General features: G+C 45.8%; 2 protein-coding genes and 1 long non-coding RNA gene across 5 annotated transcripts; 2 read left to right on the top strand and 1 right to left on the bottom strand.

Moving 5' to 3' along the window:
* Positions 1–250,830: 250,830 nt before the first annotated feature.
* LOC138284690 (3-galactosyl-N-acetylglucosaminide 4-alpha-L-fucosyltransferase FUT3-like) lies at positions 250,831–326,125 on the top strand. Of its 2 annotated transcripts, none has more exons than XM_069223765.1 (2): positions 250,831–250,907; positions 324,058–326,125. In XM_069223765.1, exon 2 carries the CDS (start codon positions 324,066–324,068, stop codon positions 325,122–325,124), a length of 1,059 nt encoding a protein of 352 aa, XP_069079866.1. In that variant the 5' UTR covers positions 250,831–250,907; positions 324,058–324,065; the 3' UTR covers positions 325,125–326,125. The 2 variants fall into 2 exon arrangements, with proteins under 2 accessions (XP_069079866.1, XP_069079867.1); XM_069223766.1 differs by lacking the exon at positions 250,831–250,907 and adding an exon at positions 323,097–323,352.
* A 59,427-nt stretch (positions 326,126–385,552) lies between these two features.
* VWCE (von Willebrand factor C and EGF domains) lies at positions 385,553–810,080 on the bottom strand. Of its 2 annotated transcripts, XM_069223762.1 has the most exons (27): positions 809,577–810,080; positions 734,194–734,294; positions 731,370–731,459; positions 729,799–729,855; positions 726,368–726,484; positions 640,832–640,987; positions 636,602–636,727; positions 621,972–622,088; positions 621,705–621,827; positions 565,476–565,604; positions 540,377–540,511; positions 536,577–537,595; positions 530,256–530,346; positions 528,722–528,804; positions 524,809–524,896; positions 522,358–522,443; positions 472,567–472,684; positions 451,936–452,021; positions 450,357–450,453; positions 431,300–431,382; positions 430,864–430,954; positions 419,100–419,182; positions 418,259–418,349; positions 403,931–404,013; positions 402,818–402,923; positions 398,862–401,557; positions 385,553–390,665 (listed from the first exon to the last, which is right to left on the bottom strand). In XM_069223762.1, the coding sequence occupies exons 1-26, from the start codon at positions 809,684–809,686 to the stop codon at positions 400,251–400,253; spliced, it is 4,773 nt and encodes a 1,590-aa protein (XP_069079863.1). In that variant the 5' UTR covers positions 809,687–810,080; the 3' UTR covers positions 385,553–390,665; positions 398,862–400,250. The 2 variants fall into 2 exon arrangements, with proteins under 2 accessions (XP_069079863.1, XP_069079864.1); XM_069223763.1 differs by lacking the exon at positions 640,832–640,987.
* Positions 810,081–810,415: 335 nt separating this feature from the next.
* On the top strand, positions 810,416–1,048,804 carry LOC138284689 (uncharacterized). Its single transcript, XR_011201443.1, has 3 exons — positions 810,416–810,490; positions 1,046,865–1,046,924; positions 1,048,128–1,048,804. It is a non-coding gene; the product is annotated as an uncharacterized lncRNA (long non-coding RNA).
* The last annotated feature ends 104,629 nt before the right edge of the window (positions 1,048,805–1,153,433 follow it).

Here is a 1,153,433-nt window from a genome sequence, read left to right as displayed (position 1 = left end):
CATGCCAATGCTAATCTGGTGTTAGATAAGGATTCTCACTAATGAAAATCTGCTAATAGGGAATAATGCTTTATGGATTTCTTTGCTGAATCTAAATGTATGTGATCCCATTTGTTCAATTGTTCTTGTTATTAATTTGCACCGTATCCTTAGAATGTTTACTAGTTCCAGCTTTGATTAGATTATGTTTTTCCATCGCTTTGGACCGCCAGTGTTGTTTCTGTATGTGTCCCACTTGATTATGAGGTTAATTCACATGACTTTGTTAATATAGGGAAATATTATTTTTTTACTTTTACTAAAGGTGTGGTTATTCATGACTGTAAGGTCGTGGTGTGTGACAATTACTGACTCTATTGATTACTAATTTTATTGATTATTGTTGATTATTGATATTGTGTATTGGTTATTGATTATTAATCTGCATATACTGGAGTTAATGTGGGATCATCTTAATTATGAGTCAAAAGGTTCATCGACCTATTCGCACCCTCTTGTAAGTTTACCTATTAACGTCAGACGTGCTAGCGGTGATGGTAGCAGAGGTGATGGTTAGTCTCCTTAAGAGCCCATCAAAGACGTCCAGAGATAGTAACAGAGGTCATGGTTAGACTCCGTAAGAGCCCATCATAGACATCCATTACAGAGTAACAGGTGTTACCAGAGATGGTAACAGAGTTAATGGTTCATCTCCCTAAGAGCTTGTTGTAGGTGTTCCCAGAGATGGCGGTAGCTTGATGATTTGGTCCTTCGAGGGTTCATTATTACTGAGATTTGGATTTACTTTTATGAGACAAATTGCAGAGATGATAGGGGAACATTTTCCCTAAGTCAAGAATCTTTCCCAGAATCTCTGAGCTTGCTAATGGTTATTTGAGGATTTTCTCTGCGTTCTAGTGAAAGTGTGAATAAAGTAGGTTGCGCTTGCACAGCTTATGCAAATTGCAAGTGAATTGTGAGGTTTGTGAGGGCTTAGGGAGTTTGCGTACTCCAAATGAAGTTGTAGAAGGAGTGTGCGTACTCTGCAGTGTGAGAGTAGGGAAGTCGTCGAACTTCACATGTGGGTGGTGCTTTGTTCTCAAAACAATTTTCCACGTGGTTGTTGATGTGCGGACCCTGCATGGTCTAAGACTCCGGAGAATATTGAAAACTGTATGAGACACTTGGGTTTTCTGTTGTAATTTTTCTGGTTTAATAGGTCAATCGGGCATGGTCGACAAGTCAGAATGTGAGTCAAAGGGAGTGAAAGAAAATTTCCACTGAGATCTGGCGAGTCTTATGTGCACCAGGACAGACCGACTGATCAGTTGAGAGTAAGTTTTGCGGGTCGAATTTAGGTTGCAAATCTGGGAGACTGAGAAAGAAGGAGTAGCTGTAAGTGCAGGAAGAGCCGTCAGTGAAAAATCCGTAAAGTTTCGGAAGCAATTGTTTTACCTTTCCTGTAGTAAACCAGCAGATTTGGTTTTTGGTTTTTTGATCAGTGCTCGCAATGTTTGCATTAGGTATGTGTGAGTCGAAGTTTGGGAGGGCAAACCGCAAGGCTTTGTCAGCCGTAGTATGTGAGTGTGACATAATTGGAGCTGCGCTGGGATAGGTCAGTTAGTGAGAAGGGTTACGCATAGATTGGCAGCCGTCCGTGACAGGCAATTGGTTGAGAAAGTAGTTGAAGGGAATTCTGGGATTAAAAGGCACTTCCTGATTTGATTTTGAATAACAAAAAGGTTGAAAAGAGGACATTTTTCAAAGCTTTAAAAAGTGCTTTAAGGGGAGGTATGTATATTACCACGAGTATAGGCGAAATTACACCGCTAGAAGGTACACCAGCTTACATTGTAATGAAAGAGACGGGTGTCACGCCATGTCTTTGTCTAAAGCATTTGTGCAAAGTGACAGAGAAGGCTGGGAACTAAGTATTTCCTACAAATGAGACTTTAAATTTGAGGGGTTTGGAGCATTTAAGGATGGTGCTATATGAATCGATGCCCCTTCCGAAACCAGCACAGTTTGAGGCATTAGCGATTTGGGAGCTAGTAGCCAGACAGCACAAGCAACAGAAATTCGAGAGGAGGATGAGAAAGGCAGAAAAGACTTTAACAGAGACTAGGTGGGACAGTGATCAGAGAGTTTGGAGAATGGAGACTTTGCACCGAATTAAAGCCCATATTTATACTTTTTTAGTGCCGCATTTGAGCCGCTTTTTTACGCAAAATCGGCGCAAACTTATAAAATACAATGGCATTTTGTAAGTTTGCGCCGATTTTGCATCACAAAGCAGCGCAGATGCGCCACTAAAAAAGTATAAATATGGGCCTGAGTTGTGTCCGGCAATTACGCAGGACAAGGAGAAGGAAGGAAGGAAAGTTTCTAGAAAGACTAGCAGAAGTCCATCCAATAGTAGGGAGGCTAGAAAGTCTTCAACAGTGGAGGAGGAATCAGATGATGATGAGTTTATTTCACAGTTATTGAGAAATCGCCCACCACCATATGCAGAACATGAGAGGGGTCCGAGCACCAGTGCTGATCCGACAGCTCCGGCACAGGTTAACGGAACAATGAGTCCAATGCAAGTTGATGCTAGCCTGACACAGACTATGATGCAGAGTGGTCTTAATGTGCCTACTACTCCTGTAGTGCAAAATCAGGTGCAACCGCCACAGGTTCAGAGAATTTACCCTGATGTGCCCATTAAGGAAACAACTTCTAATTTAATGGTGCCTACGAAACAGATTTACCCGAGACTGATGTTGGTTCAGACTGAACCAACTCCACTTCTACTGCCCCAAGTGCAGCCGCAGGTAATGCCAAGATTCACTCCCGTAACAGGGTCACAGTCAGATATGCCTTCAATGATGAATCAGAACATTGGAGTTACTCTTCCACAGAGCGTAAGTGCCAGACCAACCCCAGATGCTATATCGCTACCTATCACTGTTGGTCCAGCCGTACCCCTATTTGCACAGAAGAAACCTACTATAATTGAACAGGGTGCCATGTCACAAAATATAATGAGGAGAGGACATAATAACAATGCTCGAGTAGTCTCTCCTGTGGGACAGACTTTTGACGGATCAAGATCATTGTTAGACCTCACTCCATTTGTAGCACTTCCATATACTATGGTAGGGTCAAACGTTATCCAGAGTTTGAAATTATTGACACCGCAGACCCAGAATGCAGTTGCACAGCAGGTGCCACCAGTCCAAGCCAGTAACATTTTGTTGTGAGGTTTGACAGCTCAGCAGTTGACTGAATGGTTAGACAAGCTGAATACCCAGCAGAATGCTCCTAAGGGAGAGGAGTGTTTGAAGTTTGCTAGGCTAAGCATTGAAGCGGGTGAACTCATTGAGGGACCTATGGGTGTGAACAGGTTAGAACCCTACACAGAGGCAGAGTTTAGATATTTGTGCCCGAAGATTACAAGGGAAGTGAGCAATGTGCATCAGAAACTAGCAGACCTGGCAGAGAAGTACGTCGTAGAAGTAGAGAAAACAAAGCATTTGAAGAGGAGTTACAGATTAGATTTTGAGGCTAAAGATTTTGAACACATGAGATCTGCCGGAATGAAGGCACACCTTAAGGAATTGCTTCAAAGTGCCCAGACCTGGGGAGCATTAGACACATGGGAAGGCAGATGGGTAAAGAAAAGAGACAAGAGGAAAAGGGATTCTGTGGAGCTGACTGCAAATGTGCAGCAGGATTAAGATCCGCTGAACATTTTATCAATGAGAGAGATTCCAAGTGGGAATTTATTTTATTCATGTCCCTTGGAGTAGAAGTGAAATTCTATCATTTACAAATGATTATCCAAAATTGAGAGAGAAGTGTCAGAGTCACCAGATCCTCGGGGTCTGTGCACGCTCCTAACACTTCCACCACAAGACAGCTCCAATACTCTGATTAGATTTGTCATAGAGTCTAAGAAAGTCCAAGTGTGGAAAAGGGGATTAACAGCTGGGAAGGAGACCTTTAGGAAGCAAAAGGTTAAAACACACAACATCAAAAATAACATCTCATGAAATCAATACTATGTTATGACTCTACGCATTGTCATTCGGAAAACATGAACAACCTAAGAATAGTCTTAAAAATGACTAGACTTTTAGATGACTGAATACCTGTGGGGGAAACCAAGAGAGGTTAGATAAAACTTTCAGATTCAAGTACTTTCTTTAGCATGAAAATCAGAAAACAGTCTGAGTAATTTCTGAACCATCATATGAATCTTATTTTAAGAATACATATCAGGAACACACAGCATTACATCTAGAACTCTGGTCTTTTTGTGTTCTCTCAAAACATTGGAAAGTGAATTGTGCACATTGCAGGTTTTCATATAAGTATTAAACACCATAGAAGGATTGTGCACCATGAATACACAACGTAGATTCAAGGAATAAATCACGCAACTTGTGAACTCGAATACTACCAAGTAAATGCCTTAGAATGGTAGCGCACAGTAAATAACATTAATTAAGCACGAGGAAAGAATTGTGCGTCTTGCCGATTCGAATACCACCATGTAACTGCTTAAATATTTTAGCACAATAAATAACATGAATTAAACACGAGGAAGGAATCGCGCGTCTTGCCGATTCGAATGCCACCATGTAACTGCCAAGGAATGGTAGCGCACAATGAATTTCATGAATTAAAACCCGAGAAAGGAATCACGCGTCTTGTCGATTCGAATGCCACTATGTAACTGCCAAGGAATGGTAGCGCACAATGAATATCAAAGGTTAAGTCACTAGGAAACGAATTGCGCGTCTTGCCGATTCGAACGCCACCATGAAACTGCCAAGGAATTGTAGCGTAAAATGAATATCATGAATTAATCACAAGGAAAGAATCGCGCGTCTTGCCGATTCGAATGCCACCATGAAACTGCCAAGGAAATGGTAGCGCACAATGAATATCATGAATTACGCACAAGGAAAGAATTACGCTTCTTGGCGATTCGAATGCCACCATGAAACTGCCAAGGAACTGGTAGCGCAATAAATATCATGAATTACGCACAAGGAAAGAATTGTGCGTCTTGCCTATTCGAATGCCACCATGAAACTGTCAAGGAAATGGTAGTGCACAATGAATATCATGAATTACGCACAAGGAAAGAATCGTGCGTCTTGCTGATTCGAACACCACCATCAAACTGCCAAGGAATGGTAGCGTACAATGAATATCATGAATTAATCACAAAGAAAGAATTGCGCGTCTTGCCGATTCGAATGCCAGCATGCAAATGCCATGAAAAGTCCAAACGCACATTCACACGTGCAAAAGCAAATTGTTTAGCATGAAGAATTAGGCCCAAGAATTCGAGCATCCTCGATTACGGGGTCGGGGGCCTAGCCCAACCTCCGCCTTACCGCCCTGAATAAGGATCACCACTGTAGTATGAAGGGCAGAGGCCTGGAAAATCAAGGTAGGCCTCTGGAACAGGAGCTCAGGAAGTTGCTGCTGCTCTGCACCGGGACATCTGAATAGAGAGTACGTGGTGCTGGGCTTGCTCCCTTTTATAGAGTCCTGGCCCAGCCCATAACCACACGCTGCAGGGAAAGCTTTTAGAAGGCCCTGGAAAGGGACCGCTCCCTGACTCACTCTGAAAGCCTGCAGCAATACATTGCAAATTAACAGTATTTATAAGCACCTTAAGAATGAGTCTTCAGGATTGAATTCTGCAATGCAAAAGGTTAAACAATAACATATCTGCACAATGCATAAATTACATTATCTTGAGAGTGTTGGGTTTTTGTATTCTAGTCTCCCGTAGCCCGCGCACTGTCCTGTGTTGACAAGAAGCCAGTAGAGTGGTATCAGCAGACAGACAGGTTTGTGAAAGTGCCTGTCGGAGGATTTGAACACGTTGCTAGAAACAGTGGTTCCAGCTGATCTGTGGATTGAATGTAAGAGGAGTGTAGATAGGTCAACAAGCGAACCAGAGAGAGACAAGAATGCAGGTGCACAATCTCCTGAGGTAATGAAATATTACTATGAGGTGATTGAATTTTTGAAAACGAGAATCTCGCCCAAAAATATTGATTGGCAGAAGATTGAGAGAACAGCTCAGGAATCAAAGGAGTTGATACATGTGTATTATGAGAGGTTGTTGCAGGCGTTCAAACATTATAGTGGTACAGAGACGATTGAGGCGAAAGACATGATTCATTTTGTGTTCAGATTTGTGGAAGGGTTAATACCTGAAATTAGCCAGATGATTAAGAGTCATTTGATTTGCTGGCAAGCAAAGCCGATTGATGAAGTGTTGCAGTATGGAAAGTACTGTAGTGATGAGATTGAGTTGAAGCAGAGAAAGCTGAAAGAGAAGGCGATGGTGATGCAGATTAAAGTGGCTCAAACAGGTATGCAAGGGAATTTTCCACAACAGTTACCTCAGCAGCAGCAGGGAAATATGATGTTTCAGCCCCAGATGAGTGGTAGAGGTCAGGGAGGTAATGTAAATCGTGGTCCAGACTTGGGTACTGAATTGGTTTGGAATGATGTGCAGGGTATGAAGAAATTATTACCATGTCACGTTTGTGGAGCTGTTGGACATTGGAAACTGGAGTGTCTGATGATGGTGCAGGAAGGTGTCGTTCAGCAAAGTAATGACATCAATTCATTCCAGAACATGAGAGGGCCAAGAGTGAGCAGAGAAGTGTGGCACAATGGTTAGAGCGGCAGACCCGGATGCAAAGATCTGGCCCAGGTCCTAATCAAAACGTTCAACATAATGTGAATCAAGGGCATAATTTTCAACCCATGCAGCAGGTGTAAATGCCACATGTACAAATGACACAGTAATTAGTAGCCAATGCAACAGCAGGTTCCCATGGTACCTAGACAGCAAATTCAAATACCTCAAGCCTGAATGGAACAGCAACAGATGATGCTTTCTCAACAGGTCACAGGTCAGAGGCTTAACTAAAGTAATAACACAGTGCACCAATTCCCGTTACACAGTGAGAATGGAATAAATGATGATTGGATGAGTGAAATTTTGGATGAGGAGCCATGTGTGCTTGCAACTTCCTAAGAAGTTGATCAGAGAGGTCCATATGTGAAGGGAAAGGTTATGGGCCACAGAGTTTCATTCTTGGTTGACACGGGAGCTACACGGTCTACAGAGAGAAGTGCAGAAGTTCCAAACCTGCCCCTTTCAGGGTAAACAGTTCAGATTGTAGGAGTAGCAAATCAGTATTTAACCAACCCAATTACGAAACCAGTTCAGGATAAAATTGGAAACTTTTAGGGATTGCACAAATTTGTAGTCTGCGATTCAAGTCTGGTATCCCAACTGGGAAGAGACTTGCTGTGTAAAACAAGATGATCGATTACTTGTTCGTTGATGGAATTGAGATTTAGACGTGTAGTGATAATGAAGATGACCAAACCCCAGACATAGAAGGGGAAACTACAAATGAGGAGTACTCTCTTATTGAATTTTTACCGATGTTCACAGTGAAGGAGCTTCATCCTGATCTGCAGGGAACGGTTAAGGAGAAAGTGTGGGATTTGCCAGGAAAAGAAGCAGGTCTGATAAAGGGAGGTGAGCCAGTTAAGGTTACTGTGAAACAGAATGCAGTTTTTCCTTACACAGTGCCACATGCCACAAGATGTCCTTACGAAGAGCGCCCAGATCATTGCCGACTTTGTAAAGCAAGCGGTTTTGAAGGAAATATTAAGCAGTCCATGTAATTCACTGATTATGGGTTTGCAAAAGCCCTGTGGGAAAGTTCGAATTGTCCAGGTTTTGAGAAAAATAAATGAGATTGTGGTCAAATGTTGTCCCGTAGTACCAAATCCAACTGTGATAATGTTTCAGATTCCATGTGATGCTGAGTGGTTCACTGTTATTGATTTGCTGCAAGCCTTCTTTTCTGGGCCTCTTCATGAGGACAGACAATTTCTCTTTTGTTTCAAATTTCTGGATCAAGTTTATCGTTGGTGCAGAATTCCTCAAGGGTTTTCAGAGTCACCTTCCATATTCAATTAGATCTTGAAAAATAATTTAGAGTCATTTGAATTGCCTTTCCAATTGACCTTGGTGCAGTCCATCGATGACTTGCTGATTGTGTCTAAAACAAAAGACGAGTGCAAGTATGATATGATTGCCTTACTGAACCATTTGGGAAAGAATGGTCACAAACTGTCTCCGCTTAACTTGCAATACTGTAAAAAAGTCATGAAATACTTGCGTCAACAGATTGATAAAGGATCAAGAAAGATATCCAGAGAAAGGATTACAGCCATATTGCAGATAAATCCCCCTACCACACAAAGAGATGCCAGGATGTTTTTAGGGATGGTAGGCTGCTGTCGCCAATGGATTCCAAATGTTTCAGTCATTTTGAGACCACTGGAGAAGCTTACTCATAAGGAAGTCACTGATCCTATAGTGTTAGACCAGGCTGGAATGAAAGTGTTCACCGAACTGAGAGAGAGTCTGTGCAAGGCTTCAGCTTTGGGTATGCCTGACTACACGAAACCTTTCACATTGTTTGTCATGAGCGTGATGCATGTGTTTTGTCTGTCTTGACACAGGTCATGGCGGTGTGCACCGCCCAGTAGCATATTATAAAGCTACTTTGGACCCAGTTGCAGCAGCCTTACCAGGTTGTTTGCACGCAGTTGCTACAGTTGGCCAAAGCCTTACAGTGTCAAGGCATTGTGATGGGACATCCCCTGACTATCATGGTCCCTCACTCTATTGAGATTCTACTTACAAGGACGAAAACCTAATATTTGACTGGGGGGAGGTTGACCAGATATAAAACGAGTATTCTAGGATCACCAAATTTGTCATTGAAAAGATGTACAGTGCTGAACCCGGCAACCTTACTCCCAAATAAAAATGTTGAAATTGAAAAGATAGAAGATGTTGAACATAATTGTCTTGAAGTAAATGACTTGTTCACAAAACCAAGACCTAACATTAGAGATACCTGATTGGAAGAGAATGACCAAATTATCTTTGTTGATGGTTCCTGTCTGAGAAACAATGCAGGGACATTGAGAGCAGGATATGCCATGTGCACAATTACTGGTACTTTGGAAGCTTCTTGGCTTCGAGGTGTATATTCTGCCCAAGTAGCGGAACTAGTATCTCTTACTAGAGCATGCCATGTTTCTGCTCAGCTGAAAGTTACAATCTATATGGATAGCCAGTATGGATTTGGAATAGTCCAGGATTTTAGCCAATTGTGGTCATAGAGAGGTTTCATGACCTCTCGTTCACCAGTGAGAAATGGTGAAAGGATTAAAGAACTGTTACATGCTATTCAAATGCTTGAAAAGATTGCTGTGGTGAAGTGCACATCTGAAGTCGCAGGACTTTGTATCATTAAGAAATGGATATACAGTTTAAGTCGCAAGGTTTTGCACATTGAACTGTATATCGTTTAAAGGTAAGTGGGAACTGTTACCCAAAGAAGACGAAACAGGTCTAAGTTTTGCATTGAAAGTAATTGACACCTTAGAGGAATTGAAAATGTTGCAGAATAATGCTGACAGGGAGGAAAAACGTTCATGGAGCAAAATGAAATGTGTGCAAAGACAAAATGGATTGTGGGTTTCAGAAGAGGGTCAATTGGTTTTGCCAAATAGTCTGTTGTCTAAGATGGCTCGGTATTATCATTATCAAGCACATGTTGGGAGGGATGCCATGATTCGGTTGTTCAAACATGATTGGTTCAACCCCAGGTTTAGACATGTTGCAGAAGCAGTTTGCCAGAATTCTGTCATTTGCCAACAATTGAATGCGGGGAAAGGGACAGTAGTTAATTTGAGCCACATTGGAAGAGCAGGAGGTCTATTCAGCAGAATGCAGATGGATTTCTTTGAGATGCCTGTGAGTGGAGGTTTGAAATATGTGTTGGTGATTGTTTGCATTTTTAGTCACTGGATTGAAACTTAACCTACACAAAGAAATGATGGACTCACAGTAGCAAAACTACTGCTTAGGGAACTGGTACCGCGTTTTGGGTTTCCGATCTCTTTAGAATCAGATAGGGGAAGTCACTTCAACAATGAAGTAATTAAATTAATGTGTGCAGTATTGAACATTGAGCAGAAGTTGCATTGTAGTCACCGCCCGGAAGCATCAGGATTAGTGGAGCAGATGAATGGTACCTTGAAGTCAAGAGTTGCAAAGATGTGTGCGTCCACAAATTTGAAATGGCCTTTAGTTTTGATGTCAATGAGAAACACACCCGACAGGAAGACACAATTGTTGCCGCTTGAGATCCTTATGGGCCGAGTCATGAGGTTGCCAGCGGTGCCTGCAAATGCACCTGTCAACATTACAAATGATATGGTTTTGGACTACTGCAAAGGTCTGGCTGACCTGGTTTGCTCTTTCTCTCAACAGGTGGAAGCCACCACTGTGCCACCGATCCATGACCCAGGGCACAACCTGAGAGCCGGAGACTGGGTTGTGGTCCAGAAACACTTGAGGAAAACGTGTTTGGAGCCTCATTGGAAAGGACCATTTCAGGTAGTTCTGACAACTACCACAGCTGTGAAGTGCTTTGGAATTCCGAATTGGATCCACCCCAGTCACACGAAGAAAGTGGCATGTCCACTGGATCATGAGGAACAAGAGTTGTTGAGAGTGCCAACAACAGCAAAACATGTCTCAGGGCCGGAAAGAGAACAAAGAGGAACTGAGACCCGATCTGAGCCTGTTGAGGACGGTTCAGTCACTCCTGTGAGAGACAAAGGAGAAGACATCCAGAAGGCTGACAGAGAGCCTGTCTCAATTGAGGCAGCAGGAGAGCCTAGTCAGAGGAGGGCTTTCCCAGAAGCAGACGATCAGACAAACAGAGCAATTACCAGACCCAGAGGGGAAAGGAGTTGAGGTGGATCAAAGTCACCGTCATCTCACTCCTCCTCAACCTGTTGCAGGTCCGTCAAGAGAAAACACCACAGAAAAAGGGTAAGTTTCAAGTTCGACTCTTAAGAGAACACTGATAAAAGGTCCACTGAAAGGAGATAAGTGGCCAGAGTTGCAAGGAAAAGGAAATAAAGTGGTTGTTGAGACAACAATCAAGGAGGAATTAAATACAACAAGGAAAGAAGATCTAAGTAAGGGAGAATTGCATGGTGATCGAAAGTTGAAGAGAAAGAGAATAGTAAGTCGGAGATACGCAGGTCCGGAATGGGCGTATGCAACTACAGGTGAATGGCAGCAAGAATTTTTGTATTTTCGTTTTGATAGAGACATTCTGGGTCAGTATTTTGGCACTTGAAGGAAGCTGATGAACTAAACTGTTGAAACAATCTGAGAGGAATTTTTTTGCAAAAGATACTATTGAAAGTAACTGGAAGAGACATTGATAACCTGATTTGGCTTTTTAAACCTGATTTTGACAAGCTGCTCACCAATTTTGACATGGGATACTGGAAGTGAGACTGAAAGCTGTAAATAACTGCTGAAGGAAGAGTTGTTTTTGATTTTTGTTGCAGTTTTTCTAACTTTTTCTTCTGCTTTCTGATTCTTTACAGATCATGAGTAACATTCGCCATCAGGGTCGGAATATTAGGCGCTGTAAATATATGAGTATTGGTTTGGCGATTGTTTGTGGGAAATTGTTTGTGGTATTGATTGTGTATATGTCCGTTCTTGATAAGAGTGAAGCCAACCATACTTCTGCTTTTGAGACAACTCCTGTACTAACGGCAATAGAGAGGTTCAGGTTAGATGAGAAGTATTTACATGAGGATACTAATGCGCAAGGAGAACTTTCTTCTAATGTCTTCTATCACTTGTTGAGTGAGTATGTTGAGACGATGGATGTAAGGAATTGTTATGTGTGTACGCAGATTCCTTCATCAGTTGAGGAAGGAGTTAGTACCATAGTTTGCCTGTAAAATATGGAATAAGTTGTGTCTGTTACTAACAAGATAATATAACCAGGAGTACATTCAGTACTTTTACTCCACTTATGACATGGTGTTTTCGTTTGTCCCTATAATTAGGTATTTGATTAGAGTAGCTGAAGATAATGACATAGTATTAGTTAGAGGTTTCTTTGAACCTACATTGATGTTTGGCACAGCTTATGTTCACAGGAATAATCTGACATGCTTGCTTACACCTTTAGAGAAAAGCTTCTTAGATCACACAGATGACAGGAGAAAGGCATTGAAGGAGAAGTTAGAAAAAGGCTTAGAGAAAATGACTTACAGGAATGATTATGCTTATAGTGCCATTAAAACACAAGGGAGATTAGATTTAGATGTGCAACAGGTAGGGAAACATTGTATAAGGGCCTAAATCACACACTGACACTTTATTTGTGGGAATGAGTGAATGTAGACGTGTTTTTGTTTCATAGTAAATGGGTGTTTCTGTTGAATGGACAGAACCTAGCTATTCCTGGGATTTATTACATCTGTGGTCTAAATGCTTATTACTGTCTTCCAAAAGGATGATATGGGACATGATATGTGAGGATAGTTTGTCCCAAAGATTTATCAAATGGATGATTTGAAGAAGTTTCTAAAAGTGACTGAATTACATCATATGAGACAGAGGAGAGAGTCTCCTTCTGGTATGGTGGGAGATATATTTGGAGCAATGAATCCTTCAGTGGGAGTTATTCTGAATTTGATAAAGATTCTAAAGCTGTCTACTATTGTGGATAACATGCTGACAAAATATTCAGGAGCTATGACTCTTCAGAATAGTCTTGCTTTAGACATTCTTATTGCAAAGGATGGCGGAGTTTGTAGAATGATTAATTCTAGGCATTGCGGCTTGCATATTCCTAACAATAGTAAAGAAATTTGAGACTAAGGGCCAGATGTAGCAAAAGAAAATTTTGTGAGTTGCAAATTTCGAGTCAGACCGCCTCACAATTTGCAACTCGCAGAATTGTATGCAGAAACGTGTCTCAGACACCTTCTGTGACTCGCTATGGGGTCGCAAAGACCCACATCACGAATATTAATGAGGTGGGTCGCATTTTGCGACCCCATAGCGAGTCCATGCATTCACAGTGATGTTGGCCAGCTGAAGACAGCAGACCTCCACGTCTGTGACTGCTTTTTTAATAAAGCTGTTTTTTTTTTTAATTGCAGCCCGTTTTCCTTAAAAAACAAGTTGCAATACAAACAAATAATGAAACCATTTGGTTTCATTTTTTCAGAGTAGGCAGTGGTCCATTGGAGCACTGCCTGCTCAGAAAAATTATTTTTAGCAACATTCACAAAGGGGAAGGGGTCCCATGGGGACCCCTTCCCGTTTGCGAATGAGTTACCACCCACTTCAAGTGGGTGTTAACTGCGATTTCCTCTGCGACCGCTTTCGCGGTCACAAAGCAATTCTGCATCGCGGTGCGAGTCACAAATAGGAAGGGAACACCCCTTTCTATTTGCGAGTCGGATTCACATTTTGCGAGTCGGTACCGACTTGCAAAATGTGAATCAGCATCACGATGGCCATTTTGCATGGTGCAAACTGCGTTTTTCGCAGTTTGCGACATGCAAACCGGTTCCTACATCTGGCCTTTAATTACTAATCTGACTAATGAAAGTGCCGATCTAAAAGAATTGAAAGAACCAGGGGGCATATTTATACTCTGTTTGCGCCGAATGTGCGTCAAAAATTTTGACGCACATTCAGCGCAAACGTTGCCCCATATTTAAACCCTGACGCCCGAGCCGGCGCACAAGGAAAATGGCGCTATGTGCGTCAGTCTCTGGAAGCGGCACCCCGCCCTGCGTTAATGACATGCAGGGTAGGCGTTCCCGTCCAAAAACCGACACACACAGCGGTGCGCCGTATTTATGCTTCCGGGCAAAAATTACTCCCGCGCGGCAGGCGGCGCAAAAAAATTACGCAAAGCACGAATATCGTGAAATTTTAACGCCTGGGTCAGGGCAGACGTTAAAATGGGGCAAACACACCTGTACTTAATCAGAACACACAGAACAAACAACAGAGCAGCAGAGCAGCAGAGCAGCAACAGGGAGACATGGAGGTGCTTTTTCTTCAGCGTGCACGTAGACGCAGAGCCCTGCAGCAACAACAGCAGCTACAACAACAACAGTAGGGACCCCAAAGACAGCGCAGAAGGCAGGAGAGGATATTCCGCCCAAGAACAACCCTGCATGGCCTCAGGGAACGAGACATCATCCAGAGGTACCGGTTGAACTGGCAGGCCATTCAGCAGCTGCTGACAAATATTGAACAGCAGTTGGCCCCCACTTTAGTGACTCCCCGCACTATCCCAACAGAAACAAAGCTGCTTGCCGTACTTCACCTGCTGGCAAGTGGCTCGTTTCAGACAACTGGTGCCCTGGTTGGTGGAATATCACAACCATCTTTCTCCGCATTCCTGCCTAAAGTACTGGATGCCATCATTCGCCTGACACCCCGCCACATCTGCTTCCCTAACACACTGCAGATGCAGCAGGAAACTAAACAGGGGTTCTACGCCATCAGTGGCTTCCCGCACGTCCTTGGTGCAATTGACTGCACACACGTACACCTAGTGCCACCTGCTGCGAGTGAACACCTCTACCGCAACAGGAAGCACACACATTCAATCAACGTGCAGGCCATAGTCGATCACCAAGGACTGATCAGCAACATTGTGGCTAAATATCCTGGGAGTGTACATGACGCATTCATCTTCCGTCACTGCACCATCAACCAACACTTCCAGGATGGACGGTATGGCAATGGACTACTTGTTGGTAAGGACAAAAAACAAAGTCATATACACACTGCTCAGAAACCCTCTAGGATAAACAACACATACACCACAATAGCAACACCTAGCCAGGAACACACTGAGGTACTCACATCACTAGCCATGTTTCACAAGTCACCATTGAACCTCTCACACATTGGAATTTACTCTACAGCTTAGTGTGAAGACATTAATGACTGTGGTTGCCTAAATGTCACCTTGCAAATTGGAAGTCTCACAATAACCTGTACACTAATACAATGCATAAGTTTAAAGGTATGGGATGGCCTGGGTATGTTCATATGAACGTTTCTAATACACTTTCATGTTTCAACTCTACATGGAACTATCATCACACCCCCAGTGAGGACACACGGACACCTGTATCACAAGTCACAATGCAAGGGAGGGCACACTGTACTGGAGAAACCAATACATCCTGCTGACAAACAGTTAGCCAACAAACACTTGCTCAGCCAAGGAAAAAAAATCAATGCAAAAGTTTTCACCAACAACCATAGGTTGTCACATTAGTACATAAAATAGTCACAGACAACACAACACAACTACTGCCATCAAAGATACGTACAACAGTGCCTCCTACATCTAATTGATACCATTCTGTGTTTCTCTTTCAGCTGATCAGGGGTATGGCATCCAGCCTTGGATAATGACACCATATGGGAACCCAAATACTGCTACTGAGCGGGCATACAATGACGCCCACAAGAGGACACGCAGCATTGTGGAGCGGACCTTTGGGATCCTAAAGTCAAGGTTCCGCTGCCTTGACATAACTAGCGGTAGCCTACTCTATTCCCCAGAGATGGTCTGTAAGATCATACTCACTTGTGCCATATTACACAATATTTGTGTTAAAAGGAATATTCCCCTTCTTGACCTGGACCCAGACATGCCTGAGGATGACGAAGAGGAGGATGCTGGCCTGCAACAGGAGGGGGAACAACCTAACACGGCAGCAGGAGTGCGTAGGTGCCAACAGCTTGTCAATAATTTTTTTTCTTAATTTAATATAATAACTTGTATTCCACACTTGTAAATAAACACAGATAACCAACACCACATCATGCTTTGGCCTATGCATTTCTGACCACCTTTAGTTTGAAATTGCTGAAGAAGAATGTCGTCTCATTGAGCAATAATGCTATAACAGTCATCACACCAAAAATTAACATCACAAATGTATGCACAGAGGGTAGGATGTGACATGATACATTACCATACACAGAGCCCAACAGGAGTACAAATGTGGCAATTACACATGCCGGATCCAAACACCTGAAACAGTCTCTCATCCAGCCCAAAATTTGAGATCATTTGAAAGTCACATCACACGTGTTCAGAGACAGGGTGGGACCATCCATGTGTACGTGACCATGTCATCAATGGCTTCTCTCAAGTGTGTGATATGAGCAATACACAATTGGAACAACATCAGCTGCCACTAACTCAGGAGGAGACCTTGAAGTCACAGTGACAACATACACCCAGACAGGTGATAGTGGATCCACATTCCAACACTCATGTACACATATGTCATACAATCAACCTAATATTTGAAAATAGACCATCACAGTTGTGTCCCAGTTTGAACCTAGAAGGAAGAATGTAACAAGCCACTAAACCAGTTTATGCAGAAAGGGACACAGACAACAACAAAAATATTCTCATTATCACATCGGGAACGCTGAGAGTCTTGCAAACATAGTCCTTGGAAAATGGTATGCAAGGTTGCTCCAATTCATCATTACAGCAAACGTCAAATGGGCTAATGAGATGAATGAATGGTCAACAGTCATTCATACCATATGGCCTTACATTAGCCTGCTGCTGCAGGTTTGCCATGATATAATAAATATACTCCATGGATACAGTAGCTATTCTGGATGGTCAAATCCTAGGGTGCTGGGGCGTAAGTCCACCTCTACCGCCCCCAAAACATACAAGAATCTTGTACTTGTGAACTAAACACATGCATAAGGCACATGTGTGGGCTACATGTCAAAAGTCCAACACAAATCTGAAACACAAAATCCTAATGGGACATGGTTAGCCCCATAAAAACTGTAAGTGACTATTGCACTCCCTGTTAGGACTACAGATAAAAGCATCACCATCGTAATTGTGGACACATTTTGGAGAAGGAATACATCATGGTATCCCATCCATCATTTCAAAATAGCCATCAGCAATTACCCCAAATATGTTGACAAATATGGTCAATACATTAGTTAACGTATCCAAAACATGACAGTGTGAATGCCTTCTATACATACAACAACGGACATGTGTCATATCCAAACACAAATGTGTATCACATAGCACTGTTTGACCATGACAAATCACCTTTCCAAAGTTAAAAACATGAAGACATAAGGAAAAATTTGCTCCAAATTCTACGCATACAGCATGGGCGTCATAATTTGTTCACGTACATGAGTGCACAGAATGCAGAGTCAAATAGAAATGTATCCAAAAGTGTCACATATTTACCCATCAAAGTATAATTTACATCATAATTTTTTTTGACTCAGCATCATGTGCACTACTGTACGTGGAAAAAAATGACGCCCATGATGTATGCGTGGTAAAATTGGCGCTACATGGACAATATGTTGGTCATCTCATGTACATTAAAATTTATTAATATTCATATCATATTTTTTGACTCAGCATCATGTGCACTACTGTACGTGGAAAAAAATGACGCCCATGATGTATGCGTGGTAAAATTGACGCTACATGGACAATATGTTGGTCATCTCATGTACATTAAAATTTATTAATATTCATATCATATTTTTTGACTCAGCATCATGTGCACTACTGTACGTGGAAAAAAATGACGCCCATGATGTATGCGTGGTAAAATTGACGCAACATGGACAATATGTGGGTCATCTCATGTACATTAAAAATTATTAATATTCATATCATATTTTTTGACTCGGCATCATGTGCAATGTAATGCGTCAAAAAAAAATGACGCACAAATGTGTATGCGTGAAAATATGACGCATAACGGGAAAATAAAAACGGCTGCCATTTTATGCAGGAAGTGATGTAATAGGATATCCTGTTTACAAAATCTGTACTGGGAGTTAACTTTCACTTTCACTTTGCAGTCTCAGATTTATCTAGACTGTGTGGTTGTGTGAAAGGTGTTGTCCTGTGTTTTACTGCTTTAGTGTCCTGTGTCCCTTGTATTTGTCTTTTTGTCAATCTATTCTTGTTGTATAACATAGTCTCAGTCTGTTTAGTCTTGTTTTGTCTATTCCTGTGATTGTTTGTATTGTCTGTGGGAGTCTGTTGTGGGTAGCATAGTTTGGGGGGTTAGTTGGCCTATTTTTCTCCTTTTTCATTTTCTTTCACACCTCTACCTTTCCCCATTTCCCACTTTTACTTTCTTATTTCATTTGTCCATTTTGCTAGCTGTCAATATGTCAGGTAGGCCTCGCCTGTCCAGGATGGGTGAAGATGAATTGGGGGGGTTCATATGGCTAGTTAGCCATTTCCTCCCACTGATGCTGGAGGCTGGGGGCCGTGTGATACAGGGGTATCACACGGAGGCTAGAAAAATCCAGTGGGAGAAGGTGCGCCATCACCTGGTCCGGGTCTACGGGAGCATGCGAAATGTCCATCAATTGAAGCACCGCTGGGCAGATCTGATCACCAGGGAACAGGACCTGCTGGACCACCTGGGACTCAGGATTGGTGGCCATGTTGGTGAGTACAAATCAATTACATGGGAATAATAGAAATCTGTGTGGGAACATGTGATGATTGTTAGCCAATCTGCTAAATAAGTAGCTGACTGTGTGTAATGCTAGGGAAACCTAGGCCCATGTTTATACACATATATCCCCATTTTTGCAACACATTTTCACGCAATAACAGCAGCAAATTGCAACATCTATCTGTATTTTGCTAATTAGCCCCCTCTCTGCGTCACAAAATGATGCAAATGATGCGCTACAAAGGTATCCATATGTGCCCTAATGTGTATTTGTTGCAGAATGTGTATGAAGACCAATGCTACCAGTCCGATGGCTCATTTTTGCAACACATACCAGATGGCTATAGCTGTATGTAATGTAGTGTTGCATTTGTGTCAGACAAGCAACATGTGAACGGCTCTATTTGTACTCTAGTGGTCATAATGGCCAGTGAGTAAGTCATGTAGAAACAACATACCTACATATGTAGACGCCATAGCTAGACAGAAAATTAGAAACACATGATGATGCTATACATGTGTGTTGCCTTCACGTCACATGACGTTAGTTATGTTGTCCACACTTATGTCACATGTGTGTGTGGTTGCTGTGTGTTGAACATGTCCACCTAGCCTGTTTGATTGTGAGTGGTCATGCAGTCCTCATGGAACCAGTTTTGGAATGTCTCTCTGGGATGCACATGCTGAGATGTATGGATAACATTATTGTTGGGGCATACTAATGGAGGGTTAACTTGGACGACACATGACTGTCCTGGCCACTGCATGTGTGTAGTAGGGTGTGTCACTGTAGCAGGAGACTCATCCAATGATAATGTTGAATACAAAGTCATCCATGCAGTATGAGCATGTGGGAAAGTCTATCATTACCATGTCATATTCACACAGTGTCATTGTAACTGAAATTATTTGTCAGTTCACCCAGTCTGAGTATATTCTTCCTTTCATGCTTTACAGGTGGACCAGCCCCGTACACCGTGGGAGAGGTGGCACATTTTGACGACCCCGATACCTACAGTGAGTGTCGCCTGAGTGCTATTTTCATTGTTTGGTAATGAAGCATGATGGATTACTGTGTGTTCAAGAGAATTCATGATTTGATGCGCTCGCCGTTCATTGGCATTGTTGTTTTAGTGTGATATCAAATAGGACTTATGTTTCTGTAAAGCAATACCTAGCCATCTCTCAGATTGAGGGGCTGTAGGTCATTCCAGTTGTGTGGCAATGGGGAATGGGATGACTCATTTGGAATACACTGGCCAATGTTATACTTGGTCAGGGACTTGCCATGAACTGAGTCTGCATATCAGACTGACAGTCTCCCAGATAGCTTAGGCACATGGCTCTGATGACAAGTGCTTCTTCCTAGTTGAGGATGGACTGTGTACACTGTAGGTCGGATCTTCCGGGGGCATGTACTTCCACAAGGTGAACTAGAAGTGTGTGTGACTTGAGTGCAATGGCCTAGGTGTTCTGTCGAATCATGAGAATGGGTGTTCTACCTCCTCTGTGTGTGTTGTAAAACATGCCTCACTGATAGTATGTCATGTTGGCCTAAGTCATATCATTTTGACATGTGTGGACCTGGGATGTGACAATGTTTTGCTGACTACAACATGTTGCTATCCCTTCATAGGTGTTGTGTGTGAAGGCACATACTTGTTGAACTTTCTATACACTCCTGGGTGTGCATTGAACATGGGATTGTTGGTTGTTCTTCCCACACCACCCACAAAGACTGGGATGTTACTGTGAAACAGGGTACCTAGGACTGTAGCAACCAGTATGTTACACGTACTTGACACCTTTTGTGACTTGAGTTAGTACCTAGGGCCAGATGTAGCAAACTGTGTACACGTTGCAAATGGCATAAATTTCTGTTTGTGAGTTGCAAACGTCTGTTTCCTATTCCGAAATGTATTTGGTGCTCATGAACATATTAGCTAAATGCTTTTCAAAATGCAAAATATAAAGGAGTTTTCCAGACCTACTTGCAACTCACAGTGGTAGGCAATCCCATTTGCAACCGAGTACGTGGTTGCAAAGTGAGTCGCAGTTATCATCCACTTGAAGTGGATGGTAACCCACTTGCTAACTGGAAGGGGTCCCCATTGTAACCCTTCACCTTTGTGAGTGGACCAAAATAATCCTGTACAAAACAGCCAGTGGTCTAAGGGACCACTAATTACCGTGAAATATTCCAAGATTGAAGTTGTTGTGATTTTTTACTCATTGCAGCTCATTTTCCTTTCAGGTAAACGGCCTACACTTGGGGATAAATAACCTGCTTTATTTAAAAGCAGTCACGTCCATGGAGGTCTGCTGTTCCCAGCAGGCCTCCATCCCCGTGAGTGCCCATAGTCGCTAAGGTGGCGCAACTTGGAACCCACATCATTGATGTTCATGAGGTGGGTCTTAGCGACCCCATAGCGACTCGCAGACGGTGTCAGAGACACCGTTCTGCATTGCAAATTGCTAGTTGCATTTTCCAAATTCCTACATCTGGCCCCTAGTGTTGACATTTGATTCCGGCCCATGGGTTCAATCTTAGCACACAACTAATTCCAAATGCCATTGAGTGAGGAGTGTGATTGTTATCACATAGAATGACATATGTAGTGAAGTCAGTATGCAGAAGAGGTGCTGCCATGATGTCAAATGCCTTAGGTATGATTTGGATGAGTAGTTTAGGGTGATGCCATCCATCATGTAGAGACATGGATATGATAGGTGTGATATGCCCTTATGTATGCATGTTTCACATGTACTTCCTCTGAGCCTTTCCGTGAACTATGTTGTGACAATTGCTGCAACCAATACATTTCTAGTAATGGACAAATGACCCATTGTGGTATTCTACCCAATGCAAATCCAAAGCTAAATATTTGCCTTTTCTCTTCACAGCTGCAAACCTGAGTGCCGCAGATCGCAACCATTTTGAGCGCTGTGCGATGAGATACAGGCACATCCTGCAGGTGCAGTGTGGGTATCGGAGGATGGCCCGCAAGTACCATTCAGATCGGGCCTCCGGGGCGTGGTGGGCCACACCACAGGCTCCCCCTACAGTGCCACCAACAACCACCGACAGCACATCCACCAGGTCTGCCCAAGTGGACCCAGCAACGGACCAAGCATCTTCCTCCAGACCTGGACCCAGCCGTGTGGTGGTAGCAGGACTGTCCCGTGGCCACACAACTCCTGCCACAACATCCACCTCCGCCGGCACGCAAACCAGCGCAGACCCTCCTGTCGACCCAGCTGCCTTCCTGGCATTGTCCTGAAAATTGGACAAGTTGGTTAAAAAGGTGGACAACCTGAGGGAGGACATGAGTTATGAGAAAAAGAAGGTCCACTCCATCAGGCGCACACTATTGAGGGCAAATCTGTAGTACTTTTGCCCTCCTGAACTTTTACCCCTCCCCTCTCACCTCTTTCCTATTTTAGACTGTTAGTTGGGTTTTGGGGGTTAGTTATAGGATAAGTATAGGTAATTAGCTTAGTTAGTGTTAGGGAAGAGGGTGGGGGGTCCTTATTCTTTCTATCTTATATTTTTGTGTGGGTGGGTGGGTGTTGGGCAATGTTGGGATTCCTGTTTAAAAAAAATAAAAAGAAAAAAACAAATTATTAAAAAAATATTACCAAAAAAATATATGTTTGTTTAGGATAGTATAGTATGTGTGTAGGTTAGTAAGTGTTGTCCTGCATGTGTCTTATCTCATAATGGTGGGTGGGGGGTTGATGTTTAGATTGTTTCGTTACATGTGTAGAGTAAGTTTAGCTTAGGTTAGTTAGGGACAGTTGTGGATTAGTAGTAGTCAGGTTAGATTAGTGTAGGTTTACCTTTCCCTTAGTTGCCTCTTTTATTACTTCATTGAAATAAACATTTAGTTAACCCTTTACATGATGCGTTAGGTGCTACATTATCATGGCCTTGACATCAGTGTAGCAGAATGTTTTAGTATGACATTTGTGTCCTATGCTCGCTATCCCCAGGATATTGAGGTTTAACATGCCAGCTACCCGTGTGCTAACTTGGTAAGTATCCACCATGTGGGAGACCCACCATTGGTAGTGTGCATTGATCATCAAGGTTTTGGGTTGGCATGTATCCTACTTCACAAAGAGTGCTTCCAGACTTGTTATTGTGGGTAAATAGATAGGTCGGACAGCAGTGTGAAGTTCAGGGAGATCTTTGTAGATGAGGAATTGTTCACACTCTTGTCTTGTTGCTGTCATTGCTGACCTACATCATGTGTGTACTGATTCAGCATGACTTTCCTTCATGGAAGTATACTCCGTAAGGGTGATTGATGCAGTGTAATTTGTTAATGATTCCTTACATTTTACAGTATTATTTCTTATTTAAGTATTGCATGGTGCCTACATTTCTCAGCCACCATTAGTTGTCTAGAATAGCTATAGATGGTGCATCATTCTGTCCAACACAGCATGATTGTGTGTGCTTAGTCCCTTCATCAGTTATTTTCCTCAGTATAGTAAGGCTATGATGCATTCCTGGCCACTGCACAGATGTTTCAGTATACATGAAATCAGGACAGTAGTATAGAGAATCGACATGGTTGTCACACAGCCACTTTGGAGTTATGTACTGCACAGTTGGAGTGTGAAATGACACAGAGACACAATAGGTGTGCAAGTGATATTTATTTATAGGTGCAAAATGTCCATTCACAATGTTAGCTGAGTCCGTTCTGGTGCATTCTTACATGGTGATCCTACAGACGGGGTGTGGATGATGCTCCTGACATGCTGGGGTGATGTCACAGATAGTGCAGAGGAACATGAATTGGCAAATAGTAGGAGAGAGACACTCACTGGCAATGGGGACAAGTCATACAGTGGATTGCCAAACAGTCATTGAGTGTAGTTGTAGTGAGACTGGCATTTGTCAAAACGTAGGACCTTGGTCAGAGTAGGCCATGGTGCAGGGACTAGGGCTTCCGGGTACTCTTGCATGTGAATGTTATCTGTTCCATGTCTTCTTCTTCTGATGTATGTGTTGCCTGGTGTGTCCTTGTTTTTGTTGGTTGTGAAGGGGCAACACACACCTCAGTGTTAGAAGACATGGAGGCAGACATCCCAGGGGCTGCTCCCTGTCGAGTTATGAAGGGCAGTACTGCAGCAAGGAGGGCCTGCTGGTTTTTCAGAATGGCAGCCACATCACGATGGTAGGCAGCCAGGTCGGCCCTGAGGGGTTCTATGTTGCATTCGTGCACACGTTGACTGGCTTGCAGTTGGAGTTGTTGTGTCAACTGGATGACAGCTGTGCAGATTTCCTTCTGTGTTTTTAAAAGTTCCTCCAACAGTGATGTTCGGGCTGCATTGCAGCTGCCTGATCAGCAGTTGACAACATGCACGAACGCACCCCCCTCAAGGCTGGCTGCCATAGTTTGCATCCCCACCCGCACCTCCTTGGCCAGCTCCCGCTGGACCCCAACGACAGTTCTTTCAAAGCTGGTGCCAGTGTTGTCAGAGTCCTCAGCTGTGTTGGAGCTGGCAGGTCTTACAATTGGGGTGGCGGGTGGTTCTCCTGTGGTGGCTGCTTCTTCTGTGCTCCTCCTTGTGACTGAAGGTGGGGTTTGAAGGCTTTCAAGGACCATTTGAATGGTCTCTTGTGTGAGGTTTATGGGCTCGTCATCCATGTCATCAGGGAACTCATGGACAGGCATATCGGCAGGAGATCCGTGTTCCTCTGCAATGAAACAGGGTACAATTAGTGTGTCTGTGTTGTGACAATTTTGCACTAAGATACAAGCCTTGGTATGCCTTAACTTTGTGCTCTGTGTTTGTCTTGGTATCTGCTGTCCGTCATAGGGCATTGTTGTAGGCCTATGGCCCACCTGTGTGTCACATGTATGATATGGAGCTATCAGATATGTCTGCCAGATCGCCTCTAGGTGTTGCTTTGTAATTATTTAGGAATAGGCGTCTTTTGGTCCTACTCCTCCCTCGGTGTTTAACTATTGTTATGGAGGGACATTTTGTTGGGTGGGCTCTCATTATCCTACATGTGATTACTGGCTTTCTAGGCAGCAGGATAGCTAATGGTGTGGGGGACTAAGTCTGACCCACTTGTAAATAACTCTGTCACCCTGATATTTCATTTTGCTCAGACTAACTAGCAGTGCCTCTGGTCTCCCACATCAAAGGAATGTTTAGACATCCGAGCGCATGACATCTTTGGAACTTCTCAGGCAAGTCGTGGTCACTCAGAACCTACACTATTATGTCTTTTCCGGTATGTTACCATACACAAATGACAAAGACAGTATTTGTTTAATATGAGGTTTCATTGTACAACTGACTTGTAGAAATTTAGGTGTGAGCCACAATAACCCAAACAATACACACTGTTAGAATTGAAATAGTCCGCAGGAGAGTAATACATTAGTACACAGCTATCATGGTGCCTAACAGTTTCTACTCTCCCTCTGCTTGTTCTATGTATAGCACAGCATGTTAAGTTTGGAGCTTGCCTGTCTGAATCACAGGGGAGACATCATCCCTCATATCAGAGGAATGGGCTGTGATCTGGTTGTGCATCAGCAGCAAGGCAGGCAGCATCTAGTTGTGTTTCTCTGTTTGGAAACTCCCTCTTGCATATCTTGGGACAAGGAAGTGATTTTATAAGTCATATGTCATCGTGATGACAAAGTTTCCCTACGCAGGAATGCCAAACCTTAACCCCTACCACATCTATCAGCAACATACCAGACTGTATCCTTGACTGAGGCACAGAGTGAATATGTTCTGGCAAACTCCAGTGCAGAAGTAGGCAAAACAGTGTGATTTGACTAATTGACAACACCTTAGGACTGGCTATTTGCTAAATTAACTGATAGGAAGGGCAATGAGAATCATTTAGTGCAAAGTGCTCTGAGGCTCTTAGATGTGAGCAAATGAGTATAAGTACATTCAGGGTAAGATGCACAAAGGCCTCCAGCCTGAGGCTAATGCGCAAAGTATACGTTGCACTTGCCACAATACACTTTGACTGACTGTGGGTGTTGTGACTGCCCTGCCAGCACACTTGCCTCTCAGGCCCTGCCCCATACACTTTTTATTCACATTGCATGAACTGTACATGTTACGTGGCATTACTTATGCATGTCAATGTTAGGATGTGGTATGGATGTAAACATTGTTGATGTTTGAAGATGATGTTGGGTCATGTGTGTCTTACTGGATTGGCCTGTTTATCATATGAATGTCCTATTTGTTTGTCAGACTTTGCAGGTGTGTTTCAGTGACCAGTTGCCTGTGTCCCCTCCTCAATGTTGTTGTCTGAGCAGTATGACATTAGTGATGTAGCCTTGTTAGCCAGGCACGTGAGGGACCGTGACGTATGCAGCATGTGTGTGTCGTTAGTGCTGTGTGGCTCCTATTGCTGTTTACTTAGGCTTATGTATGTGTCAGGTAGGGACATTCGGCATTTGAGTGTACTGGTGCCTTTGTCTTATTTCTATGACTAGTTGCGGATGTCATCCTCACCCCCTAATTTAGGTATGTATGTTCCATGGGGAGGTTCCTGCCATTTGGTACTATAGCTGCACAGAGATGAGAGGTGTTATTGTCAACTGTTGTGGCAGTTACATTGCAGTTGTTTTGCCTACTGCATTACTGATAGGGACCTAGTTGATGTAGGATAGATTTTGCAATACAAGTGCCTGGATGTGGATTTGAGGTAGTGGCCTTCCCACCTGTCGCTGCTTTCCCTTGGCTCTATTGTTGTCATTACAGGATGTCCCCATGGGACTGTTGTTGTTGCTGTATTTTGTCGTGCCCCAGCTTCGGTCTGTGCTGGGCATGCCCCCCTGCCGTGCCCCTTTACCCATGCCACTTCATATATGTGCTGACTTACATGCATTGTGTAGTAGGTATCCCCCCCCTGCTTACAGTCCCCATTATTGCATTATAATTCCCCATGCGACTTACCCTGCATGTGCGTTGTGTTGTGGTAGTCTGCGCTGTCCAGTCCTTGAATCCCTGTGACGATCTCCTCCGGGATGACGGCTGCAACCATCTCCTCCATGTGGTCCAGGGCCTCCTGTTGTGCTGGACTCCCCCCTCCAGTCTGCATTGCTGCCTTCCTGTTCCTGGCCATTTTCTCTTTTGTCCTACGTTTGCAGTCATGCCAGCGTTTCTTACACTCAGTGACTGTGCGGCGTTCTTCAGCCACACTGTTGATCTTGTCCACTATTTGTTTCCATATGGCCTCTCTCCTACTGAGTGGCAATTTAGAGGAGATGAAAAGTTGGTGCTGGTGTTCCGTCACCTCTTTCACCAGGATTTCCTGCTCCTCTTCACTGAAGCGGCACTTTCTTTTTTTTTAAACAAATTCCTGGTTCCTGTATGGATCCTCCTGGCTGGTTCCTGGTCTGCTCTCATCCTCCTGGGGTCTGTTGTGGCATTTGGGATCCATTTTGGGTCTCCTCTGCTGACAGGGCAGTTTTTGCGCAAAAATGTAACGCAATAGCGTGAAGAAAACCAGCGCTTTCCGAATTGCGCTGTCGTAAATCGACCCACAGTGATGTGCGTCGCCTTTACGTTGGTTTCCTTTACGACAGACCGACGCTGTGTGCGTCACAAAATAATGACTCCCACCTGTTGGTTGCGCCGCCGTACGTCAAAGTATAAATTTGACGCCCGCACGGCGCTTCAAAATGGCATTAGACGGCGCTAATTTTTTTGACGCAAAACTGCGTTGGCGCAGTTTTGCGTCAAAAAGTATAAATATGGCCCCTGGTGTTTGGAAAAAGATTTGCAAAGGTCTTGCTTGAGTGGGAAATTGGCTCAGCAACATTTGGAATGGGATTCTATTAAAAATATTGCAGGGATATTAATTGGAATATGGGGATTGTGTATATTATGCAAAATAATTAAATTGAAGAGGTCAAAGAATAATCAGAGGAGGAAAGAAAAGAAAAGGGAAAAATTGTACAGGGAAAATTCAAAAAGGGAACAACGGTATGAAGGGATCGAATTGACAGAATTTTAGCTGATGCTAAAATTTGTAGGTGGTAGTTAGTGTGATGACATATTTAGTCATCAGAGGAGGGATTGCTAGCGCAGGTGTTTGAAAAAAATCATTAATGAGTGTTCATGTATTCTGAGCAATGGATTTGTGTAGAAAATATAATAACGTAGAAAAGTAATGCATACATTTGAAAATGTGATTACGATGAGTGACTGCCAGTGTTCATGAAGTGTACTTATTAATAGTTTAATGCTGTGAAATGTGGAGCATATGTTTGACTTATGTAGTAATATATCATATTTAAGGTTTTGTAATATGTATTCGTTTTATTAATTGTAGGCCTTAACTTAGCGAAGGTCTTGCCCTAGTTGCCCGGCCTCATGTCAAGCTGTATTTCTAAACGTTTAATAAATAGCTGTCTTAGAGAGTTAAACTGTAATTTTCCATTGTATTGTGTAAATGTGCTCACAGCTGAGAATCTTTTCTCATGAGAACAGACTGCTAGAAGATGCTGTTCTTGCTAAATGTAACGTTATGTATGTAATGTGTGTAAGACTGACTTTATCAGGAGGAGAAAAATGGAAACACTGACTGGAGTAGAAGCTGCAACAATATTGTTACCTGACGAGCCGAATGATGAGGACATTGCAGGAAAACCAATCAGCGACATGTGAACGGAGTAATGGTAGAATTCATAGATTTGGAGTTTTAGTTTTATTGGACAAAGTGTGAACATGCGATCCCTTGACCAATTGGGATTTGGGAAATAGTTTTAGTGAATTTAACTTAAGGAGACTGCAGTGAGAAGAAACCAGCATTTAGCATTTACCCTTTACCATTTGCCATGAGCCCATAATTGCCCGTTTTCCGTCTTGACAAGAGACATGCTTAACTTTACTGCTTAAAGACTTTGCGTTTTCTGAACTTTGATGCTGAATCCTGATGCCTTACTGATCGATTGATGTCCTGATGATGAAGACTATCTTGTCTTGCCGATCCAATTGAGGAGAGGTATTAATTATACCTATGTGTCTGTTATGCATATTTGCTTTTTCTTTCTAGGTACCAACCACGCTGTTTTGCGAGAGCCTTAGTTAGATGTTTTTCCAAATTCGTGTTACTAAATTGTTTTTCATGAAGCCCAACATGCTCATGCTAATCTGGTATTAGATAAGGATTCTCACTAATGAAAATCTGCTAATAGGGAATAATACTTGATGAATTTCTTTGCTTAATCTAAATGTATGTGATCCCACTTGTGCAATTGTTCTTGTTATTAATTTGCACTGTAACCTTAGATTGTGTACTAGTTCCAACTTTGGTTAGATTATGTTTTTCCGTTGCTTTGGACCACCACTGTTGTTTCTGTATGTGTATCATTTGATTTTGAGGTTAATTCACATTACTTTGGCATTGTTAATATAGGGAAATAAATATTATAACTTTTACTAAAGGTGTGGTTACTTATGAGTTAAAGGTCATGGTGTGTGATAATTACTGACTCTATCAATTATTGATGTTAATGATTACTGATATTGTGTACTGGGTATTGATTATTGATCTGCATATACTAGAGTTATGGTGGGATCATCTTAATTACGAGTCAAAAGGTTAATCGACCTTTTCGCGTCCCCTTGTAGGTTTACTTATTAAGGTCAGATGCGCTAACAGTATTGAGGGCAGGACTAAAGTGTGGGGTAAAATATACATCATCTAGGGTTTCACATGAAAATGCAGACTGCCCCTAGCCGTTCTACGTGGGGAAGATCGAAAGGCCAGAGTATTAGCAGGTGAATGAACCTCCATGCACTTTAGAACTGGCACCAGCCAGGAGGATGGGTTACCCCCAGGTGCAATAAGTATTCTCAACTACTTCCTTCTTTGTTCTGACCACTTCAAAGGCAGTTTGTTGTATCCTTAGCAGGATGAAGGGTGGAGAAGTTATGCCCTTGCCACCTTTCTGGAATTTCACTCACCTGCCGCAACAGCAGGGGTGGAGGGGACAACAAGCAGAACCCAAATAACATTATGGCATAGACCAATGTGTTTTCCTTGTCGCAGCTGCTGCTATATGCAACTTACAAGCCAGTCCACTGTAACTGCAAGCTCAGCCTAGGTGGAAAGGTGCCACCAAGGAACACCAGACATACAATAAGTCAGAATGACACAACCAAAAGCACATGGCAGAAATGATGGGCAAGGAATATATTATCAGCAGTGAATGTTCAGCTGTAAGGACAAGCATAGAAAGGGGGTGCTATAGCTGTAGGGTAGCCCTGTTCACAGTGAAGGTTACTAAAGTTTGAAGTGAAGATTACTGAAGTACAGCCCCTGGAAGTGGGAGGCCACCCAAAGCACCTGACTGCCTGAAACACCGCTACTGGAAGTGGACTGCCACCCATCATGCCTGATTGCCTGAAAACAAAACAAACAGAGCGTATGCTTACGGGTGACTGTTGAAGCACAGCTACCTGGTGTGCCTGTATGACTGAGGCACTGCTTCAGGAAGCAGGCGGCCACTTTGCAAGCCTGATAAGCATAATTATCAATGTAGAAACATGGCCACACGAAGTGAAGGGGCACTCGGTGTGCCTGATTGAGGGACAGCTAACAAACAGTGATGGTCACCAGACATACCTTGAAAACTAAAGGTGTATGAATTTGTCAGTTTGAAGCCTATGGCCCTCATTAGGACCTTGGCAGTGGTGCAATAGTGGCGGTAGTACCGCCAACTGGCTAGCAGTACATACTATGACATTGGCGGTTTGGCAAAAGCCAAACCGCCAATGTAACACACTGACCGCCACGGCGGTAACAACCGCCGGGCTGGAGACTTAAGTCTCCAGCCCGGCGGACATCACTAGGCCGCCCACAGTAACATGTCCCCGCCTACTGCCATGGTGTCCGTGGTTTTTGTACCGTCATGAAAACAATGGAGGTAGGCACTATCAGTGTCAGGGAATTCCATCCCTGGCACTGATAGGGGTCTCCCCTGCCCCCTCCCCCTCCCCAGAGTTCTCCCCCACCCTCCCCCCTCCCCATTCCGTTCCCCCCAACATATACACACATACACACATGTACATACACACGCATACACACACGCATACCCACATTCACCCACGCATGCATACATTCATTCACACACACCGCAACACTCACTATCATACATATTATCACACATGCATTCACACATTACAACATACACGCACATTCACATTCATTCATGTGCACAGCAATCACACCTGCATACAAGCACACAAACACACACACCCCCACACACACAGACAACACCCCCTCTCCTGTCGTAACACCCGACTTACCTGCTTGCAGGGGGTCCTCCAGCAGGAGATGGGACGCAGCGCTGCTACCAGCAGCAGTGTCCGCAGCGGAACATCGCCAGGCCATATAATGTGTCATGATTCAGTCGGCGGCATTCTTCTGGCGTGGCGCTGCTGCTGGCAGCAGCGCCACCTTACTGCCATCTGCCGTCATGACCGTACCCGGAATTCCGCCAGCCTTCTGGTGGAATTCCGGCTATGGTCATATTATGGTGGATGGTTGGTAGCCACGCCGATGGTATTTTGGTGGCCGTCGCCGTCGCCGTGGCGGTAGGCGGCATTTACTGCCAATGTTATAATGAGGACCCATGACCAAAATCTGTTTGGTTTTCCATGAACGAATGAGCGCCATTCCCATATGGTCACAACTCCAGGGACACACTTGTTAGGCCTGATTGGGTGAAGCAAGGGATGACACTGGTACAGTAGTCAGCTGGTAGAGCGGGGAATGCCAAGCAAGGAAAGTTCTTGGAATGGAAATATTACAGAGCTATTTTCTATATAAATGAAAAGTGAAACGGACTGAAAGGTTCATTTGTAAATGAAAGTACCCAATAAACTGCAGCCTTTACTTTTCCAAACAAATAGATGTGGGTGGGCCTCGGCCTCATTCTACCATGGCTTAGTATTTCGGCCAGCAACGGCTCCTCCGTAATGGCAAAGGGGTATTGCACCCCCTGCTCAAAGCCAGCAGATAAAAAGTAAAATGATAATGAACAATTTTATTATCCAGCAGATGAACAATAAAATGAAAATAAACAATTTTATTTTAATTTTACTTTTCACCACCGCAATGCAAGTCAAGGCTGTGGCCTGGCCGGGCCACCTTTTTGAACAGCGGCAGGGAGGTGGAGTGGTGGGCACTTGTAAGTGCGCATGCCAGCTTGGCCTGCTGTCTTAGAACATCCAAACAGACATGCAAACATATATTTATCCATCCCAACTGTGTTGCACAGTTGAGTGGAGAAAAGGCCAATGCTCTCTGTCCCTGAGCGAGCGTCAAACCAGCCTGCTCAGGCCAATCCCAACACTTCTCTCATGCTTACTAATATTATGAGAGCAGCGTCTGGATTTGGTGGGGACTCTGGGAGCCTGTATTGGATGGCCCATGGACTTCTGGGAGCAAAGGCACACCGGGATGGTCAGCAGCATCAGCTGCAGGTAAGTCCCTTCTTTTATTATTATTATTCACCCACCCCTCACCCCTGCCCCACCACTTTTTATTTGCTGTAGCTGTCACTGATTTTTCCTCTCTCAGACATCAATCAAGCTATAGGGGAATCGTTTTTTGCTTCCCCTTAATGGGTGAGATGCAGCCCGAGCAATTGCTAGTGACTGAGATTAAATAAAGCATTCCATCCATCACCTGTTGTTGTTATAGTTGACTCCCTAACTGTGGCAGGTATACCCAGACCTAGGTCTCATGCTCACTTTGCCACTGGAAACAAGCTATACCTGGCTAATGACCTCTTATCAAGGTAAAACCGGTCCTAGGTATAGTTTGGGAAGGACTGTTCTCGTTGGAGCAGGGACAAGACTGAATAGCACATAGATGAGATAGCGTGGTGGGTGAAACACAATGGACTGGAATGCAGCCCAAGCGACTGGCAGTGGCTGAGATTAAGTTAGGCATTTCAGTCATCACCTTGTATTTGATCCAAATAATGCTCCAGCAGACAACCTCTCTTCTCCTAACCCCATCCTCACATTCTGTTTTCTTTGTGAATTTTGATAGCAACGGTACTGAGAAGTGTTGGTAATGTCCCACTAAAAGTTAATCAGTCCTGCTCATCCGTTGAGGCTGTCCTAGTAAAACATGTCATTCTTGCTAGGAAGACCTGCATCCGTCCCACAGAGGGTGTGGCACTGTTACTGTGAATTGCCCATGCTGCCCCAATTAAAACACAGCAGCCTTGCTGTGCAGTGCTCCTTCAAGCAAAAACACAGCCCTATTGTGAAGTGTGGTACTCCTTTTTATGCGTTAAAAGGAATTATGAGAATTCATGGGTCCACCCATTAAAATGTAAAAAAGGGTTATCCGCACTCAAAATTAATTTAATCTCAAAGCTGAAAGTATACAGCCCGACCACACTAGGGGCAAAAGTGCTGCCCATTGAATTTCCAAACAACTGCAGGAAGAGGGTCCAATCAAATTAAAAAAGTTTCTGGTTAAAGCTAAGTAGATATAATTTGGACACAAGTTTTTAGAATAATTCACAGAAGCAAGACAAGGGCTCTAATAGTGAGACAATCCCAGACACAATCGGACGACTCTGGCGGGAATCCTGTTCTTATGTATTTTTGGAAGTGGCTAAAAATATGGGGTTATACGATTGTTTGTGAAAATAAGTTTCACTTCCTTTTAGAGATTGTCCCATTGGATTTAGCGTCATCTATCATCTCCTTAATCACTAGTTTGAGTTCAGATGTGGAATCAGTCATAAGGATTTTGTAATTCTTTTGGTCTTTTGCCAGCACTCAATGTTATAGTCCTCCACATCTTGTATAACTATCCCTCCCCCTTTGTCAGCTGGTTTTATAATGATCCTCCTGTTAGCTCACAATGAAGGTGGAACGTGTCAAACTGGGCAGTTGGTACACAATTCAGCCCTTTGTTCAGTACCTGAAGTTGTGTGTCAGTTAATGCAACTAAAGACAAATTAAATACTATGTTGTGTTCCTGATGGTTCCTGTTTGTGCTAGTGTCAATATACTCCTCATGTGTACCCACTTCTGGTTGTCCTCCCAATGGACCTGGATGCCTTTGTTTTCCTTTCCCATTGCTAGCCATTCTCTCCCTAAAAAAGGGAATCTCGGTTAAGGAGGGAACCTTTGTGGTGGTCCTTGATAGAAAGGAGTTTCCCAACTAAAAACTTGAGGTGGTTGTTGCGGTAAAAAGAATGTTGAATGGGAACCAGATCTTGAGAAGGGGTACAGTCTTGCCATGTTTGTGCCCAAGGCCTCTTTGTTTCCCTCTAGTTTTGGCTCCACTACTCCGCCTATCTGACTCTGATGATTTACTGTCTGTGGAGTCTGTCACAATATTTCTGTCTCTTGTTTGGTATGTATAGTTTGGTACAGAATACTGGTATGCTTTGCCAAAGAAAAAATGTTACAAATCTTTCTGAAATTTTTGTATTTTGGATTGGGTCAGGAAATCTTTGTGTTCCATCATTTCCTTGTTTATTTCATCAAATTTTCTCTTGTATTTCATGACTGCGGTCTTAACTGGTTCTCTGTGATCTAGATTTCTATCAGCATTGCCTTTGAGAGTCGCTTTGCCGTCTTTATTATCAGTATTAATCAGTCTCTAGTACAATTCCAGGCTATCTGTGCCCAATCCTTCCTAAAAGCTGCATCTTCCAAAAAGATCCTAGGAGCATTAGTCACTAGCAGTCCTCGTGGGGTGGAGTTGGATCTTAAATATTCTGTCATTATAACCCCATGGAGTATCGTTCTGATGCAATTGCGCTTTTGTTCTGCCAGTGTTTCCCAATCCTTTGTTTGTGGTACTATTTGTGCCACATTAATGTCTGATAACAAGGGTGAACTAGACATTATCTGGTTTACATCCTCCTCAGTAAATGTTAATCTTTCATTTTCTGCCAGGTGTCTAAAAAATGGTGGTTGTATCCACCCTCAGTACTCAATTTATCTTATTAATTTGAGAGACCTGTATCTTGACTCTCACAGCTAAGCTCTGCTTTTAACACATATCAATAACAGGAGAGGAAGAGGAAAGTGGGCTCACTCCACCTCCCAAATATATCAGAACAATCACAAAAAGAGAGTCTGCTACCTATATCCTATAACAACCATTGATCAGATGAACCGGAGGCTCCAATTTAGTTTTCAGAACAACCCTCACCCACTAACACCAGTGAGTGTCATGCTTCATCATAGGGTTCCCACCCAAGAGGTCTAGTGCATCTGGGTGTGCTTCGACACCTCATTTACAGTGGAACATGTTCTTAAAGTTTAGGGATCTTCATAGATGTAGAGTTTGTTCTTATAAAAACTAAGTAGGAATCCCCGATTCATCTGATCAATAGTTGTCATGGGATATACAGGCTTTCTCTTTATGATTGTTCATGAAAAGATTAACACAACTTTTTGAGTTAATTAAGCAAGCCAACAACCCTCCCTCCATCACCCCATTTAGTGCATCTGAAATCCTATGCAATACCTCTGCAGAGTTCTGTGATAAAGAAATAAAATACATTAACATCTAACTTCCTGCCAAACTCGACAACATAGTGGGGGAGAAACTGCCTTGCAAGGTAATGCAGCCATGGTTGTCTGTCTCAGAGTCAGACGTACTACTAACTCTTTCAAAGGTGAATCTCTCTAACAATCTATACAATGCCATTCTGGGCTCCACCAGCAACTCCCTAGCTAAATGTCTCCTCCCATTTGGACAACCCTGTTTAACTTATTCTGAGATCAGGGCTCATTCTCAGACTGTCTTAAAAGGGGTCAAATGTCTCCTCTCTTAAAAAAACAATCACTGGACCTTGGTGAGTTTAAATACGTGCATCCAGTATCCACCCTGACTCTCCTAGGCTATGGGACTGAAGGTTGTGTAGCCCCCCCACCTATCATCCCATATCCTGGCCAACAAACACATGAATCCCTTAAATCTGGATTCCATCAGGGCCACTGTACTGCGGCTGCAATTGTGCAGAATGTGGACAACGCCTTCCGTATTCTCGACTCTGGTAACTCATGCCTACTTGTGCTCCTTGACTTCTCCACTGTGCTTAGCACAGTTAGTCATCAGGATTTGTTAGAAACCCTGCACCATTGAATGGGTATTGATGGTCTGGTTCTTAAATGGTTCAACTCATAACTAACAAACTGTTCTTAAATAGTAACTACTGGGGAAGCCATCTCAGAACCAGAAAGCCTGCAACAAGGGGTACCTCAAGTTTAGATTTTCTCCCCAACCCACTTCAACCTCTACTTCGAATCCTTCTGCACAGTTCTCAGGAACGCAGGAGTCTCCTTTCACCTGTGCACGAACAACACCCAAATCTGCCTGAAGGTATCAAGCCCAGAATACCTTACCTGCCTACCCAACTTCCTAAATAAAATTCAAGCTTGGATGGCAAACAACTGGCTCAAACTAAACCCAGTGTAAACAGAATTTCTCATCCTTCCAAATAAAGCTAAGTCTTTGATCCAAGACTGGATGGAACACCTCCTAGACAGCCACCCCTCCATAACTCTGAATGCAAAATATCTCAGATATCATAACTTCCAGATATCCTATCTGCCAAAATCTAAATACCATAGAAAGGAATGATATTTAGATTTCAGTGGATGGAATATCTGCCACCACTGTGACAGAGAAACCCCTCTATTGAGATCCGAACCAAGCCCTAAGAGTGTCCGGTTCCAGCAAAGGCTGCTTTTGACACTCAGGAAATTCATCCAAGCTCAAGCCCTTAAATCTGTTGTTCTGGTGTTCGTTCTGTCCATGCTTGACTACAGAGTCATACTCCCTTCAGGCACCTCCAAAGTCCACCTACTCCCACTCAGAGATGTCCTACATGCGACAACACACATCATAACAGGACACATGAAATCCAATCACATCTCCCCATTCTTTGCTCCCTTCAGTGGTTGCCTATAGAGGCGAAGGTTCAATTTATTGCAAGTGTCGACCGAGATTCAAAAAATGCTCAATTTGACCTCCTTGAAACCCCCCCACCACTTTCAAGCATGAGCGTTTCATGAACCAATCCTTCCATGGAAGTGCCACAAGAATCTGGAGCTCCCTTCACCTGATCACATGCCATGTCACTTTTAAAAGTAATAACTCCAAAATCTCCTTTTTAACCAGCACTTTGCATACACCGCTCCCACCTCCTCAAGCTCCCCCCAGTCACGGAACAAATCTTAACCTATCAAACTATTGATGATTTTACCTGGTACTATACCACCTGCTTTTTTTCTAATTTTTTGGTATCAAATTATGTGGAGCACTCTGCAACCTGAGAGTGGCTAATTCAGCGTTTGCTCAATTTTTAATGTACTTGTATATTAACTAATTATTATTGATATGTTCTGGCATATGGCTCCAATGCCTCCGGCTCATGTCTGTGCTTTTCAAATTGTCTAAAGAAATAAAATTACAAATCAATAAAACACAGTCTTTTAAGGGCCAAATCTAGTGATTCTTCACACAGCGCAGGGCAACAGTTTGTCTTGCAGTGTTGCTTGAAATGTGTTGTGTTGCCCCTTCGTGTCATTTCAGGGGGGTTAACTAGTAGGTTTGCACAGTACTGTGTTGATATTGCCAGAGCCATCCAACACAGCACGTTTGCATGATGCAGCGTATGATACTGTGACACTGTGCTTGCAAACAGGTCTTGCGTGGCTTTGCCTTGCGAAGCTCAAAATGACGCATACCTACATAATTTAGCTGGAAACACCCATGAAATGGCACAACCATTGTGGCTGCATAATAGCTCGTTTTTGGAAATTGCGTGTCACTTTCTCATCTTGCTGGGTGGAAGTTGGTGGTGTTTGAGCTTGGAGAAATTGTGGATCGTGTACCTTGCAATAATTGTTTCCCTTGTGCAAACCTGTATCTTTAATTAACGTCTATGTGTATTTTGTTCATTTAAAAGTTGTGTTTTGAGTGTATTAAGTGTTTGTCTGTTTGGGATTTAATTAGGTTATTGTAGTTCAGGGGTATTAAGTGGTGTGTTTGGGGCTTTTGATTGTATTTTTATATTTTTATATTTAGTATTGTAGGTTAAGGTATGTCTGGTAAGGGGAGTGTCACTACTTTTGATGAGAAGGAGGTGGGTGCCATGATAAGGCTAGCTATGCACTACCTCCCTTGTATGCTTTGAGCTGTAGGGAGAGTGAGCCTGGTGTAGGCTGTGACAGTGGGACTCACACGGGGGAAACATATCTACAAGCACTTGTTTTCTGTGACATTGGTGGAGCGGACAGTCCATCAACTTCAGTACCAATGGGCTAATGTTGTCTCAAGGGAGGCCGACTTACTAGATCCTCTTGGCCTTGAGGTTGCTGGCCTTATTGATACATATGTGCTTCTTGGCAATTTTATAATGATTTATCTACTTGTTTTTTTGGTAATGTGGAATTTTAAGTGAAGCTACATTCCTGGTTAAAGAAAAATTAAGGCCCTCATTACGACCCTGGCGGTCGGTGGAGAAGTGGCGGTAATACCGCCAACAGGTCGGTGGACAAAAAAATGGAATTATGTCCATGGCGATTACTGCCATGGACAACTGCCACTTCTCCACTCCGACCGCCAGGGTGGTGATGACCGCTGGGCTGGAGACTCCGGTCTCCACTCTGGCAGCCGTCACCAGGCGGCTGGCGGTATCACGTCCCTGCATACCTCCATGGATTTCGTAGGGTTTTGTATCGCCATGAAAGCCATGCCGGTAGGCACTGATTGGGGTCTCCCCCACCCATTCTCCCCCACCCGAGTCCTCCCCCACACTCCTGACCCCCTACCAACCCCAAAGGTGGTAGTACCCCACTCCCCACACCCCCACATCAACACACTCCCCACCACCACCACACATACCCGCACACATACTAACAGACATTCCAACAGACACACACAGTCATACACGCACACAGACATACAGACATACATGCACACATACTCACAGACAAACATACAGACAGATACACACACATTTCCAAACACACAACACCCCCCCGCATGCATACACGCACTCACACACCCCCTCTACACACTCACCCCCTTCCCCTAACGGATGATCACCTTACCTGTTCCGGTGATCCTCCGGGAGGGGATGGGATCCATGGGGGCTGCTCCGCCGCCAGCATCCCGTCACCAGAACACCGCCACACCGAATCATGGGACGTGATTTGGTGGGCGGTGTTCTGATGACTTGGCGGTGGAGCTGCCTCCACTTCCCCGCCGACCGCCAGTATGGCTGCTGGCAGCTTTCCGTCTGAAAAAGGACGGAGGGCTGCCAGCAGTCATAATACGCTGCGCGGAAAACCGTCTGCACTGGTGGTCTTCAGCGAGGCGGTACCTCAGCGGTCTTTCCAAAAGACTGCCAAGGACGAAATGAGGCCCTAAGTCACTTGAGAGATTTTGAAACCCACTCCAGTAAGTGCAAACTTACTAACAAAAATTCTGTGCAAAGGACCCTGCTGATAATGTACAGTAGTACACAATGAAAAAGCAAACTAGATGTGGTCCGCTGAGTGAAAATGTGAGTGGAAATGTCATACCACCATAAAAATAAAAATCAATTCATATCTTTACATAATTCGTTCAGCTTTTTCCCTGTGTGGAGTATGGCAAGATGCATGGCTCCCATCAAACATAGTGCAAGGATCTCACCACTACAATCATGAAAAGCCGAATAATATTCTGTGCTACACATAATTGTGCTCTGTATTATGGGAAAAAGCCATAATATATATTGGACGATGAAAGTCTAATATACAATATATATTAGGCCCATATTTATACTTTTTTAGCGCTGCATTTGCGTCATTTTTTGACGCAAGAGTGGCGCAAACTTGCAAAATACAATTGTAATTTGTAAGCTTGCGCAGTTTTTGCGTCAAAAACCGGCACAAATGCAGCGCTAAAAAAGTATAAATATGGGCATTCGTTTTTAATGTCCCTTTTCCATTGACTTTATTTTCCAGCTGTTCATAGAACAACATAGATTTAAAAAAACATAATTTCAAATCCGTGAGCAAAAGGGCTTTGGAGGCATGCGGTGTACCATGCAGAAACCATCTGGCGTCATCATGACATAAATGGATTAATATTGGGTTTATGTGTTGTTGACTGATAACATAATAAGAAACTGCCCCAACATCATACAGCAGCAAGATTAATCACATGTCAGACATATGACTGATATGTGAGAATGGGGTTATTTAGTAGAGTTTGTCCTAATATGGCTTCCATATTCATGTACAATAGTCGTATCACTAATGTAGTTATGAAATGTGTAGGTCATTCTGATATGTTGTGAATCAGATTTTTTCTTGTTATTTTGTATGATCTGTATAACTATATTAAATGTGTACTGTGGATAAATATTTCATTTACTTTTAAATATTTCAGGTGGACTCCAACCATTTCCTGAGGCAGAAATTGCAATTTTTCAGATTCAACATCTGAAGGTATGTGCCAGTACTTCACACATGAGAAATTAACAGTATATCACTTAGTGGACGGGTTCATCAGACACATAGACATCCGATTTTAATGCCTTTGTGAAACCTGTATAAATGTAAACATGTAGAGTGCATTAAGAAAAGTTTTCCTTTATATATATAATAATGTCTCTGAAATTACTTCCCATGACCACATCAACATTGGCATAAATTTGGCTACCACTAACACAGGCACCATGGCAGCATGCTTCACAATTTTATGTGTAAGTCATATCTCTACATATTTGCTCAAAGTGACTAACTCCTGCCCACATCATTCATTGTATTCATGTTGGTATTGGTAGGTGTGCTACCTATAGCCTGTAAAAGGGATCATGTATACTCAAAGCACACAGTTATTTGGCAACATCACAGTACACTGCGGATGTTGTATATGTCTAGTAAGGACCCTGAAAAGCTACCACTTACTAACCACATAATGCACACCATCCTGGGTGGATGCATGTGCAGTCCCAGGCTTTGACAAAGTAAGTCCTGTGCAAGGTTCGCTTAAAAGTAAACATTGTATATCACTTCTAAATCAAGTTCAATCGTCACTAACCCACACGAAAAGACTTGACATGGCTCTCTGCCTTACAATACATATAGGGCCAGATGTAGGAAGTCTTTTGCGCCTCTCAAACGGCGAAAAACGCAGTTTGCGAGGCGTAAAAGGCCAAACTTGCGGTACCGACTCGCAATTTGAGGCTGCGACTCGCAAATAGGAAGGGGTGTTCCCTTCCTATTTGCGACCGCATGCAGAGTTGGTTTGTGACCACGAATGTGGTCGCAAACCAACTCGCAGTTACCATCCACTTGAAGTGGATGGTAACTCATTCGCAAAAGGGAAGGGGTCCCCATGGGACCCCTTCCCCTTTGTGAATGCCCAAAAAAATATTTTTTCAGAGCAGGCAGTGGTCCCATGGACCACTGCCTACTCTGAAAAAACCGAAACCAAATGGTTTCGGAATTTTTTCTTTTTGCAGCTCATTTTCCTTTAAGGAAAACGGGCTGCAAATAGAAAAAAAAAAAACTGCTTTATTCAAAAAGCAGTCACAGACATGGTGGTGTGCTGTCTCCAGCAGGCCACCATTCCTGTGAGTGCCTAGACTCGCTATGGGGTCGCAAACTGCGACCCACCTCATTAATATGCATGAGGTGGGTCTTTGCGACCCCATAGCGAGTCGTAGAAGGTGTCTGAGACACCTTTCTGCATCTCGTATTGCGAGTTGCAATTTGCGATTCACTATGACTCGCAAATTGCAAGTCGCAATTTCATACCTACCCACATCTGGCCCATAATGATTTGCTTCTTGGCATTATCCACCTGCAGGGGGCTGTTTCTCAAAAACAATGAAAGATATGTCTGATTGACAGCCATGGCATTATAGTGCACACAGCTAAAAAGCATACATGACAACTGTAAGCACTGTCCTTGCCTTTTACAAACGTCTTCTCTTAGGCTTACACATTACTTAGCAGTGACGTAAGAAAAGCACCCGCAGCATCCATGGTGCGAGGGAGGGAGGGAGACTGAGCTCCAAGGGGCCCCCTCAGCAAAACTGGTAGGATGGTGGGCCAGAGAGGAGGGGGCCCCTCCATGTACTTTGCATGGGGGGCCCATCAAGCTTCGTTACATTGTTGTTATCTATATGTGGCAGCTACAGAGATCATGAAGTGAACTTGGGCAAAATTTAAGCTGAAGGCTACCGTTACCATCCAGCACAGCAAAATGCTTCTGTGTTGCATTACAGCTAGAGAGCAGGAATTAGGTTAAAATACAAAATATTGAATCTTATATATTGTCTCCCAGTGTAGTGCCTCTTTGTGCTGCCCAGCGCCAACCAAGGCAGTCTAGAGCCATAGTGGAAGTATTACAGCCTGCATTATGTTTGTGAAGGAAGAGATGCCTCTATTATCGATTACCAAACAGTTGCTCCATGCACCTATTTGTATGTGTACAGTAGAATGCTGCACAAATGGAAATATGTTGCAACTAACATGCATATATACATTCCACCTCCTCACAACTGGGCCTGGGAGGCCCAAAAATCTGACAAATGAACTGGTCACTAGAACTTCAACAATCTGGAATTTTATGACATTCCTATTGGAAGTTGCATGGTAACACCTATACTCCACCCATTAAATGCTGAGTTTAGGCTGTGCTATGCAAGGCTGGGATATGTGCAGCCTTAAATAAATCTGAGTGTACCTCAACCACCATGAGCCAATTAAGGTGACTTTATTTGTGCTAGTCATTATGAGTTAAGTACTGGCGTTGCTTTTCATGCCCTTGCTTGATGCAATCACTATCTGATTTTTTTGTGTACCTGGTCCCTACTTTATCTAGAGAAACCCCAACATGATAAGTTAAGAATGTATTGTACATTATTTGTTATACCTACGTGTGCTGCACTGCTATCATGATAATGGCAGTGAATGCAGCAAGTATTGGTCTATCATCAGTAATCGGTGTGTGGGCAAAGTGGGTGTTAGAAATTGGGTTACTGTTTGACTCGGGTGTGAGCCCTGGTCAAGCGGCAACCACAATCCTGCTCAGGGTAAGGCACAGCCAACCCTCAAATTAACCTGTGCTCAATCCCCTGGCAACTTGGCACACAGCAGTCAAGCTTAACTTAGAGGCAATGTGAAAAGTATTTGTGAAGCCCTTCAAACAGTAAAGCAGTGAAAACACCAAACAAAAAGATCCCACACCAGGTTAGAAGAATAGAGCTTAATTTATTAAATAAGACAAGACTAAAATAACAAAAATCCAATTTGTGGACTGGAGATACTGCTCAGATTTGTTACACTTCAGCCCACTTCCAATGCTCAGGGACCGGAGTGGCACCACCTGGCAGGGTAGCCTTGCAGATGGCAGAGTCCAGGTGCAAATACAAGGTAGTTGGCATGTTATGTCAGTGAGGCTTCAGTTCAGGAGGCCAGCCAACTAGCCCTTCGAGTCACTATGGGTTCTGTGTTCAAGAGATGCATGCCCAATCCTTTTAACCCAGGCAAGAGGGTAGCAGGCCAGCGCAGCAAAGCAGGAGTCCAGCAGAGTGGCAGTCCCTCAGCAGCACAACAGTCCTTCTTCCTGGCAGAGTATCCAGAAATGTATTGAAGTGTTGGTGTATGAGGTCCTTCTTTTTTACACAGTTGTGCTTTTGAATTTGGGATATGCTTCCAGAAGCATGCTTTTGATGAGCACAGATGGCCTGCCTTCCCTGCCCTGGCTCAAGACTAACTACAGGGGGTATGCAACCCTTTGTGTGAAGACAGGACACAGCCTATTGAAGTGTAAGTGGAGCTGTGCCCAGCTCCTCCCTCCCACCTTGCCAGTGATGGCCCATCCAGTTACACTTAAGCTCCCATTGTGTGTGGCTGTCTAGGATGAATACACAAAGCCCAACTGCCAACTATACCCAGTCATGCAACCAGAAACAGGCTGCAGGCACCAAATTGCTTAGGCAAGAAAATGCCAATTTTCTAAAAATTGCATTTTCAGACTGGCATTTCTAAATCCAACTTCCCCATAAGTTATGATTTTAAATAGGGATTCCAGAGAGACCAAACTTGAATAGTTATCTCTTACCATTTGGAAATTGCACTTATAAAATGTAATAAGGTAACTCCAATGTTATCTTATGGGAGATGTACATCTTGCAGTAGTGAAAAATGAGTGTAAGAGATTTTCACTACCAGAACATGTAAAAACCTAAAATGATATGCCCACGTTTTTAAGCACACTGCCCTCTGGGCTGTCCACGGCCTACCTTAGGGATGACTTATATTTATTGAAAAGGAAGTTTTCAGCCTGGCAAAATGTTTATTGTGCCAGGCAGACATGGCAGGTTAAACGTGCACAGATAGGCTATGCAACAGCAGGGCTGAGGCTGTGTAAAGGCCTAGTTAATTGGGTGGCTCAATCAGTACTGCAAGCCCACTAGTAACATTGAACGTACAGGAATTGGGAACATGTAGTACACTTTACTAGGGATTATATATGCCAGTTGGGTACAGCCTGTGTTACCGTGGTTTAAGGAAAGAGCACAATCACTTTAGCACTGGTTAGCTGGTAAAGAATGCAGAGTACTGAGGCTGCCAAAAAACAAAGTCTGAAAAAAACAGGGGGTCTGAAGGCAAAACATTAGGGGGGAAACCAACCATGCCAAGGGAACCAGGTCTAACAGTGGCATAAAGCACACACATGCATAAGACATTTCTTGATCAAGATGTATGTACAGAGCTATGTCATGATCATTGTTAGAAATGGTAGAGGCAGCATTGTTAGTGGAATTCTGTGATCTAACATGTTAATTGTTCAGGCACTAGCAAAGAGATGCGGTTTATCTTTAGCACTAAATAATCTTTAAGTGATCATGCCATACAAAACAGGCAATGCATGTGTTAACAAGAAGGTATGAAGAGTAATAATTTGAAACCTTATTTATTGTATGAGCACTGCATAATTTTGCATTTCTAGCTTCTTGATGTGTAGCAAAACTGAGTGGAGAGGCTGAAAAAGTAAGAAGCATTCAAGGCAAGATATGAGTGCCTTTAGAAAATGGCTCGTTGGATTCTCAAAATGGGGAAAATTTATGAAGAGGACAAAGGTCAAGGGCCAGTGCAACTTCCCCTAACCAGCCTTCAACCTCCACAGGATCAGTCACACCGCATATGATTAGGAACACCAGCTCCAACCAGCAGCTTCTCATCTAACACCAAAAGGTACTAAGGTAACCAGCAAGGGATTTCCACTAAAGAGGATGCTAAGGAAGAGCCAACAATGTTTGCATACTCTCTGTGTTCAAAGAAAGAAACTCAATAAATATATGCTGGACAAAAGTTAGACTCCTGCATGGTTGCCAGCAAGCCCTTTATGTCATTATCCAGAAATAAGTCCCTACTCACTCTCTCTCATTTGCCTACCCTTCTTATGTGCATATAGGAATACGTTTTTCATATAGGTTTAGGTGTAGTTAGTTAATAGTAAGTTAGATATGTATTAGTTATATAGCTAAGATAGTGGGGGAGCTAATGTTAGATGTAGTATATACGTATAGTAATAAATGTATAGATCAGTGGTTCCTAATCTTTTGACATCAGTGGACTCCTACTTTATCATTACTGGAACCCAGGGGGCCCCACTGAATAAAAATTTGAATGCGGGGACCCCCCAATGAGTCCTTACTGAAAGCTGGGGACCTAGGCCCTCATTATGAACATGGCGGTCTGTTCCGCTCCGCCGGCAGTGGTGGTAGAAACCGACAACAGAGGAGTGGTCCGGACCACCAAATAATGATCCAAATGAAACACACGCATCCCGCGAACCACCCACCCCCAGGAGAGGAGTCCTGCCAACGACGGCAGAGTCCGTCCACAGGCCACCGGAAAGGCCCAACCCGCCCATCAAATAATGAACCACCATTCCTCCGCCAGTTCCGGGGTGGGAACCACCACCACACAAAGCCAGACGGAAATTAACCAAATATAAGGAACCACGCACCGGAGTCCCACAGAACGCAAAGCGGCAGCTATGAATAGAGAGCTGCAGATCATGCCAGTCCTGCTCCTTGCCATATACCTACACGACCGAGACCGCCGACGAAGACGACGACGGTGAGTACCGCAACCTACAACACAAGGGAGGAAAGGGCACAGTTACATACCTACTTACTCCACCCATCCGGCAACGCCCCCCCAACCCTTCCCAGCAGCACAAGTCATACACCCCACAGCAAGAGGCACTTACCCAACACAAGGCTAATGTAACATGACCATAGTATCTTCAAAAAGCCCCACACCTATAAAAAAGTAAAACACATCACCAGGGTTTAACGGCGTGCAGCCCAAACACAGGCCACACAGAAAATTTAATAAGAAGCTCACTGAGCCAAACAGTGCAAACAGGGACAATGGCCAGTCCGTAATATCCCAATTGTCATGGGCCACAACGGGCCCTACCTGACTCCCACAAGTGCTGGGTACTCCACATTATGGGGCACCATATGGGGATCCAGGCACCTCACGGAAGGGGGCAGGGGGCGGAGGGGGTGGGGATTTTTGACGGGGTGGGCCTTTGACTTTCTTGTGGAGGGTGGAGGGGGGGTGGGCTTCTCATTTGTAGGGGGTGGGGGCTGTTTGGATCGGGTGGAGCAGGATGGCCTAAGTGCTGTCCAGGCCTTCTTCTCTGGGGAAGGGGCACAGGAATGTGAAGGGTGGACCGGGGTGGGCTGTGATGTGGAAGGTGCGAAGGGCAAGGAGGTGGGCACGTTTGGGGACAAGACGGGGTGGGCCAGTGGGTTGGAAGAGGTCAGCATGGGAGAGGAAACGTTTCTGGGGAGCAATTGGGGTGGGCGTGGATAAGGGCGTGGGAGTAGAGCAGAGGTAGTGGATGTATGGCGTGTAGGGGTGTGTGTAGTAGGTGCGGTGACTGCTCAGTATGCTGTGGTGTGGTGGATGTCTGATGGGTGGGTGCTTTGGTGCGTTTTTGTGTCTTGGGAGGTGGGGGGTGGACACAGTGGGAGAAGACAGACAGCTAGTGTGGATGAATGTTGTGTGTGTGTCTGCAAGTATGGTGAGTGTGCTGCATGTGTCAACTACAGTAGAGATGGTGAGTGCAGGTGTGGTGTATGGGGTGCATGTATGGGTGTCTGCTATTGTGGTGAGTGCAGGAAGAGGAGCAGTAACAATGAGTGACGGTTCAGTGCATGAGGGTGTGGATGTAGAGGGGACAGACAGGGGGGCGGAAGAGGTGGGCACACTAGGGGAAGTGGACGTTGTTGTGTGTGCAGGTGTCTGTTGGCTGTGTGAATGCTTGTGGTGGGATGTGTGGTGCTTGTGTTTAGAAGTGTGCTTCTTGTGTGTTGATGTGCCTGTCAGCCTTCTGAATGTGTGCTTTGGACTGGTGAAGGGAGTTGTCTCTGCCTCGGAGGATCCGTGGGCTGCCTCTTCCCCACGTCCCGGGCCTCAGCTCCTTCGCCTGATGTTGATGCTGTACCAAACCAACACAAGATAACAGGAATGGGGAGACAAAACAGGAGAGACACTTGTAAATAGCTGAATGCAGGTACAGAATGGCCAGGCATACACCCACCCTGCAAAACACACCCAACAGGCAGCACCGTACACTATGCTATTGGCCATGCCCCTGACTACTGACCAGAATACTGCTCTACACTCATCCCCTGAAATACTTTAGGAGCAGAAGTAGGTGAAACCTGACACGGGCACCCCTGCACCTTTTGGGGATCATGAAGTAGATGGACACCAGTCAAATTCCCTGCCTCTAAGCAGCATGAGCCCTATTGCACACCCAGGCATCTTTCCAGACCAAAGTATGGTCAATGAGTACTCACCCCCTTGTGACTGCTGTGCAGCCTTCGAGCGCCCATCTAGGTCTGGGTACGCCACCACCAGGATCTGTCACATGAGGGAGGTCAGAGCCCGACGAGCACCCTGTCCACGTTGGGAGGACTTCCCCAGCTGGGCTTCACTGATGTTTCACGCCCAGCGCCGCAGGTCCTCCCACCTCTTTCGACAGTGAGTGCTCCACCGGTTGTAGACCCCCAGGGTCTGCAACTCCTTGGCGATGGCATGCCAATGTTCCCTCTTCTGGTGGGCGCTGACCTAGAAGGGCGACACAGAAATGGAACACAGAGGTCAGGCACTTGCACGATAGGTACAGCTGGCTATTCGTCCACTATGGGACGGACAGTATGCTCAGACATACAGGACAGCCGCACGCAGCATGCCATGCACCATGGCCCATGCAGGCTCAGAGGTGCACACATAGATCCAATCAACACCTTCCATTACACACACAGTGCCCTCCAAACCCAGACTCACCTGTACCTCTGGCCGTCCGTACAGTTTTGCGTACAGGGACAGGACCCCGGCCACTAGCTTCTCCAGTTCTTCCCTTTCCCCTGCACCACGTGGCACATACACAGCCAGAGGCAGGACACAGCAGTACACAGAGTGGAGTACCTGTCCGCACGAGATCAAGGAGCCAAGTAAGCAAACGAACGTGCATATGTTCCGTGGCGGTATGCACCATCACTGCCGGCGGCAATCGTGATACGCCAGGTTTCCGCATTGGCATCAATGTTAGCCAATGAGGGTGCGAACAGCGGTCAACACCGCCTTACGCTGTGACATCAACCGCTAGCGGTATGAGGTCACTTTCACAATGAAGGGGCAGATCTACAGTGGGCAGACATTTTGCCATCACCTAAGCATCTAGAATTTCCTACTACTCACAGTGCAGGCCCTACTAGCCACATGAATCACCTAGGCCTCTGCCCAGTCCGCATAGTAGCACACATTAATTACTCTGTTCCCACCTTGTGATGTACATGTATATCTGTCGGGTTGCAGTTATTGTCGAGACACTACAATGAACAATGCAGTGCACAAATAATGAGAAGTGTGCCTATGGATGTGTCTTCATGACTCCTTTTTGTAACCCCTCATAGGTACCGACCCTTGTGGCGAGGAAGGGCACCATCGGTGTACAGACGACTTGTGGATATGGGGACCATGGTGGAGCATCAGATCATGATCAATTACAGACTCACACATGCAACTATTCAGGATCTTTGTGCATTACTGGATCCTGCACTAACTGCGGGAAATCGTAATCAGCATGCCATTCCAACTGAGGTGCAGGTGCTCTCCACACTCCATTTCCTGGCCACAGGCTCATTTCAAGTGACAGTGGGCATGGGTGCTGGTTTTTCACAGCCAATGTTCAGCATGGTACTGACAAGATTTCTGAATGCATTTGTACAATATCTGCAATCCTATGTGCGGTTTCCCCAAAGTACTGACCTCCCTGCCATCAAGTCTAAACCGGCCTGTGTGACTAAGGGACATAACAATGACAAGTATGTATCGCACCATTTTGTAGGTGATTCTGGCTATCCAAACTTGCGTTGGCTCCTGACACCAGTGAGGAATCCCAGGATGGATGCAGAGAGGAATTACAATGAGGCCCATGGACGTACTAGGAGGGTAATAGAGCGAACTATAGGTCTCCTGAAGGCTAGATTCCAGTGTCTACATATCTTTGGGGGTTCCCTGGCCTATGGGTCTGATAAGGTGTGTAGAATAGTGGCAGTCTGCGTGGCAGTGAGACATTCTATCCCCCTCCTGGAGGTGGAAGGTGCGATAGGTCCTGATCAGCTAGCTCAGAGAGGTGAGGAGAGTGATGGTGATGATGAGGAAGGGGGAGATGTAAATTCCAGGAACCAACTGATACAACTCTACTTCCAATAACTGTGTGGGAGTTAAGCCTGTCATTGATGTTAGTGACTAATACTCTCAGTGTGCTCTGTCATATAGGGGGGGTTGGTCAGGATAGGCGATACATGGTCCACCTCTGCATGGTAGTGACTGAAAATATATGCATTCCCTCCTTGCCACCATTTGGGCACACAGGACTACCATCATGCACAAATTGACCATAAAGTTGTTCTCTGTCACTTGCATCCATACTCCACTTTGTTCACAATTTAAGACAGGGGACAATGTTACAGGTGTGAAATGTATTTTATTGGTAGAAGTGAGTGAATTGTGCTATATACAGTGATGGGAGTCGTAAGGGTTGAGGGTCTTCAATACCAATTTGGTGGCAGCCTTGTTGGATGGTATTGATGGGTCCATTTTGTTGAACAGTACTTCAAATTGTGTTGTTGGTGAATGGGTGGGATGGTTGCTTTGCATTAGTAGTCAATTGTTGGAGGGGGCCTTGTTCTTAGCTGGGTTTCCAGTGCCATATCTTGGCCTAAGAGTACGTTTGGGCGCATGCTGTGGAGCTTCTTGGAGTGGCATGGTTGGCCCTTGGGTTTCCTGGGAGTGTATTTCCTGGGATGTTTCTGCTGCGTGGGCCATCTGATACTGGTTGTCCAGTGCTGTTGTGGGGGCCTCTTGTCTGGTGTGGGTGTCTGACTGTTTTTTGACCAACTGCAGCAGTGCTCCAGCTATGGTGGCCATTGTGGCATTGTGTTCTTGTCACTGCTCCATGGCCTGTTGGTGTTGTTCCTGCTGCATCCTCTGACTTTGCTCCAGGGTGGACACAATCTGTACCAACCTGTCCTGGGCTGCTGCATCCATCGTGTGGCCTCCCCCCTGGCCCACTGGGACCCTTGAACTAGCCTTAGTCCCCTGTGCCTGTGTCCCCTGCACAGGTCTGGACGTGCCACTTGTACTGGGGCCCTCGCCTTCCTCCATGCTGGGAGTGGGAGACTGTGGCCTCTGTAGCTGTGTTCCACCAGTCTGTGACCTGGGTACACTGGTGTGGGTACGCCTGCCCTGGGCTGCTGGTCTTGACTGGGTGTTAGGGGTGACAGTGGTTTCCTGGGTGGGGCTGCTGCATGGTGATAATCCAGGACTGTGTGAGGGGCCTGCCTGCTCATCAGTGTCCAGGGATCCTTCGCCAAGGTCTTGTGAGGTGCCTCTGTCTCCCTGGGGGGCAGTGGCACTCCTTGTCCTGTCCGTTAGGGTTGCATGGGTGGTGGTGCCTGTTGGGGGTCATAGACATGTCTGTTACATATGCATGTAGGTTTGAGGTGTACAGGACTGTGCTATTTTGTGCTGATGTTACTTTCTGTGGCCTTCCAGGGTGCCTTTGTGAGGTTGGCATTGCATTTAGCGCCAGTGGTGAGGTTGCATTGTGGTGGGGGGTATTGTTCCATTGTGGGTACGAGCAGGGGAGGGTGGCTGTGCACAGCAGGAGTGATGTGGGGCTGTTAGTGGGTTGTAGGTCATGCAGGGGAGGGTGGATGTTGTGGGTAATGGCTGGGTGGGGTGTAGGTCCAGGTGGGAGTGGGTGGGGTGGTGCATGCAGTGCAGCTGTGGAGTATATTGGGTAATTGTAGATAACTTACCCAAGTCCATTCCTCCAGTGAGTCCAGTGAGTCCCTCTGGATGCAGGATGGCGAGTACCTTTTCCTCCCAGTCGGTGTAGTCAGGTGGTGTTGGTGGCGGTCCTCCACCAGTCTTCTGCACTGCGATGTGATGCCTAGATGCCATAGCCCTGACCTTCCCCCGCAGGTCGTTCCATCTCTTGCGGATGTCGTCCCTGGTGCGTGGATGGTGTCCCACTGCATTCACCCTGTTCACAATGGTCTGCCACAGCTCCATTTTCCCGGCGATGGGTGTGTGCTGCACCTCGGCCCCGAATATTTGTGGCTCCACCTTCATGATCTTGTCCACCATGGTCCTTAACTCCCTTTCGGTAAAGCGTGGATTTTTGGGGGGGACATGGTGAGTGTGGTGGATGGCGCCGGGACTGGGGATGAGATAAGGGTGCTCTTCTGTGGGTTGATGTGCATCTCCTGTATGCTGGCGTACGCTGTCTGGCTCTGGTGCTCTCCATCTTCTTGTCCTGGTTTCATTGCAAGGGATTGTGGGGTGTGTCTGGGGGTGTTTTATGGGGTTATCGATGTGTGTCAGCTGTCCAATGTGTGCACTAGTTGTTGTTGAGTCCACTTGTCGCCCGTGGCTGTCGCAGCCACCAATGGTCGTCCGGCCTCCACTGTCCGCCGAGGTGATTTGTGCATCATTATTTGGAGGGAGGGGATGTGGGTGTGCTTGGCGGTGGCGGGGTGGGGTGGGCCGGGATTCCTGCTGACAAAGTCATGGCGGGAAGTGGTGGTCTGGGAATTTTTGGCGGGGTTTGGTTTTTTGATCATTATATGGCAGGTTTGCATTCACCGCCAACGGCAGCATTCTGTTCACCACCTGCACCGCGGTCGGCAGTCTTTCCCGCCATGTTCATAATGACTGCCCTAATCTATTAATATTAGTTCGTTTTCTAAGCAGTTGAGGACCCCCTAAGGAGAGTTTGCTGACCCCCAGGGGTACCCAGACCACAGGTTGGGAACCACTGGTTTAGATGATTTTGTTGAGATTGATGTGTAGATAGTAGTACGTGTAAGTGTTGTCAATGTTGATGTATATTAAGGGGGCTGGGGTTGATGTTTATGATGTGTTGATTTCAATATAGATAAGTAGTTATAAGTTGGTGTGTAGGGAGTATAGGGCAGAATTTAGATATAGGAGATACATTATAGTTAGTTAGCAAATATATATTGTGCTGTGTTTTAAAAAAATAATGTATTTAGTTAATTGAGTGCTTGAAACGTTTTTATGGTTGAGTGCACAATAATAGTAAGATGTCTACTGGTAAGACAAGGATGTAGTTGTGGTAGCTTTTAAATTGCAACACTACATGATTTTTGCAAATACTTATTTTTAGTAAAGTCACACATAGGACATGTGTCCATATTCTTAGCACTTTTACACAACACAGCCATGCTATCTAGCAGGGTTGTGTGAAAGGTAGAGGGGCAGATAGATTTGTATATTGTATACAATGGAGCTTTTGTACTTTCTCCTTGCACTGGCACACTGTGTGTTGGCTAGTGCCAATGTAGGCAATCTTTGATCCTTGTACTAGAGGGTGGGAAGTTGCAGACATTATTATTTGTACTGATAAAGGTATAGATTTCTGCAAACACACGATTATTTGACCTCTTATTATCTTGCTATGTATGGTTCACACTGCTACACATGTGGCTACAGGGATGAGAGTTAAAACAGTGTCTATGGTTCCTTGTTAGGCCACGCTGGTAATGGCATGCTGTTGTGAATTTTCATGGATACTAACTCTAAAAATATACAGTTAGCCAGTAATTTATGTAGGCCAAATCATGTGAAGGCCCATGCAGTACACATGGACTGGCTCCGAAATAACTTTGTGATATAATACAACACAACTTTGCCAATTCTAGTTTCTTTTGCAAAAGAAACTACCAAAGCCCACCCAAAACAAGCCATGAGGCTCAGATTACATGGTCATGAAGGATATCTATTGGCCCTCCTTTGCCTTGCACACCGCAAATTAAACACTCCAACATCCTAAATTTGCCACCCTAATTGAAACGTGTTTACCATACTTGAGATGCTCCAGAAGTGGATGACAACATTTCACATGTTTATGTGTAATCGATGGAGAGTAAATAACTGTTACTATATATCACAAATGGAGGGAGAAGAACTCACACATTAATAATTCAATACATTCAACTTGAGAAAAGGGGGCCAATATCCCACAAAGAGTCAAGAGTCAGAGTTACACAAATTAACTATTTTTAAGCAAAAATGTCATGGAATAAATGTGCATAAAACGTTAATTCTTTATTTCTTGCTTGAAGTTTTGAAATAGGCACAATGACATGACCAAGGCGTTTCATCCACAAACAATAGACGTCTTCTTCAGAAAACATACACAACAAGACTTAAGCCACATACAATACATAAACTAAATGCAAATTATATAAGTATCACGTGCACACAAAAAAGTGTCACGGACAGCAATAGATTTAAACAACATGTAATAAACAATATATAAATAATTCTTAATAAAATTTGGGAAACAACCCAAACACAAACAACCTTAGTGTACATAATTCTCCTTGATAGTATCACATGTATGTTCATGAATTCATGTATCTAAACTTTAGATTTAGATTAAGATTAGATTAAGAATAATTAGATTAAGAATCTACTACAGTTTCTTCAGACTACCCGGATTATCTAAAGCATTTGCCAATGATTACAGAATTACATAGTTGGACATTACTTATTACAAATATCAAGTAGTAACTCTGAAAGAAAAGGCCATTTCAAGTATGCCCCAATGGTAGGTAAAATGGACTCATGAAGTAAAATTAAAATGTATGGCAAAGGAATTTATTTCTACAGTATGCCTGTAGCTGTTATATAGCTAACCACAGTTGATACCTGTTACCATATAGTCAGTACACAGCCTTCTTAGGCACGTCTTGGAAGTGTACTTAATTTGCTGATCCACAAATCTATACAATATGACGGATAATTACCATCACAGCTGGACAGTAACAAAGTCATTGTGTAATTGTGACAAAAATGTAGTGTTGTATATATTTGCTTCTCCATCCCATACCAAAATTGTATTCCTCGTTTGAAGGTTATGGCTGGTAGGTACCTACAGTGGTTAACATATCCTATGGAGCTGCAAGGAGGGGTGTGTGTACAATATAAATCTCAGGCCAAGCATCAGCGTCTATGCAGCAGATAAAGTGCAGCCATAACGAAGCTCATGGTTGAACAATGTGGCTCAAATGACAGAACCAACAGATATACTAGCACAACTAGTGATGATTACATATGTAAATTGTAGTCTGATTGATACTTATATAGTACCAGATGTTGATGTGACCTGACACACGTCTACACAGCCTTTATATGGCTGCATCATTGGTTCTATGCTAGTCTAATAACTATCAATTTTGTAAAGGTTTAACAGCATGAAATCGTAGAAGGTGAAATTGCACAATTGTACATAGAAAATATACTCTACCACTCTTTTCCTCTTATTTACATTTTATTTGGATGGCTATTGTTGAGCATGACACAGATGCCCCTCCTGAAATAGGCCTTCGTTGAGATATATCTCCATGAATGAATGATAGACTTCCAGTAATTATAAGCAATTCGTTTTTAGGAGGAAAGTCAAACAAACAAAAACAAATATGAACTTAAATGATCCAAAATTTATAATATACACAACTAAATGGTGACCTTCTGAACATTAGCATTAGGGAACAAGGATGCTTCATGACCAGAACAGTGGAACAGAATACACTACATCACACTAACACAGGACTGCAACTAAATGAAAAGAAGATGTGTCATGACAAACACATGACTAAGGGCCAGATGTATCAAGCTCCCGGTTTGCATTTCTTAAATAGCGAATTTTAAGAAATCGCTATTTAAGAAATGCAAAATGGGATGTATGAAAATTGCAATCGCTGTTACCGAATCGCAATTATAGAATGGGACTCCATTCATCCCTATGGGCCTGAAGGCCAATAGGTGCAAATGTTTTTGCATTTCCCTATTTGCGAATTCCAGTTAGGAATTCACAAATTAGGTAATGCAAACCCCAGGGTGCTGGGGATGTACCCAAAAAAATATTTGCAGACATGTGAAGCACATACATGTCCTAGGGGCATGTGTGCCATACATGTCATTTTTTAAAAATGCATTTGTAATGCATTTTTAAAAATTGCACATGCATACCACCAAATTGGATTTGGTGGTAATTGCATTTCCTAAATGCCCAATTTGCATTTAGGAAATGCTTGATAGATGTGCTTTGGAAATCACAAATAAGAATTCCCTATTTCCTATCTAGAGAATCACAATTTGAGAATCTCTAAATGGGGTCGCAATTTTAAGGAATAGCTATTTTTGCGATTCCTTAAAATTACACAGCGAATGCCTTTCATACATCTGGAAAGGCATTTTTGCATTCGCAAACATCTGAATTTTGCGATTCGCACCGTTTGCGAATGCAAAATTGCTTAATACATCTGGCCCTAAGTGATTAACAGGCCAAAAGGTACTCACTAGTGTATGCATCTTGCCATTCTGGGTCTGAACGGGTGAACACTACATCTTCATCCTCTGATGATTGTGCAGGCTCCTGTGGTTGTGGCTGCCTGACGATTGGGGGCTATGGTGCAATTGTGGAGGATGGCTCATATGCACAATCATCAGAGGTTGAAGATGTATGACTAATTTATCAAGAACATTAGTGAGTGCCACGAAAGCTGCATGGTATTCCTTGGCAAGGGGGTGCTGGTTTTACAATACAACAATGATGTTGCTGCTGATGGCACTTGTTGTTGCAAAGAAGAGTTCAACTTGGCTTCCATTTTATTTCCTAAACCCTCCAGTCTATGATACAAAGACTAGATGGAAGTATTGATGGCGCTTAGCTCTGTGACAATATCACTGGTGCTTAATGTAGAAAGCAGTTGTTGGTTGATTTTCTGCATCATACCACCAGCAATATCAGCTAAGGAAACATCAATCCCATAGATCCAAGAATGATTGTCTTCTGCCTCTGCCAACCCCTTATTGAAGCTGAGGTAACACAGGACTCCTAGAGTGCCCGATAATTTCTCCATTCCCAATTTGACTTATTTCATCATACCCTGCTGTACTCCTATACCTCTCCTTTGCAAGTTGACTTGCAGATCCTCAGGATCCACTCAATGGATATGTTGAGCAACTGTATGTGAAGCAGCCTTGATCGGTTAACTTGGAGGCCCAACAATGTCTCCTTCCTTTGCTTGGAGGTTGGAGGACAACAATCAATAGTGTCAAAAAGAAGATGACTTCATCCACGGGGTGCAGGTAGGAATCAAGGTCAAGTTCATTATCATGGACAGGCTATTGTACAGGAGAGATTGGTACTTCCTTTGCAAAAACTGTAGATAATGTTAGCATTCCACTGAGTTTATATTTGATACTGTTCTTCATAGGTATATTGTTACAGACAATGTGTTCACTTCCTCTCACACTGGAAAGTTACAGGTATAATTAGATACACAGCATTGTGGGCTGATTGTATTGTAGTCCAAAGTCATCACTATTTACAGGAGCTGTTCTTTACCATCCTAATATGTTAATATGATGTGAGAAATTGGGGTGTTGAATGACTGGGAGTGAGCCCTGGTCAAGCAACCACCACAATCCCAGATTTTCTCAAAAAGTCACTACATTAACCTGTGCTTAATCCTGGTTATCTCGGCAGAAAAAAACATTCAGGCTTAACTTAGATGCAATGTGTGATGCATTTATGCAACACACAAACCCAAGAAAAAGCCCAACCCAATCTAGAAAAACTAAGTAAATTTCAATAAAATATTTGGCACTAAAACAACAACATTTAAATCAGTACACCTGGAGTTATGATTTTTTTAAGTTTAAGGTTCAAAATAGTACCTAAAAGATAAACGTGCCAACCATGGACATCTGGTCATGCAAGACCCAGTCAAAGTCAAAAGGTAAGGTAGACTGTGAAAGAGAGTGGTTCAGATACAAGATTACAGATACAAGTGGATTCGATCCAGTCAGCACTTACCTTTGGACTTTGAAAATTTTGAAAGAAAAACATCTGAAAAGGTAGACGTTCAGTGAGGCAAGGCTGTAGGAGTATCCGAGGGGGAAGCATTGTCATTGATGGCCATGGAGTGAAGCAGCAGTGAAGATTTTTACCTTTGGACCCAGTCATCGGAATAGAAGTTGAAAATCTCCAGCGGGATGGAGCATAAGGCTGTAGCTGAACACAGTTCCAAGTAGTCAGATACCTATTTGGCAAAGGACTGCTGAAACGGATTTGCTGCTGTGGAGGAAAACGTTGCAGGAGAAGTGGTGAAGTTAACCTGACCATCGATGCGCCTCAGGTGGATTGGCTAACAGGTTAGTCCCAGTCTCCTCCTGGTTTTCAGAGCACATTTTGGCCAAATCTTGTCTAAGTCCTCAGTTTTGGAAAAAGATCATCTGGGCACCTTTAGCACTACAACCAAGGGTCCATGCCTTGGTGGTAGGTACACATTTTACTAAGGCAAATTCCAGGGGTGACTCCTCTGCAATGGCAGAGGAGCTGTAGTGTGGTCAGTTTTACGTATATTTTGCGCATTAGCTTCAGGCTTTAGGCCTCTGTGCACTTTGCCCTAAATAAATTTTATTCATTTGCTAACAGCTTAGAGCCTCTGTGCACTTTACTCTAAATGCTTTCTATTAGGCTTTGTACTGTTATTTTACAGAATAGCCAGTTCTACGGTGTTGTTTTTTATTCATATCACACTGTTTTGCCTACTTCAGCACTGGAGTTCTTCATAACATATTCACTCTGTGCTTCAGTCAAGGATACAGTCTGGTACATTGCCGATAGACGTGGTAGGAGTTTAGACTTGCCATTCCTGCGTAGGGACATTTTGTGATCACGACGACATGTTAGTTATAAAATCACTTCCTTGTCCCAATACATGCAAGAGGGAGATTCCGATCAGGGAACCACAACTAGACGCTGACTGCCTCGTTGCAGATGCTGAACCAGATCACAGGCCTTTGCTCAGGTATGAGTGTGTCCGTCTCCCTAGTGATACAGAAAGGCAAGCTAGAAGCTTAACATGCTGTGCTCTAAATAGAACAAGCAGAGGGAGAGTAGAAACGGTTAGGAATTATGATAGCTTTATTCTTATGTTTTACTCTCCTAGTTACTATATCAATCCTACTATGTTGTATTGTTCTGGTTATTGCGGCTCACGCCTTAATATCTAAAATACAGTTGTTTTATTAAAACATTATATAAAACTTATACTGTCTTTGTCATTTGTATATGAGACCATATTGTGAATGAGAGAGTTGGTTTGGATCTGAGTGACCACGACTTCCCTGAGAAGTTCCAAAGATGTCATGCGCTCGGCTGCCCAATCATCTCTTCCCCGTGGGAGAAATGAGGCACTGCTAGTTAGCCGGAGCAACAACCGGATTTAGGGTGACAGAGTTCCTTACACGTGGGTCAGACTCAGTCCCCCACACCGTTATCGATCCTGCTGCCTAGAAATCCAGTAGTCTCATTTAGGATAATGAAAGCCCACGCGACATGGCGCCGCCAACGTTTGGTCTGGCTCTAATGTTTGGGTCCGACTGACTCTCTCGGTCTCGTATATATTTTGACTCCTCGGTTCCGTATGCGGAGACGTCCGTGGAGCTGAGGGTTTCCGCCACCACAGGTTAGGTACATCCTATTACTTAGTGGTTGGTTGTTCAAGCTTGAACTTTGAAAGGAAAAACCCCGATATTGGTGTGCCTTCTCTGTCCTAGAGCTATTTTTGTTATACTAATGGCGAATCCAGTTGTAGTAAATATACCGCTTAATATGCGATTTCCGCTCACGGGTCATCTGATAGCACATGGACTGACGGTCCAGGGGGGTCCGGTCACTTTTGTGGTGGACGCCCATGCAGCCTATAGAACAGAACTTTTTTATTCTTGGGTCGTATTTCCAGCAGCTGATGGGGGTACAAATACTTTTCACGAATATACTGTTGCGAATGTCCCTGGACAATACAGGGCTTATGCATACTTAGAAATACCTTTATCTTATCAAGAACACCATAATTGGCTTGATGGCGCCCTCCCACACTCAGTAACACCATTAAGGTTAGGTCCGTTAAGTAATGATGGTCCGACCTGGCCTTTATTGGCTACATATACACCATATCCTGGAGTGGCAAATGTGGCAGTGGCTGAAGTGCGTCGTTTATATATGGAATTAACTGCAACGTACAAACGATTAGTTCAGTTTGTGATGCAGACATTAAATACTAATGCAGCGCGTGCTGCTCCAGCACACCCACATGCGGTGGTACCGGGAATCAATCCGGCCACTGTACACTCAGTTATGGGCAAAGTACCGGCTAAACGTGAGGAGACTCCATTTTGGCTGGCGCAAAAAATTAATACGCTGGAAGCAGTATTTCCCCATACGGGACCTCAGGATAAGCATAGAATTTTGACGATGTGTTTGCCGTATGGGATGGTTCCTACGGTGGATCTTTGTAATACTTGGGGCACGGTGTTTGCCGCACTATATACTACAGCACACGGTACACCGACTTTGGCTAATTTGCCGGAGGTGCTTAAACAAATTCAGGATGAATATGGGGCTGCCCCTGCCTTGGATTTAGGCATGCAATTGATGGGTAATTTTGATGCGGTTTCTTCTATTATTTTGAGTAATCTCAAGGGGGAGGCTGTAGCACTAGCAGTGCGAATGCGTCTTCGGGACGTTCCGCAGATTAATAAGGAGCGGGAACTTCCGAGAATAATAGCTGAAACATAGTGTAGTATTGGTCGTGATAGCCTAGGGGCTCGACCGCAGAAACCACAATTGCAGGGTAAAAATAATAAGGATAATTCTAAGCAACAGCAACCTGAGGGTGCAAAAAAACGCTGGGACAAGAAACAGCAAACACCTAAGAAAGATGGTGGGCAGTCTCCGCAACCAGAGACCCCACAAAATAAGTATAATCTCAGGAATAGGGATACTTTGAAGACGCCTGATAGATATCAATATACTGATACACGCCAATCTCGTTCCTTTCAGGACTCCTCGGAGAAAAGAAGTGAGAGAGGTGGGCGGTCAGAGCGGAGGACGGAGTACGTGAAACGAGACAGGATTCACAACGCTCAGCGGAGGTTTCTATTAAACAAGAAGAGAAACCACTGCAACAAAAACAGCAATTTAAAAAGAAGAAAGTGGCAGCAGTCTCAGTTAGACATGCCGCTCAAGAAGAGAGTTTTCTTGACGAACAAGACATGGGCGTTAGCGCTGTTAGACAGCGCGGCAGAGGTCACAATGGTTCGCCGGAGTCTTCTAGAGCATCTGGAGGCGAAAGCAACTGATGACTTCATACAAGTCGAGACGGCGGATATGCGAGTCTCTGATCCTGATCAAGTATATCTTGTGACTCTACGATTAGAAGGGGACATTGACCGCATTGTACACGCCATCTTTTGGGACCATGTGGGGAAATCATATGATGTCCTGTTGGCCGAACAAGATTGGCCACCTGACTTTGTTCGCGACTGTCCAGTTGGGGAGGAGGTTATTGCGCCTTCCTTTTCACCACTTGTTCCGAGAGAACTAGCGGAGTCCTATAGTAAGTCATGGGCTGTAGCACAAGCCCCCGCCCTATATAGAAATAATGTGGGGTGGGATAAACAATCACCTTATCATGTCATTCCAATTAAGGGCGAACCTCAGCCACAGCCGCAATATCCTATTAAATTTGAAGCAAGGGCATCGGTTAGGAAAATTATAACACAATTGGAGTACCAAGGTGTGATTGAGCCTTGTGTCTCGCCGATGAATAATCCCTTATTTCCGGTTGCTAAACCGGACCATTCCTCTAGGATAGTGGTGGATTACAGACATTTGAATAGTCATACACGCACATATGCCATACAGAATTCACATAGCGCTGCGCTTATGTATAATATAGTGCGTAAAAAATACAAAACAACCTTGGATATCTCGAATGGATTCTTCTGCCAGAATATAGCACCCGAAAGTCGGGACTATACCAGTTTCAGTGCGTTTGGCTCTCAGAAAAAGTTTTGTCGTTTACCTCAGGGGTATAAGAATAGCCCAGGACTGTTTTCGGCTCGTGTGACTGAACTTCTACACGAGTTGGACCCTGAGGCGTTATCATATGTTGATGACATTTATTTGACGGACGATGAGATTCTACAACATCTCAGACGCGTATCGCGCATTGTTGTGGGTTTTGCTGATATTGGCTATAAGTTTAATTTTAAGAAATCGAAGATTGCCTTCCTCAGTGTTATTTTCCTGGGATATGAGTTATCGAGTGAGGGCAAGAGCCTGGCGCCTCATTTTTTGGAGAAATGTGCTTTATTGCAGCCTCCTAATACGGTTCGGAAGCTCCAGTCATTATTGGGGTTTCTGAATTTTGGCAGAACTTACATTCCTGAATATGCTACACGTGTAAAACCTTTATATGAAATGATTCGCCCGAATTTTTCAAGTAGATTTTGGACGATTGAGCATACACACATACTGCGAGAGTTCCAGAATGATCTCTTAGCGGTTAAACACTTACACACACGGGACAATAAAACTCATTTGGTCATCAGGGTGATTCCTGGGGCTGTGGGATTTACGTATGTCACCTTTAATGAAGGGGAGACAGTCCCGATAGCATACAAGTCCCACTTGTATTCTGCTGCAGAACAATGTTTTGCACAGACTGAGAAAGTTCTCACTGCAGTACAGATGGCTGTGATCAAAGAAAGACCGCTAGCCCAGGGCCAACGCATTATTGTCGTTTCCCCGATTCCGGCCTTAGAGGCTGTTACAAAAGCGAGTGTTCCTAATTCGAAAGCTTTACACCCGCGGTGGATACAATGGGCTACGTCTTTGACGGCCACTGATGTGGATTACATATTTGACCCTTAGCTGCAGACTCAAGAATTTCTTCAATATGAAATAGAGTACCCAGTTCCTGCTGGCACATTGCCTATTGACCATTATGAAGTGGTCATGTATACCGATGGCTCTGCGCAACCAGCGGTTGGGACTAAACAACAGTATTCTGCTGCATGTGCGGTGGTGAGCGGGACTATGGAGGGGGAAGTCTTCTGCCCCCGACATACTTATACTAAAACCTTGGGAGATTGCACGGCGCAGCTGGCTGAGCTCAAAGCTCTTTTGTTGGCGTTGGAGCATGCAGAGCCGGCGATATTGACCTTGCTGGTCTGTGACTCCTACTACTGTGTGCAGTCCTTCAATGAATATCTGCACTATTGGAAAATGAATGGGTTCAGAGATTCTAAAGGCAACACCATTAAACATAAATTGTTGTGGGGTAAGGTTGCGGGTCTGAAAGAAACGCTTCCTAAAGTCCATGTTGTACATACACTTGGACACCAGATGATCTTGCGATTGTTCCACAGTCAACGATTAATATCGATTCTTTTGATCAAGTTGCTGTACGTTCTACTGATGTTTCTGAACATGTGATTTATAGCGTACCTAGGAGAGAGCCTCCATCTGCTTCTTTGTTCACTGTTGCACCTTTTGCAAGAACTGCCTCTGGCTGCTTCAACGACGCGGATGCGGCTGTATCCAGCTCTTCGTCTTCGCTGTCTGCAATCTGAGGTCCACGTAAGCTACTCAGTTGGCTTAAACGTACATATTTTGTTATTCCTTGGAACTATTTGTGGCTTTTTATGGCTGTAATGACTTTTTTTTATGGTTGGGATTTGTGGTTACTTTTTTTCTAGTAATACATGGTCATTTTCTTCCTGATCGATCAGACATTGAGCACGTGGAGACTGTGTTGAGACCACATTTTTCGTCTCATATGGTTCGAAGAGACTTATCCAATGTGAACATTTCTGCAATACCAATTCCGGATGGGATCCGGATGGGATTGTGTGGGATAAAGTAATGTTTGATATATATGGTCCCACTGAATTGATTCAAATACCGTATGTCCTTAAGTTATCAATGAATGATATTGTTATTCCAGGCATTGTTTCTGATGATTGGGATGTGAAGACGGTAGATTCTATGCTAAAAGATTTGCAATATTATACTGTCTATGACGATGAAGATGCTTACCAATTTAGAGATAATCATGGTGATATGTTTTGCTACAACTATTATAGACACCACTTTATTCACAAAGCAAGTAGCCCTAAGTCCATCTTTAATTATGTACAATGGGAACATTGCTCGACTCCTCCACAAGGGAGTTCGAAAACGTATAATGATAAATTTGCATATTTTTCTGGGCATGATCAGCGAAATGCTAAGTCTTACTATTTTAAAGTGGCACCGTATTCTAATAAGCAAATTTTGTTGACCGATACTAAATTACTATATTCAAATTCGTTTGTATCTAAACTTTCGGTCGAAGGATATGAATACTGGTTGAAGACTGTTGACTTGAAAAGTGTTTGGGGTACGAAAAATTGGCAGATGCAAGGCAGGGATACATTATTTCGAGCATGCATTATCCCTGTGCAAATGATTTTCCTCAATGACACAGTACAACAGACTAGTTGTTTGGGCTTGGCGTCGATTAGAGAATTGACTTTGCCTAGTATACCTGTCCCTTCTAAATTAAATAACTGGCAGCACTATGTGAATGCTACTTTTAGTGAATTTACGCATTGGGTCCAGAATGGTACGCTTAACGCTTCATCGCTACATCCGGGCGGGTGGTTATTGTGGCCTGTAGACACTAATCAGTGTCATCAACGTTTTGTTACCTCTTCTGGGGGGTTCAGGACTAGTAGGGCAGACCTTCGTTACATTTCACCAGAAGATGCTGATATAATAACTACATACAGTGTGGGGAAACTTTGTCAACAATGGTTGAAGTACTCCACGCTGGGTGCAGTTAAGTCACACCTCAAGTTACTGTCTAATGGTACTGATTTACAAGATTTCTTATCAGGTCCCAAGGTGCCCCGGAGAAAAATGTTCTTATACGAAGTGTATTATGAGTTTTGGAAACTTTCCCAGCAGGAGGCTGCAGCCCGGTTAAGACAGATTGATCAAGAAAATCTGCTGCAGACTTTGTCTGTTGTTGATAATGGCATGCATACCCTTTCTGACCGTGTTTACACGATTGACAGCATTGTCTCTTCTGCTATTGACATTATAAAATCAGACATGTCTTCTTTATATCATGGGCAGAGTCAGACACGATCTATCATGCAGCTGGGTTGGACTCTTCACACCTTGAAGGCGGGTCGCGTTCCATGGCAGCACATTCGTGCCAGAGAGATCTTTATCTCCTTTAATTTAACTCGTCAACAACAATTGATGGCTAAGAGGAAAGCGACGTATGTTATGTTAAATATTGAAAAATTGGAGAAACTGCCTTTCACAGTGGCTGAGATTCCGTCAGCTGAGTGGTTGATTCATGGGGTTATTAATTTGCCTATCTCCACTCTGCAATTTACTTCTTGTTTGAAGCACATTCCGGTGGGTAGATATGAACTATTGGGTGACAGTTACATACACGAGGTGTAGGAGCTTCCTTTTCAGTACAGATGTGTTAATGGTTTGCGGGAGGTTTTTCTTAGCGGTAGCGAATGCGAAGCTTCTGTTAGCCATTCCATGGTTTGTAAACAGCTGTCCTTGCACGGAGCGTGTAACGCTTCGATTGCTAACTTAGCTTGTTATCTGAAGGGAGTTCCAGTCCCGGTAATTAAAAACACTTTCCAGGTGCTTTCTAACAGCAGTTACATTGTTCTTAACACCGAACGCTGCTGTGGCATGCGTGCCGGAATAGTTTACGTCGTTGTCGTCAACAAGGCCGTTACGTGCTGCGGGAATGTGTTGTTTCCCCCTACTGAATTTAGGGAGGTAGCGGACATCTGCCCTCATATTGCTACTTCCAAGGTTGATTTCGACAAGTTGAGTCGGCTGAAAGCTTTATTGTTTCAAAAGCATGTGGCCCTTACATCTGCTAGCGAGACCTACGCACTTCAAGTGGCAAGGTCATCGGCGGAGATACAGTCACTTTTGAATACTAACTTTCCGAGTCACTTCGGTGAACTTGTGGGACGTATATTTAATGCATCCAGCACTGCTGGTATTGCTCACTTTTTCAAAGCCGTTGGTGTTGGTTTCGTTCACACCTTCTCTTCCATATTCGGTTTGATACCTTCGGCTATACACTCTATTTTCGGAAGCATTTTTGTGGGTTTCCCAATTACTTTGGCTTTATTGGCTGGAGTTTTGCTGTTGTTACTATTTTTTCGCAATGGCTGTCCCGCTGCGACGAGATCCTATATTGCTGCTCCCGTCAGCCCAGCTGTGTCGTGAACGCATGATGCAGCGTTTTGGAGCTACACTCCTGGCTCATTTGGAGTTTGACTGGTCTTTGTCATTCAGGCCGGTTTTGGATTGTGTGCAACCCGTGTTTCGATGCCTTTGGTGCTCGTTTGAACATGCACTGGCTTTCTGTCTCTCACTGCAGCGCTCTCCAGTGGTCGATCTTGATCTGTTGATGTTCCCGATTAGGGCTCATTCCCAGACTTGTGCACTACGGTTGCGTTTGCTTCGTGAAGCGGATTATGAGATTCCCTTCCTGGAGGAAGATGGTTTTGTCTCTTTCCTTGGCACTACACGGGGTGCCGCCCTAAATGGTTTTGGGGCTTTGGAACACACCTGCTCCATGGTACTTTGTGGCGTGGATCTTCCGATATTGACATATCTTGAAGTGGAGGAGCTTCTACGTTCTATTGCTTCTGTCTGACAATTGGATTTTTTTTCTCTCTCCCGACTAAATTGACACTATATTGCAATTCGCTCTATCGTCACGTTTCCTAAATTTATGACTTTGTTGTCTTCTCATCTTGTCGAAATGTTGTGTTTAAATTTAGGTCATGTTTTTTATGTTATTAGAACCACTTGCTTCCGACAAGGGGAGGGTGTAGTGTGGTCAGTTTTACGTATATTTTGCGCATTAGCTTCAGGCTTTAGGCCTCTGTGCACTTTGCCCTAAATATATTTTATTCATTTGCTAACAGCTTAGAGCCTCTGTGCACTTTACTCTAAATGCTTTCTATTAGGCTTCGTCCTGTTATTTTACAGAATAGCCAGTTCTACGGTGTTGTTTTTTATTCATATCACACTGTTTTGCCTACTTCAGCACTGGAGTTCTTCATAACATATTCACTCTGTGCTTCCGTCAAGGATACAGTCTGGTACATTGCCGATAGACGTGGTAGGAGTTTAGACTTGCCATTCCTGCGTAGGGACATTTTGTGATCACGATGACATGTTAGTTATAAAATCACTTCCTTGTCCCAAGACATGCAAGAGGGAGATTCCGACCAGGGAACCACAACTAGACGCTGACTGCCTCGTTGCAGATGCTGAACCAGATCACAGGCCTTTGCTCAGGTATGAGTGTGTCCGTCTCCCTAGTGATACAGAAAGGCAAGCTAGAAGCTTAACATGCTGTGCTCTAAATAGAACAAGCAGAGGGAGAGTAGAAACGGTTAGGAATTATGATAGCTTTATTCTTATGTTTTACTCTCCTGGTTACTATATCAATCCTACTATGTTGTATTGTTCTGGTTATTGCGGCTCACGCCTTAATATCTAAAATACAGTCGTTTTATTAAAACATTATATAAAACTTATACTGTCTTTGTCATTTGTATATGAGACCATATTGTGAATGAGAGAGTTGGTTTGGATCTGAGTGACCACGACTTCCCTGAGAAGTTCCAAAGATGTCATGCGCTCGGCTGCCCAATCATCTCTTCCCCGTGGGAGAAATGAGGCACTGCTAGTTAGCCGGAGCAACAACCGGATTTAGGGTGACAGAGTTCCTTACACGTGGGTCAGACTCAGTCCCCCACACCATTATCGATCCTGCTGCCTAGAAATCCAGTAGTCTCATTTAGGATAATGAGAGCCCACGCGACAGAGCGTTGCCCCTCTAGATAAGAACCAGCAGCAGAAAAAATACAACCATACTTCATTGTTGTTTTATTTTTCTACTGCTGGCTCAGCCAGCATGTGAAGGGAGGAGCAGGGCTGGGTCATGGGAGACGGAATTGAGTGCACTAAGTGTGCATGTGTGTTTGGCAGGCACTCTTAAGCCGGCCAAACACACATGTGCATTTCAGTTTCTTCAATCCGGCTGTGATGAACAGCCGGGCTGGAGAAACTGCACAGATCCAAGGGCAGTGTCTAAGCGGCAGTCCAAGCCGCTCAGACCAATTCTGATGAAGTTTTAATGCTAGATTTAGCATGAGAGCAGCACCAGGATTGCTTGGGAACCTGTGCTGCTGTCCCAGAACAGCAGAGGAGCATAAACCATCAACCCAGACTCTGAGCTGATGGGTCAGGTCTCCTATTTCCTGATCATATAAGCAATATGGAGTTCCTCCTCCCCTGGGAATCCAATGGAGGTAAACTAGAGGGCTGGCAGCCTCTTTGGCAAAATTCCGAATGGCTTCTTTGATGGAGATCTGCAGAGAAGCTGCATGGGCAGCTCCATCTACATTTGATAAGCATCACAGAGTGATGCAAGGACTTACTATAGATTAGGAGTGGAGGTCAAACGTTCTATCTGATGTGATGCAACAGTGAAACCAGTTTTGATTTGTTTTGAATAAATAATGATTTTTCTTTGCACAAAACTGTACAGTTGACATGGTCTTATTGACTTGGGTAAATCTCAATCTGTAAATAAGGAAAGTAAAAGGTGTGAGGGGATAACTTACCGGTACACCAAGTCCTACTCTTTTGCTTCCATTAATTATTCCATCCCTTCCATACTATGGTTTCAAGCCAACTTTAGGATGTGCGCTTGGTAAATAAACAGGAAGTAAGAAGGGTGGGAGGGTCTTTTAACTTCTAGATGGTGTGTGTCTGAGAAGCAGGGAGGTCTCAATCTGTAAATAATGGATGCAATTACTGGTAAGTAATCAGAGCAATACTCCTTCCCTCCATCGTATGGAGGACTTACTCTAGCATGCAGTGCATTCTGTACAACTCAGAATCTTTCAGCATATCATTCGATCAAAGTATTACAGGTTGTGGTGGTGCAAGAATGGTGCCCTTCATGGGGTCTCAAGTTGTTGATAGCTTGTCTAGGGCATAGATCATTCTTCCTTATATAAAGTTGCTTCATATATGTATGACAGAAACTTGGCTTTCAGCAAGCAGTTTAGTGGACATGGGTCCCTTCTCACTTAATTCAGAACAACAACTCTCTTTGACCCCCTTAATGACTCTCTTTTGGACCATAGGTCCTTCTGTTCATTGTTTTGATCAGATTTGGCCTGTGACCTGTGGGATCCCCTCCTATGTAGGGTATCTGGGGTCAACCCCACATGTTCTCTAGAGCCTGTTCCTCAAGTTCTTAAGATGCACATGTCACTTTCCCAGGACAGGAAGCCAGTCTGTGAAGTTGTAACAGAGCAGAAAATGCTAACTACTGGTCTTACTTTTCCCATCACTGTCCTGACAGAAAGTGCTCTGAGAAAGTGATTCCCGAGAAATACTAACTTTAAGAGCTTTGCCTCTCAGAGGGATAGCACTTCCACAGCCATGCTCTTCTCTCCACACTTTAGCGTTGAAGGGAATATTTCATCAAGTGCTGTGTTGCCACAGACATGAGCTCTGGTCAGTTACAGAATTAAAATGGAGACTTTTAGGCTGGCTACAAGTTGTCGGAATCGTCTTTATCAATCCACCACTCAATACTGGCTTTTGCGTGGCAAAGAGCCAGCCTGTAGGACATGTTCTCTCAACGGGAATCCAGTTCTTTGCAAGTTAATGAATCAACACAGTGTATTTTAGCAATGTGAATAGCTAAGTATTTCGATACTTTTCACATGTTCAAATGAGGATCATTGAACACCTTGAAGCTACAAAGAAGGAACTCGTTCTTATAAAGAAGGGTCTTACAAAGAAGGGTTTTCTGTTGCCTGAACAAACTTCACTAGGGAGAGATGGAAGCACGGATCCCTCGCGTTGCACTGCTTGCTCTTTCTGCAGCATTTCACACCATCCGACAATCCAGATTTTTTACTTTATTTATTCTGCATGTATTTATTTTTCTTCATACAATGCTAAACCATACCCTCCGAACGGTGTCAGTGTGCTTGTTGGTGCTGCATATATTTTATGTGTGTCACTGCCCTGTGTTGTGTACTTCAGAACACAAATGTCCCCCACTTCTCTCCTCCTCATATCACTCTAGTAATAATTTCTACGCCTAATTGCATTTCTTCCCTGGTAGTGAAATCTCCAAGCAATCAGCAAGAAGGACAGTCCCCATGGAAACTAATTACACACAATCAATATTTAATCACAGCCCAGCCTTGGCAAAGCCAATAGGTTTCGCCTTTGTTTTTTCTTTTTATCTAACTGGATTACAAAAGATCAGGAACATGTTATAATGATGTTTGTTTTAAGTTTGATTAACTTTGAATAGTTGTTTATGTTGTTGTTTGTTAATTCAACATACATCACAACATAAACAACTATTAACGGTTTATCAAATTTAAACAAACATTGTTATAACATTTCTTCCAATATTTATAATCCAATTAGATAGTAAAATAGAATGCAAAAGAAAAAACAAAGGTGAAACCTATTGGCTTTGCCAATGCTTATTAATTTACAGCATTCCAACCTCAGTGAGCGGTATGTCTGCCTTGGGCTATACCTCCTACCCCCTCTGACAGAAGTGGCACACAAAGGACAAATGTAAAAGTCACCTGCCATTTATTGTGTTCCTAATGTGCCGTAGAAGGGAACAGTTCCCTTAGGACCAGGGGCAGGGTATAGTAGTTGTGTGTTTTGGTGGCATTTCAATATATGTGCGCAATCAACTGGGCTTTACAGACACTATCTTGGACCAATTAAAATGTGTGTTCATTATATTGAAACTTACTACATCAGATGAGCAAAACAGCCCACTTAGCTCTTTGGTGCTTGCAAACATTTATATAAAACCCAATGAGGATAATAAAAGGAAGATGACAGAACATTTAATTGACACCTTGAATCCTTTAAGATCTGACAACTTAAATTCTATTTAGTTACTGACAAGTGACTACGGTACTAACCTGCTTTTGATAATGAATTAGCAGGAATGGCTTCATAATGAAGACAAGTTTTTTGAAAATACAACCACTAAGTGTATCTCTATCCACCAGAATCTCAAAGCTCTGCACTACACTAAGATCTGTCTTGAATACCCTAGATTTGCGTTCTCTGAATGACAGGACCATCACTGACCAAGATGCTGCATATATGCACATGTCTCACCAAACATTGGCACCACTTGACTACTAGTGGGTAACGACTCAGCATTTGCACTGTGCCTCAAATTTCAAAATTGATTATACTCTAATAAGTGGTCAAGCCATTTTGTCTTGTTCTCTCCCTCTGAACCCCACCCCTTTGCATAAAGAAATCATGTTGGGACATCAGTTGGATCTGGAATCCTGCAGAAAGATCCGGTGGGCTGGCGGATCAAGTGTCAATATGATCATGCAAATACACGCATGACTAATGGCCTCGGATAAAAAATCTCCAAGTCTAATTGAAGTTTTGTTAAAGTTGCTGCTAGGTCTTCAGACTCTTTGCTGCTATCATTCGCACTCTCCAAAGAGCCAAGATCTCTTATTGCTAAAATGACACTTAAATAGAAGCATAAGGGCAGTGAGCAATGATACAGCAAATACTTTCTTCAAACAGGAGCTAAAAAACCTTCGCAAATATTATAGACATCACATGTATGAAGAAAAACAGTGGGCACAGGATGTACAGTGGGAGGTTGTTTTGCAGGCAATAAAAGCTAAAGCTTCTAAAAGGTTTTGGCTCATGATTAACAATCTGTCAGAGAGCCAAAAAAGACAATTAATAAACTTCTCAGCACTTGGATGGTTTGAATACATTTCCTTGTGGCATGTTGACCCTCTTACCTTTCTGCCTGTGCCAACGAATAACGAAGATATGACAAGAGCGCGTGCCTCTGACGTAATCTTGAACATAATTACAGAGGATTTGGTTGTGAATACCTGAGCTACAACGCGCTGGGCAGGTGCACTTCGCCCAAATGAGCTCCTAGCTAGTATTTTCAGGGCAGCAAAAACAGAATGGTCAACTTGGCTGACCCCTCTATTTAGTGATTGTCTAACTAGAAAGCAGGTATCGGTGAGTTGGCCTAGTTCCCTCTTAATTATAATACATCAGAGGGGGCTCCTTTGATAAACCAGAAAAAGTCTGCCTCATTGCCCTCCTTGGTGTGAAGAGAAAGTGCTTTGCAAAAATCCTGAACAAAGAACTTGAGGAATGGGCATATAATAAAACAAAATCATCCCAGCCACACAAACAGGTTTTTAAAAGGGCAACGGGAAGTCAATCTATTATGGATAACCCTCACAAATTAACCGCTCTACAAAAAAAGGGTGCAGGTCCCATTTTCAAAGCATTTATTGATTTTGCCTCTTCTTTCAATAAAGTGGGCAAAGGCTTGCTCTGGGGCAAATTATCAGCTTGGGGTATTGCACCACATTTCTTGACTGCCATCATGAGTTTTAACTCAGATACAGGGTGAAAGTGAAGTTTCCAACAAATAGTCTACATCAGTGAAAAGCTATACAAATAGAGGCCTAAAGAAGGGCTACATTTTAGCCCTTTTACTTTTGAACCTGTGCTTAGCTTATTTGAATGACCATCTAAGCTTAGCCAAGACTTTTCCACACAAAAGTGCAGGCAGCAATTTACAGTTATTGCACTATGCCGATGAAACTACTTTAGTGGATAAAACAGCATTAATGTTACAAACATTTCTGAACAGCCTGGAAGATTACTGCAAAATTAAGTTCAACATCAATATAGCAAAAAAGAAAATTCTAGTTTTTGGAAAAAGAAACATCAAACACGGAGCGTTGCTCATACGTGGTGAGAAAGTGAAAAGTGTCTAAAATCAAATATCTTGGGTTATAGCTGAATGTTTGAGGCCTTCCATAAGAGCAATTTGAGGCACTGACAATAATGACAAATGCTCTTATTTTTGCCTTCCAGCGCCTCCTTAAAAATCTTTCAGGTCCAGATCTCTCTGCAATTAGCAAAGTTATTGTCTGTAAACTCATGTCCACTCTCACATATGGCTCTTTTGTTTGCAAAAAGCTCCTATCAAGCTGGTTAAATTTGGTGGAATGCCAATATTACAGGCGTGTATTTAATCTACCTACTTCTATGGTGCAGACACGGATTTGTCCAGATTATGTGCTTTATACGTGTTTTCTTTCTCTTTGTGCCAAGCTACCATCATCTGAGCCAGGGTCCATCATGAAGCTTCTGTGGAGCATTATTCAAGATGAAACTTCAGAAATGCACAATTTTACCAGGTTATGATAGATCGGCTAGCAGCCAAAGACTGCCTTACCACCGAAAAAAATAATCCTGATGACAAAAGCCAGGTTATTGTCAGCTCAAGATACTTTACAAGCCATACACTGAAAAAAACACCCTCACGGACTTATATCACCAGTGGACTTTCCCGTCATACCTATTGTACCCATCGAAACTTCACGTCAAGACAATACTCCAGCTGCGGCTTGTCTTGATCCCTCTGAAAAAGTACAAATATGGGCATTTAACAGGATGTTACGAAGGAAGACGTGTCAATTGACTATAAGATGTTTAAAATTTGTGAAGGCAGCTACAGTGATGATGTTGAACGCCACAGCATTGTGGAGCTAGTGGGTCTCTCAAAGTGTTTTTAGAAGTGTTTATATCGACTAAATTGAGCAACCGTCTTGTACTGTGCTGTCACGGTGTCTACCCTATTAATTTTGGTATCGGAAATTATTGCTTATTCTTATAGACATTGACATGTATTGCACTGAACTACACAAGCACTTTAAACACTTTGAGAAAATGCTTGTACATATTGTGACTTTGATGCAATTGTTTATGGTCCTCGAGAAGCCATGAATTGTCTCCATGCACCTAATTTGCACAGCAACCTTTTGCGTATGAAACAGTAAGTCTCATTACATTGATCTGTTGACCTGTAGGTGCGAGCTTTAAACAGAATAGTATTTGCACTTTAACTGATTGTGATGTGAGATGTTAGTTTTTAATACGATTTGATGCCACAATACAATAAGGCCATGAATTTGTAAGTATACTTACTACTGCGCGCTATATATATATATATATATATATATATATATATTAGTGTTTTAGGCATTGCTATCCATCTGCAAATCTTTAGTCATTCATGATTCGTAGTCTGCTTTTGTGTGCATTGTACATGCTAACGTAGACTGAATTTGATGGCAAAAAAAACTTGTACTACAACTATCGATCAGAGTCTGGCTGCACGCTTGATTTTTAGGGGAGTTTCTTTAACATCATGCTTTTCACAATTCATTTTGCACTAGCTGGCTGTCACTGCTGTGACACATTTTAACATAACTGTATCTCGGTTCTTATTTTTTCTCTGTTCTTTCTTATTGTATAATGAATGTATGACTTGCAATGGTTTTAATTAAGCGATCAAAAAATCAATAAACTGAAATCATCAACACAAAGCTATATCATCTGGGACAGGAATGTCACGTGTATGATTGCAATACTTTGTATAAACGTTAAAGATATACGTGTGTGGAGTCATTTTCACACACGATGGAACCTCGTGAGTCCTCGGGGCATGTGGCCTGCTCTCGGTACTGCCCACATATATATAGGCATAAAGAGCAATTTTGAGGGTGGGGCAAAACATTTGTCCTCTGCTCTGCCCACATGCGTTAGACAAATGAAACTGATACCCCAGTGCCACAGCCATCATGCATAAAATAGGAATACCCGATTTACACATTGAACAATATTCATACGTGGGTTTATGCAGACACCCTTCTTCCCAAATATATAACCGGAAATGTAGTTCAACACAGTCTATCTGTTTTCTTATATTTCTTTCGTTTTTTGCTGACAAATTCAGACACAGACAGAGCTGGACATCTCTTTACAAAGGTAAGTTTCTAACTTGACAGAAACGAGTGCTAAATTGTGTAGGGGGTGTATGAGTGGGGAATACTGGGAAAGGCTGGTCCACAACTGCTACGCAAGCAAACTCCTCTGTATAAACATCTAACAGTTATTAGTCACTCCGATGATTTAGACGTTTTATGAGTTCTCTTAAACAGGGGAGGTGAGCTTGTTCCTGTAATAGCCTGGTTTAAGATTAAAGGCTCAAGCAGAAAGCTTTGCCCAGGAGTTTTGGTGATCTTGAAAGAAGGGGCGGTAAATGCATAGGGGTAAATGCATGGAACTGTCTTCCACCATGCAGACAGTGGGCAAAACCGGAACCAAAAACAGAAGGGCCGAGGAAATGCATAGGAGTAATGTTCATTTGATAACAAAGACAGAGCTAGAGGCTAAATAGAACCGATGGCTTTATAGGAGAACAAGCCTTATAAATGTGAAATGTGGTCCTTATCTATCATCAGGATCTCTGTATTCGTGTAGGTGGTTCTCCTTCTTTCTGAGTTTCCAAGAATTCTCCTAATGAAGACCTGGAGCGGTATTACAGATAGGGTGCACTTTTTCTGTTTGTGCCAAGGTGCACCTTTAAATAGGTGCGCCTTGTGCAAACAGGGAAAATGTGCCCTACTATGTTGAATGCATTGCCTTCAAGTGAATAAGGAACAGCTGTTTCAAAGCCCTCCCTGCTTCACTGTTTCAAAGCCGCTCCGTGTTTCAGTGTTTTAAAGCCACTCCCTGTTTCACTGTGCAGCTATCAACCCGCCTGCACTTTCAGAAGGGATTAGAGATCCCCTTGCTGGTGGGTGCAGTGAATGACTGCACCTGCCTGCTAGGGGAAGTCAGCCCCTCCCTAGAGGGCTGCCATCACAGGGCACACTGACAGTGCGCATCCTTTTTGTGGCACACTTGCAGTGCGCCTTTTGACAGCTTCTTTACCTCTCTGCCCACATCCATAACAAAGGTAGATGCAAAGGTAAAGATATTCCCTCACTTGCATGGGGCCACGACCCCATGCAAATGGGGGAATAGCCTCTTGTGATAGCGCTGGTGCTATATGTGTGCCAATGCTGTCTGTATTACAGAAGGGCCCTCACTAGCATCTGCTGCCCCTTGGATAATACCAAAGTGACCTAAGTGAGCTCAAAGTAGTAGCCAGAGGTTACTTTATATAATAAGGCCCCTGGTGGACAATGAAAAACTAGGAATACTGTAGATAATACCAGGACCCAGCCTTCATGACATCTGTTGTTGTTAACTCCTAAAATACTCTAACTCACTTGCAGTAAGTCTATGAGATGCAGTAGTTTGACTTTAACAGTTAGGGTGTTGGAGGTGTGGGCTTGTTGGATCACTGTAGATTTTGCCCAAAGATTCCTCTCAATCGAGCTCATGGTCTTCGAGGTACTCCAGTCTCAGGATCCCATCCTCCTTACTTGGATTCTGCTTTGACTTCTATTATCAGTTTCCTGCTCATACAAAGGGGCCACAACATCATTCCCAGAAGATGTTCTTAACGTGTGGAGTTATAAGAAGTACCCTGAGAAGGTAAACAAGTAGTACATAACCACATAGGGGCATTGTAGAAATAATTGCTGCCCTAGACAAAAAGATAATTTCCAGCTCTGCTTCGATAGAAGAGACAACATTTGATTATGAAATAAGCAATATGACACTCCTTCTGCCGGCATCCGAGCGGCTAAATGGTTTGAACTAGATCTACCACTGTTTGCATGGGGCAAGTGGTAGCATTAACGATTAAAGTTCTTTTAACCCTTCTATGCGCTATGCATGGTCAAAGTGTCAGAACAGGGTGAATAAGTGTTGTGTATCTAAACAAGAAATTATTTGTTAGTTACTCAAGTGAGGATCAGTGACTTGAACTCTTTCACTGGAATGCTCTATGTGACAGGATATCTGACTTCTAAGGAGTTACAATTTAAGGTGTGTAATAACATGTTACAGTACTTTTAAGTCGGTCTACTGTATAGCTTGTATCTGGTTACAGTACCCCAGTATGTCTGGCTGAGACATCCAAATTACTATAATAAATATGGAGAAGTTCAATAATTAAGCATTCCAAAGCTGTGTGTACTATGTTCTATTATTACTCTGAACTATAACTATGTACATTCTTTCAGTTTAAGAATGTGGGATCAGTTGAAACTTGAAAGACATTACCGTATTTATACTTTTTTTGCGCCGCATTTGCGTCGTTTTTTGACGCAAAAACGGCGCAAACTTGCAAAATACCATTGTATTTTGTAGGTTTGCGCCGTGTTGCGTCAAAAAGCGGCGCAAATGCGGCGCTAAAAAAAGTATAAATACGGGTCTAATTTTCCTCGGTGCAAGGTAATACTTTGGATAGATTGTCGCACTAGGTCTGAATTTTCAGAACATAACAGAACAAGTCATTATTATTTATAACAACAGTAATTACCTGTGACACTCATTAAAATTCCATCCAATTCAACGTGTATCTAGGTCAGTGCCTGCTGCCAGGGCCAGCAGCCAAGTGAAAGGCAGGTCAGGTCACGAAGCATAAATGAAGCAGCCGTTTAAAGCAACGAAAACTGAATGTTGCTTTTCTTTCTTCTGCTCTATTATAATAGTTTACAAAGCCAAGCAGAGAGAATATGTTTATTTTTTTGCACTCTTTAGAAAGAGAAAAGCTAGAATCTTTCTGCATGTTTCTACGCATTCCGAGCTAATGAGGTTTAAAAAAATAAAATCCGACTTGTTTTGAACTGTTTCTAGTATCTGTTTGTAAAAAGTATCTGACAGATTTTGATGCTTAGTTTTGCCCTAGAGGTTTTATTTTTATTCTTTATGTTTGCATATACGCTCGCTCTTTCATGCCAAGGTTTTAAGTGGTTTGTTGTGAAAGGTGATGGTATGACCATGTATTATACGGTATGTAGTATGCCGTGCCGATCATGATAAGGTTATTGCAAATCACCTTGGAGTGCCATAATCTTACAAAATAACTTGGCCTTGTTCCTTTTCTATGGTTATCAAACTCCTTGGTGACTTACAATATCTTTAAGATGTACAGCAGGTGGTACTTTATCTCTAATGCTTTGCCTGGGTTGGACATTGAGCCACTCCTGTGTGATTACAATTATTGAAGGTTGGCTTTTAATATACCTTGATAGTTTGCTGGAGTGCCACACATTTTGGTATTCAATTCATTTAATATTTAATTGAGAGTTGAACCCCTGGAATCGTAAACACGCATTGCCCAATCAACCATTATTTCTTCCCTGCTATTACATCTGAAGTATGTGACACAGGATCTCTCTTTGAGAGCGCTTCTGTCTGGTTTGCTAAAGACATCTTGAGGACTTTCAGAAAGGTGACCTAGGAATTCATTCTGCTCCTTAATTACCATTGGCCGTGAAGTTTGTAACTCACATGTTCTGGCTTTCTTTTTCATGGCTTTATTTGCTTTGGGCTTTCCAAGTTCAGTTTGTCCACCAGTATTTACTGTATCCTTACACAAACTCCCTTTCTGTAAATAGGCCTTTAAATCATCTTCTTATCTTGTCACATTTCCCTGTATTCAAAGGCCAAGGCCAAATGTCATGTGCTGTCTTCTGAGGGCACTTGTTTAGTTTTCTTTGTCTGACTTCAAAGTGAGAGGATTTATGTGACAATCTTGCTTGGTACAAGGGTACAAAGGAGATTGTTTCTAGCACACAACAACATTTAAATGAACTGTGCAAGTATTTTGGAATATATCAGAATTAGTAACATAACAAAACACTTTTTTTTATTTCTGAAGTGTGTTGGAAGTGTGTTGGAAACAAATACTTGATCAACACAAATCATAACTCTGGGTGATGCAATTTCCACATGTTTTCGTTTGTGCACTATATAGTTTTATTAGTAAAACTATATGTCTGTTCACATGTAATGGTCATTTCAATTGATAGTATGTTGTCTGTATCGCAGTGTGCTACCATAACATGCATACTCTGCTCTACGTCACTCCACTGTGCTCTGCATCACTCCACACCACTGCAGTCTACTCTGTACCCCTCTACTTTACACCACTCCACGCCACTGCTCTCAGCACCACTCCATTCTATGCTACTGCACTCTATGCCACTTCACGCTATGCCTCTCCACTCTACCCTGTACTCTACCCTGTACCCCTCTACTCTTTATTAAAGAACTCTTTGTCATTCTACACCACTACATTCTTAACCTCTGCACTCTACACCACTCCACTCTAGACCATACTAATCTACTCTGCACAACTCCACTGTACCTCACTGTATTGTATTCTAGTCTACAACACTGCACTTTACACTACTGAACTCTGTCAATGCATTCTACGCCAATACACTTTACTCTGTAACACTCAACTCTATGCCCCTGAACTCAACACCAATCCACTGTATGCAACACCAATCTATTCTGGGCCATTAAACTCTATGCCACTCTACGCAACTGCAATCTACCGTGCACCACTCCACTCTACACCACTTCCCTTCACTCTGGAACAATCTACTCTATGCCACTGCACTCTATGCCACTCTACTGCGCTTTGTGCCACTCCATTCTATGTCACTGCACTATACTCTTAACCACTGCACTCTATGTCCCTGCACTCAGTGCCAATGCACTCTATTCTACATCCCTGCACTCTATGCCAGTGCACTCTAATCTTCATTGCTGTACTTTATACCACTGTTCTCTACGCCACTCTACTCCACAACACCTCACTGTACACCAATGCTCTCTATGCCACTCTTCTTCACAACACTGCACTCTCCACCACTGAACACTACTCCACTCCATTCTGCACTACTCCACTCTCTGCCACTGCACTCTACGGCACTATACTATACTCTGCACCATTCTATGGTACTCTACTCTGCCTCACTCTACGCCACTGCACAGTATGCCACTTGACTCTTTTCTGCACTTTAAGCAACTGCACACCACTTGATTCTATTCTATGCCACTGCCTTCTGCATCACTTAACCCTACCCCACTGTACTCTATGCAACTCTACTCTCTGCCACTGCACTCTGTGCCACTCTACTCTGCAGCACTCTACTCTGTGCCACTGTACTCTGCGCCACTGCAGTCTGCTATGCACCACTCTAATCCACGCCACTGCAGTCTACAACACTGCACTGTATCCAGCTGAATTCAATAATACTGCACTCAATGCAACTGCACCCTTCCCCACTATAGTCTGCAACACTCTACGCCAGTGCATTCTACAACAGTCTACTCTACTCTATGCCACTCCAGTGTGTGCCACACTACGTGACTCCACACTATGCCTCCCCAATATGACACTTTCTGCCACTCCACTCTACAACACTCTACTCAACTCTTCTCCACTCATCTCTACGACACTCCACGCAACTCTCCTCTACGCCACTACCTTCTAGCCATGCTGAACGGCAGCCATGCTGGTCTACAACATGACTAAAACACAATGGCAAAGCCAATAGCTCTTGCATAGGCGAGACCAATAGGCTTGGTCAATGCTTGCTTCTGGTGGTATTTTGCCCTCAGTGAAGGAGTTTTGTAAGGATGTTCTGTGACTCTTCCTAACAGTGTACATGGATACTCATAATCAATCCTAAACTTCCTGGTTGCCAATCAATCGTAATTAACTGTAGTTGTGTCTGTCCTTCCTACTGTCAAGCTTCAGCGAGCAAAAGGGATTTCATCTTGCTAAGCCTCCTATTTTTGGATCTTGGTGACTCACGTATGGTCCTATAATAATAAGGTTCGTCTCTCACCAACGTGTATCACTCAATAGAATGATTAGATCTACCTGCTCAAGCCATGAGACCTGGGGGTAAATAAAAGCTATCTTTGGATTCTCTGATTAGTAAAAGTTCTTAAGAGTACCTTGCAGGACCTAAGCCCTAGCACGCTTCTCATTTCCTTCACAGTTTTTAACTGACGCACACATTCAAGCACATTCAAAATGATAGCTATGGTAATGATTCACAAAGTCCAACCTAAGATTTCTTGGCCTGCTTCTAATTAAAGATCACTGTAGCAACACGTCCGAAGGATATCTAGATGTGGTGTTTGCACAGATGGTTCATTGCAGAAACTGGCATGGTAAGGAAAGAGATGCTGTTTTCTGTAAATTTCCAAAATGTCTGTCCTGGGAAGCTGACTATATAGTGCTGTAGCATCTTACCTAGTCTTCATGCTGACTTTCTACCAGGTGATGGAAGGCATATTGCAGACGGATGAGCCTTAATACAGTATTAACTCTTTTTTTAAAACTACCTTGTTCACAGTAAGACACCAGAATCAAGTACTTTCCCATCCCACACTCTATTCCTCTCCTCCCCCCATGCCCAAGACAAGTCACAACTAGAGAGGAAGTCAACATCACACATTTTTATTAAGTGGTTCCAAGTATTCTCTGCATTTCAATTATAACATAAGCTGGTGCACCCGCGTAAGTCTTCTTCCCACCTCGGAATCAGAAACCACAAGCGCCCTAATGAGTCAACATACCTTAACCTCACTAGAGGTCGACTAGATCTTTCGACTTGGAAAAAAGTGTAGTAGTCAGATTCTTTTAATCATATAAATCAGTTACCTAAAACCATAAACAATTCTGGACACAATGAACAATTTATCACTAAATTAAACTTCAAACTGAATAACATTTTAAAGGTTTAGTACAATCCCAAAATCAATGTAACGTATATGGTGTGCAAAACGAAGTTGTAAACACACATGAAAGCCATAGGCTAACCGAAACATCTAAAGAGAGTCAACCTAGTAAACATCAATACTGTTAAACACTTCAAAATAATAATATAGATTAGCAACAATACAATATGCACATTAGTATCAGATTTCAAAGTAGATGATGGGGACATCAGTAAATCATCAAAATACAATTTTAACAACTTCATATTTCAGGGCTGGTCTATTCCTATCACTAACAGAAATTCAGACTTGCATGTGTGGGAACGGGCTAACACATGGAGGCAAAAGTATAAAGGAACACAATAAAAACAATTTGGAAAAATCATCTAACTAGGGTTACTTTCTATAAAAATATGCTGATGTAATTAGCTAAGCTGAAAAGGAAAAAGAGAAACCACATTTAGGTAAACCTCTCCTCATGGGACAGCAGATGAATACTTCATCAGCTAGAATGGTCACTTTCTTCCGTCAGTTGACAGCACAAGACAATGCAGAACACGGGCTGCACATGGGACAAGTCAGCAGTTCAGAATTAGTTGGGCATATTAATACTGAACAGCATAAATAAATGGGGCATATAAGACTAAGAGGAAACTCATCAGGTGACTTGGAGAAAATAGAAGGTGAAACCAGCAGACTTAAGACAGGAACAGATGGACTCTGGCAAAGTTCTAGACAGACTCAAGACTGGAGTACACTCGCACAAACTAACTTCAAGTTTTCCAAAGTTGCTCACTAATTAGAAATATTCATGATGTGTTGATTGGTCCTTCAGGTGGACATATCCTTACGTACAAGATTCAGCGTCCAATGGCTGCCGGTGGCACCATCAAGTTTGGCACTATTCTGGATTTTCTAAACAAAAGTGCATTGTTATTTCAACGATTTCACACAGTTCTGACAAAACATGACATTTTCTAGTCGTTTGCAACATCATATCCTCTTTCACGGTACATAAAATAAACTAATACTGTCTTGTTTGACAGCTAGAACAAATATTGTTACATAGTTAGTACTAAAACATGTTCTTCGCCTTCAACACAATAGGACATTCAATATTACGTCAACAACCTAGGGAAAAGAATTCAGGTTAGAGGGAACAGAATAAGCAAATCATTTTCAATTACTGCTGCAAAATGAATCTTTCATGCCTAGTCAAGCTAAAGACGTAATAGACATTAATATGATGAATACATGAATAACAATTATTGCACACCTAACAATTTAAATGAAATAAGTAAAGCAATAATTTGATTGTAAAGATTATTTACGACATGTCAGAGCAATTTTTAAATGTGCATTTATTTTTCTGCACACATGTAACTCACATTAATTAAATTCATTTAAATCAATATAAGTGCGATTAACTCATGTTCATTTAATAACTTCATTCTAATATCCATCGTAATAAAACACTCTTAACTTCGATTCATATTATTGCTTCATTTAATATAAAGGCAAAAAAATCTTTCATGTTAAAATGTAATGTCTAAATGCTAATGGCAGCAACACCACCATAATTCAAACATGCAGACAGAAACATAACAATGTATTTCTTTAAAAGAAAGGTTCTTTTATAGTCTCTAAGACAGCCCTGAACCACAGACATATGGTGACAAAAGTAAGATTCATCTTTTTCTATGAACTTGAATTATGAAAAAAACATAACTGTGAAAAAGGTATCATTTTTCATTCTCGCCATTCACAGTGTTTTGGGCTGCTATCCCTTTCAGTTTCTCGGAGGAGGAAATGTATTATTTTCTTAAACCACATCACTTTAGTCATAAAATGTGTTCTGTTTTCAACTTTAGTTTTGCTTTTTGGTTACAGTGAAGTGCTGCTGTCTGGCCAAGGTTCAACTTAGGCAGCCCAAATGTTGTAAACATGAGCTGCTGACAAATGTATAAGCTATAAGAAAGTGATGTAAAAATGTTAACCTAGGGCTTAGGGCCCGATTTAGATGTAGGCAGTATGCATACTCCATTGCAACGGCGACAGAGTGTGATTACCGCCACCATTATGGTCCGCCTGCCAAATTTAAAAGAGAGTGGACCATATTCTGACCATGGTGAAAACAACTCTGTCTCTGCTGTGACCAAACTACTCCGACAGATGCGGAAAAGGCATTCAATAGGGTCTATTGGGGCTTCTTGTCAAATGCATTGGAATGACATAGATTAGGTACTAAATTTGACATTTTATATCCATTCTTTATTCCTCACTATGTTCTTCGGTTATAACAAATGGTACTGGATCTCCTTTTTTCCCTCTTAAAAGGGGTACACCTCAGGAATGCCCACTATCTCCTTTACAATTTATTTTGGCTCTCAACCCTTTTCTATAACAGTTAAAAACTTCTGAACAATTTAACATGTAAAATTAATAATACACACATCACATTCATGGTATATGCTGATAATATTATTTTGTTTATGTCTCACCCTGACACTTCTCTTCCAGCATTCCTGCAAGAGCTCAACATATATTCTGATGTATCTGGCTATAAACCTAATACAGACAAAACAGTGGTCTTGCCACTTAATGCTCATTGTACTGGCTCTGTATTCCTTGATGCGATTGTGATTTCTAATTATCTTAGGGCAGATGGTATTGATAAACTTTTAAGAACATCTGTTCCACCTGGACTCAAAAGACCTATTGAGACTTTGTGAGAACCTGATCTTGGTGTTGTTTGGCCAACATTTATGGGATAGAATATGGTATAAGATACATTTATTTGCACACACTTCATGCCTCACACAGACCTTATATTTCTTTAATAATAGACTTTTCTACACTCCTGTATGCCTTTACAAACTCAAACTTACACAAAATGACAATTGTTTATGCTGCCACACTCAGCAGGGTACTGACTTTCACATGTTTTTTTCTCATCCATCCCTATCTACTTTTTGGTCCTCAATATGGTCTTGCATTTCTTCAATTACCCTGATCTCCCTTCAATGTCATATGAATTACTTTTGTGGGTGGCATACACGAAATTTGGAGTTCATTCAAACCTCTTGGGAAACTGGTGGACCTCTTGCTTTCTATAGCAATTTCTATTCTTACTTCAAACTGGAAATCTTCAGAGAACATTACTTTCAAACAGTGGTGGAATTCTGTATGTTATCATCATAGACATGACAGCTACAGGGTTGATTCAAAAGGAACTTTCTTCAAATGGCTTCAGCTATGGTTGCCATTAAGTAACTATCTCTCACGCACTGCAAAGGAAATTGATTTTTCTCCTCCTTTTTAAAATGTCAATATATTTCCTATTTTTCTTCTTATATATACTTAACTCATCTTATATTCGCTGTAACTATTGTCTGTTACCTTTTTGTCTACCTGGCTATCACTTGATTCTCTTTTCAATCCCTATAGCTCTTCTCCTTATCCCTTTAACTTTCTTCTTTCTTTATTCAAACTTGGAGTCTTTGATATTATATTGCTGTATGTGCCTAATTCATTTACATGTTTAATATGAATTTATAAATACAATATTCTTTATTCATATATATACACAACTGCATATATCTGCTCTGGCAATTTTAAGTTAATGTTCTTGTGTTTGACTCAATTAAAAACGTCTTTAAAAAAAAAAGATGTCCAAAAACACATCACCATGCTCAGGTGAGCTAGGTTTCTATCTATTTGGTTATATACTTTTAGCCTCCCTCGACCTAAGGAATATAACAAAATTATTTTTTTTCTTATCAGAAGTCATGTCGTCATCTTCATCAATAGTGGCAATGTAGTTTATAAAGTATTCTTGCCATTCTTCCAATTTCATACATGGCTTGCCAGAAACCAGAATGAAAGCTTGTGGTGAAGAGTGGTTCAATGTGTTTGTAGTTGCTGTGTCAACAATATATCAAAATAATAAATTAAAAATTTACCTCTAATCCTTGTACAATGTCAGTTGAAATATCCCCACAATGACAGATTATTGTCCGAAATATAACTGTAATTTTGAACTAACACGGCCACAGGAATAAAACAATCATGCAATCTAAAGTTGAGTGGCCCAGTCCAAAATGGCATTTGCATAGAGTTGCATGCGTTGTGTGAGTGCACACGATGTCCAATGTCATGACTTGAAATCCAGAGTTCAGTGGCCCAAACCAAAATGGCTGTACCTTGCGTGCAATTGTGTGTGTACGCACAGCGTGCAACGTGTAATGACGTGCAGGGCTGACGGGCATTGATGAGGCTCACGCAACTGCAAGCTAAGTGATGGAGTGACGTGCAGCGTTGAAGAATCCTAAGGAGGCTCATGCAAGCTGCATGAGCTTACTGGTCAGCAACATAGCGCACACGTATGACAGTTACAGTCTATGTGTAACTCCTGTGATAACTTTAAGGATGGTTACCCTAGATGATATTGTAGTTCAGAATTAACCACTTGGTGTCCAGAGAAGTGTAGGTAGATGAAATTCCACCACACCTTTGTTCACGAAGCATCAGCATACCAACAACAAGGCAAAACATAAATCCTTTAGTCCAGCAATGAGTTACAGTGCAAGGACATCTCATCGCCAAATCTGTAATAATGAATCCACACCAGTAGTTTCATTTCTTGTAAATCCTGGCACCATACACAGGAACACCAAGGCCATATTCATACTTTTTTAGCACTGCATTTGCGTCATTTTTTGATGCAAAATCAGCGCAAACTTGCAAAACACAATCGTATTTTGTGAGTTTGTACCGTTTTTGTGTCAAAATGCGGTGCAAATGCGGCGCTAAAAATGTATAAATATGGGCCCAAGCGACCAAACTACTCCCAGCTGTTCCACTTTTCAACTGCCCAACCTCCCTTCACCTTTCCATTACCTCATAAACAACAGATTCCAAGGATTGTAAAGGCAATGTACATGCTCAATCCACAAAAACAATGGGCAACAGCATGCTGTTGGTAGCTTTCATCATCTTTATTTCTTTCTATAATGCTTCTCAATAACCCCAAAGCTGCGCTTTCCTCTTTTCCTTCCCTCTCTTTACTGCTTTTCCTTCACTCCTTATGGTGCTCTTTTTTCCCCCTGTCGTGACCTTTAAAAGGCCCTGCCTACATATGCATCATAATAGAAGGACCATCAGGCCGTTTGGTCTGAACACAAATGTGGATAGGAATGGGTTGGTCACATTTTAGTCAGAGCCCTACACAAGATTTGATAGGTAGATGATTTGCACAAATTTCCATGGCCTGGATCTATGGAACATCCCGTAGCTTCACCTGCTTCTTCCCTGGGCTGTGGCTAATGAGAGAGTGAAGGCAAAGCTGACAGGACATTTTTATGTCCAGTTCAGTATGTGTGGCACCCTCAGCACACTTCTCTCCTCACTGGACAAATTCAAGCACTATTGGCTGTGCACATTTTCAATGCCACTTCTGGTTACTACCTACACTCTCCAGCCCCCAGCACTTAATTTGTAATAGAATGAGTGTTGTTGTCCAAAGCTCTGCTTAGAATCCCAGGTCCCTGCAGATTGAATCAAAGGTTGGTGTGCCAAATGTCAAGGCTTTATAGTCTTGAGTCTACCTCATGCCCCTTTAGTACACTACTAGACACTCCCTGCCCCTTTTTTCTCACTCATACCAGTTCATGCTTTCCCTGTTTCTGACGTTTTGTCCATCTTGCTCTATCTTTCCTTGTTCGTTTTTCTCTCTTTTCCTCCCTGTAGATGTCTTAAGCAGAAAACTAAGTGCTGATCCCAAATAACGAGTGACAGTGGCCCCTACTGACAACCACTGTCTCAATTTAAGCACTCCCAGGTACTGAAACTTCAGTTTGCCATTCCATAACAAGACTGACGGACTGTCGGTCCCATCCTTCCACAGCTTCTTCTGCGCTCAAGTATTTATCCTTTTCTGCCTCAAACCATACATCTTTAGGGTCTGATTCCCCGACCTCACAATCAGCACTGCTAATCAGGTGCCAAGAACAGCATCAAGCAAAAAGAGCACTGTGATAACAGCAGATCGACAGGCTGTTCTGGCAACTTTATTTGTGTGCTGCTTACATTTCATTCAGATTATTTCATGTGCATAGATCAGCAGAGCAAACCACTGCAGGCTTTTCATGTTGGCCCATCCTTCGGAATCTCAAAGAGACAGTGTTAAAGCATCTGTCCCTATTTGGTCTTTGAATATTAATTTATAAGGGGACGCGTTAGAGGTTTTATGGACCTTTTGACTGCACTTATAGTGATTCCCACCATGAATCCCAAGTTCAATGCAATTAAATCAACAACATCAATAAAAAACATCAAATACCTGTGGAGTCATAAATCTTCACACACCATGACCCATTTGTCCATGAATAACCACACCTTTAAGTAAAAGTTAGATAGTTTATTTCCCTATATTAACAATGCTAATACCATGTAAATTAATCTCAAATCCAACTGGTAAACCACAAGAACAACACTGGTTGACCAAATCTTTTAAAGAATCTCAATTTATCTAGTGCATTGATTACTAAGCATTCAAGAGTCGCAGTACAAACCAAAAGTAAGAACAATTGCGTAATGGAAATAGCATACATCTAGGTTCAGCAAGTGAAAAACTTCAATTATTTGTTAATAGCAATTTTGTTAACATCACTGGGTCTCCCTAACTAACCTTCCCATTAGAATAGCATGTTTGGGCTTCATGCAAAACAATTTTGGCCAACATAAACTTGGAAAACATCTAATATCAAAATAGAGATTGGTACCTAGAAACAAAACAACATCCTACAATAAGAACAATAGCATTTTGTTATACCTTTCCTCAGTATGGATCAACAAGCTGCGATTATCTTCGTCAGTTGGGCATCAGTTCAGTCAACGTCAGCAATGGGCAGAGAAAGGGGAATGGTTCAGAAACAGGGACTCTAGGCTATCCAAACCACTTAAGAAGCGATATCTCAGGGCTCAGCATTCAGCATTTAAAGTTTGGCAATAAAGTAAAAGATAGAAATAAATCATCTGGAACTGTTCAGCTCCTCAGACAGAATAGAAAAAGCTCCTCTCTCCTCTGTGCATTTGGGCTAAGTTAAAATCGCCTAAAGAACTTCCCACATTACCATTGTTTAAAGAATCGTACGTTTAGCATTAGTCCAATAAGGATAAAACTTCAAATCTAAGATATAACTAAACTGTCTTTCAAATGTCGATGAATGGCTCCTCTTCACCTGTTCCCATCATCCGGCTCGTCAGATAACATTTTTGTATCCTGGGAACATCGCTGTCTCACGCATCAAACTATACAGTGTAACTATTACTAATGCAAGATATCCTAGCAAGCAACTCTCATGACAAAGTTAAAGACATCTGCTAAATGTTTGGTCAACGCAGAGTGAACAATAAATGTTTAGTTTTTCTGGATATACATTCCCACGATTTTATTAAACAGTGCAGTTTAACATGAGGCTGTGCAGACTAGGCCCAAACCTTGCTAATTTAAGGCCTATAATTAATTAATCAAACACAGAATACAAAATCAATAGTATAACACACTATTACAATAGCCTAAACTTGGACACTTCAATTATTAAAAATAAGCGTTTAATAATGACACTTCGTAATTTAATGGCGACCACTCAAGTGGGCACCTTTTCCAAATCGCACCTTATTTTCTAAGTTAGTCAATTTCTATGCAGATTCATAATCCAAAATACATGAAATTCATTAGTAAGTAAATTATGCATTTACAATCCCTCCTCTGATGACTAAATATGTCATCACACTTTATATCTTCCCACGCAAATTTTTGTTTACCTAAAGTTTGTCCTCCCTATAACTTTTATTTCTTCTTTCCCTTTTCGAATTTTCCCTGAACAGAACAATCTTTTCATTTTAACTGCTTCCTCTGCTGATCATTTTTCAATGCTCTAATTATACAAATCACAATAATCAATTTGACTTGTATTAGTTTCAATATTATCCCTTTTCCTAGGTTGCCAAGTCAACTCCCCACGGAAGCAAAACCTTTGCCAACATTTTCCCAAACTCCTGGCTCTTTCAGCTCTTTCAAATCAGCTTTATCATTAGTCAAATTGTTAATAAGGCTTATCATTTCTTTACTATTGTTAGGTATTTACAAGCAACAATGCTGTGGATTCAGCATTTCACAAGCTCCGCCCTCCTTTGCTAGAAGGATGTCTAACGCAAGGCGGTTCTGAAGAGTCATAGATCTTACTGCAGCCATTTCTGTATCCATTAGGATCATGGCTCCTGAAAATTTTTTCAACATGTTATCCACAATAGTAGACAACTTTCACATTTTGAAAGAATTTACACTGAAGGAATTATTGCTCCAAATATGTCTCCAATAATGCCAGAGTAAGATTCTTGCTTTTGTCTAACATGATGTAATTCAGTCAATTTGGGTATCCCACTCCAGTTCTCAAGTTGATAAATCTTTGGGAAACATATCCACAAGTAACATGTGCCATAGCATCCTCTAGGAAGATGGTAATATCCATTTGGTCCATAGATGTAATAAACTCCTGGAATTGCTGGGTCTTGTCCATTCAACATGACAGTCCATTTACTCTTAAACAAAAACAGTTGCCTACATTCACTCATTCCCACAAACAAACTGTCAGTTCTAGATTAGGCCTATGTACACAAAGCTTTCCTACATGTTGTACATCTAAAGCTAACCTCCCTTGTGTCTGTATGTCACTAAATGCATGATCATTTCTAAATATTCTTTTCCCTAAGCACCTTTCCTAATTTCTCCTTAAATGCTTTTCTTCTGTCATCTGTCTGATCTAGAAAATTATTTTCTATAGGTGTTATCTCAAAAGTCATTTCCGGTTACTTTCAATAGTCTCTCTTATGCACTTTTCTTAGGTTTACAGTTTTCAAAGTTCAGTTCATTGATCTTCTTCACGTGCCAAAATATTGACCTGGAATGTTTCTATCAAAACAAAAATACAAAAATTCACTCTGTCATTCACTTGTCGTTGCATATGCCCATTCAGGACCTGCGAACCTTTGTTGGAGTGTGACCTTTAAAAAATTAATATTAACATGATAAGTTTGCAAACTTATGTATAATGAAGCTGCATAGAAAATGTGTTACAATAATACTAATGCACGCGTTTGAAATGTGCCCGCGGGGAGTGGCCATCAATGTATAAGGTGACTAATGAAATTGACTAAAATGAATTAATACTGTATACATGTATGATTTTGTATTAGCACTAAGAATTATGCATTAAGGTTTGCTAAATTACTCACTAGGCGTTAGTTAGCAAAGGGTTCGGGCCTAGCTGCTTGTTCTCATATTAACCGTGTTTTCTAATGTGCAATGTGCTGTCTTCCTGAAGGACATGAAGCTGTACTTTTCCAGAAGCTAGAGATGTGTGTGTAACCGTAGTAAATTATTTCTCCTGAGACACGACTTGCTCAAGGAGACATTCTTGCCGAATGCAACAGTGTAATTCGAAACAGGTACAAGGTCGCCTAAACCAAGGGAAGACAATGGAACTACTGACTGGAGTGACTAGTGTAACTTTTCCTACCTGACAATCTACCCGTTGAAGACGTCAATCACAGGAGCCAATAAACTGCATGGGAACTGTCTTAGGTGAAAATTCTAGTAAGGTGAGCGGCGGATTATTGGACAGAGATAACGGTGCACCAAATATTGCCCAATTGGAAATAAGAAACTTGTTCGACAAGTTTAAAATAACGGCGTGACACAAGGAGAAATCAGCCATTCTTAGCCGTCCTCACGGCCACTTTGATGCTGTTACTTATCCTTGCTCTTGAAGAGACTTTGGGGGTCCTTACAACCCTGGCGGTCAAAGTCCGCCAGGGCTGTTTTGGCGATTGCACTGCCAACAGGCTGGCGGTGCAGTCTTGTGTATTTTGATGCCACCGTCGCACTGCCGGGGCCGGCGGTTTCCTGCCACATTTGTCCCGGCAGGGATAATCCTGCAGGGCAGTGCTACCCAGGGGATTACGAGTCCCCGACCGCCAGCCTTTTCCTGGTGGTTTGAACCACCAGGAAAAGGCTGTCAGTACCGGAAGTCGCGGGGTCCCTGGGGGACCCTGCACTGCCCATGCCAAGGGGCCCCCTGTCAGGGCCCCATCCAGCTTTTCACTGTCTGCATGGGCGGCCGCCCAGTGGTCAGATCTTGGCGGGCGGCTGAAGCCAGCCACCAAGGTCATAATGAGTGCTTTTGTCTTTAGCTGTTTGATGCCCTAATCCATCCTTACCTTACCCCTTGTCCGAGACGCACTTCTCCTCCTTATGAGGGACGAGCCCTTTTGCTATACCTTGCTGAGCCTTACCTGCTTATCCTGGCTGATGGCGAATCGACTGCTGTCCTGAGGACGAAGACTGTCACTGTATGCTGCCCCATTTTGATGGGTAATTGTCTCATGATAAATTGTGTTTGTCTGTTTGCCTTTTCTTTCTAGGTACCAACTGCTCTTTTGATAGAGGCCATAGTTTAGATGTTTTCTAAATTCATGTTATTAAATAGTTTTGCAGGAAGACCAACATGCTGATGCTAATTAGAGGTTAGTTAAGGAATTCACTAAATCGGGTGCAAATAGACAAATGACTGAATCTTTGCTTTGTTGAATAATATACTAGTGATACTCTGCTAAAGTTTGATTCATGTTGAGTTCGTGTTTTGTTCCAACGTTCATGATCTTTGCATTGATAAAGTCTTATTCCAGTTGCCATATTGTAGTTTTGTTGAAGTGCTTATTAGTATTGAGACTAATGAATATGCTAGTAGGTTGCAACTAATAGGGAATAAATATCCATAATCTTACTAGATTTGTGTGGTTATTCAATGGCCGAAAAGTCATGGTATGTTCTATTCTATCTGTGAATGATTAGTGTCATTGATTGGTTATTGTGAATATTGATTTGATTATTGATCTATCAGATGGGATGTGTAGGAAAGTCCTCCTTTTTGCCCTGGTCACCCCCACACTTTTTGGACAGGTACTGGTGGTTACTGACTCTTGGCTGTGCCCTGGGTACTGCTTACCAGTCCCAGGGCCAGTCCTCTGTGTAAAATGGATATGCAAATAAGGCTAATTATAATTGGCTAAGTTTACCTACCTATAAGTCCCTAGTATATGGTAGGGCATGTAGGTTTAGGGACCACAGCATAGGTGGTGCACACCTAGGTGCACTGCTGAGGTGCCCAATGTCATTTTAAAGGCAGGCCTGCATTGCTGGCTGCTTTTAAATTAAAGTTATATGCAAATTCGACTTTGGAATTAAAAGTAGTTCCAAAGTCTTAAACTACCTTATTTTTACATATAAGTCACCCCTAAGGTGTGCCCTATGTGCCCCTAGGGCTGGGTGCCATGTAACTATAAGCAGGGACTTTATAAAAATAGATTTATAAACCCTGGTGAGGTAAAAACAGCCAAATTTGTTTTTCCCTCATTGTAGTAAATGGCCTTCATAGGCTAGAATGGGGAGAATTTGTTTTAAATTTTAAAGTCTCCTTAAAAGATGCATACCAAGAATTTGGTATCAAATTAATTGTTGTAATAAATCCCACAACTTCCAGTTGTTGGATTTAATATAACTTGTTCAGGTAAAGAGTTTTAGACTTTATCTAAAAAGTTGCCAATTTCAGCCCTGCATTGTTTTTGCTGCTGTGCTCTGATTGGCCAGCCTGTAGCAGCTTAGCCAAGCTGCCTTGATGAGGTGTGAAGTGGCCTGGCTTCACACAAAGGAATGTGCCTGTGGGAGGGAATCTCCCCTCAGCAGATGGTGAGGCAGGAAGGGGGAGGGCTGCCAAACTGGTCTTCAAAGGCAGAGAAGGACATTTGGAGCAACCAGCAACACCCCCACATCCTGCAACCCCAGACAACTAGGTGCCCCCTTGATTAGATTAGGAGAGGGCAGGAGAGGGGTGTGTTTATGATTTTTAGCCACACCAGTGGGTGGGCTCAGCCAGATGTAACCTCCAAAAATCAGATTCAGCTATGTTGGATTTTTAGAGAATGTTGCCTTCTAGGATGGATTTTTGCCACACTTCCCAGGAAGTGGTCATCACAGGGGGACGACCCTGTACCTGATTGGAGATCCAGGACCCCCCTGCTTTTCACCCAGGAGCAAGGATAAAACTGGCAGACCTGCACCCACACCTCAGATCCCCATCAGATTTCAACAAGAAAAGAACTAAAGGAGAAGAAGGACTGCCCTGCTGGACCCCTGGCCTGCACCTGGAACCTGCACTCAGAAGGACTGCACCAGCTGCACACTTGGGCTTCACCACAAGAAGGACTTTGCCTGGCTTCAACTGGTTCAAGGAGGGACTCCCTGCTTGCTACAGGTGAAAAATTGCTATCCAGAGTCCCCTGCACCAACTCCTGAAAAAAGTGACCAGCTGACCACTGTCCAGTGGCCAAAAAGGAGTTCGCGCCAGGTGCATTCTGGGAGTTGAAGTCCGCACCCCCCAAGGACCATCTCAGAACTTCTGGACCCTTGGGGTGAGCTGTGGACCCCAAAAGAACCTTAAAAGAACATCTGGGTGAAGCCCCAGAAGTTTGGAGAAGATTTGAGAATTTTTGTAAAAAAGCTCCAGAGAGGGACCGACCCGCCGTGGAAATTCTAGCCGGCTTGCCTCAACCGCGACCCGGCCTGACTTGGTGGTTCGTCCCGGTAAAGAAAAATCTCAGAAAAAGAGACTAAGTCCGAAGGTAAAAAGTTGACCGGGACCTCCCAGCCATCGTATCCGAGAAGGGCTCCACGGACGTCGGATCAAGATCCAGGTTTGCCCCGGTCGAAGGATTTTCACCTCGAAAAAACGACTAAGTCCGAAGGTAAAAATCTCCACCGAGGAATACAGCATCGCGTATCCGGACCAGGGCTCCAGGAGGTCGGATTCGACTGGCAGGTTCGTCCCGCTGAAGAAAATCTTCAAAATAAAGACTAAGTCAGAAGGTAACTTTTTAACCGAGGCCTCCCGCGACCTGTAGCCGAGCAGGGCTCCATCGCGGTCGGCCTGAAACTTTGACTTTGCCCCGGTCGAGGTGCAACCAGATGACCCGATTGGCGCTTTTTGTTTCTAAGCGCTAGAAAAATAATAATTATTTAAAAATTCATATCTCCGGTTCCCCTTATCCGATTTTATTCGTTTTTGTGTCATTTTAAAGATAAAAATATAAACTGTTTTTATAAATTGGTTTTGGATTTTTAAACTGTTTCCTGTGTTTTATTTAATTACTGTTTTGTGATATTTGAATGCTTTACACACTGGGCCTCATTATGACCCTGGCGGTAGAGAACCGCCAGGGCCAACGGGGGCGGGAGCACCGCCGACAGGCCGGCGGTGCACCCTTGGGCATTCTGACCGCGGCGCTTTGGCCGCGGTCAGAAAGGGAAAACCGGCGGTCTCCCGCCGGTTTTCCACTGCCCCTAAGAATCCTCCAAGGCGGCGCAGCTCGCTGCGCCGCCGAGGGGATTCTGACAATCCTTCCCGCCATCCTGTTCCTGGCGGCTCGCCCGCCAGGAACAAGATGGCGGTAAGGATTGTCGTGGGGCCCCTGGGGGCCCCTGCAGTGCCCATGCCAATGGCATGGGCACTGCAGGGGCCCCCGTAAGAGGGCCCCGCTAGTATTTCACTGTCTGCACCCGTCGCACCTTCCCACTCCGCCGGCTCGATTACGAGCCGGCATCCTCGTGGGAAGGGAGTTTTTCCCTGGGCTGGCGGGCGGTCTTTTGGAGACCGCCCGCCAGCCCAGGGAAAAACTCATAATACCCTCCGCGGTCTTTTGACCGCGGAGCGGTATTATGGAGGGCTGAATCAGAATGAGGGCCACTGTCTCCTAAGTTAAGCCTTGACGCTCGTTGCCAAGCTACCAAGGGTTGAGCTGGGGTTAATTTACTGAGACCTAACTGGACCTAAGTGGAGGTTAGTGGCTTGTTGCTAGGTGTAGGTACCTACCTGCCCTTACCAATAACCCATTTTCCAACAGGATGTTAAATAGATATCTCGTCCTGAGGAGTCTCCAATCAAGGTCAAAAGGTTCATTGGCCTAAAACGAGTCCCCTTGTATGAAAAATTATCAAAGCTGGGACGCGTCAACACCTTCGATTTGCAATTATCTTTCTTTTTAATCTTTGAGCTCCATTTAATTTTCCATCACTCAAATCTTCTCTTTTTGTGGTGTCTATTTCTTCCTCAATTGTTTTCACTGTGATTGCTTCTTTCCTCTTTGGCTGTGATTTCGTCCACTTATCTCCTTTCAGTTGACCTTTCGTCAATGCTCTTTTCAGTGCTGGACTTGCAACTTTTCTTTGTTCTGCAGGATTTTCTCTCGACGTACCTGCAACTGATTCAGGAGTCACACCATTTTGGCTTTGATCTTCCTCAACTCCTTCCCCCTCGAGGTCTGTAGTTTGCTCTGTCTGTCTTTCAAGACCATCTGCTTCTGAGAGCCCTCCTTTGACCAGACTGTCCTGCTATCTCAGTTGAGGTTGTTTCCCTGTCACTGTCCTGTAGGTCCTCCACTTTGTCTCTCACAGAAGTGGTTGCACTGCTTTCAGTGTGAGTCTCTGATTCTCCTTCTCCCTTCTTCAATTCTGGAGTTGGTCAGGACGTTACTTGTCCTCTCAACAACCCTTCTTCATCATCCAAAGGACACAGTACTTTCCGAGTATGGCTGGCATGGATCCAGTTCGGAACTCCACAGCTTTAGTAGTAATCACTACTACTTGGTAAGGGCCTCTCCACGAGGCTCTAAACAAGTCTTCCTCATGTGCTTTCTGATCACAACCCAATCTTGCTCTCTCAGGTTGTGGCTTTGATCTTGAGCCGGTTTCAGTGTGGTGGCTTCCACCTGATGAGAGAAAGAGAGAACCACATCAGCCAGATCTTTGCAGTAATCCAACACCATATGATCTGTCATGTTCACAAGAGCATTGGCAGGAACCGCAGACAACCTCATTGTTCTGCCCATGAGGATTTCATGCGCGGACAATCCTGTTTTCCTGTTGGGTGTGTTTCTCATAGTCATCAGAACTAACAGCAGTGCCTCGGGCCATTTCAGATTCGTGGATGCACAATTTTCACCATTCCTGATTTCAAAGTACCATTCAGCTGCTCCACAAGTCCTGAGGCTTCAGGGCGATAACTACAATGCAAATTCTACTCAATGTTTAAAGCTGAACATAGTAATTTAATTACCTCATTGTTGAAGTGACTTCCCCTGTCTTATTCTAAAGAGACCTGGTGTCAGTTCCCTAAGCAGTAACTTCATTACTGTGAGGCTGTCATTTCTTCCTGTAGGGTAAGCTTCAATCCAATGGCTAAAGATACAAACAATCACGACACATATCTCAATCCACCACATACAGGCATTTCAATGAAATCCATCTGCATTCTGTTAAATTGACCTCCTCCTTATCCAACATGGCTCAAATTAACCACTGTCTCTTTACCCATGTTCATTTGCTGACTAACGATGCATCAATGGCAAACTGCTTCGGCAACCTGTCTAAACTTTGGATTGAACCAAGATTGTTTAAAAGTACAAACCATGGCATCTCTCCCAACATGTGCTTGATCATAATAATATTTAGCCATTTGAGTCAACAAACTATTATGCGTAACCACTTGGCCCTTCCCCAGACACCCAGATGTCATCTTCACGTTAAACACGTTTTTCTCCTCTTTGTCAACATTATCCTGTAACGCTTTCAATTTTTCCAAGGTATCTATAACATGTAATGCATAATTTGGGCATATTTCCTCTTCTTCAGATAACAATTTCCATTTATCTTTGAACGATATACAGTTTAATACGCAAAAGCTTGCAACTCGATCCGCATATCCATTTCCCATTGGCACAAATCTTGGCACAAATCTTGTGATTTCAGGTGTGCACTGCATCTCACCACAGCAATCTTTTCAGGCATTTGAATAGCTTGTAACAACAAATGGATTCTTTCACCATTTCTAACTGGTGAACCAGAAGAGGTCAGTAAACCTCTCTGTGAACACAGCTGGCCAAAGTCATGGACTATTCCAAATCCGTACTGACTGTCAGAATAAATGGTAACTTTAAACTGGCAGAAACGTGGCATGCTCTAGTAAGGGCTACAGATTCAGCCTCCTGTGCAGAATACACTCCTCAAAGCCAGGACGCTTTGAGTATTCCAGAAATAGTGCTCACAGCATATCCTGCTCTCAGTGTTCCCATGCAGTCTCTTAAACAGGAACCATAAACAAAAATAATTTGGTCATTTTCTCCCAATCAAGTTTCTTGAATGTCAGGTCACGGTTTTGTGCTCAAATCAGTTATTTACAGACAGTCATGTTCTACTTCTTTCAATTTGTCAATTTCAATGTTTTCTTTTGGAAGTGAGGTTGCTGGGTTAAGCACTGTACACCATTTTAACAATACATTTGGGAACCCAGGATGATAGTCTCATTACAGGTCAGCTGGGGATTAGTTAAGTGCTGAGTCTTGGTTCTGGTGAGTAAAACGTCGATGGCGTGAGGGACCATGACATTTAAAGGATGTCCCATCACAATGCTTTTACTCTGAGTGAGGCTCAGTCCAACCGCAGCAACTATACGCAGACAACAAGACTGCTGCAACTGGGTCCAAAGTAGCTGAAAAATATACTAATGGGCAGTTTACACCACCATGGAATCGAGTCAGAACAGACAAAGAACATGCATCACGCTGATGACAAAACAACATGAAGGGTTTTGTGTAGTCAGGCATTCCCAAAGTCGGAACTTTGCACAGACTTTCTCTCAACTCAGTAATGGCTTTCATACAGGCCTGGTCTAACACTAGGGGATCAGTAACTTCTTTGTATGTCAGTTTCTGCAATGGCTTTGAAATGACTGAAAAGTTGGGAATCCACTGGCAACAATAGCTCACCATTCCCAAAAACATCCTGACATCTCTCTGGGTTGCTGGAGGATTCATCTGCGATATGGCTGCGACCCCTTCTCTGGATATTTTCTGGTTCCCTTCTCAATCCAGGTGACCCAAGTATTTCACTTCTTTCTGACAGTACTGTAATTTAGCTGGGGACACTTTGGCCCTCGTTATGAACACGGCGGTCCGTTCTGGGCCACCGTCGGTAAAAACCGCCAACAGAGGAGCAGGCCGGACTGCCAAATAATGAACCAAACGAAAGACAGGCATCCCGAAAACCACTCACCACCAGCAGAGGAGTGCCGACAACGATGGCAGAGTCTGCCCACAGGCCTACGGAAAGGCCCAACCCGCCCATCAAATAATGAACCACCAGTCCGCCGTCAGTTCTGGGGCTGGAACCACCCCCACGCAAAGCCAGGCGGAAATGAAACACTCACTGGAGGCCCTCGCAACATGGCGAAGCAGACATGGATAGAGAGCTGCAGATCATGCCAGCCCTGCTCCTTGCCATATACCTCCACGACCGAGACCACTGACGAAGACGACGACGGTAAGTACTGCAACCTACGAAACAAGGGAGGAAAGGGCACAGTCACATACCCACCCACTCCACCCACCCTGCACCCCCCCCAACCCTTCCCAGCAGCACAAGTCATACACCCCACAGCAAAAGGTACTTACCCGACACAAGGCAAATCCAACTTGACCATAGTACATACAAATGTCCCACACCCATAAACAATGAAACGAAAGACCAGGGTACAAAAGTGTGCCACCAAAACACAGGCCACACAGATATATTTAATGAAAGCTCACAGAGCCAAATAGTCCAAACAGAGCCAATGGCCAGTCCGTACGTCTACAAGTGCCATGGGCCACAATGGACCAAACCTGACTTCCAAAAGTGCACAGTACTCCACCTAATGGGGCAACAAAGGGGCATGCAGGCACCTCACGGAACGGGGGCAAGGGGTGGTGGGGTGGGGATTTGCGATGGGGTGGGCCTTGGACTTTTGTTTGGAAGGTGGAGGGGGGGTGGGCTTGTCCTTTGAAGGGGGGTGTTTTGAGCTGGTGGAGCCAGATGGACTAGGCTCTGCCCGGGCCTTTTTTTCTCTGGGGAAGGAGCAAGGGAATGTGAAGGATGGACAGGAGTGGGCTGTGAAGTGAAAGTAGTGGAAAGGGCAAGGAGGTGAGCACGCTTGGGGACAAGACAGGGTGGGCCAGTGGGTTGGAAGAGGTCAGCATGGGAGGGGAAAGGTTTCTTCAGGAGCAATTGGGGTGGTCCTGGATGAGGGCGTGGGAGTGGAGGCAGAGGCAGTGGATGTATGTGGTGTAGGGGTGCCTGTAGTGGGTGCAGGTGACTGGACAGCATGCTGTGGTGTGGTGGATGTGTGATGGGTGGGTGTCTTGGTGCGTTTGTGTGTTTTTGGAGAAGGGGCGTGGACACAGTGGGAGAAGACAGGCAGTGAGGGGGGACGGAATGGCCAGGGAAACCGGCTGCCATCCAAGAGGAGGCCAGAGCCTGAAAAGATCTCTGTAGGGCAGACACAGCACTGTGAATGCCATCCAGACAGGCATTTGTCTGCTGCACCTCTGATGCTAGCCCCTGGATGGCATTGACATTGTTGTCTGCCCTACAGAGATGGTTCTCAGGAGGTCAATAGCCTCCTCTGTGAGGGCAGCAGGGCTGACTGGGGCAGGGGAGGAGGTGCCTGGGGCGAAGGAGACACCCACCTTTCTGGGTGAGCGGGCACGGGCAACTTGATGGGGAGCGGCGGTGATGGAATGGGGGGGTGGCGGAAGATGTCACTGTAGTGGTGTGGCCACTAGGGTCTGCCACCACCAGGGAGCCCCCATCGGAGGAGGTATCGGAGTCCCTACCTCCAGTGGTAGTTGCCTCCCCCGTGGAACTCCCCTCGCCCTCCCACCCACTGGTCCCCTGGGCATCGGATGTCTCTGCCTCCGTGGGCCGTTGCTTTCCCACTTGCCGGTGTCTCAGCTCCCTCGGCAGATGTTGATGCTGTACCAAACTAACACAAGAGAACAGGGATGGGGAGACAAAACAAGAGAGACAATTGTAAATAGCTGAATGGAAGTACATAATGGCCAGACATACACCCACCCAGAAGACACACCCAACAGGCAGCACCGTTCACTATGCCCATGGCCATGCACCTGACTACTGACCAGATTACTGCTCCACACCCATCCCCTGGACTACCTAAAGAGGCGACGTGTGGGAGACCTGATAAAGACACCCCTACACCCTTTGGGGACCATCATGTACATGGACACCAGTCAGAGTCCCTGCCTCTAAGCAGCATGAACCCTAATACACACACAGACATCCTTCCAGATTGAAGTTTGTGACATGAGTACTCACCCCCTTGTGACTGCTGTGCAGCCTTCAAGCGCCCATCCAGGTCTGGGTACGCCACCGCCAGGATATGTCTCATGAGGGGGGTCAGTGCCCGACAGGCACCCCTTCCACGTTGGGAGGACTTCCCCAGCTGGGCTTCACAGATCTTACGTGCCCAGCGCCGCAGGTCCTCCCACCTCTTTCTGCAGTGGGTGCTCCGTCGGTTGTAGACCCCCAGGGTCAGCACCTCCTTGGCGATAACATGCCAAGGTGCCCTCTTCTGGTGGGCGCTGACCTAAATGGGTGATATGTCATGTCTCTGTCAATCTATTCTCCATTCCCACTCTGACTCTTCCCAAATCCATTCTACTACTTTCATCTCCTAAATAACTCTGCCTAAGCTCTTCCCTCCGCTTCCACATCTAACTCACCAAACTTCACTCTATTACTATGACCTCCCAAACAACCCTACTAAATTCACCCTCATTTAACTCACCCTGCTACTATGATCTCACTAACCCTTCCACAGACTCTTCCCTCCTCCATCCCCCTTTACTCATCCCCAACCTTTGGGATGAGTAAATGAGGGATATAATCCCAATTAACACTTCTGGATTTCTTTCCTCCTCCACCCCTCCATTACTCCAGTCAATCTAACAAACTCTCATATCCGCGGCTCAAATTAACTCATAATAATACTAAAACTGTACACATATTTCCCAATACTAATCCATCACTAATTCTTGTTGGGTTCCGGAGTAGCGTGCTATTCGCCGAAAAGCGCTTCAACGCCTCGTCAGGGGTAGTAAGCGCTATATAAATAATATTACAATACAATACAATACACAGATATGGAACACAGAGGTCAGGCACTTGCAAAATTGGCATAGCTGGCTAATTGTCCACTATAGGATGGACAGTACTCTCAGACTTACGGGCCATACGCACGCAGCATGCCAAGCACCACAGCCCATGCAGGCTCAGAGGTGCACACATATGTCCATTACACCCAAACAGTGTCCCCCAAACCCAGGCTCACCTGTACCTCTGGCCGTCTGTAGAGTTTTGCGTACAGGGGCAGGACCCCATCCACTAGCCTCTCCAGTTCCTGCTGGGTGAAGGCTGGGGCCCTTCCCCCTGCAACAGAAGCCACATCCATTGCCACAGCAGTGCACACAGTGGAGTATCTGTCCGCACAAGATCAGGGAATCAAGTGAATAATAGATGATGAAATTGCGTACGTACCGCGCAGTGTGCACCGTCACCGCCGGCGGCGATCATGATACGCCAGGATTACCCATTGACATCCCAAACAACCCTACTAAATTCACCCTCATTTAACTCACCCTGCTACTATGATCTCACTAACCCTTCCACAGACTCTTCCCTCCTCCATCCCCCTTTACTCATCCCCAACCTTTGGGATGAGTAAATGAGGGATATAATCCCAATTAACACTTCTGGATTTCTTTCCTCCTCCACCCCTCCATTACTCCAGTCAATCTAACAAACTCTCATATCCGCGGCTCAAATTAACTCATAATAATACTAAAACTGTACACATATTTCCCAATACTAATCCATCACTAATTCTTGTTGGGTTCCGGAGTAGCGTGCTATTCGCCGAAAAGCGCTTCAACGCCTCGTCAGGGGTAGTAAGCGCTATATAAATAATATTACAATACAATACAATACACAGATATGGAACACAGAGGTCAGGCACTTGCAAAATTGGCATAGCTGGCTAATTGTCCACTATAGGATGGACAGTACTCTCAGACTTACGGGCCATACGCACGCAGCATGCCAAGCACCACAGCCCATGCAGGCTCAGAGGTGCACACATATGTCCATTACACCCAAACAGTGTCCCCCAAACCCAGGCTCACCTGTACCTCTGGCCGTCTGTAGAGTTTTGCGTACAGGGGCAGGACCCCATCCACTAGCCTCTCCAGTTCCTGCTGGGTGAAGGCTGGGGCCCTTCCCCCTGCAACAGAAGCCACATCCATTGCCACAGCAGTGCACACAGTGGAGTATCTGTCCGCACAAGATCAGGGAATCAAGTGAATAATAGATGATGAAATTGCGTACGTACCGCGCAGTGTGCACCGTCACCGCCGGCGGCGATCATGATACGCCAGGATTACCCATTGACATCCATGTTAACCAATGACCCTGCGAACGGCAGTAAACACCACCTTACGCGGTGATGTCAACTGCTAGCCGCATGAGGTCACTTCCACAACGAAAGGCCTGGTTTACAGTGGGCAGACATTTTGGCAGCAACTACGCATCTATAAATTAAAATTTGCACAATGCAGGCCCTACTATGTTGAGTCACTACAATGAACTATGCAGTGCACAAATGATGACAATGTGTGCCTATGTATGTGTGTTCATCACACCTTTTTGATACCCCTCGTAAGTACCAACCCTTGTGGCGAGGAAAAGCACCATCGGTGTACAGACCACTTGTGGATATGAGGACCATGGTGGAGCGTTAGATCATAATCAATTACAGACTCACACGAGCAACAATTCAGGAATTTTGTGCTTTACTGGATCCTGCACTAACTCTGGGAAAACGTAATCAGCATGCCATCCCCACTGAAGTGCAGGTGCTCTCCGCACTCCATTTCCTGGCCACGGGCTTATTTCAAGTGACATCAGGCATGGGTGCTGGAATTTCACAGCCAATGTTCAGCATGGTACTCACAAGATTTCTAAATGCATTTCTACTATACCTGCAGTCCTATGTGAGGTTTCCCCAAAGTACTGACCTCCCTGCCATCAAGTCTGACTTCTATGCCTTTGCCAACATACCCGTGTTATAGGTGCCATTGATGGCACCCACATACCGAACATCCCCCCAAGAGTCAGTGAAGAGGTGCACAGAAACAGAAAGAACTTTCACTCCATGAACATCCACTTGGTATGTACTGCAGACCAGTACATCTCACATGTGAATGCCATGTTCCCAGGTTCAGTCCACGATTCCTTTGTGTTGAGGAACAGTAGTGTGCCACAGAGGATGGAACAACTCCAAGAGGACAGAGGGTGGATCATAGGTAAGTGTGTCTGTCACTAATTGACACATAGCAGACAGCCAGGCTGTCTGACTAAGGGGCTTAACCATGACGACTATGTATTGCACCTTTTTCTAGGTGATTCTGGCTATCCAAACTTGTGTTGGCTCCTGACACCAGTGAGGAATCCCAGGACGAATGCAGAGAGGAATTACAATGAGGCCCATGGACATACTAGGAGGGTGATAGAGTGCACAATAGGTCTCCTGAAGGCTAGATTTTGTTGTCTACATATCTCTGGGGTTCCCTGGCCTATGGGCCTGAAAAGGTGTATAGAATATTGGTGGCATGCTGCACAACGTGGCAGTGAGACATTCTGTCCCCCTCTTGGAGGTGGAGGCTGCTGCATGTCCTGACCAGCTACCTCAGAGATGGGCGGAGAGTGATGGTGATGATGAGGAAGGGGAAGGGGAAGATGTCAATTCCAGGACCCAATTGGTACAACTCTACTTCCAGTAACTGTGTGAGACTTTGGGCTGACATTGGGGTTTGTGACACATACTGTCAGAGTGCTCAGTCATATGGGGGGGTTGATAATGATAGGTGACACACGGTCCAGTTCTGCATGGTACAGATTGATATTTTCTGCATTTACTTAGGGCCCACATTTGGGCACACAGGGCTTCCTTCATGCACAGATTTGACAATAAAGTAGTTATCAGCCAGTTGCATCCATACTTCACTTTATTCACAATTTAACACAGGGGACAGTGTTACAGGTGTGATTTGTGTTTTATTGGTTGCAGGGAGTGAATAATGCTATTTACAGTGATGGCAAGTCATAAGGGGTGGGTGTCCTCAAAACCAACATGGTGGCAGTCTTGTTGGTAGTAATGATGGGTCCATCTTTTCTTACATTAGTTCATATTGCCTCTTAGCAATCTGTGGTGGCTGATTGAGTGGGATGGTTGCTGTGCAGATTGTTGCTGAGCTACTTTGAAGGGGGCCTTGTTCTTTGCTGGGGTTCCAGTGCCATATCTTGGCCTGAGGGTCCGTTTGGGTGTCTTTTGGTGGTGTTCATGCTTCATCCTCTGACTGTGCTCCAGGGTGGACACAGACTGTGCCAACCTGTCATGGGTATGATGGTAGCCCCCCAATCCCTCTGGTATCACATCCTGGGCATCCATCCTGTGACCTCCCCCCTGGCCCACTGACACCCTTGCACTTGCCCTAGCCCCCTGTGCCTGTGTCCCTTGCACAGGTCTGGCAGTACCACTTGTACTGGGGCCCTCGCCTTCTTCCATGTTGGGAGTGGGAGACTGGGGCCTTTGTACCTGTGTTCCACCAGTCTGTGGCCTGGATACACTGGTGTGGGGACGCTTGCCCTGGGCTGCTGGTCTTGACTGGGTGGTACAGGTGACAGTGGTTTCCTGGGTGTGGCTGCTGCATGGTGACAGTCCAGGACTGTTTTAGAAACAAGAAGGTGGCTGTGTAATAGGCTCGCTCATCCAAATCTAGGTCGGTAAAGTCCACTAAAGCAAATGCTGTATACTAGTCCTCTGAGGACTCCAGCGGGGCCAAATCTAGTGAACAAACTGCCACCAAGAATGCAACGGTGTCCATTGAAAATCAAAAGACACACTAATGTATAATAATATACACATTATGGCACACCATAATAGTCCATAATATTTAGATCATTGTAAACAAGAATTCAATGCAAATATAAGATTGTAGTCCTTGGGCCATTCTTCTAATAGTTATATGAAGAGGAACAACATCATAAGTCCAAATGTGTAATCTCCGTGGTTCTTTAATGATCCTTGAAGTAGTTCATGAGGACGACAAATAACATCAGTCCATAAAAGCACCTTCAACACGTGTTTCGTCAACAAGACTTTTTCAAGTCTGTAAGATGGAATTGCACAACTTAAACATATATATTCCAAATTATGTATGAACATCATGAACAAGAAACATAAGTTTTAAAGAAACCACAAACCCTAGAGACCACTACGAGAAACCTCAAGCATATAGTTCCTGAGTATGTAATAGATTAAGGAAATACTATATGACAACAAACAAGTATAAGTACCTGATGGTGTATCATGACATTAATAACAGCAGAAAGCACCCGTGACCATAAATCCAAAAATTTATGTGGAAAGTTCCAAAAGGAAAGAAAGGCCAACGCCAAAACCAAAGTCACCCTAAGTGCACAGGATTAGAAATGGTGTGAAAAAGAAAAAAGTATAAAGAGAGTAGACTAGTGAAGAAACATACCTCAAAATCAGACATAAACTGAATGTGCTATGGAAACATATAGCCGCAATGTCGTTATCAAGCCAAAAATTGAAATATGCCTCTGATGTAAATGTTGTGTATGATATTATTATTGATACTCCCTCTTGAAGCATACACAAATACCAACTGGCCATGATAAGCCTAAAGGATGTAAAGAAATATTATATAAATTAGGAGCCAAAAACAATAAGAATAGAAACTTATTATATCCCACAAAAGAACACACAAATAAATATGGACGACCCCCGCCGATAGATACGCTAGGGAAATCCCCAAGTATACACCCATAATGGGAGAAAAACGGAAATAGAAGAAAAACACGAAGCCCTCCAAACGGCGCCGGCAGAAAATTAACTGTGATAAAGTAAAATCCCCATAGAAACATTATGTCATAAGACTTGCACCCAAAAAAAGATAAATTATACATTGCAATGGTGGTCCTCATAAAGGATGCCACTCAAAGGGAAACATGTAAATTAAAAAGTGTATGCGAGCAAAAAACTGCAAAATAAGAAAACATTTCTTGTTATCATCAGAAACGATACTTCATTTGAAAAAATGTAAGAAAAAACGCACAAATGAGAGTGAAAAGACTAACAGTTACAGTGTGTATACTGCATGAACTACTAAATGCACTCCAAATGAAAAACATAGGGGCACCAAAATTAAAAACTATGGCTCTTATTTATACTTTTTATGCACCACATTTGCGTCATTTTTTGACGCAAAAGTGGCACAAACTTACAAAATACAATTGTATTTTTGGAAGTTTATGCCGCTTTTGCGTCAAAAAAGTATGCAAATGCAGCGCTAAAAAAGTCTGCGCTAAAAAAGGTCTATGTCTTACCAGACCATTTCAAATGTTCTGCTTCTGTGTCTGAAACATACTGAAAGGGCGCCGCTATTTTCTAGCCCTTATATATAAAAAAAAGGGGCATGAACATAGAAAGAGGACTATGTGCCATGATTGATAAAACGAAGTGCTGACATGGAACCAGAAACATTCCCCTGCGGGCTTGCTATGAACAAACAAGAAAGTGCCAGCATAAAAAAAGTGTGTCAATATGGTGAAAATAGACACACAGTGAGTAATGCATGCACACATATAGACAAAAGAAAGAGAGAGAAAGATATTTAAGAAAAATAAGTGAAAAGAAAGAATAGATCTATTAATGTGAACACGTTTGATAAACTAAAATTTAAACCATGTAGCACCTGAGACAGATAATCACAATAACGACAAGTAGTAGTGTAAATAATAACATTCTATTGAATGAAATAAAAATCGAAACATTTAAACATGTAGATTTAGAAATCCATTGAGACAGTAAGCAATTAGTGTAACTGTTAAGGCATATTTTGCTAAAGAGAGGACCAATAGATGCCTAGGTCAAATAATACATATATTCAAAGTATAAACTCTAGTAGTATAAATGATGAGAGTCTAATAAAAACGATAAATAGGAAGAAAATAAAACACCTTAATATTGTGATTTCTTTATACTGTAGTCACTTAGGGCCAGATGTAGGTACAAAAAAATTAGCGACTCGCAATTTGCGAGCATGTGCGACTCGCAATTTGCGTGTCGCTAACAGGAATGCAGGTACAATTTGCGGGGACAAATTGCGACTTGCACCCGGAGTCGCACCGCAGATAGCGAGTCCGCTGTCTGCGAGGTCGCTTTTTGCGACCGCGCAAAAAACGGACTTGCAATTTGCGAGTGGGTGTCGCAAATTGTGATTTTCATGAAAATGTATTGCAGGTGCTGCAGAACACTCCAGAAACCACTCCAGAACACTCTGGAAACACTTCCTGGCACATGATGATGACATCACAGCCAGGAAGTTTACAAATACACCTGGGAGGAGGGAGGACCACACCCTTTTTAACTGCTGCACAGCTAACAGAGCAACAGCAACCATGGCTGACACTCCCAGAAAGAGGAAATTGAAATTTGCTGAGAAGGAGCTGGAGGTGCTCACAGAGGAATGCTGTCAGCACCATGATGAGCCATTTGGGAAGGCAGCCCTCAATGTGCCAGACTCTACCAAAAAAGAATTTGGCAGGAAATACAGGAAAAGGTGAACTCCCTGGGGGTCAGCCACAGGAGTGTCGATGAGATAAAGAAGAGGTGGTATGACCTCCGCTCCCGGACCAAGGAGAGGGTGGCAGAAAGGCTCTGGGAGATGAGAGGCACAGGAGGGGGACCATATTCCATACCACCACCCACACCCCTGGAGGACAGGGTGTAGGAGACCCTGGAGCAGGAGTCTGTAACAGGATTCGGAGACCTCTACACCTCTGAGCCCAGAACATCAACCGGTGAGTACCATGTGATATGCCTGTACCCCATCAATGCCATACCCCCAACCACCATGTACACAGGGGCATGCACAACCAAGATAGCTCAATTTCAGAGTAGCAGATACCAGCATGATGCATTATAGGAAATGTAGTCAAGTAGGCAGTTAATAGGCACATTTTTATTAGGAAGTGTGCAACAGATAGTAGACACTGACAGTCTTTTCCCCATGTCCCACAGGTCTCCCACAAGACCCCACCACCAGCCACAGCAGCCAGGTGCCAACGGTCAGCCAGCCCCATGAGGAAACTACAGGAGCAGCCACCACTCCCACCTGCACCACCAACACCATCCCCTCTATGACAACACCCGCTGCAACAGCCAGGAGTGCCACAGCACATCTCACAGGGCATCCATCGCTGCGCAGGCGACACAGGATGAGGAGAGCAGGGCTGCAGGCAGAGTCAGGGCGTCCGTCCACCACACTGACAGAGGCCCAACTGCTACGTGGTCAGTGCCTGCAAAATCAAATGTTAGGGCGGATTAGTGGGGTTCTGCACCGCTTTGTAAGGAGCAATGAAAACAGCATGCAGCAGCTCCATGCACAACTGGACGTAATAGGCAACAACACTGGTGACTTAGCCCTGTCCATGCGTGAACTGGTGGCTGGCCTGCTTACACAGAGCGAGGGTGCGCAGCGCAGGGACCGCCAGCTGCTCCAAAGGCTGGACAGGATGGCCTCCTCAATTTGCAGACTGGCAGTGAACACTACTGGGCTGTCAAGAAGAACAGTCGGCCTCCAGGTGGAAATGGGCCACTTTGCAGGTGATGTGGCAAGGGGCCTGGGCCGGATCACCCATGTGATCGACCTCATGGAGGCACGGCATGTGTCCAGGGGTACAGGGGACACCCCACAAGACAGCGAGGAGGGCTCCACTGTGAGCAGTGTCTCTGCTGGTGACACCTGGGTGCTCCGGAGTGGGAGTACGAGGCAGAGCACTGCTGAGCAACCTGGGACCAGCCAGGCTGGCAGAGGCCGCCGTAGGCAATAAACTAAACACTGTCCCTGATGTTGGGGCACATGAAGGCAATGTGCCCCATGCCAGGTTGGCTTTCTGAAGTCCCTGAACAGTTTTTCATTGTAAATAGTTCAATTTCTGCACATATTAAATAATTTTGTTGTTCCACTTAACAAATGGAGTGTTTGGTCAATAGGTGAGTATGGTAGAAGTTGGCACGTACCTTCCAAAGTATTGTGTTGCGATGTGTTCCCATCTCAGTCTGCCTTGATTTACGATGCTCCTATCCCCATGATGGCGATGTGGTTGCTCTTGCTCTTCATCCTCTGAATCCGGGTCTGCAGGGGTGAGAGGTAGCCCACGTCAGGTGGCAATGTTGTGCAGGATAGCGCATGCGACAACTATTTTGAATGCCGTTATGGGGGTATACTGGAGGGCACCTCCACTTCGGTGGAGGCATCTGAACCGTGCTTTCAGCAATCCAAAGGAGCGTTCAATCAGGTTCCTGGTCCTCTTATGTGCACTGTTGTATCGCCTCTCACATTCATTGCTGGGTGTTAAGTACGGAGTCATTATCCATGGCCGTAGTACATATGCACTGTCACCTGTTGGGCACAAACAGTACACTGTTAGAAAGTCCTGGTTGGTGTGCACATTGATCTGTGTGCATGTCTACAAGGTGTATGCAGCTCTACCTAGGAGGTATCCGTCTCCAAACTCCCCACGTTCCAGGCGTTGGAGTATCCCACTGTGCCTAAAAATGTAGGAGTCATGAGTACTGCCTGGAAATTTCACTACAATGTCAGTGATGACATAATGGGTGTCACAAACAACCTGAATATTGAGTGAGTGTGTACACTTTCTGTTGCGGAACAGATATTCCAGGTTTGCAGGAGGGCATATTTGAATATGTGTCCCATCTACACACCCTATGACATGGGGAAAGTTGGCAATCCGGTAAAAGTCCAGCTTGGTACTGTTAATTTCTGCCTCATTCCTGGGTAGGTATATGTATTGGGACATGTGTGTGAGTAAGGCATCTAGGAATGCCCTGAGGAACCTTGATAGTGCACTTTGGGATACCCCACCTGCCACAGCAATGACCCCCTGATAGCTTCCCGAGGCCAAGAGGTGCAGTGAGCATAGCACTTGCACATGCATAGGGATGGCGCAGCCGCGCAGCGTCTGGCGTTCTAGCTGTGGTTCGAGTAATTCAATTAATTCCCGTATAGCTGAGCTGCTAAGTCTGTATTTATCATAGATTTCTTCCTCAGTTTGCTGGAAAAGAGTCTGCCTTGTTCTGTAAATCTTCTCCTGTCTCTGGCTCCGCCTCCTCCTCTGCTGGGCTGCGTGGGCTCTCCTCCTCACTGCTATCAGGTATATCTCCGCCATCTTGAGTAACCCAGATGCCTTCTGGGTCTCCTTTTATACTTTGGTAATGATTACCACCTGCTCTGAGTTAGTGGTAAATGGGACATGCAAAATGGGTTTTTTGCGACTAGTCGCAATTTGCGAGTTGCAATTGCATATGGTTTGCGACTCGCAAATTGCGACTTCCTATTTGCGGGTCGCAAAATGGGGTCGCAAATTTTGCGAGTCAGTAACGGCTCACATCGCTTTTTGCGAGTCGGAAATGAGATTTTTGCATCCCATTTCCAATTTTGCGGAGTCGCAAATAGCGATTTGGGCCATTTGCGACTCGCAAACGTTTGCTACATCTGGCCCTAAGTGTTATAGAAAAACATGTAAGTCCTTAGTGATGTTGAGCCCTTCTTCCACCGCTCTCAATTTCAAAATCCATTAACTTTCCATGCATCTTAGCATCAGAGTCTTATTAACCCCATGAGGACAGATTCCCAACGTATCAATCCCATGTACCTGGATACCCAAGATCTCTCTTTGTTCATGTACGGAGTTGAAATGAGCTGCAAAAGGATACTCAGAATTGTAGTTTCTGATAAACCTGATATGCTCCTGGATCCTTTCCTTAAACGCACTAATAGTACTACCAACGTAAATAAGTTTGCAAGTACATATTATGCAGTATTCAATATGCTTAGTATTACAATTCATGAATTGCGAAATCGTAAATGGACTCTGTGAGGGGCCTGCCTGCTCATCAGTGTCCAGGGATCCTTCACTAGTGTCCTGTGAGGTGTCTCTGTCTCCCTGGGGGGCACTGGCACTCCTTGTCCCGTCCGTTAGGGTGGCATGGGTGGTGGTGCCTGTTGGGGGACATAGACATGTCTGTTATAGCTGCATGAACGTTTGAGGTAAACAGGACTGGAATATTTTGTGCTTGGGTTACTTTCAGTGGCCTTTTAGGGTACCTTTGTGAGGTTGACACTGCATTTAGCATTGACTGAGGGGTTGCATTGTGGTGGGTGTGTCGTTCCATTGTGGGTACTTGCAGGGGTAGGTGACTGTGCACAGGGGGAGGGATGTGGGCCTGTTAGTGGGTTTGTGGTCATGCAGGGGGGTGGATTTAGTGGCTGATGCCTCAGTGGGATAGTGGTCCTGGTGGGCGTGGGTGGGGTGGTGCATTCATTACAGGTATGGTGTATATTGGGTATATGTTGATGACTTACCCGAGTCCATTCCTCCAGTGAGTCCAGTGAGTCCCTCAGGGTGCAGGATGGCCAGTACCTTTTCCTCCCAGTCTGTGTATTCTGGTGGTGTTGGTGGCGGTCCTCCCCCAGTCTTCTGGACTGCAATGTGGTGCCTTGATGCCATGCCCCTGACCTTCCCCCGCAGGTCATCTCTTCCGGATGTCGTCCCGGGTGCATGGATGGTGTCCCACTGCATTGACCCTGTTCACAATGGTTTGCCATAGCTCCATCTTCCTTACGATTGGTGTGTGCTGCACCTCGGCCCCTAATATTTGTGGCTCCACCTTCAGGATCTCGCCCACCATGGTCCTTAACTCCTTTCTGTGAAGCGTGGATGTTTGGGGGGTGACATGGTGAGTGTGGTGAATGGTGTCAGGGCTGGGAACGCGGTGAGGGTGCTCTTCAGTGGGTCGATGTGCGTCTTGTGTATGCTGGCGTTCGGTGTCTGCCTCTGGTGCTCTCCGTCTTCTTGGCCTAGTTTTGTTGCAAAGGATTGTAGGGTATGTCTAGGGGTGTTTTTTTGGGGTTATGGATGTGTGTCAGGTGTGTGGATTACACGCTTATCCAATGTGTGCACTTCCTGCTGTTAAGTCCACTTGCTGCCCGTGGCGGTCAGAGCCGCCAATGGTCGTCCGGTCTCCACTGTCCGCCAAGGTGATTTGTGCATAAATATTTTGAGGGTGGGATGTGGGTGTGCTCGGCGGTGGCGGGGTCTGGGATTCCCACCGACAGGGCGGGGAGTGGTGGTCTAGTGATTTTTGCAGGGGTTGAGATTTTCGTTCATTATATGGCAGGTTTCCATTCACCGCCAACGACGGTCTTCTGTTCACTGCCGCCACGGCGGTAGGCGGTGTTTCCCACTGTGTTTATAATGACCGCCTTTATGTCTATTCTTCCCTAAGTGATTCGGTAAGGCAATAGTATCATACTTGCATGCTTCTCGTCTTTGATGAAATTAACAAATCATCAATGTACTGAATTAACGTCGATTGGAAAGGCATTTCCAATGACTCCAGGTTATTTTTCAGGATCTGGTTGAAAATGGACGGTGACTCTGAAAACTCTTGAGGAATTATGTACTAACAGCAGACTCGGTCCAATTATTTAAAACAGAAAAGGAATTGACTATCCTCATGAAGAGGTACCAAAAAGAATGCTCTCTTATCACGTTAGGGTTTGTGTGAATTCAATTTGAAAAACACAGCATGTGGAAAATCACAGCTCATCTGCAATGTCTCAACTGCAATGTCTGACTCCACGTTAAAGCCAATAGGCAGCTAACCTAAATACCAAATATAGGGGGTTATTACAACTTTGGAGGAGGTGTTAATCCGTCCCAAATATGACGGATATACCACCAGCCGTATTACGAGTTCCATAGGATATAATAGACTTGTAATACGGCTGCTGGTGTATCCGTCACTTTACCGTCACTTTTGGGACGGATTGACACCTCCTCCAAAGTTGTAATAACCCCCATGATGTCTAATGCCACGTTAAAGCCAATAGGCAGATAAACTGAATACAGAATGTAATGTCTAATGCCACGTTAAAGCCAATAGGCAGCTAAACTGAATACAGAATGTAATGTGCTACTGGTGAACATTGAACAACTAATATGCGCAGTGGTGAAACATAAAGTAATTGTTCAAACACAATTAATGGCATAACACCTCTCATTCTCGGTCTTCTCATATTTGGAAAATAATTGATTTAGCCTGTTTGCTGAACAACACCTTCCTGTACTAACATCGGACAATCCCATCTCCAATGCTTCTTAAGGGAGCTAACCATGAGGTTCTCTTGTCGGCCAATCTATGCTCCTCTTGCACTTGACCTATAAATCTGCTGGAACCACTATTTCCAACAGGGAGTTCCTCCCATCGGCATTTGGCGAGTTTCATGAACCTATCTGTTTGCTGGTACCACTCTACTGGCTTCTCTCTCAATCTGGGGTAATCATTTGTAAATGACAGAATGTCATTTACGCTCCAGGAGACAAGGACAACATTTCATCCAGGATTCTCTCTCATTGGTAGAATTTTCAATGGATCCTCAACTTGCTGCACATTTGATGTGAGATTCACAGAATCCCTTTTCCTCTTGTTTCTTTTCTTTGCCCATCTGCCTTCCCATTTATCCAATGCTCCCCATGTTTGAATGCTCTGAATTAATTCCCTAACGTGAATTTTCATTCCCGGGACTCTCACGCTTTCAAAATCATTTGAGTCAAAATATCACCTGTAACTCCTCAAGTGCTTTGTTTTCTCGATCTCTACGTCATGTTGCTCTGCTAAGTCTGCTAATTTGTGATGTACTATTTCTGCTGTACTATTTATTCTACTATTACCGTGCGTGGATTGTGACCTATGTATGATCTCACCTCATTATTTGGAGGAGTCCTAAAATGACTGCATAGCTCAACAAAGCAAACCACTGCAGGCTTTTTATGTTGGCCCAGGCTCTGGTATCTTAAAGAGACAGTCAATGATAGAGCACAGATCAGCGGCTGCTACTGTGGCGCACAACCACCCCTCCCCACAAGCCCGACATTAGGCTATCTCGCAAAATCCCACCTGCAGCTTAAACGAGAGGACATCGCAGCATGTCTCAGTTCTGCTCATTCAGTGAAATTCACTGAGAGGCGGTAATGAGGAACTCACAAGGGCCTTGGGAACTGGGGAGGACTCCATGATACAGGTTACTTCAGGAACTGGGCCAGCGGCTGGATTATTCCTGAATGCCACCACACACATGAACTGGTAAGTGCTCAGTTTAGTAAACAGAGCAAAACAGTCCTACCTAGGTTAAGCATGACGTTTCAAAAAATTGAGGTCCACGTGCTGAGCGCAGCACTTTTTCTGAGATTGGGGCTTGGTTTTTTCACCTGTGCTCATTTTTCTGAACCAGCACTTCTTTCTTCTTATCAGCCTTTAACCCAGAGCAAGAGAGAGGACAATGTTAAAGGATGAAAGTAGGAGGAGGAAGAGAAAGACAGAAAATTATACAAACATTGAAAGCAGTGATGAAAAAGGATCTAAAGGATTGAGATAAATTGGAAGGGATCGCTTGGTAGTCGATGAAAGAGCTTTGCAGTGGAATCAGGACTATGCAGCCTTGGTATTCGCCACCCCAACCTTTAATATTGCAGGCTACAGGCTTCTGATAAAAACGCTGAGCCCAGCACTTATTCTTTTACCAGTGAAGACCTGTCTGAGTCACTGGATAGTTATAAGGGCATGCCATTAGAAAATGCACTAAGCACCTACACTACAGAGTAAGTAAGGACTAGGTGTGTGATGCATTTTGTTTGAGCAGCCATGCTTTCTCATCCTTATTAGCTGCAGGAAATGCAAGTTTTGGGCATTTTTTACACCACTCATGATGGACTGGGCAGGAGCATCTCCTACGGGAGAGAAGGAGATAAGATTTGTGCTTCTTAGGAGCAGGTCTACACTAGTGCTCAGCTGTCAATGGCACACATACAATTCACTGTGTCAGGGCACAAGTCCTATAAAGAAGTGAGGGAACTAACCAAATTGGGCAGTATTCAAATAACATCATTGTTTGTGACATCACAGCGCATTACATCATGGTGCGTGACTGCACGTGGCATGAATGGAAGTGATATCACAGTAAGTGACTTCACAGCCCAGGACATCAGATCATAGTATGTCTATCATGAGTATATTTGAGAGCATTAAGAGATTTAACAAATTAGATTTTGTGACAGGGTTGTACCAAAAAAGTGACACAAGCCAGATGGAAATCTAGGCCTCAACTTATACATTTATTTTTTACAAACTCTGACACAACGACATTTAAACAAGGAGAAACATGGCAGTAAATCTGTTCTGCCTAATTAATTGCAAAGTCTGCATTTTAAAATATATTTTGGGTTTAAGGCACCTACTGCAGAGATGTTTGTGTGGTCAGTAAATCTCAGAGAATAATAATAATGGTAAGAGAACTCATTTGCTGGAGAGATCTGTGTTTTATCTAGTCCCAGCTGTGAATCAACGTAGGATGAGGAATAATGTGTCTCTGCAAGCCACATCATGTAACATGCAGATGACAGATTTTTAATTAATGTTGTTAGGTAAGTGGGTTACTGCATTTAACACAGAGGTCTTTTTGTTACTTCTAGTTCATAATTTGTATTCCTTCTAACATAGTACAATGGGGTGTGAAGGAAGTGTTACTCCTACTCCTTTTAACTCTTACTGCCTCTTGCAGGGCCACTGGAATTAAACAATTGTGATGCTGCATTTTTTACATAATCATGGATTTGCTGCAATTGGCAAATAGTCCATCACCTGCTGCATAGTTTGCAGATTTTAGCAAATAAATGGTGTTTCTAGCTCAACAGATCACAAGTTACTAATAACAAATGTGTCAATGTGTGTTGCTGTGCAAAGGTTGACTGTTTACCTTTCAGTTGCATATTGTTAGCCCCATGGGCAGGGTGCAGTGTATTTAAAAGGTAGGACATGCACTGGTGTGTTTTACATGTCCTGATAGTAAACACTGCTAAATTCAGTTTTCATTATTGCAAGGCCTACCTCTTTCAACATAAATTTCCATTGGTAGCAAATAGAGAAATGGAGTTTGGGGTCCCTGAACTCACAATTTAAAAATCACATATTTTGGTGAAGTTGGATTTCAAACTGTAAATATGAAAATGCCACTTTTAGAAAGCGGGCATTTTCTTGCTTAACAATTCTTTGCCTCTGCCTGGCTGTGGAGTACACATCTGGGTCAGGATGAAAGTTGGGCTATTTGTGAATTCACTCTAGACAATCACTCAGAGGGAGCTGATGTGTGCCTTGCTAACCCTGATGGGTCTTCCTGACCTAGAGTGGAGGGAGAAGCTGACACTTGCACTTGAATAGGGTAATGCCTGTCCTTACACAAAGCAATCTCCAGCCCCCTGGAGTGTATCTGGGACCAGGGCAGGAAAGGCAGGGTCTTGTGCAGTACAAACACTTTTCTTACTTTTTGCTTACTTCAAAGGCAGAAATGAGTACAAGTATTGGACCTCTGAGACCACAACTTCCGAACACTTTTGGACTGAGGATATTCTGCCAAGAAGAAGAGCAGGATGCTGTAGGAGGAACTGCCATACAGCCTGTCGCTTTGTTGTGCTGGCCTGCTGCTTCTGTCCTGGGAGTGAAAGGACTGGACTTTGCTTTCTACAACCTGCTTTCCAAGGTTCTCCAAGGGTTTGAACTGAGCTTGCCTCCTGTTAATAAGTCTCAGGGATACCAAAGACTTCATCTGCTAGTGCCTGAATTCTTCTGCTCAGAGTCCTGACTTGCCAAGTGAAGCCAAATCTAGTCCCCTGGCCCTTGGAAGTGGAAACTGGTGTCTTGAGGCAGAAAATTCACACATCGAATTCAGCAGCTGCAGATTCAACGTATCTCCTGCTTCAGCGGGGATACATCTTTGCAGTATGTCTGAATTTTCCATGTATCACCCCTAGGTGTCATTTTCTTTATTGATGCTGCACCGCAGTAAGGATTCCACGTATCACCTTTCCTGCAAGGAGAAGAATCAACTCATCACCTGTCTGGCTAGAAAATAATTGACGCATTGGTTGCTTTTCTGATGCATCAAGTCCCTTGTGGCCTGCATTGTCTTTGTTTTTGGAGCATCCAAGTTACTGTATGGCATAACGATACAATCACTGATTCTTCGCGAGTGAGGGTCCCTACTCGGACAGGGTGAAAACTGACTGCCAACTAGAGACCTAATTTCTAACACATATTGATGTATTTGAGTGACAGACTAGTACTAATAAAATGACACATTTGTCAAGACAGAGTTAAGATGTGTAAATACTGTATTAAAAACTAATCAACTGATACTGTCACAAAATGTGCCATATTATACAGCATAATTTGCATTTTCTTGCCATGTTATTTAGTTATCCCTGCTGCATACTTTAGTCCTTCATTGGTACTTAGTTCCAGTGGCCCTGGTCTTATGAAACACATCCTGTATATTGATTTACACACTAATGATTTATTGTCAATGTATTATGTATACATGTGATGTAAAGTGCTCTGACCCCTTGCTTTGGAATGACTAGGGCTGTAACAGAAATAAAACAAAATAGTAGTATTTAAATTGTTGTTTGTGTAAATATTTGGACAGACCAACACATCTGGCATTATTGCAATGGATGAATATGTCTAATATACCGGGACAAACAAAAGTCAAAAGCATGCCTGCCTTAAGTACATGTGAAGTGATAACAACCTGTGTGCCTTTGTTTCCCCTCCATTGCATTTGCATCTAGGAGTGAGGCTCCAGACAGCGCCCAGCTATGATACTGGAACAAAAGGAGGGCTGAAAGCCACATAAGAATGGCCTGATAGCCCCTTAAATTCAGCCTTTGTTTTGGGCCCATTTGGAATTAATCATCTGTGTGCACCAGCCCCAAGAACGAGGCCTGCAAAAAGACAAACAGCACTAACCAAGCAACCCTATAAAATCTCTGAAAAAAAAGGTGATTGGTGGGTGGGGGAAAAAAGCAACTGTTGCTCCCCGTTGTCAGCCACCAGGTCACTAAAAACCTATTGGCAAGGAGGCTAAAAAGAGCCTCATATATAAATGTATTGGGCCCCAATACAACATGGAAGCGCAATCAAATTTGCCTGGTACTTTCCCCAAAACACCCCAGGGGAAGACCTCACTGTGGTCTGTTGCTCCCCAACCCCCATTAGGAAATAGAGGCACAGACAAAACACTGACCACCCTGTAAGTGGAGCAAAGGCCACTTTACTGAAACAGGTGCACATTAATAGCTCACTCCTAAGCCAAATGTCTTACAAAACTACCACCTCACTAACAATCAATTTACTAACCAAAAACCTACTTCTACTGTCCCACCCACAATACCTCACCCCGCAAGTATCTCCTTATTAGTGAAGTTCCTTTCAACATTTCCAACTTTAACTTACTCCTCCAGTCTAATATTGCAAGTATTACCTTCAAGCAACTAAAAACTATAAGCAAATAAAATTCCCTGTGTTTCACTATTGGCAATGCTACTCCAACTTCTGAAACCTCACAAAAAATCTTTCCAGGCCACCGCCACCCAGAAAAAGGCTCTCAACTGACTTTTCCTGCCCCCCACCCCATCTCTCGTTGACTTCCCCTGGTCTTCCAGTTCATCTATGGATATTTAATGCCTTCCCCACTAGCTCTTTCAGCTCCAATAGTTACAACTTCGTTACTACCCTGGAAAGATGCATACCATCACTCTGAAAGAAATCAACATTGTTGTAATGGATGTCTAAGTGGCAAATGCGGCCAAAACCCATTTCCCTGAGGAAACAACTCATCTCCCTGTTAATCTCCTGCACACCTATCCACTGTGAGTGGTTCACTGTGCCACTCCACTGCCTGTGTGGCATGAACTCCATCCAGATCATGAAACAACCAGACCACTGAGCCTTCGACTGCCTTAAATCCTACTTCATGGCCCTCATTAATACCACTCCCTTCTCCAAAACAAGATAATTTCCCCCTAAATGGGGAATCAACAGTTCCGGGCATCTTCCTCCCACCAGCACACTGTGCAAGTAACTGATAAGCTCACACCATCTCATTCCTCCTTTACCCCGCAAGGTTACTGAAAAAAGGAGCCAGTCAAATCCCAAGTTGGTCATTGATAATCAACCAATTTGATGAAGGAATGTCCTACCATCCAGATAGATACCTCCTCCCTCTGCCAGACCTGCAACTGAACCTGGAGCAAAAACAGCAGTAAATATTCACACAAAATCCCTGGTGCACTACCTTCCCCCTAGAAGCGCAAACATATCTCTGTAAAGCAATCTGAAGACCAGCACCCAAGCCTCATCATATTGTCCTGTGCCCAATCGCAAATTCCAGCCTTGGTCGCAGCGCCAATCTGGAATGAATGAGTCCCATACTCAGCCAGGGAGAACCCCAACTACAACAAGCACCTTTCGCAAAACAGAAGGGAGCTGAAAAGCATAAACTCTAGCCCCCAACTGCTGCTGAAAAACTACCCCGTGGAAACTCCGCGCTGTGCAGCCCACTTGTCATCCCAAGCTACCGGACAGAACCCTGGCGCCGAGATTGCCTGTAACACTATGGCCCTCATTACGACCCTGGTGGATGGGGGAGAAGTGGTGGTAAAAACATGGAATTATGACCATGGCGGTTACCACCATAGTCATCCACCACTTCTCCACTGGGCTGGAGACTTCGGGCTCCAGCCCGGCGGCCGTCATCAGACCGCCGGCGGTATCAGGACCCTGCATACCGCCATGGATTTTGGGTGGTTTGGAACCGCCACGAAATCCATGGCGGTACGCACTATCGGTGCCAGGGAATTCCTGGCACTGATAGGGGTCTCTCCCACCCGAGTCCTTCCCCACACTCCTGCCCCTCTGCCACCCCCCAAAGGTGGAAGGACCCCCCTCCCCACCCACACCCCCAACATGCACATACACACACCCCCTACCCACCCCAACATGCACATACACACACCCCTACACGCACACATACACTACAACACATACCCGCACACATACAAACAGACATGCACACAGACCGACCCGCACACAGTTCCCATACACACAACACCCCGCATACATAACGCACTCACTCACCTCCTCTTCATACTCACACGCACACCGCACACACCCATGCATGCACACAACACACAAAAAAAAAACGCCCCCCTCCCCTAACGGACGTTCAACTTACCTTGTCCGTTGACCCTCCAGGAGGGGACGGGATCCATGGGGACTGCTCCGCCACCAGCTCCCCGTCACCAGAACACCGCCACACCGAATCATGGGACGTGATTCGGTGGGCGGTGTTCTGATGACGGGCAGTGGAGGTGGAGCAGCCTCCACTTTCCAGCCGACCGCCAGTATGGCTGCTGGCGGCTCTCCGTCTGAAAAAGGATGGAGGTCTGCCAGCATTCATAATACGCTGCAAGGAAAACCACCTGCACTGGTGCTCTTGAGCACGGCGGTACCTCGGCAGTCTTTAAAAAAGACCACCGAGGTCGAAATAAGGGCCTATGTTCTTCCCTTGTGCCTTCTGATCTGTTTTGGAGCTGTGCAGCCACATGACCAACCAATCCTCACTCCTTGAGACATCCTCCCACATCACTTCTCCCTTGCCTCTACATCCCAGCAACTCCGACACTCGAAAAGCTTAAAAAAACATCCAAACCATTAACATGGAGAATACGCATACCTCTTTGCCCCCCTGCATATTAATGGCAAGTGCCACAGCATCGGACTGAGCAGAATCAAAGAAAGTGACCTCCACTGTCACCTCAAACAACTTTGCTTCCTTGGCCAGCGCTCAAGCATACTTTGCCCCAGTTCCCCAGCTGACGGAGCATAGCTCCACAACAGTCTTCCCATAAAGGCAATACTTGCCAGCTTTCCTACAATAGTCATGCATGAAAGCCCCTTCTCTCTCAAGTCCAGGATAAACGGAACCAAATTCTCTGTCCTTCACCACCATGCCTGTTTGGCCATGCCAAGAACTCTGTCCAAGCCTGCCTATAAGCTCTCCTGGTCGACTCGGCAAGGGACCCTACAACCAATTGCACCTCACTTTGTTGCCCACTGACCACAGTTCCACTGGTATAGGTGTCTTGTATCTGTCTGCTTCCTTGGCCAGCCCACAGACCCTCTCCCACTAAAATGTGACAAAGCATCCACAGTGTCATTTTCCACCCTGGGAATATGCTGTGCCCTGAAAGAGATATCGTGCGGTAGGCAACCCAACACAAAAACATGCAGCAACTTCGTCACCTGCATGTCCTGACCTACTGTCTGTTCACCACCTGTACTATGGCCATGTTGTCCACCCAGAACAGTACCTTCCAGTGTGTCAACTCTACACCCCACAGCGTGGTTGCCACCACCAACAGAAAGAGCTCCAGAAATGTAATGCTTCTACCTCCTGCCTTCCTCTGCACTGACCATTCCTCCACACACCACCAACCCTGCCAGAACAAACCGAAGCCCAGACCCTCAGCCACATCAGAAAATATATGAACGTCCCACTCAAGATCATTCTGCCGGACCAATGGAATTTCAATGAAAGAATTCAAGAAGAAAGACCACATCCTGAGATCCCCCTTGAAACCAGCCAATAACCGTAAGTGATGGTGTGGCAATGTACCCCCTGTGATAGCCATACCTCACTTCCTATAGAATGACTTCCCTACCCTGTCCACCATGCAAGCAAAATGGAGGTGACTCAACAAGATCTGCACCGCCCTCACCTTCACCTTTTCCTTGGCCAATATATTTGTCAATAAAACTAGCAGAGCGTCCTTTTTGTCCTGTGGGAGCCTCGCCGCCATTTACACTGCATCCAATTCAATGTCCAAAAAGGACAAGGCCATGCATGCACCTATTGTTTTCTCAGGGTTGAGTGGAACACCCATGTGTGAGAAAAGACCTCTTTTTGACATGGTTAGCTACCACTGTCTGCCTGATGTATGATGTAGACTGTTGTGATGTTTTGGCACAATTGGATACACCCTCAGCTACCACTATAAGTCCCTAGTAAAAGGGTACTTAGGTACCCAGGGCATGGGGTAATTTAAGTAGGCCCCTGAGGGCAGCTGCACGGATTGTGGCACCCTCTAGGGCCATGCATCTAGATGAACCCAGCACTGCCATTGCAGGCTGGGTGGCCTGGTGCAAACCTAAAACACAAACTCGACATGGCACACTGCCTTTGTGCCCTGTCCACCATACATTCCATTTACTACAGGTAAAACACCCCTCTCGCAGGCCTAACAGCCCTAATGCAGGGTGCACCATATTATATGTGAGAGCATATCTGCATGAGTAATATGCCCCCACTGTGTCCTTCCCAACACCTGGGACATAGTGGGTGAGCAGAGCAGCCATTTTAATACATGTGCTGGACACTGGTCAATACAAGTTTCCCAGCTACATGATGGCCACTCTGAACTAAGAATGATAAATCCAAACTGGTACCAGTATTAGGTTTATCCCTAAATCTACCCAGCGGTCACCTTAGAGGTGCCCCCTGTGACAGCTACCTACCCTGGCATGGTTTCAGACTGGTTCTATCCAGCCTGCCACCCCCAGAGACCCAAACTACAAACCCTGGGAAGAGCCCTGTCTCTCTGAACTGTAGAACAATGCCCTTCTTCAGTGGAGGTGTTAACAGCCTGTCCCGCTGAAATGTGCACTGCCATGGCGGCGTGCTTCAAAGGGCTTATTGCCTTTGAAACTCGAACCCCAGGCCTGCTGCTAGCAGCAGATGGTCAACTTCTTTAAAAAAAAAACACTTTTAGTGGGAGCAAAAGCAGGAAATCACACAAAGAGTAGAGGGAGTGGCCCCACCTGGCATGCACCAGCCCTAAGGTGTTGCCAGCAAGGTGGACACTCCATTTCATTTTCCTCCATCTTAGATAGAAGGAATATAGCCAATCAGGGATAGGGAAGTGACCTTTCCCACAGGAAGTGGTCACTGTAGTGGGTGTAGCCACCCATAGGTAGATAATCAGATTTGAAGGACAGAAAGAAGACCAGCACCAAGAATATCCAAGGCATGAGAACTGTGGACTTGCTGTACAAAGAAAATGCGCCAAACCCTGCCTGCTGCACCCAAGTCCTGACAATCGCAGCTGAGGAGCTGCTGGACAACTGGACTGGAAAGAACCACAGAAGACCTCTAGGCTTTGCCAGTCATCCAAGAACTCCCTCCAGAGTGGAGGTACCACTCTACAACAAGAAGAAACCAGCAACCCAGTGAAGGTCACTTCACTGACCAGCGACTAACTCCTGAACCAGAAGATGCAGCCAAACCCAACAAGACACCTGAAAAACAATCCCGTCTGGGGCTGAAGAAGGACCAGGAGGAAGCCTCAGTTGAGGGACTTCAGGAATACTCCAGACCTTCCACAGAAGTGCCCCTGTTGTCCTGCAAACAACACTTGAACTGACTTACCTCCAGATCCAAAGGACATCTTTGTGCACAGCTCCTGGCTCTCCAATTTGTTCTGCACCCAGCAGCCCTGTGCCCTGCAATGAGGAACCTGCTGTGCCCTAAGAGTCTGTCACCCCTTGTGACCTTGACACTCCAAGGGGACCCCAAGGAACCACTTATAAACTTACCTGCACAGACATTTTCCAAGTGATCTCCGGCAGTGGGCCTACACAACCTCCAGAGACTTTTCCCTGCTGCCCGCCGGAAACGGGAGCTGCCTCAAATTCTCCAGCTGGCATAGTGTGCCCACAGATGACCTCGGCCAGCCTGCAAAAGAAGATTTTGGTAAAGCAAATGTGTGATTTTCTATGTATTTTTAAAGGTGACTTCCTATTGATTCCTATGATGCGTAATTACGCACAAAAATACTATTTTTATTATTTCCATATCTCCAAAAGTATTTAACCAATTTTGATAATCTTGGTCTTAAAAATTATATAAAGATCTGAAGTATTTTATATATAAATATGTATTGAGTTATTCCTTCGAATGTGTGAGCTGCATGATTGATACTGTGAGTACAACAAATGCTTTGCACTTCTCCAAGATTGGCCTAACTGCTCGACCAAGATGCCATAGCAAATAGAGCATTAAGTGATCTAGTTTTTACCACTGTAAACCAATGTGTGGTTGCCTGAACCCCCACCACAGCGTGCCTAGCTTTGCATACTAGGAGAGAGCCAGCCTCCTATACCAGGTTACCCAGGAGCTCCTGAAAACTTACCAATACATGCTGGCACCCTGTCAAGCTGGGTGCCCCCACAAAATAAGTCATCCAAGTAATGTGTCACCAGTTTATGGCCCGTATGCCATGTAAAAAGCCACTGAATAAACAAACTGAAGCACTCAAAAAGGACACATGACAAAGAACATCCCATAGACAGGGCCTTGTCCATATACCATTTTCCTTCAACTTGTATACCTAAATGTTGAAAGTCATCCAGATGTACTGGAAGCAGCCAAAAAGCTGACTTCACATCACATTTCGCCATCGGTGCCCTGTGTCCTGCTGCCTCCACCAATGATATGGCCACGTCCACAGAGGAATATGACACCAAAACTGTTTCCTCTGGAACAAAATCATTCACCAACCCGCCTTTGCACCACGAAAAGCAATGGCTTAGTTGAAACTGCCCCGCTCCCTTTTGGGTACCACACCTATAGGTGACACAATCAAGTTCTCCATTGGCCAATCCTAGAATGGGTCTGCCATTCTCCCTTCTGTAATTTCTGTATCAAGCTTTTCCTGTTCTGCATTTTCTGTTCTTACGCAGTGCACAAATTATCTGCGTACCTCCGAACCCGGGGCCCTCATACCCCAGGCAAAAACCCCTTCTGAAAATCGGTAAACTTCTTACAATAGACACTGGCCTATATTAGAAATGCTGCCATCCAATTTTCTATTGTTAAAGGGACTAGTCCTCTTGGCCAGCTAGTGTTCCTCCTCTTTTGACCCCTCCTTTGAACACACTTCCCTATGGAGATGTTTATGCACCACCACATTTTCTCCTTTCCAAACTTTCTCTTTCTTCACCAACATTAGGTGTGCCCCCAAACGCTTGTCTCATGTATGGGAGTCATTTAACCATAAGCTCATTCCTTTCTTGCCCATCCTCTTTGCCACCTGCTATCACCATGCCCTGTGTACAAGACTCCCCTACGTTGTATTATTTTTCCCTTTTGTCCTCCTGTCTTAACCCTCCCCTTACTGCCCCTTTAGCAGCAATGTTGGCTGGTGAGTCTGTACCCACACCAATGCCAGCCTCATACTTACCTCTTTAGAGATCCGCCCTCCCACTGTTGCACCCAGCATTCAAGTCCGTGATTATCAACAGTGGGCCCATGCCTGCCTTGATGTCCTTACTTGGCTCCAAGGTCAATGTCCATGCCAGTGCTTGCTGCCTCACCAGTTGCCTCCTTGTTTCCAGTTTTCTCCCCATCTCACACCTTGCCTTCTTCAATGCTATCCTCCTCAAAATCTAACATCAACACTCCCATGGTGTCCTCTGGCCTGGCCCATGTCAGGTCACCCATTTCATAATGTCCGTCATCGTAAGTCTCTCCTGAACCATGGGCCAGCATCCAGTGTCCAGGGGGTCGCATTAACCCTACCATACCTGTATGCGTCCTTCCATCATTCTGAATGTGCCAGATATTACCCTAGACCTACCTACTGTTGGAGCCAACAAGGTTGTTCTTGACCTACAGCCATAAGCTCTGATCCCCAGCAGATGTACAGCAAACCGCTTTGGGCCCAGCTATCTCTTCACCTCGGTGCCTGCAAGCCGCACCAATCTCTCCCAAGTCTGGAAAACAGCAACGCTCCTCAACCTGCAAAAAAATGGATAGGACTAATATGCTGACACCCGTCACCCCTAGTCTGCTGCGCAAAGGTGCCCAAGACCATCTGCCCCACCCATCTCTCCCCTCCTCCCAGCTTTTGGATATCTCGCCCGAGGGCCTGGACCCCTACATGGAGCCCATTCCCCTCTGCCCCCTGGTTGTCTATCTCTGCGTCCTCTTCCTCCCCACTCCAATCAAGCATGTCTGCAATGAGAGTGGAAGATGACCCCTACGGTGCTGTGTGGCCCTTCACCTTTTCCTGGCCAGCTGCAACCCCCGTGCTCGCCTGTCACTGACATTGTACAAAGCTGGCCTGATGTGTGGTGGGTACCTAAGGTACTTACACCTATTACCAGGTCCAGGTATCCCCTCTTAGTGAAGTGTGGGCAGTGTCTAGAAGCCAGGCTCTCTAGAGGTAGCTGTGGATGAGCAACCAAGGCTTAGCTAGGAGACATGCAAAGCTCATGCAAAACCACTGTAGTCACACAGCACTTACACTCATGAAAGAAAACATTCAGTTGTACAAAAGTAAAGATACTTTATTTCTGGTCACACAACACCACAAAGTACTAGAAGGGCAACCCTCCAATAGGAGGTAAGTAATACACTAATTATATACACTAGTTAACAGCAGTAGGCATAGAAAAGGTTAGAAAACAGTGCAAATGTAGTTAACCAATAGTGACCCTAGGGGGAGCCCAAACCATATGCTAAAAAATGGAATGCGAACACAGGACCCCCACCTAGGTAAGTGGAATGTGTAGAGGGGAGCTGGAAGTACTAGAACACCACAGAGGTAAGTAACACAGTACACCCACCCAGCGACCAGGAAAGCAGAAGTAAATCACTGGAATTTCCCCAAACCACCCAAAAGGAAGGAAAAGAAGAAAAGAAGACAGACATGACTGCAAGAAACCAGTGGTGAATTCCTGGAGTGGAAGACCTGTGGAGAGAGGGGACCAAGTCCAAAAGTCACAGTGGAGTCCAGGATGAGTAGGAGCTACTACCCACCCAGCTGTACTTGCAGGAGTTGGTCAACGGTAATGAACATCAGGTCAGCACTGCAGTTCTGGAGCAGGATAAGAGTTCCTGAGGGATGCAGAAGTTGTCCCATGCTGGAGTGAAGATTGCAGATGGGTGTTGGTGCAGGAATTCCATCAACAAGACTTCGTAAATGCAAATATGCAGTTAGTGGAAAAGTAGAGCTGCCGGGGACCAGCAAGGCCCAGGAGGACTCAAGCAGGGGGAGTCAGAGGGGATCCTCAGCGAAACAGAGTGCCCACAGTAGCAAAGGCAGCACCCACAGGAGTCCCACAGGACGGGGACACAGAAGTTGCAGAAGGAGCCCAAGCAGCACTACAGAAAAGGATCCCACACCGCAGGAGAACCACACAGAGGTCTGTGCGTCACAGGAAGGAGTGCTAGGGACTGGAGCTACACATCACTCGAAGATCCCTTGGAGGGGAGCCAAACATGCCTTGGCAGCTGCGTAAGATGCAGTGCATGGGGGTACTGTCCTGCCTTGGAAGGCAAGGGCTTACCTTTACCAAAATTAGAGAACTGTCAGAGAGGGCCAAGAGGACTACTCTGGACCACCACCCGTAATGCAGGATCCACGCAGCTCAAGATCAGGGGAGATCCACGCAGCCGATCGTCATTGCAACAGGTGTCTGCGGATGCAGGTAGTGACTCCTTCTCTTCAAGGGAGATCCCTTCTTTCTTCTAGTGCAGACTAAAGACACGCCACCCTCAGTGGATGCACAGCCGGTAGGAATGGTGCAGTTGCTGGCAGGAGACCTGGAAACAATGTTGCAGAAGAGTCCTTTTTCTTGGAGGCAGATTTTCGGGTCCTGGAGGGTCCAGTTGCAGTTCTGGAGGCCAGAAGTCGAATTGAAAGTTGCAGAGGAATCCTGCTGGAATCTTGCAAACCGAATCTTAGGACCCACCCAAAAGAGAAATCCTAGATAGCCCTAAAAGTGTGATTGATCACCTAGCCAGGTAAGCACCTATCAGGAGGGGGCTCTGACATCACTCGCAAGGCCTGGCCACTCAGATGCTCCCAGAGTTCCCTGCCAACCTTGGAAACAAGATGGCAAAACCCAGGGACCCTTTTGAGGAGCTCTGAACACCACTCCTGAGGTGGGGATAGACAGGAGAGTGGTCATTCCTCTTTCCATTGTCTAGTTTCATGCCAGAGCAGGGACTGGGAGTCCCTCAACTGGTGTGGAGGGGTTCATGCATGGAGGGCACCAGATGTGCCCTTCAAAGCATACCAGTGGCTTTGGGAGGCTACCCATCCCAAGCCAGTCACACCTATTTCCAAAGGGAGAGGGTGTTACTTCCCTCTCCCAAAGGAGATCCTTTGTTCTGCTTTCCTGGGCTTGATTAGATGAAGCAGCAGGAGTGCAGAAACTTGTCTGAGGGGTGGCAGCATCTTAGGCTGCCTGGAAAACCTTGTAAGACTGGTGGTAGCAAGGAGCCCCCAGAGCACATGGAATCATACTTCCAATACTTGTAACAGTATTGGGGTATGATTCCGACATGTTTGATACCAAACATGCCCAGGTTCGGAGTTACCATCATGTAGCTGGACATAGTCAATGGCATCCCCGCACTCACGAAGTCCAGGAAAATGGAACTGGAGTTCATGGGGGCACCTCTGCTAATGTAGGGGTGCCCTCACACACAGGTACCTGCACCCTGCCCTCTGGGCTGAGAGGGGCTACTATAGGGGTGACTTACAGTGACCTGGTGCAGTGACCTGTAGTGAAAACACAGACTGCAATGGCAGACCTGTTGAACCTTTTGCATGGGCTCCCTATGGGTGGCAGAATAACTGCTGCAGTCCATAGTGATTCCCTGTTACCCCAATGACCTGGGTACCTGGGTAACATATACTAGGGACTTAGGGCCAGATGTATCAAAGGGTTTTACCCATTCTGTGTCTATGGGAAAATGCGTTGGTACATATGGCCCTTAGTATGACAAATGTGGGAAGAAGAAGGTACAATTACAAACATTTACAGGAGAGAGCATAACCACTGGGTTCCTGGTTAGCAGGATCCCAGTGGACACAGTCAAACACTCTGATAACAGGCAGAAAATGGGGTAACCATGCCAAGAAAGAGGGCACTTTCCTACAGAAGTAGACTCACCCTCCCGGGCCACCCCAGTGCCACCATCTGTCCAGCACTCTTGTATGCCCAGTGGAGCCCTCTTAAGCCAATCCCAGTGCCCCAACCAGAGATCTTTGCCCAGCCTTGATGTCCCCACTTCACAGGCCTGTTCTATATCCTCCTGATGGGCCCCTTGATTTTTGGGGTCCCTGGAAATTGCCCAAGGGTTCCTGAGCCACTCACCCCACTTCCTCTCTTACCAAGATTTAATGGGCCCATGAGAGGCACTACAATGGTCTCCCGCTCATTTATCATGTGCACGCCACCTTGAGGCTCATTTCCTGCCTCCTGTTCAACTAATGTCCCAGATGCAGGGGAGGAGCTGCAGCAGCTTCCTGCTGAACTGTTGCCTTGACGCGGTTCTGTACATGTGCCTAGAGCATGCACGGGCCACTTCACTCCCTGGAGGGAGAACGCATCTGTGTTCACAGTGGACACCTCCCTTACTGTTGCTGCCCTGGTTTTGCCAACCCACCCTGCAGCAGGCTGCGGGGATGCCGGGGCACGTACCTCTGTTTTCTCTGGCCGCCCGTCACCACATTACCACCCCTCCAGTGCAGTGTGAGAAGCCCAAAATGAGCCCCATAAATAGATGTATTGGGCTACGTTGGGTGCTGATGGAGCCTAAGTGCAAAATGACAGGGAATGGCAGTCAAATTTGACTGCACCTTTTCCCAGAAAAACCTGAGGGGCAGAACTCACTGCATCTGGCTACCCCAAAGACTCCATTCCCTGTTTCTGTCTCTCTTTTTACTTTGTCTTCTTCCTTTTTAGTCCCTCTTGCACATAGGCATTCTCATACGCAAGCACTAATCTCATGCATTTCTCATTCCTCCATGAATGTACATATTTCTCTCCCTCCCCTCTTTCTTCTCCTTTACATCTCTCTCTCTCTTTATCTCCGACATAACCCCCGTAAATCTGGGTATAATTTTCTCTGCTGCGCCTCATTGTCTCTTAACTCTCATTTATATTTCACCCTCTTCCTAGTTCCCTAACTTCATTTTCAGGGTTGAGCAAGCAGAGCGCTCTGTCGCTGTTGTTATATCTCTACGGGCTTGTAATTATGCCCATCACTTTGGTTGGTTCGGGGGCTTGCCTTTTAAAATGTACTTGATTTGATAAGTGAAAGGCATGCACACGTCATGCATTTTCTGATGTCTAGCACTCCTCCTGGGTAGCCACCAACTACTGAAAACATATGAGGCTCCATGTTTTCCATATGGTTTCTGGACTACTTTTTCTCTTTGTTTCATAGTCAGCGTGATCTCGCTGGGGTGTAGTCACATGCTTCGCATGACATCAGCCATGTTATATAGATATTTTCACTTTTGCCAGTAACATGGAAGTAGTATGTAGGGATACTTATCCTCATCAACTGGAGTAACAGTTGTCCCGCCCCCTCGGAAATTATTTCACATCCGTTACCGGGACTTCTGGTGCCCCTGAGAGCCCGCCCCAGAACTGTCATAGGTGTAGGGGTGTCACGTGGGTTGTGACATCATGGGGTCACGTGTTAGTCATGTGCCAGGGTCCTAGCCCCTCTGTCTAGCTCTATGGGCTGCATAAAATGGGGGCCCTGCTGGTGTGCACCCTGTTTCTGCACCTAAGAGTACATGTCTGGACATGTCAGACATTCAGGACCAAGTGGCTGCTTGGGTGCCTCCTCACAGAGCGGAGCATTGGGAATGTAAGGCCAAACCTCCACACTGCTGGCTAATTCAAAAAGAGGGGCTGGGCAAATGTTGCAAAGGTTAGTGGTTAGTGTTATGTGTGACCCATAAATGTATCAGAGCTATCAAGGAGAGCATGTGACCGATATGTGATGTAGAGGAGTACACCCTTTTTGAACCATTGAATACATATAAGAAGCCAGCTAGAGCCATGTGCCAAACTGGAACCATAGCTGATATAGGTTCATAGGTTGTCAATGCATTATGAAAAGCCGCCTCCTCAGGGGCCCAGAACACTATCAATCAATCAATCAATCAAGGAATTTGTAAAGCACATTACTCACCCGTGAGGTTCTCAAGGTGCTGGGGAGGGGTTGCCGGGGACACTGCTACTGCTCGAACAGCCAAGTCTTGAAAAGTCTCCTGAAGGTAAGGAGGTCCTTGGTCTGACGCAGGTGGGTGGGAAGTCTGTTTCACGTCTTCGCGGCTAAGTGCGAGAATGATCTGCTGCCGGTTGTAGTTCTGTGAATGCGTGGGACGGTTGTGAGGGTGAGGTCGGTGGAATGGAGCTGTCGGGTAGGGGTGTAGAGGGAGAGCCGTCTGTTGAGGTATTCAGGTCCAGTGCTGTGCAGTGCTTTGTGAGCGTGGGTAAGGAGTTTGAAGGTGATTCTCTTGTTTACGGGGAGCCAGTGCAGATTTCTCAGGTGGCCTGGGATGTGGCAGTGGGGGGTATGTCCAGGATGAGGCGTGCAGAGGTGTTCTGGATACGTTGCAGCCTTTTCTGGAGTTCGCCCGTGGTTCCTGCATAGAGGGCATTGTCGTAGTCCAGTTTGCTGCTTACGAGGGCTTGGTTGACTCTTCTTCTGGTTTCTGTGAGGATCCATTTGTAGATCTTTCAGAGCATGCAGAGGGTGTTGAAGCAGGAGGAGGAGATGGTGATGACTTGCTGGGTCATGGATAGTGAGGAGTCCAGGATGAATCCTAAGTTGCAAGCGTGGTCGGTGGGAGTTGGAGCGGATCTGAGGGTGGCAGGCCACCATGAGCCATCCCATGCGGAGGGGGTGGAGCCAAAGATGAGGACCTCAGTCTTGTCGCAATTGAGTTTGAGGCAGCTGTTTTTCATCCATTCTGCGATGGCCTTCATTCCTTCGTGGAGGTTGGTCTTGGTGGAGTCCTTGGTGAGGGAGAGAATCAGCTGGGTGTCGTGAGAGTATGAGATGATGTTGAGGTTGTGAGATCAGGAGATGTTAGTGAGCGGAGCCATGTACATGTTGAAGAGGGTCGGGCTGAGGGACGAACCCTGGGGTACACCGCAGATGATTTTGGTAGCTTCATAGCAGAATGGAAGGAGGTGGACTCTCTGAGTTCTGCATGTGAGAAAGGAGGTGACCCATTCCAGGGCTCTCTCTCACAATCCTGCATTGCTGAGGTGTGTCCGTAGGGTATGGTGGCAGATGGTGTCGAACGCGGCTGAGAGGTCTAGGAGGATGAGCGCCGCGGTTTCTCCGCTGTCCAGTATGGTTCTGATGTCGTCTGTGGCGGCAATGAGGGCAGTTTCGGTGCTATGGTTGCTGCGGAATCTGGATTGGGGAGGGTCCAGAGTGCTGTTCTCCTCGATGAAGCAGGTCAGTTGTCTGTTGACAACCTTCTCGATGACTTTAGCCAGGAAGGGGAGCAGGGAGATAGGCCGGGAGTTCTTGAGGTCCTTTGGGTGTGCCTTGGGTCTTTTGATGAGGGCATTGATCACTGCATCTTTTCAGCTCTCCAGGAAGGTGGCGGACTCAAAGGAGCTGTTGATGATCTTCTGGAGTTGGGGTGCGATGAAGGAGCTTGCTTTGTTGAGGATGTGGTGAGGGCAGGGGTCAGATGGTGAGCCGGAGTGGATGGTGTTCATGATTTTGATGGTGTTGTTGTCGTTGATGGGGGTCCAGGAGAGCAGGAGACTGGTCGGTGGTGAGTCTGTGGTGTTGGTGGTTGCCAGGGGGGTCTGAGTGCTGAAGCTGTTGTGGATGTCTGCAATCTTGCAGTGGAAGTAGGAGGCTAGGGAGTCGCAGAGGTTTTCTGATGGGGGAATGTCGTTGGCATTGAAGCTGGGGTTGAAGAGTTCCTTTACGATGTTGAAGAGCTCCTTGTGGCTGTGTGCGTTGCTGTTAATGCGTTCTTTGAAGGCGGTTCTCTTGGCGGTTCAGATGAGTTGGTGGTGTCTGCGGATGGCGTGTGATTGTCCAGTGTATGATTATGGCTCCACTTCTTTTCGAGTCTTCAGCATGTCTGCTTAGATTCGTGGAGGTCGGCGGTAAACCAGAAGGCCTTTCTGTTGGTGCATCTGTTGGAGGGATTTTTGATTGGGGTGAGAGTGTTGGTACAAATGCCGATCCATTGCCTGAAGTTGCGGGCAGCTGTGTCAGTGTCGGTGGTGTCGATGGATGGGTTCCAGGAGAGGGCAGTGATTAGTTGGTCTTCGGTGACCTTGTTCCATCTGCGGTGGGGAATCCTTTGTGGGTGATGGTGTGTTCTGGGTTTCTTGAAGGAGAAGTGGATGCAGCAGTGATCTGTCCAGTGGAGTTCGGTGGTGTGGCTGAAGGAGACGTGTTTGCTGGCGGAGAAAATAGGGTCGAGTATGTGTCCTGCGGAGTGGGTTGGTGTCGTGACGAGCTGTTTGAGGCCGAGGTTGGAGAGGTTGTCGAGCACGGTGGTGGTGTTGTAGTCGTTGATGTTCTTGAGGTGGAAATATAAATCCTCAAGGAGTATGTAGTCAGTAGATGCAAGAGCGTGCGTCCTGATGATGTCGGTGATGGAGTTGCTGAACTACTGTCAGGGGTTGAGGGTCTGTAGACGAGGGTCCTTCTGAAGGTGGTGTTTGGGTCGGTGTGGATCTGGAAGTGCAAGTGTTCGGCAGTGCTGAGGGTGTCTTCGGCGCTGGTCGTGATCCTGAGGGTGTTCTTGTGGGCGATGCCTCCTCCTGGTTTGTTGGAGCGGTCCCTGCGGGTGATCTTGTAGCCGTCCGGGATGGCTATGGTGATGTCAGGTGCTGAGGAGGGGTTTGTCCAGGTATGGTCAGGAACGCAACGTCTGGGGAAGCTGAGTCGATAAGATTCCATAGTTCTACTGCGTGTTTGTGGACGGAGCGGGTGTTGACAAGGATACATTTGAGATGGTTGCGTCCTGCCTTGGTGGGTGGGTCACTGGTGTGGAGGCTGGTGAAGGTGCAATTCCGGCAGGAGAAGGATCTTCAGGTGATCTGCGGGGAGGCTTGAAGGTAGGCGGGAGAGCACCTAGTGTTAAGGGTGTGGAGGGTGGTGGGATCATAACGAACTGGGCGCGATCCAGGCGCGGTTGGGCACAGACGGGCTTGCGCCAGCAGCCGCCATTAAGTAGGGAGGGGAGGAGGACAGCACATCTGGGAGGTGGGAGCAGGGGCAAAAATGGCACAAAAAAAGCAGGCAGGCCCCAGGGGCAGCAGCAGTGGGGGAGAGAGAGAGGCGGGAGGGCGAGAGTGAGAGAGAGAGTGGAGAGAAAAGCAGAAGTGAAGCAAGTGCAGAAAAACGTAAAGTGCAAAAGTGAAAGAAGCAAGTCAAAAAGGGCACACAGGAGAGCGAATGGCAGCAGGACCACAGGGGGCAGACAGAGAGAGAGAGAGAGAGCACACGAAGAGAGGAGTCGAGAAAAAGGAGGAGAGAGGCAGCCTAGCAGGAAAGCAGAGCTCTCCCACTAGACACCAGGGATGAGGTGAAAGCAGAAGCCTGCAGGTGGAGAAGGGCCTCGAACTCCTGACAGGGGTCAGGAGTTCAGAGGAGCCAGGGATGAGAGCTCTACTTACCAGGTGGAGCCACGGGAGGCAGAGCAGTTCACTGACCAAGTCAGTGGTATTGCTCCAAAAGATATTATCGTACCCTAACACCTTTGGTGCTGGATGAGAATGCACAGCTGGTGGCCCCTAAAGATGGGGGTTCCGACGTTACCGGATTTCAAGACGAACTTTGCCAACGGATCGAAAAGCTCAGCCTCCAGGATTTGCCGCAACTGATATCCCCTATTAAGGTGAATAGCAGTGCCAGCGATGCTTCAAAAGACAAATCAAGTGATGGAATCAACTTAATCGACACAGAAGATGATGAAGAAGGTATAGCACCACCAAATTTGCCAATCTATGAAGATATGGGTTTTCAGGAGAACCCTGATCCTGAAGCTGTCATCCTCAAAAAGAGAAGCATTATAGCGGTCTGCGCCAAAGGTTAACAATGTAAATTTGTACTGCTTATGCTGTTCAATACAGTCTGAAAGTATTAAATGTGAGAACAAAGGGCCGCGTAAGAAATGTGTTTGCACCTACAATAGCACAGATTTAGAAAAGGAAACTCCAGGCATACACTATGACTCCATATGGCCTGTTAAAGGTTTTGCAGCGACTGTTGTGAATACGTGTTAAACATAACTACTATAACCTCTGTTATGGGCATAAAATTAACAAACTACAGCAGGGGGCTCACGAGTGTCTATACGAGTCGTACACAGCAAGAACAATTCAACACATATGTGGCAGCGTAGACACGCACGGCATATAAGTTGTTAAGGGTTGTGTAAGGGTTGTTTGTTGTGAAGAAATATGCCCACGCTGATATGATTAAAGTCTTGGCAGCAGCGATCAATGAGATCTGATACGCAAGCAAGCCCTGCTCAAAGCTCGAATGTATGCAGGGGATGTGTACCTATTTTGACAAAAGATTGATAGAAAGGGTCATAGAAAGACGAATATGTGACATTTATTATAAAAATAGAAGAATGGGGTCTTTAGCCCCACAGCGGTTGTACTAAAAAGAAAACAAAGGTCGAGGGTAGCGGGCCATAACTGTGTTATTTAACGCTACATACTTACTCACTTTTAAGACGAGAATCAGAGTGTTGCGGTGCAAGATGTCTATGAGTTACACCCTGGATACATATGCATTGCCAGAATGGTATATGTGCTGCTTAAAGAAAGAATAGCTGAAATACACCCTGTAACTATGCAGTATCTGAACATTTCTGAGCTGAACAATAGGGCTGTGTGACATTCCTGAATGTATAAACAGATGGTATATCAATACACGGATGCGTACAGCGGATAAATACTGGAGTGTGTACAAACAGTGTAAGCGAGAGTTAGGACTTTTGCCGACGACAGCGTTACGCACAGCTTTGGAGCGTCTGACTGATGATTATTTCACAAATAAGAGTTCTGTATTGTCAGGCCCAGAACTATACAAGCTTATGAATTCTGTCAGTATCCTGAGTATACAAAGTTATAGGCGGGCTGAGAAGGAAGTTGTGTATAGAGTTATCGAGTGTATATCTATAAAAATAGCAAAACTGGTGACGCTGAGCTCTGAGTAGCGATGGGGTCCTGGTAATGTATGTAACGTGTCATACTATGTACGCCTAATGAAAAGTCAACATATTGTACGGCAATGCCTCCCATAAGACCAATAACTAGAAACGAAACTGTAAAGTATGTTGTGTTCATGCTGTGCTAATATTCTTTATTTTTAATAAAATGGTCTCACACAAAGCAGTTGTCTTTCATTTTAAGGATTGTAACAGCTGATAACACGTCCAGTGACAAGGGGGTTAAAGAAGTTTTATTATGATACAATGGGTGTCAGTAGCTACGGGGGTACTGAAGTACTGTTTAGAAGGGCTCTAGTTAAAAATGAGCTGGTAAACAGAGCCCAGGTGAAGACGTGGTTATCAGGGAAAGAGGCGCATTCACTCCATAAACCAGCCCGGAAACGGATTAAAAGAAGGTCTACAAATGTTAACGCTCAAATAGATTATCAGTGGCAGACGAACATAATAATTCTTCAATATTTAGCAAAACACAATAATGGTGCTCGATATATATTAGCGGTCATCAATGTCTTATCTAAGTATGCATACACAGAAGCCTTATTCAATAAAATTGGGAGCAGTGTGACCAATGCCTTTAAAGCCATCTTTAGGAAAGGACGAACAACTCAGAAACTACAAACAGATGCTGGAAAAGAGTTTTGAAACCGAACATTTCAGAAATTACTAAAACTGCACTATGGTAAACGTTTTGGAATGCACCCTGAGGTAAAAGGCCGTTATAGAACGTTTGAACAGAACCTTAAAATCTAAGATGTGGAGATATTTTACAGCTTATAACACTTACCGATACGTGGATGTTGTACAGGCTTTTATAGACATTTATAATGCCCCTTACCACAGAACCATCAAAATAGCACCCGTAAATGTAACATCAGATAACTCGTTAAAGATGTGGAGAACGGTGTACGGGAACTGCATCGCCACCAGTGTAAAGAAGCCACTTTTAAAAGAAGGTGACCATGTTAGGGTTTCAAAATTAAAAGGGGTCTTTACGAAGGGTTACCAACAGACTTTTAGTGACAAGATATTTATAGTGGCAAGTGTGAAGCTTAAAGAGGATGTATATATTTAAAGGCTGAAGGAATACGATGGGGAAAAGGTATTGGGTATCTTTTACAAGGAGGAGCAACAGAAGGTACCTAATGACCCACACAGGGTGTAGGGGGTTGAAAACATTCTGAAAAGGAAAGGTAGCAGCGCTAACCTCAAGGTTTTTATCAAATGGCGGGGTGGCCCGAGAAATGTAACAGTTGGGAACTGGCCAGTTCTGTGCAGGTTGTGTGAGTACGACGGGGGTCGTTGCAGACATGGAGATGGATACAGCCCCATTTTATATCACACTGCCGTCCAACGCCTCAAAGGACATGTTCCCTGACAATACAGTTTCCAATTATACAGTAAACTTGGCTAAACCCATAGACCTGAAAGATGATTGGGAGGTAGCCTTAACAGAAATCCAGTACCCCAGAACGTGGAATACATTTTCAATGTACAAAGTCTTATTTAATATAAAGTGTTCTCAGGAAACTATGACCATCTGTACGGGGTTTCCTCAATTAGCCATCTGTGGCATTGGTGGTTGTAGCCATCAACAAAACCATAGCCAACACGGAGTCCTGTGCGAATATGCAGTTAGTGTTAGATAACGCTAGATGGAAGTTGCTTCTTGAAGCTCCAAACAGCGAGGCTGTGTTTAACTGTTAGGGTAAATTAAAAAGGGTTTTAGGAACAGTGCAGCATATCAGTCATGTAGACCTGGACCATTCATGCCCCGACATTAATGGTGGTTTCTATACACTCTACGTCTATAGCAATATCGTAGCATCCCAGAGGATAGGGATAGTTATTTACCATTGCTGAGAAGGGACCAGGTAAAGAGTGAAAATAACACAGTGTTTAATAGCCAATACAACAAACCAGACTAAGGCCCTCATTATGACATTAGCGGTAAATTCCACTTACCACCATGCTGACTCCCGCCAACATACCACCGCCGTGGCGGATACCATATTAGAACACCCACACACCAATCCGTCACTATACAGCCACACACACAAATCCGCCAGCCCAAAGTTCAATGATAAACTGGCGGTAGCAAAACCCACACCGTTACACCAACAGAACAACGCCCACAACATTTTGACCCACGAATCACCATGGCGGACATTCAATGGCGGTAAACCATTGGCGGTATATACCGCCACGCTCAAAATACACACACACATACAAAACAACACCACATTGGACAATTCAAACTACACACACCTGACACACATACACACACCCACACACTCACACCACTATAAAACACACACCCACATTACCCACAACCCTTTAAGAATACAAACAATTGCCAACAGAGAGAGACAGCAAGACCACTCACACAACCAGAGCCACAGACCACCATCACCTATACAACACCCACGCACCTTACATCACACACCCCAACACATCACCCTACACACCCTCACCCGCACCCACACCACTCACACTACACCCATGGCACCACAACGACACCCCAGATTCTCTGAGGAGGAGCCAAGGGTCATGGTGGAGGAGATCCTCTGGGTAGAGCCGCAGCTATTTGGATCACAGGTGCAGCAGATATCCATTGCTAGGAAGATGGAGCTATGGCAGAGGATCGTGGACACGGTCAACACCATGGGACAGCACCCCAGAACAAGGGATGACGTCAGGAAGAGGTAGAACGACCTACGGGGGAAGGTACCTTCCATTGCAGCCAGACACCAACTTGTAGTACAGAGGACCTGCGGTGTACCCCCACCTCCTCCCCCACAACTAACAACATGGGAGGAACAAGTCTTTTCAATCATGTATCCTGAGGGCCTGGCAGGAGTAGGAGGAGGACTGGACTCTGGTACATCAACTCTATACCACTACTATCAACCCCTTACCTGCATGCCATCACATACCCCGCAAATGTTCCCTGTGATCCAGGCAGAAGCCAAAGACTATTGACAAAACCCCACCAGGAAATAAGACTCCCCTGAATGTCACCCCTGTGTCCCACTCTGTCACCTTGTCCACCTTGAACTGCCATTGCTCCCCTTTCTATGCCCCCCTGGATTATGCACCGGTGCTACAAATAGACTGGACTCTCACCTGGACTTTCCTCCATCATCCCCCCAGCCCATTGCACTTCCCCCTTTTCGTCAGAGCATTGCAATAAACACACTTTGAAAAAAATTAAAAAGTATGGAGTATGTCAAATGATTTAAGTATGTTTTCATTTAACAAGGTTTAAACATTGCAATTCAACTGTACAGTAATTTTTACAAAGGAAAGACGTGTAGTTGGCTGCAGTGAACACACCAGGAGCAATAGTGGGGCACCAACATCTGCAAAAAGACATGCAAAAGGGTACAGTGAGTGGGCATAGAAATAGGAATTCGCAGCCTGCCAGTGACAATGTCAAACATTAAACTGTCAATGAAATGTGAAATAACACTGTCTTACCTGTGTGTCATTGGAAGTATTGATGAATCACTGCACTTCTGTTGTACTCATCCTCATCCTCTGCCTCCTCATCTTCACTGTCCACAGGGTCCACTGCTGCCACATGGCCATCTCCAGCCTCCTCCTCCTGCAGAAAAGGCACATGGCATCTCAAGGCAAGATTGTGCGACATACAGCATGCCACAATGATCTGGCAGACCTTCTTGGGTGAGTAGCACAGGGATCCACCTGTCAGATGGAGGCACCAAAACCTGGCCTTCAGGAGGCCAAAGGTTTGTTCAATAATCCTTCTAGTTTGCCCATGCGCCTCATTAAAACATTCTTCTGCCCTTGTCCTGGCATTCCTCACAGGGGTCAATAGTCATGATAGGTTTGGGTAACCTGAGTCACCTGCAAATATCGAGGGACAACTCTTTGCCACACACTGACCCTTATGGCTCACACCATACACCAATGTCCACTGGGTGGGTACCATGGCTCACCTATTAGCCACACGCTGTGCCTCTGGATTTGAGCCATCACATTTGGGATGCTGCTATTCCTTAAAAGCATCATGCACTGAGCCTGGATACTTAGCATTGACATGGGAGATGTACTGGTCCGCCAGGCACACCATCTACACATTCATCAAGTGAAAACCTTTTGGATTTCTGAAGACCTGTTCATTTTGCCGGGGGGGTGACAAATGCAATATGTGTCCCATCAATCGCCTCAATGATGTTGGGGATATGTCCCATTGCATAGACGTCAGCCTTCACTGTGGCCAAATCCTCCACCTGGGGGAAAACAATGTAGCTGCACATGTGTTTAATCAGGGCAGACAACACTCTGGTCAGCACTATTAAGAACATTGGCTGTGACATTCCTGCTGCCAAGCCCACTGTCACTTGGAAAGACCCAGTTGCCACGAATTGGAGCACTGATAGCACTTGCACAAGAGGGGGGATCCCAGTGGGGTGACGGATAGCAGATATCAGGCCAGACTCCAATTGGGTACACAGCTCTGTGATTGTGTCCCTGTCAAGTCTGTAGTTGAGGATGATATTCCTGTTCATCTGCAGCGGTTACATCCTATGGGGCAAAAGAGTGAGCTGTTGGTCATAATCTGTACATTGTAACCACTACTGTTCAATGCATACTGTGATTTTTACAATTTAGTGGTGGCATATGTCCAGAATGTGAAATTGTGAACTGTGAAGCAGTTAGGATCCATGAACTGCCCCACCCCCTGGAATGGCACCCACCTGTCCTGTATGGAGGGACAGGTGGAAGTGAGGTAATTCCGCACACGTTGTGCGCTGTTGCGGGAGGCAGTCGGAAACCGCCGTGCAACTCCTCATTGGTTATAATTGGGCCCCATGGGTTACAGTGGCCAATGGTGATCTACGGCAGCGGTGACAGTATTCACCGCCTCCAGACCAACAGGTGAGTACACTGTGAGTACGATGCATGGGGTGTGAATGCACAAAGTGGTGTTTGTGTGAAGGCCTTGTGTGGGGGGGTTGGTGGATGGCCCCTGGGCAGAGTACAGCATGTATGCTGGGTCATGTCTGTGCAAGTGGGGTTGGGAAGGGGTATGGTGGGCCATGAGTGTAACAGGCAGGACGATCTGACTAATACCTTTCCCTGTGTATATTTCCTCTGTAGGTCAGCGTCCATCAAAAGAAAGGGTATATGGCATGCCATCGCCAAGGATGTGCAGACCCTGGGGGTCTACGGCAGGCAGAGCACCCACTGTCGGAAACGGTGGGAGGTCCTGAGATGCTGGACACAGAGGACGGCAAATGCCCACCTGGGGATGGGGTGCCCATTGAACCCTGACCCCCCTGATGGCCCTCATACTGGCGGTGGCTTATCTGGAGCTGGATGGATGCTTGAGAGCATCACAGCAGAAACAAGGGAGTGAGTACAGTGCCCATCATTCCTTCATGTGCCTGGTGGGGGTGGTATCCGGGTGGGGGATCTGTGCCTGTGGGTGCCCCTAGGCCAGGCCTGACACTGCAGAGTAGGTTCCATATTGGGCCGAGTTCTGATGTGAAATTCCTCAAACCTAGCTAGAAGGCATCCACGACTGGGCTGGGGTGTGTGGGTGCCAGGTATGCTGCAGTTGGCGGCATATGCCCCTCCCCATGCCCTGGTGACTAGCATTGTAACTGGTAGTGCATTGCCTAGTGCTTAGGGCTGTTCCCTGTGTGTGAGTGAGTTGTGTACACCAACTGTGGTGCCGCCATTGACTAAGTGTATCGTTTGTCTCTTCCCCCCTTCCTTGTTTTGTCACCCTGTCCTTATGTGCATTAGCATCATCTGGCAGAGGAGCAAAGGCTCCGGTGACGGAGGGAGATGCATCCCACATGGTCCAGGAGGCAGAGTCCACCGACGGTGAGGGCACCGGTGGGACGGAGGGCAAGGGGAGCACTAAGGCAGAGACTGGAGGGGACAGTTCGGACATGGATACCTCCTCCGATGGAAGCTCCCTGGTGGTGGTGGACACCTCTGTGCCCACCCCAGCTACAGGTACAGCCACCACTCCGTACCAGCACTGACCTCCCAGCAGCCCCTCAGCAAGTTGCCCATGCTCGCTCACCCAGGAAGGTGGGCATCTCCTTCGCCTCAGGCACCTCAGACCCTGTCCCAGTTAGCCCTGCTGCCCTGAGTGAGGAGGCTATTGACCACCTGCGATCCATCTCTGTTGGGCAGGCAACCATTGTGAATGCCATCCAGGGGCTGGCAGCCCAAATGCAACAGTCCAATGCATTTCTGGAGGGCATTCACACTGGCTTAGCGGCCCAACAGAAAGCTATCCAGGCTCTGGCATCCTCTCTGATGGCAGCCATTGTCCCTGTTTTTACCCTCCCCCCTCCAACTTCCTCTACCCAATTCCATTCCCCTCAGCCGCAACCTATCCCAAGCACACAGGCAGAAGAGCATGCACCCAAGACAGCACACAAGAGTGGCACAGGCAAACACAAGCACCACACTTCATCCCACAGGCACTCACACAAACACCATCCAGATGCAGACATACCAACATCCACTGCCTCCGCTGTGGCCCCCTCCTCCTCGTCCTCCACCTCCCTCCCAGTTGCATCTACACTCACACCTGCATGCCATACATCCTCACCCACTACCTCCATCACCAGCACACCTATCAGAACACACACCTCACTGGCAGTCACCACCCCAGTATCCTTGAACAAGTCCCCTGTGTCCTCTCCTACTGTGTCTGTGCCCCCTCCTCCCAACGTACACAAACGCAAGCACTCAGACACCCAACAGCCATCCACCTCACAACAGTATCCAGCCCATGCACCTGCACCCAAACACATCAGACAGACACCTCCTACAGCCACTCCCTCTTCCTCCACTCCCAAACCTTCTCCCTCTTCCCACCCCAATGTCATTAAGAAGCTTTTCCTCTCAACCCATCCTCCCCAGAATGAAGCTCACTGGGCACGATGCCCCCTCCAGAACCAGTGGAGAAGCCACCCACTCACCCCACCCCCCCCAAGATGAAGCTCACTGGGCACGATGCCTCTTCCAAAACCAGTGGAGAAGCCATCCACTCACCCCATCCTCCCCAGGATGAAGCTCACTGGGCACAATGCCCTCTCCAGAACCAGTGGAGAAGCCATCCACTTGAGAGACTGTGGTTTTGCACTCCCCAGGATGAAGAGCACAGGGCATGTTGCCCCCTCCAGAACCAGTGGGCAAGACACCCACTCGAGAGACTGTGGCCTTGCACTCCCCAGGCAGAGTGATGGGTATTTTGCCCCCGCCAGAGCCAGTGGGCAAGTCACCCACTCGAGAGACTGTGGCCTTGCACTTCCCAGGAGAGAGTAATGGGCATGTTGCCCCCTCCAGGGTAAGAGGGCAAGTCACCCACTCAAGAACCTGTGGCCTTGAACTCCCCAGGAGAGAGTAATGGGCATGTTGCCCCCTCCAGGACCAGCGGCGTTGGTCCATCTGCCAGCTGAGGTGCCCCCTCATTCCCCGTCCCCCTGTGGTGCCTGCCTATTTTCTGACTAATGCCCCTGCAGTGTTCTCTCCGTGTTGTTGGTGGAGTCAAATGGGGCCTTGGACTTTGTAATGTGGCCCAGTGGCCCACAAACATTGAGGTCTGGGCAGTGTCCCTTCATTTGTAAATATGCATATACTTTTTGATTTGGATGCACGTATTGCTACTATATTTATGTTATTAAACTCACTTTGATCTATTGGTGTTGTCCTTGCATTATTACTGAGGGGTCCGGGATAAATATGTTATGTTACTGCATCTGCTTGTGTGCATGGTGGTGGGGGTGGAGGTGTTACGTGCTGCATGTGTGTGTCACTCTCCTTTTCCTCCCTCCCTCCCATGTGTGCTAGGCTGCTGTACTCACCGTGGTCGTCTTCGCCATCGTTGGTGTTCGTGGTGGAGCAGGAGGTAAAATAACATTGGGAATATGTGCAGCTTGGGCTCCATGGTGGCGTGGTTCTTCCCTGAGTCTCCACATGTGAGTCCTTTGACTTCTGAGATGTGTTTGCGCCAGGCTTTTGATGTCGTGGGTACCTCCCCGGAAAAGGTGGAGGATTGGACTGTCATAATACAGTGGGCAGAACATCGGCTTCTGCCTGGCAGTAGGCGGTTACCGCCATAGTGCCTGTTGATTCCGCCCTGGCAGTCGGTGTATTAAAGTGGCTGTCTGTCTGAGCTCTTTCCGCCATGGTCATAATTTAGTGGTCTTTACCGCCAGCCTGTTGGCAGTATTACCGCCACTTTATCACAAACCGCCATGGTTGTAATGAGGGCCATAGTATCAATTTCTAAAAAACATTTTGACCCCATAACGATCATGATCTACGACGATGAGGTTGAGACAGTGTCCTATAAATATGGGAAAGTTATTGTTAAGCTTCATTTAAGACCGCATCGCGAAAGGACTATTAACAAGTCATCATGGTGATTATGAAAACATAAGGCAACCTCATCTATGTATAGAGATTATTACAGAAACAAGGCTGGATATGAGCCCTGCCACCATACTTTCAAGGAGTCCCGGTTATGTACGGGTCAGGGGGTTTCTTCCATAGTTTGTTTAGAAGAGCAATGCCGTTCTTGAGAAGAGGCTATGAAATTGCAAAACCACACGTCATACTGGCTGCTACGAACATTGTGCAGGACATTGTGGGTTCTGTGATGTCTGCGGTTGTTGAATGTATGAATAAACAACCCCAAGAAGGAGGGGGGTTGGTGTACACGTCACACACACACATGTTAAAAGGAATCACAGTGTTTCAAAATTCAGGGGTCGGCCTGCTCCATATAAAAAAAGACGCTGATCTTAAAAAAGCGCTCACAAATGAAGATCCGTAAGTCAGAAGAGAGCTACGAAGAAGAAGAAGAGAAGGGGCGCTAATGTAAGTATATATTTTTTTTAAACTGAACACTCTGCAAACATGACCTTCATACATTGAGCATCGGTGAATGCGCTAAATCGGAGATAGGCCTGTTTTCTCTAAAACCCACGTAGACTAGCATCGAAAACAGTTTTTTCATGGAGGTATCACCTCCAGCTGCTTTAACGCATTTGGCGCCGATAGAGTTTGATGTGTCAGGGTCCACGGATATGTATCTGGATTTCAACAATACGCTGCTACACCTCATCTGTAAAATTGTAAGTTCCAACATAGCGAACTATGCTAAAGTGGCGACGATTGCTTATCCCATGGCAACCATGTTTACTCAGATGGACATCACCCTCGGGGATCGACTTATCATGCAGAGTGATAACATGTATGCGTATAGGGCATACATTAAGAGTATTCTGAATTACACAAGTGATGTCCTGGACGCTCAGCTTTCAGCAGGGCTCTTCTGCAAAGATACTTATGGTAATTTCGAAGCTACGGCATTGGATTGTCTCATTTTATCAGGGAATATCTAGGTCTGGTGTTGATAACTGGAAAATATCTGAGGGACTCAGGAGCCATCGTATCAAGAGAAGGGTATGGGGCTGGTTACATCCTTTTCGCTTTTGATCTGATGCCCATCATGGAAGACAGTGATCATTATAATCTGATACAAAACGGAAGGTTACAGCGTTTGACAGTTCAGCAGCTTTACCGGAGCATGGCTTCTGTATAAAACATATTTTCAAGTATATAAATAAAGCTGATGTTAGGGTTAAGTATAACAAGATGCGGGTGCAGGGTCCTCCAGGCAATCTCTGTGGAGAGCAGTGTATATATTTTATTACTAAAATGTCTGAGGGTATGACGTTTAGAAATATTCTAAATTTGTATTGAATGATCTAGTAAACAATGATAGTATTGTGAAATATGTAAAGGAAAACACGCGGGCTACCCTGTGCTCTGTTCAAACAGTATATGCCATTTGTAAAAAGTGTAAGGCCTTGTAATGCATACGTATGTACATGTAACGTTAAATGTCTACAATAAAAGAATTTAAGCTCAATACCGGCCTATACAGTTTTATTCAGCCGCCAAGACACACATTAAAAAACAAAATGTTAAAATATGACAAAAGAGTAATGAAATGGTTAAAAAGTGTTTATTGCACATAATTTTAGTACACACAATAAGTATCCAAACATAGAAATTAAAGTAAATGCTGAAAGAAAAGCAATCAATATATTAACGTTTGTAAAACTATACACACAGACATTGTAAAACAAAATACAGAGGATCACAAGTATCACACCTGTAACCATGATTTATTTTTTTGACAATGACTTTTTAGCCGGCGAAGGTAGGGGTTAGTTGGGGGATGGACGTTGGTTTCAAAACAAGTACTGATGTTGTTCTTGGGGGGCTGTAAGAAGGATCTTTCAAACTTGCCTGTAGAAACTGGTCCCAACCTGTAGGCACTTTCTGAAGCAGTAGGGCTTTGGGGTGTGTGAAACATTTGATTAGATCGAACATATGCGACCCAGCAACTGGTTGGCCTTTGCAGAGGAATTCACCTGGTTTATTCCAAGAGGTTAGATCTTTAGAAGCAGCCATGGTACTTAGTAACATTTGAGCTGCACCTCTGAACCTCTGATTTACATTTTTAATTGTTTTTCAACAAAGAAGTCTGTGGGCGTACATGTAAGGTTTTATATAAAGGCTGGGTTGTGATTTCCCACCGTTTTGTGGCCCACACTATGCTCGGCTGATGTACAACAATTGTTTTATTATTTTCATGGGTGTCGGACATAGCGTATTCATTCACCAGGTCCTTAAGACTGTCAAAATTGATTTTTACTGTATTGTTAACATTTAAGGTGATGACTTTGACTTTAATACATACAGTATTGTTTGAGGTTTTATACGAATAGGTTTTAGGACCTGATGAGGTGAATTCCACTATGTGTTCGCCCTATTGTAGTTCGCTGCTCAAATCCCCTAGATAATCGCCTAAAGGTGGGTCTTTATCACCTACTTTCCTCACAAATATAACAGAATCCATATCATGATACAGACACCTGTCATGCAGTTTATCTAACACTCTGTAAAGCTCTAAACGGGCATGAGCAGTTGTGAAACATGCTACGAAGATGTTTATATTGCTACACGTTGTGGGGTACTCTTTAGTGTACTTCCAACACAGAGCGGCTGTCTCATCATTGATAAGCTTGCAAAAAGGGGCAAAAAGGTACTTAAACAACCCATCAGGATCTGTTATTATGGTCGTGTTTGACAAGTTTGTACACTGTGCAAATTTCCCCCATAACGAGTTTAGGCAGAGTTTGGCTAACTGGCGGAGGGCAGGGTTGACCTCAATCAATTCGGGTCTCAAGCGTAGTAGTCATCTATGTACTTTTGTTTAGAGGCCTCATCAACACACCACTCTGGAAACCCTGTTTGTCTCTTAGAAACAGGTTGATATAGTTAGAAAAGAGCTGTGTTGTTGTCCTTTCAAAGTGCCATATTTCCACTATTTCATCAAACATGTATCCTTTCTCTAGAGCCTTTTGTACCTTAATGCTACACCATGTCCCGGTCAGCATCATGTGCTCTTCACTGTGACTACACATGCTAGTCTCTATTTTCAGCGTATGCACGGCATAGTGGGAGCACCAGCTTACCACTGACTTTGTACGGTAGTACCGGGAAGTGAAGACAGCGGGTTAGCTAGATTTGGCATTTAATGAGCTCAAAGTATTTGCCAATGGGCTTAAAGTCCCGGTATATGATGGTTGGGTGCCCTACAGGGTATAAATTCTGCTTGTTCACAAATGGATACAGACTTCTGAAGTCATAGTAGTGTATTTTCTCACCCGTGCCCCCGCTCAGTACAGCGGTATAGGATTTATACGCCTCCCAAATAAGGCATCGCAGGGTTCCATAGGCTCTAGTAACTGGCGACTCTTAATGAAAGACACAAGCTCAACATTTGTTGTTAACATATCTAACCAATAATGCTCCCAAAGGGTTCTCATGACAAAGCCACGACTTTCAACATATTGCACCTTCATCAGAGTGCGACGGTGTAGGTGCTCAAACTTGGTGCCCAACAGCCTGTTAACCTCATGGGATTTATAACAACGAGGACAACCGTGATAAAAACACCCATTGTATTCAAAGGCGGTTGGCACGCCAATAATTATGGCATAACCGTCAAGATAATAAGGGGCATATTTATACTCTGTTTGAACCGAATTAGTGTAATTATTTTTTACTCTAATTCGGTGCAAAAATAACTCCATATTTATACTTTGGTGCTAGACCCCTCTAGCGCAACATTTATGGAATTAAAGTCATTTTTTGAAAGTGGAGACCTACATTGCCTTAATGAGATGCAAGGTAGGCGTTCCTGTGCAAAAAATGACTCTATGGACTTAACGCCATATTTAGGGCCATATTTATACTCTGCGGCATATTTATACTCTGTTTGCACCAAATTAGCGTAATTTCTTTTACTCTAATTCGGTGCAAATCTAACTCCATATTTATACTTTGGTGCTAGACCCGTCTCACACCAAGGCCCTGATTTATACTTTTTTTGCGCCGCATTAACGTCATTTTTTGAAGCAAAAGTGGCGCAAACTCACAAAATATTGGCCCTTAGTTATACTTTTTGCTGCAAAACTGCACGAACTCAGTTTTGCACCAAAAAGTTTAGCACCGGCTTGCACCATTTTTGTGCACCAGCAGGGCACCATATTTATGGAATGGTGCAAGCCGGTGCAAAGGGTAGGCTAGAGTAAAAAAAAATGACTTTAGTCGGGTGGGGCTGGCAGTATAGAAGAAGAGGGTTTAGCACCAAAAAATGACTTTAGGCAGGTTAGAGTAAAAAAAAAAATGACTCTAACCAGATTAGCGTCATTTTGTGGTGCTAAACCTACCATGTCACATGACTCCTGCCTTAGAAAAGGCAGGAGTCTTGCCCACCACCCCAATGGCCAGCACAGAGGACAGGGGTCCCCTGGGCATGGCCATTGCACCCTGTGCCATGTATGGGGGCCTGTTTCAGGGGCCCCTATGGCACTTAAAAAATTAAATGCAATCTTACCTGGGATGGGGTCCCCAATCCTCCGCAGTCCCTCTGGTGTGGGTGGGGGTGCCCCTGGGGCCTGGGGAGGGCACCTGTGGGCTTATTCCATGGTGTTCCACCATGGAAATAGGCCCACAGGTCCGCTAAAGCCTGAACAGGCATTAAAAAATGTGGCAAAGCAAGCTGTGCCCCATTTTTTGACCCCTCCTCCCTCCCTTGCACCATTTTTGCATGAGAGTATAAATATGGTGTTAAGGCCATAGAGTCATTTTTTTCACGGGAACGCCTACCTTGCATCTCATTAAGGCAAGGTAGGTTTCCACTTCCAAAAAATGACTTTAACTCCATCAATTTGGCGCTAGACGGGTCTAGCACCAAAGTATAACTATGGAGTTAGTTTTGAACTGAATTAGAGTAAAAAAACAAAGGACGCTAATTCAGTGCAAACAGAGTATAAATATGCCCCTTAGCGTAAAAAAATGATGCTAATCTGGTCAGAATCATTTATTTTGACTCAAACCTGCCTACTGTCATTTTTTTTTAAGCTAGCCTACCCTTTGCACTGGCTTGCACCATTCTATAAATATGGTGCCCAGATGGTGCTAAAAAATGGTGCATGCCGGTGCAAATCTTTTTGGTGCAAAACTGCGTTAGTGCAGTTTTGCACCAAAAAGTATAAATAAGCCCCTAAGTCCTATAGCGGTATTCACCACCCTGTAATGCATGCTGAGTGGCTATGTTTTCTATGTCCGAGATATAAATGAGCCACTGGATTGAGGGGGTCGAATAGCGCTTCTGTTTACCATTATACCGGTCTGGCAGTACTAGGGCTATGCTGTACGGTTTCAAAAACATGTGTTTGTAGATGGACATACACATGGAAGCCAGAGTGATATTCTGGAAGGGGTCTATATATTCTACAGTCTTTGTCATCTGAGGCGTGTTGGGCTTCAAAACCTTCACCTTTTTGGTCATCTCAACCACTACATCTTTGAAAAGGTTGTAGACTTTTTGCAAGATCATCACATCGGCCTGGCAGTATGCTTTCAACTCAGTTTGAAAATGAAAGTTATTTTCACGGTTTTCACCATTGTTGAAAGCTCTCTTTTTCAGCAGGTATCACATACTCAATACCGTAGCTGGAGTGTGGAGGCATGGGACCCTCATAATTCTGGTTGGCCCATGTGTTAAATAAAGGGGGGAAATAACCTTTACAACCTGTAAAACCGAAGACTTTGGGTAATTCACTTAATTTCATGGGTAGAAAAGTTAAAGTATCAATTAACCTTATTTGAAAAGGCACCGTTGTTAACAGCACCAATTTGGAGCCCTGGGTTATGACTTCTACAGCCATCTTTTTACTAATCATGGTCTGTAGCATAAAGAAGGAGTCGTACGCTTTAGAGTTATGAGGCAGCATTGAATACCCTTTGAATTTAGGCTGCATGAAAGTGTTGAGGGAGTCACTCAAGCACGTGGCCATTCAAACTCCCAGTTGTCATCGGAAGTTAGATAATGAGCATAAATATAACTAGGCTGGTGTACCCTGTCTCCTATGTACACTCTATATCAAACACTATATAGTTTTCAGTTTTGGTCTGAGGGAGCCCTTTAACCATGTAACACTTGTGCTCTGTCCCCACCTGAAAATACACCTTACACCTGGGACATTTCATGCCTTCACATTTGTTTTAGGTTTGCAATGCTTGTCATCATTTTGGGTCCAGTTCTGGGTAGTCCTCGGGCACACATCTGTTTTAGGTTTGCATTGCTTGTCTTCTGGCTATTTCAAATCTTTTTTAAATTTCCTGGTCACTTTATACTTTGACATCTGCTGAACACCTTTGAGCCCATGCCTGGGAACTCTTAGGGCTACATCTGTTTTAGGTTTGCATTGCTTGTCTTCCGGCTATTTCAAAACGTTTTTTAAATTGCCTGGTCACTTTATACTTTGACATCTGCTTAACACCCTGAAGTCCTAGTCCTGGGTATTTTGGAGCAAGCATATGTTTCAGGTTTACATTTCTAAGTTGATTGTCTGGCTCTAACAAAAGCAACATTTGCCCTGCCCCTCTTTTTGGATTAGCCAGCAATGTGGAGGTTTGGCTTTACATTCCCAATGCTCTGCCCTGTGAGGAGGTACCGAAACAGCCACTTGGTCCTGAATGTCTGAGATGTCCAGATTTGTACTCTTGGGTACAGAAATAGGGTGCACACCAGCAGGGACCCCATTTTACATAGCAAATCGACCAAGACACAGGGGCTAGGTTCCTGGCACCTGACTAACACATAAGCCAAGATGTCACAAACCATGTAACACCCCAACACCTATGTCAGTTCCGGGACGGGCTCCCAGGGGCACCGGAAGTCCCAGTAACAGATGTGACATAATTTCCGAGGGGGTAGGGCAACTGTCACTTTCCAGTTGATGAGGAAAGGTATCCCTACATACTACTCATGGATAATTGCACTTTTGCAAATATGTTTCACTGCAAGCTAACATTTGTTTCCTTTTGTGTGTTTGCTTTGCGCTCATAGCGGCCATCGGCTTGCTTATGCAAAACTTTTACTTTTCAGTTTATGTGGCAAGAAACGTCTGGTTAGTTATGTAAAACTGTTTTACTTTTCATTTTCCATTTATATGGCAAGAAAAATCTGGTTAGGAGTTTATAATGCTGATAGCTCTAAATCAAGCAAAAGTGAGACCCATTGCATTGCAAATGCTTGTTATCCTCTTATATATGTTCTTTCCCTGACATCACCATTTAACATTTAACGTTTCTTCTCGGTCTGCCCTCCTCTTTTTATTCCTCTTGCCAGTACATTCCTTGACTCTCACTCCTATTTTGAACACTTCTGTCACCTTCATTGTACTCAGCTATCTTTTATTCCATACCTTATAAAAGAAGAGTTACCTGTTGCAGCACCCTTCCCCACCCTTCTCTTCCTGTTCAGTCTAGTACAGGTTTGCTTGCTAGGGTGACCACCTCTGTGTAGCTCTCTCTATGCAGCTCTCCATTTGTTGAATGTTATCACACTGTAAATGTTTTGCCTTGTGTTACCACTGCTATTAAATGTGGCCTGTACTGCTCTGATCAGTGAGGCTGCTTCACAAGGAGTGTGCCTCCTACCCCTGCCACAAAAAGAATTCCTGCAGTCCTTTTATTGCTGTAGGAGCTGGCTATCTATGTAGTGTACGTATGTATGGTGACACTATGCAGATAGTGTAGGCAACCCTTATTGGTTTGCAGGAGATGAAATAATAATTCCAAATGCTCTCCTTTGTGGTAGTGTGGGCGAGCAGTTTAGGCTTTTTCGGAGGGCAGTGCTAAGCAGTTGTTAAACACTTAGAGTCAATAAATGAGACACACACTCAAGAAGAAACTTTAGACCAATTTAGAAATTAATATACATTTTAGCCTATTTTAGATACCAAGATCTTCAAGACCAGGTAAGTACTTTTCACAATACTTATTTCAACACTTAGCAGAATTGAGGCAAGAGCATCAAATGCGGTAATGTTATCCTATGGAGAAAACATATACTGCACAGGGTCACTTGCAATCTACTTTTAGGACTGCTCTTCTGGACTTAAGGTGAGAAGGGGCCAAGGTTCTTAGAACCACCAGCAGTTTCAAGTTACCTTCCCTAGTGTGTCTGGGTGCAGAAGTACTCCTAACGGTGGTAGCCTTGGATGCTACGCGTTAAAGTCAGTGGGAGCAGGACCTGGAAGAAAAAGGCTGCAAGTGGGGACTAGATGACCAATCCTGCTGAACCCAATGAAGGGCTAGGGTCTTGAGGGTCTCTGGGACCAGGGGGCAGTGTCAGTTGGCTTGGACTCAGGCTGTGGGGCTCGAGTGCAGAGGTGTTTTGTCCGGCGGATCTCTGGCGTGAAAGCGTTTCACTTCTTGGGGTTGAATTAGTGATGGGGCAAAACAAGACTGCAGGGACACTCTCGGTGCTTGCCTCGGTGGTGGTGATGCAGCTCATCGGTAGGTCAGTCTTGGCAGCTCTGTTGTCCTACCTGGACACTTAACAAGCTTTGATGCTTGTAACTGGCCAGTTTACACTGGGCATTGGTGCAGGGCAGATCCTGACAAGCTCATGGTCTCCAAGACAGGGTAGATTAACAGGGCTGCTTTCCTGGACACTTGGGATCCTCTTCTTGAGGATATGTTCCCTCTGTGGACCCGATGGTCAGCAAAACAGAGAATTGGCCATTCTCGGTTGGTGCCTGCAGGTGCAGGGAAGTGGCTTCTCCACACCAAGGGAGATGGTGACTTGGGAGGGGGTACAAAGTACTGGCAGTCCTCCAAGGCTCTACGCAGATGCTAGTCCACAGTTCCTGCGTCTTCAGGTCATCTTTGTCCTTCTTCTCTAGGTAGTCAAGCAAATCTGAAGTCCTGGTGTCAAGGGGCCACCTAAATACTCAATTTAGAGGCATTTAGGGGAGTGCAGGGTAGGAGCCAATGGGCTACTTACCCTTGGGGTGACTACACCCCCTGTTATGGCCATTTCCTGTGAGGAGTGGGCATAAGACTGTCCTAGAATTCCTAGTTCCACCAAAAACAAGAGGTGGAACCCTTCCTTTGTGGAGCACATCAGACCGCCTACCTTAGGGGTGTGACTAGCCTGGTTGTGCAACACACCTACTTGCATAGCTAATTTCTCATCTGTCTTGATGCCAAATGGGCCTCAGGGCAGAGGGTGGCATCTCCTAGGTCTGGGGGAAGCGGGCGTTGCATATTAAAAGCGGCAGTGACTTTGAAGTCCCTTGTCTTGGTATGCAGGTTTACTAGCCAACCTGCTGGAGGAGATTATATTATCTTCCCCCGGAGTAGGCATTGTTTCTAACCTCTGAGAGTGCTGGCCCTCACTTCCAGGGAGTCAGAAATGTGTTTGTGGTGGCAGGCTGGTTGATAGCAGTTAGCCAGCACACTATAGGACTAGTATGTTTTCAGGGGGCACCTCTAAGGTGCCCTCTGGGTGCTTTTCATAATAAATCCAATATCCAATACTGTAATCGGTATGGATTTATTAAGATGAGATGTTTGATAACAAACACCATGGGTTCCAGTGAAGTATTTCAAAAGAATTTACAACAATAAAACAGTGGGGCTCATGATGATACACACAGGATGTGAAGAGGAAACCAAGAACAAGTCTGGTGCAGTATTTACCAGACGTGGTATTATCTGCCCATTTGAGAAGTACATATCAAAATGAGGGATAACATGGTAATAATACCTTTTTTCCTGTCTGAGCTCAAACCTCAGCATACTGTAGTATTTCTCCACACAATTTCGGCCAGGTTGTATATAACAACATTTGCTCTTGGAAAAAGTGTGGTATTTTCGCACATGTTGAATCTTGACCAAAGCACCTGCTAGTGCAGGAGATTTAATAAAAATATTAATGAGTATTCATGTATTCTGAGTCATAAATTTGCATAGATGTATTAACCTAGAAAATAGTGCACACATTTGAAAATGTGATCACGATGAGTGGCCGCCAATGTTCACGAAGTGTAATTATTAATGGCTTATTAATGTGAAATGTTGAACATACGTTTGATTAATGTAGTAATGGGTCATATTAAGGGTTATGCATTATGTATTAGTTTATTAATTGAAAGCCTTAACTGAGCGGAGGTCTTGGCCTAGTTGCATGGCCTCATGTCAAGCTGTATTTCTAAACCAATTAATAAAATGGCTGTCTTAGAGAATTAAACTGTGATTTTGCACATTACATTTGCACTGTACTGTCTAAATGTGCTCATAGCTAAAAGTCTTTCTCATGAAAACTGCTTGCTAGAAGATGCTGTTCTTGCTAAATGTAACATTATGAGTGTAATGTGTATAAGACTGACTTTCTCAGGAGAAGAACAATAGAGACACTGACTGGTGTATAAGCTGCAACAACATTGTTCCCTGACAAGCTGGATAATGAGGACATTACAAGAGAAGCCAATTAGTGACATGTGAACGGAGTACTAGTAGAAGTAAAGATTTGATGTTTTAGTTTTTATTGGACAAAGTGTGAACATGCGACCCCTTGACCAATAGGGACTTGGGAAGTAGTTTCAGGGAATTTAACTTAACAGGACTGCACTAAGAAGAAACCAGCATTGCGCATTTTGCCACTCTCCATTCTTCCCATTCTTCTTGAGGGTTTACCTCTATTCTTTCGGGTTGCTTAAAGATTTTGCGTTTTCTAAACTTTGATGCTGAATCCTCATGGCTTGCTGACCGAACTGATGTCCTGATGACGAAGATTATGTTAGCCTGCCGACCCAATTGAGGAGAGGTATTCTTGTTTGTTATGCCTATTTGCCTTTTCTTTCTAGGTACCAACCTCACTGTTTTGAAAGAGCCATAGTTAGATGTTTTCCAAATTTGTGTTTACTAAGTTGTTTTGCATGAAGCCCAACATGCTGGTGCTACTCTGATGTTAGCTATGAATCCTCACTAATGATAATTGCTTTATGAATTAACGTCTGATGTCTTTTCTTTGCTGAATCTAAATGCATGTGATTTCCCTTGCACAATTATTCTTGTTATTGGTTTGCACTGTAGCTTTAGAATGTGTAGTAGTTCAACCTTTGATTAGATTGCATTTCTCCCGCAGGTTTGGACAGCCAGTGATGTTTCTGTATGTGTATCATTTGATTTGAGATTATTTTACGTGACATTAGCATTGTTAACATAGGGAAATAAATATTCTAACTTTTACAAAAAGGTGTGGTTATTCATGACTGAAAAGTCATAGTGTGTGACTATTACTGTCTCCATTGATTACTAATGGTATTTATTATCATTGATTATTGAAATCATTGATTGATTTTTGAATATTGATCTGCCTGTACTGTGTCTATGGTGGGAACATCTTAATTGCGAGTCAAAAGGTTCATCGACCTATTTGTGTCCCCTTGTAAGTTTACTTATTAAGGTCAGACGTGCTAACAGAGACGGTAGCATTGGATGGTTTGTCTCCTTAGCCCCTTCTGTGCCACGGACGTAATGGTTACGTCCCACAGCACAGTACTCGTGTGCCGAGGACGTAACCATTACGTCCTGGGCACAGAGCTCAGAGGGAGTGTTAGCGCTCCCTCTGTGGTCTTCCCTCCCACCCCCTCCAAGGCAGGGATGGAAGGGAAGCCCCTTCCACCCCCGACACACCTCCCGACCCCACCACCCCCGTGACATCAGCGCGCGATTGTGCGCAGACCTCACAGATGCCACCTCCCATCGTGCTGGAAGCATTTCTCTTCTGATCATGTGATTGGGGCCCGAGAGGCTTCAAAGGGAAGGAAAGGAATTTCCTTCCCTTTGAAGTCTCTCAGAGGATTTCAAAAGCCGGATTGTAAAGCAATCCGGCTTTTGAAATGCCCACTAGACACCAGGGATTCATTTATGAAATGGAAATTGGCATGAAGAGAGTGACCCCTTGGGCAAGGGTTGCTCCCCAGCGGGGCAGTTTTTTCAAGGCCTTTTCTGGCCCCTCCCCCCCCCGGAGCAGAAACCTCTAGGCGCCAGGGATAATTTTTTTTGTTTGTTTTTGTTTTTTAGAGAGGGTTCGCTCCCCTAGGGGGGAAATTATATTTAGGCCAGATTGGCCTATTTTTAGGAGGCCAATCTGTCCCCAAGGGGGGCAGAAACCACTAGACACCAGGAAATTTTTTTTAAGGCAAATTTCGCGCAAGGGGAGCGACCCCTTGGGCAAGGGTCACTCCCGGGGGGGGGGGGATTTATTTTAGGCCATTTCTGCACCCCGGGGGCAGATCGGCCTATTGTTGTGAGGCCGATCTGCCCCCGGGCGGGCAGAAACCTCTAGGCTCCAGGGCAATTTTTTTTTTTGTTGTTTGTTTTTTTGTTTGTTTTTTTAGAGATGGGGAGCGACCTGTTAGGCAAGGGTTGCACCCCTAGGGGGGAAATTATATTTAGGCCATTTCTGCCCCCATTGGGGGGCAGATTGGCCTATTTTTATGAGTCCAATCTGCCCCCAAGGGGGGCAGAAACCACTAGACACCAGGGAGGTTTTTTTTAACGCAAATTTCACACAATGGGAGCGACCCCTTAGGCAAGGGTCACTCCGGGGGGAGGCAAATTTATTTTAGGCCATATCTGCCCCCCTGAGGGCAGATCGGCCTATTGTTGTTAGGCCGATCTGCCCTCGGCAGGACAGAGACCTCTAGGCACTAGGGATAAAAAAAAAATCTTTCTTAGAGATGGGGAGCGACCCCTTAGGTAAGGGTCGCTCCCCTGGGGGGCAAATTGTATTTAGCCCATTTTTGTTAGGCCAATCTGCCCCCAGGGGGGGGGCAGAAATGTCTTGGCACCAGGGAAACATTTTTTTGTGGTTTTTTTTGTTTGTTTGTTTTTTAGAGTTGGGGACTGACTCTTTAGGCAAGGGTAGCTCCCCTCAGGGGCCAATTATATTTAGACCATTTCTGCCCCCCTTGGGGGCAGATTGGCCGATTTTTGTTAGGTCAATCTGCCCCCAAGGGGGGCAGAAACCACTAGGCACCGGGGACTGGTGTGTGTGTGTAGGCTTGTGTTTTCTTTAGTTAGGGGGGCAGCCCCTTGGGTAAGGGTCACTCCCCATGGGGGCACATTACTGTTGGCATGGGCCTAATTTTGGAAGGCCCATCTGTCCCCAAGGGGGGGGGGGTAGAAAGCCCACCAGAGACCAGGGAAGTTTTTTGTTTTCCAAAATTAGAGGGTGGGGGTATGGCCATACTCCCACCCCAAATAAATGGGGCCAAAGTTGTTCTGCCCACCAGTGGGCAGATGGGGCAATTACCCCTGATCCACACCCTGGGGGGCAGAAAGTCTACTAGATGCCAGGAAATAAAAAAAAATAAAAAAAATAATAATTTTGGGGTGGTGGCTACTAACCAGTATGGGCCTGGTTATGCCCCCACCCCAACTGGAGGGAGTAACAGTCTTTCAGCTCTCCCGCACTCTAAAACATCTTATCCCACAGCAAGCAAGAAGACATTTGATTATTTTGGGTTTTGGTTTTACATTTGGCCCATGAGAGCTTGGCTAACTCTCAAAATCGTCCCACTTGGAAATGTGAGGGCTGCACTTTATGGACTTTGTGACACTGCCATGTAGAAAAGTCCACAAGACCTAGACACATCTGAAAACTAAACATCTGGGTGATTCCAGGGTGGTGTGTTTCACATGCACCCTGCACCATTTTCGTACCCACAATGCCCTGCAAACCTCCAACTTGGCTGGAAATCACACATTTTACCAACATTTTTGTGATGGAACCTTCCGGAATCTGCAGGAATCCACAAAATTCCTACCACCCAGCATTGTCTCATCTATACCGATAAACATTCTGCTGCACTTGTCAGCCTAAAAATTTTTTTTTTGCAAACTGCCCTTTTGGACCCCCCTTTGGTTCCCCCTAAATATTGACATGTTTGGCTCTTCCCTTTTACAAACACTTGGCCCTCCTACACAAATGAGGTATAATATTTACCGGGAGACTGAGGGGAACGTTGAGTGGTATGAAATTTGTCCCAGTGTGGTAATCCCACACAGAAATGTTGGAATTTTTTTATTTTTTAGCTAAATTTGAGGTTTGCTGAGGATTTTGGGTAAGAAAACAATAGGGGATCTACGCAAGTCACACCTCCCTGGAATCCCTCGGGTGTCTAGTTTTCAGAAATGTCTGGGTTTGGTAGGTTTCCCTAGATGGCTGCTCAGCCCAGGACCAAAAGCACAGGTGCCCCCGCAAAAACAGGTAGTTTTGTTTTTGATAATTGTGATGTGTCCAGATAGTGTTTTGGGGCATTTGTTTTCGCGGGCAGTAGGCCTACCCACAAAAGTGAGGTACCATTTTTATCGGGAGACTTGGGGGAAAGCTGGGTGGGAGGAAATTTGTGGCTCCTCTCTGATTCCAGAACTTTCTGTCACCGAAATGAGAGGAAAAAGTGTTTTTGGGCCAGATTTTGAGGTTTGCAAAGGATTCTGGTTAACAGAATCTGGTCAGAGCCCTACATACAAGTCACCCCATCTTGGATTCCCCTAGGTGTCTAGTTTTCAAAACTGTGCAGGTTTGCTAGGTTTCCCTAAGTGCCGGTTGAGCTAGAGGCCAAAATCCACACCTAGGCACTTTGCAAAAAACAGCTCTGTTTTCTTTGTGAAAATGTGATGTGTCCACATTGTGTTTTGGGGCATTTCCTTTCACGGGCGCTAGGCCTACCCCCACAAGTGAGGTTCCATTTTTTGGGGGAGACATAGGGGAATACAGAATAGCAAAACAAGTGTTATTGCCCCTTGTCTTTCTCCACATTTTTTCCTTCCAAATGTAAGACAGTGTGTAAAAAAGACTTCTATTTGAGAAATGCCCTGTTAGTATGGGCACACTGAAAATCAGAGATGTGCAAATAACCACTGCTTCTCAACACCTTATCATATGGCTATTTTGGAAATACAAAGGTTTTCTTGATACCTATTTTTTACTTTTTATATTTCAGCAAATGAATTGCTGTATTCCCGGTATAAAATGAAAACCCATTGCAAGGTGCAGCTCATTTATTGGCTCTAGTTACCTAGGGTTCTTGATGAACCTACAAGCCCTTTATATCCCCGCAACCAGAAGAGTCCAGCAGACGTAACACTATATATCTTTAAAAAATCTGACGTTGCAGGAAAAAGTTACAGAGTAAAATGTGGAGAGAAATGGCTGTTTTTTTCACCTCAATTTCAATATTTTTTTATTTCAGCTGTTATTGTCTGTAGGAAACACTTGTAGGATCTACACAAATGACCCCTTGCTGAATTCAGAATTTTAGCTACTTTTCAGAAATGTTTAGCTGTCTGGAATCCAGCATTGGGTTCTCACCCGTTTCGGCAACTAACTGGAAGGAGGCTTAAAGCACAAAAAATAGTAAAAATGGGGTATGTCCCAGTAAAATGTCAAAATTGTGTTGAAAAATGAGGTTTTCTACTTCAAGTCTGCCTGTTCCTGAAAGCTGAGAAGATGGTGATCTTACCACCGCAAACCCTTTGTTGATGCCCTTTTCAGGGAAAAAAACACGAAAACCTGCAGCCCTTTTTCCCCATTTTTTTTTTTTTAAACGAACGTTTTGCTGTATTTTGGCTACTTCCTTGGTCTCCTTCAGGGGAACCCACAAAGTCTGGGTACCTCTAGAATCTCTAGGATGTTGGAAATTAAGGACGCAAATTTGGCGTGGGTAGCTTATGTGAACAAAAAGTTATGAGGGCCTAATCGAGAACTGCCCCAAATAGCCAAAAACAGGCTCAGCACAGGAGGGGAAAAGGCCTGGCAGCGAAGGGGTTAAGAGCCCATCACAGACTTCCGGTACAGAATAACAGGTATTCACAGAGATAGTGACAGCTTGACGGTTCGTCTCCCTAAGAGCCCATCATAAGTGTTCACAGAGACGGTAGCAGAAAGACATAAAGATCAACGGAGATGGTAGTAGCTTGATGATTTGGTCTTCTGAGAGTTCATTATTACTGAGATTTGGATTTTATTTTTCAATGATGCTAATTGGAGAGAAAATGTTCACCTAAGTCCAGAAATGACTTTCCCAGAATCTTATACCTTGTCAATGGTTGTTGAGGTTGTAGAAGGAATGTGCGTACTCCGCAGTGTGAGAGTAGGGAAGTCATTGAACTTCACATGTGTGCGGCGCTTTGTGCTAAAAAATTGTCCAAGTGGTTGTTGATGTATGTATATTGAAAAGTGTACGAGACACTTGGTTTTATGTTGTAATTTGTCTGGTTTAGTAGGTCGATCCGGCGTGATCAACAAGTCCGAGTATGAGTCAAAGGGAGTGAAAGAGAATTTTTCGACTGAGATCTGACAAGTCCTATGTGCACCAGGACAGACCCACTGATCAGTTGAGATTAAAATTTGCGGGTCGAATTATGCTTGTGAATTAGGGAAACTGAGAAAGAAGGAGTAGCTTTTAGAGTGAGTTGTCAGTGAAAAATCAGTAAAATTTCTGAAGCGATTGTGTTACCTTTCCTGTAGTGAACCAGCAGATTTGGTTTTTGATTTTAGGTTAGTGCTTGCAATTTTTGCATTAGTTTTGTGTGAATCGAAGTTTGGGAGGACAAGTTGCAAGACTTTATCAGTCACAGTATGTGTGAGTGTGATGTCATTGGAGCAGTGCTGGTGATAGGTTGGTTAAGTGAGAAGGGTCGCGCACGGATTGACAGCCATCCGTGAGAGCCAATTGGTTGAGAAGGTGGGTGAAGAGAACCCTGGGATTAAAAAGTCACTTCCTGATTTGATTCTGAATAACATGAAGGTCGAAAAGATTAACATTTTTCAAAGCTTTAAAGAGGGCTTTAAGGGGAGATATGTACATTACAACAACTATAGGCGAAGCTACACTGTCAGAAGGTACACCAGCTTACATTGTAATGGAAGAGAAGGTGTCGCGCCACGTCTTTGGCTAAAGCAATGGTGTAAAGTGACAGAGAAAGATGTGAGTTTAGCAGTTCTTGCTAACAGAATGATCAATTTGAGAGTTTTAGAGCATTTAAGGATGGTGCTATATGAATCAAAGCCTCTGGTAGCTAGTAGCCAGACAGCAACAGCAGTAGAAATTCAAGAGGAGAATGAGAAAAGCAGAAAACACATTAGCAGAGGCAGGCTAGGTGGGACAGTGCTCAGAGAGTTTAGAGAAATGAGACTTTGCATGAAGCTAAGTTGTTTTCAGCGATTACGCAGGACAATAAGAAAGAAGAAAAGAAAGCTACTAAAAAGACTAACGGAAACCTGTCCGAAAGTAGGTAGGCTAGAAAGTCTTCAACAGTGGAGGAAGAATCAGATGATGATGAGTTCTATTTACAGTTATTGAGAAATGGTCCACCACCATATGCAGCACATGAGAGTGGTCCGAGCACCAGTGCTGATCTTTCAGCTCCGACACAGGTTAACAGGACAGTGAGTCTGGTGCAGGTTGTCACTGGCCTGACACAGAATCTGATGCAGGATAGTCTTAACACGCTTACTACTTCAGTAGTACAAAATCAGGTGCAACCGCCACAGGCCCAGAGAATTTACTCTGATGTACCGATTATAGAAACAGCCACAAACTTAATGGTGCCTACGGAACAGGTTCTCCCAAGGCCGATGTTGGTTCAGATAGAACCAACTCCGCTTTTACTGCCCCAAGTGCAGCCACAAGTTATGCTAAGATTCACTCCAGTAACCTGGACACAGTCAGCTATGTCTTCAATGATGAATCAGAGCATGGGAGTTACTCTCCCACAGAACTTAAGTACCAGACCAACCCCAGATGCTATATCTCTACCTAGTACTTTTGGTCTGGCCATACCCCTATTTGCTCAGCAGAAACCTAGTGTATGTGAACTGGGTGTCATGCCACAGAATGCAATGGGGGGAGGACATAACGAAAATACTTGAGTAGCCTCTCCCGTGGAACAGACATTTGACGGATCAAGATCACTGCTAGACCTTAGTCCATTCGGAGCATTTGCATTCTATGGCCTTATTCCATTCTATGATAGGGTTGAACATTAGCCAGAGCTTAAAATTGCTGACACCGCAGACCCCAAATACAGTTACACAGCAGGTGCCACCAGTACAGGCCAGAAACATTTTGTTGCAAAGTTTAACAGCTCAGAAGTTGACTGAATGGTTAGACAAGCTGAATACCCCACAGAGTGCTCCTAAGGGAGAGGAGTATCTGAACTACGCTAGGCTAAGCATGGAAGCCGGGGAGCTCCTTGTGGGAACTGTGGGTGTGAACAAGTTAGAATCTTACACAGAAGCAGAATTGAGATACCTATGCCCGAAGGTTACAAGGGAAGGGATTAATGTGCATCAGAAGCTAGCAGACCTGGCATAGAAGTACAGCATAGAAATAGAGAAAACAAAGCATTTGAAGAGGAGTTACAGATTAGATTTTGAGACTAAAGATTTTGAACACATGAGATCTGCTGGAATAAAGCCACACCTTAGGGAATTACTTCAAAGTTCCCAGACCTGGGGAGCATTAGACAAGTGGGAAGGCAGATGGGTAAAGAAAGGAGATACGAGAAAAAGGGATTATGTGGAGTTGACTGCAAATGAGCAGCAAGACCAAGATCCAGTGAAGCTTTTACCAATGAGAGAGTTTCCAGGAGGGAATTTTATTTATATCCCTTGGAGCAAGAATGACTTTCTATCATTTACAAATGATTATCCAAAATTTAGGGAGAAGCCAGTAGAGTGGTACCAGCAGACAGACAGGTTAGTAAAACTTGTAAAGTGACTGTGGGAGGACTTGAAAACCTTATTATCGATAGTGTTCCCAGCCGATCTGTGGATAGAATGTAAGAGGAGTATAGATTGGCCAACAAGCGAACCAGAGAAAGATTAAAATACCAGGTGCACCGTCTCCCGAGGTAATGAAATATTACTATAAGGTGATTGAATTTTTGAAAGCAAGAATTTCACCTAAGAATATTGATTGGCAGAGAATTGACAGGACAGCTCAGGAAGCAAAGGAGTTGATACATGAGTATTATGAGAGATTGCTACAGGCGTTCAAGCATTACAGTGGTACAGAGACAATTGTGGCGAAAGATATGACTCATTTTGTGTTCAGATTTGTGGAAGGATTGAGGCCTGAAATTAGCCAGATGATTAAGAGTCATTTGGTTTGCTGGTAAGCAAAGTCAATTCATGGGGTGCTGCAGTATGCCAAGTACTGTAGCGATAAAATTGAGTTGAAGCAGAGAAAGCTGAAATAAAAGGTGATGGTGATGGTGGTGCAGAATAAAGCTGCACAGACAGGCCTGCAGGGAAATTTTCTACAGCAGCTTCCACAGCAGCAGCAGGGAAACCTGGTATTTCAGCCCCAGGTGAGAAGTCGAGGTCACGTAGGCAATGTGAATCGTGGTCCAGATTTAGGTACTGTATTGGTTCAGAATGATGTACAGGGAATGAAGAAATTGTTGCCTTATCACATTTGCGGAGCTGTTGGACATTGGAAACAGGAGTGTCCGATGATGGTGCAGAAGGGTTTTGTTCAGCAAAGTAATTATGTCAATTCATTCAACAATATGAGAGGACAAAGGATGAGAGGTCCTAATCCAAATTTTCTAAATAATGTGAATCAAATGCAGAACTTTCAACCAATGCACGAAGTGCAAATGCAATGTGTGCAAATGACACAGTCACTGTCAGTGCAGCAGCAGGTTCCCAAGGTACTTAGACAGCAAATTCAAATACCCCAAGCCCCAATGGAACAGCAGCAAATAATGCTTTCTCAACAGGTCACAGGTCAGAAGCTTAACTAAAGTAATAACACAGTACACCAATTCCTGTTACACAGTGAGAACGGAATAAATGATGATTGGGGGAGCGAAAGTTCAGATGAGGAGCCATGTGTGCTTGCGACCTCCTTAGAAGTAGATCAGAGAGGTTCCTATGTGTAGGGAAAAGTCATGGGTCCGAGTTTCATTCTTGGTTGACACAGGAGCTACGCACTCTACAGTGAGAAGTGCAGAAGTTCCAAACTTGCCCCTTTCAGGTAAGACAGTTCAGATTGTAGGGATAGCGAATCAGTAGTTAACCAACCCGATTACAGACCAAGTTCAGGCTAAAATTGGCAACCTCCAGGGATTGCACAAATTTGTAGTCTGTGATTCAAGTCCAGTATCCCTACTGGGAAGAGACTTGCTGTGTAAAACGAAATGCTTGATCACTTGTTCAAATGATGAACTTGAGATTACGATGAATAGTGATGATGAAGATGACCAAACCCCAGAGATAGAGTATGAGTCTACAAATGAGGAATATCCTTTGATTGAATGTTTCCCAAGTTCACGGTGAAGGAGCTTCATCCTGATTTGCAGGGAACAGTTAAGGAGAAGGTGTGGGATCTGACAGGGAAAGAGATAGGTCTGATAAAGGGAGCTGAGCCAGTTAAAGTTACCATGAAGTCGAATGCAGTTTTTCCTCAAATTCCACAGTACCACATGCCACAGGATGTCCTTATGAAGGTTGTCCAAATGATTGCAGACTTTGTGAAACAAGGGGTTCTGAAGATAGTGTTGAGTAGCCCATGTAATTCACTGATAATGGGTTTGCAAAAGCCTGGTGGGAAAATTCAAATTGTCCAGGATTTGAGAAAAATAAATGACATTGTGGTCAAATGTTGTCCCCTTGGTGCCAAATCCAGCTGTGATAATGTTTCAGATTCCATGTGATGCTGAGTGGTTCACTGTCATTGATTTGTCGCAAGCCTTCTTTTCTGTGCCTCTTCATGAGGACAGCCATTTTCTCTTTTGTTTCAAATTTCTGGATCAAGTTTATTGTTGGGTCACCTTCCATTTTCAATCAGATATTGAAAAAGAAGTTGGAGTCATTGGAGTTGCCTTTCCAATCGATCTTGGTACAGTACATTGATGACTTGCTGATTGCGTTCAAAACAAGGGAAGAGTGCATGTATGACACGATTGCCTTACTGAACCATTTGGGGAAGAATGGTCATAAAGTGTCTCCGCTTAAATTGCAATAATGTCAGAAAGAAGTGTAATACTTGGGTCACCAGATTGAGAAGGTATCGAGAAAGATATCCAGAGAAAGGGTTACAACCATATTGCAGATGAATCCCCCAACCACACAGAGAGATGTCAGGATGTTTCTAGGGATGGTAGTCGATTGTTTCCAATGGATTCCCAATTTTTCAGTCATTTTGAGACCATTGCAGAAGCTGACTCACAAGGAAGTCACTGGTCCCATAGTGTTAGACCAGACTGGAATGAAAGTGTTCACTGAATTGAGAGAGATTCTGTGGAAGGCTCCAGCTTTTGGTAGGCCTGACTAAACAAAACCTTTCATATTGTTTTGTCATGAGCGTGATGCATTTTCTTTGGCGGTCTTGACGCAGGTCCATGGAGGTGTAAACCACCCAGTAGCATATTTTTCAGCTACTTTGGACCCAGTTGCAGCAGCCTTACCAGATTGTTTGCGTTGAGTTGCAGCTGTTGGACAGAGCCTTACAGTGTGAGGGCATTGCAATGGGATACCCCTTGACTATAAGTGTCCCTCACTCTATTGAGATCCGACTTACAAGACGAAAACCCAATATTAGACTGGTGCAAGATTGATATGAAACGAGTATTCTAGGGTCACTAAATGTGTCATTCAAAAGATGTACAGTGCTGAACTCGGCAACCTTACTTCCAAATGAAAGTGTTAAAATTGTAAAATTGGAAGACATTGAGCATGATTGTCTTGAAGTAACTGACTTGTGCACAAAACCAAGACCTGACATTAGAGATACTTGATTGGAAGGGAATGCCCAAATTATCTTTGTTGATGGTTCTTGTCTAAGAGACAATACAGGGACACTGAGAGCAAGACATGCTGTGTGCACAGTTACTGATATTCTGGAAGCTTCATGGCTTTGAGGAGTGTTTTCAGCCCAAATAGCGGAACTCGTAGCCCTTACTAGAGCGTGCCATGTTTCAGCTCAGCTGAAAGTTACTATCTATACAGATAGCCAGTATGGATTTGGAATAGTCCATGATCTTGGCCAGTTGTGGCCATAGAGAGGTTTCATGACCTCTTCTGGTTCACCAGCGAGAAATTGTAAGAGTATTAAAGAACGTTTGCATGCTATTCAAATGCCTGAACAGATTGCTGTGGTGAAATGCAGTGCACATCTAAAGTCACAGGACTTCTTGTCATTGGGGAATGGATATGCGATCAAGTTGCAAGGTTTTGCGCATTGAACTGTATATCATTCAAAGATAAGTGGAAAGTGTACCTGAAGAAGACGAAACATGTCCAATTTTTGCACTGAAAGTAATTGATACCTTGGAAGAATTGAAAATGTTGCAGAATAACGTTGACAGGGAGGAAAAACGTTCATGGAGTAAAATTAAATGTGTGTAAAGACAAGATGAATTGTGGGTTTCAGAAGTGGGTCAGTTGGTTTTGTCTAAGAGTCTGTTGTCTCAAATGCCTAGGTGTTATCATGGTCAAGTACATGCTGGGAGGGATGCCATGATTCGTTTGTTCAAGCAGTGTTGGGTTTGCCATTGTTGCGTCATTTGCCAGCAAATGAACGCAGGGAAAGGGACAGTGGTTAATTTGAGCCACATTGGAAGAGGGGAGGTCCATTCAGCAGAATGCAGATGGATCTTATTGAGATGCCTGTGTGTGGAGGTTTGAGATATGTGTTGGTGATTGTGTGCATTTTTAGTCACTTGATTGAAGCTTACCCTACATGAAGAAATGACAGTCTCCCAGTGAGGAAACTACTGCTTAGGGAACTGATACCACATTTTGGGTTTCTGATCTCTTTAGAATCAGACAGAGGAAGTCACTTCAACAATGAAGTAATTAAATTACTGTGTGCAGCATTGAACATTGAGCAGAAGTTGCATTGTAGTTACCGTCCTGAAGCATCAGGACTAGTGGAACAAATGAATGGTACCTTGAAGTCAAGCTTCAAAGATGCAAAGATGCGTGCGTCTATGAATCTGAAATGGTACGATGCACTGCCTTTAGTTCTGATGACAATGAGAAACACACCCGACAGGAAGACAGGAGTGTTGCCGCATGAGATCCTTATGGGCCGAGCCATGAGGTTGCCAGCGGTGCCTGCAAATGCACTTGTCAACATTACAGATGATTAAGTGTTGGACTACTGCAAGGGTATGGCTGATGTTATTCACTCTTTCACCCCTGCTGTTGGAGGCCACCACACTGCCACCGATCCATGACCCAGGGCACAAACTGAGAGCCAGTGACTGGGTTGTGGTCCAGAAACATGTGAGGAAAACGTATTTGGAGGCTTGTTTGAAAGGGCCTTTTCAGGAAAGTTCTGACAACTACCACTGCTGTGAAGTGTGCCGGAGTTCCGTACTGGATCCATGCCAGCCACACAAAGAAAGTGGCATGTCCTCTGGTAAATTAAAATGAGTTGGTGGGAGCACCGACAACAATAGGACCAGTCTCAGGACCGGAAAGAGAATAAAGGGGAACTGAGACCAGATCTGAGCCCGTTGAGGACGGTTTAGTCACTCCTGTGAGAGACGAATGAGAGGACCTCCAGGAGGGTGACGGGGAGCCTATCTCAATTGAGGCAGCAGGAGAGCCTAGTCAGAGGAGGGCTTTACCAGAAGCAGATGATTTTGAGAGACAAACAGCGCAATTGTCAGACCCCGAAGGGGAAGGAGTTGAGGTGGATCGAAGTCACTCTGATCTGACTGCTGCTGAACCAGTTGCAGGTCCGCCAAGAGAAAACACCATAGAACAAGGAGATGCTTCAAGTTCAACACTGAAAGGAACATTGACCAAAGGTCCACTGAAAGGAGATAGTTGGCCAGAGTCACAAGAAAAGAGAAAGGAAGTGGTTGTTGTAACAACAATTGAATAAGAAGTAGCTACAACAAGGAGAGATGATCTAAGTGAAGGAGAACTGAATAGTGATTGAAAATTGAAGAGAAAGAGAATAGCAAGTCAAAGATACTCAGGTCCTGAAGGGGCACAAGCAACTACAAGTGAATGGCAGTAAGACTTTTTGTCTTTTTGTTTTGATAGAGACATTCCGGGTCAATATTTTGTTACATGGACGAAGCTGATGAACTGAACTGTTGACACATTCTGGGAAAGTTTTTTAGGAAAAAGACAGTTGAAAGTAACCGGAAAAGACTTTGATAACCCGATTTGACTTTTTGAAACCTGATTTTGACAAGCTTCTTACCGATTTTTGACAAAAGGGATCCTGGAAGAAAGACTGAGAGCTGTAAATAACTGATGAAAGAATAATTTGTTTTGTTTTTGATTTGTTGCAGTTTTTCTAAATTTTCTCTTCTGCTTTCTGATTCTTTACAGATCATGCATGACATTAGCCTGCAGGGTATGAATGATAGGCGCTGTAAATATATGAGTATTGGTTTGGCGATTGTATGTGGGATATTGTTTGTGGTATTGATTATGGGTATGACTGTTCTTGATAAGAGCAAAGGCAACCATACTTCTGCTTTCGAGACAACTACTGTACTAACCGCAATAGAGAAGTTTAGGGTAGATGAGAAGTATTTGCATGAGGGTACTAAGGCGCAGGGAGAACTTTCTTCTAATGTCTTCTATTGCGTGTTGAGTGAGTATGTTGAGACAATGGATGCGAGGAATTGTTAGGTGTGTACGCAGATTCCTTAATCAGTTGAAAAAGGAGTTACTTATCATAGTCTGCATCTAATGTAGGGAATAAGTTGTAGTCTGCTACTAACAAGATTCTATAACTAGGAGTGCATTCAGTTTTTCTATTCCAATTATGACATGGTGTTTTAATTTGTCTCTATAATTAGGCATTTGAGTAGGGTAGCTAAGGATAATCAAATAGTATTAGTTAGGGGTTTCTTTGAACCTATATTAACATTTGCACAGCTTACACTCACAGGAATAACCTGACCTGCTTGCTTACACCTTTAGAGAAGAGCTTTTTAGATCACACAGATGACAGGAGAAAGGCAATGAAGGAGAAGTTTGAAAAAGGCTTAGAGAAAACGACTTACAAGCATGATTATGCTCATAGTGCAATTAAAACACAAGGGAAATTAGCTCTAGATGTGCAACATGTAGGGAAACTTTGTATATATAGGCCTAAATCACGCACTGATACTTTATGGGAACCAGTGAATGTAGACATGTGTTTTTGTTTCAGAGAAAATTGACATTTATGTTGAATTGGCAGGACCCAGCTATTCCTGGGATATATTACATCTGTGGGCCAAATGCTTATTACTGTCTTCCAAGATGATGGTATGGGACATGTTATTTGGGAATAGTTTTCTCAAAGATTTTTTAAATGGATGACTTAAAGAAGTTTCCAAAAGTGACTGAATTACAACATATGAGACAGAGGAGGGATTCTCCTTCTGGTATAGTGGGAGATATACTTGGAGCAATGATTCCTTCAGTGGGAGTTGTTCTGAATTTGATAAAGATTCAGAAGTGGTCTACTATTGTGGATAACATGCTGACAAACTTTTCAGAAGTCATACTCCCGATAGATACTGAATTAGCTCCTAAAACAGCTATGACTCTTCCAAATCACCTTGCTTTAGACATTCTTTTAGCAAAGGATGGCAGAGTTTTGAAGGATGATTAATTTTAGGCATTGTAGTTTGTTCATTCCTAATAATAGTTAAGAAATTAGAGGCTTCCTTACTAACCTGCCTAATGAAAGTGCTGATTTGAAAGAATTGAAAGAACCAGGTGTTTGGGAGAAAGTTGGCAAAGGTTTTGCTTCAGTGAGAAATTGGCTCACCAACATTCGGAATGGGATCTTATTGAAAACTATACAGGGGATATTGATTGTTGTGGGCTGCCTAATTGGAATATAGGGAATATGTAAATTGTGTAAAAGGATTAAACAGAAGAAGTAAAAGAATGATCATAGGTGGGAAGAAAAGAAAAGGGAAACATTGTTTAGGGAAAATTTTAAAAGGGAACAAAAGTATGAAGGGATTGAAATGACAAAATTTTTGCTGATGCGAAAATTTGTGACTGATAATTTAGTATGATGACACTTTTAGTCAAAAGAGGATGTATTCTGAGTAATAGATTTGCGTAGATGTACTAACCTAGAAAATAATGTATGCATTTGAAAATGTGATCACGATAAGTGTCTGCCAATGTTCACAAAGTGTACTTATTAAAATGAAATGTTGAGCATATGTTTGATTAATGTAGTATTGTGTCATATTGAGGGTTATGCATTATGTATTAGTTTATTAATTGAAAGCCTTAACTTAGCAGAGATCTTGGCCTTCTTGCATAGCCTCATGTCAAGCTGTATTTCTAAACCGATTAATAAAATGGCTGTCTTAGAGAATTAAACTGTGATTTTCCACTGTACTGTCTAAATGTGTTCGTACCTCAAAGTCTTTTTCATGAGAACCGCTTGCTAGAAGATGTTGTTCTTGCTAAATATAACATTATGAGTGTAATGTGTGTAAGACTGACTTTCTCAGGAGAAGAATAGGGGCACTGACTGGAGTAAAAGCTTCAACAAAATTGTTACCTCACAAGCCGGACGATGAGGACATTACAAGAGAAGCCAATCAGCGACATGTGAACGGAATACTAGTAGAAGTATAGATTTGATGTTTTAGTTTTACTGGACAAAGTGTGAGCATGCGATCCCTAGACCAATAGGGACTTGGGAAGTCGTTGTAGGGAATTTAACAGGACTGCACAGAGAAGAAACCAGCATTGCACATTTTGCCACTTGCCACTCGCCATTCTCCCCATTCTTCTAGAGGGTTTACCTCTATTTTTTCGAGTTGCTTAAAGACTTTGCATTTCCTGAACTTTGATGCTGAATCCTGATGCCTTGCTGACCGAACTGTTGTCCTGATTGCAAGGACTATCTTAGCTTGCCGATCCAATTGAGGAGCGGTATTGTTTTAACCATGTGTTTATTATGCCTATTTGCTTTTTCTTTCTAGGGACCAACCACACTGTTTTGATAGAGCCATAGTTAGATGTTTTCCAGATTTGTGTTTACTAAATTGTTTTGCCTCAAGCCCATCATGCTGATGCTAATCTGATGTTAGATAAGGATCCTCACAAGTGAGAATTTGCTTTAGGGGTTAACGTCTGATGTCTTTTCTTTGCTGAATATAAATGTATTTGATACCGTTTGCGCAGTTATTCTTGTTATTGATTTGCACTGTGACTTTAGAATGTGTAGCAGTTCAAGGTTTGATTATATTGCATTTCTTTCACAGGTTTGGACAGCCAGTAATGTTTCTGTAAGTGTATCATTTGATTTTGAGATTATTTTACGTGACATTAGCATTGTTAATATAAGGAAATAAATATTCTAACTTTTACTAAAAGGTGTGGTTATTTATGACTGAAAAGTCATGGTGTGTGACAATTACTGACTCCATTGATTACTAATGCTATTGATAATCATTGATTATTGGGATTATTGATTGATTATTGATTATTGATCTGTCTGTACTAGATCTATGGTGGGAACATCTTAATTGCGGGTTAAAAAGTTTCATCTACCTATTTGCGTCCCCTTGTAAGTTTACTTATTAAGGTCAGACGTGCTAACACACCCATTTCAGGGTAGTAATCTACAATTCCTGTTTTACACATATAATTGTTAAAGTGCTTCAAATTGCACTACTGGGTCTCACACTACACCATCTCTTCCACTAAATGGATGTTCTCATTAATTGCAGTTGCTCTTTAAGTAGCATTTGGATTTTTCACAATACTTTGGCCCATATTTATACTTTTTGACACAAATCAGTGTCAGGGCAGATTTGCGTCAAAAAGTTTAACGCCGGCTAACGCCATTCTAACGCGCCAGCCGGGCGCCTTATTTATGGAATGACGTTAGCCGGCGCTGCAGCCTGGTTTGCATCAAAATAAATGACTCAAACAGGGCAGTGGAGGCAAAGGAAAGACTGGGGGTTGTGCGTTAAAAAATGGTACAAGTCAGGTTAGAGTCAAAAATACTGGCTCCAACTGACTTGGGACATTTTTTGACGCAAAACTCCCATGGAAATCACTCCTTTCTTAGCAAAGACAGGAGTCATGCCCCATTGCCCAATGGCCATGCCCAGGGGACTTGGGTCCCCTGGGCATGGCCATTGGGCACAGTGGCATGTAGGGGGGCCCAAGTTAGGCAGCCCCTATGCCACTTAAAAATTTTTTAAAAATACTTACCTCCACTCACCATGGATGGGTCCCCCCATCCCTGGGAGTCCTCCATGGGTGGGCTAGGGTGGCGGGGGTGTCCCTGGATGCAGGGAAGGGCACCTGTGGACTGCTTCCATGGTATCCCAGCATGGAAAAGAGCCCACAGGTCGCTTAACGCCTGTCCTGACCCAGACGTTAATTTTTGACACAAATCGGGATTTAAGTCATTTTCCGGCTCCGCCTCCCAGCCGTGCACCATTTTTGCCCAGTTGGATAAATATGGCGCACGAATGTTTAAGTCATTTTTTTTATGGGAACGCCTACCTTGCACGTCATTAACGCTAGGCGGTTTCACTCATCCAGAAAATGACGTACACTGAGAAATTTTGACATTAGCGTGGTCTAACCTCAAAGTATAAATATGGTCTTAGTTTTGTGCCGAATTTGCGTAAAAAAATATTACGCAAGTCCGGTCAAGCAGAGTATAAATATGTCCATTTGTCTTTAGCAAACCCTACTCTCAAAACTGTTCCAGCACCACTTTGTGAATATACTCCACTCTTTCAAGTGGGTTGTATTTGCGGTCTGTACATCAGTGCCCTTGTATTTTGTGTATTGTGGTTTCTTCCTTTCTGGTTTTTAACGTCCTGGTTGTAAACAGAGGTGGGTAAAGCCGGTTAGACTTGCTATGCCATTTTACTTATGGTTGTTTTTTAGGCAGTGAACGTTTGTTTCTACACAACTTCAACAACAGTAAGAAGAGAAAAGGTGGCTGCCCACACTGACATGAAATACGGAGACAAGAGAGTCTTGTTTTCCAGTCAGTGAAATTCTTTTTGTTGCTGCTCCTATTTTGTTCTGTTTCGCTGCCCTTAATTTATTGCTATTTTCTGTTGTCACTGATTCCTTTGTTTTCCTTTTGTCATGTTTTTTTTTTATCAAGCTTTTCATTGGGCAGCACACAGGAGTAGAGGAGTAACCACATCATTGTGTTGAGACTTGGCTAACTATTTGGTGTCTCTGCCCATCACATAAGTTTGCTAACATTTATTGCTTGTATTTTTTTGACGTTTTGAGTGTATTTGCCTATTGAATCATATCTAAAAAAAAGTATTATCCGCACTGTTCTTGATGTTTTGTTATTGTCAGTCAATTATACTTGGGCAACAGACGCCAAGGAGGACGACAGCTTTATGGCCTTTGTTAGCATTACTTCTATTCTTTTTAACCCCTTGCCGGCCACGGACGTCATGGTTACGTCCGTGGCTGCGCCTCTCAGGCACCACGGACGTAACTATTATGTCCGGTTACCAGCATTTGGGGGAAGCACTAGCCCTCCCCCGAGGGCCACCCACCCAGGTCAGGGCTGGAAGGGGACCACTACTCCTTCCGCCCCCGACTCCCCCAGTGACATCTGATGACGTCAGCATGCAATAGCAAGCTGACCTCATCAGAGGTCACCTCCCATTGCGCTGGCGCGGAAGAGAAATGCAAAAGCATTTCTCTTGCACTTGCGAGGATGGGGCTGGCAGAGGCATGAAAAGAAAGGAAAGGCCTTTCCTTTCCTTTCATGTCTGTGCAAGCATTTCTGCTGCCCGATCGCGATGCGATCGGGCAGCAGAAATGCCCACTAGACCCCAGGGATTTTTTTTTGTGTGAAATGGACATGAGGGGAGCGGCCCTTTGGGCAAGGGCTGCTCCCCAGGAGGGCAAATAATTGTTAGGCCTTTTCTGCCCCCTCTGGGGGCAGAAAACCCCTGGACAACAGGGCTAATTATTTATTTTTTTATGTGTGGGGAGTGACCCCTTGGGCAAAGGTCGCTACCTGGGGGGCCAAATTGTTTTTAGGACATTTCTGCCCCCCCCCCCCAGAGGCAGAAACCATTAGACACCAGGGATTTTTTTTTTAAACAATCCTTACGCATAAGGGAAGCGGCCCCTTGGGCAAGGGCCGCCTTCCGGGTGGGGGGCAAAATATTTTTACGCCATTTCTGCCACCATGGGGGCAGAAAACCCCAGACACCAGGGACTCATTTTTTTTGTTTACTCTATGTTTTTATGTATGGGGAGCGACCCCTTAGGCAAGGGTTGCTCCTCTGGGGGACAAATTGTATTTAGGCCTATTTCGGCCTATTTTTGTTAGGCCAATCTGCTCCCAAGGGGGGCAGAAACCACTAGACACCAGGGATTAGTGTGTGTGTATGTGTGTGTTTTGTTTGGGGGGCTGCCCGTTGGGCAAGGGTCGCTCCCCATGGGGACACATTACTGTTGGCCATATCTGCCCCCCTTGGGGGCAGATGGGCCTATTTTTGGTAGGCCCATCTGCTCCCAAGGGGGGCAGAAATCCCACCAGAGACCAGGGAAGATTTTTTTTTTCAAAATAAGAGGGCCATACTCCCACCCCAAATAAATGGGGACAAAGCTGTTCTGCCCACCAGTGGGCAGATGGGGCTATTACCCCCAATCCACACCTGGAGACGGCAGAAAGCCTACTAGATGCAATGGAATTAAAACCAAAACAAAATAAATAGTGGGGTGGTGGCTACCAACCAGTATGGGCCTGCTTATGCCCCACCCCAACTGTAGGGGGTAGCAGTCTTTCAGCTCTCCCCCGCACACTAAAACATCTTATCCCACAGCAAGCAAGAGGACAGTTGATTACTTGGGTTTTGGTTTTACATTTGGGCCATGAGAGTTTGGTAACTCTCAAAATCGTCCCACTTGGAATGGTGAGGGCTGCACTTTTTTTACTTTGGGACGCTGCCCTGTAGAAAAATCCAAAAGACCCAAACACATCTGAAATCTGGTTGATTCCAGGGTGGTGTGTTTCACATGCACCCTGCACCATTTTCTTACCCACAATGCCCTGCAAACCTCCCACTTTGCTGGAAATCACACATTTTCCCCACATTTTTGTGATTGAACCTTCCGGAATCTGCAGGAATCCACAAAATTCCTACCACCCAACATTGCCTCATCTATACCGATACAAATTCTGCTTCACTTGTCAGCCTAAAAATGTTTTTTTTCAAACTGCCCTTTTGGACCCGCTTTTGGCCACCCTCAATTTCGACATGTTTTTGGCTATTCCTTTTCACAGGCACTTGGCCCACCCATACAAGTGAGGTATAAATTTTACCGGGAGACTGAGGGGAACGTTGGGTGGTAGGAAATTTGTCCCAGTGCGGTGATCCCACATAGACATGTGGGAAAAAAGTGATTTTTGGAGCTAAAATTTGAGGTTTGCTGAGGATTCTGGGTACAAAAACATTGCAGGATCCACGCAAGTCACACCTCCCTGGACTCCCTGGACTCCCTTGAGTGTCTAGTTTTCAGAAATGTCTGGGTTTGGTAGGTCCTAGGCTGCTGAGCCCAGGACCAAAAACACAGGTCCCCCTCCCAAAAAAAAAACCAGGTAGGTTGTTTTGATAATTTTGATGTGTCCATATAGTGTTTTAGGGCATTTCCTTTCGCGAGCACTAGGCCTAACCACACAAGTGAGGTACCATTTTTATTGGGAGACTTGGGGGAATGCTGGGTGGAAGGAAATTTGTGGCTCCTCTCAGATTCCAGCACGTTCTGTCACCGAAATGAGAGGAAAAAGTGTTTTGGGCCAAATTTTGAGGTTTGCAAAGGATTCTGGGTAACAGAACTTGGTCAGAGCCCCACAAGTTACCCCATCTTGGATTCCCCTAGGCGTCTAGTTTTTAAAAATGCACAGGGTTGCTAGGTTTCCCTAGGTGCCGGCTGAGCTAGAGGCCAAAATCCACATCTAGGCAATTTGCAAAAAACAGCTCTGTTTTCTGTGGGAAAATGTGATGTGTCCATGTTGTGTTTTGGGGCATTTCCTGTCATGGGCGCTAGACCTACCCACACAAGTGAGGTACCATTGTTATCGAGAGACTTGGGGAAACGCTGAGTGGAAGGAAATTTGTGACTCCTCTCAGATTCCAGAACTTTCCGTCACAGAAATTAGAGGAAAAAGTGTTTTTTTGCCAACGTTTGAGGTTTGCAAAGAATTCTGGGCAACAGAACCTGGTCAGAGCCCCACAAGTCACCCCATCTTGGATTCCCCTCTAGTTTTCAAAAGTGTGCATGTTTGGTAGGTTTCCCTAGGTGCTGGCTGAGCTATAGGCCAAAATGTACAGCTAGGCACTTTGAAAAAAACATGTCAGATTTCAATGTAAAAATGTGATGTGTCCATGTTGTGTTTCCTGTCGCAAGCATTAGGCCTACCCACACAAGTGAGGTACCATTTTTATCGGGAGACTTGGGGGAACACAGAATAGCAAAACAAGTGTTGTTGCCCCTTGTCTTTCTCCAATTTCTTTCCTTCCAAATGTAAGACAGTGTGTAAAAAAGACTTCTATTTGAGAACTGCCCTGTAACTCATATGCTAGTATGGGCACCCCGGAATTCAGACTTGGGCAAATAACCACTGCTTCTCATCACCTTATTGTGTGCCAATTTTGGAAATACAAAGGTTTTCTTGATACATATTTTTCACTTTTTATCTTTCAGCAAATAAATTGCTGTATACCCGGTATAGAATGAAAACCCATTGCAAGGTGCAGCTCATTTATTGGCTCTGGGTACCCTAGGGTTCTTGATGAACCTACAAGCCCCATATATCCCCGCAACCAGAAGAGTCCAGCAGACGTAATGGTATATTGCTTTCAAAAATCTGATATTGCAGGAAAAAGTTACAGAGTAAAACGTGGAGAAAAATGGCTGTTTTTGTACCTCAATTTCAATACTTTTATATTTCAGTTGTTATTTTCTGTAGGAAACACTTGTAGGATCTACACAAATTACCCCTTGCTGACTTCAGGATTTTGTCTACTGTTCGGATATGTTTAGCTTTCTGGGATCCAGCATTGGTTTCACACCCATTTCTGTCACTAAGTGGAAGGAGGCTGAAAGCAAAAAAAAATAGTAAAAATGGGGTATGTCCCGGTAAAATGCCAAAAGTGTGTTGAAAAATTGAGTTTTCTGATTCAAGTCTGCCTGTTCATGAAAGTTGGGAAGATGGTGATTTTAGCACCGCAAACCCTTGTTGATGCCATTTTCAGGGGAAAAAAACCACAAGCCTTCTTCTGCAGTCCTTTTTTCCCATTTTTTTTTAAAACAAATGTTTTGCTGTATTTTGGCAAATTTCTCGGTCTGTTTCATGGGAACCCACAAGGTCTGGTACCTCTAAAATCCCTAGGATGTTGGAAAAAAGGACACAAATTTGGCGTGGGTAGCTTATGTGGACAAAAAGTTATGAGAGCCTAAGCGCAAACTGCCCCAAAAGCCAAAAAAAGGCTTGGCACCAGAGGGGGAAAAGGCCTGGCAGCAAAGGGGTTAAGCATCAAAATCTGCCTGAAATAGATTATATTGTTTTGCTGCCCTCCCTTTGTATTGGTTTGCCGAAGGCCAGAAAAGTTCACTGGAGGTGTTAAATTCAGGCTGTGTTAATACTCAGGTATCCCTGTGTCGCCTTCAATTGCTCAGGGACATAACTGTCGGTCAACTCTTGACACTTCCGATTTTATAGGGTGCCTGGAGTTTGCCTATCCTCCCACACTCTGTCTACATTTACCCAGCACTACCCCAAACTTGAAAGTGAATAACCACAAACTGTGTTTTTGGGTCTACCCTGTCAGACAGCACAGATAATATGGTTGCAAAAGTATATTAAGGGCTGATCAATAACTTACAGTGGGCTTAAAGCTGGCCCATTGCATAATATTTTGTCGTTTTCATTTCATTACTTCCTATTCAATGAATTTTCTTGTCCATCTTATTTCGTCTCGTGTTTTTCCCTCCCCTAGAGATACTTTCCTCTTAGCTTGGCTCACTTGGGTCCTTCCACTGCTCATTTTAGGCAACTACCGCATGGGTTTGGAATTGTTTTCCAACTTTCTCTCCTGCTCCCTTGTATACTCCCGTCAAATGCCCACCCCATGCACTCCATGTTTCTCTCTTGTATACTTATCCTCCCCATGCCGTTCTCTGTATTGTTCTCTCCCTCATGTGCCTCTTTCCATGCTCTGTGTTCTTTGCTGCTGCCGCTAGCTCTCTCATGTGTTTCTCCATCTACCCCCACGCACAGTTCCTCACTCCATCAAATGCTTCTTTCCCGCTGCTATGTTGCTTTCTCCCTTGTGCACAGCTTTTCTGTCGCCACCTCCTGCTCTTCCTTTCCGCACTCTTCCCATTAGATAATTTTATTGTTTTGTTCTTTCCAGCAAATAAATATCTATTTACTGATGAAAGCGGCGTTCACCCTCTTGGACCAGTAAATAAAAACTGAAGCAAACGGTGCAGCAGCGTTTCAGCGGTGATCGTGTTATTGCACCTTTTTCTCAATCAATGCTGCTCAGCATCGTGAAAAAGCATTATGGTTCTTCTCCCCAGCACCGCAGAGCATCGCCAAAAGGCATTGGCAAAGGCAGCAAGTTCCAGAGGAGAGACCTAATGGCCTTGCCAGTACTTGTTTCGAATATGAACATAATTCCGTATTCTTTCACAAAACAAATAAGGGTGATCTCAAGAATAGTGTATGAGGAACCTATTTTGTTAGTTTCAGGTGCAATCAGACTTTTAATTTTTTGCTTGCAAACTTCAGAAATTCAAAAACCCGATTAATGGGCAAAGGTTTGATGTTTTATGTGTTTTTTATGCTATTTGTATTCAGTGGAGAGGTGCATGTCCTTCAAAAAGTATTTGTAAAAGTGAGTGTGTGTGTGTCTGCCCACAACTAGGAGCAGCTGAGACCTTTTAGGCAGAAGTGTTAAGGTAATTTACAGTAGTATTCTGTATTCTGAGTCATAATCTTCCTCAACACAGTCCTTACAACACGATCTTTAGTCTCACTGAGATAAAGAATTCACCTGTACAAGAAAAAAATGTTTTATTTCCTCCCAATATGGTTATCACCACGGTTGTGCCCCATAAAGCCGGGGCCAACCCTATACGCATCCTGATAACCAAGTTAAACAAACCAAACACAATTTGTACTTTTCTAAAGAACAAAAATAGTCTTAGAGGGTGGGAAAGGAGCCTAAATGGGACTGTGATGAGGAAGACTATGATGCTTACCGGTAAGTATTCCAAGCATTACCCGTCCGTCTTCCTCGTCACAGTCCTTAGATACAAACGTATACCCAAGGTCAAGTAAAACTTGTTAAATACCATAAAGGAACCATCAAATTTTGCAACCCAGTGAAATTGTATTGAAACATCCAAATACTGTACATCAGACAATACAGCTGTGTCAAAAGAGGAAGAAATAACCTGTAAAGGGAAATTAAAGACTTGAGAGAGACCCAAGTTGCCACTGCACAAATGTCTTTAAGGGAGGGCCCCCTTAAAAGCTGCCTGAAAAAATACATACTCCTAGTAGATCCATCCAGAGCTGAAGTTGGTAATGGATTAGCAACTTTCAAATAGGCCAAATAAATAACCACTTTGATCCTTGTACTAGAAATTGAAATGCAAGGTCCATAACCCTTATTAGCCAACCCGAATGTAACAAGTAAAGAATACACCTCACCGAAAGAAGTGGTGTCCTAAAAAACATGAGACAGGGCTTTGTGGAGATCTATGCTATGCCATGAGACCTTCTGCTCTGAAAAAGGAGAAGGGAACAACACAAGAAGAAAATCTTGAGTGAGGTGATACAAGAAGTCACTTTTAGTTAAAAAAGCAGGTTCAGATCTCAAGACCACCTTATCCTCAACTAATCTAATATATGCCTTTTAGGAAAGGAGGGCCCCAAATTACCCTAGTCCAAGGCCTGAGTAAATGGCTACTAAGAAAAAAACGCTACATAATGAATTTTAAAGAAATTGAATGCAATGGCTCAAAGGGACTCTCCGGGATGACATTAGGCACCAGACAAAGATCCCTGGAAGGGACAGGAGAATTCAAAACAGGCCTACTCAGAAGAAGAAGAGCAGCTCAGACTTCAAAGGGGAAAATGGAAGACACTCCAATGGCGTTGATGGCTGCTCATTACATGCTTAAGGTAGACCATCTAAACCCAAAGGAAAATGTCCCTAAGGAACTTAAGAACATTCCAACCTTCTGAGGAGTAAGGATGAAAATTCCTAGAGAAACACCAGGAGTTGAAATGCCCCCATTGCCTTTGATATAACTTTTAGATGTCAAGCCTACTAGTGTTCTAAACAGACAGGGCAACTCATCAGAACACCTCAAAGAGACCAACCTTAACCAGGCCTTGAAAAATCATAAAAATGTAACTAGAACTGGAGGTCGAGTAACTTGAATATCTGCTCGATCTACCTGAAATGTACAGAGTCACCTTTTTCCTCTCACATATGAGAGCACCTTCAAATAGGTGAGGTTAGCATTTCTGCTGTACAACAAAACCTCTTTCTTTTGTTTGGTCATATAGACTAAGGCCCTCATTCTGACCTTGGCGGGCGGCGGAGGCCGCCCGCCAAAGTCCCGCCGTCAGGTTACCGTTCCGCGGTCGAAAGACCGCGGCGGTAATTCTGACTTTCCCGCTGGGCTGGCGGGCGGTCGCCTTCAGACCGCCAGCCAGCCCAGCGGGAAAGAGGCTTCCACGATGAAGCCGGCTCGGAATCGAGCCGGCGGAGTGGAAGCTGTGCGACGGGTGCAGTTGCACCCGTCGCGTATTTCACTGTCTGCGCAGCAGACAGTGAAATACATGTAGGGGCCCTCTTACGGGGGCCCCTGCAATGCCCATGCCAGTGGCATGGGCACTGCAGGGGCCCCCAGGGGCCCCGCGACCCCCCCTACCGCCATCCGGATCCCGGCGGTCCGACCGCCGGGATCTGGATGGCGGTAGGGGGGGTCGGAATCCCCGCGGCGGTGCAGCAAGCTGCGCCGCCGCGGAGGATTCAATGGGGCGGCGGTACACTGGCGGGACCCCGCCAGTGGTGCCGGTCCGACCGCGGCTTTACCGCCGCGGTCGGAATCCCCATTGGAGCACCGCCGGCCTGTCGGCGGTGCTCCCGCGGTGCTCCGCCCTGGCGGTCAAAGACCGCCAGGGTCAGAATGACCACCTAAATGTTTTCTCCATGTAAAGAAGGAATCTAGATGACATATAGGGGACATATGATCCATGACTTGCCTCTTAGTTTATTAATAACATTGCCATCAGGACAGGAGTGTTTCTCAGTTTATGTAACACCCACTTATAATAAATATTTCACTAAAGCATGATGTGGCAGCACACTGTCATTTACAGACAGTAAATTTCCAAGAAATGTCCTAACACCATTCCACTAACTTGCAGCTTTACTGATAATACTATGGCCCACATTACGACATTGGCGGTAAATGCCACTTACCGCCATGCTGAAGGCCGTCAACTTACCGCCACACTGGCGAATATCCATTCACCATATTATGACACACACGCCAATCCGACAGAATATAGCCACATACACCAATCCGCCAGACCAAAGGTCAGTGATAAACTGGCGGTCCCAAACCCACACATTTACGCCATCAGAACATTGGCCATCACATTATGACCCACGAATCACCACAGCGGACATTCAATGGCAGTAAACCATTGCCGGTACATACCGCTAGGCTCAGAATGGACACCCCCAGACAAAACAACACCACATTGGCCAATACCAAAGACACACACCTGACACCCATACACACAACACACCCACACCACTATAAAACACACACCCACATTACCCACAACCCTTTACAAATACAAATCATTGCCACCAGACACCAAGACCACTGCAACAACTAGACTCACACACCACTAACACCCATATACCCCTCACACACTCCACTTCACACACCCCAACACATTACCCAACACACCTTCAGAAACACACATCACATAACACCCATGGCACCACAAAGGCACCCCTGTTTCACTGAGAAGGAGTTAAGGGTCATGGTGGAGAAAATCATCAGGTAGAGCCACAGCTCTTTGGTGCACAGGTGAAGCAGATATCAATAGCAAGGAAGATGGAGCTATGGCGGAGAATCGTGGACATGGTCAATGCCATGGGACAGCACCCAAGAACAAGGGATGACATCAGGAAGAGGTGCAATGACATGGGGGTAAGATATGCATCCTGAGGGCCTGGCCTGAGTTAGAGGAGGCCTAGACACTGGTAAGTCAACTTTTAACAATTATCACCCCTCATACATGCATGCCATCACACACCCTCACCCTCACTCCTATCACTCCACTCCACCCCACACACTCCATCATCACAGCAAACTAATCCCAATGCCAAGGCCTGCATGCTGTATCAATGCATGGACACCCCTCCGACCCTTGAATGGACACTCATCACTAAAGCATTCATAGCATGGGGGAAACTAACAATCCCACAATATACCAACATACACAAGCAAAAGCTGGCAGGGGAACAATAACCATAGAGGGGAATCTACAGAAGTACAAATGTAAGACACCTGAAGCATAATACATCATTTACATCCCTACAGGTACCCCAGCTAATGTCACTAGAGAGGAGGTGCCACCGCTATCCAGTCCCCCAACAGAAGAGGCCCACAGTGATGGCAGTAACTCTGAACTTCTGGATCTGGACAATCTACTTGGCCCATCAGGGACCACTTGACTGTTGGTCACCCAAGCCCACTCATAGACCACCACAGAGCCTCCCCCATCTGGAACCAACATAACAGCACCCACCCAGCTTACCCACACCTATGTCCCCAGGACACGTCAATCAGCAGTGTGCCCACCTGTACAGGTACCCCAGGCCACACCCCGCACACAAGACAATCAGGGACCTGGGGTCAGTGGCAGTGAGCACACCATTCAGGGGACAGAGGCAGAGGCCAACAGGGACACTGGGAGGACTGCTGTTTGTCAGGGGGAGGACAGGACCAGGGAACCTACTCTCCAGGAGGCACTCTCTGAGATCCTGGGAGCTGACCAACATTCCCAGGACACGATGGGCCAGATCCTCAGGAGAACAGGTGGCTGCAGGATGGACAGTATCAGGGGATCAGGGAGGACTTGCAGGCCATCAACAACACCCTGATCTCCATAGCAGGGTTGCTGGGAGACATGGCCAACATTATGAGGGAGGCAGTGTCACACCAGTGGGCCCCTACCACTAGCCAATCATCTGAATTGCCCTCCACTTCTGCTGCCGCTAGTGGCTAGGAGGCCCTGCCACAGGAACAACAGGCCACCAGCACCCATTCCCCTGCAGAAGGTGAACCACCCCGCAAACGTTCCCTGTGACCCAGACAGAAGCCAGAGACACTTGCCAAGACCACCGCCAGGAAATGAGACTCTCCTGATTGTCCCCCTTGTGTCCCACTCAGTCACCTTGTCCTCCTTGAACTGCCATTGCTCCCTTGCCTATGTCCCCATGGACAATGCACCTGTGCTACAAACAGACTGGAACCAGTGGAAGCTGGCAGCCAAACACTGCCACCACCACCACCTGAGGTGCCTGCCTATTTGACAATTGATGCCCCTGCAGTGTTCTATCCGGATTGGTACAGGATTCGAGTGGGGCCTTGGACTGTGCCCTGTGGCCATGTGGGCCCTGTGAACTATGAACTGGGCAGTGTCTCTTTTTTTATACATGTGTACAGAACTGTTTAATGAACACATCGAATTTTTCATTTTATTGTTAGACTGATTAGAATCATCCTTGTAAATTCCCTTTGCCTTTGCATTATTCTGCAGATTTTCGTGGTCAAATTGTTTTTGTAATGCATATGGTTGTGTGTATGGCGTGTGTATGTCAGGTGTGTGTAGTGCGTGTTTGTGTCACTCTCATTTTCCTCCCACCCTCCCTTGTGTGCTAGGCGTCTGTGTTCACCGTCGTCGTCTTCGCCGGTGTTGGTGTTTCAGGTGGAGCATCACATAGAAGATCATCGGAAAGACTTGTAGTTCTGGTTCCACGGTGGTGGGGTTCTTCCCTGTGTCTCCAATGGTGAATCCTTTTGCTTCTGTGATGTATTTCCACCAGCCTTTTGATGGCAATGGTACCGCCCCAGAAAAGGTGGCGGTTTCGTGTGTCAAAATATGGTGGGCGGTACTTTGTCTTCCGCCTGGCTGTAGGTGGCTACTGCCATGGTACTGTTGTTTCCGCCCTGGCGGTCGGTGTGGTACATTGGCTATCTATCGGAGATATCACAAACCACCAAGCAAAGTGTTGTGATTTCTTTTCATCGCTTAAAAAAATCATCACACAGAAGTACAAAAATGGGCTTTCACAACTACTGAAATATATTTTGAAATGTTTGCACACACAACATTTAATAGCAAGTCAGAGAGTTCACCTTACACAGTACTGGAACTCTGCAGTCAGAGGGAAAATAATTGTAAGACAAACTGACTTTTTACCTCTCTCTGAACACAGAGCTAATGTGACAAGATCACAAGATTTAAAGGCATCTTTACTGCTCCTGCACTTTCTTACTGAACAAAACAATTGTTTTCTGTCAACTCACCAGAGTAAGTCCTAAAAATAGCTGGACCTGGGGAGTGAGTGAGTAGAATTTTCAAGGCCTGCTTTAACCTTTCATCTCCAGACCCAAAGGGGCAGAGGTTGGATAGCTATCATTGACAACTGTGGGACCTCAGAGGGGAGGGAGAAGTTGAAAAATCTCAAGAAGGCTATTAAGCCAGCTGGGGAACCAAGATTGATTGCACATTTACAGGGCTACCAGAAGAACTCCCAATCAGCCTGTATTTTTGTAGCACCATGCTCAACATGGCAAAAGAAAAGGCATAAAGAAGACCTCTGTGCCACAGGAAACGTATTGCATGTTCTGCCTTTACACCTGGGGATGAAGAAGAAAGCATAAGCTTCTCATCCTCCACTGAATCTCTTAAAGCAAACGGGGGCAAAGAGACAGATGCACAGAAGTTGGGAATACATAGCTGAACCTATCTGCAAGCACAGATTAGCAAATCATCTGCCTCTAAGAGCAGAAGCTGACCTTGAGAATATAAATTATGCACAAGACGAGCCTACGTTTTCATTAACACTCACTGGCTGAGGCTAGGTTGAAGGAAAGCACACAGGACTGATAGTGCCATCCCATTACAAAGAAAATATTGTAAACCTTTGTGAGTCTAGATGTATGGGTACATCAAGATAAGCATCCAGCAAATCCAAGGAGGCCAGAAACATTCCTGGGGTTTCCAGACTAATAAGGTTCTGAAGCATCACTATTATGAACATCTGGTAAGGAATAGAGGCACCTTCTTTGAAATGATGGGTTGAAAGTCCCCTGAAGCATCTAAGATTAAAAATATCAAAGAATAGCATTGCTGTTCTTCTTCTTTAGGAACCTGAATTACTGTCCTCTTTGTGAGTAAGTTCTAGATTCTGTGAGAAGTCCCTGACAATGGATTGGGCACCAGACAATAGGAGTTGCACAGAAGATAGCCTCTGGTCCTGTCCGGAAGTCAATTTTGTTGTCTTTCGGTATCAACATTAGGCCCAAGCATACTTCATTGTTCAATGGCAGACATTTGAGAATTTTTGCAGTCTTCCTCACAACTTTATTGCATAGTCAGGACTTTGGAGCAGGAGAAGGCACTGAAGAGCCTCGCTGGAGCCAGGGTTTATCATTGAAGAGGGTCGCCACACACTCTTCTTCGAAATCACTGGCTGGATCCTTCAGAAGATAAAGGACTGAAGGCTTGATGGATGCCAAAACCCCTTCCTTGGGAGGGAGGACAAATAGGTTCCAACAGCTTGTGATTTTCAACTGCCTTTTTAAAAAGCGCCTAACGGTGAGATAAAAAAAACTAATTCCCATTGAGGCAAAGGTAGATCAGCATCACCCTCTGGGAGTTGTCAGCCTTCCATGATCTCATCCAAAGATGTCTTCTTGAAGAAATGGCAGATCTCAAGGCTGCTGCAAATAGACTATTAAAGGAGAAGTCAAACAAAAGCCCAACTTATTGTTCTCTTAAAGAGAGCCTGGCTGCACGATCATCATCCTGTTGGAGCTTCTGTTCCAAAGTATGAAACTTCTGAAGAAACACTGCACTTTATAAGTACTGTAGGTCCCAGCTCTTAGAAATTAGAAGCAGTGTAGGCCTTCTTGATAGCACCCTCTACCTTCTTATCAGTTGCATTTGAAGGTGCACAATCCTCTGAAATCATAGTTCCAATGGTAGAGAGGCCAGCTTCAATCAACCTTTATTGCAGCTGAAAACAAACTTCTCTTGAAATTCCTCTAGCTGGTCACTCTTAGGAAGAAATCTGGGATAAGAGGGTTTTTTGATATCCCCAGATTCTCTATACAACAGGCCCCTGATAGCCTTATGAACTGGTAAGGAGACAGGCTCCAAACACCTGTACAGGATTAAAAAAATATTCATCATCAGTTTGTATGGATGGTTCAGGCAAGGACAAATTTGCACACAAGTTCTTGATTAAAATGCATCAATTCAGATCCTTGAACATATCTGCCTCTTTAACCATCTTCCTCCTTCTCAGAAACCTCTGTATTTGGATCTTGGGGGAGGTGACCTTTTATCGTTTTTTGAGGGAGAAAGGCCTACTCTGGCTTTGGAAGCAACGTCGGCTGCCATATTAATCATGAATGGCAGTAAATCCAGTGGCTGCTGCTCAGGAACTCAATTAGCACCCCATAGGGAACTGAGAAGTTTCTGCCCAAGAAGACTCAGCCTCCAAGAGCTTCCTTTTAGTAGGGTAGTTCTGTAATGTTAGGCACAGAAAGAACTAGTGCTTCAGAGGAGGAAAGGCAATAAATATGAGAAACACAGAGCACCCTCTGACATTTCCTGAGCATTATAATTAAATAGCAATGGGCCACAATCATTTGGGAAGTCTTGTGGGACCACTGACATGTTGGAACCAGAAAAACGGTTCCATAAATGAAAGAATAAATATTAGGCATGTACACTGTGGTTCCCCCTAATCACCAAGCGGGCGAAGGTGGCATATAGAGGCCACAATAAATTTGAATTAACAACAAACATATGGACCTTAATTAAAGATACATGCGCTCAAGCTAACATTACATCAGCACTAAAAGGATGCAGAGGAAAACTACTAGAGCAGACCTATCTGAAACCTGGAAGCACAGAAAGAAAGTATTTAAGAAAGAGGAAATGTAAAAAATGTGAGAAACATATAATAACCTCTCAGAATGCCCACAGACATTTCCTGGGTACTATTTCTATACAAACGGGCCGCAATAGTACTGGAATTCTTATGGGACTGCCACCATGTTGGAACCAGGCTACGTGGTCCCACAAATGAAATAGTAAACATTAGGCACATACAATGCGGTGCGCCCTAATCACCAAGCAGATGATGGGTGCACATAAAGGCCAAATTAATACTGAAGTAAAGACAAACAAATGAACCTTAAATAGAGATACAGGCACTCAATCTAAAATTACATTAAAACTAGAGGGACGCAGGCCTGTTTGCACCCTGGAGGAACAAAACCCATGAAATATATTATAAATAAATACAATCATTTCAAAACAACAGTATTTATCTTATATAGGTGTTCTACCCTACAGAAAATGACATGGGACCTCATTACAAACCTGGCGGTCAAAGACCGCCAGGGCTGTTTTGGAGGTTGTACCGCCAACAGGCTGGCTGTGCAAATTCGCATATTAGGACCGCGCCGGAAGCGCTCCAGTCGCACCACCGGGACCGGCGGTTTTCCGCCACGGTGATCCCAGCGGTTTTCCGCCGCGGTAGTCCCATTGGTCTTAATCCTCCAGGCCAGCGCTGCCTGTAGTGCTGCCCATGGGATTACGAGTCCCCTTTCCGCCAGCCCTTCCATGGCAGTAGGAACAGCAGACAGTGGAAAGCGCGACAGGTGTAACTGCACCCATCGCACGGCTGCAACACTGCCGGCTCCATTTGGAACCGGCTCCCATGTTGCGCCCCACATCCCTGCTGGGGCGGCAGGAATTTCATAACGGGCTCCAAGGGATTGCGGCCGCATTGGCTGCCATACAGCGGTTACAACTTGGCGGGCGGCAAGTGACTTAACCTTTGATATTCATTTGTGATACCATTCCTTGGAAGTTACATGGTGGCATTCGAATCGGCAAGACGTGTGATTCCTTTCTCGTGTTTTAATTCATGATATTCATTGCGCGCTACCCTTCCTTGGCAGTTACATGGTGGCATTCGAATCGGCAAGACGCGCGATTCCTTCCTCATGTTTAATTCATGTTATTCATTGTGCGCTACCATTTTTTGGCAGTTACATGGTGGTATTCGAATCGGCAAGACGCGCGATTCTTTCCTCTTGCTTAATCAATGTTATTTACTGTGCGCTACCATTCTAAGGCATTTACTTGGTAGTATTCGAGTTGACAAGTCGTGTGATTTATTCCTTGAATCTACGTTGTGTATTCATGGTGCACAATCCTTCTATGGTGTTTAATACTTATATGAAAACCTGCAATGTGCACAATTCACTTTCCAATGTTTTGAGAGAACACAAAAAGACCAGAGTTCTAGATGTAATGCTGTGTGTTCCTGATATGTATTCTTAAAATAAGATTCATATGATGGTTCAGAAATTACTCAGATTGTTTCCTGATGCTCATGTTAAAGAAAGTACTTGAATCTGAAAGTTTTATCTAACCTCTCTTGCTTTCCCCCACAGGCATTCAGTCATCTAAAAGTCTAGTCATTTTAAGACTATTCTTAGGTTGTTCATGTTTTCCGAATGACGATGCGTAGAGTCATAGCATAGTACTGATTTCATGAGATGTTATTTTGATGTTGTGTGTTTTAACCTTTTGCTTCCTACAGGTCTCCTTCCCAGCTGTTCCCTTCCTAATACCCTTTTCCCCACTTGGACTCTCTTAGACTCTGTGATAAATCTAATCAGAGTATTGGAGCTGTCTTGTGGTGGAAGTGTTGGGAGCGTGCACAGACCCCGAGGATATGGTGACTCTGACATGTATGTCGGAAGAGCGATTGCCACTTACCTGTGAAATACTTACATTTTTGTGAAAAGGCATCCTTGGTAAAGGCATATGAGTGAGAAAGACTTTTGTTGTCAAGGCTTTCATTCTTAAGACGTAGTCGTTGTTAAAACTTCGTAGTTAAGGCATTTTGTTGTTAAGACTTTGGCCCTCATTATGACCTAGGTGGTAAATGCCACCTACTGCCATGGCGACATCCTCCAAAAGACCATCGCCGTGGCTTCCTACCGTCCACCATATTATGACCGTAGCTGGACACAGGATACGGCCTGGCGATGTTCTGCTGGCAGCAGCGCCACGTCCCATCTCCTGCCGGAGGACCCCCTGCAAGCAGTCAAGTAGGGTGCTCCGACAGGGGAGAGGGGTGGGGGTGTTGTGTGTGTGTGTGGGGGTGTGTGTGACTGTTTTTGTGTGCGTTCATGCAGGTGTGAGGCGTGTGGAATGGCTGTGTGCATGAATGGGCTCTGTTGTGTGAATGCGTGTGTGCTAGGATGTATGTCAGTGTGTGTTGATGTATGTGTGTATGAATGTTGGGGGGTCGGGAGAAGGGTGAGAAGGGAGGACTCTGGGGGGAGAGAGGAGAGGTGGAGACCCCTGTCAGTGCCAGGGAAATATTTCCCTGGCACTGACAGTGCCTACCACCATGGTTTTTGTGGCGGTAAGATTGCCACAGAAACCATGGTGGTAGGCGGGGTCATAATCCCGAGGGTGGGACTGTGACGGCCGCCTGGCTGGAGACCGAAGTCTCCAGCCCGGCGGCTGTTACCGCCCTGGCGCACAGAGTGCCAAACTGCCAGTGTCATAGTTTTGGGAAAGGTACCGCCAGCCTGTTGACAGTACCTTTCTCCAAAATAACGCCATCCGCCAAGGTCATAATGAGGGCCTTTTGTGGTTAAAGATGTTTCTCTATTTAACTTGCCTACAAGTCACTATTATGTAGTACAAAATGTACCCATGTATGTGAACAATGCCCTGTTAAATAAAGCCTTTTAACAGGTAAAAAGCTTTTTAATATTAATATGTCGCCCCATGTGGGCCTTGTAGCCCAAAGGTTAGTGTGCGACATGCTTAAAAGTGGGACATATAGAAATGTAAGGTTGACATTTCCTTACAGTAACAAGCACCCAAACTGTATGCCACTTCTGGACGACAGCACATATTGTGCTATCCACTATAGTGTCAGTGCCAACATGGCTTCAGGACTACCATTGTAGCTTGACTGTAAAAGTATAAAACATGAACAACGCCCTGTTAAAATAAACCCTTTCAACAGGTAAAAATCTTTCTTTTAATATTATTAAGTCACCCCCATGTAGGCCTTGTTGCCCGAAAGGTACAGTGCATCATGCCTAAAAGCGGGACATGAAGTGGGACATGTAGAAATCTAAAGTTAACATGTCCTTACAGTAACAACCACCCAAAAGGTACTTTCATTGTAGGAAGGCTGGCCATAGAGAAACAGCGGGAGCTACATTGAATAGTAATACTTTATCTAAGGAACGGGACCAGCTTGAAAAATGATTGAAAGACTATTTTTGTTAGTTATTAAAAATCCAATTTAATGGTGAATTATGATTTTCAATAAACAATAAGGATAAGTAACTTTTAGAAAGTTCCCCTTTTCAAACCTGAACTATCAGATGGCTAAGAAGCATACTTCCCTGCCAGGTCTCAGCCCGTGATCAGCCTTAAATAGGTGTGAAATGTTACAATCAACACTGCTACCTGATTATCAGGTAGATAAGGGGTTTTTGTGTGTGAATCTGTATTTATACAGAGGCATATATGCATGCATGTGTGCATGTATACGTGTGTATGCTGTGCTGTATGGCTGTATGGTTGGCTGGAGCTCGAGGGTAGGGGAATGGTTAAGGGAGCATCAGCATAATAGTAGCATTGTCATACAAAGGCTCTCATTGACGTGATGATGTTGGCCCCTCCCCTGGTGTAATGGTGATGCTTCCATGTTGTGACACTCCTTGATATAAAAGTGGCCCACCCCTAGAATATTTTTATAATTGCCACTTACAAAGCACACAATCTTCTATTAGCATGTGTTGGACCTGGTCCTTTCAGCCAGTTCACCCCAGATTTTTGTCTTCCTCTCTGTGCTAAACCCATTTTTGTTGGCTTTTAGGACTCTGTGCACTTTACCCCTGCTAGTTAGTTCCAAGGCACTTGTGCTTTCTTCTTTAACATGATAATATTAGCCTACACCTCATGGCCACAAATAAATTGCTTGTAAATCCCAAGTAAATGGTACTACATGTACCCGGGGCCTGTAATATAAATGTTACTAGTGGGCAGCAATATGAAGTGTGCCACCAACTAAAGTAGCCTTTTAAAATATGTCTTGGGCCAGACAACACAGACTGAAGTGTAGTTTTGAACTACCCTTTCGTCCTGGCAAAATAAAACTTTTTTCAGGCCTAAATCTACCTTTTTAGTACTTAGAAGGCATCCCTAAGGTATGCCCTAAAGTCTCAAAGGGCATGATCCATGGTATTTAAAAGTAGGACATGTAAGTTTTACATGTCCTGATAATGAACATTTTCTTAAGTTGTTTTCCACTGTTGTAAGGCCTATCTCTCCTATGGACTGACACTGGATTGCCTTATTACATTTCATAAGTGCTAACGTCAGATTGGGGGTAGATAGATATATGCTGTTTACAACCAAATGGATTGTAATTTAATATACTTTTAATGGTGAGGTCTGAACGTTGGCATTTTCTTGCCTGAACCAACTATGTCTTTCTGTAAGTGTCCTGGGTCACATGATTGTGAATGGCTCTGTCTTTGTGGTTTGTGTATTGCTTCCAGACAATGAGATAAAGAAAACCTAGATGTGAAGGAAGAGGATCTTCCTGACAAGATGGCAGGGAAGTTGTACCCTGCCCTGATTAAATGTCAAAGGTCACTGCCCACAGTGCACACAAAGGAACATGAATCCTAGCCTGCTCAGCCTTTTGTCCCCTAAACAATTTGGATCCAGGACAGGGGTAGATGATGAACTGACCAGAACCACTTTCGTGGGTAGGTCAGGAGTTTCCCCCACACAAAGGCTGGCACCAAATATAAATAAAGGACCATCAGGACCAGTCATCAGAACATTCCTGGACGTGTGAAAGATTCAGAAGAAGGTCTGCCCTAGTGCCAGAAGGTCTTCCCTGCATCTTAAAGGACTGATGATGTCTGAATAAGGAAAATGTACCTGCTTGCCTAGATCCCGGGCTAACCAAAGTGACTCCAAGGGTCAGTTGACTGGCCTTCTGTTTCAGCTACATGGACACAACAAACTTCTAGAGGACTCTTCTTCTTCCCAACTGACTAAACCCTACTGGACCTGACTTGGTTCCCTGCGCTGGCCTCTGCTGGTGGGAATTCTGATCCCTAAGGGGTGGCCCCAGGTCCTGGACCCTTGGCTGGGGTCATAATGTAATCTTCTAGGAGCTACTGAAGGTTTCACCAGAAATTATGCATTGTGATGCAATCCGTCACAGTACCTTGCATCGCCACACCTTGCAGCTCTTGATTGGTGGCTTCACCTAAGCTGACAGCACAACAGAACCTGACACAGGCCCTCATATCACAGCACCTCGCAGCTCCTGATCGACGGCTTCAGCAGAACCGACACTGCACACTCAGAACGATGCAGGACCTCACATCACAGCACCAAGGAGAAAAAAGGTACAACTCCCGTCAGGCAGAACTTGGTTCTATATTTGGCTCACACACTATTGCCGTCAGCCTGAACTTGGGGCTTTGTCCCAGTCTACCATAACCAGATACCCGGAGTTGGCACTTCTTCTTCTTAGCACTATTATCACTTAAAACTGTAAAAATTCAGTATCTCCAGTGCTACCGATTGGGATTTTGACATTCTGGTATCATTTTATTTATTACAAATTACTCTATTTTTTTAATTGGTTTGAGATTTTTCTTGTGTTGTGTTTTCACTTTGTTATTGTTTGAAAGCTGCATGAATAGTTTATTTTACAAAAAAAAAAGGGAAATTTAAGATTACATAGACCAAGGGAATATGCTATTTTAAAGAAAGGAACAACAGTCCTTACAAAAAGCATAATTAATCTCAAATCAATGAATTTACTTCTGAAACAATGTCAAAATTACATAATTTTTTAAAAAAACAACATATTTTTAGATAATTCTAAATGTTGGGCTGTGCCAAGGAGAGTTTTTATGTTTTTTCTTCAGGCAATTTCCAAGAGGCATTTATAAACAATATTCCCTTTATGTCACACTACACAAAATCACAAACCAGCCCTATCATGTTACACATACAATACAGGGACAGTGTGAGGGGTCGAAAACGTTTCGATCCTCTTACAATGTAAGGATCATCATTAGGACATTTCAAATTAAATGCCCAAGATTCAGCTTATATAAGAAACATAGGCAGAAATAAAAGGACAAGAAGAAGCCAAAAAAAAGAAAAAAAGATTTAAAAAAAGACAAAATTGGTTAATAGGTACCAGAAATTGGAAACATGACCCAAATAATATCACTAGTCCTTGCAAAAAATAGAGCAGAGATGCCCATGAACTTCTTTTCCAAGTCAGTATGATAAAAGCTAGTGCAGCATTTTAATAATAATACATATTAAAAACTGAGCATGTCATCACATGGAATGGCTTATCATGACTCACCGACCGAGGTGAAATACCTCAGGTCATATTATGATCAAGTACAATAAAGCATATACTGAGGCAGCACAAGGTCAAATAGAACTGGCTCACATATCCCAGCAACATATATCATTAGTGAGAAAAAAAAATGGAAAAATAAAACACGATACCTGTATAAAAGGTGGCAATGAGCAACAAAAGCATGTGAATGATATGCCGATCTGAAAAATACAAAATTACATATCCTTGTAATAAAGGGCCAAGCCCAGAGTATTGCAATCCGGATATGCCAATGAGAATGACCTACCTCATGAAAAATATCAGATGCCGCCCAAATAGGCTATTAAAGAAGGTTGGGCCAGGGAGTTTGCATCCGTGTGTCCTAGAGCACATGAGGTTTGGGAGACAGCCTTTCTAGTCTCTGCAGCAAACTATTATGCTTATTCCTGCTGACGAATAAACCCATTATAGGAACAACGCGTTCTAACGAGGGGAATACATTGCTACAAAAAAGGTCGCCTACTTAAGGCCCAGGGTAAGCTGTACTCAAGACTGGATTTCATCAAAGCTGCATGGCGTGCCTGCAGAGCAAAACACTAATACACGGGCTGGAGTCGAGTCAGGGGCGGACGATTGTAAATGGAATTACGTCTGAACAAAAACCACTGGAGTAAACAGCGAACAATGGATTGCGAGTCTCACCAGGACCGCATCCAGGGCTGCAAAGCTGGAAGGCGCGGGAAAAACTAGTGTTCCTAAAATTAGTCGCTTCACTGTGTGAGGGACCAAAGGTTGAGATGATATAAAGAAAGGACTGAGAAGCATCGAGACCGGCAAGATGTCATTGCAGCACACCAATGGAAAGCATGCCATAAGGGAGATCCACAATAAATATTGTCAAGTGGTGGCAATGCTCGAGTTAGAGCTATTGCGTTGTAAATTTCTAACTGGAACTTTCTTGCCACACAAACTGAAAATAAAAAGTAAAACAGTTGACATAAGCAAGCCAATACAAAGCGCCGCAGTGAGCGCTAAGGATAGAGACAAAAGGAAAAAGAAGTTCGCTCGCAGTCAAAGTTATAGGCAATAGTGAAATTATCCATGTAACAAGGTCGATGCCCAAGGCGCTAACAAAACCTCCCTAAGGAGGGACAAACATAAAGCAGTTACCAACAAAAAAAAAGGATTTTTGAAAGACAAACCCATGAACAAGTGATAGTGATGAGCGTGCGGTGGGTTTCATTAAAAGCCCAGATACATACAAACACGTCGGAAAAACAGCGCTTGCACACTGCTATGCTCGACCTAAAAATGGTCAAAAATGGTATACCCAATGAACTGGTGAAAAGGAGAACTATAATAGTGAAATAAATTGTAAAAAATAAAAGCAAAAATGTTTCACAAAAAGGTAAAAATGATAAATTACCAGTGAAAGGTTAGAATTATATCCCCTAAACCATACCAATCATGAATACACATGTAACCACCTGCCTATTAATATTCCACATTGCACATTAAGGGGTCATCAAGGACCCACATAAATGACATACACAGTAACTAAGAAAAACGCCTAAAGATGATTTTAGTCCAAATCATGGAGGAAACTCTTCCTTTATATTTAGTCATATGTACTGACTATACTGTGAAACTCTATTCACAGAGGGTATGCATGATAGGAGGGAGGTCTAGGCTTCCAATTTATTCTATCCAGTGTGAATACTGACTGTACGAGCAAGCATTTTCAATTCCTCCCTGTTAAGAATGGACAAGATATTTCTATTTCACACTGGCTGGATGACAACAGTAATAACTTGCCAGCATAGTTTATGTTCGCTCTGATTATGCTGCACAAAATGTCACATGACCTTACACCTGAGGTGACTCCTGTTTCTGCATATTCTGCCACATATTTTTTGTGCAGTTTGCCCAATGTATACTAGATGACATGGCCATGTTAGCGCGTCAGTCCTTATTTGGTCTTCTAATTTTAGTTTATAAGGTGGCGCATTATAAAGTCGATAGACCTTTTGAGTATGCTCGGAGTGATTCCACTATAAATCCTTAGTTCAATGCAAATATATCATCATAATCAATAAACCTCAACAAATCTATCTCAGTACTCAACAATCTTAATGCACCATGATCTATTCAGCCGTGAATAACCACACCTTTAGTAAAAGTTAAAATGTTTATTTTACTATATTAACAATGCTAATGTCACGTAAATCAATCTCAAAACCAAATAGTATACATACACCAAAAACACCGGTTGACCAAATCTTCTAAAGAATCTCAATATAGCTAAAGCATTTACTTTTAGGCATTCAAAAATCACAGTTCAAATCAATAGCAAGAATAACTGTGCATTAGAAATGACATACATCTTGATTCAGCAAATGAACAACATCAATTCCTTTTAGTAATAATGAATTAGCATTTTCTGTGTCTCCCTAACTAACCTTCCGATTGGAATAGCAAGTTTGCACTTCATGCAGAACAATTTAGTCAAAGTTAATTTGGAAAACATCTAATGATGGCTATAACAAATAAGAGTTGGTACCTAGAAACAAAGAACAAATCTATAACCAAGACAATAACATTTTGTTATACCTCTCCTCAATATGGATCGGCAAGCTGCGATTTTCTTGATCAGTTGGACATCCATCTGGTCATCTTCAGCGAAAGGGCAATGAAAGGGATTTGCTCAGCCACAGGGGAGTCTAAGCAATCTGAACCATTTATGAAGCAAGCTCTAACAGACAGCATCAATCATTTAGCCATTAAGCTATAGAATTAAAGTTAGAAAATAAAATCATCAGGAACTGGTCAGCTCCTCAAACAGAACCTCTAGAGGGAAAATCAGAATAGAAAAGCCCTCCCTTCTCTCTGTGCAGTCGGGCTAAGTTAAAATCTCCTAAAGAACTTCCCACATTGTAATTGGTCAGAAAAACGTACGTTCACAGTTAATCCAATAGAAATTAAACCCCAAATCTAAGATATAACTAAACTGTCTTTCGCGCGTTGATGATTGGCTCCTCTTCTCCTGTTCCCATCGTCCAGCTCGTCAGGTAACATTCTTGTATTAATTTGTAGTCCAGTCTGTGCATGCATCCATTGTTGGTACCGGGGAACATCGTTGTCTCATGCATCAAGTTAACATTGTAACAAATACTGATAGAAGACTGTCTAGCAAGCAGTTCTCAAAGGAAAGTTAAAGACATCTGCTAAACGCTTGGTCAACCCAGTGTGAAAAATAAATGTATTAAATCTTCTGGACATACATTCCCATGATTTTATTTAGACATTGCAGTTTAACATGAGGCTGTGCATACTAGGCCCAAACCTCGCTAACTTAAGGCCTACGATTAATGAGCAAATACATCTTGTCAAATCATTAATGTAACATACTACTACAAATTTCTCTACTCACATACTTTGAATAATGATTAATATGCATTTATTAAAAAGCATTATCTATTCAATGATGGCCACTCAATTGGGCACATTTTCCAAGTCGCACATTATTTTCATTATTAGTCTAATTCTATGCAAATTAATAACTCATAGTATATAACATTTTTAGTAACAAATTCAGCGTTCGCAATCCTTCCTCAGATGACTAAATATGTCATCACTCTTTACATCATCCAAATTTTTGTTCACCTAAAATTTGCTCTTCCTAAAATTTGTATTTCTTCTATCCCTTTTTGAATTTTCCCTAAACAATCTTTCCATTTTAATTTCTTCCCTCCTCTGATAATTTTTCAATTTCCTCATTTTAATCCCATGATACAATTTATAAATTCCCCATGTTCCCATTACACAAAACACAATAATCAATATTACTTGTATTATTTTCAAAATTATCCCTTTCCCTATGTTGCCAAGCCAATTTCCCACAGAAGCAAAACCTTTGCCAACCTTTTCCCAAACTCCAGGTTCTTTTAGCTCATTCAAATCAGTGCTCTCATTAGTTTAGTTAGATTGTTAATTAAGCCTCTAATCTCTTTACTATTATTAGTATAAACGTGCAACAATGTTGTGAGTTTAACATTTTACAAACTCTGCCCTCCTTTGCTAAAAGCATGTCTAACGCAAGGCGGATCTGAAGAGTCATAGATCTTACCGCAGCCATTTCTGTATCCAATAGGATCCTGGCTCCCGAACATTTAGCCAGCATGTTATCCACAATAGTAAACAACTTACGAATTTTGACTGAATTTAGAATAATTCCCACTGAAGGGATCCTTGCTCCAAAAATATCTTCCACTGTTCCAGAATAAGATTCTCGCCTTTGTCTATCATGATGTAATTCTGTCATTTTAGGTACTTTATTCAGGTTCTCAAGCTGAAAAATCTTTGGTAAAACTATCCCCAAATAACATGTGCCATACCATCCTCTTGGAAGATAGTAATACTCATTTGGTCCACAGATGTAATAAACTCCTGGAATTGCTGGGTCTTTAACATAAAAGTCCATTTAGTCTGAATCAGAAACACATGTCTATCTTCACACTTGCCCACAAACAACGTGTCAGTTCTAGATTTAGGCCTATATACACAAAGCTTCCCTATGTGGTGAGTATCTGAAGCTAGTTTCCCTTGCGAATTTATTTAGCTTAATGCACAATCATTTCTAAATGTTCTTTTCTCTAAGCCTTTCTCTAATCTCTGTTTTAATGCCTTTCTCCTGTCATCTGTCTGATCTAAGAAACTCTTTTCTATAGGTGTCAGCAAGCATGTGAGATTATTTCTGTGTGCAAAAGCTGTGCCAAATGTCATTGTAGGTCCGAAGAATCCTCTCACTAATTCTATATTATTTTCTTTAGCTACTCTACTTAGATACTTAAATATAGGGACAAACGAAAGCACAATATCATGGTTTGAGCAGAAATACTGAATGTATTCCTGGTTACAGAATCTTGTTAGTAAAAGACTACAACTTATTCCATAAGTAAGAGAAAAACTATGGTAAGTAACTCCTTCCTCTACTGATGAAACAATCTACGTGCACACATAACATTCCCTTACGTTCTTCTTCTCAACATATTCACGTAATAGGCGTTAGAAAACTTTGTATCTAATTCTGAAAGTGTAGTAGTTCTTTTTAAAGCAGTGGTATGGTTGGCCACAATCTTGTCAAGAAAATTCATATTCACAATCAGTATCAAACACCCTATCATATACATAATCGCCAAACCAATTACGTATTTACAGCACCAATTGTTCCTAAACTGCTGATTGTGGTTACTCATGCTCTGTAAAAAATCAGAAAGTAGAAGGGGAAAACCTATAGCTATGCAGCAAAAATTAGAACAGAAATCCTCTTTAGCAGTTATTTACAGCTTTCAGTCTTTCTTCCATGACCCTTTTGTCAAAATAGGTAGCTTTTCAAAATCGGTTTAGCAGCTTGTCAAATCAGACTATGTGGTGGATTTTAGCCTGAATAAAGGGTCACCAGACGGCTGTGGGTTTACGGTGGTTGTTTTTATTTCCTTATATGCTCTCAGAGTGTCCCAAAACTGTCCTTGTTTCTCCCAATCAACGTCCTCTTCGGAATTACTGAATTGGATTTGTTTCTCTTTATTCTTGTGTCCTTTACTGGGCAGAGGGTGCAACCAGGATCCCCTTCTCGACTTTCAGCAGTCTCCTCCGATGAAGAACGTGAGAAAACAAAAGAACCAGGCTCAGGTAAGTACTACAAGACCTGGGGTTATGGGTAGGGAAACAGGTAGGTGCTGGTGGGGACAGAGGTCTTCACCACTTTATCTGTATGAAAATAAAATAACCTTTTGCAGTTCTGCCGTGCCCGAGTGACTTCAAAGGGTGCCCTTCTCCGAAAACTCTGAATTGCCTCCTTATAAGCTGGTGTCCCAACTTCCCCATTCACCTGCCTTCCCCTCCCTTTTGATCCCTGTGTCTCTATTCCAAAGAGACCGTACCTTGTCTAGCCATGCTCCTCCAGGAGCGTGGCGTGGCTGTAGGGGCCGAACTCCTCCTCCATTGGCTTTCCAGCCTGCCCTAGATGTCGTCCCACCTTCCTCCTTGTGGCCGGCTTCCTTGGGCACCTCTTCTTCCTTCTTCTTGGTTCCTGCGTTCTCTCCATTGCGTGTCCCCGGTTCTCCTGTCTTAGGTCCAGCGACTTCTCTCTTCTCTCTCTGCCCATTGTCTCTCTTCCCCTTTGCTTCTGGCTCTTCTTATGGGTCGCCCGGCCCCGGAAGCATTACTCGTTTCCGGTGTTTCGCCCCTCTACGGTTCCCCCCGGGTATCAACGATGATCATTCTGCCACGCTGAGTTGCCAGACCACGACGTAGCCAGAGTCTCACCGCTACAGGCTATTTCAAAAATCTCTTCTGATTACTTTCAGTTGTCTCTTTTCCTTTTCTCAGTTTGCAACTTTACAACAGGTCAGTTCATTGACCTTCTTCACGTGCCAATATTGACCTGGGATTTCTCGATCAAAACAAAAAGACAAATATTCACTCTGCCATTCACTTGTCATTGCAGGACCTGGGTACCTTCTATTTGTAATTTGCTTTTTTTTCAATCTTGGATCTCCATTTAACTCTCCATCACTTGTCTTCTTTTCTTGTTGTGTCTATTTTATCCACTATTGTCACTGTAATTTCTTCTTTCCCCTTTGCTTGTGATTTTCAGCCACTTATCTCCTTTCTGTGGACCCTTTGTTAATGCTCTTTTCAGTGTTGAGCTTGTAACTTCTCTTGGTTCTGCAGTACTTTCTCTTCATGTACCTGCTACTGGCTCAGAAGGAGTCAGATCATTTTGGCTTTGATCTTCCTCAACTCCTTCCCTCTCGGGATCTGTTATTTGCTCTGTTTGTCTTTTAAGATCGTCTGCTTCTGGAAGAGCCCTCCTCTGACTAGACTCTCCTGTTACCTGGTTTACTGTCACTCTGCTGTATGTGTTCCACTTCGACTCTCACAGGAGTTTTTGAACAGCTTTCAGTTTGCTCAAATTCAGTCTCTGATTCCTCTGCTCCTCCATCCCATTTTAGAGTTGGTCTGGGAGATGTTGATACTCTCAACAACTCTTCTTCATCAGCCAAAGGGCACAGTACTTTCTGTGTATGGCTGGCATTGATCCAATTTGGAATTTCAGCTCACTTCACAGCTGTAGTAGTAACCAGTACTACTGATATGGGTCTTTCCACTGAGGCTCCAAGCAAGTCTTCCTCACGTGTTTTCTGATCACAACCCAGTCTCCTGCTCTCAGATTGTGGCTTTGATCTTGAGATAGGTGCAGTGTGGTGGTTTCCACCTGATGAGAGAAGAGCGAACCACATCAGCCAGGCCTTTTAGTAGTCCAACACCATATCATCTGTTATGTTGACAAAAGCATTTGCAAGAACCACTTGCAATCTCATTGTTCCTGTTAGGTGTGTTTCTCATACTCATCTGAACTAACAGTAGTGTGTCTAGCCATTTCAAATTGGTGGATGCACACATTTTCACAATTATTGATTTCAAGGTACCATTCATCTGCTCAACAAGTCCTGAGGCTTTAAGGCGGTAGCTACAATCCAACTTCTGCTCAATGTTTAAAGCTGCACATAGCAATGTGATTACTTCATTGTTGAAGTGGCTTCCCCTCTCTGATTCTAAAGAGACCGAAAACCATGTAATTTTTTCATGTGGGGTAAGCTTCAATCCAGTGACTAAAGTTGCAAACAACCACCAGCACATATCTCAATCCTCCCCCCAAAGGCATCTGAAGAAATCCATCTGCATTCTGCTAAATGGACCTCCCACTCTTCCAATGTGGCTCATATTGACCACAGTCCCTTTACCCATGTTCATCTGCTGACAGATGATGCAACTTTGACAAATTGCTTCAGCAACCTGCCTAATTTTTGGATTAAACCAGTACTGCTTAAAATTACAAATCATGGCATTGCTTCCAACATGTACTTGACCATGGTCAAGCCATATCTAGCCAATTGATTCAATAAATATGAATTGTTCGGTAAGACCACTTGTCCCTCTTCTGATACCCATACGTCATCCTCATGCTGAACACATTTTGAATGTAGCCAATTTCTCTTTTCTTCCCTGTCAACATTCTCTTGAAGCGCTTTTAATTATTCCAATGTGTCAATTACATGCGACACATAACCAGCACAATCTTCCTCCTCAGGTAAGAATTCCCATTTGTCTTTGAACAATATACAGTTCAATGTGCGAAACCTTGTGACTTGATCCGCATATCCATTTCCCATTGGCACACAATCTTGTGATTTCAGGTGTGCACTGCATTTCACCACAGCAGTCTTTTCAGGCAGTTGTATAGCTTGCAGCAAATCATGGATTCTTTCACCATTTCTAACTGGAGAACCAGAAGAGACCAGGGAACCTCTCTGTGACCATAGCTGGCCAAAGTCATGGACTATTCCAAATCCTTACTGACTATCCGTATATATATGGTAACTTTAAGCTGTGCAGAAGCATGGCATGCTTTGGTAAGAGCCACTAATTCAGCCACTTGTGTAAAATACACTCCTCAAAGCCAGGATGCCTCGAGTATACCTGAAATTGTGCACACAGCATATCTTACTCTCAATGTTCCCCTGTTATCTCTTAAACAGGAACCATCAACAAAAACAATTTGGTCTTTTTCTTCCAATCAGGTATCTCAAATATCAGGTCTCGGTTTTATGCATAGATCAGTCACCTCCAGACAGTCATGTTCAACTTCTTTCAATTTGTCAACTTCAATATCCTCTTTTGGAAGCAACACTGCTGGGTTAAGCACTGTACACCTTTTCAAAGTAATGTTAGGAGAACCCAGGATGACAGTTTCATACCACGTCAGCCTGGCATTCGTCAGGTACTGTGTCTTAGATCAGGTAAGCAAAACGTCTATTGAGTGAGGGACCATAACAGTTAAAGGATGTCCCATCACAATGCTCTCAGTCTGAGTGAAGCTCAATCCAACAGCGGCAACAGTTCACAGACAGCCTGGTAAAGCTGCTGCAACTGGGTCCAAAGTAGCTGAAAAATATGCTACTGGGTGGTTTACACCACCAGGGACTTGAGTCAGAACAGACATAGAACATGCATCACGCCATGACAAAACAACATGAGGGGTTTTGTGTAATCAGGCATTCCCAAAGCAAGGGCTTTGCACAAACTCTCTCTAAATTCAGTAAAGGCTTTTGTACAGGCTTGATCTAACACTAAGAGATCAGTAACTTCTTTATGAGTTAGCTTCTGCAATGGCTTTGAAATGATTGAAAAGTTGGGAATCCATTGGGGACAATATCTCACCATCCCCAAAAACATTCTGACATCTCTCTGTGTAGCGGGGGATTCATCTGCGGTATGGCTACAACCCTCTCTCTGGAAATCCTTCTAGCTCCCTTTTCAATTTGGTGTCCCCAGTATTTCACTTCTTTCTGACAGTACTGTAATTTCTCTGGGGACACTTTATGTTAATTCTCCCCTAAATGATTCAATAAGGCAGTAGTATAATATTTACATGCTTCCTTTGTCTTTGATGCAACCAATAGATTGTCAATGTACTGGACCAATGTCGACTGGAAAGGCATTTCTAATGACTCCAAATTATTTTTCAGGATCTGGTTAAAAATGGACGGTTTCCCTGGAAGTTCTTGAGGGATTCTGCACCAACAGTAGACTCGGTTCAAAAATTTGAAACAGAAAATAAATTGACTATCCTAATGAAGAGGTATGGAAAAGAATACTTGTGACAGGTCTACTACGGTGAACCATTCAGCATCGCATGGGATCTGAAACAATATCACTGCTGGATTTGGCACTATGGGACAATACTTAGGCCCTCATTACAACCCTGGCGGTAATACCGCCAACAGGCCGGCGGTAAAAAAAATGGAATCACAACCATGGCGGAAACCGCCAACACAGACATTCCGACCGCCGCGGCGTTAGCAACAAACACCGCGGCTGTAACCGGCAACAGACAGGCGGAAGACGCTATTACAAGGCACAAATCAGCCAGATTTTCCAGGGCAGTACAAACACCATCAAAAGCACTGAGGAAACAGTACTTCGCACGGAAACCACTCATCTCACGACACCCAACGAGGAACCAGGACGCCATGGAGCCCGAGTTACAGGTCCTGCCCATGTTGGCCTACCTCCTCACCTACCAGGCACATCAAAGATGCCGGCGATGACCACGGTGAGTACTGCACCTAGCACACAGGGGAGGGGGGAGGAAAAAGAGAGTGACACACACACGCAATATGCAACACCCCCACCCCCACCCTCACCCACAACACCATAAATACAAACACATGCATCAACATAACATTTACACCCCGTCACCCCATGGAAGAACGCAAGGACCAAATGAAATGATTTAAATGAGTGTAATAATTGAAATTTCAGATAGGCCAAGATAACTTAAAATCATGAGTATATACAAATATTTACAGCAAGTACACAAGTCCGTATACTGTTCCATTAAATGTCCACGGACCAGTCATCCCAAGAAGCATGGGCGCGGCCCACACATGACACCTGCCTCAAAACTGAGAGAACACTGCAGGGGCATCAGGTAAAAAAAACCACAGGCACCTCAGGGGGAAGGGGGGCACCTCAGCTGGATTATGGGACGACGCCACTGTTCCTCAAGGGGGCTCCATGCCCACTGCTCGATCCTGGCGAGTGCAAAGCCACAGTCTCTCAAGTGGGTGGTTTGCCTACTGCTTGGTCTTGGGGAGTGCAAAGCCACAGTCTCTCAAGTGGGTGGTTTGTCCACTGCTTGCTCCTGGGGAGTGCAACGCCACAGTCTCTCAAGTGGGTGGTTTGCCCACTGCTTGGTCCTGGGGAGTGCAAATCCACAGTCTCTCAAGTGGGTGGTTTGCCCACTGCTAGGTACTGGGGAGTGCAAAGCCAAAGTCTCTTATGTGGGTGGCTTCTTCCTCTGGTTCTGGAGAGGGCTTTGTGCCCAGAGTGCTTCATCCTGCCAAGGACTGGGTGAGTGGGTGCTGTTCTCCACTAGTTCTGGAGGGGGCTTTGTGCCCAGAATGCTTCTTCCAGCCAAGGACTGGGTGAATGGATGCTATTCTCCACTAGTTCTGGAGGAGGCTTTGTGCCCAGAGTGCTTCATCCTGCCAAGGACGGGGTAGTGGATGCTGTTCTCCACTGGTTCTGGAGGGGGCTTTGTGCCCAGAGTGCTTCATCCTGCCAAGGACTGGGGTAGTGGATGCTGTTCTCCACTGGTTCTGGAGGGGGCTTTGTGCCCAGGGTGCTTCATCCTGCCAAGGACTGGGTGAGTGGATGTTGTTCTCCTCTGGCTCTGGAGGGGGCTTTGTGCCCAGTGATGCATCACCTGGGGTTTGGCAGTTCCCATTCCCTCACCTGGGTGTCTGAGCCACAAGATTTCCAGGGAACAGGTAGCATGATACTCCATGGAGGCAGAGCCACACTCCACCCTGCGGCAACTTCGCATGCCAACTGCTGATAGTGCCCGTGCTGGTTGTGGTGCCTCATGTAGTGTGTGCAGGGTCCAGGACGTCTTCTGCAGCCTCAGATGGCTGCCCTCTGGGGATGCTGCTGATGTCCGCTGTAGTGGCTGGGCATGCCGCCGGGCAGGTGACGGTGGCAGCGGCAGTGTTTGCAGCGGAGATGCTGCCGGTGGTTCAGGTGTCTGCACTTGTGGAGGGAGCCACCAGGCCGTCTCCTGCAGTCTCGGAAGGGTGCCCACTGGGGATGATGCTGGTGACTGTAGTAGAGGCAGCAGATGTGCAGGTGGCGGTGCAGGTGGCGGTGCAGGTGGCGGTAGTTGCGGAGGTGGCCACCGCTGTACAGGTTGCTGGTCTGTCTTGCAGAAGGGGTGACACCAGTCCCTCACCCGGAGGCTCCGTGCCCTGAGCTGACTTCCCTTTGCCCTTGTGTCCCTTCCCTACCTTGGAAGTCGCTGCTGGGACCTTGGCACTGTCCTCCTTTGTTCTGGAAGAGGCCTTGCTGGGTGGTTGGTGCGGCTTTTCTCTTCGCCATGCGGGCCCCTTCTTTACCTTGGCAGGTGGTCGAATAGGGTGGTCCTTGGCCTCACTAGGTGGCACACTGGCGGCCCTGATGGGTGCAGCCTTTGATGTTCCTGAACTACCAGGGACCACACTGGATGAGGATTTTGTGGCTGAGGTGCTGGGCTGGGATCTGGACATCCTGGCCCTAGGGGAAGGACGGGGGGAGGTGTAGGGAAGAGGTCAATGGAAGCTAGGAAAAGTTTTTTAGACACACTGGGACGGGAAGATGGAGGGGTTTTGGGAGTGGAGGAAGAGCAGTGGTTATAGGAGGTATACATCTGCTGAGTTTGGGTGAAGGTGCATGGGCTGGAGGCTGTTGTGAGGTGGATGGCTGTTGAGTGTGTGTGTGCCGGCGTTTGTGTACTTTGGGAGGATGGCTCACAGACACACTGGAAGAGGACAGAGGGGACGTGTGCGTGGTGGTGGGGTGGTGATTGCACGTGAGCGGTGTGTGGTGATGGGCGTGCTGGTGATGGAGGCAGTGGATGAGGATGTGGTACATGCAGGTGTGAGTGGAGAGGAGACAGGGAGGAAGGTGGAGGATGTGGAGGAGGGGGACACAGTGGAGGCAGTGGATGTTGGTGTGTCTGCATGGGGATGGTGCTTTTGTGAGTGCCTGTGGGATGTCTGGTGCTTATGTTTGCCTGAGCCACTTTTGTATGTTTATGAGTGTGCATGCTGGTCTGATGGTGTGCTTGGGATAGGCTGAGGTAGAGGGGATTGGCTCGGGGAAGTGGAGGTTGGAGGGGGGAGGCTGGACACAGGGACAATGGCTGCCATCAGTGCTGAGGCCAGAGCCTAAAATGCTCTCTGTTGGGCCGCCACGCCAAAATGAATGCCCCCGAGGTATGCATTTGTTTGTTGCAAATGTCTCTCTGCACCCTGGATGGCATTCAAAATGGTTGACTGCCCAACAGTGATGGATCTCAGGAGGTCAATAGCCTCCTCACTGAGGGCTGCAGGGCTGACTGGGGCAGGGCATGAGGTGCCTGGGGCGAAGGAGATGCCCACCCTGCTGGGTGAGCGGGCACGGGAAACACGCTGAGGGGCTGCTGGGAGGGCAGGGGTGGCGGCTGTACCTGTTGTTGCGGTGGGCACAGAGGGGCCCGCCACCGCAAGGGAGCTCCCATCAGAGGAGGAGTCGCTGTCGCTGGTGTCCCCTCCTGTCCCTGTCGTGGAGCTCCCCTCACCCTCCGTCCCACTGGTGGCTTCAGACTCCGTACATTCACCCTCCTCAGCCATGTGGGTTGCAGCTCCCTCCTGCTCTGGTGCCACTGCTCCTACGCCAGATGATGCTAATGCACACAAGGACAGAGTGACAAAACAAAAAGGGGGGGGGGAGGGCAGAGGATACACATGGTCAATGCCAGCAACAACAACACCTTTGGCAGACACAACACACAGGGAGCAGCCCCATGCACTAGACCATGCACTAACAGTTATTAGGAAAATCACCTGCCCTTGGGGGACGATGACTAAGCCCATTTGCTGCACACCTGGAACCCACAGGAGCCTGAGTAGGTGTAGATGGACACTACCACTATTGGGGTTGAAGTGCCACAGAGCCTACCTAACAAGGGACCTACACTAGCAAGTTCACCCTGGCCTAGGGGAACCCACAGCCCACTTCCCCCAACCAGACACCTCGTAAAGCGTGCAGAGTCAGCTGAATGAGACTGTACTCACCCCCTTGTGGCTGCTGGGATGCCCTCAAGCGCCCATTTAACTCCGGATATGCCACCACCACGATCTGGAACATCAGGGGGCTCATGGTGCGACAGGCACCCCTTCCACGTTGGGAGGCCATCCCCAGCTGGGCCTCCGCCGTCTGCTTGCTCCAGCGGCGCAGGTCCTTCCATCTCTTGCGGCAGTGGGTGCTCCGTCTCTGATAGACCCCAGGGTCCTCACTTCCTTGGCGATGGCACGCCATGTACCTTTCTTCTGGTGGGTGCTGACCTACAAGAAAGGTAAAGTAAGAATGGATTTTACTCCCCCGTCCGGTTATTCTTACTCATTGGCCCCAACTTCCCACCCATGCCCTGGAACACATACACTGACCATCCTCACATGCAGGCCACAGCCCCCCTCATCTATCTTCCATCCACGCCACTCCATGCATTAATGTCCCATCCACCATGTACACAGTGTACTCATCTGTTTGTCTTGAGGACCGTAGAGTAGCGTGTACTGGGGGAGGACCCCATCAACCAGGTTGTCCAACTCCTCCGCGGTGAAGGCAGGGGCCCTTTCCTCAGACACTGTAGCCATTGTTGCTTCCAGACTCAGGTCACAACAGCACTTGCAGTGTAGGTCCTCTACTGTTGAAGGTCAGGTATCAAGTGAGTGAAGAGATAGAAAATGGTGGTCACGTCCGCGGCAGTGCTTACCGTCACCACCGCCGTACATCGTCATTGGCTCCTGGAACCCATAGGGCCCAATGATAGCCAATGCTGAATTGCGCAGTGGTCTTCGACCCCCTATCGAGATGCTGCACAATGCCAGCGCAGTTACCTCATTTCCCCTTGTCCCTCCTTACAGGTCAGGCAGCCGCCATTTCAGGAGGGCACATGGCAGGGCACCTAACTGCGTCACAGCACTTTTGGGCAGGAATACGGACAGACAGCACCATACACTGATTAAATCACAATAGTGCAAAACACCCTTGTGTAACCTATGTGGTATAGGACCCTCTGCTCACCTTTCTCCTCCACAGGGCACGTCCGGTGGGGCAGATGATGAGATGTGTCATCCTCCGGTGTACAGACCCCTGGTGGACCTGTCGACAATGGAAGACAGACACATCATTATCACCTACAGACTTGATCGAGCCACAATCCATGAACTGTGTGCCCAGTTGGAGCCAGACCTGATGTCAGCTATCTGCCATTCCCCCTCTAGTGCAGGTCCTGTCAGTGCTCCATTTCCTGGCCAGTGGTTCCTTTCAAACAACAGAGGTCATGGCATCAGGGATGTCTCAGCCAATGTTCTCTAACGTGTTGTCCAGAGTGTTGTCTGCCCTGCTGAAACACATGCGCAGCTGCATCGCTTTCCCCCAGGTGGAGGATTTGCCTACAGTGAAAGGTGATTTCTATGCCCTGGGACATATCCCCAACATCATTGGTACCATTGATGGTACACATGTGGTATTTGTCCCACCCCGCAGGGATGAACAGGTGTACAGAAACCGCAAAAGCTACCATTCCATGAATGTGCAGATGGTGTGTTTGGCAGACCAGTACATCTCCCATGTGAATGCCAAGTATCCTGGCTCATTGCATGACACTTACATTTTGAGGAATAGCAGCATCCCTTATGTGACGGGCCAAATCCAGAGGCACCGTGTGTGGCTAATAGGTGAGCCCAAGGTCCCCACACAGTTTGAATAGGTGTCTGGATATGGGAGAGTCCCTAAGGGTTTGTGTATGTCTAACATATACCCCCTCAATATTTGCAGGTGACTCTGGTTACCCCAACCTGTCATGGCTACTGACCCCAGTGAGGAATCCCAGGACAAGGGCGGAGGAACGCTACAATGAGGCACATGGGCGTACAAGGAGGATTATAGAGCGTACTTTTGGTCTCCTGAAGGTTAGGTTCCGGTGCCTCCATCTGACAGGAGGCTCCCTATACTACTCACCGAAGAAGGTGTGCCAGATCATCGTGGCATGCTGTATATTGCACAACCTGGCTTTGTGACGCCAGGTGCCTTTTCTGCAGGAGGATGGGCCTGATGTTGGTCTTGTGGCAGCTGTGGAGCCTGTGGACAGTGAAGAAGATATTGACAACCGAAACAACATCACCATGCATGACTTCCAGTGAGACACAGGTAAGAGATTGGCACTGCTCCTCTCATATCAGACTGATGCGGGACATTGCATGATTCTGCCTTTTTACCTTTGTGTATGGACCCTGACAGTTCACTTTGGCTTTGCTTTTCACAGATCTGGGTACCACATTCTGCCTTCTGCTATGTTTACTGCTGCCCAACAACTGTCATACATTGGTATGTGCAAATGAACATTGACATTGATATTTTTCAGACGGGTTGTAATAACACATTTGTGAAAGTACAGACTGACTCCAGATTGTTTTGTGATTCAAGGCTGTTTACTTAAGTGCTAATCAGTGGAGGGTGATGTACAATGGGCTGGGGTGATGGTGGAGGAATGTCCATGGTAGAGTCCAGTCTCTTTGTATCACAGGTGCATTGTCCAGGGGGGCATAGGAAGTGGAGCAATGGCAGTTCAAGGTGGTCAGGGTGACATAGTGGGACAGAAGGGTGACAATCAGGAGAGTCTTATTTCCTGGTGGGGGTCTTGGCAATGTTCTCTGTCTTGTGCCTGGATCCCAGGGACCGTTTGCGGGTGGTTCTCCATCTGCAGGGGGTGTGGTTGGTCACCTTGATCCAGGTGTGCAGAGCTGCTGTCGTCACTGTGGGCCTTTTCTGTGGGGGGACTGGATATGGCTGGCACCTCCTGTACGGTGACGTTGGGTAGGGGTCCTGTTGGGGTGAAAACACACAGTTATTGTATCTGTGTGTGCCATCCTGTGCAATTTGTGTGTTTCCCTCTACTCCAGTGCTTGCATTATTGCCTTGGCCCTTGTGTGAGTGGTGATTTTGTGGCTTGGGTGAGTCTCTCTACTGAACATGCGTTGGTGATGGGTGGCCATGCAGGTCTGTGATGGGTGTCCATGCATTGGTGTTACATGCAGGGCTTGGTATTGGGATGTGTGGGTTGTGCTAGTGGGGTATCTGTGAGGTGTTGGGGTGATGGGTGTGAGGGTAGGGGTAGGAGTTTGTGATGGCATGAAGGTAGTGTGGGGGGATAATGTAGGAAAGATTTGCCTTACCAGAGTACAGTCCTCCTGCTACTCCTGCGAGGCCCTCAGGATATATGATCGCCAAGACTTGCTCCTCCCATGTTGTTTGTTGTGGGGGAGGAGGTGGGGGTCCACCGCCAGTCCTCTGTACGGCTACCTGGTGTCTGGATACCACAGAACACACCTTCCCCCATAGATCGTTCCACCTCTTCCTGATGTCATCCCATGTTCTTGGATGCTGTACCACTGCGTTGACTGTGTCGACAATTCTCTGCCATAGCTCCATCTTCCTTGCAATGGATGTCTGCTGCACCTGTGATCCGAATAGCTGTGGCTCTACCCGGATGATTTCCTCCACCATGACCCTGAGCTCCTCCTCAGAAAACCTGGGGTGTCTTTGAGGAGCCATAATGTGGTGTGGGTGACGTGTGAGGTGAAGTTTGTTTTGCTGTGTGATGTGTTGTGTTGGGGTGTGTTCTTTGAGGTGCGTGGATGTTGTATGAGTTATGGTGTTGTATGCCTGTGGATGCTGGTGTTGTGTTTGCTATTCTCTCTCTCTCTGCTTCTTCCAAAAATGTCATTGTAAGGGGTTGTGGGTAATGTGGGTGTGCGTTTTATAGTGGTGTGGGTATGTGTGTGTGGTGTGTGTATGTGTATCAGGTGTGTGTATTTAGAATTGTCCGATTTGGTTGTGTTTTGTAAATTTGTGTGTATTTTGAGCGCGCCGGGTGGACCGCCAATGGTTTACCGCGGTTGAATGACCGCCGCATTGATTCGTGGGTCGTGATACTGTGGACGTATTCCTGTTGGCGTGACAGTGTAGGCTTTGTTATTGCCAGTTTATCACCCATAGCCCACTTCCCCCACCCAGACACCTCGTAAAGCGTGCAGAGTCAGCTGAATGAGACTGTACTCACCCCCTTGTGGCTGCTGGGATGCCCTCAAGCACCCATTTAACTCCGGATATGCCACCACCACGATCTGGAACATCAGGGGGCTCATGGTGCGACGGGCACCCCTTCCACGTTGGGAGGCCATCCCCAGCTGGGCCTCCGCCGTCTGCTTGCTCCAGCGGCGCAGGTCCTTCCATCTCTTGCGGCAGTGGGTGCCTGGTCTCTGATAGACCCCAGGGTCCTCACTTCCTTGGCGATGGCACGCCATGTACCTTTCTTCTGGTGGGTGCTGACCTACAAGAAAGGTAAATTAAGAATGGATTTTACTCCCCCGTCCGGTTATTCTTACTCATTGGCCCCAACTTCCCACCCATGCCCTGAAACACATACACTGACCATCCTCACATGCAGGCCACAGCCCCCCACATCTATCTTCCATCCACGCCACTCCATGCATTAATGTCCCATCCACCATGTACACAGTGTACTCATCTGTTTGTCTTGAGGACCGTAGAGTAGCGTGTACTGGGGGAGGACCCCATCAACCAGGTTGTCCAACTCCTCCGCGGTGAAGGCAGGGCTCTTTCCTCAGACACTGTAGCCATTGTTGCTTCCAGACTCAGGTCAGAACAGCACTTGCAGTGTAGGTCCTCTCCTGTTGAAGGTCAGGTATCAAGTGAGTGAAGAGATAGAAAATGGTGGTCACGTCCGCGGCAGTGCTTACCGTCACCACCGGCGTACATCGTCATTGGCTCCTGGAAACCATAGGGCCCAATGATAGCCAATGCTGAATTGCGCAGTGGTCTTCGACCCCTTATCGAGATGCTGCACAATGCCAGCGCAGTTACCTCATTTCCCCTTGTCCCTCCTTACAGGTCAGGCAGCCGCCATTTCAGGAGGGCACATGGCAGGGCACCTAACTGTGTCACAGCACTTTTGGGCAGGAATACGGACAGACAGCACCATACACCGGTTAAATCACAATAGTGCAAAACACCCTTGTGCAACCTATGTGGTATAGGACCCTCTGCTCACCTTCCTCCTCCATAGGGCACGTCTGGTGGGGCAGATGATGAGATGTGTCATCCTCCGGTGTACAGACCCCTGGTGGACCTGTCGACAATGGAAGACAGACACATCATTATCACCTACCCACTTGATCGAGCCACAATCCATGAACTGTGTGCCCAGTTGGAGCCAGACCTGATGTCAGCTATCTGCCATTCCCCCTCTAGTGCAGGTCCTGTCAGTGCTCCATTTCCTGGCCAGTGGTTCCTTTCAAACAACAGTGGTCATGGCATCATGGATGTCTCAGCCAATGTTCTCTAACGTGTTGTCCAGAGTGTTGTCTGCCCTGCTGAAACATATGCGCAGCTGCATCGCTTTCCCCCAGGTGGAGGATTTGCCCACAGTGAAAGGTGATTTCTATGCCCTGGGTCATATCCCCAACATCATTGGTACCATTGATGGTACACATTTGGTATTTGTCCCAACCCGCAGGGATGAACAGGTGTACAGAAACCGCAAAAGCTACCATTCCATGAATGTGCAGATGGTGTGTTTGGCAGACCAGTACATCTCCCATGTGAATGCCAAGTATCCTGGCTCAGTGCATGACACTTACATTTTGAGGAATAGCAGCATCCCTTATGTTACAGGCCAAATCCAGAGGCACCGTGTGTGGCTAATAGGTGAGCCCAAGGTCCCCACACAGTTTGAATAGGTGTCTGGATATGGGAGAGTCCCTAAGGGTTTGTGTATGTCTAACATATACCCCCTCGATATTTGCAGGCGACTCTGGTTACCCCAACCTGTCATGGCTACTGACCCCAGTGAGGAATCCCAGGACAAGGGCAGAGGAACGCTACAATGAGGCACATGGGCGTACAAGGAGGATTATAGAGTGTACTTTTGGTCTCCTGAAGGTTAGGTTCCGGTGCCTCCATCTGACAGGAGGCTCCCTATACTACTCACCGAAGAAGGTGTGCCAGATCATCGTGGCATGCTGTATATTGCACAACCTTGGTTTGTGACGCCAGGTGCCTTTTCTGCAGGAGGATGGGCCTGATGTTGGTCTTGTGGCAGCTGTGGAGCCTGTGGACAGTGAAGAAGATATTGACAACCGAAACAACATCACCATGCATGACTTCCAGTGAGACACAGGTAAGAGACTGGCACTGCTCCTCTCATATCAGACTGATGCGGGACATTGCATGATTCTGCCTTTTTACCTCTGTGTATGGACCCTGACAGTTCACTTTGGCTTTGCTTTTCACAGATCTGGGTACCACATTCTGCCTTCTGCTATGTTTACTGCTGCCCAACAACTGTCATACATTGGTATGTGCAAATGAACATTGACATTGATATTTTTCAGACAGGTTGTAATAACACATTTGTGAAAGTACAGACTGACTCCAGATTGTTTTGTGATTCAAGGCTGTTTACTTAAGTGCTAATCAGTGGAGGGTGATGTACAATGGGCTGGGGTGATGGTGGAGGAATGTCCATGGTAGAGTCCAGTCTCTTTGTATCACAGGTGCATTGTCCAGGGGGGCATAGGAAGTGGAGCAATGGCAGTTCAAGGTGGTCAGGGTGACATAGTGGGACAGAAGGGTGACAATCAGGAGAGTCTTATTTCCTGGTGGGGGTCTTGGCAATGTTCTCTGTCTTGTGCCTGGATCCCAGGGACCGTTTGCGGGTGGTTCTCCATCTGCAGGGGGTGTGGCTGGTCACCTTGATCCAGGTGTGCAGAGCTGCTGTCGTCACTGTGGGCCTTTTCTGTGGGGGGACTGGATATGGCTGGCACCTCCTGTACGGTGACGTTGGGTAGGGGTCCTGTTGGGGTGAAAACGCACAGTTATTGTATCTGTGTGTGCCATCCTGTGCAATTTGTGTGTTTCCAACTACTCCTGTGCTTGCATTATTGCCTTGGCCATTGTATGAGTGGTGATTTTGTGGCTTGGGTGAGTCTCTCTACTGAACATGCGTTGGTGATGGGTGGCCATGCAGGTCTGGGATGGGTGTCCATGCATTGGTGTTACATGCAGGGCTTGGTATTGGGATGTGTGGGTTGTGCTAGTGGGGTATCTGTGAGGTGTTGGGGTGATGGGTGTGAGGGTAGGGGTAGGAGTTTGTGATGGCAGGAAGGTAGGGTGGGGGGATAATGTAGGAAAGATTTGCCTTACCAGAGTACAGTCCTCCTGCTACTCCTGCGAGGCCCTCAGGATATATGATCGCCAAGACTTGCTCCTCCCATGTTGTTTGTTGTGGGGGAGGAGGTGGTGGTCCACCGCCAGTCCTCTGTACGGCTACCTGGTGTCTGGATACCACAGAACACACCTTCCCCCATAGATCGTTCCACCTCTTCCTGATGTCATCCCATGTTCTTGGATGCTGTACCACTGCGTTGACTGTGTTGACAATTCTCTGCCATAGCTCCATCTTCCTTGCAATGGATGTCTGCTGCACCTGTGATCCGAATAGCTGTGGCTCTACCCGGATGATTTCCTCCACCATGACCCTGAGCTCCTCCTCAGAAAACCTGGGGTGTCTTTGAGGTGCCATAATGTGGTGTGGGTGACATGTGAGGTGAAGTTTGTTTTGCTGTGTGATGTGTTGTGTTGGAGTGTGTTCTTTGAGGTGCGTGGATGTTGTATGAGTGATGGTGTTGTGTGCCTGTGGATGCTGGTGTTGTGTTTGCTATTCTCTCTCTCTCTGCTTCTTCCAAAAATGTCATTGTAAGGGGTTGTGGGTAATGTGGGTATGCGTTTTATAGTGGTGTGGGTATGTGTGTGTGGTGTATGTATGTGTATCAGGTGTGTGTATTTAGAATTGTCCAATTTGGTTGTGTTTTGTAAATTTGTGTGTATTTTGAGCGCGCCGGGTGTACCGCCAATGGTTTACCGCGGTTGAATGACCACTGCATTGATTCGTGGGTCGTGATACTGTGGACGTATTCCTGTTGGCGTGACAGTGTAGGCTTTGCTATTGCCAGTTTATCACTGACTATCAGAACGGCGGTAAGCAGGATTTACTGCCAGGATAGTAATGAGGGCCTTAATCACAATATCATTTACTTTCCTCAAATCCCAAACCCATTATCGATGAATTACATAGGATGCTCAGCACTTCTTTTAGAACACCTTGGTCTATGAATCCTGCAATGATAAGAGCAATCCACTCAATTGTGTCCTGTGTCATGTGGTATTGTGGTATCTGGGGAAAAATCACCTTTGGCTTGATTGGGACCTTAACTGGTTCAACTCCTTTGATTAAACCAATGTCTTTTCCTGCAAAATCCTACACTTTCATTTTAACTCTTCACTGTAAGTCAGATGGAAGATCTCTCACTGTGATAACTGGAAAGAAACTGATCACAGGGTAATCCTCATTTACCATATCACAATCTGTTTCTGCAGGCAAGTCATCCTCATCATCACTGTTTGTCTGGATGGCAATTCCATCTTTTTAAGCAAGTCATCGAACACCTAGTTTTGCATAGCAAATCTCTCCATAGTAAGAATAGTGGGCTTGAATCACAAACTACAAATTTTTGTAACCATTTAAAATTGCCAATTTTAACCTGGACTGGTTCTGTAATTGAATTGGTTAAATACTGATTGGTAACTCCTACAATTAGTACTGTCTTTCCTGAAAGGGGTAGATTTGGAACGTCTGCAGTCCTCACTGTAGGGTGTGTAGCTCCCGTGTCGACAAAAAATGAGACTTTGATACCATAAATTTTCTCTTTACATATGGCCCTTTCTGATCTACCTCTAATGAAGCTGCGAACACACATTGCTCTTTATCTGAACTCTCACTCATTCAATCATCATTCGCTTCATCCTCACTGTGTAATGGGAATTGGTGTACTGGGTTATTACTCTGGTTAAACCTTTGATCCATGACCTGCTGAGGAAGCTTCAGCTGCTGCTGTTCCATTGGAGCTTGAGGTATTTGACTTTGTTGCCTAGATACCATTTGCACTTGAGGTTGTATTTGCTCAGACTGGGGCATTTGACAACATGGCATTTGCACTTGTTGCATGGGTTGAAAACTCTGCATCGGATTCACATTATTTTTGAAGTTTGGATTTTGACCTCTTATTCTTGGTCCTCCCATATTTGGGAAAGAATTGATTTTGTTCATTTGCTGAACAACACCTTCCTGACCTAACATCGGACACTCCCGTTTCCAATGTCCAGGGCCTCTGCAAGCGTGACATGATAACAATCTTGCATATTCCTTGCATATCATTCTGAACAACAACTGTACCCAAATCTGGACCCCGATTCATATTTCCAATTCCACCTCCACATTCGCCTGGTTCTGCAACCACATGTTTCTTTGCTGCTGCTGTGGAAAACTTCTCTGCATTCCTGATAGTGCCGCTTTTATCTGCATCGCCATTGTCTTTTCTTTCAACATTCTCTGTTTCAACTCAATCTCATCACTACAGTACTTTGCATTCTGAAATACTTCATCAATCGGCTTTGCTTGCCAACAAATCAAATTACTTTTAATCATCTGGCTAATTTCAGGTCTCAATCCTTCAACAAATCTGAACACAAAAGGAATCATGTCTTTCGGCTCAATTGTCTCTGTACCACTGTAATGTTTAAATGCCTGCAACAGTCTCTCATAGTATGCAAGCATTGGCTCCTTGCCCTCCTGAGCTGTCCTGCCTATTATCTGCCAATCAATATTCTTCGGCAAAATTCTCGTTTTCAAAAATTCACTCACCTTATAGTAATATTTCATTACGTCGGGAGATGGTGCACCTGTTGCTGGATCTCTCTGAGGTTCTCTTGTCGCCCAATCTTCACTCCTTTTACCCTTGACCCATAAGTCTGCTGGAACCACTATTTCTAACAGGGTGTTCAAATCTTCCCACAGGCATTTTGTGACTTTTACAAACCAATCTGTTTGCTGGTACCATTCCACTGGCTCAGCCTGGGATAATCATTTGTAAATGACAGAATGTCACTTCTGCTCCAAAGGACATGGAAAAAATTATTTGACCTGCTGTACACTTGCAGTAGGATTCCCGGAGTCGCTTTTCCTCTTGTGTCTTTTCTTCACCCAGCTGTTTTCCCACTTGTCTAATGCTCTCCATGTTTGTATGCTATGAACCAGTTCTCTAATGTGAATTTTAATTCCCGGTATCCTCATGTTCTCAAAATCCTTTGAATCAAACGCCTACCTGTAGCTCCCCTTTAAGTGCTTTGTTTTCTCAATTTCTACATCATGTTTTCCTACCAAATCTGCTAATTTCTGATGTACTATTCCTGCTATATTGGTAACCAGTTTGCATAAAGTAACGCAGCTCATCTTCTCTGTATGAGTCAATTCTGTCTAACCCCATCATTCCTTCAATCAAGTCGTCTGCTTCTATTCTAAGCCTGGTCAAATTCAGGGCACGTCCTCCACTGGAATCAGCTTGGGTGCTACTCAGCTTCTCCAACCATTCAGTTAACTGCTTAGCTGTCAAACCTTGTAATGAAATGTTACTATTACTTACCCCTGGCCCTTGGTGCAACGTTAGGCTCGGGGTTTCTGGTGTCACCACGCTTGTATAAGGACATGTCTTGAATCTCCCATGACTATTTAGAGGAGTCCTAAAAGAGCCTAAATTAATTAACGGACCTGTTCCATCAAATGTTGGTCTCATGGGAGTCATCGTTCTTACGTTTTCATTAAGTCTCTCCTTCTATGCTCGGATTCAGGATTTTCTGCTCACTATTCCTGTTATTTCCCTGTGTGAATAATGGTATGACTGGACCTATGGTAACTGGTACTGACACTGCATCTGGTTTTGATCTAACATTTGACTCTCTTGGGTACATTACTCCTGCATTCTGATTTATCGATGGGGACATCTCTGTCTGTGATCAGGTTATTGGGGTGTAACTTGGGATTGTCTGTGCTTTCATTGGGGGCATCACATTTGGTGTGGACTCTATCTGGATCAAAGTCAGCTTCTAATATAGTTGTTCTGTTGGCACCACTAAGTGTCTTGCAGTATCTACAATAGGCACATCTGGGTAAATTCTCAGTATGTCAATCGGCGGCATAGGTCTTTGAATCACAGACGTATCTGAAATACTATGGCTAACTGGTATCTGGCTCTTTGTAGATTCAATTGATATTGGAGCTGCAGGGCCTACACTAGTACTTGAACCTTTCTCATGTCCTGCATATGGTGGGGGACGATTTCTCAGTAACTGCAAAATAAACTCATCATCATCTGACTCTTCTTCGCAAGTCAAAGACTTTCTAGCCTCTGTTGATCTCTGCTCTCTTTTCCTCAGAAGTACTCTTTCTAGCCTCATTCCCGGTCTCCTGTGTAATTGCAGGAAACAATTTAATTCCCTGTAAAGTCTCAGTTCTCCCAAATTTTTGCTCACTATCTTGCCTCAGCTTAAGTGTTCTCATCTTTTCTCATTCTTCTCTCAAACCTCAGTTGCTGTTGCTGTCTGGCTACTAGTTCCCAAATGGCTAAAACTTCGAACTATGCGTGTCTCGGATGAGGTTTCAAATCAGACAGTACTCTCCTCAAATTCTCCAAAATGCTAAAAATAAATGTTTTATGGGCAAGGAACACTAAACTCCAGTCTCTCTCTGTTTTTTTGCACCATTGTTTCAGCCAAAGACATGGTACAGCACTTTGTTCTTCAAAAACAATATAGGCGGGTGCACCTTCTGGCGATGTAATTCCTCCTATTCTAGTTGGAATAAATGTATCTCCCCTTAGGGCACTCTTTAATGCTTTAAAGAATTCATTTTCAGTAAATTGTACTACTTTCAATTGAATCAGGAAGTGACTTTCAATCCCAAAATCCTTTTCGACTGCCTTTACAACCAATGACGCTTCATGGTTGCCCATCAATCCGTTTGCGACCTTTCTCAGTAACCGACCAATCCCAGCACGGCTCCAATGATGTCACACTCACACGTACAGCAGCTGGCAAAGCTCTTCGGCTTTCGCTCCTAAACTCAGATCCGCACAAAGTAATTGCAAATATGATGAGCATTAAGTAAAAACCAATAAACAAACTTGTCTGCTTACTACAAGTAGGTATCACAATCACTTCAGAAACCTTACTGATTTTTCACTGTGGCATTTTGCGCTAACAGATATTCCTTCTATCTCAGTTTCCCTGACTCACAAGCAAAATTCGACCAGCAAATTTCACTCTCAACTGATCATTGGATCCTCTTGGTGCACATAGGACTCACCAAATGTCAGTCGAAAACCTATCACTCACTTTAACACACACTCTCGACTTTGTCAACCATGCCTGATTGACCTATTAAATAGACAAATTACAACATAAACCAAGTGACTCATACACTTACTCAATACTCCGGAGTCTTAGACCACGCAGGGTCCTTATACCAACAACCACATGGGCAATTTTGAGCACAAAGCTCCACACACATGTGAAGTTCGACGACTTCCCTGATCTCACACTTCGGAGTATGCAAATTCCTTAGACAACTTCATTTGGAGTACGCAGACTCCCTAAATCCTCACAAACATCACAATTCACCTCTGATTTCCTTAAGCTGTGAAAGCGCAAAACCTATTTCATTCACACTGTCACTGGAATGCCGAGAACATCTTCAAACAAGCATTGGCAAACTCCAAGGTTTTGGGAAAGTCATGGTAGGTTCTTTAGGAGACATTTTCTTTCCCCTCTGTATCATTGAATCTGAAAATCTTAACCTTTACCAAGCTCCTCTTACTCCTTAATATGGATATGCAAGCTGGGATTTTCTTCGTCAGTTGGACATCCGTGTGGTCATCTTCAGCGGCTAAAGGACTATAAAAAGAAATGGCTCAGACACAGGGGAGTCTAAGCAATCTGAACCATTTATGAAGCAATCTCTAAGGAACAGCATCAATCATTTAGCCATTAAGCTTTAGAATTAAAGTTAGAAAACAAAATCATCAGGAACTGTTCAGCTCCTTAAACAGAACCTCTACGGGTAAAATCAGAATAGAAAAGCCCTCCCTCCTCTCTGTGCAGTCGGGCTAAGATAACTCTCCTAAAGAACTTCCCACATCGTAATTGGACAGAAAATTGTAGGTTCACAGTTAATCTAATAGAATTTAAACCCCAAATCTAAGATATTACTAAACTGTCTTTCACACGTCGATGATTGGCTCCTCTTCTCCTGCTCTTATCGTCCGGCTCATCGGGTAACATTTTTGTATCCATTTGTACTCCAGTCAGTGCATCCATTGTTGGTTCCTATGAACATCACTGTCTCAGGCATCAAGTTAACATTGTAACAAATACTAATACAAGAAATTCTAGCAAGCATTTCTCATGAGAAAGTTAAAGACATCTGCTAAACGCTTGGTCAACCCAGTGTGAAAAGTAAATGTATTAAATCTTCTGGACATACATTCCCATGTTTTGTTTCAGACATTGCAGTTTAACATGAGGATGTGCAAAGTAGGCCCAAACCTCGCTAACTTAAGGACTACAATTAATAAGCAAATACATCTTGTGAAATCATTAACATAACATACTACTACAAATTTCTCTACACATATACTTTGAATAATAATTAATATGTTTTAATTTATTAAAAAGCATTACGTATTATTATGACGGCCACTCAAGTGGGCACATTTTCCAAGTCACACATTATTTTTGGTCTAATTCTATGCAAATTCATGACTTTTAGTATATAAAATTATTGGTAACAAATTCAGCGTTCACAGAAACATGATGGCATAAATCGCATTGCTGACATTACAGTTGCAAAATTGTTTGAAAGTAATCTTCCCATTCTTGTAACTACATTCTTTAGATTCAGTAGTAAAGGCACATACACTACAATGGCCACACTTAAAATGGGAAGAAGAAGAGGCCTCTGAAAGCCTGATATGTCACTGTTATGTCACTCAAACAGAAGGTCACCCAACTGACCCTTTGAGTCACTCTGCGTAGCCTGGAATCAAGGCAAGCAGATCCAATTTTTCCTTCTTCATACATCAAGGTAGTAATTTCAAGAAGCAGAGCAGTCCTTCTCTCAGTAGGACAGTCCTTCTTCTGAATGTTCCAAATGTCCAGGAATGTTCTGATGAGTGGTTCTGAATGTCTTATTCTTATTATTGGTGCTAGCCTTTGTGTGTGAGAAACGCCTGACAGTGCTAGGGACCGTTGTTCATTTAAAATAGCATGAATACTTCACACACTGCTTCTAAGATAAACCTGACTGCTTTTGTGCCAAGATAACATAGGGTTAAGCATAGGTTAATTTATGACAATCTGTGGTTCACTTTGACAAGGATTGTTTATTATTTGAGCAGAGCTTACACTCCTCTCAATTAATACCCAAATTTCTTACAGTATGTCGTTGGATGCTTGTGGTACTGGGTAGTAGACTTTGCAAACAGTTCTGATATTTCCATCGCAGATCAGAATCTGATTTGGCTTGTGAAAATCTGTTATCAGTAACATGAATGGGCATTTTTTATAGGGAGACTGTATCAACCTAAAAATTTGTTGGTGTATGTCAGGAGGTGTACCGTTTGCCTGGCAGATGTTTTTGTGTGTGGTAGCTTGTGTTGTTCAGTGCCATATAAGCCAACTAATGGCTTTTGGAATGTGTAGGATGTATACAACTACATTTCCCATAAAATGTGCCTCAATAGGTTTGGAGATGGAGACTTTAATCCTGGGATGAGGTTATTACCTTTGCTCTCATTCGCAAACGCAAGGCACCTCTTTTTCAAAACCGGATTTGCAATTGCCTAATTAAAATAAATGCACTGAAACCAAGTAAAAACATAAGTAGAATTGTCTAGACTTGGAGGAGGCGGAGCTTGGTTTGAACCAAGATGGCCGCTCCCTGATGCAGCTCTGAGCTTTGTCAGGCCATCCTACCCCATCCAGCTTCTCCTGAGGCGTTGACATCTACCCACAGTGAATGACTGTGAATCTGGCACTTCTGAGCTGGCATGCCTCTGACGCTATACCGGGCAGTACTGGGCCTCCAGAGGGACGGCAAACCACGCACATTCTTGGCCCTAGTCACTACTATCTCCCTCCTTCCTGAGGCTCAACCACTGGACTGCACCTAACTTTGTCGCAGCCCCCAGGCCACTGGCTACTGGACGGCTATTAGACAAGGCTGCCCCTGATGCTGCAAAGAGTACTACTGGGCCTTGATTGACTACCCCACCTAAAGGAGTGGTCTCTGGACCACCGTTGGCCGCACTGTGGCCCCTTGGGCACTAGAGGCATGGCCATGGGATGGCCCACATTGGCCCTTCGATACGGTGGCCGGATGTTGAGGCCCGCCTGAGAGGCCTGTCCCTTGTACACAGCATGGTGTTGTCATAGGACTCTTCTTGTAGTTACAAGGCTGCTGAATTTTGGGTGGCAGCACCAGTGAGCATGGGGGACTGAGTCTGATCCCACACCATGTGACAACTGTCAGCCTAACTTTTCTGTCTAGCTAGCAGCACCTCATCAGTACCAGAGGTATGAATGATTTGTGACAGCTTATCACATGACACTCTGATTCCTCAGGGAAGTTGTGGTAGAACAGATAGTACCCCTTTCTGTCAGTTATACAAGTCTCATACATGCAAAGACAACAGAAGCAGGATCTTGGTTCCACAGGTTTCCTCAATGCAACTACGTTCTATAATGCATGAGTTCTATAAAGGCATGAATTGTGATTATGAGGATAATGAAACACAACACTATTACAGCATTGACCAGGAAAGTGAAACACAGGCAGATTACCACCACTATATGTCACCATAGTGTAGCTACTATGCCTACCTACACTACTAGGTTTCTACATGAGAGCAAACAGAAGTGGTAGCCCTAATACATCCATCTAGTCCAAGGAAGGAAGCCCAATGCCCATACTTGTGTTCAGGGATGAAGAAGAGGACTCTTAGGGGGTCATTCTGACCCTGGCGGTAAAATCCGCCAGGGCCAACGACCGCGGGAGCACCGCCAACAGGCTGGCGGTGCTCCCATGGGCATTCTGCCCACGGCGGTTCAGCCGCGGTCAGAAACGGAAAACCGGCGGTGTACCGCCGGTTTCGCGCTGCCCTGGGGAATCGTCCATGGCGGCACAGCTTGCTGCGCCGCCATGGGGATTCCGACCCCCTTACCGCCATCCTGTTCCTGGCGGTTTTGGCCGCCAGGAACAGGATGGCGGTAACAGGTGTCGTGGGGCCCCTGGGGGCCCCTGCAGTGCCCATGCCAATGGCATGGGCACTGCAGGGGCCCCCGTAACAGGGCCCCACCAAGATTTTCAGTGTCTGCCACGCAGACACTGAAAATCACGATGGGTGCAACTGCACCCGTCGCACCCCTTCCACACCGCCGGCTCCATTCGGAGCCGGCATCCTCATGGAAGGGTGTTTCCCGCTGGGCTGGCGGGCGGCCTTCTGGCGGTCGCCCGCCAGCCCAGCGGGAAACTCAGAATTACCGCGGCGGTCTTCTGACCGCGTAGCGGTATTCTGCCGGCGGGACTTTGGCGGGTGGCCTCCGCCGCCCGTCAAAGTCATAATGACCCCCTTAGTCTGCTGGGAGTCCTCCCAAGTAGACAAAGAGCAAGCAAAAAGTTTCAGCAGAAACTGCGACGACGTGCAGCTTAGGGTGGCAGGCTGGCTGAAAGGTCACTTTCACCTTAGTTTGGGCAGAATGTTATTTTACAATAAAACATGTTGTTGTACTGAGAAGTGCCCTGACGGGATTATGCGTTTTTTCTATGTAAGTTAGACATTGCCGTCAATACCCGGGAAACTATTGTGTGCAGCCTTGGATTAAGCACAGGAGGAGATGTCCCGCAGAGAATTGAATAACAAAATTCTGCATAGGACAGCAGATAAAAATAATAAAACATTGCCACTAAAAATGAAGCCTTGCTAAACTAATAAGAGAAATAAAATGGAAGTGACTAGGTAAGAGGGTGCAGGCCTCAAGCCCAAGCTCAAATTAATGTGCCTACATAAACGCTAAAATAACCTCACAACAGTATATTTATGGCCTGACACCCCCAGGGAGAGCAAAAGGGGATGGGGGGTGCCCTGGTCTGGATTTATTCTCCAGAGAACCAGAACTCAGTGTTGGTATGGCAATCTGACTATAGCGATCCCTCTTTAGCACGTCATCATAGGGGTGAGCAGAAACAGGTTGGCTGGGCATGGCCGGAGTATCTGAAACCATTGTGGGCCAACCAGCAATCAAAGGGTGAGTGCTTCCTTCCTGGACAAGGAAGCCCCCTCACTTTATCACCCTTTTGCCTCTGCATTGCCTCTGCTGAGATTAGTATGTTGATGTCTTCTGGGGGTGGGATACTTCCCACTACTGCTTCTTTACAGACCCAGCCTCGACCGCACCATCACTACCTTCACTTACTATCACTGTGAGGTTGCCTTGTCCACCACTTGCTGCCTCCCAACTCAGGGACCTGGTAATGCATAACAACAACCTATCACTGAGAGCTGCATCTTTTGGCTCCCCTGGTCATCTTTTGCTGGCAGACTAAGGCACTATGGCATGCACCTGGATGGTTGACTGATCTGGTAGCCCATTGTGGAAGGCCCGGACCAGCTCGGACCTCCCTCATTACATTCCAGATGGCCTGCCCACTGGGGCTGCTCTCTATATTCCACGGTGGGACACTTTTCCATCCTCCTCTCCTGAACAAGAAAATAATACGCTAGGCCTCTAGCCATTATGGCCTACCTGATATCCATGCTACCTGACTTCCTTCATTTGCACCTCACGGAGGTTCTCAAAGAGCAGTAGGCACATCTCATCCATTCACACAACACTTCTGACACAACACTCCCTACCCCATCATTGCCTGTGTATTGCACCAACAGCACACTTGGGTGAACCTGCAGGCAGCCAGAAAGGAATTGGAACTTCTTTTTACTTGCAGTAACAGGTTCTCGGTTCTGCAGACGAGTCAGCAGTGAGAGATTGCCCAGTGCAAAGATTCTTAGCACTTAGACCTGGGATGAAATGTTGCAGTCCAAAGTATGTACTGCTGAACTCAGCGAGGATGAAAGTGACTGTTGATGGGCGGACCTGTGCATTCTCTGATCCTGGAGACTTGGAAATATTTTTGGATTTGCTGGGGTAGACCCCATTGGACATGTTGTATCAACCCCTAAAGATGCCAAGATGACTCACCTCCTATTATGGAAACATCCCCAGCATCAATCGAGGCACCTGCAAGAGTGCAGAGGCTCCAGAAAGAATCAGACAGAGCCGGGCTCCATCAGGTGGTGGGAGCAATCCATAAGGACAGAGAATGAGATAAATCATGCTTCCCATTGACGACCATGTTGAGGGATGAGAAAGTGCTTGTGAAGGACTGAATGTATCCTTTTATGTTTTCTTTGCATGAGATAAATACTTACTGCTTTGAAACTTTGCTTGAATGTGACTGCTGATTGTCACTTTTTAGGTTCGGGCGGATTCCTCACCGTGGATACTTCTTCCCTATGGATCCTCTATCTTGCTGGCTGAGCTGAGCGGGCTCTTTAAATTACCACTTGTTACCTTTGACAGTCACTTCGTTCCCCTGGGCCCTTCACCACCATCATTGGTGCAGGGTGAAGCCCATTCCTTGGTTTTGTGTCCCAGAGACAGAGACACAGGGTACATAATTTGTCTTCACCTTGGCTTGGTTCTTTCACCTTATATCTAGCAGGGTCTCCCCTGCCAGCTATACACCAGACTGCCCTTGCTGCCCCAGTGACCCGACTGCCTGCTTCCGTGCTTGTTTCGTACATCACCTGCAAAATATAGGGCAACTACGACAGACACTGTCTTACAATAGTAGTCGAGGTGTCCTCTGGCTAGGTCCCTCTCGGCACAAGTACAAGCTCGATACCAAAAGTTATTGATTCCTTTTCCTTCCCCTGTTTGTGTCTTTCCCTTCTTTCCCTTCTTTCTCTCCCTTCTCTCCCTTTGCCCATTTTCTCTTATACTCTGTTTGCCTTTCCAGCACCTGCCCTTGGTAGGGTTACCTCACTACCAGTGATTATAAACCTCTCCTTGTCAGTGGCCCTTGAAATGTCATACACACTCTTACCAGGCAGTTGGGGTGGTTTTTGGCTGAGCCCCGCTCATCACAGGTACAAGCTCAAGGCCAAAATGTATTGGCTCTTTTTCCTTCCTTTGTATTTGCCTCTCCTTTCTTTCCCCTCCTTACCTCCCTTTGCCCATTTTTCACCTATAGTCTGTTTGCCTCTGCTACACATGCCTTTGGTAGGCTTGCCTCACTACTGGTACTTATAAACCTCCTGCCATCAGCAGCTTTGAGAATGTCAATGCCCTTGACCATAGTGTCCCTAAATTTGTATGGTCTTACTCACTGTGTTAAGTACAAGAAAGCCCTGCACTACCTACACACTAAAGAAACAGACATTGCCTTACTGTAGGAGGTAGCCTTGTCCCCTGAGGAATCCCCTCAACTAGAGTGAGAATGGGTAGGCAGGGTCTTCAGTTCCAGAGGGACTGTTGATGATAATGGGGAGCCCTGCACTGCAGTGTGCTCTTTAAAAAAGTTCAGGGTAGCTTTACTGGTAAGGTGGAACTTGGCCTGCCACATGCTCTGGACATGGACGGATGTAGAGGGCAGTTGAGTGTTCACAAAGCTACGCATACTAGAACCCTCTGTAGTGGTGCAGTCGATTTATGCCCTAATTACTTATTAGACCCATATTCTGGCACACTTTAACTGGTTGCTGCTTGCATTTGGGAGGACGCCAGTTCTGCTGTTAGGGGACTTGAGCCTGGCCCCAAACCTAACCCTCGACAGGTCTGGCGGAGTGAATGGCCAACATAAGCGTGATCAGCCTTTGCTCAGAGATCTTTTTGGTGACCATGCCCTCTGTGACAGCTGGTGCCTGCACCACTTATTTAACAGAGAATTTGTCATGTCCCCACAGGACTCAGTTCCACATAGACTACTTTTTATTACTCAGAGGTCTCCTCTCTCAGGTGTCACACTGCGATATTTTAGAGGGAGGCATTACCAACCACTGCCAGATTCCCCTCCGTCTAGACCTGGGGATTACTCACCCACCCCTAATTTGGTGATGGATCAGAGTCTTTGCATACAGGGATCTGGAGAGTAAGGAGCAGCTCTGGAATCACCTCTTCACTTCTTTTATGGTCACCACAGGCTCTATAGACTCCCGAAGGGTCTTATGGGCAGTGTGCAAGACAACATTGATGGGAAAACTTATCTGGGACTCTGAACTGACGAAGGACAAATCTAAGACAGTCCTCAAGACCCTGGAGACTGAAATATGAAGTCTTGCAGCCCAGTATACTCCAGATCCCATGCAAGCTTTGTGGACCCAATTAGAGTGGACAAAAATACAGTTGAACTCCTTTTGTACAGCAAAGGCCAAGAAGCCACTGGTCAAACTCTGCTGGGACCATAACCAAAAAGTTGGAAGATTACTGACTGCCCAACGACAGCAGCAAGAATCCCAGCTGACCATTCCAGCTATTCAGGATGCTGCAGAACAAATACTGGTACACCCTAGGTGCACTGTGGCCCAATTTGAAGCCTGCTATGTAGCCTGTACTGTTCAGAACTGGAGGCCGCTCCTTACTGAATTGGACAATTCCATGCTACTTTACACCTCCTGACCTCGAACAAGAAGGGCCAGTGGTCCTTGAGGTGGAATGTATGAAAGAAGAGGTGGCTGATGCTGTCTCAGGGCTTTCCACCTGTACATCTATTGGGAAGGATTGGTTTCCTAACAAGTTTTTATAAAACATTCAAGAAAGCTCTGGTGCCCCACCTCACCAAGACCTTTAATGAAGCAATGGAAACTGGATCAATGGAAGCCATATCCAATTGGGCAGTAATCATTATTTTCTCGAAGAACAATAAAGAACCTTTCGACTGCACTATTTAGTGCCCAATCACCCTTATCAATGTTGATCCTAAACTGATGGCTGAGATTCCAGAGACCCATTTGGGGAGGGTGATCCCGCAGCTGATCCACGAATCCAAGGTGTACTTTTTACCGGGGCATAGCTCCAGTAATCACCTATGGGTGCCAGCACATCTCTCATGAATTACAAAGAATGAGGCAACAGAGATGGTGGCATTCTCGTTGGATGCTGAAAACGTGTTCAACCGAGTTGAATGGCCATATCTTTTCCAGGTCATGTCCTTGGGGAAGGATTTAATCCTGAAAGTTATGAGTCTCTTTCTTCCAGAGTGTGCTGCAGTGGAATCATCTCCAATGTGATTCTGTTTGGTCATGGTACTTGACAGGGCTGCTGTCTCTCCATGCTCCTCTTCCGTTTGAGGAATGAGCCCCTGTTGACCTCTATGTACAGCATGGATCGCAAGGGGTGGACAGTGTCCCTAGGGAAGTCAGAGAGATTAAGATCATGCTCTACATGGGTGACATCCTATCCTTATGTCCCAACTGAGATTCTCATTGGTGGCGGTCATTTCCATTATCAAACTTTTCAGCAGTATCCAGCTGCAAGGTTACCTAGATGAAAATCAAAGCCCTCCTGTAGACTGGGGCTACCAAACCCATGTGCATTCATGGATACAATATGACTTGGGTACCAAATGGGCTCTGCTACCTCGGCATTCAGCTCAACAGAGGCCTGTGCTGCAGGGTTGAGAAGACTCTTACTCCACCAATGGAACAAATGTGACAGGTTTCCTTAAGTGGTCTCACCTTGACCTGCCCTTGTGGGGGAGAGTGCAAACGGTGAAAATGATTGTGGGTCCATGCTTTCAATATATCATTGGCATGCTGCCTCTTTGAGCACCCAAGACACTCCTGACGCTTATTGAGGTCGAAATCTGGTCCTATATTTGGGTCTGACACAAGCCGTGTCTCTGAGCTTTATGACTCTGGGCTGACACAACAGCAGGAGGCCTCTGGTTTGCTCACCTTACCTCCTGTGGCCTGGTCCTCTCCCAGGTCATGTCTCATCTGTGCCTCCACCTGAACATTCTACTCTGGACCACCTGGAACAATGCCTCATCTCATCTACTGCTAAGCTGTTGCGTCTGTAGTTCTCGGCCAAGAACAAGCTAGACGCCTCAAACCCAGCCAGAGTATCATCAGCTTGGTCTTGACGGGAAGTACATTGCTTCCTAGGAGCATCTCCCTACTTGCACCAGACCGTCCCTTTCTAGTCCAATTCCACCCTCCATGTTGGTGGGCATTTGTTTTACTTAGTGACCTGGAATGAGTGTGGTATAGAGCATCTCGCCCAAGTCCTGATCAGTGGTAGACTCAAACCCTTCAACTTCTTGCAGACAGAATACAGTCTACGGAGTCCTGGTGTTATTGTCAATTGACTTGCTAGCTCTGTGCTGTACATGGGTCGTGGCTCACAGAGCTGGCACTGCCCCTCTTGCTCCAGTATCTCTGGGCCTTAAGTGAGTATAGAGGGCTGGTGCCTGGCCTCTATGTGGTCCTCATCAAAGGAAAACACTCTCTCCCATCCCTCACAGCCACAGGACTCTGACAGCACACTCTTCTGGTGAAAGCCTACGCCACTAGGACTGAATATTGCTCATGACAATGATAGGACCCTCTGAGAAGCTCAGTTGATGTTCCTGCAACACTGGAATTCGACCTCCTGGAATCTGTACATGGCAAAATATCTACCCCGTAATCTCTGCTGGCTGTGTAGGGAATCTGCCTGTGACTACACCTCATCATGTGGGTCAGCCTGGCTATTGAACCCTACAGGTTACTGGTCTGGGCTCACTTAAACACTACAGTGCTATCCTGATCACTCCTTCATCCCATCTTGCCTTCCCTCACGATTTCTCAGACCTGCCTGACATAGCTTCACATTACCATAGGTGGCTGGCCACCTCACTCGCCATAGCCAAGTTGTGTGTCCTATGACACTAGTGCCAGCCCATTCTCCTCTCACTCACTCAATGGCTACTTGAACTGTATCACACAGCAGGCTATGAGAAACCTGTGCATAAGTAAAATGATCAATCACACAACTTTGAAACCGTCTGGGGCCCGTTTGTGACAGGTATTACAATATTTCTTGACAGACTCCCTAGGGTGTTGTACGGCCAGATATGTCGCAATAGGGGAAAGAGCATGGGGTTGCGCTGCCTGGGGGAAGACCAACTGACTCTGGGGGGTGGGAGGAAGCACCCGCCACGGTGGGTGCTTGTATGCATCCATCCCTCACCTTTGCACCTCCCCACTCTATCCCAGTTCCACCCCTAATCCCCTTCCGCTGCAGTACCATTTTTGCTCACTGGGAGGGCATGATTACAGAGGCAAGATTCTCTATGCAGTGTAGACTTAATTATTCTTTATCTGCAGTGGCTTGTGCTGCTTTATTAGGGTGCAGGCTTCCAGGCAGCGCAGCAGTCTGATTTGCTGAAGACATTTTGGGGACATTCAGAAAGTTGATCTAGGAATGCATTCTGCCTGTTGCTTACCATGAGCGGTTTATAGGAAAAAGGAATGCAGATTACTCTCCCCTTTGATCCTGCTCATGCCCCTCTTGTGCTCCATTACAAGGCTGCAACATAACCCTTCAATAGCACATCATGTAACATGTGGATGATAGATTTTCATTTTAGATAAGTGGATTACCCCTTTTGACACAGAGATTCTTTTGCTACTTCCAATTAATAAATTGTAGTCCTTCTAATATAGCACAGTGAGCTATGAAGAACATGAGACTCCTACACTTGTTAACCCTCACTGTTTTATGCAACAAAATTCTTGTACATCGATTTACATTCTTACATGATTTATTTGTCAATTTATAGTATGTATGTTACGTAAAGCTTTTTGATACCCTGCACTAGAATGAGTAGCGCTATAAAGAAATAAAAAAGTGGTATTTATATTGTTATTTCTGTAAGTACTTGGACAGCCCACCAAATCTGACGTTCTTACAATGCATGCATTTCTCATACAAACAGGGACTGAACAATGTCAAAAGCATGCCTCTCTTAACCACCTGTGAAGTGATAAGCCTGTGAACCTTTCTTTCCCCTCCCTTCCATTTGCATGTAAGTGTGAACCACCAGACCGCACCCAGCTAGAATCAGATTGGAACAAAAGGAAGCCTGATGACTCCTTAGGTTTGGCCCTTATATTTGGCCCGGCTGGATGTGAAAATAAATTGAAAAGCCCCCTCTCCAACTGCATGTTGCTGCTTAGAATGAAAGCAGACAACAGAACAGGTGCTACTGAACGTGTCCCTTGTCTGAAAATTACACCAGTACATGTTCAGGATAGGCAAAAAGACAATGTTGCCCTTCACAAACAACACCTTTTCTAAGCACCTGAAACCCACTCTACCTTCCATATCCGTGGAACACACACTTCCAGGATCTTACTTTATTTTCAAACAGCAAGTACAATGACACAGGACAATAAGAAACTTTAAACCTACACTAATGCTTCATGTTATATTTTAAACAAACAAACAAAAACAAAAAATAAACAAAAAGAACACAATTCCTTTACTTGCACTGCAAAATACCACACATTGCCTACACCAGAACACCACAACTTGTCGCCCTGCTTTGGGGCACAAACACCAACAACACATCTCTCTCTCTCTTTATCAGTCATTCTGAACTACACTTACCAGACTGAACATTACATTTATGCAGTAGCTACAGTGGCACCATGCCCAACACAAAAACAATCAACATAAACCACAACTTCTTTTCCCCCATCTACATATTCTTCTTCTGTCCCCAGACTCACCTTTCCCATCCCCACTCCCCCATGCTTTTATAAAGTCTTAACTTCCATTAAGGCAGCGGGTCTACTGTCTCCAGGTTGGTAATTTCATTCCTTTGTGCATTTACATGACAGTAATTCCAACCGTGAAACTGAACATATGAAAATATAAAACAGGCAGTTTCCATTCGCAGTAGTTCCCAGTAATTCTTTAAGGTGTGGTAACTCCTGAAACCTTCAGCCACACACAGCCCAGGCTTTGAAGGACAATCAGGGCAGTACATCCGACTCTCCCTCCAGATACCTCTTTGGGCACAGACTCTACATGTCATAGTGGGCAAGTCTTTTTTGGAAGTGGGAGGAATGTGATTATGAAAGTGGCGATCTTTCAATCTAGCCTCATCCTCCACCACTGCTTCTCTAGGAACTCTTGCCTGTTCCACCACAATAAGGCTCTCTATCACTGACTCCTGAAATTTAACAAATTTCATCCTTGACTCAGGGGAACAATCCTTGAACACAATAAAAGCATTAACAGTTGCTAAATGAAACAAATGGATGGCCAACTTGTCATACCACACGTAAGACTTATGAACAGCAGTGTAAGGTTCCAACCTCTGATCCACTCTTTCAACACCACCCATGTGCTTATTGTAGTCCAAAATACACACAGGTTTGCGCACTTCCCAGCCTGACCCCAAACAGTCACAGGGGAAGTACGCTCATCATTGATGGTAGTAAGCATGAACGCATCCCTCCTGTCTGCAAATGTCAGAGCTAGCAGCTCATTATTATGCAAGGCACTGCACTGTCCCCTCCGAAGTTTTTACAGACAAGCTTCCTTGGGTAGCCTTTCCGGTTAGAATGGATTGTGCCACAAGCAACAGTGTCCACTCTGAACAATTCCTTGAACAACTGCACTCCAGTGTAGCAGTTATCTACATACAAATGGTGACCTTTGTTAAACAGTTGTCTACCAAGTTCCCACACAATTTTCTCACTAACTCCAAAAGTGGGTGGACAACCAGGGGGGTCAATACTGGAATCCCTACCCGTGTAGACCCAGAAATTATACACTTATCCTGTACTATTTTCAGACAACATATACATCTTAATTCCATACCTTGCCCTCTTGAACAGGACCGAAGACTCACCTACAGATCTTTCTTTCCCTGGAACATAGACCTCTGAAAACCAAACTACAAAATGATCAAGGGCAGGCTTAATCTTAAAACAATGGTCGTAATCAGGGTGATCTTGTGGCAAGGCTAAAGCATTGTCAACAAAATGCAGCATCCTAAGAAGAAGCAAATACTGGATACGAGTCATGGTTGCAGGATATATAGCCGTTGACATCAAGGGACTAGTAGACCAATACGAATCCAGTGACGGCTTCCGTATCAACCCTATTAAAAAAGTCAAACCCAAGAACTTTTTTAACTCTTCCAGATTTGTGGGAAACTACTGGGTAAATCTAGACTGAGGCCTACGTCTGGCAGCATTGTCCCTCAAATACAGCTCCCCATACAAATTAGTCTGCTTAACAATCTCTTCAAAAAATACATTGTCCATAAACAACTGAAAGAAATTAACAGGCAAAATGTTTTCTGTATTCACTCTACACCCTGGGGGATCAGCAAAGACAGGCAACTCTGGCTGCTCCATGTTTAGGGTAACACAGAGTTCAGGTCTTTCAATAGGAAGCCTTTCAGCCCCATGCTGCTACACTATTGGCACATCAGTGTCCTCCTCTAAAACAGGCCCTTCATCTGCACTGAGAGTGGCAACACAGAGCTCAGGTCTTTCAATGGGAAGCCTTTCAGCCCCAGGCTGCTACACTATTGGCACATCAGTGTCCTCCTCTAAAACAGGCCCTTCATCTGCACTGAGAGTGGCTTCCTCGTCGGAAGATTCCTCTCCGACAGAAAGTTCACTGCCAGAATCTCTCACTTCCTCCTCACTCTTCAGACGCAGAGTCAGTCTGATAATCATGACCAGAAGACGACTCAAAAAGCATACCAAGAACCTGCCGAGCTGTCACTCTGCAGCTAGCCATGATCCTTTCTAAGAAGTGTAACTTGACAAATACACCAACAATAACCAGCAATGTCTAAAATAAGTAATAAACAAAGTGTGGCTTTATCACAAAGAGTTATGTACTCAAAAACTATACTACTCACTTGCCTGAAAAAGCTAGACTCACCAGCAACTACTCTACACAGACACAGCAATCACCAATGATATCCCACTAAAAAGAAAAAAGAAAAGCAAATTAGACATGACAGTACAATTATAATTGTGCACAAATCTGATGACAATTTCACACAAAATCCTGCATTTAGTACACCACCTACAAACATGTCATTCATGCATGGCAACAATTCTCTTTTGGAGTAAATTGTTTTTCCTTACCTAAAACATGCAACATGCAAACTGCAGGTCAACCACTGCCAAAACCTTAAGGAGCCACAGCAAAGGAAGCAAAAGCTTTGAGCTAGAAGAAAAAGAGAAATAAACTGTTATAGTCACAAATGCAAATACTTCACCAGATGACAAACACCCCGCCACCAAACATTTAGAAATTTTCCCTGGTGTCTAGTGGTTTCTGCCCCCCTTGGGGGTAGATGGGCCTACAAAATAGGCTGGAGGCAGAAATGGCCAACAGTTGTGTGTCCCCCCATGGGGGGGTGACCCTTCCCAAGGAGCCGCCCCCCCACACAAAAAAAACAAAACTTTAAAAAATCCCTGGTGTCTTGGTGGCTTAGATGGGCGTAAAAACAACAGGCCTATCTGCCCCCAAGGGGGGCAGAAATGACCATCAGTAATGTGCCCCGTTTGGGGGGTGACCCTTGCCAAAGGAGCCACACCCCCACACAAAAACACACACACACACAAGATCCCTGGTGTCTGAGTGGATTCTGCCCCCTTGGGGGCAGATGGGCCTAACAATAATAGGCCGATATGCCCCCAAGGGGGACAGAAATGGCGTGCAACAATATGGCCCCCTAAGAGGAGTGACCCTTGCCCAAGGGGTCCCACCTAACAAACAAAAAACACACAAACAATCCCTGGTATCTAGCGGGTTTCAACCCCTCGGGCCAGAATGGCCAATCTAGTCCCGGGGGGCTGAAAATACTTTGCCCACAGGGAAGCGACCCTTGCCGCAGGGGTCGCTGCCCTAAAATAAAAAAATAACAAATCCTGGTGCATAGTTGGTTTCGACCCCCTCCTCCACCCTGGATGGCAGATCAGCCAAACAAATGGCCGATCTAGCCCCCGGGGGGGCCAAAACACTGATCGATAATTGCCCCCAGGGAGCGACCCTTGCCTAAAGGGGTCGTTCCCCCAAAAAAGATCAGCCACAATTGTGGAGCAAGAATCCATTGAAAACAGGCACAGGGGGAAAGGAAAAACTCTTTCCTTTCCCCCCTGTGTCTGTTTTCCCCACAACCCCCCCCAGGAGAAGGACTCACTCAAAGGCATCCTCTTTCCAAACACGCTGGAAGCAATTGGCTTCCTGCGCGTCCCCAGCAGCATTTGATGATGTCAAAGATCGCCAAGGGGGGTTGGGGTGGAAGGGGAAGTGATTCCCCTTCCATTCCTGACTTGAGGGTGTGGGTGGGAGGCCCATGGGGTTTGCAGGATGAGCTGGTCTCGTCCTCGGCACACGTCAACCGTGGCTGAAGGCGAAACCAACTCATCCGAGACTCCCGAGGGGTTAAAAATATATGCTCCTTCAGGCCTTGCCTTTCAGTAATGAAATCACATAAGCAACACATAGAGGTGTCTTGCTTTTTATTACTTTTCCAGCCCTACCCTATGACACATTACGTAGTGTACCTTGATTACATTACATGCACTACATTCAATAACACCTTATGCCAGAAACAAGATTAATGTACAATAATTATTTGCTGTTCCACAATATTATTCAGGCTGCATATTTAATTAATACCACTGCAACTCAGGACACACTACCTCTACGACAAAGAACATTTTCATTAAAAACTATTTGACCGATTTGCATTATCACCTGTAAACTATGCCAATGTGTTCTTACGAAACAACAACAAATCCTCGTCCGTAATATTGCATAACACTTTAGAAGATGTCTCTTTTTCCCATACCTACCTTTTGGACACACACTTATATATCAATTTTTCTATGGACATATTGAAATGAGTGCTTCAGTTTTTTTTTTTTTACAGGACAGAAGGATACCATTTCCTCCATCTGTATGCCACTGTGCCTTATGGCACGGCTCTCTACACCAATTTACCCTACATCTCTACACTCTATTCCACTCTACACCACTGCTCTCTACAACACTACTTGGCAACACTGCCATATACGCCTTTCAACTCTCCGCCACTCTACTCTGCACCACTCTACTCTGCGCCACTCTTCACTGCTCCACTGTACTCCATGTAAGTGTACTCTGTGTCTCTTAACCACTCTACTCTATGCCACTCTATTCTAGTGCAATCTACTCTATTTTACTCTACATCTCTGTACTCTGAACTGCACCAGTATACTCTATACCAATGCACTCTACTTTATCATTCACCACTGTACTATTCCACTGGATTCTACACCACTCCCGTCTATGCCACTCCTCTTTACTCGGCACCACTCCTTTGCCTTCAGCGCATTCTATGCTACTAATCTATGATACTCCGCTGCGTACCCTGCACCACTCCACTCTACCCTACACCACTACACCCAACGCCACTTCACTCTATTCTGAAACATTCTAGCCTACACCACTGCACTCTCCGCCACTCTACTCTATGCTGCTCCACTCTACACCATTCTACTCTACGCCACTGCGCTCTACACCAGTCTACTATCAAGACAAGTCAAGTCAAAAGGAATGTTTATTTAGACCTTGGTCCTTAAGCAACATAAAACTACAAGAGAATTAGTCCTCATAAAAACATGTATACAATTAAAATGTTCTCATATAATTCATAAATAACACAATCGTCATAATAAATATATAGAAATCTTACCCCAAACTTACATAGCAAACACTGCCATTTCTTGTAAAAAAAGAAATCCAATTTACATAAAGGCAGACTTCTAATCATCTAATAAAAGCCTTTTAATGGCAACCATAAATTTCCATAAGGCACATTCAGGTAACACATACCTGTTACAGAAATGCCGCTGCTTGCCCATGGTTACCAATGCCGTACTTTGAAGAGAGCAGCCTTAAGATAGTTTTCCGAAGGGTCTGAACTTTTAAACAAATCCAAAAGAAAATATAAACTACCACCTTTAATACTCAAGCCACAGGTACATTTACCAGATACGTCCATAATCGCAATTTTTACCTAGTTACTGCTCTAACACGGATAGATACCGGTTCTCAGCCTTACCAATTCTGATCTGAACCTACAGTTAGATAGTGAATCCACATAAGGCAACTCCTCATTTTGCCATGAGTTGTACATGAACTAGAATGAAAACTTCCCCTTTAAATACTACGTATCATGTTTTCTGGCCATATTCTTCATTAAGACACAGACCTCACTCCGATCACAGCGGCATAGGGTGCTAACACTGGCCTTAGGGACACATCACCATTTTCTCTATTAAAGTTTTTCAGACAACTTACAGATGCTAAGGCTCTCGCTTTGAGAGATTTGATATGATCATTACACAATAAATGCTTCTCAACCATACTCCTTGGTACTTATAATACCGTCCACCTGATATACCTCCGTAAAATAATTGTTGCCCAGAGACTTAAATTTTTTGCATTATCAGCGAAGCAATTTAGCCTGGGTAGACATTGCTGATCATGGCTGATTTTTTTCTGGACGGCATTTTTAAAAATGGCAGATGTGTTGCAGTGATGATGTAATCTTTCAGGAATCACAAGACCTATATACTTTCTTTCATTTATTGATATTTTGAAACATTTGCTCCATAATCAAACACCATCTATTAATAAAACCTTTAAAAACATAATAGAAAACAGATAAAACAGCAATAAATATCTATAAAAGCCCATATACCAAAATCAATCAAGGGAATAAAATCACAAGGGGGGCATTCACAGGCTGCCTTTATATAGGTTTGAACACTTTACTTCTGATTATCCATACTGCATATAAAAATTTGGAGACAGCCACTACCACAATCAAGATTTCTTACTACAACAGCATCCCCTCCCTGGGTGACCTCGGGCTTGTTCCAAAATTTTCCTAGACCCACATCAAGCCAGGTTTTTTTAGCACCATTAACCAACCCACTCCACCTACCCTGTTGCCCACAATAACATCCCTCAAACCCTCATTAAGATGGCACAGTTCCTCAGTACTCCACACTTGGATCCAATACAACAAGGATTTTAGCAAGAGCATGGTCTCTAATTCATGGATTCCTAGATCTAAACACAGCAGAACAAATGGGGTGCCCTTTCCCAATGCTAATAGACCCCTACAGAAGTTATTTTCTCCTGTACACAAGGGACTACTGTAGTGTTGGAATAACCACATAGTTCTGCCCCATAAAGTGCCCCCCCCCTGGGTTGCACCTCATAAACTTCTACTGCTGGATGGGCGGGAAACCAGGCCAATTATTTTGCAAATTTTTGCATGGTACCTGTCCGCTGTTACACAATAAGGGTATTTTTAGTTACGTTTAGTAGTCAAGCTCCTGCACCCTTTTGAGTGCCTCGCCAGCAAACCTAAGAACTCATTTTATCCTGCCTTTCTAAAAAAACACCATATATGTGGTCTTGATGATGTTAATTTCAAGGCCAAAATCTCTGCAAAACTGGTTGAAACTATCTACCAAATTCTGTACCCTCCCCTCCAGGTTTTGGACAACAACAATATGTCTGCATAGAGGTATGCTGGTATTTTTTCTCCTGAACCTATATACTTCATTTTGGTGTCGTAACATAGGTTTTGGGGGTCAAGTATACATATAGCGACAGAAAATAGCTCCTCAGTGCAACCCATCCGCCATTTTCCACAACGAGGGCTATAATAGAGGAAGAAGAGACATATGTAGAAATGAAACAAATAATAATGATTCTTAATCCTTTTATGTATACACTAGACAATGTTTATGATCTGAATATGGGAAAAAAATAATGTTTATAATTCCTGTTTTAGACACATTTTCATAATTCACTTAATTTACTTGTTTTAGCAATCGCTGATGGTACAATAGCAGAATATTGAACATCTAAGAGGAGCATATTGACAGGGACATCTTTTTGTAGCACACTTTTTTGCAAGAACGTATACGTGTAAGTTCAATGGGTAGAGGGTTTAGAAATGTCGTAGGTTTTAGCACCACATCAATATCTTCCCAACCAAATTGACATAGATCTTTTTCTACATATGCATGTTAGAAAACATTTACACATCCTCTCATCGGTTAAAATTTAATGTGTCTAGGCACTGAATATGACGTTGATGAAAGGCAGAACTGATCTCTTGAACTCACTGTCCCGAAGATCGTCAAATGCATGACAAAACTCATTTTTCACATACGCACAAGGTATATTTCTATGTTTTTAAAGTCACATTCTTCTTCTATCTCAGCAAATCCTTTTAGAAACTTCACAGGTTCATCAGTTAAAGCTCCAAGCTTTGTTCCAATTTTGCTCATAGTATCATCACCCATAAGAATATGTGCCTTGATAGGAACGATGGGCATCTGTGGGTCAAGTTTCTTGTACAGAACATGAAGTGGGATTAAGTGTCTTTTCTCGTCTGTCCCGTAACGTATCAATAACTCTGACACTCCTTGACTTATGAACATTGCAACAAATCTAAGTAGCACAATAATAACATCTGTGTCATTTGATAGTACAAGGACTCTATTGAGACCATTTCGAACAGCCTACTCAACATGTGACACAACACGAAGGTCAGCTTCCTCCAATTTGCAGTTAAGTTCTTGAACAATATGGCCCATACCTTTTGACCATATTTCTGAAGGCACCGTCCCCTCATTTACAGTCATTTCACTTGCAATAATTGGAAATTCAGTGTTCACTGAAGCATCAGCAATGTTTTTGTGAGTTAACATCTCCAAGTTCATCGTGTTCGATGTTGATGATCAGAATTTATCAAGTTGCACAGATTAAGGTGTCAAATTTTTTATGCAGGCAAGGTCAATTGTTCCACTTGTAGACATTCGTCTGATTATCTCACATTCTTTGACAGATAGTTCAAGATAACTGTCAAAGAAAATGTGCGGTTCTTGCTAGGTACACACTGACTTTGATATATGTAGAACAGTTTGAACAACCTCTCCCACGTTTTGCATGAATGAAATCTTGACCATTTTCAATTGTGACATATAGTCCACAGCAACAGCAGTTTCCTATGAGGACACCTTTTTTAACGAAATTCTTCAGGTGAAAGTGTTTTTTTCTACCTCTTGACGAGTTTGTGCGTCCCTAGTTTGGATGCAGCAACTCCATCAACTAATGCTTTAGTTGGAAAAAGATCATGCAACAGAATGTCCTTGGTAAATTCACCCCTTTCTTTTGCTACATCCAATTTTCTATGTGCTTACAAAAGTTTTTTTTTAACCTGCTTTGTAGTGGCTGGTTGGACGAAACTCTTGCTATGGCAGATAAAGCTTGGACATAGCTTTAGTGATTATGTCAAACAGTTTTTTCGCTTTCAATACAAATCTCTCCTGCTTCAGTTCAGTATATAGTTTCTATACATGTTGCAGGACATCTAGTTATCCACATATTTTTGGCCATGAAGTTATATAGCCGCACAGGCTCAGCCATTTCAAAGGGGTTTCCTTGCTGCTGCATGAAATGAAGAAGGCTGTCAACGTGTTTATTAAAATCTTCCCCTCCCTTTCCCTCAAGTTCATGGTGAGGAACAGTTTCATGATGATCCATAAAAATTTGAATTTGTCATCTCTCTGAAAACATTGAAATAGAAAGGACTTCATGGTAAACTAGCTGCCACTGAGCAACATATACACTTTTACGTGTCTGACCAAAAATTCCCTTGGAGCTTTTCTGTGATCTCTGGATCGTCTGTTCCAGTTTCATATCTGGAGCAATATTGAAGCTTCCCTCACTGTCTTTCATCACAAAATGTCTTTGGATTCTTTGACAAACTCTACAAATTTAGGGGCATATTTAGGAAAAGTAGCACACACAGTGCAGCTACACTTTCCTTGCACCCCTTAGTGCCCCCATAACGCCACCATGTGTGCGCCATATTTAAAATACGACACACCATGGCGGTAATTAGGGGACTAGCATCAGAATTTTTTATGCTAGTCTGGTGCTTTGCAGGATTAGCGTAAAAAATTTTGACGCTAATACTGTAAAGCACCCAGAGGCCCATGATAACCAATGGAAGCCTCCTTTTAATTCCTTTTCTGAGCAGGCGTTAAAAGTGCCGAAAAAAATGGTGCAAGGAAATCTCTTAGCCTCGTTGTGCATTATGTCTTTTGAATGAAGTGCACCCTGTGCCTTGTCACTTCTGAGATAAGATATGAAAAACCTAATTTGTCATTCTTGTTCCAGAAAGCATTCCAGCACATTTTTTCTATAGTCTCAGATATGATCAGCATACCTTTTAATGAATTAACAGAATGAGTTCCGTTCAAAACAGACTGGACTGTTTTGCTTGCAAAGATTTCAACCTCAATAAGTGCATCGTCTATGTCACATCCACTTAGATAACTTCCTGCACTCTGCAACGCAATTTTTGGCTTGTGGAAAATGACCATCATTGTATAAAGATCATCAAAATCTACTGGTTTGCTCATAACAATGACAGTTACAATACGGAAAACACCTTCATCACAGAAAATTGGCAGTATAGGCTAGTCTTCAAGCTGAGCATTCATAGTTTGGATATTTTGTAGAGCTGAGTGTACTGTTGCATAGTTTGTGACTAGAGACTAGAGATGATATTACTGGTAAAACGTAACCCTCTTCAGTGGGACTTTTCTTCATCCTTCAGTCTGGAACGAATAAGCGATTTAATAATAATCAGCTTTGCGGACTGCAGCATCAGGTAGAAGAAATATGTCCTCAGCCACTTTGAAACTTTCTGGTAGGCTGGGACGTATTGATGGCTTGTAGTGATTTTGCACATGTTGGCAAGGCAGTTGGGTTACAAGTTTTCAGCTTCATTTGTTAATGCCTACAGCTGACACAGCTTGTTTTCTGGCAGCTATTTCATTGGTACAGACTTGAAAAAGCACCATGGTAGTATCATGTGTGCTGGATGTTCCAAAGAAGAGCTGTCATCAAAATCAAAATTAGAGCAGTAATCGTAAATCCAATCCTGGTAAGGTGACTTGGAAGTGATTGCTGTCAATTTCACAATTTTTACACAATGAGCTGCTAATAAGTTCCTGCTCCATACTATGTCATTATAACTCGTTGATCCACCATTTCTATTCATTGAGTGATTAGCTCTCTACTTTTGCACTTGTCATAGATTGTGTGGGCAGTCATCATGTGTAGCAGAGTTTTCTTTTTGCCTTGATGTAATTCATGGAACATGATTTGGAAAAGACAATACATTCGCACAACATAAGCCTGTTGGTTCATGGGATTGTTTTCCACTTCTTCACTTATATCTTCAAAGCCATCATCAGCTTATGTTCTGAGCTCAAGAACTTCAGTTTGTAACAGTTTTGCTTTGCTGATATTAACAATGATGTAAAAAAAAAAGTTAAGACAACATCAGCCATTCTTGTTGCTTCCCATGATCTGCGCAGCTCTGGGGCATCACATCATTTGTCATTAATTCCAAAATCTAAATCTTTCAGGTCATTTCTTAAAATGGTTCCTGTTGATTTTACTGTATACTCTGATCGTATTTTGGCAGCAAGAGCTTCAGGAGTCAAATCAGCGGAGAACACCATAAGTGGCTCATTCTTTTTGTTAGACTGACAAAAACTGATTCTTTAATTGTACATTCTCACGAGAAAAATCTTAATGTCATTATTATGGATCTATTCAGTTTCATTAATGTTGACCATTATTTATCTGATCTCACTGAGTGTGAACCTGTAGCCAGCATTCAAGAGTGGCTTTAAAACTTAATTTGCTTTTTCAAAGAGTGCAAATCTAACTGAAGGCTGGCAGTTGAGATGCTGCTGGGAGCTCATTGTACATTCATATTTTTGAATGTATGCATGCATGCAGTTTGAGTAGGCATACACATCCAATGCAAATATATTCACCTTGCTATTTAGATCTGCTACTGAGCTGAAAACTTCATCTTGGAAGAAACTAGCTGCAGATAAATACATGTTTGCCCTTTGAGACTCACATACTCTGTACTTTGGTCTTTCCTTAATACCTTTGGCCCTTATTCTGGCTAACCCACAGATAACACACTGAAGATCCTCTGCTTTCTGATCAGTTGTTAAAGGTGGGCGAGGGGTAATTGTTGATCTTCTAGGTGGATAGGCACTGGGTTTGATTGTCGTCGCTTTTTCAGAAGACTTGGATTCTTATTGTGATTCACTGGTTTCTGATATTTTTTTTACAAATTTTCTTAGGCTTTTTCCATTGTTACGACTTGTAGCACTTGTTGTTACAATGAAAAAATATTTAATCCTCTTTCCCATCAGTTTCAATCTTGTGTGAACTTCTTTTTGCTGCATTTCTGCAGTATCTCAAACACACTTCTGTCCAGCTGCAATTGATGTTAGCTTTTCTTTTGGATTAATTTGGCATATGACACATTTTCCTTTGTTGAAGGAGTCCTCAGATTTTGTAGTTAGCAACACTCTGTCAGGAGGTAAAGATCCTCTGCTGCCACCTGCTTCACTCATGTTTACAAATTTGAATCAACTGAAAACTTGAAACAAAAACAATATTAAAATAAATTAACAATGTGATGGCTAAAACACATCAATATAAAGACATCATTTTGAAAAATGGCAGAATGGTTCCTCTGAGGAGTTATTTTCTGTCTGCATAAGACTACTTGACCCCAAAACCTATGTTTTGACACCAACATGAAATATATAGGTCTCATGGTTCCTGAAATATTACCTGATCACTGCAACACATTTTACATCTTCCTTTTTTAAACATTTTTTAAAATGTCATCCAGAAAAAATCAGCCCGGGTTAGCAATGTCTACCCAAGCTAATTGTTTTCTGTAATGATAGAAAAACACAAACGAAAAATGAAAATCTATGGACAACAATTTTATTATGGAGGTATATCAAGAGGCCACGACTATTATAATTATTAACAGATTCTAATTTTGGTGATCATAAACACCACCCAAAATGTACAGCTTTTTGGCCAAATCCCATCTCCTTAGTCTTCTCCGAGGTTACCACTAGCTTTTTACAGTCTTCTCTAAACCACTGCACTCTACCCAATATACTCTACACCACTTTATTCAAAACCAATGCACTGTACACTACTGCACTCTCTGCCAACTACTCTGTATCACCTCACTCTGTGCCACTATATTCTACTCTGTAACACTTTACACCACTGCACTCTACACCACTGAAGACTATGCCACTCTACAGCATTGTGATCTATGTCACTGCACTCTATGCCACTCTATTCTACTCAGCACCACTGTACTGTATGTCACTGCTCTCTACAGAACTCTTCTCTGCAACACTCTACACCACTGCTGGCTATGCCAATGCACTCTATGCCGAAGCCCTTTGTACCACTGCAGTCCACTCTACTCTACTCTGCTAGACTGCACTCTCCCCCACTGACCTCTATCCTACTCTGCACCACTGCACTCTGTGGCACTGCACTCTACTCTGCACCACTGCACTCCATGTCACTGCACTCTGCACCACTCTACTCTACTCCTGTGCACTCTATCCTGCACCAAACCACTTTATCCTGCACCACTTCACTCTACTCTGAAACAATCTACTCTATACAACTGCACTCTACACCTCAGCACTCTATGTCACTACACTCTGCACCATTCCACTCTGCACCATTGCACTCTTCACCACTCCAATTTATGCTGCACCACTCCACTCTACTCTGAACCACTCTACTCTGCACTAGTATTCTATGCCACTCTACCTAGTCTAGGCCACAACATTCTGCACCAATACACTCTACACCATTTTACTCAAACGCAATGCACTCTAAGCTGCTATGATCTATGCCAATCTACTCTGCACCACTGTACTTTACACCACTTCAACCCAGGCCCCTCTCTCTATTAAACTCTACTCCACTCTATGCCACTACGTTCTAATCCACTCTATGGCACTCTTCGACACTATTCTACTCTACGAGCTCTAGTCAACTTCCTTTATGCCACTCCATGCCACTTTACTCCACTCTTTTCCATGACCCATTACCTCATTCTAATATTCCACTCTACACCTCTCCAGTACTCCACTCTACACCATTTCACTTCATGCCACTCTAAGCCACTACTGTCTGACACTCTATGCCACTCTATTCTATGAAACTCTACTCCAATCTGACACTCTACACCACTCATCTATACAACACTCTACTTAGCTCTACGCCTTTCCACTCTACAACACACTACTCATTCCATGCCACTCCACAACACTATGCCACTGCACTCCATGCCACTCTATGACACTCCACTCCATGCATCTCAACTATACGTTACACCACTCCACGCCTCTCTACGCCACTCCATAACACTCCACTCTACACCATGACACTTTACTTTACGACACTCCACTCCATGCCCCTCTCCTTTACTCCACTTTTAGCCAAATAAAACCTATTGGCTTTGCCAATGCTTGTATTGCTCTGATCTGATGTTGATTCCTCATATAAAATCACCCCCTGGAGTTTCCTGCTGTGTCTTGTTACATTTTCTGCATTCCTCCTAAAGTGTGCCTCTGAAGGCGGTCTTGATTCTTTCCAGGGCATGGTATCTTTTTTGGTAAAACTAAATAAAGAAATGTTGCAAAAACACAATTGTATAGACTTCAAAATTCAATATGTGATCAACTAATTTGAAGAACTTAAATCGTAAGATTGACAAGTAAAGCTTATAAAACAAATTTCAGTTTTTCTTCATAACCATTATGTTAACAAAACAGAAAAAACATATCACAAGAACGTCTTGAAGCCACAATCCACATTAAGCTTTTTAAAAGCGCGCCAGTGCGTCATTGCGCATGGTGAAAGGAAATCGTTGCCTAGACTTCAGAAAAGTTGGAGCTAAGATAAAATGGGCGAAAAGGCAAGTTGCACGTGGAATGAATGAGCTTCCAGTCCTGGGCTCCATTATAGAGTAAATAGCCGCTCTTTACAGAAAATCCCCACCTATGCAGAGCTATCTGAATCTCACTCCTGGGGCACAGACTGGCTGCTCTGAATGTGACTTCTGACACATGGCAGGGGCTGGCAGACTAGATATAATACCTGGGGAAATGTATGGGATGCCTGTCTGAATCTCACATCTGAGACGTGGCACAGACTGGCTGACTGGATCTTAGTTGTGGTTTTGCCGTAGATCGGGCATCTTCGTATCTTGTGGAGAATGGGAAGGACAAGGTAGGCAGCGTCGAACCACACCCCAGGAGAGTGCCACAGGTTGGAAGCACAAATGTCGCCCTTCAGGGGGATGGCAATGACAGGCAGCTCTACATCTCATCCACGCAGGGAGCCAAAGACATAAACGCTTGAATTGTACTCCTACGGAATGGCACGGAGTGCCTGCCATGGTGAGCTACAGTTGCAAACGATATACAGCGTGCAATCCATACTATCCGGTTAATTAGTGACATCAGTTCAAATGTAATGCTTATGGCCCACACTAATACTAAGATCATAACACTCAGCAATTCATACAGGCTACATCATAACTCCCTTGCACTGCTTAGTCCTCTTACACTAACAGGATACATAGCTCCTACAGGTCCCAGTACTGTACCAGTACATAAAACAGTCATCAGCAACTGGCCAGTCATGAAACAATTGAAGAGCTCTGGCACATGCTATGTACCAGTCAGGGGTTTCCCATACTCCACCACTGCTTATCCCAACCCGCCACATAGCATGACCGCTATTAAACATCTCACAATGACATTCCTAGCATATCTCCACACCACTTTTCTTTCAAACATGCTTACTAATTAGCATAAAGGTTAATAAGAATAGCATATTGGACATTCCATCAAAGTAATTAGCTCAGTAGGCTGTGATCGTAAGAAATACCATCGAGAGACTTACAGAGCTGCTCAAAGCTGCCATCCTCCTGAAAGCCATGAACTGTGCACCTCTCTCACACACCTCTCCATTCCCCACACTGCTAAGTGCTGTGTCCTATAACACATTCACCGCATCTCGGTGGTCATCACTCAGGACTTGGAAATACTTCCCACACAGGATCAAAAAACAAAGACAACTCTCTTCCAACTACACACCCACATGGTGTAGCGTAGTACCCAAGTAGGCAACAGCAGCGGTTCCTCTGTAATAAATGTATTTTATTGCCATTTTATTTTTGATGCTTTTTGCCAGGAGACAGCGTGCGAGAGCAGGACATGGCCAGTGTGTCACTGCTGCCAATGACTGGCAGCAGCGAGGAGTGGCCACTTCAGTTTGAAGTGCACATGCAGGTTTGGCCAGCTACCCTGCTATGGCCAAACCGACAAGCGGAATTCAAACCTCTCCAACCGGGCTGTCTTGGATAGCTCGGTTGGAGAGCAGGTACAGGCATGCTGTGCCTTATGGAGCGTGGAGCAGGCCCTTTCCAGCGAATCAAGATGCTTTTTTTCATGCTGCTTAACAGCATGAAAACAGCGCTTTGATTGGATGAGAGAGTTGGCTCTGGGCTTCACACTCGGAGGATGTTCTGCAGAACATCGAGTAAAGCAAGTTTTTTCTTTAGATTTATGTTATGTGTAGCTTTTTGTGTGCGTTTTTCGTGCCCCTCCAATTTAATTTGCTACCAACCGCCACTGGTAGGCAAATGCTTCAGTGCCCCACATTTGAGTACTAAGTGCTATATGAATGTTGCAGTTCAATACAACCTCACTCCTCGTGGGAGGGACGGGCTAGCTTTTCTCGAATTTCATTAATTGACTTTAACCCAAACTGGTTGTCAATAAGCCCACTGTTGTTACATATTTTAAAAGTACGTGGCTAAATATCTTTCATATCGTGTCACAACCTTGTCTTTTTAATCTGACTCATGGGAATTGGCCACCTGCAACCTCCCAGTCCCATTCATAGGCATGCAGCATATGCTGGCAATTCTGATACTCGCTTCTCGAGGATGCCCAAAGTTAGGGACCAGAGTGTCTCTCATGGCACTGACTGCCACCCCTGACCGTCACAGTCTGGGGATTGAACAGACTGCCAGACCCGCCTGCTGAATCTGGAGGATGGCAACTCTGAGTGCAACATTTGCAGCATGGCAGAGTGGCAGCTCTGAATTTTACTCTTACATGATAACACTTTTGAGCACTCCATAGTGTCACTCTTGAAAGGTGACACGGGCTGACAGCCTCGAGTTTCTGTCTCAGAATACTGCAGACTGGCAACTCAGATAGCACGGGCACATAGACCTTAGTCTCTCTCAGATGATGGTCAAAGCCTGCCAGTGTGGAGTACAGCTCTTGGAGAATGGCATATGCGGGCAGCCCTAGGTTTCACCAAAGGATTAGCACAGAATGTCAGCCCTCGGTTTCACTCAATGATTGGCACAGAATGGCAGCCCTGAGTGCTCTCAGAGCATGGAACACACTGGCAGTCCTGAGTGCCTCTCAGAGGATGGCACAGTCTGGCAGCCCTGAGTGCCTCTTAGCTGGTGGCATGGACTGGGAGCCCAAGTGTGCCTCTCAGAGTATGGCACAGACTTGCGGACCTGGGTGCCCCTTAAAAAGATGGCACAGAATAGCAGACCTGAGTGCCTTTTGGGTGATTGCATAGATTGGCAGCCCTCACTGCCTCTCAGGTGGTGGCACAGACTGGCAGCCAGGGTTAGATTGGGGCCACAATTAGGCCCGGGCAGTCAAACAAAAGTGGCCCACATTCCCAGATCGCAACCTTTCGCAAAACACTGTTTAGTTAGGAGCATGGACCTAATGTTCATAAACATTTGCGGTACTAAAAGTATTTGAAACCTTATAGGGCCTGTGACTTTTGTCAAGACTGGAAACAAAATTATTCCACATTATTCTCTTCGGTGTTCTTGGAATAGTTCTCACCCTGAGATTCCCTGAGAGTCCTCTTCATCCTTAGGCCTTTTACGCTCACCCCTGGCTTTTAGATATGTGCAGTACTTTTACACTACTTAAGAGAGGTCCTGTAGTGAAACTGGCAAAAGGTGCATCGTTATTTTTTTTAACCTGCAGGTAACATCATGCTTAAGTTCTAACAAATGGAATGATGCTAGTGTATAAATACAAAAACAATATGCAGTGTCACTTTCCTCACACTTTTATATAGCATAAACTTGACACAGGAGTGTTGGGGAGCTTTACAAGAGCACCAGATAACAACACAGAAGGTCAGATTAATTTCTTTGGAGGCTCAGGTGAATTATGTGATTTGCCCAGGATCACAGGATGCTGAGCTGATGCTGGGACTTAAACATGGTTTCTCAGTTTCAAAGTCTGCTAAGGCCACAACCTCTCTCTGTTGACTGCAGGAGGATATGGGCCAGGCAAAGAAGAACAGCAGAAACTAATTTACCCCACCATGTTCTATGGAGGAGAGGGGACAAAAATCAACTGCAGAGTTACTTCTCTGCCTCTTACCAACCCCCACTGCCCAACTCTCAGGTCCTCTCCCCTGCCCCAGTCCTCTGCAAAACAAGTGGTAACTGCTTACCATTGGGAGCTCTGTCACACCTGGAGCGAGTCAGCGGGGGCATGGTGTGACAGCTGGGGCAGCCCATTGTCATTCTTCCTATGACAATTAGCCGGCTGCCCTGACATCATTTGATGGGGAAAGGTTCTGTATTTATATTTAATAAAAGCTAATATAAGAGGCTTTCACTTTGTGCACTTGGTGGCGCCTGAGAGGGCCAAAGCTGGTTGCACTGGTTAACAGACACAAAAACGGGCCCATTAACTGACCTCAGGCACAGGCCCATCGGCCGATGCCCATTGCCCGCCTTGCCAATCCGAGGCTGCTGGGAGCCCTGAGTGCCTTGGAGTATTTCACATACTGGCAGCTCTGAGTGCCTCTCAGATTATGTCACTTGCTGACAGTACTAAAGCCCTTTGAATCCTGAATTGTCCCTGAGCCGGTAAGACCAGGAGGTTACTTCCCTTTGTGTGAACGGTTGCCACTAGTAACTAGGATACTCTTAAAAGGAGCAGGCGAGCGAGCGAGAGTTTCACTCGACAGAGACGCTCCCTGTTCGTGTCTTCACAGCAGCACAGCAGGACGCAGGTATGTTCTGGCTCAGCGGGATCCTCAATATGGGAACAGGGCCAAAGGGCCATTATAAGGTCCATTGGGGCGCGGTTAGCAAAGACTTCTGGGTTAAGGCCCCCATCTCCTATATCGATGGAATGAAGATGGTCCCCAGCAAAGTAACCTGCTTGTTTGAGGAGTAAAAGACAGATATCACTTGGGGAGCAGAGGGCCCCTTACCCCTCCCAGGCCCGGTGCCTCTGCGCTACAGACTGCAGCTAGACGCTAGGCACTTAGCAGACGTGAGAGAAAGACTTAAACAGAGTCTCAAAAGTGAAAGAGCTGGGAGAAGACGGAGCATCAGATCTTTATCGAGTACTTTTGTCTGAGTCTTTGCGCTTCTTCTGCTGTTAAGGCTTGTTCCACAGCGCCTAGACAGCTCTGCTGTCCCAGGCATGTGCTTGTAAGTTCTACAGAATCGGGTAGAGAGCTGTGCAGGCTCGACCTAGGCCCATATTTATACTCTCTTTGCCCCGCTTTTGCGCCCACTTTTTGACGCAAAAGCGGCGCAAACTTACAAAATACAATTGTATTTTGTAAGTTTGCGCCGCTTTTGCGTCAAAACATGACGCAAATGCGGCGCTAAAAAAGTATAAATACGGGATAGTCTTATATGTTCTGCAGCGCCCGGCGGATATCTCTGCTGTCTGAGACCTGGACTTGTACATTTTGTGCAAGAGAGAGAGCTCTGCGTTGCCAAAGCCTATACTGCTTCTGTCAAAAGCAAGTATCAGTAAGATTAGTGCGACCTAGCAAATAGCTGTGCTGTGCCATCTGAAACCAAAGCCTGTCTCTCTTAAGGGACAGCTCTGCTTTATATTAAGACCTGAGCTTACTTCCCGACCCTGCACATGCGCACGCAGAGAAACCTTAATTCTAGCTCTGTTGTTCAAAAGCTACGGCCTAGAACCTCGCTGTGTAAACCTAGCTCTGCTCTTTTGTGCTAACCAAGGTAAGGAAAGTACGAGTAGCCATAGAGATTGCTCTCTTATGCGAATATGTGAAATGTGAGCTTTTGCCCGAAGGTTCGTGTCTTCTGACGGACAGCCCTAATGTATTACGTCAAATCTCAAACCTATTTGCATATTTAACTTAAGCATGCAGAAGCAAATAGGATTTTTAAAAAGAGCAAAACGTTTTTTTCTATTCTTTTGTTCTTTTTAAATGCAAATTTTGGACTCATAAAAGCTATTTCTTATTTTACATGAAGGTTTTTAGTGTGATTTATCAGGAGGGGTGGAGCAGGTATGGTACATGGCAAGAAGACCATTGTCTAGGTTTGTGAAAAAAAAAAAACATTTCTGGGGGTTTACAGACTCGTTATTTAATACCACTTTAGCCCTATGAAACTGTCCGACGTTTAATTCTTTAAAGGCAGCAGTAAGGGTCAGATGTAGCAAAGGTTTTTCCCATTCTGTGTCTATGGGAAAAAGTGTTCGTACATATGGCCCTAAATCCCTTGCCAGGATCCAAATGGGTGGGAGCACAGCCTCTGCCTCCTTCCCCAAAGTGGCTTCTCGTAACCATTTTGGAAGTGGTTGCAAAGGCTGTACTTCCTTGAAAGGGGCTTACTTCTGACCTTTTCAGAAGTAGAACGTGGTTAGCAAGTTCATTTTGATTTAATGGTTTCTTTTTTTGCGTGCAAAAATATGTTTGCATATTTTCACATGCAAAATGGGAGTCACAAACGTTTTCCTCGAGTACTCCTGGAATATTGTGGCAGGTTTCCAGGTGCAAGCCGGAAAACATTTGAGAATTGCAAATTGGCAATCAGAACCGATGCGGTTTCTAACTTCTCTGGAGAATCAGACCCAGGGCCCATGGGTGTGTGTATACTGTTGGACCCGAATGCTATGCGAGTCATGGGCGCCTGGACCTTTATGTTATTTGACATCGCATTGCATCCTTCGGTTTTCTCTCTTTTTTTCTTTTGCAGTTTTTATATGGCACGAGCTCTTTACACGAGCACCAGTTACATTACACAATAACACATTTATTCATTTGAAACACCACTTTAAAATCATTGGTTAGTTCTTCTTTATAGCCATAACAGTGATAACATAGTGGTCAGTATCAATACTTGACTTTGAGTGCCATTTTCCATCATCTCAGCAAAATCTCACTACAGGGGAGGACTGGGCTATAGGGAAATGTTGGTCCTGGCGCTTTTAGCGGGGTCATCCCAAACTTCTTGCCTTCTTTCTCCTATTTTTTCTGACCTGTTTTTGTTGGCTTTAGGACTCTGGGTACTTTACCACTGTTGACCATTGCTAACGTGCAAGTGCCCTCTGTCTAAATGGTATTGGTGATTGGTTTATCCATGATTGGCTTATTTGATTTACTAAGAAGTCCCTAGTATAATGTACCATGTGTGCTCAGGGCCTGTAAATCAAATGCTACTAGTGGGCCTGCAGCACTGATTGTGCCACCCACATGAGAAGCCCTGTAAACATGGCTCAGACCTGCCACTGCAGCATCTGTGTGTGCAATTGTTACCTGCCATTTCGACCTGGCAAGTGCACCAACTTGCCAGGCCCAAACCTTCCCATTTATTACATGTAGGTCACTCCTAAGGTAGGCCCAAGGCAGCCCAATGGGTAGGGTGTAGTGTATTTGAAAACTAGGACATGTACTAGTGTGTTTTACATGTCCTGATTGTGAAATACTGCTAAATTTGTTTTTCATTATTGCAAGACCTATCTCTCCCATAGGGTAACATGGGGATTGTCTTGAAATATCTTTTAAGTGCAATTTCCCATTGTGCGAAGATAGAGATATGGAGTTTGGGGTCTCTGAACTCACAATTTAAAAATACATCTTTTGGTGAAGTTGATTTTTAAATTGTAAGTTTGTGAATGGCAATTTTATGAAATTGGCCATTTTCTTGCTTAACCATTCTGTGCCTCTGCCTGTAGAATACACATCTGGGTCAGGATGACAGTTGGGCTGCTTGTAAATTTACTCTAGACAGTCACACAAAGGGTGCTGAGATGTGCCCTACATATCCTGATGGGTCTTCCTGGGCTAGAGTAGTGGGAGGAGATGACACTTGCAGCTGAATAGGGCTGTGCCTGTCCTTGCACAAAGTGTCACAATCTGAATGGTTCTTACCGCTATTATCTGTCAACCTCGAGGTACCACCTGGTCTCTTGCTGGTTCTGGACTGACCAAGGTAAGGGCGACCCTTTCCAGTAGCCACGGTGCTGCTGATAGAGTAACACCAGGCAGACTGTGACCTCCAGAAGGAGTCCCAGAGGAAAAAAAAACAATCCTAGAAAAAACCTCAGAAGCAAGGAACTCCTGAAAAAGAAGCAAGAAAAAAGAGAAGCATAATATGAACTAGAAACAGCAAATAATCACTGGATACAGGAGCGAGGAGCACCACCAGAATGAAAGCATTTGCAACGCAAGGAACAGAAGACCAACTGTGCTTATATATTGACAAACAGGAAGTGACATGCAGGAAGTTCTGAAGACACCATCTTGAATTGGGAAAAGCCACATGAGAGTGAATGGAAAAATAGCCATGGTGTAAAAGAGGAAGCAAAGCATGCAGGGAAGAAAACACAGACTCTGAAGAGGAAGAAGAAAAGATGGCTAAGAGAGAAATCATAAAGAAAGAGAAAACAAGAAAAAAGACAGAAAAAATAGGTAAGAGAGATTATAAGGGCAAAAGGTGGGTGCAGTGCGAAGCAGCACCCAAAGAAAGATGTGCCGGTTGCGCTGTGGACCGAAAAATAGGCAGCGGCCCAAAACGCGGCTCAAAACGTGGGCTGCGGCAGAAACACCCATCCAGGACATGGACCGCCAATCTGACCGCGGTCCGCAAGTGGGGCACTGCAAGTCGTCACAGCGTCACAGTAGGTCTCCTTTCCGAAGCCCCAAGCTTGTCCGGAAAATGCTGAAAAAAGGTACGGACCAATCGAGGAGCATGGACAGAGGAGGCATCTTCCCACGAACAGTCACTAATGGTATAGCCTTTCAAGCGAAAGAAAAACTGGAGACGATTCCAAAAAATGCGTGAATCGCGTATCTCCTGTACTTCATACTCAGGATGACCATCAACCAAAAGAGGAGGAGGACCATGGGCAGTTCTCTGGTAGGTATCTGGAACAAAAGGCTTGAATTGGGATACGTGAAAAACAGGATGCACTTTCCAAGTCAATGGCAGACGAAGTCGAACAGAGACTGGATTAATCACATCCAAAACTCGAAAAGGCCCATAGTAACGAGGTTTGAACTTGTTCTGAGATAAGTGAAAAGGCAGAAATTTAGAAGAAAGCCAGACCTTGTCCCCGGGATGAAAAGATGGAGTAGTATTACGCCGAGCATCAGCCGCCTTCTTCATATATCATTTTGTGGCCAAGAGATTGGCACGTATCAGGTTCTGGACCTGATGGAGATGACGAGCAAATGAGGTAACTGCAGGCACAGGGGAGTCCTTAGGAGTGACATTAGGAAAAGCAGTAGAGTGAAAGCCATAAGTGCAAAAGAAAGGTGTAGACTTAGTTGCACTATGGACTGTATTGTTATAAGAAAACTCAGCCAATGATAGGTAAGAAGACCAATTATTTTGAGTTGCATACAAAAACAGCACAAATATTGCTGGAGTCCTTGGTTTAGGCGTTCTGTTTGACCATTGGTCTGCAGATGGAAGCCGAAAGATTGGGCCACATCAATATGTGAAAATTTACAAAACTCTCTCCAAAAGCAGGATACATATTGAGGTTCCCGATCAGAAATAATTACTTGAGGAAGACCATATAATCGAAATATATGTTGTATAAAGGCTTGACTAATTTCTTTAGCGGTGGGTAATTTCTTGAGGGCTGAAAAATGAGCCATCTTAGTAAAGGAGTCTACTATAACCATTATGACCTGATAACTCGCAGAAGATGGCAAAGAACATATAAAATCTGTGGTTAATGTATGCCATGGAATGGATGGTATTGGAAAGGGCATCAATAGACCTGCTGGCTTAGTCTGAGGTGTTTTAATTTGAGCACACACTGGGCAAGATCTTACATATGTTTCGGCATCAGACTTTAACGTGGGCCACCAAAAAGAGCGAAGGAGTAGTTCCTGTGTGTTCTTAATTCCACGATGTCCAGCAATAGGAGAGTCATGACACATTGGCAAAGCTTCTGTCTGTACTTTCTTAGTGGGCAAAAATATGGTGTTTTTATGAAAGTAATATTCCTGATGCTTCTGTAAGTGGGATAGATAAAAAATTGGATGTTCAAAGTTATCATCGTCTTGTTTTTGAAGTAACATGCCTTCAATGGCTCGATCTGAATTGTCCGTGACCACAATACATTTTTTAGTAGTGTCAGGATGACAGAGTATCGGGGCTTGGGTAAAGGCACGCTTTAGAGTCTGAAAAGCCTTTTCTGCTTCTTCTGTCCAAATGAAGCCCTTCTTTAGGCCTTCTTTTTTGATGGTCTGGGTTATACATCCTTGTTGTTGGGCAAAGTCCTTTGCAAATTGCCTATAGAAATTGGACAACCCTAAGAAGCACTGTGTTTCTTTGACAGAAGTAGGAGAAGGCCAATCTAATATGGCTTGTACCTTTTCTGGGTCCATGGCGATTCCAACTGGATTGATATGAAAACCTAGAAATTGAACTTTGGTCATGTTAAACTCACACTTCTCCGGTTTACAGTAGAAATTATTTTGTAGGAGTCTTTCCAAAACTTGAAGAACATGTTTAGTGTGTTGTTCGGGACTACAAGAATATATTAGAATGTCATCTAGATAGACTACGACACTCTGGTTCAAAAGATCAGAGAAAACTAAATCCACAATTCTTTGGAAGATGGAAGGTGCCTTGGTAAGACCAAAAGGCATGACACGATATTCAAAGAGGCCCAACGGGGTACAAAAATCAGTCTTCCATTCCACCTTCCTTAATTCGTAAGAGATGATAGGCACCCCTTAGGTCTAGCTTAGTGAATATTGTAGCTCCTTGGACTGCTTCCAAAACATCCTTAACAAGGAGTAAGGGATACCTATCCTTAATGGTAATCTTATTTAACTCTCAAAAGTCTATACAGGGGGGAGATCTTTAGTCTTCATAGGTACAAAGAAAAGAGGAGCCCCAGCAGGTGATGAAGAGGGAGCAATCAATCCACTTTGTAGATTTTCCTCTATGTATTCCTTGAGTACCTTCTTTTCCTGTTCTGATAGGGAATACATTCTTCCAAATGGGACCACTTCCCCAGGTATCAAAGGAATAGAGCAGTCATAGTCCCTATGAGGAGGCAAAATGGGTCTTTGAGGTTTCTGGAATACGTCAGAGTACCCCTGATAGCATCTGGGTACCCCTTGAATCACATTATTAGTACTGCTTGCTTCGTTAAAGGAAAATATGGACCCTTTTGAGAACAATAGGAGGCAGTAGAATAGCAATGCAACTGACAAAAGTGAGATGAAAGTGATATAGTCTGTGTCACCCAGTTTATATATGAATTGTGTCTTGCCAGCCAAGGAATACCCCAAATCATATTATGGTTAGGGGAAGATATCAGGTCAAAGGCCACATGTTCCTTAGGTCTTCTGAATTGCAGGCAAAGGTTGGGTGTGGTATCAACCACTGGTCCAGAAGTTAGAGGAGAGCCATCTACCATTTGGACATGTTCTGGGATGTCTTTAGGAACACAAGGTATTCCTTTTTCTTTAGCCCTTTAGCGAAGCAGCACCCAAAGAAAGATGTACTGGTCGCGCTGTGGTCCCAAAAACAGGCAGCGGCCCGAAACACGGCTCAAAACACGGCCCGCCGAAGAAACGTCTGTCCAGGACACGGGCCACCAATCTGACCTCAGTCCGCAAGTGGGGCTCCGCAGGTCCTTGCGGCATCACACAAAGCAGTCCCTAACCCCCTGGAGTTTGTCTGGGGCCAGGGCAGGAAAGGCAGGGTCTTGTGAACTACAAAGACTTTCCTTTGCAGTTTGCCTACCTCAAAGGCAGAAATGAATATAAGTATTGGACCTCTGAGACCACAACTTTAGAATATTTCTGAACAGAGGATATTCTGCCAGGAAGAAGAGCTAAATGCCGTAGTGGGGACTGCCACTCTGCCTGCTGCTTTGCTGTGCTGGCCTGCTGCTTGCTGCTTCTGTCCTAGGACTGAAAGGGCTAGACTTTGCTTTCTGTATCTTGCGTCCAAAGGTTCTAAAAAGGGCCTGGAGCGAGCTTGCCTCCTGTTAATAAGTCTCACGGACATCAAAGACTTCGTCTGCCAGCACATGAGCTCTCTTGCTGAGAGTCCTAACTCGCCAAGTGGTGCCAAATACAATTCCTGGGCCCTTGGGAGTGAGTTTTGGGGTTACCCAGAAGAAACCAAGTACATCGATTCCAGAGTGACTGCAGAACTGACTCTGCTGTCCCACTCCACGCCGGTGCCTGCACTGGAGCTATGGTCCCCGCTTAGTTCAATGACCACGACCAATGCCGCCAGCCCGACGCTGCTGCAGCGCCTCTGAAGTCCAACCACAGCATGAGTCCTGAGGGCAGTGTCACTGACATCCATGACACTCAACTCCGCTGCAGCACCTGTGTAATCATGACACTGCGAAGTCGACGCCTCGAGTCTAGGCCAGCTGGATTCATCAACCTCACCGGATCACAAGGAACCAATGCCTTGCCACCAACACCGCTTCACCTCCCCTTCAACCCTAAGGAACCAATGCATCACCTCCCCTGCCTAGCAGTAAGGAATTGACACCGTGCCTCCCTGGTAGCAGTAGGGAACACGTGCTCCAGCAATGCCTCACCTTCCTGACTCTGTGCAATGTCTTTGTTTCCTAGTTTTCCAAAGGTACTGTACCTGGGGCCCTGACAACTCGGTGACCGGCTTGCACTCTCTCCCGAGTAACGTCGGACTGTTGGGGACAACTCCATCAAGACATCGTGATAGTTATTGTGTTTCTAAGCACTTTACTGAGATTTAATGTTTAAAAAATTGTATCTTTGCTTGTGTATGTTGGATTTTTGTCATTTTGGTCTTGTTTTACTCAGATTGATATTGGCCTTTGTCTAAACTGGTATGGAGTAGTTTTGTGGTGTTTTCACTGTGTTACTCTGTGTGAGTGTGTGTGGTTGTGAGTGTGTGTGTGTGTGTGTGTACAAATACTTTACCCATTGCTTCTGATATAAGCCTGACTGCTCCTGCAAAGCTACCAAAGAGGTGAGCAGGAGTGATCTTATCTCTGTGACTCCCTTAGCCTGACTTGCGTGAGGGTCCCTACTTGGACAGGGTGCAAACCACTGCCAACTCAACACACCATTTCTAACAGGCAATCAGGTAGCAACTGACAGGCTGGTCTGAAACGTTAGTGTGGATGTTTTATGGCCGTTTGTGTGCCTGTTTTATGGTCTGCTGGGCCGTTTTGAGGTGACAGCCTACCAGACAGCACAGTTGTCAGCTACACAAAAGACATCTTCTGGAGCTTCAGAAAGTTGACCTGGGAATGCATTCTGTTGTTGCTTGCCATTGTCTTTGTGGTTTGCAACTCACGTTCCCTGGCTTTTATTTGCTGGTTTGTTTGCTTGAGGCTGTACAGCTTGAGTTCATACCTTCCCATGCAATTGAAGTGTTCACTGTATTGTTCCACAAGCTTCTTTTCTGTTGACAGGCCTTTAAATCTTGTTCTTATCTCGTCAGGTTTGTTGGCATTCGTGTGCTTTCTGTAAAAAGGCCTGTAAATCCTGTTCTTATCTCCACACATTTGCAGTGCATTCAAAGACCGAGGTCAAGTGCCAGCTGCTGTCTTCCAAGGGGCTTGTTTACATGGATTCTGCTAATTGAATTTTTAGTCTCCAGTTTCAAATTCTTTGACATTTACAGTATGGTTTAAAATGTCAATTGTACATTTAGCCAGTTTATATATATACACTTTATTGTTCTGTTAATATTAGATCATTTTCTAATCAGTCACGGACCCCTGAGGAGGCTTCGAAGACCCCATAGGTCCCCAGACCACAGGTTGGGAACCACTGCACTGCCCTATCTGTAATCTGAAATAAATACATTGTGCAAAGATGTGACGAGCCAAAACAGGAAAAAAGGAGTATTGCCTTCAAGAGACACTGGTGATGCACATGTAGCATACTCTTTCCAGCTGTAACTCATCCATTGCACTGAGCATTATAAAATACCTTATAGTATGAAACAAGCATTAGCAAAGCAAATAGGTCTCACCTATGTGAGATCTATTGGCTTTGCCAATGTTTCTTAGCCATGTTCCAGCATGGCTGAAATTAAGGAAAAAAAGCTCTATAGCAGAGCCAGTGTTGACCACGTCATAGCAATTTTGTTTTACACTTTGAGCCATGCTGCACTGAAGCCAGCTCTGTTGTAAAATATGGCAAAAACAATTTGACAAAGCAGATTGATCTCGCATAGGTGAGACCTATAGGCTTTGCCAATGCTTGTTTAGTTTGAACCCACCAGAGAGTTGCGCTGTCTGGTTTGCTAAAGACATCTTGGGGACATTCAGAGAGCTTCCGTCAAAATGCATTATGTCCGTTGTTTTCCATTGGTTTTGTGGTTTGTAACTCACATTTTCTGGCTTTCTATTTGCTGACTTTATTTGTTTTAGGCTATCCAGGCTGAGTTTTTCACTCCCAAGGAGCAAAGACTTTTCACACTGTTAGAAATGGGGTCTTTTTTTTGGCAGTCAGGTTACCCCCTGACCAAGCAAGGACCCTCACTCTAGTCTAGGTAAAAGAGAATCACCCTCAGCTAACCCCTGCTAACCCCCTTGGTAGCTTGGCACAAGCAGTAGGCTTAACTTCAGAGTGCTAGGTGTGAAGTATTTGTACCAACACACACAGTAACTTAATGAAAACACTACAAAATGACACAACACAGGTTTAGAAAAATAGAGAATATTTATCTAAACAAAACAAGATGAAAACGACAAAAATCCACAATACACAAGTCAAGTTATCAATTAAAAAGCAAAAAGAGTCTTCATGTAGTTTCAAACACACACTAACATTGTTAGCATGAAAATGTACCTTGGGTGCGTCAAACATAACCTTGCACGGACGAGTGTGCGACAAAAAGGGCCTGTGATGCATCGATTTCACTCACGAGCGAGACTTTGCGTTGTTTCTCCTTTCGTCGGGTCGGGCCCGTCGTTTCTTCTCTTCGCAGGAGAGCGATGCATCGATCCGTTAGCATTCTCAGGTCCGGGCAGGCCCTGCATTGTTTTTACACGCCCAGCGGTGATTATGTCGGAAATCCAGCCACCCGATGATCCGAAAACCACACAGCGCGGGTTGCGATCTCACCAGTCTCCGTCAGCGATGCTGCACATCATTTCTCCAGCTCCGTGCATCGATTCTTTGGTTGCGTTGCAGGCGAGCGTCGATTTTCAGCCGCGAAGCCGGTGGTGCGTCATTTCTTCAGCCGCAGATCGGAGTCGCGTTGATCTTTATCCCGCACGGTGTTCTGTGTGATATAAGCAAGAAAATGCTCACTTTCTAAAAGTGGCATTTTCAAACACACAATCTTAAAATCAACTTTACTACAAGATGTATTTTTACATTGTGAGCACAGAGACCCCAAACTCCACATGTCCATCCTCTCCCAAAGGGAATCTACACTTTAATCAGATTTAAAGGTAGTCCCCATGTTCACCTATGAGAGGGACAGACCTTGCAACAGTGAAAAACGAATTTAGCAATATTTCACTATCAAGACATATAAAACACATTATTGTATGTCCTACCTTAACCATAGACTGCACCCTGCCCTTGGGGCTACCTAGGGCCTACCTTTGGGGTGCCTTACGTGTAAGAAAAGGGAAGGTTTAGGCCTGGCAAGTGGGTACACTTGCCAAGTCGAATTTACAGTTCAAACTGCACATACAGACACTGCAGTGGCAGGTCTGAGACATGATTACAGAGCTACGTATGTGGGTGGCACAACCAGTGCTGCAGGCCCACTAGTAGCATTTGGTTTACAGGCCCTGGGCACCTCTAGTACGCTGTATTAGGGACTTACTAATAAGTCAAATATGCCAATCATGGATAAGCCAATTACATGCACAGGAGCACTTGCACTTTAGCACTGGTTAGCAGTGGTAAAGTGCCCAGAGTAAGAAAAACAGCAAAATCAGAGTCCAGCACACATCAACAACCTGGGAAACAGAGGCAAAAAGTTAAGGGAGACCACGCCAAGGATGAAAAGTCTAACACACACCAACTCCCCTCGTATTCATCCATGAGTGCTGTTTTCTGTAAGTAAGCCTGTAAATCTTGCTCTTATCTTGTCACATTTGCTGTGCATTCAAAGACAAAGGTCAAATGTCAGGCTCTGTCTTCTGAGGGAGCCTGCTGTTTACTTTTCTTTCTCTGACTTCAAAGTCCTAGAATTTATGTGACAATCTTACTAAATGCTGAAGGAACAAAAGTTTTTTTTATAGCACACAACAACATATAAATGAACAGGTCAAGTATTTCAGAAAACATCAGAATTAGAAAAGCCCAAATGAAGCACATTTTTTGTTAATTCTGAAGCGTGTTGGAAACAAATACTTTATTATGATCAAAAGAAATCAGTGCACGAAGTGATGACATTTCCACGCATTATCCTTTGTGACCTGTATAGCTTTATTAGTAAAGCTGTATGTATGTCAAATGTAGTAGACATTTCAATTGAAAATGTTTTGTCTGTAACATCAGAGTGCTACCACAATATGGCCCAGATTTATGTTTGCGCTGAATTAGCGTCACCCCTACCCACACCAGAGGGGGACCACAGGATGGGGGACCCCATCCCAGGTAAGTAGGGTAAGTAGAGGTAAGTATATATTTTTTTCAAAGTGCCATTGGGGGCCCTGAAATGGGCCCCACTACATGGCACTGGGTGCACTGGCCATGCCCAGGGAACCCTTGTCCCCCATGCTGGCCTTTGGGGTGGAGGGCATAACTCCTGTTTCTAAGACAGGAGACATGTGGTATGGATGGTTTTGCATCAAGTAATAACGCTTGGCTGGTTATTTTACTCTAACCAGCTTAATGTCATTTTTTGGTGCAAAACCCCCTTCTCCCATACCGCCACCCCCACCGGCTAATGTCATTTTCCATGACGCTAGCTCGCCCTTTGTGCCGGATTGCGCCATTCCATTAATTTGGCGCCCGACTGGTGTCTCAGAATGGCACATGCCGGTGCTATACTTTTCGACACAAAACTGCGCAAAGGTAATTCTGCGTCAAAAAGTATAAATATGGGCCTAGGTATACTCCTCTCTATACTACTCTACTCTACTCTGCCCCACTCCACATCACTGCACTCTACTTTGCACTAGTCTACATTACACCACTCCACCCCACTGCACTCTACTCCACTCTGCACCGCTCCACTCCACTCTATGCCAGTACACTCTACGTCAATGCACTTTACTTTTTAACACTCAACTCTACACCCCTGAACTCTAGGTCAATCTACTGTATGCCTCTCCAATCTACTCTGCAACACTGCACTCTATGCCACTGCACTCTACCCTGCACAACTCCACTTCACTTTATTCTACCCTAAAACAATCTACTCTATGCCACTGCACTCTGCACTACTGCACTCTACACCACTCTACTATACTCTGTGACACTCCACTCTATGCCACTGCACATTATGCCACTCTACTGTAAACCCCTGCACCCTACTCCACTGTACTCCATACTAATGCACTGTACACACCTGCGCTTAATGCCATTACACTCTATGCCAATGCACTCACCCCACCCTACACCACTGCACTCTGTGACACTATACTCTGCAACACTGCACTCTCTGCCACTGAACTCTATGCCACTCTACTCTTCATTACTTCACTCTATGCCATTGCACTCTACACCACTCTATTCTGCATCACTGCACTCTATGCCACTGCACTCTGCATCACTCCACTCTACACCACTGCACTCTACTCCACTTCACTCTGTGCCACTGTACACCACAGCACTCTCTGCCACTCTACTCTATGCCACTGCACCCTACTCTACTGCACCCCAAGCCACTGTACTCTGCACCACTCCACTTTACACCACTCCACCCCACGCACTCCACTCTGCACCACTCCACTCTGTCACTTCACTTCACACCTCTCTACTCTCTTTTGCACCACTCTACTCTATGACATCGCACTCTACACCACTCTACTCTACACCACTGCACTATTTGGCAGTGCACTCTACATCACTCCAGTCTAGGCCACTGCGATGTAAGCTGCACTTCTCCACTCCATGGCACTCCACTCAATGCCACTCTGCAACACTGCACTCTAAGCAACTGCACTCAATGCCAGTACATTCTGTACCAATGCACTTTACTTTGTAACACTCAACACTATGCCACTGCACTCTAGGCCAATCCACTGTACCCCTCTCTAATCTACTCTGCACCACTGAGCTCGATGCCACTGCACTCTACACCACTTTACTTTATGCCATTACACTTCAATCTTATGCACTCAACTGCACCACTCCACTTTACTTTATTCTACTCTGAAACAATATACTCAATGCCACTGTACTTCACTCTGCGTCACTCCACTCTATGCCACTGCACTATGCGCCACTCTACTCTTAATCCCCGCACTCTGCACCAATGCACTCTATCACTGCACTCAATGCCGCTGCACTCTACTCTGCATCACTGTACTCTGTTCAACTGCACTCTACGTACCTCTACTCCACTGCACTCTGACACACTACTCAGCAACACTGCACTTTCAGTTACTACACTCTACGTCACTCTACTGTACTCTGCACCACTCACCACTCCACTGTATGCCACTGCACTCTACATGACTGTACTCTAAACCCCTCCAATCTACACCAACACACTCTATGCCAATGCACTGAACACACCAGCACTCTACACCAATGCATTCTACTTCAGTGCACTCTTCCCCTCTCTACACCACTGTGCTCTATGACACTCTACTCTGCAACACTGCACTCTCCACCACTGAACTCTGTGTCACTCTACTCTGCACTATTGCACTCTATGCCACTCTACTCTACATCATTGCACTCTACACTACTGCACTCTGCATCACTTCCCTCTACACCACTCCTCTCTGCACCACTCGAGACCACTGCACTCTCTGCCACTCTACTCTATGCCACTGCCCTCAATGCCATTCTACTCTGCACCACCCCACTCTTCACCACTGCACTCTATTATGCACCACTCTAATCTGTACCACTGCGTTTTACAATGCTGTGCTGTATGGGACTTAGGGCCATATGTACTAACACATTTTCCCATTGACACAGAATGGGAAAAACCCTTTGCTACATCTAGCCCCTAGTTCTATGTTACTGCACTCTGCACCACTGCACTCTGCCTCACTATACTCTGCAACACTCTATGCCAACGCACTCTACACCAGTCCACTCTACACCACTCCACACTACTGAACTCTACTCTGCTCTGCCGCACCACTGTATTCAATGCCACTGCATTCTATGCCACTCTACTCAGCACTACTCTAAAACAATGACTCAATGCCAATGTACTCTAAACTACTGTACTCCACTCTGCACCACTGCACTCTATGCCACTGCACTCTACTATGCATCAATATAACCAATGCCACTACATTCTATGATGCTGCATTGTATGCCACTGAATTCTATGCTGCTGTATTCCATGCCACTGCACTCTACACCACTGTACTATGAAACACTCTACACCAATGCACTCTACACTAGTCCACTCTATTCTAAACCACTCCAATGTACACCACTCGATAAAACTCCACTCTTTGCAACCCCAATACACTTCCTGGCACTCTTCTCTACACCACTAACATTTAGCCATGCAATGTACAAGATGGGTAAAGCACCTTGACAAAGCTGATAGCTCTTGCATAGGCAAGAGCTATGCAGAACACTTTGAAAGAGGAAAACACTAGGAGAAATAAAGATATTTTGCCTTTTTGCGCCTGTACTGGGAAGACATACAATTTTGATGCATTCCTAGGTTTGTAAATCTGGGGATGTGCCAAAATACATCTGTAGATGCATGGGAACTCAAACTTTCCACCAATGTAACACCTTCCAGGCGCAGGGTAACACAAGGCAGCAACTTGAGCTGCCTTGTGTTATTCCAGATTTACCAGGCCATGGATGGCCACACAAGGTGCCCTGACATGGCTTGGTAAATCTGACTTAAGGACTGTGTTGCTCTTGTGACTCAAGGGCAACACAATCCTTTGATAAATCCGGGCCTCAGTGAGGCCACTTTACTTCATGTCAGCATCAGGACACCATGTTTCCTGCCCCTGGCTTTCAGTCTATGAATTATATTATCAGGAATGTTAAATGTAAGCAAACAAACACCTCAAGTCCCAGAATGCATTAGGTTACTAAATGAAAGCCCATAGCTTGAAACATGGAGTCCTGCCAATGTGAAGCAAGGTGGCAACTCTAAAGATCCTTTACAAAAGAGTCCCTAGAGGCCCAGCCGTTTGCAGTGTGCACTACAGTGTAAAATGTTCTGCTTTATTTGAAGCCTTTGTCAATAAAGCATGAGGAGCACTGATCATGTGTGCTGTAGCATTCGACTAGTCAATGATGAGCAAATCTGTCCCTCTATCGCTACATTCACACTAGGTTTGACATATAACTGGAGGTTCACATGCAGGGTATCACGTAGTGCTACTTCAACATGTCATCCATCTGACAATTCTAAAAAGCAGAATACTTTTGTGATGTGTAATAGCCACTGCTACTAACAACCCCTCAAAGCTTCAAGACGGGCACCACCGGGTTAATATAGTGAACAATCCTGGTCTGTCAGGCACACAGTCACTGGGTGCATTGTACAACAAGCATTTGCAATACAATGGGTCTCGCGTTTGTTCCAGGAAGAGCTATTGGCGTTGTAAATTCCTAACTGGATGTTTCTAGCCATATAAATTGAAAATGAAAAGTAAAACAGTTGACATAAGCGAGCCGATTCAAAGCGCACAGCTGCCATGAGCATGAGAGCGAAGGAGAGACACAAAAGGAAAAAGAAGTTTGCTCACAGTCAAATGTATCAACAAACGTGGAATTATCCATGTCCAAGGCGGTAACAAAACTGCCCCAAGGAGGAACAAACATAAAGCAATTACCAATGATAGCAAAGGATTTTTGAAATGCAGGCCCAGGAACAAATTAAAGTGATGGGCATGTGGTAGGCATGGTTAAAAGGCCTTAAGACTTACAACAGGTCAAAGTGCTTGGGCACTCAACCTAAAAAAAGTGTTGTCTTTAGTACAGAAGGGTTGTCCTATCTGCACCAGTGGCGTAACGAAACTCGAGGAGGGCCTCCTTGCAAAGTACTGGGAGGGTACCCCCACCCACCTGGACCCAGTCAGGGACCTGACGTGTGTGCACAGTGTACTGTGCTGAGGGGGCCCACTGGATCTCGGGCCCCCCTGCACCTCGAGGGCCTTTGTTACGACACTGATCTGCACAGAAGATCCACAACAATGAAAAGCAAACCAGACGTTTTAAACCACTTTTCGGAGGGACTGGCTACATTTACAGAAGGGATGGGGACTTACCTGCAGGTAGATGCAGTGGACGGCTGCTCCCCTCTGTTGAGGGGATATATGGAGCTCTTTAGGCGGGTTCCCAGAACCTTTGCACCCCTTCCCACAAAGAGCTGTTGAGTGGGGTCTAATGTGCGTGACTTCTTCCTGTCTTGTTGGCTGTGTGCCCATTAGTAATAAAGCCAGGAATAAGGGAAAAGGTGTTCACTTAAGGCATCATATACAAAGATTTGGCATACGATAGCTCCACAAGTATTTTTGCTGCACTGCTCTACGCCACATAGAAAGGAGAGGAATGCTTCATATCTACAAGATACCGTGCATTCCTGTCCTTCCAGCCAACGCACTAGTTGGTGCCTAGTGCCAACACAGGCGCCCTTGAATCATGTTGCAAGGGTGTCTGCATTGTTGGCTGGATTGTTTCTGTGCAGGAAGGGATACCTTCCCGCACAAAAACAGTCCATAGAGGTGTTTTCCTTGTTCAATATGTGCAGCAGAATGCAGCACACATGGAAAGACAAAAAAAGGAAGCGAAATGAAAACATTTCTCCTCTTTACGCCTGTCTTAGGAGGTGAAAGATTTTGGCACTTCCCCAGTTTACAGGCTCTTGTAAATCTGGCCAGCGTCAAAATCCATAGGTGTTGCATGGGAACACCCACTGCAATGCCTATGATGCAGAGTAAGGCAATGTAGTGCTTTGCGTGTCTTGTCTTACTTTGTATCTAAGAGGCCATGCAAAGCCATGCAGGGTGGCCTTGCGTTTCCTCATAGATATGATTGAGAAGCCTGCGCCACTGGAGAGTCTAAAAAAGTGACGCTACTGCAGCACATGCCTCTTGTAAATGAGGCCCTCTGGCCCATATTTACAAGAAAATAACCCCTGGTGTGGCGTACGAATCTGGCATATTCCAAGGTTTACTAAACGTTGTACACCTGGGAATGCATCAGATTCCATGGGTTTTGTGTAAGAATACCCACAGCAGCACCCATGGAATGCCTCTTTCACAAAGAGTTATGCGTGAAAGGGGGCCATATTTACTAGGCCAAGAAAGCCACACAAGGTGGCTTTACGTGGCCTTGTAAATATGTGCGGATACATTGTAACACCAGCGCGCCAGAAAAGTGTAGCTCTGGCGGCGTTATTGTGCCGCAGGGGCGTTATAAATATGCCCCTCAGTTCCTTGATGCCCCGCTTCCATGAAAATGAAAAAACAAACTTCAAGACTGCGCCAGTGTAGCATAAGCACCCTTGTACTGTACATAACTGAAAGCAGCCCTTATAGAGGGAAATGGGGGCACGTTGTCTGAAACGAATTGCTCTAGCAGTCCTAGCTACAAAGACCTGCGACATCTAAGCTTGTTCATCAGATAAACTGGTGCTGAGGCTATGCTTCACCTTTTGTCTCCTTCAAGATTTTATTGCCTTTTTGTTATGTTTTCTAGTACTCCAGCTGCTGCCTAACTATTAACATTTTGCTGCATTTTTAATTTGCAGTGTCTGTCCTTTGCCTGTAATTAAGTTGCCTTTTGTTCTTTATGTTTGCTGTGTAGTCGGATAATAGAGCAGATTTAGTGGCAAGAAGACCGACCCGAAACACACACCAGATTATCGACTGGATCTCTCAAAACTTGGGGCCAGATTTACAAGAAAGTGGCACAACAGCTGTGATGCACCACTTTTCTTGCACTCCATATGCCCCCTAATGATCCCATGTGTGCACTGTATTTACAATACAGCGCACTACGGCACACATTAGGACAATAGTGTCAGAATTTATGATGCTATTGTGGTACTTTGTAGGACTAGTGCCATAAATCGTGGCAACAATCCTGCAAAGTAAAGTGAGGCCCATTAAAAGTAATGGGCACGTAATTTCAGCGCCTGCTCTGAGCAGGAGTTAAAAATGATGCTAAAAATGGCACAGTAAAATGTTGCAAATTTCACTGTGCCATTTTTTACGGGCCTCCCTGTGGCGGAACGCTGCCTTGCATACATTATGCCTGGTGTAGGCTTAATGTGGCACAAGGGGTTACAAAGTGGTGCAATGCTAGAATTACACTACCTTGTAAATCTGGCTATAGAGAATGGCTTCTTCACACCACAGTAGCATTTAAAAAAAATGATTCTGTTGTGGTGTTAAGAGGTGCAAGGGCCTTATAAATCTGGTCCTTGGTCTTTCTTCCCATTGAGAGTGTGTGGGTTAAATTCCCTGCTACACACTTTGCTCATTTTATTTAGCACTGTAACTTTCTACTCTGGTTTATTCTTCTTTTGTTGTAATGCCCTCGCTTTGGCCAATTAACTGGTATAATTTCATATGAAAAGTTCCTTTCTACAGCTCAGATTTACCATGATTACATAGAGACAAATTTAACATGAAAGCAAGTGATCCAGCAATGTCTTTTCCTTGTCTTTCTAGCTTCCAAAAATCTTTTTAGGGGTCCCGAGGGGCAACAAGAAACACATTCACTTACTTAATTTAAAGATAGTGTAACCAACCCATTTGGTTACACACTAAGGACCATATTTATACTGTGTTTGCGCCGAATTTGCGTCAAAATGTTTGACGCAAATTCGGCCCAAACCTAATGCCATATTTATACTTTGACGCCCGACCCAGCGAATGTCAAAATTCAGCAGTGTGCGCCATTTTCTGGATGCATGAAACCGCCTTCCGTTAATGACATGCAAGGTAGGCGTTCCCATCCAAAAAATAACTTTAAGGCATGTGCGCCTTATTTATACTCCTGCGTCATTTTGACGCACAGGAGAAGGCGACGTTTTTTTACGCCTCGGCCAGGGCAGGCGTTAAGGGACCTGTGGGCTCACTTCCATGGTCTCTGACCATGGAAGCATTCCAGAGGTGCCCGTCCCTGCCCCCAGAGACACCCCCTGCCACCCTCGCCCACCCCTGGAGGACACCCATGGATGGGGGGACCCATCCCAGGTAAGTACAGGTAAGTTTTTTTTTTTTTTTGAAGTGGCATAGGAGGGCCTAATTTGGCCCCCCTACATGCCACTGTGCCCAATGGCCATGCCCAGGGGACAGGAGTCCCCTGGGCATGGCCATTGGGCAAAGGGGCATGACTCCTGTCTTTGCTAAGAGTCATTTCAATGGGGGTTGTGTGTCAAAAAATGGTGCAAGTCCGGTTTGAGACATGATTTTTGCCTCAAACCTGACTTGCACCATTTTTTGACGCACAACCCCCATTTTCCCTACGCCGCGCTGCCTGGTTTGAGTCTTTTTTTTAAACTCAGGCCAGTCCGCAGTGCCGGCTAACGTCATACCTTAAATAAGGCGCCTAGGAATGGCGTTAGCTGGCGGTAACCTTTTTGACGCAAACCAGGGCCGGCGCTGGTCTGCGTCAAAAAAGTATAAATATGGGGCGAAGTGTCTTAGGGGCATATTTATACTCCGTTTACACCGAATGTGCCTCAAAAAATTTTACGCACATCCGGTGCAAACCGTGCACCATATTTAAACTGTGACGGCCGTGGCCGCATGCGTCGAAATCCCGGTGTGTGCGTCGTTTTTTGGAGGCGGGAATCCCCCTTGCGTTAATCATATGCAAGGTAGGCGTTCCCGTCCAAAAAATGACTCAAATGGCGTGTGTTGTATTTATGCCTCCGGGCAAAAATGACGCATGGCCGAGATGCGGACTCGGAAAAATGTAACGCCTGGGTCAGGGCAGGCGTTAAAATGGGGCAAACACACCTGTATTTAATCAGAACACACAGAGGCAACAGCAGAGCAGCAAAAGGGAGACATAGAGGTGCTACTCATATTGCATGCACGTAGACGGAGAGCACAGCAATAACAACAGCAGCTACCACAACACCAGCAGGGACCCCAGAGGCAGCGCAGAAGGCAGGAGAGGATATTCCGCACCAGAACAACTCTTCATGGCCTCAGAGAACATGACATCACCCAGAGGTACAGGCTGAACTGGCAAGCCATTCAGCACCTGCTGCGCAACATAGAGCCACAGTTGGCATCCATCTTGCTAACACCCCACACCATCCCAACACAAACCAAGCTGCTTGCTGTACTCCACATGCTGGCAAGTGGCTCTTTCCAAACAACTGGTGCCCTGGTTTCCAGAATCTCACAGCCATCATTCTCTGCCTTTTTGCCCAAAGTACTGGATGCCATCATCAGACTCACACCCCACCACATCTGCTTCCCTAACACACTGCAGAAGCAGCAGGAAACAAAACAGGGGTTCTATCTCATTAGTGGCTTCCCACATGTCCTTGGTGCAATCGACTGCGCCAGGTACGCCTTGTGCCACCTGCTGCAACTGAACACCTCTACCGCAACAGGAAGCACACACATTCCATCAATGTGCAGGACATTGTCGATCACCAAGGAATGATCATCAGCATTGTGGCTAAATATCCTGGGAGCACCATCAATCAACACTTCCAGGATGGACGGTATGGCAATGGACTACTTGTTGGTAAGTACAAAAACCTACTAATATACACACTGCACAGCAACCCTCTAGGACACACAACACATACACCACAACACCAACATGTTGACAAGAACACACTGAGGTTGTGACATCGCTAGCCATGTTTCATTAGTCACCATTGAACCTGTCACACATCTGAAAATACTGTGCAGCCTAATGTTAAGACGTCTATGATCACAACGTTTTGAGTGGGTTGCCTAAATGTCAACTTGCAAATAGTAAGCATCTCAATCATGTTTACATCAATCCATTGCATAAGTCTAAAGGTATGGGATGTACATGGTACATTGACATGAATGTGTTAACAAAACTGTCAAATGTTACCTCTGTATGGCACTATCATCTCACCCCCAATGAAGACACAGGGACACCTGTATCACAAGTCACAGTGCAAGGGAGGGCACACTGTGCTGCAAATCCCAAAACATACTGCTTACAACCAGTCAGCAGCCAAACACTCATTCAGCCAAGGAAACAACACAATGCAGATGGTACATCCTACAAGCCTAGGATGCAACACAATAACACAAAAGAGTCACAGACAACACAAGACAACTACTGCCATGCAAGCTGATATAAATGGGCCAAGCTACATCAAAATGATCCCATTCACTTTGTCTTTCAGCTGATCAGGGGAATGGGATCCAGCCATGGATCATGACACCTGTTGGCAACCCAAGTACTGCAGCAGAGCGTGCCTACTATGACGCACAAAGGAGGACACACAGCATAGTCGAGAGGACCTTCGGCATCCTCAAGTCGAGATTCAGATGCCTCAACATCACTGGTGGTAGCCTCCTATATTCCCCTGAAATGGTCTGTAAGATCATCCTAACATGTGCCATCCTGCACAACATTTGCATAAGAAAGAACATTCCCCTCATGGACCCAGATCCACACATGCCTGAAGAGGAGGAAGAGGAGGATGGTGGCCTGCAACATGAGGGGGAACAACAAAACACGGGCGCTGGATTGCGCAGGCGCCAACATATCGTTAACAATTTATTTTAAATATAATCACCATCACCACTTAACCCCTTCGTCGCCATGGACGTAATGGTTACGTCCATGGCAGTGCCCGTGTGGCTCAGCTTCCAGCGCGATCAGAAGAGAAATGCTTTGCATTTCTCTTCCGATCACGTGGGAGAGGCCGAGAGAGGCTTCAAAGGGAAGGAAAGTTATTTTCTTCCCTTTGAAGTCTCTCTCTGCGTTTTGGCAGCCGGATTGAAAGCAATCCAGCTGTCAAAACGGCCACTTAGACAACAGGGGGCAAATTATATTTAGGCCATTTCTGCCCCCCATGGAGGCAGATTGGCCTATTTTTATGAGGCCAATCTGCCCCCAAGGGGGACAGAAACCACTAGACACCAGGGAGTTTTTTTTTTTTTGTTCGTGAATTTCACATAAGGGGAGCGACCCCTTAGGCAAGGGTCGCTCCCCTGGGGGGCACATTTCTTTTAGGCCATTTCTGCCTATTTAATTAGGCTTTGGGGGCAGATCAGCTGATTTTAGGTCAATCTGCCCCCAAGGGGGGCAGAAACCACAAGGCACCAGGGATCTTTTTTTTTGCGCCAATGTCACGCAAGGGGAGCGACCTTGTAGACAAGGATCGCTCCCCGGGGCGGGGGGGTGGGGGACAAATTTATTTTAGGCCATTTCTGCCCCCCCTGGGGCCAGATCGGCCTATTGTTATTAGGCCGATCTGCCCCCAGGGGGGGCAGAAACCTCTAGGCGCCAGGGAATTTTTTTTTTTTTTTTTTTTTTAGAGATGAGGAGCGACCCCTTAGGCAAAGGTCGCTCCCCTGGAGGGGCAAATTGTATTTAGGCCATTTCTGCCCGCTTTGGGGGCAGATCGGCTGATCGGCCGATTTTAGGTCAATCTGCCCCCAAGGGGGGCAGAAATTACAAGGCACCAGGGATTTTTTTTTTTGCGCCAATGTCACGCAAGGGGGGGGATGGAGGCGGCACATTTATTTTAGGCCCTTTCTGCCCCCCCGGGGGCAGATCGGCCTATTGTTATTAGGGGGGCAGAAACCTCTAGGCGCCAGGGCAATTTTTTTGTTTTTTTTTGTTTGTTTGTTTGTTTTTTTAGAGATGGGGAGCGACCCCTTAGGCAAGGGTCGCTCCCCTGGAGGGGCAAATTGTATTTAGGCCATTTCTGCCCGCTTCGGGGCAGATTGGCTGATTTTAGGTCACCAGGGATCTTTTTTTTTTGCACTGTCACTCAAGTGGAGTGACCTTGTAGGCAAGGGTTGCTCCCCGGGGGGAGGGGGGGGGGATTTATTTTAGGCTATTTCTGCTAAAAAAAAAATTGTGTTTTTTTTTTTTTTTTTTTTTAGAGATGGGGAGCGACCCCTTAGGCAAGGGTCACTCCCCTGGAGGGGCAAATTGGATTTAGACCATTTCTGCCCACCTTGGGGGCAAATCGGCCGATTTTAGGCGAATCTGCCCCCAAGAGGGGCAGAAACCACTAGGCACCGGGGATCTTTTTTTTTTGCGCCGTCACTCAAGGGGAGCGACCTTATAGGCAAGGGTCGATCCCCGGGGGGGGCAAATTTATTTTAGGCCATTTCTGCCCCCCCTCGGGCCGGCTGAGCTGGAGGCCAAAATCCACAGGTAGGCACTTTGCAAAAAACACCTCTGTTTTCTGTGAAAAAATGTGATGTGTCCACGTTGTGTTTTGGGCCATTTCCTTTCGTGGGCGCTAGGCCCACCCACACAAGTGAGGTACCATTTTTATCAAGAGACTTGGGGGAACACTGGGTGGAAGGACATTTGTGACTCCTCTCAGATTCCAGAACTTTCTGTCATCGAAATGTGAGGAAAATGTGTTTTTTTAGCCAAATTTTGAGGTTTGCAAAGGATTCTGGGTAACAGAACCTGGTCAGAGCCCCACAATTCACCCCATCCTGGGTTCCCCTAGGTCTCTAGATTTCAAAAATGCACAGATTTGGTAAAAAACACCTCTGTTTTCAATAAAAAAAAAATGGGATGTGTCCACGTTGTGTTTTGGGCCATTTCCTTTCGTGGGCGCTAGGCATACCCACACAAGTGAGGTACCATTTTTATCGGGAGACTTGGGGGAACGCTGGGTGGAAGGAAATTTGTGGCTCCTCTCAGATTCCAGAACTTTCTGTCACCGAAATGTGAGGAAAATGTGTTTTTGTAGCCAAATTGTGAGTTTTGCAAAGGATTCTGGGTAACAGACCTGGTAAGACTCTCACAAGTCACCCCATCTTGGATTCCCCTGGGTCTCTAGTTTTCAAAAATGCACAGGTTTGGTAGGTTTCCCTAGGTGCCAGCTGAGCTAGGGGCCAAAATCTACAGGTAGGCACTTTGCAAAAAACACCTCTGTTTTCGGTAAAAAATGGGATGTGTCCACGTTGGGTTTTGGGCCATTTCCTTTCATGGGCGCTAGGCCTACCCACACAAGTGAGGTATCATTTCTATCGGGAGACTTGGGGGAACGCTGAGTGGAAGGAAATTTGTGGCTCCTCTCAGATTACAGAACTTTCTGTCACCGAAATGTAAGGAAAATGTGTTTTTTTAGCCAAATTTTGAGGTTTGCAAAGGATTCTGGGTAACAGAACCTGGTCAGAGCCCCACAAGTCACCCCATCTTGGATTCCCCTAGGTCTCTAGTTTTCAAAAATGCACAGGTTTGGTAGGTTTCCCTAGGTGCCGGCTGAGCTAGAGGCCAAAATCTACAGGTAGGCACTTTGCAAAAAACACCTTTGTTTTCTGTAAAAAAATGGGATGTGTCCACGTTGTGTTTTGGAGCATTTCCTGTCGCGGGCGCTAGGCCTACCCACACAAGTGAGGTATAATTTTTATCGGGAGACTTGGGGGAACATAGAATAGCAAAACAAGTGTTATTGCCCCTTGTCTTTCTCTGCATTTTTTACTTCCAAATATAAGAGAGTGTGTAAAAAAGACGTCTATTTGAGAAATGCCCTGCAGTTCACATACTAGTATGGGCACCCCGGAATTCAGAGATGTGCAAATAACCACTGCTCCTCAACACCTTATCTTGTGCCCATTTTGGAAATACAAAGGTTTGCTTGATAGCTATTTTTTACTCTTTATATTTCAGCAAATGAATTGCTGTATACCCGGTATAGAATGAAAGCCCACTGCAGGGTGCAGGTCATTTATTGGCTCTGGGTACCTAGAGTTCTTGATGAACCTACAAGCCCTATACTGTATATCCCCGCAACCAGAAGAGTCCTGCAGACGTAACGGTATATTGCTTTAAAAAATCTGACATTGCAGGAAAAAGTTACAGAGTAAAACTTAGGGAAAAATTGCAGATTTTTTCACCTCAATTTCAATATTTTGTTTTTTCAGTTGTTATTTTCTGTAGGAAACCCTTGTAGGATCTACACAAATTACCCCTTTCTGAATTCAGAATTTTGTCTACTTTTCAGAAATGTTTCGGTTTCTGGGATCCAGCATTGGTTTCATGCCCATTTCTGTCACTGACTGGAAGGAGGCTGAAAGCACAAAAAATCGTAAAAACGGGGTATGTCCCAGTAAAATTTCAAAATTGTGTTGAAAAATTGGGTTTTCTGATTCAAGTCTGCCTGTTCCTGAAAGCCGGGAAGCTGATGATTTTAGCACCACAACCCCTTTGTTGATGCCGTTTTCAGGGAAAAATCCACAAGCCTTCTTCTGCAGCCCTTTTTCCCATTTTTTTTAAAAAAACGAAATTTTCACTGTATTTTGTCTAATTTCTTGGTCTTCTTCAGGGGAACCCACAAAGTCTGGGTGCCTCTAGAATCCCTAGGATATTGGAAAAAAAGGACGCAAATTTGGCATGGGTAGCTTATGTGGACAAAAAGTTATGAGGGCCTAAGCGCAAACTGCCCCAAATAGCCAAAAAAAGGCTTGCCACCTGAGGGGGAAAAGGCCTGGCAGCGAAGGGGTTATGAACTAATGTAAATAAACACCGATAATCATCACCAGATCATGGTCTGGCTAATCATTTGTGCACACCTTTAGTTCAAACTATCAGAAGAAGAGTGTTGCCTCATGGAGCATTGCTGATATACCGATCAGGACACAGAAAATCCCAGAACAATAGTGATGCGTATCATACAACGGTCACATACACACACACTGTAAATGACTGAGATCCTCTACATTTAAGCTTTGAAGGGCAATAGCAGAGGACCACACCTATTACACACATAAATGTTGGAAACATGGTTCATCGCAGCATATGGCACACAACTAAGACACCATCACTCAATAAGGGGAAAACAAGCCTCATACATCAGGCAGTTGATGTGCTTTTGCTTCAGTAACAGGATTGTATGACCAGACCCTTGACAGCAGTAAGTCCAACTACATACAATCTTTGCAACGACTATCTGTGACTAGAGTTCCATATAAGCAGAACATAGACAGCACAAGTGCCACACATATGACAAGCATTGCGCACATGACATTCCATGTACATGTCAGCCCATTTCCCAACTCCTGACACACGCATGCACCTGGTCACAACCCACCTGTCTGAAGAGGTCCCTGGAATACGAATATGTGTACCCCGATATTCCCTCCCCTACACAAACAGACTAACAAGAGTAATCCATTGTGCTACACCCTTTTCTATGGTATACCATTGTCATAGTACTATCTGACAGCATGGACGGCAGCTCAATTAATACACTGGCTTGGAGTTTCTAAGCCCTGTTGTCACCTGTAGATTGCTTCCCGTGTGAAAGGTACTGTTGGCCATTAGATTGCAAATCTCATCTACAGGACTTGTGAGAAACTGATGCAGCCCACACCTGTGATCACCTCCATGCACACCACCCATTTTAACATGCACTTCCCCTGCTGATGCCTCGAACAGCAATGAAGTTGACATTTTGACAAATACACCGTTAAGCATTGCTACTAATGAAGCCGTGTAACACAGCCCCTGGGTTCATGTGTGACCTTCAAAAACACAGGACATACACAGTTTGACATGTCAACTGTCTAGTTCTCCCTCCGACCAGTCTTAGTCAGACCACTGATCATGTAACTTGTGAAATTGCTGGATCCTGATTGACCCTGCATCCTGTCAGTCTGACTGGCACCTGTCTGTGGGTCACCCTAAAGATTCCCTGTGGCTACATATGTATCACACTTGCTTTACAAAACCTCTCATTCCTCAGAGGGTATTTTGTCATGTGCGTCATCAATGCATACTCAAATACATTGTATATCATCATCTGCCTTTTATTTGTACCATATTTGTTACATTGTCCTTGAATAGCAAAATCATGGCCCATGCCTTGTCTGGGTCTCATTAATGTACGAACGACAAAGTGTGACAGTGTACCTGGGCCATAGCCTGGGATTGTGTACGTGGCCTCCAGCAGAACCAGCAACCTCAGATAATGTCCATAAAAAGTCTACACATGTTAGGACCCTGACAGTTCACACGCTGAATTACATTGTACACAACATATTGATGGGCCGTGTGTGGTGAATAGCTGCGAAAATAATCAGCACAGAGGCTCTGATGTTCCCAGATGCAGTGGGAATTACAGAGGCCAACCTGTGTACAAATGTTGTAATGACACCTGCCGGAACATGACACCTGAGACATTATTTCACTCAGCACACCAAGGTTGCCCTGTTGACAGTCTCTTTACACGTCTTCAGTGACAGGGTGGGACCATCCCCATGTAGGTTCGCATGTCCTCATTGACTTTACTCACATTGATCTCCGACGGATACTCAGTAGATACAGGAATAGCTGCCACTGACTCATGATGAGACCTGGACGTAACAGTGACAACATACACCTCACAAAATGTATACAGGATCCACATTGGTCCACACACAATGAACAAGACACCTCTGTGCAATTGATCACTGGAAATTTGTGGACACGGGCTGCCTCGTATGCTGGTCCACCACAGCCACTGGAGAGTTGTGGCTCAGTTATATGACCTCAACTGTGGCGTCATAATACATTTCAGGTTCACCTTTGGCTGTCAGGGACAATTACATGGTACCCACTTCGTCAATGCATTTGCCTGACTCACTGTGAGATTCACCAACAAGTGCCTAGGAAGCAGGTACCAAAAATCTAGGACCATAGGATGGTGAAATTGTGGACAATTGACATGACCAAGTTTCCATCTATCTAGTGCATGCTTTTCCATTTGTGGTGTCTACGTTACCCAAAACCATGGGAGGGCACACAACGGATGTTGCTATGTGTATAACTAACACATGTCCTATCTCATTTCCACATTGACTTGTATCTATGGTATGGACACATTGACTACACATTCAATTAGCATATGTTCAAGAATGCATCTTGTGATGCACACACACTGGGTCAACAACTACATTAGGGGCCACTGCACACACATTGAGCCATAGGCATTGAGGTATTGTACCCATGTATGTCACCTTGCTATCCTCTCCTGATGGCAAACATGGCCAAATTGTGCAAGACATATATGTAGGCCACACATATGGTCATCTAGTGCGTCAGCCAACCGTCAGACTCCAGTTAAGGAAGTAGTGGTGCATTGTCTGCTGCAGCATGATGTCTCACATATGAACATACACCATCAATCACCAAAGTGGTTTCAAGCAGCCTATCCCAGTTGTGTCCCAAATGTAACCTTACATGAAGATTGAAACATGCCACAAAACCAGTTAATGCACTAAAATATCGTTATACGTCATTTTTTCACGCATACAGCTTGTGCGTCATATTTTTCCACGCACAGGAGTGAAAATTATGCTGCATCCAAATAATTGTAACCACAAATTACTATTATTTGGAAGCAGCATAATTTAGACTCCTGTGCGTCGAAAAATATGACGCTCAAGCTGCATGTGTGAAAAAATGACGCATAATGATAAAAACTGCAGCCATTTTATGCAGGATGTGATGTAATAGGATATCCTGTTTACTGATTATGTACAGTGGGTGTACTTTCACTTTCACTTTGCAGTCTGTGATTCTTCTAGACTGTGTGGCTGTGTTCAGAGTGTTGTCCAGTGATCTTGTGCTTTTGTGTCCTGTGTGCTATCTTACTTGTTGGTTTGTGAAATAAATATTGTTGTTTTATACTGTCTGAGTGTGTTTTGTTGACATTTGTCCAGTATAGTAGTGTTTTGTTGTTTGTTGGAGTCTGTTGTGGGTAGTGCAAGTTTGGGGATAGTTGGGCTCTTTTAGTTGTTAAGTTTACTTTTTTTTTTGTACTCCTACTTTCCCCATTTTCTCCTTTCTTCTTTTTTTCTCACCTATTCCCCTTTTCTGTGCTGAGATGTCAGGTAGGCGATGTCTTGGCAGGATGGGTGAGGAGGTGTTGGGGGGGTGTTTATATGGCTGGTGTGCCATTTCCTCCCACTCATGATCGAGGCAGGGTGATACAGGGGTATCACACTGAGGCGCGAAAAGTCAGGTGGGGAAAGGTGCTGCACCACTTGCTGCGCGTGTATGGGAGCCAGAGGAATGACCACCAGCTGAAGCCCCGCTGGGCTGACCTCATCTCCAGGGAGCAAGATCTGCTGGACCACCTGAGAATACTGATTGGTGGCCCTGTTGGTGAGTACAGATCATGTAAATGTGCACAATCAAAAGCTCTATAGTGACATCAGATGATTGGTACAATATCTGCCAGCTAAGTTGCTGACTGTGTGTAATGCAGCAGAAACATACTGGGTAATTGATGCACTATGTGAAGCATCACAAATGCTAGCTGTCAGGCAGAACATGCTCTGCAAAGTTACAGGATACTTTTTGCTTAATGTCATTTAGTGCTGCCTTTGTGTCAGACAACAAAACAAAAGATGAGCCTATCATGTCTCTACAGGTCACATTTGCCAGTGAAGTATAGATGTACTAAAATAATAGCAAATTTTGTTGACGCAATGGCTAGACTGACTTTGGAAACACAACATGATGCAGAAAATTAGTGCTGCTTTCACGTCAATTGAAGATAGCAATGTGGCCCAGACATATGTCTCATGTGTGTCTGGTGAGTGTGTAAGGAAAGCGTTCACGGAAGTTCTATGATTGTTAGGGATTATTGTGCTCCTTCATCTTTTTGGATACATGTCAGATCTGGATTAGAAAACATTGGGAAAAGGTGTAAGGTGCCCTCAGCTAACATCTTAGACTGGTATTTGGAGTTTGTTGTGCCACATTCCGAGTAGGGATGGCAGTCCAAAGGTATGCACAAGGGTTCATATATCTAGGTTTGGTGCAAATCACCATTGCTGGGCCACATCAAATGAAGAAACTGTAACAACAAGAGGGCTTACAAAAGTCCCTGCCCCTCTGTACATTGTACCTATATGTCATAAATGTGTCATGGCCACATAGGCTGTTTGACAGGTAATGCAGTCCTCAAGTAACCAGCCTTTGGATGTCTCTCTTGGATGCACATGATGAGATGATTACACCATACACCATTATTATTTCTGCTCACTAATGAAGGGGCATGTTTGCCACCACATGATAGTCTGGGCCACTGCATGTGTGTAGATATGTGTGTAACTGTCACACGAGACCCATGTTATGTACATGTTGGCCGTGATATATCCGATGCTGTATAATCATGTCTGAATGGCTTTCATTAATTGTGCCAGCTTACCCATTGTATTTGTCTTTGAAATTGTTGGTCAGTGCACAGATTCTGAGCACATTTTTCCTTCCATGCTTTACAGGTGGACCAGCACCCTACATTGTGGGAGAGGTGGCTCGATTTGAGGACCCCGACCACTACAGTAAGTGTTGATATGTCTATTATGTGTTGTGTTTGCTGGTGATGTGTGATGGACTCCTGTGAGTTGAACACATAGCAAGGTGTGATGCGCTGGCCAATCATTTGTCTAGTTCCATGAGTGGGTTTTCAGTTCTTAGAAAATTTTGAGTTGACCAATGCGGATCCAATTGTGTTATCTAGGGATTGTAATCCATTCCTGTAGGGCCCGCAATGAGGACTGGGGTGAGTCATGTGGCTAACACTTGTATCAATAAGAGTCGCACTGGAACTCATCTCAGATTGAGTCTGCATGTCAGACTCACATTCTCCCAGATTGGTACTGCAAATTGCTTTCCAAAAGACTTCAGCTTCCCTATTCACCAATGTATGTATTAAACTGTAGGTTGAACTTTCTGGCAGCATGTACTTCCACATGTAGTACTACAAGTATGTGGAACTTGAGTGCAATGGCCTAGGTGTGCATGCAAATCATGATCATGGGTGTTCTTGCTACTCTGTGTCTGTTGAAAGGCATGCCTTACTGGAAGTATATGATGTGGACCAAGGTCTGCATTTCCTGACATGTGTGGCGCTAGGACTAGTCAAGGGTTTGCAGACTCCTAATTGTTGATAGACCTTACCTGTGGTGTGTGTGTGTGGAGCCAAACATGTGTTGAGCTTTCTATACTCTCCTAGGTGTGCATGTTGTTTGGAATTGTTTGTTGTTTCTCCACCCCCCCCCCAAACACAGGCATGGGTTTGTGAATAGGGTACCTAGGACTGATGCTACCAGTATGTTACACATACATGTGAATAAGTGAATGTTTGGTCAGAACCTACTATACACACTCAGGTATGGCACATGAGTACTGTACTAGCAAGTCCAATTACAACTTGCAGACCATGTGGCTTTAGTTTTTTATCACATACACTGACATATGTAGCCCAGGCATTGGCGAGGATGTGCAGCATGATTGTTAGCTGACAAATGTCAGAACTCAGATGACAAGTTAATGCCAGTTGTTACCCATCTTGTAGGTTTTGGATGTGCTATGGGTGAGATGACCTTTGTAGGCAGGCCTGCCATGTACTTCCTCAGAGACATTCAATGATCTGTATGGTGATATGAGCTGTTACAAGTGCAATAGATCTATTGTCCGATTGACCGCTTGTGCCATTTCACACAATGCAGTTCCTATGGTAAATTGTTGGCCTTTGTCTTCACAGCTGCAAACATGACACCCGTCCAGGTCCATGAGTTCCACAGGCGGGCCATGAGGTACAAACATATACTGCAGGTACAGTCGGGTTCAGGAGGATGGCCCGTAGATACCATAAGGAACGGGCCTCCGGAGCATGGTGGGCTTCACCACAGGGTGGCGCCACTTTGCCCACCACAGCCACCACCAGCACAGCCACCGGTTGTACCCAGGTGCCCCCACCCACACCGGGGACTGTTGTCCCTACGTCTGCTGTACTTCCAGGCCCCAGCATTGCAACAGCTGCAGGGCAGCCCACTGGCCTTGGCTCCACACGCGCACAGACCTCCTCCGCCGGTACACAGACAGCCCCAGCACCAACATTTGACCCTGCATCATTCCAGGAACTGGACCAGAAGATGGACCGAGTCTTGCGTAAGATAAGCAATCTAAGCCGGGATGTTCGCCACATTAACAGGCGTGTGAAGTCGATAGAGCGGACCCTCCGGAGGGCCAACCTCTAGACTTTGGTGTAAATTGACATGATTCACTCCCATCCCTCCTCTTTCCTTGTTCTCATACTTAGTGGGCTTAGGGGGATTAGTGTTAGGTTAGTATAGGCTGTTAGTTTAGTTAGTGTTAGTGGGTAGGGGGTGGGGGGTTATTCTTCTTTTTTTACTTATTAGGTGTGTATGGGGGTCTATGTTGGGGTTCTTGTGTGTTTAATAAAAAACAAAATACAAAAAAAACACAAAACAAATAATAAAAATTAAAAAAATTAAAAAATGTATTTGTTTAGGATAGTATAGTATGTGTGTAGGTTAGTATGTGTTGTCCTCCATGGGTCCCGTCTCATAATGGGGGGTTGATGTTTAGAACAATTTGTTACATGTGATAAGTACGTTTAGCTTAGGTTAGTTAGGGACAGTTGTGGGTAATGAGTAGTCTGGGTAGATTAGGGTAGGTAAGACTTTTCCCTCAGTTTCCTCTTCTGTGATTACGTTTTAATAAATATACAGTTAACCCTTTACAGTATGTGTTAAATGCTACTTGATCATGGCCTTGGCATTAGTGTACATGAATTTTGTTCTATTATATTTGTGTCCTATGCTACAAACAAATCCAAACTGAGCTGTAAGATTGGCAGCTACCCCAGAGCTACCTTGCAAAGATTCCACTATTCATTGCAACCAACAATCACAGTTAACATGGATCCCAACTGGTTTATGTCGATTAGTATGTTTTCTACGTCACAAACAGTGCTTCCACACTTGGTATTGGGGGAACAGTTTTGGGTCTGCAGTGTGATGTTCAAGGACACCCTTATAAGATGAGTTCTCGTAAGCACTCTTGTCTTCTTGTCTTCATTACTCACATAGATCATCTGTGACACTGTTCAGCATGATTACCTATTTTGATGTAAACTCAGACAGCTTAATTCATGTAGTGTTTTGTAGTGTTTGCCTAGATTTGTGTGCACTGTTATATGTGTTAGTATTGCATGATGACAATATTTAGCTGCCACTATTTGATGACTTAGATATCCCGTGAGGAAGCATTATTCTGTCCAACACAGCATGATGGTGTGTGGTTTCTCACTTCATCAGATATTACCCTCAGGAAGGGCAGAGTATGATGCAATCCTGGCCACTGTGCAGATTTTTCGGACTACATGATATCAGGACAGTTGTATTGACAAGCTACATGATTTGACAGTAGGAACATTTCAGTTATCTACTGCACAGTTGATGTGTCACATTACCCAGAGACAGATTTGTTGTGTAAGTGCTATTTATTGAAAAGTGCTGTAGTGCTATATGTACATTGTCCATGATTGTGAGTCCATTCTAGTGACATCTTACATTGTGATTCTACACAAGGGGTTAAGGTAATGCTTCTGACATGCTGGGGTGATGTTTCAGACTGTGCAGAGGGACAGGATTTGCCAATGAGTAAGAGAGAGACAATCACTGGGCAGGCTGACAAGATATATAGAGGTTAACAGAACAGTCATTGAGTAGAGTTGTTGTAAGACTGGCATTTTACAAAACGTAGGACCTTGGTAATAGTTGGCCATGTGGCAGGGACTAGTGCTTCCGGGTACTCTTCCGTGTGATTGTGATCTGTTCCATGTCTTCTTTTTCTGATGTATGTGTTGCCTCCTCTGTCCTTGTTGGTGGTGGTTGTGAAGGGGCAACACACACCTCAGTGTTAGGAGACGTGGAGTCAGATATCCCAGTCACTGCTACCTGTGAAGGTATTAAGGGCAGTACTGCTGCAAGGAGGATCTGGTGATTCTTAAGAATAGCAGCCACATCACGATGGTAGGCAGCCAGGTCGGCCCTGACGGGTTCAATGTTGCATTCGTGCACGCGTTGACAGGATTGCTGTTGTAGGTGTTGGGTCAACTGTATTACGGCTGTGCTGATTTCCTTCTGGGTTTTTTGCTGTTTCTGCAAGATAGATGTTAGCGCTTGCATAGCTGCTGCCTGATCTGCAGATGTCATCATGCACAAACGCACCCCCTCAAGGCTGGCTGGCATAGTTTGCATCCCCACCCGCACCTCCTTGGCCAGCTCCCGCTGTACTCCGACTACAGTTCTCTCAAAGCTGGTGCCCGTGTTGTCTGAGTCCTCAGCTGTATTCGAGCTGGCAGGTCTTACAATTGGGCTGGTGGGTGGGTCCTCTGTGATGGCTGCTTGTTCTGTGCTCCTCCTTGTGACTGAAGGTGGGGTGTGGAGGGTTCCAAGGACCTCTTGGATGGTCTCCTGGGGAATGTTTGTCAGCTTGTCATCCATGTCATCAGGGTATTCTGGGACAGGCATATCCGCAGGTGATCCATCTTCCTCTGCAATGAAATGGGGTACAATTAGTAGGTCTGTGTAGTGGCATTAGTGATGTGACATGCCTGCCTTGTGATGAATTCACATTGTGATCTTGTTTCGTGTTCATTGCTCCAGTCTTTCAGATGGACATTCTCCCAGGCCTATGGCCCACCTGCATGTCACATGTATAGTATTAGGTTATTGGACTTTTCTGCATCATCTCCTCTAGTATTGTTTTAGGCCAAATAGTGATTTGCCATCTTCTTGTCCTACTCAACCCTCCGTCTACATCCATTCTCATGGTGAGGCCTATCACTGGCTGTTGGTGTTCTGATGGCACTGGCAGCACACTTAACAATCTGGACCTGCCCCAGTCTCTGATCTTTCACATCCACTTAAATGTAGTTGACATGTGGCATATCCTATGCATAGCATTGTTATGGCACGATATGGGTGTTGGCATTGGTAATGTGTACAGCTGATGTTGGGAATGTGTGGTACATTGGATTGCCCTGATAATCGTAGCAGTGTCCTATTTCCTGCTCTGACTGTGCAGGTGTATTTCAGTGACCAGTTACATGTGTCCTCCCCCTCAATGCTGTTGTCTGAGCAGTATGACATTTGGGATGTTACATTGTGACCCAGGCACAGGATGGACGCTGACATATGCAGCATGGGTATGTCCTTAGTGCTGTGTAGCTCCTATTTTTGTTGACATTGGCTGATGTTAGCGACAACTATGGCCATTAACATTTGACAGTACTGGGGCCTTTGTCTTTTTTCAGGGGATTACTGGAGCTGTCATCCTCAACCCTGTAATTTAGGTGTATATGATCCATGGGGAAGTTACTGGCATTGGCTACTTGAGCTGCACACAGAGCGGAGGTGGTAGTGGCAACTGTTGTCGCAGTTACATTCCAGTTGTCAGTATGGCTAGAGGTTGTTAATAGGGCCCTAGTTAATGTAGGGGGTATGGTGGCTGACTTGTGCCGGGATATCAGTTTGACGTTGTGCCCTTCCCTCCTGGCGTGGCTTTCCCTTTGCTCCATGGTTGGCATGGCAGCATGCCCCCATGGGAATGTTGTTGGTGTAGTGTAATGGTGTGCCCCAGCTTCTGTCTGTGCAGCCCATGCCCCCATGCCATCCCCCTTTGCCCATGCCACTCCATTTATATGATGACTTCCATGGATTATGTGGTCAGTATCCCCCCCCCAGTTATAGTTGACATTAGTGCATGTTAATTCCTCATGCAACTTACCCTGCATGTGCGTTGTCTCCTGGTAATCTGTGCTGTCCTGTCCTTGAATCCCTGTGACGATCTCCTCAGGGATGATGACTGCGACCATCTCCTACATGTGGTTCAGGGGCTCCTGGTGTGCTGGACTCCCACCTCCAGTCTGCAGTGCTGCCTTCCTGTTCCTGGCCATTTTTTCCTTGGTCCTGCGCTTGCAGTCATGCCAGCGTTTCTTGCACTTGATGACTGTTCTGCGTACTTCTGCCACACTGTTGATCTTGTTGACAATTTGTTGCCATATATCCTCTCTCCTACTAATAGGTAATTTTGAGGTGAAAAACAGTTTGTGCTGGTGTTCCGTCACCTCTTTAACCAGAATTTCCTGCTCCTCTGCACTGAAGCAACACTTTATTTTCTTCTTAAAGGTGTCCTGGTTCTTGTGTGGGTCCTCCTGGCTGGTTCCTGGTCTGTGGTCATCTTCCTGGGGGCTGTAGGGGCCTCTGGGATCCAATTTGTCTCTCCTCTACAGAAATAGCTGTGTTTGCGGCGAATTTTGGCGCAATTGCGTCAAAACACCACATATACGGTGTGCGGAGTCATAAAGCAAGTTACGTCTCGTTTGCGTTGTTTTGCTTTACGACTTGGCGCAGCGGTGTGCATTAAAAAAAATGACTCACACCTGTGATTTGCGCCGCCGTGCGTCAAAGTATAAATTTGATGCCCGCATGGTGCACAGATATGGCGTTAGCCCGCGGTAAAAATTTCAACGCAAAACTGCGCCGGCGCAGTTTTGCGTCAAAAAGTATAAATACGGGCCTTATTTTCTCATATTATTCCTTATATTTTGGTTAATGACCATTTGCAAAATACTGTCAGTCGTGCAAAGCACACAGGTAAATGTTTTATTCAAATACATTATTTTTCATGCATTTACAGTAAATAAACGTGGAACTACTTGTTTAAAAATGTCATATTTTATTCAGAAGTGTGTGCTGTGCTAATGTAACGCAAGAAGAGTGCCTGTCAGGCTGAGCAAAGGTCAGCCTGACGGTCACTCCTCATTTTCAGGTCAGGAAGCAGCAGCTAGACGTGCTAAATGCGCAGGCTCCTGGCTGCCTGAGATGAACTTTACTGGGCTCAGAATGTCACAGCTCCTGTGGTCAATTAGTGACACATTGTCACAGATTGGGGGGACGTCAGCAGTCTCATTGACCCCATTCCAATATGTGATGAGGTTGGGACTGATGCCTTTGGTCAGCCAATGAGGGAAGGCAGCAGTCCCAGCCCTTCTGGGACCTCCAAGGGTTGGGACTGCTGACTTTCCTCACTAGCTGGAGGGAAGTCAGCAGTCATAACCCTCCTGGGACCTCTGAGGCAGAGCTGCAGGCAAGTCTGATATATTTTTTTAATTAATGTTTGGTGCGAGCACGCGTGTATGAATGAATGGGTATAAGTGAGTGAGTTTGTGTGTATCTGTGTCCTGTCTGCTCCCTCCCTCCTAAAATTACTTGTCGTCGCTGATGTTTTGGTATTTCTAAAGCGTCAATCCAGCTGCGTAGCAATTAGCTGCTGCTACTGTTGCTAGCTGCTGCATAGTTGATCTATTTCACAAAACCTAATGCATAGTGTCCCTGTCTCCAGGAGTTGATCCCGGTTTTTTCAAAATGTGCTATGTGGTGCCCCTTATGTCAAAAATTACCTCCATTTTGCTGGGGTCAACAGTTTACCATGGTTGCCTTCCATATTCCAAGGGTGCCCTCATATGCTAAAAATTGCATATGATGTGATAGTGCCATAATATTTCTATTATTGCTAGCCCCTGGTGACGCATATGCCAAATATTACCTCTTGTATGTCAGGGCCACTATTTTGTCATGATTTCCCCATTTCCATATGCCTTGGTTGTCCTCCCTTATGCTATGAATTGTCACCATTGTGCCAGCACCAACATGTTTCCACAGGCGCCCCCTATGCAAAGGATTTCTTCCAGTATGCAGAACCAGCATTAGTCCATGAGTTCTGTATGCCAAGAATTGCCTTCAGCATGGCAGCACCAGTATTTTGCTATGGGTGTCCCATAGGCCAAGTATACCTTCTGGTATGACATTGGCAATATTTTGTCACAGGTGCCTGTAATGCTAAGAAATGCGCTGAGTATGCCAGCACAAGCATTTTGTCCTGGGTGTCTCTATCAAACCAAGAATTACCTTCAGCATACCAGGGCCAATGGCAGACTCGCAAGCCTACAACTACATTCTAAATCACATTCACTTACATTCACTGACTCACATCTCATTCTCACTGTCACTCATTCATTCTTATTTGAGTATTTTTAATTGATATTATGCATAAACATACATGTTACAGCATAATAATGTCAACAAATCATTAAATGGTTAATCTTGCATTACCATTTAAATTACAACAGTATGATTCATACAATCTGCGCAATGCACTGAACGGATTCCCTTGGGAGACAGCACTTCTCAGAAAGGGGCGGGTGGATAGGTGGGTGGTAAAGTGAGGAAAAGGGTACATATATTCAAAGTAAAGTTAAAGGTTGTTGCAGAAGTACATTTTCCTATGCCATAAGCTTTGGTCACAAAAGTAAGCTGCTCACGGTATTAGGATCAGGCAATCATGAGTGGTCCTTCTCCAGAGCATGGGCTAACCTCGATAAGGGCTGGCAGGAGGACATACCCAGGTCCCACTCATGTTCTGAGAAAATGCCCCCAAATGTCCTGAAATGTGTGTAGCTGATCATTAAGTTAATGTGTGAGTTTCTAGTGGGCTGCAGCAGGGTCCATAAAATCCATCCACTTGTCATGGGTCATTGCTACTGTTGTTTTTCATTTCTAGGGAATGCAGATTGTTTTGTGATCGCTATGGCCAATGATAGCCAGAATCGCACATGGGAATTCAAGGTAGGGTCATGGATGATCGCCAGCTCTGGAACTTCCACCATTTCTTGTAAAGAGCTCCAGATCTGCTGCCTAGAGACCTGCAGTCTTAAACATTACCATAGCAAGTGCACAGTATCGCCCAACTCCCTATGACACCTTCAGCAGAGAAATGTCTAGACATTTTAGCTTGGTGCAGTTTATAGGGGGACCAGTGATAGTCCTGCAGTATTTTGAAATTGCTAAAATTAAGGCGGGTTTCCCTGAGGTTATTGTTCAAGGAAATTAAGTCTAACCATTCCTTATTGGAAAAAGTTCCTTGTAGTCATGTTTGCCACCTCCGTTTGAGAAGTTGTTGTATGGGTTTCGATAATTGGTTCATGATTCGGAGATCATGTATTCCAGCTATCAATTTTTTATATTGCCCCCATTTCAACAAATAATTGTGCAGTGAGGAGGAAGGCAGTGGTTGAGGTACTTTGGATAGCTTGTGCAGGATGCAGTGTCTCAGTCGTAGGGATTGCCAACATTGTCAGAGTTCTAAGGCAAGGTTTGGGAATGATTTTAGAGTGCCTGCTCAATATATTGACCAAGAGTGTGGATTCCCTTGGTGATTCACTTTTTCTACAAAAGTGGTTTGTTGTCTATCCGTAAGGCTGTGTTCTTCCAGATTGGGGCGTCAGTATGCAAAAGTCCCTCCTCCTAAAGGGTTTTGTGTGTTTTTAACCATATCTGGAATGTCTCTTGTGTGATGGGATTTTTGGGATCAATTATAAATCTGGTGCCTTTGTAGAGGGTAATCTCGGGGTGGTCAGAACCCAAATGTATTTCCTGATTGGATCATCTATAGATTTCAGAATGGGAGTCTATACTGCTGTCTTATCCAGGTGTCTGGTTGACACCTGTTCGGTATAAGTCAATAAGGACGCTCAATGAAGGACCACACACAAATTATAAATACAATTTAGCTTTACTAGAATTGCAGGTAAAATGTAAGCATTTAGCACATTAACAATAGTAGAATAAGAATAGCAATGAAAAGCATCTATTTATATATATATAGGCAAAGAATTAATTGACAGATATGTTTTGATTAACTGTATACTAAAATGTATTGCACTACGATATTCAGGAATACTTCAAATAAGCTTTGATTTACTGCACACCAAAATGCATGTTTCAATTACTGCAGCAGGCTCTCACTACGATGTTCAGGAGGCAATATATAAACAAACTAAATACTTCTGATAAGCTTTGATTTACTGCACACCTAAATGCATGTTTCAGTTATTGCAGCAGTTCACACTAATAGGTTTAGAAAGCAAAATAAAAATGAGCTGAATACTTCAGGTTATAAACACAGTGCAGGCATAAATAATCAGTCATAATAATAGAGAAGAGAAACAAAGGTGTTTTATCCTTGTGTGGAAACTTAACTTAATCCACGACATGCTGGGGAGCCCTCTACCGCCTGCTTGGACCTCTCTCCCCCTCAAGCACCACGAGCAAACAGGGAGGCAGCGCTGGGCCATGGCAGCTTCCACAATTCCATCTGCGAGCTTCCAAATCCCTCACACACAGTTCAGTGCTTAAATAACTCGAAGCTTGGATTCTATCTCATTCTGGCATTTTCTAGCTAATGGTATCAGTACTTGGCTGCTCTGCTCTGCTCCAGCCTTTGTTTACATTCCATCTTCTCCCTGTACTCTCGTTTTCAAGGTTGAGACGGAGTCTTCTACACAAACAAGCGTGACAATAATATCATGAACCTTTCTACGATGTTTGGAAGGGGGTTTCAACAGGCATTACGCTCATCTACACTGCTCAAGCTAATTAACCCTTCGCGTTACTATGTCTTCCGCATCTTTTCCTAACACTGCACACTCCACCCCTTAGATGAGCGTGATGCATGTTGAAACAGATATAATTTACTTTGACATTCCGCTAGATAGGTTGCTACTAATACTGGTCAACTTTATTCTAAGCGCTTGCATCTTTAGTATGAAAACTGCTTTGTGCATACATATAGTCTACATAGTATAGTCATTAGCGTAACACAAACAATCAATAACCAAATTAGCTGTTGTAACAATATAGTTAGCGTCTTTATAGCTCCTAGTGCCCAGCCTAAGAAGATGTCATACCAATGATGCTCAGTTATTTGCTGGATGCATGAAGCAGTGTGCATAAGCTGTTTAGTGTTTATGGTCATCAGTATGGCTGTATCCTTGGTGTATTTAGCTACCATATCAAGTTTAGCAAAGGTAACTTGTGCGTAGTGCCGGATTGCCTCTTATCTGGGTAGCTTAACAACAAGCGAGATGTTCCACTCTAACTGCGCACGCATTTGCGTCTGTAATGTGGTTGTGGTGAACTTGGTTGGTACAAGATGTGAGTGCTTATGTCAACAATGCTGGTAATATTGCGCGTACACATTACTTGCTTTCCGGTGGTTTGTATAAATCCGTTAATAAGTAAGGGATGATTAGTAATGTAACATATACTCTCTGTTCCTATTTGATATAAGTCTGTGCCATTAATAGTATAAGGTAACCATTCACATTCTCCTGGTATTGTGTGGAGACATTGGTCTAGCGCCCGTCCAGTGTGGGTACATACCCACCCCTTAGACCAATCTGCACATCTAGTGGGATCTACGGTGTGATTTGTTTGATTAATCAATTTTTTGTCAGTGTGAGGTATCCACCATTCTTCACCTATTACTACAGGGAGCAATATAAAGGGGCACCATATTTCAGGGGGAAGATTACTTCTAGCTATATCAAAATGAGCATAACACATCTCTCCCTCACAATAAAATTGTATACGCTTTACCCATATTTCCTCAGGCAAATGCAATTATTGTCTCCAATATTCACCTTGAAGCTGTCCCCATTCCGCTTTGAAGTCTACATACTGTTGATTAACAATACTTTGCCATAGTATGCACTGAATTCCTTTGGACATTGTTTGGGTGCTTTGAAAGCTTTTTCCAATTTGTTCATAAGTGAAATTATGCCATTGCCAATCACGATACAACCCACGCAGGACTTTCCATACTTCTTGTGAGTGTGTAGGCCCCCATTGAGAAATTACTTTTATGGCCTCTCCTGTACTATATCCTGTAGAAGATAGCTTGTTCCTAATGGCTTCAACATCAAAATAATTCAGGGCCCCTACCCCGATTCCGGTGGCCCCAGCTATCAAGGACCCTAGATCTCTTCTATTGCGTAACTTTAGCAAGGGCCATAACTGTGGTATCCATGGTGCACACAATAGATCATACTTTGAGACATTCCCCTTGACAAAATTTATCTGTAACACAATACGATTAATTATGCTTGCATGCAGAACTTGCTTACATCCTATTCTATATCGCATTATAGAAACGTTGCTTAAGTTGTTAACCATGTGTCTTTCGGTTATATAAAACATGAAGGCTGGTATTCTATTGTTCATTGTAACAACCACCATGTGTCCTGGTATCACAATATTTACATATCATGTTTAGCATATAATTCAAAGCCTGTACTGTTGCTGGCGTCCCCTGCAACTCGTTTAGTCCGTTGGCATGTCGGATTTGCTGTCCAGTTACCTTCCAGGTCACAGCTTTGGCAGCCATCCACTTGCCTCCAGGTACCTCCACATTGCAAAGTAAAACATTTCCCTGGTCATCAGTTATGTTAGCTGCTTGAGGTGCACAAGTGACATGACGGACTATATTCGGTCGGACTCATACACTTTTTCCGGTTATAATCATGAACCACGTCATCGATGCAGATGTCATCATTTACGACCGTGGGGTAAGTCTCACTGCAAGTACAAACACAGGTACATTTGAGTTCTTTAAAAGTATAATATACGTACTCCCCACCCCTTGACTCAATAGCTCTCCTGCCTCTGGCTTTTTTTTCCTGGATGGTTCACCCATACTTTCCTTCCTTTGCTTCCAAATCCTTCCTCACCTCTCTGGGTGTTATCGGGGGCAGATCTTTCTTCAATGTGAGGGGTGTACGCTTGTTCACAAATCACTTGTGCAAGTCTATCATGTGCTGATAACTTTTTTAGCTGTTCTTTCAACAATCCGTTATATCTCTGAATCATGCCTACAGCTTGTGGATAATAACTAAGGTGCACAATCCACCAAATTCCCTGTTCCTGCGCCCAGCCCTGCACTGTTTTCCCTGAAAAGTGTGTGCCCCTATCTGTTTGGATCTCATCATGTGCCCCATAATGTTTTATCAGGTAGTTTAGCCCTCGCAAAGTGGACTTTTGGTCTGCAGACTTACAGGGCATACCCAACATAAGGCCAGAGTAGGTGTCTACCATGGTCAATACGTAGCTTTTTCCTCCTTCCTTTGGTAGCGGCCCGATATAGTCCAAATGCCACACTGTAGTAGCTGCAGTTCCTTTTCTGATATGGCCGCTAGGCTTCTTTTGCAAGGGCATTTGTCTAATCCGGTTGTATGTGGGGTACTCCTTTACTGCTTTTTGCACTTGTTCTTTAGTGGCTGGAATTTGTCGTAGCTGTGCCCATGCATAAGTGACATTCTCTCCTGGATGTCCGGATGTTGCATGGGCCCTGTTTGCTAAAGCAGCTTCAGCTTCCTCCTTGATGACCACCGTTCGTGTTTTGGCCATCTGATCTACGGTGTTGTCGAATAGAGATGGATGTGAGGTATCCAATGGGCAATGGGCGTCCACATGTCCCACATAGATTTGACATTTGTGCCCTTTCTCCCACATCTCTTTCCATAGCTGCTCGCCTCCCGAAATGGGGGTGCCTTTAATTTTCCATCCATCCTTGCGCCAAGTCTGGGCCCAGCTTGCTAGTCCTTGGTAAGTGGGCCGACTGTCAGTGTGCACAAATGTTTTCTCTCTGATGGGGGCTGGTTCGATCACTGCTGCTACCCCCTGCAAGTTCTGCAAGCTGGCTTGATTCATTATCCCCTTCGCGCAGCAACATAGTTTCTGTAGCAGGCTGGAATGCAACTATTTGCCTTTGTCTTTTTTCTTGATAGTACCGGGCGGTACCATTTTGCCGTTCTTCTTCGGTGAGTTGTTCAAAAGACGGGGCTGTTTTAAATGGTGACTCCATCTCAGATGGCTCTGGTGAGGGGACAATTGCTTGTAAGTCCACTGCCCCCAGCATATCTTCTTGTAACTTCGATACTCCTGCTGGCCCCGGTTTTCCCCTCTGCTGCAGATACCATTTCCACTTCACGATGGCAAACTCCTGCACTCTGCCTACTTTATTGCCAACCCCTCATTTTTTTTTTCCTGCCTCTGCCATAGGCTCCACATCACTACATCATCTACATCATCCTGTACTATCATTTCCAGCTCAAACGGGTCTCCTTCTGTGATGGGACCTAACGTAAAAGGATTCTGTAATGCATCTTTCGCTCCAGTGTCCCACAACCTCACCAACAATTTAAACAAAGGCTCTGCAGGCATCTGCCTAAACATACGGGTTCTCTGCAACAATTCACTCTGCGTATAATCTCTTACCAAACAAGAATTCTGTATTTGCCCGCCATTCGCTCCCTTTTAACCTTCAATTTGACCTACACGTCCTTCTCCACTTTCAACTCCACCTAGTTCTGTTACACGTACTTCCACCTCATCCTCCCAAGTATGTGGATCCCAATTTTATTTGCGTACCAATGCCCTCACTTGCACAGTTAAGGATATTTTAGGCTTCTACCTACTCTTCTGTTTGCGTATCAGTGCCCTCACTTGCACAGTTGAGGGCATTTTAGGCTTCTGCCTACTCTTCTGTCTGCGTATCAGTGCCCTCACTTGCACAGTTAAGGGCATTTTAGGCTTCTGCCTACTCTTCTGTTTGCGTATCAGTGCCCTCACTTGCACAGTTGAGGGCATTTTAGGCTTCTGCCTACTCTTCTGTTTTGCTACTCGTACTGCTAATGCGGTGCACCTTGCCTCCATTTGATCACCCCGAGTCACTGCACTTTCTATTGTCTCTTTCATAAGTAACTGCCTTTCCTGCAAGGCTGCAACCTCATCCCGCAGTTTTATTATCTCTGCATCGTGTGTTAATGTTTTCCTGTATTCTGTACGGAGCGCAGACAGGTAAAGCCATCCCACTTGCCCTGCTGCTTTCAGCTCCAGCTTTGCCCCTCTTAGCTTTACACTCTCAACCGCATCTTCCACTAAGAGAGGAGTCACTTTCTCATCTAACCACCGGCGCTGCCCACCGGTTCAGGAGTCCTGCCACACCAGAGAACGGGTCAGTTGCTAACCACCCGGGAATTGATCTGGCTTCTGCCCCATGCTGCCTTCCGCTCTCTGCCTCACTTTTCTTACGTCCCCAAAGAGGCATTATTGACTTATACCCCACTCCTGGTACCAAATGTCTTATCCAGGTGTCTGGTTGACACCTGTTCGGTATAATTCAATAAGGACGCTCAATGAAGGACCACACGCAAATTATAAATACAATTTAGCTTTACTAGAATTGCAGATAAAATGTAAGCATTTAGCACATTAACAATAGTAGAATAAGAATAGCAATGAAAAGCATCTATTTATATATATATATATATATATATATATATATATATATATATATATATATATATATATATATATATATAGGCAAAGAATTCATTGACAGATATGTTTTGATTAACTGTATACTAAAATGCATTGCACTACGATATTCAGGAATACTTCAAATAAGCTTTGATTTACTGCACACCAAAATGCATGTTTCAATTACTGCAGCAGGCTCTCACTACGATGTTCAGGAGGCAATATATAAACAAACTAAATACTTCTGATAAGCTTTGATTTACTGCACACCTAAATGCATGTTTCAGTTATTGCAGCAGTTCACACTAATAGGTTTAGAAAGCAAAATAAAAACGAGCTGAATACTTCAGGTTATAAACACAGTGCAGGCATAAATAATCAGTCATAATAATAGAGCAGAGAAACAAAGGTGTTTTATCCCTGTGTGGAAACTTAACTTAATCCACGACATGCTGGGGAGCCCTCTACCGCCTGCTTGGACCTCTCTCCCCCTCAAGCACCACGAGCAAACAGGGAGGCAGCGCTGGGCCATGGCAGCTTCCACAATTCCATCTGCGAGCTTCCAAATCCCTCACACACAGTTCAGTGCTTAAATAACTCGAAGCTTGGATTCTATCTCATTCTGGCATTTTCTAGCTAATGTTATCAGTACTTGGCTGCTCTGCTCTGCTCCAGCCTTTGTTTACATTCCATCTTCTCCCTGTACTCTCGTTTTCAAGGTTGAGATGGAGTCTTCTACACAAACAAGCGTGAAAATAATATCATGAACCTTTCCACGATGTTTGGGAGGGGGTTTCAACAGGCATTACGCTCATCTACACTGCTCAAGCTAATTAACCCTTCGCGTTACAATGTCTTCCGCATCTTTCCCTAATACTGCACATGCTGTAAGAAACCAAATAGGCAATTGAACGTGGGGGCCTCCACCATCTCATTAATTCTCATTCACATGACTTACTCATCCATTCTCACTTACTTGCTTACACCCAATCTTACTTTAACACACTCATTCATTATCACACATTTGTGCTCACTTCCACTCACTTTTACTTTTACTACCTCAATGTCACTTATTTTCACTGACTCTGCCCATTAATCGTCACTCACTCACAGTTACGCTCACTGTCACTCACCAACACCCATTCTCACTCACACTCGTTCTCAGGTATTCATTGTCCTTCGCCCCCTCCTCCTTAGCAGTAGTCTCTCTTTTACTCACTCATTGATTATCACTCACTCTAGATCACTCAAACTCATTTACTAATGTTTAATTTCACTCATTCTTACTCACTACCTGTCACCCACTCTCCCTCACTTTCATTTACATGCATATGTTCACACATACAGACACATTTAGTCACAAACACACGCTCTCCCTTATTGCACACAACATACTTTTAAAGCAATTTTATATTACTTATCTCAGCTACCAGAGAAGGTCAATGCTTTGTTTTTTTCATTACACCAGTAGTGAATCATTGTTTATTCTGTAATAGTGTATTACAAATGGCCAGAAAAACAGGTAGCTGGAGCACTGAGGCCCTTAAGAATAAGCTGCTTCTATGTTCTTGGCACTTATTTTTCCCGGTTTGAGGTTTGTGGCAATTTTTTTTTTCAAATCTTTTTATTGAACATGTTGAGATTTGTCAGATCAGACGGCCACCCAAGTGGGCGGGCATATACATACATATATATTTATTCATACAGTAAAACAATAAAACAAACATGGGAATACGGTGTGGGAGTGTGTCAAAGAACTGTGCCACAGCAGTAGCAATCACTGTGGTTATGTTTCGTGGATGGTGGTAAGATTGAACCCTTCTCTAATTAAGGGACATGTGGATGCATTTATTTATGTATATAAGCATGCATACATTGGGTACTCATTGGTGCCCCATTTTTTATCATTAAACATGGTGAGGGAATGTGTCAGTCGGGGGATATTCTAGTCTTGGCATGGCCAACACCTTTTACGGGGGGGGGCAATGTCATAAATAGTGACCCGTATGTATGGCGTCTGCTTCTGCCCCTTACAGCGTGGCAAGTAAGACATGTGGGTGATTCCTATCAGGGTACAGTCAACCCGAGGATAGGGGGGAATCATTTGACTGTCTAATATCATGTGGTATATACGCAATTCAAGGTGGGTGGGTATCATTTTTGGCCTCAATGGTAACAATAAAAGCGTCCCAAATTTCAGACCCTCCCAAAGCTAATCCTCTGTATTGTAGCTGATGTAGTGTGTGCGCCTCTGCGTAGTAGCATTGTAACCAATTGTTGTATCCCGGAGTATGTGGAGACTTCCAGTGAGTCGCTATTAGGCACTTAAACACCAAACAGGCCAAATCGATAAACCTGTGTAACTGTTTATCCCCTTTAGCACACCAGCGCAGGCCTAGCAGGCATGATTCTGGTTCCATATGTAGCATATATTCTGTAATATCGGCTATGGTGTCAGTGATGCGTTGCCATGCTGTGACTAGTGGGGGACACGCCCATACCATGTGGCAAATATCTGCTGATGGGCGTGCACATTTAGGACACAACAGGTCCGAGCCTGGGTATATTTGTTTTATGCAGGCTGGAGACAAATAGGAGTGATGCACGTAATTGAACTGAGTGTAGCGAAGTCTGGTATTGCGAGAAACATTTTTGACAGCGGACAATGCTGCCGTCCAAGCGTTTTGGGACAAGGGAGAGGGGAGCACCTCATCTCATCGGGCTTTGGCACGCATCAGTTTGGGGCATACCTGAGCTAATAATGTTGAGTATAATCTTGAGATTGCACCCCTCGTGTTTCCAATCGAGAGGATCAGTATGAGTAATTGTGATTCTTGTGGTTAAGCGCTACCCTGTTCCCACGTGGCTCCCAACAAGTGTTTGATTGCGCAGTATGTGATGAAAGCGCCGGCCTGAATCCTCACTGTCATCATAAGTTCATCGAAGGACCTCAGTGTAGAGCTTACATAGAGCTCACCTGAGTTTGCAAGGCCCGCTTCGCGCCACAGAGATACGTTGTGATGCTTTATCAGAGTTTGGGCCCTAGGCAACTGAGTCCATGGGAGCATAGGAGAATATGGCATTGGGGCGCCTCTGCCATGGACATATCGCTGCCAGCACAACTTGGCAGCTTCTAGTAAAACGGAGCTATGAGGTGGATGGTGTGAACCGTCCAGCAGCCAAGTGAGCAGCGAGAGCGGTGCCAGCATCTCTATTATCGCTGTATGTTCCGCTGAAGGGGTCTCACCGAGCCATAAGGCCGGCCATTGCAATTGGGCTGCGGCATAATACAATTCGAAATTGGGCATGCCCAGTCCTCCTTTCAACTGTGGGTATTGCGCTGTGGACAGCGCCACTCTGCGTCTGTCCCTGCCTCATATTAAGTCAGCCATTATTGATTGAAAGGCCTTGAAAAAAGAGTGAGGCAGGGTGATCAGGAGCGCTGTAAAATAGTATAGAAATCTCGGGAGGATGAGCATTTTTGCGATGGCCATCCGCCCCATAGGTGACAGAGGGAGAGCCACCCAAAATAGTAAAGAGCCTCGAACTGAGCGAAGAACCCTGTCTGTGTTGCCCTCTCTGAGGTCATCTATGGAGTGATATATCTGTATGCCCAAATACTTAAAAGTAGAGTGGCACCACAGTAGTTGATAATTTGGAAGAACCGAGCGGAGCTCCGCTGGTACAGGAGAAAGAGGAAAGATGCAAGATTTAGACCAGTTGACCCGTAGGCCAGAAATGGTTGCAAAGGTGTCAAGTGTTTCCATTACCCCGACCATGGAAGTAGTATGATCACGCAAATATACCAGAGCGTCATCCGCATACAGAGAGATAATATGATATGTAATAAGTTCCGGGATGCCCCATGTAGGTGCCCGCATACGCAGCTTGGCTGCTAGTGGTTCCATGGCTACTGCAAAGAGTAGGGGAGACAGCGAACACCCCTGTCTGGTGCCTCTACATAGTGGGAAGGACTCAGAGATAACTTGCCCTGTTGTCACGCGGGCCAATGGCTTATCATACAGACCCATATTTATACTTTTTTGTGCCGCTTTTGCGTCATTTTTTGACGCAAAAGCAGCGCAAACTTACAAAATACAATTGTATTTTGTAAGTTTGCGCCGCTTTTACGTCAATAAAGCGCCGCAAATGTGGTGCTAAAAAAGTATAAATATGGGCCACAGTGTCTTAATCCATTGAATCTATCCAGCCCCAAATCCCATCACTTCTAGCGTGCCGATACGAAAGTCCCAGCTCAGCGTATCAAACGCCTTTTCTATATCCAGGGACAGGGCCACCGCATTGGTGGGGGACTCATAGTTGGCGCTGTGTATTATACAAAGTAATTTTCTAATATTTAGGAAGGTATTTCTGCCAGGTATAAACCCTGATTGATCCTCATGAACCAAATGCGGCAAAAAGGGAAGGAGTCTGTTGGCTAAAATTTTCCCCAGCAACTTGCAGTCTGTGTTGAGCAAGGAGAGGGGGCTGTATGATCGTACGTCTAGGGTGTCGCGGCCAGGCTTTGGGAGCACAACTATAAGAGCCTCGTTCATCGAGTCAGGTAATTGTGTCCTATCATGTGCCTCATTGAACACTTGAAGCAGTGGCTGTAGGAGGTGATCAGTTTGAGATGTCAGATATTCCACTGGTAGGCCGTCTGAACCAGGTGCTTTGTTGCGGGCCATCTGTGATAGCGCTAAGCAGATTCCTCTGTACGAATTGGACCATATAACGCGTCAGCCTGCTCAGGCTGTAAGCGTGTCCGAGGAGCGGACACTGAAAAATCTGCCTTCTGCATTGCGGGTGGAGGAGGAATGGATGAGTATAGGGACCAATAGTGATTGTAAAAAGCATCATTGATTTCTACCTGTGAATTTACTATCCGCCCTGAAATTAACCGGATTGCTCCTATGGGCGAGGGTTGAGAGGACTGTTAGACAAGCCAGGCCAGTAAGCGGCCTGCCCTATCTCCCTCTGCATATTTACGTGTCATATAGTGTCGATAATCATGTTTGCTCAATCTGGTATACTCTTCTCTGTGACTTGCCCTCAGTGACTGTAGCTCCTCTACTGTCATCTCGTTGCTTGCCACTGCGGTCTCCACCTCGCGCAGCCGGGACTCCAGACCCGCAATCTCCCTTATCAACACCCGTCGGACCCCCACCGAGGCAGCCATACAGTGTCCCCCACCACCACCTTGTGGGTGTCCCATTCAATTGCACAGTTAGAGACTGTGTTATCATTTATAGAGAAGTAAGTGGATAGACACTGGGCAAGTTCAGCACAAAAGGGGGGGGTCAGATAGTGCTTCCACCTGCAGGTGCCACGTAGAGATCCATGTGCGTGGCTTACCCCAACCCAGTACAGCACATAGAGGGCTATGGTCTGCTATAGTGCGAGCCAGGTAGCCCGACGCATGGATCTTTTGTATTACAGCCGGCGATGTGAGAATCATGTCCATCCTGGTATGTAGAGCGTGGACGGGGGAGTAAAAGGAATATTCGTGCTGTGACGGATGTCTCAGTCGCCAAACATCACATAGACTGTTTGCGACTTCCATGTAGCCAGCTCGCGTGAGATACAAAGGCTCGGGGCAGTCGGAAGTGGTGGAAAGGACCTATCCATGTGAATGTCCATGACACAGTAAAAGTCTCCACCCCAGATGCTATCTACTGCTGGATCGTGGAGCAGTCCGGTTGATAATGTGTGTAAAAAAACTGGTTGATTAGTATTGGGAGCATACAGCGCCACTAGTGCCAGTGGCGCACCATCCAGGCTTCCCTCCACTACCACATATCTGCCATCAGGAACAATCTGTGTGCAAGTGACCACATAGGGCACCCCCAGAGCGATTCAGATCGCTACCCCATGAGCAAAAGATGAGGATACCGTGCCTAACAATTGCCCCTTCCAATTTGTCCGAGTTTTATCCAGAGTGGCGTCCGACAGGTGTGTTTCCTGAAGCATGGCAAAATGTACCTGGTGATGTTTTAAGTAGGCGTGTATGCGCTGTCGCCTGCGCGGATTCGCCATCCCCCTTACATTCCATGTAAACACGTTATATCTTGGAGTATGCGATTGTCGTTGCACAGTCATAGAAATACGGGAAGGTAGAATGGTGGGGGAGCGCAGGGATCCCAGCCCATGATGACCATAAGGAGTACCCGGAGCATCCTACCCCAGCTATGTTCGCCCCCGAGAGCCCACAGCGTACTCACCACTCACTAGGATAAGTGTAATGTGTGGCATGGACGTAGCAGTCCCATGTAAAAACAGAGGGATAACCCCATTGAAGAAAAATAAGAGAAATAACAACAGTAATAAACAGTAGCACTGAGGCCCATATTTATACTTTTATTTTGTACGTTTGCGCCGATTTTACGTCAAAAAACTACGCAAATGCGGCACTAACAAAGTATAAATATTGTATTTTTTATGTTTGCGCCGATTTTGCGTCAAAAAACGACGCAAATGCGGCGCTAACAAAGTATAAATATGGGCCTGAGTGTGCAAAAACAAAACAATTCCTGCTAGCAGGCATAAGGTCGAACAGGTCCATATGGAATGGGGCGCGGGTGATGTAGGCCAGCTTTAAAGGTGCACATTCCCAGCCCTGCGGATGGACTTACTCAACTCACCTTACAGTGTGCCAACAGGGGAGGCCCAAGGGCGTTCACCACGCTCCACACACCTCATCTCTGTCAGATCTCCAATGGTACCTCCGACCAGCCGCGTGGAAGGCCCAGGGACTCAGTACATACACAGTCAGCTAAAATAAGTGCAGGTCAAATGTCACCTGCCGAACGCGGGGTGAGAAGCGGACCTGGGAGGGAGTCTGCAGAGTCAGAATGGGTTTCATGCTCAGGTTTGCTATCACCTTGCTCTAATGTCTCCGCTGGATGATCGGCCACAAATCGCGTCACCTCGCGTAGTAGACGGGAGCGCTGCTCCACAGTTGACTTGATCTTTGAGCGCGGCCGGCATCTGCATTTCTCCTTGGGGGACAACCAACCCTCCTCTGAGTTTTCCAAGTGTGCAAACCGGGCAAGACCCTTGGCGTGAAGCCAGGTCCAGGCATCATCTGATGAGGTGAAGATATGCACCGTGGGCCCGTCCTGTACACGTAGTTTGGCGGGGAACAAGAGCGCATATTTGAAGTTATGTTCACGAAGGCTCTGGTAGAAGGAACTACGTTTCTTCTGGACTTCCGCGGTGAAGTCTGGATCAGCTGTGATTGATGCATTCTCAAATTGCTGCGGTCCCAACTTGCGAAACAATTGAAGTATGAGGTCTCTGTCCCAATAATTGAGTAACTTGGCTATTATGGGACAAGGATGTGCTCCCGTCGGTGTTGGTATGCCCGGGACTCTGTGAGCTTGTTCAATCGAAAAGAATTTCGGGATTTTGTCCCGTAAAACAGTCTCTGCCAGCCATTTTTCTACAAACAGTTTGGCACTAGGGCCCTCAGCTCTCTCTGGGAATCCCACCAGGTGGATATTGTTCCGTCTTGATCTACCTTCGGCATTATCAGCTCTGCGCTTCAACCCATCCACCTCTGTCGACAGACGTAGTACCTTTTCTTGTAGTGTTTGGGCCGTTGGGACCAACCCAAAAAGGTCCTTCTCCGCGTCCGAGACCCGGTCTGCCAACACGTGTTGGTCGGCCCTGAGTAGTCTGACATCCACCACTACTTCTCCGATCTTTGATTCCAAGGTGGTCTTGGTTTCCACAATGGCCTTCAACACTTTCTAAAACTGCGAATTATGGTTGCACAAAGTGAGCTCCATCTGCCGCAACGCCTGGATAGTCTTATCCTGCTCCTTAGTTGGGGCGTCTGGAGCGTCCATAGCCCCCGAGGGTGCTTTCGCCATCTTTGGCTTGCCCATTTGGCCCCCACAGCAGTGAAAGAGGCTGCCAGGGGAGAGCCTTCTGATCAAAACCGCCCGGATTGTATCCCTTCAGATCAATAACTTGGGAAAGAGATCATCCGCGCTCAGGTTTTTAACTGATCACCCACAATAGTAACAGGTTTCCGCATCCATGTACCTACACTTTATTCCACTTGGTATCTACTCGGCAGGTGGTGGTAAATGCAAACCACAGGATGTAGAGCACAACTGCCCCTGCGGGGGCGAATGGCACACCCAGCACTTTTTCTGCTGCTCCCCTTACGTTAGAGGCAAACTTTGCCCGCAATGGTAACAGATGTTGCTTACCTCCTTGTAGGGCCAGGTAACACAGTAGACCGGGGCCACACTTGTTCAGGCCAGGGACCCGGCCACTTCGTAGCTTTTATCTAATCCTGTGTCTTGTGGTGCGATAATGTAGCGCAGCACCTCTTCGCTATTAGTTTCTTCCTTACAGCGGGTTTACAGCGGCACCCAGGAGGGAACGCACCAATCTACGGGCCCCCAGGACCGATGGCACCGGAGCAGCACGGCCTGATGTGCGCCGCCGACCAGCCGCTCGTGGTGCGCGCGGCACGCTCAACCCCGTCCATGAACCGGACGGTGTCACAGGACTCCTGCATCCAAGCCGAGCGGCGCGGGGCAGCCGGAGCCCGCCCTCGGCCTCCGCACCATCGGGTAGGCACCTCAACTCACGAAGGCTCGTGGCCGCGCCTCAGGCCTCAACTCCGCCCGGTCCGATTCGGGCTAAGTGCCCCTCCACTCAGCCTCCTTAAGCGTCCACGCGGCCGATCACAGCCAAGGCACCCCCAGCGGCCCCAGGTCAGCGGGGAGACATGCGATCCGCCAACATGGATCGGGGATCGCTTATTAGCAGGAGATTTTGTTCGGCTGGGATCGGAGCTGCAGATTATGCTGCCTCTCCGGTCGCCATCTTGGCCACGCCCCCTTGAGGTTTGTGGCCATGTGTAATGTAGACAGTGCACGAGGTCATAAATGTGACCCACTCGCAATCCCTAAATGCTTTCCATGTCTCCTTCTGTCTGGGCTGAATCCACAGAAGTATATGTGCTGATTGATGGGTCTCCGTTTGGAATGGATCAGGCATGAAAGGATCATGCAGTGACCAAGCAGTATTTGATTGGAGGAGCCCCATAAAAATGAACTATGCAAGAGAGCTGATTGGACAGTTCTAGTGGTAAATATTGGGCAGCCTGACCAGTACTTTGTTCTAGGATCATCTTTAGCCCACATGTGAGCTGCACACTTGTGTAGCAAAGAGATTTGAGTTCCAGGGGTAACACTCTACATCTGGCTGTTGTCCTTAAAAAGTGAGACAAACACTTGGATTCAAGAACTATTTAATACAGACCTATTCTTATGAGAAAATCTAGGGTCATATTTATGCAACATGGTGCAAGAGTGACACAAACGTTAAATGAGATTTATGATCCCACACAAAGCCACTTTGTGTAATGTAACACAGTACAGATTGCTGTGTTACATTACTCTGCGCCAGGGATGTGTTTCCACGGATGTTACGTAGGTTTTCCCACACAACATCAATGGATTTTGACCAATTCCCAGATTCACAAGAACTTGTAAACCTGGGAATACTCTAAAAAGAAACTTCTCCTTGTTTTTTCCTTTTTCCTCTTTCTATGTGTGCTGCATTCTGCAGTACATGTAGAAAGACGAGAAAGCCTCTCAGGATTGTCTTTGTCCTGGAAGGTATCTCTTCCTGAACAAAAACACTCATGCATGCTACACAGGCACCCTTGCACCATGGTGCAAGGGTGCCTGCATTCGCTTTAGGCTGCCAAAAAGGGCATCCGCTCAGGGGGAAAGGACAGAAATGTGCCGTATTGGACATTCCTTGCCTTTCCCTGTGACGTAGGGCAGCGCAGCAAGGTGACTTGCTGTGCTGTCCTGTGCCACAAAGGCCATAAAAATGGGCCCTATTGTTTAGCGCTGAGGTGCTATAGCAACATTTAGACTCAGATCTGGCTAGGAAGGGGGTAAATAGATCTGGTTCTTTACTAACCTTTATTTTGTGTGTAGTGAAAGGAGCTGGGTTCTGGTTGCAGTATTCCCACCCCCCACACTTTTTGCCTGGTTTTAGATGCAACTTCCACTGAAGTGCACTGGGTTCCTGCTAAGCAGGCCCCCAGTGCCAGTGTTCCACCCTGAAGCAAGACACCAGGGGCCTGATTTATGACAAGATTGTGCCGCCTATGCATCATTTTTTGATGCAAAAGCAGCACAAATTGACAAAATACAATTATATTTTTTTAAATTTGCACCACTTTTACCTCAAAAAATGACAGAAAGGCAGTGCAAACTTTCCATAAATCAGGCCCCCGATCACTTGACCCCCAAGTGACCAGGCCCTTCAGCTCCTATAAATCTCTAGTAAATGGTACCCCTGGTATCTAACAAATGGATACTGAAGAGGGCCCCTCAGAGCTGTAGCACCACTCAGAGCTGTAGCACCACTTGTGCCACTCTGAGGGACCCAGCACCAACCTTATGCTGACTACCATTGCAGACTGCCTCACAGCGTGTGTGCCTTGTCCCCTAAACATTGCATGCAATATATGTCTAGCTGGCCTTACAGTCCTAAGGCAGGGTGCATTATATTACATGTGAAGGCATATTTGCATGTGCAGATATGCCTCTGCTATGTCTTTGTCGATTTTCAGACATAGTAAGTGCCCAAGAAATGTGAATCCTGGGATTTTTGGTATCAAACATCTCAGAATAATAATCCTTCACTGATCCCAGTGATGGATTTATTAACAAATGCACACAAATGGCACCTTAAGGGGGCCCCCTGAAAACTACTAGTGTGTTGACTGACTGGTCCTCACCATTTCAGCCACCACAGGCACATTTCTGGAATCCCAAGGTGAGAGCCAGTGCTCTTGAGGGCTTGAGACAAAAACATGCCCTGGCCAGAGGTGTGACCTCCTCTCCCAGGCAGGATGGACATTCCAAGGTGGGGAGTTTCAAAGGCCTTGCTGCCTTTGTAATGCGACCCAGTTCTCTCCAAATGGCAGAGATGACCAACCCTCCTGCCTGACCCCACTTGTGGCTGCAGCACAGGTGGGAAAATTAGTTAAATTAGGACGAGTGCCCACTTCATACCAGTCCCGCCCATAAGGTGGATGAACTGAAGTGTACACCACTTTTCAAATTCCTCCATCTTGTTTGGAAAGAGTTAGGCCTCTAGGGTTAGGGCTATGCCCATTTCCCAGCTGAAGAGGTCATAAGAAGGCTGTAGTCACCCCAAAGGTGGTCAGCCCATTGGCTACTGCTTGGCACTCCCTGTAATGCCCCTAAAGTGACTATTTAGGTGCCAGCCCTGAACCCTAGAACTCAGATTTCGACAACCTAAGAAGACCTGGACAAAAAAGAGGTGCACTCGCAGAAGAAGAAAAGAAGAAGCAGCCTACTTTGACCCAACCCCTCCGGCCTGCCTGCATAAGAATCCTGAACAAAAAAAGCCAACTTGTCCAGCCTCCAATAAAGACTCAAGTCTCCCGTGGACAGTGGACAGTGGACTTGCCCTGCAAGAAGAAAACTCCAGAGAAAAGACTTCAGCTACTGGACCCCAGAAACCCGACACTGGAAGTAACCACTGCACCCGATGTCCACGACCCGAGGTGAAGCCAACTGATGGTGGCAACATGGGTCCCCAGCTGCCCAGAGACTGAGTCCAGTGTGGTCTCACCCATCTTGGACTTTACTGAGACACCTGCAGCCCGAACACACAAGCTTCATCTCCTACAGGCTTGTGAAGAGAGAAAATCTGTCAGCTTCAGCAACCACTGCACCAGTGACCCCCCCTGCTGAGCTGGGTCATTGGTGCCAACAATGTCCCCCAGCTCCTAAGAGCTCAAGTACACCCTGGATCCACCACTGCTAGCCTCCTCCACTACACCTGCAGCCTCAAATTACAGGATCCCCTACTGCAAGTTCTCCTGGATGTGAAAACGCGATGCCTAAGGACACCCCCACATCCGTTGCCCCTGGGAACAGGAGAAGAGGACCAAAGGTGCACCTATGTCCCTGAGCACCCCAAGTCTACTACCTACTTTTTTGTTGGCCCTGACTAGCTGTCTAGCCAGAGCCAGAGCCTGAAGCCTGACTTCAGCCTATCTTCACGAGCACCAAACTCCCATAGGTAACAATTGGGCACCCAAAATCGTACTGCACCTCTGCCCCCGGCTACCCCAGTATCACTCGGTGTAACCTATTGGTGTGGTTCCAATCAGTGCCATTATTTACCTTAACTCCCTGAGATTCACTTTGCAAGTCGTGGTTAAACCTGTGCTTGCTGAACATTGTTTTCCTCTTTAGGATAACATTTAGAGAACTCTGAAAAATGCACTGAGTGATCTGAAACTGCAACGTCTTTATGCTTAAAAGTCTACTTACCTGAATAAGAAGTTCTTGGGATTGAAATATATATAAAAATAAATTTTACTTTTCTAAATTGGTCCCTGATTTATTCTTTGAGTGTGTATCATTTTCCTCTGTGAGTACAGCAAATGCTTAGCACTACCCTCTGATAAACCTATCTGCTCGCCCACACTATCACACATAGGCCCATATTTATACTTTTTTAGCGCCGCATTTGCATCATTTTTTGACGCAAAAGCAGCGCAAACTTACAAAATACAATTGTATTTTGTAAGTTTGCGCCGATTTTGCATAAAAAAATGGCGCAAATGCGGCGCATAGAGTATTAGTCATATCTACTTTTGCATCTGTAATACTAATTGGGGATCCACTGGACTCTCTGCACAGTGAACTTTATTTTAGTGCACTATATAGAGAGCCAGCTTACTACATGTAGCATTCGTATTCACTTTTATCTGTAATAAAGGACTTTTCTTTTCATTATAAACTAAAGCACTGCTAGAAGCAATACTTATTCTGAGCTGGTAGTTGCTGGTAGGCACCACCTGAACCAATGTTAGGTGGTGTGGACACTGTATATTTGTCTCACACATAGCTGTCCTGATTATGAAATATTAAAAGAAAACTGGTACAAATGGTTCTGTTATTCTACTGGCTATAATAAATTGCCAACAGCCTTGTACCATCTTCTGACAGAATCACAACTACAGCATAAAAAATAGTCATAGTTTTAGACACAAAATACTAACAACTAAACATTTATAGGAAACTAACTATATTGTGACCTAAATGGTATAGTGGTTCATTGCATTAAGTGTCCGGATGTTAGTCATAATCAAGACACTTCCTCGATCACAATAGAAGGTGTCTATGAATCAGTGTTACTCTCCAGTGGTGGAAATGGGTGGAGGCCTCGTAAGAAACCTATTGTACTTTTTTCTTGCAAATCAAGCACTGGATGGAATGGCAACCTTATTGAGGTATATAACTGTGCTTCATTGTGTCCTGTGCGCCGTGCTCACACCAAGGGGGTCATTCTGACCCCGGCGGTCAAGGACCGCCGGGGCCGGGGTCGGCGGGAGCACCGCCAACAGGCTGGCGGTGCTCCGCAGGGCATTCTGACCACGGCGGTACAGCCGCAGCCAGAAACGGAAAGTCGGCGGTGTACCGCTGACTTTCCGCTGCCCATGGGAATCCTCCATGGCGATTCCGACCCCCTCACCGCCATCCTGTTCCTGGCGGTTTCGACCGCCAGGAACAGGATGGCGGTAAGGGGTGTCGTGGGGCCCCTGGGGGCCCCTGCAGTGCCCATGCCAATGGGCCAATGGCATGGGCACTGCAGGGGCCCCCGTAAGAGGGCCCCACTTTGAATTTCAGTGTCTGCTCAGCAGACACTGAAATTCGCGACGGGTGCTACTGCACCCGTCGCACACCTTCCACTCCGCCGGCTCCATTCGGAGCCGGCTTCATCATGGAAGGGTGTTTCCCACTGGGCTGGCGGGCGGCCTTTTGGCGGTCGCCCGCCAGCCCAGTGGGAAACCCAGAATGACCGCCCCGCGGTACGGTCTTCTGGCGGTCCCAGCCAGGCGGGGTCAGAATGACCCCCCAAGTGTCTAGTTACCACTAAGGCCCATATTTATACTTTTTGTGTGCCGCATTTGCATCCTTTTTTTTAGGCAAAAGCGGTGCAAAATTACAAAATACAATTATATTTTGTACGTTTGTGCCGCTGTTCTGCAAAAAATGACGCAAATGAGTCGCAAAAAAAGTATAAATATGGGGCCAAAGAGTCAAGTGCTAAAGGGCCAAATTCAATTTGGAGTTCAGTTATACTGGACACCAGTAGTTAGCAATTCCAATAGAGGCCAATAAACTATGACTTCTCAGAGACTCCAGCAACCAAACTGCACAGTGCAAAACCAACCATACCTTTATGCATCAAGGACTACACCTTTATAGGCCAAGCAGTGCAATTTAAAAAACAAGCCAGCTCCAAATGAAAGCTGGTAAAGAGAACCAAGAGGAAACATTATTTACCTTCAGTAACACTATGGGGGTTATTCCAACTTTGGAGGAGTGTTAATCCGTCCCAAAAGTGACGGTAAAGTGACGGATATACCACCAGCCGTATTACGAGTTCCATAGGATATAATGGACTCGTAATACGGCTGGTGGTAAATCCGTCACTTTTCCGTCACTTTTGGGACGGATTAACACCTCCTCCAAAGTTGGAATAACCCCCTATATGTACTTGCAGATTCATGAACTTGTGAATCCACAAGATACCCCATTGAATCCAGAAACTCTTGCAATAGCGCCCCAGGGCTGACAGGCACATTAACTGTGCTCTTTTCCATTCCCTCAGAGATGTATACAAGACTGATAGAGATTGACAGTATGATGATGGTGTACACACAGAACTAACTTGGATCCTTGTTAACAAAATATGCAAGGCCATTCATAAGAATGTGAAGACTAGTGGGTCAGTGGAGAATTTGCAGAAATGCAGAATATCCACCAGTAGGGCTTCTACTAAACTAAAGTAACTTTTTTTTTCTGATGGATACTTCCATCCACAGTTTTCTCACTTGTGAATTAGTACAAAAACATTTGCTCCAAGGAGGTGGGTCTGAGAAGACAGTCACACCAACAGGTTTTGTAGCACAGACCTGGCAATATGACCATCGCTGTGGACTCTGGAGCCTTAGTAGTAGTGAATGGTGAAAGTGTAAATTGAAGCTCACATTACAGCCAGGCATGCGAGAAATTAGTCTCTTTCTAGCATAGTTACCCCCACTTTTGGCCTGTTTGTGAGTGTCTGCCAGTGTGTTTTTACTGTGTCACTGGGATCCTGCTAGGTGCTCATAGATAAAAAAAACAATATGTCAGTGTGTTTTGCCTGTCTCACTGGGATCCTGATAGCCAGGGCCCAGTGCTCATAGGTTGTGGCCTAATGTGTGTTGTCAGTAGTGCTTGACTGTGCCAATGAGGCTCTGCTAGCCAGAAAGTCAGTGCTTATGCTCTCTCTGCTTTTAAATTTGTCACTGTAGGTTACTGACTTCATATACCAATTTCAATTGGCACACTGAACCCCCCTTATAAGTCCCTAGTATATGGTACCTAGGTACCCAGGGCATCCGGGTTCCAGGAGATCCTTATGGGCTGCAGCATTTCTTTTGCCCCCCATAATGAGCTCAGTCAAACCCTTCCACAGGCCTACCATTGCAGCCTGGGTGAAATAGTGCACACACTATTTCACAGCCATTTTCACTGCACTTAAGTAACTTATAAGTCACCTATATGTCTAAACCTTCACTTGTTGAAGGTTAGGTGCAAAGTTACTAAGTGTGAGGGTACCCTTGCACTAGCAAAGTTGCCCCCACATAGTTCAGGGCCATTTCCCGGGACTTTGTGAGTGCAGGGACGCCATTATATGCATGCACTACATATAGTTCAATACCTATATGTAGCTTCACAATGGTAACTCTGAATATGGCCATGTAAGGTGTCTAAGATCATGGAACTGTCCCCCCATTCCAAATCTGGTATTGGGGAGCTGATTCCATGCATCCTGGGGGCTCCACTATGGACCCCCAATACTGCCAAACCAGCTCGCTGAGGCTTGCACTGCAGCTACAGCTGCTGCCACCTCACAGACAGGGTTCTACCCTCTTGGGGTCTGGGCAGCTCAGTCCCAGGAAGGCAGAAGAAAGCATTTCATTTGGGAGCAGGGTGTTACACCCTCTCCCTTTGGTGTTACAGGCTGGGGAGAGGTAGCCTCCCCCAGCCTCTGGAAATGCTTTGAAGGGCACAGATGGCGCCCTCCTTGCATAAGCCAGTCTACACCGGTTCAGGGACCCCTTGCCCCCTGCTCTGGTGTGAAACTAGACAAAGGAAAGGGGAGTGACCACTCCCCTGTCCATCACCCCACTAGGGGTGGTGCCCACAGCTCCTCCAGTGAGTCCCAGACTTCAGCCATCTTGCTTTGCAAGGTTTGGGGGCACTCTGGAGTGCTCTAGGTGGCCAGTGCCAGCAGGTGGCGTTAGAGACCCCTCCTGATAGGTCCTTACCGGATAAGGTAGCCAATCCCCCTCTCAGGGCTAATTAGGGTCTCTCCCGTGTGTTCTCTTCAGATTCTACTTGCAAGTTTTTGGCAGGAATCCTCTGCAACTACTACTTCATCCTCCAACCTTGGATCAACCACAGCCTGCTCCAGGAACTGCTGTAACAGCAACAAAGTATCCACAAGGGATACTTTTCTTCTGCAACTTGAGCTCCAGCCAGCAACTGCAACAGTTTCCATGGTGTGCACGCTCTGAGGACTCCCTGTCTTCACCCTGCACCAGAAGGACTGAAGAAATCTCCAGTGGGTTGACAAAGTCACTTCCCTGCTGAAGCAGGCACCTTCAAAGTTGATGACTGGTTCTCTTAGACTCCTCTCCTGGTGACGAGCGTGCTCCTTGGAACACAGAGGGTGGACCCCAATGGCACAGACTGTCCTGAGGTCCTGCTGTCCCAATTTGAAGGAGGTAAGACCTTGCCTTCCCCCAGAACGACAGTACCCCTGTGCAATGCGTCTTCTTCACCTACTGAGGCCTCTGTGCACTATTTGCTAAATTCCTTTGTGCACAGCCTGGCCCAGGTCCCCAGCACTCTATCCTGTGATGCTTCAATTCGCTGAGTTGTTCTCTGGCGGCGCGGGACCTTACCTTGTAGTGCTGCACCAACAGCATTTTGCACTTCCTTTTATCCCCGTGTCCTGGGACTCCCGTGGGTGCTATCTGGTGTTCTGAAGGCTCTCTGAAGTGCTGAGAGCCCCCTCTTCCTCCTCACACAGAGTTGAGGCCCCCAGGTCCCTCCTGGGTCCAGATAGCACCTATCTGATGCAAAACACAACTTTGCGGGAACTAAGGCTTGTTGGAGGAATCCAGTGCCAAAACTCACCTGCGTCCAACTTCACGATGTGGGACATCCAGTGCATCATGCAGGAACACGCTGACATCTTCCTTTGGTGCATTTGTGCAGTCTTTGTCCAACCTGGGACTTTTCTTTTGCACCCTCTTCCAGGTTGGCAGGGACTCCTATCCTTCCTGGAACTTCTTTCGACTTCTGGCCTTGGTATCCTTTCCTTGAAGGTCTTCAGGTCCAGGAATCCACCATTTGTTGTTTGCAGACTTGGTTGGTTCTTGCAATGACTCTGATCACAAGGTGTAGTGTGTCCTAAGGAAACTTGCAGTACATTACTCCTGCTTTTCTGGGCTCTGGGGTGGGGTAATTTACTTACCTTTACTGTATTCTTACTCTCCCAGCTATTCTGCACACACTACACTTGTCTAGGGGGGAATTTGTGATTTGCATTCCACTTTCGTAGTATATGGTTTGTGTTGCCCCTAGACCTATTTTCTCCCATTCCATTCTATAGCATTTCCTATTGTTTGCACTATCCTATGTCTAATTACTTACCTTATTTGGTGTCTAGTGTATATATTGTGTATAATACTTACCTCCAGAAGGAGTATTGCCTCTAAGATATTTTTGGTACTGTGTCAGCCAAATAAACTACCTTTATTTTGGATAACACTGTGTAACTATAAGTGGTATTGCAGGAGCTTTGCATGTCTCCTAGTTCAGCCTAAGCTGCTCTGCTATAGCTACCTCTATCAGCCTAGGTTGCTAGAACACTACTACATTTCACTAATAAGGGATAACTGGAGCTGGTGTAAGGTGTAGGTACCCAAGGTACCCACTATAAACCAGGCCAGCCTCCTACAAGGTAGATTTCCAGAACGTAAGCATGCCTGAACAACACTGAAAAATCAGTTTGATGGTATGCACCTTGGTGCAATTGTCTCCTTGGCAAGGCGATAGCATAACTTAGAGCATAGGGCAATCCAGCAGGAAATTATCAATTCTGGACCGCCTTGCGCTTCCTGGTTCCAGTAAAGCCAAAAGTTGATCATCAACATTATGGTCCCGATACCTGTCAAAGTTAATGCTCAGGAACCAACAAGATTTTAAGTGATGCAGCTTCTCCTCCTCCTTCTTGGTAGGATGCAGGAGGCAAAGAACATCAGCAAGGTAATTAAGGGGCAGATTTACGAGCCCCTTGCGCCTCCTTGTGCCACATTAGCATCATTTTTTTTTATGCTAATGTGGCCCAACAAGACCAAAATCGCCTCACCAAACATACAAAGTAGCGCAATGCATGCACTGCGCCATTTTGTAACCCTTTGCGCTACATTATGCCTGTGCCAGGCATAATGTATGCAAAGGGGAGTTTCCCCATTAGGGGGGCTGAACAAATGGTGCAAAAAAATCTAAGATTTCTTTGCGTATTTTTTTCCGGCACTTATAACCCTTGCTCAGATCAGAGGTTAAAAGTAGGCACACCATTGTTTACAATGGGCCTCAGGAGCTTTGCAAAATTAGCGTCAACATTTTTGATGCAATTCCTGCAAAGGTTGTTCCCTAACTTCTGCCATGGTGTTCCGTATCTTAGATACAGCACACACATGGTGGCATTAGGGAGGCACTAAGGGGCACAAGAAAAGTGGCGCTGCACCCACTTTTCTTAAATCTGGCCCTAATTGTCTTCCGGAAAATGGGGTATTCACCTTAGGTAGAAAGGACATTCTCAACTGAAACACTAGCATGCCTGTAAAGAATAAGGTCAACTGAAAAGGGAAGGAAAGGACCCACAACTGACTTATGCAATTAGGATTGGCAACAGACATAAGAACTACCATCTTCAGTGTAAGAAGCTTCAATAAATAATTGTACATGGGCTCAGATGGTGAATACATCGAAAAAATAAGTGGAGGCCTCGTAAGAAACTTTGTGGGCAGCTGGGGTTCCACTGGGGAATGATGAATAGAGAAGGTGGGACACAGATGGCCATTTAAAAAGTGAGGGCTGATCCAGGAAACAATGGAAAGCTGACAAGTCAGATGGGTAACATTTCACAGTGTCCATGGAAAGTCTTGCACAGCCGAAGAAAATACAGTCCATAAAATAATCATGTCCTGACTGGATCAACTTTATTCTATGCTCAACATGAAGAAGTGTTATCAAAAACCATAATAGACAAATTTTGTGACAGTACAGTAAACAGCAAGGATGAATTCCACCACCTTCCTGAGTAAATCAAAGGCACTTAATTGCCACATTTATTCTCAAAGCATTGGGATACAGGTGATTAATATTCCAGTGGAGATTTGTTCCTTACAAGAGGTTGCTCTGAACAAAAGAAGAAGAGGACAAACGGGGAGATAGAGCAATCTTGAATACCACACTCTTACAGCCGAGCCCTGAACAGGCAAGATCTACTGCACATAATCTTACTCATTATTGCTCTTAACCTGAATGATAAATCGAATGCGTGTAAATGGAGACTACAGTTTATCTCAAGAGAAATGCATTCCCAGAGTCCCTTGCAATAGAAACTGCAAAACAGCAGACACTGAGCATTCTCTGGGGCATGCCCAAGGGACCAAAGATCGACTGCAACAGATGTTGTGGTCGGCAAGATGACGCCTGCTCAGTATGTCTGCCTTGACATTCAGAGAGCCTGCATAGTGGCCCACGCACAGCCAGACATTGTAAGCTGTGGTTCAGTGTCCCAACCCAGAACTTTGAGACATATGGGCTAAGAGAGCACACTCCTATGTTTGTTTATGTACCACACAGCAGTGTAATGTCCATGATTTAAATTAAACACCCAACTCCAGACAGGGGGTGGAAAATCTTTGAATACCAACTGAATCAAAATAAAATGATGGACTGTTTGGAGTGTTTGAAAAGTTTCAGCAACTTTTGTACTACCAACTGAATCACCCAGAATTTTAGCAGACTGATTTGACACCTGTGCTCTACAGGAGAACACAGACCACAAATCTCCATAGCATTTCCACCTATGGGACAAAACATCTGTCATCGCTGTGACCACTGCCAGCAGAGGACAGAATGGCATGCTGCAAATCAGATGAGCCTGCAGGCCACAGGATTCCCTTGGAGAAATAGGAACCTTTTCCATAACGACTGGGCTAAAACAGATACCAGTATAGGTCTAGCATATGCCCGTGATGTGCTTAACAATCAGAATGCACTAAGTCAGGCATCCTCGCAGCTATAAGAATAATAGCAGAAATAAGACCAATCAACCAAAACATTAGCCATATGAAAGTAAGTGTAAAATAGCTCAGGATAGTATCAAGAATCATTAATGCCATAACCCATATCACTCCCTTAGGTGAAGCAAGCTTGCTGTATGTGCAACATTGACACTATATCATACACTTCATAGGTAGCCAGGTTCAGATTAACAATCAAACACAGATAGATGGGTAAGCCCTACTGCAAACGCTGGTGAATCTGTATATAACTGTTCAGAGAAAACCAGGGGCCTCATCTCCAAGGAAACGACCCAGCATGGTGCTGCAAGCCAGCTTGCTGCACCACGCTGTATCATTTTGAAAGTGCAGGGATGTGTCGTATTTATAGAAAATTGATGCATTGCTGTACTTTCCTTTGCTCTGGCACACAAACTGTTGCCTAGCACCAACACAGGAACCCTTGGACTATGATGCAAGGGTGCCTGCGCTGCAGGGATGATTGTTTTCCTCTTTATATATGTGCTGCAGACTGTAGCACACATAGAAAGAGTAAACAATGAGGAGAAATAATGTTATTTTTCCCCATTGTGCCATTTAGTGCCACCTGAGGAGGCATAAGAATCTGATGCATTCCTAGCCTTGTAAATCTGGGAATGTATCACATTTCATCAGATTGCACGGGTGTTGCCTGGGAACACCCACAGCAACATCCATGGAATGCCCCTTTCATGCAGTGGTATACGTGAAAGGGGATCATATTTACAAGGCATAAAAAGCACACAAAGTGGCTTTGCATGGCCTTGTAAATATGGGCCGGCACACTGCACCACTGGAGCCAAAATAAAATTGACACAGTGTGCCACTAGGTCCTTGTAAATGACCCCCAAAGTTTCTCCAGATACTTAACTTATTTTACATTACTGGCACCCTAATATAGACAGTCTTTACTTGTATCGAACCCTTCATTGTCACCAAACCTACAGTGAGAAATGAAGTGGATATGAATAGAAAAGTGGATACTGTAAACAATTTTTCTTTATGAAGAGTATGGAAACAGTTACAGTGAAATACATCACAGGGCATTAAAACAAACACAGTGTGCACTCTGTGCAAAACCTGTCCAAAAAGCAACTATTCACCTTAAATACCCAGGGTCTGAAGGTGCTAAAGGTCATACTAAATCCACCCTTCATACTGTGGTGAAAACGTTACAGATGGTCAGTCTTCTGAAGCTAATCAAGTAGATTTACATAGGTTAGTACCTGGTGTACACAAGCTTTTATATAATGTAGAAATTGCTGTGCTGAGAATACTCTGTTTAAAAACTCTAGACTGCTTTCAATACTTATAGTCTGATTCAGAGTTTGGTGAATGGGGTTACTCGATCACAAACATGAAGGGTATTCCGTCCACCTTATTACAATCCCAATATATCCTATGACCTATGGCAGTGACCTCAAACACTGTGGAAACTGTTCTGGTTGAATATTGTTGCTCAAAATCATGTTTAGAGACTAAGGGCCACATGTACAAAGCATTTTTCTAGTCACACGAATTGGCCCGTTAGCGACTAGAAAAATGCTTTTTGGGATGTACAAAGCCCAAACTGCGATTCGGTATTAGGAAGGGGCGTGTCCAGAGCGTCCCTTCCTAATACCGAATCTAATGGTATGTATGATTGTTTTGTGACAGTGAATCGCAGTTAGCACCAAATTTTGTGAATGCATGCCAAAACGTTTTTTAAGAGCAGGCAGTGGTCCCTCGGAGCACTGCCTACTCTTAAAAACTGAAACTGAAACTTTCATTTTTTTCTTTTTAAACGCAGCCTGTTTTCCTTTAAGGAAAATGGGCTGTGTTTTTTAAAAAAAAGATTGCTTTATTTAAAAGCAATCACAGACATGGTGGTCTGCTGACACCAGCAGGCCACCATCTCTGTTATTTTTGCGATTCCTGGTGGGTCGCAAATTGCGACATACCTCATTAATATTAATGAGGCAGGTCTATTTGCGACCCACAGTGAATTGCAAAAGAAACTCAGTGGAGTTTCTTACAATTGGAATTGAGATTTCCTAATTGCGATTCACATGGAATCGCAATTAGGGAATCGCAATTCCAAATATTCGTACATGTGGCCCTAAGGGGCATATTTATGAAATAATGACAAAGCTCAGAGCAGCAAGTCATCTGTAAAGGGCAGGAAAGGGCAAGAATATGCTGTCCTTAACAATATATGGTGTATTCCTGTCATTTCCCAGCACTGGCTCACAATAAGCTGCCTAGCACCAGCTCAGACACTCTTGCACCATGCTGCAAGGGTGCCTGCTTTGTAGGCAGGATTGTTTTTGTATAGGAAGGAGAACCTTTGTTCACAAAAACAATCCCCTGTGGCATTTGTCTCTTTCTGTGTGTGCTGCACAGTCTCACCCTCAGCCATTCTTGCTTGTATCATTCATTTTAACCATCATGCTCTGGGGATTTGAGTCTAAAACACATCAAATCTCACACCTTGAGCACTCTGCTTCAGAGTGCAGGACACAGAGAAGAAGGAAAAAAATAGTACAACTAAACATATTTCTCCTTGTTACGCCTCACTTAGGGAGGTGTAGCAGTTTTGGTGCATTCCTAGGTCTACCACTTATGGTAAATCTGGGAATGTGTCAAAATCCATGGTTGTACTGTGAGAATGCCTCTCTAGTGCACAGTACTCAATGCTGTGATTTGTACTGTGTTGCGTTACTCTAGATTTATCAAGCCGTGTAAAAGATCTGCACTTGTCAAAATACTTCATGATGGAGATCGCAAGACGACTGTTAAACCCATTGGCATGGTTTCCCTGCCTTCTGACCCCCTGATTTTGATCCTGTGCTGAATTTCGTTATTGCTGGCTTCAGGACTCTGGGCACTTTACCACTAATAACCAGAGGTAAAGGGAAAGTGCTGGCTGCCTAAATTGTATTGGTGATTGGTTTATCCATGATTGGCATATTTGACTTACTAATAAGTCCCTAGTACCGTGCACAGTGTGTTCCCAGGGCCTGTAAATGCTACCAGTGGGCCTGCAGCAGTGATTGTGCCACTCACAAGAGTAGCCCTGTAAACATGTCTCAGACCTGCCACTACAGCGTCTGTATGTGCAATTTTAAACTGCCATGTCGACCTGGCAAGTGCACCCACTTGCCAGGCCTAAACCTTCCCTTTTATTACTTGTAAGTCAAAATAGGCCCAAAGTAGTCCCATTGTCAGGGTGTAGTGTGTTTAAAAGGTAGGACATGTACTGGTGTGTTTTATGTGTTCTGATAGTGAAATACTGCTATATTCAGTTTTCTCTATTGCAAGGCCTTTCTCTCCCATCGGGTAACATGGCCATTGCCTTGAAATAACTTTTAAGTGTAATTTCCTATTTGGAGCAGATAGAGATCTGGAGTTTGGGGTCTCTGAGATCTCAATTTAAAGATACATCTTTTGGTGAAGTTGTTTTTTGAATTGTGAGTTTGAAAATGGCACTTTTAGAAAATGGGCATTTTCTTGCTTACCCATTCTGTGCCTCTTCCTGTCCGTGGAATACACTTCTGGGTCAGGATGGCAGTTGGGCTGTTTGTGAATTTACTCTAAACAGTCACACAAAGGGACCTGAGGTGTGCCCTGCACATCCTGATGGGTCTTCCTGAGCCCGAGTGGCGGGAGGAGCTGACACTTGTACCTGGAAAGGGCTCTGCCTGTGCTTACACAAAGCAGTCTCCATCTCCCTCAAGTGTGTCTGGGGCCAGGGCAGGGAAAAGCAGGGTTGTGTGCACTGCAAAGACTTCTCTTTGAAGTTTGTCTACTTCTAAGACAGAAATGGGTATGAGTAACTGGACCTCTGACCCCACATACTTAGAACACTTCTTGACTGAGAACATTTTGCCAGGAAGAAGAGTCGGATGCTGTGGGAGGGACTTCCACTCTGCCTGTTGCTTTGTTGTGCTGGCCTGGTGCTTGCTGTTTCTACCCTGGGAGTGAAAGGATTGGACTTTGCTTACTATATCCTGTTTTCCAAGGTTCTCCAGGGGCTTGAACTGAGCTTGCCTCCTGTTAAGAAGTCACAGGGACATCAAAGACTTTAGCTGCCAGTCCCTGGGCTCTTCTGCTGAGAGTCCTGACTTGCCAAGTGGTGCCAACTGCAGTCCCTGGGCCCTTGGAAGTGTATTTTGGTCACCTGAAGGGAAAAATCCATGCACTGACTCACTGTGGCTGAAATATCGATGCAGGGCCTGTCTCACAGCTGGAGACTTGACACAGCACCGGTCTCGCAGATGCAGAATCGACACAGCACCTGTTTCACCACAGTTCCACGAACATAGCACTTCTGGATTTTCCACGCATTGTCCTTGGGCATCAATTCTTCATCGACCCAGCACCACAGTAAGGAACCAAGGCCACGTGTCTGGAAATCATTGCATCACCTTTCCCGTGAGGAAAGAATTGATGCATTACCTCCTGTGTCAGTAAGGAACCGATGCATCACATCTCCAGCGAGGAAAGAATTGAATCACTTCCCCTGCATAGTAAGGAACCAACGCATTGCTTTTCTTTTTCAGAAACTCACCTCACCTTTGGGTTGCATCATCTTTCTTTTTGACACATCCCAGGTACTTTGTGTTAAAAATATACAACCATTGATTTCTATGGATTAAAACCCATCTAAACTTTTAAAAAGTGATATCTTTACTTGTGTATATTGGATTTTTGTTGTCTTTGGCTTGTTTTACTCAGATAAATATTGCCCATTTTTCTAAACTAGTTTGGAGGCCTTTTGTAGTGTTTTTAATGTGTTACTTTGTGTGTGTGTGTGTGTGGGTGGGTGTGGGTGTGTGTACAAATACTTTACACATTGCCTCTGAGATAACCCTGCCTGCCCAGGTACCAGGGGGTTGAGCAGGGGTTATCTTAGGTGTCTGACTCCCTTACCCCAGCTAGAGTGATGATCCCTACTTGGACAGGGTGCAACCCAGCGGTGGCTCCTCCACTAAGGTGGAGAAGTGTCGCCCCACTGCTCTGAGCAGTGCAAAAAAGGAAAAATAAAATGATAATAACACAATGTTATTATCATTTTATTTTTTAATGATGAGCCAGGTTAGGGTGGGGTGGGGCTGGGCTGTGTCACAGGGAGGAGGAGTGGTATGTGCACTGTAAGTGCGTAAGACGGTTTGGCCAGCCAAACAGACATGCGCACTTAACATTTCTCCACCTTGCTGTATTGCACAGCTGGGTGGAGAACATGCACAGGCTCCCACTCCCTGTGTGAGCACCGAACCAGGCTGCTCAGACCAGTCATTACGCTGCTCTCAGGCTGGTGGCAGCAGCGTTGTGATTGACTATGGGGAGTCTGTGAACCTGTGTGCTGCCAGGAAGAGAAGAAGACAGAGGAGAGGTGGCGACCGTTCACAGGTAAGTGAACTTTTATTTTATTTATTTGTTTATTTTTTTAATCGAGGCCCACCCTACCATTACTTTTCCATAGCGGCCCCACTGTTGCAAAGCACTGCCAACTGGAGGCCCCATTTCTATCAAGGGGGCAATAGTAGAGTTCTGTGGATGTCTGATAAGTGGGCACTGGTAGGCATCAAAAGAGGTACAGTGTAAGACATGTAAATGGTTGGAAACAGGAATATCGCCACTGTACGCGGCAGGTAGAATTTTTTTTATTTTCGCTCTCTTCATGTCTAGCAGGACGTTCGTGTGTATTACACCTTATCAGAATAGATCCCCATTAAGAAAACTCTGTAAAGGTCTCAAAGCCTAAAAGGGTACTGTGTATTATCCTTTACAATAAAGCTACTAAGAATAGTTACTTTTTGAAAAAAACTATCCCAAACTACTACTTTCCCCCATACAATTTTTATTAGACCTGGCCTGAGAACAGATTTATCTTTTTAATCCAGCCTAATTTTTTCCCCTAAAAATAATAATACAAATACACTCAGAAGAAGCTTTCCATCAGCCCTCTTAATTCGATGTTCTGCTTGAGTGACATTCACATTCTGCTTCCCTTACCACAGCACGCAGCATCAGACAGTGGGTCAGCCCACTTTAACCAGTGTCTCTGTTCCCTGTGAGTGATGGCATTTTGTTTGTACAAGTGCACTTTCGCAAGATTTGGAGTGGGAGAGTCCTCTAAACCCCCCTCCTTGTTTCGCCAACGCGGGCGCGGGAATGTGACTACACAACAGGGCAAGAGTGAGATGCTTTTTCATTTGTGAAAATACACCCGTCCCTGATTTCTCACAGTGCAAAATAGGAAATGCAAAGGCTACAGGCCTCGAATTCCTGGACCTTACACACACACACACATGCGCGCGCACCAAGCCTCGGCAAAGCAAACGGGTAGGGTTTTGGAGCTATTAGCTTTGTCACTGCAGTCTACTGAAGCTGTGCGGCGCCTGGAAAAAGTAAAAAGCCTTGTGGGCTAGGGTTTGCAATTCCCAGTATCACGTCTGTCCCAGTTTGGTGATCTCAGGTATGACTGCAGCCCTGTTCTTCTAGAAATGTGTTTATTGCTGACAATGGAAGAGGGTAGAATAGACCTCAGGGCTTCTCTCCCCTTTTGTGTATTTAAGTAGTAGGGTATTGCGACACTGGAGATGGAGCCACATGAGTGCAATATTTAACCTCAAATTCTTACTATATGCTAAAACCACTGGGACATGGTAAACTCGATTCCAACGGTAGTCTGAGAGACACATAGAGTGGACACAAAGTGGACTAGTCTAGGCCGACATGTTATGCAGACTCTTTCGAATCAGTGCAAGTAATGAGTGCAATGCTACAATGTACACAAAATTAACTACTTATGTTGGGTACGGAGACAGGTGTATAAAATGTACTAAACATATGTACAGTAAATTGTGTCAATGTGAACGATATACTTAGTTCAAATAACTTTACTAGTGTACTGTGTAACGGTGCACATGCTCTGAATTTATACTGAGTTAGTTGAAATGTTATTATTGGAATTATCTAACCTACAATTGTTTATGTCATGTCTGCAGCAGTAACATTATCAATGATGCCATTGGTGATGACATGTGATCTCATCATTGAGATGCAGGAATTAGTCTTTATCAATTTGTTTCTATTCCATATTGTATAATACGTCCTTGCAAATTACTTTTTGTAACCTTCCGTTTCTCACCCTCCTTTCTACTTCTTTTCGCTTTTGCAGCATACGACATGGTTTGCTTTACAAGAACATTGCCTTGCCAGAGATTACACATTTGGATCTTTTTCCTAATTCTCATCACTCTTGCTCTGATCTTCTACATACAGATGTTATGGGATCGTACAACTGGAGTTCTATGCCCCATTCTAGACACCACAGTCTCATCGGTGCAGCCCCCTTTGATCATTCTGCTCTGGACTTTTCCTTTCGGAGGGCAGTTCCCCCTCAATCAGTGTGCGGAGCGTTTTGGCCACACGGGTTGCTTCTACACATCTGACCGAAGGTTTTACAAAAATGCTGACGCCGTTATCATGCACCACTGGGATATCATGTACAATATAAATAGTTTGCCCAAAGAACCAAGGCCACACAATCAACGATGGATCTGGTTCAATTTAGAGCCTCCAAGCAAGATTTCCAATATAAACATGCTAGAGAACCTGATAAATATCAGTATGACGTTCAGACGTGATTCAGATATCTTCACCCCATACGGATGGACTTTATTGACCAGTAAGCCTCAGAACTTTAGCATTCCAGTCAAGTCCAAGCTAGTGGCATGGGCGACTTCTAACTGGGACCCAAAAATCCGAAGAGTCCACTATTATGAGGAGCTAAAGAAACACCTGCATGTGGATGTATTTGGACCAGGTCATCAGCCACTCAGTAGAGGCGTACAAACTTCGGTCTTCTCCCAGTACAAATTCTATCTTGCTTTTGAAAACTCTGAAAATCAGGATTACATCACTGAGAAGTTTTGGAATAATGCACTGTTGTCAGGGACAGTGCCTGTTGTTTTAGGCCCTACCCGTGAGAACTATGAACTCTTTGTTCCCGGTGAAGCCTTCATCCATGTGGATGATTTCCCCAGTGCCAAGGCGCTGGCTGAATACCTTCTGGCACTGGATAAGGATGATAAGAAATACCAGAGTTATTTTACTTGGAGATATCGATATGAAGTGGTGGGAGTCTCGAGCTGGCCAATGCACTACTGCAAGGCATGCAGTTACCTAAATCAGCCCCCAACCTACAGGACTATTCCTAGTGTGGCCAAGTGGTTTACATCATAAGGAGATGTATAAAACTAGAAATAAAAAAGAACACAGCAGAGAAAGCAGAGCACAGACAGGAAGAAGGAAATGTGTCAGATGCAAAGCCACAAGCAGAGGGAGAGAAGGGGGCAGAGCCAAAGAAAGGGTGGGAGGTAGAAGGAAATAGGGAGGGATCCATGAGTAAAAGGAAGCTTTGACAATTAGCAACTGGGGGTAATATCCAGAGAACATCAAAATGGGAGGGAAAGAGTGCCTGAGAGAAAGAGTACTTTTAAAAACAACATAGATGACTTGAATCTGACTGGCAAACAAACCACCACAATAGAGACAAAGGCACAAAGAAGTCACTGATAGGCAGTGCTTAATCTGATGCGGTAGAGGCAGGTGGGGACCATTTGCACTAATTTTTGGTGGCCGGCACTTATTTTCCCTCATCAGACTTTCATCCAGACCAAGAGAGAGACATACACGAAAAGGGGAAAGAAAGTGGAAGAAAAAGACAGAACAACAATTTCAAAGGGAGAAAGTGGGAATGAAAAAAGATCTGCAAGAGCGAGATAAAGGGGCAGTGAGTATCTGGAGCTAAAGGCACGGGGCTCCGCAAAACTGTAGGCCCTGGCACTTATTGGTTATAAATTAAGCACTGCTAAGATGCAAGTAAGGTTGGGTGGAAACTGAAGAAAGAGTTACAGAAGGTAGGGAAGAAAACAAGGATTTACTACCTTCATAACCGTAAGCTGCAATCCCATCCAAGACCTCCTCCTGCACACTAAAAGACAATCCCTTGATATTTGTTCTTCCACCTGTTTCTAGACTGACATTGCTTGGTCACCCTGTACTGTGCCATCTACTGTTGAATCACTGTTGCATGCATCGATTTTACCTGTTAGTTATATCTCCATTCAATGTGCCCCGATTCCCAAGTACTACTTAGATTTTTTTTTATTGTAGGTGACTACAATGTATTTTGATGCAGGATTCAAAACCATGTATGGAATAAAGTCTGTGATTAACTGTAAGTGTTTTATGAATTATTCTAAAATACTAAACTCAATGCCCTGCTCTCAACTGGGGTTTCCTTTCGAATTACAGTAGCACTGCCATCCAAAAGTATGTCAAATGTCTTCCCTACAAAGGCTCCCTTTGCCACTACCACTGACATGTTTACTCAGAACTTTGTGTGTGGACATCTTGGTAGGACTACAAAGACTTATGAACTATAGTTACAATTAGAACGCAATGCAATTCAACAGCTTAGTAAGTTAGTGGATCTGTGATTAATTAACGGAAGATGAGTACATTAATGTATACTTCTATTCACACCCATAACACAGAACATATATTTGTAATGGCAGCATAATGCAGGATACAGCATTTTAGTTCTCCTGATCAGGCAGACATGACTGCCTAAAGAATTATGACTCTGATGTATGAATAATTGGTCGCAAATGTAGTTTTACCACCACTACAATACAGAATTACACAAACCAACCGATGTACTAATATGTCAGATTGTAGTAGGTTGTAATCCGACCTCTACCTCACAAATATTAATGAGGTGGGTTGCAAACTGCAACTCACTAAGATTGGAGTCAGGGATGGTGTCCTCCTGGGGTGAGAAGACCACTGTGTCCGTGATCTCTTTTAAATAAAACAAACTTTTTTAAATGCAACTCTTCCTTTAAAGGAAACAAGTCTAAGCTTACAAAGAAAAGCTTTTTTGTTTGAGACTTGGCAGTGGTCCTGTGCCCTTGGGACCCAACACCAGCCATCCCAAATCCACTTCCCTTTTGTAAATAGGTTACCATCTCCTTTGAGATGACAGTAACTTTCCTCTGTTTTGTGAACAGATTTTGATTGCAAAACATTGATACATAGCATAATTATTTGAAATTTTGAAAGGATGCCTAAGACACTCTCCTTCCAGATACAAAATCCATTTGCAATCCCATTTGATGAGTCGGAAATGTTTTTGGGACTAGTACCTATGAAAAAGCATTCTTATAGTCTTAACACCAAATTTCAGCATTTGCCACCACAATGATTAGTACTTCAGGCCCTAAGATCAATGAAAAAGGGTGCTGATGCAAATAAACCTGTGAAGACTATTCCTCTTGATGTTAGCCTGGCACCAGTTATTGGTTGGGCAACAACCACAATCCTTGTCAGAGTGAACCACAAAAGTCACTAAATTAACCCATGCTTAACCCTCCAATAGCTTGCCACAAAAGCAGTCAGGTTTACCTTACAGGCATTTTGTAAAGTATTTATGCAGCACACAAACAGTAATATAGTGAAAACACAGCACAAGAAAAGTCCCAAAATTGTAATGAATAAAATGTGCTGCCAAAACAACAAGAATTCAGTTAGTAGAACCAGAGATATTCAATGTTAAAGTTTTAGGTAGGTATGGGGCCTAAAAGCACAAAGCGCCACTCGCAGTCATCTGGTTGTGTTAGACCGGGGTTAGGGGAAAGTCACAAGTTCAGGCTGACCACAGTGAAGAGTGGGCAGGATATAGGGACAAGGTTAAAATTACCTTCTCAAAATCTGGCACAAAGAGTCCAGAACTACAGGATATCTCCTTTTCTTGCAGAGGATTGCACTCTGATGCCAGCTAAGGGTTCAGGACCAGGGGGGGGGGCACTTCTTAGAGATCAGTAACTCACTGTACAGAGGCCAGCAGGACTCAGACAGGGCCATTTGCAGATCCAGTTGCAGGTCCAGGCAGGTCCAGTTGCAGCAGGTCAACTGGGCTGTTGCTGGGAGGCCATTGAAACTTGGTGTGTCCCTGTAGCTCAGAACAGAAGGTCAGCCAACTGACCCTTGAAGTCACTCAGGTAGCCTTGGATGAAGGTCCAGTCCTCCTTCACAGCGGGTAGGACAGGCATCAAGCAGCAGGCCAGTCCTCTGGGAAACAAGGTGGTCCTTCTTCCGTAATGTCCACAGGTCCTGGAGGGTACTGAAGAGTGGCTCAGGAGGTCCAATATTTATACCCAATGCTATACTTTGAAGTAGGGGAATTTTCTAAGCTACCCCCACATTTGGTTGTGGAAAGTGTTCCATTCCCCTGCCAAGGCTCAAAGAAGATTGGGGTCACAAAAAACTTGGTATTAGATTTGTTTTGTATGCTGGATTCAAGACCTTTGAAATGTAAGTGGGCGAATGAACAGCTACGCCCCACCCAGCCTGGCCGGACGGCTCATCCTGCTCACACCTAAGCCCTATGAAACAGTGTCTGGGCCCAATTGGGTCCAATGCACAATCTTACTAGGGTAGCCATTAACAGACCCAGACAGCTGGAATCTCCTAGAAAACCTTAGAAGAATTTGGGCAGGTAAATGCCAACTTTCAGAAAGTGGCATGTTTGAAATTGTAATCCGACTGTACTATTAAATTTCATTTTAGCCCAAACATGACATTTCTACCTGCTCCCAATAAAAATATAACACTTTTTGAATGTTATGAGGTAACTCAATGTTATCCAATCATCGGGATAAGCCTTACAGTACTGTTAATCAAATTTAGGAGTTTTTCACTATCAGGGCATGCAAATCCTATAAGCGCATGCCCTACCTAAATATAATGCAGCCTGCCCTATGAGCATGTAGGCCCTACATTAAGAGTGACTTAAGATCAGGGCCACTGGAATTATGCTATTCTGCAACCACAGTGATTTTCGCATAATTGTAGATTTGCCGGATTTGCCATATAATCCATCATGTACTGTGCAATCTGCAGATTGTAACACAAAAAATATTTCTCGCTCAAGAGGTGCAAAAGTTACTTAAAATGCAGCAGCACAAGTAACGCGCAGTGGAAGACCTTTTGCAAAGCTGGACTGGTCACCTTTCTGTTGCTTCTTGCTATATTTGGGTGTTAAACTGGTACTGATAAGGTGCAACCAATGCCCAGACAGTGTTATCTAATTCAACGAGCATTTGCAATGCAGTGGGTCTCGCGTTTGCTAGAGTTAGAGCTATTAGCGTTTTAAACTCCTAACCGGACTTTTCTTGACACTTAAACTGAAAATGAAAAGCTTTGCATGCTCGCCTCTAAAAATGACAAAATAATGAAGTAATACTATTAAAAGATGTGTTGCATTATGTTGCATAGTTTGTCTTTTCTTGCTGCATAATTTGGTCAATCCCGCTGCATAATTTTGCCCTCAACTGTCGCATAATTCCAGTGGCCCTGTTTAACATTAAAATGGAAGGTTTAGGCCTGGCAGAAGGTTTATTTTGCCATGTCGAACTGGCAGTTAAAAACAGCACTAGAGGCTGAGACATGCTTTGAAGTGATACTTTAGTGGGTGATAGAATAAGTGCAGCATGCCCCTAGTAGCATTTAATTAATAGGCCCTGGGTGCATATAGTACCTTATACTATGGACTTATAAGTAAATTATATGTGCCAGTCAGGTTTTAGAGAGAGAGAGAGAGCACAAGCACTTGGTACTGGTTAGCAGTGGTAAAGTGCACAGGGTCCTGATGCCTCCAATAACAAAAGAAAAACAGGAAGAGTAAATGCATAAAGTTTAGGGGTGAGCCTGCGGGAAGGGCCACACCTGAAAGTTGCCTTGGAACAGTGAATCACATTTTCACTTGGAAAAAGACAGCCTCTGAAGTAGTTTCATTTTATAGCTGACACATATTGGCTTAAAGTTCTCCTCCTTAAACAATAACTTACCAGTGTTTGGTTGTGTCCAGGGCATTCAGTATCTTCACTCTTTTGTTTCAGTCTCAAGGATTGTATGCATACTTATGGTTTCCTGTGGGAGTGTATGAAATCTCTTGGTTTTTGTGACTGCAAAGAGAACCAGGTCACCCCCACTTGAGGAACTCTGTAGGCTTATGTTTAACAAGTTGGCTACAAAATGGGTTCAAACCAGGAGACATGAAACAGTTCTTCTTCCTCAAACACCCTCAAAAACGGTACTTCGATGGGAAAAATTAGACTTTAAGGCAAATTTGCAGTTGAGATTATACTGATTAGATGTGACAGATAAACAGAGTGTTCCAGGCTCAGGCCAGTCCTTCTGTCCCCTTCCACCCCTCTTTTTTGTCTGGCACCTGTGAGGAATTTCAACAGCCTTTTCATATTGGTATATAAGAGGAATGCTTGAAAGCTAGTTTTTGGGGGACTGGTTTATGTGTAGCTACACCTCCAGCCATAGCAGTACAGGAAGATGACACAGCAATGGAGAGTGGTACAAGAGGGTGAGAGCAGTGGCACAATGCAAAATAATGCATCCCCCCAACCCCCCCGGGCCTTGGGACGAATGGGCTTCATGAAGCCCTTGGGGATTCCTGAAAGGTTCCTGAAAGGTTGCCTTCCCCACCTAAGCAGGAGGGGCTGCAGGAGCCTGTGCTCCTGGGTGGAAGGCTCTAGAAAGGATGCAGGATGGATTAAGGCATATTTTCAAAGAAAGGGAGCACACTGCCTAGACTCCAGCAACAAAGTATGACCCCAAAGCCACATGGTAAATGCAGTTGAATTCATAGTCCATTCAAAAAGCAATAAAGTCTTTCACTTCCGTAGGTGCAGCAAGTGCTGTATATCCCTGTACACGTGTTTCTGGGTTTAGCCCGTCATCAGCAGGGAGCAGCATGGTATAGGGGCTTGCTTGAGATGCTGCCAAACGTCTTCTTGGGTTAAAGTTCCACTCATGGCGCACAGGTGCCTCCTAAGGCTCGTCAGCCGTGGCTCAAGAGAACCGTCAATAAGACAATTTCAAAGAAAGGGAGCACACTGCCTACACTCCAGCAATAAAGTATGACCCCAAAGCATCATGGTAAATGCAGTTGAATTCATAGTCCATTCAAAAAGTAATAAAGTCCTTCAACTCCATGAGTGCAGCAAGTGCTGTATATCCCTGTGCACGTGTTTCTGGGTTTAGCCTGTCATCAGCAGGGAGCAGCATGCTATAGGGACTTGCTTGAGATGCTGTCAAATGTCTTCTCGGGTTAAAGTACCACTCATGGTGCACAGGTGCCTCCCAAGGCTCGTCATCCGTGGCTCAAGGGAGCCGTCAATAAGACCATTTCAAAGAAAGGGAGCACACTTCCTACACTTCAGCAACAAAGTACGACCCCAAAACATCGTGGTAAATACAGTCGAATTTATAGACGATTCAAAAAGTAATAAAGTCTTTCACCTCCATAGGTGCAGCAAGTGCTGTATGTCCCTGCACACCTGTTTCTGGGTTTAGCCCGTCATCAGCAGGGAGCAGCATGGTATAGGGGCTTTCTTGAGATGCCGCCAAATGTCTTCTCGGGTTTAAGTATCACTCATGGTGCACAGGTGCCTCCCAAGGCTCGTCAGCCGTGGCTCAAGGAAGCCATCAATAAGACAGTTTCAAAGAAAGGGAGCACACTGCCTACACTCCAGCAACAAAGTATGACCCCAAAGCATCATAGTAAATGCAGTCAAATTCGTAGTCCATTTAAAAAGTATTAAAGTCTTTCACCTCCGTAAGTGCAGCAAGTGCTGCACTGTGCTGTGGGAGAAGGATAGGGCAGGAGAGCGCCATATTTACAGAAATGTGGCACTCTCCACACCGATCCTTAGCACCCGCTCAAAAATTTGCTGCAGTGTGCCACACCCACACCTTTGCACCATAGTGTAAGGGTGTCTGCGTGAGTCTAGCATAGGTTTTGTAATGGCAGCTTACCCTTCCAGTACAAAACACAATGCTTAGACTAAGGGCATTCTTACAAGACTTGCAGTCTGAAGACCGCCAGCCTTGCGGGTGTGGTCCGCCCACGGCGGCGGTGGCAGTCCAACAAGGTGGGTGGCAGACCCGCTAACTTGTTGCAGACCCTGCCAAGATCAGAGATCCTGTCGGGCTAACGGCAGTCCCGGTTGTAATCAGCCAGGGCAGCGCTGAACTCAGTGCCGCCCTGCTGATTACACCCTTGTTCTCCACCAGCCTTTTCATGGTGGATCCACTGCCATGAAAAGGCTGGTGGAGAACAAGTACAGGGGACCACAGGGGGGCCCCTACACATCCCCTCTGCTCAGCACCCAGCATTTCCACTGGCTCTAGTATGAGCTGGTGCCAATGCTGCCACACCTTTGCCACTGGTCAGCCCAGTGGGAAAGTTGTAATGGTGCCAGTGGGGAGGTGCCACACCGCGGCGACCTCCCTGTCGGGAGTCTTGCAGATGGATGTTTCCGTCTGGCAAACTCATAATCATCCCCTAAGTTTAAAACTTTTCCCACTTTGTATGTTTGCTGTCCAGTGCAGCACACATGCAAAGTCAGATAGGAAAGCAGAAATAAAAGCATTTATTTGCGAAAGCCCATAGTTGGAATGGGCACTATTTTTGATGCAAAACCCTGTTTCCAATTTTTAGTAAATACAGTTTTGTGTCAAAAACCGTGCGTGGTTGCAATGGGAACTTTAAAAGGTTTATTAACAGAACTCAAACACCAACTTTAACATAGACAGGTTTTACACCATGCTTGTTGTTAGAAATGGAGTCTCTAGCTGGCAGTCGGTTTGCACCTCGTCCAAGGAGGGACCCTCCCACTAGTAAGGATAAGGGAGATACCCGCTCAGATATCCCCTACTCACCCCTTTATAGCTTGGCACGAGTAGTCAGGCTTATCTCAGAAGCAATGTGTAAAACATTTGCACATAACACACAGTAATAAATGAAAACACGAAGGGGGCGTGGCCAAAATGGTGAAGTAGACGGATGTGTCTTTCGGAGCTCTGCCACCCATGCCCAGAAACAGCAGAGCGGCAGGCCCGGCCCCCTCCAGTGGAGCGGTCTTGAGCGGCGGAGGACGAGGGTAGTGTCTGGGGGCCGGCCGGTGCGCCCTGAGAGTCCGCGGGCGAGCCCCCAGGCCGGACCTGTTTGGGTGGCGGTGGCGGCAGAAGGGCCGTGTGCGGCTGCAGCTAGCGGCCGGGCCTCCGGCCACGAGGAAGGTGAGGGGGCGGACGGCTGGGTTCCGGCCCAATGGCGGAGGCGACCACGGGCTGCAGCCCCTAACTGAGGTGGTGAGCGGGGGCCTGCAGTGATATTGGGCCGAGGGGCAGAGGGAAGGCGCACGCGGCCGGTGTGCGGCCTAGGCCCTCGGCCCAGAGAGACTCGCGATTATTACTGGTGCTGCCCAGTGAGGCCCTGGGGGGCTGGTAGCGCGGCGTGAGGCTGCTCTGCCGCCTCCCGATGTGACGAGTGGGTGGCCTGTCAGGCACATTACGATGGCGGCCTAAAGGTGGTCGGCGGGACTGTTCGGCCCGCGGCCCTGAGAAGACTCGGGAGCCCGGGAGTGATCAGCGGCGTCCCCGGAGAGGCGAGACGTGGCAAGTGCTCCTCCAGACGCGGTTTGCCGTAGATCAAGGCAGCCTCAGAGGAGTGCAGGTGTCACTGTGATCGGCGTTGGGAGCTCGGTGGGACGGCTCGGCCCGCGGTGAGGGGACGGAGAGTTGGCAGAACGGGAATACCCGTGGGGATAATGGCAGAGGCCGTGTGGGCACTGAGAAGGTGGTGATGGCATCTACTAAGCCTAAGAGGGACCAGTCGGTCCGAGAGATGCTAACTAGATCACATCCGTCGCAGAGCAAACAGGCTGAGGCCGCAGCTTCGACGCGGGGGCCCGACCAGCTGGGCGAAATGGAGGCTGATGGGGAGGCCCCAGATAAAATGAGTTTCCTTACCTCTTTGTTCGATTCGTTGCGGGTGGATTTGAAGGATCTTCGAAGAGACATCTCCCAGGAGGTGCGAGATCTGCGCTCGGATGTTACCTCTCTGGGGGGAAAGAGTGTCCAGCATAGGGAACAATGAGATCTCCAGAGGGGAGGAAGTCGAGCAACTCCAACAGGAGATACTCCGTTTGCGTGAGCAGCAGGAGCAGCTGCAGATCGTGACTGAAGACTTAGAAAATCGCTCTAGGCGCCATAACATACGCATCAGGGGCGTTCCGCAGGGGGCTGAAGGAGATGACTCCAGAGAGTTTGTTACAGCTTTGTTTAGTTCCCTCCTGAGAGCCCACCGGCGATCCTTCTGGACCGGGTCCATAGAGCAGGCCGGGGGTTGCCGGGGCGCACCCCCCTGATATTTTAGCATGCATCCCTAATTTTCTGGTTAAAGAAGCTATACTCCAGAGGGCGCGGAACCTGCCGCAGATCCAGCTTCGGGGGCACAACTTGCAGTTTTATCAGGACCTCTCCGTGTTGACATTCCAGAGGGGCAGAGAGTTTAAACCTATCACGGATCACCTCTGGGCGGCTTCCACGTCCTATACCTTGGGTCATCCCTTTCGACTCGTGTTCCGATGGGGCGATCAGCTGAGACAGGTGAAGACGGTCAAGGAGGCCCGTCGGGTTCTGGGGCTAGAAGAATCGGAGCAGCGGACCGGATCCCCTGGGGGGGGCCCTGATGGGCACCGACCAGGATGGCGGCGCAAGGAGAAGAAGCGGAGGCCGTCGCAGGCATCATCCAAAGAACGGGCACGGGAGAGACAGGCAGTTTTGAACAGTGTCGCTGGCCTATAGACCCTGATGTTTGCTGCTGGTGGGGGAGATGCCCATGGGCCGTCCGGCAGAGGTGATGTGGACTGGGGCGGAGCCTGGGTGGCGGGGCTTCTGGGAGTCAGGAGTGAGCCCGGCGGTGTGTGCCCGACTTCGGTTTGGAGCTCTTCCTCAATGTGGATGTTTCACAGAGGACTCGATTGTTGGTTGATCTGCACCTGTTGTGCCTTTTTGTTTTGTTATCTTGTACCCCCTTTACAGGATACCTGATGTTTACTGAAGATTACTATGGGATCCCCTGTCTGCCTTAACCAGGGCTGCTCCCGCTCCTGGCTTCATAGTGGAGCCTGGCTGTTGGGGCTCTTCATCCCCCTCCCTGGGTCTGAGTTTTAAATGTATTATTCTCAATGTTCGAGGCCTTAATAATCCTTCGAAGAGGCTGGTGGTCCTGTCCTTCTTGGAGCGCTCTGGGAGTCAGGTCTGTTTGTTGCAGGAAACACATTTGTTGGCAGCGGATACTCATCGCATGCGCTCAAGGTGGTTTCCCCAGCAGTACTGGTCATCCGCTTCCATGAAGCAGAGTGGTGTGGCAATCTTGTTTTCGAGGTCCTTCCATGGAGAGGTTGTTGCTAAGATCCATGAGGTCAGGGGTAGATATTTGGCTCTGAAAATCCGTATAGAATCTTTTCACTTCACACTCGCCAATATATACGCACCGAACACTCAACAAGAAAGTTTCATTAAGCAGGTGCTCTCCCCGACGTTTACGACCTCGGATAGGGCCTTTCTTGTGGGTGAGGACTTCAACATTGTTCGGGACAACGATTTAGATAGATCAGGGCATAGGTATGGGCAGACTGGAGCTCTAACCTCGGCAGAGCTACAGTGGCTACTGATTGTGATTTGGAGGATGTCAGGCGGGCAGCCCATCCGGGTATACAAGACTACTTGTTTTACTCGGCAGCGTCTAAAACCTATGCGCGCATAGATTAGTTCCTGGCCACTTCGGAGTTCTGCGCTCGGGTTCAGGAGACGTAGATTGAGCCGAGGGCCTTGGCGGATCAAGCCCCTATAACTGTGACAGCCCGCATGGATACCGGTCCCGCACGGGGTCCCGGATGGCCCTTTCGGGACATGATGCTGCAGTCTCGGAAGGTGGCGGACTCTTTACGCCAATCGATCAGGCACTATCTTGAACAGCATGACACTGGATTGATTGGCGTGGGAACTTTGTGGGAGGCGCTTAAAGTGGTCCTGCACGGGAAGGTAATCTGCCTCTCGGCTAGAGAAAACAAGGCCCGAAGGGATAAACGAGAGGCCCTGGAGCGGAGAGTAGAGGCACTGGAGCGTTCCCATAAGCATACAGGAGCTCCCAGAGTCTGGAGGGAACTGGAGAAGACACGCTTGCAATTGAAGAGATTGGACTGAGATAGGGCGGAGTTTGCTTTGGTGCACCTTAAGCACAAGTACTATGTTGAGGGTGATAGATGCGGAGGCTTTTGGCTCAGAGGTTGAGGGCCCAGAGACAAGCTACTGCGGTGCGTATGGTGCATTCCTCCTCGCGGGGGAGGTGCACACGGATGTGCAGATCACTGCAGCCTTTGCTGATTTTTACTGGGAACTCTATATGGAGGACCCGGCTATTGACGGCGATCCCTCCTCCTACCTTTCTGACTGCGCAATCACGCCACTTAGGAAGCAGGATGCGGCTCCCCTCGATGAGCGTATTCGGTTGGAGGAGGTGATATCGGTGATCTCACGCATAAAGGTTGGGAAGTCGCCTGGCCCGGACGGTTTCACTCTGCTTTTCTATAAAACTTTCTGTTCGGAGCTTGCCCCAGTACTTACCCGGCTGTTCAATTCTTTTACAGAGACTAAAACTCTTGTTCCTAGTATGCTTGACGCTATTATCAGGGTCATCCCTAAGCCTGGGAAGAACCCGGAGGACTGTGGATCTTACCGGCCCATTTCGCTCCTTAATATCGATGCCAAGCTGTTTACGGGCGTGTTATCGCAGCGCCTAAACCCGTACATGCCCGGGCTCGTTGACCCGGATCAGGCAGGTTTCATACCCCATCGACAGTGTGGAGACAATACGAAGCGGATTTTACATCTGATAGATAAGACACACAGGTCTCATAGGGAGGCACTCCTTCTTACTATCAACGCAGAGAAGGCATTCGATAGAGTGCATTGGCCGTACCTCTTCCGAGTGCTGGAGGTTTTTGGTATGGGGCCGACACTCCTGACCTGGATCAGGTGTGTTTACAGCAGGCCTAGTGTGGTAGAACGCGTTAATGGAAAGGTCTCTTTGCCGTTCCCCATAGGAAGAGGAATGAGGCAGGGGTGCCCCTTTCCTCGCTTCTGTTTGCTCTCTATATGGAAGCCTTGGCACAAAGACTTCGAGCTGCCCCTCATATTACGGGCATTAAGTTTGGGGGTGACCACCACCTTATTAGTCTGTACGCAGGCGATGTGATTCTCGCGCTAGCAGAGCCCATGGTTTCACTTCCAGTGCTTGTGGATGCTTTGGATGCATTTGGCGCGGTCTCTGGGTTCAAACCGAACGAGCAGAAGTCGCAGATCTTGAATCTGTCGGTTCCACCGGATCATGAGACAGAGCTGCGCTCCAGGTTTCCCTTTATATGGGCGTCACCCCACATCCCGTATCTGGGTATTGTTCTAGCAAAGACAGCGGCAAAGACAGCCCGACTGAATTATACGGCCCTTTCTAGGGAGCTACTCAGGGACTTAGAGACATGGAGGAAGCATAAACTATCGTGGTTCGGTAGGATTGCTGCAGTTAAAATTACTGTTTTGCCACGTGTACTCTATCTGTTTCAGACGCTTCCTCTCACTCCACCACCTAACACGCTAGCTACGCTTCAGGTGGCGATTTTGAAGTTTATCTGGGACCGGAGGCCCGCGCGGATATCTCGTCACATTCTATATCGCCCCAAGCTGGAGGGGGGGTTGGCAGTGTCCTATCTGTTAAAGTATTACCAGGTGGCACAGATATGTTTTCTGGTGGAGTGGAGACGCCCGTTGACGGAAAACCATTGGTGTTTTATGGATCAGGCGGTGGCTGGGTCCCATGTCTGGAGGGAGCCTTGGTTACGGCGTTGACACAGAGCAACGGGTCTCTACTGCCCTCCTATCACGGGGTGACCCTTGGGGTGTGGGATGCGGTGGCGCTCAGATGCGGCTTGACGACCTTCCCTTCCCCCATGACACCGATATGCGCAAACCCAGAGTTTGCTCCTGGCTTGCGTTCTGAGGGCTTTCAGCGGCTACATGCGAAGGGTTGCAGAAGGGTTGGGTGCCTATTTGATAAAGATGGTATTGTTCCCTTTAACCAGCTCCGGGAGACTTATGGCTTAACAGAAGCAGATAGATTGTCTTATTATCAGGTCCGGCATTGGTTCCTGCAGCCAACAGTGAAGCCCCTAGTTGCTAGAACGCGTTTACACCATTCGAGAAGTGGCTCGCAGGGAAGACAGATGATAAGCGGTTGGTATCAGAAATGTATGTACATCTTCTGAGGGCCCTACCCTTTGCCAAGACGAGGGGGCAAAAGCGCTGGGAGAGGGAAATAGAAAGAGAATTGACAGAGGAGGAGTGGGAGGGAATCTACTTCTGGGTGCACCACACAGCCCACCATATCCCGGGGGTTGAAACAGCCTATAAGATCGCTACTTCTCGGTATTATACCCCTGCGAGGATTCGTGAATGGGTCTCCACTAGGTCTGGGATCTGCTGAAGGGGTTGTGGGAATACGGGCATGCTCATTCACCTGCTGTGGCACTGCACGAAGCTGACGAGATACTGGAATTGCATTTTGGATGGGAATGATAGAGTATTCTCCACAGAGATCCCAAGGTTCCCGACGCACATCATTATGGGTTTATCTAACCCACTCACCTTTCCCCTTTGCTCTTTGAGGGGTCGTCAGATTGCCCTTGCCCTCAATGCGGCACATCAGGTGATTCTTGGGCTGTGGGGCATGGACGGGGTCCCGAGCTATACCTCCGGGCTTTATGTATGGTATATTTTGGCAATGGAGAAGCTAACTTTAGCGGCTAATCAGAGGGCAGATGAAATAGCTGAGCTGTGGAGACCCTTTATTCAGATTCTATCAGCTGAATGTAACGAACTCTCATGCCCTGTGTACCTAAAGGTATTGAGGTTGCTTGGAACTGACTGATCGGGGTGCAGGTAGCAGGGCATGGGGGGGTGTTAGACGAGTGACTCTACTGGCCGGGAAGTGGGGTCCGGGTGGGCTCAGGATGAACTATGGCTGAGCATTGCTGTGAGGGGTTATGTTGCCTTATTTGTTAACGTTGTATGTGATTTTTCCTTCTGTTCTTTCTTTTTCTCTGGTTTCTTGATGCGGGAGGGACGGGCATGTATTTAGCTGTGGCTGTACAGCCTTTTTCAATGGAGCTACTTTCTAGGGCTCGTTGACGGAAGATGTCATACGCTGCAGGCCCGAGAGGTTGTAGGCGTATAGCTGTGTAATGTGTTTCTTGCATCCTAAACAAACAATAAATAGATTTGATCCATAAATGAAAACACCACAAAAGGGCACCAAACCAGTTTTAGAAAAATAGCCAATATTTATCTATGTAAAACAAGACCAAATACGATAATAATCCAACATACAATAATAAACATTTAAATTCTGCAAGATTTACTCAAAAATACAATTCCTTGAAGTCGATAGCCCCACCTGGGGCTATCACAGCATCATGATCAAGAAAACCAACAGTTCAGGCCAGCCACGGCGTCGTGGGCCATCTATGGTGTCAGGAAGACCTGCAAACAGTGAGCTCTGGAGAGTGGCGTCGCTGGTGTCGTGGTGTCAGTTCCAGAGTTGGCGCAGGGGTCATCGGGCCCTTGAAGTCACATGACTTGTGGATCGAACTCCGGGCTAATGAAGTCAGGAGCGCTGGCGCGGATGGCGTCATCGCTGCGGTGTGCAGTGGGATGATGCGACATGCGGTGCCCACAGGTCACAGTGGTGCAAACAGCAGCTCGGGGGGGGTCGTCCAGCGGTGTCAGTGAGACCAGGGCTGCGGTGTGAAGCGGGGCGGTGTGACATGCGGTGTCACTATGTCACGGTGCAGGCACCGCCATTGTCGTTGCTGAAGCACTGTTGTCGGTAGGCCCAAGCCAGTGGTGCAGGATGGGACGGTGCTTCGTGACCCTCACAAGCGATGTCTACAGCCCACAGTGCAGGCGGGGATGCCTGGTGACGACACTGGAGTCAATGGTGCTGACGTCAGTGGGCTGGAGCTGCAGTGCGGGACAGGATGGTGCTTCATGTACATCACAAGCGGTGTCCACAGGCCACGGTGCAGGCAGCAGTGCTGGTGTCAGCAGAAGTGGCCTTGTTGGGGATGCCCATGCTGAAGTGCGGGGCCCACAGGTCGCAGTGCGAGCAGTGGCTCGGTGAAGTCGTCCGATGACAGCGTCGGTAAGACCACGGTCGTGGTGCGAAGCGAGGCAGTGCGACTCCTTGTGGTGTTGGCAGGTCACAGTGCAGGCCAGCAGCTTTGTTGTCGGTGTTGCAGTGGTTTCTCCTCTTGCACAGCACAAAACACTGCAGGTCGAGGAAACTGAAGTTTTTGGTGTCCCTGAGACTTCCAACAGGAGGCAAGCTCCACTCAAGCCCTTGGAGAACTTTGTGAAGCAGGACACACAGCAAAGTACACCCTTTGCACTCTTTTCAGGCAGAAGCAGCAACTGCAGCCCAGTCCAGCAAAGCAACACAGCAAAGGGACAGTACTCCTCCTCCAGCACTTCAGCTCTTCTCCTTGGCAGAGGTTCTTCTGGATTCCAGAAAGATTCTATAAGTCTGGGGTTTTGGGTCCTCTTCTTCTACCCCTTTCTGCCTTTAAAGTTCGCAAACTTCAAAGCAAAGTCTCAAGTGTTTTCAAGATCCTTCCTTGTCCAGGCTCCAGATACCCACCACGGAGTTGGAGACTGCATTTTGTGAGAGCAGGCACGGTCCTTTCAGGTGCAAGCGACTACTCCTCCCTCTGTTCTAGTTCAGATGGCTCATTAAGACATGCAGGCTACACCCCAGCTCCCTTTCTGTCACTCACTGTCTAGAGGAGATCTGTGAACAGTCCAACTGTCAAACTGACCCAGACGGGGAATCCACAAACAGGAAGAGTCACAGAATGGTTTAAGCAAGAAAATGCCTACTTTGTAAAAGTAGCATTTTCAAACTCACAATCTAGAAACCAACTTCACTAAAAGATGTATTTTTAAATTGTGAGTTCAGGGACCCCAAACTCCATATTTCTATCTGCCCCCAAAGGGAATAAGCGCTTTAAAGTTATTTAAAGGCAGCCCCATGTTAACCTATGAGGGAGGTATGCCTTGCAACAGTGAAACACGAAGTTGATAGTATTTCACTGTTAGGACATGTAAAACACACCAGTACATGGCCTACCTTTTAAATACACTGCACTCTTCTCATGGGGCTACCTGGGGCCTACCTTAGAGGGTGCTTTACATGTACCAAAAGGAAAGGTTTGGGCCTGGCAAATGGGTACACTTGCCAGGTCGAAATGGCAGTTTAAAACTGCACACACAGACACTGCAGTGGCAGGTCTGAGCCATGTTTCCAGGGCTACTTATGTGGGTGGCACAATGAGTGCTGCAGGCCCACAGGTAGCATTTGATTTACAGGCCCTGGGCACTTCTAGGGTACTTTACTAGGGACTTACCAGTAAATCAAATATGCCAATCATGGATAAACCAATCAACAGTACAACCATACAGGCTGAGGGCCACAACCCTCTTTTACCCTAACAACTTTCAGGCTGAACAAAGGACAAACTCACAGACACTCTTCTTCTTCAGGTCAGTCAGCCAGGAGCAAGACATGCAATAAATGCACATGTGCTTGGATGCCTGAGCTAAACTTTGGCAGGCTGAGGAATGCACAGCTCTGTGGGCATGACCTCCTCCGCTTGGCAAAAGTGCCTTGAGGTCCTCCCCCTCATGACAAGGGAGAGCATCGCTGATAGCCCCGGACCTGGGGGCCTCAGTTTTAAGCCCAGAAGTGCCCAGGGCCAGTTAGTGACATGCCACAGAGTGGGGTGGGATGAGCATTTTCACTGACCATATCCCACTCTGTTACAAGTGAGAGACTGCTGCCTTTGATCATTGGCTGACCTACATAGTAATGAATCAAAGGTTGCACTGGGACATAGAGTACTGAGCCCAATAGCCATCTTCAAAGCCAATCCTAGGCTAACTGTGTGCTGTCAACCATGATGATGTCCATACTGTTACAGTGAGGTATCTGATCAGTCACGGGGGCCAAGTGAAAGGGCTAGGCAGTGTCATGTTAAATACTGTGTATGGGGGAGAGTAGCCTGTAGTAGGTGAAATGTGTGAAGTCCATTTATAATAAAGTTCAAAATCAGGTGAGACAAAGCCTCCCTGCTTGTAGGGAAATGTCAGTGCCTTCCAGCAGACCCTAGGTTGCTTGACTGCCCAGGTCAGGGTGATTATCTGGAGCTTCCTTATCTTGAAAAATGTATGGTTCAGGGGGATGAAGATATTATAAAACAAATATATCACTGGCAGAGGGAGGTGATTTCATTTGCCAAACTGTGTTTCTATCTTTGCCATGGTCACCCCATAATGTTTGGCTTTTACTGACCCACACTGCAAGATATTTAACTGATGTTAAACACCAGGTGAGAGGAGAACCAAGCATAGGGACCTGTGTGCTGGATACATTAAAATTGTGGAGGTGAATTACGAGTGATAAGGCACTCCTTCCCTCATAAATAAAAGCTGCAAATTATCTAGCTGTACACGGTGCCAAATACTAGGGTTGCACCCTCCAATCTCCCCAATAAAGTAACACAACGTTACCTCTAACCTAACAGAAGGTATTCGCACACATGTACATATTGTGAGAAATTACATACAAAGTTGGTAGATAGTAACATATATTATTACATCAAAATTCAACATAATCACAACAAAGGTTATATTGTATCAAAATTAAACAGATCTTTAGTACAAATATTAAATTCTAAGGATTAGTTATCCCTTAGTCCAAATTTCCGCACTGAGATATTAATTGCTTCACAGTTTCATATTTGAATCCCAAAAGAAAAAATTATAAATGTCCATATGTGGTCCACTCCATCAAAAGAATATGGAAAATTATGTCCGTCCCGTCGTCAACACGTGTTTCATCCCGGGAGTACCCCTGGATTTCGTCAGGACCTCCTAAAACAATATTTACATATACTCTCTTTTAGTATATCTTGTAATTATAATCATAATAACATGAATCCAACTATGTATGCAGTGGGAACCCAACTGTATTACATAATTTGTTCAATATATCCCTATTTATGTGTCCTTTACAATATAACACCCTTATGTGAGCAGACTAATGTATTACAATCACTACCACTTCTGTGAGCAGGCAATTTTTCAAAAGTGACACCATTTTAGTGACAGTTATCCTCCTCCTACACTGGCACTCCCTAAAACCTACATATAAACTCAACCCATGCAGCAACCCTACCTTTCAAGAGGGCTCCACTCGTTAAATTAATAATGTGTCCCTTGTTCTCTATTTGGCTTTTATATAAACTTCTGTTAAAAAAAGGTTGGAAATTAGTTTTTAGACTCTCCATTGAATTCACAGTAATTATAATCTTAAATTTTAGCCATCCTACATCTTACTGCTATTACGTATCTTTAAAATGCCATAGGAATCAATTTTCAAAAGTCAAGCGAGTGCGCTCTCGGTATACGTGCGTCTCTGCATATATCAAAGCCGAAACTCTTCGGCTATCAATGCTTTATACTGATATTCGTAGCGCTGAAAATAGAAGACGGACGACGACTTAAGAGCGTCCGTGTGTTCCCTATAATAAAAATAGACGGCGGACTCCGTAAGTCAGAAAATTTAAACTAGCTAGATTCTTACTATCAGGGTTCCCGCCTCTTAAATTAGGAACCTCAGTCATGGTTTCTGTTTATATTATGGTCGATTCAACGGAAAGATTCTCCACATATGCTGAAAATATAATAGTGTAGAGACAATATGTTAATGTCCCTATTTTCAACTTCCATCTCTCTGATTTTAATCATCTTTTGGATCGCAATATTCTTTAACCTAAAAGGACCTGCACCTTTACTATATTTATCATATTTCGAAGGGCCAAAAAACAATATAGTATAGCCCAATCTATATCTATCCATGTAACCCTTAGTGTACTAACATCCCAGTAATATTTATTAACTCTAAGTTCGTTTGCATCCCAATTTTAATAGTACATTACCGGATAGGTAGAATTAGAGTAAAAATTAGAATAGAAAGTAGCCCACCCAACATTAAATGTAATTGATCTCTAAATGTGACTTACGTGTCTCCTAGAAAATACTCAATTTCATAGTCAGTATTAAGACCCTGTTCTACAGCCCTTAGTCTCAAAATCCAATATGACTCCTTTCTCCTAAGGGCTAGTTCCCTGTTTCCACCATGGGGGTTCACTATACATTGATCAAAGCCAAAAAATGTAAATGTTTTGTATTCAGCCTGTGCATTACAAACCTTCATATGAGATGCTATGGGATAACGATCATCCTCCAGATTAATTGCCCTCCAGTGTTCAGAAATTCTGACCTTTAGCGGACGTATTGTACTACCCACATATATCTTGTCACATTTACATATAATCATATATATCACAAACTTCGTATTGCAGTCTATATGTGACTTAATATGCATTGGGTTGCCATTATAATCAACAAATTCATACTTGGGCTGCCATGCCCATTTACATACTGTACATGAACCACATTTGAAAAAACCTAAACTACGTTTCCCAAGCCAATCTAACTTCTTCCTCTCCAATGGATAGCTTGGACTCAGTATATTATTGAGGGTATTGCCCCTTCTGAATACAACATCGGGTCTGTTACCAATATATTTCTTAAGTATACCATCCTGAGTTGGATGCTGTGCTGGATAGTAGCAACACAGAAGTTGCCTCGGTCCAATTAATTGCAATTCCAGACAGACCCTTAAGTAGTTTGAATTCCCCAATGAGAGCGCTTAGATTTTGGGTACGATTATGCAGATGTAGAGTGTTGTCTCTGCATACAGGGATACTATGAGATGCAGAGAAGGGTTTACACCACTGTTTGCATGCAGTTGTAGGACTGCACGTGCCAGGGGGCGCCTGGTGCCAATGCATACAGCAAAGGGGAAAGCAGCCAGCCCGATCGAGTCCCTCTCCCTAAGGGAATGGTATTTGAGAGTGGGCCATTTAAATTAAACCTGGCAGTGGATTCCCTGTATCATAGTCGGACCCAGTGTATGAAGCTTGTTTTTAAGCTCATTTTGTTTAAGACAGCAAATAGGAAATTCCACTTTAAGGAGTCAAAAGCTTTCATGGCATCCAAAAGGACAGCCTCAGTGTACACTTCTAGGCTCCACTGATGTATCAGGGCAAATAGGGATCTAAGGTTACTAGCGGTGGAGCTGCCTGGGATAAATGCTGCCCAGAAGGTCCGGAAGGATTAAATCTGATAACCACAGAAGCAGCCTATTTGCTACTAACTTTAGCTAAGATGTTACCATTTATATTAAGGAGGGGCATTGGCCCATATAAATCACATTGTGTTGGAGATTTACCGGGCTTTAAGAGTATTATAAGTATAATTTCTCTAAATGAGACAGGATGGATGCTCTTATTATATACTGAGTAGTGAGCAGCTGTAAATAAGCCTTGTAAAACTCTACAGGAATCGATCCTTCCCAGACGTCTTACATGTTGGTATCCAGAAATAATGGTTGTGACCTTCTCGAGGGTGATGGGTGCATCTAGAAACTCCTAGTGAGCTCTGCCCAGCTAAGCCTGCAATGTGATTAAAATATGAAGAGTAGTCTATGTAAGATATATACAGTTGGGATATATACAACCCAGAGTAGTAGGTAACAAATTAGTATATGATTAGCTTCATCCATTGCACTAGCATTGTCCCCTTCAAGTTGAATCATGCCCTGAGTTGCCTGCAAGAGGTGCACTAAAGTGGTGAAGGTCGTGCTTGGCCTTTCTACCTCTCTGTATAACCGCACCCTAGTGTTTGTGCCAATGTTTCACCTCCAATCTTAGTGAATTGAATGTATACGAATAATATGTTGCTAGTGCTCTATAGCTATCATGTTTTGAAGCAAGTTGTGAAACCATGAACAAGGTCCATGTCTATTTTGTGTTAGCCTAAGTATGAAAGTATGTGCCTGGCTTTGCAAGGGTTATTTAGGCCCCCTCATGGTCTATGTGAAGAAATATATGAGTGCCGTTCCTTCATTTCTCTTAGTCATGAGATGCAGAAATTACCTGATTGTGTTTGTGAGCTGTATTTTATCTCTAAAATATAGTCTCCCATATAAGTTGTAACCAGTACATGTATTATATGGACACTGTATAGTGACCTCCCAATACTCCACTCGCTTCCCACACTAGCCACCCCAGCGTTTCACTATCCTCCTGATAACGAAATCGAACTAGCATGAACAAGACTTCAATATCCCCTCAAACTTAAGAAATAGCTATTTTTCTTTAGGAGGAGGAGCCTAGAGTGCTAACCAACCAGCAAGGGGGTGTTTGCTGCATAAGTGTTCAATGATGGACAGCATCAGGCTTATGAGGGTCAGCAGCTATACATAATCTCAGTATTTCTCCTCTGCACCCTCAGAAAGGCCTGAGAGCATATTTAGTTATTTGGGGATAATTTTACTAAGGTGTTGCGTTCTTGCATGGCTCAAGTCATCCACCCATGTGTTTTGGCGCAAGGCCAGATTTATGTAGACTTGTAAACCTAGGTTTTTGCCAAAATGGTGTGCCAACCCGACAGAGGAATAACAAGGAGAAATATCTTTATTTCTCCTTGATACTTCCTTTTTACAAGTGTGCTGCATTGTGCAGCACACATAGGAGAAATATGCCTCTAAAGATTGTTTTTGTGCAGGGATGTGTCTCATCAAGCACAAAACAATCCTGCCCGTAACACAGAAACCCTTGTGCGATAGTGCCAGGGTGAAGCATTGGCAGAAGGCAGCACAGAGTGCGCCAGAGCAAAGGGATAGCAGTAAATATGGAGCACTTCTGCTCTCTCTCTTTCATGCAGTGCTGCGCAGCAAGTTGCCTTGCTGTGTTTCTCTGAGTGAAAGAATGCTACATCTGCCCTGTGGTGTACTAGCAGCAGTTAATTTTTCCTACACTGCAAGTCGATATCCACATCTGCAGTACAAGGCAAGCATACGGGAGACCCTGCAGCCTAGAGGGGCCAGTCGCCACCAACCTGACATTAGCAATAATCTTACCTTCTTTCCTTCCTCCTACTATGTTTTTATTGCAGTTGGGACAGTAAAACAGTAGTCTAATGACTATTGTCTTGGTGCATGTGAAGTCAGTACACCAGTCATCCTCACTCTCTACAACTTAATTCTATATCACACAGGCCCACATCCGGTGTCTGCGGGTCCATAGAAGAATCAGTTGCAGTGACAGATAGGTTTTCCTTCACAAATGGAGTGGCACTTTGTGATGCCAGAAACATGGGGCTTATTTCGATGGGTGATTTTTAGGTGCATTGGGCAGAGTATTGTGTACTGTGTACCAGGCTGTCGCCACTTGTGTGCCATTCATACAGCCAAAGAATTTTTTTACCCTTGCATGATAGTGTTTGCTTCTCTCAGGCCACTTGAAGCACAGTGTCAGAATCCCTAAAATTGAAGAGCCTTCCAATGATAGGACATCGGTCAGCACCATGTGGAGTCCTAGGCCATGGGGATTGATGAACTTGCTCCATCACAAAAAGAGGAGAAAAACTGTCCACCCCAAACAGGGACTGGAGGAGAGCTTCAACATAATCTGTCATGTTTTTTGTAGTTGTAGGCTCTAGAATGCCCACCAGCAGCAGGACATTTCGCCTGGACCGGGTCTCCAGGTCCTTGTTCTTTGCTTTTATCATGTTAAGTACTTTGGCCATATCCAGCAGAATTTTGTGATTTCCTACAGAAAATCTTCAGGGGGCTGAGATGTGTATTACCACAGTGCTGAGTCTCCTTTCTTGATTGTATGTTGTAGTCAGCATCTTGTCCACTGTTGAAGTGAGCATGTCCAGCTTGTTCGATTGATGTTAGGGTCTTTTACATGTGAAGCAAAAATTTCAGCATAGTTGAAGGTCACTTTCCATGTTCTAGATTGATTCAAGGATGAAGCCCTCATGATGCACCTCAATGGGAGCCTAGCCAGCTTAGAATCGCCTTTTCAAATTGTTGCCTGTCAGGACTGACCCTTGCTATTACATTGCGCAGAGACTGTCATGGTACCGCCCCTTACCTTTACGCTCTGCACCCATTTCTTTGTGGCTTTCCTCCTAGACAAAGACTCCTTTTATCGAGTCTCTAATAAATTGGCAACCATCCCCCAGGTTATTATAAGCCCTGTTGAGACCATGATATCCTCATATAGAGTTGAAAGGCTGTCGACACATGAAAGGTCAGACCTTTGTGTTACACTTCTCACATAGAGCAATCACCCATGTGACCATTTATCTGTAAACATTTGTGGCTTTTTAATGTACAATATACCAACCATTTTGTGATACTTGGACCATCTTCTTGTTTTGGTTTTGATCTTCTTCACTTAGGGTACACTTACCAATATCTCACTCTTTTACAATTTAAGAAGTATTTTTTTCCTTTGGTATAAATGAATAAACAAGTTGCCTACAACTCATGACTGATACTGGTTGCTTTACCAATACCAATGACAGATTTGTTCCAAATAGAATGTATACTGCTTTGATGGTAACGTTCTAATATTGATTTATTCAAATGTTGATTGTTCTACTTCATTCTTTATTATTCTAAATGAGTTTCATATGAACACTTATGTATGTTACAGGGTCAGTCATGTGCATCTGAGCTTGTTGCAGTCCAAAAGCAATGATCAGCTACGTAACTATAGCCCCCTAGGCAGTACAGCAGTTGAGTACATATAATGTATTTTTAGATGCTTCTGGGTGATATGTTTTGGGCTCAATATAGGGAGTTTGCTCTATATCACATTTCCGATCTTCCTGGTGTCACTCAGTATTCAGCCAAGATGTGGGGAATGTCATATAGTACCCAGAAAGAATTAGCCATATTGGCCACCATACAGTGTTGTCCCAAAACAGTTTGGCAGATAGCTTAATAAATCAGGAATTACACACAACTAGCATACCTATGTAGATCTCCTCAAGTTGAATATTGGTCCCCGGTCCTCCCAGGCATTCCCCATGAAATGACAACACCGTTATGCATTGACGAGCCCAGTGACGGGCTACGATTTCAAAGTCTTTAAGCTCTTGTGGGCCGCTATGTGGACACTGGGATTCAGGAGCGGGCAAACCCCAAGCCCACTTTTACAGAGACTCATGCAGGCCACCTTGACCCTGTTTACTCATCACCATCTATCTGCTGCAGACAAACGGCCCAGCAGGTGTTCATCTGTTGGGCTCAGCAGCATAGGCCAGGAACCCGATCTGCAAACATGCCTCGCCATAAGAAGCCGTTTCTCCTTTGCCACCTGTACCAAGCGAAGCCCTGGTCAATGAAACCACATTGCATTTTTTTCACTCAATTCCCTCTTCACTCATCAACGATCTCTGTAAACTTGTCACATCCCTCTGAACCAAAATTGTGATCTCATCACTAATCCATCCTCCATCCCAGACTGTTTGAGAATTGGACAAGTGACACCGCTCCTGAACAAAACAGGCGTGGCTCTGACAGATCTCAACAATTTTTGTTCAGTGTCAAACGTCCCACTTCTTGCAAAACTACTGGAAAAATTGACACATACCCAACTGTGTCAGCACATTGAACAGTTCAACTTACTAGACAAGTTCCAATCAGGTTTTAGAACGAGTTACAGAACAGAAACAGCCATCCTACACATTAATGACGATGCACTTAAATTCCTGCACCAAAACGACTCCTGCCTGTTCATCTTCCTAGATCTGTCATTGGCATTCAACCTGGTCAACCGTAGCAGCCTGTTAGAGCTACTAGAATGCAGAAGAGTGTTATCTGAAAACGTCCTCAAATGGTTCTCCTCTTTCCTACAAAATCATTCACAACTATTCAAACTGGTGTCTAACTATCTAATGTGTCCCAGGTTACTCTTGTGAATCCCTAAAGGATGCATCATCTCTCCCACACTTTTCAACTTGTATATGAGATCGCTGACACATCATAAAAACTGCTGGCCAGATTTAGAAAATGACTGGGTTGCCCTTACGTTATGCAAGGTGGCAAAAGAGTAACACAATCCTTAAGTCCTATTTACTAAGCCCCACAAGGCAAACTTCCATGGCCCTGCATTGCTTAGTAAATCTGGGATAACGCAAGGCAGTGCAAATTGCTAGGAATGCATTATATGGGCAGAGCGTGGGTGCTCCAGTGCATCTACACATGTATTCTAGTGCATTACAAGATTTACCAAGACTGGTAAACCTGGGAAGGTGTCCAAATTGTACACCTTTCTGATAGAGGCGCAATGAGGAGTACTTTTATATCTCCTCATTGCTTACTCTTTTTAACTGTGCTGCATTGTGCAGCAAACTTACGAACAGGCTTTACAGTTATGGTGCAATCCTGCCCTCTCCATTTGATGCAGCACAGAAACTTTCCTTTCTGTGCTGTTTCAAATAATGTTAAATATGCCCCTCAATTCCTACTCATCTGTCCACCCACTGGTCCCTCTCCAGACAAGAATGGATCAGCCAGCTAAACACTCTCAATTACAAACCAGCCAAAATTGAATCAACAAAATCCCTTGGGATAATCCTGGATAAGAACCTTAACATGCAAGCAAGTATCAGGGCATACACAGTGCATGTCACCAAAAATACCTCTTCAAAAAGGTGAAACCATTCATCTTGCCATCAGATTTCAAGCACATGAGCAGTCGCTAGTCGTATTCAGAATGGACATGGTAGCGCAACGTTAATGGTATTACCCAATTCTCAATTTAAACCATTCACGGTGACCCTCAAAGCTAACTAACTGGTAACAGGAACAAGATGTTTCAACCAGATCATAACCTCTCTAGAAACTCTCCATAGGCTTCTATTCGAAGCAATGATCCAGATGAAAATATTGTGCATGAACGCAAAAAGCCCGGCACCATGACAAACACTGGTACCTTGCACAGAAGCTCTCTATGTAGTACTAGTTGCCACCTGCTGGAACCTCTGAGATTTTGAAAAAAAACTACACTTGCACCTTCACCAGATCTGCCGTCAGAATTTGATCCAACTCACTGACTTTCACGTTCAAGAAAGAGGTCGAAATGATCTTGTTAAACAGATTCATAACATAAGTATTTGAGCCAAGGGGACTTTGGTATGGTCTGACACCAGAGCGCCATCTCGACATGATCCAGTTGTCACTAGTCGTGATGTCATGCTGCCTGGAGAATGGCCACAAGAAAGTGAACTTTATGTTTTTGTGTACTTCTGTCTGCTGCATGATATTATATTATTCATGTAACGGGTTTTGGTTCCTTTGAACAAGGATATAATAACCTTGGATCATGTCATGCTTTATAAAACTCTCTAAATAAATTAATAAATAAGATAGCAGTTTAGTGGTCGCCTAGGATCTGGAAGCCATGTTATATCCAAAAACGACCATCCCATCACCACTTGTTCTATAAGGATCCAAAGCTTACCAGTTTCTAACAAAGACCATTCAGTCAATAATCTCAGCTGCGTTGCTTATTAATATAGTTTAAAGTTTGGCATTTTACTTTAGTATTTATAACCCAATTCATAGCCTGTTGTGGGTTGCTATAGCACATTTTCAGGCAAGTAGCATGCTACACCACAGAGATCCATATGGTGTTTTCGGTGATCCTATGTGCAAAGTATTTTGGTTTCATAGTAACCAGAGAGGTGCTTGTACCTTGTCTTTGGGCGCAGAGCCTAGCAGTGTGATAGAGGAGCAGGTATAATAGACAAGGTTGTTAACTCTAATTGTAATTAGCTGGCAGGTTGTAATTTACTCTGTCTGCCCCATGCAATGTTTCATGGTTTCTGTTATATTAGAGGAAAAGGATAGAGGCATGCATCTACTTGGATGGTCTGTGGTATAGGTAATGCAATTGGGTAGGGACAGGGACACTACTAAAACATGGAGGTAGCTAGAAATGCACCAACCTAGCTATAGGGCAGCCAGACAGCTGTTTGTGTACTCCAAAAAAGGGAGAACCAGAATAGGCCCAGTAATTGATATGACAACAAGTGCACTGCAGAAATACTGTCAAATGAGTCAAATGATGCCAAATGAGCAAAGGTGAGAGTAGGCAACATGAGCTTTAGCATCTTTTTCAAGCTAGAGATTCTGATCTCCCCTGCCGGGTCCCTTCCCACTCTCCCCTAGCCCATTCGTTCCGGTCTTACCCCTATCAAAAGACCTTTGTTAGCACACCTGACCTTATTTGGTTTCCTATCATTAGTTTATAAGGGGACGCGTTAGAGCTTCAATTAACCTTTCAACTGCACTTAGAGTAGTTCCCACCATAAGGCTTAGTTTCAATGACAATCAATAACAATACCAATCAATAACATCAATAATGTTGGGAGTCGGTAATTTCCACACACCATGACCCCCTTGGCCATGAATAACCCCACCTTTACGTAAAAGTTAGAATGTTTATTTCCCTACAGTAACAATGCTAACATCACGTAACTTAATCTCAAAATCAAATGATACACATACAGAAACAATACTGGTTGACCGAATCTTCTAAAGAACCTCAATCTAATCACAGCGTGGATCGCTACACATACTAGAGTTGCAGTACAAATCAATAGTAAGAATAACTGCGCAATGGAAATAGCATACATTTAAATCAAGCAAAGACAAGACATCAAGGGCCATATTTATAGGCCCCTAGCGCCACAGGAGTGTCACTTTTTGTGACGCTCCTGTGGCACTAAGAACAGCGCTGGATTTACAAGGTGGCGTTAAGCCACTTTTTGTGGCTTAACGCCACCTTGTAAATACAACCCCTTCCCATGCAGCACTGTGTGTGGAACGGGCGTACAATGGTGCAAGGATGCCTGCATAGGTGCTGGCAGCTAAATTTAGTGCTAGTGCTGAAGGAAACGCAGGGGTGCACCGTATTCCCTTAAATACAGCACATCCCGGGGTTTCTGAAGTGATGCAGCACGGTGCTGCCAATTTTGGCCCAGCACAGCTCTGCGCCATTTTCCTTTATATCTGGCCCCAGCTGTTGTTAGTATTTAGCAAAATTCATCAGTGAGACTCCTAACTAACCTTCTGATTAGAATGGCATGTTTGGGGTTCATGCAAAACAATTTAGTTAACACAAATTTGGAAAAAGATCTAATTATGGATCTTATCAAATACCCTTCTTCTGGTGGGCGCTGACCTAGAGGAATGGTGCAGGGGAAAAGGAAATGACTTACCTGTCCGGACCGTCATACTCATTGCCCTCCAGTTCCCACCCTTGCCCTGACGCACATACACTCCCCATCCACACTTGCAGGCCTCAGCCCCCCCATGTATCTTCCATCCACACCAATCAAAACAGGCATTGCCCATGTAGCATGCTCACAGTGTACTCACCTGTTTGTTTGGAGGACCGTGCAGTTGCGTGTACTGGGGGAGGACCCCATCCACTAGTTTCTTCGACTCCTCTGAAGTGAAGGCAGGGGCCCTTTCCCCAGACACATGAGCCATCGTCACTTCCAGACACAGGTCACAGCATCACTTGCAGTGCAGGTACTCTCCTGTTGAAGGTCAGGTATCAAGTGAGTGAACAGACAGAAAATGGCCGTCACCGCCGGCGTACATCGTCATTGGCTCCTGGGACCCATAGGGCCCAATGTTAACCAATGCAGAATTGCGCCGCGGTCTTCGACCGCCCACCTCGACAGTGTAGAACGCCAGCGCAGTTACCTCATATCTCCTTGTCTCACCTTACAGGTCAGGCAGCCGCCATTTCAGGAGGCCACATGGGATGGATGTTAACTGTGTCACACCTATCTAGGCCGGAAATATAGACAGATACCGGAACATTGCGGATTAATAACGTTTCTGCAAATAACACATTGTGATACCTCAGTGTTGGATGACTCTCTGATCGCTGTTCTCCTCCATAGGGCACGTCCGCTGGGGCAGGTGATGAGATGGCGGCATCCTCCGGTGTACAGACCCCTGGTGGACCTGTTGACAATGGAAGAGAGACACATCCTAGTCACATAGAGACTTGATCGTGCAACAATCCAGAAACTGTGTGCCCAGTTGGAGCCGGACCTGATGTCAGCTATCTACCATCCCACAGAAGTCCCCCTTCTAGTGCAGGTCCTGTCTGTACTCCATTTCCTGGCCAGTGGATCTTTTCAAACAACAGTGGCTATGGCATCAGGGATGTCCCAGCCAATGTTCTCTAACGTGTTGTCTGCCCTGCTGAAACACATGCGCAGCTACATCGTTTTCCCTCAGGTGGAGGATTTGCCCACAGTGAAAGGTGACTTTTATGCCCTGGGACATATCCCCAACATCATTGGTACCATTGATGGTACACATGTGCCATTTGTACCCCACCCCACGCCGGAATGAACAGGTGTACAGAAACCGGAAGAGCTACAATTCTATGAATGTGCAGATGGTGTGTTTGGCAGACCAGTACATCTCCCATGTGAATGCCAAGTATCCTGGCTCAGTCCATGATGCTTACATTTTCAGGAATAGCAGCATCCCTTATGTGATGGGGCAACTCCAGAGGCACCGTGTGTGGCTAATAGGTGGGCCTAAAGTCCCCACACAGTTTCATTTGCTGTCTGGGTATGGGGCTGTCCCTAAGGGTTAGTGTGTGTCTAACAGTTGTCCCTCGACATTTGCAGGTGACTCTGGTTACCCCAACCTGTCATGGCTACTGACCCCAGTGAGGAATCCCAGGACAAGGGCAAAGGAACGCTACAATGAGGCACATGGGCGAACTAGGAGGGTGATTGAACGCAGATTCAGATTCCCGTGCCTCCATCTGACAGGTGGCTCCCTATACTACTCACCGAAGAAGGTGTGCCAGATAATCGTGGCCTGCTGTATGCTGCACAACCTGCCTTTGCGACGCCAGGTGCCTTTTCTGCAGGAGGATGGGCCAGATGGTGGTCTTGTGGCAGCTGTGGAGCCTGTGGACAGTGAAGAAGAGGAGGCGGAAGAAGAAGATATCAACATCTGAAACAACATCATCATGTAGTGAGACACAGGTAAGAAGATGTCACTGCTTCCCACATCTCATAATATTGTTGGAACTAGCATAAGTCTGTCATTTTCATTTAGTATATTGCCCCTGACTTGTCACTTTGACTTTCCATTTCACAGATCTGGGTCCCACTTTGTGCCCTCTGCTATGTTTACTGCTGGCCTACAGCTGTGTTACATTGGTATGTGAACAAGTAAATTGACATTGCTATATTCCATAGTTATTGCAATTACACATTTGTGAAAGCACAGAGACTGACTCCAGATTGTTTTGTGATTGAAGTGTGTTTATTCCTGTGCTAATAAGTGGAGGGGGTTGTAAAATGGGCTGGGGGGATGGTGAAGGAATGTCCATGGCAGAGACCAGTCTATTTGTTTCACAGGTGCATTGTCCAAAGGGGCATAGGAAGTGGAGAAATTGCAGTTTAAAGATGGACAGGGTGACATAGAGGGACATAAGGGTGACATTCAGGGGGGTCTCATTTCCTGTTGAGGGTCTTGGCAATGTTCTCTGTCTTGTTCCTGGATCTCAGGGACCGTTTGCGGGGTGGTTCTCCATCTGCAGGGGGTGGGGTGCTGGTGTCCTGTTGTTCCTGTGGCAGTGCCTCCTGTACACTAGCGCCGGCGGAGGTGGAGGGCTGTTCATCGTCCAGGTTAGTGTCAGGGGCCCCTTGTTGTGCCACTGTGTCCCTCTTGGTGTTGAGAAGGTCTGCAAGCACCCCTGCAATGGTGACCAGGGTAGTGTTATTGGACTTCAAGCCATCCCGGATCCCCAGGTACTGTTCCTCCTGCAGCCGCTGGGTCTCCTGAAACTTGGCCAGTACTGTTGCCCTCGTCTCCTGGGAATGATGGTAAGCTCCCATGATGTTGGAGAGTGCCTCGTGGAGTGTCGGTTCCCTGGGCCTGTCCTCCCCCTGTTGCACAGCAGTCTTCCCAGTTTCCCTGTTATGCTGTGCCTCTGTCCCCTACCCCGTGTGCCCACTGCCACTGCCCCCAGGTCCCTGATTTTTTTGGGTTGGTGGGTTTGCCTGGGTTCCCTGTAGTGGTGGACACACTGCTGATTGACATGTCCAGGGGACAGAGGGATGGGCCCACTGGGTGGGTGCTGTGCTGGTGTTTCCTGAGGGGGGAGGCTCTGTGGTGGCTTGTGACAGTGTCAGGGGAACCGACTGTCCCGAGGTCCCAGATGGGCCGAGCTGGTCATCTTGATCCAGGTGTGCAGAGCTGCTGTCATCACTGTGGGCCTCTTCTGTGGGGGGACTGGATACGTCTAGCACCTCCTGTCCGGTGACGTTGGGTAGGGGTCCTGTTGGGGTGCAAATGCATAATTATTGTATCTGTGTGTGCCATTGTGTGCAATGGGTGGTTGACCCTCTACTCCAGTGCTTGCATTATTGGCTTGGTCCTTGTGTGATTGTTGATTTTGGAGCATGAGTGAGTCTCTGTACTGGACATGCTTGGGTGATGGGTGTCTATGCATTGGTATTACATGCAGGGCTTGGTTTTGGGATGTGTGGGTTGTGTTGTTGGGGTATCTGTGGGTTGTTGGCGTGATGGGTGTGAGGGTAAGGGTAAGGGTGGGAGTATGTGATGGCATGCAGGTGGGGTGGTGGATAAGGTAGTAAAGATTTGACTTACCAGAGTCCAGTCCTCCTGCTACTCCAGCGAGGCCCTCAGGATGCAGTATTGCTAAGACTTGCTCCTCCCATGTTGTTAGTTGTGTGGGAGGAGGTGGGGGTCCCCTGCCAGTCCCCTGTCACGCAATCTGGTGTCTGGAGACCACGGAATGCACCTTCTCCTGTAGGTTGTTCCACCTCTTTCTGATGTCATCCCGTGTTCTTGGATGCTGTCCCACTGTGTTGACCCTGTCGACAATTCTGCGCCATAGCTCCATCTTCCTTGCAATGGACATCTGCTGCACCTGTGATCCGAATAGCTGTGGCTCTACCCAGACGATTTCCTCCACCATGACCCTGAGCTCCTCCTCAGAAAACCTGGGGTGTCGTGGAGCTGCCATGATGTGGTGTGGGTGATGTGTGAGGTGGTGTCTGTTGTGATGTGTGAGGGTGTGTGTTGGTGTGTGTTGTTTGAGGTGCGTGGATGTTGTGTAAGTGATGGTGTTGTGTGTCTGTGGATTTTGGTGTTGTTTTAGGTAGTGCCTCTCTCTGGCCTTCTTTCAAATTTCTGTTAGTAAGGGTTTGTGGGTAATGTGGGTGTGTGTTTTATAGTGTTGTGGGTGTGTGGATGTGGTGTGTGTATGTGTATCAGGTATGTGTATTTTGAATTGGCCAATGTGGTTGTCTTTTGTATATGTGTGTGTATTTTGAGCGCGACTGTGTGTACTGCCAATGGATTAAGGCATTTGAAAGACCGCTGCGTTGATTTGTGGGTCATGATAGTGTGGGCGTATTCTTGTTGGCGTGACGGTGTCAGCTTTGTTATCGCCAGTTTATCACTGACCTTTGGTGTGGCGGACTTGTGTGGGTTTCTGTATTGTGGCAGAATTCCACAGCCGCAATGGTTTGTTGCCAGTCTTCTGCACAGCGGTAAGCGGGATTTACCGCCATGGTTGTAATGAGGGCCATTGTCTTATACCTGTTCTCAATATGGTTCAGCAAGCTGTGACAGTCTTCATCAATAGGACATCAGTTCGGTCAGCAAGGTGGCAGGATTCAGCATCAAAGTTCAGAAAAAGCTAAATCCCTTCATGCAGTTCAGAAAAGAATAGCTAAACTCTCAAGGAAGAATGGGGAGAATGGCATCTCTCCTCTCAGTGCAGTCCAGCTAAGTTAAATTTCCTAAAACTACTTCCCACATCCTTATTGGTCAAAGAATAGCATGTTTGCATTTAGTCCAATTAAAACAAAACCCCAAATCTACAAGTTTCACTAGTACACGGTTCACATGTTGATGATTGCCTCCTCTTCTCCTGTTCCCATCGTTTGGCTTGTCAGGTATCAATATTGTTGCAGCTTATACTCCAGTCAGTGCATCCATTGTTTTCTCTTGGGAAGGTCAGTCTTACACATACTACGTCACACAATGTATCCTAGCTAGTACAGCATCTTCTTGCAAGCACTTCTCATGAGAAAGGATTTCAGCCACGAGCACTTGGTCAGCACAGTGGAAAATCACAATTTAACTCTCTAAGCAGCCATTTCATAAGTCGCCTAAGAAATACTGCTTGACATGAGGACGTGCAACTAGGCCCAAGACCTCGCTAAGTTAAGGCCTATGACTAATAAAGCTAATAAATAATAAATAACCCTTAATATGACATATTACTACATTACTCAAACGTAAACGCAACATTTCACATTAATAGGCTGTAAATAAGTTCACTTTGTGAACACTGCCAGTCACTCAGGTGGAAGCAACTTCAAATGCGTGCATTATTTTTCTCTATGTTAATTCATTTTCTATGCAAACACTCAGAATACATGAATATTCATTAGTATAATTCAGTGTTAACAATCCCTCCTCTGATGACTAAGGGGGTGATTCTGACCGCGGCGGACGGCGGTCGCCGCCCGCCAAGCGGTTCCCGCCGAAAGACCGCTTTGCGGTCAAAAGACCGCAACGGTCATTCTGGCTTTCCCACTGGGCTGGCGGGCGACTGCCGAAAGTCCGCCCGCCAGCCCAGCGGGAAACACCCTTCCCACAAGGACGTCGGCGGAGTGGGAAGGTGCGACGGGTTCAGTTGCACCCGTCGCGAATTTCAGTGTCTGCAAAGCAGACACTGAAATTCTTCGTGGGGCCCTCTTACGGGGGCCCCGCGGCACCCCCTACCGCCATCCTGTTCCTGGCGGGAGATCTGCCAGGAACCGGATGGCGGTAGGGGGTGTCATAATCCCCATGGCGGCGGAGCGCGCTCCGCCGCCATGGAGGATTCTCAAGGGCAGCGGGAAGTCGCGGTACACCGCCGACTTTCCGTTTCTGGCCGCGGCTGAACCGCCGCGGTCAGAATGCCCAGCGGTGCACCGCCAGCCTGTTGGCGGTGCTATCGCCGACCTCCGCCATGGCGGTAGTTACCGCCAGGGTCAGAATGACCCCCTAAATGTGTCATCACACCTACATCTTCTCACACACATTTTCTGCTTCAGCTAAAATTCTGTCACCTATCTCCCCCTTAGTCTTCGTTCCCTCTTTGGATTTTCTCTAAACAAATTTTGCATTTTCATTTCTTTCCTCCTCTAATCATTTTTCATTTTCTTCAATTTGATCCTCCTACCCAATTTACATATTCCTCATGCTCCAATTATGTCAATCATAATATTCAACATCCCTTGTATAATTTTCAATAGTATCCCTTTCCCAATTTCGCTGAGCCAATTTCCCACTGAAACATATCCTTTGCCAACTTTCTCCCAAGCACCTGGTTCTTTCAATTCTTTTAAATCAGTACTTTCATTAGTCAGGTTAGTAAGTAAGCTTCTAATTTCTAGGCTTTTATCAGGAAAATATGAGCAACAATGCCTTGAATTAAGCATTTTGCAAACTCCGCCATCTTTTGCTAAAAGAATGTCTAACGCAAAGCAGTTCTGAAGAGTCATAGATCATTCTGCAGTCAATTCTGTATCTATTAGGTTCATGGCTCCTGAAAAATTTGTCAGCATGTTATCCACAATACTAGACAACTTTAGAAACTTTATAGAATTCGGAACAACTCCTACTGAACGAATCATTGCTCCAAATATATCTCCCACTACACCATAAGGAGACTCTCTCTTTTCCCTAATGTGATGCAATTCAGTCATTTTCAGAAATCTTTTCAAGTCATCAAGTTGGAATATCTTTGGGAAAACTATCCCCAAATAACATGTGCCATACCATCCTCTTGGAAGACGGTAATAAGCATTAGGTCCACTAATGTAATATATACCAGGAATTGCTGGATCCTGTCCATTCAACATAAATGTCTACTTACTCTGAAACAAAAACACGTCTTCATTCACTCGTTCCCACAAATAAAGTGTCAGTGCAAGATTTAGGCCTGTATACACAAAGCTTTTCTATGTGCACATCTAAAGCTAATTTCCCTTGTGCTTTTATTTCACTAAAAGAATAATAATTTCTAAAAGTCCTTTTCTCTAAGACCTTATCTATTTTCTTCTTTAATGCCTTTCTCCTGTCATCTGTCTGATCTAGGAAGCTCTTTTCTAACGGTGTAAGCAACCATGTCAGGTTATTTTTGTGTGCATATGCTGTGCCAAAAGTTAATGTAGGCTCAAAAAAACCTCTCCCTTATGCTATGTCATTGTTCTTAGCTATTCTAATCAGGTATCTAATTATGGGGACAAATGAAAACACAACATCATGGTTGGAATAGAAATATTGGATGTGCTCCTGGTTATAGAATCTTTTTAGTAACAGACTACAACTTATCCCATACGTAAGGGGCAAACTATGATAGGTAACTCCTTCTTCGACTAATGAAGGAATCTGCGTACACACAACAACTCCTCGTATTCATCATCTCAACATACTCAATCAATAGGCGATAGAAGATATTAGAAGAAAGTTCCCCTTGTGCATTGTCTACTTGTAAATACTTCTCATTTAACCTAAACTTCTCTATCTTTGTTAGTGCATTAGTTGTCTCTAAAGCTGAAGTATAGTTGGCTTTACTCTTGTCAAGAACAGTCATACCCACAATCAATATCACGCACAATATCACACACACAATTGCCAAACCAGTACTCATGTATTTACAGCACCTGTTCTTCCTACCCTGCTGGCTAACGTTACTCATGATCTGTAAAGAATAAGAAAGTAGAGGAGAAAAATGTATAACTATGCAGCTAAACTCAAAGACAAAATATTTGTTCTTTTTTTTCAGCAGTTACTTATAGCTTTCAGTCTCACTTCCAGGATCCTTTGTCAAAAATCGGTTTAGGAGCTTGTCAAATCAGGTTATCTTTGTCAAATCAGGTTTTCAAAAAAGGTATTTTCTGGTTCCCTTCAACCATCTCTTTTCCTTTGCACATTTTTCTCAAATTTGTCTCAACAGTTCAGTTCATTAGTTTCCTTAAAGTACCAAAAAATTGACCTAGAATGTCTCGATCAAAACAAAAAGACAAAAATTATCTTTGCTATTCACTTGTTGTTGCATACGCCCATTCAGGACCTGCGTACCTTCGAATTGCTGTTCTCCTTCTTTTCAACTTTCGATCTCCATTCAATTCTCCTCCACTCAGGTCTTCTCTCCTTGTCGTATCTACTTCTTCCTCGATTGTTGTTACAGCAACTACTTCCTTTCTCTTTGGTTGTGACTCCGGCCACTTATCTCCTTTCAGTGGACCCTTGGTCAATGCTCTTTTCAGTGTTGAACTTGAAACTTCTTCTTGCTCTGCAGGATTTTCTCTTGACGGACCTACAACTGGTTCAGGAGGAGTCAGACCACTTTTCTTTGATCCGCCTCAACTCCTTCCCCCTCGGATAACAAAGAAAACCGTGGCTGTGTGTGAGAGGTGCGAACTTCCAAAGGCTGTTTTTTAGTGAAAGACACGGTTCATGAAGGCAAAGTCTCTTCTTGGAGAGAAGGAGTGCTCAAGTGGTTAGACACCCAGCCACAGGGTGTATAAAGCTGTCGCCCCGGAGGGGTCCCAGTCCATGTATAAGATGAGAGAACCACGGCACATCACAAGATCATAGTGTGAAACATTTAATATTTTGTAGTATTCCAGGAAAAACAGATATCCCGATTCAATAGAATACACTCATAATTTTGCTTGTAGATTAGTTCCATAGTAGTATCAAAACAGCCGACACGTGTTTCTTCATCCTTGACTTTTTCAAGGCTCGTTCAAAAAATGGAAAGGTTGAATGAGTGGTGGAAGTCCCATGTTCCGACAAGTAAGTAAGTTCAATCAGTTGTGGCAGAATAATAGAAGAAGTCACATGACCATGATAAGCCTGCAGCCGAACTGTAAGTCGTTTCGATCGGGTGCCATGTATTAACTATGGGTCTGGCGTTTGCTCTGTTTGTCTCTCAAAATAATCTACTTCTGGGAGAGCCCTCCTCTGACTAAACTCTCCTGCTGCCTCAATTGAGATTGGCTAACTGTCACTCTCCTGGAAGTCTTCTCCTTTGTCTCTCACACGAGTGACTGAACCATTCTCAACTTGATCAGATCCGGTCTCAGTTCCTCTTTCTTTTGTTTCTGGTTCTGAGGCTTGTCTGGTCTTTGTTGGTACTCTCAACAACTCCTCTTCATCATCCAAAGGACATGCCACTTTTCTTGTGTGGCTGGCGTGGATCCAGTTCGGAACTCCAGCGCACTTCACAGCTGTGTTTAGTGATCAGAACTACCTGGAAAGGTCCTTTCCAGCAAGCTTCCAAACACGTCTTCCTCATGTGTTTCCGGACCACAACCCAATCACCAGCTCTCAGGTTGTCTCCTTGATCTTGGATCTGTGGCAGCGTGGTGGCTTCCACCTGCTGAGAGAAAGAGCAAACCACATCCGCCAGACCTTTGCGGTAGTCCAACACCTTATCATCTGTTATGTTCACAAGAGCATTTTCAGGAACTACTGGCAACTTCATTGCTCTGCCCATGAGGATCTCATGCGGTGACAATCCTGTCTTCCTGCCGGGTGTGTTTCTCTTTGTCATCAAAACTAAAGGCAGTGTGTCTGGCCATTTCAGATTCGTGGTCGCACACATTTTTGCCATTCTTGATTTTAAGGTACCATTCATCTGTTCCACTAGTCCTGACGCTTCAGGGCAGTAAATACAATGCAACTTCTGCTTAATGTCTAATGCTGCACATAGTAATTTAATTATTTCATTGTTGAAGTGACTTCCCCTGTCTGATTCTAAAGAGATTGGAAAACTAAAACGTGGTATCAGTTCCCTAAGCAGTAGTTTCGCTACTGTGAGGCTAACGTATCTTCGTGTAGGGTACGCTTCAATCCAGTGCCTAAAAGATGCAGACAATCACCAACACATATCTCAATCCTCCACACACAGGCATCTCAATAAAATCCATTTGCATTCTGCTGAATGGACTTCCTGATCCTTCAATGTGGCTCAAATTGACCACTGTCCCTTTCCCTGCATTCATTTATTGACAAATGACCCAACAATGGCAAACTGTTTCAGCAACTTGTAAAAACCTTGGATTGAACCAATTGTGTTTGACGAAAAGAAACTAATCATGGCATCCTTCCCAACATGTCCTTGACCATGATAAAACCTAGCCATTTGAGAAAACAAACTGTTCGCAAAACCAATTGGCCTTCTTCTGAATCCCACAATTCATCCTGTCGCCGTACGCATTTCATTTTGACCCATGATCCTTTTTCCACCCTGTCAACATTATTCTGCAATGTTCTCAATTCTTCCAATTTATCTATTACATGCAATGCAAAACTTGGACATGTTTCATCTTCTTCAGGTAACAATTCCCACTTATCTTGGAATTATATACAGTTCAATGTGCAAAATCTTGCTACTTGATCTGCATATCCATTTCCCATTAACACAAATCTTGTGATTTCAGATGTGCACTGTATTTTACCACAGCAGTCTTTTCAGGCATTTTGATAGCTTGCAACAACTCTTAAATTCTCTCAGCATTTCTCACTGGTGAACCAGAAGAGGTCAGGAAACCTCTTTGTGACCACAACTGGCCAAGTCATGGACTATTCCAATTCCATACTGGCTATCCGTATAGATGGTAACTTTAAGCTGAGCAGAAACATGGCACACTCTAGTAAGGGCAACCAGTTCTGCTACTTGTGCAGGATATACTCTTCAAAGCCAGGATGCTTCCAGTATACCGGAAATTGTGCACATAGCATATCCTGCTCTTAGTACTCCTGTATTGTCTCTTAGACAGGAACCATCAACAAAGATCATTTTGGCATTTTCTTCCAATCGGGTGTCTCTAATATCAGGTTTCAGTTTTGTGCACAGATCAGCTACTTCAAGACAATCATGCTCAATGTCTTCCAACTTTTCAATTTGAAAATTTTCATTTGGGAGTAAGGTTGCCGGGTTAAGCACTGTACATTTTTTCAATGACACGTTAGGTAACCCTAGGATACTCGTCCCATAGCGAGTCAATCTGGCAACTGTCAGGTACTGTGTCTTGGTCGTTGTAAGTAATACTTCAATTGAGAGAGGGACCATAATTGTTAATGGGTGTCCCATCACAATGCCTTCACACTGTGCAAGGCTCTGTCCAACCGCTACAACTGTGTGCATACAGCATAGTAAAGCTGCTGCAACTGGGTCCAAAGTGACTGAAAAATATGCTACTGGGCGGTTTACACCTCCATAGACCTGCATCAAGACAGACAAAGAACATGCATCACGCTCATGACAAAACAACGTGAAAGACTTGGTGTAGTCAGGCATACCCAAAGCTGGAGCTTTGAACAGACTCTCTCTCAATTCAGAAAACGCTTTCATACATGTCTGATCAAAAACTAGGGGATCAGTGACCTCTTTGTGGGTCAGCTTCTGCAAGTGCTTGGAAATGACTGAAAAATTGGGGATCCATTGGCGACAGTAGCCTACCATCCCTAAAAACATCCAGACATATCTCTGCAATATGGCTGTAACCATTTCTCTCGATATTTTCCTAGTTCCCTTCTCAATCTGGTGACCCATGTATTTCACTTCTTTCTGACAGTATTGTAATTTAAGTGGAGTCACTTTATGACCATTCTTTCCCAAATGGTTCAGTAAGGCAATTGTGTCATACTTGCACTCTTCCTTTGTTTTGGATGCAATCAACAAATCATAAATGTACTGTACCAATGTCGAATGGAAAGGCAATTCCAATGATTCTTTTTCAATATATCATTGAATATGGAAGGTGATTCTGAAAACCCTGGTGGAATTCTACACCAACAGTAAACTAGATCCACCAATGTGAAAGAAAAGAGAAATTGACTATCCCCATGAAGAGGCACTGGAAAGAAGGCTTGTGACAAGTCTATGAAGGTGAGCCATTCAGCATCACATGGAATCTGATACAGAATCACGGCTGGATTTCGCACCACGGGCACCATTTTATGAGAATGTCATTTATTTTTCTCAGGTCCTGAACAATTCGAACTTTCCCACAGGGCTTTTTCAGACCCATTATAGGTGAATTACATGGGTTGCTCAACACCTCTTTGAAGACCCCTTGGTTTACAAATTCTGCAATTATGTGAGCAACCTTCATAAGAATGTCCTGTGGCATGTGGTACTAGGGAATCTGAGGGAAAATGTAGATTTTCCTAGTATTATGACGGAAAGTCTTAATTTTATTAAAGACACAGAGGCGAGTATTATGCGTTTCTTTTCTTACTTTAATTAAATAGCAGCACAATTCCCAGAAGGCTAACAACAACAGCCAATGGGAATGAAAACGTAGTCATAATAGTGTACACCAATCACATGCATAGTAAGGTATTATGACATCACTTGACTGCGAACAGCCCTCTTTTCTTGCGAGAGAGTCAATTAACATTAAACAATGGAACTATAGAGAACAAAATAAGAATTGCCATAATAAACGACAAGACATCAGAACAAAAGTTCAAAATCCAAGGTAACCAAGGCGGATCCCGGTAGATTACTCCCGTGGGAAGACCGGCTTTGAACGGAGCCATGGAAGTTTGCAGAGAAGAAATCCAGGCCGAAGGAGGAGACTTAAGTGGCAGATTGAGTGATGGCCAATGGTGCTAGAATAAAGGGTGGGAAAGAAAACAAGGTTAATGAAAGAGGAGGGATAATACTTGCCTCCGTGTCTTTAATAAAATTAAGACTTTCCGTCATAATACAAGGAAAATCTACATTTTATGGCAAGACCGGAGGCTCCTATTATGCGAGTTTAAAGCATATTAGTTATATTCAGAGAAAAATTTTCAATAGGTTTACAATAAAAAACTTTGAATACGTTGTCATTAGACCAGTCTGCAGATTTAAGAATGTCTTCTAAACGGGAGCCTGTCCAGAACGCTTTAGAAGCCATTGCCCCTCTGGAAGAGTGAGCCCCAAACATAGAAGTATCTATGCCCGCCAAAGACATCAACCAACGAACCCACCGGGCCAGAGTAGCGGCCGAAACGGGAGAGTGAGGTGTCCTGAATGAAATTAATAATTGGGAATGAGAAGAGGATCTTAAATCTGCAGTCTTTGATTCATACACTTTCAAACATTGTCCCACACATAGTTTGGGATAGTCAGGAAAATAAGGATAAAAAACTGAGGATAAATTAGTTTTAGTTCGACGAACCACAGTGAACATGACCACAGAAGGAGTAAATTGACGGTTAGATATATCTAGAGCTCTAACATCTGCAAGACGTTTAATAGAAACAAGACACAATAGCATGGTTAATTTTGCAGATAACATTTTTAGAGAAAGCATGACATTATCAGGCCAAGACAATAGAAATTTCAAAACAATAGAAACATCCCATAAACGACTGTATTTAGGTAAAGGAGGATTAGAAAACTTTACTCCCTTTAGTAAGCGGCAGATCAAAGGATGTTCTCCCACAGGTTTCCCATTCAACAGGGAATGATTGGCCGAAATAGCTGATCTATAAAGATTGATAGTACGGAAGGCTTTGCCTTTACTGGCTTCGGTTGCTAGAAAATTGAGAATAAAAATCAAATCCGCTGAAAAGGGATCAATTTGTTTTCCCAAACACCAGCTGTTCCAAATAGACCAGGCTGATGAATAAGCCTTTTTTGTACCTGGGGCCCAAGACTGAGAGATATATCGGGAAGCTTCTGCTGAAATGCTTGGGATAATTTGGGATTGCCCGAGACTTTCCATGCCGAGAGGGTGAGCACATTGTCCAATATCAGAGGATGAGAAAGCCCTAGCGGGTTGAGCAATAGGTTCGGGAAGGAAGGAATCAGGACCGGGAAGTCTATTGATAATTCTAAAAGCGCTGGGAACCAAGTTTGAGACTGCCAAAAGGGGGTTATGAGAATTATAGTGGCTAGTTGGCGCCTGAGATGGGCCAGCACCCTGCTGATCATGAGGAAAGGGGGAAATGCATAATTGAGGGAAGGGGACCAGTCCTGTAAGAAAGCATCTGATGCTACAGCTAATGGATCTGGCCGCCAGCTGTAAAATAGAGGAAGCTGGGAATTGAGACGTGAAGCAAAAAGATCTATTACTAGGGGACCCCATTTGTTTTGAATGAGTTGGAAAATTGAAATATGGAGTTTCCAGTCGCTTGAATCTCGCAGATGACGAGAGTGCCAATCCGCCACTGAATTGAGAGACCCCAGAAGATATTCTGCATGAACCGAAATGTGGTTTAAAAGGCAGAATTCACAAAACCCCTTGGCTAATTCCGTCAGAGGTTTGGATTTTGTGCCTCCAAGATAATTGATATAGCGGACAGCTGATATGTTGTCCATCCTGAGGAGCATGGCACAGCTCACTCTGTTTTTTGCAAGGCTTCTGATTGCAAAGGAGCCGGCAAGCATCTCTAAACAATTGATATGCATTTTGGACTCCTCTAACGACCATGTGCCTCCAGTTGAGATTGGTCCACATCGGGCCCCCCATCCTGATTGGCTTGCATCTGATTCTAATACTAGATCGGGGGCTGATGCAAAGATAGTCCTTCCGTTCCAAGCATCTAAATGGTCTATCCACCATTGAAGCTCTGTGCGAGAATCGGCGTCTAGTGGAATGATATCTGCGTACGAGAGACCCTTCCTTAGGTGACAGATTTTCAACCTCTGAAGGGCCCTGTAATGGAGAGGACCTGGAAATATAGCTTGAATTGAAGATGAGAGTAGACCCACAATTCGTGCTAACGTTCTTAGGGATATCTGAGAACTGCGAAGGACTTGTAGAATTTCCGATTTTATAGTTTTGATCTTTGCTGAAGGGAGTCTGAGGGTGGCCGAAATTGAATCTATTTGAAATCCTAAGAATTCTATAACTTGAGATGGAATTAGAATGGATTTTTCTCTGTTTATGATGAAGCCTAGTTCCGATAGCAGGGAACGCGTGAGGGATAGGTGAGAGAGGAGGGACTGAGGGGACTGACTCATTATTAAAATATCGTCGAGATAAATGATGAGTCTGACGCCTTGCGCCCTGAGAAAAGCTACCACAGGTTTCATGAGTTTGGTGAAGCACCAGGGGGCTGATGAGAGACCGAAGGGTAGAGAGGTAAAATGAAAAAACTGGTTTAACCACTGAAATTGGAGAAACTTTCTGAAATGAGAATGGATTGGAACCACTAGATACGCATCTTGAAGATCCAGTCGAACCATCCAATCCCGTTGCAGAAGAGTATCTCTGAGATGGAGAATAGTTTCCATCTTGAAATGATGGTAAACTACAAAATGGTTGAAATACTTTAGGTTTATCACAGGACGCATCTTCTTGTTTTTCTTTTGAACCAGAAATATTGAGCTGGTAAAACCTGTTGGATCGGGAAGAATAGGAACAATGGCTTGTTTTTGCAATAGAGATTGCACTTCCGAAGTTATGAGAGAAACCATGTCTGAGGAGAAACGAGGAAGAGGGGGTAACTGAGTCTGAATAGGACTTGTGTAAAGTTCTCTGGAATAACCCTGAATAGTGTTGAGAATCCACGGGTCTGCCGTGATTTGTGACCACTTTGGAAGGAAAAAACGGAGACGTCCTCCTAAGGGAATGGAAGAAAAAACATGACTTACTTGGTTAGGAAGAGGGTCTGGAGTTCCTGAAGCCTCTGGAGCGGAAACCCCTGCTTCTTTGGGGATAAAACTGTGGTCTATATTCCTGGTAGGATGCGTTATGATAACCTCTGGAACCTTGGTTGTGGTATGCACGGCCGGCAAAGCGGTTCCTTCCTCTGCCAGCCCTTGCAAAAACACGCTGTGAAAACACCTTTTTCATCGATTGTTGAGCCTTGTCCAATGAAGTAAAGGTTGTCACATACTTGCTTAGCTCTTTGATGAAGGACTCTCCAAACAGAGCACCATCCGTTTGAGAGTTGGATTGGACAGTCGCCAAATTGACTAACTTAGAGTCAAGTTTTAAAAGAAGACCCTTGCGTCTTTCGTGTGTAAGGGCGGAATTCGCATTCCCTAAAAGGCAAAAGGTACGTTGAACCCATAAAGAGAGTTCTTCAGGATCAATGAAGGAACCATCTATTCTGGCCGCTTCCGCAATGTCAAAAATACGGGTTAGCGGTCCCATAACATCCAGCAATTTGTCTTGGCAAGAGGCCCACGCTTTATCCACCCCTTTGCGTGGATCCTTGCCTATTTTGGTAAAATATGATAAAAGAGGTTGGTCAATAGCGGGAGTAGCGGATAAATTACGGGACAGGGAAGGGCGAGGGCACTCAGATTTCAATTTCGCCCTGGTTTGTTTGTCCAAGGGGCAATTGATTTTTGCAGAAACATATTGTGCCACATGGTCTGCGGGAACCCACTCAGTGGAGTTGGGGTGAAGTATATTGGAAGGGTCAAACATCGGGAAACCCTCAGGGTCCAGGAGCGTGGAGGTTTGAAGAGAGGACAACTTGGTCTTTTTGGGAGGCGGGGGAGAAAAAGTATTATCATCTGCGTCATTCGAGACACTGGTATCGGAGTCCAGATCCGACAAATCGTCATCCATATCAGGGGTGGATGAAATCATCAAAGGAGGAATAATATTCTTTACTTTAGATTTATGTTTTAAATTTAGTTTCCCAATGTCCACATTTTTATACTCCTTGGTGGGAGCCTTTTGAGGAACCGCGTCCTCTGCCGCATGTGAGGAAACCTCACTTCTCTTTTGCGCCAATTTTTTTGATTTTTTAGGATTTTTACTAGAGGAAAGGCGCTGACTGCATTCCCCCGCAGCCTGGGCCGACATGGTCCTAGAAATCATATCAGAAAATGAGTGTTCTAGGTTCTTAGAATTTTTTTGTATGGAGGAAGAAACTGCCTGTTGGACAGAGGATTTGATGAAGGCAGAGAGTTCCTGCCTAATATCCTCTACTTCATGTGAGGGGGAATTATCCGCATTCATAGTGATAAAGGAACTGGGCAGAGAGGAGTTAAAATTAGGGAAAACACAGCTACAAGGGAAGCAGAAGGATTAAGAGGCCGGAACGTCCAGCCAATAATGGGAAAGAAAAACACTTAAAATTCCTGAGAAGCAAAGAACCACGCGTCTAAAATAGTATATGAGCCTCAGGGGAGCAGCTCTTGGCAGAGCGCCCGGTATTTCCTCAAGCGCGAGCAGAATAACTGCCGCCTGAGGAAAGAGCCGGGTTCCTGGCCAGAGAGCGCGCGGGCGCCGCGCGCTAAGCAAACGGCCGAAATTGCAGCGCGCGAGCCGGGAAGCGCTCCGAATAATGCGGCAACCTGGCGTCTATGAAATACGAGGCAATAACGTTAAACCAACGCGTAATGAAAGCGCAATAAGGAAAACAATTAAAAGTTAACCATAAAGCTTAATAACAATAACCCCACAGCATTACAACAGACAAATATGAGGAGAAAGATAAAAGGGTACTTATCTTGACTGCGAGCAGCAAGAAAAGAGGGCTGTTCGCAGTCAAGTGATGTCATAATACCTTACTATGCATGTGATTGGTGTACACTATTATGACTATGTTTTCATTCCCATTGGCTGTTGTTGTTAGCCTTCTGGGAATTGTAGTATGTTTTCTTGACTGCTGCTATTTAATTAAAGTAAGAAAAGAAACGCATAATAGGAGCCTCCGGTCTTGCCATAAAATTGCGTTCGGCTTTACAGGAATTTTAACTGGCTCAACTCCCTTTATCAGACCAATCTCATTCCCTGTCAAATCCCGCACTCTCTCTTTAACCATTCCATGTAAATGAGGAAGCTCCTTCACTGTGAATATTGGAAAGAAATCAATCAGGGGGTACTACTCATTTATAGTCTCACACTCTGTCTCTGGAGCTGGGTCATCCTCATCATCACTGTTTGTCTGTATCTCAATTCCATTGTTTGAGAAAGTAATCAAGCACCTGGTCTTACTCAGCAAGTCTCTTTCCAATAGGGATCCCGGACTTGAATCACAGACTATGAATTTGTGTAATCTTTTAAAGTTGCCAATTTTAATCTGAACTGGTTCTGTAATTGGGTTAGTCAAATACTGATTCGCTACTCCTACAATCTGGACTGTCTTTCCTGAAAGGGGGACGTTTGGGACTTCGGCAGTTCTCACTGTAGAGTGTGTAATTCCTGTGTCAACCAAGAATGAAACTCTGTGTTTCCCTTCACATATGGGCCTTTCTGATCTACTTCTAAGGAAGCTGCAAGCACACATTCCTCTTCATCTGAACTCTCGCTCACCCAATCATCGTTTATTCCATTATCACTGTGTAATGGGAATTGGTGTACTGTGTTATTACTTTTGGTTACACTTCTGTGACCTGTTGAGGAAGCATTACCTGCTGCTGTTCCATTGGGGCTTGAGGTATATGAGGTATATGAATTTGCTGTCTAGGTACCATTTGAACCTGCTGTTACATTGGCTGCAACGGTGTAATTTGTACACGTGGCATTTGCACCTGCTGCATGGGTTGAACATTTTGCATTTGATTCACATTGTTATGTAAATTTGGATTATGACCTCTCATTCTCGGCCCTCTCATGTTTTGGAACAAATTCATGTCACCTGTTTGCTGAACAACACCTTCATGTACCATCATCGGACACTCCCACTTCCAATGTCCGACCACTCGGCAAGCGTGACAAGGCAACAATCTCTTCATTCCCTGCACATCATTCTGAACCACTACAGTACCCAAATCGGGACTACGGTTTCCATTACCTGCGGAACCGCTACCTCTCATCTGATTCTGAAATACCACATTTCCCAGTTGCTAATGTTGCTGCTGCTGTGGACAGTTTCCCTGCATCCCTATTTGTGCCACTTTAATCTGCATCACCATCGCCTTTTTTTTCAGCTTTCTCTGCTTCAACTTAGTCTCGTCACTACAGTACTTGTCATACTGCAATCCCTCCTCAATCAGCTTCGCTTGCCAGCATACCAAATGACTCTTAATCATCTGGCTAATTTCAGGTCTCAATCCTTCCACAAATCTGAACACAAAATGAATCATGTCTTACCGCTCAATTGTCTCCTTACCACTGTAATGCTTAAACGCCTGCAAAAATCCCTCATAATACGCATGTATTGACTCTTTTGCTTCCTGAGCTGTCCTGTCTATTCTCTGCGAGGTAATGTTTTTGGGCAAAATTATCGTTTTCAAATATTCAGTCACTTTGTAATAACATTTCATTATCTCAGGAGATGGCGCACCTGTAGCCAAATCTCTCTCTGGTTCTTTTGTCAGCCAATCTATACTCCTCTTGCACTCAATCCACAAATGAGCTGGAACTACTATCTCTAAAAGAGAGGTCAAATCTTCCCACATGCATTTTGCGAGTTTTACGAACCTGTCTGTCTGCTGGTACCATTCTACTGGCTTCTCTCTCAACCTAGGATAGTCATTTGTGAAGGACAGAATGTCACTTCTCCTCCAAGGGACATGAATGAAATTTCCTCCTGGAATCTCTCTCATTGATAAAATTTTCACTGGATCCTTACTTTGCTTCACATTTGCAGTAAGATCAGCAGAATCCCTTTTCCGTTTATCCCTCTTCTTTACCGATCTGCCTTCCCATTTGTTTAATGCATCCCGTGTTTGGACTCTTTGGAGCAACTTCCCAAGGTGTAACTTCATTCCTGCAGATCTCATGTGTTCAAAGTCTTTTGTGTCAAAATCTAACCTGTAACTCCTTTTCAAATGCTTTTTTTTCTCTTTTTCTATGCCGTACTTCTCTGCCAGGTCTGCTAGCCTTTGATGTACATTGCTCACTTCCCTCATAATTTTTGGGCATAGGTATCTCAATTTTGTTTCTGTGTAGGATTCTAGTCTGTTCACACCCATAGTTCAATTAGCTCACTGGCTTTCATGCCTAGTCTCGTATAGTTCAAGTACTCCTGTCCCTTAGGAGCACTCTGCGAGGTATTCAGCTTGTCTAACCATTCAGTCAATTGTTGGGCAGTCAAACCATGCAGTGAAATGTTGCTGGCCTGGGCATGTGGCGTCGGTTGCACAACTACCTCTGGATACTGTGGTGTCAGTAATTTCAGACTCTGACTAGCATTCGACCCTATGACAGTACCCTGAGGAACTCCGAATGGACTAAGGTCTAGCAATGATCTCGATCCGTCAAAGGTCTGTCCCGTAGGAGACTGCTCAGCTTTCTCATAAAGTCCTCCCCTCGTTGCATTGTGACTCAAGACTCCCTGTCCATTAGTACTGTTATTCTCCTCTGCAAACAAAGGTACAATTGTACCAGTGGTGACAGGTACAGATACAGCATCTGGACTTGGTCTGACATTCAAGTTCTGTGGGTGCATAATTCCCGTATTCTGGCTCATCAGTGCAGGCATATCTGACTGTGTCCCTATTATTAGAGTGTACTTTGGCATAGCTTGTGACAGCACTTGAGGCAGGAAAAGTGGACTTGGCCCTGTTTGAACCAATGTTGGTTTGGGAAAATCTGTCCTGTAGGCACTATTACGTTTGTGGCAGTTTCCACAATGGGTACATTAGGGTAAATTCTTGGAACATTTGACTGTGGCATCTGTGTTTGTGCTACTTAAGTAAAAGGTGCATCAAGACTGCTCTGCATTTGGCTCCGTTTCAAGCTAGGATTAATCTGCACTGGACTTGTCACATTAACCTGTGTCAGAGCTGAAGGATTTACACTAGTGCTACAGACCACTCTCTTGTGCTGCCTATGGTGGGGGACGATTTCTCAATAACTGCAAAATAAACTCATCGTCTGACTCTTCCTCAAGTGTGAGAGATTACCTAGACTCTTTTGGTCTCCGCTCCCTAGTCTCAGAAGGGCTTCTATTTGTTTTTCTGGTGGCTTTTCTTCCTTCTCTCTTGCCGTCCTGTGTAATCGCTGGAAACAACTTAATTCCCTGAAAAGTCTCAGTTCTCCAAAACCTCTGATCACTGCCCCATCTAGGCTCTGCTAGTGTCATTTCTGCCTTTCTCATTGTCCTCTCAAATTTCTGTTGCTGTCTGGCTACTAATTCCCAGATTGCTAATGCCCCAAACTGTGCTGGTTTCAGAGGGGGTTTCAGATCATACAGCACCCTCCTCAGATTCTCTAAGCTCCTCAAATTAAATGTTACGTGGGCAAGAAACGCTAAACTCCCATCTTTCTCTGTCACTTTGCACCATTGTTTCAGCCAAAGTCATGGCTTCAATTACAATGTAAGCTGGTTTACCTTCTGGCGGTGCAATATCCCCTATGCTCGTTGTAACGTATCTCCCCTTAGAGCACTCTTTAAAGCTTTGAAAACTTTCATTTCTGCAACCTTTATGTTATTCTAAATCAAATCAGGAAGTGACTTTGAATCCCAGAATTCTGTTCACCCACCTTCTCAACCAATTGCGCTTCACGGTCGTCTACCAATCCGTGCGCGACCCTTCTCACTAACAAACCTATCCCAGTGCGGCTCCAATTATGTCACATTCACACGTACCGCAGCTGACAAAGTCTTGCAGCTTGTACTCCCAAACTCAGATTCACATGAAACTAAAGCAAAATTATTGCGAGCATTAAACAAACTCAAAACCCAATTTGTCCGTTTACTACACGTAATGTAACACAATCACTTCAGAAACTTTACAGATTTTTCACTGATGGCGTTTCACTCTAACAGTATCTCCATCTTTCTCGGTTTCCCTGATTTGCAAGCAAAAATTGACCGTCAAATTTCACTCTCAACTGATCAGTGGGTCTGTCCTGGTGCACATAGGACTCTCCAAATCTCAGTCGAAAATTCTTTCACACTTTGACTCATACCCTGACTTGTCGACCACGCCCGATTGACCTATTAAACCAGACAAATTGCAACAAAAACCAAGTGTCTCATACACTTTTCAATATATTCTGGAGTCTTAGACCATGTAGGGTCCGTATACCAACAACCACGTGGCCAATGTTTGAGCACAAAGCGTCACACACGTGTGAAGTTCGACGACTTCCCTACTCTCACACTTCGGAGTACGCACACTTCTTCAACAACATCATTTGGAGTACGCAAACTCCCTAACTCTCACAAACATCACAATACACCTGCTTTTTGCATAAGCTCTGCAAGAGCAAAACCTACTTCATTCACACTGTCAGTAGAACGCTGAGAACAATCATTGGCGAGCTCCAAGGTCCTGGGAAAGTCATTTTAAGTACTTAGTGGCACATTTTCTTTCCACTTTGTATCATCCAATCTGAAAAATCCAAACTTTTCACCAATTTCATCAAATCCACGAATTACATTGCTGTTTGTAAGAGACTAACCTTTACCCCACTACCATCTCTGGGAACACCTGTTATCTTTCACTTACTGTCTCTGGGACCAAATACTCTACTAACTCTTTCTGGGCTGTATGACAGTCTCTTAAGGAGACAAACCAAGTAGCGGGCCTTTATGATGGGCTATAAAGGAGACAAACCATCCTCTGCTACCATCTCTGTTAGCGTGTCAGACCTTATTAAGTAAACTTACGCGTATAGGCAGATTGACCTTTTGACTGCGCTTTGATTAGGCGCCGCCATGTAATCCCATGCCAATACAAATCAAAAACAATAACAATCAATAACATCAACAATCAATAGGAGTCAGTAATTTTCACACACTGTGACCTCGCGGCCATGAATAACCACATCTTTATGTAAATGTTTATTTCTATATTTTTAACAATGCTAATGTCACACAACAGTCTCAAAAACAACTGCTAAACATACAGAAACAATACTGGCTGCCTGAAACTCCTAAATAATCACAATCTAATCAAAGCTTGAGCCACTACACATTCTAAGGTTACAGTACAAATTAATAGCAAGAATAACTGCGCAAATGAAATGAAATACATATAGCTTCAGCAAAGAAAAGACATCAACTGTTATTACATGTAGAGAACATCATCAGTGAATACCCTAACTAATATCAGATTAGAATAGCATGTTTGGACTTCATGCAAAACAATTTAGTCAACACAAATTTGGAAAAACATCTAACTATGGCTCTATCAAAAACAGCGGTTGGTACCTAGGGACAAAAGCAAATAGACATAACAATCAGTGACATTATCTTATACCTGTCCTCAATATAGTTCAGCGGGCTGTGACAGTCTTCGTCAATAGGACATCAGTTCGGTCAGCAAAGCATAGGACTCCGCATCAAAGTTCAGAAAAATCAAAGTCTCTTCATGTAGTTCGGAAAAGAAGAGCTAAACTCTGAAGAAAGAATGAGGAGAATGGCCTCCCTCCTCTCGGTGCAGTCCAGCTAAGTTAAATTTCCTAAAACTAGTTCCCACGTCCTTATTGGTCAAAGGATCGCATGTTTGCATTTAGTCCAATGAAAACAAACCCCAAAATCTACAAGTTTCAATAGTACACAGTTCACATGTCTATGATTGCCTCCTCTTCTCCTGTTCCCATTGTTTGGCATGTCAGGTATCAATATTGTTACAGCTTATACTCCAGTCAGTGCATCCATTTTCTTCTTTTGGGAAGGTCAGTCTTACACATACTACATTATACAATGTATCCTAGCTAGTAAAACATCTTCTAGCAAGCAGTTCTCATGAGAAAGGATTTCAGCTACGAGCACTTGGTCAGCACAGTGGAAAATCACAATTTAATTCTCCAAGCAGCCATTTTATAAGTCATCGCCTAAGAAATACAGCTTGACATGATTCAGTGCAACTAGGCCCAAGACTTTGATACGTTAAGGCCTACGATTAATAAAGCTAATACATAATACATAACCCTTAACATGACATATTACTACATTAATCAAACATAAGCTCAACATTTCACACTAATGGGCTATTAATAAGTACACTTCATGAACACTGGTGGCCACTCAAGTTAGCGCCACTTCAAATGTGTGCATTATTTTTCTCTATGTTAATCCATTTTCTATGCAAGTTCAACACTCAGAATACATGAATATTCATTAGTAGAATTCAGCGTTAACAAAGTAACTAGAGAATTATGGCCAACCTGTATCTGTCTCTGTGTTGGTCCAACTGATATCGGGGCTGTAGGAGCTACACTGGTGCTTGAGCTTCTCTCATATGCTGCATATGGCGGGGGAGATTTCTTAATAACTGTAAAATGAATTCATCATCATCTGACTCTTCATCGAATGTCAAAGACTTTCTAGATCCTGTGGATTTCTGCTCTGTGTCATTAGGAGGATAAGAATTCCTATTTCTAGTGCTCTTTCTAGCTCCGTTCTCATTCTCCTGTGTAATTGCAGGAAACAACTTCATTCCCTGTAAAGTCTTGGTTCTCCAAAATCTCTGATCGCTGTCCCATCTAGCCTCCGCTAGTTCTTTTCTGACTTTCTCATTCTCCTCTCAAATTTCTGTTTCTGTTGTTGTTTAGCTACTGATTCCATGATTGCCAATGCCTCAAACAGTGCTGGTCTCGGAGGAGGTTTCAAATCATATAGAACCCTCCTCAAATTCTCTAAGCTCCTCAAATTAAATGTTCCATGGGCAGAAAATGGTAAACTCCCATTTTGTTTGTCACTTTGCACCATTATTTCAACCAAAGACATGGCACAGCACCCTTCTCTTCGAATACAATATAAGCAGGTGTACCTTCTGGCGGTGCAATGTCTCCTATACTTTTTGTAATCTACATATCTCCCTGTAGGGCACTCTTTAAAGCTTTGCAAAATTTCCTTTCTGTGACTTTTATGTTATTCTAAATCAAATCAGGAAGTGACTTTTAATCGTAAAATCCTTTTCTCCAACTTTCTCAATCAATTGCGCTTCACGGTTGTCCGCCAATCCGTGCATGACTCTTCTAACTATCTACCCATCCCAGGTAAGTACAGATAATTTGAGGTAATTGCAAAAATGGGTCTGTACATCCCAAATTGCATTTTGCATGTCGCAAACGGCCCGATTCACTGTTTGCGACGTGCAAACTGCTTCATACATGTGGCCCTTGGTCTCTACCTGGCTGAGAATCACAGCCAGGTGGAGAGTTCTAAGGGGCACATTTACAAGAAAGTGGCACATCATTGATGATGTACCACCTTTCTTGCAGCCCCCTACCAGCACCTAACAACACCATGGTTGCGTCGTATTTACAATGCAATCAAATTGTTTTGCAGGACATAAGCAGCAGACAGCGGGCCAACGCAGCAGAGCAAACAGCAAAGTGGCAGTCCCTCCTACAGCAGCAGCAGGCCAACAAAGCAGAGCAATAAGCAAAGTGGCAGTCCCTCTTACAACAGCAGCAGTAGGTCACCACAGCACTGTAGTTGCAGAGTAGCAGTCCCTCCTGATCTGGTGGGTTTTGGGGTCCAGTGTTTATACTTTGGTGCCCTGGTTCTGGAATGTGAGAGATGCTTCCAGAGGCAGTCCTTTGAAATGTACAGATACCCTTCCTTCCCTATACAGGCTCCAAGCTGGCTGGAGTGACAATACTAGGTTATTAAACCCTATTATGGGTGGACAGGACAAGTCTATTTAGGTCTAAGTCAGACAGTGCTAAGCTCCGGCCCACAACAAGTCAGTTAATGGCCAATTAGGGCCCATCAAGTCACAACAAATCTCCCAGGGTGTGGCTGTCTAGAGAGAATACATAGAGCCCTGCTGTCACCCACCTAGATGTGTATTCAGAGGCAGGCAGAGGCAGAGGCAGGCAGAGGCACAGAATGATTAAAATAAGAAAATACCAGCTTACTAAAAGTGGCATTTTCAGACTTACAATTTAATATCCGACTTTACCATAAGTTGTGATTTTAAATTGTGAGTCCCTAGATGCCAAACTCCACATCTTTTCTCAATTGGGAGTTACACCTAAAAGATGGTTTAAGGTAATCCCAATGCTATCTTATGGGAGAGATAGGTCTTGCAATTGTGAAAATAAAATTTAGAGGTTTTTCACTACATGGACATGTTAACAGGGGCGGCTGCTGGCAGTAAGAGCTGATGGGGCAGGTGTGGAGTGGTGGGGACAAATAATAATAAAAATAAAAAAAGAATACCTGCTACGTCGTGTCACCTCGCCTCCATGGCTCCTGCCACGTCAGTGCTTTTGCCTTCCTCCCCTCCCCACCCAATCTAGATGCTTCTTTCATGCTGTTACACAGCATGAAAGAAGTGCCAGGATTGGCCTGAGTGGGCTGAAATGTTGCTCAGGAAGGGAGTGGAAGCCTACACTTGGGGCTACATGTACGAAATACAGGTTTTGCGACTTGAAAATTGCGAGTCAGAGCAACTCGCAATTTGCGAGTTGCAAAACCTTATGTACAACAGTGTCAATGACACTCTTCCTGATTCGCAAGGGAGTCGCAAATGACCTACCTCATGAATATTCATGAGGTAGGTCGCAATTTGCGACCCCATTGGGAATGGCCGCCCTCACAGGGATGTTGGCCTGCTGGAGAGAGCAGACCACCATGTCTGTGACTGCTTTTTCAATAAAGCTGTTTTTTTTTTAAAAATGCAGCCCGTTTTCCTTAAAGGAAAACAAGATGCATTTCAAAAACAGAAAATGAAAACTTTTCTTTTAATTTGTTCAGTGCAGGCCTACAGACCCACTGCCTGCTCTGAAAAAATATTTTCGCTGCCATTCACAAAGGGGAAGGGGTCCCATGGGGAACCCTTTCCTTTTGTGAATGGATTTCATTCCCCTTCCTAATTGCGGCTCACAAACCCTTTTTGCGATTCGGTAAATAGAATACCAAATTGCAAAAATGGGTCTGTACATCCCAAATTGCATTTTGCATGTCGCAAACGGGCCGATTCACTGTTTGCGACGTGCAAACTGCTTCATACATGTGGCCCTTGGTCTCTACCTGGCTGAGAAACACAGCCAGGTGGAGAGTTCTAAGGGGTACATTTACAAGAAAGTGGCACATCATTGATGATGTGCCACCTTCCTTGCGGCCCCCGACCAGCACCTAACAACACCATGGTTGCGTCGTATTTACAATACAATCACATTTGTTTACGCTAGTGTGGAGCTTTGCTACACTAGCATCAAACATTTGGACACTACTGCAGCAAAGCACAGGGAGGCCCATTGAATATAATGGGTGTGTCATTTTAACGCCTGCTCTGAGCAGGCTTTAAAAATGATGGAAAAATGGCCCATTGAAATGTATATTTCACTGCACCATTTGTTTGGGCCTCCCTGCACCGGAACGCCCCTCTTGCATAAATTATGCCTGACACAGGCAAAATGTGGTGTAAGGGGTTACTAAGTGTGAATATAGCACAGCAGAGAAGCCACCTTAGTGCACCCTTAGTGTCAAAAAATGACGCTATGGCGTGGTAAGGTGACACAAGGAGCTTGTAAATATGCCCCTAAGGTCACATGTCAGTTTGGCTGGCCTCAGACGGACGGCCAAACCAACATGCACACTCTGAGTGCACCTAGCACTCCTTCCCTCCACCCTCGGAAAATATCAGCCCCAGCCTTAAGCAGAAAAATGAAATAATAAAAATGGTTTTATTATTATTTTATTTTTCTGCTTCCCTGCTTCCTCCGTTCAGCAGGTGGCAATGCTCCTCCGACATAGCGGAGGGGCAGCCCCTCCATGTTAGACATAAAAGTTCATGTCCAACTCTTTAAATACACTGCATCCTGCCCTTGCGGCTAACTAGGGTCTACCTTAGGGGTGACTTACATGTAATAAAAAGGAAGGTGTAGTCCTGGCAAGTGGGTGCACTTGCCAGGTTGAAATGGCAGTTTAAAACTGCACACACAGCCATGTAGTGGCAGGCTTGAGTCATGTTTAAAGTGCTACCGTAGTGGGTGTCACACTCAGTGCTGCAGGCCCACTAGCAGCATTTGATTTACAGGCCTTGGGCACATGTAGTGCACTTTACTCAGATTTATAAGTACATTAAATATGCCAATTGTGTTTAAGCCAATGTTTCAATGTTTAGAGTAGACAGTACATGCACTTTAGCACGGTTTGTCAGTGGTAAAGTGCCCAGAGTCCTAAAACCAACAAAAACAGAGTTAGAAAAATAGGAGGAGAAAGCCAAAAGTTTGAGGATGACCCTGCAAAAAGGGCCATTTCCAACACAGCCCCCTTTTGCTTAAAGCCATGGTAGTCTAATCAATCCGTTGATGAACTTCCCTTCTTAAGGCAATAGAACTTGGACAATGGCCCACTACTGCAGGGTACTTGCCAGTTCTATACCACTCTGAACTCAGTTGGATCCCTGTTTTCTCAGAGTGGGGGACAACAGCCCCAGATGCCTTGCATCTTCTCTCCACTTCCCTTCCCACCAGTTCTGTAGTGTTATTCTGACATTGGTCCTTCATCCCAGGGTATGTACCCTGAGGCTGACCAGGAGACAAGGGTGGGCTCTCCCTCACCTACCTGCTCCCTCTGGGGTCCTGTACCCTCTGCTTGGGAGTGGTACCCCCAGTAACCAAAACTGTTGGAGCACTTATGACAGCCATCCCTCCTACCCGTTCAGGGGTGATATCCTGCAATTGGTCCTCCAGCCCAGGTTTTGTACTCTTAGGCTGAACCTGTGCCTGGCAAGCCAGGACTTCCAGGGCAGTACAACTACCCCTGCAAAGGAAAGACACTCTGCATGTGTTATGCAAGAGTCTACCTGGGGCCAGTCCCCAGCCATCTGTCCCTGTGACAGTGCCTAGTGCCCGCCCAGACCAGAAGTGGCCTCACCAGGGTAAGTCTTAGGGTGCTCTGACCTCTGAACTGACCCACTGGTCCTCCCACTGTGGATGGTTTCCACCTTCTGCCTCGCCGTCTTGGTTTCCGCACCTTCCTCAGTGGAGTTGTAATGCCAGAAACCTGCCCAGGTGGGGTGCTTGTGCAGCCACCCCCCAAGTTATCCTGACAATGTGGGCTTCCCATCAGTGGATGGGCTCCTGGTAAAGACCAGGTTCCCTGCTTGTGCTCACTCTATAGAGAAATCCAAACCCTGGGGCTGAAACAGATCACTCTGGGCCTTTGCTCACTCCCACCCCTTCCCCGACTCTTGGAAAGGACATGGGACCCTCCCCCCTAATATCCTGGGACCTGTCTATGTCACTGTGACCCTTCCTCTCACTTTGATGGGGAAAATCTGAGCCACCCCCCTTAGGATCGCTCCCCAGTGCCATCCCAGACATTTTGGTACTCACCCACAGGCCTCCCTTGCAAGCTCCCTGGGGGTCAGTGAACTTAAAATCCATGAGACGTTGGTGGCTCTGGAAAACAGTGACTGAACATGTGCTCTCTAGCAACCATATTGTACACCCCCTTAAATGTGTTTACCATATTATCCTTCACTCAACCATCCAGTGCTCTGCAAAAGTGACCCACAAGATCCCTCCAGGACTGGTGAGGCAGCTTACTACTTGCCCCTGATTCTCAACCTGCACTCTTCTGGGGTGAAACCATACCTCTTGACAAGAGTCTCCTTCATGGTGGGATCCCTCAGCCTGTCTCTCTCATCTAGGACCAGTAGAGCATCCCTCCCTCTCATCACCAGGCATATGCCTCCATAGGCATCCCCATAATATTCCTCAGGTATTTTGTGCGCTACTAGAGTGACCTCAGACATCTCAAACCACCTATGTCCTCCTCCAGCACAGCACTGAAGTTTCAGAGTAGCAGTCCCTCCTGATGTAATGGGCTTTGGGGTCCAGTGTTTTTTTACTTTGGTGCCCTGGTTCTGGGTGGTGAGAGACGCTTCCAGAGACAGGCCTTTTAAATGTACAGATATCCTGCCTCCCCTGTCCAGGCTCCAAGCTGGCTGGAGTGACAATACAGGGTGGTTAAGCCCTATTGTGGGTGGACAGGACAAATCTATTTAAGTCTCAGTGAGGCAGTGCTAAGCTCCGCCGCCCATCAAGTCAGTTATTGGCCTATTAGACCCGTTTAAGGTCCAACCACTCACACCTTCTCTCCCATTGTGTGTAGCAGTCAATGCACAGAGCCCTGCTGTCACCCAAACCAGATGTTTACTCTGAGGCAGAATGGTTAAAGTAAGAAAATTCCAACTATCTAGAAGTGGCATTTTCAGACTTACAATTCAAAATCCAACTTGTGATTTAAAATTGTGAGTCCAGAGACACCAAACTCCACATTTCTATCTTTTCAAGTTGGGAGTTACACTTAGAAGATGTTTTAAGGTAATCCCAATGTTATCCTAAGGGAGAGATAGGCCTTGCAATAGTGAAAAATGAATGTTGCAGTTTTTCGCTACCTGGACATGTCAAACTTTAAAATACATGTCCAACTCTTTAAATACACTGCAGCTTGCAATTGGGGCTAACTAGCACCTACCTTAGGCAATGAGGTCGGTCTCACATTTGTGAAAGTTTGAGCTCTTGGAACTGAAAATGGCATTTTTAAACTTTTTTCTTTGTATGCAGTGGACTCATGATATTTGCATAGCGCTATTGCCATTTGTATGATCTTGCGGCGCTGGAGGACGAGAAATAGGAAATGGGTTATAAGGGAGGCGAGATAGAAGTAATATGCTGGCTGAGGAAAGAAAAAAGCAACAGCATCCTGGGAAAAGCAAACACTAACTTTCTAATATGCTGGCTGAAAAAACCTGCAACATTCACTGTTCTAATGTGCACAAAGCAGGAAATGGGTGCAATACCACAGGCTGTCACTAGGTGTCCCTTGGGACCTGTTTTGGCCACATAAGATAATGCACCCTGCAATCTTGAATTTAACACATCCCCAATTGACTTTCGGGAGTTGTGCTAGAAAATGAAGCGCAGTGCCCATTTTGCGAAAAGTTTTATGCTTTTATGCTTTGCATTCAGGTAATGACGGACGGGAGACAAGTGTAATATGATGGCTGAAAAAAAACATAAGTCACAATATCCTGGAAAAAGCAAATACTCATAGAGAATGCAAGATTAAGTAAAGCACGTGAAATGTAAGCAGGCAAGCAGGCATAACATAGTTACGTTAACACTTTTATGTTTAGAATAGGCTGGATGTAAAAAACCTGCAACATTTACTGTTCTAATGCACACCAAGCAGGAAAAGGGTGCAGTTCAACATGTCGTCACTAGGTGTCCCTTGGGATCTCTTTTTGGCCACCTAAGCTACTGCACCCTGCAATGCAAGAGCCTGCTGAGCTGGCATAACTATTAAAGATGCAAGAAAAGGCTGTCAGATTGTTGTCAGAAATAATTTTTCCACTTCACAAGGAAAATGTTAAAAGACAAATTAAATAAATGTGGCCATGAACTACAATACGGAGGATGAAAAATCAAAGAGGTTGGTGCAGTTAAATGAGTGCAGCATCATTGAACACAAAACATGCACAACTAAAAGACCACAAACAATACTGACAGAGTGCAGCATCATCGAGATAGTCCACATGGAATTGAATAAGGGCGACTTCATTGAGCTATCAACAGGCAGGACTATCCGATTGTGACATCAAAGAGTGATCAACAGTCGTGACTATCCGATTGCGGCATCATTCATCAACCTCCATTAGCTCACAAGGAAGCTTTGTGACAAGAGTTCACACACATTCTTCACTCTGTTATTGTCAAAGGAGGATAGAGGTAGAGTTGGAGAATGGCCCGCTCTTGACAGAGCTGGCCAGCGGCAGGGAGCTGCTGGCCACTTTCAAGGCTTAGGAGCTGGGGGAAGACAGAACTTTCAAGGACCTGATGCACTACATCCTGTACTGGCACAGTAAGGAGTGGTCCGATGTCACCCGGGCCCTAGGATGACGGGCCCAACCTGGTGGAGGAGATCCTACAGAGTAATATGCTGGCTGGAAAAAACAAACACTCATAGAGAATGCAAGATTAACTAAAGCATGTGAAATGTGAGCTGGAACAACATGGTTATGTTTAGTCTTTTGCACTCATAATATGCTGGCTGTAAAAAACCTGCAACGTTTACTGTTCTAATGTGCATGAAGCAGGGAAAGGGCGCACTATCACAGGCACTAGGTGTCCCTTGGGACCTGTTTTGGCCACATAAGGGACTGCACCCTTCAATCTTGAATGAAACACACCCCCAATGACTTCCAGGTGCAGTGCTGAAAAATGAAGAACAGTGCCCGTTTTGAGAAAGGTTACACGCTGGTTATGAGAGAGGGGAGACAAGAGTAATATGCTTTTTGAAAAGAAAATAAGTATTAGATTGCGCTACATGAAACTTCACGTAGTCATATAAAGCAATCTTACGATAGAGGTTGCGCTATATGAAACTTCAGGTCCTCATGTAAAGCTCTCAGACAGCACAAAGAAACAGTGGCATGCCCAAAACAAGGAAGAGGAAAAAACAACATACCGGCATGCGGCGTGAAACGGCGAAGCTAAAGAAAGAGTAATAAACCTGGCCGATGGTGCAATAATCCATGTTACAGGGTCAGTCTCCAAGGCGGTAACAAAGCAGCCTCAAGGCGGGGCAAACGTGAAGCATTCACCTACAAACTCAAGGGAATGTTGATAGGTAGGCCAAGGAACAAATGAAAGTGATGGGTGTGAGATGGGCGTGTTGCAAGCCCATAGATGTAGATTACAACATGTTGAGAGACAGCTTTTGTGTGCTACCTAGGCTCGACCTAAAAAGGAAGGTTTGGGCCTGGCAAGTGAGTGCCCTTGCCAGGTCAAAATGGACGTTTTAAACTGCACATACAGGGCATGCAGTGGCAGGCCTGAGTCATGTTTAAAGTGCTACAGTAGTGGGTAACACTAGTGCTGCAGGCCCACTAGTAGCATTTAATGTACATGCTCTGAACACATGTAGTGCACTTTACTAGGGACTTACAAGAAAATTTAAATATGCCAATTGTGGTTGAGCGAATGTTACCATGTTTAGAGGAGAGAGCACATGCACTATAGCACTGTTTAGCAGTAATAAAGTGCCCAGAGTTCTAAAAACCAGCAAAATAGGGTCTGAAAAATAGGAGGAGGTAGGCAAAACGTTTGGAGGTGGTGCTGCAGAAAAGGCCATTTCCAATACAGTTGATGTATCTGTGCTGAAGAAAACGAAGACTGTCCATGAACTAAATAAATTCAGAAAGCTCACAACGATCTATGCTGAGATAGATAAAACATGGGAGTTTAGGAACTGTTGTTCACATCCATGGAGTCCATTTCCCCAAACCTTTAATGAGGGATGGCATTCTCAAAAGTCACCTCTTAAGTGCCGATTTAAATATCATGATTAAACGTTTTGGGTGGTTTTATAAAATCAAGACAATAATGCATTTTCAAAAATAATATGCAGAATTTATGTGTAGGCTTTAATAAAAAATAGTATGCATTTAAATGCAAAAATTGCACTAGCCCACAATATTTACTTGTATTAGGCCTAAGTAACAAAAGTAACATTGCCTGACAAACTGACATTAGAAAATGCTTAATAAGCACAAAATGTGTATTTCCTGACCTTCCTATGGACATGCTTCCACTAATGAATAATAATTGAATAGAATGTTTTTATCTAACTCTGCAAATGTTTCTACTTACACAAGGACCACTGTCAGTTAATAGACTTGTTATTAAGAAGGATAGATATGAGAGTTCACACATGGGAAAATATTTTTGAACAAGAGAATGAATCATGCAAAGAAAAAATAAAAACATTTAGTTGATAAGAGATGGTTGTGGTCATGGATGATGCCATCTAAAGTATTGTGTTCCTCATGAGAAGATGAGGAGTGATCCTGTTCCCATGAGGACATCAAAAGATGATTGGCTGCTTGGAGAAAGAAGACACCATGAACTATTAGTTTGAAAATATGTGATGTTTATAATAGTGCATGTTGCTAGAGTAGGCTACTATACCATTCCATTCTATCCGAGATCATTCCATCCTATTGCCTTGTTGCACTGAGACTCTTCTGAGTTTCTTGAACCTCTCTTTATGAGAAGTTCTGCTTTTATTGGCTTATCATTTACTTAGCTGATATTCCAAGGCTAAAGCTTTATGATTATGATTTCTCTCTCATAAGCAGGAAACTCTTTATGGGATTCCAACTGACACCTTCTTATTCCCAATTCCAGAACAGAGATTCTTTCCTTCGTGAAAAGTGCTTAATGCATTTATTTGGTTTCTTGATTATTGATAAAACTAAATATTGATTGATGAACTTATATACTGGTTCTAATAAAGGTGAATTACTAACGATTTGATTAATAGGACTTTTGAACTCATACCTAACTCTCATTATTGACCAAAAGTAAAATGGAATATGTGATGCCTTTATACAGCTCCTGATTAATCAAATCCATGTCAAATATCCAGAGACCTAAAAGAGATTGCAATAAGGATTTCTCCACAATGAGGTAGTAACATTTCTCTTAAAACAATAATTTAACTGAAATATCTGCTCCAGCGATGTGTTCCTGCGTGCATAGAACGTTCTCTTCATCGTGTGTGGACACCTCATTGAACCCAATGAAAACAAATCTCTACAATAAAGAGAGAGGTTTCCCAATGGGCCTTTTCATGATTGATGTATTCAAATTCCCTAACCCCTGCTGTGGCCTGAGAGTAATTTTTTTGACTATATCTGCAACACTTAATTTCCCTCCTTTTTATCCAATACAAAGAGAATGACTCTTCTCCTGGCAACAAAGCGCATACTTTTGCCAACTCCTGTGATTTTAGCAGCAGCCTCATCATTGGTTGGGCCAATAACTGAATGACTGATTTTCACATGCAAAATGTAATAAGCCCCATAACTTTAGACACAATCACTTATTCACATTACTTCTAAAATAAATTGCTCAGGTTCTACCGTTCATGGTCCATGATGTGAAACAGAAACCCAGAGGACACACAGGCTCTGTAACACACTTTATACATACTTTCACATTAAATTATTAGTCATTTTAAAATAAAAATGTAGCAGCACATGATTTACATGGTTGACATTTTGATTTATAGTAATAGTTCTTGGATTTCTTTGCCATAATTTAAGTGAGAAACACCAAGTAGAGTCCTTCAGTAAAACATACAAAATATCACAAAATATTTTAAATCATTCAAACAATAGTAGGCTAAAGGCAAAAAGAATACCAGAATCACACGTGTAGTAATATCTATGATTGGTTATGAGTCTCATTGGCTTCCTGATGTTTCTGCCATATTCTAAATACAACACATAATTTGTGCACCAGAACGATACTCCAGAAAAAATGATTATTCGCTTTGCATTGAAGTGGTTAAACCCAGTCTGTGATGTGTCTACGGACACTAGCCTTTATCCTATTTTACATACACAGAGAAACGGTTCAGATCTTCATATGCTCCTCAGGACAGAGCTACACATTCAATTATCTCCAGGTACAGAAAGAATATCTTTTGGTGTCCTTAAAGGTAACATGATGTTCATCTGCATTTAGAGATAGACGTGGATTCCCCTGTGTTCTAGACTGGTCTGTCTTTTGTGCTCCTCAATCTGGTATCAGCTATCATCTATGTGACTTGTGTTGAAGTTGACAGGCTTGGATTCATTGACAGGCATGGATGCTCTTAATGTTCACAATGACAGGCCAGTTTCCATTGTCTTCCCAATCAAGCCTGGATCATATCATTGTCCCAAAATAATCTGTACACCTTTTTTGACTCTGAGATTGGCCGACACCACAGTTCAGTAGACAAGTCCACAGCACCTTCTGTTCCAAAACATATGTACATTCACATAGCCAAGATTCAAGCTCTTTTTGTGCCTACATCGACAAGCCAGGCTCTTAATCTCCTTTGACATATTGCTTCTTTGTGATGCTCCTACCCTATCATTCACAGGACATGCAAGGATCCTTTTCTTTCCCCAAATACAGACTTGATCTTTTGTGACATAAGAATAGTTCAGATGCCCCTGTGACCCCGGAGATGTCAGGACCTTTTTATGTCTCTATTTCCAAGAAAAGGCCATGGGTTTGTTCTTGTATCATCACAGACAGAGCTAAAATGTTTCACTACACTAGGATCCAGTCTTTTCCTAAAACGAAGTGAGATTCCCCTACTTTTGCTGAAGAATAGCTTGTTTCCTATTGGTTTTCAAGACATATCTGAGGCCCATTTACTCACTGGACACAGGTCTACATTTATATGTTTTGCAAGAGCAAAACCTGGATGTTCATATGATTGGGAAAATCTGAATTTTTGTATGAGTCAAGATGCAGGCTTGGGTAATACTATTTCACTGGAGGAGAAACTGAATTGAATTCATGTGCATTTCCAGGGTCGGGCTTTGATCAGCTTGTGAGACTGAATGCTTGTATCTCTCTCAGAGATATGCCTGGATCAATTAGATTTTTTAGGTACAGAATCAGTCCCCGGTGTCCCTGAAGGCATGCCTGTACATCCGTAAATCTATGGACATTGATTGCCTCTTGCTCCCCTCGGATGAGACCATGATGTTTGTGTACCTGGGGGAAGGGATGTCTTGTCCCTGTTGTGTGCCCCGAGACAGGTTAGTACGTATCTCTCGGTGCTAAATAAACAGTTTTGAATGGCATCCCATTAACAGACTGTGACTTAATTGTGGAATGCTCTGTCCAAGTCTGAAAATCTGATCCAATGTGGATCTACTGAGAAAGTTTATGATGAACAGGAGCATATGCTCCAATGCCAACAATGTTTTAATGTGAAATAGAACAAGATGTTATTGTCTAGGATCATAATAACGCCCTTCCCAGACATGGCTATAGGGTTTGCCTTCTCTGTATTCACTGCGTAGGGATGATTTGTTAATGAAACATCTAGATTTGATGCAATGATAGCTATTAGCCTATCAATAAATATCGCCATTGTTATCCCTTTCACAGTCAGATAATGGCAGACAATCCCTTTTAGCATTGTCTTAGCAGTTTTTTGACGTTTGATCAAATCTGTCTTTTTTATTTTACACTTTCCCTAAGATGTATCTTTGGATTCTAAATACCTCTGTTGCTTTATGATGGTTTGTTAAGAACTAATGTTCAGTGGCTCTTTCTGACAGTGAAGTGACACATGCAGTGCCGGGTGAGATTCCACTAACCAACTTCTGTAAGCCTTTGCTAGAAAAGTAAAGAAGATATGGCTAAGTCTGATCATACAATCATTCCAAAATATCGGTAATACTTCTTCAAACTTTTCAAAACCGTTTCCAGAAAACTGTGGTAATTACCTGTGCTTTCTGAAATGAAATATTTCACACTCTTCCTTGACTGAAGAGCAAGTTCTTTAAAGGGGACTATTCAATTTCAATCCTCTAAAGTCTGTATCAGTGACAGCTTGGCAACCTCTATATCCAGCCATAAGCACAGCAACTCCCAGGCCTGTGTAGGCTTCCTAAAGCATGTCAACAGCTAGAAGCAGTGCCTCCCAAGGACCTGGTTTGTGTGTAACAAAAATAATATTAGTGAAACGTCTTCCCAGCTGGAACATATGTTTGTTTCTATTGCCATGAGTCATGCCCTAATTATCAACAGCACATTTTGCCAGTAATACCTGAGCAACAGCAGCCTTTAATAGGAATCCAGCATTCCCAGAGAAGAATGGCCTGTACAGGAGGTGTGGTGTATATCAGGCTGGTAATAAATGAGCAACATGTCCACCCCAGACTCTCTCAACTCTTTGTAAAGTTTGATGACTGATATCTGATCCTTTATGGAAGGAAACATTCGTCAGCTTCAGCAGTCTGCAAGACAATTAGAAAACTATGTACAGTTTGATCACTGGTATCTGCTCCTTTATGGAAGGAAACATTCTTCAGCTTCAGCAGTCTGCAAGATAATTAGAATACTGTCAGTGAGGGAAAAATCATTATAGTCTAATTTGTAGAACAGCCAATATAACTACATTCATTCTTTATTTGTAAGATCCAGTGCACAACTCTAGCCCTAAAGTCATAAGGCTGGAAAATAATTCATCTGTATCTCAGAAGGTAACAAGTTATTTTCATTCTGGGTAGTAGGAATAAGCTACCAGTAAATTGTATGGTTACACGCCCTAAAAAGTGTGCAAAGATGAAAATCTTAGCAACAGCTGCGAGCTCCTTTATGAAATGCAAATTAGGGGTCAATAAATGACATAAACATGCACTTTTAAAATGACTTTGAAAGAACCTTGATGGTTTTTTTTTTGCCACTAATTAGAGCTTATGTTGTTAAATCACATACGAATGCTGTACTATTTTGCTTTAGGACAGATCAACCAGCAATCTATCGACCTGCTTCTGCTTATATTTGGCCTGTATGAGCTCTTCTAACGAGTAAAGCTAATATAGTCATAGGGGTTAAAGAAAATAGTACTCCAATTTCTTATCTATATGTGCATTTTAAGTAAATATAGTGAGTTCTAGGACTTTAATCTTGTCCTAATAATTTTAAGATTTTATTAGATGATAATATGTATTTCTTTTTGGTACGTATGGTTGCGGGGTAATATTCGTTTATTTTTTTAACTATGGTGTGGCTTAGGCTGACTTCAATAAATAAAATATAATTTCAAAGACATAAACATGTCTGTCATGTGTGCAATGTCTGTCATGTGTGCTACAGGGATAATTGGAATTTCATCATGTTGGCACAGCAGGATCAGTGTCAGACATTTTATTGCTAAAACACTGGGAGGTATTTGTGTTTCAGCTGTCCCCTTGTTGACTGCATGGACCACTGCCTGGTTATCTGACCACAGTGCGATCTTCATCTGTTTTTGGAGAGGCCTGCCCTAGCCAATTTGTGCGCCATTCCTTGGCTCACTACTTATTGTTCAGTATCGCCCCAAAACCCAGGCTGCCAGATGCATCTGTGATTAGCTCTAGCTTTTTCGCTGTTTCCCAGCCTTCTCTCCAAAGGAGGGTCCTGTTAAAGTCTCCCAGAAATGTTAGCCACAATTGTAGGTCCTGTTTCACCCCGACCCTACACTGTGTGGTTGTGCTTTTTCTGGAGCTCCCTTATCAAATGTATAAGTCACATAGTCAATACTCTTCCTGCTGGGATGACTCTGGTTGCAAAATTCAGCTTACCGGTGATCTCACGTAGCTTCCCAAGGGTGGCCTTCTGCTTCCCCAGTAGCTTTTGTATGTCCTCCCTCAAGTCCTGCACTTTGTCCTGGGACATGCTGGATGTGCTTGCTCTTGAGTCCAGCTCTATGCCTGTGAATACCAACTTTGTAGTTGGACTCACTGCCTTCTCCTCTGCTAGCTGCACCAATAGTTCTGCTGCTAAGGTTTGGAATGCCCTTAATTATTCCCTGCCTTATAGCCTGTCTGGCTTTCCTACAAACAGAAAGTTGTCCAAGTAGTGCAGTTTTCCACCCCTTGTATGTCGCCTGTGTAAGGATCGCTCTAAGACGGTGCTGAAGCGCTCGAAATAGGCACATGAAAGGGGGACCTCATGGGCAGGGCTTTGTTGAAATTTGTGTCCCCTTCAAATTTGAAACCCAGGAGGTAGTAGCTGTCTGGATGCACTGGGAGTAGCCTTAAAATAGAGTCCAGGTCTGCTTTAGCCATCAAGGTGCCTCACCCCATTGAGCGCACTATTTCCACTGCATTCTCTACTGATGCATAACCCACAGCTCATTCTTCAGAGGATATTCCATTGTTCACTGACTATCCTTCAGTGAATGAAAGGTGGTGGATGAGCCTAAATTGCCCCTGCTCCTTCTTGGGCACTAGTCCAAGAGGTGAGATGGCCAGGCCCGAGGTGGTCCTCTTTCTTTAAGGGGTCTTCCACCCTTCCTAACTCCCTATCCTTGTTGATTTTTTTCCTTCCTTTGTTATGGGTGCTCGCTTGGCGAGCAGAGGTTCTCTGATTATTTGCAAGAGGCACTCCCTTTGGATGGGATCCTAAAGCCTTGTTCATAGCCTTCACATAGTAATTTAGCTTCCTCTTTGTTATCGTATTCATTGGCTAGCTGTTTGAACCTATATGTATTTATGGGTGACTTAGCCAACTTCATCCTTCCCGCTGACCAGGCTTTGTGCTTGCTATAACTACTACTTCTTTTCTTTTTCCATCTTATGACTGGCTCCCCTGTTCCTTTTGCACTTTGTTTCTGGGTGTCCTGCCCCACATGTGGAGCACACATGGCTGACTTTGCATGTCGCCCCGAGGTGCACTTATCTTTGTCATATTTAAAACATATGGATAATGCACTTTTCTTTGGCTGGACTCCCTTCTATGTTGTGTAGAGTGGCTGATTGTAGTAGGGCTTCCGTTTTTTGTGTTTCTCCCTCTGATAGCACCCATGAAATGGCTGCTTGCTTTTCCCAGACCAGCTCTTGGCCTCCCTTGCAATCATCATCTTATGCATGTACCCTGCCATGTCTTTGTCATCCCATTGCATATCTGGGTGAGCCTGCATTTTTAGCCTGAAACCTTTACCATATCTAGCCATGCATCCCCCACAGTTTGCCTCTATGCCTCATGTATCCTTGATTTATATAGCGAAAGGTCCTTTGCACAGAATGAGAACTTCTCTATGATGAGTCAGGCCATGATCCTAAATGCATCTAGCCAATTCACCTCTTTTCCTATCCTATGCCTTTCTCATTTCTCTTCTTCTTTTGTATCCACTGTTGTCAGGTTTAGGCCCTCTACCTGTGTATCAAGTTGTGAAAATATGTCAATGAATTCCCTGCGCCAAATGCACTCTTTGACTTATTTTGCTGGTAAACCTGGTGGCTCTGGTGATCATACACGCCCTTCCTAGGCGGCTTCTTTTGTAGGCTTCTAGGGCCATCCCTTCAGTGGTTGCGCTGGCCTACCTCTGGCCTTTGGTCCTTATCTCTGTGCCCCATACATGTGTGGGCAATGCTTTCACGCTTGTTGTTGTCGAGTCATCCTCTATCCTATCTGGCAATGGGAATACCCCACTGTGTGCCACTGCCTGTTGTGCTGGAGCCCTCATGCTTGTGGAGTCCTGTGTAACCTTGGTTTCCTTGAGTGATTCCACCCCGCTCCCACCTTACGGGACAATGTCACATTTATTCGCAAACTGAAATGGTGCAAATGACTTTAAGCACTTTTGTACTATTGCGCTGATTTTCTCATCAATATTCACCTTCGTCCCACTTACCAAGTGCTGGTACACCCATAGCCAACGCTGCATCTCCTGCATCCTTTTTGTCCCTTGTCTGCTGCTTCTGCTCACGTTCAACTGCCATTTCTTTGGCTCTTGTATGGCTTCTGTCTCCTCCTGTGTGAGTTCTGTGCTGGCCTCGTTGCTGGGCACTTTGTGCTCCACCCACTCACTTGCTCCTTTCCCCTGATTTGCCTCAGGAGCCAATCCTTATTCTGCGTTGCTGCTGCTTCCTTTACTGCCTTCAATATCTTCTCTAGGTCGGCTTGCTGGCTGGTACGTTGGCCCTCCATGCTCAATATGACTTCAACTCTGTCTTGTCGATCTGCTCAGGTCGTGCCACCCTTGTGGATGGTCTCCTTCTGACCTGCATTCTTTTCATTTGACCAATCGGGTTGTGGCACCATCACAGGCTGTTTCTAATTGTTGTACAGCAGTGTCTCTTCACCCTTGCAGGCTGTCCCCATTGGTCACTGCTTTATTTGCCCTACAGCTGGGTCACGTCATCCTTGCAGGCTGTCCCCAACTATCACTGTCTTAATTGTCCTACAGCTGGGTCAGATCACCCTTGTGAGTTGTCCCCAACTGTCAATGTTTTACTTGTCCTATGGCTGGGTCACATCACCCATGTGGGCTGTCCCAAACAATTCTGCTTTTAGATTGTCCTACAGCTGGGTCACGTCGCCCTGGTGGGCTGTCCCCAACCTTCTCTGCTTTAGCTGTCCTTCAGCTGGGTCGCGTCACCCTTGCGGGTTGTGCTCAACCATTTCTGCTTTAGCTGTCCTTCAGATGTGTTGCGTCTCATTTGCGGGTGGACTTCTAACTGTCTTTGTTTTACTTTCTGTGCAGCTAGATCGCACCACCCTTGTGGGCTGTCCGCAAATGTTAATTGTGTGTCAACTCATGGTGCCTGTTAATCTTTTAAGCCAGTCACCCCATTTGAAAAATGACATATATGTCTTATTTATTTATTTGTTAGTGCGATGGCTGGATCAGCAGCTTATCCTGAGGTAGCTGTGGGTAGCCTGCTGGACTTTGTGGCTGCACAGTAAAAAGAAGTGGTACTCGCACAGGCTCTCGTACCCCCACAGCTCAGCTGCCAAAACTCTCAGCTTGCTCTCCATGCATGGTGTGCAGCACGGGCATGTCTTGCAGTCTGCCTGGCTCCTTACTGGTTTCGCTTTCAGCTCAGGCTGCTGCTTTCTGCACCCCTAATGGTTAACAGGCTGCAGGGGAGTGGCTCTCTTTGGGCAGGGACTCTCCTCCTCTCTTGTCTCACTGCCGGGCTCACCTGTTAGCTGCTCCAGCTGCTGCTCCCTTCCTCTACAGTCATCCTCCGCATCTGTGGCTTTCGCCGCATCCTCTGCTGGGCTTCATTTGGGTGTGATCCTGGTTTGCGGAGGTGGTTGCTGTATTCCTCTCATGATTATGGCCTGGGCCTCTACATCTGGGCTCCTCCAATCCTGGGTTGCGGTGGTAATTACTGCACTTCTCCTATTATTATGGCCTGGGCCACAGTGCCACAACTGGGCTCCTCCGATCTTCGATTTAGTCCACAGCGGTGCTGTAAAGTATTGCGGACCTCTAACCCTCCTGTGATGGCAGCTGGGCTCCTCCAAATCCTGCCTGAAGCCACAGCAGTAGGGTCCCTTACGGCTGGTTACTGCACCTCTCTCCCACTGGGATGCTTGGGCCACAGCAGTGAATTTTGCTCCTTTGATGAACCGAGCAGAGGTGGAATTGCTGTGCCACGACGGTGAAGGCTTCAGGTAGGTCGTTTCTTTGTTATTTCTTGGACGATGCCTGGCCGACCTGGTGAAAGAAGGGGTTCTGGCCAGGTCAGCCCCTTTTTATGACCCCTGTGAACCCTGAGGGTGTGGGGGTGAAATTCAGAATCAATACAGGATCTCCTATTGGCCCAGGGATTGGCACCCTTTCTTGTTTGTGAGGTCCCCCTATCCCACCCCTCACTTTCCGCCCTTGCAACAGAAAGGAGGTTGGGGTGCCACTTCCTGTTGGCACCTTTCTGCGTACCTAAACTCCTTATCTTGGCGCACTTATCTCCCGGATCTTAATGGAATTTCTGCTCTGACCCTTTTAGCCCCCTTCGGGGCGGGTCTTCACCCTAACTCAGCTGGGACACTAGAGGCAGACTGTTGGATTTTGAGTTCTCTGTTTCACAGTCACACGATGTTGATGTTACTCTCTAAAATGAAACGCTTGTTCTCCCCAACTGAGCATCTTTCATCTGTTCACTGAGTACACTTATTACCATCACATATTATGTAGCTCTGCTACAGTAGTATGTACTGCTGTTTATGCTAATTCGGATAGAGGACTCCAACTGGACTGTTGGAGGGATGCAGCCTAGCTCTGTCCCTCATCCTACAAAATTCCAACCTTGATGCCCTGCCCAATGTCCTGCCTTGCACCGCTGCTGTTACATGGTTTCATCAGCTGCACGGCACAAGTGCCACCCCTGTAAAATGTATTATTTCACCCTCCAATATACTTACTAAGTGGACCAATGTCATGGTTGGCACACTAAATCAGTCTTGGCATTTTAATTGAGAGAATATTGCATGCTGCCATTTTCAGCCTAGAGCAAAACTACAAATCCCAGAATGGATCTTGCTTTTTGCTGAAAAGGTTAGGCTGGTGGACTGGTTAATCACGCATGACACACGGCCACCTGGCAATTCAATTCAACCTTTCCAAAATTCTTTACTCCGCTGACCTCGAATTGGGGCACTGTGCACATTCTTGACATGACTTATATAAGTGCCCCAAATCAAGATCAGTGGACTAATAGCTATTGGAAACAGTGATGGGGAGAGCTACAGTTGGCTGGTGGGCACATACTTGAATAACAGTTCAAACAGTCCTACCTATTTAGCCAAAATATTATACAATCTGCTAATTGTGCTTTCTAATTGTCAGCATAGGCTGAAACCTTCAACATTCTTTGAATTGCCACGTTATTGAAAATGCCATGGGCCAGTGGCAATATTCATATACTACTGGAGCTGTAGCTGCTAAGTGACTCTATGATCTATACTGAGTATGACATGTCCATCTGATTCTCACATATTTGTCAAAACCACATTACATTCTAAAAGCTAGGCTTCTGCTAACAACAGGTGCATATGGGCTAAAATGTCCCAAATTGAACCATGCTGTTTTTTGAAATGTTAGCACTGACGGAATCTGATGCATTCCCAGATTTATAAGTCTGGGAATGCATCAGATTCCTACGCCACCTCAAGGGTGGCATTAAAGTGGTGCATCTGGGAGAAATAACATTATTTCTCCCTGTTAAGTTCTCTTTCTATGGGCATCATTTACTATGTTTAGGTGCAGTGCAGGCCATAAGCCTTTTTGCTATGCCACCCTTCGTAAAAAAAAAAAAAAAGGAAGGAATGCGCTGTATCTATTAGATATGGCGCATTCCATTTCCTTGTCCCCTGCCCTGGTGCAGAAATTGCTACCTAGCACCAACGCAGGCACCCGTGCATGATGGTGCAAGGGTGCCTGCATAGCAGGAATTATTTTTTTTTGTGCAGGAAGAGACACTGTCCTACACATAAATAATAATTAATGGCTTTTTCCTCTTTCTATGTGTACTGCTGAGAAAAAAGGGGTAGAAATAATGTTATTTTTCTCCGTTGTGCCACTTTAACGCCACCCCTGAGGTGGCGCAGGAATCTGATGCATTCCCAGACTTGTAAATCTGGGAATGCATCCGATTCTGTTGGATTACATAGGTGTTGCTGTGGGAACACCCACAACAACACCCAGGAAACGCATCTTTCACATAGTGTTATACATGAAAGGGGTTCATATTTTCAAGGCTATGAAAGCCAAGCAGGGTGGCTTTGTGTGGCTTTGTAAATATGGCCCGGCTCACTACACCACTGGAGCATAAAAAAGAAAAGACACTCCGGTGGTGCAGTGTGCTGCTAGGGCCTTGTGAATGAGGCCGTATGTGTGCTACATTTTTTGACTGTGTGCAGTTGGGGGTTGGCCATAGGGCCTTGTCCTGGGGGCCGCATCCCCCAGGGCCACTCATTAAAATTAAGGTAAGGAGGCCGTGTGGCCCCCCTTCCCAAGCCTTATTAGGCACTGAGGACCCCATCTCCCAGGATCTTTTTTGTATTAAAGGGAAGGGGAGCTATGTGGTCCCCGTCCCCAAGCCTTGTTACGCTCTGGGGACCCCATCCTCTAGAGCCACTCATTATATTTAAAGCAGTTATAGTTATAGTTCTTTCAACTATTTAAAACTCACGCCCTAAGGTAACTATAACTCGCGCCCTCACCATGCACAGCTAATTACTCTACATATTATATCATCCATGATATATTCTTTCATATTGTCACTGCAACATTTGCCATAACATTATTGATGAGACAACTGTGCATGGCAAGGGCGCGAGTTATAGTTACCTTAGGGTGTGAGTTTTTGTTACTTGAAAGAACTCTAATGATAACTGCTGAATTTATATGATATTGTATGAATAAATTCCGAACCTAACTATAATGTCCCTGTAACCTATGTTTTTTCATAAATATATGACAGTTTGAAGGTGTTATTATTAGAGTAGGCAGTGACTAACTTGACAAAACACTGATTAACCCTTAAAAGATTCCATTTGAAAATAGCTATTACGTAGCTAAACAGCTGAAGCCATAAAAGAGAGTCTTTGGAATACGGAATAACGTGGCTAACCTAGAATTACTGGGTCTTTATCAGTAATTATGGAGCTTGAACAGTTAGCAGGCTCGTCTGAGGTTATGAACAACTCAGATTGGGGTCCAAAGTCATCAAGGAAGAAACCACTGATTTGATATTTGCTTCTTCATTATATAAGAATGGAAGAAACCCAGACACCACTTACCTTGAAGTTAGGAGGAAACCACAGGTCTGAGCACTGAAGCCTGGAACAGAGAGGTTCAGCCTTGTGGAACTTGGAAAGGGCAATCTAGTGGAACTTGGAGGCAGTTGGGAGAAGAATGAAAAATTACATTAAAGGATACATAGAAAGGAGCGTAGGTAAAACAATGTAAATGAACAGAGTGATGAAGTAATATATCTCTGTGAAAGAAGACAATAATCTAACCTGGACAGATAAAGGGAATATTTACCTAAGGAGGCTTAGCAAAGAGTGTATCCAGGGGAGTAAGGTTATCAAAGAGGAAGCAGGCAATGAAACCAGAAATGAGAGTAAAAGATAGTGGAATGCAGAAAGAGAAAGGGGGAAATTATACATGGTGGCGGGGGAGGAGTCTGGATAGTAGTAGGAAATAATGGACTTTTGAGAATAGGGGTTCTTTTAGAGCTTAACGAAAGGTCTCACATAATGGAGACTGCAGAGAGGGTGGTAATATAGCCCAGAGAGGGGAAAGAGTTTGATGTAGCTTTCATTAATATTTATAATAATAAAGCATGAACCAGCGAGGCATGGAGAAAAGGCATAAAAATCAACTGCAAAAATGAAATGCACAGTGGTGTATCTGAGAGTTGAGGAATATAGGGGGTGAGGAGAAAACGAAGTAAATAAACATGAGAAGTTGGGAAACAATAAAATAAGGAGAGTGTCAAAGTAAAAGTACAAGAGAAAGAGAAGACAGAAAGAGAGCGATAAAAAAAGAGAGTGAGAAATAGTGACAAATCTTTAGTAGATAGAGTAACTAATGCAGCCTGACGAAAGGGGAATATTGGATGCTGTAGAGGAAGGAGTGGAGTAATAGAAGCTGGAGAGAGAAAGGATGAATCGAATACTGGGACCGTCTAACAGAATAGTGGAGCCATAGACTTCTGCATTCTTGGAATTAAAATACAGAAATAAGGAACATTGTAAACAAAGGAGCTGAATTGCAAACAGGAGTATTGTAGTGAAAGGAAGCCTGAGTTCTGAGTAGTGAAAAGTATGAATATGTTTCTTATACTGGTCAATACTCCTTTGTTTCCTTTGTGACAGATGATTTCTGCCATCCAAATAACCATTGTAATAATCCAAGCTCATGTTCCTTGAATTAAGGCTCTGCAGTTGTGTGGTTGTGGCACATTGCTGATGATTACTGGTAAATACTTAACATTGTGAAACGTTTTTTAAAAATGTATCATATTCTTCCTGATGGCTGAGCATTAAATGTTGAGCCTCTACATTGTTAGAAAATAGAGTGACAAAACTTGGTATGTGACAGAAAGACCATGTTGTTTCCTCTTGGAGCTGACCCTAAACTTGATGCAAGAGATTAAGGATAATGCTAGTGATACTGAGAAATTATCCAGAGGGGCGCCCCCGCCTCTGCATTTTCTGATCACTCTGTAACACTAAGTGCTTGTGACTCCTTTCCAAAGCAGCCACAGGAGGGCCTATTTTCTCATCAGGTTCCTCCATGGCATGCAGGGTCCTTGAGCTTTGCAAGCTGGTTAACGATGTCCCTATTGGTGGAAGAGATGAATCAAATACCAGAGTATTGAAGGTAGGTGGTACACCTATCAAAGGGAGTAGGGAATGTCCAACAGCGTTTGTGGGGGGAATGCAATCACTACAGACCTTTGTAGGTGAAAAAGGTCCCAAAACTCCTGTAACTGTGCCAGAGGCATCAAGAAGTGCTGCTGAGGGAAGAAGAGGATCGTGTGCATGTGTTTGAGGCATCAACGTTTCTAGGACTGATGTCAAGGAAAAGGAGGAGCTAAGGAACTCATCTTGGAGAACTGAGGGGCTTCTCACTGTAGGAGACAATGAGTGTTTGGGGATAGCAGCAGTAGAAAGAGCATAGTAAGGTCCTGCACTTATGGTCCGAGAGGGGACAATCAGCCTTGTGTGAGGTACAGATGGATCAAGTAATTGCATAGGAAGCATAAAGATTTCTGGGGAGGAAAGAGGGAGAACAGAGATCTCTTTCTTAGAAAACATAGAATACATAAGGGTGGTTATAAGACTCGAAGGTGCTGCAGGAGAAGCAGTACTAGCAATGGATGTGAAATGATCTGCTGTAGAAATGGAATAAGGTTCTGTGGTAGGAATTGGAGGAAGTTTCCCCAAACGGAAAAGGCTCATTGTGGAAATTCCATTTGTGGGAGTCACTCTAGGCATATAAGTTATTTTCGAGCTGATAGGTTGCATGATAGGAACTTGGGGTACAGTTGGAGCCATTGTAGGACATGAAGAGGTCACTTCAATTCCTGACAAGAATGTAGATGCTGTTAGGTAAGTGGGGCCTAACACAGTGCTGTTTAACACATGTGTGAACATCTCCCAGGTGCCCATCCCAACTGTAGCAGAAAAGGTGGAGTGCTGTTCAGAAATGGTGAGATGTTCATCTGGTAAGCCAAAGATATTTTGAGAAAAAAGGATGTTTTGTTTGTTAGCTGGCAGTTTATCTAATTTTCCCAGTGGTCGACTCTTCCGTCGTAAAATGAGTTTGCGTAGCTTGGATTGTTCCTTCGGATAAGTAGCAGGAGTGAGAGCATTGACAGCTTTGACCAGTTGGTTGGTTACTCCTCTGGGATTTCGGAAATACTTCATTGGTTCCATTTCTTCAAAATGGGATAGAATGTGGCTATCCAAAGGTAACTCGTCATCTGAAAGAAAAATCAGTGATCAAACATCATGAGAGCACTTTTAAAGAGAAAGAATAGATAAAGCGAAATATAGTGCTTTATAGACATCCACTTCTGATCCTTGAACCCCAGGCTCTATTGTTATTTCTGGCTGTCCTCTCACCCAAAGGGTCATCTAGTTCTCTTAGTTATTCTAATTCTGTCTTGCTCCTTCCGACCTCATACCAGGTGTTCTCTCTACCTAAGGATTGCATAGTAAGAATATACACTCCTTCCACTCATGCTGTTGTATCAGTTTTCCTTATCCCTTTGCATGTATCCCTCTTCCTGTAATATTTTAATCATCTCATTCCTCTTACCAAACTAACATTTATTCTGCCTCAACACTCCCCCTATCTCTTGTCACTCAGTCATCCTCTTATCTGTTGTCTTCAGCCTTCACTTCTTCCACTCCTTTTCTAGCAATGCTCACACCATATCCTTCAATGATACACTGTTAGTCAGTCCTTTGATGGTCTTTGGCCCCTTAAGCTCTGCTGACATCCCTTGTTTCTCAACCCTTTCAATATTTCCAGTACCTGTAAGCATTCTGACACATTCTGTCTCCGTAATCCTTTCATCCACCCATGTACCTATATCAATTTATCACCACCCGCCCGCTGCCCTTAGCTCCTCTCCTTCTACCCTGGTGGTCATCTATTATTTACTCAACCCTAATTAGTCATCCGTATTTTGTTTAACTTTCCTATTATCTCCTATCCGTCAACCCTTTGTTTTTATTTCCTTGAGGAGTATTTGTTTATTGTGAGTTTTAAAATATACAATAAACTTTCCTGGTTACAGTACACAATATCAGTCTTCTACAATATGTTATCAACCTTCTTATTGCCAACTGATCATTTCACTTTTATGCTTTTTCCCTCGCACATCAAATTATACATTTATTACACCAACAAATATTTGTAATTGAGCACTGGTCCTTGTATTTATATCCGCTCATGCTTCCATTTATTTTGCATGCTGTGTTTCCAACTGTGGTGCACTCAGCTTCATTCTCATGTGTCTTTTCCTTCACTGTACTTGCATTACCTGCAGACGCATTTCTAAAATCTACCATGATGCCTTTTTCCTCAAGCCTTTTTCTGAAGTCTGTTCACCATCGATGTAGCATGACCACCATTTCCACTGCTGTCTAAGTTGTGACTGCAGACGCAGCCCTGAATGAGAGGGGAAGTGGCTGCCAGGAGTGCTAATTTTACATTCTTAAATATAGTTACATACCTTCTGGACAGACCGGACAGCATGTTCCAGCTGCATGTACAGGTGGCTGCTCACAGACAAGCAAAGGACACGAATCCCCTCTCCAGTCACAGTGCACATTTCCTGCCTGTGGTGAAAAATATAGGATTACATCAAAGCTCAGAACATATGGATGTCAGAGTACATCCGTGGTTCACTTCTGATATTCTCTCCTTGAACCACACACTAGAACCGTCAGAGAGAGAGAGGACCATAGCAACATTTTGTGGATCCGGATCCCTCTCTGAATGTGGCATAGCCTTATTTAGGGGCAACCAGAAGGCATGAATCAAGATCCTTAATTGGTGTGAATCACTGACCTTCAGTGGCTTGATTCATGAGCCATCAGCACAGCTACACTAAGAAATAATAGCTTAATCCAGGGTGAATTGTGTCCTCCGCAAGGTTCAGTTAAGGGTCATTAGTAAATGTTAATCATATATCTAACAGAGATTGTGAATGAGGAGCCCTGGTGATGTGAATTATAAGCCTAAATTGTTGTGAATCAGGAGCACTCAAAGTGGGCAAAAAAGAAGCCATTAGATTTCTTGAAGCCAGAAGTGAAAATAAATTAGTTGCACTCATTGAATGTTACTTAATGGGGACCTTAGTCAAAGCAAATCAGGGGCTCTGTATCTGTATATTAGAGGCAGGAAGTGGGAGTGACTCTTCTACAGCTGTGAATCAAAGACTCACTGCAAATGTCAATAAGAGTCTTCCATGTAAGGAATCAGAAGTCCCAAGAGGGTAAATCATTGGCCCTGAATAAGTGTGAATCTGTAGTCCTTAGTAGCTGGGAGTAATGGTCATTGACACATGCAAAACATGTGTGCTCATACTTGTGAATCATGAATCCTAAGTAGTTGTGAATTAGTGTCCCTAATCCAGGTATACAATGGCTTTTAAGATTGATGTAATGCAGTGGTTCTCATGATGTATAGTGTTTTAAATGTTCAACCATCAATGGGTGAATTATGGTCACTTACTCAATGTGAATGAAGAAACCCTGATGCTTCAATGAGACTGCTGCTTTTTAAGTATGGATATTGGTATTGTCTATCTAGTTGGACAGGTTTATGTTTAAAGCATACCTACCTCACAGTAGCACAGGATGCATGGGTCTGCCTTTGATACATAGTAGCCTCCATCTTCTAGGACCTGATCCTCGTACAGACACTCTGTCCACAAAGAAGACAAACGTTCAGTGAGGATCAACTGTGCTTAGCATCATGATCACAAGGATTTGTAATCATTTACTAAAAACTGCAAACTTTATATTAGTTTGCAATCATTCATAAGCCCTGTTAACAGGTAAACATTCTGAAGATCTGTAAGAAGTAGTGAACTGCAAAGGTTCTATACAACTACAATCTATATTCTTAAATTTTGCAATCCTTCCTCAGATATGTAATCATCTTTTAGATCTGTAGACATTTTTCAGCTAGAGCTAGTTATTTACTTCCAAAAGTGTTCTGGCAGTGCAGTAAATACAATACATATGCATGTGCTATACATTATTATACTAGCGGTTAGGTACACAATTGCATCTATTTTTTAAAGTACTTGGTGTGACTGGAGTGGAAAGTGCCATAATTAGAGCCTCCTTGAACATCTATTGAAAACCTTCAATGCCCCATGATCTGGTGCTACACTCTAATTCCTTTCTATGAAAAGGTCATTTCTCAAAAGCTTAACCTCTTATCAAGACATCTATTTATTTCCTAGAGAATCTAGAAGTATCCCATTTGAATTTAAACTGATGGCAAACTGCAAAACGTCTATTACAGGTAGTCTAACATTCTATCATTGTTCCATTTCCTCTGCACGGAGTACCGAGTAGTACCTCCCTTGTGAGAGAGTTAGATTAAATGTTCACGGATTCTTACGTAAATCACTATGCACTGTTTGCCCATACGTGTGCATTATGTCTTATTTTTGGAAAATGAAAGTATTAGTTGTAAATATATTGACTACAGATCCACACCAAATCATTCTTTCACTATTGCCTATAACTGTGGCATGATGTACCCTTCCACTGAAAGAGTGCTCCACAGGCATCCTGGTACCTGTTTCTTTATTGATTGATACCATATATGGATGCATTTCTCAATATACACTGCCAAATCTTATTTGATGACTGCTTCACTTTTGGCTGCAATTCAGCTGCTCTGGTCCATTATTGTGTTTTTTCTAACTTCTAGCTATGCAAATTATATTCAATTGCTCATCTGTTTGATGATGATAAATGTTCAACTCAGTAGTGGTTCAAAGAGTGTCTTGTTCCTATTGCCGCTTGGATTGGTAGAAGCCTATTGTAGCTTAACAACAACAAGACTGTAGTCTTGAACCTCTGAGGTCCTCTGTTTGTTGGCCACACATTTGGCAGGCTCCAGAAATTGTATCATCCTCATTTCTGATTTCCCTTGTTTGAAAATTGGTTATTGTTTTTTACTGTACCCTTTCCTCTGTTAATTATATTAACAAGTTTTTTTCAGTTTACTTTCTTTGATTCAAGTTTTTTATTAAAATGAGTACAATCCTTCCCATGCACTGCCATAAAACAGAAGTGCAGATTGTTATTCTTCCTGCCTGGAAAAGAGGAGCTCCATACATCTTGGCCTGCCTATTTTCATGGTAGCTAAACATCAAATCGCCCAAAGGACTGCAACTTGTTTGGTTTTAGGCTAGCATTAGGCTAGCGTTGACTTCTAGAGTCAAAATGTATTTTGCTCAGGATCCTATGTATCTGTCACCACGAGAATCGTCAAACAGGTTTTGTGCTCTTGCAGTCTCAGTACAGAAGTGTGGAGATGCCTGAATTCAGACAGACCCGCCAACGAAGCTCTTACTCTTGTGCAATATTGAGAAGAAACACTGCCTTGAACCCCACTAATTGATACTCACACAAACAGATAATTTATCAGAATTAGATTTTTATATGTTAATCTAATATGAATTATAATTACACCTCTTATGATAGATAAATTAGCAATCATGATTGTTGTAAAAAATAAGAAAGTATAGAGCCTAATCATTATTCATCACACAATCCTAAGAAAATACTTTAATGTTCCTATTGGTCTTACAGCATCATACTTTTATGTAATTTATTACAGAGCCATGTAATGCCCCACTTAGTGCCTTCTCAGTTAAGTGCCCAAGTGGACAGGTTGTTCACCAGTTTCAGGTTTCTCTCTCTGCCCTGCCTTAATTGGGAACAGTGTATACACTTTTCTCCTCACAATACTTGTATGAGGCTGCCGGGAACCCACTCACTTGGAACATCAGTGTTGCGATATCCAGCTCAATACAATGCCTTTCCTTCGAAGCGTCTGTAAGTTTTAGCATGCTTTATTTTTAAACCCCCTTTGGAAAGGTCACACTGCAGAAACCAAGAATTAGGATAGTGCAAAGAAATAACATGTTTTTGCTTTTCAGAGTGAAGAACTCTGAGAAGTGCATGGGGCAATTTTGTACACACAACAACAAAACATTGTTCTGCCTCTTGTACAAATGGAGCAAGACTCTCTCATTCCTTTTAAGGACTTTGTTTCAGTCCTGATGTTAAGTTAACACGCTCGAAACACAAATATGGCCCATGTAAACAAATATTAAGGCCTGAAATATGTGTCAGCAATATAGCACACACAGGAGACTGTAACATGCCACACTTTGGCACATCTCTGTACTTTCCAGGCTCTAAAGTATTTGTTGTCAGCTTAAACATAGCCAGAACAAACTCTGTGGTCAGTAGTGAACAATGAACTCAATATCTACCTATACAAATAGTAATGTAGCCCGAAATGTTAGAGATGTTCATGATCTGTATAATCCTGCAATTGTGTGGCTGAATTAGAAAGGTTCTCCTGTTCCAGTAAAAATATTTTAAGAAGTAGACGTTAACCATTACAGTATCTCTTATGAAAACTGACGGGCAATAATCCACAGTCCCTCCTTGCTCAATGTATCAGAGCCATATTTACATTTGATTTTGCCTCCTACCTAGTAAGAGGAGATTTTAGAATCAATCTTAAAATTTATCGGTGAGGAAAGGTTGGTACCTGAAAAACGATGAATGCAGGTAAATTAGTTTCCTTTACAGCATACATCTGTTATAAATCAGATATGCTTTGCATAGGCACAAGCAGTACCATTTCGAAGTGGCAGTTTATAGGTTGCAATAGTCCTGAAAACCCCTGAAACCAGGTTTCTCCTAGTGGTACCTTCTCTAAGTGACTAAAATATGTTTTCTTTTCCTTATCTCTTTTAAGATAATACTTCTGCCACATAGAAATGCTGTAAATAACAGATGTTGTATTGCCCAGTATAATACTCAATGTACTTACCTCTGAAGGATAGAAAGTTGAGTTTGTCAACCTGGGGTTCAAACTCAAGACCTTTGGTTCACAGCATTTAACAGAAGCAGCAGATATTCTGTGCAATGCGTCAAATTACTGTCTATATTATTGTCAATACTTTGTAGGTATTCTCAGTGTCTGTGTTTTTTGAAGAAAATGTTTACTTCAGTGGCTCAGTTGACATGTAAATGTAGTAGATATTAGCATGAAGAGACCCTGTGATTGTGCTTGTGTGCTCACATTCGTGTACACACTTGAGGCATCACTTTACTGGGAAATTGTCGAGATGGAGATAATCATGCATGCCTTCTGATCTCAGGTAGGCTGCCACTACTAATACAAATTCCTAATGTGAATACATTATTTAATGATTCTCTGCCATGTTTTTTCACTAAGGACCTTGCTCACATGGTGAACTTTTTTGCCCACTTTATAGGCCTAAGACCTTTGGATTTTACTAAAAACATATTTATAATACACTTTCGTATAGCGACTTCCAGACAGCCCTATTCATCCATTGGTCTTTTCACCTGACATTCACGTTTTGCTTCTGCCCACTGCAGCACACAGTTTGTGCCAGTGGGTCAGCCCACTTTAGCCACTGGGTCCTTTTTCTATGAGTGACAGCATTCTGTCAAAACATAAAATCGCCCATAGATGATGAAGATCATAAATATTTGTAAAGCACACTGTTACTCTACGATTGTGTCCTGGAGCTAAGAGGAAACAACTGTAGAACGATGAGAGTTAAGACATATTGGGGGTCATTATGACCTTGGCGGGCGGCATCAGCCGCCCGCCAAGATCTGACCGCCGTGCGGCCGCCAATGCAGCCGCCCCCCCGCCACGGCCATTTGGAGATCCCCGCTGGGCCGGCGGGCGGAAAACTGGTTTCCGCCCGCCGGCCCAGCGGGGATCACGGCAGCAAATGGAGCCGGCGGTGTTGCGGTCGTGCGACGGGTGAGGTTGCACCCGTCGCGCTTTTCACTGTCTGCATAGCAGACAGTGAAAAGCTGCATGGGGCCCCCAGGGGCCCCACGACTCCCCGTTCCGCCAGCCTTTTCCTGGCGGTGCAAACCACCAGAAAAAGGCTGCACATCGGGGACTCTTAATCCCCTGGGCTGCGCTGCAAGCAGCGCTGCCCAGACAAATTATCACCGCCGGGGCTAAAGTGGCGGAATACCGCCGGCCCCGGCGGTGCGACGGTCGTAATACACCTGGAATCACCACCAGCCTGTTGGCGGTGCTTCCGTCATTTTAGCCCTGGCGGGCTCTCGTACCGCCAGGGTCAAAATGACCCCCATAGTCTAGGATATATATTTGTCTTGAGGGACTTGTGGAAAGTTAAAAAGATGGCCTGATCAACGAGTGAAAGGGGCAGGCTGTTCCAGGATTTTATACCAAAGTATCAAAAGGTGAGGCTACGTTTCAGCTAGAAAAGAGTAGTTAGTAGAAGAGCTCCAAAAAAGCAAACAGTGCAGGAAGATTATTAGTGGCACAGCATGTGAAGGAAATAAGAAGAATCATTGCCATAGGGCAGAGGATCTTAAAGAGGCGGTTGTATGTAATTTTATAGAAAAAGGATTTCACAGAATATCATTACTGAGAAACCATCTAACCTAAATTGTTTAATGTAATGTTGCCAGCTTAATGGCATTTACCATTTCTTAGAAACCAATTCAAAGAATGCCTTTTTCTGATATTGGCTTTTGCATGCTTATTTTTAAGGTGTGAATGCAACGGTTGCAGGGCTTCCTTACATTTTTGTTGGAGGTATTTATTTCAGTCCTATACCTCAGGGAACATCACTTTGGATTTATATATTTTATATTGTCAGACAATTACTTCAGATTAATTTAATTCACTGTCCACTCACCACCTCTAAGCACCATTGATCACTGACCCTGTCACAATCCATGCTCCTTAAAAGCCCTTCACCAGGCCAAAATTACACCCATCCCCGACTCTTAAACTCCATTACCCCAGCTCTAAAAGACAGTTTTACTTCTAAACTTCTCCAAAATAAAAACACCTACTTTACCCCAATCCCTGACACTTAACCTTCACCCATTCCTGAACCTTCAAAATTCCTTTCAATGTCTTAACCTCACCTATCCCTTAAAACCCTTCACCACAATTGCATGATGCAAAAATGCACCCCAGCCTCATCACTCTTAAACTCCATCCATCCTGAACCTTTAAATAAAATGACCATCCCTAAACACCACCCATCCCTGACCCCAAAGACTCCTTCACCACCCCTAAATGCCACCAATACCAGACCCCTAAAATCCCTCATCACCCTTAAACTCCACCCTCCACTGACACCAAAACACCTGTTTCTACAGCCAAACTCCACTCATCGCTGAGCCCTTAAACCCCTCACAACCCTAACCTCCACCCATTACTGAACAGTAAAACTCTTTCTGGCCATAAACTCCACCCATCCCTAACCCCCAAACCCCTCAGCACCCCTAAACTCCACACCTTCCTGAGTCCTTAAAATCCTTTGCCACTCATAAACTCTATCCATCCCTCAACCCTAAAAACCCTTCACAGCCTTAAAGTCTGCCCATCAGTGAGCCTTAAAAACATCTCAATACTCCTACACTCCACCCATTTTTTAAACCTAAACAATTCTCACCACCCTTAAATTCCACTCATTTGTGAATCCTAAAAAACACCCATCACCCCTAAACTCTACCTTTTCCTTATCCGTAAAGCCCTGCACACACCTAAACTACTCCTAGCCCGAACCCTAAAACTTCTTTCTACACCAGAACTCACCCATCACTGACCCCTAAAAAACCCTCATCAACCCTAAAGGATGTGGGCGGGATCAGAGGGGCACAACGTGCCCATACGTTTTTGATTTATAAAAAAAGCATTCCCCTACTTCGTAAAAAGACAACCGTCCTGGGACGGTTAATTCCAATAGCTTAAATGCTTCAGCTGAAATATTGTTCAGTGAGTCCCCTGTGTAGTGAAACCAAAGCTGGGCAGGCAGCTATATAAGTCTTCCTGCCAGGGTGCCTGCTTACCTGAAAGAATTGCAAATGTGCGCTACGAGTAAATCTGCAAATGTAAAGGATGCTTGGAACCTGTATTGGTTTTAATTGATTGAATCCCTCAAAGCTTTGTGATGGCAAAGACTTATTCTTTTTGAGTGGTAGTGCAAAGAGTAAAGAACTGAGCTGTGAAGTGCATGCTTTTAATTGTAAGTGTACTTATATAACACTTTCTACCCCTACAGGTGTTGAGGGGACTGTAATGTAAAGAAATTGCATTACATATAGTCTGGTATTAAACTATTACTTGAATCTATATTTTGGAAGGACCCCTTTATCTTTAACATTTTTGCGCATTTTGTAGCAGTCTATCTATACTGTGTGTAATGCAAGCTTAAACAAATGACTTACATATTCACAGGGCTCTCTGTCACAGGCTGTGACCTCATAGCACAGTTCACTATTTTACACTGCACCAACCAAGATTTAATTCTTTCTGGTTACACGCAGACCTCTGCAGTGCATTAAGTAAGAGAGGTTACACCCACCGAATAACAACTTTTAAAATTTATTTTTTATTTAATCTGCATGTTCTTTTATATGTAGCTGCCTGATGGTAAAAGAAAAGGAAAATGTCACTTACCCAGTGTACATCTGTTCGTGGCATTAGTCGCTGCAGATTCACATGCTGTGCACAGTCCGCCGTCTGGTGTTGGGCTCGGAGTGTTACAAGTTGTTTTTCTTCGAAGAAGTCTTTTCGAGTCACGAGACCGAGGGACTCCTCCCACTTCGGTTCCATTGCGCATGGGCGTCGACTCCATCTTAGATTGTTTTCCCCGCAGAGGGTGAGGTAGGAGTTGTGTATGCTAGTAATAGTGCCCATGCAATGGAATGAATACGTATGTACCAAATGAAGGTTAAAGTAATATATTTACAAATGTACAAATGTTGAAGATATACTTACAAACGGCTAAAGGCTCCCGGGGAGGCGGGTGGGTGCATGTGAATCTGCAGCGACTAATGCCACGAACAGATGTACACTGGGTAAGTGACATTTTCTGTTCGGTGGCATGTGTAGCTGCAGATACACATGCTGTGCATAGACTAGTAAGCAGTTATCTCCCCAAAAGCGGTGGTTCAGCCTGTAGGAGTGGAAGTAGTTTGAAATAAAGTTCTTAGTACGGCTTGCCCTACTGTGGCTTGTTGTGCAGATAACACATCTACACAGTAGTGTTTAGTAAATGTATGAGGCGTAGACCATGTTGCTGCCTTACATATTTCGTTCATTGGAATATTTCCTAGAAAGGCCATAGTAGCTCCTTTCTTTCTGGTTGAGTGTGCCTTTGGTGTAATAGGCAGCTCTCTCTTTGCTTTAAGATAGCAGGTTTGGATGCACCTAACTATCCATCTGGCAATACCTTGTTTTGAAATTGGATTTCCTGTATGAGGTTTTTGAAAGGCAATAAAAAGTTGTTTTGTCTTTCTAATTACTTTTGTTCTGTCAATGTAGTACATTAGTGCTCTTTTGATGTCTAATGTATGTAGTGCTCTTTCAGGTATTGAATTTGGCTGTGGGAAGAACACTGGTAATTCTACTGTTTGATTTAAGTGGAACGGTGAGATAACCTTTGGTAAGAATTTTGGATTTGTTCTTAGAACTACTTTATTCTTGTGTATTTGAATAAATGGTTCTTGTATGGTAAACGCCTGTATTTCACTTACTCTTCTTAGAGATGTGATGGCAATGAGAAATGCAACTTTCCACGTTAAGTATTGCATTTCACAAGAATGCATGGGTTCGAAAGGTGGACCCATGAGCCTTGTTAAGACAATGTTGAGGTTCCATGAAGGAACAGGTGGTGTCCTTGGTGGTATAATTCTCTTTAGGCCTTCCATAAATGCTTTAATGACTGGTATTCTAAAAAGGGAAGTTGAATGAGTAATCTGCAGGTAAGCAGATATTGCGGCGAGATGTATCTTTATGGAAGAGAAAGCTAGATTGAACTTTTGCAAATGTAGTAAATATCCTACTACATCTTTTGGAGACGCATGCAATGGATGAATTTGATCATTATGGCAGTAATAAACAAATCTTTTCCATTTACTTGCATAGCAGTGTCTAGTGGAAGGTTTTCTAGCTTGTTTTATGACCTCCATACATTCTTGTGTGAGGTCTAAGTGTCCAAATTCTAGGATTTCAGGAGCCAAATTGCTAGATTCAGTGATGCTGGGTTTGGATGCCTGATCTGTTGTTTGTGTTGTGTTAACAGATCTGGTCTGTTGGGTAGTTTGACATGAGGTACTACTGATAGGTCTAGTAGTGTCGTATACCAAGGTTGTCTTGCCCATGTTGGTGCTATTAGTATGAGTTTGAGTTTGTTTTGACTCAATCTGTTTACTAGATATGGAAGGAGAGGGAGAGGGGGAAAAGCGTACGCAAATATCCCTGACCAATTCATCCATAGAGCATTGCCTTGGGAGTACCTGTGTGGGTACCTGGATGCGAAGTTTTGGCATTTTGCGTTTTCTTTTGTTGCAAATAGATCTATTTGAGGTGTTCCCCAAATTTGAAAGTAAGTGTTCAGTATTTGGGGGTGAATTTCCCATTCGTGGATTTGTTGGTGATCCCGAGAGAGATTGTCTGCTAGTTGGTTCTGGATCCCGGGAATAAATTGTGCTATTAGGCGAATGTGATTGTGAATTGTCCAATGCCATATTTTTTGTGTTAGGAGACACAACTGTGTCGAGTGTGTCCCCCCCTGTTTGTTTAAACAATACATTGTCGTCATGTTGTCTGTTTTGATAAGAATGTATTTGTGGGTTATCATGGGTTGGAATGCTTTCAACGCTAGAAATACTGCTAACAGTTCTAAGTGATTTATGGGAAACTTTCTTTGATGTATGTCCCATTGTCCTTGAATGCTGTGTTGATTGAGGTGTGCTCCCCACCCTGTCATGGAAGCATCCGTTGTTATGACGTATGTTGGCACTGGGTCTTGGAAAGGCCGCCCTTTGTTTAAATTTGTACTGTTCCACCATAGAAGCGAGATGTATGTTTGGCGGTCTATCAACACCAGATCTAGAAGTTGACCCTGTGCCTGTGACCATTGTGATGCTAGGCACTGTTGTAAGGGCCGCATGTGCAACCTTGCGTATGGGACAATGGCTATGCATGAAGACATCATGCCTAGGAGTTTTAATACTATTTTTGCTTGTATCTTTTGTGTTGGATACATGGCCTGTATTAACTTGTGAAATGTTTGAACCCTTTGTGGACTTGGAGTGGCTATCCCTTTTGTTGTGTTGATTGTCGCTCCTAAGTATTGCTGTGTTTGACACGGCAAAAGGTGTGACTTTGCATAGTTGATGGAGAAACCCAGCTTGTGAAGGATTTGTATAACATAATTTGTGTGATGTGAACACTTTGTTAGCGTGTTGGTCTTGATTAACCAATCGTCTAAGTAAGGGAACACGTGTATTTGCTGCCTTCTGATATGTGCAGCTACTACTGCTAGGCATTTTGTAAAGACTCTTGGCGCAGTTGTTATTCCAAATGGCAACACTTTGAATTGGTAATGTATTCCCTTGAATACGAACCTTAGGTATTTCCTGTGCGAAGGATGTATCGGTATATGGAAATACGCATCTTTTAGATCTAATGTTGTCATGTAGTCTTGCTGTTTGAGCAGTGGGATTACGTCTTGTAATGTGACCATGTGAAAGTGGTCTGATTCGATGTAGGTGTTTAGTGTTCTGAGATCTAGTATTGGTCTTAGAGTTTTGTCTTTTTTTGGTATTAGAAAGTACAGTGAGTAAACTCCTGTGTTCTTTTGTTGACGTGGTACTAGTTCTATTGCGTCCTTTTGCAGTAATGCTTGAACTTCTAGTCCTAGAAGGTCTATATGCTGTTTTGACATATTGTGTGTTTTTGGTGGGACGTTTGGAGGGAGTTGGAGAAATTCTATGCAATAACCATGTTGGATAATTGCTAAGACCCAAGTGTCTGTTGTTATTTCCTCCCAAGATTTGTAGAACTGGCTTAGTCTTCCCCCCACTGGTGTTGTGTGAAGGGGTTGTGTGACTTGTGAGTCACTGTTTATTTTGAGGGCTTTTGGGACCTTGAAATTTTCCCCGGTTTCTTGGGAATTGGCCCCCTCTGCATTGTCCCCGAAAACCTCCCCTTTGGTATTGTCCCTGGTAGGTAGGTGGTCTTGTTTGTGAGGTGCTGGTTTCTGTGGGTTGACCTCGAAACCCTCCCCTAAAAGTTGTTTTACGAAATGTGCCAAATGTGCCTCTGCCCTGCGGGGAGTAGAGTGCGCCCATGGCTTTGACTGTATCGGTGTCCTTTTTTAATTTTTCAATTGCAGTGTCGACCTCCGGCCCAAACAATTGCTGTTCATTAAACGGCATATTGAGCACAGCCTGTTGTATTTCGGGTTTGAACCCAGATGTGCGCAGCCATGCGTGCCTCCTTATCGTGACTGCAGTATTTATTGTCCTTGCAGCTGTATCCGCTGCATCCATGGAAGACCGTATCTGATTGTTCGAGATACTTTGTCCCTCTTCCACCACCTGTTGCGCTCGTTTTTGTAACTCTTTGGGGAGGTGTTCGATGAGATGTTGCATCTCATCCCAATGAGCCCTGTCGTATCTCGCCAGGAGGGCTTGCGAGTTGGCGATGCGCCACTGATTTGCCGCTTGTGCTGCAACCCTTTTTCCTGCTGCATCAAATTTGCGGCTCTCCTTGTCCGGAGGTGGTGCGTCGCCTGATGTATGCGAGTTGGCTCTCTTACGAGCTGCCCCCACAACTACAGAGTCTGGTGTCAGTTGTGATGTAATAAAAGCAAGGTCTGTGGGTGGAGCCTTGTATTTTTTCTCCACCCTTGGAGTTATGGCTCTGCTTTTAACTGGCTCCTGAAATATCTGTTTCGAGTGCCTTAGCATTCCTGGAAGCATGGGAAGGCTTTGATAATGGCTATGGGTGGAGGACAGGGCGTTAAAGAGGAAGTCATCCTCAATAGGCTCCGAATGTAGCGAGACATTATGGAATTCGGCTGCCCTAGCTACCACCTGTGCATATGAGGTACTGTCCTCAGGTGGTGACGGTTTAGTTGGGTACGACTCCGGGCTATTGTCCGATACAGGAGCGTCGTAGAGGTCCCATGCATCCGGATCATCTTGGCTCATTGTGGTATGAGCTGGTGAGTGTGTTAATGGTGGAGTTGGTGCCGGTGATGCATGAGTTGATGGTGGTGGAGAGGGTGGTGGAGTTACCTTCTTTACCACCTTTGCTTGCGGTTGCTTGTCTCCTTGCTGGAAGTCAAGTTTCCTTTTCCGTTTGATTGGGGGAAGAGTGCTAATCTTCCCTGTATCCTTATGAATAAAGATCCGCTTTTGCGTGTGATCTGGCTCTATTGTTTGTAATTCCTCCTCAAATCTGTGTTTTTTTAGTTGAGAGGACAGTCCCTGTTCCTCTGAGTAGGAACCATTTTTCGGTTCGGTTGCCGGGTGTTTCGGCACCGAAACCGTGTCTCTGGATTTTTTCGGCTCCGACAAGATCTTTTTTCCTTTCGGTGTCGTGCCCTCTCGGTGCCGACCAACTTCGGTGCCGCTGTGTCGGTGCCGAATTTTTTCTGCGTCACTCTCTCGGTCCCGAGATTGCTGCGTGCCTGTGTCTCGACCGGAGTCGGATGACTTCGACAGCAGCTCGCCCTTTTTCGGTGCCAATGGAGGGTCACCTACTTTCCGGGTTAAGCCATGGCTTGTTGGCGGTGGCGTCCCCTGGGCTTTGTCAGTCTTTTCGTGTGATTTTTGTTTCGACGTCTTACTCACGGTTGGGTGTTCTTCGACGTCGAATTCTTCGGAATCCGACTCGTGGATGGAGAAAGTTTCTTCTTCCTCCCCCTCGAACCGTTGTTGTCCTATCGGCGTGGACGCCATCTGCAACCTCCTGGCTCTTCAGTCTCTGAGCGTTTTTCTCGACTGAAACGCGCGACAGGCTTTGCATGTATCCTCCTTGTGCTCGGGGGACAGGCACAAGTTACAGACCAAATGTTGATCCGTATAAGGATATTTATTATGGCATTTAGGACAGAATCGGAACGGGGTCCGTTCCATCAGTCTCGATGTTGCACGCAGTCGGGCCGACCAGGCCCCGACGGATGATCGAAATTACCCCGAAGGGCTACCGGAGCTCTTCAAGATTCAGTGTCGATTGGTTCTAACTAACCCGATACCGAACGAAACAATACCGAAGAATTTTTCCGCGATTCTGACTAACTTTCCGACCCGAAACACGGAGCGGAAAGGAACACGTCCGAACCCGACGGCGGAAAGAAAACAATCTAAGATGGAGTCGACGCCCATGCGCAATGGAACCGAAGTGGGAGGAGTCCCTCGGTCTCGTGACTCGAAAAGACTTCTTCGAAGAAAAACAACTTGTAACACTCCGAGCCCAACACCAGACGGCGGACTGTGCACAGCATGTGTATCTGCAGCTACACATGCCACCGAACATTAACTTACAGAATATTTTGTTTTTTTAGCCACACGTTTGGCCTCGACCCCACACTCACTGAACCCGCCCCCTCTGAATGTAGCATCATAGTTCCCATACTTTTTAATGCATTTTGACCTCTGTCTTTGCGGATAGTTCTGAGTTTACAATCACATTAGTTTGTATGGACAGAATAATGCCCCTTTGAAGCCCAAGGATTTGCCAGATGGTAAAAAAAAAGCTTGAACCGCATCAAAAGCAACCTCCCACGACCACATATTTAGGGCGATGTTCACTCTCTTGAACAAAATCTGAAATCTAGAAGAACCGTTCTGTGATTTTCAGTAGTTCTGATGGCAAATTGATTTTGCTTTAAAACTATTAAACAATACGCTTGTGAACTGTGTGAAGTAAAGACTCCCTTCTGCCCAGCTAAGATACTTCATAATGTCTGGGGAACATGTTCTGTTTTACATTTCCCAAATCCAAGTGAGATGTGTACAGTCAAAGTTGGCCTCCTGTATTTAAGGAAATCCTATTTATGTGCGAAGATGTGTCTGTTGACCTGTGTTACTTGGGAATAAAAAGTTTTGCAGAAGGTTTCATGAATACGTGTTCATTGAAATACTCAGGAGGACTGGGGTCAGAACTACATCACCCAGGGATGCTGCAGACAACATACTCTCTGCTTGATGCAGGAGGGGTATGCAGTGACTCTCTTACTTCCAGCACAACGCCTAGAAGGCATATGTGAGCTATATGTTCTGTGGATACAGTGAACATGTTACAATCTTGAGTGCTGAAATGATCATAAACTCAAGCTCTTATCATGTCAGAAGATGTAGGGAAGAGTGAACCTAATCACAAGACAGAATGGAGAATAAGGGAAAAGAAAAAGCAGATCAATGGTCACTTAAGATTTGTTTATAGTCCAGAGCAACTTTTTAGGCAACCTGAGAAAGGATAGAATGTGTCTTATTTACTGACATAGCATTGCTCTCCCAATAATAGAAAATGTAAGGTTAGGGTTCAAAAAGAAGTGGTGTTTGTTGAGTGGCATATTAAGGGTACATATTAATCAGCAGCAATGGTGCTTTATGTGTGAAGTCTGAAAATACAAAAACATCTGTGGAATGAAGAAGCAAAGGAGGGCAGCATGGGTTGTCTCAGTGGTGAAAAGGTAAAGATCAGGGAAAATTGTATGAAGAAATATATCATGGGGCCAGAAAATGCAGGACACAGTGTAAGAATGAAGAAAGAGTCTTTGGTGATGCAAGTAAGTGCAACCAGAGTAACAAAAGAAAAAGTAACATACTTGTTACTATAGTTTTCCATCTTAATACTATTCTAGATTCATTCTGTGCATAAGGAAACCTTCTAGTGTTTAAGTTTAGAATAGTATCTTAAAGAAGGTGGACTATATGATTCATGATAAAGCTGACTGAAAGCTCACAACTCCACACCGTCATCTTCAGACTCTGTCCACCAGAAAACAGAAGAACAGGAAAAGAGGCCTGACCGATGGAGTGGATGAAAAGCAAGCTTTGATCAATACATATACCTGAGCAGGTGGCACAGCATTCTCCTGGAGGGGTGTAGGGCTCCGAGCAAGACACCTGGCATGTTATTTCTTCACAGTTCACTTCACCACTCTGAGGGAGAAAAACAGTACCCAATGAGTGCTGTGATAGGTTATAAGGGAGATGTAAGAACAAGGGTATATGAAAATGGAGAGGAGGAGAAGAAAGTGGCAAGCATAAGACAGAGAGAAGGCAGGAAAGACTGATGGGGAAGAAGTTAAATTGATAAGGGGAGTGAATAGGAAGATTTATGAAAGGGAGAAGAGATGGGGGTGTGTGAAGGGAGAGAGGAGTGTTAGAAGGAGACAAGGATAGCGTAAAGAAGGAGAGGGAAATGTATCAATGGAGAACTGTGGTGCAGAATGCTTGTGCACAGGAAGGAAAGAGTGTAAGAATGAAAGAGAGGTGAAACCTAAAAAATAGAGCAGACACCTGCTTAGTAAAAAAAAAAGAGGGACATGGTATAACAATTGAGTAGAGCAGAGGAAAGATGGATTATAATGAAACAAGAGGTGAATGTATTAAGCAGAGAGCAATAGTAAGGCTATATCAATAATGGAAAAGGAAGGAAGTTAGAATATGGTAAAGATAATAAGGGCTGACAATGGGAAAGAGATTTCTTTCTTTCTCTGCGGAATACTCAATATAGTGCTGTATGCTGAGCAAGAGGATCTCTTTGTCCCTTCATAATACCTCACCTCCCATTTGTTTCTCATGCAGCCTGCCTCTTTCCAGCCATCGATTTCTCTGCTTCCCACTCTTTCCTCCTACCATCAAGTCTCAAATTAATTTATGTTTATGGACCTTCACTGATCCACTTACCTGGCAGGTACACTGTGTGCAGGGCTCTTTCTCCATCAGGAAGGCTTGTCCATCCAGGACCTTTCTCCCTTCGTATGTACAGTCTGCAGAAGGAGAAAGAAGAGGTTACAGAGGCTAGAATGGGCCTAAGTATTCAACAAATAATATGGGAGGTGGTTTCTGTGTTTTTGTGTCACGCTGAGTTCACCCTATTCTATTTTGATGCACCTTTTTGACAAGGCCCTGATACAACTCTTTCTTATTTTTCTTCTCACATGAATAGAGAGATGCTTCTGAACCCTCTGACTCTTTTTCTTTTAATTTGGGTGCACACAGTGTACCTGCCAGGTAATTTAGGTGACGAGGAAGACCACCTTGATCTCTCCTCCAATCCTTGCCTAACATTTGGCACTGTCCCTTTCACCATGTTACTGCTTTCTGTGTTGGATAAGACATCAAATAACACAAAGGACGTGCTGGTTTAGGACAGTACCACCACAGAAAGGTCACTGTTTGGACCAAATATCACTTTTTTTTTATAGCGGGATACAGAAATATTGGAAAAAATATTGTGATAGAAAAATAATCTGATGCAAAAATATTGTTGTCAAGAATACCATTTTTTAGGTAAGTAATATTGTTATTAAGAATATTGTTGTAAAAAATAAAGTTTTCAATAATGTAGTTGTAAAGAATGTTATTCTTTAAATATTTTAACGTATTCAGTTAATATGTTCATTTTATGTGTTATTATTGTTTATATAATTGTTCATTCATTAAAATAGTTTATCATTTTAAGTGATTCTGAATTTTTTATTTAATTGTTAACAGTAATTTATAGTGTTGTAGTGGGGTGTTTGGGTTTGTAGCGGGATAGGGTAGGAAGGTAATTGGTAACTATTGATGAATTATTATTTTTAAGAAAGTATTGATATTAATTATGTATATTATGTAATAGCCCTTTAGTTAATTATATTTTAGGTGAGGTTTGCTTTGTAGGGGAATAGGGTGAAAAGTTACTTAGGTAATAATTAATTAACGATTTATTTCTAATAGATTATTACTTATTTGATTGATTATTAGTTGTTTAAATTGTGTAAACTTCATATATTGTAGTTACGTTTTAGGTGTGCACTACCAGGTTTGTATTGCTATGGGGTGGGAATTTATGTTTTAGGTGTGGACTACCAGGTCTGTATGGTTATAGGGTAGAAAGTTAATGAAGTAATTATTAGTTAATAATTAAATTATTATGAGTCATTATGAATTATGTACATTATGTAATACTGATTTTTGTTTGTTATAATTAATTGTTGGTTACTAGGTTTGTAGGGGTATATAGTGAGAAGTTAATTAAGTAATATTAAAAAAATGATAATTAATGCATACATAAATATTTTCTGACTAATAATTATGTAACTTGTGTAATAATTATATATATTTCTTATATTTTAGGTTTGGGCTGATGAATTTGTAGGGTTGTTGAGTGGGAAGTTAATTAAATAATTATTCATTTACAATGAATTAATAGTTGTAAGTTTTTTAATTGATCGTTACTTATGCAAATTGTTTTTTACTTTTTATTTTAGTTATATTTTAGGTGTGGGTTGCTAGGCTTCCAGGAGTATAGTATGGCAAGTAAATTAGGTAATAATTGAATAACTGTTATTTTTAATTGAAAATTCATTATTACATTGTTTATGAATTTTGTTAATTGGTTGATTGTTTTTCATTTTGTTATAGATATCTATCTATCTATCTACTATCTATCTATCTATCTATCTATCTATCTATCTATCTATCTATCTATCTATCTATCTATCTATCTATCTATCTATCTATCTATACAGATAGATAGATAGATAGATAGATAGATAGATAGATAGATAGATAGATAGATAGATAGATAGATAGATAGATAGATAGATAGATAGATAGATAGATAGATAGATAGATAGATATATGGAAAATGTCACTTACCCAGTGTACATCTGTTCGTGGCATGAGTCGCTGCAGATTCACATGCTTTGCACATCCCGCCATCTAGTGTTGGGCTCGGAGTGTTACAAGTTGTTTTTCTTCAAAGAAGTCTTTTCGAGTCACGAGTTCGAGGGACTCCTCCCATTTCTGCTCCATTGCGCATGGGCGTCGACTCCATCTTAGATTGTTTTCCCCGTAGAGGGTGAGGTAGGAGTTGTGTATTATAGTAATAGTGCCCATGCAATGGAGTGAATATGTATGTACATAATGTAGTTTAAAGTGATATATTTACAAATTTACAAATGTTCAAGATCAACTTCGAAACAGCTACAGGCTCCCGGGGAGGCAGGTGGGCGCATGTGAATATTCAGCGACTCATGCCACGAACAGATGTACACTGGGTAAGTGACATTTTCCATTCGATGGCATGTGTAGCTGCAGATACACATGCTTTGCATAGACTAGTAAGCAGTTATCTCTCCAAAAGCGGTGGTTCAGCCTGTAGGAGTTGAAGTTGTTTGAAACAATGTCCGTAGTACTGCTTGGCCTACTGTGGCTTGTTGTGCAGTTAACACATCCACGCAGTAGTGTTTGGTAAACGTATGAGGCGTAGACCATGTGGCTGCCTTACATATTTCAGTCATTGGAATATTTCCTAGAAAGGCCATGGTAGCACCCTTCTTTCTAGTGGAGTGTGCCTTTGGTGTAATAGGCAGTTCTCTTTTTGCTTTTGAGATAAAAAGTTTGAATACATTTAACAATCCATCTAGCAATGCCTCGTTTTGAAATTGGATTTCCTGTATGAGGTTTTTGGAAAGCAATAAATAATTGTTTTGTTTTCCGAATTTGTTTTGTTCTGTCAATGTAGTACATTAATGCTCTTTTGATATCTAATGTATGTAGTGCTCTTTCAGCTACAGAATCTGGCTATGGGAAGAACACTGGTAGTTCTACTGTTTGATTCAAGTGGAAAGGTGATATGACTTTTGGTAAGAATTTAGGATTTGTTCGTAAGACTACTTTATGCTTGTGTATCTGAATAAATGGTTCTTGTATGGTAAATGCCTGTATCTCACTTACTCTTCTTAGAGATGTGATAGCAATTAGAAATGCAACTTTCCATGTTAAGTATTGCATTTCACATAAGTGCATAGGTTCGAAAGGTGGACCCATGAATCATGTTAGGACAATATTGAGGTTCCACGAAGGAACTGGTGGTGTTCTTGGTGGTGTAATTCTCTTTAGGCCTTCCATAAACGCTTTTATGACTGGTATCCTAAATAATGAAGTTGAGTGCGTAATTTGCAGATAAGCTGAAATTGCGGTAAAATGTATTTTAATGGATGAAAAAGCTAGCTTTGACTTTTGCAAATGTAGTAAGTAGCTTACAATATCTTTAGCAGATGCGTGTAATGGCTGGATTTGATTATTATGGCAATAATAAACAAATCTTTTCCACTTATTTGCATAGCAATGTCTAGTGGTTGGTTTCCTAGCTTGTTTAATGACCTCCATACATTCCTGTGTAAGGTCTAAGTGTCCGAATTCTAAGACTTCAGGAGCCAAATTGCTAGATTCAGCGATGCTGGATTTGGGTGTCTGATCTGTTGTTTGTGTTGAGTTAACAGATCTGGTCTGTTTGGTAGTTTGACATGAGGCACTACTGAGAGGTCTAGTAGTGTTGTGTACCAAGGTTGTCTTGCCCAAGTTGGTGCTATTAGTATGCGTTTGAGTTTGTTTTGACTAATTTTTTTTACCAGAAATGGAAGGAGTGGGAGAGGGGGAAAAGCGTATGCAAATATCCCTGACCAACTCATCCATAACGCATTGCCCTGAGACTGATCCTGTGGGTATCTGGATGCGAAGGTTTGGCATTTTGCATTTTCTTTTGTTGCAAATAGGTCTATTTGTGGTGTTCCCCATCTTTGGAAGTAAGTGTTTAGTATTTGGGGGTGAATCTCCCATTTGTGGATCTGTTGGTGATCCCGAGAGAGATTGTCTACTAACTGATTCTGAATCCCTGGAATAAACTGTGCTATTCGGCGAATGTGGTTGTGAATCGCCCAATGCCATATTCTCTGTGCTAGGAGACACAACTGTGTCGAGTGTGTTCCTCCCTGTTTGTTCAGATAATACATCGTTGTCATGTTGTCTGTTTTGACAAGAATGTGCTTGTGGCTTATTATGGGTTGAAATGCTTTCAACGCTAGAAATACTGCCAGTAGTTCTAAGTGTTTTATGTGAAACTGTCTTTGGTGAGTGTCCCATTGTCCCTGGATCCTGTGTTGATTGAGGTGTGCTCCCCACCCTATCATTGAGGCATCTGTAGTTATTACATATTGAGGCACTGGGTCTTGGAAAGGCCGCCCTTGGTTTAAATTTATATTGTTCCACCATAGAAGCGAGGTGTATGTTTGGCGGTCTATCAACACTAGATCTAGAAGTTGACCCTGTGCCTGTGACCATTGTGATGCTAGGCACTGTTGTAAGGGCCGCATGTGTAATCTGGCGTTTGGGACAATGGCTATGCATGAGGACATCATGCCTAGTAGTTTCATCACCATCTTGACCTGTATCTTTTGTTTTGGATACATGGCCTGTATTACATTGTGAAATGCTTGTACCCTTTGTGGACTTGGAGTGGCAATCCCTTTTGTTGTGTTGATTGTCGCCCCTAAGTATTGCTGTGTCTGACACGGCTGAAGGTGTGACTTTGTGTAGTTGATTGAGAAACCTAGTTTGTGGAGGGTTTCTATGACGTACTTTGTGTGTTGTGAACACCGTTCTAGCGTGTTGGTTTTGATTAACCAATCGTCTAGGCACGGGAACACATGTATTTGCTGCCTTCTGATATGTGCAGCTACCACTGCCAGGCATTTTGTGAAAACTCTTGGCGCAGTTGTTATTCCGAATGGCAACACCTTGAATTAGTAATGTACCCCTTGGAATACAAACCTTAAGCACTTTCTGTGTGAAGGATGTATCGGTATATGGAAATATGCATCCTTTAGGTCTAGTGTTGCCATGTAGTCTCGTTGTTTGAGCAGTGGGATTACGTCCTGTAATGTCACCATGTGAAAGTGATCTGATTTGATGTAGGTATTTAATGTTCTGAGATCTAATATAGGTCTTAGAGTCTTGTCTTTTTTGGGTATGAGAAAGTACAGAGAGTAAACTCCTGTTCCTTTCTGTTGAATTGGTACTAATTCTATTGCTCCTTTTTGTAGCAGTGCTTGAACCTCTAGTCCTAGAAGGTCCATGTGTTGTTTTGACATATTGTGTGTTTTCGGTGGGACGTTTGGAGGGAATTTTAGAAATTCTATGCAATAACCATGCTGGATAATTGCTAGGACCCAAGTGTCTGTTGTTATTTCCTCCCAATGTTTGTAAAATTCGGTTAGTCTCCCCCCCACAGGTGTTATGTGTTGGGGATTTGTGACGTGGAAGTCACTGCTCGTTTTGAGGAGTTTTGGGACTTTGGTACTTCCCTCTACTCTTTTGGAATTGTCCCCCTCTATATTGTCCCCGAAAACTTCCCCGCTGATACTGGCTCTGATAAGTGGGCCTTGTTTGTGAGGTTGTGGGTTCCGTAATTTGTCCTCGAAACCCCCCTCTAAACTGTGTTTTGCAAAATGTGCCTCTGCTCTGTGGGGAGTAGAGTGCGCCCATGGCTTTGGCCGTATCAGTGTCTTTTTTAAGTTTTTCGATAGCAGTGTCCACCTCCGGCCCTAACAACTGCTGTCCGTTAAAAGGCATATTCAGCACGGCTTGTTGTATTTCTGGCTTGAATCCTGACGTTCGCAACCATGCGTGTCTCCTTATGGTTACTGCTGTATTTACTGTCCTAGCAGCTGTATCTGCTGCATCCATTGCTGACCGTATCTGATTATTTGAGATACTTTGTCCTTCCTCCACCACTTGTTGTGCCCTTTTTTGAAACTCTTTGGGTAAGTGTTCAATGAAATGCTGCATTTCATCCCAATGAGCCCTGTCATATCTTGCCAGCAGTGCCTGTGAATTGGCAATGCGCCATTGGTTGGCTGCTTGTGCTGCAACCCTTTTCCCTGCAGCGTCGAACTTACGACTCTCCTTGTCTGGAGGTGGTGCGTCTCCCGAGGTGTGAGAGTTTGCTCTATTGCGAGCAGCCCCTACTACCACAGAGTCTGGTGTTAATTGCTGCGTAATATATACAGGGTCTGTTGGCGGTGGCTTGTACTTTTTCTCCACCCTTGGAGTAATGGCCCTGCCCTTCACGGGCTCCTGAAACACTTGTTTTGAGTGTTTTAGCATTCCAGGTAGCATAGGTAAACTTTGGTATTGGCTATGAGTGGAGGACAGTGTGTTTAACAAAAAGTCATCCTCAATAGGTTCTGCGTGCAAGGTGACATTATGAAATGCTGCTGCTCTTGACACCACCTGTGTGTAGGCTGTACTGTCCTCAGGTGGCGACGGCCTCGCTGGGTAACAGTCTGGGCTGTTATCTGACACTGGCGCATCATAAAGATCCCATGCGTCGGGATCATCCTGACTCATTCCAGTATGAGTTGGGGATTGCATCAGTGGTGGAGTGGCTACCGGTGATGTGTGCGTTGATGGTGGTGGAGACGGTGGCGGAGTTGTTTGTCTTGCCACCTTTGCCTGTGGCTGCTTGTCCTTTTCTTGAAAGGCAAGTCTTCTTTTCATCCTAATTGGTGGAAGTGTACTTATCTTCCCTGTGTCCTTTTGGATGTGGAGCCTTCTCTGAGTGTAGTCTGGCTCCATTGACTCTAGTTCCTGTCCGAACTTATGTCCTTGCATTTGGGAGGACAGTCCCTGTTCCTCTGTGTAGGAACCTGATTTCGGTTCCGAGGCTGGATGTTTCGGAATGGAAACCTTTTCGGTAGCCTTTTTCGGCTCCGACGACACTTTCTTTACTTTCGGCGTCCCGGTCTCTCTGTGCCGACTTGACTCAGTGTCGCTCTCTTGGTGCCGAACTTGCTCGGACCTGCTGTCTCAGGGTCGAGGTTGCTGTGTGCCGGTATCTCGACCTTAGTCGGATGACTTCGACACATGCGTGCCTTTTTTGGTGCCGATGATCGGTCACCTATTTTTCTGGTTAAGCCATGACCTGTTGGCGGTGGCGTCCCCTGGGCTTTTGTGGTCTTCTTGTGAGTTTTGTGTGTCGACGTCTTACTCACGGTTTTAGGCGTCTCTTCGGGATCGAGCTCATCCGAGTCCGACTCCTGGATGGAGAATGTTTCTTCTTCCTCCTCGAAGTGTCTTTGTCCGGTCGGCGCCGACACCATTTGCAGTCTTCTTGCTCTTCAGTCTCTTAATGTCTTCCTCGACCAAAACGCTTGACAGGCTTCACAAGTATCTTCTCTGTGTTCTGGAGACAAACACAAGTTACAGACAAGATGCTGATCTGTATAAGGATACTTGTTGTGACATTTGGGGCAGAAGCAGAATGGGGTCCGTTCCATCAGCCTTGAAGAGACACGTGGTCGGGACGACCAGGCCACGACGGGGGATCGAAAAAACCCCGAAGGGCCACCGGAGCTCTTCCAAATATCGGTGTCGATCTGTTGTAACTAACCCGATATCGAACGCAAACAATACCGTCGAATTTTCCGAGATTCTAACTATCTTTCCGAACCGAAACGTGGAGCGAAAAGGAACACGTCCGAACCCGATGGCGGAAAGAAAACAATCTAAGATGGAGTCGACGCCCATGCGCAATGGAGCCGAAATGGGAGGAGTCCCTCGAACTCGTGACTCGAAAAGACTTCTTCAAAGAAAAACAACTTGTAACACTCCGAGCCCAACACTAGATGGCAGGATGTGCAAAGCATGTGTATCTGCAGCTACACATGCCATCGAATATATAAATATATATATGTATGCTAAGTAATAATATTTATATTAAGAGTTTTATACATTTCCTAAAGTAATATGACTATGCAAATATAATGTATTAGAAGTGAAGTAGTTTATGTACTGTTGCTTAGATTGGAGTGGGAATAGAAAATCTTACCACTCTGAAACTTCAAAACTTTTTCTACTGTTGCACAGACCAGAGTGGGTATAGTAAATCTTACTCCTCCGAAGTCTAATGCTTTCCCTACTGTTGCTTAGGCTGGAGCAGGATTAGTAATTCTAACCCCTCCAAAGTCCTAATCTTACCCTACGGTTGCACAGACTGGAGTGGGAATAGTCAATGTTACCCCTCCAAAGTCCAATGCTTTCCCTACTGTTGCACAGACTGGAGTGGGAACAGTAAATTTAACCCCTCAGAAGTCCAATTCTTTCCTTAATGTCGCACAGAATGAATAATATAGTTAACCCCACTGAAGTTCTACACTTTCTTTACTGTTGCATAAACTGGAGTGGATATGTATCATTCCCAGACTCAAATACATTTCCTAATATTGTTCAAATATATTTATTATTGAGATTTGTTTATAATTTTAATTTTATAGCATTTGTTTATATTTTTATCCATTAGTACATTTTTATAATATTTTTGTAAATGTCTTTTTTGTTTTTTATTTTAGGTGTTTTCCTCTTTCTACGTGTGCTGCAGAATGCAGCACATGTACCAACGGGAAAAAACAGGGAGAAATAAAGAGATTTCTCCCCATTGTGTCACTCTTACGCTACCCCTGAGGTGGCATAGAAATCTGACGCATTCTCAGACCTGTAAATCTGGGAATGTGTCAGATTCCTTCGGGTTCCATGGGTGTTGTGTGGTAACACCTCAAGCAACACCAATAGAATGCCCCTTTCACGCAGTTATGTGTGAAAGGAGTCCATATTTACAAGGCCAAGAAAAGCCATGCAAGATGACTTTGCCTGGCCTTGTAAATATTGGCTGGCACACTGCATCACCGTAGAGTAAAACAAATGACACTCCGGTGGCGCAGTGTGCCGCTAGGGCCTCGTAAATGAGGCCCTATGTTCTTGTATGTTTTTAATAACATTAGTGTGAAATGATATTTTTTTCGATATTTTTGTACTTGTCATAAGGATAGGGAAACACTTTTTTTGTAAATTATATTTTTGGCACAACATTTTAATTGCATGATATTGTTGGTTCTGATATTATGTCAGTGATTCAACGGTGCTGTGGCCAATATAAACACACTTTTTATTCTACCAACGAAATCCTCTTCTTGCCAACTCCTCACATTTTCTACACACTCTCCCTGTATTATTTACTTCTGACATTTTCAGCTTTTAAATCTTTGAACTGTCATTGACTCTTCTGCAATTAGACTCCACAGCAATGGGACATCAGATTGTGAATTGAAACCTAAATGTGACTCTTTTCTTGAGGTAGGGAGTAGGGGCCAGTACAGCAAAACAGCACAATGTCAATTTTACCCTTTTCCTACTCCACCTGAAAATTTGAACTACACAAGGGAAGGACAATAGCCTTAAAATTCATTTTTTTCAGCAGGTAGACTGGACAAGGGTATGGAAGTTTGTAAATGAGTTCCCAAAATCAGAAGGACAATTCACAAAGATTAGCAGATGTGTAAGTATAACTTACTCCTGCAGTACTCCTGGCTTACTCAAGAATTTCAGGAGTACTCCTGAAGGAAAGTTTGTTTTTGTCTGATGTTTAAGATCAAGTTGTTGGAGTTTTGATGAGTATGAAACTCAAACTGATAGACGTTAATATGGTCCTTTAGTTCCAGGTGGAATGGGAAATGGGATGGTTTATATTTCTAGGTGGATCTCCACCATACAGTAAAGGCCTGGAAATTCACTGTACTTTGGTAGAGATTAAAGGTAAATTTTCAACCTTTTCAGGGCATGATGGAGGTGTTTCTGTTTGTAGTGGGGTTTACCTTGTGGCACGCATTTACTATTTGTGTGATGAAGGGAAGAGGAGTAGAAGTCCCTGTCTTACAAAGTAATAATAGGTAGATAGATGACCTCTAACCAATCAGTTTTCAGGTCAGAGAACTCCAAAGTCTTTCCTCAACAAATGTGCCCATAAACAGAATGACTTCATGCAACTGTATTTGCTACAAGTGAGCTCTGTACAAGGTGAAAAAATAAAACCACCTGGCATGCAGCTGCAGCAACTTAAGTATCCAGTGCTCTGGCCTTAAGTATATTAGATTATAGGCCATCCATCTACCATTCGTTGTTGAAGGATTTGTTCTTGGGCTGCCTATTGCAGGGCATTGGTCACACGTCTTTATTTTTTACCTAGATTCTCTGATGGAGAATATCTCAAAGGAGGTTCTATTTAAGGAACAATTGAGGAAGGTAAATTGTGAGTGTTGCTCATATTCCTTGAAAAGTAAACAAAACCTTACACTAATTAGGTTTGGAAGTGTGTGCTAATTTCGCTATAGAGGTTGATGAGATTATGGTTGAAACAAGACAGGAGGGAGTAGCCTGAAAATCTGAGAGAAATGCAGACTGGGACGGTGGCCCGATAATAGGTGATCACACCTTGAGCATGCATAATTCAGGTGTTATTCACCCAGATACAAAAAATAATACTTTGGGATGACCAGCATGTGCCTGGACAGTTTTAGGGAGTAAATGGGAAGGAAGTGTATTTGTTTTGTGAAGATATGCAACCAACTTGCACATACAGCCAGGTCACATAGTACCCTGAATCCAACATGGATATTTTTCCAGCCACCATTTTGGAGCGGAGTGTTATAGAGTATCTTGGGGCTGAACCTGCTGTATGTTGAACAGCGTACCTCATCCACAGTAGAGACACACATGCATGTCTGGGTATAATGGGAAGCCACATAGCAGCATACAACATAATCTAGGAAAAAGAGTGAGAGGATTGCGCACTCCTCCATTTTGGACAGAAATAACAATAAACACCAGAGGCCAGGTTGCTGCATTGCTTAGGACATGGGGTGAAAAGATAGTTGCCTAAGCAGCTACCTTTGAAATATAAGAGCAAATAGACTACCCCTTGAATATAGAATAGCAGTAAAACTCACTGCTAAATTTAAAGAATCATAGAGACATCTGAGTACATGAGAGCACGGACACTTTTTGATGTGTTAAGGATATCATATAGACTTACTTTGAACGTACAGTAGAAGTGACATGCAATCATGTCCATGACAGCAAGCAGAATGAGCCATATGTATAAGACAGCATCAAAACGCACCCCAGGAAACACTGTTCCAGTGAGAAGTAATACTGCACTACAGGATGAAATGTAGATTCACACATGCACAGAAGACTATCTTGAGACTTATAACCATATTTAGGGGTTGACTGCCATTAATTCCCTTAGGTCCTTTCTCCACCACCAGAGTGGTGACCCGCTTACCTTATTGAAAGTTTGCCCATCTTTGGCAGGACATTATTGCTGAAAGTGTTCTTGTTGAGGTGGCGAGAGCACTTCCATAAAAAATGCCTGGCATATTACACCACTATAACATTAGCAGTCCATCTTGTAAGAATTGTTTTGGTTTTCCAAAAGCAAACATAAAAATTGGAGGGGGACTGTTTCTATGACCTAATGAACAAATGCCCCAATGGGCAGTGAATTTTCTCTCTGCTCATAGTTTTTTCTTGCTGTAGACCTCCGAGGCCATGGCAAAGACAAAACCTAGACACAAAAATTCAGTGTCTAATAGCCCACTCTAAATATGGAAGGCTTTAAGGCACATTATGGCTGATGGCAGATTGTTCTGCCTTGCAAATACCTAACTAGACCCTTTATTCCTAAATACAGGGCAAAAGTCAAAGTTATAAGGCAGATGTAAATTGCTCTATATTTTAAAGACTGCATGGATTCCTACACATGAAATAGGCTTACAGAGACACTTACCTCTGCATATAGGACAGCACTCGCCCTCTGCATGGAATGGGTATGTGCAGCTGACTGTGCACTCACGAGGTGAACATGCAACAGAGCCAAACTGTAGCAACAAGAAAATAGAAGGGAAGAAGGTAAATTTTGCAGCTAGCTTAGAAAAACATACATTACCCACAGCAGTGGGACAATTCTCACACGGTAGCCCAAGAACCCATAGTGGTCACCTCATGGAAGAATCTGATGACATAACTATGCACATTCATTGCTCTGACCTTGAACAAGGTCAACTATAAAAACGTGGCCCAACCATAAATATTTCCCTTAACTAAAGCAAAAAATATATAACTACAACTCTCAAAAGATGCCAGTATTGCTTTGACTGAAAGGCTTGCAATGCTATAATTTACTTCTACCTTCAGGAAGAGACAATATGAGCATGCCTACTTACCAGGCAGATGCAGGTCAAGCAGGAGTCGGAAGGTGATGGAAAGCTCTCATTGTTCTGGACAACTATGCGACCATAAGAGCAGCCTGAAGGAAAGACAAGAAAGAAGTAGATCATGGGTGCTCAAGTCTAGGTCACCTATCATGATCTACACAGCCCGAGCCCATGGCAAATACTAAAACAATATGTAGCTCAGTCACCATTTGAGCAGCAAGCGACAAGATCTAGGGGTAAGAACTGATATGTTCTTGTCACAGTCTCACTATTCAACAGTACCAGAACCAAACAATAAATACTGCTATTGTGCAATCTTTTTCTGTAGGTAAGGGCCAGTAATATATAGACTAATCATTTGACTGCCTCTCTCCACATTTCCAATGTCCTTGTGTCAGTGTGGCAGCACCTACCACTGATAAATACTTGAGCATAAATTAACTAAACTTGAATCATTTGCAGTCGTTGACAAAAGTGCAGGCCAGCGATCATTCACTTTTCTATTCATTTGTGTTGCGCGTAGATCTGAAAATGTAGGGACTTGCATACAAAATTTGTGCAGAAAGGGCTGGTCTTGTGAACAACATACTGATTCTGTATTTATATTTCAAGTCTGGATACATAAGCATGACTTGGTGGCTGGTATAGCCCACTACGGCAGGCTATTAGGACATCCCATTGTTATAAGGCAGAATGCTCTAATTAGTGGCACAAGGGCTACAAGGAGTCCGAGGGGGTTGAAATCCCCTTGGGCTCCATGAGGCCTTTGTTCACAGCAACAGCTGTGAAAGGTAAACATTGGAATGTTGATGCTCCAGGAGTCTACTAGACATTAGAAGTCCGGATCACTCCAATTTCTTCAATGGAATACTAAAAACATTCCAGTGTTGTAATTTGTAACTATATGTTTGCCTGGTATTTGCCAAATGCTAGGCATTATTTGGGAAATTGGTACAGATTTTGTAGAGGTTACTATACATATATATATCTCTTGGTTCCGGAAAAACGGGAAAAGAAAGATTACACAGTAAGACGTATAACAACTTTTAACTCAAATTCTGGTGAGGTCAGGGGAATTTTGAAACAATATTGGCATCTTATTAAAGCGGATAAAGTGATAGGCCCTCTGATGAGTCCCTTTCCAAGGATCACATATAGAAGGAGTAGTTCCTTGTGTGATATATTAGTATACAGTCACATGAGTAAGAAGGGCAATGGGGGATTTCTTAAATAGAAAGGTTTATACAGATGTGCAAATTGTAAGGCTTGCAAATATAGTATGAATCGTAAGACATATAAATTACCCACGGGGGAGGAGAGGAGGATTGATAAGTTTATTCATTGTAACTCTGACTTTACAATATATGTTATTGTATGTCCGTGTAATTTATGGTATGTTGGCAGTACAATCTTTCCTGTCAAAAAACGCATCTTGGAACATTGGCGGGCTATAAAAAATAATGATGCAAATTATCCGATAGTGAGACATTGTAAACGGGAGCATGATGGACAGGTTGATGAAATTGTATTTTCTGGAATTGACAAGGTATTGCTGTTGCCAAGAGGAGGAGACAGGGAACGAATCCTTAGAAGGATGGAATCGGAATATATAATCAGACTTAATAGTAGAACCCCCGTGGGGTTTGAATCAGGATGAAGAACTTTATGTACATGTGGGATAATGAGACACTTATAATTTGTTGTCCCCTCCCTTCCCCCGTTTCCCCTACCTCACCCTGCAACCACCCCCTTTTCTTCCGATAGAAATGTTGCAATGTTAATCACTGGTGGTAATATTGATCTAACGCTCAATGATGTGGCTCACACCTCTGAATTGGTTAAGTCTATAAATACTGTAGGTAGTAAAAGAAAATGGAGGAATGAAAGAATGAGTTAATTTGGCATTAATGGAGAAAACAAAAGTTTCTGTATTTAGTTGGGGAAGAGGGATGATTGTTTATGATAAGAAGAATATATTATTTAAATTGGAAAGGGTAGCATAATTAGTTTTCTGGTATGAATAAATAAAAAAGAAGAATTGTAAGAGGGAAATGAGAGTAATAATGTATTGATGAATTCAATGAATTTAATGAGTTTAAGTTATAAACATATCGTATTAGTGTGAAAATTTTGTTTATGTTTATTAAATGAACAGGATATAGGGTTGTGGGGTGATAGAGCCTGTTTGTCAAACTGGTCAATGTGGGCTATGAATAAGACCGACATGGTTGAAACGCGGCAGCCCTGAACTTTGAAATGGTTTTGCTGGGTAGTCATATACTAAACAAAAATGATGGACTTGAAATGAAGTCTGGAGTGCCGGCATTTTCCTTCGACGTAACGTGGAGAGGGAAGTTTGGTGAATATATACGGATCCTGCACCTGGAGCTGTGCACCAACCTCGCTGGCGGTAGCAGTCAGCTGTAGCAGGACGCTTTGTGGAATATATACATATATATATATATATGCATGGAAAATGTCACTTACCCAGTGTACATCTGTTCGTGGCATGTTCCGCTGCAGATTCACATGCTATGCATAGGTCCTGCCATCTAGTGTTGGGCTCGGAGTGTTACAAGTTGTTTTTCTTTAAAGAAGTCTTTTCGAGTCACGGGATCAAGTGACTCCTCCTCTTCGGCTCCATTGCGCATGGGCATCAACTCCATCTTAGATTGTTTTCCCGCCGAGGGTAAGGTAGGAGTGATAGAGTGTAAAGAAAAAAGATGTCTATGCAAATGGAATAGAGATATATATACATATGTACAAATGAATGTGTAACTTCTACGGCTACAGGCTAGGAGGCGGGAGGGCGCATGTGAATCTGCAGCGAAACATGCCACGAACAGATGTACACTGGTAAAGTGACATTTTCCGTTCGATGGCATGTGTAGCTGCAGATACACATGCTATGCATAGACTACAAAGCAGTTTTCCTCCCATAAGCGGTGGTCAGCCTGTAGGAGTTGAAGTTGTTTGGAATAGTATTCTTAGTACAGCCTGTCCTACTGTGGCTTGTTGTGTTGCTAACACATCTATACAGTAATGCTTCATAAATGTACGGGGTGTTAACCAAGTGGCTGCTTTACAGATTTCTGCCATTGGTATATTTCCTAAAAATGCCATTGTTGCTCCTTTCTTCCTGGTGGAATGTGCCTTTTCCATTTGTTTGCATAGCACTGTCTGGTAGTGGGTTTTCTTGCTTGTTTAATTACTTCCATACATTCTGGTGGAAGATGTAGATATCCAAACTCTAGGACTTCAGGAGCCAGATTGCTAGATTGAGTATTGCTGGATTTGGATGACTGATTAGTTTGTTTTGTGTCAACAGATCCGGCCTGTTTGGCAGCTTGGTGTGTGGTACTAGTGATAGGTTTAACAATGTCATGTACCATGGTTGACGTGCCCAAGTTGGCGCTATCAGTATGAGTTTGAGTTTCTTTTGACACAGTTTGTTGACCAGAAATGGAATGAGCGGGAGAGGGGAAAAAGCGTAAGCAAATATCCCTGACCAGTTGATCCATAGAGCATTGCCCTTGGATCAACTGGTGTGGGTACCTGGATGCGAAGTTTTGGCATTTTGCGCTCTGGCTGGTGGCGAATAGATCTATGTCTGGTGTTTCCCATTGGTGAAAGTACTTGTGAAGTACCTGGGGGAGAATTTCCCACTCGTGTGTTTGCTGATGATCCCAGCTGAGAACATTTGCTAATTGATTGTGGATCCCTGGCATGTACTGTGCTACAGGGTGAATGTTATTGTGAATTGCCCAATGCCAAATATTTTGTGCTAAAAGACAAAGTTGTGATGAGTGGGTCCCTCCCTGTTTGTTTAGGTAGTATATTGTAGTCTTGTAGTCATGTTGTCTGTTTTGATGAGAATGTGTTTGTGAAGGAGAAGAGGTTGAAAGGCTTTGAGTGCTAGAAATACAGCTAGCAATTCTGAGTGGTTTATGTTTGTTGTTTATGTTTGTTGTCCCATTGTCCCTGAATGTTGTGATTGTTGAGGTGTGCTCCCCATCCAACCATTGATGCATCTGTTGTAAGTGTGGGTTGAGGCACAGGGTCTTGAAATGGCCGCCCTTTGTTTAAATTTGTGGAATTCCACCACTGAAGTGAGATGTGTGTTTGGCGGTCTATCAATACTAGATCTTGAAGTTGACCATGTGCCTGTGACCATTGTTTGGCAAGGCACTGTTGTAAGGGCCGCATGTTTAGTCTTGCATTGGGGACAATGGCGATGCATGATGCCATCATGCCCAACAGTTTCATGACAAACTTGGCGGTGTACTGTTGGTTTGGCTGGATTTGTGATAATATATAGTGGAATGATTGTACCCTTTGTGGACTTAGGCTTGCAAGTGCTGTTTGGGTATTTAACGTGGCTCCTAAATACTGTTGAACCAGCGCTGGTTGTAAGTGAGATTTTTGGTAGTTTATTGAGAACCCTAGTGTGTGTAGGGTGTGTATTACATAACGTGTATGATGTTGACACTGTGTCTGACTGTTGGATTTTATTAGCTATTCGTCGAGATATGGAAAGACATGGATATGTTGCATTCTTATGTAGGCTGCGACTACGGCAAGGCAATTTGTAAATACCCTGGGAGCTGTTGTTATCCCGAAAGGTAACACCTTGAACTGGTAATGTTTTCCTTGTATTACGAACCTGAGATATCTTCTGTGCGCTGGATGGATAGGTATGTGAAAATACGCATCTTTGAGATCCAGTGTTGCCATAAAATCTTGTTGTTGTAACAGTGGGACTACATCCTGTAGTGTTACCATGTGAAAGTGTTCTGATAGGATGTAGAGATTGAGAGTTCTGAGATCTAGTATTGGTCTCAATGTTCCGTCTTTTTTGGGAATGAGGAAATACAGGGAGTAAGCCCCCGTTCCTATTTGATGATGTGGTACAAGCTCTAAGGCTTGTTTGAATAATAGTGATTGTGCCTCTGCTGGCAACATTGAAATGTGTTGGGAGGAGAGTTTGTGTGGTTTTGGAGGTATATCTGGAGGCATTTGTGAGAATTCTATGCAGTAACCATGTTGGATAATGGATAAGACCCAATTGTCTGTTGTGATGGGTAGCCAATGTGTGTGGAACTTTTGCAGTCTTTCTCCCACAGGGGAAGTGTGGTGAGGGAAGATATGGAGCAAGTCACTGCTTTGTGTGTGTGGTTTGCTTTGAGGGCTGATATTTTCACCTAATTCTGGGAAATTGGCCCCTGCAGGTTCCTCAAAACCTCCCTCTTTGGAACTGTGGCTGGTAAGACGGTTTCGATTGTGAGGTAGATGCCTCAGATGTTTGGGCTCTAAAACCTCCCCTATATTGAGGCTTTCGAAATGAGCCTCTGTACTGGGTTGAGTAAAGGGCTCCCATAGCTTTAGCAGTGTCAGCGTCCTTTTTCATTTTTTCAATGGCTGTATCAACCTGTGTGCCAAACAGCTGTTTTTCATTAAATGGCATCTTAAGGACAGCTTGCTGGATTTCGGGTTTAAAGCCTGACGACCGAAGCCATGCATGTCTTCTAATGGTGACTACTGTATTGATTGTTCTTGCGGTTGTGTCTGCGGAGTGTAAAGCTGACCTGATTTGATTATTTGTAATAGCCTGCCCTTCCTCGACTATTTGCTGGGCTCTTTTCTGTTGATCCTTGGGGAGATGCTGGATGATATCTTTCAACTCGTCCCAGTGGGCCCTTTTGTACCTAGCGATTAGCGCTTGGGAATTGGCTATTCTCCATTGATTAGCCGCTTGTGATGCTACTCTTTTGCAGGCAGCATCGAATTTCCTGCTTTATCTGGTGGCGGTGCATCACCAGACGACTGTAAGTTAGCCCTTTTTCTTGCTGCGCTGACCACTGCGGAATCTGGAGGTAGCTGTTGGGTAATAAAAGCTGGGTCAGAAGGAGGCGGCTTATATTTCTTTTCTACCCTAGGAATGATTGCCCTTGCCTTAACTAGTTTCTGAAAGATCTGATGTGCATGTTTTAGCATGCCAGGAAGCATGGGTAGAGACTGGTGTGAGTTGAGGGCAATTTATTAAATAGAAAATCATCCTCAAGAGGTTCTGTGTGCATGGCTATGTTATGGTATGACGCTACCCTAGCTATAACCTGAGTGTATGAGGTGCTATCCTCTGGGGGTGATGGCTTTGACGGATAGCATTCTGGACTATTGTCAGAAATGGGATCATCGTAAAGGTCCCATGGGTCGACATCATCTTGGTGTGACTCTGCAGAGTGTACTGGAGACTGCGCAGTGGGGGTAAAAGGTGGAGAGACAGTTAGTTGAGGAGAATGAGGAGGAGACTGGTGAGGTGAGAACTGAGGAGGTGGAGATTTTAGTCTGGGTTTTGCCACTTTTGCAGGTGGCTGGTCAGTGTCAAAATGTCCTTGAAAGGCCAGCTTCCTCTTTGTTTTTAGAGGAGGTGCAGCGAGGATCTTGCCAGTGTCTTTATGAATTTGAATTCTGGCCTGTTTTTCATCAAATTCCTCCATTTCCGTAAGTTCCTCCGCAAATCTATGGCTTTCTTTCAGTTATTTGGAAAGTCCATGCTCCTCTGTATATATTGGTCTTTTCGGCTCCAAAGCCGGTTTCCTCGGGATTGAAAAGCCTGGAGTAGACGTTGGCCTTGGCTCCGAGAAGGATTTTCGAGGCTTCGACTCGATGGGTCAGTGCCTGACTATTTCGGAGCCTGTGCTTCGGCTCTAGTCCAAAGGCTTCGGTGGCGTGGCCTTTCTCGGTGCCGAAGTTGTTGCTTGGTCACCAGCAGTCTTTTTATGGGTGGAGCCATGGCCTTCTGGCAGTGGCATCCCTGAGGCCTTGTGTTTGGGCTTGGATGTGACAGGAGCAGGCGTACTCATGTGCTGTCCTGCCGTGATTGGTCTGTCATCGTCGGACTCGTGCTCGGAGTCGGACCCACAAACGGAGACTGCGGTGTGCATAATCTCCTCCTCTTCTACGTCGAGACGTTCAGTGCTTCTCGACGCCATTTCCAACCTTCGCGCTCTTCGGTCTCATAGAGTCTTCTTCGAGCAGAAGGATCTGCAGGCCTTGCAAGTATCCTCTCGGTGGTCTGGAGATAGACACAGGTTACAGACAAGATGTTGGTCCGTATAAGGGAACTTGGAGTGGCACCGAGGGCAGAAACGAAACGGGGTTCGGTCCGTGAGGCTTCGATGAGGCTTTGGTCGGGCCAACCAGGCCCGAGTTGGGCACGGGTGCCCCGAAGGGCAAGTAGAGAGCTGTATCCTCTGGTACCGAAGTGTCGATGATAGATGGTACGCGATCGAAACAATACCGTCAAATTTATAGAGTTTATAGTACTTTTCCGACTCGAACTACCGGCGCGAAAAGAAACACGTCCGAATCCAATGGCGGAAAGAAAACAATCTAAGATGGAGTTGATGCCCATGCGCAATGGAGCCGAAGAGGAGGAGTCACTTGTTCCCGTGACTTGAAAAGACTTCTTCGAAGAAAAACAACTTGTAACACTCCGAGCCCAACACTAGATGGCAGGAACTATGCATAGCATGTGTATCTGCAGCTACACATGCCATCGAACATATATATATATATATATATGTATATTTATATATATATATATATATATATATATATATATATATATATATATATAAATATCATGAAAGCCATTTGATTTAGACAAGATTTTAATTGAAACATAACACATTAGAGGATATGGTTAGAACCCCAGGAATAGGTGAATGATTAATGGAGGAACCTTTCTGCTGTTGTTCCAGTGCAAGACTGTAACACAACTACGACAAATAATATCTGGAAGAAGACACAAATCAAGACTATAGTTAGTAATAGTTAGTTACTGATTTTTGATCCCCAAACGAATCTGCACATATGGGATTCCCTATTGTGCGACCCTAAAATTCAAATAGAGCAGAAAAAAATGAAGTATTTCCTAGAGAAAGAAGCCAGTGGGCTCCATCTCTTGATACATTCCCATCTAAGGAACACTAGGGTTCAATAAATGCATTAACTAAATATATTGGAAAACAAATTGCATAACAGCTAAGGTAACTAAGATCTTAGTGTTAAACAAACTATATGGGGACCGATGTACACGCTCAACTACTGGGGGTTAAGAGGGGACAATTTCACCGGTGTCCAAAAATGCAGCTGCTGAGCATGAGCATCATTTCAAAATGCTATTGTACAATATTGGTCTCATAGTGGTACGCATGAGCTTTGCTAAAAAGCGGTGGTAACTATGGCGCTGTACAGTGGTGGGGCAGCATAATACAAATACTACGGCCTTCCTCTCTACCGCTGGGTTGCACAAGTGATTTTTGAACAGCAAGATTAGCTGTGAAAGTTTGGGAGCAATAAATAGGTCGCATTACAGAGTCATTATTTATATTTTCTGCTTTGACTCCTCTACCAAAAGTAATCAAAACACTAGTCACAGCCAGGAGGCTCATTGCAGGGCCAAGAATGACCAACACTTGGTGTTGATGATACAGACAACATGAAACACTGAGTAACTGTGATATGGTACATGTGTGTTTTTCGGTAATGTGTGATGTGACTACAAGTTCAACCCCACATGTTTAAAGTCAGAAATACATGAAAAAGATGATGCAAGTTGACTCCCACAAGGACATAACAAACCTGTCAACAGTAGCTAATGCTGAATGCATCAATTCTTTTACAGGCCAAATGGACCATCTTTCTGGACACATCAGCAGGCAAGGTGTACCCCTTTTCTATCTTTCCATCACACAAATTATTGAACTGACAGACTAAGGCCCTCATTACAACCCTGGCGGTAAATCCCACTTACTGCCGTGCTGAGGGCTGCCAAGATACTGTGCCCGCGGCGGTAATCCGCCAAGGGTATTACGACCCACACAGAAAATAACGCCACAATACAGACACTCACACAAGTCCGCCAGATCAAAGGTCAGTGATAACCTGGCGAAAGCAAAACACACACCATCACGCCAACAGGAATACACCGACAGTATCAAGACCCACGAATCAACACGGCGCCCTTTCAACCGTGGTAATCCATTGGTGGTACACACCGCCGCGCTCAAAATATACACACACGTACAAAACTACACTACATTCGACAATTCAAAAAAACACACACCTAACACACATACACACACCACACCAACAGACTCACACCACTATAAAACACACACCCACACTACCCACAACCCCTTACAACAACAAAAAAGAGAAAAGCACAGAGAGACAAGCAAAGAGCACACACTAAATCAGAGGCACAAAACACCATCACTAATACACCATCCAAGTACATCACAATATACACCCCAACACACCACCCCACACATCTCCTCACACATATCAGTCACACCACATCCATGGCACCCCCAGGTTTTCTGAGGAGGAGCTAAGGGTCATGGTGGAGGAAATCATCCGGGTAGAACCACGGCTATTCGGATCACAGGTGCAGCAGACGTCCATTGCAAGGAAGATGGAGCTATGGCGGGGAATTGTCGAAGGGTCAATGCTGTGGGACAGCATCCAAGAACCAGGGATAACATCAGGAAGAGGTGGAACGACCTACGGGGGATGGTGCTTTCTGTGGTTTCAAGACACCAAATTGCTGTACAGAGGACTGGCGGTGGACCCCACCTCCTCCCCCACAACTAACAGCATGGGAGGAGCAAGTCTTGGCGATCATGCATCCTGAGGGCCTCGCAGGAGTAGCAGGAGTACTGGACACTGGTAAGTCAGCTTTTTACTACTTTCCCCCCCCCCACCTGCATGTCATCACATACCCCCACCTGTACCCTCGCTCCCATCATCCCATCACCTCACATATACCCCACCATTACAACCCACACATCCCAAAACCAAGCCCTGCATGCAACAGCAATGCATGGACACCTATCACAGCCCTGAATGGACACCCATCACCACAGCATGCCCAGTAGAAAGACTCACCCAGCCCACACAATCAGCAATCACACAAGGCAAAGGCGATAGGCAAAGCACAATTATACAAGGGAAACACACCCATTGCACAAGATGGCAATCACAGATACAATAACAATGCATTTGCATCCCAACAGGACCCCTACCAACGTCACTAGAGAGGAAGTGCAACCAACATCCAGTCCCCCCACAGAAGAGGCCCACAGTGATGACTGCAGCTCTGCACGCCTGGATCACAATGACCAACCTGGCCCATCATGGATGTCGGGACAGTTGGTTTCCCTGCCACAGTCCCAAACCACCACAGAGCCTCCCCCTCAGGAAACACCAGCACAGCACTCACCCAGCGGGCCCATACCTCTGCCCCAGGGCACGTCAATCAGCAGTGTATCTACCACTACAGGGACCCCAGGCAACCCCACTAACACAGGACAATCAGGGACCTGGGGTCAGTGGCAGTGGGCACACGGTTCAGGGGACAGAGGCACAGGACAACAGGGAAGCTGGGAGGACTGCTGTGCAACAGGGGGAGGACAGGCCCAGGGAACCAACCCTCCACGAGGCACTCTCCAACATCATGGGAGCATACCACCATTCCCAGGAGACCATGGGTACGGTACTGGTTAAGTTACAGGAGACCTAACGGCTGCAGGAGGGACAGTACCTGGGGATCAGGGAGGACCTCACAAAAATCTACACCATCCTGGTCACCATAGCAGGGGCGCTGGCTGGCCTGGACAAGACCATGAGGGAAGCAGTGGCACAACAAAGGGCCCCTGACACTAGCCTAACCAAGAAACAGCCTTCCACCTCCGCCAGCGTTAGTGGACAGGAGGCCCTGCCACAGGACCAACAGGCCACCAGCACCCCACCCCCTGCAGAAGGAGAGCCACCCCGCAAACGGTTCCTGCAATCCAGGCAGAAGACAGAGAACATTGCCAAGACACCCGCCAGGAAATAGGACTCTCCTGATTGTCACCCTTCTGTCCCACTCTGTCACCCTGTCCACCTTGAGCTGCCATTACTCTCCTTCCTAGGCCCCACTGGACAATGCACCTGTGATACCAAGAGACTGGACTCTACCATGGACCTTCTTCCACCATCACCCCAGCCCCTTGCACGTACCCCCATACTATTTAGCACAAAAAATAAACACCATTGAAATATAAACCATACTGGAGTCAGTGTAATGATTGGAAAGATGTATTCTTACTACATTCTCAAAGCATTGCAACATCTATGTTCATTGAATTATACCAATGTATGACAGTTGGTGACCAGCAGTACACATAGCAGGAGCCAGAATGGGGTACACAGAGCTGAAAAAAGGAAATCCAAAGGGAACAGTCAGTGGCCATAGACAGAGGGTAAGAGGCTGCCATGTACAATGTCCAAAAGTATACTGAAATGTGAAGAGGAGTTACAGTCTCTTACCTGTGTGTCACTGGAAGTACAGCTGTATAATGTTTGTTCTGTTGTCCACATCTTCTTCATCTGCCTCCTCTTCCTCACGGTCCACAGGCTCCACCGCTGCCACAAGACCATCACCAGGCTCATCCTCCAGCAGAAAAGGCACCTGGCATCTCAAGGCCAGGTTATGCAACATACAGCATGCCACGAAGATCTGGCACACCTTCTTGGGTGATTAGTACAGGGATCCCCCTGTCAGATGGAGGCACCGGAACCTGGCCTTCAGGAGGCCGAAGGTCCTCTCAATAATCCTCCTTGTTCGCCCATGTGCCTCATTGTAACGTTCCCCTGCCCTTGTCCTGGGATTCCTCATTGGGGTCAGTAGCCATGAGAGGTTGGGGTAACCAGAATCACCTGTAAATATTGAGGGACAACTGTTACACACACACTAACCCTTAGGGACAACCCCATACCCAGCCACCTACTTATATTGTGTGGGGACCTTGGCCTCACCTATTAGCCACACCCAGTGCCTCTGAAGTTGGCCCATCACATAGGGGATGCTGCTATTCCTCAAGATATAGGCGTCATGCAGAGAGCCAGGATATATAGCATTCACATGGGAGATGTACTGGTCCGCCAAACACACCAATTGCACATTCATCGAATGATAGCTTTTTCTATTCCTGTACACCTGTTCATTTCTGGGGGGGGAGGACAAATGCTACATGTGTACCATCAATGGCACTAACGATGTATGTCCCAGGGCATAGGAGTCAGCTTTCACTGTGGCCAAATCCTCCACCTGGGGTAAGACGATGTAGCTGCGCATGTGTTCAGCAGGGCAGACAACACTCTATTCAACACGTTGGAGAACATTGGCTGAGACGTCCCTGATGCCATGGCCACTGTTGTTTGAAAGGAGCCACTAAAAAGGAAATAGAGCACTGAGAGGACCTGCACTAGAGGGGGATTCCTGTGGGCTGGCAGATAGCTGCCATCAGGTCTGGCTCCAATTGGGCACACAGTTCTTGGATTGTGGCACCATCAAGTCTGTATGTGATGATAATGTGTCTGTCCTCCATTGTCGACAGGTCCACCAGGGGTCTGTACACCGGAGGATGCCACCATCTCATCATCTGCCTCAGCGGTTGTAGCCAATGGAGGAGAACGGTCAGCAGAAGGTCATTTACCACAAAGATAGCACAACTGTGTTTGAATTAATGTCACAGAAGCAGTGTGTGAATTCAAGAGTCACTGCGCTGGTGTTGTGCTGCGTCGCGGTGGTTATCATTGGGCCCTATGGGTCCCAGGAGCCAATGGCGATGTACGCCAGCGGTGACAGTACGCACCGCCGAGGATGTCACTACCATTTTCTAGCTTTTCACTCACTTGCTGCCTGACCATCAACAGGAGAGGACCTACACTGCAAATGCTGCTGTGACCTGAGTCTGGAAGCGACAATGGCTCGAGTGTCTGGGGAAAGGGCCCCTGCCTTCACTGCGGAGGAGTTGGAGAAACTGGTGGATGGGGTCCTCCCCAGTACACGTTACTCTACGGTCTTCCAGACAAACAGGTGAGTACCATATGACCATGATGCGTGAGCAATGCCAGTTTGGAGTGATGTGGATGTTAGCCACATGTTGTGGGGTGCTAAGGCGTCCTGGCGTGAATGCTGCATAAGAAGTGGTCACTGTATGTGCGTCAGGGCATGGGTGGGACCTGGTGGGCAATGAGTATGACGGTCCGGATGGGTGAGTAATTACATTTTCTGCTGTCTTTTCCCTCTAGGTCAGCGCCCACCAGAAAAAGGGTATTTGGCGTGCCATCGCCAAGGAGGTGCGGACTCTGGGGGTCTATCACAGGCAGAGCACCCACTGCCACAAGAGATGGGAGGACCTGCGCCGCTGGACCAAGAAGACGGCGGAGGCCCATCTGGGGCTGGCCTCCCAACGTGGAAGGGGTGCCCCTCGCACCATGACCCCCCTGATGTTCCGCATTCTGGGGGTGGCCTATCCGGAGTTGGATGGGCACTTGAGGGCATCACAGCAGCGACAAGGGGGCGAGTACAGTTTCAAAAAGCTGACTTTGCACGCTTTAGGAATTAGCTGGGTGGGGGATGTGGGCTGTGGGTGCCCCTAGGCCAGGGCGATCATGGCAGGGTAGGTCCCTTGTCTGCAGGCTCTGAAGTACCCATAACACAATGGTACAAGTGGCCAACTACTACTGGGCAGGGTCCTGTGGGTGTCATGTGTGCAGATGCTGGTGTTAGGCATTGTACCCCATGGGCTGGTGACTACCTTAGTGAGTGGCTGGGCATGGTATAGTGCATAGGGCAGCTCAGTGTGTGTTGTGTAATGTACGCCAACGGTAGTGGTGTTGCTGGTAATGACCATGTGTATCCTCTGTCTATCCCCCCTTCTTGTTTTGTCACTCTGTCCTTGTGTGCATTAGCATCACCTGGCAGTGGAGCAGAGGCACCGGCGACGGAGTGAGCTGCATCCCACGTGGCCCATGAGGGTGAATCAACTGAGGGTGAAGGCACCAGTGGGACGGAGGGCGAGGGGAGCTCCACAACGGGGACAGGAGGGAATACCAGTGACAGCGACTCCTCCTCCGATGGAAGCTCCCTGGAGGTCCACATCTGTGACCACAACAACAACAGGTACAGCCGCCACCCCCCCACCACCACCGCCCTCCCAGCAGCCCCTCAGCATGTTTCCCGGGCCCGCTCACCCAGGAGGGTGGGCATCTCCTTCGCCCCAGGCACTTCAGGCCCTGCCTCAGTCAGCCCTGCTGCCCTCAGTGAGGAGGCTATTGACCTCCTGAGATCCCTCACTGTTGGGCAGACAACCATTCTGAAAGCCAACCAGGGTGTCGAGAGGTATTTGCAACAAACAAATGCATACCTGGAGGGCATTCATTCTGGCGTGGCAGCCCAACAGAGAGAATTTCAGGCTCTGGCCTCAGCACTGATGGCAGCCACTGTTGTTGTCCAGCCTCCCCCCTCCAACCTCCACTACCCAGACCCAGACCCAATCCCCTCTACCTCACCCTATCCCAAGCACACCTTCAGACCAGCATGCACATACATCAACACACAATGTGGCTCAGGAAAACATAAGCACCACACATCATCACACAGGCACTCACACAAGCACCATAACCATGCACACATACCAACATCCACTTCCTCCACTGTCCCCCTCCTCATCTTCATCTACCTTCCTCCCACTAGCATCTCCACTCACACCTGCATGCACTACGTCATCAGCCACTGCCTCCATCACCAGCACCCACATCACAACACACCCCTCATGAGCAATCACCACCCCCACAACCATGCACACGTCCCGTGTCCTCTCCCAGTGTGTCTGTGAGCCCTCCTCCCAAAGTACACAAATGAAGGCACACACCCACTCAACAGCCATCCACCTCGCAACAACCTCCAGCCCATGCACCTTCACCCAAACTCAGAAGACATACACCTCCTACAACCAATACCTCTTCCTCCACTCCCACACATCCTCCATCTTCCTGTCCCAGTGTGTCAAAAAACGGTTTCCTGGCTAACGTTGACCTCTTCCCTACGCCTCCCACCGTCCTTCCCCTAGGGCCAGGATGTCTAGATCCCAGGCCAGCACCTCAGCCACCAAGTAGGCATCCGCTGTGGTCCCTGCAAGTCTGAGAGGATCGAAGGGGGCACCCCGTCAGGGCTGGCAGTGTGCCACCTACTGATGCTAAAGACCACCTGATTCCGCCACCTGCCAAGGTTAAGAAGGGGACGGCATGCAGCACGGACAAAATGCACCACCCACCCAGCTAGGTCTCATCTAAAACAAAAGATGACAGTGCCTGCCAAGGTCCCAGCAGCATCTACCAAGGTGAGGATGGGACACAAAAGCAAGGGCAAGTCACTTCAGGGCTCAGAGCCTCCTGGTGAGGGACTGGTGACCACCATTTGTCCTGGCAGGCCAGGAACATTGTACCACGGTAAGCACCGCCGCAATGACCACCACCTGCACCACCACCTGCACCGCCATCTGCACCGCCCCCTGCACTGCTGCTGCCACAACAACAGTCACCAGCATCATACCCAGTGGGCAGCTGTCCAAGGCTGCTGGAGACGGCCTGGTGTCTCCCTCCACTACTACAAGCACCTGCACCACGGGCAGCACCAGCAGCATCTCTGCCGCAGACACCGCCGCAGGCACTGCCACCTGCACCGCCATGTGCACCGCCACATGCCCAGCCGGTGCCACCACATCAAACATCAGCAGCATCCCCAGTGGGCAGCCGTCCGAGGATGCAGGAGACGTCCTGTACCCTGCACACACCACTTGAGGCACCAGCACTGGCACTACCAGCAGTTTGCAGCCTAAGTCGCTGCAGGATGAAGTGTGGCTTTGCCTCCATGGAGTATCATGCTACCTGTTCCCTGCACATCTTGTGCCTCAGACACCAAGGTGAGGGAATTGGGACTGCCTCACCACAGGTGCAGCTTCACTGGGCACAATGCCACCTTTAGAACCAGTGGAGAGATGCATCCACTCACCCAATCCTTGGCAGGATGAAGCAGACTGGGCACAAGGTCCCCTCCAGAACCAATGGAGAGATGCATCCACTCACCCAATCCTTAGCAGGATGAAGCAGACTGGGCACAAGGCCCCCTCCAGAACCAGTTGAGAGTTGCATCCACTCACCCAATTCTTTGCAGGATGAATCAGACTGTACACAAGGCCCCCTCCAGAACCAGTGGAGAGATGCATCCACTCACCCAATCCTTGGCAGGATGAAGCAGACTGGACACAAGGCCCCCTCCAGAACCAGTGGAGAGATGCATCCACTCACCCAGTTCTTGGCAGGATGAAGCAGACTGGGCACAAGGCCCCCTCTAGAACCAGTGGAGAGATGCATCACCTCACCCAATCCTTGGCAGGATGAAGCAGACTGGGCACAAGGCCCCCTCCAGAACCAGTGAAACATGTCACCCCCTTGAGAGACTATGACTTTGCACTTCCCAGGACCAAGCAGTGGGCAAACCATCCACTTGAGAGACTTGAGAGACTGTGGCTTTGCACTCCCCAGGACCAAGCAGTGGGCAAACCTCCCACTTGAGAGACTGTGGCTTTGCACTCCCTAGGTCATTGCTGTGGGCATGTTGCCCTCTCGAGGGGCAGTGGCGTAGTACCATCTTCCGGCTGAGGTGCCCACCCTACTCTTCCCCCTGAGGTGCTTGTGTTTTTTCGACCAGATGACCCTGCAGTGTTCTCTCTGTTTTGAGGCAGGAGTCAAGTGTGGGCTTCGCCCATGATTTTTTGGGCCACTGGTCCACGGACATTTACAAAGGACAGTGTACGGCCTTCTGTACATATTGTAAATATTTGTATATACTATTTTTTCATATTCAAAGTTATATCTGCATGTTCCAAAATATCACTGATTGAACTCAATTCCTTTTGTCCTTGCGTTCTTCCAGGGGGTAACAGGGTGTATCTGTAATGTTGGATGTGTTAGTGCGTATGGTGTTGTAGGTGAGGTTGGGGGGTGGGGGTGTTGCATGTTGCGTGTGTGTGTGTGTCACTCTCTTTTTCCTCCCCCCTCCCCTGTGTGCTAGGTGCAGTACTCACCTTCGGCGTCGCCGCCGCATTCTTTCAAATCCTTGGTGTATTAGTAGATACACAAACATGGGGAGGACCTGCAGTTCGAGCTCCATGGCGTCCTGGTTCTTCGTTGAGTGTCGAAAGGTGAGTGGTTCCCCTTCAGTGTACTGTTTCCGCTGTGCTTTTGATGTTGTTGGTACCGCCCCGGAAAAGCTGGCGGATTGGCCTCTCATGATACAGTGGGCAGTACATTGTCTTCCGCCTGTCTGTTGGCGGTGACCGCTGGGGTGTTTGTTGCTAACGCCCTGGCTTTCAGAGTGTTAAAATGTCTGTCTATGATGGTGGTTTGCGCCGTGGTCATGATCCCATTTTTTGGGCCGCCAGCCTGCTGGCGGTATTTACTGCCGCTTTATCTCCGACCTCCAGGGTTGTAATGAGGGCCTAAATCAACAGGTGTGTTTAACTAATAGGCAATCGTTTTTCTCTTTTCTAACAAATGACTGGGACCAAAATGAGCCTTCCACAGAGGGCAGAAACATGTTAAAGAATTAAACTGGGGGTCTACATTGAACACTGCTTCTATCACAATAGAGGGAGTAATTACAACCTAAATATTTTCCACTACCCCTTACACGTTGTTGCCCCGGTCCTGCTCTGTGAATAGCAGCACATTATTATCTCTTCCTCAGGGCCGCAGGACGAGCCCACCATGTGGAACTAACTGTGTGTTAGAGAAGTAAGGAGGGTCAGCTACCCTTGATTCGCCTGATATGAGTTCCCTGATTATAGAGGGTTTCCAGGGCATCCGTTATATCTGCCAGATATTGTGGTATTACCTACTATGCCTGACATATTATCGCTATGTATGCTTTCTTTCCCTCCCCCATTTGTACTATATACTCAAACATACGTGCCTTCCATGATGCACAGCACAAAGCAGAGGTCGAGTGGTAAGTATTAGCTGCCTACCGTAAGATTTGTACTGGAGGCATACCGGTTCCATTCCAAATTCATTTGTGTAGAAAAACTCAGCAGGTCCTACACATTGCATGTAATACACATGCAGTTCATCTTTTCTTGTTTGTTGTTACGAATCGATCATATTTGCCTTTATTTGCACCATCATCAAGTAGGCATTAGTTCTTGACACAAAGCCCGGTCCTGCTATTTTAGTAGATTAACTCATTACATGTTTGGCAGTCTTAACTCTGGCTCACTAAACTAGCAGAGAGGATGTCATTGCCATGGCGGTGGCGTCCCCCCACCCTATTACAAGGTTTTCGTTGGCCTGACCTAGCTGACCAGTGGAAACCTTGAAATAGAGTGTTCCCACTAGTCAGACCAGTGGGAACAGTGCTACGAGATAGCACTCTGCTCCCTTAAAGGAGCAGAGTGCTATCTTGTAGCACAGAGAGGTTCAACCAGCACCCTCGGAGTGCGCTTCATAATGAGGCCCTATGTTTTGTGTCAAAACTGTGTGTTTCCTCTGAACTATCCCATGAAGGCTCACAATACTGCACAAAGCATTCTTGGCGCTATGAAAAGGTCACCACCTTCAGGGCTGGATAGTAAGAGCATGTATCACTTTACAGCCTTATGAATTACACTAGCACTGGAACAAAGCCCTAAAAAGACTGGACCAAAGGATGTTGTATATGTTTTGAGCTTCATTGTTGTGTTTGTCTGCAGATTATTTTTGGCACTATGAAAATAGCGAAAATGATGTGTAATTCTAAAAATATGTTTTATTCATAACAGTAATGCTTTTAATTAATCGCGATCAGTAAAATATTAATTAGGGTATTGTGCTTTGAATACATTACCGTGACTTTTCATGCATCATTCTAGAAACTAAAATGCAGTTAAATGTTTTAAGTGAAAAGCATTCACATCCAAAAAACTGTACATGGAAGGCCAGAAACTTTTAATATATTTGCATAGTCTAATTGTGATGCTTTTTAAAACTTTGTCAATCTATGTTTTTTCAGACGTGTGAGAGACTGTTGTGTGCTTAACTCTTGGTAGCTGTTCCCCAGCACCCGTGGCGATGCAAAACATGGATGATAACCCCAACGTTTGCTGGCTGAGTTTGCCTGAAGTTGGATTACCTGCTGAGCAGTCTGGGCAGCACTGGCCTGGTATTAGAATTGGATGTGGACAGGTTTCCACGCAGTCCGTTCTCTTACAAACCACAGAACTGTCTGCCTGAAACCAAAATAGATTAGAGGTGTATGATACAATCAAATCACCAGCCACCATTAATACCAATCCTTAGTGACAACACTCTCTATCTTCTTGAAGTCACTCATGATTCCTTAACACCTCACCTACGAACAGGTCTCCTGTGATCTTTGAGAGACCAAGGGCCAGATGTATGAATCTGGCCCATTGCGATTCGGTAATTGCGATTTTTAAGAAATCACAATTACCGACTCGCAAAGGGCCATGTATCACGTTTGTGATTCAGTAATTGCGATTTCTTAAACATCGCAAATGCAATTACCAAATCGCAAATTGCGATACTGGCCCCATTCGCAGATATGGGCCTGTTGGCCCATAGCTGCGAATTTTTTGCATTTTTTGCATTTCGCAAATTGCGATTTCTGAAACAGAAATCGCAATTTGTGAAAAGTAAAGGGCCAGGGTGCTGGGGGCCTAAGGCCCCCTCTCCTGCACCCCATTTTTTTTCACATGTAAAGTACACACATGCCAAAAGGGCATGTGTGCTTTAAATTTCAAATATAAAAATGCAGTTTTACTGCATTTTTTAATTTTGCACCAGGTTACCACCTGGTTGCAGGTCATGGTATTTTGCACTTGCAAAATACCATTCTGCGAAAAATCGCAATTTGCGATTATTTGGAGAATTGCTTTGCGACCTGGATTTTGCGAATCGCAAATTGCGTTTTGCAAAATCCAGGTCGCAACACAGAAAATCGCAACTTTTGCGATTTTCGGTTTTTGGTCTGCGAATGCAGTTGATGAATTGCAGACCCCGATTTTGCACTCGCAAACGGCCTATTTCGCTGTTTGCGAGTGCAAAATCACATGATACATCTGGCCCCAAGACTCATATAAGGCCTCAACCCATGACATAACGGTGTTAGTTACTCCACAGGCTCCTGAGCTTGTTTTCAGCCCAGAGCCTCAACAGAGTTTATTTCTTAATTCCCTTCAATTTCGAAGTTGATCTGGAAGACTCACAGACTGGGCTTCATTATAAACCTACTTTTCACAGCCACTGTCAAAGTGCTACAATTCTTAGCACGCTGTCTCTCTGGAGCTCCCTTCTATGACCTTTCATTAGGGAATCACTTGCCTCAGTATTATGCTCCAGTACAATGTTCCGTATGTGAAGTTTCTGTTATTGTTTTACCTTGTTTCCTTTGTCTTCATCACTCTAAATTTTTTAAACATCATTTGTTTGAACTTCATCTGTAGACTACATTTCACTAGTTCTGCCTGTTAGTCCCATGCACTATGGCAGGCATTAATATCACATATTTTGAAGTAATTTCTAGGGTGCTATTGGCACTTTTGATAGCAGTCTCTAACTGTCAAACGAGGGGGCACTGTTCCCCACATATTGATTCTGCCGTGAATAGGGGGGCCCAGTCAAAATCTCTAACTCTTTACAGAATAGTTACTACACAAATTTATCTGGTTTAGAAGGACCTAGTAACTCACCTGACAGACACAGATTTCACAGGGATCTCCAGGGGACCAGATCTGCCCAATAGGAAATTCGATGCCATTGTCATCAACAGGACATCCTGGAAAGGAAAAGAACTGTGAATATGGTTCTTAGTTGACTGTTCTCTCACTGGAGATTGCATCATGTTATAGTAGTGTTCGCACGTCAGACTTCAATAAGTAAACTTACAAGGGAGAAATTAATAGGCCGATGGACCTTTTGACTTGCTTCGAGGTTTTCTCACCATATATCCCGTCAGTAATTTCCACTCACCATGACCTTGCGATCATGAATAACCACACCTTTATGTAAAAGTTAGAATGTTTATTTCACTATATTAACAATGCTAATGTCACGTAACTTAATTTCAAGATCATATGATAAACTTACAGAAACAATACTGGCTGTCCAAAGCGGCGAAAGAATCACAATCGAAACAAAGCTTGAGCTACTACACATTCTAAAGTTATAGTACAAATTAATAGCAAGAATAACTACGCAAATGATATGACGTGCATTTAGATTCAGTAAAGAAAATACATCAACTGTTATTACATGTAGCAAACTTTATTAGTGAGAACCCTAACCAGCACCAGATTAGAATTAGCATGCTTGGGCTTCATGCAAAACAATTTAGTCACGCAAATTTGGAAAAACATCTAACTATGGCTTTATCAAAACAGCGGTTGGTACCTAGAAACAAAAGCAAATAGACATAGCAATCAATAACAGTGACAGTATACCTGTCCTTAATATGGATCATCAAGCTGTAACAGTCTTCGTCATCAGGACATCAGTCTGATCAGCACTGCATCAGGCATCAAAGTTCAGAATAAGCAATGTCTCTCAAAGCAGTTCGAAAGAATATAGCTAATGACCTAACTCCCAAGAAAAATGGGGAGAAAAATGGCAAATCTCCTCTCAGTGAAGCCTGGCTAAGTTAGATTTCCAAAAACTACTTCCCATATCCTAATTGTTCAAGGAATCACATGTTCACACTTTGTCCAATTAAACTAAACCCTCAAATCTACATTTTTACTAGTACATGGTTTGCATGTCGACAATTGGTTCCTCTTCTCCTGCTCTTGTAATTCGGCTTGTCAGGTATACTGTTGCAGCTTATACTCCAGTCAGTGCATCCATTTTCTTCTCCTGGGAAGGTCAGTCTTACACACATGACATTAGCATTGTTTCACTAGCAAGTACAGCATCTTCTAGCAAGAAGTTTCTCATGCGAAAGAACTTCAGCTACGAGCACATGGTCAGTACAGTGAAAAAATTAAATTTAATTCTCTAAGCATCCATCTTATAAAATGCCTAAGAAATGCAGGTTGACATGAGGCTGTGCAACTAGGCCAAGACCTTGCTAAGTTAAGGTCAATGATTAATAAAAGCTAATACATAATGCATAACCTTTAATATGACAAATTACTACATTAATCAAACATAAGCTCAACATTTCACCTTAATAAGCCATTAATAAGTAAAGTTTGTGAACACTGGTGGCCACACTGGTGGGTGTATCATCAAATGTGTGCATTAATTTTCTCTGCATTAATTCATTTTCTATGCAAACTCAACACAATAATGACAACTACAAGAGTTGATGGAAACAGCCTAGAATAACATTTAACATTTAGAGGCTTTAATATAATGATGATGTTGTGCAGACAAATTTAACAATGTTATTGCATGGTTCTTGAGAAGGAACAAAAGTGGCATTTGACGCATCATATGAATCGACTGAAAGAAATAGTCGGTCATGCACTTTGTCGTTCTGATTTTGTGGTGCCAATAGACTGAAGTGGCATTACCAATAGCGTTTGATTAGATTATCAATTGATATTTGTAATTTATTTACCCATCATAGAATTTGCTCCACTTGCCTCCATATAATAAGGGACTTCTATGCTGTATATCACAAGGTTTTGTTAGTGTATATTCTGGACTTGGGAGTTCATTTTCACACAGCTCCAGGACATGTACTTTCCTATGATTCCATCAAGTGGATGAAGGTAACAATGGGATTCAAAGTGAACTCTTGAAAGGCGAGCCAGTGTAAGACAAAGTGATGTTTTGTACATTTCTTCAGTGACTGTGCTCCTCAAGTGTTTGTGCTTTTGAAATTGGTAAAGAGAGGTTATCCAAAAGGAAATGAAATATGGATGGATCAGATGATTTCTTTGAATAGCTATCAGCTCAGTGCATTCACATTATCTTCCAGACAAAATCTAAACTGTTCCCAATTTTATGTGTGACCTATGTTACCTTTTCACCCACTCAGAAAGATAAGATGTGCTCTTATAAGTCTGATATGAGAGTAACGAGAGAGCTTTGTGTCATGCTTGCCCCTTCCTGCACAAAAACAATCCTGCAAGCAACACAGTCACCTTTGCGTTGAAGCTAGGCCTCCCATTGAGTGCAAGCACAGAGGGAAGGAGAAGGAATGCACTGTAAGCCTTAATACGGCACATACCTGCTATTTCTCAGTGATGCAGTGCAACACAGCAAGGTGACTTGCTAGACTGCTCTGCAGCACTTTGCCATACATTTGACCCTAAGTTTCCCAAACATGGTGCCTGCAATACGTCAGACAATGCCGTCCATATGCAGCAACAGCATTTGATCACCCCTTGTTTTCCATGATGGGAAAAAGCTAGAGATAAAGTTATTTTTTACAAACACACGGCATCCTTAACTAGGGCTATTAGCACTAATACATTTTGAAGAAATTCATGGGAGAAGCTAAGCACTCAGAATAGAAGGTAAGAAAGAAAAAGGAGAGAGGGAAAGAAAAGGGAAGGAATCATTTAGCGAAAGGAGAAGACGAAGGAACACATAAAAAGGAGAGAAGTGAAAAGAAAGGGAAAAGTAGAAAGAAAGAATGGAATTAGAAAAATAGGATAATGCGAGAATGAAAGAAGTAAAGGAGGGAAAGGTGAGAGAGGAAGAAGAAATTGGAGAGGAGAAAAGGGAGAGGAGAGTAGAGGAGAACCTTGAGAAAAGGAAAGGAGACAAGGGATGGCGAGAAGATATGGAAACAAGAAGAGGTGAAGGGAAAACAAGTAGTGAATGAAAGTGAAAACAGAAGAACAAAAAGAGGTAAAAAGGAGAGAACGAGAAATGGGTACAAGACAAGAAAAGAAGAAAATTAGTGAAGGAAAGAAGAAAAGAGAATGAGAAAATGACACAATGAAAGAAGAAATAGAATGAAAGAAAGGAGGAAGATGGGGCAAGATGTAAATGAGAGAAAGAAGAGAATGAAATGAGATAAAGGTGAGAAGGAAAGGAGACAACACAAAGAAGGAAAGGAGGAAAAATATAGGAGAAATGGAAAATGGAAAGAATGAAAGGAGAAAATTTTGAAAGTAAGATAGAATGAGAAATAGTAGGGAGAAAAAAGATGAAGAGAAGGAAAGGAGAAAAAACAAGAGAATGAGAAGAAGAAGGAAAGAAAAAAGGACAGGAGAGAATGAAAGGAAAAAATAGAGAGAATGTACTATAGGAGAGCAGGAAGGAGAGAAGGAAAAGCCATAGAGCTCCGCAATATAAAAATCTAGTACACAGCACATAAAGCTATAAAAGTGTTTGGGGTGGTCATTGCAGTGCTTAAGTTGTAACTAAAAATGTGCCAGTGCCGAAAGCCCTACTCATAAACATGCGGCTGCTGCAATTAAATGTGCCAACATGGAATACTGAGGGAGCGTAATCCTGGAGCCATACCGTGCCTCTTCAATCCATTTAAAGCCACTTTCTCCCCTTTCAGCTCACTCTTGCTGCTTTCTCCCATTGTGACGCCTTTTCGTTTTTCTCTTCCTTTGTCTTTTCCATTTGTTTCTTTTGTTCGCAGTAAATGCCTGATGCAGAAAAATAAGTGCCGGCCCTCAAAAATAACGGCTGGTGCTCTGCACCAGAAACAAAAAGCACAAATTAAGCACTGAGTCATTGCCTAACATCAGAAGGTGATTTAACCTTCTGTTTTGTGCATTATGGTTATAACTAACCTGTTTTACTATACATAAAGAAATATCAGGTTATTCACACAAGTGATGTGTCTTAAAATAGAATACAAATGTTCTAAACGTCTATCATTTTTGCCTGTTTGGCTTTGCCACCTAGGGCCAGCTTCAGGGCAGTGAGACCAGTGCAGCTGCATCCGGCACCGGCCCTTGGGAGTGCTATGTGTAGAAATAGCGTGTTTAAATGCGCTGCCTACAGAGTTTCATGCTTGTCCAGCAGTATTCAGATAACAGTAAAAATGTCAAGATACCTTTGGTGATTAATGTTTCTGCTAGAAGGAGATCAGAGATTTTTCTAGTGGCAGTTTTGACTCATCAAAAGGTAGTGCAGAGGATTAATATGATTGCTGTAAAGAACGTGTACCATGCAGATTACAGAGCTGTATTTTATGTGAATGGCTCAGTGAGTTACTGCTTTTGTCAAAGAGATCCTTTTGTAACTTGCAGTTCATAAATTACTATGCTAATTGTTGGAAAATGGGTTATTGGTGAGGGCAGGTAAGTACCTACATTTAGCAATAGGCCACTAACCTCCACTTAGGTCCAGTTAGGTCTCAATAAATTAAACCCAGCTCAACCCTTGGTAGCTTGGCAATGAGCGACAAGGCTTAACTTAGGAGACAAAGCGTAAAGCATTCAAATATCACTAAACAACAGTAATTAAATAAAACACAGGAAACAGTTTTTTTAGTTTTAAAATGACACCAAAACTGATATAATCGGATAAAGGGAACCAGAGATATGATTTTTTAAAGAATTAATGCTTTTCAGTGCTTAGAAATGAATAGTGCCAATCTGGTCATCCGGTCGCACCTCGACCGGGGCAAAGTCAGAGTTTGAGGCCAACCGCAGGAGGAGGCCTCGGTCAAAAGTTTACCTTTGGACTTAGTCGTTTTTCTGGAGAATTTCTTCAGCGGGACCAAGTCGCCAGTGCAATCCGACCTCCTGGAACTCTTCCTCGGATACGCTTGGCGGTAGCCCTCGGTGAAGATTTTTACTTTCACTTAGTCGTTTTTTTTAGATGCAAATCCTTCGACCAGGGCAAACCTGAATCTTGATCCAACGTCCCTTGAGCCCTCTTTCGATACACTGCCTAGAGGTCCCGGTCAACTTCCTACTTTTGGACCTAGTCACTTTTTCAGAGATTTTCTTCACTGGGATGAACCTGCAAGTCAGGCCGGGTCGCGGTTGAGGCAAGCCGGTTAGAGTTGCTGCGGCGGGTCAGTCCCTTGATGGAGCTTTTTTCCAAAAGTTCTCCAAGCTTCTTCAAACTTCTGGATCTTCTTCTAGATGTTCCTTTAAGGTTCTTTTGAGGTCCACAGCTCATCCCAAGGTTCCAGAGGCTCTGAGATGTTCCTTGAGGGTGTGGTCTACAACTCCCAGAATGCACCTGGGGCAAACTCCTTTTTGGCCACTGGACGGTGGTCAGCTGGTCAATTTCTTCAGGAGTTGGTGCAGGGGACTCTGGTTAGCAAGTTTTCACCTGTAGCGAACAGGAATCCCACCTTGAACCAGTTAAAGTCAGGCAAAGTCCTTCTGTGCAGCTGGTGCAGTCCTCCAGAGTGCAGTGTCCAGGTGCAGGTCAGGGGTCCAGCAGGGCAGTTTTTCTTTTTCTGTAGTTCTTCCTTGTTGGAATCTAGTAGGGATCTGAGGTGGGGGTGCAGGTATGCCAGTTTTATCCTTGCTCCTGGGTGAAAAACAGGGGTCTCTTGGGTCTCCAATCAGGTGCAGGGTCCTTCCCCCCTGTGATGACCATTTCCTGGGAAGTGTGGCAGAAATCAATTCCAGGGAGCAACATTCCTCTTGGCTGAAACTGATTTTTGGAGGTTACATCTGGCAGAGCTCACCCACTGGTGTGGCTAAAAATCTTAAACACACCTGTCTCCTGCCCTCTCCTAATCTAATCAAGGGGCCACCTAATTGTCTGGTTTTGCAGTATGTGAGGGAGGTGCTGGGGTGCTTCAAATGTCCTTCCCTGCCTTTGAAGACCAGTTTGGCAGCCCTCCCCTTTGCTGCTTCTACATCTGCTGAGGGAAGATCTCCTCCCCCAGGCACATCTCTTTGTGTTGAGCCAGGCCACTTCACACCTCATAAAGGCAGCCTGGCCAGGCTGCCAGAGGCTGGCCAATCAGAGCAAAGCAGCAAAAACACTGCAGTTGGCAACTTTTCAGGTCAAGTTTAAATCTCGTTACCTGAACAAGTTATATTAAATCCAACAACTGGAAGTTGTGGGGTTTATTATAACAATTAATTTGATACCAAATTTGAGGTATCTGTTACTTACAGGGACTTTTAAAATTAAAGTAAAGTCTCCCCATTCTAGCCTATGGAGGCCATTCACTACAATGAGAGAAAAACTAATTTGGCTGTTTCACCTCACCAGGGCTTATAAAACTATTTTTATAAGGTCCCTACTATAGTTACATGGCACCCAGCCCAAGGGGCACATAGTGCACACCTTAGGGGTGACATATGTAAAAATAAGGTAGTTTAAGACTTCGGAACCACTTTTAATCCCAAAGTCGAATTTGCATGTAACTTTATTTTAAAAGAAGCCAGCAAGGCAGGCCTTCCTTTAAAATGACACTGGGCACCTCCACACTGCAGCTATGGGGGCACCACCTATGCTGGAGTCCCTAAACCTGCATGCCCTACCATATACTAGGGACTTATGGATAGGTTAACTTAGCCAATTATAATTAGTCTAATTATAGCATTAGCATACTCATTTTATACAGAGCACAGGACCTCGGAGTGGTAGGCAGTACCCAGGGTACCGTCAGAGTCAGGAAAACACCAGAAAAAAGTAAAAAATGGGGGCAAAAAGTCAGGGAGCCTCTGCAATCAGCCCTGTTTTCCCACACTAATCTAGCACAGTGAGCTATGAACCTTCATCAAAGAGTGGCAGGCAAACTGCATGGTACAGATTAGAAAGTTATGCTATTTTTCCAGTCTTTCATTGTCCTAATGTTGCTAAAAAGTGTTTGTTAGGGTAGAAATGCATTCTTATTAGTAAAGCCAACCCCAACAATATGTTTTAAATCCTGAGTTTGTGCTTCTCTAGAAGTATATACTGCCTACCAGCATGGATGACGTGATTAATACACCTTATAGTGCTCATTGTCTAATGTAACATTGTCTATAGACTGAATTCCATATGTATGATTCTTTGTCTCCATATAATGTGGGTGTGATGTAAAGTGCACTGACTCCCTACACTGGTATGAGTAGAGCTATAAACAAATACAATACAAAAACTATTCTTTTAGTCCAATCCTACGTCACTTACAATCATAAAAAAAAGGCATTCCAAAATGTTGCTTAGTTTCAGAATGCCAGCTTGGGTTTTTATATTTGTTGTGACATCTATAGCCAAAAGGCCCCTTTAATTGCTATATATCAATCAGTACATGAAGGTGAAAAACACTGAAACTGGTTGTATGTCAGAATATCGTCACCGAAAATTGCTGTCTGACAGAAAGATTGTGTCCTAAATATCATTTACAAAAATCATTCTGATGAGCTAATATTTTTGTAACCAATGTTTAGGGCACAATATTTGTGTCAGATGATATTTTGGTTATATCATTCTGAAATTGTATTGCAATAAAATTGAGGACTGTAAACATTGACTCTATTTTTAAAACTGTTATAAATGGGCAACAAAATGACAGTGTAGCATTACTTCAATATAATTTATAATTTTATAATAATAGTAGGTCCTTTTTAAGTCAAGCTTAACAACCAAGGGTCTACCAGACCTTAAGTAATAAATAAAAAAAGAGCTTTAAGAAGCACTACTGGCTCTACTAATGTTTATCCACTGAGGACAGTATTTAATTGAGTAGACATTTTGTGTTTCTCTCCAGTACTGCAACAGTAATCCTCTGCACATGAGCCTGTAGCTTCAAGGGAGATTGACATGGAGAGGAAGGACACACAAACACTTTATCAGATCAGCCGCATTGAACCTAGTGATCGATGGGGGAATTATAGGTGTCACAACCAGATTCTCTCATATCTTGTCCCGATCCATTATCTGGTGACTCCTCCCCTAGGCTGCCATGCTCAAGCCCACCCACAGGTCTGTTGCAACTGAACGCCAATATGATGCCATGCCACTAAGCTGTTTTTCTCCTGCTCATCACTGTGTCAGACCTCCTGCCCTCTGACCTGTGTCAGTCCACTTGCCTCCTGCTGGGACTGACCTTTGTGGACGTGAAGCCTGTGCCATGCTATGTTGTGTTGGTGTGTGTAACCGTGTAAGTGTGTGGCCGTGTAGCTGCGAAACAGTGAAGTGGGTTTTGAACCAGGCAAAAAGGATGAAGTTCTTGTGCTGCAATGGTTGTTTTTTGCGGGGGGTGCTATTTTTGGCATTTTGACCCTGATGAGCCGGCCTACCTCCATATTGTCACTGCTCATTGTGTTCTGTACCGCCGTTGTTGCGCTCAATTCATCCAGGGAGCCAAGTGAGTTTAAAAGTGTGCAGCAGGGCAGTGGTAGCCAGTGGGCTCATGTGCTTGATAGGGGCTGGGTTCCAAGAAAAAATGAGCAGCCTTCCCTTGTGCCCCTTTGAGCACCTCTGAAGCCTCTATAGCCTTTGAAGCCCCTGTAATGCCATTTGAGCCTGTGGTAGACCCAGATTCAGTACTTGGTACTTGTGGATGGTTACCAAGCCTGGCAGTCTGAGGTCTCCGCTGGAAGGACTGAGCTGGAAAACTCAAGCGGTGCCAGGAATAAGGGACTGCTTTTCTGTGCTCTCATTTTTTTACCAGATTTGGGACCTGTGACCTTTGGGTGGAGGTGGTGGCAACCTGCCACTACTTGCTTCAGCTAGTGGGATTGGAGTAAGGGGTGGGGCAGCTTTGATTACCATTTGAAGTAGCATTTGAATCACATGCCCCATTTGCACTGGCACCCGCCATGCAAATGGACTTGTAAACATTTCCAGTTCTCACTACGAACCTCGGCGCTTAATTCTTAAAGAGTTCTCATATCGTTTGTGCACCTTTGCTCCCACTAACAATGGGTAATAAGAAAGCTATGGGCCCAAATCCCACAGCTTTCTCCTAAAACTACCTCAATTGACATGATGCTACAAATAGTGATGAGGGTGATTTCTTTGGAAATCGAGATTACTGAAAGGAGACTTTCCTTGGGTGAGGGCTACTTGCCTGTGGCTGCACCAAGCATGAGCAACTCCCCCCTGGTCTTTGTTTCTCCTGTTTCTCGTGTGGTACCTCTGGTGGAACCTCCAGTCTTGAATAGGGACATCGCCCCATCTGTACCCATGCCTCCAGTCACCTGCTATGTCACGTTGAACAATGGGGGATGCTCAAAGTCAACCCTGGCTACCAAGAGGCCCAGGTGGCAGGCCTAGGCCATGATCAACCAGACTAACAAACCGCTTATTGATGTTTCTGAAGATCCCTCTACCTCATCAAGAGCCTCTGACCATGTGACATTTTCCACTCCGGCATTGAAGCGTAGGAGCTAGCCCTTAATTGTGGGCTACTCACTTAATGAAGGACTGTCTCCTCACATTCAGAAATATACTGTCTACAGAGCTTTCACCAATTCTTTTCTGCCTGCATGCAATCAAACAGGGGTTAAGGGATATGAGGCAAGCCTAGTCATATAACCCTCTGGCCACCAGTCCAGCCCAAAGGGTAGGTCTGTCATCTTGTCCGTCCTTTGCAAACTGCCAGCCTATCAGACTGGCCCGTGAGTTTTGCTCTGACAGTCTGCATGACAGTGAACAACCAACAGCCTGCCACATCCTCCCCACATGCCACTCAATACAAGTCCCACAATATGACACTAGAAAGTGTGATAACCAAAAACCACAAGAGGTACTCCCGAGCAGCAGCGGCAACAAGGGCAGGCAGCAGGGAAGATTTCTCCCAGCTAGAAATCCAAAACCTGTACAAGAGGCATGCCATGATCACCTCCCAAAATCTTCCTGCCCATATGTGGAAGTACTCTCTTGGGTTCCCCATTTGCATAAAGGTCAGAGGGAGGCCTCTGGCGAGCTCACCAGTAAAGTTTTGAATTGGTTAGTTCTTCAATCAATCAATCAATCAAGTAATTTATAGAGCGCGCTACTCACCCGTCAGGGTCTCAAGGCGCTGGGGGGGGGGAACTACTGATCCATGTTTTGAGGCATTTCCTGAATGTCAGGAGGTCCTGGGTCTGGCGTAGGTGGAGCGGTAGGGAGTTCCAGTTCTTGGCGGCGATGTGAGAGAAGGGTCTTCCTCCGGCAGTGGTGCGGCGGATGCAGGGGATGGAGGCGTGGGCGAGGCTGGTGGAGTGGAGATGGCAGGTGGGAGTGTGGAAGGTGAGTCTGTTGTTGAGGTAGGCCGGGCCAGTGTTGTGAATGGCTTTGTGTGCGTGGGTGAGGAGTTTGAAGGTGATCCTCTTCGTTACGGGTAGCCAGTGTAGGTCTCTGAGGCAGGATGAGATGTGGTCACGGTGTGGGACGTCGAAGATGAGGCGGGTAGATGCGTTTTGGATTCGTTGCATTTTCATTTGGAGTTTGCCCGTGGTTCCCGCAGAGAGTGCGTTTCCGTAGTCTAGTCGACTGCTGATAAGAGCGTGGGTGACTGTTTTCCTGGTTTCAATGGGAATCCATTTGAAGATCTTGCGGAGTATGTGGAGGGTGTTGTAGAAGGAAGAGGAGATTGCAGTGACCTGCTGAGTCATGCTGAGTGCTGACTCCAGGATGAATCCTAGGTTTCGTGCTTGAGTGGTGGGTGTGGGTGCGGTTCCTAGGGATGTAGGCCACCAAGAGTCATTCCAAGCTGCGAGGTCGGTGCTGAAGATGAGGATCTCTGCTTTGTCAGTGTTTAACTTGAGGCGGCTTGGTTCCCACCAGTTGGCGATTGCATGAAGTCCATTGTGGAGGTTGTTTTTTGCGGTTGCAGGGTCTTTCGTGAGGGAGAGGATCAGCTGGGTGTCGTCTGCGTAGGATACTATGTTGATGTAGTGGGTTCATGCGATGTTGGCGAGTGGGGCCATATAGACGTTGAAGAGTGTTGGGCTGAGGGAGGATCCTTGTGGGATGCCACAGATGGTCTTTGAGGCTTCGGACAAAAAGGCGGAAGGCGGACTCTCTGGGTTCTGCCGGAGAGGACTGAAGAGATCCAGTCAAGAGCCTTGCCGCAGATCCCGGCATTGTGGAGGCTTGTGTGAAGGGTATGGTGACAAACGGTGTCGAAGGTTGCGGAGAGGTCCAGGAGGATGAGCGCTGTGGTTTCGCCTTCGTTGAGCGTGGTCCTGATGTCATCTGTAGCAGCGATGAGTGCGGTCTCAGTGCTGTGGTTCTTGCAGAATCTGGATTGGAAGGTGTTGAGCGCCTTGTTTTCTTCCAGGAAGCGAGATAGTTGGCTGTTCACAATTTTCTCGATGACCATTGTTGGGAAGGGGAGGAGGGAGATGGGCCGGTAGTTCTTGTGGTCATCTGGGTCTGCTTTGGGTTTCTTCAACAGGGCGTTGACATCGGCGTGTTTCCAGCTCTCCGGGAAGGTGGCTGTCTCGAAGGAGCTGTTTATGATGGCGCGGAGGTGGGGGGCAATTATATTGCTGGCTTTATTGAAGATATGGTGTGGGAAGGGGTCAGAGGGGGAGCCGGAGTGGATGGAGGCCATGGTGTTGACGGTGTCTTCATTGTTGACGTGGGTCCAGGTGCATAGGAGGTTGGTGTTGCTTGGTGCGTTGGGGTCGTGGGTGTCTGTGGTTGGCTGGTGGGTCTGGGGGTTGAAGCTGTTGTGGATGTTTTCGATCTTTCGATGGAGATAGGTGGCGAGGGAGCTGCAGAGCTCCTGTGATGGCGGGGGTTCGTTGGAGCAGGGTCTGGGGTTGGAGAGCTCTTTGATGATGCCGAAGAACTCTTTGCAGTTGTGAGCGTTGGTGTCTATGCGGCTTTTGTAGTAGGTTCTTTTGATGGTGCGGATCAGCTGGTGATGTTTGCGGATGGCAGTCTTGAGGGCGATGTGGTTGGATACGGTAGGTTCATGGCACCAGGTTTTCTCAATTCTTTTGCATTCCCATTTGGAGGCCGGTAGGTTGGGGTTGAACCAGCTCGCCTTGGTTCTGTAGTGGATGTCTGAGGGTTGTTTGAGTGGCACGAGGGTGTTGGCGCAGTCGTCTATCCATTGATGCAGGTTGGTGGCGGCTGTGTTGGAGTCTGGGATCCTAGGAGGTGGGGCCTGGGCGAGGGTGGAGGCCAGCTGTTCTGACAAGATTTTGCTCCAGTAGCAGTGGTGGGGTTGTGTAGGGTGGTGGTGAATGACTGGCTTCTGGAAGGAAAAATAGATACAGCGATGGTCGGACCAGTGGAGTTCAGTGGTGTGGCTGAAGGAGACGTGGCTGCTGGCTGAGAAGATGGGGTTGAGTGTGTGGCCTGCGGTGTGAGTGGGCAACGTGACAAATTGCTTAAGGCCGAGGTTGTCGAGGTTGTCGAGCAGGTTGGTGGTGTTGATATCGTTGTTGTTTTCTAAGTGAAAGTTCAGGTCGCCGAGGAGGATGTAGTCTGTTGAGGCGAGGGCTTGGGCGCTGATGATGTCGGCGATGGCGTCGCAGAAGTGAGGTCGGGGCCCGGGGGTCTGTGGACCAGCGTTCCTCTGAGGGTGGTGTTGGCGTTTACTTGAATTTTTAAATGGAGGTGCTCGGCGGGGTTGAGGGTGTTGTGGGTGCTGGTTGAGACTCTGATGGTGCTTTTGTGGACTATGGCGATTCCTCCTCCTGGTTTGTTGGTGCGGGTTCTTCTTGTGAATTTGTAGCCTTCAGGGATGGCTATGGCTATGTCTGGTTCCGAGTTCATCCAGGTTTCGGTGAGGAAAGCAACGTCAGGTGATGATGAGGTCAGTAGGTCCCAGAGTTCGATTGCGTGTTTGTGGAAGGAGCGGGTGTTGAGGAGAATGCAGCTGTGGTGGTTGTCGCTGGGTCTGTTGCTGTGCTTGGTAGTTAGGGTGCAGGTGAAGCTGCAGGCTCTGCGGGAGAAGGGTCCCTTGGTGTGCTTCGGAGTGGACTGGAAGCAGACGGAGGAGCGTACTGGATTGAGGGCATGGAGGTCACTGGCTGTGTAGTGGTGTCTGGTGGTGCGGGGCCCAGTGGGCCAGGGGGACTGGCGCTGGGTGCGGTCCAGGCATGGACGGGCGCAGGTGGGCTTGCTCTGGCGCGCCTCTGGCGTGCCAGCAGTGCTCCCGCTGCACACGGCCCCCATTAAGAAGGAGAGGTGGGAGGGAGGAGCAGCTGGGAGGCGGGAGGGAAGAGCAAATGGGGGCGCGAGGTGGGCGGGCCGCTAGGACACAGCGGCGGAAGGCAGAAACGGCTCAGGAGAGCCGAAAACGGAGCACAAGGTGCACAGGGCACAAAGGGGCAAAAAATGGCACAGAAGAGGTACAAGCAAGAATAAAAGGCACAATAAAGTAAAAAGCACAGAAAATAAGGCACAATACTAGGAACACTTACCAGAGCAGCCCACTAGACACCAGGGATGAGGCGCAGGTGGGTGCCTGCGGGTGGTGGAGGGCCTCGAACACGCAACAGAAGCGTGGGCGGGGTGAAGGACATGGGCACAACTTGGTGGAGCTGCGCGCGTGGGGAGCAAGCTCTAGACCCTAAAAGCAGGTCAGAGGTTCTTCATAGGGACTTCCATCTCTATCAAGCAAGCAATGTCTTCTAGATCGTAGAGTGGGATGATTAGGCTCAGGACAGGTGGATCATCCCAGGGACTGTCTTTCAGTTAACTTTAGGTCACCCTACTTGGTGGAGAGACTGCTTTTAGGTCACCTTAGTCAGAGGGTGGTTCATTCAACATTGAACTGCTGCCGTTAGGAAAATTCAACAAACCACACCTCCTCAGTAGATCAGGTGGCCCTGTTCAACCCCACACCACTTATGCATTTAGCTAGGGCCACTACCCCAACAATCCTGTTGGTGTAGGGGGTGTATTTGGCTTTCCCGTCTCCAATCACTTCCACACCTTGGCAGGAGTTGACTGACAAACTTTCTCCCCGGCCCGATCTAACAGATGCCCTGTCAATCATTCATGGAGGAGGTGGGGGATGTAGATAAGATATGGAGTTGGATATTACCAGGGCACAGGTAGTGTCAACATCTACCTGGGGCTTGGGCCCCCTAACCCACTTTCAACTGGGCTGCAGGTCAATTAAGGCTACAGGAATGCCTCTCCTCAAACATATTCTGTGTCAATGGGGAGCACTACCTTGACAACCCTGCAACAGATTGTTTCTCAAATACAAGGGTAACTAATCATCCTGATCCCACAGTCTAGAATTTACAAGACCAACAGACACCAGCGTCTTATGATAATGAGCGGGTCTCCTATACCATGGCATTACCCCAACCCAACTATCCTGTGGTTAGGGGCTAGAGACCTTGGCACATTTCCTCAAATTATACATAATCCAGCTATCCTGCACCCCCATTAAAATTGCTCTCCTGGAACACTGCTGGGCTTACTTCCAAACTAGACTCCCCCAATTGGGCACAGTTAATCAACACCATTGACCTTTGTCTTTTCCAGGAGAGCTGGTGTATTAAGCCAGTACATTAAATGGGTTATACCAACTATAGCAAAGCTGCTACAACCATGGACAAGGGCAGGCCTTTAGGGAGAGTTGTCAACCTGGGTCAGTACAGTGGTCATCTGTAAGGTGGAGGAAATTCCAATCACCACTCCTTATGTTTTCTGTGTTTCCCTGACATTTCCTCATGTTACCTTTTATATTTCCAATCTATATCTCAAGGCCGGGGCACACAATTGAAATTCACCAATTTTAGAATCACTAAACACACATATGGCCTCTGCCCCAGTTGGTGCCTGGAAAATTATGGGAGGGGACTTTATTTGTCAATTCGAACCATTAGACAGTAATATTTAGGTAGTCACCCAGGAAGAAAATAAAACCTAGTGCATACCCCCGCTGACCATCTCCCCTATCAAAAGTTGGTACCCCCTGGCATTACAAATTAACACCTTTATCATGAATCAGGGCTTGCATGAAGCCAGTGGTAGAACTACCGCTGATTAGGAGGGTAAGCATACTTTCAACCACACCGCCCCAAAGTACCAGTCTCATTGATTATAACTTGGTGGATGTGAGGGTCTGGTCACATCTTGTGGATATGGTGGTATTGATAAGGAAGGATAGTAATCACAATGCCTTAGTTTTCAATGTAGTGTTCCCCTCCTGTGGGGGGGCCTTGGACCTCTAAAAGAAACTAGGGAAAACTTCACCACCATCCATAGTATCATGATCGAGGGGCTTAAGAAGCTCTTTTATGTTGAAACCAAAAGGGCTGCTGAGAGGAATATCTCCTTCTTGGTACAACTAAACTTGTAAGAGTGCCAGACTAGCCCTGATGCTTGCAACATGAGGAGTGCAATAAATAACCAGTGGGTGACTTAACAATAAAGCTATCAACCAAGCAAAAAGGGAGTGGGAGGTTGAGAAGTGGGAAGGCCTGTTGGAAGCAGCACAACAATGCGACCAGCATGTCTTCTGGAACATTGTCTGTACCAGCTCCCAAGAGGTTTATTGCCCAATTGAAACCTCTGTTCCAGCAGTGGAATGGTTCACCCACTTCCCTAGCCTTTACTCTACAATTGTAGTAAATAATATCCATATGACTGATTTTAGCAGTGTCAATACTGGTACCAGAGCAGTAGAGAGAGAGAGAATGGGAGGAGACCCCCTTTATTATAACCCAGGAGGTGAGATCAGCGATTCTTAAGATCATTGCCAACAAAACTCCAGGCCCTGACAAAATCCCTGGTGACTTGTTTCCAAGCAAAGTTGACGCATGGAGTTCATAATTGTCGCTTCTTTTCAATGCCATCTTAAAGGGGGCACCCATTCCTCCAACTTGACAGAGGCAGAAATGATTCCAAGATACAAAAAGGGCCCCCATACACTGCCTTCCAACTACAGACCAATAAGCCAGCTAGACGGCTTGCAAAAGTTGTTTAGCAGAATTCTTTTGGAAAGGGTTCAAGACTGGATTGCTTCAGAAGACATTCTCACTCCTTCACAGACACGCTTTTGGGCTTGCACTGTGGACCAGTCCTTCTGCCTCCAACTCTCTTCTTTAGGAAACTGTGACCCCCGGGTTTGGCTGGCTATATATATAGAGTATTTGTGGACCTCCGATTGGCTTTCCACCAGGTCCCCAGACCTCTGCTCTGGCAAGTGCTGTCAGACATGGGTGTCACCACTTTTCTTTTGGTCATAATAATAAGGCTGCATGTACACAACTATGCACAGGTGAGATGTGGCTTACTGGGTGAGATGACAGAGATATTACCAGTCACTAGAGGGTTAGGTAGGGTTGTATCCTTGCCCCCACTCTTTTGGCCCTTTATGGCAACGGGCTAGTAGCTTATCTGACCCAACGTAAGGGCAATATCCCAAGCCTGGCAAGCACAAGGGTTTGCGCCCTCTCTCTCACACTCTGCTACTTTTTAAGTCCCCTATAGGGTTGCAGACGATCTTGGATAGTTTTGACATCTTTTGTAGTAGGCGGTGGTATGAAATAAATGTGGCAAAAACAAAATATATGGTTTTAAATCCCTGCTGTTCTGCCAGATCCAATCCTAGCCTCAAAGGTGCGCCCCTGGAGCGAGTACACACCTTTGAGTATTTTGAGCTGATTCTTAAAGAGCAGCTCTACTGGCGTAACCACATCGCCAGGTGTAGGCTGAAATTAGAGCAACATAACAGGGGGTTGGTCAAATGCAATGTAGATCCCAATTTCATCCAATTCTACCAGTGTTACAAATTTACAAACAGCACGCTCAAGGTGCTGTCCTTTATGGTGTAGAGCTGTGGAACCACAAGGAATCTGTGGCGTTAACAATAGCGGAAAATTGTTTTTTGTGCAAAATGTTAAACCTCACCATTAGCACCCCTTTTCTCCCCCTTAAACTTGATACGGGGATGAGGTTAATTTCCGAAGGTATAGGCATCAGATCAAGCCTTTATTGTATACGGATTGGGCCACACTTGAGCTTCTTTCCTATCACCAGGGGTTGGAAGAGATCCTGGGCCTTTCTGGCTCCAGCAATATACTGTGGATCAAGTATGTCAGAGAAACCCACATAAAGTCAGTCAATGGGATACTGTGGAATGAGCCGTCATCAGCCCCTTCTATTAGTAAGATAACCATCAAGGGGAACTTTGGCCAGTATAGACAAAGCCTATTGCAGGCACAAACCTCCTTTGGGCCTCTGACCAATGCCTTCCTCTTAGTGAAGGATGCCTTCTGGGAAGAGCAGTTTCAGGACAAGATCGAACCTGCAGCTTCCCGGAAACTCTACCTTCAATTCCCCTATGGGACATTACATCTTTCTTTTTTTACCCATAGGTGGGATCGGACAGGCAATCCAGCCAGGTGGGCTTGCCCCTCTTGTGGGCATATCAAGGAAACAGAGGAGCATGCCCTGTTCTTCTGCCCAGCCTATTCGAAAAGGAAGAAGAAGGTGGTTAGTCCAGCTGTGCTGGAATTTGGGAGTTAGGAAATACACTGAGGCACTCTGACTACTGAAATATGGCATGAGGCAAAATGTTGTCTTGATGATGTCTGCAATCAATGATGAGGATTAGCCAAACTATGGGGGTCATTCTGACCCTGGCGGTCTATGACCGCCAGGGTCGCGGATGACGGAAGCACCGCCAACAGGCTGGCAGTGCTTCATGGCCCATTCTGCTTCCGCGGTCAGAAAACCGGGGGTGGCGGTTTCCCGCCGGTTTTCCCCCGGCTGGCCAAAAGCGCCGCCATGGGGATTCTGACCCCCTTCCCGCCAGCCTGTTTCTGGTGGTTTTCACCGCATGGGCAGTGCAGGGGCCCCCTAACAGGGCCCCAGCCTGCTTTTCACTGTCTGCCTAGCAGACAGTGAAATACGCGACTGGTGCAACTGCACCCGTCGCACACCTGCAACACCGCCGGCTCCATTCGGAGCCGGCTTCAGTGTTGCAGGCCGCCTTCCCGCTGGGCCGGCGGGCGCTAACAATGTTAGCGCCCGCCAGCCCAGCGGGAAGGTCGGAATGGCCCCAGCGGTCTTTCGACCGCGGAGCGGCCATATGGCGGTTCCCGCCAGGCGGGCGGCGACCGCCGCCCGCCGGGGTCAGAATGACCCCCTATGTGTCTATTAAATACTGCCTCTGTTTCTCAAGAGGCTGGGTGTCCCAACTGATCCTGCCCTTAAGGTAGCACTTGCACTTTATCACCCTTGGCAATAATGTCAACATATTTATGTTTTTGTATGTTTTAATGTGACTCAAAAAAGGATCGGCTGTACCGAATAAATAAAAAAAATTAACACCTTTATTGATGGTAACCATTCGTTTGAATTATATAGTAGTACCTGCACATTACTGCGGAAGAAGGGAAAAACAAAAAAGCGTCACAAAGGGAGAAAGTAGAAAGCTGCAAGAGTGAGCTGAAGGGGCAGGGAGTGGCTTTACGTGGATTGAAGAGGCCCAAGATAGCTTCAGGATTACACCGCCTCAGCAGTATTCCGTGTTCCCACATTTAATTGCAGCAGCCGCATTTTTAAGAGGAGAGCTTTGGGCACTGGCACGTTTTTATTTAAAAATTAAGTTCTGGTTTTACCCTGTATGTCTGTTATATGTTAGTTTGTGGCTCTCAGACGAAATAAAGGTTATGATGATGATGATGGTGTTTCTAATGAAAAAGAGTGCTTCATGCCTTGTGAGAAACTTTGAACTCCGGGCAGCAAGACTGAGTTGTTTATGGTGACTAGCCAATGATCAAGGCTTATAGACTCGATCTATTTTTTTCAAACGTTATGACTAAGACCTTAGGCCTGATGTATTTTCTGTCAAAGTAAATATATAAAGCCAAAGGGCATTTAAGGGTGGGTTACAACATAGTTTAAAAACTCGTAAACATTTTATTAACATGGAATCTCATATATTACCTTTGTGCACAATGGTTTTCATGTTGGGTACCTCCTCTGACAAACCCTGGGGCAACGCGATTTAGCCAATGATAATTCCTGTGCTAAATAATAATATATGATATACAAAACTTTAATGTTGGTGTAACGTTTGCATGTGTGTTTGTGTGTCTCTATGTCTGTCTGTGGGTATTTGTGTGTACATATTCCTTCTGATAAAGATAGAGACTGAGTGAGGTAAATCTGAGACTGCTTGGTTAAAACTAAACAATACAAAACAAGCTATAGAAATGCAGATAAGAAGCCACTCTAGAAAATAAAGTGGCTGATTCACAAAAGCATTTTGGGGCATATTTATACTCCGTTTGCGCCGAATTAGCGTCGTTTTTTTCGACGCAAAACTAACGCCATATTTATACTTTGGCGCTAAACGCGTCTAGCGCCAAAGTATGAGTAAAGAGCGTCATTTTTTAGCGTGAACGCCTTCCTTGCGTTAATGAGATGCAAGGTAGGCGTTCCCGTCCAAAAAAATGACTGCGCCGCAAATGCGTCGTATTTATACTCCCGGGCAAAAATCACGCCCGGGAGTTGGCGGGGCAGAAAACCCCGCATTTGCGCCACTTTTTAACGCCTGGGTCAGGGCAGGCGTTAAGGGACCTGTGGGCTCAAAATGAGCCCACAGCTGCCCTCCCATGCCCCCAGGGACCCCCCCTGCCACCCTTGCCCACCCCAGGAGGACACCCAAGGATGGAGGGACCCACCCCAGGGACATTCAGGTAAGTTCAGGTAAATATAAATTTTTATTTTTTTATTATTTTTTTTGGCATGGGGGGGCCTGATTTGTGCCCCCCTACATGCCACAATGCCCAATGACCATGCCCAGGGGACAGAAGTCCCCTGGGCATGGCCATTGGGCAAGGGGGCATGACTCCTGTCTTTACTAAGACAGGAGTCATGTAAATGGCGTCTGGGCGTCGTTTAAAATGGCGCAAATCGGGTTAAGACGATTTTTTTGCGTCAACCTGACTTGCGCCATTTTTAAGACGCCCTAACGTCATTTTTCCCTACGCCGGCGCTGCCTGGTGTACGTGGTTTTTTTCCACGCACACCAGGCAGCGCCGGTCTGCTTGCGCCGGCTAACGCCATTCAATAAATACGGCGCCCGCATGGCGCTTCAGAATGGCGTTAGCCGGCGCCAAAATCTTTGACGCTAAACTGCGTTAGCGCAGTTTAGCGTCAAAAAGTATAAATACGGGCCTTTATGAGCACAGGAAGTAATACTACAGGAGGACTCCTCTTCGTACTTTTATATTCCTTTGTGACTCCATCCCTAAAACGTCCCTCTCCCTATTAATAAAATTGCAAAGAGTGCCCATTTATTTTTATTTGTACTTATTGTATATGACTATTCCTTAATTATTTCAATGTTAGATGTTTTGGGTCCAGTTTACAAAGAGATGGCAAAGGAGTTAAAAGAGTGCTACAGGAGTACTACTCCATGTATGCCAAAATGCCTTTTGATCCATACCATGTGTTTTTTTCTTATAGTGAAAAAAAGAAGGGCAATCAAATTTAGAGGAATGTGGGGACACCTGAACACTCCCTCTTTAACCAGCTCTCCAATAATAATTCATGGTCAAACTATGTTTAAGGGATCTTACCTGTCACAGTTTGGAACTCCTGGCATCTGAAGCAGCACTGCCCAGGCTCCAGCAGCCAATCCTCCCTGGGACAATCCAATGTAGGGCAGGGAGCAAAAAAACATTCCACTTCACCGTTCTCATAGGGGACACAATAAAGAAATAATCATAAATAATGATCCTGTGATGGAATAGTTACCAACATCAACCTCTCCCACTGATTTTCAAGCCTGATGCCTCTATAAGGACGAGATTGAATTTGAAAAATACATTACATACCCGAAACGTGTGGAAATATTTCCTGCAGAGGCTGCACTTGCAGAATGAAAAACAAGCCTCAACATTTAGAAACGTGTTACCCACCTTCAAAATCATGTTGCAGCTTGACTCACAGTTTCACACGGTGTGCAAACTTCCTCCATGCTTCCTTATAGCTCACACATGGTTCTCAAATTGAAGAATGCGCTTATCAGACCACATTCCCGAATTGCACACCCCACATACTTGGCAACAATCTGTGGCCGAAAGAGAGAAGATTTTTCGAATTTCCAAAGCATTTTTTAACATGGTGGTGACTTGGCTGGAAATTAAATCACATGACATTTGCCCCATCAATGACGTCATAGAAAAAATACTGAAATGGAGTCTAGATAATAGGAATGATGACGTGCTTTCTTAGCCAAATGAGATCATGAGAAACGAATAAACTGAGATAAGAATGGTTTTGAGCATTGGAACCACCTCACTGACTCATCATCTGTTCTTAAGAAAACGGAACAGTGTAGTGATTTCAGTTCCTATTGGCAGTTGGTGACTGTTACAAAAGATAAAGGCATGAAATACACACCTCGAAATATGGCTTTTCACTTCAGTTGTTCAAAGATGTTCGTAAAGGACCACAGCACCTGAAGGCAGTCATAAAATATCACATTTCATGGGGTGCAAAGCTAGGTGACAGTTCGAGATTCACCTGCCCCAGGAAAAGTTTAAGAAAATAGGGCATTTCTAGCACAGGAGTCCCTAAAAGTGCCTCAAAAGCTAGAGGTGAAAAGTTTACTACTGTGACAAGTAAAGAGATTTACATTTCAATATATCGCCATTGCATACCATGGATGTCTACAATTTTCCAAGTGTTGTCGTCATTACGGTGGGTAAGGTCCACTTTATCCTCCTATTCACACGTTGAATATGCCAAGAACTATCAGTGCTATAACAAGGCCAGTAGCATACCAGGTTTGGGCACCATAATATGCCTAAAGCTCACAACACACCAAACAACTTTACTATTGTGTGATAGCTAACCGTTCCTTTTTTATTTTATTTTTTTTAAAGAAAGGGAACCGCACGGAGACAGATCACCACATTTAAAAACATAATCCCGTTAAAAGTGACAAGTAGGTCTAGCTAAGATTCCAGTACATAAACCCGCACCTGTCCTAGGTCATGTCATAACTCTTATAAAAAAATATCCATTATCTATGTCCACTGCAAGATGTAGAGAGCCACCAGGACTCTCCTTTGATTTGTATTCAGTTCCGCGTGGCCGGATGGCACACGGAACCGAGGTTATGTAATAAAGCACAGGGCTGCGCTGACGCAGTTTTCCCTGAACTCATGACCGAGTGCACGTTTATTCATTATCGTCGGGCCTTAGGTGTGGCCCTCCGACATGTTACAGTGTCGACGAGCGGGATACTGACAACCCTGCGTCGCAGCCAGGTTCAGAGGAAGCTGACGAACAGCCCTGTCACTGGAAACCAACCAGACAAGTACAGCGACAGTACGCCCTGCTGAGAAGGCAAGAAGCGCGCCGTGTCCTGATCCGTGAGGCGCGCCCCGCCTCCCTGCCGATGGGGGGGCCCGCGGAGAGAGAGACTCGCTCTAGTCTCTCCGCGGGTCTTTTCGGGATAACAGGAAGTGGCGCAGGTGCGCCAGGATTGGGGGACAGGTAAGTAGGGGTGGGTTTTAAGGAGGGGATTAAAGGGGGTGGAGGGGTGGGGTCGGCCTCTTTCCAGGCCGACCAGAGAGGGAGGAAGGGTTTGAAGGGATAGACATCGAGGCTCAGGCCAGGTTAGTTAGCAGTGTGTGGGGTTTTTTTTTGTCGCATGTGGTCTTCCCCGAAGGCTGGTGGGTTTTTGCAGACGGGAGGCGGGCGGGCCTGGGGCTCCCCTGGCCGCGCATAGGAAGGCGCGTGGGTGGGTCCCGGGAGTTTCTCTTTGAAACGCAGGACTCAGCCGCGCCCCCGGGTGCTTTCTCTGCAGACGCGGGGGCGTTCCCGGCCCCGGCAAGGAGGTGAGGAAATAGTATATCGACAGGCACGAAGGCCTGTCTTCAATTAGACGCGGCGCCCAATGCGGGCGCCCGAGCGGAGGCATAAAAGGTCGCGTGGCGGACGCGCGCGGCGCCGGGGGCGTTAATACCCCCCTTTCCGACAGATTGGAAAGATTTAACGACATTAGACGCCGGCTGGCACTCAACGACACGCACGTGTTCCACAATAAGGCCTAGGCCGATAGGGCCTCATAGAGCACAGCGCCTGGGCGGGCCCTGGGTACATTTAGGAAACTCGAGACACATGGCCCACAGAGCGAATAACACGGGTAGCGGGTGCACGGGCTAGAACACAGGGACTGGGGCCACAAAAGTAGGCCAAAAAAATATATTTTTTTTACAAGTTTCAAATAAGGAGCTGTATAGGTTGGGGCAGTTAGGGAACATGGCTAACATTCACGATGCAGAGGCTGTCAGGGCAGCGCTCCGGGTACTGGGGGAGGCCGGAAGGGCGGACTTGCTTAGGCCAGGGGTATTAGATCAGGTCTGGGTGGGCATGACACGCCCTACGCGGGCCGCATCAAGCGGCGTAGCGGCGGCAATCGCAGCATGCGACTCGCAGGACTCGGAGGGGGACAAAGATGAAGTCCCAGTGAGGCAAGAACAGTTCATAGAGGTACGGCCAGAGACCCCTAGCACATTTAGCCCACTAATGTTTGGAGGGGAGACGCAGGGCACACAGGACCCCGTCACAGGTGAGACAGGAACGGGTTGCGCAGGCCCGCCAAGCGGGGGGGCCACAGACAGAGTGGGGGATGGCATGACAGGACCAGCCCTTGGGCAACAAGGGGACGGGACCGAGCAGCCAGTGCTGGGGCCCAGTGGGATACAGACCCCATTGGATCTGTCATGCCCCAGGAGCAGGATTACCTTACCCATGGGTCGCGGGTCACCACCCAAAAAAAGAGGAAAATACATAGGGAGACCCAGAGGAGGGGCAGGCCGGGCCAAACCTGTACCACGCCAGGCGAAGTTACCTAAGCACCAAGCCAGGGATGAGGCCTTCGTGGGGGGGCTGCTTGGACCCGCCACCCAGACAACATGGGGCCAGACAGAAACAGGGGACCTGGAAGCCAGAATTCGCGAGCAGCGCAGGGCAGTGGTGGAAACGGAGGCCAGGTGGGCACATTTATGCAAGGACAGGGAGGAGTTGGGGAGGCGGCACAAGGATAACAAAAAGGTCAGAGAAGTCACGGACATGAGGGGGGTACAGACAGCAAGGGCCGGAGCAGGTAGTTGGGTCTGGATACCACAGGCAGGAGAAGGTAGGGTTCAGGAGGCTGGTGCGGCCGAAGGGCAGGTTGGCTTGGGAAGCCCCAGTGGTTCAAGCGGCCATGTGGGGAAAGGTAGCACAATGTCAACGTCAGAGGTTGGCAAGAAAAAGGGAGCACCAACGGGGCGCAACACGGCCCAAGCGCGTTGGAATGAAGCAATAGAGGGGTCTACTGCGGCCTTCTCTACACCGAGGGAACGGGGACATCAACAGGTTGGCGGACGCCATGTGGGGCTAAATACGACAGAACCACCGATAACCAAATCTCAAGGGTATATGGAAAGCAAACGAGGTGGGGAAGAAGAAGATGAGTTGGAATTGGACTACGATGAAGAGGAGGGAGATTGGGAAGATGGTGAATTGCGTGATGAGGATGTGAGCGGGGTCAAGAAAGGGGGGGGCGGGGGCGCAAGTGCGGCGCAACCCCTGCCTCTGCTTTTTTGTTTCAGGACGACGTCATGGGCGAAGGGCCGTCAAGTGTCAGGCTAACAAGGCCACGTGGCGGAATGACACGGCGAACACCGCGTTATGTGGACGAACCAATTGGAGGTAAGAGGAGATGGTGGTCAGTCTGGGGTGACGGGGGATTAACTAGCAAGGTGACGCACACGAGCAAATCAATAGGTGTGGGAGATGGGTCAGTATTAGACAATCCGGGGGAGGTCATAGCACAGAAAGGCGACATAAACAAGGGCAAAGAGACGGCATCCACCAGTACCATAACAGTGGTTAGCCCGCCCACAGGGGAGGGCAAGAATGCAGAGGATAAAGAAGGGGGAGCTCACAAGAAGCGCCTTCCGTACATGGGGTTGGCCATGCCTTTAGGGTCACATGTTGCGGAAAAAACCAAGGCAAGAATATGGAAACACGAATACGTGGATGTTTTCAAACTATTGCATAGGGACATACAGGCCAAGGAAGGCTCCAAGGAAGAGGAGTGGGAGTTAGCACGCAAGCCTAGGGTTCCCATTACCATGGACAATTGGACGTCCGCATTTTTGATTTTCGCCAGTATATACTGCGAAAAATACCCAGACCGGGCCATTGCGCTATTCAAGTACATGGATATCATTAGAAAGGCTCAGATGCATTTTGGGGGTTTTGCATGGCTAAGTTATGACGAGGAGTTTAGGGCCCGGGTGAGCATCAACCCCGAGAAACCATGGGGGGATGTAGATCGAGATTTATGGATGCAATGGATGGCATCAGCACAGGCAGCGGCATCCACTCATACGGCGAGCGGATTGCCGGTAACATATAAGCCCTTTCATGCGCGCCCGCCTTGGGAGGGGCGGGACATACTACAAAAACGCAGGTGGGTAACACAGGGGCTTGCTGGAATTTCAACAAGGGCTTCTGTTCAAGGGCTCAGTGTAGGTTCAAACATGACTGCTCCAAGTGCGGGGGTCGTCATCCAGTCATACAATGTTTCTCCCTCAACAGCCCAGCTGAACAATGGAGGGCGACAAGACGGAGAGGCTCACAAGGTGCTCCTGCGCCAAAAGGGGCCTACGCCAGTTAGATTAGAAGTTTTGCTGCCATGGCTGCACAGGTACCCGGACAAAAATAGGGCCAGACAATTGGAATGGGGTTTTCGAGAAGGTTTTAGGGTAGGTTATCAAGGTCCTCGGCAGAGGCGATGGGCAGACAATTTACGGTCTGCAAAAGAACAGCCGCAGGTAATACGCGACAAAATAGACAAAGAGGTGGCACTTGGGAGAATAGCAGGTCCATTCCTTGACTGGCCAACGGATCATTTGATGATATCCCCACTAGGGGTGGTACCCAAGAAAGCGCCAGGCGAATTCCGGCTCATACATCATCTGTCATGGCCTGAGGGGGCCTCGGTAAATGATTTTATTGCGCAGGAAGATACCAAGGTTATTTATGCGTCAGTGGATGATGCAGTGAAATTAGTATTGAGGTGCGGGTTAAAAGCGGAAATGGCGAAATGAGATATACAGTCTGCTTTCCGTCTGTTACCAATTCATCCAGCGGATTTCGACCTTCTAGGCATGCAGTTAGATGGAGCCATATATGTGGACAGGGTTCTACCTATGGGCTGCGCGATATCATGCGCGCTATTCTAAACTTTCAGTACCTTCCTGCAGTGGGTTTTTGTGAAAACAAGTGGCCACAAAGCAGTGACACACTATCTGGATGATTTTCTGTTTATAGGGGAAGCGGCATCTGGGGCATGTGGGCTGGCCTTGGCAGCCTTTCAGAGGCTAATGAAGCAGACAGGAGTGCCATTGGCACCGGAAAAGACAGAGGGCCCGCTGTCAATCATGACCTTTTTGGGCATAGAGCTAGATGCGGAGCGAATGGTGGCAAGACTGCCAGCATCAAAAGTGAAGGAAATCCTAGAATGCCTAGCAGCTGTGCGAACTCTGCACAAAATGGAGTTACGGACTGCACAAAAACTACTTGGCTATCTCAATTTTGCATGTAGAGTAGTGAGGGGAGGACGTACTTTTTGTAGAAGACTCGGACTGTCCATGTCAGGGGCGGTGTTACCTCACCATAGGATAAGAGTTTCTTTGTCTCTGAGGGAGGACATAAAGGTATGGGAAATGTTCCTGAAGAAGTTTAATGGGGTACCAATGTCTTTTGGAGAGGTGGACACAGTATGGCAAGTTCAAATATTTTCAGACGCAGCAGGCGTGTCGGGTTTTGGCATTTACTGGGACGGGAGGTGGTGCGCAGAGACATGGCCCCTTGTTACGGCAATTTATGCTGCAATGTTTATCTCTCAATGTTATCTTTAAAGCTGCACACATACCAGGGGCATACAACGAGATTGCAGACTCCCTATCTCGTTCACAGTGGCGGCAATTTCGCAACCTAGCGCCAGGAGCAGAGCAGTTCAAGACTACGGTCCCGGCAGACATTTGGGAGTGGGGGGCATGATGATCTCAGGGCTAGTGGAGATGTCTTTGGCAGTCTCTACGCGGCGAAGTTACAGGCTGGCATGGTTGGATTTTCAATCTTTTGAAGAGTTTGAGGGCAATTTCTGGGCTCAGGGGTCTGAGCGTTTGGAAGCACGGGCCTTACGCTTTGTGCTGTATTTGATCAAGGAAGGGCTATCCCCGGCCACGATAGGCGGGAAATTAGCAGGTGTCTCATTTTATGGGAAGCTTTTCTTTGGTACGGATCCAGCACGGAATGATTTATTGGGGAAAATGTTGAAAGGATGGGGCAGGGTTAGGGCCGGGGAGGGAAGTAAGGCAAGAGAGCCCATTACCTTTGGGATACTGAAAGAACTTTTGCATGTTTTGCCAGTATGTTGCACGGACGAACACGAAGTAGGACTCTTTAGGTTGTGTATGGTTTGGATGTTTTTCGGGGCATTTAGGGTATCTGAATTGTTGGGCATAGGCAAGGACTGCGGTGTGAAGGGAAGGGAGATCTGCATGCATCAAGGGAGATTGGGCATATGGCTCAGGAAGTCCAAGACGGACCAGTTAGGAAAAGGGAAGTGGGTATGGTTGGAGAAAGGAGGTGATGATCTAGCATGCCCAGTGAAAGAGTGGATGGTTTTCAAACAAAAGTGGGGAAGGGCGGGGGAAGCAGGGGTGTTTGTGCATGCATCAGGGAAGAAGCTCACTAGCTATCAGTTGCTGCAGGTTTTGAGGATGGCTTTGGGCCGGATTGGGCGGCAAGCGGGGGATTTTGGAACGCACTCCTTTAGGATTGGGGCAGCAACAGCAGCAGCTCATTTAGGATGGGATTGGGTTAAGATTAAAGCAATAGGTAGATGGAAATCCAGATGCTGCGAGCACAATGTTAGGCCCTAATGAAATACAGGTTGGGTGGGGGGGCGGTTAGAAGTGTATCACAGTTGTTATAGTGTTTTTTCTTTACAGGGTGCGTGGCCGGACCGAGGAACGACAAGACAGTGACTTGGCTGGTCGGCCATTCATTCGTACATTGGGCGGCAAAATTCGCTGAAAAACATATTTACGGCAGATCAATGGGACTGCCCAGCAGACACCACGAAGTGCGTTGGTGGGGAAAGAGCGGAATGAGGTGGGGGAGTTTACTCCCATTTATCACAGGGAATTTGCTGCAGTGGGGATGCCCGGATTTGTTGCTAATACACTTGGGAGAAAATGACTTGGTGAGGCAATCAGGGCTCACATTGATACAATTTATGCAGAAAGATTTGGAGCTATTGAAGCGGAAACTGTGCGGGACATGTCTGGTATGGACAGAGTTTATACCCAGGCGGGTTTGGAGAGGGGCAATCAATCACAGAGCCATTGAACGGGCTCGGAAAAAGTTGAATAGGGCAATGAGGGTATTTTGCTGGGCCCAAGGGATTAAGGTGCTGAGGCACGAGGATATTAAGGAGCAAGAGGGGACATTATTCACAGATGATGGAGTACATTTATCGCAATTGGGAAATGCGTATTATTTGATGGGTTTGAGCCTGATGCTAGAGAATTTATGGGGGGAGGATCTGTGGATTAGGAAATGAGAAGGAATCAGTGCGGCAAACGGGGGTTTGCCGGGTGGGGCAGAAAAACGCCACATGGGTTTTCCTGGGTGGCAGGAAATGGGGGAGGGGGAGAGCCAGATGCGGGCTTGTTCCCCCCTTCCAAGGGGAAAAATGAGGTGAAGGATCAGAATGGGGGGGATGATTGTTTACAAACAAGGTGCGCATGGAAGGAATAGGGGAGTGTCTAGGGGAGGGGATTTGAAGAGAGCTATTAGAAGAGAAGGAAGGGCATAAGGAAGCTTTAAGTTAAAAGTTGGGCGAGAGGGATTTCATACAGTTCAAAGTTGTTGATGTTTATGCTAAATCCTGTCCTAAATAAATGACCTTTTGTACTAGGAATAAGTGTCCATGTATGTTTGTCCCGATGGGGGGCCCGCGGAGAGAGAGACTCGCTCTAGTCTCTCCGCGGGTCTTTTCGGGATAACAGGAAGTGGCGCAGGTGCACCAGTATTGGGGGACAGGTAAGTAGGGGTGGGTTTTAAGGAGGGGATAAAAGGGGGTGGAGGTGTGGGGTCGGCCTCTTTCCAGGCCGACCAGAGAGGGAGGAAGGGTTTGACCACCCACCCACCCTGCACAGAAGGTAGGCAGCAAAGAGAGGGTTGTTAAGGGTAAGGAGGGTTTAGGTAGGTAGGGTTAGGTTTGACGTCAGTTAATACAGGTACGTTGCACAAGGGTTGGCAGGAAATGGGGGAGGGGGGAGAGCCAGATGCGGGCTTGTTCCCCCCTTCCAAGGGGAAAAATGAGGTGAAGGATCAGAATGGGGGGGAGGATTGTTTACAAACAAGGAGGGCATGGAAGGAATAGGGGAGTGTCTAGGGGAGGGGATTTGAAGAGAGCTATTAGAAGAGAAGGAAGGGCATAAGGAAGCTTTAAGTTAAAAGTTGGGCGAGAGGGATTTCATACAGTTCAAAGTTGTTGATGTTTATGCTAAATCCTGTCCTAAATAAATGACCTTTTGCACTAGAAATAAGTGTCAATGTATGTTTGTCCCAAAGAACAAAATCTCCGACCGTGCCCCAGAGACCTGCAAGTTTGTACCGCGGCTTGAAAGGCGCACGCACACGATGGAAAAGGAAAGGCTGCAAGAGGACTCACCCCAGCACTGCATCTAAGGCAGCCCTCGCACCGGAGGCCCAGCAGCACCACGTGGGGGCTGTGCGCGGATCAACACACGCGCACACCCCAGCCTCCAGGCAGCGCGCTGCTCGGGCTGTGCTCCCTAGGGAGGGGAACACAGCACAGGAGCCAGAGGGGCAGGAGCCCCAGTCAAGTAAGAAGGGCAGAGTGCCCTGAAAGAAAAAAATAGAGAAGAAATAATTAAAGGAAACACATTCCTAAATAACAGGGGGGCAAAGAAAGGAAGAGAAAAAAAAAAGGGGAAAAGTGGACAGTAAGAATCAATTTTCCTAAATAACAGGGGGCAAAGAAATAAAAAAAAAGGGGAAAAGAAAAGTGGACATTAAGAATCAAGTACAGCCACAAAGAAAAAATAAAAAATAATAATAAGAAGAGTATATATACATATTGACAAAAGAAGAACACGTGTGGAAGAGAAAAAAAAAATATTTAAATAAAAAGAGATACCACTACAATAAGAATAAGAACATTCTGAGTGCCCCACCGCAGGAAAAACGCCAGTTGCCCATGCAAGCAGGCGCCAGTGCTCACTCTTCCGTAACGGCGCTGCCTCCATTCAGCCAACTGATGGACCCGGCCACTGCCTCACCAAGGTGGTGCCTATGGCTAAACCGATTAGAAAATTATTTCTGCGCCACCAGAGAGACAGATGGAGCGGTGCGCAGATCTCTCATGCTGCTCATGGGAGGAGAGGAGCTGCAAGAGTTATTTGATGCACTCCTGAACACTGCCGATAGGTCGGATTTCAATGTGGCAGTGGAAGCTCTGAACAAGCACTTTGACCCACAACTAAATTCAGACTTTGAGCGTTTCAAACTCCGACAGGCTCAGCAAACGGACACTGAGTCAATGGACATGTTCTACGCACGACTAAGGAAGCTAGCAAGCTCGTGTGCAGGCCTTAACCAACAAGAGGAGATCAGAACACAGATTATTCAAGGATGCCAATCAAATGCACCAAGGAAGCTCATCCTACGCCAACAAGGTATGCCCCTCGACAACATTTTGGTGTTAGCGCGTTCACACGAGCTATCAGCGGTGAGAGCGGATTCCATGGCGGCGGTAAGGGGACAATCACTGGCAGCTGCGGCAACCGCACACCCAGTCCAAGTGAAAGAAGAGCAGGTAGATGCCATCCAAACTCGGCAACCCTCAGGACAAAAGGTGAATTTTGGCAGACAGAACGCACGGACCTGCAGAAGCTGCGGATATGATCACAAACCACCAATGGTGTGCCCAGCGAAAGGGAAAACATGTGACAAGTGGGGAAAAGATAACCACTTTGCGAGAGTGTGTAGGTCAGGAAGAGGCTGGCAAGGAATTAAAAAAGGAAGGGACACCAAGGTTAGAAGCGTGACCAAAGAGACTGATGAGTCTGTTGAGACCACAGCGCCAAGAACTCCAGTCTTCGAAGAGGATGAAGACGAAGACATTTTTGTGATCTCGTTCACCGGGGGGGGGAGGCAACAGAAAAAGCGACGCCACCCATGAGCAATATCCAGATCAATGGAAAATCGGCGAGGGTGCTCATAGATACAGGAGGATCTTTGAATGTGATGGATGAGACTCTGTTCAGGCAGTTAACCCCTGCACCATCGTTTGCCCCAACTACCACCAGAATTTACAACTATGGGGGCAGAGAGCCACTTCCTCTAAAGGGCACGGTGGAGGTGGCAGTGTCCAGTGGGCAGGTGTCAACACTGGCAAGGTTTTACGTGGTGGCTGGAGATCGAGGCACTCTGTTGGGGTGCCACACCGCGGAAGAGCTAGAATTAGATTTTTTTTCCACAACAAATATATGACTCCCACGCTGAACACTTGGTTAACGAATTCCCACAGCTCTTTAAAGGACTGGGGCGGCTCAAAGGCAAAAGTGTCAAGTTACACATAGATCACAGAGTTACGCCTGTTGCATTTCAGACACCGACGCGTTCCGTTTCATTTGCGACCAGCCGTGGAAAAAGAACCTCAGCTGCTTGAAGACCAGGGAGTGATCGAGAAGGTAGAAGGACCCACACCGTGGGTGTCACCGTTGGTAATAGCGCTAAATCCCAAGAAACCTGGCACCATCCGTCTGTGTGTTGATATGCGCCTCCCCAATAAGGCCATCAAAAGAGAGTGGCACATAACGCCTACGATGGATGATATCATAGCGGATCTGAATGGTGCACAGTGGTTCTCGAAATTGGACCTCAATGCCGGGTATCATCAGCTGGAGCTGGAACCTGGCAGTAGGAATATCACTAATTTTTCAGCGCACGTGGGGCTTTGGCGATATAAGAGACTGAGCTTTGGGGTATCTTCGGCCGCCGAGGTGTTCCAAAATGTGATTAGAGAGACGCTCTCAGGGCTGCAAGGGGTGATCAATTTGAGTGATGATATCCTCATCTACTCCAAAACCTGAGAAGAACATCATCAACACCTCAGGGCTACACTACAGAGGTTATCAGAGGCAGGGTTGACACTCCACAACAACAAGTGTGTGTTCTATCAGACGTCAGTTGAGTTCTTTGGATATGTTTTTTCAAAAGATGGTCTACAAGTGGACCCTCGTAAAGCGGATGCCATCCGTCAAGCGCTGATTCCGAAGAACACCACAGAAGTTAAGAGCTTCCTGGGCATGGCAACATATTGTGGAAGGTTTATTCCGCAACTTGCGACTATGGCAGAACCCCTCCGACAGCTTACAAAGACTGGGCATCTGTGGGAATGGAGCCCCATGGCGGACAAGGCGTTTGCTGACATCAAGACAGCGCTGCTAGATAAATCAACAATGGCTTACTTTAACCTTCACCGATGTACTGAGGTGGTGGTAGATGCAAGTCCAGTAGGGCTAGGCGCTGTTCTTCTACAGGAGCAAAACCCGCAGGAGTGGGTTCCGGTTACATACGCTAGCAGAGCATTGTCGTCGGTAGAAACACGATATACCCAGATAGAATGAGAGGCTTTGGCAATTCGGTGGGCGTGTAAACATTTTCACTTGTATCTGTATGGTCAAGAATTCCAAGTGGTGACTGATCACAAGCCTTTAGTCACACTGTTTGCCGGGTGCCCTCGCTTGGCACCCGCGCGAATAGAGCGATGGACTGTTTTGCTGCAACCCTACCGGTTTACTGTCATCTATCGGCTGGGAGTAAACAACCCGGCAGACTACTTGTCTCGCCACCCCTCTCCATTCACGACCGATGACTCTAAAGGGAAAGACGAGGAGAGCACGGAGGTGTTTGTCAATATGGTGGTGCAATCGACTTGTCCCAAAGCCCTGAGTGTAAGAGACATTGTGGACGCCACCAAGGTGGATACGGCACTCAACCAGGTCAAAGAAGCACTTGATCACAGAAAATGGAAGCTCTTCCTGGAAAAGACTAAAGTGGCCAATCATGAATATAAAGCAGCAATGCAAGGGATGTGGAGGGTGCGAGATGAGTTGTCCACGGATGGGCAAGGATTGGTCCTGCGAGGAAGAAGAATTGTGCTGCCTCAGAGTTTGTGGACCAAAGTAGTGGAGCTAGCACATCACGGCCATCAAGGCGCTGCAAAGACCAAGGCAAGATTGAGGGCAAAGGTGTGGTTCCCAGGCATGGACAGTCAGGTGGATGAATTGGTGGGAAAATGCCATTCCTGTGTAATCACATCAGGGGAACCACCTTGTTGTCCAGTAGTCATTGAGCCGGCTAGCTTGAGGCCATGGACAAAAGTGAGTATGGACTTTGGGAGCTTTCCGGGCAGGCGGCTCACCGTCGTCCTCATTGACTCTTGCACAAAGTTCCCCGTTGTTGATGTTGTGTCGTCCACGGCATTTGAAAATGTGAGGCCGGTACTTCAGAAGGCGTTGCCATGTTTGGCCTCCCTGACGAAGTCAGAACAGACAATGGCCCACCGTTCCATGGACAGGAGTTTAGGTCTTACCTATAAGGGTTAGCTATACATCATCACAAGGTTATGCCCTATTGGCCGTAGGCTAATGGGGATGTCCAAAGGTTTATGCGAACTCTAACCCGAGCCCTCAGAATAGGTGTTGAACAAAGAGGAGACAGTGAGAAATGTCTACAAGAATTTCTGAGTGCTTATCATCAGACCCCTCATAGTACTACAGGGTGTGCCCCGGCCGCCCTGATGTTTAAAGTTCCCCCTCGGGATTGCATCCCGGCTGGTCCTCAATGGACATCACCCAAGCTGGATGTTGAAGCCACTCAGCAGCGCAGAGAACGTACCAATCAAAAGGCCACTGAGCGACGGCGAGGTCGATACAGGGACTTTCAGGAAGGGGACAAGGTAGTAGTGAAGAATCGCCGGCCAGGAGGGAAATTCCAGACTCCATTAGAGCCCGAACCCTGGCAGGTCGTAAGTGTGAGAGGTGCCATGGTGACAGCTGCACCCCCACCCCCCGCCCCCACCCCGACTCCCTCCCCTACACCCCCCACCTCCCCTGCCACCCCCTAAAGGTGGCAGGGCCCCACCCGACCCCCAACATCACATATCTCACACACACGACACGCATGCAGGCACCACCATCACACATACACGCACACACACCAACATACATGTCTACATCCACACACTCAGTCAGACACGCACACCCATATACAGACATACACGCACACATCCATACAGACATACATACAGACATACACACACTCATTCCCAACACATGCAACACACCCGCAAGCATACACGCACTCACACCCCCCTCTACATACACAGACGCACACCCCCATGCACCCACACAGCACACAACGTCCCCCCACCCTCCTCCCCTAATGGACGATCGACTTACCTTGCCCGTCGATCCTCCGGGAGGGGACGGGAGCCATGGGGGGTGCTCCGCCGACACCACACCGCCAACAGAACACCGCAGCGCCGAATCATTGGATGTGATTCAGTGGGTGGTGTTCTGTTGGCGTGGCGGTGGAGGTGGAGCAACCCCCACTTCCCCGCCGCCCGCCAGTATGGCTGTTGGCGGCTCTCCATCGTAAAAAGGACGGTGAGCAGCCAACAGTCATAATACGCCGAGCGGCAAACCGCCACTACTGGCGGTCTTACGCACAGTGGTCCCTCAGCAATCTTGGTAAAAGACCGCCGAGGTTGTAATGACCCCCTTTGTCTGTACGCTGGGTTCCTAGGGGCCAACACAGGTTCATCGTTGCTTTCCCACCGACTTGGTCCCATCCCTGGGACGTTGTATCCTTTTATTCTGTTTGGTATTTTGTCTGCATATATCTCATCATTGCATTTTGTTTTTTTTGTCTGTTTTCTCTTCTCTTCTGTGTGAAGTAAAACATGGGAGGGATGTAGAGAGCCACCCGGACTCTCCTTTCATTTGTATTCAGTTCCGCGTGTCCGGATGGCACGCGGAACCGAGGTTATGTAATAAAGCACAGGGCTGCGCTGAGGCAGTTTTCCCTGAACTCATAACCGAGTGCACGTTTATTCATTATCGTCGGGCCTTAGGTGTGGCCCTCCGACATGTTACACAAAGTTCAAGTTGAATATCCCACTACATCAGTGTTAGATTACCAATGCCACCAATTCACCATCCCCTTCAGCTATCACAAGACTATATAACAGATGAACTTGGTTCCAAATTCTTAAGCCAGTCCCAAACGGCGACCAGATCTTTCTGCCCTTTTTGAGCGCCTCTCATGACATAAATTGCTTTCTCCAAATTAAAATTCACCAAGAGCCAGGGAAACCAATGCTGAGAGGCAGGGGGTCCTTATCGAGCCAACTCAATGATCTACAGAGTCGGGCCACCCCCACAGCCATAAAAATAAATTTCTGTGCATCAGCTGGAACCCTGTCATCTCCAGTTCCCAGGATGATAAGAAGTGGAGTTAGCTCGATTTTAAGATTGAGGCTAACAACCAAAAAACTTAGCGATCCCCCCCAAAAGGAATCAAGGCCCCTGAAACTTCCAAACATGCGAGCAGCATCCGCTTTTAAATAATGGCACCAAGGACATGTAATACCTTCTGTCCTACCCCAGATCGCAATTTCCCAAGGTGTATACTATAAATCAAAAATTGATTTACAATGCTGTGCCTCTAAATTAACAGAAGTGAAAACCATTTGCCCTAATTCCAAAGAGACCAAAAAGGCCCAATCCGAAACCCTGCGAACATCTTGTCACTTCTCACAATATTTACAAATATCTTCCAGTTTATATGAGCTCAGTATACCATAGAGCTGACTGATTATACTAGCCTCACCATACACCAACTGGTCTACCATCGTGCACCTCTGGAAACCGTTGGCCCCGCCCACCTTACAACTCAAATAGTCTCTGATTTGTAAATACTTGAAGAAATCTTTGCTGAGGATCACAAACTTGTCTTGTAGTGCTGCAAAAAAGACAATACCTTTAGCAGAGAAAAAGTCCCCCAGACTCTTATTGCCATGGGCTATCCAGTTAGTCACCAGATGCCTCTGAAAATGTCTGGCAAATATAAATTATCCTGGATTGCTACATAATAGTGGAGTCACCCAATGCCCAGTTTCTTACAAATCTGAGTCCAAACATTATAAGCCCCATGAAGCACCTTAAATCGAACTTTCTTGAAGTAGTAAGGCTCCAGTAGTCTCAGCAGGCTACCCCTGGAGGTGTTCCCAAGCATCAAGGGTATTAACTGTTTGTCTCCCGCACCACTAAATAGGGGCCCCAAATATTGAACAGCGGCGGCCCAATAATATAATTTAAAATCTGGAACTGCCCATCCCCTTCTCCCTCTGGGCAAAGTTAAATATATTTCAGAGCTCTTCTGGGATTAGCATACTCCAAGATGAACCATGTAGCCAGTCTGTTCATGGACAAGAACCAGCAGTTCATGATCTCAATAGGGATGATCCAAAAAAGAAGAGAAAGCAGTAAAATAATTTTAATAGTACTACACCTTCCCATAATCACGAAATGAAGATTATTCAACCCAGTTAGGTCCCTACTGGCCTTTGTCAAAAATGGACAAAATTCCCCTCAACCAGCCTGTCCTGGTCTATTTACCCGGTCGTCTTGTAGCCAAACTAAATGATTGCAAACTACCTGAGTCTTGTCTTGATTGAGACTGTAGCCAGAAAACGGACAAATAATTTGTGCTACCTCATCTATCTGGGTGAGAGCTTCCATCGGGTTAGGAGAACTATGGCAACATTGTCCACATGCGCAAGAACTTTGGTATTCCGACCATGCCAATGCATGGGGATTATCCAAGGGGCATCTGCAATTTTACGAATGAAGGGATCAATATATAGTGCTAATAGGAGTGGGGAACAGGTGCATCCCTACCTGGTACCTCTTGAAATCCAGTTTATATTGGACTGCCCTCCATGTATTACCACCCTAGCTCTTGGTTTCTGATACAGGGCCTGCATGGCCTTGATGTCACTCGACCCGATCCTGTACCGCCCTAAACATACTAAAGCTAGGCCCAGCTAACCTTATCAAACGCCTTTTCTGCATAGAGTAAAATTAAGGCCATTTGTATTCCTGCCACTGATACTAAATCAATACACTCCGAGATTGGGGCATGGATCATGCTTGTGGAGGAACGCATTGTGGTGTTGGAGCAAGATGTTGGTGGGCTATATGGTGATTAAAACAGCAAAAGTCACAGGTTTCAGATGTAATGTGGAAGGTGGAGGACTTTGAAAACCGGCAACGCCAGAATAACCCACGGTTTCTTGGTTTGGCAGAAGGTATTGAAGGAATAAGTCCAGCAGGCCTAATCCACCCAAAGTCACAGGTAGCTTTAGAGTGAAAATAGCTACCTGACGTCTCTCCAGTGACAGATGTAGCATTGCATTGGCGTAGAGTGCAGTGGTTTAGAGTGCAGTAACACAGAGCGGCATGGGGCAGAGTACAGTGGCATAGAGTGCAGTGGAGTTGAGTGGAGTACAATAGTGGCAGAAAGTTCAGCAGTGCAGAGTGGTGGTTTGGCATAGAGTGCAGAGTAGACTCGAGTGGCATAGAGTGCAGTGGTGTAGAGTGGAGTTATGAAGTGTAGAGTGATATAGAGTGTATTGGTGCAGAACGCAGTAGTACAGAGTACAGTGATGTGCAGTATAGTGGCAGTGAGTGCAGTGTTGCAGAGTAGAGTGTCATAAGAGTAGTGTAAAGTGGAGTGGTACAGCGAGGGTGCAGCGTAGGGTGCAGTGGTGTGGAGTGGTGCAGAGTAGAGAGTAGACTGGAGTATGCATGGTGTGGTAACAACGCGTTTTTGATTGAAATGACCATTACATTTGCACAGTCATACAGTTTTTGAAATAAAACTATACAGCACACAGGCAATGCTGTGCGGAAATTGCATCACCTAATGTAATGATTTGTTTTAATCATATAAAGGCATTTTATTTTCAGCTCAGTTCAGAATTAACAAAAATGTGCTTCATTTGTACTCCTAATTCTGATATATTCGGAAATCCTTGCACAGTTTATTTAAATGTTGTCTTGTGATAGAAAAAACCTCTTTACTACCCCCCATATACAGCAAGATTGTCAGATAAATCCTCTCACTTTGAAGTCAGAGAAATAAAAGTAAACACTAAGGTGGTCATTCTGACCCTGGCGGTCTTTGACCGCCAGGGCGGAGGACCGCGGGAGCACCGCCGACAGGCCGGCGGTGCTCCAATGGGGATTCCGACCGCGGCGGTAAAGCCGCGGTCGGACCGGCACCACTGGCGGGGTCCCGCCAGTGTACCGCGGCCCCATTGAATCCTCCGCGGCGGCGCAGCTTGCTGCACCGCCGCGGGGATTCCGACCCCCCCTACCGCCATCCAGATCCCGGCGGTCGGACCGCCGAGATCCGGATGGCGGTAGGGGGGGGTCGCGGGGCCCCTGGGGGCCCCTGCAGTGCCCATGCCACTGGCATGGGCATTGCAGGGGCCCCCGTAAGAGGGCCCCTACATGTATTTCACTGTCTGCTGCGCAGACAGTGAAATACGCGACGGGTGCAACTGCACCCGTCGCACAGCTTCCACTCCGCCGGCTCGATTCCGAGCCGGCTTCATCGTGGAAGCCTCTTTCCCGCTGGGCTGGCTGGCGGTCTGAAGGCGACCGCCCGCCAGCCCAGCGGGAAAGTCAGAATTACCGCCGCGGTCTTTCGACCGCGGAACGGTAACCTGACGGCGGGACTTTGGCGGGCGGCCTCCGCCGCCCGCCAAGGTCAGAATGAGGGCCTAAGTTCCCACCAAAGACAGAGGCTGATATTTGACCTTGTTCTTTGAATGCACCTGAAATGTGATGAGATAAGAACAAGATTTACAGGCCTGTTTACAGAAAGGGAGAACTCAGAAAGATACTGTAAATAAGGTTTGGGCAAGGGAATGGACAAACTCGAGTTGGACAGCCTAAAACAAATAAAGCCAGCAAATTGAAAGCAACGAAATGTGAGTTACAGACCACAAAGCCAACGGCAAGCAATGGGCAGAATGCATTCCCATGGAAGCTCTATGAATGTACTTAAAGCACCAGTTGTGGGCTACTTTGTCGGGAAAGTCAAGTATACTAGTCCATTCCTTTTCTTGAACAAGTTTGGCCACATCAATCACCCATGTAGTATGACGAGAAGACCTGGAGTGGTCTCCGTGTTACAGGAAAGGTCTGTACAGCCATCTGATTCGTTTGCCACCAGTCCCTATGGTGTAGAGCTTCTGGCACACCTCATGAGGGTTAATGCTAGGTGGCAGAAATTAAATAGGGCATTTAATGATTGTTTAAGGTGGATTCAAGTAAGGAGTTGACCAGGGTGAAGATGGTAGTCTGCCACAAGGGATTGGAAATTTAGTAGCTCGCCGTCCAGAAACAAATCTCCCAATTTTAAGACACTTGCAGCATGCCACTGACGAAGTTGTTCGAGTGGGAAGGCCTAGCAAAGGTAGGACAGGAGCACAGGGTTTCTTAATGTCAGTGAGTTTACAGGTTCTAGCAAGGCAAGAGAAAGCTGTGCATGATAACCCTGGATTGTGTTCTATAGAATGGTCAGTAGCAAACAATGAGCAGTAAAGTAAGCCCTTCTTAAAAGTCTTTAGAGATAAACCCCATCTCTTGCAGGGGGGCAGCCAGACAGCCAGGGAGAGACCCACTGGACCTGTGCAGCAAAATAATAGCGTTATTAGTCCAGCAGGCCTAATCCACCCAAAGTCACAGGTAGCTTTAGAGTGAAAATAGCTACCTGACGTCTCTCCAGTGACCAAATCAGATGTGTGCTGTGTCTGAAGAAGGAATGAAGGACGAGTAGGGGAAGGTTTGCAAAATAATACTATCATTGGGGTAGCACACCATCTTCACTGGTGCCATGTGGCCCACTACAGAAAGCAGAAGAGAAGACCAAAAGGCAATCTGGGCCCGGAGGGACCATGACGCTCTGCCGAGATTTCCATCCTGCAGATCAGTGGGGAAATGGTAGCTATTAATCACTAGTTATTGAAAGGCAACTGGTGTCCAGTTCAATCTGAGATCTAATTGTACAGGGAGTGCAGAATTATTAGGCAAGTTGTATTTTTGAGGATTAATATTATTATTGAACAACAACCATGTTCTCAATGAACCCAAAAAACTCATTAATATCAAAGCTGAATATTTTTGGAAGTAGTTTTTAGTTTGTTTTTAGTTTTAGCTATGTTAGGGGGATATCTGTGTGTGCAGGTGACTATTACTGTGCATAATTATTAGGCAACTTAACAAAAAACAATATATACCCATTTCAATTATTTATTATTACCAGTGAAACCAATATAACATCTCAACATTCACAAATATACATTTCTGACATTCAAAAACAAAACAAAAACAAATCAGTGACCAATATAGCCACCTTTCTTTGCAAGGACACTCAAAAGCCTGCCATCCATGGATTCTGTCAGTGTTTTGATCTGTTCACCATCAACATTGCGTGCAGCAGCAACCACAACCTCCCAGACACTGTTCAGAGAGGTGTACTGTTTTCCCTCCTTGTAAATCTCACATTTGATGATGGACCACAGGTTCTCAATGGGGTTCAGATCACGTGAACAAGGAGGCCATGTCATTAGATTTCCTTCTTTTATACCCTTTCTTGCCAGCCACGCTGTGGAGTACTTGGACGCGTGTGATGGAGCATTGTCCTGCATGAAAACCATGTTTTTCTTGAAGGATGCAGACTTCTTCCTGTACCACTGCTTGAAGAAGGTGTCTTCCAGGAACTGGCAGTAGGACTGGGAGTTGAGCTTGACTCCATCCTCAACCCGAAAAGGCCCCACAAGCTCATCTTTGATGATACCAGCCCAAACCAGTACTCCACCTTCACCTTGCTGGCGTCTGAGTCGGACTGGAGCTCTCTGCCCTTTACCAATCCAGCCACGGGCCCATCCATCTGGCCCATCAAGACTCACTCTCATTTCATCAGTCCATAAAACCTTAGAAAAATCAGTCTTGAGATATTTCTTGGCCCAGTCTTGACGTTTCAGCTTGTGTGTCTTGTTCAGTGGTGGTCGTCTTTCAGCCTTTCTTACCTTGGCCATGTCTCTGAGTATTGCACACCTTGTGCTTTTGGGCACTCCAGTGATGTTGCAGCTCTGAAATATGGCCAAACTGGTGGCAAGTGGCATCGTGGCAGCTGCACGCTTGACTTTTCTCAGTTCATGGGCAGTTATTTTGCGCCTTGGTTTTTCCACACGCTTCTTGCGACCCTGTTGACTATTTTGAATGAAACGCTTGATTGTTCGATGATCACGCTTCAGAAGCTTTGGAATTTTAAGAGTGCTGCATCCCTCTGCAAGATATCTCACTATTTTTGACTTTTCTGAGCCTGTCAAGTCCTTCTTTTGACCCATTTTGCCAAAGGAAAGGAAGTTGCCTAATAACTATGCACACCTGATATAGGGTGTTGATGTCATTAGACCACACCCCTTCTCATTACAGAGATGCACATCACCTAATATGCTTAATTGGTAGTAGGCTTTCGAGCCTATACAGCTTGGAGTAAGACAACATGCATAAAGAGGATGATGTGGTCAAAATACTCATTTGCCTAATAATTCTGCACTCCCTGTATATAAAGGGGAAAACAGTACCATATGTTAAAGAAACACCAATTACATTTTAAAATCTTTCTCATGTTCTTACATTTTGTTTGTGTGATATACATCCCAAATATTTTGAAGATTCTATATGTACTTGAAACTTAGCGATAACCCAGATAACTGGTTTGGCTTTTGCTCAATTGCAAAACTATTTTAAGACATGGACAGAGTGGGCAATTGCCTTGGACAACCTTGCAAGTGGTCTGGCCCCTGCTCACCCTTCACCCTGCGGACCTTGCGGACCATTGCACCAGAAGAGTTTGCCAGGGTAGGCTGGCGCTGCTTGTCTAACTACTTGACAGTTCCTCTTCTGTTTCTCTTCTATCTGACAGACAACTCCCCAAGCACTCAATACCTTCCAATAGTCTTGGTGAACCCATCTTGTCTGATTTTAGGAATTATCCCACCTTGTTCTTCCTCTTCCTTATTTATCCAGTTCTTAGCAACAACCCTTTGAATCAGCTGCCATGGATCTCCCATTTGATCTCAATTTCATCCTCCTCTTTTATTATCTTTGATTGGTAGTCTGGGCTCACAGTTCTGAGACAACTGTAGAGTCCCAGGCATACACTCTAGTGCTGTGAGACTACAGACAAGTTGTGGGTACCCCACATCCTGACATTAGGTGTGAGACTCATTACATTTTTTTAGGTTGAAAGTCCATTGGAGGTTGAGGTGAGCCAGATGGTTTTGTTCAACCTGTTTAAACTGGGATAAGGTTAATTACCTTAATGTTTACCAAACTGTTTGCCAGGGGTTTTAAAATATTTAGAAACATAATCAAAATGTTGCTGTTTTTTCTCTCCAACTCTCTTAGTTGTGTCTGTAAAACTGACGTTTGTTTTTGAATGTTTGTCCTGAATCTTGACACTTTGGGCCTGATTCTAACTTTGGAGGACGGTGTTAAACCATCCCAAAAGTGGCGGATATACCACCTACCGTATTACGAGTCCATTATATCCTATGGAACTCGTAATACGGTAGGTGGTATATCCGCCACTTTTGGGACGGTTTAACACCGTCCTCCAAAGTTAGAATCAGACCCTTTGTCCTGAATTTTGACCCTTTGTCCTGAATTTTTTACAGTCCTGTCCAGAATTTGCCTCAATGCCAGGTGGTCACCCTACTTACCAACCACATCAAAGGACAGACTCACCACCACTGCACAGCCTAGCCATCCAGCAAAGCAAGCCCAGAAATCCTTCAGAGAATGGCAACAGCTGCAACCGCGTCAACAATCCTCTTCTGCAGACCCTGCCGAGCCCGGTAGGAGCCAGTCTGGATCGCAAGGGAGGCGGAGGAGGCAGAATGCCCCCCTAGATGTCACCATAACAGAGTGCTGTGCATGCGATTTAGTTGGCAATTAAATTATTGTCCGATTGCTTTTTTAGTTTGCTTTTCCCCTTCTGCCTACAGCTATCTTATTGCGTGGTACAGACGGTGGTGACTGCCCCAGCAAACAAGGCAGCAGCAGCAGAGGAGAACTACTTCTTCCAAACAGAGTGGGGAGGAGAGCGTCGCTGACGGTGTATTAGCAGATCGCCATCTTGCCAGCACTTTCACAATGGGTAGTAGTTCCTGATGTAATTAGCACTCCACCTAACACTGAACAAGTTGAAAAAAATCCTGCCTGTGTTCATTTTTTCACAATTGGACAAAAAATATATTATTCACAATTGTCTTTGGCGTGCATATTGACCAACTTAGCTAGGTTTGGACCGTGAGTCAAGATAGACTGGCAGTTTACTTTATACCCCTCTCGACTGAGGTCACCCAGCACCCCCATTCCTAGGGTCGTCTCTGGGTAGTGCATGACAACAAGCAAAGCAAACACATGGCGATTGAGAGAAATGCATGAATGAATGAATGAATTAATTAATTAATTTGAATTTATAGAGCACAACTGTCACTCAGCGGGGTTTTCCTGATGCTAAAAAAAAGCAGATGCAGCAATAGCAAACTTACATGAATAAAGAAAAGAAATTAGGCTCTCATTACGACCATGGTGGTCGGTGATAAAGTGGCAATAATACCGCCAACAGGTTGGCAGTAAGTACCGCCAAATTATGACCATGGTGGTGATATCTCACATAGACAGCCAATGTATCGCACTGACCGCCACAGCAGAAACAACAGTCATCACAGCAGTAGCCACCTACAGCCAGGCGGAAGACAAAGTACCGCCCACCATATTAAGACACATCACTCCGCCACCTTTTCTGGGGCGGTACCAACGCCATCAAAAGCCTGGTGGAAACACATTACAGAAGAGAAAGGACTCACCTTCAGAGACACAGGGAAGAACAATGCCGCCATGGAACCCGAACTGCAAGTTTTCCCGATGATCTTCTACGTTATGCTCCACCTGGAACACTAACTCCGGTAAAGACGACGACGGTGAGTATAGCCATCTAGCACATAAGGGAGGGTGGGAGGAAAAAGAGAGTGACATACACATGCACAACACACACCCCCCCCACACACACACACACACAACATACACACAACCATATGCATAACAAAAACAATTTGACCACGGAAATCTGCAGAATAATACTAAGGCAACAGAAATTTACGAAAATGATTGTAATCAGTCCAACAATAAATTCAACACTCTGATTTACACATTAAACAGATCTGTACATGTGTATTAAAAAGGGACACTGCCCAGTCCACAGTTCACACGGCCCACATGGCCACAGGGCAAAGTCCAAGACCCCATTTGAATCCTGTCCCAATCCGGAGAGAACACTGCAGGGGCATCAATTGGCAAATAGGCAGGCAACTCAGTGGGAGAGGGGGGTACCTCAACCGGATGTGGAAACAAGCCCACTGGTTCTGGAGGGGGCAACATGCCCATTGCATGGTCCTGGGGAGTGCAAGGCCACAGTATCTGGAGTGGGTGACTTGCCCACTGGTTCTGGAGGGGGCAACATGCCCTGTGCTTCCTGGGGAGTGCAAGGCCACAGTCTCTCAGGTGGGTGACTTGCCCACTGGTTCTGGAGAGGGCAATCCGCACAGCAGCCCTTGGTGGCTGGTCTATATGACATCCGCTGACGGTGACAGCTGCACTGTGGTTATGGTTTTGGGAGGCTCCTGCTCAGCCCCTGCACCCTCCGATGGCTGCACTGTGGTGGTGGTTGTGGGAGGCTCCAGCTCAGCCCCTGCACCCTCCGATGGCTGCACTGTGGTGGTGGTTGTGGGTGGCTCCTGCTCATCCCCTGCACCCTCCGATGGCTGCACAACCACAGTTGGCGGTGGGGGATCTGTGGCAGCTGGTGGTGGTGTGGGTGTATGGCTGTCAGCTTCCGCTGGCGTAGGTTGCCTCCTCTTTACCTGCTCATGGGTTGGAGGTCCCTTATCCTTCCTGGCACTGGTGGATGGGCTCTTCCCCCCTCTACCCGCTGGTGCAGACTCCTTCCCCTTCTTTGCAGCAAGTGCAGGCTCCTTCCCCTTCTTTCCAGCTGATGCAGGCTCCTTCCCCTACTTTCCAGTTGGTGCTGGCTCCTTCCCCTTTTTGCAGCTAGTGCAGACTCCTTCCCCTTTTTTTCAGCTGGTGCAGGCTCCTTCCTCTTCTTCGCAGCTGCTGCAGGCTCCTTCCCATTCAGTATTGTTGGCCTGGAATCCTTTCCACCACGAGTAGGTGGTGCTACCACCGGGCCCGTGGAATGTTCGGCTGAGGTACTTGGCTGGGTCCTTGCTACCCTGCCCATACGTGCAGGACGGGGGTGGAGGGTCAATCTGGGAAAGGAAAAGCCTTTTAGGGACACTGAGGCGGGAAGAGGGAGGAGTAATGAGTGTGGAGGACGAGGGAGTTGTTGTTGGAGGTGTTTGTCTGCTGGATTTGGGTACAGGTGCATGGGCTGTTTGCTGTTGTGAAGTGGATGGCTGTTGGGCGTCTGAGTGCTTTGTTTGTGTACTTGAGGAGGGGGGACAAACACGGTGAGAGAGGACACAGGGGACGTGTGCATGGATGTTGTGGAGGTGTCTGCCAGTGAGGTGTGTGTTCTGCTTGGTGTGGTGATGATGCTGGTAGTGGATATTTATGTAGTGCATGCAGGTGTGAGTGTGGACGGAACTGGGTGGGAGGTGAAGGAAGAGGAGGGGGAGACAGTGGAGATAGTGGATGTTGATGTGTCTGCAAATGAATGTTGTTTGTGTGCGTGCCTGTGGGATGAAGTGTGGTGCTTGTGTTTGCCTGTGACACTCTTGGGTGTTGTCTTGGGTGCATGCTCATCTGCTTGTGTGTTTGGGATGGGTTGGGGTTGAGGAGAATGGGACTGGGAAGTGGAAGTTGGAGGGGGGATGGTTGAAACAGGGACAATAGCTGCCATCAGAGAGGAGGCCAGAGCCTGAATCGATTTTTGTTGGGCCGCCACTCCATCGTGAATGCCCTCCAGGAATGCATTAGATTGCTGCATCTGGGCTGCCAGACCCTGGAAGGCATTCACAATGGTTGTTTGCCCTTCAGAGATGAATCTCAGGAGGTCAATAGCCTCCTCACTCAGGGCAGCAGGGCTCAATGGGGCAGGGCCTGAAGTGCCTGGGACAAAGGAGATGCCCACCTTCCTGGGAGAGCGGGCACAGGCAACTTGCTGAGGGGCTATGGGGAGGGTGGTGCGAGTACAGGGGGTGGCGGCTGTATCTGCTGCTGTGGTGGTCACAGAGGCCACCACCAGGGAGCTCCCATCGGAAGAGGTATCTGAGTCTGTATTATCTCCTCCAGTCTCCGCCGTGGTGCTCCCCGCCCTCTGTCCCACTGGTGCCCTCAGCGTCGGTGGACTCCCTCTGTCGCCGGTGCCTCTGCTACTCCACCAGATTATGCTAATGCACATAAGGACAGGATGACAAAACAAGAAAGGGGGGAGAGAGACAAAGGATACACTGGGTCAATGTCTGCACCAACACCACCGTTGGCGTAAACAGCACCGTCACATACAGGGAACAGGCCTACACTCTATGCATGGCACTACCAGTGAAATGGCTACTCAACAATGAATGAGAAGGGGTACACACCACCAACTGCAGCACACCTGGGACCCATGCAGCCCTGACCAGTAGTGAATACTAACAAGCTAGGTAATCAGTATTTCACAATCAAACCCTTAGTCACTAGAGGACCTACGCTGCTACGTCTGGCCTGGCCTAGGGGCACCCACTGACACACAACCACCACCCAGATACCACCCCTCCAGCCTTGAGTTTCAATGATAGCCACTGTACTCACCCCCTTGTGGCTGCTGTGATGCCCTCAAGAGCCCATCCAGCTTAGGGTAGGCCACTGCCAGTATGTGGGCTATTAGGGGGGTCAGGGTCCGACTGGCACCCCTTCCTTGTTGGGAGGCCATCCCCAGCTGGGCCTCTGAGGACTTCTGTGACAAGCGTCTCAGGTCCTCCAACCGTTTCTGACAGTGGTGTCGTAGTTTGGACTCTTGCTCTAGGCAAGACTGCTGGTTAAAGGATAACAGTACTTTTGCTTGTAGGCGACTATGCCTATCCTACAACAAGTCGCAACTGTTGTCCCAACCTTATTGGCTCACTAGCAGCACCTCACCAGAAACACAATAGTAAAAGGTTATTTGTGGCAGCCTGTACGCATGGACTCGAGAATAAGACATCTCAGGGAGTGTTTTGGTTAAACGGAGATTACCCCTTTCTCACAGATATATCATGTCTCATGCAAACACAGGCAATAACAAAGAAGCAGTGACGTTTCAATTGTTTTTATTTAACACAACTGCAGTTTGCAATATGTTGCATGGGCTGCAATGATTAGGATAATGAATAATGCAAGAAACAGAATTGAGAAGATGAGAGTTGTTATTACAAAGACCCCCACCATCTTGCAATACATGTAAAAGACATACAAGGTGTAATATGGCCTAATACCCTAATGTGATAGGCCTAACCTCCTTCCTAAAGGAGAGCTCGGTTTGTTAAACCTAATCTGCCAATGCGATGTCCATGAGAGGAGCCCCCAAACCTCGTTACCTTGGAATGAGGTCGCTATCTCAGACTCTGCAGGGACATGAAGACTGGGTCAGCGTCAAGATGATGCGCAGCATCGATATCAGCGATGGTGGCGATGCCCTCTGGTGAGAATCCCTCTGATTATCTGTCTAAAGTGCGATGTATTTATACAGACCTACCAGGACCCCTGACGTAGGTGTGTTTCCAAACAATAGATAACAGACATGCTTGGGACGGCAATTATTGTAAACAATCCCTCTAAAGTATGTAGAGGGAAAATCCATAAGTGTGAACACCTACTGTTTGTTTGTCTTTTTTGCTTAATCTTGACGCCTTAGCGCAGTGGCCCCTGATAATGCAAAGCATAACAAGTGGCCTAACTATAAACAAGGCAGCCATCTTAGAAGAATTAAATAATTAAATGGGCTAAGACAGAGCAAGCTAAGTAGGTTAAAAGTCTGTAGGTGACGGGGGCACGAGTCTGCAAGCCAGATGCTAAGCTAACTCCTGTTATCCCATTAAAACAAACTAGGATTCACTACAATGGGTGCTCCACCTGCCATAGGCCCCCAGGGTCCACACGTCCTCTTCTTTTGATGGGCGCTGACCTGCAGAGGTAATACAGACAGGAGAACACCATTAGACAAACAGTCCAGCCAGTAACACAAATGGCCCACCATACCCACTTCCTTCACCATTGGCACACACATAGCCCAGCATACAAAGGCCCATATTGCTACTTTTTTAGCGCCGCATTTGCGCCACTGTTTGACGCAAAAACGGGCAAACTTACAAAATACAATTGTATTTTGCAAGTTTGCGCCTCTTTTGCAGAAAAAAATTACTCAAATGCGGCGCAAAAAAAGTATAAATATGGGCCAAAGTGTACATCGCCAAGAGGACATCCACCCACCCCCCTTACACGAGGCCTTCACATACACATCTCCATGCATTCATGCCACATGCATCGTGCCCACAGTGTATTCACCTGTTGGTCTGGAGGCCCACACAGCAGTCCTACTGTGATAGGACCCCATCCACCAGTCGCTCCAACTCCTTAGAAGTGAAGGCTGGGGCCCTTTCCCCGGTCACATGGGCCCTGGTAGGTTCTAGACACCGGTCACAGCAGCACATTCAGTGTAGGTCCTCTCCTATGGAAGGTCAGGAAACAAGTGAGGAATCTGATAGAAAATGGCGGTCACATCCGCAGCAGTGCATACCGTCACAGGTGGCGTAGATCACCATTGGCCACTGTACCCCATAGGGCCCCATTATAACCAATGAGGAATTGCACAGTGGTTCACGACCGCCACGGTGCACAACGTCAGCGGCATTACCTCACTTCCACCTGTCCCTCCACACAGGACAGGCAGATGCCATTTTAGAGGGGGTGGACAGGCCTATGGATTAATGCTGAATTACAGGATAAATAGACACATACTTCACAGATTACACTGTCCCATTACATGTTTGCACATTGCGGACTGCTGTTGTGGCTCCATTGTTCAGTTTGTGACAGCCTCCTCACCATTTTGTCCCTTAGATACCTACTGCTGCGGATGAATAGGAGATGGAGACATACCCCCGTGTACAGACCCCTGGTGGACTTGGCTACACTGGCACATAATACTCACCTATAGACTGAACAGGGCCACAATCACAGAGCTGTGTGCCCAATTGGAGCCTGACCTGATATCTGCTATCCGTCACCCCACTGGGATCCCCCCTCTTGTGAAAGTGCTATCAGTTCTCTATTTCCTGGCAACTGGTTCTTTCCAAGTGACAGTGGGCTTGGCAGCAGGAATGTCACAGCCAATGTTCTCAAATGTGCTAACAAGAGTGTTGTCTGCCCTGATAAACCACATGTGCAGCTACATTGTATTCCCCCAGGTTGAGGATTTGGCCACTGTAAAGGCCGGATTCTACGCAATGGGACATATCCCCAATATAACTGGTGCAATTGATGGTACACATATTGCATTTGTTCCCCCCACCCCCGCCAGAATGAAAGGTGTTCAGGAATCGTAAGAGTTTCCACTCCATGAATATGCAGATGGTGTGCTTGGCAGACCAGTACATCTCTCAAGTCAATGCTAAGTATTCTGGGTCAGTGCATGATGCCTCTGTCCTGAGGAATAGCAGCATCCCAAATGTGATGGCCCAACTACAGAGGCACAGGGTGTGGCTAATAGGTGAGACCTGGTTCCCACCCAGTATATGTTGGTGTATGCCTAGGGTGTGGGCCATATAGGATAGTGTGTGGCTAAATGTTGTCCCTCAATATTTTCAGGAGACTCTGGTTACCCAAACCTAACATGGCTGCTGATCCCTGTGAGGAATGCCAGGACAAGGGCAGAAGAATGTTATAATGAGGCAAATGGGCGAACCAGAAGGATCATTGAAAATACCTTTGGCCTCCTGAAGGCCAGGTTCTGGTGCCTCCATCTAACAGGTGGATCCCTGTGCTGCCAGGTATTAGTGGTATGCTGCATGTTGCACAACCCGGCCCTCAGACAATATGTGCCTTTTCTGCATGAGAAGGAGACTGGAGATGCCCCTGTGGCAGAAGTGACCCTGAGGACAGTGAGGATGAGGAGGCAAAGGATAAGGATGTGGACCACAGAACATCTGTGATACGTCAGTACTTCCAATGACACACAGGTGAGACAATGCAACTTTACATTTCTATGACTTTGGTATTCTGTGTGGCATTGGCATGCTGGCATTTCCCACTTCTTTACCTACTTACTGTCACCTCTGGATATTCATTTTACAGATGTTGGTGATTTGACAAATTCTCCTGGTGTGATCACAACAGCCAGCTACAGGTCATCAATTCTATGCTCATTCTAAGTACAGTTCATTTGCATTGGTTGTAGCTGTTTCAATCAATACATATTTGAAATACGTGAAATACTCAAAGCCGATTTTTATCCAAGGGTGTTTACTGTAGTCTGTTTGTAGCACAAGTGCATTGTCCATGGGGACACAGGAAAGGGAGCAATGGCAGTTCAAAATGGGCAAGGTGACTTAGTGGGACTCAAGGGGGGCAATCGTGAAAGTCTCATTTCCTGGCTGTGGTCCCGGCAAGTGGCTCTGGCTTCGGTCTGGTTCACAGGGAACATTTGCGGGGTGGTTCACCTTCTGCAGGGGGAGGGGTGCTGGTGGCCTGTTGGTCCTGTGGCGGCGCGTTCTTGGCCACAAGTGGCAGCGGAAGTGGAGGGCTGTTCAGATGACTGGCTAGTGGTAGGGGCCCGCTGGTGTGACACTGCCTCCCTTATAATGTTGGCCATGTCTGCCAGCACCCCTGCTATGGAGATTAAGGTGTTGTTGATGGCCTGCAAGTCCTCCCTAATCCTTTGATACTGTCCCTCCTGAAGCCGCCTGTTCTCCTGCACATTGTCTAGGATCTGGCCCATCGTGTCCTGGGAATGTTGATAGGCTCCCAGGAACTTGGCGAGTGCCTCCTGGAGAGTTGGTTCCTTGGTCCTGTCCTCCCCCTGGTGAATGGCAGTCCTGCCAATGTCCCTGTTGGCCTGTGCCTCTGTCCCCTGAACGGTGTGCCCACTGCCACTGACCCCACGTACCTGATTGTCTTGTGTGCAAGGTGTGTCCTGGGGTCCCTGTACAGGTGGGCACACTGCTGATTGACGTGTCCTGGGGACAGAGGTTTGCGGACACTGGGTGGAAGCTGTGGTGTTGGTTCGTGATGGGGGAGGCTCTGTGGTGATCTGTGACTGGGCTTGGGTGACCGACTGTCCATTGGCCCCTTATGGGCCAGGTAGATCGTCCAGATCCTGAAGTCCAGAGTTACTGTCATCACTATGGGCCTCTTCTGTTGGGGGACTGGATAGTGATGGCACCTCCTCTCCAGTGGCATTGGCTGGGGTACCTGTGGGGATGTAAATGATGTATTATGCTTCATGTGTATGACATTTGTCCATCCCTGGCTTCCACTCTATGGTTGTTGTTGCCCTGACAGCTTTTATTTGTGTATATTGGTGTATGGTGGGATTGTTAGTTTCCCTATGCTGTGCATGCTTTAGTGATGTGTGTCCATTCAGGGCTGTGAGGGGTGTCATTGCATTGGTACAGCATGCAGGGCTTGGCATTGGGATTAGTGTGATGTGATGGGGGAATGTGTGGGATGGAGTGGAGTGATGGGAGTCAGGGTGAGGGTGTGTGATGGCATGCAGGTATGGGGGGGTGATATTTGTTGAAAGTTGACTTACCCGAGTCCTGTCCTCCTCCAACTTTGGCCAGGCCTCAGGATGCAGTATTGCCAAGACTTGTTCCTCCCATGCTGTGAGTTGTGAAAGAGGAGGTGGGGGGCCACCGCCAGTCCTCTGTATAGCGAGCTAGTGTCTTGCTGCTATGAAACGTACCTTTCCCGTATGTCATTCCACCTCTTCCTGATGTCATCCCTTGTTCTGGGGTGCTGTACCTCGGCGTTGACCCTGTCCACGATTCTCCGCCATATCTCCATCTTCCTTGCTATTGATATCTGCTGCACCTGTGCTCCAAATAGTTGTGACTCTACCCTGACAATTTCCTCCACCATGACCCCTAACTCCTCCTCAGTGAAACGGGGGTGCCTTTGTGGTGTTATGTGATGAGTGTTGGTGAGGGTGCGTTGGGGAAATATGTTGGGGTGTGTGATGTGGAGTGCATGAGGGGTGTATGGGTGTAAGTGGTATGTGGGTCTAGTTTTCGCAGTGGTCTTGGTGTCAGTCTCGTGCCAATGATTTGTATTCGTAAAGGGTTGTGGGTACGGTGGGTGTATGTTTTATAGTGGTGTGGGTGTGGTGTGTGTATGATTGTCTGGTGTGTGTTGTTTAAATTGTTCAATGTGGTGTTGTTTTGTATGTGGGTGTCCATTGTGAGCACGGCGGTATGTACCACCAATGGTTTACCGTTGTCGAATGTCCGCTGTGGTGATTCGTTGGTCATAATGTGATGGGCGTTGTTCTGTTGGCGTAACGGTGTGGGTTTTGAGTCTGCCAGTTTATAACTGACCTTTGGTCTGGCGGATTTGTGTATGTGGCTGAATTCTGTCAGGTTGGTGTGTGTGTCATAATATGGTGTATGGATATCCGCCACTGCGGCCGTAAGTTGGCGGCCGTCAGTGTGGCGGTAAGTGGAATTTACCACCAGTGTCATAATGAGGGCCTTAGTGTTGAAGACTTTCTGAATAGACAATGGTTGTCGATCCGGCATAGCAGTAGAGAAAGCAAGATTGAAGACCTAGCTGCCTGCTAACAGAACGTGTGTTTACCAGTATTGGATCATCTAGTGATGATTTGTTTTTCTCTAAGGTACGTGCTAGAAGGGTAAAAAGGGACTTTTTAATGGTAGAAGACCCTTGGTGGGAGGACAGAGGGGATTTCATCTAGGTATGCTAATTGGGTGCTAACCAGGTGATGGATACCTAAATTACAAGTGCCAAGGGGGTAAAGTGCTGTTAATCACATCTGGTAAAAACCATCTCTTCCGAAGTTTGGAATTTATGTCCAATAAGCTGCCCCTATGCTGAGTGTTTGGAAATAATTATAATATTGGATTTTGTGTGGTATATGGTAAATACAGCACTCTCTTCCCCTTTTGAATTCAGGCAGTTATGGTATGCTGAAATGTAGAAAAGGAGGCAGACTTTATTGCACACAGTAATTACTGTTAGTACTAAAGTCCTCACACTCAAAATTCCACCCACTGCACAAAGATTTGCAAAGGGGTTGGAAATCTCTGTCCCACACATAAGAGCACATTTGTGGGGATCACAAAATGATCTATCCACTGAACAGCGAAGGACTCATCAAGAGGGCCCCGGTGTCCAGTGTGATAATTATCTCACACAATAAAATCCAATACTGAGATGTTCGAATTATATTGTGTGCAATAATTATCACCTGTTACAAATTTTACCTGCACTGCTGCTTGGTGCACCAATATCAGCATATTTTGGTATTTTTCAAGCAATACATTTTAGGAGGTTTGGCAGGTTTAATCTAGTGAAATTTATCTGGGGAATGCGGGTGTTATCACACCAAGCCTTTACTGGCTGCAAGAAAGCCCCCTCAACCAGTGACGGCTGGTGATTTTAATAGGGGGAGCTAATGGGACACACATGCACATATACACACTCAGGGCCAGCTTTCGCACTGGTGGCGCCATGTGCAACAGTCTTTTTTAGCACCCCTTCACCCCATGAACACCTCCTTGGATTCACTCACAAATACCCGACAAATGTGCCCCTCATCTCTCCATGGCCCCCCTTTCACATACATTCATAGTTTTAAAGGGCTTGTAACGGCTGTCCTTACTGATCCACTCAGCTATCCACATAAAGTATAGTCCTTTTTTTGCAGCAGGCATATTAACCCTCTGTGCTACTTTATGGAGTCTCAAAGCTGCTGTTACACAAAACTCCCATATTTCTCCCTAACAGGAACATTAATCACAAGGGGTATCTTGACATTTTAATTGCTTCTTGAAGGCTGGACACGCAAGGAACTTTTCATCAGGTGCTTTTAAATCATATGTTTAATAAGTTATTGCTAAACACTGTGTCCCCCCCTAGCGTCAGCGCCTCCCAATTCAGGTCAGCACCCAGTGCGACCGCACCGCACTGCTCGCACTGCCCTAAATTTGGCCCTGTACGCACTCACCTACACCATGCATTCACGCCCAAACACACACAGACAAACACACACACAGACATTAATTTGCAACACTCACTCCCAAATACACATACACACACATGCGCGCATGCAGCAAACATTGGAAAAAAGCACACTTACCTGCTCAGCTCTTCCTTGGGGGCCCCAGGATGGTTGGAGCTGCTGCCTTCTCTCATTTGCAGTCCCTACTTTCTTACAGAGTGGGATGGGGTCAGTGAAAGTTGCTAACCACACCCCACTCAAAGACGAGCTGGCACTTATTGACACTTGGCCCTGGGCACTTCAGGGCTTAAAACTGAAGTGCCCAGGTCTGAGGCAAGTCTTTGTCAGGCTGAAGAGGTCTTGTCCACAGGAGCTGTGACATCTTCATCCCAGCCAGGAGCATGTGCATTTAGCACCTGTCTAGTTCCTGGCTAACCTGACCTGAAAATAAAGTATGTCTGTCAGGCTGACCTTTGCTTCCACTCTACCTGCTGGGCAAAAGGTGAGGGGGCCTAGCCCCTCCACCGGTCAGGATGGGCTGTTGCTTCCCTCAACTCTTATTTCCAATCTGTGCAGTAAGAAACATTACTACACAGATCGGAATTATATAGGGCACTCGTAATGAGGCTGCTGAGGGGGATGAACATGAAAGTCTGACACACACACACTCACTGATTGTAAACTATGCAAACTATGCATTAAGCCTACCCAATGCAGTCTGTCAACTTTGTTGAGCCCGAGGGGCCATATTACGCATAGCCAGTGCTATCAGTTTTACAGAATTGGCAGCACAAGATTTTGCGTCTCCATCTGTAATACCATTGTGCCCATGGTGTGCAAAAAGCAGGCGCACATGACCATTATGCCCCCGGGGCACACTGTAATATTATGACACCTGATGTCTTTTCCTGTACTAGTACACCTGTTCCTTCTGATGAGCACGATATGTTTTCACTTACTGCAGGCATGATTATAAAGAGCACAACTCCTCAGACATGCTGTGGTTCTAGTAAGCGGGTGAGGCGACTTATTTTGCAGTAGGGTAGCAGCTGGCAATGTGAAACTAAGTAACCCCACCTCCTTACAGCACAATTGGCACCAGGATGAGAAAGGCAGATCAACTGAGAGCCTCAGCCTGGGGCAGTCTTGCTTTGAATGATGTGCGCTGATCTTGAGTCCAGAGACGTGTTCTTATGTAGGGTGCTTGCCAAAAAAAGTAGGACTTATACAAAATTGGTAGTCATTAGAAAGGGCAAAATAGTAAACTACAGACTAAATTAATATGGTTGGCAAGTATGGACCAAACATAGGCCCTCATTACAACCCTGGCGGTCGGTGATAAAGCGGCAGTAATACCGCCAACAGGCCAGCGGTAAAAAAATGTTTTATTTTGACCAGGGCGGAAACCGGCAACACAGACAACCACTTTAACACTCCGACCGCCACAGTGGTAGCAACAAACACCGTGGCGGGAACCGCCAACAGCCCGGTGGAAGACAATGTATCGCCCACTGTATTATGAGAGGCCAATCTGCCACCTTTTCCATTGCGGTACCAATGCCATCAAAAACACGGCGGAAACAGTATACAGAAGGGAAAGGACTCACCTCTCGACACTCAAGGAAGAACCACGATGCCATGGAGCCCGAGTTGCACATATTTCCCATGCTGGTCTACCTCCTCCTACACCAAGAACACGAACGGCGGCAAAGACGACCACAGTGGGTACCACACCTAGCACACAAGGGAGGGGGGAGGAAAAAGAGAGTGACACACACACAAGCAACATGCAACACCCCCACCCCCAATACCATACACACAAACGGATGCAACAACATTACATATCCACTCCGTAACCCTCAGGAATAACGCAAGGACAAAAGGAATTGAGTAAACTGAGAGTAATATAAAAAATGTAGATAAATACGTCCTTAAAGCACAAAACAGTATGTACAATATATACTAATGGAGTGTCAATGCCCACTCCAAAATGTCCGTGGCCCACAGGGCCATAACAGATAGGCCAAGGCCACAATTGACTCATGCCTCAATACGGAGAGAACACCGCTCCTCAGCCAGAAGATGGTACAATACCACTGCTCCTGGAGGGTGCTACATGCCCTCTGTGATGTCCTGGGGAGTGCAACACCACAGTCTCTCAAGTGGGTGCTTTGCCTACTGCTTGCTTCTGGGGAGTGCAAGGCCACAGTTTCTCTAGTGGGTTTTTTGCCCACTGTTGGGTCCTGGGGAGTGCAAAGCCACAGTCTCTCAAGTGGATGCCTTCTTCCGCTGGTTCTGGAGGGGGCCTTGTGCCCAGTGTGCTTCATCCTGGCAAACAGGGGGGTGAGTGGATGCCTTCTCCCACTGGTTCTGGAGGGGGCCTTGTGCCCAGTGTGCTTCATCCTGCCAAGGAGGGGGTGAGGGGATGCCTTCTTCCACTGGTTCTGGAGGGGGCCTTGTGCCCAGTGTGCTTCATCCTGCCAAGGAGGGGGTGAGGGGATGCCTTCTTCCACTGGTTCTGGAGGGGGCCTTGTGCCCAGTGTGCTTCATCCTGCCAAGGAGGGGGTGAGTGGATGCCTTCTTCCACTGGTTCTGGAGGGGGCCCTGTGCCCTGTGATGCAGATCCTGGATGGTGCAAGGTTACAGTCTCTCATCTGAGTGTCACACCTACAGTTGTTGCAGGGGCCAGGACGCACTACAGCCCATTTAGTCACGACTACACACTGCTCGCCGGCGGTGACAGCTGCTCAGTGGTGGCAGGTGGCGGGGCTGGAGTGGTGGGGGGAGGCTCCAGCCCTTCCCCTGCAGCCTCAGACAGCTGCCCTCTGGGGCTGCTGGCAGTGGTGCAAGTGTGGTGCTGGCAGCGGTGCAGGTGGCGGTGCAGGTGGAGGTGCTGTCAGTGGTGGAGGGAGGCTCCAGCCCTTCCCCTGCAGCCTCGGACGGCTGCCCACTGGGGCTGCTGCTGGCAGTGGTGCAGGTGGCAGTGCAGGTAGCAGTGCAGGTGGCGGTGCTGGTGCAGGTGGTGTTGCAGGTGGCGGTGCTGTCAGTGGTGGCGGGGAGTCTCCAGCCCTTCCCCTGCAGCCTCGGATGGCTGCCCATTGGGGCTGCTGCTTCTGGCAGTGGTGCTGCTGGCAGTGGTGCAGGTGGCGGTGCTGTCAGTGGTGGGGGGGAGGCTCCAGTCCTTCCCCTTCAACCTCAGACGGCTGAAGTGCCATGGCTGGTGTTGTTTGTCCAGATGCTGCTCCAGCCCCAGACACCAGATCCATCCTGCCTGCGGCGTCTGTTCCTTTAATATTGGCCTTGGCATGCGTTGTTCCCTTCCTACCCTTGGCAGCTGGTGGTGCCTCCTTGCTTCTGCCAGCTGGTGTTCCCTTCCTGCCCTTGCTAGCTGGTGGTGCCTCCTTGCTGCTGACAGCTGGTGGTGCCTCCTTGCCCTTGCTAGCAGGTGGTGCCTCCTTGCCCTTGCTAGCTGGTGGTGCCTCCTTGCCCTTGCTAGCAGGTGGTGCCTCCTTGCCCTTGCTAGCTGGTGGTGCCTCCTTGCCCTTGCTGGCCGGTGGTGCATCCTTCCCCTTGCTGGCTGGTGTTCCCTTCCTGCCCTTGCTAGCTGGCGGCCCCCTCTTTCCCTTGGCAGGTGGTGCAGGCACACTGCCAGTGCTGAAGGGTGCCTCCTTGGAGACTCTCACACATGCAGTAGCTGCAGAAACTACAGTGGCCGTTGACTGGGTGGCTGAGGTGCTGGCCTGGGTTCTGCCCACTGTGGCCCAAAGTGAAGGACGGGGGGGCAAGGAATAGGTCAAGGGTGGAGAGGAAAAGCATTTTAGGGACACTGGGGCTGGAAGAGGGTGAAGGTTTGGGAGTGGAGGAAGAGGGAGTGGTTGTAGGAGGTGTCTGTCTGCTGTGTTTGGGTGCAGGTGCATGGGCTGGATGCTGTCGTGTGGTGGATGGCTGTTGGGTGTCTGAGTGCTTGCGTTTGTGTACTTTGGGAGGCGGGGGCACAGACACAGTGGGAGAGGACACATGGTACATGTGCATGGATATGGGGGAGGTGACTGCCAGTGAGGGGTGTGTAGTGATAGGCATACTAGTGATGGAGGTATTGGATGAGGATGTAGTGCATGCAGGTGTGAGTGGAGATGCTACTGGGAGGGAGGTGGACAACAAGGAAGAGGGGGACACAGTGGAGGCAGTGGATGTTGGCGTGTCTGCATCTGGATGGTGCTTGTGTGAGTGCCGGTGGGATGAAGTGTGGTGCTTGTGTTTGCCTGAGCCACTTCTGTGTGTTGATTTGGGTACATGCAGGTATGAAGGTGTGCTTGGGATAGGCTGGGGTTGAGGGGAATGGGACTGGGTAGAGGGAGTTGGAGGTGGGATGCTAAAGACAGGGACAATGGCTGCCATCAGTGAGTTGGCCAGAGCCTGGAATGATCTCTGTTGGGCCGCCCCACCAGAGTGAATGCCCTCCAGGAATGCATTTGTTTATTGTAAATGCCCTGCTAGACCCTGGATGGCATTCAGTATGATTGACTGCCTAACAGAGAGGGATCTCAGGAGGTCAATAGCCTCCTCACTCGGGCAGCAGGGCTAAATGGGCCAGGGCCTGAGGTGCCTGGGGTGAAGGAGATGTCCACCCTCCTGGGTGAGCGGCCCTGGAAACTCGCTGAGGGGCTGCTGGGAGGGCAGTGCTGGTACGTGGGGTGGCAGCTGTACCTGTAGTTGAGGTGGGCACAGAGGTGTCCACCACCGCCAGGGAGCTTCCATCGGAGGAGGTGTCGCTGTAGGAACTGTCCCCTCCAGCCTCTGTCGTGGTCCTCCCCTCGCCCTCCGTCCCACTGGTGCCCTCACCGTTGGTGGATTCGGCCTCCAGGCGCATGTGGGATGCACCTCCCTCCGTTGCCCGTCCCTCTGCTCCTCCGCCAGATAATGCTAATGCACACAAGGACAGGGTGACAAAACAAAAAGACGGGGGGAGAGACGAAGGATACACTTGGTCAATGCCAGCAACAACACTACCGTTGGTGTACACAACTCACAGGGAACAGCCTTAAGCACTAGGCCATGCAATACCAGTTAAAATGCTAGTCACCAGGCCATGGGGTACAATGCTTAACGCCATTAGCTGCCCACCTGAAACCCGCAGGACCCTGCCCAGTAGTAGATGCCCACTAACATTATTGGGCTTGGAGTGCATCTGAACTTGTCCATCATGGAACCTACCCTGCCATGTTCGCTCTGGCCTAGGGGCACCCACAGACCTACATCCCCTACCCAGGTAACACCTCAACGTGTGCAACTTCATGATTCTGAATCTGTACTCACCCCCTTGTGGCTGCTGTGATGCCTTCAAGTGCCCATCCAACTCCGGGTAGGCCATCGCCAGGATGTGGAACATCAGGGGGGTCAGGGTACGACAGGCACCCCTTCCTCGTTGGGAGGCCATCCCCAGCTGGGCCTCCACCGTCTTCCTTGCCGAGCGGCACAGGTCCTCCCAGTGTTTTCAATAGTGGGTGCTCCACCTGTCAAAGACCCCCAGGGTCCGCACCTCCTCGGTGATGGCACGCCAAATACCCTTTTTCTGATGGGCGCTGACCTGCAGAAAATGATACATAAGAAAAGGTATTAGTCATACCGTCCGGACTGTTACACTCATGGCCCACCATATCCCTCCCATCCCCTTACGCACAGACATTGCCCACCAAATATGCAGCACTCTGCCCAGGACCCCTCAGCCCAGCCCCCTACATGAGGCTTACACACACAGCACTCCATACATTCATGCCCCACGCATTGTGGTCACAGTGTACTCACCTGTTTGTCTGGAGGACTATAAAGTAAAGGGTACTAGGGTAGGACCCCATCCACTAGTCTCTCCAACTCCTCGGAAATGCAGGCAGGGGCCCTTTCCCCAGACACTCGAGCCATGGTTGCTTCCAGACACAGGTCACAGCAGCACTTGCAGTGTAGGTCCTCTCCTGTTGAAGGTCAGGTAGAAAGTGAGTGAACAGATAGAAAATGGTGGTCATGTCTGCGGCGGTGCATACCGTTACCACCAGCGAACATCGTTATTGGCTCCTGGAACCCTTAGGCCCCAATGATAACTAATGATGTGTTGCACGGCGGTCATCGACTGCTTCCCATAATGGCACACAACGTCAGCAGAATTACCTCATTTCCACTTGTCCCTCCTCACAGGTCAGGCCGCCATTTCAGGGGGTAACAGGCCATGGCACCTAACTGTGTCACAGCAGACATAGGCACATCAACATACCTACACGTTCACATACTGTTTCTGTAAAAAAATGCAAGGCATATTAATCTGAGTTTGAATATGACCATCTGCTCTCCGTTTTTCACCCTAGAGTTCAACCGCCGAGGATGAATAAGAAATGGAGACATACCCCCATGCACAGACCCCTGGTGGACCTGGTGGCAATGGAGGACAGGTACATTATCCTAACCTACAGACTTGATAGGGCCACAATCCATGAGCTGTGTGCACAATTGGAGCAACTCTGGTTACCCCAACCCCTCATGGCTACTGACCCCAGTGAGGAATGCCTGGGCAAGGGCAGAGGAATGTTACAATGAGGTACATGGGCAAACTAGGAGGATCATTGGGTGCACCTTTGGCCTCCTGAAGGCAAGATTCTGGTGCTTCCATCTGACAGGTGAATCCCTGTGCTACTCACCCAAGAAGGTGTGCCAGATCATCGTTGCATGTTGCATGTTGCACAACCTGGCCTTGAGACGCCAAGTGCCTTTTCTGCAGGAGGATGAGGCTGGGATGGTCGTGTGGCAGCGGTGGAGCCTGTGGACAGTGATGAAGAGGAAGAGGAAGAGGATGTGGACAACAGAACAACTATAATTCAACAGTACTTCCAGTGACACACAGGTAAGACACTGTAATTTCACCTTCCATTGCAGTTTTGTGTTGGACATTGTACATGGCAGCCTGATTTTCCAAATTCTATGGCCACTTACTGTACTTGTGCAATGGGCTGGGTTGAAGATGGAAGAATGTCCAGGATAGAGTCCTGTCTATTGGTATCACAGATGCATTGTCCAAGGGCGTATAGGGAGTGGGGCAATGGCAGTTCAAGGTGGACAGGGTGACATAGTGGGACACAAGAGTGACAATCAGGGGAGTCTTATTTCCTGGCGGGGGTCTTGGCAATGTTCTCTGGCTTCTGCCTAGATCGCAGAGACCTTTTGTGTGGTGGTTCTCCTTCTGCAGGGGTAGGGGTGTTGGTGGCCTTTGGTCCTGTGGCAGGGCCTCCTGGCCACTAGCGTCAGCAGAGGTGGAGGGCTGTTCATCGGCGTGGCTAGAGTCATGGGCCCGTTGGTGTGCCACTGCCTCCCTCGAAGGTGTTGCCCATGTCTTCCAGCACCCCTGCAATGGTGACCAGAGTGGTGTGGATGTCCCTCAGGTCCTCCCTGATCCCCAGGTACTGTCCCTCCTTCAGCCGCTGGGTGTCCTGCAACTTGGCCAGTATCTGGCCAATGATCTCCTGGGAATGGTGGTATGCTCCCAGGATGTTAGTGAGTGCCTCGTGGAGAGTCGGTTCCCTGGGCCTGTCCTCCCCCTGTCGCACAGCAGTCTTCCCAGCTTCCCTGTTGTCCTGTGCCTCTGTCCCCTGAACCGTGTGCCCACTGACCCCAGGTCCCTGATCGTCCGGTGTTTGCGGGGTTGCCTGGGGTCCCTGTAGTGGTGGACACACTGATGATTGACGTGTCCTGGGGACAGAGAGATGGGCCAACTGGGGGGGTGCTGTGGTGGTATTTCCTGAGGGGGGAGGCTCTGTGGTGGTATGGGACTGTGCCTGGGTCACCTACTATCCAGAGGTCCCTGATGGGCCAAGTTGGTCATCCTGATCCAGGCGTGCAGAGCTGCTGTCATCACTGTGGGCCTCTTTAGGGGGGACTGGATGTTGCTGGCACCTCCTCTCCGGTGACGTTGAGTGGGGGACCTGTGGGGATGTAAATGCAGTGTTATTGTTTCTGTATGTGACATCTTGTGCATGGGTATGTTCCCCTCTATGGTTGTTATTACCAAGGCAGCTTTGGCTTGTGGAGTTGTGATTTGGTTGGCTAAGTGATTGTCACTAGTGTGCATGCTCTGGTTATGGGGGTTCATGCAGGTCTGTGATGAGGGTCCATGCATTGGTGTTGCATGCAGGGCTTGGTACTGGGATGGGTGGGTTGTGATGGTGGGGTAGATGTGAGGTGGGGGAGTGATGGGGGTGAGGGTAGGGGTGGGAGTTTGTGATGGCATGCAGGTAGGGGGGTGAAAGTAGTATAGATTTGACTTACCAGAGTCCAGTCCTCCTGCTACTCCTGCCAGGCCCTCAGGATGCATGATTGCCAAGACTTGCTCCTCCCATGTTGTTAGTTGTGAGGAAACGAGGTGGGGGTCCACCACCAGTCCTCTGTACAGCTATCTGGTGTCTTGCTACTACAGAACACCCCTTCCCCCGTAGGTCATTCCACCTCTTCCTGATGTCATCCCTTGTTCTAGGGTGCTGTCCAACAGCGTTGACCCTGTCCACGACTCTCCGCCTTAGCTCCACCTTCCTAGCAATGGACGTCTGCTGCACCTGTGATCCGAATAGCTGTGGCTCTACCCAGATGATCTCCTCCACCATGACTCTTAGCTCCTCCTCTGAGAACCTGGGGTGTCTTTGTGGTGCCATGGGTGTAGTGTGAGTGGTGTGTGTGAGTGTGTGGGGGGTGATGTGCTGGGTGTGTGCTGTGAGGTGCGTGGATGGTGTATGGGTGATGGTGTCCTGTGGTTCTGATTCTGTGGGTGCTCCTGGCGTGTCTCTCTCTCTCTCTCTCTCTGTTGTAACATGTTTGTAGTGGTAAAGGGTTGTGGGTAATGTGGGTGGGTGTGTGTTTTATAGTGTTGTGGGTGTGTGGTGTGTGTATGTGTGTCATGTGTGTGTAGTTTGAATTGTCCAATGTGGTGTTGTTTTGTATGTGTGTCTGTATTTTGAGTGCGGCGGTATGTAACGCCAATGGTTTACCACGGTTGAATGTCTGCCGCGGTGATTCGTGGGTCATAATGTTGTGGGTGTATTTCTGTTGGCGTAACGGTGTGGGTTTTGGTACCGCCAGTTTATCACTGACCTTTGGTGTGGTGGACTTGTGTGTGTGTTGGTATAGTGGTGGATTTCTATGTGTGGGTCATAATACGTGTAGCGGTAAACAGCTGCGGTCGCAGTATGTTGGCGGCAGTCAGCATGGCGGTAAGCGGCACTTACCGCTAATGTCATAATGAGGGCCATAGTTTTCTGATGATGAAGCACAGTAACCAAAACCCGCAATTTGTGCATTAGACAACAGCAACGTGGCCCCTGATTTTGCACGTGTAAAATGTACCCACCTGTGTAAAGTTAAGAGAAGCCAGGAGACTGACCGTGCCTATTGGAGAAGCATATGGGACACCTATCACAGCCACTCTACAAGTGGCTATTATCAGCCCTGAACGTAATTATGAAAAGACAATGAATCCCTTTTTTCAGATACAGATAATATTCACGTCTCTGCAGGATCTCAAGAAAATGGTTTCTCTACAAAGAAACAGGGCCATTCAATGAACAGCAAGGGCCACATCAAGATTGCCCAGGAATCCAATACAATAATTATCTCACACTGTATTTACCTTGCTAATATCACTGCCTGGTCTGTATTTACCTGGCTAATATCACCGTCATTTGAACCACATCTATACTGAAAGAAATGACCAGTTTTCAGCAATATTGAGGAATTTATATAAATTTGCTCCATAACACGAAGACAATATCATTACAGAGATGGGTATCTGCATTTAACTGTATTCACTAACTCATAGGACAGTAGATGTTAGGCGAAGAGCAGATTTGACGAGCACTAACACAGCAATTATAGCATTTATTGGAAACATCAAAAGCTCATCTATTTTACGTTGTAACAATGGTTAAGCCAGAGAAAAAGCTGCAACAGGATACACAATATTAAGAAATGTAGTTACTACTACTCCAAATATATGCCTGCCTCAACGAGTGAGAAAATATGGCTGAACAGTTCACGCAAACTTTGTGGAGCTATAATAGCTTCATGTAACAAAAGACAAGTTATTTACTTGTAACAGTAGTTATGGAGGTTCACTGATATTGATTAGCATGCAATCTCCCAGCCTCAAGTGAAGGAGAAGCAAACAAGGATTCATTTCCATGCATCATTACTAATACATTTGTTACTATATGTTACCTCACAGTTTATTCAATGTTACTACAAAAACAAAATTTGTAGAGGGCATTTTGAGTCAAGATATTTAGTACACACCTGCGGATTTTGTGATGCCCACATATAAAGTTTCATGAAAAGCAAGATGATATCGTGAGCTCATCTAGTAGATAATGGATTTAAGCACTGCATGAAAGTTCATAATGTTTTCCTTTTGTAAATTGCGAAACCCAGTATTCATAAAACAATGAATTGGATAATGAAAAAACCTTGAATAAATGAGGCTGTTACATGAACCAGCCGTCAGCCGATCACCGACACAATATCAGAATCAACAATATTGTGTAACATAAATATTATGGCAAAAATATTGTTTCCAAAAATTCTACGTCCCTTTCCTATTGAAGGCAATCACAAAACAATAGGAAATATCTAGTTTTAGAGTAATATTGTTAAAAAAATACAAGAATATTGTGTCTATATATCTATATATCCTTTATATCTAGTTTAAAATAGTAAATCTTAAATATTTTAAAGTATACTATTAGTATAAAGTTAATTAAATAAATCTGACTAATATTTAATACTATGTATAAATGTATACTTATATAAACACACGTACATATGTGTGCATGTTTATAATTATATTATATATACAATGTAACACTATTATTACAAATATAATTTACATGAATTACTTTTTGTTTCATTCTTTAAATGTACTACTATAAAAAGCAAATGAGCAAATTTTATATGTATTTTGGCGAGCAAATTTAGAGTGTCGCTGGTGTTGCAGGGTGCTCCTTACTAGAGCAGCTCTCCACCTAAAATTGGGAACTTCCCAGAGTTCTCCTTTGTTTTTTGCACATGTATATATATATATATATATATATACATATATATATATATATATATATTTATATATATATAGAACGCTGTGACACTCTCTGAATAGACGTGCACTCTGCAAATCTCCTCATTCACTCATAAATTCACAGCGAACAGTATTAGAGGAAGTGGATGTATGCAGCAATCTTTAGCAGCAGAGGTGGGCAAGTAAAATAACCTTTTAGCAGACGTGGAAGGCGAATGGAACTGAGTCCTTCAGAAGAGGTGAATACTTGATGTAGTGTCAAACAGGTAAATGTATTCATACAAAAGCTTAGAACATAGATACATGGAGTAACCATAAGGAAAGATAATCAGCATATAAAGCATCCTCTGGCAGAGATACATATTATAATGAGGCGTTCCAATGAGAGGTGCAAGCGGTGATGTATGCATTTAACAGTGTCCAGTGGAGGTGCAAGAATTGTGAAATAGCCTTTAGAAAAGTGTAGGAAAGCACCCTTTTTGCCATGGGTAGCCCCACTTTTTGCCTGGTATCTGATGTAATTTCGACCAAAAGTGCACTGGGTTCCTGCTAACTAGGTCCCAAGTGCCAGATGTTTTCCCCTAAAACTGCACAGTTGTTTCCCCCAATTGGCAAAATCTATTACATTCTCTTTAAGTCCCTAAAACGTTACCCCTGGTACCTAGGGCCTGGGGTACTAAAGAGCATCCCTAAGGGCTGCAGCACATATTGTGCCACTCTAAGGGACCCCTCACCAAGCATAGGGCAGGCTCTCAGTGCAGGCAGCTGTGTGTCTTGGTGCAGACAAAAGTGAAAACACGACATGGAACAAAGCCTGTGTGCCATGTCTCCTAACACTGCATGTAAGTCACCACTCTAGCAGGCCTTACAACCTTAAGACAGGGTGCATTATATTACATGCGAGGGCATATCTGCATGAGCAGATATGCCTGTGCTATGACTTTGTTGATTGAGACATAGTAAGCGACCAGCAAAGCCATTTTAAAAACATTTGCAGGACACTGGCCACTATGAGTTCCCCAGCTACGTGCTGGCTTCACTGAAGATAGGGATGATTGGTGCCAAACATGTTGTATTGGTGAACCCACATTGATGCCAGTGTTGGATTCACCAATACATGCACCTAGAGAGCACCTTAGAAGTGTTCCCTGAAAACCTATCAACCGCTATTGTGTTAACTGACTGGTCCTAATCAGTTCAACCACCTTAGCCATTTTTCTGACCCCCCAAGGTGACAGCCAGTGCTCTCGGGGTCCAGAGACAAACATCTGCACTGTGCGGCGGTGCTGACACTTCCTCCAGGCAGGATGGACATTCCAGGAAGGGAAGCTTCAGAGGTCCAGCCACCTTTGTAATGCGACCCAGTTCTCTCCAAATGGCAGAGATTACCAATTCCCTGTCCTGACCCCACTTTTGGTGGCAAGACAGGTGAGAAAATCATGCGGATTAGTATGTGTGCCCACTTCATGCCAGTCTCATCCCTAAGGTGGAGGAGCTGAAGTGAACACTACTTTTTAAATTCCTTCATCTTGGTTTGGAAGAAATTAGGTCAATAGGGTTAGGGTTATGCCCACTTCCCAACAGAAGTGGTCATAGAAAGGATGTAGTCACTCTAAAGGTGGGCAAACCATTGACTGCCACTTGGCACTCCCTGTAACGCTTCTAAATTGAGTATTTAGGTGGCACCCCTGAACTCCAGAACTCAGAACCTGATGACCTTAGAAGAAAAGGGCAATGAGGAGATGCACCCTCAGAAGAGGAGAAGAAGAAGAAGCAGCTTCACTGCACTCCTCGATGAACTCTGCACCAGAAAATGCCTTGCGCTGCAGCTGATCCTTCAGAAACCTTGGAAGACTGCCTGTCTTTGATGAAGACTCAAGTTTCCTCTGAGCAGCACACCTGCTTTCCAACAAACTTTAAGGCAAGGACTCTGCAGCCTTTCGAACTGCAAAGACCAGACACCTGAAGTCACCACTGCACTCATCATCACTGCCCCGATTGGGAGTGGACCTCCGGTGCCAGCAGGGTGCCCCAGCTGTCCAGAGTCCAACTTCATCATGGTATCACCTCTCCTGGATTCCCTGAAAACATCAGTAACCTCTGCATACAGGCCCCCTCTCCCGCTGCCTCTGACGTGAGAGAAACTCAGCACCTAATGCAGCCGCTGCACCCATCACCGCCCGGTGGGTTGAAGTGGACTTCTGATGTAAACTATGTCCCCCAGCTCTCCAGAGCTCAAGTCCACTATGGTTTCCCCACTCTAGGACTCCATGAGGACGCATGCAGCCTCAGACCACAGGACCCTCCAAAGCGCGAGTGCTTCTGGACAAGGAAACCTGACGCCAAAGGACACCCCTGCATCCATCACCCTTGGGCCATGGTGAAGAGGAGCAAAGGTGCACCTACATCCCTGAATACCTCATGTTTGCAACTTACCTGTTGATTGTCTCCAACTGCCCCCCTAGCCAGAGTCTGCAGAGTAAATTCATGGGTACCAATCCCCATTGAAATACATTGGGTACCCAATGCCATACTGCACCCCTGTACCAAGATTGGTCCTGTGAGTTGTCATGAAGTGCTTGTTTGCTGAATGTGTTTTCCTTCCATAGGCTGACATTGAAGAACTATGACATTGCACTGTGTCTTATTTATGGCCTCTGTGAGTACAACAAAGGCTTAGCACTATCCCCTGAAGTACTATCCTCAAGTACCACAAAAATACAGCATTAGTCCTATCTACTTTTGCCTCTGTAAACCAATTGGGGATCCACTGGACTTTCTGCACAGTGTACTTCTTTTCTGTACACCATATAGAGAACCAGCTTCCTACAGAGAGGTCCTGTGCGCACAGAACAATCTCACAAGAACAAGCTGAGCAGATGTTGCATGTGCAGTGTACAGCTTCAAGCAGTGTTCATACTTAGAACATTCATTTCAACATAGCTGGTGGGTCCACAGGAGTGTATTAACAGAAGGTGTTTATGTGTAGAACTAGCAGAGGGGGCAAGTGCATAGGTCAGCTTTAAGCAGAGGTAACAATCTCCTTGGTTAGCCTTTAGCAGATATTGTGGGTGCATAGAACACTGTTTTGAAGGGAGCAACCTCCACCCGAGTAGGCACATGTATGGATTAGTCTGAAGCAGCAAAGGTATATTCATCAAAAATCCTGCTATAGTGAGCATAGATGCTTACGGCATCTGCCATAAGAAGTGGTGGATCATAGAACTGTCTCTAACAGAAGCAGTAGGACACAGAAAAGCCTCTTGCAAGAGGTAGGGATCCATAGTACATATTCTAGTAGATGGAAGTGGTCACACTAAGTAGTGGTGCAAGAGCTTGAGATGCAGGAAACAGTCTCCAGCAGATGTGGTGGATGCTAGGAATAGAATATTGCAGTGGTGGATGCATAGGATGGCCTCAGAGATGGTAGAAGCTTGTAACAATCATCATTTGAATTGGTGGAAGCATAGGCAATTTTCAGAAATGTTTGGGCTTTCATGAAAAAAACTGCTGTGACAGACACTACCTTAGTAGTGCTCAATAGGTGACAGGTCTGAGATCCTGTTGCGTTTACTTAACTACATTCCCTGGAAATACAATGGCCCATATTTATACTTTTTGACGCACAACTGCGCCAACGCAGTTGTGCGTCAAAAATTTTAACGCCGGCTATCACCATTCCAAAGCGCCATGCGTGCGCCTTATTTATTGAATGACGTTAGCCGGCGCTGCGGACTGGTATGCGTAAAAAAAAATGACTCACACCAGGCAGCGCCGGCGTAGGGGAAAATGAAGCTTGGGCGTCAAAAAATGGGGCAAGTCAGGTCTGAGGCAAAATTTTGGCCTCAACCCGATTTACGCCATTTTTTTTGACGCCCAACCCCCATTGAAATGACTCCTGTCTTAGCAAAGACAGGAGTCATGCCCCCTTGCCCAATGGCCATGCACAGGGGCCTTCTGTCCCCTGGGCATGGTCATTGGGCATAGTGGCATGTAGGGGGGCACAAATCAGGCCCCCCTATGCCACAAAACAAATACGAAAAAAGACTTACCTGAACTTACCTCAACTTCCCTGGGATGGGTCGCTCCATCCTTGGGTGTCCTCCTGAGGTGGGCAAGGGTGGCAGGGGGTGTCCCTGGGGGCATGGGAGGGCACCTCTGGGCTCCTTCTGAGCCCACAGGTACCTTAACGCCTGCCCTGACCCAGGCGTTAAAAAACGGCGCCCATCAGGCTGGGTGCCGTTTTTTAAGGCCTGCCCCCTCCTGTGCATCAAAAATGACATCACAGTATAAATAAGGCGCACAGGCCTTAAAGTCATTTTTTGGAAGGGAACGCCGACCTTGCATATAATTAACGCAAGGCAGGTTCCCCCTTCCAAAAAATGGCACACATGATGGAACTTTGACGCCCGCTGCGTCGGATGTCAAAGTATAAATATGGGGCAGGGTTTGCGCCGAATGTGCGTCAAAAATTTTGACGCACATTCGGCGCAAACAGAGTATAAATATGCCCCTTGGAGACTTAATTAAACAGTCCGACTTTAATTAATTTCTATATTCATAAAACGAGAGAGTCATTGAAAGTAGAATGAGGGAAAGGAAGGTGACAGAAACATAAATGGATAATGGTGAAAGGGAAAAAGGTGTATAAAGATTGGATGGAGAAAATAGTGATGGGCTATTTAACAAAGTGAAATAAACTGGGTAATGTAAAAGGTGCATATTGGGTCAGGATAATTACTCTTTGTGACGAGCCATGATAGCTACTCATAATGTAAACAATTATAAGACTTACCCGGCATATACAGGAGGAGCACTTATCCCCATCCCTGCTGAATTCTGCACCATGGGGAAATGTCTCACCATGGAAAAAGCATTCAGCTGTAAAAAAAAAAAAAAAAAAAGGAAACATATATAATGAACTGCCCATGGAACAAAGATCGTCAGGTGACCAAATAAGAACAGCAATTAAGAACCCAGGTCAAAGACATCATAAGCACACTCTGAGGCAAGAGTTCCACTGCTCATCAAAGCTATGTTACATGATTGCTGGATCAAACATGCCTAACACTTCTCATAAGGTGGAAATCAAGTGCACACCAAAACTAAAATTCTGTGATTGGCCTCATTAAAGTCAATATTCGAGTAAGTGAAACATTGAGTGCCCCCTCCCACTGTCAGGTCAGTAAGGAAAGACAAGGAGCTGTAAAGATTGGCTTTATAGGAAAATAGTTCATATAAACCCATCAAGATAGAAATGTCTCCGAAATACAGATATCCCATCCATTTCATGGACACATATGGCATATATTCACAGAGAAATGATCACAGTATCAACTACAGAGAGACAATGTTTCTGACACATAATTTATTTTTTTAATTTATTTATTTTGAGGTTTTTATACAGACTTACAAAGTCAAAGTGCTGCACAATGAGTGTGATGAAACACGTGCAATAGCATTATCCTCACATGCATTTATAAGACTACATAAAACAAAAACATTATAGCATCTTAAAAAAGAATGATTAAAGTTTCATATGTCTTCTGATGATCTTATAGGTTGTAAGGAGGTAAGAAGGCATTAAGAGAACTTCAGGGAGCTATCAAGTTTTTTTTTACACCCAAGCGTTTAGTTAGCTAGTGTTCTTTCAAGTGTCATTTGAACGTAAAGAGAGAAGGGATCTCTGTTATCTGATCTGGAATTTTCTATCAGACTGCTGGGGTGACGAAGTGGATTTTGGTGTAATAAAATGTGTGTTAAACATTATGTATATTCTTCACAAAAACAAAACTTCTAAGCTTGGCAAAACTGCATTATTCTGCATTTAACTAACTAGGCCCGACCAGACTATTCATTGCATTTCTATTTATTTTTCATTTGTGTTTAGGTGCTGTTTAGGGACGCGTTGCCTCATACATTCTTGAGGCTGATCCTGGGTAGGTGCTTTGGGCCATATGTACCAACGCATTTTCCCATAGACACAGAATGGGTAAAACCCTTTGATACATCTGGCCCTTTATCTCTTTCATCACAGATAACAGAAATACAGGTAGGAGTCTCATTACCTGAGAAAGCCATGGTATGTGTGGTCTGTTTATTCAACATTGGGGTGGCTAACCTGGGGATCCCTTTGCTCGTGCCACCATAGATCATGAGCTTTTTGGCAAAGCATTGGGAAGAATCTCTAAGTGTGAATAATTGTGGGTCTGAAAAGCTATTTTAAAAGAACACCTTTCTTGAAGGGGATTAAGGGCCAGATGTAGGAAGTCGTTTGCATGGTGCAAACTGCGAAAATCGCAGTTTGCGCCATGCAAACAGCCTTCTGCGATGCACATTCACAATTTGCGAGTTGGTACCGACTTGCAAATTGTGAATGCGACTCGCAAATAGGAAGGGGTGTTCCCTTCCTATTTGCGACTCGCATCGCAATGCAGAATTGCTTTGTGACCGCGAATGCAGTCGCAAAGCAATTCGCAGTTACCACCAGTGTCACACTGGTGGTAACTCATTCGCAAAAGGGAAGGGGTCCCTCATGGGACCCCTTCCCCTTTGTGAATGTGGGCAAAAAGGTTTTTTCAGAGCAGGCAGTGGTCCAATGGACCACTGCCTACACTGGAAAAACTAAACCAAATGGTTTCGTTATTTTTTTTATTTTGCAACTCGTTTTCCTTTAAGGAAAACGGGCTGCAAAATTAAAAAAAAAACTGCTTTATTGAAAAAGCAGTCACAGACATGGAGGTCTGCTGACTTCAGCAGGCCACCATCCCTGTGAGTGCAGGGACTCGCTATGGGGTCGCAAAATGCGACCCACCTCATTAATATTTATGAGGCGGGTCTTTGCGACCCCATAGCGAGTCGCAGACGGTGTCTGAGACTCCGTTCTGCATCCAAATTTGCGATTCGGATATTGCGAGTCGCACCAACTCGCAATTTCCGAATCGCAAATTTGGACCTTGCTACATCTGGCCCTGTATTCTGAAAAAAAACATAACAGTGATATGATTGAACTTCTACTTGTTTGTGGTTGAAAAATGTTCTCCTAGGAAAGAACCCTCACATTGCACAAAACATCAATCTCTTTCACCACAGCACACAAATAAGCAGCATGTCCACAAATATGGGCTCACAAGGGTAATGGTACTTGTACGCGCATGATCATCACCCCTAGATGTCAAGATGCGTCTTACACTTAAACTCAATAGCTTCATATTTGTCATCCAAATAAAAGACTGGAGTCACCAACCTGGGCAGCGAAGGCAGCAATCTGACATGACAGGGTTTTGGCATGTGATGTCAGGGCAGTCTGGGTTGATGCATGTCACATTTCCAGCCTGTGGGAACAAATCAGAAGGGCTCAGAGTGACCTTCATTTAAATGTGTGTTAAACTAGCCACATGTTTTTGACCCAATTCAGATATACAGGGGACCATATGAACATTCAGAAAGTCTTTGTACAGATCTAAATGTCTATGGTATTCTGAGTTAAGGATTCATAAGAACATGGTCTCAGAATACCATATTCTGAATGTTCTATATGACACTTTTGTCATCAGGACTTTTCAGAAACCACACATGGCCAGGAAGAGTGAGGGAAGTTAGAAGTAGAGTAGCTCAAAAGTGGAACACAATATTTCTCATCTATAATTTGAAAAGGTCAACTTGGGTGACTACATAAAAAAGGAAAATGTTACTTACCCTGCAAGCATCTGCTTGTGGCATGTAGTGCTGTAGATACACATGCTGTGCATACTCCTACAATCTAGTGTTGGGCTCAGATGTGTGCAAGTTGTTTTTCTTCAAAAAAGTATTTTAAAGTCACGAGGTGCAGGGACTCCAGCTATTGCTGGTAATGCACATGGGTTTTTTCTCCATTGTTAGATTGTTTTTTTCCCGCACAAAGGGTGAGAATGTAGATGGAGCATAGCAACACATAAAAGATGACCATGCACAGGAAAGATTAAGGTTGAAAGTTAAGAAAGTTTGCAACACCTTAAGGCATCCGGAAAGGAGGGTGGGCACATGTGTACCTACCATGTGCAGATGCTCACAGGGTAAATATAATTTTCTGTTCATGGCATGTGAAGCTGTAGATAGTCTGTAAAGCAGACCTCCCGGAAGCGGTGGCTAACCTGAGGATGTTGCAGAAACTTGGAAAAGTGCGCGAAAGACAGCTACTTAAAAAACAGGTGGCAGTTGTCTCCTGATGTAAGGAGAGTCAGAGGAGGGAGCTTCAAAATTCTTGTCCACCCTTGGTATGATGACAGGCACCTTAATCGGCTCCTTGGAAATGTGAGTGGCTGACTTCAGAATCCTCTGAGGCATCATAAAGAAGTGCATGGACTTTTGTGTGGAAGTCATCCTCATCAGGCTGCATATGAATCTCGACTTTATGGATAACAGTACCACGTGATACACAGTTGTATCATCTGGAGGGGAAGATTTAGCAGGATACAGGTCCAGATCTGTCGCCTGGAAGATCCATAGTATAATCATACCATGGATCATCATGTGGTTGAGTGTCATAAGGTGCATCAAAAGGGTCAAGGGGAGATCTTTGGCTATCCCCCCCACCCTTAAACCCTGAAGCAGGGGAACCCTGAGAAAACTCTGGTGGAGGGTCCACTGGTAGTAGTGGGGAGACTGGGCATTGGTGTGGTGAAGAGGGCCGGGAAGGTGGGGATCAAATACGAGGTGGAGGTGGTGGTGGCAATGATGTGCAATGATGTGCTCTTATCATAGTGTCAAGGTGTTATATCCAAAGGTGAAGAAATGGTCTCTTCAAAAGTCAATGTCCTCTATGAAAGGAGGGAGTCTATGGCCTGAGAAACAAGTTTAGGCAATTTTCGCCTAGTTCCAAGCTGAATATTAATTTGCTGCTGCCTGGCATTGAGTTCATCTTGTAGCCACTGGAAGATAGGTTGCTCCTGATCCTCGGAGGTGATGTAGGATGGTGCTCAGGGCGTATCTTGGAGCCAAACTTCAAGAGGTGTACTCCCATCAGGTCCAACTCAGTATCTCAGTGCCATGGCTGCGTGGCAGTGGCAGATTGGAGGCCTCATGGCTGACCTGTGAGCTTGATGCTTGACGCTCTCATTAATGATGCTCAGATTCCAAATTGTGTTGGGAGAGGCGGGACAGCTCTACTTACTGCGACTGTCTTGATAGAAGGACACTGGGTGGGTGGAGGCTTGTCGACATCAGACGCAGAGTCATATTGCAGCTCCAAATGTTTAATCTCTGCCCTGGAAGCCTGCAGCTCTTGCTTGGCCTTGCTATCCTCTCCTCAGAACAGGTCCAGTGTGTCATCCTGAATGTCAGTGTACCATGGATGCTGACATAAGGCAGTAATCCCGACAGTATTGAAGTGTCTTTTTATTTTGTGAAGGCTGAGTAAGAGCCCACCTGATAGTCTGGGGACAGACAAAGGTTGCAAACCTGATGTTGGGATGTCTGGGGCACTTTGCTTGACACTTTGGGCAGTATCGAAATGAAGTCCTTTCCATTGTGAGCGCATTCTCCAAAGTTGAGGAATGGCAGGAGGCCTGAAGTGGCCAGGCCCAGTAAGGAAATGTAGTTGACCATAGAAGCAAAGGAGAGACAACTTAAATGCTAGAATCCGACGAAGATGCACTGTTTCTTCAACCCACAAGGCAGGTAGAACCAGAGGTCAAAAGAACATGTCTGAACCTGATGGCGGAGAAAAAACAATCTAACAATGAAGCCAATGCCCATGCGCATTACCAGCAGAAAGCGAAGTCACAGTACCTCAGGACTCAAAAAGACTTATTTGAATTAAAACAACTCACACACATCAGAGCCCAACACTACATGGCAAGAGTATGCACAGCATGTTTATCTACAGCTACACATGCCCCAAACACTTGGTTTCTGGATCGACAGCCACTCAGTGTGAGTTGAAGTGATACCTCTAATGACAGATTTGAAATCAATCATTTAGAGAGTGGTTGTTCTTGGTAAAATGTGTAAAGAGTTTTGTGGTCTATACCTGATGTGTTAAGCTAGCCCTCTTCACTCTTCACTCACATTACCACCACTACCAATTAAGAAAATCCACAAAAGTATTTGGTGTGCCTCTGTGGAAACACTGATGGTCAAATAGAGGGACTACCAGAGGCCATTACATGCCTTTCTTTCACTCTTGTAAAATAGGTATGTTATTACTGTTATTCCTAGGCCTTGAAGCAGAAAAAAATAGTATGGTGGCAGAATAAAATAGTATGGTGGTCCAAAATACACCAAGTGGCAGAGGTAGTGGAAATCACATCACTTGGCCTTTGTATGTTGCTGCCCAACAGTCTTTCTTACTTGATTACATTGTATTAGTAGTTTCTACCCCTGACAACAACAATTTGACAGACAAATCATTTTTGAAGATTCCAAGCCTTGAGTTCTCATCTCTTTTCAAATGACTAAAACATTCTGACCATCTCAAGACTCTCCAAAGCTTCCATTGCCCTGAGATATTTTTTTGAGTGGCTTCCCATCTGCTGAGTGTCTTCCCATATGCAGAGTGAATTGTTTCCCTTTAACTTGTCTGATACTATTGCCTTTGTTTCTCTGACTCAAGATGATCCTCTACTTCACCTGAGATGCTACATAGAGGTCTGGTTTCTCCTGTCCAATCCCATCATCTTTCTAATTCCCTGAGATGTTCTAAGCCATCGACTCCCCTAAAATATCCTGCCTTCTTCTTTCATGAGATCTCCCATAATTTCCTTACCATTAGGACTGTCACCTGAGATTACCTTACTCTGTAATACCCAGAAGTCCTTGGTCAAAGATATCCCATCCTTGCTGGTACTATCTCTTAATCTGCATATGGGAAGATATCCAATCTCCTGCTTTGCTCTAATGTGCCCTTCTTTTTTTAAGTATTTCCTCTTTGCTTTTGATTCCTACTCTTAAAGACCTTGAAACGCAGGATGAGGGGTTGAGCTCCCAGACTCAGTATCCTTCTTTGCTAACCCTTGTAAGGTGACCACTACTGATTTTGAGAAGTAAACAGCTCATTTTGTATGAATTCACTTTTTTCATCCCTTCTAAAAATTAAGTGCATTAATCATATTTTAAAGGGGCTCTCCAAATTGCCCATTTTTTCAGAATTGTAAAGCAGGAGTAAACTCACAGGTACTTACAATGCAGATGCAGACTATACAGTCATCAACAGTGGGTGGAAAAACATCCCCTTCGGTTCTTTCAATGCCTTCAAACAAACAGCCTGTAAGAGAGGCAAGGGATGAACAAGAAAAATCTCACATTGATGCTAAAAGTGGGACCTAAACTATATACTGACTTGTATGAAGCACATCTATGGCCTCAATACGTCTCCAGATACAGATGACCTAACCGTAACAGCAACTGGGATAGCTCTTACATAGCATTTTCCTCTTCACCTACTGGTTATTATGGGCATCTGAGCTTCATGTTCTACACCTAATCCAACTTGCAGCTTCCAGTCTCATAGCTGACCAAGATGCTTTGACAATATCACAACGTTGCTAGTTATACTAGCTAGGCACATCGTAGACAAAATACACCACTGACCAAGACATCCACACAATAAAACAGAAAAAGTTTCAAATAAAATGACCACATGCTGCAAACACCACTAAACTAGAAACGCCATCTTATTGATATTAGCTATGTCAAAGCACTGACTGAAGCTCTCTTTGATTTAATTTGATTTGATTGTAAAATTTCTATAGCACAAATACCCAAAGGGCGTCTTGGAGCCAGCTTAATACTAAGACCTTCAACCTCGAACCAGCTTAAATAGCTGAAAGGGGAGCCAAAAATAACCAGGTTTTTCGTAACTTGCGAAAAAAAAGAAAATTATCCTGGCATTTCAAAGAAAAAGATAGATCATTCCACAATTTACCTGCGGAATGTACAAAACTACAACCGCCCCAAGTCATCTTCTTTATCCTTGAGACAATCACAGATCTGGCGTTGGCAGATCGCAATCTCCTTTTAGGTGAGTACCACTGAAATGTACTCTTAAAATATTGTGGTCCCACTCCGTGTAGTGTTTTATGAGCTGGCCATAATGCTTTAAAGACAATCCTTTTTCTGACAAGGAGCAAATGGAGCTCCACCAAAGCAGCAGATAAGGCCTTACATTTGTGAATTTTCTTGATCAAAGGACAAGCTGTTTTCTGTAGCATCTGAAGCGTGTTTAACGGTCTCTGGTTAATGCCTAAATAAAAGGCATTGCAGTAATCAAGCCTAGACAAAACTACTACACTACAAAACTACAAGATACTTTTGACCTGTGTGACCCTCACCTCTAGATCTCTCTTTCACATACAGTATACATGTCAGGCCAACAATCATCTCAAAAACAATTTGGTATACACCTCTTTATACACCCCCTCAATCAACTATTAGGCATCATGCGCCAATCACTGCAAATTCATTTGAACTGATTTATGCACAAACACCACCAATATGCCCAACCTGCCTCCGCATACTACTGTCATAATTGTTAGTCAAGAATTCAATTTCCTGTGTTGAAAGAAATGCCTTATTGAAACCAATGCGATATAGTAACCTGAATAAACAAAATAATACATATTATAAATAACTCCGATGTGCCTGAAAATTAAAAACATTGAATTGTGATAGTGGATATGCTGCTATGGAACAAAAAATAAGAAGAGTAACACTGACCTTCACACGAGGGACAGCATTCATCCGGCATTGGAACAGGGTGGGAGCAGGGTACACTGCAGGTCACATTGTCGCACAACACAATGCCAGCCTGCAAATTACATTTCAGTAGAGAGATATGTTTGTCTCTGTTCACTCTAAGATAATACACTATAATCTGAGAAACTACGTAGTAAATACAATATCTGAATAAAAAAATGGCATGTAGGTCATTATTTTAACACCAAAGGTGACCATCAAAGTTCTAACTAAGCTATATCATTGTTCCACTTTCCACAATGAAGACAAAATGGATGTTATTTTGAGTATTGTGAAATTTAAATTGTCTGGCTTTTACATCCAAATATACCCTCACAGAAAAAAAAACATCAAGGCAGCAGGTCCATCATGACAATTTGGGTAGGGGTTCTGACTATTGAAACAGGAATAACCAGTATGAAAATGATCATGACCAGAATATTAAAACCCAAAATATAGACAGGTAAGTATGTGTTGATATTCTACACTAAACGCCATACATATGAACCTCCATATATATGTACCTATACATAGTCACAAAAAAAAACAAAGGTTACAGGGACGCTACAGTTAGACTTACATTTTAAGCATACAAAACCGTTGAAATTCAACTGATATAGTTAATTATCTCAAGTAACTATAGCTCATGCCCTAAGGTAACTATAACTAGCACCTCGCCATACAGCAATATGCTGTAAAACGAAGATTGGTTGCTGTCATCAGTCATTTGAGATGTCATCAGTGATGTCATAAATGATATCATAGGACATCGCATGAGTAATGTCATATTCACTGTCATAAGCAGTGCAAGGCGGGGGAGCAAGTTATAGTTAGTGCTGCTAACTATAACTGCTTATTTTCTGTGTATTTTTTGTTCAAAACGTTAACGCTGTCATTGAGAAATTTATCTAGCTATAGCGTTACTTGAACCTTTGTTTTTTTCTGTGAATTACTAAGGTTTTTTTTAAACGAACACAAATACTTTTATTACATGTAACTATAACGTTACTTTAAACTTTGTTTTTTTTCAGTGAATTTCTAGTTTTTTTTTTTAAAGTAATTTAATTTGTTATTTACTGCTAATCTATAATAGAGTAGTGAATAAAACACTATTTTGTGATGGCTCTCACAAGACGCTTGCGAAAGCTGGATGCATAATCCCCTACGTGGACTCTGAGGGGCTGTACTTTCTGTTGGGCTTTCGTGAACTGTAGAATTCTGAACAAAATATAACATTACACATAGTCTTTAAGGTACAAAAATAAATTGAATACTATAGAAGACATAAAGGAAGTATTATTTTTACGGTTTTGCAAGACACCCATGAGACACTCTTGCAAGATGCCCAGGAAAGGAAGCATACCTTAAGGAAATATTCTGATTGGTTCATATGAATTGCTTCATTTAGAAGAAGTAAATTCCATCCTTGTTGGTTTATTTCACCACTGGACTTGGTAGGAGTAGACATATTTAGCTTACTCTCCTTTCCTGTATGGCTTGGAAGAGACAGATGCCTTCATCCGATTCTGATGAACAGCCGGCCCACCCCAGACACCTGAGCCACCTAATGAATCATTGGTGTGGCAATTTTGTTAAATGAGGCCAGATTCCAAGAAGGTTTGTGCAAAGTATGTCACCTGTAAACTTTGCAGCAAGGAGTTTAGCTGGGGAAGCAGAAATAAACAATTTAGCATGAGTACCACAGGCATATGAAGACACCTGAGTTCTATACATCAGCTAAGGCTTGTACCGGCAGAGTTGGCTCATGCTGCGGAGCTAGACAACACTACAGGGGCTTCAACATCATTTGCTCCAGGAGATACTGTGCTTGCACATGTTATAAGTGTACAGGTAAACAGTATCCCTGCTTTTTTGAATCAAGACCTATTTTGCTGCCTGTGCAAGAAGTAAATTTTTTCTTCAGAGACAAGCAGATCTGCCCAGGATGAGCTTGCCCAATAGTACAATTGACCCCTAAGCTGTAGTTTCTTTTCTGAACACTTTTTCGTAAATGTTCCTCCTTTTGTTTTTTAAGGAGATGCTGTTGGTGTTTGTTTCACATCTCATGTTGTATGTTTTTGTTCTACCCTATTAAAAATAATATAATTACCAAAAACTATTAAAAATGTTTGAAAACACAACAAAAATGTTTATAGTTGTTGAAAACTGTTAACAAAAATAGATCTTTTCTGTGAGGCTTTAAACTCTTGTGGGAGTGAAAGGATGCCACGAGTTTCACGAGAGCAAGCACTCTAATTGGCTTGTTGTTGGAATGTTTGAAATGAAATGGTGGCAAGCTGGTCCCCTCAGTTTAGAGAGGAGGTGTGTAAGGAATAAATACTATAAAGAAAATAAATATCCATTGTTTTTAACTAATTTTTATGATGTATGGGGACTCTCATGAGATCGTGAATAGTAAAAAGAGATAGATAAGTTCCCATTATACTCTGTTAGTAAGAAAGCATATTGTGGTCATGGTTTTTGAGAGGAAGTGTTTAAGAGATAAATATTGTGATGAGTAGATGGTTAATTCCTATTTTCCCCAAAAAAGTTACAATCTTGCAAGACTCTCTGGGGAACAGTTGAAAGGAGTATGTGCTTTTTGAATAGACTGTAATATGCACAATTATTTTAAAAAAGTGTTACGATCTAGCAAGACTCTTGCGAGAGCTGGCAAAATTTACAGTCGAGAGCAAGCATTTAGATATATATATATCCTATACAGAAGGAACATTTGTTTGTTTGCTAATAACTTCGGTCCTGTTTGATGAATCTTCAAGAAACTTTATATATATGTGCACACACACATACATATATATTTTTTTTCACTGGAAAAAACCAAAGGTTAGAAGGACGTTATAGCTAGATTCTGAATTTACATGCACAAATCATAGAAATTCAGCCTTTATAGTTGGAGTTATTTAGCCCGCCATGCACAGTTTTCTCATTAATAATTTGTTTTGCAAATGTTTCAGTCATAATATCAATGACGCCATAGAAGATGTCATGAATTATGTAATATGTGAGGTAATTAGCTGTGCAAGGTAAGGGTGCAAGTCATAGTTACCTTAAGGCACATGTTATAGTTACTTGGAATAACTCTAACTATAACATCAGAATATCTATGGTTTTGTGTGTGTAAGTTCAGAATCTAACTATAATGTCCCTCTAACCTTTCTTTTTAAGTGAATTTCTAAGGATTTTTAAATTCTAATTCCTAATTATAACGTCTTTGCAACTTTTTGTTTTTCTGTGAATATTGCTGTGTTTTTTTAGCAGGGTGCTAACAGTAGGGCCCGGTGTGCAGCTAGGTCTGTGGCCAACCCCCCCACCAGGTATGCTAGGAGGGATTAAGGTTTAATTTCTGTGAATTGAGCACTGGTGCCAGGATGCATCTTGGCTTGCTTAGTTATCCAAGAAGAGGCCACAGTTTTGTGCAGTTTTGTGCATAATGTCTACCCAATTTACTTTCTACTGCCTAATTAGTAAGTGCTACATCATTGAACAAATGTATAGTTTATATTCCACAGGGCAGCTGTGTAATGGACCACGAGGTAATGTCTCCAGTGAAATTGCATGTCTGTAAATTTGGCAATATGATTGTTCCTCCAGCATCTTCATACAAAAATATGCAATAACTTGCACCCTCATGTAGAGAAGACAACTAGACTACAAACAGTTAAATCTCCAAAGAACAAGGGTACTTCCACTTAATTATATGCAATAAGTGCTTCTTGCGTTTGGTGGAGATGTGCTTATATTCCTCTGCATCACAAATGCATTTCTAAAACCAGCTGGAAATGTGCTCCGGGGGCGTTTTAGTAAGATGTCCATCACCGTGGAACAATGTGGGAAGACGCTGCATAACACTAGCATATGTGGCAGAGCCAAACGGGTGGTGCTTCTAGCTCATTTTACATACTTGTAGTAGTTAAAAGTGAGAACGACGATCTCTGGCCTCAACAGCAGATTAAAAGAAATAACCCACTCATTACAGTGACTACATAAGAATATTGCTCTAAGGAGTGCCAAAAGTCTCCTTGGGACCATGGTCGAAGCCTCAAAACCCCTGCGGTCCCTGCCAGCTTCCCACCTCCAGCCGGAGCTGGCATTTTCCCCACATGCAGGGAGTCAGCCCTGGCGGATAGCGGTATCCACAGACATTAATGGCACTAGAAGACTACTGACTTTGCATGGGCTGGCCCAGGAAGGTGGGGTTACCCGGGGCTTATATGCTCCAGGAGGAGTGCCTCACAGCCCCTTTCTCACTCTATTTACCTGGGGAGTTGGTGGCCGCCAGGGGCCCTACAGGAGCATTAAGAGTGGTCCACACAGCCCCCTACAATTCATTATTTGAGCTCTGCCTCGTCCCAGCCAGGGGAGGGGGAACCGTATGCCCCCCTCCAATTATCATATTAAGCCCCAAGGAGATGGTGCTCCCTGGGGCTCTAAAGAGACCATGGCGGTGCAAGCCCACCTCCAATATTTTAATAAAGCTCACAGACTGAGCAGGGGGGCAGCTTATACCCCCCTACACATTTTTTCATTTATGCAATTCTCACAGGACCTGGTCCACCCAGCAGCTAATCTTTAAACAAGCACAGGATACCATGCTTGGGTTTTGTTTTCTTTCAGTTTTGCCGCAGATCCTCTGTGATGTCACAGCAAAAACCTTCAAAAAATGCTTTTTTGCTCTGGTCAGCTCCTTGGGGGAAACCAGCACCAGGGATAGGGGGTCAGGGCATTCCCACCCTGTCCCTTTTTCTGTTTTTTACTTTATGTTTGAGACTCAGCTTAGTGTGAGTACCAAAATAGTTGCCAACACTTCCTCGTTGAATCAGATATCAGTAAGGGAACCGTTGAATCCGTGTAGGATTCACCTCCTTAAATAGCTATATTTTGTTTTCCTATATTAATAACTCTAAAACTACTCAATGGATTTACACCAAATCAAAAAAAGGGTTATTTCTGAATCAAGAGCTATGTTTCTGTCAAATCTGATGTCATTCCATCCAGCGGATCGGGCTGTAGTCGAGTCTAAATATTTCATGGAGAAAACACATTGTAGGACCCACCCTTTCTCAGCCTCCTGCTTAACGAATCACCCCAAAACTTTCACGACGCAGCTAAAGTGAGTGGTGTACTAATTTAGGAAATTATGTGAAGATTTGTCATACCACGCAAAAGTTATTGTCATAACAAAAACCGCTAGCTCCTAGCGTCTAACTAACCAACTGCCAGGTTTTTTTATACATAAATACACACATATATATATATATATATATATATATATATATATATATATATATATATATATATATATATACATATATATATGTATATATATATATATATATATATGGAAAATGTCACTTACCCAGTGTACATCTGTTCGTGGCATGAGACGCTGCAGATTCACATCAATGGAGCCGAAATGGGAGCAGTCCCTCGATCTCGTGACTCGAAAAGACTTCGAAGAAAAACAACTTGTAACACTCTGAGCCCAACACTTGATGGCGGGATATGCACAGCATGTGTATCTGCAGCTACACATGCCATTGAACATATATATATATATATATATATATATATATATACACATACACACACTCACACACAAAGCATATAAAACAGTAAAACAGTATATCCATGCCTCCCTCTGTGCAGTTACCTCCTCAATATCTTGGGTTTCAATATTTAGGTCACAAGATTGTGACCACTCTGTAGTACATCTCCATTATTTCAAACTGCAATTGACAAGCCAGCATGTCAAACTTGTTCTCACTATTTTATTCTTGAAGATAGACCCCCAAAACAGAAGTTCATCCTTAGGGCCATCATAATTAACTTTCTCCATGTGTTGTAACTTGCCTCTCTGTGTGAAGAGAGCATGTAAGATCTGTTTTTTTCATGAGCACCATGGCATAGATGCAGTTTCCTGAATTGGCAGTCCCCCTGATGTTATTTCCTCTAGTATCAGGTCTGACGCAAACTTTTTCCCAGTCGCAGAGCTGGCTACACCTCAATCACTGGAAATCACTGTATTTCCTCATTCTCTAAATGATTGTGGAGAACAGAGATGACAGTGGACAGAACATGTACTCATTTTTGTTGGTGTCTCATTACAACCCTCATCTTATTCAGATCATAGAAATAAGCTGAATTTGTTTGAAATCCAGTATCTTTGTTTGAAAATATTTTATGTTACCCATTCTCTTATATGACGCATACAACACATCAAAGTAATTTAATCATAGCTCAGTTTTAGAAAAGTAAATATAGACGTAAGAATTACCCACCTACCTGGCAGGTACAGTGTAAACATCCAGCCTCAGTCCAAAGGCTTCCATCTACATGTAGTACCTCTTGATGCAAACAAGATGTGGGAGGAGGTGCTGAGGAGTCCAGTTGTGTTCCAGGACTCAAAAGATTGATTGGTGAGTCAAGAGGAGGTTGAAGAAAGGTTGGCTGTGATGAATCACCACTCAGTGCAATTTGAGAGATTTTGGAGGCCTTCTGTGCTAGTGGTGGATATACTGTGTTACTAAGTGGTGCCAAGTGAGTCATAGTTGTGGGTGCTGTAGGTGAGGGCATGGTCGTGAAAGGTGCCACAGTAGAATAGGTTGTAGGCACTGCCACTGAGGATGTGGCAGTGAATGGTGCTGCCTGAGTGTGGACTATATGTGTTGTTGTTGAGACTGTGGATATGAGAGTTGTCAAAAGAGGGCCAGTGTTGGTCATAATGTGCACAGTGTTGACAGGTGTCAATGGAGATTTGATTGTATGTGTGGGAGATGAAGGCTCTGTGGAATGTGTTGTTGTTGCAAACTGGGTTGTAGATGTTGCTGGTAAAGGTGTCAGAGGTAAGACAGTGGTGGAAAGAGTTAGACTTATATACTTTGTTGAAGGTGTGGGTGGCGCAGATATGGACGTAAAGGAAGTAGAGAGGAATGGATACAAGTTAGACTTATTTATGTGCACACTTTGTGAGTGTGTGGTAGTAAATTGGCTCACTGGCAGATTGGTCTTTGGTGCCACTGGTGTTGGGGTACTGACTGTAGCTATTTGCAGTGAGAACTTGGAGGTAAGTGGAACTGAGGAGGTTAGAGGGGAAGAGTGAGAGGGGGATTTTGGCAATGATGCTATCTGGGGTGGTTGTACAGTTCCAGGAGAGGGGAAGAAGTATTGTGAAGGAGGGGAACTTGGCGTCACTTGGGGTAGAGTCATAAACGCTTGGGGGTAAGGAGGCAGAAATGTTGTGGGCAAGGCATCCTTGTGTGAACTGAACATGAGAGAGAGTGTGGCCCCCAAATCAGTCAGTTCTAGAAAAAAATGAGAATAACTTTGTTACTAATGTAGCAAACACCAGGGCTATAGTCATGTGCAAAAACTAATTTTCACTCTCATTGTTCCTATATTTAGGAAGCATTCCTCTAAAATTAAATCAGGCAGCCATGTCAAGTATACCTCTAACTATTAAGAGGTGTTGATGAACAATAACTACTCAAAGTACTTCATATTCTCCATCATAAATGACTCTCTCAATGTTGCTTTAGTCAAGACACTTTTCTAAACCCCCTGTCTACTTCCAAGAGGTCAGCTTCTACCCTGCACTTCTAAGCATGCTTTAGAGCCAGACAGCCCATCTGCCTAACACCTTATCTCTTCCTCCTTTTTATTTCAAAGACTATGAAGCCCTTTCAAAGCCTACCACCTCTAGAATCCCATGGCTCTTTACTCATCTAGAATTCAAATATCTTTCTCTGACGTTTGTCGCTGGTTTCATTCTCTACTGTTGATGACCGTTGACCTTCTGATCTCTATACTGCTTCCGAAAAGTGGAAAAAAGAATCTGAAGAGGGTGCCCACCTGCTGAGGCATTATGTCCTTATATTCGATATTGAAGAGGGTTATCTGACTGGTCACCACCAAAAGAGAAAAAAACAAGAAAAGGAGGCAATGTTTCTGCAACTGTCCTTTAGATGTCAGAATAATGCATATAAAGCGAACCTAGAACAAGTTCACAGTACAAATCAGACAGCGTGTAAGCAGCTCCCGGACCAGCGGTCACTAACAAATCACAAATAAACAAATAGGAATACGATTTTGAAATATACAAAACTGCCTTAGAATTTTGGCAGTTTTACTGACTTTAGTAAAGTATTACCAATGTATATATGTATACTACAATCCTGAATAGGTCATGGAGCTGCAACCAACAATTGTGCAGGGCACAGTTTGGTATGTGAATTAGAGCCAGGCTATATTTGCCTGCTGACTCAAGTAAACAACACTACTTGTTACTGTATTGCATTAGGATAGGGAGGACGTAACCATAGCTTCTGGGGATAGTGAAAATATGGAGGGCCAGATTTACAAATTGCATCAGGTTTGCATTACTTTTATAACACAGACTTGACGCAAAATACTTTTCAGGATTTACTAACCAACGCAAATTGGTATTTGCATTGGTTTGCAACGAAAAGTAATGCGAACCGGCGCAATGCACTGCTTTGTGTTACTCTGGGTCAAATGGGAATTCCATGGGTGCTACATGGTCGTTCCTAAGTAACCACCAATGGTTTTTGATGCAAAACCCTAGCTATCAAAAACAGAAGACGGGGTTTGAACCAAAAATGAATGCCACTTGATGGCAGCTGTTAAAAAGGATAATTGCTTTTAATTTCTCTTTTTTCCACTTTGTGTGTACTGCACAGTACATCACATATGCAAAGTAGGAAAAGTTTTAAAGTTTAAAAAGTTTTCAAGTTAATCTAAGCATGGTATTTTGGTATCCTTCCAATACAAAACTAATGCTAGACTCATGCAGACACCTTTGCACTATAGTACAGAGATGTATGTGTTTGCTAGGCTACATGATTCTGTGCCAACGCTGGGGAAAGGCCAAGAAAGTGCCATATTTCTGCACATATGGTGCTTTCCTGCTCTCGGCTTGTCATACAATGCAGCATAGCAACTTTGGGAACTGTGCTGCGTTTTGTGACAGGTTCGTATATCTGGGCTTTAGTGGGCATCTTTGCTTGTCACCATCTTTGCTTCCCCTCACCAACTTTGTACTCACTTTCCACATCCTGGAAAACAAATCCAGTATCTCAGTCAGATGTTGGATAGCTGACAAAGGGCCAAACTGGTTGAATGGGGTGGTATTCATAGTATTTGCTTGCCCACCCAAAATGGATGCCTTGCTGTCAAATGGACTTTCTGAACGTATTGCTTCTAAGCATCCTGGTACAAACAAAAGACTTTGGATCCCCTGATTCGCAAAAATAGACACCATTATCAGGACAGTGAATTCCTGATAAGGCCATCTCTACTGAGTTCTAATAACCCCTTCATGCTGACCAATGCATTGGTGCCACGGATTGAGGTTGTTTTCAAGCAGGCATTTACTAATAAACAAAGTTTGAGTGTGATGTCTTTGTTACGCATTTCTGAAAAGGTCTGTCATCCTCTCACACAATCACAATGATTGTTTACTTAGCAAAGTCCTATTTCGCAAAGCCAATTCTCGATAGATAACCCAACATGTTACTCTAAAAACCCACACACATATTAATCTCAGTTAGCCGAATGAGTATTTCGAGGTCAATAATGCGAGCACAACTGAGCTGTACAGCTGCAATAATAGTGCCACGAGTGCCTTGAGAATTAGACATAAAAGTGACGTTATTCTTATTTTTGTTGTATTTGTGTATTATTATTTACAATAGCAGAAGTAGTAACAGTAATATCTATGTGTAGTAGTATTAGCATTAGTAATACTATTGTCATCGCTAATAATAATTTTGTTATAACTATTGTAATTGTTTCAATATTACTCTTATTATCCCCTTTTCAATTGCTTAAATTAATCATTTTGTCAATATTGACCTATTTTTAGTGGTAGGATTAGTAATATGAGTAGTATTATCAGTATTGGTTATTGTTATTATTATTACATGTTCACAAACACAGTACCAATAAGGAGGAAGCAACAGAAGAATGCCGATGTGCAGCTGCAACCAGGATGAGTAGAAAGAGCTGGTTGTCAAACTGCAGATGCTGGAAGTCTACAACCATAAAGATGGCAGGCACTCACATACCTTCACAGGAGTGCCCATCTGATGCCAGCTGGTATCCCTGGTGGCAGGAGCAGCGGTAGCTACCGAAGGTGTTTGTGCACAAATGCCGGCATGGAGATGTTGTGTGATCAAAAGACAAGGAGCACTCGTCCACATCTGGGGAAGAGGAAAACCCAGCAGTATGTAGGGTTAGTTTTTATTCCGCAGAAAAATGAAACGGGCAAAGAGCCCCTTTTGTCAGGTATTTTCAACCTGGTTGTGACTTATAGTTTCCACACAAACATCCGGTAATCTGAACAGCTGTAAAACACCCTTTATTGTCTAAAATCCCCCAAAAATGTTTCAGAGATGTGACCAGCAGGAACATGGCTGGAGAAAGGACTTTGTACTCACCAAAAAAGTCACAGTTAGTACCCTCTCCTCATGCAAAAAGTCATTTTCGTAAGCATAGCTAGAACTTGTAAACACAGTAGAAGAATAGAGAGAATCTAAATATAATTGCTGACCTAAAGTAGCAATCCATCATAACTGCTGCTACCGCATCAGAAAAATAAATGGCATCAGGAAAGGGTGGTAGAGTGGAGTGTCTGAGCTCTGCACTCCACAATCAACCAACAGACACAATAATTTCAATGTCCAGCTTATTTTCTAAGAAAAATAAAGTACTTTTCATAATACAGCAGTACTAAATAATACACAATCCAAAAATAACAATGACCCCGACTGATTGCATATTTTCAAAAGTTGTGCATGATTATTTGAAAAGCAAAGCAAAGACGTCTGATGTACAAATGTAATATCTTAGGGTGAGCTGAAAAAAACTAAGAAAACACGCTGTTACCCAAAGTATTATATGTGGGAGCCAAAAGGGTGAGGCTCACAATAGGTGTTATTTACGGAAATGGTTGGAGTACACATTTTAAAGCTGTAAGCAAGCAATAACTCAAGTAGTTTTCAAGAGTCAATTTTCAGATTAAGCTAGATTTTACAGTAACCTTTTACTCTTCCACAGCAGGTCTAAAATGTGGTACAGGCAAAACGGTAATATGTCATACGAAGAAATTAACACCCAACAGGTCACAATTGACTTTTTTCAAGATTGACATAAAAGATCTGTTCACATAAAAATAAAGTAGCCTTCTTGCAAAGGTGCCTGCAGTAATGGTTCTAGCTATTTTTTGGTGTCCAAGTAATCCATCTAGGAAGGAAAATACAAATTAAATGAGCAGACAAGTTGAACCAAAAAGGGTAATATCAATGAGGGAGATGCAAACGTATTTGACCTCCTAGGAAACGGATGGTTCCTCTAAAAGTGAGGGGTGGTATGAATGAGACTGATATCCAGTACAAAGATGTTGTAGTTGTATGTGGATCAGTAGACAGTAGAATATGTAGCTATGATAAGTCAATACAAACATTAGCGGAACCACTAAAGGGTAATGTGAATGGACAATAAATGGCACTACAGCCAATGATCCCTGTTGCAAGTCTCTTCTGGGTGACTCTTCTCTGGTTGCCTACCCATCTTAATAATCAGGTAAAGTATGAGTCAGGCTGAGGTGCAATCTTTTTACCATAGCCAAATGTGCATGCAGTTCATGATTGCCCTCAAAATGTACCCCTGTACTGTGCAACAGGTGAGTGATTGTCTGTTTCAACCTCTTTTCAGGCAGTTTTGGTGGCACCCCATGCTCCTGTGAGTGGGGCCATGGTGAACAAGGATATCCCCAGGTCACTAGGCAGACCACGCAATGGTAGCATTGATCTGCACTCCTTCATGGCGCAGTCCTGCAATACAGCAGTTCTATTGCAGGTGTAGCCCAAGCCCCAACTACAGTGGTGTCCATAGCCGGTAAAGATGTCAAGGGTGCAGATGGGCAAACAACTGTAGATGCAGCGTGGTCATGGCTGATGTGAAGATCGTGAAAGGTGTGGACTAGCTCAGGCCAATGGCAGTTGAAGCCCAGATCATCACACCAAATGATGATCACAGCAAATGTAACCCTGAATGGGCCAAAGGAAGTTGTGGCCTGATTGGCCTAAAAATGATCAGGGAAGAGGAAGAGCCAATTAGATCAAAGGCAGTTGCAGCCCTGATGAGGTGAAACAATGATGGTAGATGCAGCCACAATTGAGCCAAAGGAATTTGCAGCCCTGTGTGGCAAAAACGCAAATCAGGGCACAGGCAGCCCTGATTGACCCAAAGATACAGCAGCGTGCAATGGTCCTTGCCAGAGGCCAGTGGTGAGACCAGGAAGACCCTTTGAAAGGCAGGCCACTACTAGCTTTCTCTCAGGTACTCAGCTCTCTGGATGTCTCTAAGTCCCATGGTACATAATGTGTCTCTGTCCCCCTGACAGTCTTTCCCGCAGTAGGGTCAGCCAGACTCCTTTTCTTTCTAGCAGACAGGTAGGCTTCCAAACACTTCAACTTCAGGCAGCTCCTTATTACCTCTAGCAGGAAGTATAGACTTCAGGTGACTTTCTCTGCTTGGAAGAGCAGTCCTCACCCTCCATTTTGTGCTATGCTAGGTCAGGGGCAACCAAAATGGATCTCATTGGCTTCAGTACTCAGAATAACTCACACACATGCAGCCTATTACTACACAAATGTTGAATGCACAATGCATGTACACACATTCGACATACGCACAGAGTGGTGGCACATGGTTCTGGTCATACAAATAACAGCAGAACTTTATGGAAGTGAGGCCAGTAGGCTCCACTCTCAGGGACACAGATAAAAACATAAAGTCACTCAATCAATCCATCCAAAACATAGGGGGTTATTCTAACTTTGGAGGAGTGTTAATCCGTCCCAAAAGTGACGGTAAAGTGACGGATATACCACCGGCCGTATTACGAGTTCCATAGGATATAATGGACTCGTAATACGGCTGGTGGTAAATCCGTCACTTTTCCGTCACTTTTGGGACGGATTAACACCTCCTCCAAAGTTAGAATAACCCCCTTAGTCTGCTCCCACCACTGCTTTATGCACTAAACCCAGGTCGGGAACAGAAGTCCTCTCTTCATAATGAGGGCACGCTTGGTGCGCCCCTCCATGTCACAGGACAGATGCAGGACCTCACATGGTCAAGGAAAGCCCTATGTCTCTGTGCACACACTTAGATTAACACAACCTCAGGGTAAAAAGAGACAGGATACCACATATGCATGCAGTCAGGTATTCAGAGTAGAAGATACAGCTGTATACAATGCTGGGGGTATTCATGTCCTTTTATTAACACCATAACGGCATTGACATTCCTCCATTCCTTTTTAACTATTAATGTCCTTGATTGAAGATACTCAATATAAACATATGGTAGTATGAGTGAGAACCAAACAAACCTCTGTAATCTCATCCCATCATACACTTGAAAGTATATGGGTCAAGACAGTCACAGATTAGATTTGAATTCCCAGCAAAAGCTGTCTTAAATCAAATGGTTCAAGACTGTATACATAGCAAGAAGAGGAGGCTCTCTTTGCAATCAGCCCTCAGTAGACCAAAAGGCAGGAGGCTCCTGTACAATGGTGGGTTCCTGCATAGTTATGGGCAAGATATTCCTTTAAAATTTGCATTTGTAATTCTTTTTTTTAAATGTTTTTTATAATTGTTTTCATATATAATCAGCGAGTGTAACAACATTTTGTGTATTCCTGACGTAATACATCAACTATAACGATCACAGATTAACAATAGCCCCTTAATTCTCTCCACCCCACCCCCTTGTCAGTATTTTGCAGTGAGAATTCCTCTTCTCTGACCTGTATTGTGTTTATATTGTGTGACTTGCTGTCCCATCCTCTCTGGTCTATCGAGCTCCCTTTCATCTCATTTGAGTTGTCGTGGCTTCATCTCATCTACTGTCCCACATTCTAACAGCACAGTTGGTTCCACTATTGAGCTATCCCATTTCCCAGTTCCCCCATATCTTCTCGTATTTTTTTCATTGTCTCTATCTCTGTATATTTCTTTTTCCAGTATGCGGCATCTATCCGTACCCTCTCTCCGTTCATCGTGGCTTGGTGCTGTTCCCGATCTCCATCTCCTAGCTTTGTCCCTTTTTGCAATCCTAAGTTAATCAGTAATTTTTGATATCTTGTTTGTTCAGTGTGGCCCCATACCCCCAGTATCACTGACTCCGGCGTCATTTCCATGCTAGTCTCTGTCACACGCTCCAGGGTTCCCCTCACTTCCTCCCAGAACTTGACAGCCCCGGGGTAGGTCCACAGCGTGTGATAACATGTTTCCTCTCTCCCGCATCCCCGTAGACATTTGTTGTTTGCTGCTCTCCCTATCTTAAAGAGCAGAGATCTTGTATAGTATACTCTGTGTAGTATTTTAATTTGTATTAGTTTGAGGGATGCTGGAATATCCACTTCTGCCGGAAAGATCAGAGCCTCCACCCAGTCCTCCTCTTCTAAACCTTAACAGTCTCTTTTTTCATCGTTCCCATAGAGTAGACAAAGGGGTTTGTGATATTAATTTCTTTTGTATCCTCCCCTCTAAGAGTCTCATTTCTAATAGGGCGTGTTCCTGTGTCTCTTCTTCTATGGGAATACTGTGTTTCAGAGCTGCCTGAAGGCGGGCTTATTGTAGCCATTGTATATCTGACATTTAGTATTCATTTTGAAGATGTGAGAAGGGTGCCACCCCGTTTGTGTCCCATATGTCAGCTAAATATGTTATCCCAATGTTATCCCAGCCTTTATAGCCCTTTAGGGAATTTATCTTGGGTAGCCTGTTCCCTTCCCATAAAGGTGTTTTAGGAGTCAGACGTGTGGCCCATCCCATCTCTTTAGTAAGTTGGCCAACGGTTTATTATGCTAAATTGTGTCGCCTCATAGTATTTCCGGATATTTGGCAGGGCAATACCCCCTCATATTTTGGTCTTAGTAAAGTGCGCAGTTTGATTCTGGGTTGCCCCCCTGACCATAGTAGTGTTCGTAGAAGGGAGTCTGCCTGGTGAAAGAATGTTTCTGGAATTGGGTATGGGGAATGGTGTAGAATATATAGGAAGTGAGGTAATGCTACCATCTTAAAGAGTGCTGCCCTTCCCATCAATGAGATCGGTAGGGTTTGCCAATGCCTAGTCTCCATCTCGAATCTCTGCAGTAGGGGTTGGAGATTAGTGGTGTAATGTAGGTGGGGTTTGCCTGATATCCAAATTCCGAGGTATTTGAATTTCTCCAATTCCACTCTAACTGGTAACATTGTATGCTTTTCAATCTCCCATATCTCCACGGGAAACAGGAATGATTTACCCCAGTTTATACTGAATCCTGACACCTTCCTGAATGTTCGAAAAATTTCTCCCAGACGACCCATTGAGGATGGCGTCTGAGTGAGATACAATAGTATATCGTCCGCGTAGAGCGAAAACTGATCCTCCTCATCACTATTTGTTGGCCATCCTCTTATCGACGGATCTGTCCTTATCCAGTCAGCTAGCCCTTCGATCGCCAATGCAAATAACGTCAGCGATAGTGGACACCTAGTCCTTCTGTGAAGGTCAAATTCCTGTGATGTGTATCCGTTTACCCTCATTTTTGCTGTTGGTCTTTTGTATAGTAGCTCTACCCATTTCCTAAATCTGGGGCCAAATCGCATCTAAGCCATCATGCCAAACATATATTTCCACTCTACCGAGTCAAATACTTTATTGGCATCTAAGGAGAGGATTGCTCTTCCTTTAGTCAAGTGTGTTATTAGGGCTAAATTATTATGGAGCCTTCGGAGATTTATGGCTGTAGAGTGTCCCAGGATAAACCCCATTTGGTCCAGGTGGACCAGGGTCACCATCACCCCGCTCCGTCTGATTGCCAACGTATTCGCCAGTATTTTGGCATCAACGTTTAATAACGACATTGGGCGGTAAGAATCCCCTCTATCTCTGGGTTTGTTTGGGTAGTAGGATGATCGTCGCTGTTCTCATGTCGGGTAGAAGTTCCCCAATTTCAACAGCATGATGCAATGAAGCAAGCAGGTGAGTTATCTGTCCTTTCCTGAGTTTCTGAAAAAACTCTACGGGAAGTCCATTAGGCCCCAACAATTTCCCTTTCTGTAGTAGACCCAATGCTGCCAACATTTCTTCCTCAGTGATCTCCTCCTCGAGATACGCTGTTTGTTGCGGGGATAGACATGTCATGGGGCAATAGTTTAGGAAGCTATCCATTTCTGCCTCTGGAATTATTATGCAGGATTTGTAAAAGTCCTTCATTTCCTTAGGGTCCCTAATTAGTTTCCCTTCAGCTGTCCAAATTTCCCTTATGTGGGAATCACTTTGTTCCTTCCTTCCCAACCATGCCAACAGTTTACCTGCTTTATTTCCAGCTTCATATAGCCTTTCGCTTTGTAGTAGGTATTGTTGACATACCTCCTCCTGAGTTACTATATTGTATTCCTCTCTTGTTTGATTCATCTGTTTTTTAATATCTTGTGTCGGGTGTGTTGCATATCTCTGTTCCAATGCTATGAGTTCAGTTTCTAGTGTTACCAGTCTTTTCTCTCTGTGCCACCTTTCTCCTATTTCTCTCGCTATTATCTCCCCTGAAGTGAAGTAGCACTGAGTGACTTGCTGTAGGTCCTCCACCACCTTCGTGTTTTGTAATCGCCATGTTTGCATGCGCCATTCTTTTCCTGGTGTAAGGGGGCCCAGAGACACAGTCATCTGTAGCGGGGCATGGTCGCTAATTCCACTAGTCCGATAGTCTATCATTTTAATTCACAGCAGCATGTCCGCCTTGGTCAGAAATTAGTCCAGTCGAGAGTGCATATCATTGATGGCTGAATAGTAGGAGTACCCTTTTTCTTGCCCATGTAGAAACTTCCATGCATCACATAAGCCCATCGCCTGTGTAAAGCCGTCCAGTTTCCCCCTATTGGGACATCCTGTCCTTGATATACTAGCCTTGTCCAACTCCATATTCATCACCATGTTTGAATCGCCTCCCAATAAGATCGATGCTGGTGGTGTTGTTGTGAGTATTGTACCTATTTTTTGGAGTATCCATCCTTGCGGGGGTAGATATACATTAACTAGTAGTATAGGCATATTTTTATATGTCCCCAGAACTGCTATAGAACAGCTGTGCGAGTCTGCCCATGTACGTGTAGGATGGAATTGGAGGCCTTACAGCCGTTGCAGTGTATTTACCTGTTTATTCTGTTTTCATTGCTGTGCATGGGGGTATATGGCGGGTGAGCCGTTCTGTCTCTGGGTTTTGTGATCTCCCTTATCAGGACAGTCCCATCTCCTCCCCAGTGCCTCCGAGCTCTGGGTGTTCTCTCATCCCCTCTCTGTGTTTCTGGGTGTGCCTGATTCTGTCTCTTCTTGCCTCTGGATTTGCTTCCCTCCCGGAAACGTTCCAGAGTCCTCAGGGTCTTTGTTAACCGGGCCGTGTGGCCCCCTGCATGCCCTTTTTAAATTGTCTCCAGGAGGGGGGGAGAGGTTCATTCAATTATTTCTGCTTTTTGGTGGTCCTACTGCTTAGTCGTCTTTTCCTCCCCCCGCAGATCCCTGGGGCCCATTCCTCGCACTCTGAGGCATAAGGAGGAGGAAAAGACAATGGCGGCCACTCCGTCCCTCTGCTCCCAGACTCACTGCCCTGTCCCTGGGCTGTCGGTGTGCTTCTGATTCCTCCCAGGTCTCCCGATCCGCTTGACAGGAAAGGGGGGAGCTCTCTATAGGTCTTCGCCACCACGTGGTTGTCGCTTCTTGTTTCGCTGAGTCCCCCGATCCCCAGGGGGGCCTGGATCTCTTTCGTGGGGTCGGAACAGCACCTCAACAGGATATTTGCCCTTCAAACCAGGGACAGCAATCGGAGCTCCGGACTACGCATCCGACTCCATTGCTGACTTGGCCACGCCCCCTTGTAATTCTTTTTCAATGTGGGTGGTGGGTAGGAGTGAGTCTGTTAAGCAGTTCATATTATTTCCTGTCCTGAGCTCATAATTTAAGAAAGGTCTCTTTGATTCTTGGTGTGTTTCAGCAGAAGGAAGTATTCCTGAATTTTAAAATGTTGCGTAGCTTCTGGTCATGTAATTATCTTCTTACACTGAGACAACTGTGATAAAACTCTTGTGTTGTAAGAAAAAGTTATTTGCTGCCTCTCTGGTTGGGTTTGGCCTATGTAGATGATCTACAGTTAAGGCAAAGAAAAACGCCTTCCACCAAAAGCAATGATTGATATGCATAGGTGGTAACAAAAAGAGAAACTTCAAACAGAAAATATCATACAAATCAACTTACATACATCCAACACATCACAGATTCGCAACATAGTTGGCGATCACCATGACCACAGCAGCCCTTCATGATATGTCGTGTCACATTCAACAGACCACACACTACAACACTCTTAACATTCACAGTGGGGTTTTATGTTATCTAACAATGCTAATCACCAAGAAGCAACATACAAAGTCTCTGTGACCAGGCAATGACCATGTCTACAGTCCTTGAAGATGTCTAAGCAATTAACAAAGACCTTATAGACTTACCTTCGAAATACCAAAGTCATACACCAACAGTTAAATAAACAAGTAGTAGCCATCTATCAAATATAATGACCAGAACCCAATACCTGGTACTCATCATCACAAGCTGAATTAGATCCACGTCTTTGATGGCAACCCCAGAACCATAAAGAAAGTCCAAAGATTGTGGAATGTCCTATGAGGTCATACCAATTGCAAATTATGTGCTATATGCATTCCAATAACTTAACATAAGCCTTCTGTTCTGGTCCATTCCTTTTTACATCAGTTGAGATCCAAATCAGGTGGTGTCAATACATCTAATATTACATTGGCCTCCTGAGATGAAACAGCACTTTTGGTCAGCTTGAATGGGATGGTGGATGGTACTGCTTTATTGATGATATAGGTCTTGATGAGGATGATGATGCAGGCCTGTAGGAAAATAAATTAAGGATTTGATATCTTTATGTTGGACAGTCATTTCGACTATTAATTGGTTGAGATTTTGTCAAGGACCCGACGCAAAGAAGGCCATTCTAGTTTCCTTATCGACTGCCTCCCAGTAGTTGTAGTGCCACCCTGCACTTTAATACACATGTGAAGGGTGTTTAAGTGTCTTCTTAAGAGGGTCAATCAATCAATCAATCAATCAGGAATTTGTAAAGCGCACTACTCACTCGTGAGGGTTTCAAGGTGCTGAGGGGGGGAGAAGTGGGGGGTGCTGTTACTGCTCGAACAGCCAGATCTTGAGAAGTTTCCTGAAGGTAAGGAGGTCTTTGGTCTGGCGCAGGTGGATGGGAAGAGTGTTCCACGTTTTGGCGGCGAGGTGCTAGAATGATCTATGGCCGGTTGTAGTTCTGCAGACGCGTGGGACAGTTGCAAAGGTGAGGTCGGCAGAGCAGAGATGCAGGATCGAGGTGTAGAAGGAGAGTCATCTTTTGAGGTATTCTGGGCAGGTCTTGTGCAGTGTTTTGTGAGCGTGGGTGAGGAGTTTGAGGGTGATTCTTTTGTTGACTGGGAGCCAGTGCAGGTTTTTCAGGTGGTCTGTGATGTGGCAGTGGCAGGGAATGTCCAGGATGAGGCGTGGTGAGGCGTTCTAGGTGCATTTCATCCTCTTCTGGAGTTTGGCCATGGTTCCTGCATAGAGGGCATTGCCGTAGTCCAGCTTGCTGCCTATGAGGGCTTGGGTGACTGTTCTTCAGTCCTAGTTAGGAAAAAGCCACTAGGGCAAAACACCTCCTTGGCCATCTTGATTGTAGATATTAGGCAAAACTAAGTTGATAAGCAAGGCACTATAATCACCCTGAAACAAAGTTGAGAAGTAGCCATGCATACGTATTTCTGTAAGGCCAAATCTATGAGAAAACATTATGGAAAAAAGCAAACAATCTGCGCTGAAAATGAACAGCAATGGGCAATGAGGATGTCGAAAAATCAAGAAACAAATGTTTTGGAAAGCATTCCTCTCAAGCTCAACACGGGAATTATATAACAGGAAGAACGGTAAAGACCATCTTAGTTTGGGGGTTTCAGACAGCAAACACTGGAGACACAACCATATCGGGGAGGCATAGATATAAAGTAAGATCCTCCTATTCTTTCACAAACATTTTATCTTCAAATATCAAATAATGGGCTGTGAAGGAAAATGTCGTCAACTATTGTAATTCTTCATTTCTCCACTAGTGTCTCCTGTAGTAAGTGCATTGTACGACGAATGAAAGGGATTCAATCAGCCAGAACACTGATACCAGCATAGTGGAGTGAAGAAAAAACTCCCATGGCAGGCTGAGCACATGTACCATAGATGTGCTGTCTTCACCGAGTACAACGTAAGGCCAAAGAAACATGCTACCGCTGTTGAGTTCTACTCTAACTCCTGCTCCAAGATGTAATAGACTTCTGTTTCAAGTACTTTTTACCTGCCCTATATGATCTTCTGCAGCCATTTCAGTTTGTTATATGAAACAATCTTGTATAATCTGGAGAAAGCCGAAGCACTCAGTGAAACTGCTGAAATCAGGAAAACCACCATATATTCCTTAGATGTGGGTATTTTTAGATTATTTAATTAAACTGAAGCGCTGTTTGACTTGTTACTTGCAAGTTAGATTTGTTCCCAAATGTTGTAGAAGGAATCTGTTAAATACTGGGTAACCTTTTCGTAACTTGTAGTGCTGGAATTTCACATGTTCTGTATAATTATGCCATCTAGTGTTAGGGACAGGCATTTGCAATTTGTGTGTGTTACAATAATTTTTCACTCACAAAGTTACTTGTAATCTCTCCCTTAGCCCGCAATGCAAGAGGGCAAAGACTCCACCTGAGACTGTTTTTCCCCCAGTGGGTGAATAATGATAGTGGAATATACTGAAGGAGCACATAATGTACTGTGCATTGTGAAGTTATACCTGTAAAAAAATTGTGGATCACTGTTCACTACGGGGGTGGAGGGGGGTCACATGTGAAACTACAGCACTACAAGATACAAACAGATGGTCAGAGGGTATGTAACATTTTCCATTCATATCATTAATGGATGTAGGTACCATGATCTGCACAGACTGTAAAGCGGTTCCTCCTAGACATAGTGGCTGGCGAGCAGGTGATGCAGATGTTTGGACGAATGGCCAGATTTAGAGTTTGGTGGATGAATTACTCCATCAAAAATGTGACAGGTATTCCACCTGCCTTAGTACAAGTGCATTATCTCCTATTGGATATGTAATAAGGAGGAAGGGATATCTATCATATTGTGATGGAGTAACATGTTCATCAAACACTAAATCAGGTTTAAAATTCTTAAACTGTTTGGCCACCTAAGGATTCCTGAGGGCCAAAGAGTTGTGCTTGCTGAATGTGTGACGTGTTCACCATGTATCAGTTCTACAGATGTTTGCAATGGAAATATTCCCTAAAAAGGCCATGGTGCTGGATTTCTTTTGACCGATGTGTGCTCTTGTCAATGTAATGAACGTGCTGTTAGCTTTAGAATAGAGTGTTTGAATGCATGTAACTATTTGCCTGTTTAGCCCACCATTTGAAATAGAGTCCCTTATGTGGAGTTTCCAAATGTAACAACGAGGTGTTTTGTTTTTTTAGATGAATTCAGCTCAGTTAATATAATAAATTAACACTCATTTAACATGAAGTGTATGCAATGCCCTCTCTGTACAGACTCTAGGTTTCCAACGAAGATGGGTAATTCAATTTTCTGGTTAACATCGGAAGGTGAAACCACCTTTGGGAGAAATGTTTTCTCCAAGCTATCCTATCCTTGTACATTTGAGCAAAAGGTTCATCTACTGTCAATGCTTGTACCTCAGTGATTCTTGTCAGTGAGGTTATAGCTCCCAAATAGTCTACTTTCCAAGGGAATAACTGCATGCTGCAGTGAAATGGCGCAAACGAGGTACCATGGATCCTGTCAGAACTCTATATATATTCCAGACTGGCACAGCAGCTAAATGTACATAGACATGTATGTCAACCCTACTTTCTCCAAACATTACAAATAGCAGACCATATTCTGAACTGATTCTTTCAGAGGGTCTGTCTGTTGCCCTAAACAGTCGAGGACAAATCCTTTCCACCATGAAGCACTGAAAGCATGCCTGTTGGGTTTACACATCTCCTGCAGAATCTGCATAACCTCCTCTCCATATTAAGGTGAACAGCCTCTAGGATGGTAGGTGTCAGACTGCTAGATTCAACTGACTGGGTCTGTCTGAGCTGACCCTGATGCTGGGCAAGACGTTTGGTCTGAGTGATGGCTTCTCTTGGTGATGTACCAACATTTTTAGCAGCATGGAATGCCATGGCTGTCTCACCCAAATTGGTGCTGCAAGAATAAAGGTCATTGGTACTTGCCACTTTTCCTCACTATATATGGGAATAGAGGTAGTAGAGGAAAAATGTAGGTAAATATCCTTTACCAGATCATCCATAGTTTATTGCTCAAAAACTGTGGATGTAGGAACCTGGAAAGAATGTTTTGACATGGTGCATTCTGCGGTATGGCGATCAACTTGATTGTGGGAGTGCCCCATTTTAGGAAGAGCTTGGGGATTTATTTCCTATTTTTGGGGTTGTTGATGTGTCCTATTGAACACATCCACAAAATCATGGTCTACGTCTGGGAGATGGTCCACTAATAGCAGAATGTTATTTCCAGTGGCCCTATGACTAATCTGGGTTAAAGCTGACAGTAGGGATAAACAACTTCTCCCGTACTTCTGGAGTACATTGCTGTCATGTTATCTGTCTTTAATGAGAACACATTTGTCTCATTTGAGTGACGATTGTATCACTGGGATGTACCCAGGCAATTGAGGCAACATTCCTTTTGTTCTTCAGTCCAGGTTCAATGAATATATGGGTGAGATGTGTTCCCCAATCGATGAGTGAGGCATCCATGATAATGGACGTCTGTGTAACTGGATTAGGAAAAGGCATGACCACCAAGTTCATTTTATTCCACAAATATCCGGGGTTCTAGGCCCTACAGACACTGAGTCTTCCACTGACCACCCCATGTGAACACTGTCGCTCTAAATAGTGCACACGTGTAATCTCGCATACAGCACTATTGTTATCCATGATGCCCAATACCCAACTGTTTTATTTATGGCCTCACTGTGACAGCAGGTGATGTCTGAAAAACAGGAGAGCACTCGTTGCAATGTCATCTCTGGCTCTTGCTTTGGGGGGGCTTTTTCCATGACGGAGTTTAGAAAAGTTCGTAGAAAATGCTGAATCTGCTGTGGCATGAGATGCAACATTTGATATTGATTGTATAACCTAGCCTGTGTCACAGAGAAACAATTGTTCCAATGTACGGTAGGAGCAGTGGTGTAAACAAATATGAGGAGGCCCCCTGAAATATATACTGAAGGGGCCAACCACACTCACGTCAGTAAGGGCTGAGGGGCCCCCTCCAGTGTGGGTAGGCCAAGAGACCCCCTTACTCTGCGGGAACTGAAGGGGCCCCTGTTACACCCCTGTTTAGGAATTGTTGTGCTGATGTTGGGACCTGTAGGGTGGTGCATGGAGGAGTTGCAGGGAGCTGTGAGGAGGAGGAAGGGAGGAGGCCCTGCAAACTCAAGTAAGCACTGCAACCTCCAAAACAGTATACGACCTTCGACCCACAGAAGTAACCAAGGTGCACGTCCCGCAGCCCCTTCAGCTACACTGAGGCTCTCTTCCTCTTACCTTCTCAACCCCCTTCGTCCCACCCGACCATTGCAGTGCCGCCATTTAGCTGTGCTGTGCGTCTTGCCCCTCTGGAAAAGCTTGTTGCCTCTCACCTCGGTGCCCCCCTCATATCTCAGAGACGAAGTGAGTGGAGTTAGGTTGGGTGCCCAGTGGTAGTGGGGTTGGGCCTGACTTAGCGCCAGAGTTGTTGTTGGTCAGCTGGCAGTCAGCTGACTGGTTTACTCGGTTGTCTGGCTGATGGGTATGTGGGGTGAAGAGGAGGAGGGGGCTGTTGGGGTGGTGCTGGGAGTGTCATCTGGCAGCCCAGGTGCAGCTTGTGGCTGTTAGCCTGGAGGTTGCACAAATCAATGGTGCTTTCTCTTGTATCAGTGCATGGCGCTTTCCCTACACTGGACGCCTGATGTTGAAACTGCTGAACTATGTAAATCTCACTGAACTTTGCTGAACTCTGGTGTATCACGAAGTATGAATGGTGAATGCCGGACTGAGGCTGTTAATCTGTCTGGCCTTACAGGAAAGTAAGATCGAATCTATGGAACATCACTAGAAACCGCATTGTGTGCCATAGCCAGCACTGGCATGTGGACTAGCTGGGATTAGCTAGCGGGTTGTGGCTTTATTTATTTAGCATTGGCACAACACCACTTTGTTATCAGCCTGTCTTTCTTGTTAGGTGTTTGTAGACTTCAAGTGGCTTGTCCCTCCTTTTCATGCGTTTGGAGTTAAAATTACTTTGAGGAAACTTTGATCTGGGTGTTTGATTAGTGAATCTAATACAGCTAATAATTTATTGAAACTTAAAAAATGTATTTGTTGCAGGAAGTTCCAGTTGTCCTATTTGAAGTTCTATCTTTTCATCACAATCTTTTTATTAATAAGTGACAAGGAAAGAATGCCAATGGATACTGGAAGGGCTCTAGCTGTCAGCCTTCTATCAGGCCCACTCCCCTCACAATGTACTGATATGTGCGAGGGAGCTCAAGCTGGTCGAATCTCTCCTGCCATATTAAAATCTGACCCACTGTGTTCTGGCTCATCAGAAGGGGGAGTTATTTTAAGGGTGTCTAACCTTGGCAGTAATCAAGAGATGGGCTCTGTGGAGCTGGAGGCCGTAATGTCTGATCTTCCGCAGAATAGTCACTCTGAATTCTTCCTCATAAATGGCTTGCACAACAATGAGGAGCTGGACTTAAGAGGGATCCAGGGTGATCCTTTGGACTGCCTACCCGGCCAATATGTCTACCATGCTCCACTAAATTCACCTGGCTGGCAACTGGGCCCTCTGCTTAGGCACATGCTGAGAAGCCCAATACGTCAAATATACCTTGCTTGGTGGTGGTGCTATTAATGGTAAGAATTGGTAGAGGGAAGCATGTTTGAAATAATTTACCACTTCGAGAGCGGGCGAGTTGGGTCAGGCCTTGCAATGATTACCCAGCCACCCATTTCTGCCTGCATTATATTCTAGCACTCCCTCTCTGAGGCATTCCTCGGTCTTGTTGAACTCAACAAATTCATTGAACTCCATGAACTCAATGAATGTATTACATTGTGATTCTGTTGTGTTTACAGGCTCACAAGAAACTGCATAGCAGTCTAAAATGGATGAGGAGGGCGGGGGGAAGGCTTCATCTGAAATCATGTTCTGCATTGAGAAAGTGTTGCCGTCTATCTCATCTTTGTTGAAGAGATCGGTTTCTAATTCTGATCATGTGTTGAATGTGCTGTCCTCTGTGATTTTTGGGGTACAACACCGTACTACCTCGGGTTGGAGTCATTCGCAAGGTCAAAAAGGTAAAAGAGCTGAAATTGCAGGCTACCCAAGTTAACAAAGTGGTCCATGGGGGGGGGGGGTAAAAAGAAACTGGCACGCAGGTGGGCAAGCCCTGCAGGGCTGGGGTGTCACTCCCAAAAGCAGTTAGCAAATTGTGTAGAAAATTGCAGGAGGATGGGATGTGTTCATTAAAATATATATTTCAGAGATGTGATCAGGAAGAAGCAAAAGCACAGCGGTTGGGGAAAACTTTACCTATCAGATTTTTACTAAAGCAGCCTCTTTTGGTGGTGTTCCACCCCCTCCCTCTCGCTCAGATGTTGCCTCTTACTCAGCGCCTGTTAATGGGGCCCCCAGGGGGTGGTGGCTGACCTTGGTAAAATCCCCAAAGGGAAAAAGGAAAGAGAAATGACACATAATGAAATGCAAGCCTAAAAAGCTAAGGTTTGCAAGTTTTCTTGTTCAGCCTGCTCCTTTGGAGTCTCCCAGGAACTTGGAAAGGCTGAATGATGCCCTTCTTAACCTGAACTCTATGCCCTATGAGCCAGAATTTCCTACCCACTTGTGTTTTTTCTAATAGGCAGATAGAGTTTGGCTTAATTCTGTCAGGAACTTGGGGTCTGCTCTTACTGAAGGGGAGATCACTGTTGAGATTAATGATGGCTTAAATAGGACACAGGAGGATGATGAGAATGGGTTGGTTGGTGGACATGACGGTCTACGAGCCAAAGTAATATGTAGGGGTTTCCAAGAGGTGAGACAGGATTCAGTGCTGCCCCCTCTGGTCTCCCCTCCAGAGAACATGCCATCTGTACACAAAAATGGCTCTAGGACCTCTTACTGGGGAGGCACAACCTTTTTTTCCCCCACAAATGAGTTCCTTTGCTGGCCTTCAGACAATCTCTGTAAATCCGTAGAGGGCGAAGAAGGCTAGAGTTCAATTTCAAATATGTTGGATTTTGTATCTTTGTTTGATGGGGAATTCGGTCCTTTGAATAGACTATTTATTTTGCATTCGCTGTGGGAAATTAAGGCTTTGAAGTTGATTACATGTAAAGATATTGACACTGTCTATATAAATCCATCTGCAACTTACCTGAGTTCGAGAAACATTTTGTTCTAAATCATGTTGTCATTTATTTTAGAGAACTCTGATTATTTAAGGATGAGATGGGTTGATGTGTTCTGTGCAGAACCCTGTAAAGAGTTCAAATGTGACAGCCCAAGGTGGAATTCTCAGGGCTTCATGCAGGACATGTACTCTCAGGGATCTGTTAACCTGAAAGATATTACCGTCTCTGCAGGGAAAGATACAGAGAGGAGACTAATAAGCATTGTGGGAATGGAGGCTCTGAGTGGTTTGACTCCCCGGAGGGAAGATGAATCTTCTAATTGGAATTGGGTCGTTGGCACACTGAATGGGGCTAGAAACAATGCAAAGCATTCGGTGTTGTGGAGGTAGCCCTCTGGGCATCTTAGAATCTTGTAACATTGCTGGCTTAGATCAACCCAGTATAAAATTGAATTATGCAGTGCATCTTAAGACATTAATTATATGTTTGTAGGAAACATGGGTCTGTAATGATTTCTCAGTTGATAATTATATAGTTTACTCCTGTGGGGCCACACCCTCCATTGAAGGTCATGCCAGTGGAGGCATTGCAATTTTCCTTCAAAATAATATAAATTGTAATCCAAAGGTATTTGTACATCTGTTAGACCTGACAGCCTAAAGGTGGCCTTCCCCCAACTTTTCCCTGCCTCTCTCCATTTTGCTGGTTTAGGACCCTGCACACTTTACCACTGCTGAGCAGGGATAACATACTTGTGCTCTATCCCCTACATGTGGTAACATTAGTTTATTCTCAATTGGTGTGTTTAATTTAGCTACAAGTCCCTAGTAAAGTGCACTTGATGAGCCTAGGGCCTGTAAATTAAGTTCTACTAGTGGCCTGTAGCAATGATTGTGCCACCCACATAAGTAGCCCCTTAACCATGTCTCAGGTCTGCCATTGCAAGGCCTGTGTGTGCAGTTTCACTACCACTTCGGCTCGGCATTTAAAACTACTTGTTAAGCCTTAAATGCCCCTTTTCGTACATATAAGTCACCCCTAAGGTAGACCCTAGGCATCCAATAGGGCATGGTGCTATGTAAGTAAAAGGCAGGATGTGTACTGATAAGTTTTACATGTCCTGGTACTACAAAAAGTCCCAAAGCCATTTTTCACTACTGTGAAGCCTACTCCTCTCATAGGCCAGCATTAGAAATTCCCTTACATGCCTTTAAGTGGTAAAGAGAAATCCTAATTACTGGTGAAGCTGGATTCTACATTACTATTTTAGAAATGCCACTTTTAGAAAGTAGGCATTTCTGTGCACTTACTGCTCTCTGTGCCTTACAGTCCGTCTCCAATCCACGTTTGGTCTATCCTGGTCGACAGCTCCCCTTGTGCATTCCATCCAGACAGCCATAAACACAGGACACTCAGCTACATCTGCATTCATCTGCACAGGGATGGATCTTCCTGGGTGAGAAGGGTGGAGGGGCTCTCCCTTACACTTCAAAGACCAGTGGCCTGCCCTCACACAAACTACTGATAACCTCCCACAGGGCTCCTGGCAGACAGGTTTAAGTTCAAAAGGGGTGCACTTCAAAACCACTCTTAGAAATCTCCCCCCCCCCTTCAAAGGCACTTAGAGGTATTTATACTGGGTCTGTGACCCCACCAAACCAGACACTTCTGGACCTACAACTGGATTCTGTCACAGGGACTGCATGGCTGCCCAAAGGACTCGTCTGGACTGCTTTGCTGGAAGGACTGCTGGGCTGCTTGTTGCCCTGCTGCCTGCTGGTCCCTGACTCTGTTGGAAGGACTCTGCTTTCCCCCACTAGTGCTCACCAAGGGCTTGGATTGAGCTTGCCTCCTGTTCTGAAGTCTCATGGCTATCAAAGATTTCACAAAAGAGAAGAAAATCCAGCATTTCGGAAAATTGATGCAATGCCTTCAGAATTCGATAACATGCCTGCCAGATTGACGCAGTGCCTATCTTGTGACTGAAGAATCGCTGCATCGACTGCCGGATCGACGAAATGTCTGTTTCCTCTTCACAGCGCATTCTGGATTTTCCACGCATCGTCCCAGGGTGTCAAAATAGCCCCGCATCTAAGTGAGGAACCAAGGCTGTGCTCCTGGAAACCAACTCATCACCTTACCACGTGGAAAGAAACAATACATCGTCTTCACCACACTGGAGAAAACAATTCATTACTTTACTTCCTGACACATCTCCTCCACTGCAGCCGTCTGCTTCCTTATTCTTGACATCAGGTACTGTGTGTTAAAAGGATACAGCCACTGATTCTTAAGGATTGAGACTCATTTAAATGTTTACAAAATGATAACTTGGCTTGTGCATATTGCATTGTGTCCTTTTGGTCTTATTTTATTCAGATAAATATTACCTATTTTCCTAAGCTGCTGTGGAGTACTTTTTGTGGTGTTTTCACTGTGTTACTCAATGAGTTATTGCATAAATACTTTACACTTTGCCTCCTTAAGTTAAGCCTGCCTGCCCAGCTACCCACAGGTGAGCACATGATAATCTAGGTTGTGTCCTCTGACTAGGATTGTGGTCCCTACTTTGACAGGGTGCATTACCTCTGCCAACTAGAGACCCAATTCAAACAGCATCCCTCTAACTTAGGCCTCTGCCTAAAATTATCAACAATTAAATAGTGTGGTGGACTATCACCCTTTTTGCTTGCAAACGTTTACATCCCCCCTGGTAACGTAAAGGATTCTTTAGTAAGTTCTATCCTTTCTTTGTTCATAATAATAGTAATAAGGAATGTCCTTTGATAATAATCGTAGGTAATTTTAATGCTAAGGTGTCTAATTCAGCTTGTTTGGCTTTTAGTAATTCTGAAATGAATGAGGCTTTGGATATTCCTGATGTGGTCTTATCAGAAACAATTAGAGTAGATATGATATGAGAAGTATTTGAGATCAAATGAACTTGTGTTTCGGAATGTCAGATGTCCCGAGATTCTTCTGCCTCTTACGCATTTTATTTTCCTAGAGGAAAGTCCTTAATTGATTATATGGTGGTATCCTACCAAATCTCTCAGTTGCTGATTCTGCGGACTGGTTTGAGGGATCATAGTAATCTTTCTGTGTCTGTTGATTTAGATTTCATGGCCCTTGATGATTGGAATTTTCTGAAGGACACAGCTGAATATAATAAAACAAATGGGTGCACCTTTTGGTCTCATGATAGTATGAAGCTTGTGGGACAGAATCTGAAAATTGCAAGCTTGGGGCCCTCTGATCTGTCTCCTAGTGATCCTATCTCCTGGTTTGAAAAGCAGTTGGCCCTCTTCCGAACCCTGGGGAGTAAAGAAAGTGTCAATCAATCAAACCTGTTTGTAAGGTCTCCTGGGCTGTGAAAAAGGTAAATCAAGAAATAAATTGCCCTGTGAGGCCAAAATATAAGCTTTTTGTGTCTTCTAGACAGAAAGAAATTAACCACCTTAAACAGAAGAGAATGACATTGAATGTTGTGGAACGTAGGAAGGAGGAGAGCAAGAAACAGATCAATATGAGGGAAGCAGCCATGTCATATAACCCTTGTAAATTCTAGCCCTTAATAACTAAACGTTGTGATTCTAGAATCACAGCCCAGGCTATTTTGATTTCATGCAACGTCTGGACACAGTAAATTACAGATCTGTATGCAAGTAACTCAAGTAACTGCGATCAGCATGTTTATAGTACTATAGATGATATGGAGTTATTTGGTCTGTCCTCTTGTAAGGACATTGAGGGATTTATTAAAGGTGCTCGAACTTCACGTGCTACGGGTCCTGACGAATTTTCGATTGCTCTCATTAAACAAGATTCGTCTATATGGGCTACTTTTAATGTCTCTTTTTTCATAATTTTTCAGCATTGCTATTAGTCGTGTGATATTCCATCTTCCTGGAAGGGTGGTGTTATGGTATACCTATCTAAAAATGTCCTAAGGCCTCTCATGCCAATTATAGTCAATTTGACCTTCTTGATGCAACAGCCAAATTATTTGCTAAAAGTTTACTTTCTCATCTTCAAGATTGGGTATTTGGCAATAACCTTATTCCAACTGAACAGATGGGTTTTCAAAAGAACTGTGTTACTCTTGATAACATTCTGCTGTTCAAACGTTGATAGAAAAGTACCCCAAGAGTAGGGGAATGCCTATGTATTGTGTTGTTATTGATTTCTCCACAGCGTTGGACAGGGTAGACCTAAGGACACTCTGGAGACAATTATCTGCATTAAATTGCTCTAGGACTTTTGCACGAGTTGTCCTCGTTTTGATTGTTATGAGCACTTGTATTATTCTGCTTTTTTGCACTTTATATCAGAGCACTGTATTTTGTAATTTGCACATTATTAAGAAGCAATGTTGAGCACTTTATGGAATTTTATTATTGTACAGATTTTTAAATGTGTTCTACTTGATTTTGTATTTAAATTGCGGTAGTGATGATGCTTTTTAGATGTTCTGTTGTTATTGTGAATTTTTTATGTGGACCTTGATTGAGAGCCAAAACATAAATCAAATAAAATTGGAAATTACAACTGAAGTTGTCAGCTGATGCTCTTTACCAGCCAATCATCTAGGGAAACACATAAATAGCATTTCTGGGCAGGTGTGCAGCCACCAACACTAGACATTTGGTGAACATCCTTCTGAGCGCTTGTACCCCAAAGACAAACACTTTGAATTTGTAGTGTTGTCCACTTACCACAAAGCACAGAAAGCGGTGGTGAGCTGGATGAATGGGGATATGGAAGTATGCATCCTTCATGTCTAGGGGAGCAATGTGGTACCCTTTGCGGAACAGTGGGATGCCGACTTACTGTGTAGTTATCTTTAAGTGCTCTGATACCATGTACCAGCTGAGGGGCCTGAGATCTAGTACTGGCCAGAGAGCCCCATTCCCTTCAGGGATAAGGAAGTCGAGGGAGTAGACTTTCTGACTCTGTTGGTGAGAGGGTACCAGTACTATGGTGCGTGTCGTCTCAAGCACTTTCAATTTCTCCTGCAATAGCAATGGATGGCCTTGACTCATTGCCTGGTGACATAGTGGCATTTGGTGTCATGGTGTGGAACTCTAAGCCATACCTCTGCTGTACCACTGAGAGCACCCTTTTGACAGACATTATTTCCTAACTCTGTGAGAGGAGAAACCTTAATCTTCCCCCAACTGGTGTTGTGTGGTCAGGCAAATCACTGTTTGAGGGTGCAGTCACCCCTGTCAGAGCCGCCTCTCGCCATTCCCACAGGACTTGGGACCCTGCATGTCCTGAAAGAACTGCTGTTGTTATTCCTGATGTAGGTAGGATTTGATGATTTGAAAACCACCTCTTGCGTCCCGTCTATGTAAAGCAGACCTAGGTGTTTGTGCGTGCAGAGCACCTATGGCCTTGGCAGTTTCAGAGTACTTTTGAATTTTCTCCAGATTGGAATCAGCTTTAGGGTTGAACAGATGCTCCTCTTTAAAGGAACACATTTAAGTGATGCTGCACCTCCATCCTAAAGTCTGTTGCCTATAACCTGGCATGGCCTATGAGGCAGACACTGGTGTTCACTTCCCTGGAGGCAATGTCTGCAGAGTACATGCTGCACCTGCACCTGATAGTTGCATTAAAGATTACCATCCCTTCCATTACCCCTTTTGCAGCAGTTGTCAGGGAGGTGTTTTATCAACTCCTTCATCTCCTCTCAGTGAAGGTGACTGTACCTGAAAAGCAGTCCAATTTAATTGTCGATTCTCCACTATGTTGCTGTACCCACAGCCACCCACCATTTATCTGTTTTTTGATTGAACACACATTTTCATAGCCTTCATATATCTTGTATAACATTGATCAATCATATCTATGTTACATCACACATATTGTTCAATACGTAAAAAGTAATAACATTTCATTGTATTACGTAGTCTTTTCATTCTACTCTCAACCATCGTAAATCATTTTGCTTCAGCCTCTAACAATTACTACACAGCATTCAGTGAATTACTTATCTACTTAACAAAGCAAAACATACAGCACCCGGACAGAAAACACCTTGAAGCAATGAATGTTGTATTCCTCAATCATTATGCAGAATTGGGGGAGGCAGCAATGTATACAGCATTGTCATTTCTTCATACACATTATACCTCAATTTAAATGTAAATCATATCACCGCACTAAATATCGACCCTTCAGTGTACAAGGTATTCTATGCAAGCACGTAATATTTAATAATCTTTATATGACATAAAGTACATTTGAAACCTTATGGCAGTGGTTATAATGATACAAAGACGGACGATTTAAAAATCAACCAAGTGCAATTTTTACAAATGCTTATGCTGCTTTTAACTCGGGTTGGGGGGGGGGGGCTGATCCTCAAAGGAGCTTATGTGTTTTCAGGTAATCCGCCATAACAGCCAAATGCACCATGAATGTAAGTAACACCCTCTGTTTATGGGTCAAGTTGTGCGCCATGAGAATTCAAGGTCATTCATTATCATTTTTTATATCCCATTGTAGGTGCACCGAGAGTTAATCCCAGTGAAACGCTCCCATAAATTGTTGCCTTCCCTGTCATTCCTTCTTATGGAGCACTGGCTTTCGACCAAAGCCCAGTGGTTGACTGCACCGCACCATTTAGCAGCAGAGAAGGAAGCAGCACTTTTCCATCGCCCATGTCACTGCTGTATCAATTTTGTTTCTCTTCTTGTCTGGAGGAGAAGCAGCCCAATTGCCTGTGCTGAGCCATACTCCTTGAAGTATGTGCCAATAGAGAGTATGATGGTACCTGCATCTGATGTAAATTGGATTACGTGGGGTCACCTTATAATTTTTTCTTGACCCATGGGGTGACCTATTGGACTTTGACTAGGTCTTTAAAGTGTTCTGTGGCAATTTTCATCCTGCTATTCTGCATGGAAGGTACTATACTAATTCATCCATCCTAGAAAGGTTTTCAACTAAGAAATTGTCCTTCTCTTCCTCTATATGTAGATTTACCTTGTAGTGCCACTCTGTCCATTGTATAACTGCATGGTAGGTAATGGTGTCATCCGGTGGAAAGGTCTTAATGCAATGGGGCTCAATGCCTGTCATTCATGGTATGAATCCTAAGGGTCGTTAAGGCTCCCTTTTCCAGAATCAGAGTGATCTGAATGGAAAGAGGACAGTGGTGACTGAGGAGGTGGCAGAGTGCGAGGCTGAGGCAGAACTGGTGGTGTGTGAGGTTGAGGAAGTTCTGATGGTGCTGCTATTGTGTGTGCGACCTAGGGGTAGAAGGTCCTGGAAGGGGACTGGTACCTTTGTAGGAACCCTTCTTGGAGTGCAAAATGTGGAGCTCAGAGCTCTTCGAAATCTGCTACTTAAATGTGAGCCTTCTTTTCTTTGGCACTTAAAGTCAGTTAGGCTAGTCCTGCCTAGGTGGCGAATCTAAGATTTTGCCATTTAGGGGTAGATGAAAATCTCGACAGTGAGGAGGGTCTTGCCGAAGTCTAATTTTGGTGTCAATGTGTGTTTCGGCATCAAGCACGGGGTTGGCTTCGGAGTCAGCTTTGAAGCCAATTTTGACTTGGAAAGGGTTTTTTCAGAAGCTAGGAATCGAGCGGGTGTTGATGCTTACTGTCTCTCACCAGAGGCTTTCCTGGCACCGTACAGGTCTTTTGGAGTTGAGAGGCCCTCAGAGCCTTGAACTAGACTGGGGGGTTAGAGCCCATTTTGGCTTGCCTCAGGGTTCATTGGGAGTGGTACTGGGTTTACAAAGTCAGTCCCAGAACAACTCATCCTCTGAGGACTATGGTAGGATAGTGGATTTAGGGGTTATTTTTGTCCTTGGACACTGGTATGGGCAAAACAAATAATTCTTCCTGTTCCTTTGCATATGAAGCGTTGGAGGATAGCACATGTGGGCTCTGTTCCCCTGTGGAGGATGGAAGCCTAAAGGCCTTGATGTCACATACTGCTGAATCGAGTCATTGTGAGTGCACCGTTATAGTTTTCTTCTACAGCTGGAACTAAATTGTCAGTGTCAAGCACAGAAAGTCCTAATAAAGATTGTAATTTGTCCTGTAGATGGTACTAGAAAGTCTGAACCCTACAGTAGAGGTGGAGTGTTTGTCCTGATGCATTGTGGGCTAAGGGATAGCTCACAGGGCATTTTGCGACCGACAAATTGGACTGCAGGACTATACAGAGCGCCATTATCTACAGCCATACATTCAAGATTCAGTTTATACCATATGAGAATAGCAAGATTAACTTTAAGGTTCATTCACTGTGTTTAATTTAAGAGCATGTCTAAAGTACCTCAAGCAACATCACTATGTAATTAAGTTCTTGATTCATCTTCCCATTTGAACCACCAGTTCACATAGTTTATTTTGTTGAAGATGTTGGAACTTGACATGGATCAGTTAAAGTTACATCCAGAAATGAGATCAGCAACATAGAAAAGAGGTGACCAAAGAGCTGAATAAGGAGAAGGTGAGAATGGGACAAGAAAACAAGGTTCAAGTCTAAACTATGTCTTACAAAAAAAGAAGACAAAATTGCACCATGTCTATGTCCCCTGAGTGCTTACCATTACAGGATACTTTATCAACATGGAGCTGGAAGCCAACACGGCATGCACAAAGGAAGCTGCCAAAAGTGTTTTGGCAGGAGTGTTGGCACAGACGTGCTCCACTTGGGCGACGGCATTCATTGACATCTGTGGAAGAAACAGAGGGGCAGATCGTTTACAGGAGTGATACATGGAAATGCATGATAGAGTGAGGGAGGTTAATGTTATAAATTATATACTAATGGACTGTCCCGAGAACTGGAGAGGAACTTAATCTGTACTGAAACACTATATGACAGAAAATATCTACAAAATTAGTTCTATTGAGCATGAGCACAGCGAGATAACTGATGTTCAAGAGCTTAGGCTATTACTACATTTCAGCTTCAACTAAAACTTCAAATAAATATTTGAGTTTCCTCGGTTTCCAATACAAACAAGTCAAGGATTATTCTAGCAGGTGCTAAAACTACCTTGTGCACCACATAAACTGGGAAAATGTAGGTTTTTACATTATAACTAAAACGTCATTTTTACTCAGGGCCTGATTTAGGGTTTGGCAGATGGAAAACTTCCTCACAAATGTGAAACATATCTTGTCCTCCATATACAAGTGCCATAGGAAATGGTGCACTTGTAATACAACAGATGGGATAACTGTCACTTTTATGAAAGAGCATGCCATCCAACAAACTCTAAATCAGACCCTTAGTTGTCCAATTTGAATGTCTGAGGGGTTTTAAAAACAAAACTGTTAGACTTGGCATCATTGGCATAGTCCCCCCTAACATTTTGCCTATACTTCCCAGGCTGCTTCTGTGTGCTGGACTCTGTTTTTGCTGTTTTTATTTGCTCTGGACACTTTACCACTGCTGAGCAGTGCTAAAGTGTAATTCGTCCCTGTATGAATTGTATGTGTACATTGGCTTATCCATGATTGGCATATTTGATTTACTAGTAAGTCCCTAGTAAGGTGCACTAGAGGTGCTCACGGACTGTAAATCAAATGCTACTAGTGGGCCTGCAGCAATGGTTGTGCCACCCACATTAGTAGCCCTGGAAACATGGCTCAGACCAGCCACTGCACTGTCTGTGTGTGCAGTTTTAAACTTCTGATTCGGCTTGGCAAGTGTACCCACTTGCCAGGCCTAAACCTTCCCTTTTAATTCATCTAAGACACACCAAAGGTGTCCTGACTCTAGGTAGCTCCATGGGCAGGGTGCAGTCTATGTTAAAGGTGGGACATATACTTATGTGTTTTACATGTCCTGACAGTGAAATACTGCCAAATTTGTTTTCACTGTTGCAAGGCCTATCTCTTAACTTGGGGGCTGTCTTTGAATATTACTAAAGTGCAGATTCCCTTTGGGAGCAGATAGACATCTGGTGCATGGGGTCTCTGAACTCACAATTTAAACATACATCTTTTAGTGAAGTTGGTTTTTAGGTTGTGTGTTTGAAAATGCCACTTTAAGAAAGTAGGCATTTTCTTGCTTAAACAATTCTGTGACTCTGCTTGTTTGTGGATTCCATGTCTGGGTCAGTTTGACAGTGGGGCTGTTTGTACCTCTCCTCTAGACAGCAACACAAAGGGAGCTGGGGTGTAGCCTGCATATCCTGATGGGCCATCTGGGCTGAGGGTAGAAGTGGACACTTACACCTAAAAGGGCTGTGTCTGCCCTCATACAATGCAGTCTCCAACACCCCAGTGTGTGTCTGGGGCCTGGCCTGGGCAAGGCAGGATCTTGAAAACAACTGAGACTTCTCTTTGAAGTAGGCCTGCTTCAAATGTAGAAAGGGGTATAAGAAGAGCACCCAAAACCCCTGAAAATCAGATTACTTCTGGAACCAAGAGGAACTTCTGCCCGGGAGAAGCTGGAGGAGGAGCATTGCCCCTTTGCCTGTGACTGTGCTTTACTGGGTTGGCCTGCAGTAGCTGCTTCTGCATGAGAGAGGACAAAGAATGGCTTTTGTGCGACTTCCCACTTGTGAAGAATCTCCAAGGGCTTCATCTGAGTTTGCCTCTGCTAGCGCTGGTGCTTTAATAAAAAAATTGTTAATGAGTGTTCATATATTATGAATAATGGATTTGTGTAGAAAATATAATAATGTAGAAAAATAATGCATGCGTTTGAAAATATGGTTATGATGAGTAGCAGCCAATGTTCACAAAGTGTACTTATTAATATTCTACTACTGTGAAATGTTGAATATATGTTTTGACTAATGTAGTAATATGTCATATTAAAGGATATGCTTTATGTACTAGCTTTATTAATTGTAGGGCTTAATTTAGCGAAGGTCTTGGCCTACTTACCAGGCCTCATGTCAAGGCTGTATTTCTTAACGTTTAAATGAATGACTGTCCTAAAGAATTAAACTGTGATTTTCCATTTTTTAAATGTGCTCAGAGCTGAAAAGTTTCCTCATGAGAACCAACTGCTAGAAGATGCTGTTCTTGCTAATGTAACATTTTGTGTGTAAAATGTGTGAGGCTGACTTTCTCAGGAGGACAACAATGGAGATACTAACTGGAGTAGAAGCTGCAACAATATTGTTACCTGATGAGCAGGATGATGAAGCCATTGCAGGACAACTAATCAACGACATGTGAACAGACAAATAGTAGAATTCATAGATTTAGAGTTTTTGTTTTATTGGACACAGTGTGAACCTACGATTCCTTGACCAATAGGGATTTGAGACATAGGGGGTCATTCTGACCCTGGCGGTCTTGGACCGCCAGGGTCACGAATGACGGAAGCACCGCCAACAGGCTGGCGGTGCTTCACATCCCATTCCGACCGTGGCGGTAAAGCCACGGGCGGCCCGCCGGCGATTTCCTGCCGTTTTTGCCCCGGCTGGGAGAATCCACCAGGGCAGCGCTGCAAGCAGCGCTGCCCTGGGGATTCTGACCCCCGTACCGCCAGCCTGTTTCTGGCGGTTGTCACCGCCAGGAAGACGCTGGCGGTAAGGGGTGTCCTGGGGTCCCTGGGGGCCCCTGCACTGCCCATGCCACTGGCATGGGCAGTGCAGGGGCCCCCTAACAGGGCCCTGGCCAGCTTTTTACTGTCTGCCTAGCAGACAGTGAAAAGCGCGACGGGTGCAACTGCACCCGTCGCACCGCCGCAACACCGCCGGCTCCATTCGGAGCCGGCTCCTGTGTTGCAGGCCCCATTCCCGCTGGGCCGGCGGGAATTTTGGAATGGGGGTGGCGGTATTTTGGCCGCATGGTGGCCAAATGGCGGTTCCCGCCAGGTGGGCGGCAACCGCCGCCCACCAGAGTTGGAATGACCGCCATAGTTTTAGTAGTTCTGATTTAACGAGACTACACTGAAAGAACACAGGTCCATTGCCCATTTTCTTGCTGGCCGAAAGGTCAATATTTCTTATGCGTCTTGACGAGAGACATGCTTGACTGTATTTACTTAAAGACTTTGGGGGTCATTCTGACCCTGGCGGTCATTGACCGCCAGGGTCAACGACCGCGGGAGCACCGCCAACAGGCTGGCGGTGCTCCCAAGGGCATTCTGACCGCGGCGGTTTGGCCGCGGTCAGAAAGGGAAAACCGGCGGTCTCCCGCCGGTTTTCGGCTGCCCTAAGGAATCCTCCATGGCGGTGCAGCTTGCTGCGCCGCCATGTGGATTCCGACACCCCATACCGCCATCCTGTTCCTGGCGGTTCGGCCGCCAGGAACAGGATGGCGGTATGGGGTGTCGTGGGGCCCCTGGGGGCCCCTGCAGTGCCCATGCCAATGGCATGGGCACTGCAGGGGCCCCGTAAGAGGGCCCCACAAAGAATTTCAGTGTCTGCTTAGCAGACACTGAAATTCGCGACGGGTGCAACTGCACCCGTCGCACCCTTCCCCCTCCGCCGGCTCCATTCGGAGCCGGCTTCCTCGTGGGAAGGGGTTTCCCGCTGGGCTGGCGGGCGGCCTTCTGGCGGTCGCCCGCCAGCCCAGCGGGAAACACAGAATCACCGCGGCAGTCTTCTGACCGCGGAGCGGTGTTCTGGAGGGGGAACTCTGGCGGGCGGCCTCCGCCGCCCGCCAGAGTTAGAATGACCCCCTTTGTGTTTTCTGAACTTTGATCCTGAATCCTGATGCCTTGGTGATCGACTGATGTCCTGAGGATGAAGAATTACTCTGCTAGCTGATCCACACTGAGGATAGGTATTATGAATTAGAATACCGATTATCATGCATATTTGCTCTTTCTTTCTAGGTACCAACAGCACTGTCTTAATAGACCCATAGTTAGATGTTTTTCACAATTCATGTGACAAAATTATTTGCATGAAGCCCAACATGCCGATACTAATCTGATGTTAGTCAAAGATCCTCACTAATGAAATTCTGGTAATAAGGAATAATGTTTGATGAATTTCGTTGCTGAACTCGAATGTATGTAATCACTCTGACGCAGTTTACTTTGTTATAAATTTGCACTGTAAACTTAGAATGTGTCTTAGTTCAAGCTTTAATTAGATTACGTTTCTTCCACCGCTTTGGACAGCCAGTATTGTTTCTGTATGTGTTTCATTTGATTTTGAGTTTAATCTACGTGACCTAAGCATTGTTAATATAGGGAAATAAATGTTCTAACTTTTATTAAAAGGTGTGGTTATTCATAGCTGAAAGGTCATGGTGCGTGAAAATTACTGACTCTATTGATTATTGATGTTATTGATTATTGGTGAATATTGATATTGTGTATTGGTTATTGATCTTTGATTTGCATGTACCGGAGTTATGGTAAGAACATCTTAATTGCGAGTCAAAAGGTTCATCGACCTATTCGCGTCCCCTTGTAAGTCTACTTATTAAGGTCAGACGCGCTAACAGATATGTTAGCAGACTGATGGTTAGTCTACTTAAGGGCTTATCATAGACCACCGGTACTGGTGTTAACAGTATTGGTAAAGAGACTTAATTGTTAGTCTCGTTAAGAGCCCATCATAGACGTCCAGAGATAGTAACAGAGGTGAAGGTTCATTATTACTGAGATTTGGATTTTATTTTTCATTAATCTTAATTGGAGAGAAAATGTTTCCAGAAATTACTTTCCCAGAATCTCAGATCCTGCCAATGGTTGTAGGAGGATGTTCTCAGCGTTCTAGTGACAGTGTGAATGAAGTAGGTTGCATTTGCACAGCTTATGTAAATCGCAGTTGAATGGTGAGGTTTGTGAGAGTTTAGGGAGTTTACGTACTCCAAATGATGTTGCAGAAGGAGTGTGCGTACTCTGCAGTTTGAGAGTAGAGAAGTCGTCGAACTTCACATGTGTGTGGTGCTTTGTGCTCAAAAATTGTCCACGTGGTTGTTGATGTACAGACCCTGCGTGGTCTAAGACTCTGAGTATATTGAAAAGTGTATGAGACACTTTGGTTTTATGTTGTAATCTGCCTGGTTTAGCAGGTCAGTTGGGCGTAGTCGACAAGTCAGAGTGAAAGAAAATTTTTACTGAGATTTGGCGAGTCCTATGTCCACCAGGACAGACCCACTGATCTGTTGAGAGTAAAATTTGCAGGTCGATTTTGCTTGTGAATCTGGGAGACTGAGAAAGAAGGAGTAGCTGTTAGAGCGAGAGCCATCAGTGAAAAACTGAAAAACCCATAAGGTTTCTGAAGCAATTGTGTTACCTTTCCTGTAGTAAACCAGCAGATTTGTTTTTTTGTTTTTGATTTGTGCTCGCAATTTTTACGCTAGTGTGTGTGAATCGGAGTTTGGGAGGACGAGCCGCAAGACTTTGTCAGCCACAGTACGTGTGAGTGTGACGTCATTGGAGCCGCACTGGGATAGGTTGGTTAGTGGGAAGGGTCGCGCACCGATTGGCAGCCAGCCGTGAGAGGCAATTGTTTGAGAAAGTAGGTGAAGGGAATTCTGGGATTAAAAGTCACTTCCTGATTTGATTTTGAATAACAAAAGGTTGAAAAGATAACATTTTCAAAGCTTTAAAGAGTGCCTTAAGGGGAGATATGTATATTACAACGAGAATAGGCGAGGCTACACCGCCAAAAGGTACAGCAACTTACATTGTAATGGAAAATGGAAGAGAAGGGTGTCACGCCATGTCTTTGGCAAAAGCAATGGTGCAAAGTGACAGAGAAGAATGGGAACTTAGCATTTCCTACAAATGGGACGTTCAATTTGAGGGTTTTAGAGCATTTAAGGATGGTGCTATATGAATCGAAGCCCCTTCTAAGACCAGCACAGTTTGAGGCATTAGCAATTTTGGAGCTAGTAGCCAGACAGCAACAGCAACAGAAGTTTGAGAGGAGGATGAGAAAGGCAGAAAAGACTGACAGATGCTAGGTGGGATAGTGATCAGAGAATTTGGAGGATGGAGACATTGCATGGAATTAAATTGTTTCCGGCAATAACGCAGGACAATGAGAAGGAAGGAAGGAAAGCTACTACAAAGACTAACAGAAGTCCGTCTGAAAGTAGGGAGGCTAGAAAGTCTTCAACAGTGGAGGTAGAATCAGATGATGATGAGTTTATTACACAGTTATTGAGAAATCTCCCACCACCATATACAGCACATGAGAGTGGTCAGAGTACCATTCTGATCCAACAGCTCCGACACAGGTTAAGGGGACGAGTCCGATGCAGGTTAATGCTAGCCTGACACAGAATCCGATGCAGAGTGGTCTTAATGTGCCTACTACTCCTATAGTGCAAAATCAGATGCAACACCCACAGGTTCAGAGAATTTACCCTGATGTGCCCATTATGGAAACAACTTTGAATGTAATGGTGTCTAGGGAACAGTCTTTCCCGAGACCGATGTTGGTTCAGACTGAACCAACTCCACTTTTACTGCCCCAAGTACAGCCACAGGTAATGCCAAGATTCACTCCAGTAACAGGGACACAGTCAGATATGACTCCGATGATGAATCAGAACATGTAAGTTACTCTCCCACAGAGCGTAAGTGCCAGACCAACCCCAGATGCTATATCGCTGCCTATTACTGTTGGTCTAGCCGTACCCTTATTTGCACAGAAGAAACCTACGGTAGGTGAAGAGGGAGCAATGTCCCAGAGTATAACGAAGGGAGGTCATAATAAAAATGCTTGAGTAGTCTCTCCTGTGAGATAGACTTTTGGCAGTTCAATATCATTGTTAGATCTTAGTCCATTTGTAGCACTTCCAGATACTGTGGCAGGGCCAAACGTTAGCCAGAGTTTTAAATTGTTGACACCGCAGACCGCAAATGCAGTTGCATGGCAGGTGCCACCAGTCCAAGCAAGTAACATTTCTTTGCAAGGACTGACAGCTCAGCAGTCGACTGAATGGTTAGACATAGCTGAACACCCCGCAGAGTGCTCCTAAGGGAGAGGAGTGTTTGATTATGCCAGGATAAGCATAGTGGCAGGTGAACTCATTGAGGGAACTATGAGTGTGAACAGGTTAGAATCCTACACAGAGGCAGAATTTAGATATTTGTGCCCGAAGAGTACGAGGGAAGGGAGCAATGTGCATCAGAAACTAGCAGAACTGGCAGAGAAGTATGGCATAGAAATAGAGAAAACAAAGCATTTGAAAAGGAGTTACAGATTAGATTTTGAGGCTTAAGATTTTGAACACATGAGATCTGCCGGAATGAAGGCACACCTTGAGGAATTGCTTCAAAGTGCCCAGACCTGGGAAGCATTAGACAATAGGAAGGCAGATGGGTAAAGAAAAGAGACAAGAGGAAAGGGGACTCTGTGGAGCTGGCAGCAAATGTGCAGCAAGATAAAGATCCAGTGAAAATGTTACCAATGAGAGAGATTCTAGGACGGAACTTTGTTCATGTCCCTTGGAGCAGAAGTGACATTCTATTGTTTACAAATGATTATCCAAGAGTGAGAGAGAAGCCAGGTAAAGTGGTATTAGCAAACAGACAGGTTTGTGAAACTTGTGAAGTGCCTGTGGGAGGACTTGAACACATTACTAGAGATAGTGGTTCCAGATGATCTGTGGATCGAGTGTAAGAGGAGTGTAGTCTGGCCAACAAGCGAACCAGAGAGAGACAAGAATACAGGTGCACCGTCTCCTGAGGCAATTAAATATTACTTTAAGGTGATTGAATTTTTGAAAATGAGAATTTCGCCCAAGAATATTGATTGGCAGAGGATTGACAAGACAGATCAGGAAGCAAAGGAGTTGATACGTGCATATTATGAGAGATTGTTGCAGGCGTTCAAGCATTACAGTGGTACAGAGACAATTGAGGTGAGAGACATGATTCATTTTGCGTTCAGATTTGTGGAAGGGTTGAGAACTGAAATTAGCCAGATGATTAAGAGTCATTTGATTTGCTGGCAAGCAAAGCTGATTGATGAGATGTTGCAGTATGCAAAATACTGCAGTAAAGACATTGAAATGAAGCAGAAAAGGCTGAAAAAAAGGAAATGGTGATGCAGATTAAAGCAGCTCAAACGGGAATGCAAGGGAATTTTCCATAACAATTGCAGCAGCAGGGGAAGATGCTGTTTCAGTCCCAGATGAGAGGCAGAGGTCGTGGAGGTAATGTGAATCGTGGTCCAGACGTAGGTACTGTAGGGATTCAGAATGATGTGTAAGGAATGAATAAATAATTGCCATGTCATGTTTGAGGAGTCGCTGGACATTGGAAGTGGGAGTTTCCGAAAATGGTGCAGGAAGGTGTCGTTCAGCAAAGTAATTACATCAATTCATTCCAGAATATGAGGGGGCCGAGAGTGAAAGGTCCTAATCCAAATTTTCAAAATAATGTGAATCAAGTGCAGAATTTTCAGCCCATGCAGCAGGTGCAAATGCCACGTGTACAAATGACACAGTTGCAGCCAATGCAACAGCAGGTTCCCATGGTACCTACACCTCAAATTCAAATACCTCAAGCCCCAATGGAACAGCAACAGATGATGCTTTCTCAACAGGTCAGAGACTTAACCAAAGTAATAACACAGTGCACCAATTCTCGTTACACAGTGAGAATGAAATAAATGATGATTGGATGAGTGGCAGTTCAGATGAGGAGCCATGTGTGCTTGCAACTTCCTTAGAAGTAGATCAGAGAGGTCCTTATGTGAAGGGAAAGGTTATAACTCACAGAGTTTCAATCTTGGTTGACACAGGAGCTTTACACTCTACAGTGAGAAGTTCAGATTGTAGGAGTAGTGAATCAGTATTTGACCAATTACAGAACCGGTTTTGGTTACAATTGGCAACTTTTAGGGATTGCACAAGTTTGTAGTCTGCGATTCAAGTCCAGGATCCCTACTGGGAAGAGATTTGCTGTGTAAAATGAAATGTTTGATTACTTGTTCAAATGATGGAAATGAGATTCAGATGAATAGTGATGATGAAGATGACCAAACCCCAGAGTTAGAGGGGGAAACTACAAATGAGGAGTACCCTCTGATTTAATTTTTCCCGATGTTCACTGTGAAAGATCTTCATCCTGATTTGCAAGGAACAATTAAGGCTAAAGTGTGGGATTTCACTGGAAAAGAAGTAGGTCTGATAAAGGGAGTTGAACCAGTTAAAGTTACTGTAAAGCCGAATGCAGTTTTTCCTCAACTTCCCCAGTACCACATGCTGCAAGATGTCCTTATGAAGGTTGCCCAGATAATTGCAGACTTTGTAAAGCAACGGTGTTAGAAATGGGGTCTGGTTGGCAGTCAGGTTACCTCCTGTCAAAGCAAGTTCCCTCACTCTAATCAGGGTAAGTCACACCTAATCCAAATTATCCTGTGCCCACCCTCTGGTAGCTTGGCACTGAGCAGTCAGGCTTAATTTAGAAGGCAATGTGTAAAGTATATGTGCAATAAATCATGCAATAACACAGTAGACCACCACAAATATACACCACACAGTGTTTAGAAAAATATATAATATTTATCTGGATAAATGGAGGTCAAAACGATTAAAATGCAATAAGTATATGTTGGGATTTCACTGTAAAAATGATATAAAGGGGGTGAGTCCTAGATTGGCGGGAACCGCCAGAAGACCGCACCGCGGTAAAAAGACCGCGGCGGTCATTCTGACTTTCCCGCTGGCCTGGCGGGCGACCGCCAAAAGGCCGCCCACCTGCCCAGCGGGAAAGCACCAGCAACGAGGAAGCGGGCTAGGCAGACACTGAAAATCAATGTGGGGCCCAGTTAGGGGGCCCCTGCAGTGCCCATGCCATTGGCATGGGCACTGCAGGGGCCCCCAGGGGCCCCACGACACCCATTACCGCCATCCTGTTCCTGGCGGTGAAAACCGCCAGGAACAGGATGGTGGTAAGGGGGTCGGAATCCCCATGGCGGCGCTGCCGTGGAGGATTCCCTGGGGCAGCGGGAAACCGGCGGGACACCGCCGGTTTCCCGTTTCTGACCGCGGCTTTACCGCCGCGGTCAGAATGCCCCCGGAAGCACCGCCAGCCTGTTGGCGGTGCTTCCTCCGTCACCTGCCCTGGCGGTCATAGACCGCCAGGGTAGGAATGACCCCCAAAGTGTCTTCAGTTTCTTAATAGCAACAAGTGTCTCTTGCAAGCACAAAGTACCTGGTTTGTGTTCAAAATCTTTGCAAAGAACCGCAGAGGAGAAGATGTGTGGAAAACAGGGAGGTGTGTGTCAATTTCGCGGGCCGCACACAGTGATGCGTCGTTTATTTTTCCCACAGGGAAGGCTTTGAGACGATTTCCGGTGCTCGTCTTGGATCCTTTTCAGGATGTGGGGTTTTAGGATGCCCCGGGAACGATGTGTTGAACTCTGGCACTGACAGAACAAAGTCACAGGGGCCCGTCGATCTGGTGGACGTTGCATGGAAATTTCTCCGCACGGCAGGTGCTGCATCGATTCCTCTCCAGGAAGTCAGGCTCGGTCGTTCTGGCTCGGCTGTGCGTTGATCCAGTGGGTCGTGCATCAAATTTTCGGTGGCTACGTTGGTGCTGCATCGATCTTCTCAATGTGAAGTCGGGCTGCGTCGTTCCGGTTCGGCATGCAGGGTATTTTTCACTGCAATGCAGGCTGTGCATTGTTTCTGGCAGGCTGTGCATCGATTTTCACCGCACAGGGAGTTCTTCTTGCAGGAATTAAGTCTTTTTGATCCTGACACTTCAGGGAACAGGAGGCAAGCTCTAGCCAAGCCCTTAGAGATCACTTCTCAGCACAGCCAGAGCGCAGCAAGGTAGCAGGGCAACAGCAAGGCAGCAGTCCTTCACAGAAAGCTGTCAGGTGAGTCCTTTCGGCAGCTAGGCAGTTCTTCTTGGCAGGTTGCAAGTTCTGGTTTAGGTTCTTCTCCAGGAAGTGTCTGAGTTGGTAGGGGAAAGGCTCTGTTCAAATACCCAAATGTGCCTTTGAAGTGGGGGAGACTTCAAAGAGTGGCTTAGAAGTGCACAAGATCCCCTTTCAGTTCAGTCCTGTCTGCCAGGGTTCCAGTAGGGGGTGTGGCAGTCCTTTGTGTGAGGGCAGGCTACTGTCCTTTGACATGTAAGTGTCAGGCCCTTCACCCTCCCAGTCCAGGAAGACCCCTTCAAAATGCAGATGTATGCAAGTGTGGCTGAGCATCCTGTGTTTGGGGTTTGTCTGAGTGAGTGCACAAGGGAACTGTCAAATTAACCTGGCCAGACGTGGATTGTAAGGCACAGAAGGACTTAAGTGCAGAGAAATGCTCACGTTCTAAAAGTGGCATTTCTAAAATAGTAATATTAAATCCAACTTCACCAGTTAGCAAGATTTTGTATTACCATTCTGGCATACTAAATATGACCTTTATACTTCTTTCAGATCAGCAGCTACCACTTAAAAAGTATATGAGGGTAGCCCTAATGTTAGCCTATGAAAGGACCAGTACTCACAGCAGTGCAAAAACGAATGTAGGAGTTTTACACTACCAGGACTTGTAAACTACATAGGTACATGTCATGCCTTTTGTCTACGCAGCACCCTGCCCTATGGGTTACCTAGATCCTGGATTAGGGGTGACTTATATGTAGAAAAAGGGGAGTTTTATGCTTGGCAAGCACTTTTAAATGCCAAGTCAAAATGGCAGTGAAACTGCATACACAGGCCTTGCAATGGCAGGCCTGAGACATGGTTAAGGGGCTACTTAAGTGGGTGGCACAATCAGTGCTGCAGGCCCACTAGTAGCATTTAATCTACTGGCCCTGGGCACATCTAGTGCACTTTACTAGAGGCTTATAAGTAAATTAAATAATCCAATTGGGTATGATTGAATGTCATCATGTTTAAAGGGGGAGAGCATATGCACTTTAGCACTGGTTAGCAGTGGTAAAGTGCGCAGAGTCCTAAAACCAGCAAAAACAGTATCCAAAAAGTGGAGGGAGACAGGCAAAAAGTTAGGGGTGACCACCCTAAGGCTGTAAGGTCTAACAAAGGGGTTTTGAAGAAAGTATTGAGCAGTCCATGTAATTCACTGATAATGGGTTTGCAAAAGCCCTGTGGGAAAGTGCGAATTGTCCAGGATTTGAGGAAAATAAATGAGATTATGGTCAAATATTGTCCTGTGGTTACAAATCCAGCCATGATAATGTTTCAAATTCCATGTGATGCTGAGTGGTTCACTGTCATTGATTTGTCGCAACCCTTCTTTTCCCTGCCTCTTCATGAGGATAGCCAATTTCTCTTTTGTTTCAAATTTTTGGATTGAGTTTATTGTTGGTGCAGAATTCCTCAAGGGTTTTCAGAGTCACCTTCCATATTCAATCAGATCTTGAAGAAGAATTTGGAGTCGTTGGAATTGCCTTTCCAATCGACCTTGGTGCAGTACATTGATGACTTACTGATTGCGCCCAAAATAAGGGACGAGTGCAAGTATGATACGATTGCTCTGATATGGTGTTGGACTACTGCAAAGGTCTGGCTGATGTAGTTGGCTCTTTCTCTCAGCAGGTGGAGGCCACCATACTGCCACTGATCCATGACCCAGAGCACAACCTGAAAGCCGGAGACTGGGTTGTGGTCCAGAAGCACGAGGGAAAAAAAATAGTTTGGATCCTCGTTGGAAAGGACCATTCCAGATAGTTCTGACAACTACCACAGCTGTTAGGTGTGCTGGAATTCCAAATTGGATTCATGCCAGTCACACGAAGAAAGTGGCATGTCCACTGGATCATGAAGAAGAGGAGTTGTTGAAAGTACCAACAACAGTGAAACAAGTCTCAGGGCAGGAAAGGGAACAAATAGGAACTGAGACCGGATCTGAGCCCTTTGAGGATGGTTCAGTCACTCCTGTGAGAGACAAAGGAGAAGACCTCCAGGAGGGTGATCGAGAGCCTATCTCAATAGAGGCAGCAGGAGAGCCCAGAAGCAGACGATCTTGAGAGACGAACAGAGCAATTGCCAGACCCAGAGGGAAAAGGAGTTGAGGTGGATCAAAGTTACTGTGATCTGACTCCTCCTGAACCAATTGCATGTCCATCAAGAGAAAACACCACAGAACTAGGGGAAGGTTCAGGTTCCCCTCTAAAGAGAACACTGACAAAAGGTCCACTGAAAAGAGATAAGTGACCAGAGTCGCAAGGAAAGGGAAAGTGAAAGGAAGTGGTGTTGAGGCAACAATAGAAGAGAAGATCTGAGTGAAGGAGAATTGAATGGTGATCAAAAATGGAAAAGAAAGAGAATAGCAAGTCAAAGATACACAGGTCCTGAATGGACATATGCAACTGCGAGTGAATGGCAGAAATAATTGTTGTCTTTTTCTTTTGATAGAGACATTCCGGGTCAGTATTTTGGCACTTGAAGGAAGCTGATGAAATGAACTGTTGAAACAATTTGAGAGACTTTTTTTTGAGAAAGAGACTGATGAAAGTAACCGGAAGAGACATTGATAACCTGATTTGACTTTTGAAACCTAATTTGGACAAGACAAGCTACTTACCGATTTTGACAAGGGACCCTGGAAGTGAGACTGAAAGCTGTAAATAACGGCAGAAAGAAGAGTTGTTTGTTTTTGATTTCTGCAACAGTTCTTCCAAATTTTCTTCTGCTTTCTGATTTTTTACAGATCATGAGTAACATTAGCCAGCAGGGTAGAAATACTAGGCACTGTAAATATGTGAGTATTGGTTTGGCGATTATGTGCGGGATATTGTTTGTGGTGTTGATTGTGGGTATGTCTGTTCCTGAAGAGTAAAGCCAACCATACTTCTGCTTTTGATTCAACTTCTGCACTAACGGCAATAGAGAGGTTTAGGTTAGACGAGAAGTACTTGCATGGTGATACTAAAGCTTGATGAGAACTTTCTTCTAATGTCTTCTATCACTTGTTGAGTGAGTATGTTGAGACGATGGATGCACGGAATTGTTATGTGTGTATGCAGATTCCTTCATCAGTTGAGGAAGGAGTTACATATCATAGCTTGCCTTTAACATATGGAATAAGTTGTAGTCTGCTACTAACAAGAGTTTATAACCAGGAGTACTTTCATTACTTTCATTCAAATGATGACATGGCATTTTCGTTTGTCCGTGTAATTAGGTATTGGAGTAAAGTAGCTAGGGATAATGACATAGTAATAGTTAGAGGTTTCTTTGAACCTACATTGATCTTTGGCACAGCTTATACTCACAGGAATAATCTACATGCTTGCTCACACCTTTAGAGAAAAGCTTCTTAGATCACACAGATGACAGGTGAAAGGCATCGAAGGAGAAGTTAGAAAAAGGCTTAGAGAAAAGGACTTACAGGAATGATTATGCTTATTTGTGATTAAAACGCAAAGGAAACTAGCTTTAGATGCGCAACACATAGGGAAACTTTGTATATACAAGCCTAAACCACGCACTGACACTTTGGGGGTGATTCCAACCCTGGCGGGTGGTGATAAAGCGGCGGCCAACAGGCAGGCGGTCAAAAAAATGGAATTCTGACCCTGGCGGGAACCGCCAACACAGCCCGCCACTTTAACACTCCGACCGCCGCGGCGGGACATACAAACAGCGCGGCGGTCACCGCCAACAGGCAGGCGGCAGACAATGTACCGCCCACACTATCACAACTCACCAATCCGCCACCTTTTCCGGGGCGGGACCCCTGCCGATAAAAACACGGCGGAAACAGACTACGAACGGGAAAACGCTCACCTCTATACACTCCACGAGGACGGAGGACAGCATGGAACCCGAATTAAACATCCTACCAGCTATTGTCTACCTGCTCATCTACCACGAGTACGAACTCCGGCACAGAAGACAACGGTGAGTACTGCACCTACAACACAGGGGAGGGGGGAAGACGAAAGGTTACGGGCACACACATACGCCCCCCCCCCAACTATCAACATACCAATGCAGAGCAACAACTGAGTGACACCCCCAAACCCCCCTGAAAAATGCAAAGACATAATAAAAATGTTAATTTAAATTTATGTATAAATTAGGTTCATTGAAGTCATGGAAAATTATCGATATGAAATATCAAAGCAAAAATAATGAACAGTGCGAAAGCTATGTACATAGTCAATAAGTCCTGCTCAGTTTGTCAAAGTTCCACAGTCCGTGGGCCAATGTCTACCAAACACATGGGCAAAGCCCACACAGGAGACCTTAGTCCGTTGGAGAGAACACTGCTGGGGCATCAGATGACAAAACTACAGGCACCTCAGGTGGAAGGGAAGGGGGGGCACCTCAGCCACATGAGTCCACGACGCCAGAACCATGAAGGGGTCACCATGCCCACTGTGCCATCCTGGGGAGTGCAAAGCCACAGTCTCACAAGTCTCTACAGTGGGTGGTTTGCCCACTGTGCCATCCTGGGGAGTGCAAAGCCACAGTCCATCAGGTGGATTACAGACTCCACTGGTCATGGAGGAGGCAGGGTGCCCAGAGTGCAGCGTGAACACTAGCTCGACACAGAACCGGCACTGTCAATGGGCCAGCGGAGCTTGACAGGAAGGGCCCAGCGGAGCGGTGCTTGAGATGAAGGGCCCAGTGGAGCGGTGCTTGACAGGAAGGGCCCAGCGGAGCGGTGCTTGACAGGAAGGGCCCAGCGGAGCGGTGCTTGAGACGGTGGGGCCCAGCGGAGCGGTGCTTGAGACGGCGGGGCCCAGCGGAGCGGTGCTTGAGACGGCGGGGCCCAGTGGAGCGGTGCTTGACAGGAAGGGCCCAGCAGAGCGGTGCTTGACAGGAAGGGGCCAGCGGAGCGGTGCTTGAGATGGCGGGGCCCAGCGGAGCGGTGCTTGAGATGGCGGGGCCCAACGGAGCGGTGCTTGAGATGAAGGGCCCAGCGGAGCGGTGCTTGACAGGAAGGGCCCAGCGGAGCGGTGCTTGACAGGAAGGGCCCAGCGGAGCGGTGCTTGAGACGGCGGGGCCCAGCGGAGCGGTGCTTGAGACGGCGGGGCCCAGCGGAGCGGTGCTTGAGATGAAGGGCCCAGCGGAGCGGTGCTTGACAGGAAGGGCCCAGCGGAGCGGTGCTTGAGACGGCGGGGCCCAGCGGAGTGGTGCTTGACAGGAAGGGCCCAGCGGAGCGGTGCTTGACAGGAAGGGCCCAGCGGAGCGGTGCTTGAGACGGCGGGGCCCAGCGGAGCGGTGCTTGACAGGAAGGGCCCAGCGGAGCGGTGCATGAGACGGCGGGGCCCTGTTCAGCGGTGCCTTTCTTCACGGCGGGGCCCTGTTCAGCGGTGCCTTTCTTCTTGGCGGGGCCCAGTTCAGCGGTGCCTTTCTTCTTGGCGGGGCCCTGTTCAGCAGTGCCTTTCTTCACGGCGGGGCCCTGTTCAGCGGTGCCTTTCTTCACGGCGGGGCCCTGTTCAGCGGTGCCTTTCTTCACGGCGGGGCCCTGTTCAGCGGTGCCTTTCTTCACGGCGGGGCCCTGTTCAGCGGTGCCTGTCTTGTCTATCAAGGGAGCCAGACCTAGCCAGGACTCCCTGCTTAGTCGCCCTCCGACCGTGCAGTTGCTGGACCCTCCTGTGACGGAGTCCTGGGCACGTGGGTGTCCTCCGTCACACCCGGGATGGGGCTTGTGGGGCCCTCCTGGTCCGCGCCCCTGCTGGCTGACTTCTCCGCCCTGCTGCCCTTGCCCTCCTTCGATGAGGCTCTCTGGCCCTTGCCTCCCCTTGATGTTGTGGCAGGTGACGGGCCACGACTTTGCTCCTTGGGGGCAGCCGTGTCAGCCTTCTCACGGCGGCCCTTGGTTTTACGGGTTCTCTTTCCAGGGGGGGGCTGGCTGTCCCCTTGCTGCTGGCCGATGTATCTGTGCTGGGAAAGGGTGGACTCCAAAACCTGTGCACAATGGTCAGACTTGATGCAGGGCTGGTGGTGGCTGAGGTGCTCTTCGGACTCTTACCAGATGGAGGGGGTGGGTCAGGTGGTGCAAAGAGGTTAACTTTGGAGAGGAAAAGTTTTTTAGGAGCAATGGGAAGGGTAGGTGCAGTGGGTATGGGAGTGGAGGAAGAGGATGTGGTTGTAGGAGAGTCAGGTGTGCTGTCTTTGGGTGCAGGTGCTTGTGACGTAGGCTGTCGTGAGGTGGTTGGCTGTTGGGTGGGTGGCTGGCTGCGTTTGTGTGTTTTGGAAGAGGGGGTGACAGACACAGTGGGAGAGGACACAGGGGATGTGTAAATGGCAGTGGCGGTGGTGACTGCACGTATGCGGACTGTATTGGAGGGTGTGGTGGTGATGGAAGTACTGGCTGATGGTGGTGTGCATGCAGGTGTGAGTGGAGACGTCACAGGGAGGGAGGAGGGAGACGAGGAGGAGGGGGACACAGAGGTGGTAGTGACTGTTGCCATGTCTGCATCTGGATGTTGCTTGGGTGAATGCTTGTGGGATCTGTGGTGCTTATGTCTGGATGAGGTGCCCTTGGGTGTTGAGGTGTGTGCAGGCTGGTCTGATGGTGTGGATGGGATAGGCTGAGGAACAGGAGACTGGGAGAGGGTGGAGGCAGTTAGAAGAGGGAGGCTGGAAACAGGGACAATGGCTGCCGTCAGTGCTGAGGCCAGAGCATTGAACGATCGTTGATGGGCAGCCTGACCCGAATGAATGCCCTCCAGGTATGCATTGCTCCGATGCACCTCCCTCTCTACCCCCTGGATGGCATTCAAAAGGGTAGACTGCCCAACAATGATGGTCTGTAGGAGGTCAATGACCTCCTCACTGAGGGCAGCAGGGGTAACTGGGGCAGGGCCTGAGGTGCCTGGGGCGAAGGAGATGCCCGCCTTCTTGGGTGAGCGGGCACGGAGCGAAGGCTGAGGGGCTGCTGGGAGGGCGGAGCTGGTGTGCTGGGTGGCGGCTGTACCTGTTGAGGCGGGGGGCACGGATGTTGCCGCCACCGCTAGGGAGCTCCCTTCGGAGGACGTGTCGGTGTCGCTGGTGTCACCACGGGTCCCCGTTGTGGAGCTCCCCTCGCCCTCCGTATCACTGGTGACCTCGGTATCTGTAGCATGGCCCACCGGGGCCTTGTGAGTTGCAGCTCCCTCGTGCTCCGATGCCAATTCTCCTCCGCCTGATGATGCTAATGCACACATGCACAAGAAGATAAAGAAAAAGGGTGGGGGGAGAAATAAAGACAGGTTGAGTGCATGCATTGTCAACACCGTTGTCGGAGAGGACAGACACAGGAGCCTCCAGCACTACGCCGCGCAATCAGGGTACACTACTCAGTACTTGTGACTAGGCCTACAGGTCTATGGACAACAAATGCACACATGGGTGATGCTGGACCATGGATTGCTGTACTTGGCACCCTACAGAGGTGGGGGGCGGGGGCACAGGGCCATGCCTAAAGGAGGGGACTACACTACAGAAAGCGCCCTGGCCTAATGTCACCCACAGCCCTCTTCCCCCACCGAGACACCTCCACTGCGCGTAAAGATAGCAGAATGTGCTGGTACTCACCCCCTTGTGTCTGCTGTGATGTCCTCACGCGCCCATCCAAATCGGGGTAGGCCACCGCCAGGATCCGGGACATCAGGGGAGTCAAGGTACGACTGGCACCCCTCCTACGTTGGGAGGCCATCCCCAGCAGTGACTCGGCGGTCTTCCTGGTCCCGCGGCGGATGTCCTCCCACCTCTTTCGGCAGTGGGTGCCCCGTCTGTTGTGGACCCCCAGGGCCCAGACTTCCTTGGCGATGGCACGCCAAATGTCGACTTTCTGATGGGCGCTGACCTATTTGACATGTACAGGGTGGGAAAAGAAATTTCATCATTTTTCTGCATGTTAGATGTGATTGCCCCCCCTCCTCCCCAACCTTGCCATGTGGCACATGCTCTCATCTGTCGTGCCTTGCACTCCTCATTCGCTCCCCACCCCACCATCTTACATCCACCATACACAACCCAGGCATAGCCCATTCAACGTGCACCCAGTGTACTTACCTGTTGGTCTGGAGGACCGTAGAGTAGCGCATACTGGGGCAGGACCCCATCCACAAGTTTCTCTAACTCTTCTGAAGTGAAGGCAGGGGCCCTTTCCCCAGTCGCAGCAGCCATTGTCTCTTCCAGACCGAGGTCACAGCAGCACTTGCAGTATAGGTCCTCTCCTGTGGATGATCAGGTCTCGAGTGATTAAGCAGATAGAAAATGGCGGTCACGCCCGCGGCGGTGCGTGCCGCGGCGGTGCGTACCACGACCGCCGGCGCACATCGTCATTGGCTACTGAAACCCATAGGGTTCAATGTTAACCAATGCGCCTTCGCACTGCGGTCTTCGACCGCCTACCGCCACGGTGTGCCACGTCAGCGCGTTGACCTCACATCCCACTGTCACACTTCTCAGGTCAGGCAGCCGCCATTAAAAGGGCCCACATGGCTTAATTTCTACTGCGTCACACAGGCCTAGGCCTTGCATTGCCACTCATACAAGCCTTTCAATGCATAGCGATTTGTGTACTGTGCAAGCTGTGTGAACGTACCTGTGGGTTGCTTGACTCTGTACTCCATGTTGTCCTTCCTAGGCACCGTCCGCTGGGACTTGCGAGGAGAAGGATGAATCCTCCCGTGTACCGACCGCTGGTGGACCTGTCGACAATGGAAGAACGACATATTATACTTCGATACCGACTTGACCGAGCCACTATACATGAACTGTGTGCCCAGCTGGAGCCAGACCTGATGTCCCCCATCCGCCAACCCACAGGAATTCCCCCTCTGGTGCAGGTTTTGTCAGTACTCCATTTTTTGGCAAGTGGGTCTTTTCAGACAACAGTGGCCATGTCATCAGGGATGTCTCAGCCTATGTTTTCTAAGGTTTTGTCCAGAGTGTTGTCTGCCCTGATGAAATACATGCGGAGCTACATTGTTTTCCCTGAGGAGGGTGATTTGGCCACTGTGAAGGGTGATTTCTATGCCCTTGGACATATCCCCAACATCATTGGTGCCATTGATGGGACCCATGTGGCTTTAGTACCCCCAAAAGACAATGAGCAGGTGTACAGAAATAGAAAAAATTACCATTCGATGAATGTCCAGGTGGTCTGTTTGGCTGACAAGTACATCTCCCATGTAAATGCCAAGTTCCCTGGGTCAGTGCATGACGCGTATGTCATGCGAAATAGCAGCATCCCTTATGTGATGGAACAGCTACAGAGACACCGTGTGTGGCTAATAGGTGACTCTGGTTACCCCAACCTGCCTTGGCTATTGACCCCAGTGAGGAATCCCCGGACCAGGGCAGAGGAACGGTACAATGAGGCCCATGGGCAAACTAGGAGGATTATAGAACGGACCTTCGGGGTCCTGAAGGCCAGGTTTAGGTGCCTGCATATGACAGGTGGATCCCTAATGTACTCACCAAAAAAGGTGTGTCATATCATCGTGGCCTGCTGTATGCTTCACAATCTTGCATTGCGACGCCAGGTGCCTTTCCTGCAGGAGGATGGTCCAGATGGTGGTGTTATAGCAGCTGTGGAGCCTGTGGAGAGTGAAGAGGAGGAAGACAACGGGGACGACACGGACAACAGGGACACAGTTATACAACAGTATTTTCAGTAGCACACAGGTAAGAATCACCCACGCCATTTTACATTTACTTCTGGCCTCCTGCATCTCTACTTTCTGTGTTTCCCTCCAGTTCCTTTTAACTGATTTTTGACTTTCCCTTCCCTTCTCAGAGCTGTATGACCCACTGCGTGACTTCTGCTTTGTTTGCCCATGGACTAATGCTTATTGACATTGGTATGTTGTCATCACAATGTAACTGAACATTATTGCACCGTTATGTGTAATACATTTGTTAAGAATACAAGCAGACTCCTGATTTTTGAAGTGCAATTAGTGATTTATTTTAAGTGCTACATATAGGTCCATGATAGTAAAACGGTGATGGGTGGGGGTGGAGTAATGTCCATGGTAGAGTCCAGTTCTCAGTCTCACAGGTGCATTGTCCATATGCCTGTGGAAGGATGGAGCAGGGGCTGTTTAAGGTTTGACAGGGTGACAATGTGGGACAGTGGGATGACATCAGGGGGTATCTTATGCTGGCGGGGGTCTTGGCATCCTACTCTGTCTTCTTGTGTGATCTCAGGTTCCGCTTGCGGGGTGGTTGATCTTCAGCAGGAGGTGGGGTTCTGGTGGCCTGTCGTTGTGTGGGGGCCTCCTGTCCACTAGCGCCGGCGGAGGTGGTAGGCTGTTCGTGGTCCTGGCTAGTGACAGGGGCCCTTTGTGGTGCCACATGGTCCCGCAATGTGGTGACTATCTGGTTGAGGGCCAGGACGATGGTCCCCATTGCGGAACCGATGTTCCTGAGTTCGTCTCTGAACCCCATGTACCGTTCCTCCTGCTGTGCCTGGATCTCCTGGAACCTGGCCAGTACCGTCGCCATCGTCTCCTGGGAGTGGTGGTATGCTCCCATGATGGTGGTGAGGGCCTCTTGGAGAGTGGGTTCCCTGGGCCTGTCCCACCCCTGTCGCACAGCAGCCCTCCCAGTTCCCCTGTTTCCCCGGGCCTCTGTCCCCTGGACGGTGTGCCCACTACCACTGCCCCCAGGTCCCTGTTGTTGTTGGGGTGGTGGGTCAGCCTGGGTGCCCTGTAGTGGCGGACACACCGCTGATTGACGCGTCCTGGAGACAGAGGCATGGGCCCGCTGGGTGGGGGCTGTGCTGGTATTCCCAGAGGGGGTTGGGTCTGCTGTGGCCTGTGTCTGTGTGTGGGGAACCGACTGTCCAGAGGTCCCCGATGGTCCGGGCTGGTCATCAGGTTCTAGGTCGACAGAGCTGCTGTCATCACTGGGGGCCTGTTCTGGGGATGGGATGGACAAATCTGGACCCTCCTGGCCGGTGTGTTGGCGTTCGGGCCCTGCAGGGGTATGGTTATTGCTTCTGTGTGTGCCATGGCGTGCGATTTGTGGGTGCCCTTGTCCCCCAGTGCTGGCATTCCCTTGTGGGAGGAGTTGTGAGGGTGGTTTGTGGGGGGGGGGATGGGTATGTGCAGTGGTCATGCTTGGGTGATGGGTGTTCATGGTTTGTGTTGGCATTCAGGGATTGGTGTTGGGTTGGGTGGGTTGTGCTGGTGAGACATTGGCAGGGAGGATGTGTGCTGGGGGGTTGGGGGTGAGGGTGGGGGTGTGGGTTGGCATGCTGGTGGTTGGGGGGGGGGTGAAGTAGTTGAGATTAGACTTACCAGAGTCCATTCCTCCGGCTACTCCAGCGAGGCCGTCAGGATGCAGGATGTTAAAGACCTCTTGCTCCCATGCTGTGAATTCGGGTAGAGTGGGTGGGGGTCCGCCGCCAGTCTTCTGCACAGCGATGTTGTGTCTTGACACCATCGACCGCACCTTACCCCGTAGGTCATTCCAGCGCTTTCGGATGTCTTCCCGATTTCTGGGATGCTGTCCCACAGCGTTGACCCTGTCGACGATCCTTTGCCATAGCTCCGCCTTCCTGGCTATTGTGGTGTGCTGCACCTGTGTGCCGAAGAGCTGGGGCTCTACCCTAATTATTTCCTCCACCATGACCCTGAGTTCTTGGTCCGAGAACCTGGGGTGTCTTTGGGGTGCCATGGGGTGGTGTGGATGAGGTGTGGGGTGCTGTTTGTGGTGATGTGAGTGGTGGTGTGTGGTGATGTGTGCGTAGATGTGGTGTGGGTGATGATGTTGGGTTCCTGTGTGTGTTGTGGTTTGCGTTCCCTGTGCTCTCTCTCTGTGTATTGCGCCTTGTCTCTGAATTTCGATTTATGGGGGTTTGTGGGTGATGTGGGTGTGTGTTTTATATGGTGATGGGTGTGTGGGAGTGTTGTGTGTATGTGTATCAGGTGTGTGTATTTGGAATTGTCCAATGTGGCTGTGTTTTGTATGGGTGTGTGTATTTTGAGCGCGGCGGTGTGTACCGCCAATGGAATACCGCGGTTGAAAGACCGCCGCGTGGATTCGTGGGTCGTAATGGCATGGGCGTGTTTGTGTTGGCGTGACGGTGGAGGTTTGGTCATCTCCAGTTTATCGCTGACCGCTGATGAGGCGGCCTTCCGTGGATGTCGGGTTTTTGGCGGTTTGGCAGTTGTGGGTCAGAATGACCGTGGCGGTTTACTGCGGCCGCGGCGGTATAATGGCGGTCTTCTGACCGGCAGTAAAAGCCTTTTACCGCCGAGGTCAGAATGACCCCCTTTATTTGTGGGAACAACTGAATGTAAGCATGTGTTTTTGTTTAAGAGTAAATTGACATTCATGCTGAATGGACAGGATCAGGCGATTCTCGGAATGTATTATATCTGTGGTCTAAATGCTTATTAATGCCTTCGAAGAGGATGGTATGGGACATGTTATTTAGGGATAGTTTTCACAAAAATTTATCAAACAGATGATTTAAAGAAGTTTCCGAAAATGACTGAATTACATCATGTGAGACTGTGGAGGGAATCTTCTTCTGGTATAGTGGGAGATATGTTTGGAGCAACGATTCCTTCAGTGGGAGACATTCTGAATTCGATAAGGATTCAAAAGTTGTCTACTATTGTGGATAACATGCTGACAAATTTTTCAGGAGCCATACTCCAGAATCATCTTGCTTTAGACATTCATTTAGCAAAGGTTGGCGGAGTCTGTAGAATGATTAATTCTAGGCATTGTTGTTCGTATATTCCAAAAAAAAGTAAAGAAATTAGAGGTTTACCTACTAATCTTACTAATGAAAGTGCTGATTTGAAAGAATTGGAAGAGCCAGGTGTTTGGGAAAAGATTGGTAAAGGTTTTGCTTCAGTGAGAAATTGGCTCCGCAACATTTGGAATGGGATACTATTGAAAATATTGCAGGGGATATTAAATATTGTGGTTTGCCTAATTGGAATAAGGGGATTGTATAAATTGTGCAAAAGAATTACATTAAAAAAGGTCAAAGAATAATTAGAGGAGGGAAGAAAAGAAAAGGGAAAAATTCTATATGGAAAATTCAAAAAGGGAACAAAGGTATAAAGGGACCGAACTGACAGAATGTTAGCTGATGCACAAATTTGTGGGTAGTAGTTAGTGTGATGACTCAATTAGTCATCAGTGGAGGGATTGCTAGCACAGGTGCTTTAATACAAAAATTGTTAATGAGTGTTCATGTATTCTGAATAATGGATTTGTGTAGAAAATATAATAAAGTAGAAAAATAAAGCATGCATTTGAAAATGTGATTACGATGAGTGGCCGCCAATGTTCACAAAGTTTACTTATTAATATTCTAAAACTGTGAAATGTTAAATATATGCTTTGACTAATGGAGTAATATTTCATATTAAAGGTTATGCATTATGAATTAGCTTTATTAATTGTAGGCCTTAATTTAGCAAAGGTCTTGGCCTACTTACCAGGCCTCATGTCAAAGCTGTATTTCTTAACGTTTAAATAAATGGCTGTTCTAGAGAGTTAAACTGTGATTTTCCATTTACATTGTTAAAATGTGCTCATAGCTGAAAAGTTTTCTCATGAGAACCGACTGCTAGAAGATGCTGTTCTTGCTAATGTAACATGTTGTGTGTGAAATGTGTGAGACTGACTTTCTCAGGAGGAGAACTATGGGAATACTGACTGGAGTAGAAGCTGCAACAATATTGCTACCTGATGAGCCAAATGATGGGGACATTGCAGGAAAACCAATCAATGACATGTGACTGGAGTAATAGAATAATTAATAGATTTGGAGTTTTAGTTTTACTGGACAAAGTGTAGACATATGATTCTTTGACCAATAGGGATTTGAGACATAGTTTTAATAGTTTTAATTTAACAAGACTGTCCTGAGAGAAGACAGGTTAATTGCCTATTTTCTTGCTGGCCGAAAGGTCAATATTTCTTGTGCGTCTTGACAAGAGACATGCTTAACTTTATTTGCGTAAAGACTTTACGTTTTCTGAACTTAGATGCTGAATCCTGATGCCTTGCTGATCGACTGATGTCCTGAGGATGAAGACTGACTCTGCTAGCTGATCCACACTGAGGATAGGTATTATGAATTAGAATACTGATTATCATGCATATTTGCTCTTTCTTTCTAGGTACCAACTGCACTGTTTTGATAGAGCCATAGTTAGATGTTTTTCCAAATTCATGTTACTAAATTATTTTACATGAAGCCCAACATGCTGATGCTAATCTGATGTTAGTTAAGGATCCTCACTAATGAAATTCTGCTAATAAGGAATAATGTTTGATGAATTTCTTTGCTGAATTCGAATGTATGTAATCACTCTGACACAGTTTACTTTGTTATAAATTTGCACTGTAAACTTAGACTGTGTTGTAGTTCAAGCTTTAATTAGACTACGTTTCTTCTGCCGCTTTGGACAGCCAGTATTGTTTCTGTATGTGTTTCATTTGATTTTGAGATTAATCTACATGACCTTAGCATTGTTAATGTAGGGAAATAAATGTTCTAACTTTTTTTAAAAGGTGTGGTTATTAATAGCTGAAAGATCATGATGCGTGACAATTACTGACTCTATTGATTATTGATGTTATTGATTATTGGTGATTATTGATATTTTGTATTGGTTATTTTTCTTTGATTTGCATGTACCAGAGTTATGGTAAGAACATTTTAATTGCAAGTCAAAAGGTTCATCGACCTATTTGTGTCCCCTTGTAAGCTTACTTATTAAGGTCAGATGCTCTAACACCTCCTGTTGTTAAAGTCTCGGGACAACAAAGTCTTCTCTCTGTCAGCACTTGGGCTTTCTGCTGGGAGTCCTGCCTGCCAAGTTGTGCCCTAACCTGTTCCTGGGTCCTTGAAAGGTGCAACTGGTGGAAAAGGACAGAAATCCACGCAAAGACCTCTGTGCAGGGAAACCTTCGACGCACCACCCGCCTCGTGGCTCATAAACAACGTGCTATTGGCCTTGTGCCTAAAAATAGACACTCCACCTGCATCGCGACTGGGAGATCGATGCAATGTGGCTGGAGAAACGACGCAAAACACCAGCAGTGGCTGCTGTTAACGATGCAAGCCCCCACGCAGCGCTGTTTCTTGACACCGTGTGACCAGATTTCAACGCAACGTCGCTGGGCGCAGAAAATCAAAGCAAGGCCTGCTCGGACCCGAGGTGCCCGCCCTGATCGACAAATCGCTCTCTTGCAGGAGAGAAGAAACAAGGCACACTGACCCGATCGGAGGAGGAATGACGTATGTTTTCAGTTGTGGGTGAGAAATCGAGGCATTGCTGGCCTTTTTCGACACACACTCGCCCGTGTGGCTTTATTTTGAAGCTACTGAGGTATTTTTGTGCAATAACAGCGCTCTCACTGGTTTCTAAGGAGTAAGACTCTTATTATATTTAAAGTTCATAACTTGACTTGCGTATGTCCGATTTTTATAGTTTTGGTCTTGTTTTGTTTAGATAAATATTACCTATTTTCCTAAACCTGTGTTGTGTCATTTTGTAGTGTTTTCACTGAGTTACTGTGTGTGTTGGTACAAATACTTTACACATTGCTTCTGAAGTTAAGCCTGTCTGCTCGTGCCAGGCTACCAAAGGGGTAAGCAGGGGTTAACTAAGGGTGATTCTCCTTTACCCTGACTAGACTGAGGGTCCTTGCTTAGACAGGGGGTCACCTGGCTGCCAACCAAAGACCCAATTCTTAATAAAAAACATACAGAAAGCCAAAATGTGATGCAGAACTGAATGTATTATGTGGTATGGAAAGGTTCTCCAGTTATCCAAAGAGATAGTGAAAAAATATACACAGTCCTACTAATCCACATTCTTTAGGTAAAGGACACAAAGCTCTTACTTATGGAGGTGGCATGTTTCATCTTACAGTCCGCACCTTACCCCTGCTAAACATCATTTTTAGGGAGGAGCTCCTGTTATCCAGGAGTTCATTTACCTTGTGGGATCCAATATTTGGGTTAAACTACTCTTACTGCAACAGTGATACACTGCATAAGTAGTCTAATGACACTTGCTCTCTTGGGCTCCTAATATTAATATTATCTAAGGTAGACCAACCTTGTTATTTATTGAAGTTTTCCTTTGGCAACTCTAAAAATAATAGTGTGAAATCCAATCCTTAATATCTAAGTTGTTGACATGTTTCATGCCTAGCACAGTCTTGACTGGGTCTTTGGCATTTCATCAGAACACTGTCTTGGTGAACTACAACTTCTGAGAATAGCTATCTTAATGGTGTTGAGGGGTCTATGGGTGGGTGCGTATGTGGTCACAGACTCAAATGCAATTAATATAATCCTCGATAAGAAGCACAGCAGTTACACTCTATTGGAACAAAAAAGTAGACATGCAGAAACAGAAGATACACGACAAGGTATCACAATTAGCTTTGCAGATAACTGAGCAATGTAATGTTAATCTATATGCAGGAGTAGTTTTTGCCTTGAAGAAGTTTCTGGATCCACATTCTGTGCATTGTTGCACCATCTAGCGGTTGGTTTCAAAATTGACTGTTGCAGTCTTTTTTTTTCCTCTCTGGGTGACACACCTATGGGTCCTCCCCATTCTCTTGTGGCATCAGATGCCTGATCCGGAAACTCCTCTGCGTGGCTGCTATCTTCAGATTCTTTTTTGCTCTTCTTTCTACATCTTGTCTTGAAAAATCTCATTTCTGTGGAGGTGGTAAGGTTGCATGGGAATTCAGAAAACTCTTCAAGCTGAAAAACTGCTCCTACAGGTGAGTAACCATTCTGTTTTGCAGCGTAAATCTTTTCTGGATTCACATGCTGTACATTGATCATGGTCACAAAGAAGGAGGGGAGTACCCTATCACCCCAACCTGCTCAGGGTACTATCTAAACATAATGTTAGGTGTTTTCAGCTGGGTGCTAACCCCTTGGTCACCTGTCTAAGGCAGGATCACAATGTGAATTGAGCTATAGTGACCTTTATGAGTTATTCCGTTGGGCATTACCCATTCTGTTTGTGTTTGGTTTTAAGGAATTGTGTTGTGTAATTCATGTAATAGTTAGTAATATGATGTGTAATTGTTGATGTCTTAATATATGTTATCATGATGAGGTACACACTGCTATTTGTTAATAAATTAAATAAATATGGGAAAGTAGTTTACCCTTTTAACCAAAAATGAGTGTTTTGGTTAATATAATTAATGAATAGATTTGTCCCTGCCTGCTATTTCTTCTGATTATGGGGGTCATTCCGACCCCGGTGGGCGGCGGGCGCCGCCCGCAGGGCGGAAACCGCCAAAAGACCGCACCGCGGTCAAATGACCGCGGGGGTCATTTTGACTTTCCCGCTGGGCCGGCGGGCGATCTTCAAAAGATCGCCCGCCGGCCCAGCGGGAAAGCCCCTGCAAAGAGGAAGCCGGCTCCGAATGGAGCCGGCGGATTTGCAGGGGTGCGACGGGTGCAGTGGCACCCGTCGCGATTTTCAGTGTCTGCAAAGCAGACACTGAAAATCTTTATGGGGCCCTGTTAGGGGGCCCCTGCACTGCCCATGCCAGTGTCCCACCGATGTTTTTTGAAAGTATACAGGAAAGACCACATGGCTAACATACAGATGTAATTTATTTAGACATTTGGGGGTTATTACAACTTTGGAGGAGGTGTTAATCCGTCCCAAAAGTGACGGTAAAGTGACGGATATACCACCAGCCGTATTACGAGTTCCATAGGATAAAATGGACTCGTAATACGGCTGGTGGTATATCCGTCACTTTACCGTCACTTTTGGGACGGATTAACACCTCCTCCAAAGTTGTAATAACCCCCTTGATATGAATGCCAGTGTTGCTCCTTTTTTCCTCATCAAATGCATTCCCTGATTTTGTTCCAGCACTACTCCTGCTAAGTTGTAAGATGTGCAGGTTGTTTGGATTATCTATTTTGCAAAAGTCCCCTTGTTGTTTGGTGAGCCCCAGCTTGTCAGAGCAAAGAAGATGAAAAATTGCCTTCCATTCCTGATTTGGCTTTCCTCCTTTTCTCTTACACTTCCATACACTCACAGCTTCCAGATGCACTGCTTACATCTTTTCATATTACATCACCTATAGCATGTTAAATTATAGTATTTATAACAAGGCTCATGACAACTGAAATTCCATAATTTATGCAAACTCTGTGCCTGGTATTAGGCTGAATGATATTTAATGTAGTGTGCCTAGCGAGTAGACAATACTGTGTATGGAGGTGTAGGAGTTATAGAAATGTTAGCATGGGGTGTAAATTATAACTTTAAGTTATAAATATGAAGTTAACTTTTGAATACTTAAGGTATGGGTAGTTTAAGGTGGTTTTGTATAAAAATTGTAAATGTATCACTATAACTAACCTTAAGCCTTTGTTTTTTTTCATTGAATTTGTATTTTTTTTGGTAGAAATAGTTGTTTTAAACCATATAATGTTCTTTCTCATGATATAATTTTTCTTTTTTCTTTTTTAGTACTGCAGTACTTTCAGAGTTGGTCTAAGTACATTATGAACATTAGCGTCATCTGCATGCTCATTTTGCTTTCACTTGTGCTTTCTCAAAGTTACCGCGGTACCACCGTACATTTTTAGAAAGATATTTACTTCAAATAATTAGATTTTATTTAAAATATGGATCTAGGGTTTTGTGGCTAGTTATATTTTTAATCCTATATGTGTTAATATTGAAACTATAGTTTGTGAACTATACAGGTACAGCAATAGAATTAAGATACTATTGCGTTACATTCAATTTTGCTAAACAGCATTTCATTGGCTTAGAACTCTGTCAGTTGTAGGAAACAGGAAGTGTATATCCCTTACCACCATTTAATTTGAGATCTTCGAAGGTGAAGATTGTGCTTATTCCAAGAGTGAACATTTTCTGTTCAGAAGCCACATTGGATGTTTAGCAAAACTGCAATGGCTCAAGAAGAAGATCTTGTACTGCCACAAGAGGAGGAATAAGAGGTGCAGTGGAGGATGCAAGAGGAGGAAGAGTTGGAGTGGAGGAAGGAATTAAAGAAATACATTATCTGGGAGTTTTTACATTGTCACCAGGAGAGAAAAAAATCATGCCAAACCTCTTACATGCAACCTATGTAACAAAGTTATTTCCCATAGGAACATCAAGTAATATCCCTTTGGTACCACATGGATGAGAAAACACCTGCTGATAATTCATTCCACCAAGTTTGCGCATGCAAAAGTGAGGTGTCAGAATGAGACAGAGGACACACAAGAAGGAACATCAACAGCAGCTACTCCTTAGCTTAACCACCACCAACTCCATCTGTTCCTCCAGTTGCGCCTTCTACTTCTTCTGCTCCCTCTGCCCCTCCACCACCACTTGGTGAATCTGGATCCCCACCTGTGCTGCTCCTACTATCACTGTGCCATATATAAGGTAGAACCACCAGATTCTAGAGCAATATGGCAGTACAGCAGCATACTGTCTCCCGTGCCAGGCTGTGATTGTTGCAGGAGAGAGGGACATGACCTTTCATCAGAAGCTCATTATGGCTCACCAGTGTACTCCTCAAAAGCCTTTGTTTTTTTCTTTGTTGTTCTCCTGTTTGCTTTTGAGCTTGTAAAAAAACTACCAGAAAAAAAGTACAAAAGGAAGAATGTTCTTTAGAGAGCAAACCAAATATTTCTCTCAAAAGATAAAGATCTTTTAGCAATATAAACCACATTTTTTGAGGTACCATAAATACTATATTGTAATTCATATAGAGATAAATGGTGTGTAAGGTAAGTTAAATTTGTGCCTTATGGTGGTTTCATAGTAGATGGTACGTTAATAGAGTACTACAGTTGTATGTGATTTTCTTTGATGGTCACAGACATTTCCTCTTACGTCTTTGCCCACTGGGAGTGATGGTGGCCAGGAACTTACATCTCTTCTTGATGAAGGCATCTGCATACTTCAGCCTGGATACTCCGGGTTGGTGAGCCACCAGTTACAGTGTTTTAACAATACGCTGGGAAGCAAGGGGCAGAGACTTTGTTTGCACATGCTTGCAGCTTACTCGCAGTTCTCCTGCTGTTGCCAGGTCACCCTTGTTTCTCTCAGTGGCTTGCTTCTGGGGATGAATGCAGTCTGTTTTCAGCCTGAGTCTTCTCTAACATGCCTTTCAGTCCTTACACTTTTGATGTCAGTTGTCAGGTTTCCCCATTTAAATTGGCATGCCATACTCCCTTCTCTTCCTGATACGTCAGCAAGCACCTTCTTTCTATTTATGTTACATAGGGGGTCATTCTGAGTTTGGCGGGTGGCAACTACCCCCGTCGAAAGACCGCAGGGGCCATTTTGACTTTCCCGCTGGGCCGGCGGGCGACCGGCAAAAGGGCACCCGCCGGCCCAGCGGGAAAGGCCCTGCAACATAGAAGCCGGCTCCGAATGGAGCCGGCGGTGTTGCAGGGGTGCGACGGGTGCAGTTGCACCCGTCGCGATTTTCACTGTCTGCAAAGCAGACAGTGAAAATCCTGCTGGAGCCCTGTTAGGGGGCCCCTGCACTGCCCATGCCAGTGGCATGGGCAGTGCAGGGGCCCCCAGGGGCCCCACGACACCCGCTCCCGCCATCCTGTTTCTGGCGGTGAAAACCGCCAGAAACAGGCTGGCGGGAAGCAGCGCCGCCATGGGGGATTCCCCCAGCCGGAGGAAATCCGGCGGAAAACAGCCAGACCCGGCTGGGCAACCGCGGCTGTCGGAATACAAAATGAAGCACCGCCAGCCTGTTGGGGGTGCTTCAGCCGGCCTCCACCCTGGCGGTCATTGACCGCCAGGGTCAGAATAAGGCCCATAGTCTTGTAAGTGCTCAAGTCTCATCTCCTTCTGGGTGCAGCAGTGTACAACTACTTCTGGACCACCCAAGAAGGCCTCTTCAGTGGTCAACTGTATTCGTTGTCTGGGCACCGGCGTTGGGTGTTCGTTTGCGCCTTTGGGACAATCAGGGTTGTTGCAGAGCCAATTTTCCTTGAGTTCATTGATGCTGTGTGGTGCTTAGCCATGCTCTGCATGTTACTTCTTTCAGGGCCCTGTTGAAACTCCTAGTCTGTGCTGTTCCCTCTTCCATAACTTTCTTCTATGGGAAGTAGGGGGCTGTGGCTCTGCCTTCTTTCTCGGGGTGGTGGAGACCGTGCTCCTTAAATCATCGCTATCATCAGGCATAGCTGGTGGGGTGAGGCATGATGTGCCGTGAGGGTGCAGGGCAATGTGGTCCTAGTGTCTGGATCAAAGTTGCGGTGTTGTGTGTTTGTGTCCACTTCCTGTTCCATCCTCACTTTCCTTGGAATCTTCTGCTGCGGCTGTGTCCATTTGGCAGGCTTGGACAACCAGTGTGTTGTCTTTGGGGTTCATAGTATCAATAGTGGGTTGCACCTCATAATCTAGGTGCCTTCCTGGGAAGCTTCCACGCCTCCGTCATGCATCATTAATGATGTCATTTCTGAGGTCATCAGTGATGTTATCAAGGATATCATAGAATATGCCATGAGTGATGCAATATGTGAGGTCGTACGCAGTGCGCGGCAAGTGTGCAAGCTATAGTTACTTCAGTTAAATACAACTGTCGAATTTCAGTGTTTTTCTGAGTTTAACACACTGTCTAACTGACATTTTCACCTAACTATAACGTCACATTCACCATTTTTTTCAGTGAGTGTCTAAGGTTTTGTAAATGTAAATTAAGGTATTACCGTGCCTAACTATATAGTTTCTATGACGTTTGCATTTTCACTGAATTTTCACAGGTTTTTTAAAAATGTGAAGTAAGATTTTATTATTGTACTAACTAGCCAAACCCGTAGCAGCCTTTGTTCTGCAGTCTGACCCTGCACCCAACCTTCATGGTAACCCAAACCGTTGACGCGTATGGCCTTTTGTCATGCGCAGTATGGGATTGGGTACCAAACTCCCTGGAGTGACCAACATTCACCCTGCATGCCTTTCAACCATGAGCAGCACCCAACAGCCCCCCCCCTTAGCAGGGCAACCACCAGTCACAAAGCACCGAAGGACAACTTGTTTTGGTCATACAGTAGTCTGGTATTAATCTTATGAATTTTCTAGGGGGATGCACTGAATACCACAAGAATACTGCAAGTCCACAGCAACATTGAAAAATTTTTTTTGCACTTTGCTCTGGGTTAGTGGGGGGGATCCCTCTAGAACCCTCCATAAGGGCTAGGGTGTTAGGATAGCCCTAGTTTCAAAACTTCAGCCATAACATCTCTCTTCATGTTGCGGCCAGCCAATCACAGCACTTGGTCTTGCAGGACTGATCCCAGTCCAACAGGCCCAACCAATCAGAATGCTTCATTTGTCATTTTGTTTCTTTCGGTGTGGTACTCCCTCAAGAGGTCTGCAAGTCTGCAAGTTATAGTTACTTCAGTGTTTTTCTGAGTTTAACATGATATTTTAACTGCCATTTTCACCTAACTATAACGTCACTTTAACCGTTGTTTTTTTTTGTGAACAGCAAAGGTTTTGTAAATGTAAATTAAGGTATTACTGTGCCTAACTATAATGTTAGTGTAACCTTTGCGTTTTCTGTGTATTTTTACAGTTTTTTTAATGTGAAGTAAGATTTTATTATCATACTTAGCTAACTCAACCCCTCGCAGCCTTTGACCTGCAGCCTGACTGTACACTCAACCTGCATGATCACCCAAATCCTTGACCAGTATAGCCTTTGGCCATGCGCAGTATGGGATTGGGCACCCAACTCACTGGAGTGACCAACCTCCACCCCTCATGCCCTTCAATCATGAACAGCATCCAATTCCCCCCCCCCCCCATGGCAGGGCAACCTCCCCACTGTCACAACCTTTTTTTGGTCCTACAGTAAAGTTGCATTAATCTTGTGAATTTACTGGTGGGGGGCACTGAATACCACAAGAGTACTGCGAGTCCATGGCAATACTGAAAAAAAATGTTTTTGCACTTTGCCCTGGGTTAGCGGGGGAATCTCTCTAGGTCCCTCCACAAGGGCTATGGGGTCAGGATAGCCCTAGTTTCAAAATGGCAGCCACAACATTTCTCTTCATGTTGCAGCCAGCCAGTCACAGTTCTCTTTCTTGCGGGACTGGTTCCACTCCCACAGGTCAAGCCAATAGAATGCTTAATTTGCCATTTTGTTTTCTTTCGATGCGGTACTCCCTCAAGAGCACTGGAAGTCTGCTGCAATGGAAATAATTGTTGCTTTGCACAATGGTTCGGGAGTCTGGATACCCTTACTGTTCCCCTGATATGTTGTTTTATTTTAATATTCAGAACAGAGGGTCCAAGTCTCACACTGCTAAAACATTTCTCTTCATGTTGCCAATTGCAGCACTTGATGTCATTGTTGGACCTGGCTTTTTGACAGGGTCATCCCCAAACATTTTGCCTCCTTCCTCCTATTTTTTCTGACCTGTTGTTGTTGGCTTTTGAACTCTGGGCACTTTACCACTGCTAACCAGTGCTAAAGTGCATATGCTCTCTGTGTAAATTGTACTGTTGATTGGTTTATCCATGATTGGCTATTTAATTTACTTGTAAGTCCCTAGTAGAATGCACTATATTTGCCTAGGGCCTGTAGAATAAATGCTACTAGTGGGCCTGCAGCACTGGTTGTGCCACCCACTTCAGTAGCCCCTTAACCTTGTCTCAGGCCTGCCATTGCAAGGCCTGTGTGTGCAGCTTCACTGCCACTTCGACTTGGCATTTAAAAGTACTTGCCAAGCCTAAAACTCTTTCTACATACAAGTCACCCCTAATGTATGCCCTAGGTAACCCCTAGAGCAGGGTGCTGTGTGGGTAAAAGGCAGGACATGTACCTGTGTAGTTTATATGTCCTGGTAGTGTAATACATTGTTGAAGTGGCAGCTGCTGATCTGAAAGGAGCAGGAAGGTCATATTTAGTATGGCCAGAATGGTAATACAAAATCCTGCTGACCGGTGAAGTCGGATTTAATATTACTATTCTAGAAATGCCACTTTTAGAAAGTGAGCATTTCTTTGCACTTAAATCTTTCTGTGCCTTACAATCCATGTCTGGCTAGGTTTAGTTGACAGCTCCTTGTGCATTCACTCAGACACACCCCAAACACATGGTACTCAGCCTCACTTGCATACATCTGCATTTTGAATGGGTCTTCCTCGGCTGGGAGGGTGGAGGGCCTGCCCTCACACAAAGGACTGCCACACCCCCTACTGGGACCCTGGCAGACAGAATTGAACTGAAAGGGGACCTGGTGCATTTCTTAGCCACTCTTTGAAGTCACCCGCACTTCAAAGGCACAATTTAGTATAAAACAGGGTCTCTGCCCTACCTCATCAGACACTTGCTGGAGAAGAAACCTGAACCAGAACCTGCATCCTGCCAAGAAGAACTGCCTGGCTGCCTAAAGGACTCACCTGTCTGCTTTCTACAAAGGACTGCTGCCTTGCTGTTGCCCTGCTGCCTTGCTGAACTCTTGCCTGGCTGCTGAAGTGCTCTCCAAGGGCTTGGACAGAGCTTGCCTCCTGTTCCCTGAAGTCTCAGGATCAAAAAGACTTCTCTTTTTCATTTGGACGTCTTGTGCGCGAAAAATTTGATGCACTGCTTGCTCTGCGGTGAAAAATTCACTGCACGCCGATCCGGAAAGACGGCGCTCGACGCAACGCCTTCGATGCGACCAGAACTTCGACGCACGGGCTTGCCTGGACAGCGCCGCCCGACTTCAGAAAGGAAATCGGCGCGACGCCTGCTGTGAGGGAGAAGATTCCACGCACAGCCCACCAGAACGACGTGCAGCCAGAAAACAAGCCTAGGATTCCACGCACAGACCCCGGGACATCTGGTAATCCCGCGAACCACATAAGGAGACTGTCCGCGCACCGGAAAACGACGTTCGACTTCCCCGTGTGAAAAATAACGCAAGTCCGTGTGTGCAGGGGAGAAATCGACGCACACACCATTTTTCCAGGTATCTCTTCCTCTGCGGCCCTTTGCGGAGATTTTCCACCTTAAACCAGGTACTTTGTGCTTGAAAGAGACTTTGTTTGTTTTAAAGACTTAAGACACTTTGGGGGTGATTTTAACCTTGGCGGACGGCGGAGGCCGTCCGCCAAGGTACCGCCGTGAAATGACCGCACCGCGGTCAAAAGACCGCGGCGGCCATTTAAACATTTCCTCTGGGCCGGCGGGCGCTCTCCGAAAGAGCGCCCGCCGGCCCAGAGGAAATGCCCCTGCAACGAGGACGCCGGCTCAGAATTGAGCCGGCGTAGTTGCAGGGGTGCGACGGGTGCAGTTGCACCCGTCGCGTATTTCAGTGTCTGCAAGGCAGACACTGAAATACTTTGCGGGGCCCTCTTACGGGGGCCCCTGCCGTGCCCATGCCATTGGCATGGGCACGGCAGGGGCCCCCAGGGGCCCCGCGGCACCCCCTACCGCCATCCTGTTCATGGCGGGTTTCCCGCCATGAACAGGATGGCGGTAGGGGCTGTCAGAATCCTCATGGCGGCGGAGCGCGCTCCGCCGCCATGAAGGATTCCCCCGAGCAGCGGTAAGTCGGCGGGAGCCCGCCGACTTGCCGCTTCTGACCGCGGCTGAACCGCCGCGGTCAGAATGCTCGTGGGAGCACCGCCAGCCTGTTGGCGGTGCTCCCGTGGTCGGTGGCCCTGGCGGCCACCGGCCGCCAGGGTCAGAATGACCCCCTTTATATCACTTTTCAGTGATATCTCTACAATTTCATATTGCATCTTTATTCGTTTTGACCTGCAAATATCCAGATAAATATTATATATTTTTCTAAACAGTGTGGTGTATTTTTGTGGTGCTATATTGTGTTATTGTATGGTAACCTGACTGCCAACCAAAAACCCTATTTCTAACATTGGCGATCAGCGGTGAGGATAGGACTTGTATTTGTGCAGTGACATACAGTAGTTAAGTATTTCACTACCTACCCACAGTTGAAGGTCAACTTGATTTTCAATCTTTTTGCTTTTGGTTCTCTGATGTCCTCCTGGATGTATTATTGATTTTGGACTTTGATTTTTGGTTTTGCCTGTGATACCTTGCCAGATTGGGAATGGATTCCAGCTTCTCAAAAGACTACGATGTGTCAAACCTTGTACCTGTTGAATCCCTCACTAAGGCTAAGCTGAGGGGGCTTTGCAGAAAATGGGGTCTTCCCATGTCAAGGAGATCCACTAAGATGGAACTGCTAGATATTGATGTAGCCTGGGAGAAGCACAATGGGCAGAGGAACAGGCAGCAAAGAACCAAAGGAATCATAGCCCTGAGAATGATTATGAGGAGAAGGACTACTCAGATGAGGAAAGAGAACCAGTGAGAGATGAATGGCTCCTAGCTCAAGAGCGACAGGTGGAAGAGCTAGATGAGTTTATTGAGAGGGCTGAGGCAGCATGAGCCTTAGCCCTGGAAAAAGAAAGGATTACAGCTCAGGAGCTGAGCTGTGAAGAGCTGAAACTGGAAGCCGGAAGGGCTGAGTCCAGTTCAGATGGTGGCAGCAAAAATCTTGCATCCAGTACTGCTGAAGAAGGGCACCAGCCCAGAGATGTGGTGCTCAACTTGAAGAAGGGAGTTGACACACCCCAGGCGGTTGAAGAGTATGAGGTAGTTTCCGTTATGCACAGGGTCCCTGAGAAGGATTGGGGAACTGTCACAGGGAGTCATATTCCTACTGGGGGGAGGGACACTTTACTGGCTCTAGAAGAGAGTGACAGGGAAAAGGGTTCCCCCCTGGTGGACGTCCTGGATATAGAATGTGGAGACATCCCAGAAGAGTATGGGTTGAGTGTCAGGGACAGTCAGATACTGTAGGAAGTTGGCTCTGTATGCACTATTTCAAAGTAAGGAATAGTATGCACAGAGTCCAAGGGTTCCCCTTAGAGGTACGATAGTGGCAAAAAGAGATAATACTAATGCTCTATTTTGTGGTTGAGTGGTCGAGCAGTAGGCTTATCAAAGGAGTAGTGTTAAGCATTTGTTGTACATACCCACAGGCAATAAATGAGGAGCACACACTCAGAGACAATTCCAAGCCAATAGGTTTTTGCATAGAAAAATATATTTTCTTAGTTTATTTTAAGAACCACAGGTTCAAATTCTACATGTAATACTTTGCATGAAAGGTATTGCAGGTAAGTACTTTAGGAACTTTGAATAATCACAATAGCATATATACTTTTCAAATAAAACACATATAGCTATTTTAAAAGTAGACAGTGCAATTTTCACAGTTCCTAGGGGAGGTAAGTAATTGTTAGTTCTTGCAGGTAAGTAAACCACCTACGGGGTTCAAGTTTGGGTCCAAGGTAGCCCACCGTTGGGGGTTCAGAGCAACCCCAAAGTTACCACACCAGCAGCTCAGGGTCGGTCAGGTGCAGAGTTCAAAATGGTGCCCAAAACACATAGGCTTCAATGGAGAAGGGGGCGCCCCGGTTCCAGTCTGCCAGCAGGTAAGTACCCGCGTCTTCGGAGGACAGACCAGGGGGGTTTTGTAGGGCACTGGGGGGGACACAAGTTAGCACAGAAAGTACACCCTCAGCAGCACGGGGGCCGCCGGGTGCAGTGTGCAAACACACGTCGGGTTTTCAATTGGAATCAATGGGAGACCAAGGGGTCTCTTCAGCGATGCAGGCAGGCAAGGGGGAGGCTCCTCGGGGTAGCCACCACCTGGGAAAGGGAGAGGGCCTCCTGGGGGTCACTCCTGCACTGGAGTTCCGATCTTTCAAGTCCTGGGGGCTGCGGGTGCAGAGTCTTTTCCAGGCGTCGGGATCTGGGAGTCAGGCAGTCGAGGTCAGGGGGAGCCTCGGGATTCCCTTTGCAGGCGTCGCTGTGGGGGCTCAGGGGGGGCAACTCTGGCTACTCACGGTCTCGTAGTCGCCGGGGAGTCCTCCCTGAAGTGTTTGTTCTCCACAAGTCAAACCGGGGGCGTTGAGTGCAGAGTTGCAAGTCTCACGCTTCTGGCGGGAAACGCAGTTGTCTTGAAGTTGCTTCTTTGGAAACAAAGTTGCAGTCTTTGGTGAACAGGGCCGCTGTTCTCTGGAGTTTCTTGGTCCTTATAGAGCAGGGCAGTTCTCTGAGGATTCAGAGGTCGCTAGTCCTGGGGAAAGCGTCGCTGGAGCAGTTTCTTCAGAAGGGGGGGGGAGACAGGCCGGTAGAGCTAGGGCCAAAGCAGTTGGTGTCTACGTCTTCCTGCACGGTTTTTCAGCTCAGCAGTCCTCTTCTTCTTAGGTTGCAGGAATCTGCGTTCCTAGGTTCAGGGGAGCCCCTAATTACAGAATTTAGGGGTGTGTTTACGTCAGGGAGGGCAGTAGCCAATGGCTACTAGCCCTGAGGGTGGCTACACCCTCTTTGTGCCTCCTCCCAAGGGGAGGGGGTCACATTCCTATCCCTATTGGGGGGATCCTCCATCTGCAAGATGGAGGATTCCTAAAAGTCAGAGTCACTTCAGCTCAGGTTGCCTTAGGGGCTGTCCTGACTGGTCAGTGACTCCTCCTTGTTTTTCTCATTATCTCCTCCGGCCTTGCCGCCAAAAGTAGGGCCGTGGCCGGAGGGGGCGGGCAACTCCACTAGCTGGAATGCCCTGTGGTGCTGTAACAAAGGGGGTGAGCCTTTGAGGCTCACCGCCAGGTGTTACAGCTCCTGCAAGGGGGAGGTGATAAGCATCTCCACCCAGTGCAGGATTTGTTACTAGCCACAGAGTGACAAAGGCACTCTCCCCATGTGGCCAGCAACATGTCTCGAGTGTGGCAGGCTGCTAAAACTAGTCAGCCTACACGGGTAGTTGGCTAAGGTTTCAGGGGGCACCTTTAAGGTGCCCTCTGGGGTGTATGTTACAATAAAATGTACACTGGCATCAGTGTGCATTTATTGTGCTGAGAAGTTTGATACCAAACTTCCCAGTTTTCAGTGTAGCCATTATGGTGCTGTGGAGTTTGTATTTGACAGACTCCCAGACCATATACTCTTATGGCTACCCTGCACTTACAATGTCTAAGGTTTTGCTTAGACACTGTAGGGGCACAGTGCTCATGCACTGGTGCCCTCTCCTATGGTGTAGTGCACCCTGCCTTAGGGCTGTAAGGCCTGCTAGAGGGGTGGCTTATCTATACTGCACAGGCAGTGTGAGGTTGGCATGGCACCCTGAGGGGAGTGCCATGTTGACTTACTCGTTTTGTCCTCACCAGCACACACAAGCTGGTAAGCAGTGTGTCTGTGCTGAGTGAGGGGTCCCCAGGGTGGCATAAGATATGCTGCAGCCCTTAGAGACCTTCCCTGGCATCAGGGCCCTTGGTACCAGGGGTACCAGTTACAAGGGACTTACCTGGATGCCAGGGTGTGCCAATTGTGTAAACAAACGTACAGGTTAGGGAAAGAACACTGGTGCTGGGGCCTGGTTAGCAGGCCTCAGCACACTTTCAAATCAAAACATAGCATCAGCAAAGGCAATAAGTCAGGGGGTAACCATGCCAAGGAGGCATTTCCTTACAGATACTTTCTCACCAGTCTCAGGAGGGTGATGTAGAGTGCTTTTTCAAGGCTGAGTCACTGGATGGTTGGGTGAAGGGTACTGTGGTTAATACATGTGAAGGGCAGAGTGATGTAATTGCTTGAGAGCATATGTCTGGTCCTTATTTTCCAGAGCTACGCCAACACCAGGGGGAGTGTGAGTTCTCTGACCCCAGTGGCTTACAATGGAGGCAGACTTCTGGGTGAGTACCTGAGAGTCTGAAGGGGCATTTGGGGGTGCTCCTGAAGGGAGTGGTCTAGGTGTTTCCCAACCAAGTGAGGTGGGAGAGGATTGTAGTGTCCCAGGTAGGTCCCAGGTCCTAGAGGGTTCCATGAGGGAACGCCAGGAGGGAAGCCTAGCCTGTACCGTAGGGCCACCTGTTGAGGGAGGCCCCATAGTGTCAGATGAACTTGGGGGGGTGACTGTAGCCAGCATCCCACCAGTTCTGGTGTCTGGCAGTACCACTCCTAGTGAGGGGGTACAGAAGTCCAGACAAAGGGTTGAGAGGGGGTTGCGGACCCCAGTGGAGGTCCTGGAGAGTCAGGGGTCAGCTCTGAGAGCAGCGCCCCCCAGGAATGACCCAGGTGAAACCGTTTCTGGTTTGGGGGAGATTCTGCCAGATGGGCAGAGGTCAGGAGCCCTGCGCCAACCAGACTATTGTGTAGCCCTTTGGGACAGTGTGTCCCTTGTGGGGGGTGAGCGTGCCCCCCAGGAAGTCCTGGTGTGCCAGGCAATTGTTCAACCTCAGGGTGGTGACTCTGGGTTGGATGACCAGGTTCAAGGGTTAAACTCTAGCCTGGTGGGGGGTCAGTGTGCCCCCCAGGAAGTCCTTGTGCCAGGCAATTGGTCAACCTCAGGGTGGTGACTCTGGGTTGGATGGCCAGGTTCAGAGGTTAAACTCTGACCTGGTGGGGGGTAGGTGTGCCACCCAGAAAGTCCTGGTGTGCCAGGCAACTGTTCAACCTTAGGGTGGTGACTCTGGGTTGGATGGCCAGGTTCAGAGGTTAAACTCTGACCTGGTGGGGGGTAGGTGTGCCCCCCAGAAAGTCCTAGTTTGCCAGGCAGTGATCCAGTCTGAGGGTACAGACCATGGGCTGGAAGACCAGGTTCAGGGTGTCCCCCCGGACCTGGAGGGAGGGGCTACTGATAACAGTGCCCCTACCATGTTGTTTTCTGAGGAGGCCACTCCTAGTTGGAGGGTGCTGGACCCCAGAAGGGAGGGCAGGGGGAGGGAAGCCTCACCCCGGGCCCTAATCCAACCTTAAGGTACAGACCCCAGGTTGGAGGGCCAGTTGCAGGTTAATAGCCCTGCACTGGTGGAGAAATGGTGCAGGGCGGCTTCTATATGCACCCTGACCATGTTGGACTCTGGGGGTACCGCTCCAGGAGAGAGGGTACAGAGCCCAGAGGGGAGGACCAGGTCCAGGCTGTCATCCCTGACTTGGTGGAAGGGAGAGTGGTTAAAGGGTCTCTAGCACCTGGGGCTACCACCCCCAACTCTCCACAGCCACAGTGGTTGGAGAGCTTTGAGAGGCCTGGGGCCTGGCTATCATCCCAGAGGGTGGGCACAGGATAATTTGGATTGCGTGTGACTTACCCTGACTGACTGAGGATTGGACAGAGAGTAACCTGACTGGCAACCAAAAACCCCATTTCTAACAGTCATGGAAATGGAACTAGTCCCAAAATGCAGCCAATCAGAATGCTTAGTTTGTAGTTTTTTGCCTCAATACTCTCTCAGTAGTCCCTCAGCAGTACTGCGTCACTAGATGTCTATAGATTTTAAAGATTCATTTCTCTTAATCGGCTGAATGGATTTTTAACAAGTCACATAAACCACGCTTTCTGGGTAAAGGTATAGCTTTTTGACAAATTTGGTGTAATTCTGTTCAGCCATTTTGGCAGTACCATTGTCTAAAGTTATTATGGGAAAAACCTGTTTTGGGACACTCCTCCCTTTTCCTAGGTCCCCACTTGGCAAATCACCTCAAACCTTTCCAGGAAGGAGCTGGGGTAGATGAACCTTTTAGTTGAAAAGTTCAGTGAAGCTTCGTCAAATGGTGCTAAACGTATTATCAAAACAAAAAATCAATTTCCTATTACTATAACTGCACAGTGGTGAACTGTGCTCTTATGTATATACAACATTTATTCACAAAAAAAAACAAAGGTTACACAGGCATTATAGTTAGGTTCACAATTTACGTACGCAACCCTAGAAATTCAGCAGTTATAGTTATAGTTATCAAAAGAAACTACAACTCGTGCCATGAGATAACTATAACTCTCACCCCTACCAAGCACAGTTTTCTCATCCATTATTTTACAGCAAGTGTGGCACTTATATTATCAATGATGTCACAGAAGATGTTATAAGTGATGTAATATGTGGGGTAATTAGCAGTGCCTGGTGAGGCGTGCATTATAATTAACTTAGGGCACGACTTACACTTTCTGGAAACTTTTGGGTTTTTTTTGGTGAATTTTCAAGGATTTTATGAATTCTATTTCCTAGCTGTAACGTCCCTGTAACATTTGGTTTTACAGTTAATTACTATGTTTTTTTATTGTAAAATAATATTTAATTACCATACGTTAATCTAACCGCTGCTGCGCCCCGCCAAAGGCCTTGCAGGCAATAGGGGAGGCTGATATCAGGCTCCAGGAACCCCATCCCCCAGGGACTGACTATATTATGCATGGGGAAAGAGTCAGGCAGCCCTCCTCCCTAGGCTAATATTGGCCCGGGGACCCTATCCCCAAGCCTATTCAATTAATAATTGGGGAGGAGGGTAGTGCAGCCCTGCTCCTTGGACAATTTGTGGCCCGCGGACCCCATTTCCCGGGGCCCAGCCATATTAAGAATTGGGAGCGGGGCACGCAAACCCTCTCCCTGGGCCAATATTGGCTCATGGAAGCCCATCCCCCGGGGCCTATATCATTAATAATTGGGGAGGGTGGCATCATTATGTTAAGTAACTATAACTAGTGGCCTAAGGTAACTATACTCATAACTCCGCCATGTACATTTGTCTCACCAATAATTTCACTGCAAATGTTGCTGTGATATTATCAATAATGTCATAGAAGATGTCATGACTGATGTAATATGTAGAGTAATTAGTAGTGCTTGACAAAGGCGCAAGTTATAGTTACCTTAGGGTCCGGCAACATATTTGAGGGTAAGGTGGGCACGTAGCCTCCCTCTGGACCAACTTTGGCCCCAGACTGGGGTCTGGCTACATTATGAACTGGTAGGGGGGCACAAAATTGTCCCCGGGGACACCATCCCCTGTGGGGGAGCAATTTTTTCATCTGTTTTAATGCCCACTTCAGTGTGGACAAGGTGTGTGCATGAGTCTAGCATAGGTTTTGTTCTAGAAGGGTACCCTTCCGGTACTAAATACTATGGGGATAATTCCAACCCTGGCGGTCTCCGCGGACCGCGGATGCACCGCCAACAGGCTGGCGGTGCATCCATGGGCATTCTGACCGCGGCGGTACAGCCGCGGTCAGAAACGGGAAACCGGCGGTGTCCCGCCGGTTTCCCGCTACCCTAGGGAATCCTCCACGGCGGCGCTGCTTGCAGCGCCGCCATGGGGATTCCGACCCCCTTACCGCCATCCTGTTCCTGGCGGTTTTCACCGCCAGGAACAGGATGGCGGTAACGGGTGTCGTGGGGCCCCTGCAGTGCCCATGCCAATGGCATGGGCACTGCAGGGGCCCCCTAACAGGGCCCCACAGAGATTTTCAGTGTCTGCATAGCAGACACTGAAAATCGCGACGGGTGCAACTGCACCTGTCGCACCCTTTCCACTCCGCCGGCTCCATTCGGAGCCGGCATCCTCGTGGAAGGGGGTTTCCCGCTGGGCGGGCGGGTGGCCTTCTGGCGGTCGCCCGCCCAGCGGGAAACTCAGAATCACAGCGGCAGTCTTTTGACCGCGCAGCGGTGTTCTGGCGGGGGAACTTTGGCGGGCGGCCTCCGCCGCCCGCCAAAGTCAGAATGACCCCCTATGTGTAGACACACTTTAAAACTTTTCCTACATTTTATGAGTGCTGTACAGTTCAGCACGCATGCAAAGTCAGAAAAGAAAGGAGAAATGAAACCATTTCTCCTTTTAATGGATTTAACATTTAGCGCAAAACCATGTCTACTATTGTTTGTAGATAAGGTTTGGGTGGTGGCATGGGAAGGCCATGTACCACCCATGTAACGCCTCGTTGGCACTAAGTAATATAAAGCACTGATTCCCGCATCTTTGCGTTACTTTTAGCGTAGTTTCCAGCACAAAACAGGCTTTGCACTGGAAAGTATATAGGTAAAAAAAGATTTTGCATCGATTTGTGTCACTTTTGTGATGCAAACATGGTGTAAAATCTTAGTAAATATACCCCAGGGAGTTTGCTCTTGCTTGGTGGGCACGTTAAAATTACTCCCGCCAAGCGAGAGCAAACACAGGTTTCCCGCCCTGCACCCCAAGACATAGCAGGAGCTCATCCTTGGTGGATGGGATCCCCAGGGCCATTAATGGCTCCATGAGGGGGCTGCATGCCCCTTCCCTTTGGTATGCGTGGCTGGGCTAGGGTGGAACGGGGTCCCCAGGGCTGAACTGGACCAGTAAGGCAGCCATGTGGCCCCCCTTTCCCATATGTTGTAATGCCGCACCCTGGGGGAAGGAGTCCCCTGGGCAAAAATCGGCCCAGGATGGGGGGCATGCAGCCCCTCTCCTGTAATTTAATTTGGCTAGCCCCTGGGGAATGGAGTCCGCTGGGCCAATATCAGGGTTGGGGAGGATTTTGGAAGTCGTCCGGTCCCTGGGGATAGGGTCCCCGGAGCCAAAATCAGGGTTAGGGAGGAGGACCACATGCACCCTCCTCCCCCTTAATATAAATGGCATTTCCCCAACACATGGTGCACCCAAGGGGCAAATAAAGCAAGCAGTGGCAATCGCACGTACTTTTTTTGTTCCAATTTTGCCCGATCTGAGGATTCTCCATGTTTTCCAAACAAACCTGAAAACAAAATGTTTTTGGTCCCTGGCGGAGTCCCTGTGGGACCCCACTACCTGGCCTAAGTGGTTAGGGTGTGAGTTATAGTTACCTTAGGGCACAAGTTATAGTTATTTAAGGTAACTATAACTGATGAATTTCTATGGTTTTTTACATTTAAAATGTAGCCTAACTATAATGCCTCTGTAACCTTTCCTTTTAAAGTGAATTTTTGGCCTGCAGCCAGATCCTGTGGCCAACACCCCTAGCCCCCTAACTCCATGCTATGCATAGCTCTTTGACTGTGCGCGGCAGGAGTAGATCACAACCTCTCTGGGTGTGAGAATGGGTATGAGAGGGTGTATCTGGGGTGAGAGTGTCTGTGAGAGTGTCTGTCTGGGTGTGTAAGTGCATACATCAGTGTTTAAGTGTGTGTGTCATTGTTTGCACAGGTCTGTATATGTGTATGAGGGTGTCAGTGGGTCTGTGAGTGGGTGTGTGAGAGTCTGAGTGGGTCTGTGAGTGGGTACGTAACTGTCTGAGTGGGGCTGTGGGTGGGTGCGTTAGGGACTGAGTGGGGCTGTGAGTGGGTGCACAACGGTCTGAATGGGTCTGGGAGTGGATGCTTGAGGGTCTTAGGGAGTCTTTGAATGGATGCATAAGTGTCTGAGTGGGTATGTGAGGAGGAGAAAGAGAGTGAAAGAGAGACAGAGGTGTAGACCAGGGGTCTACAACCTCTTCTAAAACAAGAGCTACTTATGTCCAATGAAAATTATCCTTAAATGCTAATATTATTAGTGGCATATTTGAGAAAAGTGGCGCTGCACATAGTGTAGTGCCCTTTTTTTTGCACCCCTTATCGTCCCCCCTAATGCCACCATGTGTGTGACATATTTAAAATACAGTGCGCCATGGATGTAGTTAGGGGATTAGCATCTGAATTTTTTACGCTAGTCCAGGCTTTGCATGATTGTCATAAAAATTCTGACGCTAATCCTGCAAGGCACCCAGAGGCCCATTGTAACCAATGGAAGCCTTCTTTTAACATCTGCTCTGAGCAGACGTTAAAAGTGCTTGAAACAAATGGCTCAAAGAAATCTCTTCAATTTCCTTGCACCATTCCTTTGCTTCCCCAATGGGGGAACGCCCCCTTTGCATACATTATGCCTGGCACAGGCATAATGTAGCGCAAAGGGTTACAAAGTGGCGCAATGCATGCATTGTGCCACTTTGTAAATATGACATAGCATCTTTGGTCTTCTAACACCACATTAGCGTAACAAATTGTGGAGTTGAAATGGCACTAGGGGCTCTTAAATATGCCCCTTAGTGCTGTAATGCTGACCATATCAAGCAAGATTATATTAATGGCCTCCCTATGCAAGAAGACCAGCAGTGATTACCTTAGTCCGGCAGGCAGGGTTGCCGTCAGTATGTAATAAGTTGCAGATAATTTGGAATGCCTTCAGGTGGTAATTCTTCACAGTTATAGCTACAATGCTCCTAGCCCTAAAGCAATATTCTTAATAAGTCTCCCTAAGCCACATGTGTTATCACCCAAACTTCAGCTTTAAAAGCGTTAAAAATATTTAGGAAATCCAGCCATTTTTCTTAGATATCATCTTTTGGGTTTTGAAAATTCACACATTTTCATCTCAAATACGTACTTCTCAATGTTGGTATGAACATACCAATTCTGTCAAGCAAACCTTTCAAATTTAGTAGAATGGGCCGCATACAGCAGAGCTACTCAAAGGAAGCTGGAGAGCTACCAGTAGCTCACGAGCTACTTGTTGGAGAAGAATGGTGTAGACCGTGGCCTCGATCAGATTTGCTGAGGGCCACCTACTCTATTTGGAGATCACTGTTTGCCTGGCAAGCATGTCTATGCTGTGCAAAGAGCAGTCACTGTCTACACTCCCTTCACAGCACTGCCGGATTGCCAAGCAGGTCCCATGATTAAAGCACCTGCTCTGTAACCTTGTTTATTTCGTAAATTAACTCCCAAAGCAGAAGTTTGCTGTCAAAAGTTTGTTTGTTGCCAAAGTTTGTTTACTGCCAAACACCAGCTAAATAAGAAAGAGGAGGAGAAATAGTGTAGTGGCATAATCTGAACATGATCTTGAGATTTCATGACTCAGTTCAAAATTATAAACTCACACAAAATGGTTTGTCTTGGGGGCATATAAAAACGAGACACACTCTGTAAAGAAATGGCTCCCTGTTGCAGTTACCCCCCACTTTTTGCCTGATACTGATGCTGACTTGACTGAGAAGTGTGCTGGGACCCTGCTAACCAGGCCCCAGCACCAGTGTTCTTTCACCTAAAATGTACCATTGATTCCACAATTGGCACACCCTGGCCTCCAGATAAGTCCCTTGTAACTGGTACCTCTGGTACCAAGGGCCCTGATGCCAGGGAAGGTCTCTAAGGGCTGCAGCATGTATTATGCCACCCTAGAGACCCCTCACTCAGCACAGACACACTGCTTACCAGCTTGTGTGTGCTAGTGAGAACAAACTGAGTAAGTCGACATGGCACTCCCCTCAGGGTGCCATGCCAGCCTCTCACTGCCTATGCAGTATAGGTAAGACACCCCTCTAGCAGGCCTTACAGCCCTAAGGCAGGGTGCACTATACCATAGGTGAGGGGACCAGTGCATGAGCACTGTGCCCCTACAGTGTCTAAGCAAAACCTTAGACATTGTAAGTGCAGGGTAGCCATAAGAGTATATAGTCTGGGAGTCTGTCAAACACGAACTCCACAGCACCATAACGGCTACACTGAAAACTGGGAAGTTTGGTATCAAACTTCTCAGCACAATAAATGCACACTGATGCCAGTGTACATTTTATTGTAAAATACACCACAGAGGGCACCTTAGAGGTGCCCCCTGAAACTTAACCGACTATCTGTGTAGGCTGACTGGTTCCAGCAGCCTGCCACACTAGAGACATGTTGCTGGCCCCATGGGGAGAGTGCCTTTGTCACTCTGAGGCCAGTAACAAAGCCTGCACTGGTTGGAGATGCTAACACCTCCCCCAGGCAGGAGCTGTAACACCTGGCGGTGAGCCTCAAAGGCTCACCCCTTTGTCACAGCACCGCAGGACACTCCAGCTAGTAGAGTTGCCCGCCCCCTCCGGCCCCGGCCCCCACTTTTGGCGGCAAGGCCGGAGAAAATAATGAGAATAACAAGGAGGAGTCACTGGCCAGTCAGGACAGCCCCTAAGGTGTCCTGAGCTGAGGTGACTCTAACTTTTAGAAATCCTCCATCTTGCAGATGGAGGATTCCCCCAATAGGATTAGGGATGGGACCCCCTCCCCTTGGGAGGAGGCACAAAGGGGGTGTACCCACCCTCAGGGCTAGTAGCCATTGGCTACTAACCCCCCAGACCTAAACACGCCCTTAAATTTAGTATTTAAGTGCTTCCCTGAACCTAAAGAGTTAGATTCCTGCAACTACAAGAAGAAGGACTGCCGAGCTGAAAGACCCCTGCAGAGGAAGACCAGAAGACACCAACTGCCTTGGCCCCAGACTTACCGGCCTGTCTCCTGTCTTCCAAAGAACCCTGCTCCAGCGACGCTTTCCAAGGGACCAGCGACCTCTGAATCCTCTCAGGACTGCCCTGCTTCGAAAAAGACAAGAAACTCCCGAGGACAGCGGCACTGCTCCAAAAGAACTGCAACTTTGTTACAAGGAGCAGATTTAAAGACCCCTGCAACTCCCCGCAAGAAGCGTGAGACTTGCAACACTGCACCCGGCGACCCCGACTCGACTGGTGGAGAACAACCAACTCAGGGAGGACCCTCCGGCGACTCTACGACTGTGAGTAACCAAAGTTGTCCCCCCTGAGCCCCCACAGCGACGCCTGCAGAGGGAATCCCCAGGCTCCCCCTGACCGCGACTGTCTGAACTCCATTTCCCGACGCCTGGAAAAGACCCTGCACCCGCAGCCCTCAGCGCCTAAAGAAACTGAACTTCTGTGCAGGAGTGACCCCCAGGAGGCCCTCTCCCTTGTCCAGGTGGTGGCTACCCCAAGGAGCCCCCCCTTGCCTGCCTGCGACGCTGAAGAGATCCCTTGATCTCTCATTGACTTCCATTGAAAACCCGACGTGTGTTTGCACACTGCACCCGGCCGCCCCCGCGCTGCTGAGGGTGTACTTTTTGTGCTGACTTGTGTCCCCCCCGGTGCCCTACAAAACCCCCCTGGTCTGCCCTCCGAAGACGCGGGTACTTACCTGCAAGCAGACTGGAACCGGGGCACCCCCTTCTCTCCATTGAAGCCTATGTGTTTTGGGCACCTCTTTGACCTTTGCACCTGACCGGCCCTGAGCTGCTGGTGTGATAACTTTGGGGTTGCTCTGAACCCCCAACGGTGGGCTACCTTGGACCAAAAACTGAGAACTGTAAGTGACTTACTTACCTGTGAAAACTAACAATAACTTACCTCCCCCAGGAACTGTGAAAATTGCACTGTGTCCACTTTTAAAACAGCTTATTGTGTTTTATGTGAAAAGTATACATGCTAAAGTAATGATTCAAAGTTCCTAGAGTACTTACCTGCAATACCTTTCAAACAAGATATTACATGTAAAATTTGAACCTGTGGTTCTTAAAATAAACTAAGAAAAGATATTTTTCTATAACGAAACCTATTGGCTGGATTTGTCTCTGAGTGTGTGTACCTCATTTATTGTCTATGTGTATGTACAACAAATGCTTAACACTACTCCTTGGATAAGCCTACTGCTCGACCACACTACCACAAAATAGAGCATTAGTATTATCTCTTTTTACCACTATTTTACCTCTAAGGGGAACCCTTGGACTCTGTGCATGCTATTCCTTACTTTGAAATAGCACATACAGAGCCAACTTCCTACATTGGTGGATCAGCGGTGGGGTACAAGACTTTGCATTGGCTGGACTACTCAGCCAATACCGGATCACACGACAAATTCCAAAATTGTCATTAGAAATTGATTTTTGCAATTTGAAAAGTTTTCTAAATTCTTTAAAGTCCTGCTAGGGCCTTGTGTTAGTCCCTGTTAGCATTTCTTTTAGAGTTTAAAAGTTTGTAAAAGTTTGAAATAGATTCTAGAACTAGTTTTAGATTCTTAAAAACATTCCAACTTTTAGAAGAATAATGTCTAGTACAGAGATGAATGTGGTGGAACTCGACACCACACCTTACCTCCATCTCCAGATGAAAGAGCTAAGGTCACTCTGTAACATAAGAAAAATAACAATGGGCTCCAGACCTACCAAAGTACAGCTCCAGGAGCTGTTGGCAGAGTATGATAGAGCCAACCCCTCTGTGGATAACACAGAGGAGGATGATAGTGAACTGGAGGAAGAATCCCCTCCACCAGTCCTATCTAGGGAGAACAGGGCTTCTCAAGCCCTGACTCCAAAAATAATAGTCAGAGATGCTGGCTCCCTCACAGGAGGGTCCAGCCTCTCTGAAATCACTGAGGATAACTCCAGTGAAGAGGACATCCAGTTAGCCAGGATGGCCAAAAGATTGGCTTTGGAAAAACAGATCCTAGCCATAGAAAGGGAAAGACAAGAGATGGGCCTAGGACCCATCAATGATGGCAGCAACATAACTAGGGTCAGAGATTCTCCTGACATGTTGAAAATCCCCAAAGGGATTGTAACTAAATATGAAGATGGTGATGACATCACCAAATGGTTCACAGCTTTTGAGAGGGCTTGTGAAACCAGAAAAGTGAACAAATCTCACTGGGGTGCTCTCCTTTGGGAAATGTTCACAGGAAAGTGTAGGGATAGACTCCTCACACTCTCTAAAAAAGATGCAGAATCTTATGACCTCATGAAGGGTACCCTGATTGAGGGCTTTGGATTCTCCACTGAGGAGTATAGGATTAGATTCAGGGGGGCTCAAAAATCCTCGAGCCAGACCTGGGTTGATTATGTTGACTACTCAGTGAAAACACTGGATGGTTGGGTAACTGGAAATGAAGTGTATGACTATGTTGGGCTTTATAATTTGTTTATGAAAGAACACATTTTAAGTAACTGCTTCAATGAAAAGTTGCATCAGTATCTGGTAGACCTAGGTCCAATTTCTCCCCAAGAATTGGCAAAGAAGGCAGACCACTGGGTCAAGACTAGGGTAACCAAAACTTCCACTGGGGGTGACCAAAAGAAAGGGGTTACAAAGCCTCCCCAGGAGAAAGTGGGTGACACTAGAAACAAAGAAAAAGAGTCCCCTGTAGGCCCCCAAAAGCCAGACCAGGTGGGTGGGCCCAGAGACACAACCCAAAACAAAGGTGGGTACCAGGGTAAGAGCTGGGATGCCACTAAGGCATGGTGCCATAACTGTAAACAGACAGGGCACCACACCAAGGACACTTCTTGTCCCAAAAACAAACCCCCTAGCAAAATCCCAGGGGTAACCAGTGTAGCCATTGGAGATGACTCCTCAGATGAGGAGGTCTTCATAGCCTTCAACTGGAAAAAGGGCCCAACAGGTGAGTTGGAGATTCCAGAGGGAAGTAGACACTTCCACCACCTACAGGTGAATGGAATCCCAGCCACTGCCCTGAGAGACACTTGTGCCAGTCACACTATTGTGCATGACAGGCTGGTGTTCTCAAACCAGTACATCCCAGGTGAGATGGCCAGAGTAAGAGTTAGCCCAGACAGGGTCACTGATAGGCCTGTGGCTTTTGTGCCCATAGAAGTGGGTGGGACTTTTAGCTGGAGAAGGGTGGTAGTCAGTACAGACCTCCCCCTTGATTGTCTCCTTGGATATGACTACCCAGAGGTTAGTCAGAGCCCAAGAGAGGAATTGGTCAGTGCCAGTCCTCTCCCAAGGATTCTGGAGTGCCTGCCTCTGCAGTACATGCAAGTAGGCCCCAGAAGAAAAAGAAAAGGAAACAGAGTAGGAAAGGTGGACAACCTTTAGCCAAGGTTCCAGCCAGCCAAGGAGATTCTGCTCCAGTAGGGGAGAACCCCAAAAGTGGCTCTGATAAAGTCCAACCTGACCCATAAGAAGTCCTGGCTAGTCAGGCAACTGTTAAGTCTGAGTGGGTGGCCCCTCAGCTAACAGAAGAAAGAGTGGAAGAAGGGTGTTTACTACAAGCTGTGGTAACTCCCCACTCCAATACAGCAGACAGGCACCCTGAACCCAAAGAAGCCTGTAACTTAGCCCCTTCCCTTGTAGGTGAAGAGCTAAAGGTGTGGTTCTGGGCACTGACAGCTGTCAGTGGCCTCTGCTGGGTGTTAGCCTTTATGGCTGCACTATCCTTGGCATGGTGGTCAGACCCCATGCCAAATAGCAAGTTAGGCCCCCTGACCCTGTTGGTCATGGTGGGGTTACTCCAGCTCTGGGTAACCTCTTTGGGTAAGCTAGGGGTGACCCTGGCTAAAATAAGACTAGCAGAGGTGGATACCTCTAACCCCAAAATAGAGAGAATGGGTGGAGACATTAAAGACACAGACAAGAGGCAATTCAGACTAGGTCCTATCACTGTGGAAGTGGGTCAGTTCCCCAGAGGGAATGACCTGAGCAGGAGGATGTAAGGCAGAGTAGGCCCTGCAACAAACCAGCCTATTTCCTCTACTCTTCCTCGCCTCCCAGACTAGGAAGACTCTCCCAGCTTTGGCTGAGTCTCCTGGCCTGTGGGCTGGGGGGGGCTTGTGTAAAGAAATGGCTCCCTGTTGCAGTTACCCCCCACTTTTTGCCTGATACTGATGCTGACTTGACTGAGAAGTGTGCTGGGACCCTGCTAACCAGGCCCCAGCACCAGTGTTCTTTCACCTAAAATGTACCATTGATTCCACAATTGGCACACCCTGGCCTCCAGATAAGTCCCTTGTAACTGGTACCTCTGGTACCAAGGGCCCTGATGCCAGGGAAGGTCTCTAAGGGCTGCAGCATGTATTATGCCACCCTAGAGACCCCTCACTCAGCACAGACACACTGCTTACCAGCTTGTGTGTGCTAGTGAGAACAAACTGAGTAAGTCGACATGGCACTCCCCTCAGGGTGCCATGCCAGCCTCTCACTGCCTATGCAGTATAGGTAAGACACCCCTCTAGCAGGCCTTACAGCCCTAAGGCAGGGTGCACTATACCATAGGTGAGGGCACCAGTGCATGAGCACTGTGCCCCTACAGTGTCTAAGCAAAACCTTAGACATTGTAAGTGCAGGGTAGCCATAAGAGTATATGGTCTGGGAGTCTGTCAAACACGAACTCCACAGCACCATAATGGCTACACTGAAAACTGGGAAGTTTGGTATCAAACTTCTCAGCACAATAAATGCACACTGATGCCAGTGTACATTTTATTGTAAAATACACCACAGAGGGCACCTTAGAGGTGCCCCCTGAAACTTAACCGACTATCTGTGTAGGCTGACTGGTTCCAGCAGCCTGCCACACTAGAGACATGTTGCTGGCCCCATGGGGAGAGTGCCTTTGTCACTCTGAGGCCAGTAACAAAGCCTGCACTGGTTGGAGATGCTAACACCTCCCCCAGGCAGGAGCTGTAACACCTGGCGGTGAGCCTCAAAGGCTCACCCCTTTGTCACAGCACCGCAGGACACTCCAGCTAGTGGAGTTGCCCGCCCCCTCAAAATAATGAGAATAACAAGGAGGAGTCACTGGCCAGTCAGGACAGCCCCTAAGGTGTCCTGAGCTGAGGTGACTCTAACTTTTAGAAATCCTCCATCTTGCAGATGGAGGATTCCCCCAATAGGATTAGGGATGTGACCCCCTCCCCTTGGGAGGAGGCACAAAGAGGGTGTACCCACCCTCAGGGCTAGTAGCCATTGGCTACTAACCCCCCAGACCTAAACACGCCCTTAAATTTAGTATTTAAGGGCTTCCCTGAACCTAAAGAGTTAGATTCCTGCAACTACAAGAAGAAGGACTGCCGAGCTGAAAGACCCCTGCAGAGGAAGACCAGAAGACACCAACTGCCTTGGCCCCAGACTTACCGGCCTGTCTCCTGCCTTCCAAAGAACCCTGCTCCAGCGACGCTTTCCAAGGGACCAGCGACCTCTGAATCCTCTGAGGACTGCCCTGCTTCGAAAAAGACAAGAAACTCCCGAGGACAGAGGCACTGCTCCAAAATAACTGCAACTTTGTTACAAGGAGCAGATTTAAAGACCCCTGCAACTCCCCGCAAGAAGCGTGAGACTTGCAACACTGCACCCGGCGACCCCGACTCGACTGGTGGAGAACAACCAACTCAGGGAGGACCCTCCGGCGACTCTACGACTGTGAGTAACCAAAGTTGTCCCCCCTGAGCCCCCACAGCGACGCCTGCAGAGGGAATCCCCAGGCTCCCCCTGACCGCGACTGTCTGAACTCCATTTCCCGATGCCTGGAAAAGACCCTGCACCCGCAGCCCCCAGCGCCTAAAGAAACTGAACTTCTGTGCAGGAGTGACCCCCAGGAGGCCCTCTCCCTTGTCCAGGTGGTGGCTACCCCGAGGAGCCCCCCCTTGCCTGCCTGCGACGCTGAAGAGATCCCTTGATCTCTCATTGACTTCCATTGAAAACCCGACGCGTGTTTGCACACTGCACCCGGCCGCCCCCGCGCTGCTGAGGGTGTACTTTTTGTGCTGACTTGTGTCCCCCCCCGGTGCCCTACAAAACCCCCCTGGTCTGCCCTCCGAAGACGCGGGTACTTACCTGCAAGCAGACTGGAACCGGGGCACCCCCTTCTCTCCATTGAAGCCTATGTGTTTTGGGCACCTCTTTGACCTTTGCACCTGACCGGCCCTGAGCTGCTGGTGTGATAACTTTGGGGTTGCTCTGAACCCCCAACGGTGGGCTACCTTGGACCAAAAACTGAGAACTGTAAGTGACTTACTTACCTGTGAAAACTAACAATAACTTACCTACCCCAGGAACTGTGAAAATTGCACTGTGTCCACTTTTAAAACAGCTTATTGTGTTTTATGTGAAAAGTATACATGCTAAAGTAATGATTCAAAGTTCCTAGAGTACTTACCTGCAATACCTTTCAAACAAGATATTACATGTAAAATTTGAACCTGTGGTTCTTAAAATAAACTAAGAAAAGATATTTTTCTATAACGAAACCTATTTGCTGGATTTGTCTCTGAGTGTGTGTACCTCATTTATTGTCTATGTGTATGTACAACAAATGCTTAACACTACTCCTTGGATAAGCCTACTGCTCGACCACACTACCACAAAATAGAGCATTAGTATTATCTCTTTTTACCACTATTTTACCTCTAAGGGGAACCCTTGGACTCTGTGCATGCTATTCCTTTCTTTGAAATAGCACATACAGAGCCAACTTCCTACACACTCTCTCTCTCCTGTAACTCTGAAAGGCCTTCAAACAGAAACAGACTGCAAATGGCCAGAGGGTACAGGTTTCTGAGAGGCCCACGAGAGTCTGAAGTGGGTTCACTATACCCCTCGTCAACCAATTCTATTTAGGTTGTTCTTGTGAATTCACCACAGTAGTTCCTCACCTATGCAGGAGTGTCCATTGCCATGTAGGGTGAATCCAGTGCTGCAGAGGCACTTATAACTGCCATAGCTGTTCCTGCACTTCTGCTGACAGAGGGCTCTGTTTGCTGAGCACTCATCGATATCTGAAATCAAGAAGAGCAATGATTTTGAAATCTATACAACCAATTCAAAACAAGGAATTTTCTCTCCTGGTCCATACACTACCATAATTATTTCACAACATCCCATACAGGCATCTCTGTGCTTTCAGCGACTGGATGACTCACCGACACAACTCTGCCTATCAGCGGAGAGCTGCATTCCAGGTCTGCATTCACACACAAATCCTCCATCTGTGTTGAGACAAATGCCATCGCAAGAGGCTGTTTCACACTCATCAATATCTGTAGGGCCAAAAGAATAAAGTCAGTAGAAGCCAAGCAAACAATCTTAACGCCGATTGAGCTTGAATTACTTAGAGTCGTGCACATACAAACAGACATGGAGGGGGGTCTTACCAAACCAGTGTACACACTGGAAATGTTTTTTTATTAAAGGTTCAATCCTAATCATTGATGGACACATGAAAGAAACACAAGCAGAGAAAATGGAGAGTCCAACACAGCACACCTGGTGCTCAAGAGCAAAGACCATTGAGACTCTTGCACATGCATGCAGGTTTAAGCACACACATAAAGGGCCTGATTACGACCTTGGTGGATGGGATACTCCGTCACAAACTTGACAGTTATCCCACCACCGGTTTAAAAGTTCTATAGGATATAGTGGAACTTGTAATATGGCGGACGGGATATCCGTCACATTTGTGACAAAGGCCCATATTTATACTTTATTAGCGCCGCATTTGCATCATTTTTGGACACAAAAGCAGCGCAAACTTACAAAATACAATTGTATTTTGTAAGTTTGCGACGATTTTGCATTAAAAAAACGACGCAAATGCGGTGCTAAAAAAGTATAAATATGGGCCAAAGTATCTCACCCGCCAAGGTCGTAATCAGGCCCAATGTGTGGATCCTAATACTCTAGAAAGCAACAGTCACAGTTCCTATGCTCTTGTGCACACAGAGATAAGCACATAAACAGAGACACACAGGCACACATACAAGTGATGACTATCATATCAACTTGGACAAGTGTAGACTTCCTCTACTGCAATTGTCAATCAAAGCTCAGACAGAAGTAATTTTAAAACACATATTTACAACAGAAACTGTTTTAAATCCAACATACATTTATGGAAAAATTCTCCTAATTAGGGCCACAGGGTAGTGAGACAAGGACTGGTGCATCCTTCAACGGCAAGACATCAGCACTAAACCTCAATTTGTGTGCAGTGCAATGCCCCAACTAGTGCAATGGCGTCTCAAACGTTTGACTTAAAAGTCTAAAAAGCACATCCTAATTTAATATTCCCCCACTTCAGTGTTGTCTCAAGGATGTTGGGAGTTTAGGCCAAAACATATATTTGGGCCCCTGTACAGAACACCTTTGAAATAGATTACCCATTTCAAGCCTAAATAGTGCCAAACAATACCAAATTATATATATAATTTGTAGGAAGTTGGCTCTGTATGCAGTATTTCAAAGTAAGGAATAGTATGCACAGAGTCCAAGGTTCCCCTTAGAGGTAAGATAGTGGCAAAAAGAGATAATACTAATGCTCTATTTTGTGGTAGTGCGGTCGAGCAGTAGGCTTATCAAAGGAGTAGTGTTAAGCATTTGTTGTATATATACACAGGCAATAAATGAGGAACACACACTCAGAGACAATTCCAAGCCAATAGGTTTTTGTATAGAAAAATATATTTTCTAAGTTTATTTTAAGAACCACAGGTTCAAATTCTACATGTAATATCTCATTTGAAAGGTATTGCAGGTAAGTACTCTAGGAACTTTGAATAATCACAATAGCATGTATACTTTTTACATCAAACACATTTAGCTGTTTTAAAAGTGGACACAGTGCAATTTTCACAGTTCCTGGGGGAGGTAAAGTAATGTTAGTTCTTGCAGGTAAGTAAACCACCTACGGGGTTCAAATTGGGGTCCAAGGTAGCCCACTGTTGGGGGTTCAGAGCAACCCCAAAGTCACCACACCAGCAGCTCAGGGCCGGTCAGGTGCAGAGGTCAAAGAGGTGCCCAAAACACATAGGCTTCAATGGAGGTAAGGGGGTGCCCCGGTTCCAGTCTGCCAGCAGGTAAGTACCCGCGTCTTCGGAGGGCAGACCAGGGGGTTTTTGTAGGGCACCGGGGGGACACAAGTCAGCACAAAAAGTACACCCTCAGCAGCGCGGGGGGCGGCGTGGTGCAGTGTGCAAACACGCGTCGGGTTTCCAATTGTTTTCAATGAGAGACCAAGGGGTCTCTTCAGCGGTGCAGGCAGGCAAGGGGGGGGCTCCTCGGGGTAGCCACCACTGGGGCAAGGGAGAGGGCCTCCTGGGGGTCACTCCTGCACTGGAGCTCCGATCCTTCAGGTCCTTGGGGCTGCGGGTGCAGGGTCTTTTCCAGGCGTCGGGGTTTCAGAGTCAGGCAGTCGCGGTCAGGGGGAGCCTCGGGATTCCCTCTGCAGGCGTCGCTGTGGGGGCTCAGGGGGGACAACTTTGGTTACTCACAGTCTTGGAGTCGCCGGAGGGTCCACCCTGTAGCGTTGTTTCTTCACCAGTCGAGTCGGGGTCGCCGGGTGCAGTGTTGCAAGTCTCACGCTTCTTGCGGGGATTGCAGGGGTCTTTAAATCTGCTCCTCTGGATACAAAGTTGCAGTCTTTGTTGAACAGGGCCGCTGTTCTCGGGAGTTTCTTGGTCTCTTAGAAGCAGGGCAGTCCTCTGAGGATTCAGGGGTCGCTGGTCCTGGGGAAAGCATCGCTGGAGCAGTTTTCTTCTGAAGGCAGGAGACAGGCCGGTAGGACTGGGGCCAAAGCAGTTGGTGTCTTCTTTCTTCTTCTGCAGGGGTTTTTCAGCTCAGCAGTCCTCTTCTTCTGTAAGTTGCAGGAATCTAAATTCTTAGGTTCAGGGAAGCCCTTAAATACTAAATTTAAGGGCGTGTTTAGGTCTGGGGGGTTAGTAGCCAATGGCTACTAGCCCTGAGGGTGGGTACACCCTCTTTGTGCCTCCTCCCAAGGGGAGGGGGTCAAATTCCTATCCCTATTGGGGGAATCCGCCATCTGCAGGATGGAGGATTTCTAAAAGTTAGAGTCACTTCAGCTCAGGACACCTTAGGGGCTGTCCTGACTGGCCAGTGACTCCTCCTTGTTATTCTCATTATTTCCTCCGGCCTTGCCGCCAAAAGTGGGGCCATGGCCGGAGGGGGCGGGCAACTCCACTAGTTGGAGTGCCCTGTGGTGCTGGAACAAAGGGGGTGAGCCTTTGAGGCTCACCGCCAGGTGTTACAGCTCCTGCCTGGGGGAGGTGTTAGCATCTCCACCCAGTGCAGGCTTTGTTACTGGCCTCAGAGTGACAAAGGCACTCTCCCCATGGGGCCAGCAACATGTCTCTGTTGTGGCAGGCTGCTGGAACCAGTCAGCCTACACAGGTAGTCGGTTAAGGTTTCAGGGGGCACCTCTAAGGTGCCCTCTCGGGTGTATTTTACAATAAAATGTACACTGGCATCAGTGTGCATTTATTGTGCTGAGAGGTTTGATACCAAACTTCCCAGTTTTCAGTGTAGCCATTATGGTGCTGTGGAGTTCGTGTTTGACAAACTCCCAGACCATATACTCTTATGGCTACCCTGCACTTACAATGTCTAAGGTTTGGCTTAGACACTGTAGGGGCACAGTGCTCATGCGCTGGTGCCCTCACCTATGGTATAGTGCACCCTGCCTTAGGGCTGTAAGGCCTGCTAGAGGGGTGACATATCTATGCTGCATAGGCAGTGTGAGGTTGGCATGGCACCCTGAGGGGAGTGCCATGTCGACTTACTCGTTTTGTCCTCACCAGCACACATAAGCTGGCAAGCAGTGTGTCTGTGCTGAGTGAGGGGTCCCCAGGGAGGCATAAGATATGCTGCAGCCCTTAGAGACCTTCCCTGGCATCAGGGCCCTTGGTACCAGGGGTACCAGTTACAAGGGACTTACCTTAATGCCAGGGTGTGCCAATTGTGGATACAAAAGTACAGGTTAGGGAAAGAACACTGGTGCTGGGGCCTGGTTAGCAGGCCTCAGCACACTTTCAATTCAAAACAAAATATCAGCAAAGGCAAAAAGTCAGGGGGTAACCATGCCAAGGAGGCATTTCCTTACACAACCCCCTCCCCCAAACGAAAGAGGATGAGACTAACCTTTCCCAAGAGAGTCTCCATTTTCTAAGTGGAAGAACCTGGAAAGGCCATCTGCATTGGCATGGGCAGTCCCAGGTCTGTGTTCCACTATAAAGTCCATTCCCTGTAGGGAGATGGACCACCTCAACAGTTTTGGATTTTCACCTTTCATTTGCATCAGCCATCTGAGAGATCTGTGGTCAGTTTGAACTACAAAGTGAGTACCAAAGAGGTATGGTCTCAGCTTCTTCAGGGACCAAACCACAGCAAAGGCCTCCCTCTCAATGGCACTCCAACGCTGCTCCCTGGGGAGTAACCTCCTGCTAATGAAAGCAACAGGCTGGTCAAAGCCATCATCATTTGTTTGGGACAAAACTGCCCCTATCCCATTTTCAGAGGCATCTGTCTGCACAATGAACTGCTTGGAGTAATCTGGAGCTTTTAGAACTGGTGCTGTGCACATTGCTTGTTTCAGGGTGTCAAAGGCCTGTTGGCATTCTACAGTCCAGTTTACCTTCTTGGGCATTTTCTTAGAGGTGAGTTCTGTGAGGGCTGTCACTATGGATCCATATCCCTTCACAAACCTCCTATAGTAACTAGTCAAGCCAAGGAATGCCCTGACTGGGTTTTTGGAGCTGCCCAGTCCAGAATAGTCTGGATCTTAGGCTGGAGTGGCTGAACGTGGCCTCCACCTACAAGGTGTCCCAAGTAAACCACAGTTCCCTGCCCTATCTGGCATTTGGATGCCTTGATAGAGAGGCCTGCTGATTGCAGAGCCTTCAAAACCTTCTTCAGGTGGACCAGGTGATCCTGCCAGTTGGAGCTAAAGACAGCAATATCATCAAGATAAGCTGCACTAAAGGACTCCAAGCCAGCAAGGACTTGATTCACAAACCTTTGGAAGGTGGCAGGGGCATTCTTTAAACCAAAGGGCATAACAGTAAACTGATAATGCCCATCAGGTGTGGAGAATGCTGTCTTTTCTTTTGCTCCAGGTGCCATTTTGATTTGCCAGTACCCTGCTGTTAAGTCAAAGGTACTTAAGAACTTGGCAGCACCTAATTTGTCAATCAGCTCATCAGCTCTAGGAATGGGATGGGCATCTGTCTTGGTGACAGAATTAAGTCCTCAGTAGTCCACACAAAACCTCATCTCTCTCTTTCCATCTTTGGTGTGAGGTTTGGGGACTAAGACCACTGGGCTAGCCCAGGGGCTGTCAGAGTGCTCAATTACTCCCAATTCCAGCATCTTGTGGACTTCCACCTTGATGCTTTCCTTAACTTGGTCAGACTGTCTGAATATTTTGTTTTTGACAGGCATGCTGTCTCCTGTGTCCACATCATGGGTACACTTATGTGTCTGACCAGGGGTTAGGGAAAAGAGCTCAGCAAACTGTTGCAGGACCTTCCTACAATCAGATTGCTGTTGGCTAGAGAGGGTGTCTGAATAGATCACTCCATCAACTGAGCCATCCTTAGGGTTTGATGAGAGGAGATCAGGGAGAGGTTCACTCTCAGCTTCCTGGTCCTCATCTGTTACCATCAACAGATTCACATCAGCCCTGTCATGGAAGAGCTTTAGGCGGTTCACATGGATCACCCTCTTGGGACTCCTGCTAGTGCCTAGGTCTACCAGGTAGGTGACCTGACTCTTCCTTTCTAGCACTGGGTAAGGGCCACTCCATTTGTCCTGAAGTGCCCTGGGAGTCACAGGCTCCAAAACCCAGACTTTCTGCCCTGGTTGAAATTCAACCATTGCAGCCTTTTGGTCATACCAAAACTTCTGGAGCTGTTGGCTGGCCTCAAGGTTTTTACTTGCCTTTTCCATGTACTCTGCCATCCTTGAACGAAGGCCAAGTACATAGTCCACTATGTCTTGTTTAGGCTCATGAAGAGGTCTCTCCCAGCCTTCTTTCACAAGAGCTAGTGGTCCCCTTACAGGGTGGCCAAACAGAAGTTCAAAGGGTGAGAACCCTACTCCCTTCTGAGGCACCTCTCTGTAAGCGAAGAACAGGCATGGCAAGAGGACATCCCATCTCATTTTGAGTTTTTCTGGGAGCCCCATGATCATGCCCTTTAATGTCTTGTTGAATCTCTCAACAAGGCCATTAGTTTGTGGATGATAGGGTGTAGTGAATTTATAAGTCACTCCACACTCATTCCACATGTGTTTCAGGTATGCTGACATGAAGTTGGTACCTCTGTCAGACACCACCTCCTTAGGGAAGCCTGCTCTGTTAAAGATACCAATGAGGGCCTTGGCTACTGCAGGGGCAGTAGTCGACCTAAGGGGAATCGTTCAAGATACCTAGTAGCATGATCCACTACTACTAGGATGTACATATTTCCTGAGGCTGTGGGAGGTTCAAGTGGACCCACTATGTCCACACCCACTATTTCAAAGGGGACCCCCACCAGTGGAAGTGGAATGAGGGGGGCCTTTGGATGTCCACCTGTCTTTCCACTGGCTTGACAGGTGGTACAGGAGACACAAAACTCCTTAACTTTCTGGGACATGTTGGGCCAGTAGAAGTGGTTGACTAATCTCTCCCACGTCTTGGTTTGTTCCAAATGCCCAGCAAGGGGAATATCATGGGCTAAGGTCAGTATGAACTCTCTGAACTCCTGAGGCACTACCACTCTCCTAGTGGCACCAGGTTTGGGATCTCTTGCCTCAGTGTACAGGAGTCCATCTTCCCAATAGACCCTATGTGTTCCAGTTTTCTTGCCATTGGACTCTTCAGCAGCTTGCTGCCTAAGGCCTTCAAGAGAGGGACAGGTTTCTTGCCCCTTACACAACTGCTCCCTTGAGGGTCCCCCTGGGCCTAAGAGCTCAACCTGGTAAGGTTCCAACTCCATAGGCTCAGTTCCCTCAGAGGGCAGAACTTCTTCCTGAGAAGAGAGGTTCTCTTTTTGGTGTTGTGTTGCAGCTGGTTTCCCAGCTGGCTTTCCTTTTCTCTTGGTAGGCTGGGCCCTTTTTCCAGACTCCAGCTCTACTTTTTCACCCTGTGCCTTGCACTGTGCCCTTGTCTTGACACACACCAGTTCAGGGATACCCAGCATGGCTGCATGGGTTTTCAGTTCTACCTCAGCCCATGCGGAGGACTCCAGGTCATTTCCAAGCAAACAGTCTACTGGGATATTTGAGGAGACTACCACCTGTTTCAGGCCATTGACCCCTCCCCACTCTAAAGTTACCATAGCCATGGGATGTACTTTAGTTTGATTGTCAGCAATGGTGACTGGATAAGTTTGTCCAGTCAGGTACTGACCAGGGGAAACCAGTTTCTCTGTCACCATAGTGACACTGGCACCTGTATCCCTCAGGCCTTCTACACGTGTCCCATTAATTAAGAGTTGCTGCCTGTGTTTTTGCATGTTAGGAGGCCAGGCAGCCAGTGTGGCTAAATCCACCCCACCCTCAGAGACTAATGTAGCTTCAGTGTGACACCTGATTTGCTCTGGGCACACTGTTGATCCCACTTGGAGACTAGCCATTCCAGTGTTAGCTGGAGTGGAGTTAGAAGTGGTTGTTTTCTTGGGACAGGCCTTGTCTCCAGTTTGGTGTCCAGGCTGATTACAGCTACGACACCAGGCCTTTTTGGGATCAAAGTTTTTACCCTTGTACCCAAAATTGGTTTGTGAAGAGGCTCTGGGCCCACCCTCCTGTGCAGGTTTTTGGGGGCCTGTAGAAGACTCTTTACTATTTTTGTTTTTGGATGTCTCACCACCCTTCCACTGGGGAGGCTTTGTGACCCCTTTCTTTTGGTCACCCCCTGTGGAAGTCTTGGACACCCTAGTCTTGACCCAATGGTCCGCCTTCTTTCCCAATTCTTGGGGAGAAATTGGTCCTAGGTCTACCAGATGCTGATGCAGTTTGTCATTGAAACAATTACTTAACAGATGTTCTTTCACAAATAAATTGTACAGCCCATCATAATCATTAACACCACTGCCTTGAATCCAACCATCCAGTGTTTTCACTGAGTAGTCTACAAAATCAACCCAGGTCTGGCTCGAGGATTTTTGAGCCCCCCTGAATCTAATCCTATACTCCTCAGTGGAGAATCCAAAGCCTTCAATCAGGGTACCCTTTATGAGGTCATAAGATTCTGCATCTTTTCCAGAGAGTGTGAGGAGTCTATCCCTACACTTTCCAGTGAACATTTCCCAAAGGAGAGCACCCCAGTGAGATTTGTTCACTTTTCTGGTTACACAAGCCCTCTCAAAAGCTGTGAACCATTTGGTGATGTCATCACCATCTTCATATTTAGTCACAATCCCTTTAGGGATTTTTAACATGTCAGGAGAATCTCTGACCCTAGTTATGTTGCTGCCACCATTGATGGGTCCTAGGCCCATCTCTTGTCTTTCCCTTTCTATGGCTAAGATCTGTTTTTCCAAAGCCAATCTTTTGGCCATCCTGGCTAACTGGATGTCCTCTTCACTGGGATTATCCTCAGTGATTTCAGAGAGGTGGGTTCCTCCTGTGAGGGAAACAGCCTCTCTGACTATTATGTTTGGAGACAGGGCTTGAGAGGCCCTGTTCTCCCTAGTTAGGACTGGTAGGTGGGAATTTTCCTCCAAGTCACTATCTTCATCCTCTGTGATGCCATCCTCAGAGGGGTTGGCCTTTTCAAACTCTGCCAAAAGCTCCTGGAGCTGTAGTTTGGAAGGTCTGGGCCCATTGCTATTTTCTTTATTTTACAGAGTGACCTTAGCTCCCTCATCTTAAGATGGTGGTAAGGGGTGGTGTTGAGTTCCACCACATTCACATCTGTACTAGACATTATGCTTCTAAAAGTTGGAATACTTTTTAAGAATCTAAAACTAGTTCTAGGTTCTAATTCAAACTTTCACAAAACTTTTAAACTCTAAAAGAAATGCTAACAGGGACTAACACAAGGCCCTAGCAGGACTTTTAAAAATTTAGAAAAATGGTTCAAATTGCAAAAGTCTATTTCTAATGACAATTTTTGGAATTTGTTGTGTGATCAGGTATTGGCTGAGTAGTCCAGCAAATGCAAAGTCTTGTACCCCACCGCTGATCCACCAATGTAGGAAGTTGGCTCTGTATGCACTATTTCAAAGTAAGGAATAGTATGCACAGAGTCCAAGGGTTCCCCTTAGAGGTAAGATAGTGGCAAAAAGAGATAATACTAATGCTCTATTTTGTGGTAGTGTGGTCGAGCAGTAGGCTTATCAAAGGAGTAGTGTTAAGCATTTGTTGTATATATACACAGGCAATAAATGAGGAACACACACTCAGAGACAATTCCAAGCCAATAGGTTTTTGTATAGAAAAATATATTTTCTTAGTTTATTTTAAGAACCACAGGTTCAAATTCTACATGTAATATCTCATTTGAAAGGTATTGCAGGTAAGTACTCTAGGAACTTTGAATAATCACAATAGCATATATACTTTTTACATAAAACACATTTAGCTGTTTTAAAAGTGGACAGTGCAATTTTCACAGTTCCTGGGGGAGGTAAAGTAATGTTAGTTCTTGCAGGTAAGTAAACCACCTACGGGGTTCAAATTGGGGTCCAAGGTAGCCCACCGTTGGGGGTTCAGAGCAACCCCAAAGTCACCACACCAGCAGCTCAGGGCCGGTCAGGTGCAGAGGTCAAAGAGGTGCCCAAAACACATAGGCTTCAATGGAGGTAAGGGGGTGCCCCGGTTCCAGTCTGCCAGCAGGTAAGTACCCGCGTCTTCGGAGGGCAGACAAGGGGGGTTTTGTAGGGCACCGGGGGGGACACAAGTCAGCACAAAAAGTACACCCTCAGCAGCGCGGGGGCGGCCGGGTGTAGTGTGCAAACACGCGTTGGGTTTCCAATTGTTTTCAATGAGAGACCAAGGGGTCTCTTCAGCGGTGCAGGCAGGCAAGGGGGGGGCTCCTTGGGGTAGCCACCACCGGGGCAAGGGAGAGGGCCTCCTGGGGGGTCACTCCTGCACTGGAGTTCCGATCCTTCAGATCCTGGGGGCTGCGGGTGCAGGGTCTTTTCCAGGCGTCAGGATTTCAGAGTCAGGCAGTCGCGGTCAGGGGGAGCCTCGGGATTCCCTCTGCAGGCGTCGCTGTGGGGGCTCAGGGGGGACAACTTTGGTTACTCACAGTCTTGGAGTCGCCGGAGGGTCCTCCCTGTAGCGTTGTTTCTTCACCAGTTGAGTCGGGGTCACCAGGTGCAGTGTTGCAAGTCTCACGCTTCTTGCGGGGATTGCAGGGGTCTTTAAATCTGCTCCTCTGAATACAAAGTTGCAGTCTTTGTTGAACAGGGCCGCTGTTCTCGGGAGTTTCTTGGTCTCTTAGAAGCAGGGCAGTCCTCTGAGGATTCAGGGGTCGCTGGTCCTGGGGAAAGCGTCGCTGGAGCAGTTTTCTTCTGAAGGCAGGAGACAGGCCGGTAGGACTGGGGCCAAAGCAGTTGGTGTCTTCTTTCTTCTTCTGCAGCGGTTTTTCAGCTCAGCAGTCCTCTTCTTCTGTAAGTTGCAGGAATCTAAATTCTTAGGTTCAGGGAAGCCCTTAAATACTAAATTTAAGGGCGTGTTTAGGTCTGGGGGGTTAGTAGCCAATGGCTACTAGCCCTGAGGGTGGGTACACCCTCTTTGTGCCTCCTCACAAGGGGAGGGGGTCACATTCCTATCCCTATTGGGGGAATCCTCCATCTGCAAGATGGAGGATTTCTAAAAGTTAGAGTCACTTCAGCTCAGGACACCTTAGGGGCTGTCCTGACTGGCCAGTGACTCCTCCTTGTTATTCTCTTTATTTCCTCTGGTCTTGCCGCCAAAAGTGGGGCCGTGGCCGGAGGGGGCGGGCAACTCCACTAGCTGGAGTCCCCTGTGGTGCTGGAACAAAGGGGGTGAGCCCTTGAGGCTCACCGCCAGGTGTTACAGCTTCTGCCTGGGGGAGGTGTTAGCATCTCCACCCAGTGCAGGCTTTGTTACTGGCCTCAGAGTGACAAAGGCACTCTCCCCATGGGGCCAGCAACATGTCTCTGTTGTGGCAGGCTGCTGGAACCAGTCAGCCTTCACAGGTAGTCGGTTAAGGTTTCAGGGGGCACCTCTAAGGTGCCCTCTGGGGTGTATTTTACAATAAAATGTACACTGGCATCAGTGTGCATTTATTGTGCTGAGAAGTTTGATACCAAACTTCCAAGTTTTCAGTGTAGACATTATGGTGCTGTGGAGTTCGTGTTTGACAAACTCCCAGACCATATACTCTTATGGCTACCCTGCCCTTACAATGTCTAAGGTTTGGCTTAGACACTGTAGGGGCACAGTGCTCATGCACTGGTGCCCTCACCTATGGTATAGTGCACCCTGCCTTATGGCTGTAAGGCCTGCTAGAGGGGTGACTTATCTATGCTGCATAGGCAGTGTGAGGTTGGCATGGCACCCTGAGGGGAGTGCCATGTCGACTTACTCGTTTTGTCCTCACCAGCACACACAAGCTGGCAAGCAGTGTGTCTGTGCTGAGTGAGGGGTCCCCAGGGTGGCATAAGATATGCTGCAGCCCTTAGAGACCTTCCCTGGCATCAGGGCCCTTGGTAACAGGGGTACCAGTTACAAGGGACTTACCTGGATGCCAGGGTGTGCCAATTGTGGATACAAAAGTACAGGTTAGGGAAAGAACACTGGTGCTAGGGCCTGGTTAGCAGGCCTCAGCACACTTTCAATTCAAAACATAGCATCAGCAAAGGCAAAAAGTCAGGGGGTAACCATGCCAAGGAGGCATTTCCTTACATAATTTTAACAAGGTTAAACAAAAACAGTTGAGATATTTGTTGCCCAGGACGCAAAAAGTACTCTTGATGACACTGGTTTGAGAGTTAGAGATAATGGTAAGCAGAGAGGCAAAGGTCAAATAGAAAGAAAGTTCAGTTGCACAGATGGGCTCTTGGAAGGTGAGGCCTGAACAAATTTCCACTTTTCTCATGCCTTAAAATGTATCTGCTCCACACATTGGTATGTAACATGTCTTTTAGTTGATTGCTAAATCTGTGTGAGGAAGCTTCAGCTCCATCGGGAAGCATATATTGGGATACAGGTTAAGAGAATAAAGTCACCCAGGTCACAAGGACAGTGGTAATGAATCACACGTAATTGATTATTAGACACAGAGGCAGCCGCAGCTGCAAATCTCAAGGGGAAGGGCAGGCGGGAAGGGATGGAGACGGGGCGAGCGAATACAAAAAAGAATATTAAAAAAAAAGAAAACGTGCCTTTATGACTGCCGCAGCCTGCCTCGTGCTCCCCTTCTGTTCTGGTGTCCCAGCATTCACTGGGACACCAGCACAGGCTCCACAACAATCCTGGTGCTGCTCGCATACTAAACCTAGCAAAATAGCAGCGCATGATCGGTCTGAGCAGCTTGGCCTTCCGCTCAGACACTGCATGGGCATCTTTGCAGTTTCTCCAACCCAGTTGCGTACACAGCCAGGTTGGAGAAACCTAAGTGTGCATGTGTGTTTGGCTGGCCTGAGAGGGATGGCCAAACACACATGTGCACTTAAAGTGCACAGACTCCATTCCCCCTCCCCTGTACCCCATCACGTGGCCCAGCACCGCCCCTCCCTGCACTTGCGGCTGGCCCAGCCAACAGCTATAAAATAAAACTATAATCAAATATTGTTAGATTTTACAGCTCCTGGCCGTTAGCTGGGGGGGCAAAGCTCCTTCGCCATTGCGAAGGAGCCACCCCTGCACAGAAGCACATGATCCGTAAAGCCTACACAACACACATAGATAATTGGATAACTTTCAAGAGATATTACTGTTACTGAGTTCCATAGGCTACCCTTCCCATAATCCAATGGTATACCTGACTTTGAGTGTGCCCATGTGTTAGCCTTACCTGCCACATCAACATACAAAGTGTTTAATATGTGTTGTTGTTTGCTCAACACAGGAACTCATTCTAAAGGGCCTGGGCAGACCCTTTTGCATTTGAAACAGAGATTTAGGGGCTGATTTAGATCTTGGCAGAGATGGACCTCTGTCACCATAGTAATGGAGAACGCTGTCCACCTGCCTGATTTAAAAGCAGGAAGGCCATTGTTTGAGGGCAGCAGAGACTACTCCATCTCCGCCCTGGTCAATGCAGTAAGGACAGTCAGAGGTTTTACTATATGTCTGTCCACCTAATTTAGATGGGTGGGTCTATGGCCATTTTTCAATGCCTATCACTGCCTGGAATATCCGAGAGGTAAGGGGGACTCAAGACAACCAAACAGGCGAGAACAATAGCAATGTGGAGCACATGGAATGGGGGAGAAAAGCAAACAGAGAGAGTGAGAGAGAGCAATGTGGAGCTGGGAGGGAGGTAGAACACAGGCAAGAAAGCATCAAAGGGGAGAAGCAAATTGAGTCAAACGCATCACAGAGTGGGGCGGGGGAGACGCACACAGGCGAGACTGTAGAGTGGAGAGGGTAAACAAAGCACACTAGGGAGAAGTGAGCAAACACATCCACTCTTGTGGAGTGCTTTAGACAAAAAAAGTAGGTCCCTAACAGCGAGCAGAGGACACATACAAGTCAGAAAATCAACAATATGGTAAAGTGACTAAGGGCCTCCTTACGAGTGTGACAGTCTTACGTCCACCACACTTGCGGTGGCGGTTTGGACTGCTGCCTATATGGTGGTCCGACCGCCACATAACAACCCTGACGGTCCGGTGGCCAGCTCCGCCAGGATCTTGGATCCTGGGGGTCTGGCGGTGGAAGAGATCCTGATGCACCAGGGCAGCACTGCATAAAGCGATGTCTGCGTTGGAGACAGTGAACATTGCGAGGGTGCTGGTGCACCCTGCTGGGTACATCATTGCTGCCAGCTTGATTACAGGCTGGAAACAATGTTGTAGCCTGTTTCCCACTAGGCAAACAGGTATCAGCCCGCCGACCTAGCGGGTAACTCGTAATGACTCCGGCGGGGGTTGGCCATGTAGGTGGCGGACATCCTGTTTAGAGTTTGGCAGACAGGCTTTTCCATCCACCAAACTCGAAATGAGCCCCTGAGCTCCATGGAAGAAAAAAACTAAAGATGGACAAGCAAGCCACTGACTAAGAATGAGGCAAATGAGAGTGACAGTAAAAACAACCATTGGTAAGCAACCCTTCTATGTTCTTGGTTAGTTTTCAATATGTCTTTCACAACCAAATAGGTTGTGCTGTCTGGTAGGCTTGACCTAAATATGACTCAACTCTGGGCATCACTCCGAGTGGCCCATTATTGGAAGCTATAATTATTGCACAGGATATAATCGGAAACAGAGATATTTAGAATGTATTTTGTGTGACAATTATTACCTATCACGTGTTTTGACAGCAAAATGTGGCATAATATCTGCATTTTGCTGCTTATGACAGCAAAATCCGACTGCCCAGATATTAACCAGATCTTTTGTCCCTGGTAAATTTGGTAGGCTTGACCGGACAAAAATTACCTTGGGAAAATTGTGGAGCTATAGTGATTTCACCAAAACCGGAATTTTGCCATGTGTGGTAACAGAAGGTGCCACGCACACCTGAAATTAATAAGCCACCAGAATGTCATGTGATAGGAAAAATGCCAATCTCATGGGAACTTCATCTAAGGCACACACTGGTGCATGCATTGGTGCATTGCATGACTTGAATGTCTTACCTATGCAGGTGACACCATTCTCCATCTCCCTCATAGTGAATCCTGGAGGACAAACTCGAGATATGTGCTCACAGCCACCATGGTTACAGGTCAGAGTGCAGCCATATTCCCCACAGCCACCGGGAACTGTAAAAAGAGAAGATACTAATGGCATGAAGCTGAGAGAGATCAAATGTTATTAATATATTAGTGGCATAGATGTTAGCATATGGTGACTAATTAACTTACATTAAAAAGCCTAACAGAGAAAATAACACAAGCTGAAAATGTGCACATTGAATTACGGTGGACCATGTGGCTACCATTCGTATTAAACACTACGGGTCTCATTACGAGGATGGTTATGACCTCATTCTCTGCCATCCTTTTCAAGGCAGTAACATGCCATGAAAAGGCTGGTGGAGAACAGGTGCAGGGGTCACGGGGGCAGCACTGCCCATGCACTTGGCATGGGGTGCTGCAGGGGCCCTCCACCAGCACCCTCGCAATGTTCACTGCCTGTTCTGCAGACAGTGAACATTGTGAGTGTGATAGTGCACCCTGCTGGCTACAGCACTGCCACTGGCTCAATTACAAGCCAGAGACAATGCTGTAGCCTATTTCTCACTAGGCCATCAGGTATCCTCCCGCTGACCGAGCAGGAAACTCGCAATGACTCCGGCAGGGAGATCGCCAGGTAGACGGCCTCCCTGTCGGGAATTTAGCAGACAGGCTTTCCATCCGCCAAATTCAAAATGAGCTCCAGTGTTTAACGATTTTGCATTCATATTAAAAGAAGTGCTAATGTGAATTAATGTTAAGAATGTTAGGAAAAATATTAAATAAACATGAATTAATCATACTTATATTGAATTAAATTCATTTTGTTAATGAGAGTTACATGTGTGCAGAAAAATAAATGCACGTTTAAAATTATTCTAACATGTCGTAAATTATGTCTGCTATTGAATAATTTGCTTTGCATACTTGAAATGAATTATAAGGTGCGCAATAGGTTTATCAATGCATTGAATGTGTTAATGTGTATTAAGGCTTTCTTAGCTTGACTATGCCTGAAAGATTCATTTTGCAGCTGTAATGGAAAATCACTTGTTTATTCTGTTTTCTCTGACCTGAATTATTTTCCTAGGTTGTTGATGTGCTGTTGAATGTCTTATTGTATTGAAGGCGCAGAACATGCTTGTTATTAACAATGTTGCATTATTTGTTATAGCTGTCGAACCAGACAGCAAAGGTATGATTCCCATAAAAATGTATTAGTTCATTTAGTGTGCAGTAAGAGAAGGTCATGATGTTGCACATTTTTAGAGAATGTAGTATTTAGCCGGAACTGTTTGAAATAATTGAAATGACAATGCACTTTTGCTGAGAAAATCTGGAGTAGTTGCAAATTTGATGGTGCCATCAACAGCCATTGGCCACTGAATCTGATGTCTGAAGGGAGCCCACCTGAAGGACCTATGAATGGATCATGCATATTTCTAATTAGTGAGGAACTTTAGAAATCTGGAGCTAGTCCTAGAGAGCTGTTCAGAACCCTTCCGAAGTCTGTCTGTTCCTGTTTTAAGTCTGCTGTCACCCTCTGTTTCCTCAAGTCCTCAGTTGAGTTTTCTCATCTTAGACTTAACTGCCCTAATCATGTCTATAGTTCAGTCCTAATAAGCCCAACTAATTCTGAACTGCTGATTTGTCCTATGTGCAGCCGGTGTTCTGCACTGTCCTGATGCTGCTGTCAACTGACGCTAGAAGGAAGTGACCGTTCTGCCAGTCAAACATTTTTTTGTCTGCTGTCCCATGAGGAGAGATATAATTAAATGTGGGTTTTTTGTTCCTTTTCAGTTGGATAATTACGCCAGTGCAACTTTTATAGTGAGTTGTCCTAGTTAAATTATTTTTCTAATTATTTTTGCCTTTCTTTTTCTTTTTGCTTTTGTCCGCATGTGTTAGTCTGCTCCCACACAGGCAAGTCTGAATTCCTGTCAGTGATAGGAATGGCCCAGCTCTGAAATCTGAATCTTAAATTGAATTTTGATGATTGACTGATATCACCTGCTTCAAAAACGAATGTGCATATTGTGTTGTTGTTAATTTATATTATTCTTTTGGAGTGTTTAACAGCATTGATATTTAGAAGGCTAAACCTGTACAGACATTTTGGTTAGCCTATGGTTTTCATGTATAGTTACAATTTAGTTTTGCGCACCATATTGATTCTGGGATTGCAATAAAGCTTTGAGACTTTGTTCAGTTTGGAGTTTAATTTAGTGTTACATTGTTTATGGGTTTTAGAACTGTTTAAGGGGTAATGTCATTAATTTGTGATTGAATGATTCTGACTACTACACTCTTCGCCAAATCCAAATGTCTAGTCAACCTTTATAGGTGAGAATAGTGATGGTGTCTCACCTGTGTATTTGTGGTTTCTGAATCTGAGGCAGGGAGGAAAATCTTCCCGGCACAACGCAGCAACAAAGCATAGGGTGCAATGATACATTGATGTTTTCAATGTAAAGCTCATGTTTCTCGCTGACAATTATTGCTTCTTTATGGATTAAGTGCCCAGCTATCAGTCACCTCTAATAGATACATTCATATAGGTGTCCCTAAAATGTAGATTTATCAGTGACCTTTGATTTACTATTAACTTATTAGGCTATATGTTACAATAGGTTGTTTGTATAATAATTTCTAAAGGCAAGTGCTCTATAATTATCTCTTCATGTCCTGTCCTATAAATTATAACTAAAGAATCGTTTCAGGCATCACATATAGCATCAAAGTCTGAATCCATAAAGTGCAAACACACCAGGGGATGTAGGTTAATATATTTAAATAGTTATACTATTCAGGAGACCGTTTCAAGATTTCTTAGGTCTATGGTAACATCTGAATGTTACTGTTGATCATTCAAAGTGTCCCTGCTTTGAGGTTATCATTGTTAAGGGAGATGCCTTGGAGGTCATGATGCTATAGATGATCATTGGTCAATATATTACTAGTGATTGTTCTTTCTGAAGATTTGCGCTGTCTTGGAAGTTAATTTTGACTTATACAAATTAAAATTGTGGTTAAGACCACAAATCAAAATTCCCACAACAGCCATGCAAATCATAATTCACACACCAAATACAGTGTTTGTTTCCTAATCCTTGAAATGACAGATGTAATTATAACTGTTTCAAATAATCTTACAGATGAGATTACATATCACATTACTGTTCCCACTTTAAAGAGACAACTATGAATACAATATTATTCATTGGTTAGTGTATTTGTTCTTACTTTATTAAATTTCCTTTTGTCTGTTGTTATTTATTGGTATAAGTATTTTGAGATCAGAAGCAGTGCATGTGGAGTGCAAAGTTCCTCAAGAAACTTGCCATGATAGTGGATTCATCATTTCGTTGGAAAGCTTCATGTAGATTTGTCCAATGACACCAAAGTTATTAGCAAAACAAACAAGTAGGTTTCCATTGAAAGTCTGGCCTAACCATAACTACACATGTACTATCAAAATGAGGCAATGGGGTTTCCTACTGATATCTTTTGAGAGGTTATAATTGTTGAAGCATTTTCATGAAGTCTCTATGGTTCATAGTGAATGCTTTCTTATGACGTTTCTGCTCTTCTACATAGTTTTCTGGTTGACTCAGTGGACTCATTTGAATCAGGACTCAGCACTTAGGTCTCATTGCTATTGTTAGCTTAAAGCCTATCTGTAACTTAAGCTAAGAACAACTGGAATAAACCCAAATGTACATGAATCTGCTGACTCCTGTCCTTCAATATTAAATACTGTCTTCCAAAGTTCAACACTGTCTATTTTAAATGATCTATTTCCTAGTATAAATGTTCCTGTTTTAGATTAGAAGAGATATACAGGTCACCTTGGACATCACCAACCTCCAATAAATAATAATTCATAAATTAGTATTGATGTGTTTTAAATGTTAGGTTTTAACGTTTGTTCTTGCTGCATAGTAAATTCCCTGTCAACAGATCATTAATGGTCTGTCAGTTTCATGAATGTCAATGGTCTTAGGTTGTAATTTGGCCACACCCCTTTGTTGGTGTTCTTGCCCAGACATTAGTACTGATGTATGTGTTTGTTGTAATCCAGTGTATGCAGATTAAGAAGGATCCTTATGTAACAATGATCATTTCAGCACATAATGGATCTGTAGGTAACAATCAATGCTCTAACCTAAAAATAATGACTGGTCAACTAACCTTCAACTGCAGTCATTGCTGTCAGAGGGATGCAAGAGCGTCCGTTGGAAGCTATCTGGTAACCATGGAAACAGAGACACCTGTAGCTCCCAAGACTGTTTCTACATTGCTGCTGGCAGGGTCCAGGGCTTCGGGATCTAGAACATTCATCCACGTCTAGAGTATATTATAAACCATGATAAAGAGAGAAAAATGGCAGAAATAATCTTCATTAGATGAACAAATGTCCTGATATACTGCCAATGTTTATGGGGCACTCAGAGAAGACTACTGCCAAAGATTGGCACATAGACTCAGACATTGCCAGAAAATGGAATTACAGGAGTAAAGCTTTGCACTGTTAGAGATTTATACCTCGATTATCATACCTGTGGGATTATATAACCCCTATGCCAGCAGGCAGGAGATTACAGATTTTGTTGCCAAAAGTACAAAAGTTTATAGAATTCTAAATTTTTGAGGCCTTAATTTATTTTCTCTGTTCAACTCCAAACTCCAAAGTATCAGAATTCAATGCTTGTGATAAACATCCCATGCCCCATATGGGCACATGTGATGTAGGTTCAAGGGACAATTACAAGTAGTCAGATCATTTCAAACCCTGCACATATGCATGTTAATACAGGGGATAGCAGGTGAGATAAAGCCCACACAACTTTCCCCAGGTACATCCAAAAAGTAAGGTTACTGTAGGTACAAAGATAAATAATTACATTGATTGGCCTTGGATAGCATTAAGTGGTTCTCTACCATTAATATGTTGTGTTATTAAAGGATTAAAAGATGTCATTCACAATAATATTTAGAATAATGTGAGCACACCAACATTTATATCATACCAGTATATCTCAATAATAAATGTTTGTAACCATTAGTAGAAACACTAGTAGAAACTGTTGTTGTTATATTGTATTAATGAACACACATTAGATCACATATACGTTGCATCAAAAACAGCTGACATGTTTTGGGGTCTATGGACATTCTGAAGTCTGTCAATGAATGACAGTATATTTATAATTAATTAATTAATGCCATTACCATAAACAAAAACAATATAAGATAACACTTAAAAAGGATTGAAGCACACTTACATGTTATATAGAGTTCAAAGGTTGAGACTAAATGCAGCATAAACATGTGTGTGTTAATACTGCAAGTGTCAATTCATGAGCAAAGTGCTACCAAGCTAGGAGGGGATAATCAAGACTGGAAACATAAGTTGTTTGTTGAAACTATCAAATTACAACAGTGAAAACAAGTGCAAGGGAAAACAACCTAGTTCTCCAAGAATATAGCACATGGTAAGATGTGATACTGAGTAGAAAAAGCGCACAGAAAAATTGCATGCTGTGGTTGATAGACATATGGAAGGAAAAGATTGTATCTCTAGAAGTAGAATCATTTGTGGAATGACATTTGCTGTTAGAAACATGGAAAGGGGTAGCATGTTAGAAATATGTGATTTAGATGAGGGCATGTTTCACGTAATTCAGTTTAGCATAATCGCTTGGAACTACCTAGAAATTCTGTGAGATTATTCATAAATACGTATGTGGAATTACCTGAAACTTCAGCGAAATTATGTATACTTACGTGAGAAGAGTAATTCTGCATTTAGCACTATTTTGTAATGTAAAAATGACACCTTGTGTCAAAAATGGAAGTGAGCATTTATTTTCTGCTAAGAAATAGTGCCACCACTTGCTAAATGTGCTCTTGTGGTAGGATTTCCAACCAATGTACCCCCTATATTTAGCACTATTTCCTCACTGCAAAATTCCCTTGTTGCATCCAAAATTGGCATGAGAATGCATTTTGTGTTAAGAAGTAGTGCTAAATGCAGCAGAACACAAATAGAGAACGCTTGCCTTCACTAAATGTGCTCTCACTGTGGTATTGCTTTCCCCCAAATTACTCTCAACTATGAAAGCAGGCGTAATCGCAGTTTCATTGGTAGTTAAAATTATGTCCGGTCCTAATATAGATAATGTGAAGGTGTAAATATTTTTAAAAAGTATTAAGTAAGTAATCAGGACTAAATATTTAATTTGTCTGATGATCACAAGTTGAGATGAGTGTTTGTAGTGGCCATCATATATGCTATGAAAGTAGGAGATAAAAACTTGAGGTGAGATATCAAGCGAAAGTGGAAAAGTGTGTAAGGGAAATTAAAACCAAAAAGAACGATATTTTGGGGGAAATAAATGATGATTCTCCTGGTGCTATTGATTTAAGGGACTTCATCAAGCAACATACTGGGAAAGAGATAAAAGTGCAGGTCTGTTTATTTCTGTCTGTGAGATTCAAGAAAGGGAGAGAAGGGTTGGGGGCTATGGACTACTGGTTCTTGGCAGCTGGCTCACACACAAATGGTCAAGAACAGACAGTTCCAGGTCAAGACCAATAGAGGGAGTACAGCACTTCCTGATAACTATAAAGATGATACTAACTACCAAGATGGTGTCCGGCGACTTTTCATTTGCTGTACGGCTCACGTATTTGGTGCCCATCATTTTTGTTGTGTTGTTCCCTTTCCCAGAATGTATTTCCCCTTCCCCTTGTTGTCTTACCTCCTTTCCTTTGCTCCATGATCCTTTGTCCCATTACTACAGCTGACTGTCTGACTGTCCTCCAGATGCTTCTGGGACTCAAGGTGTTTCCTGGATCCTTTGGGCCTTGATATCACCATCTTCTCTGCAATACCCGGTGAGCCCCACCAACTTCCTCTCTTGTGTATGCTTTCCTAGGTGGTCTATATCTATATGTATATGTGTATAAATATATGTATGTATGTGTGTATGTATATATATATATATATATAGCTCTCTCTCTCTCTCTATATATATATATATATATATATATAATACACATTTATATATATCTATATATATATATCTCCCTCTCTCTCTCTCTGTCTCTCTCTCTCTCTCTCTCTCTCTCTATATATATATATATATATATATATATATATATATATATATTCACTGAAAAAACAAAGGTTACAGGGAGGTTATAGTTAGGTTCAGATTTTACACATACAAAACTATAGAAATTCAGCAATAATAGTTATATTTATCCCAAGTAACTATAACTCGTGCCCTAAGGTAACTATAACACGCGCCCCTGCCATGCATAATTTTTATCATCAATAATTTAACTGTAAATGTTGCAGTGATATTCTCAAAGATGCCATAGGAGATGTCACGACTGATGAAATATGTGGAGTAATTAGCTGTGCATGGCAAGTGTGCAAGTTATAGTTACCTTAAAGCCTGGCAACATATTCGAGGGGGAGAAGGACATGCAGCCCCCTCCTCAGACCAATTTGGGCCCGGCGACCCATCCTCCGGGACTTGACCAACCAAGGGTAGGTGCCTCTGGTGCTCACCTAGGGTATCCACCATATCCTGGCTTGGGGCCATAGGAGAAGCCCAACCAGTGGGATCCTGCATTGCTCCTGCCCACAGGGAGAAGCTAAAGATGCTGCTCCCTGCAGGCAGGAGCAATAGTCAGATGTGTTTTCCAAAACAGATCTGAAGTTCTCTTGTTGTGTAGCCATTTTAGTTGTAGCTCCATGCACGTTAGTTTAATACATTAGGCCACTGTGCACCTTGACCTAGATATATTTTATTCAGCTTTGCATTGTTATTTTGACAATAACCAGTTTTACGGTCTTGTTTTAATTTCTTCTATCTAACTGTTTTTGCTTAGCCCAGCACTGTGTTCTCAAACAACACATTCTTGATCACTTTGTGCTTCAGTCAAGGCTACAGTTTGGTACATTGCCGGTGAACGTGGTAGAAGTTTAGTCTCCAAGATTCGTAGAAAATACACATCCTTACATAGGGACATTTCCTTAGAACATCAGCTGTTTTATTATAAAAACACTTCCTAGTCCCAATACACGTCAAGAGGGAGATTCGAGCCAGGGAACCACAACTGCACGCTGAATGCTTCGCTGCAGATGCTAACACAGACTATAGGCCTTTGCTCAGGTATGAGGGTTGATGTCCTCCCGGGGGAACCTGAAAGGCAGGATTAGAGCTTAACATGCCGTGCTCAAAATATGATTTAGATAGAAAATAGTTCATCGATTCTAGTGGCAATATGATAGCATTATTCTTATGCTTCACTCTCATCGTCACCATTTTAATATTGTTGTGTTGTGTCATTCTGGTTATTGCAGCTCACGCTTTGCTATCTAAAATGCAGTTGTTTTATTAAACCAATCTTTAAAACTCATACTGCTTTTATTGTCATTTATATATGAGACCGAATTGTAAATGAGAAAACCGGATGCGACCTGAGTGACCACGACTTCCCTGAGAAGTATGATATGTCATGCGCTCGGCTGCCCAATCATCTGTACCTTTTGGGAGAGATGAGGCACTGCTAGTTAGCCGGAGCAAAACCCAGATTTGGAGCGACAGCTGTCACGCACCGTGGGTCAGATTCAGTCTACCACACTGTGGATGATCTTGCTGCTCAAAATCCAGTAGTCTCATTAGAATAATGAGAGTCTACGTGACACTCTGTTGCTGTTGGGAGCAATTTTAAAGCTCCCGCCAGCTGGGAGTGGGCTTCGTGTTTGTTCTTTCTTGGTGGGAGATTTGAAATTACGCCCACCAAGTGAGACCCTCCCAGACATAGCCTGAGCCAGCCCTGGGGTCCATTAATAGATGTGTTTAATTTTGCACTAAAGGTTCTATTTTTATTTATCACATTTGCAAACATGCTCTCTCTTTCATATGAAAGTGATATACACAAAGGTTTTAAGTGGTTTGTTGGAAAGGTGAGGGTGTGGCCATGTATTATATTGCATAAAGTACCCCTCCCAAACGTTATAAGAACATTGCAAGTCACCTTGGGGTTCAATAACTAAAAATAATGAAGTCGGACTTCAGCTTCATTCCTAAATATGGTTATGGAACTCCTTGGTAACTTGCAATACCCTTATGGTGTACTGCAAGGGGGTACTTTACCCTTAATTTCTATAGCCCTTATGCCTCTTTTTCTATCAGGGCTTTCAGCCTTAACTTTGAGATTGCATCAACAATTCGGGACATGCAGAGATATTCTCCTGTTACAGGCCCTCTCTGATGTGGTGTGCTTCTTGCTTGCCTTCCTTTACCTCTATACCCTTCTTTTCCTATTTGGTACTGATCTGGGATGTTGTGTTATCATCCCACCTCATAGGAAGAGCTAAAAGAGAGATTGGTGGAATAATATGTATCCGGAGCCTGGCTCTCCTTCTCGGGAACAGGCACAGTCCTGACAGGGATAGGACATATTCAAGTGTTGTAGGTGTAGAGCAAGATAAGTAATACATTCAATAGTAAGCAGAATAAAACAGGTAGAGTAACCTGATATATAAAAAATAATTAAATAAAAGCTTTATAGCTGGTTTCTCGAGAGCGATAATTATAATTCTTCCCAGGGAAAAATTGTAAAGGCTAACCAGGAAAAGGAATTAAGAAAGAGTTATAGAAGTTAGAAGTGTGTGCTTGTGTGAAATCTGTATACACTTATGTAAGAAGCTGGCTCTTTATATAGTGGACTAAAATGAGGTACACTGTGCAAAGCATTCAAGCAATCCCCCAGAGTATCACGAAGGAACAAGTGACATCCCAAATGCTCTCTTTTTAGGTAGTGTGGTCCAACGGGGGGGCCCTAAATACTCAATTTAAGGAAAGATAACGGTAGTGTAGGGTAGTATCTTAGGATGCAGATCACCCTGTAGGGAGGGTTGTCCACAACTCAGTCTGGATATGCTTTGTTTCTTACCTCCTGGAGTGGTCTCTCTCGGGGTTTAGATTCTCATCTGTTGGTGGCAGGCTGGCCAGAACTGGTCAGTGAGCTTGCATGAAGTTGGTACATTTTCAGGGGGCTCCTCTAAGCTTTCCTCTGGGTGCATGTATTAATAAATCCATCACTGGAATCAGTGAGGGTTTATTAATACTAGATGTTTGATTCCTTGTTTCAGTGAAGCCATCATGGAGCTGGGGAACTCATATTGACCAGTGTCCAGCACTTGTACTTAAAATGGCTTCACCTGACCGTCTAAAAATTGGCAAAGACATAACAGGGGCATATTTGCTTTTGCAGATACGCCCACACATGTAAAATAATACACCCTGCCTTCTGGCTGTAAGGCCTGCTGTAGGGGTGGCTTGCAAATATTGAAGGCAGTGTTTAGATGGCATTGTACACAAGTGTGTGCCATGTCATGTTTTTACTTTTAGGGAGCACCATGTCATGAAGCCTGCAAGGGCAGTCTGCATGAGGTTGGTGCTGGGTCCCTTATAGTGGCACAAGTTGTGCTGCAACTCTTAAGGGCCCTCTTCAGTTCACATACCCTAGGCACCCAAGGTAACATTTACTAGGGACTAACAGAGGTGCTAAAGGGCCTGGCCACTTGAAGATCAAGTGACCAGGTGTCTTGTTTTGGGGAAGGAACCCTGGCACTAGTAACCTGTTAGCAGGAACCTTGTGCATTTTAATTAAAGTTGCATCAAAAAAACAGCTACAAAGCAGGGGGTACTACAACCAGGACCCATCTTCCTACAACGTATTATAGCAATAGAAACAGTATGGGCTAAAGTAGAGCCCATTGTTTTCAGTAGGGGCATGAAAACTGTGTGTTTGGACAAAATACTGATTATGAAATATTGTGTGACATGGCTATCATTTTACAAGTATTGTGAATACAAAAATATCGTGGAACATAAGACTGAAGGTATGAATATTTTATTTAGGTATAATATATCTTTTTTACTAACATTGTTTTATTTAGTTTGCTTACTTTAGTATAGTGGTTATAAATATCAATTTCTAATCAATGTATTAGACTTTAGTTAATATGTTAATTTATGTGTTAGTATTGCTAGTTTATTTGTTAAGTTTTTAAATATAGTTTGTGATTTTACATGTTTATTTCTTTAACATTTAATTAGTGGTTTATAAAGTAGTACCAGATTTTGGGTGTTGACGGAATAGGGACAGATGTTAATGAAATTATAGTTAATTTAAATGTAATGTTAATTAACAGTTTTATTGTTATTTAAATATTTAAACATCAAAAATGTAAATTATATGTTAAGTTATCTGTTGTACTTAAGTGTAATTTGTTAATTTTAATATATTAATGAGTTCATATATATATATTTTTTTATAATTTATATTTGTGTAACAGGTTGTTGGGTCTGTTGGGGAACATAATGGGAAATTAATTAAAGTCCAATTAATTTAAACTTATTGGTAATTGGTTTTATATTATGAATTAAATAGTTTCTTGATTGTTAATCATGTAAATTGTTTAACATGTTGTTTATTTTATGTATCCAAGTTGAATGTGTATATTTTAATGTATATTTAAATATTAATAGTTCTGTTAAAAGTTTGTATTTTAGTAGTAGGTTGTTAGCTTTTTAGGTAAATAGGGTGTGCATTGGAGGGCTGGGAGCCATCTGACGCCACAGTGCTCATGTGGATCGGATGGCTCCTAGTCATCCACTCAGATAGCACAGGAAAGTCCTCTGGTGTAGGCACTAGAGGAATTTCCTTTCTGCAAAAGCAGCCTCGGCACGCTACGTCACTTCACTGAAAACAAAAGTAAAATGAGACGATTGGCTAAACACCTGGGAAGGGGGAGGGGCTCCTTAGACAAGCACCTTAGTTTTCCCACCTCCATTTTCTGGACCAATACAGTCTTTTGGCCCCCCTGGGAGGCAGATAGGACAATAGCCCCCGATCTGCCAACCTGGGGGGTGGGTGGACACAAAGCCTACTACACAACAGGGATCCTTTTTTGTTACTATGTAGGGCTGGGGGCCACCCAGAATGGGCATGCCAATGTCCCCACCCCCCAAAAAATAAATAGAAACAGTCTTTCTGCTCCCCTTGGGGTTATTACCCTCAATCTGCCCCCAGGGTGGGGCAGAAATCCCACAAGACACCAGTTTCTTTTTTTTAATAAATGAGTGGTGGGGGCTGCCTGCAGTGGGCAAAGCAATGCCCTCACCATATATATATTTGGGACTAAAGTATTTCTACCCCCGGGGGGGGGGGAAATGGGGGCAGTAGCCCTGATCTACACTCTGGTGGAGGGAAAAAAGCCTACTAGGCAGCATGGATTTTTTTTCAATACGTAAGGGTGGGGGGCTGCCCAAAATGGGCATGCCAGTGCCCCCATCCCTCCCAAAAACAAATGGGCACAGCAAGAGGACCTTTGATTCTTGGGGTTTTTGATTTTATATATGGGCCAAGAGACCTTGGCTAACTTCCACTATCGTCCTACTTGCAATAGTGAGTAGCTGCACTTTTTGGACTTGGGTATACTCCTACCTGGAAAACCCTACGAGATCCAAACCCTTCTGAAAACTAAACATCTGGGGGAGTCCATGGTGGTGTGCTTCACATGTACCCCACACTGTTTTCTTAACCACAATGCCCTGCAAACCTCCAACTTGACTGAAGTCACACATTTTCCCTAAATTTCTGTGATGGAAACTTTCGGAATCCACAGGAATCCACAAAATCCCTACTACCCAGCATTGCCACATCTGTAACATTAAAGATTCTGCCCCACTTGCATGGATGCCCAAAGCAGAGTCAGTCTAAAAAGATATGGGAAAAACTACCCTTAAGGACCGACTTTGGTTCACCCCTCAATTTCTACATGCTTTTGGCCCTTCCCTGTTGCAGCCACATGGCCCGCTTACACAACTGAGGTATAATTTTCATTGGGAGAATGGGGGGAATGTTGGGTGGTAGGAAACTTGTGCCGGTGTGGTGATCCCACACAGAAATGTGAGGAAAATGTGATGTTTTTAGCTACATTTGAGGTTTGCACAGGATTCTAGGTAAGGAATCATTGGGGGATCCATGCAAGCCACACATCCCATGACTCCCTTGGATGTCTAGTTTTCAGAAATATCTGAATTTTGTAGCTTTCCTTTTATGGCCACCAAGCCTGGGACCAAAAACCAGGTGCCCCCTTTGTAATAGATAATTTTGATATCTCCACAATACGTTTTGGGCCCTTTCCTTTTGCAGGCACTTAGCCCACCCATACAAGTGAGGTAGAATTTTTATCGGGAGACCTCGGAGAATGCTGGGTGGTAGCAGATTTGTGACTCCCCTCAAATTCCAAAACTGTCCACCACAAAAATGTGTTTTTTAAACATGAGGTTTGCAAGGGATTCTGGGTAGCAGAACCTGATGACAGTCCCACAAGTCACCCCATCCTGGATTCCCCTGGATGTCTAGTTTTAAAAAATGTACAGGTTTTCTAGGTTTCCCTAGGTGCCGGCTGAGCTAGGGCCCAAAATCCACAGCTATTGAACGCTCTGACAAAAAAAAACATTTTTTATGCAGTTTTCAAAAAAGTAATTTTTAACTTTTCAATACAAAGCACTTAGATGCACAGGTTCTCCAACTGACTGGATCGTAAAGGAAAGAAGTAAAAAAGCTAAATATTAGAATCTACCCTCTTAATTGCTTCAAAGCGCTAACATATTTTGGAAGAAAAAGAGCAACTTTTCTTATGTCTTATGTCTTATGTCTTATGTCACACGGTCCGGGCAAGTCCTGCTGCAGCCTGCCAAAGTGTAAACTCTGACAAAGGCCACTGCATTCTTTCCTGCCGTGATGCCAGGCTAACTCAGAGTGAGGAAGGAAAGAGAGAAACTGGTTCTACCCCCCTTTGGAGGAGAGAGAAAGAGCTGGGAGGTGACTGCAGGGCGGAGCTCCTCTCAGCTTCTGTTAATGTAACTCCAGGAAATCAGACAGTAAATACAAAGACATCCCTTCTATACAACTGGGAAACACATTACCAACCAGCCACTCAAAACAGGAGTGCTTTGGGACTGCTGTGGGGCCATGACTACAGCTGCCTGCAAGAGTAAAGGCAGAGCCAGGGGCTGCACATAGGGGCGGGGAAAGAGTAGGACTGTGCAGACCAAGATCATTTAAGAAATGTGAGCGCATTAGATTCTGCAGGTGTAGTTATATAGTGGCCTGGCATCATCTGGCATACCTTCAGTCTGTCCACATTTTAAGACAATCGCAAACTGCATTTTGGGACTTGCAGTTACGCTTTTACACTAGCATACCTGGACTCAAACATCCCAGCATGCAACATACTGGAGATTAAAATGTCAGACATGGCATTAGGTGTCCATGACATGAGGCCTCTTCAAGGGCATGTACCAGCAAAAGGTGAGACACCTGCTGAAAGTGTCATTTAGCTTGAGGGCAATGTTTTCACGTAGACCTCATGCTAAAGGAAACAACAAAGAAGAAAATGACTCAATTTAGTTACAGACGTGGTTAAACAGAAACCGTAAAGAAACCATCATAGAAGGACAACTACAGAACACAGTTGAAGACACATCAAAGGATTGTATTTAAGGCTGCCGTTTTTGGGTGTGCTGCATTTTAATCTCTGCACAGCTCTACAACTGAAACAGACTTTGGTCGAGCACACATACTTTCTATACATGCTTTAAATGAAGATTACAAAGAACATTGCTTTGCACAGGATTCATCAGCAACACAACATCAGCAAAGACATAACATACTTGATAGATGACTGCAGGAAAACGTATTAATTAAAAGATGGCGACTGTCTATGCCAACATCAAAAGTTTAAACGTTTTGATAGGGCCCGATGCAAGACTACCCATAAGAACAAGACAAATAGAGCGAGGGCGAGGTGGCCTTAGGAACGCCCCCTCTGCTGTTGTTTTATGGTTGCAGAGGGGGGAAGGGAGACCTGCTGGAGGACTTGCCCAAGGAAGTGTGGCTGCTCTGAAACACACACCCAGAGTGTAAGACGAGCAGGCAAAAAGTTAAAAAAGGACCCCTACAAAAGAGATAAACAGGACAAAGTGCAATCATACAGTAGTTGGTCCCTGCTCTGTAAGAGAAAAAGGAGGGACAAAGAAGCAGAACTGACCACTAGCGATTTTTAAAAGACACTGCAACCAACAAATGAAATCGCTTTAAGCCCATGGTATAAGTATACTTACAAGAATACACAAGGCCAAATGCTTACGCTCAACCTAAAAATAGTTTGACACTTTATAATGACACCTTTATATATATGTATATAAATACATATGCATGTGTAAAATTAAATGATTGATTAAAGTACGTATTTTAAATTATATTAGTTTAATCTATTTAAATAGTATATATATATTAATTTAAGGTCTATATTTATTTAACAATTATGTTCTTACCTTTTTTTGGGGCAATATTCCCTTTCACAATATTACAACTACTGGATCACGATATTATGGTTCACTATGTTTTTGAGACAATATTTACATTTCCAGATAATTATACTGACAATGGCCCTCATTACAACATTGGCGGTAAATGCTGCTTACCTCCGTGCAGAACACCGCCAACACACCGCTGCGGCGGCGGAATTCCGCTACAGCTATTACAACCCACAGCTCGGAATCCTCCATAATACAGACACCCACACAAGTCCGCCACACCAAAGGTCAGTGATAAACTGGCAATAACAAAACCGACAGCGTCACGCCAACAGGAATATGCACACACTATCACGACCCACGAATCGCGCAGTGGTCTTTCAATCGCGGTATTCCATTGGCAGTACACACCGCTGCGCTCAAAATACACACACATTTACAAAACACAACCACATTGGTAAAATTTAAATACACACACTTGATACACATACACACACCACTCCCACACACCCAATCCAACATAAAACATACACCCACATCACCCACAAACCCTTACTACCAAAAATTCCGAAAGAAGGCCAGAGAGAGACACCACCAGAAACAACACTAGCATCCACAGACACACAATATCATCACTCACACAACATCCACGCACCTCAAACAACACACAACAACATATCCCCTCACACATCACAACACACACCACCTCACACATCACCCACACCACATCATGGCACCACAATGACACCCCAGGTTCTCTGAGGAGGAGCTCAGGGTCATGGTGGAGGAAATCATCCGGGTAGAGCCACAGCTATTCGGATCACAGGTGCAGCACACCTCCATTGCTAGGAAGATGGAGCTATGACGTAGAATCGTCGATAGGGTCAATGCAGCGGGACAGCATCCAAGAACACGGGATGACATCAGGAAGAGATGGAACAACTTACAGGGGAAGGTACGTTCCGTGGTCTCAAGACACCAGACTGCAGTACAGAGGACTGGCAGTGGATCCCCACCTCCTCCCCCACAACTAACATCATGGGAGGAGCAAGTCTTGGCAATACTGCATCCTGAGGGCCTCGCAGGAGTAGCAGGAGGAATGGACTCTGGTAACTCAACTCTTAACTATTATAACCCCCACCCTACCTGCATGCCATCACATACCCCCACCCTCACCCTCACCCCCATCACTCCAACACCTCACATATGTCCCACTATCACAACCCACCCATCCCAACACCAAGCCCTGCATGCAACACCAAAGCAGGGACACCCATCACCAAAGCATGTCCACTACAGATACCCACACAGACCCCAAACCAAATATCACACAAGGACCTAGACAAGAATGCAAGCACTAGAGTACAGGGTCACTCGCCCATTGCACAGAATGGCACACACAGATGCAATAATCATGCCTTTACACCCCTGCAGGACCCCTACCCAACTTCACCAGACAGGAGGTTCCAGACATATCCAGTCCCCCCACAGTGATGACAGCATCTCTGCACAACTGGATCAAGATGACCAGCCCGGCCCATCTGGGACCTCAGGACAGTCGGTTCCCCTGACACTGGCACAACCCACCACAGAGCCTCCCCCCTCAGGAAACACCAGCACAGCACCCACCCAGCGGGTCCATCCCTCTGTCCCCAAGACACGTCAAGGAGCAGTGTGTCCACCACTACAGGGAACCCACCACCCCAAGAAAATCAGGGACCTGGGGGCAGTGGCAGTGGGCACACAGTTCAGGGGACAGAGGAGCAGGAAAACAGGGGAACTGGGAGGACAGCTGTGCGACAGGGGGAGGACAGGCCCAGGGAACCCACTTTCCAAGAGGCCCTCTCCAACATCATGGGAGCGTACCCTCATTCCCAGGAGACAATGGCAACGGTACTGGCCAACTTTCAGGAGGCCCAGTGGCTGCAGGAGGAACACTATCTGGGGATCAGGGAGGAACTGAAGTCCATTAACACCACCCTGGTCACCATTGTAGGGGTCCTGAAGGACCTTGTCAACACCAAGAGGGACACTGTGGCACAACAAGGGGCCCCTGACACTAGCCTGGATGATGAACAGCCCTCCACCTCCGCCGGCGCTAGTGGACAGGAGGCACCGCCACAGGACCACGACACCAGAACCCCACCCCATGCAGATGGAGAACCACCCCTCAAACGGTCCCTGAGATCCAGGAACAAGACAGAGAACATTGCCAAGACCCCCGCCAGGAAATAAGACCCCCCTGAATGTCACCCTGTCCATCCTTCAACTGCCCTTGCTCCTCTTCCTATGCCCCTTTGGACAATGCACCTGTGAAACAAATAGACTGGACTCTGCCATGGACATTCCTCCACCATCACTCCAGCCCATTTTACAACCCCCTCCACATATTTGCACAGAAATAAACACACATCAATCACAAAACAATCTGGAGTCAGTCTGTGCTTTCACTAATGTGTAAATGCAATAACTATGGAATATAGCAATGTCAATTTAATTGCCCACATACCAATGAAACACAGCTGTAGGTCTTGCGGAAATATAGCAGAGTGCACAAAGTGGGACCCACATCTGTTAAATGGAAAGTCAAAGTGACAAGTCAGGGTCCATACACTGGGTGAAAATGACAGACTTCTGATATCTCAAACAATAGTATGAGATGTGTGAGGCAGTGACATCTTCTTACCTGTGTCTCACTGGAAGTATTGCTGAATAACGTTGTTTCTGTTGTCGATATCCTCTTCTTCTGCCTCCTCTTCTTCACTGTCCACAGGCTCCACAGCTGCCATAAGACCTCCATCTGGACGATCCTCCTGCAGAAAAGGCACCTGTCGTCGTAAAGCCATGTTGTGCAGCATACAGCAGGCCACGATGATCTGGCACACCTTCTTTGGTGAGTAGTAGAGACAACCACCTATCATATGGAGGCACCAGAACCTAGCCTTCAGGAGGCCGAAGGTCCGTTCGATCACCCTCCTAGTTCGCCCATGTGCCTCACTGTAGCGTTCCTCTGCCCTTGTCCTGGGATTTCTCACTGGGGTCAGTAGCCATGACAGGTTGGGGTACCCAGAGTCACCTGCAAATTTCGAGGGACAACTGTTAGACACACACTAACCCGTAGGGACAAGCCCATACCCAGACAACTATTCACACTGTATGGGGTCCTTGTCCTCACCTATTAGCCACACACAGTGCCTCTAGAGTTGCCCCATCAGATAAGGGATGCTGCTATTCCTCAGAATGTAAGCGTCATGCACTGAGCCAGGAAATTTGGCATTCACATGGGAGATGTACTGGTCGGCCAAACACACCATCTGCACATTCATCGAATGATAGCTTTTCTGATTTCTGTACACCTGTTCACTCCTGCGTGGAGGTACCAAGGCGACATGAGTCCCATCAATGGCACCTATGATGCTGGGGATATGCCCCAGGGCATAGAAGTCACCTTTCACTGTAGGCAAATCCTCCACCTGAGGGAAAATGATGTAGCTGCACGTGTGTTTCAGCAGGGCAGACAACACTCTGGACAGCACGTTAGAGAACATTGGCTGGGACATCCCTGAAAAGACCCACTTGCCAGGAAATGGAGTACTGAAAGGACCTGCACTAGAGGGGGTATCCCTGTGGGATGGCAGATAGCTGACATCAGGTCAGCTGGGCACACAGTTCATGGATTGTTGCACAATCAAGTCTGTAGGTGACTATTACGTGTCTCTCTTCCATTGTCGTCAGGTCCACCAGCGGTCTGTACACAGGAGGTTGCCGCCATCTCATCACCTGCCCCAGCAGACGTGCCCTATGCAGGAGAACAGTTAGCAGAGAGTCAGCCTACACTGAGGTATCACAAAATGTCATTTGCACACATTTATTAATCTGCAATGTGCCTGTTACTGTGTGTATGCAAGGCCTAGATAGGTGTGACGCAGTTATTATTAATGCCATGTGGTTCCCCTGAAATGGCGGCTGCCTGACCTGTAAGGTGGGACAAGGGGATATGAGGTAACTGCACTGGCGTTCTACACCGTCGCGGTAGGCGGTCGAAGACCGCAGCGCAATCCTGCATTGGTTAACATTGGACTCTATGGGTCCCAGGAGCCAATGACGATGTACGCCAGGGGTGACGGCACGCACCGCCGAGATGTGACCGCCATTTTCTGACTGTTCCCTCACTTGATACCTGACCTTCAACAGGAGAGGACCTACACTGCAAGTGCTGCTGTGACCTCAGTCTGGAAGCGACGATGGCTCATGTGTCTGGGGAAAGGGCCCCTGCCTTGACTTCGGAGGAGTTGGAGAAATTATTGGATGGGGTCCTCCCCCAGTACACACAAATGTACGGTCCTCCAGACAAACAGGTGAGTACACTGTGAGCATGCTGCATGGGCAATGCCTGTTTGGAGTGGTGTTTGGAGTGGTGTGGATGGAAGATACATGGGGGGGGGACTGAGGCCTGCATGAGCGGACTGTGAGTGTATGTGCGTCAGGGCAAGGGTGGGAACGTGGACCAATGAGTATGATGGTCCGGACGGGTAAAGATCTTCCTTCTCCCCTGTACTATTCCTCTAGGTCAGTGCCCACCAGAAGAAGGATATTTGGCGTGCTATGGACATCCGGACCCTGGGGGTCCACCACAAACGGAGCACCCACTGCCGGAAAAGATGGGAGGACATTCGCCGCTGGAGCAAGGAGACGGCGGAAGCCCAGCTGGGGATGGCCTCCCAATGTGGGAGGGGTGCCCATCGCACCATGACCCCCCCGATGTTCCGGATCCTGGCAGTGGCGTATCCGGGGGTGGAGGGGCGCTTGAGGGCATCACAGCAGCCACAAGGGGGTGAGTACAGTCACATTCATCTGACTCTGCGCGCATTACGAAGTGTCTAGGTGGGGGAGGTGGGCAGTGGGTTCCCCTAGGCCAAGGCGAGTTTGGTAGGCAAGGTCCCTTGAGAGGCAGGTTCAGTGGAACCCCAACCCCACTAGTGGTTAGTGCCATCTACACCTAGTCAGGCTCCTGTGACTTCCATGTGTGCAGCAATCAGGCTTAGGCCTTGTACCACATGGGCATGTGAATAATCTAGGAACAATAAGTGCATGGCGTAGTGCAGAGGACTGCTGTGTCTGTAGTGTCTGCCAACGGTTGTGGTGTTGCATGCACTGAACATGTCTTTCTTCTGTCTTCCCCCTCCCCTTTTTGTGGTCTCCCTGTTCTTGTGTGCAATAGCATCATCAGGCGGAGGAGCAGTGGCACAGGAGCAGGAGGGAGCTGCATCCCACTTGGCCCTGGAGGGCGAAACAACGGAGTGAGAAGCCACCAGTGGGACGGAGGGCGAGGGGAGCTCCATGGTGGGGACACGAGGTGACAGTGACTCCTCCTCTGATGGGAGCTCACTTGCGGTGGTGGGCCACTTTGTGTCCCCCGCATCAACAGGTACAGCCGCCACCCCCCTACCAGCACTGCCCTCCCAGCAGCCCCTCAGCGTGTGTCCCATGCCCCCTCACCCAGTAAGGTGGGCATCTCCTTTGCCCCAGGCACTGCCCCAGTCAGCCCTGCTGCCCTCAGTAAGGAGGCTATTGACCTCCTGAGATCCCTCACTGTTGGGCAGTCTACCATTCTGAATGCCATCCAGGGTGTTAAGAGGCATTTGCAACAAACAAATGCATACCTGGAGGGCATTCATTCTGGCCAGGCAGCCCAACTGAGAGCATTTCAGGCTCTGGCCTCAGCACTGATGGCAGCCATTGTCCCTGTGTCCAACCTCCCCCCTCCAACTTCCTCCACCCATACCCAATCCCCTGTACCTCAGCCTACCCCAAGCACACCATCTGACCAGCATGCACACACCTCAACACACAAAAGTCGCTCAGGCAAACATAAGCACCACACATCCCACAGGCACTCACACAAGCATCATACCCATGCAGACATACCAACATCCACTGCCTCCACTGTGTCCCCCTCCTCCACGTCTCCCTCCTACCTCCCAGTCTCGTCTCCACTCACACCTGCATGCACATCTTCAGCCACTACCTCCACCATCAGCCCACCCATCACCACACACTGCTCACGTGCACTCATCACCCCAACTAACATTCACACATCCCCTGTGTCCTCTCCCAGTGTGTCAGTGAGCCCTCCTCCCAAAGTACACAAGCGCAGGCACACACCCACCCAACAGCCATCCACCTCACAACAGCCTCCAGACCATGCACCTTCGCCAAAATTCAGCAGACGTACACCTCCTACAACCACTACCTCTTCCTCCAATCCCAAACCCCCTCCATCTACTCGTCCCAGTGTGTCTAAAAAACTTTTCCTGGCTAATATTGACCTCTTCCCTACACCTCCCCCACGTCTGTCCCCTAGGGCCAGGCTTTCCAGGTCCCAACCCAGCACCTCAGCCACCACATCCCCAGGCACAGTGGTGCCAGCAACTGCGAGCTATTGGAGTACGCCAACCATCAGGGCTGCCAGTGTGCCACGGAGCGAGGGCAAGGACATTCCGCCACCTGCCAAGCTAAAAAGGTTGCCCACATCTCGGAGGGAGAAGCAGAAAACACCTGCCACCAAGGGGTCAGGGAAAACGAAAGGGGATAGTGGCAAGACAGCTGTGCCATCATCAAAGGTGGGGAAGGGCCAGAACCTGAAGGGCAGGTCAGAAGAGGCATGGTAGCACCGACTGAGGGACCAGTGTCACACCTTCTTTCCAAGTCGACACCAACCTGTACGGCGGAGAGGACTGCCACCTGCACCACCACCTGCACGCCTCAAGCACCGCTGCCAGAGCCCGCCGCCAGCACCGCTGCCACAGAGCCCATCGCAAGCACCGCTGCCACAGAGCCCAGCCGCCAGCACCACCGCCACAGAGCCCACAACCAGCACCGCCGCCAGAGAGCCCGCAACCAGCACCGCTGCCACAGAGCCTGCCGCAAGCACCGCTGCCACAGAGCCCGCTGCAAGCACCGCCGCGACTGACACTGCCGCAAGCACCGTCAGCGGCACCAGGACATCCTGAGCCAGAGGCACCACTACAGACATGGCTGCCATCCCCAGAGGTCTGTCGTCCGAGGCTGGTAGTGAGCTCCAGGAGTCTGGGCAGCTTCCATGAAGCATCACTTTCAGTGGAGAAAGGCATCCACTACCTCCGTCCTTGGCAGGATGAAGCACTCTGGCACAAAGCCCCCTCCAGAACCAGTGGAGTATCACATCCACTACCTCTGTCCTTGGCAGGATGAAGCACTCTGGGCACAAAGCCCCCTCCAGAACCAGTGGAGACTGTTATCCACTTGAGAGACTGTGGCTTTGCACTCCCCAGGATGAAGCAGTGGGCAACCCATGCACTGAAAAGACTTGTGAGACTGTGGCTTTGCACTCCCCAGGATAAATCAGTGGGCAACCCACCCACTGAAAAGACTTGAGAGACTGTGGCTTTACACTCCCCAGGATAAAGCAGTGGGCAACCCACCCACTGAAAAGATTTGTGAGACAGTGGCTTTGCACTGCCCAGGATGAAGCAGTGGGCAACCCACCCACTGAAAAGACTTGTGAGACTGTGGCTTTGCACTCCCCAGGATAAAGCAGTGGGCAACCCACTCACTGAAAAGACTTGTGAGACTGTGGCTTTGCACTCCCCAGGATAAAGCAGTGGGCACCCCACCCACTTGAGAGACTTGAGAGACTGTGGCTTTGCACTCCCCAGAATACATCAATGGGCATGGAGTCCCCTCGTGGAGCAGTGGCATTGAGCGATCATCAGGCTGAGGTGCCCCCCCTCCACCTCTCCCTGAGGTGCCTGTATATTTTCAGTCTGATGCTCCAGCAGTGTTCTCTCCGTTTGGAGTCAGGTATCTAGTTTGGGCCTCGCCCATGCATTTTGGGCCCAGTGGTCCACGGACAATGATTGGTGCACTATCCGAACTTGTGTAGTTGGTGTACATAATTGTATATACTGGATTTGGAGTTTTGACTACTGGATTTTTATTGATTACAATCATTCAAATCATTTCCTTTTGTCCTTGTGTTATTCAAGTGGGGGTAGGGGGGTGTAAATGTAATGTTGCAGCATGTATTAGTGTGTATGGTGTTGTGGGTGAGGGTGGGGGTGTTGCGTGTTGCATGTGTGTGTCACTCTCTTTTCCCTCCCCCCCCCTGTGTTTTAGGTGCAGTACTCACCGTTGTTGTCGCCGCTGTCATTGGAGCTCCTGATAGAGGAGCAAGAAGACCATCGCCGGAAGGATCTGCAGTTCTGGCTCCATGGCGTCCTGGTTCCTCGTGGGGTGTGGAGAGGTGGGTGATTTTCCCTTCTGTGTACTGTTTCCGCCGTGTTTTTATTTGCATTGGTTCCGCCCCAGAAAAGGTAGCGGATTGCCGGGTTGTAATAGGGTGGGTGGAACATTGTCTTCCGCTTGTCTGTTGGCAGTTACCGCTGCGCTGTTTGTTTGTAGCGCCGTGGCGGTCGGAGTGTTAAAGTGGCTGTCTATGTTGGCGGTTTCCGCCGTGGTCGTAATTCCATTTTTTGCCGCCGGACTGTTGGCGGTATTACCACCGCTTTAACACTGACCGCCAGGGTTGTAATGAGGGCCAATATTTGATCAGATAATAGAAAATTGTTACACAAATATGGTCTATGGAAAGCCTGAATAATAATGTCTTAAAATTTACAAAAACAAATGAGTGAGGAATGGGCACAATTTACTGTGCATATCAGACGTGTTAATGTTATCAAGTACCCTGATAATATTTTTGTATTGGTCTTAATTATAAATAATGAGGAAAACTGAAAGATGTATTAGTTCAACAGTGAGACAGATATCATGTAAAAGATGAAAATAAGTGCTTGAAATATTTGATTGCAATTTTGTTTTGTGTAATACAATTGCTTAATTAAAAATATACAGCTGTACATTCACTGTCTTGGAAAAGTCTAAAGGATGAAACAAACATGTGTTCACTGCTTTTGCCATCGTTCATTAGGTGATCTGAAATTTGGTCATCAAATCAACATGAATAATAAACATCCACGACACTATCTACAATCACTTAAGAACACTTAGAGCCTCATTACCACTTTGGGGGGGTGGGGTGAGGTCTCACTATGGGACCGACAAAAAAGCTGGGGTGGGGACGCTCCCATAATGCCAGTGGTGCCCCCCGTCGTGTTACAATGCTCCCGCTGGGCTGACTGGCTGGAACATTGTCACAGTGCTATGGTAATGATCTTGGCTCCCAAGGCTCATACTGTAGTACACCAGCACTCTCGGAATGCGCACTCTCTGCATGGCAGAGAGTGCGCATTCAGAGGTTCCTTGGCAGAGGGCCCCCTGCACTGTGTTTCTGCCAGCCTTTCCATGGCAGGGTTCCCACGATGGAAAGGCTGACGGAAACAGGAGTCATGATCAGCAAGGTGACGCTGAACTCAGCACCACCATGGCTGATCATGAGTCAGATTGCCGTCAGCCCATTGGGAACTTTGTTACCAGTGGTGACGCTGGTCCTCTGGTGGTCCTACTGCCAGGGCCATAATGTGGCGGTCGGACCGCCTGGAGTGTGGTGGTCCGACCATCACCGCTAGTCTAGCAGTTCCTGGACGACCATACAAAAATGATGCCCTAATTATTGACAAATAGGACTTTATGTACAGTTTGGTAGATAGAATACTCTGTGTGCTGTGTGTAAATGCTCTCAATCTGGAAATCAGTAGGTCAAACATGTCCCTACTTACAGGAGGAAAATGTTTAGAGAATGTTCAGTAAGCACCAAAACCCCCATGATATGACCTATTTTGAAGAGCTTAACTTGGAATATGTTGTATTTATCAAACAAAATAAAAAACAAAAACAGGGGTCTTGTTTTTGTTTGGTCCAATAAATATTGCTTTCCTCAATTGGGCACGTGTAAACTTGAGCCATAGTGTATGATGTAGAACGGATGGTAAAAAAATCCTCTGATTTGTTGAGAAAGTGTAAATTCTCTCATGGGGAATCCTCTAGCATTATTATTTCTGCCATATTTTCTCTGTGTTGGAGTTAATTGTGTTGAAAGTTTCTCCACCAGAAATGTATCAGTCAAAAGAGGATTTACTGCATCCTTCCTAAATCAAATGCTTTTCCATGACCATTTAAATCTAAATCAGACCTATTGCCCTAAAAGGTGCATAACGGGGTAGCAAAAGAGAAAACAGGAACAGACAACAGAATACACACTTTATTTAGACCAGGTGTTAAATAAAAGGGCTCAGGTGATAGTCGTGGATTCTATGCCACTTCTCTATGGGGGAGATCAGATGTAGATGTTGTGAACAAAAATGAATACCTCCTACATGCTCTCTCTGTATTATTAGAAATAGTTCTGGTGGGTCACCTGAAATGAGGGAGCCATTATAAAGAAAGGTGAGAGCTCAGAGTGGTGTGGTATGAGGTAGAATACAAAAAGGCAGAGGCGGAGCTTTGGGTATGAACGGGTGCGAATAATTCTGAAAATATGTACTCTCAGGGTGGTGCCAACCCTTAACCTATTAGAGATAGGGTTTCTGGTAAAGGAAGAGGGGCTGGTTATCCTGAATCTGGGGAAAAGGATCTTTTGAGTGAAAGGATTAGGGTATAGGAATGAGCCATGAATGAGCCATGAATTATTGAGACATTGTTTAAAGTAGGAAAAGAAGACATAAGTCAAACTTGTATCCGTAGGTGGCTATAAGCCACACATCAAAGAAGAAGGGGGAGGGAATCACCTTAGGAAGGTAGAGTTGGAGGGAGAAGAAGAAACATAACATATGACAGAATGCACTCTAAGAAATAAGAGAAGCAATAATCTAGAGGATGTGGGAGGTGGACTTATAGGATGAGTCTTACTTCAAGCTGAACGGAGGGGAGAGGTCATAAGAATTTAAATATCATGCCTGGAGTGAGAAAAGGAGATGTGGATCATAGAGAAAAGAGGGGACATAACTCAAAACAGGTTTATCCTGTAGCCACCAGAGGAAAAGGAGCTCAAAAGAGTAAGTGGATGAGACTCTTGGAAGGAGAGGTGAAACTTGACATTTAAGAGGAGACATAAATCAGAAGATCAGATCTTTCAGGGATCAGAGAAAACATAACCCAGGTCCTCAATTATGGTGTATGCTTACTTCAGGAGAAGCAGAAGTTGGTGTTTGCAGAGATATATTGAACAGGAGCAGATGAGGCTTCGGGCCATAACTATCCGTGATGCCTCCGAAACAGTGGCAGAGGGAACTGATTGGCAGGAGGAGGGCTCACTTCACCAGTAACTTGAATCCTCAGAATGCAGTTAAAATAGGCATAGTAACTTTTCCATGGTCCTCTGGTGCTGGACGTATGGTAACTGGCTGCTAGCTACAAGTCCCTCCGTTACCCAATTCAGGACTCTAAATAGCAGGGTAGACTGGAGCAACCCCAGAGGCATAGCCAAAGGACACTTAACACTCAAGCACTGAGTTGCCAGATAACGCCAGTCTGCAACAGTGCACTTGTTCACCTATGTATTTATAAAGCACTACTCAGCACTTGCTGCCTATAACCAGTCAAAGCAATGGTGTGCCAGTGGTTGCAAGGCTTCTGCTCTCCGTCAGAGATTAGCCTTATAAATGGACACAGGTGGAGGCTGATGAGATGGTTAGCTGAAGAAAGTGGGGATTGTAAGCTCTGTGTAGGAAATTTGAAAATGATTTATTTTATGTAATACAGGTAACTACTCTACAATGGTCACAATTACTGCTTATTACAGCCCGTAGTAGGAATATTCTTACTTCTAAGACCATGGAAATGAGTTGGAAACTCAGAAAATGAGAGGTTGCTCCCCAGAGCAAAATTCTGATGGCGTAAAAGCTTTGCCTACCTCTCAACCTTTAGAATCTCCAAAATCGACTAGTTTTAGAGGGTGAGTCTATTAAAATCAGTTAAATCCAGGGATATGAAACTTTTTTGAAGGGTAATGGACTCTGTTTAGGGGGTCACATAGCAATCAGGGACTACTGATCTCAGCCATAGGGGCTTTATGATGCTCTCCTCTAATGTTCCAGAGCCCATCCAACAAAGGAGCTTCAAACTGGGCAATGTACAAACTTTTTAGCACTATACTGTCAGTGGTAGCCATCGGGAGCCGTTAAAGGCTTGTCAGGGAGATACTGTGACAATTGCCCAGCAGTGCAATAAATGCTCAGTCCACTCTGGCACACCTTTACAATGTTGCAGCAACACAGTCCTCTTAGACACAACTTCATGATGTTGCAGCAGTACTGTCCACCTGTGCACAACTTGACAATACCGTAGTGGTACGGTCCACTCGGGCACAACATCACAAGGTTGCTTCAGTGGCAGCTGCTATTCAGGAAAGATTGAGCTCTGGTCAATGTAGTAACCAGGCCAACTTCTATCTGTCTTCCTTGGTGGACAGACCTTCAAGCTTCAAGGTCAGCTCCTTCTGGTGTGTCTTAGACAATCACAAATCCTGCAGAGCTGGCACACTTTTTTTACCGCTCATCAAGCAGGTGACCTCTATGTGCTTCAGAACAGAGGGACAGATTCTTTATTCCAGATCAGTCTCCATGTGATGTCCTTTCACATTTGGAAAGCTGGCCATCAGACATACCCAGCTACAGCAGTACTCTAGAGTACTGTGTGGAACACTCCTTTCCTTTGTCAAAAAGAACCCGGAACTGGAACAATAAGTGGGTCAGATGGTCACACTTTTATACAGTCACAGCAGACAAACAATGTTGATTCTCTGCCTGTACCTCTATAACCAGTTTTAATAAGTACTTTGTTCATCTGACTCCTCCACGTTGTTATCCTAGCAAAGTCTTTGTGCATACTGATGCTCCTCATAGCAGGGGAGTCTCCAGACTGGAGTACCCACACCAAAGGCACAAAGATGTGTGAGCATTCTGCACTGGGCTAACAAACAGCCACAATAAACAGTGATCAAGAAAATGATAAATGTCTGACCTTACCTAAAGAACCCTTCACACACTGTATAACAGAAACTGCAGTCCCAAGCTTCACTCTCTCTCCCCTTCTACCAAATGATCTCTGCTCAGGAAGACTACTCAGCAGCCCATATCAGCAAAAGGATCTAATTTAATTTCTAAAGAAATTCCTGTCTCATCTTTCCCCACTTCAGTATCTGGGCCTCCTCCCTTGAGCTTCAGGTATGTCAGCAATTTGCTTCCCCTGTTTTGGAAAAAACCCTCACCGCCATCTTCTGCATATTAAAAGGTCAGTTGTTGGCAAAATGGACCTTGCATGTCTCCATTATTCTGGTTCACTCATACAAATATTTTATGTACCTAATAGACCACACACAAATCATACACTTGGGATTTTAGCGCTAGGATTTGTGTTAGCAAAGAAAAACAGTAGAAATAGGCCTCAACTCCAGTGACACAAATAAAAATATCAGAATGCTGATTTACAAAACATGGTATGCTTCCAATACCACTCTGAATGCTAAACCCATGACAGGGGCGGTAGTACATGGTTGGTTAAATGAGGACAATCTTGGTGCACATCTCTAGGTCACAGCACAAATTCAGGACCTCACTCACCAGAGGTCAGGCGTAGGTCTTCGCACACACCATAGATTGAATGAGACGAGGTCAAAAACAAAAAACAGGGTACCAAATCCTCACATTCAAGCACTCAAAGAAGGGGAGAACAAATGTACATCATGCCAGGTATATTCACAACCCAAGAGAGAGTAAGGGACTTTTTAAGTCACATTGAATTCTGGTAGGGATTTAGTTTGAAAATTGGGTCCAAGGAGGGTGTCACCCTTATGAATGAGGGTGAGTTGACAAGGGAGTGTTATAGAAAACAAAACTGTAACTCAGAAGGCAAAGGAAGGGTAAAAAATCAAATGATGCTGGTTGAAGTCCCTACATAGAATAAAGGGTGCTGGTAGGGTTGGGATGAAGTCAGACCCATGTCTGCTGTCTAGGCACCAAACAGCCAAGGGATCTGGAGTATGGCCAGTCACCAGCAGGATGACATTTCTTTTTAAAATGCTTAATTTGGCAAGAGTAGCACAGCTTTAAAAGGTGAGGATTCCCTTGCACTTTGTCTTCCGGAGCTTAATACTATTTTCGTTATGTTTTACACAGCACACATCTTCTGTGTTTTTAGAAACTGTTTTCTTTCCCAAGTAAAACCTCCTTGAGCTGGCATGCAGAGACAGCAGACCATTGAAATTAAAGCTTCTCAATGAGAATAAACGCTGTTGTCAGAAAAAACATATATATTTATAGTATGATTTTGGTCACCTTTAGGGTGGCAAGAGATCAACAACTGAGGTAGCAATGTACCATGTGCTCCCCACATCTATTTAGTAGCATGAGAAAAGCTTGCATTGTGTTCTCTGTGCTGTTCTTGGCTTGGGCTCGCAGTATTTAGGGGAAGCATGCACTACTGCTGCCATTCTTGAACCTGTTCTATGTATAAAGGAAATTTGCATTAATCCAGTTTGTCCTGTGCCTGTTCTGTATATGATGGAATACTTAAAATCTGCTAGTTGTTTTGTATCTGCTCCATTTGTGAGGGAAGCAGCCACCACAGCTGTCTATGATCTCTCTATTCTGTATGAGAAGATATCTTAAATGCTGTCATTATTTGAATGTGATGGAATTTTAGCTTGCATTATTGCTCACCCTGTCATTTGTTTGAGGGAATATTACACTGTTGCCGAACACAGCACATGTTGAGTGCGCACACACACCAACACAAACACACGCTACTTTGACCTCTGTTACAGATTCTGGGGGTCATTCCAACCTTGGCGGTAAAAGCCGCTTACCGCTGTCAGAAGACCGCCAACATACCGCCGCGGCCGCGGTAAACCGCCACGGTCATTCTGACCCACAACAGGCAAACCGCCAAAATACAGACATCCACAAAAGTCTGCCACACCAAAGGCCAGCGAGAAACTGGCGATGACCAAACCTCCACCGTCACGCCAACAGAAATACGCCCACACTATCACGACACACGAATCCATGCGGCGGTCTCTCAACCGCGGTAATCCATTGGCGGTACACTCCGCCGCGCTCAAAATACACACACACTTACAAAACACAACCACATTGGACAATTCAAAATACACGCACCTCATACACATACAAACACCACTCCCACACACCCAACACAATATAAAACACACACCCACATCACCCACAAACCCCTACTCTTACAGAACCGGGACCATGCACTGAGTAAAAGAGAACTGAGCACCCAGACGCGCATTTTACTTTCACCCAGCAATATTTCCACGCACTTCACACAACACACCAATACACATCACCACACAATCCACCCCACACATCATCCACACCACCCCATGGCACCGCAAAGACACCCCAAGTTCTCCGAGGATGAACTCAGGGTCATGGTGGAGGAAATTATACGGGTAGAGCCACAGCTCTTCGGGAAACAGGTGCAGCACACCACCATTGCCAGGAAGATGGAGCTATGGAGCAGAGTAGTCGATAGGGTCAACGCTGTGGGACAGCACCCAAGAAATAGGGACGACATCAGGAAGCGGTGGAACGACCTACGGGGGAAGGTGCGTTCAATGGTAACCAGGCACAACATCGCGGTACAGCGGACTGGCGGCGGACCCCCACCTCCTCCCCCAGAATTTACAACATGGGAGGAGCAAGTCACGGCGATCCTGCATCCTGAGGGCCTCGCAGGAGTATCTGGAGGAATGGACTCTGGTAAGTCAAATCATCACTACTTCATCCCCCCCACCCCACGAGCATACCAACTCATACCCCCACCCTCACCCCCATCACATCCTGCTCCTTGCAAATGTCTCACCATCACAGCCCACCCATTCCAACACCAATCCCTGCATGCGACCACAAAGCATGGACACCCATCACCAAAGCATGCCCACTGCACATACCCATCCCCCACCAAATCACCGTCACAAAAGCCCTCACACGGGAATGCCAGCACTGGGGTACAAGGGCACCCACCCATTACACGCTATGGCACACACAAATGCAATAACCATACTTTTATACCCCTGCAGGACCCGAACGCCACGTCACCGCGCAGGAGGGTCCACAAATGTCCACTCTACCCCCAGAAGAGGCCCACAGTGAGGACAGCACCTCTGTCGACCTGGATCTAGATGACCAGCCTGGCCCATCGGGGACCTCGGGACAGTCAGTTCCCCTCAGACAGCCACAGGCCATAGCAGACCTTCCCCCCTCTGGGAACACCAGCAAATCACCCACCCAGCGGGCCCATCCCTCTGTCCCCAGGACACGTCAATCAGCGGTGTGTCCACCACTACAGGCCACCCAGGTTAACCCACCACCCCAACAACAACAGGGACCTGGGGGCAGTGGTAGTGGGCACACGGTCCAGGGGACAGAGGCCCAGGGAAACAGGGGAACTGGGAGGGCTGCTGTGCGACAGGGGGGGGGACAGGCCCAGGGATCCCACTCTCCACGAGGCCCTCTCCTTCATCATGGGAGCCTACCACCACTCCCAGGAGACAATAGCGACGGTCCTGGCCAGGTTTCATGAGATCCAGCTTCTGCAGGAGGAACAGTATTTGGGGTTCAGGAAGGAACTACGAAACATCAGTTCCGCCCTGGCCACCATTGTAGGGGCTCTGAATCAGGTAGTCACCACATTGCGCGACACTGTGGCACCACAAAGGGCCCCTGTAGGAAAGTACCATCTTGCCTGGCATGTTACCCCCATTTTTCACTGTATATATGTTGTTTTAGTTGTAAGTGTCACTGGGACCCTGATATCCAGGGCCCCAGTGCTCATAGGTGTGCCTGAATGTGTTACCTGTGTAGTGACTAACTGTCTCACTGAGGCTCTGCTAATCAGAACCTCAGTGGTTATGCTCTCTCATTTCTTTCAAATTGTCACTAACAGGCTAGTGACCAATTTTACCAATTTACATTGGCTTACTGGAACACCCTTATAATTCCCTACTATATGGTACTGAGGTACCCAGGGTATTGGGGTTCCAGGAGATCCCTATGGGCGGCAGCATTTCTTTTGCCACCCATCGGGAGCTCTGACAATTCTTACACAGGCCTGCCACTGCAGCCTGAGTGTAATAACGTCCACGTTATTTCACAGCCATTTTACACTGCACTTAAGTAACTTATAAGTCACCTATATGTCTAACCTTTACCTGGTAAAGGTTAGGTGCAAAGTTACTTAGTGTGAGGGCACCCTGGCACTAGCCAAGGTGCCCCCACATTGTTCAGGGCCAATTCCATTACACGCGTGCACTACATATAGGTCACTACCTATATGTAGCTTCACAATGGTAACTCCAAATATGGCCATGTAACATGTCTATGATCATGGAATTGCCCCCTCTATGCCATCCTGGCATAGTTGGCACAATCCCATGATCCCAGTGGTCTGTAGCACAGACCCTGGTACTGCCAAACTGCCTTTCCTGGGGTTTCACTGCAGCTGCTGCTGCTGCCAACCCCTCAGACAGGTTTCTGCCCTCCTGGGGTCAAGCCAGGCTTGTCCCAGGATGACAGAACAAAGGACTTCCTCTGAGAGAGGGTGTTACACCCTCTCCCTTTGGAAAATGGTGTGAAGGCAGGGGAGGAGTAGCCTCCCCCAGCCTCTGGAAATGCTTTCTTGGGCACAGATGTGCCCAATTCTGCATAAGCCAGTCTACACCGTTTCAGGGGACCCCTTAGCCCTGCTCTGGCGCGAAACTGGACAAAGGAAAGGGGAGTGACCACTCCCCTGACCTGCACCTCCCATGGGAGGTGTCCAGAGCTCCTCCAGTGTGCTCCAGACCTCTGCCATCTTGGAAACAGAGGCGCTGCTGGCACACTGGACTGCTCTGAGTGGCCAGTGCCACCAGGTGATGTCAGAGACTCCTTCTGATAGGCTCCTTCAGGTGTTGCTAGCCTATCCTCTCTCCTAGGTAGCCAAACCCTCTTTTCTGGCTATTTAGGGTCTCTGTCTCTGGGGAAACTTTAGATAACGAATGCAAGAGCTCATCAGAGTTCCTCTGCATCTCTCTCTTCACCTTCTGCCAAGGAATCGACTGCTGACCGCGCTGGAAGCCTGCAAAACTGCAACATAGTAGCAAAGACGACTACTGCAACTCTGTAACGCTGATCCTGCCGCCTTCTCGACTGTTTTCCTGGTGGTGCATGCTGTGGGGGTAGTCTGCCTCCTCTCTGCACTAGAAGCTCCGAAGAAATCTCCCGTGGGTCGACGGAATCTTCCCCCTGCAACCGCAGGCACCAAAAAGCTGCATTACCGGTCCCCTGGGTCTCCTCTCAGCACGACGAGCGAGGTCCCTCGAATCCAGCAACTGTGTCCAAGTGACTCGCACAGTCCAGTGACTCTTCAGTCCAAGTTTGGTGGAGGTAAGTCCTTGCCTCCTCACACCAGACTGCATTGCTGGGAACCGCGACTTTTGCAGCTACTCCGGCCCCTGTGCACTTCCGGCAGAAATCCTTTGTGCACAGCCAAACCTGGGTCCACGGCACTCTAACCTGCATTGCGCGACTTTCTAAGTTGGTCTCCGGCGACGTGGGACTCCTTTGTGCAACTTCGGGTGAGCACCGTTTCACGCATCCTCGTAGTGCCTGTTTCTGGCACTTCTCCGGGTGCTACCTGCTGCTGAGAGGGCTCCTTGTCTTGCTTGACGTCCCCTCTCTCTCCTGACGCAATTTGCGACATCCTGATCCCTCCTGGGCCACAGCAGCATCCAAAAATGCTTACAGCACGATTTGCAGCTAGCAAGGCTTGTTCGCGATCTTTCGGCGGGAAAACACTTCTGCACGACTCTCCACGGCGTGAGGGATCCGTCCTCCAAAGGGGAAGTCTCTAGCCCTTGTCGTTCCTGCAGAAACCTCAGCTTCTTCTGTCCAGTAGAAGCTTCTTTGCACCCACAGCTGGCATTTCCTGGGCATCTGCCCATCTCCGACTTGCTTGTGACTTTTGGACTTGGTCCCCTTGTTCCACAGGTACCCTCGACTGGAAATCCATTGTTGTTGCATTGCTGGTTTGTGTCTTTCCTGCAGTATTCCTCTATCACGACTTCTTTGTCCTTGGGGGAACTTTAGTGCACTTTGCACTCACTTTTCAGGGTCTCGGGTGGGCTATTTTTCTAACCCTCACTATTTTCTAATAGTCCCAGCGACCCTCTACAAGGTCACCTAGGTTTGGGGTCCATTCGTGGTTCGCATTCCACTTTTGGAGTATATGGTTTGTGTTGCCCCTATCCCTATGTGTCCCCATTGCATCCTATTGTAACTATACATTGTTTGCACTGTTTTCTAAGACTATACTGCATATTTTTGGTATTGTGTACATATATCTTGTGTATATTTCCTATCCTCTCACTGAGGGTACACTCTGAGATGCTTTGGCATATTGTCATAAAAATAAAGTACCTTTATTTTTAGTATAACTGTGTATTGTGTTTTCTTATGATATTGTGCAAGTGGCACTTGTGGTACTGTAGGAGCTTCACTCGTCTCCTAGTTCAGCCTAAGCTGCTCTGCTAAGCTACCATTATCTATCAGCCTATGCTGCTAGACACCCTATACACTAATAAGGGATAACTGGGTCTGGTGCAAGGTGCAAGTACCCCTTGGTACTCACTACAAGCCAGTCCAGCCTCCTACAGCCCCTGACACTAGCATGGACCAAGAACTGCCTACCACCTCTGCCGGAGCTAGTGGACAGGAGGCCCCGCCACAGGACCAACAGGCCACCAGCACCCCACCCCCTGCAGAAGGAGAACCACCCCGCAAGCGGGCCCTGAGATCCAGGAAGAAGACAGAGTAAGATGCCAAGACCCCCGCCAGGAAAGGATACCTCCCTGATTGTCATCCCACTGTACCACATTGACACCCTGTCCATTCTTATACTGCCCATGCTCCACTTTCCACAGGCATTTGGACAATACACTTGTGATACTAATAGTCTGGACTCTGCCATGGACAATCCTCCACCATCACCCCTCACCGATTTGCAATCACCCACCAATATAGAGCACTGAAATAAACACAGTAATTGCACAAAACAATCAGGAGTCTGGCTGTGATTTTGTACTAATGTATTAGACATTACCGTCCCAAAATGCATATTTACATTGTGATGCCAACATACCACTGTCACACAGCTGTAGTCCATGGGGAAACAAAGCAGATGTCACGCAGTATGGCCCACATCTCTGAAATTGGAAGGGAAAGTCACAACTCAGTTACCATACACTGGGGGAAAAGGTCAGACAGTAGAGAGGTAGTAGGGGTTAAGTATATGTAATATGCCGGGTTGGAATCTTACCTGTGTGTCATTGAAAATACTGCTGTATTACTGTGTTCCTGTTGTCTATGTCGTCCTCTTCGGCTTCCTCGTCTTCACTCTCCACAGGCTCCACAGCTGCCACAACACCACCATCTGGACCATCCTCCTGCAGAAAAGGCACCTGGCGTCGCAAAGCCAAGTTGTGAAGCATACAGCAGGCCACGATGATCTGGCACACCTTCTTTGGTGAGTACAATAGGGATCCACCTGTCATATGGAGGCACCTGAACCTGGCCTTCAGGAGGCCGAAGGTCCGCTCGATCACCCTCCTAGTTCTCCCATGGGCCTCATTGTACCATTCCTCTGCCCTTGTCCGGGGATTCCTCACTGGGGTCAGTAGCCATGACAGGTTGGGGTAACCAGAGTCACCAATTAGCCACACACGGTGCCTCTGGAGTTGACCCATCATGTAAGGGATGCTGCTATTCCGCATGATGTACGCGTCATACACTGAGCCAGGGAACTTGGCATTAACATGGGAGATGTACTGGTCTTCCAAACACACCATCTGTACATTCATCGAATGATAACTCTTTCTGTTTCTGTACACTTGTTCACTCCTGCTGGGGGGTACTAAAGCTACATGGGTCCCATTAATGGCACCTATGATGTTGGGAATATGTCCAAGGGCATATAAATCACCTTTCACTGTAGGCAAATCCCCCACCTCAGGGAAAACAATGTAGCTCCGCATGTGTTTCAGAAGGGCAGACAACACTCTGGACAACACCTTGGAAAACATAGGCTGGGACATCCCTGATGATATGGCCACTGTTGTTTGAAATGACCCACTTGCAAAGAAATGGAGTACTGACAGCACCTGCACTAGAGGTGGGATCCCTGTGGGTTGGCGGATGGGTGACATCAGGTCTGGCTCCAGCTGGGCACACAGTTCATGAATAGTGGCTCGGTCAAGCCTGTATGTCAGTATGACATGTCTTTCCTCCATTGTCGACAGGTCTACCAGCGGTCTGTACACAGGAAGATTCCTCCATCTCCTCGCATGTCCCAGCGGACGGTGCCTATGAAGGACAACAGTGAGCACAGAGTCAATCAACCCACAGGTACGTAACCACAGTTTGCACAAAACACGATTCCCAATGCATTGAATGGTTTGTATGAGTGTTGATGCAAGGCCTAGGTATGTGTGACGCAGTTAAAAGTTAGCCATGTGGGCCCTTAAAATGGCGGCTGCCTGACCTGTGAAGTGTGACAATGGGATGTGAGGTAAATGCGCTGGCGTGGCACACCGTGGCGGTAGGCGGTCGAAGACCGCGCGCAAAGCAGCATTGGTTAACATTGAACCCTATGGGTCCAGGAGCCAATGACGATGTGCGTCGGCGGTCGCGGTACGCACCGCCACGGGCGTGACCGCCATTTTCTATCTGCTTAATCACTCGATACCTGATCTTCGACAGGAGAGGACCTACACTGCAAATGCTGCTGTGACCTCGGTCTGGAAGAGACAATGGCTCATGCGATTGGGGAAAGGGCTCCTGCCTTCACTGCTCAGGAATTGGAGAAACTCGTGGATGGGGTCCTCCCCCAGTATGCGCTACTCTACGGTCCTCCAGACCAACAGGTAAGTACACTGGGACCATGCTTTGTGGCCAATGCCTGTGTTGAGTCGGGTGGATGAAAGATGGTGGGGAGGGGAGCGAATGAGGCATGCATCAAACAACGGATGACAGGATGTGCCACATGGCAAGGGTAGGGATGGGGGGGCACTCACATTGAGGGTGCAGAATGTGATGACTCTTTTTCTCCCCCTGTACATTTCACATAGGTCAGCGCCCACCAGAAGATAGACATTTGGCGTGCCATCGCCAAGGACGTCCGGGTCCTGGGGGTCCACCACAGACGGGGCACCCACTGCCGGAAGAGATGGGAGGACATCCGACGCTGGAGCAGGAAGACGGCAGGGGCTCAGCTGGGGATGGCCTCCCAACGTGGGAGGGGTGCCAGTCGGACTTTGACCCCCCTGATGTCCCGGATCCTGGCGGTGGCCTACCCCGATTTGGATGGGCGGGTGAGGACATCACAGCAGACACAAGGGGGTGAGTACACTCTCATTCTGGTGACTTTGCGCGCAGTGGAGGTGTCTGGGTGGGGGAGGAGGGCTGTGGGTATCCCTATGCCAGGGCGATATCTGTAGGCTAGGCCCCTCCATAAGGCATGGCCCTGTGCCCCCGCCCCCCACCTCTGTAGGGTGCCAAGTACAGCTATTCATGGCCCTGTGTCATCTATGTGTGCAGATGTCATCCATAGGCTTGTAGGCCGTGTCACACGGATTGAGTAGTGGACCCTAAGTGCGCGGCGTAGTGCAGGGGGCTTCTGTGTCTGTCCTCTCCGCCAACGGTGTCGCCAATGCATGCACTCAACATGTCTTTATTTTCTCCCCCCCCCCCCTTTTTTGTGGTCTTCCTGTTCATGTGTGCATTAGCATCATCAGGCGGAGGAGAAGTGGCATCGGAGCACGAGGGAGCTGCATCCCACATGGCCCTGGAGGGCAATGCAACGGATTCCGAATACACCAGTGGGACGGAGGGCGAGGGGAGCTCCACAGCGGGTACTCGGGCAGACATAAGTGACACGGACTCGTCCTCTGAAGGGAGCTCCCTTGTGGTGGCGGCAACATCCGTGCCCCCCGCAACAACAGGTACAGCCGCCACCCAGCGCACCAGCACTGCCCTCCCAGCAGCCCCTCAGCGTTTGCCCCGTGCCCGCTCACCCAGGAAGGTGGGCATCTCCTTCGCCCCAGGCACCTCAGGCCCTGCCCCAGTCACCCCTGCTGCCCTCAGTGAGGAGATCATTGACCTCCTGAGGACGCTCACTGTTGGGCAGTCTACCATTTTGAATGCCATCCAGGGTGTCGAAAGAGAGGTGCACCAGAGTAACGCATACCTGGAGGGCATTCATTCTGGTCTGGCTGCCCTTCAGCGATCATTCAACACTCTGGCCTCAGGACTGATGGCAGCAATTGTCCCTGTCTCTAGACTCCCCCCTCCAACTTCCTCCACCCATACCCTATCACCTGTACCTCTGCCTATCCCAGACACACCATCAGACCAGCCTGCACACACCTCAACACCCAAGGGAAGCTCATCCAGACATAAGCACCACACATCACACAAGCATTCACACAAGCAACATCCACATACAGACATACCAACACCCACTGCCTCCACTGTGTCCCCCTACCCCTCGTCTCCCTCCTCCCTCCGTGTCACGTCTCCACTCACACTTGCATGCACAACATCTTCAGCCACTACATCCATCACCAGCACACACACCAGAACCCCCGCACACGTGCAGTCACCACCCCCACTACCATTTACACGTCCCCTGTGTCCTCTCCCAGTGTGTCTGTCACCCCCTCTTCCAAGATACACAAACGCAGGCAGCCACCCACCCAACAGCCATCCACCTCACGACAGCCTCCAGCCCAAGCACCTGCACCCAAAGACACCAGACTTAAGACTCCTACAACCACAACCTCTTCTTCCACTCCCATACCCACTACACCTACCCGTCCCACTGGTCCTAAAATGCTATTCCTGTCCAAACTTAACCTCTTTCCTACAACTCCCCCACCCCGTCCATCTCATAGGACTCCAGTCAGCACCTCAGCCATCACAAAACAGGGCCCTGTGATAACAGTCTGCCATGGACTGTGGAGTCCCCCACCCTCAAGGGCAGCCAGTTCAGTACGGAGCCAAGGCATGGGCAGCCCACCCCCGGAGAAACACCCGAAGATAGTCAGCGGCCGGCGCGAGAGGTTGAAAACACCAGGCACTAAAATCCCTACCATGGCTCCGGCACGAAGTGTGGAGACAGGTGGCACACCGCCCAAGGTGGGGAAGGGCCACAGGCGAACAGGGAAGGCTGGGAAGGTCAGCACGCCCGAGGAGAGCGCCATCAGCCCAGCTGGCCAGGAGGGCCCCGCCAGCCCCATCCCAGGTGGGCAGGAGGACACCAACAGGCCCGGTACTGCAGACCAGGAAGGCCCCGCCAGCCACCCGACAGATGGGCAGGACGGCCCCGCCAGCCACAGGACAGGTGGCAAATGACCTGCACGTCATGGCTGGATCCGCTGAACTGGGCCCTTCATCTCAAGCACCGCTGCACTGGGCACCGCCGTCTCAAGCACCGCTGCACTGGGCCCTTCATCTCAAGCACCGCTGAACTAGGCCCTTCATCTCAAGCACCGCTGCACTGGGCACCGCCGTCTCAAGCACCGCTGAACTGGGCCCCGCCATCTCAAGCACCGCTGCACTGGGCCCTTCATCTCAAGCACCGCTGCACTGGGCACCGCCGTCTCAAGCACCGCTGAACTGGGCACCGCCGTCTCAAGCACCGCTGAACTGGGCCCTTCATCTCAAGCACCGCTGAACTGGGCCCCGCCGTCTCAAGCACCGCTGAACTGGGCCCTTCATCTCAAGCACCGCTGAACTGGGCCCTTCATCTCAAGCACCGCTGCACTGGGCACCGCCGTCTCAAGCACCGCTGAACTGGGCCCTTCATCTCAAGCACCGCTGAACTGGGCCCCGCCGTCTCAAGCACCGCTGAACTGGGCCCTTCATCTCAAGCACCGCTGAACTGGGCCCTTCATCTCAAGCACCGCTGCACTGGGCACCGCCGTCTCAAGCACCGCTGAACTGGGCCCTTCATCTCAAGCACCGCTGAACTGGGCCCTTCATTTCAAGCACCGCTGAACTGGGCACCGCCGTCTCAAGCACCGCTGGCCCATTAGCGGCAGGGGCAGGCCCGCATCTGTGTCGGGCAGGGCTGCACGAAGCACTCTGGGCACCAGTCCCCCTCCAGAACCAGTGGAGACTGTCATCCACTTGAGAGACTGTGGCTTTGCTCTCCCCAGTATGGCACAGTGGGCAACCCACCCACTGCAGAGACTTGAGAGACTGTGGCTTTGCACTCCCCAGGATAGCACAGTGGGCAACCCACCCACTGCAGGACTTGAGAGACTGTGGCTTTGCAGTCCCCAGGATGGCACAGTGGGCAACCCACCCACTGCAGAGACTTGAGAGACTGTGGCTTTGCACTCCCCAGGATGGCACAGTGGGCAACCCACCCACTGCAGAGACTTGAGAGACTGTGGCTTTGCACTCCCCAGGATTGAACAGTGGCCATGGAGGCCCCTCGTGGATCTGGCGTCGTGCACTCATCTGGCTGAGGTGCCCCACCTTCCCTTCCCCCTGAGGTGCCTGTAGTTTTCCTATCTGATGCCCCTGCAGTGTTCTCTCCATTGGAGTCAGGTATCCTGTGTGGGCTTTGCCCATGTGATTTGGGCCCAGTGGTCCATGGACAATGCCTGCTACAATGCTCGGACTTGTACATATATGTATATAAGTGTTTTTGATGTGTAGATATATATATATATATATAATTCAGCCAGTAATACAATATATTCCAATGTTTAGAATCATTTCCTTTTGTCTTTGCATTCTTCCGGGGGTTTTGGGGGGGGGGTAACTGTGATATATTACTGTGCATTGATGTGTGTGTTGTAGTGGGTGAGGGTGGGAGTGGGTGTGTTGCGTATGTGTGTCCCCGTAATATTTTCTCCTCCCCCCTCCCCTGTGTCGTAGGTGCAGTACTCACCGTTGTCTTCTGCGCCGGCGTTCGTGCTCCTGGTAGAGGAGCAGGAAGACAATCGCAGGGAGGATGTGGAGTTCGGGTTCCATGCTGTTCAGATTCCTCATGGGGTGTATGGAGGTGAGCGTTTTCCGTTTGAAATGGCTATTTCCGCTGTGTTTTTATCGGCGGGGCTACCGCCCCGGAAAAGGTGGCGGATTGGTGTGTTGTGATAGGGTGGGCGGTACATTGACTCCCGCCTGTCTGTTGGCGGTGACCGCCGCGCTGTTTATTTGTCCCGCCGTGGCAGGCGGTGTGTTGATGTGGCGGTCTCTGTTGGCGGTTTCCGTCAGGGTCGGAATTCCATTTTTTTTACCGGCAGCCTGTTGGCGGTTTAGCCGCAGGTTTAACACCGACCGCCAGGGTTGGAATGACCACCTCTGTCTCTGTTCTATGTGACAAAAGCTTGCACTGCTGTTGGCTGGATCTATATGTATTCTTTTTGGATGTGAGAGAAGCTTGCACTAGTGCACTGGGCTGTGCCTCTTTTGTGTAAGGACATCTGGCTCTGCCTCTGCCCACTGGCACATCTGTTCAATGCATTGATGGAAAGATGGCATCACAGCAGCCCAGTACTGCATTTGTTATGTGTGTGCGTGTGTGTGTATGGGTGTGTGTGTGTGTGTTTGTGTAAGTCTTTGCTGACAATAATGATCTATCTACAGAAAGAAAAGAAAATGGATGAGAAACTGAACTCCAAATCACTCCATAATACTAAAGTCCCTTCGTGCAACACACAGATAGCTCATTAAATCAACCAAAGTAAAGAACTATTCCAACACCATCAATGAAGCCACCAACAGAAGCAGAATGCTTTTCACAACAGCCAAGCAGTGCATCAGCCCCCTGACCCAACCCGCCTATTCTGCACTCCCTAGAAAAGAGCAATGGATTAAACTATTCTTCAATTAAAAAAGACAGAAGATCTGACAACATACTGACATTACCAAATGAGGCCAAAATCGCAGCACCAAATTTACAAAATGCCTTGCGCCACTTTCTAACTCCGTGCGCCACATTATGCCTGAGCCAGGCATAATGTATGAAAAGGGGGGCGTTCCTCCTTTATGGGGGGCTGAAAAAATGGTGCAAAAAAATCTAATGGATTTCTTTGCATCATTTTGTTTGGCATTTTTAACACCTGCTCAAAGCAGCCGTTAAAAGAGGGCATGCCATTATTTTCAACGGGCCCCTATGTATTGTTAAGGGTTAGCACCAAAATGTTGGTGCTAACCCTGAACAGTACATCAATAGCTTCAGAAATTCTGACGCTACTTCCCCCTACCCTGCGTCATTGTGTGCCATATTTTAAATACGGGGCACACATGGTGACAGTAAGGGGGGCACAAGGGGCCGCAAGAAAAGTTGCACTACATATAGTGTAGCGCCACTTTTCTTAAACCTGTTTTTTAACGGCACGAACTTAAAACACTGCGACATGGCACAATGGCATAATTTCAGAAATTTTACGTTCGTAGAGTAACAAAAAATGCCACAAATTGTGCAAGATATACAGGAGTATGAAAATTTCACTGAGGCCAGAAAAGGCAGGGTTCCACTGCGATATATTCAAATGTCTACAGAATGAAGGACTGAACATACAAAAATGCTGGACAGGATTTGCTCGAGCATAAATCTGAGAGTGTAGGAGATCCTGCTCGCCCAAGTAGAGGGAGGTAATAACTCACATCCACAGACAACGTTTGACCTCTTGGGATCACGACGCCGGCTCTAAATTAGGCAATACACAATTGTAACCCTCCGGCGAAGCTTCTGTTTCCAGAAGCAGATACTGAGGCAGGAAATGCAATCATATGGTAAACGGATGAAGAGATGAGAACAGTACACCCATGGGAACAACTGACATCCTTTCTTTACTTGCCAAAAAGATTTACAAAAACACAACAATCCATTCACGGCTTCTGTGCATGGCTCCAGAAAGACCGAGGAATGAATCTCCTGGGGCGCTGCCATTCATAACATGCTCAGCTCCGGGAGTGACCCGTGATAACAGTTTTTTTAAAAAGTAAAAAAGAAAGAGAAAGAAACTCGATAGCATTCTGTGGACGTAGGAAATAAAAATTTAATATTGTAAACAGGGCACATCATGAACGAACTGGCACCAAAGCTAAAGGTTCTACTACTGCAAGAGACATGGCTCAGATTTATTTTTAAAAAGTGGCACAGCGTGGCGCTCCCAAAAAAATTGTAGCGCCGCGCTGCACCACTTTTGAAATGCAGGGATGTGCTGTATTTACAAAAATGGTTATTCTGAATGCTTGTTTATGTGCATTCATGGCGTTTTACTCTTCCTATGTGTAAAAAAGCAAAAACGAGGAGGAATAAAAGTATTCCTCCTCATTGAGCCATGCTAACACCATCCCTGGGATGGTGTTAGTTTTTGGCGCTGCCACAGATTTGCAATTTCTCGTAAATATGGGCAGCTTCAAAAGCAATGAGTGTTGCTGTGGAACACCCACAGCAACACCAATTGCACGCCCCTCTGCTCTAGAAAACTGCGTCAGATTGGCCCACATTTGAAAGGAGGCGTTAAGCCACAAAAAGTGGCTTAACGTCTCCTTGTAAGTATGGTACACTGAATCGCGCCACCAGAGCATCAATTAAAAGTGATGCTCCGGTGGCGCTAGGGCCTTGAAAATCTGGCCCGATGTATTGGAATCAATCTCAGGATCATAAAAATTAAGCAACAATCTGCTTGGTCTTTTAGGTATGTCCTTTTTCAGACTGCTGCACCTCGCTTCTCATACAGAGATGTTATAAGGCATGGGCAAAGTAGGAAAATACCCAGGACACCCAACTCCCAAGCCCCCGCCCCCGATAAAGTGCTGTTTCTCTTAGTCCAACACACGTCTGTCCATTTGTTTATAAGAAACTCTGTCTGCTGATCTCTCCTTCTAGCTTTTTCTAGCGTGCCATTTTTAGGAATTTGGGAGTCCAGGAAAAGACTTTCAGCTGTTTTTGAGCAGAGGTTAAAGTATAATTCAATACTGAATTGCATCATGTAGGCTTGAATTGGGAGAAAATAGGGAATTCAATTCAAATTTGGTTCGAACAGGGGGGCTCAAAATATTCCTTGCTCAAGGCCCCGAAAAACCTCAAGATGACACTGCTCTCAATGCACTTCATGTCACAGCGCAACCTTTCTCTGCTACGAGCATAGTCATTAACTATTGCTCAGCGGTAGGACGTTCCCACTCCTTAATCCAAGGCCAGGACTACCAGTGCCTCAGCATTGGATGCGATATTTATTGCATTTGTACAAACCAAATATTTTGGTGTTTAGAATTTAACGGTTAAGAGACATGTCGCCTATTACAAGCTTACCCTCAAACATAGGGCATTAGAATCCTGGAATTTACAGGGCTTTTCTCACTGGTTTGGCCTCTTATGTCCCTGATTATAAGGTGTAATAAACCTGCACTGTTCATAGTTCTGACTGCTGTGCTTTCATAGCATTGCACACGCGTTAAAATTATTCTCTTATCTTGTAAACAAGAGCAATAGCTAAACTGAATTTTGCAGAGCCCTTCATCCCTCCATCAATAGCTTTTTTCAAGGTCCTTCCAGACACCGAGCAGCACCTCCACCCTGCTCTTCTCATTGTGACAAATAAGGCATCTCATAGCAGAAACACACAATGTCCAGGCCGAGTTAATGTGAGTCACCCAGCTGATTTATTTGGCCCCAGATTTGCAATGCACAAACAGTTTTTCCACATCACAAGCACTAGCTTGGCTGGGCAACTGTTAAATTAATTGTATTCTTCATTGCTCCAGGCTCTCCTCTTCCTCATTACATCCTTACTTAGGAGGTACATTCACCTAGAAGGCAGGAACTATAGATTTGTTTGAGCTCATAGGCACCGGATTCCATTCTCAAGACACTCTTGTACATTTTCATAAAGTCCAAATGCCCCTTAAGAAACAAGCAGTGACAAAGCCAATATGTCTCTTCCTTGGGACGTACTGGCTTTGTCACTAATTTCAGCCAAGCTGTGCAGCACTGCTAAAGGGAAACAAACAAAAAGACGTGTCTATAAAATGATGCAGGTGTTTTTTTTTCTTTTTATTTACTGATCCAACTTGATCTGGCTGGTTGGGAGAATTTAAGGTCTATGATGAGAAGCAGTAGGAGAAAATGAGACTACCAGTATGTTTTTAAAATATTACCTCCACGTCTCCAGGCACCTTCTCAGTTCGTAAACATGAGGTTTACCAAAGAAGTCCACAAACTATACCTCCTCCCCATGGAACAAACACACTACGCAGCACCCTGACAGTTTTATTTCAAAAGATCCAGATCACACAAGGCCATCAAATGAAGCTTTAAAGCCTTGAGTACAAAACAGCATTGTTCTCAAATACATTTGTGACAAGGTGATTGTGATGTGTAAGTAGGCAGGACTTTGTGCATGTGGCTGCTGTACAACAATCTGTAATTCGTACCCCCAAGCCATTGTAGGGATTGAACAACCTTGAATACGTTTGGGAATGGTACATGAGCTAAACAATAAACGTTCGTGGGACATTTCTCACATACAGGTCAAAATCATCTCATATATCCCAACTCAAACATGTTTTATATGCATATGTTCTTTTGTAAGGTTTTATAATTCTTTCTCAGCTCAAGACCTGCTTATTAAACACTGAGGACTTCTTTCCATGACAGTCTTCGATTTCCATTACAAAAACTATGGAAACGATTTACAAAGATCAGTTTTCATATGTGTATCTATCTGTTCATGTGTAGATCCAGTGAGTATTGAATAGGGTGAACTATAGCCTGGGTGGTGGAGGGGAGTGACTGTGACCAGGTACATTATGACTGTAAAGTGACAGTATAGTATGATTACAATAGGCAACACCTTTTAGTGACACCTAAGTGTAAAGCCACATTTTTAGTGGAATTACACCTACATGTAGTCTACACTCCATCATAATAAGAGATGAACGCTCCTACGACTGTATTTACTACTACACCCTATGCTTTTGAGTACATAAAGCTCCACCATGTTTGGGAAGGGCACATTTTGAATAGAAAACAAAGAAGAGGCAGAGATGGAGATCTCCTGCTTTAGGTTTGTGAATCATATTTTATAATATGTGAAGTAGTACTAACGGAGTACATCTTTATGTATTCCAAAATTCCTTTTGTGCATCACTCCGTGTATCCTGTGGGAACAAAAGTGGCTGCACAAACTTTCTACAGTTTATCTGTTATCGTTTCATCCCTAAAAAACGTAGGACAGTGTAATTTATTTTACCTTTCACCAGTCAACCATTTCCTTCATCCATCCTTGAATAGTGGGGAGCCATCACTCAGTAATTTTATAGATATCCTGTGTCTTATTAGGACCAAAATTAAAAATAACTATAATCTTGTGGGTCTTTGATTTTATCCTAGAAGGTGACACCCCTAATAAACATTTCTTAACATTTTATTTTATTTTATCCTGTATATTGTTCAATTCAGGGGCCCTTTGATAGCAGTTGATAGAATGTGGCATTTCCTGACCACATTTAGGTTATCAAATTTAGATGCAGCCATTTTATGTACAGTGGCTGGTGTTTAACATTGAATTGTGTCAGCTTGACTCTAATATTGCTGGATGTTTGGATCAACTTATATAGTTTAGTTCATTCTGTGCCCATTATGTCCTGTTCACAATTTCTTTCACATTGGGTTCTAACCCTGAGCGTCAGCTTTGATGTGTCTTCACAGATATCATGTCTATATGATTAATACCACTTTTGTTACATTGCCATTTTCTCATAGCTCATTCTACAATGTCAAAGCTACTGTTGTTATGTAGACATGGCTTATCGTGGAACCAGTATGACATGGGGGTCATCATGTGAGACAGGGAGGGATAGATATTTTGAGAAAAATGTAGAGTTGATATCTAAACCACAGCTACAGTCACTGAACCTGTGAGATATCAAGATAGTTACACAGTACATGTGACGAACGTACATGTTACATAGAGAGGCATGCATCGGGAAAGAGTGAGTATTGAGTAGAGTGGACTATTGTCTGGGTGGGGGGGCAGTGACTGTGACCAGATACAATATGACTGGAAAGTGACATTATAGTATGATTACAATAGGCAACACCTTTTAGTGACAAGTTAAACATTTACTGGAAAAATGCCTTTAAAACAATTATGCTCAAGTGGCCCTACTTTCCAGTTTTTGACAAACATGTAAATAGTATGTACTACAAGCATCATTTGGTTGTATGCCAGAATATTGTATACAAACATTTCGTATATTGCGTCCCTAAATCTCAATCCCAAAATCATTGCCCCAACTGGTGTGCATTTTCTATTATGCACTCTCATTGGGCGATATTTTTATAACCAACCCTTAGGTCGAGTTATTTATTCTGGTACCATACCGCATCAGTCTACATCTTTGAAGGTAAATTTATCTGAAAAAAAACCCTCCTCTTTCCTGGGCACAAATTAATTCTCTACAACTTAAATATTTGCTCAATGTGAATGGTAAGAAGTGAACCTCCTTCTCTTAAGGATACACTGTGACCCCTAGATCTTTCTCCTAATTTAGGAGTGACTTTATCCTGAAAAACACTTCTTGACTTGGGCCCTTGCCTGAGAGGAGGGCTTTTGAGATCAGGGTAGAGATTGTTATAGAAATATTGAGAGGTGTAAAGTTGCTTTTTTTAGAGTTTTAGAGTTGCTTGTTTTATGGTGAAAATGTGAGGGAAAGCAAAATAACAAGAGCAACAGTCATGAGATGTTGCAGAAATGCCTGGGAATAACAGACCTAGGGCCTCATTACGACACTGGCAGTCCTAGGACTGCTAATGCAGTGGTGGCAGTCGAACCACCGCACTCCAGGCGGTCTAACCGCCACATTATGACCCTTGCATTCAGATCACCAGGCGACCACCATCCCCTCCAGCAACATAGTCCCCAACATGGTGACGGCAGTCAGACTCTTGGTCAGCCACAGTGGTGCTTAATTCAGTGCCGCCACGCTGATCACAAGTCCAGTTACCGCCAGCCTTTTCATAACGGGGACCCTGCCATGAAAAGGCTTGTGGAAACAGAGTGTAGGGAACCACAGAGGGGCCCCGGCATTGCCTAGGACCATGTCATGGGCTACCATGACCACCTTTCTGAAATGGGCTATGTGGAGTTTCACAATTCTGGGCCTGATTTAGAGTTTGGTGGACGGGTTACTCTGTCACAAAGATAGCCCGCCCAATGTATTACAAGTCACATTGAATATAATGCACTTGTAATACTTCTGACGAGATATCTGTCACTCATGTTTGTGACTAAGTCCCTCGCCTAACTCTAAATCAGGCCGTTTGCTTGCTGCCACTGTTAAAATGTTTTAGAGAGAGAGATCTAGAGTTTGTAGTAGGGTGACTGAGAAGTGCTGAGTTGGGGTACGTTGTTTGACAGAAGCAGGGGAAGTGCTAAAGGATTAGGATTTGAAATGACTGAAATCATTTGTTCTTACATTCAGGTCGTTTTAGAGTAATGGAGGGGTTCCCGCATGATGCTTTTTAAAGAAAAACAAATGCTTAAGGAGAGTTTCAGATGAGTTTAGACTGTGGAAACAGAATTTTGTGGGTAGAGGGAGGGGGCTTTATTATTCAAAGCTTCTTGCATGGCAGTAAGTAGGACTACAGCTGAAAACGAGTTGCTGCCGTCTAACTACTGGCCAGCTGGTGGGTTGGGCTTTACTCACAAGCCAAGTCAATCAGGACCCACTTCTATCAATGCTCACAGTAAACCAATAAGTAGCCATTGGGCATTACATAGCCCAGCAGTGAAAGGCCATAAGCCATCCAAAATAAAATCAGAATTTTAGTCCTGTTTTCAGTGATGTAACCAGGGAGCATAGTTCACTCTCCCTGAAGCAGATGTTAACATAGGGTGGTCCCAGGAAGCCCCATCCAACCTTGAGGTAAGCCTCTCCTTGTGTCGTGGTGTCACAAAAATCCCCTTCACCCGAAAACATTTACATCCTGCACTCCACTCAACTATGACAGTGTAAGCAAGGAATATTACTGTTTTCATTGCACTTTATTAATGAATTACCACTTTATGGAAAGGAATACCATTCATTCACTCAAATGGCTATGCATATATTACATAATAATAAGGTCAAGTGGGGCTCATCAGGTAAGGTGGGTGCTTCCACCTAATGGCAGGTTTGGGATGCATAAGGTTAAAATTACCATCCAAATGCACAAATGCCTGCTGTGGCAGAATCCAGCGGCAAAATCCACCGGCTAGTGCTGCCACAAGAGGCCCCAGGACTGTATGGGGAAATAGCCATGTAAATTAGATGCCATCACTGCTGAAAATATATGTTAGTTTCGGTTTATTATATCAAAATGTGACAATGGAGGCCATACACGGTCCAACCTAAGACCATCCTATTGCTAGTTTTGTGCTACAATACGGCACACCACTGCGCATGTTAGGCCAATAGCATCAACATTTTGATGCTACTGTGGCACTTTGCTGCACTAGCATAAAATTTTTTGACGTTAGTACAACAAGGTGCAAGGAGGCCCTTCGATTAAAATTGGTGAGTCACTTTACCACCTGCTTTGAGCAGGCATTAAAAATGACACCGAAAATAGCACAGTAAAATCTTGTAGATTCCACTGCATCATTTTTGCGGGACTCATTACATCGGAGGCCCGCAGGCATAATGTTGAGCAAGGGATAGCAAAGTGGCACAATGCAAATGTTTATATGGAGCGGCAAAAATTACCTCCTTGAGCCACATTAGCGTAAAAACACTAGTGTGGTGCAAAGAGGCGCCAAGGCCTTGTAAATTTCGCCCAATGTTTATTGTTAATGAATTCTTCTTAGCAGCTGGAATAAGCAAAGAGATACTCTAGATTTTCTCTAATTTAAGAAAGATGTGTAAAACATTTTACCGTGCATGTTTTAGATCTGGCAATGCTATGTTGAAGGGAAATGTACAACATTGTGTTTTTTTTTTTATACAGGATGGACTGGGATGTTTCACTGTTGTCACTGACAGATGTTAAGCAGCTTTTGCAAACTGCCTGATAGTGAACTGCATCCACAGAATGTACTGATAACATGAGCAGCCTGGAATGAGCAATGAGCCAAGTGATTAACACACTAATGCTGTAAGTAATATATTTATCCTGACTCAGCTGTAAGCAAAGAATAATAGCGAATGCATGAATCGTTTGCTAACAGTAACACAATACTGTGCAAGATATTAGCTTTGACATCAAGCTAAACAGATCCAACTATCCTTTTTCAAAGTCTCAAACTGTATAAAGGAGAGCTGTGTTTTCTACTGTTTTAGTATGGAATATGTGCCTCAGTTGAGTTCTACACTTGGGTCAATATGTATCTTTTGGGCATTAACCGATAAACAGGATCACCCACACAATATCAGGGTAAACAATATCGCTGACAAAAATACTGTGTCAAAAATATTGTTTATCACAATATTGTGCTCCTACACTTATAATGGTAAATACAAAATATCAGGAAACACACATCGTTGGCACTATGATAATCAAACAAATACATAATAATAATATCTACTTTTTTAATAAAATAGAGTGTAAAGTAATTAATGTTATATATTTTAACATATACATTTCATATAATGTAAATTAAATAATTAACCTCTTAGCTGCTGGGCCTTTCCCCCCCCAGTGCTGAGCCCTTTTTTGGCTATTTGGGGTAGTTCGCGCTTAGGGCTTCATAACTTTTTGTCCACATAAGCTAACCACGCCAAATTTGCGTCCTTTTTTTCCAACATCCTAGGGATTCTAATGGTACCCAGAGTTGGTGGTTTCCCCTGGAGGAGACCAAGAAAATAGCCAAAATACAGTGAAAATTTTGTTTTTTCCAAAAAAATGGGAAAAAAGGGCTGCCGAAGAAGGCTTGTGGTTTTTTCCCTGAAAATGCCATCAACCAAGGGTTTCTGGTGCTGAAATCACTATCTTCCCACCTTTCAGGAACGGGCAGACTTGAATCAGAAAACCGAATTTTTCAACACAAATTTGGCATTTTACTGGGACATACCCCATTTCTACTATATTTGGTGCTTTCAGCCTCCTTCCAGTTAGTGACAGGAATGGGTGTGAAACCAATGCTGGATCCCGGAATGCTAAACATTTCTGAAAACTAGACAAAATTCTGAATTCAGCAAGGGGTCATTTGTGTAGATCCTACAAGGTTTTCCTACAGAAAATAACAGCTGAAATAAAAAAATATTGAAATTGAGCTGAAAACAACAGCCATTTTTCTTTATGTTTTACTCTGTAACTTTTTCCTGCGATGTCAGATTTCTGAAAGCAATATACCGTTTTGTCTGCTGGACTCTTCTGGTTGCGGGGATATAAAGGGCTTGTAGGTTCATCAAGAACCCTAGGTACCCAGAGCCAATAAATAAGCTGCACCCTGCAGTTGGTTTTCATTCTATACTGGGTATACAGCAATTCATTTGCTGAAATATGAAGAGTGAAAAAGAGGTATCAAGAAAACCTTTGCATTTCCAAAATGGGATCAAGATAAGGTTTTGAGGAGCAGTGGTTATTTGCACATCGCTGAATTCCGAGGTGCCCATACTAGCATGTGAATTGCAGGGCATTTCTCAAATAGACGTCTTTTTTACACACTCTCTTATATTTGGAAGGAAAAAATGTAGAGAAAGATAAGGGGCAATAACACTTGTTTTGCTATTCTGTGTTCCCCCAAGTCTCCCGATAAAAATGATACCTCACTTGTGTGGGTAGGCCTAGTGCCCGCGACAGGAAATGCCCCAAAACACAACATGGACACATCCTATTTTTTTTATAGAAAACACAGCTGTTTTTTCCAAAGTGCCTACCTGTAGATTTTGGCCTCTAGCTCAGCCGGCACATAGGGAAACCTACCAAACCTGTGCATTTCTGAAAACTAGAGACCTAGGGGAATCCAAGGAGGGGTGACTTGCGGGGCTCGGACCAGGTTCTGTTACCCAGAATCCTTTGCAAACCTCAAAAAGTGGCTAAAAAAACAAGTTTTCCTCACATTTCGGTGACAGAAAGTTCTGGAATCTGAGAGGAGCCACAAATTTCCTTCCACCCGGCGTTCCCCCAAGTCTCCCGATAAAAATGATACCTCACTTGTGTGGGTAGGCCTAGCGCCCGCGACAGGAAACGCCCCAAAGCGCAACGTGGACACATCAAAATTTTTGGAAGAAAACAGAGGTGTTTTTTGAGAAGTGCCTACCTGTAGATTTTGGCCTGTAGCTCAGCCGGCACCTAGGGAAACCTACCAAACCTGTGCATTTCTGAAAACTAGAGACCTAGGGCAATCCAAGGAGGGGTGACTCGCGGGGCTCGGACCAGGTTCTGTTACCCAGAATCCTTTGCAAACCTCAAAAAGTGGCTAAAAAAACAAGTTTTCCTCAGATTTCGGTGACAGAAAGTTCTGGAATCTGAGAGGAGCCACAAATTTCCTTCCACCCGGCGTTCCCCCAAGTCTCCCGATAAAAATGATACCTCACTTGTGTGGGTAGGCCTAGCGCCCGCGACAGGAAACGCCCCAAAGCGCAACGTGGACACATCAAAATTTTTGGAAGAAAACAGAGGTGTTTTTTGAGAAGTGCCTACCTGTAGATTTTGGCCTCTAGCTCAGCCGGCACCTAGGGAAACCTACCAAACCTGTGCATTTCTGAAAACTAGAGACCTAGGGCAATCCAAGGAGGGGTGACTCGCGGGGCTCGGACCAGGTTCTGTTACCCAGAATCCTTTGCAAACCTCAAAAAGTGGCTAAAAAAACAAGTTTTCCTCAGATTTCGGTGACAGAAAGTTCTGGAATCTGAGAGGAGCCACAAATTTCCTTCCACCCGGCGTTCCCCCAAGTCTCCCGATAAAAATGATACCTCACTTGTGTGGGTAGGCCTAGCGCCCGCGACAGGAAACGCCCCAAAGCGCAACGTGGACACATCAAAATTTTTGGAAGAAAACAGAGGTGTTTTTTGAGAAGTGCCTACCTGTAGATTTTGGCTTCTAGCTCAGCCGGCACCTAGGGAAACCTACCAAACCTGTGCATTTCTGAAAACTAGAGACCTAGGGCAATCCAAGGAGGGGTGACTCGCGGGGCTCGGACCAGGTTCTGTTACCCAGAATCCTTTGCAAACCTCAAAAAGTGGCTAAAAAAACAAGTTTTCCTCAGATTTCGGTGACAGAAAGTTCTGGAATCTGAGAGGAGCCACAAATTTCCTTCCACCCGGCGTTCCCCCAAGTCTCCCGATAAAAATGATACCTCACTTGTGTGGGTAGGCCTAGCGCCCGCGACAGGAAACGCCCCAAAGCGCAACGTGGACACATCAAAATTTTTGGAAGAAAACAGAGGTGTTTTTTGAGAAGTGCCTACCTGTAGATTTTGGCCTGTAGCTCAGCCGGCACCTAGGGAAACCTACCAAACCTGTGCATTTCTGAAAACTAGAGACCTAGGGCAATCCAAGGAGGGGTGACTCGCGGGGCTCGGACCAGGTTCTGTTACCCAGAATCCTTTGCAAACCTCAAAAAGTGGCTAAAAAAACAAGTTTTCCTCAGATTTCGGTGACAGAAAGTTCTGGAATCTGAGAGGAGCCACAAATTTCCTTCCACCCGGCGTTCCCCCAAGTCTCCCGATAAAAATGATACCTCACTTGTGTGGGTAGGCCTAGAGCCCGCGACAGGAAACGCCCCAAAGCGCAACGTGGACACATAAAAATTTTTGGAAGAAAACAGAGGTGTTTTTTGAGAAGTGCCTACCTGTAGATTTTGGCCTCTAGCTCAGCCGGCACCTAGGGAAACCTACCAAACCTGTGCATTTCTGAAAACTAGAGACCTAGGGCAATACAAGGAGGGGTGACTCGCGGGGCTCGGACCAGGTTCTGTTACCCACAATCCTTTGCAAACCTCAAAAAGTGGCTAAAAAAACAAGTTTTCCTCACATTTCGGTGACAGAAAGTTCTGGAATCTGAGAGGAGCCACAAATTTCCTTCCACCCGGCGTTCCCCTAAGTCTCCCGATAAAAATGATACCTCACTTGTGTGGGTAGGCCTAGCGCCCGCGACAGGAAATGCCCCAAAACAGAACGTGGACACATCACATTTTTTCATAGAAAACAGTGCCTACCTGTGGATTTTGGCCTCTAGCTCAGCCGGCACCTGGGGAAACCTAGCAAACCAGCACATTTTTGTAAACTAGAAACCCAGGAGAATCCAAGATGAGGTGACTTGTGGGGCTCGGACCAGGTTCTGTTACCCAGAATCCTTTGCAAACCTCAAAATGTGGCTAAAATACCACGTTTTCCACACATTTCGGTGACAGAAAGTTCTGGAATCTGAGGGGAGCCACAAATTTCCTTCCACCCAGCGTTCCCCCAAGTCTCCCGATAAATATGATACCTCACTTGTGTGGTTAGGCCTGGTGCCTGCGACAGGAATAGATCACACAACGGTCAATGTTGGTCCTTACGTGAGGCAGCTGTTGACCCTGGGGTGATCCATTCCTGACACAGGCACTAGGTGTAGGCACTCAAGTGGGGTAGTGTTTTTATCAGGACAGGTGAGGAGTCACTGGGTGGTAGGAATGTTGTGGATCCCAGCATATTCCTGTAGTTTGTGTGACAGAAATGCGAGAAAAATAGAGTTTTTTCTCAACATTTCAGCTTTGCAGGGTATTCTGGGTAAGAAAACTTTGGGGAATCCACACAAGTCACACCTCTGTGGACTCCCCCGAATGTCTAGTTTCCAGAAATGTTTGGGTTTAGTGTGTTTCTCTATATGGCCGCCGAATCCAGGACCAAAAACACAGGTGCCTGCCTTACAAAACCAGTTTGTTTTGCCATAGACAATTTTGATGTCTCCACAATATGATTTGGGTGGTGGAATTTGGGGCTGAACTAAATTGGTGAGCTCCCAAGAGAGCACTCTCTCTCTGCTTGCCGCCGCATTCACCTGCTCTCTGGGTTGGCCTAACCCACTATTACCCAGTTGCACGAACAGCTTGCGAAGGGACAGCAGGACTGTCCTCATCACCTCCCTCATAATGTACTGGAAGAGGAGTTTTCGAATGGGACTCCTCTGACTGAAAAATCACTCCCAGAGTCTGCGCCATTGTCCTATCCCTCAGATGCTGTCTCAGTATCTGATGTCTCAGTCTCTGATCCTATGTCAGAGCGGTCCTCTATAACCCGAGTGCAGGCAGCAGTCATCCATCAAGATGCCATCTCTGCTATTGGCTAAACTGTTGCTCTAAAACACTAGCCTACGTAGACAGTCACAAAATCGATGGTGTGTGTGAGATACGTGCAACAGTAGAGGCCACCTTACCTGCGCTTCTTCCCTCAATCAGCATGTACTTTCAAGACACTCAAAAAACACCTTGTCACATACCATTCGTCACAGTCTTTAGCACCTCCTGCGCCCAGTCCAACAATCATTATTGGTGCTCCCACTCCCTCCTCCTCGGATTCCCTCATTACCACCCAGCAAAAGTGCCCTTCATCTCTCCATAGACTTTACTAATGTACTCAGCTATTTACATAAAATACAGATGTGCTCTTTGCAGTAGGCATATAAACCTTCTGCGCTTCTTTATGGCACTAAAACTGCCACTAGACAAGTCGGACCCTTTTCCCCCCAGGGAAACCACACACATATTGACAAAAGTGATGTATATATGACAGCCAACCACCTGAAACTCAACTCAAGCAAAACCGAAATAATCCTCTTTGGCCCTCACCAAAAAAACCTGGGACCCCCCATGGTGGCCCACCACGCTAGGCCCTGCACCCACCCCCGCCAACTACGCACGCAACCTCAGCATCATCCTAGACTCCTCCCTCTCTATGACCCAACAAATCAACGCTCTTACCTCCTCATGCTTCAACAAACTCCGTATACTGAAAAACATTAAAATGGATCCCCACAGAGACCAGAAAAACTGTCACTCACGCACTCATCAGCAGCAGGCTTGATTACAGAAACGCCCTCTACACCGGCACCACTCTAAAACTCAAGTGCAAACTACACGCATCCAGAACTCAGCAGCACGACTCATCCTCGACCTCCACCGACACGAACACATCTCTCCACACCTCAAATCCCTCCACTGGCTCCCCATTGACAAAAGGATCACCTTCAAGATCCTCATCCTCACACACAAATCACTCCACAACACAGGCCCTGCCTACCTCAACGAGAGTCACCTTCCACACCCCCACACGAAACGTCCGTTCAGCTGACCTCTCTCTCGCCTCTGACCCCCGCATCAAACACACCACCACCGGGGGCAGATCCTTCTCCTACATTGCACCCAAAACATGGAACGCACTCACAACCCACATTCGCAAGACCCAAAACCTACTTCTTTTCAGGAAGGGCCTCAAAACCTGGCTTTTTGAACAGTGAACCTCCTAGCCCCTTTCCCTCCCCCCCGTCCCCCCCCCAGCGCCTTGAGACCCTCACAGGTGAGTAGCGCGCTTTATAAATCTCTTTGATACAGATCTACCTATATATATATATATAAATATATATCTACATAGATATATCTATAGATATATCCATGTACCTAGATATATCTATCTACATAGATATATATATATAGATATATACATATATTTTTTTTTTGTTGTTGTATGGTTTCCTTGGGGGCCAAAATGCCCCCCAGGGAAACACTACAACATCTAAAAAAAAAAATGCCCCCACAGGGGGTCACCCTGCCCACGGGCGACCCCCTGTCATTTCATTTTTTTTTTTTTTTTTGAAAAAAAAAAAAAATCCCCTGGGGGGGGGGGGGGGCGCGATCGCCCCCCCCCCCCCTCCCCAGGGGGCACCTACCTTTTTATTTTTTTAGGAAAATTATCCGGGGGGGGGCGGCCCGTTTTCCGGGGGGGGGGCTGCCCCCCAAAAGTGAAATCCCTGGTGTCTAGTGGGGTTTCCTGGCCCCCGATCGCAGCTGTGCGGCGATCGGGGGCCAGGAAACCGTTTCAGAAGGCCTCATAAGAAAGGGGAGACTCTCCCCTTTCTTACGAGGCCTTCTGAAACTGTTTCTGGCCCCCGATCGCAGCACAGCTGCGATCGGGGGCCAGAAACAGTTTCAGAAGGCCTCGTAAGAAAGGGGAGAGTCTCCCCTTTCTTACGAGGCCTTTTCAAAATGTTTCCTGACCCCCCCGATCGCAGCTGTGCTGCGATCGGGGGAGCCAGGAAACCTGAAAGTGTTTCCTGGCCCCCGATCGCAGCACAGCTGCGACCGGGGGCCAGGAAACACTTTCAGGAAGGCCTCGTAAGAAAGGGGAGTGTCTCCCCTTTCTTACGAGGCCTTCCTGAAAGTGTTTCCTGGCCCCCGATCGCAGCTGTGCTGCGATCGGGGGCCAGGAAACACTTTCAGGAAGGCCTCGTAAGAAAGGGGAGACTCTCCCCTTTCTTACGAGGCCTTCCCGAACGTGAAAAAGGCCGTTTTCCCCATGAAAGCAGGAAGCGGCCGCAAGGCTGCTTCCTGCTTTCATGGGGAAAACACCTTTGCAACGTCAGCGCGCCTCGCGGCGCGCTGACGTCACAAAGGGGCGGGTGGGGGGCGGGGGGAGACACGGTAGCTTCCGTGTCTCCCGGGGGGAAAAAAAAATAAAAAATAAATCCTCGGGTGCGACGCACCCGAGGATTTATTAATGCCCTTCCTGGTGTCGGCCACTGGTCGTGACCCGCACCAGGGAGGGTGTGTGGGCGTCGGCCAGTGGCCGACGCCCGCATTTAAGAGGTTAAATAAATTCTAGAAATATGTAATACAATATAAAAATATATACTTATATAAACACACAAACACACATATATATGTGTTAGTATGTGAGTGTGTGTATATATATATATATGTGTATATATATATAGAAATACACACACACACATCTATATAGTGAGAGAGTGAGAGTGTAACATTATTGATAACAATATTTACATTATAATGTCTTACTATGAAAGCATATATATATATATATATATATATAGATAGATAGATATATATATATATATGTATGTTTATATATATATATATATATGTATATATATATATATATATATATATATATATATATGGAAAATGTCACTTACCCAGTGTACATCTGTTCGTGGCATGTTCCGCTGCAGATTCACATGCTGTGCATTATACTTCAGCCATCTAGTGTTGGGCTCGGAGTGTTACAAGTTTTTTTTCTTCGAAGAAGTGTTTTCGAGTCACGGGATCGAGTGACTACTCCTCTTCGGTTTCATTACGCATGGGCATCGACTCCATGTTAGATTGTTTTCCCGCAGAGGGTAAGGTAGGAGTGATAGAGTATATAGGTGAAAAAGAAAAGAGATGTCCATGCTAATGAATATCTATATATATATATATATATATATATATATATATATATATATATACACACATATGTATACAAGTGTTAACTTAAACGACTACAGGGTCCCGAGGAGGTGAGAGGGTGCATGTGAATCTGCAGTGGAACATGCAACGAACAGATGTACACTGGGTAAGTGACATTTTCAGTTCGGTGGCATGACCTACTGTGGCTTGCTGTGTTGCTGAAACATCTACACAGTAGTGTTTACTGAATGCATGTGGTGTTGACCAAGTAGCTGCTTTACATAGTTCAGCCATTGGTATATTCCCTAAAAAAAACATTGTAGCACATTTTGTTCCTTCTAGAATGTGCTTTAGAAGTAACTAAGAGTTGTCTTTTGGCTTTAATGTAGCATGTTTGGATGCACCTTACAATCCATTTTGCTAATCCTTGTTTTGAAATGGGGTTACCTGTATTTTGAAAAGCTACAAACAGTTGTTTAGTTTTTCTGAATGGTTTTGTTCTATCTATGTAGTACATTAGTGCTCTTTTAATGTCAAATGTATGTAGAGCTCTTTCTGCCACAGAATCTGGCTGTGGGAAGAAGACTTGTAGTTCCACTGTTTGATTTATATGAAAAGATGATACTACTTTTTGAAGAAATTTGGGGTTTGTTCTTAGTACATCTCTATGTTTGTGTACTTGTATGAACGGTTCTTCAATAGTGAAGGCTTGAATTTCACTGACTCTTCACAACAATGTAATTGCGACTAGGAAGGCAACCTTCCATGTTAAGAATTGCATTTGACATGATGCATTGGTTCAAATGGTGGGCCCATAAGTCGCGTAAGCACTATGTTTAAATTCCAAGAGGGAACCGGGGGTGTCCTGGGTGGAATGATGCGTTTTAAGCCTTTCATGAAAGCTTTAATAACAGGAACTCTATATAAAGAACTGTGCTGTATATTTTGTAAATATGCTGAAATTGCCGTAAGATATATTTTTATGGAAGAGAATGCTAAATTTGATTTCTGTAAATGAAGTAAATAGCATACAATTTCTTGTATTGATGCTGTAAGAGGGGCAAGCTGTTTAGATTGACAGTCAAATACAATTCTTTTCAATTTGTTAGCATAGCACTGTCTCGTAGTGGGTTTTCTTGCTTGCTTAATCACGTCCATACATTTTGATGGTAGTTGTAAATATCCATGACCTCAGGAGCCAAATCGCCAGATTGAGTGTCTTGGGAATTGGGTGCCTGATCTGCCCTTTGTTTTGTGTCAACAGGTCTCGTCTGTTTGGGAGTTTAGAGTGTGGTTCTAGTGACAGGTCTTACAATGTTGTGTACCACGGTTGACCGGCCCATGTTGGTGCTATGAGTGGGAGAGGGGGAAAAGCATAAGCGTATCCCTGACCAATTGATCCATAGAGCATTGCCCTTGGATGGGGGATGTGGGTGTCTCGATGCAAAGTTTTGGCATTTTGCATTTTCGCTTGTGGCGAACAGATCTATGTTTGGTGTTCCCCATTGTTGAAAGTATTTTTGAAGTACTTGAGGGTGAATCTCTTACTCGTGTGTTTGTTGATGATTTCTGCTGAGAACATCTGCCAATCGCTTGTGCATCCCCGGAATGTATTGTGCTACCAGGTGAATTTGGTTGTGTATTGCCCATTTCCAAACGTTTTGGGCTTCAAGGAAGAGTTGGGACAAATGTGTCCCTCCTTGCTTGTTTAGGTAGTACATGATTGTCATGTTGTCTGTTTTAATAAGGAATTTGTTCTGAGTCAGAAGAGGCTGAAAAGCTTTGAGTGCTAGCAAGACAGCTAACAACTCTAAGTGATTTATGCATAGCTGTTTGTGTTCAGCATCCCATTGTCCTTGAATTTTGTGATTGTTGAGGTGAGCTCCCCAACCAATCATTGATGCATCTGTTGTAATTATGGTCTGAGGCACAGGGTCTTCAAATGGCCGCCCTTTGTTTAGATGTGTGGAATTCCACCACTGAAGGGACATGCATGTTTGGCTGTCTATCAACACTAGATCTTGAAGTTGACCATGTGCCTGTGACCATTGTTGTGCAAGGCACTGTTGTAAGGGCCGCATGTTTAGTCTTGCGTGTGGAACAGTTGCAATACATGATGCCATCATCCCTAAAATCTTCATGACAAATCTGACAGTGTACTGTTGATTTGTCTGTATCTGTGTGATTATGTTTTGGAATGCTTGTATTCTTTGCGTATTTGGGCATGCTAGTGCCTTTTGAGTATTTAGTATTGCACCCAGATACTGTTGTATTTGTGCAGGTTATAGGTACGACTTTTAGTAATTTAGTGAGAACCCTTGCATGTGCAGGGTTTGTATCATGTAATGTGTATGGTTTTGACACTGCGTATGACTGTTTGATTTTACATGTATATGTTGTCTTCTTAGGTAAGCTGCAACTACCGCTAGGCACTTTGTAAATACCCTTGGAGCTGTTTTTATTTCGAAGGGTTACAGTTTGAACTGATAGTGCTTTCCTTGAATGACAAACCTAAGATATTTTCTGTGCGCTGGATGGATGGGTATATGAAAATATGCATCTTTGAGGTCTAACGTTGCCATAAAATCATGTTTTTCGAGTAGTGGTATAACATCTTGAAGAGTTACATGTGCAAATGTTCTGACAGGATGTAAAGATTGAGGGTCCTGAGATCTAATATTGGTCTTAGGGTGCCATCCTTTTTGGGAATCAGGAAATGTAGTGAATAAACTCCCGTCCCAACTTGAGCTTGTGGCACAGGTTCTATTGCTTGTTTGAGTTATAGAGATTGGACTGCTTCCTGTAACAGAGTGATGTGTTCTGTTGATAGTTTGTGTGGTTTTGGTGGAATGATTGGGGGAGTTTGCATCAATTCTAGGCAATAACCATTGCAGATAATTGATAGTATTCAATTGTCTGTGGTAATGTTTTGCCAATTTGTGTGGAACTGTTGTAGTCTTCCCCCCACAGGAGAGGTGTGGAGAGGAAGGTGATGAAGCAAGTCACTGCTTAGAGTGCCTTGGACTTTGCTTAGAGGTTTGAAATTTTCCTCTATTTCTGGGATACTGTCCCCTATATGTACCTCTAAAACAACCTAGTTAGTATTGTGGTTTGTAGGTTGGTTTTGCCTGTGATGTGGATGCCTCTGCTGTTTGTGTCCTTAATCCACCTCTAAACTGAGTTTTCCGAAAGGATCCCCTGTATGGTGTGGAGTATAGTGCACCCATTGCTTTTGCGGTATCAGAATCTTTACGCAATTTCTAAATGGCTGGATCAACTTCTGGGCCAAAAAGTTGTTTTTTATTGAACGGCATGTTTAACACAGCTTGCTGTATTTCGGGTTTAAAGCCCAAGGACCTGAGCAATGCATGCCTCCTTATGGTTACTGCAGTGTTAACACTTCTCGCAGCGGTGTCTGCTGCGTCTAGGACAGATCTAATTTGATTATTGGTGATGGCTTGCCCTTCCTTCACTATTTGCTGTGCCCTTTTCTGATGTTCTTTGTGGAGATGCTGAATTATATCTTGCATCTCATCCCAATAGGCCCTGTCGTATCTAGCTAACAGTGCCTGTGAGTTAGCTATCCTCCATTGATTCGCTGCTTGGGATGCAACTCTCTTCCCTGCAGCATCAAACTTTCTGTTTTCTTTGTGTGGTGGGGGTGCATCACCTGAAGACTGTGAGTTTGCCCTTTATCTGACAGCGCTTACTACTACTGAATCAGGAGGAACTTGTTGAGTTATGTAATCAGGATCAGAGGGAGGTAGTTTGTACTTTTTCTCTATCCTAGGCGTAATTATTCTTGCTTTAACTGGCTCATTAAATATTTGATCGGCGTGTTTTAGCATGCCTGGTAACATAGGGAGGGACTGATATTTTGAATGTGTGGAAGAGAGTGTATTAAACAAAAAATCCTCTTCCAAAGGTTCAGTGTGCATGGTGACACTATGGTATGCTGAAGCCCTAGCTAACACCTGACTGTACACAGTGCTATCCTCAGGTGGTGAAGGCTTAGAGGGATAGCAGTCAGGGTCATTGCTGGGAATGGGATCTGGATCATAAAGATCCCATGGATCTACATTGTCCTGCTGTGAGTCAAAAGAGTGTGATGGTGACTGCACTGGTGTAGGACTGGTAGGAGGAGAGATATGCAGGTGTGGAGGAGAATGAGGAGGAGAAAATTGAGGAGGTGGTGGTTTCTCCTTCGGCCTTGGCACTTTAGCTGGAGGCTGCATAGTGTCCAATTCCTCCTGAAAGGCTAGTTTCCTCTTAGGTGTTAGAGGAGGTGCTGTTAGGATTCTGCCGGTTTCCTTGCGGATATGAATCCTGGCTTGCCTCTCATCCATTACTTCAAGTATTGGCTGTACTTGAGTATCCTCTTCAGAGGTTTTGTGGCTTTCTTTTAGTCTTTTTCAAAGTCCATGTTCCTCTGTGTGTCCTGATCTTTTCGGTTCCGAAGCCAGCTTTTTCGGTATCGAAAATGGTGTTGTGGATGTTCTCGGCTCCTAAAGGGATTTCTGAATTTTCGACTCTGAAAAATGGTGTTTGCTCGAGTCGGACACGGAGCCTTTTATCAACTCCGATGGTTTCGGAGGAGTGGCCTTTTTCGGTGCTGAACTGGCAATTTGGTCACCGGATGTCTTTTTTCGGGTCGAGCCATGGCCTTCTGGCAGTGGCGTACCCAAGGCCTTATGTTTCGGTCTTTGTGATGGTATAGGGGCAGGCGGACCCACATGTTCTCCTGCCGTGACTGGTCTGTCTTCCTCAGATTCCTGGTCAAAGTCAGAACCTCGGACGGAGACTGCTATCTACATGATCTCTTCCTCTCCGACGTCGAGATGTTCGGAGCTTCTGGACGCCATCTCGAGTCTTCGTGCCCTCCTGTCTCAAACCATCTTTTTGGACCGGAAGGATCGGCAGGCCTCACAATTTTCTTCTAGATGATCTGGGTAAAGGCAAAGATTACAGATGAGATGTTGGTCTGTATAAGGGAATTTTGCATGGCACTGGGGACAGAATGGGAATGGAGTCCGATCCACGAGGCTTTCACGCGGTCGGCCCGTCTAGGCCCAAGTTGGGCGCACGCGCCCCGAAGGGCGAGTAAAGATTTCTTCTCCAACGGTACAGATGTGTCAATGGAAGATGTAACCCCGATCAATACAATACCGACGAAAATAAGGTGTTTTCTAAGTTTTCCGAATCAAACTTTCGGAGCGAAAGGAAACACGTCCGAACCCGACGGCGGAAAGAAAGCAATCTAACATGGAGTCGATGCACATGCGCAATGGAATCGAAGAGGAGGAGTCACTCGATCCCGTAACTTGAAAACACTTCTTCGAAGAAAAACAACTTGTAACACTCTGAGTCCAACACTAGATGGCAGAAACAATGTTGTTCTATATTGGCGTGTTCTGACGCACTTTCTTTACGCAGTGGTGCTGATTTAACGGTAGGACACACGTTATTATCTCTGACGATTTCCTTAGCTTCCAAAAGGAAAAACCGCACTCCAAAGTTGTAGATTTATCTAATGCTTTAATGCTGAGCATTTCCTGTTGTGCCCTTCTCAGTGTTTATATATGTAAAGAAAGAACGTTATTAACAACAACAAATGTATTCAAACTCTTATTTCTACCTTGTTCGTGATTTCTAACTTCCTTATTTCCATCAATAAAGAAATTATTGCTCTATTTTATTTGATTTTTACCAACCATAACTATTTCGCATTTATGATGAATTATGGGTAATGTAGTTTTTTATATTACTGATTACTTAACTGTTTCAAGTACATTTTTGCTTTTATCTCGTATTGATATTCTTAATTGTAAGACACTTTCACTAAATTCTGTGATTTCTTTGTTACCAAGGTGTGAATGCGATTTGTTAACAAACTTTACATAGCTTATATGGCTGATACCTTTCTTTACCACTATTAATTGCGAGACTGGAAATAACAAATCTCACAATTATATTCATGCCCATGCACCTAAGTGTGCAAGCATTCTCAAAACACTGAGGACATTTTTGGACTCAGCAAATATTAAACTAAAAAAAGCCATAAGGATGTACAATGTAGAGATACATAACGTTCATTCATGTGTATGGTCACTTGTGTTAAATGCACCCAAGTTAAAACCTTTCATTATAAATGTACAAATAACCTCTCACCCTGGTTCAGCCCTAAAGGGGTCAATGAACGAATCTCTAAAATTTGGAAGCTAAGGAAATCGTCAGATATATATATATATAAAACCCAAAAAACACATTCACAAAAAAACTTTTAAAATGTTTTTAAAAATCAAAGCGAATAGCATAAAATATATAAAACAAAATAAATGTTATAAAATCTATTTAACCTATATTATGGAAACTACTGGGGTTTCATAATATTAAATATACTATTTCCACTCTAATTTATGCAAAAGAAGGGAAAGTGTTGTAGTTCGGAGGGGAGGGGTAAATTTACTATTCATCGTTATAGTAGGGAAAGTGTTTGATTTCAAAGGAGTTAGATTTACAATTCCTACTCCATTTAGTGCAACAGCAGGAAAAGCATTGGACTTCAGTGGGGTTAAATTTACTCTTCCTACTCCAGTCTAAGCAACAGAAGGAAAAGCATTAGACTTCTTAGGAGTGATATTTACTTTTCCTACTCAAGTCTAAACAACAGTAGGGAGACTGGCCTTCAGGAGAGTTAAATTTACTATTCCAACTCCAAACAGCGCAACATTGGACTTCGGAGGGGTAAAATTTACTATTCCCACTCCTATCTGTGGAACAGCAGAGAATGCATTGGATTGCAGAGGGATTAGATTTACTATTCCCACTCCAATCCGCTCTATAGTAGGGAATGTGTTGTACATTGGAGAGGTAAAATGTACTATTACCATTCCAAACAACACAACAGTAGGGAAATTTCTAGACTGCAGAGGTTAAATTCACTATTCCACGCCAAACAGTGCAACAGTAGGAAAAGTGTTATACTTCAGAGGGGTAAAAGTTACTATTCCTACTCCAGTCTGTACAACTGTAACAAAAGCGTTGCATGTCCGAGTGGTGAAATTGACTATTCCCACTAAACACATTGCATCAGTAGGGAACACGTTGAACTGCAAAAAGGTTCATTTTACTATTCCTACTGCATTCCTAAGCACGAGTGAGTAAAGTACTTCACTTCAAATACATCACATACAGGGAGTGCAGAATTATTAGGCAAATGAGTATTTTGACCACATCCTCTTCATGCATGTTGCCTTACTCCAAGCTGTATAGGCTCGAAAGCCTACTACCAATTAAGCATATTAGGTGATGTGCATCTCTGTAATGAGAAGGGGTGTGGTCTAATGACATCAACACCCTATATCAGGTGTGCATAATTATTAGGCAACTTCCTTTCCTTTGGCAAAATGGGTCAAAAGAAGGACTTGACAGGCTCAGAAAAGTCAAAAATAGTGAGATATCTTGCAGAGGGATGCAGCACTCTTAAAATTGCAAAGCTTCTGAAGCGTGATCATCGAACAATCAAGCGTTTCATTCAAAATAGTCAACAGGGTCGCAAGAAGCGTGTGGAAAAACCAAGGCGCAAAATAACTGCCCATGAACTGAGAAAAGTCAAGCGTGCAGCTGCCACGATGCCACTTGCCACCAGTTTGGCCATATTTCAGAGCTGCAACATCACTGGAGTTCCCAAAAGCACAAGGTGTGCAATACTCAGAGACATGGCCAAGGTAAGAAAGGCTGAAAGACGACCACCACTGGACAAGACACACAAGCTGAAACGTCAAGACTGGGCCAAGAAATATCTCAAGACTGATTTTTCTAAGGTTTTATGGACTGATGAAATGAGAGTGAGTCTTGATGGGCCAGATGCATGGGCCCGTGGCTGGATTGGTAAAGGGCAGAGAGCTCCAGTCCGACTCAGACGCCAGCAAGGTGGAGGTGGAGTACTGGTTTGGGCTGGTATCATCAAAGATGAACTTGTGGGGCCTTTTCGGGTTGAGGATGGAGTCAAGCTCAACTCCCAGTCCTACTGCCAGTTCCTGGAAGACACCTTCTTCAAGCAGTGGTACAGGAAGAAGTCTGCATCCTTCAAGAAAAACATGATTTTCATGCAGGACAATGCTCCATCACACGCGTCCAAGTACTCCACAGCGTGGCTGGCAAGAAAGGGTATAAAAGAAGGAAATCTAATCACATGGCCTCCTTGTTCACCTGATCTGAACCCCATTGAGAACCTGTGGTCCATCATCAAATGTGAGATTTACAAGGAGGGAAAACAGTACACCTCTCTGAACAGTGTCTGGGAGGCTGTGGTTGCTGCTGCACGCAATGTTGATGGTGAACAGATCAAAACACTGACAGAATCCATGGATGGCAGGCTTTTGAGTGTCCTTGCAAAGAAAGGTGGCTATATTGGTCACTGATTTGTTTTTGTTTTGTTTTTGAATGTCAGAAATGTATATTTGTGAATGTTGAGATGTTATATTGGTTTCACAGGTAATAATAAATAATTGAAATGGGTATATATTTGTTTTTTGTTAAGTTGCCTAATAATTATGCACAGTAATAGTCACCTGCACACACAGATATCCCCCTAACATAGCTAAAACTAAAAACAAACTAAAAACTACTTCCAAAAATATTCAGCTTTGATATTTATGAGTTTTTTGGGTTCATTGAGAACATGGTTGTTGTTCAATAATAAAATTAATACTCAAAAATACAACTTGCCTAATAATTCTGCACTCCCTGTATATGAGTCCCCACGAGAATGTAGGAAACATTAAAATTTTAACACAAAAATGTTTAATTAATATGAAAAATATATATATATTTATTCAACTAAAAATCTATTTACATAATTACTGTGCAATACCATAATTATTTATAAATTACCAAATTACGGTTATTAATTTATTATTTAATTAACTTCCTACCGACCACTACACCTACATATCTAGCAGCCCTAATATAAACTATACCTAAAACTAATTATTCAATATTTTACATATTAAAAACCAATAAAATAATTAACAATTAATAATTAATTGGCAATTAATACTTAATTAACTTCCCACCATTGACCCCTACAAAGCAAGCAACCCACAACTAAAATAAAAGTAAAATAAGTCAATAGTACATAAAATACAGATTTAAAATTCAAATGAATAATTAATTTACTAATAATAATTGATAGGTAATTTATTACTACTTAATTAACTTCTCACCCTGAACCCCTACAAAGCTAGCAGCTTGTAACTAAAATGTAAGTGAAACAAATCAGTGTTACATAATTTACATTATTAAAAATCAAATAAATAACGAAATAGCACTTAATAATAAAATATCTAACCGACTTAACTTCCCACCATAAAGCCATGAACCTAGCAGACCACAACTAAAATGTAAGCAAAACAAACAAGTATTCCATAAATTACATACTCAAGAATCAATTAAACAATTAACAATTATTACTTGAATATCTTCCCACCCTATACCACTTCAAACCCTCTATGATGCTATAAATTAATATTAATACTTAAATAAAACAATACCACAGCACTTAAAATTACAAGCGCTATTTAAAAAAATAATAATAATAACATTTATAAGTACAATTGTAACACATAAAAGTAATATATCAACTAAAATAAAAATAATTAAGAAACAATATTTGTAACAACTATATCACTGAAAAGAAAATTAAAAACATCAATATTCTGTAAAACAACATTACTTACCTCAAAAAAACTATATTCTTGTCAACAATATTAATGCAGCAGGATATTTGTGTGTCACAATCTTAAATTTCCGATATTTGTGTATCCCGATATATTAAACTTTATATTTTGTCTAGACACCTGACAAAACTGTGTTCTGCAAGAACACCTCTAGTCTTTAGAGATGGAGGAATCACTGGCCCTACTGAATAAATGCATATTTCATCTGCACTTGAGTGGACAACACATTGTGAAGACTTTTTGGAGGGCCCAATGGCTTCTAGGTGTTACTGGTATTTGATTGTAACAACTGAGGTAATTTATCATTGGTATCCTGGGATCCCTGTACTAGTGTCTCTCTTGTGAACCAAAACACACCCCTTCGGCTTTTGTCTCACAGCACAGTGACTGCAGAGTAATCTAAAGCTCCCCGATGGAGGAGAGCTGGATTTTTTAAACAATTATTTTTATTAAGTATAGTGTCAGTACAGCAGTAATCCAGAAAGCAGAATGTAGCAGTTCAGAATGCATTGCCATCGTCCTAGTTTTCCAAACAAAGACTTGAACAATCTGTAGCCCCTTAATCAGTTCCAATTAATTCCATCACCCCCCAGGTGCCCACTCCCCCCTGCGTAGTCACACCTTCCTCCAAAACAGGAGCAAGGCCAGGCGGAGTCCCTAGCGAACACAAGTTCCTTCTATAATTGTTCCAGTTTCCCCAGATCTTCATCCATTTACAGGGACATCCCCGGCTTCATACACTGCTTTGTCGGCCAACATACACCAGTCTAGATCGGTTTTCCAGTCAACAACGCATGGCGATGACTCTGGCCCCTAGAGTGTGTAAATATTACGCCTAGCCACCATCAGACTCAGCGTGTCCCAAATGCACCCATGCAACCCAAATCAGTTCATCCAAGACATTAAGGAGGCACCATTTAGGGTCAAGTGCCATAGTCTGCCCACACATAACATTATTAAATTCAAGTACTGCTTTCCAATACTCCTGTAGTACTGGGAACACCAAACAATATGAAGAAAAGAGCCTGATTGGCCACCCCTCCTCCCACACTGGTCATCAACAACTATACCCATTTTTGTCCACATGGTACATGACAGATATGCCCTGTGCAGGATTTTAAGCTGTACCAATCGTAATCTGGCCCATATGGTCTCCTACCATGGGGACGCCTGTGCCTCCTGCCATATGTTGTCCTCTAAAGTAATTAGGTTGCGCTTCCATAGCATCCTCAATTGAGTCAGAGCATCGGAAGAGTTGTGGAGTATTTTTTGCTAAATGAGAGAGATCGCACTGGCATGTATGTACTGAGAAGTTGGTCCTCTGGGGGGAAGCCTCCAGGAGCACTTCACCATTCGGGAAAGCAGTCAACAATGCATTACAGATTTGCAAATTATCAATGATATTCTGTTGATGCTAGTTGCTACCGTTTTTTGCAGACCTTGAAATGAAATAACTCCTCCCTGTTCCCAGAGGTCACCCAGCCTCGATAGACCAATCAAAATTCCATTTGCCAAAACCCGACGAGTCACCAAGAGTTCCCAAGCTGGCCGTATCCGAGAGTGGTGTAGCCTGTGGCATGTTATTGGTCCTACCAATGTCTTTAAGGATTGTGTGCCAGATTTTAAGTGTCACAGCAGTAGGACCACTGAAAGCTGTATCTCGAGTGCCCCCCGTAGGGCCCATTGATATCCCCCCAGATGCATAATCAGTCTGTCCATCTGGTAAGCAGGCTCATTCGGTGAGAGATGCATCCAATATTACATCACCATCAGTTGTGCAGCCCAGTCTTATTTTCGGATGTCAGGAAGGGAAATGCCTCCATCATACTAAGAGCGTGTCAGTTTTCGGTAAGCCATAAGGGCCACTGTTCCAGAGCAGCAGTCATACTTTGCATTCTATTTCCGTAAAATAGGAACCTGGGACCAGATAATGAGTGTTGTGGAATGCATACAAGAAATGCAGAAGCACTATCATTTTAAAAAGGGCCGCTCTGCCCAACAATGAGAGGGTCAGTGCCCTACAATGTTGAACCTGTTGTTTAAGACAAGTCAGCGGTGGAGCTAGGCTGCAGGCATAGAACTGTGGAGTATCCGTCGTGGCATAGATCCCCAGGTATCTGAAACCTTCCGGACAATCTGGGCTTCAAAACCGCACTGAAGTCTCAATACCATTGCATGAAGTATATATAGTAAAGATTTTTTCCAGTTGATGGTATAACCCAAGTAGGTACCAAATTAGGTAAGTATATGCATGAGTCTTTATAGGGTTAATGATGGGTCGGACACATACAGCAAGATGTCATCTACGTAAAGGGATATTCTCTCCTACCTGTCCCCCGCCCACTGAAGGCCACGGACCAAGTGATCTTGTCGGATCCATGCTGCCAGTGGCGCCAGAATGAGGGCAAAGATTGAAGGTGAAAGCCCTGCTGTGTTCCATGATGGGATAAAAAGCAGGCCTCCATTGACTGCACGTTGGGCCACTGGGTCAGTATATAGAAGCCGGACTTAACTCAAAAACTGCAGGCCAAAACCCAACTTATTGAGTACTTCAAACATGTACGGCCATTCCGCCGTATCAAAGGCCATCTTGCCATCTAAGGAGAGTACCACAGCATCTTCCCGTAGAAAGTCAACCCGTCTCAAGACCCTATGTAAGCGTCATAAGTTACGCGCTGTGTTTCATCCCGCCATGGAACTGAAGAGACCTGGATGAGTGAGAAGTGTAATAATTCGCAGCAGTCGGGTGGCTAAGAATTTGGCCAAGATTTACATTTCCATTTTTAATAGTGAAATGGGCCTATATGAAGCACATTTATCCAATGGGTTTCCGTCTTTAGGTTTAACCACTATAGTGTCCAGCCGTTGGTCCACAGGATGTCATAACTCTCGTTAAACATTTTAAGGAGATGGGGGAGCAAGTTTAGAAGCCCTAAGTTTGTAAAGTACAATAGGGATTCCATTAAGACCATAACTCTGTCAGAGTCGCGGTTTTGTATTGTCTGAGCAATTTCTTCCACCAATAAATCTGTCTCAAGCAGGTCCCTTTCCCCACTGGACACTCTGGGGAGTCTAATGTAAGTCAACAGCTCGCACAAGTCAGCCATTGTAGCGGTGGCGACCAGAGAGCATAGATTGGCATAGTAGTCAGAAAACACTGTTGCAACCTTCTGTCCACCCCAAACCCACTCACCAGTGTCAGTCTGCATCTCTGCCACCCAGAGGTCCACCCTGTTGTGCCTATCAAGCCAGGCTAGGAGTTTCTCAGCTCTGTCACCAACCTCATAGAGGCGATGTGTGTTGCACAATAGCTGGCTTTGGCGGCATTGAGAGTTAGGTCCTTATACTCTTTCCATTTGAGCCATAAGGCATGCTGAGTATCACTGTCTGGCTTGGCATCAACCCTGTACTCTAGTTGTTTCATTTCATGTTCGAAGAATTTCCAGTTGTGCCCATTTATTTTTTATAGGGCCTGTTAAAAAAGAAAATCCATGGCCCTTTATGATCATCTTCTATGCCTCCCACATTTTTAGCCCAGAGTCTACAGACCCCTAATTATCGTCAAAATAGTGTTCTGTGGCTGCACAGAGACCCACTTTCACTTTGGGTGCCTTGAAATACTAAGAATTCAACTCAAAGGCGTGTCTATGCGACTCTCTCAAAAGACCATAAGTTATCCATACAGGTGAATGATCTGAAATCCCTCTGGCTAAATTACGCAGTTCATTAAAGTCAGGGACCATATGCACAAGAGTAAAAATGTAGTCTATGCAGGACAGGCTCCTGTGTGCCCCGGTGTGGAAGGCGTATTGTGAAGTCATTGGATTATGGAAGTGCTAGATGTCTGCCAAACCCACAGCCACTAGAAAGTCCACCAACAAGTGAAGGGAAGTTCCTCCAGAGCACAGGGGGAATCAGTCTATTTGGTCATCTAACACTAAGTTAAAGTCACCCCCATCAATAGTACGCCCTTTTGACATGTAGAGGCCAGTTGCAGGACCTCTAAAAATCTCATAGTAAGTGGACCGTAGGTGTCAGGGGTGAGCGACCCTTCTGAAGGTAAAAGGTAGCACTGATGAAATATCATATAGCAGTACTGACATGTGAAAACCAGTTCAAACCTAACAACAAACATCCCATAACCAACCCACCACCCTGCCTCCCTGCATAGCGAACCTCAAACTGTCCACCCCACCCAACACTGCAGAGTAACTGTCGCCCCAAAACATTATATTAACAATGGATGGTCATTACCAGCTTCCAGTCCTTGTCCACTCACCACTTACCCATTCTAAAATGTCCCTTAAAATTTTTTACTGAAAAAAAAATGTAAGTAAGTGTTCCTGATTTTGATCCGGTCAAAGCACTGCACTCAGGGTAAACCCAGGCTCCATGTGATACCTTTTTGTTAAGTTCCTATCACAACATCTCAGGTGCTTTTCTCAGGTGTGATAGGATGCTGTTGTTGTGTCAACTCTGATCTCTCAGAAAGACCTTCCTGGGACATATCTCACTCCTGTCCAGTGGCGGTTTCTCTTCAAGGGCTTCGGGGCTCCGCCCCCTTTACATTCTCGGTGAAAAATAATGCATGGAAGCAAAGCTGAAACTGCTTCCGTAAAACAACTTAATGAACACAGTGTATATACATGTTGAATTCTCTTTCTGAGGCTGCTCTACACTACGGAATGACCGTACTCCTTGCAGTGGTGACAGTGGAGTGACGCTTTCCTGGGCAGGCACAAAGTCTAGAGAATTTTGCTGGGCCGACAATCTCACAGCCCTGAGGCCTGTGAGGTCACAACTCGGCAAAGACACTAAATCAAAGGTTCAGTCTCCACCCCGTGATGACGTAGAGGTAGAGTTAGCTCTGGGCGTTTCAGATTCAAGCCCTGCAGCTCTCGGCCTCGACATCAATCAGTGAGAGGAGACCATTGTCACCACACCCTTTTCCAACTCGTCACAGGGTGGGGTGGTACCAGACCCTGTGACGAATGGGGTAGAGACTACAAGCAGGAAGCCACGAAATCGAGTGTGCGCAGTGTGTGAGCTGGACTTTTGAAGACACACTGCGCAGACTCGAGGTGCTGCTTCCCACGCTGCAGTTCATGCTGGATGCCTTTTGAACTCTGGTATGCCTTATATTTACTGCCAGCAAGCAGACTCGTGGGGACAGTGAAGCAAAGAGCAAGTTGTTGCACATTGCATGTGCGTGTGTTTATTTGAATTAATCAGCATCCCTGAGTTCCGACTCGCCTGGCTTGAAGCTTCCCTCCATGTCACCAGGTGAGGCAACAAAAATGTCAGCTGGGGGTCATAAATAACGTGAAAGGGTGAATGGGTGTATGTGTGAGTGAATGGATGGATGGCTGATGGATGGATGTGTGAGTGAAAGGGTGGGTGGATGGATGTATGAGTGAAAGGGTGGATAGATGGGTGAGTAAAACAGTTGGTGGGTAAAAGTGAAAGGATGGATGTAGGATGGATGAGTAAAAGAATGGATGGATGAGTAAAAGAGAGGATGGATGGATGGGTTAAAGGGCAGATGGATGATAAAGTTCAAGAATGGATGATGGATGGATGAATGAAAGAGAGGGTGAAAGGGTAGGAGGATAGATGAGTGAAAGTGTGGATTGATGAGAGAAATTATGGATGCTTGAGTGAGTAAAAGTATGGATGGTTGAGTGAAAAGTCAGATGGATGGATGTGTGAGTGAAAGGGAGGATGGATGGATGGATGAATGAAAGGGTGGATGGATGGGTGAGTAAAAGGGTGGGTGGGTATATGAGTGAAAGGATGGATGTAGGATGGGTGAGTAAAAGAATGGATTGGTGAGCAGTGGCGGTTTCTCTTCAAGGACGTCGGGGCTCCGCCCCCTTTACATTCTCGGTGAAAAATAATGCATGGAAGCAAAGCTGAAACTGCTTCCGTAAAACAACTTAATGAACACAGTGTATATACATGTTGAATTCTCTTTCTGAGGCTGCTCTACACTACGGAATGACCGTACTCCTTGCAGTGGTGACAGTGGAGTGACGCTTTCCTGGGCAGGCACAAAGTCTAGAGAATTTTGCTGGGCCGACAATTTCACAGCCCTGAGGCCTGTGAGGTCACAACTCGGCAAAGACACTAAATCAAAGGTTCAGTCTCCACCCCGTGATGATGTAGAGGTAGAGTTAGCTCTGGGCGTTTCAGATTCAAGCCCTGCAGCTTTCGGCCTCCACGTCAATCAGTGAGAGGAGACCATTGTCACCACACCCTTTTCCAACTCGTCACAGGGTGGGGTGGTACCAGACCCTGTGACGAGTGGGGTAGAGACTACAAGCAGGAAGCCACGAAATCGAGTGTGCGCAGTGTGTGAGCTGGACTTTTGAAGACACACTGCGCAGACTCGAGGTGCTGCTTCCCACGCTGCAGTTCATGCTGGATGCCTTTTGAACTCTGGTATGCCTTATATTTACTGCCAGCAAGCAGACTCGTGGGGACAGTGAAGCAAAGAGCAAGTTGTTGCACATTGCATGTGCGTGTGTTTATTTGAATTAGTCAGCATCCCTGAGTCCCGACTCGCCTGGCTTGAAGCTTCCCTCCGTGTCACCAGGTGAGGCAACAAAAATGTCAGCTGGGGGTCATAAATAACGTGAAAGGGTGAATGGGTGTATGTGTGAGTGAATGGATGGATGGCTGATGGATGGATGTGTGAGTGAAAGGGTGGGTGGATGTATGTATGAGTGAAAGGGTGGATAGATGGGTGAGTAAAACAGTTGGTGGGTAAAAGTGAAAGGATGGATGTAGGATGGATGAGTAAAAGAATGGATGGATGAGTAAAAGAGAGGATGGATGGATGGGTAAAAGGGCAGATGGATGATTAAGTTCAAGAATGGATGATGGATGGATGAATGAAAGAGAGGGTGAAAGGGTAGGAGGATAGATGAGTGAAAGTGTGGATTGATGATGAGAGAAATTATGGATGCTTGAGTGAGTGAAAGTATGGATGGTTGAGTGAAAAGTCAGATGGATGGATGTGTGAGTGAAAGGGAGGATGGATGGATGGATGAATGAAAGGGTGGATGGATGGGTGAGTAAAAGGGTGGGTGGGTATATGAGTGAAAGGATGGATGTAGGATGGGTGACTAAAAGAATGGATTGGTGAGTAAAGAAAGGATGAATGAGTGAAAGAGAGGGTGGATGGGTGGATGGATGAATACGTGAAAAAATGGATAGATGCATGAAAGAGAGGGTGAAAGGGTAAATGTATGGATGGGTGGATGAGTGAAAGGGTGGATGGATGATGAGAGAAAGTATGGATGGGTGAATGAAAGGGTGGATGGATGATGAGAGAAGGTATGGATGGTTGAGTGATGGTATGGATAGATGGAGTGAAAGTGTGGATAGATGGATGAACGAAGGAATGCACGGATGAGTGAAAGGATGGATGAGTAGACGAATGAATTGATGAGTGAAAGTGGGTTGATGCATGGATTAAAGGGCGGATGGGTGGATGAGTGAAAAAATGTATAGATGATTGAAAGGGAGGGTAGATAGATGGATTAAAGAGTGAATTGATGGGTGAGTGAAAGGTGGATGGATAGGTGGATGAGGGATGGATGGAAAGATTATGAGAGATAAAATGATGCATGGATGAGTGAAAGTATGGATGGATGAGTGAAAGGTAAGGTGGATTGATAAATGGATTAAAGGATGGATAAATGGATGAGGGAAATAACGGATGGATGAGTGAAAGGTAGGGTCGATGGATTAATGAAAGGGTGGATGGATCAATGGGTGAGTGACTGAAAAGATGGATGTGTGAAAGGATGGATGAATGATAGGTGCGTGGATGGATAGGTTTGATGGCTACATATTGAGATGAATGGATAGACTGGAAATGTATGGGTGGACAGACAGAATGGTGAAAGACTGAATGATGGATGAAAGAATGAATAAATGACAGAATGAAATGGTGGATATCAGCAGGCGAATGGAAGGAGGAAATGGGGAATGGATACAATTAAAACAGGAGCGCTCTTTTGGGAAGGGATGTGATGACTTGCTTTGTTTGCTTGGTGCCATATAGTAAGAGCTTTTGTTCGAAGTGCATGGTGTTTCAATTTTCTGGCTTCTCCCTTGAACCAGCCACAGAGCAGATATAGTTAACGCTGGGCCAGAAGTCCCCAAAGGGCATGCAAACCCATTAAAACTCCTGCAGGGGAAGGTGCCAAGTGTGCGCACAGTTGTGACCGAAACGCATGCCAAACACGGTATATGTTAAAACTGCCCATTAACATGTTTAGGGGACAGTGATGGATTCATCTGTTAGTGCAAAGGGAGACAGATTCTCTCCAGACACCATCTTAGTGTTGGTGTAAAAACAGACAGTACAATTAACATGATATATGTGATTTAAAACCATGCTAGCCACTGTAGTGCACATAATATGCTATACGATAACATGTAGGGGATGTGAGGGTGGAGAAGGACTCAACCACTAAAGTAATCACGTAATATTGCAAAGGAAGGCTAATTCTTCACTAGTCCCCATCCGCTGATCAGTGTTAAGTAGCCCACATTAATGTGGAAATAACATGGATTGTACTTAGAAAAATGGGTTGGTGCCACATTGAAAACACTGAAATGGTGACTAGCATCCCAAAAATTGCCATGCTCCCCACCCCCCAAAATGTGAACCTCTTCCTCCCCCCACCCCGGGCCAAGCCCAGCCCCACCACTCTCAAACTTCACCAACCGCCACTGCTCCTGTCCTTTTTCTCGGCCCCCAATCTGAGGCCAGCCACTGTCCGTCAGCAATCCAGACACTACTACGTGTCTTCAGCTCAGTCAAAATACCAAGTGTTCCCTCCGCCAAGACTCTCAGCTTAGCCAGGAAGATCATCAAGTATTTTATTTCTCGCTCCCTCAAAGCTCTTTTGACCTCCAGAAAACTGTGCTGAAGCTGTTGAACCTTCAAGGTAAAGTCTGGGAAAAAGGTTACGGTCAAGTTTACGTAGGTTAGCCGCAGAGCAGTTCAGGCAGTGTATAAGATCACATCACAGTCACAATAGTTGAAAATTTGCATAGAAATGTGATGTGGAGGTGCACCCAGATAGGGTGGAGAGCCTGGGACTCGCTGGGCCTGTTTCACAGAGAAATGGTTAGAGAGGCCTCTAGGTTGCAGTTTCTTGAGGATGAGCTCCTCGACAAAGAGGTTGAACATAAGCCCCTAATCTCTCTCCGAGACCCCTATAATCTGGACATTATTCCTTGTGGAGCATCCCTTGAAGTCTTCCATTTGGTCCTCCATTTCCTTTGTGGCTGTACCACCCTCTGACAGCTGCTTTTCCCCATGCTGCAGTCAAGGTGGTCAGCGAATGGCTAAAGGAGACGGCAGGGCTCCGGCGGTCTCTTGTTCATAACCCACCAATATCGTAATTCAGTGGGCAAACCGCCAAGTTGGTAACCGAAGAATCCGATGCAGTTTCAAAGGCAGTACCCTTTCCGCCAAACTTGTATTTAGGCCCTTAGTCTCTGAAATGAAAGTAAGAAATCCTCAGCGAAGCCAGGAAGCAACCTGTGATGGAATGGGCTCCATGAGACCTGGTAACTGTCGGATGAGGTCTTGATGAAGCCATAGACACTTGGTGGAAAAGCTTAAAGTGGGAGAAATGTAAAATTAGCACCCAAGGAAGCTTCAGCAATGCAGGAATCCTCAACAGAGCCCTGGAATGGATCACCTCCTTTCTCACTGGTAAAACTCAGATAGTCCACCTCCCTCTCTTCCGCTCTGAAGCCACCAAAATCACCTGTGGCGTACCCCAGGGTTCATTAGCCCGACTCTCTTTAACATCAACATCATCTCATACGCTGATGGCACCCAGCTGATCCTCTCCTTCACCAAAGACTTCGCCAAGACCAACCTCCACGAAGGTATGAAGGCCATCGGCGAATGGATGAAGAACAGCTGCCTCAAACTCAACTCCAACAAAACAGAGGTCCTCATCTTCGGCTCCACCCCCTCCGCATGGGATGACTCCTGGTGGCCTACCACACTCGGATCCGCTCCGACTCTCACCGACCACGCAACCAACCTAGGATTCATCCTGGATTCGTCACTATCCATGACCCAGCAAGTCAACACCATCTCCTCCTCCTGCTACAACACCCTTCGCATGCTCCGAAATATCTACAAATGGATCCACACGGAAACCAGAAGAACAGTCACCCAAGCCCTCATAAGCAACAAACTGGACTACGGCAATGCCCTCTATGCAGGAACCATGGCTAAACTCCGGAAAAGGCTGCAATGCATCCAGAACGCCTCCGCATGCCTCATCCTGGACATCCCCTGCCACTGCCACATCACAGGCCACCTGAGAGACCTGCACTGGCTCCCCGTCAACAAGAGAATCACCTTCAAACTCCTCACCCACGCTCACAAAGCACTGCACAACACCAGACCAGAATACCTCAACAGACGGCTCTCCTTCTACACCCCGAATCGACAGCTTGGCACCGCCGACCTCGCCCTCGCAACCGTCCCACGCATCCGCAGAACTACAACCGGTGGCAGATCATTCTTGCACCTCGCTGCCAAGACGTGGAACACTCTTCCCACCCACCTGCATCAGACCAACGACCTCCTTACCTTCAGAAGACTTCTCAAGACTTGGCTGTTCGAGCAGTAGCAGCGCGCCCCCACAGTGCCTTGAGACCCTCACGGGTGAGTAGTGTGCTTTACAAATTCCTTGATTGATTGATATCTTCTTTAAATTCAGTCCCCAGGAGGTGGCAGTTCCCAGGGCTGTGGGGGGTGCGCGGCCCCCCTTAATTGTTAGAAATTGCACCGGGAGCTGGCGGTTCCCAAGGACCCCGCATACAATAAGTATTAAGCCCCGAGGAGGTGGCAGTCCCGGGGCATGGGCTGACCCCATGGGCCCACCAACATAATCATAATAAGCCCAATCGAGGTGGTGGCCCCTGGGGCATAAAAATGCCCTAGGAGCGGGGCCCCGTGCACCCCATCCTTTATTTTAACATACCCCAGGATCTGGCTCACCTGAGGGATTCATTAAAACAAGCATGGAGCCTGTCGTTTTAAAAAAAATTGGTGTGGATTCGCAACCCTGTCGCGAATTCTCAGCAATTTGCTTTTTATAAAAATGGCTGCCAACACTTCCTTGTTGAAGTGCTGGCAGCCAATCAGATCTCAGCACTAGATCAAGAGGGTTCACAGAGCCTTTGTGTCCCTTTATATACAAATGTGTTTTTTCTTTAATTTCTCAAAAACTGCTGAATGCATTTACACCAAAAGGTCCATTTCTGGACCAAGAGCTACTTTTCTGACAAAGTTGGTGTAAATCCGTCCAGTGGTTCGGCCGCTGTTCCTGTTCAAAATCCCTATGAAAACATGCATGGCGAAAAAGCATTTTGGAACCCCCCCACCACACCTCTCTCTTGGCTTGACGGATCATCCTGAAACTATCTAGAGAGCAGCTGAAGTGAGCATTATATTTTTGGGGGAACATTTTGTGACAATTCATCAAACAGCGCCAAAGTTGTTAGCAAAACAAACAATTCTTTTTCTATAGAAACTAGCTATAACTACCTAATATATCTATATCTATATATATATATCTATATATCTATATATATATATATATATATATATAAAAAAAACCTAGTGGCAGTTGCCAATAGGTAGTTATAGTTAGAACCTATTTTTAAAAAACAGAATGTTTTTTTGTTTACCTATAACTTTTACGCCACTTGATGAATCTTCACAACATTTTTATAACTTATACTTTGGTCAGTTCAGCTTCTGTCTTGAAAGCTATGGGGTGATCCATCAAGGAGGGGCTTAGAAAAAAGGGGGGTCCCAAAACATGTTTCATAGGACCTTTAGACACACCTTCAGCCTGAACCACTGAACGGAAAATACACCAAATTTGGCACAAACCTAGATTCTGTTTCGTAGATTACTCTTTTTATGATTTGGTACAAGCCCATTCAGTAGTTTTGGAATAATTTAAGGCCAAAAAATATCTATATCCAGGGATGTGGATTCTCCGCAGATCCAACCACCCTTTTGGTGATATCTGATTGACTGCCAACACTCCAACACTGTAGAGTTGGTAGCCATCTTGGGTGGAATCACCCTGACCCCTTAGCCAGGGCTAAAAAATGTTTTTGTAAAAACATAAGAAAAGTCCATGGATGGATCCACAGATTTTTCCAAGATTTTTTCTTTGTGCCTTTTATTTTTTTTTGCCTCCGGGTTGGCCAGGTCCCGGGGGCATTTGGGGCTTAATAGAGGAGGGGGCACACGGGGCCCCCGCTTTGTGCTCCAATAACCACCTCCCTGGAGCAATTGAAATAATGTGAGTTGGGGGGTCACCACCCCATGACACAAAATTATTTTTTAAAGTGGGGAGGCTTTATGGGCTCCTCCACGACCCCAACAGACCACCACCACCACCCCAGGCAAATATTGACATATGACTTGGGGGTTGTAGGAAAGTACCATCTTGCCTGGCATCTTACCCCCATATTTCACTGTATATATGTTGTTTTAGTTGTATGTGTCACTGGGACCCTGCCAGCCAGGGCCCCAGTGCTCATAAGTGTGCCCTGTATGTGTTACCTGTGTGATGACTAACTGTCTCACTGAGGCTCTGCTAACCAGAACCTCAGTGATTATGCTCTCTCATTTCTTTCCAAATTGTCACTAACAGGCTAGTGACCAATTTCACCAATTTACATTGGCATACTGGAACACCCTTATAATTCCCTAGTATATGGTACTGAGGTACCCAGGGTATTGGGGTTCCAGGAGATCCCTATGGGCTGCAGCATTTCTTTTTCCACCCATAGGGAGCTCTGACAATTCTTACACAGGCCTGCCACTGCAGCCTGAGTGAAATAACGTCTACGTTATTTCACAGCCATTTACCACTGCACTTACGTAACTTATAAGTCACCTATATGTCTAACCTTTACCTGGTAAAGGTTGGGTGCTAAGTTACTTAGTGTGTGGGCACCCTGTCACTAGCCAAGGTGCCCCCACATTGTTCAGGGCAAATTCCTCGGACTTTGTGAGTGCGGGGACACCATTACATGCGTGCACTATACATATGTCACTACATATGTATAGCGTCACAATGGTAACTCGGAAGATGGCCATGCAACATGTCTAAGATCATGGAATTGTCTCCCCAATGCCATTCTGGCATTGGGGAGACAATTCCATGATCCCCCGAGTCTCTAGCACAGACCTGGGTACTGCCAAACTACCTTTCCTGGGGTTTCACTGCAGCTGCTGCTGCTGCCAACCCCTCAGACAGGTTTCTGCCCTCCTGGGGTCCAGCCAGGCTTGGCCCAGGAAGGCAGAACAAAGGACTTCCTCAGAGAGAGGGTGTTACACCCTCTTCCTTTGGAAAAAGGTGTCAGGGCTGGGGAGGATTAGCCTCCCCCAGCCTCTGAAAATGCTTTGATGGGCACAGATGGTGCCCCTCTCTGCATAAGCCAGTCTACACCGGTTCAGGGATCCCCCAGCCCTGCTCTGGCGCGAAACTGGACAAAGGAAAGGGGAGTGACCACTCCCCTGACCTGCACTTCCCCTGGGAGGTGCCCAGAGCTCCTCCAGTGTGCTCCAGACCTCTGCCATCTTGGAAACAGAGGTGCTGCTGGCACACTGGATTGCTCTGAGTGGCCAGGGCCAGCAGGTGACGTCAGAGACTCCTTCTGATAGGCTCTTACCTGTGTTGCTAGCCTATCCTTCTTCCTAAGTAGCCAAACCTCCTTTTCTGACTATTTAGGGTCTCTGCTTTGGGGAATTCTTTAGATAACGAATGCAAGAGCTCATCAGAGTTCCTCTGCATCTCTCTCTTCACCTTCTGCCAAGGAATCGACCGCTGACTGCTCTGGACGCCTTCAAAACTGCAACAAAGTAGCAAAGATGACTAATGCAACATTGTATCGCTGATCCGGCCGCCTTCTCGACTGTTTTCCTGGTGCATGCTGTGGGTTAGTCTGCCTCCTCTCTGCACTAGAAGCTCAGAAGAAATCTACCGTGGGTCGACGGAATCTTCCCCCTGCAACCGCAGGCACCAAAAGACGGCATCACCAGTCCTCTGGGTCCCCTCTCAGCACGATGAGCGTGGTCCCTGGAACTCAGCAACTCTGCCCAAGTGACTCCCACAGTCCAGTGACTCTTCAGTCCAAGTTTGGTGGAGGTAAGTCCTTGCCTCCCCACGCTAGACTGCATTGCTGGGTACCAAGTGATTTGCAGCTGCTCCGGCTCCTGTGCAATCTTCCAGGATTTCCTTTGTGCACAGCCAAGCCTGGGTCCCCGACACTCTAACCTGCAGTGCACGACCTCCTGAGTTGTCCTCCGGCGTCGTGGGACCTTCTTCTGTGACTTCGAGTGAGCTCCGGTTCACTCTTCTTCGTAGTGCCTGATCCGTCACTTCTGCGGGTGATGCTTGCTTCTGAGTGGGCTCCTTGTCCTGCTGGGTGCCCCCTCTGTCTCCTCACGCAATTGGCGACATCCTGGTCCCTCCTGGGCCACAGCAGCATCCAAAAACCCTAACCGCGACCCTTGCAGCTAGCAAGGCTTGTTTGCGGTCTTTCTGCACGGAAACACCTCTGCAAGCTTCTTCACGACGTGGGACATCCATCCTCCAAAGGGGAAGTTCCTAGTCCTCTTCGTTCTTGCAGAATCTACAGCTTCTACCATCCGGTGGCAGCTTCTTTGCACCCACAGCTGGCATTTCCTGGGCATCTGCCCACTCCCGACTTGAGTGTGACTCTTGGACTTGGTCCCCTTGTTCCACAGGTACTCTCGTCTGGAAATCCATTGTTGTTGCATTGCTGGGGTTCGTCTTCCTTGCAGAATTCCCCTATCATGACTTCTGTGCTCTCTGGGGTACTTAGTGTGTGGGCACCCTGGCACTAGCCAAGGTGCCCCCACATTGTTCAGGGCAAATTCCCCAGACTTTGTGAGTGCTTGGACACCATAACACGGGTGCACTATACATATGTCACTACATATGTATAGCGTCACAATGGTAACTCGGAACATGGCCATGTAACATGTCTAAGATCATGGAATTGTCACCCCAATGCCATTCTGGCATTCGGGAGACAATTCCATGATCCCCCGAGTTTCTAGCACAGACCCGGGTACTGCCAAACTACCTTTCCCGGGGTTTCACTGCAGCTGCTGCTGCTGCCAACCCCTCAGACAGGTTTCTGCTCTCCTGGGGTCCAGCCAGGCTTGGCCCAGGAAGGCAGAACAAAGGACTTCCTCAGAGAGAGGGTGTTACACCCTCTCCCTTTGGAAAAAGGTGTCAGGGCTGGGAGGAGTAGCCTCCCCCAGCCTCTGGAAATGCTTTGATGGGCACAGATGGTGCCCATCTCTGCATAAGCCAGTCTACACCGGTTCAGGGATCCCCCAGCCCTGCTCTGGCGCTTTACTGGACAAAGGAAAGGGGAGTGACCACTCCCCTGACCTGCACCTCCCCTGGGAGGTGCCCAGAGCTCCTCCAGTGTGCTCCAGACCGTCTGCTGGCACACTGGACTGCTCTGAGTGGCCAGGGCCAGCAGGTGATGTCAGAGACTCCTTCTGATAGGCTCTTACCTGTGTTGCTAGCCTATCCTCCTTCCTAAGTAGCCAAACCTCCTTTTCTGGCTATTTAGGGTCTCTGCTTTGGGGAATTCTTTAGATAACGAATGCAAGAGCTCATCAGAGTTCCTCTGCATCTCTCTCTTCACCTTCTGCCAAGGAATCGACCGCTGACTGCTCTGGACGCCTGCAGAACTGCAACAAAGTAGCAAAGACGACTACTGCAACCTTATATCGCTGATCCGCCCGCCTTCTCGACTGTTTTCCTGGTGGTGCATGCTGTGGGGGTAGTCTGCCTCCTCTCTGCACTAAAAGCTCAGAAGAAATCTCCCGTGGGTCGACGGAATCTTCCCCCTGCAACCGCAGGCACCAAAAGACTGCATCACCGGTCCTCTGAGTCCCCTCTCAGCATGACGAGCGTGGTCCCTGGAACTCAGCAACTCTGTCCAAGTGACTCCAACAGTCCAGTGACTCTTCAGTCCAAGTTTGGTGGAGGTAAGTCCTTGCCTCCCCAAGCTAGACTGCATTGCTGGGTACCGAGTGATTTGCAGCTGCTCCGGCTCCTGTGCACTCTTCCAGGATTTCCTTTGTGCACAGCCAAGCCTTGGTCCCCGACACTTTAACCTGCAGTGCACGACCTCCTGAGTTGTCCTCCGGCGCCGTGGGACCTTCTTTTGTGACTTCGGGTGAGCTCCGGTTCACTCTTCTTCGTAGTGCCTGTTCCAGCACTTCTGCGGGTGCTGCTTGCTTCTGAGTGGGCTCCTTGTCCTGCTGGGCGCCCCCTCTGTCTCCTCACGCAATTGGCGACATCCTGATCCCTCCTGGGCCACAGCAGCATCCAAAAACCCTAACCGCAACCCTTGCAGCTAGCAAGGCTTGTTTGCGGTCTTTCTGCACAGAAACACCTCTGCAAGCTTCTTCACAACGTGGGACATCCATCCTCCAAAGGGGAAGTTCCTAGTCCTCTTCGTTCTTGCAGAATCCACAGCTTCTACCATCCGATGGCAGCTTCTTTGCACCCACAGCTGCCATTTCCTGGGCATCTGCCCACTCCCGACTTGAGTGTGACTCTTGGACTTGGTCCCCTTGTTCCACAGGTACTCTCGTCTGGAAATCCATCGTTGTTGCATTGCTGGTGTTGGTCTTCCTTGCAGAATTCCCCTATCACGACCTCTGTGCTCTCTGGGGAACTTAGGTGCACTTTGCACCCACTTTTCAGGGTCTTGGGGTGGGCTATTTTTCTAACCCTCACTGTTTTTTTACAGTCCCAGCGACCCTCTACAAGCTCACATAGGTTTGGGGTCCATTTGTGATTCACATTCCACTTCTAGAGTATATGGTTTGTGTTGCCCCTATACCTATGTGCTCTCATTGCAATTTATTGTGACTGTACATTGCTTGCATTGCTTTCTATTGCTATTACTGCATAATTTTGGTATTGTGTACATATATCTTGTGTATATTTGCTATCCTCATACTGAGGGTACTCACTGAGATACTTTTGGCATATTGTCATAAAAATAAAGTACCTTTATTTTTAGTGTATCTGTGTATTGTGTTTTCTTATGATATTGTGCATATGACACTAGTGGTATAGTGGGAGCTTTGCATGTCTCGTAGTTCAGCCTAAGCTGCTCTGCTAAGCTACCCTTTTCTATCAGCCAAAGCTGCTAGACACCTCTTCTCCACTAATAAGGGATACCTGGACCTGGTGCAGAGTGTAAGTACCCCTTGGTACTCACTACAAACCAGGCAAGCCTCCTACAGGAGTGCTCTGCCACCCCACGGTCCACCACCCCAGGGCGATGTAAGAAATTAGTTGCTGGGGGCTGCTCAGCTTCCCTGCAGTCCCAGGGACCACTTCCTTCCCAGGCCTTTTTGTAAGTTGGAGGGGGATGTCGCGCCATCCCCCCTTGAGGAGTCACTAATGGCCCTGGGGACAGCTCATCCCTGGGACATAACTGTCTGCTGTGGCTTGGTTGCAGCTTTAAAGCTGCGGCAAGCCATGGCAAACACTTCGGTTTTGGACAGAGGGACCTGTCAATCAGGTCCCGCCGTCAAAAAATGAAGCTTTCATCTCTGTCCCTTGCACGCAGGTATGCGTTCAGGGGACAGAGATTAAAGGTTTGCTTCAGCAACCATGAAGCTGCTGCTCAAAGCTGCTCTTTGGTTGCTGAAGCAATGAGACCGTGGCGGGGGTGGGGCTTGAGGCTTCCCCCACAGTCCCAGAAAGCCCATAAATTGCTTGTTAAAAAATTAAAAATTAATATTTAAAAAAAACATGTAGAGACCGCAGGGAGCCCATGAGGGCTCATCCCGCGGTCCCTGAAAGCCCACAGAGGGCTTAAAAAAAGAGTTAACAAAAAACAAATTAATAGCTCAGTGTGAAGGTCACAGAACTTCAGGTTGAGGGTTCAAGTCCAGTCAGGCTTGTTTCCCTCTTTTTGTACTACAGACATTTCAGACCCATACTGAAAGGTAATCTTACTCTTTTTAAATGACAAATATTTTTTTCTTTTTAATTTGTGCAGAAATATCTCATTCTAAGTATATCATATATCAAAGCCAAAAAACTCTCTATCTCTCTCCCTCTCATTCTCTCTCTCTCTCTATCTATAGCTCTTTCAGTCTTTCTCCCTCTCACACACCCACTCAGACACATATGCACCCACTCAGAGACCCACTCAGACACTCACACACCCACTCACAGCCCCAGTCAGACCCTCATCCACCCACTCACAGACACACTCAGACAGTTACGCACCGACTCACAGATCCACTCAGACTCTCACACACCCACTGACAGAGCCACTGACACCCTCATGGGCTTGTGCATACACTGATGCACTCACTTAAATACTGATGTACGCACTCTCACACCCAGACAGACACTCTCACAGCCACTCTCACCCCCAGATACACTCTCTCACAACTATTCTCACACCCAGAGAGGCCATGGTCAACTCCCACCATGCATGGCCAAAGGACCATGCGCAGCACGGGGTAGGGTGGTTAGGGAGGTTGCAGGTCAGGTCTTGTGTGCATACCTCCGCTGTGCATGGGTGAAGGCCGTGCACAGTGTAAAGTTGGGTGCTTATAGGGGGTTGGCCTCAGGGCCTGGCCTATGGCTGTGCATGGCTGTGGTTGGATTAACATATAGTAATGAAAATTACTTTAAGTTAAAAGAATCTGTAGAAATTCACTAAAAAAACAAAGGCTACAGGGACATTATAGTTACGTTCTGAATTTACTTGTACACAACCTAAGAAAATTAGCAGTTAAAGTTAGTTATTTCAAGAAACTCACACCCTAAGGTAACTATAACTCGCACCCCCGCCACACAGGGTTTTTCTTCAATATATTGACTGATAATGATTGATTTATATTTTTATTGACATTATAGAAGTTGTACTGAGTGCTGTAATATCTGGTGTAATTAGCAGTTCATGGCGAGGGTCTGAGTTATAGTTACCTTAGGGTATGAGCTATAGTTACTTCAAATAATTATATATATATATATATATATATGCATAGTTGTTACATATATGTGGAGTTAAATATAATGAGCCTATGCTTACCTCAATAATCCTAGCATCACAATATTTTGATCCTCAATATGTTTGCCCTGATATTTCACCCTCACAATATTCTATAGCTGATATTCCGGTGGAATACCTCGGAGACCATGCATTTGGCACTACCTCTGCTGCCACTTAGCTCATACCTGGAGACAAGAAAGGTGTGTATAGATGATATTGATTAATTATGAGTTGCCTAGCTGTGAACAATGCTTTCATATATAATGGGAAGATTGCTGCAGGCAAGATTGCTGCAGGGTTTACTCTGCTTCCTGATATATCATGATATGCTTGCTGTAAGAGTTACCTCTATTCCATATCAATTACTTCTATTCTTGAAACAACATTGAAAGCTAGCAGTAATAGGGTTATTTTCTACAATTTTGCATACATAAATATGTGGCATAAATATTGTGTCTTAAATATAGTTTAGAAAAATATCGAACAATTGAGTGCAAATTTTCTACTACTGACTCCAGTGAGGCGACATATTGTAAATGATATTTGGGGCAAGATAATTCAGTTAAGCACTATTTTAATAATGATACTCTGCCACCACACTCTGTAAGAGTTGCTCCCATTTTGATACATGGGAAGCTTGCTGTAAGAGTTACTCCAATTCTTAATATGTCATATGAAGTTTGTTGAAAGAGCTTTTCCCATTTTAAGTCAATTATGGTATGCATACGTTAAAACTGCGTCCCATCTTTGCCAGATGATGGCTGAACAATGTAAACGATCCTAAAATGTTTTTTCACAGTCGGAGATGATTCAATTCAGTAGCCCTTCCAATTCGTTGAATATTTGAGATGTACCTTTGTAATAATTATGCTAACCACTTTTGAATTTGAGGCGCACTATTGTGAAGTGTAACAGGTTCATATTTTTACATTTCAAACCACTCCAGGGAGCCTTGTGTCAAAGAACTTGACAGAGATTCACTTAAAAGCAATGCTTGCAATTCAGATTGCTTAACACCCCCTGACTAACATTACCATATCACTTTTCTGTTACAAATAGGAGGCGCTACCAGAACCTTCCACCCATCAATCAACAAAAAGGAGGTGTTTTGCCGTATCAACCATTTTTGGAAACAACAATATACCTTCCCATTCTCTTGCCATCTTTGGGGAATAACAAGGTGATGTGCTAGCTTCATTCTGTCAGTTATCCTTACAGAATAACGAGATGCCTTACCAAGCTAGCTTCAGTCACAATGTAGTGCCATGTTGTACCAAGCAAGCTCCACCTTCAGCTATCCTTGACAAATAAGATACCTTACCATGCTAGTATCATCTGTCCACGGAGAATATTGAAGTGATTTGAATATCATCACTAGTCATGATTTCAAAATAACAAGATACATATATATGCCTCACTACAGCAGAATGAACACTCCATCAAGAATCACAATGTGATTTACTATACCAGTTGCAGCCCTACTTAGAGAAAGTGTGAAATCTTAGGGTCTCATTCTGAGTGCCCTGCCAGTGTGGCCGGCATTTTCCCCAACCCCTTTCAGGAGTTACCATTATCTGGGTACAAGTAAAACCAGGTGCAGGAATTACCGGCTGATGGCATCTGGACCCTGAAGGTCATCTTACAAAACAGGATCTACTAAGGAAGTCATAAATTCGAGCACCTAGTCCAACTGGTTAGTCATCATTTCCCTTGGTATTTTACCAGGTGAATCCCCCTGCTCTTAGAAGGGGAAGTCCCTGGTTGAAACACAACAGATTAGTAGAGCTCCCGTTGATCTCGTATTTCCAATGGAGCAAGTGACATCTGTCATTGGCTGCATCTGAATTACATAGCCAGTAGCACTGGCCTCTAAATGTTACAGCCTGAAGATCTACTCTTGCTAAATGTGCAAAGAAGATTCTAACCATAAACATTGTGGTATCTTTGTTGCATTAACAAAGATGTCATCAAAAGATGTCATACAATTAAAACCCACCCACATTTAGTGAATATATAAAAATATGCCTTACCATAACAGCTCCGGCCATCCTTACTGAGACTATAACCATGGAAACAGCTACAGACTGGCGATCCGCTGATGAGCAGACAACTTTGCTCACACATTGCTGATAAGCAGGAAGATGATGCTAGGGATGGAAAATTAGCATTTAAGTCTTCAAAGTCGAATGATAATTGAACAGGGTACTTACATAGAACTGTACTTGGAATATCACTTCTACGGTTCCATAAACTAGAGAAAAACAATCTTTTGAGGTGGACATTTGACCAGGACGCTCATCAGAGACATGATCAAACATGGACTTTTCTATTTTCCAGACCTGATACTACTTCATTTTTCGTAGTCTATTTCTATTTGTTCACAATTTAGGCAAGTCTAATGTAAGATTTTAGGCCCTAAAATGTTTGCTTTTGGTTATGATTAGCCTAAGAGTGTATGAATTTAGATTTAGTTTGCAACAAATGTTTCATTTGTCAGTTTATTGGACCTAAATATTTGCTGTAATTTGCTTTGAATTAATATATTCTCTTGTCGCTAAAATGAGGTGAAAGGTTATAGCTTATGTTGGTGTGAGAGGCACTTGATTTTGAGAACGGTTTGCCTTGAAGATTTAGTAACATGATGGTTTGGAAAATGTTTGATTTTGGCTGCTTTACTGTGAAATGTATTTTACCCTAACACATCCAAATGTGAAAGGGTATGGACAAATACATCCGTGGACTAATTTGCGATGCAGTGTTCAATGTTTGGTTCGTCTGGCCTGAAAAAATCTAGGCTTAGCTTGTTGTGCTTAACAATGTTCGTTTTTAGTCATGCTGTGTCAGAAACAACTTGCTCTGGTGAACTCCAATAGAATTGCGACTGTACAGTTTGTGATGTTCCTTGGATTTTGCCTTCACCTCTCCTATGTAGAACCGAGTCGATATTCCTTGGATTTCACTTCAAATGCAGCAGGTTGTCCAACAGTCTCAGATGCATGAGATGATTTGATCTCCATGCTGACTCTTGAAGGCAGCAGAGCCCTGCTCTCATATTAGAAGAGGGTAAACTTGGTAAGGTAGTAATTGCAGCAGTTAGCAGCAGCATCTTTTTCCCTCCCACAGTTTCAATACATGCCATGCTCAGTGCATGCCATGCTGGTACAACTTCAGTTCAGTATAAATGAGACCACTTCCACACCTGATGCTTAATACCAAAAAACTTTGCTTTGGAGACCATGCTAATAACATACTCAACCAACAAATTAGTAGCATCGTACGTGACCTTCCAAAAGCTGTTCAGGTCTTGTTTGTGGCTAGAAAGTGCTCTACAAATACCAATACAGTACAATTTGTAGAAAGAATCTGACTAGCTACTCAAGGTAACAATTTTCTCCATTCACTATTTTAAGAAGTTAACAAACCTGTGAAACATGTATGGAGTTCTTTGTGGAAAGATTTGCTGCGGCCGATGGCGTGGGGGTCAAATGGGAACACCTGAACACCAGAAAAAGGTGGAGCAATTCCTCGAGTGAAGGAAAATAATGCTTCCCCCTAAAAAATGTTCAAACACCACCTGTTTTCTTTCAAGTAAATGTAAGGCAAGAGAGCATTGACATGGCTCTACCCTATAAATACAACAGTAATCCTGCTCTACCCTCTAACTACAACAATAAACCTATCAGTAATCTTAAACTCAACTGGACAGTGCCCTGCCCCAAGTACCACTTGTATAGAAACGTACTATTTGCAGTCACAGAAAAGGCATTTTTAGAGTGCTTGTAACTTTGTCCTGTATGTCAAGTACACAAAAATTCCCAAATTAGGATAGTTTCACCTATGTTTCAATTTGAAAAGTCGCAGGTACATTAGTCAAGCATGGAGAAAGATAGGGAGGGTTCAAAATGCGCGTTTCGCATTCATATTCATCTAAAGAATCTTGTAAAGCAAGAATGCAAAGACTGCTTCCCAAGGACCAAACCCAGTCAGTACATGGTACATGTGTATTTGACACCAGGACTGGCTTTAAGTCTCACCTTGTCCTTTGTACAACCATAGATGATGTCACAATGGTACTGACAAGTACCCACGAAGCAGGAACAAAGGATGTCATAGGAAGCCATAGGGGCAATAGTAATACGAGTGCTCTGGACAGCGTACTGGATGCAAGGTGTGACCGAAGTTAAAGCCCACACTCAGTATTCGCTTGACACAGTTGCAGCCATGCCTCGCAGGTCTTGAGGGTTGGGTACTGTGTGAAAGCCTCAGCTGCAGGCCACGCCTTACACCGAGTGGGTACTGTGTGTCGGGGAATTTATGCACGCCATGGTCGTAAGATAAAACCTGGGCTCCATTCTATATAGCTGAGCAGTTGGTGCTATATAGTTTGTTGGAGCCGCAGGCTCAGTGCAATGACCTGGTTGATCATTATTATTGTTGTTCACTTTGTCTTAGATGCTGCCAATTTAAGAGAGAGGACGCTGGCAACAAGAGGACCACACAACCAATGCAGGGTGTGAGTGGAGCCAACCAGGAATTGCAAGAAGGTAAGAGACTGCAGTTGAACACTGTTTTTTTGAGGAAGCACTAGATGCAGTGTGTGGATCCAGCCAAGAGCTTCAGGTAAGTATGGCAGGTCTAAATTAACAAGGATGCAGGGAACAGTGCCAACTGAGGGGGAAGAGACTCTAGGTAAGAGCAGGTAAGAGGACAAAACTGGATGCAGGGACTACAGGAACTCGTTTCTCTGAAAGTGGGGCATGGAGAAAACCTCAGATAGGAAGACTAGAAACCAAGCACAGCTTTTAGATATGCAGCTTTTGCGATGGCTGCCAGCTCATGCGCAAGTATGCAGTGTCGCGATAACTCACATGTGATCTCAGCATCTACCCAGGAAAGACTAAACAGATAGTCCTTCATTCAAGATTACACCCCGGGCCCGCGCACAGTGCTAGCACAGGTCGGGCAAATCTTGACAGCACTGAGCTGTAGTCAGTCTGTGATCTTGTCCTGCTATTTGCACTAATGGGAAGCACAAGAGTTTTATGTCAGCATCTAAGTGCCAGATGTTCCAATAAAGTTGTAGTTCTTGGGAGGACAACAGATGAAGCATCCATGTCATTTGAATGAACTTTTTGTCTACCTGTGAAAGATACAGCAATGTGGACTTTGCATGAAATTACAATGCAAGGCCCTATTAAAGGCATTTTTGAAACTTTAATATCATTTTGTAAACCACATTTTAAACATGTTTTTCAAAAATAAATCTGCCTATCTCTTTAGTTTGTACTTAATGAATCAAATATTTTGGAAAGGTCCTTCACTAGTTTAACTATTGCTGCTTTTGTGTGAACAGTCTACCATATACTATAATCTTCTGACATAAACATAATGTCCCATGTCACTTTTCCCATACCATCTACATCCTATAATGTTTATAATCCCGATTTAGGGTCCAACTTACTTTTCCCAGGTGATACCTCTGCGTACTGTGATAGGAAGCCAGTGGCTGCACCATCATCTGAAACAAGAGAAAACTGTATCAGAAGAGGTAGGAAGTAGGGGGTTAGGTTATGATTTAATATGTACAAAAGCTGTATTGAGAAGCATATTTCTATCTAAAGAAACCTTTCTGCAAATATTTTAATAAACACGAGCACCAAACTTTAGAGGCCTATGATCGCCACTTTCCTTCCATAGCCATACTTTACTGTCTATTTGAAAACATATTTCTTTGGCTCCTTGGGCACATGGATTGTCTAGAACGAGAGCCCTGAATCAAATCTATTGCACCTAAATAAGAACAATGATTAATGTTAGCAACCCCTCCTGAACAGCGATCTTTGTGTCTGATTCACAAAGGTAAGTTATACTTTTGAGTAAATGTATACTTTGTAGTGAGTTTATTACTTTTGTATTCACAAACTCCCAGTTTAATCTTACTACATAAGTGTAAGTTACATATCTTTACCACCAAATTAATGCACTAGGCTGACTCTTGTGTGGGTAAGGTCCCTCCTTAACCCCTCCCTTACCCTGTCTATACCCCTCTTCCTCCTCCCTAATCCCAGCCCCTGTAGTAAGGTCTGCCCCATTCCCCACCAAATCACCTGTATCTCTCCCACATGAACTACTAACATCTATATTTACATGTACAGAGAATCCGTAGTTGGGGCAGAGAACCCCACAAGTATAGGCAAAATATACACTTTGCAGTATGGTTTGTTGTACTACAAAACATACTACAATGTGCAGTTGTGATTCAGCCCCAAAGAGAGTACTGTCAGAACCTGATCTTCAATCGTTTTTGAATTGTGACTGTGGCCATTTACCTGACAACACCCTGACCCCTCCTCCAAAACATTGGATGGTGGTTATTAGTTGCCTGACAAGGGCAAGGGACCTATTCAAGACACAGACTTTGCAGCAGAGAGATGGCAAGGGAGAAAGACATATTGAAATGTAAGTTTCATGACAAGTGTGAGATGCTTCCTGGTCAAGAGAGATCAAGAATTTAATCAAATAAAGGAAAACTGTTCTTTGGATAGGAAGTCTATATGTAATACATTTTCCTGTATTAACTTTCATACCTTGACAAAATACCCTGAACAAGATTAGAATTCTCAGTGATAGATTTATTTCCTTGCCGAGAATGTGCATTTTTCAATCAGAAAGACATTTCTGCCACAAGGAAAGCACATTCTGTGTAAGGAGACCTAATTAATTTGCTTGTTTCCTCTCCTGTGGGCTGAAAATGCACTTGACAGAATGTCTATTCAATGTAAGGGTAAGAATTTCCATAAACAGAGATACCTTTTCTAAATACCTTTCACATTTGTCTAGGGCATAGATGTCTCTCAGCTAAATAGAAAATTAACTATTGTGAAAAGAAGAATTTGGGCAGTGATCCTTTACTACTGTTTTCTTGACAGAATTGCCATTGCTATTGCATGTTTGCCACTGTTGGGCCAAAGCAAGCCAATATCAGATCCACAAGGTTTATTGACCGGACCTCGTTATTAAATGTGAGTCTACCTGGGCAGCTGATGCTCTGCTGTCCTCCTCGGCAGGAGCAGACATTTGGAGCTATGCAGGATCCACTTCCACATCCAAATGAACAAAGAGCTGTATGGAAACAATGAAGAGAGGCAGGTGTGAGATAACGAACCAGTGAAGGAAATATATACTTAGATCCAGAGACATATGATGATGTATGGCCAACGAATACTGCTTAGAGGGTGCATGTTAAAAAATGGTTCTTGGTGCTAAGAGTATCAGCAGAATGTAGAAAAACTACTGGAGGTTGAACTAGTGGGTATTCATCAGTTTCCCAAACTGGCAGAGACTGGGTTCTAATTGACGATGGACAAGTTTTTTGTAGCAACCACGAATAATAATTTGACTTTTTTTTGTAGCATACTAGGAGGCAATACAGAAAGTAACTTGGTTTGCTCAGATTAGATTAGAAGAAGTTCATTTTTAAACGGGTTGCCATCCGTAACCTGATAACACCTAAACAATCTGCAATGGAAGAAAGAGAGATTTGATTACAGTTTTATTTTAATATACAAAATCAGTTACATATCATCTGTATACATATAGAAGTGCGCTCCATATAGGTGATGCAGTTTGACAATATAGATATTCAGTTTTAGACGGAACAATATGGTGCCTGGGGGCACTCCAAAGGATTGTATTGATTTGGAGCTGTGTCGAAGCAAAGTGACAGTTTGCTGCCAGTTTAAGAGAAACGATGACAGACATTTAAGAGCTGATCCTGAAATACCTATACCTAATGATCTTGATTAGAAGAGCGTAGTTGATGGTACTGAAGTAGCACTAGCTCTGCAATACCACCGAGAAATAAAATCATAACTAGTTTGGTGCCTCCAGCAGAATGAAAGCCATCTTGGTAGATATTCAAAATGTTGCTAGGTTCAATCTCGCTATGCAGGTGACTGGTAATCATTTAACTAAAAACAGGAGCAGAAATATAGTTCTATAGTTATATTCTTCATATTGGTTTCATGCTTGTAGGTCTCATAAGAGCTGGTACTATGCCTGATGTCTGGTGAAAGGGAAACGTTAAAAATGAGTAAAAATTCTATCAGTAAAATGTTGATGAGGGTTTTCCTTGAATGTACAGGACAGATATCACCATGGGAGACAGAAAGGCTCATAGTGTTTAGTGAGTCTGGAATTATGAGGGTGAAATGCCCCAGAGAGCCATTCATGTTATTGGTTAAATTATTCAATGTTAGTAGGTTGACTTTTTCAATAGTGTCCAGCTCAATTTCACTTCGGATTTTTCTACGTTACCCCAGAAGAAAGAAGCATGGCCATTTTATCGTTCTTCTGAAGGGGAGCTAATGGCTGAGGGGTGTTGCAGTTAATTAATAGTTTTGAAAACGTCTTTGGCCAAGTTGACTGAATTAGTAGATCAGTCTGAAAAGTACTTCCTTTTTGCTATTCTAATTTGTTCCTAACACCCGATGCACGACAGCATTGCTGCCGGCATCAATGTTGCTGTGCGTTTCCTGCTGGAACAGCAGGTAGAAACTGTGTCCCAGCGGGAAACTCATAATAGGGCCAGCGGAAAGGAGACCGCACTGGCGGTCTACTGACCTGCGGGAGTTTGGCGTGAGGTCTTTTCTGCCTGACAAAATCCTAATGAGGGCCTATGTCTTTGAGACATTGTTGGTTTATTTAGGGGAACTATGGGATGCAAAATATTAGGTAAGCTATTATTGAGACAGGCTGTCAATGTATTGGGTTCTAACCTTTAAAGCTTGCTACAATTGAGATAAAAATATAGTAATATGTGGGAGGCTTCCCAGTTGATGGACTATTGGTACCATTTTCTTGAAGCAGATCGGTTTTTGGTGATCTTTGTTTGTGGAGATTGTGTAAAACAAACAAGCATTTCATTGTTCTTAGTTTTAGCCATAGCAATTTCAACTAGATATACCATCAACTATTCCGTAGCCATTAAAAACTAAAAAATAGTGCAAGGAAAAACCTAAAATAGTACCTTTAAGTTATTCAATGTAAGTAAAAGTTAGAGAGGCCCTCACCTACCTCGATCCAGCGGGACTCCAGCTATTGATATCAAAGATCTTGCTAAAAACAACAGGTAATCTTTTCAATAGTTTCTTAAGAAGAACAATGTTCTTTGATTATGTCATAATAAGACCACTAAACAGTGAGGGCCTGATTAACAAAGGTAAACTTGTACTTTTGTGTAAGTTTACTATTTTTTAGTGTTCATAAACAAGTTTAATTTTACTATTAGTAATTTTACGACTGTGGAGACTCCACAGTTGGCCGGAGAACTCTGCACATAGAAAGACAGGATTGTAGAGAGTTCACAGTTCTAACATTATAGTAAAGCACTGGAGCAATAATGGGTATGAAGAAGGCATTATAATATAGGAAAGGATGAATGACAGTGAAACAAGAAGCAATTTTTTCAGACCTTTTTTGTGTACTGTTTTGAAACAAATTTAGTTGAAAAGATGACTGTGGCACAATGGATTAGAACTGAACTAGTGCTAGCTTTGAGAGTCAAACTATGACCCACTCAAATTTAAATGGAGGGGTGGAACACTATGTCAGCGGGGAGGAAGAGTAATGAAAGTGATCAAGGGCTCTCCTACCGCAATACAAAGTGGGAAAAGGAAGTATGAGAGGAGAAAAATAAGCTTTTTACATTGACAAAATTACATAAAACATCATATATCATCCTATATTACGAAGTAGTGCAGGCTCAAATGAAAAAATGGATGCTATAATGTCATAGATTTTCCCAAAGAGGAAGTTTCTGAATGTCGCTCTACCTGTCTATGTGGTAAGTACTTACGTATAACACAGAGACCAGTAATGGGAGATGGGGCCCATCCAGGACAGCACCCGATTCCTGCTCCAACAGCAGAATGACACATGTGAGGTCCAAAGCGATTCCTGGAGGGGGAAGCAAAGGAAAGGTTCTATGCAAAAAACAAGTTTACAATGCAAACTCCTGTCTGCCTACTTGCAAGGGTGCAAAAAGTAAACTCTCCTTCTACAAATAATTGAGTTTGCTTGAGTCTGAACATAATTTTTTAAGCAATATATACAATCAAATCTTACTTACTACTGTGCTCTAAATAAGAAGATCAATGATGTGATGTTTCTTTTTTTCCTTTACTATAAAAGAATACTACATTTTCCACTTATGGTTGTTACTTTGTGTTGGTTTTTTTATGCAAAAGAAATAATACCATCAGTCTTGATGCAAAAAATAAAAATGCCTCTCAACCATAAGTCCTACAAGATACTGTTCCTTTTGTCTAAGAAGTGATAATTCAGGTTCAGAATTTATATGATCTGAGATAACATTCAACAGCTGTAGATTTGGTCACGAAAGATTATTTTTCAGTGAGCCATTCAGAAGCAGGGGCAATATCCTGTTGTCATGTTCCTTAAGGAATACTCACCATTTCTCCCAGAATATTCCCTGTAATGTCCTGACCACTGCAGTGTTCTATCCTCAATCACCCTTTTATCTGCAGCCCACTCCGTGCCTCTCTTTAGTTCAGATCTATTCATCTACTAGTACCTCTCAATTGATACTTTCAAGTGCACAATCAAATACATTCTTTACAGCCACAAGGACCCTCCCTGCTGACTATCACTTCCAATTACCATACCCTCTTCTTGGCTGGAACTCAACAATAACTGCATATAATCCTGTTATGCTATATGTGACCTCACAGTGTTCAGGGCTCTTAACAAACTGTATAGCTCTCTGCAGTGGTTTGCAAGGCTATCAAAAACAAGAGACAAACAATATTAATAACAAAATAAAGAGAGGGAAACGAGTAAATAATAGATTTTTCAATTGTGTCATTTTTAAATGCATTCTTCAAGGATCAAGATCATTTACTGGATTTTATGATGAGATGTGCGTTGTACTGTAAATTGAAGCCAAAGATAGAATATGATGTAGGTACAGCCTTGCAATGTGACCTCATTAGTTCCTTCTCAATGGATGGGCATGTGGTGAGAGGCAATCTCACTCTTCTGTGGAGTTGTTTTATATCAAAAGTCAGAGAAAGCACGAATACTGTTTTGTTGGGGGAGCAAGTCTCACATGGAGACAAAGCTTTGCCTTCATGAGCTTATGAGACCTATCTTTAGAAACATTTTAAGATGTAAAACGAAAAAGGAAAGCTGACAGAAGGATGGCAATGACGTGACATTTTTTTGTGCTGAAAAAAACTTGGAGATTTTTACTTCCATATGGCGACCTACAAACCTCTAAATACCTGTAAATCATCACGGTCTAATCAGCCAAACCGTTCATTGCACACTCCACAGAACGCCATGAAATCACGATCCTCGAGCTATGCACACCACTGTTAGGATTTGTATTGTAACAGGCAGACCCTATAAAAAAATAGATCAATCTCACAATCCAATCCCAGAAGGTCTATAATGCAACAATACAAAACATCAATAAGAGGAATTAAAATAACTTCCTTCTCCATAAAAATGTGCCTTTCTTACTCAAGGAGGTGCCTCGCCCATAGAGTTTCATGTAGATCACATATATATACTCCTTCTGGGCAAACTATCACATCCACGTGCAAGGTCCACTTCCATCCACTTTTAAGGGTACATCACATTTCCTCACATTTAATGCTCAGTTTTCTCTACAGAGAGAAATTTGGCAATATGTGCTAAGAGATGTGCAGTCACAAACTCTGTGATTAGCAACAACAAAGGTCTGCCAATACCAAATCCCTTTCTTTTCCTTACATGTTAACCCCATTTTGTGATTCCAAAAAGGTTTCCCAAATCACAAAATGGGGAAAAGTATCCACATTGAATCATAATTTGGGAAAATTGCACTCTTTCCAATGGTGAGCCAGCATGGTATGTATCCATGGTTAGCAACTGCAATTCTAGTCAGAAATCAATGATTTGTTACAGACTCCCACGGGGAGGTAACCGATTAATAAAGGGGAAGAGGTGCTTTAAAGAGGACCCCTTCTCCTTTGTTATGCGGGTTACAACTTCAGGAGGCATATGTAGTGCTCCAGGGGACCACCACCATCTCTCCCTGACGTTTTCAAAAACAGAAACCTTTTTTAAAAAAAATATGAAGCCCCATTTCCTATAAGGAATGTGGCCTGCTTTATAAAACAAGTTTTCCATTTTGGAATGTAATCAATGGGCTAGTGGTCAGCTAGCACATCCCTGCCAGGAAGGCAATCACACGGGATCACAAACTGAGACCCGTCTAATGAGTAATAATTAGGCAAATTGTTCTGTGACCGTCACAAAGTCTGTTTGCGTTGAGCACTGGAAGTGCTCATTTAACACAAATCTCTGACAGTTTTGAGCTGACTAATGTCCTAAGTAGTTGAAGAGCTAGCGCAGCAATAATTAAGCACCTTAGACAGTGTTAAAGGGTTCCATGCCACAGGTACTTTTTAAGGAATGTAAGGCTATTAGCTGGCAATGTAGAGGCATTTATTGAATATCTAAAGTATACAAAAATTATGGATGGAATGCTAGAATTAATCTCAGTCATAGGAAGTTATTTGAGGCCATATCCCAGTCCATCATTATTTTGTACACCATACAACTTCAGTTGAGACCCAACCACATGCAAATCAGTTCCTGTACCAATGGGAATAATCCCTGTACCAATGGGAATAATTGTGCCCGAACATGCGAGGCCAGGTCCTCCCTTTACCGGAACACAAGAAATCCAGGACAGGTTTTGCTGTAGTCTGGACTCATTAACCAGCAGGCCTTGAAAATGATACTTGTCGACTCGCTATGGCGAGCCAGATTTTTTCAGGATGAGCTCTTTTTAGGGCCCACTGGTCATTTCTGGCCAGAGTGCTGGAGCTAGCAGAGAACATGTGTTCTGTTGATTCAGAAAGAAAGTGAGCAACAAAAATGCCTTTCTATCTTATTTTTATCTTAACACTTTCCTTGACCTCTTAAAGTCAGAGGTCACATGTCAGATTGTGTCTTCTGACAAACTGCTGCTTAGTTTGTCTTGGAGATTGGTATTTACCGTACTTGTCTTTCTCTGACTGCAAAGTTATAGGATTTTGTAAAGTGAACTGTCTGATTAGGTAGTGTGAAAGGAAAGGTTATAGCATGTCATTTTATTTCTAACACAATATTTAGATAGCTTGTAAACAAACAATCAGAACACTTCACTTAGTGATGTACAAATGATAAATATTTCCTGAAACCTGATTTCCACACACTATTGTTTGAACGCTCTGTAGTTCTAACAATAAAACTGCATTTCAGTGGGAAAGTTTATGGCCATATCAATGTAAAATGGAACGTCCGTAAATGACTGTGCACTGTTACATCATGGCTTAGTAGTATATATATTAAAAGTGAGAGCTTTAAAACATGAACTGAGAAACATTCCTTCCCCTGCCCTGGTGACAATACTATTACTGAACTAGGAGGCAAGTAAAGGGTTGTGTACTCTACATGTGGCTAGAGTCTTATTACAAATGTAGCAAATGTTTTGTCTATTAAATCAAACAAAAGATTTTTTATACCTCAGACATGCTGAATTCACATATTTGGAGATCTTGTATGTGATAATGAAGACAAACATTGGCAAAGCCAATAGGTCTTGCCTATGCAAGAGCTATTAGCTTTGCCAATGTGTTATACCCATGATGTTTACTAGGGTGGCAGCTGTTCAGCATGGCTAAACGTTAGTGGCACAGAGAAGAGTTGAGATGACTGTTGCAGAGTGGAATTGTGAAGAGTTGAGTAATGTGTTCTGGAGTGGAGTGGCATTGTGTGTTGTGTATTGGAGTGGCACAGTGTGGAGTCGCATAGAGTGGCACACACTGGAGTGGGATAGAGTAAAGTGGACTGGTGTAGAGTGAATTGGTGTAGAGTGTTGCAGATTAAAGTTGTATGAAAGTACACTCTTTCTTGGCATTGTTACCCCCATTTTCTGCCTGTTGTCAGTGTGTTTGACTGTGTCTATTGGGTTCCTGCTAACCAGAACCCCAGTAGTTTAGCTCTCTTCTCTAAACTGTATCTTTTTCTTCCCACAATTGGCATACTGGTCACCCTATGTAAGTCCCTAGTATATGGTACCTAGGTACCCAGGGCATTGGGGTCCCAGGGGATCCCTATAGGCTACAGCTGTTATTCTGCCAACCATAGGGAGCCCATGCAAAGGGTTCTGCAGGCCTGCCATTGCTGCCTGCGTGAAACGGGTGCATGCACCCATTTTCACTACAGGTCACTACACCAGGTCACTATAAGTCATCCCTATGTTAGGCCCTCTCAGCCCAGAGGGCAGGGTGCAGGTACCTGTGTGTGAGGGCACCCCTGCACTAGGAGAGGTGCCCTCACAAACTCCAGATCCATTTTCCTGGACTTTGTGAGTGCAGGGACGCCATTTTATGCGTGTACTGGACATCGGTCACTACCTATATCCAGCTACATAATGGTAACTCTGAACCTGGGCATGTTTGGTATCAGACATGTCAGAATCATACCCCAATACTGTTGCAAATGTTGGAAGTATGATTCGATGCACTCTAGAGGGGGGCTCTTTAGCTACAGACAGTCTTACAGGGTTTTCCGGGATGCCCAGCTGCTGCCACCCCTCAGACAGGTTTCTGACCTCCTGCTGCTTGATCTGATCAAGTCCAGAAAGGCAGAACAAAGGATTTCCTTTGGTAGAGGGAGGTAACACCTTCTCCCTTCCGAAATAGGTATGACCCGCTTGGGAGGGGTAGCCTCCCCAAACCACTGTTTGTTTTGAAGGGCACATTTGGTACCCTCTGTCCATAAACCAGTCCACACCAGTTGTGGGACCCCTAGTCCCTCCTCTAGTGTGAAACTGGACAATGGAAAGAGAAGTGACCACTAGGGACAGTACCCTCGTGCAGCTGCCAAGGCTTGTTTGCATCTCTACCAAGGGATCTTTAGGAGACGTGTAGCTCTAGCCCCCGGCACTCTATCCTGCAAAGCACAGCCTCCTGCGTGGTTCTCCTGCGGATCCTTTTTTTGCAGTCCTGTGTGGGCTTCTTCTGCAACTCCTGTGTCCCTGTCCTGGGGGCCTCCTGTGGGTGCTGCCTCTGATCCTGTGGACTCTCTGTGCTGCTGAGAGTCCCTTGTGACTTCCCCCTCCTGGCTTGAGTCCTCTTGGACCTTGCTAGTCCCTGGCAGCACCTCTTTTCCACTAACCATGAGTTTGCTTTTGCCAAGGCTTGTTGGTGGAATTCCTGCTCCGACACACATCTGCAATCTTCCTTCTAGTGTAGGGGTTCATCAGGAACTCTTCTCTGGCTCCAGAGCTGCAGTGCTGACCTGTTCTTCATCACCATCAACTAAATCCTGCATCCACAGCTGGGTGGATAGTAGCCTCTACTCCTCCTAGACTCCACTGTGACTCTTGGACTTGGTTCCCTCTCTCCACAGGTCTTCTTTCTTCAGGAATCCACTGCTGGTTTTCTTGCAGGCTTGTCTGGGTGTCTTCTGTTTCTTCTTTTCCTCCTTTTGGGTGGTTTGGGGAATACCCAGTGTTTTACTCCTGAACTCCTAGTTGCTGGGGGGGGGTACTGTGTTACTTACCTCTATGGTTTTCTAGTACTCCCAGCTCCGCTCTACACATTTTACTTACCTAGGTGGGGGTACCTTGTTCGCATTCCATTATTTTAGTGTATGGTTTGTGCTCCCCATAGGGTCACTATCGGTTATTGCTATTTGCACTGTTTTCTAACCTTTTTTATGCCTATTTCTGATCGCTAGTGTACATATTTAGTGTATTACTTACCTTCTAAGAGTGGGTTACCGGACTAGTATTTTGTGGTGATTTGTTCCAAAAATAAACTACCTTTATTTTTGTACAACTGAGTGTTTTCGTTCATGAGTGTAAGTACTGTGTGACTATAGTGGTATTGCATGAGCTTTACATGTCTCCTAAATAAGCCTTGGCTTCTCATCCACAGCTACCTCTAGAGAGCCTGGCTTCTAGACACTGCCTACATTTCACTAAGAGGGGATACCTGGACCTTGTATAAGGTGTAAGTACCTTGGGCACCCACCACACACCAGGCCAGCTTCCTACAAAAGTAGCATAAAGTGCAGTGGCATTCAGTGTAGTGGCATTTAATTCAGTGGCATACAAAGCAGCATTGTAGAATGCAGTGGCATAGATTAAAGTGGTGCATAGAAGAGTGGAGTGGCACAGACTAGAGTGGGGCACAGTAGAGTGATGTGGAGGGCAGTGGCGCAGAGTAGAGTGGCCAGAGTGCAGTGGTGTAGAGTGCAGAGTAGAGTGTAGTCCCATAGAGTGCAGTGGCATAAAGTGCAGTGGCGTATAGTGGAGTAGTTAAGAGTAGAGTTGTAGAGTTCAGTGGCGGAGAGTGCAGTGTTACAGAGTAGAGTGCAGTGGCTTAGAGTTCAGTAACATAGAGTGCAGTGGTGTAGAGTGCAGAGGCACAGAGTGGAGAGGCACAGAATGTAGTAGGGTTGTGCAGTGGTGAAGAGTAGACTGTTTCACAGTAGAGTGAAGTAGTATAAAGTGGAGAGGTGCAGTGTAGAGTGGAGCTTCATAGAGTGGCATGAGTGTTATGGCGTAGAATAAAGTAGTGTAGAGTCCAGTGGCTTAGAGTGCAGTGGTGCAGAGTAAAGTAAAGTGCATTGGTGTCGAGTGTATTGCATAGATTGCAGTAGTGAAGGATGCAGTGTTGCAGAGTGGCGTAGAGTACAATAACTTAGAGTGAATTTGTGTAGAATAGATTGGTGTGGCCTAGCCTGAAGTGGTGTAGACAGCAGTGGCAAAACGTGCAGTGGTGTAAAGTAGAGTGGTGAAGAGTGTATTGGCATAGAGTAGCGTAGTAAAGGGTAGAGTAGAGTGGTGCAACGTAAGGTGGTGTAGAGTGCAGTAGTGTAGAATGGAGTGGTGCAGAGTGCAGTGGCGTGGAGTGGTGTAAAGTGGAGTGATGCAGAGTAGAGATTGCAGTGCAGTGGTGTGGAGTGGTGTAAACTGGAGTGGGGCAGAATAGAGTACAGTGCAATGGTGTGGAGTGTTGCAGAGAAGACTAGAGTGGTGTAGAGCAGAGTAGTCATTGAAATGACCATTACACTTGCAGAGACACAGAGCTTTATTAATAAACGTATACAGTGCACAGACGGAAATATGTTTAAATTGAATCACCTAGTTTAATGATTGTTTTGATCATATTAAAGTATTTGTTTCCAATATACTTAAGAAATAACAAAAAAAATTCTTCATTTGTGCGCTCCTAATTCTGATATATAGTGAAATACACAGTTCATTTAAATGTTGTCATGTGCTTGAAAAAACTCTTTCGCTACCCCCAATATCCAGCAACACTGTCACATAAATCCTCTCACATTGAAGTCAGAAAATGAAAAGTAAATAAGCGCCCTTGGAAGACAGCGCCTGACATTTCACCTTGGTCTTTGAATGCACAGCAAATGTGATGAGATAAGAACAATATTTGAAGGCCTATTGACAGAAAGCTAGTTTGTGGAAGAATGCGGAAACACGGTTTAGGCAACGGGAGGGTTGAACTGGAGACCCTAAAACTAAAAAAGCCAGCAAATAGAAAGCCAGAAAGTGTGAATTACAAACCACAAAGCCAATGGTAATCAATGAGCGGAATGCATTCCTAGGTCAACTTTCGGAAAGTCCCCAAGATGGCTTTAGAAAACCAGACAACTGCGCTGTCTGCTAGGCTGTGACTGTGAAATAAAATATTTGTCTAGGATCACACCATTCTAGACCTTTAATGGGTCAAACGTATTACAGTTAGGTCGAGCAGATGATGCAAGTCACTGGACCAGTAGGTCTGGTAAAATTTCCATGATTTTTCAAGGCCTGACGGGTTATAGCTTGGTTCCACTGACATAGTGTGGACCCGCCTCTGGGCATACCTGTCCCACCTAGGGTGACACACTTCAGTATACAAAAAAGTGATGAATGGAATGCTTGAATTAATCTCAGCTACTGGTAATTACTCCGAACTGCATCCCAGTTCGTTGTTATTTTGCACACTGTGCCACCTCAGTTTGGACCCAGTCATATGCAAATCAGTCTTGACCCTGTCCCAATGGGAAAGCCCAGCCCAAACTGCCAGGCCAAGTCCTCCCTTGTAGCAAGGTCAAGGTATTATATGGTATGACTAGGTAGCCTTACCATGGAATACCAATACAATATTCAGTAGTGGACCTCGGATACACTCTCAGCAAAGCCTAGCTCAGTCCTGGTAATGTGGCAAAGAGCAGTCAGGCAACTTAGAGGAACATGTGTAAAGCATTTCACATTACCAACAAGGACAATAAATAAATGACATGAGTCAACATAAATCGGACACCAATTTAGAAAAATAGATTATATTTTAACCTTAATTTAGTCACCAAAACAAACTTTGTAGCTTTTGTACATCCAGAGTTGTGGATTTTTAAGTCTTTGGAAAACTTTTGTTACCTTCCCAGGGAGTCGGGATGCAGAGGTGACTTGGCTGTCTTTGGTGCTGAACTGTCCGCAGTGGCTGATGCGTTTTGCACTACATTGCAAAACTGGACTTGGAAGTGGACTCACACTCCACCCTTCAGATGTTGATGTCTTTGGGAGGTCCAGGACCAGGAATCGATGCTTGGATCTTCACCACCTCGTCCAGTTGCTCCGGGTGCCAAGATTGCTCCTAGCTGTCAGTCACTGGGCTGGTCGTACCAAAGCTGCTTTGCTGCTCCAGTCGAAGTCACTTAATTCAGGTTGCAAACCCACAGGAGGGGGGTCGCTGGCGACATCAGTCCCTATGCTGCAGGGGGTCGGGTGCTCTGGAGTCAGTGAACATCATGTGGCCATCGGTTTCCGTGCAAGCGTCCAACAAGCCTTAGTAGCTGCAAGGGTGGTCCACAAGCTTTCTGACTGGAGGTCGTTTGGTGGGAAGTAGAGGCTTGAAACTGGGAAAGGATAGAACATCTGGGAAAGGATAGAAGGTCAAGGTCCTCTCCATCTTCTCTTTCACTTACTGAGACTAAGGCTTCCTCCTCCTCTCTTACGGACTCTGGTTCTGAGGAAGATGCCTCTTATCTATTTCTTTCCTCTTCAAAAGAGGTGAGGACCTCTACTAGGTCTCCTCTCTTGGCAGTAGCTCTAAAGCTGATGCCCCTACCTTTGCACATTGTCCTCTGATCATTAATCCTGAGGATGGAGAGGATGGGCTGGTTGAGGCTCAGGACCTTCTCCATTGTGCACTGGTGTATCTAAGGAGTTGGGAACTTTTTTAAACTTTTTAACTCTTTTACCTAACTACCTTAGCTTCTTGAAATCTTTTTTACAAACTTTAATGGCCTAGTGGAATGGGATGTAATCCAATTACCCTGCTTTTCAGAAAACATCAAACAAAATACTTTTTGAGTCTAAAAATCAATTGAGGATTTCTTGTGTCGTCAAAAATATACTCATCTCTCAGTGGCAAAGTGAAACACAAGTTCAAGATCCACATCACTGTAACACCAATGTGGCAAGGTCAAGGTATTATATGGTATGACTAGGTAGTCTTTCAATGGAATACCAACACAATACCCAGTAGTGGACCTCGGATTCACTCTCAGCAAACCCTAGCTTATTTCTGCTAGTGTGGCAAAGAGCAGTCAGGCTACTTAGAGAAACATGTGTAAAGCATTTCACATTACCAACATGGATGATAAGTAAATGACAGGACTCAACAGAAATCCAAGACCAAATTAGAAAAATAGGTTAGATTTTAATTGTAATTTAGACATCAAAACGAACTTGGTAGCCTAGGTACAACCAGAGTTGTGGATTTTTAAGTCTTTGGAAAATACAGTACTTTGCAGATTTGAAGGGATTCAATAGAAGTCAATGGGAAAAATAGCAGTGTGCACTCAGGAACTTCTAGGGTGAGTTCCGACAAACCCACAGGAACTTAAGGTGCTGCAGAGACCTAGACCAAGATTCAACAGTTAAACTTTTGTTAACTTGCCCAGGGAGTCTGGTTGCAGAGGTGACTTAGCTGTCCTTGGTGCTGAACTGTCCACAGTGGCTGGTGCGTTTTGCACTCATTTGAAAAACTGGACTTGGGGGTGGACTCACACTCTATCTTTCAGCTGTAGAGGTCTTTGGGTGCCAGGACCAGGAATTGACGCTTGAAACTTCACCACCTTGTCCGCTGGCTCCAGGTGCAGAGGTTGCTTCTAGCTGTCAATCACCGGTCTGGTTGTACCAAAGCTGCTTTGGTGCTCCAGTCACAGTCACTACCTTCAGGCTGCAAACCCACAGAAGTGGGGTTGCTGGTGATGCCGGTCCCTATGCTGGGGGGACTTTGGAGTCGGTGAACATCATGTGGCCTTCGATTTCTGTGCAGGCATCCAACAAGCCCTGGTAGCTGCAAGTTTGGTCCACAAGCTTTCTGGCGGATGAAGGTCATTTGGTGGGGAGTAGAGGCTTGAACTTGGCATGGGCCTCACTCACACTCCTTAGATGCTGGACACTGAGTTTCTTTAGGCTTAGGCACTCAGAGCCCGTTAGGTCATAGTTCTGCATCCTCAGCCCTTCTTTACTCCTGCAATTTGCAGAAACATTTGCCACCAGTCAGGGGAGTCTTCCTTGGGGTTTCAGTATCAACGGAGGTCCCTCTGGTCAGGACTAACAGGTTTTCACCACTAGTACATACCGGGCACACGTTTCCAGTACGGGTCTCTGCAGGTCACTCTGTGTCCTCTTCTTTGCACTGGGGCTAGAGTCCAGGTCCTGTGGTTGGTGCAGGTGTTTCTTTGTGCTTCTTTCTTCTTGTCTAGGTAAGATCTAAGTTGTGGTGCCAAGGGAGCTCCTTAAATCCTGGTCTATGGGGTGTTTAAAGGTGTGTGGGACAGTGACCAATAGGTTACTGTCCCTGCGGCTAATCTGCCCCTGCAGTGACGACTTCCGGTGGGGAGTATGTTAATTTCTACCCACAACCCACTATTCTAGGGGTCTGGTCTGCCAAGATAGCAGAACCCTTCCTTGACCGTGCAGACCTACTAGCACTCTCTCAAAGGTGTGGCTAGTTTGAGGGAGGTTCACACCTCCTGCAAAGCTAATTTCCCACCTGCCTGGCCGAGCAAGATGGGAAGGCTTTGTCCTCCACTGGGGGGGACAACTACTTGCACATTAAAGGTAGGTGAAGCCTTTGAGGCTCAACGCCTTGATGCTTTTCTCATTAACTAGCCTGGGAAGGAGGAAGTGTGACCTCCTCCTTGACCAAGCCCTTTGTCTTATGTCCTGCCAAGGTGCTAGCACCACCGGCAAGAGGTCAGACTTCTGTCTGTGGCAGCAGTGGCTCGGGAGAGACCGCAAAAACAGTACAGACTGAGTAACTTGGTGGGTACCCTCTAAGGGTGCCACCTGGGCACCTGCTTTTTAATCTAAAACTTTGGATTCATATTCAGGGTTAAAAAGCACAGTGTTTGATAACAAACATGATAGAATTCAGCTGAGCCATTGCAGAGCTGGTCAGCTGAGCCGTGGTCAGATGCCAGCCCATATAATCTAATGAACCACTGGTTACTTGGGCCAGCATTGCAGTTTAAATGTCAGCACAGGCATATGTGCTCCTGCACATATACCCTCACTCATGAACAGTGCACCCTGCCACCTGGGCTAGAGAAGCCTGCCTTAGGGGTGACTGACCAGTCCATGGGCAGTAACAGGGGCTCTGCCTGCACCTGGTGTGGGCAGAGCCTCACTTGAGCAGCAGGCTGCTTGTGTAGGCTGGCATGACAGCTGTGCAGTCTTTCTTTTACTTGGAGTACTCAGGGTGGCACAATCAGTGCTGCAGCCCTTGTACTCCCTCTACCACCCTTCCCCTGGATACCCTGGGTACCATTTACTGGGGACTTACAGGGATGATAGGGTGCTTGCCAATTGGCCTATGCAATTTGACATTTACTTGATGTGAAAGAGCACTGGTACTGGGGCCTGGGTAGCAGGCCTCACCACACTGACAGGTCAAAACCCACAGCATCTGACAGCAAAAAGTGGGGGGTGACCATCCAAAAAGGGGCACTTTGCAACATCCCTGAATCGAAATACAAGCAATTTATGACCAGTTTCACCATAGTTAGATCTTACCATCCAGTTATAGCTTGATTCCAGTTACACAAAAGCACAACAGCTCAATTAAAAACCACAGAACGCTTAACCACCACAACAAAATACAACACCACAGAAGTACACAACCGTTCTTGCCACAGTAACACCTCTAAAACACTGTTTTCACAATAACGTGGTAAAGGGTGTTGCAAGTAAAGGCTGCCTTACTTATCACTAAGAAGTGGACATGAAATAGCGCTAGTCAAAAAGTTTAGTGATACAGACATCAGCGTATGTTTGTGTGTCAGACTTCTATCTTCTTTTCACTCAGTCAAGTTAAATTACATAAGGGGCATTTAAAATGCACCATACTCACCCTCAAGGAGGTATCCTGGTGTAGACTGGCACAAAAACAGCAGAGATGCACATTTACATGTATATCTAGTGTATGTCCACTCGAATGGAGGTGCACTCTTCTGCAAAGCATGGTGCTTTTTGCGCTGATTTTTCAGCAGTGCTTGCACTACAGACAATAAATTGAAGTGCAAACTGCATGTTTTCCACCCACTGGCAGAATTATGTGGAATCTCGTGGAGCATTTCCACTGAATTCCTCGGAATGAAACTCTGTGAGTTCCCGCCACCCTAGTTTAATGGTATGATCATTTCTGGTGATGGCGATAGCTATCCCAGGCATTTGCCATGGCGTTAAGCCATTTTTCAGTGACAAAACAACTATCTGGTTGAGATATTTGAATCATATCCCAGAGTTAAATACTGTGTTTAAAAAGGCATCTGGCATTTAAATACAATTGATTGTTGAATTTGGAGAAGAAATAACTGAGGAGACCAGTTCATTCATAGGTGGGTGGAGGCTCAAAGCAGACTGTTTTAGAAACCCTGAAAATATAGATGCCGAAGCAGAGATACTACCAGGGAAGCTTGAGAACCTGCAGTTAGCATAGGAAAAAGGGATTTCCACATTAGCTGGAGTGCAATTGTAACAGTTATTTGAATTATTGAGAGAGACAAGTTGAGACCTGCTTACGGCTGCTGCGTAGACTACCTGAGTGATTCTTTCCTGTGTTTAAATATGGGCTGCCGGTCATATTCTAGATTGGAAAGACAGGGAGTGCAAAAAAGCTAAACGTATTTTAAAAATACATGTCATCATCACTAAGATGGCAATATCCCCTCCAGTATCACTATATAAAAAGTGCACCCACACTTAAATATAGCCCTGCCAAGTACAATGCATCAGGGGTTAGGCTAACGCATTTTAGTCCGGGTGTCAGCATCATCACACTAAAATGCGTTAGTCACTCAAATTATAGCGTTCCCCCCGACCTCCTAGGTTGACGCTAGGTGCAAAAGCTGCCCAGTAAGTGGCAGTTCGCAGCCATCGTGAGTTCATGACCGCTCACATAGCCAATTATAAAGCGCTTCTTAGCGCTCGCCCTCTATCTCCCCTGTCACTGCTATTTCAGTGCCTCTGAGTCTGATGCATAATGCCCTTCAGCTTTTGAGTTGTTCACTTTAATATTAGCTATAGTCTGGTCTCCGCTCCACATCCTTTGATTCCGGGAAAATTACCTCCTCTCTGTGTCTGGAAAAAATTAATGTGATCTTATGAAAAGTAACTGTTTCTCTTGTAAAACTCTCCAATACCAACTGGTAGAGTTCGCGCTAGATAACGTTGCAAAAAAATAATAACTAAAAGCAGATTAATAAACAGTTAAGTGGGTCAGCCGCACTTCGCAGTAAGTCCCATAATTGTTTGAAATATCTTGTCCACGAAGAATAGTTTACAAGTATCATCTTTTTCTGAGTTAACCTTGACCTGACTAGCACTGTAGTGTTGCAGAGTGAGGTTTTTTTTTGCGAACCTTTGGTTACTTGAGAGCAGTTAGCACCCGCAGAAAAGAAATCATTTGACAGTCAAAAGTGTTTATGAAAAATGCTTGTTTTATATAAAACTACATTTGACATGTCTCGCACAGGCTAAAATAGTCATCCTTTGATACAAATATGGCACATAAGTAAAAACTATTCGGCCTGTCGGTCTGCTAATATTTTTAAGGTTTTTCAAGGCCCATTAATGTATTGTAAATTCACTCACCTACTGTAATAAACTTCAATTTCATGCGTTTTTCAATAGTTTCAAAACTTTTCAGGGTTTTCTGTTTCTTAAACATGGGTAGTTTGTGATATTTATTTCCTTACATGGGTGGCAATGCTTGGTTTTACCTGAGAAGTATCACTCGAAGTGTCACACATTTGACAGTGGAATGTCACTCATAAAATCATTGATATGGTCAAACCTAAGAGATCTGAAATATTGGCAGCTATGAAAAAAGAAAAAAGAAAACCTGACCAATCCTTTCAAACACCCAACCAAACACTCAAACTACCAAACTCTAAGACAGAGCAATAACAAAATTAAAGTGCAATGTGCTACAGTGAAACGCAGTAACGAAACTTCAATAACAGGCTCATAAGTTTAAAATTGCATAACAAAGCAAAATGAATTTTTAAAAATGCATAGTTCACCAACGAGACGGTAACATACCCTGCAAAATCGCTATATAGAAATTGGCCAGGAAGCCTCAGTGAAGTGCTCTCAAAGTGTATGATGTAATGATTTTACAAGGACATTTTACAAGGGAATTTTACAAGGGACACTTACAGCACCCTCCACTGCAATGGTTGGCTCATCTTTCATAGCTAAAAAGTATCCAGTACCTAGGAGGCTCTCAACTAGTGGTACCCTGATGCATTCTACTCTGTCCACCCGGCAGGGGTCTAATATTGTTATAAAGTCGTATTTTATGCCTTTGCATTCACCATAGAGAGAGAAATCAGAGAGCTTTAAGTGGGATGTAAAAAGTAGGGGTCTCAAAAGGCTGTGAAGCCTATGTAATTAAGGGGGTGGCATAGACATGTAAACTAAATTTCTATGATTCCCAAAGTGTGTCATCCAAAGGGTATTTTGGTGCTTCTATGAGCTTTCAATTATTGCATTCATAGACACAACTGGCTTAGCTAATGCAATTAGCTGTTTAAAATAAATGAGTTTAATTCTGAAATTGTAAATAAAAATGTACTTAGTAAAGGGTTATTAGTCTTCAAGGTGTCTCGTGTTCACTCATGTTACACATACATATACGCCCCTTTTCTCTCTACACATTTCCTCCATCTATATTCCTATCTCACACCTCATCTCTTTCCACTCGCTCCTGAGTGCACTGCCTTGTCAATATTTTGCCAACTGTGCGCCTCCTTTAGACACATTTGCACAGAATCAAAACTACAACTGGAATACGTGACCACTGCTCTCTGCAGGGAGTCCAAGGACTGGATGACTATGTATTCTAAACAGGAGGGCTCTAGGTTCAAAGTATACACTATACAATCGTACTATACTATATGAAAAAGTTAAAAAAACAACATCCCTGAAATTGCTAGCAATCTTCGGGATTGCAAAACTAAATACGTGTGAAATATAAATAGGAACTCACCATGGATTGCCTTAACTTTTTTGAAATTCATTGATTAGAAATTATCCATGTTTTACCCGTAAGGTTGAGGACACTGGTATATGGCTCAATAGAGACCTCTTTCAATGTCCGTTTTTAACTACTACAGGATTTGAGACCTGGAGGGGCCTGGCACACTTAAAGCTCCGAGAAATCAATAGAATATACTTAGCTTCTCTAACGCTGTGTGTTTGCTTTGATTGTTATCATGACATAGAGACTTCTCCGGGAATGGAGGCGCTGAGTAACCTCAACAGAAATGGGAAGAAAAGAGAACTGCCAGCAGAACTTGACTCACTGTCCTTAGCTAGCTCAGTAGGTCAATATCCTTGCTGAGGACAGGGCCATCTTAAGAATTTTGAAGGCCCTGGGCAAAACATATTTTGGGGGCCCATGTTCGGAACAGCTTTGAATATATGATTCAAAGTCAGCTTTTTCATGCCCTCTTTGGCCAGGTCACTTGCACTGCAAAGGCAGACTGGTCCAAAATCTTAACATGCTTCTAATATTCAGGGACAGTGATGTGTGTTTTCAATATTGGCATATAGCAACCGCTCACAAATATTATTGCAAATAAATCTGCGACCCACTGCCATTTCGCATGCAAGGTCCTATTTTGGTCTAAATTTAACCATCACAAAATAACTGAAACCGGACCTTGGATGCTTGTTTCCGGTCCAGGGAGGACCTGGCCTGGCAGTTTGGGCTGGACTGTTCCCATGTGGAGCAGGGTCAAGGCTGATTTGAATATGGCTTGGTCCAAACTGGGGTGGCGTGATGAGCAAAAAAATAATGGATTAAACCCAGTTATCTGACTAGGCGTGAATGTTTGCATTGTTCAGCATTCCCTCCATCATCTGTTCTTTTTGCTATTATCGGGCTAATGTCATGTAATTTTATTTCTAGTTAAGTCATCATTAAGCAAATTAATGTGTTTTGAAACCCTCACTTTGTACCTCTTTTTGGTCAACGAAGGTTGGCAAAGTCTCTTACACAACTTAGTATGTGCTGGTGGTTGCAAGTGGTGGGCACTGGCACTCCTTTTTTGGGACTGGAACTCATTGTATATCATCAGACTTTGTTGCAAAGAAAGGGGAAGGTAGGAGGAAGAACAATATGGGAAAACACTGACAGTGGGAGAAAATAGCAGTAAAAAGAATATTTAACAGTGAGATAAAGGACCATGTAATGGAGGGTGTTGGAAGAAAGAGGCATGAGAAGGAATCAGTGATAGTCAACCTCTCATTTGACAATCCCAGCCCTCAGCACTCTCAGAGGCAGGCCCCCTCCTACCTCTGTCTTCCAGCCCTCCCTCATTTTATTCTCACTCTCCCTCTTTTCCTCTATCTCTTTGTCTCTCACCATTATTGTGCCTGCTGCAATTAAGCCTGGGGATCTGGAGAGTCATTTAGAAGGCCCACAGGCAGGGGCCCTGAAAATGAGCCCCCAGCGGCTCTAGCCCCCATTAGCATTTTGGTTAAGTGGCCATGGATATCGGGGATCAATGGTGACACCCTTCTCAGAATGATAACAGAAAACGTTGCTATTCTCCTAGCCCATAGGCAGCCTATCTAGGCTTCCAGGTCTGAAGGGCTGCCGGTGAGACACTTGTGGTGAGGTCCTAGTGGCTTGGCATGACATGTTCAAGGAGAAGTCTAGTCATGTTTGAGTGCATTAGAGACCAATTTTCTTTTCAATTTTAAGTAGGCTTTATAAGTCCACTCTCAGGGGGTCTCTCCTGCCCTACTTGGAGATATATATTCTATATCACTTAAACCCTAATCATAGTATAACATTTGATTCCTTTCTTATTTTGAGGATTCATGTTGTATAAATATCCATCAAATCACAAAAAAGTGCATTTCAATACATACAAAATGTTATCAAAATACATACTCAATAAATTGAATACATTTGGAAAAATCTCTGAAAATACGAAACACATCGCTCTGGGCTGTTGAGCGTTAGCCCAATTAAGATACAGTTCTCATCCTGTACTGAAGGTATCGAGCTTCCAGTGAATGAGTCAATATATTGTTCAAAGATGTGTTGCTCCCAATACAAAGTTGCAACCTCTTCTATCATGAGTGACACCATTTCATGAGTAACATCATCATATCATGAGTGACATCATTTTCGGATGGGGACCATAAATCAATCTTGCCTAAACTAGCCAGGATATTCCTTTTGTGGGTAAATAAGGGAGCTAAGTCCACAACCCACTCCCCTCCACTCCCTTCAACCTTTGTATGTCAGGATGATAGTAAATTCTTCCTGGAAAAACTCACCACTAGAGTTTGACCAAGGGTGCAACCAAAAAGCACTGGTTTCTTAAAATAATCTACATTAAAAGTGACAGTTTCCAATAACGGGTTCCTAAATAGTTAAAACAGCCTATTAAATGAGGACTCCTTTTACTTTGTGTTAGAAATGTTTTCATCAACTCAGGGAGACCTCCTCAGCCTAAAAAATGATGTGTCGTTCGTCTCTTAAGTCTCATCCCTGGGTGCTCATCGCCCACTCTCCTCATTTTATACACATAAATCATCTCTCCCTCAGCTATGAATTCTCCACCAGAGTACTACATATCTAGGCCCTCCTGTATGGGCTATGTAAATTAGTTGGGGTAATGTTTGACCCAAAGGGAGGGTTTAACAGTGGTACTTTTCTATAGTATTAAAAAGGTTTGTTTGAAAAATGTTCCGACAGAACCATGTACTGTCCTCACTCACTGTAAAGCACAGACTACACTGAGGCAAGCCAGATTCCATTCTCCATCCATCTGAGGTGGATACATTGAATACCATGAGCTCGGAACAGGTATATCATTTACTGTAGTGAAAACCCGGAGCTGTGCGTGCTAAAGCACTATCAAAATCAAATTATTATTTTTTTCTTATTAATGATGTGCCTTTTCCATGTAGTTTCCTGATATCTTTCTCATTAACAATCCTCTCTTAAATCTCGGAGAGACTTCACCTTTGGACTGTGTGATCGTGGACAGGCTGCCCAGGGGCAGAGGGAGAGTATTGCACCCATTATTTATGTTTTTAGAGAAAAGACAACTCACCCCCGATCTAAGCATAGCCATCTGGCGCCTGGCAATTCAGGCTGTGTATTAATGTAGGAGAGAGGGCGTGGGCCCAGAGGCAGCGCGCCCTTCCTCTAAGGGGTGAAAAAGCAGTGCAATGGAGAGCTGAAATACTCTCTGAGGAGCGCTGTCTGATGGCGACAGCTGAACCTGAGACCAGGAGAGGGAAGAGGATGAACTGTCCATTCATCGTCTTTCCCTGGCAGTCGCCACCGGGAAAGGACGCCAGACGGCAGCTTCCTGTTCAGGGGCACTTCACACACACTACCTGCTTCAAGGGGGGACGGCAGACACGGTGACATGGAGGGCAGGCCCGATGGGGAAAGAAGGGCACTGACGTCACGGAATGCTGTTTCTACGGAGGATGGGGTTGGGGCACCTGAACTCTGATGAAGCCACTCTTTCCATTTAAAAAATGGAATACATTTGTCAACGTCAGAAAGTTTCAAAGAGCAACATTGTGGCGCCAATTTCCATCTGAAAAGACTTTGAGCCGTATATAGTCTGAGTATAATAAAAAATCTACATGTGTGCAAAATGTCCCTCTCCTAAGAGAGAGACAGTCGCTTCTATGAGGGCAGTGGCGTAGCAATGCTGCCAGGGACTCTAAATCAAACAAATAAAAAGTTCTCCATGACCCCTGGGTGGAGTGACCCCTCACACCCATGTAAACTGATGCCCCTCAACCACCTCAGCTCTACGTGAACCAACTTTGGCACCATCTGACGAATTGGCATGAAAGTTCCCAAAAATGTTTTATCCTGTTTAGGTTCAGCATTTCAATGATGGATCCGCAGATGTATCTGAGGGGCGTGGGTTTGAAAAAAAGTAATAGTCAAAAAGAAGCATTTACCATTTTGAATCCCACAGGAACCTTTGCTTTCTATTACCGAAGAAGTACTGAATGGAATTGCACCAAATTTTCCATGAAACTAGGTGCCACATTAGCGTCATTTTTTTAAAACTCTAATGTGGAGTTAGGCTTCAAAAATCACTGCGCCATATTTACAAAGTGGTGCATGCATTGCACCACTTTGTAACTCATTGAGCTACATTATGCCTATACCAGGCACAATGTATGCAAGGGAGCATTCCCCCGTTAGGGTGGCCGAAAAATGGAGCAATGAAATCTGAAAGATTTCTTTGTGCCATTTTTAGCTGCATTTTTTAATGCCTGCTCTGAGCAGATGTTAAAAGGGGGGCACACCATTTATTAAAATGGGCCTCTATCTACTTTGCAGGAATACCGCCAACATTTTTGGCACTAGTCCTGAAAAGTACATCAATAGCATCAAGAAGTTTGACGTCTTTACCCCTACCCTGCGCCACAGTGCACCATATATTAAATACTGCGCACCATGGTGCCGGTAAGGGGTGCTAAGGGGCGCTTTTCTTAAATCTGTCCCTTGATCTTTACTCAGAGGAGTACCTTTGCTTTGTTTTATAGTAAATCCACTTAGTTTTTTTCGAGAAAGCCCAACTAAGAAAAAAATATCTTGGGTAGGATTCAAGGGATTAAAACTTAGAGATATCTTTATAGGTAGTGGATTCAAATGTAAAAATAAACAAATCAGATTGGACGAGGGAGCGTTTTCTTCCATTGTCAATTCAGGGTCCACAAATTCTGACTTGGGATTTTGGACCTGAGAGATCTGACTAGCTGACTGGGAGAGAACATTTCTTCTGGCATTTCATCATAGGTCCCGGGGTAGGATCCAAATGCCTTAATAGCACCTTTAAAGGCCACAAAAGAAAAGTGGAGGGCACAATCTGACACCCATGCCAAAATGGGGGACCTCCACACGGCCCCCAAACTTTTTTTTCTTTTAAATGATCCTTTACATGGGCCCAGACACTAACTCCAGAGTTTGCGAATCCTGACAGATGCAGCCCCCCACAATCATCGCATGAATTTCCTGAAACTTGGCAAACTCTGTAATGCATGGACCCATGCTGAAATTGTTGTCTTATATTGCAGATCTGTGCAGAGGCCAGGAATTATAAAACCCATGGACATATGTTTAGCCCATAATCGGTTTAAGAACTACAAGGCACGTCCACATCATTTAGTGAGGATCAAGGCGCCTGTGACGTTCTTAATTGGAGTTAATGCTATATTCTATCTCTGAGCCATGCCAAAGCTCAGCAGGAGTTTCCCGGACCACTATCTGCTTCTCCAGAGGATGAAGAAATGCTCCTCCACTTGGCAGAAGCTGACATCTACAAACGCTCACAGACCCCGAGAGAAGCTGGCCCACTTCACATCTACACCACCATAGTCAACACCCTGAATGTGCACTTTGCACCAATTTTGATTCCTGATTATGAGCAGTTCATACTGCTGCAGGCCTGGCAAAAGCTGGAAGAATCCACACATGCTTTCTACACCTGGTTCAACGAATTGCCCTGTACCCTGCAGAACAAGGAATAAGACATTAGGGCACGGATCATTCAGGTGTGAGCATAGGACAAGTTAAGGTAACACATCTTGCAGGAACTAGGGAAGTCCCTGTCCGATACCCTCACCCTTGAATGGTCAAACGAGCTCTTCAAAGCCCAAGGCTCCCACATGGAATTTGTAATAAACTGGCCCATCAAGAGTGAGCCAGTAAATCAAGTCACCAAGGGCACCTCCCTGAAGAAGACTGAAGGCCCCAACAAATCCAAGTGACCCAACGGTCAGTGGGGTGGGGAGGCCCTTGCACCCCAGAGAGTGTCCAGCCATGTGCAAAAAGTGTGGGGCATGTGCAAGGCCAATCACTTCGCCAAAGAGTGTTGTTCATCCTGTCCCACAATAAGCCCAGTCAAACAGTTCAAGCGGTGATCTCAGGATTGGAAGCGACCAACATAGATGAACATGAGCAAGACAAGATGGTCCCTGTTGTAAGTGTGCCAGGGCACAGTCACCCAAAAACTCTGACAACTCCAAAATGCCGAGGGGGTCTTTTTGAGACTGGTAGTTGGAATACTCCGTCTGCCAAACTCCTGACAGGGTGGCCTACGTGGCTACCTCTCCGTCGGAGCTATCATGGGTTTCCCACTGGGTCAGAACCTAAGTTTCTGCCCACTAGCCTAGTGGGAAACAGGCTACAGCATCGTCTGCAGCTCATAATTGAGCATGAGGCAATGCTGTAGCTCGCTAGGTGCACCAGCACCCTCGCAGTGTTCACTATCTGTGATGGTTCTGGCTAGGGGAGACCCTGCACAGCCCATGCCAAGTGCATGGGCCACCATGGGGCCCCTTGCACCCGTTCTCCACCAGACATAAAACCGCTGGCAGAGAAGGAGATCATAATCCCCAGCAGCACTGCCCTGACAGATTAGGACAGCCACCACCTCCAGATCCGAGATCCTGGAGGAGCTGGCAGTTCCCTAGTGGTCTGACTGGCAGGGTTGTAAAGTGGCATTCGGACCACCGCATTGCCAGCGGCCCAGACTGCCACCGCGAGTGTGGCTTCTATTGACTGCCACACCCAGAATCACCCCCCCAATTAACAGTGGAAAACAGATCACTGGTTGCAATCATAAACACAGCAGCATCCATCAATATGATGCTCAAACGACTGTTCAACACATTGGAAGAACTGCCTGTACTGCGGCCAATGAAAACGAAAGTCTGCATGTTCTGCTACCTGAGACCATTGCCTCTGGCAGAGATGTTTGTGGAAACTATAGAGCACAATAGGTAAACCAGGTCTGCAAAGGTGTATGTGATGCAAGGTGGTAGTGGGATGCTCCTGGGCTGCCAGACTGTACAAGAGTTGCAGCTGTAAAGTTTGAGTTTCATTTACAGAAGAAAAACCTGAAGAACTGTTTAAATGGTACCTAGGCTTCTTTCAAGGAATAGTTTGTCTCAAGGGACGTCAGGGCTGGCTTTACATGGACACCACTGTGCATTCCACTGCCCTGTACCATCAACTTTGTGCATTCCCTCTCCCCCCAAAGCAGAGGAAGACTAAGGAAGGTGAAAGAAGCAGACACAAGTGGAGGGGTACATGCCATGGGTGTACCCCATAGTGGTCACCTGAAAATGCATGCTGCCTGGAGAAGGTCTTTGTGTCAACATGTGCCCTCAAAAGAGGCCATCAAGTAAGAGCAGCACATCACACCCATTGTTGACAAGATTGTAGGAGAGCTAAGGGGGGCAAGGTGGTTTTTGAAAATTGATTTACCACCAGGCTACAACAAGATTATGTCTTCCTCAGAATCAAGGCATATTACCACTTTTTCGACACTCCAGTGCAATGGAGGTGCTCCGGAATGTGGTGAGGGAGGTCTTTTCAGGGCTCGCAGGTGTCCTAAATGTGTGATGAAATAATAATTAATGCCTCCTCACTGGCCAAGCACAACCAGTGGCTACAGAAAGTGTTGTAATGGGTGTAAGACAGTATATTAACTCTACACCAGACAAAGTGTGAGTTCCTAAAGGATCATTTTCTTTGGGTACCAGTTCTCAGTGGATGGAGTAGCCCCGAACCCTGACAATGTGTGAGACATCAAAGCAGCCAGCCTACAGTCCTGCATCACAGAGTGTTCTTGGCATGGTCAAATGCTGCAGATGATTTATTAAGAACTTGACATTCATCACAGTTGTCCTGTGGGACATGACCAAGTCGGTGACCCTGTAGTCATAGGAAGCCACCTAAGAAGAAGCATTTGAAAAAATCAAAGAACTGTCCGCAGACACTAAATTGGTGTATTTCAATTCAGTAAAAGAGACTGAAATCTCAGTTGATGCCAGTCCTACGGGGCTAGGGGCAATGCTGTTCCAATTAATGGGTAGGGAAGAGTAGATCCCTGTAACCTATCTTAGTCAAGCTCTCACCCTGACTAAGGTCAAATATTACCAAATTGAGAAAGAAGCCATTGCGACTCACTGGGGGGTGAAGACATTTTCATCTACATGGCCACCATTTCTCTGTGTACACTGATCACATGCTGATCATTCCTTTATTCAATGGGTCCGTTACTAAACCAGCACCTCAGATCGAGAAGTGAGTATTACTCTGCAGGAATACTCTTTCACATTAATGTACAAGCCTGGAGCTCACAATCTTGTTGATTATTTATACAGACACCCCAGAAAAGTAACACCCAAAGAAGAGACCAGAGCTCTGGAAACTGAGGAGTACATAGGGCTAACCATGGAGAGGTCCAGGCCTCTTCCTGTGTCTCTGGATGATATTGTGAGTGCAATTGGGCAGGATGAATGCCTGCAATCGATCCTGGAAGGAATGAGGTCTGGCAGCTGGAAGTGTCTGAAACAGAACTTGTCCCTTTGTACTCTGGAGGCTCAGTGAACATTAGCATCCCTTTACAATGTACAGAGCAAGCTAGTCACCTCTGCAGAGGGGTGTCTTTTGAGAAGAAACTGGCTGATCATTCCACTGAGCCTAGTGCCCTGAGTGATTCAACTGGCCCATGGAGGCCACAGAGAGATGGTAAAGACTAAGGGCCAGATTTAACAGATTTAATTTGGTAACGTCGCGCACTGTCATTTTCAAAATGCAGAGATGCACCATATTTATTTACTAGAATACGGTACACCTCTGTGTTTCCCCCAACATCGGCACTAAACTTGCTGCTGTGTGCCAACGTAGCAACCCTTGCACCATAGTACAAGGATGGTTGCATTGAGGGGGAGATTGTTTTTGTGCAAGAAGAAACACCTTGCACAAAAACAATCTTAAATGGCAATTTGCTCTTTCTATGTGTGCTGCAGAATGCACCAAACATAGGAAGAGCAAAAAACGAGGAGAAATGAAAGCATTTCTCCTCGTTGTGCCATGCTAACGCCACCCCTGGGGTGGCAGAAGATTTTGGAGTTGCCTCAGGTTTACAAAAATTCATAAACCTGAGGCAGCATCAAAATGCAGTGTGTTTTTGCTGTGGCATGCCAACAACAACACCCATTGCACGCCCCTTCCACGCAAAGTGCTGTGTGTGAAGGGGCCGTATTACAAGGTGGCGTTAAGCCACAAAAAGTGGCTTAATGCCACCTTGTAAATACGGCACAGGGCTTTGTGCCACCGGAGCGTCACAAAAAGTGACACTCCGGTGGCGCTAGGGGCTCTTAAATATGTCCCCAAGGGCCTGATTTAGATCTTGACAGTGTTACAGCCAAGCTGTATCAGCAGCGGACCCAAAAAGACCATCAAACCAACTGTGTTCTGCCTACCGTATTTAGATGTTACAGCTCTGCAAGCGGTGGACTGGCTGATTGATTGTTGTCGGAGGGAGACGGCGGCGGAACCTAATGGACTTGGTACAATTGCAGGGGCTATGGAATAGAGGTAAGTGACACACACACACACACTGTACCTTATCCAGATGTGTACCCCTGCACTATACACTGCACAACAGAACATATTTACACAGTAACCCATTGCCATTCCAAAACAACACAACCTGTGGATGCCAAAAACACACATTGATATACATCTATGACACAACATACACACACCATTGAAACTGCACTCACACATGACACAACCACAGGAACCTACACAACTACACACTCAGGTACACATACACACTCATACACAAGCACAACTGCACACTTCACAATGTCCACCACAACACAGCGACACTCACCTGAATGTGCCACATAGCAACACAACATACACAACAACATCAGTGGCACATGCAAGTGACACAGGTACAGACACAACCACACCACCCACTCCAGCTCCCTCCATCTCAAACAGCCAATCCACACACACACACACATGCGCACACACACACACTGATTTACATACACAAATGATCAAATGACAGCACAAACCTTCCCGTACAGGTCCCCTTGCAATGCGCAAACATGGACACGGTTGTCAGTGTGAGTGCACAGTCATTGTGGTGCCAGCATTCATTTTGAAATTAATTATGACACCACAATGACAGTTGTGCGTCAGATGCATGTTGTGCCAGTGTGTCCCCAGCCATGTGTGACACAATTCCCCCCTGAGGGATGCATGTCACAGTGATTAAAATAAATTACTGTGACATGTATATGCCAGCAGTGGTCCTGACCTCCTGTGCAGTGCCCACCTAACATACCCTGGCAATGCGGCATCCCGACCTACGAGTCAGGCGGCTGGGGGGGGTTGAGTTTTCTCCAGGGGTTGGTGGCTCAGTAATGGCAGGTATAATCTAGTCATGTCCAGTCGAAGACGGAGGTGGAATGGGGAAAAAAGATGAGTGTTCATGCCTTTTCCTTCCTAATTTGCCAACTCAGAAGTAGAGTCGGTCAGCCACTTTTTTCTTGGCGGTAAGGTACATCCAAATCAGCACAGCAGGAAGGGTGGCTGGGATCCCGCCGGCATCCATTTTTCCCTCTGTCAACATGGGCACTGTTTCTTGGCAAAGACAGCAGTTCGAATGCGGGCTTTCGGATATGGGACTGGCACCATCTAATTTTGACTGGCAGATCGTCTAGGCGTCGGACAGGTTTTCAGTCAAAAGGCGATGGTATGAATATTAATGCCAAGATCAAAATCAAGCCCTAAAACCCAAACGCGGAGCAAAGAATGGTTCCTCAGTCTAGATGAAGGGGTAGAAAGGATTGTGAGAGGATTGTTTAAGTGTCGAGCACCTGGCGTAGCTGACCCACCTGCACCAACTTCACACAAGAATTTCCCCAACAACTTTTAGGACAGGAAAGCACAGAATGTGGGAGCCTTCTCAATGGCAATTACATTCTAGTCATCATAGATGACTTTTCCAAGTACCGGGAAGTAGAGATAGTTGCTGGTACAGCCTCAGAAGTGGTGATCCCCAAGCTGGTTAAGATTCTAGTCACTCATGGCATTGTACAGGAGCTGCGCACTGATAATGGACATGAGGTTGTGGACTCTCTAAAGTACTTAGGGGTCACCTATTTGAGAATCACTCCACTGTGGTGCAAGGCAGTGGTAAAGTTGAGTAATTCCTGAACAAAGCAGTATGTAGTGCCCCTCACCCCACATATCAGTGTATTGAGAAGTATTTTTTAATTTAATATGGATAGTTCACAAACATGGATTTAGAAGCATTCTTGCTTCCCACCACCCTGGCAACAATAAAAATAGTTAAGTGAGAGGAAAGTCAGTTGTTATGTTCACCGCCTGAGTGGCCTGGGTTGCTATTGTACATGGACAACAACTGCCACCCTGCTGACATCAATGCGGCCCTTGGTCACATGGAAGGCCAAACTTTTTGCCCCCTCCGGAAAATGTTCGCAAGTGCAAATGTTGTAAATAAACACTGCACCATTTGTATTGTGCTCACCGTAGGCCATCTCAAACTGTAAACACTAAGCTTATTGTGATGAAATCAGGATAGGAAGACAGAAACTATAAGCACTGAACTGTTTGTATTTTGCTCAATGTAGACAGAGGCACACTCTAAACCTATAATATTCTGCTGTTGCTAGGCACACAAAAAACGTAAACACTGCACCATTTCTGTTGTGCTCAGTGTAGACAGACACAAACTGTAAACACTGCACTGTCTGTATTGTGTCCATGCTGGGCAAGGCAGAAACTATAAATGGTGTCCCGTTTTATTGCGCTCAGGGTGGGCAAACAGAAAACTGTAAATAATGCACCATGTGTTCTGTGTCCAGAATACTTAAACTGTAAACACTGCACCATTTGTATTGTGCGCTAAAAGGGCGGACACAAATGCTGCACCATTTGGTTTGTGTTCTGTGTATCAGGAACAAACTGTAAAGACTGCACCAATTGTATTGTGCTCTGGAAAGGTGACACGAAAGTTGCACCCTTTGCATTGTGAGTTCTGTAGCAGGCACAAAATGTAAACACCGCCCTGTTTGTATCATGCTCAGGGTAGGGAGACGCGAAGTGTGAACACTACACCATTTGGATTGTGGTCCACACAGGCAGACACAAGCTGAAAATACTGCACCTTTGAGCAGAAGGGAAACAGAGGAGACAGTGCTCAGGTGCGACTTAGGAAGAGGGCAGAGCTAGGACAGACAGTCAGACTTTGAGTTCTAAGGTGTAGGGTGGATTGACCCTTATCCTCCTCTGGTAAAAGCCAGGTGCATCAAGGCCTAGTGAATTATAGCTACATCGCTGCACGTTATCGTCATCTTTTCCTTGTCCATTGCCAAGTGGGTGATTCCATCAGAGGAGACCACACAATGAAGAGGACCGTGAAAGGGTGTAGGGCGCTCCAGGTAAAGCAGAATATTGGCCATCGACCGCTACACATAGTGTAAGAAAAACACTGCATCTATAGTATTTTCTTCTTATTTAGCACCAATTTACCGACGAAAAACGGTCCCATAAACACACCTATGCTGTATCACCACCTGTAAGATGGAGCAGGTGGGAGAGGGGTGATTTCATGCTCAGCTCTAGACATGTGCGTGGTAACACGAAGGCCCTTCAATTAATTTTGCACGGAGCACAACAGTTCGCGTTTCACAACTATTTTCATGGCTGAAACGAACATGAATCTTACGCTTGAGTTGTGCGTGCTGCAGGAACCCCCTCTCAAGGTCATCTTTGTAGACAATGGCAGTAAAGGACATATTTTCTTTGGAGCAGCCCAACTGGGCACAGCGGCGCGTTTGTGGGGTGTGGGGAGGCCATGATATCCGATCATTTTCGTAACTGGGCTACAGCTGCATCCTGTTCAGGATGCTGGTGGCAGCCCAGCCTGCCCCTGCCCCTTCTTATCAGGAGGGTGGTGTGGGGACACGACCGGGCACTAGAGAACTCCAACAAAGAAGCTGGGAGATCTCCTACCCTGGCCAAGCTCAGACGGTGCATTGCAATGTTTCTCAAACGAGAAGCTGACACGGTACACTGGTATAACACAGTATGGTGCAGCCTTCCCTGCAGAATGTTATAAGGGACCCCTGAGTGTCCAATATATCACAAATAGTCCTAGATTTTTGGCTGAATGGGGACCTTCTGAAGGCTCGGGTGCCCCCTAGACCGCAGGAGCTACTGGGACCTATGTTAGGAGTCCTCCTTACAGTGTAGTTACAAAGATGAGGACCTTGGAACTTTGTAATTGTGCAAACACAAAAGATGCACGAAGTACAAGCAAGACATAAATATAATCTGAAAAAATATATCACAGGAATTTTGTGTCAAAAATATTGTCAGCAAAAATATCAAGTTTATATACTTTTTTATGTAAACTACCAAAATATCGAAAAAAAAGTAATGGAACAGAATATCATCAAAAAAGTTAAGTATATCATAACATACCTACGTATAGCATTATATGTCATTTATTTAAATATTAAAATTCAAAATATTGATATATTTAAAAATAAATTGTTTTAATTATTGATACAATGTAAAATAAATGCATATCAAAATATAAAACATTTAAAAAATGCAATTACAAAAATTATATTAAATTAACAAAATAACATCTGTATATCCTACACATTTAATAAAATTAAATAGATGTATTAACAAATACAATAAATACAACAGCAATACAATAACACTTAAATACAAAATTGCTAATTATTTTTATAAATAATAAAAAAAATAAAAAAAAAATAATAACATTCCATAATAAACAATAGTAGAGAAAGTGTTATAGACTTTGAACAAGTCATATTAACTATTCTTATTCCAACGTATACAAAAGCAGGGAAAGTATTGGACTTTGAAGCAGATCGGTTTACTATACCCACTCCACTTTATGCAAAAGTAGGGAGCATAATGGACTTTGGAGGAATTAGATTTACTATTTTCACTTCAACATAAGCAAAACCAGGGAAAGTGTTGGTATTTTGAGGGGTTAGATTTACTATTCGCACTCCAAGCTGGAAAGGTTTCATTAACTATTGCCGCTCAAACATAAGCAAAATCGAGGAAAGTGTTGAACTTTGGAGGCATTAGAGTTGCCATTCATACTCTGTCGTAAGCAAAAGCAGGGAAAGTGAATGCCTTGGAGGGGTTAGACTTACTATTTCCGGTTCAATCTGAACAAGAGTAGGGAAAGTCTTAGGGCCTCATTACATTCACAGATGGTGGTCGGACCGCTGCCAATGCAGCGGTCTGAGTGCCATATTACGGCCACAGCGGTTGTTCAGGGGTCGGTCCACCAGCACCACCAGGATTACTCGTGCCAGCAGTCTGGCGGTCGTGGCAGTCCTATTCCACCAGGGCAGCACTGCAAGCAGCACTGCTCTGGGGATTACGACTTCATTCTCTGCCAGCAATTTCATGGCATAACACTGCCATGAAAAGTCTGGTGGAGAACGGGTGCATGGAGCCCCAGGGGGGCCCCTGCACTGCCCACGCACTTGGCATGGGCTGTGCAGGTGGCTCCCCTGGCCAGCATCCTCGCAATACTCACTGTCTGCTTTACAGACAGTGAACATTGTGAGTGTGCTGGTGCGCCCTGCATCCTACAGCATTGCTGCCGGCTCGATTACGAGCTGGAGACAATGCTAGAGGGTGTTTCCCGCTAGGCCTGTGGGCAGAAAGTTGTGGTTTCCGCCCACCGACCTAGAGGGAAACTCGTAATGGGCCCGGCAGGGAGGTAGCCACAATGGCGGCAACCTCCCCATCAGAAGTTCAGCAGACGGGTAAAACTATCCGCCAAACTCGTAATCAAGCCCTTAGACTTTGGAGGGGTGAACTTTAATATTCCCACTTCAAGGGAGGCAAAAACAGGGAAACTGCTGGACTTCAGAGGGATTACATTTATTATTCCCACTCTAATATGAACAGTAACAAAAGTGTTGGCCTTTGCAAGATTTAGATTTTACTTTTCCCACTCAAACGTAAGCAAAAGCACCGAAAGTGATGGCCTTAGAGGAGTTATAGTTCCTATTGTCACTCCAACAGTAGGGAAAGTCTTCCTCTTTGGAGGGGTTATATTTGCCATTCCAATTCCTAAACGTTTTGAAAAAAACATTTAAATACATAAGAAAATAAAAATATTTAAATATTTTTAAAATAAAAATAAATGTATTTTATATAAATACATCCCGATTAAATGGAAATATTCTACATTTGACATTACAAACTTATTTTAAAACGTATATTATTAAATAGATTTAAAATAAATATACTACCCTCCCCACAACCCAAAAAACTCATAAAATAAAAACAAACTTTTTTAATAAAACAGTGTTAATATTAAATTACATTTATTATTAAATAACAAAAATACATTTAACCCAAATAATAAATATACAACTCTTTTTCAAAAATGTATAATTAAGGAATTGGGCAACGAATAAACAATTAATTAAAAAGCAACAAATAATTAAATTAAGAACTAATCAGTTAAGTAATGGGCTTATTTAATTTTGCAATTACTGGTTTAATTAACATAAAAATCATTAACAATTAAAAATTATAATTTATATTTCAAATAATTGCCCATCCTCATACCCTACAAACCTAACATCCCACTACTAAATTAAAAATGACTAATTAAATACAAAATAAATTAAAACTAAAGTAAAATTATTCAATTATGTAATTTACATAGTTAATTATAAATTAATTCATTATTATAAAAAAATCTATAATTTATATTTTAAATAGCTTCCCACTCCAATGCCTTACAAACCCAACAACCGACTACTAAATTATTTATTTTTTTACAATTTTAAGGAAACAAAATTCACATTAAATATTACAAATACTACGACAAAAACAAAAAATATTATCAGAATACTATTACTCGAAAATCATCTAATTACTAATATGCATTAAATTAATTGAATATGATATTACATATGACTATATTAAAGGTAACAATAGTATATACTTCACATTTTAAAATCATTAAATACCTATAAAAAAAAATATTCTTACCTTCTATATTCTGACATGATATTCTTGCATCATAATATATTTTCTTTGATATTTTGGCAGACCAATGCCATTGCAGCCATTTGTGTGAGAGAATTATGATTTTATTAAATACAATGACACTAATATATGCACAACTGTCTTTAATGCAAAAAGGGCAGCATTAAGACAAATAAATGAAAACACAAAGACAGTGACATCACAAAATAAGTGTATCACATATAAGTTAGCATAGCACTGACAGTTTCTTTGTATAGAATATGCACCAGGAAGAACAGGAAATCGGACGACTCCTCTGATTATTAGATAGAAAAGGCCACAGTGAGTTCAATTCTCATGCTGAAGTAACACATATTGACTAAGCAACAGATGATGAAGAATATGAAGAAGGGTGAACAGAAGGGTGGTTAACTTTAGTCTTCTCTACAGGGAGTCATTTCCAGACAAGAAAGCTGGCACTGGGTTAATATTGATCAGAAAATAAATCTGTGCATTTGGAGGTGATTTTATGTATAAAAAAACGAGCACAAAAATATAATTCTACCAAAATGTCATAGCTTATACATCGACTATCAAAATATGGTAAAGTTAGCTTTATAACGGTGTGTGTAGATTGGGTATTCTTAACTTTACCTCTATGTACTGTATATATGCTATATATAATTGGACTAAGTACATATAGGAGCAGTTAAGGATAGTAAATCCATACTCCATCTTTGTTTGGTTGTCAATATTCTGGCTATGATATTTTGGTGCCTTGATATATAAAACTCAACATTCACACAGCACACTACAGCTGATAAAGGCGACAATGATGCCCAATTGCAACCGTTTAGGGAAATTATAAGAAAAAGCTTTGATAAGCTTTTAAAGGCTGAAAAGGGATCCAGACCGTACTCCAAGTACCAGCATATTTATTTTTCACGTTGATTAATAGACTGTAGTACATCAGAATACACAACCAACTTTATAAAGCTCTCTAGGTGAGTCCTCTTATATAAGACAGAAAATGGCATATTACGTTATCCTAGCAAATCAAGTGGAGGAGTAACACTCAGAGGGAAAACAGATCTCATATTCGGAATCAGGGCTGAAAGACTAGGTGAGGCTTAGATCCCCAATACTTGATGACTTATTCCAGACTAGAACCTAATGAGACTTCAGTCCGGGAGCACACACAGAGCGATAATTGTCATTAGGACCAACAAGGTGTCCAGTTAGAAGACAGAGCTGCCCAAATTATAATCAATACTTTTGGAGGAATAGTACCATCCTGTACACCCACATAATATCGTAGTGGTGTTATATCTGTTCCAAGAGCTCACCAGTACTTGCAAGTATCAATAAAAAGGCAATGCCTACACCGCGGTTGAGCCGCAGTTTGTAGGACATAATTGTTGGCTGAAGGACTGTTCCGTGATCATTGCAGAATGTCAGACAGTGCAGGGACAGGACTACGGAGTTCTCTGTTAGGCAAAGGATTTTAAACCTGGGCTACTTATTAGTCTGTTAGGCCAAAGCTATGAATTAGAGAAAAGCAGGTGAGCATGCCTTATTATCTGCCCATCTCAAGATAGTGGTCTGTTCTGGAAACGCTGATTGAGGTTGCCTAGCTAAAATAAAGTTGAGTCTTTTCCTGTGATGTCAGTTCCAGTTTTAATCATTTACATATTTAAAAAGGCAGATATGAGTCATGGATACCTTGCATCACATTTCTCCTTGTTTTTACATTTTTTATAATTTCCATTCTCATATTAGTACTATTTTTGTCCCTTAATGTTGCTCCTTAATCTGACCTTGGATTCCCTGCTGGATGTTTTTACTTTGGTCTATCCTCTCAAATGATACCAGGGAAGCATTGGTGCTTTGCTACTTACTTTTCTATTAATCTTCATGTTCAATCAAGAATGAGAAGATTGCTATATGAAAGTAACCTCTTTTTGGCATGGTTACCACCATTTTTTGCCTGCTATCAGTGTGCTTAGACTGTTTTCACCGGGATCCTGCTAACCAGGAACGCAGTGATTGTGCTCTCTCACTCCAAATTTGGTTGCCTAGGACCTTTCTACACTCCACAATTGCCATACTGGTATCCCCTTATAAGTCCCTAGTATATGGTACTTAGGTACCCATGGCATTGGGACACCAGGGGTCTCCCATGGGCTGCAGCATGCATTATGCCAGCCAGGGGAGCCCATGCAAAATGTGTCTGCAGGCCTGCTATTGCAGCCTGCGTGAAAAAGTGCATGTACCCTTTCACCAGAGGTCACTACACCAGATCACTGTAAGTCACCCCTGTGGTAGGCCCTTTTAGCCCAAAGGGCAGGGTGCAGGTCCCTGTGTGTGAGGGCACCCCTGCATGAGCAGAGGTGCCTCTACAAACTTCAGTTCCACTGCACTGGACTTCGTGAGTGCAGAAAAGCCATTTTACCCGTGTACTGGACACAGATCACTACCTGTATCCAGATACATGATGGTGAGTCCAACCTGGGGCATGTCTGGTATCAAACATGTTGGAATCATACCTCAATACTTGTTGCCAGTATTGGTTGTATGATTCCATGCACTCTGGGGGCTCCTTAGATGACCTCCAGTAGTGCTCCTACCAGTCACCTAGGGTTTTCCGGGCAGTCCGCGCTGCTCCCACCCCTCAGACAGGTTTCTGCCCTCCCGCTGCTTGACTAGCTCAGGCAGGGAAAGGCAGAACAAAGGATTTACTGTGGGAGAGGGAGGCAACACCCTCCTCCTTGGAAATAAGTGTTACCAGGCTTAGGAGAGGTAGCCTCCCCAAGCCACCGGTTTGCTTTGAAGGGCATATTTGATGCCCTCCTTGCATATACTGGGTTGCACCAGTCCAGAGACCCCAGTCTCTACCCTACTGGCATGAAACTGGACAAATGAAAGGGGAGTGACCACTCCCCTGTCCATCACTACCCCAGGGGTGGTGCCCAGAGCTCCTTCAGGTAGCCACTCGATTCTGCTATCTTGAAACCAAGATGTGCAGAGGCCCCTGGGAGCATATGAGTGGCCAGGTCAGATATGTGACATAAGAGAACCCTCCTGATAGGTGGACACCTTGCAAGATTAACAAAACCCCTTTTAAGGCTATTTAGGGACTCCCTTGAGGGTGGGTCCCCAGATTGGATGTGCAAGACTCCAACAGGATTCCTCTGCATTGTTTACTTCTATTTCTGGCCATTGGAACAGCAACTAAACTCTTCAGGAACCTACAAGACTGCAACTCCCGAGACGACCTCGCCTTGCAACATTGTTTCTCTGGCTCCTTTCAGCAACTGCAACCTTTCCCCGGCTGCGCATCCTCTGGGGCCGGAAAGACTTCAGCCTGCACCAAGAAGCAAAATGGAACCCCCCTTTGGAGAGAAGGAGTCACTCCCCTACATCTGCATGCACCTTCAGCAATGACGTCCTGCTATGTGAATCTGCTCTCCTCTGGAACTGCGTGAATCCTACATCACAGGGGGTGATCTGGGGTAGTTCCCGAGGTCCTATCTGCTCACTGTCCAACTTGGGAGATGGTGAGCAGTTGCCTTTCCTTTGCAGGACAGTACCACCCGTACACCACAACTCTTGCAGAAAACAAGGCTTGTTGTCACCTTCTCCAAGGGATCTTCAGGCTCCGAGTAGCCCCAGCCTCCAGCAATTCATCCTGCCAAGAACAGTCTCCTCTCTGCTGCTCCAGCAACGTGGGACTCCTCTCCAGGTTTACTGATTGGGCCTCACTGTGACTTACTGTGCCTGCTGCCAGTGGGTTGCCTGTGGGAGCTGCGACTGCTTCTGCCAGCTCTTCCAACTGCTGAGGGTCAGCCCGGACTCCCTTCCCAGGGTCGAGTGCCCTGGACCTTGCTGGTCCTCTTCAGCCTTGCAACTCTTTTTTTTGCTTCTTTTTGCATTTGCCAAGGCTTGTCGGTGGTTCTTCTAAACCACTGATCATCTGTGACCAAAAGACCAACATCAAATACCATCTGCACTGCTCCAAGGACTCCTCCTTAGCTCCTGGAATCCACAGCTGCTTCCCCCACCAACCCAGATCTTCATCCACAGACAGGTGGGTAGTGGCTCCTGCCCCCACTGGACACTCCATCGTGGACTGGACTCTGTCTCCTTCTTTTGCAGGTCCTCTTCTGCCAGAATCCACCTTTGATTTCTTCTAGTCTGGTCCTGTTCTTTCACAATCCATTTTCTAAGTCCTCTTGTTAGTCCTTAGGAAAACCAGGTACTTACCTCTGCTCTCCTGGTTACTGGGGGGTCATGTAGGTACTAACCTGTCCGGTTTCCTAGTTCTTCCAGCTTCCTTCAAACAACTCCATATCCTTGGGCAGGGGACTTCACTTCGCATTCCACTATTTTAGTATATAGCTTGGTCCTCCCGTCGGGTCCTAACTACCTTTCACTAAGTAATGCAAATGCTTGTTGTTTCTTGTGCCAATGCCTAATTATTACTCTGCATATATTTAGTGTGTACTTACCTCCATTTGGGTGACTGCCCATAAGTAATCTAGGGCCACATGTACAAAGCATTTTTCTAGTCGCAAACGGGCCGATTCTGCGAATCGGCCCGTTTGCGACTAGAAAAATGCTTTTTGGGATGTACAAGGCCCAAACTGCGATTCAGTAACTTGTTACTGAATCGCAATTTGGGCTTTGTGATGCAGTATTAGGAAGGGGCGTCTCCAGGGTGTCCCTTCCTAATATCAAATCTAAATGGTATGTATGATTGTTTTGTGACCATGAATGCGGTCACAAAGCAATTGCAGTTAGCACTAATTCCAAATTGGTGCTAATCCATTCTCAAAGGGGAAGGGGTCCCCAAGGACCACAAGGGACCCCTTCCCCTTAGTGAATGCATGCAGAAACGTTTTTGAAGAGCAAGCAGTGGTCCCATGGACTACTGCCTACTCTTCAAAAATGAAACTGAAATGTTTAATTTTCTTTCTTTTTAAACACAGCCTGTTTTCTTTTAAGGACAACGGGCAGCGTTTAAAAAAAAAGATTGCTTTATTTAAAAGCAATCACAGACATGGTGGTCTGCTGACACCAGCAGGCCACCATCCCTGTGATTTTTGCGATTCCCAGTGGGTCGCAAATTGAGACCTACCTCATTAATATTAATGAGGCAGGTCTATTTGCGACCCACTGGGAATCGCAAAAGAAACTCAATGGAGTTTCTTACATTTGGAATTGCCATTGCCTAATTGCGATTCACATGGAATCACAATTAGAGAATTGCAATTCCAAATATACGTACATGTGGCACCTAGTGTGATGTTACTATAATAAAGTACCCTTAATTTTGTAACTCTGTGTGGTTCCTTTCATGTGTGATAAGCTGCTGTGTGACTATTGTGGTTTTGCATAGGCTTTGCACGTCTCCTAGATATGTCTTGGCTGCTCATCCACAGCTACCTCTAGAGAGCCCTGGCTTCATAGACTCTGACTACATTCACTAATAGGGGTCACCTGGACCTCGGATAAGGTGCTAACACCATAGATGTCCACCACACACCAGCCCAGCTTCCTACAATTGTTATGAAATCTTTTTACCCGCTGTGAATTTTCCCTCCTAAATGGGGCCCTCTAAAGGAGACATTGGACTCCTTTTGTGTAAACTATTCTTTGCAGGATGAGAATGTGGCTACTTGGAGGAGTCATCTTTTCCTTAGGAAATAAAGAAGGAAATGTAACAGACTCTCATCACCTAAACCTTCACAAGAGGTTAAACTGCACCCCTTCTGCGCATCCTCCTGTTCAACGACAGTATCACCTCCCATAAGGTAGCAGCATAATTGAATGGAAGTTGTGGGATGCATAGAATTTAAAGGCCTGATTTTGAATTTGGCAGAATGGCCCTCCAAACAGTGATTACTAGCCTTCCAGTTTGGGTAAGTTGGGGGTCTGGCATAACCCTTTATCCAAACTCCTAGGGAGTGTAGTTACTTAGAGAAGATAGGTGCATCCACATTACTGTAAGAAAGATGGCTTCAGTGGAAAACACAACTCAGGTCCCAGACTCTCAATATGAGAGCTGCACTTTTCATGAGTTGAGGGAGATGTGTGCTTCCAGGGAGCTGAAGACAGGGAGAAATCCCAACAAGAATCTACTTCTGGGATTAGTACTCCAAGCTGACCAGGAAAACTCAGGCAGCCAGGGGGGAGGGGGAAGTAGAGACTGACCCTCCAATTTTAGATAGGGTAGGCTTGCTACACCTTGACTACACCAAGGAGCACTGCAGGTAATGAAAAGGGAGGTCACCAAAGTAGGCCCACTTTTACTCCTAGAGGGTTGGAGGTACAGAAGGTCTCCAGGAGAAGGGAACAGTCCTCCTCATCTGTCAACAGTGCCTGATGGGACCCACCACTCTAATTCAGGGGGGAGTCCCTAGATAGGGAATTTCACAGACTGAAACTAGACTAGGCCAAGCTGAGACTGCAGCAGCAGTTAGCCCTAGAAAGGTAGGCTCTGGCAGTAAAGAGAGAAAGACTGAGTTTGGGGCTAGTTCCACATGGTGGCAGCAACAATAACTTTAGGGACACCAAGGTCAGGGAGGACTCCTATGACTCTAAGAACCTGAGTAAGGTAGTCTTACCTTACAAGGTGGGATATAACATCCACAAGTGGTTCACTGCCTTGGAGAGGGCTTGTAAAGTACAGAGGGTCCCTCAAAGACAGTGGGCAGCAATCTTGTGGCTCCCCTTCTCTGTCAAAGGCAGAGACAAACTCTTCAGTGTCAGAGAGGAGGGTGCAGATGATTACCAGGCATTGAAGAATGCACTCGTAGATGGATTTGGGCTAACCACTGAGCAATATAGAATCAGGTTCAGGGAGACTTAAAAGGAGTCCTCCCAGGATTGGGTAGATTTTGTGGATTGCTCTGTTAAAGCTCTGGAAGGCTGGCCACATGGAAGCAAAGTAAGTGACTATCAGGGCTTGTACAATCTAATTTTAAGAAAGCAGATTCTTAACTATTGCATTTCTGATCAGCTGCATCAGTACCTGGTGAACTCTGAACTGACCTCTTCCGAAGAACTGGGAAAGAGGGCAGACAAATGGGTCAGCACCATGGTGGGTAGATAAGATCCCACGGGGGGACACAAAAAAGGATTCTGTTAAGAATCAGGACAAGGGTGGGGACAAACATAAAGAAAAAGAGTTTTCATCAGGCCCACAAAACTCATCTGGGGGTGGGTCTAAGTCCTCTTCCTCTGTCCACAAGAAACATTGGTGCTACATTTGTAGAAAAAAGGCCATAGGGCAGGAGACAGCACATGTCCTAAAAAGAGCACCAAGCCTCTTACCACTACTATTACCACTTCTACCCCTACTGCCCCTAGTAGTAGCAACAGTAGTGGTAGCGGCAGTCAGTCCCAAAGTGTAGCTAGGCTCACATTGGGGGCTATAGTGGGCTCTGGGCTGGTCAGAGAGACAACTGAAACTGTTTTGGTCTCTGAGGGTGGCATTGACCTTGCCACCCTAGCTGCTTGGTGTTGAGGTTGAGGCCTACAGGGACACAGGTGCAAGAGTCACAATGATGACTGCAAAGCTGGTGTCACCTGAACAACACCTACTTCGTCACATGTACCAAGTGACTGATGCTCATAACAACACCTAGTGCCACTCCATGGCAGCTGTTGACATTAGCTGGGGGGGGGCTACTGGCCCAAAGAAAGCTGTAGTGGACTCTGATCTATCTGTAGAGTTTCTGTTAGGTAATGACTTGGAGACTTCAGCTTGGGATGAGGTAGAATTAGAGGTCCAGGCAGCAATGCTGGGCATCCCTGGGCATCTCTTTGCCCTGACTAGAGCATAAGCCAAAAAGCATAGGGAGCTATGAGCACTGGAGCCTGGAATAATGGCCCAGGAGGCTTCTAAAAAGAGAGGCAGGCAGGGTAAAAAGTTTCCCCTGTTCAAACTGCTTATGAGGATCCCACTCCTGAGAGAGAGGAACCTACTCCTTGGTGGAACCCACACCAAGGGAGCTTAAAGCTGAGCTCCTAGATGCAGGGGTGCCACCACTGAGGAACTCAATTTAGAACAGCAAGCCAGTCCTACTCTGAAAGGTTTGAGGCAGCAAGCTGTAGCACAAGAAGCAGGGGATGTCAGTGGACCCCATAGGGTCTACTGGGACAACAGTCTCCTCTATTCAGGAGCAAGGAACTCCCTAAATTTCAGAGGGATGACCGGAGACCGGTCATCCCTCTGCAATGTAGGAAGTTCCTGGTAACCCTGGCCCATATCATTCCCTTTGAAGGACACTTGGGGCAAAGCAGGACTTGGGACAGACTTGTCCCTCACTTTCATTGGCCCCACATGTCTGAAGGCACAAAGGAATTTTGTCACTCCAGTGTAACCTGTCAAGCCAGTGGCCAGACAGATGGCACCCAAAAAGCCCCCTTAATCCCACTACCAGTGTTAGGGTACCCTTTGAGAGGGTTGGGGTGGGGACTCCTGATCGCTGGGGGTCTCTTAGGTACTCACCTTGTAGGGTTCATAGTTCTTCCAGCTTCCCTCTAACGACTCCATATCATTGGGTGGGAGACTTCACTTCGCATTCCACAATTTATGATATGGTTTTGGTCCTCCACCAGGGTCCTAATTACCTTTCACTAATTCTTGTCAATGCTTGTTGTTTCTTGTGTCATTTCCTAATTATTACTGTGTAAATTTGTATTCACTAATTCACTAATTCACTAATAGGGGTTGCCTGGACCTCGTAGAAGGTGCTAACACTATAGATGTCCACTACACACCAGGCCAGCTTCCTACACAGCTTCCTACAATTGCTAAGAAATGTTTTTGCCCTTTGTGAATTTTCCCTCCTGACTGGGGCCCTCTAAAGGAGACATTTCTCTCCTTTTGTGTAAACTATTCTTTGCAGGATGGGAATGTGGCTACTGGTAGGAGTCATCCTTTTCTTGGGAAAATCAAGAAGGAAATTGAACAGACTTTCAGCACTCAAAGCTTCACAAGAGGCTAAACTGCATCCCTTCTGCACATTCTACTGTTCAACAGCAGTATCACCTCCCATAACACCACATGAGGATAAGATAAAGGTAGCAGCATAATTGAATGGAACTTGTGGGATGCATAGAATTTAAAGGCCTGATTTCGAATTTGGCAGAATGGCCCTCCAAACAGTGACACTGACCACCCAACAGAGTTGGCACCGTCAATGTAGGTTCATTAGACTACCTGCCCTATTTAGAGAGGGCAGACTGATTAATTATTAATTTCGGGACTACAAGGGGAACCCTAGCGGTCTTGAACTGAAAACAAATATCCTCACTCCCTATGACAGAACTCCCAGGGTGTCAGGATCATTTGTTTTTTGTTTTCCGAGGACAAGCTCAAGCTTTGGGGGTTTGTTTTTGAAAAACAAAAATGTTTACTGAGTGAACACCTAAAAATGGCAGCTGCTCAGCAAACGTTCAGTGCCTTCAGATGAGAGGGAATGGTAATAGCTCCTCTGAAGGCACAGACATTTCTGGAGGACCAGAAGAGATCTCAAAATATGGTGGGTGGGAGCTCAGCTAGGGTGGTGGAGATAGTTACCTCCGCCTTTACTGATGGATGGAGGTCCACCAATCATGTTCTAAATTAGGCCCAAAAGCTTTCTTAATACATGTATACATGACTGCCTCAGTTTCGACTTAGTACCACTATCTATGTGAGCTACTTCCCCAAAGGATTCAATGTGTGGGAAAATCAAATCTGTCATTAGTATCCTATTATTCATGATGAATGATTATATAATTTATACCAGTGGCCACGTGGTTTGCGTCTATCAAAACATAAAAGTATACAATTTCAGCTTATAGATACAGTTGCCTGGAAGACAATTATTCAGAAGAATTTTGTATTTAGCAGTGAGAAAGCAGGAAAAATGCTAAGCATTAGCATCTATAATGTGTGATTACAGTTTACAAACTGAACTTTTAGGACATCTGCAACAGGGGAAACTAAACTGCCTCAATATAAGATAAGAGGGAATAACTGTTAAGAGTGCACAGCCAACCCGCAAAGGCTAAACAATAAGTAAAACAACATTTTATTATAAGGTCAGCATGTAGAAACCACACAGTAAGAATTTTGGTCAATAACAAACAGACAGTATATGGGTTAAATATAAAAGTGTAGAGTGTTGAGAATCTAGAGTAAAATCAAACAGGGAAAATTGTATGTCAAAATGGAAATTTAAGTACAGGGGCGGCCCCTCCGCTATGGCAAAGAAGCATCGCCCCAGCTGAAAGGCAGCAGAACAAAATAATACAACTACTGTATTATTGATTTATGTTTTGCTTCCTCCTCATAGGGCAGGACGAGGCAGAGTGATCGCCGTCATCAGAAGCAGGGGCGAGGTGGGAGAAGTAGTGTGCATTTCTAAGTTTGCATGTCAGTTTGGCCAGCCGTCCAAGGCCAGCCGAACCGACGTGTGCACTTAGGACTCTCCTGGACCAGTGCACTCTCCCTGTCCCCATCTGAGCGGCAAATCAGGTCACTCAGACCAATCAAGGCACTTGTCTCATGCTGGGTAACAGGGGAGAACAGGGCACAGAAGCACAGAGGCGGCGAGGAACACCAAGGCGGCCTTCCTAAGGTAAGTGGTTTTATTTTATTTTAGTTTTTTATCATTCCCACCACCTCCTAACCCACGTGCCAACACCCCCCTCCACCACGCGACCCCTCTCCCCACCCCACCGAGTATCATTAAAAGCAGCCACCACTGCTTAAGTAAAACAAGCATTTGCAATGCAATGCATTGGGTCTTGCGTTTGCTCGAGATAGAGCTGTTAGCGTTGTAAATTACTAACTGGACCTTTCTTGCTACACAAACTGAAAATAAAAAGTAAAACTGTTGACATAAGCGAGCCGATACAAAGCGCCACCGGTAGTGAGATGAGAGTGACAAAAGGAAAAAGAAGTTCTCTCGCAGCCAAAGATATTGGCAAAAGTGCAAGTATCCATGTAACAGGATCGATGGCCAAGGAAGTAACAAAAGTGCCCTAAGAAGGGACAAACGTAAAGCAGATACCAATGGAAAGAACGGATTTTTGAGAGGCAAGCCCATGAACGAGTGATAGTGATGGGCATGCGATGGGCATGGTTAAAAGCCCAGATACATACCAACACGTCGAAAAAGCACTGCATGCGCGCTGCTATGCTCAACCTAAAGAAGGCAGACATTGCCAGGAAGGCAAAATGCAAGATTATATGTTCCAAGAAAAAAACTAAAAAAAGTTAACCACAAAACCATAAAAGTGAATCTTATTATAACGTCGAGCTCAGCAAAGAATAAAGGACTTATCTATGAGTTGAAGAGTATAAAAGGTGAACAGACCAGCTTATCCATCCATGCTGCTGTGTGAGTGATACTAAAGATACTTATGGACATCATTAGTCTTTTGTCTTTCTAAGACATAGGTTTTTGGTTTCTGAACATGAAAGTTTCAGAGCTAGTTCTGTAGGGAACAGATGATGTCATGCTCCTGTTCACGCAGGGTGCCCACCGTATTCTCCGTTGTACCACATTTTTTATGTAAGCCCACAAAAAAAGTTTTGGCTTCGATTGTTTAAAAAAATTGCACTTTACTTCTGTATACTTTTTCATAATTTTGGAATACATTTATAACATATTTAGACTTTAGAACAAATTCCAGAATACGCCAGGGAACCTACGATTCCTATAATTCCTACGATTGTTATAATTCCCATACCTACTCATGCCTATTTACCCATGTGAAAATGCAGCAAGTGCACTTTTACATATGCCAAAATGTCACGTATCACAACATTTCCAATTAAGAGCTTTTTTTGTTTCTCCATTGGTAAATGTGTATTACTGTAGGCGAACTATTTCCCACAATTTCTTAGCCATATCTAATTTTATTCCCTCCGTGTCCCACCCTGAAAATAGATTTATCGCTACTATTGATTGAAGTGAATCTCTGACGGCAAACAGGATGGGAATTACACACAAGATGTTTGTGAATACCCACACCTTTGCAAATTTTTGGGTGTTCGCCGTTTTTTGCTGGTGTCCTTACCTCAAATGCATTCAAACGTTTCCAATGAGTGGATCTAATTGATTATAAAATTGCACCATAATTTTGCATGTGTGGAGATCCACTCACAAATGCAAAAATGTATTTTGTGAATCATAAATTTGAATGTACGCTTGTAAATAATGCCATAGATGTCACCTATATGCCCAAATAGCTTTGTGATTAAGGGCCAGATGTAAAAAGGGTTTTGCGACTCTCAAACGGTGAAAAAGCCTCTCCGGAATGCAGAAATGCATTTTGCGAGTCGGATCCGACTCGCAAATAGGAAGGGGTGTTCCTTTCCTATTTGCGACTCGCAATGCTATGCAATTTCATTTGCGGCTCCAAACACCAAAGACTTTGTACTCCAGACTCATTTCTCGGGAGAACTGAATTTGACCCGGTGCTCAGAATGAAAGTTTAGATAGAGCACCCACTAATTTTCCCAGAGTATCTGCTTGCCATTGGCAAATGCCACCACTCTTCTATTCAAATGAAAGAAGTGTAGCTACTCAGATCAGTGACAGCTGGTCGAGTTTGAAAGTGGTGGGGCATAGGACCAAATCAATGTAGCAGCGCGAATGAGCTTGATGTTTCTAAGTGGGGGTTGTCTAAGGAGTGGGATAAAAAATGGCTTATAATGGTGCCATTTCCAGCACAATAAATGTGATAAATGGACCAAAATGCAAGCATATTCATATGTTACTCAATGTCACCAAATTGTTTTTCTTGGCTCACTACTGTATTAATGCTGACTGTATTAATCAACCCTTAACACAAACAACATAGCAATTTGACCACATTCCATTGGTTAAAATATAAAATGAGCTGATATGTCTGTCTAAGACCGGGACCGCTTCATCACAAAGCCACACAGTGATAGGTCATGTTCTTTAACTGGCTGGCCCCTACACGCTTCAAGTACAGGACCACAGGGACAGACCAACTTGACCACAGCCAATCCCGATGTTCCTCCAATGCTTTTTCTCCTTGAAGCTGCATGGGATCAATGTCAGGGTTGGTGTGAGCAGGTGAGCCCAGTGCACCAAGGGAGACTGGGGAGTTGTGCTGTCTTTCTCTTTGCTACCGAACATAGCGTAGCTCTGAGAGGTCTAAAGTGTCCATGACTGGTTGGACACAGACAGAAACCTGACAAATCGACAAGCGCACTGGAATTCAGCTGCATGCCACTGTTCATAAAGAAGATTGGCCCTGCCCTGCCTCCCTGAGGAACAGAACAAACACACTGACCAGGCTGAGCCCGGTCCATTGAAAAGTAAGGAGTGTGACTTGAGGTTTTTTTTTATAATACGATTATGGCTGCTTTTGTAAGAGGGGCAACGCCCTTTTGCCTCCAAGAAGGAACCGCCCCTGCTTGAGGTGCCTCTGACTGCAAGGGAAAGGTGGGGAGGTCACCTGTACTGTGAAGCCAAGGGAGAGGCAGACACTGAAACAAGCTTTTTCGTCAGGATGCATGCTGCCTGAAAGAAATGTAACTGTATGCAATCACAAAATCAAAAAGATGCTTAGGACAAGGACAGGCTTGAATTGATGGAATCACCTGAGGCTTCATGGTTATAAACAAAGATTGTACTATTTTTCGGAGGTAATGTAAAGGTGTTACCATCTGACCTCTGGAGTGCACCTTTCTAGTGAAAACTTATTAAACAAGCGTTTGCAATGTAATGGGTCTCACATTTGCTTGAGTTAGAGCTATAAGCGTTGTAAACTCCTAACCAGACTTTTCTTACCACATACATTGAAATGGAAAAAAACAAGCTCAATCGCGCTATGTAAAACCCAGTGCAATCGTGCTGAAATTCAAAACCAAAAACTGAGCGCAATCGTGCTATGTCAAACTGTTTAGAAAATAAAAAGATAAAGTAGTGCAGAAACCAGGCTGAAAACATAGAGCCTCGTATGTTTTTAGTAGTAGGCCGGTGCGCTCAAGGAGGGCTAAACACCAAAAAAAGGCATGATTTATGCATGCCTTTCACTAATGAAATCAAGCGGATTTTAAAAGGCAAGCCCAGGAACCAATGAAAGTGAGTGGCATGACATGGATGTGGTTAAAAGCCCAAAGAGAGATTACAACAGGGACGGAGCACTTGTGCGCTCGACCCTAAAAAGCACTAGGTATAGCCTGATTGTGTATTACTAAAGCATATATATATTGAAAGCACTTGTGTGTTAAATGATAAATAGCTTAAATCTCTATGCACATCTTCTGGAAGTCTATCTTATACTGTGTGCAATACAGTGTGCAATGCAGTTTTAAATACAGTTTAAAATAATGACTTGCATATCCACAGTCCTTTCAGTCATAGACTGGGACCTCCCAGCACTATAGGTACACGTATCAAATCCCCCCTGCATCAACTGGGATTCAGTTCTGTAACTGTCTGGCTAACAGACGTCTGCTGAGAATGCCTTAATCATTTAATGTTTCATAAGTAAATATAGTACATTTCCCACAGATAACTTTAACTTGATTTTATTTGTTCATTAATGTATGTAAGTTACACTGTATATACAGTTAACTGAATGTGAAAGACCGACAGAAAAATTGCAGACTATTCTGGTCGTTGTAATCACGTCCCTGACTCCGCTCTCAGTTGAACGATTTTTAGCTATTGCTGGGCCACTGCTCAGAGGGGATTTGACAAGGTAGGCGAGCAGCTACTTTAATTATTTCATTTTATTGTTGCAGTGAGACCGGTCCACAATGACATACTTCAAAGGGCATGACCTCCCGGGCAGTTTCTTCCTCGTCTTTGGACTCTGGTGGTCTGTAAAGTACCCTCTCAGATACCTGAACCAGAAGGTGAACAGTAACTGACGCTCGAACCAGTGCTACCAGCGCCTTGAGCTGGTGGAAGGCACTGTAAAAGCAGTGTTTGCACTCGTGGGTATCTATAAAAGCTGGACGTAAGTGCACCAGGACTCCTTTTAGGGGCATCATTCCTCCTATTTTGCCTTTCAGGTTAAGTGTAAATCGACCTTACTTGTTTGAAGTGAAAATGGGCCTTGCACCCCTAACCTATGCCTTGATTGTATCGGTTTGGCCTTATTAGAGGAGTCAGCAGGGCACACCTGGACAAGCTTGGAGTCCACTGGCATCCTGCCCTCTGAGAATAGTGGACATGTGCTTCCGAGCCCTTAGAAACACTCTACCTCAGACCCCTCAATAGGAATCTACAGGCCGTGCTGCACTCGTCACGCGGAATTACTGGGGCAGAGAGACAGAGCGAGCGAGGCCTGGGGATCTCTGGCACCAGCTTCTCTGCATGGGTTTGGTGGGGGAAGACACAGACTCATTTGCACCCTATCTAAATTTGCATCACTGGCAAATAGTTTGCTGCTCGTTTTGTTTTTACTGTTACCATCCTAAAATATCTCTCATTATTGATCCCTGTCTCTCTTTCAGCCTCACCTGCTACTTTCAGAGACCTTCAAAAGCATTGTGTAGCAAAGTTACGATGGAAGCAAGGAAAAATCCCCACGCCTCTTGGTTTGGTAGAGAAATACTGACATAATTAGAGCGTAGTGGGCCCTTTATAACCCATGGTCCCTGTGCTACAGAACCTCCTGCACCAATAACAACCAACTTAGATTACTGATGCTGACTCCTGAGAATGCAGGCCCGAACCATGTTTATAACATGCACGAAGATACATTGCATCCATCTGAGCATAAATGCTATCAATCACCAAAGCCTCTTTCCCGAGTCTCTCCTTCTTGATACCCCTAGCTTGAATGCTGATCTCGCCCTGTTTCTGCTTTATTGATCTTCATCTCCCAAGTCTCTCCTCTTCAGGGCGCATTTGGATTTCTATCATTGACGCAGTTCTGCACACCTGTAAACTCTACAGATCTTTACCAAAGACATTAAGGGCCTCATTACGAGGCTGGCGGTCTTCGAACTGCCAACCCCACAGGGTGGTCAGCACCGCCGCTGTTGTGGTGGTCCAACTGCCACATAAAGACCCTGGCAGTCAGACCGCTAGGGTTCTGCCAGCACCGCTGGGATCCATGATCCCGACAACCTTGCGCTGGCGGAGATCATAAGCTGCCAGGCAGCGCTGCCCTGCAGATTATGACCCCGTTCTCCACCAGCCTTTTCAAGGTGATTTTACCACCATGAAAAGGCTGGAGGTGAACAGGTGCAGGGAGCCACAGGGGGACATCTGCACTGCCCATGCACCTGGCATGAGCAGTGCAGGGATCCCCCTGCCCAGCAGCATCACAATGTTCACTGTCTGCAATGCAGACAGTGAGTGAACATTTTGAGGGTGCTGGTACACCCTACAGCATTGCCGCCAGCTCGATTACGAGCTGTAGCCTGTTTGCCGCTACGCCATCGGGTGGAAACCGAGGTTTCCACCGCCGTCCTTATGAGAAACTGCTAATAGGGCCAGTGGGGGTCACCACAATGGCAGCAGCCACCCTGTCGGGAGTTTGACAGACGAGCTTTCCTGTACGTCAAACTCATAATGAGGACCTAATGGTCAGAAGAAGGTGGATGTTCTAGTTCTGTTTCAGACTCTATTTATATACACCTTGGACAAAACACATGTTTACAGAGGCACAAATAGAAAATAGTGATAAAGCCAATAGTTCTTGCCTGTGATACCAAGGTGCAGACCTACTGGCTTTGCCAATGGGCGTATGCAAGCATAGCGACCTCCTTGCAATAATATTTTCATAGATCATAGGAAAAAAGCATCCTATAGTGACTGTGATGTGGGTGCCATATTCATAGTTGGACGGCTGCCTTGCAACAGGTAAAAATCATTCCTAGATGTGTGGATAGTGTATGGTGAAGATAGCTAATATTTCAATAGAGAGAGCAACAGGCAAGAAAGGAGTGGGAAGGATTGGAGAACAGGGAGCGAGCGAGAGCAATGGGGGGAGGGATATTGTCACTCCTGCAAGGCAAGGCCTTAACATCAGGAGAGGAAGGGTGCATTCACCCAATCAATATACAGTAAAATAGAAATGCTCACATGGCAGAATAAACACAAGAATAGAGAAAAACATCATAATAGTAGCAGGGGAGTAGACCCCAAATCCACTCTAAGTGCCTCTTTATGAGTTTGGTGGTCCTACCACTTGACAGCCAAACTCACGGTGAGGATGCCACCACCATAGCGGTGACATTACCCCCAAATGTTTTACAATGACCCCGCCAGGCTGTAATTAGCATTCCCACTGGGTTGACCGGTGGGACCAGTGTTAGGATATTGGTCTTCGCTCTGTTAAGGGAGCCGAGGCCAATATCCTAACACTCTAGCACCCTCGGAAAGCGCATTGTCTGCAAAGCATTCTGATGGTATTGGGCGCGGGGTCCCTGTACTAACCCTGACATGAGCAGGGGCAGTGCAGGGGCTCCCCAGAGGAGCTGGCATTGGCTTTCTGCTAGCCTTTTCATGGCAGGGTCCTCGCCGTGAAAAAGCTGGCAGAAAGAGGGGTTGTAATCATCCAGGTGGCGCTGAGTTCAGTGCCGTCCTGGCTGGTTACAAGCCCGACCACCAGCATGCCATCGGGAACCATGTTCCTGACGGGGATGGCAGTCTCCTAGTGGGTCCGCCGGCCAGTGTTGTAATTGGGTGGTCGGACCACCAAAGTTGCGGTGGTCCGACTGTCAATATGAGTGTGGGGGTCCTTGGATCGCCACACTCGTAATGAGGCCCTAAGTCTATACTGAATACATTTTATCTGTTGCTAAAAACACCTAAAGCTGTTTGTAAACAAGTCCTAAAAAGATTACAAAATCCTGTATTTTAACCCACATTTGGCACTGCTCAGTCTAAGAGATATATTTTGACTTCTCTGCTCCCAGAAGGCTGTTTCTCTACCTCTGGGCAAGAGGAGTGCTCCAATGTATCATGCACTTTATGAAGAAATGAGCAGCAGCCATATATTGTGCAGGGTCAGCCTGACAGATAGTGCCTGATAATATGACACTTATCAAGAAGCCTACTTAATTGTTTCATATTCATTTTGTATCTGTCAGGTTGGCCTTGAGCCATATACTGCTCAAGACCAACCTGACAGATAGTGCCTGGTGGCACTTAGCATGCCTAAGTCATGCATATCTTATTAGCAATCTGCCTCAGTCCCGTACAGGACACTCACAGTCTCAGCCCATCGTTGGGGACCACGGGGAGTGTTAAATCCACATGACCTAGCTCCCCACACACTCTGCACTCTGGTGTGCGAGTCAGCTCCTTGTGATCCGATCTGATCTTTGTCCCAGGCACCGGCTGACCTGCTGCAGCATGCCGGGAGAATATGTATCTTTCTCTCCCTACCTTCTCATGGTCCTCTGCACAGACATGGGCCCTGGAGGGGTGGGGGCAGGGTGGTAGAGAGGGCACACTTCATTGCTACTGGGGTTCTGGCCTCAACAAGAGCAGACGAAAGAGCACAGTGGTGCCCTACCAGCTTCCTCCTCATATGGGTATTTAGTGATCCTCAGGGGCTAGGCCCTTCCCCGGGATAATCTTTAAAAGAACAACTGAGTGCTAACATCACTTTATTTTAAAAAGGGAAAAATCTTTAAAGTTGAATAGGCCTATTTGGACGATTTTCTCCAACATTGCCTTGTTTTGCTCCTGGTGGTCAGCCCTAGCCACTGGGAGCACGTTCTGGAGATATCCTGGACTCTACAAGAGTGATTTGTGTGAGTAGCTGGATGTGTACTACTCCCTGTGCCAGACCTGTCTTCTTCCAGTGTTCCGGGGGCTCTCTTCTGTTTGGGTTGCCTCTTCCACAGCCCCTTCACAGCCAAGGGCAATCAGGTCATCCTCCCTGCTGCAAATGCCCTATGGCCTACAGGACGTCTTGCAGGGCATGTGTCACCAGAAAAGTCAAGGGCTAGTCTACAGAAGTCTTAGGGGAACCATCCAAAGTACCTCAGTAAGTACCTTCTCCTAACTGGTCACCGGGGGCATGAGAGGACCACACCACTGGCTCTGAAGAGAGCCATTATAGTTGTGGGGTTCAGCTGGAGTCAAAGTCCTTAATCCATCCTTGCAGGGCATCAGGTGGCTTCTCCTTCCAGTCGGGCATCATCTCACCATTGTCGCTCCAAGGTCCAGAGTCTTCTTAACTGTCTTTCTCCTGTGCAGGAGTTTGTAAGTGTGGGTGGAATGTTCTAGGGGCCCACACCCCTGAGCAGTCCTAGGATGCTACATCATCCTCCACTGTTGTCCCACCCTCCCCACATAGGTTCTGGGACAATCCTAAATGGTGACTTCAAGTTGTCTCTGATAAGAGCTCTTCTGAGGGCCCCTGCTTCATCCCTAGCCAACACAGCTTCCTCCAAAACTTCAAAGGTGAGCCCCAGCTGTGTTGGCTTCAGGGGTCTGGATTTTCTCCATTATTCCAATGGGACTGGTCTATCCCATCCCAGGTGCAGTGTGACAGTCTAACTAACAGATGCAGTTTTCATCCCCACAACTTTCCTTTCCTAGGAGCTGAGTCAAGCACTGTTAACTTTCATTTTGTGTACCTCTGCTGGGAGCAGAGGGATTAACTTGGCCCAGTGGAGGGTGGCAAAAGCTTGAAATACGATTATGAGCTGAGCCAGTGAAATATTCCAAATCTCAAAGTCCAGTAAGAAGTGGATGTGGGTTATTAAGGACTTCAAATTCAAACACTGCTGGTATGTTTTACCCCAATTTGGTACCTTTCTGGACTCTGTAGGCCTCAGTGGAGCAAAACTGTACTGGACACATTTCACCCATATAAAGAAGTGAACATAACATAGATTTTGCAGTCCGCATGACAGACCTACACTATGAATGTCAACTCATATTATAAGGCCAATCCCATGGCAGTACTGGTTCATGTTAAGTCCCTTCTGCGACAGGCTATCAATCTGAACATACTGAGCAGCGCATGACGGTAGTCTCACACTCAAGGCCCATACATGTGCACTCACCTGTTTATGTAACCAGTCCAGTGCCTCTTACCCAGCAGCACAGCAGAGTACGTATTTTAAAAGAGGGCCATTAGCAGGTAAGAGCCTCAGTCCAACTATTGTGAATTGTCTTCTGAGTACAACTCAGGTAGTGGAACTCACTCACAGTAAAAGTCCAAAAACGGTAGTCAATTGTGAAATAATCCTGGTGGACTAAATGGGTGGAATTCATTTTCTCCATGCATCAACTAACAACAGGCTCCTTCCACATAATGTGTGCTAATGTAGGTGGGGTGGTACAGAGTGCATACCTGCATAACTGACATATTTGTTGAATTCAATCCACCATAGTACCTCAGATCTCAAAACCAGATCCAAATCAGCAATAAATATAAATATTTTACATCACTGCTAACTTCCGACAGTCTCAGTGCCCCTCAAAGTTACGCATGTGACACTGATTCCACCAGCTCATTTGGCCAGGGTCAGCCTGGGTTAGAAAATAAGCCTGGGCACCAAAATAAGAGTGGCCCCCCCATTAGTGAACCATATACCTGAAAAAGTGGCTCATGTTTGCAAATAGGGGCAATTTTGAACTTGTAAAGATATGTTGTGTGAGTGTTTGGCAAGGTATGAAAGATTGCTTGGTTTTGAGCATGTCATAGGCAATGTTTGTTTTAATATCAGAGAACTCAACAGTAGAAACTGACCCAGAAGATTATATATCCTTTCTAGCATCCCAGAACATTTTCTTTCCACACATTCTTTAGCCTCATTCAGGCCCACATTTATACTTTTTGACACAAACCAGCGCCGGCGCTGGTTTGCGTCAAAATATTTACCGCCGGCTAACGCCATTCTTACGGACCATGAGGGCGCCTTATTTAAGGATTGACGTTAGCCTGCGCTGCGGGCTGGTCAGAGTAAAAAAAAAAGACTCAAACCAGGCAGCGCCGGCGTAGGAGAAAATGTGGGTTGTGCGTCAAAAAAACAGTGCAAGTCAGGTTTGAGTAAAAAAACATGGCTCAAACCGGGCTTGCGCCATTTTTTGACACACAACCCCCATTGAAATAACTCCTGTCTTAGCAAAGACAGGAGTCATGCCCCCTTGCCCAGTGGCCATGCCCAGGGAACTTCTCTCCCCTGGGCATGGCCATTGGGCACAGTGGTATGTAGGGGGCCCAAATTAGGCCCCCTGATGCCACTTAAAAATAATAATAATACTTACCTCAACTTACCTGTACTTACCTGGGATGGGTCCCCCCTATCCATGGGTGTCCTCCTGGGGTGGGCGAGGGTGGCAGGTGGTGTCCCTGGGGGCAGGGAAGGGCACCTCTAGACTACTTCCATGGTCTGAGACCATGGAAGTGAGCCCACAGGTCCCTTAACGCCTGCCCTCACCCAGGCGTTAAAAAACGGCACACATCAGGCTGTGCGCCGTTTTTTAAGGCCCGCCCCCTCCTGTGCGCAGGAGTATAAATAAGGCGCACAGGCCCTAGAGTAATTTTTTAGACGGGAATGCCTACCTTGCATGTCTTTAACGCAAGGCGGTTTCCCGCATCCGAAAAATGATGCACACGAAGGTTTTTTTACGTCCGCGGGGTCGGGCATCATAGTTTAAATATGGGGCAAGGTTTGCGCCGAATGTGCGTCAAAATTTTTGCTGCACATTCGGCGCAAACAGAGTATAAATATGCTCCTCAGTGTTTTCAGTTAATACCCCCTCTAGGATCCCTATGTTCTGCCATCTTCTTTTCCTTCTTCTTTGCCTTTGTTTCTTACCCCAGTCTCTCCCCTGTAACAAACTGGAATTTTGATCCTCGAATAGATTAGAGAGTATAATCTAGAGCTCATGACTGAATTAGACTAACATACCTCAATCTTGAATATTACACTTCTATGAGTAAAGGAAGGCTGTGGTAAAAATACTCCTGTGTTTGTGCCAGTTCTGGATGCACCGCCATGGCATAGTACGTGCCTACTTTTTGCAGTTTACCTTACAGTAACAAGTACTTCCCAGAGGGCCTCCTGCACTTAAAGTGTGTAATCCGGGAAGATGAAGAGTGTGGTGCTCCTCAGCGAATAATGTGTTTGGCACTGCACCTTCGCCCAGGGGGCAAGTGTAAGGTGCTGTAAAGTGCGGCAGTCATCAGTTCCTCTATGTTCTACTGGACTCAGGCACAGGCAGACCTGCCCCATCAGCACTAGGCCGAGCAGGCTGACAGATCAGTGTGGCACCAGCCCCAGGCTGGTAATTAGCTCACTCTCGCCTACTAGGGACTCAGTGATTAGCAGGCCGCTCGGTTCGAGTTCTCTGCCCAGGCTGGGTCCGCAGCATCTTTCAGAGCACAGTCACGCTCACAGGCTCCCTACCATCATTCAATGGGCTTCTGGATCCACCGTGATGTGGCAGCTCTGCTGTGCTGCGCTGTGTTCTGCAGGGAAAACTCTGAATTAGGTTGAGGTGTGGGTACCAGGACCTCTGCACACCACTGATCGGGAACAATTCCTGATCCAAGAGCAGTTGTTTCTTCTTCTTTGGTGACAGAGTTTCAGGGGGTTTGCTTTAAAGTGTGAATGTCAAAGCAGCTTATATCATGCCCCCTTCCACCCATTCTCAAACTTCCTTTGGTGTCTCAAAAAATTATGTTTGGGACTGGATTTTTAGCGTAGCAGGATAGAAGAGCATATTGTGTGTACTCATAGAATTTATTTTCTTTTTAACCTCATCAAATAACTTTTGTTGCTACTGCATTTATTTTGTATAATCGTTAAAGATCATAATTCGTAGTGATTTGTTGGTTATCGTGTCTTGCTCTCGAGCGAATTTGAGGATTTAATCTGGGATTTTATAGTTCAGAAAACAAGCAGAGGTAATTGTAAGAGGGCTCTGCGTGCACGTTAGATTAGAAAGCATATACATAGTTTCCCTTTGGGCATCTCTGTCTGCAACCATTGCTCAAAGGATTTCTCAGGGGAGCCACCCTCACAGTTCTCGGGAAATCCATCAGATTGTAAAATATTTCGATGGCACGACCCTCAGCATCTTCCACCTTTGCCTGCAGCCGCTTGGACATTGCAGACAGTTTAGACATTGTTTATTGTAATGTTTTAAACGTGTCTTCGAGTTCTGACACCCAGCATTCAGCCTCTGGGATCCTGTTCACTGCCAGTCGCAAGTCCTGCAGCAGCGGAATGACGCCAGAAGCTACTGCTTCAATTTTGGCCTCAAGAGCTTCTGGCAAGAGTTAATGCTTGCAAAATAGTCATTGTCTCCTCCGTGACAGCCGAGGCCAGTTCAGGCTATGGTTGTGGGGCGCAGATGAATGTAGCCTTTTCACAGCAGACAAATCTTGGCAATCAGAAAACTCCACACGTTTTCATCCAGATGGAGATGTCATAGATTAGCAATGACTCCACCTACGTGCACAGAACAGCCGCCTTGGTTCAGGAAGGACTCCTCTTCTCCCTCATACACGCGGAAAATGACATTCAGGGTAGATACAACCTTATGCAAGTTCGACTATGATGGAGATGCATAACTCTACTCAGAAATATAGGAGCAATCGGATTGATACAAATGTTTTTCGGCAGATATGGCTGAAACATATTGCCTTTTTTCACAGCACTATATTGTGGGGAGTGGGGATTCACCTATCTTAACTGCATATGCGTCCTGGGCTAGGCTTGATTACTGGATTGGCTCACAGGATATCTGTGGCTGGACCAAACATTTCAAGCACCTTCTTTGCACATATCTTGAACACTCACTTATCAAACTGATAATAGAAACACTCACATCCAAACATTCTGTGTTCACCTGGCCCTCCCTCTGTAGCACTGTGGACGAAAGCTTCAGGGGGGGACTGCACAGGGGCTGTTCCTCCTAAGGAGTGGAGGAGCGTCCTCTCGCCTGCTGTGAGCGCAGCATGCAACACAAATAAATAAAATGGCATAATAATGCCATTTTATTTTGTATTCACGCATGCCCTGTGTTCAGCTGATTCCTGTAATTGCAGGATGATTGCTGCTCCTTTCAGTGCGCATGTCGGGTTGGCCGGCTGTCTAGCTACCGCCAGCCCAACATGAGCACTATAGACACAGAAACCACAGGGCTGTCAAACAGCTGGGGATTGCTGGCACAGGCCCCCAGCCTGAAACTTAGAGTTGGGTTAGCCTGCTCCCACCAATCCTGCAGCTGCTCTCATGCTGAAAATAAGCATGAGAGCAGCTCCTGGATTGGTTTGAATCCGTTCCACTAAGCTGGAAGAAAGCCCTTCCATTCCTGCTCGTGGACGCTGGGGGAGTACACCAGGGGGAGGCGCAAATATGGTGAGTTTGGCGCCATGGCGCCCCCACCATATTTCAGACCTGCAGGAGACCACTGGAAGTGCACACAGACATCCTGATTTTTTTTTTTAAAGCCAATGAGTCACCTGTCTAGTCTCCAGGTTTCTAGTTGGACACATTGAATGCATAGATATGGGGTATTTGTATTGCACAACAACAAGATGTGCACAGGCCCCTTCGGACTTCACTCGCCTGAAGCGTGATCTTCAAACGTTGAAACAATACTAAATGGGTTTACTTTCCAACCGGACACTGGCAGAAATTAGGGCCAAAATATCGGCATTCAGGGAAGAGGCAGAACATGAGGTTAGATATCTCCATAAATATGCGATAATCTGATCCTTCAATGAGGTAGATAGACCGAGCAGGACCGTAGCACTGCTGACATGCCAATAACACTCGGTTTCGACAATAAAAATTCTAGAAGAGGACTCAAGTGACGCACTGTATGACTCAGACACAATACTTTCTGAGTTAACTACTATACAAGATTGTACACAACCTGCGCATCCAGACCTCAAGATGAAAATGCAGCGTATCTGGACCTTATAGATCCAGAGTGGATCGAGTGACCTTACAAGCAGTTTCTTGCAGAACTCATTACACACTAGATGAGATTATCATAGTGATATTAGGACTCCCCACAAGTTAACCCCCAGGAAGCGATGGATTCCCATTAAGAGTTTTATAAAGCCTTTGATCGCTAGGTAGACCTATGATGTCAGCAAGTATTTGAAGATGCCTTTCAGCAAGGCACTCTCCCGCCCTCCTTCAGTGAAGTTTTCATTATTACACTCCTAAAGCATGGAACGTTGCCCATGCAAACCGACTCATATAGACGACTTTCAGTTACAAACATAGATGTAAAAATCTTTGCCAAGATACTGGTAAATGAACTACTACTTCTCCTCCCCACATGGTACTACTGGATCAAGCAGGATTTATACCTGGCAGATCAACAGCACATAACTTAAGAACACTATTCACACTCATTCACCAGCTAGATCCAGACTCCGAGACAGTGTAAATCTTTCTAGCATTTGTCTCTCTCGAACTTCTATTTGCTGCATTGGCCCACATGTGATGGATTTCCGCAGCGATTCATTAAACTCGTACAGCTACTACACACTAGCCCTACTGACAGAGTGCACCTCAATAGTCTATTAACCCTATCTAACCCTTTCGCCATCAAAGTGGTACTCGCCAGGGTTGTCCGCTGGCCCCTAATCTGTGTGCCTTGGCCTCTGAGCCTCTGGCCTGCGCAATTTGTCAACTGCAAGGACCCAATGGCCTTTCCTTCTCTCCCCGCAACCTAACTGTATTGTGGATGATATTACACAGTACCTTAGTAACCCAATCGAAACCTCACCCCTGTGATTTGTGAATTTGTGAATTTAACTAATCCCTGTGATTTTACATTGTTCAAGGCTGGAACACATCTACCATATTCCCACTGAAGCCGGCGACACAACTCGACAGTTGGAGTTCCCCTCCCCTGGTGTCTAACATCTGTTAATTGTCTTGGCATCTGCCTGAATCGAGGCAGGGCAACAGTGATTACTGAAAATTACGGAAGCATCAAGGCTAAATAAGATGAACAGGTTCAGGCTCTCCTTGTTACACAGCAGCATTGCTTTGATGAAAATGATTGTGCTGGCCAAATTATTGTAACTTTTCTGCAACATCTTAATACCCCTTACAAAGTACTTTTTTTAAAACACTTAAGTCCCTGATGACCACACTAGCCTGTGTAGATAAGCAATCTCAAATAAACTGGGTGACCTTAAAGTTGCCATATATGCATGTGGGCTGCCATGCCAGATTTTGATTCATATTATCATTGTGCTTAAGCGCTATTTGGCAGCACCCTCCACATGAGCGACTTTGTTATCGAGTATAATACTGCATACCCCATTCATCTGGGATACCGGATAGAGTAAAACCCCTCCAACAAGCGACTGGAGATCAACAAAGTGATGACCACGCCGCTGGCCTGGATGGCCTTCGGAGGTGACAAAGCTGTTTTATACTGTACTCATCTAAACAATCCCTCACACATTACGCGACTCATAAGTGAAACAAATGTTCTCTCAAGACTGGCCAAATGGGTGATCAAATTTAGAGGCAATATATTTCCGAAGGTCTGATTTCTAGAGCTGTGGCTGCCACTGGAGGGGCAGACTATTCCATACTTGACACATTTCTGTATCACTGACATAGGGTGCTGTGGAAAGCTAGCTATCCAACCTTCCACCACGAACCGGCTGCGTCTAAATTGCTGACCATGTCCCTATCAGCTCAGTCCAGCAAGCAGCTGGTAACCAAGCTGTATTCAGAAATGCGATCGGAAACTCCCATAGTGACAACCAATGCCAGGTCACTGTGGGAGGGAGACCATATCTTATAAGGAGCTGGCATACTCTTCTGGGCAGCTCAGGACCCTTACCCCGAGCCCATGATAGCACTCCCTTTCTCTTGCATGTAGATGGCCTTGTTTCATGACACATCATCACATACAATGCACTCTGTATTCTAGGGGTATTGTTCTTTTGTACTGTAATAAAACAATGATTAATTAAAAAAAATGTCCTCCCTCGCAGGATCAAATCACACAGGATCAATGTGATGTTATTCTCAAAGAGGAAGAACGTCTTGAGTGGGATCAAATTATGAAATGGTTACGGGGTGCACATCACCGGCACCTAGCTAGATGGCCTCTAGGAGGAAGCATTCACTTTCATTCTGTGTTTTGTTTATATGGGGGTAGTTGAGATTTGCAGAGATGAGGCCAGATAGTTTTTCTGCACAGCTCTCTATTGTATCTGACAGGCACTTAGGGCCACATGTACGTATCTTTTTTCTTGTCGCAAACTGACGGATTCGCAGAATCGGGCCGTTTGCGATGAGAAAAAAGCATTTTGGTACGTACGATACTTTTTGCGATTCGGTAATCTATTTAACGATTCGCACAAAGGGTTTGCAAGTTGCAATTAGGAAGGGGCATTCCCTTCCTAATTGTGAGTCGCAGTCTGATGTATGATTGTTTTGTGGTTACAGTTAACACCAGTCTCAAATTGGTGCTAACCCATTCGCAAAAGGAAAGGGGTCCCCGTGGGAGCCCTTATCCTTTGTGAATGCATGCGAAATAATTTTTTCATTTTTGTTTTTGAAATGCATTCTGTTTTCCTTTAAGGAAAACGGGTTGCATTTGAAAAAAAAATACTGCTTTATTTTAAAGCAGTCACAGACATGGTGGTCTGCAGACCCCAGCAGGTCACTATCCCTGTGAGTGCCACCATTCCCAATGGGGTCGCAAATTGCGACCTACCTCATGAATATTCATGAGGTAGGTAATTTGCGACCCCACTGCGAATCGCAAACAGTGTCATTGACACTGGTTTTGCGACTTGCAAATTGAGAGTCGCTAAGTCTTGCAATTTGCGAGTCGCAAAACCTGATCTTCGTACATGTGGCCCTTAATGTTCTCAAAGTGTAGGGAGGAGTAAAGGGCTTTTGGCTCTGTCAGAGAAATAGTTGTTGCATCACCTTGGCAGCTCATGATTTGTTGCGACACACTACACAGAGGTATTTGCACTACTAAATACTTTTGCCTTGGCCCTTACAGCTGAGCACAACACAGCGTCTAGTGGGGGACAGCTGGATTTTCTCACTTGGAAAGTAAATGGTCTGCTTGACAAAGTTAAAAAGGGAACCGTCCTCAGAGCAGCGAAACGCCTTAACTCAGATGTTCTTTTTTAACAAGAAACCCATCTCATGGTAACAAACGTCACTTTTTGGCCTGATTGGGATTCGCACAGGTATTCCATTCACGTTTTACTAGGGGCTCCGGCATCCTAACTGCATCTACTTGCCGCTAAGTATTACACATGTACGAAATGACAATTGGAGAGTTATGTGGCTGTCACTGGACCGTTACATGAAAAGCCACGGTCTCCGATCAACGTACATGCACCCCCTCCTTTGACAGTGGCCTTTCTGGAAACTGTCGGCCGGCTGATGGTGCAACTTTCAGGGTACCTGAATGGGGTAAATGATTGGAACCGAGGCAGGCTGGGGGGCACTGGGTTTCGTCAGTGGAGCCCTTCTATGCTTGCAATATTCCTATAAGCTTTGGGGCAGCTTTCCATCCACAAGATCGAGGTTTCACATTTTTATCTGGGGGTCATAGATTGTTCACCTGACTCAATTACTTCCTGATGCTGAACTCAGAGATACCTAGGGTCAATGGAGCAGAAATACTGGTGTGCAGCCTCTCAGATCACTCGCCAGTAGAAATTAGGATCTGGATATGTCCGAAACAGACTAGGGCTGTGTAAAATCTGAGTACCTGGTGGTTGCAGGATAAGGAATCCAGAATGAGGGATGTAGTTGATGCTTACTTTGAGGTGCGCAGTGGCTCTGTAGATTCCCCAGAGATTCTCTGGGAGGCCTTTAAGGTGACGATACAAAGAGATATTACTATCTAGGAGGCCCAACACACAGAAAGCACAAGAGGTTGCAGATCTGAAGGTTTGACTTCTCAAGGTTGAATCTCAATAAATAGAATCCTCTTCACCGACTACGCTCAGCGACTCTCTAAGCTCTATGGGCCTAAGTCACAAAGGGCCTCCACAGCTGCGGTGGAGGCCCTGCAGCCACATCGGGAGCCGCGCACTGGTGGCGGGACCCCTGTAAAACAGTTTTCCATTACAGAGATTCTGTCACAAGTGCAGGGCCCCTGCCGTGACTGTAGGGCCTCTGTTGTGACTACGGAGGCCCTTTGTGAATTAGGCCCAAAGACTGCACTTCAGCAGACACTGACAGAAGAGAAAAGGGTGGCATGGTTTGTGTTTCAGAGTTGCATTCATCAACTAGGTGAGAAGTTGAGTAAGTCATTAAACTGGTGGATCCACAGTGCGTCTAGGTATAACCCCATCATACAATTGTCTGACAACCAGGGTTCAGTGACTAGAGGTGACAAGGATACAGCACATATGTTTGTGTCTTACTACTCTGCCCTATATTCAGAGATGACAGCCTTGCCCGTAGATAGATTAGCCTGTTCCACTGATGACCTCCACTGAGGTGCTTCACAGAGGAGTAAAAAAAGGGTATGTCACTGGCAAAGACCTGGTTAGAAGCCTTTGGCAAATTACACTCTGGAAAAAATCCAGGACCCAACGGGATCTCTGCTGAATTTTTCAAACTTCATTAATCAAAACTCTTCCTAAATGTTGTGACAGGGTCTCTTTATAGTAGGCTGCTACCTGACTTGTACTTGGCAGAAATAGTAGTAATCCACACACCAGACCGTCCCACTGATCGCTGCTCCGATTACCGTCCAATGTCCCCCCACAGTGTTGAAGTTAAAATGTTAGCTAAAATCTTGCCCAATTAATTATCGAAGGTAGGTAGATCAGGGGGTCCTCTTGCAATACTTTAAGCCGATTTCAAAGAGGCCTGTAGTTGTTTTAGGCATACTGAGAAACAGGTTATTTCTGTCATAATAAGCACTTTCACTTAAAAGTTTTCATTCTTCGTAGAGCAGTGTGTGTGTTTGTGTGATACTGTGAAAACCAAAATTGGCTTTTTATTGTTACCACTATGCCCCTGATCCCTTCACAGGGATTGTTAGTAACCCAAAAAAAAAACTCTACTTCAACAATGTCTTGTGTAGAGTTTCTGCAGGGTTACAATAATCTGTCTTTCACATTCACTGTTGGCGCATTGAATGGAGTTCACCCGTGTCACCCATGGGTGAGAGAGCAAACCTTGTAGAGCTACACCAAAATAATCGTTTGACCAACACAAAGTTCTTCAAAAGAGCAAAAATGGGTGAATCAGAGAAAGCCTCTGCCAGGTTGCTGAGTTACAGGGATTCAAGCAATAGGATACTATCGGAATTTCCCAGTTGGGAGATGTGATGTCGGGCACAGTGATGAACTCATTTGTTGATTACAAGAATATGACCTCCATCAAAGTTAATTCTTCTGCTACCATTAGCTCTGCACCATGTTTACTCATTATGTGACTCATCTGGAGGATTTTAGTCCACTGGAGATGAAATTATTGAAGGGTGTGTTGAAGGATTATAAGATAACACTAATGTATCACACCTTGGTTATAAATACTCCAGACTCCTTTGTTCTGTTGTGTTTCACTTGGGAACATAATTTGGGATCATTCGCAGGTGACGACTGGAGGGAGCCGTGGACATGCCCCGGAGAATGATCAATAGCATCACAATTTCAATGTATCCAACTAAAGTAACAACATTGTACTTACTTTACTCAAGATAGGCTGTGGATTTTGGAGTGATCGCCTCTCTACTTTGTCTGAGATGCACATCATACACTTGGGATCATATCCACACAATATAGAGTTGCAGGGTTATTGCTCCTTTATGGGAGGAAGTACTTCATCTTTGAGCAAGGTGTTGAGTTGGAGACTGCCTGTAGACCCTAAGATGACCATTTTACATATTAATGTCGATTGAGACTCAAACAAGTCCAAGATGGCATTGTTGTTGCTGGGGCTCCTCATTGTTAAAAGACCGATTGCTAAGCTCTGAAATGAGATTCACCACCTCCCCTCCAACCCATATTGGAGGGATGAAAAAGGGACTGGACCACTCTATGAGCCTTGTCAAACCTATCTACTTAACCAGACAGTGCCTGCAGAAGCATTACAAAATCTGAAAAGTTAGATGTGACTATCGTGGGATCGCATCAGATCCAAGTGGGCCTACACCTTGGCCTGCCACCTCTAAAGTCCTTGGTTGCAGAGATAAGACACAGAAGTCATAAAAGTAGATGGGCCTGTCAATGTGCAAAGCTTGTGAATTTTATACTGAATGTTGACATGAAGCTGTCACAGTATACTGACTCAAACCTTGGATGATTACCCAATTCTTTTTGTATAAACATCAATAAAATGTTGTTGTTTTTTAAACATCAAAATAAAAAATAGTACAAATAGTCCAGAAACGTTAGGACTTTGAAGGAGTCATATTTACTATTCTAACTCCAATGTAAGCAAAAGAAGTGGAGTGGTTATATTTACTACTCACACTCCCATCTAAGCACCAGTAGCAAAGATGTTGGAATTTGGAGGGTTTAAATGTACTAGTCCCACTCCAATCTAAGCAACAGTAGGGGAAGTGTAGGGCTTTGGAGGGTTTCAATGTACTATTCTAACTCCAATCTAAGCTAGAGTAGGGAAAGTGTTGGACTTTGGAGGGGTAAGATATACTATTCCAACTCCAATCCGAATGACACCAGGGAAAGTGTTGGACTTTGTATGGGGTTCAATTACTATTCACACTCAAATGTAAGAAAAGGAAGGGAGGTTTTGAATTTAGGTGAGGTTAGATTTACTATTCCCACTGCAAAATTAGCAAAAATAGGGAAGGTTTGGACTTTGGAGAGGTAACATTTACTATTCTCACTCCAATCTAATCAAGAGTAGGGAAAGTGTTGGACTTTGGAGGGGTTAGATTTACTATTCCCACTCCAATCTTAGTAAAAGTAGAGAAACTGTTGTACTTTGGAGTGTTTAAATATTCTATTTCAATATCTGAAATGTCTTGTAAAAAAATACTTAAATACATAACAAAATAAAAACATGAAATCATAATGAACCTAAAAGAAAAATCCTTTTAGATAGTTTAAATTAAATTAAATTAAAAAAAATACAAAATACAGATTTCAGGTTACCAAATTAATTTAAAAATATGTTAAAAAAAAACCCTACTAGTATGTAAAATAAATACACTTCCCTCCCTACTACACTAAAAAAGTAAAACATAATTTACAACAATCAAATGAAACATTAATAACGTTAATGGACGTTTCTTGCCACATAAATTGGTCAATCCTGCAGCATAATTTGGTCCTCTCTGCCACATAATACCAGTGGCCTTGCATATAACTAAAGCACTTCTATTTACCTTCTTCTTTTATCTTCAGCAAAAATCTAAATATTGCCATTATTTATTCTATTTTTATATTATTATTTTGAGGCCCCCCTTAATCTAGTGTGGGGACCCAGATATGACCTAGAAAGAAAGAACACATTGTGCTGTGAGTTATGGGAAACAATATTTTGTAAAAGGAGTGCCCCACAAAGCATTATGGGATGAGTTTCCAAGTGCAGTGAATAATGTAGTATCTTGACTGTAATGTTCAGAACAGCCACTAAAAGGAACCACTATAAAAATAAAATTTGCAAGAAACATGGTAACTATATATTCAGCCCCTAAAGGGCATAACCACACAAAACAGAATGACAGAACGTAATGCAGTGTATTTAGCCTCTAGAGGGCTTAATGCGTTACACATTTTGAGGCCTAGCAAGTCTACTAGAATAATATTACAAACAAGGCCCTTAAAACACAAACTACGCTCAGCTGTAGAACAAAAGTTCCAGCCGTGAGAGAACTTAAAAAGACACTCACTGGTTGGGGGGGCGTTATTATTTTGCGCCCACCAACCTAGTGTGGGGACCCAGAGATGTCATCAACAGAGTGGGTTGTGCTGAAAATGTTGATGGTAGCCCTATTGTCCACATGGTGAGTTATGGGCAAAAATGTTTTGTAAAAGGAATGCCCAGCAAAGTATTATGGGGCAAGTTTCCGAGAGCAGCATATATTGTAGGATCTTGACTGTAATGCTCAGAACAACCCCTAAGGGACACCCTAATGACACCATAATGAAAATAACATTTGTAAGAAACATGGTCATGTAACCATATAGTAAGCACCTAGGGGGCATAACGACATGAAAGTAAAATGGCAGAAAGTAGTGCAATGTAACCATATATTTAACCCCTAGAGGGCGTACTGCCTTACACATTTTCAGGCCTAGCAGGCCTACTGCAATACTAGTAGAAACAAGGCTCTTAAAACACAAACTACTCGCACCGGTAAAACAAAAGTTTCAGCAATGACAGAGCTTAAAAAGACATTGCATGGTGGGATATACATAACCACAAACAAATATATAATATATATATATAAAACACAAACATATATATATATATATATATATATATATATATATATATATATATATATATATATATATATATATATATAAATATATATTATATATATATATATATATATATATATATATATATATATATACACATACGCACTAAACAACTCATCAGAATGAGACCTAACACACTGGAGATGCACTGACCTGGTGAACGAAGGGCATCACCCAGTGCTTAATTTGATGATTCTGTGGTTGCCATTGGGAAGACGTTTTCTGCAAGTAAGAGAGGGAAAAACACACTAAGGGGAAAGATGAAGGAAGTAAAAGATGGAAACCTCACAAAGGAAGAAAGCAGGAACCCACAAAAGAGAGCTAAGGGGGCACAGAGTGTCTGGCAGTACATTAAAGAGGTCGGGTGGATTCAAGAGTACACAACCTTGCTATTTGGAGCGTTGACGTTTAATAGCACCAGAGTGAAATTATGTTGTATGGTATGGATTTATGTGGAGTGGCTTGGATTGGAACTATGAGTAATAATGTTGACTTATATTGTGTGGATTGCAATTATGTGGTGTGGAGTGGAATTATGTGGGTTTGAGTGGAATTGTGTGGTGTGGAATTGTTGGCTTAGAATTGTGTGTGCTTGAATTGTGTGGCGTTGAGTAGAGCTATGTGTATTGGAATTATATGGATAGGAATTATGTGATATTGTGTGTTGTGGAATTATATTGAGTGGGATTGTGTGTCACAGAGTGTAATTATATGGAGTGGTATGTGTTGTGAAGTGGCGTGAGGGGGATTTATGTGGCGTGGCGTTGAATTATATAGCATGACGTGGAATGTTTTGGTGTGTATTGGATCTATGTGGAATGTAGTTAAATTGTGTGTCGTGGAGTGGAATTATGTGGTTTAGTGTGGAATTATGTGGTGTGGAGTGGAATTGTGTGGACTGGAATCCTGTTGAGTGGTCTGGGATTGAGTGACGTTGATTGTGTGGTGTTGAGTTTGACAAGGGCCAGCAAAGCATGTCAAAAAGAGTAAAATGTAAGCAGGGAAAGTAGCTCTGCCAGTTATATACAGTATAAGAATCTGCTATTACGGAATGGCCAGTAAGGCACATCAATTTTATAGGACATAAATCATATAAATGCCATGTAAAAACAATGCTACAGGTGCAAGTGTGTGTTTAATACTAAAACCAGTCTGGGCTTAGGAATAAAAAACAGAGCACGACATGCACAGAGTGTCAGTTAGCAACAAACACCATCAATAAAATGTGGACTATACTGATGCAGAATGAATCATATTAAATGTATGTAGCATTTTGCTAAATTTGCAACCAACTGTGCTGTAAAAGGCCAATAGAGCATCAGAAATCCAGTCATGGCTCGTGACGCTTGGAAGCGCGGGCGGGGTGGCGCTCTGGGGTGGTCCAGTGGGAATTAAAAAGTAATATAAAAAATGAATGAATAAACAAACACTTAGCTTGCTCACCACAACGCTCCATCCGCTTCTTCTCTGCTACAGCCACAGGCTCCCAGCCTGCCCTGCAGCCAATCCTGATGCTGCTCAAAGTAGCATCAGATTTGGCTGGGAGCGCTCAGGCAGACTGGGAGCCTGTGCAGGCTCTCTCCAGCCTGGCAACTGTGTTGCCGGGCTGGAGAGAACCTACTGCACATGTGTGTTTGGCCAACCCCAAACAGCCGGCCAAACACACATGTGCTCTGAGGGGGGCTGCTGTGCACTCCCCCTTATGCCTCGTCACCCCTGTGGACCTGCCCCTTTATAAGGAAACAATAATAAACAGAGTTTATTATTGTTTCCTTGTAAAGGTTTGCAGCTGCTGCTGCTGGTGGGGGCGACACTCCTCTGCCCTAATGGAGGAGCCGCAGGAATCACAAGCCCATGAGGAGACAAAATGACTGCATTACCTTGCGTTGTGTAAACGTCTGAATAGAAATTGGAAAATAAGGCTGAAATTCTTTTATTTTTATTTTAACAGGATGGAAAGTCTTGCAAGCATTCTTGCCTCACATTTCAACGACCAGAGCCGCCTGAGAAGATTTATGGTCCCAATGATGGAGATAAGCAATGCCCTGTGTGCAATGTTGTGGGTGGTAGCAGGGCGGGGCCCTGGAAATAGAGACTCAAGATGTGATGCGATGTGAGGCTACGCAAGTTTCACATCATTGCTTCTAGGTTTAGCTAAATTCTACCAGAAAGGGCATATTGTGGTGTTTGTGAGCAGTGAGCTAAACGACTGAGTGTTTCTTTTGTAAAATTAACTTATTTTAGGAGCCAGAGGTAAATGAGAACAACACGGGAATAAAGCCCAAACAAATGTCAGCGACATGGGAGGAGATGGGAGGAACGGAATGCTGCAATCAAACGCAGGCAGCTACCAGCCTAAAACACCCACGGTGAAAAGGGAGCACCAAAGAAATAACAAAAATAGTCAGTCACAGCAACAGATAAAGAAACCTAAGTGGAATAATACAGTAGTTGGTCACTGCTCTGGAACAGAAAAAAGAGGGAGAAAAAGGCAGAACTGACTACTAGCGAGCAAGAATTTTTAAAGGACACTGCCACCAGCAAATGAAATTGCTTTAAGTCATAAGAAGTGTACTAAAAGTATACGCAAGGCTGAATGCGTACTTTCGACCTAAACAACAAATAATTAAAACAGCAATCAATTAAATACTTTACAAAATGAATAATTTAATGAATACAAAAGATTCATTAGAAATGAAAAACAATAAATTATTTTTAAAGTAGCTTCCCTCCTAAATCCAATAAAACGCTACTAAATTCAAAATGACTAATTAAATTAAAAACAATATAATTGCTCATGAACAATTACACACTGTATTAAAATAGTTAATCCATGAAACTATTTTCAAAATTAAATATCAAATAATTAATAAATTAACATATATATGAACTAAAAATAAAAACGATAATTTAAAAATTAAATAACTTCCCACCCTAATTTCCTAAAGAACCATTACTAAATAAAAGTCACTAATTACATTTAAAAACATTCACATTAAAAATTACAAACCATACTATTACAACAAACAAACTTACATTAAAATAACACCTAAAAAAAATAATAACTTATACATGTTAAATTAATTAAAATTGATATGTCATATATACCTATAACAAAAAAACAATATTATTTACTGTGATATTTAAAAAAAACATTATCCTCTATCTATATAAGCAATTTATTACATTCTATATTCTGCCCCACAATACTTTTGGGGTGACAATAGTTTTGACACAATATTCTTGTTTCACTAAAATTTTTCTTTGATAATTTGTCAGAACACTCACGTACATAAACTGAATCCAGGGGGATTTTCCATTTTGACTTGGTATTGGAAGGTGATTTATTTAAAAAAAATACACAAATTAAAATGTATAATTATTTCAGGGACTCAGTTACTGGAAATATTTACTAATGCCTGTTTTACCAGCTTTTCCCTCATTGGGCCTACTACTGAATCTCTCTCTTCAACTCAAGTATTTCCTGACTGCCTCAAAGTTAGCTAAGCCACTCATTTACTGAGGAAATGTTCTCCGGATGTGTGGACTCTAAATAAATTTCACCTGCCTTAGTTTTTCTCTTCAGTGTAAAAGTTATTGAAAATTGTGCTGAAGTGCAGCTTATTCAGCAGATCTCTGCTAATGATTGTTTTGATGACTTCCAGTCAGGGAACTTCAGACAGGGCTGCAATGTTCCAGTCACCTTACTCCAAGTACTAAATTACACTCTTCTTATTCTTATTTTTGGCAGTTGGTGCATTATTGATCTTCTCAACTTATCCACTGCATTTTATGTTGTTAAATATTCCAAGTGGAGGAATGCATGGGCATCGATGGAGTAGCTCCCAATTGGGTTGCCACTGCCTAACAAACTAGCTGCTGTACATCAGAATTTTCCAGTTCAGTTGCTTTGATCTAAGGGATCCTGTGCTGTTCCCTCATGGGCTACAACCTTTTCAATTCTTGTATAGAAACCCAGTAGCGGCTTGCGGGGTACGAAATGGGCAGGGCAGCGCGGGGGGAATAAACATTTATTTAATTTAACAAACAACCACTTACCTTCCTTTGCCGCCAAGCCGCTCCTCTCTTTCGTCACTGGATGCTGCAGGCACAGGCTCCCAGCCACAGCCAATACTGATGTTGCTCAGAACAGCGTCAGGATTGGCTGAGAGCGCCCAGCCAGGGTGCTACCAGGCAGACTGGGAGCCTGTGCATGCTCTCGCCAGGCCAGCAACTGTGTTGCTGGCCTGGAGAGAGCCTACTGCGCATGTGTGTTTAGCTGGACCAAGATGGCCAGCCGAACATACATGTGAGGTGAGGGGGAGTCTCACCCGTTCATCACCACCGTGGCCCCACCCCCTTTACCAGAAAACAATAATAAACTAGGTTTTTTATTGTTTTCTGGTAAAGGTTTTGCAGCTGCTGCTGTAGGTAGAGGGGTGACTAATCTGCCCAAACGGAGGAGCGCCCCTGTAGAAACCCTTCTTGGAGTCCTCCTCAAGAATGCAGGGATCCTCTATCATTACTATGTAGATGATTCGAAGTTTAACTTAAGATTACCTCTCTCACCTGTGAAATACAGCTTGGCCAAGCTTTCCAAATGGTCTACAATGTGAAACTCAATCCATTAAATCGAGTTTCTTCTTATCTTGTCCTCATATCCTGTGGTCTTCTAGAAATAATGACTGCAGGAGTACAGGATACTAAGAAAATGCAAACTGTAGCAACATTTTCCCGCTGTTAAATTTGAAATCATATGCATGTAGAGGCCCTAAGAAAGCTCTGGCCATAACTTTAGGAATAAAATAGATATTCTAAAAGCTCTGAGGAAGCTCTATGCATAAACTGCTGAAACACATATTTTTTAAACACCAAAATAAAAGCTTTACTTTCATAAGTGCATCTTCACTTTGATCTCTATTGGATAGTTCAAATTAGACATTTAGGAAAATATAAATGAGAGTACCACAGCCTCTAACAGCTACTAGCGCTTCAGGATTTTAATGAGTGGGTGCATTACTCCCAGTGAGGCGAACACCACTATATCTTCTATCAATCAACTAACATCACATCAGTTCCACGGCCAAATGCCAATAAAAACCCTCTCCCAGTACTTGAAAGACTACAGCACCCAGGTTGCATTAAATTGTCAACTCAAAAGTATGGTTGGAAGCACGCTGACCCACTCACATGGAGACATAAGATTATACAATTTACATGTGATCTTCAATTAGAAGAGTATATTCTAGCTTGTCCCAGGAAATTTTTAGGTCGAGCATATCAGCGTGCAGGCGCAGCTCTTCTGACGTGTTGTTATATATTTGGGCTTTTAACCATGGCCACCTCATGCCCATCACTATCGCTCATTCATGGGCTTGCCCTTCAAAACTCCTTTGTTATCATTGGTGAATGCTTTATGTTTGTCCCTCCTTGGGGCGGTTTGTTACCGCATTGGCCATGGACTGTGTTACATGGCTAATTGCACTTCTGCTGATACGTTTGACTGTGAATAAACTTCTTTTTCCTTTTGTGTGTCTCCTTCATGCTCATGCCGTGGCGCTTGGCTCACTTATGTGAAACTGTTTTACTTTTCATTTTCGATTTATGTGGTAAGAAAAGTCCGGTTAGGAGTTTACAATGCTAATAGCTCTAACTCAAGCAAATGTGAGACCTAATGCATTGCAAAAGCTTGTTAATATATGCAACTGTAATCAGACCGTGCAGCTGACACCCACAACTAAAGTTCCATGTAGCAGTGGAGGAACTAAATAATAATCAAAAGTGGACATCGCTACAAAGCGCTCTTTATAGAGCACAATAGCTCAATTTAAAGAATCTACAATTATCTTGGCAATCCACTTGACGAGTGCTTATTTTGTGCTTGTTGTTTCTGGTGCGGATCACCGGTACTTATTTTTGAGGGCCCGCACTTTTTTTTCTGCCTCAAGCATTTACTGCCAGCAAAAGACCCATGTCGGAAAGACGAGGAAGAGAAAAACGAAAAAGCGTCACAATGGGAGAAACTAAAAAGCTGTAACAGTAGGCTGAAGGGGCAGAGTGGCTTTAAATAGATTGAAGAGGCCCTGGGTGGCTTCAGGATTACGCTGCCTCAGTATTCCGTGTTAGCACATATAATTTCAGCAGCGGCGTGTTTAAGAGGAGGGCATTAGACACCGGCACCTTTTTATTTACAAATTAAGCACTACGCTTGACAAATAGTTTACGGTGACAGCTTGAGCAACGCAGTTAGGAAAGAAGCTCTTTAGTGGAATTAAATTACTAAGTTAAATTCTCGCATACTTACAAGTACCCTATGCATATTCCTTTGGGTAAATATTTATGCTTGAGCGGGCTCGGGGGAATGTATGACATGCATGTTTTTAGGAGTAGTATTGGAATTCTTTCAGGATTCAAAATATGTTGGGAAGGTATTCCAAATATGTGCGAAAGTCCACTGTAGTAAATTTCAAACATGTTTTAAAATAATCGGGCTCAAGATCATTTTTGTGGGCCTAGAAACGTGTTTCCGGTACAGAAGAGGGTATCGTTGGAGACCTGCAGGTACAGGACAAATTTACCTACTGCCCAGGAGAGCTAGCCATGAATCAACAGGCCCAGAAATAAATGTATACTATGTACTGCCCTTTAAACCCATTTAGAAAGGCACCGAAGCCGAACTCTGGACTGCCGGAAATATCTATTAAAGGTTCCCAAGGTGAGCAGGGGGAACTGATCCAAAAACACAGGTCGCAGCTCTTTGAGCAGACAGTCCCTGCACAGCAGGTGGGCTCCCCTCTCGCCGCTAGCCCCCATAGCTCTTCGTTTACCAGTCTGTAGCCTGCGATGGCTTGCCCTCAGCCTGCTCTGCACTCTGCGACGGCCTTGGGAGGAGGGGCGCAACAGCTGGGAGAAATTAAGGTCTTTTCCAGATAAACAACACATTATAACGTGAACCTTTGCTTCTTTCTGCACACAGGGCTCCAGGGCTTACAGTGAACCCTGCCAGGCCTCACTGTCAAGCTGTGTTACTACATCAATCCCATTAATGCACACCACTGAGGGTCCCTACACGGCCTCAGGCTATTGTTTACACCAATGTGACCGTAGATTTGTGTTACTGAAAATGTCATGGACCGTGTGTTTCTGTTGGGAATTTAAATATACAAAAACGCATACAGACTTTCTTAAATATGCACAAAAATATTCCCCTTTGTCAAATGCATCTACTGCTCAGTATTCTGTTGTGTGTGCCTTTTAGGTTCACCACTTACTGTACAAAACTTAATCTTCTGACTCTTTTTCATGCCACTCTTCTTTGAAGCACAGCTAAACTCGGCTAATGACATCTGCTCGAGGAAGGGGCCCCCTCAGCTTCTATATAGTTGCACCTCAAGATGCTCCTTTATTACTGGATTTACTTTGTAGGACAGTCGGGGTACAGTCACACAACTATTATCAAACACTTCCCCTACACAAAAATTAGACTATTTGCTATGAGAATGCTTGTTTTTCCCTCCTTTGCTGCTTTGGACAGCAGCTCTGGCCCTTTCACTTCGCTGCCACTGGAGAGATCAAAGAACATGATTTCACTCCTTCCCTGTGAGGATTTCCCTTCGTGTCTTGCCTCTGAGCAGGACATGTTATCTCCTCCACCACCAACCTTTCCTCTGACAGGAGACCTTCGCACTCTATATCCTGGGCTGGAGGCTTGTCTAACTGTGCCCCTCCCAACAGAGGATCTCGCTCTCTCAGAGTGCTGCCTATGGGCAGGAAATACCATCTCCTTTCTGTAGCACCAACTCACAGAGGGTCTCCCTCTCTACTGCTGCTCTCTCTGAACCTAAGCTCTCACTCCCGTATGTCACCCTCGAAACAGAGGTTCTCACTCCAAGCAGGGATCTCACTTCCAACATTTGCTGTGTCAAAACAGATCTACCTTCCCCCCCTAAACTGCCCAGGGAGGGATGTCTGTCGCTCCACCCACGTCAATCTCTTGACCAGTATTTATCCCTTCCTCTCTTGTTGCACTGCTTCTGGACAGGGACTTTCAACTCCACCCTATGCCACCACCACACGGAAATTCTCTGCTGGACATGGGATCTCACTCCATCCCTGTGCTCCCACCCGTCACAGGATATGTGCTAGCTCCCTGGAAAGTCACACAGCCCTGAAGGAACCTCCCAAGCTCTCTTGAAACTTCTCCAGCTTTTGTCTTCATTTCATATTTCAGTCACACTCACATAATCTCAAAAGAGCGCTTTACACAGGAATTCAGAATACAAGCGTTAAATATTGCACATAATGCAAGAATAGCCACAAATTAAGTTTACATTTATGGCAGTGAGCGTAGTTTATATTGCGGTTTGTAGCTGGACTATAGGTATAACATATTTAGGGAAGAAAACGCTCTACAGCAACAGTGACGTATCCTAGGGGGAATTGTATTTAAGAGTTAAGCAATATTAATTAAGAGGGAGTAAGTGCTGTATACGTCATGATGAGCAGCTGAAGGACTAGATATGGTACCAAGATATAGCGTCTGAAATAGAAAATCTACACCCAATTGGGTGATAGTCTGGTAAAAAAAATATTTAGAGCACAATATTTGCGGCAGACAATATTTTTGACTTTGACTCTGGCATAAGGTGTTCGGACACACAATGGCGAATACAGGGTAGAACATTACTGGGCATCAATATGATCTTTTTGGAAAGAGGTAGATGCAGAGCCCAGAATGACCACTAACCATTGAGATTTCTGTTTGGGAAAAATGCCCTAAATGCAGAAAGTTTACCTAGGAGGTACAGAGAGCCAATGTGAGCTCAGTGTCAGCAGCTGTCCCCTTTAAAATTAAAGCTCAGTCAAAATATAGACTGCGACAAATACTTTCTAGCATGCACAGCAGTACTGAGTTGCCTACACTACTTTGTGAAACTCATGAACAAAAAGTGATGTATCAATGATGGAAACATCATGTGGACAATATTATGTGGCAAAGCTGAATGGCACAGCTGAGGTAATTTCACAGTGTCTGGGGCTTTTTATCGATTAGATTCCTGTGAGTAATCTATGTAGCAATCTGGGATGCCGAGGTTTTCCAAGCTCTCATCACTGAAGTTCTTACTGCACATGCCTTTAAGCTCCAAGCTCCTGGAACCTAATTCACACAGTTATCTTCAACCATAAACATATGACTTGAGTGGCAGAAATAATATCACTACTGTTTAATTCTCTGTCAAAAGCCAAAAAAGGGGACAGTTACACAGTAGTATATACCAATTAAGGAGTGTGGAATGGGCAGAATAAGGTGGCGTTTGCCTTGTAAATATGTGAAAACCCACAAACTTTTGAATTTGTCAGCATTCACATACTATGATTTGAGCCATTCACATCTTGGAAATGGTTGGACCTTTTCTCCAGCAAAGAGCTACTCGCACATGGACCAGGGAAACCTGAGAGCCCTGTCCCCACAGAGAAACAAAAGAGGGAAAACAAGCATTTGCAATGCAATCTGTCACATATTTGCTCCGGTTAGAGCTATTGGCATTGTACATTCCCAACTGGACTTTTCTTGCCACATAAATTGAAAATGAAAACTAAAACAGTTGACAAAAGCGATCCGATTCAAAGCACCATAACCATCATGAGTGCAAAGGAGAGACACAACAGGAAATAAAAGTTTGCTCGCAGTCAAACATATCAGCAATCGTGCAATTATCCATTTAACAGGGTCAGTCTGCAAGGCGATAACAAAACCCCCCCAAGGTGGGGCAAACATAAAGCATTTACCAATTATAACAAAGGATTTTTAAAAGACAAAGCAATGAACGAGTGAAAGTGATGGGCGTGAGGCAGGTGTGGTTGAAAGCCCACAATACTAACAACAGCTCAAAGCGCTTAGCTCGACCTAAAAATGTGCATTAGCACATCCAGCTGCATTTCTCCAATACTTTGTGCTTGTGGGGTATGTCACATCACACTCCCAGCTTACTGCTGAGCCTGTTTTGTAAATTACAAAAAAGTGCAAACAAATGTGCAAGCAGAGGTGTAAATTTCCTCTCGTAGTTTTTCACTATTTTGTAAAAGGTATCCTAGTATCAATCGGTATACGTGCCTTCATGTGATGAAATGTCGGTAGGAGTGCATGCATGGGAGGGAGAAGTAGAGGTGCTCTTTTTCAGTGACTATTCCTGGAAAAAGAAATCCACCGTTCCCAAAGACAGGCGGCAGCTATTCTAAACATAATTGGCTCTTGGGACCGAACTCAGGACTTTGCCAGGAAGGGGCAACGGTGTGGTAGTGTCCTCACCTCTGCAGTGCGGAGCCAGCTGGTTTCTTCCTCGCGCTGTAGATTCTCCCCCGGGTCAGGCCGGTGCACAGAAACAAACAGGAAACCTGTAGCAGGGACTTCCACAGCATGACAACTGCAGGGGACCGGGTTCTGCCTCCTTGGCGCGGTCCTCTGCTGTGCTCCCCCTGCAGAGATCTCGACGCTGCTTTCTCTTCTGGGACGACGACTGAGCTGCCTCCGACGCCCACCGCTGCAGGGACCCTGGCAGAGCTTCCTTTCAGGGACTTTGGCTCCACTTTTTCTCTAGGGACCCCGTCGCCGTTTCCTTTTGCGACTCCCAACTGTGGGCTATAGAGGCAGCCGTCTGTGAAGGAAGGAGAGTACCCTGGCTGTGAGAAACGTGGCCTACTAACTATGGTGAAGAAGGACCGCTGGCTAGGAGCAGGAGAGGCCACTAGGTCTGAGGAAGAGAGGACACTGGCTCTGGGGGAGGGAGGCCTCTAACTATTGGGAAGAAAGCCAAAGGAAAGGAGGCTGCCACCTATAGAGGAGAGTCTAGCAGTGACGCAGGAGTGAGGCGTCTGGCAATGGAGAAGAGGGGGTCACTGGCTCTGCCTAAGAGAAGTTCCCAGCAGTGGGGAAGAGAACCTGATAGCTTGAAGAGCAGAGGACAACACTATGAGTTCTAGAGCCCCTGGGTCATTAGGATGAAAGGGCATGGGCTCTGAGCAACAGAGGCCTATGTATGGTTTTGGGGAACACAAGCCACTGGTTGTGGGATAGGGAGGCCGCCAGAACATCGGAATTGGGGCTCCCAGCTGTGGTTCCAGAGACCAGAGGCTATGGGAAAGTGAGGCCACTGGCTATGCGGAATAGAGGAGACCACCAATGAGGAACAGAGGCTGCTTGCAGTGAGGACTATATCGTACAAGGTATGTGAATAGAAGCCACCAGCAATGAGGAATAGATGCTGCTGAAAGTGAGTGAGAGAGACTGGCTGCTACAGGGAAGAGAGGTCACCGGATCTGAGGAATAGAGGGCACCAGCCAAGGGAGGAGGGCCTACTGGCTATGGGGCGAGAAGTTGTTGACTGTGGGAAAGAAAATCCCAGGCATAACTCCCAGGTATAGGAATTAGAAAACCTCCAACCTCTGCTGTGGCAGGGAGAGATGGGGGGGGGGAAGGAGGGGCAGTTCAAAAGAAATAGGTGTTTCCTACTAAGTAAGAAAGAGACCTACAGTGATATGAGAGAGTGAGACGTTTTACTTTAAAAAAGGATGACCCCCTCCAGCTATGGAAAGGGGAGACCTTCAGTTACAGACAATGAATAGTCACAGAGCTAATGAAGAAATCCTTAAAATGTTGGGGAAGAGAAACTCTTGGCTATTACAGAAACCCTCACAATTGGAAAGAGTGACCCGCAGCAAAGGGAAAGGGTGACTCCATTTACAGGAGAGAGACTTACATCCCCTGATGAGGAAGATTGCAAGCTACAGCGTAGGAAGACCAGGTTATGGGTGCAACCCAGTTGCAGGGGAGAAAGACCCCAAGAATGGGGCAGAGTCTTCCAGTTATTCCAGAGAGAAAAACTCAGTAGTGTGCCACAGGGGCCTCAAGAAATGAGAGTGAGAGAGAAACCCCTAACTATTAGGAGTAGTGACCCACAACATGTATAAAGAGTATCCCTACGATGGGGCACAGGTACTTCCAGCTATAGAGGAGAGAAATATCCAATGAAGGAGAGAGACTTTCCCTGCCACAAATAATGCAGACCCTCGGCGCTAAGAGAAAAAAGAGAGAGAGAGAGTGCGTGCCTGCGTGCGTGTGTCGAAGAGAACCCCAGCAACTGGGGAAAAAATCAACGAGCAATGAGAAAAGGTGCCACCTTTTATGTGCGTATGAAACTTTAAGCTATGAGAATTGGTGACCCCAACTGTAGGAAACAGAGCCTACTCTTTGAGGAAAGAAGAGATAAAAAAGCTTTGATTCTAGGAATTACAGTCCACTAGACGTGGAAAAGGGAGACCACACCACGGAAAAGAAAAACAAATTCCAATGGGAAGATGCAGTGTTATCTGTGGCAAAAAGACCACTTTAGTAAACAGGAGACCCTTTCTGTTCCAAAAGGATTACAGACCAACTGCTGTGGGAAGACATTGTCTCTTCTGTGTGAAAGCCAGGCCCCTGGAAGTGGAGACCAGCTCTAATAGGAAGAGACCCCCTGCCCTGCTTTTGTAAGAAAATACCACTAGTAGAAAATTGTGCCTTGGCCAGTTGGAAAGAGATCTATCGCTGCACGAAAGAAGCCCACTCGATCAGCGAGATCCTTTAAGCTACAGGAAAGAAACAACAACCAATACTTGGCGAGTCTTTCTGGGACTCTAAATGTCTAGTCTCTTCTCCACATCCTGACCGCCTTTCCTCTTCTTCCCACCTCTTGGTGTCTCAAAGCTTCCCTATATGAACCTCCTGTCTCCCTCAGAATTAGAGTCTGTGTCCTCTCCATAGCATGTGTGTTTTCTGAACCCTGCCCCTTGGGCATCTAATCTCCTCCAGAGTTTGCTTGCCTCTTTACAACTCAGCACCCCAGGATGTTCTCTTTAGCTTACACCCCACTGTTTCTATACCATGCTTGCACCTTTTGGTGTATCAACATTTTACAGACCACTGAATTTTTCTCTTTTTATGACACCTCTTGGTCTGGGTTTGCACTTGTTTATAAGTCCTCCCTGCTCTGCTTTAGCCTCCCACCCCCAGCCCTCTTGAAACAAGTCTTGCTTTGGGTCTCTTTATCTATAGGCCATTTGCTCTGGTGTATTCATGCTCCTGGGTTGACTTGTCCTGGAAATAGTGCCCTTGGCAGAGTGATCTCTTTGCTACTCAGCTGTTTTCTTTGGCCACTTTTCTGCATAACGTACTGGTATACCACCCGCTCAGAGTACCCAACTGCTTTGCCACCTACATTAAGGTGCTCTTGTTTCAAAAACCTTTGACCCTGCTGCCCCTTGGTCTGTTCGCCGTTGCTGATGTCCCCTTGCCCGGTAAAGTGTCCTTATTTTGAGATTCTCCTCGTTCTGCCTCGTTTGCTTTGTGGCCCTTGCTCTGTGAGCCTCTTTTTCCAGGTGTTGTCTGGCCCTTCCCTTACGCCAGTCCTTCTCGAGACCTTCCCACCTCGAATTCCAACTTTCCCTTGCTCTGGGGTTCCCAGCGCTCCACCTTTGCTCTGCGCCCCTTGGTGTGGGGTCCCTCTTTCTCAGATAAACTCCTTGCTCGCTCTCTCTCTCCTGGCTCCGGCCCTCGCTCCAGACCCCTCCCCTGGCTCAGGGATCCCTCTTGCCTCTGTTCCGCTGGTCCTGCTGCTGTCCTTCGGGCTCTGGTACTCGAAATGTCCCGTGCTCCTGCTTTCCTCCAGCACTAGTTGGCCTTCCCCGGGCGAGAAGCTGCGGCTCCGTGTGTTCCCCTCCGACCCACCAGTCGCGATGCCTTGTCCGTGGCGCACTCTCCCGGCCTCCCAGTCCGAGCGCGTGGAGTTAATTAGTGCGGGGCGCAGGCTTCCACAGCGCAGGGGGCCCGAGGCAGCGCCTCGCGCGGGGGGCGGAGGGTCTCGTGAGGGGAACGGGACACTGACCCGCACGAGGGCGGAGTGGACGGGGGAAGCGGCCGGGAGGAGGATCCTCGGAGCACTTGACGAGACACAGCCCGGCTGTGTGCGCGAGGAGATCCGCTTCCCACATCTGGCAAAACTCAGCCCCAGCCCCGCGCCCCCTGGGACCACTGCGCAGGAAGCGCGCCAGCGCCGAGTTATTACCTGGACAAGTGGGGCAGTGGGCGTGGGGGGTTGGAGGGGAGCCGGGTGAAAGAATAGGTACTTGCCATCCCGGCCCTCACCTGGGCCACAGCGTGAGACTGTACCCTCGTACCGTGGGGCAGACAGGTTACCCTGCGCGCTGGCATCTAGTATCTTTTGTGAGGTCCGTCTCCTCCTGTGGCGAGAGGCGAGATAGATTGTATTTGCAGAGATAGTATCAGGGGATAAGGTACCATGGCCAGAATTTGGCATTTCAGGCAACGCCAGGTCAACTAAATTAGTACGATCTGGCTTCGAGGGAAATCCTAGCATCAAATGAAAGCTGGTGCAAGCCTGGGCAAAACTAAAATCACAATGATTTCCTGTGCAAAACATATAATTTCCACTAAATTCCACTTATAATGGAATGTACCCATTGGTTGTTGTCGGCGAGTAGAAATGTGTACTGGAACCAGGTATCTCAGCTTTGTACAGCGTAAACCTTGCTGGCAGTTTGCCTAAGACTACCGGAGATTGTAAACTTGTCAGCCAGTTAGACCCGTATATTGGTTATGTGGCTATGTAGATGACGCTGTGCGGCCAGCAAGGGGAGCCACTGGAGGTCTCCCTGGGTGGGGCTGGTACTGTCCTTTTTTTACAGATGCAAAAATAACTTTTTCTACATGCCCTCAGGGTGGTCAGTGGAGAGAGCGTTTGGGAGATAATGGAGCAGGAGGTGGCTATCAAGCAGATGCACGTGTGGAGGCTTGAATGGTAGTTCTGAAGTTTCTTTCCGTGAGGAACCGTTTCACTTTCATTATGTTTTTACTATAAAGAGCTGGTATCAACGACCACGCCGTCTTCATTTTCCTGGCAATGTGTTCCGTGAGGGTGAGGTAGGTGTCTAATGTGAATCCGACAAACTTAGCATTGCGTGCAAGCTAGGGGTTGACTGCTTCAAGGTTGGCGAGGCAGGTTTTTACTTTTTGTTGCTTGTTCTTGGCATTTAGCAGGCATTCTATTCTGGTAGAGTTGAGATTTAGGTAGTTGTCGGACGTCCGGATCTAGATGAATTACAGGTAAAGTTTGAGGTGATGTAAGTCTGGAGCAGAGGACAGTTTTGTGTTTTTCAATTTTGGGTCTAAATATTCTAGTTTGGAGCTTAGTTGTAGAGAATACACATTTCAGATTTGCAGGCTAAGAATTCTGCATTTGAGAGCTAGTAATATGATATTTGGAAACCAAACATCCTGTGTTAGGAGGCAGGTATTTTGGGTAAAGGACATAGGCATCTGTTGAGTTGGAGCCAGGGATTCTATGTTTGGGTGTCAGATACTCTACTTGGAAGGAGCAATCATGTATCTGTGAGGATTTATTTAAGACCACAGCACTCCAGCAAAAGTATATAGAACATAATTGATAATTTTCCCAATATAAAGTAGTTTTAGACCAGTCTTTGAAGAAAACAAAACAAAACAAAAATCTTCTCTCATTGTGACCTTTTGGTTTATTTACGTCAATGAAAGTTCTTTATGACTTTGTTCATTCATTAAGGCCATTGGCAATCATTTTTCATAGATGTTAGGACATCAGTCAATATATATGGTCCAAAGACCATCTCTTCCGTACTGTGCTGAGCGAAGTGTCAGCTCAGCATTAGCGTGATTTCCTCAAACGCTGAGAGCTGACACTTTGCTCGTTACACAGCAGATGTATGGTCCTCTAAACAGCTACTAATGTGGTATACTTTTGGAAGTTTGGAACTCACCCTTATTGGGGACAGTATGAAAGAGACCGTTTTTAGACCATATATAATGACTGATGTCCTAACATACATCTGAAACACAGCTTTCTCACACATGACTGACTTAAGTTCATAATGGACTCATAGCTCTAAATTCTCAGCCTTGAAAAAGTCACTTAGTGACGAAACACGTATTGGCTGTTATTGTATGGATTGACTACGAGCTGTTACTGTATGGATTGATTATGAAAAATTATTGCTAATGGCCGTATATGAATGAACAAAGTCATAAAGAACTTTAATTGACGAAAATAAACCATGAGATTACATCGAAAGAAGATTTACGTTTCATTTTGTTTTCTTCAAAGACTGGTCTAAAACTACTTTATATTGGGAAAATGATAAATTATGTTCTATATACTTTTGCTGGAGTGCTGTGGTCTCAATTAAATACTTGCATGTTGTTTATTACATACATTTTGTCTTGAGGTAGTAAGGCAATTCGACCACGTAGCACCACAACATACTTCCTTATCACGATGTCTAGACACTTGTGGGAAGTGCTTCCACGTTACTATTACTACCATTTCTATGTTTAACTTCATGTATCTGTCAGGGAGTAACAAACCTCTGTTTGTAGCTAACTTTGCAGTGGTTTCGAGATTTATAATAAAAATTACTTTAAAAAAATAGCGAGTCATACCACACTTTAACAGTTTTGCTATAAACTACAGGAGTTATAATTACCCAACTTAGGACCTGGTTTAGGTGGGCCAGATTTAAATGTGAGGCTGGATTGTGGCCAGAGCTAACAATTACAGCTAGTACCCATGTAGTTAAATTCAGCAATTTAGATCTTTTACCCACAAAATGGGGAATAGCATACATACTCAGAACTACTGGGTTAAAATGTACATGCAGAGGCTCCATTCCGGGAACAAATCAATTCCCATTTACTCTTACTTTGAGCAGGTGTTAGATGAAGCGGGGCTGTGGGGGAAGTGAAAGGGTGAATGCAGGAGGTGGAGAGATCGTCAGGGGAGAGGAGGGGCTGTGGGAAGGCGGGGGATAAGGGGCAAGCATTCTGTGCTTTTTCTGGATGGACTTTCTGGCTGGTAAAATCGGATCTTGTGTTCTGACACCTAGGCAGCTGTACTTAGGCAAAGGAGTATCCTACTTATAATCAGTGTGTAAATGGTACTTACTTTATTGACCTTTGCAAGCTGTGAAGCTGATTTGGGCATTCCAGGATTCAAACTTGTGCCCAGCAGATTACAGAAGGTGTCAGGAGAAAGCATTAACTCCTAAGGCCATTTGACAGCTAGAATGTCTTATTTCTGCAGAAGGAGAACTTGCCTGTGGGATGGATGGTCAATATTCTGGTCTACATATGCTGTCTTGGCCACTGTGATTGGGAATGGGTCAGTGTTTAATTTGTAAAAGAATGAGCGCTGGTGCCCTAGCGCTATTAAATGTTAACATGCTGAATACCAAGGCTGCGTAACCTTCAATCCACCTCAGGCCTCTTTAATCCACTACCTGAGGCCCCTTTCCCCTTTATCTCACTCTTGCTTGTTCTGCCCTTCTCTCTTTGTGAGTTTTTTTTGGCTTTCTCTTCCTCCTAGCCCCTTTGTGTATTTTTCGCCTCTTGCGCTCAAGAAAAATTTTATCAGGAAAAATAAGTGCCGGATTCCAAAAAAGGGTGCCAGTGGTCCCCACCAGTAACTACCGGCTCATATGAAGCACTGGACTGGGCATCTTGTGTGTGGCTTCTGGGTGGCCTCTTTTGGGTCTAGATAGTCTCAGTGTGTGAAGGAAGACGAGTAAATATCCTCTATTTTTGAACCAGCAATTTTTTGTCTAGGGCTGTTTTATTGATTTTGGAGTTAGGTTTCCTTTATGTGGGGCGTAGTTCTAGGTGTGGGACATGTTATCCTGTGTTTTATGTGGACTGGCATTGTTGTTTGGTTGCTAGATATCTTGTATTTGATTGGTTGCTTTTATTGTGTTTTGATTTGTTTTTCATCATTTTGACAGGATTGCTAGGCAACGTGTGTTTAGGGGTTAGATGTCCTGTGTTTGAGGACTGAACATCCTGTGTTTGTGGGCTAAGTAGTTAACATTTGAAACTGGTGCTTGGGTGCCAGATATCTCATATTTAACCGAGGTTGCCTCTGGTTTGCAGGGGCTACTTTGTTTCAGGGGCTATTTAGCACATGCTTGCTATATTTGAATTTTGTACAGTTCTCTTTTTGTTCGAGTGGTGTCCTATTTTTAGGAGATAGGTATTATGGGGTATATTTATACTCTGTTTGTACTTGTAGGAAAGTCCTTTTTTTTTGCCTGATCACCCCCACTCTTTCTGGATAGGTACTGGTGGTTACTGACTCTTGGCTGTGCCCTGGGTACTGCTTACCAGTCCCAGGGCCAGTGCTCTGTGTAAAATGGATATGCAAATTAGGCTAATTATAATTGGCTAAGTTAACCTACCTATAAGTCCCTAGTATATGGTAGGGCATGTAGGTTTAGGGACCACAGCATAGGTGGTGCACACCTAGGTGCATTGCTGAGGTGCCCAGTGTCATTTTAAAAGCAAGCCTGCCTTGCTGGCTGCTTTTAAATTAAAGTTATATGCAAATTCGACTTTGGAATTAAAGTTACTTCCAAAGTTTTAAACTACCTTATTTTTACATATAAGTCACCCCTAAGGTGTGCCCTATGTGCCCCTAGGGCTGGGTGCCATGTAACTATAAGCAGGGACTTTATAAAAATAGATTTATAAGCCCTGGTGAGGTAAAAACAGCCAAATTCGTTTTTCCCTCATTGAAGTAAATGGCCTTCATAGGCTAGAATGGGCAGACTTTATTTTAAATTTTAAAGTCTCCTTAAATGTTACATACCAAGAATTTGGTATCAAATTGATTGTTATAATAAATCCCACAACTTCCAGTTGTTGGATTTAATATAACTAGTGCAGGTAAAAAGTTTAGACTTTACCTAAAAAGTTGCCAATTTCAGCTCTGCATTGTTTTTGCTGCTGTGCTCTGATTGGCCAGCCTGCAGCAGCTTCTGCCAGGCCACTTTTATGAGGTGTGAAGTGGCCTGGCTTTACACAAAGGAATGTGCTTGGGGGAGAGAATCTCCCCTCAGCAGATGGGGAAGCAGGAAGGGGGAGGGCTGCCAAACTGGTCTTCAAAGGCAGAGAAGGACATCTGGAGCACCCAGCAACACCCCCACATCCTGCAACCCCAGACAGCTAGGTGCCCCCTTGATTAGATTAGGAGAGGGCAGGAGAGGGGTGTGTTTATGATTTTTAGCCACACCAGTGGGTGGGCTCAGCCAGATCTCTCCTCTAAAAATCAGATTCATCCATTTTGGATTTTTAGAGACTATTGCCTTCTGGGATGGATTTTTGCCACACTTCCCAGGAAGTGGTCATCACAGGGGGACGACCCTGTCCCTGATTGGAGGACCAGGGCCCCCCTGCTTTTCACCCAGGAGCAAGGATAAAACTGGCAGACCTGCACCCACGCCTCAGATCCCCACCAAATTTCAAGAAGAAGGAACTACAAGGAGAAGAAGGACTGCCCTGCTGGACCCCTGGCCTGCACCTGGACCCTGCACTCAGAAAGACTGCACCAGCTGCACACTTGGGCTTCACCACAAGAAGGACTTTGCCTGGCTTCCACTGGTTCAAGGAGGGACTCCCTGTTTGCTACAGGTGAAAAATTGCTAACCAGAGTCCCCTGCACCAACTCCTGAAAAAGTGACCAGCTGACCACTGTCCAGTGGCCAAAAAGGAGTTTGCGCCAGGTGCACTCTGGGAGTTGAAGTCCGCACTTCCCAAGGACCATCACAGAACTTCTGGACCCTTGGGGTGAGCTGTGGACCCCAAAAGAACCTTAAAAGAACATCTGGGTGAAGCCCCAGAAGTTTGGAAAAGATTGGAGAAATTTTAGAAAAAAGCTCCATAAAGTGACCGACTCGACGCGGAAATTCTAGCCGGCTTGCCTCAACCGCGACCCGGCCTGACTTCGTGGTTCGTCCCGGTCAAGAAAAACATCCGAAAAAAAGACTAAGTCCGAACGTAAAAAGTTGACCGGGACCTTCCAGCCATCGTATCCGAGAAGGGCTCCACGGACGTCGGATCAAGATCCAGGTTTACCCCGGTCGAAGGATTTTCATCTCGAAAAAACGACTAAGTCCGAAGGTAAAAATCACCACCGAGGAAACCGACTTCGCGTATCCGGACAAGGGCTCCAGGAGGTCGGATCCAACTGGCAGGTTCGTCCCGGGGAAGAAAAACATCGAAAAAGAGACTAAGTCAGAAGGTAACTTTTTGACCGAGGCCTCCCGCGACTTGTAGCCGAGCAGGGCTCCATCGCGGTCGGCCTGAAAGTTTGACTTTGCCCCGGTCCTGGTGCAACCAGATGACCCGATTGGCGCTTTTCGTTTCTGAGCGCTAGAAAATAATAATACTTTAAAAATTCATATCTCCGGTTCCCCTGAACCGATTTTAATCGTTTTTGTGTCATTTTAAAGATAAAAATATAAGCTATTTTTATAAATTGGTTTTGGATTTTTAAACTGTTTCCTGTGTTTTATTTAATTACTGTTTTGTGATATTTGAATGCTTTACACTTTGTCTCCTAAGTTAAGCCTTGACGCTCGATGCTAAGCTACCAAGGGTAGAGCTGGGATTAATTTACTGAGACCTAACTGTACTTTTGTGGAGGTTTGTGGCTTGTTGCTAGGTGTAGGTACCTACCTGCCCTATCAATAACCCATTTTCCAACATAATTGGAAGCAGCGACGGGATCCTGTACTTGTGTTCAATATCACGTTACAGTTTTAGATAAAACAAATTAAAAATCCTTTAAATTGTCCTAGTGCAAAAATTGTTTTGAATTTTTTTTTTTTTTTTTTTTTTTTAAATTAATTTGGATTAATTTCAATTATTGAATTTTTGTAATTTTTCTAAATTCTTGTTTCCAATTTTTGCAAAAAGCTTTTGTTGACACAAAACTAGGGAACCATGGAGCTTGATCTGGCTAGCCTACCCACACTGACAGTAGTCCAGCTTAGGGGGTTGTGTATTGAGAGGGGGTTGCCTGCAACCACTAATCTCAGGAAAGAAATCCTGATTAAATCCCTGACAGCATGGGCTGAGGCCCAAGAGGTAGAGACAGAGGAAGCTCCAGAGGAGGAACCAAAAGAAGATGATGCTAACTCTAACCATTCAGGGGAGGAAAGGCATCAGACCCCAAGTGAGGAAGAGGAGGAACGGTCCTCACTGGACACAGTCACTAGGGGTAGACCCAAAGCTAGTGGTAGGAAGAGGGTCCTTTCAGGAGGAGAGAACCCATCCATCAGGGAGAGAGAGCTGGAAGCCCAGCTAGCCTACATAGCTTTGGAGGCAGATAAGCTTGCCCTAGAAAAAAAGAAGTGGGCAAGCAAAGAAAAAAAAGATGGAAGCAGCGAGAAAGAAACTGAGGTGTCCCTGGGTGGGGGTTTTGCCCCCAGATTACCCAAAGGGGTGGTTCCTGCCTATGTAGAGGGGGATGACATCGATAAGTGGCTGGGGGCCTTTGAGAGGGCCCTCCAGATGAGGAAAGTCAAGCCTCAGTACTGGGGTTCACTCCTTTGGGAGTTAGTTCCCAACTCTGGGAGGGATAGGCTCCTAACCATGAGTGGGGAGGATGCAGACTCATACCCCAGTATGAAGAGATGCTTGACTAAAAAGTTTGGTCTAACCCCAGAGCAGTATAGGCTTAAGTTTAGGGACACCCAAAAGACAATCACCCAGTCCTGGGTGGACTTTGTGGACATTTCAGTGAAAGCACTGGAGGGCTGGATACAGGGCAACAGGGTAAGTACCTTTGAGGGGCTGTACAATTTGATTATGAGGGAGCACCTTCTAACTAATTGTGTCCAAGAGAGGCTCCGCCAGTATCTAGTAGACTCTAGGTTGACCAACCCCAGAGAGCTGGGGGAGGCAGCAGATGACTGGTTAAGAACTAGAGTTAACCAGAGACCCCCAGGGGGTGATCAGAAAAAGGGAGGACATGGTTCTTCTCAGGGGAAGAACCAGGGGAAAGATGACAAAAAACCCAAAGAGTCCTCACAAGAGTCCCCAAAAACTTCTCAGGGAGGGGGAGCCCCGAGCCAATTCACTTCTAAAGGGAAAGGGTATCAGGGAAAGAATTTTGATCCTGCTAAAGCAGGAAGGTTTCAGGAGCTTGCTAAGGCCGGCAAGTGTTTTGACTGTTATCAGCCAGGACATAAAAGAGGAGATGCTATCTGCACCAAGAAGCCCCCCACTGGTGGGCAATCCCAGGGGATTGCTAGTGTAGGGTTGGGGGTGGAAGTTTGCCCAGGGGTGGAATCAGGGTACACTGAAGTCACCTTAGTATCCGTGGGTGGGGTGGACATTGCAACTATGGCCACCTTACCTCCCATCATGCAGAGGTATAGGCAGAGGCCTAAAGTCAATGGGACTGAAGTGGAAGCTCTGAGAGATACAGGAGCCAGTGTGACAATGGTCACAGAAAAGCTGGTTTCTCCAGAGCAGGTCTTACCTGGTGTCTTCCACCAGGTGACTTATGCAGATAGCAGAACCAAACTCCATCCCATGGCTATGGTGAGTCTGGAATGGGGAGGTGTGACTGGCCCTAAAAAAGTAGCTGTAGCTCCTGCCCTCCCAGTAGAGTGTCTACTGGGAAATGATCTTGAAGCATCTGAATGGTCAGAAGTGGAGAGAAGGGTCCATGCAAAGATGCTGGATCTCCCTGAATGGGTGTGTGCTGTGACCAGGTCACAGGCAGCACAACAGGGAAATGCTGGACACTTGGACCCTGGAACAATGGGCCAAGCCTCCAAGAAGAAGAGAAAGGGCACTGGGTCTGGCTTACCAGCCCCAACAAGTACAGAGGGTCAGGAAGAATCCAACCCTGAGGGGGAGGATCTGAACTCTGAGGGAGGGACACCTTCCCTGCAAACTCTGCCTGACTTGGCAGAACTGCAAGGGGCAGGTGGGCCCACCAGAGAAGATTTGTGCCAGGGACAAAGAGAGTGTCCCACTCTTGAGGGCCTGAGGCAGACTGCTGCCAGGCAAGAACAAGGGGATACCAGTGGTACCCACAAGGTTTACTGGGAGGATGGAGTTCTCTACACTGAGGCTAGGACCCTCAAAGAAGGGGCTACTAGGAGAGTAGTGGTCCCCCAAAAGTATAGAGAATTCCTCCTTACCTTAAGCCATGATATCCCCTTAGCTGGTCATTTGGGACAGACCAAGACCTGGAACAGGCTGGTCAACCATTTTTTTTGGCCAGAAATGTCAGAAAAAGTCAGGGAGTTTTGCAGCTCCTGTGTCACCTGTCAAGCCAGTGGCAAGACAGGGGGCAAGCCAAAGGCTCCCTTAATTCCACTGCCAGTGGTTGGGACTCCCTTTGAGAGGGTGGGGATTGACATTGTTGGTCCCCTAGACCCACCAACTGCTTCAGGTAACAGGTACATTGTGGTGGTAGTGGACCATGCCACCAGGTACCCTGAGGCAATACCCCTCCGGACAATCACTGCACCCACAGTGGCTAGGGCCCTACTTGGTGTGTTCACCAGAGTGGGATTCCCAAAGGAGGTGGTCTCAGATAGGGGCACAAACTTTATGTCAGCCTATCTGAAAGCCATGTGGGAGGAGTGTGGTGTTACTTATAAGTTCAGCACACCCTACCATCCACAGACCAATGGTCTAGTGGAAAGATTCAATAAGACCCTGAAGGGCATGATCATGGGTTTGTCTGACAAACTCAGGAGGAGATGGGATGTCCTCCTCCCATGCCTGCTGTTTGCCTACAGGGAGGTGCCACAGAAGGGGGTTGGATTCAGCCCCTTTGAGTTACTGTTTGGGCACCCTGTAAGAGGCCCATTGTGCTTGGTGAGAGAGTCTTGGGAAAAGCCTCTCAAGGAAGCCAAGGAGAATGTGCTGGATTATGTACTAGGCCTGCGGTCTCGCATGGCTGAGTATATGAAGAAGGCAAGCAGGAACCTGGAGGCCAGTCAGGAGCTCATGAAGCTCTGGCATGATCAAAAGGCTACCATGCCTGAGTATCACCCAGGACAGCTGGTGTGGGTTTTGGAGCCCATGGCTCCTAGGGCACTACAGGCCAAATGGACTGGGCCCTATCCAATCCTAGAAAAAAAAGGTGAGGTCACCTACTTGGTGGACCTTGGCACCCCCAGGAATCCTCACAGGATCCTGCATGTTAATAGGATGAAACCCCACCAGGACAGGGCAGACATGACCATGCTGATGGTCACTGATGAAGGGAAGGAGGAGGAGGGTGAACCTCTGCCAGACCTCCTGTCCTCAAAGGAAAAAGATGGGTCAGTGGAGGGAGTGGTACTCTCTCCCAAACTGACAGATCAGCAACAACAAGACTGTAAGCAAGTCTTGGGACAGTTTGCTAGTCTGTTCTCCCTGACCCCTGGACTCACCAATTGGTGTGTCCATGATGTTGACACTGGTGACAGCTTGCCTGTCAAGAACAAGCTGTACAGGCTGTCTGACCAGGTCAAGGCCAACATCAAAGCTGAAGTGGCTAAGATGTTGGATCTGAAGGTAATTGAGCACTCTGATAGTCCTTGGTCCAGTCCAGTGGTACTGGTGCCCAAAGCTAGTCCCCAAGGTGGGAAGAAAGAATTAAGATTCTGTGTGGACTACAGAGGTCTAAATGCAGTCACTAGGACTGATGCTCACCCCATACCTAGAGCTGATGAGCTCATTGACAGGTTGGGGGCTGCCAAATTCCTGAGCACATTTGATCTGACCTCAGGATATTGGCAGATTGCCTTAAGTCCAAGAGCCAAGGAGAGGTCAGCATTTTCCACACCAGAGGGCCACTTTCAGTTCAAGGTGATGCCCTTTGGGATGAAAAATGCTCCTGCCACCTTCCAACGGTTGGTGAATAGAGTCCTATCTGGGTTGGAATCTTTTAGTGCAGCTTATCTAGATGATATAGCTGTATTTAGTTCCACCTGGAGGGACCACCTGGTCCACCTGAAGGAAGTGCTTCAGGCCCTGCTTCAAGCAGGCCTGACTATCAAGGCAAGCAAGTGCCAGATAGGGCAAAGTTCTGTTGTGTACCTGGGCCACCTTGTTGGTGGAGGCCATGTACAACCTCTCCAGCCCAAGATCCAGACTATCCTGGATTGGGAGGCTCCAAAAACCCAGACTCAGGTCAGGGCCTTTCTTGGCCTGACTGGGTATTACAGGAGGTTTGTTCAGAATTTTGGGACCATAGTGGCCCCTCTGACTGAGCTTACCTCCAAGAAACAACCCAAGAAGGTCATTTGGACCCCAGAGTGTCAAAAAGCTTTTGACACCCTAAAACAGGCTATGTGTTCAGCACCAGTGTTACTGGCCCCTGACTATAGCAAGGAGTTTGTAGTGCAAACAGATGCTTCAGAGGAAGGGATTGGGGCAGTGTTAGCACAAGTTAATGAAGAGGGCCATGATCACCCAGTTGCCTTCATCAGCAGGCGACTACTCCCCAGAGAGAAGAAATGGAGTGCCATTGAGAGGGAGGCCTTTGCTGTGGTTTGGTCCCTGAAGAAGTTGAGGCCTTACTTGTTTGGCACTCACTTCCGTGTACAAACTGACCACAGACCTCTCAGATGGTTGATGCAGATGAGGGGGGAGAACCCAAAACTGTTAAGGTGGTCCATTTCCCTACAGGGGATGGACTTCACAGTGGAGCACAGACCTGGGACTGCTCATGCCAATGCAGATGGCCTTTCCAGGTTTTTCCACTTAGCTGATGAGGACTACCAGGGTGTAGGTTAGTACCCATCACCTTTCATCTGGGGGGGGGCAGTGTAGGAAAGTCCTTTTTTTTTTGCCTGATCACCCCCACTCTTTCTGGATAGGTACTGGTGGTTACTGACTCTTGGCTGTGCCCTGGGTACTGCTTACCAGTCCCAGGGCCAGTGCTCTGTGTAAAATGGATATGCAAATTAGGCTAATTATAATTGGCTAAGTTAACCTACCTATAAGTCCCTAGTATATGGTAGGGCATGTAGGTTTAGGGACCACAGCATAGGTGGTGCACACCTAGGTGCATTGCTGAGGTGCCCAGTGTCATTTTAAAAGCAAGCCTGCCTTGCTGGCTGCTTTTAAATTAAAGTTATATGCAAATTCGACTTTGGAATTAAAGTTACTTCCAAAGTTTTAAACTACCTTATTTTTACATATAAGTCACCCCTAAGGTGTGCCCTATGTGCCCCTAGGGCTGGGTGCCATGTAACTATAAGCAGGGACTTTATAAAAATAGATTTATAAGCCCTGGTGAGGTAAAAACAGCCAAATTCGTTTTTCCCTCATTGAAGTAAATGGCCTTCATAGGCTAGAATGGGCAGACTTTATTTTAAATTTTAAAGTCTCCTTAAATGTTACATACCAAGAATTTGGTATCAAATTGATTGTTATAATAAATCCCACAACTTCCAGTTGTTGGATTTAATATAACTAGTGCAGGTAAAAAGTTTAGACTTTACCTAAAAAGTTGCCAATTTCAGCTCTGCATTGTTTTTGCTGCTGTGCTCTGATTGGCCAGCCTGCAGCAGCTTCTGCCAGGCCACTTTTATGAGGTGTGAAGTGGCCTGGCTTTACACAAAGGAATGTGCTTGGGGGAGAGAATCTCCCCTCAGCAGATGGGGAAGCAGGAAGGGGGAGGGCTGCCAAACTGGTCTTCAAAGGCAGAGAAGGACATCTGGAGCACCCAGCAACACCCCCACATCCTGCAACCCCAGACAGCTAGGTGCCCCCTTGATTAGATTAGGAGAGGGCAGGAGAGGGGTGTGTTTATGATTTTTAGCCACACCAGTGGGTGGGCTCAGCCAGATCTCTCCTCTAAAAATCAGATTCATCCATTTTGGATTTTTAGAGACTATTGCCTTCTGGGATGGATTTTTGCCACACTTCCCAGGAAGTGGTCATCACAGGGGGACGACCCTGTCCCTGATTGGAGGACCAGGGCCCCCCTGCTTTTCACCCAGGAGCAAGGATAAAACTGGCAGACCTGCACCCACGCCTCAGATCCCCACCAAATTTCAAGAAGAAGGAACTACAAGGAGAAGAAGGACTGCCCTGCTGGACCCCTGGCCTGCACCTGGACCCTGCACTCAGAAAGACTGCACCAGCTGCACACTTGGGCTTCACCACAAGAAGGACTTTGCCTGGCTTCCACTGGTTCAAGGAGGGACTCCCTGTTTGCTACAGGTGAAAAATTGCTAACCAGAGTCCCCTGCACCAACTCCTGAAAAAGTGACCAGCTGACCACTGTCCAGTGGCCAAAAAGGAGTTTGCGCCAGGTGCACTCTGGGAGTTGAAGTCCGCACTTCCCAAGGACCATCACAGAACTTCTGGACCCTTGGGGTGAGCTGTGGACCCCAAAAGAACCTTAAAAGAACATCTGGGTGAAGCCCCAGAAGTTTGGAAAAGATTGGAGAAATTTTAGAAAAAAGCTCCATAAAGTGACCGACTCGACGTGGAAATTCTAGCCGGCTTGCCTCAACCGCGACCCGGCCTGACTTCGTGGTTCGTCCCGGTCAAGAAAAACATCCGAAAAAAAGACTAAGTCCGAACGTAAAAAGTTGACCGGGACCTTCCAGCCATCGTATCCGAGAAGGGCTCCACGGACGTCGGATCAAGATCCAGGTTTACCCCGGTCGAAGGATTTTCATCTCGAAAAAACGACTAAGTCCGAAGGTAAAAATCACCACCGAGGAAACCGACTTCGCGTATCCGGACAAGGGCTCCAGGAGGTCGGATCCAACTGGCAGGTTCGTCCCGGGGAAGAAAAACATCGAAAAAGAGACTAAGTCAGAAGGTAACTTTTTGACCGAGGCCTCCCGCGACTTGTAGCCGAGCAGGGCTCCATCGCGGTCGGCCTGAAAGTTTGACTTTGCCCCGGTCCTGGTGCAACCAGATGACCCGATTGGCGCTTTTCGTTTCTGAGCGCTAGAAAATAATAATACTTTAAAAATTCATATCTCCGGTTCCCCTGAACCGATTTTAATCGTTTTTGTGTCATTTTAAAGATAAAAATATAAGCTATTTTTATAAATTGGTTTTGGATTTTTAAACTGTTTCCTGTGTTTTATTTAATTACTGTTTTGTGATATTTGAATGCTTTACACTTTGTCTCCTAAGTTAAGCCTTGACGCTCGATGCTAAGCTACCAAGGGTAGAGCTGGGATTAATTTACTGAGACCTAACTGTACTTTTGTGGAGGTTTGTGGCTTGTTGCTAGGTGTAGGTACCTACCTGCCCTATCAATAACCCATTTTCCAACAGTACTGAATTAGCGTCATTTTTTTAAACTCTAATTCGGTGCAAAACTAACTCCATATTTATACTTTGGTGCTAGACCTGTCTAGTGCCAAATTTATGGAGTTAAAGTCATTTTTTGGAAGTGGAGACCTACCTTGCCTTAATGAGATGCAAGGTAGGCGTTCCTGTGCAAATAATTACTCTATGACCTTAACGCCATATTTAGGGGCATATTTATACTCTGGGGCATATTTATATACTGTTTTCACCGACTTAGCATAATTTTTTTTACTCTAATTCGGTGCAAAACTAACTCCATATTTATACTTTGGTGCTAGACCTGTCTAGCACCAAGGCCCTGATTTATACTTTTTTTGGCGCTGCATTAACGTCATTTTTTGACGCAAAAGTGGTGCAAGCGTACAAAATATTGGCCCTTATTTATACTTTTTGGTGCAAAACTTCACTAACTCAGTTTTGCACCAAAAAGTTTAACACCGGCTTGCACCATTTCTGTGCACCAGCCAGGCACCATATTTATGGAATGGTGCACGCCAGTTGCAAAGGGTAGGCTAGAGTGAAAAAAACTGACTTTAGTCGGGTGGAGCTTGCGGTATAGAAGAAGGGGGTTTAGCACCCAAAGATGACTTTAGGCAGGTTAGAGTAAAAAAAATAAAAAATGACTCTAACCAGATTAGCGTCATTTTATGGTGCTAAACCTACCATGCCACATGACTCCTGCCTTAGAAAAGGCAGGAGTCATGCCCACCACCGCAATGGCCAGCACAGAGGACAAAGGTCCCCTGGGTATGGCCATTGCACCCTGTGCCATGTATGGGGGCCAATTTCAGGGCCTCCTATGGCTCTTTCAAAAATAAAATACAATCTTACCTGTACTTACCTGGGATGGGGCCCCCCATCCTCCGCAGTCCCTCTAGTGTGGGTGGGGGGCCCCTGGGTCCTGGAGGGGGCACCTGTGGGCTTATTCCATGGTTTTCCACCATGGAAATAGGCCCACAGGTCCCTAACGCCTGCCTTGACCCAGGCTTTACAAAATGGGGCAAAGCAAGCTTTGCCCCATTTTTTGACCCCTCCTCCCTTCCTTGCACCATTTTTGCATGGGAGTATAAATATGGCGTTAAGGCCGTAGAGTCATTTTTTGCACTGGAATGCCTACCTTGCATCGCATTAAGGCAAGGTAGGTTTCCACTTCCAAAAAATGACTTTAACTCCATGAATTTGACGCTAGACGGGTCTAGCACCAAAGTATAAATATGGAGTTAATTTTGCACCGAATTAGAGTTAAAAAAAATTACGCTAATTCAGTGAAAACAGAGTATAAATATGCCCCTTAGCGTCAAAAAATGACGCTAATCTGGTTAGAGTCATTTATTTTGACTCTAACCTGCCTAACGTCTTTTTTTTTACGCCAGCCTATCCTTTGCACCGGCTTGCACCATTCCATAAATATGGTGCCCAGCTGGTGCTAAAAAATGGTGCAAGCCGGTGCAAATCTTTTTGGTGCAAAACTGCGTTAGTGCAGTTTTGCACCAAAAAGTATAAATAAAGGCCCTATGTGTTTTGGAGCATCCTGTTCTTGCAAGTTCTTGGTAGACAGGTATCATGGGTTTAGAAATTTGAATTGTGTGTTCATGAGTCAATATCCTGTATTTAGGGCCTGGATATCCTATGTTTGTGGGTTAGAAATGATTTCCTTTTACAGCTATGTATCTGTTGGTGTAAGAGATATGCTCTATTTTGGACCTTTTTTTGCTGTGCTTCTGAGCGTGAAATCCTATGTTTTAACAAGATAGCCTGTGCTTGGGTTCCGAATATCATGAGCTGGGGGCTGTGGGCAGTGGAGATGTCTTGTGCTTAGGAGCTAGCCACACTTTGGTGAATGTTGTACTTTTTAGGTATTTGGTTGAGAGTCAAGTATGTTTGGAGGTAGGCATATTGTCTTTGAGAGCTAGGTATTATGTGCTTGGAGTGTTAGTTGTCATGTGTTTGTAACTATGTATCCTGTCTACCTGAGCTAGTTAGCCTAGGTTTGGGAGCTTTGGGCCAGATTTATCAAAAATGTGCACAACACAACACAGCAAGTCACCTTGCTGCACTGCATGAAAGCAAAAGGGCAGGAATGCGCCGTTTTTAACATTACACAGCACATTTCTGTCCTTTCCCTGCAAAGGTGCCATTGTGACTGCCTAGCTACAACACAGGCATCCTTGCACCATGTTGCAAGGGTGCCCAAGTTGTACGCAGGGTTGTTTTTTGTCCAGGAAGGGACACCTTCCTTTACAAAAGTCCTCTTTCTACGTGTGTTGAAGAATGCAGCACATGTAGAAAGAGGGAAAACAAAGAGAAATAAACATATTTGTCTGTGTTACGCCTCCCATGGGGAGGTGTAGGATTTGATGCATTCACAGGTCTACCACTAAAGGTAAATCTGGGAATGCACCAAAATACATGGGTTGATGTGTGGGAACACTAATGCTCCGCCTATGTAATGATTCCCTGGGGCAGAGTACCGCATGGCAGCAATTTGCGCTGATTTGCATTACTCCAGATTTATCAAGCCATGCAGGGCCACACAAGGTGGACTTGCATAGCTTGCTAAATCTCACTTAAATTTTGCGTCACCCTTGTCCTCCCTTGTGTAGCACAAGGATGACACACAACCTTAATACATTTGGCTGCAAGTGTTTTGTTTTTGGGGCTAGTTATCCCATGTTTGTAGCAAGGTGTTTTGAGTTCAGTTTCTTGCATCCAGTGCTCTGGAGTTAGCAATCCATTGTTTTGGAGCTAGGTGTTCAGCGCTTGGAGCTTTCTATCATGTGCTTGAAGGCTATGTATCCTTTGGTTAGAAAATGAGTGCCCTGGGTTTACAACCTATATATCTTTGATTTGGCGTGATGAATCCCGTATTTAGGAGAGAGGTGTCATGTGTCTCAGAGGAATGTATTGATTGTTTGTGGTGATGTTTCATTTACTTGAGAACCAGATTTTCTGTGTTGATATGCTGTGTATCCTGTGTTTGTAAGCTAGGTCTAAAGTGATTATGAACTATGTCTGTCATGTTTGGTGATGCTTAACCTGTGTTTAAGATTAGACAGTCTCTGGATGACACTTAACCTGTTTTTGGGAGCTAATTATATTACAAATGGGTCCTTGGCAACCTCTGTTGGACACTCAGGGCTTCATTTACAAACATTCGGTGTAGGGCAGCGCCGCAAGCCTTTTAGCTGCACTGCCCTACACCAAATCAAAAGGGCAAGAATGTGCTACGGTTACATGATACGGTGCATTCCTGTCCTTTCTGCCAGAGCCGGTTCAGAAATTGCTCAGAGCACCAACGCAGGCACCCATGCATCATGGTACAAGGGCGTTGTTGGCACAATTGTTTTTGTACAGCAAGGGGCACCTTACTGCACAAAAAACAATCAATGGAGGAATACTAAATTCTCCCAACATTCCAATGAGTAATGTATATAATTGTGGTAGAGGATTGTATTATGACTATTATATTGAGATTATGACATTCTTTTTCTATAATCTCATCATGTTGCCGATTGAGTTTTTGTATACAAGAAATAATTCACATGACATAAATAGTTTATTGAAATTTGGACTCAAAAGCAATTGTATTCTCCATCTATTATAGAATGTAGTTTTTGGCGTGTCCCCTACATTGTTATTTTTTTGCTTCTGAATTGCTGATGGTAGTGGTAAAAGACCAATTGGGGTGCACTCTGTGCTGGACAGTATAGCCCTTTTTATTAACTATTGGATAATTTACCTTGCAATATGCTGGTTATGCTGGCACAATGGATGAAATATTATTGTCATGCAACATAATGCATGCAATATAGTAATGGTGGTTCTTCGACACTGAAATAACTTGTGAGAACGATGGCAGTGCTCTGGTTAGGCAGAAAGTATGAGAAAAAGCAATCCATTCTTGCCCCACAAAATTCCTTTCTCTGTCTGTTAAGGTTCAGCACGTCGATGAAGGTAATGAGATCTCCTGCTATGCAATGTTTGTTGTCATTTTAGCTACCTCATCATGTATACTGGTACTTGTACTCACATGAAAAATGTAAACACGACTGCAAACGTCGGAATGGCTGGTAAGATGAACTGTACAGGCCTGGTCATTTCAGAGAGGGCTATGCACTTATCAGCAAATTACTATAATATTAAAGAAATGACAGTTTTCGCTAGACTTCCTCATCTTACTAAAAGTAGGCTCGAAAAGGAAAGTGTCATATTCATTTGTGCCGAGCATCTTTGCACTTATTCCCTGTTCTCTAATGTACAGAGCGGTGTATGCATATCGAATGCTTGCATTCACATGGTGTGTTTATTTAGCATGAATTGGAGTATTATACCTATGTTAGGTAGATAGGAATTACACAACTATACTAATTTGTAGCTTCATTCTTCCCAGAGATGTGATGATATTGTTATTGCCAACCTATGTTGAGCATTCAGTTTATTTTTTAAATGTCTGTTGAATTTGGATTTATTTGGATTTATTTTATTATCATTGATGGCAAATGTGCCATGCTGCGAAGGACTCCTTCTGCCAGCCCTGTCTTTTTATAAACCGAACTTTGCATTTGTGGTATTTTCCATTTGCTGTTGCAGTCATGTCTTTGTATGGTAAAAGCAAGCACGTTGGTGATCCTGAGAAGGCCTTTAATTTCCTACAATGGGATTATTTGTATGACACTATGGCCCTCATTACAACTTCGGCGGTCTTCTGAAGCTGCGGGTGCCAGTATACCGCCATACAATACTGGCGGTATTTCTGGCTCCCTTTTGGACTTTTCCCCTGGGCCAGCGGACGGTAGCAGTGTTACCGTCCGCTGGCCCAGCGGAAAAGTCACATCAACATTGCTGCCGGCTCGTAATAGAGCCGGCGGCAATGCTGATGTGCAGCTGGTGCAGTAGGACCCGTCGCACATTTCACTTCCCTGAAATTCGGGCAGTGAAATGTGCGATGGGGCTGTGCCTGGGGGCTCCTGCACTGCCCATGCCAAGTGCATGGGCAGTGCAGGGGCCCCCAGGGGTACTCCAAGTCCCCCTTACCGCCAGCCTTTCCATGGCGGTGTTTACAGCCGCGGCCAGGCTGACGGTCAGGGACTCATAATCCCCAGGGCAGCGGTGCTTGCACCACTTCCCAGGGGATTATAGTGGAGGGGCTGGCGGTATGGCAGTGGCTATTGCGCCACAGCCTGTTGGCAGTGTTACCGCCAGCTTACCGCCGGCCACCATGGTCGTAATGAGGCCCTATGTCTAACATGGGGGTGGGTGATAGATTCCTAACCTGGACACACCTTCTTTACATGGACCCAGTGGCTCGTGTGAAGACTGGTTCTGTTAATTCGTCACTGTATGTAATTGGGAGGGGTACACCCCAAGGCTTCCCCATCTACCCCCTACTATTTGCCTTGGCTATGGAGTCGCTTGCTTGCACTCTTTATACTGACCATCATTACCAGTGGCTGGGGGCTCGGAGTTCACCACTACATGTCTCACTCTACACAAATGATTTCCTTCTCTACACTCAAGGGGAGCCTACCAATCTGTAAGGGTCCATCTCAGCTTTGACAGAATTTGGCTGCCATTCTGGCCTCGTGTTAACTGGAATAAATCTAATGCATTCCCTCTGTATGTCCCGCTCACGCGAGCTCCCTCTTCCGAGGTGGGCGCTTCACTGTCTTGGGAGTCAGATGTGTTCCGTTATCTCGGAATACTGGTATATCACGCTGAATCAGAGCTATTAGAGGGTAAGATCACAGTGGCTCTCGCCTCTCTTCATCACTCTATATACTTTTGGCTCGCTGTCCCTCTCACTGTGATGGGAAGAACTGCCTTATTGAAAATGGTATTCCTCCCTTTGTGCCATTATTTCTTCAGTACACTGCCAGTTAAACTCTCCTGATCACTTTTTAAAGGAAATAGATAGCTTATTGATTTAACGTATTTGGGACACTGAATTCCCCTGCATAGCACTGAGCAAACTGCACCTCCCAGCTGATGAGGGGGAGCACACTGCACCTCCCAGCTGACAAGTGTGGGGCTTGCAGTTCTGGATACAGACACCTATTATTTAGCTATACAATTGAAATGGGTGGCTCATTGGCACAACCTTTGTTGTGGTAGCTATGTTAGTGGTCAACACTTCACCCCCACAAAGGCCACCCGGGCGGCTCTGCTCCTCATACCTCGTCTTTAACTCTGTGCAGGACTTGATGACCTTTTTCTGTCCTATCTTCAAGTTGCGCTGGCTAGGGCACTATAATAAACCAACATACAATTTTCCTATGCAAAATATCTTCTCCTGTCGACACTTTTATATATTCCTCCCACAGAGTACTGGAATGGGCTGTAGGAGTGGGAGCAGAGGGATATGGTGGCTATTGGGGACTGGTTTTCCTATAGCCAGCTGTGTGATTTCCCAGATTTGATGACTGAGTTTGACATCTCTCCACAGCATTTCCTTCTCTATGAAGCAGTAATGGCCACTAAATAGTGGCTATGGGGAAGAGAGGGGATAGAACCCACTTTCATAATTGTCTTCAGACTATATACACCACAACCATCCAGAGACATGCAGTCACGCTTCATTATAGATCATTGCTCTCCTGAACTAAGCACAATCTCCCCCCTCCTCTGGGATCATTGGGCTACAGACTTGGGGCGAGAACTGTTAAAAAACAAATGGTCTACTTTTCTGAGCCATACCCCTCACACCTCTCGTAATGTTCACTTTAAGTTGATACAATACTGCTATCTTCATGGAGGGTATCCGGCTCCTGTGCATATCAACAACATGTTTCCGAGGGCTTCTTCTGCCTGCACCAGGTGGCAGCTAGATTGGGTGGATTTTTATCACATGGTGTGAAATTGCCCATCTCTCGCTTCCTATTGGGACACAGTTTTATCTCTAATCCATGAGGACACTTGCTGCAACCTTAACAAGACTCCCACAGTCTGGCTGTTTTCCAAACCCTATTCCAAGGCCATTACATCCAAATTCGTGGACCTAGCTTTCAAATTGGCCAGCCAACTTATTGCTATGTTTTGGAAAGCTCCTTCAGGTCCCCCAATGTTAGGGTGGATAAGTGAGCTGACTCAATGGGTGGAATGTGAGGACAGCATCATGTCGCTGAAGGTGCAGAGAGGGGAAAGCAACCCTGAGCATACGCAACCTTGGGAGCAGATTATGCATGACTGTCCATTGATAACTTCTGATGACCGCCTACCTTCCATCCCAGGAGAGGACTCCTCAGATGAGGGCAGGGCTGTTACCCCCTCTGCTGAGATCTTATCCTAATTACATGCTGCACATGCTGCAGACTCATCATACCTTTCCCTTACCACCCTTACCGCTGTAACATCTCCCGCCTACTTGCCTAGCATCATAATAATATTAATGGCTCATCCCCAGTATATTGGTGGTCAGAAGGCACCATGTTGAACTTGCATTTGTTGTTTTTCTGTAAGCTTTCCTTGCTTGCTCCTGTAATAGCCCCTAGTACATTGTGGGACTTTTTCAGTCTCTGTCTTAAGGGCATAACAATACCTGATCCCGTGGCTGAAAGTATATTATTATCATATCTACTGTTGCGTCCTTCTGACTGTGTGTACAATGGTGTAGTATGATGTTCAGTGTTTGCTGCAACCTACTCGATGGGTGTCAGGACTCATTGACTGTCGGTGTGATTATCCTTTTCATATGGAAAATGCAATTAAAGTTTGTTTAAAAAAACGTTAGTAGCAAGGTGCTTTTACGATTTTCTCATTGTGATCTACATAAATGAACAAAAACCCCAAACAGAAAAACAAAGCTTTGATATTCTATCTATGTGTTTTGGTGACTTTTTATCTTTCTAGCTCCATGGTTTGGTTCTCAAAGACATAATTTCAGTTTTCTTGCTGTTCAGCCAATGCAGATTTTTGAGCATGCAAATTACATTAAACAGATTATGGAACTTGTATTGCAAATTGGTAAATTTTATTTGTAATCTGTTGACTTGTCCGAAGATGATGTACATAGCGACTTTTGATTATGCCACTGCAATTTACGCAATTTATTTGTTGAAGCTGGTGATAGTTTTTGTATTGTTTGAAGGTAGTTTATGCCATAAAAAGATGGTGGCGTTGGAAGTGAAACCAAATGAGGAACGCTTAAATGCAGTCTTCCTTTCATAACAAAAACAATGCAAATTTGAATAGCTATTGAAAAAATACAAAAAAACAATCCAGAAACTATGACAATCAAAAAGATCAAACTATTATTTGTCTGCACACGAAAAGCAACCTTACAAAATATGTAGACATAAACATCACCAACTCTGACAACAAAATATGTAACATATTCTTGATGTGCCTTTTTCAATTGCCGTGACATCTATTTACCATAGTCCATTAAATTTGGAACAACATTACCAACAGGAATATAGATTTTAAAAAATATTCTCTGGACACTATTGAAGAAACATTGAACTGGGAAAATACTAAAAAATAATATTAGTAAAATCATGAAGGGTGTGCCTAAGAAGACCAAGATGGTGGATGCCCGGTGTTGAGCTCCTGAGTACCCCTGCATTAATCTACTGCATCATTCGCCTATGGGACGCTATTGTCATACGGGTCCCAGAAGGCACATGATGCTGCTCAGGGGCTGAGAGTGCTGACTACTGGTGTGTCCGGCCTGTGACAGCCATGTGTGTGTGTCAAAATGGCAGCCATGCCATTGTTCCCTGTCAAGGCCTAGGCTCCTCTGTCAATTCCCACGCTCTGGGCCAACCTCCTGGAATTACCAGGAACAGCTGACTGGAGCCACCAACTGGGGGACAGGAGGAGGAGCCTCAGAGGCTGTGGTGAGCTATCAGGCTGCCAGAGGCTCCGAGCTCACTGGTTGACTGCCCTGACTGAAGCAGCAGTGGCTGGCCCCATTCAGAGGGAGACTGGCTGTGCTGGGAGATGGCCCAGGGTTTCCATGTGTGCCTGACCCCACGGCTGTCCAGAAGGACTGTTTTCTGGCATTGGTGTTCACTAGGAATTGGGGGGGAGTTCAACTCCTGCCCCCTGCTGCCTATCCCTCACCCAGCTGGATCGGTTGACTTAGTGGTAATCACCCTGAGGCAAGGGGCTGAGGGGGATTCTCACTCCCTCTGGACCACCCATAGTGGCAGAGCCTGACTGCTCATGTTGCCCACGCACTGGTGTAGGCGGGCCAGGTGAGTATTGGAACCATGGCTGCGCGGTGGTGTGATGACTTTCTACCTGGGCTGCTCCCTTCACCTGTTAGTGCAAGAGGTGACTTGTGCGTTTGGTCATGAACCACCTGCTTGATCTTGACAGCTTTATCCCTTCTAGCTATCTATAATTTCTCAGTTTCCAGGATGTTGTAGAAGGTTCCAAGCCAGAGAAGTTTCTTGAACAATGGATCTGGATGTGAATGGCTGCGGAACAACTTTGATTACATTTTAATATAGAAAGGGCTTAGAGACTGCTCAATCAGAAGGTCCTCCGAATGCCCCACTGCAACAGAGAATCGCTAAACTGCTTAACTATAAGGACACCATTCTCAAAGAGTTGTGGAATTCGAGGTAGCTTTGGTTTCAGGGGGGCTCAATCCTGATCTTCCTCAACTACAAGTAGGCAATGCAAGAGCAACAGAAATCCATTGACCAGGTCAAGAACAAGATTCAGGCTCTGCAGCTTCCATATAGGCTCCCAATTGTAGCAAAACTCCCAATGATTCAAGGTCATAAATTTGATTTCTTTGATTCACTGGAAACAGCATGGGATTGACTAAAAGAGTAGCGCCCCCTCCAGTGTAACATGGTTCTGGGGTAGGTTCTGTCTGGGACCAACTCACAGGCTCTTCCGACTGGGACCTCCAGCTAGCCCCTCCGGCACAAGAAATCCCTTAGGAGGTGCAGGGAGACCCAGGAGGTGGGTGGGTGGGTGCTGTAGAGGAGTGGATACGCGGAAATCATCTGGATTTGAGGGCAGGTCAAGTGGACCTAATGCAGGAACTGGGTCCAGTGCTCTCCCTCCTCTGTGCACCCAGATCCAGAAGGATGGGTTGAGCCACATTGTAACATTACATAGTTGATCACCGATGCTTATATGATGTGCCAGCACTACTGTGTCCTTCGTACACAGGCTTTATTCACAGGGGTGAAAACTGGGTGGATTAAGAAAGGCTTTTTCATAGTTCAAATTGTTCTAGTTCATGGGGTGACAGATACTTTTGGGGGAAAAGTGTGGGGAGTAGGGATGGAGGAGGGGTTTCTGTGTTTGTTGGATAGTTTTGGTTTCCATTGGTTTAAAATTGCTCATGCCGTCCATCTTCATTTTGGTTTAGATCTTTCCAATGCAGAATGCTTCATTAAGACATACACCATTAGATGCCCTGGGCCCCCTGTCATGGGGAGGTTCCACCTGTTGGATGTTATCTGTTGTGCCATATAGATCGTCCAAGTCAAACTAATGCATGCTTTTTCTATTATGAACTGGAATGTAAATGGGATTATATGACGCTTGATACGTTTGGAACACTCAGACTTGGGGTTACACTCATGACTTGGTCGCCCAAAGGTCAATATCCCACAGTGATTTGTTATTGCTCCCTACCACACACATCATTCATACTACCTGCTCCTGGATCCTCCAGAGGGGCATCTCGGACCATGCCCACGTGACAATCTGTGTTGGAGGGGATGGCGCACACTGTTGACATATGTAGCGCCTTAATCAGTGGTGCTTGGTGGACGCACACTTCACAAGCTTCCTTTTAAAGGAAATCAGGGCATTTTAATCAGGGATTGGTGTACTTATCTTGGATGCTATGGGAATGGGGGAAGGCTGTCATGCAGGGCATTACCCGGTTATTCTTGAGAGTTAGGGAAAGGGCAAAATATACTAAAATTACTGATTTTTAAGGTTCTATGCTTCCCCCGAAACAGGAAAAATGTGGGTAATTGTCAGAAGCAGCACATCGCGGCCAGAAGGTAGATATGGCCACTCTATGGCAGTTATGCTTAGAGGAGGCACACCAGTGCTGGATGGCATCCACCAGACCTGGGTATGAATGGGAAGGCAAGTCTAGTAAACCCCTATACTGGTCAGCAATAAAAAGATGGCATGTCTAGTGTAGTGGCCAAGCTCACACTTGAGGTGGTGACACCGGTATCTAAGGTCCTGAAGATTGCTACTATATTCTATTGTATGCAAAAAAGCCACGCTCAATTTCCTACTCGTTACAGACCTATAGATGGCCTGCTTGATGCCTGCCGAAATACAGGAACTGAAACAACCCTTACGCTGGCAGAGATAGAGGATGCCCTCTTAAACAACAAAACAAAAATATTGTTCAAACCAATTTATCTTCTTGTCTTGCGGATGTAGCTAGATGGATGACTAATTCTAAAACTTTGGCCCTGATTCTAAGCTTGGCGGGCGGCGGTCAAAAGACCGCAGCGGTCATTCTGGGTTTCCCACTGGGCTGGCGGGCGACCGCCAAAAGTCCGCCCGCAAGCCCAGCGGGAAACACCCTTCCCACGAGGAAGCCAGCTCAGAATGGAGCCGGTGGAGTGGGAAGGTGCGACGGGTGCAGTTGCACCCGTCGCGAATTTCAGTGTCTGCAAAGCAGACACTGAAATTCTTTGTGGGGCCCTCTTACGGGGGCCCCTGCAGTGCCCATGCCATTGGCATAGGCACTGCAGGGGCCCCCAGGGGCCCCACGACACCCCATACCGCCATCCTGTTCCTGGCGGGCGAACCGCCAGAAACAGGATGGCGGTATGGGGTGTCAGAATCCCCATGGCGGATTCCCATGGGCAGCGGAAAGTCGGCGGTACACCGCCGGCTTTCCGCTTCTGGCCGCGGCTGTACCGCCGCGATCAGAATGCCCGGCGGAGCACCGCCAGCCTGTTGGCGGTGCTACCGCCAACCTCCGCCCTGGCGGTATTTACCGCCAGGGTCAGAATGACCCCCTTAATGATGAAAAATTGCAATTAATGATAGTTGGAAACCAAGCTCTCCTCAAGCCTCAAGCCCTGGGATTGGAAGATCTTAAAAATCTCCCTCCGCCCAAAGAAAACATAAAGAGCTAAGGCTTCTGGTTAGATTCCCGTCTCACGATGGACTGCCAATCTAAAAAGCTGGCCGCAACCTGTTTCAACTTACTAAGAACCATGAGGAAAATTCTCAAAGTCCTACCTTTTTTGGCTAGAAGACTCATCATTCAGGCCCAGATACTGTCCATTTAGACTATGGTAACTCTATTTTTCTTAGCTCTCCTGGCTACGTAATAAAAAGATTGCAGGTTGTGCAAAACGCTACTGCTTATGAGCACGCCAAGACATTTGTCTGCTAAACCTTCACTGGCCTCACTCCATTGGCTTCCCATAAAACAACAGATCCATTTTAAGGCTATTTGCATGACACACAAAGCCCTCCATAATAAGTGCCTGCAGTATCTCAGGCAATGTATAACACCCTATACCCCTCAGAGGGCACTTAGATCCTCCACCGCCTCATTGGTAAACACACCCCGTTTCAGGAAAGAAATATGGGGAGGTAGTTCTTTTTCAGTTAAAGCTGCATACCTTTGGAACTCACTCCCTTTGGAACTCCGACAAGAGCAGTTGGAACCTTCCTTTCGCAAAAAACTGAATACATTTTTATTCACAGCATAGTCATCCCTTAGTTTGTTGGTCAACCTTCAGCGCTGGGAAGCCTTCGGTCTAAAAATTAATTAAACTAAACTAAACTAAACATGAATCCTGTAAAAAACAAACATTCCAGGTAGTCAAGTACTACTGCAAGTTTCATTCAGAGCTGTTGCCCCACCTTTTTGCAATGTATCAGGAGGCAACAAACAACGGCTCCTTTCCCCCATGGTTGGACTTGGCAACTATAGTGGTTCTCAGGAGACCAACAGATAAATGTGCATCCTATTGCCCACTTTCTCTTATCAATGCAATGCTTGAAGTTTATGCCAACGCCTTAGTAAAGAGGCTCCTTTTGGGTGCTGACACCATACAGATCAGTGTGGGTTTGTGCTGTATCGTAATACTCAAGGTTCACAGAGCCCTTGAATGCATTGCACCTGAGTTCTCTAATGCTTATCAGTTTCGAGAAGGCATTTGATTCCCTAGACTGGAACGTTTTACATGGTGTTCTGTGCTGAAACTGGGCTTCACTCATATGTTCAGTTAATCTATGATCAGCCTAAACCGTGCCCTTTCACTCTTGTTCCCAATCTGTAGAGGTGCCAGACAGGGGTGCCCCATTGCCCCTCTTATTTGCATTGTCCATTGAACCTTTAGCAACTTCAATCTGCTGCTTTACCCACGTGTGGGAATTTGCTCTGGGACATGCAGTGGAAGTCCACATTGTTTTCTTTAATGCCCCTCCATTTCGGGATCCAATGTAATGAACAAGAATCTAGCCTACAAGTCAATTGGTCAAAAATCCCTTCTGGTGCCCCACAAAGGAGGCAGAGATGATGAAACCTGGGACCCATGCCTCAGACAGTGGCCTCAGTTTTCAATAGTTGGGAGGACTATATTGAGTTTGTGCCAGAACTCACATGGAGCCTTAATTTGCTGACACTTCAAATCCATACTGACTTGAAAAGATGGGCCAAACTTCCTCTAAATTTACTAGGCAAGTAGCCCTGTTTAAATTGATGCCCACCCCCTGTGAATACTCTAGGTGGTCAAGAACTTCCTGTTAACTATCCCCCAGGGTTGGTTCCACGTGCTGATGACCAGGGTGTGTGCATTCATGTGGGCAAACTGCCCTTCCCCCCAGGTAGCCTTTGGCAAATGTGTGCAATCTACTTTTGATGGGGGAATGGATATGGCAGATATATGGCTGTACTATGGCAGTGCAAATTATGATTCTTAAGGAATGGCTGAATGGAGGCTGAGATGAATCTGCATTTTTATGGGGAGTTGGCATTGATCGTTCAAGAGGAAACCTTCTCTATGGTGACCCTATTCCTTGGGACCTCACAAAGGTCGCTCGGGTGGCCCTCCTCTCCTGGTGGTCAGCACTGCATTGGATCGGATGAAACCATAGGGTGACTCAGGAGATGCCCCTTTGACTAATACACTCTGTATGCCTTGAGGGTTTCCGAAAGTGGGACCTTATTGGAATATCAAAGGTGGAGGATGTTTAGGCAGAAGCGCAGATGAAGCCTTTCCAAGATTTACAGGCAGATTTAGAGTTACACAAATCTCAGTCTTATCATCATCTACAGCTGTGTCATGCCCTTGCCTGCCACAAGGTACCATTGCTATTTCCCTCAATACAGCCAACTTGAAGCAAACATCCTCTTGGATCCTCTGGGGAAAGAGGGGATATTTCAGATCTACAGGTCACTGGTCATTCACTCACCAGACCTGATGCAGAGCCTTCAAACTGTGGGAGAGGTGGCTGGGCTCCATGTATGATAATGATTGGTGGGGTGCCTGTATGGCCTCATACACATTGGTCATACTGGCGAGACTGGGGCTAATCCAACTAAGTACATTTACTCCTCAGCAACCTAGGAAGGCCAACAAGATGTCAGACCCCGTGCCTTTGCTGCAACAAGCACACTGAAGTCTTTTATAACATGGTATTGGGGTGCCCACTTACAGGTAAATATTGGCACAGTTTCTGCTATCGTATTCCAGGTCTTGAACAGACTGATTGACCTATCACCATGTCTGGCCCTGCTGGGTATGCTGGAGGACATAGAAGAGAACCATTCCGAGTGCACCCCGGTGGGGATTGGGATGGTGATATTACAAAGGGACATCACCAAACACTGAAACTCTGTAAATCCTCCCTGTATGACTGATTTGGCAAGCTGGGATGGATTGTTGCACAAAGTTGGAAGGGCCATTGTATGCAGTGAGGGTATGCCTTTGGAAACATTAAAAATATAGGGGGGAAATGGTGGGATCACTTTGGCTTGGAGTAAGCAGCTCTGTTTTTTTTAATATGATATATAGAGTGTACTGACATGGCATGTTATGTATTGATGGTAATGAGGAAAGTGTTTATTTAGGTTGCCTAAAAACAAAAACAAAGGGGGTCATTCTGACCTCGGCGGTAAAAGGCGCCATAACACCGCCTGGGGGTCCACAACAGACGGGGCACCCACTGCCGCAAGAGGTGGGAGGACATCCGCTGCGGGAGCAGAAAGACCGCGGAGGCTCTGCTGGGGATGGCCTCCCAACCTAGGAGGGGTGCCACACGGCAATTGACCCCCCTGATGTCCCGGATCCTGGTGGTGGCCTACCCCGATTTGGATGGGCGCGTGAGGACATCACAGCAGACACAAGCGGTGAGTATCAGCAAATTCTGCTATATTAGCGCACAGTGGAGGTGTCTGGGTGGGGGAGGAGGGCTGGGGCTATCTCTAGGCCAGGGCGATTTCTGTAGGCTAGGCCCCTCCAAAAGGCATGGCCCTGTGCCCCCGCCCCCCACCTCTGTAGGGTGCTAAGTACAGCTATCCATGGCCCTGGCTCACCTATGTGTGCATTTGTCGTCCATAGACTTGTAGGCCAAGTCACAATAATTGAGTAGTGTACCCCGAGTGTGCGGCGTAGTGCAGGGGGCTTCTGTGTCTGTCCTCTCCGCCAACGGTGTCGCCAATGCATGCACTCAACATGTCTTTCTTTCTCCCCCCCCCCTTTTGTTGTGTTCTTCCTGTTCATGTGTGCATTAGCATCATCAGGCGGAGGAGAAGTGGCATCGGCGCACGAGGGAGCTGCATCTCACATGGCCCCGGAGGGCCATGCAACCGACTCCGAGTTCACCAGTGAGACGGAGGGCGAGGGGAGCTCCACAACGGGGACCCGTGGAGACGTCAGCGACACAGACACGTCCTCGGAAGGGAGCTCCCTTGTGGTGGCGGCAACATCCGTGCCCACCGCAACAACAGGTACAGCCGCCACCCAGCGCACCAGCTCCGCCCTCCCAGCAGCCCCTCAGCGTTCGCCCAGTGCCCGCTCGGCCAGGAAGGCGGGCATCTCCTTCGCCCCAGGCACCTCAGGCCCTGCCCCAGTTACCCCTGCTGCCCTCAGTGCGGAGATCATTGACCTCCTCCAGACGCTCATTGTTGGGCAGTCTACCCTTTTGAATGCCATCCAGGATGTAGAAAGGGAGGTGCACCGGAGCAATGCATACCAGGAGGGCATTCATTCGGGTCAGGCTGCCCATCAGCGATCGTTCAACGCTCTGGCCTCAGCACTGACGGCAGCCATTGTCCCTGTCTCCAGCCTCCCTCCTCCAACTCCCTCCACCCAGTCCCACTCCCCTGTTCCTCTGCCTATCCCAGCCACACCTACAGACCAGCCTGCACACACATCAACACCCAAGGGCAGCTCATCCAGACATAAGCACCACAGATCACACAAGCATTCACCCAAGCAACATCCACATGCAGACATGCCAACAGCCACTGCCTCCTCTGTGTCCCCCTCCTCCTTGTCTCCCTCATCCCTCCCTGTGACATCTCCACTCACACCTGCATGCACACCACCATCAGCCAGTACGTCCATCACCAGCACACCCACCAGAACACTCCGCACACGTGCAGTCACCACCCCCACTGCAATTTACACGTCCCCTGTGTCCTCTCCCACTGTGTCTGTCACCCCCTCTTCCAAACCACACAAACGCAGGCAGCCACCCACCCAACAGCCATCCACCTCACAAGAGCCTCCGTCACAAGCACCTGCACCCAAAGACAGCACACTTGACTCTCCTACAACCACATCCTCTTCCTCCATTCCCATACCCACTGCACCTACCCTTCCCACTGCTCCTAAAAAGTTTTTCCTCTCCAAAATTAACCTCTTTGCATCACCTGACCCACCCCCTCCATCTCGTAAGAGTCCAAACAGCACCTCAGCCACCACAAGCCCTGCACCTACTAGGACCATAGTCCAGGGCTATTGGAGTCCACCAGCTCCTAGGGCAGCAACATCGGCCAGCAGCAAGGGGACAGCCAGCCTACCCCCTGGGAAAAGAACTAAGAAAGGGAAGGGCCGGCGCGACAGGCCTGAGACGACAGCCCCCAAGGACACTACCCTTGCACCGTCACCTGGCACATCCACAAAGGGATACAGGGGCCCCAGAGATTCGGCGAAGGAGGGCAAGGGCAGCAGGGCGGACAAGTCCGGCAGCAGGCGAGCTGCCCAGGAGGGCCCCACCAGCCCCATTTCGGGTGTGACGGAGGACACCCACGGGCCCAGGACTCCAGCACAGGAGGGCCCCGCAAGCGAAAGGTCGGATGGCGACTGAGCGGGAAATATTGGCCAGATCTGGTTCCCTAGGAACACATGTCAAGCACCGCTGAACAGGGCCCCGCCGTGACAAGCACCGCTGAACAGGGCCCCGCCAAGACAAGCACCGCTGAACAGGGCCCCACCGTGACAAGCACCGCTGAACAGGGCCCCGCCGTGACAAGCACCGCTGAACAGGGCCCTTCAAGACAAGCACCGCTGAACAGGGCCCCGCCGTGACAAGCACCGCTGAACAGGGCCCCGCCGTGACAAGCACCGCTGAACATTGCCCTTCAAGACAAGCACCGCTGAACAGGGCCCCGCCGTGACAAGCACCGCTGAACAGGGCCCCGCCGTGACAAGCACCGCTGAACAGGGCCCTTCCTGTCAAGCACCGCTCCGCTGGGCCCTTCATCTCAAGCACCGCTCCGCTGGGCCCTTCCTGTCAAGCACCGCTCCGCTGGGCCCTTCATCTCAAGCACCGCTCCGCTGGGACCTTCCTGTCAAGCACCGCTCCGCTGGGCACCGCCGTCTCTGAACTGCTCTGCTGGGCCCTTCCTGTCAAGCACTGCTCCGCTGGGCCCTTCATCTCAAGCACCGCTCCGCTGGGCACCGCCGTCTCTGAACTGCTCCGCTGGGCCCTTCCTGTCAAGCACCGCTCCGCTGGGCCCTTCATCTCAAGCACCGCTGAACAGGGCCCTTCCTGTCAAGCACCGCTCCGCTGGGCCCTTCATCTCAAGCACCGCTCCGCTGGGCCCTTCCTGTCAAGCACCGCTCCGCTGGGCCCTTCATCTCAATCACCGCTCCGCTGGGCCCTTCCTGTCAAGCACCGCTCCGCTGGGCACCGCCGTCTCTGAACTGCTCCGCTGGGCCCTTCCTGTCAAGCACCGCTCCGCTGGACCCTTCATCTCAAGCACCGCTCCGCTGGGCACCGCCGTCTCTGAACTGCTCCGCTGGGCCCTTCCTGTCAAGCACCGCTCCGCTGGGCCCTTCATCTCAAGCACCGCTCCGCTGGGCCCTTCCTGTCAAGCACCGCTCCGCTGGGCCCTTCATCTCAAGCACCGCTCCGCTGGGCCCTTCCTGTCAAGCACCGCTCCGCTGGGCCCTTCATCTCAATCACCGCTCCGCTGGGCCCTTCCTGTCAAGCACCGCTCCGCTGGGCACCGCCGTCTCTGAACTGCTCCGCTGGGCCCTTCCTGTCAAGCACCGCTCCGCTGGACCCTTCATCTCAAGCACCGCTCCGCTGGGCACCGCCGTCTCTGAACTGCTCCGCTGGGCCCTTCCTGTCAAGCACCGCTCCGCTGGGCCCTTCATCTCAAGCACCGCTCCGCTGGGCCCTTCCTGTCAAGCACCGCTCCGCTGGGCCCTTCATCTCAAGCACCGCTCCGCTGGGCCCTTCCTGTCAAGCACCGCTCAGCTGGGCCCTTCATCTCAATCACCGCTCCGCTGGGCCATTCCTGTCAAGCACCGCTCCGCTGGGCACCACCGTCTCTGCACTGCTCCGCTGGGCCCTTCCTGTCAAGCACCGCTCCGCTGGGCCCTTCATCTCAAGCACCGCTCCGCTGGGCACCGCCGTCTCTGAACTGCTCCGCTGGGCCCTTCCTGTCAAGCACCGCTCCGCTGGGCCCTTCATCTCAAGCACCGCTCCGCTGGACCCTTCCTGTCAAGCACCGCTCCGCTGGGCCCTTCATCTCAAGCAGCGCTCCGCTGGGCACTGCCGTCTCTGAACTGCTCCGCTGGGCCCTTCCTGTCAAGCACCGCTCCGCTGGGCACTGCCGTCTCTGAACTGCTCCGCTGGGCCCTTCCTGTCAAGCACCGCTCCGCTGGGCACCGCCGTCTCTGAACTGCTCCGCTGGGCCCTTCCTGTCAAGCACTGCTCCGCTGGGCCCTTCATCTCAAGCACCGCTCCGCTGGGCACCGCCGTCTCTGAACTGCTCCGCTGGGCCCTTCCTGTCAAGCACCGCTCCGCTGGGCCCTTCATCTCAAGCACCGCTGAACAGGGCCCTTCCTGTCAAGCACCGCTCCGCTGGGCCCTTCATCTCAAGCACCGCTCCGCTGGGCCCTTCCTGTCAAGCACCGCTCCGCTGGGCCCTTCATCTCAATCACCGCTCCGCTGGGCCCTTCCTGTCAAGCACCGCTCCGCTGGGCACCGCCGTCTCTGAACTGCTCCGCTGGGCCCTTCCTGTCAAGCACCGCTCTGCTGGGCCCTTCATCTCAAGCACCGCTCCGCTGGGCACCGCCGTCTCTGAACTGCTCCGCTGGGCCCTTCCTGTCAAGCACCGCTCCGCTGGGCCCTTCATCTCAAGCACCGCTCCGCTGGGCCCTTCCTGTCAAGCACCGCTCCGCTGGGCCCTTCATCTCAAGCACCGCTCCGCTGGGCCCTTCCTGTCAAGCACCGCTCCGCTGGGCCCTTCATCTCAATCACCGCTCCGCTGGGCCATTCCTGTCAAGCACCGCTCCGCTGGGCACCGCCGTCTCTGAACTGCTCCGCTGGGCCCTTCCTGTCAAGCACCGCTCCGCTGGGCCCTTCATCTCAAGCACCGCTCCGCTGGGCACCGCCGTCTCTGAACTGCTCCGCTGGGCCCTTCCTGTCAAGCACCGCTCCGCTGGGCCCTTCATCTCAAGCACCGCTCCGCTGGACCCTTCCTGTCAAGCACCGCTCCGCTGGGCCCTTCATCTCAAGCAGCGCTCCGCTGGGCACTGCCGTCTCTGAACTGCTCCGCTGGGCCCTTCCTGTCAAGCACCGCTCCGCTGGGCACCGCCGTCTCTGAACTGCTCCGCTGGGCCCTTCCTGTCAAGCACCGCTCCGCTGGGCACCGCCGTCTCTGAACTGCTCCGCTGGGCCCTTCCTGTCAAGCACCGCTCCGCTGGGCCCTTCATCTCAAGCACCGCTCCGCTGGGCACCGCCATCTCTGAACTGCTCTGCTGGGTCCTTCCTGTCAAGCACCGCTCCGCTGGGCCCTTCATCTCAAGCACCGCTCCGCTGGGCCCTTCCTGTCAAGCACCGCTCCGCTGGGCCCTTCATCTCAATCACCGCTCCGCTGGGCCATTCCTGTCAAGCACCGCTCCGCTGGGCACCGCCGTCTCTGAACTGCTCCGCTGGGCCCTTCCTGTCAAGCACCGCTCCGCTGGGCCCTTCATCTCAAGCACCGCTCCGCTGGGCACCGCCGTCTCTGAACTGCTCCGCTGGGCCCTTCCTGTCAAGCACCGCTCCGCTGGGCCCTTCATCTCAAGCACCGCTCTGCTGTACCCTTCCTGTCAAGCACCGCTCCGCTGGGCCCTTCATCTCAAGCAGCGCTCCGCTGGGCACTGCCGTCTCTGAACTGCTCCGCTGGGCCCTTCCTGTCAAGCACCGCTCCGCTGGGCACCGCCGTCTCTGAACTGCTCCGCTGGGCCCTTCCTGTCAAGCACCGCTCCACTGGGCACCGCCGTCTCTGAACTGCTCCGCTGGGCCCTTCCTGTCAAGCACCGCTCCGCTGGGCCCTTCATCTCAAGCACCGCTCCGCTGGGCACCGCCATCTCTGAACTGCTCTGCTGGGTCCTTCCTGTCAAGCACCGCTCCGCTGGGCCCTTCATCTCAAGCACCGCTCCGCTGGGCCCTTCCTGTCAAGCACCGCTCCGCTGGGCCCTTCATCTCAAGCACCACTCCGCTGGGCACCGCCGTCTCTGAACTGCTCCGCTGGGCCCTTCCTGTCAAGCACCGCTCCGCTGGGCACCCCGTCTCTGAACTGCTCCGCTGGGCCCTTCCTGTCAAGCACCGCTCTGCTGGGCACCGCCGTCTCTGAGCTGCTCCGCTGGGCCCTTCCTGTCAAGCACCGCTCCGCTGGGCCCTTCATCTCAAGCACTGCTCCGCTGGGCACCGCCGTCTCTGAACTGCTCCGCTGGGCCTTTCCTGTCAAGCACCGCTCCGCTGGGCCCTTCATCTCAAGCACCGCTCCGCTGGGCACCGCCGTCTCTGAACTGCTCCGCTGGTCCCTTCCTGTCAAGCACCGCTCCGCTGGGCCCTTCATCTCAAGCACCGCTCCGCTGGGCACCGCCGTCTCTGAACTGCTCCGCTGGGCCCTTCCTGTCAAGCACCGCTCCGCTTGGCCCTTCCTGTCAAGCACCGCTCCGCTGGGCCCTTCATCTCAAGCACCCCTCCGCTGGGCCCTTCCTGTCAAGCACCGCTCCGCTGGGCACCGCCGTCTCTGAACTGCTCCGCTGGGCCCTTCATCTCAAGCACCGCTGGCCCATTGGCAGGGCCGGATCTGTGTCGGGCAGGGCTTCACGAAGCACTCTGGGCACCATGCCTCCTCCATAACCAGTGGAGTCTGTAATCCACTTGATGGACTGTGGCTTTGCACTCCCCAGGATGGATCAGTGGGCAATCCACCCACTGGAGAGACTTGAGAGACTGTGGCTTTGCACTCCCCAGGATAATGCAGTGGGCAATCCACCCACTGTAGAGACTTGAGAGACTGTGGCTTTGCACTCCCCAGGATAATGCAGTGGGCAATCCACCCACTGGAGAGACTTGAGAGACTGTGGCTTTGCACTCCCCAGGATAATGCAGTGGGCAATCCACCCACTGGAGAGACTTGAGAGACTGTGGCTTTGCACTCCCCTGGATGGTACAGTGGGCATGGAGGCCCCTCTTGGATCTGGCGTCGTGGACTCATGTGGCTGAGGTGCCCCCCCTTCCCTTCCCCCTGAGGTGCCTGTAGTTTTACTATCTGATGCCCCTGCAGTGTTCTCTGCAATGGAATCGGGTCTCGTGTGTGGGCTTTGCCCATGTGTTTATGCACATTGGCCCACGAACAATGGATGATAGCCAATATGTGCCGGACTTTTGAGCTATGTATATATTGTTCATGTTGTAATATATTTTATTTATATATTTCATATTTCACTTAACTTCAAATATGCTATAATATACTTAAATATTAATGATTATTTTATTTTGTCTTTGCATTCTTCCGGCGGGTTTGGGGGGTGTCACTCTGACTTGTTGCTCTGCATTGGTGTGTAGGTATTTGGGGGGGTGGGAGGGGTCGCGTATGTGTGTGCCCGTAACCTTTTCTCCTCCCCCCTCCCCTGTGTCGTAGGTGCAGTACTCACCGTTGTTGTCTGCGCCGGCGTTCGTGCTCCTGGTAGAGGAGCAGGTAGACAATAGCTGGTAGGATGTTTAATTCGGGTTCCATGCTGTCCAGATTCCTCATGGAGTGTATAGAGGTGAGCGTTTTCCCGTTCGTAGTCATTTTCCGCCGTGTTTTTATCGGCGGGGCTCCCGCCCCGGAAAAGGTGGCAGATTGGTGAGTTGTGATAGGGTGGGCGGTACGTTGTCTGCCGCCTGCCTTTTGGCGGTGACCGCCGCGCTGTTTGTTTGTCCCGCCGTGGCGGTCGGAGTGTTAAAGTGGCGGTCTCTGTTGGCGGTTCCCGCCAGGGTCAGAATTCCATTTTTTTTACCGCCTGCCTGTTGGCGGGTTGGCCGCCGCTTTAACACCGACCGCCAGGGTTGGAATGACCACCAAAATGTATAGAAAATGCTTGTAAAATCACAAAAAGGACTGAAGAAGGAGTACACATTATTTCTAGATCTGCATTGCTCAATATAGCACACAGTATATGGAGTTTACGCAGTACAAGGGAAAGTTCTGCTTCTAAATGCACAAGATGGCAATGCTGAGTTCAGTTTGAAAAAAATAGCAACATAAAGCAGACTACTGTGAAACTTAGAGAAAAATCAAATCTTGGCTACAATGTGGTGTGTAAAGCACTCAATCTTCACCAGATTGATATGTTAAACACTTTTCCAACCAAAATCTTGGAAATTAATGGATAAAGAGTGGAAAAAGGCGACACAGATAGAATATAAAAACGTGTTTTTTTGTGTGGTGGGGTTATCTCATTTATGCAGACAACACCAAGTATATACCTTGTTACTAATGACAATATGATTTATAATGATATGGAACATGTGTAGAATGTGTTAACTATGAAATTCTAAATATTTTGGAAAGTGAATTAATTGCTCACAATTTAATTTTATCAAACAATTGCAAGAAGCAACAATTTCCCCTGATGAGGGTTTCAAACCCTAAACACACTGGAGTTATATTAAATAGAAGTGCGCACCACCACCAAGAAAGGTTTCTTGGATTTTAAGTAGGCATGCTTTGTAGTAGACCAGACTCTACGTTGTGGAGGTTAGAAGACTAGAGGGTCTCTTTGTAGTGTTGGAAAACATCCTTCTCTTTTAGTTACACTGATCCCTATAAGTGTTTACCAACTAACAGGGTAAGTGATAGTTGAGTGAGGAAGCCTTTCCCTCTTTTGTGCCTTTGTTTTAGGTCTCTCCTGACTGGAGACTCTCAGTTCCACCCTACCTTCCTGTTGACACTGCGAAACACAAACTTTAACTGGACCCATCTGGGAGGATTAAACAAAAGTCTGGAACTACCAGAAAGGGGTACTAGAGCTGCACTTGTGGAACATACAATCTCTATCAGCAAACTTGGTTTAAGTATGGGGCAGCTAGTGTGCCAAAGGTTCTCTACCAGAATCTGGATGCCACAACATGGAGCCCGAGAATCTCTTTGATCACCAATGCCCTCATTAGGAGGCTGGCAGGCTTGATATCGCCAGTCCCGGGCTGATGGTCAGACTACGGCACTCCAGGTGGTCAAACTGCCACATTACAACCTTGGCATTTGGACCACCATCACATTGGGAACAAGGTTCCCGATGGGCTGATGGCGGGTGGACTTGTGGTCAGCCAATGTGGCGCTGAATTCAGCACTGCCGTGCTGATCATGAATCTTGTTTCCACCAGCCTTTCCCTGGAAGGGAAACCACCATGCAAAGACTGGTGGAAACACAGTGCAGGGGGCCACAGGGCAGTGAAGGGGCCCCTCTGCCAGCACCCTCGGAATATGCACTGTCTACTTTGCAGATTGTGCACATTCTGAGGGTGCTTGTGTGCTATGGTATCTGCCTCGTCCTCCTTAAGGGAGCCAAGGCCAATACAGTAGCACTGTTCCTTCCTGTCTGACCGGCGGTAATGTCCTAATATGATGTTCCAGCCGGTCAGCCCAGTGGGAACATCGTAATATGACCAGGGGGAGGCAGTCGGTATGCCTGCTTCCCGCGGCTTTGGTGGTCAGAATATTCTGGCCTCCAAAATCATAATGAGGCCCCAAGTTTGGTGTCAGTGACTGCCAATTTCACTTCAACCTCACAGTTCTGCAACTTTCCAGGAGGGGATGTCAGGGACTTGACTTGAGGGAAGGAGCTGACTGATTGTCGAGAAGGAGTGCTGGAGGTGACCTTGCACCAAGACACATCCTAGAAATGAAGGACTAGAAGATACTGAGGAGGGGGGTGCAGAATACAGTTAGCCGCAATCCAGAGGAGGATCTGAACTACCAGTTTGGCGACCGGGCTTTGAGACCATGAGGCGGTTGTGGCTTGCCTAGAAGTAATGAGCCAGTGATGGCATTGTGGTATTGGAGATCATAACCCCATCTCCAGGTGTCCCTGTAAAAAGACAAATCACCTGTGACCACATGGCACCTGAAGAAGCATGACTGAACTTTGATGGTAGTATCAACCAAAGCTAAAGTTTCAAAGTGTCTAGAGAATGATGACACTACATCAAGATCACATACCTCAATCAGCGGTTTCACTGATCCCTGATGGATCACTACTGCAATCCAGGGTGAGTTCTTCACTTTGGGTAGTGGATTTGTGTTTGATCCCAAGGAAGAACCATCCATAAAGATCCACATGGCCCTGAGCGGTACCAATGGAGCGTGTACTCCCTCTCTCCTATGCATGCCACCCCCCTTCATCAGTGCACCTACGCATAAGCCATGAGTTCAAAGGATATCAAAAGTTTCAGATGCTTTCAGGCCAAGGCAGTGTGACATCTCCTGGTGGGTTGTATGGGACTGCATGCTACCAGGAGCTGCACTGGCCCCAACCTTAAATGACCAGAAGCAGGCCAGCCTACCCCAGACTGAGGAACCACAGTACAGTGAAATGGTGTGGCATTAAAGAGATGGAACAACTTTATGTGCTACCAGGAACTGAACCCTGAGGTAGGTGGTACCTGGGAGATGGTATCAAGAGAAACATAACAATCCAGAGGGTAATGAGGGTAATGTTTCCTCAATTGAACTGACCCTCATCACACAGGGACTGATCTCTTGATTATTGTGCACCATTTCTGCCTTTGAATTTTAAATGTGCAGTATTGTATTGTGTGCCAGAAGTACAGTGCTTTTCTCTATCTATACAAGCACTGTCTGGACACTGATATTTTGACTACTATTGTGTGATTCAGTGAATTCTGAGATTCTGCTCCACTCACCTCCCTGATTAAGCCTTGAACTGCTTGGCTTTACTATTCTGAGGGTCATGTGATAAGGGATTGTACTTGGTTCTCAGTTTTGGATTCAACGGTAGTGTAAAACCTCATGTCAACAGTGGTAAACTACTTTCATTATTACAAATAGAGCCCAGCAACCCATGACTGTCCCGGGTCCCTAAAAACGTTAACAAAGTGAGAGTGAGAGATACTGAAGGAGAGGCAGAGAAAGAAAGAATGAGAGTGAGTAAGAGAGATATATAGAGAAAGAATGTGTTTGTGTGCTTGTGTGTGTTTGTGTGTATGGTACAGCTGGTAATATACAGTACCAGCTCTATTTAATTTAGTTACATCAAAGGCACTAGCATACACATGGCATTTATATTTTACAGTGTTGTGCCTCCAATGTTCCAGAAATTAATTTTATTGCAATTTAAACACACATGCACTTCCAGTATTTGAATATGTACACCTGTATCATACGCTGTACCGTTTTTGTAAAACACATATTTAATTTAGTGCAACATCTAGTTTCACATGAGGAATGTTAATCTGTTTCTTTTTCACACAAAAGTTTATAGCTTATTAAAATATTTTCACAAAGTATCATAAGTATCAATATTTCCTATGATGTTTCCATAGTTTCTTACAAATGATACTGTCCCATCATAAGTTATATTTCTTCCACAGTAAGACAACATGACAAATCCAGCAAGGCATTGTCTCCTATACCTGCCCATAGACACATTTAAACTAGTCTGATAAAGTGAATCACATTTCCCCTATTTTAGTATATACCACATTTTGTCAGTCATATTTGTCAAATATTTTCAGAGAAGAGCAGGTACTGAATTTTTGATCACCCAGTAGGTAACTGGAGCTGCAACTCACTTGATTTAATTGTTTGATATTCATTATCCCCCACACAATGTGGGCCATATTCACAAAGGTAAATTTAACTTTATTTTTGAGTTTACTCTTTTGAATATGTTTACTACTTTTAAGTATTCACAAACTCCTGGTTTAAGGTATTACTTAAAACAACATTAGTAAGTCCAGGACTACACAGGCTCAGCCACTGTTACTGCAACACCTTCTTATAGAAAATATTGGAGGTAGGAGCTTAAAATAGAACTGCATAGGAAATAATGTTAAATTACAATACATTATTAAAAAATGTTAAACATATAAACAAATATAAATGAATGTTAAAAACAAGTATATAAAACACATTTAGTTATAAAATATTTTAACCTATTTGAAAAATTAATATGACAGTATATTTTAAGTTAAAATAATGCAATCAATTGAAATTAGTTCTATACATTACCTGTAATAATTATTAAAGCAGCACATTATCTTGATTTTTTTTTTCTTTCAGTGGAAATGTACTTTTTAATTTAAACTTCAGAAAACGTATTTTAATTTAACTTAATATGTTTCCATTAATTAAAGTTTTATTTCAGAATTAATTTAATAGTGGTATAGCTTTTTTATTTTGTTCTACCTTTAAAGTAAATATATAAAATTAATTTGCATTAATGTTGAGCATAAAAAAATATATATTTATTTTCGAGGTAAATATTTTTCAAAATTTCCCTATAATATACCGTAGGGCTCTGCATGCTAAAAAATAAAGAAACGTTTTTTTTTAACTCGAAAATAAATATAAAAAATAGTTGATGTTAGTTATTATTGTACATTCTTTTTATATATTTATTTTTATTGTAGAATAAAAAAATGCTACAGCTTCAAAGCTAAAAGCTTTTCATGTGCTGTGGACTGGACAAAAGCTTCTATTTTTTTAAGTGTTTACCTCAAGACCATTGAAAAAACATTGTGACCAGTGGAGCAAAGATTTAAGCTTGGACGTGTATGTGAACCTCCAATTTTGACATAAAATAGTAATTTCTGAAGTAAGAAACATTTTGAGCTGATTAAAGACAGGAAGGCTTTGATTACTTTTCCCATCATCATGTCTGGTATGAGTTCAGATCGAGTAGCTTTGTACAATGGAACTTTTTATGTGCATTTCAAAATTGATTTATAAGGAAATGTTACATTAAACGCATAGTTTCTCTTTTAATATATTGTTTTCTTGTTCATCTGTTTAGCAGACATTTTGCACTGTTTGTGTTTATTTCACTTCCTGATCAATACCCTGGCACTACAGAGAGAATGTATTTAGACATGACAAATATAAGTGTTTCTTGTGTCTTTCTGAACATTTCAGTCAAACAAATAAAGCCACTCCCCCAGTGCTTAATTTGTAAAACAATAACAGCCGCGGCCCTATGTTTTCTGAGAAGCCCGCCAGCGCAACTGACAAATGTCAGAGTTGCGAATACCAAGGCTGATTAGTCTTTATTCTTGAAAAAAGAGAAGGGGGGACTGGGAGGTTAACCGGTCCAGTGCATGTGCTCCCAATGTATAATATAGAAATAATGAGTGCACAGTTCCAAAAAAGTGGAGGGTATTTAAACCTCTCAACAAGGGCACACACTCCTTCGGAAGCAATAGCCCTCATGCATCATCATCAGGCTCTGCTCGGCGCCAGACTGGCACTGCAATGTCTGACGGGGTCCTACTTTGGACCAACTTGCCATAAAAATAATTTAGATCTTAGATCTTAGTACCAACACGTCTTAGTCTTTATTCTGCCTCATCCTCTTTCATCCACTAATGTACTCCCCCTGGCCTGTACGGCACGGTTGTAGGTTACTTTTCATCCCTGTTCTGTCCCTCTTTCACAGTTTTTCTGACTGTCTTGCTCTACTCTTAAACACACGGCTGCTGCATTTAAATGTGCAAACATGGAATTCTGGGCAGGGTAATCCTAAAGCCACCTTGGGCCTCTTCAATCCATTTAAAACCACCCCCTGACCCTTCAGCTCACTCTTACAGCTTTCTACTTTCTCCCTTTGTGACGCTTTTTTGTTTTTCTCTTCCTCTGTCTTTCCCATATGTGTCTTTTGCTCGCAGCAAATGCTTGAGGCAGAAGAATAAGCACGGCCCTCAAAAATAAGTGCTGGTGCTCAGCACCGGAAACAACAAGCAGAAATTAAGCACTGCATTTCCCCTGTTACATTTGTCCCTGAAACCTTTCATCGCACAGTTGCTCGGGTGGGTGCTCTTATCTGCCTCATCTATTATAGTTCTTTGTATCTTTTTCTGCACCATTTTTATTGCCTTGTCTTTCACGCATTCAATATGCTGCAGTCTGACTCCTTTTCAATTTTCCAGGTCTCTCAAGTTTCATGCCTTTTGTAATATCTCTACATTGGCATACCATCCTGAAATGAGGTACTGTTTTAAATCCCTTAGCTTTGTCCATATTTCATTTCGCAAAATTGCCACTCTTTATTTACAATGTTGTCATTACCACCCTGTCTGTGTTCTCCATTCTTCATCTAGGGCCAGATGTAGGAAGAAAGCAAATTGCGACTTGCAATTTGCGAGTCCGAGCGACTCGCAAATTGCAACTCGCAATTTGCTATGCAGAAAGGTGTCTCAGACACCTTCTGCGACTCGCAATGGGGCCGCAAAGACCCACCTCATTAATATTAATGAGGTGGGTCGCAGTTTGCGACCCCATTGCAAGTCTGGGCACTCACGGGGATGGTGGCCTGCTGGAGACAGCAGACCTCCATGTCCGTGACTGCTTTTGCAATAAAGCAGTTTTTTTTTTCTATCTGCAGCCCGTTTTCCTTAAAGGAAAACGAGCTGCACTTAGAAAAAAAACAAAAACCTTTTGTTTCGTTTTTTTTCAGAGCAGGCAGTGGTCCATAGGACCACTGCCTGCTCTGAAAAAATATTTTTGTGATCATTCACAAAGGGGAAGGGGTCCCATGGGGACCTCTTCCCGTTTGCAAATGAGTTACCATCCACTTCAAGTGGATGGTAACTGCGAGTTCATTTCGAGGTCGCAAATCAACTTGCATCGCGTTGTGAGACGCAAATAGGAAGGGAACACCCCTTCCTATTTGCGAGTCGGTAACGCATTTTGCGAGTTGGTTCCGACTCGCAAAATGCGTTTCTGCATCGCATAGAGGCTTTTGCGCCTCGCAAACAGCGTTTTTCACCGTTTGCGAGGCGCAAAAGCCTTGCTACATCTGGCCCCTAGATTCTTATCTCTACAGTTTGAACCCCTGTTTCGCGTCAGAGATTGGTCCCTTTTAGGTTTTCCCTGCACATGTGCGCTGTGCTTGTGATATCTTTTGTTGAAAAAAATAATAATAAAAAGGGTCTTGGAACTGCCCCTTACTTACCTGAACTTACCATTGGCTTGGTCCAAAGTTGCTCCAATTTACATGTGAGAGAGCGTAGCTTATATACTCTATATTAACATGAAATGCTTATGAATTAATGTGTGATAATGCCGCATAGAAACTGCAATAATAATTTTGCTTAACCGTGCACCCGAAATGTGACCACGGGGAGTGGCTGCCAATGTATACGTGGACTAATAATGATGACTAAAATGTTTATGTATATTAAATAAGTTTATACTAATTATTAATGATTGTATTTTTAAATTTGTGCTGAAATCCTTGTAGTCCTTAAGTTAGCATGAGCCGAAGTTTAGCTGCTTCGCTCTCATATTAAATGTATTTTTCCTATCTTGCAGTGTGCTGACTCACAAAAGGACATGACCTTTATTTTTCTTCAAACTAGAAGGCGAATGTAACCATGCTAGATCCGTTCCCATGAATTCTTCCATTGCTTGTAGGATGATACTAAAACAAAATGAAACAGTGTAGATTAATGTAATGTGCAAGGTCATTCGAACCGGTGAAGACAATGAAGCTACTGACCAAAAGATGTGCAAAGAATTACAGAACGATGAAATCATACTGGACGTGCCACCTCTGAAGACATTGAACAGGGAACCAATCAAAGACTTGTAAAATAATATGGGGTGAAAGTTAGGTGACCTAATGGGGGTCCTTACAACATTGGCGGTAAAAGCCGCTTACCGCCGTGCAGAAGACCGCCAATACACCGCCGCGGCCGCGGAAATCCACCCAGCTATTATGACCCACATCTCGGAATCCGACGAAATGCAGACACCCACACAAGTCTGCCACACCAAAGGTCAGTGATAAACTGGCGAAAACAAATCCTCCACCGTCACGCCAACAGAAACACGCCCATGCTATCACGACCCACGAATCCATGCGGCGGTCTTTCAACTGCGATATTCCATTAGCGGTACACACCGCCGCGATCAAAATACACACACATCTCCAAAACACCGCCACATTGAACAATTCCAAATACACACACCTGATACACATACAAACACAACTCCCACACACCCAACACTATATAAAACACACACCCACATCACCCACAAACCCCTACGACCAAAAATTATTGACGAAGGCCAGAGAGAGAGCACATCATAGACAACCCCACCAAACAGAGGCACACAACACCATCACCCACACAACATCCACACACAAAACACCCCACACCACTACACATCACCACACTCATCAAAACATATACCACCCCACACATCACCTACACCACCCCATGGCACGGCAAAGACACCCCAGGTTCTCCGAGGAGGAGATCAGGGTCATGGTGGAGGAATTCGTACGGGTAGAGCCACAGCTATTTGGATTTCAGGTGCAGCATACCTCCATAGCTAGGAAGATGGAGCTATGGCGAAGAATAGTCGACAGGGTCAACGCAGTGGGACAGTACCCAAGAAATCGTGATGACATCAGGAAGAGGCGGAACGACCTACGGGGGAAGGTGCGTTCCGTGGTCTCCAGGCACAACATCGCGGTACAGCGGACTGGCGGCGGACCCCCACCTCCTCCCCCACAACTAACAACATGGGAGGAGCAGGTCTTGACCATCATGCATCCTGAGGGCCTCGGAGGAGTCGGTGAAGGAATGGACACTGGTAAGTCAAATCTTAACTATCATATCCCCCACCCTACCTGCATGCTATCACACACCCCCACCCTCACTCCCTCCCCTATCACTCCAACTCCTCACTAAAGTACTAATAACGCAAACCACCCATCCCAACACCAAGCCTTGCATGACACAACAAAGCATGGACACCCCTCACTAAAGCATACCCACAGCACATACCCATAACACCCCCCCAACCATCATCACACAAGCCCCCACACAGGAATGCTAGCACTGGGGTACACGCTTACCCACCCATTGCACACCATGACACACACAGATGCAATAATCATGCTTTTATACCCCTGTAGGACCACTACCCAACGTCACCAGACAGGAGGGTCCAGACATCTCTACCCCACCCACAGAAGAGGCCCAAGGTGATGACAGCAGCTCTGGCCAACTGGATCCAGATGACCAGCCCCGACCATCGTGGGCCTCGGGACAGTCGGTTCCCCTCGCACAGGTACAGCCCAACACTGACCTTCCACCCTCTGGAAACACCAGCACAGCACCCACCCAGCGGGCCCATACCTCTGTCCCCAGGACACGTCAATCAGCTGTGTGTCCACCACTACAGGGAACCCAGGATAACCCACCACCCCAACAACAACAGGGAGTCAGTAGTGGGCAGACAGTCCAGGGGACGGAGGCCCAGGAACACAGGGGAACTGGGAGGGCTGCTGTGCGACAGGGGGCGGACAGGCCTAGGGAACCCACTCTCCACAAGGCCCTCTCCTCCATCATGGGAGCATACCACCACTCCCAGGAGACGATGGCTAAGGTCCTGGCCAAGTTTCAGGAGACCCAGCGCCTGCAGGAGGAACAGTATTTGGGCTTCAGGGAGGAACTCAGAACCATCAGCTCCGCCCTGGGCACCATCGTAGGGGTGCTGAAGGACATACAGAACACCATGAGGGACACCGTGGCACTCCAAGGGGCCCCTGACACTAGCATGGACGAGGAACTGCCCACCACCTCCGCCGGCGCTAGTGGACAGGACGCCCCGCTCAGGACCACCACACCAGCACCCCACCCCCTGCAGACGGAGAACCACCCCGCAAGCGGTCCCTGAGATCCAGGAACAGGACAGAGCACGATGCCAAGACCCCCGCCAAGAAATGAGACCACCCTGATTGTCAAACCACTGTCCCACTTTGTAACCCTGTCCATATTGGAACTGCCCCAGCTCCACTTCCTATGCCCATATGGGCAGTGCACCTGTGAGACTAATAGACTGGACTCTGCCATGGACATTCCTCCACCATCACCCATCACCATTTTACCACCCCCTCCAATAATTAGCACTCCAATAAACACCCTTGAAGCACAAAACAATCTGGAGTCAGTCTGTGATTTTGAAAATGTGTATTAGCAATAACAGTGACAAAATGTGTTCTCAAATTTAATGTCAACATACCTATGTCACACATCACAAGTCCATGAAGGATGCAAGCAGATGACACACGTTGGTAACCACACCTGTGAAACCGTAATGGATATGTACAACTCAGTTACCAAATACGGCTTGAAATAGACAGGATAAAGGTAGAAGTGTGAAAGTACTTGTAGTAGGCAGGAATGTGTTCTCACCTGTGTGTCACTGGAAATATTGCTGGATGACTGAGTCCCTGTTGTCAATGTCTTCTTCCTCTGCTTCCTCCTCATCACTGTCCACAGGCTCCACAGCTGCCACAACACCGTCATCTGGACCATCCTCCTGCAGAAAAGACACCTGGCGTCGCAAAGCAAGATTGTGAACCATACAGCATGCAATGATGATCTGGCACACCTTCCTTGGTGAGTAGAATAGGGAACCACCTGTCACATGGAGGCACCTGAACCTGGCCTTCAGGAGGCCGAAGGTCCGTTCGATCACCCTCTTAGTCTGCCCATGGGCCTCAATGTAGCGTTCCTATGCCCTAGTCCTGGGATTCCTCACTGGGGTCAGTAGCCATGACAGGTTGGGGTAACCAGAGTCCCCTAATAGCCGCACCTGGTGCCTCTGGAGTTGACCCATCACATAAGGGATGCTGCTATTCCGCAGGATGTAGGCATCATGCACAGAGCCAGGGAACATAGCATTTACCTGGGAGATATACTGGTCTGCCAAACATACCATCTGTACATTCATAGAATGATAATTCTTCCGGTTCCTGTACACCTGTTCACTCCTGTGGGGGGGAGCAGAGCTACATGGGTCCCATCAATGGCACCTATGATGTTGGGGATATGTCCAAGGGCATAGAAGTCACCTTTAACAGTAGCCAAATCCTCCACCTGAGGGAAAACTATGTAGCTCCTCATGTGTTTCAGCAGGGCAGACAACACTCTGGACAACACGTTGGAAAACATAGGCTGGGACATCCCTGATGCCATGGCGACTGTTGTTTGAAAAGACCCACTTGCAAGGAAATGGGGATTCCTGTGGGATGGCGGATTGCTGACATCAGGTCAGGCTCCAACTGGGTACACAGTTCCTGGATTGTGGCACAGTCAAACCTGTAGGTGATGATTAAATGTCGCTCCTCCATTGTCAACAGGTCCACCAGCGGTCGGTACACCGGAGGATTCCGCCATCTCCTCACATGTCCCAGCTGACGGTGCCTAGGAAGGACAACAGCGACCACAGAGTCAAGCTACTCAGAGGTATGTACCCACAGCTACACAGAACACGAAACATAATCCAAAAAGTTGTCTGTAAGTGTGTTGAGTCCAGGCCTAGGTATGTGTGACGCAGTTGAAAATGAAGCCATGTGGGCCCCTGAAATGGCGGCTGCCTGACCTGTAAATTGGGACAATGGGATGTGAGGTAAGTGCGCTGGCGTTGTACACCGTCGCGGTAGGCTGCGCAATGCTGCATAGGTTAACATTGGACCCTATGGGTCCCAGGAGCCAATGACGAAGTGTGCCGGCGGTGATGATACGCACCGCCGCAGACGTCACCACTGCGGACATGACCGCCATTTTCTATCTGTTCAATCACTCGATACCTGATCTTCGACAGGAGAGGACCTATACTGCAAGTGCTGCTGTGACATCGGTCTGGAAGAGACAATGGCTTGTGCGTCTGGGGAAAGGGCCCCTGCCTTCACTGCACAGGAGTTGGAGAAGCTCGTGGACGGGGTCCTCCCCCAGTACACGCTACTCTACGGTCCTCCAGACCAACAGGTGAGTACATAGGGTCCAAGTTGTATGGGCTATGCGTGGGTGGAAAGGGCTGGTTGTAAGAAGGAAGGGGGCAGAGTTCTGCGAGCATGAAAGACTGTGAATGCATGTGCCACATGGCAAGGGCAGGGATGTGGGCCACTCACTTCGACGGTTCAGTTGGTAATGACTTCTCTTCTCCCCCTGTACATGTCATGTAGGTCAGCGCCCACCAGAAGAAGGCTATTTGGCGTGCCATCGCCAAGGACATCCGGACCCTGGGGGTCCACCAGAGACGGAGCACCCACTGCCGTAAACGATGGGAGCTGGAGCAAGAAGACGGCGGAGGCTCAGCTGGGGATGGCCTCCCAACGTGGGAGGGGTGCCCGTCGCACCATGACCCCCTTGATGTTCCGGATCCTGGTGGTGGCCTACCCTGAGTTGGATGGGCGCTTGAGGGCATCACAGCAGACAAAAAAGGGGGTGAATACAACATCATTCTGCGGAATTTGCGTGCAGTGAAGGTGTCTGGGTGGGGGAGGAGGGCTGTGGGTTTCCCTAGGCCAGGGCGAGTTCCGTAGGCTAGGCCCCTCCGTAATGCAGGCCATGTGGCACTCCACCCCACCTCTGTAGAGGGCCAAGTACAGGTATACATGCCCTGTGTCATCTATGTGTGCTGATGTCCACCATAGCCATGTAGGCCATATCCCAGGAACTGCATCAGTAGAGCCCAACAGGGCGGCGTAGTGCAGGGGGCTGCTGTGTCTGTATTGTCCGCCAACGGTAGCGGTAAGCCATGCACTCAACCTGTTTTTCTTCCCCCCCCCCCCCTTTTTGTGCTCTCCCTGTTCTTTTGTGCATCAACATCATCAGGCGGAGGAACAGTGGCACCGGAGCACGAGGGAGCTGCATCCCACATGGCCATGGAGGGCCACACCACGGACTTTGAATACACCAGTGGGGCGGAGGGCGAGGGGAGCTTCACGGCGGTCACCGGATCAGCAACCAGCAACACGGACTCGTCCTCCGATGGGAGCTCCCTTGTGGTGGCGGCAAAATCTGTGCCCCCCACTTCTACAGGTACAGCCGCCACCTCTCCTACCAGCACCGCCCTCCCAGCAGCCCCTCAGCCTTTGCCCCTTGCCCGCTTACCCAGGAGGGTGGGCATCACCTTCGCCCCAGGCACCTCAGCCCCTGCCTCTGTCACCTCTGCTGCCCTCAGTGAGGAGGCCATTGGCCTCCTCAGGTCACTCACTGATGGGCAGTCTACCATTGTGAATGCCATCCAGGGTGTAGAAAGGGAGTTGCAACACACTAATGCATCCCTGGAGGGCATTCATTCTGGTCAGGCTACCCATCATCAAACCCTGCAATCTCTGGCCTCAGCACTGATGGCAGCCATTGTCCCTGTCTCCAGCCTCACCCCTCCAACTTCCTCCACCCAGACCCAATCCCCTGTACCTCTGCCTATCCCAAGCACACCATCAGACCAGCCTGCACACACGTCAACACACAAGGGAAGCTCAGGCAAACATAGGCACCACTCATCCCACAGGCACTCACACAAGCATCACCCACATACAGACATACAGACACAGCAACATCCACTGCCTCCACTGTGTCCCCCTCCTCCTCGTCTCCCTCCTCCCTCCCAGTGTCGTCTACACTCTCACCTGCATGCACTACCACTACAGCCACTAGGACCCGCACCAGCACACCCACCACCACACCCCGCTCACCTACACTCACCACCCCCACTACCATTTACACGTCCCCTGTGTCCTCTCCCAGTGTGTCTGTGACGCCCCCTCCCAAAGTACACAAACGCGGACACACACACACCCAACATCCATCCACCTCACGACAGCCTCCAGAACATGCACCTGCACCCAAATCATCAAACGTTACACCTCCTACAACCACCTCCTCTTCCTCCACTCCCAGACCCCCTCCAGCTACCCGTCCCAGTGTTCGTCAGAAACGTTTCCTGAGCAACATTGACCTCTTTTCCACCCCCCCTCCAATTCATAGGTCCCGTACTAGCACCTCAGCCAAAAAATCTCCGGTACCAGTGGTGCCTGTTAGAGGTATGTGGAGTGCACTGGGCACCAGGGCAGCCAGTGTGACACGGAGCTAAAGCACAGCCAGTCCCCCCCTGTGAAGCACCAGAAGTTGGACAGTGCCCGACGGGATAGGGGGAAGAATCCAGCCGGCAAAGCCGCTCACAAGGGTCCCGGGGGGAGTGTCGAGTCAGCTGTGACTCCTCCCAAGGTGGGGAAGGGGCAGAAGAAAGCGCCAAAGTCTGGGAAGAGCAGCACAGCGGAGAAGGCCGCCATCATCCCCCGCTGCCCAGGAGGCCACCGCCAGCCCGATCGTCACTGGTCAGGAGACCACCGCCAGAGTCAGTGCCCAGGAGGGCAGTCCCATCGTCACTGGTCAGGAGACCACCGCCAGAGTCAGTGCCCAGGAGGGCAGTCCCATTGTCACTGGTCAGGAGACCACCGCCAGAGTCAGTGCCCAGGAGGGCCCCGGCAGCCACAGCCCCGCTGGGCAATGAGGGACCACCATGGCAAACACCGCTGCACAGGTCAGAGACAGCAGAGTCAAGCACCGCTGAACAGGGCAAAGACCGCAATGGCAAGCACCGCTGAACAGGGCAAGCACCGCTGAACAGGGCAAAGACTGCCATGGCAAGCACCGCTGAACAGGGCAAGCACCGCTGAACAGGGCAAAGACCGCCATGGCAAGCACCGCTGAACAGGGCAAAGACCGCCATGGCAAGCACCGCTGAACAGGGCAAGCACCGCTGAACAGGGCAAGCACCGCTGAACAGGGCAAGCACCGCCAACTCAAGAACCGCTAGCCCATGTGCAGCAGGGGCAGTGACGGAACTGGGACCGTGACGGGGAGAGTGATGCACTCTGGGCACCAGTCCCCCTCCAGAACCAGTGGAGAACAGCATCCACTACCTCAATCCTTAACAGGATGAAGCACTCTGGGCACCAGTCCCTCCCCCTCCAGAACCAGTGGAGACTGTCATCTACTTGAGAGACTGTGGCTTTGCACTCCCCAGGATGGTACAGTGGGCAAACCACCCACTGTAGAGACTTGAGAGACTGTGGCTTTGCACTCCCCAGGATTGAACAGTGGGCAACCCACCCACTGTAGAGACTTGAGAGACTGTGGCTTTGCACTCCCCAGGATTGAACAGTGGACAAACCACCCACTGCAGAGACTTGAGAGACTGTGGCTTTGCATTCCCCAGGATTGAACTGTGGGCAAACCACCCACTGCAGAGACTTGAGAGACTGTGGCTTTGAACTCCCCAGGATTGAACAGTGGGCAAACCACCCACTGTAGAGAGTTGAGAGACTGTGGCTTTGCACTCCCCAGGATTGAACAGTGGGCAAACCACCCACTGTAGAGACTTGAGAGACTGTGGCTTTGCACTCCCCAGGATGGTACAGTGGGCAACCCACCCACTTGAGAGACTTGAGAGACTGTGGCTTTGCACTCCCCAGGATTGAACAGTGGGCAACCCACCCACTTGAGAGACTTGAGAGACTGTGGCTTTGCACTCCCCAGGATACATCAATGGGCATGGATCCCCCTCGTGGTTATGTTTGGATATGCATTGGTGTGTGTGTTGTAGTGGGTGAGGGTCGGGGTGAGGGTGGGAGTGTTGCATGTGTGTGTCCCTGGCTTTTGCCTCCCCCTCCCCTATGTCGTAGGGGCAGTACTCACCGTTGTCTTCGGCGCCGGAGTTGATGATGAAGACTATCACAGGGAGTATTTGGAGTTCCGGCTCCATGGTGCCCTCGTTCCTCGTGGAGTGTGTAGAGGTGAGCGTTTTCCCATTGAAATGGCTGTTTCCGCCGTGTTTTTATCAACGGTGAATCCGGCCCAGAAAAGGTGGCGGATTGGTAGGTGTGATACTGTGGGCGGTACTTTGTCTCCTGTCTGTCTGTTAGCGGTGACCGCTGTGCTGTTTGTCTGTACCGCCGTGGCGGCGGAGTGTTAAAGTGGCTGTCTTTGTTGACGGTTTCTGCCACGGTCATAATTACCTTTTTTTTATGCTAGCCTGTTTGCGGTCTTACCGCCGCTTTAACACCGTCCGCATGGGTTGGAATGACCCCCAATGTGTTTCCTGATAGGTTAAAGATAGTGGGGTATAACAAATGTCCAATAGAATTTTGGGGGAATTTTGGGGGAATGTACGACGAAAAAGGGATAAAAACCTATGACACGGGGAGCCTATTAGGTGGGTTAGGGAATGCTATTGATTTTATCCAGAATGTCTGTCACTCTGTTTGGTGATTTGTTGGTTTAACTTAAAACCATCCTCACCCTTAGATTTGCCCATTTTACCCTTTACCTCCTTATGAGGGAAGTGCCCTTTTTGCCCCGGAGCTGAGTCCTGACTGATGGCGATTTGACTGATGTCCTGAAGACGAAGACTGAACCTGTGCGCTGACCTAAACTTTGGAGGGTAATTATGACAATGCAATTGTGATTTGTCTTTTTGCTTTTCCTTTCTAGGTACCAACTGCTTACTTTTGACAGAGACCATAGTTAGATGTTTTCCAAATTGGTGTTCTAAACTGTTTTGCATGAAGCCCAACATGCCAATTCTAATTAGTGGTTAGGACAGGTGTTCACTAAACTGACACAAATAGACAAACGACCAAATCTATGCTTTGTTGAACTGATGCGTTACTGACACTCTGCTAAACTGATCTATGTTTACGCCGTGTTATGTTCTGATGTTTGTGATTCTTGCCTTAATGAAATCTTATCAAAGTTGCCATAACGTGACTATGCTAATATGTTTCTTGGTTTTGAGATTAACGCATCTGCTCTTAGATTTGTAATCAATAGGGAATAAAACTTATAAAAGTCTACTAAACTGGTGTGGTTATTCATGGCTGCAAGGTCATGGTAGAGTTTTAAATAGATTAATGACTTTGAAATGTATTGTTATGATACATATTGATGACATTATTGACGTATTGATTGACATATTGATTAGCTATCTCGTCCTAAGGTGTCTCTCAACTGGGTCAAAAGATTCATTGGCCTAAAACGAGTCCTGATGTGTAATAAATTATCATAAAGGGACGCGTTAACAGTTCTGGTAGCAGTGCGACGGTTTGGCCCTTTGGGGGTCCTAGGACGGAGAATTATTGTTTAGACTGTTTTTCTGAGATAATGCAAATTGGTGGTATGATGCGTTTCTAAATTCACCATGACTTTCCTGGGATCTCGGAGCCTGCCTAAGTGAGTTGGGAATGTTCTTGGCATCATAGCATGTGTGGTGTAGGATTTGCGCTTGCTCAGCTTCTGCATTTTGCAGGTGATTTGTAATGTTTGTGTGTATTTAGGCCAGGTAATGTTGTTTTAGTAGCAGTGGGCGTACTCCGCAGTATGAGAGTAGGGAAGTCGGCGTACTTCATATGAGTGTGGCGCTTTGTGCTCAAAATTATCCACGTGGTTGGTTGTTCATGTACGGACCCGTCTTGGTCTAACACTCCGGAGTATATTGACAAGTATAGGAGACACTTGGATTTATGTTGTAATTTGTGCGGTTTAATTAGGTCAATCGGGCGTGGTTGACAAGTCAAGTTTGAGTCAAATTGTATGTGTGAAACCTTTGATGGAAATTTGGCAAGTTCTAAAGTGCCCTAGAGCAAACCATTGACAAGTCGAGAGTAGGATTTGCGGGTCGAATTCTGCTTGCGGGTGCGGGAACTGAGAAGGAGAGAGTAGCGGCCGAGGCTTCAAGTGAAATCTCTGTAAAGTTCTGAAGCGAATGTGTTACCCTTCCTGTAGTAAACTGGCAAATTTGTGTTGTTGTTGTTAAGGTGCTCGCAGTAATTTTTGCATTAGTTTGGTGTGAATCCAGTGAGGGGCGGACGAGCCGCAAGACTTTGTCAGCTGCAGTGTGTGAGCGTGACGTCAGTGGTGCCGCGCTGAGATAGGTCAGTTGTCGAGAGGGGTTGCGCACGGATTGGCTGCCGTCCGTGAGAGGCAATAGGTAGAGAAAGGTGGGTGAAGAGTGTCCTGGGAATTAAAGTCACTTCTTGATTAAATGCAAACAAAAGAAAAGACGCAAAGATGAACTTTATCAAAGCTTTTAAGAGCTCTCTGAAAGGAGACGCATACATTATGGCGAGTGAAGGGGAACCTACACGGCCTGAAGGCACGCTTATATAGCTATGGAAGAGAAAGGTGTTGCGCCTTGTTTATGGATGAAACAGTGGCGCAAATTGACGGAAAGGAGGGATGTTTGGCGTTTCTGGAACACTGGACGTTCAACACGAGAGTCTAGAGATTTTAAGGTGGATGTTAAGTGTACAGAAGCCACCTCCGAGGCCAGCTCAGTATGAGGCTTTAGCAATTTGGGATTTAATGGCTATTAAACAGAGACAAGAAAAATTCCAAAGAAGAATAAAAAGGGCAGAAAATACTTTAGTGGAAGCTAGGTGGGATAATGAGAGCGAAATGTGGAGACGGGGAATAGTTGATGGACTCAAATTATACCCAGCAATATCACAGGGAGATGAGACGCAGGGGAAGAAAGCCACATGTAAAACAGTCAAAGACTCTAGTAAGTCTAAAGAGACTAAGAAATCTTGGATAGAAGAAGACGATTCAGACGATGAAGAATTCCTAAATCAGATATTACATGATCGCCCGCCACCTTATGCGGTAAGCGACAATATCCCGAGCACTAGTGCGGGTCCTGGGAACCAGATGCAGGAGAAGGGAGTTACTGATACAGCACAGACTAGTGATACAGGTTCAATACAGAATGGTGTCAGTGTACCCACTGCTCCAGACATACAGATACAGTTGCAACCTCCATCGCAGATACAGAGAATCTATCCAGACGTCCCAGTACTAGAGACTACTACAAATCTACAAATGCCGCCAGATTCGATATACAAAATCGAGGTTAGTGCAGATTGAGCCGACTCCACAATTGCTGCCACAACTGATACCGGGATATAACCCAGCAGCAGGACCTCCATTAATACCTGCTCTGGCTTCAGTGAATCAGACCTTTGGAGTCGCTGCTCCACGAGGTTTGGGACCAGGTCAGACACCAGCTGCAATATCATTGCCAATTACTGTTGGTCCACCGGTGCCATTGTATGCACAAGGTAAGCCTGGTATATGTGATCAGGGAGTAATGACCCAAGATGCAATGAGAGGAGGGTCCATAGGAACTCCCCAGTTAATGGCCCTAGGAGAGCAAGCGGTCGAAAAACCGAGGTCTTTGTTAGACCTTAACCTGGCTGAAGCACCGTTGGAGGCAATGCGACAGGCAAGGCTAGGAGTGCTAACCGCACAAACAATAAGTACGAATGCTTCACAGTCACCAATGATGCATGCAGGGAATATTTCACTGCAAGGTTTTACGGTGCAACAAGTGAATGAGTGGTTAGAAAAAACTTACGCTCCAAAAGCCGCAACAACTGTACAAAAGTTAGAAAGGTCTGAGAAAGATGAGTACCTGAATTTTGTGAGACTGGGTGTGGAAGCTGCTGAACTAGTGGACAGAACACTGGGGGTGAACAGATTAGAGTCATACACAGAAGCAGAATTAAGGTATCTGTGCCCTAAAATCACTAAAGAAGTAGGTAAGGTACATCAGAGGTTGGTGAACCTGGCAGACAAATACCATATCGATATTGAGAATACTAAACATATGAAAAGAAGTTACAGATTAGACTTTGACTCAAAGGACTTCGAGCGCATGAGGTCTGCCGGGATGAAAGCATATCTAAAAGAATTACTGCAAAGTGCTCAGATCTGGGGAGCCTTAGAAAAGTGGGAAGGCAGATGGGCAAAGAAAAGAGACAAGGAGAAAAGTGACAGTCCAGGGTCAAGTAAAGCTAAAGCTTCACCAGATACTGAATCAGTAAAGATGTTACCCATGAGAGAAACAGCTGGTGGGGTTCTAATTCATGTACCGTGGTCCAGAAGAGACATCCTATCTTTCACAAATAATTATCCCAGGTTGAGGGAGAAGCCGATAGAGTGGTACCAACAAACAGATAGGTTCTTGAAGCTTGCGAAGTGTCTCTGGGAAGATTTGAATACCTTGTTTGAGATCATTGTTCCGCTCGACATATGGCTTGAGTGCAAGAGAGGGGTAGACTGGCCGACACAGGAGCCGGCAAGGGATAAGGTGACCGGAGCACACTCTGAGGTAATTGAGTTTTTGAAACAGAAAGTATCGCCAAAAGTGACTGATTGGCAGAACATTGACTGGACCTCACAGGAGGTTAAGGAATCGATACATGCTTACTATGAGAGGTTATTGAAGGCATTCAAGCATTACAGTGGCACTGAAACTATTGAGCCGAAAGACATGAACCATCTCGTGTTCAGATTTGTTGAAGGGTTGAGACCAGAGGTTAGTCAGATGATTAAGAATCATTTACTCTGTTGGCAAGCGAAGCCGATTGATGAGGTGTTGCAGTACGCGAAATACTGTAGTGACGAGATTGAGCTAAAGCAGAGAAAACTGAAGGAGAAAGTGATGGTGATGCAGATAAGGGCAGCACAGGCAGATATGCAGGGTAATGGGATTCAGCAGATGATACAGCAGCAACCACAAGGGAATGGTGTGTTTCAGGCACAACCGAGAGGTCGAGGTAGAGGTTTTGTGAATCGCGGTGCAGACTTGAAGACTGTCGTAGTTCAAAATGACGTACAAGGGATGAAAAAGATGTCTCCATGTCACGCGTGCGGGGGCAGGGGGGATTGGAAGCGGGAATGCCCAAATGTGGTGCAGGATGGTGTCATTCAACAAAGCACTAATGTTGGTACATTACAAAATGTGAGAGGTCCAAAATTGAGAAGTCAAAATCCGAACTTCCAAAATAACATGGTTCAGATGCAAGGACTACAGCCTATGCAGCAAATGCAAATGCTGCGTGTTCAACCAGCGCAAATGCAGCAAGTACAACAGCAGGTTCCCATGGTACCTAGACAGCAAATGCAATTACCATTAGCTCCAAAGGGTCAGCAGCAGGTGATGCTTCCTCAGCAGGTCACAGGTCAAGTGATGAGACAAAATAATACAGTACAGCAACTCCCATTGCGTGGTAAAGATGGAATGAATGAGGAATGGTCGGACGACAGTTCAGACAGTGAAGAGTGCAGGCTTGCAGCGCCCCTAGAAGTAGATCAGAGGGGACCCTATGTAGAGGGAAATGTAATGGGCCACAAGGTTTCATTCTTGGTTGATACTGGAGCTACACGCCCTACAGTCAGAAGTGCAGAAGTTCCAAAATTACCACTTTCAGGGCATAACATAAGAGTGGTCGGTGTAGCAAATCAGTACTTGACAAATCCAATTACAGATCCGGTGCAAGTTGAGATTGGCAACTTTCAGGGACTGCATAAGTTTGTAGTCTGTGATTCAAGTCCTCTGTCCCTACTGGGAAGAGACTTAGGCCCTCATTCTGACCTTGGCGGGCGGCGGAGGCCGCCCGCCAAAGTCCCGCCGTCAGGTTACCGTTCCGCGGTCGAAAGACCGCGGCGGTAATTCTGACTTTCCCGCTGGGCTGGCGGGCGGTCGCCTTCAGACCGCCCGCCAGCCCAGCGGGAAAGAGGCTTCCACGATGAAGCCGGCTCGGAATCGAGCCGGCGGAGTGGCAGCTGTGCGACGGGTGCAGTTGCACCCGTCGCGTATTTCACTGTCTGCGCAGCAGACAGTGAAATACATTTAGGGGCCCTCTTACGGGGGCCCCTGCAATGCCCATGCCAGTGGCATGGGCACTGCAGGGGCCCCCAGGGGCCCCGCAACCCCCCCTACCGCCATCCGGATCCCGGCGGTCGGACCGCCGGGATCTGGATGGCGGTAGGGGGGGTCGGAATCCCCTCGGCGGCGCAGCAAGCTGCACCACCTTGGAGGATTCAATGGGGCGGCGGTACACTGGCGGGAGCCCGCCAGTGGTGGCGGTCCGACCGCGGCTTTACCGCCGCGGTCGGAATCCCCATTGGAGCACCGCCGGCCTGTCGGCGGTGCTCCCGCGGTCCTCCGCCCTGGCGGTCTTTGACCGCCAGGGTCAGAATGACCGCCTTACTGTGCAAAACGAAATGCTCGATTACCTGTTCCAATGATGGAATTGAGGTGCAGACAAATAGTGACGATGAAGGGGATGATGGTCAGTTCTCAGAGTTAGAGACAGAAACCGCGAATGAAGATTACCCTTTGATAACATTATTCCCGATGCTTACAGCGACTGACTTACCAGCCGAGTTACAGGGAACGGTGACGGAGAAGGTGTGGGATTTGACAGGAAAGGAAGTGGGACTGATAAAAGGAGTGGAACCAGTTAAAGTTCAAGTGAAGCCAAATGCGGTGTTTCCCCAGGTGCCGCAGTACCACATGGCACAAGATGTCCTTATTCAGGTATCGAAAATAATTGCGGACTTTGTAAAACAGGGAGTCCTGAAGGAAGTATTGAGCAGCCCATGTAATTCACCGATAATGGGTCTGAAAAAGCCTTTGTGGGAAGGTCCGAATTGTGCAGGACTTGAGGAAAATAAACGAGATTGTAGTAAAATGTTGCCCCATAGTGCCAAACCCAGCAGTGATCATGTTTCAGGTTCCGTGTGATGCTGAATGGTTCACTGTTGTAGACTTGTCACAAGCTTTCTTTTCGGTGCCTCTTCATGAGGACAGCCAGTTTTTATTCAGTTTCAAATTACCGGACAAAGTGTACAGTTGGTGCAGAATTCCCCAAGGGTTTTTTGAGTCACCGTCCATCTTCAATCAGATATTGAAAAAGGACTTAGAATCCTTAGTACTGCCTTTCACTTCGACTGTAGTACAGTACATTGATGACTTGCTGATTGCGTCCAGGATAAAGGATGACTGTAAGTATGACACAATTGCCTTACTGAATCATTTGGAAAAGAATGGACATAAAGGGGGTCATTCAGACCTTGGCGGACGGCGGAGGCCCCGCGGCACCCCCTACCGCCATCCTGTTCATGGCGGGTTTCCCGCCATGAACAGGATGGCGGTAGGGGGTGTCTGAATCCCCATGGTGGCGGAGCGCGCTCCGCCGCCATGGAGGATTCAATGGGGCAGCGGTAAACCGGCGGGAGACCGCCGGTTTACCCTTTCTGACCGCGGCTGAACCGCCGCGGTCAGAATGCCCTTGGGAGCACCGCCAGCCTGTTGGCGGTGCTCCCGTGGTCGGTGACCCTGGCGGTCACCGGCCGCCAGGGTCAGAATGACCCCCAAAGTGTTGTCAAAGAAGCTGCAGTACTGTCAGAAAGAGGTGAAGTACTTAGGACACTTGATTGAGAGAGGGTCCAGGAGAATATCGAAGGAAAGGGTGACAGCCATTTTGCAAATGAACCCCCGGACAACAAAGAGGGATGTCAGGATGTTTTTGGGAATGGTGGGCTACTGTCGCCAGTGGATACCCAACTATCTCTAAACCATTGATAAAACTGACAGGCAAAGAGGTTAAGGATGAAACGTATACCATAACCCTATCCAAAGAAGAGCTTGAATCATTCATGAAATTGAGAGAATGCATGTGCAGGGCGCCAGCTTTGGGTATGCCTGATTACACGAAACCTTTTCTACTGTTTTGTCATGAACGTGATGCTTGTTCTTTGTCTGTCTTGACACAGGTCCATGGAGGTGCAAACCGCCCTGTAGCATATTTTTCAGCTACCTTGGACCCCGCTGCAGCAGCCTTAACAGGTTGTTTGTGCACAGTTGCAGCAGTTGGTCAAAGCCTCACGCAGTGTGAAGGCATAGTGATGGGACATCCCTTGACAGTAGTGGTTCCACATTCAGTTGAAATTCTGTTAACTCGTACCAAAACCCAGCACATGACAAATGCCCGACTCACACGATATGAGACAATTATTTTGGGGTCGCCTAATGTTTCACTGAAGCGATGTACTGTATTAAACCCGGCAACTCTACTTCCTGTTGAAAGTACTGAGATTAATAATGAGGAGGAAGTGGAGCATGATTGTCTTGAGGTAACAGAACTATGTACCAAGCCCCGACCTGATATACAAGATACGCAGTTAAAGGAAAATAACTGCATTATGTTCGTTGACGGATCCTGTTTGAGAGACTCAGTCGGAATGCTGAGCGCTGGTTATGCTGTGTGTACCATAGCTGATATTATTGAAGCTTCCTGGCTCGAGAGAGTGTATTCCACCCAAGTGGCAGAGCTAATTGCCCTCACTAGGGCATGCCACGCAGCTGAAAATCTGTGAGTCACTATCTATACTGACAGCAGATACGGATTTGGAATTGTACATGATTTTGGCCAATTGTGGTCACAGAGAGGTTTCATGACCTCTTGTGGTTCTCCAGTGAAAAATGGCGAACAGATTAAGGATTTGTTACATGCGATTCAGTTGCATCTTGAAATTGCCGGGGTGAAATGCAATGCTCATGTTAAGTCACAAGACTTTGTATCCATGGGAAACGGCTATGCAGATCAAGTCGCGAGATTCTGCGCATTGAACTGTATATCGTTCAAGGATCAGTGGGAATTGTTACCGCAAACTGAAAATGAAACATGCTTGAACCTTGCATTAAGGGTCGTTGATAAACTAGATGAGCTAAAAACATTACAGGGTTGTGCTAGCAAGGAGGAGAAACGCTCCTGGCAGAGAATGCAATGTGTACAAAGAGCTGATCATTTTTGGGTCTCAGGGGAGGGAAAATTGGTTTTGCCAAATAGTCTTCTGTCACAATTTGCAAGGCTTTATCATGGACAAGCACATCTTGGGAGAGATGCAATGATCAGGTCATTCAAGACTGACTGGTTTAACCCAAAATTCAGACATGCCGCAGAGGTTACTTGTCACAGGTGCATCATCTCTCAACAGATGAATGCCGGAAAAGGGACTGTGGTAACTCTGAGACACATGGGGAGAGCTGGCGGTCCATTTAGCAAGATGCAAATGGATTTCATTGAGATGCCTGTTTGTGGAGGATTGAAATCATGTTGGTGATTGTGTGTGTTTTTAGCCATTGGATTGAAGCTTACCCCACATATAGAAATGACAGTGTCAAAACTGCTGCTTAGGGAACGAATACCCAGGTTCGGGATTCCGGTCTCTATAGAATCAGAAAGGGGCAGACACTTCAACAATGAGGTGATTAAACTTTTGTGTGCTGTGTTAGACATCGAACAGAAGCTGCATTGTAGTTACCGCCCTGAAGCATCAGGATTAGTGGAACAGATGAATGGTACCCTGAAGTCAAGAATGGCAAAAATGTGCGCAGCTACTAATATGAAATGGCCAAATGCATTGCCCTTAGTGCTGATGTCGATGAGGAATACCCCAGATAAGAAGACAAGACTATCACCCCATGAGATCCTTAAGGGCAGAGCTATGAGGCTGCCCGCAGTACCTGCAAATGCTCTTATGAATATCACGGATGATATGGTGTTGGACTACTACAAAGGTTTGGCTGAGGTGGTTCGCTCTTTTTCCCACCAGGTGGAGGCCAACACATTGCCACCGATCAGTGATCCAGGTCACAACCTGCAAGCCGGTGACTGGGTGGTTGTCAAGAAACATGTAAGAAAGTCATGTTTGGAACCGCGCTGGAAGGGCCATATCAAGTAATACTGACAACAACCACTGCTGTGAAATGTGCAGGAGTTCCAAACTGGATACATGCCAGTCACACAAAGAAGGTAACGTGTCCGACTGATGAGGAACTTGAAGCCTCTGACTCAGCAAGTCCAGAGAAGGAAGTCTCAGGGACAGACAATAGCCAAGGGGGAACTGAGGCAGTAGGAGAGCCCACTGAGAACAGCCTAGTCCCTCAAACAGTAAACGAGTTCGAGAGAGGTGACAGTGTGCCTATCTCAGTAGAGGCAGCAGGAGAACTAAATCATGGAGAGGTTCTCCCAGAAGTAGACGGATTCGGGTTAGAGCTTGAACCCGTTACAGATCAAGAAGAAGAAGAAGGGGAAATAGTAGAGAGAGATCAAAGTACACCGGCATCCCCTGAGCCAGTTGAGGGTCCATTAAGAGAAAACACCATAGCACAAGAGGAGGGTGCTTTTCAGCGTCCTAAAAGGACAAGCAAGAAAAAGACGCATAAAGGAGATAACTGGCCAGAAAAGCAGGCTACGAAAGAAAGGGTTGTATCAGGTGAAACAATAACAGAAGAAACTGATACATCCCGAATAGAGGATCTAAGTGAAGGAGAATTGCAAGGCGAACGCAGATTCAAAAGGAAAAGAACCGCAAATAGAAGGTCCTGAATGGGCATATGCAACGACATCCGAATGGAAACAAGAATTCTTAGCGTTCTGTTTTGATCGAGAAGTACTAGGCTAATACTACGGTACCTGAAATCAATCAAAGAAAGAGACTGTGTTAAAACTGAAATTGAAAATTGAAATTGAAAGCTGAAAAGCAGAGAAAAAGACTTATGAACTATTGGATGTGACATTGATAACCTGAATTGACTTTGAAAACCCGATTATGACAAGCTGCTAACCTGATTTGACAAAAGGGTCCTAGAATGAGTGAAACGCTGTAAATATACGCAGAAAGAAAGAGACTTTATATCAAGAAAAAAAAAGGAGAGTTTATATCGTCCTCAAGTTGATTGTTATTCTGCTATCTGATTCTTTACAGACATGGCTTATAATAGAGGTAGTAACAAAAAGGGTAAGGTGTGTGGTTGGTTAAGTCTTATACTAGGTATTATGTGTGCAATAATAATTGTAGGTGTAATTGTGGGAATGCCATGATTGGATAAGAAAGCAACTAACAATGCTTCAAAACCTGAGATTACAACACTAACACCATGGGACAAGTTTGAGCAGGATGCAAGACACTTGCATGAGGGAACTAATTCAAATGGGGAACTTTCCACTAATGTCTTCTATCGCTTGCTGAATGAGTATGTTGAGACCATGAATGCGAAAAATTGTTATGTGTGCACAAGGATGAAAGGGTCACCTACCATAGCTTGCCTTTAACTTATGGGATAAATTGTAGTTTGCTATTAACAAGATTCTATAATCAAGAGCATGTGCAATATTTTTATTCAAATTTGGATGTGGTGTTTTCTTTTGTGCCGGTGATTGAGTTTCTGAACAAGTTAGCCAAAGAACATAGTATAAAATTAGTTAGAGGTTTCTTTGAACCGACGCTTACATTTGGGACAGCTTATGCACACCGCAATAATCTGACTTGCTTATTGACACCTGTAGAGAAAAGCTTTTTAGATCACACTGATGACAGATGCAAAGCATTGAAGGAAAGATTAGAAAAGGGGCTAGAAAAACGCACATATGCAAATGATTATGCCTACACCGCAATAAAGACGCAAGGCAAACTAGCTATAGATGCATTACATGTAGGAAGGCTTTGTATATATAGGCCAAAATCTGAACATGACACTTTATTTGTGGGAACGAGTGAATGTAGGCATGTGTTTTTGTTTCAGAGTAAGTGGACATTCATGTTAAATAGACAGGATCCAGCGATCCCTGGGATCTATTATATCTGTGGACTTAATGCTTATTACTGTCTCCCTAAGGGATGGTATGGAACATGTTATTTGGGAATAGTTTTCCCAAAGATTTACCAGATTGATGACTTAAAGCAAATACCGAAAACGTCTAAATTACAACATGCTAGACAAAAACGGGAGACAGCGGCTGCTGTCGTTGGTGACATATTTGGAGCCATAATTCCTTCAGTAGGGGTTATCTTAAACTCCATAAAGATTTGAAAGTTGTCTACTATTGTGGATAACATGCTGACAAATTTTACAGGGGCTATACTCCTGATGGATCCCGAACTTGCTGCGGAAAGAGCTATGACTCTTCAAAATTGGCTTGCTTTAGACATTCTTTTAGCAAAGAGCGGCAGAGTCTGCACGATGCTCAACGAGCGTCATTGTTGCTCATTTATACCGGACAATAGTAAAAAGATTGGAAGTATGCTTGCTATCCTAATTAAAGATAGTGCAGATTTGAAGGATTTGAAGGACCCTGGAGTTTGGGAGAAAGTGGGAAAAGGAATTGGCAGGGTAGGGAGCTGGTTTACCAATATTTGGAATGGGGTTCTTGCAAAAATTCTAGGGGGTCTACTAATTGTTCTTGCCTGTTTAATAGGTTTATGGGGAGCATGCAAAATTAATGATAAAATGTAAAGAAATTGGACGAAGAGAAATAAAAAGAATGAAGAAAATGAAAGGGAGAAAATGTTTAATGAAATTTGGGAAAGTTCACACAAGGGACAGGATGTTGAAAGGCACATTATGTGCAAGGTGAAAAATTAAGTGAAAGGTTTCAGGGAAAGGTTTGTGTGATGACGAACGTCATCAGAGGTGGGACTGAGAGAGCGTAGCTTATATACTCTATATTAACATGAAATGCTTATGAATTAATGTGTGATAATGCCGCATAGAAACTGCAATAATAATTTTGCTTAAACGTGCACCTGAAATGTGACCACGGGGAGTGGCCCCCAATGTATACGTGAACTAATAATGATGACTAAAATGTTTATATATTACTATTATATTGAATAAGTTTATACTAATTATTAATGACTGTATTTTTTAATTTGTGCTGAAATCCTTGTAGGCCTTAAGTTAGCATGAGCCGAAGTTTAGCTGATTCGCTCTCATATTAAATGTATTTTTCCTATCTTGCAGTGTGCTGACTCACAAAAGGACATGACCTTTATTTTCCTTCAAACTAGAAGGCGAATGTAACCATGCTAGATCCGTTCCCATTAATTCTTCCATTGCTTGTAGGATGATATTAAAACAAAATGAAACAGTGTAGATTAATGTAATGTACAAGGTCATTCGAACCGGTGAAGACAATGAAGCTACTGACCAAAAGATGTGCAAACAATTACAGAAAGATGAAATCATACCGGACGTGCCACCTCTGAAGACATCGAATAGGGAACCAATCAAAGACTTGTAAAATAATATAGGATGAAAGTTAGGTGACATAATATGTTTCCTGATAGGTTAAAGATAGTGGGGTATAACACATGTCCAATAAAATTTTGGGGGAATGTACGATGAAAAAGGGATAAAAACCCATGCTACGGGGAGCCATTTAGGTGGGTTAGGGAATGCTATTGATTTTATTCAGAAACTCTGTCACTCTGTTTGGTGATTTGTTGGTTTAACTTAAAACCATCCTCGCCCTTAGATTTGCCCATTTTTCACTTTACCTCCTTATGAGGGAAGTGCCCTTTTTGCCCCAGAGCTGAGTCCTGACCGATGGCGATTTGACTGATGTCCTGAAGACGAAGACTGAACCTGTGCGCTGAGCAACTTTGGAGGGTAATTATGACAATGTAATTGTGATTTGTCTGTTTGCTTTTCCTTTCTAGGTACCAACTGCTTACTTTTGACAGAGACCATCGTTAGATGTTTTCCAAATTGGTGTTCTAAATTGTTTTGCATGAAGCCCAACATGCCAATGCTAATTAGTGGTTAGGACAGGTGTTCACTAAACTGACGCAAATAGACAAACGACCGAATCTATGCTTTGTTGAACTGATGCGTTACTGACACTCTGCTAAACTGATCTATGTTTACGCCGTGTTATATTCTGATGTTTGTGATTCTTGCCTTAATGAAATTTGCCATATCGTGACTATGCTAATATGTTTCTTGGTTTTGAGATTAACGCATCTGCTCTTAGATTTGTAATCAATAGGGAATAAAACGTATAAAATTCTACTAAACTGGTGTGGTTATTCATGGCTGCAAGGTCATGGTAGAGTTTTGAATTGATTAATTACTTTTAAATGTATTGTTATGATAAATATTGATGACATTATTGACGTATTGATTGACATATTGATTAGCTATCTCGTCCTAAGGTGTCTCTCAACTGGGTCAAAAGATTCATTGGCCTCAAACGAGTCCTGATGTGTAATAAATTATCATAAAGGGACGCGTTAACACATGCTTCTGACTGTCCAACACGTCCTCTGCACATCATCTCCTTCACTTCCTGCTGTCTTCTTTGTCATTCATGCTGTTGGGATGCCTCTGGACCAAGTACTCCTTCTGGTCACTTGCCATTGGGCACTGGTCAGTGTCCTTCCTCTGGCTACGACGCTGAAGGTATTTGTTTTTTCTTTCTGCATGCCGTCATCTTTTTCGCTGCCATCTTCCTTCTTTGCTGCCATCTTCTTTCTTCTTCCCCGCATGCCGTCTTCTTTCTTCACTGCGGTCTTCCTTCTTTTTCGCCGCATGTCATCTTCTCCGTCTTCTTTCTTCACTGCCTTATTCTTTCTTCTTCGCCGCATGATGTCTTATGTCTTCTTTCTTCGCTACCATCTTCTTTCTTCTTCACCGCATGCCGCCTTCCTTCTTCTATCTTCACTGCCATCTTCTTTCTTCTTCAACTCATGCCGTCTTCTGTCTTCTTTATTCAATTCCGTCCTCTTTCTTTTTCACCGCATGTCTTCTCTGTATCCTTTCTTCACTGGTGTCTTCTTTCTTCTTTACCTCATGCTGTCTTCTTTCTTCACTGTTGTCTTCTTTTGTCTTCACTGCATTCTATCTTATCTGTATTCTTTCTTCACTGCTGTCTTCTTTCTTCTTCACTGCATGCCGTCTCCTGTCTTCTTTCTTCTTCGCCGCATGCCGTCATGCCAATAGGTTTCGAATTAGTTTTTTCTTTCTATCTAACTGGATTACAAAATATAAGAAAAATGTTATATTAATGTTTGTTTTAAATTTGATAAACTGTAACAGTTGTTTATGTTGTTGTTTAATAATTCAACATAAATCACAACATAAACAACTATTAACGTTTTAGCAAATTTAAAACAAACATTATTATAACATTTTTCTAATGTTTTGGAATCCAGTTAGATAAAAAGAATAAAACAAAGGCAAAACCTATTGGCTTTGCCATTGCTTGTTATACTTGGCCACAGGACACCGGAAGACACATCCTCTCAGTCTACGTTATCTGGATGATCATCTCTCTTTTTGCAGGGCTGTTAACACCCAGTTGTTCCTTTCAGCTATGTATTAGGATGGTTTTTGGAGTAGAAGTATCACTCAGGCACTTCTAGCACCAGGACACTGTTCAGGTAATTGCATACTTTTGTAAATTCCAATCAATCATGTTGATCACCAAGAGAAGAGCAGATCCGCTGTGTTTCATAGATTTGTGTCGCTTTCTCCAATGTTTAATATTTATGTGGCATTCATGTGGTTTCGCTTTTCTTCCTCCAACTGTCCCACATGTCGTTCACACTGTACAAATCTTTCTGTTATTCACCTGCTTAATGTGTGGGAATTTGAAAAATCTATCTCAATGTTCTCTTGCTCTATAATACTAGTGGGTCAGAGACATTTCTTGCTCATGGGTTGTGCCTCTGGCTTTCGAGGGTGAGGTGTTACCACAGTTGCCACAAATGCACCTATGTTAGACTCTCCTGTACTGGGAGATGGGTGGGGGAATGGCAAAGGTGCCGCCTAATATGCCGTCAGCACTGCTCCGATTCCTCATAGCCACACCCCATCACAACATGGCCAGCTTGCCATTAGTCACATTTGAAGTGGTGCAAAGACAGCAGTGTCTCAGCAGCTCTCTTTCTCTTCTTGAGGAAGGGCAGAATGAATTCTGAACCTAGTGTGCCAACACAAAATTGAAAGTTAGATATCCCGCAGCCTGCAATGACTGCAAGATGAACAGACAAGCATGCAAAAAAGCACGGGCTGTAGATATTACAATATTCCCAAGCTCTGGCCCATCTGACGTTCTTCTGGTGGGTTACAGTGAGCTTAGCGCTGCTAGCCCTAGACCCCTAGGGTGTGCGCACTGGAGTTCACAACAATCAATGCATGCAACATGACAAAACACCAGGGACACCATTTGTGGGTATAATATGTCGCACGTTTATTTATTACACAGGTTGGGTTAACTTACGGGCGATCCCAGTGTCGGAGATGAGTTTGTTAACGCTGGCCGAAACCCATCCTGAGAAAGCTAGAGCTGTTCCGTCTGGTGTTCTTTGCACCAGCGTACTTAGATTCTTACAGCTCTTTCCTTTATCGTGGTTTACCACTCTCCTCCTTTATTTATGTGTCATGCTCCTGACAAGTCAGAGTGAGACCCAGGCCAGTCTCCACAGTTGCTCAGGATTCCAACTGTCCCTTGCGGGATTAAGGAGCGCCGTCGCGTCATCCCAGGCTGCCAGTGGCCTGAGGAATTGCTTTTTGCTTCAGGAATCTCCATCTGGAGGTCTCTTTTAATCATTTAACGCTTTACGATCGCCCTGTAACTCCGCCACGCCTCAGGGATGGCATCTTGCGATAACCGAGGCCTCCCCCACCTGTGCTCGTCCCTTACCCTACGTACATCCTGCTCTTACCATAGCGTCCCTAACGTTTAGTAGGAAAATATCTGTGCCTGCGTCAGACAAGTGTACCCCGTCTGACGTGAAATTACAGCTCAAGTGCCCTACTCAGCAGGGTATGTCTGATGAAGCCAAATCCCTGTTGCTCCGCAATTTTTTGCAGGGACCTGTTTATTCTGCACCTGGACAATTCAATGGCGGCTGCTGACCTGGCTCCCTGCCACACCCCCGCGGGATAATCTCAGACCAAATAATCTCGCCGTCTTCCATCAGGGTTGGCGAGCCTGGCGATGCCCTGCCTCATGGCTTGCAACAGTGGGCCCCTCCCACAAGTAGTTAGATCGTTTCCACCCAAGTGGATCAAAAGAATGTCGGGCTTGACCCCTCTCTTCCCCACCAGCTGGCCAACTCTAGCTTTCAGCATGGCCCATCTCATTCCAGGGCTTCCCATCCAGGAGAGTTTGACGTTACTGAAGCCGTGGTTCCAGCCTCTTTCCCTGGCCCGTTGTTCTGCTCTTGCCACTAGGGAGTGGCCCATCACCCATACCGTCTTAGCCCCTAGATGAACGAGAGGGAACTGTTACCACAAACTTTATTGACATTTGTGATCGCCATACATACACTTATGGCAAAACATTGTTACACTACAGTTGTCGCATTTAGCACCAAAGCAACGCATTCTTCCCACCTCGGAACCCTGGCAGCCTCCTGCCTCTTATTACACTAAACGCACTGCCCTGGTGGGGGTACCGACGCCAATCTTTCCCCATCTCTGGACCGAATGTACAGTTTGTATCTGTCCAACTGCCACCTCCCAATCTGCTTAATAGCCCCCGTATGCAGCCCCTCCTCAAAGGCCGTTGAGGCCGCACTGATTCTAAAGGAATGGGTTGATCATTTGCGCCCTTTGTACCCTACCTCTGCGATTGCCCACTTCAAGACTCTTCTGTATTGAAACTGTGTGAGTGGATGGCCGTTTTGGTGAAGCAATAAGTATCCCGGTTGTGTGGGGCGGCATGCCGTGTATCTCCTGAGCAGTTCCACTGGGCAACACTCGGGGTCCCCTAGCCTTCTCAAACGCACCACCACACCTTTTCCTTTCTGGTCGGTTTTGGAGCGCCGCACACTTAGTTCAACCATGTCCTGCCCCATTTTGAGGTCGCCCGACCTAAGTGCCCTATAAGATGTGTCGCCCTTCGCTTTCGCCACTAACTCTGAAGACCTGAATGCCCCAAAAAAGGCTAGGGAAAAGGTGACAGCAAATAACAGCTCCTCATACTGTGTGTTACAAATAATTGTGAGTGCCCCCACCAGCCCCTTTAGCATGCCTAGATCGATGGGCGCCCTCTGGTCGGGTGATTTTCTTTCCTCCCTGGCCCAACCTTTCAGTGCTGTCCTCAATGGGAAACCCGCAGTTGGGTCTCCCTCCCCCTTTAATTTAGAAAAATGGGCGATTGCCGCCAGGTGCCTTGAAACCTACGCGTGTGATTTTCCATTGTCTTTTGCCCACAATACAAAGCGGTGCACTCTTGTGGCTGGTTGATGATCCTCCCCTGCCCCCTGCATTTGTTAGTGACGTAAACCTGTTGAAACACACCCTGTAACTGGCTCGGGTATCCGGGGCCAGTGATAACTCTCCCAGTGCCACTATCCTTTGCTCCACTGAACCAATCACCACCATTCCGCCTTAAATAGCGTCATCTCCTCCAATGCCTGGGGGCAAGCGGTCCGGAATTTCGTCCACTGAAAACGAGAAAGAGCATCAGCGGCCACATTCTTCACCCCTTGCACATGCTGCGCACGAAACTCCATGTTTCTTAACAGACAAACTCTCACCAGCTCCCTAAGCAGCCCTACCAACACCGGGCAGTTCCCTGACTGGCAGTTGATGGCCTGTACCACGGCCATGTTGTCCGACCAGAATGTAATCCTCTTGTTGGCTAGCACTTGTGGCCACAAATACAGAGATAGGACAATTGGGAACATCACTAGTACCGTGATGTTTTTAGTGAGCCCATGCCTCCTCCATGCATTGGGCCATTTCCCCGCACACCACTGACTGTCCAGTATGGCCCCAAAGCCCTCTTTCCCTGAAGCATCGTTAAACAGCTGGAGCTGCTGGCTGGTGCACCAGGGAGTGCGCCACAACAGTGTACCATTGAACTCCTCCAGGAATGACTGCCACATGCGCAGGTCCTCCTTCAGGCCCGCACTGAGGCACACCAAGTGGTGGGATTTGTTGACCTTCGCCGTTGCCCTTGCTAGACGCCTGGCAAAGATTCTGCCCGCAGGTATAATTCGAGCTGTGAAGTTCAGCCTCCCCCAGGCTCTGAATCGTGGCTAGTGTCACTTTGCCTTTGCTCAGTACCTGCCGAATGTCGGCTTGTAGAGCTATGACCTTGTCTTCCGGCAATCAGCAAATCCAATCTCAATGCCCAGGAATGTCAGACACTCCGTAGGCCCCTGCGTCTTTCCTGGAGCCAGAGGCACCCCCAGCGACTGACTCAGGTGTTCAAATGCATTGAGGGTAGCCCTACATTCGCCAGAACCTGCTTTTCCTATGAAGAGGAACTCATCTAGATAGTGGAGTGAGCTCTCCAGGGGGTTGTTTTCTTTCAGCGCCCATTCCAGGAAGCATGCAAAAATCTTGAATAAGGCACATGACACCGCACAGCCCATAGGCATGCATTTGTCGTAAAAGTATTGACCAGCCCACTGCATTCCCAGGAGGTGGAAACTACTCGGGTGGACTGAAAGAAGGCGAAACGCGGACTCGATGTCTGCCTTTGCCATGAGCGCCCCTTTGCCTGCTGCGCGAACCAGGTCAACCGCCTCATCAAATAAAGCATAACAAACAGAGCACGTTCCTTCCTCCAGGTAGTCATTCACCGACGACCCTTTAGGGTGAGAGAGATGGTGGATCATCCTATACTTGCCCTGGTCTTTCTTCGGTACGATCCCCAGAGGTGACACAATGAAGTTTGGAAGGGGTGGCCGGGTAAAGGGGCCAGCCACCCTAACCAATTGAAGCTCCTTCTCCAGCTTCTCCTGCACCACTCCCGGGGCTTCCCTGGCTGATCGTAAGTTGTTGGCTCCCCTAGTGATTGCTGGGCCGGAGTATGGGATCCTAAAACCTTCGCTAAAACCTCTGAACAATAGTTCCCGTTCAACTGGTCTAGGGTAGCCTTTTAGAATGCGGGCCAAGGTGCTAAAGGATATGGGAGAAGATGCTATTGTGTTGTGTTGCAACTCCAGACAATTAGGGCTGCTTGGAACCGGCATTGGTACCCGTTGGCTTGTCTTCCCTGGTCCCTTTGTTGCAGTTGGCTGCTGGGTGCCAACCCGCACACTTGGAGCAGTTGTGGGCGAATTTGCAGACAGCGCCCCATGAGCATGCCCTGTTGTTGTACAGCCTGCATGAATTATTGTTGTCCCTATACTGCGACGCCCCTCTCCCCCTCTGAGGGGGCTTCCCTCGAAAGGGGGGGCCTAAGCTGCTGTTTAAAGAAGTATGGCCTTGCCTGATTGTGCCTAGCGAAGCGGTTGTCACTGTTCACTGGCCTGCTGCCGTTGCCCATGTACTGCACCCAGAGTTCAATTTTGCAACAGTCCCATGCCATCTCTGGTGCCTGTTCCATCTTTTGCCTGAACCCTCGGTCGTAGTTCAGCCACCCTGTGCCCCCATTGCGGGTGTATTCCTCATATATGACCCGGTTGTACTTACAGAGAGCCGGTCCCTGTTCAGGAAACTTCTCCATGATCACTGTGGACAGCATAGCGAATGCCTCTAGCCAGATTCTATTGACTCCCCTGGCTGAACCTTCCTCTTCTATTTCTGCTCCTCTACCTCCTTGCTGGGTACCGTTATGTCTGCGCCATCCTTGGCGAATGTGAGCAGCGAGAAAATGTCGATGAATTCCCTCTTCCATATTCTCTCCCGAGCTTCTAACGGTACCTTCTATGCCAGGGACAATCTCCCTGACAGCAAGGGGGGGGGTCTGGCCTAATCACTGCCATTTTATCACTCCCGCCCGCTATAGTATCCAGTGCGACCCTGTCTGTAACCTCAGCCCCAGGCGTGGAAGCCTCGCCCTGCACCCTTGGCGGCGAATTGGTGTCCTGCCCCCACACCCGCCCTGCGCCTTCTCGCCTGCTGCTAGCGCCCTGCTCGTCCATGCCCACAACAGCCAGTGCTTTCGCTGAGGCCATGAAGCTGTGCATTGCCTCCATCATCTTACCCAGTCCCACCTGCATCCCCTGCCCTGGTGCTCCTAGGGTGGGGCTGCAGGCCACACTCCTCGCTGGTTGGCTGATCTGCTCCTGAGCAATTGGCGCAATTGTCCCTGGAGCCACCCCCCCATCAGTGAGGGGAATCCCGCTTCCCCCAGCCGCCTCATAGTCTTTCGTGACTCTCCTTGGCCCGCCGTCCGTCTGGGCAGCTGAGGGGCCTTCCGGTAAATTGCTCACCACCATGTCCTTCTTGGCTCTTTTGATTTTGCTCCCCGCTGCGGCCCTTGCCGGCCTTTTCCTTTTGGCAGGTGCTGCCACACTTTCCTTGCTTAGGAGACAGAGGCCCGAGTCTGAAGGCTGCACCTCGTCCACGTTTGCCGGGGGGTTCTATCGGCTACTGCCCCCCTTGTGCCGCCACCATCTTCTTCACCCAGTCCAGACCCCTCGCCTGACCCATTGCCAGGAATCTCATCCAGATATCAGCCTCCTCTTGGTTCTCCTCAGGGGAAAAGAGTGTAGGTGACCCGTGGTCTTCCATCGTCCCCTTGGTGCGTGCTGGTAAGTAGCTTAGGTCTGCAATTGAGAGAAAACAGCCTTATTAACGCGTCCCTCGAGATGTATCCCCTTTCGTCTAATAACCAAGGAGTCGCTTTTCTGGCCGTATTTTATTATTATTTTATTTTTATTTTTTAGGCGTTACACGTGGCCGCCTGTGCCGGTTCCCTGTTCCCCAGCTATTTTCTGTGCCACAGCCGCTACCCGCTGGCCCACTTGGCCGCTCCTCAAATGTTAAGGCGGCACCCCCCCGGTTAACCTTCTGACTATAAAAGGATAATCGCCCGCCGGTGGGGCTTCCCAGCCGCTGCCCTCTTATGCGCCTGACTCCAGCCGCGGGGGACCTGGCGAATGAACCTCTTCACTCGTCCGCGGTTGAGACCTGCTCCCACCCATGGGAAACCTCGCTCTGTCAGGCCCGGCCGTGCTGTCGTTCGCCTGCCCCCCATCTGCGGCCGTCACCCTGGTGCCCTTCACCCGCTTACTGTGTACCGTACTCCACCTTAGAACCACGGGAATTACATAACCGTTCTTTGGGCGCCTGGAAGCAGGTAAACAATTAAACACCAAAGCATCACATGTGATAATTACTCTTGTTTCGTTTGCACATTTGCTATATACCTTTATCTTTACCTGGAAGCAGGTAACATTAAACCAAAGCATCACACGTTTCTTTTGCACATTTGCTATATATCTTTATCTTTACCATTATATATGCACCAATGACTTGTAATACAAATAACCTCGTGAAATATGTAAATTGTATTTTGGTGTTCAGACATAGGGGGTCATTACAACCCTGGCGGTCGGTGTTAAACCGGCGGTAAGACCGCCAACAGGCTGGCGGTCTTACTTTGTGGAATTATGACCATGGCGGTTACCGCCATGGTCATCCGCCGGTTCTCCGTTCCGCCCGCTGGGTTGGAGACCTGGGTCTCCAGCCCTGCGGTCGTCACTATACCGCCGGCGGTATTTGGACCCGGCTTACCGCCGTGGATTTCCAGCGGTTTGAACCGCCATGAAATCCATGGCGGTAAGCACTATCAGTGCCAGGGAATTTCTTCCCTGGCACTGATAGGGGTCTCCCCCACCCCCACCCCAACTCCTTCCCCTACACCCCCCACCACCCCTGCCACCCCTCAAAGTTGGCAGGGCCCCCCTCCCCACCTGACCCCCAACATCACATCACCCATACACACACGACACGCACGCAGGCACCACCTACACACTTACACACACACACGCCGACATACATGCCTACATCCACACAAACAGTCAGACACACACACCACATTCAAACATACACGCACACATCCATACAGACATACCCACAGACATACACGCACTCATTCCCATACACACAACCCCCCCTCCCCTCACGACGATCGACTTACCTGGTCCGACGATCCTCCGGGAGGGGACGGGAGCCATGAGGGCAGCTTCGCCGACACCACACCGCCACGGCGAATCACAGGACGTGATTCGCTGGGCGGTGTTCTGTTGGCGTGGCGGTGGAGGTGGAGCAACCTCCACTTCCCCGTCTCCCACCAGTATGGCTTTTGGCAGCTCGCCGTCCGTAAAAGGACGGAGAGCTGCCAACGGTCATAATAGGGCGAGCAGAAAACCGCCACCACTGGCGGTCTTCCGCACGGCGGTCCCTCAGCGGTCTTCAAAAAAGACCGCCGAGGTCAAAATGACCCCCATTGTGTTCAGCATAACATTATGTGTGGCCGGAATCTGGGCAATGAAATGAATGCCACCTTATGTTAGCTTTCACGGATGTCCCTTTGAATCCATCTCCCTGCACCCTGCTACCTGGGTGCAAAACCTCCCCCTTTTTTTTTTTTTTTTTTTGATTTTGTGCATAACCTCGATGTGCCGGGCCTGGAATTGGGGTGCGCTTGAGCTGCGCTGGCGGGGATGAAGCTCGAGATATTGGGCACTCGCCACCTGACCCCCCCGGTAGGACGCGTGCCGCTGACTCGTCCTCAGCGCGAGCCTCCCCGAACGCACTTTACCTTAAGTGCAATGAGGGGAGGTATCTGCGCGCCCTCGTGCCTGCGGTCTTTTTATTTTATTATTATCTTTTTTTTTTTTTGTATTTAGCCGCCGCTTCCCCCAGCCTGCTCGCGTGTACCTATACGCTGAGGGTGGGGGAGGGTGCGGCAGGGGAGGTGTCGTCTTCCGACTTCCTCCACCCGTAGTCAGTGCCGGGTGGGGGATGCGCACGTGGCGCTGGGTACACCTCGTCCCAGCGCAAAGCCTGGCCAGCTCGCACAACGTGCCTGGTGTTTCCTGTTTCTCTCTTTTTTGGGGTTTCCGCCACTTCAGCCCGCTCGCGCGCACCTATCCGCTGCGGGGGCGCGGCGGGGGAGGTGCTGGAGCAGCACAACGCGCCCCGGCTGCACGGGGCGGTCGCGACACCACGGAACTCCTGACGGAGCCGCACCTCGTCCCTGCAAGGGAATTCCCAGTCAGCATGAAACGAGCAGCCGGAGGATTCCGCAAAGCGGCAGCCCGCTTAATCGCTGCGCCGCGCATCAACAGGTAAGTCTGCCTGGAAATTTTAATTATTTGCATGCCGTCCACGCTGGCCGCAGCAGCACCATGCTATGCCCCATGCCTTGCGCGGTGCGGTGAAAGACAGGAGCAAAGCTCCCCCAACCGGGCATGCCTCAACAGGTAAGGGCGCCTTGAAATTTTTATTCTTTGCATGCCGTTCACGCTGGCCGCAGCATCACCATGCTATGCCCAATGCCTCGCGCGGTACCGTGAAAGGCGGGAGCAAAGCTCCCCCAACCGGGCATGCCTCAGCACCTTCCTTAAGGCAGTGAGCTATGCCCAATTACTCGTGCCTGAATGCGCGGTGCTGTGAACGGCGGGAGCTAAGCTCTCTCTCAGACAGGGAACACTCGGAACCGTGTACATCCAATTGCCCCCCCCCCCAGTTCTTCTGTACTAACCCTCAGTCTTCCTGCCTCGAGTCCCCACTGCCAGGTCTCAGCTGCCGTATCGCTATCGATGTATGGCGCAAAGAGGCCCCAGCCCTGCGGGGCTCCCCTCTTGAGACCTCCTGGCCTCACTCCTCCTTCCTAACACCTCAGGGGCATTAAACCAAGGGGGGTGGACCTCTCTCAAAGTATGGTGGCCCCTTGTGTCCATCGTCCTCCCTAGCAGGGGAGCGACGCTAAGGAGCTGTCCCCCTTATTGCCGCCTTTCGCGTGGCGTGGCCAGCTGCAGTCTATGGAGCTAAATGCACATTGGCGACCATACCAGCACAGTAAGGCCAAGGGTTGAGTTGTGTGTATAGAGATCGGTCACATACCCTGTAAATGCTCAATGAGTGCGAATACATGCCAGAAAGACGTCAGCTGAACGCCAGATCCCTGCTAAGAGATCAAAACATACAAAACAAGCAGGAAGAAGCTCTGCTGGAGAAAAAGGGTCAAAAGGTTGAAATGATGATCTTTAGATATTTTTTCTTTTTTTTTGAAAACTTAAACGCCTAAAAAGTCTGTTTTTTTAAAATTACTCAGCTGTCTTAATTTCTGGAAAAATACATTTTTCACTAACCAGTTGCAATCAGCAAAAAGAGCAGTGGGTCAAGTACATCATTTTAGTCTCATAAATACTGTGTAGTTACTACAATAGGCACTGCATGGGCAGTGCTTTGGGCTCCCCATGTGGCCCCCGCACCTGTCCTCTGCCAGCCTTTTCATGGTGGTGAAACCACCATGAAAAGGCTGGCAGAGAATAAGGATGTATTCAGCAGTGTGGTGCCCTGGCTGATTCCAACCTGCACTGCTGTTAGCCCATCGGGACCATTGTTCCCAGCGAAGACAGTTGTTTGGTGGTCCGACCGCCAAAACTCTTAATTTGGCGGTCAGACTGTCAAACTGACGACAGTCATGACCGCCACCGTGAGTCTGGCTGTCTGTTGACCGCCAGACTCGTAATGAGGCCCATAGTTATTAGCTAAATTAGATCACTGGCTAAACTGTGGAGAAGACTGAATGTGTCTCTACACACTTTGTTTATTTCATTTGCAGCCTTCTTCACAACAATTACACCACAACCAAATGGAGGTGGGTCTACTTCCATTGAAGGGCAGACAATCCTGGGAAATCGTTAATAGTAAATGACAGTCAAAGAATATTAAACGAGACTAAGGGCCTCATTATGACCCTGGCGGTAGAGAACCGCCAGGGCCAACGGGGGCGGGAGCACCGCCGACAGGCTGGCGGTGCTCCCTTGGGCATTCTGACCGCGGCGCTTTGGCCGCGGTCAGAACGGGAAAACCGGCGGTCTCCCGCCGGTTTTCCACTGCCCGTAAGAATCCTCCAAGGCGGCGCAGCTCGCTGCGCCGCCGAGGGGATTCTGACAATCCCTACCGCCATCCTGTTCCTGGCGGCTCGCCCGCCAGGAACAGGATGGCGGTAGGGATTGTCGTGGGGCCCCTGGGGGCCACTGCAGTGCCCATGCCAATGGCATGGGCACTGCAGGGGCCCCCGTAAGAGGGCCCCGCTAGTATTTCACTGTCTGCGTAGCAGACAGTGAAATACGCGACGGGTGCAGTAGCACCCGTCGCACCTTCCCACTCCGCCGGCTCGATTACGAGCCGGCATCCTCGTGGGAAGGGAGTTTTTCCCTGGGCTGGCGGGCGGTCTTTTGGAGACCGCCCGCCAGCCCAGGGAAAAACTCATAATACCCTCCGCGGTCTTCTGACCGCGGAGCGGTATTATGGAGGGCGGCATCCTGGCGGGCGGCCTCCGCCGCCCGCCAGGGTCATAATGAGGCCCTAAATCAAAAATAGTCAGCAAGGCCACACAAATAGAGATATGGTTAAAAATAGCCCAGCCATTGTGAGGCATTTAGCTCCAAGACAAAAACGGTTACAATAAACAATAAATATATATCCACTATGCCGCAGTATCATGTAGCATAGTGAACAAGTAAACTCCGGTGCAAGTTTGAAGTTAGAGACAATGAAGGATTCAGAAGAAGATATTTCAGTAGAAGGGGATAGAGTAGTGTATCTTCTGTTCCCCTTTTCCTGCACTTCGAAGAAGCTCATTAGCAAAAAAATTACAAATGCTAGATCAAACAATAACCCCAGAGCTTCATAGAGCGAACAGCAAAGATCAAAGAGATAGTCAAAGAAGAAAACGTTTTTCTTATTTTCTTAACAGTGACATGGGGGTGATTAAGAGTGTCCGCCAAACTCCCAAAGGGGTGGTCACCGCAATGCGGCCGACATCCCCGCCAGCCCCATTACGACTTTCCCACTGGGCTGACCGGCGGAAACCATTGTTTTTGCAGGGCAGCCCAGTGTGAAAGGGGCGGCAGCAGTGTCACCGGCACATAGCAGAACCTACGACAATGCTGCTGCACGCAGGGGGCACCAGCACTCTCGGAAAAGCGCACTGTCTGCACAGCACACAGTGGGTATTTCGAGGGTGCTGGGCAGCGGGACCCCTGCACTGCCCATGCCACAGGCAGGGGCCACAATGTGGCCCCATGCACTTGTTCACCACCAGCCTTTTTATGGTGGTGGTACCACCATGAAATGGCTAGTGGAGAACAAGGTTGTAATCAGCAGGGCGGTGCTGACTTCAGCGCTGCCCTGGCAGATTGCAACCTGCACCGTCGTTATGCTGTCAGAATCTGAGATCCTGGTGGAGACAGCAGGAGGTTGGCAGGTCTGTCCACCAACCTCATAATGTGGCGGTCGGACCACCACAACAGCGGCAGTCTGACAGCCACTGCGAGGCTGGCAGTTTTGGATCACCATCCTCATAATCTGCCCCATAGTCTATCTCTGCGGGCGAGACCAAATTAATCAAAACTTAAGAAGCCAAGAGGGGCCAAAGAACCTTCTCTGCTCTAAAAAATGAACAGCTCAAATAGTACATCTTGAAAATCAGGAAGATCACTTAAAAGTGGCAAATTAGAAGCAGTTTATGCAATCCCAGTATAATTCAAATGAAACTCGTGCTGGCAAAAGTGAAACTTGAGAACAGGGCCTGCCTGGCCCATAAACCAACCCTAAAAGAGAGAAAATAAAAACAGTTCGATGAGAGAAAAACTGTACCTTCTTTAGAAGAAACTTCCTCACAAGAAGAGGATAACTACAGAGACATTGATTCCATTTTTACACTGAATATTGAACAAGATAACAACTCAGTACATGACGATCCATCTGCAGGATCTGAATATTCAGGTCATCCAGGGGAATTGGTAGCACATCAGTTGAGACGTATACTGTTGGATAAAAAAATCATTAAACAAACTCAAACTGAGAATGCAAATTACCTGACACCACTGATGAAAGCTCTGGATGCCAAATTGGAAAAAGTCTGCAATTTGGTCTAGGAATTAGATTAACGTATTTTTCATATAGACGACCAGCAAATGGAAGCACGGGACACACAGCAACATCTCCAAAGGATATTCAGTCTCTGAAACAAAAACATGAAAATTATGAAAACAGATCCAGAACATCTAATTTAAGGTTTATAGGGATCTCCATTTACAAAAGTAGAAGGGATCCTTCCTAATCATGGGGTTGAAAAATAAATTAAATCACATATTATCCCAGGTATATAGGAAGACTTGTCTATTTGTTAAGTGTGTAGGTGGCCCATCGAAAAACCCAGCTCATGCCGATGAATGATCCTGGTAAATTTTGGAGACTTTAGGATAAACTAAAGAATCTTAGCTAAAGCTGTTCAACTGAAAACAATCAAATTTGACCTTTAATATGATCTTTTAATCTTTTTGGATATATTTCAGGTTGTCAAAATGATACTGGCAGATCCAACAGATTATACCACCCTTCCACTTAGCAGAGGCTCAGACCACACTAGTACAAGAGGCATTCTTAACATCATTAACTAGCAGTGGGGCCCTAACGCAAATGATGGAAATAGGCTTCTCCTGCCCCCAGCTGGGCAGTACAAGACAGCGCTATAACTTGAATGCATAGGTGCTCTAATACCTCTGGACCCTGGTGCCCCTGCATCTGCTGCATCATCAGTAGCTACACTCTTGTTAGCAGACAGGGTGTTCCAAATATTTAGTGATCTGTATTCAGTGCAGGAGTATCTCAAGAAGATGAAAAACAAATGGAAATAGAAGAAATTAAGAATTTATGCCCTACAATTTGTGAAATAACTGATAAATAATAAGCAGTTCATTAACCTTGGATTTAACAGGCAGGGTCATGAAGGAAATAACCAGCTGGGGGTAATATAGGAGGTTTGTGTGGGCACCGCACTCAAGAAAGGTTCTACTTCAAAGCATCATTTTTGGGAAGAAGGGCTCAAAAGGGGCAAAGGTGGGCTGGGCTCCTAGGGGAGACAGGGGAAGAATAAAAGAGGTACAACAGGTGGCCGAGGGATGTGGGTGGAAGAAGGAAGGGATAAGGGGAAGAAGGGTTGGGCTAGAGAAGTGGAAGCCTTTCAGGAAAGACTTTATTATTAATGCAAACCACAAGAGCTGAAGTAATGGGTTTTGTAGGAAATTGAGTTTCTGGTTGAGGGTGAAACCCTACTCAAGCAGCAACCACAATTTCTGTCAGGGTGAAGTCATAAGCAACACCAAATCAACCTGTGCTTAACCTGCTGAACCCTCTTGTAGCTTGGCACAAAAGCAGTCAGGCTTAACTTAAAGGCAATGTCTAAAGTATTTATGCCGCACAAACAGAAATAAAGTGACAACACAACACAATTTAAAAAATAGAGTAAAATTGAATAAATTATTTGAGACCAAAACAACAAAAATCCAATCAGTAGAACTAGATATATGCAATTTTAAAGTTTAAAGTGAAAATATTGCTTAGCGTCACAAAGCACCAACTGTGATTATCTCATCGCGCCAGACAGGGACGAAGTCACAAATTTAGGCCCGCAGCAATAGAGCATGGGCCATATATAGGGTCCAAGTTAGGCCTGCTGAACAAAAGTACCTTGAATCCTGGCTTGCAGAGCATTGCAAGATCCTGTGTCGAGGATGCATCACGCAGCAGCAGATCCAAGGAAGCTGTGGTGCTGCAACGCAGCATCCTGCATCGTCACCAACAAGGGGCTTGCTATGCGAAGTCTTGCGCTGAAAATGTATCGCACGAATGGCAGTTCTAAGGAAGCTGCTGCAATTCAAAGTTCTGTGTTGTCATTGAGGATACTGTTATTGAGGGACTAGTGATGTGAAGGCCTGCGTTGAGGATGTGTCCTGCAGCAGCCGTTCCAAGGAAGCTGCGGACAGCGACGCAAGGTCCTGCATTGGGGATGCTTCATGCAGGGGTGGTTCTGAAGTATCTGTGAGATGTGTCTCGCTGCATCATTTCTACTCACAGGACCACAGCTGGCCCGTCAGAGTATCTTCAGGGCCACTGCCAAGGGTCCAAGACTGGGGAGGCGCCATTTGTGAGGTAGAACTCACAGCAGACAGGGTCCAAGTGCTGTGTTCAAGGTGGATGGAGCCTTCTCTGTCCCTAAGGCTCTGATCAGGACGGCAGCAAACTAACCCTTGGAGTCACTCTGGTGGTCCTAGGTTCAAGATGCAGGCCCAATCCTTCTCACGCAGACAGCAGCAGGGCAGCAGGACAGAAGAGTAGCAGTCATTGTTGCAGAGCAGCACAAGAGTCCTTCTGTGTCTACTGAAGAGTTGAGTCTGATGAATCATTTTGTAATACCCTAAGCCCACTTTGAAGTACGAAATGTTTCGAGAGGCTTTCACCCAGAGAGATGCTGGGATTTTTCTGCTTTCCTGCTCTTGCCCCGGTTGTCAGGGTTCATAACAGACTAGTGTCAAACCCTTTGTGAGTGTGCTCAGGCAGAACCTTTGTGATGTGTAAGTATGGCAGGCGATAGCTCCTCCCCTTCATCAAGTCAATGATAGCCTATCCTGCCAATACCTTTTTCCCTTTTGTCTCACTGGAAGCAAAGGCCAGCTACACCTAGTCCTGTGACCGAGGATACAGGCTGCATGTACCAAATGGTTAGGGCAAAAAAATGCCAACTTTCTAAAAGTGGCATTTCAGAATTGTGATCTAAAATCTGACTTTACCTTTAAAGAGAGTTTGAAATTGCAATTCATTAGACACCAAACTCAACTTGTTCCCAATTGAAAGTTGTCACTTATTAAATGTAATGAGTTAATCCAGTGTTTTCTTATGGGGGCGATAGGTCACACAGTAATGAAATATGAATTTAAGGGTTTATCACTACCAGGACATGTAAAACTTAAAAGAAAATATCTAACTTTTTAAATAGGCTGCATTCTGCCCTATGGGCTGTTTATGGTCTTCCCTAGGGGTGAGGTATATGTCTCACAGAGGGAGGTTTACGCATGGCTTAGATTTATTATGTAAGTTCAAAATGGCAGTTTTAAAACTGCACATACAGACTGCAATGGCAGGCTTGGGACATGTTTTAAAGGGCTTCTAAGTGGGTGGCACTATACGTGCACAGGCCCACTAGTAACATGTAATTTACAGGCCCTGGGTACATGCATTACCACTTTACTCGGGACATACAGGTACATTAGATAGGCCAATTGGTTGTAAGCCAATGTTACCATGTTTAAAGGAGAGCACAATTGGGTAACAGTGGTAAAGTGTGCAGAGTACTAAGGCCAGCAAATACTTAGGGCCTGATTTAGAGTTTGGCAAAGTGGTTACTCCATCACAAATGTGACCAATATCTCATACAAGTACCATAGGCTATATGCCTATACCTCCTCTGCATCTGCTGCACATGAAGGGGTTGTTGTGAGAACCCTTTTTAGTACCCAGGTTGGGCGCACCTGTTTTAGCTCAGTTCTACAGCTTGTGCTTTTTTTCATGTTTTATACACATTTTATTTCTGTTAGCAATACTGCTTTTATGTAGGGCTTTTTCACACTTTCAGTCTGCTTTATTTCACGAAAGCAAGGAACACGCTACTCGTTTAATCAGCCTTTGCACTACATATAATCAATACTCTTGGTTCAATGCTGTGAAGCGCAGTACATGATATGCTAACTTCTGTTGCCAGTGCAGGAGCCAGCTTCTATCCCTAGGACACAGCATTACATCAGAACTGTGATCCCAGTGTTCTATGGGTTATTATATAAACTGCACACTGACTCATTGAGGATAGAGGGCATTTAGATCATGAACATCCTGGGAAGCATACTTCACATCAGGCCGTTTCACTGGTGCTGATCTTCCAGCTCCCCAAGAGGAGTGCCATCTACACAATAGGGCGATTCCTGATATTTTATATAGGTATGTGGCTGGGGGTTATCCCTTAGATCGGGACAGGCAGAGGGTTACAACCACTATGCTCTCAGACAGACATTGGGTTAGGTAGGAATCTTTAGAATCTCTTAAATCTTTAGAACATCTAGAACCACATACATCATAGTGGTGTTGTTAATCTTCTTTACCCTGATCATAATGTTGATTACCTTGATTTGTTTTACCTGCCTTGTTATCGCAGCACATGCTTTTCATACTATTTTTTTATTTCAGGTATAAACATTACAATAAAAAAAAAATGAAAAGATAGCATTAAATAGTGTGACATGATTCAAAATCATTATTCATTTACTTTGGCTAATCATATCCTTATAGCTTGGTCCCATCACTTAAACCAGTCCAAGAGAGTTACAAAATTCACTTAATCATGTCATATCATAATATGATATTATATTGCACATGTCTTGTCTACAGGTTTAATTACTTGCACTGTAGCTACTCATTAGTTGTGTACCTTTGCAATGATTAAGATACACCAAAATGCTGCCATATGGCTGTTAACCTTTTAAAACTCCCAACTCTTTTTGCGTAAGCTTCCTCATACTTCTTAGTTCTTATGTAGAGCCTCAGGAGTATAGTATGCCATCCATTGGGAGAGGAATGACATTCTTTTATAGCTAGCTGCCCTTAAAGATTTATATCCTAGTTCAGAGACAAATCTTCAATCTTCTTTTGAGATCGTACATTGTGTTGTCTTACACAATGTTTCCCTAAATCCATAATAAATTCACGAGTGATCTCCTAGTAATCTATACCAGTTTCCTGTGCCAACTAATTTACTCCTAATTAGCACCCTCCATGCTGGGTGTTCTTGTATACTAGTTATTGGTACATTAGTACTTAGCAAATAGATGATCTGGAAAAAAACATTAAAAAAAATTCTAGGTCCTAGATCCTCCAAAAGTATTGAAACATCCTCCCATTCATGTAACTGTCTCTGACTAGGAAATGGCTGAAAAGCTGAGACCAAAATAATTACACTCCTGTAATATAGGAAAGGTAAATCCTGGTAGTATTTGATACATTTTACAAAGGAGTTTTGCCCTCTTACTAAGCTCATGGATGTACTTCTAGCAAGTCTTTTTGTGAGTTTTAATAAATGCTGGGAGATTTATAGCTGATTACATAATCATCCTGTCCAAAAGAAATATTTCTAAGCAGTCTTTGCCATCCAAATAATGTGCCAGCATGTCCTGCAATGCGGCTTGGGATTAGATTTGAAAATTGGGAAGTGTCAAGCCCCCTAGGGTTATATTGAGCTGTAAGATTGAGTACGTTACCCTCAGGGTTTTATTCCTCCATATAAAATGTCACACCTTGGAATCCATTTCACAGAAATAGGAGCAATTAATTCTTATTGGAACATTATTAAATAAAAACACAAACAGTGGCAGTATTGACATTTTAAGACCTGAGACTCTCCCTATTAAAGTCAAAGGGAGAACCATGCATCTTTCCAAAAGTTCTTGTATTTTTTTTTAGCATCCTTACATAGTTTAAGCGAAACAATTGACCATAGTTCTTTGTGACATATATTCTCAAATATCTAATGGGGTGGGATGAATTCACTTGCTGCTGCAAACAGGGAGGGAGATTCTCTATTCCTTCTTTAAATAGGAGAATCTCTGTTTTATTGATCCCATACCCTCCTATTTGAGTGGACTTGTTAATTCTATCCAGTACTCTTTGCATCTTGTCAGAATCTGGTTTTAGATATAAAATAATATCATCAGTAAAGAGTTTTATTTTAGGCATGCCTACTATGGATGACATGATCTCCCTCAAACTGCAAATGTTTTGAGCTGGCGGCTCAATGAAAAAAGCAAATAATATTGAAGAGAGAGAGAGAACAGCCCTGATGGGTGCCTCTCCTATTTGGAATTGAGCATCTAATCTTTGAGTTAATTATAATTCTGGCCTGGGCTCCCTGGTATTATTCTCTTATCATCAATGTGTATTGTAAGGGGAATCCAAATTGTGTCAGACTGTATAGTAAAGCGTCCCAGTTACCCAGATCAAAGGCTTTCTCTGATTCTAACATTACCATTAGTGCAGGGATTGCATTGGTCGAAATGTAATTGATTGCCTGAATTAAGAAATTATTGTTTGATGACATTAGTCTATTAGCTAAAAAGCCACTTTGATCTCTAAGTATTGATTGTTGTGCAGCCGGGATGATGCTGATAGACTGTGCCTTTGTTAAGATTTTATAGTCTGTTTTGAGAAGAATGATTGGGCAACATAAATCAGGCTTCAGTGTGCATTTCTCATTTTTTAAAAGCTCACTATTTTTGATTCTTTAAATGTCAAGGGTATTTCCTCACCCTCTAGTATTGCATTATAAAGATCAATTAAAAAAGGGGCTAGTTCCTTGGAGAAACTTTTGTAGAATTCTAAGGGAAAGCCATCGCTACCGCATGCTTTTGCACTTGGCATTTTTTGGAGAGCTTCCTTTATTTCAGAGGACGTTATCTTCTGCACTATAACTTTTTGATTAGTTAATGACATCCTGGGTAATTAAATCAACTTATGATACTGCTCTATCTGTTAGGGTAAAACTGAATAGTTATGCCAGTATATTCTGCTATAATGCTGCATTAATACCTGAGCGACAGCCTCCTGTGAAACAACTCAATACGTCTTGCGATCCTGAATTTGATGAATTATCTCTTTCTTCTGCTCTAGACAAGTAGCCCCAGCTATCTGCCTATTTTTTGACTTTCCTCATATGTCTGTTGCTGATAAGCCCTTGAACAAGCTATTTCCTCAAGGATACAAAAATCTCTTAAATTACGTATAGTCCGATCGAGATTTAGCTCTGCAGCATCACAGCCCCCTGCTCTTATACAATCAATCAATCAACCAATCAATCAATCAAAAAATGTATTAAGCGCACTACTTACCCGGTAGGGTCTCAAGGCGCTGTGGGGAGGGAAGGGGAAGGAGAAAAAAAGGGGGAGGGGATACCGATTACTGTTAAAAAAAACATATCTTGAGGTGTTTTCTGAAGGTCAGGAGGTCTTGGGTCTTGCATAGGTTGGTGGGGAGGGAGTTCCAGGTCTTGGAGGCAAGGTAGGAGAAGGATCTGCCTCCAGAGGTGGTGCGAAGGATGCGGGGTACTGTGGCGAGGGGGAGGTCAGCCGATTGGAGGAGACGAGTGGGTGTGTGGAAGTTCACTCTTTCGTTGAGGTAGACTGGTCCAGTGTTGTGGTGGGATTTGTTTGCGTGGATAAGGATTTTGAAAGTGATCCTTTTGCTGATGAGTGGCCAGTGAAGGAGTCTGAGGTGGGTGGAGATGTGTTCGTGGCGTGGAAGGTTCAGGATGAGCCGTGCGTCTGCGTTCTGGATCCGCTGGAGTTTCTGTTGAAGCTTGACTGTGGTACCAGGGTAGAGGGCGTTTCTGTAGTCTACTCAACTGCTGATGAGTGCATGGGTGACGGTTGTCCTTGTTTCTATGGAGATGCATTTGAAGGTCTTACGCAGCATGCAGAGGGTGTTGAAACAGGAGGAAGTTATAGAATTGATTTGCTGGGTCATGCAGAGAGAGAGGTCTAAGATGATGCCGAGATTGCGTGCGTGGGTGGAGGGTGTCGGGGGCAATCCTAGGGCAGTGGGCCACCAGGAGTCATCGCATACTGTTCTGTTGGGGCCGAAGATGATGATTTCAGTTTTGTTGGAGTTGAGTTTGAGGCTTGCTGTCATCCATTTGGCAGTGGTGAGGAGACCGGCGTGGAGGTTTGTTTTGGCGGTGGTGGGGTTCCTGGTGAGGGAGATGACGAGCTGGGTGTTGTCTGCGTAGGATATGATGGTGATTCCATTGGGGTGGAGGATGTTGGTGAGCGGGGTCATGTAAATGTTGAAGAGGGTAGGGCTGAGGGAGGACCCTTGGGGACCCCGCAGATGATCTTGGTTGCTGGGGCCTGGAAGGGAGGGAAGCGAACTTTGTAGGTTCTTTCGGCGAGGAAGGAGGCGAGCCAGTCCAGGGCCTTGTGTCGGATTCCTGAATCGAAGAGGCGTTTTCGGAGGATTTGGTGGCAGACAATGTCGAAGGCTGCGGAGAGGTCCAGGAGGAGGAGTGCAACGGTATCGCCCTTATCAACTCTGGTTCCGATGTCGTTAGTGCAGACAATGAGGGTGGTCTCAGTGCTGCGGTTCTTGTGGAATCCAGACTGGGAGGCGTCGAGTGCATTGTTTTCCTCTAGGAAGTGAGGCAGACGGGCATTCACTAGCTTCTCAGCGACCTTGGCTGGGAAGGGGAGAAGAGAAATGGGGTGGTAGTTCGTGAGGTCCTCCGGGTCTGCTTTGAGTTTTTTGAGGAGTGTGGTTACTTCGGTGTGCTTCCAGGAGTCTTGGAAGGTGGCGGTGTCGAAGGAGCTGTTGATTACGGAGCGGAGCTGGGGAGCGATGATTGGGCTGGCCCTGCTGAAGATGTGATGAGGGCAGGGGTCCGTAGGGGAGCCCGAGTGGATGGAGTTCATGGTTATTTTGGTTTCTTCATCGTTGGTAGGGGCCCAGGTGTGCAGTTGGTAGGGGTGGGGGGGTGTTGTGATGTAGGTCGTGTCAGTGGTGGTGATGGTGGGTGCGGGTGGTGTGAAGCTATTGTGTATGTTTAGAATTTTGAGGTGGAAGTGGTTGGAGAGGGAGTTGCATAGGTTTTGTGTGTGAGTGGGGTCGATGTTGCAAAATTTGGGTTTGGTGAGCTCTTTGATGATTGTAAAGAGTTCCTTGCTGTTATGTGAGTTACTATCTATGGGTTCTTTGTAGTAAGCCCTTTTGGTGGTTCTAATGAGTTGGTGATGTTTGCGTATGCTGGTTTTGAGGGTGGAGAAGTTGGTTATGGAGGGTTCTTGTCGCCAAGCTTTCTCTGTCTTGCGACATTCACGCCTGGAGGCTTGAAGTTCAGTGGTGAACCAGGGGGCGGTCTTGATGTTGTGAGTGGTGTTGTTACTTTTCAGAGGGGCGAGAGAGTCTGCGCAGGTTGTGATCCATTGTGTGAGGTTGTGGGCGGCGACGTTGGCGTCGTTGGTGAGGGGGAGTTTGTGAGAGCTTGGCGTGCATGTGTTCTGTGGGGATCTTGTCCCACTTACGGTACCGTGTGGTGTGCTGTCGGTAGTGGGTGGGGGGGTTTCGTGAAGGAGAAGAGGATGCAGTGGTGGTCGGTCCAGTAGAGTTTGGTGGTGTGTGTGAATATTATGTGGTTGCTGGAGGTGAAAATTGCATCTAGCATGTGTCCTGCTGAGTGAGTAGGTGAGGTGACCAGTTGTTTGAGTCCAAGGTTCGTGAGGTTGTCTAGCAGGGTAGTGGAGTTGTGGTCGTGCGGGGTTTCCAGGTGAAAGTTGATGTCACCGAGGAGGATGTAGTCTGTGGAGGTGAGGGTGTGAGTGCTGATGGTGTCAGCGATGGCGTCGCAGAAAGGGGGGTGAGGTCCTGGTGGTCTGTAAATGAGGGTTCCTCGGAGGGTGGTGTTGGCGTTTATGTAAATTAGGAAGTGTAGGTGTTCTGAGCTATCTAGGGTGTCATGGGTGTTGGTGGTGATCTTGATGGTGCTTTTATGTATGATGGCGATGCCTCCTCCCAGTTTGTTTAGACGTTCTCCATGAGAGATTTTGTAGGCTTCTGGGATGGCTATGGCTATGTTGGGTTCAGATGAGGGGTTCATCCAAGTTTCAGCGAGGAAGGCGATGTCAGGGGAGTGTGTTGTGATCAGGTCCTAGAGTTCTATGGCATGCTTGTGTACAGAGCGGGTGTTTAGGAGTATGCAGTTAAGGTGGTTGCGGGGGCTGTTGTTGTTGTGGAGTGTGTTGGTGTTGTTGTAGAGCATGTTGGTGTTGTTGTTGGGTGTGTTAGTGTTGTTGTGGAGCATGCTAGTGTTTTTGTGGGGCGTGTTAGTGTTGTTGTGGGGCGTGTTAGCGTTGTTGCGGGGTGTTTTATAGTTGGTGTGTGGCATGTTAGAGTCAGTGTGGAGCATGTTGGTGTTGTTGGTGTTTGTGGGGTTGCAGGAGAAATGGCATGCGTGACATGTGAAGGGTCCGTGTGTGTGTTTGGGGTTGGCTTGGGCGCAGGCGAGGTGCTGACCTGGGTTGAGGGCATGGAGTTTAGTGGAGGAGTAATGTTGCCTATGGGGGTTGGGGCTGGGTGCGGTCCAGGCGCGGACGGGCGCAGACGGGCTTGCCTCTGGTGTGCCTCTGGCACGCCAGCGGCACATCCGCTGAGTACAGCCACCATTAAGAGGGCGAGGTGGGAGGGTGGAGCAGCTGGGAGGCGGGACGGAAGGGCCAATGGGTGTGCGAGGGGGGCAGGGCCGCAGGGGATGCAGTGGCAAGAAGAATGGGACCGGCGAGAGCCGGCAGAAACGGGCAGACACACTAAACAGCAAACAAATTACAGAGGGGGCACAGGGGCAGAGACACAATGCAAAAATACACAATGGGGCAGAATATACAGTGCAGGCAGCGGAAAAAGCTTTTTAATTAAATGCAAGCGAACAATGAAGAAACACGAAGAAATACTTATGAAACAACAGGATATGCCTACCACTTGGCACCAGGTATGAGGTGCAGGCAGGTGCCTGCGGGTGGTGGAGGGCCTCGAACTTCAGTCCAGGTGGCAGTCGGCAGGGTCAGGGGCACGGGGCAGGCTGGTGGAGCTAAGTGGACACCTGGCCAGAACCAGGTCAGGGAGTCACACGGGGCTTCGTGCAGCGACCGCCATTAAGAGTGGGAGGTGAGAGGGTGGAGCAGCTGTGAGGCGGAAGGGAAGGGCCAATGGGTGTGCGAGGGGGGCAGGGCCGCAGGGGACGCAGCGGCAAGAAGATTGGAACCGGCGATAGCCGGCAGAAATGGGCAGACACACTAAACAGCAAACGAATTACAGAGGGGGCACAGGGGCAGAGACACAAAGCAAAAATACACAATGGGGCAGAATATGCAGTGCTGGCAGAGGAAAAATCTTTTTAACTAAATGCAAACAAAAAAGCGAACAATGAAAAAACACGAAGAAATACTTATGAAACAACAGGATATGCCTACCAGTAGGCACCAGGAATGAGGCGCAGGTGGGTGCCTGCGTGTGGTGGAGGGCCTCGAACTTCAGTCCAGGTGGCAGTCGGTGGGGTCAGGGGCACGGAGGCAGGTTGGTGAAGCCAAGTGGACTCCTGGCCAGAACCAGACCAGGGAGTCACACTTGTCCTCTATGGCCTGATCTATACCCAATTGGAGCTCTTTAACATAAAGGTCTCGCTGCCGATTCCGAGATGCCTTGAATGAAATGATATGTCCTCGAGCTGTAGCTTTGAATGCCTCCAACACTGTAAACAGAGATGCAATATTCTGATTCACCTGAAAGAACTCTTCTATAAATCTTCTCATATTTGTTACCCGCTCCTGATTATTAAGTAGGGATATATCTAGCTGCCATCTAGGTCTCTCCTTGCTCACTGCTTCTAGCTCTGTTGTAAGCATAATTGCTGAATGGTCTGAAAAAGCCTAAGCCCATATATATGAACCATGGTTCTTCACTGTACATAACATCCAAAAAATGTCTAGTCATGAAGATGTTTTATAACAATGTGAAAAGTGAGTATATTGAGCGGCTAAAGGATGCTCGTCTCGCCAAGGACCTGTTAACTGAAAGTCAGCCTTTATTATATTCATAATTCTCATCGTTTTATGTCTCAGTTGTCTCTTCATCCTGTTTAAGGTGTCTATAGTGATATCCTGAATATACTTAAAATCTCCTCCAATACTAATCAGCCCCACTGCACTCATTACTATATTGTGTAATTGTACTAATGCCTCGACTTCATCAGTAACCAGCCTGTAATAATCGACCAGATTAACTTGAGCTCCAGACAGTAATGCCTTTAGCTATAGCCATCTCCCTTTCGGCTCTCTAATGACCTCTTTTACAATCCAATTGACTCTGCTACTTAGATAAATTGCTACTCCTCTTGCTGCCAACTCAGATGACACAAATAGGGTTAATGAATACTGCCTTGTAGTATATACTTTGGGATTGCTACTTTTCAAATGAGTTTCTTGAAAAAAAATAACTTCAGAATTAAATGATTTAAGTCACTTTAACATTGCCCCATATTTCTGTCGATTGACATTCTGCTTGCTTTGCAGTAAATAACCTTAAGTTTTAGCATTGCATTCTCTTATTTTGCCTGTCATCTATCTTCTTCTTTCTGAACCAGCTTATCTTAATAACAGGTACGTCTTGTCCATATCTGAATTTTTTCCATATTATCGCCCATCTACCCCACCACATGTGCTTCTCCCAACCCAAACCCTGAACCCACCCCTATTCTCCTTGCCCCAGAAAAACCAAACTCTGGGCACCCCGCTTCCCCCTTCCCTCTCTTCCATACCTGAGTGACCTATACCAGAGGCACTCCCATCTAGGGACTTTAAGATCACTCTCCACCCTCAATCCCACCAAATGCTCCTGCTTCAACCAAACTACTCAGCTGTACCCCCACCCCACAACCCCAAAAGTGGTGCCTTGACATGGCATCCTTATCGCCTCAGGCATCAAAGATGCATCTTCATATCCCAGGACCCTGACGCTTATGAGCAATGAAGATAGCCCCCTCATTTAAACTCCGTATAGAATTCAAGAGAGCTTTTGCTTGTTCCACTGTATGAACTATATTAGCCCGTCCCTTAAAAATAACTTTGTTTACATTGTTGCACCAGACCCGCAGGTGCCCCAGCTTTCTAAAAATCTGGAATCAGCTCTTTGAATTCACGTCATCTACGTGCTGCAAGTGCGGACATATCTGAAAAGATTTTAAATGACTAGTCCCTGGAGACTTGATAAACCTTAGCTTTGACTGCCAGCACAAGGATTCGTTCTTTGATACGGTAGTTGCCAAAGTTCACCAGTATCGTCTGAGGATATCTTGCACTGGGGGGCTGGACTGCTGGAACTCGATGAGCACGCATGATGGTAAAATCCATATTGCTATCCACTGACTCTGTGAGGACATAGGGGGTCATTCTGACCCTGGCGGCGCCAGAAGTATTTCTTGCACTCAGTGACAGTTCTCCTGACCTCTGCCACACTGTTAATCTTGTACACAACCTGCTGCCAAATTGCCTCTCTCCTTTCAATTGGCAATTTAGAGTTGATGAAGAGTTGATGTTGGTGCTCGTTCACCTCTCTCACAAGTATTTTATGCTCCTCTGCACTGAAGCGACACTTCTTTTTCTTGTCTCTCCCCTGGGACTTGTCAATGTCCTCCTGGCTGGCTCCTGGTTGTCTGGGGTCTACCTGGGGTCTCTCCTGGCTTTGTGGATCCAACTTGCCTCTCATGTGTACTGTTTGCTCCATTAGTGTTGCTTTTTGATGCTATTGCAGGCAAAAAGGGCGCATTTTCGTATTGTGACGTGTTTACATGTCGTAAATCGGATTAGAGTAATTTTTCCTGCGTTAACGTCATTTTGCCGTACGACAAGACACATAGGTTAGCGTCAGGAAAAATCAAGTGAGTGAACAGATAGAAAATGGCAGTCACGTTTGTGGCGGTGGGTACCGTCACCGCCGGCGTGCAGCCGCCATTTCAGGGGGGCACAAGGCATGGCACCTAACTGCGTCACAGCAGACATTGGCACAGCAACTGATTTTCAGATTCACATACTGGCTCTGTAAAGGTAAAAATGCATCATTAGTGCAATAGATGCGTGGATATGACCCTCTGATCACCGTTTTCTTCCATAGGCTTCAACCGCTGAGGCTGAATATGAAATGGCGACATCCTCCGGTGTACAGACCCCTGGTGGACCTTGCGACAATGGAGGACAGACACACTTTCATAGCATACAGACTTGATTGGGCCACAATCCAAGAACTGTGTGCCCAATTGGAGCCAGACCTGATGTCAGCTATCTGCCAGGCCACAGGTGTCTCCCCTCTAGTGCAGGTCCTTTCAGTGCTCCATTTCCTGGCAAGTACACACCGCCGTGCTCAAAATACACACACCCTCACAAAACTCCACTACATTGGACAATTCAAACTACACACACCTGACACACATACACACACCACATCCACACACCCACAGCACTATAAAACACACACCCACAATACCCACAACCCTTTATGGCCCAAAATTTTTGGCAAGTGAGAGAGAGAGAAGCCAGGAGCATCCACTCAATCAGAGCCACAAAACACCATCACCCATGCACCATCCACGCACCTCACACCACACACCCCAACACAGCACCCCACACATCTGCACACATATCACTCACACCACATCCATGGCACCCCAAAGACACCTCAGGTTTTCAGAGGAGGAGCTAAGAGTCATGGTGGAGGAAATCATCCAGGTAGAGCCACAGCTTTTCGGATCACAGGTGCAGCAGACATCCATTGCTAGGAAGATGGAGCTATGGCAGAGAGTCGTGGACAGGGTCAACACCATGGGACAGCACCCCAGAATAAGGGATGACATCAGGAAGAGGGGGAAGATGCGTTCCATGGTTGCAAGACACCAGGTAGCAGTACAGAGGATTGGCGGTGGACCCCCACGTCCTCCCCCACAACTAACAACATGGGAGGAGCTAGTCTTGGCGATCATGCATCCCGAGGGCCTCGCAGGAGTAGCAGGAGGACTGGACTCTGGTAAGTCAAATCTTTATTACTATATCCCCCACCCTACCTGCATGGCATCACAAACAACAACCCCTACCCTCACCCCCATCATTCCACCACCTCACATATACCCCACTATCACAACCCACCCATCCCAATACCAAGCCCTGCATGCAACACCAAAGCATGGACACCCATCACAGACCTGTATGGACACCCATCACCACAGCATCCACACTAATGACAATCACTTAGCCAAACCAAGCACAACTTACACAAGCCAAAGCTGCCTTGGGAATAACAACCATAGTGGGGAACATACCCATGCCCAAGATGGCACACACAGAAAAAATAACACTGCATTTGCATCCCCACAGGATCCCTACTCAACGTCACTGGAGAGGAGTTGCCAGCAACATCTAGTCTCCCCCAGAAGAGGCCCACAGTGATGACAGCTGCTCTGCATGCCTGGATCAGGATGACCAACCTGGCCCATCAGGGACCTCCAGACAGTTGGTTAACCTGCCACAGTCCCATACCACCACAGCGCCTCCCCCCACAGGAAACACCAGCACTGCACCCACCCAGCAGGCCCATGCCACTGTCCCCAGGACACGTCAATCAGCAGTGTGTCAACCACTACAGGGACCCCAGGCAACCCCACAAACCCAGGACGATCAGGGACCTGGGGTCAGTGGCAGAGGTCACACGGTTCAGGGGACAGAGGCACAGGACACCAGGGAAGCTGGGAGGGCTGCTGTGCAACAGGGGGAGGACCGGCCAGGGAACCCACTCTCCAGGAGGCACTCACAAACATCCTGGGAGCATACCACCATTCCCAGGAGACCATGGGCCAGATATAGGCCAAGTTGTAGGAGACCCAACGGCTGCAGGAGGGACAGTACTTGGGGATCAGGGAGGACCTCAGAAATATCTACACCATCCTGGTCACCATTGTAGGGGTGCTGGGTGACATGGCCAACACCACGAGGGAGGCAGTGGCACAGCAGTGGGCCCCTGACACTAGCCACACCGAACAATAGCCCTCCACCACCACTGGCGATCGTAGACTGGAGGCTCCGCCACTGGAACAACAGGCCACCAGCACCCCACCCCTGCAGAAGGAGAACCACTCTGCAAATGGTCCCTGCGATCCAGGCAGAAGCCAGAGACCATTGCCAAGACCCCTGCCAGGAAATAATACTCTCCTGATTGTCACCCTTCTGTCCCACTCTGTCACCCTGTCCACCTTAAATGCCACTTCCTATGCCCCCTTGGACAATCCACCTGTGATACCAAGAGACTGGACTCTACCCTGGACTTTCATCCACCATCACCCCAGCCCATTGCACATCCCCCTCTACCTTTGAGCACTTAAATAAACACCCTTGGAACAAATACAAATATGGAGTCTGTCAAATGGTTCAAATATGTATTAGTACAACATTATCAAAGCATAGCAAGTCATATGTACGGTTACATTTTCATTGGAATGACCTTTAGTGGGCAGCAGTAAACACACCATGAGCCAGAGTGGGCCACAGAGATCTTTGAAACTAGAGATGCCAAAGGGTACAGTAAGTGGCCATAGACATAGGAAAAGCAGGCTGCCATGTACAATATCCAACAGAAAAATGAAAAGTAAAGTGAAGTTACAGTGTCTTACCTGTGTGTCACTGAAAGTACTGCTGTATGATATTACTTCTGTCATCCACATCTTCTTCCTCTGCCTCCTGTTCTTCACTGTCCTCGGGCTCCACCGCTGCCACAAGACCATCTCCAGGCTCATCCCCCTGCAAAAAAGGCACCTGGCGTCTCAAGGCCAGGTTGTGCAGCATGCAACGATGATCTGGCACACCTTCTTGGGTGAGTAGTACAAGGATCGACCAGTAAGATGGAGGCACCTGAACCTGGCCTTGAGGAGGCCAAAGGTTCTTTCAATTATCCGCCATGTTCGCCCATGTGCCTCATTGTAACGTTCCTCTGCCCTTGTCCTGGCATTCCTCACTGGGGTCAGTAGCCATGAGAGGTTGGGGTAACCAGAGTCACCTGCAAATATCGAGGGACAACTTTTAGACACACACTAACCTTTAGGGACAACCCCATACCCAGACACCTACTTATACAGGGTGGAGACCTTGGGCTCACCTATTAGCCAAACCCGGTGCCTCTGGAGTTGGCCCATCACATATGGGATGCTACTATTCCTCAAGATAAAGGCGTCATGCACAGAGCCAGGATACTTGGCATTCACATGAGAGATGTACCGACCCGCCAAACACACCATCTGCACATTCACAGAGTGATAGCTTTTTCTATTCCTGAAAACTTGTTCATTTCTCTGGGGGGGGGACAGATGCCACATGTGTACCATCATTTGCACTAGTGATGTTGGGGATATGTCCCAGGGCATAAAAGTCAGCTTTCACTGTGGCCAAATCCTGCACCTGGGGGAATATGATGTAGCTGCGCATGTGTTTCAGCAGGGCTGACAACACTCTGGTCAACACATTGGAGAACATTGGCTGAGACATCCCGGATGCCATGGCCACTGTAATTTGGAAAGAACCACTTGCCAGGAAATGGAGCACTGAAAGGACCTGCACTAGAGGGGGGACACCTGTGGCCTGGCAGATAGCTGACATCAGGTCTGGCTCCAATTGGGCACACAGTTCTTGGATTGTGGCCCAATCAAGTCTGTATGCTATGAAAGTGTGTCTGTCCTCCATTGTCGCAAGGTCCACCAGGGGTCTGTACACCGGAGGATGTCGCCATCTCATATTCAGCCTCATCGGTTGAAGCCTATGGAAGAAAACGGTGATCAGAGGGTCATATCCACGCATCTATTGCACTAATGATGCATTTTTACCTTTACAGAGCCAGTATGTGAATCTGAAAATCAGTTGCTGTGCCAATGTCTGCTGTGACACAGTTAGGTGCCATGCCTTGTGCCCCCCTGAAATGGCGGCTCCACGCCGGCGGTGACGGTACCCACCGCCACAAACGTGACTGCCATTTTCTATCTGTTCACTCACTTGATACCTTCAACAGGACACGTTACTCTACGGTCCTCCAGACAAACAGGTGAGTACACTGTGAGCATGATGCGTGGACCATGAATGTATGGATTGCTGTGTGTGTGGGGGACAGAGGCATCCTGGCCAGAGTGCTGCATGTATGTGGTCAATGTATGTGCATCAGGGGATTAGAGGCATCTGGTGGTCCCTGAGTGCATCGGTCTGGACGGTTGACTAATTCCCTTTTCTGCTATCTTTTCCGTGCAGGTCCACACCCACCAGAAAAAGGGTATTTGGCGTACCATCGCCAAGGAGGTGTTGACCCTGGGGGTCTTTGACCGGCAAAGCACCCACTGCCGCAAAAGGTGGGAGGACCTGCACTGCTGGCAAAGAAGATGGCAGAGGCCCAGCTGAGGCTGGTCTCCCAACAAGGAAGGGGTGCCCGTCGCACCATGACCCCCCTGATGTTCTGTATCCTGGCGGTGGCCTATCCGGAGTTGGATGGGCGCTTGAAGGCATCACAGCAGCCACAAGGGGGTGAGTACAATTTCCGAATCCTGACTTTGCACGCGTTAAGGGTTACCTGGGTGTGGGATGTGGGCTGTGGGTGCCCCTAGGCCAGGGCAAAGATGGCAGCGTAGGTCCCTTGTTGAGCAGTCTCTGAAGCACTCCTACCCCAATGGTGTTAGTGGGCATCTACTACTGGGCAGGGTCCTGTGGGTTTCAGGTGTGCAACTAATGGCGGTAGGCATTGTACCCCATCGACTGGTGACTATCTTAGTAACTGGTAGTGCATGGCCTAGTGCATAGGGCTGCTCCCTGTGTGTTGTGTACGCCAAAGGTGGTGGTGTTGCTGGCATTGACCAAGTGTATCCTCTGTCTCCCCCCCTTTTTGTTTTGTCACCCTGTCCTTTTGTGCATTAGCATCATCTGGCAGAGGAACAGAGGCAACGGAGGGAGCTGCATCCCACATGGGCCTGGAGGCCGAATCCACTGACGGTGAGGGCACCAGTGGGACGGAGGGCAAGAGGAGCACCACGACGGGGGCAGGAGGGGAGACCACAGACAACGACTCCTCCTCCGATGGATGCTCCCTGGTGGTGGCGGACACCTCTGTGCCCACCCCAACAATAGGTACAGCCACCACTCCCCTACCAGCACCGCCCTCCCAGCAGCCCCTCAGAATGTTTCCCATGCCCGCCCACCCAGGAAGGTGGGCATCTCCTTCGCCCAAGGCACCTCCGGCCCTGCCCCAGTCAGCCCTGCTGCCCTCAGTGAGGAGGCTATTGACCTCCTGAGATCCCTCACTGTTGGGCAGTCAACCATTCTGAATGCTATCCAGGGTGTCGAGAGGGTGTCGAGAGGCATTTGCAACAAACAAGTGCATACCTGGAGGGCATTCACTCTGGCGTGGCGGCCCAACAGAGAGCATTTCAGGCACTGGCCTCCTCCCTGATGGCAGCCCTTGTCCCTGTCTTCTAGCCTCCCCCTCCAATTTCCCCTACCCAGTCCCAATCACCTCAACCCGAGCCTATCCCAAGCACACCTTCAGACCAGTATTCACCCAAATCACCACACAAAAGTGGCTCAGGAAAACACAAGCACCACACTTCATCTCACAGGCACTCACACAAGCACCATCCCCATGCAGACACACCAACATCCACTGCCTCTACTGTGTCCCCCTCCTCCTCCTTGTCCACCTCCCTCCCAGTAGCGTCTCCACTCACACCTGCATGCACTACATCCTCATCCACTACCTCCATCACCAGCACGCCCATCACAACACACCCCTCACTGGCAGTCACCACCCCCACATCGATGCACACGTCCCCTGTGTCCTCTTCCAGTGTGTCTGTGACCCCTCCTCCCAAAGTTCACAAACGAGAGAACCCACCCACCCAACAGCCATCCACCTCACAACAGCATCCAGCCCATACAAATGCACCCAAACACAGCAGACAGACACCTCCTACAACCACTCCCTCTTCCTGCACTCCCAAACCCTCTCCCTCTTCCCACCCCAGTGTCTCTCAGAAGCTTTTCCTGACAAACATTGACCTATTCCCTACCCTTTCCCCCCCATCCTTCCCCTCGGGATGGGGTGTCCAGAACCCAGCCCAGCACCTCAGTCACCAAGTTGATGTCCGCTGTGGTTCCTGCAGCTAACAGAGGCTCAAAGGGGGCACCCGTCAGTCCAGCCAGTGTGCCACCAACACCTGCCAGGGACAAAACCATTCCGCCACCTGCCAAGGTGAAGAGGGGGACAGCATGCAGCAAGGGGAAAGAGCACCAACCACCCAGCAAGGCCACCTCAAAGACTCCAGCTGCCAGACCCAAGGTGACACCACCATCTGCCAAGGTGAGGAAGGGGCAGAAAATACCAGGCAAGGCACTTCAGCTGTCGGAGGCTGCAGGTGAAGGCATGGTGGCTACCAGCACAACTGCCAGCACCGCCACCTGCATTGTGGCCAGAACCGCCAGCTGCCCCACTGCTAGCACTGCCGCAAGCACGGCCACCTACACCACCACCTGCACCACCGCAAGCACCACTACTGTCAGCAGCAACAGCCCCAGTGGTCAGCCGTCCGAGGCTGCAGGAGAAGGGCTGGGGCCTCGACCCACCACTGGCAGCACAGGCACCTGTACCACGTCCAGCACCGGCACCTGCACTGCTGACAGTAGCACCACTACCAGCAGCCCCAGTGGTCAGCCGTCCGAGGCAGCAGGAGAAGGGCTGGAGCCTCCCACCACCACTGGCAGCACCCCCACCAGCACCAGCACTATCACCAGTTTGCAGCCTTAGCCACTGCAGGATGGAGTCTAGCCCTGCCTCCATGGACTATCATGCAACCTGGTGCCTGCAAATCTCGTGCCTCAGACACCTAGGTGTGGAACTGTGAACTGCCACACCCCAAGTGTTGCATCACTGGACACAAATCCCCCCTCCGGAACCAGTGGTGATATGCATCCACTCACCCAATCCTTGGCACGATGAAGCACACTGGGCACAAAGCCCCCTCCAGAACCAGTGGAGAAAGGCACCCACTAGAGAGACTGTGGCTTTGCACTCCCCAGGACCAAGCAGTGGGCAACCCACCCACTTGAGAGACTTGAGGGACTGTGGCTTTGCACTCCCCAGGACCAAGCAGTGGGCAACCCACCCACTTGAGAGACTTGAGAGACTGTGGCTTTGCACTCCCCAGGACCAAGCAGTGGGTATGGAGCCCCCTCGAGGAGCAGTGGCGTTATTCCGTCTTCTGGCTGAGGTGCCCCCCCCCATCCCCCTGAGGTGTCTGTGTGTTTTCGACCTGATGCCCCTACAGTGTTCTCTCCGTATTGAGGCAGGAGTCAAGTGTGGGCTTGGACCATGATTTTTGGCCCAGTGGCCCACGGACATTTTGAATGGACAATGTACCGCCTTATGTACATATCGTATATTTTTGTAAATACTGTTTTTCTATTTATTACGTATATCTGCCTATTTCTAAAATATCACTGATTTAACTCAATTCCTTTTGTCCTTGCGTTCTTCCAGGGGGTTACGGGGTGTAAATGTAATGTTGGTGTTTGGTGTTGTGGGTGAGGGCGGGGTGCGGGCGTTGCGTGTGTGTGTCACTCTCTTTTTCCTCCCCCCTCCCCTGTGTACTAGGTGCAGTATTCACCGTGGTCGTCACCGCTGCCTTTCGTATTCCTGGTAGATGAGGAGGTAGACCAGCATGGGAGGGACCTGCAGCTCGGGCTCCATGGCGTCCTGGTTCTTCATTTATGTCGAGCGGTGAGTGATTTCCCTTCCAAGTCCTGTTTCCGCCGTGCTTTTGATGGCGTTGGTACCACCCCGGAAAATCTGGCGGATAGGTGGGTTGTGATGTGGTGGGTGGTACATTGTCTTCTGCCTGTTTGTTGGCGGTTATTGCCGCGGTGTTTGTTGCTATCGCCGTGGCGGTCGGTGTGTTAAAGTGGCTGTCTGTGTTGGCGGTTTCCACCGTGGTCGTGATCCCATTTTTTTTACCGCCAGCCTATTGGCAGTATTACCGCCACTTGAAGACCGACCGCCAGGGTTGTATTGAGGGCCAAATTTGACAATATCTCATTGCAGAGGGCGATGGCTCTCCTGTGGATTTGCCTGTCCTGGACTAACCTGATGACCAGCTGACAACCCTCACATCAGAGGATGAAAATGTGGAATAGATCATCTTCACCCGTAGGAGTACCCGTAGGAGTACCCGTAGTAGTGCATTGAGAATTAGATTTGTTGTAGCTGCCAATGTGACAGCTCAGTTGGAAGTGGGAATTAACATGTCAAGTGAGGGATGTGGATGCAGGACGGAATCCCTAGGCCAACAGACAATTGGCACTCTACACTCATACAAAGACCCTGAGCCCCAAGCATATGACACTTGTAGTAAGGGAGTTCCCAAAGTTTTATTATCTATATATGGAACTGAACTTAAAACTATGTATAACATCTATACTAACCTATTCTATCCTACCTATACATTACCCACAACTGGCCCTAACTACTCTATGCTGAGCTTACTTACCACACTTAACAACATACTCTAAACATTGCCCCCCCCCACCCCCTTATATGACGAGACACATGCAGGACAACATATACTAACCTAAACATACACTACCTAATCCTAAACAAATATATATATCAAAAAATAAAAGGATAATACTTGCACACTCAGGACTCAGGGAAAAACAAAAAGAAGTTTAATACAAACACAACGCTTTTCGGCTGACACAGCAGCCTTGGTCACGTGATAATTACCACCACTAAGCCTCCATTATATACTGTCTCAGCATAAACATAAAAATAAGACTGTGAACCTGCAAATACTAACTTAATTAAACCCAACATCCTAGCATATACAGATCTTCATATCATATATAAGCAGCTTTGATTTATAATATTGCACTATTACTAGAATCAATATGTGTTGCCATTAAATAAGGGGGAAAACAAAAGTTAATATAATTTAGTGTAATTTGATGAGGTTAATATTCCACAGGGCCATCAGATTAAATAATAAAATACAATAAATTCAGGTCCTAAATACGAATAAAAACACATAATACATCATCAGACACTATAAATCATTATTCCTACCCAAATGGCTATAAAAATTAATAATCGCTATACTGCTATAATAATTTATATATTCTTATCTGAAACTCTGCAAGGAGGATCACCCAATAATATCGTGACTACTAGAGAGAATGAAGACTATAGATTTCCATTCGACCCATCATATCTGAAAAAGAATGACATATAAATATAAATAAATACAATATCTATAAATACATATAAATAGGTAAGTCAATGTCCCAATAAATACACTAATCAATAAATACCCAATAAAAAACACTACATCTCCAAACAATCAAAACAATAAATAAGAAGGACTCTTTAGTTATCATATCCAAATCTGTTATATACAAAAATTTCTAACCATTAGATAAAAAACTTTTTCACCATTGACTAAAAAACAGAGCAGTTTATATCAATTCATAATGACCTGTCAAAGAACTATGGGGGTCATTCCAACCCTGGCGGTCGGTGTTAAAGCGGCGGCAAAACCGCCAACAGGCTGGCAGTAAAAAAAATGCAATTCTGACCCTGGCGGAAACCGCCAACAGAGACCGCCACTTCAACACACCGCCCGCCACGGCGGGACAAACAAACAGTGCGGCGGTCACCACCAACAGACAGGCGGGAGACAATGTACCGCCCACCCTATCACAACCCACCAATCCGCCACCTTTTCCGGGGCGGCAGCCCCGCCCATAAAAACACGGCGGAAACAGTCATTTCAAACGGAAAACGCTCACCTCCATACACCCCACGAGGAATCTGGACAGCATGGAACCAGAACTCCACATCCTCCCAGCGATTGTCTTCCTGCTCCTCTACCAGGAGCACGAACGCCGGCGCAGAAGACAACGGGGAGTACTGCACCTACGACACAGGGGAGGGGGGAGGCAAAAAAATACGGGGACACACATATGCGACACACCCACCCTCACCCTCACCCACTACAACACAGACATCAATGCATAGCAACACATCACAGTTACCCCCTCGAACCCCCCGGAAGAATGCAAAGACAAAAGTAAATGATTATAAACATTGGAATATATTGTATAACTGGCTTTAAAATATATCACACATCTAAAACTTTATATACATAAATTGTCCAGTCCGATATGTGTATCAGGCATTGTTGGTGGGCCACTGGGCCCAAATCACATGGGCAAAGCCCACACAGGATACCTGACTCCAACGGAGAGAACACTGCAGGGGCATCAGATACCAAAACTACAGGCACCTCAGGGGGAAGGGAAGGGGGGGCACCTCAGCCAGATGAGTCCACGACACCAGATCCACGAGGGGCCTCCATGGCCACTGTTCCATCCTGGGGAGTGCAAAGCCACAGTCTCTCAAGTCTATACAGTGGGTGGCTTGCCCACTGTTACATCCTGGGGAGTGCAAAGCCACAGTCTCTCAAGTCTCTATAGTGGGTGGCTTGCCCACTGTTACATCCTGGGGAGTGCAAAGCCACAGTCTCTCAAGTCTCTACAGTGGGTGGCTTGCCCACTGTTACATCCTGGGGAGTGCAAAGCCACAGTCTCTCAAGTCTATACAGTGGGTGGCTTGCCCACTGTTACATCCTGGGGAGTGCAAAGCCACAGTCTCTCAAGTCTCTACAGTGGGTGGCTTGCCCACTGTTACATCCTGGGGAGTGCAAAGCCACAGTCTCTCAAGTCTATACAGTGGGTGGCTTGCCCACTGTTACATCCTGGGGAGTGCAAAGCCACAGTCTCTCAAGTCTTTACAGTGGGTGGCTTGCCCACTGTGCCATCCTGGGGAGTGCAAAGCCACAGTCTCTCAAGTCAATATCAGTCTCCACTGGTACTGGAGGGGGAGTAGTGCCCAGAGTGCTTCGTGCAGCCCTGCCCGACACAGATGCGGGCCTGCCCCTTCCGCCAATGGGCCAGCGGTGCTTGAGATGAAGGGCCCAGCGCAGCGGTGCTTGAGATGAAGGGCCCAGCGGAGCGGTGCTTGAGATGAAGGGCCCAGCGCTGCGGTGCTTGAGACGGCGGTGCCCAGCGGAGCGGTGCTTGAGACGGCGGTGCCCAGCGCAGCGGTGCTTGAGATGAAGGGCCCAGCGGAGCGGTGCTTGAGACGGCGGTGCCCAGCGGAGCGGTGCTTGAGATGAAGGGCCCAGCGCTGCGGTGCTTGAGACGGCGGTGCCCAGCGGAGCAGTGCTTGAGACGGCGGTGCCCAGCGGAGCAGTGCTTGAGATGAAGGGCCCAGCGCTGCGGTGCTTGAGACGGCGGTGCCCAGCGCAGCGGTGCTTGAGATGAAGGGCCCAGCGCTGCGGTGCTTGAGATGAAGGGCCCAGCGCTGCGGTGCTTGAGATGAAGGGCCCAGCGCAGCGGTGCTTGAGATGAAGGGCCCAGCGCTGCGGTGCTTGAGATGAAGGGCCCAGCGCTGCGGTGCTTGAGACGGCGGTGCCCAGCGGAGCGGTGCTTGAGACGGCGGTGCCCAGCGCAGCGGTGCTTGAGATGAAGGGCCCAGCGGAGTGGTGCTTGAGATGGCGGTGCCCAGCGGAGCGGTGCTTGAGATGAAGGGCCCAGCGCTGCGGTGCTTGAGACGACGGTGCCCAGCGGAGCGGTGCTTGAGACGGCGGTGCCCAGCGCAGCGGTGCTTGAGATGAAGGGCCCAGCGGAGCGGTGCTTGAGACGGCGGTGCCCAGCGCAGCGGTGCTTGAGATGAAGGGCCCAGCGCTGCGGTGCTTGAGATGAAGGGCCCAACGCTGCGGTGCTTGAGATGAAGGGCCCAGTTCAGCGGTGCTTGAGATGAAGGGCCCAGCGGAGCGGTGCTTGAGACGGCCGTTTCCCAGCGGAGCGGTGCTTGAGACGGCGGTGCCCAGCGCAGCGGTGCTTCGAATGAGTGCCCAGTTCAGTGGATCAGCCCATGGCGTGGAGGTCATTCGCCACCTGACATGTGGCTGGCTGCGCCTTCCTGCCCACCTGGGATGGGCCTGGTGGGGCCCTCCTGGGCTTCAGTACCGGGCCTGTTGGTGTCCTCCTGCCCACCTGGGATGGGGCATGCGGGGCCCTCCTGCACAGCTGGGCTGCTGGCGGTCTTGTCGGGCGTGCTGCCCTTCCCAGCCTTCCCTGGTCGTTTGTGGCCCTTTGCCACCTTTGGCGGTGTGCCAGGTGGCACCACACTCCCTGCCGGAGCCATGGTAGGGATTTTGGTCCCAGGTGTTTTAGGCCTCTCGCGCCGGCCACTGACAATCTTCGCATGTTTTTGCGGCGGTGGGCTGCCCGTGCCTTGGCTCCCTACTGAGCTGGCTGCCCTTGAGGGTGGGGGACTCCACAGTCCATGGCAGACTGTCTTCACAGGGCCCGCTTTTGTGGTGGCTGAGGTGCTGACTGGAGTCTTTTCAGATGGACGGGGTGGGGGAGTTGTTGGAAAGAGGTCAAGTTTGGAAAGGAAAATAAGTTTAGGAAGAGAGGGACGGGTAGGTGTAGTAGGTATGGGAGTGGAGGAAGAGGTTGTGGTTGTAGGAGTTTGAAGTCTGGTGTCTTTGGGTGCAGGTGCTTGGGCTGGAGGCTGTCGTGAGGTGGATGGCTGTTGGGTGGGTGGCTGCCTGCGTTTGTGAAGCTTGGAAGAGGGGGTGACAGACACACTGGGAGAGGACACAGGGGACGTGTGAATGGTAGTGGGGGTGGTGACTGCACGTGTGCGGTGTGTTTTGGTGGGTGTGCTGGTGATGGACGTAGTGGCTGAAGATGTTGTGCATGCAGGTGTGAGTGGAGACGTGACAGGGAGGGAGGAGGGAGACGAGGAGGAGGGGGACACAGTGGAGGCAGTGGGTGTTGGTATGTCTGTATGTGGATGTTGCTTGTGTGAATGCTTGTGTGATGTGTGGTGCTTATGTCTGGATGAGCTTCCCTTGGGTGTTGAGGTGTGTGCAGGCTGGTCTGATGGTGTGTCTGGGATAGGCAGAGGTACAGGTGATAGGGTCTGGGTGGAGGAAGTTGGAGGGGGGAGGCTAGAGACAGGGACAATTGCTGCCATCAGTGCTGAGGCCAGAGTGTTGAACGATCGCTGATGGGCAGCCTGACCAGAATGAATGCCCTCCAGGTATGCATTACTCTGGTGCACCTCCCTTTCTACACCCTGGATGGCATTCAAAAGGGTAGACTGCCCAACAATGAGCATCCTCAGGAGGTCAATGACCTCCTCACTGAGGGCAGCAGGGGTGACAGGGGCAGGGCCTGAGGTGCCTGGGGCGAAGGAGATGCCCACCTTCCTGGGTGAGCGGGCATGGGGCAAACGCTGAGGGGCTGCTGGGAGGGCGGTGCTGGTGCGCTGGGTGGCGGCTGTACCTGTTGTTGCGGGGGGCACGGATGTTGCCGCCACCACAAGGGAGCTCCCTTCAGAGGACGGGTCGCTGTCACTAATGTCTGCACGGGTCCCCGCTGTGGAGCTCCCCTCGCCCTCCGTCCCACTGGTGTATTCGGACTCCGTTGCATGGCCCTCCAGGGCCATGTGGGATGCAGCTCCCTCGTGCTCCGATGCCACTTCTCCTCCACCTGATGATGCTAATGCACACATGAACAGGAAGACCACAAAAAAGGGGGGGGGAGAAATAAAGACATGTTGAGTGCATGCATTGGCGACACCGTTGGCGGAGAGGACAGACACAGAAGCCCCCTGCACTACGCCGCGCACTTGGGGTCCACTACTCAATCCGTGGGACATGGCCTACAAGCCTATGGACGACAACTGCACACATAGATGACACAGGGCCATGAATAGCTGTACTTGGCACCCTACAGAGGTGGGGGGCGGGGGCACAGGGCCATGCCTTACAGAGGGGCCTAGACTACAGAATTTGCCCTGGCCTAGGGATACCCACAGCCCTCCTCCCTCACCCAGACACCTCCACTGCGCGCAAAGTCAGCAGAATGAGAATGTACTCACCCCCTTGTGTCTGCTGTGATGTCCTCAGGCACCCATCCAAATCGGGGTAGGCCACCGCCAGGATGCGGGACATCAGGGGGGTCAAAGTACGACTGGCACCCCTCCCACGTTGGGAGGCCATCCCCAGCTGAGCCTCCGCCGTCTTCCTGCTCCAGCGTCGGATGTCCTCCCATCTCTTCTGGCAGTGGGTGCCCCGTCTCTGGTGGACCCCCAGGGCCCGGACGTCCTTGGCGATGGCACGCCAAATGTCTATCTTCTGGTGGGCGCTGACCTATGTGAAATGTGCAGGGGGAGAAAAATAGTCATCACCTTCTGCACCCTCAATGTGAGTGGCCCCCCATCCCTACCCTTGCCATGTGGCACATCCTGTGATCCGTCGTCCGATGCATGCCTCATTCGCTCCCCTCCCCACCATCTTTCATCCACCCGACTCAACACAGGCATTGGCCACAAAGCATGGTCCCAGTGTACTTACCTGTTGGTCTGGAGGACCGTAGAGTAGCGCATACTGGAGGAGGACCCCATCCACGAGTTTCTCCAATTCTTCAGATGTGAAGGCAGGGGCCCTTTCCCCAGTCGCATGAGCCATTGTCTCTTCCAGGCCGAGGTCACAGCAGCACTTGCTGTGTAGGTCCTCTCCTGTGGATGATCAGGTATCAAGTGATTAAGCAGATAGAAAATGGCGGTCACGCCCGCGGCGGTGCGTACCGCGGCGGTGCGTACCGCGACCGCCGGCGCTCATCGTCATTGGCTCCTGAGACCCATAGGGTTCTATGTTAACCAATGCTGCTTAGCGCTGCGGTCTTCGCCCGCCTACCGCCACGGTGTGCCACGCCAGCGCATTTACCTCACATCCCATTGTCGCACTTCACAGGTCAGGCAGCCGCCATTTCAAGGGCCCACATGGCTTAATTTCTACTGCGTCACACATACCTAGGCCTTGCATCGACACTCATACAAGCCATACAATGCATTGGGAATCGTGTTATGTGCAAGCTGTGGGGACGTACCTGTGGGTTGATTGACTCTGTGCTCGCTGTTGTCCTTCATAGGCACCGTCCGCTGGGACATGCGAGGAGATGGCGGAATCTTCCCGTGTACAGACCGCTGGTGGACCTGTCGACAATGGAGGAAAGACATGTCATACTGACATACAGGCTTGACCGAGCCCTTATCCAGGAACTGTGTGCCCAGCTAGAGCCAGACCTGATGTCAACAATCCGCCAACCCACGGGGATACCCCCTCTAATGCAGGTCCTGTCAGTACTCCATTTCCTAGCAAGTGGGTCATTTCAAACAACAGTGGGCATATCATCAGGGATGTCCCAGCCCATGTTTTCCAAGGTGTTGTCCAGAGTGTTGCCTGCCCTGCTGAAACACATGCGGAGTTACATCGTCTTCCCTGAGGTGGGGGAATTGGCTACAGTGAAGGGTGATTTCTATGGCCTTGGACATATCCCCAACATCATTGGTGCCATTGATGGGACACATGTTGCTTTGGTCCCCCCCAGCAGGAGTGAACAGGTGTACAGGAACAGGAAGAGTTATCATTCCATGAATGTCCAGATGGTGTGTTTGGCAGACCAGTACATCTCCCATGTGAATGCCAAGTTCCCAGGCTCAGTGCATGACGCGTACATCCTGCGGAATAGCAGCATCCCTTACGTGATGGGTCAACTCCAGAGGCACCGTGTGTGGCTAATTGGTGACTCTGGTTACCCCAACCTGTCATGGCTACTGACCCCAGTGAGGAATCCCAGGACAAGGGCAGTGGAACGCTACAATGAGGCACATGGGCGTACTAGGAGGGTGATCGAGCGTACCTTCGGCCTCCTGAAGGCCAGGTTTAGGTGCCTCCATATGACAGGTGGTTCCCTAATGTACTCACCAAAGAAGGTGTGCCAGATCATCGTGGCCTGCTGTATGCTTCACAACCTGGCTTTGCGACGCCAGGTGCCTTTTCTGCAGGAGGATGGTCCAGATGGTGGTGTTGTAGCAGCTGTGGAGCCTGTGGAGAGTGAAGAGGAGGAAGGCGAAGAGGACGACATAGAGAACCGGAACACAGTAATACAGCAGTATTTCCAATGACACACAGGTAAGGATCGACACCGGCATATTACATTTACTTAAAGAGTACTACCTCTCTACTGTCTGACCTTTTCCCCCAGTGTATGTTAACTGAGTTGTGACTTTCTCTTCCGATTTCAGAGATTTTTTCCCCAACTGCGTGACATCTGCTATGTTTCCCATGGACTACAGCTGTGTGACAGTGGTATGTTGTCATCACAATGTACATATACATTTTCGCCCGGTCATGTCTAATACATTTGTATAAAATCACAGGCAGACTCCAGACTGTTTTGTGCAATAAGTGTGTTTATTAGGGTGTTCTAAATTGGTGGGTGGTTGCAAATCGGTGAGGGGTGATGGTGGAGGATTGTCCATGGCAGAGTCCAGACTATCAGTATCACAGGTGCATTGTCCAAATGCCTGTGGAAAGTGGAGCAGGGACAGTTTAAGGCTGGACAGGGTGACAATGTGGGACAGTGGGATGACAATCAGGGAGGTATCCTTTGCTGGCGGGGGTCTTGGCATCTTACTCTGTCTTCTTCCTGGATCTCAGGGCCCGCTTGCGGGGTGGTTCTCCTTCTGCAGGGGGTGGGGTTCTGGTGGCCTGTTGGTCTTGTGTCGGGCCTCCTGTCCACTAGCGCCGGCGGAGGTGGTAGGCAGTTCTTGGTCAATGCTAGTGACAGGGGCCCTTTGTGGTGCCACAGTGTCCCGCAATGTGGTGACTACCTGATTCAGAGCCACTACGATGGTGCCCATGGCGGAACTGATGTTTCTTAGTTCCTCCCTGAACCCCATATACTGTTGCTCCTGCAGAAGCTGGATCTCCTGAAACCTTGCCAGGACCGTCGCCATCGTTTCCTGAGAGTGGTGGTAGGCTCCCATGATGGAGGAGAGGGCCTCGTGGAGAGTGGGTTCCCTGGGCCTGTCCCCCCCCTGTCGCACAGCAGCCCTCCCAGTTCCCCTGTTTCCATGGGCCTCTGTCCCCTGGACCGTGTGCCCACTACCACTGCCCCCAGGTCCCTGTTGTTGTTGGGGTGGTGGGTTAACCTAGGTGTCCTGTAGTGGTGGACACACCGCTGATTGACGTGTCCTGGGGACAGAGATATGGGCCCGCTGGGTGGGTGCGTGGTAATATTGCTGGGTGACAGTGAATTGCGCGTCTGTGTGCTCGTATCTCTTTTCTCTGTGCGTGTTCACGAATCTCTAGTAGTGGTGGTTTGTGGGTGATGTGGGTTTGTGTTTTATATTGTACTGGCTGTGTGGGAGTGTTGTTTGTATGTGTATCAGGTGTGTGTATTTCAAATTGTCCAATGTGGTTGTGCTTTGTAAGTGTGTGTGTATTTTGAGCGCGGCGGTGTGTACCGCCAATGGAATACCGCGGTTGAAAGACCGCCGCGTGGATTCGTGTGTCGTGATAGTGTGGGCGTATTTCTGTTGGTGTGACGGTGGAGGTTTGGTCATCACCAGTTTCTCGCTGCCCTTTGGTGTGGCGGATGTCTGTATTTTGGCGGTTTGCCTGTTGTGGGTCAGAATGACCGTGGCGGTTTACTGCGGCCGCGGCGGTGTTATGGCGGTCTTCTGCACGGCGGTAAGCGCCTTTTACCGCTGAGGTTGGAATGACCGCCTATATATCCTACTAATTATCATATAGGTGAGTGTTTAATTCCTCCCCCATATTCAATCCATTCGGGGTCTTAGTTTCTAATTCGATAATATATTTGGATTCTTTTTTCCTCAGTATCAATTCTCTGTTGCCTCCCCTGTGGCATAAGGAGACATGTTCAATACCAAAATAGGATAACTTAGTACAATCAGAATTGTGTCTTTCCTTGAAGTGCCTTGCTACCGGATAATGCTCATCATTAGTTGTAATCGCACGCATATGTTCTAAAATACGTTGTTTAACATCATGCTTGGTACTGCCAACATACCATCTTAGACAAGGACATTCCAATATGTAGATCACAAATGAAGTACTACACGTTATAAATTGACTAATGTGTCTCACTTTTCCAGGTTGGCACATAGCATATTGTTTCCGCATGACACTATGCCGACAAGCTTTGCAATGTCCACAAGGAAAAAAAACGTGTAGGTTATGTTTTTTCAATTGTGGAGCATATCATGTAAACTACCCCCTCTCCTATATGTAATCTGCGGTCTTTGTTGTACTGTATCTCCAATGACAGGATCACTTTTTAAGATTTTCCAATGTTTTGAAATAATATTATTAATCTGTCTCGTATCCTCATTGTATGTCATGATAAGTCTAGTCCCTTCCTCATGATCCTTTTCTGTTTTAATAGTGTTATCAAATAGAGCATCAGATCTTTCTATCCCCTTTGTCTTATCGATTACTTTTTTGATTACCCATTCAGGATAACCCTGCTGTTTGAATCTCTTAATCATCTCTGCCTGTTCCACTTCAAAAGCTTCATCAGTACTACTGATTCTTTTAGATCGTAATAATTCGCCATAAGGGATACTCCATTTTAAATGATTTAGATGACCACTAGAAGCATTTAATAAGCTATTACCTGTAGTACTTTTGCGAAATAATTCAGTGGTGATCTTATCTTCTCTGATCTTTATCACAACATCCAAAAATTCAATTGAAACTTTGCTTATATTATAGGTCAGACCAATATACATATCATTATCACTTAATTCATCAATGAACTGTATGGCCTCTTCTTCCGTCCCTTTCCAAATAATGAAAAGGTCATCAATATACCTCAACCACAAAATTGCCTGGCTAGCTCCTGGGTATCGTTCCTCATCCTTAAAAATGCTCTCTTCCCACCAGCCTAAAAAAAGGCAAGCAAAACTAGGAGCGAAACATGTACCCATTGCTGTCCCAAGGGTCTGTTGGTATAAGGTTCCATTAAATAAGAACAAATTGTTAGTCAGGCAGTACCTTATCATGTCCATTAGCATATCCGTGTGAGCTAAATATTTCAAAGATCTAGTACGTAAAAAATGTCTACATGCAGCAATGCCCTTATCATGATCAATGATAGTGTACAGAGAATTAACATCTAGTGTCAGAAGTAGAAAATCCTCTTCCCATACAATACCTTCCAATTTCCCCAGGAAGTCTTTAGTATCCCAGACATATGAAGGTAAATTCACAACAAATTCTCTCAGAAAATGATCTACATATTTAGAAACATTTTCCAATACACTGCCACAGGATGATACGATCGGTCTACCTTTGGGACTGGTTTCACTTTTATGGATTTTTGGGAGAATGTAAAACACTGGTAATTTAGGGAAATCTCTTTTAAGGAAGCAATATTCTTCCCATAACAATAAGCCTTTGTCTTTCCATTCCGACAGTAATTGCCAAATTCCTGTAACACTATTTTTATATATCTCTTTAGTAGTAATCTTATAGAATTGTGTATTATTGAGTTGACGCATAGCCTCCTCAATATATTTCTGTTTGTCCATAAGTACTATATTCCCACTCTTATCAGCCGGACAGACAACTGTTTCTTTATCATCAGGCAATTTCTTAAACAAACTCCTCTGAGATTGTGTTAGGTTTTGATTGCACCTGGGTTTGAACCATGTTCTTTGACGGAATTGAATTAAATCTTTAACCACCACATCATGAAATGTATCAATATTGTCATGGTTCATAACTGGAAAAAATGTTGACTTAAGTTTAAAACCAGAGGGAACGGACAAATCGTATGTAATATTTAACTCATCAAGAACTTGATGCACGTTATTAGTTACATTGGGGTCAATTTCATTCCTCTCCAATTCATAGAGTGCTACCAATGAATCTACATCACTAATACTAAGTACATCCTGAGAATCGGACCCCCGGGGACTAACAGCCCCAGTAACAGACAAATTTGTTTGTTTAAACCATTTTTGTAGCTTCAGTTTCCTAATAAACTTAAAAAGGTCAATCCTTGTATCAGCATAATTAAACCGTTAAGTAGGGCAAAAAGAGAGGCCTAAACATAACGTTAATTTATCACTCTCCTATAGAATTAGATTAGACAAATTAATTGTTCTATTCACCATATTGGTATCCATTATGTCTACAGGTTGGAACTTCATATTGTTTTTCCCACTTGCCCCAAAGTGAAATATGTTCTTGTTGTGATTTCTGAGTCTTTCTCGCCTCTTCTGACTCCGCCCCGTCTTCCTCTTCGGCCTGCTGTTCTGCCTTTGTAATTTGATGTTTGTCCCTGCTGATTATTGGAGATTTGCCTGCCACGTCGTAGCAGGCGATACTCGTCTAAAAAAGTCACTGGTTTGTTAATAATATCTTCGGCAGATTTATCACTCTCCGTAGAACTTGGAGTATCTGACTCCCTTGTACTTTCTATATCACTTTTCAGAGATAGATTGTCCTTCCTGTGGTGGATTATTCTCAGAGGATGTTTTGTATAGATGATCATATTTCCTGCTAAATGTCAAAATCCTACCACTTTCATAGTCCACTATATCTCTGTGTAGTTTCTGTTGTTTTTTTATCTTAATATCCTCTTCATATTTCTTCAGTCTCAAATTCATTGCTTCAATAAACTTAGAAATAATTTCCTTTTCTTTTTCAGATCTTGAGTCAAGGTCATCTCTTACTGTCTTAATGTCCCCTAATAGGACTTGTCGATTTTGCCACGCATATTTAATAAGAATCTCCAGCATATGTTTAGAACTCAAGGCGGAATTCTCTGCCCACTCTTTTAACATCTCTGGATTAGGTGTCTCATAGGAAGGGGTAATAAAAATCCGTAAACCCCTTGGAACCATTTGTTGGTCAACATAATTCTACAGATATGTGGTTTCCCACCATTTAGATAATTCAGCTCAATACATTTTCTCCAGTTTACATAACAACGTCTCTCGTGACAGTAATTCTGAGGGGTCCTCCTAACCATATCTGTAGAGATGTCATGGCTACTGACCCCAGTGAGGAATCCCAGGACCAGGGCAGAGGAACGCTACAATGAGGCCCATGGGCGGACTAGGAGGGTGATCGAACGCACCTTCTGCCTCCTGCATATGACAGGTGGATCCCTATTCTACTCACCAAAGAAGGTGTGCCAGACCATCGTGGCCTGCTGTATGCTTCACAACTTGGCTTTGCGACGACAGGTGCCTTTTCTGCAGGAGGATGGTCCAGATGACGGTGTTGTGGCAGCTGTGGAGCCTGTGGACAGTGATGAGGAGGAGGCAGAGGAAGAAGACATTGACAACAGGGACTCAGTTATCCAGCAATATTTCCAGTGACACACAGGTGAGAACACATTCCTGCCTACTACAAGTACTTTCACACTTCTACCTCTATCCTGTCTGTCGATTTCAACCAGTATATGGTAACTGAGTTGTACATTTCCCTTACGGTTTCACAGGTGTGGTTTACAACGTGTGTCATCTGCTTAGATTCCTCATGGACTTGAGATGTGTGACATAGGTATGTTGACATTACATTTGAAAACGCATTTTGTCACTGTCATTGCTAATACACATTTTCTAAATCACAGACTGACTCCAGATTGTCTTGTGCTTCAAGGGTGTTTATTTAAGTGCTAAATATTGGAGGGGCGTTGTAACATGGTGAGGGGTGATGGTGGAGGAATGTCCATGGCAGAGTCCAGTCTATTAGTCTCACAGGTGCATTGCCCATATGGGCATAGGAAGTGGAGCTGGGGCAGTTTAAATATGGACAGGGTTACAAAGTGGGACAGTGGGATGACAATCAGGGTGGTCTCATTTCTTGGCGGGGGTCTTGGCATTGTGCTCTGTCTCAGGGGCCGCTTGCGGGGTGGTTTTCTGTCTGCAGGGGGTGGGGTGCTGGTGTGGTGGCCCTGTGGCGGTGCCTCCTGTCCACTAGTGCCGGCGGAGGTGGTGGGCAGTTCATCGTCCATGCTACTGTCAGGGGCCCCTTGGAGTGCCACAGTGTCCCTCCTGGTGTTCAGTATTTCCTTCAGCACCCCTACGATGGTGCCCAGGGCGGAGCTGATGGTTCGGAGTTCCTCCCTGAACCCCAAATACTGTTCCTCCTGCATGCGCTGGGTCTCCTGAAACTTGGCCAGGACCGTTGCCATTGTCTCCTGGGAGTGGTGGAATGCTCCCATGATGGAGGAGAGGGCCTCGTGGAGAGTGGGTTCCCTTGGCCTGTCTGCCCCCTGTCGCACAGCAGCCCTCCCAGTTCCCCTGTGTTCCTGGGCCTCCGTCCCCTGGACCGTGTGCCCACTACCACTGCCCCCAGGTCCCTGTTGTTGTTGGGGTGGTGGGTTATCCTGGGTTCCCTGTAGTGGTGGACACACAGCTGATTGACGTGTCCTGGGGACAGAGGTAGGGGCCCGCTGGGTGGGTGCTGTGCTGGTGTTAACAGAGGGTGGAAGCTCTGTGGTGGCCTGAGACTGGGTGTGGAGAACCGACTGTCCCGAGGCCCACGATGGTCCAGGCTGGTCATCTGGATCCAGTTGGACAGAGCTGCTGTCATCACTGTGGGCCTCTTCTGTGGGTGGGGTGGAGATGTCTGGACCCTCCTGTCTGGTGGCATTGGGTAGTGGTCCTGCAGGGGTGTAAAAGCATGATTATTGCATCTGTGTGTGTCATGGTGTACAATGGGTGGGTGACCCTGTACCCCAGTGCTAGCATTCCTGTGTGGGGGCTTGTGTGATGATGGTTTAGGGGGGTGTTATGGGTATGTGCAGTGGGCATGCTTTAGTGATGGGTCTCCATGCTTTGGTGTTACATGCAGGTCTTGGTGTTGGGATGTGTGGTTTGTGTTATTAGTACATTAGTGAGGAGTTGGAGTGATAGGGGAGGGGGCAAGGGTGGGGGTCTGTGATAGCATGCAGGTAGGGTGGGGGATGAAGTAGTTAAAGGTTTGACTTACCAGAGTCCATTCCTCCACCTACTCCTGCGAGGCCCTCAGGATGCAGAATCTCCAAGACCATGCTCCTCCCATGTTGTTAGTTGTGGGGGAGCAGGTGGGGGTCCGCCGCCCGTCCGCTGTACCGCGATGTGGTGTCTTGAGACCACGGAACGCACCTTCCCCCGTAGGTCGTTTCACCTCTTCCTGATGTCGTCCCGATTTCTTGGGTATTGTCCCACTGCGTTCACCCTGTCGACTATTCTTCGCCATAGCTCCATCTTCCTTGCAATTGAGGTGTGCTGCACCTGTGCTTCAAATAGCTCTGGCTCTACTCGGACGATTTCCTCCACCATGACCCTGATCTCCTCCTCCGAGAACCTGGGGTGTCTTTGCCGTGCCATGGGGTGGTGTAGGTGATGTGTGGGGTGGTGTATGTGGTGATAAGTGTGGTGATATGTAGTGGTGTGTGGTGTTTTGTGCGTGGAAGTAGTGTGGGTGATGGTCTGGTGTGCCTGTGGATGCTTGGTAGTAGTTTGTAGTGTCTCTCTCTCTGGTCTTCTCTCTGTAATTGTGGACGTAAGGGTTTGTGGGTGATGTGGGTGTGTGTTTTATATTGTATTGGGTGTGTGGGAGTGGTGTGTGTATGTGTATCAAGTTGTGTATTTCGAATTGTCCAATGTGGCTGTGTTTTGTAGAAGTGTGTGTATTTTGAGAGCGGCGGTGTGTACCGCCAATGGGATACCGCGGTTGAAAGACCGCCGCGTGGATTCGTGTGTCATGATAGTGTGGGCGTATTTCTGTTGGCGTGACGGTGGAGGATTTGTTTTCGCCAGTTTATCAATGACCTTTGGTGTGACGGTCTTGTGTGGGTGTCTGAATTTTGTCGGATTCTGAGATGTGGGTCATAATAGCTGTGGCGGAATTCCGCGGTCGCAGCGGTGTGTTGGCGGTCTTCTGCACGGCAGTAAGCGGCTTTTACCGCCAATGTTGTAATGAGGGCCAAGGTATCCATAGGTCATTCACATCTACATTCATGTGTCCAGGTGTGGACACCCATCAACATCTGATCTGCCAGCACAATGCCCAAAACACCCACATTGATTCCAGCACACGTATGGCCTTGACCTGCATGCACACCTATTACATACCACATAAGTGTCACGTAAATGGAGTACAACTTAGGGGGCTACATGCTGGGGGACAGTTACCCATACAGTCCTACATGTACATTACAATACAGGGATGCACAAATTTGTGTGCATAACTGATGCATCACTGTGTTGTGAGAATGACGGTATGACCCAGTGCCAATATACTGACACTGGTGCACTTCCAAGTCACATGTGGGCCTACATGTAGCTACTAAACACCTTGTTCACAAGATGCTGCCTATTGCGCAGCACAAGACTCCCAAGATATGACTCTCTGCCTGTGAATGGGTAACCCTTGCACGGAACACTCTGTCACTATCCAGCCTACTAAGATATCTGATCACGTGCCAGCTCATCATATCTTGCAATGAGTGCAACACACAAGAGTCACTCACAGAGCAGCCACAATAACTACATGGGACAGACATAATCACACTTACTAGATACGTCAGGGTCCTGAAATCTTGCCACTTCTCCGATGGTATAGGGGGCAGGTCCACCTGTAAGACCTGGAATGGCAATATATGCTCAATGTCATATCACCGTACATACGAGTGGACAAGGTATCACAGTGTGTAACATTTTACATGAGTGAGCTGGTGATCCTGTATGAAGACAGTACAACAGACACACCACTGCAAACTCACATTGACACTGACACTCCGGTGAGTGATAGCTACAGATCTGCACACATGCACTAGGCCTAACAATCATGTGGTGCTAAACCCTACTACAACCATATGTGGCTAATCCATTTAAGATGGTACTCCTTGGCATGATTTGTACTTGGGTGAAAATGTCCAAGGCACTCCCCTGGTGCACTGCAATACAAGTGATTCAGGTATTGTGGCTTGTGCATCAAGGGACACTGAGTTACTGTGTGATGGACATGTGGCTCAATTATCAGTCAGTAATTATCATGCGTTCAGTGGCCCATGACAGATGTGGCACAGTTGTATGTTGGTAACAAATGCCCCATTGGCAGTGTCCCCTAAGCCGGGTATACCCCATTTGCCAACATAATGGAAGGGATCATGTGTGTGTAATGATGACAATGTAGCGTTAAACATGGATTGGCCACTTTGCTATCCGGATAGAGTGAAATGTTTTATGCTGACAATGTCTTACCTGATCATCGCTGACAGAATGAATAGGCCCAGGTGTTGCCATGGCCCCTGAAATGTGTGACTAATGGCCACATGTATGAAGATCAGGTTTTGTGAGTTGCAAATTGCGAGACTTAGCAACTCACAATTTGCGAGTAGGAAAATCTGATGTACAACACAGTCAATGACACTGTTTGCAATTCACAAATGGGGTAGCAAATGTCCTACCTCATGAATATTCATGAGGTAGGTCTCAATTTGCAAACCCATTGGGAATGGCGGCACTCACAAGGATGGTGGCCTGCTGGGCTCAGCAGACCACTATGTATGTGACTGCTTTTAAATAAAAGCTGCTTTTTTGAAATGCAGCCTGTTTTCATTAAGGGTAAACAGAATGCACGTCAAAAACTAAAATTATAACTTTTATTTTTATTTTTTCAGAGCAGGCAGTGGTCCGTGGGACCACTGCCTGCTCCGACCCAATGTTTTTCCATGCATTCACAAAGGTAAAGTGGTCCCATGGGGACCCCTTCCCTTTTGCGATTGGGTTATCACAAGCTTGAAACTGACGGTAACTGCATTTGTTTTGTGATGGCATTCACAGTCACACAACAATCATACATCTGACTGTGACTCGCAAATAGGAAGGGAACGCCCCTTCCTAAATGTGAATAGCAAACCCTTTTTTGTGATTCAGCAATGTGTTTGCGGAATGGCAAAATTGGGTTTGTGCAATGCAATGGAAGAAGCATTTTTCCTTGACGAAAACAGACCAATTCTGCAAACTGGGCTGTTAGCGCAGAGAAAAAAAAGAGCTTCGTACCTGTGGCCCTCAGTGATAGTCGTACATAACTCAACAAACCTCAGACCTGTATTGTTAACATGTCTAGACATGTGGACTCCATCTCAGTACTGGGACACTAACACTTTGTTCTGTACAATATGAACGGCACTAAACTACCCAAAATCACATACACTGGTCTAAGTAACAAACAGATTTCACGACAGACACAACAAGAGAGACACCACAAGATACGATAAACACAATGAATACACCACCAGAGACACAGCCACACAGTCAACAAATTGCACAGACTGTAAAGGGAAAGTGAAAGTACACCCACTATACCATGCCAGTAAACAGGATTTCCTATTACTTCACTTCCTGGTCCCTTGCGGCACGTTTTACATCATGCCTGTATTTTTTTGACGCACACGATATTTGTGTGAATATTTTCCACACATGTGGTGAAATCTACATGTGCGGCAAAATACCACACATTACCTGCATATTTCAATTTCAATGGATATCCGCATGAGTGTGGTGCACGGGTGTAATTCATGGTAAGGGCCCATGTATGTTTAGTTTGCGTTTGCAAGTGTTTTCTATGCGTTTGCCTTAAACTTTTTGACTCTTTCTGTGATTGCGTGATTTTCTAATATTTACCATGGATGCACCCTGTATCAACATGAAGATAGGATGGTATGGCCTGCAGTGTATAATAAAGTGTATGGCCATATGTAGTAGATCATGCTACTTTGTGATTTGGGTGTGAATGATCTGTAACAACGATGTGTGTGTTTCTGAAGGAACGGCATGCAATACTTTGGATGTCATGCAAATGTATGAATGTGTGCCAAATGTGTATCTACATCTGATGGCAATCAGTGATGTACAACAGTCATGGTATGTGTTTGTAACATGTGTTGACTCATGTGATGTGAGTAGTTGTTTGACTTAGGGGACATTGCATTTCAGAAGACAAACAAAACTCAGGTATCATTGAGGATGGCTGGTGAGTGCTATGCAGGATATGTTATTCCTCATATGTCATTAATTGTTGGTTATGAGTTCATGGTGACTTGTGTATGGACTACACAAATGTCTGACTTGTGTACATGTTTGGTATGTACTGTGTTTGAGACACTGTGCCTAAATTCCACCCATAAAATGTTTGATGCACGTCAGTTTGACTCATTACAATTAGCTATGTTACTTGTGTTGCTGTTGTGGACCTGCTGCCCTGGCTGCATGTATTCACATATTTTCAGATGTGCATTCCACAGAAGTGTCCAGTTCAAGTGTGTGGGCATGTGTACCCTGCGGATTGGGCTCCATGGTGTCACCGTTTCGGGCGGGTCTAGTTAGGACTCTGGTAGGGGCACCTATTGAATTCACAGAGTATCTCCCAAGGAAGTAATGTATCAAAGCAGAAGAGCAGCTAAAGGCATACAAGGGGAAAGGACAGCTATGGTAAGGCAGAGAAAACAGGAAAGTGAAGGCAGGGCAACCTTAGTGTGAACAAACAAAGAACGGATCAGTAATGGACAAACACGCTGGGGTTATCACTAAGGTTGTACACAGGGTAGGGCTCAGAATTCCCACAGCAACAGGGAACATCAATGCCTCTGTGCAGATTACTCTCACAGATAGTCACCCCACAAGCCTCATAAAAAGGAGGCAGCAGAAGTGATTCTGTCTCTTGACCCTTTGGGCACAAACAAGGATTGTACTTACATAGACAAGACTAGCCCTTGTGGGTCCAGCTGGAGGCACAGTGGCAATTCCTGGAATACAGCCATAGCACACTGTCACTGTTAGGCACTATAGACTACATGCAACAGTAGACAAAGGATGGGGGCTGGAATTGCCTCTTGGAAACCAGGACCCAACCCCAGTACAAAGGAAAACACTTATACACAGGCGAGGACTGATAGTACACTTATCAGACACGATAACCCAAGAGGTAACAGAAATAGAAGGAACAAACTAGCAGGAACACAAAGGAATTGAACTCCAATGCATGAGGAGGAGCTTCAGGGAATGGCAGCTTATAAGCAGTTCCAGGCAGCAGCAAGCCCAGGGCAGAGTCACACGGCTGGTCTGCACAAGAGAGGTCACAGGTGTGTGCAGCTTCAGTCTCTCACAAGTCCTGGAGGAGAGAATCCAGTATAAAGGAATAACCAGACTTTTCCCATAGGAAGCAATGGACAGAAGATTACAGGTCTTACCACCAGGCAGTGCATTATGGGACCTGAAGTCCATGGGAGCAAATGTAGTTCTTTTATAGCATGCCATATTGAAAGGGAAGTGAACAGGAGTCCAAAAGGGACTCTGGGTGAGTGTTAATGATGATTCCCAAGCGAGAGGTAGTCCGTTTATAGCATCCCCTAGAGATGGGACAGCAGAGTCATAACACATGGCAGTGACAGGACTGATTTCCAGGGATGGACTGCGCAGGGCATGTGTTGTGAACACTGCTTGTCATACCTGGGACAATCATGCTGTCCATTATCACAAATGATGCCCCCCCCTTGTCACACAAGCTCCTTGCAGGCATTGCAAGTGTCTCACTTAGTAATGTCAGGGGTCTGTTCATACATTCCTGTACTTCTGATATTTCACATCCACTACCTCATGTATGGGGCCCTTATTTACCTTATCATTGGAGATGTCATAGTTGTGTGTCATGTGCTACAGTTGACCATGTTGGCAACGTGGATGTGACTCATATGTTGTGGTCCATTGATTGTGTCCTTTATATGTGACATTCAAGAGATGGGTATTTTTTATATGTGTGTGATGTTTGCTGTACAATCATATGTATCACATGTGATGTTGCATCCGAAGTAGTCAGATTTGTCTTTGTAACATGCTCCCTGAGGTAATACTCACATTCCTAAGGTGCGTGTGATGGAGAATGAAGACACCAGAGCAGGATTGCGCGATCATGTAAGGTGTTTATTTACATATCTTAACAAGGTGTGTAGAGTGACTATTAAGTGAAAAAGCCCATATAGACACTTAACACAGTCTGTAATGCGAACATTGAATATTGCCCCAGCAGGCGCTATTTCAGCTGCCCAACAACAATTGGCTACACTGGGGATTAACCCAGTGACAAAAAATGCAGTAATGGGTAAAGTTACTAACAAGTAATAAAAAAACAATCCAGCTAGAAGAAGTGTTTCCCCTATACTGGACCACAAGATAAAGATAGAATTCTCACAATGTGCTTGCCACTTGGCATGGTGCACAGTGTGCTTGCCACTTGGCATGGTGTCCTCAGTAGATGATTGTGCAACTTGGGGCACAGTTTTTGCTGAAATTTATACCAAAGCAAACAAACACAAATGATGAACAGAATATGGAACCACTTAAACATTCACCCCAGTTACAGATCGGGGTTTAATCCATCAATTATTTTGCTCACCACACCACCCCACCCCAGTTTGGACTTAGCTATATGCAAATCAGTCTTGACCGGGTTCCCCATGGGAACAGTCCAGCCCGAATTGCCAGGCCAGGTCCACCATGGACCGGTAACAAACATTCTGGGACTAGTTCCAGGGTATTACCCTTCATCAGCCAGGTTAGCTTGAATCCAGTAGCATAGTGAGCCCGGGACCGATGTCTGGGCAAACCCGGTACACTTAGGGCAAAAAAAGCAAACCAACACAAATGATGGACAGTATGCCGAACCAATCAACATTCACCCCGTGTCACAGATCTGGGTTTAATCCATAATTTCTTCTGCTCACTACGCCACCCCAGTTTGGACCCAGCCATATGCAAATCAGTCTTGACCCTGTTCCCCATGGGATTGGCTTTACCAATGTCACATTCAATGAGGGTGACACAGAGCTGATTGCATATAAATCATATTTATATTCCAAAGCTGAAATGCATTTTGCACCCACTGAAAAATAACTGACTACAGTTCAGATGGCTGTCATTAAGGAGGGACCATTGGCTCAGGGAAAACGCATCTTTGCCGTTATCATAGACCCAGCCCTAGAGGCACTTACAAAGGCTAGTGTTCCAAATACAGATGCTTTAAATTCACAGTGGATACAATGGGACACCTCCATAACTGCCACTGATATAGATTACATGTTTGATCCCAATTTGCAGAGTCAAGAATTTCTCTAATATGAACTTGAGTACTCCATACCCACCAATGTAATTCCTCTAGATCAGTATCAATATATCATTTACACTGATGGTTCAGCTCAACCTTCTATATGTACCAAACATCAATAGAGCCCTTTACACATTCGCTAGGGGATATACTGTACAACTTGTTGAAATGAAAGCATTGTTTTTGGTGATAGATCATAGAAATACTGAATTCCCCACATTGATAGTGTATGATTTGTATTATTGTGTCCAGCCTTTCAATGAAAAACTACACAACTGGCGCCTTAACAGATTCAGAGACTGCAAAGGAAACACCATCAAGCATAAGATTCTTTGGGGGGAAGGTGGCAGAGCTCAAAGACAGACTGTCACAGGCTCATGTGATACACACATTGGGCCATCAATGTGTTGGAACACATGTTGTAGGGAATTGATTGGCTGATGAAGCAGCCAAATCTGCAGTTGTTACTGGAACTGTAGCTGTGATGACCCGCTCTTATATGAGAATGGATGATGAAGTACTCGTTGCCATGAAGTCTTTAGCTGATGGCACCCCTTTACCAAAAGCATATCTAGCAAAATATTCCTACCACTTAAGTGCCCAAAACATTGCTTATGTAACAATCCCAGGTTTGGGCGATCGTGTTATCTCCATTCAGTATCATAGGCTTGAAATAATAAGAGCATCTCACAAGGGTGTTTCTTCTACCCGATCTGATGTGGTGGGTACTAGTTCACAATTACAAAAATGCTACTGTTGGCATGGTCTATACCAGGTATACTCAAAGTACGGCCCGCGGGCCTCATGCGGCCCCTCTGACCTTTACATGCGGCCCCTGGGGCAACAGGAGCACTGGGCAGCTGTTTGCTCGACTCCGCACTAACAAATATTAAATACACACATAATAAATACACACACAATCATTTATTTCAAACTTAATTGGTGTAACTAATTACTCCTGCTCTTAACTTTAGAAACGCCTTCATTTTTAAAGACATCTTGCAGCATAAGTATAAAACTAAGACATTCTCTTCAAAATTAAGTGTATTTAGTTAACATGCAGAACGCCTTAGTACAATTTATTTTATCAGTGCATTGAGATGTATTCATTTTAAAGTGATAGTTTTCAAACATAAATTTGGAAACATTAATTATTTCCCTTACCATGAGAACACCATCAATAGTAAATTAAAGAGGCAAGTCACTTGGTATGTGCACTTTATGATAGCCTGGGTTCCTATCATACATAAGCAACATTATAGTTTATTAAATCAAACATAGAAGCAGGTTTTGTCCAGCGCACGCCATGAATCATGTATTTTGAGGTCATCTTAAATGTGATAATGCAGAAAAAGGAGGGAAAGTGACACCAAACAATTGCCTAGGATCACAAAATTTGGAAAAGTGGGTAAGCCAAGGTTAATTCCAGGTTTTCTGGTTTCCCATTGTTTATTTCACCCACTAGATGTATATCCTTTGCTTCCCCTACACCTACCTTGCCACCAATCTCCCTAGTCACCCCACCCGACCGCCACCGCCCTGGCATCAAGGCGGCCCCCAGGCACGTCACAGACCAAACTTTTTGGCCCCTGGGAAAATGTTTGCGAGTACCCATGGTCTATACAAACAGACCAAACAGTATGTCCTTAGTTGTGCCATCTGCCAACAAATAAAAGGTTCCACCATCAAATGTTCACTGCAGACACCCCTTTTAGCGGCCAGAGTGTAAGGGACCATTGTGGTCCCTTACACTCCGATGATGCATACAAATATATTCTACTAGCAGTAGACTCTTGCTCCAGATTCCTTTGGGTGTGGCCACAACGATCGGCTGACACTCAAACTTTTATTAAAGATTTGCATGTCTTTATCAGGATATATGCAGTTGTTGCATTCCATTCTGACCAAGGTCTTGCTTTTGCCTCTAAGGCTTATAGAATACCATGTGAACATTTGCTGTAGCTGTCAGGGGTCACATGCCACAACTGTTGTTTCTTTAGCATTGCATATGTGAAAGATGAAAACCTGCTGGTTCCATAGAATGGTAATGTCGTGTTGTGCTGTTTGTATACGGTATCATGTAACACCAGTATCATGTACTGTGTTACTGTTTGTTGTTTATGTTTCCTTTCCTATTTGTTTTTATGTACATTTCATTTATGCCGTTCATTTTTATGTACATTCATGGTCCTGGGTGCCTTTGGGTCTTTATGGACAGATGCGTATCTTAGCACTCGTCACCAAGTGCTATTCTTGAACGCTTTCCTCACAATGCTACATTCTAGTCGTTTTTTGCAGGCCGACTCCTCATGAGACTTTTGATCTTTACTGTCATACTGGGTGTGGCCTAAGGTGCAGCCTATTTTGACTGTGCCCAGCTCAGATAGAAGCTTTGCGTTGCGTAATCTCACCCAGCAACACGCACTTCCTGCAGCTCTGTGATCGGAGCTCCATGCCGCTGCTAAGTACCACCATCACTCAACTTCTGACTTCCTTAGTGTTTTAATTCACACCACCACCTACAAGGAAGTAACAAAGAAATTAAAGCATTGTGCACCCACAGAACACTACACATTACTAAACAGGTGCAACCCAGTCAAACCTTAATAGTTATGACATTCAGCTCTAACCTTACTACTCTCTGCCTGCACATGAAAGGCTTTTGAGAACTGTGGCCCATATTTATACTTTTTTAGCGCTGCATTTGCACCACTTTTTGACACAAAAACAGTACAAGCTTACAAAATACAATTGTATTTTGCAAGTTTGCGCAGATTTTGCGTCAAAAAATGAAGCAAATGCGGCACTAAAAAGGTATAAATATGGGCCTGTGTGTTTTGGATGCAAAGTAACCCACTGTTTGATCCAACAAGGAAGGACCCAGTAAGAGGCTTACACACTGTCCTAGAAAACAGCATTAAACATAACAGTAATAGAGAATTGGAGATGTGCACTGTGCAAAGAATATAGGCCCTCATTATGACCCTTACAGTCTGAAGACTGCCAGGGCCACGGTTGCGGTCTCACTACCAATGGGCTGGCGGTGAAGACCACCACATTATAATTGTGCGGTTGGTTAGCTGGGCCGGAGATTAGCATCTCCGACCCAGGGGTTCACTGAAGGCCGCCGGCGGTATAATGAGACAACGTTCCACCAGGGTTTCCGCGGCAGTAGCACCACCACGAAAACCCTGGTGGAAAGGCTACCAGTGACAGGAAATTTCTTTCCTGTCACCGGCAGACAACTCCCCCACCCCCGCAATCCCAATATCCAATATCCCCCCACTCCCGACTTTCATACCAGGACCCCCCAACCCCCTTTCTAGAACAGCACCCAAACCCCCCTTCTAGAACACACATGCATACACACTTACATTCACACATGCAGACAACACCCACTCACACATGCACACACAACACCCACCACACTCCCACCCCGCCTCCCCTGTCGGACGATCGACTTACCTTGTCCAGTGAGGAGGTCGTCCAGCAGGGAACGGGAACAGGCACTTCCACTGCCGCAGCACCACACCATCAGGACACCGCCAGGCCGTATTTCAGGTTGTAATATGGCTGGTGGAGTCCTTTTGGCGGGACAGGGCTGGTGGTGGAACTGCAAATGCACCTCTGACCGCCATCACGACTACTGGAGGATTTCCACCCAAATTGTGGCAGAAAGCCCTCAGTACTTGTAATATGGTGGTTGGAAGATCGCCAACACTGGCGGTCTTCTGACGCCCAAGGCTTCAGCGGTCTTCTGAAAAGACCACTGAAGTCATAATGAGGGCCATAGTTTATGCAATAAACATTGCTGACACGCATCGTTCAAAGAGCATTTCCTACTTGAGAGAAGGAACTTCAGTGGAACAAGTCAAATCACATATCCCAAAGATGTCACATACCTCTTACACTAACTGTTTTGAGGTATGCAATGTAATGTAGGCCTTGATAGAACTCTGTCTATTTTGCAGTTGTCATCCACAGCTACACAAAAGAAGTCCTCCATATCCATGTAGCAGTCTTCCAATTGATCACAGGTACATAGCAGTCACCACAGGTCATAGGTATCTTAGCCATGGAGGGTGGGTGTAGAGGTTCCCATATACATACAGAGTGCCCTAATAATCCACCCCATTTCCTAAAGGTTGACAACAGGATGACAAAGCTGGGAAGGTGACATCCGGGAAGGCCCTCCTCCCTGAGTCTTACTTGTAGCTTCCGGAGTATACCTTGCAATCCCGAACAACAGGCATGGCACTGGGAGGTAGGTCTCTATTGTTTCTGCAATGATGTGGTGCAAGCTTTCAGGTAAAGTTGCATCACTGCACATTTTCAGATGCAGTGCATTATTCTTCCCCCATCACCCTGTGGGAAATTCAAGAGTGGGAAGGGAAAACAAAACGAGACTTAAAGCAATCCTGAACAGGTAGAGTATTAGGTTCAGGACCTAGGTGTAACCATCACCTATATGGGGTCCAGAGAGCATTAAATAATCTGCCTAGAAGATCTTTGGGAGGCCGTACCCCATACCAGGTCCTGTTTGGCATTCTGATATTTGTCCCAAATCTTGATGGGCCTGGCACAGTGGTGGCAGAAACCCTTTTTGATATAAATGAATGTCTCACTGTCTTACAGGAATTACAGTAGATCTGAAATTAACATTCAACTCACACTCTGCCAGTTTGGGAATGAGGGATTCACCAACTTCTACAGGCTGGATTCCAAAGGCTGGGTATCTGGTTCATGAAAAGATTGCTGTGAAAAAGGAGTTTCGCCCATCATACCGAGCACTGGTGCCTGTTCTTAGGATACCGGGTACCAGAATTGTGTTTCTACTACTGCTTGTGGGGTTCTAAAGGCAAATGTTTTGACTCTATTGATCAAATAAAGTTGCATTATGTGGTCGATCCTACACAGTAGACCTCAACCTCAAGGAAGACCTAGCCCACGGAGCAGACCTAGGCCTCAGGGTAGTCCCATTCCCCTCTCACTAACATACAAGAAGTACCTCTTCAAGAATTAAACAATGCTGAAATTGTTTCCCCTGGGTTGAGAACGGCAGAGAATTAACTTTTGTTGATTCCAGTTACCGCTACGTGCCCAAGAAATGTTCCAGACATAAATCTACAGTCCTCTACTATATCACAAACCAATGGTGTTGTTTATGATGAACCATCATTAGAGGCGTTTACCAGTTCTCTTTCACCTGCACTGGTGCCAGCTTTTGCACAGATTGCTTCCAGTTACTTTTTCGACATAGAAGACTTCTCTTCAACTCCAGCTACCACTTCTGTTGATGCGTGAGCTTCTCAATTGGCCTAAACATGTTTATTTGATCCGTCCGTGGTCTTACCCATGGATTATACTAGCTTTACTTGCTTTCTTCTTGTAGATTGGGTTTGTCACTGTCTTCTTTTTCCATATATATGGGCATTTGTTCCCAATCGTTCTCCTGTTGAACTGGTAGATGAGGTTTTAAAACCTTATTTGTTTTCCTACAAAGTGTGCAGAAACTTGTCCCTAGTGAACATTTCTGCTGTTCCAGTTCCTGATGGGATTGTTTGGGATAAAGTTCCATATGATGTTTTGGCCCTACTGAAACTATTCAAATTCTGTATGTGTTTAAAATTTCGATGAGTAATATAATTATACCTGGCATTGTGTTTGATGAGTGGGATGTAAAAACAGTTGATTTCTTGCTCTCTGAGCTCAAATATTACACTGTGATTGAAAATGAAGCTATGTACATGAACTCTGCAAACTGTGGCAAAATGTTTTGTTACCATTATTATGGACACCATCACCTACACCCTGGGTACTCGCAAACACTTTCCCGGGGGCTACAAAATACTGTCTGTGGCATGCTAAGGGTCGCACGATGTCATCAGAGTGAGGGTCGGGATGATCAAAGGTGGGCTTAGAGGGATGCGAAGCAGATAGATGATGTAGACAACAAACCGAGCTTTCACATGACTTTTCTGCCACTGACATTCTCTTATGATACACTAAGAATTAAAGACAACGCATTAACTTCTAATGTAAAATGTGGGAGGAAAAGAGATACACATCTGGTGGCTGAATTGCAAAATTTGAAACCAGAAAACCTGGTATCAGTCCTGGTGTCCCCATTTGACCAAACTGTGTGATCCTAGGCAATTGAATAATTTCACTTTGCCTCCTATGTCTTCATTACCACATATGAGAGGGCCTTGAAATACTTGATTGCAGGATGTGTGCTACACAAAAGACAAAATCTTATTTTGTGTTTTATTTAATAAACTATAACGTTGTTGCAATTATATAACAACCAAGGCCACACACAATGGGTGGGTTGTGGCTAAGCCATTGAAGATGGCGATGCTGTTTAGCAGAGCTCCCATGCTGTGGGTCCTATAATCCACCCTAATCCTGCCACCCAGCGGGGAAACTCCAGCCAGCACTCGCTGACAGTGCACGCAGCCGCAGAGAAGATGAGACAGAGCACAGACGCCTTTGCGCCCCAGCCTGCAGAGCCAGTAACTGCAGCTGGCCCCTGCTGCAGTGGAGTGGATCCCATGGGCCAGGTCGCCGGGTGTGGCGGCAGCTGGTGCAGGCGGCCTGATGCTATTGTCTGCCTGTAGCTCCACTGCTGCCGTTCGTGAGGTGGAGAAGAGCCGACCTCACTGATGCATTGAGCCTTTGGTCAGCTCTAAGAGGTGGTGAGACCAGAGACGGGGACCGGTGCGCCTGTGAGCCTAACTGCTGTGGGCAGCCACTGCCAAGGTGGTACTACACTACTGCAGTGGCCCACCAGAGCCTGGAGTCCGATGCATGGCCTACACACAGACAGAAGACCCCCAGTACCCCCAGAGGTGCTGCTTTGGCACTGGGTGGTCCCCGGAGACTACGGACAACACAGCAGATGCCCTGGAACAGCGGTGCCTGAGCCCTACTTGCCAGTGAGTACCACTGAGCCCTGCAACCCACAGCACACCTGTGCAGCCAGCACACGTGTTGCCCATGGGGGGTGGAAAATCCAGGCCGGTCCCATAGAGCACACCAGCTCCACCCTACACCAGGGGATAAATCCATTGCCCACACCAGGGAGGGCACCCACCACCCTCCTTCCTTCATCTTAGCAAGCTCAGCCAACAGGAGAATTGCCCCCCTAAGGTCACCATCTCTTGCAGGAACAGAGAAATGGGGTGATCCTGATCACCTCTAAAGGCATCACCAACAGGAACTACATTGCGCAGCACCAACCAGCTAACACGAACACACCCGGCAAGCATCGGGCAGCTCTATCAGGTGCACCCCGCAATGTCCCACTTTGACTCATCACAGCAGGGAGGGGGACCTTCGGTTTGACTGCAAGCATGCACCCCTTATACTTGGGGGATTCGAACACCAGTCCTTGTGTACTATATACATTTTGGAAGAGCTCCTTACCTGTGTAACACTTAGACTGAGTCTGAACATGGGGGGAAGAGGGACCCGCTTCTACTTCCCCTGGACTCTCATGACTTCGACTCCAGTTGATGGCAACGTTTAGGGAGGCCCTGTTAGACCCACCCTACACCAGTGAGGAGCCCAAACTGTGATAACCTCAATTAAAAACTTAGGAGACCCTCAGGGTAGCCGCCGCCACCACAATGGAGGTGGCGGAAAACAGAGAAGACCAACTCATGCCCACCCTCACCAAGCCCATTCTGTCCCCCTGGATGGGAAACTGGTGACTCACAGCCACCTGTTCTTCTGGACCCAACACCCAAGATAGATACCATCTTACAGGTCATTGAATCTCTGCACACATCCATCGAAGCACGCATTGCAGAAATCTGAGAGGAATTTGGACTCCTTCGGGATAACCACAGGAAACTCACCTCCAGGCCCACAGAGACAGAACTCACTATTGCTGAGCTGCAGCCTTCAATTGTAACTCAAAAGCAGATAACTCAAGACCTGCTTGGCAGAGTACAGCACCTAGAACACAAAGCCAAATATGCGGAAGGTCAAGGCAGCTGCAATAATATCCCTGTGGTGGGCTTGCCAGAAAGAGCCAAAGGGACTCGCTCCATGATTGACTTCCTAGAGGAATAGGTGCACTCTTTCACACAATCCAATCCCTTTCGCTCCACTTTACCATGGAAGGAGCACATTGTGTACCTGCCCGCAAGCCACTCCTGGGGGCCTCCCCACTCCCCATCATTACAAAACTCCTACATTATAAAGAGAGAGATGCTAACTTGCATGCTACATGGCAGGCAGCCCGTCTCATGCATGACAGCTGTCATGTCTCAGTGTTCCCAGATTTTACAATGCAAACACACCCACATTGATCCTTGTTTTTGTTTGTAAAGTGGCAACTGTGAGAGCTAAATATCCAATATTCTATACTCTACCCAGCCAAATTGAAGGTCATGCACGACCAACATACCCACCTCTTCACTGACCCGGAATTCATCTGGGGGTGGGTGGAAGCTCATATTGAAGGAACTCTGCGACCTATTCATTCAAGCGGGGATGTTCAGTGCCCCAAGGGATGGGGAGACCGACGGGGCCAGTGATGCAGCCAATCTTTGGGAGGAGCAAGAGCCCCCACTCCAGAAGAGCTACAGCAAAGTCAGAGGTCAGCCATTGAGGCAGCATTTGCTCTCCGTCGATTCACTTCACCGCTGCACTTGGACACAAATGCCTCAGATAGTGAAGAGGACATAGTTACAAGCGATCAGAACCCTAAAGACCTCACAGCTGGCCACAGATGGCAGAGAACCTACTCTAACCCACATCGTCCCACACCATATGTGTCACTAAAAAAGAGCCCAACTGGACACACAATCTCTTCATAGCTGGCAGAACTCCCTGCAGTAGTACCTGACCGGGTTGCACTTCCATTACACTACTGGGAACGCCAGAGCACACTGGCCACTGTTTCGTCCATATCCCCATCCCCCCTTCAGAACCCCACTTAACCAGGCTCCATGGTTGCTAGTCAGAACATGTGGTTCCTCACCCTAAATGTATGGGAAATGTATACAGCTAGACAATTATATGCCGACTACTTGTATATTAGGCAATAAGGGGCATTGTACATGGCACAACCTACTCTAACTCTGCTCGAGGCGCAATGCTATGGATACATCCTGGAACCCCATTCCACACTCTCAAAACAGTGATAGATAAAGAAGGCCAATATGTCTTCCTACAAGGGCACTTAGACAGGACCAATACTACTGGGCTGCATCTACACCCCAAACACTGATCAATCGTCTTTTTGGGCCACCCTATCACAACTACTCGCCCTTTGAGTGGACATTCCCTGGCTCTTAGGAGGGGATTACAACAACGTCCTGGATCACTCTCATCCACCCCACCCGTACATCCCAATATGCCAATACTCACAACACTTGGCTAAGTGTGCCAAGCATTGGTCCTTACAAGATATATGGAGGGCACAGAACCCAACCACCCATTTGTATTCCCACTACTCCACCACACACAATTTGTATGTCAACCTGGATTGTTTCCTATGCTCCCCTATTTTGCTATCACGGTGTACACACTCAGACTACCTGGATTGAGTCCTCTCTGATCACGCCCCTCACAAAGCAGATTTTTCCTCGGGCACCTCATACCCACAAGTTCCCATCTGGTGTCTGTCCAAAGATACCCTTGACAACCCAGCATTCTTTGACACCCAGCTCACCCACATCAGTCAATACTTTGAGGTGAATCATGACACAGCTACTTCATGAGCCATTTAAAAGGACGCATTCAAAGTTCTCACTAGAGGTCTCGGCATCCAGAACATCGTAGGGTTGCAGAGGAAGTTATCGGAGGCCCTTCAAGTTACCGATGATTTGGTACCCTCCCTAGACAATTGCTCCCTCTCGGGTGACACAGCACGAAAAACCCTCATGGCTGCCAAAAAACATCAAATGGAAGCAGTGGAGTGACTCTGGTGTTACAACTTTGCCGCCTAAACAACCCGTGTTCACACCACCGGCGACAAAACAGGCCACCTCTTTGCATGGCTGGCCCACCAGGAAACACACAGATCCACAATCACAGAAATCCGGACCACCACAGGTCAAATGGTGAAGTCCCAATCACTTCTATTACAGGCCGTTAGCTCCTACTAAGCGGAACTCTACAAGGCACCAGCCGCCTCTACTGTTGAAGAGGCCCAATGTTTTTTAGGCTCCTTACGACTGCCTTCCATAAGCTCACTTGAGTGAGAAGATCTGGATGGGCTAATCACTCTGGACAAAGTAAAACAGACTATTCACAATCTAGCCCACCGTAAAACACCCAGCCTCAATGGCATTCCCATCAAATATTACAATCGATTCTCAGCCCACTTGGTGCAACACCTGGTAAAGATGTCTAATGAGCCTCTCACTTCTGGCACACTCCCAACCTCCCTAAAGGAGTCTGCTCTGATCTGCTTGCTGATATCGACTCCACCTTACTATCGTCATACCTATCAACAGCAATATATAAGATCTTGGGTAAAGTCCAACTGAAACTTACCTAGAGGTCCTCCCTGCTTTGGTTCATCCCAATCAGAATGGGTTTATACTCGGGCAGAGCACCTCCAACACTATAAGGCGTCTTTTCCACATCGTGGACCAGGCCTCCCTGAGATTCCCACAGGCACTCTCCTTGATACTAGACCTTAATACTAGACATAGAGAAGGCCTTTCATTCCCTATCTTGGAACCACCCTTTCGAGGCTATAAAGACAGTGGGCATAGGTCGGCGACTTCTTGCGTATACCAAGCTACTATACAATTGTCCTACATCTAGGGTCCGCAATGTTCACTTGATTTCTCCTTCATTCCCAGTCAAGTGTGGAACCTGCAGGGCTGCCCACTCTCTCCCACCGTATTTGGCATAGTCATGGTACCAGTGGCTCACCGGCTTTGCCAAGAAGGCCAGAATTGGGGAAATCTCCTGGACCACACCACACATGCAATGTCATTATACATGGATGACCTACTCCTGTACATTTGAGATGCGAATATTGACCTATCCCCTACAGCAATGACCTTTCAAGACTTTGCCACTGCATCAGATTTGCGCATTAATTGGCAAAAAGCATGTGTTTACGCCATGATGCACCCCCCCAAAGCATATGCTTGGGCGGTGCCCCCTTAACCTGAGCCACAGCTGCAGTCCAATACCTGGGGACCCACCTCTGCCATAATCCGGAAGACCTGTTCAAGGGGAACCTGTGGCATGCACTCACAGCAATACTGTTATAGAAGGGCTTCTGCAAAAACTGCCACAGGCCCTTATGAGTAGGATCTCGCTATCTAAGAGGATCGTCCTCTCCAACCTCCTCTATTACTTTGCAAATGTACCAGTGGTCCCCAGCCGGTGATTCTTCCAAAAGATTAATCAACTACTTGGAGCCCTCCTGTGTGAGGGAGGGTGGTGGAAGGAAGCCCTTCGTAAGCTACAGCTACTAGTAGGACGGGGGGGCTGAGGGCTCCAACCTTTGAAAATTAGTACCTGGCTGCACAACTCCAACAGTTTTCCCACTGGCTAGCATGGAAGAATATAAATGAAACCAGTACGGGTCCACTCCCACTCCATGTCCTACATCAATTCCTTTATTCCACCATCATTAATCTTGGTTCCTTCATGTATGGGTGGCCTGAAAATGCTTCACAAGGGCCTTGCAGCTCACACAGCAGGTCATCCCATATTCCCGGATGACCCCGCCCCCCCAAGGACCTACCTGGACTCATGGCTTCTCAGCATGCGAGATGGCATTCACGATCCCTGTTTACAGTTCTTCCATAATTTGTAGCGCCTTCCTTTTGAACTTCTGCATCAGAACTATGCCATACCACCTGGTCAATTCTTGACATACAGACACCTACTTGCGGCCCTCCAATCCCTCTGGGGAATAACAGATGACACCCATAACACACACTCCTTAATCCACAACCTGTATAACATAGGGGAGGGTCGTCATCTCATCACATGGTTATAGACAGCGCTTAGGGACCACACTGGATACTCCCTGATACCCCAACACCAGATATGGGAGGAGTACCTAGGGAGGCCCTCACATGGTTCTGAATGGTCAAAAGCACTGAAGTTTCCTCAAAAGGCATCTAGAAATGCCAGTTTTAAGAATATACAATACATAATCCTTCATAGGGCACACCTTACCGTGACCCGCATGCTCCCCAAAGCACTCACGACCTGCCAAAGATGCCAATCCTCCTCAGCAGACCTCCAGCATATGCTTTGGTCCTGCCCAAATATAGCCAACGTTTGGTGGGAAATTGTCGGGTCTGCAAACTCGGATATGCTCCAGTAAAAAAAACCTGAGTTGATCATTTGGCTTTGCAAGGAACCATGCTTTTTACAGAGACCAATGCTTGTTTGCAGAGACCCATGCTTGTTGGAACAAATGCTTGTTGGAGACCAATGCTTGTTTGGGAACGCGTGTTACATAAGCCTCCAGCATCCCTATAACTCAGACTGGGTGTGGCTCCCTATGGCTCAGACTGAGTGTGGTTCCCTATGACTCAGACTGGGTGTGGCTGGATGCAGCAGGTATTTAATTCACACCCGGCCTGAGTGAACTGCTTGCTGGAAAGGTCACTGGCTGCAGAGAAGGAATCTCTGCTCCTCTGCTTTTGATCTTCACATTCTGCTCTGCCAGCAATTTGGAGGAGACCGAGGGAATTAGGGCCAGATGTAGCATTAGAAAATTTTGCGACTTGCAATTTGCAAGTCTGACCGACTTGCAAATTGCAACTCGCAAAAGTGCATGCAGAAAGGTGTCTCAGACACCTTCTGCGACTCACTATGGGGTCGCAAAGACCCACCTCATCAATATTTATGAGGTGGGTCGCAAATTGCGACCCCATAGCGAGTCCCTGCACTCACAGGGATGGTGGCCTGCTGGAGACAGCAGACCTCCATGTCTGTGACTGCTTTTTTTAATAAAGCAGTTTTTTCAACTTCAAGTGGGTGGTAACTGCGAGTTGGTTTGCGAGCGCTTTCGTGGTCACAAAGCAACTCAGCATTGCGATGCGGTCGCAAATAGAAAGGGAACACCCCTTCCTATTTGCGAGTCGAAATCACATTTTGCGAGTCGGTACCTTCTTGCAAAATGTGATTCTGCATCGCAATGGCCGTTTTGCATGTCGCAAACTGCGTTTTTCGCAGTTTGCGACATGCAAACCGGTTGCTACATCTGGCCCTTAGTCCTTAAAACATCCGTAATGCACTACACGCAATTTAAGAACATTTATTGCTAAAACTTGATACATGCTGACTTGAAACTTGATAAGCAAATGTTCAATGATGCAATGATCATAAAAGGGCACATCTTTGGGTTTTAAGGTCATTGGGATTTTTGCCGCTTGTCAGGCTAATTGTAGTTGCTTGCATTATACCACAGAAAGGAGTTTCTATTGAACAATTATTATGAAAATGATATACTGTGAATACGTTTATTATCGCTGAGCTTAATGTGGCATTACTATTGTTGTTAGCAATATGATGTACTGTGAATACGGTTCTTATCGCTGATTTCAAAGTGGCATTTGCATTATTTCAAATTTTTGCGGGTGATGCGAAACATTCTGTGTTTGGTGCTTTTTTAAAACATCTCTTTATTGTTACGATAGTATCACATGAGATAGAACACACCTGAAACCTCAGGCAGGAGCATGTGGGACGGAGCATTCTTTACATCGTATATTCAGAGAAAACATCACATCAACAACAATAAACAATAAACTGTGCCACTAATCAAGCATTCTGACTCCTCCCTACGTGACGAAGGAGGAGCCACTGAGAGGATCTTAGTGAGAGGAGGGGAGTTAGGTGTCTGAGTGCGCCATTTAGAGTAATAGAGTGCTGGTATGATAGTGGAGGGGACACGCGCTGTAGTAATATTAATATAGGTTGAAGAACAGGTTGGGGTGGGTTATGTTAAGTTGCACTACAGGGGCGGTAGGGATCTTCGTGGTTACATAGCCATTGGTATCACCATTTGCGCAAAAACTGTAGCGTCTCCCGTGTGTAGCCATAGTACAAGCACCTACCCAGGTGGACCCGGGACATACATCTACAACGATGCCTGTGGGGGAGTCTAAGGTGGAAGAGTGTCGTCTCTGGCCTCCATGTTTACTATAAAAATATCCCAAATGTCAGATTCACCTGGCACCAATCCTCTAAGTTGCATATTGCGCAGTGTCTGGGCCTCCGCACGGGATTGCTGCAGCACCACTCGTAACCAGCTAACATAATTGGGGGTTTGAGGTGCTTTCCAGTGGGTAGCTATTTGTCACTTGAAGACAATGAATGCCAAGTCGATGAACCTATGTAGGTGTTTATCTTTACTGGAGCAGTGTCGCAAACCCAGTAGACAAAACCCAGGTGTCGGCTGCAGAGCATGTGCAGTGATGTCAGATACCGTACTAGTAATGCGCTGCCAAGCCGTGAATGGCAGGGGACAGCTCCACACCATGTGGTAGAAGTCTGCCAATGGGTCTGTGCAGCGGGGACACACATTGTCTGATACAGGGAACATGCGCTTTAAGCGGAGAGGAGATAGGTAAGATTGGTGGACATAATTAAATTGGGTGCAGCGGAGTCTAGCATTTCGAGAGACGTATTTAACAGAAGAGCGCGCAGACGACCATGCTGCCAAGGATAAAGGAGTGGGCAGCACAGCATCCCAGCGTGATTTAGCACGTTCCAGTCTTTGAAGTGCCGCAGGTAGCAATGTGGAGTACAGTTGAGACACCGCCCCCTTGGAGCCGCCCACCGAGAGGATCAGAGTGAGTATCTGCGATGTTGGGGGTTCCTCGTCACCCGGGCCCCATGTGGTGTGAAGTAGGTGGCGTATTGTGCAATATACTAGAAAATTGCTAGCCGGGATCCCCGTGCACTCCGATAGCTTGCCGAAGGTCAACAGTGTTTTGTCTGAGTAAAATTCCCCGGCAAGAGCAAGACCCGCCTCCCTCCAAGGAGACATATTGTGATGCACTAGCAGGGTCCGTGCCTCAGGCAGCAGCATCAGAGGTTATAGTGGAGAATATGGTGTGTGGAGGCTCTTGCCGCGAACATAGCGTGACCATCATGATTTCGCGGTAGACAATATGATGTTACTATGTGATGAGGGGGGAGATTTATCTGTCAGCCAAGTCAATAGGGGCAGTGGTGACAGTTTATTGATTAAGACTGCTGAGCAGTGGGTGCTCAGCCAATCAGCCGGCCACTGTAACTGGGCAGCTGCATAATACATTTCAAAATTGGAGACACCCAGACCTCCCTCCAACTGCGGATATTGAATCATGGTAGAAGCTGCACGTCGTCTGTCTTTGCCCCCTACGAAATCTGTCACCATTCCCTGTAGTAACTTAAAGAATGTGAGTGGCAGGAAGATCAGAAGCGCCGAGAAGTAGTAGAGTAGACGAGGCAGAATGAGCATCTTAGCAATGGATACCCTGTCCATGGGAGACAGAGGCAGTGCCCCCCAAAAGGGCAAAGAGCCCCTGATGGAGCGTAGAACTCTGCCCAGGTTGACCTCTCTAAGGTCTTCTATAGAGTGGTATATTTGAATGCCAAAGTATTTAAAGGTGGAGTGACACCGTGGCAGTTGATATGTCGGCAGTGCCATTTGACGGTCCGGAGGCACTGGAGACAGGTGAAAAATACAAGATTTTGACTTGTTTACCTGTAAGCCGAAAATATCAGCATAGGAGTCCAAGAGCTCCAAAGCCTGACACATGGACGCAGTGAGTTCACGGAAATAGATGAGAGCGTCATCTGCATACAAGGAGATTATGTGGTGTGTGTATAATTCTGGAATACCCCATTGCTGTGCATGTGCTCTAAAATGAGCAGCCAGTGGCTCTATAGCTATGGCGAACAACAGCAGAGACAGCGGGCATCCCTGTCTGGTGCCCCTGGAGATGGGGAATGAGGCGGAGATGATGTGTCCCGTCTTGACACGAGCCGTTGGGCCAGAATAAAGAGTTCTGACCCATGTCATAAAACTCATTCCGAACCCTATCGCGGTAAGTGTTTGAAAAAGAAAGTCCCAGCTCAGCGTGTCAAATGCCTTTTCTATGTCCAATGACACGGCGACTCCGCCATTATTAAGAGTAGGTTTACAAAAATGGAGGGGAGTACCCTGTCACCCCACCCTGCTTAGGGTACTATCAGAGCATAATCACAAGAAATATATATAGCAGGTAGGGACAAATCTATTCATTAATTAAACTAACCAATAAATTCACTTTTGGTTAATCGGGACAATTAATTTCCCAAAAATATTTATTTATTTATTTAGAAAATAGCAGCGTATACCTCGACATAAACTCATATAATAAAAAAAAAAACATCATCCATCACATGTCAAATCACCAACTGAAACACAAATTCCACTACACAATTAAACACAAAAAGATTACATCAAAATAAAGTAGAATGTCCAACGAAATGGCTCATAAAGGTCACTCTAGCTCAGTTCTCGTAGTGATCCTGTCTTATTATTAAGAGTAGGATCAGCATTGTTTTATCAGGCGGATCAAACGCCTAATGTTCAGAAAAGTATTCTTGCCAGGTATGAAGCCCGATTGATCCTCGTGGATCAGGTGAGGGATATAGGTGAGGAGCCTGTTGGCTAGTATCTTCTTGAGTACCTTACAATCTGTATTCAGCAATGAAAGAGGGCGGTACGAGTGAACGTCAAGGGGATCCTGGCCAGGCTTCGGGAGTACCACTATGAGGGCCTCGCGCATTGAGGTCGGTAGTTGTCTGCAGGTCAAACACCCCGAGCATGGGCTGCAATAAATGGGGTGGCAGGGATGCGAAATACTCAACTGGGAGACCATCTGAGCCCAGCACCTTAATGCGGGACATTTGGGACAGTGCAGTACCGATTTCGTCTATGACGATGGGACCGTCCAATGCAGATGCCTACTCCAGGAGTAGGCAGCGCAGTTGCAGGGAGTCCAGGAAACCGGCTATGCGTCCCAGCGGAGGGGGATGGGGGGGTGCGTATAATTCGCTATAATAATTATAAAAAGCCTCGTTGATCGCTGGTTGGGTGTTTACTATCTCACCGGTATCTAGGCGGATCGCTCCTATGGGCAAAGGTAGGGGGTTATTGCGTGCCACCCAAGCCAGCAAACATTCAGCCCTGTCCCCATCCGCATATTGTTGTGTAAGAAAGTGCTGGTAGTCATGTTTGCACAGTCCGTCATCAGCCTCTCTGCGCTCTGCACGCATAGATGCAAGTGCGCCCGCCGATTCCTTACCATTGGCCACCGCAACTTCCACTATGCGCAGTTTAGTCTCCAAATCTGCCAACTCCCTGACCAGAGCACGGCGATCTGTTAAGGCCTCTGACTGCAAGCACCATGTAGGTATCCAAGGTATACAACATCTCCTTGTGTGTAGTTTACACTACTGTTATCAGGCCCCTTCCACAATTCAATCAACTACCAGGGCCCACAGATCCTTGCACCCCTCCCTCCACTACATATTACAATCCCCTCTCATCTCATTCCTTGCTACTTCACACTCACACTTTGCCTCTGCTGTTATCTCTGTCTTTATTGTAATGAAGTTGCTTGCCGACTACACCTGTTTCTGTTCGTATTACCCAGGCTGTTAATGTTGATATAAATGTCTCTACAAGAAAACCCAATAATTTTTTTTTTTTTAAACCAAGGCTACATACACGGTTCACCTGACAAATGACTTGCCTCTTGGATCACTACTGGCATTGTTTTCAGAATGGGGACAGTGTGAACGTTTCCAAGCTCATATTTGAAAACTATCATTTCTAATAAATGCCTCTCAATGCAGTGATATAATCTGATCTAGTAAGGTAAAACACTGATGCATGTTAATAGAATACACTTTTTTGAAGTTTGCAGAGAGTTTATCAAGTTTTAACATGTTTAGTACAAGATGTCTTTAAAACTAAGACCCATTTTTATACTTTTTGGCACAAACGCCCGCGCTGGTTTGCGTTAAAATATTTACCACCGGCTAAAGCCATTCCTACGTGCCATGCAGACGCCTTATTTATGGATTGACGTTAGCCGGTGCTGCGGGCTGGTCAGAGTCCCAAAAAAATGACTCAAACCAGGCAGCGCCAGCGTAGGGGAAAATGGGGGTTGTGCGTCAAAAAATGGTGCAAGTCAGGTTAGAGTCAAAAATCATGGCTCTAACCGGACTTGCGCCATTTTTTGGCACACAAACCCCATTGAAATGACTCCTGTCTTAGCAAAGACAGGAGTCATGCCCCCTTGCCCAATGGCCATGCCCAGGGGATTTCTATCCCCTGGGCATGGCCACTGGGCACAGTGGCATGGAGGGGGCCCAAATTAGGCCCCCGATGCTGCTTAAAAAAATATATATATATATACTTACCTGCACTTACCTGCACTCACCATGGATGGGTCTCCCTCCATGGGTGTGCTCCAGGGGTGGGCGAGGGTGGCAGGGGGTGTCCCTGGGGCCAGGGAAGGGCACCTCTGGACTGCTTCCATGGTCAGAGACCATGGAAGTGAGCCCACAGGGCCCTTAACGACTGCCCTCACCCAGGCGTTAAAAAACAGCACACATCAGGCTGTGCGTCCTTTTTTAAGGCCCGCCCCCTCCTGTGCGTCAAAATGAAGCGGGAGTATAAATAAGGCGCACATGCCTTAAAGTCATTTTTGGACGGGAACGCCTACCTTGCATGTCATTAACGCAAGGCGGTTTCCCGCATCCAAAAAATGATGCACATAGAGGATTTTTGACATCCGCGGTGTCGGGAGTCATAGTATTAATATGGGGCAAGGTTTGCGCTGAATGTGCATCAAAACGTTTGAAGCACATTTGGCGCAAACAGAGTATAAATATGCCCCTAAATGTGGCCCTGAAGATAAGTTGTCTAGGCCACTTAGTTAACACGTAAACAAAGTATGCTCATTTCACAGCTTTCTGAATGTTCCTGCTCTATCACATGAACAGCAGCCAAGTGCTGCTGTTCACCAGAGGGCCACCATTAAAGGTCAGGAGGGCTGCATTTTGCCCCCAGGCTGTACTTTTAGTATCACTGACTACACAGAGCTAGAACCCCAATGACAGTTTTTAATTACACACAATGGGAACATTGTTCAACTCCACCACTGGTGAGTTTGAAAACATATGAAGACAAATTCACATATTTGGGCATGATCCTATTGATCCTGAGTCATATTATTTCAAATTGCCTGCAAAAAAAGCAAAGAAAACTTTTCTGACCGATACTAAATGAATGTATTCAAAGTTGTTTTGTTCCCAATTGGTTATACAGGCCTATAAATATTGGAAGAAAACAACTGATTTGAAATCAGTCTGTGGAATGAAAGATTAGCAAGTACAAGGCATAGATGCCTTATTTAAAGCATGTTAAATACCATTGCAGATTATTTTTCTGAACAATACGTTTCAGAAAACAACTTGTCTTGGTCTAGCAAAGGTGAAATAAATTAATGTGCCCAGTATTCCCTTAATTGCAATGTTTGAAAATTAGCAAAAGGTTGTGAATTTTACAGAAGAACAGCTCAATGGCATGGTTAAGAATGGTACATTTAATTCAACACTTTCACGCCCCAATGGGTAGTTATTGCGTCCAGTGGACAAAAATGGTTGTCATGCATGTTTTATCAACTCTACACAGGGTTTTAAAGTGAGCAGACTGGAGCCTCATTATGTCAATAGACAACATGCAGGTATGGTCACCACACATAGGGGGTTATTCTAACTTTGGAGGAGGTGTTAATCCGTCCCAAAAGTGACGGAAAAGTGACGGATTTACCACCAGCCGTATTACGAGTCCATTATATCCTATGGAACTCGTAATACGGCTGGTGGTATATCCGTCACTTTACCGTCACTTTTGGGACGGATTAACACTCCTCCAAAGTTAGAATAACCCCCATAGTGTGGGTAAATGATGTCAGCAATGGCTGCAACACTCCACTATGAAAGCTGTCAAAGAACACCTCTCTCTCCTCTCCAAGGACATAGATCTGCAAGATTTTTTGTTAGGTGCAATGAAACCACACTTGAAAAGACTCTTATATGCAATATACAACACAATATGAAAAGCTTTTACAAATGGAAGCTGCTGCTCGTTTAAGGCAAATAGATCAGGCAAGCTTAGAGAAAGCTTTAACCATTGTCGATAATGGTATTACACATTGTCCACTCACATTTACACATTAAATAACATTGTGTCATCTGCAATAGATATTATACAAATGATATGTCACATTTACAACATGGAGAGAGTCAGCTTAGGATGAGTTGAACTATGCACGTTCTAAAATGGAACCGGATGCCATGAAATCACCTTAACTCAGCACATTGCACAATATAACCGAACACAAAAACAACAGATATTGGCATAAAAGATGCCACATACACCATACATAACACAGAGAAGCTAAAAAAGTTGCCTTTTACAGTGGTGGAAATACTATCATCAGTGTGGTTAGTACATGACAGATATCCCTGCCCATATCTATCTTTCAATTCACTTTGGGGGTGATTCTGACCGCGGCGGACGGCGGTCACCGCCCGCCAAGCGGTTCCCGCCGAAAGACCGCTCCGCGGTCAAAAGACCGCGGCGGTCATTCTGGCTTTCCCACTGGGCTGGCGGGCGACCGCCGAAAGTCCGCCCGCCAGCCCAGCGGGAAACACCCTTCCCACGAGGAAGCCGGCTCAGAATGGAGCCGGCGGAGTGGGAAGGTGCGACGGGTGCAGTTGCACCTGTCGCGAATTTCAGTGTCTGCAAAGCAGACACTGAAATTCTTTGTGGGGCCCTGTTACGGGGGCCCCACGACACCCCATACTGGGTGAACCGCCAGGAACAGGATGGCGGTATGGGCTGTCAGAATCCCCATGGCGGCGCAGCAAGCTGCGCCGCCATGGCGGATTCCCATGGGCAGCGGAAAGTTGGCGGTACACCGCCGGCTTTCCGCTTCTGGCCGCGGCTGTACCGCCGCGGTCAGAATGCCCGGCGGAGCACCGCCAGCCTGTTGGCGGTGCTACCGCCAACCTCCGCCATGGCGGTAATTACCGCCAGGGTCAGAATGACCCCCTTTATGTTTGAAACATTTTCCAGTAGGCAGGTTTGAAAGTTTAGGGAAGAGTATTATTCATGAGGAGTGGGAACTGCCTTTGATTGAAGTGTATGAGTGAGGAAAGCAGTAGTGACTGCAAAACTTCTATAAGCCATTCACTGATTTGTAAACTGGTGGCATTGCACAGCATATACAATGCACCGGCAGATAACTTAGCCTGCTACTTGAAAGGTATTCCCATCCCTTTGATTTGCTCAGTGTTTCAGTCACTTTCAAATTTAAGTTACTTGATGCTGAGTGATTAAGGCTGTTGTGGGATGAGAGCAGGTGTTCCATATGTGATTTCTGTTTCTCAAATAGTGACCTATTGTAGAAATGTTATTTCCTGCCACGCATGAGATTAAAGTGGCAAAATTGTGCCCTCACATTGCTACTTTCAATGTCAACTTCAATAAGCTGAGCATGCTGAAAGCACTATTGTTTCACAAACATGTGGTGCTTGCATCTGCCTGTGAAATATATGACTTGTATGTGGCAAAGTCATCAGCAGAGATACAATCCCTCTCAAATTCCAACTTTCCAAGGCACTTTGGTGAACTCGTGGGTCGCATTTTCAATGCTTCTAACACTGCAGGGGTTGTAAACTTTTTTAAGGCAATAGGGCAGTGGTCTTCAAACTTTTTTATGCCGTGCCCCCCAGTGAAGAAAAGATCATTGTGCCCACCTCTAAATTTTTTACAATTATCCTATTAATTTGGCAATGTTAGATACACCTAGACATAGTTAAACATTGCAGTTAGGTTTTCTTACTATTATTTGTAATGCAATCAAATAAAGGATGCCAAAAATACTATTCTGGTCAGACAAGTCTTACTGACGTGTAAAGTATCCAGTGTGATTATTAGAAGTGGGGGTGAAGTGGGGGCATTGAAGCGTATTTGGAGTCTCGTCCGTTTTGACACATACTCACAGCATGGATATATAAATGGCAAAACAAGTTAGTGATGCCCATTCCAGAGCAGTTTATTGCTGCTCAGTTTTTTCATTTAAAGCAAAGCCCTGTCATCAGCCTAATGCTTTCTTGGCCAGAGTCTGGTGCCCCTCTGGGATCATTTGAGACCCACCTGTTTGAAAACCCTTCCAATAGGGTGTGGTTTGTAATTACATTCCAGACTTTCTTTGGAGTAATAGCATAAGTCATTCACTCACTTTTTTTACTTTTTTTGTAGGGTTACTGCTTGTATTGGCATTAATTAGCTGTATTTTGCTGTTGCTCTTTTTACTCCATAATGGATACCCCATCTCAAAGCCACAGAGTGATGGTGCTACCACCAACCTAATTGTATTGTGATCACATGATGCAGTAATTTGGAGTATCACTGTTGGAGGAATTAAAGAAAGACTGGTCACTGTCCTTTTTACCAGTATTCTGCTGTGTGCAGCCTGTTTTCTGTTGCTTGCGGTGCCCTTTTGAGAGTGCACTAAGAGTGTGTCTTGTTCAATGGCAGGCGCTTTCTATGGATATGATTCTGCTGATGTTCCTGTTGAGGGTTCATTCAAGGAGGTTTCCTATGAGAATACAGTTGCTTTGTGATACCTTCTGTGAGCCACCTTACATGGACAAGGATGCTACGGCTCCAGGAATCCTTTATTCGGGTCTGGCACAGAACTTTGCCTCCTCAACCTTAGCTGAGGCCTTGTATCATGTGTGTTCATTTGACCTTTTGGATGAGGCCTTGGTGGTAATAGGGTCTGCGGAAGCAGGGTCCCTCTTGGACTCCATTTCGACTGATGTTTTTAATTACCTTATGCAAAACTCAGATTACTTTTAATTTGGCCCTGTTTTAAATTAAACTTAAATTGGTTTTCTTTGTTCAGCATGCTCTGCTTGTCAGTGTCGCCATTTTTAAAGACCTTTTTAGAATATTTTTTGTGTTTTTACTATTCTTTGTAGAAGTTTTTAGAATTTGTACTTCATTACTGGAAAGGTAAGGGTGTCAAGATGACCCTTTTTAGTACCCAGTTTGGGCTCCTCTGTTATAGCTCAGATCTACAGCTTGTGCTTTTATTCACATTTTATACACAGTTTTATTCATGTTAGCAGTACTGATTTTAGCTAAGGCTTTTATACGCTTTTATCAGTCTTCTTTATTCCAGGGAAGCAAGGAACATGCCACTCATTTAATCAGCCTTTGCACTACATGTGATCAGCACTCTCTGTCCCAGCCTGTGAAGCACGGTACACAATATGCTAACTGGTGTTGCCAGTCAAAGAGCCAGCTTCTATCTCCAAGACACAGCATTACATCAGAACCGTGGTCCCAGTGTGGCATGGTTTATTATATAAACTGTCACTGATCCAAGATGGATAGAGGGCATTCTGGTCATGACCAAATCTGGAAACGTACTGCACAACAGACAGGTTTGCTGATGCTAATCTTCCAGCTCCCTGAGAGGATTGCCATCTACAGGAGAGGCTGATTCTTTATATTCTGTGGCGGTATAGGGCGGAGGCTAATCACTTGGGGCCAGATTTACAAGGCCCTAGCGGCTCTTAGCACCACACAAGCATCATTTTTTTTTTACGCTTATGTGGCAATAAGGAGGCCATTCTTCTTCACTATATTTACAAAGTGATGCAATACTTTCATTGCAATACTTTGTGGCACATTGCGCCACATTATGCCTGTATAACACCATATATGAATATGTTATCACAGGAGGTCCTGAAGAAGTCCTAGGGGGACTCCCCGGATGAAACATGTGTTGACCTTGATGATGGACTGAATTGTTAATCTTTGGGATCAAGTACATAGGAAATACGACCTTGATGATGGACTGATTTGTTAATCTTTGGGATCAATTTACATAAGAAATATATACTGGACGGTGATGATGGACTGAATTGCTAATCTTTGTGATTAATTATATAGGAAATATATATTGGATGTTTGGTAGAGAATATTTGGACTCTGGAGAAATAAAATTTGAAATGAACTTTTATAGATGTGGAATCCAGGACCGTTTACATTGGAATACATATGTTAGGAGGTTAAGACTGCACTAATTTAATTATTTGAATGTTAATATTTTGATGATACATAATTTACTTTAAGTACTCTAATCTAACTGATTTTGAAGAAATTCATATTGTTCATGTGTGCAGAGGTATAGTATTTTATGATGTATGCAAGTGGGGTGTCCTGGTGGTGGGAGGCCCATAAAAATGGTGCAGTGAAATTTACAACATTTCACTGTGCCATTTTTAGCATAATTTTTAACATCTGCTCAGAGCAGGCATTAAAATGACGCATCCACTACTTTCATTGGGCCTCCCTTAACATTTTAGGATTAGCACCATTATTTATGGTGCTAATCCTGCAAAAGTACCACAATAGAGTCAGAAATTATTACGCTATTATCTTAACGTGCACTATGGTGCACCTTAGTGTAAATATGATGCTACCATGGTGTCGTTAGGTGCCGGTAAGGGGGCTCATGAAAAGTGGCACATCACAGCTGATGCACCACTTTCTTATAAATCTGGCCCTAGGATTGGGACAGGCAGAGGGTTACAACCACTATGCTTTCAGAAGTAGACATAGGGTTAGGTAGGAATCATTAGAATCTCTAAAATATCTAAAACATCTAGAACCACATACATTAATGGTGGGGTTGTTTATTCTCTTTACCCTAATTGTAATGTTGATTACCTTGATTTCTTTTATCTGCCTAATTATCGCAGCACATGATTTTTATACTAGATTGGATTTTTAAAATAAATGTATTGGAAATGTACCTCGCATCTTGTGTCGTGCCTTGGCATGCATGAGTAACTGAGTGAAAGGGGTACAATCTGTTTCCACAACTCCCTTGGATATTCAGAGTGTCATGTTCAGGCTGCCATAATCACCACTTACCCCTGTGGATTCAGATGTGTTGGTATGGGTCTGTGAGCCAGCTAGGAGATAGGCCAACAACTACTAATGGTGTGGGTTGCAGCCAGTCTCCCACACTTGGTAGTACTGCCACCCTAATCACGCAGTCCAATTACCAAAATAGGAACCGCATAACAGGGTAGCTATTTTCACTAGAGATTTTCAAGGGCAGATCTTGAAAGTAGTATACATTTAACAAGGGCAATGGGTGGTAATCAACCAATTCAGAGAACAATTTGTTTGCTATTGTTTTCTGTTCTGGTTCTATTGAAGATGATGCTTCATTTTTACATTCTCTATCACTAGCCCTAACTTCATTCATGGGTTCATTAGTTGTAGAAGGTGTATTCCAATGGAATTTGTATGGAAATTTCCGACCCATTGCAAGGCTGAAGATGCTTTCTGGATTGTGGAATAAGTAACTCTTCTGTACACGTCATGTACATAGCACTGACAAGGTCATGCAGTGCTCAAATTTGCTTCAGGTCCCTGGACCTACTTCAATTGCATGGTTGATAGAGTATTGGTTACAGTTTGACCTAAATAGGTACAGTTGGGTGCAGTGCATCATTTTAAAGGTGTTTAAAGTGTGAAATAGATGCTGCAACACATGCAACTACTCACAGCCCTTTGATTAATACTGTTAGAAATAGCAGTGCCCGGTGAAGGCATTTGCAAGGTATGTGTTCTATGGGCTGCACCCAATGATGAAGAAATAAGCCAATCTCAGTATCCTGTTTATCCTGCAGTACTAGGCCTAATCCACTGGGAAATTTATGGCCATCAGGAATAACCAGACTGTTTTAAAAAATGAATAACATTTCAGAGGCCCGGCTAAGCCATAGTAAAATGTATTTTTTACACTAAACACACATTTAGGCCCTCATTCCAACCCTGGCGGTCTATGTCCACAGAAGCACCGCCAACAGGCTGGCGGTGCTTCATGTGGCATTCCGACCGCGGCGGTACAGCCGCGGTCGCCCAGTCGGGTCCGGCGGTTTCCCGCCGGATTTCCCCCGGCTGGGAGAATCCTCCATGGCGGCGCTGCAAGCAGCGCCACCATGGGGATTCCGACCCCCTTCCCGCCAGCCTGTTTCTGCCGGTTTTTACCGCCAGGAACAGGTTGGCGGGAACGGGTGTCGTGGGGCCCCTGCGGGCCCCAGCATGATTTTCACTGTCTGCATAGCAGACAGTGAAAATCGCGACGGGTGCAACTGCACCCGTCGCACCCCTGCAACACCGCCGGCTCCATTCGGAGCCGGCTTCTGTGTTGCAGGGCCTTTCCCGCTGGGCCGGCGGGCGCTCCATTGGCGGGCGCCGGCCGGCCCAGCGGGAAAGTCTGAATGGCCCCCGTGGTCTTTTGACCGTGGAGCGGCCAATTGGCGGGGTAAGTTTGGCGGGCGCTTGGAATGACCCCCTTAGTGTTAACTATGCAGACACTTTAATTTGACTTGTACACTGCAGTCATAGAATGTGCTTGGACATTTGGCAACAAAGAGACACTTTTTACTGAAACATTTGGCAACAAAACCACACTTTCACTTGAAACATTTGGCAACAAAGTGGCACTTTAATTGAAACTGTTAAATTCTTGAACTCTGCTAGGCAAAAACCATTTTCTCACATAGCAAATATGTCTTCAATCCCACAACACAACATGTGCTGCGATCCTGGCCCATACTTCTGATTGAGGTGCAATGCTTTTCTAATACCTCTTGTCTTGTGTACTCCGTGTTTAATTTGTACAAATGGTAAGTTTCAGGGAACAAAATAGTTCTCAGAAGGATGCTGAAGATTGCATCACTCACTGCCGCTGCACGGGCTACCAAAAGCTAATACCAGCGCTACCTACTAACTGTCACACTCCTAAAACGGTGACAGTTTGGAATATTCTAGTTCACTTAAAGCTGTACTGATGGCCTGGTTGTGCTGATACCACTCATTTGTTACAATATATAGTGAATTGTTAAATGCTGTCTGAATGTGCTCTGTTTAAAAATAAACAGTGCCGCTATGTGCTAGACTATCATAAATATGTGTGGATGTTAAAAGAGTGATGGTGCCAAGCACCAGCAAAACCCACCACAAATTAACCCTGTTGTACCTGCTCATCTATCACAACCACCAGACAAAAATAGCACAATACTTACACCGGGGACCACATGCTGTCTAAGCAACAAGACCGCCATATACCAATTGACCAGTCTTTCTCAGAATATCTAGTCCAAAGTCTTCAAATCCTACCACTTGTGCTGAGCTTGAACTATTCGTTTGTGTCTTGTCAAGACAGCCTTATTCAACCATCCAAGAAAAGTAAATGGAGTATCATAAATTCAGTAATGGCAACATCTGTTATTTTCTAAAAATCAGAAGTGTGGTATTTAGAGCGATATAAAAGCAAATTATTATTACAGCTTCAGAAACCTGTGATAAAACTCAAAACTAAGGGGTTGATTTATAGTTTAGTGAATGTGGGACATTCACCAAAAAGCAGAAGTTGACCTATTCACCCTAGTATATTGATGTCTACGGAGCATCTGCTATCTCTACATAAGGCAAAGTGTTTCAAGAAGTATTTAACCAAGAATATGCTAAGATACACAAATGTGGCCCTACTTGGCATGGTTGTTTGATTTTATGGAGCACATTTGTTTTTTTTCCCTTAATAAACTACACATGTTAACTCTCTGAAGGGCTGGCATGTACATGCTACCTTAATAGGTAAATACATGAATGCACATGATCAAGTTATGATTTACTTTCCATGGCCTTTAGTTTTGATGACATATTATTCTTGACATGTATTAAAAGCTTGAATTATTTCCTCTCATCTCATCTTGGTGGAAGCAATATTCCACATGGTCCGAGGCCAAATGGCGAATTCATTCAATATTCCTCTGATTGTTTCCTCTGATTGTTTCACAGATTTTTAACAGCTGAAGCCTTCCATGTAGTTTTAGTCAAGGGGTAAATTGTTGCAAATAGTCTGTGATCAAAGGGGGAATAATTACATGTGGCATGTATCCATAGGTGGAATATTTTATGTTACATCTGAAGGAGAGAATAACTGTCTTATTATTCATAAATGTGCAGCTAATTGACTGCACTATAAAATACTATTTACTCAAGACTTTGGGCCTCATTACGAGTTTGGCGGGTAGAAAAGGCCGCCCACCAAACTCCTGCGTTCAAGGACCGCCAGTGCGGTCTTCTTCCCATCTGCCCTATTATGAGTATCCCGCTGGGTCAGCTCATAATATGACTTACAGCAATGTTGTTGTGTGTCAGGTGAACCAGCACCCATTGTGCAAATCACTGTGCGCAATGGGTCTCGCCAGGGCCCCCCCGCACTGCCCATGCCAATTGTATGGACAGTGCAGGCACCCCATCTCCCCCAGCCTTTTCATGGCAGTGAAACCGCCATGTAAATGGCAGCGGTGAGAGGGGTAGTAATACCCAGGGCAGCGCTGCATGCAGCACTACCCTGGCGGATAGGGACCGCCAGCACTGCCAAGCCGTTGGGCAGCAGAAAAGTGGCAGTGCTGGCAGTCCGACCAATGCCGAACCACCACGGTCATAATGTGGTGGTCTGACTGCCGCTTTGGCAGTGATCAGACTGCCACTGTGAGTCTGGCAGTCCCAGGACTGCCAGATTCGTAATTAGCACCTTTATCTATGTATTTAGCTGTTCAACAGTAAAGATTAAGAACAAAAGTCAGTAAAGAGGTAACCTTTGGTATGTTCCTCATCTTCATATGTGCATTAACACTCAGCTAATAGCTAGCAAAAAAAATTGCTAATAATTACTGTGAGGTCTCACAGAATTACCACTAATGTGTAACAGAGTGGAGAAAACCTAGTGCATTTCACCAGCGGTTTTCTTTATCACTCTGCTGCATTCTATTAATTGTTTCATGTAACCTCTGATAAATAAGTTATTTCTGACATGTAGGTTCTTAATGGGAAATAAGCTGTCTTGCATGTTCTATGATAAAGGGGTGCGGATGCATACACACTATCCTGGTATGCCAGCAATGAGTACATTGGGTTAACTTCAGAAGCTGTCTTTTACTGGTGCAGCAAATATTATTTTATATTTCAAATTTCACTCTATGGAGGGCGTTTCTAGATGTGAATTTAACAAAATGGTCAGTAGGTCATAGTGTGGTGGGAAAACCAAGAGTGTGAAACTTGAATGTGGAGGGGAGAGTTTTTTTTACATCACGTGTGTTTCAAGCAGTGTTTGTAGATGAAGAACAGATGCAGTTAGTGGAAAATGGATTGAAATATCATACCATAAACCTGGGGGTAGGCATGAGAAAACAGTTCCTGTGGGTAAGCTGTGGATAAAGATGATGTGGGAAAAGGCTCTGTGGATGATCATACTTGCAACAGGATTGTCAGTTCCTCTGAGAGGAAAGAGAGTTGTCTTATGTAGAATGCCTGGGGTTTAAGACAGAGATAGTTGAATAGCTTCATAAGATTGTAAAAAAAAAAAAAATAGATGGGTCAATTTTTAAGGGGCACTCTGATCATGGAGTGAATTGTTTAATGTGGCACTACAGTAATACTTTAAATTGATTACTTCTTATTTCAATGCCTAAAAAGCAATAGTTCTCAACATAAAATAGCAAATTTCAACAAAAAGAATTCAGTAAAAAGTTAAAATAGGGATAATGAGGATAAGCAAAACACAAATCAACTGGGCTAAAGATGAGCGATGGGAAGGTACAAAAAGGTTGTTCCCCATTAGAGGGAAAAAAAGGAGAACAGAAAATAATAAACGCATAGAAGGTGGCAGGGAGGTGGGTGAAAAAGGGAAAAAAGGGAAAAGAAGAGAAAACAAAGGGGTCAAGAAGGGTTTCTTCCTTTCGGAAAAATGAAGAATTAAAAAAACAAACATATTGAAGGAAACAGGGAGAAAATGGAGAGATAAAGATTGAAATGCTAAATGTGATTTTCTCTTCTATAAGACTGCCAGCCCACTATCTCTTTCCTTGGCTCCACTTCTTTGTGGGGTATCATGTGTTTCCTTATCTGCAATAAAACAGAATTTTAATTTGTAGAAAATTGGCAATCACCTTTACTTGAAATTGTTGCAAGGATCTAAAGTCATTTGCTAGATAATTCACAAATAGCTAAGTCTTTGGATCAGATTCCTCCAGCACAAGTCGAACAAAGTGACACCTCTTGCATTCTCAAAACATGGCGTACTTTAATAGGCATTCCCTTTCAACTGTTCTATATCAGTTCTGGCAATTTTTATGTTGCTGTGCCTCTGTTACATTATTTCTATTGGTTCCAATTTTGCTCTTTACTGTTTTTGTTTGTGTCTATTTATTTCAGAACAGCTACATTTGTCTTGCAGACGAGGTCAGAATTATAGCAAAATTACAATTCTATGTTATCTGCTCCCTGACAAACTTTCCTTCCTCTTCCAACATCCGCCCCACATATGAAACCTTTCTCAATTCAACAAAGTCCTGGATTGTAACATATACTATAGCTATATTTACCTTGCATGTCACACTCCTGATGAAGGGTCACATGCATTAGTGGGTACATGTTGCACCACAGGATGTGCTTCATTGGAAAATATTTGAATTGCTGTGTGGCCTATGTGGAAATATTTTGATGTTTCACTTTCTTGTGTAGTCTTTTCTCGATTTTAGATTAATATATATAACTAACATAAGATGGCACCCAACATGTATGCCAGGAGCCATTTTTACTATGGACGTGAGAGAACTTGGCAAACAGCTATTTTTATGAAAGTGAAAGTAAGAATGTCTATGACTTCAAAATAAATCTAGTTACGGAACACCAATTCTTAATCTCTTTCCACAAATACTCTTTCTGGTGCTACCATTAGTATCTTTCCCTATATACAGTCCCTCTTCATCTTCGTGAATAACTTGTGGTACATATAACCAATCCAAAATGGCTCTCAGTATATATGCCAGGAACCAGGCTAATAATATACATGATCACTACAGTGATTTCATTTTTAGATCGCCTGAGACCAACGTAGAAATAGATTTCTTATGGCATGAAGATGGTTTGTACATTCATTATCTGTTTTTTCCATTAGATGACAAGGACTGTGTTTGGTCATATTGGCACTTGTAAGGAAACGCTTTGTTGCAATCCTTTGGACAAACGCTTGCGTATTTTAAGAACATTAAATTTGACAAACAGTAATATTTGGTAAGCATCCTCTGATCAATATATCAATAAAACTAACACCACTGTCATTGGTTTATGATTTTAGTAATTTTTTGCTTTGGATTCTTCTAGTGTAGCGTGCCCTATTTTTGGCGTCTACATTTGTAATCAACTGACGTACATGAGCAGACCTTCAAGATAACACATACATTGATCATTTGGTAAGCATTAAGTGAAATGAGCTTAAATAATTGTAGCATTGTCCACTTAGATATCAACTTTATTAGAAATATATAAAATTACACATGTTGTTTATGTGTACGATTATATATTCAGTAAGCTCCCATAATGACATTAAGCACACACTTAGGACCCAATCGATGATGAGTATAATAAGATATGTTTACGCTCTTTAGGCTCAACAATTTCTGTATTAATAGTATATAGTTCCAGATTTCTATTTATTAATGTGGAATGTTTATAATCATAGTAGTCTTTCATACTTTGTTCATGTTATTTTTATTTATTTATTTTTTGCTGCTGTCCAAATAGCCTTAAGCAAGTTCCATGTGTATAGGACCAAAACACGTTAGCTGTGTTGTTTGTTCTGAAGATCTACCATTGAACAAATAAAAAAGATTTTGAACGATGAGCTCTGACTTTCTCTTTGCATGCATATGGTTTTCGAAAGTATATTGAGTTATTGAATTTTGGAGACGAGAGACATACAGAGCATAATCCTATGACTTTACTGTTCAAGTTGCCTCTCCATCTTTTTGTATTAGCTAAACAAGCGTGTTTTAGAGCCCATTCTGATGGGCAATCATGAAGTGTTTCCATACTTCAGATTTTCTCCGGCAAGCTAGCCCTTCCTAGGGATGTGTTAGGATATGTCTACAATTTATTTTCAAATTAGCCCAAACACTGGATTTTTCTGCACTCGACCCTATTTAATTTGCTAGTACCCCATATGTTTACAAGCAGATCACAAAAAGAGGGATATGCAATGTGACAATGCCTGCTATAATTTTACAAAATACTGTATATAAAGAATCTTCTGCTGCTTCTACTTTCCACTTCTTTCCATTGTTCCAACATGACTCGTCAGGTTATCAGGAAGGCAAAGATTTTGTTACAAAAATTATTAAATTAACAGATTTACTGACAAACGTTACTAGGTTATCAGATTTACTGATTTTCAGTCATATCCATGATTTCCATTCAATTTGTGATTTTTCTGTGACACTCTTCTGCAATTCCATATTAGGCAAATTCCCAGAGTAACCTGCTTATGCAGCTTCTGTGTTTATCAGCATTTTAGTTGCTCTGTGCGCTCATAGTGGACAAATGTCCATCTACACACGTAACTGTTCAAATGGATACAGATATTTCTGTGTGTTTGTACATTCCATTAACTGCCACATAGTCACATCAAGACATATATTGGTGCAGATGGGGCTATAACCTGGGCCTGATGCCGCAGTTGGCCAATACAATCACTAGAGTATGTATTTCTGATCATAGGTTCTTATGGCGATGGGTCTACTAAGTCTGTCACCCCCTGAGGCCAATAACATTGGATAAAAACAAACACTTTTGCATAGCTCCACCGAGAGACATTTTGTGGTCATATTGTAGTAACATATTATGTTATCTTTCAGACCTGCAGTGAGTGAGATGGGGCAAAAAAGGTAGCATACAGCAGCAATCAAGCCTCAGGTGTGAAAGTATTGGCTGTAATAACATGACACATTTGCATCAACCATGTTGCTTTGAAAGCTCATATATATGATTTTCACCTGGTGTTGTACAGACAGTGAGCTGGTAAGAACTGCTGTGCAGACAGAGAGTTTGGGAGCTGCACCAAGCAGATGATGATTGGTCGATTTTAAGTAAAGCACTGTGCTGACAGAGTTCAAGAATAGTGACATTGTACAAAACAAGTGTGTGGGTGCAAATTGCAGCACAACAAGTAGATGTAGACAATGGGTGTTGGTAGTGAGTGGGGATGAGTAACAGAAATATAGTTTTCAGAGTGTTAGTGAGGGAAAACCAATGTGCAGACAATGATTTTATAACAGCGTTGCAAACAGAAATTGAGGAAGAAGCATTTTGCAGACAATGACAGAGGGCAAGCATTGTGCAGAGTGTGACTAGGATAGGTTAAGCAGTGAATGGAACTGAGTAGGGAAAAAGTAAAGTGTATTTAGAGAGTTGTGATGAGTCAGGAAATGTACAGTGCAGGATGTAGGCAGTTAGTGCAGGAGAACTACCATGCAGATAATGAGTGGGGGAAGATTGTGTAGCCTGTCAGTGGGTGAGCCACTGCATTGCGATGGGAATAAACAGCAAAGATAATGAGTGGCAGCCAATCTGCAGGGGAGAACACTATAAGGACAGTGGGAAAAGAGCTTAGTGTGTAGGATGAATGGGAAAAAAGTGCCATTTGTATTATGTGGTCTGAACAGGGGCTTAATATGAGCTGGTAGTTGCCCGCATGGCCACCAGCACTCATTTCTGGAATCACAACTTATTTTCTTGCATCAGAGATTTACCAAGAGCAAGAGAGGGAAAACAACAAAGTGGAATGGTGGAGCAAGAGAAAGGCGGAAAACCATCACAGTGGGAGAAAGCAGGAATCTGTATGGGAGAGATAAAAGATAAAAGAACAGCGAGTGTCTAGGAGTTAATTAAAAAGGCACAAGGAGGATTCAAGACTATGCTGCGATATTTGGTGCACCAACATTTAATTGCACTGGCTGTAGGCTTCTGGGCATAGCTTTGGGCATCAGCATCATTCTTTTACAAATCAAGCACTAGGCATGAACAAAGTCTGGGGTTGAAGTGATTGTGCAAATGATAAAGAAGCACAGTGTAGACAGCGAAAGAAGAAGGGCTGTGTAAACAGTGAGTAGTGTAGAGAGCCACCCGGGCTCTCCGATACAATGTTGCCAAGTGAGGGCATGGGGGCTGGGCTTTCCACCAAGTCTTTAAATAAAGAAGGCACTGCTGACCCCAGCAGTGACCAGTTGCAGCATAAAAAACTGTGTGTGTGTCCTCATTAATAGCGAGCATCACCAGTGAATCTGCGCACACCGCTGCGCCACATTGGCGACAAGGGAGAAACATCCCCTCTGTGCTTCGGCCTATCAAGCGCCTACCACGCAAGCCCAGCAATGACCGCTTAAAAACAGCGCTGCTGTGCAGCAAATGGGCCTACCTCTGCGCTCCATCATCTATGCGAATCGTGCCACGGTGGCCTGGTAGCGCATGGTGGCGTTCCTCGTTGGGGCCATCGCCCTCTTGCGCAGCATGCTGCAGTGTCCGACTGGTGCTCCTGGGAGGGAGCAGGGACCCGCCCCCCATTGACTAAACCCCAGTGAAGCGCCGGAGCCGTTCAAACATGCTACGAAAACTTATACTGCGACAGCCTGGGCATCACACTGGATGAGATTTTCATTCTGGCTCATTCACACCGCCGCAAGAAGGCAGTCTTCGGTGGCTAACAGTGCAACTCGACAAACGTTGGTGAAAGCGGAGCAGGTTGATGCCCTGCAAGCACACCAGTATCCCCAGCGCTCGCCACATCCCCAGAAGCAAGGGGATAAAGAATGTAGTAGCTGCGGATTTGAACATAAGACGCCCGGTGTTTGCCCAGCGAGAGGTAAAAGCTGCAATAAGTGCGGGAAGGTGAATCGTTTCGCCAAGGGCTAGCAAGGGGGGCAGCCCAAGCAGAAGGCAGCACAAGAAAAGAACGTCACAGTGAGGCGACTGATGCCCACGGAAGGTGTGGGTGCGGATGGTGGTGTAGCGGGTACAGGTAACATGCAATATGATGAGGAAGATGAGGAAGACATCTTTGTCATCTCATTTACCGGATAGCGACAACAAATGCAGCGCCCGCCCCCCATGTGCACTGTAGAGTTCAACGCTGCCAAGGCTGCTGCGTTGATTGGCATTGGAGCGTCAGTCAATGTAATGGATGTTGCTTTATACCACCAGCTGTCACCGAGACCAGAATTAACACCCTGCAACACAAAAATCTACACCTATGGTGGGCGTGGCCCCCTCCCTTTACAAGGGTCAATTGAAATGACAGTAACCAATCAAGGTCGCTTGACAAAAGCCAAGTCTCATGTTGTAGAGGGAAACCGAGGTACCCTCCTTGGGTGCCCCACTGCTGAGGACCTTGAACTCGTCTTTTTTGCACGTCAGATTTATGACGCACACGCTGAGACTATACTCAACGACTTCCCTCAGCTGTTTGTGGGACTGGGTAAACTCAAAGGAAAGCAATTTAAATTGCACATGGGCCCAGCTGTGTTGCCCACAGCGCTGCAACACTGCAGAGTTCTATTTCACCTCTGGCAGGCAGTGGAGAAAGAGCTGCAGACGCTGGAGAACCAAGGGGTGATCGAAAAGATGACTTGGCCTACTCCCTGGGTGTCGCCACTGGTGATCGTACCCAAGCCAAAGCAGCCTGGCGCCATCCGCCTCTGTTTGGATATGTGATTGCTAAATTGTGCCATCAAGAGGGAGCGGTATATCACGCCCATGATGGATGACATTGTTGCAGACTTAAATGGAGCCCAATGGTTCTCGAAGCTGGATTTGAATTCTGACTACCATAAACTGGAACTGGCACCCAAAAAGCAGGAACATTACCCCCTTTTCCACGCATGTTGGGCTGCTGTCAACATCCGGTCAATGCGCGCTCTACGGGCGACGTAATGCAACAAGCCAATCCTTATGTGCAGTAATAATTCATGCATTGTGTGTTAATGCAGTATGTTAACCTTTTGAATTGCAGAGAATTATCCTGAAATGTCTTTAATACTGTTTGCAATGTATTGTTCATTTTCAAGGCTTTGCTGCTGGACTGCAGAGTGTGGTCCTTATTCTGAGTCCTTCTAGAATCCCTTCCTGCAGTCAGACTGGGTGTGGCACGTGGGCGGGTCTTGGGTCTATTTAAGGGACCCAGCCCACCTCCACGTGCTCACTATTCAGAGGTCCCGGTGCAGAGAAGCAGCATTTTCCTGAGCTCCTGTGCCAAAGGCCTACCTTGCCTTTTCCAGGCCTTGTCTTCATTACCTTGGTGATCCTCCAGCAGGGCGGTAAGACAGAGGTCGGGTTAGGCCCCGGACTCCGTTTCCAGGCATCTTCGAGTTTTGGGCCTTTTGGGTTGATCGCATTTTGCGATCCATTTCTGGCATTTAACTCTTGCAATTCAGATCGGCAAAACATGCGATCGTAATTTTTGGCATTTAGTCTTTGGTGTTCGAATCGGCAACAGTGTGCGCGATTCATTCATGGCATTTAACTCTTGCAGTTCGGAACGGCAAAACGTGTGATAATAACCTTGGCATTTACTCTTTGATATTTGAATCTGCAACTGTCAGCACAATTGATTCATGGCATTTAAGTCTTGCAGTTCAAATCAGCAAAACGTGCGATCGTAATTTTTGGCATTTAGTCTTTGGTGTTCGAATTGGCAACAGTGTGAGTGATTTATTCATGGCATTTAAATCTTGCAGTTCGGATCGGCAAAACGCACGATCATAATCTTGGCATTTACTCTTTGATATTCGAATCGGCAGCAGTTTGCGTGATTCATTCATGGCATTTAACTCTTGCAGTTCGGATCGGCAGAACGCGCGATCATAATCTTACCATTTAAAACTTTGATGTTCGAATCGGCAGCAGGGTGCGCGATTCATTCCTGGCATTTAACTCTTGCAGTTCAGATGGGCAAAACGCGCAATCGTATTTTGACATTTGAAACTTTGATGTTGGAATCGGCAGCAGTGTGCGATTCATTCCTGACACTTAACTCATGCAGTTCAGATCGGCAGAACGCATGATTGTAATTTTGCCATTTGAAAGTTGATGTGCGAATCGGCAATAGTGTACGAGATTCATTCATGGTATTTAACTTTTGCAGTTTAGATCAGCAGTGTGCGCGATCATTTCAAGACATTGAAAAAGTGATGCATAATTTTGTACTACAGTGATTATTGATTTCTTGTTAAAAGAATCCTGACATTCTGGACAGAGTGTGATCTTGCAGTATTATTCAAGAGTCTATCACAGTTCATTTATGACAAATAATATAATCATTGATGTTGGTTATAATGTGATCTTCATTCCAAGAACAAACTTGAGGCAATTGGATGTTTAAAGCACAATATGATATTCTAAGAAGTCTCCCATGAAAGTTTGCATAATCCTTCTTTATTTTTCCAGGTATTTAGAGTTATTAATGTCATGTTATAGAAAGCCTCCTGATCATTCATGTTATTCGTACATAAACATTAAGAACAGAGTTTATGAAAGTCAATGTGCATATTCTTGCTAGTGTGTCTTAACTCTTGCCTCCACAGGTCTCCTTCCCCGCTGTTCCCAACCTAAAACCCTTTCCCCCACTTGGCCATTCTTTAACTCTGTGCTATAACAGATAGTAGACTTTGGAGCTGCCAAGAGGTGGACATTTTGGGAACAGGCGCAAGCCCTGAGGATCCGGTCTCTCTGACAGCTGCAGAGTAACAAGAGGCTTAGTTTAGGGATATCCTCTGCAGCTGAAGTTTTTCAAAACGCCATTCGAGAGACACTATCTGGCATTGATGGGGTGCTCAACCTCAGTGATGACATTCTTATTTTTTCAGAGACCCTTGAAGATCATCATCGCTGGTTAAGAGCCATGCTCCAGCGGCTCTCCAACTCTGGCCTCACACTTCACAAAAAGAAGTGTGCATTCTACAAAAACTCTTGACTTTTATGGCTACATTTTCTCTCGTGAGGGGTTGCAAGTGGACCCCAAGAAAGTGGACAGCTTCCGCAGTGCCCTTGTACCGCGCAATGCCATGGAAGTCCGAAGTTTCCTTGGCATGGTAACCTACTGTGGTAGGTTTATTCCCCAACTGGCTACCATGACTGAGCCTTTCAGCCAACTCACAAGGGCCGACACCAAGTGGGACGGAGATCTGGCAAGGCATTTCAGGCTGTGAAGGAAGCGCTGCTAGATAAAGTAACCATGGCCTATTTCCACCCCAGGAAAAAGACTGAGGTAGTGGTGGATGCTGGCCCCATTGGGCTAGGTACTGTTCTGCTTCAGGAGCAGCGTGATCAGGAGTGGGCACCAGTGGCCTATGCAAGCCGGGCCTTGTCAGCAGTGGAGGCTTGATTTGCAAAGGTTGAAAGGGAGGCACTGGCCATTCACTGGACCTGTCAACACTTTCACCTGTACTTCTATGGACAAGAATTTCAGGTAGTCACTGACCACAAGCCTCTTCTATTGTTGTTTGCGGGGTCGACACAGCTGGCTCCTCTGAGGATTGAGCGCTGGGCGGTCTTGCTCCAGCCATACCAGTTCAAGGTCATCTATTGAACAGAGTTGAATAACCTGGCCGACTACCTGTCACGGCATCCCCCTTTGCCACAACTAGCTGAATCGCAAGAGGAAAAAGGGGAAAGGATGGAAAGCTTCGTGAGTATGGTGGTGCAGGCAGCCTGTCTAGTGGCCCTGACATTGTCGGAGATAGCCACAGCTTCCAGCAGAGACCTTGTCATTTGTTGCGCCAGTGGTGCCTTGGCCCAGTGAGAGTGGAAGCGTTTCCTTGAAGGCACAAGGTCCCTTGACCCAGAGGAGCATATGCCTATGCAAGTAGTCTGTAAGGTGCGAAATGAACTGTCCATTGGGAGCAGTGGTCTTCTCTTGCAAGGCCAGAAAATAGTACTTCCCTGATTCCTGTGGGACAGGGTGGCCGAACTGGCTCATCAAGGACACCAAGGGGCAGCCGAGACGAAAGCTTGTCTCAGGGGCAAGGTGTGGTTTCCTAGTATGGAAGCCCTGGTTGATACCTAATAAGGAGCTGCCACTCCTGCGCCATCACTACCATCAATCATCCCACGCTCCCGTGATCACAGAATCACCATGCACAAGGCCGTGGTCCAAGGTCAGCATGAACTTTGGGAGTTTTCCTGATGGGTGGCTGACTTTGGTCATGATTGACTCCTACACCAGGTTACCTGTGGTGGAGTTGGCCACATCTACTGCGTTTGAGAACGTGAGGCTGGTGTTGGAGAAGACCTTTGCCCTGTTCGGCCTTCCTGACGAGGTAAGGACAGACAGTCTACAGTCCAGTAACGGTCCACTATTTCAGGGTCAAGAGTTCAGAGACTATCTAGGTCAGCTGGTGGTATATCACCATCAAATTACTCCTCACTGGCCTCAGGCAAACAGTGTGAAGCAAGATTCATGCAAACCCTTAATCGAGCCCTGAGAATTGGTGTTGAACAGGAGGATGAGGCTGAGTGGTGCATGCACAAGTTTCTAAGAGCCTATCGGCAGATGCCCCACAGTACCACTTGATGTGCTCCTGCAGCTCTGATGTTCCGGCAGCCCCTGTGGGACTGTATCCCAGCTGACCCTCAGTGGAAGCCAAATGAGCTGGACCTGGATGGCACTCAAGAGAAGCGGCGGAAAACCAACAAAAATGCAAATGACCGGAGGAGAACAAAGTGCCTTGACCTTCGAGTATGTGACCTGGTGGTGGTAAAGGACAGGCATCCCAGTTGAAAGTTCCGGACCCCTTATGAGCCTGGTGTGTGGAAGATGGTCACTGTGAGTGGGACAATGGTGACTGCTCGAAGGGGAGAGTGGCACGTCACCAAAAACGTGTCGTGTTTCAAGTGAGTGGAGATCTCCAGTGAGGATGGTGGAGATGATGCTGATGAGGAGGACCAAGAAGGCGGTGGAGTAATCCTGGCTGAGGAGTAGCCGGATGATTGACAAGCTCGTGACCAGGCTCCTGTGGATGCAACGGGTGGTGTGGGCTGCGCAGAATCGGCTGGTTAGAGTGAGAGGTAACACCTGCAACCCAACCCAACATCCAGCCAGAGACTTAGGGATTTTGTTTGCTAATATGTTAGTTATTATTTTGCACTTAAAGGGGTCTGTATATTTCTAGTTGTTTTACTTGTGCTTTTCTATCTTTTCTGTCTTTTCGTATTTGTGTCACCCATTGTCTGCTCTCTGAGGGGCTCCTTGGTGTGTAGTTCCTTTTGATTAAAACCTGGGAGGGATGTAGAGAGTCACCAGGGCTCTCCGGTACAATGTTGCCACATGAGGGCACTGGGGCGAGTGAACCAGTTGCAGCATAACAAACTGTGTGTGTGTATCCTCATTAATAGAAAGCGCCACCAACGAATCTGTGCACACTACGGGCCATATTTGTACTTTTTGACAGAAATCAGCAGCAGGGCAGATTTGCGTCAAAAAGTTTACCGCCGGCTAACGCCATTCCAACACGCCAGCCGGGCACATTATTTATGGAATGACGTTAGCCGGCGCTGCGGCCTGGTTTGGGTCAAAATAAATTACGGTAACCGGGCAGCGGAGGCGAAGGGAAGACTGGAGGTTGTGCACCAAAGAATGGTGCAAGTCAGGTTAGAGTAAAAAATATTGACTCTAACCTGACTAGCGCCATTTTTGGATGCACAACCCCCATGGAAAAGACTCCTGTCTTAGCAAAGACAGGAGTTATGCCCCCCTGCCCAATGGCCATGCCCAGGGGACTTATGTCCCCTGGGCATGACCATTGGGCACAGTGGCATGTAGGGGGGCCCAAGTTAGGCCCCCGGTGCCACTTAAAAATATATATATATATATATACTTAACTGCACTTACCTGCACTCACCATGGATGGGTCCCCCCCATCCATGGGTGTCCTCCGGGGGTGGGCTAGGGTGGCAGGGGGTGTCCCTGGGTGCAGGGAACAGCACCTGTGGAGTGCTTCCATGGTCTCTCACCATGGAAATGAGCCCACAGGTCCCTTAACGCCTGCCCTGACCCAGGCGTTAAAAAATAGCACAAATCCGGTTGGGCGCCTTGTTTTAAGGCCCGCCTCCTCCTGTGCGTCATTTTTATGCCGGAGGATAAATACGGCGCACATGCCTTAGGGTAATTTTTGCACGGGAACGCCTACCTTGCATGTCATAAGCGCAAGATAGGTGTTCACGTACAGAAAATGACTCAAACTCCATAACTTTGCCGCTGGACGGGTCTAACGCCAAAGTATAAATATGGAATTAAGTTGGCGCCAAATCTGTTTCAAAAACAATTATGCAAATCCAGCACAAACAGAGTATAAATATGGTCCCACGTCTGAAAACCGAAAGTGATGTGAAATTCTAAAGGCCTTAATAAAGTTTTTTCTGTTACTAATGCAGTCAGGGCAATGACCGAGGCTTGTTTGTAGAGCTGAGAACTCAGTTGGAACACAGTAACTGCCATCCTCGACTGCTAACCTGCTGAGAAACCCTAACCTGTCCTGAGAATTTGTCACTGGGGGCCAAGAAGACCGTTCTATGCCCCTGTACAGGTTAATGTTGCCTCGCCTTTAGACTGAATTTATTTTACCTTGTTAGGGCATCAATATGTATAAAGGAAAGAATGCAGCTATCTCCAGAGCACAACGTTATGACGAAATGTCTAATGGTTCATGTTGGGCACCTTACGCAAGCCGTAACCCTTTGACCACATTTCATTGCAAAAAGTTCAGCATTCGAGTAAACTTTGAAGGCATGGGCTTAAAAATCCAAGCATGCAAAGCGCTCTTTAGCTGAAGGTTTTAAAAAGCCACTTAAGATCTATGGTGTTATTATAATACAGAAAGGGTGAAGTTCAGGAACAAGACATTGAATATTTTTCTATTGAAACTGTGGCAAATGCAAGAACATAGAACCATTCAGCATAGTTACTGCAGTGGGGGTGATCTTAATGAACAACAAACATGAGTGAGTCAGACCTATATAAACCACAGCAGTGTTAAAGACCATGCAGGCATATTTACAAATTTGCTGCGCTGCTCTATGCCAATTTGAAAGGCAGGAAGGCACCATATTTACGAGATACGGTTAATTCCTCTCCTTTCAGCTAGCACTGGCGCACAATTTGGTGCCTAGCGCCAGCGCATGCGCCCTTGCTTCCTGCGGTCTTGTGTTCCATACTCTTCTGTGTACAAGCACTTGAGGTACAAGGTACTCTTGCTACGATAAAAGAGTTCTGTTTAAAGTGCTAGCCTGGAGCTACGTCTCCTCTGAAAAGAATACCTAAACTAAATAAACATAAAAATAAGGCAAAAGATGAATTTCATTTTTGAGAATGTCATGCTTAAACACACAGCTGGTGCAGGTCCCGTTGTCTGGGCTGCATATTCCAAACAGCTTGCTTACCTACACTTTGTCTTCCCTTCCCGCCTCGAGTCTTGTCAATCAATCAATCAATCAGACAATTTATAAAGCACGCTACTCACCCGTTAGGGTCTCAAGGCGCTGGGGGGGGAGTTAATGGTCGAGGAGCCATGTCTTGAGGCGATTTCTGAAGGTCAGGAGGTCTTGGGTCTGTCGTAGTTGGAGCGGTAAGGAGTTCCAGGTCTTGGCGGCGAGGTAAGAGAAGGATCTGCCTCCTGTGGTGGAGCGGTGAATACTGGGGACGGAGGCGAGGGCGAGGCTGGCGGAGCGGAGCTGGTGGGTGGGGGTGAGTCTGTCGTTGAGATAGGCCGGACCTGTGTTTTTGAGGGCTTTGTGTGCATGGGTGAGTAGTTTGAAGGTGATCCTCTTCGATACGGGTAGCCAGTGTAGTTCTCTGAGATGTGGTTGCGGCGAGGGACGTCAAGGCGTGGGTGACTGGTTTCTACAGGAATCCATTTGAAAATTTTGCGGAGCATGCAGTGAGTGTTGTACGGAAGAGAAGACTGCGTTGACCTGCTGATTCATGCTGAGTGCTGAGTCGAGGATGATGCCCAGGTTCCGTACTTGGGCGGTGAGGGTGGGGGCGGCTCCAAGGGAAGTAGGCCACCAGGAGTCATTCCAGACGGAGAGGTTGCTGCTGAGGATGAGAACCTCTGTTTTGTCTGTGTTTAGCTTGAGGCGGTTTGTTTCCATCCAGTCGGCGATAACGTAGAGTCCCTTATGTAGGTTGTTTCTTGCTGTTGTGGGGTCTTTTGTGAGGGAGATGATCAGCTGGGTGTCATCTGTGTAGGATACTATGTTGATGTTGTGGGATCGTGCGATGTTGGAGAGGGGAGCCATGTAGACATTGAAAAGCGTTGGGCTGAGGGAGGATCCTTGAGGAACGGCACAGACAGTTTCCGAGGATTCGGACAGGTAGGGTGGAAGGCGGACTCTCTGGGTTCTGCCGGAGAAGAAAGCGGAGATCCAGTCGAGGGCCTTGCCATGGATCCTGGTATTGTGGAGGCGTGTTCGTAGGGTGTGGTGACAGACGGTGTCGAAAGCTGCGGAAAGGTTCAAGAGGATGAGAGCTGCGGTTTCTCATTTGTCGAGCATTGTCCTGATGTCATCTGTGGCAGCAATGAGTGCGGTCTCCGTGCTGTGGTTTTTGCGGAATCCGGATTGGGAGGCATTGAGCACTTTGCTGCCTTCCAGGTAGCAGGAAAGTTGTCTGTTCACGATTTTTTCGATGACCTTCGCTGGGAAGGGGAGGAGGGAGATTGGTCGGTAGTTAATGGGGTTTTCTGGATCTGCTTTGGGTTTCTTCAACAGGGCGTTGACGTCGGCGTGTTTCCATCTCTCCGGGAAGGTGGCTATCTCGAAGGAGCTGTTGATGATTGTGCAGAGGTGTGGTGCGATGATGTTGCTGGCTTTGTTGAAGATTTGGTGCGGGCAGAGGTCTAAGGGGGAGCTGGAGTGAGTGGAGGCCACGGTGTTGATGGTGTATTCATTGTTGACATGGGTTCAGGAGCATAGAGGGTTGGTGTTGTTTGATGTGTCGGGGTTTTTGGTTGTCTGTGGTTGGCTGAAGGGACTGGGATGCGAAGCTGTTGTGGATGTCTTCGATCTTTCGACGGAAGTGGGTGGCGAGGGCGTTGCAGAGTTCCTGTGATGGCGAGGGTTCGTGGGAGCAGATCCTGGGGTTAGAGAGTTCTTTGACAATGCTGAAGAGCTCTTTGTTGCTGTGGTCGTTGGTGTCTATTCAGCTTTTGTAGTTGGTTCTTTTGGTGGTGTGGATCAGCTGGTGATGTTTGCGGATGGCAGTTTTGAGGGCAGTGTGGTTGTATTTGGTGGGTGTAAGGCGCCAGGTCTTCTCCGTTCTTTGACATTCCCGTTTGGAGGTCTGTAGGTCGGGGTTGAACCAGCTCGCCTTGGGTCTGTGGTGGGAGCCCGAAGGTTGTTTGAGTGGTGCGAGGGTGTTGGCGCAGTCTTCTAGCCATTTGTGCAGGTAGGTTGCGGCTGTGTTGGGGTCCTGGGGGGGCTGCCTGGGTGAGGGTGGAGATCAACTGTTCTGTTGAGATTCTATTCCAGTAGCGGCGGGGGGGTTTAGTGATGAGGTGATGAGTGACCAGCTTCTGAAAGGAGAAATGGATGCAGCGATGGTCGGTCCATAGGGGTTCGGTGGTGTGGCTGAAGGAGTTGTGGTTGCTGGCTGAGAAGATGGGGCTGAGAGTGTGTCCTGCGGTGTGGGTGGGTGATGTGACGAGTTGCTTGAGGCCGAGGTTGGCAATTAGGTTGGTGGTGTTGGTGTTGGTGTTGTTGTTGTTTTCTAGGTGGAAATTCAGGTCGCCGAGGAGGATGTAGTACGTAGAGGTGAGGGCTTGGGAGCTGATGGCATCGGCGATGTCATTGCAGAACTGCGGTCTGGGGCCTGGGGGTCAATAGACCAGTGTTCCTCTGAGGGTGGGGTTGGCGTTGATGTGGATTTTGAAATGGAGGTGCTTGGCGGATTTGATAGTGTTGTGGCAGCTGGTGGAGACTCTTATGGTGTTTTTGTGGACTATGGCGATTCCTCCTCCTGGTTTGTTGCTGCGGTCTCTCCTGGTGATCTTGTAGTTTTCTGGTATGGCTATGGGTATGTCTGGTTCCGAGGCCGAATTCATCCAGGTTTCAGTGAGGAAAGTGACGTCAGGCGAGGATGTAGTCAGTAGGTCCCAGAGTTTGATAGCTTGCTTGTGGACCGAGCGGGAGTTGGGCAGGATGCATTTTAGGCAGCAGTCTGAGGTCCCGAGTTGGAGCTTGGAGGTAAGGTTGCAGGCGAAATTGCAGGCTTTGCAGGAGAAGGGTCCTTTGGTGCGCGTCAGGGTGGACTGGAAGCAGGTTGAGGAGCATCCTGGATTGAGGGCGTGGAGGTCGTAGGCAATGTAGTGGTGATTGGTGGTACGGGGAGCGTGTTGGCCAGGAGGTCTGGCGCTGGGCACGGTCTTGGCGCGGACGGGCGCAGACGGGCTTGCATTTGGCATGCGCATTGCGGCCAGCATAAGAGGGGAGGTGGGAGGGAGTGGCAGCTGGGAGGATGGGGTGGATTATCCAATGAGAGGGCACGGGGGTGGGGGAGCAGGGCTGAAGGCTGGAAAAGGAGCGGACCGGAGTGACTAGGTGAAGGGAGTGGGGCGGGGCCGCGGGGAAGCAGCGGCAAGGGAGAGCCGGGGAAAGAAGGATTGGAAACTGACAAAGCAGGTAAAATCTGGCAGCCGGGTATAGCGGCGGAGAGGAGGGGAGCGACCTGCCTGCAGGAGGAGGGTCAGAGGTCGCTACCCACTCTGCGGCCGGCAGAAGAGGGGAGGTGGGAGGGAGTGGCAGCTGGGAGGACGGGGTGGATTGCTCAATGAGAGGGCGGGGCGGAGGAGCAGGGCTCAAGGCGGGAAAAGGAGAGAACCAGAGTGACTAGGTGGAGGGAGGGGGCGGCCGTGGGGGAGCAGCGGCGAGGGAGAGCCGGGGAAAGAAGGATTGGAAACTGACAAAGCAGGTAAAATCTGGCAACCGGGTTTAGCGGCGGAGAGGAGAGAAGCGACCACCAAGCTATACATTATTTAATTTAGCCTCCTTTTTTGGGAGATAGGGCTAAAGTGCTAAAATTGAACTGAGTGTAATTTGAGTTGCCGGGGCTGGGGAAACCACAATAGTATTTCTTCTTTGTGGTAGACTTTCTTGATCATTGCTTTGGCCTAGTGCTGGCCTTTCGGCTTCATGTACAAAGTGATGCCTGTCTATATAGAGGTGCCTGCAGTGTGGTGATGGAGATGATGCCCTGGCAGCAAGTAAAAGGCAAAGCCCATCTGCATCCATCCACGCTCAGTCTGCGTGTCAAGTGGGAGGATTTGCTAGGATTATCTAGAAAGAGAACCATAAAAGTGACAAATATTAATATTGTTTACAAATCTATGAGTATAGGGTTTTGGAGGGCATATATCCAAAGACAAAAGTGCCATCATAAGTGACTTTGAGCTCTCCATACTGACCACTGGGGTTCTCCAGCAGATATGGCAGTTCTGTACAGGAGACCTTAATCTGCATCCAGATGTCCAATCACAAAGCAAAGGAATTCCTAATAGCAGTGGAGACATTAGGGCCCTGATTTATACTTTTCGATGCACACCTGCGCTAGGGCAGGTGTGCGTCAAAATGTTTAATGCCGGCTACCGCCATTCCCAGACATCAGCCGGGCATCATTTTTAAGGAATGACGCTAGCCGGCGCTAAGGCCTAGTCAACGTCAAAAGAAATGATGCTAACTAGGCAGGGGAGGTGTAGGGAAGACTGGGGGTTGTGCGGCAAAGAATGACGCTAGTCAGGTTAGCGTAAAAATATTGACTGTAACCTGACGAGTGTCATTTTCTGATGCACAACTCCCATGGACATGACTCCTGTCTTAGCAAAGACAGGAGTCGTGCCCCAAAACCCCAATGGCCATGCCCAGGGGACTTCTGTCCCCTGGGCATGGCCATTGGGCACAGTGCCATGTAGGGGGGCCCAAGTTAGGCCCCCCCCATGGCACTTCTAAAACAAAAATGGAAATACTTACCTGGATCTACCTTTGATAGGTCCCCCCATCCTTGGGTGTCCTTCAGGGGTGGGTGGGGATTCCAGGGGTGTCCCTGGGTGCAAAGAAGGGCACCTCTGGACTGCTTCCATAGTCTCTGACCATGGAAGTGAGCCCACAGGTCCCCTAACGCCTGCCCTGACCCAGGTGTTAAACAATGGCACTAAACAGGCTTAGCGCCATTATTTAAGGCCCTCCTCCTCCCGGGCTCTATTTTTGCACGGGAGGATAAATAAAGCGCAAATGTCTTAAAGTCATTTTTTGTTTGGGAACGCCTACCTTGCATCTCATTGATGCAAGGTAGGTTTCCACAGTAAAAAAATTACGCAACCTCCATCACTTTGACGCTAGACGTTTCTAGAGCCAAAGTGTAAATATGGAGTTAAGTTTGTGCCAATATGTGTTAAACAAAAATGACGCAAATCCGGCGCAAGCAGATTATAAATATGCCCCTAGATCTTCATCAAGTGGTGCAATGACCTACTCAGGTAGAGAGACACACTCTTGATTGGGTTTTAACTGGAGAATGTGGATTCAAGCTCGACTCCACAACCATCTTGGGATGGACAATCATTATTTGATCCAGTTCAGTTTTGTTTATTTAGCTCTAACTTTCTCAAGATTTCTATGGCCTCTCTCTCAGTCTAGCTGTCTGGAAAGATGCATATTTCTACCACTTTATACCTGCTTTTGAAATACTCTTGAGAGGTTAATACCTTCAATAATGGTGAGAATTTGCTGTCAAAGCTTGCATCTATCGAATCTGTGGGGCAAAATGTTCCCAACATTCTTTTTCTCACGGAACTTAATACCTCAGACAATTTTTTTCTCAACCACTGAAAGCAACTAAATTAGAAACCAGATGTGCTAAGTGAGCTTGATGGATCACTTACTCTTCTGAAGTGAAAGACACGTATAAAATCCAGCTGGCTAAATTCAGACAAGTTCAGGGTAAATCGGAGTGCTGAAGCTGAAAAATCCTAAGTGTTGAGCAATAATCCTGCTGCCCATTCCCCATGTTAAAGACCTTACTGGACTCCACATACTTGTCTAATACTATTCCATGTTCTCAGGCCTTCTGTGATGTGCTTAACATGACCTTGGGGGTAAGGTGGAAATAAAAAGTATTGCTCAATTGTTGACTCTACCCCTACTGATGAGCCCACATTTTATCTGGCTGAAGAAATGTGGATACATGCTTACTAGGTTCAATTCAGGCTCTGATTCCAGGTTGCAAACCAGGCTTACTGGAAGATCTATGCCCCTCTACTATCCTATGGGCTAACAAACTGTCTAACTGCCTGGAAAACCACAAGATCCTTGACCCATGCAAGACTGGCTACCGTTCAGGGTAGGACGCTGATTTAACCCTCATAGACGAACCTGATGACAACAGAGCCATAGACAAGGGGCACACAGCAAGAATGATCCCACTGGATCTCTCAATGTCCTTTGAGACAGATGATCATGGTGGTCTTCTTCAGAGGCTGGTGGACATTGACCTAGCAGTATTGCGCTTGCTCACTTCTCTTTTGGCAAATTGCTATTTAGGTGATCTCACCTCCTTCTTATAAATTGCATCTGCAGTAGTGATGTGTGAAGTTTACCCAGGCTCATTCCCGTTACCATTTCCTTATCATCCATGTACAACCTCTGTTGTCTCTAGTAAGATTGTTGGGTGCAGAGCTACTTCCTGCACGTGTGATAGCCAACTAATCATCAGACCTGTAGATATCCATCAATGAACGAGTGACAGCCACCTTGAGCTCATCACCTGTAAAACTGAACGCTTTATGCTGGAAATAAATCTTCCAATGGGACAATGGGCTCTGGCCTGTGGTTGTAGGATCATCACCGACCACTACAGGCAAGTAAACACTTTTCAGATAATAACAGATCACAATATTTCCCCATCAGCCTGTGGACTCAGATTGATTTGGTTTTATTTGGGCCTTGAGGACGGTGTTGCCCTACTTCCCTAGAGAGTAGCAAGCTTTCGTAGTATCTACCTGACTTTTCTCTAAGACTGAATATTGTAATAGCTTGTATCTTGGTATCCTGACATACTCCATGGCTATGCTCCAAAAGACTCAGGTTTTTTGCAGCAAGGTTGGTCAATAATTTATGTAACTTTGATCAAACAGCTGGAGTATACAGGTGTCTTCATGTGTTGCCAATACAACCTGTGCAATTCAAATGCGTCTGTTTGGCTCAGCTTGATTTTTTATCTTTTTCTGAAATTTCATTTTCTGCCTGATTTTTAACTAAATCCTCATTCAACATGTCTCTGGCTGGATCTCAAGCAGGAGCTGAAGATTTTTACCTAGCCAAACTGGAGATATATACCGTTAAACAGCTGAAGGGGTTCTGCAAGGATATGGGAGTACCTACCCAGGGTGCCTCCAGAAAGGAGGGATACCAAAAGGCAATGAGGGCCTGGGCAAAAGCCCTTTCTGATGAGAATGTTGAAGAGGAGGGTCCAGAGGATGGTCCCTTAGAGGATTTCTTGCCAGTAGTGGGGGATGTTACCCCTGTAATTGTGCTCCCGGCCAAACCAGAAAGCAGTGTCTCTAGCCATGGCCTGACTGCAGAGGAAAGGATGGAGGAGAGAGAATTTTAACTACAAATGGCAAAGTAAAAAATTGAAGCTCAACAAGAGGAGAGGAGGGCAGAGACAGAAGCCAAACAGGCTGAAGCAGAGAGAGAAGCAAACATGCTGAAGCAGGAAGAACAACCAAACAAGCTGAGGCTTCAGCTGGGAGAGCCTTGGCTGAAAAGAAACTTTTGTTGGCTCATGAACTGATTCTCAAGGAGCTGGATATTAAGGTAAGACAGCCTGAGGCCAGCAGTAATGGTGGCAGCATACATGCAGAACCTGCTGGAGAAAGGAAGATTCGTATACTCAAGAATGTGGTGCCAAGTTCTGTGGTGGGAGATTACATTGATAGTGGTTGGCTGCTGATCAGTATAGGGAAAGGTGAGGAAGACATTGTGATGTGAAGGGTTAATTAGCTTGAACAGAGCAGATGAGCGTGATGCCTGCTGAAGCCCGAACAACATGGAAAAGTTCACACTGTTCGCTTTCAAGCTTGTTTTTTTTTAACATTCCATAGATAAACTTCTTTGCAGCTGCATGTGTAAGAAACAGGTTGTGCAGGAGATTCCGTCTCAACCTTAAGAACCAGACCACAGTAAAAAGATGGAATGAAAACAATGGCCAGGGAATGGCAGAGCAGCCAAGAGACATGTGCTGATAACATAGCTAGAAAATGCTGGAAAGGGATAGAATCCAAGCTTCAGGTTATTTAAGCACTGAAGTGCGGGTGAGGGGATTGAAGCTCGCAGATGGAGTTGTGAAAGCTGTCATCTCCAGGCCCAGCGCTGCCTCCCTGTTTTGCTGTTTAGAGACTGTGACGCTCGAGGGGGAGAGAGGTCCAAGCGGGCAGTAGAGGGCTTCCCAGCATTTCGTGGACTAAGTTAAGTTCCACCCAGGGATGAAAGGCCTTTGTTTCTCTGTTCTATTATTATGATTGATTATTATGCTTGCACTGTGAACATCGTAGTGTGAGCTTGCTGCAGTAATTGAAACGCATTTTGGTATGCAGTTAATCAAAGCTTATCTGAAGTATTCAGCTCGTTTATATTTTGCTTCCTGAACATCGTAGTGTGACGCATTTTGGTATACAGTTAATCAAAGCTTATATCTGTCAATTAACTCTTTGCTCATATATATACACATAGATGCTCTTTGTAGTGTACTCATATATAAATAGATGCTCTTCATTGCTATTTTTATTCTACTATTGTTGATGTGCTAAATGCATACATTTACCTGAAATTCTAGTAAAGCTAAATTGTATTCATATTTGGCGTGTGGTCCTTCATTGAGCGTCCTTAATGACTTATACCTTAACAGGTATCAACCAGTCACCTGGATAAGACAGCTGCTTATGTAGTTGCACTAAGGGCTCAAGGGGTTCCTGAAGAGCAGTGGGGGGCGGACTTGTGGTGGTATGTACCAGTAGTGGGGAGGGACACACTTCTTACACTAGATCCAAAGGATCAAAACACATACGCACCCATGAGAACTGCTTTGATTGCCAAGTTTGGGCTGACACCGGAGAAGTAGCATCAGAGGTTCAGGGACAGCATCAAAGAGTCCACACAGAACTGGGTAGACTTTTTTGATTTCTCTGGTAAGGCACTAAATGGATGGGTGCGGGGCAGCAAAGTAAATGATTACACAGGGTTATTTAATTTAATTCTGAGAGAGCACATGCTCAGTATTTGTTCTACAGAGTTGCGCCAACACCTGGTTGACAGTAAGCTGACTGATCCTAGAAAGCTTGCTGAGGAGGCGGACCTCTGGGTTACACCAGAGTGTCCAAAAAGGTACCTGGGAGTGATCTCAAGAAGTGTGGTTCCGGTTCCCACAACAGAGTGAGGGGTAGGTTAAAGATGACCCAGACAAGTCCCAGAGTAAGGGGGAGGAAAGGGTTCCCATGCCCCATCTGAGAAACAGGGTGGTAGTTCTGGTGGGCGGTGGCCCAAAGCATCCCATTCCCAACCCGCGGCTTTGAGTATTCCCAGCTAGGGCACAGGAAGGGGGACTTTGCCTGTCCAAAGAAATCACCCACTGGTGGGACCTTTACCGGGGTGGCCAATGTGGCCTTAGGAGGCAGATGGCAGGTCGTAGACCATGCCTTCCTCTCCTTCAGTTGGGAGATAGACTCAGAGGGTAAGCTGGTGATCTCTGAGGATGGGAATCGTCACTTCCACCCTCAGGTGGGAGTGAATGGGGTCCCAGTCACCGCTCTGAGGGACACAGGGCCTAGTCTTACCATGATGGTGGAGAGACTAGTTTCACCAGAGCAGTACACCAGCTAGGTGTGTAGGGTGACTCCAGTCCATGGGGAGGATTTCTTCCGCCCCATGGCCTTGGTGTCCCTGGGGTGGGAAGGTGACCCAGAGGCGGATCATAGTTAGTCCCAAGCTGCCCATTGACTGCATTCTGGGGAATGAGTTACCCTTAGTGTCCGGATAACTGAGAGGGTTGATCCTTAAGGGTGCCCTGACTGTTCAGTTATCTGGTAGTACCACCCCCAGAGGAGGGTAAGTAAGCCCAGATGTGGGGGCAAGTTGACGAAGGACTCACCCTTGTCCCCTGTTCAGCCTCAGGGTGCAGACCCTGGGATGGGTGAACAGTGTCAGGGTACCACATCTGAACTGGTGGGAGGTAGAATGGAAAAGGGGTGCAAGACCCCTGGGGCTGCTGCCCCCTATTCTGAGAAGCCTCAGGAGCCCCTTGGGAGCTCCCTACCAGCGCCCCAGCTGGAGGAGAAGCTCATCCAAAGGCCCCACTCAGGGTCTCCACTTAGCAACGGATGGTCTGGGGCCTGGCTACTGACACTGACAGCTGTCAGTGGCATCTTTTGTTTACTCTCCCTGTGGACAGAGTTTTCCCTGGGTTGGGGACAGAAGTCAGATCCAAGGTGTGGAACGGGCCACACCACTTTGTTGGTCATGGTAGTACTCTCTGCATCTGTGAGCAGATTAAAGTTAGGAGCTTCACAGATGGGGTCCTCAGATGAAGGAAGGGTTCCCCATGGGTCTGGTCAGTGGCCCCAGATAGTACAGGCAGAGGAGCCTCACTGAGTTCAGATAGGCATAGAACTGGCAAGTGCCCCTGCAATAGTGGGCCATTGTCCATGTTCTATCGCCTTAAGCATGGAAGCCCATCAGAGTGTTGATTAGCCTACCCTGGCTTTATGCTGGAAGGGAGATATGTTGGAAATGGCCTTTCTGCAGGGTCACCCCCCAACTGTTTTCCTTCCTCCTTCTCTTTTTCTGACCTCATTTGTGCTGGCTTTAGGACTCTGCGCCCAGGACCTGTAAATTAAATGCTACTAGTGGGCTGCAGCACTGCTTGTGCCACCCACATACGTAGCCCCCTAACCATGTCTCAGGCCTGCCACTGGAGTGCCTGTGGGTGCAGTTTCACTGACACTTTGACTTGGCATTTAAAAGTACTTGCCAAGCCTTAAACTCCCCTTTTTCTACATATAAGTCACCCCTAAGGTAGGCCCTAGGTAGCCCATAGGGCAGGGTGCTGTGTAGGTAAAAGGCAGGACATGAACATGTGTGTTCTATATGTCCTGGTAGTGTAAAACTCCTAAATTCGTTTTATACTTCTGGGAGGCCTGCTTCCTTCATAGGATGGCATTAGGGCTACCCTCATATACATTTTGAGTGGTAGATCCTGATCTGAAAGGAGTAGCCAGGTCATATTTAGAACAGCCAGAATGGGGATACAAAATACTGCTTAATGGTGAGGCTGGATTTTATATTACTATTTTAGAAATGCTACTTTTAAAAAGTGAGCATTTCTCTACACTTAAATCCTTCTGTGCCTTACAATCCACGTCTGGCTAGGTTTAGTTGACAGCTCCCTTGTGCATTCACTCAGACAACCCCAAACACAGAATGCTCAGTCACACTTGCATACATCTGCATATTGAATGGGCTGGGAGGGTGGAGGGCTTGACATTTACACGTCAAAGGGCAGTTGCCTGCCCTCACACAAGGGACTGCCACACCCCCTACTGGGACCCTGGCAGACAGGATAGAACTGAAAGGGGAGCTTGTGCACTTCTAAGCCACTCTTTGAAGTCTTCCCCAAAGGCAGATTTAGGTATTTAAGTTTAGTCTCTGACCCTACCAACTCAGACACTTCTGAGGTAGACACTTCTACTTCACAGACACTTCCTGGAGAAGAAACCATGAACCAGAACCTGCAAACTGCCAAGAAGAACTGCCTGGCTACCCAATGGACTCACCTGGACTGCTTTTCTGACAAGAACGTCTGCCTTGTTGTTGACAGGCTGCCTTGCTGCTCTCTGGCTGTGCTGAGAAGTGCTCTCCAAGGGCTCGGATAGAGCTTGCCTCCTGTTCCCTGAAGTCTCAGGACCAAAAGACTTAGGCCCGTATTTATACTTTTTTAGCACTGCGCTTGCGTCGTTTTTTTGACGCAAAAGCAGCGCAAACTTGCAAAATTCAATTGTATTTTGTAAGTTTACGCCACTTTTGCGTCAAAAGGCAGCGCAGATGCGGTGCTAATAAAGTATAAATACGAGCCTTAATTCCTGCAAAAGAACTCCTTGTGTGGTGAAAATCGATGCACAGCCTGCAAGAAACGATGCACAGCCTGCATTGCGGTAAAAAAATCACCATACGCCGAACCAGATCGATAGCAGCCGACTTCCCAAGGAGAAGATTGACGCAGCACCAGCGTTGCGACCGGAAATTCAACACATGGCCCACTGGACCAACGCAAAGCCGAGCCGACTTCCTGAGAGGAATTGACGCAGCGCCTGCTGTGCAGCAGAAATTTCCATGCATTGCCCACCGGATCGATGCAGCCCCTGCGACTTCATCCTGCATGCCCAGGCTTTTGAGGCATTGTCCCCAGGGCATCCGAAAAACCTGCAATCTGAAGAGGATCCCAGTCTACGCACTGGAAACCGACGCAAAGCCTGCCTTGAGTGAAAACTAAACGATGCATCGTCTGTGTGTGCCGGAAAAATCGATGCCCACCTCCTCATTTGATCGTTTTGACCTGCTTCTTACCACATGAATAGTATATATTTTCTAAGCACTTTGTGGTTTATGTTTGTGGTGCTCTACTGTGTTATTGCATGACTTATTGCACAAATGCTTTACACATTGCCTTCTAAGTTAAACCTGACTGCTCAGTGCCAAGCTACCAGAGGGTGGGCACAGGATAATTTGGATTGTGTGTGATTTACCCTGACTAGAGTGAAGGTCCTTGCTTGGACAGAGGGTAACCTGACTGCCAACCAAAGACCCAATTTCTAACAAAAATATTATGTTGCTGCCTATTCTAATGTCTGTAACTAGCAAGTGTTGATCTTACACAAGATAATGGTGTTCAATTTACCAAAATTGCAAGGACCAAGATCTCAGCTGGTGTTGACAGGTACTAATTTGAGACCTGCTAGTCATAGAAAGTGGCAGCAGTGAGTCAATTGGCTGAGCCATCTTGCTGGTCTAAAAGGAACTGTATTTTCGGTGTTGCCAATAGTAGTCAGATCTGTCACCCACCGCTGACTTTTTTCCTTTAACAAAAAGAGAAGCATTGGATTGATATTTCTGTTCAAGTTCATTCTAAAATCATTGGACTGTGTTGCTTCCTCTTTAGACCTGTGTACTTAAAAGCTATGAAAAGTGAATATATAGACTCTCAGCAGACCCAGGCGGATAATTGTCTTGGCACCTCTTTCCCCACTTAGAGCTCCCTCACAACATGTTCTGGACTACTGATGTGCAGCCATAATCACTAATGCCATGTAAGTTGGTAACTTAGGGAAGCGGGACTACCATGCTATTTTGACGGTGCCTCTGTCCACCCATGAGCAATTGGTAGTTACCAAAAAAGTGAATACCAAATCCGACTGCTGCTGCAATTGCCCATTTTGGACGCTTTCACAAGCTTTGAGCTGGAATGGAAGCTTTACATGTCCCTGTGCTAGGCAATCATAAGAGAAAATTGCACCTTTTGGCAATTTGTTATACAAAACCTAAGGACAACCGTTATTCACAGGGTCTTGTTGCCTAATAATTCAGAGCAAGAAGGGAGGCCATAGCAATGACGTTACAAAATCCACCGATCTACAGGACTCCGGAACACCATGCTATAATTTCTCCTTGAACTTCTAGCGATTGACGTGTCAGTGATTTCACAGCAGTAACAAAAGCTATTAACCTGTCTTGCAGCTTTCAAGACTAAGGGGGTCATTCCAACCCTGGCGGTCGGTGTTAAAGTGGCGGCCAACCCGCAAACAGGCAGGCGGCCAAAAAAATGGAATTCTGACCCTGGCGGGAACCGCCAACACAGACCGCCACTTTAACACTCCGACCGCCACGGCGGTACAGACAAGCAGCGCGGCGGTCACCGCCAACAGACAGGCGGCAGACAATGTACCGCCCACCCTATCACAACTCACCAATCCGCCACCTTTTCCGGGGCGGGAGCCCCGCCGATAAAAACACGTCGGAAACAGACTACGAACGGGAAAACGCTCACCTATACACACTCCACGAGGAATCTGGACAGCATGGAACCAGAACTACACATCCTACCAGCAATTGTCTACCTGCTCGTCTACCAGGAGCACGAACGCCGGCGCAGAAGACAACGGTGAGTACTGCACCTACGACACAGGGGAGGGGGGAGGAGAAAAGATTACGGGCACACACATACGCGACACCCCCTCCCCACCCCCAACTACCTACACACCAATGCAGAGCAACAACTCAGAGTGACATCCCCCAAACCCCCCAGAAGAATGCAAAGACAAAATAATATGTTATTGGAATACAAATATATTGTAAGGCTAAGTAAATAAGTAAGTCAAACATCCCATAACTATATACACATATGTATATTGTCCCGTCAAAATTGGCTTTCTGTCATTGTACGTGGGCCAATGGTCCTCAACACATGGGCAAAGCCCACACATGAGACCCGAATCCATTGGAGAGAACACTGCAGGGGCATCAGATAGGAAAACTACAGGCACCTCAGGGGGAAGGGAAGGGGGGCCACCTCAGCCACATGAGTCCACGACGCCAGATCCACGAGGGGCCTCCACGGCCACTGTTCAATCCTGGGGAGTGCAAAGCCACAGTCTCTCAAGTCTCTACAGTGGGTGGCTTGCCCACTGTGCCATCCTGGGGAGTGCAAAGCCACAGTCTCTCAAGTCTCTACAGTGGGTGGCTTGCCCACTGTGCCATCCTGGGGAGTGCAAAGCCACAGTCTCTCAAGTGGATGACAGACTCCAGCGGTACTGGAGGACTCTTGGTGCCCAGAGTGTATCGTGCAGCCCTGTCCGACATTGATCCGCGCCTGCCCCTTCTGCCAATGTGTCAGCGGTGCTTGAGTTGAAGGGCCCAGCGGAGCGGTGCAGAGACGGAGGTGCCCAGTGGAGCGGTGCTTGAGATGAAGGGCCCAGCGGAGCGGGGCTTGAGATAAAGGGCCCAGCGGAGCGGTGCAGAGACGGCGGTGCCCAGCGGAGCGGTGCTTGAGATGAAGGGCCCAGCGGAGCGGTGCTTGAGGTGAAGGGCCCAGCGGAGCGGTGCTTGAGGTGAAGGGCCCAGCGGAGCAGTGCTTGAGATGAAGGGCCCAGCGGAGCGGTGCTTGAGATGAAGGGCCCAGCGGAGCGGTGCTTGAGATGAAGGGCCCAGCGGAGCGCTGCAGAGACGGCGGTGCCCAGCGGAGCGGTGTTTGAGATGAAGGGCCCAGCGGAGCGGTGCTTGAGATGAAGGGCCCAGCGGAGCGGTGCAGAGACGGCGGTGCCCAGCGGAGCGGTGCTTGAGATGAAGGGCCCAGCGGAGCGGTGCTTGAGATGAAGGGCCCAGCGGAGCGGTGCAGAGACGGCGGTGCCCAGCGGAGCGGTGCTTGTCTTGAAGGGCCCTGTTCAGCAGTGCTTGTCTTGAAGGGCCCTGTTCAGCGGTGCTTGTCACGGCAGTGCCCCGTTCAGCGGTGCTTGTCTTGAAGGGCCCTGTTCAGCGGTGCTTGTCACGGCGGTGCCCCGTTCAGCGGTGTATGTCTTGAAGGGCCCTGTTCAGCGGTGCTTGTCACGGTGGTGCCCCGTTCAGCGGTGCTTGTCTTGAAGGGCCCTGTTCAGCGGTTCTTGAGACGGCGGGGCCCTGTTCAGCGGTGCTTGTCTTGAAGGGCCCTGTTCAGCGGTTCTTGAGACGGCGGGGCCCTGTTCAGCGGTGCTTGTCTTGAACGGCCCTGTTCAGCGGTTCTTGAGACGGCGGGGCCCTGTTCTGCGGTTCTTCACATGTGTCTCCAGGGCACCAGATCCGGACAATAGATGGTGTTCGCTCGCCATCCGACTTCTCGCTTGCTGGGCCCTCCTGTGCTGGTGTCCCGTGCCCGTGGGTGGCCTCCTTCACCCCCGGAATGGGGCTGGTGGGGCCCTCCTGGGCAGCTCGCCTGCTGCCGGACTTGTCGGCCGTGCTGCCCTTGCCATCCTTGCCTGATCCTCTGTGGCCCTTGCCTCCCTTTGGAGATGTGCCAGGTGGCACCCCACTCCCTGACGGTGCCAGGGTGGTGCCTGTGGAGGCTGCCGTCTCTGTCCTCTCGCGCCGGCCCTTGGCTTTTTTTTATTTTTTCCCAGGGGGTGGGCTGGCTGTCCCTTTGCTGCTGGCCGATGTGGCTGCCCTCAAAGGTGGGGGACTCCAATATCCCTGGACTATGGTCCTTGTAGGTCCAGGGGTTGTGGTGGCTGAGGTGCAGATTGGACTTTTACGAGATGGAGGGGGTGGGTCAGGTGATGGAAAGAGGTTAATTTTGGAGAGGAAAAACTTTTTAGGAGCAATGGGAAGGGTAGGTGCAGTGGGTATGGGAGTGGAGGAAGAGGATGTGGTTGTAGGAGAGTCAAGTGTGCTGTCTTTGGGTGCAGGTGCTTGTGACGGAGGCTGTCGTGAGGTGGATGGCTGTTGGGTGGGTGGCTGCCTGCGTTTGTGTGGTTTGGAAGAGGGGGTGACAGACACACTGGGAGAGGACACAGGGGACGTGTAAATGGCAGTGTGGGTGGTGACTGCACGTGTGCGGAGTGTTCTGGTGGGTGTGCTGGTGATGGACGTAGTGGCTGATGAAGTGGTGCATGCAAGTGTGAGTTGGGACGTCACAGGGAGGGAGGAGGGAGACGAGGAGGAGGGGGACACAGAGGAGGCAGTGGCTGTTGGCATGTCTGCATGTGGATGTTGCTTGTATGAATGTTTCTGTGATGTGTGGTGCTTATGTTTGGATGAGCTGACCTTGGGTGTTGAGGTGTGTGCAGGCTGGTCTGTAGGTGTGTCTGGGATAGGCAGAGGAACAGGGGAGTGGGACTGGGTGGAGGGAGTTGGAGGAGGGAGGCAGGAGACAGGGACAATGGCTGCCGTCAGTGCTGAGGCCTGAGCGTTGAACGATCGCTGATGGGCAGCCTGACCCGAATGAATGCCCTCCAGGTATGCATTGCTCCGATGCACCTCCCTTTCCACCCCCTGGATGGCATTCAAAAGGGTAGACTGCCCAACAATGAGCGTCCGGAGGAGGTCAATGACCTCCTCCCTGACGGCAGCAGGGGTAACTGGGGCAGGGCCTGAGGTGCCTGGGGTGAAGGAGATGCCCGCCTTGGTGTGCGAGCGGGCACGGGGCGAACGCTGAGGGGCTGCTGGGAGGGCGGAGCTGGTGCGCTGGGTGGCGGCTGTACCTGTTGTTGCGGTGGGCACGGATGTTGCCGCCACCACAAGGGAGCTCCCTTCCGAGGACGTGTCGGTGTCGCTGATGTCTCCACGGGTCCCCGTTGTGGAGCCCCCCTCGCCCTCCGTCTCACTGGTGATATCAGAGTCCGTTGCATGGCCCTCCGTGGCCATGTGAGATGCAGCTCCCTCGTGCTCCAATGCCACTTCTCCTCCGCCAGATGATGCTAATGCACACATGAACAGGAAGAGACATGTTGAGTGCATGCATTGGCAACACAGTTGGCGGAGAGGACAGACACAGAAGCCCCCTGCACTACGCTGCGCACTTGGGGTACACTACTCAATCATTGGGACTTGGCCTACAAGCCTATGGACGACAACTGCACACATAGGTGACACAGGGCCATGGATTGCTGTACTTGGAACCCTACAGAGGTGGGGGGTGGGGGCACAGGGCCATGCCTTACGGAGGGGCCTAGCCTACAGAAATCGCCCTGGCCTAGGGATACCCACAGCCCTCCTCCCCCACCCAGACACCTCCACTGCGCGCATAGTCAGCAGAATGAGAGTGTACTCACCCCCTTGTGTCTGCTGTGATGTCCTCACGCGCCCATCCAAATCTGGGTAGGCCCCCGCCAGGATCCGAGACATCAGGGGGGTCAATTGACGTGTGGCACCCCTCCTACGTTGGGAGGCCATCCCCAGCAGAGCCTCCGCGGTCTTTCTGCTCCTGCGGCGGATGTCCTCCCACCTCTTGCGGCAGTGGGTGCCCCGTCTGTTGTGGACCCCCAGGGTCCGGACGTCCTTGGCGATGGCACACCAAATGTCGACTTTCTGATGGGCGCTGACCTATGTGACACGTACAGGGAGAGAAAATACAATATCATCATTTTCTGCATGCTCGATGTGAGTGTCCCCCCATCCCCACCCTTGCCATGTGGCACATGCTCTTATCTGTCCTTTCATGCATGCCTCATACGCTCCCCTCCGCACCATCGTTCATTCACCCCACTCAACCCAGGCATTGCCCACAAAGCATGGTCCCAGTGCACTAACCTGTTGGTCTGGAGGACTGTAGAGTAGCGCATACTGGGGGAGGACCCCATCAACAAGTTTCTCCAATTCCTCAGAAGTGAAGGCAGGGGCCCTTTCCCCAGTCGCAGCAGCCATTGTCTCTTCCAGACCGAGGTCACAGCAGCACTTGCAGTATAGGTCCTCTCCTGTGGATGATCAGGTCTCGAGTGATTAAGCAGATAGAAAATGGCGGTCACGCCCGCGGCGGTGCGTACCGCGGCGGTGCGTACCGCGACCGCCGGCGCACATCGTTATTGGCTCCTGAGACCCATAGGGTTCAATGTTAAGCAATGCTGCTTTGCGCCGCGGTCTTTGACCGCCTACCGCCACGGTGTGCCACGCCAGCGCATTGACCTCACATCCCATTGTCACACTTCACAGGTCAGGCAGCCGCCATTTCAAGGGCCCACATGGCTTAATTTCTACTGCGTCACACAGGCCTAGGCCTTGCATTGCCACTCATACAAGCCATTCAATGCATAGCGAATCGTGTTCTGTGCAAGCTGTGGTTACGTACCTGTGGGTTGCTTGACTCTGTGCTCCATGTTGTCCTTCCTAGGCACCGTCCGCTGGGACTTGCGAGGAGATGGAGGAATGTTCCCGTGTACAGACCGCTGGTGGACCTGTCGACAATGGAAGAAAGACATGTCATACTGACATACAGACTTGACCGAGCCACTATACAGGAACTGTGTGCCCAGCTGGAGCCAGACCTGATGTCACCCATTCGCCAACCCACAGGGATTCCCCCTCTGGTGCAGGTGCTGTCAGTACTCCATTTTTTGGCAAGTGGATCATTCCAAACAACAGTGGCCATATCATCAGGGATGTCTCAGCCTATGTTTTCAAAGGTTTTGTCCAGAGTGTTGTCTGCCCTGATGAAATACATGCGGAGCTACATTGTTTTCCCTGAGGTGGGCGATTTGGCTACAGTGAAGGGTGATTTCTATGCCCTTGGACATATTCCCAACATCATTGGTGCCATTGATGGGACCCATGTGGCTTTGGTTCCCCCCAGTGAAAGTGAGCAGGTGTACAGGAACAGAAAAAGTTATCATTCGATGAATGTCCAGGTGGTCTGTTTGGCTGACCAGTACATCTCCCATGTAAATGCCAAGTTCCCTGGGTCAGTGCATGACGCGTACATCATGCGAAATAGCAGCATCCCTTATGTGATGGAACAGCTACAGAGACACCGTGTGTGGCTAATTGGTGACTCTGGTTACCCCAACCTGTCGTGGCTACTGACCCCAGTGAGGAATCCCCGGACCAGGGCAGAGGAACGGTACAATGAGGCCCATGGGCGGACTAGGAGGGTGATCGAGCGGACCTTCGGCCTCCTGAAGGCCAGGTTTAGGTGCCTGCATATGACAGGTGGAACCCTAATGTACTCACCGAAGAAGGTGTGCCATATCATCGTGGCCTGCTGTATGCTTCACAACCTGGATTTGCGACGCCAGGTGCCTTTCCTGCAGGAGGATGGTCCAGATGGTGGTGTTGAGCCTATGGAGAGTGAAGAGGAGGAAGACGACGGGGACGACACAGACAACAGGGACACAGTGATACAACAGTATTTTCAATAGCACACAGGTACGAATCAACACCGCCATTTTACATGTACTTACAGTCTCCTGCCTCTCTACTGTCTGTGTTTCCCCCCAGTTTATGTTAACTGAGTTGTGACTTTCCCTTCCGTTTTCAGAGATGTGGGCCCCACTGCGTGACCTCTGCTTTGTTTCCCCATGGACTACAGCTGTGTGACAGTGGTATGTTGTCATCACAATGTAACTGTACATTTTGGCACCGTTATGTCTAATACATTTGTTCAAAATACAAGCAGACTCCAGATATTTTTAGTGCAATAAGTGATTTTATTAAAGTGCTAAATTTAGGGACATTGTTGAAAAACGGTGATGGGTGATGGTGGAGTAATGTCCATGGCAGAGTCCAGTTTTCAGTCTCACAGGTGCATTGTCCATATGCCTGTGGAAGGATGGAGCAGGGGCAGTTTAAGGTTGGACAGGGTGACAATGTGGGACAGTGGGATGACATCAGGGGGTATCCTTTGCTGGCGGGGGTCTTGGCATCCTACTCTGTCTTCTTCTGAGATCTCAGGCCCCGCTTGCGGGGTGGTTCTTCTTCTGCAGGAGGTGGGGTACTGGTGGCCTGTCGTTGTGTGGGGGCCTCCTGTCCACTAGCGCCGGCGGAGGTGGTAGGCTGGTCTTGGTCCATGCTAGTGACAGGGGCCCTTTGTGGTGCCACATGGTCCCGCAATGTGGTGACTATCTGGTTAAGAGCCACGACGATGGTCCCCATTGCGGAACTAATGGTTCTCAGTTCTTCCCTGAACCCCATGTACTGTTCCTCCTGCAGTACCTGGATCTCCTGGAACCTGGCCAGTACCGTAGCCATCGTCTCCTGGGAGCGGTGGTATGCTCCCATGATGGAGGAGAGGGCCTCGTGGAGAGTGGGTTCCCTGGGCCTGTCCCCCCCCCCTGTCGCACAGCAGCCCTCCCAGTTCCCCTGTTTCCCTGGGCCTCTGTCCCCTGGACCGTGTGCCCACTACCACTGCCCCCAGGTCCCTGTTGTTGTTGGGGTGGTGGGTCAACCTGGGTGCCCTGTAGTGGTGGACACACCGCTGATTGACATGTCCTGGAGACAGAGGCATGGGCCTGCTGGGTGGGAGCTGTGCTGGTGTTCCCAGAGGGGGTTAAGTCTGCTGTAGCCTGTGGCTGTGTGAGGGGAACCGACTGTACCGAGGTCCCCGATGGGCCGGGCTGGTCATCTGGGTCCAGGGAGACAGAGCTGCTGTCATCACTGGGAGCCTCTTCTGGGGGTGGGATGGACATTTCTGGACCCTCCTGGGCGGTGTGGTGGCGTTCGGGTCCTGCAGGGGCATAAGAGTATGGTTATTGCTTCTGTGCGTGCCATTTCGTGAAATGGGTGGGTGGCCGTGTACCCCAGTGCTGGCATTCCCTTTGTGGGGGCTGTTGTGAAGGTGGCTTGTGTGGGAGATGGGTATGTGCAGTGGGCATGCTTTGGTGATGGGTGTCCATGCTTTGTGGACGCATGCAGGGCTAGGTGTTGGGATGGGTGGGTTGTGATGGTGAGCCATTTGCAAGGAGTTGGTGTGATGGGGGTGGGGGTATGATTTGGCATGCAGGTGGGGTGGGGGGAATGAAGTAGTGAAGATTTGACTTACCAGAGTCCATTCCTCCGCCTACTCCTGCGAGGCCCTCAGGATGCAGGATGTGCAAGACTTGCTCCTCCCATGCTGTAAATTCTGGGGGAGTAGGTGGGGGTCCGCCGCCAGTCTTCTGCACCACAATGTTGTGCCTTGATACCATGGAACGCACCTTCCCATGTAGGTCGTTCCACCGCTTCCTGATGTCGTCCCGATTTCGTGGATGCTGTCCCACAGCGTTGACCCTGTCCACTATTCTTTGCCATAGCTCCATCTTCCTGGCAATGGTGGTGTGCTGCACCTGTGTCCCGAAGAGCTGGGGCTCTACCCGAACTATTTCCTCCACCATGACCCTGAGTTCTGCGTCAGAGAACCTGGGGTGTCTTTGGGGTGCCATGGGGTGGTGTGGATGAGGTGTGGGGTGGGGTATGTGTTGTAGATTGTGGTGAGTGTGTTGGTGTGTGGTGTTTTGTGCGTGGATATTGTGTGGGTGATGTAGTGATTTGCCTCTGTGTGATGGTCTACTCTATTCTGTGCTGTCTCTCTCTGGCCTTCAGTCGCAATTGTGGTCGTAAGGGTTTGTGGGTGATGTGGGTGTGTGTTTTATATTGTATTGGGTGTGTGGGAGTGGTGTGTGTATGTGTATCAGGTGTGTGTATTTTGAATTGTCCAATGTGGTAGTGTTTTGTAAGGGTGTGTGTATTTTGACCGCGGCGGTGTGTACCACCAATGAAATACCGCAGTTGAAAGACCGCTGCGGGGATTTGAGGGTCGGAATGGAATGGGCGTATTTCTGTTGGCGTGACGGTGGAGGTTTGGTCATCGCCAGTTTTTCGCTGGCCGTTGGTGTGTCGGACTTTTGTTGATGTCGGGTTTTTGGCGGTTTGCCAGTTGCGGGTCAGAATGACCGTGGCGGTTTACCGCGGCGGTGTTATGGCGGTCTTCTGACCGGCGGTAAGCGCCTTTTACCGCCGAGGTCAGAATGACCCCCTAAGTGCGAAGATGGAAAATATTTACCTGGTGTATATTGAACACCACTTCCACAGTCTCCTGAGTCTGTCTGGAAATTAGATGTGGCATCCATTGATTAATGGGCCACCACATGGCACAAGAGCACATGCACAAACTGAATATCTTTCTGAGCCTGGGGCATGTTGGAGCATACCTCTGACAGTCATCGAAACAATGGACTGACTGAGCTATCACTGGCAGGAAGGATTGTCATCAATGAAGTTAGCACTTAAGCGAATACTGATGGGACGGACTTCTCGCAACAATGTAAGACAGCAAATTGATAATGATGACCTTCCTAACACAAGAAAAGGCAGAAAACGTTCGAGGGCTTTAGCAGTTTGAATGTATAGCGAGGTGTTGAGTAGGTTGATGGACAATTATTCTCCAGATACAGCCTGTAGAGGTCTTTGGAAGTATCACAGTTTCCAATTTGATTGTTTTGACAAACATGTTTACTGTTTTTAGAAGCCAGTAAGCACATTAGTAGGAAGAGAATGTGTGGAAGGCCAGACCGTCTTCCTCCAGGGGGAGTTTCCATTGCACTGAAGACCTGTCTTGTTGCAACAGTAAAACAGCACCTCGGTCCGTAGCAGCTGGGTTGAAATAAAGGAAATGTTTCAAGCAACAGGATTTGTGTTTGGCCTCTATGAATAGGTGTCACGCCGCAGGCTCCTTTTTCCTGCCTATTTTACAGCTCCCTTCCCAATCTAAGATGGCGTTCTTACTTCTTCCTGCATGTCACTTCCTGCTAAGTGGTATATAAGGGGTCAGATTCTTGTTCTCTTTGCACTGCAACACTTCCCTTCATGGTGATCATGCTCTGGCTGGTTTTCTCTGATTCCAGTTTTTGTTCCTGCTTTCCAGCTTATCTTGTTATTCTTTTCCTGGCGTTGGAGTTCTGATTTTTGATGGGTCCTTTCTTTTTGTTCCAGGGAGTTTCTGTCATAGAGATTTTTCTCACTTAGGGGTTTTTCCTCTGGGACTCCTTCTGGAGGGCATGGACTGTTGTGGCATACAATTGTCAGCAGCACCGTGGCTACCGGAAGGGGTTGCCCTTACCTCAGCCAGAGCAGGACCTACAAGAACCGAGGTTGCACTTCAGCTCCATCTGACTAGGGCGGCTAATGGAAGGTAGATCATGACAATAAGAAGCTGAGGAATGAGGGTAATGAAGCTACACATAATAGAGATGGCACTGCTGCTACTTCATGGTAAATTAAATAAAAATTGAAACTGCATTTATATAGCACTTGCTACTCCTGACGAGGAGATGAGGTGCCTTACAGTGAGTAGCTCACTACTCCGGAACCCATACTTAGAGGTTAGTCCAGTGGTGTTTGGGATTAGTCATGTGCTCAAGCAAACCATCCCATGCATCTATTTATGTTTCTTTGTGGTGCAATAATGGGTTAAGTGTAAAAATTAGAGGGGGTTATGTGCAGGGGCGGCTCCTTCGCATTGTCGAAAGTTCATTGCCCCCCCTGGCTAAGCTAGGAGCTGAAATATAAAATGATATTTCTTTATCACTTTATCTTTCAGCTGCTAGCTCAGCCAGAAGCACGTGAAGGGAGGGGCGGGGCTGGGCCACGGGAGAGGAGAGAGGGAGAAGGGGGGAAGAGAGAGTGCACCTAAGTGCGCATGTGTGTTTGGCCAGCCGTCTTAGGCCAGCCAAACACACATGCGCACTTAGGTTTCTCCAACCCAGCTGTGTTAAACAACTAGGCTGAAGAAACTGCATAGACTTTAGGGCAGTGTCTGAGCAGCAGTCCAAGCTGCTCAGACCAATCCTGAAGCTGCTTTCATGCTAGGTTTAGCATGAAAGCAGTGCCAGGATTGCTGGGGACCCTGTGCTGGTGTCCCATTGAATGCTAGGACACCAGAAGAAGAGGAGTGAGGTGGAAGGATGCTGCGACGACAGTAAGAGGTAAGATTTTTAAAAATTATTATATTAATTTCCTCCCCCTGTCCATCCCCCCACTCCTCTCCTTGAGATTTGCGGGGGCCACCGATGGTTATGTGAGAAGCAAAGGTTGATGGAATAAACAGATATTGTTAGGAGCAGTTTTTCTACAGACACTTTAACTTTCAGAGAGGTGACAGTTACTATTTCGTAGCAAAAAGCAATCCCAGCACTATTTGAGAGACCCCCCCTTACGAGCGTACTTCAAGTAGTACAGTATTTAAGCACATGCCAGTACCTATAGTTACCATTTGACAACATCACTGAGAAAATTAATGTATGAAATTGTTTGAGATGTGTAATGTTATTTGTAGCTCTTGTGCACACTTCCCACTGTATACCATGCAATCAAAACGTGCAAACCCAGAGATGACCACTGTGGGACCTACTAAAGAAATACATTCAATACAAAGCTTTGTTATAGTTTATGTAAATCATTTTACATCATACATAAATTACACATTTTAAGATATGGTATGTCAAGAGCCCAAATTTTAAATATACATAGGCAGTTGATATGCATCACAACAATCATCATTAGTAAATTCAGTGCATGTTTATTTAATCCATTCTTGATCTTGTTTGTAAGGACGCACATCATATGTTACAGTTGGCCAGTATCTTGATACAAAATGTATGCTGACAATGATTGGCAAATAAAATCTGTCCACTAACACAAAGTTCTAATGTCCATACTCTTCAAGTTTTAAATCCTGCCTCTTTTTTAAAAATATGTATGTAATCACAGTAACGCATGCAAACGCATGCCCTTCCACCTCCTCTGCCTTGTAAATTATTTAAAAAATGATAATTCGGTCGAGAGAGAGAAATTCCGCTTTCCTTTGCTGCTGCCAAGGAGTTTAATAAGGTGAAGTGGGGCCATCTGTTCAGAACTATGGAACGTATGGACATTGTAAAAAACTTTCTAATTTTAACTAAAGGAACGTATTCTAATCTGATGGCGTTGGCCACCTGCAGTTTACACATCACCATTTTTCACATTCATCGTGGAGCAGACAAGGGTGTCCTCTGTCCACCCTTTTATTCCTTCTTGCTTTAGAGCCTCTAGTGATCACCATATGACGTAACAAGCACATTGAGAGGATCAGAACTTCAGCTGACTGACATCCTGCTAACACTATCGGTCGGACCTTCAAAAGTCTGTATCAGTGCTCTTTTGACAATTAGACTCCTTTGCATCGTTTTCTGGCTATAAAATCAACTGCAAGGCCCTCCCTCTGACACCTGTTACTACGAAAGCCTCTTTGGGAAATCTCCCCTTTAGGTGGCTAGCTTCTAAATTGAAATACCTTGGCATCTACATTTACTGAGGCCTGCAAATATGATCCATCGTAACCTCTAGCCTTTACTGACTGCTGTGATCTTTCGACAATCGAGCCTCAATCTCTCTTTCTCGGGTAGGACCCACATCATTAAAATGAATGTGAAACGAAGGTTTAATTACCTGTTTGGCATGATTCTCCTGCGGTGCCCCAGGTTCCTCCGAGCAGAACTGAAATCATTGATCTTGAGGGTAGTGTGAGCTGGGGAAAACCTGGGTTGAATGGCCCAATCTGTATGGCACCCCGAAGAAGGGAGAACTTTGCATGCTGGACATGGGTAGTTATTGTCTAGCCCACAAATTAGCCCATACCACCCACCTCTTGCCACTGCACAGAGCAACCCCACAGTGGGTTTTACTTGAGCGTCATGACTTAAATATCAACACAACAGGTGACTTGGCACGCTATTATAAGAGCCAGACAAAACTATTGGTAATTCATAATCGTATTATTTTCTCTTCTCACTACGCATGGCAGAGGGCTCATACAGTTCTTTGGTCACCTCACTCTGCACTCGAAAGCACCCATTTGGTGTAACACAGCTATAAAGCAAGTCAGGGAGGAGCTCAACTGGTCCCTATGGAAGGCCCATAAGATCAAGCACCTGGACGACCTTCTAGCGCATAACTCACTGAAACCTTTTGCAACAGTGTGGTGAGAGTTCAGCCTCCTGTGTACAGAACACTGGTGATATCTCCAATTAAGTTGTGTGCTGGCTGTGGTCCTGGACCTTATTGAAGTGACTCTTGCAAAGTCTACCTTAACTCACTATTTTCGCAGTTGGAAAGATTTTAAGGGCGCTATTTCTGGTGTTTGCACCATACTAATTGACCCCAATTTTCCTACCTGACATCTCAGGCTTTACGTCAATGGTAGAAACCCACCTTTACACACAATTTCAGGAGATCGAATGGGAAGACATACTCATGGACTACAAAAAGGGGTTAGGGAATCCTCCATGAAATCCAGCTATTTTAAGGTTCGCCACTGGTGGCAGTGGATGCCAGCACAACTGTTCTGGGCAAAGATTGCTGTAGACTACAATTAATGGACATGTGGTCATCAGAGTAGTGCCATAGTACACATTCTGTGGGAATGCCTATTCATACGTCCCAACTGGCATCAAATATGGAGTCAGATGTATCCAATCGTTGAAGCTTGCATACTGTTGATGGTCTAAATGGCCCACATCAATGGTCTCTCACATTTGGAGCACAGATGGTTCTCGTCCACTATGAAAGTTGCCGCTATTAGTGTTCTACGTCTTTGGAAGAGTAGTAAGATCCCGCCCTTACAGATTTGGCTGTCAGACATGCATGATATTGCATCCTTTGAGAAACTGTTTAATAAGCTTGACAACAGGCTGTCACAATTTGAAGGATTTTGGGGTCCATCCCTTTCCTCTCTAGGGTCTGGGAGGCAATGCTCTTAAGCTCTCTCTGTTTTTCTCACTTGAGTAGTACGATGTAAGTGCATTTGTTTGAATACATTGTACTGCACGATGTATGGTGATGTAGAAAATTCAAAAAAGATTTCTAATTTAAAAAAAACAATTATATAACTCAATAGGAGTAGATGATAATTACTATTTTGAAAATTGGCCTAGGGCCTTATTTGGATCTTGTTGGTCGCACTGCCAAGCCGCTTATTTAGATGTTACAGCTCTGCAGACAGTGTACTGGCAGCAGTTAGCTGACAGAGCGAGGCCATTGCAAGACTCATTGGACATCGTACTTGGCAGTTGCTGTGGAATAGAGGTAAGTCAGTCACACACGCACTCTGTCTTTGCCATGTGTCCCCCTGCATCACACACAACACATCACAACACATACAAACCCATATCCATTACCATACCAACACAACACAACATGTACCTGCCAAAAACACACATTGACGGGCATCCATGACACAACACACACACACATCATAGACACTGCACCCACACACAACACAACCACAACAACCAAAACAACAACACACTCATCTACACAAACTACACACATCTCAACAATACCACTCACCTAAATATTGCCTGCAGCAACACAACACACAACACAGCATACACAACAACACCAATGCCATATGCAAGTGGCACACATACTGACAAGACCACAGCACCTACTCCAGCTCCCTCCACCTCAACCAGCCACTTTCATCGCACATACACGTACTGACTCACACCCACAAGTCATAGCAAAATATGACAGGCACACATCAACACAGTTGACAGGTGTGAATGTGCTGTCATTTTGGTGCCGACATTTATTTGCCAATGAGTACTGACACCATAATGACAGTTGTGTATGTGTGCAATATGTTTTGTGTACCAGTGTGTCCCCGCCTGTGTCTGACACGCTCATGTCCCAATATATGCATGTCACAGTAACTAAAAAAAATGACTGTGACATGTATACGTCTACAGTAATCCCGTGCTCATGTGCAGTGACCCCCCCCAACATACACCACCGATGCGGGTTGCCTACCTTTGTGTCCAGCCACAAAGTGTTGTGTTTCCTCCATGGTCTAGTGGCAGCAGCGACAGAGGGTCTTGTCCAGTCGTGTCTAGTCGAAGAGCGAGGTAGAATATGGTAAAAAGGTGGGTTTTCGCCTCCCTCCCCCCCAATTTGCCAACTCAGACTTGGAGGTTGGACCACCACTTTTTCCTTGGTGGAAAGACTGATCCAAATCTGCTTGGCAGAATGTGTAGCTCATTTCCCGATGTCAGCCACTATTGCCTATGGCACTGTCAACGGCAGATGGGATTCCTTTGAGGAGACAGCAGTTCAAATGCAGAATTTTATCTTTGAGACCACCAACATCTAAATACGGCGGCAGGACTGTCAGGACGGTGGATAGGTTTTCAGTCAAAAATTCAACCAGAGGGATTATTGTTGCCAAGATCTAAATCAGGCCCTTAGACATCCAAGACTCATTTTTGATAGGAGTTTATGATTAATTGAAAAATAGGTTGAAGAGAACATTTATACATTGTTTCAATGTATTGTTTTCCTTTGTTTTTGTATATACCAATCATGACTGAGACCTTTCACTTTTGACATACTACACATGATTATTTTATCTTTCTGGGTATTGAAGACTGTAATAAGACAACAATATGAATATAAGGGGGTAGAATCATAGATAAAATACATTGAACAACTAATCTGTTGACTGTACTTTGGATTATATTCTATTATTTTACCTTGTGATTGCTTTGCTGTGCAAATCCTCTAGTTTAGCATCTTTCTCCCATATCTTTGTAATGAGCAATGAATATCTTCTATAATTTCAAAATGTTAATTGAAAACTGATTCTATGTCACATCTTCCAAAATATGAAAGAAATACAAGAGATAAAAAATAAAATATCTCTAAGGATGTTGCAGATTTATGAAAGATACAACGTGTGTCATGTAGGTAATGCTGTGCATGCGTTGCACACTCGTGTAATTGCTTGCAGTGGAACGATGTCTTCAGAAATTGGAAATATCCATGCTTGCTCTTTCTGTGCGAACCGCTTTTTTCCATATTTGATATGTACACAGGTATACATACATCCTGTGCATGTATTGTTGCTGCTGCCAGTAACTGGGTGAGATACAGATAATACTGTTGTTGTGGCACTATGTACACATCATGCACGTAGTACTGTTGCTGCCAGACTGTTGCCGTAAGGCTTTTGCACAAAGATCTGTTTTCATTTAGAACAATGCTGCTGTATCACTTTAATTCATCAAAATGTGTTTCCAACTCCAACCATCCAACATTACAGAAGCATTTACAAAAGCAATGATTTTCCTTTCCCGGCCCTCTTTTCAAAACCCGCGGATTGACTGAAAAGTGTCTGTCAGCTTTTGGAGAAGCGGCAGGCTAAACTTAGGCCTAGCGATGTTATATGTGTCACCTGCACTGGCTGGTCTCCGCTCTAAACCTGGTTTAACTTTAATGCCCTCCAAACAATACTATTCACGCTTTGGCACAATCAAAACATGATGGATCACAAAACGTCAGAAATTACTACCATTAGTAAAGCCAACATTATGCTAGGGAGGGCAGTATGCCATTAACTAACTCCATCATACAGGAACATTATTAAAGCAGGTCTGTGTACTATGGATGCATACCAAATGCCAATAAATACCACCTTTGAGCAAAGGATGCCCACAACATGGCAAGAATTACCACCATATTCATACATGCATCGCTGTGTGCTGCATACCCGCCATATGCCAGCATTTACCATTGTTGTGCCAGAGAGAACATTGAGTAGGACAACACTGCAATGAATGCCCAATATATGTCAACAATTACTTCCATACTGCAAGGACTGGCATAATTCCAGAGATATGCATCACTATACCACCTTTGTTCAAAATATGTCAGGAATTGTCACCCTTAAAGGAAAAGAAAGGGCAGTCAGGAAGCACTAACATGGTCTTTGGGTGTCCGTGGGGAGGGTGAATTTGGGTGGTTGTGGGTCGGGGTGCTTTCAAACTTTCCACCACAGGGAGAACCTGTAGTTCTGTTCAGGAATTCAATGATTATTGTTGTATACTCTTTCTAGAAAGGTTAGGAAGGAAATTCAGTTTTTAGCGTGGAGCCTGCTAGTGCATGCACTAGTGAATGCATCTCACTTGCAAGACTGTGTTGCGTAGAGTAAAGGGCTTGGAGCATGCAAGTCACTCACCATTTGTTGGTTTGTTTTCGATTAAAGTGGGGCAGGTTTGAGTGAGGTGGACTGGAGTGAGGCAGATTGTATTGGTTTGACTGGGGCAGATTGTTTGCCCCACTCCAATCTGCCCCACTTCCATCTGCCCCACTTCAACCCAAAACAATGGGACAGATTGTTTTGGAATGGAGTGGGGCAGGTCGGAATAGGGCAGATTGGAGTGGGGCAGATTGTTTTGGATTGTGTGGGGCAGACTGGAGTGAGACAGAGTCAAGTGGGACAGATTGTTTTGGGTTGAGGTGGGGCAGATGGGAGTGGGGCAGATTGGAGTGGGGCAAACAATCTGCCCCAGTCAAACCAATACAATCTGTCCCACTTGACTCTGTCTCACTCCAGTCTGCCCCACGCAATCCAAAACAATCTGCCCCACTCCAATCTGCCCTATTCCGACCTGCCCCACTCCATTCCAAAACAATCTGTCCCACTCCACTCCAATCCACCTTCTCTATTCCAAATCACCTCACTCCAATTCATCCACTCCCCATCCAATCCACCCCACACCAACCCAATCCACCTAACTCCAAAGTACCCCACCTCAATCCACCCTAATACAATCTATCATACTCCAATCTGCCCCACTCAAATCCAAACCAATCTGGCCCCAGTCTGCCTCTCTCCAAGTCAAAACTATCTGTCCCGCTACAATCTGTCCACTCCAGTCTGCACCTTTCCAATCCAAAACAATCTGCCCCACTCCAATCCAAAACAGTATGCCCCAGTCCAATCCAAAACTATCTGCCCAACTTCAATTCAAAACAACCAGCCACACTCCAATCTACTTCAATCTCACCCACTCCAATCTGCCTCACTTTAATACAAACCAAACACCCCCACTCCACCCTGCCCCATCACAATTCCAAACAACCCACTCCAATCCAAAACAATCTGCCCCATTCCAATCCAGCCCACCTCACCTTACCCCACCCCAATCGACCCCTATCCATTACAATTTACCCCCACTCCAATCCACTGTACTACAATCCAGACCACCCCACACCAATCCAATCCAACACAATCCAGCACAGTCCAATGTACCCCACTTCAATTCAATACACCTCATCTTAATCCAAACCACCCCACTCTAATGCACTACAGTCCAATCCACCCAACTCCAGTTCAATCCACCCCACTCCAGTCAGATTCACCCCACTTCAATCCAATTTACTCAACTCCAATCCAATCCACCCCACTGCAATCCAATCCAATCCAAACCACCCCACTCCAATCAAGTTCACTGCTACGCAATCCACCTCACTCCAATCCAGTCCACCCCACTCCAATTCAGTCCACTTTAATCCACCCCACTCCAGGACAATCTAGTCCACATTAATCCACCCCACTCCAGTCCAATTCACCCAATTGAACACCAATTTAATCTAGCCCACTTCAATCCAGTACGCCCCACTCCAATCAATCCATTCTAATACACACCATTTCAATCCCATCCAACCTACTCCAATCCAACCCACTCCAGTCCAATCCACCACAATCCACTCCACTCCAATCTGCCCCACCCACTCCAATCCACCCCAACCTAATCCATTCTGCCCAACCTCAATCAATCCACCTCACCCCAGTCTAACCCACTCCATCACACTCAATCAAATTCACACCACTCCAATCCATCCCCCCCACCTCAGTCCAATCCACCCCACTCCAGGTCAATTCATCCCATGTCAATCCACCTCCCCTCAATGCAATTCACCCCAGTCTAATCCATCCCACTCAATCCACCCCAATCCAACCACCCCACCCCAATCCATTCCACCCCCTCTATTCTACCCCACACTACCCCTCCCCAATCCACCCCACCCCATTCAAATCCACTCTACCCCCACTCCAATCAACCCCACTCCAATCAACCCACTCCACTGCAATCCACCCCACTCCACTCCAATCCACCTCAATCTACCCCAATCCAGCCCACCCCAGTTCACCACACTTCAATCCAATCACACTTCAATCCAATCCATCCAGCCTACCCACTACAGTCCACCTCACCTCACTCCAATCCAATCCAATCCAATCCAATCCACTCCATCACAACCCACCCCACTACAATCCACCCCACCCCAATCCAATCCACCCCATCCCATCCAAATCCACCCCATTCCAGTTCAGTCCACCCCACTCCAATCCAATCCATCCACTGCACAACACTCAATTCCACTGCACATCAATGCAATCCACCCCACTGCAATTCACTCCAATCCACCCCAATCCAATGTTCCCTACCCCAATCCAGTCCACTCCACTCCAATTCAATGCATCCTACTGCAGCCCACCACACCCCAAATGCATTACCCCATCACATTTTAGTCCACCCCACTCCAATCCAATCCACCCCACTCACTCCACTCCACCACACACTACTCCAATCCACCCACCATATCCCAATCCAATCCACCCAACTCATCCCAGTTCAGTCCACCCAACTCCTATCCATCCTGCCTTCCCCACCTTAATTCATCCAGCCCACCCCACTCCAAACCAATCCACCCCACTCCAATCCACCTCACCTCACTCCAATCCAATCCTCCCCACCCCAATCCAATCCACCCCAGCCCTATCACTCCAAACCACCCACCCCAATCCAATCTAATCCACCCCACTCAAATCCACTCCAATCTCATCCACGTCTTCCCATTTCAATCCACCCCACTTCAGTCCAGTCCGCCAACACTACCCCACACTACTCTACCCCAATCCAATCCAGTCTACTCCAATCCATTCCACTCCTCTACCTCAATCCACTCCAACTCACTCCACAGCCTATTCTACCCCACTCCATGACACTGTCTGCCCCTGAACCACTGAACCCTACTCCCTCCTCTCTACTCAACTCTACTACACTTTACTTTTCCTACTCCACTCCACGACATTTCAAGTCCACCCTGTGACACTCCCCCAATCCACACAACTATCTTTACCCATGCTGAACAGCAGCCATACTGATGTAAAACATGGCAAAACACATTGCCAAAGCCGATAGCTCTTGAACAGGCGAGACCTATTGACTTTGCCAATGCTTGTTACCTTTTTGTAGAAAGTTGGCTCTGTATGTGCTATTTCAAAGTAAGAAATAGCATGCACAGAGTCCAAGGGTTCCCCTTAGAGGTAAGATAGTGGCAAAAAGAGATAATACTAATGCTCTATTTTGTGGTAGTGTGGTCGAGCAGTAGGCTTATCAAAGGAGTAGTGTTAAGCATTTGTTGATCATACACACAGGCAATAAATGAGGAACACACACTCAGAGACAAATCCAGCCAATAGGTTTTGTTATAGAAAAATATATTTTCTTAGTTTATTTTAAGAACCACAGGTTCAAATTCTACATGTAATATCTCATTTGAAAGGTATTGCAGGTAAGTACTTTAGGAACTTTGAATCATTACATTAGCATGTATACTTTTCACATAAAACACAATAAGCTGTTTTAAAAGTGGACACTGCAATTTTCACAGTTCCTGGGGGAGGTAAGTTTTTGTTAGTTTTGTCAGGTAAGTAAATCACTTACAAGTCTCAGGTTTGGGTCCAAGGTAGCCCACCGTTGGGGGTTCAGAGCAACCCCAAAGTTACCACACCAGCAGCTCAGGGCCGGTCAGGTGCAGAGGTCAAAGAGGTGCCCAAAACGCATAGGCTTCAATGGAGAGAAGGGGGTGCCCCGGTTCCGGTCTGCCAGCAGGTAAGTACCCGCGTCTTCGGAGGGCAGACCAGGGGGGTTTTGTAGGGCACCGGGGGGGACACAAGTCCACACAAAAAGTACGCCCTCAGCGGCACTGGGGCGGCCGGGTGCAGTGTAGAAACAAGCGTTGGGTTTTCAATGGAAATCAATGAGAGATCAAGGGATCTCTTCAGCGTTGCAGGCAGGCAAGGGGGGGGCTCCTCGGGGTAGCCACCACCTGGGCAAGGGAGAGGGCTTCCTGGGGGTCACTCCTGCACAGGAGTTCCGTTCCTTTAGGTGCTGGGGGCTGCGGGTGCAGGGTCTTTTCCAGCCGTCGGGAAATGGAGTTCAGGCAGTCGCGGTCAGGGGGAGCCTCGGGATTCCCTCTGCAGGCGTCGCTGTGGGGGCTCAGGGGGGACAACTTTGGTTACTCACGGACTCGGAGTCGCCGGAGGGTCCTCCCTGAGGTATTGGTTCTCCACCAGTTGAGTCGGGGTCACCGGGTGCAGTGTTGCAAGTCTCACGCTTCTTGCGGAGAGTTGCAGGGGTCTTTAAATCTGCTCCTTGAAACAAAGTTGCAGTTCTTTTGGAGCAGTGCCGCTGTCCTCAGGAGTTTCTTGGTCTCTTGGAAGCAGGGCAGTCCTCTGAGGATTCAGAGGTCGCTGGTCCTGGAGAAAGCGTCGCTGGAGCAGGGTTCTTTAGAAGGCAGGAGACAGGCCGGTAGGACTGGGGCCAAAGCAGTTGGTGTCTTCTTTCTTCTTCTGCAGGGGTTTTCAGCTCAGCAGTCTTCTTCTTCGGTAAGTTGCAGGAATCTAAATTCTTAGGTTCAGGGGAGCCCTTAAATACTAAATTTAAGGGCGGGTTTAGGTCTGGGGGGTTAGTAGCCAATGGCTACTAGCCCTGAGGGTGGGTACACCCTCTTTGTGCCTCCTCCCAAGGGGAGGGGGTCACATCCCTAATCCTATTGGGGAATCCTCCATCTGCAAGATGGAGGATTTCTAAAAGTTAGAGTCACTTCAGCTCAGGACACCTTAGGGGCTGTCCTGACTGGCCAGTGACTCCTCCTTGTTATTCTCATTATTTTCTCCGGCCTTGCCGCCAAAAGTGGGGGCCGTGGCCGGAGGGGGCGGGCAACTCCACTAGCTGGAGTGTCCTGCGGTGCTGGCACAAATGGGTGAGCCTTTGAGGCTCACCGCCAGGTGTGACAGCTCCTGCCTGGGGGAGGTGTTAGCATCTCCACCCAGTGCAGGCTTTGTTACTGGCCTCAGAGTGACAAAGGCACTCTCCCCATGGGGCCAGCAACATGTCTCGGTTGTGGCAGGCTGCTGGAACCAGTCAGCCTACACAGATAGTCGGTTAAGGTTTCAGGGGGCACCTCTAAGGTGCCCTCTGGGGTGTATTTTACAATAAAATGTACACTGGCATCAGTGTGCATTTATTGTGCTGAGAAGTTTGATACCAAACTTCCCAGTTTTCAGTGTAGCCATTATGGTGCTGTGGAGTTCGTGTAAAACAGACTCCCAGACCATATACTCTTACGGCTACCCTGCACTTACAATGTCTAAGGTATTGCTTAGACACAGTAGGGGCACAGTGCTCATGCACTGGTGCCCTCACCTATGGTATAGTGCACCCTGCCTTAGGGCTGTAAGGCCTGCTAGAGGGGTGACTTATCTATACCTGCATAGGCAGTGAGAGGCTGGCATGGCACCCTGAGGGGAGTGCCATGTCGACTTACTCGTTTTGTTCTCACCAGCACACACAAGCTGGCAAGCAGTGTGTCTGTGCTGAGTGAGGGGTCTCCAGGGTGGCATAAGACATGCTGCAGCCCTTAGAGACCTTCCTTGGCATCAGGGCCCTTGGTACCAGGGGTACCACTTACAAGGGACTTATCTGGATGCCAGGGTGTGCCAATTGTGGAATCAAAAGTACAGGTTAGGGAAAGAACACTGGTGCTGGGGCCTGGTTAGCAGACCTCAGCACACTTTCAATTCACAACATAGCATCGGCAAAGGCAAAAAGTCAGGGGGTAACCATGCCAAGGAGGCATTTCCTTACACAACCCCCCCCCCAAACGAAAGAGGATTAGACTAACCTTTCCCAAGAGAGTCTTCATTTTCTAAGTGGAAGAACCTGGAAAGGCCATCTGCATTGGCATGGGCAGTCCCAGGTCTGTGTTCCACTATAAAGTCCATTCCCTGTAGGGAGATGGACCACCTCAATAGTTTTGGATTTTCACCTTTCATTTGCATCAGCCATCTGAGAGGTCTGTGGTCAGTTTGAACTAGGAAGTGAGTACCAAAGAGGTATGGTCTCAACTTCTTCAGGGACCAAACCACAGCAAAGGCCTCCCTCTCAATGGCACTCCAACGCTGCTCCCTGGGGAGTAACCTCCTGCTAATGAAAGCAACAGGCTGGTCAAGGCCATCATCATTTGTTTGGGACAAAACTGCCCCTATCCCATGTTCAGAGGCATCTGTTTGCACAATGAATTGCTTGGAGTAATCTGGAGCTTTTAGAACTGGTGCTGTGCACATAGCTTGTTTCAGGGTGTCAAAGGCCTGTTGGCATTCTACAGTCCAGTTTACTTTCTTGGGCATTTTCTTGGAGGTGAGTTCTGTGAGGGCTGTCACAATGGATCCATATCCCTTCACAAACCTCCTATAGTACCCAGTCAAGCCAAGGAATGCCCTGACTTGAGTCTGGGTTTTTGGAGCTGCCCAGTCCAGAATAGTCTGGATCTTAGGCTGGAGTGGCTGAACTTGGCCTCCACCTACAAGGTGTCCCAAGTAAACCACAGTTCCCTGCCCTATCTGGCATTTGGATGCCTTGATAGAGAGGCCTGCTGATTGCAGAGCCTTCAAAACCTTCTTCAGGTGGACCAGGTGATCCTGCCAGGTGGAGCTGACGACAGCAATATCATCGAGATAAGCTGCACTAAAGGATTCCAACCCAGCAAGGACTTGATTCACCAACCTTTGGAAGGTGGCAGGGGCATTCTTTAAACCAAAGGGCATAACAGTAAACTGATAATGCCCATCAGGTGTGGAGAATGCTGTTTTCTCTTTTGCTCCAGGTGCCATTTTGATTTGCCAGTACCCTGCTGTTAAGTCAAAGGTACTTAAGAATTTGGCAGCACCTAATTTGTCAATCAGCTCGTCAGCTCTAGTAATGGGATGGGCATCTGTCTTGGTGACAGAATTAAGACCTCTGTAGTCCACACAAAACCTCATCTCTCTCTTTCCTTCTTTGGTGTGAGGTTTGGGGACTAAGACCACTGGGCTAGCCCACGGGCTGTCAGAGTACTCAATTACTCCCAATTCCAGCATCTTGTGGACTTCCACCTTGATGCTTTCCTTAACTTGGTCAGACTGTCTGAAGATTTTGTTTTTGACAGGCATGCTGTCTCCTGTGTCCACATCATGGGTACACAGGTGTGTCTGACCAGGGGTTAGGGAAAAGAGCTCAGCAAACTGTTGTAGGACCTTCCTACAGTCAGCTTGCTGTTGGCCAGAGAGGGTGTCTGAATAGATCACTCCATCCACTGAGCCATCTTTAGGGTCTGATGAGAGGAGATCAGGGAGAGGCTCACTCTCAGCTTCCTGCTCCTCATCTGTCACCATCAACAGATTCACATCAGCCCTATCATGGAAGAGTTTTAGGCGGTTTACATGGATCACCCTCTTGGGGCTCCTGCTTGTGCCTAGGTCCACCAGGTAGGTGACCTGACTCTTCTTTTCCAGGATTGGGTAAGGGCCACTCCATCTGTCCTGAAGTTCCCTGGGAGCCACAGGCTCCAAAACCCAGACTTTCTGCCCTGGTTGAAATTCAACCAGTGCAGCCTTTTGGTCATACCAACACTTCTGGAGCTGTTGGCTGGCCTCAAGGTTTTTGCTTGCCTTTTCCATGTACTCTGCCATTCTTGAGCGAAGGCCAAGTACATAGTCCACTATGTCTTGTTTAGGCTCAAGAAGAGGTCTCTCCCAGCCTTCTTTAACAAGAGCAAGTGGTCCCCTTACAGGGTTGCCAAACAGAAGTTCAAAGGGTGAGAACCCTACTCCCTTCTGAGGCACCTCTCTGTAAGCGAAAAGCAGACATGGCAGGAGGACATCCCATCTCCTTTTGAGTTTTTCTGGGAGCCCCATGATCATGCCCTTTAATGTCTTGTTGAATCTCTCAACAAGGCCAATAGTTTGTGGATGATATGGTGTAGTGAACTTATAAGTCACTCCACACTCATTCCACATGTGTTTTAGGTATGCTGACATGAAGTTGGTACCTCTGTCAGACACCACCTCCTTAGGGAAACCCACTCTGGTAAAGATACCAATGAGGGCCTTGGCTACTGCAGGGGCAGTAGTCGACCTAAGGGGAATAGCTTCAGGATACCTAGTAGCATGATCCACTACTACTAGGATGTACATATTTCCTGAGGCTGTGGGAGGTTCAAGTGGACCCACTATGTCCACACCCACTCTTTCAAAGGGGACCCCCACCACTGGAAGTGGAATGAAGGGGGCCTTTGGATGCCCACCTGTCTTACCACTGGCTTGACAGGTGGGACAGGAGAGGCAAAACTCCTTAACCTTCTGGGACATATTGGGCCAGTAGAAGTGGTTAACTAACCTCTCCCACGTCTTGGTTTGTCCCAAATGCCCAGCAAGGGGAATATCATGGGCTAAGGTCAGAATAAACTCTCTGAAACTCTGAGGCACTACCACTCTCCTAGTGGCACCAGGTTTGGGATCTCTTGCCTCAGTGTACAGGAGTCCATCTTCCCAATAGACCCTATGTGTTCCATTTTTCTTGCCTTTGGACTCTTCAGCAGCTTGCTGCCTAAGGCCTTCAAGAGAGGGACAGGTTTCTTGTCCCTTACACAACTCTTCCCTTGAGGGTCCCCCTGGGCCTAAGAGCTCAACCTGATAAGGTTCCAGTTCCATAGGCTCAGTTCCCTCAGAGGGCAGAACTTCTTCCTGAGAAGAGAGGTTCTCTTTTTCTTGTTGTGTTGCAGCTGGTTTCCCAGCTGACTTTCCTTTTCTCTTGGTAGGCTGGGCCTTTCTTCCAGACTCCAGCTCTACTTTTTCACCCTGTGCCTTGCACTGTGCCCTTGTCTTGACACACACCAGTTCAGGGATACCCAGCATGGCTGCATGAGTTTTCAGTTCTACCTCAGCCCATGCTGAGGACTCCAGGTCATTTCCAAGCAAACAGTCTACTGGGATATTTGAGGAGACCACCACCTGTTTCAGGCCATTGACCCCTCCCCACTCTAAAGTTACCATAGCCATGGGATGTACTTTAGTCTGATTGTCAGCGTTGGTGACTGGATAAGTTTGTCCAGCCAGGTATTGGCCAGGGGAAACCAGTTTCTCTGTCACCATGGTGACACTGGCACCTGTATCCCTCAGGCCCTCTACACTTGTCCCATTAATTAAGAGCTGCTGCCTGTATTTTTGCATGTTAGGGGGCCAGGCAGCCAGTGTGGCTAAATCCACCCCACCCTCAGAGACTAATGTAGCTTCAGTGTGACACCTGATTTGCTCTGGGCACACTGTTGATCCCACTTGGAGACTGACCATTCCAGTTTTAGCTGGATTGGAGTTAGAAGTGGTATCTTTCTTGGGACAGGCCTTGTCTCCAGTTTGGTGTCCAGACTGACTACAGCTACGACACCAGGCCTTTTTGGGATCAAAGTTTTTACCCTTGTACCCAGAATTGTTTTGTGAAGAGGCTCTGGGCCCACCCTCCTGTGCAGGTTTTTGGGGGCCTGTAGAAGACTCTTTACTATTTTTGTTTTTGGCTGTCTCACCACCCTTCCCCTGGGGAGGTTTTGTGACCCCTTTCTTTTGGTCACCCCCTGTGGAAGTTTTGGACACCCTAGTCTTGACCCAATGGTCCGCCTTCTTTCCCAATTCTTGGGGAGAAATTGGTCCTAGGTCTACCAGATGCTGATGCAGTTTGTCATTGAAACAATTACTTAACAGGTGTTCTTTCACAAATAAATTGTACAGCCCATCATAATTACTTACACCACTGCCTTGAATCCAACCATCTAGTGTTTTTACTGAGTAGTCTACAAAGTCAACCCAGGTCTGGCTCGAGGATTTTTTAGCCCCCCTGAATTTAATCCTATACTCCTCAGTGGAGAATCCAAAGCCCTCAATCAGGGTACCCTTCATGAGGTCATAAGATTCTGCATCTTTTCCAGAGAGTGTGAGGAGTCTATCCCTACACTTTCCTGTGAACATTTCCCAGAGGAGAGCACCCCAGTGAGATTTGTTCACTTTTCTGGTTACACAAGCCCTCTCAAAAGCTGTGAACCATTTGGTGATGTCATCACCATCTTCATATTTAGTTACAATCCCTTTAGGGATTTTCAACATGTCAGGAGAATCTCTGACCCTATTTATGTTGCTGCCACCATTGATGGGTCCTAGGCCCATCTCTTGTCTTTCCCTTTCTATGGCTAGGATCTGTCTTTCCAAAGCCAATCTTTTGGCCATCCTGGCTAACTGGATGTCCTCTTCACTGGAGTTATCCTCAGTGATTTCAGAGAGGTTGGTCCCTCCTGTGAGGGAACCAGCATCTCTGACTATGATTTGTGGAGTCAGGGCTTGAGAAGCCCTGTCTTCCCTAGATAGGACTGGTAGGGGGGAATCACCCTCCAAGTCACTATCATCATCCTCTGTGTTGCCATCCTCAGAGGGGTTGGCTCTTTCAAACTCTGCCAACAGCTCCTGGAGCTGTAGTTTGGAAGGTCTGGAGCCCATTGCTATTTTCTTTAGTTTACAGAGTGACCTTAGCTCTCTCATCTGTAGATGGAGGTAAGGTGTGGTGTCGAGCTCCACCACATTCACATCTGTATTAGACATTATGCTTCTAAAAGTTGGAATACTTTTTAAGAAACTAAAACTAGTTCTAGAATCTAATTCAAACTTTTACCAAACTTTTAAACACTAAAAGAAATGCTAAACAGGGACTAACACAAGGCCCTAGCAGGACTTTTAAGAATTTAGAAAAATTTCAAATTGCAAAAATCAATTTCTAATGACAATTTTTGGAATTTGTCGTGTGATCAGGTATTGGCTGAGTAGTCCAGCAAATGCAAAGTCTTGTACCCCACCGCTGATCCACCAATGTAGGAAGTTGGCTCTGTATGTGCTATTTCAAAGTAAGAAATAGCATGCACAGAGTCCAAGGGTTCTCCTTAGAGGTAAGATAGTGGCAAAAAGAGATAATACTAATGCTCTATTTTGTGGTAGTGTGGTCGAGCAGTAGGCTTATCAAAGGAGTAGTGTTAAGCATTTGTTGTACATACACACAGGCAATAAATGAGGAACACACACTCAGAGACAAATCCAGCCAATAGGTTTTGTTATAGAAAAATATATTTTCTTAGTTTATTTTAAGAACCACAGGTTCAAATTCTACATGTAATATCTCATTTGAAAGGTATTGCAGGTAAGTACTTTAGGAACTTTGAATCATTACATTAGCATGTATACTTTTCACATAAAACACAATAAGCTGTTTTAAAAGTGGACACTGCAATTTTCACAGTTCCTGGGGGAGGTAAGTTTTTGTTAGTTTTGTCAGGTAAGTAAATCACTTACAAGTCTCAGGTTTGGGTCCAAGGTAGCCCACCGTTGGGGGTTCAGAGCAACCCCAAAGTTACCACACCAGCAGCTCAGGGCCGGTCAGGTGCAGAGGTCAAAGAGGTGCCCAAAACGCATAGGCTTCAATGGAGAGAAGGGGGTGCCCCGGTTCCGGTCTGCCAGCAGGTAAGTACCCGCGTCTTCGGAGGGCAGACCAGGGGGGTTTTGTAGGGCACCGGGGGGGACACAAGTCCACACAAAAAGTACGCCCTCAGCGGCACTGGGGCGGCCGGGTGCAGTGTAGAAACAAGCGTTGGGTTTTCAATGGAAATCAATGAGAGATCAAGGGATCTCTTCAGCGTTGCAGGCAGGCAAGGGGGGGGCTCCTCGGGGTAGCCACCACCTGGGCAAGGGAGAGGGCTTCCTGGGGGTCACTCCTGCACAGGAGTTCCGTTCCTTTAGGTGCTGGGGGCTGCGGGTGCAGGGTCTTTTCCAGCCGTCGGGAAATGGAGTTCAGGCAGTCGCGGTCAGGGGGAGCCTCGGGATTCCCTCTGCAGGCGTCGCTGTGGGGGCTCAGGGGGGACAACTTTGGTTACTCACGGACTCGGAGTCGCCGGAGGGTCCTCCCTGAGGTGTTGGTTCTCCACCAGTTGAGTCGGGGTCACTGGGTGCAGTGTTGCAAGTCTCACGCTTCTTGCGGAGAGTTGCAGGGGTCTTTAAATCTGCTCCTTGAAACAAAGTTGCAGTTCTTTTGGAGCAGTGCCGCTGTCCTCAGGAGTTTCTTGGTCTCTTGGAAGCAGGGCAGTCCTCTGAGGATTCAGAGGTCGCTGGTCCTGGAGAAAGCGTCGCTGGAGCAGGGTTCTTTAGAAGGCAGGAGACAGGCCGGTAGGACTGGGGCCAAAGCAGTTGGTGTCTTCTTTCTTCTTCTGCAGGGGTTTTCAGCTCAGCAGTCTTCTTCTTCGGTAAGTTGCAGGAATCTAAATTCTTAGGTTCAGGGGAGCCCTTAAATACTAAATTTAAGGGCGGGTTTAGGTCTGGGGGGTTAGTAGCCAATGGCTACTAGCCCTGAGGGTGGGTACACCCTCTTTGTGCCTCCTCCCAAGGGGAGGGGGTCACATCCCTAATCCTATTGGGGAATCCTCCATCTGCAAGATGGAGGATTTCTAAAAGTTAGAGTCACTTCAGCTCAGGACACCTTAGGGGCTGTCCTGACTGGCCAGTGACTCCTCCTTGTTATTCTCATTATTTTCTCCGGCCTTGCCGCCAAAAGTGGGGGCCGTGGCCGGAGGGGGCGGGCAACTCCACTAGCTGGAGTGTCCTGCGGTGCTGGCACAAAGGGGTGAGCCTTTGAGGCTCACCGCCAGGTGTGACAGCTCCTGCCTGGGGGAGGTGTTAGCATCTCCACCCAGTGCAGGCTTTGTTACTGGCCTCAGAGTGACAAAGGCACTCTCCCCATGGGGCCAGCAACATGTCTCGGTTGTGGCAGGCTGCTGGAACCAGTCAGCCTACACAGATAGTCGGTTAAGGTTTCAGGGGGCACCTCTAAGGTGCCCTCTGGGGTGTATTTTACAATAAAATGTACACTGGCATCAGTGTGCATTTATTGTGCTGAGAAGTTTGATACCAAACTTCCCAGTTTTCAGTGTAGCCATTATGGTGCTGTGGAGTTCGTGTAAAACAGACTCCCAGACCATATACTCTTACGGCTACCCTGCACTTACAATGTCTAAGGTATTGCTTAGACACAGTAGGGGCACAGTGCTCATGCACTGGTGCCCTCACCTATGGTATAGTGCACCCTGCCTTAGGGCTGTAAGGCCTACTAGAGGGGTGACTTATCTATACCTGCATAGGCAGTGAGAGGCTGGCATGGCACCCTGAGGGGAGTGCCATGTCGACTTACTCGTTTTGTTCTCACCAGCACACACAAGCTGGCAAGCAGTGTGTCTGTGCTGAGTGAGGGGTCTCCAGGGTGACATAAGACATGCTGCAGCCCTTAGAGACCTTCCTTGGCATCAGGGCCCTTGGTACCAGGGGTACCACTTACAAGGGACTTATCTGGATGCCAGGGTGTGCCAATTGTGGAATCAAAAGTACAGGTTAGGGAAAGAACACTGGTGCTGGGGCCTGGTTAGCAGACCTCAGCACACTTTCAATTCACAACATAGCATCGGCAAAGGCAAAAAGTCAGGGGGTAACCATGCCAAGGAGGCATTTCCTTACACAACCCCCCCCCCCCAAACGAAAGAGGATTAGACTAACCTTTCCCAAGAGAGTCTTCATTTTCTAAGTGGAAGAACCTGGAAAGGCCATCTGCATTGGCATGGGCAGTCCCAGGTCTGTGTTCCACTATAAAGTCCATTCCCTGTAGGGAGATGGACCACCTCAATAGTTTTGGATTTTCACCTTTCATTTGCATCAGCCATCTGAGAGGTCTGTGGTCCGTTTGAACTAGGAAGTGAGTACCAAAGAGGTATGGTCTCAACTTCTTCAGGGACCAAACCACAGCAAAGGCCTCCCTCTCAATGGCACTCCAACGCTGCTCCCTGGGGAGTAACCTCCTGCTAATGAAAGCAACAGGCTGGTCAAGGCCATCATCATTTGTTTGGGACAAAACTGCCCCTATCCCATGTTCAGAGGCATCTGTTTGCACAATGAATTGCTTGGAGTAATCTGGAGCTTTTAGAACTGGTGCTGTGCACATAGCTTGTTTCAGGGTGTCAAAGGCCTGTTGGCATTCTACAGTCCAGTTTACTTTCTTGGGCATTTTCTTGGAGGTGAGTTCTGTGAGGGCTGTCACAATGGATCCATATCCCTTCACAAACCTCCTATAGTACCCAGTCAAGCCAAGGAATGCCCTGACTTGAGTCTGGGTTTTTGGAGCTGCCCAGTCCAGAATAGTCTGGATCTTAGGCTGGAGTGGCTGAACTTGGCCTCCACCTACAAGGTGTCCCAAGTAAACCACAGTTCCCTGCCCTATCTGGCATTTGGATGCCTTGATAGAGAGGCCTGCTGATTGCAGAGCCTTCAAAACCTTCTTCAGGTGGACCAGGTGATCCTGCCAGGTGGAGCTGAAGACAGCAATATCATCGAGATAAGCTGCACTAAAGGATTCCAACCCAGCAAGGACTTGATTCACCAACCTTTGGAAGGTGGCAGGGGCATTCTTTAAACCAAAGGGCATAACAGTAAACTGATAATGCCCATCAGGTGTGGAGAATGCTGTTTTCTCTTTTGCTCCAGGTGCCATTTTGATTTGCCAGTACCCTGCTGTTAAGTCAAAGGTACTTAAGAATTTGGCAGCACCTAATTTGTCAATCAGCTCGTCAGCTCTAGTAATGGGATGGGCATCTGTCTTGGTGACAGAATTAAGACCTCTGTAGTCCACACAAAACCTCATCTCTCTCTTTCCTTCTTTGGTGTGAGGTTTGGGGACTAAGACCACTGGGCTAGCCCACGGGCTGTCAGAGTACTCAATTACTCCCAATTCCAGCATCTTGTGGACTTCCACCTTGATGCTTTCCTTAACTTGGTCAGACTGTCTGAAGATTTTGTTTTTGACAGGCATGCTGTCTCCTGTGTCCACATCATGGGTACACAGGTGTGTCTGACCAGGGGTTAGGGAAAAGAGCTCAGCAAACTGTTGTAGGACCTTCCTACAGTCAGCTTGCTGTTGGCCAGAGAGGGTGTCTGAAAAGATCACTCCATCCACTGAGCCATCTTTAGGGTCTGATGAGAGGAGATCAGGGAGAGGCTCACTCTCAGCTTCCTGCTCCTCATCTGTCACCATCAACAGATTCACATCAGCCCTATCATGGAAGAGTTTTAGGCGGTTTACATGGATCACCCTCTTGGGGCTCCTGCTTGTGCCTAGGTCCACCAGGTAGGTGACCTGACTCTTCTTTTCCAGGATTGGGTAAGGGCCACTCCATCTGTCCTGAAGTTCCCTGGGAGCCACAGGCTCCAAAACCCAGACTTTCTGCCCTGGTTGAAATTCAACCAGTGCAGCCTTTTGGTCATACCAACACTTCTGGAGCTGTTGGCTGGCCTCAAGGTTTTTGCTTGCCTTTTCCATGTACTCTGCCATTCTTGAGCGAAGGCCAAGTACATAGTCCACTATGTCTTGTTTAGGCTCAAGAAGAGGTCTCTCCCAGCCTTCTTTAACAAGAGCAAGTGGTCCCCTTACAGGGTTGCCAAACAGAAGTTCAAAGGGTGAGAACCCTACTCCCTTCTGAGGCACCTCTCTGTAAGCGAAAAGCAGACATGGCAGGAGGACATCCCATCTCCTTTTGAGTTTTTCTGGGAGCCCCATGATCATGCCCTTTAATGTCTTGTTGAATCTCTCAACAAGGCCAATAGTTTGTGGATGATATGGTGTAGTGAACTTATAAGTCACTCCACACTCATTCCACATGTGTTTTAGGTATGCTGACATGAAGTTGGTACCTCTGTCAGACACCACCTCCTTAGGGAAACCCACTCTGGTAAAGATACCAATGAGGGCCTTGGCTACTGCAGGGGCAGTAGTCGACCTAAGGGGAATAGCTTCAGGATACCTAGTAGCATGATCCACTACTACTAGGATGTACATATTTCCTGAGGCTGTGGGAGGTTCAAGTGGACCCACTATGTCCACACCCACTCTTTCAAAGGGGACCCCCACCACTGGAAGTGGAATGAAGGGGGCCTTTGGATGCCCACCTGTCTTACCACTGGCTTGACAGGTGGGACAGGAGAGGCAAAACTCCTTAACCTTCTGGGACATATTGGGCCAGTAGAAGTGGTTAACTAACCTCTCCCACGTCTTGGTTTGTCCCAAATGCCCAGCAAGGGGAATATCATGGGCTAAGGTCAGAATAAACTCTCTGAAACTCTGAGGCACTACCACTCTCCTAGTGGCACCAGGTTTGGGATCTCTTGCCTCAGTGTACAGGAGTCCATCTTCCCAATAGACCCTATGTGTTCCATTTTTCTTGCCTTTGGACTCTTCAGCAGCTTGCTGCCTAAGGCCTTCAAGAGAGGGACAGGTTTCTTGTCCCTTACACAACTCTTCCCTTGAGGGTCCCCCTGGGCCTAAGAGCTCAACCTGATAAGGTTCCAGTTCCATAGGCTCAGTTCCCTCAGAGGGCAGAACTTCTTCCTGAGAAGAGAGGTTCTCTTTTTCTTGTTGTGTTGCAGCTGGTTTCCCAGCTGACTTTCCTTTTCTCTTGGTAGGCTGGGCCTTTCTTCCAGACTCCAGCTCTACTTTTTCACCCTGTGCCTTGCACTGTGCCCTTGTCTTGACACACACCAGTTCAGGGATACCCAGCATGGCTGCATGAGTTTTCAGTTCTACCTCAGCCCATGCTGAGGACTCCAGGTCATTTCCAAGCAAACAGTCTACTGGGATATTTGAGGAGACCACCACCTGTTTCAGGCCATTGACCCCTCCCCACTCTAAAGTTACCATAGCCATGGGATGTACTTTAGTCTGATTGTCAGCGTTGGTGACTGGATAAGTTTGTCCAGCCAGGTATTGGCCAGGGGAAACCAGTTTCTCTGTCACCATGGTGACACTGGCACCTGTATCCCTCAGGCCCTCTACACTTGTCCCATTAATTAAGAGCTGCTGCCTGTATTTTTGCATGTTAGGGGGCCAGGCAGCCAGTGTGGCTAAATCCACCCCACCCTCAGAGACTAATGTAGCTTCAGTGTGACACCTGATTTGCTCTGGGCACACTGTTGATCCCACTTGGAGACTGACCATTCCAGTTTTAGCTGGATTGGAGTTAGAAGTGGTATCTTTCTTGGGACAGGCCTTGTCTCCAGTTTGGTGTCCAGACTGACTACAGCTACGACACCAGGCCTTTTTGGGATCAAAGTTTTTACCCTTGTACCCAGAATTGTTTTGTGAAGAGGCTCTGGGCCCACCCTCCTGTGCAGGTTTTTGGGGGCCTGTAGAAGACTCTTTACTATTTTTGTTTTTGGCTGTCTCACCACCCTTCCCCTGGGGAGGTTTTGTGACCCCTTTCTTTTGGTCACCCCCTGTGGAAGTTTTGGACACCCTAGTCTTGACCCAATGGTCCGCCTTCTTTCCCAATTCTTGGGGAGAAATTGGTCCTAGGTCTACCAGATGCTGATGCAGTTTGTCATTGAAACAATTACTTAACAGGTGTTCTTTCACAAATAAATTGTACAGCCCATCATAATTACTTACACCACTGCCTTGAATCCAACCATCTAGTGTTTTTACTGAGTAGTCTACAAAGTCAACCCAGGTCTGGCTCGAGGATTTTTTAGCCCCCCTGAATCTAATCCTATACTCCTCAGTGGAGAATCCAAAGCCCTCAATCAGGGTACCCTTCATGAGGTCATAAGATTCTGCATCTTTTCCAGAGAGTGTGAGGAGTCTATCCCTACACTTTCCTGTGAACATTTCCCAGAGGAGAGCACACCAGTGAGATTTGTTCACTTTTCTGGTTACACAAGCCCTCTCAAAAGCTGTGAACCATTTGGTGATGTCATCACCATCTTCATATTTAGTTACAATCCCTTTAGGGATTTTCAACATGTCAGGAGAATCTCTGACCCTATTTATGTTGCTGCCACCATTGATGGGTCCTAGGCCCATCTCTTGTCTTTCCCTTTCTATGGCTAGGATCTGTCTTTCCAAAGCCAATCTTTTGGCCATCCTGGCTAACTGGATGTCCTCTTCACTGGAGTTATCCTCAGTGATTTCAGAGAGGTTGGTCCCTCCTGTGAGGGAACCAGCATCTCTGACTATGATTTGTGGAGTCAGGGCTTGAGAAGCCCTGTCTTCCCTAGATAGGACTGGTAGGGGGGAATCACCCTCCAAGTCACTATCATCATCCTCTGTGTTGCCATCCTCAGAGGGGTTGGCTCTTTCAAACTCTGCCAACAGCTCCTGGAGCTGTAGTTTGGAAGGTCTGGAGCCCATTGCTATTTTCTTTAGTTTACAGAGTGACCTTAGCTCTCTCATCTGTAGATGGAGGTAAGGTGTGGTGTCGAGCTCCACCACATTCACATCTGTATTAGACATTATGCTTCTAAAAGTTGGAATACTTTTTAAGAAACTAAAACTAGTTCTAGAATCTAATTCAAACTTTTACCAAACTTTTAAACACTAAAAGAAATGCTAAACAGGGACTAACACAAGGCCCTAGCAGGACTTTTAAGAATTTAGAAAAATTTCAAATTGCAAAAATCAATTTCTAATGACAATTTTTGGAATTTGTCGTGTGATCAGGTATTGGCTGAGTAGTCCAGCAAATGCAAAGTCTTGTACCCCACCGCTGATCCACCAATGTAGGAAGTTGGCTCTGTATGTGCTATTTCAAAGTAAGAAATAGCATGCACAGAGTCCAAGGGTTCTCCTTAGAGGTAAGATAGTGGCAAAAAGAGATAATACTAATGCTCTATTTTGTGGTAGTGTGGTCGAGCAGTAGGCTTATCAAAGGAGTAGTGTTAAGCATTTGTTGTACATACACACAGGCAATAAATGAGGAACACACACTCAGAGACAAATCCAGCCAATAGGTTTTGTTATAGAAAAATATATTTTCTTAGTTTATTTTAAGAACCACAGGTTCAAATTCTACATGTAATATCTCATTTGAAAGGTATTGCAGGTAAGTACTTTAGGAACTTTGAATCATTACATTAGCATGTATACTTTTCACATAAAACACAATAAGCTGTTTTAAAAGTGGACACTGCAATTTTCACAGTTCCTGGGGGAGGTAAGTTTTTGTTAGTTTTGTCAGGTAAGTAAATCACTTACAAGTCTCAGGTTTGGGTCCAAGGTAGCCCACCGTTGGGGGTTCAGAGCAACCCCAAAGTTACCACACCAGCAGCTCAGGGCCGGTCAGGTGCAGAGGTCAAAGAGGTGCCCAAAACGCATAGGCTTCAATGGAGAGAAGGGGGTGCCCCGGTTCCGGTCTGCCAGCAGGTAAGTACCCGCGTCTTCGGAGGGCAGACCAGGGGGGTTTTGTAGGGCACCGGGGGGGACACAAGTCCACACAAAAAGTACGCCCTCAGCGGCACTGGGGCGGCCGGGTGCAGTGTAGAAACAAGCGTTGGGTTTTCAATGGAAATCAATGAGAGATCAAGGGATCTCTTCAGCGTTGCAGGCAGGCAAGGGGGGGGCTCCTCGGGGTAGCCACCACCTGGGCAAGGGAGAGGGCTTCCTGGGGGTCACTCCTGCACAGGAGTTCCGTTCCTTTAGGTGCTGGGGGCTGCGGGTGCAGGGTCTTTTCCAGCCGTCGGGAAATGGAGTTCAGGCAGTCGCGGTCAGGGGGAGCCTCGGGATTCCCTCTGCAGGCGTCGCTGTGGGGGCTCAGGGGGGACAACTTTGGTTACTCACGGACTCGGAGTCGCCGGAGGGTCCTCCCTGAGGTGTTGGTTCTCCACCAGTTGAGTCGGGGTCACCGGGTGCAGTGTTGCAAGTCTCACGCTTCTTGCGGAGAGTTGCAGGGGTCTTTAAATCTGCTCCTTGAAACAAAGTTGCAGTTCTTTTGGAGCAGTGCCGCTGTCCTCAGGAGTTTCTTGGTCTCTTGGAAGCAGGGCAGTCCTCTGAGGATTCAGAGGTCGCTGGTCCTGGAGAAAGCGTCGCTGGAGCAGGGTTCTTTAGAAGGCAGGAGACAGGCCGGTAGGACTGGGGCCAAAGCAGTTGGTGTCTTCTTTCTTCTTCTGCAGGGGTTTTCAGCTCAGCAGTCTTCTTCTTCGGTAAGTTGCAGGAATCTAAATTCTTAGGTTCAGGGGAGCCCTTAAATACTAAATTTAAGGGCGGGTTTAGGTCTGGGGGGTTAGTAGCCAATGGCTACTAGCCCTGAGGGTGGGTACACCCTCTTTGTGCCTCCTCCCAAGGGGAGGGGGTCACATCCCTAATCCTATTGGGGAATCCTCCATCTGCAAGATGGAGGATTTCTAAAAGTTAGAGTCACTTCAGCTCAGGACACCTTAGGGGCTGTCCTGACTGGCCAGTGACTCCTCCTTGTTATTCTCATTATTTTCTCCGGCCTTGCCGCCAAAAGTGGGGGCCGTGGCCGGAGGGGGCGGGCAACTCCACTAGCTGGAGTGTCCTGCGGTGCTGGCACAAAGGGGTGAGCCTTTGAGGCTCACCGCCAGGTGTGACAGCTCCTGCCTGGGGGAGGTGTTAGCATCTCCACCCAGTGCAGGCTTTGTTACTGGCCTCAGAGTGACAAAGGCACTCTCCCCATGGGGCCAGCAACATGTCTCGGTTGTGGCAGGCTGCTGGAACCAGTCAGCCTACACAGATAGTCAGTTAAGGTTTCAGGGGGCACCTCTAAGGTGCCCTCTGGGGTGTATTTTACAATAAAATGTACACTGGCATCAGTGTGCATTTATTGTGCTGAGAAGTTTGATACCAAACTTCCCAGTTTTCAGTGTAGCCATTATGGTGCTGTGGAGTTCGTGTAAAACAGACTCCCAGACCATATACTCTTACGGCTACCCTGCACTTACAATGTCTAAGGTATTGCTTAGACACTGTAGGGGCACAGTGCTCATGCACTGGTGCCCTCACCTATGGTATAGTGCACCCTGCCTTAGGGCTGTAAGGCCTACTAGAGGGGTGACTTATCTATACCTGCATAGGCAGTGAGAGGCTGGCATGGCACCCTGAGGGGAGTGCCATGTCGACTTACTCGTTTTGTTCTCACCAGCACACACAAGCTGGCAAGCAGTGTGTCTGTGCTGAGTGAGGGGTCTCCAGGGTGGCATAAGACATGCTGCAGCCCTTAGAGACCTTCCTTGGCATCAGGGCCCTTGGTACCAGGGGTACCACTTACAAGGGACTTATCTGGATGCCAGGGTGTGCCAATTGTGGAATCAAAAGTACAGGTTAGGGAAAGAACACTGGTGCTGGGGCCTGGTTAGCAGACCTCAGCACACTTTCAATTCAAAACATAGCATCAGCAAAGGCAAAAAGTCAGGGGGTAACCATGCCAAGGAGGCATTTCCTTACACTTTTCCTATGCATGTAGAAGGTTTCCTAAAACTGCAGAGCAACTCAATACTTTGTTTTCCACGGCGACTTGACATTCGTCAAAGTGATTTATTTCCAGGCGTTGCTTCTGGGTGCCATTGAGGCGAGACCTAATTCAATTCATTACCAAAATGTGGGAGTTTCATTTTCTGGGAAAGTTACACTGCTGAGGTGAATCTCAGCGTCCTGTTAACATATTGTGTTCTCCTCTTCCTTCGTTTTCTGTTACACCACGGCACCAGACTCGCATCTGTGTTCCTACTTGAATGGAAAAAAATGTAACACTTATTGTTTCTGCCCCTACATTGCAAACAGAATGTTTGTCTGTAGAGTGGAATTGTGTGCTTCGGGCACATTTTACCGTTTCGAGAAGTTTCAAAAACAATCTGGCGTATACCACTTGCTTGAGATGATGTTGGGATAACCAAAGCATCGTGTTTGCAGAGTTGTGTAGCTCGATTGAAATTAAATCGAGTTGGAATTCCATGTTAAAATGTCATCTAATTGGAAAGTGTATTGATAAAACTGTTACAGATGATGGAGAGGTCTTCTGTTTGCAATTTGTTTTAAATAAACTTCTCTCGCCTTGCGTCATGCGTGAACTTAAAGTTTTGCCAAACTTGCTTTAAAAAAAAGAGTAAATTTTCAAGATTCCATTATTCCCAATGAGCTGTCATTATTTATTAATTTATACATTTATTAAGTTCATAACGCATGTGGCTAGTCTAACTTGTCTTGGCGCTGAAATCTAAGGCTGAAGTCCGGATAACAACTGTATGAATTTAAATGAAAGTGTTTCAGACTTTTGCAAAAAAAGAGAACATGAGTTAGTTTATTCCAGTGGCTGGCAGCCAGAACTGAGGAGGACTTTCCACCTGCATGATTTCTCTTGACTTTAGGGATCTGCGTGGAAGCACTGGATGAGGGTCTGAATGGTGGGCGTAAAAGAAAGCAATATATAATGTGTTTACAAACATAGGGAGCCAAATCATACTTACCAAATGGGATCTTACTGAGGTGCCTGCTGGAATATTCAGGAGAAATCAGTCGACCGCGTTTTGAATTTTGTTGTACTAGTGCTCTAACGCCCATAGGGGTAGAACAGTGGTATGTATGTTTCAAAATATAGACTCGGGGGGATGTACCGGGTGGATTCATCAGACATATGCGTACATTGCCAAAGACTGCACATCTTCTTGGTATAGAAAGAGTCGTACTTCCCTCATATGAAGCATGTCCCTTCACCTGGTGCCAGCAAACCCCAGCATAGCCATGGGAACCTATCAAACTTGAAATCAAGCAGGAGAAGCACACATTAATGTGTGTTTAGTTACAATGCAAGCTGTTGCACAAAACAAACTGGATGCCTAAGTAAAGCTGGTTAACTCATTCTTTTAATTCTTTAAATTCGAGATGGAAATGCCATAACCAAACCCCGCATCATTAAAATACTACACCAATGAAGTGTTTTCAGATGCAGCTGGTGATTCTGTCAGGACTGGAGGCTCCGATTATGCTTTCGCTTTCTTTTACTGTCCCAACACAGCAGCCAATCAAATAACAGTAAGACAAAAAACATCAATACCCATGATGCTGTACAGTAGATCACATGTACCAATCACATCTCACGACCACTGTCCATATAAACCATGACACCTTAAGTCACTTCCTCTTTCTTTGCTGCTCCGCAGCAGATAAGTACTTGATTACTTCTATTCTGCCTTTACACAATTGTATTGAATGTAATTATATGCAATATTGTGTTTTCCTTTACATTTGACGAAGCGATTCAGCTTGTTGTTCTAATCTTTATTTTACAGCACTTTTCGTGCTTTGTTGTTTCATTGTCCGCTTTCTTGCCAAGTTGGGCCGTTATTGGAGAGGGAGCTTTCTCTATTTTTACTTTTTTTCCCTCACTGCATCGCGCCGCGTTTTCACGAGCCGATCTTTATTGGAGTGTTTCCTCTGAGAGACTGTCTTGTGTCTTCATAGCGCAAACACGTGGAGGCCCCCCTCTTTCCATCCAGTGTGCTCCCAATACGCTTGAAGCTTGTGGGCTGTAATAAAATAAAAAGGCTTTGCCTAGAGTGTCTATTTACAGGCTGCTCCCTCCACATTTTATTGGCCTGTTCAGCCTGTCAGGGGCTTTCATACTCCCCCTATATTGTTATCTCCTGCATATCATTTTGTAACTAAATAAATATATTTAGCAGGAGAATGGCTCAATGGGATGAGCATGTATCAGAGTATTTCCTTGAAGATACTGGTAATTAGTTGGAAATGAACCTGGTTGAAGCCCTTGATTGCAGGGTTCAGCAATCTGTCAAGGATGCCCTCGTTAGGGCTTTGGGTCTTTTTTCTGGTCAATTACTTGACTACACTCGCACCCAGGGTTGGATGAAAGAACCCCAGACTCAGGGCGTAGGTTCAAAATCTACTTCAAAATCTAAGAGCATTGGAAAGGGTTTGGATTCTGCGTCTGTGGACACCCATGCTGATGCTTTTGAAAAACTTTGCCGCAAACAAGCCTGTGAACATAACTATAGCGTCAAAAAAGACTCAGTTTTTTCCCTTTCTTCTTCAGACAAAAATACCTCATCTGAGGATTCTGATGATTCTGATGGCCCGGGTCCTAGTAAGAAACCTAAAAAACAAGTTTCCCCTCCTAAGGTACTAGATTTTGATACTACTGAGATTATCCACCCCAGGCCATCCAATTGGATCCCTCCTCCTTGAGGTAGCTAAGTATGTACAGTACCACATTCATAAGAGTTTCGATAAGGAGCTGCGGTCATGCCTTTGAGCGGAATGCCCTAGACCTGATTTACATGGCAAGGTTGCAGAATCTCCAGACATTTATCCCACTATGGTGACTTTTATGAAGAAATTTGCCAGGGATCCTAAAAAGGGTCTGGACAGGTCGTGGTGTAACTGCCAGGACAAATTGTTAGACATGTCTGGTCCTTTGACAACCTTTCTGGAATTGGCTTTCCACACCAAGGAATCAGAGACACCGGTGGACACTGATGTTTTAATAGGTTGGGCACAAAGAGCCATTAGTCAACTTGGCAACACTAACTGCATGATCTCATCCAAATGCAGGAAGTCCATACTTATGCGTATCGACCATAAACTAAATGATTTGGCCACCTTAGAAGCTGGTCCCTTGGCTGACGGAGTGCTCTTTGAAGCCTCATTCATCAAAGAACTGGCTAAGTTCTGTTCTACATATTCCTCCTTCGACAAGGCACAGATGTCACTCAAAAAGGCTTTCAAAAGAGGCCTTTTTCTCAGGGCCGGACGTTACGGAGGGTGAATGTTCGGCCGCAGATCTTTCTCAAGTCCTCAGAACTACTACCCAAGAGGAAGAGGAGGTTGGTATGGAGAGCAGTCTTCAGACACCACCTTCTACCTCACTTGCACCAGAGAAGGCCGTTCCAGATTTCATAGAGGGTCGCGCCGAGGCCAACAGGGAGCAATTTAAGAGGCTAAATATTCCAGGTAAGCATTATTCCACACTCTCTGGTTCTTTGGGGTGCAGAGTGGGATTATTCCTGGACAATTGGAAACAGATTTTTGGGGATCCTTCGATTATTCAGGCAGTATTGGGCTTCAGGTTGGAGTTTCTCAGTATTCCAAAACAATTGGAACCCCCTCCTCAGATGTATTTTTCCATTGCAGATCAGTCCTTTATAGACTTAGAGGTGCAAGCCTTGATCAAAGGGGCAGTACGTTTTCCTCCCCTCACCAGTACGGGTTTATCAGCCCCATTTTCTTAGTAGACAAAAAAGGTGGGGGTTATCGCCTTGTGTTAAACTTAAAAGATTTCAATTTTTGGATCCTGTACAGACCCTCCAAAATGGAAGGAGTACACATGTTGAGATATATTCTATTAGAAGGCGACTGGATGGTCCGCCTGGACCTCAAGGACACCTATCTCTCAATTCCTCAATTCCCATTTTTCCTCCTCACAGGAGATACTTACAATTTCTCAGGAGGAGTCACTGCCTGGAGTTCAATGCACTCCTCTTCGGTCTGTTGTCTGCCCCCTGATGCTTCATCAAACTGATGAGACAAGTGGTGAAATCATTTTGAGCGAAAGGGGTGCGACTGATCATATATTTGGACGACTCAGGATGTACAAACTCTCCTGACACATTTAGAATGGACTATTCATCTCTTACAGGAGCTGGGCTTCTTTATCAATGCGCATATGTCACAATTGAGTCTGTCTCATGTGATAGATTTCCTGGGATTCAAGATAGATTCAGTCCGATCACAGCTTATTCTGCCCCCTCAGAAGATTCGCAACATCAAAAGAGAATTGAAGTCTGCTTTAGTGAGATCGACTATGTTGTTGAGGACGATTGCCAGGTTACTGGGTCTACGCCTCATCTATTCAGGCCATATTTCCGGCTCCTCTTCATTATCATGCTCTGCAAAGACTCAAATCCAACATTTGCAGAAGGTTCTGAATTATTCAGAACAGATTCAGTTTTCTGATGAAGTGAGGTCAGAAATTCATTGGTGGGTAGAGCATATCGAGGCTTGGAACCACAGAGTAATTTTCGGATCTTACCCAGAAGTGGTGATCGAATTGGAGGCCAGTAGTTGGGGCTTGGGGGCTCGTTGCAGTTCTTTGGTGACAGGGGGTCGATGGTCGAGATTGGAACAGAGTCTCCATATCTATTGCTTGGAGCTTCTGGCGGGTTCATTTGCCATAAAGAGCCTGTCCCCTCTGAAGTCAGACTGTTGCATATTGTTGAAGATGGACAATATCTCAGCAATCCGATATGTCAAAAAATTGGGAGGCACAAAGTTCAGGATCCTAGCAAAAATTGCCAAGGAATTCTGGCATTATTGCCTCAGCCAATGTCTGGTTGTCATAGCGGATTATCTTCCGGGTTCTCAGAATACCGTAGCGGGCTAAAACTCCAGATTTCTGAGGGATTCCTGTGATTGGAAGATAGATCCATTGATTTTTCTCCAGATAATCAGAGAGAGGGCCCCGTGCGAAGTGGATCTTTTTGCTTCACATCTCAACTCTCAGATAATGAAATATTTCAGCTGGGGCACAGACCCTCAAGCTCTGGCAACAGATGCCTTTTTTCAGGATTGAACAGACTTTCAGGGTATGCTTTTCCACCGTTCCTGATGATTTCCAGGGTTCTGTCTCACATACGGCGACAGAAAGTGGAGATTGTTCTGGTGACCCCATTCTGCAGAGCTCAGCTGTGGTTCCCAGTAGCTCTGCAATGAGTTAGCACTCTTCTGCTTCTCATTCCCCCGTTAGAATCTTCTGATGAGTCCGGAGGGCCTTCAACATCCACTGGTCTTGTCAGGGAAACTGATATTGATGGCTTGGATGGTTTCAGGTCAAGATGGAATTCCCCAGGCATTTCGCAGCAAGCTGCAGACTTCATCAAACAAGCTTGGGCTGCAGGCACTCTTAAATGGTATACCTCAGCCTGGCTCAGATGGAGTAGTTGGTGTGACGTACGGGGTTTCAATCCCGTGGGGTCAGACATTGAGTTGATTGTAAATTTCTTAGCAGAACTCGCAAGTTCAGAATTGGCCTATAGAACTGTCAATAAGTTCAGATCCGCCATTTCTGCTGGTCATGAACCTATTCAAGGTAAGCCTGTAGGGGAACATCCTCTGGTTTGTAAGGTTATGAAAGGAGTCTGCTTTTTGAATCCTCCTCAAACCTGATATACTTACTTACGGGATGTGGATATTGTATTGATTTTTTTAGTCAATTTGCCTTCTAATAGGTATCTGTCTAGAAAACAGATTTCAGCGAAATTAACTATGTTGCTCTGCCTTATTTCATGTAAAAGAGTGTCATGTTAGGGCATCAGATTTAGCGGGGAGAGTTTATTCTCCTGAAGGTGTTACTTTTACCATCAATAGAAGGACAAAAATGAATTGCAGGTCAGTAACTTATCCAATGTTTCCTGATAACCCACAATTGTGTGTAGTTCAATGTTTAAAAGCATATGAAATAGCCACTGAAGAATTCAGACAAGACTCTAGGGGGGTCATTCAGACCTTGGCGGACGGCGGAGGCCGTCCGCCAAGGTACCGCCGACAAATGACCGCACCGCGGTCAAAAGACCGCAGCGGCCATTCAAACATTTCCGCTGGGCCGGCGGGCGCTCTCCAAAAGAGCGCCCGCCGGCCCAGCGGAAATGCCCCTGCAACGAGGACGCCGGCTCAGAATTGAGCCGGCGTAGTTGCAGGGGTGCGACGGGTGCAGTTGCACCCGTCGCGTATTTCAGTGTCTGCAAAGCAGACACTGAAATACTTTGTGGGGCCCTCTTACGGGGGCCCCTGCAGTGCCCATGACATTGGCATGGGCACTGCAGGGGCCCCCAGGGGCCCCGCGGCACCCCCTACCGCCATCCTGTTCATGGCGGGTTTCCCGCCATGAACAGGATGGCGGTAGGGGGTGTCTGAATCCCCATGGCGGCGGAGCGCGCTCCGCCGCCATGGAGGATTCAATGGGGCAGCGGTAAACCGGCGGGAGACCGCCGGTTTACCCTTTCTGACCGCGGCTGAACCGCCGCGGTCAGAATGCCCTTGGGAGCACCGCCAGCCTGTTGGCGGTGCTCCCGTGGTCGGTGACCCTGGCGGTCACCGGCCGCCAGGGTCAGAATGACCCCCTAGGGGTCAATTATTGATATCGTTACAGAAGCCTTTTAAGGCTTTGTCACCTGCCACATTATCTAGATGGATGAAATGGTTAATGAGTGAAGCTGGCATAGATACAAAAACATTTGGGGCACATTCAGCAAGGGGAGCCATGGCTTCCAAGACATGTGCCTTAGGTTCTAGTTTAGAGGACATTATGAGAGCGGCAGACTGGTCTTCTGAGTCTACTTTCAAAACGTTTACTGCAAACCGGTGGTTGATGTAGGCACAGTGGTATTTGGACAGCTTTAAACAAGAATAATCGGAGCCTCCAGTCCTGATATAGCATAAAAGAAATTGTATTTACGCATCAAGAATTTTCAATTCCATTAAGGACACGGAGACGAGGATTATCCCTCCCATATATATATATTTTTTTTATAACTCTTATCAAGGCTTAATGTTAAGAATTTTGGGAAATTTTGTTATGCATATTTATGAATATTGACCTCCCTTATTTTTTATAAAACCTTGATCACAAAAGTTTGATAATTGTACATCTATTCTTTGGAAGGTATTGCCTTCAGTTTTTTTTTACTATTTTAGGGTCTGATCAGAAGACTTTGTGAAGTATGAATCTTCCATTGTTCAGCTTTTGGAGAAGACAGCTCTGTGGATTTTGTTCCCATTGGAAGAGATTCTGTTCCTTCTGGATATGGCTCCTGTTGAGCTTGGTTCGAGTTCCAGGATTTCGGATCTGGTGGTCTTTGGAGAAGTTCATCTGTAAGGAGTTTCGTTCCTGATGTTTGATTTTTATCTGGCTTTGACAAAGAAAGAGGAAGTGACTTAAGGGGTCATGGTTTATATGGACAGGGGTCATGAGATGTGATTGGTACATGTGATCTACTGTAAAGCATCATGGGTATTGATGTTTTTTGTTTTACTTCTGTGTTGAGACAGTAAAAGAAAGAGAAAGCATAATCCTCACCTCTGTGTGCTTAATAGAATCACCAGCAGCATCTGAAAACACTTAATTGGTGCAGTTTTCTAATAGTGCAGGGTTTGGTTATAGCATTTCTACCTCAAATTTCACGAATTAAAAGGATGAGTTAACCAGCTTTAGTTAGGCATTTTATTTTTTATTTTCCTCAGGGATTCATGGGTGTACTCAGTGTGAAATCGGCACCCCCAAAACACCTTGTTGATAGGGTGATTTGATGGTGATCAAATAGTCGCACCCTCGATCTTACCATGACAGCTTCACCCTCAGTCTACTGCAAGGCATTCACACCCCTAAGCCTCAAAGACCAGTACACCATCCCTTTCTCCATTCTATATACCACATCAAGGCATCTGGGCAAAATAAAAAGAGAAAAATACACCTAGCATCCCTTCAATGGCCTTTCCGTGGACACCCTTCAAAAGGAAATCGTTGAGCTCTTGAACACTCACCAGTACCCATCAAATGTTATGACACTGCTTAATGAATACCCTCAAAAACCATGTATAACCAAGCTCACCATTGCCCTTCCAAGCAAATATCCCCTATTGCACAGGACACTCAAAAGCTGTTAGAAAAAAAGCACACTATACAAAAGCACGAAAAGAAATGAAGGACCAATTCCGTCTCCAAACTTGTCTGAGATCAAAGCAGACTGCTCAACCTGTAGATCTCCCATTCACTCATTAGAAGAATCCTTCTGCTAGACAATCATCAACAAAAGGACTAGCAAAAGCAGAACTCTCGTTAAGGCTTCAAGCACTGCATCGACCTGCTACTGGATGCAATTTGTCAAAAGTGCACCACCATCAACTACTTCTTTTCTGAGAAAATAAGAAAAAGTGGGTTCATTGTTAGACCTGGCAGCTTTTTGCTGTGTCTCCCCTGTCTTTTTGCCTTCTGACCTCCTGTTTTTATGGACTCTGTTTTAGCTGGTTTATTGTCTTTGGGCACTTTACCACTGCTAATCAGTGCTAAAGTGCAAGTGTTCCCAATAGAAATTGTACTGTTGATTGGTTTATCCATGATTGGCATATTTGATGTACTGGTAAGTTCCTAGTGAAGTGCACTAGTGGTGCTTAGGGCTTGTAAATCAAATGCTACGAATGGGCCTGCAGCACTGGTTGTGCCACCCACATTAGTAGCCCTATAAACATGACTCAGACCTGCCTCTGCAGTGTCTGTGTGTACAGTTTTAAGCTGCCAATTTGACTTGGTAAGTGTACCCACTTGCCAGGCCTAAACCTTCCCTTTTACTACATGTAAGGTGCTCCTAACGTAGGCCCTAGGTAGGCCCATGGGCAGGGTGCAGAGTATGTTAAAGATAGGACATGTAACACACATAAGTACATGTCCTAACAGTGAAATACTGCTAATTTTGATTTATTTTCACTGTGCAAGGCCTATCTCTCTCATAGGTTAACATGGAAGCTGCATTTAAATATTATTAAACTGCAGATTCCATTTGAGAGCAGATAGAAATATGAAGTTTAGGGCCTCTGAACTCACAATTTAAAATTATATGTTTTGGTAAGGGTTATTTTTAGATTGTGTGTTTGAAAATGCCACTTTTAGAAAGTAGGCATTTTCTTGCTTAAACCATTCTGTGACTCTGCCTGTTTGTGGATTCCCTGTCTGGGTCAATTTGACAATTGAGCTGTTTGCACCTCTCTCTAGACAGACACAAAGGGGGCTGGGGTGTAGCCTGCATATCCTGATGAGCCATCTGAACTAGAGCGGAGACAGGAGTGGTCACTTACATCTGAAACGACTGTGCCTGCCCTCACACAATGCAGTCTCCAACCCCCTGGTGTGTTTCTGGGGCCTGGCCTGGGACAAGGAAGGATCTTGCAAACACTTGAGACTTTGCTTTGAAGTTTGTCAAAGGCAGAAAGTGGTATAAGTAGTGGACCCAAAACTCCAGACTTTTAGAATCTTTCTGGAATCACGAGGAACCTCTGCCAAGGAGAAGAGCTGAAGAGCTGGAGGAGGAGTACTGTCCCTTTTCTGTGTTGCTTTGCTGTATTGGCCTTCAGTTGCTGCTTCTGCCTTAAAAGAGTGCAAAGGGTGAACTTTGTTGTGTATCCTGATTGAGAAAGTTCTCCAAGGGCCTGGAGCAGAGCTTGCCTCCTGTTAGAAGTTTCAGGGACACCAAAGACTTCAGTTTCCTCGATCTGCAGCACTGGGAACTGTGTGTTTTGTGCTGTTCAAGAGGAAAAACCATTGCGACGCAGCCAACTATGCCACTGGCCTGCACCTTGATCTAGTGACGCCACACACAGCTGCACTGCTCCGCTTCACACCGTGGTCTCACGGACGCCCTCATCGGATGACTTCATCGAAATGCTACTTGTACCGCGACCTGTGGGCCCCACGCTCTGGCAGCGCCTGTTCGCACCACAGCCTGGGCATCCCCAACGCCGCCACTCCTGCAGACACCTTGGCCGATGACACTGCTCCTGAGGAGCGCGAAGCACAGTCCCATCCTGCACTGCAGCCCCGGCCCACCGACACCAGCACCATCGACTTCAGTGTTGTCAACAGATGTCCCTGTCTGCGCTACGACTCGTAGACGCCGCCCGGAGCCGTCCCGCCCTGCACCGCCAACTTGGGCCTACTGACGACGCGCTTCAGCAACGATAACGACACCGCCTGCACCATGACCTGGTGACACGGCATGTCGCACCACCCCTCTTCACAACACAAGGCAGACAGCAATATTTATCTCTAAATAGGCAGCATGCAACTACCACCTTCAAGATTCTCTCAAGCAAAACTGACATCCTGAATATCCTCAAAGTCACAAAAGGCATTCAAGGAGAAGCCCTAAATTCTTCCTTAACATTGTCAATGTGTAATTCAGTCAAAACAGGAAAGGTCTCTGCCTGCTGAAATGCATACCTTGACCCAGACAACCCAGCCAACAATCAACCCATTCCGCACCTTCCTTTCATTGAAAAAATAATTTAAAAGCAGTTGCCACCTGACAATAGTATAATATTATTAAGAATAATCTTCTACAAGTCTACCAATCTGGATTTAGATCATGTGGAGTAAGGAGAAAGATAACATTCAAGTAGTAGACAAGGCTTTCCTCTTTGATGATAACAAATGCCCTCTGCATTATGATCCTGTTCAGCCACTGCTGCTTTCGGTACAGTTGACCACCATGGAATTAATCAATTCCATGGAAAGACACAAGGGTATTTGCTAACATGAACTTGCAATGGGTAACCTCAGACATTACCAACCATCACCATTGTCTACAAATGATAATGATGCCAAGATCCCAGAAATTCTGCGACTCCTACAGGGTCCTCTAGGGATCTATCCTCTCCACTATCATCTTCGATCTGTATGGTACCTTCACCCTTCTTGCACAGACATGTCCTTCAACTAACAGATTGCAAAGAAAACCAAGGGGCATATTTATACTCTGTTTGCGCCGAATGTGCGTCAAGAATTTTGACGCACATTCAGCTCAAACCGTGCACCATATTTAAAATTTGACACCCGAGGCAGCGAACGCCAAAATACCGCCATGTGCATCATTTTCTGGATGCTGGAAACCGCCTTGCGTTAATAACATGCAAGGTAGGCGTTCCCGTCCAAAAAAAGACTTAAACACCTGTGCGCCTTATTTATGCTACCGCGCAAAAATGACGCAGAGTCGGGAGGCGGATTCGGAAAATGACGCACAACCCGATTTGCGTAAAAAAATAACACCTGGGTCAGGGCAGGCGTTAAAATGGGGCAAACACACCTGTATTTAATGAAACCACACAGAAGCAACAGCAGAGCTCCAAAAGGAAGACATGGAGGTGCATGTTTGATATCCTCACCCAATGGGAGACACATCTAGGGACAAATGACAGTTTCAAATAACAACTGATGCCACTCCACAGACACAAGGGAACAATTAAAAACAACACAATGACAAACACATGGCCCCAACTAGCAGTACATCTGGGAAGAAGAAACTTTCAATATCACATCAATAACACTCAATCCAACACCCTTCAAATCAATACTTACTGTGTAAGGGGTGTGTAATGTTTTTAGCTGCAGGTCAAACACCATGACACACATATCATGATGAGGAGTACAATGAAGGTCATGTGCAATCATTGAGGCCGTTCCAATATCTCACATCACTCCTGCTCTCACATTGCCCACTACCAAGAAGCAAGTGGACTGTGCGAAGAACACATCTTGATGGGACAATATTGTAAGTGCACATTCCTACACATACGCATTGCAACAAATTAACACACGCACAACATATGTACTGCCATACGGACCTTCTGAAACTCTGAATGACAATCTCACAACTAAGCTAGCCATCGGAACCTGCACATGTTCAGTAGTATAGGAACACATAACAACCTGAGTCGACTTGGCAAGGGCAGAGAAATAGGTCTGCAGTAAACGTGTCACACATCTAAAACCAGTGTATAGTCAATTGTTAACAGGTCAGTGCTCACAACGTATGGAGATGTTTTGCATAATGTCACCTTGCCAAATCAAAGGGTCTCACAGATGCTTAAATTAATCTATTGCATATGTCAAATTGTATGGGATGTCCAGGGTACATAGATGCAACCGTGTTACCACCACTGTCAAATTTATTCTGTGTATGCAACTATCAGCTCACCCTCAATTAAGACACAGGGACACCTGTATCACAAGTTACAATGCAAGGGAGTACACATTGTACTGCAACTCTCCAAAAATACTGCTGACATCCGGTCAACAGCCAAATACCCGTTCAGATAAGGAAACAACCCAATGCTGATGGTACATCCTAGAAGCCTAGGAATCGACACAATAACACAAACACCAACGAGTCACAGACAACACAAGAGACCTAGGGCCATATGTACGAACACATTTTCCCACTGACACAGAATGGGAAAAACCCTTTGCTACATCTGGCCCTTACTGCCATGCAAGGTGATATTTATGGGGCAAGCTACATCAACATGTTCTCACTCATTTTCTCTTTCAGCTGATCAGGGGTATGGGATCCAGCCGTGGATAATGACACCATTTGGCAACCCAAGCACTGCATCAGAGCGTGCCTATAATGAGGCACATAGGAGGACACGCACCATAGTCGAGAGGACCTTTGGCATCCTGAAGTCAAGATTCAGGTGCCTCAACATCACCGAAGGCAGCCTCCTATGCTCACCAGAAATGGTGTGCAAAATAATTTTGACCTGTGCCATCCTGCACAACATATGTGTAAGAAGGAACATTCCCCTATATGAACCCGACCCACAAATGCCTGAAGAGGAGGACGAGGAGGATGCTGGCCATCAACCTGAGGGGGACCATCCAAACACAGCAGCAGGATTGCGTCGGAGACAACAGATTGCACAAAAATTATTTTGACCCTACTCACCCATCACCACTGTCTAACCATATGTAAATAAACACCTATACTAATCACCATTTCATGGTCTGGAAAATCATTTTTGCATAACATCATCTCTAACTATCAGCTTCAGAGTGTAGCCTAATGGAGCTTTGCTGAAATACCGATTAGGACACAGAACTTTGCTAAACTAGTTAGATGCGTATGAATGTACAGCCACATTCACTCACACTGTAAATTACATATATCCTGTACATGTCACATTTGAAGGGCGATAGCAGAGGACCACACCTAGTTCACACATACATGTTGGCAACAAGGTTCATTTCAGCATATGGCACACAACTAAGACACCATCAGTCAATAATGGAAAAAAAATCATCATACATGAGACAGTGGATCTGCTATTGCATTAGTAACAGGAATGTATGACCAGACCCTTGACAGCAGTAACTGTGACATCACCTATCTTTGCAAGGACAATGTGTGACTAGATTTCCATATAAGCAGCAAAGTCATAGCATTTATGGTACAAAAAAACTATAAAGTGCACACAGGAGTTGTTGCTACATGTATGACTAACACATGTCCTCTCTCATTTCCACACTGACTTGCATCTGAGGGTTGGACACAATGACTCCACATCCATACAAGCATATTTGCTGCAATGCATCTTGTGATGGTCACACAGTGGGTCAACAACAATAGTAGTAGCCAAATCACACACATTGATCCATAGGCATTGACTAATTGTACTTATGTGTGTCGCCTTGCTATCCTCTCTTGACGCAAAACATGCCCAAATTGGGTAATATATATTTGTAGGCCACACGTTTGGCCATCTATTGCGTCATTGAAGAGTGAAAATCCTGTACACCAAGTAGCGGATCATGGTCCGCATTAGTATGATCTGTCACATGTGCCCCTACACCGTAATGCCCAAAGTGGGTGCAATCAGCCTACCTCCATATTGTCACAACTGTCATGTACCATTTAAATGGGAAAATGACCCAAACCCAGTTTATGTCAGAAATGTTGACGCATATGCGTCAAAAAATGACGCACATGTGTCTAAAAATTACGCTTATGCTTAGAAATATGACGCACAATGCCCTGAAACATCCTTTGGCCCTGAGCAATATTTCCCACACTGTACCCGAGGAAATTGGTTAAGTTAAATCTACTCATGTGCGTAAAAAAAAGAAATGACGCCAGACTGTAAGCGTCATAATATTTTGACGCATAACAATAAAAACGCACCGCATTTGAGGCAGGAAGTGATGTAATAGGATATCCTGTTTACAGAATTGGTACAGTGGGTGTACTTTCACTTTCACTTTGCAGTCTGTGATATTTCCTGACTGTGTGGCTGTGTCTAGAATTGTCTCTCTGTGCATTTTGTGATTTTGTCTCCAGTGTGGTCTTTAAATTGTCTTTTTGTGTTTCATAACTGTCTGTGGTATCCTGTCTGAGTGTTTTTGTGGTCATTTGTGTTGTCAACATTTGTCTTTGTTGTGTTGGGAGTCTGTTGTGGGTAGTGGTAGTTTGGGTATAGTTGGGCTGTGTTAGTTGTTTTTTGCATTTTTCCTGTCCTACTTTCTCTCTATTCTCCTTTTTTCCCATTTATCCCCTCTTTATTTTTGTCACATAATGTTGGGTATCTCGTCTGTGCAGGATGGGAGAGGAGGAGCTGGGTGGGTTCATTTGGCTGGTGTGCCATTTCCTACCCCTGATGATTGAGGCAGGTGGTTGTGCAAAATATGGTTAGATATGGGCCACAGTTGCCTGTGAGGTGTAGAAATTTCCGACACATTACCGTCATTTGTTGATGCAACAGCTACACTAACTTTATAAACACAACAGTAGCCAGACTATTAGTGCAGCCTTCACGTCAATTGATGATGACAATATGGCACAAACATATGTTTCATGTGTGGTCGGTGAGTGTGTCAGGAAACTGATCATGGAAATCCCAAAAAATTTCATAAATATTGTGTCCCTCCATTTTTTTCAGATAGATGTCTGAACTGGATTTGGACACATACATAGCAAGTTATAGCTGCGCTCAGCTAACATCTTAAACTGATATTTGGAGTTTGTAGTGCCACATTTGAAGTAGGGTGGCTGGCAAAAGGTATGCACATGGGTTCATATCTCTATGGTTGGTGCAACCCACCATAGCTGTGGCACATCAATTGAAGAAAATGATACAAATTGAGGGGTAACAACTGTCCCTGGACCTCTGTACATTGTACCTGTGGGTCTAAAATTGGTCTTAGTCACAATGTCTGGGTGACTGGTATTGCAGTCCTCACGGAAAGTGGCTTTGGATGTCTCTCATGTATACAAATGATGAGAGGAATACACTCCATGATTTTGTCTGCTCACTAATGAAGGAGCATGTTTGCCACGACATGATAGTTAGGGCCACTGCATGTGTGCATATATGTGTGTATCACTCACTGGAGTCCCCGGATCTGTACATGTTTGCAGTGGTATGTAGGATGCAGTATCATCATGTCTGAGAGGCCTTACTTTCTGAGTTCACATTACACATAGTATTTGTTTATTGAATTGTTATACAGTGCACAGACATTGAGCACATTTCTCCCTTCCATGCCTTACAGGTGGACCGGCACCCTACACTATTGGAGAGGTGGCTCGATTTGCGGACCCAGACATCTCCAGTAAGTGTTGATATTTATGTTCTGTGTTGTGTTAGCTGATGATGTGTGATTGACTCCTGTGTGTTGGACCCATAGCAAGGTGTGATGCGCTGGTCAATCATTTGTTTTCTTCTATGAGTGGAAGATCATTTTATCACCATGTTTGAGTTGGCTGATCCTTATCGTATTGTCATAATTTGGGAATCTAGGTCAGTCCTGTAGGCACGGCGATGTGAATAGGGATGAGTCATGTGGGTAAAATTTGAATCTGAAAAAGTGGCAGTGGACCATATTAGTGAATTAGTCAGCCAGTCAGACCCTGATTCTCCCAGAATAGGGATGCCAAAATGTTAGCCACAGACTTCAGCTTCCCTATTCACTAATGGACATGTTTGACTGTATGTTAAACTTCCTAGCTGCATGTAGCTCCACATGTAGTGCTGCGAGTATGAGGCACTTGAGTACAATGGCCTAGGTGTGCATGCAGCTCATGGCCAGAGGTGTGCTTGCATCTATCTGTTTGTTGTAAGTCATGGCTTAATGGTAGTAACTGATGTGGACAAAGGTATGCATTTCCAAAGAAAAGGTGTTGATAGGATTGTCCAAGGTTTGATTGTATCCTATTTGGAGTTCCTCCTTACCTGTGGTGTGCTGGCCAAACCCATGTACAGCTTTCCAAAGCTTCCTGGGTGTCCTTGTTGTTAGAAATTATTAGTTGATTGTCCACCCCCCACCCCTCAGACACAGGCATATGCTTGGGAATAGTGTATCTAGGACTGATGATCCAAGTTTGGTACACAGACATGTAAATCAGTAAATCACTTGTCCAAACCTAGGGTACCCACTCATGATAAGCACATGCTTTCTATACTGGCAATTCAATTTACAACTCACAGATCTTGTGGCCCTAGATTGCCATCCAGTACATAGAAATTTGTGGGCCTGGCAGTGGTGGAGGATATGCAGCATGATTTTTACCTGACAACTGGCAGAACTATGATGCCAAATTCATTCCAGTTGTTACTCATCTTGTAGGGTTTGGATGTGCTATTTGATGATAGGACATTTGTAGACTGCCTTGCCATGTACTTCCTCAAGGACTGTCAGTGATCTGTATGATGATATGGGCTGTTACAGATACATTAGATGTAATGTCTGATTTACTTCTTGAGCCATTTCACACAATGCAGTACCTAATGTTTGGTTTTCTATATGTTCTAACAGCTGCAAATATGACTCCCATCCAGATTCAGGAGTTTCAACGCCGGGCAATGCGATACCTCCACATTCTTGATGTTGAGTCTGGGTACTGCAACATGGCAAGAAGATATTGCCATGAAAGAGCCTCCGGAACGTGGAGGGCATTTGCACAAGGGGAACCCTCCATGTCTAACACAGCCACCACAACCAGCACCTCCACTACCAGCCATGTGGCACCAACAGCAGTTGGGACCTTTGCAGGACCATCAAATGCAACAGCTCCAGGAGCAGTCACAACACTACCTGCCCCGCAGCCTACAGACATTGCACCGACAAGGGCCCATACTTCCTCGGCTGGCACTCAGACCACCCCTGCTGCATCCATAGACCCTGCAGCTTTTGCAGAGATGCAAAGGAAATTGGACCGTGTCCTACGAAAGATGACCAGACTGCAGCAGGAGGTGGCACAGGTCAACCGGCGGGTGCGTGCCATTAAAAAGACCCTGAGGAGGGCCAACCTGTAGGCATGAGCGCGGAAATGATTCCGCCCCCTCCGTCCTCTTTCCTGGTTCTTCAACTTAGTGGGTTTAGGGGGCTTAGTGTTAGGTTAGTATAGGCTGTTAGTTTAGTTAGTAGTATTGGGTGGGGGTTTCGGAATCTTTCTACAGTTTTTTATTATGTGTGTGGGTGGGTAGGGGGCAATGTTGGGGTTTTAGTGTTTAAAAAAAATAAAAACATAACAACAAAATAAAATGTAAATTTCTTTTTACAAAAAAATATATATTTGTTTAGTATAGGATAGTATGTGTTTAGGTTAGTATCTGTTGTCCTCCATGTGTCCCATCTTATAAGGGGGGAGGGGGTTGATGTTTAGATCGTTTCGTTAAATGTGCTAAGTAAGTTTAGCTTAGGTTAGTTAGGAACAGTTGTGGGTAATGTGTTGTTAGAGTAGATTAGGTTAGGTAAGGTGTTTCCCCTAGTTTTAACTTCTGTTTTTACTCTTTAATAAATATGTAGGTAACCCTTTACAGTATGTGTCAAATGCTTGTAGATCAGGGCCTTGCCATGAGTGAACAGTGTCTCTTTTGTATTAGCTTTTGTGTCCCATGCTGCAACCATGTCCCAACTGAGCTGATACATTGGCAGCTACCCCAAAGCTACTTAGCTAAGATTCAGCCATTCATTGCACCCACCACTCACGGTTACTATGGATCCCAAAGTGTGGTTATTTTGTGATGTATGTTTTCAATGTCACATACTGTGCTACCAGAATTGGTATTGGGGACACTGTGTTAAGTCTGCCAGCAGCCTGATGTCCAAGCAATTCCTTATAAGGTGAGTGGTAGTATGCTCTCTTGTAGTATAGTGTACATAAATCACACATATCAATTGTTACAATGTGCAGCATGGTTACTTATTTGGATGGAAACTTATTCACATCCCTTCATGCAGTTTGGTGTGTGTTAGGTTTAAATTGGGGCAAATGTCAAATACGAATGTTTTCACTTTCAGCAACAATTGAAGGCAGTATTTTCTGGCTTAGACATCCCTTGAGGAAGCGTTATTCTGTCCAACACTGCATTATACTGTATAGTTTCTATTTCCCTCAGAATTAACACTCAGGAAGGGCAGATAATGGTACAATCCAGGCCATTGTGCATAGTTATCAGCCCACATTATTTCAGGGCAGTTGTATTGACAATCTATAATCATTGACAGGAGGCAAACATCACTGATCTAGCGCACGGTTGATGTGTCACATTACACAGAGACAATGTGTTTGTGTAAGTGCTATTTATTTTAAAAGTGCTGTAATGCTATATGTACATTGTCCATGATTGTGAGTCCATTATTGTGACATCTTCCATTGTGATCAGACACATGTGCAAAAGGACATGTCATTGGACATGCTGGGGTGAAGTGTCAGACAGTGCAGAGGGACAGGATTTGCCAATGAGTTAGTGAGAGACAATCACAGGGCAGGGTGACAAGATAAACAGTGGGTTGCAGAACAGTGCTTGAGTACAGTTGTTGCAAGACTGGCATGTTACAAAGCACAGGACCTAGGTAATATGTGGCCATGTGGCAGGGACTAGTACTACCGGGTACTCTTACGTGTGAAGGTGATCTGTTCCACGTCTTCATCTTCTGGTGTGTGTGTAGTCGCCTCTGCCCTTGGTGGTGGTGGTTGTGAAGGGGCAACACACACCTCAGTGTTTGAAGACGTGGAGCTGCTACCTGTGGGAGTCTTAAGGGCAGTACTGCAGCAAGGAGGATATTCTGGTTCTTAAGAATAGCAGCCACATCACAGTGGTAGGCAGCCAGGTCGGCCCTGGGGGGTTCAATGTTGTATTCGTGCACGCGTTGACAGGATTGCTGTTGTAGGTGTTGGGTCAACTGTATTACGGCTGTGCTGATTTCCTTCAAACTATTTTCTACTTCCTGCAAGATAGTTGTTCGCCCTTGCATAGCTGCTGCCTGTTCTTCAGTTGACATCATGCACAAACGCACCCCCTCTAGGCTGGCTGCCATATTTTGCATCCCCAGCCGCACCTCCTTGGTCAGCTCCTGCTATACTCCAACTACAGTTCTCTCAAAGCTGGTGCCAGTGTCGTCCGAGTCCTCAGCTGTGTTGGAGCTGGCAGGTCGTACAATTGGTGTTATGGGTGGGTCCTTTGTGATGGCTGCTAGTTCTGTGCTCCTCCTTGTGACTGAAGGTGGGGTCTGGAGGGTTCCAAGGACCTCTTGGAGGCTCTGCTGGCTGATGTTTGTCAGCTCGTCATCCAGGTCATCAGGGTAGTCCTGGACAGGCATATCCGCAGGAGATCCATCGTCCTCTGCAATGAGATATGGTACAATTAGTGTGTCAGTGTTGTGGGCTTTGTAATGTGACATGCCTGCCTTCGGATTATTTTCACATTGTGATCTTGTTTCGTGTTCATTGTTCCTGTCTTTCAGATTGGCATTCTCCCAAGCCTATGCCCCACCTGCATGTCACATGTATTGTGGTCAGTTAGTGGACTTGTCAGCATCATATCCTCTAGGTGTTGGTTCTGGCCAAATTATGAATTGCCACCTTCTTGTCCTACTCAACCCTCCGTCTACTTCCATTCTCATGGTGGGGTCTTTCACTGGCTGTGGGTGCTCTGATGGCACTAGCACCACACGTAACAATCTGGACCTGCCCCAGTCTCTGATCTTTCACATCCACCTATATATAGTTGAGATGTAGCATATACTATGTATAGCATTGTTATGGCACAATATGGATGTCAGCATTGGTAATGTGTACTGCTGATGTTGGGGAATGTGTGGTACATTGGATTTCACTGATAGTCGTAGCAGTGTCCTATTTCCTCCTCTGACTGTGCTGGTGTATTTCTGTGAACCGTTACATGTGTCCTCCTCCTCAATGCTGTTGTCTGAGTAGTATGACATTTGGGAGGTTGCATGGTGTCATTGGAGCTATAGTGACCCAGGCACAGAGTGGACCCTGACATATGCAACATGGGTATGACATTAGTGCTGTGTACCTCCTAATGTTCATGACAATGAGCAGCATCAATGAAGTTTGTGGCAACTTTTGGCAATCACATTTGACAGGATTGGAACACTTGTCTTGATTTCAGGGGATTTATAATGTTGTCATCCTAAACCCTCTAATTTGAGTGTGTTTGATCCATGGGGACGTTAATGCCATTAGCTACTTGACCTGCACACACAGCAGAGGTGGTAGCTGCAATTGTTGTCAATGTTACATTCCACTTGCAGGTATTGCCAGAGGTTGTTAATTGGGCCCTAGTTAATGTAGGGAGTATACTGGCTGACGTGTGACGGACTGCCAGTTTTACGTTGTACCCTGCCCTCCTGGCCTGGCTTAACCTTTGCAACATCCTTGGCATGGCACCATACCCCCAAGCAAAGGTTGTGGTGTGCCCAGGTTTCCTCAGTACGTGCCATGCCCCCGTGCCATGCCACTTTACCCATTCCACTCCCTGAATATCATGGCTGACATGCATTGTATAGTAGGTATGTCCACCCCCCGGTTGCAGTTAACATTAGTGCATTTTAATTCCCCATGCAACTTACCCAGCATGTGTGTTGTCTCCTGGTAGTCTGCACTGTCCTGTCCTTGAATCCCTGTGACGATCTCCTCAGGGATGACGGCTGCGACCATCTCCTTCATGTGGTTCAGGGCCTCCTGTGGTGCTGGACTCCCACCTCCAGTCTGTAGTGCTGCCTTCCTGTTCCTGGCCATCTTTTCCTTGGTTCTGCACTTGCAATCATGCCAGCGTTTCTTGCACTCGATGTCTGTTCTGCGTATTTTGCCACACTGTTGATCTTCTTAACAATTTGTTGCCATATTGCCTCTCTCCTACTGATTGGCAACTTTGAGGTGACAAACAGTTGGTGCTGGTGTTCCGTCACCTCTTTAACCAGAATTTCCTGCTCCTCTGCACTGAAGCAACACTTTATTTTCTTCTTCTCCCTGTCCTGGGTCTTGTGTGGGCCCTCCTGCCTGGTTCCTGGTCTGTTGTCATCTTCCTGGGGTCTGTGCAAGCATTTGGGATCCATTGTGGCTCTCCTTTGCACAAATTGCTGTGTTTGCGGTGAATTTTGAGGCTATTGCTTCAAAAAACGCTGCATTTCCGGTTTGCGGTGTCGTAAACCGGCTCACAGTCATTTCCGCCGCGTTAACATCATTTTCCTTTACGGTGTGATGCAGCGGTTTGAGTAAAAAAAAATGACTCACACCTGTGGTTTGCGCCGCCGTGCATCAAAGTATAAATTTGACACCCACACGGCGCAAAGAAATGGCGTTAGCCTGCAGTAATATTTTTGACGCAAAACTGCGGTGGTGCAGTTTTGTGTCAAAAAGTATAAATATAGGCCCTCGAGTGTGGTAATTTTGGTTTTCCTCCTGAAAAAAGTGAAAACTTATCTACCTGAAACTGGTTTCAGATTAAAAGTGCAAGAATTGCTTTGCTTCCCTCTGGGTAGAGTCATGCTCTGCTCAACAGGTTACCTGTCTACATTTATACTCCTGAAAAACATCCTCATCTCAGGGGCTGAAGTTTCAGCCTTATCACACTAGCACTGAAGGAACTTTACTGGCTCCCCTTTAAGCACAATCTATCTTCAAAACAAGCTGAATCATCTACAACACCCCATCACGCATGAGAGAGTAACCAGTCACAACAGGTGGACAGTGGCTATCATAGGAAAATGTAAGAAAGACCTCAATGAATAATTGCAACCCTTGTTAGGGTTAACCCTCAAACTCACTAAATTAACCTGAGATTTACTACTGGTTAACAGAGCTAAAGTGAACAATTTTCTAAAGGCAGGACACATACGAGGTTCAGCAAAAGGCGGAAAACCCAGGGTGACCACACACAAGGCCAGATTTCTTACAGATACCAACTTCCAATACTGATGTTGAAGCTGTCCTTTTTCTCTGAGTGAGCTGTTTAGAGTGGGAGGAAACTTGAACTGCTTATGCTCATGGTATACCTGCTCAGTTAGTGAAGGACATTTTTTTAGTGCACATGGTCTATTTTTTAAAGAGGAAAGCTTGCATTCCAGATGACATTGCTGCACGTGCTCTGTCTAGGGGTTCAGGGGGTTGCACTGCCGCTGGAAATGTGGTTCATGTTCTGTCATGGAGATGATACCTCTGCTGCTAAGGTTCATTTGCTACTTTGCTGTTGTCCATGTTGTACCCATTCGGTGAAGAAGAAATCTTGTAGTGCTAATGCCAATTAGGTACCTATTATGATAGTGAGGAAAGCTTGCATTGCTGATATCCATGCTCTATCTTTTCTGTGAGGGAAGAAGTTAGCAATGTTGATGGCCATACAGTACCTATTCTGTGAGCGGAAATTGTTAATTGTTTATACCATGCTGCTGATTTGCATACATTTTCACTGTTGGTGGCCTGTTCAGTGGGAATGCAAGAGAATCTTCCACTTCTGATGCCCATGTTGCAGATCTTTTGTTAGTGAGGACAGCTTGCACTGATGATGGTCTTTTTGTGCCTGCTGTAAGTGTACAAAACAAGTGTACAGTATTGGTGCTCATGGTTTAGTTCATTCTGTGAGGATGGAAGCATGCACTATTGATATCATGCTGTTATCACTACTGTGGTCCATTCTATAACTGTTCTGTGATTGGGATACACTTCAACTGCTGATGCTCTGCCGCAGTCAATATGAAAAGAGGGATGCTTGCACTGATGATGCCCTGCTCTGCCTCTTCTATAATGAAGGGAAGCTGGCACAACCAGCCCTATGTGATACCCTTCCATTGGGCTTATGGTGCTTGTTCTGCTGCGATATGCCTCTGTGGTTCTGGTGTGGGTGTTAGGCAAGCTTCCACTGATGATGTTCATGTGGTACATGTTTTTGGTGTTTTTCTGGTGTTTGAAATACATTTTGCTCTTCAAAAGCTCAAACAATCAGCACTGCCAGTGTTTAGTTTCTTTCTTTCTGCAATGAGACTCATCACACATTGCCCCTCATCATTACTGAAAATATACTGATTAAAATAACAATAATGGGGACAAGGGTAAACATTTCCTATTAGACCTGCTAGCCTTAGGGTGGTCATTCCCCAAACTTTTTGCCTTTCTCCTCCATTTTTCCTGATCTCGTTTTTGCTGACCTTAGGACTCTGCACACTTTACCACTGCTAACCAGTGCCACAGTGCTTGCGCTCTCTCCTCTAAACATGGTTATATTGGCTTATCCCCAGCTGGCATACTTAATTTACTTGTAATTTCCTAGTAAAGTGTCACTGCATGTGCCTAGTAAATTAAATGCTACTACTTGGCCTGCAGCACTGATTGTGACACCCACGTAAGTAGCCTTTTAAACATGTCTCAGGCCCACCATTGCAGCCTGTGTATCTGCAATTTAAAATAGCAATTTTGACCTGGCAAAATAAACCTTTTTGCCAGGCTCAAACCTTCCTTTTTAATACATCACCCCTAGGATAGGTCATGGACAGCCCAGAGTGCAGGGTGCAAAATATGTAAAAAGTTGAACATGTACTTTTAAGTTTTGCATGTCTTGGTAGTGCAAAACTCTTAATATTGTTTTTTCACTACTGCAAGGCCTACCTCTCCCATAAGATAACATTGGAGTTACCTTATTACATATACATGAATAGGTAACTAGATCATGTTTGGTGTCTCTGGAATCATAATTTAAAATCCTAACTTATGGTAAAGTCAGATTTTAAATTACAATTCTGAAAAGGTGGCTTTTAGAAAGCTAGTCTTTTCCTGCCTTAGCCATTTAGTACCTGTAGCCTGTCTCTGGTCACATGTCTGAGTGTAGCTGACAGTTGAGCTTTGTGTATTCCTCCAAGACAGCCACACACAATAGGGAGTATAGGTGTGTCTGGATGGTCCATCACTGGCAGAATGGGAGGGAGGAGTGGGAACAGCCCCACTTACACCGGAATAGGTTTTGTCCTGCCTCCACACAAAGGGCTTCATAGCCCCTATAGCTAGTCTGGAGCTAGGACAGGGAAGGTAGGATGCCTGGGGACGTCAAAGGGAAACCTCTAGAAGTTTCTCTTCCACTTCAAAGGCATAGCTGAGTATGAATACTGGAACTTAGACATGATAATTTCAGTACACTGCTAGGCCTGTGGATACTCTGCCAGGAAAAAGGACTGCTTTCCTGCTGAAGGACTGCCACTCTGCTGGACTGCATTCTGCTGGACTCCTCTTTTGCTGTGATGACCTGCTGTTGGCTGCTCTCCTGCCTGGGTGAGAAAGCTTGGACCTACATTTCTTGAACCCAGAACTCCACAGTGACTCCAAGGGTTAGTTGAATGGCCTCCTGACTTGAGCCTCAGGGACAGAAGTGTCCAACAACATTGCATCTGAACCTGGCCATCTGTCAGTCTACGCTGCCAAGAGCTGTCACCCCAGTCCTGGATCCTTGGAACTAGGCTTAAAGTGCTTTGCCAGGCTCTGTGGAACCCACCCATTTGATCTGCTGGGTGGTGCAACCCTAAGCGGAACCAATGCATCTCCACTGCTGCGTGGATTTGACCCGTCGTAAAGCCTTGCATTGCCCCCCCAGCCCAAATCACATTTGGAACTGCGGCTGCACAATGCATCCTCAGCACAGGCCCTTGCATTTATCATTGACAGCAGCCTCAGTGATAACGCTGGACTCCACGTCTCAGCTCCTCAGAACCGACGCCTATCCCCCTGACTGCGCAAAACATTCCCGACTCCGGACATCACATCACAAGCCGTCGTCAACAGGATCTTTGATGACCACCCAACAGGACCTCGCAACACAGCCTCGTTGTATCTCAGAATCAACTCATCGCTTCAGCTGTGTAACACATCTTCGACGAGGATCCTCGCAAACCAGGAATGAAGGTACTTTGTTCAGAGGGCCTAACTGGGTCCCTGTAGCCAGCCCACACTCCATCGCAGTTAGCCTGAACTGGTGACATTGCTATGGGCTGGACAACCAGAAATCCACAGTTGGAGCTTTACGCCTTGTGGCGCTATTTTTACTAAAACCTTTAAATTTTTATATTTCTTGTTCTACTGTTTGGATTTTTGTTGTTGTGGTCTTGTTTTATTGATAAGAAGTGGCTCTATTTTTCTGTCTCTGTTGTGGGCTCCTTTTGTGGTGTGTTGTCACTGTTTGAAGTGATGCACAAATACCTAACACATTGCCTCTAACTTAAGCCTGGCTGCTCTGTGCTCTGTGCCAAGTTACCTGAGGGCTGCGCACAGGTTAATTTGGGGTTTGCTTGTGACTTCTCACTTGAGAATAATTGTGGTTGCTGTTTGGGGAGAGTTTCACCCCTTCAACCAGGCACCCAATATCTTACATTTCCGTAATGAGATGAGTAACATTTTGTTGTGCTGTCATAAGTACCTGAAAGAGCTTCAGTTCGTGCTACATGTGTCCAAACAATAATTCATTTATTTATACATTCAGTGGGATAATCATACATAATTGGTGCATATTTTTTCATAGAATATGTTTTTCAAAGATCCTGGTCACATCTTTTTTTGAAGCTTTCTGCATTTTTTCTATGACCAACTGACCAAATTAAACCTTTTCCAACATACACTGATGTGATTTAATGGTAGGCAGGTAGGTATGGTGCACCCCTGTGTTTCCCTCTGTGCCGACGCTAAATATGCTGCTGTGCACCAACGCAGCAACCCTTGCACTATAGTGCAAGGATGGCTGCTTTGAGGGGGAGATTATATTTGTGCAGGAAGGAACACCTTCCTGCACAAAAACAAATGAAAGCATGGGGTGGTGTTAGATTTTGGCGCTGCCTTAGGTTTACGAAAACTCGTCAATCTGGGGCAGCATCAAAATGGTATGGGTGTTGCTGTGGCACACCCACAGCAACACCCATTGAACGACCCTTCCACGCAAAGTGCTGTGTGTGAAGGAGCAGTATTTACAAGGTGGCGTTAAGCCACAAAAAGTGGCTTAATGCCACCTTGTAAATACGGTGCAGTGCATAGCGCCACGGAGTGTCACTAATAGTGACGTTCCTGTGGCGCTGGGGCTCTTAAAAATGCCACTTATTGTACAGATTTGCTAAAATCAATTACAGAAGATGCAAGGCAAAACAAAGCTATAAATATCACTATTCAAATAGTAATTTATTAAGTAATAGTTAATTTAGGGTTAAAATGTAACATGCATGAAAAATATACACTTTTTATTACTATAAATACTTAACGCTTGGTGTCTATTTATTGAAAGTTTGTCAAGGACAGATTATTTGCAGCAGCTCTGCAGCACTACTTAAAAAAAAAGATTTGATGACTCAACCACTATGGCCTTTTGGAGGTGAACACATGCGTTCAACATTCATTTGAGCACTTACAAAAAAACTATGGGCCTGATTTTAACCTTGGCGGACGGCGGAGGCCGTCCGCCAAGGTTCCACCGCCAAATGACCGCACCACGGTCACAAGATCGCGGCGGCCATTCTAACATTTCCTCTGGGCCGGCGCCGGCCCAGAGCAAATGCCCCTGCAACGAGGACGCCGGCTCAGAATTGAGCCGGCGTAGTTGCAGGGGTGCGACGGGTGCAGTTTGCACCCGTCGCGTATTTCAGTGTCTGCATGGCAGACACTGAAATACTTTGCGGGGCCCTCTTACGGGGGCCCCTGCAGTGCCCATGCCATAGGCATGGGCACTGCAGGGGCCCCCAGGGGCCCCGCGGCACCCCCTACCGCCATCTTGTTCCTGGCGGGAGACCCGCCAGGAACAGGATGGCGGTAGGGGGTGTCAGAATCCCCATGGCTGCGGAGCGCGCTCCGCAGCCATGGAGGATTCCCCCGAGCAGCGGAAAGTCGGCGGGAGACCGCCGACTTTCCGCTTCTGACCGCGGCTGAACCGCCGCGGTCAGAATGCTCGTGGGAGCACCGCCAGCCTGTTGGCGGTGCTCCCGTGGTCGGTGGCCCTGGCGGCCACCGGCCGCCAGGGTCAGAATGACCCCCTATATTTTTATTGTCTGATCCAAAATGGATCAGTAAAAACAAATAGAGAGCATCAGCGCTTTTAAGAAAAAATGGATGAGCAGGTTGCAGGGGTTGGTTGGGGGAAGAGGCACGAGGTGAGGCACCACAACAGGTGTGCAGAGATGAAGCAACATCAGGGAGAGAACACAGGTGAAAAATGGCAAGAAACACACAGCAAAAGCATGAAAATTGTGTGGGTGAGTTAAGAGAAGTATATTGGCTGAGAGATCAAGGGAAGATAAAAGAAAATGAGGTCGAGAACTCATGCACTCTAATGGTGTGCTTAAACAAAAAGAAAAAAGTAGCTCCCTAAAAGCAAGCAGAGGATGCATAGAAGCCAGCCAATCAAAAATATAGTTAAGCGGCTATGCTTCATGTGAGGGGCAAACAACATTTTTTACAAATAAAGCCATCAAATAAAAAGCAGCCAAATGAGAGTGACAGGAAACCCAACCAGTGCTAAATGAAGGGCAGGCTCCAATACGGTATGGTCTTGGTATGCCACAATAGGTCTTTTGCAACCAAATGGTTTGCACTGTCTAGTACGCGTGGCCTAAAAAGGAACATAGATATTTTTTCAATAATCTAACAATTGAGGGCACAAACAGAAAATGTGTTAAAATGCTTCCTCTTTCTCTTTGCATAATTGGTATAGTCCTTGATCTTTAGGTAAATGTGTCCGTGTACCCTTAAATTGTAATATTGGACTGTAAAAAAAAGTCTTAGGGCCTGATTTAGACACTGGAGGTGACTTGGTTTATATCCTCTATCACCCCTGTGAGGGCATTAAAAGTTTGGTAGATGGCTACCATTCTTTGGTTGGGAAGACACTAAACTTTTTTGTTTTCCTTAAACAAACTCCCAGATGCAGAACTTAATTTCGGAAAAACTAAAATAATGTCCCCATAGCCTGGGATGTCACATTCTTTATGGTGCATCCTGTTTGCAAAATGCTAAATCAATCCTGTTGTCTCAAGTATGTCTTCTTTGTATTTAAATCCAATGTAGAATAAAATCAAATCCACCCCCATCTGATGTGAGTCTCTTTAGTCAATATTGAGCTTTTATACATTAGGGACTAGGTTACGTCATTCAGTTAATCAATTTCTAGTATTTGCCCCCTTATTGCATGTTTGTGATGTATTCTGCTCATGGAACAAAGTGAGTCTATAGAGGTTGCTGATAGTCTTTTATAATTGCATTAATCCTTCTGCCAATTGAAGGCTGAGAACTATTGTTTGAGGAAGCAACTTCGTTGTAGGCAAGGTTTTTCAAACTGTTTTTTGCATTCCTGAAGTTACAAATGTAGGTGTAGTTGTCATTGTACTTGAATTTATATAGCACTTAGTACTCCTGAGTGGGGTGCATTAAAGTAACTGAAGTTAGGTGTGATCATTTGTGGGGGAATTAGGGCATGTGAATTCATGATGATGATATTGTTGATAGAAGCAATATTGTTCTTTGAAGTTAAATAAGCTTAACTCAAGCCTCAATCTGTGGTGTGGTATAAATTATCTAAAATTATTATTCTTTTAATGTTCTTGGTAAATGAGTTGTCAAGTATGTGAAAAGTTTCAAAGTGCAACACAGGTGATCCATAGAGCAGGATGGGGACCAGCTTTAAGTTTGCAGATGTGGCAGTTGAACTGGTAGCTTTCCCCCTGGATTACCTAGAAATCTGCTTAAGTGCCACAAATGTTGTTACTAAGTTTAGTAATATGCTCAATTTCAAGCTAAACTGTTTACAAAACCCTCAAAAGGTCATCATTGTAGCCTTTATGAGATTAACAGTTAATACACAAAAGTTGATGAGAGGATGCTTGAAATAAGTGTATCCACTGGCAATCGCTTAGGGCAGTTTTCCAGCCAATTGTTCTTTTGCCCATGACGTCACCTCAATTTGGACCCAGACAGGAGTGAATCTGCCTTGGCCTGCTCCAATAGGAACCAGGTCCTGCTTGAACTATAACACAAGCAATTTAAGACCAGTTTCACACAGATTTGGTTGCTAGTGTTCTGGTTCAGGGAGGACCTGGCATGAAAGTTCAGGCTCAACTGCTCCTATTGGAGCAGGGTCAAGACTGATATGCATACTGTTGGGTCCAAACTGAGGTGACATGGTGGGCAAAAGAACAATGGGCTGGAATGCTACCCTGAGCAATTGCCAGTGGCTGGAATTAATTCAAGCATTACATCCATCACCATGTTTGCGTTGGCTTTAGATTCACTGTTAATGCAGTAATGTGGGTATTATTTTGTAAGCAATTTAATTGATACCGAAGAGCCATCTGATTTAAATTAGATAACAGGTTTGCCTTGTCTATGCAAAATGTTTAACAAAACTTTGGCAAAAATGGATGCCATCCGTATCTAACACAACAATAAGACAATAGTTTTTGGGTTGACATGTGGGCCCTCTTTTATGAACAGATGGAGCCAAAGACTTTGTTCTTTGTCCTTATTGTAACACATTTATGTAGAGAAACACCAACAGTCTGGATGGATTTTGATCATAAACAGCACATGGGATTTCATTAGTATCCAGTGAATAAAAGAGAAAACTTTTATTAAGCGGTAACATGATTTCTGTTCTACTGATTGTATAGGTGCTTTGCAACTCAACAGTAACAAGCAAAGCAGTAAGAGTATATAACTCATTTATGTTAGATTCCCATTTTTGGAGCTATGAATGTCAAGAATTTTTTATAAGACGTAGTGCCAAAACTAATTAGGATCTAAAGTTTTCTTGAGTCTTTGGCCTTTTCAGATTTGTACAATCAAGTCTATGCTTCCTCATATTTAGTGTGCATTTAGCATTTAAGAATTTGTGTACTATTTTATGTTAGAATCCCAACCGTCAGATAACAAACATTTCAGTAGTGACCTTAATGTCTTATTATTATTTGATTTCCCTATGAAAATAAAACATCATATCTATTTAAGGAATTACTATTTTCTCTGATCCTATCATGTTTACAACATGCTGAGGAAAAGAGTTGAGTACTTCTGAAAATAGATTTTGACAGTCAGCACTCTATAAGCAGAACATTTTAGGTTGTTTTAGGTCTTGCCTGTGACAGCATGTGCTCTTGTGAGATATTTTGTTTTCTAACAGTGAGCTTAGAGGCTGCCCATTACAGGGTTAGATTCCCTGTCACTCCCATTTGCTTGCTTTTTATCAGTCAGCTGCCATAGGCTTTCTTCATCTTTTTGTGTTTATCCCTTCCCTGGAGCATGGGCACATTATGTGCATCCTTCCACTGCTTATTTTTGTAGTTGTTATCTTTTTTTGCTGTGTTTAAGCACTCTACTGGAGTGTATATTTCCCTTTTGCCTTGTGTTCCTCTCCCCCTTCTGTCTTGCCTTTCTCCCACCTCCATCCCTGGTTGTTGCCTCCCTCTCACCTTTACCCCTCTTTGTTGCCTCTCACCCGCAATGCAAAACAAGCATTGGCAAAACCAATAGGTTTTGCCTCTGCGAGAGCTATTGACTTTGCCAATGTCTTTTAGCCATGATGTACAGCAGAGTTGAGTGGAGAAGAGTGAAGTGGAGTGGCATGGCGAGGAATGGAGTGGCGTAGCATGGTGTAGAATTAAGTGGCATGAAGTGGCATGGAGTAGAGTGGTGTAGGGTGGAGTGGCTTGGAGTGGTATAGAATGAAGGTGAGTGGAACAGAATGGAGTGGCATAGAGTAAGTGGCATGAGTAGAATAGAGTAACATAGAATGGAGTGGGGTAGACTAGATTAGCGTAGATTGAAGTGGCGTGGAGTTAGCAGAGTGGAGTGGCACTGTGTTCAGTAGCACAGAGTGTAGCAGAGTACAATGGCATAGAGCGGATGGAATAGAGTGGCTTGGAGTGGCATAGAGTAAAGTGCCATAAGGTACAGTGGCATAGGGTTACTGTAAATGTAATTGTATTTATGTAGCGCTTACTACCCCTGAGGAGAAAGAGAAGCTCTTTTCGGCAAGTAGCACGCTACTCTAGAACGCAAATGATTAGTGGTGGATTAGTGTAGGGAAATATAAGTTGTTAATTTGAATGGTTAACTTGTGAGTCTTTCAATTCGATTGAATAGAATAAGGTACCTTAGAGCACAAGTTAAAGTTAGTTGAGATAACTCTAACTATAAATGGCGAATTTCTAAGGTTTGGTACTTTTAAAATCTGAGCCTCACTATAACGTCCCTGTAACCTTTGTTTTTGTCAGTGAATGTCTATGTTTTTTTTAATTCTATTCCCTAATTATAAAGCTCAAGTAACCTTTGTTGTTTTCAGTGACTTTCTATATTTTTTTTAATGTACAGTAATTGTCATTTCTGTACATTATTCCAACCACAGTTACACACGGCCTTTGGCCGTACACAGTGGCAGTTGGTCACAGGACCTGACATGCCGCCTGGCCCTGTGCCAACTACCTATGACAAACCAACCTTACACCGCGCAACACCTTCACCCATGAGCAGTGGAGGTTGCCCCCAAGATCTGGCCTGCAGCCAGACCCTGCGGCCAACCTCCCTAATCACCCAACCCCATTCTGCACATTTCCCTTTGGCCGTGCGTGGCAGGAGTTGTCCGTGGCCTCTCTGGATGTGAGAATAAGCGTGAGAGGGCGTATCTGCTGGTGAGAGTGGTTGTCAGATTGTCTGTCTCGGTGTGAGAGAACGTACATCAGTGTTTTATTGGTGCATCAGTGTGTGCTGGGGTCTGTGAGTGGGTGCATGAGGGTGTCAGTGGATCTGTGGATGGGTGACAGTCTGAGTGGATGTGTGAGTGGGTGCATAACTATCTGAGTGGGTGCATGAGGGTCTGACTGGGGCTCTGAGTGAGTGCAAGAGAGTCTGAGTTGGTCTGCGAGTGGGTTTGTGAGTGTCTGAGTGGGTCTGTTAGTGGGTGCGTAAGTGTCTGAGAGGGTCTTTAAGTGGGAAAATTGATTGAAAGTGAGACAGAGAGAAAGAGAGAGGGAGAGAGATAGAGATTGTTAGGCTTTGATGTCTGATATACTCAGAATGAGATACTTCTATCGAAATTAAAATAAAAAATGTGTATGTATTTTTCTTTTAAATATCATATTTATTTTTTTTAATGGTAATGAGTCCAGCTGTACTCGAATGCCAAAAGCTCAGACCTTCACACTGAGCTAAGGGGGTTTCATTTTTTTTTTTTTTTTTTTTTTTTTTTAGCCCGTTATGTGCTTTTTGGGGCCACGGGGAGCTCTCAAGGACTCCCTCGTGGTCCCTCCTTATTTATATATTTTTATTTTTAAGTCTTCCCCTGCAGTGCCACTGCTTCAGCAAGCACAAAGTGCAGGGGACAGAGATGAAAGCTCTGCTGTTTGACAGCGGGACCTGCTTTAAAGGTCCCACTGTCAAACAGCAGAGTGTTTGCTGTGGCTTGGCTGCAGCTGCAGCCAAGCCACAGCAAACAGCTATGTCCCAGCGGTGAGCACCCCGGGACATAACAGGAGCCGACCCCGGGGCATGTGTCTTTTTTAAGTCTGGAAAGATTCCTGTAGTTAAAGAATAATTAATGATTTTTCTTACTGGTGTGGCAGCAGAGGCAGTTAAAAGTGTGGCATAGAGTAGATTGGGATAGAATATAGTGGTATAGAGTGGCAAACAGTAGAGTGGCATAGAGTACAGTGGTGTAAAGTGAAGTGCCATAGAGAAGGGTGGCGTAGCGTGGTATGGAGTTAAAGAATAATTAATGATTTTTCTTACTGGTGTGGCAGCAGAGGCAGTTAAAAGTGTGGCATAGAGTAGATTGGGATAGAATATAGTGGTATAGAGTGGCATAGAATACAGTGGTGTAAAGTGAAGTGCCATAGAGTAGGGTGGCATAGCGTGGTATGGAGTAGAGTGCTACTGTGTGGACTGGAGTGATGTACAGTGGTGTATGATGGAGTGCCATAAAGTGGAGAGGCATAGAGTAGAGTGGAATGAAGTCGAATGGACTGGCGTATAATGCAGTGGCATAGATTGGAGTGGTGCAGAGTGCAGTGGCATTGAGTTCAGTGGGATAGAGTGCAATGGCATAGAGTAGAGCGGTGCAGAGTAGAGTGCAGTGCTGTAGAGCGCAGTGGTGTAGAGCACAGTGGAGTAGAGTGGTGCAGAGTAAGAATAGAATGCAGTGACATAGAGTAGAGTGGTGCAAAGTAGAGTAGCGTACAGTGCAGCGGTGTGGAGTAGAGTGCAGTAGTGTAGGGAGCATTGGCATAGGGTGAAGTGGCATAAAGTGCAAAAGCATAGAGTACAGTGGCACAGAGTAGAGTAGAGTGGTGTAGAGTGCAGTGACATAAAGCAAAGTGGTGTACAGTGCAGTGGTATAGAGTGCAGTGACAGAGTAGTGCAAAGTAGAGTACAGGTGTGTACAATGTGGTGGCATAGAGTAGAGTGCTATGGCATAGAGTGCAGTAGCATAGAGAATAGTGGTGGAGAGTAGAGTGGTGGAGAGTGTTGTTGAGTGGAGTGGCATAGAGTGCAGTGGTGTAAAGTGGTGCAGAGTAGAGTGCAGTGGCCTTGAGTGCAGTGCCATATAGTGCAATGGTGCAGAGTAGAGTGGCTTAAAGTGCAGTGGTACAGAAGAGAGTGGCATAGAGTTCAGTGGCGTAGAGTAGAGTGGTGCAGAGTAGAGTGCAGTGGCGTAGAGTGCAGTGGTGCAGAGTCCATTAGAGGGGCATAAAGTGCTATGGTGCAGAGCAGAGTAGAGAGGCATAGAGTGCAGTTGCAAAGAGTGCAGTGGCATAGAGTTGCAGAGTACATTAGAGTAGCACAGAGTGCAGTGACATCACTGCAACACAGCATCACCTTATGCTCAGGAGGAGGAAGCCTAGTGTAGGGATTGTTGCACTAATGTTTTCTAGTGACTTGAACACGTTGGAAGCATGTTTCCACTTAAACCAGATGTGTGTGAATATTACCAGCCCGAATTAGATTGTTGGAATATTTTTCTTGCACGTCTAACTTTTCCTGAATTGATGGCACTCAATAGTAATGCATTTTCCATCCTTAAAACAGTTTGTGTTTTTTGTTTACAATTAGATTTTTGTTTCGTACTTATGAAAGTGCATGACAAAGATGCAAGCGCTTTTGAAAGTACAGAGCAGAAATACAATAACAGAGAAAAAGTCTACATGTGGGGTCGTCTGTTATTCTACTTCATTCCCCTCTGCACAAGTGGAGCTTCATGACTGCAGCAACGCAAGAGATGCCTTCACACATAATTCCAAACACTATCACATAAGTGACACTCATAATCCCCACCATTTCAATCAGATTCAATAATAAATTAATGTAATGCACAAGAGTGCTCAGCCTCGCTACTCCACTCTAAACAGAATGAGAGCACCGCTCTGGACAATCATGTACAAGGCCAACAAGCCTGAACCTTCCCAGTAAAAACTAAACAATCGTTCATTTGCAAAGTTAGTTTGTCTGCTATCCATTCAGACAGTGTTAGAAATGGGGTCTCTAGTTAGCAGAGGTATACACCATTTTTCCAAGTAGGGACTACAATCCTAGTCAGGGTAAGTCACACACAATCCAAATTATCCTTGTCCACCCTGTAGTAGCTTGGTATTGAGCAGTCAGGCGTAACTTAGAGGGCAATGTGTAAAGTATTTGTGTAATAATTCAAACAGTAACACAGTGAAAACACTACAATAATACACCATACAAGTTTAGAAAAATATATGTTATTTATCTGGTTAAAATAAGGTCAAAACGATAAAGATTCAATAAGCACAAGTTGAGCTATCACTTTTGCAAGATTATAAAGAGTCTTAAATCTTAGAAATCAACAGTTGTCTCTTGATAACACAAAGTACCTGGTTTGTGTAAAAAATAACACGCACGGAGACCGAAGAGGATGAGATCCATGGAAAAATATGGTGTGCATCAGATTTTCCGACGCGGCACACACAATTTGTTGTTTCTTTCCACATTGCAAAGGGCTTTGCGTCATTTTTTGGCACGTAGTCTTGGTTCCTCACTGTGATGGGGGATCTTTTTGACGCCCATGGACGATACGGGGAAATCCTGGGCGCGCTGGAAGAAGTCACAGGCCTTGCATCGATCCGGTATGGCGATGCGTCTAATTTTCTGTCGCATGGCAGGTGCTGCATCGATTTTCCACTCGGGGGAATTGGCTGTGTCGTTCTAGTTCGGTTGTGCGTCACATTTTCTGTTGCAAGGCAGGCGCTCCATCAAATCTTCACTCGGGAAATCGGACTGAGTTGTTCCGGTTTGGCTGTGCGGCGATTTCTCGGTTGCAAAACAGCTGTCCGTCTTTTCCGGCAGGCTGGGCGTCACTTTTTGGTGCACAAGGAGTTTCCCGAAGAGATTAATGCCCTCATTATGATCCTGGCGGTCTGGGCCGCCATGCCGGCGGTGGCGGGAAATACCGCCATCCGGCATGGCGGCCCAGACCGCCACATAATGAAGACAGGGAGGGCCGCCATAGGCGGCCGTCGTCCACTGCCAGGCTGCCTCCGACAGGCAGCCTGACGGTGGACTGCATCATTACCCGACAGGGCAGCGCTGCTGCCCCTTGGATAATAATCCCATTTCCTCCAGCCTTTCCCTGGCAGGCTTCCCCGCCAGGGAAAGGCTGGCAGAAGGGGTGCTCCGGGACACCCCTGGGGGCCCCTGCACTTCCCATGAACTTGGCATGGGCAGTGCAGGGGCCCCTGTGCAGTGCCCCATCGTGCAGGTCACTGCCCGATTTACAGGCAGTGATCTGTGCGACGGGTGCAGCTGCACCCGCCTCACAGAGGCATTGACGGCGGCTCCACGTGGAGCCGCTGGCAATGTCCCAGCCAGGCATTCTGCTGGGCCGGCGGGCAGAAACAATGTTTCCACCTGCCGGCCCAGCAGAAAGTACATTATACAGCCAGCGGTCTATAGAAAGACCGCCAGCATGAACACGGCGGTGTTAACTGAGGTGTTCATAATGAGGGTCTATGTCTTTTTGGCCCTGAGACTTCAGAAAACTGGAGGCAAGCTCAATCGATGCCCTTGGAGAGCACTTCTCAGCAAAGTCAGAGGGCAGAAAGGCAGCATGGCAACAGCAGGGCAGCAGCCCTTCTCAGCAAAGCAGTCCAGATGTATCCTTTGGCAGCCAGGCAGTTCCTCTTGACAGGTTGCGGGTTCAGGTCCAAAAGTGTCTGAGTTAGTGGTGTCAGGGACCCAGTTTATATACCCCAAAATACCTTTGAAGTGGGCGAGACTTCAAAGAGTGGTTTTGAAGTGCACAAGTCCCCTTTCAGTACAGGTCTGTCTGCCAGGGTCCCATTAGGGGGTTTGGCAGTCCATTGTCTGAGGGCAGCCCACTAGCCTTTGAAATGTAAGTGTCAGGCCTTCCACCCTTCCAGGCCAGGAAGACCCATTCAGTATGCAGATGAGTGCGGTGTGACTGAGTGTCCTGTGTTTGTGGTTGTCTGGGTGAAATGCACAAGGAAGCTGTCATCCACCCCAGCCCAGATATTGATTGGAAACAGGCTGTAAGGCACAGATGGATTTTAAGAGCAGAGAAATGCTCACTTTCTAAAAGTGGCTTTTCTAAAATAGTAATATAACATCCAACCTCACCAATAAGCAGGATTTTCTAATACCATTCTGGCTGTACTAAATATGACTTGTTTACCCCTTTCTGGTCAGAATCTACCACTCAAACAGTATATGAGGGCAGTCCTAATGCTAGCCTATGAAAGGAGCAGGCCTCACGGTAGTGGAAAACACATTTAGGAGTTTTCCACTACCAGTACATATAAAACACACAAGTACGTTTCCTGTCTCTTATCTACATAGCACCCTGACCTATGGGTTAACTTGAGCCTCCCTTAGGGGTGGCTTATATGTAGAAAAAGGGGAGTTCAAGGTTTGGCAAGTACTTTTGAATGCCAAGTCGAAGTGGCAGTGAAACTGCACACACAGGACTTGCAATGGCAGGCCTGAGACATGGTTAAGTTGTTACTTATGTGGGTGGAACAATCAATGCTGCAGGCCCATTAGTAGCATTCAATGTACAGGCCCTGTTCACACGTAGTGCACTTTACTCGGGCCTTACAAGTAAATCAGACATGCCAATTGGGAATTAACCAATGTTACCATGTTTAAGGGAGACAGGATATGCACTTTAGCACTGCTTGGCAGTGGTAAAGTGTGCAGAGTCCTAAAACCAGCAAAAACAGTGTCAGAAAAGTGGAGGGAGGCAGGCAAAAAGTTGGGGGCTGCCATCCTAAGGGTGTCAGGTCTAACAGTCAGCCATCCATCCATATGTCCATCCATCCATCCATCACTCTATCCTTTTGGCCATTCCGCCTGTATGTGCATTGTTTGTGGTTGTATGAGTGCGTCTGTGAGTGTGTGGTCGTTTAGGTTTATAAGGGCGTCTGTACCTGTAGTTTCTGGGTCTGCATATGTTTCTCTGTGTAAATGGCCACTTGTATATGCATAGTCTTTATACATGGGTGCCTGCATGTGTACAAATGCCTATATGTCTGATGGACTGATTACATTTGTATCTGTAGGAATGTGTGTGTGCATAACAGTGCTTCGACATATCTTGTCCTACACAGTTAAGTGCCTGAATGCCTGCTGGTCTGTGGGCATGGTTTTCTATATATTAATTTGAGTGCCTTAATGTGCGCTGTTTTGTCATTCCAATAGATGTGCTGCCCAGATCCCCTTTCCTTCCTCTTTTTTTCTGGTCCTCTGCTTGTGCTCCTGTACGCCACTCTATCTATGTGTACCTGCGTTTGTGCTGTCAGTTTAGCAAAGAGAGGCAGAGAACAGCTGGGAGCACAGTGTAACGTCAGGAGGTAAAGGTAGGTAAGCACACCTGGGGCACAGTGTGACAATCAATATAGGTGTTTTCTTAATGCGAAGTACCAGCAACCTTAGGGCGCCCCCACTGGGTGACATCAAATAACAAGGAAAGGCCTTAAACTGTTTTTTTTCTTACTTAGTGGACAAGGAGCACTCTTGAAGCCAAATGGTTTTTTGCATGAAGTACCACAGACTCTTGCACCATTCCTGGTGGTAATCTACAGCGAGGCAAATGCAGACCTGGAGCTGTGTGGCATTAGTAAGCAGGTTACTAACGCATGGAGGCAAAGCTGGGGCTATAAACAGGCTGACAAACAGCTATAAGCAGGCCAACAGAGGCAGTCCAGGACCTTCAAACACAGTGTGACTTCAGCAGACAGACAGGCAGAGGAACAAGAGCAGAGCTGACTGCTTAGTGTGACTGTACCAAACCAGTTTAGCTGAACAGGCAGGGCGGTCCTGCTGACCCAGTGAAACCTCAGCCATATAGACTGGACTCGTCAGCCAGACCAAGAATACAGGCCAAACTAGTTAGTTGGTCGATAGGCGCAGCCCTGCCTGACCTGCGAGCTGCCCTCGGACAGGATCCGGGCCTGCCTTTCATTTGCAGTGTTTTGAATGTGGCTGCCGCACGGGGCTCTGCAAGCAATTAGGGGGCTTCTAAGGCGAGCCTTCCCCACACAAATCAAAGACAACTGCTCTTGTGCCGCAGACTAGCAGCTCTGGGGCCGCAGGGGCTAGGCCCGCTGCTTTCACCTCGCGCGTTTCCTCAGACCCCAGATATCAAAGGCATTCCGGGCCCTGGGAGCCGCAGGGAAAATAGGAAGCAACATCCCGCAGGCCTTAAATGCCAGATAAGAAACCTCAGCTCACCAAGTTTCATCGCTGCGTCTTCCCCCTTTCCGTGGTATTCTCTTTTAAAACACTGATTTTTCACGAGAGAATAGGCGGCAGCAGTGGGTGCCATTGCGTGAAACTACTTTGTGATACATCACATGCCTTCTGCGACAGCCCTGCCACGAAGTTAAAACTCATCCCTACAGACATAACACAACAATACTGAAGCTTACGCAGTGCTAAACTCACACGGAATCTTGCCTTGGCGCGAGGATCATGGATAGCAGTTCAACAGAACTAACTACAGTGAGCCTGAAAAGATAAAAGGTGGAGTGAGTCGTTGAAGCCGGCAGTAAAGTTGCGGGGTTCAATGCATAACACAAGTTGAACATGTCTTAACGCAGGCTTACAACTATGTTTTAAGCAAATCCGACTACTTTAAAATTCTCAAAGAATTCATTAGTACTTATTGGGAAGAGCGATTGTCAGACATTCCAAGAAGTACTGACATATGAAAATAATTTCTCTTATGGATGAACGTTTGTTCATTTTCGTCTGCAGAAATGTCACGCTGAAGTGCATATACCGGACCTCATTTACAATGTTGTGGCGCAGGGCAGCGCCACAAGTCTTGTTGCTGCACTGCTCTGCTTCAAAGAATAGGGCAAGAATGAGTTGTGTCTATAAGATTCGGCGCATTCCTATCCTCTTCTGCAGCACACAATTGGCTGCCATGTAGCACACATGCACACATAGAAAGAGGAAAAAATAAAGAAAAAATAATGTTATTTCGCCTTGCTGCTCCTGGGAGGCATAGACTTTTGATGCAATTCGATATTTATAGCATGTTGTAAATCTAGGACTGTGTCAATTGCCATGGGTGTTACATGGGAACACCCACTGTAATGCCCATGGGACGCTTCCCTATCCCAGTGTGAGGAAACTCAAGGCCATAAAAAGCCACACAGGATGGCTTTATGTGGCCTTGCAGATATGGCTTTGCAGTATGTGCTACAGGACTGTTATTGAAATGCCAAACTTTAATTCACCCTCGTTCCCTCCCTCCCTCCCTGGAACAGATGAGTACTAGAGTACATGTGAAGCAGATGTTGACACAAGGGGCTCCAATTCCGAATTCTCTCTTACTTCCGGGTGTGTTTGGAAGTTTTGCTGTCTAAGCACAAATCACAGGGTGGTCCAGTCTGAAGAAACTTGGACCAACCTATCTGATAAACAGACGTCTACCTTATTGTGTTTCTACAGCCCCTGAAAGTAGACAGTCTGAGAAAAGACCCGGAAGTGGAGATCTAGGGGTTCTTTCATTGTCCCATGATCTAAACAGTCACTGTCTGGCACAATTAACTTTCCCATTAAACGTCTTACCCTTCCCTTATCAAATCTGAAGTGCAAATCAATCAAGTAAGCAATAAAAAAGTAGAAATTATACTTAATGGTCATTTACCACACCTAAATTGGTGGTGAAAAATATGCTGTGCAAGTACCACAGGTGTTGTTTTGTATTTTGAATAAATTAAGTAAACGTAATTTCCTTCACATGACTCAGTGTTCACAATTCTGAGCTGTCATGAAAGGCACTATGAGTGTAATTTGAAGCTTCAAGCCCAGTCATGGCTCCAGGGGGCCGTAAACATTTCCTCGAAAGGCCCCCTCTTTCATTTGGTGTGCACACATTGCAAGAATTTGAAATGCTCTGGTTAGCCAAGGTTGAGGTCCCTGGGGACGGGGTCCAGCAGGTCACGGGAGAGTTTCCCTGCTTGATCTGGTGAAGAACCTTTGACAGAGCCCTAGTAGGCCTGGGTGGAAGCCCCTTGGGCCTGGGTTGCCTTCCCCATCTGGCCATGGCAAATGAAGCCAGGGCAGGGTCCCTAGGCCGGGGAAGGCCTCCCCTGCCTACCCAGATTAAAAGGCTCTGACCGGGCGCCGGGTCAGATCTCTGGTAGGGCCAATGAGTGAAAGTCCCCATCTCTGGGCTACATTTTCTTTCATCTCTCAAAGTGCCCAGGATGGGGTCCCAGAGGTCCAGGACTGAGAGATTAAGAAGCTCACACCAAGCCCCAGGTCAGAGTTTCGGCAAGCCCAGGGGTGGTAGCCAACCCCCATGTGCTCCGTTCTCTGGCCCACCATGTCTCAAATTTCCCGTGACGGAGTCCCACAGTCTGGAAAGGTTTCCCCTGCCTGCCTGAGTTAGGAAGTTCTTATCAGACCCCGGGACAGAGATTCAGTAAGCTGTGGGAGTTGGACGTCTCCAACCCTGGGCTCCATTCTCCAGGCGGTTGTGTCATAAATTGCCCAGGACATGGTTCTGCAGGCAGAGTATGGCATCTCCTACCTTCCCTGGTTAAGAAGATTTGACGGACCCTGGTCAGGTTCTGGCAGGCTTGGGGGTGGAAGACCCCTGCTCAGGGCTTTCTTCCGTGGCTTACTGTGTCACTTAGAGCCCAGGTCATGGTCCCATAGGAACAGGAGGGCCTCCTTTGGCTCCCGAAGGTAAGAAGCTCTGACGTGGCCTTTGGTCAGTACTCTGTGAGCCTCCAACAGCCCCTTGCCTGAGGCTCACCTTGGGCTCTGAGAACCCAGCCCCCAGAGTTCTTGGCCCCTCCAAAGGCGAATTGAATCTTTGTCATAAGACACAATGTGACCAGATGGCCATCCTTCAAGTCTGGTCATCTGTTCACTCCAAACCTGGACATCTGGTTGTATGTCATAGAAATACATGGCACAATGAGGTGGCCAGAATGCTCTAGCTGTCCCAGTCCAGGCTCATTTAACTCACCAAGCCCAGCCAGGGCACCAGGAGGTTGAATACATTCATTCTGACAACCTCCATTGTCACTCAGTGTGCACGGATTACACGAAAGACAGTTAGCCTTCCTCTGGATTATTAGGGACAGGGTAAGAGGGAACTCTTGTCTTCCAGCCATTTCCCCACATGCCATAAGGACACGGGCCGAACTAATCTGGGGCCCCGGGGTCTGGGTCTGCAGCTGCCTTCCAGTCCTCTCCAATTGACCTTTCCTCAAAGCCTGGAAGGGAGGCAAAGCTGACATCATCGTGCAGGGTGGCCTTCTCAAGGAAGGTCTAGGCACTCTTGTCTTCTGATCGGCTTAGCATACTTGATCCATATGGAGCTGAACTGCTTGGGCCAGCCTCAGCTATTGTTTCAAGTAAAGACCTTACACCCACCTAGACTGTCCAATTTAAGGGTCTGCCTTTCATGGAGGCCACCCAGCAGAACGAAGGCAAAGCAGCCTGGCAGCTTGTGCCGTCCCAATGGTCTGACCATAGTGGATGGGGTTGAGTGGTGTCTTATCCCAGATTCCACCTCACGGATGAGGCCCTGCATGTCAAGCCATTGCCCTTCATCATCCAGCGTACTTCCACAGCAGCTCAGAATGACCATTCCATGGGGTATCCTGGCTACTCAGGCCAACACCCCTGTGTCTCGCTTAGGCTACACCCAGCCCGCCCCTCCCATTGACACGGAGCAGGTTGGGCCTGCCAAAGCCAGTGTGACTACCCTGTCCCCTCAAGCCCCTGCGGGCAAGCAGGCGGGTCCTGAGGGGTGCAAAGGTAATTCCAGGATTGGCACGTTGCTCCTCCTCCTGTTCAGCAGGTGCGGCTTCTTGGATTATCCTGCCAGTAACATATACTTGTCTCAAAGATTAAGTCATACCTGTGTAAGTACACAAACCTGAAAGAATGAAACTGTGAATGGCTTATTATATCAGTTATGGTTCCTGTGATCGGTCCAAATGTTACTTAGATAATTTTGGTAATTCTAAAGCTAATCCACTTCAGTGACTCTCACTAGCCTAGGGCTGATTGCACGTCCCTGTGATGGCGAAGATACATTTGGATGTCTGCCCTATCAATTTTCAATGACATTTTCTGTGTCTACTGCGGTGAGCATGTGTAACAGGGAATCAGGGTTCAATTCCAGGGAAAGGGCCTGAGAAATAGCTTCTGCATCCTGTAAAGGCAGCAGACGTGCAAATTATCCACTCCCAACTCAGGGATCTAGTGAAACAAAATGACAAGACAGGTGTCTTTCGAGTCCTTGTAATTTGAATGAGTTTATTTTAAACCCTTTAACGAGAAATCATTGGAGGGCAAGCCAGGTACCAGTAGAAACAGTAATTCCACCTGTAAAAGCATATACTAAAGTTCCTCCAGTTAAAAAGCTAATAGTTGGATGTTGGGCTGGCAATCTGGCATGGGTCGAGCTACCGCCTGTGCCAGCCCCTGCCTCTAGGCACCCTCTTGATGCTTTTGACTGAGTATTGTGGAGGCCTGAAACATTTATTTTAATAAAAATTAGAGTGTTCAAACAGGCCAGTCACCTAAATATTTCAGGCAGGATAATGGAAGAGAACTCCAGTTCTGTTTTATTGGTATTCAGAACTGAGGCCATGATTAAGAAGCATGACCAAGGGAATTCCTATTGTGCCACTAGAAGTGAAATCCTTGGTTCACTACAATACGAACCAAAGTGGAAGCATTTGCAAAGAATGTTTTTGATTAATTAAATTAAAAAGTAAAATCAGAGGGTCAAAGATGATTGGATAACATCATAGTTCCGACATTAAACAATGCAGGCTAGCAATTTGCTGACCTTATTCTTTGGGTTTCAGAGGGGAGTACGTTTGCAAAGCTGAAAACTAAAGGAACTGATGGAAGGGTACCACCAGGAGCGGAGCCTGGGGTTAATTTGACTCAACACGAGGAACCTCAACTCGCTCAGACACAGAAACGACTGAAAGATTAATAGCGATTTTTCTGGTTAATTCTAATCATGAATAATGAATGAAACGTCTCCCATAACTAGTTATGTGACCCCTAGTGGGTGGCATTGAAATTCTTAGAGGGTACATGGCATTCAGTCACACACAATCTAACAGTAACAGGTCTGTGATGCCCTTAGATGTCCTGAGCTGCACATGCGCTACACTGAATGGATCACTGAGTGACTACCCTTCGCTGACAAGTGCGGGTGACCCCATTCATAACAGGGATTGCAAATCTGTCCCATGAATGAGAAATTCCCTGTTAGCCCAAGTCATAAGCTTGCACTGATAAGGTCACTGCCCTTTGTACACACTCCCCTTTTGATGGTTTAGTGAGAACTACAGATCGGCAATGGCCCTGGTGGAGCACCGGAAAGATAATCAAATTTGCCTATCAAGAGGAAGTAACAGTCATAACAAGGTTTGCAAAGGAATGGCTGCAGAGGGATCATTAATGGTGGAGCAGCCAGAGTGACTGATAGTGTAAGCACAAACCCTCAGCTACCTCTCAGACAGAACCCAGGGCACAGGGCTTGGACCTCCCCTTGCAGCCACTACTGAAAAGTAGTTTGTACTTAGATAATGTTATTAAGTATTAGAATTTGATAAACAGAGTGTGACATTGAAAAATAGTAGCAGAATTTAAGTAATTGTTAATGTAGGGAGAAGAAGTTGTTAATATAGTTATGTGTGAGTGAAAGTTACAATAAACAAAATTGAAATACTCATGGTTTAAAAGAATATTTGCTAAAATGATTAATAATTTACAAAATCAGTACAGGTCACTTTAGTGTATGCTAATCATATGCTAATCAAACCATATACTAAACAGGACAGCCGTAATGAGAAGATCCAGAAGTGGGGTAAGAAATAAACAGTATTAAATTGCTAGAGAGGTACTGGAGGGTGTGCTGTTTCTATCCGATATGTGATTCATGTTTCCATGATGGCAACGTGAAGTGTAGTTGCACCCCATAACAATGTGTGTGGTTGGAAAGCCTGATTTGAGGATGATGAGCAGGAATAATAACTCAGAAAGAGCCACCATGCAGTGGTACAAGAATAGCCAAATGTCTCATCAGCTAATTAGTAACACATAAATTAATGAAAGAGATTCCTGTTAGTCCTACCTACTATCTAGCAAAATCATAGCCAAGGGAATGATCTGGGCAGAATCAGCAGTGAAAGAAGACCCTGTTGAGCTTTACTCTAGTCTGGCACTGGGGAGAGACTACAGAGGTGTAGGATAAGTGGGAAGCCCTCAGGCCTCCGATGAAATACCACTGATCACCCAGTGAGGCGGCAGCAAGCCCCGTTTGACTTTCGTTTCTGGGTCCAAGTGTACAGCACCTTCCGGGTGCAACTGACTCCGAGGGCAATGGCAGACGGGGAGTTTGGCTGGGTCAGTATACCTTTCAAATAATCAACCAGGTGTCCTAAGGCAAGCTCCGGGTGGACAGACACCTCCTGTGGAGCAAATGGGCAAAAGCTTGCATTTTTCAGTATGAATTCAGACCATAAAAGCGGGGCTTCATGATCATTCTGACTTTTTCCAGTTTCAAAGAGCTTTTACCACTAGGATAACTGGTTTGTGGGTGCATAATCTTCATAGCAACATTGCTTTTTAATCCTTCAGTTTTGGCTCTTTTTATCACTGTGATGCAGAACTCACCAAGTATTGGATTGTTCACCAACCAATAGGGATTGTGAGCTGGAATTATATCACCATGAGAGAGGTTTGTTTTTCTCTGCTGATGATGTATTGTTGCAATAATAATCCCGCTCAGTACGAGAAGAACCACAGGTTCAGACAATTGGTGCATGTGCTTGGCTGAGGTCCCAATGGGACAAAGCTAGCATAGCATCTGTGGGATTATGATTAAACACCTTCAGTCAGAATCCTCTCTAAACTGTAATGATACCACAGTGTCATGGAGCCTTGGTTGGAATGGGATAGCTGGCACCTAGGCCAGTGCATAGAGCCACTCGCTTGGGGACTGGAGCACAGACAGAAGGGCACTGCCTTCATCAAACTTACTACATAGCATGTTCGTAGGGCATCTTTTGCATGACCATTCGTATATGACCTTATTTTGGGTCAGGGTTTCATAAGTAGCAGAGCAGCTACTTCACTGTGATCTACTTAAAGCCATCCTCTCAGCCAAGCTTTTACCTCCGTCCAGAGGTGCCTGTGCCCCTCTCACATCCCCCTGCTGGTGGCTGGCGGGAGGGATGGGGTGCAAGCTCATGTGAGACAGTCTCTACCAAGGTGTGTGGTTTGGGGGCCTTTTTTCATCCCATCCTGCACAGCTGGTTGCAATGAGGGGAGTCAAGATCTTTTGCAGGACAGCAACATAACCAGATGGTCAGAACAGGCACCAGAAGAGTCACCCGAAGACAAGAAGTTGGTGAGTGGCTCTAGGAAGGAGTCTCCTGAGTGCTGGCCTCGGCGTGCATGACCACTTTGGTCTTTGTCGACTGACATTGGCCTGGGCCTGAGCACTCTGGTCAGTTCATGTCAGCTGGTCACCAGGCTAGTCAGCTAGATGAGCAGTCAGTGGCTGGCTGACCAGATGAATGGTTGGTGGCTAGCCAATCAGATGACCGAAAGACCATATGGCACTGCTAACTTTGACTTGTGTCTCTCCTGGGGTTACGTAAGCCCCTACTTCATGCATATTTAATAGACAAAGAAAAGCGGCCTCTTGGGTTGGCTCAAGGGGAGATGGCTGAATTTGACTGGGGGCTTTTCTTTCCTTGGCTTACCATGCCCGGGCTCCAGGAAGGTGGAAGGCACCCACCCAGAGCACACTCAGCCATTGCACTGGGGTGACAGCAAATACCCAAGGCATGTCAGCTGCAGACCAGGGAGGACTCTTGTGTCCCCCTGAGTTCTGAAGTGTAGACAGTAACCCAGTGAAAGCCCACCCACTAGGCAGATCCTAGGGCTTAGTGGGGCTGGACTAGGGAGAAATCTGGGGCTCCTGTAGCCTCAACAGTTCCAAGAATCCCCAATGAGAGGCAGGCAAAGCCATGGCTTTCACCTAGGAGGTCGATTTCCCACAGGCCAGGGCTCCAGGCACCAAGAAAGGCAACCTTCCTTACCAGGTCAGGATGGAGTTGGACCAAAGAGGAGTCTGTGTGCCCTGTGGGCTGCACAGCTCCTGTAATTCCCCGTGAGAGGTGGGTAAAGTCATTGCTTTGGCTTTGGTGGCCCAGTCCTTGCAAGCTGTTGGTGCCAGCCAGCAGGCAGAGCCTCCTACCTTGCGGGGGCAGGGTGGCACCCCATCTGTAAGGGTTTGCCAAGTTTTAATTTCTCCACCAGTTATCTTGGTTTCTTTGTGTTAGCAAAATGTAGGGGCATTCATGACACTTACCAACCCCCCTCCAGTCCACAGTCCTGCAACCTTGCCTACTACAGTGAAGGTGAGCTTTTACGTTTAATCTGTCAATATTACCTGTGGAATACCTTGTATAGTTTTAGTCTTGCACAACGCATTTTGCTTTGATTTGCCTCACCAGCACAGAAAAAAACAAAGCAGCATTGAGAAGATGGACGTATATTTAGCTGAGTAAACAGGTGCAATAGTGCACTAACAGAAGCAGCTTTGGAAGGCAGGGGAGGGTTTCACTCCAATAGATTTTTGAAGGTCAAAGTCTGCCTCAGTCCCTTTGGAATAGGCAGCAATTTTTTGAGTATAAAAGAGACATCAGAAGATTCCCTTACAGAGTGCACTCTGTTGACCGTGAGTGTGGTCACCTTTCTTCTAGCAGAGATTGTGTCTTGCAGGTAAAGAGTGGAGAGAGCCCATGGAACTCCGGAAATAGTGACAAACAAGTTTCATCCTTTCTTGAACCGAGTTATGACAGGACTCTCACAAAGGGGGAGCAGTGGGGGCTGTGTGCCCTAGAACCCACTCTTTGTGGCACTGCACATTGCCTCAGCTAGATGAATTTAGATATCACGGAAGCATGTTAGAAACCCAGACCCAACAAACACTTATGGCAAGTATAGCTGATGACAACAAACTCTGGTAAGGCCTTGTCCAGACACTGAAAGATCATGATCAACCTAGCCTCATTGTTTTGATTTCTTGTACCTGTTTTTTTTCTCTCAGGAGTCCCAGTTATAGGGAAGTCCTAGGCAACTTCAGACATAGCATTGGCCAAAGTTTTAAAAGGCTTGAAAAGAGAATATTAATCAAACCCTGTCCATCCCTCAGCACCCTTCTAGAAATGAGGGGCAGCATTTGCTGGTGGTACCCTAGGTGGATGTCTGTTATTACCTTTCCCTTTAGCTAGCCCTTTAACCACATAAATATGCTCTGGCTGGTGTCACAGGAAGTTTGACCAAACTGACCTGTTTATCCCTGGTCATCGCTTCTTGTTTCTGAGCGCTATTTCTCATTTTATTCTTTAAATGTTCATATCTCATGTTCTAGTTTTTGGATGTTTGCTATTTTGGTCTTAGTGCATTAATTAAATTAAGTTCTATTTTTCTAAGCAGGTGTGTTATCTTTTTGTTTAGTGTTTTCACTGTTTTACTGATTAAGCCTGAGTGCTTTGTGCCAAGCTACCAGAGGTTGAGCACAGGTTAATTTAGGAAGTGTTCGTGACTTACCCTGACTAGGATTGTGGTTCCTGCTTGGACAGGGTGCATACCTCTGCCAAACAGAACCCCCATATTTCTAACATCCACCCATCTAAATAAGGTGGGTGGACATATAGCCAATGGTCTGACGGCCATTACTGTACCGAGCTGTTGTAGAAGTTTAGCCATGTCAGCGATGGAGTAGACTCTGCTGTGGCCAAACTATGCTCTGTCTGGATCATCATAAGATACCTTACCACAAAGATATAAATCAGGCCCTCTGTTCCTTGCATGCAAAGTCTTTCATAACGTTGGCCCATTCAACCTTAAATGAAAGGTGCATCCAAACACAATCAAGCCCTGTGCTCAGCCTGCACCAACTCTTTGCAGATTCCCTGCATTAAGCTTAGCTGCCTTATCAACCCCATCTTCTCCTGTATGATCATAAAAAACCCGGAACTCTTTTCTGTTAACCCTGAAACATACATCGGCTTTCGTTAACAAAAAGGCTAAAACTTGGCTACCTAAGACTCTTTAGACTCTTCTTGGCCCTTTGCTGCCCTTGCTGCCTATTCCACTTTTCAGTGCCAGGACTCCCAGATGTGAGTATAAGTGGGCTCTTTAAATTCTGGTAATTCTTTCATGTGAAATGGGCACCGCAGTGTGAGAAGTTACAGGCATACACTGAGGATAAGATCCACCTTTCAGGTGGTGCCTCCAACACCTCATGCGCTGCATGCGTTCTCGTTTGTCAAAGGTATTGTATGCAAGGGGCTTGGAGCCCAGCCACTGCTTTCCATTTGTTTGCTTCATTGTCAATCTTATTTGCTGTCTTCTAATTGGCCAGTACATGCCGGCTTCACTTCTTCTTCTTTTGGTTGGAGCATGGACCAAGTACTAATTACTTCAGCTTGACTGCTGTCCTTCCGCTGACCGCACTGTGATTTAGGTACTACTTTTCTTTTTTATTCTTCCCTGCCCTTCTTGAAGCTCTTGCCATTTGTAGCTATGTTTCACTATGTCACACACACTTCAAAGAAGCCTTTCTCTCCTTTGAAATGGTTGTTTATGGCAACAACAGATGTAATCTGCTTCCAAATGTGTATTCGCTAGACAAAAACATGGAAGCAATTGCTTTCTTTACTTGACCATATGTTTTCTTTTTTATGCATGGGGAGATTAACTGATTTATTCAGAATCACAGGGGTGTTGTGCTGAGACCTAACAAGCATTGGCAAAGCCAATAAGTCTCCTGTTTGCGACTATTGGCTCTGCCATTGCCTTTCGTTCAAGCTGTAGAGCATAAATACTCACAAACATTTTTGCAGGGACCAAAAAGTTTGGTCTATGATGTGACCGAGAGCTGCACTGATGCCAGCATTGGTGTTTGGGGGCATGAAGAAGGGGTTGGGGGGGTTGGGAGTAATGTGAGTGTATGGCATATACATCTAGTGGCTGAATTGCACAATGTGAAACCAGAAAACCTGGGTGTTACCGGATTTCCCCCTACACCGGTTCCAGTATGGTTACAGTGGCCGTGGCAACATACCCCCGGGGCACCCGAGAGAGCCTCGGGGGTATGACGTCAGACGCAGAAGGCGTCGCGACGACAAAAGAAAGAGAAGACGGACCAACAAGGAGAGCGATGAGAGAGACGGAGGAAGCCGCTCAAGGAACACGACCTGAGAAAAAGGAACCCGGAGAGCCGAAGACCGCCGGAGAGGAATCCAACGAAAAGGAGGAAATCCGGGAAAAGGAAAAAAAAAACAGGGCGCCTGCCGAAGAGAAGCCGGGAGACCGCCAAGCAGCCAGCCGCGTCCCCGGAGGGGCGTGGCCCCCTCTGGTACGTTCGTACCACAACTGGGGTTTTTTGTGAGCGTGGCTACCGGGAATCTGGGGGAAAAGGGGGGATAAGGGGAGGAAAAAGGGGAGGTCCTGCAAAGAAGGGGAGACCCTCTAAACAAAAGGGGAAGCCCTTAACTCGTTATCCCTAACTACATGGGGAGGTCTACAACAAGAGGAAATTCTCGGGAGAAAAGAGAAATCTTGGGAATCCACGCGAGGGTGACGCCCACCAACAAATAAAAGTTATCCCAACACCACCCACACTTCTACCTATCCCCTCACTACCCTACTAACCCTATAATAAACTTTACTTTACGTCCCCACTTTCCTGTTTTTGTTCTTCTTTTATTCTGGGGAACCTGGGCTGCTGTCACAAGGGGAAGACCGGACCACCTCCAAAGTTGGACCAGACCACACCGGGACCGCAGCAAGAGCCCTGAAAGAGAAAAAAAGGGTTTTGACTGAATGTAATAGGACAATCCTTGTGAAAAGAAACAAGAGATAAAGAAGTCCGCCTTAAATAGAACTCAAATAAATCAGTTATCCCCCTCAAATCTTGCGCCTGTCACGTTATTCCAATATCTCTCTCACTTGGGGATAAAGAACCCATTACACTGGGATTATTTTTGGCTTCCCCACGTTACTAAATTGTATGATCCTAGGCAATTGTTCTATTTCACTTTCCCTCTTTTTTCTTCATGATCATACATAGGAGCACCTCAAAATACATGGCTTCAGGATGTGTGCTGTAGAAAACCTTTTCCTGCCTTTGATTTAATAAAGTATAATTTTGTCCATGTAAAGCAATAACCCAGGCCACCCAGATAGTGCACATAACTGACTTGCCCCTTATTTCACTGTTGGCATTGTTGTTAGGTTGAGTGGGGGGATTAATGTTTCTAGATTCATGTTTGAAAACTATCACGTAAAAAAAAGGAAATTCTCAATGTACTGATATAATCTGATGTACTAAAGTGAAATTGTCTTGTATGTTAATAAAATACACTTTTTGAATTGTGAAGAAGCTTTACCATATTTTTGCAGTTTAGCCTTAGGATGTCTTGAAGGTGTTCCTAAACTTAAGTGGTGCAGGACTCTATAGTTTCTACGTTTCTTTAACATCAATTAACCTTTAAATAAATACTTGCCTATTTATTGAACATTTTTTAAGGTTTAGTACTGAGTCGAGTAAAGAGCAAATCGGTGCCGCATATCACTGTCAGGAGGGACGCGTGCGGCACCCGGGCCATACTTTGGGTATCAATACGGTAGAGCATGAGCATTGCCAACTTTGGTATGATTTCTAGCCATGCTGCATAGCAGTGCGGCTACTGTATAGAATGGCTAAAATTAACAGTAACAAAAGTTTAATGATGCTAATGCACTTTACAAAAAACATATTAGCCCTGGCTGCATCTTAGCACTTTTTAAGAATTAGTTTTAGCCACACTGCAAAGCATCCATACTGCTGTACAGCATGGTTACAAATTATTGCCAAAGCCAATAGCTTTCATAGGCGGGACTAATTGGCTTTGCCAATACTTGTTCCTGGTTTTATTTTGGGCTGTGTTGCAAGAGGTCACTGCGAGTCTTCCAGGGACCCCTCAGTGTATTTTTGTGGACCTCCACAAAGGAAGGGTGCCCTGAAAAAAGTGATAGAGGAGCTGGACAGGGACAAATCCAACTGAGAAAGGAAAACAACCCACCTCCCATACTGGTTGGATCGTGAGTCATTTACTTCAGAGTGTGTACCCAGAAAGCAAACAGGCAATAATAAGCAAGGCCAAATGACAGAAACATACTCATGTGTGCTCTCCCCAATGGCCGTGATCCCTATATTTCACATTAGTATTTAAAAAAAAACATTTTTAATCCGGATGAAAGGGAAAGGGAAGCGGACGGGGAAAATCTGAAAAGGACAAGGGGGGGAAAAAGAATAGAACAAAATAAGGAAAAGCTCACCTACTGCTCCCTTGCAGTAATGATCTTGTTGTAAGTGGCGGACCACTATACCTGCATGTATTGAAACTTCTGATAAAGGCAACATAAAACTCTAAGGACAAAGACAACAGAGAAATCTCGCAATTTGATTCTATGGTCCTCTCCTTCTGAGAGTAGCATATAATTAAATCAGCATGAGAATGTGGTCCATGATGATAACACACTCCCTAGTGCTATCTACCACAGGTATCAATACATCAGTTGTACACGGTTTCTGGGGTATCAGTGAGACCAAATGCTTCTAAATATGAGGGTGTCTTAATTCCCCAGGAAACAAAAGTATGATTTAAATAGAGCACTAGGGAGCGATAGTATCACACTCTCAAATATATTATGTCTCCAGACATATTTATTCAGAGGCTTAGATAATCATTGTTGAATAAGAGTCCCTAGCGTTAAAGCTAACATGAGACTACTGTTTATGGCAGTTGAAAATGTAGTTACCGAATAGGCAAACCCTCTAAACACATAGGGAGTTTCGAGTCAGGTCCATTTATTTATGAAATAAAATATACTATGATATTGATTAATAATAAGTTTGTGTACAAATAAAAACAATCATATGTATTACTGTTTGTGTATGTATATATTTTATGCTCAACGTTTAGAGAATCATTGAAAGGATTCCAGTGTTGGAACCTATAAGGGAAGTTTTTTTTTTCTCACTTCTTGTGGACCTACACCCACCCCTGAGGGAGTAGGACACAGATGTCTTGGTGGGTGTGGGCACAGGGGAACCATTTCTGAGCTGGAGAACTAGGCAGTGATAGCCTGACATGGCACCTTACCGATTCCAGAAGTACTGCTTCTGGATGATAATAACACTCCTGCACTATGCAATTACACAGTATGTGTGCCTAGAATGGGGAATAACAGCCACACCAAGAATTATTTGGTCATTTTCTGCACGCTGATTAATCATTCCGAGGACAGTTCCACTTCAATTTCCCAACTGCTCTGAACAGTTAGTAAATGGGGGTACAATAATGGGTTGTGGGGTGAGAACTGTGTAAGGGCGCTGAGGAAGCTGTAGGCGGGTGTCAGGCAGAGCTGTGCTTCTGCTCTCAGGTCCTGTCTGATCCACAGATGGGAAAGCCAGGTGTGGGAACGCACAGCCAGTTGTGATGAGGTAGAACTGAATCCCATCGACGGATACCATCCGACTTAGAAGTGGGGTGCAGTTCATTAGGACCTTTTTGTCACTGGCTTGTGTGGAGAAAGATTACGGTATTAAGGGCCAGATGCATCATCACGGCCCTTTGCAATTCGGAAATGGCGATTTTTAAGAAATCGCTATTTCCGACTCGCAAAGTGTCATGTATCACATTTGCGATTCAGTAATAGCGATTTCTTAAAAAACGCAAATGCTGCTACCAAATCGCAAATTGCGATACCGGCCCCATTCGCAGCTATGGACCTGTTGGCCCATATCTGCAAATGTTTTGCATTTCCAAAATAGCGATTTCTGAACCAGAAATTGCAATTTTGGAAATGCAAAACCCCAGGGTGCCGGGGGGCTAAGGCCCACTCTGCTGCACCCCAAAATCTTTTTGGGGGACATGTAAGTTGCACACATGCCAAAAGGGCATGTGTGCTTTACATGTACAATTTAAAAATGCATTCCTAGATTCCTAAATGCCAAAATCGCATTTAGGAATTGCTTCATACATGTGCTGAGAAATCGCAAATAAGGAATCCTTATTTGCGATTTCTAATTTAGAGAGTCGCAATTTGCGACTCCCTAAACAGGGTCGCAATTTTAAGGAATAGCTATTTTAGCGATTCCTTAAAATTGCGTTCAGAATGTATTTCATACATTCTGAACTGGCATTTGGATTCGCAAACGGGCATTCGCACCGTTTGCGAATGCAAAATGCTTTCATACATCTGGCCCGAAATCCCCTCAGGCGTGGCATCTCTTCCCAAGAGAATACTGTCGCTCCATTAGGGACGATGGGGAGATTTATATGTAGGGGAAGTTCGAGAAGGCCAAGTTGGGCTATGGCTTTCTCGTGCATGTGACGAGCACAGTCATCAAACATTAGGCCTTTGAAATGTACCAACCTTTCATTAAATCTCGGATCCATTAAAAGTAGAGGCAGATACCGCATATTTTCCCTCCAGCTTAGCATGTGTCTTGCATTTCCGACTCATTTCTGGTGCTTTCTGTTTGTTCTTCCCAGTCATTAACTGCAGCCCGCCATTAGAAGGCTGTAAAGTATTCCATGTGCTATTAAAGCTTCCGAGGGCCTTTGAATGCAGAGTGCACGCATCCGCTTCTTTCATCTCAAACTCAGATGTGATTCCAGCGTCTAGTGACAGTTCCGATCTTTCGAACTCGTTTATTTTCATAGTGTTTTTCACACCGAAAATACCTGCACACACGAAGAAAGATGGGTGGGCCACAATGCCACAGATACACAACTCCCATGACATTTAGGTTGTAACACCAGTTCGGAGTGCCCCTCGAACAAATCGCATCATAATTTGCACGAAGCACCCTGCAGCTCCATTTCGGTGTCACCCTCTCCTATGAAGGTATTCTTCTGAGCGCTTTGTAGCCAAGTGGTTTAATTTGCATGCTGTAGACCACTGCGAGCAACTTGAAGGTCTTGGGTCCAACGCTCACTAATACAGCTCATTGCGTTAATGTGCCTATGGCCAGTGCTTAAACTTTGATGAAAGACGTTGGGGGTTGTCCTCTAACAGGGCGTGGCCAAAGAAGTGTAACTATGAATCCTTTCCAAGAGGCATGACCTGTGTAATTAAGAGTGTGATTCAAAACATATGACCTAAAATTCGATGCTTCATGCAGCATGTCACCTGACCTGTGTTTGGGGGGCCTCTGTGAGCTTTATGTAATTTCTTTCAGACATATCATACAACATTGAACATTCTCCTAGAACAAGACAGACCCACTGACTTTGCCAATTCATGTTAGCAGTGTCAGATAAATTAATAACAAAAATAATTTTTGTAGATAACTAAAATTGTAAATGTTTCACTTTTGAAAATAGGAGTCTGAGACTTACGCCACTAAACTCTACACCGCTCTACTCTTAACCACTGAACTCTACGCCATTGCACTCTATACAACTGCACTCTGTCACTACGCTCTATGCCACTGCACTGTACTCTGCATCACTGTATTCTATGCCACTCTACACCACTGTACTCTGATACTCTGCTCTGCAACCCTGCACTCTCTACCATTGAACTCCACTCTAAGTCACTGCACTCTATAGCACTCTACTCTACACCACTCTACTCCACTGCACTCTACACCACTCAACTCTACTCTGAACTCTGCACTCTATGCCACTGCCCTCTGCATCACTCAACTCAAGGCCTCTCCACTCTACACCACTCTACTCTTTGCCACTGCATTCTATGCCACTCTACCCTGTGGCACTCTACTCTGTATGACTCTAATCTGTTCCAGTCCACTCTGCGCCACTCCACTATGCGCCACTGCACTCTACAGTGCTCCGCTCTACACTAAGCCACTGCATTCTACAATGCTGCATTGTATACTGCTAAATTCAATGCCACCGCACTCAATGCCACTCTACTCTGAAACACTCTATGTCAATGCACTCTACACCAGTCCACTCTACTCTAAGTAACTCCAGTGTATGCCACTCTACACGACTCCACACTATGCCATTCCAATACATGACACTCTTTGCCACTCTACTCGCCAGTACTCTAGTCCACTCTTTGCCTTTTTCGTCTGCGACACTCCACACAATTCTCCTCTATGCCACTAACCTTTAGCCATGCTGAACAACAGTCACGCTGGTGCATAACCTGGGTAAAACACATTAGCAAAGCCAGTAGCTCTTGCATAGGCAAGACCTATTGGCTTTGCCAATGCTTCTTAGAAGGTAGAGAACGCCTTAAAAAACATGGGGAGTTGCAACGGAACTCACATGGGGCAGCACCCCTTTGACATAAAATAGAGCTAAGTATTACTGTGCGCTAATTCAGGGCTAATTTCCATTCATGGTTTACCATGGATACTAAATCCCAAAATCATCACAACGTTTTAAAGGTTTGGTCCACAGTTTTAAGAACTGCTGTGTCTGAAACATGGAAGGGCCCTAACCCTCAAAGCCCTGCCAATTTGGAAGTCAGTTTACAGTCTGCAGATCAAAGGCTTAAAGGACTGTAATGACTGGGACTGTGTAGGTTGAGTGCAGTAACGTTGTTGTGTGAAAAATTCTTAAACATTTCTGGCCAATGATTATAATACATTTCTAGGCGGCCAATTTCACATACTCTTGTTTTGAGTGTCTCCTTAATTGCCTATCTGCGTGGTCTCTAACTACACAGCTGCTAACGCTCACAGACCGTAAGGACGTTTCCTGCTCTTTTAAAGGTGTTTGGGTAGTAAAGAATGTTTGTTTTTATTACATACTCAAACAAGGCAAAGCTTGGCCTGTGTGTGTGTCTGCACAAATGCTGATCCGCCCAGAAGACAGAGAGGGAGAGCAAAAAGCAGATAGCAGCTGGGCGCCCCAACACTAGAGCTGGGCCTCACAGGCTGCTGCCTTGGGGTCTCCTTGGTGAAGAACTGGAACAATGTTTTTGGGTCTAGCTTGATAGCATGGCTTTTGCTGACTTTATGAGATCAACAGAAAAGTGCTTTCAGAGTACTAGTAAGAGAGGGTTTTAGGCTCTAATAAGTGCTGCTACCCATGGTAAAGGATTTGGTTGGGCCGAAGTTGTGTGGATCCACTGAAAAGAGTGTTTGTGTTGCACATTTTGGCTTGTGGCACAGTTTATACTCAATACTTCATGACCGAGTTGGTTATAGTGGCAGCTAAAGATTATGCCTCTAGGCCTAATTAGTTTATTCTGAAATATTACAATGAAAGCAGTAGTCCTGACACATTTATGGTGAAAAGCATGTGTTAACATCTATCCATTTAATGACTGGCAGCTTTGCAGGAGTCCCTGCATGCATTCCGGGCACCCTGCTCCTGAAGACAGCCTTGAGGGTGGGAGCAATCTGTAGCTGCACCCTCCTCGTGGGAGCAATCTGTAGCTGCACCCTCCTCATGGGAGCCTCCAAGGCCTTTCCTAAAGTCTAGATGGCTCCTGCAAAGAAACATGAAGTTGGTGCTTTCACTGCCACTCCCTGGTTCTCTCCTGTGCCCTGTCTAGTGTGTGTACTGGAAAGAGCATCTTTGTCCCACAAATTGATGATAAGGTCCCAGTTTGGGACAAGCACATCAAATGATGAATCATGCTTACCCTACATCCTGTGTATGCCCCACTATTCCCACAATCAGCCTACTCTGTTTCATGCCTGTCTGCCTTACTCTGTACTATATTTCCGTGAACTGATCATACAACATCACAAGCTCTTATTCTGTGCAACCAATCCTCACAATCAAACAGTATGTATCGCCTCTTTTCATTTGCATGAACTAACACACATGATCACACCGAGCTCCTATTAACCTAATCTGCCAAAAAGAAAATAAACAAAATTCATGGAACAAATTCTTAGGGGAACCAGATTAATCCCAAGAACCATCAGTAACTGGATTAATCAACATCTTTGAATTCCAAAGTAGAAGTCCACCCGTCATAAAGAACTTCAATGCCTAGCGCTATATAAATGCAATTACAATTGAAAGCAACATTGTCACGGACTGGAATATGGTGCCTTTGTGACATGTAGTGACCTGACAACACAGTGCATAGACAGAAACCACCTTCCCAGAATGTCAGGGGAGGTTTTCTCTGCCAATATATCCCTTACCCATCACTAAAAGTGAGCGAGCCATCAAAATAACAGGAAACGTTGAGCCAGAACAGAGCAAAGGGTCTTGAAAGCCCATGTACGAGCCAAGCCATATAAATAATTGCCATGGAATTCATGCAAGAAACATGTAAAAATATGATAAAGTGTCTTTAAAATTCAAAAAAGTGTACTTTGTTAACATGCAGAAGGGAAACGTTTGACCTCAGTACATCACTTTATATCAATGCTTTGAGAAGTAATTATTTAAAATTATAGTTTTTAAACATAAACTTTGAAAAAACTCCTGCCCCTCACCCTGATGACAGCCCCATTAGTGAACTAAGTAGGAAGTCGCTTGCCATGTGTACTCTCTATATGTGGCCTAGATTCTTATTCGCATGATGAAACTTTATAGTCTATTAAATCAAACTCAAGAAGTTTTTGTACAGGACACACTCTGAACTCATTATCTGAAAGTGACTTCATATGTGACACTGAAGAAAAGGGATGTGTGCAAAATAAAATATTTTCTTACTATCATAAAATTTGGTCAAGAGTAGAATCTGGTTTTCAAGTTTCATATCGTGCAATTCAGCCATTATATGGGTATCTCGTTCTCTCATTACTTCGAAGGTTAATGCTGTGTGTTTTATTCTCGGTGCATGACATAAGAGCATGTGTGATATGGAGAAGACACATTAAAGTTTGGCTCAGTCCTTTTGAGCTCAAGTGTTCAAAAGGACCTCAAGCTAACCCAAATCCAGACATGTAGCTCAAGTTTGTCTCTAGCTTTCACTGGCTCACCCTCCTCTACCCATTACAGGCTAGTTATCAACCATTTGATCAATCTCCATGAATTGTTATTGATTGCTATTGTAATTGTATTTAATGCTTACTACCCCTGACGAAGCCCCGAAGTGCTTTTCAGCAAGTAGCACGCTACTCTGGAACCCAAAAGGATCAGTGGTGGATTAGTATAGGGAAATATGTGTACAGTAATAGTATTAGTATGAGTTACTTTGAGCGAAGGCTTTGTGAGTTTGTTAGCTGTTAGTTTGTTAGTACAGTATTAGTATTAGTATTAGTATGAGTTAATTTGAGCAGAGGATATGTGAGTTTGTTAGTTATATTGAATCGAGTAATGGGGGCATAGAGGACGGAAGATTCCAGAAGTGTTAAATGGGAGTTTATAGTATTAGGATGTGGCTTGGGATGAGTAAGGGGTTAGGGAGATCATAGTAGTAGAAGGGATTTTAGATTAATCAAAGGTGAGATAAATGAGGAAGAATTTAGTAGGATTGTTTGGGAGATCATAGCAGTAAACCGAGGTTTGGGGTGAGCCGGCGGCGTTAGAGGAGGGAAGAGATTTGGTAGGGTTATATTGGACATTATAGTAGTAGAATGGGTTTGGGATGAGTCAGAGTAGGGATGGAGGATAGATTGATAGAGGTATAGGGTGATGGGGAGACAGAGTAAAGCTTCAAGAGAGCATATGTATATATATTGTTTTATTTTATACACTAGGACTAAAGTAATAAATAAATAAATAGATATGTAAATACATGGTAAGGGAGTATTTGTGTGAGGAATATAATAATGGATATAACATTTGGAGATTTAAAGTTGTATTGTATAAACACAGACTTTCAAGATTTGCAATGTTTGAAGTTAATTTACTTGTGTACCTTTCTTACATTATTTTATCTTCCCTCAATATTTCAAAAGCAAAATGCTTGCAGATAGTTAAGATAACAATTGCTCATTGTTGGAGATACCATGGAAACAGAGATTCATAAGTATCTAATTTAACAACGTATCTAGAAACTATGCAATGACCTATGAACATGTTAAGCATAGAATAATATGAACATATATATTTATACACACACACTTACATTATATACATACTTATATATACATAAATGCATACATATATACAAACACATCATAAACACACATACATGCATATACACATATATACATTTAACCATGAGTAAAATATACATTTGTTAAATAGAGTTAAAGAGTATGTATATATTTTGTTATTATAAAATTGTAATTATACATATTTCTTGAAGAAATACACATATCTAGATATATACACATAATCAGACTATAAGTGTTTACCAACACAGGCATATGCAGTCCATTGCTGTTTGGATATGGTGGTTATGAAGGAAAGAGACAACTCTTGAGTAGTCTTCTGAAGATAAGATAATTATCCATGGATCTTATATTTGGGGGGTAATGAATTCCATAGCTTGGCCGCTTGAACAGAGAAGGATGTACCACCTATTGTCTTTTTCTTGTATGATGGTGTTTTAAGGCAGCGTGTCAATATTCAGAATAGGTTTCTTTGTTGAATGTATTTGATGATTTTTTCCTGATGAAAAGCGGTCCTATTCCATGAATTGCTTTGTGGGTGATACAAAGAAGCTTGAAGGTGGATCTTCTGGCAGCCGGTAACCAACGTAGTGCCCTTAAGGCAGGGGAGATGTGGGCTTGTGGCTTTACATGTAGTAGTAGTCTGGCAGCCAAGTTCTGAATGTGTTGTGGTTTCTTCATACTAGATAGAGATGTTCCATAGTAGAGGCCATTGGCATCATCCAGTTTAGATAGTAGCCTGGATCTTGTGTGGAAATCGGAGGTGGGGAAAGATGCGTCACAGAGTTTTTAAGGTGATGAAACTTGATCTTGCTAATTTGTCCACTTGGGCATTCATTGTTAACTTGGAGTCCATTGTAATTCCAAGGTTTTTAACTTCCTTAGATACTTAAGGAGGTGGTCCCAGATCGTCAGGCCAGGTGCACAGTGGTTCATAATTTTTCCAGTTTCTTTTGTGAGTATTTCCCTTTTGGAAACATTCAGGGGCATATTTATACTCTGTTTGCGCTGAATTAGCGTCAATGTTTTTGACGCTAAATCAGCGCAAACTTAACTCCATATTTATATTTTGCCGCTTGTAGGAAAGTACCATCTTGCCTGGCATGTTACCCCCATTTTCACTGTATGTATGTTTTTTTTTTGCCCTTGTGTCACTGGGATCCTGCTAGGGAGGACCCCAGTGCTCATAATGTATGCCCTGTATGTGTTCCCTGTGTGGTGCCTAACTGTATCATTGAGGCTCTGCTAACCAGAACCTCAGTATTTATGCTCTCTCTACTTTCTAAATTTGTCACTGCAGGCTAGTGACTACATTTACTAATTCTCATTGGCACACTGGTACACCCATATAATTCCCTTGTATATGGTTCTTAGGTACCCAGGGTATTGGGGTTCCAGGAGATCCCTACGGGCTGCAGCATTTCTTTTGCCACCCATAGGGAGCTCAGACAATTCTTACACAGGCCTGCCACGGCAGCCTGAGTGAAATAACGTCCACGTTATTTCACAGCCATTTTTCACTGCACATAAGTAACTTATAAGTCACCTATATGTCTAACCCTCACTTAGTGAAGGTTGGGTGCGAAGTTACTTAGTGTGTGGGCACCCTGGCACTAGCCAAGGTGCCCCCATATCGTTCATGGCAATTTCCCCTAACTTTCTGAGTGCGGGGACACCATTACACATGTGCACTGCATATAAGTCACTACCTATGTGTAGCGTCACCATGGTAACTCCGAACATGGCCATGTAACATGTCTAAGATCATGGAATTGTCACCCCAATACCATTCTGGTATTGGGGGGACAATTACATGATCCCCCGGGTCTATAGCACAGAACCCTGGTACTGCCAAACTGTCTTTGCAGGGTTTCCACTGCAGCTGCTACTGCTGCCAACCCCTCAGACAGGATTCTGCCCTCCTGGGGTCTGGGCAGCCCCGGCCCAGGAAGGCAGAACAAAGGATTTACTCTGAGAGAGGGTGTTACACCCTCTCCCTTTGGAAATAGGTGTGAAGGACTGAAGAGGAGTAGCCTCCTCCAGCCTCTGGAAATGCTTTGATGGGCACAGATGGTGCCCATCTCTGCATAAGCCAGTCTACACTGGTTCAGGGACCCCCCCCCAGCCCTTCTCTGGTGCGAAACTGGACAAAGGAAAGGGGAGTGACCACTCCCCTGACCAGTACCTCCCAGGGGAGGTGCCCAGAGCTCCTCCAGTGTGTCCCAGAGCTCTGCCATCTTGGATTCAGAGGTGTTGGGGCACACTGGACTGCTCTGAGTGGCCAGTGCCAGCAGGTGAAGTCAGAAACCCCCTCTGATAGGCTCTTACCTCTCTTGGTAGCCAATCCTCCTTTCTTGGTAGACAAACCTCCTTTTCTGGCTATTTAGGGTCTCTCCTCTGGGGTATTCTTCAGATAACGAATGCAAGAGCTCACCAGAGTTCCTCTGCACTTCCCTCTTCGACTTCTGCCAAGGATCAACCGGTGACTTCTCCAGGACGCCTGCAAAACCGCAACAAAGTAGCAAGACGACTACCAGCAACATTGTAGCGCCTTATTCTGCCGGCTTTCTCAACTGCTTCCTGGTGGTGCATGCTCTGAGGGCTGTCTGCCTTCACCCTGCACTAGAAATCCCAAATAAGTCCCCCATGGGTTGACGGAGTCTTCCCCCTGCTAACGCAGGCACCAAACTTTTGCATCATCAGTCCTCTGGTTCCCCTCTCATCTCAATGAGCGTGGTCCATGGAACACAGGAGCTGGATCCAAGTGACCCCCACAGTCCAGTGGTCCTTCAGTCCAAGTTTGGTGGAGGTAAGTCCTTGCCTCCCCACAACAGACAGCAAAAATGTTTATTGCGTGATTTGCAGCTGCTCCTGCTTCTGTGCACTTTTCCAGGACTTCCTTTGTGCACAGCCTAGCCTGGATCCCCAGCACTCTGTCCTGCTTTGCCCAACTCGCTGAGTTGGACTCCGACGTCTTGGGACCCTCCTTTGTGACTCTGAGTTGATGACTGTCCTCAGATTTTCCAAGTGCCTGTTCTGGTACTTCTGCGGGTGCTGCCTGCTTCTGTGGGGGCTCTCTGAGTTGCTGAGCGCCCCCTCTGTCTCCTCCTCCAAGGGGCAACATTCTGGTCTTTCCTAGTTCCCAGCAGCACCTAAAAACCTTTACTGCAACCCTTGCAGCTAGCAAGGCTTGTTTGCAGTATTTCTGCATGGAAACACTTCTGAAACATCCAGCACGCCGTGGGACATCTTCCATCCAAAGGAGAAGTTCCTAGCCTTTTTCGTTGTTGCAGAATCTTTGGCTTCTTCCATCCAGAGGCAGCCCTTTTGCACTTTCATCTGGGGTTTCCTGGGCTCCTGCCCCCCCAGACACTATTACGACTCTTGGGCTTGGTCCCCTTGCCTTGCAGGTCCTCAGGTCCAGGAATCCATCTTCAGTGCTTTGCTGGTGTTTGTGGTTCTTGCAGAATCCCCCTATCACGACTACAGTGTCCTTTTGGGGTAGTTGGGGAACTTTACTCCTACTTTTCAGGGCCTTTGGGTGGGGTACCTTGGACACCCTGACAGTTTTCTTACAGTCCCAGCGACCCTCTACGAGCTCCCATAGGTCTGGGGCCCATTCGTGATTCGCATTCCACTTTTGGAGTATATGGTTTGTGTTGCCCTAGACCTATGTTCACATATTGCATCCTATATTATTCTACATTGTTTGCACTACTTTTCTTTCTATTACTTACCTGTTTTGGGTTCTTGTACATATAACTTGTGTATATTACTTACCTTCTAAGTGAGGGTACTCTCTAAGATACTTTTGGCATATTGTCATAAAAATAAAGTACCTTTATTTTTAGTAACTCTGAGTATTGTGTTTACTTATGATATTGTGCTAGATGATATAAGTGGTATAGTAGGAGCTTTGCATGTCTCCTAGTTCAGCCTAAGTTGCTTTGCCATAGCTACCTTCTATCAGCCTAAGCTGCTAGAAACACCTCTATTCCACTAAGAAGGGATTACTGGACCTGGCACAGGGTGTAAGTACCACAAGGTATCCACTATAAGCCAGGCCAGCCTCCTACAACGCTAGACATGTTTAGTGCCAAAATATTGGAGTTAAAGTCATTTTTGGGATGCGTGAACCTACCTTGCATCAATGAGATGCAAGGTAGGTGTTCCCCCCCAAAAAAAAATATTACTCTAAGGCCCTAGCGCCTTATTTATCCTCCTGTGCAAAAATGGTGCAAGGGAGGGAGGCGGGCCTAAATAATGACACTAAGCATGCTTAGCGCCACTCTTTAATGCCTGGGTCAGGGCAGGCGTTAGGGGACGTGTGGGCCCATTTCCATGGTGGAACACCATGAAATAAGTCCACAAGTGCCCTCCGCAGGCCGCAGGGATACCCCCCCCACACACAAGAGGATGGGGGACCCCATACCAGGTACATATAGGCAAGTGGAGGTAAGTATTTTGTGTTTTTTTTAAAGTGCCATTGGGGGCCCTGAAATGAGCCCCCCTACATGGCAGTGGGTGCAATGGCCATGCCCAGGGGACCCTTGTCCCCTGTGCTGGCCATTGGGGTGGTGGGCAAGACTCCTGTCTTTTATAAGACAGGAGTCATGTGGTATGGTAGGTTTGAGTCAAGAAATGACGCTAGGGAGGTTAGAGTCATTTTTATTGACTCTAACTAGTCTAATGTCATTTTTTTCCTGCAAAACCCCCTTCTCCCATACCGCCACCCCCACATGGCTAACGTCAATTTTTTTTACACTAGCCCATCCTTTCTGCCAGATTGCGCCATTCCATTAATAATTTGCCCAGCTGGCATCCTGGAATGGCGCAAGCCGTTGCAATATTTTTTGACGCAAAAGTGCGTTAGCGCAGTTTTGCGTCAAAAAGTATAAATCAGGGCCTCAGTTTGAGATGGCTTCGAGCCATCCACCGATCATCTTTGAGACAACAGTACATTTGTGAGTTTTCAATGTCTTTGGGGCATTCCAATTTAAGAAGTATTTGTGTGTCATCTGCATAGTTGGAGCATGTGAGTTGAAATTCATTGATCAGTTCCAGTAATGACATCCTGTAGATGTTGAAAAGCATAATTGAGATGATTGAGCCTTGAGGGACCCCTACTTTTGTGAAGTAGGGTTTGGAAGAGAAATGGGGAGAACAGATGACATTTGTTCTGTTTTGAAGGGAGGATGTGATCCAGTTGAGAGCAGTGGCTTCTATGCTGACTTCCTGAATTAGGGTGTCATGGTCATCAGTGTCAAAGGCAGCTGAAAGATTCAAGAGAAGTAGTGCAGCAACTCCATTGCGGTCGACTGTGGCTTTAAGATCATCCCAGATGGCGATGAGTGCAAATTCAGTGCCTCCTCCTGGGTGGAATCCATTTTGGTAGTCTGAAAGTATGGAGTTATCTTCAATGAACTGTGACATCTGGGTGAATGCTGCTCTTTCTATCAGTTTGCTCAGGAAAGGTCCATTTGTAGTTGGTCTGTATTTGTTGGGGTTAGGTGGGTCCAGGTTTGTTTTCTTTAATAATGGGCATATGTATGCCTTTTTAAGGTCTTCTGGAAAGGTTCCCGTAGTTAAGGAATTATTGATGATTCTTTTTACTAGTGTGGCAGCGGAAGGAGATACAAGAATGTTCTTGAAGATGTGTGCTGGACTGCTTGCTTTAACCAAATCCATAAATTAATTTTGTGATATTTGTTTGAAGGAGTGCAGAGGCATGGATGGCTTACTCTTGGAGGGGATTTTGGGAAACAGGTTGTTGCTGGTGGTTTCCCTTTGTTTTAAATAGGAGTCCAATGTGTCTGCCTTGTTGTGTAATTGATGGGGTAAGAAGGGGTGCAACTTAGTGAGATTTGAGGGGTATGAATCTCAAATTTCCCAACTGAAAAAGCAGCGGACTCCAGGGTGGAATGGTGAGATGACCAAGGTTTGGGATGGACTGTTTCAATGAAGAACAGGGCTAGGACTGATTTGCATTAGGTAAGTCTCTGCCGAGGAGGCACTGTGTTCGAATACTATCCTGAGTGATTGACACTGGTTAGACTATTTGCACCTTTTGGGTGTTTGATTGACAGTAGTATGCCTGCAAACTCAAGATGGTACAGCTTATCAAGCTTACTACTGCCAATGTTAGTGAATTCCAAAAAATAGTACATTTGCACCTATTCAAGGAATATATATATATATAGGTGCAGTTTACTATTTTTTCTGAAAACCAGTCACTATATATATTTAAGATCCAGATCCAACAAATAAACAGGCTAAGACCTCTTAGTGAAATAAGAATGGCGAGAAAAACAGGCACAGACATAGCGGATCCGACTGTGGGCCCACAGACCCCACTACCAACCAAGAATGCATTTGAGGGGTGTCATTCCCCAATACCCACAATGAAGCTACACCCCTGCCTGTCCCACTTGGCCAGGTAGCTCTCCTTGGGAATTCATGACTATGCCCACTAATAGTAAGACGCTCTGGAGTCCCCGCCCTGTGCTCATTTATTTTTAATTAATTTCAATGAATAATCTCTTCTTTGTCTCTGCAACAAAAAGCCTGGATAGTAGAGCTGCCAAGTTGGTGCATGTGGGGAGGGGTCTATTTTTCTAGGACTCACCTTTTACAAATCGTTTCATCAAGTAACTGACGGCCCCATGTACTATGCCAAAGTCGCTAATAGAGTACAGAGCTCAAGCAAATTAATAAAGCGGGAAGAGCCAGAGAAGAGCCATGCATCTGGCTTGGCTCTAAGAGTCTGTGCACAAACTGAGCCATGAATATGTTGGCATGTTTATTGTGCAAGAAACATCATGTCAAAATATGATACAGTCTCTTGCAAATTACAAAAGGTGTATTTTTCTAACATACAGAAGCATTTCACCTTAGTACATTAAATGATATCAATGCATTGACAGACATTTATACAAAGTAATAGTTTAAAAAAAATGTTTATGACTTGCCCCTTGACAATGTCATTAGTGAACTAAGAGGCAAGTCAGTAGTCATATAAACACTAAACATAGCCTATTTTCTTTTATTATGGATAAAGTACCATAATGGACATAAGAGAGGCTTGTACAGCTCAGACTCTGAACTCATATCTTCAGAAGTGTGCTGATATGTGATGATAAAGAAAAAAGAGGCTGTGTGAAAAAAAATATCTGCCTTGGATCACAAAAGCAGTAAAGCCAATATTGAGTAAAGGTTATCTGGTTTCACACTTTGTAATTCAGCCACCAGATGGGTAGCTTTATCTCGCGCTCTCATTCTTTGTCTTGAACTTCAAAGGTAACTGTTTTGTCTTTCATTCTTGGCTCACAACTAGACAAACGGACACAGAAATAGCAGGCCCAACCCAAGGCTCCTAGACCCAACTACCATGACAGGAATGCAGTACAACTACGCCAATAGGTGTAAGTTATAGTTAATTCCCTTTCACTTAACCTGGTACCTGCCAGAGGTTCTTATGAAGAGCCCTTTACTAGAGGCATATGTAACACTACTGTAAACAACCCTCTGAGTCCATGGCAACCATAAATAAAGACAACGGACCTTATTGCAACCTTGGTGGAGGAGTTTCTTCCATCACAAATGTGACGGATAGCTTGTCCGCCGTATTACGATCTCCACTGAATATAATGGGATCATAATACACCTGACGGGATTTCAGCCACATTTGTGATGGAGGAAACTCCTTAGTCAAGGTCGTAATAAGGCCCAACATCTTTCCCCTTTTAGCAAGAGATTTTCAATACTAGAGCTGTTTAAATGGGGATACACCTAAAGTGTGGTAGCAACTAGAGTGAAGGTGGCTTTTGACCCCTCACCTCAGACTATGAACTCAATGGAGGTGATGGTAATTATTCCAGCTCAGGGGCACAAGCCTTTTCATCTTCATCTCTAAGAGGAGATTGTCTGCTGGCTCATCCTATTAATGGTCTGTCCAGTTCACCATAACTGAAGGCATATGTCAAGCCTCATGAGCTGGACAAGAGAAAGAGAAAAAGAGTATATTATGAATTGAGGGCGCTCATCTGGGACATTGTGTCATTAGCTGCACAAGATGGGGCCCTATACTTTATCTGTGTTGGTCATATCACCCTGCTAATTCCTGTTGTGCCATAATCTCCTCCTGACATTGGAATAACCTGTTGGACAGGGCTATTCTGCCCCACCTCTTCCTGTGTTCAGTGTAGGGGTGTCCTTCTAAAGTGCATCTTCCCATACTCCCTCCTCTCTTGCTGTAAGTTATATACAAGCAGTGTGAGCCCTAAGGCTGCACCCGTCTGAATTGAATATATACACTAGGGCACAGATTCTGGGAGGTGTCATGCATTAAAGAAAAGGTGCACTGCGTGACCAGGAGAGAACGGGAGAGTGCCATATTCACATAGAAATGTCACTCTGCTCCCCTCTCCCTAGTGCTGATGCTGATTTCAGCTGCCGTGCGCCATGCACACACCTTAGCACCATAGTGCTGTGTCTATCATAGGTTTTATACAGGAAGGGTACCCTTCCTGTCCAAAATTCCATGCCTAGACACGAGAAAATGCTTTTCCCACTTTGTCTGTGTGCTGTACAGTGCAGCACACATGCAAAGTCGGAAAATCAAGGAGAAATGAAAACATTTCTCCGTTTTGCGTCTGCTTTTAAAAGGTGTTAATTTTTGCCGCTAAACCCTTTCTTCGGATCTTTCAGAATAGGGTTTAGCATCAAAAAGCATGGGTGGTACCATGGTTACGCTCATGTACCACCCATGTAACACCCCCTTGACGCATTTTGTGCTGGTTTGTGTTACTTTGCCATACAAACCAAAAAAGGTTTGTGAATGCCAAAAAAAGCTCAGCTTCAGTTTAGCGTTAAAAAGGCAACAATAAACCAACTCTAAACCTTTGAGAATCTGGGCTATTGTCTCAAGCCTTGCCAACACCTGCCAAGAGCAGCTCAGAAGACCTAGCAGTCAGAGCCTCAGACCCACTTCTCAAGTGTACAGTGGTAGATGGAAAGAGGCTAAGCAGTGACCCAATATATGGATGTGCAGAGAGTTAAGAATTTCCTAGAACACACAGGAGTAAAATGGCACAGAGTTTTGGCCAGGATATGGTGGGTGGACACTAAAACAAAGAATACGATTAGCCTGGATCAGTGACCCTCACAACGGAGTGTACCAGGAGAGAGTGCACTTCATCTGTAGCTCTGCAGGTAACTTCACTAGAACAGTTCGGGACCCTTTCTGTTATAGCCTTGGAAGTGCGGGTGTTTAATGACCTAAAACTGCAATGGATTGTTTTGACATTCATTCAGCACATGTGCCGAAAGAGGTCTATCAGTTTACTGACCATGTTGGTTGGACACAACAGTAGCCAAATATTGTTTGTATAGTATTGCCCTACAAACCACTACACTTTGTTGTATGTTGCTGCTTTTTCATCTTCCTCTAGCACCATTGATGACATTGACTGATGCAATTATCACTCATTGAAGCATCTCCCTCAATAAAAATTATTATGGTTATTTAACTGGCTCTAAATGTTAAGATCTTTGTCAGGCACTGTGGATTTATGCCTGAGTACCAAAATGTGGATCCATTTTCATTGAGGGCTGTGCTGGTTGCCAGACCACTCTCTTTCTCTCTGCAGCCATTCAGTTACAATAATAAGTCGTCGTTGGATGGTGGTTTGTACATTATACTTTCTTTCTTTGCACAGCGTTCTCTTTAAGGATCCAGATCCCATCCTCTCTGGGGAGTATCTTCCCTTTAGTATACTAAGATCTGGCAAGACATTTCGATAGAGGTTGCTGGTGCTTATTATGTGCTGAAAGGAACTAGGGGCACTTTTCATGCCAAAGAGAGTGCCAGTTCAACCAAAGAGTACTAATGGCCAGACGCAAGTTGAAAGCAACCAGACTTAGGCCCTCATTCTGACCCTGGCGGTCGGTGATAAAGCGGCGGCCAAGCCGCCAACAGGCCGGCGGTCTAAAATATGCAATTCTGACCCTGGCGGGAACCGCCAACACAGCCCGCCAACTTAACACTCCGCCCGCCACAGCGGTACAAACAAACAGCGCGGCGGTTCCCGCCAACAGCCAGGCGGCAGACAATGTACCGCCCACCCTATTACGACCCACCAATCTGCCACCTTTTCCGGGGCGGGAGCACCGCCGATAAGAACACGGCGGAAACAGACTACGAACGGGAAAACGCTCACCTCTACGCACTCCACGCGAGATTCCGGCAGCATGGAACCAGAGTTGCAGGTCATCCCCGCACTCCTATTCCTGCTCATATACCAGGAGCACGCCCGGCGGCGCGGAAGACATCGGTGAGTACTGCACCTACGACACAGGGGAGGGAAAAGATTACCGGCACACACCCACCCACCCACACCCACTACAACACACACATCAATGCATTCCCACAGATCACTGTCACAACCCACAAACCACCCCCCTCCGAAATAATGCAAAGACCAAAAGAAGAGATCATAAACGGGCAGATATATTGAAATATGGACACCAGTAATCCCAATAAATAAATAAACTATATACAAAATATATACATCTACTAAATGTAGTCCAACCACTGTCCGTGGATCACAGGGTTCCTGTGCAAAGGGGCAAGGCCCAGTCCCACGACAAGAACTCCACGGAGAGAACACTGCAGGGGCATCAGAAAGAAAATCGGACAGGCACCTCAGGGGGAAGGGAAGGGTGGGCACCTCAGCCACTTGAGTACACGACGCCAGATCAACGAGGGGACTCCATGACCACTGGCCCATCCTGGGGAGAGCAAAGCCACAGTCCAAACAGTCCATACAGTGGGTGGCCTGCCCACTGGGCCATCCTGGGGAGAGCAAAGCCACAGTCCATACAGTCCATACAGTGGGTGGCCTGCCCACTGGGCCATCCTGGGGAGAGCAAAGCCACAGTCCAAACAGTCCATACAGTGGGTGGCCTGCCCACTGGGCCATCCTGGGGAGAGCAAAGCCACAGTCCATACAGTCCATACAGTGGGTGGCCTGCCCACTGGGCCATCCTGGGGAGAGCAAAGCCACAGTCCAAACAGTCCATACAGTGGGTGGCCTGCCCACTGGGCCATCCTGGGGAGAGCAAAGCCACAGTCCAAACAGTCCATACAGTGGGTGGCCTGCCCACTGGGCCATCCTGGGGAGAGCAAAGCCACAGTCCATACAGTCCATACAGTGGGTGGCCTGCCCACTGGGCCATCCTGGGGAGAGCAAAGCCACAGTCCATACAGTCCATAACAGACCCCACTGCCACTGGAGGAGGCAAGTTGGCCAGAGGACATCCTGCAGCCCTGCCCGAGATAGATCCTGCCCTGCCACGTCTGCCAAAGGGACAGCGGTTCTTGCCTTGAAGGGCCCAGTTCAGCGGTTCTTGAAACGGCGGGGCCCAGCAGAGCGGTGCTTGAGACGGCGGGGCCCAGTTCAGCGGTCCTTGCCCTGAAGGGCCCAGTTCAGCGGTTCATGAGACAGCGGGGCCCAGCGGAGCGGTGCTTGAGACGGCGGGGCCCAGTTCAGCGGTTCTTGAGACGGCGGGCCCAGTTCAGCGGTTCTTGAGACGGCGGGGCCCAGTTCAGCGGTTCTTGAGACGGCGGGGCCCAGTTCAGCGGTTCTTGAGACGGCGGGGCCCAGTTCAGCGGTTCTTGAGACGGCGGGGCCCAGTTCAGCGGTTCTTGAGACGGCGGGGCCCAGTTCAGCGGTTCTTGAGACGGCGGGGCCCAGTTCAGCGGTCCTTGCCCTGAAGGGCCCAGTTCAGCGGTTCATGAGACGGCGGGGCCCAGCGGAGCGGTGCTTGAGACAGCGGGGCCCAGTTCAGCGGTTCTTGAGACGGCGGGGCCCAGTTCAGCGGTTCTTGAGACGGCGGGGCCCAGTTCAGCGGTTCTTGAGACGGCGGGGCCCAGTTCAGCGGTTCTTGAGACGGCGGGGCCCAGTTCAGCGGTTCTTGAGATGGCGGGGCCCAGTTCAGCGGTTCTTGAGACGGCGGGGCCCAGTTCAGCGGTTCTTGACACGGCGGGGCCCAGTTCAGCGGTTCTTGAGACGGCGGGGCCCAGTTCAGCGGTTCTTGAGACGGCGGGGCCCAGTTCAGCGGTCCTTGCCCTGAAGGGCCCAGTTCAGCGGTTCATGAGACGGCGGGGCCCAGCGGAGCGGTGCTTGAGACGGCGGGGCCCAGTTCAGCGGTTCTTGAGACGGCGGGGCCCAGTTCAGCGGTTCTTGAGACGGCGGGGCCCAGTTCAGCGGTTCTTGAGACGGCGGGGCCCAGTTCAGCGGTTCTTGAGACGGCGGGGCCCAGTTCAGCGGTTCTTGAGACGGCGGGGCCCAGTTCAGCGGTTCTTGAGACGGCGGGGCCCAGTTCAGCGGTTCTTGAGACGGCGGGGCCCAGGTCAGCGCTCCTTGCCTTGAAGGGCCCAGTTCAGCGCTCCTTGCCTTGAAGGGCCCAGTTCAGCGGTTCTTGAGACGGCGGGGCCCAGGTCAGCGCTCCTTGCCTTGAAGGGCCCAGTTCAGCGGTTCTTGAGACGGCGGGGCCCAGTTCAGCGGTTCTTGAGACGGCGGGGCCCAGTTCAGCGCTACTTGCCTTGAAGGGCCCAGTTCAGCGGTTCTTGAGACGGCGGGGCCCAGTTCAGCGGTTCTTGAGACGGCGGGCCCAGTTCAGCGGTTCTTGAGACGGCGGCCGGTCTATGGCCAACTGCTAATTGCCTGGTGGTGCCCTCCTGGGCAGCGGGGATGGTGCTCCTTCAATGCCCACCTGGGCTGTGGGTGGTGGGGCCCTCCTGGCCAGCTGGGCTGGGTCCTCCCTGGGCAGCGGCTATGGGGGTGGTGGGCTCTCCCGGGGCAGCTGTGCCGGTTCCTCCCGGGGCAGCGGCTATGGGGGTTGTGGGCTCCTCCTGGGCAGCAGGCCTGCTGCCTGACCTCTCCGACTTGCTGCCCTTGCCCTCCTTAGTCGTGGGCCTGTGGCCCTTTCCTCCCTTTGGAGCTGTGGCTGGTGACTGTCTCTGGGTGGTGTCCGGGGGGGATGTAGAAGGCGGGCTCCTGCGGCGCCCCTTCCGCCTTCTGCTCCTCTTCCCAGGGGGTGGGCTGGCTGTCCCCTTGCTGCTGGGCGAAGATCCAGACATGCGGGCTGGCGGGCTCCAATACCCCTGCACCCTTGTCAAGGGGGCTGCAGGGCTGGTGGTGGCTGAGGTGCTCTTCTTACCCCGACGAGAAGGAGGGGGGGGCTCAGGGTCAGGAAAGAAGTTAGTAGTGGCGAGGAAGAGCTTCTTGGGACAATGGAGAGTGGTAGGTACAGTGGGAATGGGAGTGGAGGGAGAGGATGTGGTTGTAGGTGAGTCACGTTTGCTGTCTTTGGGTGCAGGTGCAGGAGGGATAGGCTGTCGTGAGGTGGATGGCTGTTGGGTGGGTGGGTGGCTGCGTTTGTGTGGTGTGGAAGAGGGGGTGACAGACACAGTGGGAGAGGACACAGGGGACGTGTAAATGGCAGTGGGGGTGGTGACTGCACGTGTGCGGACTGGAGTGGAGGGTGTGCTGGTGATGGAAACACTGGCTGATGGTGAGGTGAATGGAGGTGTGAGTGTAGACGTCACAGGGAGGGAGGAGGGAGACGAGGAGGTGGGGGTCACAGAGGTGGTAGTGACTGTTGGCATGTCTGCATCGGAATGTTGCGTGTGTGAATGTCTGCGTGATCTGTGGTGCTTATGTTTGGATGAGCTTCTCTTGGGTGTTGAGGTGTGTGCAGGCTGGTCTGATGGTGTGGGTGGGACAGGCAGAGGAACAGGAGACTGGGAGGAGGGAGTTAGTAGAGGCAGGCAGGAGACAGGGACAATGGCTGCCGTCAGTGCTGAGGCCAGAGCCTGGAACGATCGCTGATGGGCAGCCTGACCCGAATGAATGCCCTCCAGGTACGCATTGCTGCAATGAACCTCCCTCTCCACCCCCTGGATGGCATTCAAAAGGGTAGTCTGCCCAACAATGAGCGTTCGGAGGAGGTCAATGACCTCCTCACTGAGGGCAGCGGGGGTAACAGGGGCAGGGCCTGAGGTGCCTGGGGTGAAGGAGATGCCCGGCTTCCTGGCAGAGCGGGCACGGGGCGAACGCTGAGGGGCTGCTGGGAGGGCGGAGATGGTGCGCTGGGTGGCGGCTGTACCTGTAATGGCGGGGGGCACGGATGGTGCCACCCCCGCAAGGGAGCCCCCTTCCGAGGACGTGTCCGTGTCGCTGCAGGCTCCAGTCGTCCCCGTCGTGGAGCTCCCCTCGCCCTCCGTCTCACTGGTCCAGTCTGACTCTGTGGCATGGCCCTCCTGGGCCATGTGAGATGCAGCTCCCTCCTGCCCCGATGCCACTTCTCCTCCGCCTGATGATGCTGATGCACACAAGCACAGAAAGACAAACAAAAAGGGGGGGGGAGAGAGAAATAAAGGGATATTGAGTACATGGATCTCCGGTACAGTTAGCGGACATGACAGACACAGATGCCCCCTGCACTAAGTTGCGCACTTGGGGTCCGCTACGCATTCCGTGGAACATGCCCTACACGCCTAGAGTTGACAACTGCACCCATGGATGACACGGCCCAGGGATGGCTGTACTGACAAACTACTGAGGGTGGTGGCTGGGGACACAGGGGCTTACGGGGGTGCCCAGCCTACAGATATCGCCCTGGCCTAGGGGGACCCCCAGCCATCCTCCCCCAACCAGACACCTCCACTGCGCGACAACAGAGTAGATAATGCTTGTACTCACCCCCTTGTGTCTGCTGTGCTGCCCTCACGCGCCCATCCAATTCAGGGTAGGCCACCGCCAGGATCCGGAACATCAGGGGGCTCAGTTGACGGCAGGCACCCCGCCTACGTTGGGAGGCCATCCCCAGCAGAGACTCGGGGGTCTTCTTGGTCCCGCGGCGGATGTCCTCCCACCTCTTGTGGCAGTGGGTGCCCCGTCGATGGTGGACCCCCAGGGTCCGGACTTCCTTGGCGATGGCACGCCAAATCCCGATCTTCTCATGGGCGCGGACCTATGTGACACGTACAGGGAGGGAGAAATACCACGTTCAAGTTTGTCAGCATTTTCCTTGCCAGTGGTCCAACGCCCCCCATCCCCGCCAGGCCCCCCGCCAGGCCCAACATGCCCGCCATCCCCGCCATGCCCCCGCCAGGCCCAACATGCCCCCCATCCCCGCCATGCCCCCCGCCAGGCCCAACATGCCCCCCATCCCCGCCATGCCCCCCGCCAGGCCCAACATGCCCCCCATCCCCGCCATGCCCCCCGCCAGGCCCAACATGCCCCCCATCCCCGCCAGGCCCCCCGCCAGGCCCCCCGCCAGGCCCAACATGCCCCCCATCCCCGCCAGGCCCCCCGCCAGGCCCCCCGCCAGGCCCAACATGCCCCCCATCCCCGCCAGGCCCCCCGCCAGGCCCCCCGCCAGGCCCAACATGCCCCCCATCCCCGCCAGGCCCCCCGCCAGGCCCCCAAGCCAGCCAGTGTCCCCAAATCCAGATTGAATTAAACTCACTTGTTGGTCTGGAGGACCGTAGAGTAGCGCATACTGGGGGAGGACCCCATCCACGAGTTTCTCCAACTCCTCTCCAGTGAAGGCAGGGGCCCTTTCCCCAGGTGCAGCAGCCATTGTCCCTTCCAGACCGAGGTCACAGCAACACTTGCAGTATAGGTCCTCTCCTGTGAAAGTTCAAGTCGCAAGTGGATAAGTAGATAGAAAATGGCGGTCACGTCCGCGGCGGTGCGTACCGCGGCGGTGCGTCCCGCCACCGCCGGCGCCCTTCGCCATTGGCTCCTGAAACCCATAGGCTTCAATGTTAACCAATGCGGCTTTGCGCCGCGGTCTTCGCCCGCCGCCCGCTGCGGTGTGCCACGCCAGCGCATTGACCTCACATCCCATTGTCACACTTCACAGGTCAGGCAGCCGCCATTTCCAGGGCCCACATGGCTCAATTTCAACTGCGTCACACAGGCCTAGGCCTTGCATAGCCACTCAGACACGCCATTCACTGCATAGAGAATCGTATACTGTGCTAGCTGTGAGTACGTACCTGTGGGTTGCTTGACTGTGTGCTCCATGTTGTCCTTCCTAGGCACCGTCCGCTGGGTTGGGCGAGGAGACGGATGAATCCTCCCGTGTACCGACCGCTGGTGGACCTGTCGACAATGGAAGAACGCCACATTATCCTGACCTACCGTCTTAACCGTGCCACTATCCATGAACTGTGTGCCCAGCTGGAGCCCGACCTGATGTCCCCCATCCGCCAACCCACAGGGATTCCCCCTCTGGTGCAGGTCATGTCAGTACTCCATTTCTTGGCAAGTGGGTCATTTCAGACAACCGTGGGAATTGCTTCTGGGATGTCTCAGCCCATGTTTTCGAAGGTGTTATCCAGAGTGTTGTCTGCCCTGATGAAATCCGTGAGGAGCTACATCATTTTCCCTGAGGTGGGCGAATTGGCTACAGTGAAGGGTGATTTCTACGCCCTTGGACATATTCCCAACGTAATTGGTGCCATTGATGGGACCCATGTGGCTTTGGTTCCCCCAAGAGACAGGGAGCAGGTGTACAGGAACAGAAAAAATTACCATTCAATGAACATCCAGGTGGTGTGTTTGGCTGACCAGTACATCTCGCATGTAAATGCCAAATTCCCAGGGTCAGTGCATGACGCCTACATCCTCAGGAATAGCAGCATCCCTTACGTGATGGAACAGCTACAGAGACACCGTGTATGGCTAGTGGGGGACTCTGGGTACCCCAACCTGTCGTGGCTACTGACCCCAGTAAGGAATCCCCGGACCAGGGCAGAGGAACGGTACAATGAGGCCCATGGGCGTACTAGGAGGGTGATCGAACGCACCTTTGGCCTCCTAAAGGCCAGGTTTAGGTGCCTGCATATGACAGGTGGATCCCTAATGTACTCACCTAAGAAGGTGTGTCACATCATCGTGGCCTGCTGCATGCTTCACAACCTGGCTTTGCGCCGCCAGGTGCCTTTCCTGCAGGAGGATGGTCGAGACGGTGGTGTTGTGGCAGCGGTGGAACCTGAGGAGAGTGACGAGGAGGAAGACGACGGGGCTGAAACAGACAACAGGGACAGAATCATTGAACAGTACTTCCAATAGGACACAGGTAACAATTCAAAGATAATTTAGTAAATCTGAACTACTCTCCAGCATCTCTGCTGCCTGTCTATTTGCCCCAGTGTATGATGACTGAGTTTTGGCTTTTCCCTCCCTATTTCAGATCTGGGGTCCCCACTACGAGTCCTGTGCTTCGTTTCCCCATGGACTACAGCTTTGTGGCAGCTGTTTGTTGACTTCACCATGTACAAGGACATATTTGCACTGTCATGTCAATTACAATCTATTGAAATCACAGCCAGACTCCAGATATTTTGGTGCAAAATAGGTGTTTATTGAAGTGCTCAAAATGGGATGGGTGGTTTCAAGTGGGTGGGGGCTATGGTGAAGGAATGTCCATGGCAGAGTCCAGAGTAACAGTCACACAGGTGCATTGTCCAGAGGCCTGTGGAGAGATGGAGCATGGGCAGTTCAAGGATGGACAGGGTGACAATGTGGGACAGTGGGATGACATCAGGTGGTATCCATTGCTGGCGGGGGTCTTGACATCCTACTCTGTCTTCTTGCGAGATCTCAGGGCCTTCTTGCGGGGTGGTTCTTCTCCTGCAGGAGGTGGGGGTCTGGTGGGCTGCTGCTGTGCGGGGGCCTCCTGTCCACTAGCGCCGGCGGAGGTGGTTGGCTGTTCTTGGTCCAGGCTAGTGGCAGGGGCCCTTGGGTGTTGTTCAGTGTCCGCCCTGGTGTTTACGAGGTCCTGCAGCAGCCCTACCATGGTAACCAGGGTGGTGTTGATGGCTCTGATGTCCTCCCTGTACCCCCGATAGTGTTCCTCCTGCAGTGCCTGGATCTCCTGGAACCGGGCCAGTACCGTCGCCATCGTCTCCTGGGAGCGGTTGTATGCTCCCATGATGGTGGTGAGGACCTCGTGGAGAGTGGGTTCCCTGGGCCTCTCCTCCCCCCCCTGTCGCACAGCTGCCCTCCGAGTTCCCCTGTTTCCCTGGGCCTCTGCCCCCTGGCCGGTGTGCCCACTACCACTGCCCCCAGGTCCCTGTTGTTGTTGGGGTGGTGGGTTATCCTGGGTGCCCTGTAGTGGTAGACACACCGCAGATTGACGCGCCCTGGAGACAGAGGCATGGGCCCGCTGGGTGGGAGCTGTGCTGGTGTTCCCAGAGGGGTTAGGGTCTGTAGTGGCCTGGGCCTGTGTGAGGGGAACCGACTGTCCAGAGGTCCCCGATGGTCCGGGCTGGTCATCGGTGTCCAGGTCGACAGAGCTGCTGTCATCGCTGACGGCCTCTTGGGTGGGGGGTGTGGATAATTCTGGCCCCTCCGCCGCGGTGTGTTGACGGTCGGGTCCTGCAGGGGTATAGAGGTATGGTTATAGTTTCAATGTGTGGCATATGGGTGTATCTGTGGGTTCTCGTGTCCCCAAGTGCTGGCATTCGTGTGTGGGGGCTTTGGTGAGGGTGGCTTGTGGGGGGGATGTGTATATGCATTGGGCATGCTTTGGTGATGGGTGTCCATGCTTAGTGGACGCATGCAGGCCTAGGTTTTGGGATGTGTGGGTTGTGATGGTGAGACATTGGCGGGGAATAGGTGTGCTGGGGGTGGGGGTGAGGATGGTGGTGGGGGTGAGGATGGTGGTGGGGGTGAGGATGGTGGTGGGGGTGAGGGTGGGGGTGAGGATGGGGGTGGGGGTTGGGGTCTGATTTGGCATGCAGGTGGGGGGGAAGCAGTATTGAAGCTTCAACTTACCATTATCCATTCCTCCGCCGACTCCTGCGAGGCCGTCAGGATGCAGGATGTTCAAGACTTCCTCCTCCCATGATGTGAATTGTGGGGGTTGAGGTGGGGGTCCTCCGCCAGTCTTCTGCACGGCGATGTTGTGCCTGGATACCATGGAACGCACCTTCCCCCGTAGGTCGTTCCATCGCTTCCTGATGTCTTCCCGATTTCTGGGGTGCTGTCCCACTGCGTTCACCCTGTCGACAATCCTCTGCCATAGCTCCGTCCTCCGGGCAATGCTAGTGTATTGTATCTGTGTGCCGAACAGCTGGGGCTCTACCCGAACGATTTCCTCCACCATGACCCTGAGTTCTTCGTCTGTGAAGCGGGGTTGTCTTTGGGGTGCCATGGGGTGGTGTGTATGATGTGTGGGGTGGAGTATGTGTATTTAAGTGAGTTGAGTGTGGTGGTGTGTGTTGTTTTGTGTGTGGATAGTGTGTGGGTGATAGTGTTGAGTGGCTGTGGCTGTTATTTTTTGGATGCTGGTGTCTCGCTCTTGCCTTCTTTACGAATTTTTTAGCGTAGGGGTTTGTGGGTGATGTGGGTGGGTGTTTTATATTGTATTGTGTGTGTGGGAGTGGTGTGTGTATGTGTATCAGGTGTGTGGGATTCAAATCGTCCAATGTGGCTGGGTTTTGTTCGTTTGTGTGTATTCTGACCGCAGCGGTGTGTCCCGCCAATGGAATACCGCGTTTGAATGACCGCCGCGTGGATTCGTGGGTCGTAATGGCATGGGCGTATTTCTGTTGGCGTGACGGTGGAGGTTTTGTCACCTCCACCTTTCCGCCGACCGCTGGTCTGGCGGTCTGTTGTGGCGGTCGGATTTTCGGAGGTTTGCCTTCTGCGGGTCAGAATGACCGTGGCGGGTTTCCGCGACCGCGGCGGGATTATGGAGGATTTCTGACCGGCGGTAGGCGCCTTTTACCGCCGAGGTCAGAATGACCACCTTAGTCCATGAACTGCAGTTGCCAATGCTTAGTGATTTTATCCATGTTTTAAATAAATCAAGTTGTCCACTGTTAATCCAGAAAATCACATTTCCAGTGCAAGAAGCAAGCATCACCCTTCGTGAATTGATCCAATCCCCTAGAATTTGTACTGAAATGGGCTTCTTGGTCAGACATGAGTAGTGAAATAAACAAGCTTATTTTCCTAGTGGTACAGTAATGTACCTCAGAGCCAGCATTTCCCTAATGGATGGAAGTCCTCTAGACACCCAACTATATTGGAATACAGTGTATCTGCCTTATCCACGTTCAGGTATTGCTTAATGTCCTTTGCTAAGAATGGGACAGCCAGACAGAGAGTCAGAAGGCTGTAGACGTTTTTTGGTGGTGGTCTTTTTGTGTTAGGTGAAGGCTGCAATGGTCACACTGCAAAGACACACCTGCACTCTTACAGAGAATCTGGAATTGCATTAATATTTTAATCCTTACTGCGCAGAACACCAAAAACGTATGGCATGCCACTGCAGCTAGCAGGATTCCAGGACCTCAAAAAGGCCATGCTGGTGGGCTGGAAAAGGTATTCCCACCACTGACATTGAAGTTAACAAAGCCTTTGGACCTACCCTGTAAGTGCTCAGTCAACTGGAAGACAAGACAGGCGCTCAAAAAGGTAGTGAGGTCTCAAATAATTCAAAGTAATGTTCAGGACCCAGTAATGGGTTTTATCCCCCTCAATGTACCCAGCCAGGGAGAGCTTAAAATCTACCTGGAGGACATCTGTTCTGTACTTTTGGAAGACTACAAGTTAGTGCCGGGGTCTGGTCCATAACCTGGCTGCAGGCACTTCCCTCACAATATCTTATTGTACTGTAAATGCATGTGTTTGGTACTTCAAACTCCAATGAGGTGCTGAAGCACTCTGTAGGATGGGTACCAAGCTACACCATAGGGGAGCACTTACATGGAATTGTGTTGAATTGCTGTGTTGTCTTTAGGGGAAACGTTTTGGTGGCATGAGCAACTAACCAGAGTAGTGCACTTTTTCTGTTTTGAGTCACTCTCACTATAGATTGGATGACCCTCTCCTGTCATCTGTTCACCGGAGCTCCAAGAATATCTGCCCTTTTTCACTGAGTGCTATGCTCTGACATATCTTCCTGCAGATTGTTTGTGCCTGCCCTGGCATCTGGTACATGAGGCTCCACTGGTCCCCTTCCCTGCTTTTCTGTTCTGTGCCAAACCCAGTGCAGACTCGATGTCTTCATCCTGGTATTTAGTAGCCACAACCTATGGAATATACAGTATGTTCCCTTTCTATGTCTCACTGTCTTCTGACTCTGGCTGAATGTGTCCTGGTATATAGCCCCCACGGCTTCCTGAATACCTATCCTTTTGCCTTCCTCTGACTAACTGTCCTCACACATACCTCCCTATAGTTTTGAAGAGCCTCCCCCAATCCTTGCCTATTTCATTTGCCTCCCACTCCATCGTTGAGTAGCCTTCAGCTGGCTCAGTTGACATCCATATCACTATATAAACTGACCACTCCTCATCAAAGGTACAGGCCCATAATGTATGAAAGGACATGTGAAACCATACTAGTAGCTGGACAGTACAAACGTGGGCTATTCCAATCCGTTTAACTAACCATTTATTACTAACAAGATAGGCATGAGAAGACCGGAAAGAGACCGGCCACACATTGCTACTCACTAGAGGACTATAATACAGTCCACTGTAGAGTCACAAATAGCCACATTCTGTGAGTATCAACATCCTACAATGCCAATAATAAAACGCATGAATATAACACGTGGCATGTTGGCAAATCTCCTTAACTGACATCTCATAATGCCCCTCATGTAATGGAGAACTATAACACAATCTATCCGCACAGATCTCTGACCACGTTCACTCTTTCTGTAGACCAGTCACCTCCCCAAGATCCATAAAATCTCAAAGAGAATGACCTCCTGCCACAGCGATCAAAGGAAATCGGAGAACATAAAAAGAAATATTAACAACATAGATAGGAGCCTTCAGAATGAATCAAGGTGCCAACATAGTACAAACATTAGAAATGTACATCTCTCACACTTCCTCATCCATTCCACCACAAGTGCTTCACCCCATAGCACGATAACACACCTCTGTGGTCCTCACGCAGGACATGGAAACACTTCCCACATAATTTGAACTCAAAGCAAAGACAACACACTTCCAACCACACATTTAATCCACACCGTTCGTGTCGATTGACAATTCAGCACCCTATTTAGGGATAATAAGTCTTATCCAAACATTAAATTACATCACAATATAACACAATAGTGTGGGGGTTGGATGAAGAGCAAGATACAGTGCACACTCAATTTACATTCCTGAGAGACGTTTCAAGGCATGGGCAACGTGGGCTCTGGCTTCTTCGGGATGTGGGGGCGCCTCTGTAGTGCAGAGTCGTACCCTGATGACCTTGAATACATTTTAAACATTTTTTTTTATTAAATACTGTTTTCCTTTAATTTATTTTTAACGTGGATACTGTGTTAGAGTCTATTACAGACACTTAGCAGCGAAATGTTGTGTTTATGTTTCATTCAACATCCATAAAAAAGTTTATTTTAGCTCAAAACAGGGCCTCGCTAATGAGCAATGGGAAAGTGTCACAGAGGTTATTTTCAGTAATATTAGTGAGCAGCTACTATGTTACAATATTGAAAAAACATACATCACTATTCATGAATATAAGATGTAAACATATTTAGAGTCTGGGAAGTGTGCCTGTGCATTGTCAGGGACCTCGCTAACGAGGGCATGAAAGAGCTGAAATTGGATCATAAATGCAAAACTATTCCGAACAGGGACCTCAAAATATGTTTGGCTAGGGCCCCCAAAATTCTTAAGACGTCCCTAGCATTCCACGGTTGTTGTAGTTTGTTTTGCACGTCCCAAGAGAGCCCTCTCCAGAGGTTCCTTCAGAAGCAGCTAATCATGGTAAGGATATTGTGTTTTCTCAGTTCTTGGATGTACTATCTCCCTCCTAATAAAGATCTTAGGGTCACTCTGGGTTCTAGCTGATTGCCCTACGTTCCCGTTAACAGGTGAAAGGATTGACGCTCTCCTGCGAGCAGCGAACATGGTTTGTGACACCTCCGCACCCCGTCTTCCTACTGTGCTGATTTGCCCATGAGTGCATATCCGCTGCATTACGTTTAAATCGTGGGCTGCAAGGTTACATTTACAACTAAATGGGGATTCGCTTGTCTACTGTCATGTGCAAGAGTGACAGTTTCCAGACTACAGCAAACAGATCTAAAGGACGTAATGCGCGTGCCCAGACTTCATCAAAGCCTCACATACTTTAGCATTGTGAGTTGTAGCATTTTAAGAGCCCTTTGAAAGCCACTTGCGCCACCTAATGGTGAGGCGGAAGGTGTCCTTGTTTAGCGTCAGTGTCGCTCTTCACAATGATTCTGTTATATATATGCATTTTTAGATAGAGCGGACATTACCCAAAGGTGTTAGAACGCTTTACGATATAATATGTTTCATTACCAGAAACACAAAGCTACAAATAGTTGCGCGTTGCTATCATAACAAAAGGCTCGAAGTGGCGGGTCGAAACATAGGGATATTTTTAAGGGTAGTAAGCGTTATTTAAACATATAGATAGTTGCTTGTTTCCATCGTTACAGACATGCATTATATACAGATTTTAAGAGGAGGTGGGGGAGGTAGTAGCAGCAAGGTTAGGTGACACAAGAGTAGTGCTTTTAGACTCAGTCTTGGGTTTAGTTTGTTTGCTGGGTAGCAATGAATGGATGTATGCAAGACCTTGTGGGTGAGATAGGCAGTCTTACAAATCACCCTGGCTTATATGGGGAGCGAGCAAAGACTGAGAATTGCTGAGATATGATTGTCTCTTTTCGCTCCACAGATGAAGTGTACAGATTTCAGAGGGGCATTGTGGCTCTAGAGGAGACCGGTCAAAAGAGAGTTACAATAATCAATTATGGAGAGAGACAGTGATTGAGAAAGAGATTTTAGGTCTTGCTCATGAATATAATAGGAGATCCCCCAAAGAAGGCATAGTTGATATTACTCATTCCTGGCCATGGTTCTGATTTGGGTTTGAAGGTTGAGTCTTTTAGCCAGAGTGAATCCCAGAGAATTGTCACTGTCAACAATGATGGGTTTGTTGTTGAGGATGTTGAGTGTATCCACCCGAGATTGTATAGGTAGTTGGGAATTCAAGGAGGAAATGAGGAGGAATCCAGTTTTGGAAGGGTTCAGTTTTAGGCTGTGAGAGGTGATCAAGCCAAGAATGGAGTTTAAGGCGTTGGCTAGATGCGAGATGTCATTTGAGGATGAGACCTCTTAGCAGAGGTGTGGTCCATCTGCATACTGATAGAAGAGGATCCCAGCCTTTCGTAGTGGGACTCCCAGCGGTTCGATATAGAGGGTAAACAGGGTAGGAGGAAGGATAGAACTCTGTGGTACTGCTTGATCGATGGTCTACGGTAAAGATATACATTGGTCAATTTTGATCCTCTGTAACCTGCCCATGAGAAAGGGCTGAAACCATTTTAGGACCACACTGTCAATGCCCATCAGTTTTTTCGAGTGTCCAGAAGCTGACAGTAATTTAGTGCCTCAAAGCTGCTAACAGGTTGAATACAACTGCCCGAGTCTAGGACTTGAAAAGCTTCGTCGATGACCTGAAGCAGCGTTGTTTCAGTACTGCATCCATGATTGAAGGTATATTGGAATTCACCAAGAAGGTTATTGTCTTTGATGTGTTGGGTGAGTTGTTCTGCCACATTGGTTTCGATGATTTTAACAAGGAAAGGTAGGTTAGTGATAGGCGAAATTTATTGAGGTCATTCGCATCTGCTGAGGGTTTTTTGACAGTGGGGTGACAACCAGTTGTGAAGGAATCAGGAAATGATCTTGACTGAAAGAGAGATTTGCAAGTTTTGTCCTGTAAGGGAGTATGTGTGTGAAAAGATCTTTGGACATGTTACTCAGAATAGGGTCCACAAAGTGATTTGAGAGTTTGGTTTTCGTTATATTTTTAAGTGAGGTGTTCTCCCCGATAATGGTAATGGTTTGCCAGGTGCTCTTGGCTTTGCATGTTATAATCTGGAGATAATCTCTTGCTTTCCTAACATAAACATCTATTGTTCCACCTTTCTATGTAGTCTACATTTGTCCAAAGCGAATGTAAAGAATTGGCACTGAAGGGACAGTAATTATGTAAATATGGGAGTACTGACAGAAATTCAACGGGAAGGTCTTATAACCTCAGAAATAGTGGGCCTGAGGGAGGGGATGGAGCATGGGCATGTTGGCTCATCTTCCACAAGATATTTTGAGCAGGTGGAACAAGGCATAGATCCCATTTTTAGTGATAGGTCAGGGCATGTTGGCGGTTATGAGGTTTGGGTGAACTGTATAAAATTCTAAGGGTAAAGGGCTAGTAGTGAAAGTGATTTGGTCAATAAACAATTTCTCATTACAGAGGAAAGTGAGGTGGTTAGGGAGGCTTTGCACACACTGTACACCACAAGGAGGGAGAACTTATTTCAACAAGGGGTGTTGGGGCTAGCATGAGTGGGTTTAGCCCAGCTGCGTAGGCAGGTGGCTGAATGGGTGACTGCAGTAGTCACAGTATGTTTACCTACTGCGGAGACTGCAGTGTGGGAGGAGGATGGGGTGGCAAAACAGGTAATGAAAAGTGAGGCATCTAAGCAAAATGAACAAAGTCACTCACCTGCAGTGTTTGTGTGCCCAGCAAGAGTTGCGGTCTCGTAGAGAGCCAGGAGCGAAAAGGCAATGGGCCGGAACAAGCTGAGCATGGGTGCGAATGAGAAGATCACCGCATCGTCTGCAGGCAAAAAGGCAAGCTGATAGTTGGGGCAAGGGTGGGTCCTGGGGCAGTAGCAGACTAGAATTGGCTGTGGGAGTGACTGCGGTGAGTGGTACAGCCTGGGAAGGTGCACTGAGACAGGCGTGTTGCGTTCCAGGCAGGAGCAATGATGCAATGCCCACGAGTATTTTATGAAGGGTAGTCCTAAAGGACTGCAGGACACTTATGGGAACTTTTGACGTGCAAAGGCAGTCAAACTGGGCAATCACAACATGTTAAATATGTTAAAGAGTACAGAGGGTGTCAGTATTTAGCAAGAGGTTTGGCAGAAGGGCTGTGTTATGTCAAATAAAGTACAACTCCATATGTTAAATCCAAGATACAGCTTCTTTGTCTGGAGCCACAGGCAGCACATCTGGGACCAACTCCGTCAATTTTTTCTTTTTTTTCCCTGAGTTCCAAAAGGAATCTCAAGCATTCAACCCTTCTTCAAACATACACAACTATACCTTCTTGTATGGAAATAGGAATATTCCTAACCTTGTGCACCTTTGGAACAGCGTTGATTTTTAAAAAGATACAATGCTCAAACCCCTTCAGATTTACTACATTTGTGCTGAAAACCTTAGGACCTTTCCATAACACATCCTGAGCTACAGTGGTACCTTCATCAGTTATCATCATTTGAACTTTGCTATTAGGGTCAAGTATAATGTGTAATTTTCCATGGTCAATCCACCCTAGAACTGGGAGACCCTGCTAAGCCACATAAAATTTCGATGTGCACACCTGCCTTTGAACCTAAAGGTCAACCATCTGTAACCAAGTATATTGATTCTTTCCCTGCTATATCGTTGTGGTTGTATGTCTGGTTTATCTAAATCACTGCCTATTTTCCTCCATATTTCCTCATTTACAATTGTGTAGGGTGAGCCTGAATCAGCAAAACTTTTGATTCCAACCATACAGATCCTCATCCAGCATTCTGGTTCGTTTTTCATTTGCTCATCACATATGTTCAAAATCGTTTTGCCTGTTAACTTCATGATGCTTTCATAATCCATACCTTTGTTCTCAGTTTCACCCAGTTCTTCCTGCCTATAGTCTTCCAATATGCATTTGACATTGTTCTTTCTTTTTCTACATACTTTCGCAAAATGCCCTACAATCCCACAATTACTGCATTTTTGTTTTAAGGCTGGGCAATAACTACTTTACACTAAACGATCCTCACTTTCGCACCTGTAACATCTTGCTTTCTCTTTAGTTTTATTTTTAGATTCAGCATTGAATGTTTTATTCATCGATTTATTACCTACTTTGCAAACTACTTCAGCCCCCTTATCTTTGGATATTACCTCTTTTGCACATCTGCCTAGGATTTCAGGCTTGCGCACAATATTTATTACCTCCTCTAAGGGTGAATATCAATAGACTCATAAACAGTCTTGTATGGCCTGGTTGTTTACATGCATCACCAACTGATCTCAGATTAATTCATCCTACAAGCTGCCAGATTTGCAGTCCCTGGGCAGTTTTTTAAGCTCTGCTACGTAGTTGTCTACTTGCTCTCCTGTTTCTTGTTTCCACTGTAAAAATGTATAAGAAGTGATTCCTATGCACACTTTAGGTGCAAAGTACACGTCAAGCTCTTTCAAGGCTGCCTCAAAAACATCGACATCCTCTTCTGTGGGTGTTTTTAACATTTGATTGTAAACTTCAATCCATATGGACTATATAGTTTATAAAATATTTTTTCCATTCAATCCACTTGAGACTGGGTTCATTGCCAGAAGGTCAAAAGGCATGTAGTGGACAAACACCTAATTTTGTGTAGCCATGGTTCATACTTAACAAGCAACCAATAACGCTACAAGGTAGTGGTTTTAACTTTCAATGCTTCATCTTTAACCACTGTATAAATGACAGTAATGTTCTTCCCACAGGCTTCACACAGTACCTTTTTGCCCCCAACAAGAGAAAATAAAAAGTACCAGCATGAAACAATTGTGTGTAAATTAGGGCCCACTATTTATACTTTTTTTGTGCCGCATTTGCGTCATTGTTTTACGTAAATGCGGAGCAAAAAAAGTAGAAATATGGGCCTAAGGCCCTCATTATGACCCTGGCGGTGAGTGATAAAATGCCGGTAATACCGCCAACAGGCTGGCGGTAATTACCGCCAAATTATGACCATGGCGGTGATAACTCCCATAGAAAGCTAATGTACCACACCATCCTCCACGGCGGAAACATCACTCACCCCGGCGGTCCCCATCAACAGCCAGGCAGAAGACAAAGTACCGCCCACCAGATTAAGACCTTACAATCCGCCCTGTTTTCGGGGGGGGGGGTACCAACGGCATCAAAAGCCTGGAAGAAACGCATCACTGGCGAGAAAAGACTTACCATCGGAGACACAGGGAAGAACAATGCCGCCATGGAACCCGAACTGCAAGTTTTTCTGATGATCTTCTACGTTATGCTCCACCTGCCTGGAACACCAATGCCAACGAAGACGACGGCGGGGAGTACAGCCGCCTAGCACACAAGTGAGGGAGGGAGGAAAACAAGAGTGACACACACAACAGACACCCGACACACACACACCATACACACGTCCAGCTGCACATGAAAAACAATTTGCACCCGATACACTGCAGAATAATGCAAGGACAACAGGAATGCACCAAGGTGAATATATTAATATCAACAGGTAATACAAAATCTAATTGCCCATGAACAGATATGTAGACATGTACACAAAGGGACACTACCCAGTCCAATGTTCAAAGGGCCCACATAGCCACAGGGCAATGTCCAAGGCCCAACTCGAATCCTGACTTCATCCGGATAGGACTCTGCAGGGGCATCAGTTTGCAAGTGGGCAGGCACCTCAGGGGGTTGGGGGGGCACTTCAGCTGAAGTCGGCACTTCAGGGTGTTGGGGGGGCACTTCAGCTGAAGTCAGGAACAAGCCCACTGGTTCTGGAGGGGGCTCCATGCCCAGTTCTTTGTCCTGGGGAGTGCAAGGTCACAGTCTCTGGAGTGGGTGACTTTCCCACTGGTTCTGGAGGGGGCTCCATGCCCGATATTCTGTCCTGGGGAGTGCAAGGCCACAGTCTCTGGAATGGGTGACTTTGCCACTGGTTCTGGAGGGGCTCCATGCCCATTATTCTGTCCTGGGAAGTGCAAGGCCACAGACTCTGGAGTGGGTGACTTTCCCACTGGTTCTGGAGGGGGCCCCTCGTACATCAGCCCCAGGAGGGTGACCTACATGGCATCCGCTGATGGTGATGGCTGAACTGTGGCGAGAGATGGAGGTACCTCTTGGGCAGCCTCTAAAGCTGGTGATGGCTGCAGTGTGGTGGCAGATGGAGGTGCCTCCTGGGCAGCCTCTGCAGGTGGTGATGGCTGCACAGTGGTGGCAGATGGAGGTGCCTCCTGGGCAGCCTCTGCAGGTGGTGATGGCTGCACTTCCTCAGCTTGCATTGGGGCCTCGTGGCCTCTGGTGCTGGTGGTGTCACCCTGACAGCCTCCGCTGGAGTAGAGGGCTTCGTTCTCTCCATGACATGGGGCATGGAATCCTCACCCTTCCTGGCAGGGGTTGATGACTTCTTCGCCTTCTTGGCAGGTTGTACGTGGTCCTTAGCCTTCCAGGCAGGAGTTGAGGGCTTCTTCCCCTTCAAAGGTGGAGGTGATGGCTCCTTCCCCTTCTTGGCTGGAGGTGCTGGCTCCTTCCCCTTCCTGGCTGGAGGTGCAGGCTCCTTCCCCTTTTTGGCTGGATGTGTGGTATCCTTTTCACCATGACTAGGTGGTGCCACCACTGTCCGCGTGGGCTATTTGGCTGAGGTGCTTGGCTGGGTCATTGGGACCCTGCTGTTATGGGTAGGATGTGGGGAGGGGTAAGGAAGAGGTTGAGTTGGGCAAGGAAAAGCTTCTTAGGGACGGTGGAGAGGGAGGAGGGAGGAGCGATGGGAGTGGGAGTGGTTGTTGGAGGTGTACGTCTGCTGGATTTGGGTGCAGGTGCATGGGCAGTATGCTAATGTGAGGTGGATGGCTGTTGGGTGTGTGAGTACTTGCGTTTGTGTCCTTTAGGAGGGGGGAACAGACAGGGGGGGAGAGGACACAGGGGATACGTGCATGGATGTTGTGGAGGTATCTGCTAGTGAGGTGTGTGTGCTGCTTGTTGTGGTGATGCTGGTGGTGGATGTTGATGCAGTGCATGCAGGTGTGAGTGTGGACGTGACTGGGAGGGAGGTGAAGGAAGAGGGGGAGACAGCGGAGGCAGTGGATGTAGTTGTGTCTGCAACTGTCTGCTGGTTGTGTGAATGCTTGTGGGATGAAGTGTGGTGCTTGTGTTTGCCTGGGCCGCTCTTAGGTGTTGTCTTGTGTGCATGCTCGTCAGTATGTGTGCCTGGGATGGGTTGAGGATGAGGAGACTGGAAGTGGTAGTTGGAAGGGGATCGATAAAAACAGGGACAATGGCTGCCATCAGAGAGGAGATCAGAGCCTGAATTGATCTCTGTTGGGCCGCCAATCCACAGTGAATGCCCTCCCGGAATGCATTGCATTGCTGCATCTGGGATACCAGCCCCTGGATGGCATTCACAATGGTTGACTGCCCTACAGAGATGGATCTCAGGAGGTAAATAGCCTCCTCACTCAGGGCAGCAGGGCTCACTGGGGCAGGGCCTGAGGTGCCTGGGGCGAAGGAGATGCCCACCCTCCTAGGTGAACAGGCACGGGCAACTCACTGAGGGGCTACTGGGAGGGTGGTGCTGGTACAGGGTGGTGGCTGTACCTGCAGCTGCGGTGGTCACAAAGGTGTCCACCACCACCAGGGAGCTCCTATCAGAGGAGGTATCCAAGTCTGTCACCTCCTGTCTCCGCCGTGGACACCATTAAACAAACAGTCCAGCCTGTCACACAAATGGCCCAGCATACCCGTTTCCATCACCATTGGCACATACATCGCCCGGCGCATGCCTTGTACACCACCACAAGACATTACGATGACACAATGCTTGCACACACATCTCCATGCATCCTTCCCACATGCATCGTGCCCAATGTGTGCTCACCTGCTGGTCTGGAGGCCCATACAGCAGTCCGTACTGGGATAGGATCCCATCCTCCAGTCGCTCCAACTCTTCCGAAGTGAAGGCAGGGGCCCATTCCCCGGCCACACGGGCCGTGGTGGGTTCCAGACACAGGTCACAGCAGCACAAGCGGTGTAGGTGTTCTCCTGTTGAAGGTCAGGAAAACAAGTGAGGAATCAGATAGAATCAGAAAGAAAATGGTCATGTCACTGCCGGCGCAGATCCCCATTGGCCACTTTACTCCATAGAGCCCCATATTATCCAAAGAGGAACTGCACAGTTTGCAAGACCGCCTTCTGCCACGCCGCCATGCCCAATGTCGACGGAATTACCTCACTTCCATACAGGACAGGCGGTCGCCATTTCAGAGGGTGGGGACAACGGTCTCATCGACATTAACTGCATCACAGATTAGATTGGCACATACCTCTCCATTAACACTGTCCCATTACATAAGTGCACCAAGTAAACAGAAGTTGTGGTTCCATCGTTCCAATTGTGACAACCTACTCATTCTTGTGTCCCTTTGATACCTACTGCTGCGGATGAATAGAAGGTGGAGACATACCCCGTGTACAGAACCCTTGTGGACTTGCCTCCACTAGAAGACAGGCACATTATCTTCCCCTTTAGACTGGACAGGGCCACAATCACAGAGCTGTGTGCCCAATTTGAGCCAGAACTGATTTAATCTATCCATTAACCGACTGGTATCCCCCCTGTTGTGCAAGTGCTATCAGTGCTCCATTTTTTGACAACTGGTTCTTTCCAAGTGACGGTGGCCTTGGCAGCAGGAATGTCACAGCCAATGTTCTCAATCGTGCTGGCAAGGGTCTTGTCTGCCCTGGTGAGACACATGTGCAGCTACATTTCTTTCTTCCAGGTGAAATATTTGGTCACTGTGAAGGCCAGATTCTATGCAATGGGACATATCCCCAATATTATTGGGGTGATCGACGGAACACATATTGTGTTTGTCCCCCCCGCCAGAATGAACAGGTGTTCAGGAATCATAAGAGTTTCCACTCACTGAATGTGCAGATGGTGTGTCTGGTGGACCAGTACATCTCCCACGTCAATGCTAAGTATCCTGGGTCGGTGCATGATGCCTTTGTCCTGAGGAATAGCAGCATTCCAAATGTGATGGCCCAACTACAGAGGCACAGGGTGTGGCTAATAGGTGAAATTGGTCCTCACCTACTGTATGTTAGTGTATGCCTTCAGTTGTTCCCCCGTAGAATTGTGCGAGGCTAAATGTGGTCCCTCAATACTTGCAGGTGACTCTGGCTACCCAAACCTATCATGGCTGCTGACCCCTGTGAGGAATGCCAGGACAGGGGCTGAGGAACATTATAATGAGGCACATGGGTGAACCAGACAGATCATCGGGAGGACCTTTGGCCTCCTGAAGGCCAGGTTCCGGTGCCTCCATCTGACAGGTGGATCCCTGTGCTACACACCCGAGAAGGTCTGCTAGATAGTAGTGGCATGCTACATGTTGCACAACCTCGCCCTCAGACGGCAAGTACCCTTTCTGTAGGAGGAGGAGACTGGAGATGCCCCTGTGGCAGCAGTATACCCTGAGAACAGTGAGGATGAAGAGGCTGAGGATGGGGACAACAGAACATCAGTTATCTGTCAGTACTTCCAATGACACACAGGTGAGACAGTGCGATTGCACATTCCTTTGACTATTAGTGTATTCTGTGTGGCTGTAGAATGATGGCATTAACTTCCTTTGCATCTCAACTAGCTGCAGCGGAAGTTGAGGGCTGGTCAATGGACTGTCTAGTGGTAGGAGCCCGCTGGTGTGCTGTTGCCTCCCTCATGATGTTGGCCATGTCTGCCAGCACCCCTGCTATGGAGATCGAGGTGGTGGTAATGGCCTGCAAGTCTCCCTGATCCCCTGATTCTGTGTCTCCTGCAGTCGCCTGTTCTCCCTAATGTTGTCAAGGATCTGGCCCATCATGTCCTGGGAATATTGGTAGGCTCCTTGGAGCTCGGAGTGTGCCTCCTGGAGAGTCGGTTCCCTGGTTCTGTCCTCCCCCTAGCACACAGCAGTCCTCCCAGTGTCCCTGTTGGCCTGTGCCTCTGACCCCTGAACGTTGTGCCCACTGCCACTGACCCCAGGTCCCTGATTGTCTTGGGGGCGAGGTGTGGACTGGGGTCCCTGTACAGGTGGGCACACTGCTGATTGACGTGTCCTGGGGACAGAGGTGTGGGTATGCTGGGTGGGTGCTGTGATGTTGGATACCAATGGGGAAGGCTCTGTGGTGGACTTGGGTGACCAGCTGTCCAGTGGTCCCTGATGGGCCAGGTAGGTCAGCCAGATCCTGAAGTCCAGAGTTACTGTCATCACTGGGGGCATCTTCTGTTGGGGGACTGCATAGTCGTGGCACCTCCTCTCTGCTGACATCGGCTGGGGTACCTGTGGAGATGTAAGTGATGTATTATGCTTCATGTCTGTGACATATTGTACATCCCTTGCTTCCCCTCTATCGTTGCTGTTGCCCTGCCACCTTTTGCTTGTGTATGGTGATGTATGGTGTGATTGTTAGTTTCTCTATGCTGTGCATGATTTTGTGATGGGTGTCCATGCAGGGCTGCGAGGGCTGTCCATGCATTAGTATAGCATGCAGGGCTTGGCATTGGGGTTAGTCATATGTGTAGGTGCAGTATGTGGGATGTGGTGGAGTGATGGGAGTGAGGGTGAAGGTGTGAGATGGCATGCAGGTATGGAGGGTGATAAGTGGTAAATGTTGACTTACCAGTGTCCAGTCGTCCGGCTACTCCAGAGAGTTCCTCGGGATGCAGTAATGCCAAGACTTGCTTCTCCCATGCTGTGAGCTGTGGTGCAGGACGTGGGGGTCCATCTCCAGTCCTCTGTATGGTGAGCTAGTGCCTTCCTGCTATGGAACGTACCTTCCTCGTAGGTCGTTCCACCTCTTCCTGATGTCATCCATTGTTCTTGGGTGCTGTCCCACGGCGTTCACGCTGCCCACGATTCTCCACCATAGCTCCATCTTCCTTGCAATGGATATCTGCTGTACCTGTGCTCCAAACAGCTGTGGCTCTACCCTGACAATTTCCTCCACCATGACCCTCAACTCCTCATCAGTGAAACAGGGGTGTCTTTGTGGGGACATGGGTGTTGTGTGGTGTGTGTTGGTGAGAGTGTGTTGAGTAATGTGGTGGGGTGTGTGATTTGGGGATGCGTGAGGGATGTATGGGTGTAAGTGGCGTGTGTGTCTAGTTGTTGCAGTGGTCTTGGTGTCAGTCTGGTGGCAATGATTTGTATTCGTAAATGGTCCGTAAATGGTTCTTGGTAATATGGATGTGTGTTTTATAGTGGTGCTGATGTGGTGTGTGTATGAGTGTCAGGTGTGTGTCTTTAGTATTGGCCAATGTGGAGTTATTTTGTATGTGGGTGTCCATTCTGAGCGCGGCAGATGTGTACCACCAATGGTTCACCGCCGTTGAATGTCCGCCGTAGTGATTCATGGGTCATAATGCGATGGGCGTTGTTTTGTTGGCGTAACAGTATGGGTGTTGGGACCGCCACTTTAGCACTGACCTTTGGGCTGGCGGATTTTTGTATGTGGCAGTATTCTGTCAGACTAGTGTGTGTGTGTGTGTCATAATATGGCGAACAGATATTCGACACCGCAGCGGTATGTTGGCGGCTGTCACCGCAGCAGTAAGCAGGATTTACTGCCAATGTCATAATGAGGGCCTACGTCTCTTTCTGTGTTGCACTAAGCAACAGATGCACATTTCCTCAATAAACTGACAAGGAGAAAAGATGTCAGTACGTTTATAAGCTCCCTATAGACTTCCTGAAGATGTTGCCTGCGTCGGTCACGTTGCATGACCTCAGTGCATATGAGGTTAGTGTTCTAGCACTGCAGCATACTAAACGTGCGCGTTAACTCAATGTCCTTGCGCATGGTACTCTTTTGCGCAAATAGTGATATCAAACATGCTAAACAGCTGCTAGCTCGCACCCTATCCTTACGTAATTAATTACCTTTTTCCAGTTGTACCTAGGCAATTCTCTTGGATTCTTTTGATGTTCTTCCTTTCAATACATTTCAGTTCCATAATTAATCCTGTTTCCACTTGCCAACGTTGCGTTCGATGTACTTCCACGGTGAGCCTCTAAAATCCTTTTTCCTGTAAATGCAGATTATGTGGGTCCTTGTTCCAGACACTCATTCCACGTTGTTATGTCAAATAAGGTACAACTCCATATGTTATATCCAAGATACAGCTTTATTGTCCGGAGCCGCAGGCAGCACATCTGCTACTGACCAAGTCCATCCATTCTATTTTCCCCAAGTTCCAAAAGGAATCTCAAGCAGTCAACCCTCATTCAAACATACACAACTATACCTTGGTAACCATGGAACCCTAAACACAACAGGCTGGTGGGAGGATGCATGGGTGGAGAGTCTTGAAGGGGATAGGAATTTTGATTTGGTGAACTCAGGTTCAACTGGTCAAGGGACCCCAACATACATTACAGGGAGATGGTCAATGGCACGGAAGAAAGTGCAGAGTAGGAGTATAGAGGAGAGTTAGGGCAACTGAGTTTGAGTGCCAGAAGGGCAGGCTGACTGGGTGGGTGGGGAAAGAGCTGTAGTGGCTCAAGAGGCTTGTGGGTAAAGGGGGCCCCCAGGCAGTAGTTTGGAGGTATTTTGCCCTAGAACACCATAATTGGCTTTGATTGTGACAGTCCCTATTGTGGTCAAGGGCGGCCATGTTATGCTGTTCAGAAGCTAGGAGGAGTTGTTGGAAGCTCCTCTGACACTGAGGGAGTAGATTTATTCCACCTTTACATTTTCTAGTGAATTGGAGATTGTTTGGCAAGGGGTACATGATGGTGAACGTCCAGGAGTGAGTGCTTGAGGGAGATCCAAGGTTTGAGGAGAATGTATCATTGCTGGACTATGCAAAAGATAGTGAGGAATTGAAAGTGGGTGAGATTTTGGAAGCTAAAGGGGTGGGTGTTGTGGTTGAGAAGTCTACAGTGGGTGGTGTGGAGGTAGAGGCTAACAGTGATCAGAGGATTGGTGCCTTTCAGAGGTCAAGTGTGAAGTTAGCGCCTCAGCCAGGGAGGACTATTGGGAATACAAAGTGCTGTGTCTCTGAAGGAAGAAGTTGAGGAATGGATCATGGAAGGACACAGCAGTTACAACCAGGTACAAGGAAGTGGTGGTCTATTTGGAAGATGGGAGAGTAGGGAAGGATCAAAAGTGATGTCACATCAGTAGGTGTTGGAGAGGGTGTTATTATAGGTTGGGGTAGTAGTGAGAATATGGGAACAGAGCTGTAGGTCAAGGAGGTTAAAACTGGAGCTGTGGTAATTCACAGTCAGAAATAGGTTTATTGCTCAATGAAAAAACACAGGAGAACTCAGGAGAAGTCAGAAAATGAGAAAAGTCCAGATATAAAAGAGGGAGATTTGGGAAATGCACTGAAAAAGGACAAAAGTCTGCCTTATATAGGTTTAAGAATGCCACTGGAGGATCACTTATTGAGCAAAGCAGAAGAATAAATCTAGAAAGAAGAATTCAGCTCTTGCATAGAGAAATACATGCCAAGGAAGAATATAAGGAGGAAGCGTGACAGTCAGCAAGAGGCCCACAGGTGCCGATAAATATTTAAAATTGGACTGTGTATTTTGAACGATATCCTGACAGGTCTGTGTCACTCTTCCAACATATGGACATAGAGACAGCAAGGTTAACCTTTACACAAGGTCGCCTACTCGAGTTAAATTATAGAGAATGGTAGGATGGCTAACAGAGTTGCAACTTTGCAGATTGAGATGGGTTTTAGGTTTAGTTTTAGGATAGGTTATCTGGGTCTCAGGCACCAAAGGTGGGCATATAATTTGAAATCTGCTAAAGAGCTTCTTTTGGTGGTGAAGGACAATTAGAGAAAAGAGTTAAGTGAAGAAAGGATTGTTGATCCTTTCTTTGAGTAGCCACTACCATTCCTCATAGTATTTCCTTTGGGAGTGGTACCCAAGAATAGTCCAGGAGAGTATTGCCTAATACACAATCTGTCATGCCCAGAGGGTACATTAGTGAATGAAAAGGATACACCCGTCCAGTATGCTTCTGTGGATGATGCCACACATTTGGCGAGATACTGTTAGAGGGGAGTGGAAGTGGCAAAATGTGACATAAACTCAAGTTTCCACATATTACTGGGTCACTTAGGTGACTTTCCATTGTTGAGGAAGCACGTTGAAGGGGTTGATATATGTGGACACAATATTACCAATGGGCTGCACAATTTCATGTCCTTTTTTGGAGTGTTTCAACACTTTCTTGCTATAGGTTGTGATGAGGAATGCAGGTTCTAAGTTGATTTCACACTATCCCGATGATTTTCTTTTTGTAGGACAGGAGGCTCAGAAGAATGTGCCAGAGTGCTAGAGGATTTTCTGGATATGGCAAATTAGTTAGGGATGCCACTAGCACCAGAAAAATGGTGACCTCTAGCACCATTTTGATTTTCTTGGGCATTAGATATACTGAAAATAGAAGCTTGATTGACCAGCAAAAAGGTGAGTTAGATTGTTTCATTACTGGAGGCCGAGTGAGCCAAAAAAAGCTTGAGCTGGTACAAGGTGCAACATTTTTTGGGACATCTTAACTTTACTAGTAGAATGGTCAGGTATAGGTGACCTTTTTCAATGAGGAATGGATTAGCCATGTCAGGAGCTGTACTACGATACCATAGAGTAAGGGTAACTTTAGCCTTGAGAGTGGATTTCAGGGTATGGCAGCATTTCCTGGATGGCTTTAATGGGGTCAGTATGCATTTAGAAGAGGAAGAAATGGATTGGAATGTTCAGATATTTTCGGACCGGACGGGTGTGGCTGGTTTCAGACTTTTATGGGACATTCAATAGTGAGTGATAAAGCTGTTAAGGAGATGTATGTGGGATTTCCTACATTACAACATTATTTTTAAGGCACATCATGGTTCTGGTGGGAGCAATCAGATAGCTGACACTTTACCTCATTTGCAGTGACAGAGCAGTAGTCCCCAAGAGCAGATGAGAGGAAGCTGGAGTTTCTGGCAGGCATTTGGTCTCTGTCTGAAATAGGTATTTTAAGATTGGCACAGCACTCTGTCCAGCAGTTCTAGGTGTGCATATTTCCAGGCATGAACAGAATTTGAGGGAGGTAGAGCAAGACAGAGAGAAGGAGGAGAGAGAGGTTTTGAGCAGTGAGAGGAGGATGTGATGTGTTTTATTTTGAGATTCATTAGAAAAGGTTTCTCTTTGGTTACCAATCTGGGGAAATTGGCAATTTTGTCTTTGTATGGAAAACTACTTCTGGGTTATGACCTGACTGATAGGGATTTGGTGAGGACAGTCTTGACAGATTGGTCAAATGTTCATGGGGTTGTTTTCTCTGGTAGTTAGGTTATTTGACTCATTGGTTTTCTGCTGTTATGACATTATCGAGGATAAGATTTTTAGTCTCTCTATGTTGTAAGTATTTTTTGGTGCTTTAAAAGTGTCTGAGGTATTGAGTGGGAAAGACAAGTCTGGTCTACAGTATCACAAAATAGTGTCGAAGATGAACAACTGAAGATTATGCTTCATAGAAGAAGACAGATCAGAAAGGTGGAGGCAGGTGGATAATTTTGCAAAAAGGTACAGTGGCCCAGGCAAGTCCTTAGGCAGTGTTATTTGCATGATATGTCTCTCCGTGGTGGTAGATATTTTGCCATACCAGTGGAGCCAGAGTTATGGCCGCTATCTTGTTGGGAGCTTTAAGGAATACATTGACTTATTTGGATTCTGATCCTAAAAGATTTGGTATGCATTAATTTATGATTGGAGAAGCTCCTGAGGCTGCTAGGCTACATTTTGTAACCTAGGATATTGGGAGGATGGGGTGATAAAAATCTAGGTGCTCAGAGCATTTTGTGAGAGGTGAGCTTGGCCTTTTAAATAACTGATAGTTCTATTGAAACTAATGCTATTTTTGTTTTGTTATAATTATTATAAGTTGTGTTAAGAACCCATCTTCAGAAAAAATGGTTACCTGTATTGTTGGAAATTCTCTAGTTTAGTGGACTGCAAAATATGCAGACAGTCATTCCTGTGGTCGCTCTTTGGTAATGCCATGCAGCAGACATGAGGTTAGTTGGTAGAGTTTGTCAAGAAAACAGAGCAACGTGGCTGTATTAGTATTGTATAACCTGGACAGAATGTGTGCCCCAGAGAAAATGGAGTGGCACAGTTTAACACCATGCTGTGGACAAATCAAGACAAGTTGAATTGGGCTATGAGGGTTTTTTGTCTGACGTCAGGTATTAAAATTATTACCACACGCTAATATCAAAGAGGATGATATTACACTATATAGGGCAGAGAGGGTGCACCTATCATTGTTCGGCAACACATACTATTTGTTGGAACTACAGGACTTTCTTGCAAAGTTGTAGAGAAAAAGGATTTTGGTGTTGAAGACGCAGAGTGTCTTTCATGGTCCTTGAATGTAGGTTGGGGTTGTGGGGGAGGTGGAGGCAGGAAAACACCTTAGCAGGAGTTTCCTGGTTTGGGTTAGTTGGGTGGATTGTGAATCACAGGCGGGTGTATCTTTCCTCATATAGAGTGGGAGCAAAGAGCAGGGTCTGGCTGAGATGGCTGTGTTTGGGGGCATGCTTGGGTGAGATGGCTGTAGTAAGAATGGTCAAGAGATGGAAGAGGGTAAATGCAAAGGCGGGTTGGGCTTTCTTGGGAATGGATGGAGTATCATGGGGGGAGAACCTTAGGGGAGGGCGTTGGATAGAGTGATCAATATGTATTAGAGAGGTGTAAGGGTTTTTAATCATGTATCATTTGTAAATGAGTCTTAACTGCAGACTTATTCCATCGAAGTGGCCTTTTCACACCATGATGGCTTGTAGTTGTGTAATCTGCCTGAAATCCAGTTCCTTAAATCGTTACTTAGTACATGTGATACAAGCAGAGGGTGGTTTCTTTTATTAAAGAGATTTTATGGATTACATTGTTGCTGACATCTAAATCATACCATTGGTGATATCATAGGTATGCTATTACAGTATTAAGCTGTTATTGGTACACGTTATCAGGCTCTTCTGCTCAGGTCAGAGTATTAGTTAAGGAAATAAACACATCATGAGCATTATAGGTTAACATGAAGTCAAAACTAAAAGGTGTTTGTTGTGCTTGGAGTAGTGGCTGATTACTCAATCTAGTGGTAGCAATTACACCAGGCATATTGAAAAGTGGTCACAGACTGGTGGGTGACATGAAGCCAACTTCTATATGGAAGCCAGGGTGGCTGGCAGGCGAGCGCAGGGCAGCCAGAATATGGATCTCTCCACAACACACACATAGGAACCTAAATGTATGACCAATTAGAGCAATCTCAATGATGCCAATGGCAGCCAGATTAAAGAATAGGCAAGGCTACATTATATCTGATGACATTATTAGGAGGCAAAAGTATCATCTTCAGTACTGTGACCGCGTCTAGCTTTATTTGGTCTTTTTTTAGTTTAATTGATAAAGGGGAAGTGTTAGAGGTTGGATGGACCTTTTGACTACGCTTAGAGTGATTCCACCATAACCCATAACGTCAACAACAAAATAACAACATAATCAATACACACCATCAATCTTTTGAAGTCAATAATCTTGTTAGTAGAAGACTGCAACTTATTTCATGTGTTAGTGGCAAACTATGGTAAGTAAATCCTTCCTCTACTGATGAAGGAATTTGCGTGCAAACATAACAATCTCTCGCATTTGTCTCCACATATTCACACAATAAGTGATAGAAAACATTAAAGGATAGATCTTCTTGTGAACTATCTACATTTAAATATTTCCCCCCTCTTCTAGACTTGTCTAACTCTGTAAGTGTATTAGTTTCTAAAACAGAGGTATGGTTTGTTATAATTTTATTGAGAAAGCTCGTACTCACAATCAATATCAAACATACTATCATGCACACAATTGCCAAACCAATAGCCATGTATTTACAGCACCTATACTTTCTAACCTGTTTGTTATGATCACTCATGATCTGTTAAGAATCAGAAGATAGAAGGAAAAATATATAATTATACAGCAAACAAGCAAAAACAAAAATCTTCAATCTTCTTGACAATTACTTACACCTTCCAGAACTTTGTCAAAATTTGCAATTTGTCAAAATCGGTTTAGCAGCTTGTCAAATCAGGTTATTTCAAAAAGTATTTTCAGGTTACTTTCAATGTCTCTTTTCCTCTCTCAGTTGCACAGAATCATTCTCAAAGTTCGTTGACCAACTTCACGTGCCAAAGTATTGACCTGGAATCTCTTGATCAAAACAAAAGGACAAGAACTCACTTTGCCAGTCACTTGTCACATGCGCCCATTCAGGACCAGCGTACCTTCTATTTGCAACCCTCTTCTTTATTCTTCGATCTCCACTTAATTCTACATCACTCACGTCTTCCTTCCTTCTTTGTGGTGTCTACTTCTTCTTAGATTATTGACAACATACTTGAGTCTTTTCTATTCTTTTGTGATTTAGGCCACTTGTCTCCTTTCAGAGTTCCTTTAGTCAGTGCTCTTTTCAGTCCTGGACTTGTAACTTCTCATTGTTCTGCAGGATTTTGACTTGATGTACCTGCCACTGGCTCAGGAGGAGTCAGATTGCCTTGACTTGAACTAACTCAACACCTTCCACCAGGTCTAGGGGCTGCTCCGTCTGAGCCTCGAGATTGTCTGCTTCTGGGAGAGCCCTCCTCTGATTTGACTCTTCTGCTGTCTCAATCAAGGATTGTCCAATGTCAATCTCCTGTATTTCCTCAGTTTCTTCTCTTACAGGGGTATCTGAATTTTCTTGTGTTTGCTCAGAGTCTGTTTCTGATTCTCTAGTTTCCCTTTCTGCTTTTGGAGTTTGTCCAGACGTTGTCAGTACTTTCAACAACTCTTTTTCATTGTCCAAAGGACAGGGTACTTTTTGAGTATGGCTGGCATGCACACCTGCACACTTCACAGCTGTAGTAGTAACCAGTACTACTTGGTGAGGACCTTTCCACCTGGGTTCCAGACAAGTCTTTCTCACATATTTTCTGATCACAACCCAATCTCCAGCTATCAGGTTATGACTCTGGTCTTGGGATGGCTGCACAGTGGTGGCCTCTACCTGATGAGAGAAAGAGTGGACCACATCAGCAAGACCCTTACAGTAATCCAACACCATATCATCTGTTATGATCACAAGAGCATTGGCAGGAACTGCTGGCAACCTCATTGCTCTGCCGATTAGGATTTCATGCGACGACAGTCCAGTCTTCCTGTCGGGAATGTTTTTCATACTCATCAGAACTAACAGTAGTGCATCTGGCCATTTCAAATTTGTGGTCGCACACATCTTTGCACTTCTTGACTTCAGGGTACCATTCATTTGCTCAACAAGTCCTGGGACTTCAGGGAGGTAAATACAGTACAACTTCTGTTCAATGTTTTAGAATGAACATAGTAGTTTAATTACCTCATTGTTGAAGTGACTTCATCTATCTGATTCTAAAGAGACCAGAAAACCAAAACGAGGTATCGATTCTCTTAGCAATAACTTTGCTACTGTAAGACTGTCATTCCTTTGTGTGGGGTAGGCTTCAATCCAGTGGCTAAAAACGCAAACAATCACCAGCACATCCCAATCCTCCACACACAGGCATCTCAACGAAATCCATCTGCATTCTGCTAAATGGACCTCCCACTCTTCCAGTGTGGCTCATATTAACCATAGTCCTTTTACCCACGTTCACCTGCTGGCAGATGACACACCGGTGGTAAACTGCTTCAGAAATCTGTTTAAATTTTGGATTAAACCATGTCTGCCAGAAAGTGAGAATCCTAGCATCCCTTCCAACATGTGCTTGTCCATGGTAATATCTAGCCATGTGAGTCAGCAGGCAGTTAGGGAGAATTACCTATCCCTCCTCGGATACCCATACATCATCCTCCCTCTGTACACATTCATCCCAAGTATCTATGACATGCTTTGCATAATTAGCACAGTTTTCTTCTTCAGGCAACAGTTCCCATTTGTCTTTGGAAGATCTACAATTCAATGCGCAAAACCGTGCGACTTGATCCGCATATCCATTTCCCATTGAAACAAAATCTTACGATATTTGGTGGGCACTGCATTTCACCAGAGCAATCTTTTCAGGCATTTGTAAAGCTTGTAACAAATCAGGAATTCTGTCACCATTTCTATCTGGTGAACCAGAAGAAGTCAGGAAACCTCCCAGTGACCATAACTGGCCAAAGTCATGGACTATTCCAAATCCATACTGTCTGTCAGTATAAATGGTAACTTTAAGCTGTGCAGAGACATGGCATGCTCTAGTAAGGGCTACTTAACCAACCACTATGCAGAATATACCCCAAAAGCCAGGAAGCTTTGAGTATACCAGAAATAGTGCACACTGCAAATCCTGCCTTTAATGTTCCCATGTTATCTCTTAAACAGGAGCCATCAACAAAAATAATTTGACCATTTTCTTCCAACCAGGTTTTTCTAATGTCAGGCCTAGGTTTTGTGCAGAAATCAGTAACTTCAAGACAGTCATGCTCGCCTTTCAATTTGTCAATTTCAATCTTTTCTTTTGGAAGCAAAGTTGCTGGGTTAAGCACTGTACACATTTTCAGAGTAACATTTGGTGAGCCCAAAATAATAGTTTCATATCGGGTCAGTCTTGCGTTTGTGAAGTACTGGGTCTTGGTTCTGGTAAGCAAAACGTCAATGGAGTGAGGGACCAAACAGTTAAGGAATGTCCCATCACTATACTGTCACTCTATGTGAGACTCACTCAAACCAACTGCTGCCACAGATCGCAAATAGACAGGTAAAGCTGCTGCAACTGGGTCCGAAGTAGCTGAAAAATATGCTGCTGGGAGGTTTACAACACCAAAACGAACAAGGAACATGCATCATTCTCATGACAAAACAACATAAAAGGTTTCATGTAGTCAGGCATTCCCAAAGCTGGAGCTTTGCACAGACTTTCTCTCAGATCAGTAAAGGCTTTCATACAAACTTGATCTAACTCTAGGGGGTCAGTAAATTCTTGGAGTCAGCTTTTGCAATGGTTTTGAGATGATTGAATAATTGGGAACCCACTGTCAACAACAGCTCACCATTTCCAGAAACATTCTGACATCTTTGTGTAGCTGGGGGATTAATCTGTAATATGGCAGTGACCCTCTCTCTGGAAATTTTTCTAGCTCCCTTTTCAATTAGGTGTTCCAAGTATTTCACCTCTGTCTAACAATACTGTAATTTTGCTAGGGGCAATTTGTGTCCGTTCCTCCCCAAATGATTTAGTAAGGCAGTATTATATTGCCTGCACTCTTCCTTTGTCTTTGAAGCAACCAACAAATCATCAATGTATTGGACTAACGTCGATTGGAAAGGCATTTCCAATGACTCCAGACTCTTATTCAGTATCTGATTGAATATGAAAATCAAAACAGAAGAGAAATTGGCTATCTCTTGTGAAGAGGTTCAGAAAAGAATACTTGTGATAGGTCCACTACGGTGAACCATTCAGCATCACATGGGATCTGAAATAATATCATTGCTGGATTTGGCACCACCGGACAACATATAATCACAATATTGTTGATTTTCCTCAAATCCTGAACTATTTGAAATTTCCCACATGGCTTTCGCAATCCCATTATAGGTCAGTTACATGGACTGCTCAATACATCTTTTGAGACATTTTGCCTTACAAACTCTGCAATTATAGGTGCAATCCCTTCAGTAGTATTCTTGTCATGTGGTATTGTGGAATCTGGTGGAAAATCAAATTTGGCTTGACTGGGAATTTAACTGTCCCAACTCCTTTGATTAGACCAATGTCTTTTCCTGAAAAGTCCCAAACCTTCATCTTAACAGTACCCTGTATGTCAGAAAGAAGAAAGAAAGAGGAAAGAAACTGATCAATGGATATTCTTCATTTGCTAGGTTACAGTCTGTTGTCTCAAGCTGGTCATCTTCATCATCTCTATTTGTCTGAATGGCAATTCCATCATTTCAACTGGTAATTTAACATCTTGTTTTGCATAGCAAATCCCTTCCTAGTAAGGAAACCGGACTCGAGTCACAAACTACCAAATTGTGTAGTCCTCTGAAGTTTCCAATTTTAACTGAAACTGGTTCTATAATTGGTTTTGTCAAAAACTGATCTACAGCTCCTACAATCTGTACTGTTTTCCCCAAAAGGGGTAAGTTGGGGACTTCTGCACTTCTCACAGTAGAGCGTAGCTCCTTGGTCAACTAGAAATGAAACTTTGTGACCAATTACCTTTCCATTCACGTAGGGACCTTTCTGATCTACTTCTAATGAAGCTGCTAACACACATTCTTCTTCGTCGTCTGAACTCTCTCTCACCCAGTCATCATTCATTTTGGTCTCACCTTGTAAAGGCTATTAGTGTACGGTGTTATGACTGAGGTTAAAACTTTGACATGTGCCATGCTGAGGAAGCATCATCTGTTGCTGATCCACTGGGGCTTGAGGTATCTGCATTTGTTTCCTAGGTACCATTTGTACTTGAGGTTGCATTTGCTGTGACTGTGGCATCTGCAAACGTGGCAGTTGCATCTGTTGCATGGGCTGGGGACCTTGCACCTGACTCACATTGTTTTGAAAAACAAAATTTTGACCTCTCACTCTTGGTCATCTCATGTTTGGAAAAGAACTGATTTCATTCGTCTGTGGGGCAACACCATGCTGTACTAGCGTCGGACACTCCCGCCTCCAATGTCTGAGGCCTCTGCAAGCGTGACAAGGTAACAACCTTTTCATTCCCTATACGTCAGTCTGATTTACCTCAGTACTCAAATCGGGACCACGATTCATGTTTTCATTTCCATTTCTACCACAACCTCTATCTCTGGCCTGATTCTGAAACAACATGTTTCCCTACTGTGGCTGCTGCAGAAAACTCCCTTGCATTCCTGTTTGTGCCGCATTAATCTGCATCACCATTGCTTTCTCCTTCAACTTTCTCTGTTTCAATTCAATTTTGTCACTACAGTACTTAGCATACTGCAATACTTCATCAGTAGGCTTTGCTTGTCAACAAATCAAATGACTCTTATTCATCAGGCTAATTTTGGGTTTCAATCCTTCAACAAATCTGAACACAAAATTAATCATGTGTTTCGGTTCAGTTGTTTCTGTGCCACTGTAATGTTTAAACGCCTGCAACAATCTCTCATAGTATGCATGTATGAACCCCTTTCCTTCCTGAGCTGTCCTGTCTATTCTCTGTCAATCAATCTTTTTGGGAGAAATTCTAGTCTTCAAGAACTCAATCACTTTGTAATAGTACTTCATTACGTGAGGAGGTGGTGCACCTGTTGACTGGTCTGGTGGGGGCTCTATTACTAGCCAATCTATACTCTTTTTGCATTCCACCCACAGATCTTCTGGAACAGTGTATTTAAATTCTCCCACAAACATTTTGTAAACTTCACAATTCTATCTGTTTGCTGGTACCATTCCTCTGGTTTCTCTCTCAACCGGGGGTAGTCATTTGTAAATGACAAAATGTCACTTCTGCTCCAAGGGACATGGACAAAATTCCCTCCAGGAATTTCTCTTGTTGGTAATAGTTTCACTGGATCATCAGTCTGCTCCACATTAACAGTTAGATTAGTAGACTCCCTTTTCCTTTTGTCTCTTGTCTTTACCCATCTGCCTTCCCATTTATCTAATTGTCCCCCTGTTTGAATGCTCTGTATTAATTCCCTAATGCGAATTTTCAGTCCTGGGACTCTGATGTTCTCAATATCCTTTGATTCAAATTCTAACATGCAACTTCTTCTCATATGTTTTGTTTTCAAAATTTCTATGTCATAGTTATCTGTTAGATCTGCCAATCTCTGATGTACCAACCCCACTTTGTTGGTAATTAGTTTGCACAAAAAGCGCAACCCATCTTCTCAGTATGAGTCAAGTCTATCTAATCCAATGGTTCCCTCAATCAATTTGTCTAATTCTAATTTAAGCCTAGTCAAATGTAAAGGACTTTCTCCACTGGAATCTCCTATTGTGCTACTCAACGTCTCCAGGCATTCAGTTAATTTCTGAGCTGTTAAGTCTTGTAACAAAACATTATTATTACATACACTGGATATTTGTTGCAATGTTAAATATGGAGTCCCTGGTGTCATTGTAAATGGGTTAGGACCAATTTCTGGTCTCCCCGGATTATTCGGTGTAGTCTGGGGTAACTCAAATCAATTAACGGACCTGTCCTATGAAATCTCAGTTTCATTGGAGTCATCATTCCTGAATGTCCTTTGAACCTTTCCAGTTCTACGCTCGGAATCAGAATTTTCTGCTCACTGCTCCTATTATTTCCCTTGGCAAATAAGGGTATGACTGGACCAATTGTAACAAGTACTGACATAGTATCTGGACTCGGTCGGACGTTGTGATCTCTAGGGTACATTACTCCTGTATTCTGACTTGTTAACGCAGACATCTCTGTCTGTGACCCTGCTATGGGTGTGTCTCTCTGGATTGTCTGTGCTTGCATGGGAGACAATAAATTAAGGGTAGACTTCATTTGAATCAGAGTCGGCTTCTGGTAAACATGTCGCATTTGGGCAGCTTGTCCTGTTGGCACCATTAAGTTTGTTACAGTATCTACAATAGGTACATCTGGGTAAATTCACGATATCTCAACCTGGGGTAGAGGATTCTGAAATGTGGAAGTGCTAGGGACAATATGGCTAACCTGTACTTGCCTTGGGGTAGTTTCAATTGGTACCAAAGCTACAGAACCTGTGCTAGTACTTGGACCGGCCTGCGAATCCCTCTTTTTGGAACTCTTTCTAGCATTGCTCTTGTTTTCTTGTGTAATTGCAGGGAACATCCCAATTCCCTGTAAAGTCTCAGCTCTCCAAATTCTCTGCTCTCTATCCCATCTCGCCTCAGCTAAAGTTTTCTCAGCTTTTCTCATTCTCCTCTCAAATTCCTGTTGCTGCTGCATTTTGGCCACTAGCTCCTGAATAGCTAGTGCTTCAAATTGTGCAGGTCTCAGAGGAGGTTTTAAATCCTACAGTACTCTCTTCAAATTCTCTAGTATATTCAAGTGAATTGGTCCGTGGGTAGGAAACGATATGCTCCCTTTTTTCTCTGTCTCTTTGCACTATTGTTTTAACCAAGGACATGAAGCTGCACCTTGTTCTTCAAATACAATGTATGCGGGTGTTCCTTCTGGCCGTGCAATTTGTCCTATTCTAACTGTAATGAATACATCTCCCCTTAGAGCACTTTTGAATATTTTGAAATATGTAATTTCTATGCTTAGGCAACGCTTTCAATCGAATCAGGAAGTAAATTTCAATCCCAAAATCCTTTTCATCTGCCTTCTCACCCAATCATGCTTCACGGCTGACCACCAATCCATTTGCAGCTTTTCTCACTAACCGACCTATCCCAACGTCGACCTAGTGACGTCACACTCACACGTACAGCAGCTGACTAAGCCCTCCGGCTTGTCTTCCTCGACTCAGATTCATGCAAACTAATGCGAATATTGTGAGCACTAAAAAAATATATATAGAAACTTGTCTATTTACTACAGGTAGGTAACACAATTGCTTCAGAAACCTTACTGATTTTTCAACTGCGCTTTTAGCTCTGACAGCTCCTCCTTCTATCTCATTTTCCCTGACTCGCAAGTAAGATTCAACCAACAAATGTTACCTTCAACTGATCATTAGGTCCACCTGGTGCACATAGGATTCACAAAGTCTCTGACGAAAGCTAACACTCACTTTAACACACACTCTGAGTTTGTCAACCACGCCCGATTTACCTATTAAACAGACAAATTACAATATCAAACCAAGTGTCTCATACACTTGTATAATACTCCGGAGTCTTAGATCACGCAGGGTTCTTATACCAAGAACCACGTGGGGAATTTTTTAGCACAAAGCACTTCCCTTCTCTCACACTTTGGAGTACGCAAACTCCCTAAACAACTTCATTGAAGTATGCAAACTCCTAAAACAACTTCATCGGAGTACACAAACTCCCTATCACTCTCAAACATCACAATTTACCTGAGATTGGATTAAGCTGTGCAAGCGCAAAATCTGTTTCACTCACAATCATACTAGGAATGCTGAGAACATCTTCAAACAAGCATTGGCAAACTCCAAGGTTCTGAGAAAGTCATGGTAGGCTCTTAGGGAGACATAACCTTTCGTTTGTATTACAGGATCTGGACTATTATGGCTGTTATATCTGGGAAATCATAGTAGTCTCTTAAGGAGAGACAACACTCCGTTACAGTTACCAAGATCTGAGAAAACCTTATGGTGGTCTCTTGAGGAGATGTACAATCCGTTTATACTACCAAAATTTGAAAATTATGGTGGCCTCCTAAGGAGACATAACCATCCTCTGCTACCAAATTCTGTGAGTGCGTTTAGCCTTATTTGGTCTTTTATAGTTTAATTGATAAGGGGACGCGTTGAGGTTTGATGGACCTTTTGACTACGCTTAATGTGATTCCACCATAACTCATAACTTCAACAACAATACAGCATAATCAATAAACACCATCAATCTTTTGAAGTCATTAATCTTTGTGCACCATGACCTATTAGGCCATGGATAACCTCACCTTTTAGTGAAGTTAAAATGTTTATTTCCCTATATTAACAATGCTAATACCATGTAGATTAGTAGCAAAGCCAAATGATAAACATACACAAACAACACAGGCTGACCAAAGCATCTAAAGAATCTCAATTTCGCTAAAGCATTTATAATTAAACACTTGAGGGCTACAGTACAAATCAATAACAGTAATACTTAAAAACAGATATGGTATAGATCTAAACTCAGCAAGTGAACTGAATCAATTCTTTGTTAATGACAATTGCCAACATTTGGGCATACTAACTAACCTTCAATTTGAATAGCATGTTTGGGCTTCATGCAAAAACAATTTTAGTCAAAATTAATTTGGAAAACTTTTAACTAAGGCTTTATAAAATAGGGTTTAGTACCTAAAAAAAACACAAATATAGCACAGAGAGAATAGTATTTTGTTAGACCTCTCCTCAATGAGTCAGCAAGAGGCAGTTTCTTTGTCAGGTGGACATCTGTCTGGTCAGCATCAGCAATGGGACAGTGAAAGGGGAGGGCTCAGCCAGAGCTGGCCACTAAGTTAACTGAACTACTTAGAAGACATTTAAGCCAAGAATCGGCACGAACACAAATTAACAGAATAGCTAGATCTGTGGTACTCCACGAACAGGACTGGAGCAGGGACAGGAAGGAATCGCTCAAAAGGACCCAGAAAAAGGGACTATTGTCCCCGATTCCTAAGTGCAAGCAGGCTAAGTTAAACTCCCAAAAGTGTCTTCTCACGCCATCATTAGTCAGAAAATCTTACATTTACAGTAGGACCATGGGCTATAAACTTCAAATCTAAAATATAACTAAACAGTCTTGCACATGTCAATGGTTGGTTCCTCTTCTCCTGTTCCCATTGTCAGGTTCATCAGGTAACTCTTTTGTTCCAATCCTAGCTACAATCAGTGCGTCCATTGTTAGCTCCTGGCAACATCTCTTTCTCATGCATCAAATTTACAATGTAACATTCTCTAGTAAAGGACATCTTCACCATCAGTTCTCATGAGAAATTTTAAGACATTTACAAATCGCTTGGTCAGCGCCATATGAACAATGTACAATATTAACTCTCGCCTTTCACAAAAACATTTACGAACATTTATTCAGGCCATATAAGTTAACATGAGGCTCGTTGACTAGACCCGAACTACATGATTAATCAATACCTATAATTATTTAAAGCAAAGACACAATATTAATATGTTAATGCGATCCACTAATATATTTTATTCTACATTTGTACATCATTTAGACTATAAACGTGAATTCATTATTCAGTTTCGGACATCTCATAGTGGCCACATGAGTGGGCACAATTCCATGACACATAATTTTCTTTATGTTATCCTAATTCATGTGAATTCTTAACAGTTAATCATTACAAATTTATTAAGAATTAATTCAGCTTCCACAGTACTCATCTGGAACACCAGCAGTAGTTCATCCCAGCCTTGCAAGAGGAGATGTTTCTTCTTTCACCTACTCCTGTCTGAGCACTCCTCTATCAGCTGCCACCCTAGTATCCAACAACTGGTGCTACATGGAGACCGTGAGGAGAACGCTTGTTTTCTAGAGTCGGATTACGATGCATTTTGCAAGCGAGAGTTAGGGCCATGAAACTAGTCATGAACTTGTTCTGTTCAGTGCAGCTAAGCATTCAAGCAAGTCTCCAATTTGTGGTGAGTGGAACACATTGTGACTTGGCTGACTGGCGTCCTGTACTGTGATTGAGCATGGCATGACCACATTATGTGTAACATGTCTGCACTGAGCAACTGGCAACAAGGACAACATGAGTCAGCACCAGGGAAAAACATATTTATTTTACTGGGGGTGTGGTGTACCCTATGTATCACACATAAATTAGTACATTTAAATCTGGCGTTTCTAAACACAGTTGCTGTATATGCTAATGTTGCCCCTTTTGTTGTTGTTGAGGGCCCTCCCAAGCTCTGATTCCCATTTCTCTTGCAGCTTGACTAGGGGAACCGGAGTGTGATGGACAATCCCTTTGGTAAATCAGCTGATGAGGCATCGGCCATTACCCATAATCTGAACATTCAGTAGGACTGCATGTGTTGGTGGATCCTCTGCGTCAATGTTCCAGTTCAGCAGGAGTGCACAGCAAAGGGTGTTATACGTTAAAAACTGTGAATAGATCGTTGATCTGGGATGTCATCGAAGGACAAAAGGAGGCCATCTTGCAAAAATTCACCAATAGCCGAGAGACCAGCAGAGGTCCAGCGCTTCAGATTGGCCTGGGTGAGGGAGCTCCCACTGTTGAGCAAACAACAAAGAGGATTGGTTGGCACACAAGGGAAGATCTGAGCAGTGAGTGATAAGCTTTTTCTAAAGAAAACATAAGCTACAAGCAACAAATGCTGGCACAGAGGGTTAGTGCAACACACAGAAGAAAAGGGCTGCAGCATTTCTTCTATCTTCAGTGGCGGTAACAGTGTAATAGTGGTAGTTAAGTATATTTCTTTCATCCAGAGACATACCCATTGACATCGAATGACATGTCTAATGCAACTGGGAGACTTAGGACCTGATTTAGATCTTGGCGGTGTTATCGTCAAGACGCATTGGCCGATGAGCCAAAAAGACTGTCAAACCAACTGTGTTCTGCCTGTCGTATTTAGATGTTACAGCTCTGCAAGTGGTGGACTGGCGATGGATTGCTGACGGAGGAAGATGGCGATAAAACTTAATAGACTTCATACAATGGCAGGGGCTATGGAATAGAGGTAAGTGACACAAACACTGTACCTTAGCCATATGTGTCATCCTGCACGACACACTACACAACACACCATGTACACATCATCATCCTTTAGAATTCCAACACAACACAACTTGCACATGCCAAAAACACACATTGACATATATACATGACACAAAATACACACACCACTGACACTGCACTCACACAACACAACCACAACAATCAACACAAATGCACAATCAGCTACACAGACACATTCAATCACAAACACAACCACACACATCATGCCAACGTTCGCCACACAACATGCACCTGAATGTGTCACATGACAACACAACATACACAACATCGATCTCACATGCAAGTGACACACATACATACACAACGACATCACACACTCCAGATCCCTCCACATCAACCAGCTAATCCGCACACACACATACATAATGACTCACATGCACAACAGATAGCACAAACCTACCAGTACAGGTCCCCTTGCAATGCACACACATGGAAATTGTTGTCCAGTTTGAGTGTACCGTCATTGTAGTGCCAGCATTCATTTTGTAATGAATGATGACACCACAATGACAGTATTATATGTGTGAGATATGATTGTTGTGCCAGTCTGTCCCTCGCCATGTGTGACACAATTGTCTCCCCAACATATGCATGTCATGGCATGCAGTGCCCACCCAACGTACCCTGGCAACACAGCATCCCTACCTTTGAGTTTGGAGACGGGGGTCTGTGGGGCGGTGGCAGCAGCTACGGTAGGTATGTCCAGTCATGCTCAGTTGAAGACAGAGGTGGAATGGGGAAACAAGGTAGGTTTTCACCCCTTCCCGCCAATCAACCAACTCAGAAGTGGAGGTTGGACCACCACTCTTTTTTTTTAACGGTAAGGCACATCCAGATCTGCATGGGGGGAATGGTGGCTGGGGTCCCACATGCATCCATTTTTCCTTCTTCCACCGCCGACGCAGGCTGTGTTTCTTGATGGAGACAGCGGTTGGAATGTGGGCTTTCGTGCATGGAACCGCCAACATCTAAAAATGGTGGGCGGGCCGTCACGGTGGCGGGCGGATTTTCATTTGAAAAGTCGACAGTGGGACTGGTATCACCAACATCTAAATCAGGCCCTAAGTAGTTTTGCTCAAATCGGAGCTTCCAGTCCCCATCTATCAATAGGTTTGCCAAAGTTTGGCTAGAGCTACCTTGCGGAGAGCGTTACCCCAGATCAGATCTCTAAAGAGAGTGTACAAGGTGCGGAAGAAATTTCTGGTGAGAAATGTAGGTAGGTTCACAAAGAAGTCAGGGAAGCATAACTAGAGGAAGAGTTCTTCTAAGGGCTGTCACTGCCCTTGTTATATTGACATCTAGCAGACCACTTAGTCTTAATAAATTCAGATACAAAGGTACCAAAATGTGGTGTGCTGCCACTAAAGGTGCTCCCTACATAGTCTAACTTGGTCTCTGGATAAAAGGCAAGGAAAGGGATTACAAAGGAATTACACCAGTCACTTCTCTACTCAGACACACTGTGAAAAGTACTAAGGACAAGTGCAATGCCTGTATGGTCAACATACTGAAGTATACAAAACGTGATGGATGGAATGTTTCAATTAATCTCAGCAACTGGTAATTACTTGGGCCACATACGAAACCATTGTTATTTTGTACACCATGCCACCTCAGTTTGGACCCAGTTATACGCGCATCAGTCTTGACCCTGCTTCAATGTGATAAGATGAGCCCGAACTGTGAAGCTGTGTCCTCCCTGAACCAGACCAGAGGCAGCCAAGGACCGGTTTTGACCTTGTTATGGGCTCATCAGTGCGGTGTAGCTGGATTCCAATGACACAGTATGTATGGGACCCACGTCTGGGAAGACCCTTCCCACTTAGGGCAATATACTGAAGTATAAAAAAAGTGATGGATGGAATGCTTGAATTAATCTCAGTCTCTGGTAATTACTCGGGCTGCATCCACTCTATTGTTATTTTGCACACATTTTGTAACTGGACTCAAGCTCTATCTGGCTAATGAGTCCTTATTAGGGAGAAACTCGTCCTAAGTTGCTTGCATTCTGGTTCAGAGAGGACCTGTCTTTGCAGCTTTGGCTGGACTACAAAAAATGGGCTGCAGGCCAAAGCAATTGCCTTTGGCTAAGATTAGCTCAAGCATTCCATCCATCACCTTACTGTTGTTGCAGTTGATGCACTAAGTGCAACCATAATGCCCATACATGGGTCCCGTGCTCACGGAGCAACTGGAATCAAGCTGTACCTGGCTGAAGATACCTTATTACAGCAAACCCAGTCCTATGTTGCTTGCATTCCAGTTCAGATAGAACCAGGCTTGGCAGTTTGGTCTGGACTGTTTCCATTGGAGCAGGGTCAAGACTGAAATTCATTTGGCTGGGTCAAAACTGAGGTGGTATGGTGAGCAAAAAGGGATGGATGGGGATGTAGCCCACAGTGAACGCCTGTGCCTGAGATTAAACCAAACATTCCATCCATCACATTGTAGTTGTTGCAGTTGACGCCTTAAGTGCAACCAGTATGCCCAGATGTGGGTCCTGTGCTCACTGTGCCACTGGAACCAAGCTGTATCAGGCTGATGAGCCCTTATTAGGGCAAAACCAGTCCTAGGTTACTTGAATTGTGGTTCAGGGAGGACCTGCCTTGGCAGATCAGTTCGAACTGTTCCCACTGGAGTATGGTCAACACTGATTTGCATTTACCTGGGTCCAAACTGAGGTCACACGGTGGGTAAAAAATTATAAAATGAGTTACGACCCAGAGCGATTGCCAGGGGCTGAGATTAATTTAAGATTTCCATTCACCACCTGGAACTTGCTGCAGTCACTTTTCTCAGATACAGCAGCATGTCATTGGCATAGAGGAAAACAACATGCATTTTGTCACCTAGGGAAATACCCCAGGTTGTGCCTCCCCATTGCATTAAAGTGGGGATAGGCTTTATCACAAAGGCAAAGATAGAGGCAGCCCTGTCTGATGTCCGAGCAGTTGTATATAGAGTTAGATACCTGCAGCTCCACCCCCAAAGTTCATGGTACAATCTGTGTAGAGCAGTTTAATCATCCATGGCATATGCTGACCAATGCCATATCTCTTTAGCACCTTGAATAGGTAATTCCAATCCAGGAAGTCAAATGCCTTCTTCAGGTTTAAAACCAGAAATACTGCCTGTGGATGAGACTTGGAGCACACCTCATAACCCTGAACAGTCTTTGAAGATTCAGGGAAGTGTTCCTGCTCAGTACAAAAACATTCTGATCTACATGTATAGGGTGAGGGAGTAAGGGCTGTTGGCTGTCCAGTAGGGTTTTGCCAAGTATTTTATAATGTGTATTCAGGATCACCAACGGTCTGTAAGAGCAAGCTCAGTGGCATTCTTACCCTCTTTAAGAACTGATACTGTGAGAGCAACCCGGAAAAAGAGTATTTCATCACTTTCAGAAGTTAGTCTGAGAAAATGAGAAGTCTTTCACTTATCTACTGCAGACAGACCAGCAGCAACTTGAAGCAAGAGAAAATGAAGCAACCTGGGTTTGAAGATGAAAAAAAGGCAAACATTGACGTAACATGTCAGTCAGTGAAACAAATGTTTATTTAGACCTTAGGCCCTCATTATAGCCCTGGCAGTTGGTGATAAAGCGGCGGTAATACCGCCAACAGGCCGGTGGTAAAAAAAATGGAATTATGACCACGGCAGAAATGGCTCAGACAGACAGCCACTTTAGCACACCGACCGCCACAGCGGTAGCAACAAGCGCCACGGTGGTAACAACCAACAGCCAGGCAGAAGACAATGTACCGCCCACTGCATTGTGACCTGTCTATCCCCCACCTTTTCCGGAGCGGTTCCAACGACATCAAAAGCACAGTGGACACAGAACACAGAAGTCAAAGGACTCACCTCTGGAGACTCAGGGAACAACCACAACGCCTTGGAGCCCAAGTTGCACATATTTCTCATGCTCGTCTCCCTTTTCCTGCATTACGAACGCCGGCGAAGACAACCACGGTGAGTAGTGCCACCTAGCACACAAGGGAGGAGGGAGAAAAAAAGAGAGTGACACACACACACACACACGCAACACCCCCACCCCCACCACCAACACTATACACACAACCAGATGCACAAACATTACATATCCATCCCGTACCCCTCAGGAATAATGCAAGGACAAAATGAGTTGAAGAAAGTGAGGGTAATACGATTAAAGAACATGAATAAGTGCATTAAATTACAAACATATATACATATTTACAAATGGAGGGACACTGCCCAGTCCTCAATGTCCGTGGGACACAGGGCCACAACACATAGGTCAAGACCCCACCTCACTCCTGCAACAACACGGAGAAAACACTGCAGGGGCATCAGGTCGAAAATACCCAGGCACCTCAGGGGGATGGGGAATGGGGGGCACCTCAGCCGGAAGATGGTACAACACCACTGGTCCTGGAGGGAGCTACATGCCCTGTGCTTGGCCCTGGGGAGTGCAAAGCCACAGTCTCTCAAGTGGGTGGTTTGCCCACTGCTTGGCCGTGGGGAGTGCAAAGCCACAGTCTCTCAAGTGGGTGGTTTACCCACTGCTTAGTCCTGGGGAGTGCATCGCCACAGTCTCTCAAGTGGGTGGTTTGCCCACTGCGTGATCCTGGGGAGTGCAAAGTCAGTCTCTCAAGTGGGTGGTTTGCCCACTGCTTGGCCCTGGGGAGTGCAAGGCCACAGTCTCTCTAGTGTATGGCTTCGCCACTAGTTCTGGAGAGGGCAAAGTGACCAGTGTGCTTCATCCTGAGAAGGATGGGGTGAGTGGATGGCTTCTCCACTGGTTCTGGAGGGGGCATTGTGCCCTGTGATACAGATCTTGGGGAGTGCAAGGTCACAATCTCTCACCTGGGTGTCAGACCCACTGTATTTGCAGGGGCCAGGACGCACAACAGCCCATGGAGGCAGAACTACACACTGTCCGCTGGCAGTGATGGCTGCTCAGTGGTGGCAGTGGCGGGACTGGTGTCGGTGCTGGCAGTGGTGGGGGGAGGCTCCAGCCCATCCCCTGCAGCCTTGGACAGCTGACCACTGGAGCTGCTGCTGCTGGCGGTGGTGCTGGTGGCTGTGCTGACAGTGGTGAGGGGAGGCTCCAGCCCATCCCCTGCAGCCTCGGACTGTTGTCCATTGGGGCTGCTGCTGCTGGCGGTGTTGCTGGTGGCGGTGCTGGCAGTGGTGGGGGGAGGCTCCAGACCATCCTCTGTAGCCTTGGACGGCTGCCCACTAGGGCAACTACTGCTGGCAGTGGTGCTGGTGGCGGTGCTGATGGCGGTGCTGGTGTCAGTGCTAGCAGTGGTGGGGGGAGGCTCCAGCCCATCCCCTGGCCCCTTGCCCTTCCTGTCAGCAGCCGGGGATTGCCCCTTGCCCTTCACACCTGCAGCTGGTGGTGCCTCCTTGCCCTTCCTAGTTGCAGTTGTATCCTTCCTCTTAAGCAACATAACTTGAATCCTGCCTACACTACTTTCCTTAACATGTCTATAGCAGACAAACTCCTCCAGCAGGTTCCATTTAACTAGGTTTACCTCTGGGCCACCAGAACAATTCAGAAAGCCCAGGTTTTGCGTTACGGGCTGTTTCTCTGATATTTCTCCAGATATCATCACACCCTACAGCTATAGCTCACTTTCCGCTTTAAGAAAGGTGTCTCTCACCAATCCTGAATACAGCAATATTTTTGTTACATCCTTGCCATCTCTATTTTGCAGGAAGCCCGCTTGTTTCAGGTCAGTTGTTGAGATGGAATATAGACTGGGGGAAAAGGAGAATATTTCAAGGAGCTGGGACCTATTTAAGGGGTTTAACTTCCTTACTCTTTTCCCTCGTCGGCTACCTAGGGCTGGCTCTAGATAGACCCATAGATAGTTTACCACCTTCCCCTTGCCTTTTGGTCCAGGAGGAGGAGGGCCGCCAAACCTCAGGGTTTTACTAGAACTTTGTTCTAAAATATGGACAAATCTAACCTCATGGGTACATGCCTTTTTACCCTCCTTGGGTTCCTTCTATATTTTACCCTCCTTACTGGATCCCTCCTTCTGACCTTCCTTATTCACTTCTTGTCCCTCCTTACTTCTCCCAGCCAAACCTGTTTGAGGGGTCAAGGGAGGGGGACACTTCTCCTTTTGCTTATGTGCATTTTTCTTTACATTAGCCTGGTGAGGGGTAGATACACATGGGCCTGGGAACTACCTATGCCCTCAACTCTACTATTTTCTGAACTACCCACTGGGGGGTGAGGACTGCCGCCAAACACCTTGGGCTTCCTTTTTTTCACCTCTAGCTATTCCCCACTGCACTCCTTTATTTGTATATGTATTCTTCCTTTAGGACCCCCAGATGAAGGAGGTGCCAGAGCCATAAAGGCTGCCCCTTCTTTTTATTATCATCGGGTATTTAGATATATATTCATAGGTCTGCCCCTTTACAATTGGGAGCCCATCCATGGCTTTAGCAAATTCACTCTCCTCACACCCATTGCCTGCCACCTTGCCCTGACCTGCTAGGTCACTCCTTTGCTGAACTGGTCTCCCCAACTTGGGCATAAAATAATTTATCTGTTTTAGCTCTGAGGCAATAGACTACAAATAAAGATCATGTGACTTCAGCGTATCTGAACTCAAAACCACTGCCAAAAAATGCTTTGCAAGCTTTTTTGCTTTAGAACCATGCCATCCAACATTGATGACGAGGAGCATGGACCAGCAGCAAAGCCAGATAATAGTGTGGGAGGGAGTTCCTAGTTCCCCAAGTTTACAGGGCTTAATAGAGACTTCCCCAGCACACAATCAAGGTTGAGGCCTATGTCTTTCTGGGCTTTTGGTAACAGTCCACTAATAACAGATTCCTCCAGATCCACAGGCCTGGAGGTTCTTCTTGGGAGTCTGGGTGACCGGACCCCCTCACCTGCAAACAAGGTGATGAGGATAATCTTAGCTCTGGCTGAGCTATTCCTTCCACTTTGATGGATTGGGACATGGGTAGCTTTATCCTGTTCATGTCTTGCAATGAAAAAGAAAGGTTCAGCGGGACAAAAGTTATATTTTTAATTTCCTTTTTAGATGGCACACCTCTAAAATGCTTCCCCACAAACTCCTTAATTGATTTCACCAGCAGAGAGGTCCCTTGGGCCTGGCACTGTCCACCTCCAGTATGTCCCCCAGCCCTGAGCATATGATGACCGGCCATTCTCGATATCTGTTGAGATCATTTGTTCCTACGTACAGCAAGCCAATTGAGCTCTTATAGAGTTTTCAGTCCTTTCCTCGAGTTTTACTGCAGAATGCCACTAACCTCCATGATGGAGAGGTTCTGGCTCCACCCTTGTGGCTAGTGAAGGCAAAGATGAACAATGCTGGCAAACACTGCAGGCAGCAACCCGTGGCGCCCGACAGGCAACAACTAGTGATACCCAGGGGGCACCGATCGCACTGCTGCATGATGTGTATTGTCTCGGGTTCTCGGACAGGCCGACTCCATCCCAACGGCCAACCCCCCCCACAAACACACATCGAGCACGACCAGTCGTAAATACGGGCAGCAAAGAAACACTATTATTGTGATTTTGAACCTCCAGCCACATAACAGTAAGGGTAAAAAAAATTCTAGCTACTGCGTCAAGAATTTTCAATTCTATTAAGGACACGGAGGCGAGGATTATGCTTTCTCTTTCTTTACTGACTTAAACAGCAGCCAATCAAATACAAGTAACAGAAAAAACGACATCACCCAGGATGCCTAACATCCTGTCACATGGTCCAATCACCGTCCATGTCCTCTGCTATGAGTCCTTTGACCTATGAAGTCACTTCCTCTTTCTTTGTTCAAAACAGATAAGATCAACTTGATAACGAAACTTCTTACGTCATCCCGAAATCCGGAGTCATGAACTTCTTCTCCATACTGAAGAACCGAATCTTGGATAGCTCCATGCCGGAGAAACAACCGGTTAGAACATTATAACCCAAACTTCCTTGAGGTTACGAATTTCAGGCGTTCTTCTGATCAGAAGCTGTAACAACAAACAGGTAGGTAATATCCCAATAAAATAGACATTGTCTCAAACTTTATAATTGAAAATAAATGGGAGGGTTAAATGACAATATATCATAAGATATGCACAATAATTGATAATCAATATTCATTATATATAAAAAGGGAGGGATAATCCTCGCCTCCGTGTCCTTAATAGAATTGAAAATTCTTGACGCAATAGCTAGAAATTTTGTTATTCTATGTCAGGACCGGAGGCTCCGATTATGCTAGTTTAAAGCTGTTCCATCACCACACTAGCTACATCCAATACCGGTTTATGATAAAACTTACAAAAAGTATTTTCTGAAGACCAATCTGCCGCTTTCATTATGTCCTCTAAACAAGAACCTAAGGCAAATGATTTTGAAGCCATAGCCCCTCTAGCAGAATGGGCCCCAAATACAGAGGTGTCAATACCTACTTTACTCATCAGCCATCTCATCCATCTAGCTAAAGTAGCTGAGGAAACTGGTTTAAAAGGTTTTTGCAAAGCAATTAACAATTGACCTTTAACATCCTGTCGAAATTCTTCTGTGACAACTTCATAATCCTTTAAACACTGAACAACACATAATTTTGAATTTTCAGTATAAACTGGATAGGATACTGACCTGCAATTTGTTTTAGTTCTTCTTGTCACTGAAAAGGAGACTCCTTCTGGTGAAAAAGTTCTACCTGCTAAATCTAAGGCTCTGACGTCCGAAACTCTTTTGCAAGAGACAAAGCATAAAAGCATGGTCAGTTTAGCCGAAAGTTGCTTGCGAGACAAATACCTGTTGGCAGGCCAAGAATCTAGGAATTTTAAATTAATATTAACATCCCATAACACAGTATATTTAGCTTGAGGGGGTTTTGAAAGACTTATACCCCTCAAAAGCTTGCAAATTAATGGATGTTCTCCAATGGGCTTACCTTCTAACTGAGAATGTCCTGCTGAAATGGCAGATCTAAAATTGTTGATCGTCCGATAAGCTAAACCCGAACTAACAAGTTCTGCTAGAAAGTTAACAATAAAACCAATATGTGCTTCCACTGGATTGGCACCCCTTCCATCACACCAACTAGACCATCTGCGCCAGACTGAATCATATCTCTTATGGGTACTACTGGCCCAGGCCTGTTTAATGTAATCCGCAGCTTGTTGCGAAACATCTGGGGTATTCCATCTCGACCTGAAATTAACCAGACTAGGAGTGTTAACTTCCCTGACAAGATCAGAGGATGTTGAAGGCCCTCTGGACTCAAGAGTTGGACGAGGAGGAATCAGAAGAGGAGAGGCACAGGCTAAATGAAGAGCACTGGGAAACCAAGGCTGTGCTCTCCAAAACGGAGTCACCAGAACAATCTCTGTTTTCTCTCTCCGCACTTGAGACAGAACTCTGGCAATCATCAGAAAAGGAGGAAATGCATAACCTCGAAATTGGGACCAGTCCTGAAGAAAGGCATCTGTCTTTAATGCATAAGGGTCTAGACGCCAACTGTAAAATTTTTGAATTTGGCAATTGAGCCGTGAGGCAAACAGGTCCACTTGGCAATTGCCCCATTCCTAACTATCTGAGCAAAAATCAGAGGATCCAACTTCCAGTCGCTGGAGTCTGATAGGTATCTGGAATTCCAGTCTGCTATGATATTCTGGTCCCCAGGCAGGTATTCCGCTATGACTACTAAACGCTGAGTTAGGCAATAATGCCAGAAGTCCTTGGCAATCTCCGCCAGGATTCTGGACTTCGTGCCTCCCAATTTGTTGACATACCTCACTGCTGATATATTGTCCATCCGTAATAGTATGCAACAATCTGTTTTCTGTGGGGAGAGGCTCTTTATGGCAAACGAACCCACTAGAAGTTCCAGGCAATTGATGTGAATGGATTGTTCCCATTCTGACCA

This window comes from Pleurodeles waltl, chromosome 3_1 (genome assembly GCF_031143425.1).
Source record: "Pleurodeles waltl isolate 20211129_DDA chromosome 3_1, aPleWal1.hap1.20221129, whole genome shotgun sequence".
Taxonomy (NCBI): domain Eukaryota; kingdom Metazoa; phylum Chordata; class Amphibia; order Caudata; family Salamandridae; genus Pleurodeles; species Pleurodeles waltl.
This window is presented reverse-complemented; position numbering and strand designations above follow the sequence as displayed.

Excerpts from the sequence above, each read along its gene's own strand:
- LOC138284690 (XM_069223765.1), top strand. The coding sequence starts at position 324,066 with ATGGTTTGCTTTACAAGAACATTGCCTTGCCAGAGATTACACATTTGG.
- VWCE (XM_069223762.1), bottom strand. The coding sequence starts at position 809,686 with ATGCTGTGGAAGTCCCTGCTACAGGTTTCCTGTTTGTTTCTGTGCACC. Across the intron at positions 540,512-565,475 it reads TGATAAAGTATCCTGTAATG|ATGTGGACGAGTGCTCCTTG; the intron begins GTAAGCACTCAG and ends CCTCTTCCCCAG. Across the intron at positions 430,955-431,299 it reads GCTTGACCTGCATCTGCCTG|TTTGGCTCTGTTGCATGTTC; the intron begins GTAAGTAGGCAT and ends TTGTTGCTACAG.